At 38.8% G+C, this 1153433-nt stretch overlaps 6 protein-coding genes, 3 long non-coding RNA genes, 1 other non-coding gene and 2 pseudogenes across 20 annotated transcripts; 8 read left to right on the top strand and 4 right to left on the bottom strand.

The window, feature by feature from the left end:
- Positions 1–49915: 49915 nt before the first annotated feature.
- Positions 49916–51789, bottom strand: LOC113937270. The gene is made up of 3 exons (XR_003524571.1): positions 51711–51789; positions 51147–51217; positions 49916–50230 (listed from the first exon to the last, which is right to left on the bottom strand). It is a non-coding gene; the product is annotated as an uncharacterized LOC113937270 (long non-coding RNA).
- A 32661-nt stretch (positions 51790–84450) lies between these two features.
- On the top strand, positions 84451–85257 carry LOC113937265 (annotated as a pseudogene).
- Positions 85258–164620: 79363 nt separating this feature from the next.
- LOC113914838 lies at positions 164621–165545 on the top strand. The gene is made up of 3 exons (XR_003517543.1): positions 164621–164812; positions 165022–165147; positions 165246–165545. It is a non-coding gene; the product is annotated as an uncharacterized LOC113914838 (long non-coding RNA).
- A 64245-nt stretch (positions 165546–229790) lies between these two features.
- On the top strand, positions 229791–235767 carry LOC113909045. Its single transcript, XR_003515677.2, has 3 exons — positions 229791–229859; positions 230035–230450; positions 235021–235767. It is a non-coding gene; the product is annotated as an uncharacterized LOC113909045 (long non-coding RNA).
- Positions 235768–351557: 115790 nt separating this feature from the next.
- Positions 351558–351836, top strand: LOC113912944 (small nuclear ribonucleoprotein E-like). The gene has a single exon (XM_035727328.1). It carries the CDS (start codon positions 351558–351560, stop codon positions 351834–351836), a length of 279 nt encoding a protein of 92 aa, XP_035583221.1.
- Positions 351837–365645: 13809 nt separating this feature from the next.
- Positions 365646–405426, bottom strand: YTHDF3 (YTH N6-methyladenosine RNA binding protein 3). Of its 7 annotated transcripts, XM_035727122.1 has the most exons (7): positions 405094–405426; positions 404582–404606; positions 402356–402408; positions 401125–401270; positions 398714–398799; positions 387477–389075; positions 365646–368747 (listed from the first exon to the last, which is right to left on the bottom strand). In XM_035727122.1, exons 4-7 carry the CDS (start codon positions 401180–401182, stop codon positions 368724–368726), a joined length of 1767 nt encoding a protein of 588 aa, XP_035583015.1. In that variant the 5' UTR covers positions 401183–401270; positions 402356–402408; positions 404582–404606; positions 405094–405426; the 3' UTR covers positions 365646–368723. The 7 variants fall into 7 exon arrangements, with proteins under 7 accessions (XP_035583015.1, XP_027460002.1, XP_027460003.1 ...); XM_027604201.2 differs by lacking the exon at positions 402356–402408 and having other exon boundaries at positions 405094–405425; XM_027604202.2 differs by lacking the exons at positions 402356–402408; positions 405094–405426 and adding an exon at positions 404786–404999.
- Positions 405427–443440: 38014 nt separating this feature from the next.
- On the top strand, positions 443441–444527 carry LOC113914783 (ADP-ribosylation factor-like protein 8B). Its single transcript, XM_035727416.1, has one exon. It carries the CDS (start codon positions 443574–443576, stop codon positions 444132–444134), a length of 561 nt encoding a protein of 186 aa, XP_035583309.1. The 5' UTR covers positions 443441–443573; the 3' UTR covers positions 444135–444527.
- Positions 444528–445921: 1394 nt separating this feature from the next.
- TTPA (alpha tocopherol transfer protein) lies at positions 445922–464464 on the top strand. Of its 3 annotated transcripts, none has more exons than XM_027580299.1 (5): positions 446118–446435; positions 452949–453102; positions 458220–458413; positions 460014–460124; positions 460425–460581. In XM_027580299.1, the coding sequence occupies exons 1-5, from the start codon at positions 446232–446234 to the stop codon at positions 460506–460508; spliced, it is 747 nt and encodes a 248-aa protein (XP_027436100.1). In that variant the 5' UTR covers positions 446118–446231; the 3' UTR covers positions 460509–460581. The 3 variants fall into 3 exon arrangements, with proteins under 3 accessions (XP_027436106.1, XP_027436100.1, XP_027436090.1); XM_027580289.2 differs by lacking the exon at positions 460425–460581 and adding an exon at positions 462343–464464 and having other exon boundaries at positions 446122–446435; XM_027580305.2 differs by lacking the exons at positions 458220–458413; positions 460014–460124; positions 460425–460581 and adding an exon at positions 456976–458208 and having other exon boundaries at positions 445922–446435.
- A 15701-nt stretch (positions 464465–480165) lies between these two features.
- On the top strand, positions 480166–501116 carry GGH (gamma-glutamyl hydrolase). The gene is made up of 9 exons (XM_027570620.2): positions 480166–480425; positions 483525–483639; positions 487775–487825; positions 490800–490884; positions 493422–493563; positions 495592–495698; positions 495780–495870; positions 498816–498953; positions 500696–501116. Exons 1-9 carry the CDS (start codon positions 480317–480319, stop codon positions 500815–500817), a joined length of 960 nt encoding a protein of 319 aa, XP_027426421.1. The 5' UTR covers positions 480166–480316; the 3' UTR covers positions 500818–501116.
- Positions 501117–533224: 32108 nt separating this feature from the next.
- Positions 533225–1141662, bottom strand: NKAIN3 (sodium/potassium transporting ATPase interacting 3). 3 transcript variants are annotated; one of them, XM_027572733.2, is made up of 8 exons: positions 1141116–1141662; positions 813593–813730; positions 805861–805941; positions 679128–679325; positions 572364–572424; positions 547045–547114; positions 541991–542145; positions 533225–538286 (listed from the first exon to the last, which is right to left on the bottom strand). In XM_027572733.2, the coding sequence occupies exons 1-8, from the start codon at positions 1141167–1141169 to the stop codon at positions 538273–538275; spliced, it is 771 nt and encodes a 256-aa protein (XP_027428534.1). In that variant the 5' UTR covers positions 1141170–1141662; the 3' UTR covers positions 533225–538272. The 3 variants fall into 3 exon arrangements, with proteins under 3 accessions (XP_027428534.1, XP_027428540.1, XP_035583234.1); XM_027572739.2 differs by lacking the exon at positions 541991–542145; XM_035727341.1 differs by lacking the exons at positions 533225–538286; positions 541991–542145 and adding an exon at positions 545059–545134.
- LOC118356939 lies at positions 834485–942414 on the top strand (annotated as a pseudogene).
- On the bottom strand, positions 1027916–1028019 carry LOC113917240. The gene has a single exon (XR_003518176.1). It is a non-coding gene; the product is annotated as a U6 spliceosomal RNA (small nuclear RNA).
- Positions 1141663–1153433: the final 11771 nt, after the last annotated feature.

Below are 1153433 nucleotides of genomic sequence, written 5' to 3'. Positions count from 1 at the left end.
TAAATTAAGTCTTTACATACCCAGATTAGAAACCAAGAAAGAGTGAACATAAATGACCTAAATGTACAATTTGAGAATTTATTTTGTTTAATAAATAAACTTGAAAAAGAATTGTAAATTCTTGCAAGTTTGATCAAGAAAAAAATAGAGACTATAAACAACATTAAAAAGATTAAAAGGGGACATGAGACACAGGAAATTTTTTAAATTATAAATGAAGACTATAAATATATTCCAAACTTTGAAATGTAGAAAAAAATTAGTGGATTTTCAAAAAAATATATGTATTATAAAATTGACATAGGAAGAGATAGCCAGAATAGTCCAATGACATTAGATAAATTTTAAAAGCTAGTATAACATCTTACTTTTAAAAAAGCAACTGGCCCATGTATTTTTACATAATGACCAGGTATAATTTAGCCAAATACAAGGTTGTTTTATGAACTGTTGAGTTAGCGTTGCCTTATATCAGCACATGAAGACTAAATGTTACATAATTAGTAATTCTCTGAGCCATTTGATAGCTTGAAATCAGCTATAAGGAAAGAATGTACAACATGGAAATTGGCAAATGCTACAAATCAAGGCATTTTTTTCCCTACAGTGGGTCAGTTAACTAACACACCAGTTTTGTGTTAAAAAAAAAAAAAAACTGTCAAAGGCATTCACTTCAAAGAATAAAGAAAAATATTATCTCAATAGATGTCAATAATGATGATCAATATTCATCCTTCCCAAAGGTCTTTTGTAAATGTAAATTAGAAAAGCTTCCTCAACTTTCTAAAGGATTTCTTTCAAAAAATTTCTGAAAAAAACATGTTCAATACATCTTACTAAAAATAGGAATGACAGTGTGTTTATTTATTATCACCCTCAAATATTTATTGACAGTCCTAGACAATGCGTTCAGAAAAGTAAAGAAGGAAGATAAAGAAAAGAACATGTATAATCTTCAGACAGCTAGAAAATTAACTGATAACACATTAATACAAGTGATGGAGTTCAGCAAGGCAGCAAGTATAAAATCATCATAGATTTTAGTTAGAAAATGCAGTTGAAAAAAGTTTCAATAAAATTTTAATAATGAAATACCACAAATAAACTTAATAAAATTATTGAAGATCTAAATAAAGAAATTATAATATTTTCTGACTCTAAACAAATATATGCCAAACTTTGAAATGTAGAAAAAAATTAATGGATTTTCAAAAAATATATGTATTATAAAATTATAAAATAGAAAGATTTTTTAATGATTCTACATGGTAGCTACAATGTTCATATGTTAAAGAAACTGTGCAAGAATAACCACGAAACTTTGACAAAGAAGAATGTAAAGGAACTTGTCCTAACATAATTAATATAAACTAGTAATTACAACAGTTCGGTATTGGCATAGCCCAAAAAAATTAATACGTAGAACAGACTAAAAACCACTTTATATGATATGTAATTTAGTTTGTAATAAAGAACGTAAAATGAGCTGAGATATGATTGTCTATTCAATAAATATATGTGTAAAAATTTGCTATATTACAATGCTATAATATGCTTTATTTGCAGTAAAGTTAAGCTAGACTCATATCAACCAATGCACACATAAATTAATTCCAGATACATTTAAGTAAAAAGCAAAGTGATAAAAAAATCAAGAATCAGTTTCTAATCTTAAGGTAAGGAAAGCAGGGATCTACCAAAGGCTATTAGGAAAGGAGCATATGTTCCCAATCTTAAATGTATGGGAGTGTTAAAAAGACACTAACTAATCTCTTGCAAATTCTAACACAATGAATAAATAGAGGGCATTTATACAAAGCATTGCCCTCAAGCACCGTTTACTTTCTCTGTATTACTAAGGAAAGGCAAAGCTAAAAATGGAAAAGGCTGTTCAATTCTCCTCATTTTCCTACTAAGCATCTCTATGAGGCCAGATTTCTTCAGGTACTTCAACACAAACATATTACAATAGATTAAATGCAGAAGCAGATATGCAAATCTAGTTGTCTTTTATTAAGCCAAACATTAAAGAGATTTGCAAAAATGCAGGGAAAAAGAAAAGGAGCTATTCTTTTCAGTAACTTTATCTGAAAAAAGTTTATTATATATATTTATACACACACACGTAATGGCTGTTTTTATTATTTTTAATGTAGCAATAAACGTATTTAAAATATTTCTCTTTTGATTTTTAATAGACTAAATATCAATAGATACAAACCCACATAAACAAAATCATGATAAGAATACGAAGGGACCATGTGACCAGAAAGTTTGGGAACTACTAGTCTAAACACTCAAATTAAAAGGAAGGAATAATCAGATAAAAGCAGGACCTACCTCTATGTTGTCTGTAAGAAACCCCCTTAAATACAAAGACCTAGATTAGTTAACAGTAGAATTATAGAAAAAAACATACGTGAAAACATAATATGAAAGAAAGCTAAAGTTGCTTTGGTAATATCAGATAACCTAGATTTCAGAACAAGGAATATTATCACAAACAGAGACAGACATTTTATAATTGATAAAGGGTTGTTTCAGCAAGAAGACACACAATATCAAATCTGTTTGTACCTACCAATAGTGTCAAATATAAGAAGCAAAACTGGTAGAACTGAAAGGCAAAATAGAAAAATCCAAATTATAATTGAATATTTAAACACTATTTTCTCAATAATTAATAAAATGTATAGAAATCAGTAAGAATGGGAAACTTGAAAGACATTATCAACCAATTTTTTCCTAAATGTCATTTAGAGAGCATTCTACCCACGAACAGAATACCTATTCTTTTCAAACACACATGAAACACTAAGAGCATATTCTGGTCCATAGAACAAGACACAATAAATTTAAGAGAATTAAAATTATACAAAGAATTTCTGTAAACATAAAAAGAATTTCTGTAAAATCATACAAAGAATTAACTTAGAAATAAGTAATAGTGAGATATCTGGAAAACTTCCAAATATTTGGAAATTAAACAACATGGTCTAAGTAACACATAAATTAAAGAACAAATCATACATACAAGAAACTAGAAAATATTTTGAATTGGTTGAAGACAAAAACATCACATACAAAATTCTTGTGGATGTAGCTAAAGCCTTGTTTAGTGATTACTTTATAGAATTAAACTTTTATATTAGAAAAGAAAGAAAGATCTCAAATCGATGACCTAAGATTCTACCTTAAGGAGTTAGGAAAATGGAATAAATTAAACCCAAAGTGACTAGAAGAAACTAATAAACACACGGCAGAAATTAATGCAGTAAAAATCAAAATAAAATGGAAAATCAAAAGTTGCTTCACTGAAAAGATCAAAAAAATTGATAAAACTCAATAGTTAAAAAAACAAACAAACAACAACAGAACAGTCAGATTTAAAAATGAGCAGATCTGGATAAACATTTTTCCAAAAAATACATACAAATGTCCAGGTACATGAAAAGATGTTCAATGTCATTAATCATCAGGGAAATGCAAATCAACCACAATGAGGTATCACCTTATACCTCTCAGAATGGCTATTATCAAAAAGACAAAAAATAACAAGTGTTGGCAAGGTAGCAGGAAAAAAAGAACCCTGTACAGTGATGGTGGGAATGTAAATTGGTGCTGTCACTATGGAAAACAGTATGGAGTTTCCTTGAAAAATTAAAAATAGAATAACTATATGATCCAGCACTTGTGAGTCTTCATCAATTCCACCTGTGAGCCTTATTTAAAAAAAGAAAAAGAAAAGAAAATCCTAAATCAAAAAGATATAGGCACCCCACGTTTATTTCAACACTATTTACAATAGCCATGATATGGAAACAGACCTAAGTGTCCATTGATGGATAAACGGAATATTATTCAGTCATAAAAAGGATGAAATCTTGCCATTTGCAACAACACAGGTGGACCTTGAGGGCATTATACTAAGTGAAATAACTCAGTCAGAGAAAGACAAATACCATATGATCTTTCTTATATATGGAATTTAAAAAAAGCTAATAGATATAGTAAACAGATTGGTGGTTGCCAGCAGTAGGGGTGGGGGGTGGGAGAAAGGGATAAATAAATAAATAAATAAATAAATAAATAAATAAATAAATTTAATTAATTAATTTATTTATTTATTAGAGATGGGGGAGAGTGGAAAGGACAGAGGGAGAGGGAGAGAGAGAATTCCAAGCAGGCTCCATATCCAGTGTGGAGCCTGATGCAGGGCTCTGTCCCATGACCCTGAGATCATGACCAAGCTGAAATCAAGAATCAGATGCTTAACCAACTGAGCCACCCAAGTGTCCCCCTCTTTTTTTTTTTTTTTGGTTTATATAAATGGAATAAAATAAATTTGAAAAGAGAACCCAGGAAGCAGGAGAAGGAAGGTCTTCTCACATTTAATCCAAGTCACACTCCTCCTTGTCCAACACCTCACAGACCCTTAATTTGGGTGATATCACTGCTTCCTTGGAGCCCAAGAGTCTTTGCTCAAGAGCTAGTGTTCAGGGTCAGCCATGCCCAATGCACAGTGTAGCCATTTCCTTTCAAGATGCCAGTGGAAGAGTCTTGAAACCTCATGACCCCACAAGGCCTCTTCTGCCTGGTGCAGGCTACATCTCTCCCTGCTCTCCCTTGTTTTCCTTCCTCTCTTCAATAACACCTCAGAAATACCTGATATCATCTCTTCAATGAACTAAGCCATTGACAGAAGACAGGAAAGACAAAGAAAGAAGGAAAGGAAGGAAGGAAGAGAGATGGGAGTGAAGAAGGAGGAAAGATGTGATGAAATTATGCTGTGACAAGAGTAAAATCCTGACTGTTCATCCACTGCTCTTTCTTTTAAGGTGATTTCTGACTGAGCAGAAAATGCAGGTTACTGGTTTATGAGACAGTTGTCTTTAGTATCATGGTCTCTGGTAGCTGGATCCCTGGATCTGCCTATTCCCCATGGCCTTTGGACATCATTATAAAAATCTCTAGGTTTCCAGGTATCTGTATATAGAACATGTCCTGTATTTAATGCTGTTTGTCCTGAATACTGTATTGACTTTGTCAAGATACCCTAAATGTCTGTATTCAACTTTCTTTTTTTTCACTAAATTATAAAAATACAAAAAATAAAACTCTATTGAAAATGCAAATTGGTAATTTCAGGAATGAAGGAGAAGATATCACTACAGGATCAGTCTTACATGAAAGAGATAATAAGGAAATACTATGAATAACTATGGCAATAGATTTGGTCATTTAGGTGAAATGGACAAACATTTTCAAAGATATAAATTACAGAAGGTAACTCAAAAAATAACAAATCATCTGAATAATCTTTTATCTTTTAAGAAAATTGAATCTGCAGCTAAAAGGAATCCTTTTCCACAGTAAAGTCTCCACACTCAGAAGACTTTACTACTGAAGTCTACCAAATATTAAAGGAAGAAATAATACTAATTCTACACTGACACCTCCAAATTATAGAAAAGAAAGACACATCCCAACTCATCTTATGAGGTCAATATTTCCATGATCAAAAACCAAAGCCATTAAAAAAAAAAAAAACTACAGGCCCATATCTTCCTATTATACATGCAAAAACCCTTAACAAAAATTATAAAAATTACATCTAGCAATATAGATATATGAAGCATAAAATATTATGTCCTATCTGGGTTTATCCAAGGAATGCAAAGTTGGGCTTACATCCCAAACTCAATGTAACATATTATATGAATACACTAAAACAAGACAAACCATATAATCATCTCAATATGTGCTTAGAAAACATTTGACAAAATTCAGCAACAATTCATGGTAAAAACTCACAGCAAAGCATGAATAGAAAAGAAATTCCTCAAACTGACAAAGGGTATTTATAAAAAACCTATTGCCAACAACAAATTTAATGGTGAAAACCTGAAAGCTTTCCTAAGTGAGAGCAAGGAAAAAAATGTTTATTCTTACCATCTCTATTAATCATTATCCTGGAGGTCCTAAACAGTGCAATAAAGAAAAATAAATAAATAAAAAGCATAGAGATGGATAGGAAGCAGTACAACTGTCTTTGGGTGCAGGTGACATGGCCATCTAAGCAGGAAATCATAAAGAATCTACAAAAAACAAGTAGACAAATAAGTGGATAAGGAGTAACAATAATAAGGAATGTATTAGAGTTCTCCAGAGAAACATAACCAATAGAATATAGAGAGAGATTTATAGAAGGTGGATAGATAAAGGTTAATATACAAAAATCACTTCTATTTCTATCTCCTAGCACACAAAAAACCTAAAAAATTGAAGTATAAATAAGAATATCATTTAAGGAGGAGCAAGATGGTGGAGGAGTAGGAGCCCTAAATTTTGCCTGGTCGCAGGAATTCAGCTGGATAGGGATCAAACTATTCTGAACACCTACGAACTCAACAGGAGATCGAAGAAAAGAATAGCAACAACTCTCTGAACAGAAAAGCGACCACTTTCTGGAAGGTAGGACATGCGGAGAAGTGAATCCGAGGCGATATTCGGGAGGATAGACGGCGGGGGAGGGGGCCTCTGTCAGCAGCTACAGGCAAGTGATAGAGCCGCGGAGCACAAAATCGGAACTTTTAGAAGTCGGCTCTGCTGAGGGACGTCGCTCCGGTGGCTAAGTGGGGGGTGGAAACAGTGTGGTCTCAGGACCCTCCGGGTCACAGGAAGACCGGGGTTCCTGAGTGCAGCAGAGCTCCCAGGTATTGGAGCGGGGAAGCCGGCTGCAGAGGGACAAGCCGAGGCGTGGTCTCTCATCTCTGGGTTGCCATAAACTGTGATCCGTGGCACAGTTGGGCCACTGCTCCTCCAGCAGGGACCCAACAAGCGGCAATCCAGGGAGACTCCCCTTCCTCTCCAGGGAGGGGTGGCGCAGGAGCGCACCTCAGGAAACTGCTGAGTTTGGAGACTTCACACTGAGTCGGGTGCCAGAGATAGAAACACTCCGTCACAGGCCGGGTGAGCACGGAGTGCGGCCAGAGACCGGGGAGACGGGAGTGACTGACTGCTTTTCTCTGGGGGCTCACTGAGAAGTAGGGCCCCGAGTTCTCGGCTGGTCCGGGACAGAGATTGAGAGGCCACCATTTTCACTCTCGTCCTCCAAAGCTGTACCGAAAGCTTGCAGGGAACAAATCTCCTGAGAGCAAACCTGAGCAGATTACTTAGCAGGGACCCCAGCAAGGGCGGGACAATTCTGCCCCCTGCAAAGACATTTGGGAACCATGGCAACAGGCCCCTCCCCCAGAAGAACAGCCAGCCAAGACCAAGTTTACCGATCCATGAGAACAGCAGAACTCCAGCACTAGGGGAATACAGCACATAGAATGCATGGCTTTTTCCCCATGATTCTTTAATCTTTCAGTTAAACTTTTTTTTAACTTTTTTTTTAATTTTTCTTTTTCCCCTTTTCAACCAACATCTTATCAATCCCTTTTTAAAAAAAACTTTTTTATTTTTCATTTTTAGAGTCGTATTCTATCACATTACAGTAGTTAACCTTATCTTTGAGATATATATATATATATATATATATATATTATTCTCTCTTTAAAATTTTGGGAAACAGTTTCTTCTAACAGACCAAAATACACCCTAAATCTCTAGTGTATGTCTTTCTTCTAGTCTTCTGCCTGATCACAATCTCTCCCTCTTTTTTTAAATCCTCTTCTTTCGTTTTTCAACCAACTTCTTATCTTATCAATTCCTTTTATAAAATCTTTTATAATTTTCCTCTTTACAGTCATATTCCATCCCTTCATCGTATTTACCCTAATTTTTGTACATATATAAGTTTTTATTTCTTTAAAATTTTGGGAGGCACTTTCTTCTAACAGACCAAAATACAACCAAAATCTAGTGTGTGGCATTGATCTATGCACCAGCCTGATGATATTTGATCACATTCTGTTCTTTGGTTTGTTTGTTTGTTTTTATCTTTTTCTTTTTTCTTTCTTTTTTTCTCTTTTCTTTCTTTCCCTTTATTCCCCCCCAGTTTCAGGTCTCTTCTGATTTCTTTAGTGTATATTTTTCTGGGGTCATTGTTACCCTGTTAGCATTTTGTTCTCTCGTTCATCTATTCTCCTCTGGACAAAATGACAAAATGGAAAAAATCACTTCAAAAAAAAAAAAAGAACAAGAGGCAGTACCGACTCCCAGGGACCTAATCAATACGGACATTAGTAAAATGTTGGAACTAGAGTTCAGAATGATGATTTTAAAGATACTAGATGGGCTTGAAGAAAGCATGGAAGATATAAGACAAACCCTTTCTGGAGAAGTAAAAGAACTAAAATTTAACCAAGTAGAAATCAAAAAGGCTATCAATGAGGTGCAATCAAAAATGGAGGCTCTAACTGCTTGGATAAATGAGGCAAAAGAGAAAATCACTGATATAGAAGACCAAATGATGGAAAATAAAGAAGCTGAGAAAAAGAGAGATAAACAACTACTGGATCACAAGTGCAGGATTTGAGAGATAAATGATACCATAAGATGAAACAATATTAGAATAATTAGGATCCCAGAAGAAGAAAGAGAGAGAGGGTCAGAAGGTATATTGGAGCAAAGTATAGCAGAGAAATTTCCTAATTTGGGGAAGGAAACAGGCATCAAAATACAGGAGGCACAGAGAACTGCTCTCAAAAGCAATAAAAACAGGTCAACACCCCAACATCTAATAGTCAAACTTACGAGTCTCAGAGACAAAGAGAAAATCCTGAAAGCAGCTGCGGACAAGAGATCTGCAACCTACAATGGTAGAAACATTAGATTGGCAACAGACCTAACCACAGAGACCTGGCAGGCCAGAAAAGACTGGCATGATATAATCAGAGCACTAAATGAGAAAAATATGCAGCCAAGACTACTATATCCAGCTAGGCTGTCATTGAAAATAGAAGGAGAGATCAAAAGCTTCCAAGACAAACAAAAACTAAAGGAATTTGCAAACACGAAACCAGCCCTACAAGAAATATTGAAAGGGGTCCTCTAAGCAAAGAGATGGCTTAAAAGTAACATAGACCAGAAAGGAACACAGACAATATACAGTAATAGTCACCTTACAGGCAATACAATGTCACTAAATTCATATCTTTTAATAGTTATCCTGGATGTAAATGGGCTAAATGCCCCAATCAAAAGACACAGGGTATCAGATTGGATAAAAAACAAGACCCATTGATATGCTGTCTGCAAGAGATTCATTTTAGACTCAAAGACACTCCCAGATTGAAAGTGAGGGGGTGGAAAACCATTTACCATGCTAGTGGACACCAAAAGAAAGCTGGGGTGGCAATCCTTATATCAGACAAATTAGGTTTTAAACCAAAGACTATAATAAGGGATGAGGAAGGACACTATATCCTTCTTAAAGGGTCTATCCAACAAGATCAAACAGTTGTAAATATCTATGCCCCAAACATGGGAGCAGCCAATTATATAAGGCAATTAATAACAAAAGCGAAGAAACACATTGACAGCAATACAATAATAGTGGGGGACTTTAACACCCCCCCTCACTGAAATGGACAGGTCATCTAAGCAAAAGATCAACAAGGAAATAAAGACTTTAAATGACACACTGCACCAAATGGACTTCACAGACATATTCAGAACATTCCATCCCAAAGCAATGGAATACACATTCTTCTCTAGTGCCCATGGAACATTCTCCAGAATTGATCACAACCTAGGTCACAAATCAGGTCTCAACTGGTACCAAAAGATTGGGATCATTCCCTGCATATTTTCAGACCACAATGCTTTGAAACTAGAATTCAATCACAAGAGGAAAGTCCGAAAGAACTCAAATACTTGGAGGCTAAAGAGCATCCTACTAAAGAATGAATGGGTCAACCAGGAAATTAAAGAAAAATTTAAAAAATTCATGGAAACCAATGAAAATGAAAACACAACTGTTCAAAATCTTTGGGATACAGCAAAGGCAGTCCTGAGAGGAAAGTATATAGCCATACAAGCCTTTCTCAAGAAACAAGAAAGGTCTCAAATACACAACCTAACCCTACACCTGAAGGAGCTGGAGAAAGAACAACAGATAAAGCCTAAACCCAGCAGGAGAAGAGAAATAATAAAGATCAGAGAAGAAATCAATGAAGTAGAAACCAAAAGAACAGTAGAACAGATCAACGAAACTAGGAGCTGGTTCTTTGAAAGAATTAACAAGATTGATAAACCCCTGGCCAGACTTATCAAAAAGAAAAATGACCCAAATCAACAAAATCATGAATGAAAGAGGAGAGATCACAACCAACAGCAAAGAAATACAAACAATTATAAGAACATATTATGAGGAATTCTATGCCAGCAAATTAGATAACCTGGAAGAAATGGGTGATTTCCTAGATATGTATCAACTACCAAAATTGAACCAGGAAGAAATAGAAAACCTGAACAGACCTATAACCACTAAGGAAATTGAAGCAGTCATCAAAAAATCTCCCAACAAACAAAAGCCCAGGCTTCCCAGGGGAATTCTATCAGACCTTTAAAGAAGAATTAATACCTATTCTCCTGAAACTGTCCCAAAAAATAGAAATGGAAAAATAACTTCCAAACTCATTTTATGAGGCCAGCATTACCTTGATCCCAAAACCAGACAAAGACCCCATCAAAAAGGGGAATTACAGACCAATACCCTTGATGAACATGGATGCAAAAATTGTCACCAAAGTACTAGCCGATAGGGTCCAACAGTACATTAAAAGGATTATTCACCATAACCAAGTGGGATTTATCCCTGGACTGCAAGGTTGGTTCAACATCCGCACATCAATCAACGTGATACAATACATTAACAAAAGAAAGAACAAGAATCATAGGATCCTCTCAATAGATGCAGAAAAAGCACTTGACAACATACAGCATCCTTTCTTCATCAAAACTCTTCAGAGTATAGGGATAGAGGGTACATACCTCAATATCGTAAAAGCCATCTATGAAAAACCTACAGCGAATATCATTCTCAATGGGGAAAAGCTGAGAGGTTTTCCCCTAAGGTCAGGAATGCAGCAGGGATGTCCACTATCACCACTGCTATTCAACATAGTATTAGAAGTCCTAGCCACAGCAATCAGACAACAAAAGGAAATAAAAGGCATCCAATTCAGCAAGGAGGAAGTCAAACTCTCACTCTTTGCAGATGATATGATACTGTATGTGGAAAACCCAAAAGACTCCACCCCAAAGCTGCTAGAACTCATACGGGAATTGAGTAAAGTGGCAGGATATAAAATCAATGCACAGAAATCAGTGGCATTCCTATACACCAACAACAAGACAGAAGAGAGAGAAATCAAGGAGTCGATCCCATTTACAATTGCACCCAAAAACCATAAGATAACTAGGAATAAATTTACCCAAAGAGGCAAAGGATTTGTACTCAGGAAACTATAAAATACTCATGAAAGAAATTGAAGAAGACACAAAGAAATGGAAAAACGTTCCATGTTCATGGATTGGAAGAACAAACATCGTGAAGATGTCAATGCTACCTAGAGCAATCTACACATTCAATGCAATCCCCATCAAAATACCATCCACTTTTTTCAAGGAAATGGAACAAATAATCCTAAAATTTGTATGGAACCAGAAGAGATCCTGAATAGCCAGAAGAATGTTGAAAAAGAAAAGCAAAGCTGGCGGCATCACAATTCCGGACTTCCAGCTCTATTACAAAGCTGTCATCATCAAGACAGTATGGTACTGGCACAAAAACAGACACATAGATCAATGGAACAGAATAGAGAGCCCAGAAATGGACCCTCAACTCTATGGTCAACTCATCTTTGACAAAGCAGGAAAGAATGTCCAATGGCAAAAAGACAGTCTCTTCAACAAATGGTGCTGGCAAAATTGGACAGCCACATGCAGAAGAATGAAACTGGACCATTTCCTTACACCACACATAAAAATATCCTCCAAATGGTTGAAAGACCTAAATGTGAGACAGGAGTCCATCAAAATCCTAAAGGAGAACACAGGCAGCAACCTCTTCAACCTCAGCTGCAGCAACTTCTTCCTAGAAACATCGCCAAAGGCAAGGGAAGCAAGGGCAAACATGAACTATTGGGATTTCATCAAGATAAAAAGCTTTTGCCCAGCAAAAGAAACAGTCCACAAAACAAAAAGACAACCGACAGAATGGGAGAAAATAGTTGGAAATGACATATCAGATAAAGGGCTAGTATCCAAAATCTATAAAGAACTTATCAAACTCAACACCCAAAGAACAAATAATCCAATCAAGAAATGGGCAGAAGACATGAACAGACATTTTTCCAAAGAAGACATCCAAATGGCCAACAGACACATGAAAAAGTGCTCAACATCGCTCGGCATCAGGGAAATCCAAATCAAAACCTCAATGAGATACCACCGCACACCAGTCAGAATGGCTAAAATTAACAAGTCAGTAAACAACAGATGTTGGCGAGGATGTGGAGAAAGGGGAACCCTCCTACACTGTTGGTGGGAATGCAAGCTGGTGCAACCCCTCTGGAAAACAGTATGGATGTTCCTCAAACAGTTGAAAATAGAGCTACCGTACGATTCAGCAATTACACTACTGTACGATTCAGCAATTGCACTACTGGGTATTTACCACAAAGGTACAAATGTAGGGATCCGAAGGGGTACGTGCACCCCAATGTTTATAGCAGCAATGTCCATAATAGCCAAACTGTGGAAAGAGCCAAGATGTCCATCGACAGATGAATGGATAAAGAAGATGTGGTATATATACACAATGGAATTTTATGCAGCCATAAAAAGGAATGAGATCTTGCCATTTGCAATGACGTGGATAGAACTGGAGGGTGTTATGCTGAGTGAAATAAGTCAATCAGAGAAAGACATGTATCACATGACCTCACTGATATGAGGAATTCTTAATCTCAGGAAACAAACTGAGTGTTGCTGGAGTGGTGGGGGGTGGGAGGGATGGGGTGGCTGGGTGATAGACATTGGAGAGGGTATGTGCTATGGTGAGTGCTGTGAATTGTGCAAGACTGTTGAATCACAGATCTGTACTTCTGAAACAAATAATGCAACATATGTTAAGAAAAAAGAAAAAGAAGGAGATAGCAGGAGGGGAAGAATGAAGGGCAGTAAGTCAGAGAGGGAGACGAACCATGAGAGATGATGGACTCTGAAAAACAAACTGAGGGTTCTAGAGGGGAGGGGGGTGGGGGGATGGGTTAGCCTGGTGATGGGTATTAAAGAGGGCACATTCTTCGTGGAGCACTGGGTGTTATGCACAAACAATGAATCATGGAACACCACATCAAAAACTAATGATGTAATGTATGGTGATTAACGTAACAATAAAAAGTTTTTAAAAAAAAGAAACAATCTGAAGATTGCGGGAGTGGTCCAGAGTGGGAGGAATGGGGTGGCTGGGTGATAGACATTGGGGAGGGTATGTGCAATGGTGAGCGCTGCAAACTGTGTAAGACTGTTGAATCACAGACCTGTACCTCTGAAACAAATAATACATTATATGTTAAAAAAAAAAAAAAAAGAAGAAGAAGAAGAAGATATTAGGAAGGGAAAAATGAAGGGGGGAAAATCGGAGGGGGAGAAGAACCATGAGATACTATGGACTCTGAGAAACCAACTGAGGGTTCTAGAGAGGAGGGGGGTGGGGCGTTGGGTTAGCCTGGTGATGGGTATTAAAGAGGGCATGTATTGAATGGAGCACTGGGTGTTATACGCAAACAATGCATCATGCAACACTACATCAAAAACTAGTCATGTAATGTATGGTGATTAACATAGCATAAAAAATAGTTAAAAAAAAGGAATATCATTTAAAGACATCGATAAGAATATCATTTAAAGGGGTGCCTGGGTGGCTCAGATGGTTAAGAGTCTGCCTTCAGCTCAGGTCATGATCCCAGGATCCTGGGATCGAGCCCCACATTGGGCTCCTGGCTCAGCAAGGAGCTTGCTTCTCCCTCTCCCTCTGCCTCTCCCCCCTGCTCATACTCTCTCTCTCTGTATCTCTGTGTCTCAAATGAATAAATAAAATTTCAAAAAATAATAAAATTAAATAATAAAATTAAATTTAAAAAAGAATTTCATTTAAAGACATCAAATACTTAGGGAAAATTTAACAGAGGATACGCAAAACTTGTACTGAAAACCACAAATTATTGCTGAGAAAAATAAAAGAATGGCTGAATAAATGGGCAAAAGTGGCAAACTCATGGATCAGATTCTATATTGTCAAAATATTCAAACTTATATTGTTATTTGACAAAATCTGAATCAAAATCCCAGCAGACTTTTGGAGTAGAAATTTATAAAGTGATTCTAAAATTTGTTAAATCATGAAGGTTTAGACTACTAAAGAAGCACTTTTGAAGAACAAAGTTGGACGACTTATACTACCTGACTCTAGAATTTACAATGAAGTTAGTATAATAAAGATAAGGAATTGTTGGCAAAAGGATAAGCATGGACTAGAATAGAGAGTCTAGACTTGGACCCACACATAACCAAAAGACTTTTTACAATGTGCCAAAGTAATCCAGTGAGGATAAAATAATTATTTAAATAGTATTGGAACAATTTCATATACACTCAGGAAAAAGTTAACCTTGACTCTTATTTAACATAAAATCCAGAAGTTAACTCAAATAGATTATAAATCAAAATGCAAAAAACATGGAGAAAATCTTCGTAACTTTGGGACAAAACACAAAAACACAAACACTTAAAATTGATTAATTTACCCAAATTATAAATGTTTGCTCTTAAAGTAAATATTAAAAAAAACAAAAGTCAAGCCATAGTATATCTGATAAAGAACTTCCAACCAGAATACAAAAAATATATGAGAATATGTAAGGAATATTTACAGACACAGATCAATTGTTAAAGATGAGCAAAATAGTTGAGCAGATCCTTCACTAAATACAGTATATGAATAGCAAATAAGGACATGAGAAAGATATTTAACATTCTTAGTAATTAGAGAAGCACAAATTCAAGCCATAATGAGATACCACTGCACACACTATAATAGCTAAAATTTAAGATTAACAATACCAAATGTTGGAAAGGATGAGGAATATATCAGAATTCTCCAGAGAAACATAACCAATAGGTTACATATAGATATTTAGAAAGAGAGATTATTCATCATTGGCTCTCTAAATTATGGAGGATAAATTCCACAATCTGCTTTGTGCAAGCTGGAGGCCCAGCAAACCATAGTGTAGTTCTGGTCCTAGTTTGAAGGCCTAAGAACCAAGAGCACTGATATGTGAGGGCAGGAGAAAGTGGATGTCCCAGCTCAAGAAGAGAGTAAATTTGCCCTTCCCCTTCCTTTTTCTGTTCAGGCCCTCAATGGATGATACCCACCAGCCTTGGTGAGGGTGATTTTCTTTACTCACTCTACTGAATCAAATGTTCATCTCTTCCAGAAACATTCTCATAGACATACCCCAAATAATAGTTTACCAGCTATCTGGGCATCCCTTAGGCAGGTCAAGTTGACACATAAAATTAAATATCACATGGAACAGCCAAAAATCTCATATGTTGCTTGTGGAAATGAAAAATGCTATGGCTTTTTTAGAAATATGTTTGGCATGTATGGTGATTAACATAACATAAGAAAAGAAAAGAAAAAAGAAAAAAAAGAAATATGTTTGGCAATTTTTTACAGTTAAACCTACATTTAGCATTTAACTTAGAAACTCCACTACTAGAAATGTAAAGAAGAAAAATGAAAACATATGTCCACAAAAGGGCTTGCCAGATGTCCATTACCTAGTGAATACATTTACAATAGTGGTATATCCATACAATGGATTAGTCCCCAACTATATATATATATATATATATATATATATATATAATAAACAAAAAAGGAATTAGTGTTACATGTAACAATACAGATATTGGAAGCATTATTCTAAATGGAAAATTCATACACAAAAGTCTACCTATTTTATGACACCACCTATATGACATTCTGTAACAGTCACACTTGTCTCCCAAGCACCTTTCCAATCTTCACTAGGAAATGCACCAGTTTTCCTCTTAACCTTGCAAATTCTACTCTTTATTATTTATTATACAGGCCTCCACCAAAGTGTATCAATCATTCGTTCCATGCAACTTTTCCGAAGCTTCAGTTATAGGGATTACTTTGTTTTAGAGGGTTGTCTTCCTCTGTTCTCCCTAGTAAATGGGCATTCTTCAAGGACAAAGTCCCTATCGACTTTGTATACCCAATATTTGACAATGACTGATACATAATAAGACCTCAATACATGTTGAACAATACTTTCAGTTTTCTGTGTCCCAGATCACCTTTTAAGTAGCATTTCTATAAAAAATAATTTGACTACAGTTAACTTATTTCTATTTTAATTTATTGGTATTGTCTAATTATATAAAGTAATGAAAAGAACCAGAGAATATCTTAGCTTAAGGATGTACGCTAGAGTTTTATTATAACCAAATGTTATATTTCATATAAAAATGTGGTTTTTAGTAGATTTTTTCTTTTGGTCATTTGATAGCAGAAATGAACAGGCTTGTCTTCCTCTCCTTCCTTCTTTCCTTCTTTTTTTTTTTTTCTTTGTCAATGTCTCCAGCTAAGGAAATGAAATGGAGTCACATTTAAATAGAGATGGGAGAGATATAGAAATCCATTTAGTGGACGCTGAGAAGAGTCTACTGTATGATGAGGCTGTTGATAATTATATTTTCACAGACACATGGCCACTGATATTTAAGCAAAATACACTGAGAGGAAATGCATATAGAAACATGGCATTTCATTCCCATTTTCAAGTAAATTCCAAATTCCAAAAGTCTCCAGAATAGACCAACATGAATTCTCATTCATTTGTTAGGTTTGATTGCTCCTGAGAAAACAGTTAAGGGTTTTTTTATTTTATTTTTTAAGATATAAACATGTGTCTACCTATACAGACATAATTAAGAGAAGTGTGCACAGTTAAAATGACTTTTATAGCTTAATAAAAGATACCTTTATTTAAGGAACTTACGGTAGAAATACAATAAAATATAGAGCTAATGACAACATTTAAAATAACCAAGAGCAACAACAACAGCAAAAAAGGGGAAAAAAAAGACAAAGAAGATCAAATAAATATGCAAGCAATACACACACACACACACACACACACACACACACACACGCAAACACACTTTCAGGGGACATTTCTTTAAAGGGGAATTTTAATACTAAATAGCCCACATTTAACAAAATATCATTTTCATGGTGAGAATAAGGAAGGAGATCCTAAAATATGGCCTCTCCATAAGGTTTGTTTTGCTAAAACTAGTCTCCATGCAATCCATTTGCAGAGAGTCTTCGATGGCAGTCTCATGGGAAGAATGGCAAGACCACTAAGAGGAAAAGAAGATGGACAATCCACCAATTCCAGCTCATCAGTTCAGCATTGCTATCCTTTTTCCCGGATTCTCCTTGTTTTCAAAGACCTACTTCAGATCCCTCCTTTCTTCTTGCCCTACACGCATCTAAAATACCATTGAATCTTTCTTCTATGCTCTATAATGGGCTAGTTTTATCCATTTTGTACAACTCAGCTCAAAATCCCGGAATGCAGTGTGGGACAACCTTGAAGGGAAGGAAAGTCAGACAGAAAGCCTGTGATACTTAACTCAAGAGCAAGAGTTAGGCTTTATATTCCTCTAGGAAGTGGAAAGAACACATCCCCTACTTTATTCACCAAGCTTCCTCAGGGAAGAATCCTATGGAACACCAAAAATCAACACATTGGTGTTCTATAAGAAGGCTGAGGAGGGCAAAATAAACGTTAAACATAAATGATAGGAGAAACTCCAAAGGAGGTAGAAATGCTGGCAGGGATAATCACAGATATCCCTGCATGTCTTAGAACATTCTCTTCCTCCACCTTAACTTCCTACCAAAACATATTTGTAGATGTGAAGAAATTTCAAAGTGGCCCAAAAGGGCCCTTGAGATGTTTGTGTTCTTGAAACATTTGAATTCCCAAGGCTTATGGAAGGAGTTTCTACTCTTGAAGTCTCTAAGTCTCCTGAGACCATTGTGTTAAGGGGATGGGGAGGCTTTTCCAAGGCACTGAGTTCCAGTGAATATAATCTGTACCCGAAAAGGAAAAGCTGGGGCTAACTACTCAGGATATACTCCATAAAAGATACAGAAGATGTTTGAATTCCTTTTTTATGCTCTTCCTCCTTATCAGGAGGCAAAATTTCAAGGCAAAAGTCATGTCTATAAATTAAGAAGATGATTTGGGGAGGAACATTTACCACATTCTTCTAAATTTTAAATGAGATAAGACAGAGTTTGGCACATAAAGAATGCTAAAGAAATGGTTTTTGGTTTTCTATTAATGTCTACTCTCCATCATCCTGACTTCTCCTTTTTGTACATGCTGCCTTAAACCACCCCTGCCCCGCCCCAAATTCCTGTTGCCTTCACAAACCAAGGTCAGAAAGACCCAACACTGGGTCTTTAGATATAGTGGCTTCCACATTGCCCTTAATATTGTGGATGTGGGCTGTAGATCAGCTGCAGTTACATCTTAATAGAAATGGAGATTCAGAGCACAGATTTAATAGCAAGTCAAGGAATGTCTATAAGAGCAGCTCGTTAATTACATGTACCAAACACTATAATAGCATAGCATCTATCCATCCGGGAAACATTTCTTTATTTGCTATTTGAAAGCAATGATTTCCATAGTTGAGTTGTGTACAATTATTCCTTCAGTGACTTGAATGTCTGCTTAAAGTAGTTCAAGAGCTCAAAAGATTCTCTCTGATGTGACTATAAGGTAGGCATAGTACTTAGGATATTACAAAATTGCCTCCAGAATTCAGGTTAGCAAACATTTAACAAGTGCCCTACACAGTATCAGGTACCTGGGGGCTAGGAAACTAAAGACAAATAAGACAGGGTTGAGTCCTCCCTCAAGGAGCTCAGTGAGACAGACAAATAGGCAGATGACTTCAGTACCATGGGAAATTAAATGTTATGATAGAGAAAGGGTACCTGCTCCATCCATCCTGGGGGCAAGAGGCTGGAGAGTTGATTGCATGTAGGAGGTAAAGTATAAGGAGAGACTTAGACAGTGAGGAACATGAGCCAAGCAGAGCAGTTTGGAGTGGAGTGCCTGGGATGAGAGCAGGGCAGAGAGTGGAAATCAGCAAGGTCAGGGAGTGAGTGTCAGGGCATAGAGAACCTTGCTTAGAACTCACACTAGGATAGGCAGGGAACTGCTGAGAACCTCATTGAGAGGAATGTCACAGTTAAACCTGTCTTTTAGATAAATGACCGGTAATCCATCTAAACAGATTTGGTTCTACAGTTAGGAGGTAATTGCAGTGGCCCAGACAAAAGATAATGAAGGCCAAATCTAGGATAGCAGCTGTACGCTTGGAGGAGAGAAGTTGGGTTAAAAACATACAAGAAGAAGTAAGATCTACAATACCGGGTTATACATTATACACGGAAGGTAAGGTAGAGAATGAGTCAGGTTCTTCACTTGAGTGAATAATGATACCAACAAACATGACGGGAGTAGAAGATAATTCTCTTAACCAATAGCAGCCACATAGTGCTGATGGGCCCTTCAACATATTGTTGAGGAGCATGAGCTTTTGAGCCAGAGGCTGGGTTCAAATTCTATCTCCATTTTTCAGAATTTAGACTAACTTGGGAAAGTGCCTGAATCTTTCTAGTTTTCTCATCTGTAGAAAGAAGATGATAATGATAGTATCAACTTATAAGACTATTATGAGGATTATATAAGTGATTATATTTAATATGCTTAGAATAGTTTCTGGATTACAGCAAGAGACAACTATATACATATAGGTGTGTATATATATGTATGTGCATATATATATATATATGTATACACACACATAGGTGTGTGTATATATATGATGATGAGTGATACAGAACCCAAACAGCAGAAACACCGACACTCAAGAAATAGAGTGTAAGTGGAGCATGAGGTAGATCAAGAAGGAGAAAAGAAAGAGACATAGTGTGGCATCAGAAAGCCCAAACGAGCAGCGAGCAAGTGTTAGATGCAGTTGAGAGATCAAGCAAAATGAAGACAGTAAAGGATTTTTAAGGTAGCAGGTAGGTGTATAGTGAAATATAGCTTCTCATACCCTTCTTCAGATGAGGCTCTACTGTGTTTGGAAGCAAAAGTGAGGACTACTTCTCTCTCAGATGTGGTCAGTTCCACTCTGCCAAATCAATAAAAGGCATAAGAGCAAACACAACTAAACTGGATCCCTACATCACTCCTCAGATCGAAATAAATCCCAGGTGTGTCAAAGATAGATATGTAAAATATGAGGCCAAAATATACAAGAAACAAATTCGTGAACATTTTGTATCTAGGGGTAAAAAAAAGTACTATATTTAGGCATGATAAAATATTCAGAACTATAGAGAAAATAATTTACAACTTCTCTATAGAACAAAAACTATTACAAAACTAAAAAAAAAAAAAACCGCTATGATATAAGTATTTGTTAAGATTTATTGGTGTCCACAGTTTCTCAGGTTTTAGAGGGGAGGGAGTTGGGGGGATGGGTTAGCCGGTGATGGGTATTAAGGAAGGCACGTATTGCATGGAGAACTGTGTGTTGTATGCAAACAATAAATCATGGAACACTACATCAAAAACTAATGATGTACTGTATGGTGACTAACATAATATAATTAAATTAAATTTTAAAAAATATTTATTAGAGCAATTTGGGGCATCTGGGTGGCTCAGTCAGTTGAGCAGCTGCCTTCTGCTCAGGTCATGATCCCAGGGTCCTGGGATTGAGCCCTCATAGGGCTCCTTGCTTAACAGGGAGTCTGCTTCTCCCTCTCCCTCTGCTGCTTCTCTCTCTCTCTGTCAAACAAATAAATAAATAAATAAAATCTTTAAAAATTTTAAAAAAAGATTTATTGGAGCAATCATAAGGCCAAGATCCCTAATATGTGAAAAATTTAACAAATTTATCAGAGAAGTCCCAATATCCTAGGAGAAAAATGGACAACGGACATAAGTGATCACCTCACAAGAAATGAGAAACAAATAAATAATGTCTTTGAAAATATTCTCAATATACATGTCAATTAAATCCATGAAAAAATTCTATTTATCACCAGCCAGGTAGGCAAAGTTTAACAAGAACTGAGTATCTTCTAATGTCAAGGTTATTAGAAAAATAATCACTAACATTCACTAGTATTATAGATTATTAAAACATTCTGGGGGCTAATTAGCAATAACTATTAAATTTTAAGTGCAAATATCAATCAATCCCTCCTACAAAATACCTGGCCAGTACTCTTCAGAACTGTCAGGGTGATGGGAAACAAGTGAGGACTGAAAATAGTCACAGCCCTGAAGAAACAGGAAACATGATGACTGAATGAGATTATTCTGGATTGGATTCTGGAACAACCCAACGAAATGCATTAGTGAAAACATCCCACTGAAATCTGGAGCCCAGTGAATAGTAATATGCCAATATTGGTTTCTTAGTTTTCATACCTAAACACAGTTTATGATATTATCATGATAGTATAAGATGTTAATTTTATAGGAAACTGGGTGAGGAATGTATTATCTTTGCAACTTGTTTATAAATCTAAAATAATTTCAAAATAAAGGGTTTGTTAAAAAAAAATCATTTAACCTGCTGGTTAACTCCATTTTTGAGAAATGTATCCCATAGAAATAGCTTAACAAGTATGGGGAAAAATGTATATAAGGATATTCATCACATAATTGTAATTGGAAAAAACCCAAACACTGTACAAAAGGAGGTTTAATAATTAAGCGAGGTTATAACTATAAGATGGAATGTTATGCATCCATTAGAAAGGATGTTTACTAGACTTACAAATGCTGGCCAGAAAGTTGTCTATAGTATATCCTTTAAAAAAAAAAAAAGGCCAAGTTGCTATACACAGATATAGATAGAGAGAAAGAAATGATATACATAGGAGAAATTTGGTGAAATATATCATTGGTTTTTGAGAGATAAGAAAATGGAGGACTTTACTTTCCATGTTTTTCGATTTCTATTTTTAAAAACTTTTTCCTTCAAATATTATTACTTTAGTTATTGGGATTGTACAGTAGATATGTTTCTTTTCAAATATTGTATTGTAATGAAAAGAATCATGGACAATGAACAATCAGAAAATAAAGAAAAGTTCCAGTCTTGCCGTTGGCTAGCTCTGTGACACTGTGCATGTGGCTCAACTTACTTGGCCTCTATCTTCTCCCAGATAAACAGCAGGAAGTGGGATTTAATCACCTTCTAACATCTTTCTCAGACCTAAAATTCTATTAGTCGTTGGTCTTGAAGACTGAGATCTGTAGAAATTTGTGTATTTGGTCTCACAGCATCTCTGTTAGGAGGTAATATACAAATCATCTTTAAGCTGATGGAGGAGGACCTATGGGGTAAAACGTGGGATATATTAACTCATTTACTCAAGGAAGCTTATGAAAGCAGCGTGGGACTCTTGTGTCCAACTCACAGTGAACACAGCTGGTTTGTTGGAAATACATTAGGCTACTTGGTACATTCATCATTTAGAAACTGGTTTTGACCAAATTACTGGACAACATCAGACTGAGAGACTATATGTGCTCTCAGAGGTTAATGGACGTTTCAAAGCACCATGATTTCAAACTTTCTTTAAACTCTTTTATGCACTTTAATGAGTTGCTCCCAGTCAACCCTGGGCGCACTCATTACTAAGAGAATTCAAACAGTCTTTCCATTCCTTACAATTATATATTTTTCTAAAATCTATTCAGTTATTGTAGGCAGTGTTGGTTTATCAATTACCTCTCCAAGCTGTCCATTATCTATTTTGAGAGTATAATTTGTTTCCCGCATAGAGTATGTGTTAACAGCATGATGCGTTTTACATTTGTAATTAATTTTGAACTGACAAAGAAGGTAGGAAAAATTCTCCCATAAATAAAAGTAATGAATGCAAGTATTTAAACAAAAGGTCCTAGTAATTTCCAGCAAATTAAAAAAAAAAGAAAAAAACACAATTTGCTCTATCTTTTAAACTAAAAATACCAAGATATCTTTTGTTCCTCCTTCATGATACTCTAGAGATTTTGAAATTCTAATACTAAAAAGGATAATAAATAACAGGTAGGCACACTACATTGAAACTGGGAATGAGAAATAGTTTATTTCTCAATAGCATTAATAACATCAGTTTTACTGTACATGACTAATTGGCTAGTCCACACAAAGTTTTATCAAAAAATCGGTGTTGTAGACATAAATTCCTACCCATGATGGAACTACGTATTTTGCTACTCATAGCACTTTTAAAATGATAGAGAGCTTGAAATTAAATTACACTAAATGCCTTTATATTTATTCGGCATTAAACCTTATTTTCCTTACTGTCGTTCTGCCAGCGTGATATCATCGGAGTTGAAGAGGGATGCTAATGCTATTTATATTACACTGCACTGTCCTCTAATTGACCTTGTTTGTGCAATGGAATGGCTGCTTTTCTCAAGCTGCCAGCCCTTTATTGCAGCATTTTGACCATGCGCTAGTGGCTCTTTGTGCTGCTGCTGAGTTCAAGAATCAATACTGCATTCCCCACAGCCAATAAAGGCAGCTGACAGCATGAATTAACTGAGTGTGGCCAGTTGCATGGAGGGCCATTGTCTTTAAGGAAAATCTGGATGTGATTACCAGCCTCCATCTCCGAGTGAAGGTTTTAATGCAAAGTGCGAGGTTGCTGTAATTTAATTTTGGCCTGCTGCTCTGACACACTCCCCTTCGCCACTGCTTCATGGAATCTAAGCGATTAATGGCCGCAAACCAAAACACATACGGAGACAAAGGCAAATACTCTCAGTCATACGATAGCGGTTTCACCTGACTTGGCCATTCTTTTCTGATAGTACTTGTATAACGTTCTGTTTCTCCGAGCCGGGCCTTCTGCCATAGTAATAAGTCAAGTCCAAGTTAAAAATCCAACTTGTTATGATCGCTGTACCTAAGTGAAGTTTTCATATGTGGCATAAGGAATTTGCTGCCTTTGATTCAACTGTCAAAACTATGGAAAAATTGGTCTGTGCTCCTCAACTTCCACCCATTGCAAGATTTCCATACCCCCTGTTGTGCTGAACCTATTTTCCCTTACAACGAAATCAAATGGATTCGATTCCATCTTTATCTTCTCCATAGAATTTATTGTCAACTACTTCCTCTTTCATAAAACATCCTCATCTCTGGGGTTCTGTTCCCTTTGATCCTGCCTTCGTAGTGGGGCTGTTCCTCTCATTGTATCCCAGGCCACCTTCTCTTCTCACTTTCATGTGGGCCTTCCATGAAAGTGCTCATCCTTCTTCATGCCCACAAATACATTTAATTTCCAAGTACTAATTCCCAGATTATTATCTGCACCCCACCCTTCCTCATAAATTTGGTTGTCCCATCTCTACTTTGAAGTCCACATATCTCAACCTGAATGTGTCATCTCCTGTTGGGTTTTCCCAACGTGACCATCTGTCACGTATGCAAGAACATGGACTTTATCTTTGAATCCTTCCTTTCCTTAGCCCCCTACCACCAATCAGTTAGCAAGTTCTCCTACTCAAGTCCTTAATTTCTCAACCTAGCCACCCCCCTAATCTGACATTTCCCTTACCCCTCCTCCAGTCAGGCTCTCCAAGGTTTTCCTAACCACTCTCCCTGACCCTAGGCTGGTGCCCCTCCTCCTCCCCCTCCCACCCCCTGCTGAAATCTCTACTCTGCAACTAATCTTATCTTCCCCCAAATCAAATCTGTTCACATTACTTCTCCACTTCAAACATTTCAAAGACTTCCCACTAAGACTTTATCTCTTCAGCTTCAAGTTTTACAGTGTTTTGTCTTTTGCTTCTCCGCAGTGGCATCTCTTGTGGCTCGGCAGCTACTAAGTCAGTGATTTAAATACAAGGACATGGACCATGGCAGAGACTTAGCTTGAAACCAGAACAAAGGAAAACACCTATTAGACACTTGACTGCAATCATTATGCTCCATGGCTGTAGGTATTGCCTAAGCTTCTACAAGTGTGTTAGACAAAGGGAAAATCCACAGAATAACAAAGTGGGATTTATGTAAGCCTTTAAAAGCGGAAATGACATGTCATTTCTTGCTTTATCAAAAGACCTATATTTCTGAGAGAATTTGGGTATTGAAAACATCAGTTCTGTTTATAACTGGCAATGCTCTTGGTTGAAATTAATTCAAGCAGAGTTATTCAAGGGACAGTGTATTATATACAAACCATTTAACTTGAGCTTTAAAATGATTTTTCATGTCTGAGAATTATCAAGAAGATACCAGTTTGGATCAACACTTTCCATAAACTGGAATAAAACCTGTGGTTTCAAAGGCTTTTATTTTCAATGCAAACATTCGTGAGACTCTTAAAGGCACAGTATCTGATCTAGTCCTATTCAAAACTTTTGTTGTTATCATTAATTTTTTCAGGAGAGTTTTATTCTACCTGCAATGTCCCCAAATCTCCTAACCATTAAAAAAACAACACATTGAAGTATATAATTCTTACATCCCCCCTCTTCCAGAAAGGCCGAAATGAAGAAGCTGAATAGGCAGCCATGAAGCAAGAAATAGACATGTTGAGGAGAGCCTGGGTGGCTCAGTCGATGAAGTGTCCAACTTTATTTTTGCTGGGGTCATGATCTCAGGGTTGTGGGATCGAGCCCCACATAGGGCTCCATACACCATTCCAGCGTGGAGTCTGCTTGAGATTCTCTCTCCCTCTGCCCCTCTAAATAAATAAGTAAGTAAGTAAATAAATAAATAAATAAATAAGAAATAGGTGTATTGAACTTCAGATCAGCACATTATGCTCTGCCTGGGATAGCTGAAGGAAAGATGTTTGTTGTTTCCCTACCCTTCCTCCTGTCAGCTTTCATCTTTCATATTATGCACTTCCCTGACCAGGGAATCGTTAAGAGTTTGTGGGTTGGCAGCTTAACATCATTTGATCCTGTGTGAGAGAACAAGGGGCAGATAAAAGGAAAGCATGAAGAACTCTCTGCCCTACTCCATGTCTCTCAAGGTTATAGCGTGGAAGGAGATGCAGAGTAGCTCCACAGAGACAAAGCCACTGCTCTTTGTAATATATGATGAGCTCTTGGGCATTGGGAGGGATGTTTCGTGTTACATAGATACACTCACTCTGCCATTAGGAGAAGAGGAAACTTGGTTCAAGGAGCCCAAGGAGGAATGGGCAAGTATACATCTCTTGCTCACCCTCTCTTATTACGTCAGGAGCTGCCTGGCATGGAAGCATGAATACTAGCTTTCTTGAAAAGAAAGTGGACACGAAGAAGGAGAGAATGTCTCACCCCCTCTATACTTGGGAAGGTACACTTGTATAGCTGCTCCCATGACTTCAAAGTGACTAATTAAACCCATTAAATATCTGTGCTCTTGATGTATTTTACCTTAAATGATTTTTCTGAGTAGCAAGATGATTTTTACCAAGTTTCCTTAATCAAAGGCATCATTCTCCAGATTAGATCTGTCTAAAAATGTATTTCATCGGATTTAGCATACTTTACACCTTCCTGAAATAACCCTACATTTTTAATGACGCTTGTGGTTGCCTGGCCTCTCGACCTGAGAGAAGAATGATAGCAGCCCAGTTCTTCAATGGCATGCAAGTCTGGATGGGGAGTGGGGGAGTGGAGAGCTATCCATCAAAGCCCTTGCTATCGGCATGTCCACACAAATGGCTGTATGTATGTGAGACCCTGAAAATATATCGGCTTTTCTCTCTCTTTGGTAATGTGCAAAAGCCACGTTTACCTGTTATTCTCTTTTCTATTCCTCATCCTCAGCCACAAGTTATGTTTCCATGAATAAGAAAATGTGGCTGCTTTTTGTTTTTCCATCCAAGTCTCTGGGTGAATTATCTGGCTAAAGCAAAAGGCCAGGGGGCCTTCTGGATGCTCTTGATGATATACGGGAAGGCTATATGGCATCAGCTGGGAAAACCGCAGTCAACATTGGAATAATCAAAAGTGACCTACATGCAATGTGGGACAGTCAAGAGGGGACACCAGGAAGCAGGTGGTCTATATGACAGAGGATCGATAACTCCCGTAGCAGGGATAAAATAGATTCCAAATGGAAAATAAACTCGTGGAGAATAGGCAAAGGAAGACCAGAGAAGGGGCGGGAAAAGAAGCCAAACCTGCAGGAAACAACACAACAAAGAGAATGTGAGGGTGAGTGCGGGGCCCACAGCTGATGTGATGATGAAAACTGAATGAGAAAAGGGAGAAGACAGTCAGTACGCATTTGCTTCCACAGCAAAGAAAAGGCATAATGCGAGCCCTCAGAAGCTCGAGCTACTCAAATTAGCCAGGATCTTCTCCATTCTAATTTAACATGCTTACGAAAAAGGTTATCATTTGTAAGAAATGTTGACAGCCTCAAAAACTTGGTTTTGTTTAGTGAGGCCTAGTTTTTAGTAAGGAAACAAGGACAACCCACATTTCATTTCTTTGAAAATATATTCCAATGAAAAGGGAGACGGATAGAGGTAAACCTAATTTGCATTATTTAGTTCAAAAGAAATGTTGCTTTGATGCCACTGTGTATATTTGCGGTGCTTCCTCGCTCTCTTGGGAGCTGGTATGTATTAACATTCCATTCCTCTTTTTCATTATTGCTATCACATATATTAAAACATGCACGCGCACACATACACATGCAGTATTAGCTGATAAAGCCGTAACGGCAACCTCCAATATGAGAACTTTCTCCAGAATTCAATCCCAAACATCAATAAAACTAAATACTCTGACAAATGTTAATGAAATTTCATTACATTAAAAAAAAAAAAAACAACAACAACAGCATTGGAATTTCATGACTCTGGGTCCCACCGTGGGTCATGTGAATCTGCGCTTTTAGGGAGTCACACTATTCTGTAGTCGGGCCTGAAGAATATTTCAAATCTCATTCAAATGGTGGAACATTGCATTATCTACGGCATCATCTTGATTTCTTCCTTTTATTTTTTATAACCGAAACTCACGATGCATTATTGCTCCTATGCCAGGGGAGGAGTGGGGCATCTCATTTCCTGCCTGCTTGCTGACGCACAGGGAGGATTTTTGCTTCCAACCCTGAAAGCCTATGTGGAAATCAGAAGTCAAGGACTGTGATCTTCCTAAAGAAACAGCTTTACAAAAATCTCAAGCTCTTCCTGCAATGCAGCAGATGTGCTGGTTGATGCCAAGCTCCAGCTAGCTCTCAAAAATGCTGACACAAAGCCTGAGGCTCTGCAAGGAACCAAAGTGATGTTTACACAATGCTGTGAGGGTCCATGAGACGCCCTCCTTGGAGTGCCCTTCAAGTATGCCTTTTTGTTCCTGCGCCCTGCCTGGGGCTTCCACTGGTCTTGCTCTCCCTGTGTCTCTGCGTACTTGGCCTGGGTTGGAAGCTCCATGAGGGCAGATCCATGTGTGCCTCTCACCTCCGGCACAGAGCCTGGGCACCCAGCAGGTGCTCCAACAGTTATGTGCTGGATGCAAATATACAGAAAGTATAACTTGGAAGAAACCTCCTGAGTTTCGATCTTCTTAGCTGAGTCACTTCCTGGATCTGGCAGGTAGCTCTACATTCCTAAAGGAAGATATGTCATTGAGGTCATTGAGGACAGCCGACTCCCCTTCTGCCTGGAAGGGAAGAAAAGCCCAATGTGCCCACAGGCGGATGGCATGCCTCTTCCTTTCCCCTTCCTATGAAGTGGTCTCTCAACACAGCCCTCAGTGAGAGGCTGCCCAGTGCTGGTCTTTGTTTCTGGGCTGGAATTCCTTTGCTCCTAAGGATGAATCTCAGCCATGGTCTGAGCCACTTCCCTGTGTCTCACCCAATAAGTGAGTAAGCTGCTGCTTCCCAAGTCCAAATCAGCGTTGCGCTTTTTCCTCTGGACCCTAGTATTTTCATTTGGGGTGAGTTATACGAAGTAGAGATACCTGGATTATGATAACTCCCCCTCAGCTCCAGCTCCAACTCCAAGCTAAACTCCATGCCTGATTTAAGGAAGAAAACAAACAAACAAACAAGCAAAAGGCATGGAGAGACTGGAGAGATGGTGAGTCCCTCCAGCGACTGCCTTCTTCCCAAGTGCCCAGCCCTGCTAGCCACACCACCCCCCTGCATTGTGACAGTGCGTGATTCATGGCTGTCTGCGTTCAAGCGAGCAGGGCTTTTGCGGCAGTCTGCACATCTGCTGGATCCTGAGAAGATCCCACGTTTTATCAAGTCTTTCCCTTAGGAAGATCACAAACCACTTTATGCACAATCATCTCTTCATCCAACCCTGTCACTTGGGAAGTGAAGACTACAGGGAGCCGTAGATAAAGAGGCTGTAATAACTCTAACTAAAATTTGGCTGGGATGTTGAGGGTTACTCTGTCCTCCAACAGAATGTGCCATATGTTCTTCTGTAAGCACAAGTGACTGAATCTTTGAATTTATTCTTTATCTGAAAGATAGTTAAAATGAGTTGTCAAACACTCTAGTTTGGGACCATATTCAAGACTTTTTTTTTTTTTCCCCAAATGGCTCTTTGGGTAATTAGGACATTCATATATATACTATATACATATAGTATATATATATATATATTTTTTTTTTTAAAAAAAGGTCTTTAGTCTATTTGCCTATTTAAGAATTTTCAAATTTGACTGTCAGAGCCAATCCAGGGAGATATTTAATATAGAAATGGTTTCCATATTATTAAACCATGCATTGATTCTCCAGCACATTTAGATAAAGATAAAGATCTTAGTCTGGGCTGAGTGGACAATGATCGCAGCCCTCCCCACTACACACCGACACACGTGCATATATGCGGATGTGCGCACACATATGCACACACACACACACACACACACTTTTATCTTTCTGAGAACTGCTACCACCTCGCCTCTTCCTTTAGGCCACAGGATCTGTAAAAGTGAGAATTAAAGTTCTTTGTGGTTTAATAAGGAGTTAAATGAAAAGAATCAGAGTTTTCCTTTTGCTTGAACCCCAACCTCTATTTGTTCATCCTATACGAGTTTTAAATGACCCCACTTCCCTAAGACTTAATTATGTTATCTCATTCTCCGTGAACCCCCTGTGAGGACCTCACTGTGGGGACTCGAAGACTTTGTGGGAAGTGTCAAACGTGTTTTATAAGGAAAACTATATTTTACTCTTTTGAGGCTAGCAAAGATAGAAAGGAGTGCTTCTCTGTGTCGTTTTAATGTATGAACCTAGGGATAATTCACTTAGCCAAATAAAGGAGCTTTTCTGACTTGATTTCTGTGCATGTTTGATGTTCACTTGAACCTACCCACCTGCTGCTGTGTACGAATGGGTACTGGAAAAACTTTTTCTGTCCCTTAATTTGTCCAATTCCAACCTGAAAAAAAATATTCTAAGGAAATTTTTGGATGATATCTATTTATCTCTCCTTTTTAAATAGAGACCAACAAAAGACTTAGCACATACAAGGGACTCGCAAAATAAAAATGTGGCTTTATAATAAGTTATTCACAGTCTGAGTAACAAAATTCATCCCAGGTGAAAGCTGTTCTTTGGAGAAGTGGGTGATTTCACTGATGCCCTGAACTCAAATTGTATGAAAACATTCCGGCTCTTTGTCTAGCCACCTGGGCTGCCTTTTGGATTAAGCAAAATTCACTTTTTCTTTACTCCTAAAATACCATTTATTTTCTTCATTTAGATATTTAAAGGGAAAAAAGAAACAGATAAAAATAAAAATTACTGAAGAGGGAACATAACAAATCATCCCCTCAACAGAGGTGGTTGGGGAGTGCAACCTTTCACAACCTTTTCATTCTCTGAGTGAAAAACAAAAACAAAAACAAATTGGAGACATTTCCCCTTGAAAGCTGCACAATGATTTGTCTTCTGAGAATTATCAAAGTGATTTTGTGTTCTCAGAAGTATCAAACCATACTTGGTAGGAAAAACCGTAACTACTAACCTATGGTAGGAAAAACCATAACTACTAACCTATTAATAATGTTATCTTAAAAAGTGAAGTAGAGACAACTAAGGAGAGAGTTTTTCTAAAAATGTAAGCGTAGGAAAAGTAGGAGACTCAAAATGACCTGTCAATCTTAGAGCACGATTTTTGAAATAATAACTTAGTAACTTCGATCTCTAGAGTTCTACTTTTTTAATGCTAAATGTATCTATTTTCACTTAATCTTCCTTTTTCATAAGGTTTAAAAGATAAATTTTCTGATATAAAATTGCTGAATTAGACAAATGCCATTTGTTTGATTAATGTCTCTCATAAGCAAGAACTGCATGACCTCTGCATGTTTCTGTCAGGTGTCATTTTGGGCTACATTTAAATTTGAGCAGGACCAAGAAAGGATTGATTTCACTGTGATGATGTGCCTTTCTTGTTTGCAGATAATTAGCATGAAAAATATTTCATATATATAAAATGCCATGATGAAAGAAGAGAAAAGGAACACAGTCAACTCAGAGCATATTTTATTTCAAAGATAGAAAAGAATAAATTTGAAATAAGTTCCCTAAGACTTATAAGTAGTTTTCATTCACTGCGGCATCTACTGACTTGCATTTAGTTATCATATTTTTATTACTATGTGACCCATATTAAACCAATTTAGGTTTGGGGATGGATGAGCTGATCAGTTAGATTAGCACAAATATTATTTCCCTAATGTAATGTTTTTAATCGCTTTTTCATTTAAATGGCTGTAGTTGATATTTTAAGTATAATCTCTCCTTTACCAGTTAGGAATGTACTTAGCTGCAAGTAACAAAGTACTGAAATGGACAAAATAGTGTTGAGTTTTTCCCACAAACAAAACAACAACAACATCAACAAAAAGTCGAAAGACAAGCTGTTTCTGATGTGTGTTCAACAGCTCCATGATGGCCGGCCAGACATTTCTGTCCTTTTACAGTTCAGATTGCTGCACATCTGCACTCAAAACAAGAATAGAGTGAAAAGTGATGCCAACTCTGTCTGTTCTTTTTTATAAGAAAAGGAAAACCTTCCCAGGAATAATCTGAACAGACTTCTTCTTAGATTCCATTGGCAGAACTGACTCTCATGGCTGCCCCTTACGCCGTGGACGCTGGGAAAGCAAGGAAGATGATGGTTGTGATTGGTTTTGATCAGTTACAATTTACCTCAGATTCAGGGAGGCAAAATACGTCACCATTCTGAAAAAAATGTGGAGGAAAGGAAGAAAGGAGAACGGATGTTAAGCAGGCGATAACACTGTCCGTCCTATATCCATAAATATTTATCCATGGTTCTCTTGCTTATTGCCAAAATATGCCACCTGTTATGTGAGCTTCAGTCTTCAAACTCAAAGTGCTTGTCACATTGCAACAGTCAATCACATCATCTTGGTATGGAAAGAAGCATACTTATTACTGATTTCCAGTGTCCTTAATCTCTCTCATTAGAACTGATCCTACATGACAGTAGAACTTAACTGAAGTACAAATAAAATTTTTTATTTCCCTACCATCATTGAAAGAGGGTCTCACGTGGGCCCATCCATGTTTTCACAGTCATTTTCTCCACATTTGCTCTCTCGGGCAGTAAGGATCAGGTTGTTTGGTTCATTGTATGGCGCCCAGACCCTCACCAATGGTTATTGACAGAGCTTAATGGAAAGTTCACAAACACCGGCATAAGACAGACCTGGGCTTGCATCCAAGTTTTTTCTCTTACTTTCCACCCGACTTTAAGTAAGTTACCTACTCTCTTTGGACCTCATTTTCCTCATCCGTACACAAACATAACCATTCCTAGGTCATCAGCAGCCACAGGATGGGATGGGTAGACAAATGTAGAGGACACATCCTGATGTGCTTCTCTCTCTCTCCCTTAAAAGTGAAGCCTAACATGAGAGCCAACCCAGTGCTAAGGAAAAAAAAAAACCCTTAAGGTTTCAGTATGGATTTTTAATCTTGTCCTTAAGTGCACACAGAAAAATCTTTCAGTCAGTCCTGGTTAGTGGAAAACAGACTACAATTCATAGGGGTTGGAGTATGGAGGCTGATGAAGACAGATATCCAGGTTTCCAGGAATGATGGAGAACTGAGCTGTTCTAGGACAGTGAGTAGGTTCTAGAGTTGCAGTTGTCTGTCAAGTCTTGCTTAAAATCTCTTTCCTGACATCTTCAACCCTCATTAAATAAGTTGTTCTTCCCCTGTCGAACCTCGTTCTTTCTCTCAGTTTATTTTATATTCAATCTAACTCATCAGTTTTATGATTATTTCATGTATGTTATCTGCCCTCTCACCTGTAAAAATAGGATAATAATAATAATACCTTTTTCAGTGGAATTATGTAGGGATTAAATGAGATACTGTAGGTGAAAGGGCCTAGCACAATGTCTGACTCATGTCCTTGAGATATAGTCATTGCGTGTTCATCTGTGTGTGTCTGTGCATACTTTCTAACTACTTACTCATCAGAACTTTTCAAAGTAATTTTCATCATTCTTGGAATAGTTTTGGGGTTTCCATAAATTTCCAACTTTCTCCGTTTTATTCATTGTAGTCTTTCGGAAATCTTCCCGAGGGATAGAAGGTACAAACAGATGCTCTGCCTACACTGAATAAACATTTCCAAGCCATTACATTTATATGAAAAGTCCTTTCTCATCTAATTTGTAAAATTTTGTCTACAGCAAAGATTGCTAAAGTTCCATCGATGGGGAATGGACTTGACGTGACTCTGTCAGGAAATACTCCCTAAAAACGGCAAAAGCCACTTCTCTAAAGGAAAGTTTTGATGAAGAGGCTCGCCGGGCCCAAACCGACTCTCCTATTAAAAGACTAACACCCTGCATGCACCAGTAATTCCTTCCCAAACATTCATTTTATGATGGGTAGACACAGCCTTAGTGGAAGTTAAAACTGTATTTGAGGGATTGTTTGTGAAAATTGGAGGCACATTACGCATGAATCTCATTTACGTAGAACTAGAGAGAGCAGCCATGCTACTTACAAAGCATTAGAACAAAATCCTTGTCATAAATAAAATAAAAAGTCAGACGTAGTGTTTTATAGCTAAATTGCATATGCTGATTTTGGTACCTTTCCTTTCCTGGCCCCCAAACTATTTAAGTAATAAAGTTCTAATTGCTATACGTACCAATTAAGAGTCCTTGGCAAACTGTTTGCAAGTGAATAATAAATGATTCAAACCTATAAATAAAATGAAAATATGCTAAAATAGTAATGATAGACTGTACATACAAATGAGCACACTGGGGGCTTCCCTGCAGGAGAAAAGAAAAGCCTCCCTCTTGTCAGCATTGCCATTTTTTTTATGTAGCAAGGGAAAAGGCAACGTTAGCAAACAAAAATTGCCTTTCACTTTGCCAACAAGATAAATAGAATGAAATTTCAATGAAAATGACGGGAAAATGTACATGATTGATGCTAAATTTGCAAAAATTCCAAAGATATGGGTACAGTTTGTCATCAAAAATGATGTAGAAATCTTTTTGTTTTGTCAGAAAAATTATGCAAAGAAAAAATTGCCAATTTTCCTCCTCCAGCTCTTGTCCTTGCCTCTTCTAGAATCTGTTTGCTTTTTGAAGAAAAGAGACAGGAATATTTTTACTTTAAAATCTTTTATTTTGCTAATCACTAAGAATGTGTGGCAGACATGTTTCCGTGGGAGCTTTCATGAAGATAATGGGCCTGCATCTGTCCCTCAGAGCATTGGAGGAGGACCAAAGGAGGAGCCGTACATGAAAGCCCTTTGCAAATTTCAAAATGCCCCCAAAATGTTCATTTTCCTTATTAGCTAAATGCCGACTTAGATACATTTAAATACTGTTTGTGGAAAAGAAAATGAGATTCTAAACTCTAAATCAAAGGGAAATTAGATAGCCTTAAAAATGGGGATGGGAGATAAGGAAAAAACAAAACACGCTTTTACTAACATTTAGAGATCAGGCCTATACTCAAACCTCATCTTTTATAACAACAACTCACTCCCCCCACCCCCCACAGATCAGTAGAGCAGAGACTCGTATATCTGAGTCTTCTCTGAAAGTCCAGCCCTTATTAACGGAGGAGGTTCATAAACACATATTCAATGAATGAATGAATGAATGGTCACTAATGAACTAGGTACAGAGTTCTTTTTTTTTTTTTACTTGCAATAGTTTATTTAATCTTTATGTTGAACATATGAAATAGGCTTATCCTCAAATTTTTTATAAGAAAACTGAAACTTGGAAAGGTACTTGCCATGCTATGGGTACTGTTGTAAGCATTTCACATAATTATATTGTTTAAACTTTGTTGCAATCCTATGGGGTGAGCTCTATTATCCCCATTTAAAAATAAGAAAACTGATACAGAAAGAAGTAAAATTCCTTGCCTAACCAAGGGGTCCCACTAAGCAGGATTCAGATCCTAGAAATCTGACCCCAGAGACATACTTTTGTTTTTTAAAGATTTATTTATTTATTTTAGAGAGAGAGAGAGAGAGAGAAAGCATGCAGGAAGGGCAGAGGGAGACGGAGAGAGAATCTCAAACAGACTCCTGGCTGAGTGCTGAGCCCCACACAGGGCTCGATCTCATGACACTGAGATCATGATCTGAACCGGAACCAAGAGTTCACCACTTAACTGACTCTGCCATCCAGGTGCCAAACCACCACCCCACAACCCCAGAGATACACTTTCAACGTGAATATTATTCTGCCTTGCCTGCTGAGGGCATGCAGTAAGAATGTGGTACGGACCAGATTTTGTATCCAGCTCTGCTTGACTCCAAAACTCCAAAATGATCTCTTTCCATTCCATATACAGAAGAATATTTTCAAAGTTGCCAAAACAGAAGGTTGGAGCAAAAAAGAGTTGGAGGATTGGGAAGATCTTGGTAGGAAAAAACTGAAATTGATTTTGGCAGTTTTGCTGAAGGTGCTCAGGAGCCAAAGAGGAAGAAAGCACTGACATGAATGCAGCTCACCAGACCCAGGAGAGAGTCTGAATTCCATCACTTGTTAAGTGGGTGACATTGAACATCTTCATTCAGTTGACCTAAGACTCAGTTCCTCAAATGAGAAAACCAAACAAAATAGTAAAACAGATGCCATGCAACTCAGTTTTTTGCCAGTGTAACTAGACATATGAACTTAGAAAGTGTCGCTGTCAGAGTGGCAGTATGGTTTCACTCTTTTATAGGAACTATTGGCCAAATTTGGACAGAAATAAATCATGTCTTGTTTGGTGGGAAGGAGCATGTGATGTTCAATTTTGTTTCATTTGAAGGCTCTTCTGAAAATCAGCTATACTTTACAGTTAGACCATAGGGTCAGCCTCTTATTTTTTTTTAAATAAATACAGACTGCTCTAGAGTAAAGATCATTAAAAATTCAATCTTTTGGTTTCTAAATCAGATACAAGGAATTACTTAAAGAAATAAGGGATTATAACAATGAGAGCGATTTCAGAAACATGTTTAGTCCAATCTTGTGTCTTTTCTCTAAATGTATTTGAGCTGGTTCAACCATGAATCCTTTCAATCAACTAGAGTCTACTGAATACTCACCGTATAACAATAACACTTACTGAACAATGCTATGTGTTATGTACAGTGCTAAACTTAATTTGGATTAACTCATTAAATCTACATAATAACCCTCAGGAAGGGTCCTTTTATTACTACCATTTCACAGATAAAGAGACTGGAACATAAAGAGGTTAAGGGACTATCCAAGAACACAGAAGTTATAAGTAGTCAAGCCAAGCTTAGAACCAGGTGTGTATAACTCCAGAGCCCACGAGACTAATTCCAAGCCATAGAGAAACTGTATCTGGGGCTATGTTAATTTGTAAAAATTCATTATTTAGATATAATATTAACTTTACAGAAAACTTGAAAGAATAGGAATAGTACAAAGAACACCATTATACCATGTATATGATTCATCTATTAAAATTTTACTCAATTTCTTTGTCATTTGCACAAGGAAGAAGAAAGAAAGAAAGAAAGAAAGAAAGAAAGAAAGAAAGAAAGAAAGAAAGAAAGAAAGAAAGAAAGAAAGATGGATAAATAGATGATAGAAGACATATAGATAGATCAGTAGATCCATTGATCTATAGATTGAGCAAGATAGTTACAATAGGTAGGGAGATGCGTAAGTAGGTAGATGGATAGATGGGTGGGTGGATGGATGGATATAAATTTATAGATACAGATATATATCCCTTTTTTCCTGACTCTAGAGAATGAGCAGCATATGTTAGGGCCCATTATCCCCATATACTTCAGTGTCTAATTCTTAAGAAGAGGATATGTTCTCACATAAACTACAGTACAGTTATGAACCTCAGTAAAATTAACACTGATGGATACTATTTTCTAATCTACCGTCTAATCTAAGTCCAATTTTGTCAAGTGACCCAATAATGTCCTTCAAGAGCATTTTCCCCCTCCTGTGCAAGGTTCAGTCTAGAGTCAAGTAATGCATTTTATTATTATGTCTCTTTAGCCTACTTTAATCTAAAACATTTCCACAACCTTTCGTTGTCTTTTATGACAATGACAAGTTTGAAGGAAACAGTCTTTTTTTTTTACATTGAGATATTCTTCATTTTGGGTTTATGTGATGTTTCCTTATGATTAAATTCAGCTGATGCATTCCAGTTTGGAATAACACATAAGTGATGTTGTGTCCTCAAGTTATCACATCTGGAGGCACATCATGTCCATCTGTCCTTCCCTGATGTTAATTTGGATCACCCAGTCAAGGTTTGTCTGATTTCACCATTATATATTGCTACTATGCAGTTGCTTATTATATAGAAATTAAATTGTATATAAATATATATAAATAATACTCAGTATGTAGCGATAATATAGTTAGTATTATGTTGGTACTGCTTTTCCCCCTTCCAACTACAAGCAATCTGTGCAGAGACGCTTAATATCATACAAATATCTTGCTTCATCAAAATTTCCCTCTGGATCAATGACTCTTGTCTGATCCAATCTTTAGCAAGATGGGTGCAAAACAGTGATTTTCTAACTCCAGCACTTCCTCCATTTTTATGAGTAGGCACTTGAGGGTCTACTGTAAGTAAGAACCCTGCCTTTTCCTCCATTTGTTTATTTATTTTTTTGACGTGAGCTTACAATTTTTTTTTCATTTTTCAGTGGCTTATTACTGTACTAATTGTTTTTGTGCTCAGATTGTCTTAGATGTGGTTAGTAGGGGTCACTTAAGAGTTGTTCCCATGTCCTTGTAATATGTCCCACCAGTTTATTTATTTGGAGCAGGGGGTGGGCACTTTCTTATTTTCTAGATAATAAGATAGTCCCAATTCATCCTGTAGCTACTGTGCCCCAGCCCTGAAATCAGCCATTTCTTCAAGGAATCTTAATTGCTTTTCATAGGGAATAGTACAAGGCACAAAACACTAGTATGATAGGCTTTTTTGTTTAATCTTTTATCATTCCTTCAGGTAGAATTTCTAAAAAATTTTTAAAACTCTCAGGCATCTTCCACTAGTTAGACCATGAACTCTCTCACGTATGTGGGACTTTCATCAAGTCTTGAAGGAGTCCTAAGTAGATAATGGAGGAAAAAAAAAAAAAAAGGAATGAAGAGCGTTCTCAGTTCCATTCCTAAAATTTTCGAGTGGGAAATCCTCAACCCTGAAGATCAAGAAATTATTTTTTAGAACTCTTAAGCCAAATGTATTGTGAAGAAATTTCAAAATTTTTCAGTGGAAACTAGTTTTACAAGATCGTCTTTGAAAAAGGCACTGCGGTCAAGTTTAGGCAATGACGCTTACCAATGTCCCCGCCCCCACGTAAATTAGCAATACGTATTAGTAAGTTAAAGACTCTGTTAAGTCCTGCATTAGAGACAACTGGTTAATGTTAACCCAGTATTGCCACATTCACTCGCCCCCCCCCCCCCGTAACACCTGTTATCATCATTCAAGCATTGTCTGAGAATTTTAATTTGCATAGTTGAAGTGGCTATTGAGTTGCCTTTAAGGTCTGTCCTCTCCTCCATAGCTTAGCCCTCTCTAGAGCTCTCAGGAATTGCTTTGCAACCAGTTATTTGCGTCTCCAACTGTTCCATTTGACAAAAAGGTCCTAGAGGACAGAAATTTGTTGTTCTCAATATTTGCCATTTCTGCTACAGTACCTGGTACTTAACAGGCATTCGAAAAGTGTTAAATTGAAGCACTGACTTGCCTGAGAGATATCAAATTTACTTGAAATTTTATCTTAGTTCGGAAGCTGCTCTTCCCTCACCTTTATCCCCATTCAGTGAACTATTTTGAATTAATTTTACCTGGGACCCATAACACTTACTCTCCTTGATCCTAGAATAGATGCCCCGTTGAAAAACAAAGCCAAGCAGAAGCAATGCGTGTTGAGAGTTCTTGAGTTGCTTGGAGCAGTGAGGTTTTTAAGGGGGTGTGGCCGCCGCCGGCTTCTCACCCGTGACTGAGTTGAGCCTAAGCGCAAAACAATGTGTCGGTCCCTTCAGAGTCTTCTCGTCCTCTTCCCGGGGCTGGAAGTTTCGTGGTAAGTTACCCCCTTCTCTCCTGGAGCTAGTATTCTAGTGGGTGAAGACAAATGAAAACAAAGTGAGCAAATAAGCAAACAAGAAAACTCCCAGAGCCTTAAGCACTTTGAAGACAATAAAACAACGTAATAAGATAGAGGGTAAGCGAGTGGGGTTAAAACTTCGAAGAAGTCAACCCTATGAAAACCCGGGAGCTGAGAATCTTAGGAAGAGGGGCTGCCTCAACAAGTGCAAAGGCCTTGAGGCGGGAAGGGGCTGTGCAGGGCTGAGCACCGGAAGTGACCCCGTGACAACGAGGCATGGGCATCACGCGACGTACCCCGGCTGTGGCTGGAGACTCTTCTTAGCAGCATCCTGCGAAGGACGAGTGCAGGAAGGAGGAGGGAGGAAATGATAAAGAAAGGTCTGAGAGCTGTGAAAAACAGCAATAAATAAAGGAAGCCCGGTTTTAAAGTTAAGGGATGGATGATAATGTACCGAATCTGAGTGAGCAGCACGATGGGAAAACAGTACTGCTCCTTAACGGCTTATACCTCAAATCTCCTCGCTTCCTCTCCCTTGGCTTTTCCCTTTGTCTTCCGCTGTCAATGCCTTATCTTCTGTGTGTCTCCCCCAAGGCCCCCTCCTGGCTGATCAGGGCTCTCTCTTCTATTTTTGCTCTCCCTCTGCTCCCTTCACCTTTGCTTATCCCTCTTGTGGGTCCTAGCTCCCCCCTCAGCTCACGTTTCTCATTCATACTAATTTATTTGACAGACCTTCACCAAATCACTTCTATAGTCAGTCACTCTCCTTAGTACCTGAAGGAGAGACCAAGATGAATTAGCTCTAGTGCTCCCTGCCCTCAAGGAACTTGTGGGCTTCTGGGGGAGGCAGATGAACACATTGTTCCAAGGTAGTGTGTGCTATATAAAGGAATAGACCCGTAGATGGCCCTTCACTGCCATAGTCCTCCTCTGCCTCAAGCAGTCATAATATAGCAAGAGTCTCCTGACATTCCTGCTTTGAGCTCTCTGCCCTAAAATCTATGTCACATGCTGCCTTAAAATTAATCTCCCTGAAACACTGCTCTTGTGAATTTTGTAGTAAGACAGAAATGGGTTCAAAATATGTCCCCCCAAATAGAAACTTAAGTGCCTTGTGGGATCCTGGATAAGATCCTGGGACAGAAAAAGAAGAAACTGATGAAAGTCAAAAAGGTCCCCTTACCCATGTTAATTTTTGGTGGATAGTTGTTGTATGGTAAAGTAATGCCAGGAGAAGCAAGAGAGAGGTCTATGGGAACTCTATGATTTTGCAACCCTCCTGTAAGCCTAATGCTTACTAAAAATATTAGTTAAATATTTAGTTAACATTAGCTAGCTAATACTAGTGAATATTAGGGGTTTTTTTTTAAAGAAAGAATGCACATCATTGAAAATGTTCAGGGACAGGAAAAAAAAAATAGAGTATATCTAGTGACTTTGTCTTAATAGCCACTAGATGATGACCACAAAAGTCAGGGCGTGCTGCCTCTGACCAAGAGAGGGGAAACACGATCAGAGAGGAGCCAGGTCCTCTGCCTGGTTGTGCCCACATATGTGTTTGTTTCATAATAATTCTTTTTTTTAAAGATTTTATTTATTTATTTGAGAGAGAGAGAATGAGAGATAGAGAGCACGAGAGGGAAGAGGGTCAGAGGGAGAAGCAGACTCCCTGCTGAGCAGGGAGGCTGATGCGGGACTCGATCCCGGGACTCCAGGATCATGACCTGAGCCGAAGGCAGTCACTTAACCAACTGAGCCACCCAGGCGCCCCCCTGTTTCATGATAATTCTTAAATTGTGCATATACATTCTAATATCATTCCGAATGAGTATTGGGCCTGAGAGTGCTAAGTAAATACACAAATTACGTATCATTCAGAAATAAATATATGCTCCAACACTGGCAAGCTGGGCAAATTACTTTGTCACTCAATTGGTTGTCATAAGGATTCAATGAAATAATGTATAAAACACTTAACATGAGCTTGGCCAATAATAATAAATGCTAGCTTGCATCTCATATAGAGTTATATATTTTATTATATTGCACAATAGTAACAAAACTAACTATAAACAAAGAAGAAATGATCGTCTCAAACCAGAAGTAAACCACTTTATTATCATCATTATTACTGTTATTGTTATTATGGTGTTAAAGTAATAATAGCTAAGAATTATTGAACTAATACTATGCTTCAGAAGCTTCAGAACTAGAGCTAGTTCTAAGGGGTCCCAGGAATCTGGATGTTTAATTTTGTAAGTGATTCTCCACATTTTTAAGTGATCAGTGGATCGCACTTGGAGAAAACAGAGCTCTGGCAGTGAATTGTGTAAGACTGTTGAATCACAGACCTGTACCTCTGAAACAAATAATACATTATATGTTAAAAAAAAAAAAGAAGAAGAAGAAGATAGTAGGAAGGGAAAAATGAAGGGGGGGAAGTTGGAAGGGGAGACAAACCATGAGAGACTATGGACTCTGAGAAACAAACAGGGTTCTAGAGGGGAGGGGGCAGGGGGATGGGTTAGCCTGGTGATGGGTATTAAAGAGGGCATGTACTGCATGGAGCACTGGGTGTTATATGCAAACAATGAATCATGGAACACTCCATCAAAAACTAATGGTATAATGTATGGTGATTAACATAACATAATAAAATAAATTTAAAAAAAGAAAAGAAAACCGAGCTCTGGCAGCACTATCCCATAGAGATAGCAAGGGTTTTAACATGTAGGTTTTATTATTATTCAAGTATGGCAAGGCCAACAAATCAGAAAATTACTGCCATTGAATCACAGGTCCCAAGAAGATGGAGCATGCCATTCCATGGGCGGGGGCCACATGGGGAAGTACCAAGGGCAGTCAGGTGGCCGAGAGAAGGGGGTAAAATGTGCGCAAGAGCCTTTATTGTGGTTTGCACAGGGAGGAGTAGGAGAAGCAGGGTAGGCAGCCTTAAAATTGGCTAATTTGAACAATTTCCGTGGGCTCTGGGGCATAGGGTCTATCCCTAGTTGTCTGGTACCTGGTCCTGGGATGATTAGGGCAGGTGAATAGTGGCTTGGAGTATGTAATTTTAAATTTCCTAGTAGCCATTTTTAAAGAGAAAAAAAAAGTGTCTTAAATACTACCATTTCAACATGTAAGTGATACAAAAACTATTAGTGATATTTTATGGGGTTTTTTTTTAAAGATTTTATTTATTTGACACAGAGAGGGAACACAAGCAGGGGGAGCGGGAGAGGGAGAAGCAGGCTTCCCGCGGAGCAGGGAGCCCGATGCAGGGCTCGATCCCAGGACCCTGGGACAATGACCTGAGGCAAAGGCAGACGCTTAACGACCGAGCCACTCAGGCACCCCTGATATTTTATGTTTTTAACATTAAATCTTAAAATCCAGTATGTATGCTCTACTTAAAGCATGTGATTTTGACTAGACGCATTTCAAGTGCTCAATAGCCACACGTGGTTAGTGGATACTCTGTTGGAGAGTGCAGCACTAGAGAGCCATAGAAGAATTCACTGAGGTTGATGGAGACTTAAGAGAATCTCTGAGTATCTGTTTGGTGGTGGCAGCCACGTGATTCATTAAAGTGATCTCTATCTTCTGACCCCTGACCCCACCTCAGCATATTATCAACACTGCTCTTGTCTTTTGCTAACCCAGTCCCCTGCCCTCCCCCTCATTACCACATCCCCCATCACTGCTGTCACCTCCTCGTTCCCTGTCTCTCCCTGTTAGTCATCTGTCCTGGGTAAGACAAAGGACAGATGCTTTTTTCAGGTTGCTCTCATCTTGGTGGAGAGAAGGATGTCAGAAGAACTTCCAAGCAGGCTTAAGGTGCGAAAAAGTAAAAATAAAGGAAAGGTAACCATGGGCCTTGTATTAGCTGCTATAAACACAACAACGCTTACCCAACCATAAAACTTCTTACTTGGTGATTTGGATAGAAAGAAAATGGGGTGGGAGAAGTTGTTTTGTTATTTAAATCTATACGTCAGTTAAATGATCACAATAGAAAAAAACTGAAAGAGAGCAATCTATTATTTTAAAGGGTAAACATTTTTAAAAACCAAACAGGTAGCTTGCTGGTCTAAAAAAAACCCCATAACTTTATCATCATGTCTGCTTTTTATTTTGATGAGATACTTTTCCCCATGATCATTTGAAAGTTTAATCAGCTCTCTTGGGAAAATCTAATACAATTCAACCAGTTTTAATGCCCAAATCAGCAAGGTCCACACAGCATTTCCCAACCTAGACACCATATGACAAACTAACTTCTCCTAGACAATATTCCCTTGGTTCCAAGCTCACTCATCCTTGATCTCTATTTTTAAGGTGTAAATCTGGCACCTAGGAAAGTGAGAAGTATGTAGCTTTGTCCTGAGCCAGGAATCCTGTGAATATGTCTCAGGCAAGATAATCCACAGAGCTCAGCACACGCCCTGCGACCTGAGAGATGCTCCTGTCTTCGCCGTTTCCTATAAATAGTGGTTGACTACTGAACTTCACAGAAAATGTCAGCTCCAGCGACATTTTCCAGGACTAAGAATTTAGGTCTACCTGAATTTCTTCTTGAAGTTTCATAAAAGATTACTTAAAATAAGGCTACGCATGATAATGGACACTACAACTTCAGCTAGCGTGTGGCAACAGAAAAAAAAATCTTGTTAACATTGTTATTTTCAATCAAGTTACTCCTCATGAACACTTCTGGCAAAGTTCCCTGAAAGGATAGAATGAAATTGTATTTTAAATGGTCCTGAAAAATACACGTTGCTGCTTCTTATAAAGTATTAGCTGAAGTGCTCACTGGTGACAGGACAATGGGACACACAAAAAATATGACTTAGTTCTCATTCTCCATTGCTCAAGTGATCTAGAAGGAAAGGATGTTTCAAAAGATTTCTCAAAAATGCTCCACATCCATGATCTCAAATAAAATTGCTAATTTGTCTTCAAAACACCAGTTTGCACTGATGGAGTATCTCTGTCTGATAAAAGGCCACAACCCAGTGCAAGGTAATCATTAGGAAGACATTATTATTATTTTGCTAATTAGTCAAAAATCATTGGCTTTCCCGTGGCTTCTTCCTGCTGAGCAATCATTTGATCTTGCTTATGTTGACAAACACACACGTCACCAATTCTGCCTCATTTATCCTTTGACAGGGACGGTGTTTGCTTCTCCGTGTGTAAAGAGAGGAAAACTAAGCAAAGGCAAACAGGCAACAGGAAGCACGGGATAACTCAGACTCATGTTCTTACAAATAAATAAACAAACAAACAGTGCAACACTTTGTTTTCTAACAAACTGGCTTTTGCGTGCTCTAGCAAGTGACAACATGGATTTTATATCCCTTAAGAACAAACCAAATCAGGAAGTGAGGAAAATTGGTGTACTTAATATTGAGAGAAGAAGCAATTGATAACCTAGCAAAAGACTGAAAAATCTTATTAAATAGTCAAAGATGTGGAATGATCTTTTCTTCTATTTGAATTAATAATATTGAGGATACGTTCGGCTAGAAAAAGATAAAAAGGACTTTCTTGCCTCTATTTGGTTAAAATATAAGAAAAATGCTACATTCTGTGTTAAGACAGACTTTCAAATTCAGTGTGACGATCATTTGAAATTCCAATCAGGCTGCTTAGATTCTGTTGCTAAAAAAAAAAAAAAAAAAAAAAAGGCAGTATCTAAAATAAAGTATCTAATAACTACTTGAGGAAAAATATATTTGCTTCTACAGTAGAATGCATCAGATCTGATGATTCTTAGCAAAATTTCGTGGTTTGGTCAGCCCTGGCAGGTTAATAGGATGAAATGCTTGGTTGACTGATTGATTATTTATGCAGAAATCATCATTATGATAAGAAAAAAGAAGTCGACTCAAAGGTTCCAAGTAAGAGGGCATCTGTATGTGGCTAAGAGGGGAGGTGAAGACAAGAGCGGGAGAGAGGGGGTAACTCTGTATATTCCGGTTAGAATAAACTGGGGAGGTCAGCTGAATTTTTCAAGTGAAGCTACAATAGGAGCCTGGTGTTCCCAAACAGCTTCTCAGGTCTATGTTGTCCGTAATCTCAGAGGGATTAAAAATGAAGTAACATTGCCACCCACCCAGATACTGTGACTTAGCTTTAGGCAGACCCCAAAGTTCTTAAAAATGCCAGTGCAGTGGCTTCTACATGAACACTGAAAAAAAAAACCTAAATTAAGTAGCTGCTGAGATGTGAGAAACACAAGTCAAGGAAAATTCCCTCTGTGTCTTCATGTTTGTTTTTAAGGTATAGGTTCAGTGATATGGATGTGATACATCCATTAAATTCTCTGGTATTTTTTATTAGCCATGAAAACTCCACTTATGTAAATTCCTTTTAATTTTTCCTAAATTTTGCTCAGGATTTTCATTTGTGAATGTAATTCATATTAGGAAAACAGTACCAAATTACATTTTTGAAACACTTTTCCTCCTATTCAAAATCAATATATTATAGCTCACTGTGTATTTGTTAAGAAGCATTCAAAATCCAATAGCTTAGCCTCTTTTTTGACTAGCATCCCAACATATTAGGTTTTTCATCAAATAGGAAAAACATTATAAAAGAAAAATAATAATAGCCCACAGATAAATGGTTTGGCAACTTTCAAGAGGTTAAATACGCTGCTGCCTTTTTATACAGGAATTGTAAAAGGTGAGACCATTTTCTAATTCTTATGATGTTGACATCCGTGGAATCAAGGTGGCCTGGATGTCATGTTTTAAGTCAGAGAACGGTTATTGGCTAAAAAGAAAAAAAAAGTTAAATTACGGTGCTATATGAACTTTATCTCAAGTGTTTTTCTAAGCCATTTCATAAACAAAAGCAAAGTAATGTAAGATTAAGCAAAAACAAAAAAATTCTTCCTTTGTTCACACAATTATATGTCCAGAAGATAATAAGTATACGTTGTTTAGGTATCATTTAAGTGCTATCTCAAATGCTTTTCATTTTTGTGAAGTAAACCAAGGTTGGCTCACTACACAGTTTGTATATGTATTTATTTCCACCCCAAAATTTTGCAAGAAAAAAGAAGTAACAGGGCCCTTATCTCTCTGACTCTGTAGGAAATATCTTTTTTTTTTACCCATGATTTTAGAGATAAAATTAACTCCTCAAAAATAAAATGCTTTCTTCAGAATGTTTAACAACTTTACAAAGAGAAAAATCAGTATTTTATTCATTATTTGCAAATAAAATATTACAATAAAATGCTTGTCCTCATTTTAAATGGATGCACTATATTAACAAACAGAATATTCAAGGCTTAACTCAAATGATTAAAAACTGTAGCTGTCTCATTAATATAGGATTTTAAGGTAATGGCATACGGCTCATTGGTTCTTTGTGTGAATAATGTGATCAAATGAAGGGGGGGAGGGGAGGAAGGCTAAAAGAGTATGGAATCATAAGAGCTTATTTCCATTGCCCATGAGGAAAATATATAGAATCGTATCCCCACCCCCATTTTCCCCCCAAAATGATTTTGAAATGTTGAAATACACCTTTTGGGGCTAGTGTTTGTCAACACTGATGGCTAAAACGTACCTGGAGGAAAAAAACAATGTGCTTCTTGATTTGGATTGTTACCAACTGACTGTCTAAATTTCTCTTCTACTTGAATTACAAGGGTTATATTTTGATTTTGATTGTAACTCTTGTATGAGTCTCCAGGTATGATGAGACAGGGAGCGCACGCGTGCACGTGCGCACACACACACACACCTCTGACCTACTACCTTTAGTCTGTTACTTATTATCAACATATCACACGTTTGCCCATTTGAACAGCATCTTTGTTCCAGATCTGTGAAATTATTTCACGAACTATAGTAAGTCCCTTAACAATTGTTATTTTATTAGGATATAGTCCACTTTCCAGATCCAAAAGTAAAATCACAGCGAAAAATGATTATTCCAAGCAAGAACTAAAAGTAATTTAAAAAATCTAACTCCTTACTCAAATTATTTTTTCTCAAGTGTTTAGACCATTTCTTATCTCTCTCAAGAGTGCTGAAAATCTACACACATGCAATAAAACCTTTAAACCATGTTACCTAAACACTGCATCTACTATGTGAAAAAAACAGAAATCTCACACCACATTCATTTATAGTAATAATTTCATGCTTTGTCAGCATGTCATCTATTATCAAAATTGTGGACAAATATCCAGATTAATTTGTTCGACAATAGGGCACCACTGCATTACAATGGAAGGCTTTTCTTTTCTTTCTTTGTATTCCAAATCCTGTAAGATAGGGCAAAAATAAACAAAAGAAATACACATGATATGTATACACAGTGTGCAATCTATGTATTTAAAGAGACAGAGTTTTTATCACATAAAGGTAGCCAGTGTTTTCCCGGAAAAACTGACTCAAAGAAAACCCAAATCAATGTTCAGTAGACAATGGAACAATTAAAAGGAGTCATTTCTGAACGAGTCTCTTGCACTGCAGCTTAGGATGTATCTTTAGGGTTAAGCGGGCAGCAGTGGAGCCTCCTATAATCTCTGCATTCTGGAAGGCAGTTTGCTCCAGGGCCTCCACTGGCTCTTCCCTGTGCTTGGTCTCTGCCACTGCTTTGCCCTGCCTCCCTGTGTCCAACGTCAAAATCACACACAGGCAATAGGAAGAAAGCCCTCTGCTTCCGCAGTCATTGTGAGTGATGGCGATGCACTAGCACGATGGCGAAAGTGCCCGAGCCACAGGGCTGCCTCCAATCACTGGCAATTTTCGGAGGCTCCCTGAATTCCTCCTTCTGTCCATCCCAGGCCCTGGGAGGGAGCTGCACTGGGAAACAGAGGCATCCTCGGGAAACCGTTGCATCTTAAGATTTCTATACCGTGCATTTGGAGCCTCTTTTTTCACGAGGATTAGAAAAATACCACCTCACATCTATTCCCAGTGAATGTCACAAATCTGTTCTCAGACTAAAGAATATCCTTTTCAAGAGAAGATGCTAAAAATCCCAAAGCTGACAGCTAATATTTTTGTTCCATTTTAATTAAATGCCTAAAACCCTAAAGGCATCCACAGTATTCATTCCAAGAGTTATTTATCTAGATAAACTGTGTATTAGTGTAGGTGAGAGATTATCATTTTATCACATTTTATAAATTACACGTGGCTACATGCCTGCATATCTCAGTCTCTGCTTCCAGCAGATACTGTATTTCTTAAAACATCACAAACAGCATTTGATTTTTTTATGCTACAGTTTTCAGAAATATGCATTATCACATTTTATTTACAATATAGGTTAGGTACATATTCTGCTGTGGAGATGCTTTGCCAGATAATTGTGCTCCAGATAATTGTGCTCCAGCTAACCTACGTAAACAGTCTTCAAATGGCAAAAAGATGGACTTATGCTTAAAGTTCTCGATAAGGAACTAAATATACTTTCGCAGCCTCCACACATTCCTGAAGGCAGATCCTGCTGTGGCCGCCTCTCTAAGCAATGCAGCGGGTGTTTGCATATCTGCATAAGATGCTGCAGCGTGGCCAAGTGCTTGAATCCTTTCCAGAACGAGGGCGCATTCGTGATTGGTCCAATTGATCACTGCAGTCACTTGATATTACATAAAAGGTTGGTGTTGAAGCATATGGATTGGATAATAATCAAAGTTGTTCTGACATGGTCTATTTAATAATTCAAAAAGGAAAATTTGAAAATGATTCTGCACAAAGCTGCAGCGCCCGGTTGACACTTTATTTATATCAAATGCTCGTTGTGTAGTTTGTGAGCTGTGCAGATTGCCTGTTCGATGTAGTTCTTTTTCTAAAGCATCAATATTCCAAATCACCGTCAGCAAACAGTCGTGCACATCACCTGTCACTATGGAAGGGCTGAAGTGTTCAGTTTCTCCGTACACTGAGGTAGCACAAACCAACCCGTGGAAAAAAATCACCATTTGTGAATGTACCCAAAATGTAACATAGGGCAGGGTTAAAGATTGGGTGAACTTGATTAGACAACCTGGAGAGAAAATACTTATTGGTAACATTCACGAGTGGTCAGAGAGTTTCTATTTCATATATTCTTTATATCGACTCGCTTGAGAAATGCAGGGGGAATGCAGCTGGATTAGTGATACTAACCTCCTCTCAGATGAACATGGACTGGAGCTGTTTCAGTAGGGTGGAAAAAAAGAGCCAGATGTTCATGGTTCCATGGGCTAAGCTTAAACCCTTAAAAAGGCTCTGAGCACGATGGGGTATAGGCAGGCAGATTTTCACACTCCAGAGGTGGGGCCTCCTCCACATCTTTTAAGACCCCCATTGGCCAGTGCCCTTGCTGGTCACCCTTTTGGCCCCAAGGGCACATCTTCTCTCTCACCATTTGTGAACCTCATCTCCCACACCTGTGACCTGGGAAGAGCACTGCGATGTATCACGGGCTTTCCTTCGGACTACTCTAATCGAAGAGCTGCCTCAGATGGCCCTGTGGAATTTTTAAAAATCTGCTTTGTAAATACCAAGTGGTAACAATTTAAGTCATGAAAAGCAAAGCGAATCGTTACTGAAGTTCAGGAAATATATTCCTGTCTTACATTATACTTATACTTTTGGTCTCAAAAGCTACTCACAGTGTATAGCTCCTTCACATATATACAAGTTCATGATACATAACAGCAACCCTGGCAAAGGTTTTGACACCATAAACAAGTACGGGTCACATGTTGCGATAATCGCATGCTATTTTAAATGCTAGACTGACCCCTAATGTTTCTTCTCATTAAAAAATTATCAGAAAGATTTTAATCTTGAAGAAAAGCTGCAATCTTTAGTACATCTTCTAATCTTTTGTAAGAATCGATGCATGAAATGCTGACATATATCCAGCCTCAGAATGAACTAATTTGATAGCCATGGCCCATACTTCTTAGCAGCAAATCAAAATGCGCTCATAAGACACCTGGCTGTCAAAGGTAATGTTTTTCTATGTATAAAAAGGTTTAAGAACATTTTCTCTTTTCTGTAAAGGAATCTAAGAAAGACAGATGACAATCAACATGCAAGAGACTTCTAAAGTGAAAATAAAACAAATTAGCTGAAATAAGAGGACAGCAAAGTGTGATCACGCACACTCAGAAAGGTCCACCTTTCTTGGCCTATGTGTCCTTGATTTCAATCCCCAAACTACTTATAACTCATCACCATTGCTATCTGCTACAGTTAATATTTAAGATGAGATAAGACAAGGTGGGATGCCATTTAACATTCCCCTAAGTTATCGTCATTGGAAATGAGTATGTCTATCTGTAGCTTCAGATCATCCTAGCGAACTTCCAGGGAGAAGAGGGGAAATCTGTGCTCTTTAATAAAAACCTCCACTTTTTCTTGCAAGTATTTCTTACCATGATGAAGCAGTTACATTGTGCTCACATGCAAAGTTGCACTCACAGACTTCAATTTTCTGAAGAATGCTCTGGGTGAATTTAACAAACAAGAGAGTTAGGGACACACGGCATTAAGATAAATTAAGAAGGCCTCAGGCCGAAAATCGTAGGTTCAACTTTTCATTTCTAATCAAAACTTTTAACTCCTGCTAAAGAGAATGTAATCAAGGGGCAACATGGAAGGTCACAGGTGAGGAGAAGACCAGGACATCCATGTGCACGTGATCTTTATCCTGGGATCTGAGTCCAAAAATCTAGATGCTGACCAAGGGAGTTGATAGCATTCTTTCTTGGTCTACCCTTATCCATGCCATTCCTTGGTCACTAATTCTACCTCTGATCTGGTCTGTTCATCTCCCATATAAATGAAACAAAGAGGCAAAAAGAACAACAACAAAAAAAACCCTGCATTACTTTATTTCATATTTGTAACCTAATCTCATCTTGAAAAGTATTTTATAAGCTTCATTAACCCCATTTTATTGATGATGAACCTAAAGCCTAGAAAGTTTAAAAACCTACCTGGTGTCCGGTCCCTGATAAAGTGGTGAAGCTGGGTTTTTAACTTTGAGCTTAAAGTCCAAGTTCAGTGACTTGTCCCTTAACTGAACTACAAATAATCAATGATAACAAATGAGCCATACACATGTCATCAACTTGGATAATCAGCATCCTCTACTTATATAAAGGGCAGTCCTCCACTCCATTATCTGTTACCTAATAATTGATTTAGATAATGATTAATAAGTACACACATATTGTCGATTGTGATTCATAGAACTGAGCCCCCGTCATAAAACATTAATCACAGAAATATGACAGAAGGGACAGAGGATTAGTCAAAGGCTTTCTAAACCACCCTCCCCCCAAGACAAAAGTCAACAACATGATTATTTAATGACACCATAGTATTTCTCTGTAGGAGCTTATCTCCGGGGCAGACTATTGTCACTTTCCCCCATAATGCTGCTGCTGTTTTTAGCCTGGCTTCCAAAGGTGGAAATTTAGAGAGTCCCCTGCCAATAAAGAGCCATCCCGTCACTTGCTTCTTCTGGGCCAATGAGAAGTGTATGGGACAGCCCATCTGAAACTGTTTCCCATTCTCTAGCAGCCACAGGTATAGTCTCTAGAAGTAAACTGCAATGTATTCAAGATATACATTCCTGGAAATTTAGATAAAATGGGTTGGTTTTGCTTTAAAAAAAAATTGAACACTTTTATATGTATTGGGATCAATGACGATTTAAAGAAAAACCACTGGTGAATGCTTTTACAACTTCAAATACTGTATTACAAAATTAACGGAAAGAGCACAGAGTTTATAGGGAGAAGACATGGATTCAAGTTCCACCTTTGCTACTCACTACCCATGACCCTTAATGAGTCCCTGTCTGAATGTCGGTGGTCTCATCCTTTCTTTTCCACGGGATTGCTTTACAGGTTTATTGAAACAATTTAAACTATGAATTTGCCATGCAATCTAAATTATTATCAATATTTCCTAATTTAATGTTTCTGTAAACTCAGATATTTTGGGTAATTATTTTCTCACAGAGAGATGTCTTTCAAAATGAAATCAAGTGTCCCCAAGATCCGAAAAAAAACCAAGAGGTCTCACTTGATTGTACCTCTCTGCTCCCATCTAAACTAAAACTCCTGTTGTACTCTTTTATACTCTCTGTAATTTATCTTCACAGCACTTACTGAAGACTCTTTTTTTAAAGAAAGAAAATTATGGACTATTGGCTTGAACCTCCAAATTCCTAGCATGTGGGGATACAGAATATCCCCATACTTGCTGCAAATCCCAGAACATTTAATAAGCCCCAGGCTTTCTGTCCCCCTGGGCCACCTTGATTTAACCTCTCACTGATCTGGACACAAAGGGAAGCTCCTTTAGAGTTTATCCCCAGATAACCCACTGTATCAAGTTTTTCTCGAGTTTAAAGGATCTCAGAGCACCTCACAGCTTTCTTTCCCCTTTTTGGGTCCATCTCCACTAAGTGTTTTCTTCCTCCCCCTATAGAGGACAACTGGTCAATCCCTCCCTTGGTGACCAGTGAATGGTTCCATCTATACCTAGTGCCTTCAGCATCCTTACTCCTCCCCGCCAAGATCCTTTCAGTATTTTCCCAAATAATTCGATCCCGTTCATCGAATAATTTCTAATGTCAGCTATTAACGTAAACTCTTCCCTTCTTTTTATACTCAGCATTATTTGTATTATTTGTCAACTGCTTCTCCATTTGAACTATCAGCTCCACGAGGCACCGTATCTGTTTTTCTCACCACTGAATTTCTAGCACCTATATGTAAGTTTTCAGTAAATATTTGATGATCGAAATTAATAAAGAAGAATAAATAGGAACTAAAGGAGAGATAGGAAAGCAGAACACAGTGCAAGTAATTATAGATTTACATCCATTTTGAACGAAGTTTTCTTTAAGTATCTATGCTTCAGAAGTAGTTTCTGTCCCATTTTCCACCCTACTTGGAGGAGGGGGACGGAGAGGAGGAGAAAGGGGAGAGGGAGGGAGAGGAGAAACAAAATAATGTAACAGGCAATATTTAAATTGCATTGGATTTTTTTTTTGCATTGGATTTTTTAATGAAATATCTATGATTTTCCTCAGTAAATTATTAAATGGCATTTTATTTCATGTATTTAGGTAGACAGTCAATGAATAGGCTTTATTACGGGTGTACATTAGTAAGAAAACCCTGAAAGAAAAATAATTTTTTAAAGCGCTGGAATTGCTGAAAAAATATTCAGACGCCTTCAGCATTTTGTGTTAAATTTTAACAAATAGGAATGTTATTTATTGATCTGCATGTAGAAATCAATAAAATCCCTTTGATCCTTGTTGTGATTTAAAGAATTTCTCAATTTCTGGTTGGAATTAAATCAACATCTGGAGTGGGTGATGTATGCCCTTTTTCTGTATATGATTTTAAAAAACCTACCAAATGGCACAATAGACTTTAATAGTATGGGGACACGCATCTGCCATTTGGGCTACTTTCATTCTGATGAAATGGTTTGGGGTCAGCACACAGTTGCAGCTCCTAAATGCAAATCACTGCGTGATCCTAGCACATGGAATTACATCAGCGCTTTTCATGAGAGGACAGAATCAATACAGAGGTCAAAAGTGCACAATTGGGAGGAGAGCCGCAATCAGGCACTGGGATTCCCCAAGATTACAATTCCCCTGACGAGATAGAGCAGTTGCAAGAGCGTCCTTAATGTAGGGAGGCTACCCACCGACCATGCAAAGGACTCACTCCTGAGGGTTTATCTCTGCCCCCATTCATCTCTGCACGGACTTGATTGGATTATGTTGCAACGCTGGCCAACAGAATGCTGACCAAAAAAAAAAAAAAAAAAAAAGACCAAACTTTCAGAAAATCAATACCAAATAATTGCCCAGGCCATGCTGGAAGATAAACTTATCCTGCATGTTATATACCTTCAGTTCTAGAGCGTGGTAAGCCACAGAGCTGAGGGAGCTAAACTGTTCTTATTGTGCATAATATACCTTTATACATCAGCAGGCAGCACAAGTCATTTCCTTCCCCGCTGCTCAATACCCAGTGATTCCATCTCTTCTATATTCATTTTTTGTACCAGACTGATGACCTTAAATGCTATGCTGCTGTCAGTTCTTGGATAACCCTTACCTGGCAGTCAAAGGGAATGCTTAGGAATGAATCTCTTGTCCCCACAGTAAATGTCTTCCAGTAGTGGACTAGTTTGATAAGTTTAAGAAATAGACCACAATACCAACCATACTGTATTTTCCATAAATTCTGTCCTACAGAATACACTTTTCAATTTATTTTTAGACTGAATGGATAAAGGATGAGGTGAAACAGATACAGAGGGCCTTTGTTACTGCAAAGTTTCAGTGAAATGATTTTGTCTCAAACAATATTAAAAGTCAAGATATCGAACCAATTATAAATATAGCATATATATTTGTTTATGCTTCAGTGGCCAGAGCCACTCTGTTACTTAGATTACAGCAAGAACTATACGATCCCTCTCATTCCTAAACTGAATTTTCCTTTCCCCCAATAAAAAGGAAAAAGAAAAGATTTATCTTTTGGGTCATGGCTATGAGTCTTCCATATTTTTGGTTCCAAAATGCGATTTCAAGCTTAGACAACAAAACAATGACCTGGGAAAAAGCAGCTCAGTTGCCAAATGTATGAACTGGTAACTCCCTACTCCAGACACTGTCTTTTTTATTATTGTGTTAAGAAAAATAGCCGAAAATATTTCAATAAAAATAACAGACATGCCTATTCAAAACTCCTCGGATGCTAAATTCCTGCCAACCTTGTGCATCTCAAAGATATCATATTCCCATTTATAGAAAAATCTACCACATAATATAATTTGGAGATGCAGGCATAGAACAGGAAGAAAAGCCTGGAATAAAAAGAAACTATGTCAAGGTATTTTAGCATGAAATTGGCTTGAACGGGGGGGAGGGGGGAGTTTATAATCAGTGACACTGGATTGCATAGTCACCTCCTTAGAAATATATTAATTTTACATGATTGTTCCTTTGCACTTTGTGACAGAAAGAAAGACCCTGTTAACATTAGTCCAGCTTCATCTTTAATCACATTAATTCAGTAACATGTTATAATTGGAAGATGAAAGACTAGTGCTTTATTTACATAAATATAAACGATAAATGAACAATTTCCGAATTGAAGCAAATCAATACACACTGCATTGTCATGTTGACCTCACTAGCATTGAGGTCAATAAATGTGTGAATGCTCAGAATAATATCCCATCAAAACCAGAGGCAAATCTCCAAGTCTCCAGGGATGTTTCCATCACTCCTTTATCCTCCAGTCTGAGGCTAGCTGATGAATATGTGACAATGTTAGATAGATGGAATGCAATATTTGAAGTGGAGAGAGAAAAAAAAAAAAAACAGGCTTGGTGATCCACTGGCTGATACCTAGCATATACTGTTGGCTGCAGCTGGGAAAAGGTAGTTAGCATGCTCTTACTCACCAAATGAGTGAACCACAGATGGGAGCTCTCACACTGACGTTTCGGCTGAGCGTCTTGACTTGAGAACCAACAATGCAATTTATTGACAATTGGAAACCTGGCACAAAGATGCCATATCTACAGCAACTCGCTAGAATTGACTCTTTTGCCACCACATTGTGCCTTTCTGCCAGGATATTACAACCCTGTGAAGAGTACATGTTTCTTGTCCTTATTAACAACTCACAACACAATCAAGTGCTTAACATTATCTCGAACTGCTTTAAGAAATTAGACCAGCCTAAGGTTACAAAGAGGAAAAAAAATTACAACAATCCTAGCAGGTTGTTAGAAAAGAAAGGCAAGATTACTCTTATATAGCTAAATCAAAATTACCCTTGTATAACTCATAAATTGCTATTGAAGCCATGCTATCCACAATCACCAAATATCAGAATAAAATAAAATCAGCAAATACTTATTGACTATCTATAAATTCAGACTATTCAGTAAAACAGAGTTTCAGGATCATTTACTCTTTGAAGGCAATTCATCGTCTGATGGCAGATTAACAAAATTAGAAGACTGAGAAGGATAAATAGATTCATGAGAACACCCCACCCCCACTGCCACCACCAACCGATAATACATAAGAAAAGAACTGGCTATTTTATCCCTGAGGCAACTTGAAAAGGAGTTTACTTTTGAAAGCTAAAAAATTATCCAAGTAGAGGGGGAAAAAAAAAAGCCTCTATTTCTGACAACGTGGAACTTAAGAATTAAAGGTTCATTTTTTTTTAAAAAATGGGATGTGGAAGAGTGTTCAAGAACAAATGTTTTCAATGAAAAAAAATTTTAATATACATTTTTGAAAACACCAGATATTTGAAACATGAAGGAATTATTGTTAATTTTAGGTGCAATAATGGAATCATGGTTGTTTTAATTTTTTTTAGAGTACACATTAAAACTACAGGAAAAAATAATGTCTAGAATTTGCTTTAAAATAATCCAGACAGAGAGAAGTGAAGGGTTCTGTTTATGAAACAAGATTAATCATGAATTTATAACTGTTAAAGGTGGTTGACGGACCCATGGAAGAGATTTATTACAATCTTCTCTATACTTTGAATAGGTTTGAAATTTTGTATAATATTTACATGTATACATATAAGTATAGGTACACATGTTTTAAATATGTATAAATTATAAATGTATATGTATGTGTATACATTTATAAATGTAGAGCTATGTATATATAGTGTATATAAAAGTTTATATTTAGATATTACATTCATATTAGTAAGATCTTGAAGAAGCTTATCTCCGCCTAACACTGAATACTGGTTCTCCAGCTTTTTTTGATGGAAGTCTTAATGTCTGTCATTCGTGCTGAAATGTTCATGAGTAATTCATTCTATATTCACTAAAGTTTAGGCTCTCTGCTAGGTTTTGAAGGTACAACAATCATGGACAAGTTTTCTGCCTTCACGGAGCTTACGTTCTAGAGAGTCAGGCATTTATCAAACGCACAAATGAATAAGCAAGAAAAGTACAGATTGCGATCAGCGCTCTGAGGGAAATAAACAGAAATGAGAGGGGGAGGCATTGGGCAAAAACACTTGAAGGAGAGCGGTTAGAGAGTTTCTCTTTGTGAATGTGACTTTGCAGCCAAGTCTTGAAAGACAAGGGGTCAACCATGGAGATGTTGGAAAACATTCAAGGCAGAAGATTAGCTCAAGTAATGATCCTAAAATGGGAATAAACCGGATATGTTTAAAGAACCAAAGAGGGTCAATTTGATTGGAACATAGGACTGACCACACCTGGTCTTGGATTGCATGTGGAGCATTTGGGAAATAGAGGCTCTGTCTTTATTTCACATATTTCACATGTATTTATTTCACATATGTATCTTTATATGATTTATATCCCATATATATCTATATATATATATAAACCTTATATATCCCTTATCTATAATATATATAAATATTATATATTGTATTTATATCTCTTATATATATAAAACCTCCTAATAGAAATAACGTATATCTTTTCCATCTCAAATACAAAAATATATAATTTTAAATTTATATATTTGTATATATATAACCTAATAGAAACATGTATATCTTTTTCATCTTAAATACAAAATATTTCTAATTTTAAATTTAAAATACATTTTTATTATTACAAAGGCATTACAATTTCACAGAGAAAAAATTAGAAAATAAGCAAAAAAGGAGAAAATTAAAAGACCCATAATTTCCACATCCAGAGTGAGCCACAATTACCATAGTATTCTTTCAATCCTTTCCTTCCATATTTTTGGATGAAATAATGCAAAAAATAATATACATACAAACTTTAATCTGATTTATTTCACTTAACAACGTAGTGTGAGTAGTTTTCCATCCCACTACACATTCCATTGTGTGGATGACTTGTTTAACCCATTCTCCAACACATGGCATATAGGTTATTTCTATTTTTTTCACTATTACCAGTAACACTGAGATGAACACTTACAGAAAACTCTGTGTAAATCTTTAATGATTTCCTTGTATTGCAATTCTACAAGTGGAATGGCCTAACCAAAAATCATGCACACTGTTCAAGGCAAAATACTTACTTTTGCTGGAAGAAATAGGCGTCAAAAGAAAGGTGATTGTCTTCACGGTCCTCCAAACGCCTTCTGTTCTGTTCCAATTCTAGATCTTCAAACTTCCACTGTCTGTTGGCTTAAATCTTCACATGGAAATGATTCCTGCAGGATGGCGTTTACGTACAAACTCATAAAGACAGATCTTGATAGGTCTTATAATAAGGTGTATCGAATCTATCCTTCACACAAAGAGATACAGTGGGGTAGGGGGAGGAGGTGTTTGTTTTCTTCTCTTTTACTTAGGGACTATATTTAACCTATATGATAAATCTTAAATTAACTTAGATTCCGACAATTAGAATTGGAAATAAATTTAGATTTTCCTCCTTCTTAGCGTTCTCCTTTATTCAGTGGAATTTGTCACTGTTCCAGTTAAAAAATGGTGCTCAGAAACGATGACTTTATTTCCCATGACCTGAATATTGTATTTCGATTAATGCTGCCTACAATTGGAATCTTTGTCTTCATTCAGCCCTCAAAAAATGAAAAATGATTTTTTTTTTTTTTTTTTTTACTGGTTGGCCTTCAGTTTTCTTCTAACAATTTCATCTTCTTACAATTTCTACCTCTGGGTCGACAGTACACTAAATCTTACTGCCTTTTGACTATTTTGAAACATTTTGGATCTCTCTCTACAGTTAATCTTTTGTACCTGTCTCCCTCTTTTTCTCTTTCTTTGCTTCTTTTCCTTTCTGCAGCTACTCTCTCTCTCTCTCTCTCTCTCTTTTTTTTTTACTTATGTTAGATAGATAGACTGAGGGCCACGCTCTTCTGGAAAGGCAGCATTGACATAATATTGGGCAGGAGGAGAGAGAGTCATCCATTTCCAAGGTTTGTTCAGGACTCTTTAGGACTTGCCCAGAGAAACTTGACCTTGTTCATTATGGGTGAAGTAGCCCTAGGATCTCCTTAAAAGTAGGGTACACAGGGTTTGAACAACCCTTGGAAATGGATGGCTCACTCTCTTCCACCCCAATTTCATATTGCCCACCCGTGCTTTTCCAGAAGAGTGTAGCCCTGAATACATGAGAAAAAAAAAAAAAAAAAAGAGAGAGAGAGAGAGGAACAAAGAATTAACTTTAGAAAGATTCCAACATGTTTCAAAATAGTTAAATGCTGGTAAATTTGGGACTTCTAAAACAAAATATAACATTTTGTTAGGACCAAATTATCCTAATGTTTGTCATTTGAAACAAAGTTAATTGAACTCCTCAAGCATGGATGAAGGATTTAATTATGTATTTTACACGTTCCCACTCTCAACAGACTGAGTTCCTCAAGTCAGGGGGTGTATTTTATTGATTCTTCTTTCCCCAGCACTCTGAAAAATGCCTGGCACAAAGGGTTTACCAGAAATATTTGTTGAATGGATGATGAATAAGTAAATGGATGAGTACATTCTGTTGCACAAATCATTTGTAGTATTTATAGGGTATGAAGATTGATTTTCAAATTTGCTATTTCAGATTCAATTAATATATGTAAAAACTGTGCAACTCCATTGTCACAGTGAGCACATGACTCATTGGCACAAAGACACCCCCTCCCACAATATACCTTTATTTTAAACAGCTTAAATGCACAAACCTATGCTTACTTTTTTGCGACTCTCTAAAGTTCTCTATAAAATTATTAACCATTGTTACACAAAATTAACATGTTCACAATTGTCGCCTTATTACTTCAACAATTCACTCGGAAATCCAAAAGCATTTCCTCAGTATCATTTGCTATAAACCATTTGACCTTTTAAGTATGAAATAGTTCTGATTTCTTATTTTCAAGTTGAAGATTTTTTGAATAAATTAGGTAGAAGCATTCTCTCTTACTTTTGTTTTCTCAAAACTTTAGGTCATATTCAAAATGGAAATGTAAATGATCCAATTTGCTTTTGCAATTATTTGTATATCCTTTTAAGGACAACCTAAAGATTCCATTTTTTCTTAGGTAAAATTTCCCATTTTGTTCATCGGAATGCCCTCTACACTTTGAAAAAGTTTTATTTTGGTAGGCCCTTCTGCCCACTCTGATTTTTCTTTCCTATCCAGAATCTTAGTCTCTTATAAATTTACAACAAACTATTAATCCCTCTACCCTCTACCCTTCTCAGCTTATGAGAAGTGATCCCCAAACACATCTGCTTAGAGGGTGATACTGTCTTCTTTGTTTCCCAACTGTGAAAATTTACCTAGGCTGGCTCTTCCAAAATCAGTGCATTTCTCCATACTCACCCTCTTTTGAAAATTATAAAATCATCTCAATTTTAGTTCACACTGTCAAAGTTTCACAGTCCAAAGATGAAGGATACAAAAGGGAATATGGTATCACTCTTTTGTAGTTACAGGTATTATGATTATTTATTAATGTTTATTACTTTATTATTGCTTATAAATATGGCTACAATTTGAAGTTTGGCCTTCTATCTTTTCCCTATTTAGCACAAGATGACAGGTCTATAGTTCATTTATACCACCCTCACCAGGAATGTTCACAATTCTAAATACTGCTGTATGAGCTTAGTGAAATCCTACTCAACCTCTACTGTCCAGCTCACCATGAAGGTTCCTTTGACTTCTAAGGAAATATCGCTTCCTGATTCCTTGTGCTGTTCAGGTGCACATCTTTACATCACTGCTTCTTTCTCACGACAACCGCATCCTGGATGAGCATCCTCTTCTGCCTGCTCCCAGTCCATGTGGTTCTGCTCAACTCCTCACGTTTCTTTAGTTTGTGACCCTGGCCCAGGTGATCAGTGTATTCTCTCCCCATAGCTTCAGACATTGTTTCACAAAGGGGCACAAGATCGAAACCAGGCCAATGTGAATTATTTCAGGACATTTTACTAGAGTTGGTGGGAAAGATGTGCATTTTCCAATGGGATTGCTAAATTGAGGATGATAATACCTTGGAGCTGCCCAGAACTGTGCTATGCAGAGTCCCAGCTGGATAAAGAAGCCAAGACAGAGGAAAGACAAGAGAAAGAGACAGAGAGAAATAGACAGTGAGTGAGACAGGAGGAGAGACAGAGACTAGAAGCTGACTTGCTCAGCAGCCCTCATACTGTTATGCTTACCTATTTCATTGTTAACGCTATTTGTTAGCAGGTCCATATTACACACAGCACTGTGAGCTCCTCAAGAGTATCACTGATGCTCATCAGGGCTTTGAATCTGGTTTTCCTTTCACACTCTCCTTAAGTAGGGTTTTTTATGTAAATCACAAAACCCACACAAAATGAGTTGACTCTTTTTTCACCTAAAGTTGGCGTGATGGTTAATTTTATACGTCAACTCGACTGGATTATGGGGTGCTCAGACATTTGGCTAACCATTATTTCTGGGTGTTATCTGTGAGGATGTTTCTGAATGAAATTAGCATTTGAGTCAGTGGATGTGGTGAAGCAGTTTTCCCTTCCCAGTGTGGGTGGGCATGATCTAACCCATTGGGGGATGGAATGGAACAACAAGGCAAAGAAAATTCATCCCTTCCGGCCTGATTGCTTGAGTTGGGACATCAGTCTTCTCCTGAGAACACTCTTAGTTCTCTGGTCCTGGGACTCAGTTTGAGTTACACGACCGGCTTTCTTGGGTGTCCCACTTAGAGATGGCTGATCATGGGACTTCTCTGAGTCCATAATGATGTGAGCCAATTCCTTATAATAAATCTCTTCCCGTATATATATCTTATTGGTTCTGTTTCTCTGGAGAACCCTGACTAATACAGGTTTTAGATAACTAATACCATTCTAGATGCAGAGGAATAAAATTAATTCATTACATACAATGAATGCCTGAGGGCATTCAGGCTTAATTACCTCACAGACCTTTCCCCCTTGAAAAGGTCTTAATTTTTTGCTATGGTTTCTAATGACTCCTATGTTTTCAGACAAAAAAATGTTCGTTTTTCCCTGTGTTATCCAGATCTTGTTTCTATACTGGAGACCCCCAGTAAATATATTCAGTTGGCTTTCAAACCCTATATGTGCAGTGTGAAGTCATCAGACTTTTCTCCAGAAGGGCTCCTCTCCCTGGATTTTCTCTTCAGTCGATGTCATCAGAAAATGGGCAGTCATTATTGACTATTACTTCATCCCACAAACCTCAAGAATACTTTTTCCTATAGATTCTAACTCTCCAGATGTTGTTGTTTTTTTTTTTTAATCTGTACTCCCAATTCAATCTCTATTGTCATTGCCTGAATTGGGCTCCTTATTTCATATTCAGGTTATTTCAAAAGTCTCCTAAAGTCTTTTTTTGCTTCCAGACTTTATCCCTTGAAACCCGTCCTTCATAGCCCAACAAGACCACCTTTCTAAATATTACTCTTTGTGTACGTTTCTTGTCTCGCCTTACTCTCTCAGAGCCAGAGTTAGGATTCAAACCAGGTTCACCTGTTTTGAAGCTTATCTCCCTTTATCTGTCATACTGTACTTCCTGAGTTCATCAGAACAAGAGGTTCTTTGCTTGTTTGTTTGTTGTTTCAGCTCTTGTGCCCTTGCTTTAAAAAACAAATCACTAAATAAATAAATAAATGAATGAATGAATAAATAAATAAAAAATAAATCACAGGCAAATCACAAATTAGAAAACACAGATTGGAGTTATTCTGGCTAAAGCAGGGAAGAAAACACCTAGGACCCATGCCTATCAGTGTCTTCATGACATCCTCACATTGCCAGAAAGCTTTTTGCAAATCACTGACCCATTTTATAGATGAGCAAACTAAGTCCTGCTCTCTTCCCACTCTATCAGTCTGCCTCCCTGAAAGATAACACATAAACTATTATTTTGAAGAACTCCTATCATATGTTCATAAACAAGGGGAACTAATTTTTTTTACTGAAACTGCTGAAAGCCCTTTAATAATGTACACCATTCTTCGGTAATGCCATATAGTCATCCTTTTGATTCATCTGTTTGGGAAGTTTGGTTGGCACTTACCAAATTTTCCCATGTCCTAGATTTCATTATCACTTGATCTACCTAGAGCTTGCTGCTATATTACACCCCTCTTATTTGCGATGAGCTTATTTGGTCTCTGTCTATATTATTTCTTATGGATAAGTACCTCTGAAAAAGCAGAATTTGTTGATGGCCTTTGCCTCTAAATCTCCTTTGAATAATTGTCATTTTTGGTTGTTGTTGAGGTAGAACTGATATATAACATTATACCAATTTCAGGTGTACAACATAATGATACAATACTTGAATATATTGCAAAATAATCACCACAATAAATCTATAATTGTGATTATTCTTAGAACTTTTCAGACCTTTAAGTGAACTCAGCTAATTCTGCCTGATAGTTTGCATTGCATCACATATGTCTTTAAGACTCAAAGTCTGAATCAAATATAGTTGCTGATAAGACTTGAAGTGAACTATGTTTGTGTAGAGAGATAGGTATATTTCCCACCTTGTTCCCTCTGCTCCCCAAATCCATTTTATATGCAGAGCTCTTCTTCTTCTTTTTTATTTTTTTAAAGATTTTATGTATTTATTTGTCAGAGAGAGAGAGAGTGCACGCGCACAAGCGGGGGAGCAGGGGACAGAGGGAGAAGCAGACTCCCCGCTGAGCAAGGAGCCCAATTTGGGCCTTGATCCCAGGACGTTGGGATTATGACCTGAGCTGAAGGCAGAGGCTTAACAGACTGAGCCACCCAAGTATCCCATATGCAGAGCTCTTCTATGTTTAAAATGATCCCTGTGCAGAAAAGATGTAGAAGAGAAATGCCAGATAGTCATGGTTTGTTTGGAAGACTGAGGAATGGAAGACTAGCTGCGAGAAACACAGGACCCAAGGGTAGAAGGAGATGAGAACAGTAGGCCAGGAAGGCCAGGAGCAGACTGCCTGGGAGGCAGGGAAGGTGTCCAGGAACCTTTGATCCAAAGGCAGAGAGCAAATGAGGAAGACTACAGAATGTGGGGCCAGATTAGGCTAAAGATGGGATTAGGACCTTGGCAATGAGGACGTGATTGTGAGCTGTCTCTGCTGTGTAGTACTCCATGGGTCAGCTGTGCTAGTTTTGCACAGTATGAATGACTAAGCATTTATATCCTCATCTCCCTTACTCCTTCTGGGCCATCCCGTGGAAGCCGTGGGCTGAGTCCCTCACACTTGGCTACTACCACGGTCACAACATTCTTAGGTAAAATGATTACATTTCTAGATATTACCCTAAAGCAGCCTCTCCTTAAAATGATGCTTTGTTCCAATCCTGGGTTCTAAAGACATTTTGCAGAGCTCTTTTCCGGACCAAGAAAGAACAATTTGGCAAATATTTTTGTTCCCATCGAAGAAGTGTTATATATGACATTACTATTTTTTCCTTCTACAGATCACCCGTGGTGAACAATATCCATCTTCTCTTTACACTGTGAAGTGGAGGATGATTATAACACATTTTCCTCCATTATCAATATTAGCCATAATGCCCCTGAAGTTAAACATGTAGGAGGTGCTGAGACAAACAGTTCAAAAAACCAGATAGAAAAAATAAATTAATTAAAATAAATTAAAAATGCAAAAAAAAAACCCCACACACAAAAAACCAATTCAAACACTTTTTTAGTTCTGTGCCTTCAGTGGCAGTAACTACCCAGCCACAATCCCAGAGAAATAACTTGTCGTCTCACTTATTCTAAATCTCATGGGCGAAGGGTAGATACAGAATAGGGGGGATTCATGATAACCTTTGATAACATACTGTCCTATATTTCCAATACAAAGCTCTCACACCCAGAATTAAACTAGAAACCCACTGAAGGAAAGACAAGTCTTCACAGTGTTTGCACAGCACAAGAAATCAATACATACTTTTCATATCAAAATGTAAATTAATTCGCCTTTTTTTTAAAGACCTACCAAAATCAAATGAGAGAGAAACCCAAGCTATAATTTAATCCAAGAAGAAGTATTCAACTTTTTTAAACCAACAAAAAGAGCATTTCAGGAAGAGGCTTGTTACTAATTATATTTTGCTGACATATGCCAATTATATTCAGCAATATTGTTCTCCCAGCCTGTTGGGTCACGTAACAGCCTGAGAGAACAATGATGCTGAATTAACAATTGCAGTGAAGGCTTTCAAGAATCTCTTACTCAATTAGATGCTGACAAATTTACCTGTAAGTCATAAAAATTTTATGAAATTTAGTTTCATAAAGTGCAGGTACTTCACACAGTTAACACAATAGCTCTGAGATATGGAGTCCATTTTTATATATTTATAATGTTCCCTTCTTACATTTAAGTGACTGAGCAATTATGTATTTTTTAGCCATTTTATCACATAATGTATATATTAAGTTGTCTCTGCAAGTCGTTTGAAACTAATAGAGAAAATGCAATTCGATGATTCAATGGCCTTCCAGTGATGTCCAGCTCTTTTATGGTTACGAACAAGTCATTTAACCTTTAGAGGTCCAGTGCTGATCGATCCTGAAGCAAAGATTAATCACAAATACCAAAATTAAGCCAAAAGATAGATGTTTTTAAACATTCACAACTCATAGAAATAAGAATGGTCTTATTGAGGTACTAGAAATAAACACCACCATATGCATTATAGTCTCACTAAGAACACAGTTTGCCTAAATGTATGACAGAATTGCTTTTCATTGAAGTGTTATTTTAGAAAAACAGGAGAATGTTTCCAAAGCCATCATACAGACAGAAAAGTAGAGGCACAGAACTAGGATTGCATGATGGGAATATCACCCAGAAGATCTCACACAGACTGAAATGGGCTCCAAGAGTTTCTTTGGACTCTACGTTGACCTCCACCACCGCCCCCTTCAGTGAGGAGTTCAAAGATTACTCAAACTTTGAGAACACATAGTGACAAAAATCTTAAAGAATATAATATCGGGTTGTTATTAGCTGTTCCAACCTGTTCCTTTGATTGATTGAATAATCTAAGTATATATGTGTATACACACACACACACACACACACACACACACACACACATTACACACACACACACACACATATAAATGACAAACTCCTTGAGAACAAGAATTGCATTTATCTTCCTTTAAGTTACAGACAGCAAAAGTATATCATCTCTAATTGGAACATGCTTTACTAATTCCATGTGAAAATGATGTTGGCAAACTTATAGGTACTCAGCCTATGGGCTGACTTAACATGAAAACTGTGTTGAGCAAGACAGATTCTGACCTTCCTTACATTTTATCTTGTAATTATCTATCTTTTGATGTTATCAAAATTAGCCACCTTTCCAATAATTTTCACATAGTATAAGACATTATGTTCCCAACAAGAATTATTAGAATAATATTATATATCTAAAGTAGTCAGAGTAGCATGGGCTTCCTTTCTAAAACACTCTTGGGTTGTACCAGAAGGAACTGAATAATTTAACAGGAAGTTTGGGTAAATCCAAGATAGCGATATTATTTCCCTTTAAAATAAGCATATCTCTATATCCCCCAGTCTTAAAAGCCCTTGTAAGTTTTCCTTGATACTTTCAGTTTTAAAAAAATATATATCTATATATATGTGAGTCAAGATCAACAGATTTTCTTTCTATAACCATTTCTCAAAACACAGATTCCAGCTCCTGGTTCAGAAGTCAATTAGAATATTTATGTGGGTTGTGGGTACCCTACACTTAGTCTCATTTACATGATCTCTTTGCACTCTGTGAGGTGGGAATGGTTTATGGAGCCTTTACTTGATTTTGCATATTGACCTTGACCACTGAGGTTTTAGAAAAATGCTTCTTGCTCGTGCAAGTCAGCCATTGTTCCAGCAGTTCTTCTTTTCAGCCTGCGAAGGCTTCAGGTCATGAGATACGGCCCCTTCCTTGACCCAATATCTTTGTTTGGCTTTTTCTCTTGAAGTGATCTTGTGCTGACGTCCATATTTGCACTATCATGCATTCTTTTTTTTATTTTTTTGCTTTTTCTTCTCTCATTCCCTCCCTCTTCCCCTAACTTGCACATACACGCGCATGCATACGCACACAGAGGAAAATCTATATGTGTCAGACATTCAGCAAGGGAAAGACAAAGGCACTGAGTTAATTACCCATCATTTACTGCTGCTGAGAAGAGCAGATGGCAGCAGACGATATGTAAATGGCAAGGGGCAGTGAATTATTCGATTTTTTTAGATTAATCGTCGATGACAAAGGAAGTGATTACAGGCTGTGACATTTATACAAATGTATAAAGTACATCACACTAAAAAATAGAGCTTAATATTATTATGAGGATGTCAGGCATAGGAACACTTTTGTCACAATACAAAGCAACAAATTTTACAATAACCCAAGACTATGTTCTCCTTTTACCTTAAAACTTTAGGGAGTCCCAGACTCTGAAAAAAAAAAGGAACTCAAGTCCGAGTACTATGAAACATTCACCACCGCTCCCCCAGCCTAACCAAACTAAATAAGCACAAAATATAAGGAATGCCTTACACAGTAGAATAATATTTATTGGAACATGAAACAAAACCGTATTGTTTGCTCACAACAGATCTGGTGCCATATCAGTGAGTAGACTGTAAAACAGAAAAGGTGCTAATAAAATACAAGCTAGAAATAGAAATTAAAATTAAAAGTGATGTTTGGCTGTGAGGCCCATTTACGTGGTGTGGAGGAAGAACAAATGAAAAGAGAAAAGGAAAAAAAAAAAGGATTGTGTCCTATTATATCAAAATACTACCTTATCAGACACACACAGAGAAAATCTCCCAATAATTTTCAGGGTCAAAATGAAGAAATTTCTGGCCAAGTTTCTCTTCTAAATAATATACACCTATGTATAAACATGAGCCCAAGAGCGCGCGCGCACACACACACACACACACACACACACACACACACACACACACACACACACACACTCCACTGCCTCTTTGCAAGAGGGAAGCATGCATAGTAGCCTATACTTTCTGTTGCTTCAATAATTAATTGGTACGTGAACAAATCAGAGGCTCTCCTCTGCGGATCAGAGAAACTGCCCCATCATCGAAATGTTTTCAATCACCCCGTTATTAAATCTGTATGGTGTTAATATTATTGAACACAGAGGAAGCCATCGAGCCACACATTTGTTCCCTGAAAGCATTCTAGTCACTGTGGTTCTGAGGTTGCCCCTTTGGATGAGAGCTTAGCTCCAAACCTCGAGACAGAGAAAGAGGGAGAGTTTAGGGCACATTTATTTATACTCTTCAGAAATACTTTCAAAACATGCAAGGCAAAACATCACCAAAATTAGTGCTGAGTGCTTCACCATTATGTTTTTGTTGACAATAGGGTCACTGGTGCCTGTGAGAGTGTGTGTGTGTGTGTGTGTGCGTGTGTGTGTGTGTGTGTGTGTCAGAGAGAGAGAGAGAGAGAGAGAGAGAGAGAGAGAATGAGGGAGAGGGAGAGAGAATCATCCGAGTCCGATGGGTACGGTGTGGTGGGAGCCGGGTTGGGGGAGGGGCATTATTAGTCAGCAGCCGCATTAGATAGACCATTTAAGTCTGCCAATCCATTCTGAACGAACGTGGGTTCAGGAATAAAGTGCGGGCAGAACCAATCTGCCCTGAAGAAAAGGAAAGCATAAAATATTGCACAAAGAAAGGAGAATTTCCAGGGTGGCTTTAATAGCAACCCAAGCTGCCAGGTGCTCAAAGCAAACCATTAGTTGTGCATTCAGGTTTTAGAAAATATTATTGTTTTTTGTTATTTTTTTTCATGTAGCCATACAAAACGGTACTCACAGATGCAAATAATGCGGATTTATGCCTTGCTATAAACACGATGGGGTACACGACTTGACTACTTCCTTATGAAATTTTACCTGTATATACATGTTACTGACATTATACAAAGTATGCTTAAATGTAGGTGATTGTTACCTTTGGTTGAAATTGAGCCTGACACGTAGCCACCTTACCCTTACTGAGCATTTCATTTGTATTTTGAGATGATCATCTTTTAAATAAAAAGATTGAAATAGTAGTGAAGGTTAACCACCACCTGGAAAAGTTATGTAAATATCTGGACCCCGTGACAAAAAAAGGACGATTATTTTAGCAAATAATTCTAGATGTGCTCACTCCATACTCACTCTGTCCTCTACACTTTCAGGGCACAGTGCCTATGACGTTAAGTTCATTCTTGACAAGTAAAAATAAGCCAAACCAGATAATCCTCCCCACATGTGAAGAGGGAAATATTCTGCAAGAATTTATATGTAAGAAAGAATTCTGGAAATACAGGTAAGTTCTGAGAATATTAAAATAGCAGCCCTATGAAGCCAAAGTTGTTTGCTACTGAATCTTTGTTAGGAAATCTCTTGAAAGTCGTCATTCATGCTCCAGACAATCTCATTTTTAAACAAAACAAAGCAAGAATTAGAAAACATACTTATCCACAGTGAAAACTATTTCAAAAATAATCTTTACTTTTAAAAATACCTGAAATAACAGCAAGTAATTGAGTTTCAGTCTTCTTTGTATTTTATTAGAAGTCCTCTCTTCCCCAATTCATAGGGGGAAAAAAAGACAAATGGAAATATAATTGCTAATCAAACTCTTCTATATGAACAGTTAGGTTGCAGTTGTGTTTATTCTGTTTTAACGAAATGTTTTGTAAATAAAAAAACATTGAAAATGCTTTTATAGACAATCAAACCAAATTTTATTTGCTTGATAACAGACCATAGTAAGGACATATGTTGTGAACATACAATTCAAAATAAACAAGGTTTTTTTTAAATTAATGTTATCAGATCAAAGTATTACACATAGCAAAATCTTAGCAGGACAAAGCCATTATAGTAAAAATAACTAAATGCCTTTTGAAGAAAATATATTATAAGTTCAGAATATATTAATAGGGTATTACATAAGAACATATATAAAATAAATTCATTATACATAGTTTATATACTAATGGTTTAACCAGAATATTAAATTATAATGTGCATGTGCATTCAAGTTCTAGAAGGAAACATTTTGGTAGTGAATATAGGCATTTATTAAGATTCTAGTATTTCTAAATGACATTTAAAGAATATTTTAAAACAGCAAGTTGGGAATTTGAGGTAAACATATTTTAGGAAATGTATCCAAAGTTCAAAATTATTTACTTAAATTGAATGTTAGTTTGCCATCAAAGCATCCCTACACCAAATGAAATAAACATTTTCAACGAGACATAATAAAAGGAGTTAAAATTTTTAAAGGCTGTCTGCTCATAGAACATAATGAGCCTATGCATTTCAAAGAACACTGAAGGAGATCAGACAAAAATAAAATACTTCCTAAAATCAGAAGACAAAGATCTACAGTCCAAAAGTAATTTGCTTTAGTTTATTCTTTGTTTTACTTTAATGCATATCTTGTAAGCTTCTCCGACCTGAAAATAGAATAAAAAGCTAGGCCTAACGTGAAAAAGTAGACTGCACAGTATGCCTAAGTAAAGAAATATATTTCACGAGAGCTTTATTTTTATGCCTTTGTACTTCACCTTTCTAAACAGTATCACTTGTTTTTATAAAACATTTTAGTAACATTTTGCATTTTGCGTGCATACAAACACATTTTGTGTATTAAATATTTACAATGCATTTTACGTACATAATACATCTCCTTACACCAACACTAAATTATTTGACAACAGCAAAGATAAAATGTCTCCAAAGAGAGAATGAATGCAGTAACTCTTTTTTTCTTTTAAAATGTAACCAAATGAGGTAATATTAATAGTATTTCAAAGCATGGAATATCTCTAATTTCCCTACTTTCTTGTTTAGAGATGGTAAAATGTATTTTGCCTTTTGAAAAGAACATCAATTCAAAGAATTATGAAATTCTGCCTTGTAAGAGTAGACCTTACATTTAATCTTTGGATGATTCTTCCAGTTCAACTCAACTGACTCCATTTTTATCAGTTCTATTTTTAAGGATAATACAGAATTTACTATAGCAACCTAAACCCAAGTAGTTTTCTCACTTTCTTTCTTGCTCCAAATCAAACCCATAGAGCCCTCTATTGGAAGGATTTCAGACTGCACGGTGTTGCTTTTCCTCGGAGCACAGGAAATGTTTGGAATGCTAACCTTTTTTATTTTATGCTAACAATTTTTATCTTAGAAGGCATAGGACATGAGTTTATGTGCCGCTTCCCATCACAACAAAAGCCATTTTGTGCCAAAATAGTAAAATACGTAAACACAAGATACCTTTACTCCAGAAACTCCAATCTGTGCTGCCTTAGTTCGGGGAATGATGTTAAACTACCGGATTCTACACTAGCACTACAGTGATACACTCTGTAAAACACTTGGATGCTGTTTTCACAAAAGGGAATTAATACAGGCATCCTTTGGTTTAGCCTGTAGGAATGATCTAGAGACAAAAGATATACCCATCTGACAAGTAATCATTTAAAAAGGTTCTAGGAGCTTTTAAAGTATTGAAATATTTATGCATTCATTTGCAACAACAATATTTTCCTATATTTATTTTTTTAAAGATTTTATTTATTTATTTGACAGAGACACAGCGAGAGAGAGAACATAAGCAGGGGGGAGTGGGAGAGGGAGAAGCAGGCTTCCCAGGGAGCAGGGAGCCCAATGAGGGACTTGATCCCAGGACCCTGGGATCATGACCTGAGCCGAAAGCAGCTACTTAACCAACTGAGCCACCCAGGAGCCCCAATATTTTCCTATATTTAAAAAGGATGCAATCCAAAGAGAAGATTCCTGAACTTTTAGGGATTATTTTTCTTTTTTTAAATAGAAGGCTTTTTGTTTAGCACATTTTTAATTATCAGATTGAGGAAGGGTGTTGGCATACCAGGGCCGCCACCTGTCCTGGACAGCTCTGGGCTCCTCTGTGTGGCATACCTCCCTCTGGGTCTCCTGTAGGTTTCTTCAACTTATCCAGACTCCCATTTGGTTTCAACAGTGGCCAGTCCCTTATCACTTCCCACCATCCTTCTGGCTGCTACTCCGAGCTTCATCCTCATCTCCTCGGAGAACTATCCTTGCTAATCCAACATAGCCCGGTTTCCTCTATCGGGAGCATGACACATTTAGCTTCATCTCTTATAAAAATCAGTGTTGCTCTACATGCTAATGGAATGACTTTCATGGATAACGTGGCTGACTTCTTGGCTGGGTCAAGTAGCATCTTCGTTGGCATCGAGTGACTAATTTTTTAATGTATTGTCTTCATGAAATCCCCCCCCACCTCAGTGCATGTGGCAGATGGCCAGAGTTGGAGAACCCTAACAGGTTACCCAACAATTTATAGAATTCTCAATCCTATGAAAATGCGTATGAGAATCATATTTTTGGCAAATTTTGGTGGGTCATCCATCTTAAGGAAGGAAAGAAAAAAAGCATGTGCACAGCAGCAGGTCTTCTCCCAAAGACCCTCAGCTTATATAATAAGGATTTAAAAAAAAAAAAAAAAGGCAAGCTACTTCATCTCCAAAAAAGGTTTTTTGCTAACCCCAGGCAAAGGGCACTAGGTCTATTTTTTTAAAGACTCGATTATCCCAAATTATTTAAGAAGATAACGGAAAGTAGGCTTTAGAACCCTTCTCTACATGAAAGGAAATGTTGATCTTCTTACCCCTAAACCAAACAGCAGCTTTTTTCTAATACTTATCTGAGCATACCTAGTCTGCAATAAAACTAACTTGAAAGTTTATATAATACATATCTGTTTATATAATACACATATATATATTTTTTGAGGGCGTGAAAGAAGAAACACAAGCCAGGGGAACAAAACGTAGGTAGTCATGAAAGTTAAGCAACGGCCTGTAAGTCAAAATTTGGGAAGAATTTGGGAATGAGATTAAAAAAAAAAAAAATCAAGACTACTGCTCTGCTTATCCTTCTTGCTTTAACTTTCATGGGAATCCACATGGAGCAACTCTTGTGTACATTTGCTACAGGCACTTATGTACATTATCTCATTCTGTAGAGGGAAAGAGGATTCAATGTTGGTAAATACGGGTAAAACCAATCCAAGGGTTTGAGACAATTAAATTGGGGTGAAGAAGGTCAAAAGAGTTGAACAGCATTTCAAAAATAATTCCAAAACTAATCTATAGAATTAAAAATGGGATTTGGAGGGAAGGCCAGTTTTCTGAAACTCTAATTCATTTGCATGGTTCTCAAGAATTTTCTTTAGTAACTGCAAGATAAGGATTCCAACTAGACAGAGGATGGTACTCACAATTCTAACTCCTTCATTTTAAGGAGCTAAATCTTCAACCAAAATGAACTCAAAGGATTAGTTTACATCCATCAGATTATTCTGGCCACTTGGTCTCAAATTCCTGAGCTCCGAGCACAGCAACTGGGAAAGGTGTTTCCCTGGTGAGCAGATTCATCCCTGCTGTCTCCTGGGTGATGAGAGGCACATGTCCACAGCCAGCATTCAGCACAGGCAAGCCCCTGCAGCAATGAGAGCTGCATCAGCATCTTCACACACTTGGCTATCACCATGATCTAGAGCTCATATTCTGAACTGATGGACCTAGATTAATCCTGTAGAATGAGTCTCTACATGGTCTGCATGCATTTTTTTACTGATTAGGTTTCCTTGGTTGACTTTTAGCCTAAGAATCAAATAGAGACGCATTTCTGTCATTTGCATCTTTGCACCTGAATGTCCTCTTTTCAAGAAACAACACTGCCTTTGGAAGATAAAGTAAGCAGTTAAAGAATAATGTCTCTTTGGGGACACACATTAAGTGTTTCTATGTGAGAAAGCATCACATGCTAAAAACAATTTGCCTAATGCCACCCCAAACCTCTGATACTGAGGAGCAAAGACTGCTTATTGATTACTAAAGTAAGAGTCACCAGGACTCTTGCAGGCATATGCACCTAGTGTCCTCATTAAAATGTTTTGAGCATAAAATCTCAACTGGCCATAGGATCAGAGAATCTGATATTAATATCTACCTGTCTTTGCACCAGAGGACAAAGGTGAGCATTTGGATGATTATATAATTAATAGGATTCTGCAAATACATATTTTAACTTCTTATTTAATCAATGGAAAAAGAAAGATTTTCATACACATACATATTTTCAGAAACTTCTAAACTCAATTTCAGGATTGGAAGAGTTCCCTGGGTCCCTTCTCTTCCAGTGAAAATACTTAGTAAAATAGCTTGAGCAAATAATCAAACCATCAACAAGATGTATAATACTATTATTTTCAAAAGGCTGAATTTCAGCAAATTAGATCAAATTTGATAAATTTGATAAAAAGCAAAAATCCATTTTGAAAATTGTCTTAAAAATCATAACCTTAGACATTCCTTTATCCAAAAACAAAAACAAAACAAAACAAAAAAACCTAAAGATTTGTTTTCTTCTACTGAGAGAGTAAAAAAGCATTCAACATGGAAACTTAATTTTACATGGCAGCCAGATAAATCTCTAAAAATGAATAAAAATTATGTGCTAGTGTTTTCTAAGTTGGTCTATAGAAATATCCAAGGAGAGCATTACAATTTAAACTTCTTCCTTGTCTTTGTAGACTCTAAATCAAAACAAAGCAGTAGTGTTCCAGGAAACATGCTCATCACTAACAGTCACAGATGGAATTCTAGAAAGAGCTGGGGATGATCCCCCTCCACCAGTAATACATGAGGGGCTCCATCATGTATCATCAGCCAGCTCTCTACGGGCTGTATTAGTAGTCCTTGGAGCCTGGATTGATGTTAATTAGAAACATCTCCATGTGAAGCGCTAAACTTTCATCCAGCATCCTCACATTCCATAATTTTCTAAATTTCAGAAAAAAAAAAAAAAACAAATACACCTTTGGCCGTTAAGCTATTAGGAGAATTATATATATGTACAAGAGAGCAAGGGTTTAAAGTGGGGAAGAATACACCCCCTGGGCCAATCTTCCTGCCTCTAAGCTTGCTCGCTCTCTCTCTCTCTAAGCCTTTCTGGCATTTCATTAACTTTATCTCTGTTAAAATGTTTTATGAATCCATTCACTCTTCTCTTTAAAACCTTCAGTGATGTGAGGTCAAGGGCAGGATCCTTGGCTTGGTGTTTAACATCGGATTGCCAGATAAAATCTGGGATGCCTAGATAAATTTGAATTTCAGATAAACCACAAACATTTTTTTTTTATAAGTGTGCAGAATTTGGGACATAGTTAGACTAAAAAAAAATATTTGTTGTCTATCTGAAATTCACATTTAACTGGGCATCCTAAATTTGTATTTGCTAAATCTGGCACAGACCCCGGTCCCAACACTTCTTGTCAGCTAATTTTCCCACCCTTGCGGAACTAACTCTACGCTCCAGCCAAAATAGGAACTCTCTGTTCCCCACACACCTGCACTTCCCCGACTCCACACATTTGTTCAGTCCTGTTTCTGCCCATCATGCCCTCCTCCATTCTATTAAACTTCTACTCATCTTGAAGACCCAGTTCAGGTTGCATCATTCCCACAAACTCTGACTTGATTGTGAATTCTTACAACACACCATCTTTCACATTCATTCATCAATCATCTCTACCTTGTGGTTTTTTTCCCATTGTAACATCTCAAACTCCATTTACACCCTGGATCAGGTCTTAACTTTTCTCACATTTAGGCTCAAACCCCCAAATAGTTTAGAAGCCCCGTGAAGCAAGGTGGCTGTTGATCTTGTACATTTGCGTACTGACTCCGGAACATGACCTTGAGCAGAGTATACTTTCAGGAAGGGAAACAGGTGAATACTAATGCTAGGAGGGGCTTATTATGGACTAGAAGTGGCACACATCATTGTAATTCATCCTTAACAACAGACTGGTATCATCTTCTCTTTAAAGAAACCAAGGCTATCAGAAGGGTTAAGCATCTTGTATCAAGTAACGATAAGATGCAGAATTTGAACCCGGGTCTGACTCCTGAGTCAACGCCACACCATTGCTTCCACCAGTGCTGTTGTCATTTGCTGCTGGGGCTACAGCTGCCAGCACAAAGTTTGCAGGGCTGGTTTGGAAGGCTCAGGAAATGAAAAATCTAGGCAGGGAAGCTGAGGTCAAGGAGGCAACTAAGGAACTTTGTAGGAAGAGCAGATTGCAGCTGGGGTGGACTCTGCCATCCTGAGAAAAGCCAGAACAGCTGGGGCAGCAGAAGAGAAAAGCACACTGCATGGGGTGAAGAAAATTAAGTGGAACAGAAGCAGAGCTGACTACACATTTGCTGGTAACTGAATGTTTGCAAGCAAACAGCGGTCCGGAGCCAGCCCAGGCAGAGAGGCTAGTCCCATGCTCTCCCTGTAGGCTGAAACACTTGGGGTCTTGCTGCAGAGCATGGTTGCTCGAAGAAAAGAGGAAAGGAGAGAAGCAGCAGGCAAAAGCCCAAAGCTGAATTCCCAGCAGAAACTAGGCATTTATGTGCAGTAATTGCCTGTAGGTCAGTAGATTCTTAAAAAGCATGAAAGCTCCCTAAAGGTCAGTGAACATTTTTAAAAATTTCAGTGCACATTTGTGCACCATTGCATGCTTTGCTATTTTTCAGCTCCAAGCTCAGCAAGGGAGAAATGTGGTGATTCTAGGGTCTGGGAGCCTCACCCTGCCCTCTGGAAAATACCATCTACTAGATATACCATCACCCTTATCTCGGAAGGCTTATCTAGTGATAAATTTCATTTCTGCCTCCCTGCTGTTCAGAGGCCTCTGCAGTCAGCATGAGTGAGATAAGAACAGTGGAGCTGGATTCTCTCCCTCGTGCCTCTGTGAATTTCTGACACCGAGGTCTAGCATTTTATCATATTTTGTGTAGTTAAATGTGAATCATTTGGAAGAAGAACATTCCAGAGAACATTCACCTGCCCATTTAATAGCCTCAGTAGCTAAAACTAAAAGCAAACTGTGGTTGTCAGGATAAGCAACGATTCCCCCACAATGCCAAAGACATTATTATAAACTCAGGATCAATAGACATTACAAAGCAGTGTTGCTTTTATTTTCAGCTTTAACCTTTGAGAAAATCAAGGCTTCAGAATATCGAATCGGATCAGCACATCAGCGACTGCAGACACAGATACAATTAGGGCATTCAATTAGGGTGCAGCCAAACAATTATAAATCTTCTTTGTAAGGTGCCTTAGTTTCCTATCCTGTGTGGATTGTTCATGCAAATAAAGCATCTCGTTGTACAGACCTAATTTTTCTTAACATATATCAAAGTGCATTTCCGGTTCACAGTTATGGGATACTCCAAGTTACATACGGAAACACTAAAGTCAGATAGTTTATAAACCCTAGATGTTGATTAACCTATCAGTGGGCTAGCCAAGATGAGTGGCCAAAATGGAATTAAATGCAAGGGGTATAATTAACGTCAAAAGATGTAAAATCTGTGAAACCTCAACCCACGGAACAATGCTCTGCGACTGACAAAAGCTTCATGAGCTAGAGACCCCTGTTCAGCCATAACGTTGTAATATCCCTACTGAGGACCACTGGATTTCTGAAGCACCTAAGATCTGGAGTACCTTCCTTCTAAGGTTGTGTTTCTGCCCACTTGTCACCATTCGTGATGGCCCAAAGGTTCAGACTTGGGGGATGGACACAGAGTGTTTTGGAAGTAGGACAAACTGAATAGCAGTTACAGGAAGCCAAGCTCCTCCGATAAAGCTCCAGTTTGTTATCTGTTTTAGAAGCAAGACAAATCCTTCAGACACTTCAAGGGCATACAGGTATACTGAAATCCAAAATCTTGCTAATAAATGGCAGCAACCAGCCAATCAGACTGGCTGGCGAGCAGCCACCAGAAGTGAAGTGATTCTCTTTGAGCTAAACTGTGAATCAGGTGCTTTCTTGCTTTCTTGTCCTCTCTCTCTCTCTCTCTCTCTCTCCTTTTCTTTCTCTGCCCCCTCCCTCCCTCTCTCTTCACTGCTAGCCCACAAACACACACACACATACACACATTCTTGGTTGTACACACTGCTAAGGTCAGATCTATGATAGAATCTAAGATCCAGAGAAATTCATTCTTTTGCCTCTCCTAGGTCAAGGGATGCCCGTGGATTATAAATATCATTAAAAAAAATGTGTCTGCAGGACTAGGGGGGCAAGAAGGCCTAGAGAAGCCCCTACTTACTTAATATGCTATCTTCATAGACGTGAAGAGGGTAAAAGTAGGGCCTTTAAGTAAAGATGAAAGGCAGCAGCATTGTTCATCCTAAAGAAGAGCAGGTTAAGAGGTGATCTGATTACTAGTCCCAAGTACACAAAGGGCATTCTTATGAAAGTGATGGTGATAGATTGCTCTCCATATTGGCAGAAGACCTGACAGGACGAAATGGGCCTAAAGATAGAGTCCAGGTAAATGTAAAGAAAAAAAAAGTGTTCAACTTCAGGTTGATCAAATGCAGAAATGGCCGGTGGGGGAGGCTGGGGGTGGGGGGGTGGGGTAAAGAATTCGTTCCTGGAGCTCTTCAGAAAAAAATAAGCCGTTATCTTCCCAGTATCTAAAATTATGCCTACCTGAGAGAACCCTCCCAATGACTCCTGATTACTAATTCTAGGTGAATGGTTAGAAGACGAGAATGGGCTGTGGAAATTAAATACTATGAGAAATTATATCAGAATGCCTGCAGCATTTAGCATATGTTTGGTGCTCATTTCACCACACCAAAACCAACCCTGTGAGTGAGCTCCATGTTGTCACTCACCTGCCTTATCCATTGCATTGGACGCAGCTTTTCACCCCCTCCTTGAAGTCTGTCCCTCGCTTGGCTGCTGAAACAGCACCATCTTGGTCCTCCTTCTTATGGATTCCTCCTTTTCATCCCAGCCTCTGAGGCGGATAGACACAGACTGAGTCCTTGGACCCCCTCTCCTCTCTGACTATACTCACCCCATAGCTGCTCTCATGCAGCCCTGTGTCTTAAATACCACTTAGATTTTGAAGACTGCCAAATTTATATCTCCAGCTGGACTTCTCCTTAACTCCAAACTCATATAATCCAACTGCCTACTCTCTACCTCCCCTTGGACCTGTAATAGAGATCTAATAAAATCAAGCTCCCAATTTCCCTCCTTATCACCGAAATTTGCCCTCTTGCTTCTTGGCCATCCTTTTTGTCTGTTTGTTTTTTGTTTGGTTGGTTTTTTTTTTTTTCTTTTGCAAGTTTTTATTTAAATTCTAGTTAGTGAACATACAGCGCAATATTGGTTTCAGGAGTAGAATTCAGTGATTCGTCACTTACATACAACAACCAGTGCTCATCACAAGTGCCCGCCTTAATGCCCATCACCGATCAAGCCCATCCCCCACCTACCTCCCTCCATCAACCCTTAGTTTGTTCTCTATCGTTAAAAGTCTCTTATGATTTCCTTCCCTCTCCTTTTTTTTCTTCCTTCCCATATGTTCATCTTTTCTTAAATTCCACATATGAGTGAAATCATGTGGTGTTTGACTTCCTCTGCCTGACTTATTTTGCTTAGCATAATACACTCTAGCTCCATCCATGTCATTGCAAATGCCAAGATTTCATTCTTTTTGATGGGTGGGTAATATTCCACATCTTCTTTATCCATTCCTCAGTGGATGGACATTTGGGCTCTCTCCATAGTTCGGCTATGGTTGACAATGCTGCTATAAATATCAAGGTGCACGTACCCCTTCAAATCAGTATTTTTGTAGCCTTTCTGCCATCTCTTTAAATGGCAACTCCATTCCTCCAGTTGCTTAGGCCCAGGATCATGGAGTCTTTCTTATGCCTTCTCTCTTCTCCAACCACATCCAACCCATAGCAAATTCTGCCAGTTATATTCTCAAAAGATGTGCATATTTAACCCTTTCCACTGCTACCACCCTGCTTCCTACAGCCATCATCTCTTCCCCCAGGCATTGCCACATTGTCCCAATTCACATCTCTGCTTCCACCTTTGCCAGCACAGCTGATCCTCTAATAATGTGTTAGTGCATGTGACTCTTCTGGTCCAATTTTGCATTGGCTTCCAATTCATTCAGATGAATGCCAAAGTCCTTAATGTATTTGCTGTGGCCCCAAAGGACATAGGTGATTGGGCCTCTCTGACCTCACTCATCTCTAGCCTTGCCAGCCTCCTTACTAGTCCTCAATCATGCCCAACATGCTTTCACCTCAGAGATCTTGCCCCTGCCTGGATATTTCTTTTCTCAGATATACACATGCTGCACTTTTCCCCTTCAGATCTGTGCTCAAAGGACACTGTGATAGTAAGACCCTCCCCGACTAACCATTATGAAATGGTAATCCCCCCAGACCTGTGTCAGCATTTCCTCCCCCCTTGCTCTCCTCAGTTATTTATTCTGTCTGGAATGACCATATCAGTTACCAGCCAAAGAGATATTTATGCAGCTAAAAGGAGGGATATATTTTTATTTTTTTTTAAATTGAAGTATAATTGACATATAACATTCTATCAGTTTGGGGTATAGGACATAATGATTCAGTATATTATATATGGCAAAATGATTACCACAATAAATCCAGTTACCACCCATCACCTTAGAGTTACAGGACATTTTTTTCTTTGGAGGAGAACTTTCAAGATCTACTCTCTCAGCAACTTTCCAATAGGCAATACAGTACTATTGACTACAGTCACCATGCTGTACATAACATCCTCATGACTTATTTATTTTATAAATGGAAGTTTGTACCTCTTGATTATTTTTACCCACTTTACACATACCCCTATCCCCCTTCCCTCTGGCGACCACCAATCTGTACTCAGCATCTATGAGTTTTGTTTTATTTGAAAGGAGGCACTATTAATGACTACTACAGGTGACACCCAAACCAGGAATTTTCCAGGCAAACCAGGATATATGGTCTGTAGTATCTCTCATCACCCAACATAGCGTTTATTCATTCATTGGTTTGTTGTTTGACTCTCTGCAGTGGAACATACCCTCCAAGAACTCAGAAACTTTTTGCTCATGATTATATCCAAAGTAGGTGCTGAATAATGTATTGATTGAATAGATGGCTATGTGAATAAATATTTCCTGTACTAAATCGAGCCTATCAAAACCTGTAGGTATATCAATAATAACAACAAATTCTAGCTAAAATTATGGAATGCTTACTAAGTATGCGCCAGCCACCATAATGACTACCATCTATGCATTCCCATTGAAAACTCACAGCCATTCTCTGAGCCCCACATTACAGACCGAAGGAGAACACTCAGAGAAGTTAAGGGTCTGCACCTGTTTATGCAGCAAAGAAGTGCTAGTGTGCACTTGACACTCAACTCTTTCCTTCTCTGAAATGACCTGGTGACCAGTCTCTCTGCCTATAGTCTGTCCATCCTTCCCTCTGTCCTCAGAGGTGTCTAACGAACACACACACCCTTTCCATGTCTTTCCATTGCATTCCAAATGAAGCCCAACCTCTTCCACCTGGCACTCAAAGCCCCACCACCCCGAGGTAGATCGAGCCCCACCCACCTTTTGCACCTCATCTGAGGCTACCCCACCCCCGGCTCCTCCCACCCTGCCTGAGAACCCCCAAGTCTCCGTGGCAGCAGCAACTCTTGTCTTTCTCACTGTTCCCTGGACAGGGCTGGTTTTTCAGCCTCATTCCTCTGCTAAAGCTCCTCCCCATCTTTCCTGTATCTGTTAAAGTCCGACCCCATTCCATCCTATTCGTCCCATAGTATTTCCCAAATCCCCCTGGTAAACGTCAAGTTCTCTCTCTCCCGGATCTGAGAATGCTTAGTTAAACTCATTCATTGTTTATCCCAGTATGCCTTCTTGAAGCTATTTCTGTGCAGTTATTGGAGATTCACGAAGACAGGAGCCGTGCTTAATTCCTCATTGTATCCGAGCAGGGCCTAGCAGAGTGCTTGGCTCAGAGGAGGAGCTCAAATGGTATTGATTTTGCTGGATGTGCTGTGCGTGGATTGTTTAAGAAGCAGTTGGAGATGCAGAGCTGAAGCTCAAGATAGAAATTGCAAAACATTCACGTGTAAATGAAAAATACATGTGTAAGTGAAAATGAAAATTTTAAGAAAACAAGTGACGAGTGAGAAGCCTAAAGAAATGCCACATTTAAGGTAGAAGTGTACGAAGCGTGAGTAATTTTTAAGAGTGATTTGCTATTCATAATCTTATATAATACGTAAATATATACGATATTACAGAGAATCAAAAGAATAAATTGCATAATGATAGAAATCTCTTCCTTTTTCCTCGCATACCTGGGACTGATTTCTTGGCCTTGATCACTTGGTCTCCCTGCGGAGTTAGATTTCAGAGCAGACCCCATGCGGCATCAGAATTCATATGTAAGAACCATGTATGCTATTCTATGTAGCTCCACACCAGTGACTTTAGGGGAGAAACTACATACTTGCTGAAGGGAGTGCATTGCTTTAAGCTACTGTTCAGATTTGCTTGACCCACAGACCTATCTTTGGACAGAGGAGAAAGGCTGGATCTAAAGCAAATTAAAAATGAAAATTTGAATACATTTGAAATGCAGCCCCACACCAAATAAATTGAGTTCTGTGGCATATTAGCAGTCATTGACACAACATGTCGCACTATATACAGGACTGGGATAAGTCATAAAAAAATCTCACAAGTGAATACATCTCATTTGCCACCTATTTGCAGATCAAACACAAGAATAATTTTCAGATTTTGGAAAACAGACCACACAGATCTCCATTATGCCAGGACACTAAAGCAAAATTTCCAAGGATGATAAACCACTTTTTGCCTGACTTGCACCAATCCCGAAGCTCTACATTACTTCACAGGCAGTTATATCACTGAGTTAGGCTGTCCTCTGCAAGGTTACTGTGAAAGTATTGTCCCACTGATCAAGCAACGGTTTAGAGTAAGAAAGACCAGGTTGCTAAAAGGTATGTTCAGGTACAAGCGGCCTTCTTGCCATTATCATCACAAGCACAGCCGGTGCTTTTCTGGTGTCTCGATGAAGACCCCGTAGCCTGCCTTTTGTTCTATGCACTGCTTTCATTAGGGAGTGTACGGCAGCATTTCCCAGGTGTGTTGCCTGTACAAAGGGCATTCATTCTACCGCTGCCCAGGCATTAAAGATAAAGGACCCAAATTACAGCCGGAGCTGTGTTCATGGATAAATGAGGCAGGAAAAAGATGATTTTACTGTGCTTCTTGGGTAATCCTACCATTAATTCCTGAGATGCTCGTATAGAAGTTTTAGCCAAGAGAGAAATAGATGGTCGTGTTTCTATGCCTTGAGAGACAATGAGCAGCCCCAGGAATGTTCTGCCTCCTTCCGTATGTAAGAGAGCCTTTTAAAATGCTAATTTCCCAAGCCAATGCAGCAGTGATGCTATTTAGAAATAAATTAAGCATCCAACTCTTGGTTTTGGCTCAAGTTGTGATCTCAGGGTCAAGGGATCGAACCCTGTGTCGGGCTCCACACTCAGCATGGAGTCTGCTTAAGACTCTCTCTCCCGGTTGCTTCCGAACATCCTGCTCACCGGCACACCAGGGGTTGGAAAAACCACGCTAGGCGAAGAACTTGCATCAAGATCAGGACTGAAATACGTTAATGTGGGTGATTTAGCTCGAGAAGTCTGATCAACGGATATCATGGAGTCTGGCAAGATGGCTTCTCCCAAGAGCATGCCGAAAGATGCACAGATGATGGCACAAATCCTGAAGGATATGGGGATTACAGAATATGAACCAAGAGTTATAAATCAGATGTTGGAGTTTGCCTTCCGATATGTGACCACAATTCTAGATGATGCAAAAGCTTATTCAAGCCATGCTAAGGAAGCCACTGTTGATGCAGATGATGTGCAATTGGCCATCCAGTGTCGTGCTGATCGGTCTTTTACCTCTCCTCCCCCAAGAGATTTTTTATTAGATATTGCAAGGCAAAGAAATCAAACTCCTTTGCCATTAATCAAGCCATATTCAGGCCCCAGGCTGCCACCTGATAGATACTGCTTGACAGCTCCAAACTATAGACTTAAATCTTTACCAAAAAAAGGCATCTGCTTCTGCGGGAAGAATAACAGTTCGGTGGTTAAGTGTTGGTTCAGTTACTAGCAGACCAAGTACTCCCACACTTGGCACACCAACCCCACAAACCATGTCTGTGTCAACTAAAGTAGGGACTCCAATGTCCCTCACAGGGCAAAGGTTTACAGTACAGATGCCCACTTCACAGTCCCCAACTGTAAAAGCATCAATTCCTGCAACATCCGCAGTTCAGAATGTTCTGATTAATCCATCATTAATTGGGTCTAAAAACATTCTTATTACCACTAACATGGTGTCATCACAAAATACTGCCAATGAATCATCAAACGCATTGGAAAGAAAACGAGAAGATGATGATGACGATGATGACTATGACAATTTGTAATCTAGCCTTGATGCTTGTCACATGTATACTTGGTCTTGAAACCATTGTACTGAGATTAAAAATGCATGCTGGGTATTTTCAAGTTGTGTTGTAGAAAACTTAACTGGCATTTAATGAGTAAATATGGTTATCCTTTCCAAAAAAAAAAAAAAAAAAGACTCTCTCTCCCTCTGTGTCTCCCCATGCTCTGTCTCTCGATTTCTCTCAAATAAATAAATAAATAAATCTTTAAAAAAAAATAAAATGCAGGTAGTCTGCTCTAGAACCTACCTCCTTAGCAATTATACTCTGGAGATGCTATGTCTCCCTAATAAAGTTTCAGTTAAGACCCAGTATGTTAATCTATGATAATAGCTATTGTTTCTTCCATTAGTAACCCATTTTAGCCCCCCTCCTTCTTATTAGGTTACTTGAACTCTCACCTGGATCTGTAGTGAGGCAGCCTGATATTTTAAAACCTATTTCACTTTTGAAAAGGTGAAAGGACACAAAATTTGCCAACAGTTTTCCAAATTACAAGACAATGGGTGGGAAAGGTGAAAGAAGAGGAGAACAAACAGACGTTAATCTTTTTTGAGTGACTCTACAAATTTAAGTAAGATGTTCAAGGCTGTATTTGTTCTGGAGGGCTAACAAAGTACCATAGGCTGGGTGGCTTCAACAGCAGAAATGTGCTGTCTCAAAGGTCTGGAGGCTAGGAGTCTGAAATCCACGTGTCAGCAGGGTTGGTTCCTTCTGAGCGCTGAAAAGAGGAGGATCTGTTCCTGGCCTCTCTCCTTGGCTTGGAGATGGCCATCTGCCCCTGTGTGTCTTCACATCACCTTCCCTTTTTGTGTGGCTTCATACCCAAATTTTCCCTTCTTTTTTTCTTTTTTTTTTTTTTTTAAAGATCTATTTATTTATTTGAGAGCGCGAGAATGAGAGAGAGAGAGTGCATGAGAGGGGGGCGGTCAGAGGGAGAAGCAGACTCCCTGCTGAGCAGGGAGCCCGATGCGGGACTCAATCCCAGGACCCCAGGATTATGACCTGAGCCGAAGGCAGTCGCTTAACCAACTGAGCCACCCAGGCGCCCCCAAATTTTCCCTTTTACAAGGACACTAGTCATACTGAATTAGGGCCCACCCCAATGGCCTCATTTTAACTGTATTACCTCTCTGAAACTAGACATCTTTCATTTCTGTCTCTGCAGCATCCCTTTTCTCCTGCTGGAAATGGCACCATGGTACCTTCCACTGGAGAACTGACCTTCCTCCATCACATGGCATTGTCGGCTGCAAATCTTGCACCTTCTTCCACACCCAGACACAGGGAGGACTCATGAACTCTCAACAAACACCTCTTTCTCTTGGGTCTGAGGGTTGGAGAGATTTGATCCCTGATTTCCCAGAGTTAACAGCCGCCCACCACCCACAAAGAGAAGCCTGAAATTCGATACTTCGAGCACTGTGTATAAAAGCCAAGTGAGGAGACTGAAAGATAGAAAAGCAGAATAGACCAACATATATAGACAGACTGAGGTCAGAAGCTCCTTCAGGCTCTGGTTTATTTACCCTGAGACTAGATCCACTCCAGCCTGGGCATAGATTGGTTATACGCTTCTATTAATGATCCCTTTCTTTTTTTTATTCTCAAGAGAGTTTAAAGAATATGTCATTCATTTGCTTCCAATAGTGGTTGGAAGTGAATAAATCCTGAGTCTCCTTTTTATATATGCAATTGAAGCCCAGAATTTATAATGTATGAGGTACCATGATATGAAGAAACATTTCAGAAGTAGAATTCATACAGTCCTATTTCAGAAACTAGTTTAAGTGTTTGGAAAGGCCATAAACTCTGTTTTCCGCTTGTACCATAATCATTTTGACTTATAATTCAACACAGTTATCCCTAGAGCAAACCATCAAGATGGTTAATTCATTTTAAGATGAAACAGTGAAAATTAATAAAAGTAAATATGTGGCCTACTATCAAACTGCTGTTACTAATGGACACGTTTTTCATCTCATCATTATAAATCATCTTTTAGACCACAGATCTGAACCATTCTATATAACATTTTAAATTAAACTGTATTGCATTCTCTGGAATAAAAAAAATTTCAGAACATGTTGCCAAATACAATAAAACAACTGTTCATTACATAAATATCTTTATTACCTAGTCATATTTTTCTACATTAATCTTGAGCTTATTTACCAGACTCACGCTTTAAAAATTAGTTGTATAATCTGTATCTTAGCAAGTAAAATTAAAAATATCTTCTAGAGGAATAGCATCATCCTCGATAATGAAAAGAAAACCAATGGCTAAAAACACCACCTCTCAAAAAATTGAAAAGATTTCAGGTAAGAAATTTTATAGCTTCGATACAAAAAACACTTCAAATTATATGAAATGTAGTGTATCTTCTTTCAGGAGTATTCCTCCTGCTAATGTCATATAAAAAAAAGGTAACAAATAATATCTGCCTGCTACGTGCAAAATGTTGCAAAAATATTTCACCTCCTTTGAAGCAGCACATATTCTAATGGATGAGAGAAGAGTAAGACATAAAGGACAAGAATCGCTTTAACTTGAGTTTTTATATTCCTACCACTGTGTATACTGCTGGTATTCAAAAAATATTTATCCAGTGGCCTACATTCACATAACGGATCATCCTTAACAGAAACCTATTTTAAAGTGCTATAGGATAAACAACTCATATACACATCAGTGAAGAGACAGGTAGAGACATAGTCAAAAGTTGTAGACACAGGTAAGGATATTGACATTCGTAGAAACACATAGATGCAGATATTGGCATAATAGACATAGATAGAGACATACTCGTAGATAAGTAAATACAGAAAGACATAGAGATATGGATACAAACATATAATGTACTAGGTATTTCTAGTTTTCTGCCCAGAGAAGACACCTGTTACTTCTGTCCAGCATTCCCTTCCTCCCCCTGGAAATAGCACCACATTACCTTCCACTGGGGAACCGATCATCCCCCACTTCAAGTTCTGGTTGGCTGCAAATCTCAGCACTTCCTCCCACACGCCAACGCAGTGTAGACTCATCAACTCTCTCCAGCACCTCTTTCCCTTGGGTCTGTGAGTTGTAAAGACGTGATCCCAGATTTCCTGAAGTTAATATCCCTCCCAACCCCACAAAGAGAAACCTCAAGGCTGAGATTTTGAGCACAACCCACAAAAGCCATATGGAGAGACTGAGAGATGGACAAACAGGCAGACCGAGAGACAGAAATACTTGAGTATTTCTTAAGTGTGACTTGAGTTTCATGGCATTCATTTGTTACACCTCCCACATTGTAGCAAAATATAGGAAAGGCAAGGGAGAGGTGATGTTTGCAATTGCCAACAAGGAACCTGGGTCTTATATGAAAGGAAAGATGTTTTTCCCCAAAATTTGGATTTGAGAGTCTGCTATGAAGCATGAAGGGTGTTAAATATTGAAATGGGAGACCGTGGAATTTTTTAACAAGAAGTCTTTAAAAATACACTCTCTTTTGTCTCGATGACTTCTGTCTCAGTTTTCTCACGATTTATCTTTCTCAATCAGACTTTAGATAAAATAAAGCACAAGACGTGAAAACAGAACTTAAAACTGTAATGATGGGATAGGAGGCTAGATATAGAGATCGCATCCACGATTTTTCCTTCAGTGGGCTTGCTCTGGGGTTCCATATCCACACCTACCCCTCATGAATGTTGTTTCTCCTCTGAGACATTAAGACACATGCACAACTAATTTAAAAACTGGATAAATGATCATGTGGATATCAACCTTGTAAAACACAGGAGGCAGAACTGCTTTTTTAAACAAAGACTCTTTCGCATTTGATGTTGGCTAGATCTAAACAGAGAACAAGAAAAGCACCTACATAATTCACACAAATTCTCTGGAATAACCCAAATATTCAAGTAATTCAGGAGAGAACTCTCATCTGTTGGGGGGTGGGAACCCAGAGGCTCTCTGAGCCTCTGCAAATAGCTCTCTTACAGAGACTGTGAGCCTTCATTTTAAGATTTAAAGGGAATTCAGTAACGACGCTTGTGCCTGTGCTTTTTCTACCAAATGGTGCAACATTAAAAAAAAAATTGTCTTTCAGAGTTAAATTAGTTTACATAAGCTCATTCTTACCCCTAACTCTCTTAACACTAGGTAAATTGATCAAGAGGGCAATCAGAACACAATTTAATTCTGCTAATCATTGCTGTGGTTTGCTATGGCCTTAAAGAGCTGGACATATTAAGGAAAGCCAGAGATATATATCTTCAAACTGCTTAATTGTGAGGTATAATTATCATATATATGCCATGATTAATTTTCTAAAAACATGTCTCTGGATGCTACATGGTTTGGAAAGGGAGCCATTTACTTATGGTCCTCTACAGCCATGTCTTTTGATTTATTCCGAATAGTCTAAAGAAGGGATCTTATAACCGGACAAAGCTGAGTGCCAGGGATAACCACTCCTTCAACTCCCAACTCTTCTTTCCAATCACAACACAAAAATTACCAGCAAGTATAGATTTACTCTGAGGGAAACACCAAGAGTATCGGCATGTGTAAAACACTCATTTCTACCGGAAACCAGTAACACTATTTTCATATGATAAATTGCATTGTCAAAAATTGAGACATTCTCTGTAACCAAGATTATTTGAGCTAGAATTTTAAGAACCTTATCTATATCCGAGAAACACACACAAATTCAGGAGGGAATATTTTGTTACCCTTCAAAATACAGATGTTATGTAAATATCATTTTAATGCCACTGTATATTTTGTAGTCCGGTATGACACACAGTGGTCCTAGTCCCACTAATATTTTAGACATACTTTTGCTTATTTATCTCACTATATTCTTTAAGATAAAAATGTATGGAAAGAGAAAACAAAATGAAATAATATGTTAGATTTAAAGAGGTAGTAGAAAATAGTCCCATCAAAGAGAGAACTGAAGCCCCTTACGAAATTGTCATAAAGTGGGCGCCTGGGTGGCTCAGATGGTTAAGCGTCTGCCTTCGGCTCAGGTCGTGATCCCAGGGTCCTGGGATCGAGTCCTACATCGGGCTCCCTGCTCCTTGGGAGCCTGCTTCTCCCTCTGCTTCTCTCTCTCTCTCTCCCTCTCTCTCTCCTTCTGTCTCTCATGAATAAATAAATAAAATCTTTAAAAAAAAGAGAAATTGTCATAAAGTTGTTCCACCATGTTAAGAAGCTTTCTTTCTAAACAATTTTTAAATCATCTTCTGAAAGTCATGCCATCAGAATCATTCTCAAGTCTCCACTGAATTTTAATAAGATGTTTAAGTGTTTAAGAACACTTGGATGTTTTTAGGTAATTATCAGGATTTGAGGGAAGGTTTATCTTTGCTTTTGGGTCAAACGGAGACATATTTAAGCTCAAAATATGAATATCACATGTCGATGGCTAGAAATCTGGGAGTAATTTCTCCCTTGAAACAACCTCACTATCCCTGCCAGAGACATCAGAAGTGGCCCGCTCAGTCTGCCAGTTACAATATACCTGAGGAGAGCAACTGACAACACTGAAATGACTTCTGAAATGACACACAGGATCCACAGACCTCACACAAATCCCAGGGTACAAGTCCCAGCCACCCACGAATCCATCTCCAAAACTTCTGCATGGACAAAGCATTTCACAACACAACTCGGAACAACTAAGAAAGTTTCATGAAATCCAGTCTAGCTCTTTATATAGTTTAAGATGAGGTTTAACTAATGACCGAAGATACAGCATCATAGGGCTTAAGCAAGACAAAAGCGTATTACTGTCTGAGGCAAATAAAGTCCAGCGGAGGGTGGTTCAAGGTTGGTAGGTGGATGCCCCTTCTATCTTATTGCTCTGTTCTTTATCTTCAGCGCGTGACTTCACCTCATTGTCTGAAAGGGCTGTTCAGTATCCAGTCCCCTTTCTACATTCTAACCTGGGAGAAACAAGAAATTTTTAAAAAATATGATACTTCTGCTTCTGTCTTATTGACCAACATGTAGTCATTTGGCCACACCAGATGGACTCCTTCAACACACACACTCAAGGACTCCTTAGAAGTGTACTCTTTGTAGAAGGTAGCCAACAAAAACTCAGGGGATCCCTTTTGCTAAATAGAAAGGCAAGAACTAATATCGAGAGATGGTTAGCAGTCTCTGCCTCCTTCTTCTCTTAAAACGCTTTCGAATTAAAAAGAAATTAAAGGCTATTATTACAAAATCAGAAAACCAGAGCCAACTTAGAAAATAGAAGGATGGAGAAAGATCCTAAGTACAACCATTTCAAGTTTCTCACTTGGCCATCACACTACACTGTAAAACTACCTTTAACTAAACAAACAAAATCTATAAAATTCTATTATGACTTATACTTTAAAAAACAAAGAATTCTTTATGAAAAAAAAAACACTCCACTGGGGCTATGTGAATAAGATAGATTTCTAAAAACTATATGCCTATAAAATTATATATTACATACCAGTAGAAAACACCACAAGCACAACTAATTCTATAACTGAGAACAAGAAATTTCTACAGACTCTTTATTGAATTACTGCTTAATGTTAGAAATTACATTTCTGTGAGAATAAGTACATTTGAATTTTATCTGTTTGGAGATCAATTTAAGATCGGAAGCAGACAGCAGCATTGTGTTTAAATAGTGACTGAAAATTGCAATTTTTCCAGTCTTACAGTTTGGCTTTCGTTTAAAAAAAAAAAAAAGACTTCTTCAGAAGTGAATCACTTGAGCAGAAATCTTCAAGGCCTATGATGTAGTGAAACAGAACACAGTGTTGATGGTTTCACGAAAATTAATTTTGTCAATCCAGGTATGTTCTCAAATTCAGAGTTTAGAAGCCAGAAATCAAAATACACATAAACCAAAGCAAATAAATATTAAGATGTTAGTACGGCTGAAATGTTAATAGCATGTACAGTTAGGATCTTTCAAGCTAAAACTTTCAGCGAGTATTCCCTAATTTGATTTACTTCTGGTACATGTGCCAGTAAAATACGGGCCTCCCCATTCTCCCTTCTAAATCCCCCATCCTCAATCCGACTAACAAATGCTCTTATAAGTACAAATAAAAGAACCCATAGAGGGAGTTATTCTGGAAATTTTGATCAAGAAGAGAAAATGTGCGATGCCTGGGTGGCTCAGTCGGTTAAGCGTCTGCCTTCAGCTCAGGTCATGATCCTAGGGTCCTGGGTTCGAACGCTACATCAGATTCCTTGCTCAGCGGGGAGTCTGCTTCTCTCTCTCCCTCTGCCTGAAGCTCCCCCTGTTGGTGCGTGCTCTCTCTCTCTCTCTCTCTCTCTCTCTCTCTCTCTCCCTCGATCTGTCAAATAAATAAATCTTTAAAAACAAAGAAGAGAAAGTGTGTGAGAGAGAGATCACTTTTAATTCCTACACTTTCCTTTTCCTACACAGGAAAAAGCAAAATCCCTGGCAGCACCAGAAATACCTAACCTCAAACCAGATCCAGGTCAGAGCAGGTCAAAGTCCCGCAAAAAAACCCTCAAAAGAAGAGCTAACAAGCAAGAATCAGAAACCACAGTAACCACTCTATGAGCCCTTCTAAATGAAAGAAGGAAAAATGTGTAGGGACTCTGCTGTTGCTATCAGTCCTTCAAGCGCAAGGATAACTGTGTTGCGGTGACTTTAATAACTGGCTGTCTAGCTAAGGCGATGCATTTTGTTTCTACATCCCTATTCATCAATGAACATGTCTGGGTGACTGCCGCTAACGTTGATTCACTCACTCATTTATTCCTCCAATAAATATCTACCATTTGAACATTTACAATTCAAGTGCCCAGAGAAACAACATGAATGAAACACACCATCCTCGCCTCCATGGAAATTATAGTGTGTGTGTGTGTGTGCGCGCGCGCGCGCGCGCGCGCGCACGCGCACCACAGTCTTAGGAAACTGATATGAATACTACAAATACTACGTAAGAGGACAATGTGGAAGCTCCACAGCCCTGCAAAGGAGTTCTACTCCAGTCGTGGTGGTGGTAGTGAGACAGGGCAGGGGGATAGGAAATACTTCTCAAAGCGAGTGACGTTTAAGCTGGTATGGAGAAGGTGAATAGGAATAGTTAAACAGGAGCGCCTATGGTGGCTCAGTCGTTAAGCGTCTGCCTTCGGCTAAGTTCATGATCCCAGGGTTCTGAGATCGAGCCCCGCATCGGGCTTCCTGCTCCGTGGGACGCCTGCTTCTCCTTCTCCCTCTCCCCCTACTTGTGTTCCTTCTCTGGCTGTGTCTCGCTCTGTCAAATAAATAAAAATCTTTAAAAAAAAAAAAAAAAGGAATAGTTAAGAAGAGTGTTTCAGCTTGAGTGAGGAGGAGGAGTTGGAAATAAATTTTTGGTCTAATATTCCAGCGGGTCCATAGGGTTATTTTCCTCAGCTACTGGTAATAGAACACCGGAGGCATTATTTTCATTCATTCGACAAATATTTTCCTGGACCCTCATTTGTACTGGGCACTGTTCTGGGCAGGGGCTGTGTGTAGAAGGGAGAGCAGAGGATGAGATCCGAGAGATGGTGGATTCTGTCTCTGAAACGTTTTTGTTGGTTTTGAAAGTCTTAAATTAAAAACATTAAACATTTATTTAAGGATGAAAGCATTCCATTACTATTCATTAGAGTCACTGCCTTGTATTGGCACCACATTCCCCAAGAGGCAGTCAACTATGGTGGTTATGAATCTGGACCTAGGAGCCAGATTGCCTCAGTTTAAATCTTCGCTCTGTCATCAGTTATGTGAGCAAGACCAGGATAATTAACCTCTCTGGAATTCAGTTTCCCCATCTGTAAAATGAGGGTAATAATAATCAGTCCTACCTCATGCCGTGGTTTGAGGATTAAATGAGTTAATACATGTAAAGCACTTAGAACAGTGTCTGCTCCACTGTGAGCAGTCAGTAAGGGTTGCATATTATTAGAGGGGAAAAAAAATTCCAGTATAATCATCCCGGAGTTCAATTCACTCTGTGTTACTCTGAATAAATAGCATTCTGTCAGTCTTGGTGCTTTTATATAACCTTAGACAAGTCACTTAAACATCATTAGCCTGAGTTTCCTCCTCTGCAAAGTGGGGGCAATAATACCAGCCTCAGAAGATTGTCTTGAGGGTTAAATGAGATAGCAGATTGAAGGGCTCACTGGCTGCAAATTGCTGTGCAATTGTTGCTTGTTGTTATTATCTTGCCCTTTTTAACCCTCGTCCCCAAATTTGTAAGTGTTTCTCTCCTTAGGAGGGAGACAAAAATGAACACACGAATGACTTTGACATAATGCTTCCTGCTCTCCAGATCTTATAGAGTGAATGAAAACGAATGCCTCCAAATTGAGACTGGAAACCAACTTGACATCAATTTGTAAATTCAAAAGCTGGTACGATGTCAGGGAGGAAGAACACTTGAAGCAATCCCTTCTTAGTTTCTGCTTTTGGCAGATGCTGCATTCCAGTCTTCCATGAATTTGACTTCTACGTTGCTCTTTCTTCGAACAGTATGTGGACGACAGACAGATCAATGGCCAGGCAGCCCCTGACCTGTGAGTGTGAGTCCCACCTCCTTCCCCAATCTGAGCGCCTTCTGTATATTGGTATCTTACGAGGAAAGCCGCCCCTGCCTTTCCTTCGACACCTCATTCGAGAGAGAGCTGCTTGGAGGAGAGGCCAGCATTGGCCTGGCAGGCCAGGAATTGACTCGGGTTCACTTCCCTGCCCCATATATTTGTTGAACACTGACTGTGTGACTGGCAACACATTAGCCTCTGTGGTGTTTGCAAAAAAATGAAGTGGGAAGAACTCCAAGCCCCAAGGGACTCTCAGGTTCTAGTGGGAAAGATGGACAAAAACACACATGACACAAGTCAGAATGTGGAATAGATGCTAAAAATAAAAGGATCAACGACGCAGAATAAAGGCCCAGAGAGAGTAATAATTTAATCTGACCGGATCGGTGAAGATGGGGCATTAAAACTTGTTTCTGGCTTCCCAGAAGAAATGGCGTCTCAGTGGGGACTTGAAGAATGAGTAGGTTTCTCAAGCTGAGAAGGAGATCAGGGACAACACCAGGTTGAGCAGCAACGTAAGTGGTGGCATAGACACACTCCAGAGCACCCTGTGTCCTTCAAAGGGGGCACAGAACAGAGAGCCTGGGACAGAGGGTCTGCGAAGAGGGCGACAAGGTGAGGAAATGTTAGACCCCAAAGAGAGAAGAAGCACGTACACTGTTTTCTGGGCCAAGCTGGGGGCTGCCGAATGGATCACACCCCCCTACACACAGGTCTGCATTTTAAAAGCTAAGTCCCAGGGCACCTGGAGGACTCAGTTGGTTACGCATCTGGCTTCGGCGCAGGTCATGATCCCAGGGTCCTGGGATGGAGCCCCACATCGAGCTCTCTGCTCAGCGGGGAGCCTGCTTCTCCCTCTACCCCTCCCCCTTGCTCGTGATCTCTCTCTCTCACACACACTCTCTCTTTCAAATAAATAAATAAAAATTAAGTCGCTCTACTCTGGACAAGAAGCTTCAGAGATTCTTTCCTTTTTAGAGAAGAGTCATCAACAGCAAACGGGACACTTAAGCATGCGGGCTTGTCCGTCACCTGCAGGCAGGGTGTGCCCAAATGCTACACTCTTCAGTACACAGTAGGGACACTGCAGGCCTGGGGAGCTGGGGCAGATACCAGATCATCCTGTTCACTCCTCCAGGACCATGCCACTTCCTAGAAAATTCCTGGCATGCAGACACCTGATCATTTGACTCAATGCTAATATTGCCTGATTTCTCTGGTATGTATGTAGATGTGTGTACCTTCACATTCATATTTATAAGGAGGCCTGTGGTTGCATTAGAGGGTTTCATTCCTTTCATTTCAGATTAACTATTTGTCTAAAATGGAAACAATTAATTTCAAATGCCTCAGTCCCCGAGGAGGAAGGCCAGCTTCCTCCACTCAGCCCCAAGGGAGTAGCTGACTCCACTATTGCATTTTATAGTTTATATGGTGCTTTCCCGGCCTGTTCCCACCCCCCAAGAAGTTCTAGAATTTGCCTGTGATTTCCTGCCATCTATTCCCCAGGATTCCTTCCCAGAGGAACACACAGAGAGTGAGGCAAGATGATAGGCAAGAAACAGATTGCTGAACTGGCTCATTCCACAGCTGTCCTATTTTTTTTAAGTAGTTTAGACCAGGGAAAAGGAAGGCAGTTACAAACTAAACCGCCACACAGCTTTTTATAATCCTCTGTCACACTCTCTTCAAAAGCAGGCGAAAATTAAGGTCCCCGTGATTTCAGTTGAGCCCGAGTTAGATAGGCAGATGTTGCATGATCAATGTGTTTTAAGGATTTTGCTTTGAATTTAGAGCCTCAGGTTGAGAGCTGCGTCTCCCAATAATCGATGTTGTTTTCAGGTTTATCCTATTCATTTTTGAAATGTGGGGAGTAGAAATTGCTTTAATGCCTGTTTTACAGACCAGAAAATTGTGGTCCTAGAGGATGGAGCCAGTCAGTAGAAGAACAGTGACAATTGGTATTCCTTCCACCTTCCTTATTTCATCCAAGAAATTGGCATGGATCCAGAGAAATAAAGACATTGGCCTGGTCATAATCCGCTTTGAGATCAATAAATATTTATCGAGCAGCTATTACTAGGAATTCAGGAAGACACGAACCAGTGTTTTTAAAAGCCCCTCTATTTCACAAACGTTTATTCTAGATTAAGAAACAAAACATAAATTTATGAAAATTTAAATGTTAAATAACATGTGACCCAAAAATGCCCATAGGCCCTCCGTTCAGGCTTTCCCAGTCACTCACGTGGAACATTTTAGAAGTCTCCAGAGTGGTCCCTCTGCTACCAGTATGCTTCTAATGCACAATGCCTCCACACTGATACAGAAGGGTGGTCCCATAAAACAAACTGGACCATGCTGCTCCCATCCTTTAAAATACCTGCCCTTCCCCTACTTCCTGAAGTATGGAGGCCAGACTGCTGAGCTTTGTGATAGGGCTCTTCACTCTGATTTCAATTTACTCCATAACTTCATTTTTGTATTCGTTTCCTACTGCTGCTATAAGAAATTACCATACACAGTGACTTAACACAGATTCGTGATCTCGGCATTCTTTCTAGAGGTCAGAAGTCTGAAATGGGTCTCACTGGGATAAAATCAAGGTGTCAGCAGGGTTGCATTCCTTTCTGGAGGCTCTAGGGGAGAAAATATTTTCTTGCGGTTTCCAGCTTCTAGAAGCTGCCTGCGTTCCTTTGTTCATGGCCCCCTTCCATGGTCAAAGCCAGCAACAATGGCACGTCTTTCTCACATCACATCACCCTGACACTGACCCTTCCACCTCCTTCTTCCACACGCAAAGACCCTTGAAATTCCATTTGATTCACACAGAAAGTCCAGGATGAAAATTTCACCTAATTTTATCAGGCAAGTCCTCTTTGAACTGTAATTCATTCTTACCACTCTTCATTCAGTCAACAAATATTTATCGTGCTCCTGCCATATGGCAATAAATCTATTGTATGTTGAATAGACGGTGATGTACAATACAGACATGATTTCTTTTTTCATGGAGTCAGGTGGAAGATATAGAAATTAAGCCAGGAATCACACATGTAAACATAAATTATAAGTTGTGATGATGCTCTAAGGAACAAGAAGAAGAGTACGCGATAAGAGAAGCTGAGGGGGAACAGTTTTGAGTGGAGGGTTCAGGGGACCCCCTGACCTGAGACAGGAAGGATGGTGAGACAGGCAAAGGGAAAGCAGCAAGTATGGCAGCCAGCAACAGGGGACCTGGCCAGAGAGGGGCTAAGACGCAAGAAACACAGCAAGACACGTACGCTGGAGCCAGACCACACTGAGGAGTCTGCGCTTTGTTCCGGTACAATGAAACATCGGTCTAGTGATTTCAGTCAGGACAAATGGGGTCCATTGGGCATTTTTTAAAACTCACCCTTGAATGCTGTGTGAGCAGTGAACTGGAGGGGAGCAGGAATACTGGACAAGAAATATTCATGGGAAGGAGCTGGAGACAAGATTGGAGAAAGGGGAAGAGATGGGGGGTGGCCTTTTAGGGCAAGCTTACTAGACTAACGTAGATTTCTGGACCATGTTAAGGACTCATTTGAAGTGGTATCGATATATTTGAAGGAAAACCTGTCTTCCCAGTTTATAATTTTCACCAGTGACAATCAACTGCTCAGATGTAGCCACAGGGGAGACAGATGGTTGGATTTATCCCGGTTTGGGATTTTGCCAAGAAATATTGTGGATGGAAAATATGGTGGATGAAAACAGGGGCAAGGCAGTTGAGGGCTTTTGTAAGGAAGTGATTACAATGATTTACCACTGATTCCTCAGAAGGCAAGTGGAGCTGGGAGAAAATGAGAGGAAAATAGATGGTAGAAATCCATGGAATGATGCTGTCAGGGTTAGACTTCAACAAGTGAATTGGGTGGAGGTTGATGAGGGGGGTGGGGAATGGGCCACTTTGTTTTGTGATTTTCAATGTACTGTGATTCCTGATATGTCAACATCCAGAACGCAAGTATGGGAGAAGATGGCTGAGATGGAAAGCAGGAAAGAGTCGCTAAAGATAAAGGAAGAAGAAATGGAGAGGTCATCTCTGTGGCTGTCCGTGGGATCCAGAACTCGTGACACACAAGGAGCTGGTTACCAGGAGATTATTGGCAGACTGCACAATGAGGAGAGACAGGTGGTTTTGCCAGATGGTATAAGGTTCAGAGGAGTAAGATGGAGTTGGATTTTTCATAAGGTGGAGCATAAATAATAACCAGAATTGGCAATGAAGACTGAGAAGGACACTGGTCCAAACCTCTGCAGTGAGTTATCATCATTTGAGAAAATAAGCAATGAACACTTCCTAAGAAGACGATGTCCTTATGGACCAGCCGGGTGCCAAAGAAGGATTCAGGAGGTGGAGGCAGCTTTTAGAGGAGAATTTGGGAATATAGGGAAGGTTGCTGAGTGTGGACAAGAGCTCCCAAGGACAGCTGGTAAGATTTGGGGAGAAAAGCAGAGAGGAGGGGATCAGATGAGAGAAGTCTAGGGTGGACAGAGGATACCCTAGAATAACAAGGTTTATCTGTTTATATTACCTCCTTCCCCACGAGATAATGAGTGCTTACAGACCAAAGATTTTGTCTTTCTGTATTTTAGAATAATACTTGCAATGTTGGGTGTTCAGTAAATGCTTGTTGAGAGAGTAAGGAACAATCGCTAAATAACAACTATAGAGTATATCTTCGATGATATTCAGAGCACATCATCCTATAGCTTAGAAAAGCTAGAGAGGTCATCCATGCACACTGAATGATTTCAAGCAAGGTTGCAACTAAGTGAAACACTGCGAGAAAAACTTTTGAGGGAGGAGTATCTAGAATCTAAGAGAACAGAAGTATTCTCTGGTCATCTAGATCTAATTTCAGAAGCATAGTTATTCAACAGTTTTGCTAAAATTTCCACATATTTGATGAGAGGGGGAAAAAAAGACACTCAGCAAATGTCAAATCTAAAATCAAGTGAAATCATCTCTTCCTCCAAAGAGACTGGGTTGGAAAGGCCTGGGGATTTATTTCCTTTTCCATCCTGGAAGAGCTGGGTACAATTCCCTCTCCTTTATGTCAGCATCACTTCTCAGATGGTCACAAGGTTTAGGTGGAGGTGGGTGTTCCATACCACTGATGGAATACAATGCAGCCAATGCCTCCCTGTCCTAGGCTGGAGGTTTCTCTGTCCCATGAGACCTAACATAACATTTTGCTCATGATGATTGCTTCACAGTGACTTGCTGGCATCGGGGATGGGTCATGCAAAAGATGAAAAGGAAAATGTCACTTGTTGGTTAGTACCAAGAAGTTGGTGCCAACCAGATAATTTGGCAAAGTGATACACGTCGTGGAGATTACAGAAGGGATTGATACCAACACCACAACCAGCAGCCAGCCATCCCGGTGCCCACAGACCTGTGCGGAGCCTAAAAGGGAAGAGGCCCTGTGCTGCTTCTCCCCTCACGGAGTTTGTGTTTCATTGTGGAACAGAACAAATGGCAAGACAAGCTCTTACATAGCTCTGCTAGAGTGGAAAAAAAAAAGACAAAATCCAGAATCAAAAGACCTGGGTACTAGTCTTACTACCGTATAAGCTCTTTGAACTTGGCTTTGACCAATGCAGACTTGACTATTTCATCTTGAAAATGAAGAGATTTCATGGAATACTTTATAAGTTCTCGTATGGCTCTAAAATTCTGTTATTTTGAATGTATATTAAGGAAATTCCTTATTTTTCAGGAATATTTAGAGAAGCAGGGGTTACCAGAGCTACATGGAGGTCTTCAAGTGATCATTTTCAAGAGTAGGAACTGATGAGAAGGAGCATCAGAGAATTTCATGTGGGAGGTAAGGCATGAGCAAAGGCTTGAAGCCAAAAAAAATTCATGTATAGAAAAAAGTAGATAGATTGGTGTCTGAAGAGGTATATGCGGCCCCCAAAATTATGGGCACAGAATAGTAAAGGAAAAAGAGTGACTTGCCTAGCAATTAATTCCACTGATGTGATGTAGAGGTTAAGTTGATTTCTGAAGCAATTGGGAGCCACTGGTCATTTCTGAGAAAGGGAGGGACATCGTGCAAAAAAACCCACTGAGGATGAGAAATATGGCCCACGGGCTAAGCCCTGGGGCCGGACAGAGAATCTTTCATGTGTCCGGCCTCATGTATGTCTCTCACCTCCTGCAGCCAGGCCGCCTTCCTGGACAAGTAAGCAGAAGAAGGAACAGTGACTTTGCAGAAGGTCACAGGCTAGAATCCTAGTTTCCTGCCACCTGGACTGTAGCTCTTTCCCAGTAAACCCTGCCCCCTGCCACTTTCCTCACTGAGGCTTTTTCCCCCTTTGTTTCCATGTCTCCGAGAATAGAATGTGTCTAAATTTCATGGGTGCTGCATCCTAAGTGATCCAAATAAAGGGTTTGAAAACGGGTGCATATCACAGCTGAAAAGTGTTGTGTGTCGCCGGAAATAATAAAGGAGAGAGGCAAGAAAGGTCCTATCTTCCCTCTTCCCCCCGGAGCCTAACAGAAAACTAACAGGGATTTGGGGGAGGAGAGAGGGTGAAATCTGCAGTCGTCTTGCTGTGCTCAATTAGTATTCTAGCCACACACCGTCCCATCAGGGGAAAATGCTTCCCGCACACACACGTGTTCAGGATATCAGTGTGATGGATCTGAGCGAGGGCCCCTCCAAACACAGTGACCATCTGCTAGGCAAAACATAGGGGTCTGACAAGCAGAAGCCATTCAGACCCGTTGTTGGGCCACATTATTACATATTTGACAAGGGTAATGAGGGGCTGTCATTAACCTTACATGACAGTTGCTACAATGACACACTAAAGCAAGGACAAAGAGCCGAACTCAGTAAAAAGGCACCTACTTCTCATTTAACCCTGGAATTATGTGACGCCATTATTCCTGACGGAGGCTGGCAGGCCTGGGGTTAATTTCCATTTCTGTGTCTGCTTGTTCTCTTTTTAAAATGTACCCCTCGTATGGCTAAGGCAACTGTTGGGAAGGCACTGCATTATTTATCACAACACACTGAGTTAGATGCAAGAACAGAAAGGGTCTCGTGGAGAAATGAACAAACAGACAGATTTCATGAACCCCAGCGATGGCCTGAGATAAACCTTCTGAACTCTGGGATATTTAAGGTAACTCCTACCTAAGTATGACACTGCTTGGATTTTTTTTTTTTTTTTTTGCTAGACATTTATCAGATTTAAAGGAAAAAGATGGTTTGGGAATATGAATACATAGTTACTATACCTTTTTAAGGCCATGGACAAGTCTAGGGGCAGAGGCTAAGTTAAGATCATAATTTTGACAGTTAACCACTTAATCTGGGGATCTAATTTCACAGAACTTATAGTTGGGAGTCTTCTAAGGAGCACCCCGAGCTTTTGGTTTATTTTACGGAAGGGGCAACTAAAATCATGAGATGTTCAGGTACTCCTACTCGCCCCCAAGCCCCGAGGCTGAAGAGAGGATAACTGCATAGTCCCCTCCTGCTGTCTTACTTTCCAGAGCCGTGCTTTCCCCAGCTTCTTCTTTGAGGATTCAACTTTTATGATTAAAAGGAAAATTTGTTTGTTTCATTTAATTATTTAAAGCTGGTACTTCTCTGAGAGCATGCTTTCATAAGTGTAAGTCTGCAGTGCTACTGTTCAAGATAGCTCTGCTTCATCATTTTGAAAGCTGGTTCTGCATCCTTTGGCCACCCAAAATGTGTCTCCTTGGTACATCCTGTCTGCCTGACATCACAGGGCCACCAAAGTGATGACAGCCAATCGGGATGCTTTGTTAAGTTAAGAAACTATAATCAAGATCGCCCAAGCCATGAAGAAGAAAACTTTTAGTAGAAAACAGAAAGATCTAGTTTGAGTAAAAGGACTTATAGACCACATCTATTTGCACTTAGGTACCACCTGCCTGAATGACACCAGCCTGTAACTCTCTCAGAGTCTGTGACTCCCCAGAGAGTCCAGATATCTAATTATTTTGGTCTAAGTTTCAATTTCTCCCTTCTGTCATATGCACAAAGTAGAAAGATCAAAAATCTACTTTATATGCAAGGTGCCTGAGTTTTATCTGGCTCAAACCTGAAGCAAGGCAATCATTGGGGCCTATGGCTGTGACCAAGGGGGCTGGGGCCTTGCTCTGTCACTACATAGCATATGGGATACCCGGAAAAGTGTTGAATCTCTCTTGCCCTAATTTCCTCAGCTCTGGAGTGAGGAGATTAGATCTGATACTATCAAAGGTCACCAGTTCCATTTTGACCAAAAACTTCCAAGTCCACAGCAAAGAAAAGGTGTTTGCAGATATTCCAGAAAGTACTATCAACTCCTTCTGAATATAATGAATTCAACACATAAATGAGTTTAGGTGATTTGGGACCTAGGAACAAAAGTAAATGGAAAGAATAAAAGATGCCCAACACCTTTGAGATTCATGTGCATCTGACATAAGAGCATAAAATCTCCTGAAAATTCAGGGGCACCTGGGTGGCTCAGTCAGTAAAGCATCTGCCTTCTGCTCAGGTCATGATCTCAGGTCCTGGGATCGACCCCCATCGGGTGCCCTGCTCAGTGGGGAATCTGCTTCTCCCTCTCTCTCTGCCCCTCCCCCATGCTCATGCTCACTCTCTCTCTCTCTCTCAAATAAATAAATAAAATCTTTATAAAAAAAAAAGCTCTTGAAAATTCATAAACAGTCCAAGTTAGTCAAATGCATGGGCAATGGGAGTGAATGGTTGTGTAAGTGTCACATCCTGGCTTAGATAGGACTGGAGTGGGAGTGAGAAGAAGAAATTGATGCAGTGATAATGTAAAGGATATTACTACATAGAGCCATCTCACAATCTTCATTATCTGCCACATAGGACTCAATAAATGAGTGAGTTGAATGTATAAAAATCTTAGCATAAAAAATACAAGGCCATATAAAACACAAACTTTCTGGTTTTGATAGAGTATCATCTCTTCCTCAAAAATTACCATTTAAAAGCAGGAAGATATTTGAAAAAAAGGCAAGAGAAAGGAAAAATCCCAAATGAGCCAGTCTTTACATCAACAAAATAAAATATTTAGACTTGACCTGAAAAGTCTGCTGCTATGTTAATGCCTTCTGAAGGTAAGTTGGTGATGGTGTCTTGGTAGGAACGTTGGCTCAGTTAATTAACATGGTTACTGGCTTATCACAATACCCATATGTGGAATCCTAACATACAACCACAGTTTAAAAATCAACAGGAAAAAATTTGAAAACACTGTGAATCTTAAAATCAGAACACTTCGAACATGTACTATAGTAAAAAAAAAAGTATTAATTTTTACTACGAAGAACCCTTGTTTTTACTCTTGAGTCACAATTCCACAGAGTCAAAATAAACAGGCGGCAACTTTAAAATGAACAGAGATAAAATCCCGCATCGGGAACCAAACCAGCTAAGCATAACTTTTTTGTCCTTTATAAAGGCATTTAAGTGTCCACAATTTAATGTTTTCCAGAATGAAACTGCCAGTTTCAAAGTGTTACTTGACAGCTCATAAAACAGAGTAATGACAGTTTCCCAAGTAGCAGATTTATAAAGAAAAATTATAATACCCTAGGACAACATTATAATAAAGTTTAGCTAGCAAACTTAAAATGTATCTACATATATACTACACAATTATACTCACCTATTCCAATTATATGTGTATTACCTATGGTATAGAAACAATTCACACATCAAATATCTTTTCACTGTATTTCACATGTTAAATGGGATAAATGTGATTCTCATACTTCAAGAATGTCAGATAAAAACAAATCCAGACTTAGGGAAGGGGAGACTATTCTATCACAAGAGGGAGGAGGTTGGGAAATTATTGCAATAGAAAGAGCGTTCCAACTTTAGGATCCATAAGCTTCTCAAAGCTAAGGCAGAAAGGGTTTTTCTTATATAAGGAGGAGTGAACAAGGCTAGAAAGAACTGCATGTGGGGAAGTGGGATAAGCAGGTGGCATGATTGGAGAGCTGAGCAGGAAATATCTTTGTGGTCAGTCAGTCTGGGGGAAGGGTCATCAAGGAGGCACTGCTCCTCATTTCCAATGCTTGTTTAAGCTCAGGGGTGTATCACGGTCAGGGACCTGTGGAGAGGGGAGAAGCCTAGCTAGAGTTTGTTCAAGTCAAGTTGACAGGTATTTTGTCCAAACCGATGAGTGGGAACAAACTGTTAGCTAATCAATTATGAGGCAAAGAATGGAAATTTGGAAGATCTATGTCTAGCCTCATCATTGGTAAACAAGGGTATCATCCCTTAGCTTATCTAAGTCATATGCGAAAGGAGGGAATTCTTTGAAGTAACCCAGGAACACAAAAGAATAGAGGTGTTTCTTTTTTTCTTTTTTTTAAATTTTTCATTGTGGTAAAATACACGTAATATAAAACTTACCATCTTAACCAGTTTTATGTGTACAGTTCAGTAGTGTTATTTGCATTGTTGTGGAACCAATCTTCAGAACATTTTCATCTGGCAAAATTAAAACTTTATATCCATTAAACAACTTTCCATTACCCCATTTCTCCAAGCCCCTAGCAGTCATCATTCTACTTTCTATTTCTATGAATTTGACTACTCTAGGTATTTTAATAAGTGGAATAAGTATAGCATTTATTTGTTTGTAATTGGCTTATTTCACTTAGCATAATATCCTCAAGATTTATGCGTATTGTAGCATGTGTCAGAAATTCCTTACTATGTAAGACCAAATAATTTCCCATTTTATGTATATACCACTTTTGGGTCAAAGGGCTCTTGGGTTGCAACCACCTTTCAAATGTTGTGAATAACACTGCTATGAACCCGGGTCTACAAATGTCTCTTTGAGACCCTGCCTTCATTTGCTTTGGCTCTATACCCAGAAGTGAAATTCCTGGATCTTATGGTAACTCTATTTTTAATTTTTTGAGGAATTGCCATATGTTTTCCACAATGGCTGCACCATTTTACATTCCCACCAACAGTGTGCACAAGGGTTCTGTTAGAGAGAACCAGAGCCTGATAGTAGTTAAAGTGGTAAAAACAGATTGTATTTAGGAACTATTGCAATAGGGAAAAGAGACCTCAGTATAGAACTGGGCTCAATTCCAAATATATTGTGGACAAATGGGCATTGATAGCCAAGAGACAAGGTCATGGTCAGTGAACGGAAGATTCCTAACAGGAAACATTAGGGCAAGAGAGATTCTGACTAAACTGAGTTGACAAGATTCTTGCTGAGATCAGGACAGGGTGATTAGATGTCCGGAGGGGTCATTGGGGATGAGAAACTTGATCTTATATTGAGGGTGATCAGATATCAAGGGTGGGGGATTCTAAACTGATTGAAGAGGATTCTTGCTAAAACTGAGCAATGCAAAGACAAACATAGACGTTCAAAAGTCAAGGCTCAGTTGAGTAGAGGATTCAGAAAAGCCAGTTAAAGCTTATTAGTCAAGGAAAGAGTCTTCGTTTACAATTTCTCCACATCCTCACCAACACTTATTATTTTCTGTTTTTCGGTAGTATCCATCCTAATGGGTGTGACATGGTATCTCACTGTGGTTTGTATTTCCATTTTACTAATGTTTAATGATTTTGAGCATCTTTTCATGTGCTTATTGGTTATCTGAATATCTTCTTTGGAGAAATATCTACTCAAGTCTTTAGTCCATTTCTTAATGGGGTTGTGTTTTTATTGTTGTTGAGTTGTAGTTCTTTATATATTCTATATATTAACCCCATATCACATATATGATTTGCAAATAATTTCTCCCATTCCATAGGCTTCCCTTTCAATACGTGGATTGTGTCCTCTTATACCTGAAGGTTTTAATTTTGACAGTCCGATTTATCAACTTTTACTTTTGTTGCCTGTCATAAGGGATAGGGGATTTCTTAATTATCATTGCTTTCTAGGAGCATGTGATGGAGGTAAAATTCAACATTCTCAAAAATAATGCTCAATTTTAACTGTTATCATTTACCATGGGAAAAGATGTAGCAGAGAATCTGCAACCTCTTACTATAACCTTAATGTTCAAAGAGCAAGGTACCATGGTCCATTGCGGTCCAACATGAAGAATCGAGGAGATCATGAAGGAGGGTTCCACTCATATCCAGTTCAAGCACCTATTGCAAACCAAGAAGAGGACAGAATCCCTGAGTCTTCTCCCTGTTGCTCCTCCTGAGGGGAAGTAGCCTTTCTTTCTTAACTCTGTAGTGTCCATAGGTCAACTTCAGTTTATCCTTCTTCTCAGGAAAACTCTCTTCTCCAGAGAGTCTTTGTCCTGCCTTCCTCACCCTCCGCCCACCCCAAGAACCCACCCATCTCCTCTTCTCTTTCCCAGGTTTTTAAGCATTCTGTTCCACATGCCCCTGTCTTTCCCACACCCGTGGGACTCTAGTGTACTTTCTACTCTTTTGGCAAAGTTCAGGGAAGAATGAAGAAAAGCCCCTCTAACCCATTTGTCCTGAGGTCAAGGAAGACAATCAGACTTTTATACTCTAAAGATTGATTCCCTTTCCCTCCACTTTCTATTATCTGCTAAAAGTCTCTTTTCTTCATACAACACTTCTTTTTAATATTCAAATTCTATCTGTGTTCTATCTGTGTTCAACCCTAGAAGAAAGAACACTCTGTCCAGGAATAAGATGAGAGAACATGAGAATGAGAGAGCCAGAAAGAAACCACGAACAAGAACTTCACCATAAATCCACTGAAAAGAAAGGAAATACAGAGTCAAGAACCACGCAAGAGGTCAGGAGAGAGACAAGATCTAGGTAGGAGGCCAGGAGGTCACAAAAATTGGAAAACAAAGGAAGGTAGTTGACGTGGGACATTGTCCTATGGGTGGGAGCAAAGTGAAAAAACCAAAGGAGAGCTTCCCAAATCTCAACTAGTTAGATTCGTGTTTGAAGGAGACCCAGAGAAGCTCAGGGAGCTATATACCCATAAAGTCATCTCTAGAGTCCCATCATCAAACAGATGCCCAAATATTTTCCCTTTTTATTTTCCTACAATATCTCTCAAAATATTTAATTTTTCCTCTAGAAAATTGAGTAATACAAAAACATGACTTTTTAAAAGGTTAAGAAGTACTAAAGATACTACAAAAAGTTAATCAGTTTTCCATCTCCAGTCCAATTTCTCCTTCTGTAGATTCAATCACTAGTAATAGAGTCTTGTGATTCCTTTCAGAAAAATCTGAATGCATATATCAGTATTTATATAAAGGATGTATTTGATGTATTATCTTACATCTTATTTTGCTCATTTAATAATATTTCTTGGAGAAATTTTCTTCATCGTCATATTTAAAGCTACCTCATTCTTTGAATAGCTTCTAAGTATTCTTTATCTTATTTGTTCAACCAGTCACCTATGGGATTTTCTTGTCAAAAATAGATACATCTAAAATTTGGATAGTACCAAATCTCTCTCAAAAAACCTTATATCAGGGGCACCTGGGTGTTTCTGTCGGTTAAGTGTCTGACTTCGGCTCAGGTCATGATCTCAGGGTCCTGGGATCCAGCCATGTGGCTCCTGGATCAGTGGGGAGCCTGCTTCTCCCTCCCCCTTTGCCCCTCCCCCTGCTTGTACTCTCTCTCACATGCGCTCTTCCTCTCTCTTTCAAATAAATAAAGAAAATCTTAAAAAAAAAAAAACCTTACATCAGTTTGGGTTCCACTAACACTGTGTGAGAGTGATTATTGCCCCACCCTTTGTCTACACAGTACAGCGCCAACAATTTTGATCTTACCATCAAAAAGCAAAAATGCAGGGATGACTGGGTGGCTCAGTAGGTTAAGTGTCTGCCTTCAGCTCAGGTCATGATCCCAGGGTTCTGGGATGGAGCTCCCTGCTCAGTGGGGAGCCTGCTTCTCCCTCTCCCTCTGCTGCTCCCCCTGCTTGTGCTCTCTCTCTCTCTCAAATAAATAAATAAAATCTTTAAAAAAAAAAAGCAAAAATGCTTTGCATAAAAAGCATCGCCTAGATTTTGTTTTATTATCAGTGGGGTATTTCCTGCACATTTTAAAATTAGGTTTTGTATTATTGATTTGCAAGAATTATTACATATTAAGAAAGTTAAGCTTCAGAATCTTATATGCATTAAAAATATATTTTCTATTCTGACTTTGTTTACAGTATTTGTTCAACAAATTTGTTTTTAATTTTATATAATTTGTATTTTATTTGTGAGACTAATGCTTTTTAAATTTTTTCTCTTCTTTAGAAAGAGAAAGATTTCCATTCCATTATTAAAATATTCCTCCATTTTCTTCTAGTATTTTTACAGAATTGCTTTAGGGGATGCAGGGAGGAAACCCGGTTTAATTTTAACATTCGAATTGACAAATCTGGAATTCATTTTAAGAAAAAGAATGAAGTAAACATACAGACTTTTCCCCCCACAATGACAACTGATTGAAATTCCAGTTGTATCAGACTAACTTACTTTGTATATTTTTACCTATTCTGGACTTCAATATTGTTCCATGGGTCTGACTATTCAGTACACCAGTACAAAAAATATTACATTAATACATTCTTATATTTGGCAGATTTAGTGTAGCCCGATAAATTTTGATTTTCCATTTTAAAATCTTATAATTTTTTGTTTCTTTAATGGAGTTTAGAACTAGCTTTACTAACTCCAAAAATAATCCAAAATTAATAAGTTTTAATAATGTGATTCTACTAAATTTAAAAATTAATTTAGGGAAAGTTTACATCTTTTTTTTAACATTTTATTTATTTATTTGACAGAGAGAGAGCAGGAGAGCGCAAGCAGAGGAGAGAAACAGAGGGAGAGGCTGGGCCTCCGCTGAGCAGGGAGCCCAATGCGGGGCTCCATCCTAGGACCCCAGAATCACGACCTGAGCAGAAGGCTTAACCAACGGAGCCAACCAGGCGCCCAAATTTACATCTTTATAATACTGAATCTTCTTATTCAAAAAACAATTACAGCTTTTTGTTTATTCAAGTTTTCATTTATATGCCTAAATAGAGTTTTTTAAAATTTATTTAAAATTTATATAGGTCCTGCATATTTCTTATTAAGCTCATGACTAGGTATTTATCTTTGTGTGTGATATCATAAGTGCAATATTTTCTTTAGATTGTCTCACTTGGTGGCTTGGTCCCAGAAAGCTATTGGTTTTTATGTTAAAGGCGTAGCTAGTCACATTAGTAATTTCCCTCATTTTTTCTAGTTGAATTTTAGATTATTAACCTAGGCTGTCAAGAAACAAAGTAACATCATCTGTAGATAATTACAATTTCTCCTCCTTATTTATAATTTTTGTGCCTCCGATTCTTTCACCTCTTCAAATTGTGTTGGTTGGTACTTCATGAAAAATTTTATTTTATTTTTTTAAGATTTTATTTATTTGACAGAGAGAGACAGTGAGAGAGGGAACATGAGCAGAAAGTGGGAGAGGGAGAAGCAGGCCTCCTGCCAAGCAGAAAGCCCGATGCGGGGCTCAATCCCAAGACCCTGGGATCATGACCCGAGCCGAAAGCAGATGCCTAACAACTGAGCCACCCAGGCGCCCCAAAAAATTTTAAATAAAAGCAGTAATAGTGGGCACTGACCTATTAATGTGTTGCTGGATTCTTTTTGTTATTTTATATTAGACTTTTATATCAATATTTATAAGTGAGATTGGTGTATTTTCTTCTCCTTCTGTATTTCTGCCAGTTTTCTTTATGGTGTCTTAGTAAACAGTCTTATATTTTAATGTAATTAGTCTACCAGTTCTTTTCTTTTGAGGTTAGTACTATTTGTGTCTGCTTCTGAAATATTTCTTTGCCCCCAAACATAAAAATAGTCTGCAAAGTTTTTTTCCTAAAATTTTAGTTTCACCTTTCAGATTACATTTTTACTCTACATAGGTTTGATTTTAGCATATAGTATGAGGCAGCTACCCAAGTCCTTTGTTTTCTAAATAGACTACTGATCATCTCACACCTTTATTAAATGGTCTATCTTTTCCTTATTTCTGCTTTTGTCACATGTCCAAGATCCATGTATGTGCCTTTCTAACTCTTCCAATACAGTGTTGAGTAGAATCAGTGAGAGTAGGCATCTTTGCTTCATTCCTGATTTTAAAGGGAATGCGTTTAGTAAGGTACCATCAAAAATGATGTCTGTCAACAGAAATTTTAAAAATAGAATATTTGAATAAGTATTTCACCAAGAAGATACATGAATGACAAATAATCACGTGATAAGATTATCAACATCACAGGTCATCAAGGAAATACAAATAAATACAAAATAAGATACCTCTGTGCATACACTAGAATGGCAAATGTCTGTCATTCAAATTTGTTATATGATTGTATGGAATACTTAGCTTCTGTTATTATTTGTATTATTCTTGGACTTATTCCGAAAACAAGAGGTATCCAATAGAGGTTTCAGTTGAGATGTAACATGACCATAATTGTTTTGTTTTGTTTTGTTTTTAAGATAACCCTGACAGCAATGTGAAGAGTTCTGGAGTGAGTTTATCTTAGGGTTACAGAGGTTCCAGAGAAGGAAGCTATTAGAAACACTGCAAAGAGGAGAAAGAAAAGCTTGAACCATGGAATTAAGAAGCAGGGGGGAGATTAAAAAGTCATTACTGAGAGAAAAATTAATAGTGTCTGGTCTATAATTAGATATAGGGCATCAGTATTCTAGAATCAACCTATTGGTAGCTTGTCTTAAAATATCAGATATTGAAATATGTATTTCAAAATGGCAAAATTATATAAATCACATCACTCTTATATTGGGAAAAAATATTAGTGAGCTTTAACTCTAATCAATTTAGAAAATCCTTAAAAGATAAACTTGAAGGTGTTTTGTTTTGTTTTATCAAATGTTCAGATAAACATAATTAAATCTATCAACATTTTTTTTCCATTTGTGGTACGGACACAATACACTTACAATCAAAACTGACATGTTGGCTCAGAATAAAATACATGAAGAAAAAGAAATTACAAGAAGCAATTTTTCAGTTCAAATAGATATGTCAGCTGTGTGCAGATACCCTAAAAATGGAATAGAAATTTCATACATTTTTGAGCAGGAGGACTAGGTTTGTTTAATGTGTTTAGCATATCTTGGCAAGTTGAAAAAATATATATAAAATGTCTCTCCTTAAATTTAGTCTAAAAGACTAAGCATGTGTTTTCATGATGGGTAGCAAGGATTCATTTTTTTTTCCTTTATCTTGGTCTTCATCTCTGGTTCAAAATGTTTGTTTCTGCTATTGAGGAGGATCTTCTAAACTGAAACAAATCCCCCAGATCATTGGTTTTTGCTTTTTCTTCATGTCTTCTTTGGTTCTGTATAGACAAATATCACAGTGAAGAAAAAAGTTAGGGCTAATACAGCTTAGTACATCTTATAAATGTTTACTTATACAGCCCAACTTGAAATACCTTTGACCTGAATTATACTCAAAGGGAAAAGCATATTGAATTACAACTAGGATTGCTCATCAAACTGAACCTTAGATAAGCTTGCTTGAATGGTAGCTGTCCCAACACCATTACACAGAGATCATCAGCAAATTTGTCCCCAGTTTGTGTTTTTATTACTAGATAGCACCTGAGTCCTTTGGACCACTGCGCTTCTTCCACCACAATTAGGTAAGAATCATGGAACACACAACATCCTAGGTCAGCTTCTGGAAACCAGACAGACTTCCAGCTTCCTGGAGGGCTCAAACTGAGAACCAAATCCCCATAAAAATACTTTCTAAGTTGGGGGTCTGGGTGGCTCCATCGGTTAAGCATCTGCCTTCCACTCAGGTCATGATCCCAGGGTCCTGGGATGCAGCCCCGTATGGAGGCCCCCATGGAGCCCCGCTTGGGGGTCCCTACTCAGCAGAGAACCTGCTTCTCCCTCTCCCTCTGTCCCTCCCCCCATTCTCTCTCTCTCTCTCTCCCCCTGTAGCTCAAATAAATAAACAAACAAACAAAAAATCTTAAAAATACTTTCTAAGTGAGGATGCTTCTACCAGGACCTAAAGTCAGCTATTTCGGTGAGTGGTGCATCACACATAAACACTTTTGGCTATCCTGTTTACCCACTTCTTACTCTTTGATGCATAATTAATGCTGAAGTCAGAGTTGTCACATTCTCATACTTCCTGTTTTGCAGTTACTGGCTTTCCAAGTAGCAATTTAAAACTATCCCAGCTCAAAGTGGGAGCACCTAATTTGGAGGCAAGGGGAGATTTCTGTATCTAAAGAAAATAGGCCTAGAGGGCTAAGAGCTGAATTTGCAGTACCAAGACCCAAAATTCAGCTGATTTTGACCTTGGGTCTGATAGTTATCTTTCCTGAGTCGAAGTTTCTCCTCTTTTAAATGAGAATTATCTTACCCTCCCCCTTCCAACACACAGAGGATTTTGTGAAAAACAAACAAATTAAAAATTATAAAAGCATTTTGAATATTGTGAAGCATTTATAAAAACAAGAAATGGTATAAGGAGCACTTCTCCAAAGCAGTGGTGCCTCCTGTCCTTTCAGACTTCAGATGAGCAGCTAGACTGGCTTTTGGCATTTGATTCAAATGGATCTCCTCACTTTAGAAGGAGAACCGTCAAGGGTGGTTCAGTCTTACTTCCTGAGGGCTTTTTGTTTTCTTACTTCATCCCGCAAAATCATGTGACAGGATAGAATAATTTCACAAATAACCAGCCCGTACATGTACCGTATGTGTACTTCTTTAAATATGGGGTAAATTCACACCCACACAATTCTAGGTGATTGTATTAGAATGAGAAAAGTCCTTGTCGAGAAAATTTGGTCTAGATCGTTTCCATGGAGTGTTCTACTTAGAAATCCACAAAAGCTTTTTGTGTGTGTGCTTGTGTCAAATGTTCTCAGGAATGGTTGCTGTTGGCCACCGTCTCTAGCTGAACATTAATTCCTTCTGCAAAACTTTCAGGTAAAATATTATGTTGCCCCATATGTAACTCCTGATGTAGAGCCCACACCATGTGAATGGAGTTCTCCATCCAAGGGTCATGAGATCCAAAGAAAGTACTGTCCGGTATTGATTTTATTTTCTAAGGAATTAACTTTGTCCATCTGAAAATTGCCACTATATGAATGCTCGCTTTGGAATTTGGCCCGGATAACAGTTTTTGCAATTCATCATCCTCTTCTTGCGAAACCTGACACGTACCCTGTTATTGAATGAAATAGATCAGAACTTGGGCCTTAGCTCAGATCCAAATGCCAGAACTTCCAGTAACTTCTCATATTCTACATATTATTACCAGGACTCTGCTTCTGGAAGTCTTACCATCAGGACAGGAGAATATCTATCAAATCAGCACATGCCACTTTAACTGTAATAACTGGAGAAAGTAAAATCTCCAGGGATCATAGTCCGGTGCCAAACCAGCAAAACCTATGAAGAGTATAATATCAAGGTGCCCAGGAAATCAAGGTGGAGAAATTGCTTGAAGATTTGAGTCCCCGTCTTAGTTATGTATCTTACTTACTGTGTGACCTTTGAAAACCCCCTGAAACCTCAATCTCCAGATTTGTAAAATGGAGGTAACATTTGCTGACTGCTCCACAGACTGAGGAATGTATCTGACAGCCCTTCCTAAACAGTAAAGCCCGATCTCTCCACAAGGGCAGTCTTATCACTAACGGAAGATCATGGTAAGAGGTGTTTTTTTGTGCCTGTTGGCATCTATTCGCGATTGTTGCAGTGTTGTTGCTTTGTGAAAAGCACATTAGGACATGGTTTTTGCCTGCAAATTTCAAGATGTGATAATTTATCCCCATTCTCATTCTTCACACTCTGTAGGAACATTGCTCAATGTTTCTTCACATGCTTTGCAAGACAGACTCTGAGCTGTAAATGTGGAAAAGGGTATAAGCTGGGGAGGTGAAGCCTCTCCTGACTAGCTTCTTCTGCTGTAGTGGGGTTCATGTCAGGCATATCAAACAACTGAACGCACAACCACAAGTTCCACATTTTGTCCACTGTTATGTCTCCAGCATCTAGAACACTGCCTGGTACAGAGAAGGCCATAAAACTTTGCCAAATCAATTAATTAATACTCCTTTCACTGGTGCCATTGATACAACCACTTCTAAAGGTCAACTATTTCTTGCAAGCACCATTATACAACATGGTAACAATCACAAATAGATGCAACAGGCACAAAAACACCTCTTACCATGATCTTCCATTAATCATAGGGCTGTCCTTGTGGAGAGATAGGCCTTTCCTGTTTCCAAAAGGCTCTCGGATGCATTCCTCATTCTGTGGAGCCAGCAGAAGATGTTATCTCCATTTTACAAATCTAGAGACTGAGGTTTTGGTGAGTTGATTTCAGAGGTCACCCAGGAGGTAAGTTGTATAACTAAGACTTCTCAAGGGTGTTGAATATGTAACATCTCAAGGCTGCTGAAATTCAGGGTCTCCAAAGCAAGAGCACTGAGCACCAATTGGTTTGATAAATGTTACATATGATAAGTACACATCTTTCTATAATTGTATGTATTTTATGTATAGTCAAATTATCACTTGGTACTCAGTGGTACTTGGAAATAAAAATGCTTCTATTAACTGAAATATTCATGGCATAGAATGTTGCAGTATCTGGAAGGTCTTTCTAACAATTACCAGACAGAAAGAACTGTTAATTTCAAGCTTTATTGAGATCCTCCTGATTTGAATTTTAGTTTATTTCTTCCATCTCTTTAAGGAAATTATGCTATAAATATAATGAGATCTTTTGTGCTTGAAAATCTTACACTGCCTGAATATTGTCGTCTTGAATATTGCCTTTTATTGTGCAGCAGAATAAATAAGAATTTAGGTTGATTTTGTTTTGATCCCAGAATGTACACTACACTTGCTTTTGAGAATAAATCCCTTTTACTAGCTTGTTTCATGGTATTTTGTTCTGGTTTTAATACTAAAACTGTATGGTACAGAAAAAAAGAAAAACAAAAAAACCTTTCCTCATGAGAGAGACTTCACTGAAATGATTTTAAGTACACATTTTACTCATTGCATTTTTTATAGCCCCACAACAATTTTTGTTTTCTCTGTACTCCATCTCCTCAGATTACAAACTATAGGGTAAAAAGATAGACCTTGAATCTCCCATCCTGTGTCACCACCTAACTGTTTAGAAGCTTCAGGTCTCCCTTACCAAATTAGCATTATTAGAGTGTATTCACTACACTGAAACAATCTGGACTCTTTAGGAACATTCAGAAAAGACAATATGATTTATCAATAGAGTAAAAATTCGGAATCTTAGCTGAGGCGTTGCTGCATTTGAAGTAAAGGAGAGCAGTGCACGCCACCCCAAAATATGCTGCTTTGGCATATTGATTATTTTGAATTAAAGTAACATAACCTGGTACGAGAAGGATACCCTGACTCTCCTTTGTCCCCCAGAAATCAGGAAATACATCTTCCACGTGAGGGTACCTTCCTGTACCAGAAAGGTAGAAGGCATCCTTGTCACCAGAGATGGGAATTTAAGGCTCTAGATCACTTATACTGCTAACACGTGAAGTCTCTAATGAGTGTGAGCGACCATAGGGACACAACAAATGTCAGACACAGTCATTGCCTCATGTCAACCATCGACTAGAAGGAAAAAAAGTACACACCCAAATATTTTTTGATCTGGATCTTGAAGAGAGAAAAGGTAGAAAGGGAATTCGAAAGGAAGGATACAAAATGAGCCAAAGTATTAAGGCAGGAAAGATGGGCCATGTTTGTAAACAGTGTGGCCATCAGAATTTATACCATCTCCAGTGACAGAGAAATCTTGCTTCTATCTGCAAATACCCAGCCATGCCCAGGCCTGGTGCTTAGCTACCCAGTGACAAGAAAATCTTGTGTAAAAAGATCCCAGAGCACTTGCTCAAAGCTGAGTCATAGTGATCTAAATGCTCAGAACTACTTTATGTCATCTATAATATTGGCTTTTTAATAAAATAAAGCTAGAATTACCCAGCTGGGATGTGGGAAATGTCTTCCACCTGCCCCGTGAAGCCTCTCCTTGGGACACGTGGGGAGCTTTCTTTGCCGGGAAAAAAGAGGAATAGCTCTGCACTGGGCTCCCAGCTTGGCCATGATTCTAGGATTCCCCAGTCTTCTTGTACCCTCTTCTATATAAAATACCCCATTTTGCAGCGATATTTTGGAATTATATTAATGGCCTTGAGACAAACAGTGAGTTGTCCAAATCAACCATGTTTCTTCCCATCCACCTTTTATCTAAGCGAAATTAACAACTGTCTCCTTTTCCTTTCTCTAACAGTTTGGTTAATGCTTAACAACCAAGTTTATTAATTTGTTCATGAGTCTCTTGCCCTCTGATAAATAGTGAGTGCCTCCAGACCAGGAGCCATGGCTCTTCATGTCTTTATCCCCAGAGAATAGCACATAGCCCATGCACAACTCGTTATGAAGTGTAACTAGTGTGTGGAACACATATTGGAAGTTGGGGGTGGGAGGTGAGAGGTTGTCCTCCACCGGGAATCAGATCCTGCAAGATCCAACAGGCTGTGCTAAAGCATTTGTGGACCCAGGGAAAGTGATCTCAACTGTCTTTACACACACCACCTTATTTCATGTTTCAGTAACACTTTCAGGAAGGTATCGTTATTATTCCTTTGTTATAAATGAAGAAGCTAAGCTTCATCAAAATTAACTTGACCAAGTTCTCACATTAAGTAAATAGAGAGCCAGGGATGGAACGCAACTGTTTGAGACACCAAGTCCATGCCCTTAACTATTACTTTATACATCCACTCCAAGAATTTTAATGCACACTGTGATGATGGTAAGCAGGTGAGTTAACTATCTTCACACACATCAACATGGACGTCATTTTAGATCACACCAAGAATGAGAATTAAGGGCTCCAGTTATAAATCAGTAAGTTTTAGTTGTGCACTTGTTTCCAATTTGATCCTGAAAGCAAGATCATTAGACTCTAAATGCCTCTTTGTACAAATTGGTCCCAGGGCATCAGAGGAAGCTCAATTTGTTCCTGCCTCCTTGTACATTTCCCACTGAAAACAGTACTTGTGACAGAGCCCATCAGTTGCATTATTTGTCTGTGAGGAGCCATAGCATCTTGCCTGACAGGACAAAGATATAAAAGTACAAGCTTCCAAAGCCTTTCCCCTTACCTATCTTCTAAAGAAGATCCTGTCTGTGCAGCTGTGCTGCTAAGTGTAATAGGTTGGGAGAAGGAAAAAAAAAAAAAGAGAGGAATTTGATTCACTAAAGAAGAAAGGGCCTGTTGTAGAAGGAGAGGAAAGCAGAAGGAGGGGAGGTGTAGGAAGTAACCAAGAGTTTTGAGGGAGAGATGGAGAAGAGAGATTTGGGAGTGAACAATTACCATAGTGAGTGAGTTTTTAGTAGTAGAGACATCTAAAGAGAATATTGGAAAAACTTTGGTATTGTGTTGAGAAGTATAATCCATCGTAAAGCCCATCAAGGAGAAATTTACCATGTTCTTCAATATTTTGAGGGTCAAATATGTGTCCTTCATATATGTCACCACAGCAATATGGGGACTTAAGACAGATGTAAGAATCCATGGTCTCCTTGGACCTCACTTATATCTGGCAGGAACTTAGGAATCTCTCATATTTTACATTTAAGGAAGCAAGTATGGATAGGTGAAAAAAAAAAAAACTAGTCCAAGTTGTGCATGTGGTCTGTTGTATTAGTTAGATAGAAATGTATGGATAGGGCGCCTGGGTGGCTCAGTTGGTTAAGCGACTACCTTTGGCTCAGGTCATGATCCTGGAGTCCCGGGATCGGGTCCCGCATCGGGCTCCCTGCTCGGCGGGGAGTCTGCCTCTCCCTCTGACCCTCTTCCTTCTCGTGCTCTCTATCTCTCATTCTCTCTCTCTCTCAAATAAATAAATAAAATCTTTAAAAAAAAGAAATGTATGGATAAACAACCTCATTTCAAAAGGAAAGTAAGAAAATTCATAAAATAATTTAGAAGTCACAGTATAAAAGATAAACCCATTTCCATTTCAGCATGGTAGATTAAGTATACTCCACTATCCCTCTCTCCCCAGACAAATCCTTAAAAGTGGTAGAAGAGATTTTAAAGCAAAAGTTAATTATGGTTAACAAAATTTAAATATACATTTATTTATCTATCTAAATTATAAGTAAACTATATGTGTGTTTGAAGCAAGAAGAGGAACTCATAATGAGTAAGAAATTGAGAGGAATTCTGAAAAGCAGGAAGATATAAAGCTGCAAAAAGACAGAGCCATATAGGAAAGCTGCCATCCAGGATATGCCACGAAACAAAACAAAACAAAAACATCTACTGGAAAGAGCTAGGAGCAGCCCTAAGAGTATTCTGCACTCGGGAGAGATAAAAGCTCAAAGCAGAAAGGGTTACCAGATGGGGGATTGGTTGGATTACTCTAGAGAAAACAGTCATGTGAGTCAACTTCAGGACACACATCACAACAAGAATGGCTGCCTCCAAGAAGGAACTGTGAGTGTTGTAGCTTGTGTTCAAGAGTCAGGGCAAAGTCTGGGTGCCATGGCCACATAAGGGAGAAACAGGGGAACACATGACTGGAAGATCATCACAAGCCTAGAGTCACAACCCACGGCTCTCTCCAGGTTTTGGGACGAGTACAAGAATTCCAGCCCATCTTTCCAAGCCAGCTGTACAACAAAGCCAGTAGGTAGCCCGTAGGAATGCCAAGCACAATACGGTACCCAATAAGGATGGTAGCAGCATGAGAGATGAAAAGAAGGAAATAAGTAAAGAGCAAATAAGAGACAGAAATAGTAGATAAAGTCAGAAGTAAGGGTAACACATAAAAAGAATGATATTCAATCTGCATTTGCTAGATATGGTTCATGAATATAGCTTTGCAAAAGCTAGTACAAAATGTACTGATTTGCTAAGGCTACCATAACAAAGTACCACAGACTGGGTGGCTTAAACAACAAACATGTATTTGTTCATATTTCTGGTGGCTAAAAGTCTCAATCAAGGCGTCGGCGGGATTGGTTTCTTCTGAGCTCTTTTTTTGGCTTGGAAATGGCTGTCTTCTCCCTCTGTCTTCATGTGGTATATCCTCTGTGCTCTTCTGTCCTAATTTCCTCTTCTTATAAGGATACTAGTCATAATGGATTAAGGCCCATGCTAATCATCTCATTTTAACCTAATAATCCCTTTAAAGACCTATCTCCAAATATAGTTACATCCTGAGGTACTAGGAGTTAAGACTTCAACATATGGTTCCGGGTGGGGGGGGGCGCGGGGGAGACAGAGCTGAGCCCATAACACAAAGGCAGAAGTATGATTATATGGTTCTCTACGTCCACAAGACAAAAATAAATCAGATGCTGAGGAAAAACAAGATTATTCCTGCTACCAATGACTGAAAAAAAAAATACCTCATTCAGATTCTCAAAAAGAGGTTACGGAGTACCAGGGTGAGAAATTTCTTTAGCAATATTCTTACAGTAAATACAGTGCATTTCATAACACTGTTTCTTGTTACATTCTTCAATGTAGGTCAATGGCATAATGCTAAAATGCAGTTTATAAAAGTATATCTACAAGCATGCAAATTCACATGATGCTCTGGCTTAATCCCAGAATAGATTTTAGAGTATCTAGCAGAATGAATAAATGGCTTTCTTTATGGAAAATCTCCATAAATGCATTTCTCATCCAACCTTTCAGAAGTCCTAAGAGAAAGGAGTTTTAAAGTTTTACTTCCAAAAAGAACCAGTGGTCTATGTTGCTATTTCAGTATAGACCCAAATACAGCCAGGTCACCAGAACTGTGGTGACTCGCCCTTCTAAGACGGTTTTGCTTAGTGGCTCTGATCTGCTATTTCCTAGAACTGTAACATGGAGCAGATATCCACACTGCCCCATCTGTGTTCTATGCTATGAAATGGGAACAATAGCCAAAGAAGGTTAAGTGAGTTATTGTATGTAAACCACTTAGAACAGTATCTGCCCCATAGTAGCACTCTATTTGGTGTAAGTTTCCCTCATTAAGAAAACTAAAGATCTTTCAACAGGGGACAGCTACCTGAAACAAACAGGCTTGATACAACTTTTGTGCCTTTCTGTATGCAATTAATGCCAAAGCAAAGACTAGAATTCAGTTTTCCGCCACTACGTTGTACTGTGGTCGTTCTCAAAGGTGAGCATTGTCAGTAGCATCACGTGGGAGGCTTGTTAAACTCACATTGTAGGGTCCCTTCCCAGAGTTTCTGGTACAGTAGCTCTGGGTTGGACTCAAGTTTGTACATTTCTAAAAGTTCACACTCTCTACTCATGTCATGGTTCTGAATCCAGCCCCACTCGATAGCTGCTGGACCCTGCAGAAATTATGCTCTTTCTTTTAGCTTCATTTCCTTGTCTGTAAGATAGGATAAAGACAGTCTGTACCTAACAGCATGCCTGGGAGGATTATAGAGCACAGAACCCAGCATGACCACTTCTAGATCATTTCAGACAGCTTCAGGGCACCAAGCTGCTGACCTCAGTGTTTGTGTGTAACAGAATATTTTTAATAGGATGTTCTGTCTCTCTCAGTTTTGATTCAAGTCTAGCAAACTGAGCACAGAGTGATAGATGCCAAGGACCCCCCTCATTACAAAAAGGGGTGCTGGGTTAACTACTCAGAGCTCCTGAAAGAGATAACCAAGCACTCTTTCTAGGGTGACTCTGCACATCAACTCCCTTAAGGGTGTTAATAGCCTCGAGTTGAAAGACCAAAATGTACCTGTGGCTGTGGGGATATTTCTGAGGAGTCCACAAAGCAATCTATGTGAGAAGGTAGGCATACCCATACTTCTCCCATTTAAGTATTCACCAAGCTACGAGAATGTCAACTCCAGATCACAGCAATACAAGTCAAGGAAGGCCTTTTGGGGCCCCATCTCCACTGTCTCCGACCCTGGAAGAACCAGTGTCAGTCTCAAGAGGGGCTGGTTGCCATGGAGAAAAGGAGTGCCTGACAGAGAAATCAAGAAGACGCCAGCCCAACCTGCATGTCCTCACTGCAGCTTCTTCCCATTTACAACACCTCGAACTGGAGGGGGAAACAGCTTTAATTTCCAGGCAAGTTCTGAGTTGTCATTATTACAATAGACGAGGTAATTTTGCTACTAAAATAAGACTTCTTTTATAATTAGAAGTACCAGAGGACTTACTATTATTTTAAAGAATCCAGAAATACTAATGGACCTTCACTGACTTTCACCCAGGGGCAGAAAAGGCATGTTGGACTGGGCAATGGGAATGAAAAACAAGTTGCTTTGGAGTTGCACCCCTAATGTTTCAGGCTCTTAATGCACCCCTTATGTGCATACACCTATACATCCCAAGTCACCAAAGCATATTTCTTAGTTCTGAGATTTTGCTCCCTCTCAACCAGATGAGGGAATATCTTTATTTAATGCCACTTCCAAAGAAAAGAGACACGATCATTTGGAGCAGCTCTCAGAAGCCCAAATATAGTGTCTTTAAAAATACATATTCTTCAGTGGCTATTTGAAATATTATGCAGACATAAGGAAATAAGCAAAATATGTTCTGTTTATAGTCAATACATATAAAAAGCTCTATTTTTTTTGAAGCTCTGAGAAACAGCATAGTCCAGATCAGTCAACCACTGTTTTCAAGAGAAATGTTTTGCTGTCATTGGCTTCTTTCCCAGCCCAAATCATTATTTGTTTCTATTCGCAATCCTAGGAGATGCACATCTGCCAGAAAACATCTGAACTTTTCAATATACAGAGCAAGATTTATATTCTCCTTATGCTTTACAATCACTTTTCCTGCCCATGTGTGACACAATGTAGGTAGTATCATGAAGGATTATGCTATGAGGAGCTAAGATATAGGCAGTGAGGATGTTCTTGGGAACGGATTGCTACATTTTTTCCTGCTTAAGAGCATTCTGCATTTTTTCATTTGTTTCTCAGACAATTTTGATTAAAAATCAAATGCTATTTGTTATTTTTAACAAAAAACATCCATTGTAGCTCTAATTCGCCTCCAAACTAAGACACATTTGTACGAAACATAGCATATGTTTGTCTAATTTCATAATTAAAATAACTGCTTTTCCCATGAAAAGTAGTTCACTTGGACTTCCAAAAGTAGTCCAATTAAATTTAAAAAAATGAAACAAAACAATTATTCCTAAACTCAATGTGTGATTTGGGCAAATAGATTTAATAAATACTTTATCACCTTGTGGAGCCCATCCCAACTTTACATCAGGAGTTATCTGGTCATGAAAAAAATTCAAGGAATTTCTACTGCCTCAACATAAGTAAGAACTATTTTTTTTAAAGATTTTATTTATTTATTTGAGACAGAGAGAATGAGAGAGAGAGAGAGAGAGAGAGCACATGAAAGGGGGGAGGGTCAGAGGGAGAAGCAGATTCCCCACTGAGCAGGGAGCCTGATGCAGGGCTCCATCCCGGGACTCCAGGATCATAACCTGAGCCGAAAGCAGTCGCTTAACCAACTGAGCCACCCAGGCGCCCCAAGAACTATTTTTTAAAGACTCTCTCCACCCTCATCCTTTCTTTTTTAACTTGGGCCTAATACAATGCTCTCCGTCTACTGAAGAGAGACGGAGAAGCTTGATAAATATCACAGCCTCTTACTTTACAAACACCTAGAATCGGGGTTATAAGGTAGAGATAAAAGTAAAAGAATTAAAACTAGAGTTCCAGGCACTGATAATGAATTTCAACTACATAAATTTACTTCCGTAATTATTGACTAGCATGAAAAGATACCTAAATATTCCATAACTGTATCTAGATGTGATTGTAAAATTGCATGAGAAAGTAATATGGTATGTCCGGCCAGGTTCTAATTCTGACCCTACTATCATCCACTTGTAACACTTAGGATAGTTGGCTTATCTCTGCTGAGCTTTCGAGTTAATAACAATAGTTTACCCACTGAGCAAAACCGTTGAGAGCATCCAGACAGTTAAAGGGTGGGGGGTTTAAAAACAAAACAAAATCTGCTCTTGGAAACAGACTTAGACTGAGTTCCAAACCAGGCTGCGACACTTCCAGGTCAAGACCTTGGGCAAGTCTTTTGACTTCCCTGTGTTTTTAACTCCTCATCTAAAAAACGGAACTGGTGGTAATTTAAAGTTTAGAGGGTTCTTAAAGTGATTAAATGTCACAATATATGTTCAAGGTATAATGCATGATAGGGGCTCAATAAATGACAGTTGAATTTATTACTCATCTATGTGAAAATATTTGGACAGTAGGAAGGGATTTTATATGCAAGCCATTATTATTACCACACAGTATATTCATGTAATCAGACAAAGAGGGACTCCACTCAGGGTGGCCGCCCTCCTGTGTGTCCTTCCATTCATCTTTTCCCATAAACTCTTCCTAGAAGGTCCATTTCTTACAACTTGTAAAAATCTGTGATTCCTCTTAGCGTTGACCACTAAAACAATAAGGCCTGCCAGGAGCTTAACACCTCCTCTTACAAACAAAGATGACTATTAATTTAATACAGTGTGTCATTATAAGCAAACATTTCCTCTCTCTCTAGCTGCTTTCCTCACATGTTTCCAATTCAGGGAAACCTCATTTTCAAGCCACAGTGTTGCTCATACTGAACTTTGTCTCCATCTATATTGTGGCTGACATAGTTTCACAATCAAGTGCTTAGTTATAAATGAATCACATAGGCTTCTAGCCTCTAAACCAATCCTAAGTAAGAGGATGAATGATAATAACCCCCAAACATGTAAGAATTTAGATGCTGCAGAGGATGTTCAGCGGGGACTGGAAAACACGACTCAAGCCAGTGCCCTTCTCTGCACCGCCTGTTACAGTAGAGAGCATTTGCAGGTTTCCCTGTGCCGGTAAAACGTTGGAAGAAGGCAGCTTTTGTAATAGGATCATTGGCTAAAATGAAATGAGTCAATCTGATCAATAGAAATTGCACATGCAGCAAAGAGCTCTTAATGGATCTTAATCTCCATTAGGCTGAGTTGGAGGAAGTTGCAGGGGAAGCTGCATCACATTTCAGCCATTGATAGTAGGCTCCTGGTCCATGAGCAGCTTTCAGGGAATGGGAGTATTCATCCCGGGGTGCCCTGGGACAGCCATCAATGGGGTGGTAAACTCTTGCATCATCGGTGTCCAGGAAATGCTCTGGGGGACACTCTGGAGAATAGTCTCCAAGGCTTATGAAAATTTTAGCAGGAATTCATGGTGGGTCAACCAGAAGAACATTAGCTCATGAAGCTTTTCTGTCATGTGTAATTAAATGTGGTTTAGAATCCCTTAGACATGATTTATAAAACCAAAAGGAACAGTTCCAAGTTTGTTACCAGAGGCCCATAAAGTCTGTGCTGTGGGGAGAACAACAAGGATCAAGTTTTTCGGGAGGAGGCATACTTTGCACATGACACATAGAAATATAAAAAACCTAATGTTTGGATGCCCAGCATGTGAAACTAACTGCCTCTCAATTTAATATATAATAGGGAAAGCTCCATGTGGAAATTCGAAAGAAAAGGAAAATTGCACACAATTTAGAAGACTACCCATTGTACATGCACTTGGAAATTACAGCACAATATCTCCTAATTAATGCTGATTGAGTACTTTGATTTCAAAAATTGAAAAGCATAATACATGGACACCGCATTACACATTCACACATTCTCCTCCCAAAGTCCTTGATGTCAGAGACCAAAATAGAAAAGCCAATAGCAGATCGCTTCATGCTTTTTTTTTCTTACTCCAAGTAAAATTTTATGATTATAAATTCAAAAGTCCAGAATTAATAAAAATGAAACTGCCTTGTGCTATGGCACAAATAATTTATCCCAAATGTTTGGGCTACTTAATCAGAAAAGTGAGGGTTGTTTTCTATACCATATCAATAATTTCAAATGTAGATGCTTTCTTCCTCTGTGATTCTGTGACATGTCACTATTTATTCTATTATTATAGCACTTCATCACTGCAGACCACGCTCATTTTCACGTCTGACTCTCAACTTGATTGTGCCTAGATGAATTATGAATCCCTTGAAAAGCAGAATGTATCTTTTTATCACGTTATGCTCTCTGCCTAAAACAATGCTAATATAAAAGGAACGCACAGTACATTTTTATTGAATAAATGCAAAAACAATAAGATATTTTATATACTATAATCTTTCTGTGAGGCATTCCAAAAATACTACCTATTTTATAAAGGTCTGAGAGAACTTTGGAAATGTGTCAAAAGATCATCTTGACAAAATAGGGAAAAAAGCCATATTTGTATATTTATCTGGGTACTTCCACAATAGAGAATATAATGACATCTATGAACTTGTCAGGTATGATCTTTCATTGTCTTCAGTTACGAATTTTAGAAACTGTGTCACAAAGTTTTAATGTCTTGGATTTTCCCATTGGTAAATATGCTGAGAATTATTTAAAAAAAAAACAAAACAAAACACATAGTAGCCAAATACGTTTATTCTCTTTTTGACTGAACACAGACAGGAAAGAAAGTGCATTATGTAAATCAATTGTTGACATCATAAAGATGATCTAATAATTTACATTCTTAATTATCATTATTATCTGTTAATTGCTTCTACCCATGGCTCTTTTGAAACAGACAATCTTAAATGAAGTGCCTAGTACACACAGTAGGGACTCAATATATATTGTTGAAATAATAATGAATGAATTTTGTTCCAAGAAAATAATGGAAGGAAACATTCAGCTTCCTTATGGCACTATACCATAGTCTCTGGCTCCCAACACCTGAGACAACTCTGTTTCCAAAATATCACTCTGACCTCCTTGGACTATTGGAATGCCTTTACTGGTCTCCAGCAACTTGCAAACATGTTTGATCATCTGGGAGTTGAGGGCAGACAGGAGAGAATGTGCTTTTGATAATGAAATTATTGATGGTATAATACATTTTTAATAATTTTCATTTTAAATTATCTTATTATTTATTACAAAAATATGAAGGCTGAGTCAAGTGAGAATTTTCCACTCTTTAATTAATCTACTCTACTTGATTTGATAGTACTTAACTCATCCTGTCTTTTGGGAGAAGTTTCTTCTCTATATATAATCTCCATCATAGAGAGGCTTAAATCAGCTTTATTATACCATTACTTGGAAGAGGGGAAGAGAGTTTGCCAATGTGTGTCTTGGTTTAATAACTATTGATTGTCTAAAACCTAGCAAATGTAGATTTTATTTGGTATAGCCAAAAGATCCTTTAACCAACAAATTCTTTCAGTTAAAAAAAAAAAAAAAAGTCCTAGAGTGCAATAATTACAATAGACCCCAGTGGGAGGTTTTGGGCTCAGCTGTAAGGAGCAATTAAGTGCAGGTTCTGAGACACTGCGTGACTTTTGTGAAAGGAGTATGGAAATGCCTGTCTCTGTCGATGACTGGACAAGTCACTTCACTCAGCCATCATGGTCTCTGCATTTTGTAGGTTCCAGGAATTGGCCCAGCTGGGAGCCTGGAACTCCATCTACTCTAAAATATCTGATCAATCACTTAACTATTAGAAAAGATGACCCCAGGAGAAGGTCTCATATCAAGGAATCTCTTAAGAATTTATCTCAAGTAAGCCCAATTTTTAAAAAATTATGTACTCTAATTAGCTCCGGGGGCATAATCCCCTTAGGAAGAGTATGAAATCGAGTTTGCCTTGTTTTCCAAAAGAAAAATGCTTTCTCTGTTCCAAACAATAGGCTTATTGGGCTACTAAACACTCTTTTCAAATAACATGACAGATTGATTCTAAACAAACTTTAGGACCACATTTTTTTTTCCCAAAAGGAATGACTTTATGAGGAGTTAGAGAATTTTAGCCATAATTTTCTCACCGTGATCAATTTTATAGAGTGCTTTATCTCCATGAAATATCAGATGAAAGCAATTTAAGACCATTTATGAAATTCACCATCTATGACTGCAGCAATATTATCTAGTGGTTATGAACAGAGATTCAGAAGTCAGAGTGCCCTGGTTTGAATCCAGGATTCTTCGGTTACTAGCTGTGTTAATATCTCTGTTCTTCAGTTTCCCATCTGTAAAATGAGGATAATAATAAAATACAGAGCTCCCAGGTTTAGGGTACATTAGATCAAATAAATTCATATGTGCAAATCCCTTAACATGGTACCTGGAACATTATAACTACTATTCAGAATTAATTGTTATTGTTATTGTGAACAATAATGCCAATGGATACAAAATCTAAGATAGTCATGATATTAGATTCTACTGTATCTTGATATTAAAGCTAAAATCAGAATCAACAAAAATATTTTCACAGTACATGTAAATGTCCATGTAAATGATGTTAACCAAGGTTATGTCCTAATTCCTTCCTTGTCTTCTTGATTTACATCAAACAACTTGCTCTAGCTAACAGATACACCCAATATATGGCCTCCCCCTCCCCTGTCACACACATACGCTACAGGAGAATATACTTCTTTTTTAAAAAATTCTGGTGATATGTTTTTATTATCATGTAAAATCAATTCACTTCCTAGTTACTTTCAGGAAATGCAAATCACTATCAAACATCAAGCAAACTCACTGAATTGAAAGGCATTTCCCAACGTTAATTACATTTCAATTAACTCCACCAATTTTAAGTAATGCATCAATTCTTTCAACTATAAGGGAATGCCTTTTACAATTAATTTCATTCTGTCTAGTTTATCAGGATGTAGTTCCTTCTTAGACAAGACCGTCTGTTGGTAACAAATGCCTTTAAAATTGTTTCATGCTAAAACGAGTTCCTTCATGTATATTGTTCAGAACCCAGGACCTCTGCCAACTGATGGTGCAAGTGCTTGAGAAGATTTAAAAGCTCCTCTTTGAGAAAACCACTTATCTATATTTCAGGCAGCGTTGGAGTCCCTGCCCGTGTCCAAGTGGGTAGGCCTTTTGCCTAGGAGAAAGTAAGAACCGGGTTTTTAACCAAATGAGAATATCCATTTTGCTACCAACACATTTGGTGCATAAAAGATATGGCCCTAGGTTAACCATAGAAACACAGAACACCTGCTTTATATTTAAAGAAATTGATCATGATCTAACTGTAAGCTAGAAACTCACAATGGCTTACCCAAGACATCTGATATTAAAGAAAATGTTCAAATGGGCAGGCCAATTCTCCACTCGGGGTTCCCTAAACTCGATCCCTATATGAACGCAGGTTATCAGAAAAGAAAATTACCCAGCCCTTCGTGATGAATTCAATATTCTTCTAAGTTACAATTTTATGTCACTACTTAAGCTTTTATAGGTCAAAACAAGAAGCACTCTTTTGAAAAAGTGTTGATGGCTTTTGCAAAACCATAATTGAAAAAAAGTTTTCTGCACGTTATCAAAGTGCTTCAGAAAAGTACAACATAATAAAACCATCCCTTTAATTTAGCTCAGGAAAATGTTTCTTTCTACAAATCAATGTATGTGTTTTTCTTTGATCAGACAATCAATGAGAGTTATGTGCCTCAAGTGTTTCTCTGTGTGCCCTGTTAGGAAACAATGACATAATTCATGGAAAGTGCCACTACTGGGCATCGTAAGCACTCCATTACAGTCAACTTCTATTATTAGCTGTTATTAATAATTCTAATCATATTTGAAATGCCAAGTGACATCTTCTTTGTTGCTGTAGATGGTCTCTGTTCTAATCTTATACTTAATGGTCCTGTTCTATATTATTTCCTTGTATAAGCTACCTTAAAATAGAAAAAATGTAAGTTCAAATTGAAAATTTTAAAACAAGTAGGACTTCACGGCACTTATGTTTGCAATAATGGCAAAGGGGTTAGTTTAAATTTACAAATTAGGGCCGATGATAGAAGTATAAATAAGACTGTGATCAAGAAGTATGTTATTTTTTCTACCACAAAGAGAAGATTTGCCCAAATTCAGCATGTACCTATAATTTTTGATTTATAGTTAGGCATGGTAAAGCCTCAGTAGGTCAAATTAGGACTTGTGGAGAAAGCCTAATGGAATGAATGAAGTTTAAACCACAGAATATATAAATAATGTAGTTCTTTTATTTTAGGAAACATGAAAGCAGAAGCCAAGTAGGTCCAAGCGGGAGGTGATGGCAGGCTGAACCAAGGTCGTGACAGTGGGAGGGAGGGCCGAGTGCACAAGAGAGTTCCAACAAACAGGGCTGGGTGCACGGAGTCCAGAGGATGTGTCCTTTCTTTGAACTCTAGGAGACTGCGGAGAGATGCACAAGCCCCGGCTGCTTGCAAAAGAGATGGAGGCATTTCCATGTTTCTAGGCTGGGCAAGCTGAAATACAACCTTTTAAAGACATTATAGGGTCTCTTTTATTATTTTGCTTCCATGCCAGTCACTGTCAATAGTCTTGAAATCATGGGCCATGGAAGCAGGAAGGAACCCCATGGACCATCCAGCCAGAACTTTCATTCTGCAGCTGAAGAAACTGCCCTGGAGAAAGGTCACTCAGGGCCACACAGCTGGTCAGTTAAACAGCCCGATCTTAATATCAGGGCTTCTGCTTCTCAGTTCCGCTCTCTACACTCTGCTATCCTCCCGTGATAGGATATTTTTCTGGTATTATTGTGGTTTGTGTTTTAAAAGATTTTGTTTATTTACTTGAGAGAGAGTGTGTGTGTGTGAATGTGGGGAGGGGTGGAGAGAGAGGGAGAGAGGGCATCTCAAGCAGACTCCACACTGAGCGTGGAGCCCCACATGGGGCTCAATCTCACAACCCTGAGATCATGACCTGAGCCAAAATCAAGAGTCGAAACCTCAACCGACTGAGGCTCCCAGGTGCCTCTGGTGTTATTGTGGTTTTAAAATGGAAAACCTCATATCCCAAGAAACCCCTCAATCCCAAGCAAACCAGGTTGTTCTGTCACCCTAATGGACATACGAATTATTATTTATATTCCCTTAATCTTCAAGAGTAGTTTTCATGGCTCATCATGGCAAAAGTTCACCATCCACTGGTGAGCCAAAACCACTCCAGAATAAAGAGTAGCCTTAACATTGAGGAGTGGTGACTTTATGTCAACAGAGTAGAAGGGATGAGTAAGCACCTCTTCCTTTTCCAATCTCACTTGTGACAAGAATACTGCCATCAGTTCCAAGTCATGGGACCAGGACTCCATCTCCACCCCCTTCCCCAATCATATGAGGCCTAATAGATCACTGGTAAAATCTGCAGAGGGTCTTTTTTTCCCCAACACCAATTATAATCTAGGAAAATATTCCAAAAGTTAAAGACAGAGTGGGGTTTGAGACCAGCCAATCTTGCTCCCCACCATCACTCCAGGAAAACATGGATTGACCTCAAGGGCATCAAGCAGACAGACACACAGACTAGAGAAATTAAACTATCTGCTTCCCTCCAAAGTCACCAGTAGCAAACAGCTACTGTTTGTACATTTTTGTACATTTTGGTTGAAGCAAATGGAAAGCCACTGCAAAGTCACTTGGGGCTTTCATTGGGGAGAAACGACACAGGCAACATGTACAAGAGAGGCTGGTGTCATCCAGCAGCAAGAGGCGTTCAAGCAAAAGACTGTGATTTCTACCCAGAAGGTCTTTCAGTGTTACTTTTCTTCAATTGGGCCCTGCCCTTCCTCATGAGTCATGCTGGCAGGCACTGTCCCCGGGTAGCCCAGCCTCTTCTTCCTCAAAGTCACTGCATCTATTAGAGATGCAGCCCCAGCAGCCACATCCCAGGCAACTCCAAGGACCCGAGCATCCACTTCCAAACTTCATGCAGAAGGTATCGGGGATTTTAATTCCAGATTACGCTGCCCTGACTTTGTGAAAAAGAAATGTCTACTGAGAAGATAGACAGTAAGAGAAATAGCATGTTGTCCTTGCCCCTGGACTCACCATCTAGTATGAATACCTTCCTCCTTTGGGGAGATGGATAGGTTGTTTTTCCTTTGCCCCTGTATCCTCTTTGATTTTGTTTCAAGGGAGTCTGTGAAAAAAAAAAGTATGTTTTTTTGAATCAATCCCATTCACACTAAAGAAACCACAATATCTTACTTTTTACTTCATTTAAAAAATAAAACTCTTTTACCTCCTCTACAGAAAGCTAAAGGGTATGGAATCGAGCCTTTTCTATAAAAGTTGCTTTTCTTAGGAAAGTTTGCCCTTCCTGGCCAGGTGTTGGTCAAGGTGCCGCACATGTTCTGTAGATGCCTTTAAATTTCCTTTTCCAAAAGTCAGTGGGAGCCTGCAAAACACCAAAGGTGTGGATGAGTATGGCTCAAAGTAACAAATTATAGCTAATGTACTTTCTGTGGATTAGAAAGATGAAATTATAATTTCAATTGGAAGCAGGCTCTGGCTCCACACCTCCAGATCATAGTAAATCTCCCATTTGAACACTCGCACCTCTGAGGCTTCCTGATTGAATCAGAGCCCAGAGGCTGCCTGCTTTCGCTGGCTTTTGCAGACTGACTTTTCCACTGGGCACATACTGTGATACACAATATATTCTCACCCCTATTGGTTTGGTTTTGTGTAGTTGTTGGGTTTTTTTGTTCCCCTCTGTTTTGTTTTAGGAAGTCTCACTGGAAACAATGCTTGACTTAAAAATTTGAATTTGAATCCAGCATACTAGTAATTGCCTTGAACTTGAGCAACCTCCTGAGCCTTTCTGCATGTTAGTTTCTTATCTAGAAAAATGGCAATAATGATACAATTATACAGGTTTCTGGAAGAATTATCACAGCACAGGTGAAAGTGCCTGTACACAGAACCTCAGATATTTATGCAGTGCTACAGAGGAACCGTCACTTGAATAGCAAATATTCTGTGTGCCTTTCACCATAATAGTAGAGCAGGGCTCAAAAACAAGACTTTGACTTCAAATAGGTCACAATCTCATAATAACTACCATGTATCAAGCACCTATTACGTGCTACATGCTGTGCTAGGTATTTTAATATGCATTGTCTAACTTCTCATAACAATACTATGAGGCAAATATTATCTTAGCCATTTTGCAGATGAGAAAATGAAACCTGGAAAAGTTAAATCAATTCCCCAAAGTCACAAGATTAATACATGGCAATGCTGGGACTAGAATGTAGGCCTGTCTGTCTTCTAACAGTCCTCCAGTGCAAGCTGAGAGCGCATCAGACACATGCACAAATACACACAGAGTTAATCATATTCCAGAATGCTCCCCACTCTCATTCAGGACTCAGAGGGTTAAAGAGAAGATGACAAAATAGCATAAACAGCTGGTTCCAAGGTGCTAGTTGCTCTTCTGTGATACCATTTTGTTTGTGCTTCTGCAGCTGTACCAGAAAGTTTTTGTTCTCTGAAGAAAATACTGAACTGAAAAGATAATTGGTATTCAAGACACACATGTTTTCTACCAGCAAATAAGAAGAAAGCACAACAGTATTCTTGAAGGATGTTGATTTTTTTGTGTTTTGCAATTCTGCATTTTCAAAAATGACATCTGTTTTGTGAGTGACTAAAAACTCTGGAGGAAGAATTTGTAAAAGGAAATAAAATTGTGTTTCTGAGCATTTTCCTCCTTACTGCCTTCAAATGATGTTTAGTTGGCCCATTTTCCCCAAAACATTGTCAAGGCAGAAGTGTTCTATTTCCTGCCCACATTTCTGACAGGTTTGAAATGATGTTCCAGTGGCAAATATTTTAAAAGTTTCTTTTAGCACTTTTCCCCCATGTATCAAATCATTCTTTCTTTTGAGCACTCAGAAAAAAATTGTGCCTTCTAGGAGCATAAATGAATATAATGCATCCCATTTATATCATGCATTTCTAGAAGGAACTCAAAAGTATTTTACTGTCTTCACTTTTCCAGGCTGTTTATTTTTTGCTGGTGCATCAACAAATACAAAAGTTTAAGAGAGCCATTTCTTATTCATTCCCATCTCTCTGATTTATCACTTCCTATTCCATAAATTTCCAGCCTCTACTTCACACAAATAAAAAGATGCAGTAACTCATGTAGTTTGTCAGCTAAATCCGTCTTAGAGAAGAATGAATATTAACTAAGGTCATCTGAGGACGTCCCCCCTCTAAATGGCACCGTGTCAGGTTAAACCCCCATTCTTCCAAATCTGTACATGGCCACTCTGCAAGAATCACCTTCCTCTTCTGAAAACATATGACAGCTTCCAAGTTATAACTGGCAGAATCAACGCCCCTCAAGGTGGGCAAAAACTCCTGGACCACAGGTGCAAGTCTTTCTCCTTCCGCCTTTGCCCAGAATTTATGGAGCCACACATCACAGAGAAATGAAATCTAAATGAATCTTTGGGAACTCTCACGAGGCAGAAATTTCCCAAGTTGTCCTGATGATTGAGCTCACATTTATCTGGCCCCATAATTCACCAACCGTAAGCCCTGTTGGCACAATGCTGCTTTCTCAAAGCTTATATATGTCATTTTTGTTGTGATATCTTAGTCATACACACTTCAACTTTCTCTGGATTTTGGGCATTGACTAGCCAAGCCCACCTGCCTCAGTGTTTGCTTCCTGGCACAATCCGTCTGGCCCTTTGCTATATATGGATTTCATGTTTCCTCTTTGGAAGTACTTAAGCAGAAAGTCCCAGACTGCTTCATATATAGGATGACTCTCTTGTTACAAGCCTGGAGAGACCAAAGCTACAGATGAGTATGCCAAGGGAAAAATCATATACCTTATCCTTGGCGTCAGAGTTTTCATCAGCAGAAGCCAAACAGAATGCTACTCACAAGTAGAGAAATTTATATACAAATAATAGAAGTAGCATATGCGTCAGGAAACTCAGGTGCAACAAGAGTTCCACCATGTCTGATGATTTGTGAGTGGGACCTCCATTAGGCACACTTCTCTACCTTTTGAATAGCTTCCGGTGTCACCAGTGAGATCCTTCACATTACAAGATGGACTCGGCCAGCTGCCCATCACAAAGACATGTCTCCTCCAGAGTTGCTCTGCTGGAGAAGCTCCTGACACTGGAAACTCTGGTACAACGTGAAAGACAGTCCTCACATGTCCGGCGTGGGACGGGGAGGTAGGTCCCAGATTCATTTTTAAGTCACAGTGAAGCATAGGAAAAGTTGAAATGAGCAACGTGGCCTCATTCGTTGTGCACATATGTCACATCATGCATAGCTTCCTTCTTTAGACAAGATGCTCTCGGGCAGTGTAGACAAATTCATGATTTTGACTATTTTCATTTGCTTTTTGTGGTTCCCACAGTTTACATCCTGTTTTTTCCATTTTGTATAAAAAATTTCTTTTCTTAGATGTTGTCAGGGGTTTCATTTATTTTCCTCCAAGAATTATCTATCTATTCTTCTATACTTCTAGATTGCCACTCTTTTCAATTCACTTTTTCTTCCACCCTCAATTCTTATTGTGAACTTGGCGTCCTCCATATACATGTCTACTTGAACAACTGACCGTGAATGACATGGCCTCTCCTCATCTTTCTAAACTTCACTGAACCCTCAAGGCCCATTCCAAATCCCAAATTCTTCACCTAGCTGTCTGAGGTACTAACCAATGCCGATCTCTCCCACAGCATCACACCTCGACCACAACACATGAGTTTCATCTAGATGTGCTATATTACCCCAACTAGAAACCTATGACCTTCCACTGGCAGTAAGCACAGACTTAGGCACAAAACAAGCATTCAAAAAACACTGAGACACAAATGGCTACAGAAAAATTAGAAATGTAGATACACTCAAGAAACTTACATGTATTTGTATATTTATCCAACAATGTTTATGAAACCCCTAAACTCCTATGGTAGGCAGAGAGGAAACAGAGACACATATGTCATAATCACTGTTCTCTAAAGATTGAGTGGGAAGAATACAAATACAAACAAAGAAGTGTCTTAATGTGCCATGATATTCTGTGTAGAAATAATTAAAGGGAGGGCTCCTGGGTGGCTCAGTCGATTAAGCATCTGCCTTCGGCTCCCGTCATGATCCCAGGGTCCCGGGATCAAGTCCCGCATCGGGCTCCCTGCTCAGTGGGAGCCTGCTTCTCCCTCTGCCTGCGGCTTGCCCTGCTTGTGCTCTCTCTCCCACACACACACAAATAAATAAAATCTTTAAATAAATAAATAAATAAATAAAGGGAATAGTAGGAGCACAATGGAGAAAGTGGTCAATTCTGTCCGGACTCGGGATTGAAGGGATGATTTAGCTGGATTTTGAAAAAATGACTGAGACAGCAAAGGACAAATCAAGAGTGTTCAGGATAAAGGGAGCAGGTTGAACAAAGTCAGGATAAAATATTAACAATCCACGAGGATGTTAATTCAGTAAGTACGAAATAGAGTCTAGGAAATAGCCTCCTTAACAAGTATCCCCTGGGAAATTCTGATGAAGGTGAACCCAGAACCATGCATGGACCCAGAGAAATAACAGTCCACATTCTAGTTCTTGACAAACTTGCTAAGAAACATTTGATGGTGGGTAAAACACCTTACTTGGCTTGATGAGAGAGAAGATCCGCTCGGGTGTGGACAGGTCTTTCCTCCAAACCCCTGCTTCAGTGAACCATCCAAGATATGAACCTGGACCTGGATATTACCTCTCACTTTATAATCCTTCAGTGACATCCCCCTGACCAAGAATGCTTTAGTGGAGCATCCCTGGCCTCACCTCTAGTCTCACTGAACTGGCCCTCTTCCCGGGCCCCTAGTCTCACTGCTCAAACTCTACCTTACAATTATATCAAACGTCATGCCTTCTGCTGCTGCTTATCGTTGCTATGAAGTTATTAAAATTTAAGACACATATAGAAAGTTTCTACTGAGGATATCCAATTAAATAAGGTTATTGTTCTTATAGAAACATAGGATCGACTTAAGTGTTAAGAGTGAAATACCAGAGCACATTCCTTTCGTCTGTAGAATGTTAAATTGTCTCACAAATAAAACCAAAGGAGTTCAAAATTCTGAGAGAATGTTAAAAGATATCCCATGAAATAAGGAGAACATAGAAGCAAAAAGTATCCTAATCTCCCACTCCTAATGAGTGTATGTACACACACATATATACATGTGTGCGTGCGCACACACACACACACACACACACACAGATGTCTCATACCACTGGAGGGCATCCTGGAATCTGTGCATCACCAAAATATTCAGTGATAAAGACATTTTCTTCCTGGCACATTAGAGAGAGAAACTGAGACCAGACAGCTAGTAAGATAAGACACACTCTCCCTTCAGGAGCACATGCTGCTTTGGCAAACACAAATATCACTCACTCACACACACATGTACTCAAGCCTGTGCATAATTCTCTTGACAACTCCAACTTATAACATTAGCATATGAATACCGAGGCTTACAGTGATATTCGCCCACAAAATGGAATTTATAATATAAATGCAATAAAAAGTATCTGAAAGATTACTCTTCTCTCTGAATTGAGTCCGTCAGAGCTTGTATGTAAAATATATGTAATATCTGTGTAGAACCCAGTGTAAATATATTCTTCCTGCATGCTCCCATGGAGAAAAGCTGAGATGGTTAGGACAATACTAGATTCATACCTCCTTCCTAAATAATGCATACAATAAATGGCTCCAACTCCCCAGCTTTGTGCATGTGTGTCTCCCCATTTCCAATATTTCACATGTATTAGGCCAAATGTGAGGTTTTTTTTCGAGGTCTCTCTGTCTTCCTTTTATTTTTGTTAGATGTCCTTTTCCCCGCTGCCAAGAATCATTCACAACTCCAGTAGGAAGATTTTACAATTGTATCCATAATCTACTCAAACCAGAACCAGAAATTATTAGTACATGTGATATGTCTTTCCCAGTAGATTATAAGCTCCTTAAAAGGAATGACACTGACTTGTTTATTTTTAAAGTCATGTCATCTTTAAAGGCATGTGCCTGCAAAAGCAATGATTTATCATTTCATGTGCTTCTGCGCATTGGCTGGTGGTTCCTGCCATGCCTTTACCTGGGCTCACTCAAGCGGCCCCATTCATCTAGAAAGACTGGCTGAGCTGGAAGTTTCTAGCCTCACTCACAGGTCTGGTAGTAGGTGCCGCCTGTCAGCTGGGCTTCCTTAGTCCTTTTCCGCGTGGCCTCCTTCCTCCAGCTGGCTAGACTTGCTCCCTTACACGCTGCCTCAAGGGAACACGGCTAGGCCTCTTACAGCCTTCCCACAGAGGACACACAGCATCACTTCCACCAAGCTGGATTGGTCAAAGCAAGTCAGAAGGCAGCCCAGGTACAGATGCAGGGAAATAGACACCACCTTGTGGTAGGAGCAGTGGCAAAGTCACCGGCCAAAGGGGCAGGCATCCAGGGAAAAGGGAGACTTGGTAGCCATCCTTATTTCCCACACCAACGGAGGCTTAAGACACAAACGGTAGTCAAAATTTTTTTTGTTTAAATCATTCCTTTATGTATTCATTCACCCATTTAACAAATATAAAGTGCCTACAATGTAAAGGGTACTTGGTTAGGCTCTGGAAATAGAGTTGGCAACAAGGGAGCACCAGTTCTTGGTCTTATGGAATTTATGAAGAGTCAATGAATGAGTGAGTGATAGAAAAGTGATAAGCAGCTAGGTGGCCCTTGCAGAGATAATGGCCTCAAATTCTAGGCTCCCTTCATAGTTAAAAGTTTATAAATTTTAAAATGCCTGAATACCTTATTGGAAGGGGGGTCCTCAATCCAGGATACTATCAAGGGACTAAAGTCAGAGTTGGATTCCAAAGGGCTGGGATCGGAGCAACACATTTCTGTTGAAGGCAGAATAGGTTACAAGAGCCAGAGGGACCTGCTCGATTTTCAATGTGAAAGACTCCAAGATCACCAATCAGTTAAGGTCTGGCAGGAAAAAGAAAGGAAGCTCAGAGGGAATTTGGGGAGAATTAACAAAGAAACTATATATAGTCATAGGGGAAAAGCTAAAAGAAACATCAGGACATACTTAGCTATCCAAAGACAAGCAATGAAAGGAAGATATTACCTAGCTCTGAAGCAATAGAAAGCGGAAATATTTTGATTTTGGGGTGTTTTTGTTATTGTTGTTGTTGGTTTGTTGTTTGTTTTTTTGTTTTTCGGATAGATATATTTCAATTTACCACTTCAAGAATATCTTGCAGATATTTGCACTAGCAGAATCTTAAGAAATTCCACATCTTGCATATTAGTGTCAACTGCCAGAATTTTTTTATTTGTATCTCTTAGGAGATTTAATTTTTATTTCTTCCGTGTTATGTTTATATAAGTACATTTGTTTCTCCCAGTAGATGGTGAGCATCCTGAAATCAAAACACATTTTTGAAAAATTAATCTCTGTATCTTCACAAAGCTTAGCTTGGTAGGTACTAACACTAAATATATATATTTACTTAAAGAAACATGGTTAGAAAATGGTTGACCTTATCTTCACGTTAAAAAAAAAATTACCTTTTGAGGAAATGCTTTTACCAGATGAGAGCTGGAGGTGTGGAAGAGAACACTCTCGGCAAGACTTAGAGCCATGGAAGAATCCACTGCCAGAAGAGCAATTCCAAAACACAGGTATAGCAGGGTAATCTAACCTTTTCTCTCCTGCCTGCCCTTCATTGGTCAGATCCAACCAGAAGCCCAAGAGTATGGAGTCCTCCACCCCACTACATCTAATAAATCATGGGTTGGCCATGATACCACCAGACAAAACAGAGTACAGTAGAAGAAGGAGTTGAAACTTGAGAATTATGGAAGTGATACATTTACTATTGAAGTTGTGAGCTTAAGATGGCTGCAACCCATCTGATTATGGACCTCCTGTAGGTAATTGAAAATATGAACTTGGAATTCAAGGGGACACAATGCAGCTAAAGATCAAGATTTGGAAATAATTAGCTTAAAATAGTTGCTAAAGCCATATGAATGTGTAACATGGCCCAGACAAAATATGTAGAGAGACAAAAGAATAAGTTAAAATTCCAGCTGTGATGTACTAGGGACATACAAATAGAGGGAGGACAGCAATAGAGAAAAGACAATGAGATAAGTTAGAAGAGAATCAGAGAAGAGTGAAATCTGAAAATTCAAGGGATAAGAGTGTTTCAAGAAGTTAACCACCGATGTCAAATGTGATCGATTAACCAGAAAAGAAATTACTGAATTTGGTAATTAGAAAGTCATTGGTGATCTGCATACATACAAAATGATGATGTCCTCCAAAAGGCTCCTGCAGCTGGTATTATTGGACTAAATAAAGTTTAGATTTATGTTCATTATATCTGTAGATGACCCCTTGTTGAACAGAATTACTAATAACTTAAATGATACCTCAGAGGATGAAAGTAAACAGTACGTCTTAAAATGGCCAGGTTAGGGGCACCTGAGTGGTTCAGTCAGATAAGGGTCTGACTTCAGCTCAGGTCATTATCTCAAGGTCCTGGAATCAAGCCTCATGTGGGGTTCTGCACTAAGCAGGGAGTCTTCTGGTCCCTCCCCTTGCTCCTCCCCCTGCTCGTGCTTTCTCTGTCTCTCTCAAATAAATAAATAAAATCTTTTAAAAAATAAAATGGCCAGCTTAGAAATGCATGCATATATATATATATATATATATATATATATATATATATATATAACAGGTGCAAGGCATATACATAGGTACCAAATATAAGTATATATATCTATGGGAAATAAACATAAGCAAGGAAGAAAACTATTTGGATAATGCATCATTTCATATCAATAATACTGTTATGATGATAGATATTTCTATCTTATTCTATGCTATACAGAATGATTTACTCGGATGCCAACATATGACCCCTTAAAAATAATTCTTCTACTATTTATTAATCAAAGCAGTATGCATATAAGGAAAAATAAAGTGGCTTAGCGTCAGTGAACTGCTATTATGGTCTGTGCAGATTTCGGCATCATGTAGAGTACATAGGACATTTCAGATAATGTCCCTCCCTCCAGCTGTATATAATCTATTTTTTCCAGATTTTCCAAAAATTTCAAGTTTAATTCTCTGCCTTCTTTGAATATCCCTCAAAATAACTTGATCTTTACAAACTTTGAGAGCCTGGAATTTTTTTTTCCCCTAATTTTGAAGACTCTGATGGAAAGGATAAAGAGAATGGAGAAATGGGAAAGAAAAGAGTAGATGCCACAGAAATGTACTGGAGGTGTCAGATGGAGCCCTTTGCCCCTTGGAGACAGAGGCTTACTTGGCCAGAACCCCAGCTTACTCCTTGGCTGCTTGAAGTGTGATGACTGTCCCATAATTCTTGCCCATCTCCTGCCATACTCCTTGGCTGCTGAAAGTCTGAAGATTGTCCCATAACTCCAAGCTCATTTCCAGTGATCATACCAGCATCATTCTCCTAGTCTGTCTTGTTCCCTTTCCTAGATTCCTCTGGGCATGCAGCTTAGGCCTTACACCAGTTTCCACTGATATCTACTCCTTTCCAAGCCCTTCATCAGTTTTGGAAGAACTCATTCAAGCTGCAGATGGTTGTCAGGAAGGTCACTTCACCACCTCCTGCCACCTTCCCCCTACATGTTCTTCCTCCCTACCTTCTCATTCGGAAGCATTTGCTGTACCCCAGCCCTCACCCTCTATGTTCTTCCAGGCAGAATTAGCTCTCCCTTTCTTATGAACTCTTAACACTAAAAGAGGCTTGGTGCTCAGCTTCTCTCAGACTTTCTTACACAGACTCACTGATGCTCTTAGCAGAACCCAGGCCTGAGCACTAACAGGACCTATTATCTGTCAGAAGCGGAAAAGATAGAGATAACATGTCCATCACATGCAGCTTTTCTCCATTACAGGGCATCACAGTTGTGTGGTTACACAGCTCACTCCAGATCAAACTCTGTCCCCTGAAATGGAACAAACTCCCAGAGTGAAAATCTAGCAAAAAAGAAGTTAGCCTTTATAAAATGCTTTAGACATATTCTCCACAAGCATTTTATATAAACATTCTAGTGCAATATCTCCAAGAAGGTGTACCTAAACTGGTCGAAATGTTGGAAATCTGGGAAGGGAAAGTAAAAAGCCATGTGCTTCTTAAATTTATTTCCCAAACCCTCAAGTATGTTAATGAGGCAAGAAGTGAAAAACAGCAGGTCAGGTTCCCACTTCTCCTATTGAAATGTTATCACAATTTAACATCCTAGAAAAAGGGGCACGCCTGTGATATGCTAATGACTTCAAACTGGGAAACCTGCGAGTTTCTCAACTTGGGAAGAAGCTCATTAAGCCTTTAGTTTAAGAAAAAAGTTCATTTTGGTCTCTTGAAAACTAGACCTTTCCTTATCCTTGCGCATGTCCTGTTCTTCTATGCTCCAGGAATTCTCCTTACAGTTTGCTATTTTCTCCTGTAAGCCAAGCTTGGTTTTGCTTCCCTGCTGGGCTTTTTTTTTTTTTTTTTAACATTTGTCTTTTCAAAGAGAGAGAATTGACCTCCAAGTTCACCTTCAATTCCTTATACTCTAACACTCTACCTATTAGGATTTTGGGAGAACTACGATATAAGATATGATTTTGTAAAGGCTTCTATAAGGGTAGAAACTGCTGCTTCAGCCACATTTCTAAACATTCCATTATTAGGGGAAAGAGTGAAATTATAGCAGCTAATAAGTACCTATTTGCACAAGGGCCTGTACTGTTTTTTGAAGCTCTAATCTCTTAGTTTTCTGGAAATAAAAAGTTCTCTCTTCTAGTCTTTCATTGTGTTCTTAGTTGGATCCATTTCTTCCTCCCAAACATTGGTGTTCCTAAGATTGCACCCATGGATAAGTGGGCTTCTCACTCTACACTTTATTCCTTATAATCTTATCTAAAAGTGGGTGTATGTATGAGACAGAGAGAGAGAGAGAGAGAAAGTCTAAAGCTCTAGGGAAGTGAAGGGATTGAGAAATAAATTTAAAAGCATCGATTTAAAAAACTGAAGTTACATAAAGTACATTTCTTCCAACAACAGGAAAAGAATTATATTAGAAATCAGTAACAAAATATAATTTAAAAGTGCTCAAAATTTTGAAAAAAATTAAAACCATGAGTCAAAGAAAAAATAGATAAATTCCTTGAAAATACAACTTACTAAGATTTTCAGCAAAAAGGGGATGGGGAAATCTGAATAGTACTGCTCTTATTTAAAAAATCAAATCTATAGTTTGAAACCTTTCTACAGAGAAAACTTCAAGCCTAGATGGATGAACTGGTACATTCTTCAACATCTAAGGTAGAAAAACACCAATCATACACTGATCCAGAAAATAAAAAACGAAGAAACACAATCCACTACATTTTACAAGGCCAGCATAAATTTAATACCATATTCTTCCAAAGTATATTTTTAAAAAGGAATATCACAGGCCAATCTCTCTTCTGAACACAAATTTAAACTACAGCTATATATATTAAAAAAAAGATAATATATCATGGCAAAGTGGTGTTTATACCAAGAATGCAAGGTTATTTTAACACCATAAAATCAATCAATTAGTAAAAAAAACCATCTTGACAGAATAAAGAAGAAAAATTACAGTCATCTCAATTAAAAACATTTGGCAAAATTAAATTTCTCAATAACTATATTAAATTTAAAAATTGAATTAAATCAAAAGAAGTCTTAGAAACTAGTGATAATGTAATAATATAATAGAAACTAGTGATAATATAATAATAGAATAGAATAGAATAGAAAATCAGTGATAATATAATAATATAATATGGAAAGTATATTTCCAAGAACCCAAATATGGGGTCATCATAATAATGATGAAATATTGAAAGCATTGTCTATGCAATCATGAATGAGACAATGATACCTTCTATCACTTTAGTTCAATCATTTGCTGGACGAATTAACTAATGTAATAGGAGTATATATATATATACAGACATTGACATAAATTGACTATATATATAGCATATATATATCAATAATGATTTTATTTTTATAAAAATAATGATTTTAAAAGGAATAATAAAACATTAATTGTTTAAAGACAAATTATTATATATGTGGAATATCCAAAAGAATATACCGATAAACAGTAAGAATTAATAAGTAAATTTAACAAGGTCACTGGATAGAAGTTCATTAAACAAAATATAATTGTATTTCTAAATATAAATAAGAGAAAATTAAATTTTAAAAGTGATATCGCTTATATAAGCACCAAAAACATCAAATACTTAGCAATAATTTTAATGAAAGGTGTGTAAAACACCCTCCCGGGAAATTAAATTTTACTGAGATAAATTAAAGAAGACCTAATTAATGGCAGAACATACATAGATTAAAGGTTCACTTTGGTAGAAATACCATATTCCTCAAATTGATACATAGATCTCATGCAATCCATCAAAATCACAAAGGAATTTTTGTGTGGAATTGACAAGGTGATTGCAAATCTACATGAAAATCCAAATGGCTAACAATAGCAGAAATAATCTTGAATAAGAACAAAGTTGGAAGACTTACCATATATTAAGACTCATTATAGAGCTTTAGTAACTAAAATATTTGTGGTAATGACACAAAGGTAGACAAATAGACCAATAGAAAAAATAGAAAACATAGAATCATATTCACATATATATGGTCACTTGATTAATAGTAAGGCCAATAAGTAAGTCTAAATAAATTTAAAAGGATTGAAATCATACAAAATATGTCTCTGACCACAATGGAATGAAATTAAAAATCAAAAAAGTAGAAAATTCAGGAAATTAACAATTATATGAAAATTAATCAGCACACTCCTTTTTTTTAAAAGATTTATTTATTTATTTGAGAGAGAGACAGAGACAGAGAGAGCGAGCAGAGGGAAAGAGAGAGATAAACAGACTCCTTACTGAGCAGGGAGCCCGACGTGGAGCTTGATCCCAGGACCGTGAGATCATGACCTGAGCTGAAATCAAGAGTTGGATGCTTAACTGACTGTGCCACCCAGGTGCCCCTAAACAGCACACTCTTAAATAATCAATGGATCAAAGAAGAAACGACAGGGAAAATTAGAAAATACTTTGAAATGAATGAAAACAATAAAACAACCTGCCAAAACTTATGGGATGCAGGTGAAGTAGTGGTTAGAGGGAAATTTATAGCTATAAATGCCTGTATTTTATTAAAAAAAAAAAAAAAAAGATCTCAGAGCACCTAGGTGGCTCAGCCAGTTAAGCCTCCAAGGGGAAGCTAACATTAATCAAGTGCCTTCATGTTCCCAAAGTTCTTTAAATATCCTTTTATTCAATCCACACAATAGCATCATCCAAATGACCTAAGAAACTTGGAGAAGTTTGTCCTTGGCTCTTTTTCTCAATATTTTATTTACTGTCTTGGTTAAATAAGTTCTCCATTTAACACTGATTAAAGTTCTTTGTGTAAAAAATTTATAGGATACAGATATGCATGCACACACACACACACACGATGGTTTGCATATATAGAAAATCTAAGTTTATTCAAGTAATACCTAGTTAAAAATAAATAAAATTTTTAAAATTTTTACATGGCAAAAAAACTGGAAGGGATATATAATAGAATAAATAAAAGACATTCATAATTATTCCAAAATTCTGCAATGCCCAAACAAAAACCTTCAAGATGAAATTTGACATTTATAAGTATAAAATCCAGTATTTTGGTTGAAGAAACCAGTTAGATGTTCAAGATCAGGGGGAAAGGCTTGAAATTAGACCTCACTGAAAGCAAAGAAACCTTACTTAACTCCAAGCATATTAGGTGGTAATGGTCATTAAACAAACAATACCCATATCTGCCATAAAATGAATGATACAATCTTACACAGCATTTATAAAGAATTACAGCAAGATCTGGAGAAGTAAAAATTTTTACTGTTACATGCCAGTTGTTGATTTCTGGGAGCCACACTTCAAGAAAGACAATGCCAAACTCTGGAGTGTACACAGGTTAGATCTAAAAATCATTTTCTTTTTTAATTTTACAAATACCAAGTATCTACCCAGTGCTCAACATTTTTCTAGGAAGATTCAAGTTTAACCCATAGTTCCTGCCTTCAAAGAACATCACAAACAATTATCTGACATATTCCTCAATCACACTGCCCTCCTCCGGGCTCTGCCCATTCAACCCCTAAGCAGATGGGCTCTGTTCGTACCCATTCTAGGGTACACAGAACTCAAAGTATCCAGATGACAAGCAAGTTAGCCTACTTGGTAAGCCTGCTGTAACTCCTTGCTCTTCTGTTGAGAAATTAGGGTCCTTCTAGGTGCAGTGACTAAGGCCCTAAGATTATTGCCTGCTATGCAATTTCTCTAAGGCTATCTGGCCTTCCATACTTTTGTCTTTTAGATTGATACTTGCCTCTAAGTTTGAATTTCTCTACTGAAGCCTTTTTTTTTTTTAAGATTTTATTTATTTATTTGTCAGAGAGAGCACAAGCAGGGGGAGCTGCATGCAGAGGGAGAAGCAGGCTCCCTGCTGAGCAAGGAGCCAGATGCAGGACTCAATCCCAGGATCCTGAGATCATGACCTGAGCCGAAGACAAACCTTAACTAACTGAGCCACCCAGATGTCCCATGGAGCCTTCTTGAGTAGTGTTAAAAATCGCCTTGATAATGACCATTGACTTGGCTTGCTGGTTAGGATCAGCTGAAGAGATTCAGTGTCTCTGTGATTCATCTAACCCTTGGGGTACGTTCTAGACCTCTTTGACACCAGCAGCCTCTAGATCATTGATTACCTGAAACTATGCTCCTGGGTATGTCCCTGGAAACCCAATGGGATGCATCATCTCCAGGTCCCAATGCCCTCCACATCAACCTTTTCTGCTTAAGACTTGCATTTCTCTGACAGTGAAGACAGACAATAATACAAATAATACAGGACAGTCAGAAAGAAAGAAAATGAGGCACGTTTTAATTATGGTTTTAAGGTGTTAAAACAAATCACTGTACAATTCTAAAGTAGCTCTTACCTGATTAGGGATTCAGAAAATAGTTTATAAAGGAAGTGACATTTGATCTTGGTTTTGAGTGATGAATAATTTTTATTACCAGGATTGCTGAAAGTAAGGGTGGATCCAGATTTTGTGTGGCCTGAAACCTGTAGAAATGACAGAAGAGGGGACTCATAAAATGCAAAGTGACAACACAAAATTAAGTATTCACCATTCATTAAATAATAATGATTATTCATTAAGCAAACATTTAATGAGAATGAAAAAAGAAATGTCAATGAACTTTTAAAAGCTGATAAGTACCAAAAACATCACAACAACCAGAAAATAACATAATATTTATATTAACTTACTACCTGACATTTTTTGGCTACATACTCTTTAAATCACTTCTTCATATGATGCTAATTTTGCAATGTATTTCTAGAAAGAATAGAAAGATATTTCAATCTTTTATTGATTTGGTTGACCAAAATTTGTTTTTTATTACTTATAGTATAAAAGGGTTCCTTTGATTTCATAACTCATTACACTTAATGTCACATAAATTTTTAGGAGTATTGTCAAATTTGGGGAAATAGCTGCCAAGTTCTTTTCTTATAAGAGACCTATTTACTGTAGTACTGCTATAAGCTTACATCCTAAAAGCATAAGAAGTCTGATAAATGCTATTTTGTGTAGGTCCACCAAAATATATATATATATATATATGGTGATAATTTTATATGTTATGTTACCACGTATAGATCTGCCAAGAGAGCTTCTGTCTTAACTATGTCAATAAGGACAACTTTGTTCTTATTTACTACGTTTGTACATTTACTACAATTGTACATAGATGATTAAAAGAACGTCTCACAGACTAACTTCTAAAGGATACACTAGGATCTATAGGATATAGTTACACTGATGTGCAACCTCTGATCCTGCCATTGTGGTTTTTTTTTTTTTTTATCTTTTGTTAATCAGCATACATTACATCATTAGTTTGTGATGTAGTGTTCCATGCCATTGTGTTTTGATGCTGGTAAGTAGGCCTAGCAGAAAGGAGAAGGATTTCTGCAACCCATTCCTACACTTGGGTCAGCTTGAAATACCTACACATAAATGTGTCCAGTTGTAATAACTATACATCAAATGACTGCAAATTACATCTTTAACTATACATCAAATGACTGCAAATTACATCTTTATCCCACTGTACCGGTTTAAACTAAATGTATTCCCGATTCAGCTCCTCCTTAGCTCATTCCAGAAACGTCCAGAAATTTTTGAAGTCTAGATAGAGCTTGAATCTGTGGCTTACATTACATTACAGTTGGGTAGCACGAGTCTGTTTCATCCCACTGAGATACCACCTAAGCCCTCAAAGCCACTGCAATTGTACCAAGAGCTGAGGCATCCCAGCCATTGTATATTTAAGTAGCTTTTACTTGAAATTCTTTTTTTGCCTTTTTAAAAGTTTATATAAATTCAATTAGCCAACTTATAGTACATCATTAGTTTCAGATTCTTTTTTTTAATTTAACACATTTACCTGTTTTATTGGTATCACTTGGCTTTTTAAATATTTTTATTGAAGTATAACTGACATAAAACATGGGGAAGAAAGCAAGGTAAGTCAGAGTGGTAAGAGATAGTATGTTGCTTTGTAAAATTTACCCAAAAAATCATATGATCCTCCAAATGTATGGCCAAGGCCCTCCCAGACCCTTGAGTGGACCAATCAAGAGAAGGCCTTGAAGCTAAAGCTTCATCACTTCACAGTAAATACACCTCGGTCTTCAATGCATTTGTTTTTTGGTTGTTTTTATTGTTTTTTTTTTAATTGTATTTATTTATATGAGAGAGCATGAGTAGGGGGGAATGGGAGGGGCAGAGGGAGAGCGAGAAGCAGGTTCCCCACTGAGCAGGGACCCCAATGTGGGACTCCATCCCAAGACCCTGAGATCATGACCTGAGCCAAAGGCAGACACTTAACTGACTAAGCCACCCAGGTGTCCCAATATCTTACTGTTTTGATTTGCATTTCCCTTATGATTAGTGATGCTGAGCATTTTTTCATATTCCTGTTGACCATCTATATAGTTTTGTTTTGTTTTGTTTTGTTTTTTAGAAAAATGTCTATTTAGATCCTTTGGGATTTTTTAATTGGATTTTTTTGTTATTAAGTTGCATGAGTTCTTTATGTATATTGGGTATTAACTCCTTATTAGATATATGGTTTGCAAATATTTTCTCCCATTCAGTAGGTTGCCTTTTCATTTTGTTGATGGTTTCCTAAAAACTAAAGCTGTGCAGAAGTGTTTTAGTTGGTTGTTGTCCCATTTGTTTATTGTTGCTTTTATTGTCTTCACTTTTGGTATCCAAAAGATCATCTCCAAGACCTATGTCAAAGAGCTTATTGCCTATGTTTTCTTCTAAGAGTTTTATGGTTTCAGGTCTTACTTCAAGTCTTTAATCCATTTTGAGTTAATTTTAGTGTACAGTGTACTTTAGTGTACTTTCATGATGATGGCAGCTGAGATTAAAAAGTGAATGGGTCCTGGAGCAACAGCTGGTGGTGCAGAGAAGTCCAATGTGAAAATTCAGAGCACTCCGGTCAAGCAGTCAGGTGGAGGTTGCTGCTAAAATTTGCCTCTGTCCTTCTCTCACAGCAATGAATTTGCAATCTGAACCCAAGTGAAAAAACAAAATTGCCTGAATTGTACTGTATGTAGCTGCACTACAACAGATTCTTACCGTCTCCACAAAGGTCAGAGATTGTAGATGGTCAATACTGACTTTTTTTTATTCCCTTGACTCAAGACAGCTAACTTCATTTTCAGAACTGTTTTAAACCTTTGTGTGCTGGTTTATAAAATAATGTGTGTAATCCTTGTTGCTTTTTCTGATACCAGACTGTTTCCCGTGGTTGGTTAGAATATATTTTGTTTTGATGTTCATATTGGCATGTTTAGATGTCAGGTTTAGTCTTCTGAAGATGAAGTTCAGCCATTTTGTATCAAACAGCACAACCAGTGTCTGTCACTTTCCGTGCATAAAGTTTAGTGAGATGTTATATGTAAGATCTGATTTGCTAGTTCTTCCTTGTAGAGTTATAAATGGAAAGATTACACTATCTGATTAATAGTTTCTTCATACTCTGCACATAGTTTGTGGCTGCAGAATATTGTAATTTGTTGCACACTATGTAACAAAACAACTGAAGATATGTTTAATAAATATTGTACTTATTGGAAGTAAAAAAATAATAATAATAAGATACCGGTCTGGTTTCATTATTTTGCCTGTGGCTGTCCACCTTCTCCAACATCATTTATTAAATAGATTGTCTTTCCCCTTTGTACATTCTTGGCTTCTTTGTCATAAACCAACCAGCTATATATGCATGGGTTTATCTCTAGGCTCTCTATTCTATCTCATTGACCTAAGTGTCTGTTTTTATGTTAATACCACATTGTTTTGATTACTATAGCTTTCTGACATAATTTGAAATTAGGGAGCATGATACCTCCAGCTTTGTCCTTCTTTCTCAAGATGGCTTTGGCTATTCAGGGTCTTTTGTGGTTCCATACAAATTTTAGGATTGTTTGTACAATTCCTGTGAAAAATGCCAATGGAATTTTGGTAGGGTTTGCACTGAACCTCTAGATTGCTTTGGGTAGTAAGGACATTTTAATAACATTAATTCTTCCAGTCCGTGAGCACAGAATACCTTTTCATTTATTTGTGTCTTCTTCAGTGTCTTTCATCAATGTCTTATAGTTTACTGAGTACAGATCTTTCACCTCCTTGGTTAAATTTATTCCTAGGCATTTTATTCTTTTCAAAGTAATTGTAAATGGGGTTATTTTCTTAATTTCTCCTTCTGATAGTTCATTATTAGGGTATGTATAGAAATGCAACAGATTTCTGTATATTGAATTTGTATCCTGCACCTTTACTGAATTTGTTTATTAGTTCTAAGAGTTTTTTGGTGGAGTCTTTGGAGTTTTCAATATATACTGTCATGTCATCAGCAAATGATGACAATTTTACTTCTTTCTTTCCAATTGGATGCTTTTTATTTCTTTTTCTAGTCTACTTGCTCTGGCTAGAACTTCCAGTACTATGTTGAATAAAAGTGGTAAAGTGGGCATCGTTGTCTTAGAGGAAAAGATTTCAGTTTTTCATCATTGAGTGTGTGAGCTGTGGCCTTGCCATTTACGGCCTTTATTATGGTGCCACATATTCCCTCTATACCCACTTTGTTGAGACTTTTTATCATAAATGGATGTTGAATTTTGTCACATGATTTTTCTGCATCCACTGAGATGATCATATGATTATTATTCTTCATTTTGTTAATGTAATGTATCACATTGATTCATTTTCAGATGTTGAGCCACCTTTGCACCCCTGGAATAAATTTCACTGGATCATGGTATATGATCCTTTGAATGTATTGTTGAATTTGGTTTGCTAGTATTTTCTTAAGGATTTTTGCATCTGTGTTCATCAAGGATAATGGCCTGTAAATTTCTTTTCTTGTGGTGCCCTTGTCTGGTTTGGGCATCAAGGTGATACTGGCTTCATAAAATGAGTTTGGAAGTATTCCCACCTCTCTATTTTTTGGAAGAGTTTGAGAAGGATTGATATTAATTCTTATGTGAATGTTTAGTAGAATTCAGTAGTGAAGCTGACTAGTCCTGGATTTTTGTTTGTAGGTAGTATTTTACTTACTGATTCAATCTCCTTACCCATCAGCAGTTTGTTCAGATTTTCTATTTCTTCATGATTCAGTCTTAGAAGGTTGTATGTTTCTAGCAATTCATCTATTTCTTCTGGGTTGTGCAATTTGTTGGGTGTGCAATTCTAGTAGTCTCTTATGATCCTTTGTATTTCTGTCATACCAATTGCAATGTCTCCTCTTTCATTTCTGACATTACTTATTTGAGCCCTCTCCTTTTCTCTTGATGAGTTGAGCCTAGCTAAAGGTTTATCAATTTTGTTTATCTTTTCAAAGAACCAACTCTTGTTTTTATTGATCTTTTTTATTGTCTTTTTAGTCCCTATTTTATTTATTTCTGCTCCAATCTTTGTTATTTCCTTCATTCTGCTTTGTTTGTTCTTCTTTTCTAGTCCCTTGAAGTGTAAAGTTAAGTCATTTGAAATTTTTGTTTCTTGAGGTAACGATTTATCGCTATAAACTTCCTTCATAGAACTGCTTTTTCTGTATCCCACAAATTCTGGAATGTTGTATTTCCATTTTTGTCTCAAGAAATTTTTTTGCTTTCACTTTTAATTTCTTCATTGACTCATTGGTTGTTCAGTAGCATGTTGTTTAGTCTCTACATAATTTGTGCATTTTCCAGTTTTCTTTTGCAACTGATTTCTAGTTTCATACCATTGTGCTGGGAAAAGTGCTTGGTATAATTTCAATTATCTTAAATTTGTTAAGACTTGTTTTGTGGCCTAACATATGATCTACCCTGGGGAATGTCCCATGTACACTTGAGAAGAATGTGTATTCTGTTGCATTTGGATAGAATGTTCTGTATATATCTGTTAAGATAGTGCCTGCTCTTTGAGGTCTCAGGACAGGTTTCCAGTCAGCCCTTACATGTGTGTTTAATTGGAAGCCTGCCCCTCAGGCTGCAGCTATGATCATAAGCTAATAGGCTTTTTTTCCAGAAAGATTGTTCTCCTAAGTCTATTGTTTCTTGCTCCCTGGCCAGGGCAAAGGAGGGGGATGGGGCTTGCTGTCTAAGAACTATTTTTTCATTGGTTACTGCCCTGAGGGACCCATGAGCATAAGCCTCTCTGGCCACCAGAACCAGATGATATAAAAGTGTCCCCTGACAGCAGCCACAAAAATCAGGGTACCAGAGAAAAGCATAAGCTCCTTTTTCTAAGATACTGTTGAGCTGGAGTGAGGCAGAGAGGAATACGAAGATTGCATTACCAGCTTCCATTTCTGGAGAGCCCCTCTACAGGCCCCTATAAATGTGCCAAACCAGAAGCCTGCCCCTCAAAAAAACTGGGAGTGTGTTCCTCTTCTGTCTGTGCAGTGGGCTGGGAGTGGCAGCCTGCCAAAAACTGTCTCCCCAACTGTTACAGTCCCATGGGACCCAGGAACATAAACCCGCCTGGCCTCCAGAGCCAGGTGATCGAGGGGCACTCTTTAGGTAGCGGCCTCAAAAATCGGGTCACCAGATACACAAACTCAGTCACCAAGTGTGTGTAAAGGAGTCCCTCTGGGAGATAATGGCAGTCAGGAACAATGAGAGGGACAGAGCACGAAGATGTCACCCACTGGCTGAAGGGAAGCAGAGGGGGATTGCAAAGATGGTGGTTGCCACAAAAAGGGAATAAAAAGAAAAGAAAGAAAAGAAAAGAGGAGAGAGGAAGAGAAAAAGCAAAGAGGGGAATAAAGAGAAAAAAAAAAGGTGGTGCCTACTAGCTTCATCAAGACAGAGGGAGAACAAGAAGATAGTGCTCACCACCCTCCATCCAGGGACAGTATCCCAGCAGGCCCCCGCCCTTAGACCAATGCTCTAAAATTAGGAAATGAGTCTCTTCCACTGGAAGTTTGGGCACTTTTCAAAAGCCTGCTTCTGTGCTGGGCCCTGGGGCGGGTGAGTCAGCACATAGGCCCTTTAGGGGACCTTCTTCAGTTTGCCGCAGCCCTGTGGGTCTCCACACTTGGCTTTTTCATAAGAAAATAAAATGAGCTCCTATAGTGTTCAAAGAATAGTCCAATAAAGATATTTTACTGCCCCTTTATTCAGTAGGAATGGATGGGTCATAGCAGTATGTCTGACACTGGCAGGTTTATACAATAATTTTTTTTCTTATCAGCTACTTAATGAAATTTCTATCATAGCATCTTTTAAATGTTAATACTCTTACAGCTGTCTTCAAAGACCTATTTTGAACTAAATATGTTATCAATCAAAATACTCATTAAAATTCAATGCAAGCTTATGTGGAGAGAGAGATTAAATCATTGAGGCATCTGGGCCTCTTATTCCACTAATGTGACCTCATTATATCGTAATTTGTTATTACAGAGATTTAATATTCTGATGCCATAGAATTACTAAGGGTCTTCACATTTCCCTGGTTTTCATCTACCCTAATTGCAAACTTTTTGATCATTTACTGGTTGGGTTCTTGGATATTCCCAAGATTTGTATTTCTGACTGACTACAATGTGTAACCTAAGCAAGCAGTGCCCTCTGACACTGGAGATAGATGATGGATCCAATCCCTAAGGGAACTTGGAGACAGTGTTCTCTCCGATGAGATGAAGAAATATTTTGAATCAGTGTTCCCACCAGCCACCATTAATACATGTGGGTCCTGATTTGACTCCTTTGCATGCTGTACCTTATCATTGAATGGCATCGCCTTCCCTAGATGTGTGATGGAGTCAGAGCGTAGAGGGTACTGCTTAGAACATTAATCAGTTTCTCTGTCTACCTCAGAGAGAGTCCTGAGGACCAAAGAAGATAATGTGCAAAGCCCTAGTAAGTGCCTTGCCAAAGTAAGTACCAAACAAATTCTCTCCACAACCCACCACTTTAATCTAACCATTCAACCAAACATGTTACTTGGCTTTCTCCTGCCATTTAAGTAGAACCCAAGAAAAGCCAAAGGAAGAGATAGGACATTCTCAGTGTCAGGAATCAGGAATATAGCATTTAAAATTTTAGTCCATTTTCATATGAAGACAATTACCAAAATATCATAATTTAGAAGTAAACTCAGAATTAAGTCTGAAAATCTTGTCATCTCTAACTCATATACTTGTATCCAACACTGTTCTCAATTACAACAAAATGGTCATTCTTCCCATCTCTGATATTTTTTCTCCCTGTTAATCTATTTCTTAAAAAAACAAACAAACAAAACAAGCCAACCTTTGTGGACCTAGTTGACATGGGTGGGAATAAATTCTGACCAGATCCCAGAACCCAGAGATGCAGGATTAGTCCCATTTAGATTGTGATAGCCAGGAATGCCTGGGTGGCTCAAGCTTGTTAAGCATCTGCCTTCGGCTCAGGTCATGACCCCAGGGTCCTGGGTTTGAGGCCTGCATTGGGAAAGGCTACTTCTCCCTCTGTCTGCCACTCCCCCTGCTTGTGCACTCTCTCTCTCTTTCTGTTAGATAGATAGATAGATAGATAGATAGATAGATAGATAGATAGATAATAAAATCTTTGAAAAAATAGATTGTGATAGCCAATAATTAAGTAGCTTAATTCCTAGTGATCACAGAGGAAGAATCTGTAAGAAAGACATGAGTTGCCCATCAGATCAACAGCCTCCTAGACTCAAGTTATTAAAACACATCTCTTATGACAGATGTGAGCTGTCAGGAAATAGGTATTTTCATTCAATAAGTCCCCAATTAGATCTTCTGTCTCTTCTACTATTATCCTCCCCTTGAACCCTATGCCAGCTACACTGGCCTCCTTTTCCTGCTTCCACAGCCACCCACCACAGTAGGACCTTTGCACATTCTGGTCCCAGATGCTACAATGCTCTTCCTCCAGATTCCCATATGGCTCACTCCCTCACATTCTTCAAGGCTTTGCTCAATGATCACCTTTTCAGTGTGGCTTTTCTCATGACCTAAATGCAAACGGAAACTCTTTCTCTGCCCCAGCTCCCCCATCTACTCCTCTGCTTGATTTTCCTGGATGGCGTCTACCACCACCTGACACATTCCGTATTTCACATGTTTGCCCATTACTGCCAGTCTCCCTGGCTCACTTGTGAGGTCCACAGGTAAGGACTTTGGATGGCTTCTTTGTTGACCCATCTCAGGCACCTACAAGAGTATTTGGTACAAAGGATAATGAGTGAGTAAATGAAGAGAGCATATAGTAATGGATTTTTGTCATTTTGTTGGAGGGCTTTGAATAAGAGTTAGTCACGCAAAGAACATTATTTTAAAATCCATGTGGTGCATAATTTTGGTGACTTGATTTATATGTATACGTCTATTTGTAAATATAAATACACTGCAGTCTAAATTGTTGGGGTTGTTGCTGTGTGCATTCTTTAGTCACTGGAAAAACAAATGGCTGTGAATTCACATAACCTTCAGCACGACTCTGAGTAACAGATGACAGACTACTTTCCCATTGTTTTATGTGAAATAATGAAAGAGAAATATGTAGGAGAAAAAGCCATTTTAAAGTGAAAAGAAATGCCCACATTGGCTTGGCACAACCACCACTCACAGCAGCAGGACCCCAGGAAAACAGAAACTTTAGATTGCTGTGTGATGACCAGCTCCAAGTGCCTCCCAAGCAACAATGTCTGGCTCTTGTTCTCCAAAACTTCAGTTTGGGGAGATGCTACAGCCAACGGGAAGCCGGCTTCAACATTACGTAAAGAAAATTAAATCCCATAAAAGCAAAAGCATGACATTTCTTTTCCACACCCTCTGGTTTGTCCTCTATTATTATTATTTGAGAGTAAGCCTTAGTGCAAAATGAAAAAAAAAAAAGTAGACAATTCTTTGCAGATAACTTGCAGTTCAATAACCTGATAATTATTCATTTCAGCTTAAAGCATGCTTGTAAATATCATTTCAAATGAAGCACTGACTTGATTTTTAATCAATGAAAACTGACATTTGTTGAAAAGCCTTTCTGAATAATTACCTTGCATTCTTATTACTAAAGCGGATTTAATGGAAAATCAAAACAAACAATATTAATTACATCATATCCTCATTATATATTAATAGGTTCAGAAACCAAACATTGAGTGTCTTATAGAGCTGGGTGTAATATTTATATGAAGCTTTCTGATGGAAACCAGCTTAATTCTAATACACCCATTTTAGTGCTCTGGCCTTCTGTTCTCTGGAACCATGAGTTTGGTCTCAGCTAGGAGCACACATATCTGGAATCCATGGTTTGGGCTCATGCCTAAGAACCCAGAATGTCACTGGGCGTTGACTTTCTCATGCCAAGGGACATGAGTTGACTGATTGACCAGACACCATCTACCATCTACTTTTAACTCAGAGTTATTATTAAAATACTTCTCTGGGTGATAGATTTGGAACATCAAGTGTATCTGTACACTGAGATCTGCTAGCATCTGTATGCCCAGCAAGCAAGTGGGCAGGTACAAGCAGGAGCATGGAAATGAGAAGAGTATCACAGGAGAAGGGATTTCCTTAGATCTTCCGCTCCTGGACTGGCTCCTGGACCATCAGGGCTTTTGCACTCATGTTCAGCCCTAATGCTGGCTCCTTAGTTGTAATTAGAACCAAGAAGGTGGTTTCCTAGCTGTGGAAACTTCTTAAGTTGTACAACGCTTCTGAGCATCAGGTTTCTCATTTGTAAATTAAAAATAAAAATGATATTTGGTTGCTTAAAGATTAAATTAAAAAGTTGTTATGAAGATTAAATGAATAATCCATATAAAGTACGAAGCAGAGTTTCTAATGCATACTAGATTCTCAATAATACTAGTTACTACAATCATTATTAAAGGCCCCTTCCAGTGCTGACATTCTATGACTATTCGAGTGCAATATGGAAGCCCCACCATGAATGTTTGATCAGACTTCTTACATATATATATATATATATATATATATATATATACACATATGAAACTTTATACTCTGACACACTTCTAACCCCTGAACTTGCTGCAAAACACTAACATAAGCAGGATGGGCAAGTACAGAGAATTAATTCAACTTTGGACATAGATGTCCTCCCTACTGGAATATAGACCACACACAAAGCAGTGAAATTTCACCAAAGCAGGCAGTGTCCAGACAATACCATCATCCTTGGAGACGATATTTGCAAAATCAAAATAATTTGTTCAGCAAAACTTGACTGTGCCAGGACCTGTTTTAAGTATAAAGACTCAGCAGTGAACAAAAAGACAAGTGCATCTTGGGGAGTATATGTTCAAGTTGGGAGGGGCAAAAGAGTGGAGTAGAAGGGAAAGGGGAGGTGATGCAGCACCCTACAACCTTCCTACAGGCTCCTGAGAGCCTTCCCTGACTTCTCCATGACACCACTGTGCATATTAGTCAGGATTAAACTGCCATTGATTTCATTTCCTCATATAAATCCTCAATCTCTCCCTCTTTTCAATCCCACTGACCCTTCCCTGTCTGGTCTTTATTTTCTCTTGCTTTGGTTACAACTGTATTCCATATATTCGAAAAGCTACAGGAACAGAGGGGAGGATGAAATTTAAAAAAAGACCCAAATCAAATTTCTGAAGACGAAAATGACAATGACTGAGATGAAGAATATAATTGATGGGATTAACAGCAGATTTGAAAATGCTGGGAAAAGTGAATTTGAAGACATAGCGATAGAAACAACTCAAAGTGAAACAGAGAAAAAAGACTGACAAAAATATGAACAGAGCACCAGTGAGCTGTGGAACACCTTCAAATGGCCTAATATATGTGTAATTGGAGCTTTCAAGGCACAGGAACGAGAACAGAGGACAGAAAAAAAATATCTTTGAGGAGATAATGTTTAAAATTGTTCTACACTTGATGAAAATTATATACCCACTTTTGCGAGAAACTTAATGGAACCCAAGTGTAAGAAGCATGAAGACTACTAATGATAAGGAAAGTAAAGCTCAGAGCATTCACCTAATTTTCGCTTTGTTATATAACAAGCTCTGGGTCTGTTCACAATGGTTGGACTTTATACATATCTTAAAGAAGTCACAGATATGGATAGGTAAGGACTAGATCAGAGGTGAAAGCAAGAAGAAAAATATTACCTAGGCAAGAAGGCAGAGATGCTGCCAAAGAATCTTTACTATAATACATTAACATTTCATGCACGAAGTCAAGGTCAACAAAACCATGCCTCTGCAGGCAATGAGCTCTACCAACCACACTGAGCAGGAAGCCAGTACTGAGAGCCACAGTTTATATTCCCACTTCCCTATTCTGTTGCCTGATTTCTTCAGTCTGCCTTCTTCCTCTCAGGCCTTAATATTCTGTTTCATGGGAATATTACCTGTTTCAGTGTGGACTTTTATGTTTGTTTGTTTATCTGTATCACAGGATTTTCTCCTATTCAAATAAAAAAAAGTGCTTGAGAAGTGGGATATGTATCATTTCCAAAGCTGGTAAAACAAAGAGGTTTATCAATTATCTTTCCTTTTGCTCTTTTTGTGCTTATGAAGTAGAAATTGCAGGTACTCCTTCAGCACTTCGCTTGATGAGTAGTCTTATTCATTTATTTTTCTTAAAGAGCCTTTTAATTTCCTAGCTAGATTTTGACTATTTTGTGATTTCATGTATTTTTTTTTTCTAGATACTAATAAATAAATGGAACTACTGGTAAAAATCTGAAATTAAATTTCTAATTGAGCTAAGCACATTTTTAGTCTTCCTTCTTGTCTTCCCTCCGCACTACACAACTTCTACATACGATTTTTACCGGAGTTGAAATACTTAAAATATGCTTTAGATTGTATTCAACTAACAATCATTCCACCCTGTTGTGCACACACACCAATCTAGGCTACTGGGGGGTGTAAAGATGAATGACATTGGCACTTCCCACAGGAGGTCTATAACGTAGGGACAGTGAGACAAGATTAAACTAAACAAAATCCAAGCCAAACAATGACAAGTGCTTTCATTATCCATGGGTATTCTTCTGAATAGTTCGTTCAGATATAAAACACACACACACACACACACACACATACACACACACACTGCAAGTTACAAAATCCTTGCTCTAAAGCAATTCAACATTAGTTGGAGCAGAATTCAGGCCTGGCCCCATGAAATCATGCACATATGTACGTTTTCAAACAGTGTTTCTGAAGTTTTAGCCTTACCTAGCACTACTGCTTATCACTTCTGTGACCCTACACCAAAAGCACAGTACACCAAAACACAAACAATGAACCTTCCATTACCACTGCATTAAACCTATGAACCTTAGAAAACGGGTCTAAGTCAGCAGGCCAAGAAAAATGAACAACTCATCCCCAAGAAAGTTCTAATTCTGAAAATAAACCCGATTTTAAGCACTACAGGTAACACGTGTGTGTTTCTATTTCTAAAATAATCCAGAAGAATGGTGGTCTTTCAAAAGACTCTAATACCTGCTCCTAACAATGTGCACATAATTTGCAGGGTTAAGACAAATGCACCCAGGAAGCAGACCGTCCAAGGAAAAGTAGGACGTCTTGCCTTAAAACCCCCTTTGACCCCCTCACGTTCCTGAAAATTGCACAGACCAAATAAACAGCCATCATGTGCACGAACCGAGTATAGAAAAGGAGGAAAGTGCCAAGCAGACTAGTGAATTTATTTCACGACCATTCATTCTTCCCATTCTTCTAGACAGTCCACGGGCAGATTGATAAGGCAGCAATCAGAACCCGGGGCTAAGATGGCTGAACAATCTGGGTGGCGCAGCCGCCATTCCATTTGTCAGACTGAGCCAGAAAAGGACAGGCCCTGAAGGAGCAGGGCAGAAGAGGGTGCGCGAGAGATGCTCTCTGGCCTTGGAAGAGGAGACATGCTATCAAGAGGCAAATGGATGTCTGGGAGCAAAAAGAGGAGAGAGGCAGCCTGAGCCAGAGAAAAAACCAGGAACAATGGGGTAACTCGGAGGTGTCTGGGGAAATGTGTTATTTCCTGAAGCAAAGGGAACGCAAGGTGCCGGAGAATAGCTTTATTTGAGCTCCTCGATTGTTTTATGGGTGATTTCCCTAGAAAGATTTTTCCTTTCCTCTGAACAGTTCAGCATACACACTCCCCCAGGATTTTCTCCTTTCTAGCCTAACCAGAGTGTTCGGATCCTAACATTCCTGCAGTTAAAAGCTCTCTACTTTCCGCTCCAGCATCTAGGTGGGCTCTCTTGCCTTTGTTACAAACGCTCTGCCAGCAAGAGAAAGGATTCTTTCTAGAAATAGCAAAATAGCAAAGGGATGGAAAGGGAGGGAGGGAGGGAGGAAGGGAGGGTGGAGTAGGCAGAGAGAGAGAGAGAGAGAGAGAGGAGACAGAGAGAAGGAGAGGGTGGAAGGAAAGTAAAACCAGGGCAAGAAACCCCAGCCTATTGTCACTGGGTCTTCTCGCCCAGCCTTCCTGGGAGTTGCCGCTCAGGTGACAGCCTGCTGCTGGGACCACTGGCTACTGCTCTTTCTTGCCCTTCAGACTCCCTTCACCATTGTGATGCAGTAATGAAGTGGAGCTGCCCTGTCAGACCTCATCAGCAGTCCTGTGAAGGCAGAATGAAATCACTTCTATTGACCCCCTGGCATATTTATAGGCTCTCTCTTTCTGCTGAGGCTGGTGGTTATCACCTCCCCATCCCACGATGTGTTTATTCAGCAGCGCGCTAAATCACGCCTGGGTGCAAGTGAAGCATTCATCAGGAACCACAAACCCCTCTTTCAGGCTGCCAAACCTATCCAATTACAGAAGCTGGAAGGGCCTGCAAAAGCCCCTTCGGCCAGGCAAGTTCTCTTGTTTGTACCCTCAAAAAATAATACCTTCTGAGCTCTGCACGCTTCCTCTGTCCAATCTGCACGTTGACTTTGAACTAGCAGAGCACTCATTTATCCATTGGAGTACTTTGAACTAGCAGAGCACTCATTTATCTGTCATTGGCTGCGTCTCCAAGTTCTCCCTTTTCTTCTTAAACAATGAGAAAAAGGCGCTGCATTATTTTCTGGAGAGGTCGGGGAGAGAATGTGGGTACGCCTGCTACTTCCCTCTGTGTCTTGGCTACCTCTTTAGATGTGCGAGTTATGCAGTCCTGTTCTCCCTAAGGGCAGCTAGCACGCTGGTCCCATGCTGCCCTCTATCTTTCTGTTTCTTGCTAGACAAGTATTTTGGAAGAAACTATTAAAATAACAAGGGAAATTATATCATTTTGGTTTAAAGTCATGAGAACTAGATTTAGACATGCCTTTAAAATGTGGGCAGTTGAAGATGGTAAATGTACGTGTCTCTTAACACAAATTAATTTAATTAGAGCTTTGGGTTTTTATTTTTTTAACCATACTTGCACATTTTCTATTTCTCTTAATGTATCTTCTTTTTCAGGTTAGAAAGAGAAGCAAAAATTAATATTATTAGACCAAGTATTTTATTCTGTAGCCGGCAATGTTTTCTGAAGCTAATTACAATGGAACATTTATGATTTAGGATTTTTTTACTTCTGGGAGGCAGAGTTGGAGAAGAGCAACAAAACCTACCTGGGACTTAGAAAACCTGGATTCTTGTCCCAGTTTCACTTCTAACTAGAATTGTAACTTTGTTAAGTCATTAATCACTCTGGGCTTTCACTCCCTTATCTATGGTTCTATCTAGAGCTAACATTTCCATACTTGCAAGCATGGCATTGAAGGAAGGGAACGAAGCTAAATGACCACTTGATTAATAACCAAGCCATTTGTGAAACCTGGGGCAAAGGTTGATTGCTTCCCTTATCCCCAGAGGCTAAGGCATAATAGCGGTTGAGGGTGCAGCAGTAACATACAAAGCATAATAAGAAAGACACCTAAACCAAGCATCAACCTTACAGGGTATGTTGGTACATACTTAACAACTAGGTCTTGGGGAAAAAAAAAAAAAAAAAACCCTGATCTGTAGCCTTTGCGAATTTCTGTGGTGTAAATAACTCCCACCATGGTCAATTTCAAGCTGCCAATTTGATTTCACTGATAGAGGAGTCAGGAAGAAGTGCTAAAAATTGGCTCTTCCAGAGCCCTCCCAATGGTTCTCCAGCACAGCACAGGTTCCACCCCAGAAAACCACTGTGTGCTCAGCTCATCTATCTCCACCGACCACCTACTCCCATGGCTCTCCAGAGATCCGCTGGGCTTTGAGGAGAGAATGGTGGGATTCTACCGAGAGCCCGAGACACACAAACTAAAAGTGGTAAAATCCTAAAGAAAACCTTGCATTAACAGAGAGGTTTTGAATGCTTCTCAAAGATGTCACAGAAGGGACCTGGGTGGTTCAGTCGGTTACGCATCTGACCCTTGACGTGGAGCCTGCTTGAGATACTCTCTCTCCCCCTGCCCCTCCCTCTGCTTTCTCTCAAAAAAAAAAAAAAAAAAAGTCACAGAAATATCCCTAATGACAGAAAAGGAAAAGGAAGGGAAGGAGATCTTGTGCTTCTAGTCTTTCTGGATATATAGTCCAAAGGTACCTTAGAAGAAAATTTCTTTAAAGTTCCATGTGAATTTTGCATTCTGTTTTGGAGCTATCTAGAACCATTTTAATATGAAAATAATATAAAAATAAGGAAATAATATGAACATTTTAAAACCAAAAAAAAATTTTTTTACATAACCCCTAACATACCAAAATGGAAGTCAATAAAAGACTCTAAAATGAAATCACAACCTGAAGAATTTTGAGTGGTTTTCTCCATGAAGAAAAGAAGAGAAGGAGAGAAAGAGGGAAGAAAGAGAAAAAGAGAAAAAAGAAGGGAGAAAGGGAGGGAGGAAAGCATGCAAGACAAGCTATACCAAAGCACTATGACATGGAAGAAGAGTTGTTTTGAAAAGAGATACCACAGTTGTGACATACTTCTCATGAATCAGCTCGTCACCACTCCTGACAAGAAGGCTCCAAATTTCTGTGCTCTTTAGCTCACTAGAAAAACAAACACTTTCTTATTTAGATGAATGCCTATTTAAGCAAAATGGGAATCAACAGAGGCCATTATGTTATAAAGACCCCCAAGACAGGTGTGTCAAAGAGGAATCTTGCCATAGAGAGAGACCACAATGATAGTGGTAATCAAGGACAGACACACGGAATTATGAGGAGGTACAGCCTTGGTCTTCACATCCTCAGAGGCAAAAAGTGAGAAGTAATCTAGAAGCTTCACTACCTCGGTGAGAAAGGGAATATTTTGAAGAATTTGTACTAATGGGTCAAAAAATTCCCAAATTGGTATCAGACCATTCAATTTCATCTCATAAATATTCATGGTGCACCTGTGAGCACAAAATTCCAAGGGGAGCAGAAATTGGTTCAGGAAAAGGGGCAGGGCATAGGAAGAGTGTTCAAAGATAAATAAAGATGTGATAAGCATCCTAAAGAAGCTAAGAATATAGCAGAGGTTGATAAACTGCCATCTAAAGTATGAGGAAGGATGACAGGTATTATAAGAGGTAAAAACACAGTGTTTGAGTAATAACTCCCAGTGGGGAATAAGAAAATGCACCATAACCTGCTCCTATGCCTATTTATAAATTCAGTTTTTTCCCCAATAAGTGGTATATTGTGCTTATGCAGAAATAAGGGAGTCATTTGTATTTCAAGTAGATATACCCAGATTTACTATGTGTTTCCTTTTCTCAAGTATCATTTAACCACGGAAAAAGAACTTTTTGCGTATTGCCAGCTAAAACAAAAGAAGTTTACAAATAGCCTGCCCTTCTAAAGACCTTGCAGACCAATTCTTGGTGATGAGCTCATACAGTTGTGTGCTCTGAAAACTCTTTCACGTATCTCCCAGGGCTGAAGTGGAGGCTTTGCTTTTGGGTTCGAGCCATGAGTCTAGAAATATTTACAAAGAGTTATTATTATTTCTTTTTTACTAAGGGACATAATTCTGATCGTAACTTTAAAAATTATTAATGTCCTATTAAAATTATCTGTGACTTTAAAATGTATTTTTGCCATTTCAGTGTTTACTATTCAAGGATTGAGGAGCATATGGAGATTGTTAAAGAGAACACCAGCTGGTCCACACGCTGGTTGACCTGGGAATTTTGCACCCACAGTATATAACTATCTATGGCACTCAAAGCCCAACACCTCATAGAATTCTAATAAATCTGCTCAGTCACATGTACAGCAAGACATCTAGATATTTTGAAATTTCAGGTAACTGAATTTTAATTTTCTTCATTTATAACATTTGGGGGGGGGGCTGCCACTAAGGGCCAAATTCCAACCATCCATAGCAGATGAATTAGTAAATTCATTAACTATGTATCAAAACATGTGTTTTGAACCAGCCTAGAAAGGTATCATAATGAAGAACATAGACTCCAGGGCCAGACTTTTTGGATTTCTGGTTTCCCCTTTCTCAGGCTAGAAAGTCATGGACAACTTACTAACCTTCTCTGAACGTTCCTACATGGTGAGGTTGTGATGATTAACAAGGAAACATCTGCAATACACAGAAACCATCCTTCAGCTCTACATAAGCATGAACTGTTAGTATTGCCATATCTTCCTACTTCCCCGATTGTATACTTCCCTAAACACGGACCCAGCTATAGTTAGGGTATTAATGGAAGATTTATGTTTGCAGGCCTTGCAAAATTCCAAAAGAACAAAATTCAGCCAATATTTTAGAGAATGACATCTGAGATGACACTTAAAGATTTCCATGTTGACCCTTGGACCCCAAGAAAAGGTGACAGAAGGGGGTCATGGATGAACTTTAGGGAATCAGTGACCCCCTCAAAAAGCATTTATGCAAAAATGATTATGTCTTAATGGGCATTTTTTGGCAGACATTGCCATGGCTTTCATCAGATTGAAGAAGAGATGCAGAAGTCGACTAAAATCCCTGCATTTCAACCAAAATACCACTGACCCTAGAATTCAAATAAAACCTAATTCAAGTATTGTCTAATTTCTCTTCTTTGCTCAGACCTAACCCCTCATCTTTATGTGCTTGCCAACATTTCATGTTAGGTGGCAATTATTATATTTATACCACCTGTTTTCTTAACTTTCCATTAAAGCATAGATATGCAAACTATTATCAAGCCCCGTTGTAAAATTCAGCTTACTTATACCATTTTGAACTTAACAGTTACTTTCATTTAGAATTCTTATTACTCCTCTTTCTCCATCAAATTTTTTTTAGAGAAGCATCCCATAAACACATAGAGGGATAGTAGAATAAATGGGCTTTGGCATCAAACATGTGCCTGGATTCCAGTTTTCCCTCAAAGGGAAGATGGGAAACTTGCCCAAGAATGGCTCTGAGGAAGGTTACAGAAGACATAGCATGCAAAGTACATGGCCTTCAGACAGAGTAGAAATGCAAAGATGGTTTTCTTCCCCTCCCCTTCCTCTCTCGGCCCTCTATCCTTTAAGAAGAAGGATTGCAGCTTTGAAAATGGCATGCACTTACTCCACAGACATTGTCAAAATTAGCATAATCACCTCTGGTTTTATTCATTATATTCAGAATCATATTTTCCATGGAAGAAGAACTGGTAAAAAATAAATAAATAAATAGCTTTAATGTTTAAGTGCAGCAATTTGTTCTAAAATGAATTCATGTTAATAAAAAATTTAAAGTGTACATGGTGTAGTAAGTTAGAAATTATTAGTGTAATATTATTGAAAATGACCACATTCTCAGCCAATTATTTTGTGTGCCCTTGGTGAAAAGTTTTCACATTTATTTTCAAATTCTCTCTACATAAATTTCATGTCTTTCCCATCAGTGCCATTTTTTTTTAGAAATAGACCTTTATCACACAAACATTTTCAAAAATATTTCTAATACTCCAGTGTTGGAAAAGATACATGGAAAAAAATGCCAGTGATTCAAAGACTTATTTCTTTTTTGAAACCCAACTGTTGTCTCCTTAGGAACAAACTTTTAAAGTTGCCTCAAAACTCAACTCTAAAAAGAAAAACAATTTAAAGATTTTTAAAACATTAACAGAATTTACTGTAGTAAGACAAAGCATACAAACCACGTCCTAAGTATCACAATGAGAACAATTTTTGGTTAGCCAAGAAGTAGGGTTCAGATTTCTGGTCCTTGAATTACACAGACATTAGATTTACTGCCATTAAGAAATAGCTTTCCTTTCTGATGGCTGAGTAATATTCCATTGTATATATGGACCACATCTTCTTTATCCATTCGGCTGTTGAAGAGCATCTCAGCTCTTTCCACAGTTTGGCTGTTGTGGACACTGCTGCTATGAACATTGGGGAGCATATGGCCCTTCTTTTCACTACATCTGTGTCTTTGGGGTAAATACCCAGGAGTGTAATTGCTGGGTCATAGGGTAGCTCTATTTTTAACTTTTTGAGGAACCTCCACACCGTTTTCCAAAGTGGCTGTACCAACTTGCATTCCCACCAACAGTGTATTGCATGGAGCACTAGGTATTATACACAAACAATGAATCATGGAACACTACATCAAAAACTAATGATGTACTGTATGGTGACTAACATAACATTATAAAATAAAAAAAGAAATTAAAAAAAAGAAATAGCTTTCGTGTGTCATTTACATGTAGGGATGAGCAGTAATAGAATTTTTATGGCCACCTAAGACAAGACCTGCACGTGCATGATTTTCTCATCTCACAATAAATAAGATCCTGAGTTAAGGCACCTGGGGAGCAAAGGAAACGATAATGATGAGTCTTATGGGAGTCCTCAAGAGACTAATAACTCCAGGTGGTCTTAAAAATCATGGAGAATATCCCATCAGGAGCTCTTGGGAGGAAGCCAGGGATATGCAGCTGGTACAGCGTTCAAGTCCTCTTCACAAACTGCTTCAGTATGGGCCCTTGTCACTCCTCAGGGCCGCCCTTCAGCGAGCAATAATTACATCACATTCTATAGATTATCCCCCTCAAGTGATTTCTCAAATGTTCTCACTAAGTGATATCTTGAAAGCCACAGCTACCAGCTAGGAAGAGCCAATGCGAGGGGTGACTGGTATCAGCAGAGGGCGCTGTGGGCCCCTCACCCAGCTCTCCAGTCTGTCCTTCCCTCCCCTTTCCCTGGCCTTCAGGGGGAAAAAATAGTCTGTGGTTGTCCTTAAAAACTCAGGTGCAGGAATAATGCTAAGCAGGAGTTCTCCTTTCCACGTCTTTGAATTCTGGTTCTGCTCTGTAACAATTATATGGCTTTTAGTTGTTATTCCTTAGGTCTCAGTTTTACCCTCTGTGAAACAGGAAGAGGAAGACCTACTGCCTAAGGTTGTTCACCTGACTAAAGGCACTAATGTATATAAGGTGCCCGGGGCCGAAGGCCTGCTTATGGTATGCACCCAAGGAATGGTGTAAATGTGAATATTTAAAATTGATTAAGTAGCTTCTCCAGGCTGGGCATTTTGTTAACTTTCTCAGCCAGGCCACCGGGAGTGTGGGGGACCTTGTAGCTGATGGCAGTGTCCAACATTCAGATGTCAGAATTCAAAAACTAAATATGCCAGCCCAGGCTTTCACTTATTCTTGAACATATAATTAGTGAGAACTTTCTGTCTGATGGGCTGGATGTTAGGTGATGGGGATACAAAAATTAAAAAAGAAATCCTTGCTCTCATAGTTCATAATCTAATGGGGGGAGGGGAATCCATATATTCATTGCCAAGAGGGATCATATGAATAGGAGAGGAAATTATTAAATAGGAATCTTATAAAAATTATCTCACAGGTGACTATGTTTTTCTTTTCTAAATGGCTTTCCTCTCCTGTTTATTACTGCATTATTTAACACACCAGTCTGTAAGCGGCGGCATCCTCTCAGCTCCATAAATGGCAAAAGCCTTAGAGCAAAGTAAAAAAAAATGCCAGATCCATGCAGTTTTGACCAGTCCCAGCTACTGTGACACATCTATTTCCAGCATTTCAGGAGACTGATAAGGTTCCTCAGTTTTTATGGTAGACGAAGGATATGGGACCTGTAATGGGGAACAAGAAGGAAAAGCCCCCCACGATATAGACACTGTGACTGTGGGATGGGAGACACGCTGCTGCGGCCCCACGGTACTGACTCAGACACCAGAGGAAACTAGGAACTAGAAAGGGAAGAATTTGGAGAGGCTTGGTTGTGTCAGGACAGGAGAGGATTGGGAAAGAGACCCCTGCCGCCACATCCCAGTTTGAAGTCAGTCACCGCATGACTGGAGCACTGTCTATGGGCCCTGGCTGAGAGCTCACCTACGGCTTCCCCAGCTCTGCACCAACCAGATGAAGGACTTAACCCAGAAGTTCTACTGCAACCTCAACCCTTTGCTTCTCTGAATGGGTTTGTAATGAGATACAGATCTAATGAGTAGCCATCTTTTAAAATCAAAAAGCACTTCAGCCTCATTAAACGCTTACAATTGTGTGTTATAAATGCTTACTCGGCACACAACATTGGGATATATCCTCGGGACAAGGCAATGACCTGCTGGGAATGACACTATTTAAACTGTTTCTTAGGCCCAAGTACTGTTTGCAAAATGTTTTAGAGACTTCCTTATAAATATAAGCTGGAAAGCCAAGATAAGCCCTTGTTTAGAGCATCCAAAATCTTAGCAAATATTTTAGCCTGTGAGTTATGAATTAGCAAGATTTCATTATTTTTCTGCAAGAAAATGAGAGGCATCAGGTCCTGCAGAAAACCGAAACAAGTCCTCAGAGCTGAGGCATTAAAAAGCGTCTCGGTATTTATAGGGCTATGTATGGGGAAAGGTGAAGGCCTTGAGGAAGCACACCATTTGAAAAACAAAGTATAGAGAACATCAGCAATTTTCTCTGAAAAGTCGGATACTTGTTCCACCTTTTGTCCCCCACTGAAGGAGCAATTTTCTCTATCACGTACGAGGTAGCAGTGTCCTATTCGCCCTTCTAAATAGAGGAGAAAGGTGCTGAAATATGAGGTTTATCTTCAGCATCCTTCCCCTGCCCCATTTAGCACCCTTCTGCCATCTCTTGGAAACCCCTGAATCTCTAGGACCATGTTGGTGTTCCATGACATGATCTTTTTTCTCACCTTCCTCATGCTCACATTTTCTTCCGTCCCGTTCTGCTGAAGGAGCTTATGATACAGAGGAAGAGGAGAAGCTCTGGACTTAAAATCAGAGGTCCTGAGTTAGAGTGGTTTAACCAAAGATGGGGTCCAAGCATCAATATTTTTGAATGCTTTCCATGCATGTTGAGGTGCAGCTCGGCTTGAGAATTAGCACGATGTTAACTGATGTTGATAATACTCAGCTAAGACTTCTGCTAGAAAACAAGTACATAAACTCTTACTTTCCCTCAATATGAGTCAACTATGCTACCCAGCCTGAGGAATAAGTGTCCAAGGATGAATATTAGTGCTTCATGTCAGGTCATTGGGAAGCTACCTACATGTTAGTGAGTCTTGTGAACATTCTCAGATCTGCTACTCCATCTACCCAGCAACTGGTCCTAATTCAGAAAACACTTGTACTACTCCTATCACCCATAGAAACTCAAAGAACCATTTGAGAGGTAGCTAATGACTATATAAATTTGCTGGTATTGTGTCTTATCAATAGGAACCAATCCAGGCAAATATATTACTGAGCCTCTTCTGGAGAACAGCTGCTTTCTCCAAATAAAGTGTAGGCTTCCAGCCAATCATTTGGATCATGTTCATTAAGAAAAACAAAATTCTCTCACCTTCACCTGCAGACTGAGACTTCTTGTTATGATTTACAAATATGATTTCACATATGGCCTGGGACTTTCTTTTGGTGCCTCACCAAAATATACTAAATAATATATTAATACTGATATCTGAGTGTGGCTTCTGGAAAACTATATTATTGAAAAGTTCTTTGTGTAAAAATGTATCATTCAGTAAATAGAATTTGGATAACTGAGAAACTCTGAGGGAAAAAAAGTAAGTTGAGTCCATACCCCCCATATTAAAACAGGGTGAAGTCAAATGGATCACAAACTAAAAAGTAAAGTAAATAAAGATAACCACAAATGAACAAGAAATAAACTATGTGAGAATTCTTTTACCATCTTAGAATTGAAACAGCTATAATCTAGGAAGAGATTGATTCAGCAATATAAAATATTTTAACATTATAAAAGCTGTTGAGATAGATGATAGGTAGTAGATGATAGATGATCGATAGATGATAGATAGATGATAGATAGATAGACGATAGACAATAGATAGATAGATAGATGATAGATAGATAGATGATAGATACATAGGTAGATGATGATGATAGATAGATAGATAGATGATAGATAGATAGATAGATAGATGATAGATAATAGATAGATAGATGATAGATACATAGATAGATGATGATATAGATAGATGGATAGATGATAGATAGATAAATAGATAGATAGAGACAGATCAACCATAAGAAAAGTCAAAGGATAACAAATTGGGGGGAAAAGTTAATTTATATGACATTTAAAAATCTGATCTTCCTAATGTAAAGTATTCCAACAAATTAGTAAGAAAAAGACCAAAAACCCAAAAGAAAAATAAGCAAAAGATTAGAATAGTTTATAGGACAAGAATAGTAAATGGCTCATAAATGAAACATATGAACATATTTTTATTTTTCATAACAAAAACATAAATTAAAAATACACTGAAATGTCTTTTCACAGTTCAGAATGGAAAAAATTCCAAAGTTTGATAACACACTCTTATTGAACAAGGTGTCGAGAACTACCTTGTTCACTCATGTAGAGTGTAAATTACATATCTGTGGAGGACAAATAAGCAATGCTATCAAAATTGCAAGTGGTCATGTCATTTGACCTAACCACTCTCTTCTCTATAGACAGAACTTCATGCATATGAAAAGGCATATGTACAGTTATTTATGTGACAATTTTTCTTATAGTAAAATATTAAAAAAATAACCCAAATGTCTATCAAAAGGGGTCTGTTTTATTAAATTATGGCTTATCTACTCAGTGGAGTGCTTGGTGGCCATACAATAAGGCCGCGGAAGTTGCTTTCAGTACTGACATTTATTGATGTCTAAGGAAACAAATGAAAGTACAGCACAGTCTGTATATTATTGTACTGTTTGATTTTTTTTTTTTTTTTGAGCTAAGGGCAGGATCACTGATTTTTCTTGCTATCTGATCTCTCAGTTTCATATAATGACTGTCAAAAATGTTTATCCAATATTCCCTACCTAAATTGAAACCCCTGTAATGAATCCACATGCAAGCACCAATAAACATGGTGCCTGATTCCAGGCAAGACTAGAGTGAGTTTCCATTATTTCTCAGGTGTTCTCTAGATAAAACTGAGTCTCTGCCAATGTTGTCCAACCAAATTCTGTGTTATTATCATTATCTTCCCCATACCGTAAGTAAAGATAGCTCCTAAAATTGGAAAAGGAGAAAATAGGTGAGCCTGAGGTAGGGAAAAGCTCATACATAAGAAAAAAGTTTGAATGATAAAGCAAATTGAGAGAGGGTATCTCAGCAAAAGACAGATTCTGATTGACTAGATTTAGGTTTGGGTATGAGATTGGGCATTTCTAACAAGCTCTTAGGTGATGCTGATGCTGCTAGTTCATGGATCATATTTTGAATAAATGTTATCACTGCACATTGCACACAAATATACTAGTTAATGTGTTCGTTAAGTGTTAGACATTTTGGTTCTTGATATTTTATAGTGCAGATATCTTTGGTGAATTACTATATAACAACTGGAGAAATAAGTTGGGAGTTTCTGATTGCCTGGAACATACTCTTTTTTTCCTTTTAAAAATAATGGATTATAAGCTCCAACTATCCAAAAACTTGTAATCCAGCAGGTTTTCAGAAATTCCTATGTGTACTCATGCATGTGTGGGTATTAGTTTCTATGTGCATAAAAGAATTCTGGATGAATTTTAACATTGAGTAGATGGGGAGCATAATGTTCATCAGTTCAATAGTGCTCAGACTTCATTATATTTCCTTTTGTGCCCTTTGAATTTGAATCAGATAAATACATTATTTATTATTAAATAATTTTTTTAATTCCCCTCCTAAAACTGATGACCTCTTGAAGTTGAATGGAAAGAAAGGAGAATTTATGCAGGTCTAAATACACAGAAAGCTTTTCCAGGAAAGACATGGTGCTAAACTCATCCTGACAAGCTTGGATTAGTTTAAATATACACACAGAAGCAAATAAATGTGCAATGGTTGTATCATCAGTGAATGAGAGTTTTCCATTTTTCTGATAGCTTTTTTTAAAAAAAATACTTATTAAAATTATACATAAACATGATTTTAAAATCACTTCATGGAGTAGGACATAATAAAAAAAAAATAGTACCCAATTCACTATCTATACATCTAGGAGGGGTCCACAGGGAAAATCATTTTTTGTATTTTCCCCATGATTATGTTCATGTTGACAAGTAGTGTGTTTATACTATTTATTAATTCAGGAATTTTATGCATTAACCATCCACTCTCTGCTATAATGGATAAAGATTTAGCTCACCATCACCCCCAATCTTCACCTACCATCCACTTAAAATAGTTTTATCACTTTTTTTAGGCTTTTCATAACTGTAAATAATGTTTCTTCTTTATTTCTTATCCTATCAACTAATAGGTGTCTCTTGACTCAGCACTCTGTATTATGAGAACATTCCTGCCCTTTTCCTTCCTTTTAGTTCTCTCTCCACTTTTTCCCTTTCAAACACTGTCATCTGCCAAGGTGATAACATTTACATTCCGTTTTTAATCACAAACACATAAGCCATATTTTATCCTAAAAGGCTTATCCTACATGTTGAAAATCTAAGGCAGTGACTATGTAATTACGACCACAAAACTATTTTTCATCCTACCCAAATAGTATAATATGATTCTTTTTTCTTATACAGCTTTTTACTTTTCCTAGAGGTCCTAACTGGTTTCTTATTTTCTTTCCATTATTTAACTTTTTCATAATTCTAAGAACTCAAGATTTTTTCCTAACATATTCATTTTTCCTCTGTAATATCAAGCCATATTTTTCCAGTGTCTCTTTCTTCCCAGAGCATTCCATTTTCTGCTGCCATTTGTATGGCAGTCCAGGCTTGCTAACACAATTATCTTCCTAATCTTCCCTTCTTTGCTGTCCTGGGTTGCATCCCTGCGCAGTCATTTGACATGAAGGGAAGCTCTTGGCCAACACATCCCTGCAGCAACCATAAAGAGACACTCTTCAGCTCAACAAGGGAAACTTGAGGTTTCCCTCAAGGAAAGGGAAGGGGACTAATAGCAAAAGTCAAAATACCGTATTCTACACTCCTCTTTTGCATGCCTCCAGAGTAGCAATCTGCCTTTTCAAGAAGTTCCCTAAGCTGATGAATCAAATAAGGCAATTTGGAAGTTGACTTTAATTTAGTTTTTTAATTCATGCCAGTTATGATTCATTCTGTTTCATACTGAAATATTGTACTTTATTTTTCTTTCAAGAACTATTTGACAGACACTAAATAGAACCTTTTTTTTATAACAAAGAATGCTTAATTGTCAAAGGAGTTAAAATATCGTACATAGACTAATGACTAAGATTTTACTATATTTTACTGAGATGCTCTGATTCTGTTTCCTTAATAATGACCTATTCTTTTAGAGTCTACTTCTTGTGAGCCTGTAAGACAGGGTAGGGAAGGAGGTCTGTGATTACTCACCAACCTGATTAACTTTTTTCTCTTTTTGACAAAGTATTGTGTCATGGTTATGTACAGCTCCGATTCCACTTAAATATCTGTGTGACAAATATTCTGCAGAGGAAAAAGAATAGGACTTGAGTAATGTGACTAATTCAGCATACATAATTTGTTAATGCAGTTAGTGCTGATTCAGAACTATGAAATTCTTAGTGGAATGCATAAAGGAAGGAGAGTCTAAATTTTACTTTTCTTATGAAGGTTCAATTTAGACCAAATTCTAACCTTTGATACAGAGATCAATATCTTGAAGACATTTAATGTGCAAATGGCTTATTTTATTCATCTCCATTTTTAAAATCTGACCTAGGAAGTTTAATTTGTTTATCGAGCTCACTGTCCTGTCTTGTACTTTTGCCCAATGAATATTTAACAAATGCTTAGTATTTATAGTTTCCTCCTACTAACCTGGCCCAGTGCTAGATTCTTGAAGGAATCAGAATAATTAAAATACCAATACCTCACTCCAAGTATCTGGTAATATAGATAAAGACATAAGAAATGTAAATATGAAACAAAAAGTATTCAAAACAGTTAATCAAGGGCTACATTGTGCAGCACAAAGAATTGAGTGATATTTAGAGACATCTGAAGAAAAGAGAAACGAAGATTGGAGCATCCATGGAAGTCTTAGTGAACAGAGATAGGATTATACAGTTACCTATGGGTTATTTTGATGCAAACATTTCAAGCCAATTTGTTGACTACGAAACAGAAAATTTTCTGCTGCATCTGGAACATTATTTAACTTCTTGGGTATGTTTTCTTTCTCTCTGTGTGATGGGAGTAAGATAAAAAGATTAATGCTTGCTTTTGAAAGTTGACTCTAAATGTCAACATTTGCGTGTGTTTGACTTTGAATAGAGCTTACCATTCTAACTAAAATTCATGCAAGTAAAATTCTTTATTCTTTGCAAGTAACTTGAACTCCGAAGGCATTATCATTTTGGAAGATGTGTTAATACTATCTTATGACTAACCTTACTGCAATGGAGAAAACATCACTCAACTCAATCTGGGCAAGTTTATTTTAAACACTAATCCTGTGGCCAAGAATTTATGATACAGGAATATTTCACTTAAGAGGTATTTCCTTAAAACCTGAAAACCGTAAAGCAGAAGTATTAAGTTAAGCCATAGGAAACTGCCAGTTGTCTAGGTCAAAATAACAGTAATTGTATATGATTCATTGTAGAGCATGAGACTCCTTTCCATCTGGTTCTTCTGGTAGACACTACCTATAGCCACTATCTATAGACTTGCTCCCCCACCCCCAAATTCAACTTCTAAAGGAAAGACTAAGTTTATTTCCAAAATCCTAATATTTAAAGTAGGAGGTAGACAAATCATCTCCAGGGCAGCCAAAACAGATAACTGACCTTTTCTAAATTCCAAGAAGTTTCTTTGAAGATTCCTTGGTGGATCTCTTACCTCAGCTAAGAATAAGTAACATAACAATATGTGTATTTGGTGTTCAGTAAATTGAATGATGCTTTATTCTAGAACCCTTTTGGACATTCATATAAGAAATAAGGAAAAGAGGACAGAGAGACATGCTTGTCAGCCTTGACCCAAAGCTCTTAAGACAAAGAGGAATAATATACTGAGGTCTGTTCAAGCTTTGGCCTCTCCACAGATCATTACAACCAAGATGCCAATTAACACTAAATGTGACAGTGGCTTTTGTGACGTGGACAGCTGGCCACTCAAAGATACACAGGACCACCTGCTCATATAACATAGGCCACCAAACAGGCACCAGATGGTGACAACATTTGAATGTTATTACTATAGTCACTTTCACCTCGGATCTATTTGAGCTGGACATTAGGAGGCAGGGCTGTAAAATTCACATCTGATTTTCAGAACAATATGGTTCTCTATAAATCTCACATGTATGACTTACTAGAGGCCAAAGACTCATTCCTGGGTGTTGGTGGCTCAGCAAAAGTTCTGCATCGTGAGGCAACTAGAAGCAATTGGCTGAACCAAGACATACTACACCTGCTGAGATGTCCTTATGGAAAGCTTGGAGAGGAAAAATGTAGAAAAATCAGCTACAGGAAAAGACTCGAGTGTGGTGATGGAGCTGGGGGTTGGGAAAAAAGTAAAAAATGGTTGTCAGAAGAGGCAAGTGCCAAAGCAGCAACAGGAGCCAAGACATGCACATTTTTGGCTACATATCCCAAGCCCTTGAAAATTGCTTCTGGCTATACAGATTTTTAAGAAAAACCCTTCTAAAAACTTTTAGACAGGCTTATTGGCCACAAAAAAAGGTACAAATACAAATTTATCAATAAATGTGCACCAGGAGGTTGAGAGAACATTCAAGAGTTTAAATCACTTCCTAAAACTGAGGGAAATGTTCTGTTAAATTGGCTGATGCCCCAAGCATGGCAGAAGAGTTATAAAGTAGCTTCATTAACAATTCTGAAAACATAGTTTGTACTTTGGACAAAGAGCCATCCATGGTTGTGTTTCATGGGGCGGGGGGCGGCAGGGAATGGACCTGTGATAACACCTCCAAATCCTTAGTAAAGAAAATACATTGTCTAAGGAACGAGGGATCATATGTAAATTGCCTAGCAAATTACACAATAATCAAAAGACCATACAGATTTCACTAATGTTATTTATTCTGCATTATAGACTGAGGTAGTCTACTTATCTATGAAAAAAAATCCAATTTCCATTTCCCTAACAACTTCGATGAACCTTGTTGAAACAGCAGTCAGATGTCCAATATGATTTCCTGAATTTCAAAATGCAACTAACTTAGCAGGTGGTCCTAACTCTAAATCAAACTGTTAGGGCTTTTGGCGGGGCTCCTAGCTTAGGAAAATGGGGTCAGTATGAAAAAGATCCTGAAAAAAAAAAGCTAGAAAAAGCAAAAGGTTAGAGCAAAGAAAAATATTAGTGAAATTTGACAAATGTATTTCTCAGTATTATGTCAAACATGTTTACTGAGCTGCACAATTAATAAAAAATATTCTGTACTAGAGTCCCTAATTATTATTCCACACAGGACAGAACACCTCTTCATTATCCCTTTTTGAATTGATTGTGTACATCAAACAGTCGAGATATAAATAAAATATGCCTGCATGCATAATAACCTCACATTAAAGCTGGAGGCAATTAACCTATGATTTCTCATTAATTAAATTAAAATAACCTTCTAAAAAATGTCTAAAATCAAAACAGATTTCTTTTAGTGTAGATATGCCTCACAATGATGAAGAGAGTTTGTTTACTAAATTTATCACACCAATAAAAAAAAAATGCTCTTTCTGTTTTTATCCCAGGCTGGTCTTTGGTTTTCTCCTGAGGTTCCAGTCTTCATTTAGCTAAATCTGATTACAATGTCAGGGTTTTTTTGTTTTTGTTTTTGTTTTTCTGTCTTTAAAAATACCTGTTCTCATCAAGACTTCTTTTCCATTAAATTGTCCAAGCACCTCCTTTCTCCCTGAGCTGGATCACTATCATATAGTGGAAAGCTGGAAATTATTTGGTGAATTTGCTGAATTTAGACAGCTGAAGCACATAAATGGGATAGCAGGGGGCGTAATGGGCCTGAATATGGGGCTGCCCTCAGCATGGATGGAAAATCCTCATAACCTCCTGTTCGGACTCTTCCCAATTTTTCTTCTCCTTCCCTAACTCCCCATTACACCAAGTTGTTGGTTATTTCAGATTCCCATAGTCTCCCCTCTACATAGTATTTTCATTCTAAAATAGACATAAAAGGACGCATATCACCAAAGAACATGTCCTTAATAATAGAAATTTTTGTTTTGTTTTTCTCTAAAGTCCTTTGCAGATCCTCTAAAATCTCACTATATGAAGAGACCACGTAGCCACAGATTACCCCCACCTAAAGCCTGCCCACCTTAGTACACGATCAGGTGCTAAAAATTTTCTTAAACATCATGCATTGATTGATCGATCTCTTCTCCAATGGGAAAATCATAGATATTCACCCTTTTTCTCATATCCTGAAAATCTGTCTGACACACTGCTTTCACCATGGTAAGTCCTCAATAAATGAGGTTGTGTTGAATTGAGCGTTAAGCCTGGATTCATTTCTTTACCCCAAATCGCTCCCTATCTCAACCACCACAGGCTATTAGTGACAGCACTTGTCTTCTAGACCCCTGGATAAGAACTTTGGGACATCTTTTACTCTTTTGGCACCTTTTCTTAATTTTTGTATTGATTTCCTCATGAGGTGCTATCATTTCTTCCTTCAAAAGATTGGATTACTTCCTTTTCCTTGATTCTGACCACCACAGCCTAATATAGATACTTATTATTTTGCCCTTATAAACCCACGCTTTCCCTAATTCTACTCACTTTCTCTAAATTATCTCTCTGCGGGGCACCTGGGTGGCTCAGTCATTAAGCGTCTCCCTTCGGCTCAGGTAATGATCTCAGGGTCCTGGGATCGAGCCCCGCATCAGGCTCCCTGCTCAGTGGGAAGCTTGCTTCTCTCTCTCCCACTCCCCCTGCTTGTGTTCCTTCTCTCACTTTGTCTATCTCTGTCAAATAAATAAATAAAATCTTAAAAAAAAAGAAAAAAATAAATTATCCCTCTACAATGTGCATACCTATAGTCCTTAACAACAAATCTTACCTCAGCCTAGTTTTGCCTTGACCAACTCCTCACATACCTATGTCAGTTGCACATTGCACATTGTCTATTGCCTATCCAACAAATATCATCACCTTTCCCATGTGTTACCTGCTAGTAGAGCCCTGGATTTTGGTCCCTCCTCTGCTCTAGGATTGGTTTATACCAGCCAATGGCCTAGGGGAAGGCGTTTGTCCCTATTCTGACCAATGAGGTCTAAGAGAAAGTCAGGGCAAAGGAATGGCAGGGTGGGATGGTGGGAGATTTCCATTCCTGAATAAAATTGCAAAGCTTCATAAGGACAAAACATTATACCTCTGTCCCTTCTTTACTGCTTGGAATATTTATACCAGATTGTGATGCTTAGAGCTATGCCAACAGGTAATAATATTAGATCAAAAGAAGAGAAAAACATCAGGTTTTTGATGGCATCACTGAGCTGAACCAACACTTTAAGACTTTTTGTTAAAGAATAAGAAAGTTAGTATATTTAATTGAATTGAAAAAGAGCAAAAGACATTATTTTGCTTAGACAAGATGAATCTTCAAATGCACTATGTAAAGCATTATTACTCAATGCCCCAAATTGGGAACCCACTGGCACAGAAGACCAAGAATACCCCGAATACCATGTAACTTCATGATAAACTCTTGTAGGAGATTGATAACATATTACACAGGATTTAATGTCACGGTACACACAATCTCGATCCAACAAAGGCTTCTGAGAAATTCGCTAAGCACGTATTTAAACAATTGAATCTGTCATGTGCATTCGGAGAAGTCCCTGAAGAAGAATTTGCCTGACAGGATACAATGGCACTGGAGAAGCTATTATAGTCAATTCTATGAATCAGGTACCCTGATTCCCCAAGGCAATTTTTACAAGAGCAGGTCAATGGCTTATGTTTAAAGCTTTGTTTTAAAATGATAAGAGGGATTTGAGAAAGAGTTTCCTTTTAGTTACAATACCTTTTAATACTACATTAATATAAGATAGGTGCTATTTATACAAAGGTACCTTTTGACAAAAGAGGATTTTATGACAAACAAATCTTAAAATGATATATTAATCCAATTTTTACTGCAGACCGTCATAAATAGAATACAGTATACTATGCATAAAGAAGTGATAAAGCATAAAAAGATATAAAATATTAAAGCAGTATGACTGAATTTTACAAATCATATATATGATTTTTAGCCACTTCAAAGGAGTCACCTTGTAAAGCTATGCCCTTATTGTAATAATGCTCAAAATGTACTCTGCCTATATGTCCTTGATGATGACAAATCTTTAACCTCTGAAAATGGAATTGTGCTTTGGAAACAAGACAAAGTCATTAAGTTGAATGAAATTAAACTCAATTTGCCAAAAGCCTTGTGTTCCTCAAAGACCAATGGAACTCAAGTCTCTCTCATGTCCTGGGTCATGCAAACCAGGCCTCACCAATGTCATACAGGTAGACGGATGCAGATCCCCTCCCACGGCTCTTGCACATCAAAGACCTCATTCCCCCAAAACATCTTCCCAGCAATCCAAGGACGCAATTCCCCCAAAGGCTAAATTGAAGATCATTCCTACTATGTCATTTAATTCATGGTTCCAAATCCCCCTCAAATTCATGAGAAAAACTCATTCTTCTTCCCTTTATTTCTCAAAGGCTCATCTAATCCTGATTCTTTCTAGTACATTAGAGCATCATTACCACGTCAATGCTTTTACCTCATGATCTGTAGGGTTCATGCCTGCACTTTACCGGTGACCTTAGGGATTCAGGTCCAGCATCTTTTTTTTCCTTTTTTTACGTTTTATTTATTTTTTTAAATTTTTTATTGTTATGTTAATCAACATACATTACATCATTAGTTTTTCATGTAGAGTTCCATGATTCATTGTTTGTGCATAACACCCAGTGCTCCATGCAGAATGTGCCCTCTTTAATACCCATCACCAGGCTAACCCATCCCCCCACCCCCGCCCCTCTAGAACCTTCAGTTTGTTTTTCAGAGTCCATCTTCTCTCATGGTTCGTCTCCCCCTCCAACTTACTTCCCTTCATTCTTCCCCTCCTACTATCTTCTTCTTTTTTTTTCTTAACATATATTGCATTATTTGTTTCAGAAGTACAGATCTGTGATTCAACAGTCTTGCACAATTCACAGCGCTCACCGTAGCACATAGCTTCCCCAATGTCCATCACCCAGCCACCCCATCCCTCCCACCCCCGACCACTCCAGCAACCCTCAGTTTGTTCCTGAGATTAAGAATTCCTCATATCAGTGAGGTCATATGATACATGTCTTTCTCTGACTGACTTATTTCACTCAGCATAACACCCTCCAGTTCCATCCACGTCGTTGCAAAAGGCAAGATCTCATTCCTTTTTATGGCTGCATAATATTCCATTGTGTATATATACCACCTCTTCTTTATCCATTCATCTGTCAATGGACATCTTGGCTCTTTCTACACTTTGGCTATTGTGGACATTGCTGCTATAAACATTGGGGTGCATGTACCCCTTTGGATCCCTACATTTGTATCTTTGGGGTAAATACCCAGTAGTGCAATTGCTGGATAGTATGGTAGCTCTATTTTCAACTTTTTGAGGAAGCTCCATACTGTTTTCCAGAGTGGTGGCACCAGCTTGCATTCCCACCAACAGTGTAGGAGGGTTCCCCTTTCTCTGCATCCCCGCCAACATCTGTCGTTTCCTGACTTGTTAATTTTAGCCATTCTGACTGGTGTGAGGTGGTATCTCATTGAGGTTTTGATTTGGATTTCCCTGATTCCGAGCGATGTTGAGCACTTTTTCATGTGTCTGTTGGCCATTTGGATGTCTTCTTTGGAAAAATGTCTGTTCATGTCTTTACCCATTTCTTGATTGGATTATTTGTTCTTTGGGTGTTGAGTTTGATAAGCTCTTTATAGATTTTGGATACTAGCCCTTTATCTGATATGTCATTTCCAAATATTTTCTCTCAATCTGTCTGTTGTCTTTTGGTTTTGTGGATTGTTTCTTTTGCTGTGCAAAAGCTTTTTATCTTGATGAAATCCCAATAGTTCATTTTTGCCTTTGCTTCCCTTGCCTTTGACGATCTTTCTAGGAAGAAGTTGCTGCGGCTAAGGTCGAAGAGGTTGCTGCCCCTGTTCTCCTTTAGGATTTTGATGGACTCCTGTCTCACGTTTAGGTCTTTCAACCATTTGGAGTCTATTTTTCTGTGTGGTGTAAGGAAATGGTCCAGCTTCATTTTTCTGCATGTGGCTGTCCAATTTTCCCAACACCATTTGTTGAAGAGACTGTCTTTTTGCCATTGGACATTCTTTCCTGCTTTGTCAAAGATGAGTTGACCATAGAGTTGAGGGTCCATTTCTGGGCTCTCTATTCTGTTCCATTGATCTATGTGTCTGTTCTTGTGCCAGTACCATACTGTCTTGATGATGACAGCTTTGTAATAGAGCTGGAAGTCCGGAATTGTGATGCCGCCACCTTTGCTTTTCTTTTTCAAGATTCTTCTGCTTATTCAGGGTCTCTTCTGGTTCCATACAAACTTTAGGATTATTTGTTCCATTTCTTTGAAAAAACTGGATGGTATTTTGATGGGGATTGCACTGAATGTTTAGATTGCTCTAGGTAGCATTGACATCTTCACAATGTTCTTCCAATCCATGAGCATGGAATGTTTTTCCATTTCTTTGTGTGTTCCTCAATTTCTTTCATGAGTATTTTATAGTTTTCTGAGTACAGATCCTTTGCCTCTTTGGTTAAATTTATTCCTAGGTATCTTATGGTTTTGGGTGCAATTGTAAATGGGATCGACTCCTTCATTTCTCTCTCTTCTGTCTTGTTGTTGGTGTATAGGAATGCCACTGATTTCTGGGCATTGATTTTATATCCTGCCACTTTACTGAATTCCTATATGAGTTCTAGCAGTTTTGGGGTGGAGTCTTTTGGGTTTTCCACCTGCAAAGAGTGAGAGTTTGACTTCCTCTTTGCCGATCTGGATGCCTTTGACTTCTTTTTGTTGTCTGATTGCTGTGGCTAGGACTTCTAATACTATGTTGAATAGCAGTGGTGATAGTGGACATCCCTGCCGCGTTCCTGAACTTAGGGGAAAAGCTCTCAGCTTTTCCCCATTGAGAATGATATTGGCTGTAGGTTTTTCATAGATGGCTTTTATGATATTGAGGTATGTACCCTCTATCCCTGTACTTTGAGGAGTTTTGATCAAGAAAGGATGCTGTACTTTGTCAAATGCTTTTTCTGCATCTATTGAGAGGATCATATGATTCTTGTTCTTTCTTTTGTTAATGTATTGTATCACGTTGATTGATTTGCGGATATTGAACCAGCCTTGCAGCCCAGGGATAAATCCCACTTGGTCATGGTGAATAATCCTTTTAATGTACTGTTGGACCCTATTGGCTAGCATTTTGGTGACAATTTTTGCATCCATGTTCATCAAGGATATTGGTCTGTAATTCTCCTTTTTGATGGGGTCTTTGTCTGGTTTTGGGATCAAGGTAATGCTGGCCTCATAAAATGAGTTTGGAAGTTTTCCTTCCATTTCTATTTTTTGGAACAGTTTCAGGAGAATACTTATTAATTCTTCTTTAAATGTCTGATAGAATTCCCCTGGGAAGCCATCTGGCCTGGGCTTTTGTTTGTTGGGAGATTTTTGATGACTGCTTCAATTTCCTTAGTGGTTATAGGTCTGTTCAGGTTTTCTATTTCTTCCTGGTTCAATTTTGGTAGTTGATACATCTCTAGGAATGCACCCATTTCTTCCAGGTTATCTAATTTGCTGGCATAGAGTTGCTCATAATATGTTCTTAGAATTGTTTGTATTTCTTTGCTGTTGGTTGTGATCTCTCCTCTTTCATTCATGATTTTGTTGATTTGGGTCATTTCTCTTTTCTTTTTGATCAGTCTGGCCAGGGGTTTATCAATCTTGTTAATTCTTTCAAAGAACCAGCTCCTAGGTTCGTTGATCTGTTCTACTGTTCTTTTGGTTTCTATTTCATTGATTTCTTCTCTGATCTTTATTATTTCTCTTCTCTTGCTGGGTTTAGGCTTTATTTGCTGTTCTTTCTCCAGCTCCTTTAGGTGTAGGGTCAGGTTGTGTATTTGAGACCTTTCTTGTTTCTTGAGAAAGGCTTGTATTGCTATATACTTTCCTCTCAGGACTGCATTTGCTGTATCCCAAAGATTTTGAACAGTTGTGTTTTCATTTTCATTGGTTTCCATGAATTTTTTTAATTCTTTAATTTCCTGGTTGACCCATTCATTCCTTAGTAGGATGCTCTTTAGCCTCCATGTATTTGAGTTCTTTCCAACTTTCCTCTTGTGATTGAGTTCTAGTTTCAAAGCATTGTGGTCTGAAAATATACAGGGAATAATCCCAATCTTTTGGTACCTGTTGAGGCCTGACGTGTGACCTAGGATGTGATCAATTCTGGAGAATGTTCCATGGGCGCTAGAGAAGTACGTGTATTCCGTTGCTTTGGGATGGAATGTTCTGAATATGTCTGTGAAGTCCATTTGGTCCAGTGTGTCATTTTTTTTTAAAGATTTTATTTATTTATTCATGAGAGACAGAGAGAGAGAGAGAGAGAGAGAGAGAGGCAGAGGGAGAAGCAGGCTCCCAAGGAGCAGGGAGCCCGATGCGGGACTCGATCCTAGTACCCTGGGATCATGACCTGAGCCGAAGGCAGACGCTCAACCATCTGAGCCACCCAGGCGCCCGGTCCAGTGTGTCATTTAAAGTCTTTATTTCCTTGTTGATCTTTTGCTTAGATGATCTGTCCATTTCAGTCCGGGGGTGTTAAAGTCCCCCACTATTATTGTATTGCTGTCAATGTGTTTCTTTGCTTTTGTTATTAATTGCCTTATATAATTGGATGCTCCCATGTTCGGGGCATAGATATTTACAATTGTTAGATCTTCTTGTTGGATAGACCCTTTAAGTAGGTTGTAGTGTCCTTCCTCATCTCTTATTACAGTCTTTGGTTTAAAATCTAATTTGTCTGATATAAGGATTGCCACCCCAGCTTTCTTTTGGTGTCCATTAGCATGGTAAATGGTTTTCCACCCCCTCACTTTCAATCTGGGGTGTCTTTGGGTCTAAAATGAGTCTCTTGCAGACAGCATATTGATGGGTCTTGTTTTTTAATCCAATCTGATAGCCTGTGTCTTTTGATTGGGGCATTTAGCCCATTTACATTCAGGGTAACTATTGAAAGGTATGAATTTAGTGCCATTGTATTGCCTGTAAGATGACTGTTACTGTATGTTGTCTGTGTTCCTTTCTGATATATGCTGCTTTTAGGCTCTCTCTTTGCCTAGAGGACCCCTTTCAGTATTCCTTGGAGGGCTGGTTTTGTGGTTGCAAATTCCTTTAGTTTTTGTTTGTCCTGGAAGCTTTTTATCTCTCCTTCTATTTTCAATGACAGTCTAGCTGGATATAGGATTCTTGGCTGCATATTTTTCTCGTTTAGTGCTCTGAAGATATCCTGCCAGTCCTTTCTGGCGTGCCAGGTCTCTGTGGATAGGTCTGTTGCCAATCTAATGTTTCTACCATTGTAGGTTACAGATCTCTTCTCCTGAGCTGCTTTCAGGATTTTCTCTTTGTCTCTGAGACTCGTAAGTTTTACTATTAGATGTCGGGGTGTTGACCTATTTTTATTGATTTTGAGAGGGGTTTTCTGTGCCTCCTGGATTTTGATGCCTGTTTCCTTCCCCACATTAGGGAAGTTCTCTGCTATTATTTGCTCCAATATACCTTCCGCCCCTCTCTCTCTTTCTTCTTCTTCTGGGATCGCAATTATTCTAATGATGTTTCATCTTAACATATCGCTTATCTCTCGAATTCTGCCCTCGTGATCCTGTAGTTGTTTATCTCTCTTTTTCTCAGCCTCTTTATTGTCCATCATTTGGTCTTCTATATCACTGATTCTTCTGCCTCATTTATCCTAGCAGTTAGTGCCCCCATTTTTGATTGCACCTCATTAATAGCTTTTTTGATTTTGGCTTGGTTAGATTTTAGTTCTTTTATTTCTCCAGAAAGCGTTTCTCTAATGACGTCCACATTTTTTTCAAGCCCAGCTAGTATCTTTAAAGTCATGATTCTGAACTCTAGGTCTGACATCGTACTAATGTCAGTATTGAGTAGGTCCCTGGCAGACGGTACTACCTCTTGTTCTTTTTGCTGAGGTGATTTTTTTCATCTTGTCATTTTGTCCAGAGGAGAATAGAGGAATGAGAGAACAGAATGCTAACAGGTTAACAACGTCCCCAGCAAATATACTCTATACAAATCAGAAAAGACCTGAAACCAGGGGACAAGAAAGGGAAAGGGAGGGGGAAAAAAAGTAAAAAGAAAAAGGTAAAAACAAACAAAAACAAAACAAAATAAAAAAACAGAATATGATCAAATATGATCAGGCTAGTGCATAGATCAGTGCCACACACTAGATCTTGGGCGTATTTTGATCTGTTAGAAGAAAGTGCCTGCTAAAATTTTAAAGGAAGAAAGACATATATGTACAAAATAAGGGTTGATACAATGAAGGGATGGAAGATGACTGTAAAGATGAACATTATAAAAGATTTTATAAAAGGAATTGATAAGATAAGAAGTTGTTTGAAAAAAGAAAGAAGATTTTAAAAAAAAGAAAAAAGAAAAGAAAAAAAAGGGAGAGAATGTGATGAGGCAGGAGACTAGAACAAAGTCATACACTAGTGATTTAGGGTATATTTTGATCTGTTAGAAGAAACCGTATCTCAAAATTTTAAAGAGAGAACAACTTATATATATATGCCAAAAATAAGGGTAACTACTATGAAGGGATAAAATATGACTCTAAAAATGAAAAATAAAAAATGTTTTTTTTTAAAAAAGGGATTGATAAGATGTTGGTTGAAAAAGGGAAAAAGAAAAATTCAAAAAAAGAAACAGTTAAAAAAATTAACTTTGAAAAACTAATGAATCATGGTAAAAAAGCCATGAATTCTATGTGCAGTATTCCCCTAGCGCTGGAGTTCTCCCGTTCTCCTTGATCGGTAAACTTGGTCTTGGCTTGCTGGCTGTTCGTGCTGATCTTCTGGGGGAGGGGCCTGTTGCCGTGGTTCCCAAATGTCTTTGCCGGAGGCGGAATTGCCCCGCCCTTGTCGTCCGGGCTAAGCAAGCTGCTGGGGTTTGCTCTCAGGAGGTTTTGTTCCCTGCAAGCTCTCGGTACAGCTTTGGAGGACCAGGGTGAAAATGGTGGCCTCCCAATCTCGGCCCGGAGGAGCCGAGAACTCGGGGCCCCGCTCCTCAGTGCGCCCCCAGAGAAAAGCAGTCACTCCCGTCTCCCCGGTGTCCGGCCGCACTCCATGCTCACCTGGCCTGTGACCGAGTGTTTCTATCTCTCGCACCCGACCCCGTGTGGAGTCTCCAAACCCAGCAGATCCCTGCGGTACGCTCCCGTGCCGCTCCTCCCAGGAGAGGAAGGGGAGTCTCCCCAGGTCTGCCACTTGTTGGGTCCCTGCTGGAGGAGCAGTGGCCCGACTGGGCCGCGGATCACAGTTTATGGCAACCCCGAGCTGAGAGCCTGCTCCTCAGCTCCGTCTCTGCAGCCGGCTTCCCCGCTCCAATACCTGGGAGCTCTGCTGCACTCAGGCACCCCCGGTCTTTCTGTGACCCTGAGGGGCCTGAGACCACACTGTCCCACGAGGGTTCCACCCTCCGCTTAGCCACTGGAGTGACGTCCCTCAGCGAAGCCGACTTCTAAAAGTTCTGATTTTGTGCTCCGCGGCTCTATCACTTCCCAGAAGCGGCAGAGGCCCCCCTCCCCCGCAGTCTATCCTCCCGAATATCGCCTCGGATTCACTTCTCCGCACGTCCTACCTTCCAGTAAGTGGTCGCTTCTCTGTTCAGAGAGTTGTTGCTACTCTCTTCGATCTCTTGAGTTCGTAGGTGTTCAGAATGGTTTGATCCCTATTCAGCTGAATTCCTGAGACCAGACGAAATCCACGTCTCCTACTCCTCCGCCATCTTGCTCCGCCCCCTATCTCAGGTCCAGTATCTTTAATTCACTATTTTCATATAGTCTTTTCTTTCGTGTACCATTTCACCAATATTGTGCCAGCCCTTGGACTAATTCACCCTCCTTCATCTCAAAGCTCCATAGACCCTCAGAGCTTAATCACACCATTAACAACTGAACATCGACTGAACATCAACTGAAGCTTCTTTTTTTTTTTTAATTTTATTTACTTATTTGACAGAGAAAGACAGAGCAAGGGAGAGGGAACACAAGCAGGGGGAATGGGGGAGGGAGAAGCAGGCTTCCTGCTGAGCAGGGAGCCCCATGGGGGGCTCGATCCCAGGACCCTGGGATCATGACCTGAGCTGAAGGCAGATGCTTAACGACTGAGCCACCCAGATGCCCCTCAACTGAAGCTTCTACTGATACTACTTAACAGTCTAAGAGCTTGAAAATAAGGAAATTATGATCATTCTTTGATGCAAAACTGAAAGGTGAGCTCTCTCTTCTTAAACATGTACTATCTTGAATAGACCAGATAAAATTTTGGATTGTTCCCTCTCTAAGGTCTCATTTCTACTACTCATTATCCAAAACTTGGGAATCAAATAGATTTAGACTAGCTAGGAGACCTCACTGTCTTGAGTTCTTGCTATCCAAGACCCAGGAACCAAATATATCAGGAGGCAAGAGAGATTTATTGGACCAGGATCGTAGAGCTTCACAGAAAGAACAAAATGTGTTACAAGGCGTGCAAGACTGGAGTAAAGCCTGATTTGCCATATTAACACACTTTAGAATCTTTATATGAAAGGAGGGTTTGTCAGCTATGAAAGCCTACATTAGAGTGATACACAGAGCAAACAGCATGTGCAATATGCTCCTCCTAGGGGACAGGAAGCTTTAGTCAAAGTTGTAAGTACTTCAGTTCTACAACAAAAATTGTGCCTAAATGGAAAGAAACATGTTTATATACAGCACATCCTTCCACGTTGTCAGATTCTAGGCATTCACTTTCTTTGGGCTGTTTCACAACTCTTTCTATATTGATAAGCTTTCTGATTCTGTCTTGTCTAGTAGCGTTTCCATTGATTTCCTCACCCTCCCACCCTTGCCCCACTATGGAGAAAGCCATTTCATCTCCAGTTGCAATTCAATTTCTTTATTCCAAATACATTTGTACCTTCTTACTTTCCTTTTAAACCAGTTTTAACACTGGCTGGGTTGTTTCATTGAATAAGTATAAATTCTTTAATATATATTCATTTGATATCTGTATGAGAGTCATCATTTTATCCTTAAAAAAAATCTTTAACACTAGTTAACAAAGGCATCCCTCATTTATAGATAGATGCAAAATGTTAGATATCAGTTGACTCAGTGTTTCAAATTCTACAGCTTAGTCTATCTCCCATTGTTAAAGGAATATGTCAAGCTATCTTAACCTCATACAAATGAATATTTATTTTACCTAATTTCTGTTGTTACAACATGATGGTTACCAATTGCCCATTTGATTTTTTTCCAGCTTTATTGAGATATTGACATATAACATTAAGTTTAAGGGGTACAACACTTTGAGCTGATACATTTATATATTACAAAATAATTACTACTGTAGTGTTAGCTAATATCTCCATACCTTTCCATAATTTCCATTTATTTCTAGTAGTGATAATATTTAAGGTCTACTCTCTTAGCAACTTCCAAGTATGAAACAGAGTTTTATTAGTGATAATCACCATGCTGTCCATTAGATTCTCCAGGACTTATCCATCTTATATCTGGAAGTCTATACCCTTTAACCAACATTTCACCATTTCCCCCACTCACTAGCCCCTCAAAGTCCATCCATGTCATTACAAATGGCAGGATTTCCTTTTTTCTCATTGCTGAATATTATTCCATTTTACATATGTAACAAGTCTTCTTTATATAGTCATCTGTTGAAGAATACTTAGGTTGTTTCCATATCTTGGCTATTATGAAAAATGCTGCAATGAACATAGGGGTGCAGATATCTTTTGGAGATCCTGTTTTCATTTCCTTTAAATACATACACAGAAGTAGGATTGCTGGGTCACACGGTAGTTCTATGTTCTATTTTTAATTTTTTGAGGAATCTCCATTGTGGCTGCACCAATTTGTATTCCCACCAACATTCCCACCAAGGGTTTCCTTTCCTCCACATCCTCACCAACAGTTGTCATCTCTTGTCTTCTTGATTTTAGCCATTCTAACAAGTAAGAGGTAATATCTCATTGTGGTTTTGATTTGCATTGATGACTGATGTCAAGCAACCTTTCATGTACCTGTTGGTGATTTGTATGTCTTCTTTGGGAAAATATCTAATCAATTCCTCTACCTATTTTATTAAGCAGGTTGTTTTATTGTTGTTGTTGTTGTTGTTGTTATTGACTTGGGAGTTATTTATATATTTTGGATATTAATCCCTTATTGGATATATGATTTGCAAATGTTTTCTCCCATTCTGTGGGTTGCTTTTTCTTTCATTGATTGTTTCTTTCCCTGTGCAAAAGATGTATTCCCACTAATTTAGTTTGATGTAGTCTTAATAATTAATTTTGCTTTTATTGTTTGTGCTTTTGGTGTCATATCAAAAAAAGTTGTTGTGAAGATCAATATCAAGAAGCTTTCTCCCTATGTCGTTTTCATAGTTCCAGGTCCTATGATTAAGACTTTAATTCATTTTGAGTTAATTTTTGTGAGTGATATGAGTCTAATTTTATTCAATATGTTTATTCAGTTTTCCCAACACCATTTATTGAGGAGACTAGCATTTCCCCATTGAGTATTCTTGTCAAATATGAGGTGACCATATATGTAAAGGATTATTTCTGGGCTCCAGAATCTATTCCATTGGTCTATGTGTCTATTTTTGCAATAGCACTATGCTGCTTTGATTACTAAAGTTGTTTTCTTTCAGTCTCAACCTCTTGATAGGGATGCTATCAGGTAGGAATGCCTGGTGCACTCACCTGGGCCCATACTACTCGTGGAAAACCCCCACAGATATCACCCTGACCAGAACTGGTGTTGTGGCTGGTCCAGCCCTTGTGGTTCTAATTATAATTGCAAGATGTACCTCAGCAACAACCTGCAGGGAACTTTGAAAAAATTAGGTTTATTTCTCACAAGTCCTAGAGTGTACAGGGCACACTCAGGGCCACCCAGCGAAGTTAAGAGGAGAGAGAGACAAAGAGACAGAGAGAGAGCATAGACCTGGGGTTCTATCTTTATTGGAGTCAAGGGTAAGGTCTTTCAGGGGTTCACTCTTGATTAGTGAATTTAAAACATCAGAGCAGTAATTAAAATTCAGAAAGGGAAAAGCAAGCAGTCAGTTTTCTAGGCCTCCCAGGACTTTCTAAAAAGGGAAAATCATGGATGGGGCAGCCCGGCTCTTTATCTAGTTGTAATAGCCGGCAGTGTGTTTATTCAAGATGGATCTTTGAAATGGATGTCTTAGCAATCAAAAGCTTAATGTCAGTCACTTAAATTATAATCGAAAAAGCTCATTGTCAGGCACTTAGCACTAGGACAGTTTAGCATATAGTTTGAAATCAGGAAGTGTAATGCCTTCATCTTTGTTCTTTCTCAGAATTGCTTTGGTTATCTGAGGTCCTTTTTGGTTCCATACCAATTTTAGGACAATTTTTAATATTTCTGTGGAAAATGTCTTTGGAATTTTGATAAGCATTTCAGTACATCTCTAGATGGCTTTGTGTAGTGTGGACATTATAATAATATTAATTCTATTGATCCATTGACATGGGATATCTTTCCATTTGTTGGTGTCATGTTCAATTTCTTTCATCAAAGTCTTATAGTTTTCAGTATATAGAGATTTCTCCTCCTGGATAAATTTATTTCTGATAATTTATTGTTTTTGATGTTATTGTGAAGGGAAGTGTATTCTTTATTTGTTTTTCAGATTTTTCCTTATTAGTGTATAGAAATGCAACAGATTTTTGAATATTGATTTTGTATCCTCCAATTTTACTGAATTCATTTATTAGTTCTAAGTGTTTTGGTGGAGTCTTTAGGGTTTTCCATATATGATATCATGTCATCTGCAAATAGTGACAATTTTACCTTCTTCTTTTTCCATTTGGATGCCTTTATTTCTTTTTCTTGCCTAATTGTTCTGCCTAGGACTACTAAATACTATGCTGAATAAAAGTGGGCATCCTTGTCTTATTCCTCACCTTAGAGGAAAAACTTTTTGCTTTTCACAACTGAATATTATGTTAGCTGTGGGCTTGTCATGTATGGCCTTTATTATAATGTAGCATGTTCCTTCTACACTCAATTTGTTCAGTGTTTTTTATTGTGAAATGATGTTGTATTTTGTCAAGTGCTTTTATTTTGCATCTATTGAGATGACTTATGATTTTTATCTTTAGTGCTATTAATATGGTATATCACATTTATTCATTTGCATATGTGAAACATACTTGCGTCCTAGGGATGAATCTCACTAGATTATGGTACATGAACCTTTTAATGTGCTTTTAAATTTAGTTTGCTAATATTTTATTGAGAATTTTTGCATCTATATTCATCAGGGATATGGGCCTGTAATTTTTTTTTCTTGTAGTGTCCTTATCTGACTTTGGTATAAAAGTAATGCTGGCCTTATAAAATTATTTTGGGAGTATTTGCTCTTCTTCAACTTTTTGAAAGAGTTTAGAAAGATTGGCATTAATTCTTCTTTAAATATTTGTAGAATTCACCAGTGAATTCATCAGAAACCAGCTGATCCTGGGCTTTCCTTTTTGGGAGGTTTTTGATTGCGAATTACTCATTATTAGTCTGTTCATATTTTCTACTTCTTCATGGTTCAGTCTTGGTAAATTGCATGTTTCTAGAAATTTATTCATTTCTTCTAAGTTATACAATTTGTTAGTGTATAATTTTGTTTATAATAGTCTTGTGATCCTTTGTATTTCTGTGCTATCAGTTATAATGTCTCTTTCATTTCTAGTTTTATTTATTTGAGTCTTCTCTTTTTTCTTAATCTTGCTATAGGTTTGTCAATTTTGTTTATCATTTTAAAAATCTCTTAGTTTCATGGATTGTGTTTATTTTGTTTTGTTTTTGTTTGTTTTTTTTTTGGTCTCTATTTCATTTTTTTTTCTGCTCTGATCTTTATTTCCATCTTTCTGCTAACTTTGGGTTTAATTTGTCCTACTTTTTCTAATTTCTTAAGGTGTACGTAGGTTATTTATTGAAATCTTTCTTTTTTTCTTAATATAGGCATTTATCACTACAAACTTCCCTCTTAAAACTGCTTTTGCAGCATCCCATAGGTTTTGCTATGTTGAGTTTCCATTTTCATTTGTTTCCAGATATTTTCTTATTTCCTTTTTGATTCCTTCTTTGGCCCATTGGTTGTTCAAAAATGTGTTGCTTAATTTTCATATATTTGTCAGTTTTTTCAGCTTTTATCCTGTAATTAATTTCTAGTTTCATACCATCATGGTCAGAAAAGATATTTGGTATTATCTCAGTCTTTTTAAATTTTCTATAACTTGTGTTATGGCCTGACATATGATCTCTCCTGGAGAATGTTTTGCCTGTGCATGAGAAAAATGTGTATTTTGCTGCTTTTAGTTGGAATGCTTTATATATGTCTGTTAGGTCCATTTGGTCTAAAGTATGGTTCAAGTTCAATGTTTCCTTGTTGATTTTTCTGTCTGGATGATCTGTCAATTATTGGAAGTGGGTTATTAACATCCCCTTCTATTATTGTATTGTGGTGTATTTCTCTCCCTTCTGACCTGTATTTGCTTACTATATTTAAGTGCTCTGACACTAGGTTCATATATATTAACAACTATTCTATCTTCTTGATGAATTAATCCTTTTATCATTATATAATGACCTCAATGTCTCTTGTTACCACTTTTGGCCCAAGGTCCATTTGATCTGGTATAAATATAGCTACCCCTATTCTATTTTTAACTCCACTGGCATGGAATATCTTCTTCCATTTCCTCACTTTGAGCCTATGTCTGTTCTCAGAGCTAAAGTGAGACTCCTCAAGGCAACATACAGTTGGATCTTTTTTACTTCATCTAGCCACTTTGTCTTTTGATTGGCGAATTCAATCCATTTACATTTGGAGTAAATATTAATAGGTAAAGACTTAACTAATGCCATTCTATTATTTTCTGCCCATTTTGTGGTTCCTTGTTTCTTTCTTCTTATCCTGCTGCCTTTCCTTTGTGAACTAATGATTTTCCACAGTGGTATTCTTTGATTCCCTGCTCTTTCTCTTTTGTGAATCCAGTGTAGGTTTTTGCTCTGTGGTTACTATAAGGCTTACATAAAGCATCTTAGAGATATAACAGTCTGTTTTACACTGATAACAAGTTAACTGTGATAACATACAAAAACTCTACCCTTCTACCTTCCCCCTTAATTTTATGGTTTTGATGTCACAAACTTCTTTTCATATCGTGTTTATCAACAAGTTATTGTGGCTATAGTTATTTTTTGTGATAGTTATTTTTAATACTCTTGTCCTTTCATCTTTATACTGAGTTAAGTGGTTAATATTCACCACAATACAGAATTAGAGATATCTGAATTTGCTTATATACTTACCTTTACCAGTATGTTTTATATGTTCATATGCTTTCATGTTACTAATTAATATCCTTTCATTTCAGCTTGAAAATGTCAGCATTTCTTGTAAGGCAATTTTAGCAATAATGAATTTCTTCAGCTCTTGTTTGCCTAGGGAAGTCTTTATCTCCCCTTCATTTCTGAAGAACAGATTTGCTGAGTAAATTATTGTTGATTGGCAATTTTTTTTCTTTCATCACTTTAAATATATCATTCCATTCTCTCCTGTCCTATAAGATTTCTGCTAAGAAATCCACTGATAGCCTTATGGGGAGTTACTTGTGAGGTACAAGTTTTTTGTGGGTTTTTGGGGTTTTTTTTGGTTTTTGGTTTTTGGGGGCTTTTTGTTTGTTTTTTTGCTGCTTTTAAGATTCTCCCTTTGTCTTTTTGTCAGTTTATTATAATGTGTCTTAAAGAGAACTGTTTCAAGGTGATTTTGTCTGGTGATCTCAGAGCTTTTTTTAACATGGATACCCAAATCACTCACCAGATTGGAGAGTTTTCAGCCATTATTTCTTTACTTTTTCTTTTCCTTTTTTATAGTTGACATATAATATTAAATTAGTTTCTAGTGCACAGCATTATTTCTTTAAATAGCTTTCTGTCTTTTTCAACATTCCTCTGGCTCTTCAGGGTCTTTTCTGGTTCCATACAAATTTTAGGATTATTTGTTCCATTTCTTTGAAAAAAGTGGATGGTATTTTGACAGGGATTGCAGTAAATGTGTAGATTGCTCTAGGTAGCATTGACATCTTCACAATATTTGTTCTTCCAGTCCATGAGCATGGAACATTTTTCCATTTCTTTGTGTCTTCCTCAATATCTTTCATGAGTATTTTATAGTTTTCTGAGTACAGATTCTTTCCCTCTTTGTTTAGATTTATTCCTAGGTATCTTATGGTTTTGGGTGCAATTGTAAATGGGATCGACTCTTTAATTTCTCTTTCTTCTGTCTTGTTGTTGGTGTATAGGAATGCCACTGATTTCCATACATTGATTTTATATCCTGCCACTTTACTGAATTCTCACTGATATGAGGAATTCTTAATCTCAGGAAACAAACTGAGGGTTGCTGGAGTGGTGGGGGTGGGAGGGATGGGGTGGCTGGGTGATAGACATTGGGGAGGGTATGTGCTATGGTGAGCACTGTGAATTGTGTAAGACTGTTGAATCACAGACCTGTACCTCTGAAACAAATAATACATTATATGTTAAAAAAACAAAAAGAAGAAAAAGAAGAAGATAGTAGGAAGGGAAAAATGAAGGGGGGTAATTGGAGTGGGAGACCATGAGGAGCTATGGACTCTAAGAAAAAAACTGAGGGTTCTAGAGGGCAGGGCGTGGGGGTGGGTTAGCCTGGTGATGGGTATTAAAGAGGGCACGTACTGAATGGAGCACTGGGTGTTATACACAAAGAATGAATCATGGAATACTACATCAAAAACTGATGATGTAATGTATGGTGATTAACATAATATAAATAAATAAATAAATAAATAAATAAATAAATAAATAAATATAAATTAGACCCCTCCAAAAAAATAGCTTTCTGTCTCCCTTCTCCTTCTCTTCTCTTCTGGAACTCTAACTATTCACAAATTGGTCCCTTTGATGGTATCCCATAGATCACATGGACTTTCTAACCTCGTTTTCATGTTTTTTTCTTTCTACTCTTCCGACTGACCACAGGATGGAGAGGAGGTGGAGGGAGTGGGTGAGGCATGCAGAGCATTAGGGTGCCCTTGGGCCCTTTTGGAGGATCTGCAGGTGAGGGATTCTCAGTGGCACATGGATAGGTTTCTCTAATGGGATCCATGATGCAGTTAGGATCTGTGTTCCTTTAGTGTCCTCTGAGAGTTCTATTCGTCACTCTCCTTGCCTCTTCTTGCCTGCCAATCACATAGCTCATGATTCAGTACTCTGGATGGACTGCCCCTTTGGCAGCCTCCATACTGCTGGGAAGCTGGGTGTTCACCCACTCTTTCTTTTTCCCATAGGAGATAATCATGAGCCAAAGAAGATTTTTCTTGGCCTTTAGCTGTGTCATCTTGGGAGAGGGATGACATAGATAAAGTCAAACTGTTCCTCTTCCCCACTCCAATGCCATCAAATATGTAATTTTTTTTCTCCTATAGAGTACTGGAACCTCTCTGGAAACCAGGATTTATACAAAGCCTCTCTCATTTGTGAGTGATTGTCTAAGAGTGTTCACCAGGAGCTCCCAGACCATGGCCAATAGGGGCTGGAGCAGTTCACAGGCCACTGCACATTCCACAGCTAAGACTGAGGTCTGTTTGTCTATTATCCAATGTATGACTCATCTCAAATCCCTGGGTATATGGTGCTGGATCCCATAACTCCCTCAAAGGTATTTTCGTCCATAGATGGATGGTGAATTTTTATTACTGTGGGGGGAGAAGACAAAAACATGGCATATCTTAGGTTGCCATGATGCTAAAGTCACTCCTGACCACTAGATTTTAATTGGCTTTCTGTATGGATCCTCCTTTAGGAAGAGAAGGTACTGACCAGGGGCCCCCAGGTGGCTCAGTTGGTATCTGCTTTTGGCCCAGGTCATGATCCCAGGGTCCTGGGATCGAGCCCCGCATCGGGCTCCCTGCTCAGTGGGGAGTCTGCTTCTCCCTCTCCCTGCTGCTCCTCCTGCTTGTGTGTGCTCGCTCTTTCTCTGTGTGTCAAATAAATAAATAAAATCTTTAAAAAAAAAAAAAAGAAGGTACTGACCATACAAATATGAGTGTTTTAGTTCAGTGGCAGTTATATATCTTGTTACAAATATCAAATAATTCTTAAGTCAAATTTAAATAGTGAGCACATGAAATAGTTGTGAACAAAAAAGAAATAAGGGCAAGTAGTATAGTATAAAAGGAAAATCAGGGCATGGGCTTTAAAATCAGACCTGAGATTAAATTCTACCTGTTCCAATATATAAACTGTGTGACATTGGACAAATTATTTGATCCCTCAGAGTCCTAGCTTCCTTATCAGCAAACATGGATATTAACACGGGATTATTGGGAAAGCAAGCAATGATATATTTCTAATTTAGATGTCAGTTAATGCTATGTTTCCTTTTCATGCTATGACCTCTAGAAATGCCAGTCTCCAGCTTGCTCTGAGTCTTCTTGGTGCTGAATTCCATGGTCATCTCTTGTTTCTACTAAACATTTTATCTTTTATATCCTGTCTCTTGTACCATTTTCTTTTCTCTAACGGTGCCACCCCATAGGAAGCACAACCCTTTCCTCTGATTTCTCCAAAGCACCACCACTCACACAAGGCATTTGTGCCTAGGAGACATGAGAACAGAATAATGACAGACTTAAAAATAAATATTAAAAATGTTGTGAGCTATTTTCTGTTCCCAACCAACTTTCCTATTAAAATTGCTTCTTCTTACTCCCAACATTTTCCTCATGCCTCCTTCTCTAACTCCCAACCACCAAAGTTTCTGCTATATATCTTTTGAAAATCATGTAATTACCTTTTCTTCTCACTCCCAAGGACATTCTTGTTATGCTCAGGGAGGCTGGTTCTGAGAACTTGGTGGTCAGCGGTTAAAGTATTGTTGTTTTCTCTTAGCTACATTCCTAAAATTCCTGAAAGAGCAGACATTCAATTAGTGGTAGTTATTATTATTATGTGTATAGATTCCCAAGGTAATGACCTTGAAATACCATTCTCATTTGAATATATAAATTCTTTTATGTTTCTTAAAAAGCCAGTCCTGGTACTTTATGGTTGCCTTTACCAATTACCATTCCAGAGACCATAGAGAATAATTTAATTCTTTTGTTTTTGAGAGTACTGAAAAATAACTCACTAACATTACATTTTTACTTATGTCCTAGCAAATGACATTTTTCCCTTGTTTTGCTTCAACAATCACTTATTTTCCTGTATTAGATGTATTCTACTTTGGATTTCAGAGAACCATTCCTGGGCATTCTCAATCTGTATGCCTCCTCTTGAATTGCTGATACTATCCCAATGGCCAGGGTATATTATATGATCTAGGTCTAGGAAATAGTACATTCCACTCCCTAGCCACAGATATTGGTCAGGGAATAGACAGGTTACTAATATCAAGTGAACCAGACCAAATGAGACTTAATTCTAGATGCTTTCGTGAAATCCAAATGTGACTTACTCCCCTAGCTTCAGGAAAAGTTGTTGGGTAACAGCTCCTAGACATCAGCCCTCCCTGGGAAACTGTTTCAGTGGAAGAGACACACCTGCCTTAGGGCTTCCCAGGATAGCCTGCATTTGATAACTCATTGATGTCAGTGGTATAAATACCCTGCCACTTTGCTTCAATGTGGGACACCCCAAAGGTCATCTCAGACCCTCCCTTTTGTTCTCTTTTTGGGTGATTAGTACCAACATAAAACTGAAAGCCATCCTTTAGGTCCCTAACCCTCAACATCCAATGAGTGCTTCCTATGCACCAAACCCTATATCAAGTGCTTTATACCACACCACTGATCTCTAAGACAATGACTGTTTTTAGCTCCATTTTACAAATAAGAAAAATCCAGTTTAGAGATATGAAATACATTTTCAAGGTCACACAGTGAGTAAATGAAGGAAACAAATTGAGATTGTCTTCTCTCTGCTCTAGGGCCCACACCCTGAGCCAATTCTTTATAGTGCTTTTGCATCAAACATCAACACATTCCTTTTTTTGTTGTTGTTTTTTAACACAATCCTGTTTTTAACTTTGCAACTTTACTCAGTCACTTTTGGAAAGGAATATTAATTATCTGGAGGCAATTTTTAAGTAAATGTTCTTGTTTGCCACAGGAATGGAGATTTATTCAAGTTACTTCATGCATAGTTAACATGATACATATGCTAACTAATAATGGAGACAGGGTCTCTTAGAATCTAGAAATAGACATACAGCCAAGCCTCTTGGAAAGACAAAATGGATATTTAAGAACCAAGAAACTCTAATCCCCAATTTATGTTGTTGCTTTTCAGCTAGAGCTTGTTGATGTTCACTCTAGCTCTCATCAGTAGACATGGCTCAGTTCTTTCTCTATCATTTCTTTTTCCAGGCATACCTTTCCATTTATACTTCTTCTACTAAACTCTTGTATGCCTTCCCCATATCTCTAAGTCAAATTCCTGAAGGATAAAAATGATATATTGAGTAGAGCCTTTGAGTCAAACCTTCTCAAATGTTGTCGGCTGCCTATGATTATTGCCCGTGAGTAAGTTCCAGTCCAAGAGGGTAAGGAAGAGTGGACACTGTAGATACAGGAAATGGCCACCTATGCCGAAAGACATCCTGGCAAAGGTGCCCTCAGCCAGCAACCACAGTAAAGAATTTTTCCACTGAAGGAGACAGAACAGACTGGCCTCTCCAGGTTTGACCTGCCCAGTATGTTGTGGAAACCTAATGGGGATTGAGTGCATATTTAATTCTTTGACTAGAGTAAGACTTCTCACCCATTAGAGGAAATGACCTAGTTCTTTTTTTGTAATTCCCTACTTGTTGGGTTTAGGATTTCAAATGTGTTTCTTATGTAAGTTTATAGAATATGACCATTGAAAGGGACCGTGAAAGTCATCTACTCCAGGATTTTCTTCTATGAGAAATATGACATTATGAAATAGCCTGTATTGTTTACAGATTTACTAAATGTGATCAGTGTTAGAGGAATAATATGATCAGATCATTGTTTTAAGAAGATAATGAGGTTAATGAGATATTGAAGGAAAAGAGACTGAAAGAGAGCAGTTAACATGCTTTGCAATAGTTTGGATGAAAGCTATTAGAGTCTTACTAAGAAAGAGGCAATGGGAATGGAGAGAAGCACAAACCAGAGGTTTTTGTAGCAGGTAAAAATGAGGGTGTTAATGAAAATGAGATAATGAGGTGGAGCGGAATGAGTGGTAAGAGTGACAGATGCTGTGACATGAAGATAAGTGGTGATTTTAGGGACTATGGTACCTATAGTTAAGACAAGAAGTACAGGTGGAGCAGAGGATTTTTCTGTAGGGAAAAGATGGCATCTGACACATGATTTTGAACATGTTGCATTTGAGTTTTCTTCAAGTGATCCAAGTGGAACTTTCCAGAAAGAAGTATAAATCTGGGGTTGGAGCTTAGAATAGAGATTGGAACTGGTCATATAAATTTGGCAGCATATTCTATTCTAAACTTTCCACTTTGAATATTACTTCCAATAAAGAAAACATGCCAAAACTAATGTGCATTTATTTCTTTCTCTGATCTCCTAAATACAGGTTATCTCTTTTTTTAATTCCTCAAAACATACCAAATTGCTGAGAAAGAAAAAAAAAAATCCCAAAAGATTACATACTGAATGATTTCATTTGTATAATATTTTTGAGAAAACACGAAAGTACAAACTTTTAGAAATGGAGAACAGATTAATTGTTACCAGGGGTTGGGCAGGGGGTACTGGAGGGCAGTGGGTGTGGCTATAAAGTTCCATGGTGATGGTGCATCTTGACTGTGGTGATAGTTCCGTCAACATACAATTGTGATAAAATTATATATAACTAAACACATACACACATTAGTACAAGCAAAATTGGGGAAGTTAGAATTAAGATTGATGAATTAACAAATGTTAATATCCTGATTGTGATATTGTACTATAGTTTTCAAGATGTTACCGTTGGGGGAAACTTGGTAAAGCTTATATGGGAATCTCTGTATCATTTCTTTTTTTTTCATTTAATTTTATTATGTTATGTTAGTCACCATACAATACATCATTAGTTTTTGATGTAGTGACCCACGCTTCATTGTTTTCATATAACACCAGTGCTCCATGCAGTACGTGCCCTCCTTGTATCATTTCTTGTCACTGCATGTGAACCTACAATTATCTCAAAATAAAAAGTTTATTTTTAAAAAATAGTAAGTCTAGATAACTTTGAAAAAAAAATTTCTCCTTATCTTTCCTCCATTTGCTTCCTTTATTCAGGAAAGGTTTGTGGCAACTCCTGGAAATAATTGAGTTTAAGGAGAAAGGAATGCCCCCCAAGACTAAGAATAATTTGACCTCATTGAGAAGGAGTGGGATGAGAAAATTTGGAGAAAAAAAGAAAAGAAAGAGAGCAAAGGAGAGATTGAAGAGTCCTTAGACAACACCAGATAATTGGGACAAGAATAAGGGATGTTTCAGCAAAGGTCCTTGTCAGAAAGAGAGATGATGCTTGAGGAACCAAAAGTTACATGGCACCTAAGCCATGGTCCACACACACTAGTCAACCCTCTCTAAGGTGTTCACAGCCTATCTCTAGCATATGCTAGCTGTCATAACCACCAGGGGCCCTCATAGGGCACCCCTTGGTAAGCAGTTAGCACCTTGTTCAGTAAATGTACAGTAATGCTTATCCATAACCTGATATTTTTTGGCCTTGTCCAAATTACCTCCCACAATGTTCCAACATATTTGTAAAGCCAAGAAAGGAAAGTAGAACCTGGACATCTAGTGAACAGTGATAACTGAAGGAGATGCTCTTCTATCTATATTTAGGGGATGTTTGTTAAACAGGGTCAACTTGAGACTACCATCCTCCACCCCCAGAAAGACTCAACCCAGCTACAGTACCTTTCTGTTTCTTTAGCATTCATCTTAAGCCTATGGAAAGTCTGGATTTTAGTTTTCTATCATCTTTTATGTCTTTTGTTATATAAGTCTCCTTTCAACATTAGTGAATTTCTTATAAAATTGGACCTCAACAAAGAGATTTTTATGCAGCCACACTAGATTCTTTATATTCCTCTACCTTTTTATAGTGCATTGGGACTATGTGTATTTTGTTTCCTAAATTTCCATTTTCGGGGACTTCTACCTATCTTAAGCCACATTCCTCTATATAAACACCTGCTAATGAACTACACTTTCCTCTGATTTTGTTTTAATTTGATTTCCTCCACATTAATCCATATGTAAGATTATCCTAGGAATTACCTTATTTTTTTTCTTATTATGAAATCTGATATGTCTTCTATTACTTCTGCATCACCAGTGAGTTCTTCCTTCCTGGTAAGCATTAGCTCCAAAGTTCTACATGTTACAACTTCTGTCTTCTTGGAGAACAAAGTCTCATCAAGGCAATTGAAGAGTTTATCAAAGCCCTGCTTTCAGCAGAATAAGGCTTTCAGCAGATGTCTGGGTAGTTCAAGTTTCTTATCACAACCAGATCATATTCCTGCACCTGTTTTATAATTTGTATGGGAGTGCGTCATTCCCTTCCTCTAACTGCCCAGCCATCCACAGTAGTGATATCACATCTGTTTCCTTCCACTTTACCCTTAACCAGATGTTCTCAGCTGTGTTTCCAAAATCAGGTTTATTAACTTTCTTCTGTAAAAAACTTCTTGAGAGACAATGATATTCTCCAACCATTTCTATTAGGTACATTTCTCTTGTGGTTTCTCAATTTCATTGCTGCTTATGGTATTGATGATTCTTATGGGCACATGTGTATCAATTTGTGGTGACATCAGTAGTTATTTTACTACTCTCTGCAACAGTATGTAAGTACTTGTAACTGTTGTCAATCATGACCTTCTTATTTACTTTTCCCTCTGACAGTTAACAAATCCTTCTTCCTCTAAGGAGAAAGCTGTACCACAACAGTAATTCTTGATGATATCAAAATTTTACAGAGTTCTTTGGGGACATTTATTTTCTTTCCCCTCAATTTTTACTTTTTAGAGGCCTTTTCTAACAGGTTGCTGACACTCCTGTTTAAATATGTTCTTTTCAGGCAATTGCCCAATGAGTCAGAAGGAAAAGAGTTTATAAAATGCTAAGAAAAATCATTCTCATCTAAATCATTGTTCAACTTGTTTGACAGAGAGCATACACATTTAAATGGGGGAGAAAAAAATCTAGTTCTTCTCATGGCTCCACGTAATTCTAAGAGGACAAATTGCATTATATAGATGAAGCAGGAATTCTTAAATAAAAATGTTTTCACTGTTTTTAGCTACCCCTCCTTTTTTTCTTACCATTTTGATACATATTTTATGAGTGACAACATCATTGCACAAGCTCCTCACAGATGTTAATGATCCAGAATGATAAGTTTTTATTATTATCTCCTCTCATAACTTCTTCATATCTTTCCAAAAGTTAACTCAAAATGTTCTAGTTCAATGATTGTTTATATAACACAAAATGATTTGTAGAGTTCTGTTGGGGTTATTTGTATGCTTGTTTTAAACAATGTGCAAAAGGAAAAGAAAAAAAATTTCTGTTAATAATCACGATAACCCATGACAGGTGTTTCCTTTAATTCTGTTATGGAGCAGTAGGGGTGGTTGTTCTAAAAGGAGAACATTAGTGATATTCAGAAAAAAGGGATCATTTGTTTCCAAAGAGAAGAATCCCCTTGATGGCCAGTTTCTCCCCAAGAAAGTCATAGTGACAAGTAGATAACAAGGAAGTCAGTAGTCCAAGTAATTAGGTGGCTAGTATATAACACTTTAGTGGCCCAAGTCACCTGTTCTCACATGTGGCCAAAGCACAAGCAGAGAGCAATAGAAAATAGCAAAGTACAAAGAACAGAAATAATATGAACATAACCTAACTTGCAAGGAATGAATTTCAGGAAAAGCATCAAAAGCAACCGTGCAGTGAAAGGTAAGAAATGTACAGAAGACAGAAAGGTTGCAAGAGAAGAAAAAGAAAAAAGAAATATAAGGGTGCAAAAATACCAAGGAGGGGCAACAAAGCCATCGTAATTTAAGATTGAAAACTAATACTTTTTCGATCTTAATGGTCCCTTAATAGTCCAGGATAGTAAGAAATAGACCAAATCAAGACAAGCAATTCCAGTGAGGGAAGGGCAAGTACCCAGTGTTCCAAACCACAGAGTCCAAAGAGGTATAGTACACATCAGCTTGGTTCCGAAGAGCTCCAGTGGCTGTAGAAATTCATTCTCTGAGGCAAAACAAAGCAATAGAAAGGTCCAAGCAGAAGCAATGCCATGGTTCCAAGAATTCAGTTCACTCACTGCATGACTCTAAGCAGCAAGTGAAAGTTGAAGGGACAGGGTCTATCCCTATCTAGAGAGAGCTAGTCAAGAGATTCGTGTTCTCAAAGCAGGAAAACAGCTTCAAAAGAGAAATGGAGTGTAAGACAGAAATCAAGAAATGGGCAACTAGATGTCTGCATTAGACAAACATCTAGATAAAGAATACATTCCTAGAGCTCTTCTTCCAGGTTTACTAGCAACAAGATAACCAAAATGATTGCTTGCAAACTCTACCTATAGGTACAAAGGTTGCTTCAGCCTTCAGCTCAGTATAAACTGAACATGTAAAATGAAAGTGAGAGAAAATAAGGTAGGATGAATCAACTGAGTGTGTGAAACCCTTGTAACAAGAGTATGAAGATAATAATAATAATAAAAAAGACAGAAAAAGAACAAACTGGGTAAAAGAAAAACAATGAGTTAAGACTATAAGACCAAGCCAGTGATTAAATTCTATAACTAGTGAAGATTTATCACAAGGTTTTTCTTTCATAAGTTTTTTCTGGTTACTTCAACTCATCTTTCATATGATTTAATTAATGAAAATGGGCAAAATTTGGAATAATTACCCAAAGGTAATTAATCTATTTATGAGCAGTCACTATTTGTTTAAAGTTCCAGCTAAGAAGCCAAATAAGATATTGTTTATATCAGAAAATGGGTTAATAAAAGTACTTCTTTTAGAAATGGTGGACTGAGTAACAGGGACCACTCCTCCCTACAACAAAATACAAAAAACTTCCAAGAGCTAACTAACACAATATTGCACAATTATGAGTTGGTGATCCAGAATGCTGAGGTGAGAAAGTGCTTAAGGCTACTTTTGCTCATTAAAAAGAGAAGACTAAGTGACTACGATGAACTTTTGGTGGACTTCCAGGACTAGAGGGGAAAATTTAAGGTTTTATCCTCCAGGATGGAAAACTTGGTACATAACCCAACCCATTTTGAGCCAAGTCCCTTAAAGACTGTGTCTAAATAAATGTTAACCAGATTAAAACCAGCATTGGAAAAGTCTTCAGAATGTCTTTTTTTCACCTGGATATCTCAGGATATTTTATTCCATAAGTTTGGGTTAAGGTCATCTTGAAAGACCATCATACCCAGACACTTGGCAGGCAAATAAACTCACCTGTTAACAAAGATAACATCATCTTAGCTCTCAAATTATTTCTAAAAGTACTTTTTCAAACACAATGTCCAGCACAAAAAAACCAACTAGAAAAACAGTACAAGTACAAAGATACAGGACAAACTACAAAATATCAACAGAAAAAAATAGAAAACAAAAAGGTCAATAAGAAATTGAGATATTGGAAATAACAGGCACATTCTGCAAAACAAGTAGGTTTTCTGTATAAAAAATGTAAGAGACAAGCTTGAAAATTTTGGCAGGAAAAGGGAAACCATAAAAAGTGACAGAATATTTTCATCAGTAGATAAATTTAACAGCAGACTGACATAGTGGGAAAAGAGAATTAGTACATTTAAAGATATATCAGGAAAAATCTACAATTTAATATTGAGACAAAAGGATAAAAACAATAAAAGAGACAGTAAGAGACATTGAATATACTGAAAGTTGTCTAATAAATGTTTAATTGGAGTTTCCAATGATTAGTTTTATGTGTCAACCTCAACTTGCCTAGGCTATCCAGTTACTCAATCAAACACTCATGTAGGTATTGCTATGAACATATTTTGTAAATATGGTAGACATCTCAGTCGACTGTAAGTAAAAAAGATTATTGTCAATAATGTGGGTGGACCTCAACCAATCAGTTGAGAGGCCTTAAATCAAAACTAACTTTTCCCTGCAGGAGAAATTCTGTCTCAAGAGTGCATTATCAATTCTTATCTGAGAGTTCCCAGCCTGGCACCCTGCCCTACAGACTTCAGACTTGACAGCAACCACAACTGCATGTCAATTCCTTGAAATAAATCTTTCTGTCTCTCTCTCTCTCTCTCTTTCTGTGTGTGTGTGTGTGTATGTGTGTGTGTATGCATACCTACACATATATATGGATATCAGCATTGGAAAGTTATGTTAATTTTGACTATGTAAAACAATAATACTGTTTTGACTGTGTAAAAATTTTGACTATGTAAAACAATAATAATGACATATAATGTTAGTGGAATTTAAAGTATATTTTGAAGGAGAATGAAATATACAAAAAATATGACAAAGCTTATGTAAATTACAAATGGAGTGTAAGTGCTCTAAGATCCTTGCATTATCTAGAAGAGTAAAAGTTTTGACTAACATTAGACTTTGATAAGTCAAGAAGACTTGTAATTTCTAGGAGTAAGTACTAAAAGAATAAAAAACAAGTATATAGACTTCCAAATTTGTAAGGTAAAGGTGAGAAATTGAATTACGTTTTAAAAAATGTTCAAGTGAAAGAAGAAGAATAAAATGAGAGAAAAGGCAGGACCAGAAAAAATGCATAGACAGATGATAGATTTAAACCCAACTATATAAGTAAGTGCATTAAATGTAACTGGATTAAAAAGCTTTTTTAAAAGACAACTCCTGTTACCTTGGATTAAGGAAAAATAAAATGTATAGTTTAAAAGAGACTTCTAAAGCTTAAGGATACAGAAATGCTTAAAGTAAAGGATATAACAAGATATACCATGCAAACATGAACCAAAAGAAAGCTTGTGTAGCATATAAGTACCGCACAAAATAAAACTTAAGGAAAAAGGCACTGGTAATGATAAAGAAGTTCCTTTGTAAAGATAAAATGGTCAATTCACCAGAAAGATATAACAATTCTAAATCATACACATCTAATAACATAACCCTAAAATAAAACTAAAGGCAGCAGAAATGGTTAAGTAAGTTGGTTAAATCACCATCATATTAGTGAATCTTAATATAACTCACTCAGTATTTGAAAGAAGAGGCAGACAAAAATCAATAAGAAAATAGCAAATTTGAAAAACGTGATTATCAAACCTGAATTAGTGGATAATATAGAACCACCAAACTCAATAACTGCAGAATGCACTTCTTTTTCAAAAATACATGAAACAGCTTTAGAGAAGAATACACTAGACCAGAAAGTCCATCTCAACAAATTTAAAAGAATCGAAATCTCGGAGTATATTCTCTGAGCACAGTGTAATTATGTTAGAAATTAATAAGCAGAAGATACTCCAAAAATCTTCCCATATGGTTTAATATAAGAAATATACTTCTAATTAACCAATGGGTCACAAAAGAAATCACAAAGATAATTAGAAAAACTTTGAATTCATGGATAACACAACTAGTATATATATATCCAAACTCATGGAACTCAGAAAAGACAGAATGCAGAAGGAAAACACATATGCTTAAATGCTGATATTAGAAAAGTCTGAAATTTAGTGAGTTAAGCTTTCAGATCTATAGATAGAAAAAGAAGAGTAAATTAAACTTAAAAAGAGTAAAAAGAAGAAAATAATAAAGGCATGACCATAAATTATTATAACAGAAAACAAATAAATAGAGGGACCAAAGAAAAGCCCAATTCATCAGCACCCTGGGAGACCGATCATGGTGAAAAAGGGAAAGCACAAAGACTATCAGGAAAGAAGAGGATGATGCTAGACACTAAAAATGATAATAGGAGAAAAACACAGTCTTACACCAAAATTTTTCAAAATTTAGGTGAAATTGACCAATTATTAGAAAAACACAACTTAAGAAACTGACATAAAAATAAGTAGAATTTAAAATATTCCTATGAAGGAAATTTCAGGCTTAGGTGGCTTCACCAACAAGTTATTCTAAATATTTAGGAAATAACTCTAATCTTACAAGAAATCTTGTAGAGATCAGAAAAAGAGGTTACACTTTTAAAGTAACTTTAGGATGTCAAGATAACCTTGGTCCCAAAAACTGGACAAGAAAAAAAAAAATTGCAGGCCAATCTCCCTTGTGAACAGAGATTCAAATATTCTAAATAAAATATTAGCAAATTGAATCTAGCTACCCAAGGAAATAATACAACAGGACAAACTTTGATTTGTCCAAGGAATTCCAAGTTAACATTAGAAAATCAATGTAATTCAGTGCATTTACTAAATATTATGATGATCTGCCGAGATGCAGAAAAAGTATCCGATAAAATTCAGCATCTTGTCGAGATAAATATTAGCAAGTGACAAAAAAATATCAAGCATTATATTTAACGGTGAAATATTAAGCAGTTCTTTCTGAGACTGGAGAAGGACAAAGGTACTATTGTTATCTCTATTCAACACTTTGCTAGAGATTTTAGCCAGTGCCAGAAGGCAAAGACAGAATAAAAGGTAAATGGATTAGAAAGAAACCAAACTTCCATTTTTCACGGATGATGTGTGGACAGAAAAATCCAAAAGATGCCACTGATTATTAGGACGAATAAAGATGTAGCAACTTCCCCTGATTCGAAATCAATGTACGAAAATCAACTGTGCTGGCAATGTTCTTTACCTGGGGAGTTGCTACATGTTCATTTGCTTCGTAATAATTTGTCAAGCTGCACATTCGTGCGTTGTGCACCTTTTTTTTAACCCTTACCCATTACCAGGACCTTGAAGATGTGATACTCTTCCTAAAAGGATCTATCAACTTAGTAGAGAGGCAACATGTATGTAGCCCTTGGATCCTGAAAAGCAGCAATACCTATATATGAAAATAGTTAAAACCTTTAATGGACACTCTTGATGTTCATGATTTGGATTCATTCCATCCTTATTTTAATGTTTGAGTTTCTCATTAAAGCAACAATTTCCTTTATATCATTTACAGTAGACCCCGTAAAAGTATGACAGAAGCTATTTATCCACCAAAGCATGCTACATCCCTTTAGATATTTTTCCTTAAAATAGACTTTGACTCGACAATTCTATGTACTTAGCTTTCAACCAAAATGATCTGTATATTTTACTTGGCACCTATGCACTGATCTATACATTAGCCTTTACCCAAAGGAAAGGGTCACTCAGAAGGAAAGAACCATTTGATAAACCTATATAGCAAAAGATTGTCAGTAGAACTGAGACATTCTCTTAAAGACAAAGTATAAAATTTCTTTTCATTCACTTATCAGTAGATAAAAATAAGTTGGATATTTATAGCACAAACAAGCACTATTTGATTTACTTATTGCTAGTTGCATTGAATATTGTTAAAATCCATTGGAAGCCCAAAGAGCCATTAGCAGAGGGTGGCAGTCACAGTAGCCCCGTCATTGGGCCTAAAAGCACAATAAAAAAGCAGTATCAGACCTCATGTAGGGATACAGTTTAGAGCTCTGACAAAACTCCCATGCTCCTAGGGTACCTGCTTTCTTTTACAAAAACGTCATGTGCTTTAAATGCCTGAACCACTTTTCATCTAAAAAAAAAATACCATCCACTACTGCACAGTTATTATAATAGCCTATATTATATGTTCATTAGACATTAAAAATACAAACACTGACATTCTTTGCCTTACCTGTTATGGCACAAAAACGCATAAACGAGTCTGTCAAGTAACAAAAGGATTTTGTTAAACATCCCCAAACTAATCGGTTATTATTCTGCTTGTCAAGGAAAAAAAAATCAGAAAACACAAATTCATATCATTTTCTATTAACCAACTAAAAATAGAGGATAAAATGTAATACCACTAGAAAAATGAATAAGTACTTGAAAACCATCACATTCTATAAAGGTCTAGCTTTTGGAAACTGTAACCCTGTCATTAAATTATTTCCCCAAATCCATTCACACAGTCATGTGCTGAGTCTAAGAGGAGGAGGAAAGATCATTTTTTTCCCCAAATTTGGTATCCAGCTTTCTAAAAAAAGACAAAGGCACATTTTATCATCCTGGAAGAAGTGACTTCAGTGAAGCAGATAAAGTGTCTAATAAGGCCTAATTATCTCATGTTGTGATTCTTTTTAAATCACTTTTAACCTCAGGAAGAATTTTAATTATCTTGTATAATAAAGTCTTTCCTTATTTCACCCCCTCTAGGAGAAAAGGCATATTAAACCTTATTTTTGTCAAAAGATAAGAGCAGTATTAAGTTTAAATTGATGTCATTATGAAATATTCGGTATCAGGATTACAAATTTCAACTTCAGTAATTATTCGATTGGTCACAAAAAGAGTATCCTTTCACCACCAACTCCTAGAACGAGGCCATCATTGCTCTCAGCATGCATGCGATACACCAGGGACAGTGGGGAGAGAGAAAAATGTATTCTTTCTATTCCAGTAGAGTCTTGTGATTCCAAGGTTAAATTATTGAAGCAGTTTGGGAGGTACTTTTTAATATGATTTTCAAAAAGTTTTCTCCTCATTATCAACTCTTTAATAAACACTTCAAAGTTTCTGTGAGCTTCCCTATTGGGAAAAATATTAATTCATGAGTCTTCTTCCCAAACATAGGCTCAGTTCTCTCGTTGGGATTCAAGAACTCAAGAAGGAAATATTATGCAAGTGTCTGCATACAGAAAGACAAAGTTTCCTTTCGTCTTTTTTCTATTTCTCCTACAAATGCACTCCCTTCATGCTTGGCACATAACCTCTATCCTGCAATATGATTCTGGCGCGAGGCACGGGCTCTCCAACTGGGGGGAGGGGAAGGGAGACGCCTGGGTGAGGCGCTTCCCAAACAGGGTGTTAATCTCTTTCTCTCCTCTTCATTCCCAATCTATATAAAGTAGTTATATATATATATATAACAGTAGTTAGTGTTGACTACATACTAGGCATTGTGATAAGCACTTTCCAACACGTTTATCTCATTTTTCTTCACAACAACTCTACCCCATCTACTAATGAAGTCATTGATCCTTAGAAATGTTCAGCGGCTTTCCTGAGGTTACGTAACTAGTAACTGGTGGAATTTGAATGCACCTCTGTTCCAATACAGAATCCATTCATTTAACCACCACAACAATTGTAACACAACCCTTTATTTTGACGGAGAGTAAGTAGTTGCAATGTGGATATTCATGACGCCCTGGAAAAGCACGGAATTTTTCATATACTTACATGTTTATGTAGTCATCTTCGACCCCTGCCACAGAAATCCATTTGGGTGAAACCTTAAAGCAGACCATCCTCGTGTTAAAACGCATGCTGGAGAATTACATAGATGCAGAATTCAATTATGTGGTATTTTACTCAAAGGAACTCAAGTTCTCTTTGGCTTACTACAATAGAAGTCTATGTTTTATTCTGGTCAAATCCCATTGGCAGTATACATGGAGTGGGAGAGAAGAAGGTCGTTTGTGCATTTAGGGGCCCAAATAATCAGGGGTTCTGACATCTCACAAAGTCACCTTAGGTGCTAACCTCTAGCCTGGGGCCTTGGAAAGAAAGAGTAGAGGGTTTTCTGAACCAGGCATTATTCTGTCAGGCACTATTCTCAGTTTCTTAAACATATTAACCCCTTTAATAAAACCACTTATGATTAGTCATTTATTATGATGTTGTAAATAATGTTGCTTTAAACTGTGTTATTCAGTTTTGTACTGGGAAGTTTAAACCACTGCCTCCTAATCTTCCTTGAACTATTAATTTGATTAGTTCAGTCAACACAAAAGTAAACTTCAGACAAGTTGACCTATCTAATCTGTTAAAACACAGACTGCAGGGCCCCACTCCCAGAGTTTATGATTCAATAGATCTGGGATGATGTCCAAGAATTTTCAGTTTCCCTAGGTGACACTGAGCTATTGACATAGATAAACCAAAAGGGCTTAGCTTGCAAAGGTGTGGTAAAACCCCACCTAAAGAAAATGGACCCTCGGAATCTCTGGGGAATGCAAGAGAATAGCTTATAAGAATGCGTACAACTCTAGGGTGCCTGGGTGGTTCAGTCACCAAAAGCATCTGGCTTTGGCTCAGGTCATGATCCCAGGGTCCTGGGATCAAACCCCACGTCAGGCTCCCTGCTCAAGCCTGGTGGGGAGTCATCTTCTCCCTCTCCTTTGGCCCCTCCCCACCATGCTCTCTCTCTCTCTCTCTCTCTCCATCTCTCAAATAAATAAATAAAATCTTTTTAAAAAATGAATGGCAGGGCACCTGGGTGGCTCAGTCAGTTAAGTCTCTGCCTTTGGCTCAGGTCATGATCCCAGGGTCCTGGGATCAAGCCCCGTATTGGGCTCCCTGCCGAGCGGAGAATCTGCTTCTTCCTCTCCCTCTGCCGCTCCCCTGCTTGTGTTCTCTTTCTCTCTCTCTCTCTCTCTCTCGCTGTCAAATAAATAAATAAATCTTTAAAAAAAATGAATGGGTACAACTCTGATTTTGATTAGAATTGTAGAAAACAATGTCCCTGGGGGCACCTGAGTGGCTTAGTCAGTTAAGCTTCCAACTCTTGATTTCGGCTCAGGTCATGATCTCAGGGTCATGATATCAAGCCCCATGTCGGGCTCCACACTAGGTGTGGAACCTGCTTAAAGAGTCTCTCTCTCTCTCCCTCTGCCCCTCTCCACTCTCTCTCTAAAAAAATAAATAAACAAATAAAACAAACAACAAAAACAAACAGAAAAAAACACTGTCCCTGGATATTAATTATAATAAAATTTCCAAAAGTCATGTAAGCAGATAAGTCTTTAGCTAAAATTATGTAGTTTTGAGTTTGCACATCTCCATGGAGGAAGGAGATGCTGTGTCCTGCTGTGTCTCTTATGCTTGGTGGGACTTCCCTAATCCTTTCTAAAAAGAAAACTTCAGAGATTTTAGGGCAACCCGACTTAGAGCCACCTTGATAGAAAGAAATGAGAAGGCATTCAGGAACAGATCTCACAGGCAATCCATCTCTCTGGCCAGGAGGAAGGGATGCCAAGATCATCATGAGAGATGAGCTCTCTGAAAACAAGCCCTAATAAGGCACTGCCTGGCCGACCCTCATAACCTGTGCAGGGTAGATACACGCAGAATAAGGACACCATTCCTCAACTCTGGACTGCTTCCGACTTTGCAATTTGAGAAGAAGGCAGAACATGACATTGTGATCGATACCCCATTCCTCTTCCTCCATGGGTAATATTGCTTAGAATCCCATCAGTGCCAGAGTCAATTTCAAGGGCCTCTACAGAACATGATTGTATCTGGGGCCTTTCAAGTTCCGACTGTGAGACTGCTTTGTAGGACATTTTTCTAAAATAAATTGTTACATGTTTTGGTTTCTGCTTCTGATTCTCACTGCCTTTGCTAGATTGGTTATTTTAAAAGTCCTGTTTTAACCACAAATGAGCAACGAAGTTCTGTCTTCCATGCAGGGAACGAGATCGTTATCATTATACCAAAAGCTGACCTTTTCCTATTCTTCTAAGATTATGTTGGATTGGGAAGGGCGAGCAGTTACTCCCTCCTTTCCGTTCCTTCCGTCTGAGAAGGACCCGGAACAGACAGCCAGCCAGAGTGTCACCAGAAGCCACAGGATCTTCTCACTAAGCTCAAATATGTAACAAAACTCTTTAAGAAAAAGAAGTTGCTCCCTGAGAGTCTCTCTGAGGGAGTGTCCTTCCATCACCAAGCATTTCTTTTTTTTTTTTTTTAAGATTTTTATTATTTTTATTTGAGGGAGACAGAGAGAGAGAGTGATAGAGAGCACGAGAGATTGGGGTGAGAGGCAGAGGGAAAAGCAGACTCCCTGCTGAACAGGGAGCCCGATGCGGGACTCAATCCTGGGACTCCAGGACCATGACCTAAGCCCAACTGACTGAGCCACCCAGACACCCTCACTAAGCATTTTTATATGAAAAGGGGACAGCAAGTATGAGCCCTGAGGTGGCAAGGAGGAAATAGTCCATGCTAGCAATTCTCCCAGTATCATTTCACTTACTCATTCAGCAAGCGGTTATCAAAGGCCACTGTATATATCCATGTATATACCAGTACACCAGCACAGTGCTGGACTCTGGAAGTGCGTGAGGGAAAAGAGACAGATAGTCCCTGCATCTACATTATAGTTCAACAGGAAAAGCAGATATTAAACAACTACATGCGTTAATAACTAACTGTGGTTGCAATAAGGCTTGTGGGGCACTGTTACAGTCTGAGGAGCTGAGCTGGTCCTGGGAACGGGAAATGCTTCCCCGAGGAACTGACTCCTACACCAAGTCCTAAAAGAGGAGTAGCATTCTCTCATAGGGGGGATACAAGCAGGGCAAAGACCCAAAGGCCCAAATGCGGGAGCAGATTGGGGTATTTGAGGAACTAGCGGAACAAGACATCCAACAGGAAATGGGGTTCCTGGGAGTTCAGGTGGGGTGATTGTGTGCCCACGATTGAATGTGAAGCCTCTCCAAGCATCAAGGACGTTGTCCAGAATAATCAAAGTGCTGTCCTCCGATCCACTTTTATAATCCAAAGCGTCTCGTGGAGTGCTTGGCAGAAGAAGATGTTCAATGAATGTCGGTTGAATAATGAATAAATTAATCAGAAATGTAAGCATGTGTGTAAAATCCATCTTTCACATATTGGAATCTGTGCTCTGGTCCATTTGCTGCAATATTGCAAAATCATATAAGTGTTTGGGTTTCTTGAATTTGAAAAGGCAGCCTAAAATAATTATTGAATTCTGAGCCACTATTCTCTCCAGTTAATTCCCAATGTAGCATATGCACTCGTATCCAGCATTTCTGGTTCTCTGTCCAAATGAAATAAGAATATTTTCAAAAGACATATTGGAGCACTTATACCATATCAGACATCAGAAAATTCTAAAATTTTAATTTGTAAGAGCCAGAAGTGATAATAGAGCATCAGAAGCAGCTAAAAACAATATGGACATGGAATGAAAGACCTCCTCCCGACAAAATTTTCCACTCTTTACAAACATTCTTTTTTTGTATCTATCCCCATCTCTGAATGCATTCAGCCAGAAACTTTAAAATTTAAAAGCAAGATGGACTTTTTAGGCAGTTGATGATGTTTTCTCATTCACTTTATTCACGTTTATATTCATCCGTTTATATTTACTGAGCTGTTACCACCTATCAGCCACCATGCTAAACACAAGAAGAGCAAAAGTGGATGTAACATATTCTTTTACTGTCAACAGTGCTAGAAGGAGTCTATAGACAAAAGGTATTGAAATGTCTCAGGTAGAAAATTGGGTCTGGGGCAGTAGAGACACCCAAGAAGGAATGGTCAGTTCTACCTGTGGGGGGTGGGGGGAGACCAAGAAGCTGCTACATGGAGGTGTAGACAGGAAAGGCTCATAGGGGAGCTGACGTTTTCCTAAGTGTTGAAAATGTTCACTATACAACCAAGGGACATAGAAAGGTAGCATTCCGGGCAGAAAGAGCAACCAGAGCAAATGCAGGAGGAGCTAGAATAGCTTGCAATGCTCCAAGAGCTCCCTGAGGCTTGGTACAGAAGAGCACAGGGTTTGTTCCTGTCTAATCAGAAGCACCTTGTATTGAGGAGAGGGCAGCTCTGAAAGATTCTTAAGCAGGGGAATGACAGAGCCAAGAATTTTATTTCCAGAAAGTCTCTCTGGTGGCAGTGTAAAGAGTAGGTTGGGTGGAAGTTAAGACTAAAGACGATTATCTAGGCAGGAAATATTATAGAGCTAGAACTGATAGAATTAAGATGGCTTCATGAAAATGTTGGTCTAAAATAAAAGGGTAGTTAGTGTAACTTTCATCCCATTAACACATTAGTAACTTTGTATAGGATTATTCAAGGCTATAGTTGGCTGGACTTAGAGGTCATCTAACCTGGTGCCCTAATTTGCTAAAGAATCTAAGACCCAGAGAAGTAAAGGTCCCAGAGGTAAGCAGGGCAGAGTAGGCTCAGGTATCCTCAGTTTGGGCCCCTCTCCTGAAGGCACCTGTCCCTTCACCTCTCCTTACTTTATTAATCAAACAGTGACCAGCTGCCAAATAGCACTACTAGGATTCTATTCTAAGGAACTATGCAAGAAATTGTTTATAATACAAACCATCATTTCATTTTATATTTTGTCACTCACTTGTTTATATTACACTGTGCTTGCCTAAAATTATTTTTTAAACTTTGGAAGTTTCTGTAAGACCCAATGAACAAGGGCCATACAAAAGGCAGTGATCATTAACATTTATAAAGCTCATTCACATTCATTTTTTATGTCTTGGGTGGTGGTGATCTAAGGTAGTATTTTGCTATACAAAAATGATAAGCCTGGGGTGCGTGGGGTGGCTCAGTCAGTTAAGCAACCAACTCTTAATTTAGGCTCAGCTTATTATCTCAGGGTCATGAGATCGAGCCCCACAATGGCCTCCGTGCTCAGCATGGAGTCTGCTTGAGTTTCTCTCTCCCTCTCCCTTTGCCCTCCCCCACTCTCTAAAATAGGTAAATAAAATTTTTTTATAAAATGATAGGCCTGTGTTTGAAATCCAGTTCTGCCACTTGCTAGCTGTGTTATCTTTGGGAAGTCACTTAATCCCTCTGTGCTTCAATAAAATGGGCATAATAATAGAACCTCTCTGGTAGGGCTGTGGAAATCTTAAATGAGTTAAGGTACTAGAACAGTGTTTGACGTATGGCAAATACTATATAAGTAGTAGCATTTATCGGCATGGATAAAAAGGTTCACTAGCCATGGGGTGGTTCAAAATGGGACCCTAACAAAGACCAGGCCTAGCTTTGTATCCCACCAGAGGTTTATCTCTGGCTGTTTTCAACCTTCCGTGAGTCTATTAGGATGTTTCATACAATCAAGTTAAATTTGGATGAGGTGATCCTCCCAGTCTCTTTGTTTGTGATTATTTTCTTCTGACTTCCTGACTCTTCAAGTGTTATCTTTTCTCATTAAGGAAATAGTGTTGTATCATTTTGCAAGAATTGTACTAAACTTACCTGAAAATATCACAAACTCTGCTGAATACTCATTAATGGTGCAGTTGAATCTCTTCAAATAATGAGAAATCCATTCTCATATTCCCTGAATCTGCAGCCAAATACTAATTTTTATTGTTCTAATAAGAGATACCCCTTTGTTCAATAATAAACAGGTACTGAGACATATTAGGTGGTGGAGATGCAATTAGGAATACGGAGACATTTCCTGGACTCAGGGGAGTCACCATTTTATAGAGGATTTGTTCATTGCACTCCCATCCATAGAGTACCTACGGAGACCCAGGCCCTCTTCTTGGGAATGGTGGGTAGTGCTGAATGGGATGAACATAGCCCCTGCCTTCATGGAGCCTCAGGTCTAACGAGGGATATAGAGAACAGATAGGGAGACAAAAAGGCACATAATTACGGACTGAGAAAAGGTTCCATGGGCGAAGAACAACCTCCCCGCTCCTCCAAGGGAGCAGGTCTGTGTAAATAATGTGAGAAGAGAAGCACCTGTAATGAAAAAGTAATGACTAGGGGGAACACCAGCCCAGGAGCCTGCCATAAAGGAACAGAGGAAAAGACAGTCAGAGTAGGAGGAACAGTATAAGAATTCCTCATATCAGCAAGAAGAAGATAGCAGGAAGGGAAAAATGAAGGGTGGGAATCGGAGGGGGAGACCAGCCATGAGAGGCGGTGGACTCTGAGAAACAAACTGAGGGTTCTAGAGGGGAGGGGGGTGGGGGGATGGGTTAGCCTGGTGATGGGTATTAAAGAGGGCACGTACTGCATGGAGCACTGGGTGTTATATGCAAACAATGAATCATGGAACATTACATCAAAAACTAATGATATAATGTATGGTGATTAACATAACATAATAAAAAAAAAAGAAGGAACAGTATAAGTGAAGTGAAGCCCCCATGATAGGAATAATTTAACTCTATTCAAGCAGCGGAAGCAGCCCAGTGCGGCTGGGGTGAAGGCAGTATGGCACCAGATGAGACTACAGATGCAAGCAGGGACCCAACCGGCAGAACACTGTAAGCCATGGCCGAGAGTATGTATGTTAGTCTTAAGGCAGCAGGAAGTCATGAAAAGATTTTAAAAGATGATGTGCAATTTATATTTTTTAAGGTTCCACTGGATGCTGCTTTAAGACTGGATTGGAGGGTTGAACAGTAATATAGATAGAACCAGGGAAAAAGCTGAGATCATCAGGCAGCGCATCCCACTGCCCACTCTAGAGCTAATGCTGGGAAGGTAGAGTGCAGGTGAAAAGAAGCAGAGGAATTCCGATTCATTTGCAAGTAGAATGTGTGATCTCACTGATGAATTAGAACTACAGGATGAGGAATAGGGCAGAATCAAGGATGATGATGCCCATGTCTGTGGCTCAGGCAAATAAGTAGACAAGGATGAGAAGGACTGGGGAGGAGCTGGTTTCATGAGGGAAAAAAAAATCTGTTCACTTTTTTTATTTGGTCTTACACAGACAGACCCTTTTGTAAATAAGTACCTTGAGGTAGTTAAGTCCTAATAGAGTTTCATATCAATAATCCAGAAGATTGCTTTATGTACTCTGACTCATACCGAATTAAATGCAAGGGAGGGTTGCTATCATCCCTGGATCACTTTCTTCTCTGGAGAGTGGGCATCCATTACTAAATGTGTCTGGTAAAGTAAACCTAAGAGTTGATAATATCTCAAAGGCGCTTTGCCTCCCCTCCCACCAGCCTGAACTTGGCCTGGTACTAGTGTAAGCTGCCTAATAATGCAGTTGAATCCTTAACAGGTCTGATATTACAGCATGCAATGTACAGCTATCTTAGAATACCATGTTACACTGAAATTTTGGTGTGTCTTCATAGCTATGTGGCCACCCCAAACAATTAGCCTGACTGTGGGTAAGTGAAATGAGGAGCCTGGAAGAAGGGTCAAGGCCCCCAAAATGATTAGCCCAACCCAATCATGACATTCAAATTCCCTTTGCCAATGATCAGATCAGGGATGGGCATGTGATTCTATCCTAGTCAATTCCAGTGAAGGAAAACTGGGGGCTTTTGCAAAAGTGTTTTTCTTGGTCCTAAGAAGGAGACACAAGGAGAGACAAATCCAATAGAAAGACACGAGCTAAACACAACCAAGTTTCTCATTGTTAAGCCAGTTTAAGTAAGGGCTTTCTCTTGCTGATGCTAAGTGTATCTTCACTAATATATAGAAGCCCCATGACTTGGGGAAATGGTCAAATCATTGTATGTTCTACTTGAGGGTGTGCTACTGCATTTTTTTAATGCTACAGATACCTATTTTTGAGAAACGTGTATATTCTCTCAAGAGGTTATAAACCAAGGTGACTAGATTAAGTTTAATGACAGAAGAAAGAGCTGTCAAAGAATTAAAATACTTTTCAATAATGTTTTCTACAGAATTATAGAATCACTTTCAAAAGAGAAGCAAGTGAAAGAAATTCAAAAAATGTGAAAATATAAAAGTAAGAACATATTGAAGACCACATTTGAGTAAATAACCCCTGAGAAACAAAACAAAAAAAAAATAAATAAATAAAAGAACCGACAATAAAGGAGGTTTTCTGTCTCTCTCTTCTGTCTCTTGATTTATTATCTACCAAGTCAGATGAAAAGTAGAAATGGTACTATTGAAGTAAAGAGGGGAAAATTATTTGGAGGACACCTCTGATGTTGTAAACAGCAGGGAATTGTCTGAGCATCAAAAATGTCTTTGGATGGCAGGTTATAAAGAGAAAGGACTTACTGGCCTTTGTGGTCCCCAAATCCTGAAACAGGCAAGCCACTAGAGCAGGGAGAGATTAGTATGGATCACAAGATAAACAGAGGGTAGGTATTAAAAAAACTGAGTACTGAGGGCCCCGAGGACACAGAGACCTAGACCAGAAACAATGGGAGAAGGGAGAAGGCTGCCCAGCCCCCTTCCATGGCACCATGTCAGAGCGCAGGCCAGGCTCCATTCCTCCAAGGCTACCTGTCTGGGAGGAAATTTCAGCTCACGCTGTGTAAGTCTGCACATTTTAGATTTGGGCCACTATAGAGCTAGTCTATTGCCCCAGTTATTTTTAAAAATGTCACCTTAGGTATAAAGATTATGGTTGTTAGAATATTTTTGAAATATTTAACCTCTCAAAAACATAAAGTCTCAAAATTTCATCTTCTAGAAAGTGAATGAAACGGGCTCCTGTTTTTTTCCTCTTGAGATTAAAAGAAAATTCAACTCATTCCCCTATTTCATGCTATTTACAGTAACTACAATTTATTCTAAGTTTCCCACTAAACTTAGTCAAATGTACCCACATAAGTGCTCGTGTGTGTATAAATATACATGAAGATGTGATTTATTGTGAGCAAAAACATGAAAAGAACAGATTCACCTAGCAAATAAATTAAAGGATGTCTAATCACTTTACAAAATTAACCATTATGGGAGCTCTTTAAATACTGAGTTTCTATGATGAGTTTTCATAAAATTATTAATTCATAAACATTGATTTACATAATATGTCACTGCTTCCTCAGCTGTACCCACTTCACAGCACCAGTCCTTTTATGATGCGGGATATATAATAAAACCTCAATTACCTATGTAACTGATCATCGTCCTTTAAAAATAGCTGAACACATTTGATTTTTCCCCCACAAGTGAAACAGTAACTGTGAATATGACCAAATAACCTAGACTTTGAGAAATGATCCAATGTCAGATTCTCTTGATTTTTTTTCTTTGGTGTCGTAACAAAACTACAGCCTGTTCTCTCCTGGAAATAGTGATGACAATCAATATGCCAAGGGGTGGTTCTCAGAGTGGAAATGAGATGAAACTTGGCTGGGGGTTTCTCCTCTCTCTAGAAAGACATTGTGTTTCCTGTGATGGGCATCACCTGCGCCTAACTTCCATCTGGGAAGGGATGAGTGGGGATGGGAGTTTCTACTGTTTTCCAGAGTTAGAGGTACAATGTCCGCAGTGCAAAGAAGTGGGCACCCATGGGGAGGCCACTATTGGATGGCAGTTATCAGGTCCTGTAGCAACACAGGAACAGAGTAAGAGCAAGGACACTGACCCCTTGGACCAAAGATGGGAAGCCAGCAGGACATCTGGTACCACCACAGGAAAGCTAACTGTGCGCCACAGAGCACAGACCTCCTGGGTCATCAGCAGCAGAGGGTGTGAAGGCCAGAGCAGAAGCAAGTGCAGATTCATTAGAGAGTTCTTGTGAGGACAACTGTGAGGACATCTGTAAGGACGCCTGGAAGGATACCTCTACGGACACCTGGGAGGCCTCCTCTGAGCTGAACCTACAGAAATCCTGGGAAACACTTGGAAGGAGACCTATTTACATTGAGGGAGTTAATGGAACATCTTATGGCAATTACTTGGATTTGGGGCCTTTACAGTGAGCTATTCCCCCTTTCTGAAATGTTCTTCCAGAGAAACACATAGCTTATCTCAACTGCTTTGAATCTCTGTCAAATATCACCTTATCAAGAAGTATATCTCTGACCACCTTTCTTAAAATAGTAATACACACACACACACACACACACACACACACACACACAGTACCCATCCTGTGCCATTACTTTTTTTCTAATGCACTATTATAACCTGACCTATCTAACATATATTTATTTGTTACTTGACTATTTCCACTGGAAGCTCTGCAAGGCAGATATCTGTGTTTATTTTATCTACTGTTTTATTCCCAGAATGTAGATAAGTGCCTGGCACAGAGTAGGCACTCAATTGTTATTTATTAAATAAGCAAAAAAATCCACCCCATGCTGTGGTGTAATGGTCTCTCAGTTCTTTGCCCCAGTCTAGCTACACCAATTGTCATATCTTAAGCCTTGTCATCACCCAGAATCAATTGCCCCACCTCCACATCTCTCTCTTCTACTGGCTTATTCAACATTTCCCACCACAAACATTCCATAGACTTGGTAAGATGTCTTTACTTTCTTCAAACCATCAACTCCATCCTTCAATCCCAGATCTTCAATTCTGTCAGCTCAGCTTCCAGAGAATATTAGTCAATAACATTTCTTGATGCTCTATATTTCAGTTTTCCCGTCCTGCTGGTCTCCCAAACCTGGGTGGCCCAGCCTCACTTCTTTGTGACTTCACCCTAGAGTTCAGCATTGCTGATGAGAGTCACACGACAGAACCAATTAGCTAATTAGATTAATTCTATTGCCAACTTCACATGGGTCCTCCAAATTCTCATTTTGTTCTTTTACTTTTTTTAAAATTTTTTAATTGTTATGTTAATCACCATATATTACATCATTTGTTTTGGTGTAGTGTTCCATGATTCATTGTTTGTTCATAACACCCAGTGCTCCATGCAGAATGTGCCCTCTTTAATACCCATCACCAGGCTAACCCATCCCCCAACTCTCCTCCCCTCTAGAAACCTCAGTTTGTTTTTCAGAGTCCATCATCTCTCCTGGTTCGTCTCCCCCTCTGACTTACTCCCCTTCATTCTTCCTCTCCTGCAATCTTCTTCTTTTTCTTTTTTCTTAACATATGTTGCGTTATTTGTTTCAGAAGTACAGATCTGTGATTCAACAGTCTTACACAATTCACAGCGCTCACCGTAGCACATACCCTCCCCAATGTCTATCACCCAGCCACCCCATCCCTCCCACCCCCGACCACTCCAGCAACCCTCAGTTTGTTCCTGAGATTAAGAATTCCTCATATCAGTGAGGTCATATGATACATGTCTTTCTCTGATTGACTTATTTCACTAAGCATAACACCCTCCAGTTCCATCCACGTCGTTGCAAATGGCAAGATCTCATTCCTTTTGATGGCTGCATAATATTCCATTGTGTATATATACCACCTCTTCTTTATCCATTCATCTGTCGATGGACATCTTGGCTCTTTCCACAGTTTGGCTATTGTGGACATGGCTGCTATAAACATTAGGGTGCACGTACCCCTTCGGGTCCCTACATTTGTATCTTTGGGGTAAATACCCAGTAGTGCAATTGCTGGATCGAATGGTAGCTCTAATTTCAACTGTTTGAGGAACCTCCATACTGTTTTCCAGAGGGGTTGCACCAGCTTGCATTCTCACCAACAGTGTAGGAGGGTTCCCCTTTCTCCTCATCCCCGCCAACATCTGTCGTTCTCTGACTTGTTAATTTTAGCCATTCTGACGGGTGTGAGGTGGTATCTCATTGAGGTTTTGATTTGGATTTCCCTGATGTTCTTTTACTTTTACCACATTATATGTCCTCCTATTTTCCAGAGAAAATAGAAGCCATCATATGGGAAACCCATCATCTTTTCAACAGCAAACACACAGGCTTACTCATATCTCATACATTCTATCAACTTCCTTATCAACTTGGATCCCATTTCACTTACTTTCTGAGGAACTTACACTATCAACTATCCTTTGTATATTCATCTTCTTCCTGTGATCTTATATTAGTTTTCTAGGGTTGCTGTACAAAGTACCACAGTCGGGGTGACTTCAACGACAGAAATTTGTTGTCTCACGGTCTGGAAGCTAAAAGTCTGAAATCAAGGTGTCAGCAAGAGTTGGGTTCGTCTAAGGACTATAGATTATGTTCCGTGTCTCTCTCCTAGCTTCTGGTGGTTTACTGGCAATCTTCGGCACTCCTTGGTGCACTCCTGAATCATCACGCCAATTTCTGTCTTCATCTTCATATGGCATTCTCCTGTGTGTGTCTCTATATCCAAATTCCATTTTTAATAAGTACACCAGTCATTTGCATTAGGACCCACCCTACTGCAGTATGACCTCAACTTAACTAATTACATTTACAATGAACCTATTTCCAAATAAGGTCAAATTCTGAGATACTAGGGGTTAGAACTTAAATATATGAATTTTGCAGGGCCCAATTCGACCCATAACAGATCTGCATCTTTCCCATTGGCTTTCAGATATGCTTAAATCTCTCCCCTTAAAAACACTTAACAGGGCTCACATTTCATTCTATAATCTGCCCCATCTCTGTTCTTCTCTTAACAGTCACTTTAAAAAAAAAAATGTTTTCTTTACCTGATGTCTCTATTTCTTTATTTCCCACTCTCCCCTTGATCCACTCCAAATAAATCTCCAACAGCTCCCACAAAGGTCAACAGTGGCCTCCTGTAGATAACACAATGGTTATTTTTAGTCCTCAGATTATTGCCCCCACCAGAAGTATTTGACAACACCAAACATGCCCACCTTCTTGAAATAGTCTCCTCCACTGGGGACTTAGCACTAGCATTGTTTTGTTTTTATCTTTCTACTCACTTTTCCCCTTTCTTTGAAAACTAATCATCTTCTATGCAGCCTACAAGCAAGCTTATAATCCTTGATCATGGATCCTCTGCATTTTGTACTCTGTACTCTCTTCCTAGGTGATTCCATATATACCTCTGGCTTCAGTGACCTCCCAGACACAAGTAACTGTGAATCCCACTGCCTACTTGCTTCTTCTTGAATGTCCTAAACTTTTGTTGACTTCACATTTCTAAAATTGAACATAAAATCCTCACTCCATCACCACCATTAATAGAACAGTCTTCCTCTTGTGTTTGCAACAGCAATGAATTGAAGCATCAATCAGGCTTGACTAAAGGACCGTATACCAAAGCTATTATTTCTTCCTTTAACTTCGTGTTACCCTCCAATTAAATCAGGTTTAAAATACTTAAGCATCTAGGATTATGATTTTTTTAAGATGAAACCTTTACATGCAAAAGTTCATTAACTCTCATAACAATTCCATAAGGTCATTTTATCTATTCACATTTTGTAGATGAGGAAACCAGGCTTGGAGAAGTTAATAATTCCCTCAGGATCACCTAGATACCAAATAATGAAGCCTTGTGTTGACCTAAATCGGACCTGAGAATCTGAACCCTTAGCCACACTACTAAACTATGATCACAATCATAGTCATTAGGAGAAAGCGAAAAGCAGCATTTAACCCTGGTTTTAAGGAATTAGAGAAAATATGGATAGAGAAAGAAGTGAGAGTCAGGCTGTCTGAGCAAAGGAAAGATTAAAGTGATCCTGACATATGAGAGGGACAGCAGAATCCATTCCATGGACCAGAGCCCCTGTTGAGGACCATTCTATAAAGCTTAACATACAAGTGAGGGTCATAAAATGGAATTTCTTGCATGCCAGGCTGAGAAGTTAAAACCTGAACCACCAAACAATAGGAAATCAAGAGCAAAAGCACAGTGATTTTGAAAAGTGTGGGATAATACAGTCTGTTTTTGTTTCCACTGTCCTTTCTGACAGCACCCAAATCTCTCATAGCCTCTTTGGGTTCAGAGGGAGAGTGAGAACATAAACTCCTCCTTTCTGAGTTATAACTGATAACTCATAGATAGGCACGGTCCTGTAATCGCAGCAACAAACATGCATTAAAGGTGGTTAGGTTTTCAATACTAAATTTCTAGATCCTTCATAGGAATATACAAATTATTTAGAAAATGTACTTTCATTGATCCTTTTATCTCTTCTTTTGTATAGTAATGCATCTTTTTCTCCATCAAAGATTTATGACAGAAATTAATCTGAAGAATGGAAGATAGGGATGGGCACCACTCTTCTGGGAGATGGTGATGCATTTCTTATGGTGACTGCTCACACTCAGCTTCCAAAATGCCTTATTCTTACAGCAGGGTTGATGTATCAGGAGATGAACTTGTTGACCCACCAGAGGACTGAAATCATTCATAGATAGGTATACCTAAATGGGACCAGCCATTTTGCTAGGGACTGGAGATCGATGGAGAAAAGTGGTTCCTATCTTCATAGAGCTTACTGTCTTTGGGGGAAGACAGACAGTAATCATATAAACGGAAACATACCAATTGGTATTGACGAAGACTCATGTTACATAATTCATTTCAATGTGACAGATTAAAATTTGTTTTGCATTTTATGTGCCATAGTCCCTGATGTGCAATCTTGGAATTCCTATAGTACAGGATCCATTTGCATAAGTCCTCAAGCAAGTTACTTAATTTCACTAAGGTTCAGTTTCCTCATATATAAAATGGGAGCAATAATAACAATGGGGAGTTTCATGAGGATAAGTGAGATATTATGAGAGATTGCTTAGCATTGTGCCTAATATGGACTAAATACTGGAATATGTCAGCTATTGTTACTCCCAGAGCAGTGCTTCTTAAGAATCTGCCATCTTTCATTCTACACGATACAGAATCTGATTAGTCAAATAGTTCTTTACTGCAACACAATGTTTTGTGCTACCAATAAATGTTGACTAAAAATCTCTTATGGGCAAATCATTATATAACATTTTGGAAGTAGGGAACGAAGATGGTAGCTTATTATCTAATAAGGGAAACAGATATGGATACAGATCAATATAGACACAAATGTATATACCATGTGGGAGTTGGACATGCTAAGTGAAAGCTGGAGATGGAAAAAGCCAGACTGGAGATGATTCAAATTGGAACACTGGAGTGATCCTCATACCAACAGTAGCAAGCCTTGCCTGGATCTGGAGGCGGGACAGAAGCCCAGATGGAGGCAAAAAGAGAAGAGTGATCAAAAGAGAAGTATTTCAATTTCACCCCAGTCCCCTGCTGGGGAAAGCCTCTTAACCAATGTCACTGGGCACGGTGTGGGGAGGGGGGGGTCACACATTTCAGGGAATGTTTCTATTAAAAGCACTACGACCATAATCATCCTAAGTATTTGATGCCAACATCCATATAGGACACAGGTCGGAGTAACGAAACAGTCCTAGCCTGAAGTAGTTAAGATTTCTTTACATCTCAGAAGTATTGCTTAAAAGCTTTCAGCCTGAAAACTTATATCCTCCATACCTGCATTTAAATGTTTATAACAACATACACAATTGTCAAAACCTGGAAGCCACCAAGATGTCCTTCAATAGGTGAATACAGACAGATGAAGATGAACATCCAGATGAGTGGATGAAGACATGGAAGAACTTTAAATGTATATTACTAACAGGAAGACGCCAGAATCTGAGAAGGCTACATACTGTGTGTGACTGCAAGTGGATGACTTTCCGAGAAAGGCAAAACTATGAAGACAGTCAAAAGACCAGTGGTTGCCGGGGGTTTGGTTGGGAGGCAGAGATGAACAGATTGGAGCATAGGCGACTTTTAAGGCAGTGAAACTGTTCTGTATGATACGGTAATGGTGGATACGTGTCTTTACATATTTGTTGAAACTCATAGAACTTATAATGCCAGGAGTGAAACTTGACATCAGCTGTGGACTTTGGATGACAATGATGTGTCCCTCATGGTTCATGGATTGTAACAAATGGTAACTCTGGTGCGAGGTGTTATCAGTGGGGGAGGCAGTGCATGTATGGAGATGGGGCATATGGGGGCATATCAGCTTTGCTGTAAAACCAAAACTCAAAAAAATAAATAGTCTATTAATTAAAAAAAAAGGGCAGTGGGGGCGCCTGGGGGGCTCAGTCGGTTAGGCGTCCAACTTTGTTTCGGCTCAGGTCATGATCTCAGGGTCGTGGGATCGAGCTCCCCATTGGGTTCCATGTTCAGCGAGGAGTCTGCTTCTCCCTCTCCCTTCCTCTCTGCTCCTCCCCCTATTCTCATGCATGCACTTTCTCTCATAGATAAATAAATAAAATCTTTTAAAAAATTTAAAAATCCCAGTGGAGGGACACTGTGTAGTTGGGTGACAGGTATGGAAGGCAAGCTTCTCTTTCCTTGTTCATCTTTTTCAGCTTTTCCAATTTTGCACCTTGACAATATATTACCTATTCAGTGAATAATTTCTTTACATAAAGAGGCAAAAATAAATATCCACACCAATGAAATTTATTTGAAGTCTACAAGTAATTAAATAGTACTTAGTCATACATCATATATGGAAATGTGCAGAAAGCATGATTGGTGATGCTGAGGCAGCTTTGAAACATTAAATCCATTTTATCACTTAGGGAAGTGACACCAGCATATGAAGTACTTTGCTCCAAGTCACACAGCAGTCTGCCAGGAATACTTTTATCTGACCGGGAAGATGCTTCCTCTTTCTCTTACTATTTTGCTACTGCTTCGTATTGCAAGGCACAGAGCACGGCAGTTCACAGGACGTTCTAATGTATCACTAAGACAATCAAGTTAGCACAACAGATTGTCCAAAATTAATAAACCCTAAACCAGTTATATGGTTTGGATACCTTTACCACCTAGAAATTATAATCAACCTTCATATCTGACCTCTGGCCTCTGCATCCTGGTAAAGCCGTGTCATTCAGCCAAGGGAGGGGTTTAAAGGTAGCATCATGAATCTTCAGGAATTCCCAGTAAATACCACAGCAGGAGGGCACACTCCCAGGAACTGGGGGGAGGGGGGTTCTTAGTTCAAGTTTCCATATAAGGAAATGGGCACTAAAAGCAAAGATGAGAGATGAGAGATGATGACGTGGCTGATATTTATTGAGAATAATGTGTGAGTCATCGTTCAAAGTGCTGTTCAGATATTAACTCACTTAACCCTATAGCCACCCAGGGAAGTAGGTGCAGCTCTGGTTCTCACTTCATAGATGAGAAAATGAATGTATTCGGAGGGTAAGCATCTTGTTGAGGTCACTTAGAGATGGAGTCAATCTATAAATTCTGGTAAACTGTGTCTACTTGGTATAGGATCTGTTTGCTCGTACCTTCCCCATGGATTAGGATTTGAAAACGGAGGCCATAGCTATCAGCAGGACTATGGAGTTTGTTCCAGCACAGGCGTTTGAGGTATTCTGGGGGGAAGAGGGGAAGCAACCTAAAGGTTTCATTCTATTCAGAAGAGTCGTCATCTGGGGCAAAGAGTCAGCAGGGGAGGTCTGCGTGTGGCGTAGTCTCAGGACCCTGGTAGCAAGATGGAATCTCAGGCCCTTAACTGAGACCCGTGTGCTGTAGATGCCCAGGTCCAACCTCAAGAGTAATTCTGATGACTTAGGAATCTCAAGGTGTGGTCCCCAACCAATATCAGCATGACCTGAGAATTTGTTAGAAATGCAAATCCTCAGGCCCCATCTCAGACCTCCCGGATCTCATAGTGAAGCCTAAAAGTCTGTGTTTGCACAGGTATTCGGGGTGATTATGATGTATGCCAAAGTTTGCGAACCTCCACCCTGTGGGATCCCCATATCTGATCCCTGTCCTCTGTACCCAGAGCACCTTATCTGACAGTAATTTTCTGCGTAGCCTTGGAAGCAACCTGAGCTCTCCTAATTCCGTGGGACACCCACCTGTGACAGTAGCACGTAAATGGGGACGGGGGCGGGGCGGGGCGGGGGCCTGGGACTCGGATTTCTATTCTTTTTATTTTAAAGAAGAGAGAAGATTCTCTCTCTTCTTCTGGAAATGCCAAAGGCAAACTAAATCATCAAGTTGCTTGCTTGTTTGTTTGTTTGTTTGTTTGTTTGTTTGTTTTGACAGAAATGAATCACTGCGGGGAGATCTTTCAAGCTTGGAGTGATTTATTCCACTCAAACCCCAAGTCATCCCAGGAGCCTTGGCCAATCCTGGTACAGCGAAAGTTCCAACTAAATCAAATGGACTACAATGCCTGCCTGAGGCGATTTTTCTAACCCTCTTCCAGACTGGGGGGAAACCCTGAACAGAATATCTCACACCACCTTCAGAACCTTCCCCTTTTCCCTTTTCTGTGCAGACAGCACGTTAAAAAGATCTGTAAGTGACTGTTCTAGGGATCTGTTCCACCTGCTCGGAATACGGGAAACTACAGACGCTGCGGCTGCCTCATCAAGGAAATGGCTTCTGGAATCCCAGTTCCAAAGACGATTGTGTTCTTCACACGCCCTCTTGTGGCGACTCTGACCTAATGCAATCAGGTAAGGCCTCGGGCTGTGCTCGGGTACAAGGCAAACTTCAGAGAATTCGAAAGCTAGGAATTCAGGATTCGGGAAGCTTGTCTTACCCTAAATTATGCTTGTTTGGGGCCTTGTTGAAATCTATAGAGCTACTCGTCCTGAGAGGATTGTGATGACATGTCCCAATTAAAGCCGTTTTGCAAAGCATAGCAAATAAATACTGGCTTTTTTATTTAAAGAATGTCTAACAGTTCAGGAGGCTGCAAGCCCAGAGAGGGTGGCTGTGGATGGAGCTTGTAGCTGGGTTTACATGGGCAAAGCAAAGTACAAGAGAGAGTTTCTCTCATTTGCAGGATTATTCAGCAGTGAAACCAAAAACAAGCTACACAAGAAAGAGGTATGTAGGTACTTGACATACAAGTTCAGTGTGCGTCCTGCACAACCCCCAGACCAGATCCCTTCCTTAACCCTAAAAAGGGTTCCGAAAGCCAGCACCCTCCGCCTGGTTCTGCTGCCTTGAGCAGGGAGGAGGTGATGACTTTCCTCAACTCTCCCAGGGAAACATGGCACTGCCCTCCCCTTAACCCTCCTTCACCTGAGAGACATCTTTCTGCCCCATTAACGTCTAAGAATGTAAAGCCTTTCCTGTTGATGCATGTAAGTTTAGCAGTATTATATTCCTGCTGTTCCTCTTCTGGATTTAAGAAAGAAATCTGCCTAAGGTTATAAGCTCCTCACAGAAAAACAAGGTCTGATGCGCTGTGCAGTGTCTAGCTAATCACCTCCACAAATAGATATTAATGAAAGTTTGATCGTGGGAAGATTACATTAATTATTCAGTTTTTCTAATTGTCTAGAAATAAAAATGGGTTGTCAGAAGCTAGACAAAGATTTCCAGAACAGAGAAACATGGGGATGAGTGTGGGGATTAGGAAGCATGGCAGATTTAAGACAGGACTTCTGGACCTTGGTTTTTGACTCTTCGGTTTGATAATCCTTTGCTGTGGGCCTGTGAAATGTGCACTGTGGAATGCACAGCAGCGTTCCCGGACCCCCCTAGCTGCCCAACAGCACCTCCCTCAATTGTGACTACATAAAATGTCTCCAGGCATTGCCAAATGTCCCCGGATGGCAAAACCACCCCTGGTTAAGAATCCTTGATTTATGAGGATGATGTCCGTAGAAAAATTGTTACACATGGTGATGGGTGAACTGAGATGGAGCAGAGGATGTCTGACTGCAGGGGAGAGCTTCACAGAGATGCCAGGAGACAGAATGGGCTTTGTAGTCAGTGAGACTGAGTCTCGGACGAAATGATGTGAATTTAGGCCTCTTTTTTTCCCCCTAAGCCTCAGTTTTTACATCTGTAAAACTTACATAGATTAATAACAATGATGATATAACAACAGTAATAATCATAAAAAAGGTTATTGAGAGGTGAAACGAAATAAAGGATCGGATATATTGTCTAGTGTATAACAATGTCAGCAGATAGTATTCAGGCCTCTTCTCCAGAAGTTTCTAGAAATAAAAGATAGCTTTTGGGGGCTAGTCTAAAAGAGCCCTGGGAGACAGGTGTGGGTGGGGTGTAAAGAGCCCCTGTACTGGGCATCCTTTGTGAATAATGTCACCCTGGCTTCCTTCTGAAGAATTATTCCTGCAACACAGGCTGTGCGGGTACAGAGCAAAGTGCAGTGCAGATGTGTTAGCTCTCCAGATAAATAATCACTCCAGGGCAGCAAAGCATATAAAATCATTCCAGAAACAGAAATATTCATAGTCTTTAAATGTCCACTTTGGTCTCTATTTTTCAATCAGAAAAGTGCAAAATCATCCTTTTACCACACGGAGTAAAATCCTTATACTTTTGTATTAGGGAAACATTCTTAGAGAACTGGAAGCAGAAGGAACATTTGCAATGTTATTGGTGTCTGATAAATGCCCCTTCTTGAAATAATGAAAGCTAAGTTTCCAGATGACTACTATAATGTTTCATGGAAAACTTAATGACTCGGTGAAAGCATCTTCATTGCCCTTACTGGTCCCTACAGCTTGAATTACATCATTTGCTTTTATCTTATAGAAATTGCCGAAAAATCAAAAGATGTTCACAGTGATTTATAGTTCCCACACATTAACAGCCGTGGCATCAGTAATTTCTTCGTGAACTTCATCCCATTGAAGATGAATTCTCCTTTTCCCAGAATCCCTATACCTTAATCTGGACACATTTTTTTATTTTCTCCTTTCTCTCCAACATCCAGGACTCCTCGTTGGAAAACTGGGAGAGGCTTCAAATTCCCCATATTTTAAACCTTGCCCCTGCCATTACCACTGTCACAAATTATTATAGGTTGAACCATATGAAAATAACAATGTTTGACATATTTTACCTACAAAAATGATGAGTTCAGATGGGTCCAGACTAGAACTCTATCCCTATTCTCTCTTTTAGAATTCTGCACGTCCGATGTCACTTTCCCTGTGGAATTTTCCACAACGACCCCCTACCCTGAAATGATCTCCCCTTTTCTAAAGATCCCTACTCTGCAGTAGTACAGGTGTTGCTCGCTCCTGACATCACTTTCGGAGGTTTTTCCTTACCAGAGAGCATAAATCACAGAAATCAGCCAGGAGCGCTGTATCTGACTCCTGACTCCTCTAAGTGCTTGCTGGGTGACCTTGGGGGAAAGTGACATGGCTTTCCTAAGTCTCAATTTCCACACATACAAAAGAGTTGTCCTAAGTATTGACAAAATGGATTCGATATTTGAATAACATCTATTAGGTAAGGGCTCAGTAAACGGTCATTTATAAAAATGATTGGGGGTTTTTATCAATGAATTCCTGAAGCCGGACCTTATTTATTGCAGTCTGCCCATAGTTCTTACCATACCATGGGTATCGTTACCCAATAACAGTAACAACAAAAACATAATAACTTATTTTTATACGGCATTCGTTCTATGTGGTGCTAGGCTAAGTATTTTCCTTGCATTATCTCCTGTAATCCTCCCCATCGTCCTGGGAGGTAGATACTGTTGTTCTACCATTTTAGAGACGAGGAATGTGAGGCAAAGAGAGGTTCAATAAATGGAACATGCACACACACGGGGGAGCCAGAGTTGGAGCCAAGGTCATCTGGTGTCAGAGTTCATAATTTGCTGGATGGCATCCATGGGGAGGTATCATATCAAATACATAACAAATGTATTTGAACACTTTACGGTCCTTAGCTAAAAGTATTCATAGCTATATCATGTTAAAAGGCTAAACTGGGCATCTTTTAGAGGGGGTGCCACTGAAGTCTCAAACATAACTGAACTTTGAGAATCATCACAACAAACGTCACATGCATACCCCTGTGTGCCCAGCCCACACTTTGTGAGGTGTCATGGGAGCTCAACGAGAATACAACATGACCTTTGACTGCAAGGAACTTACAGTCCTGTGAAGATAGTAACATTCTCGTGTGCAATCAGATGATAGTGCAAATCAACACATTCACCCAGTCAACAAATACAGATTAGGAACCAACTGCTTGCCAAGCCTGTGCTGGGAGCTGGGACAGGGATAAACAGATTTGGGTCTGGCCTTGCCCCCATGAGCCATACTACCCGGGAGAATACATGACCGATTTGGGGGGAAAGGTAAAAAATAATATCACAGTTTAGAGAATTCATTGAGGACGAAGGTAACTGGAAAAGGCCTCTGAATTGCGAACAGGATTTGAGTTTGGTCTTCAACAAAGTCTGGTAAAATGCCACTTCGCGACTTAATTCCCAAACACAGCAATCAATACAAATGCATAGCATCATCTCATCAATTTCACACTGGTGTAGAAGACAGCCAATGAAACATGATTACACTTCCAAAATCTGCATTCCTCTTCACATCAAACTTAATAGCATTTTAAGCTTAGTATTCTTATTTCATTTACTGAAAGAACCAAGGCAAAAATAACCTCAAATTTGAAAACATTCCCTGCAAAGATTCCTATAGCACTGTGTTAAAAAGCCAAAGTCCTGCACCATGGTTAAAATGAAGGTGTTTTCCTTTCAATTCAAAACCTCAATTTTCAGACCTTAATATCTTAGGCTTTTCAATCACAGGAAGTTGGTTTACAGAGAGTAGTTACGGGGAAGCAGGAGACTGCTGATAGCATACTTCTGCAGTACAAACCACTGCCTGTCATCTTTAAAATGGTTAAGTAAGCAATCCAAAGAAAAAGATGTTGAGGGTTAAATTGCTAACTCAAACGAGACGAAAGACCTGGGCAGGTCAAACTGTATTTTCTTTCCATTTCCTTTAATACTAGCAGGGAGTGTAGGAAGCCCCGCTATTTCCTTCCCCATATGATGGTTCAGAGGAGCTTTCTCTAGTGTAATTCACATGGTATCAGGGATTATCTTTTTATCTGCAAACTAAACAAGATGAAATTATGTCAGCACAAGTCTCTGCAGACAAGATATGTCAAAAAGATAAATTACATAATTTATATTTGCATGCCTTTGCATTTTTAATATTGTTATATTCTTTGCATTTCTAATTATATTTGCATTTTAAGCATTGAATTCATTTTTAATTTCAGGGGTAAAATGACACAAGATAATTAGGAATGGATGGACATGGGACACTTTCAGATCCTTTTCTCTGCCACAGCAACAATCAAAGACTTGTTTCCTTCCCGTGATACCCCCCAGGGACCACAAAGACCAGTATAATAAAACTTAAGGCCTAGCTGATTATTAATATGGTACCTCTTGCTATTGTCCAAATTATCCTTTCCCTGCCGTGTTGGCAGATTATACACCTCGGCCCTTGCGACGCCTCCTGGTAGGGGGTAGAGCCCGCATCTCTGCCCCACCGTTAAGTCTGCGTGTGTCAGTGGACCAGGAACTTTTCAATATGCCGCCACCGCCTCTGTGCCCTTGCTCTCTGCGACAAGAGCGCCATGTCCCAGACAGGGGCTGCTCCTTCAGCCCAGATCCAGGAATGAGGGGACATGGGGAGAGGAATTACAGATGGCCTACAACACGGAGCAGAGCGGCAGCCAACTCACAGCCTTTATGTAATGAGAGAGAAATGGATGCTTATTTTGGAGACCACTAAAATTCTGAAATCATTACACGGAAAACCTGACTGATACAACGAGCAGTGGTGATTATTCTGTCATACTGTCATAGTATTTGTATACAGCGAAAGAAACAATAAGCAACATGAAAACGCAGCCTACATACAGAATGCAGTGGAAATGTACAAAACGCCACCTACGGAACATGCAGCCCACGGAGAAAATGTCTCAAACCATCTGTTAAGGGGTTAATATCCAAAATATATGAGGAACTCATACAATCCAAGAACAGAACAAACAAACAAACAATCCAATTGTGAAATGGGCAGAAGACTCAAATAGACCTTCTTTTAAAAGAAGACAGCCAAATGGTACATGAAAAGATGCGCAACATCACTAATCATCAGGGAAATGCACATCAAAACCACAGTGAGCTATGACCTCACACATGTTAAAATGGCTGTCATCAAGAAGACAAGAGATTGTAAGTGTTGGTGAGGGTGTGGAAGAAAGGGAACCCTTGTGCACTGTTGTTGGGAATATAAATTGGTGCAGCCACTGCGGAAAATAGTATGGAGGTTGCTCAAAAAAATCAAAAATAGAACTACTACATGATCCAGCAATCCTATTTCTGGGTATATTTCCAAAGGAAACGAAAGCAGGATATTAGATGTAGCTGGACTCCCCCGTGCATTGCAGCATTATTCACAATAGTCAAGACGTGGAAACAACCTGAGTATCCACTAATGGATGAATGAATAAAGAAAATGTGATACACACACACACACACACACACACACACACACACACACACACACACAAAATATAATATTATTCAGCCATAAAGAAGAAGGAAACCCTGCCTCTTGTGACAATATTGACGGACCTTGAGAACATTATGCTAGGTGAAGTAAGTCAGAGAAAGACAAGTACTGTAGGATCTTACTTCCATGTGGAATCTAAAAATGCCAAACTCAGAAATAGAGAATAGAATGGTGGTTGCCAGGGGCAGGGGGAATGGGGAGATGTTGGTCAAAGGGTATAAACTTCTAGGGATGGAGGTGTTAACTAACGTGATTGTGGTACTCATTTTGTAATATATGTGTATCAAATCGTCACATTGTTCATATGAAACGCATATGCTGTAAGCCAATAATACCTCCATAAATCTGGGGGCAGGGAGAATGTGCTACGGAGTTATCTTCTTCCTCTAAGAGCACCCACAGAAATCAGTAATGTCTCCTCGGTGTGCACCCACTCCATACACACTTACTCTGAGGCACTAGCCCCATCTTTCATGTCTGTCTGTCAGCCTGTCATGTGGGCTCACGTTCCAAGTTGAAGGACCAGGACTAAGCTGAGTCAGTACACAAATTGTACAGGGCAGCACTGGAAAAAGTGATTTAAAAATACCCATGACTTAAGTGGCCCCATGCCCACCTCTCAAGGCCGTCTCAATGTCATGACTCAAATTTTAAAATAACACGTATTTCACATATCCTGCCTAATTGTTAGGAAAGACTGCACTTTAAAATCTTAAAACTCCTGGGGCGCCTGGGTGGCTCAGTCGGTTAAGCGTCTGCCTTCAGCTCAGGTCATGATCCCGGGGTCCTGGGATGCAGCCCTGCATCGGGCTCCCTGCTCAGTGGGGAGCCTGCTTCTCCCTCTCTCTCTGCCCCTCACCCCTGCTTATGCTTTCTCTCTCTCTCTCTCTCTCAAATAAATAAATAAAATAAAATCTTAAGCTCCTTTCCTCTAGCTTTAATCTACTTTATTTGGCCCCATGATCGTGTTCCCTTCTATCAACTTTCCCCTTCACAAGGCCATTTTTAGTCCTGCCTCTCTCCATACGGATGCTCTCAAGTCTTCTCAGGCAGTTCCTTCCCCTCTATAATGTCTATTTCAAGATTTGTGAGAGATTGACAACTCCTAGAAATACCACTCACCCATCTGCTTCCTTTCCCGTCTTTCATAGTGGGGCCTAAATTTTGCTCTCTGAAACACAGCTTCCTAAAGGCTGCATGACTATGACAAACCTGACATGCTTATAGCTAACTGACTGACTCTCATCTAGGTTTTGTGCGCCTGCCAATTTTAAGAAAAGTGCTGAAGTTGCTATGTGTGTGCATTTGTGTGTCTGTGCCTACACGAAAATGTGAACTACACTCCTCTCTTGGACGCTGAGGTAAGGGTAATTCTCTCTCCCTCCTTCCCCTCTTTTTCCTCTTCCTCCTCTCTTTCTCCTTCTTTTACTCCTCCTTCATCTTGCTCTTCTTATTCTTCTCCTCCACCTTTCCCTTCGTCTCCCTCTTCCACTGATTCAAACCTCGCCTCTAGTTACCATTCTACCCACACTTCCCCTGTTGCTTTTATCTTCTCTAACTTGTGGGAGGGGTTCCCTCTTTGTTCCCGTTCCAAGTGCTAGGAAGCCTGTCGCTGTCAACACTTAAAAGTTTTTTTATTTTCATTTGGAGTTTTCTTGTTTTTTTCCCCCAACTTTATGGAGGCATACCTGACAAATAAAATTGTATATGTTTAAGATATAGAACACGATGTTTTGGTATGTGTAAACCTTGGGAAGTGATTGCCATAATCAAGCTAATTAACACATCCACTACCTCACATAGTTATGTCTTTTGGTGTAAGTGGTGAGAACACTTAAGATCAACTCTCTTAAACAATGTCAAGTTTATAATACAGTATTATTAATGACAGTCACCATTTAATGATACATTAAGTCTCCAGAATTTATTCATCCCACATAGCTGAACCTTTGTACCCTTTGGTCAATATCTCCTCATTGCCCCCTCCCCTTAGCCCCTGGTAACCACCATTCTTAAAATTTTGAGATTCCACATATAAATAAGTTCATAAAATATTTGTCTTTTTGCATCTGGCTTATTTCACTTAGCACAGTGTCCTTCAGGTTCATCCACGTTGTTACAAATGGCAAGACTTGCTTCTTTCACGTGGTTGAATAATGTTACATTGTATATATTTACACACTACATTTTTTCCCCATTCATTCATCAACAAACACTTAGGCTGTTCCCGTATCTTGGCTATTGTAAATAATGCTGCAGTGAACATCTCTTTGAGACAGTGATTTCATTTCCTTTGTATATATGCCCCGAAGTGGGATTGCTGGATCATACGGTAGGTCTAGTTTTAATTTTTTGAGGAACCTCCATAGCGTTTTCCATAGTGGTTGCACCAATTTAAATTCCTACAAACACTGCAAGAGGGTTCCCTTCTCTCCACATCCTCGCCAATACTTGTTACCTCTTGTCTTTTTTTATGATAGTCAATAAATACTCTGCAGAATAAAACTTTGGGTAACTGATAAAAGGTATTTAAAAAAGAAAGTTGGGGTGTATCCATATGCCAGGGCAACACCACATGTGACCAAACAAAAGAGTATTCTGGTTGCAAACCACAATTAACCTGGTCCGCTCGGAAGGGGCAGACAAAATAGGTACTCTTTATTATGATTATATCCTGAAGAAAAAAAAAATTTTTATCAGAATGTTAGTATCTGTATTAAAGTGTCTCTTTTTTCTGATTATACAGGATCTTCAAAAAAAAAAATCCAACATAGAGAAAGGGGAAGTCTTCTTATTTATAAGCCCAACCTCCACCTATAACCAATGGTAGCAACTTGGTAAAAAGCCTGCAGACTGACTTTCTAAACTTATCTAAATAGGTCTTTTTAACAAATAGTATTCAGTAACTTAGCAAAAAGTTGATGATTTCTGTGTTTGTTTATGAAGCAAGCTTACTTCTTATGAAGAAACAATGATATTTTGAACCACCAACAGCTCTTTTTCTTGATGTAGACAAATACTTTTTCACTGTGGTCTAAAAGATAAAGGAAATTCATGCTCTAGAGTCTGATCACCCCAGAGGGAAGTGATAAAAATCAAAGCCTTACAGGCCAATTGTGTAACAAATGGAATGGTCTGATGACATACATTTGATAAAATAATAAAACCAAATTTTCAAAATCCACAATATTAAGAACCAAGGAAATTAATCTTCGGAGGGAAAAGGGAGGATTCTGAGCAGTTGGAACTCTACTTGGAGAAACCTGATGTTAAAAACTGAAGATTTCTGGAGTGCCTGGCTGGCTCAGTTGGTAGAGCATATGACTTCTGATCTCAGGGTTATAAGTTCAAGACCCACTTTGGGTGTAGAGATTACTTAAAAAAAATATATAACCTTAAAAAAAAAAATCTGGACTTCCTTCCCATCAAAACTACACCTAAGGAGGAGGGCAAGAAATAACAATGATTTTGAAGCTTTTGCAGAAGCAGAAATCCTACTCGTAAGCAGTTTTGAACAGAAGTTAAATCTTAATACAAGAAGTGAATATAGCAATGAGAAAGTGAAGTAAGATGACCATTTTCAGAATGGAAATATAAGACACTCCTCTCTTCTCCTATTTATAAGAACCTCATGTTTTCACAAACCTTACCATTCCATGGAGAGGGTTTGGTTTACTGGTTGTTCTGTACTTTAAATGCTTTTTTACTACATTGAAACTATTTTTCATCCTAAAGAAAAAGTAGCTGTCTTTTTAGGCCTGTTTTAGTCATTTTTAAAACATTAAATGTCAAATGATTGCTAAGATTTTTCTATAATTTTCCCAAACTTATGGTCTCCCAGAATTCCTTGGATATGTAATATGATCGTTAAGAAAACAGGTTATGGAATCAGAATGACTCCATTAAATCCCAGCCCTGCTAATTAATATAAACAATTAACTCATGCTCCTTGTGCCTAGCATGTTTTTTAACCTATTAAATTGATATAAAATAGTACATATTCCATAAAAGAGGATTTTTTTAAAGATTTTATTTATTTATTTTAGAGAGAGAATGAGAGATAGAGAGCACGAGAGGGAAGAGGGTCAGAGGGAGAAGCAGACTCCCTGCTGAGCAGGGAGCCCAATGTGGGACTCGATCCCGGGACTCCAGGATCATGACCTGAGCGGAAGGCAGTCCCTTAACCAACTGAGCCACCCAGGAGCCCCCATAAAAGAGGATTAAATGAGATACTGTCTATGCAATGTTAGAATAATGCCTGACACGATAAGCTAAAAATTCTTGAATTCCATGGGAATGTTTATTGGGTAAAAATTAACGTATTTCAGCTACGGGCAGAGTGTGCAAACACAGCATTGGAGATGCAATCAATTCTGTGGATTGAATGTTAAGAAAACACCTGCATTGTCAAACAAAATGTTACATGGCATTGTGTTCTTTTCCTACTTCCCCAAGCAAGGTTAGAGCTCCCTCCTCAGGATTCCCTCAGCATTACAAACATGCTTTTATACAGAACTTTTTAACTATAGAGTCCTCCGAGGCGAGGACTGTCTCAGTTATTAGCTCTGTAACCTCAGAGCCTGGTGCACTAACCTCTGAGGTTTAATAACCTCTCAATAAAGGTTCTTTGAGTGACTGGATTTCAATTACTTAAAGAAGAAGGTTAAGACTCACTTATAACAGAAATTTGTCAGAACAATCCCTGGCCAAACTTTGACTCATCTCAGGAGGAAGAGGGATGGTTCTGAGGAATGCTAAAATGGGTGTATTTAAAGTAAGGAAGGTTCATAAGCTATGGCCTCAGATTTTTACTCGACAGTAGTTTACTAAGTCCCTACTGTGTTGGAAGGCACAAGACACAAAAATATTTCCCTGTCCTAGGAGAGCTTATATTTGAGTAGAGAGGATAATATTTTTACATAGGAGTGCCTGGATGGTTCAGTCGGTTAAGTGGCAGACTCTTGATTTCGGCTCAGGTCATGATCTCCAGGTCATGAGATCGAGTCCCGTGACCAGCTCTGCGCTGGGCGTGGAGCCTGCTTAAGATTCTCTTTCTCCCTCTGCCCCTCCCTCTGGCTCATGGTAACTCTCTCTCTCAAAAAAAAAAAAAAACATAAATCACTAAAAGTAGCATATGATAAATTCAGTATAATGAAGTTTCTTTTGAAAAGGATGGATTTCCAACTAGTATGGAAATGTTGTACATCTGAAGGAAAGAGGTATTTAGGCTGGTTGTTGAAGGTAGGTAGGCATTCAGTGCTGAAGGTCAATGGGTAAGAAAGAAGATGGGAAATAACATGGCAGAAGAAGCAGGAAGGGGAGAACTGCGGGTCGATGAGAATGTGAGATAAGTTTAGAAAAATTCTAACTTCTCAACTGTGCTTGTAATGTTTGTTGAATGAATGAGGGAGGAAAGGCAGGTTCAGGGTATACTGTCGAGGAAATTGAATGCCAGCTTTGACTGTGTCCAGTGATTTAAGAAGATACATATGGTGTAGTGTGGAATGGTTTGGAAGGTAGGAAGGCATCTAATGTGAAAGCTCAAGTTGAGAAAATTAGTGCCAAAGCAAGGAATTAAAAGGAAGAAAGAGAGATGAGAATCATCTGTGAGGTCAAATTACTAAATCTTGGCAATTGACTGGATATGAGAAATCAGTGGAGAGGAGGCAAAGACGAATTTTCGTCATTAGACAGTCAACCTTTGGCCAGAAGATGAAGTATTCCCTCCCTGTGACTCACACATTACCAGAAGCTTTTGATTTCCTGGAATTTTTTATGAGATTTCTAAGTGTCTCAAGAATAAAACCACAATTTTTACCATTTTGTTCATGTTGTAGTATCTCTATGACAGTTTTTGAAGCAGAGACTTTCTTTTCCAACTCCTGATGTGAAATGTGACCATTTCTGACTAATTGGTCTGCAAGTCTGTTACCTCAGGACAATCTGTTGCCTAGATGGCAATGAATGAACAGTTGGTTGAATAGTTTTTCGATACATAGAAAACTCTGGATATATTCATACTAGTAAAAAAAACTAGTTGTACCAGTTCATCATACTGATTACAGGTTTTCCAGTGTTTAGTCCATGTGCATACTACTCATTGTGCCCCCTGGAAGTGGATTCTGATACATAGCCACTGAGAGATTTCTTAGCTAATTCACATAGCCTAAAGCCATGTCTCTGGGTTAGACTTCTCTCCTTAGCTATTCTCTTCTAGATCCAGATACCTATTTAAAAAAATCTCCACCTAGGGCGCCTGGGTGGCTCAGATGGTTAAGCGTCTGCCTTCGGCTCAGGTCATGATCCCAGGGTCCTGGGATCGAGTCCCACATCGGGCTCCCTGCTTGGCAGGGAGCTTCTCCCTCTGCTTCTCTCTCTCTCTCTCTCTCTCTCTCTCTCTCTCTCTCTCCCCCCTGTCTCTCATGAATAAATAAATAAAATCTTTAAAAAAAAAATCTCCACCTAGATGTCCCACAGCCATCTCAAATTCAGCATGTCCAGAAGCTAAATGATTATCCTTTACCCCAAACCTATTTATTTTCTTGTATCCTTTGGCACTTAAAGACTCAGAGCCATGCTTCACCTCTCTCCCCCTCCTTTTCTATATTCAGTCCATCAGGAAGCCAATAAACCCTACACCTGGACCCACCTCTTTAATCTTATCTTACTGTCTGTGCTCCTCAACTACGACTGAAGTCCAGAACCGAAGTCCTATCGTAGGACTTCTGCAGTAGCTACAAAAAAGTTTCTCACCCTCCACTCTGCCTCCTTGAATCCATTTACTATATTACGAACAGAGTTATTTCTCTAAAATGGACATTTGAAAGTGTAAGATTTTGCTTGAAACTTCTCAATGGCTTCTAATTTCCAAACAAATAAAGCAGTAAAGTCCAAACTCTTAAATCTCGTCTTCCGTGCAGCACTTACCACATTGCTTTGTGACTGGTGGCTCCTTTGTCTGAATCTTCTAACATATTAAAAGCTACTAAATGTTTGTGGGATGAGAAAGTGAAACAGTACTTGGTATAGTTTTATATTATTTAATTCTCGCAAGAACCCTGTCAGATAAATTTTGTTCTTCCTATTCCCTGGAGGAAGAAAGTAAGACTCAAAGAGGATATTTACACTGTTGAAGTAGCACGGAGAGTAACTGACAGAGTCTGGCTTGAAGAGTAAGTCTATGCAACCCCAAAACACTACAGCTCACCACATATTGCCCTTTATTTGTATTTGTTATCTTCTGATTTTTGTAGCTGCCCTAAGTAAACCTAAAATACACCTTTCATTACCATTTGTATGTGTGCATATATGCGCGTATCATTAGATTATGAACTCCTGAAATTCAAAAGCCATTTACTTCCACATCCCCAGGACCTAGCATAATACATTTTATACATGTCTTTAGTTGGTTCTTAATGAATGATTTATGAAAGTTAATCAAATAATGCAATGGTGAAGATGATTTTGTTATTTTAGGAAATAATAAACCTTAAACCAATTATAAAACATAAAGTAATTTTTAAAGTACCATGTAAGTACCATTATAGATGAGATAAACAGTATATAAAGAAAAAATATTTGCTGTATGCATTTACTATTTGTAGCTCATGAATTTTAACTACTGAAGGAGACAATATGTCTCTAAAAGCTTGGTATAAGTAATAGGCCAATGTTCTCAGGGCAAAATTTTCCAGTTATATTATTAATAGGATTTCACTTTGCTTTGGTTTCAGATCGTCCTTGGCCAATGTCATTATTCAGTCTTTCATTCTGAATTCTCTGTACAGAAAAATTTCTTTGGGATCATAACAGCTACCAATAATGGAAACTTCCAGGTCAAGTGAAATAGTAAGTTCTAAGGGAAAATATCTCTTAAGAGGCCTCCAGCTTTTGATCAGGTGACCTTAATTCTATATTGATCAAATATATCTGATTGTAATGAGTTCTAGAAGCCATATTTTCATGATAAAATCTTTAAGAATAAAGAAAAACAGAAATAAAGAAAAACGGATGGCAAAGGTATCTTCAAGGGAACTGACTTATCCAAGAAAAGATTAGAGAAGTTGGATGTATATAGTCTGGTGATAAGAGTTAGGAGAAATATTTGCAAATATGTGGTGTTTGTTGAATGTGCAGATTTACCAACCTCTTCCTCTAGAAATGTGCCCTATTCCTCTCCTTTTTCCACATAGGTGAAACAGCCATGTTCCTATGTGACACAACCCTCAAAACACAGTAGATATGTGGCTCAGTCAGTTAAGCGTCCAACTCTTTTTTTTTTTTTTTTTTTAAAGAAGTGGGTAAAGAAGTAGAGGGACAGGGAGAGAGAATCTTAAGCAGGCTCCATGCCCCGTGCAGAGACTGATGCCGGGCTCGACCTCACAGCCTTGAGATCATGTCCTGAGCCAAAATCAAGAGCCAGGTGCTTAACCGACTGAACCACTCAGGCTCCCCAAGCATCTGACTCTTGATCTCAGCTGGGGTCTTGATCTCAGGATCGTGAATTCATTCCCTGTGGTTGGGCTCCATGCTGCGTGTGGAGCCTACTTAAAAAAAAATGGTAGATTTGTTCAGGGGTAGAACTTGATCCAACCACAGAAATCACTGTCCTATCCAGGAATTATGGGAGAAAGAGAGAGAGAGAGCAAGCATGAGAGGGGCACAGGTTAAAGCATAGACGAGAGACATGGAGAGAATCTTGGTGCTTTTGAGTCTCTGATTCCAGATCATTTCTGAAGCCTAACTCATTTGTGCATTTCTGTTCTTAGTTCCCATAGGAAAACTCTGTGTCCTTCTTATATTCCCCCTTTTTGCTTCGGCTAGTTAAAGTTGGGTTTTGGCTATATACAAATAAAAAAGTCCACATTAATACAGTTGTGACATGGAAAAGAAATTGGACATTCTTCCTGTTTCCATAGAGAGATAAAACAAGGACCAATGTGTTGAAGTTATGAAAAGGCAGATATCAGTGAAAATACATGGAAAAACTTTATAATAGTTAGAAGAATCTCTAAGTGTGTTGCTGAATGAGCTTTCTGTCCCTGGAAGCATTAAAGAAGAGGCTGGATCTTGATCTGATACAGATATAGTAGAAAAGATTTCTGATTCCCAGGAAATTGGATGAGATAACCTGTTAAACTCTTCCCAACTGTGATATTCCATGAGGTCTTATGAAAATAAATCATCAGTCATCTTGAAGTCCCCTGGTACCTACCTCAAATATGTAACTATGTTCTGTCACGTGCTACTATCCCAATGTCCCGGCCCCTATCTCCAGTAGTTGAGCTCTATTCTTTTTTTTTTTTAAAGATTTTATTTATTTATTTGAGAGAGAGAGAATGAGAGACAGAGAGCACGAGAGGGAAGAGGGTCAGAGGGAGAAGCAGACTCCCCGCCGAGCAGGGAGCCCAATGTGGGACTCCATCCCAGGACTCCAGGATCATGACCTGAGCCGAAGGCAGTCGCTTAATCAACTGAGCCACCCAGGCGCCCCTGAGCTCTATTCTGTAACCATTCTAAAAGCTTGGTGCTTGGCTGAAGGGATGTAGCAATGATAAATGTCAAGGTGGTTAAGGGACCTAGAAAGGAATTGCTAACATGATACTGGGAGACTAGTCTTACAGAGGATGGTACAGGAATTAGCCAAGAAAGGAGCTGTACATGAATGAAAAGGATGGAGGAATCACAACCTGGAGATGGCTGCAAGGATCTGTCAGTAAACCTAATATTCCCAGCATGTAGGTACTGTCTGGCTCATAAAAGAAGCTCAGTAAAGTCACTGAGTAAATAGATGGATGGATAGATGGATAGATGGATGGATGGACGGATGGATGGATGGATGGATCAATGGATGGATGGATGAATGGATGGATAGTTGGATGGATGACTGGATGGATAGGTAGATGGATGAATGGATGGATAGATGGGTAGATGATTGGATAGATGATTGGATGGATGGGTGGATGAGTAAGTGAATGACCAGATAAAGCAGTCAAGAAATTTAGGCAAGAAAATATGTGAGGAACATGAGTATAGAAATTAGAGTTAACTTACAGAGCTCAGCATAATCAGCTGAAAAACCACCTCATCTTTTTTCAAGATTGATTTATTTATTTGAGAGAGCAAGAGTGAGGGGGAGGGGCAGACGGAGAGGGAAAGAGAATCTCAAGCCAACTCCACATGAGCGCAGAGCCCAACTTGGGGCTCAATCCCACAACCCGGAGATCAAGGGTCAGAGGCCTAACTGACTGCACCACCCGGGTGCCCCGAGAAACCACCTCTTTAAAGCTGAATTGTGTGCATTGGGTCTAATTTGCAATTTCAAGGTTCCATTCACTTGGTTTCAGAAGTAATTGCTAAGTTTAACCGCTAGCAGAGAGCCTTTACTGGCTTTCCAGATTCCAGATATATAAACCAAAGTATTCCCATCACAGCCACGATCACAGATTCTTCCTCCTCACAGCTCAGACTCACTCCCTCAAAGCATCAGACTCAAATTAACCAGTGTTACTTCTCTGTCCTTCAATCTAAAGCAAATTTTAAGTGAGGGAGTAATCTTTGAACAAAACAAGAGGTTTGAAAACAATTTTGATGGTTGGAAATAAATTAAGGTGCTTAAAGTGCCCATTAAAGTCAGTGAAGAGCTTGAGTCATGCTGGCAACAATATAGAAATCAGGCACTTTGGAATCTGAAAACTCTTGAGTTACATAAGTGACCTGAGAGTACTGGGAAGAGCAGCCTCCGAGTGCCTTGTTCAAATCCCTAACCGGAGCTCAGGTGCTCTGAAGATTGGACGATAACAAGCTGCTCCTTTTCCCAACACCCCTTTTACCCTTCACATGTTCAAGCTCTGTTTAAGGGATTAGATTTTTTTCTCTCTTTCTGCATTCAAACCCTTGTCTTTCACCTGCCCCATTTCTTACCCGGAAGAGTAGGTGCTCTGAATTCCATTTTAACCATGTGCACCACGCAATGAAGGCCAAGGACAATAGGGTAGAATAATTCCTCCAACCATGGACAGCAGCATGCTAATCCTAGAGGCCAAGCCTACCACATACTAATTATGCTTCCTACTTATTTCTTCCTTAATTTTTTTCCTGATAGTCCATTCATGTGATTTTTAAGTATTATGCCAAGTCTTAGGCTAATCAGGAAAAATATTAACTCCATTATTATTGTGAAGGGTGGTTGTTGGGGTGGAAGGGTGGTATTTTGTTTTGTTGGATCTAGTTCACAAAAGGAATTATATTCAAAAGTCATAAAAAAAGGGAACCCACATCTCTCACTTTTGCTCTTGGTGCTAGGAAAAGATTAACTCACACACTCCGTTAGAGCATCAGCTACGTAATACCTGTTTGTACCACCAACATGAACCGTCTTGACTCGGGGAAGGACGAATTTTTTTTTTTATTATTTTAAAAGCTCCTTATGTGGCTATGTAAGTGTCTCTGTCTCAGTCCTAGATTAGCCCGACTCTGATTATTTCCATGTAATACTACATCATTTTTTTTTCCATCCACTTTACCAGGTGGTAATTTATTTATTAATACATAACCAATTCTGTGTCAAAATTAGAGAACTTTTTCAAATATGGATTTCCAGATTATTACCACATGCTCTGACATGTACATGAGATCCTGTATCATAAGGTGAAACTCACTAATACTGAACACAGTAACTCAAAAATCTCAGTGGCTTCACATAGTTAAATTTATTTCTAACTCAAGTCCAGTTGGTGACCGAGGTAGAGAGAAAGAAGGATGTTCGTCTCCACACAGTCATCCAGGACCTCCACTTCTTGCTCCACTATCCCTTGATACTTTGGGCTCTCCTGCTGCATCTTGGCTTTGTCCACCAGATGGAGGAAGAGAGAGAACATGGAGGTTGCACAGGAGGCTTTTATGGACCAGACCTGGAAGGGGTGTTCTCACTTCTGCCCACAAGCCATTTCCTATAGCCCCGTAAATGGCCTCAGCTCATACAAGGAAGGCTGGGACATGTCATAGCTGTGTGCCCAGGAGGAAAGGAAAATGGGATTGGAAAAAAGCAGCCAGTCTTTGGCACATCTAGTCGCTGAAGAATAATGGCCATCCAATTCTTATTCAACATTTATTGATCACATACTCTGTACCAGTCACTGCACCAAGTACTTTACATTCATTACTTCATTAATTCTCTCAAAATACCTAAGAACTAAGTCTCATTATTATTATTATCTTAGAAATGAAGATTCTGAGGCTTAGGAGTTAAGTATTTAATCAAAGTCCCACCATTATCCAAGATGGGATTGGAGTCCAGACAGTGTTTCCGGAGTAGTATTCTGCATCCACAGTCAAGACAGCTGGGTCTTCAGCCACCTGCCCTCCAGCCCTCCTCTACAGAGATCCACATTTCAGCCCCATGACAACAGCGTCAGTCACCTCCTGGGCCACCTTTTCCCCATCTGCTCTTGCTCTTGCTGACCAATTTAGCTGAACTGACTAGACCCTGTTTCACAACAAAAGACAATCACAGGTTTTTAGTGTGAACGGCCCCTCTCTAAACGTGCTCAGAAGCTCAGGTGGTCCTGCTCGGCTTCACAGAGCAGGTATGATACATAGATAGATAGAGAGCCTGTGATTTAAATTGAGGGAAAAAGTGGTTCAGAGCAATTAGGAAACCGCAGACATCATCCTCCATAGATGCATCCTATTTCCTCCCTCCTGGATGCCCTTCTGCAGAGAATAAATACATACATCTTCTGCACATCTGGTGGTCAGAGATCAAAGTGCTCTCTATTTTCTATATTCTTTCTCCCTCTCTCCTCTTCCCTCTCCCCACCTGCCCAATACACACACACACACACACACACACACACACACACACACACACACACACACACTCACACACAAAACCACAAACAAAAACAAATAAACACTCCCTCTGGGGCTGGAGAAAAGATCTGCAGTATGTTTTCATCCTCCAAATTTCCAAGGCCCAAACCACATACATATGGATTACGTAGGTGCAAACATGAAAAGTAATAGAGAAGGTGATCGAATGATATTAATGCTAACTGCAATGACCTACGTCCTCTGGAATGGTTCTTAAAATATTGCAAATAGTGTGGAACCAAGGCTGAACAACAGAAATTAGAGAGGAAAGGGAAAAGGTGGTTGCAGCTTTGAACTAATTCTCTGGCTTCACATCCTCCTCCAAATAAAGACAGTGGAGCCTGAGGCCATACGATTTCAAACCAGTTAAGTGAGCCTGGAGCGTCCTCCCAGGAGCACTGAAATTCACAGCAGGCTCAAGAGAGATCTTTAATGAATGCAGTTTTTGGACTCAAATGCAAAAGGTGAACTCACATAGGCTTCTTTAAACCTTAAGCTGTTAAACAGGCAAGAACAAAAGCTCACCAAAAGCCTCTTTCAAACTGTTCTCAGCGGCAAAACATTTTTTTCCCCCAGACAAACCTGCTTTTGGAGTAATAGCCAAGGCTTCTCTGTGTAAACTCGAGACATGGTTTTTAGAAGCTGCATGTTGTTGTGGAAAAACACTAGTCTCCTACAGTAGGTTTTCTTGTGTGGTTCTCTGTACACCATTAAAGACAAAATGCACAGGGCTCCTAAAGCAGACTTTTAGATGGATGTATTGCAGGAGGAAACCATCATAACTGATTTAAGGAAACAACACCCTAATAAGGAATTAGATAACATGATGCACTGAAGGGAGGAGAGAGAAAGAGAAGATAAACCTTCAGCAGACTAGTTCTTTAGTAGAGATACACACCCCGGGAGGCTAAACCACGGCCACGGAAAAACCGAACGGATTTTTTTTCCACAAGGATGGTCAAAATGTAAAATAAGCCACCTCTAACGGGCTTCTGATGTGTATGCTCTGCTCTCCCCGCGCCAAAAGCCGTTAATCCTAAGACCCTCCCCCCTCCCCCACCCCCACCCCGGGCCCGCAGGTGCAGTGGTTAAGGACCCTGGCGGGAATCCACAGGTCTGAGTCAGAATCTCAGCTCAGCCACTCACCAGCCAAGTGACCTTGGGCAAGTCACTTTACCTCGGCGTCCCCATCTGCAAAATGGGGATAAAGACAGTACCTAAATCACAAGTCAGCTGTAGCAAAAGAGATGTTTGTGTGTCTTGTGTGTGCCCCCACTTCTTAGCCAATGGAATTCAGCAGCAAAAACTTAAAGGCAAATGGCGTGAAACAGCACGGGCCAGACTAGAACATACTTGCTGTGTTGAAGTCAGCCCAGGGTGCCAGGGAGCAGGGACTTCTAGACACCACTGAGAACCGCAGTTTGGTGAGGATTAAGAGGTAACTGCAGCCGTTGACAGTTTGGATCTTGTTTATATGCGATTCCAGTGTCTAGAATGTGGTAGAAATACTCAGTGCATGGAGAATGCATGTGTGAATGTATGCATGCAGGAACATCATTATCTTACAAATGTTCCACTAAATCTTGCTCAGCTTGCAATAAGCCTTTCTCTGACCAGTCTGCTAACGGCCGAGACGCGGTATGTCCATCTGCTGTGGTCATGCAGGGCCTATGGGAATGGTCACAATGTATCTGGCATCTTGGAGCTGTTCCATACATTCTCCAGAATAGCAAAAAGCGTCTATTTGAAGAAAAATGTATTGTCTAATAAATACCCAATACATTTTTTACATGAATAAATGAAGATAACAAACCTGATTTAATTAGTATCTGTGCATCTAACCTTCTCTCCCCAGCCTCCTTTGCCCCCCAGCTAGCTGAGGACGCTTTTCTCATTATATCCTGCAGCTAAAGGATCTGCTGAGTTGAGCTGAAAACAGGCGGCCTTTGCCGCGGCCCCCTCCTCTGCCAGCCACAGGCCAACAGAAATTCTCTGCAAAAAACCAGAGGGCTGCAATGCAGTATTTTCTTCTGGAACTTTGAAGCCACATTAACGATTTCAGACATACAATGAAAGCGTATTTGTTGTCAGTGTTCAAACGCAATTTAAATGGTCCTTGTTAAAGGAGGCAGATGAATTATTGCCAGTTCAGTAGCACTTTTTTGAGCTGGCCGGTCATAATGGTGTTTTGCTGAACTAAATTATTTTAGGTCCCCTTGAAAATTATGTCTCTCTTCCCCAGAAAGAGTCTGCTGTTGATAACTGTAACCCTTTAGTACCGTTGCAGGGACGAAAGCTGGAGAAGCTGTCCACTAAAAACAACCAGCCCCGAACCTTCCAGACCCAGAAAAAGAAAACTAATAAAGGACCAGCAGGGAAGTCGTAGCAAAACAATGGCAAATTGCAAGCTACCTCTCCCTGCTAAAGGTCATTTTTCTTACTGCTACTGATGCTAATCGCAGGGATTGGGATTTCTCACCGGAGACTTGTATTATTCTGCGCAACATTACTCCTGAGTCCTATCTCGCTTCTGCACATTGTGGAGTCCAGGGAATGCATTCCTGTCTCACACTCCAGCACATTCTTCTTCCTCTTTCTTGCCTGTGCTCTCAGAGGCTGGCCACTCAATTCTCTGGTCTCAATATAACAAAAATCCGTCAACACCCACTAACAAAATACACCCCATCCCAATTCCAAAGTCCAATTTAATCTTAGAAATCAGAAGAGAGTTCTGGCTTGGGAGAAGACCTGCAGGATCAGAGCTCAGTGTCCCCAGTGGAGCATGAGAGTGCAAGGGAGGGAAAAGCCAGCTGTCCTTACCCACTCTTTCCATTTAGGAAATGGTTCTGGTTTGCTATGGAAAATGGAGTTTGGTTCTGCACCTTGGAAGGTTGATATTCAGAACCAGTGTAAGATTCCATTAACCCACCTAGCCCTCAGTAAGATAGAGAGCCAGCTATAGGAACTTGGCTTTATAAATATGGAAATGAAACACTAACAGGTTAAGAAACATGGCCAGATTAATGCCAGAAACAACATTGAGCGCACGCATGCGTGCATGCGTGTGTGTGTGTGTGTGTGTGTGTGTGTGTGTGTGTGTGTGTGTGAGACAGAGAGACAGAAAGACGGACAGAGAGATTTAGATCTACTGTTCTGTTACTTTTCCTTTTACCCTAGATGATTTATTTTCTCTTTCCTTCTTTTCCTTGCCTTTTTATTTAAACATGTATTTTTGGCTCCATCCCTTTGAATTTTACAGATTTACATACACATACATATAACAACTTTGGCTAAGACCTTTGACTCGAATCAACATCTGCCCATTTCCAGGAATTCATGCAATCTTATCAGAGTGAGGATGAGTTAAAATGTCTCCCAGAGATGGTTGGCCTTTGTTTTCTTCCTTTCCAGCTAACTTTGTTTCCCCTCTCCTGTCATCTCATAACTGGTAAAACCCAGGATGGCTCGTCATCAAATCATTAAGCCCAGTCTATGAAATTGCCACTTGGTTAGCTAACATTATCCTGCACTCAGGGGTGAAAATGTTGAATCTTTAATTAACCTGTGCCTTTTCTGCAAGCAGCTAGACTCTTTCATTCCTGCATGTTAGATTCTAACTCCTCTTCCCATAACTAATATCTAAAGAGAGGATTTTCACAAAAACCAAAGATCTTCCTAACTAAGCTCTCTGCTCTCTTTTCGTGAAATTGCTTCTGCCGTGGGAGACTTTGCATGTCCTTCCCATTTACTGTACCTGAATTAATTCACTGATGCCCTGCGAGAGCAGCCATATAAGGGTGGGAGACAGAAGGAATATAGCCCTTCACCCGGGGCACCCTTGAAATGCAGTGAGGCCTCCAACTAACTAGACTGTAATAATATTGGCAAGTTTATAGGGTTCTTTTATGAGCAAGGTAATGACAATCTGAAATGGTCATCTTGCCTTCTTCCCTGTCCCTCAATTCTTTAAAACTATTATTATGAGGCAAAAGACATGCAATATCCTATTCTGGGGGGCCTGTAGATCATTTGTAGGGAGATCATAACAGAGTTCTGAGCGAAGCAGCCCTGGCCGTCCCCATACAGTGGTGGCGGAGCCCGTGGGGGGATCATGAAGCACATTCTCCCCACCTGCCACATGGATGACGGGACCCATGCCCGCTGCGCCATGCGTTAAGGCTCCTTTGCCTGGTGACCCCCACTCTTCCGTTGCCTTGGCTAAGCTCTGACACTGCTTTGTAGCACATGTACTCCTGACTGCACATGAGAATTACTCAACAGAGCCAGATCTCTGGCCCCAGGAGGTTCTCACTGAATACAGGGTTTTTGTCTGCCTCGCAAAGCATATGAACTACACAAATGACATATTCTGATTTCCCGTCAGGATCCAGGTTGAAGTTTCCTATCCCGCCGTCAGCGGTACTCTCCCTGTTAAAGGTTGTGTTCTGGCATGTGGGTAGCTGGTTCGATGCTGTGACTACGTCATGTTTGTGCCCATAACCTTAAACGGGTTTCTCTCTCCCCACGCCCTTCCAGCCATTTTGGCCAAAGAGGAGAGGGCAGGGCAAGTGCACATCAAGAAGATGGGCTGTATGGGAAGTTCTTTCCAAAGAAGAAAGGGTTGGGGAATCCCGGCCTTTCTTGCCCACATGAATATCTTCAATGAGAGAAGAGGGTAAAGTTGAGAAATCAAATACGAGCATTCACACTTTCCCCTTCTTGAGACGGAACACCAAACGGAGACAAAATAGAAGCATCCAGATTGTTAGCAAAAGCCACAGAACGCTGCGGGAGGCGATAGTACCCCGACCTGCATAGCTGCGTGTCGTGGGCAGGGCTGGGGCCCAGAAGACTCTGCAGCCCGGCCAGCCTAGTGCAGAAGCCATGTGGCAGCCCAGAGGCAGGACGGTGCCATGAGCTGCTGGCAGCGCTCCGCGCTCCTCACAGCCTGTCCTGTTCCTGCAAAAGCCCACGTCTCCGTTTGTCTTGACTAAGGGTGGGTACTGCGGAGTTACTGAAACTGCTGGGGAAACAGCAGAGGACTGAGAATAAGATAAAACAGCTTCAACATGTGGCAATTTCAAAACCAGGAAAAGCAATTAGGATCATAGTCCCTAGTAGTGAATGCCAGACCAGAGAGAAGGCCCGCCGGGCAGTCAGCAAGGTTTCTTAGGAAAGCTAAAGGATCAGGCCCTCCTCACCTCCCCCTGCGGCTGCAAGATCCTACGCATCCTATAAACTCGGACGCCACCTTAGCAGGAACAGGGAGAGGAAGTGAAATATAAAAGTTCAGCATCTACTCAAAGATAGGAGCCATCCAAAAGAGACTACTTTAAACCAAAGGGACAGAGTTGTCCTTAATCAGAGAGCTTAACTCCCCCACTGTCTAGACAGATTAATGTTTGGAGGGAAGGGTAAGGATTGGAAGCTAAATTGTGAATACAATTATTTAATAAACAAACAAAACCTAAAAAATTCTATTGTTGTATATAAGAAAATCTTGCTGCTGGGGAGCCTAGGTGGCTCAGTCCGTTAAGCATCTGAGTTCGCTCAGCCAAGAATCGAGTCCTTGGTTGAGCCCCCACACAGGGCTCAGTGCTCAGTGGGTAGTCTGCTTGTCTCTCTGCCCCTCCCCCAGCTTGCACTCGCGCATGCGCACATTCTCTCTCTCTCTCAAGTAAAGAGTCTTTAAAAAAAACAGAAAGAAAAAGAAAATCTTGCTCCTGAGTATAGGGAGACACATACAAAAATATTCATAATAGAATTATTTGTTATTGAAAACAAAAACAAAAAATTTAGAAGGACCCAAATACCTTTCAACAGAAGAATCAGTAAATAAATTGGGACAACATCACACAATGAGATACCATAAAAGAAACTTGTGTGTGTGAGTATGGATAAATATTAGGTCACAAACATAATATCAAGCAGGTAATGAATGTTGCAAAAGGATACATATACATAATACATTCTTTATATAAAGCTTAAAAACATGCAAAGTTATTGGCTTAACCTAATAATAATTGCAAACATTTACTATGGAGCTTCCTTTCACCAGGTACTGTTCTAAGTATTTTACATATACTAAATGAGTTACTCTTATCCCCACTTTACAGTTGGGAAAACTAAGGTGTATATATAAAAAAGTTAAATAACTTTTACACTGCTTAGCTAGTATACAGGGGCCCCGAGTTCATATTTAGGCATTTCTATTCCAGAGTGTATGCAGTTAACCACGATACTTGACTGTCTCTCATATTCTATAAATATGAAGTAAAAATATAAAGAAATACATGGAATGATAAAGTCAAAATTCAGAATAAGTGTTTACCTATGAGGACAGAGAGAACAATGCAAGAGGGCCAAGTACACTGGCCAGGGAAAAGGGAAGCTTTAATTTTTTAGGATCAGTGATATTCATTATCTTACCACTTAGACCTTTATTTCAGTATATCTGGTCTATTTTGCTATAAATTGTTAGTTAGCTATATTTTCTTTGCATACCTAAGTATAATGTGAGTCAACATGTTATTATACTGATGTAAACTACAGACTCTGGGTGATAATAATGTATCAATATAGTTCATCAGTTATAACACCTGTACCACTCCGGTGGGGTTATTGATAATGGAGGAGGCCGTGCATATGTGAGGCAGGGCATATAAGGGAAATCTCTACCTTCCACTCGATTTTCCTGTAAACCTGAAAATGTTCTAAAAAATTAAGTCTATTTTAAAAAATTGTGTTACATATAGCAACATCATCTGGGATACTATTGGCTTATGAATTGGGGTGCAAATGAGGTGACAATGTTGGCAGCTATTGAGCATCAGTTAAGATGAGTCTAGACAACTATGAGAATGGTACTCAGGGATTTAAATGAAACTGTCCTTCATTCACCTTCAGTGACTATAGAGAGGAGAGGACAGAGTCAGAGACAGGCCTGAGTGATCTCATCAACACTCTCCAGAGGGCCAGGGCGGGGGGGTGGGGGGTGGGGGGGGTGCTGGTGGTAGGGAGTAGGGTGGGGGTGGGGAGACCCTGGGGGACTAGTGCATAAAGGGTGGCCTGGAAGAGAATCAGCTCTAGGAACTGTCTGAGAGTATGGGCACTGTATTATCCAGGGACTAATAAGCCTCCTGACCTTTTGTGGATAAGGAAAAGGAAAATTAGTGATTTTTCAGCCTTGGAAACCCTGCCAGGAGTTTTTCCATCCCAATGTATAGATGAATCTCAATCCTGCCCCAGCCTTCACTTTGATTCAAAAAGGTTTTTGTTTTGTTTTTCTTTAATGTTCTAAGAAATTATAGTAGCCACCCTTCCCATGGCAAAGTATTTCCACTAAGGTATGCATTGCTCCCCACAGCCTGCTCCCTCACCTCTGGAAGTAAGCCAAAGCTCTTGACTTCAAGGTTTGCACAGTGTCTGCTTACAAGCTGAAGAATGCAGACAAAATGAATTTGAAAAAAGGAATGAAAGAAGCAGATCATTGTACTGGCATTGTAAATTTTTTTAATATTATATTTCGTACTTTATAATAAATGGTTTGGGGGTCCCATCCAAACACATAAAACTTTTTTTTCTCTTGGCAAATGGGCATAACTCCCAGTTTCTGCCTTCTCTGAATCCACAGACACGTAGGAGAGCTAAGGTTCCCATTCTTTCTCATGTTTCTGGATTTGCTATGCTCCTAACTGCCTTCTTTGGATCAGGACAGAAGAGAAAGACACAAAAAAGAAGAAAAAGAGAGAGAATACAGGAAAGGAAAAGTATTATAGAATAATAACATCAGTAAAAGAGGATAGATTGGTTACATGGTCTCCATACTGGGCACTGACAAGGAAACCAGGGCTTTGTGTCCTACAAGTGTAATTGTATTTACAATTTTCCCAGATAATTAAGAATTGCTCTCAAAACTAATTTACTAACAGTATCAAAAAAGTTTTTAATAAGTTTTTTATTTTAACTCCAGTATAGTTGACATACAGTGTTCTATTCGTTTCAGGTGTACAATATAGTGATTCAACACTTCCATGCATCACCCAGTGCTCATCGCAACAAGTGCGCTCCTTCATCCCCATCACCTATGTCCCCCATCCCCCCACCCACCTCCCCTCTGGTGACCACCAGTGTGTTCTCTAGGGTTAAGAGTCTGTTTCTTGGTTTCTCTCTCACTCTCTTTTCCTTTGCTCGTTTGTTTTGTTTCTTAAATTCCACATGTGAGGGAAATCATATGGCGTTTGTCTTACTCTAACTGACTTGAATAAGATTCTTTAAGATGAGAAGAGGTGTAGAAATGAAGAAATAAAAAAGATCTGAACTCAGAAAGAGCTAGGTCCCTAAAGAGTGGAAGACAGGGTCTCCCAAGAAGGACACTACCCTGTGTACACAACACACTTCAGGGCCTTATAATAACTAAGAAGAATCATTGTATGTGTACCTAAAAAGCCTACACAATAAGCTTGGGAGCCTTGGCAAAGATCTTCATGACTCAGCAAGAGGGAAGTGGGCGCATAAGCCTTCAGACCATGACAGGCAGGGCATTGTCAGAGACAAAGGTAAGTAGCAACAAGGAAAAGGAGAACTGAAATTAGGCTTCTTCCCAATTGTTCTCGACCAGTGGTTCTCAATCAAGGGTGATGAGCCCTCAGTGGGGTATTTGTTGATGCCTGGAGGCATTTCAGTTGTCCCAGTTGAAGCAGGGAATGGGAAGTTGGGAAATAGTTCTACTTTTCTCAGAGAAGCACCCAGATCTGGCATCTAGCGGGTAGAGGCTGAGGATGCTACTAAACACCCTACAGTCCCTCCTACCAAGAAAGCATCTGCTCCAAAATATCAATAGTGTCAAGATTGAGAAACTGTGCTCTAGACTAAGCACATTCTGCGACTCCTATATCATTCTGAGAGAATAGGAAAAAGTGGGCCCCGAATGACCAAGATTGAATTTCATGACAGCTCTGATGAGCAAACATCAAGCCAGATTTGTGCTTTTTTTATATAATGGTGTGATATATTTTTGAAGCAAATGTATTATATTGCATAATGGGAATCTCTCCCCGCCATTGCTAAGAATCTTTCTAAGCATAATGTTCCCCAACATGTATTATAGCTTCTACAGTTGGAGCAAAATGATTTTGAGAAAATGATCGTGGTTATTTTGCAGCTTTGGAGAATACTCGGCACTGCCTGCAGAATGGAGAGGCCAGCCCCTATCTGTATCCAGCCACTTGGGTGTGTTCTTTGGTAGGCCAACCACATGCAGACACCATGACCAGGCAGCAAGGATTTAAATCTCTAGAAAAGTAAAAAAGATTTTTGCTTTGCCCAGGTACAGCAGGGCTGTATTTCAGACATCAACCAACTTTTAAGGAAGCAGAAGTGTTCTTTTGTGCTCTGATATAAAAAAGATAGACATGTTTTGGCAGACATTTCTTGGTACCTAAAGGGGTTCTATACCAAATTCCAAATGCAGGGAGGTTTCCCCAGATACCACCAAGCAATTCTTCAGGATACCAGCTAGGTGTCCTACCATGCAATTCAATTCTGACACTATCTGTCTGGAGATAGCATCAGATTCCACAGGTAAAGGGCTCAGTCCCTCAAGACTACCTTCCACTTTGGACACCAATCACAAGGCCAGGTTATTACCTGTGCTTCTTGATGTGGGAAACAAAGGCAGAAGAAAAAGTATTAAATCTCCTTATACCTACAGCCCATTGACAAGTCCCCGAAACAGGCACAGTGGCATTCCTTTAGGGACTCGACTGCCTCAATGCTGATACTTTGCTAAGGGCAAAAGTAGCCCGACCTCTACAGCCCTGTAAGTCCACTTTAACTTATAAAAACTCCTTTGGAAATTTCCTTTATCTCTGTCCCCCAGGATACATGTTGGCAATCATCCCCCAAGCATATGGCCCACCGATATACATCTGCAGGGTCTCATGGCTAAGGTTTTATTAGACAGTAATAAATGACCTTTTCCCAACAATAGCTAGTCCCTTCAGGTCCTGGAAACCTTGCTCCCAAATTCCTTCCTAACCCCCTCCCAACTTGAAAGTATATAATGGGCCACTCCTCATGACCCCAGTGCACCTCTTTCTCCCCATGGGCCCTATCCCCGTGCTTTAATAAAATCACCTTTTTGCACCAAAGATGTCTCAAGAATTCTTTCTCGGCCATCAGCTTTGGACCTTAACATCTTTCTTACATCATTTCTGACCCACTGACTGTAAATTGGAGGTTCCAATGACCCCTCCAACTCAGGATGCCAATTGCAAGTCCAGGTAGTTACTTGCATTTCTGACTGGCTATAAGTCAGAGGCTTTCATGATCCCGTCCTTGGGTTTGACTAATTTGCTAGAGTAGCACACAGAACTCAGGAAACCTGTTTGCTCACTAGATTACCAGTTTGTTATAAAAGGATATAATCCAGGAATAGCCAGATAGAAGAAATGCATAGAGCAAGATATGGGGAAAGGGCACAGAGTTCCTATATCCACTCTGAATATGCCACTCTCTCCAAATTTCCATGTGTTCACCAAGCTCTCCAAACCTTGTCCTTTTGGGGTTTTATGGTGACTTCATTACATAGGCACGATTGGTTAAATCATTGGCCATTGGTGATTGAACTCAATATCCAGCCCCCTCTTTCCCTCCATGGATTTGGTGGGGGTGAGACTGAAGTTCAAACCCTCTAGTCATATGCTTGGCTCTGGCAACAACCAACCACCATCCTTAGGTACAATCCAAAAGTGACCTCATTAACACAGCCAAAGACACCTTTCTGCTCTTATCACCTAGGAAATGCCAAGGAGTTTAAGAGCTCTGTGCCAGAAATGGAAACAATGACCAAATATAAATTTCTTATAAATCACAGTATCATAGTATCCATGAAAATAATCCAGCACGAGTAATGTGACATCTAAAATATAGTTTGGGGGTCTTGAAAAAATCAGAGGGCTCTGGAGGAGAGGTTCTCCTGATCCAATGAGAGAAACTTTCCTAACACCCATTGCTATGGTTACCACAGATAGTTATGGCTCCTGGGTGGAAAGAAAGGGGGAAAAAGTCTAAATACCCATTTGCTAATGGACAACAGATCAAGGTGGAATTGATCATGGTCATAAGAGCCACTGCTTCATGGTAACAATCTACTGCAGATAGCCAGAAGGACATCACAGTGCGGCTCTCAAACTGAAGCTAAGGTCCAATGTGAGAAACTCCAGCTGAGGAGAAGAATATCATTCTGAGGATTGAAAATATTACCATTAGATGGGGCCTGAGCCAAATTCTATTTGAAAATTAAAAAACATAGGAATGTGGCTTTTTTTTATGCCTTCTATGCCATGGAGCAAATTTATTCCACGCATATGGAAATACAGACATACAAAACACGCAAAATACATACAGAAAACAACATAACACAAATTCTCTGACCTGGAGGAATAAAGGACTTCTCAGGTACGAAGAATAAAATAATTACTCAACTGAATTAAAGACTATCTGGTTTTACAAGACAATCCTTTCATTTCTCTGTGATTTAATTTCTTCACTTCCCTTTGGGAAAAATAATACTTTCTATTAAAAGAAAGACGTATGATGAGAAAAGTTTGTTTCTATGGTGCTTTTACACAGAAAGCATTACATAAAAAAAATTTCCTTTCACATAAGTTCTCTAAAATGCCTACAACACCATTTCTCCAGGAAACTTACTGGACAGAGAAAATAAACTGTAATTTAAACACCAAATAATGTCTGCTAAAAGACCCATCCACTTCTTAAAAACAAGTACCCATTTATACCATTTATTTTATCTGAATGATTTAAACTCTAAATTATTTGGGACCATTAGTCAAGTTTTAATTCCTCCTCTCTAGTCTAACATGTCAAGTATCTGACATAAAAAAGAACAATAGTTCAGGTAAAAATAGGAAAAGTGTATCTAATTATTAAAGGTAATAGTATAATAATTTTTTAAAAGGATGCAAGTTAATTGAGTCTTACATTTTATTCTCTCCTCAAATTTTAGTTCATCTTTATTCTCTTATGCTTTTATAACTATAGATTGTGAATTAATCTATTTAAATGGGATAGTATTTCACAGAAAATGGACATCCTCATGAATCCCAGAACTCCTTACCAAGATGAAAGACCATGTTAATAAAGCAGTATTAAATTGCTCTGCAACAATAATTGCTCTGCTTCCTTCCACCATGGTGAATGGTAATAAAGGAAGATTTCCCCATACAAGTGCCCACCACCATTTCAAAAAAATGAGACCATTGGCTTGATTTAAAATTTGGCTGTAGGGTCTACCAGTTCTAATTAAGATGACTAAGTCTTGATTTAGAAAAGAAAGAAAAAGAGGTTAAAAAAATACAGCATGTCCTAATCAAGTAAGAAGATAATTCAAAGGTCTTTATTTTGCCCACAGAAAAGACTGCCAGTTGAGATATATAAAAGAAAATTTAATCAAGTTGATATAATCTAATACATAGGAACTGACTTGAGCTACATAATATGAAAAGGAAGTTTTCTGTGATTCAGGAATTCAACACATAATGAATACTAGGTCAACAGAATCAATATCAGTAATTCCCTTCTTAAATGGATATTTTTTAAATTGTCTTTAATTCTGTAGCTATTTATAGCAATCAGATAAAAAAATAAATGGTAAATTAACAGCATGACAATGACTACTTTTTTAGAAACCAAAGACTTATAAAGCATAGTCACAGAGGAGATAGACATATAGAAAGCCAAGGATACTTGGCAGTACATAGATAAACACCTTAGATACATTTAAGTATAAATTTAGTGAAGTATGCTCTATACTTGTCCACTGAACATTACAAAACATTGCTGAGAAGATTAAGAAAGCCCTAAAAAAATGAAGAGAAAGACCCCGTTTATGAATAACAAGACAATATTATTAAAATGTCAAATCTATCCAAATTGATCAACCCAGTACCAGTCAAAATCCCAGCAGACTTTTTTGTAGAAATTGGCTAGCTGATTCTAAAAATGTATATGGAAATGCAAAGGATCAAGAATTGCCAAGTGATTTTGTTTGTTTGTTTGTTTTTGTTTTAAGAATAGCCAAGTGATTTTGAGGAGGAAAAGCAACATCAAGGGCTTGCACATTACTTCAAGATTGCTATAGAACTACAATAATCACAACAGTTGTAATATCGGCATAAAGGACAATCATCAAAAATCAATGAAACAGAATAGAGAGTCCATAATAGTCCCAGATATTGGTAGTGAATTTATTTTAACAAAGTTACCAAACTAATTGTATGGAGAAATGACCTTTTTTTTTTTTTTTCAACAAAATGTGCTGGAACAATTTGCAAATTTTTGAAAAATCTTGGGTCTTCACCTAATATCATATATATAACTTAACTTGAAATGGAAAACTAAAACTTCTTAAAGGAGAAAAACCTCGCTGACCTTGGCTTAGCCAAAATTTCTTTACTATCAGAAAGTGTCAACTACAAAACAAATTTACAATTCATCATAATTAAAAACTTCTGCTCTTCAAAATTCACAGTTCGGAAAGTGAAAGCATAGGCCACAGCCTGGGAGAAAATATTTCCAAATTCACATCCTATAAAGCATATGTCTCTGGAATTATATAAAGAACCCTTAAAATTCAATAATAAGAGGACAGACAACTTAATTTTTTAAATGAGCAAAGACTTAGACAAATACTTCACAAAAATTGGTATACAAATGACAAGCATATAAAAAGATGTTGATTATAATTAGTCATTAAAGCACATATTAGGATACCACTAACACACTCACCAGAATATCTACAATTTAAAAGACTGATATAATCAAGTACTGGTGAGGATGTGGAGCAACTGGAACTCTCATTCATGGCTGATGGGAATGCAAAATGGTACACAGTTTTCAATAAACTTAAATATACACTTACCACTTAGCCCCAAATCCCACTTACAGGTAGTTAGCAAAGAGAAATGGAAAAATAAAATGTCTACCTAAATGTTCATTATAGCTTTATGCAGAATAACCAAAAAAATGGAAATAACCAAAATGTCCATCAGTTACAGAATGGAAAACATCAGTATATCATACAATGGAACACTACTCAAGAATAAAAAGTAAAGAATACTGTTAAATTCAAGAACACGAATGACTCTCAAAAGCATATGCTAAGTGAAAAGCCAAACACAAAATAGTACCTACCTTATGATTCCATTTATATGAAATTTCAGAAAACACAAAACTATACAGAAAGAAAAAAAACTCAGCTTTACCAGGGCTTTAGTAGAGGAAAAGAATTTACCACAAATAGCCATTAGAAAATTTTAGGGTGATGGAATGTTCTGTATCATGATTCTGGTGGTTGCCGTATGACCATATCCATTTGTCAAATCTCCTAGAATTATTCACCTAACCATGAAGAATTTTATTGTATGTCATTTACACCCCAGTGAAAAAACACTTTAAAACCTAGGAGTAATAAAATTGTATAAATCCAAAATATGGAAAAAATATGGCAAAATATGAATAAATGTTAATAAAATTGTTAAATGTGGGTGATAGCTATACGACGGATTCATTATGCCCTCTCTATTTCTCTGTGTCTTGCAAATTTTCTTTGTGAGAATATTTTTAAGGAAGATGCTAGCATAATGGGGAAAGGTACCTAGGTGAACACCAAAAGTAAAAAAAAAAAAAAAAAAATTGTCCAAGATTGTCTTACCATCACTTATAACCACCACCACATATAGTGGCTCTGGAATAAGTTTATGACCCCAGCTAAGACTGAACTTCATATTTCTTGAAGCTAGAAGCTACTTCCACTGCCTTTAAAAACAAAGTCTCAGGAACAAAGAGAAAACCAGGGAGTAAGACCAGTGGTGCTATTTTAACAGAATGAGTAATTTCTTACTGGCTTAGACTCCTTTATTCTTTTTCGCTCTCTCTCTTTTTTTTTTCCATGAGTAATTTCTTACTGGCTTAGACTCCTTTATTCTCTTTCTCTCTCTTTTTTTTTTTCCAAGTGCAAAATTTGTTAAAGAAAAAATTTTTTGGTGTTTTATTTGGCTTTGGTATGTTTCTTTTTAGCATGACTATTCACAGATTTTCTTTTTTTATTTCCTTTGTAGTTGATCTGTTGGTCATCCTATTTTAAGAAAATGAAGAGGTAAAAAAGACCATGTTTCACTTCTGTCACTCTCTAAAACAGTTTTAAGAAACCAGGTAAAGCATAGAAAATACTAAGCAGAAAATATTGTCATTTAGCAATTATTAGGAGTCTTTGTTTAAAAAGAAAAAATATTCCCTGAAACTATGTTATATTAAATACTCACTAAAATTAATGAGAATGCTTTTATTCTTACCTGTGAGAATCTGGGTTTTGTTTTGTTTTTTTTAAAGCATGGTTTAGATAGAAAAATTTTTAGTCTTGCAAGTGTTCTATAAGTGTTAAGAAGTCTGGAGGGACCATATGAGAGAAAGTGAGAATGTGTAGTGCTGTGTGAAAAAAAAAATAAAATTGTTAAGAGTATGATGGGTAGGAAGAAGAAAAGATATCACAGTTTTTCTGCTTCTGCCTTTCTACCACAGGATTTCACTAATGTTCTCAAGTGAAACACTCCTCTGAAAGTTTAAACAAGATCAATATTTTCCTTCATGTCAAATACATAAAAACATATTTTCAAAGGCATAATGTTTTAGTTATCTATTTGTCATGGTGGAAATGATCAATAGTTGATGTTGGGGGGGGAATCATTTTGTCCATGTTTTCAAGTAAACAGCTTTCCTTTATAATAAAAAAGAAGCCGTGTTACATTTAAAAATTATCATTGTTTTTGTCCTCTTTCCCTGATCTAATTAATAAAAGGAAGGAAGGGAAGTTCTTCTAATTTATTAACTATGGACAGAATTAACTATTGCACTTTCAACAGAAGACAAAAAATAAATGCTGTTATCTGAAAATCAAGGAGGACTAAGAGTAGCTAAAACTGAAAGTCTCTCACTTTAGTCTGTGAATTCCCATTCAATGTCATTGGATCCTGTTAGCAAATGCTTTTACTATAGTGTCTCCAACACAGTGGAAGCCCTCGGGAATTTTCTTTAGAAGTCCTACACTTGTACCCCTGAGACTGTCAATATTTAACAAAAGAAATTCAAGGGCCAATCAGATGACCTTTTCCCTTAACAGTAACTAACACTGCTATTGTTTACTTCCCTCCTTTTACCAAACACTGCATCACCGAGAGAGATACGGAAATTCCAACATCAGGGATTTCATATTTGTGTATACGTGCTGCCTTTTTATTTTCTCTTTTTTTAAAGAGTTCATTTATTTATTTGACAGAGAGAGAGAGAGAGCACAAGCAGGGAGAGCGGCAGGCAGAGGGAGAGGGAGAAGCAGGCTCCCTGCTGAGTGGAGAGCCCGATGTTGAGCTCTATCCCAGGACCCAGGTGCCCCCGTGCTGTCCTTTTATTAGATAAATATTTACCACATGCTAGTACTATCCAGGAAATTACGGAAAAATTACATGCAAGATACAAATTTTTAAAGTGTGCGATGGGGCACCTGAGTGGTTCAGTTGGTTAAGCGTCTGACTCTTGATTTCAACTCAGGTCATGATCTCAGGGTCCTGAAATCGAGCCCCTCCCCCCAACATTGGGCTCTGCGCTATGGGTGAAAGCTGCTTAAGATTCTCTCTCTCTCTCTCTACCCCCTTCCCTCTGCCCCTCCCCCCAGCTGGTGTTCTCTTTCAGAAAAAACAAAAAGGGTGCTATCTACATATAACTTACAAGATAACAAGATAACTTACAAGATAAGACAGTTCCATCACGGCCATGGTAGAAAAAAATAAATACTTAGAGCACTATGCAGATGGCATTGGACTACGTACTGTGTAACTTACAGCTATGTGTAAGACATGTTTTCTACCCTTTACTAAAGTACTATTTTGCTAAAGAGAAAAATCTACAGACATAAATCTTCAGGCAGCAGTGTAAGAGGAACCATGGGGCAAATCTATGACTAGATGCCAAAAGGATGGTACTGATAAAGTGCAATGTTCCCTTGGAAACAGTGATCACTGTAATCTGTGGAAAATTCTGTGAAGTACTCAGCATAAGTCATCACTGATTGAATGTCTATGCTTTTTGAGGAGTTTTTCATACTGGGAAGGACACAGAATTCAAATTAGTCCCACTTTGGTGTGAAATCAGACTTTGCCATCCAGAATCTCAGCACTCATGAAATGAAAATAATAACACTTTTTCATTCATTTGTTGAGGAAATTTACCAAATAGGTTACTCCACGGACTCAGAGGTCAGCTCCTGGGGGCCGGACCAACAACCTGCTCTGAAGACCTTGGGGATGCACCAGGTTTGAGCAACTCAGGCCTGCTGAGTTAACCCTAACCCTTTCTTATATGGCTGAATAATGGCCTCCAAATATATCCAAGACCTAATCCCTGAAACCTGTAGATGTTATATAACAAAAGGGACTTTGCAAATATGACTAAGTTATCTTGAGATGGAGGGAGTATCCTAGATTATCTGGGTGGGTCTTAAACGTAACCATGAGGGTTTTGTAAGGTGGAAGCAGAAGCATATTTAACTACAGAGAGACACAGGACAATATGAAAACCAAAGCAAGATGCTAAGGTGCTGGCTCTGGAGTTAGAAGAAAGGTCCACACAACACGTAATACAAAGAATTCAACTAGAAAAGCAAGGAAAAGGAGTCTCCAGAGGGAGCCTGGACCAGCCAACACCATGATTTCAGTCCAATGAAACTGATGGCAAACTTCTGAGTTCCAGAATTATAAGCCACCAAGTCTGTGGCACTTTGTTACAGCAGCTGTAAGAAGCTGATACGCTGGGGGATAAAACTTTGTAATGAGATCACTTTGGCATTTTAATTACTGAATCTTCTTGGAAGTCATTTTTTCATTTCATTCAGCTCTAAAAGAGTGAAATACAGCAAGATGTCAGTATATACATGAACATGCATACACACATTTAAAATGCAAATGATCATAAGTACAAAACATTTCAAGAATTTGAAAGCCTTAAGAAATAGCAGGCAAGCTATCCAAAACCAGATGGCTAACTAATGGATTCAGCAGTTGTCCTATAAGGATATTAAATTCAAATATCAAAAGCTGTAATATCCTGAGTACTGTGACTTGACTATAAAAAATAATTGCTAACATGGAAATAAAATAAAAAAAAACTGGCATCACATGAAGGGTAAGATAATCAAATGACATTGGAAATATTAATGAACTTTACTGTGTTCCTGGTATGAATTTCCATATTCTATAATAAACCTTAAATCTACTCAAAATATCTTGTTTCCTGTTTTTAAAGATGGTAATATGATCATATTCTGCCACAGGTGATTTCCCAGCTTTAATTAACACACATGTTTACTCCTCTGTGAATGTAGACTAGGTACTTTCCAGTTCTAATTCACACACACACACACACACACACACACACACATTTTAACCATTAGATCAGTTGTTTTATTTTCCCTCTAAGTACACTGGTAAATCTTTAGAGTTTTTTTCTCACCAATCAGATTTACCTATATATAATCACCTTAATTTTTACAATTAATTATTTTCTTTGTTAGTCATAGGCTAAGCCAATGGAACAGTAAAGTAACCAGAATGATTTTCCTGAGCTCTATTTTTATGGTCAAGATAAAAGTGTCAAATAATAATTTTTTTAATTAAGTTAAAATTTTTTAAAGAATTGGGAAGGATGTCTATCGAATCTCACCCATTTTTAATGTTTATGGTACTATACTCTTTAAATTGATTTTCAAAATATACTATGCACATTACACAATTAGTGACTTCTAAATCATCAAATATTAAGTTATGTTAGAATAACTTTAGAATCTATCATATTGTATCAAATTGTTTGAAAATTGCTAAGCCATATGTGGACTATATGTCAACAATGAATAAAGCAGAATATTCATTTTTCCAGAACAATCCAATATGTAGCCATTTGTGGTAGCTGTTCAATAAATGTTAGTTAAATTTACATACTTTAGTAACATACACTCTGTCAGGAATCTTACAGCCATTTCTGTCAGAGTAAGTCTCAGTCTTCATTACCCCCACTTCATTGAAACTTTGCGTAGTAAATTAGTAAACAAAGGCAAGAAGAGATTAGGTAGGTTGGCCAATTCTCCCAGCAAGTTATTAGCAGGTCTACACATGGTTACAAAGTTTAATAAAAAGACTTACATGTATTCCCAGTTTATCATGAAATACATGAGAACATATTTCCCATTGAACACTCTTAAGATACACAATATTTGGGTTTTCTTTTTCCTTAAGTAAAAGATTGCAGAATTTTTAAAAACCTGGACAAATTCATATTTGTACAAGTCATGCATCAACCACTACAAAAAATATGAGTCCAATTTAAATTGAAGTGTTAATATTTGATCCAGTTAACTGGAGACCAAAGAAGATATCCAATCTAAGTAACTTGGTTTCTGTAAAAGTTCTTATAATTAATTACCACAACTGTTAGCCAAAATACCAGATTTCCTCAATCATCTGAGTCACTGTAGCTTTGGGGACCTGGCCAGAGGTTGTGGCATTCTGCAATGCTTTCCATCCTGACAACTGGCTCTGGGTATCAAGGGAAATACCAAGGGAATTTCAGAGCTTAGCTGGTGGCTCTAACTCAGACACATTGAGCCATTTCTGCTATGATTTCCAAGGAAACCACTAGGAACATAACTTAGTAAACCAAGAAGCAGTTATAAAGCTTCTCAGCTAAGTGCACAGCAAGCTCAATGTTTGACGGCCAAAATAAGGTTCATGCAGTTACTTGAAAACATATAACCTATATAGTGACAAAGAGGCAGGTAAAGATTTTATAAAATGAAATTAGTGTGAAAGTGGCCCAAAGCCTCCCTTTCCCTATTGACCGCCTATGTGCTTGTTACTGTCCATCCCAGAGCAGGGGCTTTACAACAGCTAACCAAGTAATGGCTATAGTTTCTGCGTGACCATATTTTGCCTTTGCAAATATGGTTTTTTTTCCCTTTGTTTCCTTTATTTCAAGGAAACCAAGTAGTTGTACAAATTCTTACTTCGGTTCTGAGTGCTATTATTTGCAAAATTATTTAATATTTTAAAAAATAACTTTCCATTTACAATAATATTTCACCCTTTAAGCCAACAAAGGTGGAATTCCCAGTTTGTCATAATGAAACCTTTAAATCAGTTCTTAGTCCCTAAGTATATTTGATCTGACAGATGCAAAGTGGACCAGGAAAATTCACACCTACATTGTGGTCACTGGAGGTGACTGCTTTATTCTAAAAGTATTTACTGAGGACCTACTATGTGCCATGCACTGTGCCACGTGCTAAGGATATAGTAGGAGTGAGACAGGCATTGTCTGAATATTCAGGGAGCTTCTAGCCTATGGTATTCGAAACTTTGGGTGACCCAAACCTGCTGATTATTGGACAAAAGTTCAAGGAAGTAACCAGACAGACAGAAAAACTTGTCTCTGCTTATTGGAGCTGAAAATTATCCAAGGTACTTATCCTTCGAGCTAGCCCATGAAACATGTATTACATGGGGTAAATAATGCTAGCTGTTGTAATAAATAAATAAACCCTGAAATCTCAGTTCCTGGTTTATCTCACAGTGGGGAGAGGTGAGGGTGCTCTGATTCATAATGTTCCACGGGATCTAGGCTACTTCCATCCTGTGGCTCCACACTTCTCTCTGTCCTTGGAGTTATAATCTATTCAATGAGTAAAGAGAGTGGGAGGATTTGACAGGCGAGACCTGGAATTTGGGCATGTGACTTCTGGTGCATTTTATTGGCTAGAACTCAATCTCATAATCATAACTAACTGCACTGAATTCTAGGAAATATAGTCCAGCTGTATGCCCAAGAAGAAGAAAAGAACATTCTCTACCTGTCTTTGCCCACACCAATCCAAAGTTCTCTCCATTCTACCAGCACACAGGGGAGAAGAGCAAAGAACTTAAGAGAGTTTTTAACAACTAAGCCTAGCAGTGAAACACATGATCCACTTACATTCCATTGGCCAGAACTCAGTTTGGGGGCTACATTTAACTGTAAGGGAGCCTGAAAGTTTTAATGTAGGTGTGTGCCCAGGAGTAGAATACAGGCATTAGGGATTACTGGTCTGCTCTAACACAAAATTCCTTTCAATCATTACCAAGACAAAGAAGAAAAGTGTGCCCTTATTCATTCACATTCTTTTGACTGCCCCTGCGTGATTCTTCTTCCCAGAAAGTCCTTGGCATTCATATTTTAATTCCTCTAGTTTAAATTAGAGGACTCAAAAGGAAAAATCTTGACTAGATCAAGGTCAGATAGCTAAGCAAAAACAAACTTGTAAGTGAATTTCAGGTTTCCTAATCCATGGTCTATTTAGTTCACTTTCATTCAGCATGTGCTGTGCATGTAGCACTATGTTAAATATTTGGGGAATAAAAAATGAAGGCCTAATACTTCCCCTCAATAAAATAAGCTTTTATTTATTCTTAAGCAACAAAATATTTTGCACAAAAGAAAACCATATATGTAATTATTATTTAGTGAAATAAACATGCAATTGCACATGATGTGATGCTAGGATCAGAACCTACACTCCAAGAAGGTTTGTAGACAAGAAAGAATTGAGCAGAGCGTAACACCGCAGAAGAATTGCACTGAGTTTAAACTTGAAAACTGTAGGATGTAGAAGAATAGAGAAAGAGAGAAGAGCTTTTAGAGGTGGTATTTGAGGTGGAAGGAAAGTATGAGCAAAATTCTGTTATGAATACGGTAAGGAGACCAGTGTGACTGAGGTGGGAATAGTGGAAGTGACCCCATTAAGATGATTCTGAGATCATCGCAGAGAACTGCAGTGGGGACTTGACCCGGCCATAGCCTGTCTGTCCAAGTGCTTAAGGAATATTGCTCTGGTGACAGTGTGTAGAGCAGAAGGTGCAGGGAGTGACAGCTGCAATCTCAGTGGACCTTTACAGAAACTGAGGAATAGGAAGATAAGAGACTGGACTAGTGTCTTGTTTTGTTTGAGATTTCTTTTTATTTATTATCTGGGAGAAAGAATAACTGGAGGGGGAAGGGCAGTGTGGAGGGGGCAGAGGGAGAGGGAGAAGCAGACTTTCCACTGAGCAGGGAGCCTGACATAGGGCTCACAGGACACTGGGATCATGACCTGAGCCAAATGAAGGCAGACGCTTAACCGACTGAGCCACCCGGGAGACCCTGGACTAAAGTAGTGTTAGAGAAACTTATGAAAAAAGAGTTAAGTGTGGAGAAAACATCCCTTGACCACAGAATCTCACATTTATGAAACGACATAAAAAAAGACTTTAGAGGCACCTGGATGGACCAGCTGGTTAAGCATCTGACTCTTGATTTCAGCTCGGGTCATGATCCCTGTGGGGCTCTAGACATGGAGCCTACTTGGGATTCTCTCTCTCCCTCTCCCTCTGCGCCTCCCTGCCACTCACATTCTCTCTAAAAGAAAAAAAAATTAATAATAGTAATAAAATAAATTAAAAATTAAATAAAAAGACTTTAAGATGTTACAGAAAAAATGCCCAAACCAATAATTTAGGCTGACATGCCCTACATGGTGGCCCACTTCTAGCGAATCCATGCATTCATGTCCTGTTTAAGTTTTTGTTGTGAGGGGGAAATTATATAACCACCTAAATAAGATCCTGCATTCTCCCCTCAAAACAATAATTTTTTTTTTTTTGCAAAAAGAGTAAGTAAAGCTACAAGCCCACTAAGAAATGCAAGATTATGCACATTATCTCTTAGAGGCAGGCAGTGTTGTTTGTTATACACTAAGGAGATATCTTCTCAAAAGAAGCAGATGTCCTTAGACGACAATAGAAATGTAAACAGAACCTTACAGAATTTTCTCCTCATTTGGCCTATTTATTTATTTATATACTGCTTTTGCTAGAAAATAAATTAGACAGGCTTATAGAGATAAAATAAAACAAGATAAAGTAAAAATAAGTGATGGAATCAGGGCAAAAGAATAATAAAAGTAGGCAAAATAAGAGCCACGAGTAGTGTTGGTACATTAAAAAAAAAGAAAGAAAGAAAAAGTGTGATAAAACTCTATCCACTAGCTGGAAGTGAATCCAAAATTTGGTTCTGAACTTTCTGCCCAAAGCAGAATTGCTTATATGGCACAGTGTTCATAAAACAAAGCAGTTACTCAGAAGAGAAAAAGCCGTTCGTAGGTCTGAGATTCCCACCCCACCCCCAAATTTCTCTTGAGGACTCTGAAAAAAAAAAAAAGAGGTAACAATTACTAGCATATTGTGTTGGTCAGAACCCTCTCCACTGCAAATGATAGAAATCCCAACTCAAATTGACTAAAGCAGAAAAAGGAATTTGGGGACTAGTACAACTAAAAATCCAATGATTTCAGGCATTGCCAGATGAGGGGAACTCAAATAATGCTGTGAAGACTCTTTCTGTATCTCGGTCCCATCAGCAATGTCCAAGAGCTTCTTCCCTTTTCTCTACATGCATGCCAACATTTACTACCTCTTCTCTTCTTGACCATGGTCATTCTCACGGGTGTGCAGTGATATCTCATTGAGGTTTTAATTTGCATTTCCCTGATGACTAGTGATGCTGAGCATCTCTTCATGTACCAGTTGGCCTTTCATATATCTTCTTTGGAGAAATATTTCTTCAGGTCTTTTGCCCATTTTTAAATTGCTTTCTTTGGAAATTTTTTGCTATTAAGTTATATGAGTTCTTTGTATATTTTGGAAATTAACCAATATTTGCTAAGGACCAGCGATGTGGTTTGCAAATATTTTTTTTTCCATTCCATAGGTTGTCCTTTCCCTTTATTTTTTTTCTGTGCAGAAGCTTTTTAGTTTGGTGTAGTCCCACTTGCTTATTTTCTATTTTGCTGCTTGTGCCTCAGGTGTCATATCCAAAATATCATTACCAGAATCCATATCAAGGATTTTTATTCCTCTGCTTTCTTCTAGGAGTTTCATGGTTTCTGTTTTGAGTTAATTTTTATGAGTGGTATAAGATATGGGTCCAGTTTCATTCTTTTACATGTGAATATCCAATTATCCAAGCACCATTTATGAAAATGACTATTTTCTCCATTGAGTATTCTTGGCTCCCTTGTCAATTATTAGGTGACCATACATGCTTGGGTTTATTTCTGGGCTCTCATTTCTGTTCCATTGGTCTATTTGTCTGTTTTTATGCTGGTACCATACTGTTTTGATGACCATAACTTTCCTTGGTTAGTCTAAGGGTTTTTCATTTGTGTATCTTTTTAAAGAATCAACTCTTAGTTTAATTTATCTTGTCTCTTGTTTTTAATTTCTCTTTTTCATTTATTTCTGCTCTAATCCCTACTATTTTCTTCTCCTAACTTTGGATTCAGTTTGTTCTTCTTCTAGTTCCTACAGCATAGAGTTAGGTTGTTTATTTGGGGGTCTTTCTTGCTTCTTAATGTAGGTGTTTATTGCTATGAGCTTCTTTCCCTTTTGGAACTGCTTTTGTTGCATTCCACAAGTTCTGGTATTTGTGTTTCCATTTTTGTTTGTCTCAAGAAACTTTATTTCTGTTTCAATTCTTCTTTGACCCACTGATGGTTCATGAGAGTGTTTAATTGCCATGTGTCTATGAATTTTTTAGTTTTCCTCTTGTTATTGATTTCTAGTTTCATGTCATTGTGCTCAGAAAAGATACTTGGTATAATTTCAATCTCCTTGAATTTGTTAGACTTGTTTCATGGCCTAACATATGGTCTATCCTAGAAAATGTTCCATATGCACTTGAGAAGAATATGTATTCTGCTATTGTTGGATAGAATGTTCTATATATGTCTGTTAGGTCCATTTGGTCTGTAGTGTTGTTCAAACCTGCTGTTTCCTCATTGATTCACTGTTTGGATGATCTATCCATAGTTGGGAGGGGTTATTAAAGTCCTCAACTATTATTGTATTACTGTTTATTTCTTTTAGCTCTTTGTTTTTCTTTATATAATTAGGTGCTCCAAAGTTGAGTGCACAAATATTTATAATTATTATATCTCCTTAATGTATTGACCCCTTTATTGTTATGTAATAACTTCTTTTGTCTCTTTTTCTCGTTTTTAGTTTAAATTCTATTTTGTCTGATATAAGTAGCTACCTCCACTTTTTGTTTTGGTTATCATTTGCTTGAAATGTCGTGTTTTTTTTTTGTTTTTTATCCCTTCCCTCTCAGTCTATGTGTGTCTATAAGGCTAAAGTGAATATCTTGTAGACAGCATATCATTGGCTCTTGTGTTTTTTCTGTCTATTCAGCCATTTTGTGTCTTTTAATTAGAGAATTTAATCCATTTACATTTAAAGTAGTTATTGATAGATAGGGACTTACTATTGCCATTTTTAATTGCTTTCTTATTGTTTTGTAGATCTGTTGTTCCTCATTTCTTTTTTTTAATTTTATTTTATTATGTTATGTTAGTCACTATACATTACATCATTAGTTTTTGATGTAGTGTTCCATGATTCATTGTTTGTGTATAACACCCAGGGCTCCATTCAATATGTGCCCTCCTTAATACCTATCACTGGGCTGCCCATCCCCTCACCCCCCTCCCCTCTAAAACCCTCAGTTTGTTTCTCAGAGTCCATAGTCTCTCATGGTTCATCTCCCCCTCCGATTACTCCCCCCCTTGAATTTTTCCCTTCCTACTATCTTCTTTTTTTTTTTTAACATATAATGTATTATTTGTTTCAGAGGTACAGGTCTGTGATTCATCAGTCTTACACAATTCACAGCGCTCACCATAGCACATACCCTCCCCAATGTCTATCACCCAGCCACCACATCCCTCCCACCCCCTGACCACTCCAGCAACCCTCAGTTTGCTTCCTGAGATTAAGAATTCCTCATATCAGTGAGATCATATGATACTTGTCTTTCTCTGACTGACTTATTTTGCTTAGCACAATACCCTCTAGTTCTATTCCTGTCATTGCAAATGGCAAGATTTTGGGTTTTTTGATGGCTGCATAATATTCCATTGTATATATATATACCACATCTTCTTTATCCATTCATCTGTTGATGGACATCTTGGCCCATTGCTGCTATAAACACTGGGGTGCACGTACCCCTTTGGATCCCTACACTTGTATCTTTGGGGTAAATACCCAGTAGGGCAATTGCTGGATCATATGGTAGCTCTATTTTCAACTTTTAGGGAACCTCCATACTGTTTTCCAGAGTGGTGGCACCAGCTTGCATTCCCACCAACGGTGTAGGAGGGTTCCCCTTTCTCCGCATCCTCTCCAGCATCTGTCATTTCCTGACTTGTTCATTTTGGCCATTCTGACTGGTGTGAGGTTGTTGCTCCTCATTTCTTATCCTGCTGGCTTTTTTGTGTTTTGATGTCTTTGGTATCAGTATGCTTTGACTTCTTTATCATGTCTTTTGTGTAATTACTACAGGATTTCCCCTTGTGGTTGCCATGAGCCCTACATAAAATATCTTAAACTTATAATACCCTACTAAAACTGACAACAATTTAATGTCAACGGAATTTATAAAGTTTACACTTTTACTTCTCCTCCCCCTCCGAATTTAGGTTTACTGCTGTTACAATTTACATGTTTTTATATTGTGGGCTAAACGACAGTGGGACAACTGGGACAAGCAACAGCCTCCGGCTTCATGGAGATTACACTCTAACATTCATTAAAGCTAGGTCATGACGGAGTGTCCCGGTATATTTTAATGGGAGGATTAGCTTATGGCCTTCTAGAACACAGGGAGAGGGTAACAGATAAATGTGAGTTAGGGAAAGTAGAAGTCTTCCAGGGATAACCTGAGATCAATTTTGATCCCCACATTGAAATCCAGGAACATTCCCACTCAAGAAAATTGATGGACAGAACTTCAGAACCACATCCTCCCAGCATTACATCTATTTACCAGTTGGCATCTTTGCTTTCTATTCCCACAACCCCTCAGAAACAATAATGGTTAACCAACTAAACGAGACCCTCTGGGAACATCTGAGGAAGAATCCCTAATGGTGATATTGCTGAATCTTCTAGAGTTGAGCATGGTTTTATTCAGTCGTTTAAAAAAGAAAAAGGAAAGGGAAAAAAAAAGCCCTAAACATCCTCTTAATTTACACTATTATCCTCTGTATCATCTGTGACCTACAGCATCACACTTCAAATCTTGTCAGTGCCTTGAAGCCAGACATGGACCAACAATTCTCCAATGGCTCACACCACAGGGAAAAACCCCTGGCACAACCCCTCAAGGCAGGCTATGTATGGTGAAATCTTAAACGGAGACCAGATGATTTTTGAGCACTGACTCAGCCCCTTACACAGCTCCCAGCTGCCAACAGTAGAGAGCATTCTCCCATGGATACTGTGTATCTCAAGATGGGAACTCCACCTCTATCAGATGATTCCCCCCCCTCCATTGTCTTTCCTTTCTAATGCTTTCTCCATCCCTTTCCATTTCCCCAAACAGGGAAATCCTTTCAAGTCCCAGAGGCTGAAAGCTTTATTTCTATTCATTATGTCTAGCTCAGAGATACCTAATTTCAACCATGGTAGAAACGATCTGTAATTCTGAGCGGTACATATAGTAGCCTTCATAGCCTCAAGTGACTATTGAGCACTTGAAATGTGCAAATGAGGAACTGGCTTTTTCATTTTATTTAACTTTAATTAATTTAAATTTAAATAGTTACATGGCCATCGGCTAGGTAGGGGCTACCATATTGGACAGGACAAATATAGCTCTTGCCACTCAAAAACTAAGAACCAATTTCCTTCTATTATTCCCCCTGATTCTTCCTAATTTCCTTTTGAAATAGTCTGCTGAATAACTGGAGAGGTGAGGACATTAAGTAACATCTCAAAAATATAAATTTATCACATGTATCCCATTGTATTCTTGCAAATGAAAGTTACTCTAATCCAAGGCATAGGTGTTATTTGCCCCAGTGGTCTAAGGTTAACTTGATAAGCCTCCATACAGGGGTAACATTCCAGCCTCTCACAAGTGGCTCTTCCTGGTTCTTGCAGGAGGGCCTCTCATGATAGAAATGAAGGACTTATCAGAGTCAAAAAGGGCAGAGAGAAGTTAACATCACACCTATGACTGCACCCCTCTTTTCTTGTGTTTGTGCAAGGAAGTGTTTGAACCCCATATGATTTGATGGGGTCTGGGTGGCCTGGTCTCACTGTTATTGCCTGAGCTCTTGAATGGCTTGGAAGTTGACAATTGTGTGCCCTCAAGACTGGTGCTGAAGGAACAGTAACAAAAGTCTGAACCTGAAGAGGCCCATATGGAAGGAACCGAAGATGACTCAACAGTGACTTTCACGGACCACCCACCAGGACCAGGTAGTTTAAAAGGTGTCTCGGTGGATACAAATGTGGACAGATGACAGCTGAGGACCAGATGTCTCCCCTCCTTCTAGTTCCTTGGAATCATTTAAGTTTCCAAAAAATATGATGGAACCACAAAGAAAAGAAGAAGTTTGAATAGGTAGAAATTAGGTTTAACAAGATTAACACACAACATTAAAACCTAGTTTTAGTTATAGGAAAATACACTTATACTTATTCCTCACCTAAGTTTGTAAACAGATATATTATGATGATGATCATATTTTTATTGTGATATGTAAATGTCTGTGGGAATATATATATATATATATATATATATATATATTCCCCCAAAAGTACCCAGTGAGAGTGGACTAAAAAGTCTACGGTACGGTATTCACAGTAACCCAATTCCTCTTCAGAAACATCTAATAGGTTACATTAGTACATTTAGTCCTAGCTGTAGCCATGAGTTTCTAAGGTTATCCAATGAAAAGAGGTAAAATTAAACTCATCCTGAAAGCCATCAATGCACAAATACTTACAATTTTACTTGACTTGATGGAAGGGGGAGCAAATCCTTTTTTCAATCAAGTTTAAATAAGCTTTGATCTATTTAAATAGAAATCCAGTCTATGCTTACTATTGATATCGGATTATGTTCATGGCGCTGCCTTAGTTTAAGCATCCAGCAAGTGGCCTCTAACATATTGTTTCCTCCCTGTCTACCTGCTCTTACTATTGTGACAAAGCACATCGGAGGAAAAGTCAAAACATTAATGAGGTTTGTCTTCAAGTCCTCACAATAGTATATGTACCAGTGCCCTGGTGCAGCTAACCTAGGCCTGGCACCCACTCCTCACCTCCCACCCCAGCATAACTGGAGGAGTCTATCATGAACTAACATGTTAGCCTGTTGCTCTGCCCAGGGGAAGTGCATGCAGAATCCCTTGTACCCAAGGCCTTAGTCAGGAGGAATGGCTCAGAGGGTGGAAATATCAAATACATCCAAAGGATGCAAGAAGTTGTAGAAGCTCAGTATAGACAAAGACCTGGACAAGAAGTCAAAACACATCACTTCCAACCTAACATAACCACCCACTAGCTGGGAAAATTTAAGCTAGCCACTTAATCTTCCCAGTCCTCTGTTTCCTCATTTGTGAGGTGCTAGATGAACCCTAAGATCCTTTCCAGTGAAAATGCTGGATGATTCTGATTTCATCTGTTTAAATGTGTGCATGTATGTAAATAAATTAAAATAATTTACTTCCATAATATCCTGGGCCATTTTTAAGATTTGTCCTATCCAATATCTTATAAAGCCACAGGAATAAAGAGTTTGGTGCTAGTGTAAAAACAGGCAAACAAAATAGAATAGAAAGCACAGAAGTAATCTGAAGGATATAAGCTAAAAGCTAAATATTGTTTAATCACTCAACATGTGCCAGACAATGTGCTTTGTGTATTATCATTATTCAATTTATCACTTAATTCCTGCAACATGATAACTGATATAAGAGGGTGATTTATTGAGAAAGTAATGGGTGTCTTGTTATTTGTTTTCTCTACTTGCGTGATATTCTTTGGAACAAAATCAAAAGGATGTTTTCCCTTTTCTACACCAGGAGAATAAGCTGGACCCGTATTCCTAAATTCTAGCTAGAGGTTATAAACCAGTGACCCACAGTCCAAATTTGGCTTTCAAATGTAAAACCCATTTTGTGTTTTTTAAAAAATAAAAGTCAATTGTCAGTACTTTAAAATAGGGAGATCTCACATCTGAAAAAAAAAATCCAAATTTTTGTCTTCTCTTGAAAAATCACAAGATTGGGCAACACTGGGCATTTTTGTCCAAACAAGATTAACAACACATCAGGAGCAACTGCCCCTCTAGGCTGAGTGGTATGCTTTGCCGTTCATCAGGCCACTCCACCTTCAGGTCCACGTCTGTGTTACCACCCAGCTGGGCCCTGTGGGCATTTTCATTTGCACTTTCAGATCTCCCAACCTCCAGGTGTAAGTTACTGGCTTTTGTGGTTTAGGCTTTGAAAGAAATCAACATGGATCTCCTCAGATGGGGAGGGTATGGAAACTTTTGTGCACCAAGGGTAAAATAGGGAGGTATGGGAATCCACCCTGGGCAATCATTAGATGTAGAACACCAGAGAATAGAAGATTACAGCTTCCATGGGGCTACAAGATCCAGACAGCTCTGGGAGAGCATATCCAAATACCAAACCTCCTGAGGGGAACAGGGATAATAAGCCTCAGGGCCTTACAAGCCTAGGCAAAATCTCCAGGTGGGTGCCATCCTCAGAAACTCCTTGCTTCTAAAGGAATCAGACTGGCCTGAGAAAATAGGATGACAAGCTGTAAGGATCCATATGAAGACAAAGTAAATGATCAACACCCAAGAGCAGCCTCATTGACTATGAGGGAAAATGGCACATTCTCCTCCAAAAGACTCCTTTACAAAGCATGTATGAGCAACTAGGAATTCTTTACCCTCCCGAGACCTGGAGAGTGTCCACAAAGAGCAACTAATATGGAAATTCCCACTACACTGAATGAGGAGAGCTGGTGTGGGGGTGGGGGCAGGGGAGGAGTTTATATTTTCAACAAGCTTCCCTGGAGATTGTGCAAGACAGACTTGTTTGGGATCCCCTGGACTAGCTGTTTACTCACCAAGGTCACTTACAGCTCAAAAAATTCCATGATCCAGAGTGCTTTTGCATAAAAAGTTGCCCATCAGTGGGGAAAGGATAAAGGATGTGAAAACTAGTGCACAGCACATTGGTTGATAGGGGAATTAATAAACAAGAAACTCGCCGCCAAGGTATAGGTCCAAAGTAGGAATTCTAACTTGCCAATATATTAGTTTCATCATGAAAAATTAAATCTTTAATTCACAAAATGGTATATACCTAGTAAGCTAGGCAATGGCATTAGATGTAGGGGGAATTGGCCATTTTGCCTCCACCCCACCCCCCAGCCTGTGTTTTCCCATCCTGGTGGTATCCTTATTTTTTTTTTTTTTTAAGATTTAGTTATTTATTTGACAGAGAACAGGAGAGAGAGTGATTGAAATCACAAGCAGGCAGAGCAGCAGAGGGAGAGGGAGAAGCAGGCTCCCCGCTGAGCAGGGAGCCCAATGCAGGACTCAGTTCCAAGACCCTGAGATCATGACCTGAGCCAAAGATAGACACTTAACCAACTGAGCCGCCCAGGCGCCCCAGTAGCCTGCGTACTTTTTAGGGCCTCACCTTTCCTCCAAATGGTCATAGCCACAGAACACAGATTAATCTGCTTCAATGAGAGTTTTTTACAAAAAGATAGAAGTTTATTTCTATTTTCTACCATTTAAGTCATTTCTTATGTAACAGAAGTTATATAACATAGAAGTTATTTTTGTGTTATATAACATATAAGCTATTTCTCACTTATACATTCAAAATGGCGACCCAGGCCTGAGTGGCAGCTCCATAGTGTTGAGCACACAGGCTCCTTCCAGTTGTTTTTTTTTGTTGTTGTTGTTGTTGTTTTTGTTTTGTTTTGTTTTGCTTTGCTTTGCCATCTCTAGGGTATGACCTTTTTCCACAGAAGGTCTGCTTCTGGTTCATTCATGTGGTTGTTAGCAAGCCTCACTCCCTCCTCATGTGGGGCTTTTCACGCAGCTGTTTACAACATGGCAGCTGGTTTCCCCTGGTGAGAGATCTAAGAGAGAGCAAGAGAAAGCACCCAAGATGGAAATCACAATCTTGTACAACCTAATCTTAGAAGTGGCATCCCGTTATTTCTGCCATATCCTACTTGTTAGAAGTGAGTCACTGAGTCAAGCCTGTACTCTGGAGGAAAGGCTGACCAGAGCATGAACACCAGCATGCAGAGATCACTGAGGCCATGTTAGAGTCTGCCTGCCACCCCATAACCATCATTCCCTACACATAAATGAATCACTATCAGAAAAGGACAAGGGGTAAAGCTTACTAAAAAGCATGATTTCCTTTCCTTTTCTTTTTTTTTTTTCATGAAATGGCCTAAAAATATTTAAGTGACTATTTTGCTTTCAAAATGTCAGGCAGCAATTGTCACGCAGAACCCACCATTGCCAATTTTTGTTTTACTGTACTATAATTTTCACTGCACTGCTACAATGGCTATTTCCTATGACATTCCCAAGGATATTTTAAACGATGATAAAAGAGACAGTTATATCAATTTTTTGAATTTTATTATTATTATTATCAACAATAATAACAACCAGATGATCAAAAAGAGGTAATGTGTCCTTTTCTCCACTTATCTTCTTTTAGTCCTCTATTATGATTTCCTTAGCTGCCATTCTAGCTTTCAAAAAGCGAGTTCAATTACTGAAGTACTACCTGTTAAATTAGAAATGATGGGTTTGCCAAAGAAAGCAGCTATTATTTTGAAATAAAAAGCATAGGCAAAGATGCTGCTAACCCTCAATGAATTTTCAGAAGTCTCAAACCGTTTCAAAGCCATTGTGAACAACAGAACTAAGTTGATGCTTTTGAAATCTAACAAATTGTTAAAGGCACGAAAGTGACAACACCTGTAAATAGCTAGGTTTTCTCAATTATCTAATAAAAGAGCTCATGTGCAAACAAAGTAATGTTTATGCATCTATATGCCAATTGTTCAAGTGTTGGAGTTGCTGTTACTTTCTATAGCTTTCATCTGAACAAGAAAGTTGATGTCCCCTGCCTAACGAGGTCTGTACACACTCCCTGAAAGTCTACCTCTTGGGGTGTCCAAGAGGTCATTCAGGTCAAGAAAAAATTTTTTAATTCGATTTCAATATATAAAAGGAAAGAAAGGGGGACATGTATTGGCAAGGCACCCAGATTTCCTCCTAACAAACACATTATCTCATTTAATCCAAACCTAAATGTCACTTTCTCAAAGAAAACTCCCTGGATCACCCTCTCTGAAGGATCTCTAACATCGCATTGTTCTCTGCCACATACTCTTTTCATTGCCTTCATAGCACTTATTTGAATTTTGATATGAATTTCCTTATTTCTTTGGATGTGTACAACACTAAATTGTAAGCTCCATGTTGCTAGAATCTCCATTCACCCTGTGAGGCCTGCAGCATAGGAACTAAGCACCAGCTCCTGGAACCAGGCAGCCTGGATTCCACTCCTGGATATGTCAATCCCCAGCTATGGGACCTGTGCATGTTTCTAAACCTCCTTGGGCCTTACTCTTGCCATCTGCAAGATGGGAATAAAAGTACAGCCCTCCACCCTTTGCTGTGAGGATTAAGTGAGCTAACATATATTAGCACTTTGAAGACTGCATGCCAAACAGCTAAAGCTGTTTCAATACTAGCTGTCAATAAATGCCTAGCTTGGAGTTCAATAAATGCAGGTTTAAGGACTAAATTCAACTCTCACAATGGTTCTACATGGTTTCTAAGTCTACATATGAGTAGCTCGAACCTCAGAAGCCAGCCAAGATCACACACTAGTTAGTAGTCCCAGAACATGTCTGTGTAACTCCAGGCAATCTAGATTTCCCAGCCCAAAGTGTCTAGTTTTCTGTTACTCTTCATGTGTGCTTTATTTTCATTGTGCCCAGCTTTTAGTGAAGATTTCCAGCCTCAGATTAACTGTACTACCAGGTATTAAAGGAAAAAAAAATCACTTAGGCTTGAGCCTTAGTGAAAACCAGGAGAGTGGTGCCCCCTGCTGGAGGCCTGCAATGGGCTCCCAAGGTGAGGGGATCCTGGAGGCAAAGTTTGGGGTTACAGAATCCAGGCACTTTTCCTCGTTTTAAGGCTCTTCTCCCTTCATGGCTAGCTTGGAGGAGCAGGACCTTATTCATTAAGGATTCAGCAGTTGCCTTGCGATATTTTTGCCAGTTTTCAGGCGAATGCTGCTGGCAGGCACTATTATCCTCACTTTACAGAAGAGATATTGTAGAGAGGCTGAATAATCCCCTCTTTTCCCCACCACATCACACAGGTGGAAGAGGACTGCCATGCAAACTGATGACCCATTTGATTCCAAGTTATTTAAACCTCCAAGTTTAGGAAAAGAGAAGTAATAATAACTACCTCATTGGTTGTCATGTAATTTAAACAAAGTGTGTACATGGGAAGTGCCTAGCACACCCCTGGGAGCATAACATGCTATTTGAGGGGGAAGGGTGGTTGTTGGCAACTCGACAGCATAGGCACTGATTTTTTTTTAATTTAATTTTATTATGTTATGTTAACCACCATACATTACATCATTAGTTTTTGATGTAGTGTTCCATGATTCATTGTTTGTGCATAACACACAGTGCTCGACGCAGAATGTGCCCTTTAATACCCATCACCAGGCTAACCCATCCCCCCACCCCCTCCCCTCTAGAACCCTCAGTTTGTTTCTCAGAGTCCATAGTCCCTCATGGTTCGTGTCCCCCTCCGATTTCCCCCCTTCATTTTTCCCCTCCTACTATCTTTGGGTATTTACCCCAAAGATACAAATGTAGGGACCCGAAGGGGTACGTGCACCCCAACGTTTATAGCAGCGATGTCCACAATAGCCAAACGGTGGAAAGAGCCAAGATGTCCATCAACAGATGAATGGATAAAGAAGATATGGTATACACACACACACACACACACACACACACACACACACACACACACAATGGAATATTAGGCAGCCATCAAAAAAATGAAATCTTACCATTTGCAACGACGTGGATGGAACTGGAGGGTGTTATGCTGAGCGAAATAAGTCAATCAGAGAAAGACATGGATCCTATGACCTCACTGATATGCGGAATTCTTAATCTCAGGAAACAAACTGACGGTTGCTGGAGTGGTGGGGTGGGGTGAGAGGGAGGGGGTGGCTGGGTGACAGACACTGGGGAGGGTATGTGCTATGTGAGCGCTGTATGCACTGATTCTTAAAGGGTAAAGTGAGTTGCCCAGACCGGCAAGAAGAAGGTACGCAAGGCGTCAGTGAAGGGTCCTGTGAAGGCTTGGAACAGGAGGTTTGTTTGAGCGACACAGCTGAGAGAGAGAAGGTAGCAAAGATTAGAATTACCCTGAGAAAAAGTTTTAAGTGGAAGAGAGACATAGGTAGATTTACATTGAAAGATATTGTTCTGGAACACTGGGTTCCAAGGGTTGCTTCAGAGGAGACAATTACAAAGACCAGGCCACAGGGGCACCTGGGTGGTTCAATTGGTTAAGTGTCAGCTCAGGTCTTGATCCTAAGGTCATGAGTTCAAGTCCTGTATTGGGCTTCATGTTGTGGAGCCTACATTAAAAAAAAAAAAAAAAGACCAGAACACCCGAATTGTTGCTGGACTCACAAACAGAGAGAAGGGACACAATATAAAATTTGAGGGAGGAGACTCGACAGGATTTGACTATGCTTTGAGGGAACTAAAGGGGCAGAAGTCTAGGATCCTGTGGGTCTAGCAGGGGTGACCAAGCAGACGGACCAGCCGTTAATAGAGATACGACAGGGGAGCGCCCGGCCGGCTCAGTCAAGCGTCTGCCTTCAGCTCAGGTCATGAGCCCAGGGTCCTCTATGCGGCCCTCATGGGGCTCTCTACTCAGTGGGGAGTCTGCCTCTCCCTCTCCCTCTGTCTACTGCTCTGCCTCCTTGGGCTCTCTCTCTCTCTCTCTGTGTGTGTGTCAAATAAATAAAATCTTAAAAAAACAGAGATATGACATGTCCAAGGAGAACCAGGTTTCTGAGGTGGGGCAGAAAACGAAGAATTTTATCGGTGATGTAAAGCCCTTCAAGGGCAGACTTATCAGGCAGCTAAATCCTGTAGGACAAAAGAGCAAAACCTGGACCAACATGTCTCTTCTTTCGTTTGTACTGAAATACCTGACTGTGTGCTCTTCCAAAGCAGGATGACTGTACCCCGGTCCCTGGGCACAGTGCCTGGCCCCCAGGATCTTGTACAGGAACTAGGTTCTCAAATATGGGCTGTTTCTTCATTTGAGCACCAGATGAACAAGGTGGCTTGTGTTTAGGGCCATGATGTGAGAACAGGGTGCATGTTTCAACACTGGAGTAAAATTCAATGTGAAGAAGTACCCACACCATCGAGCAATACCAGGACATGAGGTGCCATCTCACTCCCACTCAGGACATACCTGCATTGAGTCAAAAGCAGGCTGACCTGTCTAGTCAATTCAAGTTGTTATTTCTCTCCTCTATTTCTTGCCTTTTTAATTTGTCAGGTGAATGTAATTGGAGTCACACAAGGTAAACATATGATGTGGGTCCTCTATAGAGATTCAATTGGTCTTTAATGGACAAGCTAGTCAATGGGTAATTAAATCCTCTAAGTTTTAGGTGCTTTCCCAAATTTGCCCCAGTTGGAAGGTAATGCTGTGAATAAGCTGAGAAAATGGAGTCCTACATGCCAGTGGGCCTCAGAGTTTCTTGTTTGCCTGCTCCTTTGAGGAATTTTGGAAAACGACGTGCCCGCTTGCTTATTTTTAAGTTGCTATCAAGAGTTTTTCATAATAACTTAAATAGTTGCAAAATAGTATTTCCAGCATGACGTAAATAATGATTGTTTTAAATAAAGCTATAAGATCGCTCTTTTAAATATATCCAATGGAATATAATACTATATGACTTTGATACTAATCCTCACCCATTTCTAAAGTATACACTAGCAGGCTCTCCTTTAATGGTGAAAATTTTTATATTATTTTGTATTATTTATATTATTTTCTCCTTATTTCTGCTTATTTCCACTCCACAGCCTTTGTAGAATTTTATCCTAATGTAATATATTTTATTTTTAATGATATTTTTATTCTTTGATCAAAAGTATAGTGAAAATTATGTAAACTGAAATTAAACTTACTTATTTTCTGCAACTATATAGTTCTAAATGTTAAAGATATTTTTCGTTAAGAATTATCAAATAAAATATTACTTTTGATTACAACCGATCAAAACATAAAATGCATTGATTATATTGATTTAAATATTATTTTTTAAAGATTTTATTTATCTATTTGAGAGAGAGAGAGAAACAGCATGGGAGGGGAGAGGGTCAGAGGGAGAAGCAGGCTCCCCGCTGAGCCGGAAGCCGGATACAAGACTCAATTCCCAGGACTCCGGGATCATGACCTGAGCCGAAGGCAGTTGCTTAACCAACTGAGCTTCCCAGGCGCCCTGATTTAAATATTATTAAACCTAGTAAGTTCCTATCCATTTCCCATTGCCGCCATAACAAATTACTACAACTTTAGCAGCTTAAAACACGCATTTGTTATCTCACTGCTCTGTGAGTCCGAAATTCTGGTACAGGGTGGCTCAGCTGGTTCGGCTGCTCAAAGTCTCACAAGGTGGAAATTAAGGAGTCAGCTGGGCTGCATGCCCTTCTGGAAGCTCTGAGGGAGAATCCCTTTCCAGGCTCATTCAGGTTGTTGGTGAATTTCAGGTCTACACAGCTGTAGAGTTGAGGTCTTATTTCCTTGCTGGCTGTCAGTTAGAAACCACCCCCAGCTCCTAGAGGCTTCTCTCTGGGTAGCTACCTGCCTCAGAACCAGCACCTGTGCAATATATCCTTCTCAATCCCTGCATCTCTCTGCTTCCCCTTCTTCTGCCAGATCTTTCTGATACTTCTACCTTCCTCTTCTGCTTTTAAGGGTTCAAGTGACTATATTGGGACCACCAGATAATCCAGGATAATCTCTTCTGTTTTAAGATCAATGACTAATAAATTTAATTCTACAAAGTCCCTTCATGGAGTACCTATGTTGGTGCTTGCTTAACTAACCAGGGGTCAGGACTCTTGGGGGCACATGTTAAGGATACTACCTACCACAGTAACTTCCCATTAGAAAAACGTCTATAGTGGGATGCACGAGCCTGTTTTACTTTTTCATTTAGTCCATGTGTTTGTGGATGAATATCACTCACCAGTAGGATGAGATATAGTCAACAAAAATTGTATTTCTATTTTTCATTTTCAAATATGCAAGTGCTAAGAAACTTTGGCCATATAAATAAGTAAATGGGAATGGAAGGAATTATGTCAAAGCAATGTAACTGAATTCTTTAAACTCCTAAATCATTCTCCAAAAATATCATCAAATGATACATAATTTGAAGTCTTTTTTTTTTTTTAATGATCCATCAACCAAAAAGCCAGTGAGGATCTCCTTCAATTCTGTAGAAAAAAGAGAATTGAAAACCATCTATTTTACGATAGGATTCTTTACTCAATCATCCTTAATCTCAGTTTCTGGGACTTACACCAAAAAGTATTTACAAGACTTATCGAATGGCTTTACCATGCCTATTGCTCTTTCACTTCTAAATATAATGGAAATAATTTTTGGCACAAATTACTGTGGGGAGAAAGAAACGTTTTATTCCCCAGCTGTGTCTTACTATGTAAACAATACTTTTAAATGCAAGTTCCCAAGTTCCAGAGTTGGAATGGTCTCTCCAAATAACCAAAAATCCACCTGGACAGAGCAAAGGTTTCTTTTATTATAAAGATTTCTTTTATTATACATTAAGTACCACAAAAAGATTCAGAAGTGATTTAATCATTAAAAAAAAATCTAAGTTAACCTATAATAAGAAGTATTTTCTCTCAGATTGGCAACAATACCAATAATAAATAGATTTCTTCAACACTTCTCAAAACTCAAGAAGAATATCTAGCCCAACGGACTAACAAGTTCTTTCAAAAGCAATGTAAGCCCAAGAGAAAACAACTGGCAGAACCAAGACAGACTGTTAGGAATTGGATGGGATCTATGGACTATAACCCACCTCTTCACTGCATCCTAAAACCAAAGCCAGAATTCTTCCCTTAGCCCACTTCCCAACTTACCTGTCATTTTCTCAAAACTATCCCTGGGTCAGTTACCAATTTATTACCTGCCTCATCTGCAAAATCACCCTTCATTGCCTGCTTAGCAAGAATTCATAGGGATCCTTTGAGTAGTTTTTCTCTGCTAGCTGGCATGTAAGCTCTGCCAGTAGATGGCACTGGAGGGAACAGGAAGAAGGGGTTTTCTTTCCTGGTTTAGATGTGGTTTCTCAGACGGTGACTTCTCCCACGCCCAGCTCCTGCGGTGCCTCCAGTGCCTACCTACAGTTGGCAAAGCTCAATTCCCTACAGCACTCGCAGCATTTCCTCTGGCCAGTTCCTGCAGTACCCGGCAACGAGCAGATCCCCTTGGCACTCCTTGTCCAGGAGGTTTCTGTAGCAGAGTGCCTACAATAAGGTACCTCCCTATCAAAAAAATGTCCTTGGTATCATAGAGAACAGATTTCTAGAGAGTTCCAGAGGATGGGTTTCCAGCAACTTCTACCAGAGCAACACCACAGTGACTCCTCTGCCACTCACCGAACCACAGCCATGCCTTCTCCAATAAGGACTAACTGTCCACCTGGGGGTCAGGGCAAAGCCTCTTCCTTGGGTACCCCACCTCAGCCCTACGAGTAATGGCTGCTCCTTACACCTGCTATTCCTGTAGTCTTTGAAGTTCTCTTTACTTCTCACTAGCCAATCCTTTGTAACTCCAATTCCCTGTTATAATTAATATACATAATTAATTCTTTACATTCAACTTTCCCTGTTCAAATTCCTGTGTAGTTTCCCTCTCCTGATTGGGCCCTGATAGAACCCTAAATTCAGACACCTCCAGAACTTCCCTCAGCTCCGCTAAGATAGGGATGTCTCTTTAAGGCTCACAGAGAAAAAAAGTTTTTAAAATATGTTATACTTTCTCTTTTTAACAGATCACATTGTCTGAGACAAATTAATATTATTTTTAGCAAATTCCCTTATCATACAGGATGAATAATCTCAATCCATTTAACCTTTCCTCACAAGCTCTCATTCAATTCAATCAGCACATTTCATTGGTCTTTTGGGATCTCCTAGATGTGAAGAAGGATTCTGTAATCTCAGACAGACTTCCAGACATGCTGTTGTACACCTCTGTTATAATAGTTACATGTTCACAAATTAGAAAAAGCGAGAAACATGCTGATGCAAAGGTAAAATTATTTTAATGAGTAGAAAAGGCACGCTTTCTTTCATCTTTCTTTATTAAAAATGGAAGTGTGGAAAGCAGAGGGGAAAAGAAGAGAGACTACAAAATGTTAAGCAACGTAATCAAAAATAGAAAATAAGCTGGTAATGCTTAAGCAATAAAATGACAACAGGGGAGTGAAAATAAGGGACTTACATCGAAATTCAGACTTTAAGAAAGACTTCTAGCTGCCCTTGGAACTATCTGAAGGACCTTTTTCAAACATAGAACCCGTCATTTGCATTAATCCTGCTTTTGCTATTGTCTTCTGAAACAAGCCCAGAGAATATTTCAATACTTCAAGGTCATATTCTATGGCAAGGGCAATAGAATTCTGCAGCCAATATAAGTCGATTCAGCAGCTGTAATAACAGGAAGCCATCTGCAGCCCTACATTTAGTATGCAAATGAGAGAAAGCAAAGGTCTAGCATGAGATGCAAGATCTTAAATTGGGTACTTCTCTCTAGCTTTCTATCTGTTTTCCTCTGGTAAGATCTGATTCACTCACACCTTTACCATTGAGTGTCTGGGGATACCAGACAAGAACTTGAATGATAGGAACAACCTTCTTTAGCACTGAACTCTTTCTTATTCCTTTAGTCTACTAACTCCCTTTTGGATTTACTGGCCTCTTGAAAGACCAGTACCAGCCAGTCATTTACTTTCTCAATTCCCCCCTTCAGGTCACTAGCACTGTGACTGTCTCAGTGTTTTTGATGGGCCCCCAGCCCCACGTCTGTTGCTATACCAGCAGCTCACAGCAAATGACCTCATCTGGTCTTGTGGAAACTTGAGGCCATATAGCACCAAGCTCTTTAATTTTCTTTCTTTTCTCTTCAACATTTATTCTGACTTGTTCCCCTCATTCTCTGAATCTCCTCCTTCAAATCTAACCAATGACATCTATCAGAGAACATTTTCCTAACACCCTTTAAATCAGTGTTGTGCATCCATCTCCAAGCTCTCCCCTGACGCAAGCCCTAATCAGCTCTCATTGGAACAAAGGCAATATATAGATTGGTATCATCATGTATTGATCGGTGTTCTTAGTTGCAAGTATCAGAATCTCCACGCACTGAGCAACTCACAGAATTTCCAGAAGGGTCAGTGATCCCAGTTGAGCTATGTACCCAGGAATAATGCCCAACGTACAACCGGGGCTCTTCTAGTAAAAGCACCAATGCCACCATCACCTGGGACCTGGGAGGATTGAGGCTGAGGGCCAGGGACTCTGCAGTTGCTGCTTCCAAAGAGCCAGATATGTCTGTTTCCTTACTTGTCACAATATTAGTTTCCCCACACTTAGCCAACAAGTCAACAATGCTCAGATACAAATGCAGGTGTCTCCCAAGTGCATCTGAATAGTGAAACCAAGTTCACAGGCCTGTACTCTAGCTTCAGGGGAGCCTAGGAAGGTGGACTAGAATTGAAGTTTTGAAAGGTAAAATTTACAGTGTGGGAAATTACTAAAACACAAGTGGGCACTCGACAATGTGGGCTGCCCCAGAGGCAAATGACCACCTAACATTTCTTTTTAATCCATATTTTAATGTGAAATATAATTATTTTATTCCTTTAAAAACATGACTTCATGGGTTCCCTATCACCTAAAGATTAAGTATAAGCTGCAAACAGAGCATATAATCCCCTTGTATGCCTTCATCTTCCTCCCCTCTATTCATTCCCGCTATTATTCTATATTCCTAGGAAACTAAAACCCTAAAAGACTTTTTGGAAGAACACGCAACACTTGTGGTTCCTGACTTTCTGTCCTTCCATTGTTTTTCCCTCTCTCTGGAGTGTTCCTTCCCTTTTCTGACTTCGAATCCCTGCTCAAAGCACATGCCAAACTGTGGGCTATGCACTAGGAAAATAAAAATTATTAATGGAATTCCCATCTCAAGGGACTTAGCATGTGCTACAGACTGAACGTCTGCGTCTCCCTCAAAATTCCTATGTTAGACCCTAATCCCCCGTGTGATGGTATTTGGAAGCAGGGCCTTTTAAAGGTGATCAGATCATGAATGTGGAGCTCTCATGAATGGGATTAGTGCCCTTACAAAAGAGCCTCCAGAGAGCTCCCTTGCCCCTCTGCCATGTGAGGACACAGGAAAAGCTGGTTCTCTATGATATTTCCCTCCTACCCATTTCCCACGTAAGAACTACCTTATGATCTTTACGGCTTTTGTTGTTCAAAAACCTAAGCTCCAAGGACTGAGCTCACAAACAAGCAATCCCTGGGGTGTATGGAGCCTACAAAAACAATTTGTTTGGTTCAAGCAATCTTTTTATAAATTTAGAATTAGTTGCCAACATAAACAAATTCGGCAATTTCACATAAGACTTTAAATTTCCAGCTTCTCTTGAAAGTCTGGAACTTGTGCCGACTTCAGGCCCATATATTTTGTGGCATCAATGAGCTGGAACTGGATAGTGCCTACCCCTTTAAGTGGGCCCCACCCCCACCACTCTTCATTATCTCTTACGTACACCTGCTTTGCTCTTATATTACCAAATTTATCCGGTAAGATTTGGGTTTTCAACACAGGCCATAGAAATTTTGAGAGGATTTTTGGAGGAGGTAAATGGGAAAAAGAAGATTCTAGAGTATAAATGCATAGGAACAAGACTAGAACTTCCCACCCAATCCACACCCCATCCTAGAAAGAAGTATCACCTGACTCAAGGTAGAAGAGCAGAACGATCAGCACATCTGAGAGCAACAAGAATACACCTTTATGGTCATACTGCTAAAGAGATGCCGAGAAGCCCCCCAAAGAGAAATGACTGGTTTTGAGTCTGTACTCAGGAAGCACTGAGAACCTGACCATAACCTCTCTGTCCCAGGTAGGACATAGAAGTACCAGAGAGCTGCTAGAGATGCCAGGGCTATATGGAAAGGGACAGACACTGGTGCTTGTCAACAACCTGTGGTAATTAGGTTATATCCCAAAATGGTGATTCAACTTTAGACAAGAAAAAGAACTCCAAGAAGGACTGAGATTAGGTTTCCTGGTAGTGTTATAAAAAAAAGAGCATATAGACAGAAATTGGCTTGAGGTGTGGAAAAAATTTAAGTGACCACACTTGCACAGTTGAGTTTGTGGACAGTTATAGAAACATCACTGAGGATCTAAAGATAGCTAAGTATTCACCTGGAGGCCAGAAAGGTAAATGGCTATGGGAACAGAAAGTGGAAGCATAAGCTTTATGTATTCAGACAGGACAATCAGTTCATTTGGGTTGTGGTCGGGGGGTCAAGGGTGCAGGTGAGGGATAAACATTAGGTAAGAACACCCTTATCCCATGTAACAAGAGGTAAAGAAGGAGGGGGAGAAACACAGGTTAGGATCATGAGATTTTCATCTGACAACTTCCATTCCTTTTTCTCTAAAGTAAGAGATAATGCTATTTGCTGAGAGAAAGGTGGAGGCAGAAAGAGCCTATACATTTGGGAAGAGTAGAAAATGGCCAGCCATTATGAACAATAAGGAGACGGCTGGAGGAATGCATAGGGTTGGCTTGCTGGCTGTGTTGAGAAAGCAGCGGGGGTTGGTAACCAATTGGTGGTTGCAATCAAAGTGAGCTACATTGTTTGCAGAGCCCAGGGCAAAAAGAAAACAAGGGTCCCCTTGTTCAAAAGGCTTAGAAAAGGACTACTAAAGACAACTTATTTCCTTTCTTCCAGAGTCCCTCTCTTGGCCAAAGTGTTTTCAATAATCACTGGGCAAGGGGATACTCTCTGGAGGAGTACAGAACCTCATAGGGCCCAGGGACCCCACCCCATGACTTTACGTGTGTGCATGTGTGACCCGCTGGATACCTCTCACCAGCCTCCAGACCAACACCCCTTCCCACAGGCCCATTCTGACCTATGGCAGACGGATGACCTCCAAGAGATTCAACCTCTACTCAGGAAGCTCCTGATACCTGGATGGAGGGTGGGGGAGAGGCTCACACCCACCTAGTCACTTGCCAAATATGCGGGGGCACTGCCAGCCTGGGGCAAGGAGAGCCATGACACGGTCACACAAGACAAAGTCAGGATGGAACATTTACCAAACCTCTGGGGACAGAGGGCTGGAAGGGAGGCCAGGCAGAGCCGGGGATGCCTGAGGTGGGGAGTGTGCAGCCCAGAGGCCCTCCAAGAGGCAGGAAGGCTAAGAAGAGAATGCACCTAAACCCACATTCCAAATCCCAGACACAACAAGGTGCAGAAGGGTGGGTTTAGCATGTTTCCATTATTTCCTTTCTTAACACAGACAGTGGGAGTGGAGGGAAAGGGGACATATATGCTTGCCAACCCACAGAATATTTCTGGAAGACCAAGATCTTCCTAATATAGCTGTCTCTTGTGGGTGGGACCAGGAGACCAAATACATAAAGTGAGAGGAAAGATTAGTTTTTATTTATCCTTGCCTTGTATTGTTAAAACTTCTTGAAAAATAAAACTAGGGGCACCTGGATGGCTCAGTCCGTTAAGCATCCAACTCTTGATTTCAGCTCACGTCATGATCTCAGGGTCCCAAGATTGAGCCCCCTGTCGGGCTCTACAATGAGCATGGAGGCTGCTTAAGAGTCTCTCTCTCCCTCTCCCTGTGCCCCTCCCCACCCCACCCCACCCCACTTCAGCCCCTGCTCACTCTCGTATGCACACACTCTCTCTGTCTCATAAATAAATAAATAAATAAATAAATAAATAAATAAATAAATAAATAAACAAACAAATAAATAATAACACTAGTCACTAAAAAGTGTGGGTGAACGGGAGGTGAGAAAAGAGCCCATGTCCCTGTAGATTTGCTATGATGGGAAGAGGGTCCTTACAGTGAGCACCAGAGGGCAAAACATGGAGAGTCCATCAGGATGGATGCCCACATTTCTAACCAATGATGAAGGGCCATAATGGGAGGGATGCTAAACAGCCAGATGAAAGCAAGTTGGAATGGCAGCGCAGTAAATGGGGACCACCAAGCAGGTGGCCTCAGGAGTACAGTGAGGAAGTAAGCTTTGCAAAAAGACCTAAATCTTCTGAAACTGGAGGAAGTCACCCACATAAGTGTAGGTTGATGTGGGACAAAACAAGGCCTAATTGTGTCACGTGTTCTATGAAAGAGGTGACCAGGGGCATCTTCTGAGAGAGGGGTGGGAGAAGGAGAGTTAGCTATGTACCAACATTTTGAAAAGATTTGAAAGAAACACATCCAAAACTTAACGTGGGTGGACTTGAAGGATATTTTAATTGCTTCTTTGTACTACTTTTTCTAAATTCTCTAAAACTATTTTTTCTGTGGGTGAAGAAGTCTATCAGAAATGTGAAAGTGATGACATAGGTCTCACTCAGACCCTCATTTCACATCCAACCTGTCAGTTCATCCTAATACCCACACCCAAACAGCTTCCCGTACCAATAAACAGGTACCTTACCTCGGGCTCATCTTATCATGTGCAGAGCAAACACCTTGCTTCAAAAAACTAAGGTGGAAAATAAGCCTATAAATTCTCTTCTAGAAACTCAGATGGCGACTAATCTGATCTTGCTAATCTGTGCTTCAAGTATCTACTTGTGAATTTCCTATCCTACTCAATAGTGATCACTTCAAGTTTGCTCCACAGCATTTTAACCATAAAATCACCTTTTATCCTCAGACAATTTTGATAAACGTAATCCACTACTAGCTTCAACAGTGAAGAAAATCCCTTTAACGAAGCAACCTTCTGGAACATTCCCAAAGGAAGATTGTAGCTGACAATATACTAATAATAAAGGACTCGTAGAGGAGGAAATTTCTGATCTGAAATTCTCGGAGATTCTGCCCAATTTTCAAATCTCTTAGAAATGTTAGAAAGGAATTGAAAAGTGAAAGATTTCTCCAGGGTCATGTCATCTCATGCTGTCCTGTGGAGTCTTAAAGCAGTTATGGAAGGATTTGGATTGTAGCATCTCTTTTTGAAATTGGCAGTGAAAAATTAGTAGTTAGGCAACTTAAACAAAAAATAGCTTTAAAACTTATAGGCCTTTCCAGAATTGATTGAATTTAAAGAAAAATGTGAATCTTTTTATTACCTCTGAACTCAAGGAAACTGAACTGAGTGAATGCCTATATTGAACCAAGAATAGCAGTCTATTTAAACTATATGAAATAGTGCTGATTTTCATGGCTCTTAACTAAAAATTCATTTCCTTCACTCTTAAGCCTAAATCACACTCAATTCTATTACTCTATAGATGATTGTGACTTGAAGACTTTTATAATCTAACTTTTACTGATGACCTATATGCTCGAAAAAGCTGAGCTGCCTTTCCCTCAGAGAAATGGCAGTGGGGTTAATCCAGCTTATTTGAACAAGGCCTGCCAACTCCCAACCCCCATCCAACTTGGCTTAATACAAACCATTGGTATAAGTATTATCCTTAGAATCTTTGAACTGGGTGAGGCTTTAGAGATCATCTAGTACAATGTTCATCTGCTTTGTGAACTTCACACACTTGAAAATGAATAATTCTTTTTCCAAATGTACAAGGTACAAAAAACAACCTCAGAGAATCAGAAGTATGTGATTGGATATGTATAAATAGCAGGCATCTTCTGCGTCTAGCATGTAGATGGAAAAAAATCGCTTGTATTTTTGTCAAATTTTAAAGGTTATGTTCACAGTTGATTATTGAATTTTAAATACTGCATTGTGATCCAAGTCAAATAAATCACTATGTATTACACAAGTACTGTTTGCCCCAAATTGTACTGAGCAGTAGCACATAGTCCAGCATATAAATATACAAACTAATATGAGTTCACTCTGGTTTTTCTCCCAAAAAGCAATTTAAAAAAGAATATCACTCTGCCTTCTTAGAGGAAAAATGCTTGATTTCAAGTAATGTTTGTATTATAGTAATTTTCCTCTTTTCAATCTTTTAGATGACAAATATTGGAGAATCTCTAAAAACTCAAAATAGGATGTCAATAGATCATATTCCAAAACAGTCAACAGTTTGGGCACAGTTTATCACTCTCCTCCTTAAAACACCGTCTTCAAGGGCACCTGGTTGGCTCAGTCAGTTAAGCGACTGGCTCTTGGTTTCAGCTCAGGTGATGATCTCATGGGTCATGAGATCGAGCTCTGTCTGGGGCTCTGCACTCAGCGGGGAGTCTGCTTGAATATTCTCTCCCTCTGTGCCTCCCAACACTCGCGCACGTGCTCTCTCTCTCAAATAAATAAATAAATCTTTTTTTTTAAAGATTTTATTTATTTATTTGAGAGAGAGAGAGAGAGAGAAAGAGCATGAGAGGGGGGAGGGTCAGAGGGAGAAGCAGACTCCCTGCCGAGCAGGGAGCCCGATGCGGGACTCGATCCTGGGACTCCAGGATCATGACCTGAGCCGAAGGCAGTCGCTTAACCAACTGAGCCACCCAGGCGCCCAATAAATAAATAAATCTTTTTTAAAACACACACACACCAAAAAAAAACAAAAGCAAATAAAAAAATAATGTCTTCACTTTCCCTCCAGATACCACACTCACTTAGTTCTTCCTGCTACCCACTATGTGCCCCTTCACACAGCCTTTTACTAGTCCTTCAACTTCTCAACTTCTTTTTTTTTTTTAAGATTTTATTTATTTACTTGAGAGAGAGAGTGAGAGACAGAGAGGAGAGAGAGAGAGACAGACAGAATGCCCATGAGCCAGGGGAGGGAAGAGAAGCAGACTCCCTGCTGAGCAGGTAGCCTGACGTGGGACTTGATCCCAAAACTCTGGAATCATGACCTGAGCCAAGGGCAGACGCTTAACCAGCTGAGCCACCCAGGCGCCCATCTTCTCAACTTCTTAACACTGAAGTTCCTTAGGATTCTCCTGTGTTGCTTCTCATCTCCATTTGTTCCCCCAAGGATCCCAATCCAAGATCATGGCTTTGAATGACATCTATCCAGATTCGTATCTGTAGCCCACAACCCTGCCCTGAACTTCAGACTCAGATATCTAACTACCAACTTGATATCTCCCATTGAGTGTCTGATAGACATCTCAAATCTAACACACACAGAACAGAGGCTCAAAACCTCCTCTTCTGGAATCCTCCCTATCTCTGTTATTGGCAATTCCATTCATCCAGATACAAGGAAAAGACCTTGGAATTGTCTCCAGCTCCTCTCTCTAATACTCCACATCCATTCTATCAGCAAATTCTGTTTTCCTTCTCAGTAAATACAGAATTCAACCGTATCTCACCACATCCATCACTCCCGTCCTGGTCCAAGCCACCATCCCCTCTGCCTGGGACTATTGCAGTGTCTTCCAAACTAGTCTCTCTGCTTCTATGTATTCTCAACACTGCAAGCCAAATTCTCCTTTTAATCTTATCTAGTCTTGCTAATCTGTGTCTCAAGTATCTACCTGTGAAGTCCCTATCTTACTCCAATACTGAATACATCAAACTTACTTACGTCAGATAATATTTCACCTTTGCTTAAAACCTCCCAGTGATTTCTCAACTCACTCAGAGTAAGTAAGCTACACCTTACCCTGGTCCATAAGGCTTCACACAGTCTGCCTGTCCATGTATATGCACATACCCGCAAACACTAATACACACACGCTCACAAACATAACCCCATTACTTCTCCGATCGTATCCTCTACTGCTCTCCTTTTTTATTCTGCTCTCATCTCTACTGGCCTCTTGACTGAGTCTCAAGCATTCAAGACACACTCCTGTTACAGGAGTCTTTTCACTGACTGTTCCTTCCACTCGTCCCCCAAATTGACAAGATGCATTCCCTCACTTTCTTTGCTCAAAATTTTCTTCCTTTTTTTCTCCTTATCACTTATCAGTTTCAAATATATTTTACAGATTGTGTATTGAATTTATTTATCTTCTTTCTTGCCCACTAGAATACAAGCTTCATGAGGGCAGAGATTATCTGTTTTGTTCACTAGGATATCTGTAGTTCCAAAGACAGTACCTAGCAGTGCTCAATAAATGATTGTCGAAGTGAATTCAAATATATGCTTTAAACAGCTGACATGATATTACACAACTTTTCGTGCAATTTTGTTTCCTTAAAATTAGATACTTTTAAAATTAAAATCCTTGATTTTTGTCACACGTATTCTAAAGACTCTCCTTTCAGGTACACACTAGAAAAAAAGATAAATAAAGATAAGGACTAGAGATATAAATGGTGAATATATTCACCAAAATATATATATATATATATATATATATTCAAAATCAGTCAATGAATTGATTTTTTTTTCTGACCTTGGACAGAATTTCACATCCATCACAAGTCTTTTTCAGCTTTAAAAAGTTTATTTCCCACTGAACAAAAGATATGGAAATATAGGGTCACTCATTAAAACTATAATTTCATAAAAGACAGTCATAAAGATTGATATGGTTAATACCGATTTCGTTTACTTACAAACTGTGTTCCAGAAGTCTGTCTGCCAATCAGTCTAATGGGATTATTGTCATTTTATTGAGCATATATTGAATATTTGATCTTAAAAACTCATAAATTATGCTGTGCTATTATCTAAAAATCAATTATAAAATATTTGCTTATTACATTTACTGCCTGGTATAATGGAACCAAAGGCAACAGATTTTACTGTCTGTCTCTCACATACACACATGCATGTATACACGGGCACACACACAAATAGACTGAGAACTTTTGCCACAAAAGGAAAACCTTTAACTCTATTTTTGAAGAGAGTAGAGATCAGAAAATAAATTACCCATTCAAATTCAGAAGGATTAATTAGAAGTAGGATGAGACCTCTAACTGATTTTAGTCTACTGCTCAATCCATGACTAGAAAAAACATTTTTCGTTCAAGAAGAATACAAAGAATGGATGGTGTCAGCTATTCCAAAGAGAACTCAACATTGCTATGACTATTTGTCATTTACCCAGAGCTCACAAACACAGTAGTTGTAAAATTATAAAACAATTAAAATCCAGGAGACTGCAGTAAGAGAATTTTTGGAGAATTCAGAAGTGGGAATGCAAAGAATTGATGTTTTCTTCAGGGTTGAAGAGAATTTTTCAGGTAATGTTCAGTCTAGAAGTTGGTCTGTTGTACCCCTACAAAAAGAAGAAATTTACATAGACTAGCCTTCTCCAGCACAGGATGTAAGGAGTAATGATCCTCAGGGAAAACACTGGTGTCACTATTACAAGTGGGCGTCACTGAGAAGTAACACTGAAGGAAACCAAATCTTATTTCTTATATCATAGATGAGCTAACCCAAAGGATCAAGTGGCCAAGTCACTCACAGGAGTCAAGGATCTTTCTTACCCAGTATCAAGCTTTACTGATAATTTCAAGAATACAATAGCCAAGGTACACAGACACAGCAAGATGAGTTCTGATATCCGAAGTACACTCTCTAGGTTCTTACTTTTTGCACTAGATGTACCCTCTGGCAACAAGCAATGAATGTGCTCTCCAAGTAAAATATGATTTTCCCTCCTAGCAGAGAGTGCTCCAGGTTATATCTCTGAATAACACACAAAAGTCATATCTGTGACATTTTCTGACAGGGCATGCCCCAAATCCATAGATATGTTTGTTTGACATAAGCATTCTAAATCAGAGACATCTTGCTAAAATATTCCATGAAAAAAAGACTCCCCTCCTATAAAACACCATTAATGAGGTTAGTTATTAGCATTCTTACCAGGATATTATACCCCCTCACCTGTCTTCTCTCTTTCGTGGGCTTTGACAAAGATTCTCTCCTTGACTGACTCAAGTCAGCTTCTTCTGAGAGCATTTTACAACCAGGTCTTGACTTTTGGACTTCTGTATTTGTCTTTGAATCGTCCATTTTTAGCAAGAATCCTGCTAAGTCAGTGTAACCGGAAACACACCCTCCCCTCTCCACCCTCCATATGTGGCCAGCTTTCATCAAGAATCCTGTGCGGTCGGTTTATCAGAATCCCGCTCTTCACTCCTCCTGTTTCCTCTTAGCAATTTTCTATCCACTGACCCCCACCTCCACCTTGGCTATAAATTCCCACTTTTCCTTGTACTTAGAGTTGAGCCTGCTCTCTCTCTCCTCTTCTGTAAAGCCCCATTGTAGGAGTCCTGTCAAATAAAGTCTTCCTTACTGCCTTTAACAGATATCATGAATAATTTTTTTTTTCCTTAACAGCATGCTCTCCCATCTTCCCATAAAGGAAGAGAACCACATTACAGGCCATCTTCTTTCCTTCGTGCTGATCTACACAGTAGCAGATTAGAAATAGCAGTAACTACTACTATGGAAACACAGTTAATAATCCCCCAGTACTTAGAGTTTTAACCTTAAACAATTCTAGACAAAGTGTCTGGCAACTCTTTGCAATTAGTACAAAAGTTTTGATATAGAGGAGGAATTTTCCAGAGCCAAATACTGCAAATTTGAAATGCCATCGTAGATCAGTAAACAACTTCCCAAAAGACAACCAAACACGTGATTTTGATAGGACCAACACAGAGCTAATGCCCTTAGTACTATGTACTATTTGCAATTTGTTGTCTAGAAAACTATGCTTAAATATTTATTAAATTGTGTCTATTATGTGGGTTCTATTTTTCTCAAGAAGTTTTCTCACTGCTGTTAATATGGTTCAAATTTAATGACTCCCTTCTGGAATTGTTAAGTTGAACCAGATGATTCACGAAAACATTTGCAGTGTCAAGATTATGGTACCCAAAGTTGGTTTTAAAAAATTATGCTGTGTTGCTGCTGGAGTGCAATGCACATTATATGCTCTCATTATTTTTTATAAAGTTCTCCCAGGTACCATAAGGAACAAATTAAACACATAAGGACTTTGCCCTCAAGGAAATTGCAGTTTAAAAGGGTCAACAACCTGAGAAATCAGCAGAATGACTGTTCTTACCCTGACCCTGTTGAACTGACAGATGTCATTGAAACAAATGATTACAGTACAGAAGGACATGCTGTCCGTGAATAATGGAGACCTAAATCCTGGCTCTGCCATCAACTATCTGTTGGACCCTAGCACAACACTTCCTTCTTCTGGAGCTCAGCTTTATCATTCATGAAATAAATGAAATTTGGGTTAGATGCTGCAGAGGCTCCTTCAAAGTCTAAATTCATGTAGGAAATACATACAATAAATAGATGAAGAGAATTCACATTCATGATGTCCGTCCTATGGAACATGTTATTAAGTCCCGAGAACTGAGTGCAACACAGTGTGTATTTCATTTGGAATATTCACGTGAAACACTGCATGATTTGAAATGATTTGAAGTCTTGGCCCTAGTGACTCTATAAAAATAACACAATTGTGGCCCATATTTTGGCCCCCAGTTATTTGAATCCCATGAGTATTGGCCTTAGCTTTGTACTCAAAAGTCTATTTAGGTAAAATGTCCTAATAAGCTTTCTGCCTTTAGTTAAGTCACATACAAAAACAGCCTGTTTGTAGGAAAAGGGAACATCATTTCAAATCCTTAAAGGGGAAATTCAAAAAGATCAGAGAATACATGCACGTTTTTCTGGTCCAAGTACTCCCAGAAGAAGCTGACCTATCTCTGTGAACATTTAAAGGTTCACTGTTAGTGTATCCCATGTGGAATGACAACTTGAAGATCAGGGATCTACATGCTCTCATCACAGGAGGCTCCTTCCCAACCCTGACCAAAGTGAAAGAGGTTATTATGCTAAATGACTAAGCCTGGCACAGAAAGATAATGCTGTGTGGTCTCACTTGTACGTGGAATCTAAAACAGTCAAACTCGTAGAACCAGAGAGGAACATGGTGGCTACCAGAGACTGGTACTGGGAAATGGGGAAATGGGGAGAGGAAGAGATGTTGGGCAAAGGGTACAAATTTTCCAGTTCCGAGATGAAAAAGTTCTGGAGAGGTAACATGGCGACTACGGTTAATAATACTGAATTTTAGGGGCACCTGAGTGGCTCAGTCGTTAAGCGTCTGCCTTCGGCTCAGGTCATTATCCCAGGGTGCTGGGATCGAGCCCCACATCGGGCTCCCTGCTCCACAGGAAGCCTGCTTCTCCCTCTCCCACTCCCCCTGCTTGTGTTCCCTCTCTCACTGTGTCTCTCTCTGTCAAGTAAATAAATAAAATCTTTAAAAAAATAATAATAATAATACTGACTTTTATACCTGGAAATTTGCTAAGAGAGGAGATTTTGACTGTTCTCACGCCCCCCCCACACACACACAGAGACACAAAAAGGTCACTGTGAGGTGATGGATGGGTTAAGTAATTTGATGGTGGTAATCATTTCATAATGTACATGCACCTCAAACTGGTACCTTATACACCTCAAAAATATACCATTTTTATTTGACAGTTCCACCTAAAGCTAGGTGGGGAAAAGAAATTATCCCTGAGGAGTTTAGAAGCTAAACCTTGAAACTGGCAAAGCCTAAGCTGAAGTTATATAATTTTTTTCTGAGTCTTCCATAACTCTAAAAATAAAGGGGGGGATCCAGTTTGAGTCTTTTTTTTTTTTTTAAACATCTCATAATGGCAGAAACATTTGAATTTCTTAACTGGTGCACAAGAGAGAAGAAGAAACGAGATGGGTAGAGATTTAAATTCAATTCTTTTCTTCTATTGTGTGAGACAACAGCATCAACAACTGGCAATTGAGAGAAGAGATACATCATTATACTTATTTATAGCATTAACTACTTTACATTCAGCCACACAAGTGAAACTGTAAAAAAAAATTATAAAGGGAGTATGTGGTTCTTTCATTAGCTTGTCTGTAATACTGGATTGGTCCATAAATTAATGTGTATAAGAGAACGGAAAAAAAAAAAGAATTCAAAGCTCTGCCATTGTAATTACAGCTCTTTAAATATCAAAAGGCACAAAGAAAGATTCCTTTTGAAAAGCCTACTGACTCTCTTGGCAAGACACTATTAATTACTTGCATAAATCTGCAGTTTGTACACCCAGAGCTATGGGTGACATTATTACATTATCCAAGCTTTTAACAGTCCCCATTGGTCTCAGCGTGTGGGTTTCTGTAAATTCTTGTTTACCAAGCGATCCCTCTGTAAACTTCAGCTTCCTGCTCAGAGGGAATGAGCAGAGCTCTGGGACAACAGGTAGCTTGGAGTCCCCCCATCACTGTCTATAATTCACACAATTCAATTAGAGAAACTGTACCGTGTGAATTATTAAATTAGGTTGGAGAGTGCCATGAGCAGTAATAATATTACAATCTTATTTAAAAACAAGACATTTAGCTTCCATAAACAAACTGCTTATAAAAAAACCACATGGTCGGGGCGCCTGGGTGGCTCAGTCGTTAAGCGTCTGCCTTCGGCTCAGGTCATGATCTCAGGGTCCTGGGATCAAGTCCCACATCGGGCTCCCTGCTCAGCGGGAAGCCTGCTTCTCCCTCTCCCACTCCCCCCGCTTGTGTTCCTGCTCTCACTGTCTCTCTCTGTCAAATAAATAAATAAAATCTTTAAAAAAAAAAAAACCACATGGGCAAATGAAAAATACAGAGTGGGCCTGGGATCTAAATTAATAGTTAAAGCCCTAGAGAAAGGACATCTAGAGAAGCAGTTCTATCTTAGAAAATATTTGCCTCCAAATTTCTAGCTTTTTTATATAAACTTAATCAACATTTCTCTTTTGAGCATCCATTGCATGGAAGTTTAACAGAATTAAAATCTGGCCCATGGCTCTATATTTTTGCAATAAATACAGACTCTGGGGAACAAAGTGCTTTTGGGGGAGAGAGGGGGAGTGTGTTACTTGATAAAATGAAAATCTAAACTCAAAGCAGCAAACATGTCCTCTGCTGTGCCCAAGTGCCAATTCTCAGCTTTAACCATGAGTAAAAACGTTTGCCAATTATTTTTTAGAAAGGAAGATGGATTTATGACCACTTATGAATGGGTCCACATCATCTATTTGGGGAGAGAGGAGCAAGAAAAGGAGACAGCGTGTTAAATCTAAACTGCCTGAAGGACCTCACACCAAGGAGAATGTAGCAGGTGCTCTTCCTCACGGTCTAGTCAAGGCAAAGCCAAAGTGGCAAGAGATTAGGCTTCCCTCAGGTCAGACCCTTATAATGACTGTGCGTATCAAAAGACACAAGGGTTGAATTTAGAGGTCACTCCACTCTCAAAACCATTATACCCTAACATGACACCACTTAATTACAAGTTGTTGTGTTCCTCTTAATTACCAACAAGCCAATTAATTGTAAGACTTGGCCAACAGCCAATTTTATTGATACCATGAAGCTTGATCATGGAACAGAATGGAAGGGCAGCTTTACATTTTTTCCATTCCTTATGCTTCTAATCACATGGATGAGCACAGGAGTATTTTATAGTTTGGAGGTACAGGGAGAAGTCAAGAGTACTCAAGGATGTGTGTCAGTAGATAAATTCATGTGGGTTGACTGACCCAATAATTGAGACTATAAAGTAAAAATGGGTGTCATTCTAAGCATATGTCTATATGTTTGTTAAGAACTTGCTTGGAGTATCCCAATGTGTCCTGGATAAAGCCTACAAAAATTGCAATGTTTTATAGATGTCGTATTACAACTCTTTTTATTTTACAGACAAGGAAACAGAAAGATAGAGAAGGTATGTGATTTTTTTTCAAATTTTCACAAAAAATCAGTGGTAGAGTTAGGACCAAACTTGGATTTATCTCCTACACAAGGATTCTTTTGGTATTATGTTGAGAGTAGAAAGTGTGGATTGGTGAATATTTATTTTCCTTAAATCTAGCAACCGTCTTTTGCTGTGGTAGCTGTGACCTAGCTAAATAAATGTAAAAAGAAAAGAAGAAATACAAAGCCAAACATAATAACAAACATCATATGGAAGTTAAGGAATACCCATCTGGAAGGAAGATTGAGTCACACATTGGATCATGTCACTTTCTTACTCAGAACATTTCAATGCCCGCTTTTCATTGATTTTCTACTGAGATTAAGACTTCACTGTGACCTTGGAGGATCTGTCCCCTACTCTCTCTCCAACCTTCTCACATTGCCCTTCTCCCCAGCCACTGTATTTCTAGGTCATCAGACTCCCTTGTGTCAGTGGCGGTCTATTATCATCTTTCTCCCTAGATCATAAGCCTCATGCCGGGCCTTATTGTTCATCATTTTATTCATGACAGCCAGCACAGAGCCTAGCATACAGTTGATGTTCAATAAATATATGTTGAATAAATGAATGAAGTTACACATGTAAGAATCTTTGGAAATTTTCCAGGACATAAAGCACTATTAAAATATTAGGTGTTTTTTTTTTTTTTTTTTAATTCTTAGTGCATTTGGAAACTGATTCTTACACACAATTTCCAAAGGACAGATTTGTGGCCTATAGCTGCACATGTTACATTGTACAATGACATCTGGATGAGCCAGATTAATTAAATCATCAATCACCCAACTCCTTGTACTAACCAACCTGAGCATCTTACCTTCACCTCTTATTAAAGAAAAAGAGGGCTCCTTCATGTCCAGTAAGCAAAAAGAAAAAGGCACGACCATTCACTTCCTTTATTCTCTCATCCCTGGTTGCAGGGCAGGACGCTCTCAGATCACACACAGTCATCCTCTAGGGACAGATGTGTATGATGGCAAATATGATGCTATTAGTCCCTCTCTGGCCATAACTTGCTTTATTGAGCTGAATTTCTGTCAAGGGTCCTCTCCAGGAAACATAGAAGAGGCCTCAAGACATTATCCAAACAGAAAGCCTGAGCCAACCAAGTCTTCAATCCTGTTGGAGCTTCAGTCTTTGTACAGAAGTCCCACTTGCTCCTCACCTTTAGAGCAGCAGAAGCTCCCTATTGGATCATCTCCCCAAAGCCCAGGAGCTGGGCTTCTCTCTCTTGTGTACGTGTGTTTATGAGAGTATGGTATGTGGAGAAAAACATCAACTACTTTTTCTTGCTGGAGATGCCATATGAATTAAAACATTTTAATGGTCCCATACATCATGCTGCCTAGTGTAACATCATTTCTGGTCCATTTTTTCAAAAGAAAACACAATCAGTATCTTAAACTTAGCATTTCATTTATTCAGGTCCAAAGGATGGAGATATATATATATATCTGGGTGTGTGTATATTGGTAGATACAGTTACAGATGTAGATATGCACAGCAAAATGTCTAGGTACATAGTAGGTAGATTATTATATTACATATAATACATTATATATATCAGATTTTATATATCTAACTTATACATATATGTCAGATAAAGTCTCTATATTCTATCTGGGGGAGATAGACAATAAATAAGTAGGTTTGTGTCAAAAGTGGTAAGTGCTAAGGAGAACAGAAAAGCAAAAAATGGGGTTGGCGAAAGGAGATGATGGGCTAAGGCATGGGAGAGCCAGACTGTGTGGGGTGGTCATCAGGGAAGGCCTGTACAATAGGGTAATATTGAGTAAAGACTCTATGGGGAAACCAATCTATGCAAATATCTGTGGAAATGACCATATATATATATGGTCATATATATATATATATGGAACAAAAATTGTAATTGCAGTTAGATGGGGAGCATGCTTTATTAACTATATTTCTTATTTTCTGTATTCTTGATGCTCTGGCATCTGGGCCCTTGCCATTTCTGGAGAGACTGACCCTCCCAGGATTAGTTTAATTCCTAGAGATAGCAAACAACTCACCCTGAGAGCACATCTATTACATATGCAAATGAACCAATTCAAACTCCTTGCTCCCAGCCACTTTCTTTATTGGGCTTTTCCACTCTGGGCCAATATTTTCCCATACTAATTATCCCAGGAGCAGGTATCAGACAACTAGAGACAGCCCCTATTCCCCAGATACCACTGAAATTATACAAACTCGCCAATCCGAAACCGGCTTAATCTGTTTTGTTTTGCCTCTTCCTGCAAAAGCCACAATAAAGGCACTTGCCCTTGCTTTTCCCTCACCCCTGCCTCCTGGCTGGCCCCGGTGTTCCCTTGTGTGGCCCCACAGGGCATGCCAAGCCTTCTGCTTCTAGAGAACTGTGAATTAAAATTTCTTCCTCCATGACAGTCATTTCTATGGGTGCATGACTTATTATCTCCCTGATTAAAACAAACCCAGGGTACATTTTAAAACACACGCCTGATGTATTCAAGGAGCAGTAAGAAGGCCAGTGTGGCTGGAGCCAGCTCGGTGGCAGGGATGGGGTGAGGCAGGGAAGATAAGATGAGAGAAGGAAACAAAGAGCCACCTCCTCTACAGCCTTAGAGACCATGACAGGAATATTAGCTCTTCTGCTGAGTGAAATAAAGAGCCATTGAGAGATTCAGAACAAAATGACATGATTTGACTTATATTGCGACAGGATCAATCTGGCTTCTATGTTCATGACAGACTGAAGGGTAGCAACGGCAGAAGCAGGGAAATAATTTATTTACAACAATCTGGATGAGAGAGGTTGGTGGCCTGGACCAGGATGGTAGTAGGAGACATAGCAAAAAGCTATTGAGTTCTGGGTATGTCTTTTTTTTTTTAAGATTTTATTTAATTAATTTGAGAGAGAGAGAGAGAGAAAACAGGAACGGGGGAGGGGCAGAAGCAGGCTCCAAGTGGGGAGCCCAGCACAGGGCTCCATCCCAGGACCCCAAGATCATGACCTGAGCCGAAGGCAACCTAAAATCATGACCTGAACCAAAGGCAGATGCTTGACCGACTGAGCCACCCAGACGCACCCTACATAGAAGTCCTTTAAAAGTAGAGTCAGTAAGGATTTGCTGATGGTTTGGTGTGGGGTGTGAGAGAGAAAGAGAGAGAGAAAGAAGTCATAGATGACTGTAAGGTTTTTTGACATGTGAAACTATAAAAATGTAGTTAGCATTGCCTGCGATGGGAAGAACTGCAGGAGGAGCATATTTAGGCCTTGGGAAGGCGGCTGCAAATCAGAAATTCGGTTTTGGATGCATTAGATTTGAGATGGCTATTACACATCATTAATTTTATGATTAACTACAGCAAGCAGGAATAGGTAGAAATATATCCTATTTAAAGGATGATGAAGTAATCTTCCATGTTGGAGAGGCTTGTGTGGCAATATCTGTGGGTGACCCCTAGCCAATAGCCAGCTAGAAACTGAGATCTTGATCACTGTGGTCTGAAGGAACTGAAACCTGCCACCAACCCCACGAGCTTGGGTACCCATCCTGATTCTTCAGTCAAGCCTTCAGATGAGACCCTGGGGTCCACTGACACCTTTATTGCAACCTTGTGAGAAATCCTAAGTTAGAGGACCCAGGCATGCTGTGCCCAGATTCCTGAGCCACAGAAACTGTCAGATCATAAATGTGTATTGTTTTAAGCTGCTAATTTGGGGGTAATTTGTTATGCAGCTATAGGTAGCTAATGCAAGATCATTAGCATGAATGTAGATAGAAGAGAGAACTGGGGTTGGCCCTGGGCATACACCACTGTGTGGAAGTCAGCAAGTAAAGAGGAAGGTGCAAGGAGACCAATAGTCTGTGAAGGGGAACTAGGAGACTATATGACAAAGGGTTCAACAAGGAGAAGGAAATAATAAATGGTCAAGGGCTATCAGTAAGTCAGAGAAGATGAGGTCTGAGAATTTGTCGTTGGAGCTAGCAATGTTGAGATTATTACTACAGTAAACACTACATAAACAGTAGGGCAAAAAACAATTGTAAACCTTAATTTCTTGAATAAAGATAGCCAAAATTTCATAAATGAGGTTTCCTTGAAGCAAGATATAGTTATTTCTATTCCTGCCTACCACCGTTGATCATAAAATTTTAATCCTGGAAAAGATTTCAGGGATTTTCAACTCAAATACCTCCTTCATAGATGAGCACAATGAGCCAAGTGAATCATTCAAGGTCACAGAGTCAGCTGGTCAGGAATTAAAATAAGACTAAAGAGGTCTTCACTTACTGCTCTTTCTGCTACAACACAAGACCTCTGTGACTTCCTACTTCAAGGTGATGATTAAAAATCCTAACTGCTGTATAGCAATATGAAGTATAACTAACCGCTCTTACTTGAAGTCTAATTTATTTGTGCTTTCTTATATTTAAAATTTTGTAAAAGTGTTATTAGAAAAAAGTCTGTGGGACATTTTTTTAAATTTGTTTTACTGATGTATAGTTGACATACATTATCATACTAGTTTCAGGTGTACATGGGATATTTTTTAAACCACTGAGAGAATCAACATGTAAAAGATACAAAAATATTGATATGGGAGATCCCAAAATTTAATTTAAAAGCTCAATAAAGCCAATAAGATGGTTTCAATGAAAACAAGTGTCGATGCTTGCACCATTTTAAAGAACACTCTACAAGGGTCATCTTTAATATATGAAATCATTTGCTTCACAACATTTTTCAGACATAGTTAATATCTTGCTCATTTAATCATTACTGTTGCTTTCATGATGCTAAAATGGAGGCTCCCTGAGAGTGGGGATTTACAAGTCCTGCTCACCTCTGTATCTCAGTGCATGTAATAGTTCCTGGAAACTAGCAGAAAGGAAAATATACCTGTAGGATGAATGAATGTTTACACTGCACGTCGAACAAGCTGAGTGGAGGTATGTACAGCAGAGGGAAAAGTATGGACACAGACCGGGAAGTCTAAGAGTCCCTGACATTTTTGAAGATGGTGAGGGGCGTGGGTCCCTGGACAGAGGTGATTAAGAGACAGTGGAGGAAACACAGCCTGTGGGGTGGAGGGAAGCAAATGCACGTGGTCCTCGAATGGCAGGTGAACAGCCCTGGTCTCCATTCTAAGTCCTCAGGAAGCCACTGGAGATTTATGAGAGGAAGAGTAATAAACATAGTAAGACATGGATTTTAGAAAGGACTTGGAATGAAAACAAGACAAAATGTTGAGACAGGAAGCAGGGAAATTTATTAGCATGCTTTGAATTGATTTTTAAAAAAATAGGTCTTGAGCCATAGCAATGATCAAGACATTTGCTCCCAAGGAAGTGATAGTCCAGTGCGGAGGTGGACGTGTAAACAGGTGGCCCTAGCACCGCATAATAAATGCAATAAGTGGAGAAAACCCGGAATGTGGTGGATGTAAAGAAAAAAAAAGAGGCTCTGAGCTCAGTTTTAGGTGCAAGTGACATCTGCCCTGAGACATGGCAGAGGTATGGAAGCATCAGCACTGCAGGCGGTGGTTCCCTGGAACAACAGTGCCGCCGTCTGAGAAGGGTGAAAGGATGTACTGTGGGAACAGAAGGCAAGAAGGGTTGGAGCGCCTGGGTGGCTCAGTCAGTTAGGCATCCGACTCTTGGTTTGGGCTCAGGTCATGATCTCAGGGTCATGATCTCAGCGTCCTGATCTCAGGTGAGATCCAGCCCCTCATGCATCAACAACCCCCACACTGTGGAGTCTGCTTGTCTCTCTCCCTCTGCTCCTACCCCCACTCACACTCTCTTTCTCTCTCTAATATAATAAATAAATCTTAAAAAAAAAAAAGAAAACAAGAAAGCAAGAAGGCATCAAGGGCCATTCAAACTAGAGTATCAGAGGGGGAACCTGGCTGGCTCAGTCAGTGGAGCGTGGGACTCTTGGTCTTGGGATTGTGAGTTTGAGCCCCACACTGGGTGTAGAGATTATTTAAATAAATAAATAAATCTTAAGAAATAAAACCACAGCATCATAAAGATTCTGTGAGTGTGAACATGGTGGGAGACATCCAGAACCCCATTACTCTCTGTAAGGCACCTTCCCAGGCTCTACTTCCATCCCCACAGCCGCTCCCACACCCATCCCCAGAGGTAATTTATTACTCTACTTGTCATAACCACAGATTAGTTTTTTTTTTTTAAGATTTTATTTATTTATTTGACAGAGAGAGAGCAGGAGAGTACAGGCAGGGGGAGCAGCAGAGGGAGAAGGAGAAGCAGGCTTGCCACTAAGCAGGGAGCCCAATGCAGGGTTTGATCCCAGGACCCTGGGATCATGACCTTAACCAACTGAGCCACCCAGGTGCCCTAGCCATACCATAGATTACTTTTGCCTATTTTTAAATGTCATATAAGCAGAACCATACAGTAGGGCCTTTATCTTTGTCCGGGTGGTAGTTACACAAGTGAGCATATACATAAAATCACGTTTATGTTTAATATTTTTGTGTCATGCTATATGCATATTCTACCTCAATTTTTAAAGCAGTAGAGGGGGAGGAAAGGAAAAATAAAAAATGGCTTGTAGGCTGGGTTCCTCAGGTTTCCACCAGACACTGGTTTCATAGAATGTCAACAGGGGTTAGGTTTAAAAGGGGGCTCCTTGTTCAAATAAGCTTGGAAAAATGCTGGGCTAAATTGAGTCAAAGCCATTTTGTTGTGCAAGTCTTCTTTGAGTTTTTGCTACATTAGTAAGTAGTGAATCTTCAAAGGGATGATACATATCCAGAATTTCTCACACATTTTTTTGTGGAGTATCTCTCAGAACTCAGATTTTAAGCAACTCACTTTGGAAAAGTTCTCTAATCTGTACACTGTGAGAAATGGATTATGTGAAATTCGAGCTGGTCTGGGAGGGAAATAACTCTCTCGGGCATATTGCATTTGAGGTGCTGGTGGGTGAATCCATCAGGCGCCAAGAGTCCAGGAGGTAGCTGAAATACAGGAAAGGCATTCCGAGAGCCATCAGGCCTGGGGATGTATTTTGAACTCTGACATATGATTTATGTTTGAAAATCTGTGGGTAAACATGGATTACATCCTCTAGACGACATGTCAGTTGACATATTCCCAGGACCAGGTGGGTAGCTGGACAGAGGGAAAGGGACCAGGAAAGTGACAAAGAGGACTTATGGAAGAATAGGGCTTGGCTTTGCATAAAGTTAATGCAAGAGGACGATGCCCCTCCTCCTAGAAACAATACATGTTCAATGCCTTCAAGCTCAGTTCTCTTCCATCTTAAGCCTTTTGTGCAAAGCTCATCCCAAGAGCCAGAACTCAGAGCTCCTTCAATGTCTTTGGAGTTCTTGTCACAGGGGTCAGATTTTTACAAGGTTCTTTACTTCATGAGAAGAGAAGCTTAGTATCCACAAGCTTATACTTTCTTGAGGTGTTATTGAAACAAACACACGGTTCTTGACTAAAAACACTTCTACCAGTCTAACAACTGGTTAAGTAATAAAAAAAAAAAAAAAAAAGAACGGATAATATGAGTGCGGTTTATTCACATTCTATTCTCAAAAAAGACAAAGAAATATCATTTAAATTAAATATTTCGTATACCTTGTCTACTTAATTAACTAGTTATACCAATTGTTTTATATGTTGTATTCATTATTAGCAGATACATCAAGATTTGCACATAGAATCCAGCGAAGATGGATTTAGATAGGAAGGTAAAAGTTAAGAAAAAGGAAAAAAGAAAACTAGTTCAGGAAGAGGCAGCAATGAGGTGAGAAAACTTTGCTAATATTTTATGAAAAATTTAGAAAAGCAAGATTTTTGTAAGACCAAAGAGACAACCAATAAAGATCTTGTTTCTTCCATCTGACTAATCTGGGAGCTAGAGAAAATGTCGTTCATTTTAACCATCTTGAAAAAAAATGATCTTATAATATGGCCATCTGTTGGCATACGACAGATACAGCATTCCAACGATGCAGATAATGAAGCAAAAATACCGAAAATTAAAGGGACAGATGTGAAAAACTCACACACTCATTTGGCTTACCATTTCACATCTGTTCTCTCAGACCTTCCCAGTAACACAAATCTAACTCCTAAATTCAATATCTTGAAATGTTATGCTCTACAGCAGCAACATGCCAATTACTGACTGAAGATCAATTCATTCCAACACATCATGTGTTTTCTCATCAATATTGGGAAACTTCTAGCCAAAACTCAGTTGCTGCTACCAAGGGAGAATCCAGGTAGGTATACCCAGATGTACATTATACTACATTTATTTATCTGCACTTTAAACAATTTGCTTCACTGGCATCCATATGTTCTACATACCATTCTAAGATTATTCATGTTTTTGCTTGGCAGAAAGATAAAAATAATAAGACTATTAACCAATTCCTGCATAATGAATGTATAAATATGTTCATTTAAACATTGAATCTCTTCTATAGACTTTTAAAATTTTAGACCATATATTGCCTACTCAAAAAATTTAGTTAAAAATGCAAAACAACAAAAACAAAAAGAACCGTAATCTCACCTTCTACAAGAGCTCAGTGAAAAAGAAGGAAAAAAAAAATGTAATGAAATAAATATATAATTGTTTTACAACACTTGCCACACTTTTGCTGGAGCAAACCCTTTCTATGTACCTTCACTATCGGGGCAATGTTGTGAAGAGACATGTTCCCCAGGACAGAGCCCACAGACCACTGGGAGCCCTCATCTGTATTCTCCCCCCACACCCCAGCTTTTTGGAGACATAATTGACATATAACATTGTGTAAATTTAAGATCAAGGCGTCCAACATGATGATGTGATATATGTATATATTATGAGATGATGACCACCATAAGATTAGTTAACACATCCATGAACTCACAGTTGCCATTTTGTGTGTGTGGTGAGAATACTTAAGACCTACTCTCTTAGCAACTTTCAAGTAGGCAATACAGTATTGCTAACTAGGCTGTACATTAAATCCCCAGAATATTTACCTTAGAACTGGAGGTTTGTTCCCTTTGATCAACATCTCCCATTTCCCTCTTTCCCCCAGCCCCTGGCAACCTCCATTCTATTCTCTGTTTCTATGAGTTTTGTGTGTTGGTTGTTGCTATTGTTTTCGATTCCACCTATAAGTGAGATCACACACTATTTGTCCTTCTCTATCTCTCTGTCTGACTTATTTTACTTAGCATAATGCCCTCAAGATCCATTCATGTAGTCACAAATGGCAGCATTTCCTTCTTCTTTTATATACCACATTTTCTTTATCCATTCATTTCTCAGCTGACACTTAGGTTGTCCTCCGTACCTTGGCTATTGTCAATAATGTTGCAATGAACATGGGGGTGCAGATAGTGTTTTCATTCCCTTAGGATACACACCCAGAAGTGGGATCGCTGGAACATATAGTAGTTCTATTTTTAATTTTTTGAGGATCCTCCATACTGTTTTCCATACAGCTGAACCTGTTTACATTCCCACCAACAGAGCGCAAAGATTCCCTTTCCTGCACATCCTTGCTTAGCTGTATTCTTGATAGCATGAGGATTCTTAACAAAATATCTAAATTTGGTATCTCCATTAAACTAAGAGTCTTTCAAAAAGTAATAAAAGCGTATTTTGAATCATACTGGATAACAACCTTGTAACCTAATCGGGCCAAGAAACACTGTTTTTCTTTTAAAAAGTTCTGTCCATTACCACAATTTGAGAACCCCGGTAAAGTGCCTATCTTAGCATGTTTTTATGAATGTAGGTACCAAGTTGCTCTACATCAAAAGCTAATGCAAAATCAACAGAAGTGAACTTAATATGGAAATCCTGCTTTTCAGCCAAATGAAGACCAAAGACATCAAAAGCTACAAGACAAAAGGCTTCACAGCGGTTCAGTTGGTAGGGAGAAAGTGGCAGAATTGAACTATCACAGGGCAGGTGGTAGACGAGTTACACTGATTTCAAAAGCTCTTATACCTTTAGTAATCAGCACCATATTCAGCCTTTAAAGAGCAAAGAGCAAACATGCCATATGCTATCAAACATATACTTAATTTTCAGCCTATGGAAACTTAGTCACATTTAATAAAAATAACTTACATCCATAATAGGGATCCCAGAATCCCCTCTCTCCACTCCTGCCCATTAAAAGGGCTAAACAGTCCTTAAGCTTGAGAAAAACTTGTGTCGATGTTACGGCCACAACTTTGGGATGTACCAGCCTGGGGTCCCCTGGACTCTGGCTCTTACTAACTGTCTGACGTAAAGTAAGTTATGCAACTCCTCTCAACCTGTCTTCTCACTTGTGCCATGCCACCAACCACAAGCCTCAGAGTTGGTCAGGAGGATGGCATGCTACTGCATTTGTCTGTGTCACGTGTGTTGAAAACAGACAAGCACAGAGCTATCCTAGTCCAAGATCTCAGTATGCACTAGTAATTTTGTATTATTATTTCTTCCTCACGATAAAGCTTCAAGGCAGAAGTTTGGGATTTTTTAAAGATTTTATTTATTTATTTGAGAGAGAGAAATAGGGAGAGAACGCATGAGCGGGGGGGGGCAGGGAGAGGTAGAGGGAGAGGGAGAAGCAGACTCCCCACTGAGCAGGGGGGACCTGATCCCAGGACCCTGGGATCATGACCCGAGCTGAAGGCAGACGCCCAACTGACTGAGCCACCCAGGAGCCCCAAGGCAGAAGTCATTGAGCCCATTTTCCAGGTGCTGAAACTGAGACTCAGAAATTTCTAGTAACCATGACACAACAAAGAGCTGAGGGCTACAATTCAAGGTCAGGTCTGACGGTTTCTGAAGCCTGTACTCTTCCCACTATATCGGAATGCTCTTCAGGAAGTGGCCCAAGAATCCTCATTCTCTGCAGCCATCAGTCAGCCCCACCTGCTAGACTTCTCCTTCGTTACTAGAATCTGGGCCAGCACTTCGGACTGTAGTGTCCCAAGGCGACCAGGACAAGCAAAGTACCCATGATAATCTAAGCAAGTGTGGCCTCACTCGACAAGGCAGAAACGGCCGGGTTCTAATGAGATCAAAGCTCTTCTGCTCCATCTCCTCCTCAGCCTCCTTGAGCTGCAGGAAGTCATGATCAGAAATCTGTCAATGACTTATCTCCCTTCAATTGGATGGCCTGTGGAGATAAACAGGCATGAACATTCAATATGTTTTCTTCTTCCTGCCAGAGAATCTCCCTAGTTATCTGTTATGATTAGAGGATTTGTTATTTCCATTACCAGAGTAAAGATAAATAGTTGTGGGTTGTTTTTGTTTCTGGAGACACCTCTTCTATACCTTGAGGTACCCTCAAAAGTCAACTGGGGAAGCTAATGGGTGCAGAATTGGATATATAATGAATGTGGTGGCTTACATTTCAGATGTTACACTGTCTTCTCTACACAACAGGGAAATAAAATTCTCTAGACTATCAAATGTGACAAGTCTGCAGTAACAGTCAATCCTTTTTATTTCTCGTCATTAAATGTGCTCTGCATCAGTATAATATGTAATAATTGTCCATGAAATGGAAGCCTCCAGACTGACTTACTTTCAGTGAAGGGGAAATAATAGAGATTTGCAATGTGGAGTTATTAGTGGTGATGATGAGGAGGAAAGGCAGTATTTTTGAAATGTCCTGTTTCAAAAAACTAAAGGCAAGCTATAAAAAAGGCTTGACCATAATCAGTGAGCAAGGACTCTACAGCCCTTTCTTCTTAAATAAACTCTTACAACCTTAATGGACCTTTGTCCAATTTTTGTAGGATTCCTATTAGTGTCATGAGACACAGTATGGACTGGGAGACCTAGGTAGACCACAAACACTCCTCTTTGTTCCCACTGACACATGGAAACACTGAGGCATATCCGGGTGACAAGGCCTATGCAATGAACCCATCCTACTCTCCCATAATGTCAGAATCAGCTTTCTAGAAATTATGTTACAGCTCTATGACACACACTCAGCATTTATGTTAGCCTATGTCTCAGGGACACGTGAAGGCGCTGGGAATGGCATACAAAGGATACAAGTCCCAAGGAGCTCGCAGCAGGTTGCACTGGCCTCTGCAATATGGTATAGTAACAGTGGGAGCTTCTGTGGGAGCCCATAAGAGGAAAGTGCCATCTAAACTGAGACATGAAGGTTGAATGGGAGATGCTCAGGTGAAGAGAAAATCAACAGGAAGAGTGTTTTGGGCAAAGAGAACATGGTGCACTAAAGCACAAAGGTGAGTGAGACAGCATGGTGCTGAGTTTGACAAAGGGTAGGTGATTCAGGATGCCTGGAAGGAGGAGCCGGTGGGAAAGGGAGAAGTGAGGCCTGAGAGCTAAGGAAATGGCAAAGGCAAAAAAGAAGGCCTCAGAAGCCTTATCAAGGAATTTGGTGTTTGGTCGAAGGGTGATTACCATCACTATCAAAAGGTTTTAAGAATGGAAGTCACATAAGTAGACTAGCAATTTAGAAACATCATTCTGCAAGTAAGAAAGAGAAGAGAAAAGAGAAGAGAAGAGAAGAGAAGAGAAGAGAAGAGAAGAGAAGAGAAGAGAAGATGAAGGTGGCATTGAAGATCTACTGCAGTTAGGAGACAAGTGCAAAATCTGTGTGGAAAACAAGAGTGGTCTGACTTAAAACCCTTAGCACACTGACTGGTTCATAAGAAATGCTCAATACATGGTGTACATCACTAATAACACTAACAATAATGCGATGGCAGGAAAGAATGGTTTGAGATGCATTTAAGATGCAGAAATATATACCACCTCTTGTCAGCTATCAGAGATGAGAAAGCAGGAGAAATCAAGGAGGGCATGGGTTTTCTGCCTTGGCAACTACGAACGTAGTTCATAGTGGTAGTCACTAGGATGGGGACATGGAAAACGGAACTGGCTTGAGGGTCGTAGAAGAGGTTGAATTTATTTGGGTTTCAGTTTAAGATGGGCAGTGAACATTTCTCAGTGATTTTCCCTGTTCTCTGTTTCCTTTTCCTTTTTTATTTAAACACATTAACCATTTAAAACCAAACCAGTCAATGGCTATCAGTATATTTACAACATTGTGCAACCGTCATCACTTTCTAATTCCAGATCATTTTCATTATCCCAAAAGGAAACCCCGTGTCCATCCAACAGTCACTCCCCATTCTCCCTTCCCCTCAGCCCTGGCAGCACTAATCTGCTTTCTGAGGCTGTGGATTTTGCCTATTCTGGATAGTTCATGTAAATGAAATCACATGCAATATGTGACCTTTATGTCTGGCATACACAAATGTTCTGAGTGGCATTACTTATAATCACCAAAAAGTGGCAACAACCCAAATATCCACCATCCAATAAATGAGTAAACAATTGGATGTATATCCATACTGTGGAATATTACTCAACCATGAAAAGTAATGAAATACTAGCACATGCTCCAACATGGATGAAACTTGAAAACACACACTAAGTTAAAAGAAGCCAAGTCAAGAAAACATGTATGGTTCTATTTATGTGAAATCTCCAAACAGGCAAATGTGTAGAGACAGCAAGAGGATTTGTGGTTGTCAGGGCCTGGGGCGAGGAGGAGATGGGGAGTGACTGTGTGATGGGTATGAGTTTCTGTTTGGAAAAGTTTTAGAACTTGATAGTGATAGCACAACATTGTAAATGCACTTAATACCACTGAATTGTACACTTTAAAATGGCAAATTTATTAAATAAATAAATAAATAAATAAAAAGGCAAATTTATGCTATATGTATTTTTCCTTTTTATTTAAAAAATGTGGTAAAATACATATAGCATAAATTTGCCTTTATTTATTTATTTATTTATTTATTTATTTATTTATTTATTTAATACTGATACATCCTCTGATCTCTTTGAAGAGCAGTATTCCCATCTTGGAAGGGTTGAGGTTCAGACAAACTCTGGAGTCTAACCACCTGGATTTGAATCCTTGCATCTCTTCCTGGTTGATGTGTGACTTTGCACAATTACTTCACCTTCCTCAGTCTTCATCTATAAGGTGGGGATGATAATGGCACGTGTATAAGGAGCTATTGCAAAGATTATGTGAAATAATACATGGAAAATGTTGAGCACAGTGCCTGCCACATCAAATATATTCAATAATGTGAGTTAGTCTAAAAATTATTATTATCATTAGACCACAGTGATCAGGCTTTAGGATGGGCTCAAGTAGAATGGGCCAGCAGGGTGCTTCCCAGGTGGTTCTGAAATGGAACTGAAGAAAAGCACTCTTTCCCTCTCCTGTTATGATGCTCTGAGTTAGGAGCCCATCTAGTGAAAGGCCAGGTAATACTTGGTGGAACAAACCAAGAGAAGCCAGGATAAGTGAGAGGGACTGGGGTAAGGTCAAGTTCACAAGAGCCCCTGATTCCAGATTCCCGTGATTCAGTCACATAATCCAATAGATTTCCCTTTTGGACCTAAGCAAGTTCAAATGTCATTTCTGTTCAATATGAATTTGCAACCAAAGAGCACTAAGCAGTGTGACTATTGATGAGTGCGTCCAGTAGAACATTGAAGTAGGGATATTCACAGGCAACGGGATGGATACAAGGTTCAAAAACCCAATCTTGGATAGAAATATGGGTTTAGAAGTCATTAGCCTATAAAAAGTAACTAAATTCACCAGAGTAAATAAGATCATGTGGAGAGAAGATACAGAATGAAAAGCCAGGGGAGTGTCATATCACAGAAGCCAAAAGAAAAAAAATACTTTTAAAGGAACTGGTCGGTAGTTAAATACTGAAGAGAAATCAAGTAAGAATAAGACTGAAAACCGTCCTTTGGATTTGCCAAGCTAAGACTCCCAGTCCCTTGAGTAGAAGCAGTTGCAGAGACATATAATCAATGTTGACACCACTGGAAGTAGAGAAGACAGACGGAGAAGTCACCGAGGAGGATGGTGACATCAGCATGGTTTTATAGTTATTCTGTTTCTAACAGTGGTTAGGCAACTTTGGGCAAGTTGTTCAACCATACCGGGCTTCAGTCTCCTTATCTAGAAACACGCAAAAGATAGTCTATAACTATAAGCCACAGGCACACCACACCTTCTACAGAGGTCTTGATAGTACTAAAATGGACTGCTGAGGGTGGTAAACCCACCCAAGAACCTCGCAGGAATTCCTCTGAGATTCCCTAAAATCCTTTTTGCCTAAGTCCAACTATGCTTCCTTATTTAAAAAACAAAACAAACAAACAAACAAAACTGGTGACAAGGACTTTGGGATCTGTAATGAGTTCTGGGAACATAAGTGATCCTGCATTGCAATTGCCCTAAAGCCCTGACAGGAAGGAGGGGGTAGATTCCTGCTATAGTGGAGACAGTGGTGTGTGCTGCCCAGATGTTCTCTTTAGAACTGAAATACTCACATCCCATTGCTGAGAGCTTGCGTGGCAGGAAACGCTCAGCTCCATCCCAACCCCAAATTGCCCTTAGTCAATGAGAATCGTGTGGCCAAGTCACACCCTCCCAAGGCAGTCTGCACACAATGATCGGTTGATGGTTATAATGGCCAAAGAACCATCCCTGTGCCAGAGAGCCCCAAATATGGGAGCCTGGGCTGACACTGCACCACGCTTCATGGCCCATGGTCAGGCCTGCTGCCCTCACTCCGCCACAGAGAGCTTTCTCCCCAGGAGACCCCTACCCCAAATCTCTACCCAGAGCCTACTTTGCAGGAAACCCCACTAAGCTAGCAAATATTTGAAACGTTTATGGCAGATGAGAAGGAAATGGAGGCTGACAAGCCTTGGGAGTGAGTTAGCTCCTACTCTGTCCCCCAATATTTAGGAACCCCAAGAAGAACCTCCAAGTGGTATTTTTCAAGTGCACCCTGGACCACTCTCTGGAGACTTAAAACCTAAAAATCCAGCAGCCCTTTGGAGAACCTAATACAAAGTTATGGTCAAAAGGTACCAACTTGCAGTGATAAAACAAATAAGGCCTGGGAATGTAATGTACAACATGGTTACTATAAATTAACAATTCTGGATTTTATATTTGAAAGTTGTGAAAAGAATAAATCTTGAAAGTTGTTATCACAAGAAGAAACACTGTAACTATATGTGGGGATGGAAGTTAAGTAGGCTTAGTGTGGTGATCATTTCACAATATACACATATATCAAATCATTATGGTGTATATCTGAAACTACTATAATGTTATATGTCAATTTTATCTCCAAAAACCAATCTATAAAATGAAGTGGAGTCTGCCCCTACCTGGCCCTAGTTGGGGCCACAAATCTGTAGAGTCAAGAGTGGCACTAATGGCTACAGCAGTCACTTAAGAGCCACCAAGAACAAGAGAGCCCCCCAAGGGTCTGCCTGGGAAAGTGGGGAGGGCAGGTGAGAGCCAACGCATGAGGGGCGGGGCTGACATCTGGGTCCTGCCCACAGGTGCCCAGACACATCCATTGCAAAGAGAGAGCCTCAATAGATAGCAATAACTTACACGAAATGACAGTGAGTTGCACAAAGCGAGGCAACTTGCTTCTACTCAAAAATTCTGTAAAAAAAAAAAAAAAAAAGAGGGGCGCCTGGGTAGATCGGTCTGTTAAGCATCTGCCTTTGGCTCAGGTCATGATCCCAGGGTCCTGGGAGCCACACATCAGGCTCCCTACTCAGCGGGGAGTCTGCTTCTCCCTGTCCCCTGCTTGTGCTCTCTCGCTCTCTCGTTCTTTCTATGAAATAAATAAATAAATAAAATCTTAAAAAATAAAAGATTCTTTAAAAAATAAATCAGCTCATTATTCTAAACAGTTGGAAAATAATTTACTTTTCTTACTTCAGCTTCTGGGGAAAAAATACAAGACTTTGGAAAGTTTCTTTCCCCTTCTCTTATTCTTCTGCCTCATGACCTCCCAAACTCAACCGGCTTCCTTACCTCTCCTGCTCCTTCAGCCTATCTACTTTTCTTCTTGCCAGTGGCCTGCTAACCTTTCCAATATACCTCCCCATGCCCTGGTGAGTTCACCCAGTCTGTGGGTGTGTATATGTGACTTAGGGGAGAGACACTTTGCCTGTTTCCCCCAATGCAGGGGACACAAGATCCCTTTTACTGCCCACGACACCTTCCTCAGAGAACCATGACAGCACCTCTGCTTCCGTTCCTGGCATCCTAAATGTGTTACTTTTACAGACTGCCCTGCATTTCAAAATCACATTCTCCCTACTTTTGGGGTGGTAAAATATCATCCTTTATGAAACAATGGTGACATTAATGGTACATCTTTGGGGTTTTGTTTTTTAAAGATTTTATTTATTTATTTGTCAGAGAGAAAGGCAGGCAGAGGGAGAAGCGGGCTCCCTACTGAGCAGGAAGCCCAAAGCGGAACTTGATCATGACCTGAGCCAAAGGCAGACACTTAACCAACTGAGCCACCCAGGTATCCTGATGGTAGGTTTTTTTTAAAAAACATACTTGGCCAAATAAGATGTTTGCAACCTTATTTCAGCCCTCAAAATTGTCTTTAAGTTTTACAAAGAAGTCTGAGAATCATTCTATTAAGACAATATGCACACCCGAATCTAATATAATGCTATATGTTAATCATACTTCAATTAAGAAATTTGTTAAAAAACAATATGCAGAGAAAGAACACGAAAAAGGAAGGAGGCGTTCGCGACCATCAGTCTGGAGAAGGCTGATTGCTATCACTCTTGGAAGAATGTGAGGAGAGGTTAAAAAGAACAGCAAGGAGCAAGGGGGATTAGAAACGTCCCAGGCAATATGTGAGGGCTGTTTGCATACATTTGCACACATGATCCTAAGTAGCTGTTATCACCTGGATGTCACCAGTGATGAAACAGGTTCAGAGAGCCTGAGGAAGTTGCTCAAGACTACTCAGAAGGGAGGTGGCCCAACTGGAAGTGGTGTGGGGCCCTCCACAGCCATGGGAACAAGGCAGATGTCCTGATTAGCAGCTGGGTTTTAGGGAAGTAGAGTTGATGGTTAGGTCCTAGAACACAGCATATAGGAAACCCAGACAAAGAGCGAGGGGAAAGCCGGCCCTATCTGTCCTGTAAGAACAGGGACATTCTTCTGAGATCGAAAGCAGTTGAAGAGCCTCAGATATGGAGCCAGTGAGAGGATTATTATCCTTAACTCACTAAATCACTGACCCCTGCTGTCCCCACGCATCCATACGGAGTGTCGTATGAAAATTTAGTTCCCCGTACACCCAGTTCTTCTGCTGTGTTCTCAACCTCAGAACTATGCCTCAAGTTATCGATAGCTTTTTCTTTTTTTTTCTTTCTTTCTTTCTTTCTTTCTTTCTTTCTTTTTTTCTTTCTTTCTTTCTTTCTTTCTTTCTTTCTTTCTTTCTTTCTTTCTTTCTTTCTTTCTTTCTTTCTTTCTTTCTTTCTTCTTTCTTTCTCTCTTTCTTTCTTTCTTTCTTTCTTCTTTTTAACTGAGCTAACTCTACCCCTGCATCCTGACATTATAATTAACACTAGCCTGGGGAGAGGAATTGTTCTGCATTAAAAATAAGTATTGTAGACAGATAGTTTTAGATCTTCTTGCATGGCTGCGGAAGAATCAGTACACTGAGCGTGAAGTCAAGAGAAGTCAAAGAACAAAGGAAAAGGAACGTTAATGAATTCTCAGATGTGTTGGAAACCTGTTAAGTCCTGGGTTTGACACTAGATGTGGAGTTAAGTGATTTTTAATTTTTTTTAATTGTAATTTCAAATTGAATACAATCCAGGAATGCTGTCTGTCATTTTACAAAACCTCACTAATGGTTACACACGAGGGACATATTAACTCCTACCAAAAGGATTCCCTCAGGAATCCATCTTCTAAGAGTTTGGAACAAAGGTGATCTTCCACGCAATTTCGCATCTGTTTTCCTGCCTGGTTCCCAAACTGAGCTATTTGTCAGGAGGGCCACACGGCATGCTGCAGGAGGGCCATAGGTTTTGGGAGGTAGAAAGGAAGTTTATCTAGCCTAATACCCTTGTTTAAAAGGCAAGGAAATAGGGATGTGGCAAATCTAGGGTGAAATACGAGGCCTGTGGATCTCAGTCCAGGACCCATTCTGTCTCATCCCTGGACAGTTCTCTGATTCGAGGGCCCCCTTGAAACAATTATCTCAATCCATCATCTTGTAGGTTGTCCTGTCAGGTTTAGTAATAATAAAATGCTGTCCTTCATAAATCAGCAACTTCTTAATTGAACGCAACGGCATTTTCCCCAAATAATCATCTAGGAGAGTAAGAAAGAGTTAGGAAAGTATTCCCTGAACTAATATTGTGGTGTCTTTCTGAATTTATATGTAAATCAGTCTACCAGCTATTAATCACAAAATGAGATCGAATATAGGAAAATGCTTGGTCAGTTATTCAGAACTCCTTTAATGTGATCTACTGTTATTATCATTATTATCACTACTTCTACCATTACCATATTTGAACTTGGTGTTGAGGTATATAACGAAATAAACACTAATTCAGACTAACGGAGAGAGAACAGGCTAACTGATACACTGTTAGTAAAATGTAGTGTTATTACCATGAAGTTCATAGTCTCCCTTAAGCTTCTGCTAACAGAATGCAACCCAATACAGCTTTTGTCTGCTCTACTTCAAGATAAAAAACATCTGTAGTTGACACTACACATCTACATTCTATAATTAATGTACTAGATTCCTTAGAAAAGAATTTATCCTGTTAATTATTGTAAACATGTCTATATATTAAAACTTCATTAATCCAGGCTTCCAAAAATTCAGAGTTTAAGCTCATTTTCCTTATGCCAAAATGAAATACACATTTCTTCCCAGGTAATGTAAAGGTATATTTCAATAAGGCATAAGCTGAATTAATAAAATTTAAGTATATAGTCTCCGGACGGATTTTATTTGACAGGCTTTCAAAACCCTACATTGCTGCCATCTGGTGGCCAAATCTGGTTCTCTAGTATAATTTTAAAATTAAATCTATACAGATATATAACAATTTGAACTCTACCAATATGTGTATTTTGTTGCAACCTTAAATGTATTGCCATAAAGTAGGGAATTTATAAATGTACATTTATATTGATAACATGCCCAAAGAAATTCTTCACTTGAACATGTTCTATAGTAGATTATTAATAATTGTATAGAGCAAGGTCCCCGCCTATGAATACAACCCCAAAACAATGAGGAATAGTCTTTGCTAAGGCCACTTCGTGCTATTTTGTTAATATAATATGGAGTTTAAAAATTCATGTGTTTTTCAGTTCTATTGCCATAGATCCGGGCCATGCAAGGTATTACTTATTAGTTAAGTGAATTTTGGTAAATAACCCGGCTGCTCTATATTCTCTGTGCCTTATTTCCCTATCTGAAAAATGGAGATAATTATACTTACCTCTCAGATTTGATGTGAGGATTAACTGTGGAGGTATATAAAGTATCCGACACAGAGTAAGCATATGTTTAATGGTAGAAATTACTATCATTTCTGTCCTAGTAACATATATTAAACTAAAAGCGAATGCACAGTTCTTATTTGGAATATAAGCCTGAATTTTCAGTCAGCTTCTCTCTAAAGTACAAATCAATCACCCACTTTTCACCCTTCCCATGGAAATATTTAGGAAGAGTTTCTTTGCAACTACTCCTCATTCTAGGAGTTTTGCCTCTTGCAAGGCAAAATATTTCTTGGTGTTCTCAAAACAGCCAAGAATATAAGGAATTCACACTCAACCATGGGGGAAATGGAAAATGTTCACTGAATTAATCTACACCTTGAAATGACTTCCTTATAGGGCAAAGTTCTCAGCCCAAGGAAATTCCTCCCAGGGACCCAGTAAGAGGGAAATCCTTATTCTGACCACTCCCCACCTGTCTGGGCATTCCAGAACAGAAGGGGGTGTGATCCGGACAGCCAGTTGCTACCCCCTGCTATGCCTTAAAAGAGGTAATTTGCTACCCAGGTGCTAACACTGACTCACCAAGAGTTGTTTCATACACTCTGGTTTCCCAAAGGATTTGACTCAGATGTTTAGCCTTAAGTTGTTATGTCTGTATTAATATGTTTTGTGGCAGAAAAACACAAGGAGAGGTTTTGTCTTATTGATGTGGCGTGCTCCACTCATGGCAGCCTGGCCGGATTTAACCCTCCAAACCTGCAAGTCAGAAACATTCATTAAGTGTCAGATGTGTGCTTGCGTGGATCACTGTACGAGGTGATAAAGATTAGTCAAAAATGGACAAATATGGACTTAAGCTCCATTTTCAAGAAACATAATGACTAGCTGGGAGATTCCCAACAGTAACAAGAGAAATACTAAGTAATTGCGTTAATACAATGCAGAGCGCGTACGTGGTTCTTTGCAACGTGGAGAAGGGAGAAATCAGAGCACCCGAGCATGATTCTAATCTTTCAGTTCCTCTCAGTCCTAGTAAACATGAGTATCAGGCACTCAGTGCACCTGTCTGCCATGTAACTAGCTCGTCACTAGTCTACCTTGGGCCCTCCCCAAAAAGTTTAATAGCTAAATTACTTATAGAATCTTTTATTGGTCACCAATTACTATGTACATGGAGCCTCTGAAACAATCCTGCATCTTGTTCTTGTTCTAGGGGCATATAAACAGAAATTGGTTTATAAATTTCAGTTAACAAGCTTGAAAACAAACTAGAGAGGGATTAATGTTCAATTCAAGTTTGTCATAATCAACCCCTAGATGCAAGAGTCTAGACAGGCAATAATAAAGATTAACAATCTTATCAGGATATGAGGCAGCAAATTATTGGAAAAGATATCTTTGATTTATTACAGTCATCAAAGGAATTATTCCAGAGCTATGGAAAATGATGTGAATCACATTCCAGAAGAGACAGAGTCAATTGTTAATCACTAAAATGACTTGTATCTTGGTATCTCAAAAAGTATTTGAAAACACAACAAAGAAATTAATTTTGTCTATCTCAGAAAGGAGGATATGTAGCCAAGTTATCAGTACGGTTTGTAAGAGCCTGAACTACATCAGACCACATCATGTCTTTTGACATAATTGAATGAGTACACAGGAGTAGCAGAGGAATGATAATCTATTTACACCTTAACAAAGCACTCAACACTGTTTTGTGATTAAATCCATGAAAAGTCTGTAGATATGTGGATAAGGGAGCTGAAGGTGACATAGTAGCTAATTAATTGGTTTCTAGAAGGGCTTAGATAAGTAACAGTACTGTCGCCTATTACCTCTTTTCTTAAGTTCCAAATGGCAACACACATTTCTGATGCATTCCATCTTCATAAATTAAAAGATCTGTCTCCGAGCACTTAAACGCTGAAAGGGTGTACTGCAGAAAAGAGCGGATGTCGTAGGGAAATAGAGGGATTGGGGTGGGGAAGAGGGACGGTGGAAGCCTCTGAGGGTGGTACAGAGAATTCAGAAGATTCGGACCATCTTGGTTGATCATCACTTTGCCACAACCTGCAGGACATCATTAAGTCATACAAACACCTGAAGTCTGTTCCTTCAGATTATCGCACCCTCACCCTCCATGATTAGGACCATATTTTCCCCTTCGGTTACGTAAGCATGAGAATGTAAGTTCCATTAGGGCAGAGGTTTTGCGTGTTTTGTCAATTGCTATATCCTGAGTGCTTGAAAGAGTACTCGATAAAAATAGTTGTTGAATGAATGGTAAATATGATCAATATACTCACTGAAATAATCCATCTGCTGCATACAAGGTAAATACTCCTAAATCAATAGCTTCTCTCTGCGGCAATAATAGCATTTATAAATGCAAATGGAAAAAATATTCCATTCACAGAAGTGACAAAAACTATAAAGCAGTAACAATACAAGCAGAGCACATATATGAAGAACAGTGCAAACATTGCCAAAAGACATAAAACAAACTAGTAACAAATGCAAAGATGCACCATCTTTGGATGGGAACACAAAAATAAAAATGTCAATTCTCCCAAAAGGAATAACGTAAATCAATGTCACTCTAATTAACATCCCAAAAGAATCTTTTATTCCAGTAGGATTATCTTTAATTTCATGTGGAAGAATAAATATTCAGAACAGCCAAGAACATTATTGTAAAATCTAAGAACAATGGGAGATATACTATAAGGCCACTAGAATAAAAATCAGTATGGTATTGACAAGAAAATAGATTAAAAGTGATAAATCAATGAAATAAAATAGACAACCCAGAAATAGATCCTAATGTATATGAGACAAAGGGTGCATTAATTTCATGAGTAATGAACTGACTACTTTAAGAAGCATAATGGCATGGACGGTGCCCCCTAAGAAGAAAACAAAGTTAGGTGGGCCTCTATTTACACTATACACAAAACAAACTCCAGCATAGACAAGAGTTAACTGGATAAATAAGTAAAAGGAAATAATGTTAGAAGAAACTGTAAGCGACTACATATATAATCTAGGTGTAGAAGTGAGAAAACCCAAAACCTGAAAGAACAAGGAAGGAAAGAAGGAAGAGAGGGAGGGAAGGAGGGAGGAAGGAAGGAAGGAAGGAAGGAAGGAAGGAAGGAAGGATGGGAGGAAGGGAGGAAGGAAGGAAAGAAGGAAGGAAGGAAGGAAGGGAGGAAAGAAGGAAGGAAGGAAGGGAGGAAGGGAGGAAGGAAGGAAAGAAGGAAGGAAGGAAGGAAGGAAAGAAGGAAGGAAGGAAGGGAGGGAAGGAGGGAGGGAGGGAGGAAAGAAGGAAGGACTTGTATACTTTTGCATATAGGAGTGTGTCTATATTTATAGTTTGTTTATAACTATAGAACATTGAGTAAAACACATTTGTAAGGGGTAGGTTCTTCCTGATTTGGAGAGGAGGAAAGGAGAGGGGCAAGAGGAGGCAAACAAAAAAAAAAGAAAAAAAATTATAGCCCTAAAAAAATTATGATATCCCATTTAAGCATTTATGTAAAATTATATATATACACACATGTATATGCATGCATGCATACATACACATAAAGAAAAATTTTAAATTTGGAAAATTAAGAAGAGAGAAAAGAAAGGAGGAAGACAGAAGAATGGAGAGATGGAGGAGGAGAGAGGGACAGGGAGGGACAGAGACAGAAGAAATTGGCATTAGCAATCACGGTACATCAACTACCAACTTGGTTTGCTAGTGACCTTGACAGTTTTCAGCAATATCAGAGATGTAAACCTCAGTCCAAAATGTGAGGTATTCTAAATTTTTGTAATTTTTCTTTTTTCTTAGTCTTCCCACATCTGCCCCTTTTGAAGACAGGAACCAACCTATTGCCAATGTCCAATGTCATCTACATGGCTCAGAATTTTGCCTGGCTGCATGCAAACCTTTTAAGCTGATATGTCTGTTCTACAGACTTTTTCCCTAAGCATTTTGTGGCATGTATGAAGTCTCAGATAATCTATTAGGTGAGAGGCTTCTCCTAAAAGCAAAACTGTCCCATTCCAAGAAACGCTTGCTTTTGCAAAATAAGGGATTCCATGTCTTCCAAGTTATAAAACACTAGAGACTCCATTTTCAAAGCAGAAGAAACAATTTCTGAAACACCTTAATAAATCTCAGTAATTGTTAGAACACCATGAAGTCAAGCAGAAAACAAAGAAGGATATCAATTTCTCAAAAGATCAAGGTCAATAGAATTGCAAGCATTCAGCAATTTATAATAAGATCAAACTTGTCACCAAATATCTTGGGCAAGTAATTACAACGGACATACTTTGAGGCTATGGGTTAGCATAAGGTGTCACCAAGGAATTAAGAGTGATGACGATATTATAGGTTTAGAGAACAATGGATGGGGATTAAAAAATACCAGGGAAAGAGACATATACAGACATCAAGTCTGTAGAGCAAAATTAATATAAAACTTGAATTGAGGTTAGTATCATTCAAATAATCTATATCCATTTAAATGTTATATTCAACCCTCACCGAGTCATTCATTCGACCTGCCTCCCTCATCTTTTCTCTGCTTTAGCGAGAATAGAGGACTGACCCCAAGATACCTCAATTAATAATAATCCCTCCTTCTTTTGGTTGAGCCCCCATTCTAGAGGAAGCATCCTGTACATCATATCTCATTTAAGCATAATTGCAATTTTATGAAATAGGTGTTCGCCTATTTCAGATGAGAAGACAGAGGCTTGGACAGGTGCAATGACTATGACCAAGGTCAAACAGCCAGTAAGTGTCAGAGCAGGGATCCGCAGCCGTGGCTAACTTCACAACCTGAGCTTTTTCTACTCCACTGCCGTGGGTCTCTCGTTCAGTCCATCGTGCCCTGGAGGCAGCCTAACACGGAGAACTCACCATATCCACAGCCATCGAGCTTGGAGACACTGATGGTATTACAGGCAAATATCCTTTTATTGCACTTTGCAGGTACTACGTGTTTTACAAACTGAAGTTTTGTACTATTGAGCAAATGTGTGGAGCAAATCTATTGGCACCATTTTTGTTGAGCAAATCTATTGTCAGCATTTTTTTCAACAGTGTTTGTTCACTTCATGTCTCTATGTCACATTCTGGTCATTCTCATAATATTGCAAATTCTTCTTATTATTATATTTGTTATGGTGCTCTGTGATCAGTGATTATGACTCACTGAAAGCTCAGAAGATGGTTAATATCTTTTAACAATAAAGTAGTTTTTATTTCAGGTCTATACATTGTTTTTTTTAGAAATATTGCTATTACATACTTAATAGACTACAGTATAGTATAAGCGTAACTTTTATATGCATTGGGAAACCAAAAAAAAAACCCTGCATTTGACTTATTGCAATATTAACTTGGATTATGATGGTCTGGAACCCAGTGCACAATGTTCCCAAGATATGTCTACGTTCATACTAGGCCATAGTTGTTGTTAACATCTGTGGGACAAATCAGAAGACACAGCTACACATCCCATCAGCTCCTCTTCCTAGACACTCATCTAGTGTGAAGACACACAGCCCATCTGCCCCAATCAGTGCACACCCCACCCCCAGCCAGCTACCATCAATATCCCAGACTCCCGGGACTCATAAGCAAGTGACCTCAGGAAATTAGTCATGACCCAACCCCATTTCCCTTTCTTTGGAAACATATACATCTTCTCCACCTAAGCTCAGGAAATGTCATGGGAAAAAGAATATTAAAGGCTAATGGGTGATTAAAATAAGGCTTCAGACTCTTATCCCTGAGAACATTGTCGGTTAAAAGAGGCAGAGACTCTATGAGTTACAGGTCTCTAGACCGGCACTTTAACTTTACAACTAAGGAAACTGGGCTCCAGGAGGTGGCACGGGGTCCTTTGTGATGCACTTTTGCCCACTCTTCCAATCTCATCTCGTGCCCTTCTGCCATCATCCATGCCCCAGGACAACACACAGCTCCACGCCGGGCAGCTGGGTGCGATGGGCAATTTGCTTAACATGCCTGTATCTCCGTTTCTTCACTTTCAAAATAGCGACAGTTCAACTTTTGGTCTTTCAACATATTTTTATTGAGATTCAACAATACCAGGGACTTTCTAGGCAAACTCATAGGGTTTGTATGACAAATAATTCATTAGAATTGCCTGGTGAGGTTTAAATTCCACGTAAAACTCTTAGCCTAGTGAGTGCTAAGTAGTAAATTCTCCGTAAATTTATTAGCTATTAATAGTATTATTATTTCCTTATCTCATGTCTACACCTTTGTACGCACTGCCCTATCTGCTTGAAATGCCCTTCCCCAGCTTATTCGACTGTCAGGACTCAAAATATCATCTCTTCCCTTTCTTTTCTAGGAACAGATACTGGTTTCTTTCTCCTGTAGGCTTTCTTTGTACATATAACCATTATAGAAGTATCCACATAGTATTATAATACTTTGTTCCATAAATATCTTTCCCCCCTTTCCTTGTGGACCCTGAGTTCCTTGATGGCAAATGGGGATGATGTCTTAGTCACAGTATAAGTTCCTACAGTTAGCACAACAGACAGGACAGAATAGATTCTCCAGACCAGAGTACTGAAGAAGTGGGTAGCCTGCCTGAGTTTTTACAGTCAATGAGTTATAGGACCATAGATCTCAGGTTCCCTGATTCCCTGCCTCTGGTGCTTTTCTCTCTATCATGCAGTGGGAAGGAGGTCACAGTGTGCTAGTTAAGACTCTACAGAGCAGCATGTGCTTCTCAAGAGACCTAGATCAGTCTGGGTCCAGTCAGGAGACAAAGTCTACAAAGTGATTTAAAACAGGGGAAGTTTAATATAAAGTAATACCACCCTGGGACTTAAGGGTAATTTTAATATATAAGAAAGCTCTATATGGTGCCCTAGAGCTAAGGGAGAATACCCAAGGAAAGACAAACATAAGAGGCCGTTCTCCCTCCCAGCCAGGGTTCAGATCTCAGTGGAAAAGGCATAGTTGCAGCCCACTAGATGGCCAGAGAAGTTTGCTGATCCCCAGTCACAGGGCAGGCAGAGAGCAACTCTCTGTGACGCAGGCAAGCTCTGGCTAATGGGCAAGTACACGGGTGTGCAGAGGAAGTGGGGGACCCAGTGTGGGCAAGGGGTCTGGGGCACCCACTGTCTGCACTGGGAGAGCTGCAGGAGAAAACCAGAGGCAGGCAGAAGGGATTGGGGTGCCAGGATGGACAGGGACCTGGAGTGTACAATGTAATCATCAGTCCACACCAGCGCTGCAAGATCACCAAAGGACTCTGCCCTGAGGTCCTCATACTCACACTGCTGAGAGACAGTGCAGCCCCAGAACCAGCACAAAAAGCCCTTTCCTCCTGCAGTAACTTCCCAGGTGCCCCCTATGAGAAAGCTTCATATCATGCTCACTGTAGAGAAGAAATATTTGAAGTTAGCCTGTCCATTATGGCAGAGGAGGTATTGAAAGATGAATCTGGAACTGACAGGCAATAAATGGATAACTGGCACAAAGCCCAAATGGAAGTTTCAGGGTGCATAACTGTGTATGCTAATTTCTGTTAAAGTCCCTGACACTGCCAGTCAAGAGTGAACAATAGGGTTGATCTGAATAATAATGAGACAATACAGGTAAAGGTATAGCACAAAATATGCTTCCAATTAATATTTTTACTCAGTCCCCTTAATGTTTGTTTTAAAAGTTTACTATATTAGCCATCTATTGCTATGTAACAAACTATGCCAAAACTTAGAGGCTTAAAACAAGGTGTACTTAGGGGCACCTGGGTGGTGCCATCGGTTAAGTCTCGGACTCTTGATTTCAGTTCAGGTCATGATCTTCGGGTCGAGAGGTCAAGCCGCATATCAGGCTCCACGTTCATTGTGGAGTCTGCTTAAGACTCTCTCCCTCTGCCCTTCTCCGCCACACTCTCACTCTCTCTCTCTAAAATATATAAATAAATCTTAAAACAACAACAACGTGTACTTACTTTCTCATAGTTTCTGTGCATCAGGAATAATCTAACTAGGCTCAGTCTGACTAGGAACTCTGTGTCAGAGTCTCTCACAAGGCTTCAGTCAAGGTATTGTCTAAGGCTGCAGTCTCACCTGAAGGCTCAACTAGGGAAGGATTTGCTTCCAAGTTCACTGAGATGGTTATTGGCAGGACTTGGTTCATCAAGAACTGTTGGGCTGAGAGTCTCAGCTCCAGAGTGGTGATTAGCTTGAGTCTGCTCAGGTCCTTCCTCCCTCTTGTTTCATCAGAGTGAGCACATGAGAGGAGCCAAAGAGAGTGCAAACAAGACAGAAGCCAGTCTTTTATAACCTAGTTTTGGAAGTGATATTACTTGCCATATTCTACTCATTAGAAGCAAATCACCAAGTCCAGCTCACTCCAAAGGGGAGGCTTGCCCACAAGGACAGGAATGCCAGGAGGTGGGATTGTTTCAAGCCCTGCCAGCAGTTACCTGCCACATTGCCTTTGCTTTTCATTTCTCACTATTTTCCTTTAAGAATATAAAATTAATATATGAAATTGCAATTGTTTTCAAATCCCTATTAGAAATCCAAATATCTTGGGGTGCCTAGCTGGCTCAATCAATGGAAGATGGAACTTTTGATCTTGTGGTTGTGAGTTTGAGGTCCACATTGGGTATAGAGATTACTTAAAAATAAAATCTTAAAAAAAAAAAAAGAAATCTGAGTATCTTATTCTGGTTGGGTAACATACTTAAGAGAGCTTTGATCATGCGAGAAGTGAACACAAAAGGAATTGCCAAAAGAAAAAAAAAAGCTTTACAATTGATCCATTGACTGCCAATCACGAATTTCCCTCAAGTTAGACAAGTGCAACCATTTGTAACAGATCATAAAATGTTTCGAGAGGAAATCTAATCCCTAAATTAATAATATATATTGCCCAGTCCTGTACACTTATAAATTCTTTCTCAAAAGTTTAATTAGCCACTCTGAATTTATAGCTACCCAAAATAACTGACTACAAAGCATTGTTATCATGTTGAAAGAGCACTTATTAAGGATTCGATTATGCCCACCACTGTGTATATACACATGTAAGGGTCTTACATTCTAGCATTTACATTCTAAAAGATTTAACTCTGATATGGTAAACACAAATATGGCAGCAGTAACAGAATCTATGGTACACTTTCTTATCTACTCACAGCATCTTTCCAGGAACCATAGGTATTCAGAAAATATGTATTAAACAAGTGTCAATTCATCTCATATTTGTGAAATACCTATTACATTCCAGAAACTACACTAGGCACTGAGAATACAGTGGTAAATAAGGCAAAAAACAACTTGCCCTGATAGGACTTACTCTGTACTGAGAGAACTAGACAATAAACACAGAAACAATTAAATAATGGAATTATAGATGTGATATGTGTTAGAAAGGAAATCAACACAATTAGGTAATAACTTAGAGGTTAGCTTGAATTGGGTAGTTAAGAAAGGCCTTTTTGAGCAGGGGCTACTTGACTTGAGATCTAAAGAAAAAGAATGAACTCGACTTCCAAAGAGCTAGAGAAAGTATTCCAGGACGAGGGAAAGGTAAATACAAGGACACTCTGTGGAAAAGGCTTCAAATGACTTAGAAACAGAAAAACAGACACTGTGCCTGGTGCTGATGTGTGATGGTGGAGGAGAGAATATGAGATAAGCTTCCAGAGGACAGAGGCCTCATCAAGTGGGGCCATATAGGCCAGGGAAGGGATTTTAGCTTTAAACATTGAAGTGAAATAAACTGATCTATCTATCTATCTATCTATCTAACTATCTATCTTTAAAAATTTTATTTATTTACTTATTTATTTATTTATTTAGAGAGAGAAAGAAAGAGCAGGGGAGTGGCAGAGGGAGCGGTAGAGAGAGAATCCCCAGAAGATGCTAAGCACAAAGCCTGACCCTGAGCTCGATTCCACGACCCTGAGATCACAACCCAGAGATCACAACATGATCCAAAATCAAGGGTTGGACTCTTAACGGACTGAGCCACCCAGGTGCCCCTGATTTATATTGTTTAAATCCCCCTAGTTCCCATGTGGCAAATGGGTGGGGTCTGAGCTGGCAGGACCCGTGCGTCAGCCGTCACAGGTGCACAGGTGCCAGATGATGGTGGCTCAGACACAACACGGGGCAGTGGAGTTGGAAAGTGAGTGATTTGAAAAAAATATGTTTGAGGGATTCAATGGGAATGGTGAGAAAAAAGGAGGACTCGGGCTGGTCCCTAGATTTGGAGGTTGAGCATTTACTGAGACTGAGCAGAACACGGCTATGGGCTGGGGGTGGGGGGTGAGGCGCATGGCTTGCAAAGATGGGGAGCTCTACTGTAAACATGTTCAATTTGCGATGCCTATTACTCATCCAAGTAGAGATGTTAGCAGTGAGATTTTCAAGGTTATAGCTCAAGGGACCAAACTAGGCTGGAAATATCAATTCTAATATAATCAGCAAAAAGGTGGTATTTCCAACCATGAAAGCAAATGAGATACCTGGGGACAGACTGTAGATGGAGGAGAAGAGTGGCCAGGAGCAAGCCCTGGGGTACTGAGTCATTTAGAGACTGGGTAGTGGAAGATGAGGAGGAAGAGGGATCAACAAAGGAAATTAAGCAGGAGGAAAACCAGGAGCTCAGTGTCAGGGGAATCCAGGAGAGGAAAGCATTTTAAGTAGCAGGTGATGGAATCAAATGTAGCTGACGTCAATCCTGAGACCTACCCTTCACATTCATCAGGATGGAGGTTGACGAGGACCCTGGCACAGGAAGTTTTGGTGGAGTGGTAGAGACTGAAGTAAGATCTGAATAGATTGAGGAGTAAATGAAGGCTAAGAAAGTGGAGGCCACTGGTCTGAGAAGTACTGGAAGTAAAAGAAAGTCTTAAATTGGTGGCATTGCCTTTAATCTCTCTGAATAATTCAAAACATCCAAGAGAGCATTTGCAAATACTAAATGGTGACCACATTAGTCAGGATCTCCAGAGAAACAGAACCAATAGGCTATGTAGAGATGTGTAGAATGAGACACATCATGAGGGACTGGCCAAACGATTATGGAGGCTAAGTCCCAAGACATGTGGTCTGCAACCTGGAGGCCCAACAGAGCTGATGGTGGAGTCCCAGTCCAAACCTGAAAGCCTGAGAACCAGAGGGGCCAAGGGTGTACGTCCTGGCCTAAGCCTGAAGATCTGAGACCCAGGAGCACTGGTGCCTGAGGGCAGGAGAAGATGGATGTCCCAACTCAGAGCAGAGCACGTTCACCTTTCCTTTGCCTTTTTTGTTCTACTCAGGTCCTCAGCAGATGGTGGATGTCCACCCACCATGGTGAGGATGATCTTCTTTTTCTCAGTCCACAGATTCGAAATACCCACACAGATGCATCCACAGATCGTGTTGTACTAGCTCTCCAGACATCCCTTAGTCCAGTCAACACATAAGATTAACCATCACAGAATCCATTATATATTGTGAATAATAATATTTATTTGTTCCGCATACATTTATTAAGCACCTCATTATATGCAAATCACTGATGATTTAAAAGTAAATGATGAACAAAAGTAGTTTCTGCCATCTAACCATTACCAGGTTCTTTAGACAGGTAGAACGAGACCTTTCCAACACAATATGTTGAGCTGGAAGAGAAGTGGTTAGATGAACTCAGATGAAGGACAACAGCTCTGCCTGGGAAGGCAAAGGAGGTGTTATTACTGAAGCGATACTAACAGTAAACAATTACAGAGCGCTTACTACATGCCAGGCCCTCCTCTAAACACATTGCAGATATTGACTCATTTATTCCTGACAACTCTGTCAAGTAGGCATCCCTATTATCCCCATTTTACAGATAATGAAACTGAGGCTCATAGGTTTAAGTTAACTTCCCAAGATCATATGCCCAGTAGGAGGTGGAGGCAGGATTCTCAAAGTGTGGTCCCCAGACCAGCAGCATCAGCATCATCTGAGAACGTGTCAGAAATGCCAATTTTTTTCAGGTTTCAGCCTACACCATTTGAATCATAAATTGTGGGAAAAAGCCCTGCAATATTTATTTTAACAAACCCTACAGGTGAATCTAAGGCACACTAAAGCTGGAGAACCACTGCACTCTATTATACTTCATAAAAAAAGATAAACAAGTTGGCAGATAGACAAAAGCAGTCAGGTGTTCAGGAGGAGAGAGCAGCAGGTGAGAGGAAGAGAAGAACAGAAGAACATGACATGGGGCGGACCAGCAGATAGTTCCATGAACTGAACATCCTCTTGCTTCCCTTCACATCTTCTGAGCCCACCTCTTACTCCAGCCACTGCTGCAGCAGCCAATTCTGTGCAGATTTTGCCCCTCTTGGCTTGGGTCTAATTTGTTAGTGCCTTTTCTCCCGTGCCTCCCACTTCCTGCATTGGGGTTTCCCTGTTCCCTAGTTGTGGAACATCCATGGGAACCATCTCAACATACATACATGTTTTGCCTGGACATGTGGGCACATTAACCACCATGGACCACCTTTTGCCAGGGGAGGAGGAAGGGCGGAAGTGGATGAATAGATGCTCCGTCTCTCGATCTGTAGGCAAGCATATATCATAAGGTTCCTCCCAAAGTCCCAGGAGGATCAAGCACCATTTGCCCCCAGTGGGAGTCAGATCAGTAGGAAGACCCCTGTATTTGTTTTCTTTCTGTTCCATTCTTCCAGCCCCTCACTCCTACTCTCTGGGAACATGTTCCCAAACAAGCTGCCTGCACATAAGCCTTTGTTAGCTAGATAAATGAGGCCCAGGTGAGGACAGTTGCAAACAGAACGGGGTGTGAGAAAGACCAGGGTGTCCACCTAGTTCCAAGAGTTGGAACAAGTCCAGTATGGGCACAACATGAAGCGTAAAGGAAAGAGTGGGTTGAACTGAACCTGGAGAGGAATTCCAGATCTCCCTTGGCCTTGTGAACCATTTCAGACATTTGGATTTAGCCTCAGAGCAGCGGAAGCCTTTGAGGGTTTGAAGCAGAGAGTGGCATGATCTGATTTGCATTTTTTAAAAACAGACTCTGGCTGCAAAGATTGGAGATAACCAAGGATGGAGACAGGGAGATCTGGCAGAGGGCAGGAGAAATATTGCCGGTCTGGAGGAAGGCAGTGACCACTGATATGGAGAGAAGTGGACAGAATCTAGAGATATTTAGGATGAAAACAGGAATTGGTGTTTGATTAAATATTGGGGAGGGGGCGAGTCTCCCAAGAATATGAATCAGGAGATAGGAATTGGGGCTTACGGGGACTGGGGTGATGTGAGAAGGAAAGAGAATTGATCACTAGAACATGCAGTGGGATTTTTTCCATTTTAGTCAAATACTTCTCTTGTACCCATGAGACTAATGTTGGAAATATCGTGAGAACCCACAAGTGTGTATTTTCCCAAAATCACAAGAGCGGGGGAATGCTAGTGACCCATGTCTGCCTGTAGCAAATCATTTCACTTGGTTCCCTGAGGAAAAAAGAGAACCACATCTTAGCTCCTGCCTTGCCATGTATGCTGGGGTTTTTCACAAAGCACTTTCTTATCCACAGTCCTGCTCTGGCCCTCCTGTGGCCAAGCCTCTTCCCACCCAGCAAGGAGCCCTACTGGGTCACTCTACACCTCCAGAATAAGGCAGTGCAGGCCTCTTCGCCTTCCTGTGAGGGGTGGCTATTTGTGGGAAGAGGGTTGTGGACAGTTTGAGTTGCACACTGAGAGGTTCACATACATACAGAAAAGCCCTCTTGGTGCAGGATAGAGTTGGGGTCCTGGGGAGCAAAAGGGGCAATTGTGAGCTGTCTCAGCTCTCTGTTCCCGTCATGCTCTGATCAGAAACGGAGAAGTCCAAGAATTCTAAGTCAGCCTTAATTTTCTAGGTCGTTATGAGTGTACAGTTATCATGGCAGGAGGATAAAAGTGTTTTCTCTTGATTTATAACTTTCAAAAATTGGGGCAAATGGCCCGTAGGGGACTCTATTTGTTCTCTCGCCTCAGGCCCCACAAAGGTTGGGTTGACCCCATCTCCACACAGGCCTCCCAGCTATCCATCCCAGTGGGGGTTACTTGGGTCCTCCTAACTCCCTTAGCACGTTGGCATTGCTGCTTCTGTGGCAGCAACCTAAAGATGTCAAGTTCTCATCTCGCCAGATCCGGAAAATGCCCTCTGAGAAAATGGCCTCTTTCTTTGCGAACTGTACTCCCCAGAAAGTGGTCTTACCACCTTTGGTGGCTGGCACAGCACAGCCATTGATCTTTAGTTTGAGGACTAGAGTTGTTTCCCAACTATCACTGAAGGAAGACTGGAAAATCTAATTCTTTCTCTCCTTGGGAGAGAGGAGGCTCTGCTCTTTGGATTAATAGCAAATTAAGGTAGCTCTTCCTCCTGCCCCTCGTGCAACATCAGCTTCCATTTCCCCTTCCACAACTGAGCCTGGTGTCCATCAGAGGATTCCCTCTCAACTAGGAAATGCAAAGTCCTTCTTGTTTTTAATTGTCATTCTTATTCTCATTTCCTCTCCTTCTCTCTCTCTCCCTCCCCCTCCCATTCTCTCTCTTCCTTTTTCTCTCCCTCTCGCTCCCGCATTCTTTCCCTCTCTCTCTCTCTCTCTCTCTCTCTCTCTCTCTCTCTGACTTGCACAACTCAAGAGTACCAGTCTCTCATTTCCCATACTCTCCATCTCTTCTTCCCCCTCTACTTCCCCTCATTGATTTTCCAAACCCGCTGTGACAGCTGATTTGCCTGATAAGGATTTTGACCACAGGTAACTTACCTCACCCTTTTTTTTTTAATCTATCCCTTAAACTTCTCTACTTTATAAATTTGCAAACAAGACTAAACTCAGTACAGACTTAGAAGATATGAAAGAGGGTCTTTAGGGTTATTTGTTTGGAAGATTACACACATGCACAATAATATGAACTTACTCAGTGGCTTCAATTCCATTTACTTATCATTGCCCCCAAACTGTTGCTCTTGTTACCAGCTTAAACCTTCCCTGGTTTTTCTATTTGAAATAAATTCAACTTTCTTTTCAGAGCTGGGGGCATAAAGCAGATTATCAAAAACGTATGTAACATTTCTCAACTGCAAAAAGATGTACCAACGTAAGATAGCAGATCATTTCAATTCAGAGACTGAGGAGGGCTGTCACATGGGAAAATCAGATTCTCACTGTGTCTTTTTCGAGAAACTTGCTAACGACATCTCTAACGAGAGAGATCACAATTGTTTCTTTATCCTTCTTTGAGAAATCATTCCCAACTCCCTAGCCAGGGGTGGGGGAGAACTGCTTCAGAAGCTAATTTGGTATCTAAGTTATCCAAATTAGCTTTTTTCTTTGAATATGGGAACGTAAGCCTACTCCAGTAACATGTATTGATGTCACATTTTCTGTCCTTCAGTTTTAGTTACATTTAAGCAAAAGTAAACATTCATTTCTTTCCCAGCTGCTGTAATATGATAAAGAAATTTTTTTCTTTGGACTCAGGGGAATACTAAAACTTACTGAGGTTGACAATTTCTGTTTTAGTCACATCACTGTCCATTAACATAGGTCTTGGCTTCATTGTTAAAATTCAAGACTGCTAAAGAAATATGACTGTCCTAAAATTATATTATGTGACATATGTGTGTGTGTGTGTGTGTGTGTAAATAAAGAGAGAGGTCATTACATAGTGTTAAATGAAAAGTCCCTGATACCCAAATATATAAGTTAAAATCTTCTTTCTACATAATATTCCATAGTTAATAGAGGTGCAGGATACCAAAGAAGCATGTCATCAGAATTGGTAGGTTTTATTCATGTGTTGCGCACAAGGACTTATCCGAAAATGATTCCTCTGCCAAGCAGGCACATAAGGGACAATTTATGAGAGACATGTTCCCTTTTTACATTTTATGGATTGTGGAAAAAGCCCCCAGGACCTGCAGAGCCTCAACTTAGTAGCTTGACCCCATGGGATTTCACCTGCCTTATTTCAAACAGAAGATGCTCCCAGTTGTCTTTTCTTCCCTTTCACTTTTTTATGCTTCTAGAAACTGAGGATATTTTATTACTTTTGTGTTCCCATCATACAAATTGAAAACACTTATTCCATTGTACTATCTAATTTTTTTACATTTTCATCTTCTGTCAGCAGTCTAAGATGGTACAAATGTTTTCACATAATGAGGAACAATGGGAAATACATTTTTTCAATTTTATTGAGATATAATTGACATGTAATACTGTATTTGTTTAAGGTGTATAACATAATGATTTGATATCTGTATATATGATGATACGATGACCCCAATAAGTTTTGGGACAGTCAGCACCTCACATAGTTACACATTTTTTTGTGATAGGAACTCTTAATATCTACTCCCTTAGAAACTTTCAAATATACAATATTGTTAACTAGAGTCATCATGCTGTACATTACATCCCCAGAACTTATATATCATATAACTGGAAGTTTGATCATGTTCACCCATTTCCTCTAACCCCCACCCCCTATAACTACCAGTTCATTCTTTATTTCTAGGAGTTCGGTTTTTTTAGACTCCACATATAAGTGAGTTCATACAGCATTTGTCTTTTTCTATCTGACCTATCTCACTTAGCATAATACCCTCAAGGTTCATCCATGTTGTCACAAATGGCAGGATTTTCTTTTGTTATGGCTGAATAATATCCCTGTGTGTGTGTGTGTGTGTGTGTGTGTGTGTGTGTGTGTGTGTGTGTGTGTAAAGATTTTCTTGATTCATCCATCAGTGGACATTTAGGTTGTTTCCATGTCTTGGCTTTTGTAAACAATGCTGCAGTGAACATAGGCGTGTAGATGTCTCTTCAAGATAGTGATTTCTATTCCTTCAGACGTATACACAGAGTGGAACTGCTGGCTCATATGGTAATTCTATTTTTAATTTTTTTGAGGAACGTCCATACTTTTCTCCATAGTGGCTGGACCAATTTACATTCCTGCCAACAGTGTGTGCACAAGAGTTCCCTTTCTCCCCATCCTCACCAACAGTTGTTATCAGATGTCTTTAATGACAGCCATTCCGAGAGGTGTAAGGTGATATCTCATTGTGGTTTTGATTTTCATTTCCCTGGTGATGACTGATGTCATGCAACTTTTCATATACCTGTTGGTAATTTGTATGTCTTCTTTGGAAAAATGTCTAGTCAGTTCCTCTGCCCATATTCAATAACAATGGGAATTCTTAAACACTGCTTGTAGGAGTATAAAGTATTAAAACAACCTCCAAAAAAATTGACAAAACCTAGTGAGGCTGAAAACGTTCATACCATAAAACTCAGTAATTCCATTCCCATATATGTGGCCTAGAGAAAACTCTTGTGTGTTTACATGGAGACATGCACAAGAATTTTCAAAGCAATCTTATCTCTAATAGAAAAATAATATAAAGAACCTACATATTCATTAAGAAGAGAATGGATTTTTTAACGCTATGTATTCATATGTTGGGATATTATGTAAAAGTAGAAATCAGTGGATAACAACTACATGTATCAACATGGATGAACTTCACCAACATAAATTTGAACCCCCTCACAAAAGCAAGCTATAGAAGAAAAATGTAGTTTAATGTTATTTACATAAAGTTTATCAATATACAAAACGATACTAATAATGAGAATGAGAACCAGTAATTTCAGGAAAGTGATATCCTATTGGAAACAGGAGAATGTGATCAAAGAAGGATACAAAGGGGGAGTCAGATATACTGATAACGTTTTCTTTTTAAGCCAGGCTGTAAGCACATGTAAGTGAGTGTTTGTTATATTCTTTTTCTAAAAGTAATGCCACTATTTATTGAGTGGCTACTCTGTGCAAAATACATGACATCTATTAGGTCATATATTCAAAACCATGTAAGATAGGCATGCTTCTTTAAAGGGGAAGGAAATGCCCAGAGAGATGATTAATTTACGCTTGATTACACACCATGTAACAGCAAAGGTGGGGTTTAAACACAAGTCCATCTCAAATCACATGTTATGCATTTTCCACTACACATCCATTGTTTTGACTGATTTTTCTTTGTGGAAAAAACTGTCTTTCAATCTAAGATTTTATGGCTGACTCTACCCATCTCCCAATGAGGGATACACACATACCCAGCCATATTCTCAGGCAGAGTAATAGATTCAGAGACGGACAGATGACACAAGGCAGGTCAATGAAACACAATCCTGGGGCCATTATGAAATTCTTGAGAGAGACATATATTCATTGGGTTTGCTTAAGTAATAGGAGATAGTTAAGTTAGGTATTATAAGTTGCTTGGTGGCTAGGATGGAGTTGCCAGGCTTGTAGGGAAATGTAAACTCAGACCACTGGTGTCCTCTTGGTCATCACTTTTGGAAAACCCTCTTAAAAATTAAAATAAGACAAAGAAAAAGAAGACAGGAGAAAAAGGGAGAGATTTCTAACAATACCATCTGAAACCTGGAATCTTCACTAAATGAGCCATTTCTTGTGGTTTGGTTCAGCTTCACTTGGTTTTCTGTCACTAGCAGCCAAAAGTGTCCTAATATATCAGTTTTAGTATATGTTTTCATAAAAGTATGGTCATTTCCTTATACATCAGTAAGTTATTATTCATTTATTTGATGTATTTTGATTGTGTCTTTTTCTCTAAACAATAAGTTCCACGAGAACAAGAATCATGATTTATTTTGCTCACCGTGGTAGTCTCAATATTTCCCAAAACCACCAATAAACATTTATTGCATATTCATTGAATAAATAAATAAAGTTAGAAAGCAAACATAGAGCTCCCATTCAAGAAGCTCAAGAGCAAAGACAAGCCACATGACCTGCCTACAATAATCTACCTAACCTTCATTCACAAATAGAAACAAACAACCAAGGATCACCAGAGATTTGGGGAAAACATTTCATAGAAGTATTGGGTGAGGAAATCTATCAAAATGTAGAACTTGAGAGGGCGCCTGGGTGGCTCAGTTGGTTAAGCGACTGCCTTCGGCTCAGGTCATGATCCTGGAGTCCCGGGATCGGGTCCCGCATCGGGCTCCCTGCTCGGCAGGGAGTCTGCTTCTCCCTCTGACCCTCTCCCCTCTCGTGCTGTCTCTCTATCTCATTCTCTCTCTCAAATAAATAAATAAAATCTTTAAAAAAAAAAAAAAAAAAAAATGTAGAACTTGAGAATAAAAGTTTGATAAAAGAACAAAAGCGAAAGACATGGCTTATTTCAGAGATCTCAAATCATCTAATGTAAATTCTAATAACAGAAAATATGTAAAATAGGTGTAGAAGATAATCAAATAATTACAAGGAGAAAATACTGGGATATATAGACATGCTGACTTCCTCACTCATACAGTGGGAGTCAAGAGAAAATGCCTAAAGTTGGTGTCTCAAGTATTCTTTAAATGTACACAGGTAATCAATGAGAATTATAACTGATACTGACAAAACAAAATCATAAAAATTAGAGTTATAAAGGTGGGACAATCTGAGTTAATTCCTTGTTTTTCAGAGTAGGAGACAATGAGTACTATATAAATTACTAAATCAGTTTCTAGAGATAAACGTAGGGCTAGAGAGGTAAGCACTGAAAAAGCTAAAAACAAAAATAATTAAAAGTGGTTAATTCAGGGGTGCCTGGGTAGCTTAGTCAGTTAAGCATCTGCCTTCGGCTCAGATCGTGATCCCACAGTCCTGGGATCCAGCCTCTGTGTGGGCTTCCTGCTCAGTGGAGAGTCTGCTTTTTCCTCTGCCCCCCCTCATTTGTGCACATGCGTGAGCGCACTCTCTCTCTGATAAATAAAAATCTTTAAAAAAAGAAACCCCCCAAAAATAAAAAAAATAAATAAAAGTGGCCAATTCAGAGAGTAGAACTGGAGAGACAGAGAATATAGGAAACTTTTATTTTTCATTGCTACCCTTCTGAAAAGCTTGAGATAATTTTTTCCAATGCGTAGGAATTACTGGTAAAACTGTATTACTTGTATTTTTTTCCTAAAAAAGGGGAAAAAATGACCAAAACATAAAAATAAAAAATACATGACCACAGTAGATCTTTCAAAAGATAATATAACATTGTTTTAAGTCAGGTTTACTGTGGTATAATTTGTATAAAATAAAATTCACCTTTCTGTATAAAATTTGTTGATTTTGACAAATATATAGTCATGTAGTTACCACCACAATCAAGAAATAGAATATTTTGATCCATCTCAACAGGGGCCCTTCCCCAGCCCCAGCTCTTAGGAATCAATCGTCTTATTTCTGTCCCTAAAGTTTGTCCCTAAAGAAATGAAATCTTCAGTATGCAGCCTTTTGGATTTTGTTTTTTTCCATTTAGCATAATACTTTCAAGATTTATCCATGAAATTGCATACATTATAGGTTGTTCTTTTTTAGCTGAACATCTCATTACATAGATGTGTAACAATTTGTCTATCTTAGTTGAGGGGCAGGTGGGTTGATTTTTGACAATTGTTAAGAAAGCTGCTATAAATACTGCGTACAGGTCTTTTGGTGGATATATATGGATATACGTTTTCATTTCACTCAGGTGGATGTATATATGAGATTGCAGAGACAGAGGCTAAATTTGTGATTAACCTGATAATAAACTGCCAAACTGTTTTCTAAACTGATTTTGCCATTTTGCATTCCCCCCAATAATGTAGGAGAGCTCCAGTGGTTTTACATCCTCGTCAATGCTTGGTATTGTCAATTTTTTTTTAAATTAAGCCATGCTACTAAGTATAGAGAAGTATCTTATTATGATTTTAACTTTCATTTCCCATTACTAATGATGTTAAGCATCTTTTCATGTGCTTACGTTTGGTACAGTGTCAGTTCTCCTCCCCCTGCCCCCCTGCCCTCTCCCTCCCCCCCTCCTTCTCCCCCTCCCGCCCACATGCCCCTGCCCACTCTCCCTCCCTCTCTCTCAAATAAATTTTGAAAAAAGAAAAGTTTTATAACTTTCAACAAACAGCTCTTTCACATATTTTATCAGATAGATTTTTCCTTAAGCATTTTATGATTTTGGATGCTATGACTGGAATATAAAAATACAATTGATTTTCTATTTATATTGAAATTTTATCCTGTAAACTTGTTAATACTCTTACTAGTGCTGGTAATTTTTTCTATAAGTTCTTTAGAATTTTCTGCATAGATACTCATGTCATCTGCAAATAAATAGAATTTTGCTTTTTCTTTTTCAGTCTAGATTTCTATATCTTGTTTTTGAATAATTGCATCAGTTAAGAGGCAAGCACAATCTTGAAAACAAGGGATGAGAGCCGGTAGTCTCACCTTGCTCCCAATTTTAGTGGGAAAGCATTAAGTCTTTTACCATTATCTAATCTATATTCAATAGAGGTTTATCCTAGATGTCTTTGCAGGAAGTTGACAAAGTTCTTAGTTTGATAAGAGTTTTTATTAATCAGTGGGTGCTGGATTTTGTCCAGTGCTCTTTATGTATGTTTTGAGAGTATTATTTGATTTTCCTCTATATGGCAATTTATATTAATTACTGAATGTTATAAAATCTTACATTTCTTAGATACACCTCACTAGTTCACAACCTATAATATTTATTTATTTATTTTTATGTACGTATTTATTGATTGATTGATTGATGATGGCCTCAAAAATAAATTGGGAAATATTCCCTCCTCCTCAATTTGCTGAAAGGAGCTTGAGTAAGACTGATGTGTTGTGTGTGTGTTTTACTGTAAATGTTGACAGAATTAACCAGTAAAATCATAAGGCCTAGTTTCTCTGTGTGTGAATGCTTTAAATTATGAATCTAATTTATTTTATAAATATAGGTCCCTTCATACTTCCTATTTCTTCTTAATTCATTTTTCATAATTTTTGTCTTTCAAATAGCTATCCATTCCATCCACATTGTCAACTTTATGAACATAAAGATGCTAATAATATTTCTTTCTTATCTATGGAATCTCTGTAAGATCTGTTGTGATTCCTCCTCCTTTTTTCTGGCTTTGGTTGTTTGAGCATTGTCTCTTTATTTCTCGATTAGCCTACCCAGATGTTTATTAATTTTATATATTTTATGAACAACCAGCTCTTGGGTTTTTTGATTTTCTCAACTGTTGTTATCTATTCCTTTAACTTTTACTCTTCCTGTTATTATTTCCTTCCTTCTTTTTACTCTACATTTAATTCTGTTTCTTTTCCTCGTTTCTTAAGGTGGAAGTTCAGACAATTGACTTTAAAGTTATCTTTTTTTAATATAAACATTTAAAACTATAAGTTTTCCTCTAAAGCACTCTTCTAGCTGCATTCCATAATTTTTAATAGATTTTATTTTTCATAGCATCAGTTCAAAGTGCCTTCTAGCTTTCTTTTTGATGTTATCTTTGACCCATGGGTCATTAGAAGAATAATATTTTCTTTCTAAATATTTGGAGATTTTTCCAGACGTTGTTTGTTCTCTATATGATTTCAAGCCCTTCAAATTTGTTGAGATATTTTTATGGTCCAGTATGTGAGCTATCTTGGTGAATGTTCCATGTGCACTTGAAAAAAAAAATGTGTATTATAGGTTCTTGAATGTAGGGTTTTATAAATATAAATTAGATCAAGTTGGTTGACAATGTTGTTCAAATCTTTATATTCTTACTGGTTTTTTTTTTTTTATCTCCTTGTTCTCTCAGTTACTGAGAGAAGACTATTGAAACTCCAACAATATCCATGGATTTGTCTGCTTATTTTTCTAGTTCTGTCAGTTATTGTTTTGTGTACTTTTAGGTCTCCTTCATGAACCAACATTTTTATCATTTAAAAGTGTCTTTCTTGGGGTGCCTACATGGCTCAGTTGGTAAACATCCAACTTTTGATCTCAGCTTAGGTCTTGATCTCAGGGTCGCAAGTTTAAGGTCTGCATTGGGCTCCACAGTGAGCGGGGAGCCTACATTAAAAAAAAAAAAAAAAGTCTCCCTTATCTCTGGTACTATTCCTTTCCTGAGTCTACTTTGTCTGATTTTAATATAGGAACTCCAGCCTTCTTGCAATTAGCTTTTTCATGCTATATTTTCCATCCTTTTCTTTCAACCTCCGTCTTTAAATGTAGTGTTAAACTAGCCCTAGGATAAAGCTTACTCTTGATGTGCCCTAAGAAAGCTTAATCATAAGCCTCCAAAAATCAAGCTAACCTCTAGGTAACATCTCTAACCTATTAAAACAAAATTCAACTATTTTTTTAAAGAAGACAACAAAATCCAGGAACTCAACCACTCAAGATTACAGTGACAATCAAAATCATACCAGATATGCCAAGTATCAGGAAAATGTCATCTAAAACCAGAATACAAGTCAGTCAGTAAAAAACAACCCCCCAAGATGGTGGTGATAATGGAATTAGCATGTAAGGACATATTCAGTTACTGATGTTGCCTGCCCAGGCTGTGCAGGCCTGATCAGCCACATCATTTCCGTGAGTCTTCTCTCAGTATGGACTCTTCCCGAGAATGTTCATAGGAGATACATAAATGTCCTATCTGGCTTCAGCAATGGCTTTCCAGAGCCCACAGCCTCATGGAGATATGTCTTTAATATTCCCAGTCAGTCATCACTCAGGTGCCCAACCAGATAGTTACGTTGTTAGTCATGGCTCAAGAGTCAATAAAATAAAACACACCTGGCCCTCAGGAGTACTGTCTATAGCAATGGAGTGTGCTTTCCATTTAGGCCATTGTGCTGACCTGACCTTATCGCAGCCAGTCTTCCAAAATTGTCTTTGGTCTAGCCAGCTGCTGCCACCCAGTAGACACCATCAGCTTCACATTTGGCTCAGCCCTCAGAAACCCAGCTGCTCCTTGCCAGAGACTCCAATCAGCATTGTTGTCAGTAGTGGGTACCCCTACTTCAAGGATATCCTGGGGTTCATGGACCCCAAGGGTAGGGCTACTGGAACAGCCTGTTGCCCTGCCTCTATTTCTGCTTACTGCTCAAATCTCCGGCTAAATTTTGCATATTTTCATGTTGTCTTATCTATTGGGCTCAACAAAATGCCTAAATGAGGCAACATTGTCTCCAACCCAAAAAATCAAATAAGGAACTGGGCTCCCATTTTGGTAGTGGGGGCCAGAGGGTAGGTAACTCTTTCTTTACTATCTCAGGAGTCACACTTTGAGCCTCATAACACATGGCTCCCAAGAATCTGGCTGTTTTCTATATTTTATCAGAATTAACTCCTGTCTTCTCTGTCCTGTGAGTTAGTATGTGCTCTAAAGTCACCGACACCTGTTTTTTATGTGGTCTATGGTGTGCAAACTCTAACAAACCCCGCCTCCTGGCATTTACAGCCTTGTATGGTCCTGCTTTTGAGTAACTTTCTTCTAAATCAGTAGAATACCTCAGGATTGAGGGGATGTCACTTTGTAATTAAATTACATAATCTTATGCGACATCCATCCTTCTAGCAGACTCTCTCCCTTGCTGGCTTCAAGAAGCAAGCTGCTCCTTGGAGAGGCTCACATGGCAAGAGCTAAGGTAGCCTCCAGCAAACAACCAGCAAGGAACTGAGGCCCTCAGTCCAGCAGTCCTTGAGGAACTAAATTCAGCCAATGATTATGTGAACTTGGAAACAGATACTTTCCCAGCAGATGCTCTAGAGGAGAGCCTAGTTTTGGTCAACACCTTGATTGTGACAGATCCTGAGGCAGAGGACCCAGTTAAGCATGCCAGATTACTGATAAAAAGAAACTAAATACTACACGTCTGTTATTTTATTTTTTTAAAGATTTCATTTATTTATTTGAGAGAGTACAAGTGGGGGGCAGAGGCAGAGGGAGAGGGAGAAGCAGACTACCCACTGAGCAGGGAGCCCGATATGGGGCTTGATCCCAGGACCCTGGGATCATGACCTGAGCCAAAGGCAGATGCTTAATCAATCGAGTCACCCAGGTGCCCCAAATGTCTGTTAGTTTAAACTACTGAATTTGTAGTAATTTGTTACCCAGAAATAGGTAATTAATAGAAGGCTTGTCTGCATGATGTCATCAATGCAGTGAAATCTCTCAATGGAGAGAGATTTACTTCATGTCCCAGCCCACCCATTGGTGACAAAGAACATGAGAATTCACATACTCCTGTTGCAGTACCATAAATGTGTATTGAGGCCCCAGCCAGGTAAAGGCCACTGATCTTGACCTCCCTATGCAAAAAAAGATTTTTAAAAGGCATTAGCAATGCTCAAGGTGAAATTCCAGGTGCCACCAGTTTTTTTATATACAATATCTGGAACAGCCAGAGCTATAATAACTGAATTCAGCGGCAATAATCCACCCTAAGTATCCAGCTTCCATTGGTCTTTTCAATGGCCACACTGTATTATTGTAAAGAATTGTGTCCTTAGTACCCCTGCTGCTTTTAAGTCCTTAATCATGGCCTTGAATTCCTTTACTTCTATATTATAATTCTATATTGCTTTCACTGTATAACATGGATGGAACTAGAAGCCAGTCAGTGCCTTCTTCCCACTACCATCTCCGGACAAACAACGCCTCTCAATTGGGAAGACCCTCTTGTAATTTATAAGCATTTACAGTACAAGCATGTAAAACATCAATACAAAGTATGCATTCAGCAATGAAAACAACAACAGCAGTGTTTAACAGTGGTTTCAACAGCCCGATACAGATGACTACAGTTCTCTTCCACATTTGACTCCTTTTTCAAATCTGATCAGTTGACTATGTGGCTCTCACTGCTCCAAAGAACCTAATAAAAGGTTAGCTTCCAGCATGGCATACACTGGCCAGGGCCAAAAAGTGCAGAAAGTGATGGTACAGCTCCTCAACCTCATCTTCAGATACTTGCAAAATAAATCTCAGGTTCAGGTGTGGCTTTATGAGCAAGTGAACATGAGGATAGAGGGCTGTATCATTGGTTTTGATGAGTACATGAACCTTGTATCAGATGATGCAGAAGAGATGCATTCTAAAACAAAGTCAAGAAAACAACTGGGTCGGATCATGCTAAAAGGAGATAATATTACCCTGCTCCAAACTGTCTCCAACTAGAAATGATCAATGAAGTGAGAAGTTCTTGAGAAGTCATGTAGTTTGGATTTTTTTAGATGTCCTTTGTTGGAAGTGTAGTTCTAAAACATTTGTTCATATTGCTTTGATTACCTTTATGTTATTACCAGATGACAATAAATGCTGTGGGATTGTTTTCATTTAAAAAAAAAAAAAAGAACTGGACAAAATAATCATGTGAACAGTGATAGCCAAAAATGCCATAGAATTTTGTACCCCTAACCCTTCCAATCTATGCCATTGTACCCTCAATGTAGTGTAAGATCTTTAGTTCTTTCTAGGGTCAGAGAGTTTCTTCTAGGTCCAGTTGCCTTTTGGTCCCACCCTTAATCTGTCTTTCCCTTATAGGCTGTAAATCTGGACATAAGAATGTAAGGTAAGAAAGCTCCCTGACTTACTACCTCTAGTAGCTGGGGGCTGATCACCATAGAGGAATCTGGTTCTAAAGAGTCACTTTCTGTTTCACCTTGGTGGACAACTGCCTCTTGGATCCCACCTCCCCCAGTTGATATATAAGCTAAATTTCTCCAGCGCTCACTTCATCCGTCTCTTCTTTGGGAAACCCCTGTTAATCTATATCCAAATGGCCTTATTACTGGGTTCCTTTGAAGGGGTATCATTTTTATTCCCATTCTTGATTTTGTTTCAGACTGCAGAGACATTGCTTATTTGGGGGGATGAGAATGTATCTATACTGGCCAATCATCACAGCCTCCTGCACAGGGACTCCAGGTACCAACAACAAAATTCATAAAGTTCCCCACACTGAAGGTCAGATTTTAAGAAGTCATCAATCATTCTCGGGGTATGGGACTCATTATTGGGCTTGCCATTTTTTCCATCGTACTAACCAGTTTGAAGAAGCTACCCCTTTATGCTTTAATAGCTTATTGCATGGTATTTCCTGGAACTTTGGCACGCTTGAAAAAGTCTCCATGAGTTGGCCATGTTGTAACCATTGAAACAGAAATCCAAAGACTTTCTATGGAGCGTGATTCTGCCCCAAGTGAATAGCTTGCATAATGGCTCGAGGCATTGGGTTACATGTGAGACAGCTGAGTTGTTGCCAGTCACCCTCTAACAAAAGAACCTTTGCTGTTTTCTCATCAACCAGAAACACCTGCCAAGTCTCTAAGAGTCCCTGCTGGAAAAATGTTTCCTTTAGATTCTGCTTAAAAATTCAGTAATTTCTTCTCCAGTTCATCTCTATCGATTGATACTTTTTCCTATATAGCTAAAAGAAAACCACTGATACTTTTTACTCTGCCTGGCGATCCCCTAAGCCAAACTGTGTTAAAAGTATGACTCTGCTATATGGCCAATGAGGGCTCCCCAAAATGTAAGACCAGAAGCTTCTAGACCTTCTTAAGGCTTACACCCATTTAGGTAAGTGTCACTTAACACTGCCTTTTGTTGGTTAAGTATTCACGGGGCAGGGAAGATCCTTGGGGGATATAAAGTCTACCTCCCAATCAGGGGCATGATAAAGGAACTGTGGCCATTTGTGAGGACGTTCATGACATTTTTAGGCTTGTTGGAGACATATTTTAAGAAGTATTTCCTCCCAGTGTTATGCTGAGTGAAATCAGTCAATCAGAGAAAGACATGTATCATATGACCTCACTGATATGAGGAATTCTTAATCTCAGGAAACAAACTGAGGGTTGCTGGAGTGGTGGGGGATGGGAGGGATGGGGTGGCTGGGTGATAGACATTGGGGAGGGTATGTGCTACGGTGAGCGCTGTGAATTGTACAAGACTGATGAATCACAGATCTGTACCTCTGAAACAAATAATGCAATATATGTTAAGAAAAAAGAAGAAGAAGAAGATAGCAGGAGGGGAAGAATGAAGGGGAGTAAGTCGGAGGGGGAGACGAACCATGAGAGACGATGGACTCTGAAAAACAAACTGAAGGTTCTAGAGGGGAGGGGGGCGGGGGGATGGGTTAGCCTGGTGATGGGTATTAAAGAGGGCACGTTCTGCGTGGAGCACTGGGTGTTATGCACAAACAATGAATCATGGAACACTACATCGAAAACTAATGATGTAATGTATGGTGATTAACATAACAATAAAAAATTATTAAAAAAAAGAAGTATTTCCTCCCAGATATATATATAACTTGGCATACTGACTTGGTAAAGGTTCTAGCTGTGGTGATCTGGACGAATCACCTGACCTCTGCTCAGCTCTGGACTCTTGCTAGACCAATGTATTTCATTAAGAACAGATTTTGCTACAGCTATTTTATGCAGACACATTTTCACTGACTCATTTCCTGGGATAACAATCTTAGCTATCAAGAAGAATAGACCTTTAATTTGTTCTTGGTGGTAGGGGGAGGTTTAAAACAGAGATTAAAAACAGAAGATAAAACGACACATCCCTCGCTGCTGATAAAAACAACAACAACAACAACAACAACAAAGTGTCAAAACGGAAAGCTAAAACCAAGAACACTTCCAGCTTTTGTTGCTGGAAGGAGACGGGCAGCACTGAATTTTTATAGAGTCTATTTCTGACATGTATTTTGCTCACCTGGATGTATCACCTTATCACATTAATGCAGCACCAACTTACAGAAGCATCTTCTAAACAAGTGAACTCTGCCAGTAGCATTTATATCTTTACGTAACAATCAAGTTGATCAGTGGTTCTTGCCATATCTAAATGCTTCTCAAGAAGCAGAAGAAAATGTTTGATTATACCTCATTAAACAAAATGACATAAAATTAGGTGCCTGGGAATATTATCAGACTTGGGCAAAAATCATGGATTGATTAATTCATTCAAAATTTTGTGTTGACAAGACTCTGCTATGGGACAAATACTGCTTATGATTGCAGAATAAAACATAATAAAAAGCAGTATGGGACAAATGCCTTTAAAAAGGGGGAGCTCATAAGAGGGGGCAACACTGTTAAAATTAGAAAACCACCACCTCTGATGCAGGCTGGTGATGCCCGCAGGAGCAGATAAAAACGCACCCCATCAGTAATATAGAAACTACCTATGCCGTTGGTTTGACAATGCCAAATCTTCATTGTGAATTTTCTATAACTGTGTTTTGTCCTAAAATGGTGCACTGGTGTCACCATTAGACTCACCTTCTAGGGAAGTCATTAGAGGACCATTAGAAACATGTCAGCCTTTGGTATTAAGTCACAATCAAGACTGTTCATCTGAACTGCTAGCTGAGAGTACAGCTTGAAGTGAATGAGACATAATTCAGGTGTAATTTGATACAAAAGTCTAGAGAATGATGTCATGCCACAGAAGAAAAACCTGGTGTAGAAAGCGTTACTGTATTTATTCAACAAAGTGTCAAGACTATAAGAATAGGGAAAACAATCTCTACCCTCAAAAAAAAAAAAAATACCCATTACCTCCTGTTGAGCACCTCCATCTGCCTGTCATGCTATGAGCCCTTGCAGAAGTTCACATTGCCCCGATAACAATCTTGCAATAATGGGGTCAATGTTCCCAATCTTCTGGTGAAGAAACTCAAGCTAAAGGAGGCTAAAGATATCTTGCCCAATATCACATCATTTTGCCCCAGGTATGCCTGACATCAGAGCCTCTACTGGTTCTACTACATGAAGCAGTCTCAAGTAGAGAAGACTACTAGTCAGGGGCCACAAAGGAACACCATCTAAATCAGACCATCAGACCAAGGAGTTATGAAAGGTTTCAGGGAAACACAGATGCTGGGATTCAATCTTGGAAGATTGTAGATTTATTCATTTAAATTTCAATTCGTTTGTTAATTATAAGTATAAGCTCTTGGTAGATAGTTCAAACTAAAGGAAGATATAAGACAAAGAGCAAGATCTCTCCTCTTCTCGCCCCATACCCAGCAAGTCTGGAGTTCAGAATTAGCCATTGTTATGAATGCCTTGTATATATTTCTGGAAACTTTATCTATAAAATCCTTTAAAAATTTGCTTTACATTTAAATTATGTGTTAAAATTCTATGCAAATCTTCTATTTCAATTATGTGTTTGATTTTAAAACTCATGGTACAGATCATTCAAATCATATGTGACATGAGTTTTTTAATTTAAAATACACCAACATCTCTCTGCATAAACATTCATGGCTGTAGAGTGTTTCGCTGTAAAGAATTTCACAGTTTATTTTTTAGACGAACAGACTTGTTCCCATTTCTTAGTTATTTGCTATCACAAATAATACTACAGGGAACATCCCCACATACCCACATATTTTGTGCACTTATGCACAGAGGAAAAAATTCCTAGAAGAAGAATTCAAAGTAGTGTTGAAAACATGAAGACTATGGGCTTGGAGTGGGGGGGTACTCTGAGGCTGAGGATCCACTTAGGAAGCACCAGGAAAGTAGGTAGTGTCAGGAAGACAAAAGCATCAAGAGCAGAAGTAGATCATAAACACGGATGTGACCTAAAGAAGATTGTGGAGAAAGCCTGGAACAAATTTTTGCACGTCCGTCTCCTCACCAGCACCCACCACATGTGACACACACGCATGCACGCACACAGCATCCCTAGTCCAGGCGTAAACATCCCCCATTCTAATGAGGGTTTTTCATAAAATGCTGTGAATTTTAACCCTTCCATGTTTCATATGCCACCACATATAACTGATACCGGGCAGAGCGATAGGGATCATACAAGCAATCCCTGGAAAACTTTTGAAACCCAACAGAGGTCCCAGGCAGCCAGACAAAAACACAGTGTGGGACAATGACCTGTAGAGCAGCTGACCTTAATGACCCAGATGTACACGAGGGAGCAGACTCATTTCTAAAATTACCACTGTAAAATCATCATTATTTTTCTTAGACCTTAGACCTTCTTTATAGGAACCTTGGGGATGGTAAGGGAATTGAAGGGGGGAGCGGATAGAAAAAAAGCTTCATTTTTTTGCAATCCCCCAAACTGCATATGCATCTTCCAATACGACAAAAGTTTTCCTGCATATTGATACTGAGATGAGAACGCTTAAGTCAAAATATTATAGTTTAAAGAAAAACAAAAAAACCTCAACCAGGGCAATGGAAAAATGTAATCAAACCTCAATGGCTCCCTCTGCTGTCATTTTGGGTAATTTAAAAAATGTTTTGGTTTTATCTTTGTTTTATTTTGTAATTATTCACTTTGGAACCACATTAAACTGGGTAGCATTAAGAGTCAGTTGATAAAATCCTTACCGCTTTGTCTACAGTTGAAAGCATCCCTCCTGTACCATGAACAATGGCCATTTTATGACCAAACCTCTTCTAAATGGTAGAGGTGTTAGTGTCATTGAAAGAAATGTTGACAGTTCTGAAGTGAAAAGTGATATATATGCTTCAAAACACGGAAACATTAGTCTCTAAAAATGAGACTAATTTTTAAAAATGAAATGTTTGACGTTTCACTTATGTGGGCAATTTTTGGTCACGTTGAAGCCGAAAAGCCCATGGCTTTGAAGAGGATCTACAGTTGGATGCAAAGAAGGAAAGAAACACTAGCCAAATCAGGAACAGAACAGGATCTTCCACGTGCGGACAGCCAGAACTGCAGGAGGGACAAGAAGGAGGGTGGAAGAAGAGGGTGGAAGAAGAGCCGGCCACAGCGCGGGCTTCCAGATGCCACGCACGGTGCGTCTTCATTTCAGTCTCCAACAAATCCGTGCATGAATATTTCTCCTTTTCCGAGTCAGAAAATGGACAGCTGCATTTAATTGTTTGGTTGGCCAACAATTGAGTCAAAGGTTTGGGCTCAGATTTAGAAGTGTTTTGCTTTGAAGTAGAAAGGAGAAGTTCTGGGCTTCAAGTCCAGTTCTCTCACTTCCTGGGATCTTAGACAAGTCCAAGCCTCCCAGCCTGTTCCCTCATCTGGAAACTGTGACTGAATCACCCCCTAGGTCCCTTCCAGCAGTCTGAGTGGTCTCAAGATAAATCACTGGATTCCCACACCTTATCCGACCCAGAGAAAATCCAATTTAAGTTAGAATTGAAGGCAATTTTGGAAACAAAAGAAGGAAAGAAGGAAGAAGGAAGGAAGGAGGGAAGGAAGGAAGGAAGGGAGGAAGGAAGGAAGGAAGGAAGGGAGGAAGGAAGGAAGGGAGGGAGGGAGGAAGGAAGGAAGGAAGGAAGGAAGGAAGGAAGGGAGGGAGGGAGGGAGGGAGGGAGGGGAGGGAGGGAGGGAGGGAGGGAGGGAGGAGGCAGTTCTCCAAAGCAGTTAAAGAGAATACTGAAGGTAAATGGGGATGTTTCAGCCGCCTACTTCCTCCTTGATGAGGAAAATGAATGTCACATAGCTTTTTTTTTCAAGCACGAATTAGCAGCACCAATTTTCTCCTACTCTGTGCCTCCCCAGTTCAGAGGCTGACTTCTGGTTCCCAAGCAATGAGGCCCACCACTGCAGCAGTGATGGTGATGGTGGCCTTCCTCAGTCTAAGAACAGGCTTGGAGGAGTGAATGACTCATTCAGCAGCTCCTGAGCACTTTCTGTGCTGGTCAGCATTTATGGCAATAAAGAAGACAAAGTCCCTTGACCTCGTGAATGTCACACTTTACAGAACAAAGACCATACAGAGAAAACTTTTAGATAAGTTCTAGGAAGAAAATAGGAGGCAAGAGACTAGGGTAACAGAGTAACTACTTCAGATACGGTGATGAGGGACTTACTCTCTGAAGTCCTTGTAGCAGAGGAGAGAGCAAATATCCAATACAGGCAGAGGACAGAAAAACTTGGAGGTAAAAATGAATCTTGGGTTTGTGGGGGGACAAGAAAACCATTGTGGCTGGAGCGGAAGTGACAAGGCAGAAAGAAGGCAGGGACCCCAGCGGGGATCCAGGCTGCCTAACAAACGGGAATGAAAACACAGCTGAGCAAAGTGGAGACAGCAATCACTGATTACTCGGCAATTTCTCTGGCTCTGGTTACCACGGCCTTTGCACGACGCGTGGTCAGTTAAGTCAGTGCCACGGGAAGAAGTGCAGAGGCCAAGGGCAGTGAGGGAATGCTGACTGAGTGGGAGGGCGGGGGTTAGGGAGACAAGGAAGACCCAGGATAAAAACAAACACTTCCCTTCAGACACAAGTATCCTTGTAAAAGCTCCTTAGGCATACGTATCCATACTAATTTCACGGCACAAATCAAAACTAATTTCTGGTTAAACCATTCCTATTCTTATTTTTATAAGCAATAAAGTATCAGATAAGGTGAGCAAATATGAAGTTAAAAAAGTTCAGCTATGACAAAAGCTAACGAATCAATAGATCCCTTGTAACGAATCTGCTGAAATATGATTTTGACTTCATGTTCATAGATCAAAAAGGAAAAAGACTGGTGTGCACCTGCAGGAAGGTAAGGGGACCTGGGAGTGTGTATGGTGGGGAGTTGCCAAGACAGACCTCAAGAAGTCGTTCGACAGATCTTGTTAAGGATACCCATTCACACAGCAGAGTATGTACACCCCCAGTCCATCAACAAAGTGTGCCCCAGAGGGGTCTGCGGTGTCAAATGTATATTCATAATCATACTAAGACTTTTCCTCTCCTCTCTCAGGAGGGCACAAGTCCAGTTTTCCAGAGGATTACATGGGAAGTGATACTGCAAAGACTGAACACAAGAAAGATGAAAAGCCAGTTACTTTACAATGTTTCAGTTTTAACTTCAGTATGGTGACTATCAACAGATAGAACCCGCATGAACAAAAGCTCTTCGGGTTCCTCAATAATTTGTGTGTAACGGGGTCCTGAGACTAAAATGTTTTGAGTACTGCTGCCCAACCTGTTAATAGATTTGACATTATTATTACATGTTATGAATATTGTATGTTACAAATAGGACATTTATATTGGTGGTAGTTTTATTATTAATAAATTAGAAGAGTCCACTAAGTACTGGGAGGTAGATCCAGGTATCAAACCACTCAAAAACCACTCGAAGGTAGTGAAGAATCTGTGTCTACTGTCAGCCTGTGCAAAACTCCTGAATGGTGTAAAAAAAAGATACACAATACACAATAATGAAACATCTGAGGTTTTCCTCGAAACTAGTTTAAGACCTCACTATGAACGGAAGAGTTTCCTCACCCAACTATAAACATGAACTAAAGAAGACAGGTACCTACATGTTTACTCACATGGTAAACATGTGAGTACAAACTTGGTATTGATGGGTCTTTTTAAAATTTGAACCTTTGGGAGAAAGTTGTTCAAAGGGTCTTCTGTAAAATCTTTTTAATCCGGTTGAAAATAAATACTAATGTGAATAAGTAGTTTATTTCTTCAATTATATGCTATAGGAAAGCATTCCATTGGTTTTTCGTTTGTTTTTAAAGGTGTGACCTTTCAAATATTGCCTGGACAGCAGTAAAAATTAACAAGCAAAATCAAAATGAAAAAAAAAACAAGCCTATTTGGAAAGCCTAAGCTACATAATTCCAAAATAACTATTTAATGGCTTACTTCCTCTTCCTTTTTTTTCCCCCCTTATTAAAAGGGAGTAATGGGGGAAAAACCATCAGTTTATATGAGCTCTTAGAAATGAAACATGTGTCTTTCTTTCCAAAAGAGAAGTGGTTTACTCAAAGCAATTTCCAAGACTTGAACAAGGTTTCTGCGGCTGTAAATGTAGATACCAGTAATTATTCTGGGTGTATGTCTTCTCTCCAGCATTTCATACAGAAAACATTTCTTACACTTTAGATATTTGAAATAAATATGTGAGTGCTAGCACATTACATTTACTAAGTGGTATGAATACTTTTCTCTTTATTAAACTTATTTGCAGAGATATAACAGATTATCATTACACACATGCACAACAGCCACATGCAGAAAATGGTTAACCTGTTTAATGCAGAGGGGAAAAAAGTTTTTGGACTTTAAAAGAATAATTTAGGTTAAAATCTTAAAAATGAACAGTGTTAAATAATGAAATTGATGTTAGTTAAGGAATGGATTCATAAGAAGTGATACAAACAAACTTCAAGCATTTTAATTTAAAAAAGACGTATACTTTAATTCACCAATTATTTGCTATACGTCCAAGACTTTTTCTTTGATTAGGAATCTGGTGATGCAAGTTCGCTGATGTCTTTCTTCTATGAACCATGCCTCACCTTTAATCGCCTAAGATTTCCCACGGGAGTGAGAACTGAAAATACACTCGCACACTATGTGCAAACTTGCACATTTTTCTGACTTTGCTGACAAGTATTTACAGTTTTCTGATCTATATACCTAATTAGACAACTCACCTCTATCAAGTATTTCCAAAGCCGTCAATTTAGTTTTCATAGAAACGACTCATTGTCACATTTTATCAGTTTACATATTTAAATCTCATAATAAAAGAAACAAATACAACTGGAATCAACGAGTTTAGAAAGAAGCACAGATGACTCTTGGGCAGCATACACACATGGACAAAATACAGAATAGCTACGAGATGCGCGAACCAAGTGCGCTCCAAGCAGCACCGGGTGCTTCCCAGAGGAATGCAAGTCAGTTCATACAGCAAGCCCAAGCAGAAACAATCCACTTAGTATCTTAGTTGGAGATCATAGCTTCAATATTAGCATGCAACGATATTATGTTGAAGTTGTATTTGTAAACATTTTACCTTAAGATCTCTTTCTTTCAAATACGTACAAGAGGGTTAAAAGTGCATGTCAAATACCTCTTGCTTCTCAATTGCACAGTATCACTGATGAAACACAGAAGTAACACAACCACATTAGTGTTTTCATTCTGAATTGTTAACTATTCATGATGAAGCTCTTACTATTTACTAATGATAGAGTTAATTTGTATATTGGCACCCACAAAATGAAGGCTGCCCCAGAGGCCAGGCCATCGGGAAACTGAACCCAAGTCAGTCTGCACTTATACCTGAAACACCTGTCAAGGAAACCGAACACACACCAATCACAGTCCTCCAACTCAGCCTTAGCTAGCTCACCATACCCTGCTAACCAGTCATGACCTGTTTCCCTGTTGCCTCTTATTGCATTCTGTAAAACTGGCACCGGCCCAAAATCCTTCAGGAAGCATGTTCCACTGCTTCGAAGGCACAGTACTGCCCAATCCGTGGATTATTTTCCCTTGAATAAAGGGCAACAAACTCATTACTAAATTGTTTTAGCCTTGTCATCGATACTAATACACTTAAATGGTATCAATATCAAGGAGTGTTTGTAACAAAGCAAAAAAATTCTTCTCAGGACCTAATTTTCATCTTTGGCTTCAATTTTCTTCTATTGTTTATAGGTTTTCTTATGCTAGTCCCCCATATTTGCTTTCCTTTTGGTCTAATTTGCCTTTGGTTCTGCCATCTGCTCTGCTCTAGCCAGATAAACTAATTTTATGTTGTTACATTTTACTTATTTAGAAAAAGCATGGCTGACAGTCAGCTAAAACTCTGGAAACCAAAAGTTGGCAAAACAAAGATAAATGATAATTTAAGCTTTATTCAGGAAGTGACTGTTCTCAGGATCTCAATAATAAAACATGAATTTAAAGTAATCAGTTTTCTACAATCTCTAAACTGCATGTAAGTAGTGAAGATTACCCTGAGAAATCTTCAATGGCAATCAATAAATTCTAAATTCTCCTAAATCTCTAAATTCTAAATAAAAGAGAATAGAACAGTCAACATTTGAAGGTTTGCCACAGGTCCAGGGATTGTGCTAAGCACTTTCTGAATGTTACCTCATTTAATCCTCCTGGGAAAGGGTCTATTTTCATTCTTTTATTTTTAATTTTTTAATTGATGAAATCTAGGCTTGGATCTAGTTTAGTGGACCCAGGATTCAAGGACAGGTCTGTAGGCCTCCAAAGTCCACGCTCTTTGCCAGAATATTATGCAGCAGCCTCAGAAGTTATTTCAAAAGAATTCCATCAAAAGACATATGCCAAGCTGTTTAAATCACCCTCTCTTTTTAATGGAAAGAACCACTGTAACCTGTTTAGCTCCTAACTCAGGGCTTTCAACCCAGCCAAATCTGAATTTGTTCAGATTTGACCATCTGTTCTTACTTATACACATAAAATCAAGATATTTTGCCATCATCTAAATCTCCTTTATTAAGATTTATTTAATACATCTTCAATCCCTTTGTTAAAAATCATCATTCCATACACAAATTTAGAACTCAGGGAGTAGGTTTGAGTCTCCATTAGAATTCCTCCAATATACAACTGTTTTGTTGAAAAAAGGAGAAAGTGGAAAAAGAGTTCTAAAATGATACAAGCAAAAAGGAAAACGTATTGACACAGCCTGCTGGGATGAGGCCAAGTAGTAATAAAATATACTCTTATATTGCTCTTCAAAATTACAAGGATAAGGGGGAACACAACTGCCCACTGAAGTGTAGACTGTGATTCTTTAGAAGCACAGTACGGCAAGGAGGGAAAGAATGACTTTACAACGGAGAAACCTAACACTACCTCGGCCAGGTGACTAAGGTCAACATCAACAGGATATGTTGGGCTATGCATCTTCGATATGTGATGGAAATGGCAATTTCCCTATGGGTTATTCCCCTTCCCAAAACTCATAACCTCAGTCTAATCCTAAGAAAATCACAAGATAAAATTAGAGAGGCAGTCTACAAAATATCTGACCAGTATTGTCAAGATCATCAAAAACAAGTCTGAGAAACCACCACAGCCAAGAGGGAACCTATGAAGACATGGAACTAAAAGTAATGTGCTATCCTCGATGGCATCCTGGACTAGAAAATGGACATTAGGTAAAACTTTAAAATCTCAAAAAAGTATGATAATGTGTCATCAAAATTGGTTTATTAATTGTAAAAAAACGTACCATACTAATGTAATAAGATGTTAAAAGGGAAAGCTGGGCACAAGGTAGACAGGAGCTCTGCACTGTCTTCCCAACCTTTCTGTAAAACTATTCTAAAAAAATAGTGTACTTAAAAAAAATGCGTAAGGATAATGTAAAATGGTAGTATAATGGGAAAAAAAAAAAAACCAACCTTGGATTTCTTTGGAACACATTCTCTTGTCTCTTTTTATCAATACTATGGAAAACGTGGGGATTTTGTACCACTGAACTTCAAAATTCACTGAAGGGAAGCATATTCCCATCAAATACAATGAATAAAGTCTAATTTGGGGTATTCATTACTTATATTCTGAAAATAAAGGATGACTATTAAAAATTATATTGGTTTCCGAACTTATTTTCAAAAGACCTAATATTCACCATTGCTAGAATAAGTCATAGCGTACAAAGCTATTTAAATCATATATTATAGGGGCACCTGGGTGGCTCAGTCGGTTAAGCATCTGCCTTTGGCTCAGGTCATGATCTCAGGGTCCTGAGATCAAGCCCCACATCAGGTTCCCTGCTCAGCGGGGAGTCTGCTTCTCCCTCTGCCTTTCCTTGTGCTGTCTCAAATAAATAAATTCTTAAAAAATCATAAATTATGAAACTTGAGAACAGCAAAGAACCTTGGATGCATTCTACACCAATCTCTTGGTAAGTGCACTAAAACAAAGGAAATTTGCTCAGTGTCAACCTACCATTTAGAAGTAACTCGAAGTCTGGTCTTTCAAGTTTCAATTCTAAGATCTTCCCCTATATGGTAATTCCATTCTGATTACAGACATGTCAGATAGAGCCAATAATGTTTTTAAATGACATTCAAATATATACATCCTTAGGTGTGTTCTATGCAAGGGTGTTCTTTTGACGGGCAAGTGGGGTGGCAGAAGGGATGAGGAACCCATCAGTGTTACAAATTTCACACTTGTATCTTCCTTGCATTCTAAGTTTTACAAAAATAGTGTTTCATTTACATTTAGTCCCAATGCTGTACAGGTAACTCAAATTAGAGAGTAGACAAATTCCGAACTTAGTGCAGTATTTATAAATAAACTATTTAAACTGCTACTACCATGTGTAGGTGATATATAGTTCTACTTGTCACGAGTACACCAAGAGGAATGAGAAAAGAATACACCTCAAGATTACGCAATTTGAAATACTGTAATTAGAAAGCCTTGGGTTGGTATGTTAACTTCTGACTGCAAGAATATTTTAGTTCCTAAACTAGACTTACTAAACCTAGTATCACTAAGCAAGATAAAGCCAGGCAGGTAAGAATTAGGGTCCCAACAACAAATGCGTAGCCTCAAATATAAATATGCTGATGAGATGCAAACCCTCCCTTTAGGAAATGACCAGTAAAAAGGTGGTTTCTGATGAGGCCAGTGTGGGACACCTGGGGTGATTCTGTTAAACTGTGCCCCGATCACATACCAACAATGCTGTATGCATCTGGAAAGTTTTGACAGCACAAAACTAAACTCTGGTTTGCTTCATCAGAACAAGTGCCTTAGAGCCCAGCCAATAATCAATGCACCAGCCAGATTCATCACGATCTACGTAAGCTCTATCTATCCCAAAGGATAACATACAGACTGTTAGAAAAGCATTCCTTGGTACCAAAAATGGGGGATTAGGGTTATTAGACAGCTGGTACCACCACTTCCTCCTGTTACATGAAAACAAATAGGCCTCTTTCTCGTTTGCTCTAAGTTTAGTATTAAGAGCATGTAATTCAATAAGCTCACTGGAGCGGATAAAGATTAGGATAAACTGTTATGCTCCCTCTCTTTAATTCGCCCACTTAATTTAAATGGCCAACTAAAACAAGCGATACAATCTATTTGTACTTGAGAGAAACGTCAATCAGGAAATCCGTAATAGGACAGACAAAAATGTTGTGTTTTCTGGCAGGCAATACATATTTTTGAAGATAAAATGAAAAAAACACAGATATGAGTGAACAATTTTTATTGAAACCCTCAAAGATTAAAGAGGACCAAATGGTGAGTTTGGGTACCATAACAGAAAATCTCACCTAACTGTACCATCATTCACAGGAATGAACAAACCCAAACACGACAAAATTCAAATTCTCATGTAATTGCTACAAGTGAATGTAAATGAGCTAATCATTTTATCATAACCTTTCTTTAATCATACGAAAAAGGGAATTTACATGGCATAACAAAAGATATGCAAAACTTAATGAAAACACAATTCTCTTAAATTTTTCAAACTTATTTTTATAGGATGCAGAATGCACTTGAAATGATTAAATGACTTAAGCTGATTCTTTTTTTATTGCAAACTGTTTTAACATCAGCTTAACCCCCATGCATGGTATTCAAAAAGAACACAGCTTTTGAATTAGAAAGATCACTCGAGTTAAAATGAGGAATTAAGTATTGAAATTAGGAAAAGGCTGGGGTTTCTTCTGAAAGGAATCTTCAAGTACCAATACGTATAGAGAAAGAATACTAATTTTGGTTACATTTTCCCCCTTACTGTTAAATATACAAACTATAATACCTTTCAAAATAAAATACCCACATAAGATAACTTTAAAAAGAAACATTCAAACCAGATCTTGGAAAAATATTAAGAAGTTTACTGGGCCAATGTCTTAATTTGTGATTATTCCAACATTTGATGATGTGTCTCCTGCTGTAGAGCCCAGGTTCTCTCCCTTTTGGTCCCTACAGTTAAGAAATATTTAGTTAGTTGTGCTATTGAGACAATCTGTAATAATTTCACTTAGAGAAACTTTTTGCCATACACTGACAGACCAAAGAGGAAGAGAAGGTAGGTGCTCTGAAGAAAACTTAAATGAGAAAAAAATTACCAATTTTGAAAAGATAAAAGTTTTTTTGTTTTTGTTTTGTTTTTCCCAAAGGAATGCTGCACCCATTTCACTTAATATTAGAAATCCAGGTTAAAGGCACTGGGATGTACTCCTCACCATGAGCAGACTACTCAACTACATCTGACATCAGAGTCGGCTATTGCAATCAGCCTGCTTGCTGAGTGAGTGACACTTCTTACATAGAAACCTAATGTAAATTAAACAAGTTTGAATCCACTTATAATTTAACTAGTTTTATAAAAATATTCAGAGTTGCTAATAAAGCACCAAGAAAAAGAGAACCTCAGAGAGGACTCAGACCCGTCCTACAAGGTCACCCCTTTATAGTTTTGTCTAATAGGACCTCCAGAGTGACAACAGTCAGCTTTGACATGTCCTACCTATATAGTCTTAGGGATGTAGAACATTGCTATGGTGACTATACCCAAATGCCAATTTTCACTATAAATAGTTAAGAGACATGTTACAAGATTTCATGGCTTACTCTTAAAAAGGTAAAATAGGTGCAATTTTCCTTTAAGAAAGTCTTTATAGTGTAATATACCATTAACATTTTGATGTTCCCTTCAGTAAACACTGATATAACTACACTGGGACTACCAAAGAACTGTGAAGTAGCTACAATTACCTACAAATACTGTATTTTTTTCCACTTGAATACAGTATTTGTACATTTAAGAAAACATTGTACAAAAAAATTATATAAATGAAAGCCTCAAAGAAGTATCTGTCACTAAATTTTTTGAATCGAAGTGACCAAAGACCATAGTAAATGAAAACATTTCTAAACATGATGTAAACATAAATGGAGTAATGCAAAACATCAAGGTATTCAAATCTACTATATTGCTATTTTCACCCTTAATGTATCTTTCTACATAGTTTTCTCCTTTTGGAACAGTAATATAAGGGGCAGTACATTATCTTCATAACCTTATGCCATCAAATCAATTAATACAGATGCTTGACACATTTAATTATACAAAATCAATTTGTTTCAAGTTACAAAATTAATGTTGATATGTAATTAATGAAAAAAAATAAGATGTTAAAAAGATAACTATAAGAATACCCAGATATATGCTGTATTCCCATTTATATAGATCTGATCAATAAAACATCAACACATTCACTTAGATACTGATTTAATCCATGGATCAAGGCCATATTTTCAAAGTATTTTAAGGATGCCAGGACACTGCAAAAGCTGGAGAAAAGAGTTGAGGAACAGTATATGCTTGCTAAACAAGAACTATGTTTATTTAGCTAGTGAATACCTAGAGTAATAAATTTTTACTTCATGATAGCAATCAGGCTCGCAAACACCCAGAAAAGGAATTAAGGGTTTTAAATGTAGTTATAAAGGTCATAAAAAGTCTGATTAGACTGAGGTACATTTACTCAAAATTTTGAGATTCATTAAGTGGTAGCAAACAAAATAATTCCTCAGACAAATGCACATTTTTCAGTATACATATTATTGGGGGAAGGAGGGAAGAAGAATGTGCATTAACTGGTGAAATCCACCAAGCTGCATATCAATATTCTGTTACACCAAACAGTTTGAAGACAAGGGAAATGTTCTAATATAATTTCAGATTATGTTTCATTTGGCTAAAATAGAGCTTAAGGTTGCTTTGCCATATTAAAAGTTTACTACAATAATTTTTCACATAAACATTTAGACTTGAACTCCAGGACTAAATATGGCATGATTATTTTGCTTTTAATCTGTCAAATAGCTAAAAACTGACAATTTAAAAACTACAACAAAGAAAAAGTTGAAGCAGTGTGACTCTTACATCATTGAACCACTTCTAATGGTTAACTGTTAGTATTTAACAAATTCAAAGAGTTAATGAATCCTTGCATTCATTCAGTCTTCTGTGCCTTAGCTAGGATGCATAATTACAAAAGACAGCAGATACTGGTAAAAGCTTCAGGACAGAAAGTGCTTGACAAAGTTACAGTTCTCAAGTGTGTTTGGTGAGAGTATAAGGGCAGATGCGCTGATGAAAACCATTACAAGAAGAGTCAATTCTGTGTTAGAGTTCAAAGATGTCACCTTAAGCAGAAAAAAAGCTTTAATAACGTCTTCTTTGACTTATTAGGCATTTCCAGAGTCTACATCATTAGTGTTGTAATTCTAACAGGACATCTTCATATGGTTATTGTTTGTTTCTATTTCTCTCCTGAAAGAAAAACACAAAGAATTTTAATAATATACTATCATTATTTAAGAATTTAAATTATTTGTACTATAATGCAAACCATCTTCACAAAAACTTCTTCAAATACTAATTGGAGTAATTAAAAAAGATTTACTACTACCCGTACACACCAGAGAGGGATGACTACCACAAAACATTTTCAAATAAAGCAATCCAAACACAAAGACTTATCTCAGGAGAGTATGGCCCCCTCTAGAGCCCTACTTTCCCACGAGATTTTATTTAAGGTGAGAATATGAAATGTCTCTTTGGCCTTTCAGTGAGTTTTTAATGGTGAGGTATCAAATAGACTAAAAGGCCTCTGAAGCAATTTGAAAACTATTGGCTAGGTAGAGTTAGAAGGAAAGGAGGAGTTGCATTAAATTGCATTCAAGTTGCATTACATTAAGATTCTATTGTTAATTAAAAAATACTATGAATCACAAACTTCCTCTAGATCACACTCTCACATTCATCATATTGTAACTTTTTCTAACAAGAAACATGATTACTTATTAATTCCTTTAAGAAAGTGGAAATCCCTTGAACAAAAAGTTAAACTGAGTGTTTTCACGAAGTTTATTAACCAAATATTTATCTATAGTACTTCTGTCTGTGAAAAAGGGATGACCAGCATTGTGCATGTCTATCAAGTGAATGCATCATATAGTTTGCTTGCACCATCTTGTTTCATTTTTTTTAAAGATTTTATTTATTTATTTGAGAGAGAGAGAGAGAGTACAAATGGGGGGGAAGGGCAGAGGGAGAGGGAGAAGCAGACCCCCACCCCCCCCACTGAGCAGGGAGCCTGATGAGAAGCTGGATCCCAGGACCCCGGGATCATGACCCAAGCCGAAGGCAGATGCTTAACCAACTGAGCCACCCAAGTGCCCCTAGTAAGTTTGAACTTCTAACAAGTTCACAGGTGATCCAGACACTGCTGGTCCAGAGAACACACTTTGAAAACCACCTGTGTTTAAACAAATTATAAGACTCACTCTCTCTTTTCGTTTTCACTACTCCCACTTTATTTTTCCATGAGTAATACATGTTCTATAATAAATATGAATAACTTTGCAAATGGTCAAATTAGTTTCCCATCCTATGACAGCACCAGAAAACTGTATTTTACATTCTGAAGAAAACTTTTAAGTTCTTTGTTACTAAATTCCTTTCTTTTTTATTTTAATTTACTCCTAGAACTTAAAGAACAGTATTTTATACAGAAAGCTAATAAAATAAATGCCCTACTACATGATAGCTACAAATAATTTTATACACACATCAGTGGGAGACTCTGAAATTAAATAAAACAAAATGAAAGCAGACACAAAGCTAGCTAATTAATCACATTTCAAAAGGATAAACAAAAACAAAAATCCAACAACATAAAGAAAAAAAAGAAAAAAGAGAACTGGTAACGGGAAGCTGTAGTCTAATTTTATAAAGGCCCTAAGCTCTTAAAAAAACATCCTAAACATAAAATTCAGTTGTTCTAAACTGAAGGAAACAAATAGATTTGTATGAAAAATTCTGAAGCCTGCTTTAATTAGCCAGATATAAAAAAACCAGAGAAATTCATCAACTCCACGAAGAGCCCCAGAAGTACAGACCAAAAAAAAAAAAAAAAAGAAAAAAAAGGCACTATTTAAGGATATGTTAGACAAAGAGAAGTTTAACTCAAGGGAGATGATCAGCTATATCAGTGAGGATCATGTATTATTTAAATAGAAGTTAGAGATGCTATTTCAGTTTGAACAGTAATCAACTATACACTTTTAACTGGATCAAATTTAAAATATATAAATTACACATGTATTATAATAAATCTATGTATGTAATGTGTAACTTCTAATTCAGTGGACAGAAAAAAAGGAAAATAAAAAAGAAATCAATCCAATAGAACAGATGGGTAGGGGGTGGGGGGGCTTGAATGATCTAGATTTAATTAGGAAGTATAAAATAAGACAGCAGAAATACACATTTATATCAAGCATCAAAAAAATGTATGTTCATCAATGAAAACATAACAATTCAGATGCTTCAAAAGTCCAGTTGTACATGATTACAAGAAAACAACCTAAAACATAAGGACACAAAGTTAAAAGTAATGAAAAGACAACACAAACCAAATAAAGACTGACACAACTATATTAATACCAGACAAAACTGATTTGAAGGCAAAAACCATTGTTGGGAGATAAAATGGTCACTACATACTAAATAACAGACATTTTTAAAATAAGCTGTGACAATATTAAACTAAAAAAACTTTACATATATTAGAAGTTGTCAGAATTATAAAGAAAATTTGACAGGCTTCTCATTATAGCCGAAGAATTTTACACATTTCTCTAAGTAACTGGTAAATCAGAAATATTAGTAAAAATACAAACTGAATATACATGATACAGAAAACCGAGGCAATTATAGGGTACACCCTGAACCACCACAAAAGGTGACTATATGTCAGACTAGAAAGCAAATCTCAATAAATACCAAAGAGTCCATGTCATGCAACGTCACATCTTCTGACATCAGTTTTAGAAGCAAAACAGATAAACAACAAAACACTGTACCCACATTTGGAAATTCTAAAAACACACTTCTAAAAGTCTCCCAAAAGATCATAATGGAAATTCAAAAATTTTTACATCAGTACAGTGAAAATGCTTAGTCTAAGCCCCACCGAACACTTAGAAATTTACATGTGCAAAACTGGAAGAAAAAAAAAAAGCTGAAAAATAATGAACTCATCATCCAACTCAATATGTTAGGAAATGAGTAATAAGTCCCCAAAAGTAGAAGGAATGAAATAAGATAGCAGAAGAAAATAATGAAACAGAAAACAAGAATAAAGAGAACCAAAGAGAATAAATAAAAATTGGTGTTGGGGGGAAGAGCTAGTGTCTGGGGAGAAAAAAACCTAACAATAGCAGAAATATCTCTGGGAAGACTGATTTAAAAAGAAGATGCATTTAATATCATGAAGACTGATACAACTAAAAAGTAAAAATACTATTCATGCCAATATGCAAAAATAAACTAAAAACCTTAAAACTCCCTAAAAATGTAATTTGCCTACATACAATTTACCAAACCAAACTCAAGAATAAACAGAAAACCCGACGAGACCTGTAATAACTAAAGAACATAAATCAACAATTAAAAATCTACCCCACACAAAAACCTACCAGGCTCATGTTTTTGTCTGTTACGTAGGTATGTATGTATGTATGCATGCATGAATGCATGTATGTAATCTCTACACCTAACATGGGGCTCAAACTCAAGACCCTGAGATTAAGAGCCAGCCAAGAGCCCTCAGACTCACATGGTTTTGGATGTACATTTAATTAATTGTCCTAGAATTGATCATTCTAAACTTAACACCAACTATTCAAGAGACTAGAAAAAGGGAGACTATTTCCTGAGTATTCTGAAGTTATCAATACTTTGATACTAACAGTGTCAAGAGAAGAATGAAAAAGTAACAGTCTAGTCTCACTTGTCACAAAAGGATCTCTTACAGGCTATTCTGCTGGTAACAGAGTGTAGAGGAGCAAAGGTGAGAACGGGAAGGCCAGTAAGGCTAGCACAGTATTAATCCAGTTCAATAATAATAGCCCTTAGATGGGGATCAAAGATGCAGAGCTAGTGAAGAGCTTGGATTCGGGAGACATTTTGAAAGCAGAATCAACAAGACTGACTTACTGATGTATCAACTGATTAGATGCGGAGTGAGAAAGAAAAGTATCAAGAATGAGTTCCGTAACTGGAAGGGTAGTGACCTGTACATAGAGAAGGCTGGGGGCAGCCAAAGAAACAGGAGAGTTATATTAGATTTCAGATGCTTATTAGACAGCCATGAGAAGACAGACAGTTTGGTGAGTCTGGAGACAGGAGGAAAGCTCCAGGGTGGGCATACGAATTTGGAAATCCTCAGCATAGTAAATGTCTACCCACAAAACTCAGGTCTTCCTGAATATGGTCAATACCTTGGCTTTGAGACAACAGAACCCACATTTACATTAACAAGATCTAAACCTGAGCCTGACATTGTTAGTATTAAGTATTTAAATATAATGAGAGATCTAGGGCATGCTATCAACTACAGACCACCAGAAATATGAGACTAAACAGTATGGAGCTATCAGTGATAACTTCTTGTGCTGTTCTAAAATGAGATACATATTACAGAGCTGACATCATAAACTACTGTTGTTGGGAAGTAACACAGGGAGAAAGAAAACCTGAATTATACAAAAGGAGCCATGGTCCAGTACACCTAAAGGACTACGTTTTTAGTGATAGTTCAGAAGGCACTTTAAACACACACTCTTTAAGGACACAAACTTTCCAAAGTGACTCACAGAATTCTTACTTTTAATAATCACCGACAATTCAAAAAACAACTGGCAGAGAGATCCCTCCCTCTCTCATTTTCCATTAATAGAGCTAGGCCTTGACCAGGCAGATTTGGGGATTTGAGGGCTTTTGAATCTCTGGTATAGGGATTCTTCCCCACCTTGAGCTGAACAGATATTGGAGACCAAGGCCCAGATCCAGAACTTGGCCTGTGGAGATGAGCTCCAGGAAGAAGTTTACTTGCCAACCCATGTCTTTTTGACTGAGCATAATGGATGAGCTAAGACTTCCCTATCTAGTAAACAGCTGGAAAACGAAATTTTCTTCAGTGTCCTCAGAAGGGCCAACAGCTTGCCCTTAACGTTACAAGTAAATAACTTATTCCCTTTTAATCACTGGTAGGTTCATCACTATTAGTGATATCTCAGTAACCAGACCTGAGACTACATAAGCCACAAGGGAAAAAGCAACTGTGTATCTGAGAAGACACACCATCCAAAAAGAAAATGAGAATAAGCACCAGGAACATAATAAGTACAATACAAGAGAACTGCAGAAAGAGCCAGTGACTACCTGGGGGGGGGGGGGGCGGGGAGGAAAGAAAGAGAAAGAGAGAAAGCAGGCAGGCAGTCACTTGAGACCCAAATGCAACAAACACCTTTTGTCTAGCTTAAAAATCTGACTTACAAATTGAAAATTTCAGTAGATGAATTAAAAGGGGAAAACGGTCACTGCCTCATTTAAGGAGTAGAATATTAAGTCCCAGAATTACCTCAAATTACAAAGCAAGAAAAAGAGAGCTGGATATCACAAAGGAAAAAAGTAAGAGAACTGTAGGATAGATCTAAAACAAAATTAATATTCTAGAAGTAGGAAAAAGAACAAATACAAGAGCTAAATAAATAACAACTAAATAACAACAAAAAGAATTTCACAAATTCTTTAATTTTCTTTCCTGCATGAGGTGGGGGCTTGCTTTTCGTCCTCTAAAGTGTGGGGCTGGACATTCTGACTTGCTTCTAAGAACAGAGTATGCAAAGAGAAAAAAGGGATATTTACATTAGAGAAGCCTAGCAGACACAACCTTAACCAAGTAATCAAAATTAATATCACTGAGTAGTAAGTTACATATAGTAAGATGAGAAGGACACACCACTTATGCAGTATTCTTCCCATAAACTCAGTCTAATCATGAGAAAGCATTAGGCAAACCAACACTGAAAGACACCTCATAAAACACCTGACCAGCAGTCTTCAAAAATGGTAAAGCCGTGAGAGACAAGGCAAGACAGAGAACTGTCAGAGCTTAGAGAAGACTTAGGAGACATAAAAACTAAATGCAAAACTGGTTCTCCAAATCTCGAACAGAAAAAGACATTAGTGGGAAAAGTGGGGAAATCTGGAAAAAAGTCTGTAGTTAACAATACTGTACCAATGTTAATTTCTTAGTTGGATAAACACACTAGCATTATGCAACATATCAATATTAGGAGAAACTAGATATACAGAAACATCCTGTATTATCTTTGCATCATTTCTGTAAATCTGAAAATTATTCAATATAGTTTTAAAAAAGCATGATAAAAAGTTAGAAAAATACAACTCCCAAATATATTAAGTATCACAGTGCTATAGAAATATGAAATACATAGACGTTGTACAGGGTATTAATTTAATGGCTGCCCAGCTTCTCTTTTTATTGTTTATGGAGGTAAGTGTTAAATTCTGAAATTTAAAGTTAAAACCAGTAAATTATCAGACTTCATTTTTAAATTAAAAAAAGGGGGGATAGGCATGTTTCAAAAAAGACAAAATTATATACGAAGAATGACTATAGTTAAAATATATACTACAGTCAATTCTTCAGGAAAATTAATTACTTACCAAGAATACAATCTACTCAGATTGGCTTACACGACTGAAAATTTCACACTAGAGAATAGAACAAGGGCAGTAACAGATGGATAAAACCCCCAGCTGTTCAAAAGCCTGTACATTTGTCCAGATCCATTAAAGTGCTTTAATACTGAGATAAGCTTCTGACCTGCGCTGTCCCAAAAACATGATCAATCATTTTGCATTAAGAAAGCAAAAGACAAAGAATATAAAGGAAACAAACCAATTCTGTACTGTAAAATAAATTCAAAATTTTAAAAATCATCAAGGGAAAGGACGATGATTATGCTTTGGAAGCTCTGTTTTGGGAAGCCAACTTTTCAATAAACTTGCATGTCTATGTAACTGAGACGAACATTCTCGATCCTCTGCATGACCACACTATAATAAAAAAAACTGCTTTAAAAGATTCCACTGCCCAAGTTTGCATTTACAGAATAAAGAAGTATTTCAGGTTTGAATAAGTATATGCAGTCTGATAATTCAAAAACAATTCATCTGTACCAACCAAAGATCAAGTAATCTCAAAGTGTACTATAAAATGGAAGAGTTAAGAATAAATTCAAATAGTGAAAAATGGTGAACAGCCATAATATGTGTCAGTTTAGGTCCAAATGAGAGCAACAACGTGATTCTAAGAAGTCTTAGAATTAGGACTAATTCTTGTTTGAGCTGTGATTTAGTTTCAACAAAATAACATCACTCATCACACTAAATTAACTTTTGTGTTGATATGTAGCCTTATTTTGGTTTTAGAGTTTTCACTTAATTTCACATTTAAGTCACACTATAAAATCACATACAAAAATGAAGCATAAAGACCAAAAAGAAAGAAAATGGTCTCTATTTACACACAATGTGACTGTTAGGCAGAAAATCCTAAGGATGTTCTATTAGAACTACTAGAACTAATAGGTGAATTTACAAAAGTCACAGGACACAAAATTCTATAAACCAGCAATGAACAACTGAAAAACATGAAATGACAATTACATTTACAATAGCATTAAAGAATATAAAATACTAAAAAAATTAAAAATTAAAAAGTACATATATAAAATACTTAGAATAAATTCATCAAGAGACATGCGCAGGTCCCCAACACTGAAAAATATAAAAATTCACTGAGAGAAATTAAGTGTCTGTCAAGCAGATTGAGTTCTACAAAGAAATGGCTATTTATCTTTAGTGGCTCACTGGTAAACTTCAATATTTACTTGTCGACTGAATAAGAGATCACAGTTAAGAAAAGAACATACAGGATCAAAATATATGGTGATATGGGTTGACCAGAACACAAGATGTGTGCTAGTTTTCTATAAAAAGGATGGTCTGGGGACCCAGGAACAGAGGTTCTGAAAGCCAAACAAAGGAATCCATATGCAGTTCTGTTTGGGATCAGATTTTAGTCTGTTTACAATAAAATGAAAATAATAAAATTATTACATTCCAGACTTTCAGTCGCAAGTGGAATTTTTCACTAGCAGCCTTTTCATATCTTAGTTCTTTTATTATATATCCTATAATCTTTTTTATTCCCTTATGTTATTTCAAATACAAAAAAAATATCAGTATTGATTGTGTAATGTCCAAGAATTGAAATACCTTTCAATAAATTCAGTTTTCTGCCAAGGAACAGTGAAGTCAGTTTCACTCAGTACTTAGAGTGCTATATAAATTTCTAAATTAAGAAACTGCACATCAAAATTTTAAAATTATAAGTAAATAGGAAAGATAATTCAACAACTTAAGTTACTTCCTGAAACTGAAAAAAGATATTTCATATTAACCTAAATACGTTCCTGCTGTTAATCATGTATTTGCTGCTCAAGAAAAATAAATAATTGGAATACCATTAAATTTGGTATCATAATAGGTATGAAAGAAATATCTCCAAAAGATCTGTAATTAATCCAGTAAATTACAGATAGTTCATTTACTAAATTCCTAAAATTCTTTATCAGCACTGGAACAAAATATAGCCACTATTAACTCTCCTATGGGGCAACAATATTAATCTGAGAAAAAAACAGAAACAAATCGGTATTATAAAATATTAAATCAAAGCACCCCTTTTCCCACCTCTGGCCTACAAGGAATATTTACCAAGTTCAAAACAGAGTCTACTACAATTAAAACTGTATCATCTTTTTTTTTTTAACTGTATCATCTTGAATATACAAAATGTCAATGTTTTATCAGAGAATTTGTCACTTAAATATGCAATATAAAAGTTTATGGTATCCGGGTACCTGGCTGGCTCAGTCAGTATAGCATGCAACTCTTAGGGTCATGAATTCAAGCCCTATGTTGGGTGTGTGGAGCCTACTTAAAAAAGAAAAAGAAAAAGAAAAAGGAAAAAAAAAGCTTATGGTATCCAGGTGCCAAAATCTACTTTCCAAAGAAGTATTCTCTAAATTTTACAGTAAAGATCAAAGGAAAAGCAAGATTTTATGTACTGAATTTGTTTCTGTTAATCATAATCAACTCATTCAATAAAAAGGAAGTCCATCCATAAAAAAAAATTTACCAAAACGTAGTTGAGCACAGACTTTGATTCATTCTTGAGCCTAAGCACTATAATTTGATTAATGGGAAAGCACTAAACTAAATGTTCTACTTGAGAAAAAGAAATATAGAACTGTCAGGGAAATGCTTACTGTTGTCACAGGTACAGTTACTGTTGAAGTGATTTTTTTTTAAAGAATTATTTTATTAATTTGACAGAGAGACACAGTGAGAGAGGGAACACAAGTAGGGGGAGTATGAGAGGGAGAAGCAGGCTTCCCGCTAAACAGGGAGCCCGATGCAGAAGTCGATCCCAGGACCCCGGGATCATGACCTGAGCCGAAGGCAGATGTTTAATGACTGAGCCACCCAGGTGCCCCTGTTGAAGTGACTTCTTGTATATTAACAAAATCTTGGTTACTCTGAGACAGACCTATCATCTCAGAATTAAAATTATTCCCATTATGAAAAATACTGTATGAGGTACAAAAACTTACTCTTTCAAAATACCTAACAATATAAAATAGTATACATGACTAAAATTCATAGAAGATTCTAGAAATTAGAACCATTTATTAAGGATTTTATTATAATTATGCCTGGCTTAATTCTATATAAACTGCAGGTTTTCATCTCTTTCTGTGCAACTAGGTAAATGCAATATTTTGGAAATCCATCTCAAAGTTACAGGCAACTGAAAATCCTAGTTTCTATATAGAGATCAAAGAGCTATTAAACAAAAAGTTTCACTTGAGATTATGTTTCCTGGTCAATAAGGATTTATAAAAATGAGAGAAACTGGGCGCCTGGGTGGCTCAGTTGGTTGAGCGACTGTCTTTGGCTCGGGTCATGATCCTGGACTCCCGGGATCGAGTCCCACATCGGGCTCCCTGAGCGCCGGGGAGTCTGCTTCTCCCTCTGACCCTCTTCCCTCTCGTGCTATCTCTCATTCTAATAAATAAATAAAATCTAAAAAAAAAAAAAAAGAAACTAGTAGGATCTAAATGACTTACAATCAAGTGCAACAAAAGTAAAATTTCAATAAAAGGATTATCTAGTCAAAAGTAAATTCTGTCGTGCAGATTACTTAAATTTATCTGTATAAATATACTCAGAACATTATTGGTTCTTTGTTTTCTTTCATTTTCCAATTAAACTAGCTTTATCATTAGAAGTAATACAAACAAATAGCAAGTTAAAAGTAAAAAGTAAGCTCCCCTATCCACCTCTAGCCCTTTCTATTTTAAGTTCCTCCTATGGGTTGCCACTGTAACTTTAAGTAGCATACTAATACATCAATTTCTTGTTTTCTCAGGGCGCCTGGGTGGCTCAGTTGGTTAAGCGACTGCCTTCGGCTCAGGTCATGATCCTCGAGTCCCAGGATCGAGTCCCGCATCGGGCTCCCTGCTCAGCAGGGAGTCTGCTTCTCCCTCTGACCCAACCCCCTCTCATGCTCTCTCTCTCTCAAATAAATAAATAAAATCTTAGAAGTGAGAAAAAAAATTTTCTTGTTTTCTCAATGGAGACACTATCAATTCCCATTGTAAAGAAGTAATTTATCACAGTGGATGGATATGTTATATTCACCTTCTCTTCTCCCTCCTTACACTAGAAGCCACAATATTTTTAGTTTTAGTGGTCTTTATGACTCTAAATAATATGGAAGGCACAAGTGCTTGATATATCATCTTTAAACAATTCATTGTTACCTTCAGAAAGATGAGAAAAATACTGCATTTATTTACCCTTCCTCAAATCTTTCCTTCCCATTCCATCTCATAACATTTTGTTCTAACTATAATTAAATCTTTTATATGTTAGTGTCCATTTCTACAGATGGAAAAACCAAGAGGGAGCATTCATTATGTAACCTGAATGATCAAGTACATAGTTCCTAAATTTAAAAAGTACAGCAATTTAAACCAATAAATAAAAATTCAATGACATTCAAACTTTCCAAAGGGAAAGAGATTCTTCAAAGCATTTACTCATTTAACAAATATTTAATCACCTACTTATTTATCAATCATTAGGTGCTAGGGATTCAGCAGAGAACAAAGCAAGCCCTGCTCTCACAGAGCTTATGTTCCAATGAGAACATGATTAGCTAGAAATGTTATTTTCTTTTCAGCTTCCTTCACTTCTCCAAGGTCAGTGGTTCCCCACTGAGGGCTCATTTTCATTTGTCAGGCTTCAAAGACCACAGTGCCAATTTAACAGACTGAGTGGAGATGCTTATAGTCCTGAGATAAACTACATACAATGAAGACCTATCTGATGCACAGTCCCTGTTGAGAGATACTTATTCTAGTGTAACCAGTTACCAGGTGTTATCTTTCTTGAATTCCTTTTTCTGCTGAAAAACCTCTTCAGGTTACTTTCTCATGAAGGATAATGTGGCTACTCCTGTACACCTGAAATCTTTATTTTGCATTTCCCCTTCAATGATAAAATGTGACACTCATCTTTAAGAACATAATTCTATATACCCCATTCCCCTCCACTCTGAAATAAGATTTTCCCTATGAGTATCCAGAGTTGTAGATGGAAAAATTCTGATGATAATCTGATTCTCCTTTGTCTGTAGTAGGTAATTTGTCTTTTGCTCAGGAAGCTTAAGATTTTCTCTTTATTCTGTCTTTAGTTCTTTTCAATTTGAAATAATCCTGCTACTTACTCAGCTTGAGCCCACTCCTTCTGAAAACATACATCTTTTGTCTTTGGGCATTTTTCTCCAATCATTCTTCCCTTTGTTTTGGGAAATTTCTTTGATTTGAAATTTCAGATTAACTGGATTTAAAACATTAACATTTTATTATCCGCTACGCACCGATTGTTTTTGACATTCATGTCTGTCATTTCCAAGAAAATTTTCTAGTTATTTTTTCTTTTTACATATGAATCCTCCCTAACAAATTTTGTTATATTTTAAATTATCTTCTGCTCCCTAAATTCTTTGAGTTTGTCTTCACTGTTCTGCCATTAAGCTTGATTTTAATCAAATATATCAAAAGTATGTGTTCAAATCTAAGAATGAAGAACTAGGCAAATACTCTGATAACTAGCATGGATTCCTCTTCCAGTTTTAAGTTTCACCAATATCCCTTACTCTAAAAGACAGAGCATGACGTTCCAAGTATTATATAACCTGACAGGATGTCTAGCAGACTCTTCCATGGGGTGCTCTGATGGCAAGGTAACCTGGGGACTTACTCCACTGTCAAAATAACCAGAAGAAAAAACAAAAAGAAAGTCAACTAAAGACCCAAGTGATGAAAAGATGGAATTAGCTTCTTAAAGTCCTTGTCTTCTATCACAAGTAGGCCCAAGAACTTAATGGAAAAACATGAACACACTAGGAAGAGAAATGAAATTACTGTAACCACAGACCCAAAAGTAAAATTTAAAACTAAAAACCCTAGGAAAAACCACAGGAAAAAATCTTCCCAAACCAAGAAAAGGCAAAGATTTGGGGTCAGATTAGTTTAAGCCTTCTAAAATTGTTTTTACTATTTAAAACTCTTTTGGCTATTCTAGGACCTCTACCTGATCTTAGCCTAGATCTTATACTAGAAAAAAGGCATAAAGGACACCGCAGATCAACTGATAAGAGCATCATACTTATGTAAGAGAATATCCTTATTCTTAGGAAATATACACTATACTTTTTGGGGGTAAAGAACCATGATATATGGAACTTACTCTCAAATTGTTAAAAAAAAAAATAAAACAAACAGGGAAGAATGTTAATAGGTAAATCTGGATAAAAGGCATATGAGTGTCTCACATATTATTCTTATTCTTCCAAATAAATTAAAAATTATTTCCAAACAAAAAAAAATGAAGGAAAAAAAGATTCGCGAATATTGTTGCATGCTCAATCATTCCACTATATTACTAAGGCACCAATGTATTTTGGCTATTTTCCTACTGATGAACATTTAGGTTGCTACCAGTCTTTTTACTTCATTCTATTTACTTCATTCTCGTGTGTCTTCTGGAGTATTTGGGAAGTTTCTCTTGGGTATATATCCAGGAAAACTGCTGAATTATAAAGTATATGAAATGTTCAGTTTTATAAGACAATGCAAAACTACTTCCCCACATAGCTATTATCAATTTAATGCTCCTATCTGCAACTGCAGAAGAGATTTTGTTGATCTAGTTTCTCCAATACCTTATACCACCAAATTTCTTAATTTTGCCAAATGAATGGATATATTTTCTCATTATAGTCCTGACTCATATTTTCCCTAATTATAAGACTTTTTATATATTTATTAGCCATATTTATTTCCTCTATCATGAAATGACTATCCATCTTTTGCCCATTTTTCAATTGGGTTCATCTTTTTCTTAAACCGATTCACAGGAGTTCTTTACATATTCTTGATACTAATTTTTGGTAGGTTACATCCAACATTCTTGCAGTGCCTAACATGTCTTTCTACTTTCTTTAAAGCATCTTTGGATGAACAGATTTTTATTTAAGTAGACTCCACGCCCAACGTGGGGTTTGAACTCACAACCCAAGAGTCACATGCTCTACTGACTGAGCCAAGTAGGCGCCCCTTAATGAACAGGTTTTAATCCGGTCAAATTTTATCAATCTTTTCTAATTAGTGCTATTGTGTGTCTTAAGAAATCCTATTTTACCCAAAGACCGAAGAGTATGCACCTGGGAAAATGTGACCTCCATATATCAGAAGGTTTGAAGAATTTCAGCAAAATACCAGAGGGGTCATGTTAAAAGAGAACACTAAACAATGACTTGCAAATCCTTTTATTTCAAAAAGAAAAAAGGCATAACAAGTAAAAAAAAGTTCTACCAAAACACCACTAATTTATCCTTCTTGATGGAACCAAGGAGGACCTACAACAGACAGGGAACAAACACATCCTTCATCACTGGGATGCCAAGAGTATTTAAAAGCAGTTATGCTGGAAAGCTAAGTTAAAGTGCAAGCATGAGCTTATCTAAGAGAAAATCTACAAATAAAAGTCTACACATTCTTCCTGGACAAGGGATAACAGCACCAGGAAGAAAACTGGGCAAGGATATATGATACCGCAAATGCTAAACAGTTAACAAACAGGGAAAACTGTTTTCTGACATGGTGGTTTCAAACTCAAAGCAAAGTTAAAGTACGCCTACTAGCATATCCATTGTACTGGTTCTTCCTTCTTACTCTCACAGGCTGATGAATCACTCTTTGACTGGTAAAGTCGACAATCAACATGATTCTCTCAACTCCACATGTGCAGTGTGGGAAGAGAACGTGTAACTAACATGAAGCACTGAAAGGAAGAAAGAAAAAAACACCACAAACCTGTTTTGCAGCAAATACCTGACCTGGATGATTCTCTTCCAGGTTCAATGGTGACAGAAAAAAAGTCAAAATGAGTCTTAAAATATCGTTTCACAAAAAAGGATACTAATAAAACTATAATGAATCAAACTAAAAAGCTTCTGCACAGTGAAGGAAACCATCAACAAAACTAAAAGGCAGCCCCTACTGAATGGGAGAAGATATTTACAATACAAATGACATATCCACTAAGGGGTTAAAGACCTGAATGGATTTTTCCAAAGAAGACAGATGGTCAACAGACACAAGAAAAGATGCTCAACATCACTAACATTAGGGAAATGCAAACACGAGATCTCACCTCACACCTGTCAGAATGGCTAGTATCAAAACAACAAGAGATAACAAGTATTGGTGAGGATGTGGAGAAACGGGAACCCTTGCGCAGTGTTTGTGGGAATGTAAATTGGTGCAGCCACTGTGGCAAACAGTATGAAGGTGCCTCAAAAAATTAAAAATAGAAATACCATACAATCCAGTAATCTCACTTCTGGGTATTTATCCAAAGAAAACAACACTGTTTTAAAAATATGTATACACCCCTACATTTATTGCTGCAATATTTATAAACAGCCAAAATATGCAAGCAACCGAAGTGTCCATCAATAGATGAATGACTAAAAAAGATGTGGTGTGTATTGTATATGTACACACACAGATACAACAAAAAGAATGAAATCTTGCCAAATGTGACATGGATGAACCTAGAAGGTATTATACTAAGTGAAATCAAAGACTAAGTACCATATGATTTCACTCACTTATATGTGGAACCTAAAAAACAAAACAGAAACGGGCTCATAAATACAGAGAACAGTACAGGAGTGAGGGAGTGGGGGGGAGGGGTGGGTAAGGATGGGTAAACCAGGTGAAGAGGATTAAGAGGTACAAACTTCCAGGTATAAAATGTCAGAGATCAAATGTACAGAACAGGAAATAGCCAATACTGTTAATTACTGTACTAACTTTGTATGGGGACAGTAACTATACTCATTGTGGGTGAACATTTTGTAATGTATTGTAAGTGTCGAATCACTAAGTTGTACACCTGAAACTAACACTGTAGGTCAACTATACTTCAAAAAAAAAAAAAAAAAAAAACTATATTGAGTCCAAATCATGGCTGCCAGAGGTTAGACACTGGGGAAGAATGCAAATACAAAGGTATAGTACAAGACAATTTTCTGGGGATGATGAAACTACTCTGAATCCTAATTGTGGTGGTTATCTACAAATGTGTTAAAATTCATTAACTGCCCACTCCAAAAAAGTGAATTACACTGCATGATTAAAAAAAAAAAAAACTTTTAAAAAGGATATGTACACGAATTTATAGGTGCTTCATTTACATTCTCCAAAAACTGGAAACAACCCAGAAGTCCTTCAAAGGTTGGATGGATAAACTGTAGTAAATCCACACAATGGAGTGATGCTCAGTAATTAAAAGGAACAAAGAACTGATATATAAAACAACATTGATACATTGCAAAGATACCATGCCGAGTGAAAGAAGCCAGTCTTAAAAGATTACACATTGTGTAATTCTGTTTATATAACATTATGGAAAATGCCTTATAGAGTCAAAGAACAGATTAATCAAAGGGGGAAGGAAGCATTTGACTACAAAGAGGCAACAAAAGGGAATGCACAATTTTACTGTATGTAAATTTCAAAAAAAAAAAGAAACAAATTAAAAAGCATATGAAAGAGGAAGTTTCAAAAATGGTAATTATAGGAAGCAGAAATAAGCTTTAAACAATCAGCTTTGTGCTCAATAAACAAGATGGATTCTGAATCAAATAAAAAAACCATCAACGGATGTAAGTGGTAGCTAGATGTAATAATGCAAGCAAACTAATATTGTCACTGAAGAATTCAAAACTTGACAAATGACAAAATCAACACAAAGGAAACCAAATTAATGACATGGAAATTCAGTCTCCAAATGTAGAGAAAAATGATAAAGAATCAATAGCACCCAAGGACAAAGATGCACTATATTTTTCGACATAACCAGAAAAAGGAAAATATGTATTAAAAATTTGGCCTATAGACAGATTAAGGAAAATTATAATAGAGGTCCATACTAAACACATTCCACACAAATGTTCATACTCCAAGAATAATCTTTTGTGTACACAAACAGAAATAGCTATTTCCAAAGAAAGAAAATTTAGGCTGGCCTCAGACTTCTCCATGATATAAAACTATAAATAATGTAACTATAAGTCTAAGTCTGAATAAAAAGCCTGTGACCTAAGAACTTTATATCCAGGTAAATTATTGTTCACATATCATGGTCAAAGAAAGACATTTTCTGAATCTAGAAGGACTTAATACATTTATTATAAATATTTATATTCCATATAAACAATAAATATATATACCAAATTACTCCTCCTAAAAAAAAGTTACATAAGATTAAAAAAAAGGATTCAAAATAAACATGTCAAAGGTGGGTTAGACATCATCAAAAGACTGGCAGTAAACCATGAAACAATTTAAATGCACAATTTTAAAGTTTAAAAATTATTAACTTTAAATCACTATGGTATGTGATTGTAAAACAATATGTAACTGTCATAATTCCTGAGACAATTATATAATAAAAAAATAATAAAACTAGGACTAAAATTTTCAGACTGGGTAGGGAAGAAATGTGGAAGACATACAAGGGTGACCTCTCCTTAGTAGTGGGAGGGAAGAAAAAAGTTGAGAAAATAATTCCTTGCCATGCATCTTTTTTCCCTGAGCAATCTCATCCCACTTTCGCAGAATCAACTATTTAAAAACAGAAAGCTCCCAAATCTGACTCCCACCTCTAACTGCTTAATCAGAGATTTCACTGTCTGTATTTCTCAAAAGCATCTTACAATCAGCACATCCTAAAAGGAAAACCTGTACCCCACTTTTCATACCCCAAATCCATTCTCCTGATCCACTATTTGTAATGGCAGTTATAATATGACCATTTACTCAACTGCTGAGCTCAAAAATTCAGGAGCTACTTTCAATCCCTTTCTCCCACATTTGACTGGAATCGCTAGCACCAGAATCAACTAAGTGCGCTCATTAAAAATGTACACCACCAGGTCCCTTATCAAATTACAGGTGACCCTTGAACAACATTGGGTGTGAACTGTGTGGGTCCGCTTATGTACAGATTTTTTCTGTCAAATACAAATACTGTCAAATACAGTACTCTCTCTTCCTGATGATTTTAATACCGTTTTTTCTCTAGCTTACTTTAAGACTACAGTATACAATTCATGTAACATACAAAATATGTGTTATCAGCAAGGCTTCCTATAAACAGTAGGCTATTAGTAGTTAAGTTCTGGGTGAGCCAAAAGCTATATACAAATTCCAAACTAGGAGTTTGGCACACATAACCTGTACATTGTTCAAGGGCCATCTGTATATCAGATTTTCCTGCAGTGGGTCTCAAGAACCTGCGTTTCCAAGAAGCACCTCAATAATTTTAGTGCCCTAAGGTTTACAAACGACTGCTCTAGAATCATTATTTCAATTATTATTCACCAGTGAGGAACGTTCACCAAAATAATTCCCTTGTCTGCACAGACCAAGAAGCCACAGGACATGCAAGTTCACACACAGAAACAAATTGTTGACATTTTACAGAGTTAAGTTCCCACTTTACCTTAATTTCTACATAAGAGCTTTCGATAGTAACCAACATAATTTATTAGAAAAGCTTCTACCTTTACCCCTGCTGCATTTGAAAAGAAATTTAAATGTGCTACCTATGGAAAAGTCTGCTAGTTGTCTACTCCCTCCATTCTTTCTTTTCCTCTTAAAAATAGGACCCAGTTTTCTTTTGTGGTTTGAAACAGGAAACATTCCCCAACCTGTCTTGCTCTGTGTGCCCTGTGATCAAATTCTGGCCTATATCATGCAAGCAAAAACAGTGCATAACTTCAGGAAAGTCTCCCCTAAGAGTCCCACAGAGGGTCAATAACGGAGTAAGAAATCAAATTTACAGTCAAAATCTAAAAGTCCCTGCCTTCCCAACTCTAAGCTGCGTTCCTAAAGTCAAATCCTTACTATACTTTGTACAAGTGCTTTAAGTGTACAAATTACAAAAACGATTCAGGAAAGAGTTTCAGGGAAAAAGTCTATGTTACGTCTCATAAATATGAAATAGTCAAACATTTACCAAAGCTGTTTCAAACTCCTAATATATTTTTGCACAAAATTAATAAAACAGAATTAGTACTAGAGTCCCTCACCAGTTCCTAAGTCTGCTTAGTTATAAATGCAGAACTTATGGAACTTTGATGAACACAACTCAATGACCTTTATCCCCTGAGTATGAAGAACAGGCAAATTCAGAGTCAGGATGACCCTTGGGAAGAGAAAATGATGCCCATGTGCCATGAGAGACCCTGAAGGGAGTTTGCAGGGTTCTGTTTCTTAAGCTAAGTAGTTGGTTTCCTTCAGAGTAAAGCTCCTAAACTCAGAATGTAATATTTAAAGGCGTTAAAGAACACCCATCCATACACACCACCCCAATAAAAAGACCCTACACAAAAAATTACTGTACTCTTACCCTACGCATGGCTTCCTCCTCTTCTTGACGCTTTTCATAATGTGCAAAGTCATCAAAGATTGAGGTGGTATGCTTGAAAGTAGCAATTATTTTAAGCACTTGCTTAGCTTTTTCTAGGGGTACCTCTTGAGTGTCCCTTGAATTGGTAACTGGTTTGTTGTCATTATTTTCTAAGCGAATATGCCGTAATTGGTTATTGGGAACATCTTTGACAAAGATCCATTTAACTTCAAATTTGCCCTTCCACTTATCCTGAGACCAGACACCAGCATATGCATTATAGTCCACAACAGACTTCATTTCAGCCACTCCACAAAAATGTCCACTGCCATTCACACTGAAGAGTAAATAGAGTGGGCCTTTCCCATTCAGGGAACGGTAAGCTGCATCCAAACGCTTATTACCATGCTCAGTACTACACCAGATAGAGTACTTAATTGAACGGTGTATGTCATCCTCAGAATAGCTTTTAATTATAAACACACGTCCATTCTTCAGGTTCCAGTCAAAGTCTTTGGGATTATAATTGTTTATGGCCTTTAGCTTTTCCAGCACTGGATGCACTTCTACGCTAGAAGGTGAAGCACTGACAGGAACAACACCTAAACCAAAGTTTTCACCGCCCACTCCATTGTTCTGGTTGAATCCAGCTCCCCTATTCCGAGGAGCTACCCAGCGATTCTGCAGCTGCTGCTGTTGTGGCTGCACTTGGTGAGGCTGGGCCTGTGGCTGAGGTCCTTGTTGCTGCTGTGGTTGTGGTGGCTGAGGCTGCTGTTGAGGCAGTTGGCTTTGCACCAATGGTGGTGGTTGAATTAATGGCTGAGGCTGCTGGATTATAGTTTGAGGAGGCAAAACTGGTTGGGTTGGTGGAGCCTTTACCACTGACCCCTTTTCATCCCAAGTTCCAATATTCATGTTGTGTTTTATAGGAGGTGGTGGCACAGCAGAACCCCCAATTCCCACATTGCCCTTGGGTTTAAGTTTCGGTTGAGGTTTGGCAGGCTTTCTGGCAATGGCAGCCCAGGAGGTTGGTTTAGGCGCTGCACTGCTAACTGGGGGCACACTATTGGTTGCAATGCTAGTCATACCACTGCTGCTCAAGGCTGTACCTACAGTTTTTGTCACTGCAGCTGTCAGGTCACCACCAATTTTCAGTCCGGTCATGCCTTGCTCAATACTACTAATGCCAGGCACCTTACTCAAAGTATCATTGCCAAATCCAGCCTGTCCATCTGTAATAGCTCTCCCAAGAGAACTAGGTGGATAGCCATAACTGCTACTATAAGCAGAACTTTGTGTTGATTGTCCCTGAGATCCACTTGTCCCCCATGTAGAGAAATCAGCATTACCAGGAAAAAAGTTAAATCCATGTTGACCAAGAAATGGAGGGGTATTTCCTAATGCCCCAGGTTGACTAAACACACCATCTGGTATATAATGATGTTCTCCATTACTCATTTGTCCATAGGTTGTCAGATACGGCATAGGTTGGTCTCCAGCCGTGGACCATGCTGCTTCCCCAAGAGAATATGGAAATCCAATGGATGGAGCATAGTAACTAGGCATGTATGGATCTGACATTGGTGGATAGCTGTTACTCTGGAAGACAAAAGATCAGAATCAGGAGCGAAATATCCTCTGAAGAGCAGGGAAAAAAAAAGACTCTGAAAGATTAAAATCAAATAGTTTTAAATAAATGAAAAACTGACGTGCCCATTCCAGATAAAATAAAAATCTCAAATCCAATTTCATCAAGACAAAGATTTGCTGGTATTTTTATTTTAAAATATTTGTTATAAAATTGCAGGATTTTTGGGGGGGGAGGAGATGGGTAGGATGGGGATAATTTTTAAGAGTCAGATCCTCTGGCACAATTTAAAAATACCATCATTTCTACAAAAATCTGAATTATAAACTCCGCACACACGAATTGATCATTTACAGCCAACTCTATTTTAAGCAGCTGATGTATCCAAAAATTTATATGCAAAGATTAAACAATCCTGGAAGCTATGCCAAATAATAGAGGAACTATAGTATACCTATCTATACGATGGAATCCAATTCGGCAATTAAATTTTGTACTTTTATTAAAATGCTCAAACTGAGAAAGAAAATGATTCAAGATTATACTTATGCCACGATCTAAATGTTTGTTTTGTTTTGTCTTGCTCGTTTTGAAAAAGAATCAAAACAAAATCCTTACTTACTATGGTTTCTTAATGATGGGATAACAGGTGCCTCTTTTCTTTGAACTCTAATTTCCAAATTTTACCCAATAAAATCACCTTCCTGGTCAGAATTTTAATTTAGAAACAGTGAGTTTCTGTATTTTTTTTCCAGAATTACTGCAATTAAATCTCGTTTGTTTTGAATACTAACTAATCATTTAGTAATTTGCCAAAAATGAAGGCACTAAATTCTATTTAAAGGAAAAAAAAAAAAAAACTTTGTTACTAGCCAATGTAAAAAATAAGATATTTTAAGGATTTATTTTGAAATGGGTTTCTTAGGCCAAAAACACGTCTGAGAATAGATTTTTACTCTGGTTTAGCTGTGATTTTTCAAGTGTTGGACAGACCTTTAGAATGTACAGAATTAAGCAAAATTTAAAAATTAAATCCAGTCAGGCCAACTAGTACTCATCCTTATAAGGGTGAATACCATTCTGAGGGCTGATAATTCACTTAATATATAGAGGCATTCTTATCCTAAGTCCCCTGGAGCAAAGTATTTAATTTTTTTTTTTCTGTTACTCTCTCAGAACTATGCTGCCACTACTTTCCCAGCCAAGAAGGTGTATCAATATAAACATGTAACAGTAACTTCAGAGATACTACCTGGAATTCAACTGAAATTTCTTTTAAAGGCCCATCAATGAACACTGAGATATTGTCACTATTAAGTTACTTTGACACACTTCATAAATGTTGAAACTGTCCACTGTCTATGAGAAAGTTAATTTAAGATTTTGTCCTTTGAAATGATTCTGATATAACTGATATAAAAATAACATGAGAATCAAATAAAGGTTGCATTTAAATTAATAACTGTGACATAGATTTACTATTTCCAGCAAAGCTTGGACTTAAAAACAAGAACAACTCTGTCACTTAGTACTACTTAAAAAATGACTTTTTAAATATACTCTCAATACATTTTACTATATTCAAAATGGGAAATAAATGGGTTACTGTTTACCAATCTAATTGAACATATTCTTTAACGGCATTACATAATTATTAACTACATTTAAAAATATATTCCAAGAATGCTCACAATATTAGTATAAAGGAAATAACGAACATTTTCAGAACCACAACAGTACTGGCATCACCACACAGACCAACACTGGAAATACTGACTGTCATATTTAATAAAAGAGAAGCCCAAGGAAAGCTCACAATCACCAACAATGTTATTCAAAGAAAAAAATCTTTCAGAAATTAGTAATGATTAAACTTTATTAGCCATGAAGAGCGTGCACGCATGCGCACACACACGTGTAACCCGACCACTAAATTATTTGCTAAAAATAAAAGTACTCAAAGGGCTTCACACTGACAAGGAGGTCCCTGTGATATAAAACTCTTCAAAAGCTTAATAAAAATGAATAGGTCAGCCAATATAACATATATAATAGATTAACATTTTTTTCTTTAAGATATTCACTTGAGAGAGTACGCAAGAGAGAGCACGCAGGGCGGAGGGACAGAGGGAGAGGGAGAAGGAGACTCCCCATTGAGCAGGGAGCCTGATGCGGGGCTCGATCCCAGGACCCCAGGATCATGACCTGAGCCAAAGGCAGACACTTAAGTGACTGAGCCACCCAGGTGCCCATGATTAACATAGTTTTAAAATTATCTTTTTTTGAAGTTGCTAAAAAGATCCTTCTATTACTGTATTATTTATTTCAACCACTTACTGAATGCCTACATTGTGAAAATGCTGATACATTCATTCTAAAAGAAAACCTACAGTTAAAGAGACACAAAACACAGGGAAGTGAATAAATTCCACATGGGGGAAGAGCAAGAGAGCTGTGCTGAACAGGGAGGTAATCAGTTTCAAAGTTCTAATTTAGAATGCTGGCACTGAAATCTGGACTCAGCACGTCCTTACCTGGATGTGAGAGTGGAAAATGAGACCAGGTAGAAAGTTTGTTCGTTTGTTTATTTATTTGAGAGAGTGAGAGAGACAGAGAGAGCACAAGCAGGGGGAGAGGCGGGAGAGGGAGGGGGAGAGGGAGAAGCAGACTCCCCGCTGCGCAGGGAGCCCCATGCGTGACTTGATCCCAGGACCCTGGGATCAGGACCTGAGCTGAAGGCAGACGCTTAACCGACTGAGCCACCCAGGTGCCCCGAGGTAGAAAGTTTTTAAAGTTCGTTCCTCATAACCAAGTTTTTGCAAAATTACACTCCTAACTTACGTTGAATTTATTTACTTATTTGACAGAGAAAGACACAGCAAGAGAGGGAACACAAGCAAGGAGGTTAGGAGAGGGGGAAGCAGGCTTCCCGCTGAGCAAGGAGCCCAATGCGGGGCTCGATCCCATGACCCTGGGATCATGACCTGAGCTGAAGGCAGACACTTAACAACTGAGCCACCCAGGCGCCCCATGTTGAATATTCTTATTTCACCATCACAAATGCTGAATTTTGCAGTTACCTATCAAGTTCGTAACTTATCTATATCACCTACATCATAATAATTCAGAGGTTAGCAAACTAAAGGTCAAAGAGTAAATATTTCAAGCTTTGCAAGCCAAATAATCTCTAGTTGCTGTCAGTCATCTTTCTTTTTTTTTTTTTTTAAACAACCCTTTAAAAAGCTACTAGCTTAGGGTTTTTTCCAAAGAAAACAGGGCATAGACTGGATATGACCCCTAGGCTAGTTTGTCCACCCTGTTTTAACTGATTATCTAATCTGTACTAATTCCTAAAAAAAGGAAGCCAATATTCTCTGGGGAATGGGAAAACAAATTCTGCCAACTCTGTTACCCATGGGGCTGGACCAGGCCCAAACTCTTTAGGGTATGGGGGCTTTTATCAGGTAACTTTTCAATTATTTTTTTAAATCATAATTTTTACTAATTCACCTGTAAATTATTGATTTTATCAAAATAATAAGTTTAAATTACTTTAAAGTGTATTCCATTAGTCACACCTGCTATCAAACAGACAGCTCTGGCTAATAAGCAGAGATACAGTGCTGTCCCTATCTGACTATAGAGCTGTCCAGTGTTACTGCTACCACCTATACTTGAGTATATTGGATAAGTGGCGTTCTGCACTTTATCAAACAACACTACCCATTTATTTTTCCAGTTTTTTCAGTAGTTTCAGCTGAATAAGATGTGTTTTTTCCTTAGCTCCATCAAAGTATTTAACCAGCTTCTAAAGGCAAGGCTTCATTTTGGGTTCTAGTAAGAACAAAGCTATAGGAAACTTTCAGAGTTTCAAAGTAAGATATGGTCAACACATTTTGAATTAGTAGAGCTTCAACTGTAACTGGAAATGTTTAAAAATATGTTCTGCTAAATTTAAGACTATTTTTAATTGCTAGCTATGTGGAATATCAACCAGAGGAATCTACCTTAGTAGTGAAGAGGAACAAAAGTTCCACTTACTGATGATGCAAAATAACAACTAAAAACTTACTTTCACCTTTTACTTCAAACCTGGTTATAGTGAGACATAATCAGTATAACAGTTTATGTTCAAATAATCACTTTAATAGTATACTCATAATTTGGAAACTGGTTAGTTATAGTGAAATTTTACTATATTCTTTAAAGACATGCAAACTTTAAACCAAACGATGTGAAATGTTTGAAGTTTCCCTCACAAAGTACTATTTGGAAGAGGAAAAATTACATCAATATATAAATATATAAAGTGATTTAAAAAAATCAATGAATATAATGAAACATACTTGTAACAACAGATCCACAGACCCTTTACCCACAGAAATAACTTAGAAACACAATCTGGGGAGGCCATTTAACATAAGGTTGAAGTGAAGCCATGAGATGTCTAAACTTTAATCCCAGCCCAGGTACTTATCAGCTATGTGAAAGTAGCCAAGTTACTTAAACTGTGAACTGTTTTCTCATCTACTAAAAGGAAATAAAGATACAGTGCCTAAGACACATGAAGTATTCAATCAACAATAGTTATATTTGTTAATACAACTTGCCCCTTTTAAAATGTAAATTAATCCCCAAACACAAGATATAATTTCAGACCTACGCCAGATCTTAAAAGAATATAAACTCATGGTGTAATGTAGTAGTCAAGGATATGGACTCAATTCTTTAATCTTTTACTTTCTATGTCAGTGATCTCATTAGATCATGTAATTTCTCTAACCCTGACTTCGTTGGTAAAATGAGGATAATAGCTGCTGGTCTTATCAGTTGTAAAGATTTTCTAAAATCTACCGCGCTAACTACAAAGTGCTGTATGAAAATATAGGAGTAAGGCCTTTTACCTTTAGTTTTTAAAAAAATATTTTTTAAGATTTTATTTATTTATTTGTCAGAGAGAGAGAGCACGTGCGCGCACGCACAAGCAGGGGGAGCATCAGGCGGAGGGAGAAGCAGGCTCCTCTCTGAGCAGGGAGCCCAATGCGGGACTCGATCCCAGGACCCTGGGATCATGACCTGAGCCAAAGGCAGACGCTTAACTGACTGAGCCACCCAGACATCCCAATTTTTTTTTATTTTGAAATCTAAAATACAGAAAAAATTAAAAGATCTTCCTTATAATTTTAATATAATTTATAATTATTTCTTAGTCTTATGATACACATCAATTGTTTTTCTATTATCTCAAAGAAAACTTGAACAAGAAGTTCATGACTACTGCTGACTTGAGACATTTTAATACAACTCAATCATAGCTAGTCTTTCACACAAAAACTTAAGATCCGTTTTTACTTTCTTTCCAAGAAAGAAGCTATAAATATCCCAGAAGTTCAATTAGAAAGGAAAAGGCGTAATTCACCAATAAAAGCACTTCTGTACAGAGAAAAACAAAAACTGTTTTCTATTAAGAACCTGAGGTACTTCAAACTCCAGAACAGTTTAGAATACTTTTCTTTTTTTTTAAAGATTTTATTTATTTGACAGAGAGAGAGATAGCAAGAGCAAGAACACAAGCAAGGGGAGTGGGAGAGGGAGAAGCAGGCCTCCCACAGAGCAGGGAGCCCGATGCAGGGCTCGATCCCAGGACCCTGGGATCACGACCTGAGCCAAAGGCAGACGCCCAACAACTGAGCCACCCAGGCACCCCAGTTTAGAATACTTTTAATGCTTATATGTATTTTCTTCTAAAACTTTAAAAATATTATTATACTTTTCAAAAAGAATACCCTACACATATCTAATCACAAGGATGTCACCAAAAAATGTATTATATGTGGTACCCAGTTAACCTAAATATTTCAACTGTAATTCTTTGTTCCCTAATTCTAGCAGATAAAGCAATCAATTAATTAAATACTTAATAAATGCCTACTATGTGCCAGATACAGTGCCAGTCACTGGAGACAAAAAGATGAAGAACACGGACTCTGACCTGGAACACTTCCCAGGTCTAGTGGGGAAGACACATATACCCTGCAATTTGATAGGTACTGTAATGGAAGTACAAGCAAAGCAAAACAACCACTCTAGTACAAAGAGCAGGGAAGCAAGTAACTGGGAGAATCAGAAGAGACTTCATCAAGGGATAAATATAGGAGTCTGTATGTGTGTACAGATCATACAAAGAGCGAGATCATGAAAGAAAATATTCAGAAAATATTTATATTCTTAGAAAATAGTGACTCCTATATCCTCAAGCAAACTGGAGAAAGCTGACCAAAGACAAGACAGGGAGGGAAATGGAGCAATTTTAAGGGCACTCATAGAACAGATGTATCCACTGTTGTGAAGCTGTGGTAACTCTGTAACATGACAGTGGCACAGACTTGGACTTTAGGAAGATTGCTGAGTGGCAATATAGAATTACTAGTTAGAAAATCACTCCAACAGGCAGAGATAATGGAAACCTTAACTAAGGGCAGTGATGGCGAGGATGATAAATAATAAAATTCAAAATATTCTTTACTTTCTTAGTTCTCTATTCCACTTCTCTGACAAACATGGCTAGGAATTTATCTCCCCATATAGACAAGCAGACAAACTCAAACATAATTTTTCCAAGTTATTCTTCAAATTTATATGTACAAATTACACGGCATCTTTAACAGTACCATTTAAACCTAAATCTTCCAATCAACTTAATTACCCGATTATTCTGAGGAACTTTAGAGAACTAATTTTAAGACCTGAAGGATGAACAGTTACTTTTCAAATAACTATAAAAATTATCCCTTAAGAAACTGAGCACTAGAAACTAGAATATGCTACCACGGAAGGCCAACAACCTGTTTTTAAAGTATCCCTGGATTTGATCTGAATTAGATCTAAGTATACAAAACAATTTAAGTCACTAGCCAAAAAATTAAACACTTTTCCAGACGAAAGATTCATTTTTCTTATTCACAATATTAAAATCAGATGAAGGAGTTTAATTTAAAGACATACTACACATTTAATTGAAAAATTTTTTAATTGAACATTGAACTATAAATGCTCACATAATTTTAATATGTTACTAATGGGGCTCCTGGGTGGCTCAGTCGTTAAGTGTCTGCCTTCAGCTCAGGTCATGGTCCCAGGGTCCTGGGATTGAGCCCCACACCGGGTTCTCTGCTAGGCAGGAAGCCTGCTTCTCCCTCTCCCACTCCCCCTGCTTGTGTTCCCTCTCTCTCACTGTCTGTCAAATAAATAAAATCTTTAAAAAAATAAAAATAAAAAAATAATATGTAACTAATTACTTGAGATATTTCACCAATATTTCTAGTTTTCACTAACCTGCTTTAAAAGGTCAATTTTTAAAAATTTTCTCTTTTAGCTAGGTGTTATGAGTAACTTAAATTCTTATACAAATCATCTCTAAGATTTCAGATAATTTTCAATTTTTCTCTCCAATAAGCCCAGTTTTCAACATTCTATAGTGTGAGTACTCCCTCAAAGGTAAATATGTGCTCTGGTTACAGATAATTATTTTTAGTATTACAGAAAGCTAATTGCTAAAAACCTATTCATTAGTACTGACAAGGGGAGGGAGGATAGTACAGCCTCAGTGGCATCAAATTTTAAAACTTCTCTTTAAATAGCACATGAATATATATTCAGATATCATAAAAAACCTATTTAATTAATAGAAAGCATAAGACTATTTAAACATCACATTAAAACAAATCTTTTTTAGATTATTTTTGTCCCAAAATAAGGAAACTTTTATAAATACAATTTAAAAATTGGGTTCACTAAACAAATCTCTTCGATTGTTAAAAAATAACGGTTTTCTGACACTTCTAAAGTTTTTTTTTTTTTTACGAGTGCAATCTTATGCAGAATTCCAACATATAAAACAGATAAAAAGCAGAGCACAGCTCTGGCTGCTGCAGGGGATGGGATCAAGAGTACTCTCCCCTGGTTTTCCCTAGGCAGACCTGAAGCCTCTCTGTGGAATGCCAAAAAGCAATATTCTAAGCCCCTGTGACAAATAAATTATATAATCTGTTACCACGTAAAAGAGGATCCTTATTGGTTACAATTCTCAAACATTTACATTCCATTAAAATTCCTTAAAAACAGAGATTGTTTGAAAACAAGAGGATCTTTGTAACTCTATCCTCGTCTTAGAAAATCATTTTACATTGTAACACATAAAGTATGAAATCAAGTAGCAAAAAAATTCAATTATTTAATATTTAAAACAATTTCCCAAACTTATCTGATCATGAAGACCTTTTTGAGAAAATATCTACTATACTTCATAACATCAGAATTTCTAAAAAAACTGGAAACACTGCCATAAGAGATGTTAACTGAGATTACTGTATGGGCCCAAATAATAGGATACTGAACATTTCTTTTAAAACTTGCACTGCAATTCAAAACAATGATCTTCCTAATTTCCAGTTATACATTTCTTTCACAACCTTTAAGTGCAAAGTAAATTTGTTACCAAGATCATAAAGTTAGATTATATAAGTATGAAATAATTTTTTCATTCTCTTATGAGCAGCCAAACATTCATAGATTTTATCAACCGTTTTTATTCTTTCTCATTTATTTATTCCCTCCCAATACAAGCTAGGAATGTAGATCAACAGATAGAAGGGGGTGGTTAACGAGAAATGACCAAGGGGTAGATCAAGTTGAACATAACCATGGCTCTCCACACTCCTAAAAACAATCCTACATACCACAAATTGGGAACTACTTCTTTTCAAACTTTCCCTACAATTCTAAAGGCCTACAATGATATTTGTTTCCTGGTTCTTTTACAATTTCAAAAAAATCTAAGAGATTTCCTGGTACATTTTTCATATACCTTTTTTTAAGCAAAACAACAAGAGCAATTTTAATATTCTTTCCCAAAAACTGGTTAATAATGAAAGTTTATTTTTTTAATTTACATTAAAAAATGAATGCAGATATATGCGGATGTATATAGAGACCAAAGAGACCAAAGAATACTCTTTCGTTTTTCAATGCTTAAGTCTAAATTATACCTGTATACAAACTCACACAATTATCCGTGAAAACTCTAAACACAAAAGAACCCCAAAAGTCACCAGTTTATTTGATTTTATGAAATTCTCCAAGCCTACAACACAGAAGGAAAGTGTGTTTATAAATCTTCTATTCCCTACGTTAACTGGTTGTATTAAAACTTTAATTCTCAACGAAATTCAAACTTGAATACCTTACAAAAGAGAAAACACTACATTTAACCAGAATTTCAGGCATAACGACTCCTTTCCCACAAACGTGTAGCTAATTAAACCTTGTAATTTGCTTTGGCTATGAAGATATGGCAGCAACATTAAAAGGTTAAATTCTTTCAAAATTCAAAAAAAAAAAAGTCTACTATACCATATACAAATAATGTCCATCTTCAAATCTTTATATTTCACAATCATCTAGTTTCAGCCACCTAGAATTTCCAAAGAATTCTCCTGTACCACAAACCTGCTACTGTTACTCACTATTATGCAGGCACACTAGATTGATACATGTTATGGTTAGCCTCATTCAATTAAAATATCTATTTGAAAAACCCATTAATACTAATGTAAGTTTAATTTCCTAAATATGGGACTGTCAGACTTACCTGATTTGTCTGGCTACTTAAGTATGGCTCAAAATCATCATCATTTACAGCATCTTTTTGATGAATCGAACCGTTTTGTACTGAAACTAAAAAATATGTTTATATTAGATGTATGGTAATTATCTTTATGAAACTGACAGAATAACCTAACATTTTCAATATTTTTTGACCAACTCAGAAAAAGTTGTCCTGAGTCGTTCTTTTTTTAAAAATTTAACTTAATATAGGTACAAATATTTATGTGCAACCAAAAACTTAACAAATCTTGTATATACCCAAGATTACATAAACTATATATACACTTCCCATTACCAAAAACATAATGTAAATATCTCAATTTCAACATTGTTGCAAGCAGTTAAATTGTTGGAAGGGTTCCCTGATACTATATTTGAATCTAAAATAAACACTTCAAATAGTGTTGTAGATAATCGATTGCTGAATGTTCTCTACCTTTGTTAAGTCTCTACATAATTTAGCACAAGAAAGATAAATAAAAAAATGAAATAACTTTCCTTGGTAACTTAAGTTAGAGTAAATGTCTTAAATGTTTCCAGTTAAAGAAAGTGGCTAAAATTCATTGAAGCAGTTATCACAAGGAATAAATTATAAAAAATCTAAATAAAAAGGCCCTTAATTCTAAACCAAAAAATTACAAAAACTTTCACTTGAAAGTACAAAGACACTAAAGATAACCATGATTATTCTTCAAACCCATAAGAAAACCAGAGAATAATTTATAATGCTGTATTTGTTCAGAGATCATTTCCAAAAATGCTTTATAAAGTTATTATTCTCTGAATGCTGTCTCAGAGTGCTTTTGAGCACAGACTAGAAATCAAGTCCTGGGTTTGAATCCCAAGTCTTACACTGAGAAGTGGGGTGATCTCTAGTTAGTGGCTTAGTCTCTCTTAACTCTACTTCTCTGTTCAAGGAGGTAATTAACAGTACCTACCTCATATCATCTGAGGATTCAAAGACAGTATTCAATAATCTTGGCTACTATTATACATAGAATATTACAAGATCCAAAAAAAGATTAAAAATTACTTTAGGACCACATAAACAGAAGTTTTACAAGGCTAACACTTGACATGATGACACTGTCTAAATATACTATTCTACTTTTGAAACACGTGAGATGAAAAAAGCTGAAAGTTTATGTTTGTTGACTAATCCCTCAGAAACAAAAACAAAAACAAAACCCTTTCTGAATCTGAAAATTCACTGCTTAAAAATACAGTGTCACAAAGTTATTATAAATTAAGGCTGGGAGCAATGAATTTAAGTTGTGTGTTCCTCTAGAGCATCATTACATTTTTATTTTCCCTAATTTTCCAAGAGTTTAGATCACCAAAAATGTATTACAAGCTGACAGTGGCATGGGAGCAAAGACAGGTGAAATCCCTTCATTCTTTGCCACTAATGATCACTCAGAGAAATGATACTACTCTGTGAAGCCTTCAAGGTAGACCTCTTATGATACTACATTGCCCTCAAATCACAAGAGCAACATGAAGGTCACCTTGATCTTGGCTCCACTGAGGTGGTTTAACTGTATTTGGTAAGGATTCCAAGAACCAGAGTTGAGCTACATGTGCTCCCTGGAATTTAAATATATAACAGCTACTAGAAACAAAAATAAAGAGAAGGGTACCTTAGGTTATTTCTGGTGGGCTAATCATTTCAGCCCAAGAGATTCTAACATACCTCTTGTCCTTCACCACTGGCTTTACCACCCCTTTATCAAAGGTGCTTATGCATGGTCTATTACCGCTAAAAAAAAAAAAAAAAAAAAAAATCCTCACTACACTATTGGACTATGACACTAGTATATGTTACTCTCTGAAACAGCTACCCATTTCAAAATCACAACTATCTATTTCTTGTATTCATGATTCTCAGAAATTTAGTCCATGCTGCTAATAATAGTAAAAAGTACCCACTTAAAATCTGTCTAAATCTATATTATGGTGCTATTCTTACTCATTTCCTCTGTTCTATTCTTTATCTTCTAATTCTAAGATGCTGAGACTAAGAACAAAATATTCTCATGCACTAAGTAAATATACAGTCTACGGTCTGTGCATAAATGATGCATAAATATGTCTAAAAAGTTCTAAAAGAGTATTCAAGGAGTATGTCAATCTAAGGAAAAATATTTAAAGTATTTCATGAATACTAACAAGCAATTTGCATTAAATTAGAATCTGAATAAGAAGCTAGCCCTTGAATTTCAGAAGCATACCTTTCCTTAAGAAATTCAACTGTCTTTAAAGACTTTAGTTTTTGAACATTACTTAATGACAGTCTAATGTCTTGGAGACTGAAAGCCATTAAATAGCAAAGATATCCAAGCCAGTCCCATAGTCTGTACAAGTTCTTCAGGGAAAAAAGAACAGATGACTTACATGATTCTTCGCCTGTTTCCTCTGCTCTATGAAGCAGAGTCAAATCAAGATAGAACATGGGCCTTAGGAGCCAGGTGATTCTTTGCTCTGGTCCTGACTACATCAAGTTAGGAAAGTCAACAGATCTGTGCATCATGTTTTCCCACCTACAAAAACAGCGACAATACCATATACCCTCTATCTCCTTATAGGAATGTTTTGAGGATTAATAATAAAATGAAGCCTAAAACGACAATAAAGTGCTTTGCAATCATTTCCAGAGGGAGTGTGGGCACAGGATACAAAGGAACACTGCCAAAACACTGCATTTTCCACTACTTTTCTGAAGCACTAAATAAGATACAGCCAAATTCAACCTAATTCTTTTAAACTGCAGTTTTACCAAACAATTCTGTCTCTCTGTTGGGAAGGGATGGGGGGGGGGGGAGAGGAAGGAAAACATAAATTCCTTTCCATATATTTGTCTATTTATACACTTAAGGCACAGGAGGAAGCTGATGGCAAGGCTGCTAGGAGTACAGGATCTGACACTTTTATCTGTGGCGCCTGCAGGGAGAGGAGAGGTACCCTTTTATTCTGGCAAGCAAAAATTCTGGTTATTAATAAATAAAAGTGATATAAAATCCGTTTCAAATTATGAACCAATAAAAATAAATAAATCATGGACCAATAGTTAAATTATCCTTAAATTTCTACTATCCTTCAGTACTACCCTAGCCAAGGATAATAAAGAGTTCTAATATTTAACGTAAGGAAAATCTAGTAACTAAAAAGAACTCAAACTTAACCAAAAAAAGTAAACCTAGAATTATTACTTATACTACGAAAGCATTTTTGCCTTACAAAGAGATTGCTATAGAATTCCTTTAAAATTTTAGCTGTTAGTGCACTTAAATCCTTAAGGATATACAGGAAAAAAGAGACACTAAGACAGGTGTTAGGCTCACAGTGTCAAATGAAGATAATTCAGAAAGGACATACAGCATCTCTGAAATTAAGTCATCTGAAAAGGATTATGCTTTCAGAACTTTGACAACTCCTCAGCGACATGTATTTTTCATGTTTGAGAAGTTGAATTCAAGTTTAATACTCATATTCTTAGAATATTCACGCTGTAGTTCAAGAAAAATAACTGCTTTCTGCTTCACAAAAGTAAACAGAACTGTAAAACAATTCTACTAGCTTGAAAACCAAGTCAGCTAAGGCACTGTAGTTTTTCTCAAACACACACATAGCTACTTGTATCAGTTCACTGCAGGTGCTGCCTTCGCCTTGTAATTCTCCCTGCAGGGGCATAAAAATACAAGTGATGTATATGTGTATTTGTGCACTTGCAGCATCTACCATTTTAAAGCATCTTAAATGATTACCAATACTCTTAGGCCAGTAGAGTTTTTCCCTCCTGCCATGTCTTAGGCAACAATCTCCCTGCACCTTAAAAATAGATGAGGTGAGGAAGGTGAAAATAAATCCAGCAAATAAAATGGCAACTAGAGCAGTGGACTACTGTAATTGTAATTCAGCATAACATACAATAGGATTTACAGCTAGAATTATCACTTTTATTTTGTAGATAGAGAGGAAATTCTGACCAAAAGGTACAATGTGTTCAAGCTCACTTGGCAAGTGAGTAGCCACAGGAAGTATTAGGACACAGGTCTCCTAGGAATCCCAGTCCATCATTCTATCCATGGATAAAACTATGAATGGAACAATAAGGGTGAAAGAAAAGAAAATTTCTTGGAATAAAGAGCTATCCAAATAAATACTCTGTGTGTGTCTAGATACATCTAAAAAAGGCTATGCTGATGGATCAAAAAATTTTAACCCAAAAAATACTTATTTATAAATGTCAATATGCAATTATTGTCATAGATAACTTATATCTATACCAGAGCTATCACTAGGACATACCTAAGGGAAATGACTAAATCGCAATCAAACTTAACAGTAATTCAGTAATGGCTTACAATGCTGCAGATGCTTTATTTTGTTTTGTCAAACAAGTAAGTACTTCATTGAACTTGCATACTTACCTTAAAGCAGGTAACACAAAACACTTAGCATTTCAAATAGCCTTGCAAAGTGCCACCTCCCCACAGATCTAGGATAAAATAATTTATGCTAGGCAATAATGACCACAGATTTCACATATCTCCAAGTCTATATACTTCCTCATGAGCAGACTAGCAAAAAAAAAAAATTAACGGATCACGCTTTTGAAATTTACAATATTTTAAAACATTTAAAATAAACAGTATCAAACACTGAGGTTTATGCTTACAATGGAAAACAATCCTAAAATTGAACTTTTAACTCTAAAAATTAAAACTTCTAAATGTGCATATACTCCCCCAAAATACATCTTTAATCAAGACAAAACAATAAATTTATGCTACCCGATACAGTGCCATTTATCTGGTATGTACAAATTCTCAAACTGTACTACAACTCAAAATTAACTGACCTGAGTACTCAGAACCTATTCTTTTAAAATCTGCGAAGGCAAATAAAAACCCTAAGAATATAAAGAGCACCAATAAAGACCTTGAACTTACATCTAAAAAGCTTATTTTCTAGGTAATACTTTACTAACTGAAATAAAAAACAGGAAGTATAATTCTATTTAGTCTAATTTCAAGCCCTATTACAAAATGTTATGAATATATAATTCATTGTAATGTTAACTGGCACTATCCCAAGAAAGCAGTTATTGTTCTATACTTACTAATGTCACATGATTAATGTCATAATGTTTCAGTTGACTATTGTTCCATATTAACAGACACAAAAAACACATTTTTTTAAAATGCTTTACTTTCAATGGTTTTTTGTTGTTTTCTTTAACTGAAGAGTAAATCATAGAGCCAGAGCAGAAACCTCACAAATTATTTCCTTCCCAGGCCTTTCTAAAATACCAGATTGAGTCACACCTTGCAATCAGGGCTACACAGCTAGATGACATGCCTGTTCAGTTTTGATCTCTCTCATGTTGTAACTGACTTCACTAGAACCAGTGGTTAACAGTACAATTTTCACTAATGTGACATGGAATACAACTTGAGTTGCATTTTTTAACATAACCCAGCAATGCCGAACAAAATGTCCACTTATCTGCACGCATTTGGAGAAATTTTTGTGGTAGAAGTTACATAATACAGATAAATTGCAAAATTAAAGAAATGTCACCACATTCATAATACCTCCTTAACTGAAATACAACTAAGAAAACTGTTTTTTTGGTACAATTTGGTTTCTAAAAAGATAGCTTCAAAGCAAGGAACTACCGAAGTTTTGGGTAGCATTTGGCTGGTTTGGCCGTGATGAGTATTTCTCTAAACATACATTTCAAAAACAAACAAAAAACTGGAGCAAAAACAAACAAAAAGGCCCTGGCAAAGTTTAAAAGTGACATCAGACGAACATTAGGAGGCAAGATAAAAATACTCAAACTCACCTTTATTTCCTTGCCCTTTAGGTCTCTGCGCAGCAAGACGAAAGAGGTGGTAATGAGAAGAAAAAAGAGAGAGAGAGAGAAAGTGTGTTAATCAAAGACATTATCAAAGACAAGGTATTTTCAACAATCCGCGTAGGAGGAAAACCCACCACATCCTCCATAGCCTCCAATTTCCCAACCACCCCCAGTCTTTAAACCTCCTACCCGCCACTCGAAATCCGTCTCCCAGAGGTCGCCTGGTCTCAGCCCCAGGTTTGCCGCCCTCAGATTGCCCTAAGGCCCCTAGGAGCCGTCGTTCCCCCACCCACCGCGGCTCCGCAGCCGCCCGCCTCGGCCGCAGGCTCCGGGGCAGGGCGCACGCCCCGGCCCGGGCGGCAGGACCGCAGCAACTTGCGCCCGAGGCACCGTTATGGGGCCGGCAGCGGCGGCGACGGGGAGGAGCCGAAGCCCCACGCGAGGGTGGAGCTCTAGGGCTCGGGCCTTCGCCGAGCCGGAGGCCTCTGCTCCCTCACCTGATCCACGCTAGTGGCTGACATTCTTCACCGCAACCCGAGAGCTGCTGCCGCTGCCGCCGCCGCCGCCGCCGCCGCTTGGGCCTCTCCCCGTGCACTCACAGCAGTTGGCTGCCGCCCTCCGCCGAGTGACCGATCCAGCCGCCGCCGCTGCCGCCGCTCGTTCAGAAACCAGAAAGAGGGCCTCGCGCTCGGGGGTCCTTGGAAGGGGCCCTTCTTTTCGGCGTGCAGGCTCCTCTTCCCCCTCTCGCTCTTCGCTCCTCGGGTCCACAATGGCGGACAGACTCCCTAGTCTCACTTCCGCTCCGAGCCTCCCTGACCTTCCGCTCTCCACTCTGACGTCCCTGCTCACCTCGCTCTTCCTCCCCCACCCGCGCGCCCGCCAGCTACCGACCTTGGCTCCGCCTGCACATCGCCACGTCACCGGAGACGGGGAAATCGCTGGTAGGCCCCTGGACGCATGCGCCGGGGAGGGAGTGCGCCTGTGCGGCGGCGAGCGCCACCTTCCAGGGACGCTTCGGTGGCTGCCTTCTGGGCGACTCCCGGGATGCAGGGCGCGCGGCGGGCGGAGGCAGCAGGAAGCGGGCCCGAGCGGGATGCCCTCGCACTCTGGGCAGGAAGTAGGCCTGGGAGGGAGGTGGCGGCTCCCTGGGAGTAGAGCGGGGCCGAAGGCGCAGTGCCGGCGGCGCGCTCCTGGTGGCGGAGCGGACCTTGGTGGGTTGCAGCGTCGCAGTCGCACCGGGTGAGCGAGCAACGGTGGCCGGGCCTCCCCCAGAGCCTCCTGAGGCCATCCAAGGCCACGTGGGCGGGTGGTTTAGTCAACCGCCCTCGGGACAGAGATGCTGGGCTTTCTGCACAAGCCAGCACGTGCAGCGAAAGTGACTGGGTTAGAGCTCTGGACACTGAAGCAGAGAGGAGGTGCGCCCGCCAAGTGTTCCTTCTCACCAAAGCCCAGGCACATGCTCGGAATAACTCATAATTAACCCATAACCTCTGGAGTCAAATTTATCACCCAATTCCTGCACTTGCGTTCCTCTCCCGTCAAGTTATAATCTCCGGAAAGATACACACAGTTACAGGAGGTTTTTCAGTCCTAAAAGTTAGTTTCAAAAGAAACTGGTTAAGTTACTTTTTGCAAACTGGCAAAACCAAAGCAGCCGATTTGCAACATTTTGAAAGTTTTGTTGAAATAACATCTTTGCAGTAAAGGCAAAGATTCCTTGCCTAACAGGTGTGACGTGGACTCTAAAAAAAAAAAATAATTTCCATGACTAAATCCTTTCTTTACTTCAAAGCCATCAGATAAGTAATAATTGAGAAAGTATAAAATTGTTGAATTATAGGATTCATTTTGTGTTTCACGATGCAACAGTATTTTAGAAGCACTGAGAAATAGAACTGAAACGTATCTTGAGAGTCCACTGCTTCATACAAATCACCAAGACGCATTTTTCAGGTCTGGTCAGCTTCCCATGCTCTCTCATTTTGCCACAGGGCCCAGGGACTCAGCCGGATTTTTGGCTCAGGCTGAACACTCTTGCCACTTCCCAAGACTTCTCCCACCCTTCCAGTTCTTGTTCTCAGTCTCTCCAGTCTACCCATCCTCCACTCCTTATAGTGTGAAAGAGTTTGCTGCCACATTTTATGAGTGGGGAAAGAGTATACAAGAGGAAGCTTGTGAAAACTTGCAGGCCTTGTCCTTAATTATCTTTGTTAAAAACCATGGCTTTGGAATCCAATCTATCTGAGTTTGAATTCTGGCTGGGCTAGAATTAGTTGCATAACATTGGGAAAGTTACTGAATTTTTCTAAGTCTCAGTTTCCTGGTAACGAAAGTAAGGTCAGATATGTACAATTCCTGGCAAAAAAAAAGCTTTCGACAAGCATGGCTAGTTTTGTGTTTCTTTGCTAAATAATTACCAGAATGGTGGTAATACCTTACGCTCATTGAGTGTTCATTGTGTGTCAGACACTGTAATAATTACTCAAATCCTCACACCATCCTGGTGTGTTAGTTCTGTTACAAAAACTGGCCCACAATAAAGTTAAGGAACAGGCCCAAAATAACACAGCTAGTTACAGAGAGCCAGGATTTAAACACAGGCCTCCTGGCTGTGTTTGGCTCCAGAGCTTGTATTCTACCCACCATAAAGTACTGCCTAATGACATGATGTTTGATGAGCTTCTGTTTTCTTTCATTCCTGCCCCTCAATAGTCTCCTTCCTTGCTTCTTGCCATTTCTAGCATTGAGGTCTGAACTTGCAGAATGGAGTGGTAACTACCATGAAATATATAAGCCCATTTAATTTAATATTAAATTAAATTTTGAAGTACATTAAAGAGACTACCTAAAATCATTTCCAATGCCTCCAGGAGTATGCAAATGAAATTTTGGAAAATGCTGCTCTGGAGTTTTGATTCTAGACAAAATTTCACTTTTTTCTACAAGGCCACCGGTATATCAGGCTCTTGGTAAACAAAACACTGTTCAAAGCTTGGAAAGGAGAGGGTAGGTTGGGTTTCAGCCCCCATTTACCCGTCAGCCATCTTGGTGCCTTATCCGGTGGACCTCTACTCTATAACTCTAACTAAGCAATGGCCCCATACTTCTGCATGACTTTTTGTATCAGTTAAAATGAGTTTTGGCTGCAGGTGACGTCAAGTTCCAAATAACAGGAACTTAAGCTAGAGGTCTGTTTTTCTCTCATAAAAGAAGTCTGGAGGTTGTCAGTCCGGGGCTTGGGCTATTGTCACAGTGTTAGGTATCCAGACCTCTAGCCTGTTGTTCCACCGTCCTTGTGATAACACTTCCACCTGTGATCCAAGATGGCTGCTCAACGTCATAATCACATTCCTACCAGAGAAAGCAAGGTGAAGAAAGGCATGCCTCTTTCCTTCATGGACATTTTGAGAAATTGTGTTTCCTACTTCAACATACCTCCTGGTTTTTCTTACGGAAATACCTGGTTGAAGGAAACCTGGAAGCCATTCTGGGTGGCTATGTGCCAGAAAGTTTACTACTAAGGAAGACAGGGATGGTAGATCATGAGAGATAGCTAATTAGTACTAAACTGTGTATGTGTAATTACACAGATTCACTTCCTTACTAGAGTATTGATTATGGGGTTACAAATAAATTTTAACTGAGTAGGCATTTGCAAATACAGAATCCAGGAATAATAGGAATCAACTGTATTTAAAGTGACAAGAATAGTGATTGACACAATGTCAGTAAGAGTTCTTTTCTTGTGTAGGTACATACTATGATACTGAATTATTAAAATTTTATATGAATACTGCGATTCTCTGAGTAAAATATATTAGAAAGCAATGTGTAGATTAAACAAATTTTATGTCATTTTCAGTTGATTAAAAGTAGTGGTTAAGTCATAGAATGTGAGACATAGCCTTCTAGCCCATGGGAAAATCAGATTTAGCTTAAATGTCTTAAAGTTACAATATTTTTCTCAAAAGACAAACAATCCAATTAAAAGAAGGCCAGAGGACCTGAATAGACATTTTTCCAAAGGAGATAAACAGGTATCCAACAGACACATGAAAAGATGCTCAAATGCAAATCAAAACCATGATGAGCTATCACCTTACTCCTGTCAGAATGGCTAAAATCGAAAAGAGAAGAAATAACAGTTGGCAAGGATGTGGAGAAAAAGGAGCCCTCATACACTGTTGGTAAGAATATAAATTGGTGCAGCCACTGTGGAAAACAGTATGGAGGTTCCACAAAAATTAAAAATAGAAATACTGTCTGATCCACTACTGGGCATTTACCCCACCCAAAAATGAAAACACTAACTCAAAAAGATATACACACCCTTATATTTATTTTAGCATTATTTACAATAGCCAAGATACGGAACTGACCTAAGTGTCCATTGATAGATGAACGGATAAAGAAGATGTAATACATGTACACACGTGCACACACAGGAATATTACATAACTGTAAAAAAGGACAAGATCATGCTATTTGCAACAACATGGAAGGATCTAAAGGGTATTATGCTAATAATAAGTTAGACTGAGAAAGACTAATATGATTTCACTCAGGTGGAATCTGAAAAAAACGAATAAACGAAAAGCAGAATCAGACCTATAAACAGAGGAAGGGGTGGAGGTATGGGAAAAATGGGTGAAGGGGAGTGGGAGATACAGGCTTCAAGTTATGAAATGAATAAGTCACAGAAATAAAAGGCACTGCATAAAGAATATAGTCAATGATATTGTAATAGTGTTGTATGGTGACAAGTGGTAGCTACACTTGTGGTGAGCACAGCCTAATGTGTAAATCTGTCCTGTCACTATGTTGTGCACCCAAAACTAATGCAACATTGCATGTTAACTATACTCAAAAATTAAAAAAAAATAAAAATACAACATTTTTGTCAATACTAAATCCACCGTAAGGTCAAAGACTGAGTACATGCTATTAAATGGGTTTTGTACTTACCTGAATTTCACATATATATCAAATAAAAGATTTTAAAAGGAAAAATATTCATTTTTAATGTGAAAATGTTGAAAAATTCCAGTTTTATTTTGTTTTACAAGTGGGTTTTTTTGGAAATCAGAAACTTCAAATAGAAAATTTTGATATTTCTGACAAATCTAGCATAAGCAGTAAAATTAGATTTGGATTGTAAAAAAGTACAAAAAGACAATACTTGTTTGTAAGTGTCATTCAAAAATCAGAAAAATCACGGGATTTTTAAAACATTGAATGAATATGTAAATTAAATTTCATCTAATAATAGAGTGTACAAAGCTCCTGAAACTGACCAAAACACCTCTTCGTTAGTAAAAATAATACTATTTCTTATTAATTGACAAATACGGAATGCTTTCTGTGATTATAGCACATCATGAATCATTTTGGGAAATGCAAAAAAGACATGATCCTTATACTCAAAAGAACCTGTCTAGTTACGAAGATAAAATATGCCACATTAATGCCTCAGTTGGACAGTGATTTACAGTTTGTGATTCGCATTCTTATATGAACATCACCTCAGTCCTCTGAGGTAGGATAGGTAGTATACAGTTCATTTGCCAAAGAAGAAACTTAGACTTAGATCATAATAATAGTAGGTGATAAAATGCTAGAGCTGGAATTAGAACATCGTTTTTCAGATGATTAGGCCAGTTTTCTGAACAAGCTTTAGGCAACTTTTTTGGAAAGTCCTCTGCCTTTTCCAAAAAATTAATGTGTTCAGTGCCATGGAAGTTTTAGGAGATCGGTAGATATTAGGAAGTGGGCCTTGAGGAGTGGATAACAATTACATGGGCAGTAAAAGAGGAAAAATCTCGACAGTGGGAGCACGGTGAACAGGAGCATGGATAACTCAGCAGTGGTATAATGGAAGGGAGGGGGGCAAGAATCCTGGAATTGGTGACTTGTAAAGAAATACTGATTCTCTCAAAGTGACCTTGATAGTCATAGCAGTTTTACCCCCTCCCCTCCTCCAATCCCAGTAGCACAATGGGCCTAGACAAGAGAATTCTCTCCCAGGCCAATGAGAAAAGAGTCACCACTGATTTCAGCCCAGCAGGGTACATGTGGAAATAAAGTAGCTACTCCCCCACCAGCTCCAAACTGAAGCGCTCACCTCTCCATTATGGGTACGGTGGCTCACTGGTCTCAGGCTGCAGGTGTGACAGTTGTAGAGAAGAAAAGCCTCCCGTACCTCAGGCTTAAGATACAGAGGGCCAGTGCAGTGGCTGCATCTATTTCTGCCACTACAAAAGTGACATGGGTCACTGGCAGTGGTCCACACATGTGAATACAGAATTACAAACAGTTGCTAGCTGCGGAAGGGATGTTTTTTGAATTATTCATCAACACTGGTGGAACTAATAGATGTGGGGGTCACAGTTCCCATGATTTCATATGAAAGTGCTCAATATTGTGATCCCCATTGTTCTTCCAGGCAGGGGCAGCTTGCAGAATCATCTATTTCTAAAAGGCTTCTGTGCCTAGAATGTCCTGTCTGAGTTCCTTCAGGCCGCTGTAACAAAATACCACAGACTGAGTAGGTTAGAGGGAACAGAAATTTATTCGTCACAGTTCTGGAGTCTGGGAAGTCAAGACCAAGTCTCCAGTTTGGTCACGTTCTAGTGAGGGCCCTCTTTCTGGTACATAGCTGGCACTTTTTTTTTTTTTTTTTAGATTTTATTTTTATTTATTTGACAGAGAGAGAGCACAAACAGGGGGAATGGCAGAGGGAGAGGGAGAAGCAGGCTCCCTGCTGGGCAGGGAGCCCGATGTGGGACTCGATCCCACGACCCTGGGATCATGACCTGAGCCAAAGGCAGACGCTTAACCGACTGAGCCACCCAGGTGCCCAAGCCAGCACAGTCTTGCTGAGCCCCCACTAGCACAAAGGGTGTGGGATCTCTGGGAGTGGGGGGTTATCTTTTATAAGCACACTAATCTCTTTCACGAAAGCTCTGACCTCATGAGTTAATTACTTCCAAAGGCCTCACACTTCCTAATACCATCACATTAGGCATTAGGATTTAGACATGAATTCTGGGGGACATGAACATTCAGACGATAGCATGCCCTTCCTCACCTGTTAACATTTTCCCATTAAGATCTAACTGTTACTTATCCTGTAACACCTTTGATATTACCAGTCAAAATCAATTGCCCTCTCCTCCAAAACCCCTGAGTACCTTTTAAACAATCAACTCTCCTATCAGTAGACTCATAAATACAATAAACTGAATGTCTATTATGTGGCAGATGTGTACCAGGTCATTTACATATATTATTTAATTTAGCTTCACTCTAGTATATTTCCTTTTCACGTGAGAGACAACTGGCATTTGAAGATATTAAGTAACTTGCTTAAAGTCATTTGGATGGTCATACATTGATTTGTAATGTGCCAATAAACCCTCTTAAGTTGGTTTGTAATAGTGTAACAAGAGCCCAAGTGACGAGATCTCTGAAATGGAGACTGTCTAGGAAGGCTTCACAAGGTCAAGGAGGTCACATAGAAGTGATTAAGAGGGCAGACTCTGGAGTAGGACCTCTGAGTGTGTATCCTGGCATTAGCATTTACAAGCTTTGTAGCCTTGGGCTAATTTCCCTCCATCTCTGTGCTTTGGTGTTGCACCTTCCTCTTAGGGTTCTTGAAAAGATTAAATGAGAGATGATTATGTGCAGTGTTTGCCACTGTCCTCCAAAGATAGTAAACATTCAGTAAGATTAGCAATTATCATTATTACCATCTTCTTTATTACCGCCGTTAAATATAAAAATGTACCAAGCAAGATGTGTGATAAGAGCTCCAGTATTTTACTAACAAAATCTTGGTTCATATCCCAAGAATGCCTCTTCAGAAGGCATGTCTTAAACAAGTATGTAACACTCTCAATGCCAATTTCTTAATTTCTAAAATGGAGAAAAATATGTTAGGGTTGTTTTGAGCGTTAAGAAATCATGTCCAAAAATATTTTGTGAAACTGTTAAGTGTTTTTGCAACAATGGTTTTTATTATGAACTGATCAGTAAATATTTTGAGTATTTTATACACTGCTTGAGCACTTAAGTTTAAAAAAATTGTGAAATCCAAAAATGTATGGCTAATGATGAAAAATTTAAGATATTCACATATTCACATTTATGTTTTTCTTCTCACTTTATGAGATGTTAATGACCAGGTGGTTAATTCTCTGTATGTAAAATGGTAACTGTGTTCTTTAAACTGTGACAGTTCAGTCTTTTTTTTTTTTTTAAGTAAACTCTAGGCACAACACAGGGCTTGAACTCACAACCCTGAGATCAAGAGTCAAACACTCTACTGACTGAGCCAACCGGGTGCCTCTGTGACAATTCAATCTTAAAGTACTTAGAACATACTTATTACGGATTGAATTGTGTTCCCCAGAAGGATATGTTGAAGTCTTAACCCCCAGTACCTTAGCCAAATAGAGCCATTGCAGGTGTAATTAGTTAAGATGAGGTAGGAGTAGGGGAGACCTTTAATCCAATATGATTGGCATCCTTACAAGACAAACACAGATACACACAAGGGAAGAACAGAGTGTGATGACAGAAACAGAGATTGAAGCTGCAAACCAAGGAATGGCAAGGATCTCCAGCAAGCCACCACAAGTTAGGAAGAGGCAAAGCAAGACCATGAAACTTCTGACACCTTGCTTTTGACCTCTAACCTCCAGAACTACAAGGCAATAAATTTCTGTTGTTTTAAATAACCCCGCCCCCAGATTGTGGTACTTTATTACAGTAGCCCTACCAAACCAGGACAATACTTTATGAATCCCTTTTAAGAATATCAGATGAACTTAATTTAAAAAAAAATCAGAATTATCTTGGGGAATTTAAAAAATCATAAAAAACTGAAAAAAATAATAAAATACTATCTTGGACCAAAGCGATTCATGAATCCAGAATTCTGTGAGAGGCAATGAAGAATAAAAACACATGGATTTTTCCAGTCATATGTATTTGGCTTCAAATTCTTGCCAAGCTACTGAATAGCTGTGTGAACTTAAGTTATTTAACACTTGCTCAATTTCCTCATTTTAAGAATGGGATCATCATGCCTATGTCACAGGGTTGTTGAGAAGACTTTGTCCAGCATCTGGGCCAAGCAGGCGCTTAGCCAATGTTCTTTCCGAGAAGATGCCAGGGGGTTTTCTATACAGCACCATGGTGATTGCACTTTAACTCATTCTGAAATTAAGAAATGCAAATAATCCTAAATTCCCCTTTAGTAATCCATGAGAAATATTTCACTGGAGTCAACATTTTACTTATGAATCTGAAGCAGAATGCTAATCTTGCAATATTTATCAAGTGTTCACCCAAACCCTCTCCCTTTCGTCAACACTTCCTGTCATCTTGGTCCTTTCTCCATATTTAAGCAGCAGCTAGGCTTTTCTGTTTGTTCTCAGGGAAGGAATGTGGCTGTGGGAAGTTGGGGGGATTCTCTTCCCATCTTTGAGTTTTTTTAAAAGCAGAGGGGCGCCTGGGTGGCTCAGTTGGTTAAGCCTCTGCCTTTGACTCAGGTCATGATCTCAGGGTCCAGGAATCGAGGCCCTGAGTCTGGCTCCCTGCTCAGCGGGGAGTCTGCTTCTCTCTCTCTCTCTCTGCCACTCCCCCTACTGGTGCTCTTTCTCTCTGTCAAATAAATAAATAGAATCTTTAAAAACACACACACAACAAATGAAAGCAGAGACCTAGAGATAACAAGAAGATCCTAATGAATAGACAAAAGAGTGGAGAGATTACATCAGCAAGAACACGGCTTCCTCTCTCTCTTCCACAATCTCTCTGTATACCCTGGCAAACGAGAATCCCCAAGGTTGAAAGGAATTTCAGGAGTTGGAGAGGATGCATGTTGCTGGGGCCCTAGAGAAAAGTGCTGTCCCTGTTGAGAGATAGATGTAACACCAAGCGGGTGGTTGTGAGAGGTCCCAGCTCCCTGGAGCTCTGTTCCTTACCTCTGGGCCAGGCTCCAGGGAGGCAGCAGGGCTCAGAGGAAGCCTTAAGTGCCCATTGCAGTACCGAGGTAGCAGAATGAGTCCCATGCGCCCAAGGATGGTGAAAGGTAGAGGAGAAAAACCCTTACTCAAAAGAGTCATAAAATAGGAAAGAGAAGTCTCCAGAGAAAACTTCTTGGACTAATTCAAAGAGGCCAGATGGGAATTGATATCTTAAGTGACTGAGGGGACAGATGATACTAGAAATAAATGAGCTTTCATCTCAATATCCTGGCTTTATGCAAATATTAGAGAAACAGAGGGAAAGATACTGAATAGACCAAGACTAACTTTGTGCTGGCCGGGTAAAAGGATGCTTTGAAATAGAAATTAAGGGGCGCCTGGGTGGCTCAGTCGATTAAGCATCTGCCTTCAGCTCATGTCATGATCCCGGGGTCCTGGGATGGAGCCCCGATTCAGGCTCCCTGCTCAGCGAGGAGTCTGCTTCTCCCTCTGCCCCTCCTCCCCATTCATGTGCATCTCCCCCCCGCAAACAAATAAATAAAATCTTTGAAAAAAAAGAAAAAAAGAAATAGAAATCAAGTTGAATTGTAAAAATTAAGTTTCGTTTCTCACACATAAGACTTTGTAAATGAAGATTCTGGCTAATATACCTGATTTGTAGATTTGGCCTATATAGCTCAATTTCATTCAATTAATATTTATTGAGTGCAAATCATGCCCAGCAGTGAAATCCAGTACAGCTAGAGAGTAGTGGGCATAGGGAAGAATAGTCTTGGGCTTGAAGGAAGTTTTGTTTTTAGTACATGATTTCTTTGCTAGGTAAGTTGGCTGGAAGATAAAGTAATATAGCCTATTTAGGTCTAAAGCAAGAGGGAAAGTTTAGCCATTTTTTAAAATAGCATTCTATCACAATGTGCCAAGTGAACTTGCAATGACTGATAGTTTTGGAGTAAAAATGTTTCACTCCTACACCCTGTGCCTATTTCTAGACATTATCTGTAGCTTTATATTGTGTCTAGATGGGAGCTTTCTGAAGGTTTTAGAGACTCTGCTCATAATTATGTCACTATCTTTCACAACATTTTATGGTTTTTACAAGTATAAATGAATTCAGAACTCTAAACCACTTCCACTGGAATTCATTACATTTCAAATGTTTCTTTTGATCAGAATATGATAATATGTGTTTACTTCTGGGTCGAGCAGTCGCCAACAACACGTTTATTGTGTCATATCTGTGGGGGCTAGAAATTTAGAACTTCAAATGCATTCTTGCCTTAAACAAATATTACCAACAGTGACTTACAGCAGGATATGCATCCTGTAATATCGCTGAATTAATGTTTTCTATGTTTGACTTTTGATTTGGCTTCTCTGTTGTCATTGCTTCACACAGCATCCATCCTTTTCTTTCTGTTTCTGTTATTTCTATTCATTTTCCCTCTGCTTTGCACAAAGCGTCAGTTTACCAAGCTCTTCTGAATCTCGTCAATCCCACCAATCCCCAGTGATGAGTTCAGGCTCTTATCATTTCCCACTTTGACTAATGCCTCCGAACTGCCCACGTGCTCTCTCCCATCAACCATCCTCCACCCTGCTGCCAAAGTTTCAGATCTTGTTGTCATTCCTCCTTCCTTCAAGCCCTTCATGGTTTCCCTTCCCCTAGAGCAGTTGTCTCCACGTTTTACCAAACCCAGAAAAACAATTTCGAGCATTTATCTGCAATACAACCAAATTTATTTATATATTTATTTGTGTTTGTTTATTCATTCATTCATTCATTGTAAGCTCTACGCCCAGGGTGAGGCTTGAATTCATGACCGTGAGATCAAGAGTCCCATGTTCTACCCACTGAGCCAGCCAGGCGCCCCCCAGCCAAGTTTATTTTTAATAATTTGTGTATTTGTATTATTGCACTAACATTAGGTCTAATATAAATTACATGACAAGAAAAATTTTTTAAGACATAAACGAAACTAAACTACACATAAATAAAAAATGGGAAGTTCTCCACACTGTAGAGTACTATACTGAGCATACCCATTTTATAGATTTCTATCTTATGGGATTCCCTGTAACTCCCACCAATTCACACACACACGTGCTATTACCTGCCAACCTCAATATACATGTAAAATTCTCTCAACGTGCCACATTCAGTCTTGACTCTGTATCTTTGCATAGGTGGTAGCTTCTGCCCAGAAATCCTCGAACGCTCTCTTTCTCCTCCAGCCCTTTCTTTGAGAAACTCCTACTCATCTTGACGGCTCTCTTATGTAAGTATCTTCCTGGATACCTTCCTTGATCCTATTAGGTGCAGTCAGATACCTTTCTCTGTGTACCTTAGTAACCTGGTCATCCCTTATGCTGCCCATGTTCCTTCCTGGTTCTTTAAGCTTCTTGAGGGTAAGGCTCAGGGATTTCACCTTGATGTCATCATTCCCTAGCACACTGCTCTGCACATAGTGTAACATTACTCTTCAGCTGGAGATAATTTGGCCAAAGGTGGTTTGGCGGAAAGCAAGCTGGACAACCTGTCATTTTGGTCATGGGGGTGGTCTTGTAACATTTTCTGCATCTTTAAGAATTGTTGCCTAAAAAAAAAAAAAAAAAAAGAATTGTTGCCTATTTTGCCTTTTCTCTCACCCCCAGGGGCAGGATTGTACTTTTGTTTGTTTGTTTAAGATTTTATTTATTTGAGAGAGAGAGAGCGAGAAAGAGAGCACAAGCAGGGGGAGTGTCATAGGGAAAAGCAGACTCCCTGCTGAGCAGGGAAGCCTGACCTGCGGCTCCATCCCAAGACCCTGGGATCATGACTTGAGCGGAAGGCAGATGTTTAACGGACTGAGCCACCCAGGCACCTCAGGATTGTACTTTTTAATACTAACTTTTTCATCTAATTTTAACTGCTCTGCACTATTCATCATTTCAAAAATTTCATATAACCTAGATATCCAATAATTGGTAAATTGCAAAAAGGTACCTATGATATTAGATTACAGAAAAATAACATTTATGTTTTACATAGAAGAAACATGGAGGATATAATCTAAGGTAGTAATAAACATTTTATTTCAAAAATAGGCTTGTGTTATTCAAACACTTCCTGCTCATTACAGAAAATCAGAAACCACAAACAAGGAAATAAATAAAAGAGCAGTAAAATTTCATCATCCTAGAAACAACTGCTTTGTGGGAGAGAATGGGAGCAGAGGAGAAATGTATATGAATTGATTAGTGACTGATTAGGAAAAGGGCAGCCTTGAGACTTTGGGAGGGAGACATAGAAGATCAAGTGACTTTGATGGGAATCTAGGAAGGATAGCTTAAAATAAATGAAGAAATTTTTTGAAATAGCTAAACTGATCTTCCCCTACCTCAGATTAAAGCATAATTCATTCATTTGATTTGCTAGCCCCAAATCTCAATAAATTAAGCATACATTCCCAAGCCTTTATTTCCAGTTTTATTTTCTTCTGATACTCTATTTGCTGTCAAATTATGCTCCTCGGGCTTCCCCAAAATTTGTCTCTAGCATTCTCTTGACCTTACGTCTATGCACAAGTTATTTATTATAATGAATGCCACCAATCCTTGTCTGATGAAATATGTTCACCTTTCAAAGTTCATCTAGAATGTTTTCTTCGTCATGAAGCCTTCACTTCCCACCCATCCCCTACCTGTGTCCTACAAGGAATCTCTTCTCTGTGACTTTCCATAGCACTTTGCATTTTGTTGATAGCCTCTATGTTCCGATAGTGTGGAAAGGGGACAGAGCAGTGAATTTGCAAGACCTGACAGTATTTTGTGAACTTAAAAGCATTGTACAAATGTACGATGTTACAGTTGGTTTCATCCTCAGAACTACATTATAAGCTCCTTTAGGGCAGAGACTATATTTTATTCAACTTTTTGTCCCCATTGCCTAGCATGATGCCTAGCACGTGGTTATTTAATAAATATTTGTTAAGTAGCATATAACAGTTATTTTTTATCTTTCCCTTGCGCTCATTCTTTAAGATTGGCCATGTGTCATAAGGAAATGCTTCTTGTCTTTATTAACCCCTTGTCCACAAATTTTACAAAAGCCTCTGTGCTGATCATGAAGGCTAAGACATGCATCTTCCCTGCTGAGTTTGTGAGGTGTAGGTATATAAAGTTGTTGATTTCCAGGTATTACCCTTTTGATGGGAAGATAATGAGGAATTTTCTTGGGTCTTTAGACTTAAACCAGTGTACAGATTTGTGTTTGGCACAGGTGAGGGACTCATGATCTAAGGCCTTCTATAAGGCCCTTAGGGAACAGGCAGAGCTGCCCAAACTAGAGGCCCAGACACTGGTTCTCGGAGGGGCACTTTCCAGATACCTGCACCTGCTTCTGATACCTGCACTTGCTTCGGAGCATCTGAGGCATGTCCTCTCATACCTTGCTTTGCAGTGCCATCAAAAGCATTTCCCTTGCCCTTAGCTGTCACAGAAGGCAGGGAATTTCTTCCATGCCAGCATTTCAGATCATCTTGTCCCCTGTGACCTTTATGGACAGGTGGAATCCAACATAAAATGAAAATGCTTGGCTCTCTCCTTCTACTGGCAGTTTCTAGACCATATTGGACTAGCAGTCAAACAACATAAATTTTCATTTTGAAAACCTGAGTTCTCAGGAAGGAGAGGTTGAGACAAATCACCATTCGACACAGAACTATATTGTTAGATTTACTCATCAGAAAATTTCTTTCCTAGATGTGCATTCATTCATGCATAGGTACTTAAAGAAACATGTTTGCTTCTGCAGAGACCATTTCTTTAGATCAGCACACATTTGCCATGGTCTTATTTTGTGCCAGATACCCTACCAGCTCTGGAGAATAAAGAGTTGAATGAATTGAAGCCCTTATCTTATAGAACTTTAGATACACTTTCTAATATGCTCAGGAGTTCACAGTGAATTGGAGAAAGGATTGCAATTCACCATGACATGGAGGATCATGCATACAAAATACAACAGTAGCTCAGAGGAAAGCAACATCAAGAAAAGCTTCACAAATGTGTGCGAGTCTTGGAGGAGAAACAGAGGTTCACCAGGCAGGTGGTGGGGATGAGGGCATTCCAGGCCCAAGGAACAGTCTGTACAATTGCCCAGAGGTGTAAAGGTGCATGGCAGGTTCAGAGCACCATGGTACATAATGTGTGAGAGCCTCAGGGGGTGTGCAAGGGGAAGAGGTGGAAGATCGGGTAATATATTAGACCTTCTGTGTAAAGAGAAATACTAACTAAGTATCTGCTGAGACGCCATTTCCCTGGCAGATTAGCAATCATCCCCAAATTCTACTCACTCTTTTGATGAGGTTGTAAGGAAACAGGTGCGTTTTCCACTGCTGGTGGGAATGTAAGTTCGTACAGCCCCCAAGGAAGGCAATTTTGAAATATCTATCGAAATTACAAAATTTCAAATGCACGTGGCTTTTTACCCAATAACCTCCTTCTGATAATTTTCTGATAATATTCATGTATATATGTACGCACACACACACACGCACACACTTGCAGAACAACATTTATAGTATTTATAGTATAGGTAATTCATTGCGGCACCATGTGTAATACTTTTGCGATTCATCCATGTTATTGCACAGATTGACTTTTCATTCCTTGCTGAGTTGTATTTCATTATATAGATATGTCTATCCATTTACCAATTAAGGAACACTTATTTTTTTCCCAAATTTTGCTCATTGCAAATAGACATTTGCCCACTAAACTTTGCGGCATTTTCATTTCTCTTGAATAAATAGGTAGAAACGGAATTGCTGGGTGGTATGGTAAGCATATGTTTATAAGAAACCACTGAACAGTTTTTCTAAAACGGCAGTATCATTCGGCATTGCCACCAACAACGTATGAGAGTTCCACTTGCTCTATGTCAGCACCTGTCACTGTCAGCCCATTTCATCTTAGACATTCTAAGAGCTGTGGAGGGGTCTCTCATTGTTTAATTGGCTTTTCCTTAGCAATGAATGATGTTGAGCATCTTTTATGTGCTTGTTTGTCATCTACATTTCTTCCTTAGTGATGTGTCCAAATCTTTTGCCTCTTTTTATTAGATCGTTTGTTTCCTTATTGTTGACTCGTAAAGGTTCTTTATATATTTGGGATGTAAGTCTTTTATCAGACATGTGTTTGGGAAGCATTTTCTCCTAGTCTGTGACTTTTCTTTTTCTTTTCATCTAGTATCTTTCAGAGACCAGAAGTTTTTATTTTTTACCAAGTCTAATTTATCATTTTGTTTTTTATGGTTCATGCTTCTTGTGTCCTAAGAAATCTTTATCTAAACCAAGGTTATAAAGGTTATAAAGCTATTCTTCTGTTTTTCTTATAAAATTTTACAGTTTTAGCTCTAATATCTGGGTCTATTATCCTTTTGGAGTTAATTATTTGTACATGGTGTGTATCCACTAATCTTTTTTTTAAACACTTTTTTTAAAAGATTTTATTTATTTATTTGACACAGAGAGACAGACAGCAGGAGAGGAAACACAAGCAAGAGGAGTGGGAGAGGGAGAAGCAGGCTTCCCACTGAGGAGGGAGCCTGATGCGGGGCCCGATCCCAGGACCCCGGGACCATGACCTGAGCTGAAGGCAGACGCTTAACGACTGAGCCACCCAGGCGCCCAGTATCCACTAATCAATAAAAAGTTAAAAAAAAAAAAGTTCCAGCTATGCTGACCTTTATTTTGATGTGACTTTTAGTATTACTCCACCTAGTGGTTACTTAAAAACACTCACACATTTAATCTGTCCATTCATATGATATTTTGAAGTTTATTTATTTTTAATTTTTATTTAAATAATCTCTACACCCAATATGGGGTTCGAACTCAGGATCGTGAAATCAAGAGCACACGCTTTTCTGACTGAGCCAGCCAGGCACCCCCATATAACATTTTAAATATAAATAAAAAAGCAGTTTGCTGTTTTTTGTTTTTTGTTTTAAAATAAACAAAAGTATTTTGAAAACAAATGTTTGGAAATAATCATTTAATTTTATTTTGAAATAGATATAAATATATCACCTGTAAAAAGTCTCTTATCTCTGTATACTTGGAAAACTTGAGAACAGATTTTCTAACTTCTTTTAAATACTCCCACTTTAAAATGAGGCATGCCCATGAGATTCAGACACTTTTTTTTTCCCTAGGCAAAGAATTTTATTAACCTTGTTTCAAACTTTATTCCCAGGCTTCTTCAGCTTAATTAGCTGCAAAGAATGAATTGTGTGTAAGCAAAAACTGAAAAGAGCGGCAGTGTCCAAGGGGCTTGGGCTTAAAAATATTAGAGATCTAGATTTTATCAGATCCATGAACAAAATTTTAAAAAGCAGTCATAATATAAAATAGCAGCTCCCAGTAACTTCTTCAAGTTTTATGTTCTTCAGAAGTTGACTCAATTCAGTTTGCTTCATTCTTGGAAGCTTCATCAAAATTCTCCACAAGATCGGGAACTTCATCATCATCCTCCTCTCCGGTAGCAAGTGGTGCTTTTCCAACCACAGATTGTTTGGGCAGAGCTTCAGCCAGTCTTCTTAAACTAGTCAGACTGTCTGCACCAAGTTGGTTTAAGATCCTGGGTAGCATTTCTGTCAGCTGCTTTGTCTCAGCATGGCCTGGAATGGTGAAAGTGTTCGCTGCCAGTGATGCCTGACCTTTGGGGTTGTTAAAATGGATCACTGTTCCTTGGTTTGTGAACATATTCCCTTCTTCAATACCACAGATATTGTTTACCCCCAACTTCTTTAAGGAGAACTGAAGTTTTTTTATCATCTGCTGTAGCCGTTCTATGAACCACCTTCTTCTTTCGGCGAGCAGTTCCTTTCCCACCGATGCGCACTTGTGCTTGCAGTTTGGCGAGTTTCTCCTGGTTCATGATAGTTTCTTTCATCTTGTTGGAGCGGAAATGGGACCGCGCGGGGGAATGGGGTTGGCGCTCAGGGGGTCTCGGGCGGACCAGCTGAGATTAGGTGCACACACGTGGGGACGCAAGATGGCAGCTCAGACACTTTTTCTAAAATTTGAAAGTACAGTACCTTCCAATTACTTATCAAGAACAGTTAATTGACATTAGGAAAGGTAGATTTTTTTTTACGAATAATTTTCAATAAAAACTTCTGAATAAGTGGATCAAATTGAAAAATGAATATTGGATCTACATATCTTTGTGATATATTCTTTTAAAAATAACCAAGTATCAAAATAAGCTGAACTTACAACTTGACTTTTGGGTTGCTATATCAAAAATCCATAATCCAAGGGGCACCTGGGTGGCTCAGCCAGTTAAGCGCCTGCTTTCAGCTCAGGTCATGATCCCAGGGTTCTGGAATTGAACCCCTCATGGGGCTCCCTGCTCAATGAGGAGTCTGCTTCTCCCTCTCTCTCTGCCCCTCCCCTCTCTCGTGCTCTCTCTCTCTCTCTCTCACTCTCTCTCTCTCAAATGAATAAATAAAATCTTTAAACATGTGATAATCCAAGATTTAAAAAACTGATATGCATTCACCAAAAACATTATTAATAGTAATAGCAAAAAGGATTTTTGTACCATTAACAAAACAAAATTGTTTTTAAAGTATTTACTTCCTATTTACGTCACACCATAAAATGCTTGTGTGTGTTTTACAATATACATAATTTATATGTATATAAATATAAAATAATTAGTTGTGTCTTTGAATAAATTACTCAGTCTCTCTGGGTTCCTATATTCTCACCTGTAAGATGAATGGTTTTGATTATATAATCTGTTCAACTTGCTTTAAAATTCTTTGATTTTGTAATTCTATGCTTCGAGATCCTCTTTTTGACCTGTATGTCCACATTTTTTAAATGATACCATCATCAGCTTTCTTTCACATGCTTAAAAATATGTAAGACCTACATTTTCTTTGGAATTCAGGCAGCTCATTTCTCCCTGCCTGAGGTCAATCCCCAAGTTATACAAGTATCCTTTGAGATTTAAAGAAGAAAAATTGTTTTTCTTTGGGGAATAGTGGAGGCAGGGAGATCAGTTCCATAGCATTGCTATGATTGAAGCATGAGAAAGAGATTTACTTAAGGAGGTGTAAAACAAAAACAAAAACAGATGTGAGGAATGACAAAGGAATTTGCTTTGAGGAAAAAATGACAGACCTGGAGATAGGTTGCAGATATAAAGGACTTTGCAGGAGGAAAAGTTAAAGATAATTTAGAAGATTCTAGCCTGGGAGATTAGAAGAAAGGTGATATTATGGACACGTTTACGAACATATTAAAATGATGCCAATATGTGATAGGAGAACACTGGGCTCTGTTGCAAAAGTTAAATTTGAGGTGATCTTGGCACATGCAATTATCTTTACTTTTTTTATTAGAAAATAAGTCACAGATTAAGGAAAAATGGGTTAATATCCCTAACGGATAAAGATCATCTACAAATCAATAGGGAAAAATACATTTCCAATAAAAAATGGGCAAAGACAATTGCCAGGAACTCATCAAAGAAGACACTCAAATGACGAATAAATGTGAAAAATGTTCAATCCTACAGTTTAGGAAATGTGAAATTAAAATAATAATAGCCTGTAATATGGGTGATCAGGATAGGCTTTCGCCATAATTATGTGGCTTCTTCAGAGAAACTGTTCTTTTCTCTTACAGAAATGGACTTGAATGTGGTTAGAATATATTTGGAAGCCATGCCTTCTGAGCCCTGGCTTATGGAAATGAGAACCTGAGAGGCAGAGGGGAGGCAGCAAGCCTGGCTGGAGCCCAGCAGGTTGATGTGACAGAACAGGTGGTCCATGAATGTGCTGAGAAGAGCTGACAATCGGAGCAATTCCTGATGACTACATCAAGTGAAAATGATAATCTTTGGCAAATTGAAATGATATGTCTCATTTCTGAAGATGAAGAAAAAGTGATATGTATCTTCTTAAACCATCTAACCAAGTTCATTAACATAGTCATCCCAACATAGCTACAGAAGTTGAGAAAGCACCAGATAAACATTGGTGAAAAGCACCAACGGCAGGGGGCGCCCGGGTGGCTCAGTCAGTTAAGCCTCTGCCTGCGGCTCAGGTCATGATCCCAGTGTCCTGGGATCGAGCCCCACATCCAGTTCCCTGCTCAGCAGATGGCCGGCTTCTCCTTCTCCCTCTGCTGCTCCCCATGCTTGTGCTCTCTGGTGCGCGCGCGCTCTCTCTCTCTCTGTCAAACAAATAAAAAAAGAAAAGCATCAAAGGTGCAGAATCTTTCAGGTGTATCAGTACGGAGTATAAAATTGGTGCATCAGTATGGAGTATAAAATTTATCATGTACACTCCAATCTAAGAAATAGAATTATGTTTGAAAATCCAGAGGCTGCTCTAGGGATTCAGAAGAGAATGGTAATTAAGCGGCGCCTGGCTGGCTCACTCAGAAGAGCATGCTACTCTTGATCTCCGGGGTCAAGACGGGGGTAGAGCTTCTTTAAACAAAAAAGAGAGAGAACGATGTTAAATAAAAAACATCAAGAAAACCAGCAGAGGGCGCCTGGGTGGCTCAGTCCGTTAAGCATATGCCTTGGACTCAGGTCATGATCCCGGGGCCCTGGGATCTAGTCCCAAATTGGGCTCCCTGCTCAAAGGGGAGTCTGCTTCTCCCTCTCCCTCTGTTGTGCGCGCGCTCTCTGTCAAATAAATAAATAAATAAAATCTTTAAAAGAAAAACCAGCAGAATTTCTCCAACTCCATCTGGAATCTATAGATAAATTAAGGGACAAATCAATAATGACGAAACTTCATTTTACCAGCTTCACAACTGTTTGTGGTGTATTTTATGACGTATTGATCTTTCTAACAGTAGTACAGTTGATTTTTAGTCTCTTTCTGTATGCACTATACTTTAAAAAAAAAAAGATTGTATTTATTTATTTGACAGACAGAGAGCACAGGCAGGGGAGCAGCAGAGGGAGAGGGAGAAGCAGGCTTCCCCCTGAGCAGGGAGCCCAATGCGGGGCTCGATCCCAGGACTCCGGGATCATGACCTGAGCCAAAGGCAGGCGCTTAACTTACTGAACAACCCAGGCGCCCCTGTATGCACTACACTGATGACTATTTGTATGTCTTTAGTGACTACCTGCTATTCTAACTGAATAAAACTTGCAATCCTTGAAGTGCCTCCTCATTTTACAGGCTGAAATTTCTTTTTCTTTCTTTCTTTTTTTTTTTTTTTAGAGAGAAAGAGCAGGGGGAATGGAGGAGGGACAGAGGGAGAGGGAGAGAGAATCTTAAGCAGGCTCCATGTCTGGCGCAGAGTCCAATGGGGCTTAATCTCACGACCCTGAGATCACGACCTGAGATGTTATCAAGAGTCGGAGGCTTAACCGACTGAGCCGCCCAGGTGCCCCTACAGGCTGAAATTTCTGAAGCCATGTTACCATGCATGCTATGTTCAGTGGAATTTCGGGGTCTAAAGCTCTCATTTATATATGCTTTGGAAAGAAATTTTTAAAAAAATTCTAAGGAGAATCTGAACCTGCCTTTGTGGAGTGAGGCTGTAGAGAACAGTCTGTGAGACGTCATTATTTCTACTTGAAAATTCTTCTTTTTTTTTTTTTTACTTTTTTGTTGTTTTTATTATGCACTACATTAATACACTGCATAACCTTCTAGAAGAGGTAGATGAGTATGACTGAGTTATTTCCCAATCAGGAAAATGTTTCCTTAATCGATATTCTCCAAACCCTTTGACACATAGTAACAATTAACTCCAGAGACCCGCCTATCTCTTTGTATCAAACTCCACTGATATGGATAATAGGCAACCCTTTTTTCCTTGCCCCGGTCACTGAACCTGTGGATGTGTGCCGTGGCTATGCCGGGGATGACCAAGCACACGGCCATGACGCCAGTTTGATGTCCAGGGAGTTTATCCCAAGGAAATAATCTGACTTGCATGCAAAGATGCAAAAGATGCATAAAGATAATGATTAGAGCAGTTTATAACAAGGGATTAGTGGGAACTATATAAATATTCACTGTATATACATTAGTTAAAATTTAAAAACACATGTAACAATATGAACAGTTTAACCTCATTTTTTAAAATGCCCTAAATATGTTCATAGGATGAAGATACCCAAAATTTGATGTGACAAGTAGGATATTAGATATAGATATGGCAATTGCCTACATAGAGGTGAAATTTGAAGTGACATCATTCTTGCAATTCCATAAAATTATATATATTTAACACATTTTTGTTTAATTTTTGACAGTCTAATAAAATGTATATAAACACTAAACCTTTTATTGAGTTGATATAATACAATTTAATTTTTAAATAAATTCTACTAATTTGTAAAAATTCTAATTGTAATAAAGGAGTTTTTAAAGATTTATTTATTTATTTTAGAGAGAGAAAGAGTGCAAGCGGGGGGGGGAGCACAGGGGAAGGGGCAGGAGGAGAGGGAGAGAGAATCTCAGCAGACTCCCCACTGAGGGTGGAGCAGGACAGGGGACTCAATCCCATGACTCTGAGATTATGACCTGAGCCGAAATCAAGAGTCAGATGCTAAACCAACTGAGCCACCCAGGCACACTGGTAATAAATGAGTTTTAAGACTTAGTTGTGATAGGTTAATTCTAATAATCATAAAATGAATTTCCATCATTACTAAATGATTTTGTGTCTATTTAGTTTGAGTCAACATAGGTATGGTTATATTTATTGATAATCTTTCTATGTACTAGTTATTTTATTTGTACTATGTGTCACTTATTCCTATAAGCACTATAGAAGTCAACTTTATTTCCATTTATTTTATTGAGAAGAAACAGATTTTCAATAAATTGAGCAGCTGAGTAACTACTTCATAGAAATTCATTCAGATTCAAACTGGAGGCAGACTTTCTCAATATTTTGCTCTTGCTAATTAGCCAAAGTGTATGTTCAATTCATATCTATTTTTCATTGATTCATCCATAAAACATTGTTATAGATAGTTGATAGCTTAATATAAACCAAAGAAGTGTTAAATGAAAACAGTAGTACAACTCAAACTCCACTTTGAAATATAAATATATGCACATGGAGATAGGAAAAATGTTTGAAATGATATACATCCTTGAATGGTGAAATTGTGAATGACTTTTATTCTAATGTACTCTTTCTTATTTTGTAAAATACATAAAATGAGTATTTCTCAATTTGTAACTACAAAAATGGGAATTTTTTTTTACAAATATGAAGTTGCTTCTTATTTTTAAATAGAGCATATCAGTCTCCTTGATCACTTTAAGGGAGTGCATTTTATATTGAGCTTTTATTTATTTTTTTGTTTATTTATTTATTTATTTATTATTTATTTTTATTTTTTTTTAAAGATTTTATTTATTTATTTGAGAGAGCGAGAATGAGAGAGAGACAGAGAGAGAGAGCACATGAGAGGGGGGAGGGTCAGAGGGAGAAGCAGACTCCCTGCTGAGCAGGCAGCCCGATGCGAGACTCGATCCTGGGACTCCAGGATCATGACCTGAGCCGAAGGCAGTCGCTTAACCAACTGAGCCACCCAGGCGCCCAATTTATTTATTTATTTAAAGAAGGAGAGAGAGTGGGGGAGTGGGGGGAAGGGCAGAGGGAGAGAAAAAATCTTAAGCAGGCTCCATGCCCAGCACGGGGTTTCACGTGGAGCTCCCCACAGGGCTTGATCTCACAACCCTGAGATCATGACCTGAGCCAAAAGGTTAACAGACTGAGATACCCAGGGGCTCCCACTTTTAAATGAACCCTCATTCACTTTACATTTTGCCTTTCCAAGACTGACAGAAAAAGCAAATTGATTTCTTCCAAAGTTCCACTAGGTGATGCTACAGTGGAATGAATTGCTTTTTTTTTTTTTAATCCACTGGTTCTCAAACTTTCGATGCTGTTTTGTAGTTCAAGGTATGATTCCCTTTCCCCCCAATCAATCTCTTCATCTATTAAATATATATTAATATATATTATAAAGAGACCATTGTTTATATTATCATTTGGCATAAATCAATGAATTTTTAATTATATTTTCATTGATTTATGCCAAATGATAATATAAACAATGGCCTCTTACACACATTAAACAGACATACATCCAACTCTTGATAATTGAGGACCTTGGAGATAACTGGAGGTATCTGGACCATGTTTTGTGAAGCATAATTTACAATACAATGCTTTAAGAAATTTGGATCAGTAATTTTCCAATTACCAGCAGTTTCCCACTTTCAGATATTCAGCTACAGTAATCCAAAATTATAGCACGCTGATGATTACAAGCATGTAATTATGTATGACATTTAGAGTAGTCTGTGCAAAAATCCTAGTTGTTCTGGCACAGAGACGCTTTATCAATGAGGCTCAGGAAATTTCCCCCTTTGCTGTACCTTTGTCCCCCAGTGATCTCTCTGGCTCATGGTATCAGACATCACACAATTATCTCATGCTGATATATACTCTTCATCTTTGTTCCTGGTAATACTATCAATAATGCAAGTGAACTTTAATGCCATTACTTGTAGTATTGTGCCATCAGATAGATTTGGCAACTAAAAAGAATGTCAGATTTTATTACTTGTGAATAAATGTATGTAGTGTCTATAAAAGGCTGATGGGCTGGTAGCCTGAATAATGACTTCCAACCATCCACATCCTAATCCCTGGAAACTGTGAATGTTATCTTATATGACAAAAGGGACTTTGCAGATGTGGTTAAATTAAGGCTCTTAAGATGGGGAGACTCTTCTGGATTATCAGGGTGGGCTTGATTTAATTACAGCAGTTCTCATAGGAGAGACACAGGCGGAGTCAAGGTCAGAGAGGCTATATGACAATGGAAGCAGAGACTGGAGTGATATGCTTTGAAGAGGAAGGAAGGGACCACAGCCAAAGAACACAGGTTAGAAGCTGAAAAACACAAGAGACTAAAGGCTCTCTTAAGAGCTTCCAGAATAAAGCAGCCCTGCGAACACCTCCACTTTAGCCCAGTAAAATTGATTTTAGACTTCTGGCCTCCAGAAATGTATGAGAATAAATTTGTGTTGTTTTAAGTTAGTGGCAACTGGTCACAATGGCAATAGGAAACTGATATATTTACATATCTGACTCTTCTTTGGCTACCTACCCCTATTAATATAGCATTGCTGTATCAAAATCCTAACTGCCTATTTTACTGTAACACAAAAATTGTAATATATTGGAAAAATATGTGCTGCTTCTGGTGCATTTATTAACTAGTTCAATATTTCTGGAAGAAGGTTTAGCAACATGTATCAAGATATTTTAAAATGTTCATATTCTTTGGGGCACCTGGGTGGCTAAGTTGGTTGAGGGCCTGGCTCTTGATTTGGCTCAGGTCATGATCTCTGGGTCATGACCTCAGGGTTGTGAGATTGAGCCCCGAGTGAGGCTCCACACTCAGTGTGGAGTCCGCTTGAGATTCTTTCTCTTTCCCTCCGTCCCTCCCCCAGCCTGTGCTATCTCTCTCTCAAATTAATTAATTAATTAATTAATAATTAAAGAATAATTAAAGAAATAGCCATAAATACATAGAAAGACCTAGGTACAGAATGAGCATTACAAGGATATAATAAAGATTAAAGGAGATATTAATAAAATAGAAAAATAAAAGAGAAAACAAGCAAAATAAACTCTCCACTTTCAATAATGAATAGAACAGTGTGGCAGAAGATCAACAAGAAAATTAAAACTTGAACATATTATAACTCAACTAGACCAAATAGATATCTATAAAACAATCCACCCAACAACAGCAGAATACATATTCTTCTCAAGACCCCATGGAAGATTCTCCTAAATAGACCATATGTTAGTCCATAAAAAATTAAGAGTATTGAATCAATAATATCAATATTATCAACATATCAATAAATTAAGAAGATTGAAATCAAAGTATCTTCTCTGACCACAATGGAAGTAGAAATCAGTAACAGAAGGAAAACCAGAAAATCCACAAATCTGTAGAAATTAAACCACACACATAATCCTAAATAACCAATGTGTCAAAGAGAAAAGTCATAAAGGGAATTAGAAAACACTTTGGAATTAATGAAACTAAAACACAACATATCAAAATTCATGGAATGCTTTGAAAGCAGTGTTCAGAGGGAAATTTATAGCTGTAAATGTTTGCATTTAAAAAAGATCTCAAATCAATAACCTAACTTTCCACCATAAGGAACTGTTGTTTTAAGGAAGTGTTGTTCTAAAACAAAAAAGCAGCAAACTAAACTCAAAGGTGGCAGAGGAGGAAAAAAATTATAAAGATTTGAGTGAAGAGGGCCTCTGGGTGTCTCAGTCGGTTAAGCATCTGCCCTCAGCCCAGGTCATGATCTCAGAGTACTGGGATCAAGCCCCGAGTCATGCTCCCTGCTCAGCAGGGAGTCTGCTTCTCCCTCTGCCTTTGCCTTTGCCCCTGCCACTGCTCTTCATTCTCCCTTTCCCTCAAATAAATACAATCTTAAAAAAAAAAGATTAGAATGAAGGTAAATAAAATAGGAAATAGAAAAACAATAGAGAGCATCCATGAAAATGAAAGTTGGTTCTTTGGGGGCACCTGGTTGGCTCCGTCAGAAGAGCATGTGCCTGTTGATCTTAGAGTCACAAGTTCGAGCCCCACATTGGGCATAGAAATTACTAAAAAAATAAATAAACTTAAAAAAAAAGTTCATTCCTGGGGCGCCTGGGTGGCTCAGTCGTTAAGCGTCTGCCTTCGGCTCAGGTCATGGTCCCAGGAGCCCCGCATCGGGCTCCCTGCTCCATGCGAAGCCTGCTTCTCCCTCTCCCACTCCCCCTGCTTGTGTTCCCTCTCTCCCTGTGTCTCTCTCTGCCAAAATAAATAAATAAAATCTTTAAAAAAAGTTCATTCCTTGAAAAGATCAACAAAATCAACAAAAGTTTAGCTAGACTAAGAAAAAAAGAGAGAAGACTCACATTACTAAAAGCAGGAATGAAAGGGAATAATACTACAGACATTACAGAAATAAAAAGGATTGTAAGTGAAGACTGAGAACAATTGTATGCTACCAAATTAGATAATCTAGATGAAATTGACAAATTCCTAGAAAGACACAAACTATCAAAACTGAGGCAAAAAAAAATAGAAAAATATGAATACACCTAGAGTAAATAAAAAAGGCTGAATTAGTAGTCAAAAAATGTCTCATGGAGTGCTTGCCTGGCTCAGTCAGTAGATAGAGCAAGTGACTCTTGATCTTGAGGTCATGAGTTCAAGCCCCACCTGAGAGATTACTCAAAAAAAAAAACAAAACCAAAAAACATTTTTTTTTAACTGTCTCACAAAGAAAAGCTCAGAATCCCATCCAAAACAAAGAGAACACACATTCTTCTCAAGTGAGCATGGCACATTCTCCGGGATAGATCATATGTTAGGCCACAAAATAAGTCTTAATAAATTTAAGAGGATTGAAATCATGTCAAACATCTTTTCTGGCTACAATGGTATGAAACTAGAAATCAATTACAAGAAGAAAATTGGAAAATTCACAAGTATGTGGAGATTAAACAACATGCTACTGAACAACTCCCGGGTCAAAGAAGAAATCAAAAGAGAAATCAAAAAATAGCTTGAGACAAATGAAAAGGGACATACAACATACCAAAACTAACAAAATTCAGCAAAAGTAGCTCTAAGAGAGTTCATAGCTATAAATGCCTGCCTAAAGAAACAAGAAAAATCTCAAACTATGTAACTTTATCCCTCAAGGAACTAGAAAAGAGAAACAAACTAAGCCCAAACTTAGCAGTTTTTTCTTTCTTTTTTCTTGTTTTAGATTCCACAGATAAGTGATACTATGTAGAATTTGTCTTTCTCTGTGTGATTTATCTCATTTGGCATAATGCCCCCTAGGTCTATCCATGTTGTTGGAAATGGCAGGATTTCTTTCTTTTTTATGGTTGAATAATATTCCATTGTGTATATATAAAATTTATACACATAAAATTTTTATGTAACATAAGCTTAAGCAAATTCTATTTTGAAGAACTATTTGAACTTGGTTCATTTGCATAGTTGAGCTCCAGAACTAACTCAAAGGGCAAGGCTAGGTAAACACATGCCAAATTTGGTCTTTGGATATTTACAACACTGGATAGTGTACTAAAGGCCACCACTGAATAAACGGACTGCAGATGCCTGATTACTTCATTCCTTCCAAAATCCTTACATAGTCATTTGTTCCTAATACGACAATCTTATTCCCAAATAAGACAATCTGTATAAATGATTTTCATATGACAAAAAATTATGTGTTAACATTTATCTATGAAACAAGACAAACTGGCATTATTCATATTCTTAATCTGATGTTAGGTAATAACTACAGAATAGGAAATGGCTTCCTTCATATAAAAGTCCTTTCTCAATCATCACTCTGCTGCTGTCATTCTGTTTGTTGGGGATGAGAGACCCCTTAGGGAAGGAGTGTTAGTTATTTATACCATGAGCTATATAGATGTAGCTACTTACGTTCATTTTACTTTTCCACCATACAGAAGCTCTTCCATGCAAAGACTTTTACATTTTCTAATGGATTTAATGTTAGCCGTATCAATGCTGTCATTTAAGGTATTAGAGAAGAGAGCAAAATCTAGGTTAGTTAACAAGGAATCTAGTCCAGTTCTTTCCTTTTTTTTTTTTTTAAGATTTTATTTATTTATTTGAGAGAAAGAGAGTGAGAGAGAGCATGAGAGGGGAGAGGGTCAGAGGGAGAAGCAGACTCCCCACTGAGTGGGGAACCTGATGTGGGACTTGATCCTGGGACTCCAGGATCATGACCTGAGCTGAAGGCGGTTGCTTAACCAACTGAGCCACCCAGGCACCCCAGTTCTTTCCTTTTTTAAGATAGGAAGGGAGACTGAATGAGTCTCTGTCACTTAAGTTTTGAAATAAGCTGTTTGGGTTTAGTGCATCTAAACTAAGATTTCACACGATCTTCTTGCACAGTGCCTAGCACACAGATGTCACTTTACAAGTATTTGTATGAGAAATTACTGCTGCTGGAAGATGTCAAAATGACTTCTCTCCAACCAACTGTCAATGTGTATTGACATAATATATGAAGTGCTTAAAATGATCTCTGGCACATGGTTAGCACATATGTATGTAATAGAAAATCCCGTTCCTATGTTCAACATTCAATGAGCACAAAACTACATGGCAGTCATCTGTTCTGCATTCCAAGGATGCTGAGTTGAGGCAAACATGATTTCTCAAGGAGGCAATGAGTTGAAGTTAGGATCTCAGTGTTAGTCACCCTTTTACAATCTGCATTATTTATCATATTATAATCTGCACCTGAAATTGGTGATTCTACTAAAAGAGAGCGCTGAGGGTTAAGGTTATAAGTCAGTGTCCCTAAGAGATTTCATGATTCCTTCAACACATTGTAGTTTGCAAGTATTTTCTTTTTTTTTAAAGTTTTATTTATTTAAGTAATCTCCATACCCAACATGGGGCTCAAACTCACAACCCCAAGATCAAAAGTCGCATGCTCCTCTGACTGAGCCAGCCAGGTGCCCCTGAACCATAGGAACTTTATAGCAAAAATTAACAATTTCCTCAATACGAAGTCTTTCAAATTTACCTCTGATCCATGTACGTACACCAGTGATTAAACTGTTGTAAAGAGATGTGAATGTACAATTTTGTGTTCTAATATTTTTCTTAAGATTCTTTTTTTTCCTTTTTTTATTATTAACATATAATGTATTATTTGTTCCAGGGGTGCAGGTCTGTGACTCATCAGTCTTACACAACACACAGCGCTCACCACAACACATACCTTCCCCGGTGTCCATCACCCAGCCACTCCACCCCACCCACTCCCCTCTGCTCCAGCAACCCTCAGTTTGTTTCTTGAGATTAAGAGTCTCTTATTCTTTGTCTCCCTCTCTGGTTTCGTCTTGTTTCATTTTTTCCTCTCTTCTTCTGTCATCCTTTGCCTTGTTTCTTAAATTCCACATATCAATGAGATCATATGATAATTGTCTTTCTCTGATTGACTTATTTCGCTGCAGCCATCAGAAAGAAAGAAAGAAAGAAAGAAAGAAAGAAAGAAAGAAAGAAAGAAAGAAAGGAAGAAAGAAAGAAAAAGAAAGAAAGAAAGAAAGAAAGAAAGAAAAAGAAAAAAAGAAAGAAAGAAAGAAAAAGAAAGAAAGAAAGAAAGAAAGAAAGAAAGAAAGAAAGAAAGAAAGAAAGAAAGAAAGAAAAAAAAAAGAAAGAAAGAAAAGAAATCTTGCCATTTGCAACAATGTGGATGGAACTAGAGGGTATTATGCAAGTATTTTCTTGTGGGTCTCTTTGATGAAATGAGTTTAGGGTAACTTCAACAGCCAAAGAATGCCAATTATATATCTAAAACCTTACAGAACAGGTCTCTGTGCCTAAATGAGTGGAATTCAGGCCACCAGATATTATGTTAATAAATGTAGACATAGGCTATTGCTATAATCACGTCCTTAACTGGAGTGTATTTTAACAGGACAGAATTAAAACTATCCACTGAGGATATGAATTCCTGCATTTAGGCTAAGTGGAACTTAGAAAAGCTAAATTTAGGTTTTTTTTAAAAGGTGAGATTATTGAGCAAATCTCTTTTGAATAGTTCAGCCAACTCCATGATATCTCCTTGATCAGTATAACAGCTCCTCAAGATGCAGGGCCGATATCATGCCAATTTTATAGTTATAAAATCTGTAGGTGACGGAGATAAAATAGACTATCTTCAGTTAGTGATTCTCAAACTTGCTTTATCCTAAGAATCCCCCAGACGTCTGTTACAATCCAGATTTCTAGACTTCTTCTCTGGAGGTTCTGATTAATAGGTCAGGATGGAGCTTGGAAATCTCTGTCTTTAACAAAACCCCAGGTAAATTGTTCTTTTTTTTCTTTAATAATTTTTTATTGCCAGGTAAATTGTTCTAATGTTTGGCCCAGCTTGGGAAATACAATCTTAATTATTATTTGTCAAAGAAAGAAGCAAAGAAACTCTTATCTGGGTTATAAATCATCAGGGCTTGCAAAACTTAGTCCACACCTAAAACTCAGCAACAGAATGTAGAACTTCCAAAGCCACCCCCAACCACTAATATCTTAAAAGATTTATTTAGTTGGTTCAAACTGTCAGGACTTGATGTTGTACCTCCTAAATAAAAGACTGCAACAGGCATGGACACTGGTAAGCAGGGGTAAAGTCATGCTTTAACTCAAGAATAGGAAGTGAACAGAATCAAGGTACAGGTAAAGCTGATATTTTATCAAAGCTAAGATGTCATTGATTGTAAATGGCACCATTATTTTAGGTATCAGAAAGAAAAACATTATGATACAATGCTTTCTTATCACCCAAATACTTTATTTTATATTTATAGAAGGAGCTTTTTTAGACTTAGATATTTTTATCGTATACAACTCCTTAACTCCTATGAATACATAAAATGGGAGATATTGTATTTCACTGAGTCTAAAACACATTTTTTTTCACATTTTTACATTGCTGAAATCCGGAGGTATATTCTAATCTGTGGTACCATAACAATGCATCATAATTTAATGCATCTTTACTTTTATAATATGTACATATAAAATATTGTCTTACAATGTATGGCACCTTAGATTCAGTGAAAGGTGATAATAGCAATATATTTTGACTCACGCATTCCTAAACTCTTCCCATCCAGCGACTCTTTAATTCAGAGTCATCCAGTCCACGGTTTTCCAACACAACAATTAATTATCCCTTGTAGCGTCAAAATGCAGCATTTGTTAAAAGAATCCATGAAAGAACTAAGTCCTCATTGGTTCTGGACTCTAAGCCAGGTTTACAATTAAGTAGAACTACTTTATTTTGGCATTGGAAATGTTGATAATTACATCTGATTCACCGATGCCCCCATCTCTTGCCCATGACCTTTTGGTCTCTACTCTCAATCTTTTGGTTGACAGGGGATAAAAGATTACTCCAATTTTTTTTTTTTTTACAATTTTTTTTAAGTAGGCTCCACACCCTTCATGGGACTTCACCTCATGACCCTGAGATCTAGAGTTGAGTGCTCTACCAACTGAGCCAGCCAAGACCCCCAAGATTACACCAATTGCAGCCTCTGTGGAAAACAGTTTGGCAGTTTCTCAAAAGGCTAAACAGAGACCTATATATGACTCAGAAAGTCCACATCTAGCTATATATCCAGAGGACCTAAAAGCAGGGACTCAGATATTTGTACACCTGTGCTCATAGCAACAGTAGCCAAAAAACAGAAGCGACCCAAGTGCTCATGGACAGAAGAATGGATAAAGAAAATGTAATATATATGTATATATAAACAGTGGAATACTCATATGAATATGAATATTCATCTATAAAAAGTAATGCAATTTTAATATATGCTACAATATGAATGGATCTTGAAAACATTATTTTGGAAAGCCTGGGTGGCTCAGTTGGTTAAGCGTGTGCCTTTGGCTCAGATCATGATCCTAGGGTCCTGGGATTGAGCCCCATGTTGGGCTCTTTGCTCAGCGGGGAGCCTGCTTCTCCCTCTCCCTCTGCTCCCCCACTCGTGCTCTCTTTCTTGTGCACGTGTGCTCTCTCTCTACCTCAAATACATAAATAAAATATTAAAAAAAGAAAAATTATGTTAAGTAAAATTAATCAGAGACAGAGAGACAAATATTATGTGACTCCACTTATATGAAGTACTAGAATAGTTGAGTTGATAGACACAGAAGTAGAAGAGAGGTTGCCAGGGGTGGGAAGGAGGTTAATGGGTACAGAGTTTTGGTTGAGGATAATAAAAAAAGGCTTAGGTATAGATAGTGGTGAATAACTTGTGAATGTATTTAATACCCCTTTGTAAACTTAATGAATGATTAAACTGATAAATATTTCCTTATAAATATTTTACCACAAAAAGTTTGCACCACTCTTTTCATCTCTGGATTTGCTTCCAGGTCACTCACACTCCATCTGCCAGTCTTCATCCTGGCCCTTTTGATGTAGGCAAGCAACATCTACTGTACCCCAACTGTGGCCAGACCAATAGCAATTGTAGGAGGCCATTTAGATACATCCCAGTTTCAGAGATGTAAAATGTGGGGAAATGCATACCTCAGCAACGAACCAAGGTTCAGGGATTTGGGATAGAATTAGGTGTCACTGTTTAAAGTCAGAAAGGACAGTAGTAAGAATAGATACTGAATAGATCACTCATGTGATCCTGAGATCATTCATCTGGGACATAGAAAGCAAAGTAGCAGACACAAAATTAGCTGATTTAGATTAGTAGTCAGCTAAATTAGAGCTCAATGCCAGAGCCACAAAACAAAGAATGTGTGTAAGCGTTTGGGCACGTTAGGGTGAGGGTTAGGGTTAGGGTTTGGACTAGGGTCAGAGTTCTCTTAGGGTTAGGGGTAGAGTTAGTAAAATATATACTACAAATATATGTGAAATAAACAGATATTAAATACATAATAAAATAATAAATTTATTTATTATTAGAATATAAATTAATAAATTAAACAAATAATAAACAGAAAATAAACAGAAGGATGCTTATTTCTTTTTTTTTAAGATTTTATTTATTTATTTGAGAGAGAGAGAATGAGAGATAGAGAGCACGAGAGGGAAGAGGGTCAGAGAGAGAAGCAGACTCCCTGCTGAGCAAGGAGCCAGACGTGGGACTCGATCCTGGGACTCCAGGATCATGACCTGAGCCGAAGGCAGTCGCTTAACCAACTGACCCACCCAGGCGCCAAAGGATGCTTATTTCTTATCCTAAATTTTTATTTACTTATACTATACTTTCACGTACAATATCTCATTTGATTTGAGTCCATGTGGTAAAAATGATTCCCATTACGGCTTGTAGCTCAGCACTTCCTTAGCAGCACATATCTGATGAGAAGCAGAATCAGATTCCAACTCTTAGGCACCTCCAATGCCCAGGGCTTCTCAGCTTTACCACAGGAAATACTGTATCATCTGCTATCGTTGAATATGAGAACCATTGTGTGATTTAGTTCTCTGAGCCCAGATGAACAAAAGATATGCATTTGAGTAAGTAGAGATATTCTAGAATTCATCCTTGGCTGTTGGATTTTCAATTTAATTAAGTCAATTACCAATGCCCCATTAGGAGTGGTCTAAATGATCAGTGTTCCTAATATGCCAACCGCTCAGGTAGGCAGATATGTAATGTCAAGAAATGGATTTAGTCATCTTGCTCAGCACTGAAGAGCTGAGTGGCATCAGGTTTCATAGCAATAACCTCTTGAGGACCAGTTTTCTCCTTTCTAAAGAGGGATAATATTACCCACATTGTGGCACTGTTGTAAAATTAGAAATAATGTGTGTAAAATATCTAGCACAGTGTCTGGGGAAATGGTAGGTATTAATAACAATATTTACTCAATGGTTTTATCTTTACTCATAATGAGATTGCATTGACCCAGTCAATTCTATATTAAAATAATCTGCTTCCCACAATTTAAATTCATATGAAAAATAATTGCCCATTTGGTACAACATAGCATGGTGGTTAAGTCTTAATTATAAATAATCTTAACTGGACTAATTACCAGCTGTGTGATGTTAGGCAAGTTACTTAACTTCTCTGTTACTCAGTTTCCTCAAAATAACATGGAAATAATAGAATCTACGCTGTAGAATTGAGGTGAAAATAAGTGAGTTAACATTTGTTTTTCATTTTAATTCCAGTATAATTAACATACAATGTTATATTAGTTTCAGGTGTATAATATAGTGATTCAGTAATTCTAAACATTACTTTTACATGGAGCTGTCCAGTTTTCTGAACACCATTTGTTGAAGAGACAGTCTTTTTCCCATTGTATACTCTTTCCCAAATGAGTTAACTTTTGTAAAGAGCTTAGAATATTGCTGGCACAGAGTAGGGGTATGTAAGTCTTTGTTTAAATAAACAAACTTTTCTATAGGCTTTAAAACATGTCATTTTCAAATAAATGATTGACAGCAATAAGTGAGATAATATTCCTAACAAGGGGAACAGTTTTTACTTTACTAATCCACATGATTCTTAATGCACAGCTAAAGAATGGCATGCACGGTTCGGAAATGAAGAAATAAGTACCAGTTTACAGATCTAAATAAGCACCCATTTCACAGATATGGGGATGCTTGATTGAGGGAGAAGCTAGGTCCTTTATGACGTTTCCTATTCTGCAGAAGGTGTATACAATGAATCTTTCCCCCAAGTCCAGCCCAGAGGTACCTAGTCTTCACCCAAGTCCATTTAACAGTGCATCTGATGAGATAGAAGACTGATCCTATGGTCATTTCCTTACTTCACAGAATATAGAATGCAGTTAAAAATATTTAGTATCTAGCAGAATCCCCATATCATTTACAACCCATGGAGTAAGTGCTATTATACTAGGAAAAGCAAATAGAGGCCCTTGAAACTGACCATCTTGCTCCCCCCCACCCCACCCCACTGTCTTTGTTCTACTATCCTCAAGAGGGTCAAACAAAAGCAGTCCCACATCTCTAGGTACCTGCAGAGGTTGGGGCTATTTAACTTACTCCTTCAGTTAGCAAAAGCCAAATGAGTATTAGAAGATGACTGTGGGTTATCGCAAACTCAATTTTCTGGATGTGGTATCTTAACTGGAACAAATAAACATTGTGCTATTGACATTAAAAACAGGCTCTCCAATTTTTATCAGTGAAGATAATCAGACCCAGTTTGCCTTTACTCAGCAAGAGATTGAGATCTTCCGCTGTTGTGCAAACTCCCCTCCTTTCTTATATAATGTAGCCCAGAGATCTTGAATCTTAATGTGCAAGACTGGTTAGGCAGACAGGGTTCTGGCCAGAAACAGATGGCATATTCATATTGGACAATTTAGGAAAGCTTAATAAAGAGACTGTTTACAACAACGAGGGGATGGGAAACACAAAGTCATTACCACCCTTAGATTCTGTACCGGGTTGAATGGTGTCTGCCGCAAATTCCTGTCCTTCTGGAATCTCAGAATATGAACTTATTTGGAAATAGAGTCTTTGTAGATACAATCAAGTTAAGATGAGATCATACTTGCTTAGGGTAGAATCTAACCCAGTAGGACTGACGTCCTTCTGAGAAGAAAGCATTGAGATGCAAACACAGAGAGGTCAGGGAGATGGCCACCTAATTCTTGAGGCAGACATGGGAGTGATGCAGCTACAAAGCAGGAATACCAGAGACTGTCGCAAGGACCTCATACTAGAAAAAAGCATGAAACAGATTCTCCCCCAGAGACTCTCAAAAAGCAACCGATCCTGCCTATACTTGGATTCTGGATTTCTACCTCCCGAACTGTGAGAATAAATTTCTCTTATTTCATCCAGCGGGTTGTGGTACTTTGTTACAGCAGCCCTAGCAAACCAGTACAGACCTGAATGGACAAGGAGTGGGTAGTTATGGAAACTCAGAGGGAGTAGCTATAGGGGGAGGAAAGGGCAGCCCATCGATAAAGGGATGCAGCCAATTTGCTGCAACCCCATGGAAAGGGAGCTGGGGGAATAAGACTTTGAACTCAAACTCTCCACATCTCTGGTCAATGCCTCCAGCCAAGCAGAAATGGGAGCCAGAGGGCAAGGAGCATATTGGGGAAATCAATCAGTCAGCCTCATGCCACACAAATGGGAGAGAAGAGTGGAGGCTGCACATCCAAGGTGGAAATGGAAAATATTCTGCACCGGGTATTAGATGCTAATTGTGGAACTCTGGCTAAATTTTTCGGTGTGAAAAATGGTATTGTAGTAATGTAGGAAGAAAGAAAGAAAACATGCACATTAAAGTATTCACCAGCAAAATATGATCTATAAAAGTATTCTTTAAAATATTTCAGTTTAGGGGTGTGTGGGTGGCTCTGTCGGTTAAATGTTGGCCTTTGGCTCTGGTCATGTCCTGGGATCGAGCCCCATGTTCAGCAGGGAGTCTGCTTCTTCCTCTCCCTCTGCCCCTCCCCCATTCATGCTCTTTCTCAAATAAATAAATAAAATTAAAAAATAAAAAAATTCAGCTTATTAAAAAAGTGGGAGACAGAGACAAAACAAGATTGGCAAAATGGCACCAATTGCTGAAACAGGCTGTACATTAATACTCACTGTTATTGTCTCAGTCTGTGAAATTTTCCATGATAAATATTACATTGAAAATTTTAAAATAAGGTTTCCCAAGCAATGTAGGAAAAATCTGTGCTTCAGTGGAAAACTATGCACTGTGTGGACTCTAGATGACACCCTCTGGATTATTGGATTCTGATTTTATCCGAGCTATGTCACAACTTTATAAATTGTACATAACTGATAGCAGTGACAAGTAACTCTTGTCTAAGAACATGTAAATTCTGTCCTACCTGGTAGAGTTTCAAATGGCCTCCCTCCCTCACTGTGAAAGCAGTTAGTCTTGCCCCTGTTTGCACATTCATTTCAACATTTTTTATTCCGTATGAATGTATGCTGTTTTGATGTCTCCTTTGAACCTGTTACAACATCTCCTTGGTTCCCTGCTCACAAGTTAAATAAAAGTTCTAACACATGTTCACTTTTATGTCTGCTGGAGTAATTTTACCTCTTTTTGAAAGTTATCTCTTAGCAGTGTAGTATTCATGTCTTTCTTGTGAAGCTGAAAGTAAAATAAACAAATTGGTATATTTATGAATGATTGTGTGTTAATGAATAATTAATTGTAAAATAATTTCAGAGTAAATTGTAAGCTAGTTGTACAAATGTTAACAAACTTTTCCTCCATAATTTTGTTTCTCATACCATTAATTCCAAAAACCCCCTTGGAATCTTTGTACCAGAGGCCTAGATGGATTCTCAGTAAACATGAGAGCTCACTGAAGTGAAATATGAGCAGAGCAAGTTTGAAAACACTTCAGAACAAAAACAGTCACATCTCCTGAAAATCTGTTTAAGAAATCCAAAATTTTAATACAGACCCAAGATACATTGTTGAAAGACACAAGCCTGGTTTGCATTATTTAACCACAAATAATCAAGTTTTAGGGCAGGATCTTACCTTCTATGTCTACACGACTTCTCCAATTTCTTTTCTTTCTCTTTTTTGCCATCTTTTCTTCAACGGAACTAACTGCAGACACTGGAATTTCTCCACATTTTGTTACAGATACCCACTGCTACCAATTGTCACCTCTTGAATATTTTCCTAAATATTTCTCCTGGTCATCTAGGCTCCATGTTGGTTCCATTTCCACCGAGTTTAATGGCAATCAATCGGTCACTGTTCTTTTTGTGTTTGTCTTATAAACGTTTCACAAATGCAGAAATAACACATTTGAATACCATGCCCACAAATGGCACACCTCCAAAAAAGGATACTACAGCTAGGTCCACGATCTCTTGCTGAACTTTCTGCCCACTCTCAAAAAAGCAGATGCTGATTTCTAAGAATAAGTAGAAAAACGTGTCGAAAAATTTTTGGAGAAGAACATGCTGTATATACGCTCTTAATTCACTTTTAAACATTTTAGACTACTAGAGAAGACTGGCTTCCCTTGTATTTCTATTACCCAGAGCTCCGAGTAAAGCTTTGCACGATCCACCCCTTCCTCACCTCTTCCGGGTGTTCCTTCAAACATCCCATTGAGGTGCTATCCCCCTTCATCGCTTTGTTTCCCCATAGCAATGATCACCATCTCTCACGCCATATTTTATCACTTTTTTAAAATCTTGTTTATTGCCTCTCTCCCTCCACAAGAATGAAAAGTCCCTGAAGGCCGCCCGCCGGTGTCCGCCAGTGGCGCCGCGGCCCCGAGGAGCCGTTGAGGGGTCCGGGCTGCGGGCCGCTCGTGTGGGAGCCGTCACTGCTGCTGTCCTCCCGCCCGCCGGTCCGTTCTCCCTCCCGGCCGCCATCATGCTGGCGCTCATCTCCCGCCTGCTGGACTGGTTTCGCTCGCTCTTCTGGAAGGAGGAGATGGAGCTGACGCTGGTGGGGCTGCAGTACTCGGGCAAGACCACCTTCGTCAATGTCATCGCGTCAGGTCAATTCAGTGAAGATATGGTACCCACGGTGGGCTTCAACATGAGGAAAGTAACTAAAGGTAACGTTACAAGAAAGATTTGGGACATAGGAGGACAACCCCGGTTCCGGAGCATGTGGGAGCGGTACTGCAGAGGAGTCAATGCCATTGTTTACATGATAGATGCTGCCGATCGTGAAAAGATAGAAGCCTCTCGAAATGAACTACATAATCTTCTAGATAAACCACAGTTACAAGGAATTCCAGTGCTCGTACTTGGAAACAAGAGAGATCTTCCTAATGCCTTGGATGAGAAACAGCTAATTGAAAAAATGAACCTGTCTGCTATTCAGGAAAGAGAAATTTGCTGCCATTCAATTTCTTGCAAAGAAAAGGATAATATAGATATCACATTCCAGTGGTTTATTCAACATTCAAAATCTAGAAGAAGCTGAAGCATCTCCTGAGGTCTTCCAGTCCTTCCTGGCTATAATCCTAGAATTATTGTCCGTTCCTCTGAAGTACTTCCCAGAATACGCTCCTTCCTCAACCCAAGAAATTGCCTTTTTCAGAGTTTATTTCTCTTGTGCACTGCTGAAGACGTGTATCCCTAATCCTTCATAAAGAATCAGCTAGAGTTGTCATGATAAAGTCAGCACACACACAAAAAGCTTCTTATACATACTTGTCTTAAACAGTGTGTAGAGCTTTTTTTTTTTAAACACACACTTGACCACCTTAAATCAAGAAAATTGCATATTTCTCTTCTAGTCTTTCTGGGCCAGATTTTTATATTGGTTTTCAGTAAATGTCTAGATATTTCCTTATAGAGTCCATTAGCTTAATACTGATACTGACTTGATACAGCATGAAGTTTCTTGTGCCACACACAGTATTTAGAAAACCCTTAGCCTGACTCATGTGGGATATAAACATAATGTTTACATATCTCACAAATGCATGTGAAATGTGTAATTACACCATAGGAATTTAAAAAGTGGTCTGCAAAGAGTGAGCAGAGGCACCAGATCAGTGTTGTTATTGGTTCTTTATACTGGTGAGATCGTATATGAATTCTAAAATACTGCTTTCTGAGAATTCTTCATCACCAGATAGCAGCTGGGGATATGGGAGGAACTAAGGCATGCTGTTGTGTATCTGTCCAGATCATTACTTCTCCATTTTTTCTTTTTCTTTTTTTTTTTGGAGAGGGTGGGGCTCAACACACTTTTTTAAAGGGTTGGGAATTGAAGATTTTCTCAAAGGCTTTCATGAATTTAGAGCATTCCAGCCAATATAATAAAATGTGTTAAGAATGTCAAAAAAAGGTCCCTGAAGACAGGTGTTTCTGTTTTGTTCACAGGTGTACCCTCTGCACCTTGAACAACGTCTGGAAACAGTAGCAATTCAGTAACTATTCTTTTAATGAAGGAAATGCCAGTCCTTCTCACCACTCTCTCTTAAAGGCAAAGATTTGGCTTTATTTTTTTGTGCAATTCTAGCATTTACCTGGCACATGGTATATATTCAGTAAGAATTAGTCTCATGGATTCCCCTGGGGGACTCAGGTCAATTCTAGGATAGCTGCAATGGATACAGATCAAGAAAAGCCCAATTTAGCACCTGTTCTGGTTTCCACATCGTTTCCCTGATTCATCATTACCTGGGATGACTTAGATGAGGTCATCCATCTTTAGACTGTCCATTGAAAGACTAGACATGGTGGTGCAGGGTAATGGAGGAAGTATATGGTGTTTATGACTTTTTTTGGGCACTTGCTAGACATTCATTTGTATGTGTCACTAACAGGATAAAATGTCAAGAACCGAGAAGACTGCCTGGATTTGGTGCAAGGGGCTGAGAGTATTGAGTTTTTAATGTGGCATTATTTTAGAAACCACTGTGATAATACAGTTTGGGGTGGGAAGTCAGCTTGGAGCTTTAATAAGAGTAAGGAGGAAGCCTTAGTAATGAGTCCGCCACAGTGCCATTAAATGGTTGTCCTAAGGCTCCTTCCAGGTCCAAGATGAAAAAGGAGAAAAGGAAGGAAGGAAGGAAGGAAGGGAGGGAGGGAGGAAGGGGAGGAAGGGAGGGACGTGAGAAGGAAGGAAAATCAAGGAGAGAAGGAGGGAGGAAGGGAGAGAGGAAAGGCGTCAGGGAAGGGAGAAAAAGACGGAAAAATTTGTTCTAGCAGTGTGTGTGTGTGTGTGTGTGTGTGTGTGTGAAAAACGCCCCAACTAATCGTTACCAGGGTAGGCAAACTTTCTGATTTCTTCCCTTCGGCGATGAACACCACGACTTCCCTCACTGAAGAAAGAGGCTCGGGTTACCACCCCGGGGTTCCAGGAGGAGTTGCACCGTGGACACACCACGTGGTTCCAAGCGCTGGCCCACCCACTCGCGGGGACAAGAGGCCCGTCGCGGCCCGGCCGGGCGGGAGGGTGGGTGTGCGCTGGGCAGCCGCCACCGGAGGAGGGGCCGGAGGGTGGCGCGGAGCCCGCGCTTTTCCCCGCCGCCCCTATGAAGGCGGCGGGGAAAAGCGCGGGTCGGGCATGGCAGAGATGCGGCCGGGGCCGGCGGCTGGGCTGCAGCTCAGCGCGCTGCCCGACCACTCCCCGCTGCTGCAGCCCAGCCTGGCCGAGCTGCGGCGCCGGGCCCGGGCGTCGGGCGCTCCGCCGACGCCTCTGCCACTCACCGACTCCTTCCTGCTGCGGTTCCTGCGCGCCCGGGACTTCGACCTCGACCTGGCCTGGCGGGTAAGCACGCTTCCCTGCTGCGTTCCCCCGCGCGGGCAGGGCCGGGGACCAGCGGCATGGCCAGACCTCTGTGAAATCCCTAGTTGCCTGCTGAGCGTTGGTGGCTACGCGCCCTTCTAACGCACCGGGCGGCGGGCGCGGTGGCTGCAGGTGTTCTGAGAACTCCCGCGCGGGTCCTTCCAGTTTCTCTGAGTCACGGAAACAGGAAACCTAGAAAAAGCTGGAGCGCTCTGGGGTGATGGCGCCTTTGACCCCAAACACTGGAACTGTGCTCTAGATGAGATAGGGATGTCTTTCCTGTCCCTGGCCGAAGCCAGCGATATAAAACAGTAACAGTTTTGAAGTAGGAAACCTAGATTTATCACATTTTAGCAGATCACTCCACCTGTGGTGGGGAAAATGAAGTTGCCAGTAAAATTGAAGGTCTGAAGCCAAATTCTAGCAAAATAGCGCCATTATTAATAATAATACTTAAGTGTCAGGACAGTAAAGCGGTCCAGTATATTTTGAGTGGAAAGGTGTGGGATGAGGTGGTTCTTTTGTGTTTCCAGGTATGTTACAGATGGTTGAAGAAAGGGTGATAGGAAGACAGGAACCAAAAAAGAGGGATGTAACCTTGAGTTCTGTCACTTTGGGCTCAGCATCCTCTTCTATTAAATAATGGTGAGAAAGCCTACCTCACTGATTTCGAGGATTGAACATTAACCAATTTAGCAGAACAACACGTACCCAGCACAGAGCTTGACAATATAGTAAGCACTCAGCAATTGAATCTGATCTAGCCCTTCTGCCAAGTGGCTTACTCGGTGTCATATTGGGAGGTGGGAGACAGGGGAAGTATACTAGTGCAGAATCATAACATGACCCAGTATGAGTTTTGTTGTTGTTGTTAACTGATTTTTAATTGAAAAAGTAAAGAGCATGGGTGATTTTTTGTTTATGAACAGTAAAGAGTGCAAAGTAAGTTTCTAAAAGTAACTTTATAAAGGAAAAAAGTTCCCCACCCCAAACCTTCATTTTGCTGGTCCTCTACCCAGAATCAGTTACTGTTACCTGTTTATCTTTCTAGACATAGTCTGTGCTCACACAAGCATATGTATGTGTTTTACATTTGGCCTTGTTTGTTTGGTTTTTGTTTTGTTTTGTTTTTTGTTTTTACCTAATTTACCATAGAGATCAGCCTAGTTCAGTATGTGTGCATAAATCTTATTCTTTTGGGGGGCTGTGTACTATTCCATTGTATGGATTTATTATATCCCAGTTATTAGATAGGGGAGTTATCCTCAGCCAATGGCAATGCCAACACATGCTGTTCTTTCCTTCATTCAATGATTATTTTTTGAACTCTTACAATTTGCCTGGCTGTACACAAAATGCAGTAAACAAGACAAATGGGGTTTCTTCTATCACCAACTGGATATTGTAGTATCTCTTTATACACAGGTCTTTGTGCAAAAATAGGAATATATCCTTATAAGTTCAACCTGTAAAGTTCCTGGATGAAGTGAAGTATGCATTTTCAGGGTTGATGAATGTAAGTGTCCTTCAAAGCGTTTGCACTAATTTTATCACTTTTATATTACAAAATGGCGCCTTTTTCTCCATATTATCACCTACACTGTTCTATCAAACATTATGATCTGTGTCAACCTGCTTGGTGAGAAATTGGTTCTCATTATAATATGCATTTGTTTAATTATAAGTGAGGTTAATCATCTTTCATATATTTAAATTTTTTAGATTATTTTCCAGTTAGCTGTTTTTAGTTTGTTAATTTTCTTCCATTTTGTTCACATAAAATATACATATACATTTTTTATTCATAAAATATCTTTATGTATTAAAGAAAATAAGCCTTTGCCCTAGTCTGTTGTCTTTTGACATTGCTTGTACTATTTTTCTTTTCTGTGCAGAGTTTAAACATTTTTATGTAATCACATGTATCGATTAGATTGTTCTTTGATTGTTTCTGGGTTTTATAAGCTCTTCTCCTCTCCAAAATTTTCTCTGGTAATTTATGATGTCTCCTTTTAATGTTGGAGTTGCTAACCTACTAGGATTTATTTTGATGTTAGGAATGAAATAAGAATCTGACTTTATTTTTGTTTTGTCAGATGGCTACTCAGGTATCCCAACATCATGGGTAATAAACTAATATTTACTCAGCAACTACTAAATATAAAGACAATCTTAGGTCCTATGAGGAGTGCAGTTTAAATGAAACATTAAACATATAAATGTGTAGAGATCACTAATAATAAAAAAGTGTGTGATTTACTGATTTCATTTTAGCTGCTTTTCAAAAGTAATGTTAAACACAAGAAGGAATAAAAGTTACCCCCAGCAGCTGTTATATATATTGTTTTCTGTATTCTTTATTTTCCTGAATTGTTTTCATTTCACCATGTCCTTGAGGAATTGGTTAGCAAGACTGTCTAAATCCACTGGATAGGGATCAAGTTTCTGTCTGTGAACTCTTTGCCTTACTTTTCTGCCAACTGGAAAGGAAAGGGAAAGGCTTAGAGTGTGAAACTATTTTTTTTTTCAATTTCCTCCATAAAGGCAGTTAATTTAACTCAAACTCCCTTATTTATAATATAAAAGCCCTATAGTTTTAGTATATGAAGAAAGCTTGATAAGCCCCTCAGTTACAATGAAATTTCTCATTATTCTAGTTTTTGTATTTGAAGATACAATGAATTAATGAGGTTTTTATGATTCTAAAAGTTTATAGAGTACCAAGTATTTGGGTAAATAGTGTTTGTGTGGATCATCTCATTATTTTCTCATTTTAGAAGAAACTGAGATGCAGTTTCTAGTCCAAAATCAGGTATTAAGTGGTAGAGGAGGGATTTGAACTTGGGTTGAACTCTGCAGAGCCTATGCTCACAAGTATACTGCACTTGCCCCTTCTGTTCAAAACAATGAACATAAAACGGCCAACTGTTAACCTCTGTCTGTCCTACATATTCTTGTGAGTTCCTGTCTTTTATAAGTGACTAGTTCAGTTCCCTATGTTTTTGTTCTATGTGGTAAGTTTTTTTTTCCTTTAAGTATGTTTACGGTTTCCCCAAAGTCTTTGAAGCTTTCAAAAATCCATTGACTCTTCCTGTAGCTTCTTTTGTAGAATTTGTCATATCACATGTCAGTTTCAGTGACTCTGCTCCTGATAGTTACTGCCCTTAAACAAATGTGTAACTTCTCTGAGCTTTGGTATTCTTATCCTTAACGTGGGAAAATAGTAGTTACCTCTCAGGATGGTTGTGAGAAGGAATTGAAATGATGCCATTAAACCCTGTAAACGCACCTACACTACAGCTCTTATTTTGTTTGAAAGCACATGAAAAATATAAGACGAAACTGACTCTATTACAAAGCATAGTTAAAATAAACCCTAACTTTTTACATTTATTTATTCCTAACTGGGGCAAAAACAGGTGCCTTCCAGTAATGAATGTTCACCTGCTGCCAGTTTTGTTGTTGTTGTGGACTTCTGATGATTTGTTTGAGAATTGCTCAGTAGCGGTTGTGTTATTTACATAACTTATTTATGTCAGCCGAGTATTGAATTTATTTGTCAGAGGAAAAGTAATGCTCAAAGATCCAGGTTTAGATATTTCAATTTGCAAAAGTTAAATGTCAAAGGCAGGAGAGTGATTTGCGCACCTTTACGAAAAAGTCAGCTTTTCAAGTATGTGAATTCGGCTGGTTTATTCATGCATTAATTTATTCTTTCATTCAACACTTGTACCTATCTCCTGGGTGCCCAGCATTCTGCAGAGATGAATAAGCTGAGGACCCTGCCTGTTACCTAAAAGATCCCTTTTAATGAAGCTACAACTTCTATGATTCCATGGGAAATTAAAATCGTTATTTTTATATAGGAGCAAATATGCTCCTTCTAGTGTTTTGCTTGAATCAGAATTCAAAGGACTATTTTTGTATCTGAGGGAGCTATCAAAGTAATGAGCACTGTAACATTCTTTTAACACTTATTCTGATGCCCTCTAAGACAGGAGGAGGAAGAGAAACTCAAAGAGTAGAATGAATATATCAGAATCTACAATGTACCTTCTGTTCTTTCTGCTTTTGGAAATTGCTATTTAGGTCACCAATTATTTCTTTGTTGGCTAATTTAGGGACTTTTTTCTTTTCTACCTTGCAGTTTTATTCAGCCCGTGGCAACATTCTCTTTTTTAGAAGAGTTCAGAAAAGTTTATTAAATGAAGAAATGAGACGGAGAAAGACAGAGATAGAGAAAGTTAGAAAGACAACATCAGGGAGAGAAGAGAGCGAGAGGAGAGGGGGGCAGGAGACACACATAACTTTTTCCTCCCTTCTGTGCACCATGGTGTCGAGGCTCCTCCAGTCCAGCCAGCTTTTCTCTTTCTCCAGCCTTTGCCAGCCATTAACGTTGCCCCAGGTTCGGAATTTCACCCTCTACTTGGCTTTTAAATTTCTATTTGTTCTTTCTCCTCCAGGTCATTACTACTTTGTGATCACACCTGTCATGTGTATTCCAATGACTCTCAAATATGAAATTCGTCCCTTCCTTTCATCTAAACTTCCATTCCTCACCTCTTTAAACTCAAAACAGACTTATTGTTGGGGTGCCCGGGTGGTGCAGATGGTTAAGCCTCTGACACTTGGTTTCAGCTCAGGTCTTGATCTCATGGTCGTGAGATCGAGCCTTCCCTCAGGCTCCGCGCTCAGCATGGAGTTTGCTTGAGATTCTCCTTCCTTCTCCCTCTGCCCCTCCCTCTTGTGCTCTCTCTCTCTCAAAATAAATCTTTAAAACAAAACAAAAAAAACCCAAACATATTGTCATTTTACAAAAATTGAGAATGCTAAACATCGTGAAGAGGAAAATTAAACTATAATAAACTTTAAATGCATTGATGTTAGTATTCTCCACAACATACTGGCAATATCCGTATTTCTTGTAAATGCAGAGTAAACATTATTGGCAGTTCTTTTAAAATGAAAAGAAAACGGGGGCGCCTGGGTGGCTCAGATGGTTAAGCGTCTGCCTTCGGCTCAGGTCGTGATCCCAGGGTCCTGGGATCGAGTCCCATGTCGGGCTCCCTGCTCCTTGGGAGCCTGCTTCTCCCTCTGCCTCTCTCTCTCTCTCTGTCTTTCATGAATAAATAAATAAAATCTTTAAAAAAAATAAAATAAAATGAAAAGAAAACGGGATTCCTTCAGACCATACTTTACCAAGACCTACTATCTGGGCTTACTGTTCCGCTCGGAATACATACCACTATTAACAAAGTTGATTTTTGTTGTTTTTCTATTAGTAGAAAGTATAGCAATGGTATAGAGATGTTCCTTTATATCTTTGATTTAGCTCTTTTTTTTAGTAAAGAAAATGAAACCAAAAAATTCTAGTTATCTTTAACATAAACTTGCACTAAGATACTCAGATGAGCAATAAATCCAAATAACTTTCCTATTACAACAATAGCAGGGGTAACTACCACTCATTATGTCCATGTATGCTTTACGCTTAATCCTGCAAGCAGATATGGAGGAAACAAGACACAAAGGAGTTAAATAACTACCCAAGATCACACAGGTGATATATGGTAGAGTCAAGGTTTTTCTGACGAAGCAGCCTGGGAATTTAACTTTTCACTATGTAGCATGGCATGTATGATCCAGTTGTCACCAGCGGGTCAGCCCCAATAAGCCTCAATAAAATGCCCCACAGGCATTTTATTCTGTTCATGGCTATAACTCAAGTGCCTATCCAGTGTGTAGAACATTGTAGATGCTCCAAAAATATTTGTAGACCTAATTCATTTGATTTCTATTTTTCCTTATTTCAGAATGGACTAACAGTGGATATTTCAGTTATCTATTGCTGAGTAACAAGTCACCCCCAAATTTAGTGGCTTAAACCACAACTACTTATTTGTGATTCTCTCAGTTGGGGAGGGCTGAGTGGGGATGACTCATCTGTGATCCACATTGCATCAGGTGGGAACTTGGCTGAGACCAGACCAAGATGGGCTCTGGTTGTCTAGTGCCTCTTTCCACATATACTTACTATTTAGTAATCTTATTCTGATGTGGTTTCTGGGTCCCCAAAAGCCAATGCAGAAAGTCCCAGCCTTCCTAAACTAGCACAGTGTCACTTCTGCCAAAGTAAAATGTATGGCTGGCCCAGATTCTGGGGGGAGGAATCAACTGGATTCCACCTGTAACGGGACAAATGGCATGTGTCTGCCAGGAGGGGAGGTATTATTGGTAGCTATCTTTGGAGACTACCAACCATAGGAGACAAATGAAAATTACTCAACTTGAATTTGTGATGAAGTCTTATCACCTGCGATGCTTGAAGAAGGGAACTTAAATTTTTACAATGAAAAAAAAAAAAAAACCACTCCAGATTCAAATCCTGACATAATGGATGGTAAGAGCTGTACATAATGCCAAGGCTTTGCTTCCATTTTTACGAGGTGCTTACCATGTATGACATCTGTAGTCAACTTTTATTTTATTTTTCAGTTACTGAAAAATTATTATAAGTGGAGAGCAGAATGTCCAGAAATAAGTGCAGATTTGTGCCCTAGACGTATTCTGGGACTTCTGAAGGCTGGTTACCTCGGAGTCCTGAGAGCCAGAGATCCCACTGGCAGCAAAGTTCTTATTTACAGAATCGGTAAGTCATATACAGCACTGCTTTTCTTTTTCTTGGCTGCCATATTGAAAGCTTTATGAGTCCATATTTAAGAATTTCACTTTTCAGGTTTTAACTTAGGTTTAATTTAGATTGTAATGTCCCTCAAATATAATAAAACTGGCAACTGTGAGAAAATTAGAAACCAACGAAAAGCTTGCTTCCATTCTTCCACAGAGTCAGCGGTATAAAATAAGAGAGAAAGAAAGCAGAGTAGAGAAATATGGGGGGAAAGGTGAAAAAGATCAAGGTGTAAAGAGTTTAGAAAATGCTTAGGTAGGAAATCCAAATAAGAATTCTGAACGGTATTAACACAAGCTCCATGAGAGCATGGATTTTGTCTGTATCCTAACACTGAAACCAGGACCTCGTATATGGTAGGGATGTATTAAATATTTCTGGAATGAATGAATGGCTAGTTGGATAACACCCAAGGCTGAGGAGCCAGGGGCTTATTCTCTGGGATGGGGGAAGGTCCAGTGGGAAAGCGGCATCCCTGAGTTGCGTTGAAGACACTGTATTCCACATACCCCTCTTGTCATAGCTTCCCCTTTTCACCATTAGGCCTTCCTAGTATTTCCTTTAGTGTGACTGCCCCTCCCTTAGACCTGTGTGTGATTAAAAATGGCATGTAATGAAGAAGGACTCACACTGCTCCCAGCATCCTCTTGTGGCCTCTTTATAGATTTGCTTTTTCTACCTGATTATAGATAAGATACCTGCTTGTAACTCAGCTGTTTATGATCTTGTAAAGAAGGCGCTGCATGTAATTCTTTAGGGTATCAGAAGACCGAGGAGAATGATTCCAGGTGTTTGCTCCTGCTTATGTGTCAGATACAATTGGGACAGTCATGAAGCCACTGTCCATAAAACAGACGTCACAATGTCTGCCCTGTCCTTTTGTTGCTCCACCAGTGTTATAGGATGATGAATCTAGTTCCCCAAGTTCTTTAGAGGTAGAGTTGCGAGAATGATGATATTATCTATGTTTTATGTAGCAAGTAAACATAGAGTGTATGAAAATATGGGATGTCCAGTCTGAATTTGAATTTCAGATAAACAGGATATAATTTTTTAGTATCAGTATGCTCCATACATACTAAAAAATTATTTGTTTTTTATCTGAAATTCAGCTTTAACAGGGTGTCTTATATTTTATCTGGCAATGCTACTCAAAGGTCCCAGGAGCATAAAACTGAAACCTTCAGGGGGCTCTTTCTGCAAGTATCCTGGCTCTGTACTGCCTGGCTGGAGTTTTTTCAAATTTGTTCATAAATTACCTGGGGCAAGTTAAGAAGTAAAAATGACATCTTGATAGTGAAAAAACAAATGTGCTACTTTGATCATAAATACCTTAATACTGGGGGCATCTGGCTAGCCCAGTCAGTGGAACGTGCGACTCTTGATCTCGGGGTTGTGAGTTTGAGCCCCACGTTGGGTATAGAGATAATTTAAAAATAAAAGCTTTATGAATAAATAAATATATACATACATACATACATACCTTAACACTGCATCAGTTGTCTTCTATTGCTTAGCGAGAGGGTTTCTTATGGTACATTAACATTTAAGTACACTGTTTTTAAAATCAAGAAAACATGTGGGTTGGGGCGGTCCCTGGGTGGCTCAGTCGGTTAAGCATTTGCCTTCAGCTCAGGTCATGATCCCAGGGTCCTGGGATCGAGCCCCATATCCAGTTAATTGCTCGGCGGGGAGCCTGCTTCTCCCTCTCCCTCTGCCTGCCGCTCCCCCTGCTTGTGCGCTCTCTCTCTGTCAAATAAATAAAATCTTAAAAAGAAAAACAGAAAACATGTAAGTTAGTGATGGTCAGAACAGAAGGGCATGCAGCAAATTTCTTGTGTGTTATGTAGAGTAAGATCTTTTTCTAGGGTGCAAAGGGAAAACTCAGAAGAGGTTCAGGAGTAAAAGGAAAGGATAGGATAAAGATTTATAAATTTCCTAAATGTAATTGAATTAATGGGAGAAACTAAAAAAGGAAATCTGTGGTAGAGGTTTTGGGTAGAACATTAGCATAACCACCTTTCCCTAGGTACCATCTCTGCAGTGAAAATGCACAGAACCTTTTTTCTCCAGTCCATCAGGGCAACACAAGGTGAAACTCAGTTTTTGCCACTATTAGACTACCAGCCAGATATAATTTTATGCCTTTTGAAACTATTATACTGTTGCAGCAAAAATAAAATTTAACAGTGAGTATTACGTTTGACTGTGGCTTAGTTCTTAGGGTTAAAGTTCTACAGCACATTGCCCAGGTTGAAACTGCAGCTCTGCTATGTTCTAGCTACATGGGCAGCTATGTACCTGCAACCCCATTTTGTCCTCTGTCAAACAGGCATAGTAAAAACCTATCTCACGGGGTTCCTATGAGCATTAAATCCTGTCATACACATGAAATATAATTAGAACATTACCTGACATATAATGAGCACTCAATAAATATTAAAGAGATGCTGGAAAAGGAATGAAGAAGTTAAGGCATATTTTCCTTTTGCCTTAAAGGAGCTTAGAGTCTAGACCAGCGCTATCCAATAGAATTTTCTATGATGATGAAATTGTTCTACAGTAGCCACTAGTCACATGTGGCTATTGAGCACTTGAAATGTGGCTTTTGCTACTAAGAAATTGAATTTTTAATTTTATTTAATGTTAATCAGTTTAAATTTAAATAGCCACACATGGCTAATGGCTACCCCATTAGACAGCACAGGTCTAGACAACTATGTTGGTGAGCTCGGGAATTTAGGCCAGTAACTATTTTCTTGACTGCAGACTTTCAATCATTCTGCTTGTATTTTTCACCATTGTAGCTTTCTGCCAATGTCTGAAGTAGTATAGTATATTTGAGCTGGGTTATCCATGAATTGATTACTCAAATTCTTAGCAGGCAGCTGAGGCTCTTAAAAAGCAAAGGGCAATCCCATTATGCCTTTCTGGGAATACTTCTGATTGTCTCTTTTCTATCTTCGATTTTTTCCTTGCTAGTAGACACTCCCTATCAACCTTTAACTCTATTAAGGGTCAGCCATCCAAAACAAAACAAAAACTCCTTCTCAATCCCACAAGATCCTCCAGCCTCCACCCCAGCCATCTCCCTACTCCTCATTCTCAGCCAAACATCTCAAATTAGTGATGTTCGCCATCCATATTTTCACACAGTTTTTCACAATTCCTCTCAATCCACCCTGGCCTGGTTTCACTTCCACCTCTGTGCTGAAATGACCTTAACAAATCATCAGTGACCTTCTTTTCACCAAATCTAATGGACATGTTTAGTTCTGTTTTACTTGATCTCTCAACACAGCAAACCACTTGCTCTTTCTTGAGATATCCTCTTCTCTTGGCTTTTCTAATGCCACATTCTCCTGATATTTTCCTGACTTAAACTGGCTGCCCCTTCTGAGTCTCCTTTGCTGGCACCACCTGTTCTACCACCTTTTCAATTCTGAAATTCTTTAGTGCATTGGCCTTAGCTTCCTCTTCTTATGCTACTTTCTGTATAGACCTAAAATAATCCCTGTTGCAGGCTGTCATGCAAGTACAAACAACTCTCAGATTTCTGTCTTCACCCCACCATCTCCTGTCCCCAGGGATCTGTATGAGCAGCTCCCTATTCCAACTTTCTCCAATCGGATGTCTCTCATTCACCATATTTATGTGTCCAAAACTACTTGTGATTTTTTCCTCCCAAAACATTTCTCTTCCCCTGTTTCCTATCTCAATAAATGGTACCACCATTCTACCCAGTTGTCCAAGCCAGAAACTTTGGTATTTTGAAACTTTACCATTACTTAATCATGAATCTTTTTTTTCCCCCTTTCTCATTTGTCTCCTTAGGCACTCCTTGGAACCTTCAGTATGAAGACTTGCATTTTTTTTCAGCTTTGGAACATTTTTGTCTACTGTTATTCCTCTTTCCCCTCTTCCCTATTCTCTGCATTATTTCCTTCCAGAACTCTAATTAGTTGGATGTCAGAACTCTGGATCTAGCTACATGTCTCTAGCTGCATGAGTCTTTTGATGCATACATATCAACTGTTGGCTCTTTTCAGAGAATTCCTCAGCTTGGTATTCCAAACCATTATGCACTCATTGGCTGTGTCTTTTCTGCTATTTGTCCCATCAACTGAGATTTGCTTGAATTATCATCTTTTTATTTCCAGATCTCAACTCATTCTTTTAAATAATAACCTGTTCTTATAATAATAGCCTACATTACCCTTTTATTCCCTCACTGAAACTATTTTGCTTCTTTTTAATGTCTCTTGCTTTATTAACTGTTTCTTTAGGTTTTAATGCCTTTGTCTATTGAGTGTGGTTCCCCTCTTCTTTGTGTGTATTTTTAAAAATGTTATAATACTTAGTGAATGTGTTATCTTCTTTTAAGATCACCTGTTTGCCTGTCCATTACTGTCATTTCTGCTTGCCCTGGCCTGCCCAGGGATGGTGGGGGAGGGGAGAGGACAGGAATGTCAGTAATGCTTTGTTGTTTCCCCTGGGTGTAGGCAGCTACCGGAGTGCTTCCCTGGCTCTTTTCCAAAGCCTACACTTAAACTGTTCTGGCCTGTGCAGACATGACAGCTATGTGCTGTTGCCACCAAGTGGTGTCTGATACATCAGCCTGCCAGTCTGCTCTTCATCCATTTCTCTTAGCACCCTCCTTGGTTACTATAGGGACCTTAGTTACTCTTTATAATCCTTTATCACCCCAAAGCCTTTGCTTTTCCCATTTCCAACACCTCCGAGCTGGGAGCATACCTGGGGACATCTTCCTCTTTAGCCACAACCCCCTCCTGAATGTTTTGGGCTATAGTTTCATCTGGCAATCAAATCCAGCCTGCATTCATTCTCTTCTCCCCCATGCCCTTAAAAATCTGTTCTTCCCTAAGGATTTGAGGATGGAGGAAATAGCAGGAACGTGTTTTTGGACTACCAAATTGATCCATTATTCAGTCCATGCTCTTTGTACATGTTTTTATTTCTACTGATGTCTTAAGTCTCAAAAGAATTAGTTTCCCTTTGTAAATCTTCCTGAATCTTTACACTATGCTGAGATATGCTATTTTTAAAATTTTTTTTAGCACAATGGGACCCAAAAGTTTTCACAGCTTATGATGTTTTTCGCGTAAGTCTAATCACATCCGAGCTTATTGTACAGGAGGTAGAAACACAACGGAATGGTATCAAGGCTATCTTTGATCTAGAAGGCTGGCAGTTTTCTCATGCTTTTCAAATCACCCCATCTGTAGCCAAGAAGATTGCTGCTGTTCTTACAGTAAGTGTATATTTTAACTCTTTGGGATACTAATTCCAAATAATAGATTTCAATTTAGTTATATGTTCAACAAAGCAAGAGGATAGTACATTTATTAGAAAATAAATAATTTTAAAATGACACATAGAATTCAATAATGCTAAGAGGAAATAAAGTGCTATTAATTCATAAAAGAAAGAATGTTGCAAGAAACTGAAAGCAGGTTCAAAATTAGTAACTACAGAATTTATACATTTAAATAATAACATGGTAACTTTCTGTTTCTGTTATTAAAATTTTCTTCCTAAATTAAAAAAATTGACTCAAAACAATATTTATAGCAATGGTACAATAAAATGTTACATTCTTGGTAGGTATAAATTGATACAATTCTTTCAGAAATTAAAAGGTTTTTAAGATGGCCATCATCTTTGATCCAGTAATTCTACTTTCGGGGACCTAGCCAACGAATAATCTGAAATACAGTAAAGACTTCATATATAATAACAATAGTAGCTTATTATGTGCCAAGTACTTTGCTAAATGTCTCAAGTGCATTACCCTTTAATGACCAAACAAGCCTATAGCTATTATTTTTCCCATTTTACAGATTAATTAGCTATGTCAGAGGGGTGACGTAGCAATGCCCAAGTACACACATTTTGTCAGCAGTGAAGCAAGAATTCCAGTTCAGGTCATCTGACTGTAGGAGTTGTGTTTATAACCACCATTGCCTCCGATAAATAAAGATAGTTACTATAGAATCAATTTTTATAGATGAAAATTACAAACAGTTTATTTTTCTAGAAATAGGAAAATTATGGTATGTCCATTTGATAGATTATCGCAATATTGAAACTCATGATATGTGTAAAAATTGTATTATGTCAATGAAACAAAACAGGGTGCAAATTATTTAGACAGCATATTGGCAATTATGTTTAAAATAAAATTATTCATAGAAAGAACCTGGAAGGAAAAGCTCCAAATTGATAACACATCTGTAAAAGCTATGCATAGGTAAAAAAAAAAAAAAAAGAATTTTGCATGAAAGAAATTTGGCAGGAGAAGTCTGTATGTTAACATATTTTGTATAGGAAGACTATTGATGAGGGGTTTTTTGTTTTAATTCTTAATGTTTTAAGCTTTCTAAATAAACCTATATTACTTTGATGTGAAAGACCTATACCTGTGCCAAGTTTAAAAGTGTGTGTTTACTATTCCTTCAGCTTCTTATGAGATTTTAATTTTTTTCTCAAAATAAAAATTGGGGGAACATGGTTAAATATAAACATCCAAATGACTCACTGGTTCATTGAAAGAACATTTATATGTGATTGGAAAGGATATTTTCTGTGTCTTACTTACAAAAGATGCAGGTCTTTCTTAAAATACTTTGCCTAAGCTATAAGGTGAAAGCTTTTTCAGGATCTTTCCTTAATCTAGTGACTGTGAACTGCAGAGCAGGATATTGTGTTGATGGAATAAATAATTCTGAAAATAAAATCCCACTTTAGGTACTGCACTAAGTAAAGCAAGTGTTCAGAGAAGGGACTGGTCAATAGGAATATATATTGATTTATGCTTTGTTATTAATAATTTTTTTCTTTATTTTCAAAAGGATTCCTTTCCATTAAAAGTTCGTGGTATCCATTTGATAAATCAGCCAATAATTTTCCATGCTGTCTTTTCCCTGATTAAACCATTCCTGACTGAAAAAATTAAGGAACGGGTAAGTAAAACATATTCAAGTCACTATTCTTCCGTACCAAATGTTCCAAACCTTTTTATTTAAGGATTGAATTATAACCTCCCCTCCCCACAATTAACCCAATGTTTTAAGTATTTGTCTAACAAAGCATTTTTATAAATTAAAATTCCTTTTTAATTTGGAAAATCAAGTTAGGCTGTGGGGCGAACAGCCTCTCATTCATTGAAGTGGGAGTGCAAAATGGTATATTCCCTGTAGAGGGCAGTGTGGTAATAGTTATCAAAATCACAGCCTTTGCACTTCTGGGATTTTATCCCACAGATACACCAGCACATAGACAAAATTACAGATACAAAAGGATTCATTGCAGCAAAAGACTGGAAACTGCCAAGTGTTCATCATTAGGGAACTGGTTAAATAAACAGCTGTATCAACACAATGGAATACAATAAGACTTTCATGATGTAAAGTGAAATAAAAAAATGAATAATTTTTATAGTATGCTACCTTTTGTATAAAAAGGGGAGAAATCAGAATCTCTAGTTGCATTTACATTAAAAGGCTACAAGAAAGCAACCTAACTATATGTAGTAGAGTAGAGGTGTGGACGGGGTGGATGAGGTTTGAGTAGGGACCAAGGCATCTCATTGTATATCTTTTATCTTGTTTTGATTTCTAGCCATATGAATGTATTATCTGTGCAAATAAAAAATAAATGTATTTAAATTAGACATGCATAACTGAAAACCCCAATACCCAAGGTATGTGACTTAATGTCATGTTAGTTAAAGCAAAGAGATTTGATGAGTTTCTTTGTTTTTGTTTTTACCTATCTTGTGGAGCCTCATCTCAGGTGAATATCTAATATCTCTTGGGATTTTTCAAGTATTAAAAATAAAATTTGAATTCCCAAGAATGGCAACCACCCTTCTACATTAGTCTATAAAGGATAATTTGTAGAGGTTATCCAGTAGGAATTTCTATCTGTCTTCAAGAAGAACTACACCTATGAAGATGGCCACTTTTCATTCTAGCATTTTTAGAAAAGTCAATTTTGGGGGGCTCACTTTTGTCTCTCTTCAGTGTAGCTTGATAATATCTGACACGTTTTGTTTAACTCTGAAAGATCTAAAACTAAGTATTTCTATTTTGGGTTATATTCTGGACAAATAAAAACAAAAACAATGAACCGAACCTAATGAATAGGAGAATATGAGCAAACAAGAAAGAAAAATTTAAAAATTGAGAAGGTAGGTGGAGCATTTCAGTGAAAGGTAATTGACATGAAACAGACTTGCCAAAGTAAGGGAGATGGGGACCCAATCAAGCCATTCTCCTCTCAACATTTTGGCAATACCTTGTGAGTGTTTTTATTTGCCCCCTTCTGAGGAAATGGTAGAATTTTTTTCAATTAGCTGATGATATTTTAAACATTTCAGAAGAAATCAAGAATTGGGACTCTGAGGTTCCCAACTCCAGGAAACTTGTTTCATTCATTTTTCAATTCTCCTATCCTAGCATACAGTAGCTGTTTTTAAATGATCATTGAATGTATAGATGAACATTTTACCCTAGGAGATGGAAAAAGGGCACTTATTTATTTTTAGCAAGATGTGCTTTTAATTGAAGGCTCTAAGTCTTTATTTTAACTTCATGGCATTATATGATCACTTTTTATACTTTAAAATATTTGAAAATTTAAGGTTCTCAACCATCATAATTGTCTCAATTCTGTTCTAGCCAAGAGTATCCATCAACTGTACCACATAAATTACTCCCCATATACATAGCGGTGTGTGCAGATATATGCTTCTAATTCATATGAACTAATACCAGGAAGTATATTTTTATCATCTCTAGAACAGTCTCAGGATGTTAGATATTTTGCTAAGAATCACCTGTACATTAGGGAATAGACTGTATAAAATAATTTTATTTAGAGTTTTAAAAATCTATTTTTGAAAGAGGACAGAATATCTTTCTATAAATCTTATATAGTTATACAAATACAAATACATATAAAAAACAATAAGGTGGTTAGACTGATAAGCAGCACAATAGAAATTTAAGTATAATTCTTACAAAAGCAGAGAAATAAAGGGCATAGTATCTATACATGCTCTCCTATCTTGAAAGTCATTAGAATGCCTTGTTCTGTGGTATTGATTTTACATTAAAAATATATCTAATCTACTGAGAGACTGAGGGCATATCTTCTAAAACATTTTGGCTATTTCAGATTCACATGCATGGGAACAATTACAAACAAAGCTTACTTCAGCATTTCCCAGACATTCTTCCTCTGGAATATGGTGGTACAGAATTCTCCATGGAGGGCATTTGTCAGGAGTGGACAAATTTTATAATGAAGTCTGAAAATTACCTCAGCAGCATTTCACAGATCAGTCAATGAGAAGAAGTTACTTAATGTCAATGACTTCCTAATTGTAAATACATGAGTGAGATCCTACCTGGTTATATGAATGAAAGAAAAAAAAATCCTTTAAGCTAATTAACATTTTTCTGATTGATCTTTTAAAATGTAAAACTCTTCTGACATGAGCAACATGGATATTTGGGAAACTTCTTGACTTTTTAAATGCATTTTCTGTATCTTTCAAGTAGTTAAAGGATTCCTGATTTTTATACTTGAAAGCATCTCCTAAAGTAGCTGTTTCTGAAAAGTTTCATTTGCAACAAGTTATCTGACTACATTGGTTTAGTAATAAATGTATACATGGTCCACTGAAAAGAAGAATTAGCACAAATCAACTGATGATGAAAATCTATTAACACCCATTTTGGGTGGATGTCAGATTAGATTATAATTCAGATTAAAATCTGAATACAGTTTTACAGAGTTATTCTGTGGACCAGCAAGATAGTTCATCTCAGAGAAGTTCTATTTCAGCATATTTACACAATAGAAACTTGACTGAGGAGGCTGTACACCATAAACTATTATATGTAGCATCTAGACCTCTTTATGAAATTACTCATGTTGATACAATTTATAATCAAAAATAATTTAGGAAATATTTCAGGCATAGCTGATGGTTTCTTAATATTATTTCTGCATTTTCAAATAAATCTAGAATGTAATTTTGATTTCAGTTTCTGGTTATTCTTATCATGACTACATAGAGAATTAGAAATGGAATAATATTTAATTGTCATACATGGACTCTATTTTTAATTGAACAATAACACAACTACACAAAGGAAAGGAAATGTTTACATTTTAAAAATCACTGTCAGTTACACCTGGAACTTTTCAGATTATGTATGAAATAATTCTACTTTTACTATATATCAGAATATTCTAGCCAAATTCTATAATTCGCATTTACTTTAAAAAACCAGTAGTTAAATTGTGCTGTTTGTATTATAGTTTATGTCAAAGAATATTTCATTTATTGATACAACGTCAGTATAGCTTTCAATTTATGACAATTTTATAGTGTTTCATGATTTTTTAAATTTTATTTTAAGCTTGAAAATAAAAAACCACAGGGTGAAAAATTTGTTAAACATTTGTTCAGCTTAGTTGGGTTTCAACATTAATCATACAATAGTATCTTTGTGAAAGAATATATGAAGGGTGTTTTTCTTCATAAGAAAATTATTCTAATCAGGTGAGCTGATACTTGTGATTCTCTGTACATATGTCTATGAAAAAATTGAGAGCACTTGTGAATGTTCTTTAGAGAACATACTTAATTGTGACTTGGCATTGGGAAGCTAACTTTACATTATAATTTTTATTAAAAAATTAGATCATGTCTTTTTCTAAAAAAAATTATAAAGTCTTCCTTACAAAATCATTTAATTCACAAAATTGTATAATCAGAAATAACAGAATAAACTCATTGAAAAAGAATAAACAATAACAACAACAAAGAGCTCTGGTTTACCCACTTTTATTCCTCTGTAAAGGAGGTTTATAACAGAGTTCTACTTCATTTACATTTGGGTACTTAAACCACTTTCTTATGACACTGTGAAGCACACGAATAAAGGGTAATATTTAAAGATGTCTTTTAAATGTGATTTACTGTTGATGTCATTAGCAGTAAATAGAATTAAAATATGTCAATCAACAGAAGTACATTTCATGATGGGACTTTGACTTTTTTTAAAATATCACTGAGGAACATTAAAAGAACAATGTGAAATGAGAAGGCAATTTTATAAGGTGGTAAGATAAATAACTATCAAATTATCTCTATTACTTTACTGTAATTGCACCAGAAGTGCTTTTTATTTATAAGGTTAACGCTAACATGTGCTCAGTATGTTAGTGAACTGCACAATAATTTATTTGTTTTAATATTGTTCAAAAGAAAATAAAGATCTTTCACATAAACAATAGCTGTTTCTTTTTCATTTTTAAATACAATACAAATATTAGGCAATTGTTCTCAAAAATTGCTTTTCTTTACAGGTAAGTTTAAGAAAAACTAACCACATCTGGTTGTCCATTACACAAATGCTAGTTTTTCCGCTGTAAGTTTTCATTACAGGCTGCTTTTCCAGGCCACTGAGTTCAACACTATCTTCCTCTAGTGTCTTTTGCTGTGCTTAAAAGGACCACAAACTAATATCATGAAATTAAGCCATGCAGATTTAATAAGCTAAAACTTCTAAACGAAAAAAAGAGTGTGCTACTTAATCAGATCATTTAATTTTGAAACAATCTGCTGTTAGGCTAGATTGTGATTTTATATTTATATTATATATTTTTAATATATTTTTATATAGTATAAATATTATATATTTTTATATAACATATACTTGTATACTTAAATATATATAATATTTATACTATATTTATATATACTATACTATATACTATAATATATATATTATATACTATTATATTAGTATATAATAAATATATACTATATTTATATATACTATAATATATATACTATATTTATTTATAATATTTATTTCTTACAGAAATAACACTGAAGAACTAGAGCATGTACTGTCTTTGCCACTCATCTAAATTAAGCCTGTAGCTCACAAAATAGGTGAAACCTACAAAACAACCAAAAACTCAGTAAACTAGTAGGATGGTGTTGTCTAAAACACTCTTTACTGGCCTTAAATGTTGAACTTTGCCACACTCAGATGCTGTGGAGGAACTGTGATTTACACAGGTGGAACTAGAAATGGGGGTAATGAAATTAGGATTGGCAGCAGTACATCTCCTCTGATTTTCTTGCTAGCAAGGACATGTGTCGTCCTCCTCCTGCCCCCACAGCTAGTACTTGCTTGATTGCTCTCTTTTCTACCCAAGTCAATCATATTAATCCATAAAATGTCTACTTTTTTTTTTAAGATTTTATTTGTTTATTTGTCAGAGAGAGAGAGAGAGAGCGCACAAGCAAGGGGAGCAGCAGGCAGAGGGTGAAGCTGGCTCCCCGCTGACCAAGAAGCCTGATATGGACTCAATCCCAGGACCCTGGGATCATGACCTGAGCCGAAGGTAGATGCTTAACCGACTGAGCCACCCAGGCGCCCCAAATGTCTACTTTTGATAACACCATACACTGAATTAAATACTACGGTGAATAGAAAAATTAACTAGATGCTACCTAGAAGAGAGAAAATATGTACCTAAAATAGCCGGGTAAAGTGCAGTATAGTGTAAGGGTCATTAGAATGGTTCCAATAGAATGCTTTGGAAGGAAAGATAATTTCCACGTGGGGTAACTGAAGATGTGTTCTTAGACGAGGTACAATTTGAAGCAGAGCCTTTAAGGTGAATTGACTGCCCTGGAGAAAAATGAGAACTGAGGAGAAGAAGGATATTCCAAAAAAGAAATAGCATGAGCAAAGACAGAGATGAGAATGAATAGGCCATGTCTGAGAAATAGTGAAGAGCCCTGTTATTTTTGGAGGGAGGGAATGGGTACAGGAGAGTAAGACTTCCCCTAGAAAGATGCACATGAAACACACGTGGGAGGCTTTGAACACCTGCTGAAGTGCACTCAAATGTATGGATTACTTATTTTGTGCCAGACAAAACTTTAGATTCACATACGTTGTGTCATTCAATCTCTGCTGAAAAAAAGGTAAGTTGGCATTGTGCCCATTTTTACAGAAGAGAACTGAACTTTGAACATGTCTGTTCCTGGCTCAGAGTCACAGAGCTAGTGAATGCCAGCATCACACTGAACTTGGCTGGCCTGGCTATAAAGTCCACACCCTCCACAACACCACCATGCTCCTTTCAGACCCAGTTCCACAGGCCACCAGATTCTACCAATCCTACTTGGAAATGTCTGACCCCAACCCATTTCAAAGATTAATCATCTCTCATCAGACCTGCTATAATAACCTCCACATTAGACTACCAGTGTCTCATTATTCTTGCCCTTACATACCCTTTCCACGGCTGCCAGAGTTCCCTTTCTGCAAGATTTTATCACCTGAACTTTGAGAGAGCAGCACTGCATGTGTGGTAAACTGCTAATTGGCATCCAAGGCCCTTTACAACCAGGCACAACCTGTTCTTCCATCCTAACATTGCAGGACTCTGAACCCCACCTATAGTCTAGGCACTCAACCTTTTCACCACTTTGAAAACCATCACCCCCTCCACATAAGACATCTCAGAATCAGTAGCAAGGGAGGGGCTGCGGGGAGGGAGGAAGGGAAAATGTGTGTATTGCGTCCTCTGAACCTTTGCTCTTACTGTTTTCTCAGCTCCACGCCCTTTCCTGCTTTCTCTGTGTGCTCATCTGCAGAGTGCTGCTCACTTGTCACATCTGGGAAAACTCTAAACCTCCAGAGAATTCTTTGCTCCTACTTGTGGATCCTCTGTGTGGAGGTCTCAAACAATCCTTATGACACTGAATTTATAGCTGTTTACCTGCCTGTCTCCCTGCTGAAAAGTGCTCTTAAATGCAGACAGTCTTTTTCACCTTTGTATAATCAGTATCTAACCAGCGTCTAGCACAGGGTCAATACTCACAGGATGCAGACTTTACTGAGGCCTAGTTCTCATTGCAAGCCTGGGTGACAGCCACCAGGGGAATAGTCACAAGTGGGATGAAGGTCTGCCTTGTGCTAAATGGAATATTGTCTACTGGGAAGTTGAGCTGTCCTCAGCAGCCTCCTTACAAACCCTAAGACTTAACCTCCTCTCTCTACTTTTTTTCTCTCTCATCCTGTTAGCTGTGTTACAGTGATAAGGTCCTACCCTGTTGGGCTTTATTTCTGTCTCAGATTTCAATCCATTTCTCTGTTTTAAGTATTTTAAGTAATTGGCTTTAATTTTTTAGTTGATTTTAAACTTCACTTCTTTTAATTCTACACCTACACACATACATAGTACTAGGCTGGCCCCTATGGAGCTGCTGCAGAGACTCATTAAGCACAGTTGAATAAATAAACCCCTGTGGCAATTTGGCTCTCATCAGGAGCTCCCTCTCCAGTCCACAAGAACTCTTCTGACAGGTTACCCACAGCAGAGTTTTACTGTGCACTATACTCCTCTTTCTTAGAGTACCGTACCCTTGGGGTGATATGAAGATCTGGGATGAGGAATGGTCAGGCACAGCCCCACGCTGTACTCCATCTTCTTTCCCCCACTGCCCAGTCTCATCCACTCATGACTCAGGCGAACCTCTTTTGAGGAACTTCAGTCCATCCTCTGAGGGTATCTGAGTCTCATTACCCAAATTCAGTATGCAGATGACCTCTGCTTAATGATGGTTGTCAATGCCCAGTATTTACTGCAAGCTCTTGCCCAAAAGGGACATAACATCTCTAAACATAAAACAATTAACAGCCCTCAAGTGCTAGCACATGATATCCTCCCTGAAGTAAAGACTTTATTCCTAAAAAAAAAATTAACACCATTATCAATTTCCCTCTCCCAAACACCAAAAGACAACTCCAAGGATTTCTACAATTAGTTGGCTATCACCAGAATTGACTCCCTAACTTTTCTGCCATTGCCTTTCCCTTATACGTCATGACTAAAGAGATGTCCCTGACCTCCTTAATTGGGTTCCATGCCTGCAACTCCAAACCTCAAATCCTCTCCATCTTCTTCTCCCACTGTTAGAGTCCCTAATTACTCATACCCTTTCCCCTTTTTATACATGAAAGGGGTAGACACACTTTGGGGAGGGGGTCCTCAACCAAAACACACTGTGTTCCTTACCACCAAAACTGCTCCAAAACAAAGAGTACAACCTTTGATTCACATTTCACAACTAAAAAATAAATAAATAAAAGCCTTACTTCAAATAGAAATCCACCTCAACAGGAAACCTTAAATTGAAGGTCTTTGGAGAGGCCTGAAGGAGCAGATGATGATGTAGGTGACAGAATATGTCACACCCAAAATATGCCACTTGGACATAAGGATTATTTTGAGCTTAAGGCAACTGAGAAGCAGATACAAGAGAAGTTCTCCACCTTCCCCCTATTTACCTAAAAACAGGACATAAATCTTCCCTTCTTCCACCAAGAAAGACAAAAGTTAATCACTGGAGACAACTATAGATCCTTACCAGTCCTGAGGAATCTACATAGTAAACTTTATTAGCCCTTATCTTCCACTAATTTTCCATATATTTTATTTGCCTTCCCACAATTTACCACCCCCAGAAACTTGAAGTCCTCTTCCTTTGCTAAGATGCTATATAAGCCCAAGTTCTAACCAATCCTTTGAGTTACTCTTCATTGAGGTTTCTCTCACACAATGTACACTGCATGAATTTTCTCTTGTTAATCTATCTTTTGTCAGGGAACCTGGAAGAGAAGAAGGAAAAAAAATAAATTTTCCTCCCCTCTAATGACATGAAGTAGACTGCTTTCTCAAGAACAACTGTATGATACCATAAAGTGGTCAGCTTCCAACCAACACACCAGAACAAGATCATCCACAGGTGTTAAATTCAATCCCCTCCATATTTTTCCTTTGTATTCTTCTTGTTATCCTCCTTCTATTTTTCTATTACTGACTAGTATCAAAACTTCCTTGAACTATGTCTTTCTTTTTTGCCCTTCCTACTGAATAAGATTCCTTATTTTACCTATATTCAGGACACCCAAACCTTTGGATGGCTTTTGCTAAACTGAGATTACTCAACCTTAACATCTTTCTTAAAATTGTTGCCTTTGTTCACCCTTTCCTTCATTCTTCCTCAAATTCTTCTTCCCATCCTTAAAACTATGGCTTAGCTGTTTTCCCCACACAATGCTAGGGCATTCTTCCTATATTTAAATCAGTTAAACAAATAACCAAATCCAATCTGGACCACTTTTAGAAAAGTCATGTTTATTTCTCTGGCAATTTCACAGACAAGAATTTTCTAGGTTCCAGTTTCTGTCTACATAGTTGACCTTGAACAACATGGGCTTGAACTGCATGGGTCCACTTCTATGCAGATTTTTTATAGTATAATACTATAAATGTATTTTCTCTACCATATGATAATAACATTTCCTTTTCTCTAGCTTCATTTGTGATAAGTACACAGTCTATAATACATATAACACACAAAATATGTATTAATCAACTGTTTATGTTATTGGGAAAGCTTCTCGTCAACAGTGGGCTATTAATAACTAAGTTTTTGGGGAGTCAGAATTACGTGGGGATTTTCAACTATATGGAGGGTTGATGCCCCATACCCCTGTGTTGCTCAAGGGTCAACTATATATCTGTTACTCTGCCAACTCTAATGACAGTACTTGTAACTATTCATCATTTTCCCAAAGAAAATGCAACCTTATATCAAACAATTCCAGCATGGGTGCTGCCATCTGGAGGCACTAAAGATTTATGTATGGAACAGTCCTAATCAGGATAGTCTCCTTATAACCATACCCTTTTCTCAGCTTCTATATGGTAGAAAAGATGACACTATGACAAAAAAAAATTGCCCATTTTCTTTGGTTATTCCAAAAGACACCTATTTCATCTTTGGGAGCAGACCTATTGATATCTCCTAGCATTGGGCAGACTCATATTACCTAGCCAGTCTTGTGAGTCCTTACCAGATATGTAACCCAACTACTTCCATAAAGTATTTAAATTCCTCTTTGTCCTGATCTTCAATGACTATCATTGATCTGGACAATATACCAGTAACTGTGATTCCTTAAAATGTGAAGGCTGACATCAAAATGTTATCATATTCTTCCTTTCTCTGCTGGACCTGACGATACCTTTGAAAGGGAAGCCAAGAGCTTGGTAGGAGATCTTGAGCACTTGGATGCTGCATCTGACCACATCTGAGCCACCTTTTTGCCTGGAGCATCTCCACTATGGGCTACTCAAGAATTGAGTCTAAACTCTCACATCTTGGGTGCCTGTGTGGCTCCGTTGGTTAAACATCTGCCTCTGGCTCAGGTCATGATCCCAGGGTCCTGGGATTGAGCCCCGCATTGGGCTCCCTGCTCAGCGGGGAGTCTGCTTCTCCCTCTCCCTCTGCCCATCCCCTGTTCATTCACTCTCTCTCTCTTTCTCAAATAAATAAATAAAATCTTAAAAAGAAAAACTCTCATATCTTGCATGCCCTACTACGGGAGATAACCATCACTGCAAACACTGTGATAAAGAACATTGAACTTCTTGGCCAAGAATTTCAAAAGACTCAACACACAGTGCTCCACAACTGACTGACACTCAGTCTGATCTTGGCACCCAGAGGGGAGACATGTTTGGAAGTGACTGCTGCATATGTATTCCCCCAAATTTCTCTGACCACTACATCATAAATAAGAACATTCAAGTTGCTAGGGGCACATGGGTGGCTCAGTCATTAAGCATCTGCCTTCGGCTCAGGTCATGATCCCAGGGTCCTGGGATCGAGCCCCGCATCGGGCTCCCTGCTTGGCGGGAAGCCTGCTTCTCCCTCTCCCACTCCCCTGCTTGTGTTCCCTCTTTTGCTGTGTTTCTCTCTGTCAAATAAATAAATAAAATCTTTAAAAGAAAAAATCCAAGTTGCTAATGGAGAAATATACCCCATTGCCACCACAGTCCTGACCCCACTGTCAAAGGACTTTACCACACTAATTTTCTGGAATCCACTAGACTGGTCTCAAGTCTTGTCTTTATTCCTTAACAAAATCTGTAATATTTTTTCTGCTTATTCTTGTATGTATCCCCCCAATTAAATGCTTTTCTCCAGAACCCTTCTCAGTTCTAGACCACTGTCAGAGCACAACAGGTGGTTTGGCTGTTTCTCCAAGAACAGTGCCAACAAGAAATACTGACTTTGTGGACTATTTTACCGAACTTTGACCAAAATCCCACACAAATTACTGTAATCCCTAAGATTGTTTTGAGACAAACTATATTTGACAAAGCCAACAAACACAGACCTTTCTCTTTTGCCCAAACCTGCTGACAAAGCCAGACACAGACCCTCCAGTTTCCCACTCTTTGTCTCATTATTGATTAGCTAAGATTAGAACTATTTGTCATGATTAATTAGCTAAGATCAGACCTCTTGGTCCTCCTGAAACTTGTTAACTACAGAGGAAAATAATTCCTGTTCAGGTATCTGAGATTTCTTCTTGTAAAACAACCCCTGCTGTAAGCCTCCAAAATGCCATGTGTTCACTCCTTTCCACAAAAATCTAAGGCAAAGCCACCACAGAGACACTCTAATCTTCAGATCTGAGGTACACTCCAAATTGCAATAGTCAGAATGAAATAAACCTCTTTTCTTGTCCAGTTTTTGTCTCTGATGGAAGCCACCCAAATATTCTCTGATAGTTAGGAAGTGGTCTGTTTGGAATTAATGGTGGATTTCTGGGGAAGGTTGTGAGCTACCATTTTACCTCAGCTTTACTAAGCCCTTTGGTACATGAATGCTTTATATAGATACAGAAATGTAACTGGGCCTCCTTTAGCTGACTCAGCCCTCATCCAGTTGCTGTGTTGAGATAAATTTCACATCTGGCACAGACACACAATACAGATAATAAAACATTAATAAATAATGTAGACTTCAGTAAAGATTCCACATAGAAATGGTAAAAAGGGCAAAATTACAGATCACACAGCAAAACCACAATGTACCTTTGAACAGTCTTTCTCTTTTGTTTGTTGCCTTTCTCCTCTCTCCCCTCCCCTCCCCTCTCCTCCTTCCTCCTTATCTCCTCTTTTTCTCCCTCATCCCTCATTATGTCCCATTTTTGGGCTCCTTTGGGGTTTCTCTAAATCCATAACCATCCCTCTCCCTTAGCAAAACAAAAGTTCTCTTCCAGAATCCACCTATCTTAGAAAGTACAGAAATAGGGTGGGATGGATTGGTGACAACTCTTTACCTTATTTTTGAAGTTTTAATTGTAGTCTTACACTTTTTTGCTTTTTTTGCTTTTTAAAAAAGACTTTGTTTTTACGTAATCTCTACAGCAAATATGGGGCTCAAAGTCACACCCCAAAATCTAGAGTCACATGTTCTACCAACTGAGCCAGCCATGCACCCCTCATCTCATGCTTTAAAAAAAAATATGTGGGGCACCTGTGTGGCTCAGTTGGTTGAGCGACTGCCTTCGGATCAGGTCATGATCCTGGAATTCAGGATTGAGTCCCGCATTGGGCTCCCTGCTCAGTGGGGACTCTGCTTCTCCCTCTGGCCCTCCCCCCTCTCATGCTCTCTCTCTTATCCTCTATCAAATAAATAAAATCTTTTTAAAAAAATGTGTATGGGGGGGTTTAGCTCATTTTAAACCTTTGAAAAATTTTTGTATTAAACATAAATTTTCAAGTTAACATTAATTCAGTTTTTCCTTTTTCGACCACTTTTAAACCGTTTGTTCTCATACATGTATTCCCACTGGGTTCTGGGCAAGCTACGTTAATTTCCTGCCATCTAGACGATGTCATAATGAGTTGAAGGACTTGCAAAGAAATGCCTCTTCTTTACCTTAGTTAACAAACACTTGGTTTCAAACATTCCTATACACATCCATAACAGAGATAGAGTAGAGACTCTGTAGCCAAATCCTGGCCACTCTGACGCTCTCATCTTACTAAGCTCTAGGATGGTTTATTTCTCCTTCCCAGTAGGATCATAAAAGAAAACTCTTGAGGTTTGCTTCTATGAGCTTCCCTCTACCCTCCTGTAAACCAAGACCTAGCTAGAACAGGATTTAGCTAAAGAAGGCTATAGTTGTTCCTCTGGTTGGTGGTTCCAAGTCTTTGGGTCCTGTTTTCAGTAAGTAGAGCCCTACCTAGGAAGACACTAGAGAAAAGCCCTTCCTTTTGTGATTAATAAGCCATTGCCTGCCCCCAGAGATGTATATCCTGTTCTACTGAACTTCCTGGTTTCACTAAAAGTAGGTATATGCCTAAGGAGTGACTTGATTCAACTTCTGGATGTATATCACACTGATAATACTCCTAACTTTAACCAGGTATCGCCTCCTCCTCTTTCTTCTCCTCCTCTTCTTCCTCTGGTGGCCTGTTGAGTTCCTTAGTGGGGCCTCACTAAGGGGATTGCTCTCCCCTTTGAAAAGATGAGCCGTCTGAGATCTCCTCAAACACTCTTTGGACTAAAGAGTGAGACCAGTGCAGTTGTAATGAGACTGCTTTTTGCTACTTCCCAGTCCTATCCAAGGATGAATGCTGGAGTATTTCTTTCTATACCACTACTACACTTTGGGATGTCAAGGTGTATGAAGACCAGAGCAGAGGAGGGGAAGTGTTAAAACAGGGTAGTTTAGAAGAGGCTAGGCAAATTCTAGGGAGCAGCCAGACACCCTTCTGTTGATAGATAAGTCATGAGTGATCTGCGGGAAGTTGATGACTGGAGACCTATATGTTATAGCATTTAGATGAGCAGCACCTAGGACTCTGCTTTACTGACAGTCAGTGGTATTTCTAACAAGTGGCCCACAAATATGTGTAGTCAAATATTCTTGCTGGTGATTTTCTCTAGAGGCAATAAAGAATGTAAAAGTGGCCAGTGGCAAGAACCTGCTCTTGCTATTAAGTAAAAACTGGCTTGAGAAACTCAGACATGAATTATATTTTGTAAATAATTGATGTAAAATTAGGGTAGAATATCCAGTTACCTAATACGTCTATACTTAGAAGTGAGCGAAGGTTTGTCTCTTTCGAAGGTGGAAAAAAATATATCCTAGGCCCAGTTAGATGGGATAATGCTATTATAAATATTTAAGAAAAACATGTTACTAATAATAAATGTTATTGTTTCAAATGGTCCTTAAGGAAAAAGGTCATTTTGGAGATTTTACTTACCACATCTAAATACAAATACAGTGGGGGGGAAAATATAAATACATACATACCAGTACAGTGGGAAGGACAAGTATCAGTTTTGCTTGTGTTTTGTTTATTTGTATGTTAGCTCTAGTGGTCTGTTTTATACTTTGACATTCCAGTGGTGATTTCTGTTTTGCTATCTCCCTGATTTTGAAGAAAAATTCAATGTGTTTTATTCTAGGTGTCCACTTTTGATTTTTGCTTTGCATTATACTGTATTAAAGTTACTAAGGCTTTTGTTTAGCTGTTTTTGCTTGATAACTTACAGTGCTTACAGTCTTAGGAACACGCATACTAATAAAACAGGATCCTCTGATGATGTTATGTCTTGCAGTTAAAATTGTTATACAAAACAAGGAGGGGCACCTGGGTGGCTCAGTTGGTTAGGTGTCTGCCTTCGGCTCAGGTCATGATCCTGGGGTCCTTGGATCGAGCCCCGCATCGGGCTCCCTGCTCCGCGGGAAGCCTGCTTCTCCCTCTCCCACTCCCCCTGCTTGTGCGCTCTTTTTTGTCAAATAAATAAATAGAATCCTTAAAACAAAATAAAACAAGGAGACATTATTCTTTAGGCAAAATAAAGAGAATTTAAAATTTTTTTTTATAGATTCTAATTCTCTAATTCTCTGCTCATCCATTTTGCCCGTATTTTTCTCCATTTTATTTAAAATTAATCATATTTTATTTAAAATAAAAGCCTTGTCTTCTAATTGCAATATCAGGATCATCTATGGGTCTTTGATTTTACTTTTCTTTTTATATTACTATTATTTATTTCTGCTTCTTCACATTTTAAAAAATATCTTATTGTATGTTGGACATTGCATTTAACTGTAGAGGCTCCAGATAGTATCTTCCATTAGCAATGATTCTTCCTTTCTTTTTGTCAGATAGAGTGAAAGGCTAGTCAATCCAATCAGGTCTTATACTGGGTTGCTAATTTAGTAAGATTCAGTCCATCTCTGGTTCATCCCCATTCTTCATGATTGTTCCTTTTGGGCTTATTAATTAATTTTTGAGAGAAGGAGAGTGAGCGCATGAGAGCGGAGGGAGGGGTAGAGGGAAAGGGAGAGAGAGAATCCTAAGCAGGCTCCACATTCAGCATGGAGCCCAATGCGGGGCTCTATCTCAGGACCTTGAGATCAGGATCTGAGGCAAAAATCAAAAGTCAATCCTCAACCGACTGAGCCACCCAGGTGCCCTGGTCCTCTTGGGCTTTTGATTGATACCCTGCATACTCTTCTTTTCTCAGCTGAAAATTCTACCTTTGGCAGATTTTAAACTTAGTACCCATCTTTCGCAGGTTAAAAATGTGGTAAATGCCCTGAAGCATCTATTGTGGGTTTGCTGAAGGCTCCCTCCCTCTAATGGAACTTTGTTTCCAAAGCTCTGCAAGGCAAGTGAATGTTTCACTTTGCCTTTCCTATTCAGCCTTCCTCAGTTTCTGGTACCATCCCAGAATTCAGTCCACGTCCCAAGGGAAAAATCTAACCATGTACTTTATATTTTCCATTTTTTTTTTTTTTTTTTTTTTTTGCCAGCCTATATAACTATAAAAAACTCCACCGCTTTCTCTTTTCCAGCTAGGATCCATTGCCTTATATCTACCTGCATAGGTATAATTAATTATACAACTTTTATCATGCCCCTTGTTCTTACTCTTAACTTTTTCTATCCGGTTGGGAAGTTTTAAATGGCACGTTTTGACTCCCACAAATACCTACACAAGGTGATTTTATTTTAGTTTTCCCTTCCTCTCTCTCCTTTCCTCTCATTTTTTAACTTGCATTCTTCCTGTTGGGCAGAATAGATGTTTATATTCTACTCTTTGACCCATGTCTCTACTCTTATTTTAGTATTAGTACTATAATGAAATCTATTAAATGCTCACCATCAGTTATTTTGATATATTTTCCAAGTCATCTTTTCTTTAGATCAAATTCATCTTCTAGATTGTTTTCCAGGAAAGGTGTGTGAGAACAGTTATGTGTTTCTATAGCCCTCATACTTCAGCTGCATACAGAAATCTGACTAAGAATTTATGTGAAGTTTTCTTAAAATCATGCTCCATTATTGCCTTGACTTTTATGTTGCTCTGCTCTTGAAAAGTGTGAGGTCATCCTAATATTCTTACCCACGTAAGTAAACTGGTTATTTTGCTTAGTGGCCTTCATAATTTCTCCTTTTTCCTTAATGTCCAATAGTTTTACTAGGACAAGTCTCAGAGTTGGTCATTTCAGGTTGATTTTACCATTTTTCTCTTACTTACAGAAAGTCTCTTGGATTATAGTGATAAATACTGCTTTTGTCCCATTGCTTTGTTTTCTTCTTCTTCCAGGACTCCAATAATACATATGTTGAATCTTCTCTACCTTCCATTTTAAGCACTTTTTCTCAGACCTGTTTTACTTTTTCATTCCGTTGGTTGTTTCCTCCTTTTCTTCACTGACGTTTAAAATTCTACTTGAATCTTTTCTTCCTTAGACAGACAGTGGTAATTTATTCTTCACTTGTGAGATGGTTTTGTCTTTTCCTTCAAATTTTTCCTGATTAGATCAACTCTTGAGGCATTCCTTCCTGTTTTTGTCCACTTCTGTTCTCAGGTTGTGAACTAGACTTGCTACATACACATATACACATTTATCTAATGCTTGTTTGAGAATATTTTAGTTTGGAGCTTGGTCTTACAGCTTTGTTGTTTTGAGGGAAAATTTTCATTAGGTGAAATGTTACAACTTACCTTTTTTGTTTCATCTCAGAATAGTTTTGCATTGTGTTGGTCTGATTTTTTTTTTTTAATAAGCCTTTTGTGGACAATTTCCTACTTGAAAAGTATTTTATTGTGTCAGTATAGTGAAGTGTAATTCCTTTAAGAGATAATGTTTTTGTGGTGGCAGTTTTATGTATGTAGGGGTGAGGTAGGGTGGCTGGCATGACTTATTTCTTCTGTCTCTGTGGAATCCTTAATTTTTCCCCTTCTTTCTTTCCCTCCATTGCCATGTCTTTAAGGGACACTACCCCCTTGTCAGTGTAGCTGATTCTTCCTCAAAAGTAATGCTTTCTGAAGCTTCCACTTCTGGTCTCTTATTTTCAAGTTCCTTCTTGACAGCCAGTGCTATAACTTACCAAGACCCAGGCTATGTTCAGTATGTTGGCACTTAATGTTTGACATTTTCTTTCAAGGTTTGATTTTGCCAATGCTTTGTTTAATCATCCACTCCCTTTTTTCTTTTTCAAAGATTCTCTGAAGCCCTGCCTCTCCCACTCTCAGCATCTAGGTGTCTTGCAGCAGTGGATGATGCTTTTTAAAATTTGGTACTAATCAATTTTCTGATAACTGGATGTTTGTGGTATCCTCTGTCTCCTGATATTGCTAAGGGCTTGAATCACACGTAATTATATTTGCACTGCTTGTACATAATGTTTTTTGAAAATGTGTGGAAAGTTTTTGGTTCAAGTGGTTGACATTATCCTGTAGACCCTGTTATCTATTAACACAGATTTATCTTTGTTCATAAGCAGCTCCAATTCATTCATTTTCATGCTTTCTAATGGTCTACTAATTCTTCAATTTATTACCCATTCTCTTATAGGTCATTTACATTGCATTTAATATTTCACTATTATCAAAAAAATGTTAACAAAGAACATACTTATGTCTATTTCTTTATTCACACATCCAAGCATTTCTCTAGGGTATATATGGAGTATGTCTGAAAAGTACTGGTTTATAGAATATGTGCATTTTTTAAAAGATTTTATTTATTTATTTGAGAGAGAGAGCAGGAGCGGGGCGGCGGGGGAGGGGGGAGGATGTGGCAGAGGGAGAGGGAGAAGCAGGCCCTCAGTTGAGCAGGGAGCCAGACACAGGGCTCGGGGCTCAATTCCAGGACCCCAAGATCATGACCTGAGTTGAAGGCAGCCGCTTAACCGACTGAGCCACCCAGGTGCCCCCAGAATATGTGCATCTTCACCTTTACCAGATATTCTCTAACTGCTTTCAATAATGGTTGTAATAATTTACAATTCTACTAGCAGTGTTAAAGAATTCTCATTTTCTACACACTTTATTATTTTGAAGGTTTACATTTTTGTCAGTCTGATGGATGTGACATATTATCTTAATTTACATTTCCCTGATGGCTATTGAAGGTTTGGTTTGTCTTTTCATATTCTTTCCCTAGTTTTCTTTTCGGATGTTGTCCTTTATTAAGTCCTTTGTATATTTTAGAAATAAACTTTCAAAATTCTATATTTTGTAAACATATTTTCCAAGTTTGTGCCTTATCTTTAACTTTCTTAAACATTATATAGCTATTTCAAAGCTACAGCACTGTCAAATCTATTATTTTTCTCCATTAACATCTGTATCTTTTTATACAATGTTTTATAAAATCCTTCTGACCCCCAATGTCATGAACATGTACTACTATATCTTCTTATTGGAGTATATTTTGTTTTTCACATTTACATCTTTATTTAAATGGAGTTTATTTTTGTGTAAAATGCCAGGTAATGATTTTTCGTCTGCAGATAGATACCTGTTCCAATGCCACAAATTCATATTTACCAAGGCTCTTCCTCTGTTCAATTATGCTCAGAACCAGCTGAGTACTTAAGGCCTTTCCTAGTATCTTTAGTCACATTCTTTGGGCTTATCTCTCACCACGCCCTTCCACAGTAGCATTATTTTCTTGTCAAACCAGATTACTTATTGCAGTCACTCTTCTTGAATACCAAAACTCCATTCTTGCGCTCTCCATAAGTCATGTTCTCTTCCTGTCTTTTCTCCTTCCTACATTATAAACTTCTTCTAAAAAAGACATTGTCCAATTCACCTTTGCATCCCCAATAATTAGCACTGATTGAACAGACTTCTGATATTTGTCAAAGAATTTTATTCTTAATTTAATTTGGCCCTTGTAGGTGGGCACTTCCACCTAGTACAAGACCTATCTATATCGCTAGGTTTTCACACAGAAGGAAAAAGGTTTCTGTCTTTTACCTACCCTCCCACCAAAATATGCTTCGTGATTCTAAAGCTTTTCTAAGTTTTTTAAACAGAACCCCCAAAATAGTTCTAACACCCAGGAACCAAAGTTATCATTTCTGCCCCTGTGTGTAGGACAGGCAAGTCTGTGGTGGAGGCTAACAGTAAAGGGGGCGTGCCCCCTCTGCAGAGGATGCCAGGAGTTGGCCCCTCCTTGACCCACTTCGGAGGTGAGGCCGCGTACCCGGCGACGTGTTCCCATCCATCGTCCTTCCCTCTTCCCTTCGTTTCCTCCAGCTGCCTCGACCCTGAAAACAAAGAGCAGGATGTCGAAATTACCTCTGAAGTCACTGTCCATCCTTCGACGGAACGCTGGAGGGCCCAACTTGGCTGTCAGCCTTCTTAATGACACGGTCCGCCCTGTCAGGTGGGAGCTACAGTCGGCGCAAAGTTCTCAGGCGACTTCTCGAATCTCTCACGGGCCCCGCGTGCTGCCTGGTTACAAGATTCGCGCAGGCCGGGACCCAGGGGTTCCCCTTCGAGAGCCTGGGCTCCGTTACGGGTGACTGAAGGTCACCTCCGTGGAACAGTGGAAAGGGAAGATTCCGCCCACCCCAGGCCCACTCAGAAGTTTCCGGTGTTCTCCGCACGGGCCGCCGGGCAGAAGCAGCGGTCGCGGGGTCGCGGGTGGCAGAGTGAGGCCCGAGTGATGAGGTGAGAGGGGCGACAGCGTCCCCAGAACCGTCAGCGTCCCCAGAGCCGGCCGCTCCCGCCCTGCGACCGCCCGCGCGCGCCAGAACTGCATTTCCCACAGGCCCCCGCGGTGGAGCGCCGCCCTCGCCTGCCACCCCCGCGCGGCCGGGAGACCGCCCACGCCGCTGCGGCTGCCGCCGCTGCAGCCAGCCTGGGTCCCCTGCCAGCTGTGCCTTTGAAAGGCGACGGGAGGCGGCGAGCACGATGGCGAGAATGGAGCGCGTGCTGTGTGTGCTGGGCCTGGTCCTGTGCGGGGCGGCGAGCCCCGGGCTGTGCGCTCCTCGCGCCTCCACTTCCAAGAAGCCCATCATCGGTAAGAAGGCTGGGTGGGAGCCGCGGGCCTGCGGCCGGGTGTCGGTCCTGGGCGCTTCCCGCTGCTGGGCTCCAGCTGATGCGTCCCGCCTTGGAAGTACCCGAGTCCAGGGTTACGATGTGTGCCTTCATTTGTAGCACGAGTAAGAGCCGAGCCAAGACACCATTTCGATCGTGCCGAAATAGAGCTAATGCCTGGTGGTTTCCTCAAATTCATTTGGCTCTTGAAGTTGAAAGGGAGGAGGGTGCGCGGGGAAGAATCCTGCGGATTGTTTTTTTCTTTGTACATAGCTAAGAATTTCTGCTAACTCACCAAACTCTGTACATACGTTATGTTTATTAAAATTTCGGGGAGTGAGGGCATATTTTAAGATACAATGCATTATCCATATAAAAATCGAATTGACCAGATAATCAAGAAATTATGGTATACTTTGGATGCTGCACCGGAGGGCAGCAGTGGCTAATATAATCCTAGTGTCAGTTCTACTGATGTTAAAGCGAGGCATGTAATTTTTCGTTTCCAGCAAATTTATGTTTTAATCACAGTTTGCATTGCCAGAACAGACACTCGAGACAGGGAAGGGGAAGGCTACCCAGGAGAAATCAGTCAGCCTAGAATTAAAATTTGCCAGAAGCAATTTATGTCAGATGAATAAGATTGGCTTTATTTTAGCGGTAGTATTATCCCATTCAAACTCTTTTACCTTCTGGGAAGGGGAACATCATATTCTGTAACTAAATAGTAAGTAAATGAGTATTTTTTTTCATATATATTGCTAGTGCCTGGTTTTCAAATGGGTTTTGTATCAATATTTGGAACTTGGAATGCCTTATTTCATAGCTATTTAAAATGGTGGTTAGATTCTCCAAGGAGAATTAACTCAAAATAAAATTCTAGGTAGTGTGTTGGGAATTGTGAGTGTAGAGAGGAGGGAAAAGGGGTTGGGGGGATTCTTTTCCCTTTCCTGGAAACAGTGGTAGTCCAGGGTCAATTACAGAAAAAGGAGTGTGCTTTCAGTCACATCACTTAAGACAAAAATAGTTAACTAAGCACCTACTATGTTCAAGGCATTGAATTAGGATGTGCAAAGGATTCAAAGACAAGGAAACCACAAAAGTTGTGAGGTGGCCTTAAAGTATGGGTGGAATTTTGGTCACATTTTGAGGGACTTACAGCTTGAGCTTTTCCCGCCCACAGATGGAAAAAGTGAGTAGGTGGGTAAAGGGGCAGGGTGGGGGAGAAGTTGGTGGAACTTACCTATTCTAATATACTTTTTCTCCTTTCTGGTACTTATATTCACATGTCCCAAACCCTTTTTTGTGGCACCTCACCTTGCCTGCCTTGTACCATTCCATTCCCTGTTTCCTGTGACACTCCCTCATTCTTTCCCTACCACATTTCATTTTCCTCGGTGAAGACTTACTTACTTAACAAATTTTGGCACTTGGCATGTGTTAACTGAGTGCCTGACAATGCCAATTTTTGTGACAAGCTGGAAATAGAGAAGTATAGACAGCTTTTCCTGTCAGGTGGCCTACAGAGACAATGAAGTGTTCCAAATGGTGAAGCAGCGAATGATACTGGCACAGGTGTATTCTCCAGACAGACATGTTTTGATGTATATTGGGTGCCAGTACTGTGCTGGGGCTGAGGTTTCAGTGATAAGAGGCAGACTGAGAGGTAGGTGGGGCAGAGCACACAGGGTCTTGTAGAGTTTACAAAAGTTTAGGAACCCATTGAGGTACTTAAACAAGGAGATGTCCCCTGTTGATTTGTTATCTCTGATCTCATTTCCTATCGTTTTCTCCCATTGCTCACACAAGCTCTAGTCATATGGACTCCTTGAGATGTGATAGGCACACACCTGACTTAGGGCCTTTGCACTTGCTGTTCCTCCACCCTGGATCCCTCTTCTTCCAGGTACTTGCGTATGGTTTACTTCCTCATCTCTCTGAAGTCCCGGCTCTCAAATGTCATGTTCTACCTTCTCAGGGAGGAGGACTTGCCTGGTCATCATATTTAAGAGACTTTCTTCCCCTGGATAGATGGGACCAACTCCTCCCCCTCTCCAAAACACACCTTCTTACTCTGCTTTACTTTTTTTCTTTAGCATTTACCACCAACCATCAGACTTTATATTTTAACTTTTTATCTTGTTAATTATTTGTCCTCTCTTCTCTCCCTCCCACATACTAGGATTAAAGCCCATAAAGGAGGGATTTTTGTTTTGTTCGCTCATGTGTCTCCAGCGTCTAGTTCAGTGCCTTGTATATATTATGATTCAGGAACATACTGAATGAAGAAGTGAATGAATGAATGCATGGTGATATGATCAGATTTCTTTCCATGTGGGGAACTGGTTGGAGTTGTTGAGGATTGTTTAAGAAAGGATATAGAGAGACCTTTTAAGACGCTATTGTTATAGTCTGAAGGGGAGGAGGAAGGATGTTGGTTGCTTAGATTATGTTGCTGATGTCGGAGAGAGAGATAGAAGATATTTCCGCTCTTTTGCTTTATTAGTGTATGGGAGAGGAGAGACCTCCTTCTAGCTTAAGGATGTGAGATTGATTCTAGGTTGTGTGAAGGAGGCTGGTGCTATTATAAACCTGCTTTGGGGCTTATTTGGTCTCCTTGATGAGGTGAGAGAGAGGAGGCTACTTAAAACTCAGAGCAACCTCCGCTGTCTTTTCCCAAAGTCTGTGGAATTACTTACAGAAGAAGCTTTGTATTTAATTCTGTGAGTTAAACAAGTAAAGTACTGGTATTTTTTTTTAAAGATTTTATTTATTTGTCAGAGAGAGAGCACAAGCAGGGGGCGCTGCAGGCAGAAGGAGAAGCAGGCTCACCACTGAGAAAGGAGCCCAATGCAGGACTCGAACCCAGGACCCTGGGATCATGACCTGAGCTGAATGCAGACGCTTAACCGACTGAGCCACCCAGGCGCCCCAAAGTAGTGGTATTTTTACTGTGATGTGTTTCAGTTTCTGAGTAAGAAAAAAAGGAAATTGCTTGAAATTAAAACTATTTTTCTTTCTTTCTTTTTTGTTCTTTTCTTTTCTTTTCCTTCCTTCCTTCCTTCCTTTCTTTGTAATTTAGGAGTATTAATGCAAAAGTGCCGTAATAAGGACATGAGAAGCCTGGGAAAATACTATATTGCTGCATCCTATGTAAAATATCTGGAGTCTGCAGGTGCAAGAGTTGTACCAGTAAGGTATGATCCAATATTTTTTACACTGTATAAATAAAAACTCCTGTTTTTTCTCAAATAATTTTTTTATCTCAAAAATTTGCTCTGATTGCATCATTTAAATGTGGTAACATTGCTCCTGATTTTTTTGCCAAATCTAATGCTTATAGTCATTAAATTGTTTAAAGGATGAAACTGTCTATATTTACAATGCTATTAGAGGTCTGTCAAACATATTAGGTAAAGAATGAAATGATAGTTTCCTATACCCCAGAAAAGGTGGTATGCATCAGACATTTGGAAAATAATGGAGTAAAAGAATCGATAAATTAACCAGCTTTATTCCATAATATTAGGATAAGGGAACACTTATGGAATGAAAGAGATTTTTAGATGACTTTTAAAATACCTTCACATTCTACTTTAAAAATTTGTAAATGACTAACACAGCAGTGTTGCTTCAATATAAATTACAAGAATTGCAGTCTTAAAGGAGCTACTTTTTGTGATATAATGGCCTATTAAGACTAAAATGACGTCATATTTTGATTGGGAAAGAATTGAATTTTTTAACAAACAAAACCTTATAAGTATTTATAATATTTTTTCACCCCAAATTAGCATATTTTAGAATCTCCCAGCTCTCCTATCTATTCCATTGTAAGTGATTTCACACACAGAACACAATTGTGTGCTTTATGTAATTAATTCCACCTTAAAAAGCTATAACGAAGAAAGGTACTGTTCAAATAAAACAGTGATAATCAAAATGCAAACATTACAACTGAGAGAATTATACCACAAAATGGTTTTATGTTTAGCTTCGTAAGGATCACCTTCTTGCTTAATCTTTTACATTTAGTTATCTCTACCCCATTCGCTTTTGACGTTCATCGTTCATTTTTTTCGTAGCAAATCTAATTTTTCGAATGAAACCTTATTTGGAACTCAGATAACGCCAGAGTTTTAGAGCTGAGGAGGCTTTCAAGTCTTCAGAACAGCGTTTCAAAGTTTTGATCACGGGAGCTTTTTCTGCAAGTGTTGTTTTAGGACATTAGTGCTGATAATCTGGATGGGACGTGGGAGAGACACAGGCAGGTAGACCAGTTCAAGAGACTTGAGGTAGGCTAGGTGTGAAGTGAAGAGAGCTTGGCTTACTTGTAGGATCGATGGGTAAATGTTCTCTAAAAGTATCAGCAAGATTTGATGACTAATAAAATGAAAGGACATAGGGAGGAATAGTCAAGAATGACAAGTTTTGAAACTGGGCAAGTTTTGAAACTCGGGAAGTTTTGAAACTGGGGAAGTTTTGAAACTGAGAAAGTTTTGAAACCTAATGACTAGCAGCAGAATGCTGTTATTTATGACGGAGTCACTGAAAATGTGACTGTCAGCATGGAGGTTAATTTCTAGCTTGGGTTCCCAAAGTTCATTTTAAGGTATATTGCTTGTCATTAGAATCATATAATCCTACAAAAACAATGTAATACATGGCAGCTAAATTCCCAGAGTAACCTCTAAAGGATGACCTAAAACAGAATGAGAGTAAAGTGACCACACTGATAATGTTGAATTCATTTCTGAATTTTGGATGCTGGGAGCCAACTTCCATGGTTTGGAAGGGAAAAGGAGGCGGATGGGAGACCTAGGCAAAATTCTGGAATAGGTAAAGAAGTTTGTTTTTGTTCTCCTGCCTTCTCCTGCCTGGCGCCCTGAGATTATCAGAAATCCCCACTGTGGGCTAGTGGAACCCATGGGGCATCCTCCTCCTGAGAGGGGGCATGTGACACGGGCTGTTTTTGGTTTAAAAATGTGTTTTGCTCACACAGCGTTTTAAAACAGTTTTAAACACTTACAAATAAGAAGACTTCATAAAAGTCTGAATTTCTGGCGGTTTTTTGTTGTTGTTGTTGTTGTTCAAGACAATCATCTGGGGCTGACTTTAAATGAAGCAAGTGCCCACCATTGGCAACAATGCCTGTTACTCCTTTTCATGCTGCTGAAACTGTGTCATCTGCCATCATCACCAGCCCTAAGCTGTTTTCTTTTAGTTAAAGAGAGAGTAAACTATTTCATACCCTATTGAGAAGGTCTTTGGTTCTAGAAAGTCTGACAACATGCAGATAATATCTGTATTCAGAGAATATGATCTGGCCTGTCTTCCCTGTCTGGTCTCTGGGGCATTGGAGTTCATGACACTTTATCCCCCCAACCCCAACAATTAAGCCCCTTAAGAATGATTAGCAGGGTCTAAAAGTTCAGCCATGGACAACATGGGAGCCGTTTATTTAGACTTAATGAAATGACTGAAACCAGCCTGCATGGCTAGCTGGTAGAGAAGTCCCTGGAATGTAGCTGAGTGGTCTAAATCCATTCTGGTGATGATTGTCCTGGTTTAAATATCCATGGGGAAGATTCTGGGTCTGACTGGTTCCCTTTTTATTGACCCAGTCTGGGGAGATGAGACTGGTAGAATACTGGGAATGTGGACTCACATTTGAATCTCCTTGTCACTTCCCAAGTCAGGGCCACTTGTGCATTTATCCTCCATCTAAGATAATGGTAAGCACCACTGCAATATCACCCACTGCTTTATAGCTCTCTGCTGGGAGGAGAAGTATTATGAATTTCTTCTTTTTTTTAAATTTTATTTATTTATTTTTTAAAAGATTGTATTTCTTTATCAGAGAGAGAGTGAGTGAGAAAGAGCACAAGCTGGGGGGAACGGCAGGCAGAGGGAGAAGCAGACTTCCTGCTGAGCAGGGAGCCCGATGCGGGGCTCCATCCCAGGACCCGGGGATCGTGACCTGAGACGAAGGCAGATGCTTAACCAACTGAGCCACCCAGGCGCCCCTCTTTTTTTTTTTTTTTTAAGATTTATTTATTTGAGAGAGAGAGAGAGCGAGCAAGCATGGGGAGGAGGAGAGGAAGAGGGAGAGAATCTCCAGCAGATTCTCTGCTGAGTGTGAAGTCCAATAGGAGGGCTTAATCTCACAACCTTGAGATCATGACCTGAGCTGGAATCAAGAGTCAGGTGCTTAACTGACTGAGCCACCCAGGCACCCCGTATGAACTTCTAAATAGACCCGGACTTGCAGAGGTCATTTGGACCTAGAGAAGAACCTAGCACAACAAAGCACAGCCAAGTTCTGGGCATCGTAAGTGTATTTAATTATAGGAGAGGTGTTCCGACTCCCCCTAAAACATTTCCTGGGGCAGAAATGGACTGTGGTTGACATTTGATCATAAAACTATTTCTTCAATGGCTGATTGAGAGGGCATCATGCCTTGTTATTTTCTTATAAAACCAGAAGACTGCTTAATGTAGGAAAGTTCTTGCAGGAATTTCATAACCATGATGCTGTCTTCTCTCGTTCTTGCATTTTCTTCAACTTTTGGAAGAGCAAACCCATTTTACTGTGACTTAACTAAATTTTCACAGATTAGTCCCATTACTTTTTTCTGGAAAAGGGGATAAAATCATCAGTAGCATGGTGATGTTAGGAGCCCTTAAGTGGTGTTCGATGAAAGGCGCTTCGGATTACCTGGGCAACTTAGCTTCAGAATAATTGCCTGGTATACAGTGATGTGCATGTAGCCTATCCCTAGATCTGAACTCTTCTGACTTTTGAATACACAGTGGTCTCCCGATCTTTGCAGTTAGGCAGTGGCAGGGGTGGGATGAAGCGGAGACTTGGCATTTATATGTATTCTTTTTATCTGCCCAAACTCCCTGTAGTTAAGGGAGGCATATTAATAAATCTCTTTATTTCATCTTATATGAAGTTACTGAATATCTTTACCTGTTTTTGATAGTTCTCAGCTAGCAGAGAAATTACTGGTGCCCAAATCTCATGGTCTTTATTGTTTACCATATTAACACATACTTCACAATATTAAATTATATGAGAACACAGGAAAACATGTTTACTTGTCTGATTAGCAAAACAAGGATATAATTACAGTATGTGATTTTCATGTAGTTTGAAAAAACACCTCTAGGAAGGGAGAGAGATATTGTCTGGTATTTAAGAATTACTTTTCATTTGTTTTTTTTTTTGTTTTTTTTTTTAAATTAATGTGGGGACTTCATTTACAGCCTTACTTTTTTTCCTTAGGTTTTGGAAATAGATGTGTTGTAACTTCTTATTGTTTTCAGGCCTGATCTTACAGATGAAGAGTATGAAAAGCTTTTCCAATCTATTAATGGGTAAGTTGGCAGCATTGATTTGATATGGGGAATGAGGTGGATATAGTCTGCTTTCGCAAAAACATACTTATAAACATACATGTTTCTGTGTAACTATCTTATAGTGGTATAATGTTAGTTTTCTGAGTTCTTTTATAGGAATTGTTTTGTTGAGAGATGAAAAAGTCCTGGAGAGGGAAGACAGCTTAAGAAATAAATGTTGCATAGTAGATACATTTAGGTTTTTTTTTTTTTAACATGTGACATAATCTTTGTTCTTTTAATGATTATCTTAAATGTTCTGAAGCCACTTTGAATGACATGGCATACTACTTGCTTAGGGGATTTAGAAGTCCTAAGTCTTAACAATTGGTTATCTTTCAGAAGATAATTTGCATAGAACTTGGAAAAAAATTTTCTGTCCTCTGGCTTCACCACAAAAGATGATTGGCTAGGTCAACAGAATAAAACTTTTAATCACATGAAAAATGTTCGACATTACTCATAATTAAAGGTTAGGTAATTATAGCAATTATAAACTTTTTTAACTATCAAGTTGGCAAAGATCAGAAAATTTGTTACTATATGGTGAGGGTGTGAGGTAACAAGCATTCTCATACTTTATGGGTGTGTGTTACCCAGTTTTTTGCAGGGTAGTTTTGCAATATCTGTTGAAATTGAAATGAAATAAAAATGCATGTACCTTCTGACCCAGGTAATCTGTCAGAAGGAATTTTATTTTATAAATATATTCCCCCTGTATGTGAAAACTTAGGCCCAAACTTACACATTGTAGAATTGTCTGAAATACCCCCAGTTTAGAAGCCGCCCAGTAGTCTATCAGTTGGGAATTGGGTAAAAAAAATAGACTACATGCATATAATAGAGTATTATGCACAGATTTAAAATATGAGGATATTATTAGATGCTGGTTTGGATTGCTGTTGTTATGTGAACAATGTGATATTGTTATGTAAAAAAAAGCAAGGCACATAATGGTATTTATAGTATACTCCCATTTGCTTTTTTTTGGTTGTTTTTTTTTTAAGGTAGGGGTGAGGAGATTAGCACAGTATAATCTATCAGGTGAACACACAGATTTTAAAGATGGTGTTTTTTAAGGATTTTTTATTTATTTATTATAATACTTGCCAGCAGGGAAAGGACAGAGTGGGAGGGAGAGGGAGAAACAGACTCCATGCTGAGCACGGAGCCCTACATGGGGCTCAATCCCACAACCTTGAGATCATGACCTGAGCCAAAATCAAGAGTCCAATGCTCAACCGACTGAGCCACCCAGGCGCCCCTAAAGGTAGCTGTTTTTGATTGGGAGTTGGGTGGAGGGAGTCTATTTTATGATAAAGCTTTTATAAAAAGAGTTTCTTTTTTTCCCCTTATAAAACTGTTTATTACTACTTAAAAAAAAGAAAAAGCTATGAGTAAAACATTTTATAGTGCCCATTATGTGCAGTGTACTTTGGCATAGAAAAGATAAGTAAGTCCAGGTCAGAATATATGGTAGAACCTCAAAAATACACAAAAAAATATATACCAGAAAATGAGCTAACTCTCATGCAACTTCAGAATCACCTTTATTGAGCCCCTATTACACAGTAGACCCCATACTGCTTTGTGGAGGAACACAGAGATAAAAAGGCAAAGTCTTGTTTTAAAGTACTTTCCCAATCTGGGAGAGACAGTCAGATTTTACTTTATGAAAGGATTCTGGCATTAAACACACCAGATTTGATCAGAGGCAGCTTTTTAGACACTGAGTGAATGAAAGGGGAGACCTGCTAATGAGTCTTCATTAAGCCACTTTTAATTGTAGGGTTTTCTGTGTGGTTCTACCTTATAGTTTGTAAGTTTTCTACAAGACTAGGAAAAATTCCTCATCCTTGTCTCTCCAAGCTAATACCAAGAAGCAGAATATATTTGTTGAATGAACAAATAGTCTTAAAAGTGAACTTTTGTGGACCCTGGGTGGCTCAGTCGGTTAAGCATCCAACTCTTGGTTTTGGCTCAGTTCATGATCTCAGGGTCGTGAGATTGAGCCCTGCATCAGGCTCTGCTGAGCGTGGAGCCTGCCTGCGATTCTCTATCTCCCTCTCCCACTGCTCCCCCCCTCCCACCCCCACATCACATGTGTGCTCTCTTGCTCTCTCTCTCTCTTAAAAAGAAGTGAGCTTTCATATATCTCGAATTCATATTTAAGTATTTTCAGAATTTTAACACATTTAATCCAGCTTTTGTAATCTTTTTTGAATATCTTTGGTTATTTCAAGACTTGTTATAAATTTTAAAATTAAAGCTAATTTAAAAGTTGATATAAAAACATAGTAAATATTTTTCTGTATCTCTCCTTTATGGGTAGAGTAAAATAAAATCAAACATGATTTCCCCTCTTTTTTCCCCAGACTTTTTCCAGAATTGTAATTTTGTTCTTTCAAAATTTTTTAATAGTGTGCATATTTTGGAAGAAATTTCAGGGTGATAATAAAAAATTAAATTCTCATGGATATTTAATTCTAGCCTACATATATTTTTATGAGCAATTTGTTCTTTATGATTAAAAATAATTCTCTGTGAGCCACAATTGACTCATGATTATGGGCCTCCAGTTGATTTTTGGCATCACTGATTGATTTAAACCTAGCTGTACCTGGAATTTTATCTTGACTTGATATCTAACTTTGTGTACTCTCCTTCCTTCCCCCACTTATTTATCCTTAATTTATTCATACTCTATCTCAAAAATAAACTTGTTTATTGAAGAAGTTTTAGAAGAATATGTGCTTCTAGAAGTATTGTTAACTGTGGTAGTTTACGAATGTGTAGGAGTGTAAATATTTTATATATTTTTGCCACAGTTTTCTAACTTTCTTTAATGATCTTGTTGTTTGCATGATAAGGAAAAAGTTGTTTTAAAATAAAAAGAGTGTTTATTTTCTGTGGGCCACGGGGTTGAAAGGCACCCTATTTGATGTTGTTTCAGGATCCTTTTCCCTGGAGGAAGCGCTGATCTCAAGGAGTCAGGTTATGCTCTGACAGCCAAAAAATTTTACGATTTGGCCAAACAGGTAGGTGTCAGTTACGGCCTGTTATTCCAGGTGGGTTTTTGTAATTTTCCATGAGGATAATTCTTTCCTAAGCATATGGTAATACTTCCCACACAATTACCCTAGCCTCATCCCACTTTAACTTTTGAGCTTCCTGCTCTTTAGCAGCGTGTGGCGGCGCTCACTTGTTCCCTGTGGACTTCCAAGGGAACCAGAGCCCCGCAGCCTGGCCCTCTCCCTTAGTGTTTATTGATACGAACCAGGTCCTCATGCTGGCTTGGTAAGCTGTTTTTTTTTATGTACCAGGCATTGTTCATATGTTATTAATTCTCATCTCCTCTTGAAAGCTGCTCTTTGTCCTGACTTTTGGGCAAAGGTCAAGGTCAAATAGGATGGAAAGGTCAAATAGGATGGACTTTGACCTTTCTTCACAGTTACCCTAGACTCCACATTAAGTTACCAGGCAGAGCCTCTTGAGTCCTTTGTAATGTCTCACACTGAGCCTGACTTTGCACCCCACCTCAGATCCTTACTTATTTCACTCCTGAACTATAATCTTGCTGGCCCTTGTATCTCCCCCTGCCCTTAAATATTTCCCTAAAGAACTGCTTTTAGCATATGAGATACTTGTTTAAAAACTTTTAATGGGTAGGCTTTTAAATCATCTGTAGCCTTTCATAGTCTTTGGATCAAGACACAGACTGTGTATCCACAGCCCCATTTTCTAGCTTTTCCTTCTGCATATAATTGAAGCCAGTGTGGTATTTCTAGCATATATTCTGTGTCCTCCTACTTTTAAATTGGCTTAGTCTGTTTCTTTCCATTCCATCCCTAATTCATAACTTGGCCCATCTTTTCAGGCTAAGGTGCTATTCTCCTTCTGTAGGGGTTTCTTTCCCAACTTCAACAGGAATGGCATCCCGCTCCCTCTTAACTTTTAGAATATTTTGTTGTAGAAGAGTTCAAACATTTATTTAGCTCCTACTCGGTAAGATGACAGGGTCCATGACCTTCAGGAGCTTCTATTTCAGAAGACAGAATATCTTGAGGTTAGTTATTCATGTCTCAGCAGATTTCATGGTTCTAACACCCTTTGAGGTGTTCCTCATTTCATGTAATATGGTACCATGTACTGAGTACATGCTCAATGGATTTTTTTTTCTTGAAAAAGTGAACAGGTGGAAATTTTATAATGTGAGTGATTTAAAATGCATTTGGGAAATATATATGAACATTATAAAGTAGTCCTTTTTCCTTTTGCATACAGGGACTCAGGTAACCAGCTTGCTCAATTAAAAAAAAAAAAAAGAAGGAACCACCCAACCCCTGAGACACAAAAGTCTACTTTTTGAGATGTAATTAGCTACTTAAAGATTTCAAAACAAAGGAAAAAAGCTCAGCATCCTTGAACTTATTTAGCTACAACCACTGGGGACCACAAAGCTCTCACTGAAGAAGCCTTGAGAAGTGAAGTCTGTTAGATCTTTCCAGTCCTACTCTGTCCTTTGCTCTGCGAGGCTTTGTGGAGGATCCACAGAAAGTAAAAGATGTGGTCCCAGCAAGTGAGAAATTAAATTTGGTACATACGGAAACTGAGCAATTAAACTCTCCTTTGTGTTTATTATAAGTAAATGCAGTATGGCCCTCCAACTTAATGTATGCAGTTCTAACTTCTAAAAATAAAATTTCCCAGACCGGCATAGAAAGTGTTAAAAATCCTCCCTTAGGATAGAAAGTATAGGAATTAATGTAATTCTGTATTTTTCTCAGTAAGGAACAGAAAGAAAAAGAAAGTCCTAATAATTTCCTCATTTAAAATGAGTGGCATGTTATATTTTACAATCTATACAGGGAAATCACTGCTTTTAGGAAAGTTGCAAAACTCAGTTTTGTAACTACCAGTACATAGGGATTTAATCTTTACTTAACCAGAAAATTCATTCACTAGAAGACTTTTTCCCCATTCATGGTAGTTGTTGTGACTTTGAAGAAGCTCAGTACATTTGTACTTTTTCCATTGACAGCTTTTACTCTATACAAATTTATTTTACTTTTGCTTAGCCTTTTCCTTACTGACTGTTCCTTTTCTTCCAGATCAAGGGTTTCCCCTGATTTAAATTTAGTTAGCTGAAGGTGCTATAATGCAGCTATTACTATAAATTCCGAGATAATGAAGGACAGACTTCAGAGTGTGTTCAAAGCAGGCAATCATCCAAAGCAACAAGATCTGTAGAAGATGTATCAATAGACATCTATCTAGCATTATCTTTGATATTGGCAGTACCTAATTGTTACTGGTATCGCTTGGTAGTTGCCTGGCAGATGTCCGTCTCTTTCCCAGCACAGATGAGATTGAATAATTTGATTGACTAAAACTGAATGATTATGTGGGAGCTTGATCTGAGGAAAGATTAAGTGATAGCCTCCTTACGGATCCTGGAAAATTCTTTAGAAATGCGTGCATGACTCAGATGCCTGTCTTGTAATGACAAATCAAATGTATAATTTTTGTTTTGAAAAGTTTGAATGAGCTTAGTTTTCTCTTTCACTCTGCAAAGAGTTTTGATGATGGAGACTATTTTCCTGTGTGGGGCACTTGCCTTGGATTCGAAGAGCTTTCATATCTGATTAGTGGTGGAAAGTCCTTATTAACTCTTACTCATACTGATGGAATTGCAATGCTGCTGAACTTCACTAAAGGTGAGAATTCCCTTTTGGACCTTTTTAAAAATATTACCTGGGCAGGATGAGTATGGCAAATATCCATGTCAGAAGCGCTCATAATGTTTACTAATTTTCAGATTATTCACACAAGCTGACGATGTGAATGATGTACTGAGCTGTGAAGATGGCTTAGGAGCTTTGAGTTTTGATAATTCATTACCTATAGTAATACAGGACCATGCATGATTAACACCTCTAAAATCGAACCTGGGTTTGAGTCATCCCTGTTGCCTTGGGGAATGGTTTAACCTCCCTTGACTTTAATTTCCTGATTTTAAAGGGTTTTCCTCTTAAGGTTGTTTGTGAGGATTAAATAAGATACTGCTTTCCAGCTACCGTGCCAAGTGCTTGAAATACAACTCTCATAAATGGTAGCTATGAATTATGATAGTACATCACTTTTCCCTTGGCTGTGTACTCTGTTTTAACCCTAGCTGTGGTGTACGCAATTCGATTCTGGTACTAACCACTTGGAGTTAGCGCAGATTCCATAGTTATAAGTTATCTCCCCAATTAGTCTGCCCTTATTTCAGGTAACAGCTACAAGTCACATCCCCAGGCCACCCACACTTCTGACCAACTGTCCACAATCTTGAGGATGCCCATGACCCTTCCTGAGGTTCAGTAATTCACCAGGATGACTCACAGAACTCAGGAGAGTGCTGTGTTTGCACTAACAGTTTTATTGTAAAGGCTACACATAGGTTAAGGTCCCAGAGGGAATGCAGAGCTTCCGTGTCTTCTCCCTGTTGAGTCAGAACATATCACCCTACTGGCATGTCAATACGTTCACCAACTGGAAAACTCCCATGAGCTTTGTTGTCTAGAATTTTTTATTGGGGTTTCATTGCAAAAGCAAGGTTGATTAAATCATTGGCTGTGTGCCTGAACTCAATCTCCAGTCCCCTTTTCATCCCTGGAAATCAGGCTGGCTCAAAGTCCTAATGTACTCTAATCATGTGGTTGATGTTTCTGATGATCAGCCATATCCTGAAGCTACCTAGGGGCCTACTGTGAGTCACCTCATTAGCATTACGAAGACATTCCCATTTCTTAGGAATTTCTGAGTTTTAGAAGCTCTGTATCAGGAACTCAGGGCAAAGACCAGGACGAGTCTTTGTTATGGCACTCTGTGTAAATAGGTAATGATTCTTGTAGGTTACCTGATCTCTGAATCCTGAGTTGAGTGCTGTCAGCTATTCCTGTTCTCATAAGGATTTCGGATGGAAAGCAGTAGTTGTTATACGTAGAACTTATAGAATGTTCTATATTTTTCAAAGCTCTCTCTTGCATTGTCTTACTTAATCATTGCAAGAACTGTGTGGGAAGTACATGTATTAGGTTCAACTATTTTGGATGTATGTGGTGAAAAACCAAGCTTATATGAAAAAGGAATAGAATCCATTGAAGTAAGGTACTTGAGTGGATTTTTATTATCTGAGGTGCAGGGATTCTCGTGGAAGCCATTAGCATGCTGAATGAGAGGCTTCATTTAGGGAGAGCTGGTGTCAAAGTAAATTGCTCTTTTTGATCTATTTACTGAGTAGAGATTTCTTGGCCTGTTTAATGTTCTTTCCTACATTGTTGGTATTTTTAAATATTTTAAATTCCAGATACCTTTGAAAATATGTTGAATGTTCTGGATCATTTCCTGAGAAAACAAAAATATATTCATGTAAATGTACCTGTTTTCAAGAGAACTCAAGTTAAGATTTTCTGCTTACTCTGTGGCTAGCCTGATAATTATCATATCAGAAAGATTTTAGTGATTCATGTTAAAATTCTAGAAGAAAAGTACTTAAATATGGAACATAGTTGAATTTGTGTGTTAAATTCATTTTGTGTTTGATTAGAATACATATGTGGAAATGATATGTTTTGCTTATCATTTAGTCATCTTGATTGTGTCTTAATAATGGCCCTTTTTGGCCATAGATCAGTGACTTCAGTGAATTTTATTTTTTCTGTGTTTAAATGATTTCTCTTGTGCCTAAATTATTTCAGATGCATCGCAGAGCAGAATGTTCCAGAATTTTCCTGTTGACTTGTTGAAGTCTTTGTCAACGGAACCTCTGACTGCAAATTTCCACAAGTGGAGCCTCTCCATGATGGTATTGCATTAATTAACAATGAAATTAATGCATTTAGATTAACTACAGAAGTAATTAATTTGTTTTATTTTTACACTCTAGAATTTTACGATGAATGAAAAGTTAAAGAAGTTTTTCAATGTATTAACTACAAATACAGATGGCAAGATTGAGTTTATTTCAACCATGGAAGGTATATATCATGGCACACGTACACTTTATTTCACTTATGTTTATATATATTAATTTTGATTTTATACTTCTCTTATGAATAAAATCCTGTTACTCTTGGGTGTGAAGATAGAAGCTAGGGCATTTTTGTGGGTAGGAGATGTGCTTTTGTCCATGTTCCAAATCAGCTGTGATTTACCTGGGTCATCTGGTGGATGGAATGATGGAGAAGGAAAGTAAAGAATAAGGGGAGAGTAGAGGAAGAAGTAAATGGAAAAAATGACTTCTCTCTCTAGCAGTGTACCATGACAGATCGTCCTCCAAACAACAACAAAAAACATGACTCATGTTCAGTAAAACATTTTCCTAAACATAAGTTTATCCCACTATCCAAAAGTAGAGCCTTCCTGTGAAACTCCTAAGCCACAGTGGCACAAAGCAAAGAGTATCCTTCCACTTTCCAAAAGTTCTCGTTAAGCCACTTTGGTTTTATGAAAGACCTGCATGAGTCCCTGTTTCCGCTCACTGAAAGAAAGCTGAAGAGGATTTTCGCTTTTATGAAGAAAAGCCTACTGTACTAATGTAAGTCTTTCATAACAGTGAAGTGGCATAAGGTGGACATTTGGAAAGCAGAGGGATACCTGTACATTGATGAAGTGACAGGATACTCAGGCCAAAACCTCTGGGAGTTAGGTGGTGTCCTTTTTGTTGTAGGTGAACAACATAGGGATTTGACAATTCTCTATATTATGCAGTGCTCGCCACAATAAGTGTACTTAACCTATCACCATACAAAGTTCTTACAATTTTATTGACTGTATTCCCTGTGCTGTACTTTTCATCCCTGTGAGTTACTTATTTTATAACTGGAAGTTGTAACTTTTAATCCCTTTCACTTATTTTGCCCATCCCCCACCCCCTTTCCCTCTGGCAACCACCAGTTTGTTCTCTGTATTTATGAGTCTGTTTCTGCTTTTTGTTTGTATTGTTTTTGAGATTCTACATATAAGTGACATCACATGGTATTTGTCTCTGGCTTATTTCACTTAGCATAATACCCTCTTGCTCCATCCATGCTGCCTCAAATGGCAAGATTTCATTCTTTTTTATGGCTGTGTAATATTCCATTATGTGTTTATGCCACATCTTCTTTATCCATCCATGTATCGCTGGACACTTAGGTTGCTTCCATATCTTGGCTATTGTAAATGATGCAATAAGCTTAGGGGTGCATCTCTCTTTTTAAATTAGTGTTCCCGTTTTCTTTGTGTAAACACCCAGCAGTGGAAGTACTGGATTCTAAGGTATTATATTATTAAGTGGAGTATTTAAACCAGCACTATTATTGAATCAGGAGAACTTGAGAGGAAGCTAAGGAACCCCCTACAATGAAGGTACCCCATGCAGCAGGACCCTCAACAAAGCCTGCCCGCAGAACTGTGAGAGTTGCCATCTTGAACCTTGACCCTAAGGGAGTGGGGGTGGTGGTAAATAAGCCTTGAGCATTCATAATGACATGCTGGTCAGTTGTGGCCTGCATTAAACTAACTGGTCAAAAATTTTGTTTAAAGTCATCTCAGACTGAGAGTGTCCCAACGTTTATGGCAGAAGCAAACATCAGTAATTCTCTCTGGAGAAAACTACATTTATCCCAGACTTTAAGGGATTTCTTAATCCCTTAAGAACCCTCACATTTTGAGGCTTTAAGGAAAATGAGCAATTCCTGGCCGAAAAATCACTACTGTGCAAGGAAGCAAAGTACTACGAATGAGAACTTACAGAAACAATAGACAGTCTTTTAGTCAGTGAGAGGCCGCGGTGCTGGAGCGGAGTAAACTGGAATAAGGTGGATGTTGTTTATGTTATTCAAAGATTGGCTTGCTCTTGGGGGAGGTCAAAGGTAGAGGGGTTTATAAACAATATCTGGGGAATTCTGGGAAAGGTTGGTCAGCCCAGTCGGAAGTGAGCCGATTATCTTCTTTTTAACTCTTGTTTCCCTCCTCTTTGTTTTGCTTCCAAGGAGAGCATTGACATTCACCAAAGCATCCTAAGTTAGAAACTTAGATGTTGTCCTTGACTTCTTGCCCTCCTTCTCCACATCTAAAAACTGTGTGCCACTTTCTGCTCCTCAGATCCTTGCAAATGTCACATCCCCTCCCTCCAGCTTAGCCCTGTTCTACTTCTACATTAACTACCTTCCGCCTGGACTCCTCAGTAGCCTCCTAACTGTCCACAGAGCCACTTTCCGGGTAGCCTCTGATGCCCCTTCTGAAACACCAGTCAGGAGGTTAGGAGCCATTCCACAAACAGAGGGACATAGTTTAGGCCGAGACAAACTGGTTTACATAAGAGGACACCAAAAATGTGTGGCATAGTTCATTCTCCTATGCATACCTCATTATGGGAGGGGATGAAGATGCAGGATGAGGTCGGGGGGAACAGACCCATCATGGAAGAAACTTGTGTCACTAATCACACGGGCTCCTGACTGTGAACTGTGGTATATTTAGAGGCTCAACTATTTTACTCTCCTCTGATTACCTGCTAAAGCAAATCATGTTACGGACTGTAAAAAGTTGAAAGTCAGTGAAATGGATTGTGAAGATTCACACTGTGGGCTGAAATTCTTTATTTTGTCTCTGGGAGAATGAGCACAATTTGACTCTGACATTGTGAATTATAAAATAATGTTTTACGTAGGGTATAAAACATAACTCCATTGTAAGTAACATCTTAGACTGCTCTTTCTTTTTTTTTTTTTTAAGATTTTATTAGAGAGAGGGAGCATGCGTGCAATGGGGAGAGGAGCAGAGGGAGAGGGAAAAGCAGACCTGACACGGGGCTCGATTCCATGACCCCAAAGTCACTACCTGAGCCAAAATCAAGAGTCGGACGCTCAACCGACTGAGCCACCCAAGTGCCCCTCAGACCATTCTTAATACTTACTCGTTTGTGTTCTTCATGCAGGGTATAAGTATCCAGTATATGGTGTCCAGTGGCATCCAGAGAAAGCACCTTATGAGTGGGGGAATTTAGAAGGCATTTCCCATGCACCCAGTGCTGTGAAGGCTGCATTTTATTTAGCCCAGTTCTTTGTTGCTGAAGGTAATATTGTGGGTATATAATTTTATTGTCTAGTGTAGTTTTGGAGGAAATTGCCCTCATCTGAAATTTGTTTACTCATTTGTTCTATAGATGTTCTGTAAATTTAACTTTAACAAAAAAATCACGCGAAAGCCCTAAAATTGAGATACTAGGCATTCAAGTAAAACCAGGACAGTTATTTCAGTTATTGGACACTCTAAACAGTATTGGACACTCTAAAGTGCGCTGAATTCTTGAACAACAGTGTAAAGATTGAGTTCTTTTTTTTCTTTCTTTCTTGAATACTTTTTAAAAAAATTTGCTTCATTACACTTCTTTTTAGGAATAATGCTTTAATTTTAACATTCTCTGAGAATTAGATGTTATCTTTCTAAGAAAATGATATAAATTGAATATATACTCATCAGACTATGATTTTAAGGCTGCCTGTCTGCAGGGTTAGCACATTGGAGACAGTTAATAAGCTTTTCCTGCTCTTTCATATAAATGCAGAGACATTTTCATGCTGTTACGTTTGTGGGTAAAACTGAGAATTTGGTTGTAGATGCTTAGTTTTTTTTTTTTTTTTTTTTAAGATTTATTTATTCATGTGTGAGAGAAAGAGGAGGGGAGGAGCAGAGGCAGAGGGAGGGAGAGAGAGAGAGAATCCTCAAGCAGACTCCCCACTGAGCATGGAGCCCAACGTGGGGCTTGATCCCAGGACCCCGAGGCCATGATCCGAGCCAAAATCAAGAGTCGGCTGCTCAACCGACTGAGCCACCCAGCGCCCCTAGATGCTTAAGTTTTAGTTGAGTGATACAGGTATGAGACAGAGCTGCAAACCCACTGCAAGGGGCAGGGCATCACTCTGGCTAGGCGTGAACTTCACATGTTGTGTTTGCCCCTCTCTCCCAGCTTGTCTGAAATTTGTTTCAACCCTCCTGCTCACACTCCTTAGGAAAGTACTTCCTCCTGAGTTCACTCTGGTTATGTTCAGTTGAATGGGTCATTTCATGACAAAAACCCCAGACTGAAAACAAGATTCTCCCATGTGCCGTATTAATCCCAAGGAACCTTTCCATGTCGTGTATATGGGAATAAATGAGAACAGCAATAGGTTGAGTTTGTTGCGGTATTAGCACATGGCAGAGCTATTTCTTTTATCTTTATTTCCCAATATCCTGCTTTCTAAAAAATGCCACAAAGCCTGTATTTATTTCGACTCGAGGATAAAGTCTGAACCTTCCCTGCTTCCCACTCCCACTTCAGCCAACTTCTTTGTGCCTCTTTGTGTGTCACATTTCTGCCTTACCTCTCACTTTTCCATTGGCCTCAGCTTTGCCAGTCTCTCCGTTCTCTCTACTCTGGGAGCATCTCGGTGAAGACAGACTGTGAAAACCACGCAATGTCCAATTCTGCGTGGTTACTAGACGAGGCTTCTTGAGTGCTAGGTCCTTGCCCTGGTTGTATTTCCATCCCCGGGCCCTGTGGCAAGTCTTGCACACAGTAGGCCCTTAGTGTTAAGATCAGCGGTTGAGTGAGCCCCCCCCCACCGGATCTGGTGCAGGGCAGATGTAGACGCTTTTTTGGTAGGCGATAAATCAAGTGCTATTTTATTTGGGGAAATCTTACAAGGCATCTCTTCTTTTCTGGTGGTATTTTCCCCGCTTAATACTGCTGACAATAGGAAGAAATGTTATAAAGTAGCCCTTTGGAAATTTTATCCTAACTTTTTAAAAATGAACACTGTCTTTTTCTTGCAGCTCAGAAAAACAGTCATCATTTTGAATCTGATGTTGAAGAGAATGAAGCACTGATTTATCAGTTCCATCCAGTTTATACTGGAAATATTTCTTCATTTCAGCAAAGTTATATATTTGATTGAGAGCCTGCAATGTGTTAACAGAAATTTTGAATCATTCCATGATTAAACTGTTGCAATAACTTGCTACTCATGGTAATAATGGAGAGCCATGGAGATTCCTTTTCTATGGTGTTACTAGCTCTGATTCTTCATTCAGTGTATTTGATTATTTATATCACATTTGATAATTAATCAGAGACAAGTAAATAATTGCAGTGTATTTCATGGAAAAGCTTTTACCTGAAGAATGGATTGAAAATACAAATATTTTTTTCTCATTGATTGTGGAAATAAATACCTCCCACTAGCCATCAACCCCATCCTTGCTGAAGACCCTTTTTAAATCCTACCTCTAGTTCACTGTGAGTCCTTTGAATCTTGGGAGTATTGGTGTGTGTGTGTGTGTGTGTGTGTGTGTGTGTGTGTGTGTGCGCGTGTGTGTATGTGTGAATGAGAGTGTGTGTATACACACATATTTCCTTTTCTGCCTTTTCAGCTCCACAGTTAAACTGCACACCTGCTGCATGCAGAGCCTGGGTCTTGAACTTTCTATCTCACAATGTCTAACACAGTAAGCCCTCAGTAAGTTCTTGTGACCATTGGGGAGTAAACTTTCTTTCCTTGGAAAATAATTTGAAAGCTGCCATACATTTATTTGCATACATTTTAATACATTTCTCAGTCTGTGCTTCCCTCACCATCCCATGTACTCTTCACCAACTCTGAAATTTAGGAATTCTTTGAGGAAACGAAGCAGAAGAGAGGATGCTTTGAGCTATTGTTAACAGTGTTTATGCCTCTGTTCTCCTGAGTCCCTCAGAGCTGCTGCTGGAGAAGTAGAAACACGGGAAACAGAGTGATTGGGCAAGGTGTTGCAGGAGATGAGGAATGATTTTATGTACAGAAAGATGAGAACAATAACCTGAAGATACTGAAGTAAACCATAAGCTTTGAGCAATATGTCCAAACAGAACATAGAAATTAAAAGGTATTAACACGTTTAGTCAGCTCATAGGACTTTAAGAGAAGTGTGGCAGATTTAGTTTCTATCCATGAGCAAAAAGATTCTGTGAAGTCTTGTCCAATGTGCCATTACTAGCTAAGTTCGTGTCTCTCACCTCTAGAAAAAGGTAGCGATGTGATAACACTGCCAGGGCTCTTCCCAACCCATTTGTATTGAAATATAAATCTCCTTGTCTGGGAAGTTTCCTAATAACACTTAATCCTGACTTTATCATGACTCTCACGAAGCCATAGCATCCATTCTTCTGCCGTGAAGGCCAGCTTCTAATTGCTCCCAAAGGTTCTCACTGTGCTTCACTGATGATGACCACAAATAGGAGAAAGTGTAAGCCATCATTTTTTACTTAAGTTTTCCATTTTTCCAACCATGTATTTTTTTGAAGTCTTTATGCTAGGCTCACTTTATTCCAAGAATGGAATCACTTTGCAGTGATAGAGTTGACAATACTTTTCCTACGGCACCACCTGCCAGAAGCCTCAGCCAAGAGGCCCGAGGGCAAGTGAGAAGAGCAGTCCCATCCAGGCGACAAATGTCCCTTTCTTGTCTAGCTTGACTTCAGGCTGACCCAGGGCAGCTTGCTCTTGCTACATCAATTGAGGCCAGAGAGGACAGATTAGAGGTGGCTGTTGATGTCACTGAGCAATGGGGAAGCCTTAGGAGGAGATGGCAGCTGCCCCTGGAGGGCTGCCTGGCCATCACGTGCAGCCCTGGAAAGAGTGGAGTGACCACCTTGGGTGCCAGTGGCTAGTGGCATGAAGGCTAAAAGATGGGTGTTGCCACCCCACCACTTTTGCATTCTATAAACCGGAGGTGATGCTGTAGTTGGAAGTTGGATGCATAAGGGCTAATACACAGGCCCACACATGCAGCCCAAGGGTCAGCAGTGGATCTCCTGGAACCCACATCCCTGAACTTGTCCTGTGCCCATCATGAGAGTCACTTAAAAGCAGTATGTCAACGCCATCCTGGCCACCCAATTTCATGCAATCCTGTGAAAAAAATACTGTGCTTGCGAGGTGACCCTCCTGGAACTGGAGTCTGGCCACAGGACCTGGGACAATCGCATAGGCATGATTCCAAAAGTTGCTCAGGGCATCTTGTTGACCCATGAATGGAGTAGTGTCAGGACCTTGAAGGGGAAAAATGGGAGGAAGGGCCCTAACCCCATGGCTCTGCCATGCCTGGCTCATCACCACTGTGGAGGCACTTAAGAAAAGTTGGGGTATATGCTTCCTGTGACCAGGACCCACACAAGACCAGGTCCAGGTGTGGGGGACCTAGCCCAGACAGCACTTCACCCTGACCAGTCAATCCCAGGCACTAGAAAGGGGCTTGGACAGCTTTGAGGAAGGTACTTCAAAGTGGGAGTCCTGCCAGGCAAGGTCTGGAGTAGGGGGCTCCACTTGCCTGTGTCTAAGGGTGACACTGCTTAGCTCCCAAGGGGTCTAGTGACAAACTGCTGCACAAAGAAACACACACTAAAGAAGCGTTAGGATCTGAAGTACAGATGCTATACTCCACACCATGCTCATAGAAGGCCCCTCTCATGGTCCCAGGACCCTCTCATTGAGCCAGATCGTGGCTCTAGTCATCTAGCCCTGTTGTGAGAGCTGGTGCGTCAGCTGGACCTTCTTTGTTGCTGCTTCTGGTTTAGAGCAGTGCTTTTCAAGTCTATGGGCACGGGGATCACCGGGAAATCTTGTTAAAATGCAGATTCTGATTCAGCAGGTCTGGGGTTGGGGCTGAGGATCTGCACCTCTGACCAGCTCCCAGGTGATGCTGATGCCACTGGTCCGAGGGCCACACTGAGTATCAAGACTTCTGGGGGTGCCTGGGTGGCTCAGTCGTTAAGCATCTGCCTTCAGCTCAGGTCATGATCCCAGGGTCCTGGGATCGAGCCCTGCATCGGGCTCCCTGCTCCGTGGGAAGCCTGCTTCTCCCTCTCCCACTCCCCCTGCTTGTGTTCCTTCTCTTGCTGTGTCTCTCTCTGTCAAATAAATAAATCTTAAAAAAAAAAAGAAAGACTTTTGTGTTGGCAGGAGAGGGGCAGAGGCTGAAAGAAAGTGTGAGCAAGGGAACACGCGGATGCGGAGAAGAAAAGAGGAAGAAAGGATAAAAGGAGGAAGGAGTGGGTACATGTGGCTTGCTTTCTGTGCCTAAGAGACAGCTAATGAGGATCCTTCTCCAGCCTACAGCGGACGTCAGCGTCTAAGGGTTTTGGAGGAACAACTACCAAAGTCATTACCTCCAGCATTTTCCATCCTCTTACGCGTGTGAGACATCTCAACTGGAATGTGAATGTTGGACTCAAAAGAACAGGCCAGCACTCATTTCTATTCAGGTAGGTATTTTTGAGCGCTCAGAAGTTTCTGTAACTTGTGGCCTGACACAAGACGTTCTCTGAAGGGATGTTGGCTGTCTTTGTTTCCACACTGCAGAGAACGCAAATCCTTGTACCTTGTCAGGCTGAGTTTCTGAGGTTAGGATGGTCCTGTAGCTTCTCAGAGCATAGTGATAACTCCCACTAAAGTATTTGAGCCCAGTATGTGGCACATGGTGCCCCTCTCTCATTTCCCCTGCCTTCTCTGCAGGAATGAAGAGCCCTCAGACCAGGCTGAGTCTCTGTCCTACCTGTCAGGCTAGCAAGAAAAGATAGCAATTTCCTCCTATGGGAAGAGTTAAGAGAAAAGAGTCTTTGCTCCTTAGAAACAGAAGCTTTGTTATTATGTATCTTGTAATTTTATCCCACTTAACAAATTTTCTTCTAAAATGAATAAAGCTTTTATTCCGTGTAGCATTTTCATTCTAATAGTTTAAAAATGAAGAGGTATTTTGCCGTAATGAAGCAGAAACACTAGATGTCAGAAGAGAACCAGCTAAGCTAAGGTTTAACTACTAGTGTTTACATTCAGCCGTTTAGAATAGATTTTAGGAAGTTGCCAGAAACCTAAAGAACGTTTCATAGCACAGTTTTTATATTTATTTAAATACTAATGGCTTATTGAATCATCATGTTGTATATGTCAATTACATCTCAGCTAAAAATACTAATGGTTGTGTAAACATAGATTTATGCTTAATACTAATAGTTTCTTTTCTGATCTATAAGAAGGCCCTGAAATACATGATAAAAAGGAAACAATTTTGCGTGTCTTTTAAGGGCCAGGTAGTTTACATAAATTTGTGGTCTGTATACAAAATTCCCAAGCCCTATTCCCCTTCTACCTTAACTGAGCAACTTCTAGACCAGAGGAGTTTTTTGTTTTTTGTTGTTTTCGTTTTTTTCCCCCTGGTGGGTAAAGAACCAGAGCTTTGTATAATAGAGATGGTTCTCGGGAGACCTACACCGAAGGATTCCTTGAACATTTACTATAAGCAAGGTCCATGTAGGAGAAGCACTTTAAACAAACATTGATGTTGGATTTTTTCCCTATAGATGAAAGTTTCTCAACATAATGTACTCTAAATCTTGTCTTAATTTCCCTTTTGGATTTAAGGAAAAGTCCGTGATCATTAGTTTTTCTATTGAACTTTTCCTTTTTGCATAAATTTAGCATATTTTTAGCCTTCCAATTCTCTGACATTTATTATAATTTCTCATAAACCTAACTCAGAGGCAGTCTGTTTCATCACATAGATTGTCTTTAGAAACTTACAATACCACTTTAACATCTTTTGCTGTAGTTCAGCATTCAAGTTAATTCATTCTGGAAACTTTTCAGGGAGAAGCTCAAAAGTTTGAGAGAATAAGAGATTCTCAGAATGGGAGAGTACTTTGATTATCATGGTGGGCAACGGGCAGACACCGTATTTCCATTAATGAGACTTAAACAGTATTTGTTTTAGGTCAGCGACATTATCCCTGGACTACGTTGAACTGTCGGCAAATTAAAAGTCACAATTTCTTCTTCTCTGGCTTATCTGTCATGTCTTCCAGCCAGTTTCCCAGCGGGATGAGAGTGGCGAGAGTACCGGCGTCAGAGGCCAACGGCCCAGTCCCATCTGTCATTCCTGTAATCTGGGGCAAATCATACACTCCCTTAGTCATGAAAATTTCTGCTCATATTCTGAGCACTTCATATCCCGTAAAATCGTCCTTCAGGTTTTTCAGCCCAGAGTGGATGCTTTCCTTTTTCTTTGATAACCAAAAAAAACTCAATTTCATCCATTTTTTATAAAGTTAAATAAGACAATAAAAGTTTTCAACTTGCGCAGTTAGAATGGCAATTTTACCTTGCCAGTAGTTAACACTGTCCTTTCTCTTTCAATTTTATAAAATAAATTGAAGTGAAAATGAATATTCTCTAGTTGGAAGGATCTAAATGACTTGGTTCCTCTTTACTAGTCTTGATCCAGAGACAAAGGAGCTAATAAATAATATATGCAAATCTTTTCGTATAATTAACAGTAATGATCGGCCCCAATGTTGAGATAAAAGCCACATAAAACAAAGTCTGAACTAAGAATAGAGTTTAGAACAGTAATAATGTAACAATGATAATAGAAAAAAGTTGAATTACAAATCCTGTTATTTCCCCTTAGTGTATTTGTCATGTATTTGCAAATACAATTTGTGTCCTGCTTTTGTTAACTGGATCAAAAACATGTTTCTGTATTGCTATGTATGTGGCCATCCTAGTTGGCTGGGTCATTGCCCTTTGGGAGGACTGGATGACCCAGCAGGGACCTGGCCTTGGCGGCTAGGATTGGCTAGCGTGAGTGGGTCAAGGGTTCAGACAGGGCAGGAATCCTGTTTAACGTGGTCCGAAGTGGGGCAGGGAGGCAGAGGCAAGCCAGTGTACACAAGGGGAATCAGAGAGCACCAAGCAAAAAGGCTAAGAGCAATGCAAACTGGAAAATGGAACGTGGAGTCAGGGACTGTAGTGAAGAGAGCCTGAAGTGTGAGCTGGCTCCTCCAGCTAGGAGAGTCCTGGAGAAGTGTCCCAACTTCAGGGGGAGATTATCATTTACTGGACAGTGTTGCGGTTGGGGCATGCCTCAATGGCAAGATCGGGTGCCAAAACTTATTTTACCGACTATGAGATACCCCATCTGTGAAAGCTGACAGTATTTGCCCAAGTTGAGCGTGGAAGATATTTACTGTGAAGCCAGCACTGGCTGATACTGTAACCACTTTGTTCCCAATGCCCAGGTTGCAGACTACCCTAGTGGCCTCCTGTGTAGGAATTACTCTGGGACACCAGCCACTCTGCATTTCCTACTTCGTCTCTTCTGCCTTCGCTCTGGTCTCTCCCCCAGAGAGAGGGTTTGATATTCGGGGTGTTTTTCTTTCCTTGCCCAGTGCCCTTATGTTTGTGGGTCGTTGTGGTGGGCTGCCTGGTTTTGTGGTTCACTGAGTCATGTATAAGCTCAGGCTCCAGCCCAAGCCTTGGCCTCAGCTGTGTGCGTGTCATCTGCCCGTGGTCAACGAACCCAAGCAGAATGTCCCCATGCACAGTGAAGACTGCCCTTGCCAGCATCCACTGGGTCAGTTAAATTCAGGGGGAAGTGGTAAGAGGCCTCATTTTGGTCCTGTGTATAGGCTATGATCTCCATTGAAGCTTTATTTATTTTTTTCTTTTTAGATTTATTTATTTACTTGGGAGAGAGAGAGAGAGAGAGAGCGAGAGAGAGCACATGCACAAGCCAGGGGAGTGGCAGAGGGACAGGGAGAGAATCTCAAACAGACTCCCTGCTGAGCTGAGCACGGAGCCCAACGGGGATCGGGATCTGGGCAGAAATCAAGAGTCAGATGCCTAACCGACTGAGCCATCCAGGCGCCCCCAAAGAAGCTTTAAGCAGCAATGCCACGATGACTGTAATTTAGTCCTTCCCTGTGTGCCTAGAGAAGGAATGTCGAAGGACTAGGCTTCCTAGTCCAAGGTGCACTGCAGTGGCCTGATGATGTAGCGGCTTCCTAGGGCTGGACACCCCTGCTTCCCTGAGGCTGCCCAAGTACACCTTCAGATGCACCCCCAGCTGACAGCGGCCCTGTTTGCACACATCTGTGGTCTCCATGATGCTCACCCAGTTCTCTGGGGCAGGAAAGGGGTGCAGGTCTGGGTGGAAGTCACTACCTCCGGGTTGCAGGAGTGCTAACCTCAGGGATGCCAGGGAGTGCCTCAGTTAACATTTATTGTATAATGACTCCCCCTTCCCCATTGTAGTGACTTAAAATAACCATTATATTTAACTTATGATTCCATGTGTGGCTGGCAGTCCTTTGGTCTGGCCAGGTAATGGGTTAATACCTATGTGCCCTGTCCAAGACACAGATCCTTCCAGAGCCAGCCCACGAGGCCCTGGGTGTACTAGGAGGGCATTCATCCTAGTACATTTGTGAACTTGTCTTTGTCCAAGTGTCGGGCCAATTAGACACTTTTCAAAACATTGAAATATAACTATTAAAATTCTATAAAGCTATATATATTAAATTCTATATAGCTATAAAGCTATAAAATAGCTTCAAGGCTGGCAATCGGCCCACCAGCTACAGTTTTAAAATGTAGATTTCATTTTTTGTTCCGGTATGGTGAGGTCAACAGATCAGAAGACAATTGCCATTGAAAAGATAGTTTTATTACTTGGAGTTTCTAAGAGGAAGGGGGATGTCATGCCATGCAGGGTCACACAGGGAAGGACCCACGTTGGTCACAGGCAGAGAGAGCAAGGGAACTAGGGGCAAGGAACTTTATTGCAGCTTTTGTGGGAAGGAGCAAAGTGCGAGGCAGGGTAAGAAGGCTGAGCCAGTTTAGCACTGGCTAGTTTGCATAATTTCAGCAGACTCAGGGTGTAGGGGTTAACACTAGTTATGTAATGGTTGGCCCTGGGATATTTAGGGTGGGGAGCAGTGTCCTGAGTATAAGAGACTGATAAAGCAAGGTGGGTGGTGAGGAGGGGCTGTTACCTCTAGGAATTAGCTAGCCCTGATAGGGGCAGTCCTCCCCCAGTCAGGAAAGCCCCAGTGTCAAAGCATCAATACAGAAGTTAGAAAATGTGGTTACGATACCACCTGTGCCTTCTGTGCCTCTGCCAGGCGATTCCGTGCCTCACTCAATCTCCAAATGCCCCTAAGAAGTTCTTACTTAGATTTCTTTTCCTTTCCCTTCCCTTACGGTTGTGAGACTCAGGTGGCATCTTCATAGAAATGGTAGCTGTTAACCTCCGGAGTGCACAATCCCCCACTCCTTGCCCCTTGCTTATCAGCGAAAGCGAAAGCATCCATGGACCACCAAGTCACCCAACATCTGATCTCAGCCCGCAGATGCTCAACTAACTGAGCCCCAGGCACCCCAGGCATGCCCCTTTCACAAGGACTATGGTTTTTATGCTGACAACTTCCTCACTTCCTCTGATAAAACAGAAATTCTGGCTGCTGGTCAGTGCCTGGCACAGCCAAGGTCACCCAGAGGGATCTCCTGGATGCCTCTGACACATCAGGGAATGGACATTGGCCCTACTTTTTTTTTTTTTGGCCTTTTTTTCCCCTTCTTTTTTAATTATGTTATGTTAATCACCATACATTACATCATTAGTTTTTGATGTAGTGTTCCATGATTCATTGTTTGTGCATAACACCCAGTGCTCCATTCAATACGTGCCCTCTTTAATACCCATCACCAGGCTAACCCATCCTCCCCACAGCCTCCCCTCTAGAACCCTCAGTTTGTTTTTCAGAGTCCATCATCTCTCATGGTTCGTCTCCCCCTCCAATTTACTCCCCTTCCTTCTTCCCCTCCTGCTATCTTCTTTTTTTTCTTAACATATGTTGCATTATTTGTTTCAGAGGTACAGATCTGTGATTCAACAGTCTTGCACAATTCACAGCGCTCACCATAGCACATACCCTCCCCAATGTCTATCACCCAGCCACCCCATCCTTCCCACCCCCCACCACTCCAGCAACCCTCAGTTTGTTTCCTGAGATTAAGAATTCCTCATATCAGTGAGATCATATGATACATGTCTTTCTCTGATTGACTTATTTCACTCAGCATAATACCCTCCAGTTCCATCCACGTTGTTGCAAATGGCAAGATTTTGGGGTTTTTTTGATGGCTGCATAATATTCCATTGTATGTATATACCACATCTTCTTTATCCATTCATCTGTCAATGGACATCTGGGCTCTTTCCATAGTTTGGCTATTGTGGACATTGCTGCTATAAACATCAGGGTGCACGTAACCCTTCGGATCCCTACATTTATATCTTTGGGGCAAATACCCAGTAGAGCAATTGTGGCCCTGACTTTTTAAATCCACATCTTCCCAAGGCATCTGACATACAGTGTTACCAGTGTTAAGTCACACCCCTCACTGGTTACTGAAATGGCTTCTGGAAGTCAATCAGCCTGGTCTGAGCTCCTGGTCTACTCTCAAGCCTTTGTGATCATGCCAGCCTCTGTCCCTTTTTCTTAGTGGCTCCCAGAAGTGGAGGGTGTGCCAAGACTGTCAGTGTGCCAAAGGGGAGGACGGCAGGTAGCAGCTAGATGCAGGTTGATTAGCAACCGGCCCCTCAGACAGAGGCGGGACCATATGTCGCTAAGTCTTTTCCAGGGAGAACCTGGGAGATGGGGATTTTTCCTTGCTCCCTCTGTGCTGAGCCCCAGTGTATAGCCATGGGGCACTAGATGTGTGGACAAACTCCTTCTAGAGAGATACTGTCAACCCAGTTTTACTGTTGGAGTGAGCAAGAGGGAGGTGGGGGACATGCCTACTGGCTCTTTTGGGTCTGGGACAGACTGCATTCAGCACCTAGATGGCTGTTAATTAGAAGTAGGAGACTCAGGCAGCACTTTGTATAAAGTATTCAGTTAAATTCCTTCCAGGTTAAGACTGGACAATTGGCATTTTCGCCGGCTCCCTCTGCATTGAGAGCCCTGTGGATTAGCTGAGGTGAGGGAGTGCATGCACATCTGCTGGTTAACAACTGCTTCTTTGTTTGCTGTAGTCTTGTCGGACTTGCCAGTGTAAGCCCCACTGGTTTTCGGAGCTAGGTGATTTGGGGCCCCATCCTTGGGAGCCAGCCTTAGGAGGTGGGGTACTGGATGTGTTATCTAACCTCTGGCTCCTCAGGGAGATGCTGGGAGAGGGGTTATTCCCTCCCAACTGCACAGCACTCTGTCAGGGGTAGGGTCTGTGGCAAGAGTGTGGCCCGAGCTTTCCTACTCACTTTGATGAAGATATTTTCTCAGTTTCCTGATGTATAGAAGTCCCTCCGAGAGTCTCTGGATTTCTCTCAGAGAGAACTGCTCTGTGTAGAGTTGTAATATTCAATGTGTCCATGGGAGGAGGGAAATTCAAGAGACTCTTACATTACCATCTTGGTCCAGACCTAGATTTTTTTTTTTCTGTAGATGTTCATCAACCTTTTTCTTTAAGCCTAGAAAGTTCTTCCATCTTCTTATTTCTATTTTCTATTTTTTTTTCTGATTTTCTGTGGTATGATCTTTTGACTCTGTAACCCAACTGAAGTTCCTTTTGGTGTATGGTATGAATTTACCAGCTAATTTTTTGTTCCATATTTACAAATGGTTTTTCTAGAATCATTATCAAATAAGCATTTCTTCCCCCTTGTTTACAGTGCTGTCTATAAAATATACTACATTTTTATAAACACTGTTATCCATTTTGTATTATTTTGTTTCCTTAATTCCCACTAATGCCAGTCATACTAGTTTAATTATAAGGTCTTTGTAATATATTTCAACGTAAGGCCAATTCTCTCTTACTGGCTTTTAAAGAATTTGTTTTTACACCTTTATTTTTAAAGTTTTAATTTAAATTCCAGTTAACATACAGTATAATGTTAGTTTCAGGTGTGCATGATATCTTTTCCTATTTATATGTTAAGATTAAATTGAGGATTGTTTTGTTGGGTCCTCAAAACCCTCCCACACCCAACATGGATTTTACTTGGAATACAGTAAGCCTGTAAATTAATTTGAGAAAAACTGGCATCTTCATGTTTAGCTTTTTCCATATAGCAATATACAGTGTATCTTTTATATCTCTTAATTCAGTTAAGTAGTTTCATATACATTTCTCATTAGGATTTTTCTTAGTTATTTTGTTGTCTATTACTATTTCTCAATGGGATTTATTCATTTACTTTCTTAAATGGAAAGTTTTAAACATACATGCCTTGAACTCATCAGAATAGGATGTCTTTTAAATTTTTTACCAGGTTTTCTTTTTTCTTGGTGGGGTTGTGGGGCCTGGAGTACTAACATTCCACTGGTTTTTGTGGGTGAATTTGCACCTGCTCTTATTAATTCTGATAACTATTTAATTGATTCCCAACAGCTTATTATATTTTATTCATTTTATATATTTATACATAAATATACATAATTATATTTTATACATAATATACTATATTAGCATTATTAATTCCCCTTTTTTTCTTTTTGTACATATATACATTTTCCATGTTCTATGTGATGATTCTTTCCCAGAAATAAAGAATTGAATGTACATGTTAAATTAAGGAGGACTGAATCATTTAGATTTTGAAATGTTGCAATTACAATAGCATGGGTAGGGTTTACAGACTTCTCCTTTATGTGAATAAAAGCATTCCAAGAAGTGGCAGAGTAATCACAGTATATAATTTTCTGAAAGGTATTATCCCAAACTAGCCATTTACAGGTAGAATCAGATGTGTGTGGATTGATGCTGCTCTGGTACTACAATTAAGCTTTTACCTTTTCTTTGCTTTCAAACAGAAAGTTCTGACAAAGGCCGTGGTGCCTTCAGGGCCTCTTGGAAACCACACAATGGTGCCCTTGTGTTGAACTGTATGTTAAAGAAAGGACCATCGCTGCACTAATGAACCTGTGTCAAGATACTACCAGTTCAGTTCCCATCACTTCTAATTAGGGCTTCCAGAATTCTCTGAACCTTGCCAGGTCTCTGGCTGGGACCATTTTAATGTTTCCACTCCAAAGTCTGGCTACTAATTTTGATTTTTTTTTTTCCTCTGTAGGATTTCCTGAATCATTATGACATAAAAGTCATTGACTTTGCCTTTCATAATAGAAGCTTTCTTTTTAAAACACTTTTATTTTGAAATTATTTCAGTCTTACAGAAAAGTTGGTTATTATACAGGAATTCCCATACATCCTTCACCGAGATGACCCAATTGCTAACATTTTCCACGTTTGCATTATCATTCTTTTTCTGCTTTGTACATGTGTGTGCACACATGAATGTATACATGCGCACCCACACGTGCACACATTCTTTTTTTGAACTACATGAGATTAAATTGCATGTGCTGTCTTTTACCCCTAAATTCTTCAGTGTATATTTCCTAGTAACAAGGATGTTCTCTTACATAGTACTGTATAATTAATAACATCAACAGAACGTATTAAAATGTTTCCATTTGTCTTGCCCAGAATCCAATCCAGAATTGCATACTACGGTATTTAGTTGTCATGTCTTCTTAGGGTCCTTTAACCTATTCCTCAGTCTCTGTCTTTCATGACCTTGAATTTGTGAAGACTATGGGTGAGTTATTTTGTGGAAGCCTTCTCCTAATCCTAAATCTTCAACAATTTCCAAAGGTATGAACTTTAACTTGCAATTGAGCCTCTGTTATTTTCATTTTCCTATCTAACCTGAAGACATTTACCCCCTATTTGTGACTAAAGAGCTCAAAGTTACCAGGGCAAAAACATGGGGAGGGAATTGACATTTGCTGAGTACCTGCAAAGTCCCTGTACTGGGCAGTTGATAAACATCTCATTTCATTAACACATCCATCCTGTAGCATAAATTATTATTATTGCTATTATGCACATTTTGCAAATGAGGAAGCAGATGCTCAGAGATTGTAACCTGCCCAAAGCCACACAGTTGGAGCTAGGACGTTTTGCAGCCCAAATCCTCAATTTCATCATACTCCTTCTGAGAGGGCACTTAATCTACCTTGACCTTCATCGATATTTGGTTTCTATATAGACCTTGACTTCTGCAGGGTCTTCTAGGCTTCCATGTAGGTTATTAATGTATTACCTTTTTCCTCCACTGGACAGTGAGCCAGCTCCTGAGGAGGAGAAACCATAGTTATTTACTTTGTAGTCCTGTGCCTAACTCAAAGCCTAGAATGTCAACAGTTCATGAATGAAGACATTTGAGGGTATAAAGCATTAAGAGGAATAAGAAATGCATCTTTCCATATTCAGGACTGTGACCACTGCCTGAGCCCTGGAGCTGGATTGTCCTTCTCTCCTTAGGGAAACACTGGCTGCCCTTGGCACCAGGAAGACATGCCCTTTTGATTCCCTCTGGACCTCACTCGCTGTGGCTTCTTAATCTTAGTCACCTCTCTGACTGTTAAGCATTGGATTGGCCAGAGTCCAATCCTTGGAACTCTTCTCTCCTCTCTCCACATTACCTTACTTGGTACTCTCTAGTCTCAGGGCTCTAAACCCAGCATGACTACTTTAAAATTTGTATCCTGGCCTGGATCTTTCCTGAACTTCAGACTCATTGTCTACCTGCTTATTCTACATCTGTACATGGCTGCCTCATAAGTATCTCAAACTCAACACATAAAATCGAAGTCCCGGTTTTCTTTCCACCTCAGTAAATGGAAACTCCATCTTTCTTGTTGCTCAGACTGAACACTGTAGATTCATCCTTGATTTTCTTTTTCTCGTAAGCCCACACACAACCCGGCAGAAAATTCTATCAGATCTCAGGTGCTGGGATCATGATACAGTGGTAGTTTCTTAAGCACCTTTGTGTTTTTACTGAAAATCAAATAGACTGCCAGTCCTGAATTGTGTCCACTCAAAATTCATTCACTGAAGCCCTAGCCCCCAGTGTAGTGGCATTTGGAAGATGGAGCATTGGGAAGTAATTAGGTTTAGATGAGGTCATGAGGGTAAGGCCTTCGTGATGGAATTGATACCTTTATAGAAGAGATATCAGAAAGCTTGCTCTCTTTCTCTCTGCCCTGTGAGCACATAGCGAGAAGCAGTGTCTTCGAGTCAGGAAGAGAGATCTCACTAGCATCTGACCATGCTGACACCCTAATCTCAGACTTCCGTCCTCCAGAACCGTGAGAAAATAGGTTTTTGTTCTGCTGTTTAAACAACCCAGTCTCTGGTATTTTGTTATGGCAGATCAAGCCAACTAATCACAGACCAATCTGCATAGTGAATGAAAAAAGAAATACCTATGGAAACCACCTTTGAGAAAAACTAGATGACAGAAAATCCTCATAAATCTTCCCTCAGAGGACAGACATGTTCAAATAGCATTTAGACATATTCAGACATATTCAGAATTCAGAATTCAGACCTATTGTCTAAAGCCTTACCAGCAATAGGCAGTTGTATAGCTGAGATTCTTAAAAATGTCTAGCGAATAATCTTTTCTATAAATTCATAGTATGACACCGAAGGAAAATAACTAAAAATAGAAAATGCATTGAACAGAATAGGAACCTGGGGCAAGAAGTAAAGAAAGTTAAGAGAGGGGAGGTATTGGGGGGGGGGGGAGGGGAACTCAGGGGAAGTGGATTCCAGAAGGTGCTGTCAATGCTGAGGCAAACATAGGGCTGGAGGCAGAAAACCTTCCTGAACCAATCCTCCATCCTTTTATTTTTAATTTAAAAATTCCACCACTTTGTTGGAGAAATTGGGCCAATTGTCCTACAGATTGTCCCCCTTTCTGATTTTGTCTTTTTGCCACCTACATTTCCTGTAAACCAGATGTTAGCTGTACACGTTTGATTGGAAGCAAAATCAATTTTTTGACAGAAATACTGTATATTAGCACTTGAAGAGTACTACATCCTGTGTTACTCCAGGAAGGATACAATGTCCCATAATGGTTTTCCGGCTTTGCATGGTAGAAGATTGATCAGTAGGTCCAGAGGTGACAACTTGATCCTCCCACTGTGAAGTCCTCTATCAACTAACTCATCTGACCAGTGACCACGGAGTCCAGCCACTTGTCACCAGTGTGGCCAACACTGTTGGGGTCCAATCCACCCCCCATCTCTCACCTGGAGTATTGCAACACTTTCCTCACCTGCCCCTGCTTCTTGCTCCCCAGTAGTCTCTTCTCCATGAAGGAGCTGGACTGATTCTTTAGAAATCTGGGTCCCCTCATGTTACTCTTCTGTTCAGAACTCTCCAGCTTCTTCCTAACTCACTCAGAGTAAGAGTCAATCGTTTGCACTGGGTCTCAGGGATCTCGGCCCCACCTCATATCCACCAGCCCTGCCCTTCCTTGCTCCCTGCCAGCCACCAGCCCCACTGGCCTCCTCCCTGTGTCTGGAACCTGCTAAGCATGCTCTCCCACCTGGCCTTTGCACCTACAGCTCCTTTGGCTGAAATACCCTTCCCCAGAGAGCTGCCAGCTCCCGGCTCCCGCCCTGCCTTCTACCCAGTCTTTCCTTCAATGTCCTCAGGCAGGCCTTCCCTGATCACTCTACATAAATTGTAACTCTTGTCTTGGTGCTGCCCCTACCCTTTGTCTGCTTTGTCTCTACAGCATATAAAACTACCGGATGTAATTTTATTTGCTTGCTCATGGAAGTGTTTTCTGCCTCCACAGCTAGAACATAATTCACCTGAAGGCAGCGATGGTATTTTGTCCTCCACCACTGCCTAGGTGTGGTTGGCACCCCTTCAATGGCTGATGAGGAGCTGTGCCCTGGGGACTGAAAAACCCCTAACCCAGCTGATCCTGAGTGGGCAGCCGAGGAGGACTGTACCTGAGGGGCGAATCACAGTATTTTTTTAAACAGTATTTTTATGGAAATTTTGACTAAACTTTTGCTTTCTGCCCTCACTTTACAACGTCAGCCCCTGAGTAGGATTTGACTCCACTATGGAAGGTGGTGTCCATGTGGCCTCCTTCATAAAATAAATAACCAAAACCCAGCAACCCGAAGGTCTTTAAAGCCTCTGACCACAATTAGTAAGCACGTGCTGGTGTCTCTGGCCTCAAGCATCAAATATACCGAAGAGATGTGCTGGGCTCATAGCCCCGATTTCATTAATCCACTCCCCGCCGCCCCCCGCCCCGGCCCAACACCAAGCTTTCTTGCTTCCAACTCAAAATGCTTGTCCGCGCTGCACCACACAGAGAAAAAACTGTAAAGCTGACTCTACAAAGCTCTGCAGAGTCATACAGGTCTTCAGTTGACGTTTTCATTTTATTTTTTTATGAGGCTGCAGAGGAGGGTGGCGAGTGCCTTGCCACAAATTCACTAAGATTTCTGGCCGCCCTCTGTCGACATCGCTCATTCTGAAAGGAGTGGAGTCACCCTCATCTCTTTGCCCTCCTGCCTCGCCAGGCCCTCACCGACCTTGCCTTCTCCCGCCTTCTCTTGGCCTTGGCCCCACTCTCCTTTTTTTCCACGTGTCTCGTGACATTTCTAATGTAGATCAGGATAGTTTTTGTTTTTGTTTTTCCCAGCCACCGGCCTCCTTGTACACCCTGCACGACGAGTGGTGGGAAGTGTGAGCGAGGGTCTTCCCTACCTGCTCAGGCACGGGCTGGGCAGCCCCATCCGTACTGACATTGCACCACCTTGTGAGCTCCCACCCCTGTGACGTCTGGCTTCTTAGCTGCGTCGTTCCCCTGGCCCCTGCCCTGCGGCCTGCCCCACTTGAATGAATTCCAGAGGAGTGTAGAGGACAAACATCTGAAATCCCTACTTCCCACGATAAGCATGCCACAGGATATGCCTCTGCCATGCCCACCTAATTGTGGTGTATTTGTTTAATATTAAAATGCACTCGGATCTACATAGACCATCTGCTTTTCCTCCAGATCCACTGAGCCCTGATGCATTAAGCATCTGTAATGCTATTTCTCTTTATGTCATTACAGATGGGAATGTGCTCATCTAAATACCAATTGGAAAGCTTGAGTCATTTTTCAAACTTTTCAGCCATGCCGTTTGCTGTATTATTATTCTGGATCAGTCTACTTTAGGTACCTTTTTACAGTATCGTCAAAGTCCTACTCCAATATTTAGATCCCAAATGACAGACTTAATGGCCTTCGTTAACACCCCAATGATGTAGGCTTAATTTTATGGTTCACCTGTTTTTGCTGTTTACTTTCTTGAGCTTCAGCCCAGCTGAAGAAACTGTGTGAAAACAGAATCTCATTGTCCACGAAAGAAAATGCCACCTTCTTTAGTAGAAAGAAAACCTGGATTCACCTACGCTGGCACCTGAAAGGGACTCTGCTCGTGGGGATGGGAGAAATGTCGACCACACAGCTCCTCTGCTTCTCCCAGCTGATGCCTTTGTCCACTGGCTCCAAGGACATGCTTCTGCCCTTGGCTGTTCTAGCCCAGATGAGGAGCTGTGACACTTCTGGTGTACGATCAAAACATATTGTTTCTTTACTTTTTTTTTTTTTTTAAGATTTTATTTATTTTTGCAAGCGCGAGAGAGCACATGTGCATGAGTGGGCAGTGGGGAGGGAGGGGCAGAGGGAGAAGCAGACTCCCCACTGAGCAGGGAGCCCGATGTGGGGCTCGTTCCCAGGACCCTGAGATCATGACCTGAGCCGAAGGCAGACGCTTAACTGACTGAGCCACCAAGGCTCCCCTTTACTTATTTTCCAACTTGAATTTTCCTGAACAGATTATAAAGGAGAGTCTAAAAAGTCTTTTCCTTGGTCTATGTCCCCAGGGACACACCAGCCCATCTCAGTTAACCTGAGATGATCAGGGTAGCTGATTTCTTCATAACCTCTCAGAGAGGTTATTCTATACTTAGAAAAATACTGACATGATGCCCCCTTTTCCCTTTCCAGACATTGTAGCACACTGCGCACACTTTTACAAGGGGCCCTTTCCCTTGCTCTGCGTTGTGAATCCTCCAGCACAGAATTCCCCATTCTTTTCTGATGGCTCCATAATGACTCATTGTATGGTTATGCCATAATTTATTTAGCCACTTCCCTACTGATAGCCATTTGGGTTGTTTCTGATCTTTTTTTACTCCTGAAATCCTTCCATAAAAAACAATGAATAACTTTTTTGCACATATGTGAAATCTGTAGGACAACTTTTTAGGAACTGTTGGGTCAAGGAGCAGGTGCATCTTTGACGTTAATATATAATGTCAAATTTACACTAATAGTATTCCAATTTATACCCCCCCCACATACATACACACAAGTAATGTATGCAGTTGACAAGAGTTTAAAAAAGGCTTGGGAATAATGTAAAGGCGATAAACCTAGTGGCCTGAAATTAGATAGTACAGTTTATGAGATATGGCTAAGACGAATATCTTTAGTTTGTGATCCATTGGAGGAATGCTTTGCTTTCTAGCTCTCAACCTGCTGGGCAGAGCAGAAATACTCAGTGAGGTGGGGGGGGGGGGTGTCTCCTCCTCCGTCACCGGCCTCACATCCTCCCACCTCACTGAACCAGAAAGGAACACAGAAACTTTAAGTATTGCAACTTGGGTAATAGAACACATAGTATTTTTCCCATCTCTACTGAGCAAGGTCACTGAAAAGACGTGACTGCCAATTGACTCATGAGCTGCACCCAGGCACTCGGAGACTCCCTCACCCCCTTCCCTGTCCATGGAATGTGGGTTCAACTTGCCTTTCCCATTCCCAGAGGCTGCTCCAAGGACATTCCCAGAGGCTGCTCCAAGGACATGGCCTTGAGATGGTGATGTGGTGTTGAGAACACCTTCATGGTGTACATGACAGCCCACTTAGGGTCTCCTTAGAAACTTTAGATTTGGCAGGCAGGTGCAGGGGTCCATTCGTCTTGTTGGCACCTCAGACAAGCCTCGTACGTAAGTTCCCTTTGCTTATTAAACTTGCCACCTACCGTCCTGGAGTGGTCTGCCTCCTTCTTCAGTCTCTCCCTGCCCTCTGGTATGGGTGCTGGTTTCAAATTGCACCTGGGAAGCTCCTGAGGGGGTTGGAAACCAGCAAGCTCCATCCCCCCAGTACCAACATCTGGCTCAGCCAGAACTCAACTAGAACTGAGCCAGAAACCGAGCATGAGGAGTGGGCAGGTAGCAGAAAGACTGAGGAGACCAAAGGGTCAAGAGTGTAGGAAAGGGAGAAAGCGCAAGGAAGAGAGAGTTCTCCCAGGAGTGGGAGGCTATCTGGTACCCCTGGAGAATGTTATGGGTGGCAGTACTTGCTCTCCTTGACTCAATGGTTTCTGTAGGATGTGTGGAAAGATTCCGATTAGGACAGGTGATATCATTCTATGGGAGCTTAAAGTTCGAGGACAATTTGTTTCATTCTCAATCTTCTAATGTCCATAAATATTGCTAAAGTTCTAACACAAATTTCCATTACAGTGAAAAAAATACTAAACAAAACTCTTGGTAATAAAAGATTGTTGTGACAGAGTTTGCTAGATGCTCACCATATTCTATTCCTTTTTCTTTCTTGGCCAGAGCTAGATTCTGTTTTTCTGCTTTCCTTGCTACTTAGTGGGGTCCTATGACTATGCTCTGGCCTGAGGAACAGGGGCAGAAATGATATGCACCATTTCCAGGTGTGGCACCTAACACCCTTCCACTCTAGCCCCATGAAAGCACTTCTACATTATTTTCTTTCTAAAGAAAATATTAATTTATTCATTTCAGAGAGAGAGAAAGAGAAAGGGAATGCAGGGAGGAGGGGCAGAGGGAGAGGGTGAGGAAATCTCAAGCAGACTCCTCACTCAGTACAGAGCCCAACGTGGGACTCGATCTCATAAACCTTAGCTCATGACCCTGAGATCAGGACCCAGCCCAAACCAAGAGCTGGACATTTAACCAACTGCACCATCCAAGCGCCCCCTTTTCCCCTCTTTTTGTGCAGCTGGAAAGAAAGACTCCAAAGCCTTAGGCCACTTCTGGCTTTAGGAAAGCCAGAACACAGGGTGAGCTTGGGGCCCCGAATTCTGCTTGATGAGAGCAAGTCAGAACACCCTCATTAACTAGATATTAGTTCCCTCTTTGGATTGGTCTCTGCTGGCGGGTTGCTGTCCCATCCAGGTACCTCCAGGGCCTCATATGCTTCTGAGTAAGAAGGCACAGAAGTAGGTGTAGGATCTGACTTCATTATATAGCTTTCCCCAATTTTAAATAAAAATCTTGCCCTTAATTAGCAGAAGAGTTCAGATAATTCTTTGTAAACCTCTTGAAATAAAGAAAACAAAATAGAAATTTACTCTGCATGCTGGAATGTACTTCTGGGTGGATTAAACTCTAGGCCAGTTGACCTTCAGCGCTTTGACCCCGAGGGTTACAGCCGAAGTGAGTCCTGGCTATAAGAACAACTTGTTGGCCTTTGGCATGGACAGGAGAGGAGGAGAAAAGGGAGGGTTGCCCGGGGCAGAATGGGTGGGGAAGACCAGCATTCGCAGGGCACTTGCTAATACGTCTGCACCTGTGTTATCTGCCTTAAATGTATTTTCTCACTTTACAACCAAATGGGATACGTGTCAGCCTCCTTTTCTAGTCAAGGAAGCTCAGACTCAGAGAAACTTCACCGACTTGATGACACGGAATTAATGAGTGGTGGAAGTGGAGAATAAAAGAACATGTGTGTGTGGGGGGGGTCCCAAGTATCAGAAATGCAGAAAGGTTAGAGGTGGGAGGAAGCAAAATCAGAGAAGGAGCCCCTCCCCTCCAGCGACCCACCCCGTTCGCTCTGTAACAATGCCTGCAAGTCAAGGAAATTGCTTTAGTCATTTTTATTCTCCAGGACCTTTTGGCCCTTAAGGAATTTGTTCAATCAAAGAGCTTTGAAAAGACTGGATCCACTGAAGATACCCAGTCTCTCTTACTTCTCATCACCAAAATGACAACGACAGAATCAGACACCATTAATTCTGATGTTTCAGTCCACACAGGTCTTCATTAGAGCCCTTAAACATCACCATTTAAGAAGACATCAGCTTTGGGGAAAAATACTTTTTGAAAGCAAACTTAATGAAGTCATTTCTACATGAGCTGGAAGCAGAAATGTCTTTTATGATTGAATTTTATTTCCAACATATTGACTAATGTTGGGATTATTATGTGTCACAGTGAGCTGAACGGGCACATACTTCGCCCTGAGTTGGCATAGGTGTATTCTCAAAGGATTAAATGGCAAAGACAGGGAGGGGTGAAATTAAATTAAGTTTCTGCTTAAGTAAGAGGAATAGTGTAATAGCCATGTTCTTTGCCAAAAATTTTAGTTTCCAAAGATGCATGCTGTTCCTAGTATTTGCCGGTATTTGTTACCCAGAGAGGTACCATTGGAGGTAATTTGATTTAACCACTGTCAATCTGGGCCTAAGGCCCCCTAGTGGTTTCCCATTGAATAAAATCTCAACATTCATTGACTTACAAGGCTCTCAATCTGGTTATTACTTCTTACCTACCACTTCCCAACCGTTTCTTTTTTTTTTTTTTAAGATTTTATTTATTTATTTGACAGAGAGAGACACAGCGAGAGAGGGAACACAAGCAGCGGGGAGTGGGAGAGGGAGAAGCAGGCTTCCCGCCGAGCAGGGAGCCGGATGCGGGGCTCGATCCCAGCACCCTGGGATCATGACCTGAGCCGAAGGCAGACACTTAACGACTGAGCCACCCAGGCGCCCCTCAACCGTTTCTCATACCTCCCACCCACACTCGCTGTACTCCAACCATGGAGGTTTCTTCACTGTGTCTATCTCTTTCCCATCTCATGACCTTTGCACTTGCATTCAAATGAGAGGTGCTACCTGGTCACTCTATCGAATGGAGGACCTCATTCCACATCCATTTACTTCCCTTCACATCGTTCTGTTTATGTTTTTGTGGCATGTAAGCACAATCTGAATTTATTTTTAATTTGTTTATTGGTTTACTCCAATCATATCATATACATATATACATATCATGGGTATACATATGTGATTATTGCATTTATCTTTGCTCACTAAGATGAGGTGCGCTGCATAACAGCTGCTAGAGGCCATGTTCCTGGGGGTTTTCTTCAGCCTTTAGGAAATTTTATAATTGCAAATGACTAAGGGTTAACATTTCTTTACCTTCTCTGCTAAGAAGTATAACTTACCAGACAAAACGCTGGTAATTGTTAACTGAAGTCCCATATAATTGAAGAACTGATCTGACCGGTTCTCCAAACTGTAAAGTTTCAAGACCCAAAGAATCAAAATGTGAAAGCTTTGAATGGAGGAGTTGCATCTGTTTAGCTCAAGGTGAACCCCAGTGTCCAGCAGTGTCTGGCACATGATAGACATTTAATAACTAGTTGTTGAAAAACTGAATAAATGAAACCACAGGTAAGATCATTCTTCTTGGTGAACTTGGAGGATCTTAGAGGATGAGAGAAGTGCCAGAATGCTGAACATGGGCAATCAATGTGAGAATTCTCAAAAAGTGGGAGAAGGTAGATTTCAAAGTCATAAAGTGATGAATTTAAATAAGACATGACTTATAATATCTGACAAAAACGGACTGTGGTGTTTAAGAACTAATTCTCAAAGAACACCTCAGGTCAGATATACAATTTGTTTTTCATAAAATTAATATATTAGACTACACTAGAGAGATTAAGGAAATGATGACTCTGGATTTCAGAATGGTACTCTACCTAAAGTAGTGCATCATCCCAGATTCTAAGGAGGCACCTGAGGCCTGGCTGACGAGAATAATGTCATAATTGGGCTATAATCACATTCTAACTCATCTTACTAAACAATTTGTAGTTTCCAAATAAAAAGATGTTTAAATATATGTAGGTCACATGAATCTGAGAAGAATAAACAATAGTTTGGTTAAAAAAATCAGAATTCAAAATCATATCATTATACTGAGATGATTGGCTGAATCTAACAAAATTAACTTTAAAAGAATTCACTGTAAGTACCTAAAATTGAGTCTAATAAACCCATTGCACAGATGCTGGGTAGGGAGTTTTCACTTAACAGTAGTAGCATAAGTGGGGAAACCCCAACCTTACGGCTCTAGGTGATGGAAGAATTAATGGAAATGAGCAGGGCAATATGACTGCCAAAAAAACTAATGTGATTCATATGTATAAAGCACTTAGAAAACTCACAATGTGGTAGGTGTAGTTAGGGTTTGACGTATAATTATGGAAGCGGGACCAAAGTTCTTAGCATGTAGAGAGACAAGTCCTGCTCGATAGATTCAGAATCTTCCACCTAGTAAGGACTCCATAATTAATATGTTGATTGGGTTTTTAATGGGACAACATTTGGACTTAAGTCTTGAAGACTGAGTAAAATGTATCTAGCATTCAAGACGATATGAGCATTCTACATGCAGAAAAAAGGGCTCCCAAATAATAAGGCATGGAAAAGCAGGTGGAATGTTTGGACAAAAGCATGAAAGAGACTTACATACAGGGTGTGAAAAAGAGAGTGGTAGTAAAGAAGAGAGGCTGACAATGTAGGTTGGGTCAGATAATGGAAGATCTTATATACCAAGCTAAGGATTTTGGATCTGATTCTTTATCCTGTTTCAAGATTTTAAGCAGGGTGATAAAACAAAACTCAGAGTTGTCGTTTCAGAAATCTATTGAAGGCAGAGTTTTTAGGGAAAAGTGGAGGGTCTAAACCCCAGTAGAAGCCTATTTAATTAAGAAATGATGAGGGCCAGGACTAAGGCAGTGGCTTTGGGATTGGAGAGGAGGGGCTAAGAGATGGTGTTATGGTTATTCTGACACAGGTAAAAAAATGGAAGAAAAAATAAAATTTGATATACACTTAGAGTAGGGAAAGAATATATGCTAGTCTCTTGTTTAAATTCATAGCCACGATTAGATTATGGAACCTATTAGGAATATCTAACGGCCCATTTGAAGGAAAAGGCAGTAAGATTCACAATTTCTGTTTTTCTTTGTTTTGCTCGTAAGTACATGGGTGCTCTGAGACTATATTTCAATCTTTTTGATACATTTATAAATTTTTATGTTGTCGTGCTTGCATCACTAAGGGTAGAATCTGGACTATACCACTGAAACCAGCATTTCCCCCCCCCCCCACCCCGCCATTGCCATTTTAAAAAATAAACTCTGTTTTAGAATTACAAAAAAAAAAAATTAATTGCAATAGTAGAGTTGCTACATAACCCCATCATCCCTCTCCCATTTTTTCTGGGATGAACCCACTGTGGGGTGCTAGTCAGTTGGTTCAAGACAAATTCTTTCACTGTTGTGATCTGGGGACAGAATTCCAGTGTGCACTTGTCAGGCCAGATGTTAAGTATTCTGCTAACTAATAGAAATAGCAGTATGGGGCGCCTGGGTGGCTCAGTCATTAAGCGTCTACCTTTGGCTCAGGTCATGATCCCAGGGTCCTGGGATCAAGCCCTGCATCGGGCTCCCTGCTCGGCAGAAAGCCTGCTTCTCCCTCCCGCACTCCCCCTGCTTGTGTTCCCTCTCTCACTTTGTCTCTCTCTGTCAAATAAATAAATAAAATCTTTTTTTTTTTTAAGAAATAGCAGAATTCTCTTAATCTCCGTGGCGATGACTCTGACGTTAAGGAGATTCTGCTCCCTGGTTGGCGTGTGGTGGAGGGTATTTCAGGCAAACTGTCCGGGAGGCAGTGCAGAAATCAATAGTGCGCAGGTGTCTATGGGAACGAGGAGCTAGAAGGCAGGAGTTTAAGAAGAGAGGGGCGCACAGAGCCTGCCCTGTGAAAGTGAATTCAGAATGACTGGAGGCTCACCGGTGTCTGAGATGCACTTTTCAGCTTTTTCTTTTCTGGGATGTAACCCTTTTATTGATCATCAAACCTTCATAAAATATATTCAGTTTAATGAAATGTAAAGGTTTGTTTCAGTTTTCCTTGGGACATAAAAAGAGAGCCCAAGTTCCTGTGTGGGAAGAGGTTGCCAGGAGTGAGCTGCAGGATAAGAGGCAGTTGTGAGAAAGTTCGAGTCACTGACAGAGGAGCCCAGAGCAGCTGTCTGCGGTGAGCCTACACCTTGGTGGATTTGCAGAGCATCCGAACCCTCACAGGGATGCTTGGAAATTCCTAAGGAAAAGACTGGGTTTCCTATAGTCACATGGCCTGCACCAACTTTTCCTTGAAATCAGAATGAAGGGACATTCAAGATGCATTCCTTTCCCAATTTTACAGGAATAAATACACACTGTAATGGGGAAAAAGTTATTAAAAACAGTAGTCATCTTTTACTTCAATGTACATTTTTATTCATACTTGAAAAGAATAGTCTATTTTACTGCTAACTTATTGGAAATGTTCCCAGAATCAAAGGGTCTATAGAGACTTAAAAAATGTATGTAGTTTCTATTAAATAACACTTTCTGGTCACTTTAGAATGTGAGTATAATATACAGGTATTATATGCACAAAAATGTAAAAAGGAATTGTGAAAACAAGGCTTGTTACCAGTTTACATAAGAAAAAAAGACATTCATTCTTTACAGGCTACCAACATCATCTAGGATGGTTCCTAACAGGATTTGACTTGTTTAGTTAATTCACCCGGTAGCTCAAAAATCTGTAGAAAAGAAGTTAATTTACAGTGAAGTCACTACACAGTGTTTGGGGCAGTAGAAATTCATATTGGTACAAAATATCATTCAAGATTTTTACATTAAGTTGCAGTGTCAAGACTGTGACACATCCTGGTTGGCAAGCGATCTAAGAATTGTTCGAGACTGAAATTTTTTTTTCAAAATGACTTCTGCTGGTAAAAATGTTAAAGGTTAAAAATATGTAGAAATAGGAGGTGCAATGTCTTTGTCTTCCTGTTTCCTTAACCAGCAGATCCTTGCCTTTGAAATATAAGGAAATGCTTTAGGTACTTCCAATATTTTCCACGAGATGGTAGAGTTGGTATTCCAGATATGAGAGCAAGCTTTCTTACCATTGGTCACAGCAACCAAGAGACTCAGAGTCATTCTCACCAATTAAATACTGCTATCGTGCTTTCAATAGTTAGTAGTAGTAAAATAATAACATCCAGTTTGTTAGAAACACTATTAAAGAAACAATCATGGGTGGTGTAATCGCTGTAATTATGCCATAGTTGCATGGGGACTGCATTTAGCATTGCTTTTGCTCCTTTAGCGAGTTCTTGTACCTGTCTGGTCTGGTTTTTATTTAAGCACTGACCCATTGAAAAAGGCCCCAGGGCACCACTCTCAGATCACCCCATATATAACAAGAAAATGTCTGTTGATATCACTCAGGTAGTGGCCGTGATTGCTTTCGATTGCTAGGAGCTGTCGACTTGCTACCTTTCATACAAACTCAGAGGTCCCTCACACTAGCTTTGGTTTGTCGGAAATGAGTGACCGCGGTTCTGGCATTGGCTCTTCATGATGTCCTGAGCAATCAGGGGCTCATCTTGCCAACGTGCTCTTTCATAAAATCACTACAAAAAAAAATGTGGCATATGCCTAACCCAAATGAATGGGGCCGTCTGTGGCCTCCTGAGACCTCAAGATCATAGAGTGAACAGGTGTCCTTTCCAGAATCTGAACCCAAGGAAGGCAATTTACTGACCGCCTGAAAGCGATTGGTATTTCTTCTGTAAACTTCTCAAGACAAAGTTGTGTATCTGATTTGTTTTGGTCACTCCCAGCTTCTTGTGCAAAGTAGATGCTAGCTGAGTGTTGACTCACAGGGAGAGAGAGGAAGGTTGCAAACGGGCTCTCCTTCCTCCCGCGATTGCTGGGGACTCTTGATTCTGAAGAAGGAAAGCCCCAGCATCTCCTGGCTGAGGCCCGGCTGTGCAGCGCTCTAAGAAGCATTGCTTTAGGAGTGTGAGGTTAGGGCGCCTGGGTGGCTCAGGGTCCTGGGATTGAGTCCTGCATGGGGCTCCCTGCTCGGCGGGGAGTCTATGTCTCCCTCTGCCCCTCCCTCTGCTCATGTGAGCGCTCTCTCTGTCTCTCACAAAAACAAATAAACAACAACAAAAAAATCTAAAAAGGAGTGTGAGGTTGATACGCCTCTCAACAACCGGATTGTAAGTTTCTTGCTGGACAACTCTCTGTTATGATTTTCTAGTGCCCACACACCTCAGGCCTAGAAGGCGTTCAGCAGGGGTGACTTGAAAGAAAGAACCAACAGCCTTAGGTTACCATCAGTGGATACTTGGCACATGATGTAGCCTGAAGGGGGTATCATCTAACCCTGTCTCATCCATGTGGCTGCTATACCAAATGCTAGTATGGCAACCACCTGCAGAGAAACTTCAAGACCAATAATATCCTCTGAGTATAGTCAGTTTTACACACCAAAGAGCAAATCAGAATTATCCATGAGTGAAGAAGAAACTACACATCCCAGTTTGATATGTGCTGCCACTATCAAGAGGGAGATTTCCTATTTTGGAATGCTGATAGGCCAAGAATGCACCAGGAATCATGTTTGTTTTGGTGAATGTGGGCAGGAGAAAGGAAAAAATTGTGCCACGTTCATGCTCTCCTCAAAGGCTTCCTTTTTCTGTGAAATATCCCAGGCCTTTGATATCTTTGCCACTGAAAAAAATCAAGGCATTCTACCAGAAGAGATAATTTGGCAACGGTGAAGTGGAGAAAAATTGATCAAAGGGGAAAACTCCTGAGAACTAATACCAAGGCCCACCGTCTTGAAAATTTATTCATTTGTTTCCAGAGATGTCTCCTCACTGGCACGTGGCTCCTACGTAGGACATTCAGGGAATGTCTTTGGTATTACAGATACTTTAGCCTTTTAGGTACCCAAGCATCTTCCTTTTAACCATTTGAGTTGTGAGTTTCCCAGAGTGAAATTGACATACCTAATTCTTAGAAAAGACCGACTTGACCACAAGGCCAATATGTAACGTGAGGACAGGAAGGGCACAGCAGTGCCACATTTAAAGGGCTCCCACTCAAACTGTAGACACTGAAGATCCACATGATTATCTGAAAAATTTTTCGGGAGATGACAGTAAAATGTCATACTTGAATAAAAGTGAATAATATAATGAACAAACAATGAATCATGGAATACTGCACCAAAAACTAATGATGTAATATATGGTGATTAACATAACAATAAAAAATTTAAAAAAAGTGAATAATATAATTTGAGGACAGATGAAAGGAAAGTATCTTGAGTAAGGGGTTCTTGTTCCAAATCCCCAATAAATATTTTTATTGATAGAATAAAAATATCACGTGGATCATCATGTGAATAAAAAGCTGCTCCCTAAAGCAATGCAATGTTGCCCACAGGCTCTGCTAAGTATATTCATTCTCACCTTAGATGTCCCCAGACAACTGTGCTATATAGATTTTTATATGAGTGTTCTGTGTCTGTTCTTTCAGAGAGAGGATATTACATGACTATCAATATTTCTGCTTATTTTATACATAGCTCCCTTCCTAATTTTTGGCTTGTGATCGGTTATGTGATTGAAAACTACCTTAAATGGTAAAATGACCTTAATGGTAATTAGAATTGTGTATAAATTAAGAGTAACTAGGATTTAAACAAAGGGTTGAAGAGCTTTTCTATGGAGAAAAGGTAGGGGTTTCAGACTGTGGATTTTATAAAATTTCCCGGGGTTGTCAGAGAGTTTTTCATTTGTTTCTTGGTTCTCTGTTCTGTTGTGGCTAGATGAGGTTGCCAAGTAGCAGAGTTCTTGTCACATAATGGGAGTCTCAGAAAAATTTGAAAGGTAAGCACAAGTGAGAAGACAGTTTTTTTTTCTTCTGTCTTTTACCTACAATGGCAGAAATTCCTTAGTGTGTTCAGATGGGAAGGTCTCAGTGGGAGTTCTCACCTATATGTTTCTGCCACAGGATAGGAAATAACTTTGTTATTCTGCGGCAGGCATTTTGCTTTAGGAACTGAATTGGAAATTAATACTTTACACTTTGGATTTTCTCCCTGAGGATTTAAAAGTATTTTGAAGTGTTAACACCCAAATTCCCTTTGAGTCAGACAGGATGAAATTGAAATATCTATGTCTTTAAAGGAAAATGTGACATAGTCTTCCTACAGTTATCACTGGTATTAATAATACTCTGTGCTCCTAGCATTTATTACGTGGCATCTTAGATGTACAGGGAAACTTTAATGAAGACTCTCCATTTTTTTAAGGGGTAGTAATTATCATGTGGCCCCATATTTATCCCTATGGAAATGTGAAGCTCAGGCAGAATAAAATCAAGGAGGTTTGATGGCCCTGGGCCATGAAACAAATGAGGAAAGAATAAAATGAGATCTGGACTTGGCCTTTTCGACCCTCCCTTCCCGCCCCCGAACTTCCTTCTTGACAAAGATTAATGGGATCAATGTGATTCAAGCTCTGAGACTTTAGAGCAAAGACTTTGCAAGCCTAGGAGCACAAAAAAACTTCACAAAGGGCCAAGAGAGTTCGATTTCTGGGTGAACTTTAGATATTTGCGTTCTATAATCAATAGCCTTCCTCTGTGATCTTAAAAAAATCCAAAGATCAATCGATTTTTTAAAAATATCCACCACCCTAAACAAGTGGTTTAAAAATAATAAATAGGATGGAATTAATGAGCTTTGCCTGGCCTGTAAAAACAGAGTAAGTATGCCACATGAATTGTCCCAAATGTCATTCTCTAAAGTTATTGAACTTGGTGCTCCATACATTATATTTTGTCCAAAAATGTCTTGCAGAGAAAACTCTTTTTCTTACTTAGAGTGATGGCAAAAGTGAAGAGCCATAGAAGAACCTAAATAAATATTTATAGGTTTTGGTTGAGTAAATGGGTTAAATGTGACAGTTTATAATAATAAAAACACAGACAGCTCAAAGAGAAGGCTGCACAGCACAAGGCAAGTTCTGATGAAGAATGGGAAAGCTGATTAACATTCACACTTATAATACTCTATTTGTATTATTATTATCGGAATGCAATAGGAATCAACACAATGATTAGGTTGTTGGTTTCATATTACATAGGTGACCCAAGTCAACTATTTTGTAATATTGCATTCAGTGACAAATACAATAATAGATTTAAGAAGCCAGAAGGGGAAGAGAGCAATTCCCTTTTAAGAAAGAAGCTTAACAGAAGTGAAACTATGCAAAGCAGTTAAAAAGCAACATCAACCAATTATTTGCAAAATCACTTCCTCATGAACAAAAGTCTTTGGAAGACACTGATGCCAGTAGTTTTGCTGGTTGACAAAAAATCATGAGAAGCCTTGATAAGGTCAGATGGAATTATGTTTAAACCATAAGTAAAGAAAGAAGAAGGCAGGCAGGACTGAGCTATTCTGTCTTTGGGGAAGCAATGAGCAGGGATCTGAGGTCTGGGATTTTTTTGTTTGTCCTGAGAAGACAAAATGGTAAGATTAAAGCCCATGGGCAGGGGACTTTCTGATGCTCGGGTCCAAGCAGAGGGAAGGTGATGTGGGAGGAGTCAACAGCAGGTGTCTTCTTCAGCTGTCCCAAGCCTCGAAGACAGGGTGAAAAAAATCAGCCTAGCTCGTCAGGTGACAGTGGGTGACCACCAATGATAGAGTAAAGAAGGCTGGACTGAGATCTTGCAGAACAGACCCAATGGGACATGGGGCAAGTTATTGCAGCTATCAGCCTGTCTCCTCGTCTGTAAACTGAATCACTGAGGTCCTTTCTACTCTACAACTTGATCCTGTACCAGGCATCTTGTTTCTTGCTCTAGGCATCTTATTTCTTTTAACTTTCATTCCTTAAAATAATCTTATGCTGTTCATTGTTAAGGGAATTGGGTCATACGACACACTTTAGCAAAGTGATTATTTAGAAAAGGGTATACTCAAGTGTTGAAGTTTGTGTGTAGATGCGTGTGTACAACACAAGTAAGTCAACTAATCTCTCAGTTGCTGGTGACAGCTGCCAAATTTGCAGGCATTGGGTATTAGGAGAATATAACACTTTTCAGTGACTGAAATCACTTCATAGGACATCGCTGAATAAGTAGTATCTGCAGGATTTCTCTGTCTCTGTTTTTCTGTCTCTTTCTGCCTCCACCCCCACCCCAGCTTAGGAGGGATGTATGATAAAATGTAGTTACATAGTTTTTATAATTTCCCTCAATTGTATTTTTTCTTAGAGAAAAAGACTATCAAGTAGTTTAAAATACTCATTCCACTCTAGGCAATATGTTCTTGAAAAACGGATGAAGGGAAACACAGGTCCAACTTTTACAGAGAGAAAATAACAAAAAAGGAAGGATTATATATTTTTCACCTATATATCCTGCCCCATCTTCCTAAGCATCAATGTCCATACACAGTTGTTGAACTGAATAAAAAGAAAATAATGACACTACTAATCAATTCAGAAGAAAAGATGTTGCTAAAATAAAATAGTTGAAGAGTTATGACCATAGAAGAAAAAAATTATTTTCGCAGCACAATAGAGAGGACCAAGTAAAACATTGGATTGGCTCTTGATTTTTAAATTTAATTTCCGGAAACAGAAAGCTAAAATACACTCTGCAGAATTATGGAAAGCATTGAAGGATCTTGAGTTATAGATTTATTTTTTCTTTCTAGGAAGAAAGTCAGAAAGATGAGGTAGAAATTCTCATTTCACAGAGTCAGTGATTACTTTCTCACAGTATTGAAATATGCATGTATTTTTTTTTCAGTTATTAAAGTAAATGAAAACATTATTCCAAAAAATCATGAGAACTAGCTTGAATTGTGTGGCGGAGACTGCTAAGCATTCTCCAATATATATTTCCCTTCTTACTAAGAAAGAAGCCCTTAATTTTCAGATGGGCACAAGGCTACCAAGAATAAAGAGTACAATTCCTAGCTTTCCTTGCAGCTAAATTTAGGGGGGACTAAATTTTGGTTAATGGGATGTAAGCAGAAGTAGTATGTGCAACTTCTGAGGCATGCCTTTAAATGAAAGAAGCACCTTTCTCTGTCCCTTTTTCCTCCTTTTTGGCTCGGATACAAATGCAATGGCTGGCACTTTAGCAGCCATTTTGAGTCATGTTAGAACTTGAGAATGGCAGGACACAAAAAGAGCCAACGAGAATGAACCTGGGTCCTTGTCTCTAGGGAATCCAAGTCCAGCTCTTTGTTGACTATTTCCAGAATTTTGAAATATGAAAAGGTATAGACCTTTATCTTGTTTAAGCCACTTTTTTCTCCCTTCCTTCCTTCCTTCCTTCTTCTCTCCCTCCCTCCATCCCTCCTTTCTTTCTTTCTTTCCTTCTTTCTTTTTCTTTTTCTTTCTTCTTTCCTTTCTTTCTTTTTCTTCTTTCTTTCTTTTTTCTTTTCTTTTCTTTCTTTCTTTTCTTTTCTTTTCTTTTCTTTCTTTCTTTCTTTCTTTCTTTCTTTCTTTCTTTCTTCCTTCCTTCCTTCCTTCCTTCCTTCCTTCCTTCCTTCCTTCCTTCCTTCCTTCCTTCCTTCCTTCCTTCCTTCCTTCCTTCCTTTCTTTCTTTCTTTCTTTCTTTCTTTCTTTCTTTCTTTCTTTCTTTCTTTCTTTCTTTCTTTCTTTCTTTCTTTCTTTCTTCTTTCTTTCTTTCTCTCTCTTTCTCACCTGTAGGTAAATATAATCTGAACTATTATAGACTGACAAGGTCTTCTGCCAAAGCAAGTTCTATGAGAATAACTAGATAGATCATTAGTTTCTTCAAACTGGTTTGTTTTTTTTTTTTAAACCTAACTCTGGAGAGGAAAGAAAAAGCATGCCCTCGATGGAAAATAGTTCACTGTTTTAGTCACTCAAAGAAACAAACACAACTCTGAGTGAAAGACTGACATGTCCCAATCCAAATTAGGTAGACTTTCAATTTTGGATTCTTCCTTCTTTCCTTTCTCCCTCCCTTTCTTTCTCTTTCTTTCCCCCTTTACTCCCTCCCTCTTCTCTTTCCTACCTCATTTCTTTTTCTTCTTAATTTAGCTCTCAAGTTTAAATCAGAGCCTATTTTAGATTCTTTGAATATTTCATATTTTTGAAATGTTTAGCATTTAACATGATTCTTGCCTTTTAATATGCTTGCAGGTCCAAGGAAGATGATTCATTTTTTTCATCTGACACCAAATTTTTCTAGAAATATTATAGTTAAGAAAGTTTATCCACCTTCTAGAAATGGCTTTTTCCCCCTTTTCCCTCAGTAAAGAAATTGTTTCTTTAGGATAAAAAGAGAGAAGCTACCCACAAATTTTGAAATTCTTGAGAATTTTGTTTTTTGGAGAATTCTTTCTTAATGAATATATCTTCTAATAATTAAAATATGCCTGCTCCCTTTCTGCATTGCACACTATGCAGTTATATGAGCAATGATTTCTTTTTTCAGTTCTACTTTTGGACATAATGTCCTTAGGTTGTGGGCCTGTTTATCACGAATATTTGAACAGGATTCACAGACACTTTCACAAACCTATCCAGCAAAGGTTACAGATGACTCTTAAATGGGAAGGAAACAAGAAAAATGGACATTCAAGGTTTCTAATTTTAAAAAGATCAATTGTTTTTATTTTTTCCTCCTTAATTCAGTTATATTCTGAAAGCAGCTACTACCTTGAGCTAAAATGTCAAGTTAGAACATTTGAATTCTAATCAACTGCAGAAATTCTCCTAGTTACATACTCAAGTAACTCAGAAATAATAAGCCAGAATATTCACTCCATAGTGAGTCCACTATGGGACAGTATAAATTTTGGGATAGTATAAATTTTTAAATTAGGTCTAAAATGAAGATGTTTGTTTTTGGGGATAGTATTTTTGAGATAGTATAAATTTTTAAATTATGTCTAAAATGAAGATGCTTATTTTTGGCAAGATTCCTTTCTAATTTACAAGGATTGAAAAAAACAATTTTGTTTTTTATTTGCTTCTCAATTTAGCAGCGTCATGATGGTTTTCCTCAGCTTTGCAACACACATTTTAGTTGGTTCTAGTGAACACAAATTTCTCTCAATCATGAGTGTCCCATTCATTAAGTGAGACAAATGGCAGCCTTGCTATATTTTGTTAGATCCCAGCCTCTCGAAGGTGGCTACCTTCCTCAGTTAGGTCTATAGGAAATAGCAGGGCTTATTTTTCTGAAGGAAAAAAAGAAAGAAGTCAATATTTTGCTAGGGCAAGATGTCAAGTTATCTTCAAAACAAGTAAGTCAAAAGCCTCTCAGTTTTTGAGTGGTATGAACATGTTTTTGCTTCAGGGATACATACCCTCATGTTATATAGCAGATGAAAGTCTTAAGATACCTGGAGATGTATTAGCTTAGAGCTCTTCCTAAGAGATGTTTGAGATTTCTCTGATGTAGACTGTTCTATACTCAAAGATATATTCTGTCTCCTGGGAATTCTGTAACAGCCTCCCACGCCATGTAACTCCCTTGCTCAACTTTTGCAGTCATGAAATATGACTGGAAGAGGAAAGAAAGAAAGAAGGTAGACTGGAAATCATCCCAGCTGTCTGTGACTCCACACAAAGTCAGCAGAAGACACTTAAGAAAGGATAAGTCGTTGTCCACACAAGATAGAAGATGGGGAAGGGTTCATCGAGGTTTTATAAGACACAATGCCAAAGTGGTTCAAAGAGGGAAAAAAACGTTGGTTTTTAACTCTCCCCTTCTGCATTCCAGTCAGCGCCAGGGGCTCTTGGGCAGTGGGCGTCCTATTTTCAGTTTTACCAGGACCACTTCTGAGGAGGACTCTTGAACCTGGGGCTGCACCCTGTCTCAGGATGCCGAGATTCTGGCAAATGAGTGCAGGCTCAGAGAATATTCATTTTTCCCTTACTCCGCTCAGACACACATTGCATATGGAGAAGCCAAAATTTGGCCCAAATGGAGACATAGCAAACACGTTTGTTGAAAGCCCCACTGCATAATGTGCAGTGCTGGATGGATTTCCTAAAACAGGAGGCAAGAATTCTAAGAACTGGAGGCACTCACTCCCAAGGAGCAGCGACCGTGACAGCTCTGAATAGAAAGACCCAGATCAAGAATGACTGCTGAGCGTTACTGCAAAGCTCAGCACTTCTTTTCATCCCTTTGTTGTAGGGAAGCAGAACCTCTATGGAGCAGCCAGGAGAGGAGAGGTAGGGAGAAGCAAAGTGGGGAGGAGAGGAGATCGATCTAACCTGTCTCTGATGAGAGGTAAATTCTCTGGAACTTTAGCATTGTCATTACAGATTGCTGGGATACCATATTAAGTGGTTACCTATATTGAAAATCCATAGAAAAATCACTAGTGTAAGGATTTCCTCCTCAAATCTGTCACCTGCCGTGACACAAGGTGTAGGACTCTCCAGGGCATCTTACCAGTATGTACACACATGAAGCTAGAACAGCAATAAAAGTATGGTGCTTTTTTGTGAAATGTTAACTGTGTTTTGTTTGTCGGGGGGGGAGGGATGGGCAATGAAATGACAGTTTAAAATACTCATGTGTTAATTTTATTCTCCTGTCTTACTGACATTCTATGTCTCCAATAATCTCTTAGCTTTATCCATAATAATCATATGTATTAATCTTGAAATACAAAAGTTATTTTTTAATTAGGAAATGCAATTTTTCATCTTCAGGATTTCTAACTGTTTAAACATGGCAATATTTTCAAGCTACTTTTTAGAAAACTTCGAAGAGTTTGGTGTTTTCATAGCACGTGGCTATATAGCAAGAGCTCCAGACAGGGTCCAACTTTTTCTGGCTATTACAATAATAACTGCCTCTTTCAAATGTGGAGTGCTTCACAGTTTACAGGATACTTTTTACACTCTATCTGATTCTCACCTCACCCTTAAGAGGTAGGGATTATAGTTCTACCATGCAGATGAGGAAACTTCCAAGGCCAAGATGTCCAGCACTGTCCAAGGCCACAGTGGTGGGCCTGGAACCCAAATGCTACCTTTTGCCCTCCAATTCCCCTTCCTTTGGCCATAGCTCTTGCCCTTCTGTATACACGCAGGACTCTGGACAAGGCCACCAAATCCCCTAGGCTTCAGATCACTCCACTGTGCAATGGCAGCTTGGATTTGATCATCTCCAAGGTCCCTGTGAACTCCTCTTCACTTTGAATTTGGGTTTATTCAGTAGAATGAAAAATGATGGGACTCAGTGTGCCTTGCCTGACTGAAGGGGCACAATCCAAAGGCTAGTGACTAAAATGGGCCTCTAAAATGCCACAGTGGTTGTCATGAACTGGGAGGAACCAGGGTAGATTTTTTTGTATTAGTTCTGATTCTTAACAGAGTCTCATAAAATATATGGACTCCAACAAGACAGATAAAAAAGAACCTCTCTTCACATACAAAAATTTGCATGTGATTTTAGATGGTTTATAGATTGACTTCTTAGAGATGTATGGGCTAAGTTAACAACTTTTAGATTGAATAGTACACATGTACACAATTTTGTGGCTTATGGGTGGCCTCATGTTGGTTGTTATACAAAGTGAGCAAAACTTACTTTGATATGGGAGATAGTAACTGAAAGATACAAAAGGAAAAAACTGTGATGTGCCTTCAAAACAGTCCTTTTTTTCTATAGAAAATTATGTTTCCCATATTGCTTTTTTAGTTATTGGGATGGGGTAGGAGAAAGAAAAATTGATGTAGAACAAATATAAATATCTTTTGAAGAAGCCTTTATAGAGAATTCCATACCATTTTTAAAGCTCCTTTTGAATATCTTGAGAGCAACATTCCTGATTGCAGATTTATGGTTGTGATTTCTGTCTCCCAAGCCTACAAGCTCTATGTTTTGGTCTGACACCAATGTCAGAACTGGGATAAAGAATAGAAAATATGAACATCAGAGATACCCATATACCCTCCAAAGGAGGAAAGGTATTCTACTAATCATGTTACCCTTCCATACCCCCATGTAATTTCCAGAACACAGGAAGAACAAGATAACATGCATGAATCTGAAAATTTTAGACTGACATAATGTTATTCTGCATTCTGGAAAGTTGAGAACAAAGAAGGACATCATGTTTTGTCTTGTGGTGTTGAAAAAATGACCCATGGTCAGTCTGAAAGCCAGATCCACTGTTCGTACCCATTTATCAGCTCTCACAGCATCTAACTTCATGTTGTGTAGCCCCCGTAATGTCTGTTAATGCAAACTCCATTGGGCATAAGATAACTGCAGTCATCAGCAACATTGACTGAACACCTCGATACAAAAACCAGTATTTCTTTTAGAATAGACTGTAGAAGGTTTTCATGAAATTTTTTCTTTTTGCATGCCCCACACCAAATATTGTTAAAAAGATGAAAAAACAGTTTTTTAAATAACTTACAAGTATTCATATAAGAAGAAGATGACTTAAAAAATACCCACCCATTCACCTACAACTCATCTAGCGCACAATGCTAATATTACAGACTGTGACAAAAGAACTCAGTGACTCGTGGGGAAGTAGGGAGGCGTAGTCCATCCTCTGGGAGGAGGTGAGACGTGTCAATGCGGAGAGGTGCTCTCAGTGGTGCTTGGCTTCCTAAGTCAAGTTCAGCAGCCATGTTTCAGAGTCAGCGTCATTACTTATTTCGACCTAAAACGGAAAATATGAATTGCTTTAAAGAACTTCAAAACTGAAAACTGAATTTCCTTTCTATTCACCCAGGCTTTTCAAAATGCAAAATAGTTTCTGGGTATTCCTCATGCGGTCTGTGTATATGACCAAAGCAATACGAAAGCCGGAAACCCCGATCTTCAGATTAGGGTGTGCAATCAGGTATAAAAACTGTAATATAGTATTGCCTTCCTGGGAGAGAAGTGCCAACCCCATAGCAATGGAGGACTGATGTTAAGGTCGGGTCTTCGGTTGTCTTGGGGTAAAGAAGATAGGGTAGTAGTATGTCTCCAAACTGCTAGGTACATCCCTAGCCTGCAGCATCCTGTTGGTTGACAGCTCAAGAATTAACCTCATCTGGCTTTCATACCGCTGATCTACATCCCTGCATACATCCCATCCTGTGATGGCTAATTTTATGTGTCAACTTGGGTAGGCCATGGCACCCAGCTATTTGGTCAAACACCAACCTAAGTGTGGCTGTGAGGGTATTTTTTTAAGATGAGATACACAATTAAATCAATAGACTTTAAGTAAAGCAGATTATCCTCCCTGTTGTGGGGAGGTCTTATTCAGTCCCTGAAAAGGCCTTTAAGAAGAAGGAATTCTGCCTCTGGACTGCCTTTGGACTCAAGACTGTAACATCTACTGTTCCCTGGCTCTCTGGTCTGCAAACTCTGCCTGCACTTGCTGGATTTGCTTGGCCCCATTATCCCATGAGCCAATTTCTTCAAATCTCTCTCTCTGCACACACATGCACGCACGAGTACACCCACGTACCCTATTGGTTCTGTTTCTCTGGAATACACTCTTCCATCTCTAGTTACTCTTGTCTCCTGATTCTGAGTCTATACTAGGCAGTGAGCCTTTGGAAAGTGGTAGTTTGGGCTTACGCATCTTCCCACAGTATCAGCCCCAATACACCGTCTGCCACACAGTTGGCACTTAATAAATATTTGTTGAATACTTTTGCTCTCATGAAAAAAGTCTTAGCTGATCCAAATCTCATTCATCCTCAGGGTTCAGTTGACATTTCTTCTCCCTTGCGAAGATTTGTACTCCCATGTCAGCTATACTGCTTTCTTACCCCACTGATAACAACTCTTCCACTGTCTGCTATACCCCCTGTGGAGCTAATGGCATTCAACTTCACAATTAATTTGGCTCCGATTGTTTCACTCAGGTGTGTAAGTTTCCTCCCTACAACTAAGTTATAAGGATCCTGCCAGTAGAGGCTGTGTTTCCCATTTATTTTATAGCCCTATCTAGCAATTCTCTTCCATTAACTCAGTTCAATGACTCTTTCTATGGCCCGATTTGGGGCTCCATCCCAGGACCTTGAGACCATGACCTGAGTCGAAGGCAGACGCTTAACAACTGAGCCACTCAGGCACCCCTACCCCATTGCAATTTAACAGGGATTGAAACTGAAAGATAAAGAGATGAGAATATAATGGTGGCATTTTTATCGTTTTATACAGTGTCTCAGGAGGGAGATTCAAGGTCTTAAAGTTTATTCATCCACCCAACGGATGAATCTCTGCTAGAATGAGGATAAGGCAGTAGGGAAAGGTACTTTTGTTTGTTAGTGCTAGTACTGATGGGAGTTTGGGGAAACTTCTAGGTATACCCACCACGTTTATCTTCTGTGGTGAGATTGAACTAATTCTGTTATTCTTATATTGTCTACACTTTCAGTCCAAGATCAAGCTTGACCTTGTGGCAAGATACTTCATATGTGGTGTTGTGCTTTTCATTGTGTCTCATCTGGAGACGCATAATGTCTATTTGTCCCTCTTTTAATGGTGCTATGATTGACCAATGAGTCTAGGTAGAACAGTTTGAGTTTTGCGAACCTTAAGATCATATCTTTATTTGTTTCTTCAGATGTTCATAGATATGTTAGTAGTTACCTGAAGGTATCTACTCTTAAGGCAGAGTAAAATCAAGTAATAGCATAGTGATGTTATTTCAAAGTGTGTCTTCTGAAAGGCCTGTCATTGTATCTTTTTCTATTGCTTTTCTAAGTCTCCCTGTTATTATTTCTGCGTGTGTGTGTGTGTGTGTGTGTGTGTGTGTAAGATATCTGTGTATTCTATTCTCTTTCCCATGTCTTGTTTCTTCCCAGAACCTGTCATAATGTGGGATTATAAGTATTTCTTGATGTGAATATAAAATAAACAAAATATGTTTTTAACATAAAATTTGGTTTCTGTTCATTGCATATAATTTTAAAGTCAGAGGATATTCTCTTTTGGAAACAGGCAAAATGAAGTTATTTCTCTCATGTTGATTAGTTTGGGGGAGGAGGGTGCTCCATGTCTCCCTTTCACTGGGTAAATCTATTTTCTTGCTGTTAATATCTATGACTAGTACTAAGAAGATTCCTGAGAGTTCTCAGAAAGACAGGAATTGACAGTTTCCCTGGAGGGTACCATTCAGATGCGAGTTTTCTCTTTTTGGAAAAGGCAGTGTGAGAACCAGGTTCCATAGGTTCTGGGGGCAGTGAGTGAGGTCACGTGTTAAATGAGAAGGTCTCAGTGATCCTAGTGAGGCACAGGGCAGATGACTGACCATTGGTCATGGTCATGGCAGACCCTCTTTGTGTGTTGCTGCCCACCTTATTGGTGGCATCATTTCTTCTCAGCAAGAATAGTGGTGCATGAACTGACTAGCCCAGTGACGGGTCTGAACCATATAAACACAGCCATTTCACTGCTCCATGGTCAGATGGCCACACATTAGGGTATGTTCTTACATAGTTCCTAAAAGGAATTAGTCATTTCCCATGATGGATCACAAAGTTATTAATATCAGTGACAGAAGGTAAGTGCTCAGAAGAGAGGAAGAGCAAGAAGCCCAAAGCACTGCCCCTTTGTGCTAAGTAAGGCAGGCATGCAGGGAAGCCCGGCTCTCCTCTGTAAGGCTGAGTGCATTACAAGTTGTTGCAATCTGCATTCTTGAGGCTGTGCCTGGGAAAGTTAATGCCTGTTGTAAGAACCCACCATTTCCAGGGACTGGTGGAAGCCCTTAGGCAACAGAACTCCACACTCAGTGATGGGAAGGGTGAACAGCCCTCAGTTTGAGCAGATTACGGACACTTTGCACTGTGTGCCACAGGGGACAGACAGCATGGATAGAGAAATATAAAAGTGTGAAAGACAATCAAGGACAAGTGAAAACAGGAGAAAGACAGAGAGTTATCATTTTATTAGTCTTTAAGTGCTTGGTCAAGAAAGAGAGGAGTGATGGAGTAAATGCATGTTGTAGACTCCAGGTTCCTCCAGCTTCAGTTTACTAATACATTGCTGGTGGTTACTGGCTTGTTTGTTTGTTTGTTTTAGAAAGAGAGAGCTTGCTCGCATGCAGGGAGGGGTTGGGCGGTGGGGGAAGAGCAGAGGGAGAGAGAGAGAATCTTAAGAAGGCTCCATGGGGCTCCACTTGGGGCTAGATTTCAGGACCCTGAGATCATGACCTGAGATGAAATCAAGAGTTGGAGGCTTAATCCCAACTGAGCCACCCATGTTTCCTTGGTGGTTACTAGTTTTTAAATCAAGGTTTGAAAGCACATCATTCTGACCTGCCCACCTCCCACACACCCACCCCCACACACAGCTCTGTTTTGTTCTGGCTGGTTCTTAATCTAGGTGCTGTAAATGCAAAATGGTCTGGCACAAACTTACAGGGATATGGATCCAAAGCAGCTTTTCTCAGGGAAGAGCAGGTGGGTGCGACCACCTCCGCTCTGTCCAGCAGGCAGTCATCAGAGGCCAATTTCCTCTGGGCTTGGACATGAGAGGCAGTGAAGGTACAGGTGGGCGCTGACTGTAGAGCCTGCCTGAAATGGGAATTAGCCTCGTCTGTCTTCTCGTACTGCGTTGCAAGAGCCGACACTCAATCAGCAGCGGCCGCCTAGCAGGTGACAATTTTTCTGAAGAAAAATTAGCCTCCAGCCAAGGCAATCAGACAAGTCAAGATACCAGAGAAGAGTCAAGTTCTCATTTGGAAATCTTAGAAAAAAATTGGCTGAACGTGGGGGATGAAGCTTTTTCAAGTCTTTCTAAACGGCAGTCGTGGGGCATCTTCCTCACGGGAATTTCTAAGGTCATCAAATCTCTCTAGCTCTATTGTAGAACACAGTTCTGAAATTCCACTGCAGTCTTTTTTTGACAAAGTACCTTGGTCTAATTATTTCTATCTGAAGAATTACTGCCACATAGAGCGTAATTTTCCCACTGCCCGGGTGCTAACCATTTTGATTTTGACAAACTTTAATTTAGTTGCTCACTAGGATGTTCCCTGAAATTCTGTGTCTCTTTCATAGCTGCATAGGTTTTTTTGCCAAATGATTTTTCTTCCTGAGAAGCAAATCTGCTTTTATTAGCCCTCTCCCCTTGGTGTTACTGCAGCCTCCATGACCAGCCGCTCGGTAGGTGTCCTGTTCAAAGCCACCACTGACCAAAGCCACCACTGACCACGTGTGGCTCTCTGCTCCAATGACAAGAGCCACACTTGCTCTTTCTCCTCATGAAAGGTGGTATCAGCGTTTGGTGGGAGTGATGAAAGAGGTCCTGGGAGACCCAGGCTATACTTATTTGAGAGTTATAGCTCCCTTACTGATGGCTGTGCCAAGATGATGGACCCCAACACAGGCTACCCCTGACTTGTGTGTCACATATCCCAAAGCCAGACCCAGACAATAACCACTGAAAGCATCTCTACAGCATCTTTAAATTTTTATTTTTTTTTAGATTTTACTTATTTATTTGGGCATGAGAGAGCATGAGTGGTGGTGGGGGAGGGGCAGAAGGAGAGGAACAAGCAGACTTCCCACTGAGCAGGAAGCCCGACTCAGGGCTTGATCCCAGAACCCCAGGATCATGACCTGAATGGAAAGCAGACACTTAACCGACTGAGCCACTCAGGCACCCCTTTATTTATTTATTTTTAATGGTATTTCACCAGTGCAAAGCTGACAGACCCTGCCCCGCACCCTCACAGTGTGTGTGGGGGTGGTGTGGGGGATACCCAAGGCCTCCCACTTATTCTACACCTCTCATGTCTCTTCCCCATGCCAGACTAGAGTCAAACTCGACAGGATCTTTTTTCCTCACTGATTCTGCCAAGCCTGGTCCCTTGGCTGTGGTTTCGCTGTATAGTAGGTAGGGATAGTGGGAATCTTGTTCACCTCTATAGCTTTTTTTTTTTTTAATTCAAGTATAATTAACATCCAGTGTTATATTAGTTTCAGGTGTACAAGATAGTGATTCAACGATTCCATACATTTCTCGGTGCTCATCATAAGTGTACTCCCTTCATCTGTTTCACACATCCTTCCACCCACCTCCCCGCTGGTAACCATCAGTCTGTTCTCTGCATTTGTATCTCTTTCTCTTTTTTTTTAAATCTCTTTTTTCTTTGTTCATGTGTTTGTTCCTTAAATTCCACATACAAATGAGATCATACGGTATTTGTCTTTCTCTGTCTGACTTATTTCACTTAGCATGATGCCCTCTAGGTCCATCCATGTTGTTGCAAATAGCAGGATCTCATTCTTTTTTTGTGGCTGGCATCTCCACAGCTTTAGGTCTGAAGAGTCACATTGTTTAGATGGTGGAACCATGGCTGCTGAGGATCTGGGGGCAACTCCACCAAGAGCTACCAAGATTCCTGCTCTACTTAAACATCTGCTTCCTCATAGGCTTGCTCAGGTTATGTGACAACTATGGCAAACACTAGATTGGATAGTCATGCATTTCAACTTCACCCTCTGTAGAATGGCCAAGCAAATTCACCTCCATGCAGGGGACACCCATTCTCTTCTGCTTTCGATTAACTCCTTATCATCTTTCCTAAGTCAGCTTAGGCATCATCCCTTAGTCTATCCCCTGCCCCTACAAGTGAGAAGTAACCATTCTCCCCTCTGCAAAAAATTGCCTTGGGGACACTGTTTTGCATCTACTTATTTCTGTGTAGGTCTCCTCACCTAGATCATTGGCTGCTGGCGGTCAAAGCTCAAGTATTGCTCATCTTTCTCTCTCTGGCACCCAGCATAGGGTCTAGGACACACATTATAAGTAACAGAGAAAGAGGTGTAACTAAAACTAAACTAATCTCCTTAATCAGGCCTTCTTGATAGCTTGGTATCATTAATTTAAAAAGAGACAAAACATGGAAGACCAACTCCATATGTAAAATGCTTTTTCCTATCACATCACCCCCAACACACACATTCACACACAACTTGACTGTGGGCACATGAAAGGTATGGTTTATGATTAGGAGCAATGACACAATCAAACACGAGAATGAGGGCTTCCTGTACAAATCGGCAGTGTGTCCTTGTCAGTGGAATGGCTGCTTGTAACTACCCCTTGAGATTCAAAAGCTACCCTTCCACATACGTGTATCAGGATTCTACTGATTCCCTTAATAAAGTGGCTTCCTCATAAAACCTGGTTCTGTACTCCATGGAGCCTAAAGGGACTTAATGAAAGTTAAAAACCAGCATTCCTTTCCCTGTCTGACAAGTTATACAGAAGATTGGGTTTTTTTTGCCAATCTGTTGCTGGGTGGTGATATGGCATCACTGAGCTGGGCACAACAGAATCCAATCTAACGGCTTTATTAAAAGAAATCAAGCAGGCTGACTTATGCCAAGTGAATAAACTGTAATATTTGCATACCAGTGGGGAGCACACATACTGACCTCTTCAATTGTTTCATGCACAATGATTTTAATTCAGGTGTAGTTCGATCTTTCAGATTCCTGCTCCCTTCATGGTTGAAAGGCTTTCCATATTCATCGGACAGGTAATATGCATAATCTGTCAAAGCAGGAACTTGTTCTATTGCTTTCTGTGGCCTGTAGTTTATGCTACATTCAGCTACAAAGGTGTGAACAGGGGAGTTGAGAAAACTCTTTGAGGAAGCAGTAGAGTTGATCAAAGCCTTTCAGGTAATCTCACAGGTACGTTTCATGTACTCTTGATTCACAGGGATGGGAGAGACATTAGGGAACACAGATGGCAGTCACTTGCCTCTGGGCCATGCCAGAGAACGCTGTGAGGTACATGGATACACATGCCATTCGAAAAAGGAGATTCCATTATCAACATTAATCAATTGCAATTTTAATAACCTTCCTTAATAGAAAGATCTTTCTTACATCTGACCAACATTTTTCATATTGCAATTTCCTCTGCTGAGTTATTTTTTTCACGGTGGAGATGAAAGAAATCATTCATCACCTTCTTTATTACATAATGAATGTGTGTTAGACTCTCCTAGACGCTACTAGGCATTGTTTCCATTCTTTTCTCACTTCCAATGCACTCATCATCTTTATTATTGTCACAATCTCTGCCAAGTTCCCCAGATCCACAAATATCAACTTTTGGAGCACATCATTTACGAGCACTCAGTAGCATGAGTAATGAGGTGGTGACTGCTTAGTCCCAGAGTGTTATATAAGGTGAATGATTTTCTAAATTGGATTTGCTTTAAGAAATCAACATTTATTTAAACATCTGTCATGTGACAGGCACAGCGCTGATTTGTATAGCTTGTGAGCTATGTTTCCTTTAGATCATTCTGCCAGAATAAAATTAATCCAACCTGGAGCGGTTGGAGGAGCCCAGTGCAGGTTTCTTAAGGCTGGGGGTGAGGGGGCTGCAGATGCGGGCAGGAACCACTATGGCGAAGAGGCAGCAGATGAAGGCTTTCATGTGTGTTTCTTAAACCAGTGGCTGTTCTACATAATGTCCTTTATCATCACGGAATTGTAGAACATTGGGCTGAAAGAATAGGAAGGTCATCTGAACACGTCCACACCATCAGGCATGGTGATAGCTTATCAATCAGAATAGATCCCAGCTCCACCCCTTACTACTGATGGGATTTTGGGAAATTTGTCTAATCTCTATGGACCTCTGTTTCCTTTTTTATGAAGTGGGACTATTAATTAGTACATTATGGTATTTCCATGAGGGTTAAGAGAGACAATCCATGTCAAGTGCATAGCACATGATAGCTATTATTTTCTACAGTTGTTTATTTGTTACTTAGAGTTTTCTAGGAATGGAGTCTCTGCATCTATTTTCTTGCTTTCTAGTATTTTATCAATCAGGTGACCACGATTCCTTCCTTATACTCAACTGAAATCTGTTCAGGTTAAGGTGTTTTTGTGTTGTAGTTGTTGACTTGCTTGCATGTCCTCTAGGAACAGTTAGTCAAATATTTGAGAACTAGGCACAGTCAAAGGTTATCCCATTGAAATGCACCCTCCCTCCTCTGCCTGTGAAACCGTATTACAGGTGGGAGAACCAAGTCTCAGGGGCATTAAGGAAGGGCCCTGAGACCACACACATAGAGCCTGGGTTTTAACCTATTCTTTCTCCCCTTTTCCCTCTGTAATATAGCTCCCAAGTCACATATCTAGTTTCTCTTCTACAGACTACATTATCCTTTTTTTTTTTCCAATTTGGCAATCAACTTCTGATAAGAAAAATTCAATAAAAATTCCATTTTAGAAACATAAACCATGTTACCTATTTCAAATTATTTTTGGAATGAATGTTAATGATGATGTTGGGTTACATGTAAAAGGTGTGGTTTAAATATGAGTGGAAAATTAAACCAATGATTAGTAGTAGCAGGTCCAAATTATCTCAGGTTTGGTTAGTTTTGACCAAGTTAGAAGGATTAATATTTTCCATCTCATCACACCTTTACTTACAGGTTAACAGGCTTTAACTCAACATGATCCTGGTAGTAGGAGTGTGCATCAAGTCCGCCTATGAAATCAACTGAAAATATAACATAGCCCGATGTGAATAAATGTGTAAATAAAAACACACATAATACTAGATGTTTAAAATAGAACACATAAAAAGAATATCAACAAAAAAAAAATCTGTCTACCACAAATGGAAAAATGTGTACTTATATAAAAGTTTGCTAAAAATATTATCAATGATCAAAAAACAGGGAGCTTTTAAGAAACAAATAAAGAAGTTGGGATCTTACAGACTACAAAATCAAAGCTGTTATTGACTTTAGTGAAAAATGAAGTAACATTAAATAACGTTAGATTTTAAATAATGTGTTTGTCCTTAGGCATATGGATATGCCCTTTCCCCCTATATATCAGAAGGTATACCTTCTCGTCTTGTTGCCAGAATCCAATTTTTTTCCTTAAGAATATTTATTGCATCATTAGAAAGACCTTTGAGAAGTCACATTATCTATGTCCATGCCTTTTGTCTTCAAGCCATCCTTGATAAATAGGCATCTGTTTTTTTGCAAAGAAGTTTTCATCTCTTCTCTGGTCGCATGGTACTGGTCTCACAATCTGTATAGAATCACTATGCTGGTGACATTCATTCTAATTTCTTTCTGTTTCGATCACAGCTTCCGTCTTTCTTTTCCAATCATAATGTTCAAAGCTAATCTTAGTTCACGTCTCTTGTTCTTTTTTTTCGAAATCCATTAAAAGTATTAATTACTTTACCTCAAACCTTGGTTATATTATAGCACTATAACATTAACAGGTACATAGGTATAGCGGGACACTAAACTCTCGGTGAGGGAGTGTATGTTTAGATACCTAATACTCGAATATTATATCATATCCTCAGCTCAAGACAGGCATGTCAGTGACCTGTGGTTTAGAGAGGGATGACTTAGCATAGAAGTTCTATTGAAGACTTGACCTATTCTAGATCTAGCCACTCTGCCAATCCCTGACCTGCTGTGTCCTTTTACCTCGATTGAAGAAGCTGAGGTAAGGCTGGGTCAATCAAAGCTTCACCAGATCACTGTGTAGACATGAGCTTTGGAGTCCCGTGGGGTACACAACAACCAGGTGGCCATTTCCAAGCAATCCCCTTGGAGATTAGAGGAACCTGAAGCCCATCCTTTTCCTACCAGGTCACATAAGTTACCCGGACACTATGTTAGGGAAAGAAACAGTGAAAGAGGAGTCAATCTGAGACACTGAAAAGATTTTCCCGGAGAGAATAAACAGTGCCTAGGGACCATTTAAATGGTCAGATTGGGCAAAATTTTTATCAGATTAGATACCTAATCAAACATCTACTCCTTCATCTTGTTGACCAACAGGTGGGAAATTAGAAGGAAAATAACACTGATTAAAAGTTGAATGAGTATGTGATTACAAGGCACTTTTCAAAGTTAAAGTGGGTGTTAAAAATAAACAAAATTATAAATATATACATTTGTGAATAAAATAATTCAACTGAAAAATCATATTAAAAATAAAATTTTTTATAAAAATAAAGATAGCCTGTATCTGTATGCTTTACAATTTTTTCAAAGATTTATTTATTTATTTTTGAGAGAGAGAGTTAGCAGGACAGGGGGAGCGGGGCAGAAGAAGAAGGAAAGAATCTCAAGCAGACTCCCTGCTGAGCACAGAGCCCAATGCAGGGCTTGATCCCAGGACCCTGAGATCATGACCTGAGTAGAAACCAAGAGTCGGATGCTTAACTGACTGAGCCACCCAGGCGCCCCTGATATCTGTATGCTTTAAATCAAAACAAAAAGAAAACTTTTTTATAGGGATCACTTGAACATTAAAATGTAACATTAACAGAATCATTATTTTTGGTATAAATTCATGGACCACTGTGAATCTGCTCCTTAGCCATGTCTGTCTCTATCACCAGAATATATATATATATTTTTTTCAACATGGTTTTATTATTTTCATAGATTTATTTATAATCTTATTCAAAAATTTGTTTATGGTTAGTAAAATTGAAATTGTTGATACCTTAATCAATTCTGTAAATCATAATATTTTTAACTGTGGAAATATACTCTATATAAGGCACTGGTAATCTCTAAGCAAGTTTGCTAAAAGTGGATATGTGTAATGTTATTTAGCCCAAATACTTTCCCAGTTACTGTTATTTTACCTTCATTTAGTGTATCTTTGCCAAAATTTTTATAAGGTAACAAAATATACATTGTATCTATTTATGATTTTTTAAAATCAAATATAAATGCTGTAACATTTTTAGGCCTTCTCACAAATCAGCTTCTTTTCATTTTGGTGCAGAATATAAATTCATCCAATTAAAAACAGGAGCTCTGTCTAAAGAGTCTTTTCTCAAGTCGAGATATTTCAAGAGGAAATTATAAAATTGAAAAATTAAATCTTGCATAACATTTGAGTTCTCATTATTTAATTTGCCTGGTTCTCTTCCTTTGGTGAGCATAAATTTCAATGTTCTCCTTTTCATAAGCTCTCAATTATTGCCATTTACTAAAAGCTTCAAAGGATGATTTTGGGGGTGCTTCATTTGTTGAATGATTCAATTTAAAATTTTCAACTGACCTTGAATGCAATGCAACTAAAATGTAGAAGACTCATTTATAAAAACGCTCACAAATATTGTAGGAAAATTAGATTGATTTACAAAGTATTTCTTTAAAGGCTGAAATGTTCTTAACTGTGATGGATGAAGAGAAGCAAAGACAGAAAATGTATTCTGCCATCCTGAACTTCTTTCTGTTTTCAACATCAAGCTCATTACCAAAATGTTTTCAGGTAAATGCAAATCAAAACCACAATGAGATACTATGTTATACCCACTAAGATAGCTAGAATAAACATATCAGATAATAACAAATGTTGGTGAGGATGTAGAGAAATTAGCACCCTCATACACGACTGGAGGGAATGTAAAATGGTGCAGCCACTTTGGAAAACAGTTAGTCAGTTCCTAAAATGGTTCAAAAGAGTTACCATATGACCCGGTAGTTCCACTCCTAGGAACAGATCCAAGAGAAATGAAGACATATGTCCTCACAAAATTTGTACATAGATGTTTATAACAGCATTATTCATAAAATCCGAACTGTGAAAAAAATATTCTAGTTTATTTATCCTACTCTGTGTATGTAAATATTTATAATATATGTAATATATGTTATAATATACTATATATGTTATATGTATTATATATACATTTATATATACATATACATTTTGACAACGAGAGTTTCTATTTTTGTTGGTAAAACACTGCAGCTTCGTTGGGAACTCATTACACTTCTGGGTGCCCTCTACTAACCCCACCTAGCTCCTGTGGGCTGGTGCACCTCCACTTGGCACTGAAAGGAGCTAGCTATCTCTGCTACTCCTGTCCAAGCACCTACCTTTTTAATCACTGATCGATCTACACACTGTCCTTGAAAGAAAGGTCCTAGTTGCACTGTATCCTTAAAGATGTGGGGAGAAGACTGGGGGGGGTGGTTTTCTTACACAACACATTTAACCATGTGTTAAAAGGAGAATTCTACTCATTGCACTTGCTTCTCACACATCTTGAGGAGACTATGGCAGAAGCGTGGTGTACTATAAGTTTACCCAAACTAGAACAATTATTAATGATAATATTTCATTTGAAAACCAAAAAATCTAGGACAAAGCCTAAACTAGACAGGATGCCAAGACAACCTGTGTAAACAGAGACCTTTTCAACCCAACGAAGACACATGGTCATCCCAGTGGATGGCACAATAAATGAGCTACACTTTCTCTGCATATCAGAATTCTAGTGTGAGGTAAAATTTTCAAATCTCTAATATTAAATATTATATATTAGTAAAACTTAAATTATCAAGCTTCCAGAACTAGACAAGACCTCCAAAAGACGTAACTATTAAGGAGGAATCATTGAAAAGTAGGTAATTAAAAAAAAACAAGTATGTACTTAAGAAACTGAAAACATCAAGAATCCTTTATGGATGGAATGCAATGTGGCTTTCTGACAACAGAAACCTACAAGTCCATGAGATAATGATGTTCCTATATAAAAATTAGTTTTTTTATATATATGCCAATATTTGCCATTTGCCAGAGTGGAAAAATAGTTCAAGTAAGGAGTAAATTGGAGCATAAATGGAGGGTGCGTGTACAGATTCTGAAAGCTCTCTTTTTTTTCTAATGATGCCAAGTGCTTTTAAAACATGAAGAATTTTTTTTTAAAGATGACTTAATAAAAAAACTTGAAAACAACTCAGTAGGAAAGACCTTCGGCTTTTAAGTTTTCCATAAGGGAGTCATATTATATGATTAAGAAAGTAAAGCAACTGTGCATTCTAAAATTCATTTTCATGAGAAAGATGTAAGAAGATGCTGAATTAAGGAATTTTTCCAGTAGAAAAAAACTGAATTTCAACAAACAGGAGAAGGAACAATAAAGGCGTAGACAGGTTTTCAGAGGTATTGGAACAAGAGGATTATAAAGGAAACGTCCACGAAATCCGTAATTGTAGATGTTACAGCGAGTACGCCATCCGGGGATCTTTGGCAGAAGGGTGACGGACCACGGAAGGGGTTGGAACAGACAGAAGGAAGCACAGGAAGGCAAGAGGGGGGGTGTGGGGGGGAACAGTTTGCTGGGTGACCTGAAGGACAATGAAGTTGAATTCTGTATACTCTGTATACTCTGTATTAAAGTCTTTTTTTTTTTTTTTTTTTAAGATTTTATTTGACAGAGAGAGACGCAGCGAGAGAGGGAACACAAGCAAGGGGAGTGGGAGAGGGAGAAGCAGGCTTCCCGTGGAGCAGGGAGCCCGATGCAGGGCTCGATCCCAGGACCCTGGAATCATGACCTGAGCTGAAGGCAGATGCTTAATGACTGAACCACCCTTTAATACAGGCGCCCCTGTATTAAAGTCTTGAAATGGAGAACAAAAATCAGCACAACGAAGAGTTGGCATCAGCTGTCTGGAAAAGCCAGTTAGGCAGAGCCTTGCTCTCTTCACCCATTCTCGGAAACTGAGGTGTTACTATAAAAGATCCCACAGGGAAAGCTTGCAGCCAGGAAACCCCGCTGTTTGCAGTCCTTTCAAATGTATTTCCTGTGCCAACCTCCAACAGCACAACTAAGGGACTTCTTGGAAGAAATCATGTTACTTGTAACCAAATATCTTTGCGGTTACTTTAGCCATTCCATATGCCTGATGGGGATTTTCCCTGACCTGAACGAATTACAAATCTACTCTAGATTTAAAGCAACATCTCACTGTACAGATCGGCGTTGTTTTCCACTTGTAAAAGATACACAACCAATTGCAACTTTTCGATTTGACTACAGGAAACTTTTTGTCATAAATGAAGTTTCCAACTGGTAACTCAGTGCTACTGACTTGGTTTCTCACTCAGACATTGCAAACCCGATTGACTTTATACACGTAAAGCAGCAAGCACATTTGTATAAATACAGACCTAAAGCAATGCCATTTCCAGTGAGAGCGCAAGCTATCATCTTTGCCCCAGGTTTAACTATATTCACCAAATAATTACCTGAATATAGGTGTTTTGTTTCTGATCCAGCTAAGCACGAACTACTTGTCACTGAATTAAGAAACACTGAGGCCCTGGAACAGTGCCTTTAGCTTCAGAGCAATGAAAAGACCCAGGAAGATGAGAACCAATTACTGTATTTATTCTCAACTTGCTTCCTGGTCTACCATTGTTCCTGCTATTTAGGTATGAGACTGTTCTAATAAACATTGATTGCACAAGTTGCTGGGAATAATGTCTTAAGGATTAGTGATATGAATTCATAAGAGAAAAGCCAGGGTAGAGGCTTGACACCAACGGAGTTCACGCAGATAGGGTCTTGCAGCACCCCGCAGATAATGAGGGCTTTGAGGAAAGACCAGTGATTTCAGAGGTAGCTGACAACTAAACTCTGCCTATGCTGCTAGGGAACGAGCTACTTTGCAGCATCACTGATCTGCTGTCATTTCCTGTCTGCAGAACCTGAGCTTTCAGAGGGCATGCTGTGCTGTGCCAAATTGCAGCTCATGGTCGGGCTGTGCACCGCGCCATGATGGGTGTGTGCTGGGCACAGTGAGTGGACACTGCCCTGAAACACTGTGGATGTCCAGAGGGGTGGCCGGGGCTCTGCTCCTGCTTGCCCCAAATGGCTTTATGAACCTGAATAGCCCTTCAAGCAGACACATGACACCCAAATGCGAGCTTGATGGCTATTCCTTGTTCTCTTCATGGTGCAGGAAGTTTAAAGTGTCTCTCACCTTTCAGAAAGTGCATGTAACTCAAAAAGGGAAGCACCTGGGCCCATTGAGATGCTCAAGGATAAGTCAGCTCCAGGCCGGGAGAGCAGAGTCCTCAGTCCTAGAGGTTGTGCTGTCTAGATCAGAGTGTTTCAACATTTTTAACTCTTCCTGCCTGGTAACAGCCATGCGAAATGGGCTCTTCTCATTTCTGTCTTGTCCCCCTCAGTCTCAGGTACTGACACGGAGAACCGATATCACTGTCATTGTCATTGCCGGCAGTTTGGTCTGGAAAACACTGGGAGCTGTCACTGGGAGATTCTGGAGAGTCTGGAAGCAACCCCAGGTCTGTCCAGGACATCCAGCCTCCCCTTGTCCTCCGGAGGGGGAGGGGAAGCATTAAAAGACCAGGAGCGTTCAGCTGGGAAATGCAAACCCAGATGTACAGACTTTGCAAATGGTGTGCAGTTTCAGGTGCTCATTCTAAGAGCCTTAATCCCAAAATGTATGTGTCCTGAGAAAGTACCCGAGGCTGTTCTGGTTCTTGGTTCCCTCATCCTCCTCCACAATTGTCTTCTTTCCACTTTACAATGAAAGGTATTTGTCTCAGCCATCTGGAATCTGGAGGGTATGTATCATCCTCCAGGTCACTAAACAAAAGAGCTGTTTTAATTTCACATGATGATAAAATTATAGCTACAAATGACAAGATAGATGGCTCCATTTTTTTTGCTTTCAAAATAAATTTTGCAATACATTTTAGTACTTTAAAAATATGCTTTGATACTAGATCCCTGTTTACTTTTTCACATATATCTTCGGCCATTCTACCTATAATTTCACTCCTTCCCACTTGTCTTTCCTTCTCCCCTGCTTTATTTTCTCTTTTGTGCTTATCACTATTTGCCAGGCTATATTATATATTTTACTTTAAAAAGTCTTATTTGTTGTCTGACTCCCTTACCACAATTTAAGCTTTATGGGATAAGAATTTTTGTCTGATCTTGTCTGAGTTTGTTCATCACTATATCCTCAATATCTAAAACAGTGCCTGGTAAAAGGTAGGTCCTCAAAACTATCTGCGGAAGCAAAGAATTAAAATAATTGAATGACTTTTGCTGTAACCAGAGTCCTTCCATTCTCATATTTTTTCTGTGTACAAGGTTTCTATAAATACAACCAACACTAGCACCACATATTGAAAGTATGTGAGGTAAACTATGTCATCCTAGCAATAACTAATATTCACCCATGAATACATGGACCAGTTGAAAACAAAAAAAAACACTCCATTTCATTAAGAGGCATCTTCCACTAAATGTTTCATTTTTCGTTTAAGTTTTTCTTTGGATAGGTTATAATTGCAATTATTGGCTATCAACATGACTGAGCAAATGGAAACGTATTACACATATTGATGAATACTTTTATGTTTGCTCAATCATGTTGGTAGGCAATAACTGTAAGTATGACCCCATCCAAAAACAAACTTTAACACTTAAAATCTGGTCACAGGAAAAAAATTAAATTTTTATTTATAGGAATAAATCTAAAAAATCTGCAAAAATTCCTTTACACTGAATACAACAAAACATATTGAAAGAAATTAAAGGTGTCTTAAAGAAATGGAAGAATAGAAAACATTCACGGACTGTGAAATTCAATGCTATAAAGATATAATTTGATCTGTGGCTCAGTTAATCGGTGGATTCAAAGCAATACCAGTAAAACTTTCAGCAGTTTAACCAAAATGCTGATCCTAAAATGTATACGAAGAAGCAAAGACTCAACTCAAGATTAGTTAAGATAATCTGAAATAAGAACAAACCATGAAATTTCCTAATTTAAGACTTAAGACTGATAACGGGGCTATACAAATTAAGAACTCTTATTCATCAAAAAATAACATTTATTGAAAATAAAATTTCAATCTATAAACAATTTTTCACATGTATGATAGGATAAGAAAAAATTTTAAGGATAAACATATTACATTAAGACATAATTCTATGGGTCAGGTGGAATGGAGGTACAAGTTCCAAAAGGACCTGGAACAATTTAAAATTTGAACTTAATTAAAGCTTATTGAGGTACTTTTAATTTAATTCAATTTTTTTAATTTTTAAAATTATTTTTAGAGAGGGAGGGGAGAGGGAGAAGGAGAGAGAGAATCTTAAGCAGGCTCCACGCCCAGTGTGGAGCCCAATGTGGGGCTCGATCTCACCACCCTGAGATCATGACCTGGGCAAAAATTCAGAGTCAGATGCTTAACTGACTGTGCCACCCAGGTGCCCCAGGTACTTTTTAAATGGATGCTTATGATTTTAAATTGCTATGTCATTTAGATTCCATAGGATTACACTCAAAAGAGTAATATCTCAGTTTTATCATTAAATATTGTGATTTGTAACGTGTCAATTTATCTAAGATGGAATTTCCTGAATTCCCCTCTCTCTATGTTACTGAGTTAGGGTTGGCTACAAGAGACCTTCGTGTGAGATAATGGAAGACATAAGGGAAGCAGCAGTTGTGCTCAGGAAGTTGATCTAGGGTTCCAGGCTCCACTATGGGTTATACAAGAAGCGCTGACAGCCAAGAGTGAGACCTGGTTGACAGTTGAGGCCACAGTGGGATCACTGCTCAGTTCAGTGGATGCTCAGCCCTGCCCCTCACAGTTGACGCCACCACATCAACCTTCACCTCATGAATCAGGGCTGGGAGGACAGCCCTCCCTGAGCTCCTCGCCGAGGTGGCTGAGAAATTACTGAAATGGCTGAGTCTTCTTGGATGTGACTACCATGGGGAAGAAATGTGAAGTCTGGTTTTGTGAAAATAAGGAAAGTCACATTTTTGTCACTTCGTTTGTGGGGGGAGAGCATAGGGAAGAAGTTTGTTTTAACAGTTTTGTACTATTTGAATTGGATCTTCAGATTCTGTTATGCTAATGATAAGTTTTGCATATTTAGTGTTCTGTGCTAAATAAAACAAGACAATTGATTTGGAGCAAGATCATTCGATGTTATTACATTATATATGACTCCCTGTCTCCACTTAAATTTTAATAGGCTAGCCCATTATTTTTCTCCACAGTGTGCAAGAAATTTCTGTTCTCACTCAGTATTTAAACATGAATGCTCTGGTTTTAATCTAGTGAGTGACCAATATCTCTTTCTTTACCTATTTATGAAGAATTTGATTGTTATCTTTGTTGGAAAGAAAAGCATAATTGCATGTTGGAAAGCATATGGACTTTGGTACTTGAAATATCTAGGTCAGGTATTAGTTCCACATCTTACAGGTCATGTGAGTTGGGGGAAACCTCAGTGTACTCGTCTATAAAATAAGAACAGTGACCGCCTCACGGTGTGGTTGTCCTAGATGAGACAGTGGCCATGGAGGATTGCACTCAGAAAGCATACAGCAAATGACAGGCTGTTACTGATCTTATTTGCACATTTATCTTATTCTGATGACACATTCCCATCAAGTATTGATTTCTGAAATTCCAGAAGTTTCGGTTAGCTTAGGATAACCATGATTCGTGAGAATTCCAACATTCTCTTCCCCCGTTCTCCCGAAGAGTGTCTGTCCTTGAGGAACTTACCACTGAATTTGTGTCTAGTTTGATTTTCTCCTATTTGGAAAGAGCGGCTAGTTTGGAGAAGGGCAACGCGGTTAGCCTGCCACACTTTGTAGCCTGACGTTTCATCTTCTCTGAACTTTTTTTTTTTTTTTTTAAATTCTGGAAAGGTATGCTTCCCTGTATAAAAACCTGGTGCAAGGAAGGAAATAAAGCTCAGTGGAAATAGAGTTTGTGGAGTTGAGTGTCATTTGGGAGCATTGCTCTCCCTCTCGCCAAGGCTGGTGCTAAGTAGTCCCGGAGGGTGGATCTAGAGCACAGGCCCTGCCCAGTGCACACGTGACCATCTCCATCACCATTTGTTTAGCTTTGACTGGCACTGCTTTTATTCTCTACTCTCTACCCCACCCCCTGCAGTAGCACAAACCCTGAGGGGAGATCTCTATTTTTCTCGGTATTTCATGTCACTCCGTGGGATTCTTTGTAGATAATATATCCCCTTGGTGCAAAGTGCTCAAAGCGACTTCTTCGTAATGTGTTCGGCTTTACTCCTTTGGATGCAGTGATATGCTTATTCTAGTCATTCTGTAAGGATCCCATGGCCCGTCTTTAGTATTTTGTTTTTGATTCTTCTGCAGGGGAACTTAGCTGCAGTGTCCCTACAGGGTACTCTGATAATAATCATCTATTACTGCGGTTTCTCGCCTCGCTCTTAGCTGCAAGAGTTGTGCCATCTTTGTAAAGATGCCTGTGGTGCATCTGCTTCCGCTAGCCTACCCCTTCAACACACGCACACACGTTTTAGTTTTGTTTTTCTCCTATTTTGAAAGACAGTAGATAACTTTTTTCCTTTCTTCCTTTGCGCTCTGTTTTGCTAGAGTAGAGCTGTTCTTCTTCTTCTTTTTTTAAGATTTAATTTATTTATTTGACAGAGAGAGGGAACACAAGCAGGGGAATGGGAAAAGCAGGCTTTCTGCAGAGCTGGGAATCCCATGTGGGGCTTGATCCCAGGACGCTGGGACCATGACCTGAGCAGAAGGCAGACGCTTAACCCACTGAGCCACCCAGGCGTCCTGAGTAGATCCACTCTTAACCCTTTAGTTAATCTTAGTGGTATGGAATGACTGCTCACTGTTCTTAACTACTGTTTGGCTTTACTGAAGGCCTTTTCAAAGTTTTGTAATTTTTCAATCACTGTTCAGAGTCACTGATGGCTGAAGGCCTCCATGTCATTACTGCTGGGCTCATCTGGAGGACCGTTTTACTCTAGAGAAAGAAAGATAAAAAAGAAAATCCTGAAAACATCTCCCTTTTCATTTGTATTTGGCTGCCTTTCTAGATTCTGTTGCTCTCCTGGGTCTAGATCTCAGGAATCAGATGTTCCCATAATCAGTGCTGACAGGTGCTTCCTACTTTAAGATAATTTTTAAATAATGGAATAATGCATTTCTAAAATCTCTCTGGGGCCAATAAAGTAGCCTCGAATGGCTGAGAGGAAAACTAATGCTCAAAAAGGTAACGGCTAAAAGCAGTTCTCAGAATTTGCCTAAACAGTTATCATTTTTTCCCTACCTAATTAATTTTTTCTTAGTTATCCAGTTTTTTTCCCCGATAAATTTTTATCATTTTCGTTTAAATCTAGCCAATCAAGTCAAAAATATCTGTTAACTTTGAAGACTCTCTGTAATTCCTTTTTATCGTTTGTTCCTACAATTCTGGACATTTCCCCTTGAATATTATTATTTTTGATGGCCTCTATTATTACTTTTGTTTCTCCTTGTCCAGGACAATCTCTATCCAAAAAAATGCCATTTTTTGGAGATCTTTTTTATAAATCCTTTCCTCTTTCAAAAAAATTGAATCTGATCATATTCTTCCCAAGATTAAACCCATTTATTGACTCCACATCATCTAGCAGAGCATCCCAACTGGTGTGACCTGAGTAGGTACAGATGTGACGAGATATCAATTCCCTCATTTCCTCATGTGCATGCGTGTGTGTGTGTGTGTGTGTGTGTGTGTGTGTGTGTGTGTGTAGCTTGGGGTAGCTAGCATTCTGGGCCAGTCATTTCTTGCTGGGAGAAAAGCAATTTATTTACCACAGGGTGCCCTATAAATGTTAGCTTTCTCTATGAGTGCTGAAATATGAAATAGGTTCTGAATCACTGGTGTAAGACAGAATTCAAGGTCCCTTAAAGCTGACCCCGCCATTCACTTGGTGAACTGAACATACCCAATTAATCACCACTTCTTGTGTAATTCAGGTTTTCCTTAGGCCTTCTTGAATATTCTGTGGTTTTCCCAAGCTTTTTTGACATATTTTCCCCAATATTTAAGATGTATTTTCTTTGTTTCCTTCCTGGTGATGTAATATTCTTCATTTAAGACCACGTTCACATGCTCTGAGTAGCCATGTTTGGTGCTCTGAGACACAATTAGCTCTGCTTATTTTTTCTGTGCATGTGATTTACTTTAAAGAGATCATTATCTGCACTTGACTGTTCTGTAATTATTTACACGTTTGGCTCACTTATTAGAACATAAAATCTCTTAGGAAAGGGACCAAGCCTTACTCATCTATGTATCCCTGTGGCCTAACACACGGAAATCTTTCAATAACTGTTTCTTGAATGGATGAATCAATAAAGAATTAGCTATTTAACCTTCATTAAGCTTTAAAATTAAACAATAATGTGCTGAGTCTGGACTATAAATACTTTTGGATCTTGACAGGTCAGTGACCTTGGAACAAGAGGAGATATGAGAGAATGGAAGAATCCAATTAAAGTTATTTAAATGTCTACAAGAACTGGTAACCCACCTAGAATATAGAATGAACACAGAATTCCATCAGGTGATATGTTTGGAAGAAGTACGTGGATGTCTGTTGAGTCACACGGAAAGACATTAAAAAATTTTAAAGAATTAGCGTGTATAAAACCAACCAAAAAGAGACTCTTAATAGGAGCAAAGTCTTCTGTATCCTGAAATCTAATGTCATCTGAGTCCTGGTGTTGTGGGCTGCTAAACTAATCACATTTGAAAGGTATGGAATGAGATCTCTTCTTGTTCTACCAACTATTAGAAAAAAGCCCCATAAATCCATTAGTGGAATTTAGGTCCTGCTTGCCAGCTGAAAATCCCTCAGCAGTTAGCAAACTTAAATTGTTTGAGATGCTTATTTATTGGAGAAATGCATTGCTAACACTAGGAATTGACTATAGAGATAGCAAAGGAAGTCAATTCCACAGTTTTAAAACTCTTTTATGAAGTACAGATTAGGATTTTGTAATCATGGGGATCATCTGTGTTTACTTGGTATGTACAATCTTTGTGATTCTTAACATAATCAGACAGATTCTATTAGGTCTGGCAGATTCACCCTGTAAAACCAATTCAAATTTTGAATTGGATAATTAATTTTACACTTGTGATTTTAGGTTGAAAGACATGGGGAAACCTTATTATATTTGTGTAATAGTTAAGAAAATTTGAGATTCAGTAGATGTATAGGCTTATTTTATTAGATTTATTAGATTTGTTGGAACAGTTCAAAAACTAGTGAGTGTTTTGTTTATCAGGGTGAATATTTGAAGGGCTTCAAAGGAATGGTAATTATAATGAATTCATGAATGTAGGTTAAATGTTTAAAGGGCTTTAGTTTAAACTGTAAATGGAGCAGATTATTTAAAGGAATTTAGACTACTGAATTTAAGTAGATCAAATAGTAATTGAAAGTCCAATGGAAGATTATTTAACCTTACACATGAATGAAATTCTGATACATGCTACAATAAACCTTGAAAACATGATGGTAAATGAAATAAGTCAGACACAAAAAGACAAATACTGTAAGATTCCATCCAAATGAGGTACCTAGAATAGGTAAATACACAGAGACAGAAAGTAAATAGGTAAACACAGAGAGACAGAATAGAGGTTACCAGAGGCTGCAGGGAGAGGGAGATGTGAGGAGTCATTATTTATGGGGACAGAGCTCCTCTTTTTTTTTTAAAGATTTTATTTATTTATTTGAGAGAGAGACTGAGATAGAGAGAGCATGAGAGGGGGAAGGTCAGAGGGAGAAGCAGACTCCCCGCTGAGCAGGGAGCCTGATGCGGGACTCAATCCCGGGACTCCAGGATCATGACCTGAGCTGAAGGCAGTCACTTAACCAACTGAGCCACCCAGGCGCCCCTAGAGCTCCTCTTGATATGATGAAAAAGTTCTGGACATGGATATTGGGGATGGTTGCACAACATTGTGAATGTATTATATTGCCACTTAATTGTACACGTAAATATGTTCAAATGGTTAATTTTATATTATGTATATTCTACCACTATAGAAAGAAATAGAAATAATTCCCCCAAAAGTATTATTAAATGTACTAGATTTATAAATGGAATAGTGAAAGTTCTATGTAGCATTTAGAGGTTAGGAAAAACCAGGTTTTAAAAATGCCACTTTAAATATTTTATTTATTTATTTGTCAGAGAGAGAGAGAGAGAGAGAGAGAGAGAGAACAAGCAGGGGGATCGGCAGGCAGAGGGAGAGGGAGAAGCAGGCCCCCTATTGAGCAAGGAGCCCGATGCGGGACTCGATCCCAGGACCCTGGGATCATGACCTGAGCCAAAGGCAGACACTTAACTGACTGAACCACCCAGGTGTCCCACAAGTGTTGTCACTTTAATAAATTGCACAGTGATTTTAAACCCTGAATCGATATAGAGAGAATCTCCTGTACAGAAAACTTCCCTCATGGACATCAGAAAATGCAGTGACGAAGTCCTAAAGAAACTTTGGCCTTCACCTGTTTTCTTGCATCTTTGTTGTCTCAGAAGGAAAGTACAGTCAGTATGACACATTGGCTTTAACTTTAGGACTAGCAACTAAAAGTCTTTGTTTTCCTTAAGTAAGAAAAAAAAAACAGATTTAATTTACTTTTCCAAATAAACATGTAGGTGAATAAATAGAAAATGGGGCAAATATAGAACAAAGGAAAAGAAAACAAAACTGAAGTCCAAGCTGTGTGTTGTTTTTTCTCCCACTGTAAAAAAATGGTGTGCTCTTCATCATTTTCCCCATAGCCTTCCCACTCAACACAGGGTTTAAAACTAAGTCCCTTATACAAGCTACCTTTTAATTCACTAGTCTTTTCAGAGTCAGCCGACCAGGGGAGTCCAGATTGCCTTTTGACCTTTGAGAGCGTCCAGTATGAAACCAGTCCTGAAGTCAAAGCCTTTGCTTTGGTTGGAAGCGTCTTCCCGGAAGTGACTCTCTCAGCGCTTGCTACCCCTTCTGCCAGGAATGTACAGCTTCCTTTTTATCCTTTAGGTCTCAGCTTCAGGGCTGTCTCCTCCACGAGACCCTTGTGGGCACAATGGAGGCACTGGCATTTTGTGGAATACCTGCAATGTTCCGCTCCCCCTTTGGTGGTGGAATTCCTGCCCGTTTCTACTTCAGGGTCTCCACCCCCGGGAACCCTTTTCCTGACCGTACCGTCTGGGCTGCTCCTCAGCGCCTCGTGCCTCAAAGGCACTCATCACCCTCTTCTCAATTTGGGTGGTCAACTCTCCTCCTCCAAGAAATGACTCAGTGACCCCAGTCCCTTCAACAATGTAGCTGCACCATTTTAAACACGTGGTTTCCAAAGCGTCTATGTTTGTATCTTACAGGTAGAAAAAGGAAGAGCATGAAGAACCATATTGTTTAGGGGCCAGGTCTAGAAGTGGGCATATCCCTTTTGTTCACCTTCCACGATCTCGAATTCAATGTCAAGGGACACCTGACTGCAGGAAGGTGGAGGATGCAGTCCAGTTATGTGCCAAGAGAAGAGCAAACAAACGGGCCTAGTGAGTAGCTGGCTAGTCTCTGGCACAAGCTTATACCTAGCTGTAACAAAAAAGGGCTGGGAAATGTTACAAGCTTTGCAGTTGATTGAACTGTATGTGGCAAAGAAAGGGGTTCTCTGGATACACTTTTTACTCTTCTTAAAATTAAAGAGAGAGAGCAAGAGCAAGAGCACATGAGAGAGAGACAGAGAGGGAGAGAGATAGATTGAGAGAGAGAGAGAGAGAGAACACGCTCTTGTTTCCTTCTATGAGAAAAAAATGTGGACAGAACTAAAAGGCTGGTTAGGTATAATTTAGAATTAATTTACTTTGCACCTCATACAACTCAGAAGAAGAAACACATTCTCTTACTGCTCTCCTACTTTATTTTCATGCTGGCATCCAAGTTATAGGAACACTCCCAAATACCTCACTTAGTTTCCAGTCCCAAATGTTGCTCCCAGGAGGAACACTAAATTTTTTCTTACTCACTAAAGTACTTAGTAAAAACACATGAAGATAAGTATTCCTTATGCACCCTTTATTGTTGGTTACTTTTATGGCATTTCTTTAAAGGAATTATAAAATCAGATTTCCTTTAAATATTTGGTCCAAGAATGTAGCTCTTGAGAATATTATGTGCCATTTTGTTATCTAAAAGGGATAAACATCTGTTTTATTGGTTGGTCTTTAAAATGCCTCTGTTTTATTGTCTGCTCTTACTTAAAATGCTTTGGTGTAACTGTGGGAGTATAAGCTATTTACTAGGGATGGCAGATTAACATTTAAGGACTAAATGATAAGTCATCTCTCCAAAACTAGCCAGGGTAAGTACTAACTCAAACTTTGTTACCTGTGTCTGCATCAGAAATCTGCTTAATTTGCATAAGGACATTAGAAGTCACTTTTAATTGGTAAAATAAGTGCTGTTCAAGAGATGGAACTGTCTGGCAAAACTCAAGAGATGGGAGAGCCAGAAGAGAAAATTTTCAAGGAGGGAGTAGTCAACAGTGACCAAAGCCATCAATTATAATGAATCTTGATGAGATCTAAGTGAATTTGACAATTAAGAGATCATTGCCAGCCTCTGAGTGAGCGTTTTTGGTAATAATGTAGGACAGCAGGCCTGACAGTGAATAGGAGGTGAGAAAGGGAACACTGTAAGTCTGGACTACTTTGTAGAAAAGTCTGAACATGGAGGAAAGAAGCACGAGAGATGGGAAAGCTAGCTGTCCAGGTGTGGGGGTAAGGTCGGGGTAATTTCTGTTTTTTTTTTTTTTTTAATTTTGTGACTTTATTCATAAGCTAAGGAAAAAGATCCAGCAAGAAGAAGAAACTGGGCAGGGAGAGGGGAGAAAAAGAGAGAGTTATAGATGAGGGGGCTGGGGAGAATGAGAGAGTAAGAGAGAGAGAGAGAAGGAATAATTAATGGAAAGAGTGCCTGACTATGTGGGAGGGAATGAAGCCCTCTTTTTCTATCAGGAAGAAAATAATCATGGGTAAATATAGACAGTCCTGATGGGAGAGAGACTCCAGGAATTTCTAGGGACTCCTGCCTATTTGGCTTTCGTTTTCTTTGTGACAGAGTCTTAGGGGCAGAGTCTTCGTGCTGAGAGTGTTGGGCAGAGGAGGACAAAGGTGCTGGGAATCACATCACCTCTCCGGACTTCATTTCCTCATCCCTGAAAGTGAGGGTAGGGAGCTTGAAGACTGCATTTTTAAGGGACCTGGAGAAGGTGCCGACTTGGAATGGGTGAGAAGCGTGCTCACAGGTGACATTGTGAAGATGCATCGGGGCCAGTGGATGCGGCCCTGTAGTTCTCTAAGCGTAGGGACAGCTTAGGAACAGATGGAGAGAAAGGAGGGATCAAGGTACTCACTGAGAAGCATTGGGGTAAGGATACTGAATTTAGAATTAAAATGGAGACAGGAAGCCCCATCAGAACGCTGTCAGTTGCTCTTTCCCCTGGGCTCCTAAATTTTCCTACTAATAATCCAGAACAAAACCATTGCACAGGATCCACATACAATTCTTACAGCCCATTTTTTTTTTTTTCTCACTGTGCACTTAGGGTGCCAGGAGGGTGTGGATTTTTTTTACTTCTGACTCTGCTCCTCCATAATCATATCTGGCTCCCAAATCCCTCATCTTCCATTCTCTATCATCTGGATGGCAGATCCCGCATTCTTCCTTCTCGACTTAAGGGCATGCCACGCACAGTAGGCTGCTGGGTAACAGTGAGAACCTGGAAGCTCCAACCTCAGCTCCAGCCTGAAACAGGCCTGTAGAGAGATGTGACTGTGCCTTCCAGAGCTCGACAGGCATTTGTGTAGAGGGCTTGCTTTAAGGGGTGAAGCTTATGCTTCACCCTCCATCGACGATTAATCTGATGCAGAGAGATCAGGATGGTTTCAACAGCTGCTGGTATTTACCATTTGTAAATGAATGTAAAAAATGTGATGCATTTGATTGCACCTTGAGATAATCACCCAGGACGGACATCTTCCACAGAGCTGCAGTACTAGAGCCCAGAGTGCCTTTGGGATCCCTTCAGAGGTGATTCGAGTTGTTGATGTGAACGGAGCTAGATATTGGCAGAGTTAGGACCGCCTTCATTTAATTTCTAACATCCCGTTTCAAATGGAAACATGGCACATTAAAACCTGCTCTGGGGTAGTAGGTGTTCTTTGCTTCCTGGTATCAACTTCCTGACAAGTAGTGAATGAAAATTTCTAGGGAATATAAGTGCACAAACCATTTATACTTTATTGTGAATTAATGAGATTTTTTTCTCTCGTGCGGGGAATGGGTAATTTAAATGCTTGTAAGGTCTGAGGAAAGAGATATGAAAGATAACGTAAAAATGTCGGGGTGTGTATAACAAATGTATGCATGACAAATACACATTGGTTTCCTATGATGTTCCAGATATTGAACCAGGTCTTGGGATCTTAGGGTAAGTAAGCCATGATCCCCAGCTATAAGTGGGGAATGCAGTTAATTAAACCATAACTTGAGCACAGATTCAGAGATGTGCTTAGGGTCCACTGAGGTATGGGGAAGAAGGTGTCCCTGGGAAGAATGTTAAAAAACATGTGTGTGTGTGTTGGTGACTGCACCACCTGGGTGGTGCAGTCAGCTGAGCATCTGACTCTTGGTTTCGGCTCAGGTCGTGATCTCTGCTCAGGTTGTGAGATTGAGCCCCACGTTGGGCTCTGAGCTGAGTGCGCAGTCTGCTTGAGTTTCTTTCTCCCTCTGCCCCGCCCCCCCTACTCTCTCTCTCTCAAATAAATCTTTAAAAACAAACAAACAAACAAACATGTGGGGGCTGTTGGTTACTTGAAGGGAGGTGACAATGTCTCATTTGGTGATTGATTGCATGTGGGAAGTGAGGGAAGCATGAAGGAGTCCGCCCAAGTTTCTAGCCTGTGTCAGGAGTGGTCATTCACATACATGGAGACAGATTAGAGAAGGAAACCCTTTCTCCCTCATCTCTGCCGATGGAAATCCCAAATATTCTCTGAGTCCATTTATTCATACTTACTCATTCAACACTCACTCATTATCTAATGTATAAAGTGTCCATTATGTCAGGAAATGGGCTAGGTCCTGGGGATATCATGATCGAAGAATTCCAGTTATGTTTTTAATGTTTCCAAGGAAGAGGTACAGTGTGCAATGCAAGCATCTAACAATATATCACAGGTGCCCTCATCTAGCCTGGAGAGAGTGAGAGAAAAATGGCCAAATTTTGGAAGAGATAGTTAAGCTAAGATCTGCAGGATGTATGTAGGTTAGTGAGTCAACAGAGGGAGGAGACCTCTCTGAGAGTTTGGTGGATTTAGGAAAACAGATGTGGCTGGAGATGAGGAGATTAGAAAAGATGGCTTTGGATAGTCCCCAGTTAGGCTGAATTATAAGAGTCCTGATTTAGTGAAATAGGCAACAGTCTAGGCTCTACTTCATGGTGAGTTTAGTGCTGACTTTGGAGCTGTTTCTAGTAAAAGGGCTTCTCTATCTTGCCCCTGTGGAGAGTTCCTTCTTGATTTACTGGTTTGGGTATTTGGGCGTTTATGATATTCTTCTTGAGAGGATACTGTCTTTTTTTTTTTTTTTAGCTTTATTGAGGTATAATCGATTAATAAAATTGTGATATATTTAAAGTTTAATACATGGTGATTTGATATATGCATACATTGGGAAAGGATTCTCACTGTTGAGTTAATTAATGAATCCATTAAGGAGACTGTCTTAATAACCCGCCCGAGGACTGGAATTCTGTCTCTGATCCATAGCACTGTAGCTAGGATCCTCTTCTGTGCTGCCTGACCTGTCCATGTGCAGCGCTGGCTGAGGTCACCACCCTGTTGGTTCAAACTTTTTGATAGTGAGTCTGTTCCCTTGGCCAGATTTTGTAGTTGAATTCATTCTGTGAGTGCATCTACGTTCCAAGTCCCTCTTCCCTCTGTGATATCTTGCCCAGGAATTGACAAACTCAAGCTCTTGCTCTGATGTGGCTTAGTGGAGGCTTAATCCATTTCCCTGTATTTTGACCTTCAAAATTACTAAAAACCATCCAGTTTTGTTAAAGAGATGCAGGATTGCCATTTACCAAACATAAATATTTGTAAATGCAGCAGGTATCTCACTCAATTCTAAATGTAAGGCAGTATCATTTCATCAAATTTGAGAATCTTGGGGTTCTGCAATCCATTTGAGAATCTAGCAATATAAATTCAGCAATCGTTTCTTTATGGGATACTTGTGCAAGGCACTTTCTAGGCTTTAGGATTAAATCAGGGAACAAAATAAAGATCCTGGCCTCACAGATCATCTATTCTAATAAGAATATTAGCTAGTACTTCCGTAGCTACTTGATAAAGTCTTCCCATCAAATTAGGGGAGATGCTTCAGGCTCTAAATCTAAACTGTGGTGAGGTTAGTTAGATGCAACCCACCATATAGTGACCCAAAGAAATTTATCTTGAGAATCAGTAGATTCTTAATGGCTTCTTGGACAGATGCTCTGACTCCTTTGAAATGTTAGCTATGACTAAAGCATCATACCTGCATTTCTGTTTCTGACTCAGCAAATTCTCCTGTCCCTCTATTTCAAATGTCTGTGTGTTGCAAGGCTCACAAGCCAATGGACAGTTTTCTATTCTGAGGATCATCCATCCTCTCCTGCTTCCTCTCCTTCCCCTGGTGCCTGACCTTTGGGTCACTCTCCTCTAGGTTTCTGAACACATTACAGAGCCAGGAAGGGATGCTGGGAAGTTAACATCCAAACTACCCAATTGCCCTCCCATCAGCTTCTTTAGTAAATTCTTAGGAGGAGATAGGGGTTGTGAAAATAAATAAAGGAAACCTCAGTTAAAATGGAACCAAGCTCCGTGCTCAGCAGGCAGTCTGCTTGAGACTCTCTCTCTCTCTCTCTCTCTCTGCCTCTGCCCCTCCCCCACTTTCTAAACTAAACAAATAAACAAATCTTAAAAAAAAAGAGGGGTGCCCGGGTGGTAGAGCTGGTTAAGCCTCTGACTCTTGGTTTTGGCTCAGGTCCTGATCTCAGGGTCGTGAGATGAAGCCCGAGGGCTCCGTGCTCAGCGGGGACTCTCCTTGAGACTCTCTCTCTCCCTCTGACACCACCCCACCCACCCCCTCTCAAAAATCAATAAATCTTTAAAATGGAACAGGAAAGCACTGAAGGGGAGCTCTCATACATGTACCAGGTTGTGTAATCAGCAGGAAGAAGGAAGATAAGAATTATCTTGACAAGGAAAGACATTTTTCACGTAGGAATTTCATCTTCCACTTTTAAGAAAAAGAAGGAAGATCCCTCCTTGCTCCAGCAATGCACTAACCACACTTAATGGCTAATGAGAAACGCCGCAACTTTGTATGCTTTCTTGTCCTCCAGTGAACTTTTGTTTAAAACAACATTCCCTAATTTCCTCCTGCAACCTATTGCCAGCTGACTTTCCCTTTGTCTCTTTGGATTTGCCTGTGGTTCCCCATCATTTACTTGAACCAAATTGAAATTCCTCTGCTATTCCCGAAGAAACAAATTTTGCTGATAACTATTTTATTTTTAAGGTAGACAGGGTTATTTATTTCCAATTCACATCATTGCTATGGTAATATCACCTTATACTATTAAAAGGAATTTATGGGCAGGCAGGCAAATACCTGCACACCAGCCTGCAGGAAGCCTCGAGGACGGTGGAGTATGGAAAGTTTTTCCAAGAGTCATGCTTCCTTCCAATGAGAAGTTCCCCAAAAGTATACTAGCAAGGGTCAAATGGTTGCATAAAGAGTCATTTCGAGCTTTTCAATGTAATTTATTGACTCTGCATCCAGGGAAGGTTCATTTCTTTTTCAAAAACTAACTCTAAGGGTTGTCAATACACTTTTCTCCGACTATTCAATGTGTGCAACCAAGACTGGCCTTTGTGAGACCAAACAGATGTCCCAGGTGTAATTTGCAAACTAATATCAGAAGCCGTCATGTTAGCAACAGATCCTTGCAGGAAGCCTGGTAATATTTATACAAGTTAATACTATTTTTCAGCATCTTTTGCCTTGCCTACATACTTCCCTGAATTAAAAACATTCTTTTTCGTAAGTGTGACAAGGTAGTAAGAAGCCTACAAGTTCATTTTCAGCAGCAGATAATTCACAAACAAGATGTCGACAGGTTTTTACGATTACAGATTCCAAATATTCTGGTCTCACAAAAGTGTTCGTAGAGATTGATAGCTATTTAAAAAAGAAATAAAAATGAAACGAGATATATAAATAGGCTTCTTCATTGGAATGAGTGATGGGAAGTTCTGACCCCATCAAACAGCATTCTTCCCTGTTTGAGCTTTTTATTTCATTGTCTTTGACCTGCAATCAGAGGCTTTATAAGAAATATAGTTAGCAGAAGAGGCCAAGAGCTAACTAAGAAGATGGTGGCTGGAAATAAATGTTTCCTCAAGCATTTTTTACCCTTCAGAGATGTCCATCAGCTGAAATGTTAGTCCCAAAGAACCACTTAGGCAGTGCAGAGGAGACAGCCGGTAGCTGTTATTAATTTTTAAGGCTGGCAGACAGCTTTCAGTCCAAGAACAAGGCTTAACTTTGCATTCTGAATAATGCAGAGATTTTCATTAGTTAGAATAGGAATTGAAATAATAAACGATACATTATCTGCCAAAATACTGTGACATTAAATTATATATTTGCAGTTACCTTTCAGAATCAGCTTTCCAGAAGTATACTTAGACAAACGGAAAAGCTACCAGTAATGCTTTCTTACTGGGGGTTTACATTTTGGAAAAACCCATCAAAAGATACCTCTTTTTCGACTGCGGGTGGGTAATGTCATATCCAAAGGGCAGTTCATTTTTGCACCTGAAAGCTCAGTGTTGGCACAGATCGTACTAGTCTATGAGATCACCGCAATTGGTTTCCAGACATTTCTCTTTGCTCACATCTGCCTTCTGAAGACTCTGGGACAATTTAATTATAACTGCACTTTTGATTTCTACTTCTCTCAATAAAAAATGTAAAATTACACGCACTTGAGAACTATCAGACTAAAAGGTTTATGATTGCTTTTCCCTGTCGTCTTTCTTCCAGTAGATCATTGTGTCAAGTCAGTCTAGGGCATATTTATTTTGTTTTGGGCCCCCACCCAAAACTTTTTCTGGCTCTTAGTTTTGTTTGAATTGATGGTAACACAACTACTATATCCAGATGTCTCTTGGTAACTTAATGTATGGCCCTCATGACAAACACTGGAATTAAACCATTAATAGCATAGGCTTCTAGCAGCTGCTTGAATGCCAGTTTGATGAGCCTTCAAATAGCTGATTCGGAGATTTCTATAGAGAAACTTAAGCTAATTAAAGACACCAAAGTCGGTGGAACTACAATATCTGCCAGTAGCAATATAATCCATATCCACCAACATTATTACTTTAAAGAAGGCTGATAAAGGTCAAAATCATTTACCCAATGAAGATGAGCATTTTCTTTTGCATTTCCAAGTTTTGCTTAAAATTACAAGCCTCAAGGAAAAGTCCTTTATTTATTCTAATAGAGAAAACACTATTGATTAATCTGCCTTTTCTCACACAGTAAGGGAGGATGGAGCATGAGCATCATCTGAGAGCCTCCAAGTTTAGTGAGGAGGACAAGAAACAGGCACATTTGGTACCTCCTCAAACTTACTTTATAAGGGATTCAGCTGGGATTTATCAGGCAGTGTATTTTTTTGTTGTTGTTGGAGGTATTCATTCTAATAATTTCCTTTAGGTCTCATGTTTTTGGAGGTGCAGCCTATCTCAGCTGTGAGTTGGAAGCATGCTGCTGATTTTCTGTGCATTAACTTTGTCAGATTGGGGAGCTACTAATGGAATGCCTGAAAATATACGTTCTGACGTTAACCTCATACTGGGAAATGCTGTCATTACCACGGCACTTTTGAAATGTCAGAAACTTTCTGGTTCATCTAGTATTTTTAAAAAAAAATACCCCTAAGCCAGCGTAAAAGATAGAATGCAGTATGTTCACACATTTTCACTACCTAAGAGTTTAATCTCAGGTTCCCGTATTTCTTCCAGCTGGTTCAATAAATTGTCATTGTCTCATTGTCAACTGGACTCCAGCTCATGTACTGTGACTGCATCTATTTGGTGGGAAGCATTCATCAGACCCCTTTGGAGTTGTGTTCTAGAAAGAAGTTATCATGGCTAGCTGGACACTCACCCTCATTTTTTTAAAGGGTCAACTTTATAACCCAGACAGTAATTGGCAATGATATACCTGCATCTTTGAGATGGCTGGGTGTGATTTGTTTATCTAATAATGATTTATTTTTTTAAAAATAAATTAAAATTTTCTTTGGTATCACATGAGCTCATAACAGTTGCACCAAGATGTGCCTTATACATCAGCAGGCACTCAATAAATGCCAGGCTTTGGCATATGTTGCTAAATCTCTGCCCACATAACTTCAGGTCCTATCTGTCTTTTATTTCTTTGGTAGTATTCGGCTCCAACACGACTACTTAGCTTTTTAGCATCTCATTAGTTATTTTCAGCATTTCTTTTTAAAAATTTTTTTTTACATCTCACCCGGAAGGTTGTCATTTTTAGTTTTGTGGAGCATTTTACGTAATTTACATTCATATGATTCTTGCTATGATGTACTGTATTGACGTCATTGTTGTTAGTCAGATTTCGAAATTCTGCAGTAGCATACGTGGGATTGATCATGGCTAAAACAATCCCTGATATTCTATTCAACATTATGCTTAGATCTCTGAAGAAAAGTTGCTAAGACATGGTATGACAGCACTCTGCAGACCTCCACATCTCTGGGCATCCACACACACAGCCGGGACTGAGAGTTTCCATCCTTAGTGCCATCTTCTTTGGATGCAGTTCTGTTTGCAAACGTTTGATTGTAACTTTACCATGTTGCATTCAGTCATTTTAAATTCCAACTATGAAAGCTTTCACAGCCCTGTAATGATTAGCTTTGGAAGCTATATCTCATCTAAAATAAACCCACAGGTAGCTATAACAGTACTTACAGGTGTCTTCTTCTTCCATGAAAATACTGATCACATAACAGGCATACACAAAACCAACCAACTGCAAAGGAGAAAAAAAGTACTTTAAGAATTGATGTCAAATGTCCAGAATTGAAAAGCCTATATAATCCAATAAATAAAGATAAAGAATACATAGTAATGAAGCCTATGAATCTTAATAGGAAAAAAAATCTTTTTTTTTTAAATAATAGCTGTGATTTTAAAGTAAACCTTTCTATTACTACTTAGTGCAATAGCTTTCTAAAAGAGTACACAGGAATGGGAAACATTTTCTAGATATTTGACTTAGATTTTGACTTGGGATTTACAGTTCTCATGCTTTAAAGTCACCTCCGATTATTCAGAGGTGACTCAGATTATATCAGAGAAAATATTCAGATATTTTTAAGTTTGGACTATTTAGAGAGAAATTTATAGCAACACTCATTATTACTACAACTATTTTAAGATTTAATAGCCATAAAATGCATCAAAATATGTTAATTGTAAACTAAATACCAATCATCTACTTAATTATTTGAAATGTTCTGAGAATATAAATTCTATTTAAATACGAAATTGTTTTGTTAATTATATCCTAAGAAAACACATTAACTTTGAGGTCATTAATCATATCATGACATTGAAGAGATCATTTATACTTTGGATACTAGTGGTTGAATAAATGCAGGTGCCAGAGTGTAGTCTTTCCAGCGTTTCATATTGTTTTCTGTACTTATCATACTGAGAAGGCAATTCTTATTTTACGGAGCCGGAGACACCGCAATTCCGGGAGGACGAAATTGTCAACGCATCTCATCTAGTCTAAAATTACTCTGAGGGGGCGCCTGGGTGGCTCAGTCGTTAAGCATATGCCTTCGGCTCAGGTCATGATCTCAGGGTCCTGGCATCGAGCCCCGCATCGGGCTCCCTGCTCTGCGGGAGGCATGCTTCTCCCTCTCCCACTCCCCCTGCTTGTGTTCCCTTTCTCTCTGTGTCACTCTCTGTCACATAAATAAATAAAATCTTTAAAAAAATTACTCTGAGTACTTTGATAAAAATAGATAGCTAAATAGTGATTATACAGTCTATGTTCTTACTTTCCTCTCTGTTGTTAAAGTCTCTCCCCTCCTCACCTTTATAAAATAACATTTGGAAAGGAAACTTTTTCGATAGTCCCAGTGTCAAAGACTGAAGTTCCCAGTGCAGAGAACAATCTACATAGGGTTTGTGACTAGCCCGCAGATTAAGAACCTGAATTTGGAATTCACTTCCAGACTGTTTAAACTGGGCGGGTTCAGGTGCTAGCTCTTCTTCACTTGCTGAGACCGATTTCCTCTCACTCTTTCAGGAAAATGCGGAGGGACTGGTGAGCTCAGAGGGCTAGAAACCATAGATGTTCAAACCAAGGAAGAGATGACCAAAGAGTATCTGTTGCTGCTTGATGGTCCCTGCACCAAGACCATTGGAATGTTGTTTTTCCAGTTTGCTCATCACCTCGTAGGAATTGTGGTTAAGTTTGCTCATTTCCTTGTAGAAGATGTCCCTCAACTTGGAGATGTTTTGGAAGATGGTCACAGCCAATAAGACTATTATAAAGAATAAGCAGTTCCTTTAGCGGTTCCTGGTTCAGATCTTTAAACACAGTCTGGGCTTTGATGAACTCTTCCTCAGCCTTGGCCATACTGCCCCCATCTTTCTTCTCGGCATACGGCATCACCTCCAGGTGGTGCTGGGCACTGTCACTGTTTGTGAGTTTCCAACCCATTTAGTGATTCTTTCCTTCATATCGCTGAATGGGGCTACATAGTTTTCCATGGTCCTCAAAACCTGGTCAGCTCATTTCTCTTTGTAGTCTTCCTGAAGGAAGTCATTATGCCCTACAGTGGTCATGGGATTCTCTTGACGGTCCCACTCACTGCTGTAGATCTCCTGTAGGTTTTCTGACATTTGCTTTGAGCTTTCATGCATCACTTTCACTGCACTAAAGGTGTTCTTCGTGTACTTATATAACTTGTGGCCTTCTGCTAGATTACTGGTTTATTATAAAAGGATATATATAATTCAGGAATAGCCAGGTGGAAGCAACGCATAGGGCAAGTTGTGGGGAAAAAGTGCAGAGCTTCCATGGCCTCTCGAGTGCACCACTTTTCCCAAATCCCTAAGTGTTCGCCAACCTGGAAGGTTCCACAGATGTTCTTTTATAGAGATAAAAGAGAGCAAGCTCACCTGAATAATTTTTTCAGAAATATATTTTTTTTTACTTAAGTTTTATCATCTTATATTTCTTCCTTGTAGTTTTAGGGCTATGGATTATGCTAGAAATATTGGGTTAACTGTGTTTTCTGGAGAGATTTACTATCTATGTACTGAAGAGAACTGGCCAATATATTTACTTCTTTTCCCAATGAGTCTTTTGACTGATGGAAAGTAAGATCGGGGTCTTAATTATAGTTACAGCTCACTATCTTTCCTCATTCAGTGAAATTTTTGTTACTGATGAAATGGGAGATACCCAGTTTTAAAAGAACAGATGAATGTATAGCAACAGAAAATTTGTCAAATTCAATTATTCACTAATGGAGCTTAATAATACCTTGATAGATGACAAGAAAGGAATTTTGGCTAGGTAATTGAAATATATGGTACCATTAGCTGGAAACAGTAAGATAAAGGCATGCCATACTAGAAACATTAGCTCTTTCTCTAGGCCCTCAAACAGAAATTGCCAGCCTTAATCTCAATATTATAACAAATGAATTAACATATATCCTTTTACTTTTGCTTTATTGATGGGCACACTAATAAAATATTTATTCTAAAAATTACTTTTGCTATCGTGATTAACCAAACTGCTGCTTAATTAATAATGTTATTCTCATGGGAACCTGTCTAGACATCATGTTAATCACCAATTTGTTGATGGCTGAGTGTTGTGTAGTTCTTGGTTTCCCAGAATATGAGTTGAAATAGTCCCTGTGGCTTTCTGCTTATCTCCAAGAGATGGAATAACATGCAAAGTAAATAATACCAGGATAGTCCCAAATGTGTCTGCTTTTAATAAAGTTTTGAAGGAGTCAGTAATTTTAAAGACACTTCTCTTCCATTAAATCCATCCATATCTATATAGAACATTTAAATGATTTTTTCCTATGTACTGTAAATTCTGACCACATAAATTCCATCTTTTTTGATATGGCAAATGAATGCAAATGGCCTAAGACTAGATGCCAACACCACTTCTTGTGTAAGAGATTGAGTAGTTTTTCCAAGTAGGATTTGTCTAGGCGATTGACTGGTTTTGGCCTGCAGGCCCTGTATAAGGATTGGCAGGATTCGGTTTCACACACGTAGAAATTAGGACGATAGCCACTGACTGTGTGTCCTGCTAGTTGTGGATCTTAGTAAGAATGAATCAGAGATATGAGTCATCTCTAAAAGCATGAACGTCTTAAGGGATCACTTTCAGGTGCCACAGATGGATGAAAAAGATCATCTAAGGAACTCAGAAGAGCTTGTGCAGACCCTGGCTTAGGGTGAAAGAATCAGTGGCCTTGAGAGAAGCTAAAAGGATCCTTGATCAAAAATAACTCCCCAACTACCTTCCTAAATTTCCCAGCATTCACATCAAGATTTAAACATTAAAGTTTAAGAGATTCCTTAAGGAATGCCGGAAGTTTCTCTGCATAGTGCCAGGCTCTAAAATGTTCTTTGTTAGTCGATGTTTCCTCAAATCCAAAATGATTCTATAAAGGTCTTGGCCAAAGCCATCAATAGGAGGCAGGGAGAACCTGACACACTTCATTCTGTGTAGAGCGTTATCCTTATGAAAGTCATTAAGTCAAGTGTTTGCAAGTAGAGACCTTCTATATATAATTTATTTGGGTTAAGGTGTTAAGTTGCTTATCAAAGAAAGCATAGCTACCTAATATCAAGAATTGTGCAGGGTTTGGGATTTTATTCTATAAGCTAACAAGTTAGCCTCTTACTGTTTCATGGATGCTGGGTCAGAGACAAAGTGCTCAGCAGCCAGCATGAGCTTCATATCTCTGCTGCATTCCCCTTGGGCCATGATGGACCCCTGCATATGTAATGGGTTCCATTACAGGTGAGGAGCATTGAGCTACTTTTACAGCAAGGGGAAGCAAGCCTACTCTTTGTTGGGGTGGGATGGGGGAGCAGTTACCTCATTCCTAAAGGTTGTTTGCTGAAAACACAATCCTGAGAAATTGATCAGGTAAATAAAGAGTGATTATTAACTTGGGGGTTATCAGCATATCTATAGATGGTATTTAGAGCTTTATGACTGGATTAGGACACTAAGGAAACGAGTGAAGTTAGAGAAGGGGGTTAAAGGATGAAGTCCTGGGACATTTTGACATTTAGAGTTTGGGGAGAAGTCAAGAAGCCATAAAGAAGCCAAGCCTTTTCAGTGACTTAAGAATTCAGTCAGTACAGTGACATAAGAAAGTAAGGCTGGGGCACCTGGGTGACTCAGTTAAGTGTCTGACTCTTGATTTCGGCTCAGGTCAGGAGATTGAGCCCTGCATCGGGCTCTACACTGGGCGTGGAGCCTGCTTAAGATTCTCTCTCTTTCCCTCTCCCTCTCCCCGCCTTACCCCCCAAAGAAACCAAGGGCAATCAACCGTGCCAAAGGTCTCTGGTAGGTCAAGGACAATGAACACTGAGCCTTGACCACTGGATTGGGTAGTGTGGAGCGCATGAGTGACCTTGATGGGAGTTGTTCTGGTGGAAGATGGGGCAAAACTGTGACCAGTGGGTTCAAGAGAAAATAGGATATCAACAATTCTTTCAAGGAGTTTTGGGAAAGGAGAATAGAGAAGGAACAGTAGCTGGAAAAAGATGTGAGGTCAATGCAGTTTTTTTGTTTGTTTTAGTTTTAGTTCAGTTTTTTTTTGTTTTAAGGTGGACATTAATACAGCACATTTGTATTCCAAGGGGAATAAGCTTTTCCTTAAATCACGATTCACAATTTGGGGTCATGGAGAACAGAGATTATCTGCCTGTCCAAGCACACATCACTTTTATCTGCTTCCAAGCTCTCTATAATCCTGCCTCAACTTGGCTTCCAAGGCTTATCTCCCACTATTCTCTGCCATGAGCTGTGCTCCAACTCCCTGGGCACATCCCGTTCTTTGCTTTCTCACATCCCTCTAACCTGATCTCACATCTCTGCTCGCACAGACCCTCTCATCTTTTAAGCCTTGTTGCAAATGTCACTTTCTTTGATCTCCCCAGTGGATACACCTCGAGTTTGAACCGTCTCAGTACTTTGTTCTTATATCTCTAATGGCAGTTCCCAGTACTGCTTTGTGTCAGAGGTATGTATCCATCTGTTCTCTTCCCAGTAGGTCCCTGAAGGCAGGGCGTCTCAGAGAGAGCTGGTGCCAAGTCCACATCCTCAGAGTCCTGCCCTGGTTCTTTCAGGGAGAATATTTACTCCTTCCACTCCTTTGGCACAGCCTTGGGTTCTTTGATGAAGGCCCATTTTTATCGATTTGCATGTCTGTCTGGACAGCCAGGCTCATTCAAGGTGAGAACTTTTTCTCAACTTGCTTTGCGTTTCTGAAACTTAGTATTTTGCCTTGTACAAAGAAGGTACTTAGTAAATGTTTTTGAACAAGTCAATGATGAAGAGCATGTATGTCAAAGCAAAGTGTGGGAGGGAAACCAGTATGGCTGGAATGAAGTAGATGAATTGCAGAATTCCAGCACATTAGCAATCCCGGAATTCCCACACGGGTCCCCCTGTCACTAAGCCAAAGTAAAACCAGCTCTGCTTGTGTGCATCAGCACCTGTTATCTTGATTTGATAGGTTCCATAGATTTTTCTGCTTTGCTGTGATAATATCTGGGTCATGTAATAAACACAAGAACAAGCCAGTGATTGTACCATCTTGGGCAGATGGATGGAACATAAATGTGTAGAAAGAAAAGGGATATTAAACTCTTTTCGCTGATGAGTTAACTCTTGGTTGGATTTACATGACACCAAAGAGTTCGAGTATATTGAAAGTAGCTAATGTGTTCCTGAATACATGCTGCTTCCTTCACTGGGGAAAGGAGAAATAATATGACCAAGTAAGAATTTTTCAGCCACTTGAATGAAGTGATACAGTGGTTTCATGAAGGATGGTAATGCTTCAACTCTCACAGCAAGCCTGACTTCAGCATGCCCTGGTGTCATGTCAGAGTGACAGACAACAGAATGTCCAGACACATAACACATGGGTGGTTACTGGTCTGAGAATCTTCTGACTCTCTCTTCTAGAAAGGGTGGAGGTTCAACTTCGCGCCATGGCTCACCCTCAATTTTGGACTGGACAGCAGGCATATCCTTCCTTCCTCGGGAGTGATCAAAAAACCCCGAGACTGAAGAACAGACAGCTGGTGGACAGTCTCATCTCACAGTGCTGTACGGACACATTTCTTTCTCTATGACTCCCAGAAGGGCTTTTTTGTGCAATGGTCACCCACGCCCATCTGTTTTCTCTTGCGTGCCCAGCAGAACAGAAGTCTAGGATCTTGGGATCCTCAGGGGACAAGTCATAGGAGGGACCGGCTTTTTATTTATGTGGATCACTCTGGGAAGACTGTGAATCCTAGTGAGTCCTAACCTATTTGTTTTTGGTCACGCTGCTCCTACTTTTCCTTCAGGAATCCAGAATTAGAGTTATGTCTGTTTATGGAAGTGTCCTATGCCAATTGAAGCCTGAAATTACTTGAAGACATTTGGTTCAATCTCCTAAGAGTCCCACTGGCACGCTGGGCTCCAAATGAATCAATGAATATGGAAATAAGTTGTTTTCTCCACGATGGCCATAAAAATGCACAGCAGCAAGAGCATTGCATTTTTTTCGGGCTTTGGGGATTTATTGCCCTTACGTGTATGAGAAGCACTTGTGTAGACAGTCAAAATGGAAAACAAATGGGTTGCTGGCTTCTACCAAGGAAGATAAGCCTTTTAATGAGATGCTTTTGTGATGCAGACACTCTGCACAAGCCAGCTCAGCAATATCGTAGAGGACACAAATGTTACTCTGATTCGCAAAAAGCCTTGTTGTCAGATAGTGCATTTCTGGTGGCGAGTTGTTGGAATAAAAGCGTTGTTTAAAGAAACAAACAAACAAACAAACAAACAACTGTCCCTATTCAAGGAGATCATTTTATCTAGGACTTTCCCAAGTGTCCACTGCCAAATTCATTCTTCAATGGTATCATGTGAATAGTTGGGTACGGTTATAGTACCTGAGTGTTACGAGGTAATTTGAAAAAAAATGTTTCTATTAGGGAAAATTTCATCTGGCTTTTAGTGGTTTTACAATCCTAAATGTACACTAACTCAGAATTTTTAAATATGTAAAGGTTCTCCAAAATGGAGTTTGGTGATAAAGAGTTGTTGTTGTGACAGGGTCAGAACGTGATGGGTGAAGTCTTGGGTGAGCATACCTGTTTTCGTGGCTATGAGGACTTATAAAGAAGCCAGGGTATACGGAGCTCTGCCTCCTCCACACCTGACTTTTTTTAAATGGAGTCAGGCTCAGGACATTGGAGTAAAAGTTGGGCTTGGGCAGGAGCCCTCCCCTCCTCCTGTGCCCACTCAGACTGGCCTCAGACTTGTTTGTTTGACCTTCTGTCCCCTTTTCTCATCTTGAGCTGCTGACTTCACTCTCTGACAACTCAAACCTCTTGTTCTTAGGACTGGTTTTGAATCTTCTGTCTGGCTTACTAGAGCATATTGAGTCTTTTTGTAGCCCTTTCATGTTGGGGTATCCTGAATGTCTCAGGAGAGACATTTCTATAAATGCACCCTCAGATCCAGCTTGCCACTGGACCACATAGCCCAACAGTGGGATGTCTGCCTCCAAATAGACATGCGTTGAGAATTGAGAACCCCTGCCCCCCGCTCCAGAGCACTCATTGGAAGGCAGTGGATGGTAGAGCAACGGTGCTCAGTCAGGCACTGCCCAATAGGCATACAGGTCTGTATGCCTAGCCACTGCCTGCCTGCTTCTCATTGAGGGTTTGGCCCAGTCAGCAATGAAGCTATTGAGGGGACATTTACAGATGGCAATGTCTGGATGCCTGTCTATTGTGGACACTGCTCCTGCTATCCAGTAGCACTTACGTAACCTCAACAGACTGCTTAACCCACTGTTGCAAATGGAGTTATATGTGGGTATACAGAGTTTATAGATCTTAGGACAGTCATTTTTCTGCTCATATGTGACTGTGGAATTTGAGGGGAGAAATTCTGCAATATGGAAACTTGCTTCTCTGTAATTGAACAGGGTTTTTGTTTGAGGGACATAGCTGACAGCCCCACCTAGTGAAATGTTGCAGATCTACTTGGCTGAATTAATTCTACCTCCTTGAACATTATCAGAATGAGACGGAGGATGCTGTGGCCCAGATCTGAGACGGTTCCAGGGAGTTCTGTTTGAGAAACTGGCCACAGCACCAAGGAATATCAGTCTTTGTAACTAACGGACATTTGAGTAAAGGCAGATGCATAGCCTAGGACCTGCCCATGCTTTATCACTGCTACAGTGACAGCTCACTGACCCTCCACTTGGGGTCAAGGGTGGGAGAGTATCCCATGTCATGGACCCTGTGACCTCCACTGATCATCCCTGTTAAATGAATGCTGAGGACTACTTTGCCTGTGTGGTGTTCCTGCACACTCCTTGGTTCTGAGCTTCTATATCTCTTCTCTCCTGACTGCTGGAACAACTTCGTCTTGGTCCTGGGACTAATGATGGTCTTAGCAGCAGGGATTCAAGGAGTTCCATCTAACACTTGGGGAATCAATGAGGCCACTCTTGCTGGTAGCCCCGCTCTGATGCATCCAGGTCTTAGGATGGGTTGCAGCCTTGTTCCCGGGAGCCAATGGTTACTTTACAGTGGATGGTTATGGTGTCAAGAGTCTAGCTTCTGGTTGGAGAGATCTCAGTTCAAATTTTGGCTTAGGCATTGCTACCTGAGTGACCTTGGGCACGGTATTTAACCTCTCTGAGCCTCAGTTTTCTCGTGTGTAAAATGGGGCTAATGACCATATTACTTCATTGGTTATCACATATGGAGATTACTAAGATGATGGATATCCACTGCTTCATACAGGGCTTAGCTGGACACTCTTCTGGCACTCTATGTTCATTAATTCATTAAATCCTTACATGTCTAGGAGCTAAGTTCTTCATTAACTCCATTCTATAGATGAGAAGATTGAGGCATAGAGGTAAATTAACTTGTCCCCAAATCACTTAGGTAGGAAGTGACACTCTGGCTCTTTAGCCGATGATGTTAATCCCTCTCCTTACCACTGTTCTGTATGTAGTTCTTCTACAGCTCAAAGCTGCATTTATTTAGCAAAACAGTTACAAACTCTTTTGTAAGCATGATTCCCAAGAAGAAAGTATCATTTTTCATAGTAATTCTTACAAAGAATTAAGCGCTCTCCACCTATCTACTTAACATATTACTCTCCACCCACTGTGTACTTTCTAAATGATGGTTTCAACTTTCAAAAGTATATTCCAAAACTCAATAGAAAAGAGGAATTTTTCACTAATGACACCCATTTTCTTATTGCTCAAACTGAGAGTTCCTTTTCTAATATGGCTTTGGAATGATCCTAGAACTATGTGGCAGTGATATTTTCTTTCAAATACTAGTGCCTGTATGGGTCCAGGCAAATTCATTATTACTGTATTTTAGTTGATTACTAAATGCTTTGTTGAAATTCAGATGCATCATGTATTTGAGGCCAGGCACAGCCTAGAAATCATGACCAAAAAGGAAGGAAGGTTAATTCATTCTGACTTATTCTTAGAGAGTCTATATTGGCCTCCAAGAGTTCTATCATCTTTATTGTTTTTAATAATCTATTCCATTTTGTAGTGGTGGAGGAATGGTATTAAGTTTTCTCCTCCATAATTTGTGGCATTCATATTTTGCTAAAATGGGACAGTTGCCTGAGTCAAAGAAGAAAAACATAAAGCAACACCTAGTAACAATCTTGGTTCTCTACCACTGATGAAAACCAGTTGTGTGATTTCTGGACGATGGGAATAGCTCTGGGTTATACAAGCCACACCCAAGGTGTTACAACCTAAATATCTCAAATAGAGCCACGAACTGCCAGTGTGGGGCACTGCAAACTGGTTGTGGGTTCTCATGGGAGCAGCTGTGTTTCCCTAGTGCCAGAGCGGGCTCTCAGCAACCTTCAGTGTTCCAAGTTGGTCCTTTCAGCGTAGACATCTCAGGCATAATAGACAACCTTTAATAAAGAATGTTCCCACCTAGCCAAATTCCAGAAGGGGACTCCAGAAGGAATTTGGGGGTTATAGTGTTACTCAGAAAAGATATTTGGGCTGGGTAAGGAGGGTCAGACTGAAAGAAAGTAGTTTAAAAAAACTATTTTTTCAACTCTTTTTTGTTTTAAAATATTTTACTTTAGGACCCAGTGAAGTTTCTAGATGCTTTAATGATCTGATTTACACTTTAATTAAAACATCTCTGTAGGGCGCCTGGGTGGCTCAGTCATTAAGCCTCTGCCTTCGGCTCAGGTCATGATCCCAGGGTCCTGGGATCGAGTCCCACATCGGGCTCCCTCCTTGGCGGGAAGCCTGCTCTCCCTCTCCCACTCCCCCTGCTTGTGTTCCTGCTCTAACTGTCTCTCTCTGTCAAATAAATAAATAAAATCTTTTTTAAAAAATCTCTGTAGACCTACTATACTTACAACAATCTTAAAAAATAGATTATACTATCTATGTAGTTGTGAGTGAAACAAAAGGGAACTTCTGCTTCCTTTTCAGGTGTTTAAGGATGAGAATAGTTGACATTATGTCTGACTATTGATTTCCTGTTTTAGTTCTGCTTTATCAGTAATCAGACTGAAACTGTTCTGCTGTATGGACAACCCAGGAGGAAGGCATTGGTTCAGTGGTAGTTAGAGCTGCCCTCCGTACTCTGCCCTGAAAGGTAGCAACTGTGTGGGAAGAAGCTCTGGTGCCGTGTAAACTCAATGGGAAAGAATGGTGTTCAATGAGCTTTAAAAATATGGCGTCTTAAGATGGCATTCAAGGTCCCCCCCAGGCTATCTCCTTCAGGATTATTACAGAACGTATATACGTTCCCTACCAAGTTTGATGGCTTTTTAACTTTTCTACATAGTGGGAGGTAAGCTGAGATAATGATCTGATTCATTACAGAGAATTCTAGAGAATATCTGGATGGGCATATATTATACCATCGTTTTTATAGTAATAATCTGATCCTTCAAGACAGATTGTATCTCCTTACATATCCTGTTTACATCTCATTAGAAGACGAGACCTATGGAATAATTTGCAGCCACATTTTGAGTATTTACTGGGGGCTAGGTACTTAGTGCTACATTCTTGGCAGCTTAATTTTCACAACATATTTGTGAGGTGAGTATTATTACCTGTCCTTTGTGCATGAGGAACCCAAGGGTCTGCATAACTTGCTTCTGATTACATAGCTAGTTAGTAGCAGAATCAGGAAGCAACCACAAATCTTTAGTCTACAAAGGCCTGTGCTTTGGGCACAGTTCAAACTGAGCCAGATCTGCACTCACTGGGCAAGATCTGAGAAGAGGAAGATGCTGGTTATATTAGAGGTTCCCCACTGACTGAGGCAAGTCATTCATACTGTGCTTCTACAGCCATAGGCCCCACTTCCTTCTTGTTCAGTAACAGACCGCACTAAGCCCCAACCCAGTATCACTTTTGCTTCTCACTTTTTTGCCCCTGCTCTCGGGTCACAAAGTAAAGTAGAACTATAATGCTCAGGCCCCACAAATAAATTACATTGAACTGTGTCAGCTGTAACTTTGGCTTTCATCTCCATTCTTGAGTTTACTCTTGGCCTCAGCCTTAGCTTTGGCTTCATTTACTTGGCAAATTCTGTCTTCATCTCTAGCTCACGATTTTCAGGGATTCTTCTGGATGGCATCAAATTCTGATAGTCACTACACTCCTTTAAACCCATCTTGGCAAATAGGTTTATCTTATTCATTCACAGGTTCCCATCTCTTCAGATGAAGAGAGTACATTAATAGATTGTTCCAAAAGCTTTTCCTACAATAAAAATCTTTGATTTTATGAAAGTCCCACATTTAACTCAACATATTCCTTAATATTGCCTATTTGTTGAATGTAAGACCGTTAGAGTAAACCAATTAATATATCCACAGACATAACTCATTGTATTTTCTTTCTACATTTTTCCATCATGACGTCTTGATGTGTCTGAGGATAAGGAATCTTTCCTCTTTATGATAACCCCTCCCCTTCACTAATGTTGTTTTCTTATCTTGATTTTCAAAGATCTTTCTTTTGCTCTTTGGAGTTGGTCTGCGATATCTTCTTTTCACAGACTCTCCCTTGTGCCTTCAAAAACATTTAGTTCCCCCTTATCTTACAAAAATGTCACTTGATTCCATTATGTCTTACAACTTCTTCCTTCCACCCACAAATTTCTGAAATGAATGTTTTTATCAGCTGCCTCCTTTCCTTTCCTTTGCTTTGCATTCCTTCCTTAATTCACTGCAATTTGGCTTCTGGCCCTACTTTTCTGCTGAGATTGCTCTTTTAAAGGTTAACAGCTTACATTTTGTCAAATCTAATGGCCTTTTTATCCATTCAAATTCACATAGTATTGGCACTATGCTCCAACTTGACTGTTAAGTGTTAGGTCCTGCCAGGCTCCCACATCTCCATCCCTGCTGGCCCCACTTAATCCACCACTGTTTTTCAACCTCTGTGGCATCCACAAGCAATTCTTACTGTGGCAGTAGAGGACCAAAGGACTCTAGGTCAATGGTGGGACTCAGCGACAAGTCACTCTTTGACACTAGCAGCATGGTCCTTGTTGGTGTTATGCTGATATCTCCTTGGGTAAAAGAGAACAAACAGGGACAGTCCAGGCTTGGCACAAACTTAGGATGAGAAAAATCTGCCTGGGATCGGGGGAGGAAGGACCAAAACAAACTTCAGGAGAGGACCAAAGTCATCTCTGATCCTGACTATTGTCACTAGCCAAGGTTGTCCTGACTCAAGAAAGCAAAGAAGGCCAGGATCCAGGCTTCAGGGTGGTGATACCATCTCAGAGTTCTTGGCTTAAAGGATTAAAAACCAATGAGACCCATTTAAGAAGAGTTAAGGAAACTGGAAGCAAGAACAGCTCCATGAGAAAAGGGGGTCTAGAAACTAGGGAGAGAGGCAACTGGAATTGAAAGCCATCTTCCTTCCAGTTTAGGAGAGAAGGGGTAGGGATTGGAGGAAGGAACGAGAACTGGTGACTGATGGCATAATTAGGAATAGATTAGTATACAGTGGACACTCACATTGGCCGTCATTTAAACAAGGTTCTTATCAGATATCCATCTTAGGACATGGAATTGCTTCCAGACCCTAACAACTAGTTGGGAGAGGGCTCCTAACATACTGCCAAGCTTGGCTGTCTCTAAGCTGGGATTTTAGAAAGGTGGAAGATACGCACTGCTTCTCAAACTCAAATGCACATACATATTTTCTGGGATCTTGTTAAACTGCAAATTCTGAATCTAGTAGATTTAAGGTGGAGCCTCAGATTCTGCATCCTGGTGGTTTGCAGACTGCTCTTGAGCAGCAAGAAATGAAAGAAGCAACTGTTATTATGAGCAGCTGGGGTCAGGAAGAACCTGTCTGTCAGAGGAATCAGCTCCAGGTTCGGTCCTTTGGCTTTGGTCCTACTAAAATCTAGTAAATGCAATGGATAGAATCAAAAGCAATGTGGATATTTATAATACGCCACCATTTGTTTAAAAAATGTGGGAAGAAGAGAATACATATGCCTATCGGCTTATATGTTGTAGTAGATTGCTAGTTGCCTATTCCATGTTTATTCTTTCTTTATTCTTTACCAACAGAACCCCAATGTTTGGGAGTGGCAAAGTGCCCAGCTTAAAATCTATGCCCTCAGAGGGCTAGTCAATTAGATGTGCTATGGGACTTTTAAATCTCTTTAAAAGGAGCTGACTGCTGGGAAGCATGCCCCTTTGTTCTTCTTTCTTTTTGGCTGGAATGTTGATGTGATTGATTTCACTCTAGCCACCATATTGTGATCATGAACTGCCTTTTTGGATGAAAACTGTGTCCCAAGAATAATGAGGAAGAAAGATAAAGAGCCTGAGTCTCTGATGACCTTGGAGCCACCATTATAGGCCTGCTGCGCCTGCCTCCAGATTCCTTTTGGATGAGAGAAAAACAAATTTCTACTTCTAAATAACTGTTATTTGGGCTTTTTAAAAATATGTAGCTAAATTCAATTACTAACTGGTACTGTGTGCACATAGTGTTTCTCAGAAGGTTATCTGAGGACTGATACCAGCTGTTGTGAAACTGATAATATGCTGGGTGAGGGGCTGGGAGGGAAATATAAATTTTATAGCATCCCCTTCTGTCCCTTTTTTGGAGTTTTCATTCCAAGAACATAGCCATAACAGTCACAAGTAACAATACGCAAACAATAAATAACAACAACAAAACACAAACAAAAAAGCAAACAAGTGAAACATGAGTAATATGAGAAGCTTGAGCTCTTGTGAGTGTTCAAGAAAAACACACTTTGAATTTCCAATGCCTGTTTTCACATCCTTTGAGTGAAATTTTCTTTTCATTAAAGATGAAAGTGGACCCAGCTGTATTATATGAATTTAATCAGATATTTGTACATGAATGGAAATTAGCATGCAAAGTTGACATTCAACTCAACTCAGATTTTTTTTTTTTTTTTTTTTTTTTTTTTTGCTTTCTGCAGAATTTTACATCAGGGTCACTAGGCAAATCATTAAAGCTCCAGCATTTTTACTGCTGAAATGAGATCTCCAAGATTTCAAATTCATATTTATGATCGATAATAAGCGAATCAATGGCTGAGGAAGAAATGTGTTTTAAGAAGTTTGTATCTTTGCTGGGTCTATATATAATTGGGTTGATCTATTTAATTGGTAGTGTCATTTTATGGCAAATATCGCAGGAGACACAAATCTTTCTTTGTGATCAGAATCCATTTAATCAAGATCATTCAAGAATCTTCTGCTCACACAAACATCTCCATTTGCTTTCCAAGACTTTGTTTTACTATGTAGTTAATCTTCTTTCTCTTTTAGCTAGGAAAAATTTTTCTTCTTTCACCCAAACATTCCATAATTTCTCATCATTCCTACCCTTTGATCATGGATCTTTCCAGTGTCTGGATGGCCCCCTCCCTATTTACCTTTCCCTCCCGGTTGTATGTATCTTCGTGTGTATGCATGAATGCATACACCCACATTAAGGGGGTAATTCAGACCATGCCACTAAATGCCACAGGCTTCTCCAATCGACACTAAGTCACTAGAATAAACATCACAAACTGGTGTCCTTTGTCAACACCCAGCCCACAGACATACTCCCATTTGGTTCATATATCATTTCCTTAAAATTTTAAGATGGTTGCTAAAAATAAAACATGATTTTGGAAGATCACCTTAGAAGATGTCACCAAAAATGTCAAATATCTACTTTCCCTTAAAAAGCTGGGAAAAAAAAAAAAAACCCTGAATGTGAAGTCCTGCATATCAATAGTCTGCTCGAACTGAACAGCTGCTGCTCTTTAAAACAGAGAAGTCTCAAAGTTTCTGGGGTCTTCATACTCTATTGCCTGGCCTCTGGGCCATCTGAGCCTTTCCTCTTATTGTGTGGGCACGGGGATACATAACGGAGGTGAGGTGAGGAAATTGACATGAACACAAAATTCTATGCAAACATTTGCGAGTATTTGCACTTGTCTGGAGAAAAAGTCCATTTCCTCAAGCAGGTTGAGGAACTCTGAACTGCTTGTATGCAGAGTCCTGCACTGATTGTTTACAATTGTGTGAAATGATCACACAATTTATTGTCCTTAAGCCAGCAATTTACACTAATGTACACTTTAAAAAAAAAAGATTTATTTATTTATTTGAGAGACAGTAAGAGAGAGTGTGTGAGTGAGGGGAGGAGCAGAGGGAGAGGGAGAGAATCTCAAGCAGACTCCCCGCTAAGCCTGGAGCCCGACGCAGCACTCGATCCCAGGACCCTGAGAGCATGACTTGAGCCAAAATCAAGAGTCAGAAGTTTAACCGACTGAGCCACCCAGGAACCCCACTAATGTACACTTTTAAGATGGAATGGAGTCTACTGAGTATTAGGGTTCTCCCCAACTTTATTTTGTAGGTCAGGAAACTGGCCCAAAGAGCTAGTTGTCACCACCTGACACATCTCATTACCACTTTTTTAGTATTTTTTGCCTGTATGTCTGATTTTTCTAAATTAATGACAGGCTCCTGGAGGAAAGAGTATCATCTTATTTATTTCTGGAAGTAAACAGAAGAATACACACACACACACACACACACACACAAATAGTATTTTACCAAATCAAACCATGGCAGTTTTGACATAAGAGCACCTCTTCTTCTTAATCTTCATATTTGAGATTTTCTTTTCTTTACGTTTTATTTCTCTTGAAATAGAGTGACAAACCTAGCTTTGTTTCTTTCTTTCCTTTGGCAGTATTTGTATCTATATTTTCAAGTATATGATTTGAGCATTTCACTAAGGGGTTAATAACCACAATCTGGAAAGTGTAAAGATAAATCTTATTCACACTTCATTAGATCAGGGAACATCATCTCACATCAGTTAGTGTGACGATGGTTTTTAAAATGTCTGCCTCCTTACCCCCATGGTACTAATGTGAAGTGAAGTTAATCTAAGACTAGCATGAGAGCAGATTTAGAAGGAGATTTTTGCAGATGTCCTGTGAAATGCTAACCTTTCTACGTTAGGCTCTGACTAGAAAATAGTGTTATTTTGAATACTGTGCTGCATGCTTTCCTTTGTTTTTGTTTTGTTTTGTTTTTAAATTCTGAAAGATTTCGCTTTACACGATACCTAGAGATGTCTCTGCTCAGAAAAGTAATTATATTTAATCCTTGCTAAAAAGGACAAAAGCAACCCACGGAATCTATTGTACCCTCTACCTCACCCGTATTCATCAGTGCCACTCTTGTTCTTTTTGCTTTTACTAGCAGTTTTGATCCTGTGAGTAGAAGGAATTTAAGCCTTATTCCACTTGCTGAGGGATTCCCAAATGATTTTCTGCAGGGGTTTCTCGGCCATCCCTGCTCTGCTCATTTCATCCGACTCAGAATATGTATTGTGTGAAGGGAGAAGGGGGAATGGAGAGAGCGGGAAGAGGAAGAAGAAGGAGAAGGAGGAATGCGAAGCAAGAGTGGGGTGCAGACAAAGAGGGAGGGGAGGGGGAAGGGAGGAAGTCCCAGTCCTCATTCTTACAAAGAATTTAGTTACATTTTGGAAATAGTGAAGTCTCCATGTAAATCGCTAAATTACGGGAAGCATGTTGCCTCTGCTCAAAAGGCTAAATAAGAATAGTATTTCAATAATTAATAGCAGAGTCCAGCTGGCTCTATTTGCCTCCGAATCCCCCCCTTTCCCCGGCTCTCTGGCCCCCAGAGGAGTCCTGTGTCACCCGTCTTCCAGCTTGCTCCCTTTCACACATTCTCAGATGCCTCATTGACCTGACAGAGTAAAATCACAGCCATCTTGTCGTCTTCCAAGGATAAAATATTAAAGGGATGACTCCATCGAACCATCTTAAAGGGACAAGAGTTGTGAAATGGCACATTAGCCAGTGGGTGGGGAAGGGCTTTCTCTAGGGATGAGAGAGGTGGCGTGGCAGAGTGGCAGGCATCACACCCAGAGAAGGTGGCACCCACTTCCCTTCTGGGTGAGCAGGCCAGCCCTGCTGGGAGGGGCCCTGAGATCCGGTCTCACTTGCTGCTGAGGGGCTGCAGGTGAGCGTGCAAGCTTTCACGTGCTGAGGGCGCAGACACCCGGGGGGTGCCCCGGTGACAGCAGCAGAGGGAAACTCGACTCACGAGTTTGGAATGATGATTCTTTATGTTTGAATACATGTCATACTCGGTTGTTTCTGCTACCCTACAGCCTAAAGGACACGGGGGAAATTAAGCTCTTTAATTGGGGGCAGACAAATTACCTTCCAGTAAATTAGAAAACAGCTCATGGAACATAAATCAGTTAAAAGGAAAAACTGGCCTGAATAGCTCAAGGGTTCACCTGCATCCTGCGTGTAGGAGGTGGGCTTGAAGGAGGAAATTACCTACATGACATATCCTTTCATCATTGTTCAAAAGACCTAACAAAAGGAAAACAGAAACAAAGACAGAACTATCAGTGCTCATTTGCCAAAGATCTATTTGGTGGTCGGTATCCTTATTTGCTCTCAGAGCATAAAAATGTTTCAATAATCCCCTTGGAAGGGCAGTGCTTTTCAAAGCTGAGTAAACGTTGGCCTGCTATCTTTTCAAGGGGCCTATTAAAACATTTTAATGCTGCTTCAGATCATCTGATTCAAGAAGGGTACTGTGGATTCCAACAGCCAGAGCTGTCAGCGAAGCTGAAGACCTATTTGACTGAAGAGCATGAATAAAATAAATTGTGCTTTCAGCCATTGCAATACACCATGCTTTAATTGGGAAGGTTTGATTAATTTGCTAGAGTGGTTCACAGAACTCAGAGAAACCTTTTACGTACTCGATTATTGATTTATTATAAAAGGTATAACTCAGGAACAGCCAGATGGAAGAGATGCTAGGACAAGGTAGGTGGGGAGGGGCTGTGGAGCTTCCAGGCCCTCTCGGAGTGAGGGCCACAGCTCCATGGGTTCAAAAACCTAGAAGTTTTGTGAATTTTGTCCTTTTGGGGTTTTGTGGAGGCTTTACTACATAGGCATGATTGGCAAAATCGTTGATCATTGACATTGCTTCAACCTCCAGCCCCTTCCCCCACCCCAGAGGCCAGGGAGATGGGACTGAAAGTTCCCACCCTCTAATCACATGGTTGGTTGTCCTGGCAACCAGCCCCTACCATTAGTGTGGTCCTAAAGTCGCCTTATTAATACAATAAAACACACTTATTTCTCTTCTCGCCTAGGAAATTCCAAAGGTTTTTAGAAGCTCCGTGCCAGAAACAGGATAAAGACTAAATATACTTAATCTATTTTTCTTATTATAAATCACAGTATCACACTCTCTAAATGATCTATTTACTGTACTTATTTTTCTTGCTTTTCAAGAACCAGAACAAATTCGCCTTCTCCTTGGGTATTTTTAATCGTTAAAAAAGATATTTATACAGAGAACAAAGTGATGGTTGCCAGAGGGGCGGTGGGTGACAAGATGGGTGAAATAGATAAATGAGGTTAAGAGGTACCAACTTCCAGTAATAAAATAAATAAGTCACAGAGATGAAAAGTACAGCATAGGGAATGTAGTCAATAATATTGTAATAATGTCGTATAGTGACATGGCGACTAACTTATTGTGGTGAGCACTGAGTAATATATAGAATTATTGAATCAATATGCTGTACATGTGAAACTAACATAACATTGTCAATTATAGTTTAATAAAAATGATATTTATACAAAAGTGAGTATCAGAACCCCACAATGGTTAGATTTTACCAGTAGGAAGTGATGGCTCTCTCCTAGATAGAACCACAGGACTTACTATTGGCATCTCTAGTTGTCACCATCATATAGTGCATTATTGGTGGTGTTTTGAAGGCTTTTCTGGTATTCAACAGAATTTAAAATTTTTATCATGCAGTCACTTTATCTTACTGTTCTTTGAACCTAGTCCATTGCTGGCACACAGTGTTTATCTAATAAACTCATGCTAAAATATTGAATATAGTTTTTGGAACCTCTCAAATAAGGGCAATAAAAGTAAAAAGGGCTCATTCAAAACGTGCTTGTTGGGGAAGGAATAGACAAACACATCAGTGGAGCAGAATAGAGAGCCCAGAAATGGACCCACATAAGTAGGGTTAACTGACCTTGGATAATACAATGGAATAAAGATAGCGTTTTTAACAAATGGTGCTGGAACAACTGGACATGCACATGCAAAAACATTGAAAAACCATTCCCCAAAATTAACTCAAAATAGATCAGAGACCTAAGTGTACAACATAAAGCTATAAAATTCCCAGAAGATAACAGAGGAGAAAATCTAGGTGACCTTGGATATGGTGATGTCTTTTTAGATACAACACCAAAGGCGCAGTCCATTAGAGAAATAATTGATAAGAGGGGATTCATTAAAATTAAAAACTTCTGCTCTGCAAGACACTGTAAAGAGAATGAGTAAACAAGCCACTGACTTGTGAAGAAAATATTTCTTCAGATATCCTCAGACTAGTGAAGAAAATATTTGCAAAAGACATGTCTGATAAAAGACTGTTATCCAAAGTATACCAAAAACTTCTTAAAACTTAGCAGCAAGAAAATGAACAACTGGGCCAAAGACCTGAAGAGACATCTCACAAGAGAAGATATTCAGATGGCAAATAAGCATTTGCAAAGAAGGTCAACAGCATATGTCATAAGGGAATTTCAAGTTATGGTAACAATGAGATAGTACTACACACCTACTAGAATGGCCAAAGTCCAGAACACTGACAACACCAAATCCTGGCAAGGATATGGAACAACAGGAATTCTCATTCACTGACAAGGAGAATACAGAATGAGACACTTGGGAAACAGTTTGGCAACCTTTTACAAACCTAAAATTACTCTCACTATTTGATTCAGCAGTCATACTCATTGGTATTTACTCAAAGGAGCCGATACATATGTCCACATAAAAACCTGTCCATGGATGTTTACAGCAGCTTTATCAATAATTGTCAAAACCCGGAAGGAACCAAGATATCCTTCAGTAAGTAAAAGGATAAATAAACTGGGGTAAATCCAGACAATGGAATATTATCCAGTGCTAAAAGTACATAAGTTATGAAAGCTACAAAAGGATATGAAGGAAGCTTAAATGCGTATTATTGGATGAAAGAAACCAATCTAAAAGGCTATGTACCATTAATTCCAACAATATGACATTCTGGAAAATGCAAAACATTTTGAAACATAAAAGGATGAGTAGTTGCTGGGGATTAGTGGGGGAGGGAAGGACGAATAGATGGAACACAGAGGGGTTTTGTGAACAGTGAAACTATTCTGCATGATACTCTAATGATGCATACATGTCATTTATACATTTGTTAGAATTCACAGAATGTACACCACGGAGAGTGAACTTAAATGTACACTATGATCTTTGTATGATCATGATGTGCAGATGTAAGCTCACCGACTGATACAAATGTACCACTTTGGTGTGAGTTTTCTTTTTTTAATTAATAAATTAATTTTTAGAGCATTTTTAGGTTCACAGCAACATTGAGATGACAGGATAGGGAGTTCTCATATACCGCCAGTGGGGGATTTTGATAGTCAGGGAGGTTCTGCATATGAGGGGTCGGGGAGTATATGGGAAATAGCTGTACCTTCCATTCAATTTTACTGTGAACTTAAGCTCTAAAAAATTAAGGTCTATTAAAACAACAACAACAGCAACCTCATAGAAAAAGAGATCAGATTTGTGGTTACCAGAGGCCACAGGGGTGGGGGGGTGGATATTGGAGGAAGGCGGTCAAAAGGTACAAAATTTCCTTTATAAGGTAAGTACCTACTGGGGATGTGCGGCATGGTGACTGGAGTTAACACTGTATTGTATATTTGAAAGTTGCTAAGACAGTAGATCCTGAAAGTTCTCATCACAAGGAAAGAAACAATTGTTTTTATTTCTATGAGATGACGTATTGTGGCAATCATTTCACAATATTTATAAACCAAGTTATTATATCATAGATGTTAACACTATACAGTGCTGTATGTCAATTATAACTCAATAAAACCGAAAGAAAAAAATAAAGTCTAATTTTAAAAAGGTCAATATGTTACATAAATTAAACATACAGATTAAACCAAATATAGCAATGATTTTCAATGTGAAGCTTCTATTGAATTTGAAATTAACAGTCTAGCCCCAGCACCTGTACCCTTAAGCCATGCCCTGTTCCTTCCCGTATTCAGTAGACTTAGGGCTCTGTCAGGTGACAAGTAAGACAAGGCAGCTGGGAACAGGGGTCTCCAATCAGAAGGCCCTATGGGGAGGATCCCTGTACCAGCTACCTCCTGCTTTGTCTTCATCATAAAACAGAGGAATCTCTGGAATCGGGAGTGGGTACATAAAACCATAAGTAAATCTTTGAAAATTCCTGAGTTGAAGGAAATTAGATCAGTGTATTTAAATCTCAGTGTGCTTACTGAAGGACTCTCCTCATCTTTAACTGTGTTCTCTTACCTCCTTTCACCCCAAAACTCTGTTATAAAATAACTAGTACCTTCACTCCATGCTAAATTCTGGGCTCAGATCTGGCAGGAGGATGGGACTCTGGATTTTAAGTGAATACTCTTTTTGTTGTGGAGTTGATTGTGGGGCTTTTGAGAAAGGATCTCCACCTACTGATGTCATATACAATCTGGTTGGAGGCACTGCAAGATCTCAAGGAACCATGTGAATTTGGTCCCTTTGTTTCACATAGAGAGGATTAGCACAGTGGCAAAATGTCCAGACCACTGGGGGTCCTATCCCAACTTTAGCACTTACCAGATGTGTGATCTTTGGCCAGTGTCTCCCTCTCTCTGTATCTGGATCCTCCTCTACAAAATGAGAGTAATAATATCTAGCCCATGAATGGAATTTCTGTTTGGATTAAATGGATTTTTTGTTAGCAAAGTGATTAGTGTTGGGCAGGAGGGAAGCATTACATATGTGTGCTAAGGTAGGGACCGTGGGTCCAGGCCTGTGCGAAGTCTCTAGAGTTGAAGGAACTTTTGTGACCTCTACTTGTGGATAAAGGTCTCTGGGGGATGGATTCGACCTGAAGCCAAAGTGCACCCCTACAAAAGGCCGCTGATCTCCACAGGAAACTGCTCTCTCTCTTAGGTGAGACCACAGCCTAAGCAAGCAGGGTGGGACTGTTCACAGGGGCATGCCAAGTACCGAACTCCCTTATCTGAGTCCTCTGTAGATGGCTCCTTTCCTTGATGCCTCCTGTTCAAGGACAACCACAATGGCAGAGAGAAAGTTCTCTTACAGAGAAGTATTAACTGAGGATCTGGGAACTTGAGTTGCTTTAGTGGTTAATGCATCTGCCCGCGACCACCGGCAAGACTCTTGTGCCAGAGCGGCCAAATTACACATTGGGGTTTTGCTTTTTCTGAGAGGATATATTAACTGATAAGAAAAGGGTTATTTGATTAATCAAGGAGTTAACTCAGTTGGAATTTTGTAGGATGAATTCTTTCGGAGGAGGAAATGTAAAACTAACAAAGCAACGTATTCTTCTCTTCAAACGTCTGATCTGTTTATTGCCTTACTAAAAAAATCCTCCCGAAGTTCTAGAACACGGGAAAAATCAGGAAAAAAATGGGAAGCTTGATATAAAGCAAGCTGTTGCACATATCTGATCTTTGGCTGAAATGCAGAGTGTTCTGTTAGATTTCTTTGTATCTCTCCATATGTTGATACTGCCATTTAACAGAAAAAGAAGCATCCTTCCAATTATTCATTGAGAAAATGAAGAATATTGTGTTGTGCATATAAAAGTATCAGATTTTGGTAGGACCAAATAACTTATCATTTTAGTATTAGAAATTTTAACTAGAGTGAGGATTCTGGTTCTAGGTTCAAATCCAATGTGTGCCACTTCAGGCCTGACCACAGGCAATGGTAGAGTCCTACTTGGCAGGTCTCGCGGGAAAGCCATCCTCCCACACTAGACTTTGTGCACGCGGGTGCATGCCTGTCTCTGAAGGGAGTTGCAATCAAGGACTCAGGCTTGAGATCACACACACACACACACACACACACACACACACACACACACACCCAGAGGCCACGGTCTCTTGCATATCTGTGCTCCCACCCTAGGTGCCTTCTCCTTTGGAGGCCTTATGATTAGGCAGCTCCCAGTGGAGGCTTTTCTCAACTGCTTTTGTTGAGACCACGTTATGAGGGGGAGGGGGCTTGAAGATATTTTTCTCTCCTCTGATTCAATATACAGTACTTTTCACTCCTACTCCCTCCTGTTTCCCCCCACCCCGGACCCCAGGTCTATAAAATGGCAAGGTCTTTACTTTGGGGTTCACTTGGCAGTGAGATAATTCCTCCCATCCCATCTACACCAAATACAACTGACCTTCACACTGGTCCCATTCCGTGGGGAAAAATGGAACCCTGGGGGAGTTCCCGCTTTTTGGCCTCTAGCTTAGACTATCATAGTAAGTGAATGAAGGCTTGACTGTTGCTAGCTAAGTGACCACTTAACAGGGTCTCAGCCCAGTTCAACTCTCTTGACTGGAAGTACGTGTGGCCTCGTGGTTTTCACTCCTTCCCCTCTGAGAAATACTCCTTCTGTCCACCATGCCATTTAGCAGGGATATCCCTTTCTTACTCATTTAAAAAACAAATGCATGCAGTGGTACCACAATGTCCGAACATAGGGGTCAGTTCTCCTTCATGCTTGGGCGGGAAGGGGACCTGGACATGAGTGTCAACATGGATGTTCCTGTGTTTGCATTTGCAGCCTTGCTGCCCATGCAGAAGAGGAGACCCATGTGCTGTGCACGAACCTCCTATACCATAGATGACACTGGGGTCTCCTGGCCTCTCAGACGTGGAGGATGCCCGGCTCCAAGCTGAGGCGACCCCTGAGTCCTCCCACGACCTCAGCCAATGCCTTTTGTTCCATCTCATTACCAGAATTCTCTGTTGTGAGTTTGCAGGCACCGATTTTGCTCTATGTCCAGCTCCTAAGTGGATCTGGTTTTATGTTTCTAAGCTTGGATATTATTAATTTCCCTTCTCAATCAATTTGCCTCCTGGAGAAAGCACAGCTGAGGTACTCTAGGTGGGGTCCAGATTCTTGATTCCTCATGACTTTCCACCAGAAAACTGGTGAAAATGGTAATTTTACGAAGGACATGAAGGGTTCCGGGGAGGAATCCCAACCTGAGCCTTCGACCATCTCCCGCTGCTTCCATGCCCCACCCCCTTCCAAAGCACCCCCCAACCCCGCTCTTGTCCTCCCTGGGGCTTGCCCCTGGAAAGGACAGCCCAGACCCTGCCTCCAACTGCTGATGTGGAGCAACCCACCCCAGAGCCAGGCTTTCCTTCCACCGTGGAGTCTGGGGAATAACATTTTCTTCAACTCTTATGCTTATTTGCTGAGCTCTATCTGGCCACTGCTTGAAAGACAAAAAAAAAAAAAGTAAATATTAAGCCATTAGGATAAAGCGAGTCTTCCGTTCCCTTTAACATCTAGAATCATTCCATAGCAGAGCTATACCAGAAAAATGCTCTCCGAGGAAATATGTTAAATACAAAAGCCGGTCTTTGATTCCAGTTTTCCCAATATGAATTTTTGTTGGGCTAAAGAAGACCAATTGAAAAAGAAACCTCTCCCCGCAATCACTTTTCCAAAGCTAAACAGGAATAGTAGATGGCTTTGTTTAGTGATTTCCATTCTTTCTTTCTTTTTTTTTAAATTTTTTTTGTTTCATTTCTGAGTATGGATCAGCAGATGAAATTCTTTATTTTTTTTTTAAGATTTTATTTATTTATTTATTTGAGAGAGAGAGAGAGAAACAGCATGAGAGGGGAGAGGGTCAGAGGGAGAAGCAGGCTCCCTGCTGAGCCAGGAGCCCGCTGTGGGACTTGATCCCAGGACTCCGGGATCATGACCCGAGCCGAAGGCAGTGGCCTAACCAGCTGAGCCACCCAGGCGCCCCTTCATTCTTCCTAATCTCAAATGAATGTCTGTTCCTTTTAAAAATCTTATTTAAATTCTGATCATTTTTTAAACTTGTTTCTTAAAATAAGTCTCTATTCTTCCTTTTATCCTTTTTAAATTTGACAAACTCTGCTTGATTTCAGTTTCCTGGATGTATTGATCACTTACAATTTAGTTTATTCCTCCGGTTAGATATCATTCATTTTTCTCCTAAATTAATTTGCCCATTGGAAAAACACCACCAACACACAGTAACTTTCTTTTCTTTTCTTAAAAATATCTTCTCTTTAGAACAGGAGTCTCTTTTCCAAACATTCTTAGCCAAGGCCACTTCAAAGGACATGCGGACCACTTTCCCAGCCTATCATTTCCATGATGGGGCTTATATTTCCCTTGTCCTCCATCCCCATCAACCGAGCCTGTGGTCAGAAAGCTTCAGAAGCAAGGAGAAAAGAGTTAACCTTTTAGATCTTTTTACTTTGTGCTTCAATCTTTGTACTGTTCTCCACAACCTCCACTGTGAGCAGTGGTGGGAACGGTCTGAATACTGATTCAGGAGATGTCTTCATCCAGCCATAGTTCCATCCCTTGACGTCTATTGGCAGGTTCTGGAAATGCTACGTGTGATGCCATCATAAGGCAAGGCACCCGATGACAGCCCTCCTACTCGACACTCACTCAAGTATTTAGAAGCTGAGCCTATTGGGCTTTATAAATGTTGGCTTTCCCTTACTATGTTTTTTCAGAATATGAGAGTTGAGTAGTGGTGTTCAGAAGTAAATATTCACATACATAATAACAGTGCCATTATCACAAAAGGGCCCCACAGCTCTTTTTATAAATGTATTTATAATGTATAAATACATTAGTTTATGTCTGAAACCAAACCAGGTCTGGGGTTAATCCAAGCAAAAATTCTCTTTTGTCTAAACATCTTGCTGCTTCAGGTCTAAGTTATTTCTGCCTGAATTATTGAGATAAATGTCTCTTTGGTCCATTTCCCTTTGCTAGTATAGCCCTAGCTTGTAACGGAAGCAAGTGCCAGGTCATGAGGAAAAAAATGAAATGAACCAAGAATGAATGAAAAGGAAACATGAAAAGAAAAAAAATGCTCTAACACTGGGTTGATAAAATGACTTGGCGTTCATTAAAGCTAAAAGTTCTTACGCTGCACTGTACAGGGTTATTTAAAAGTGGTGTAAAGCTCAAGTATTTGTAATTTGGCTTTTTATTCTAGCGAGAGCATCTGTTTCCTTTTCTACCAGCCACACTTTCCTATTTTTTCCTTTAAAGATGTTTATCAAACTCCAGTTTTTCAAACTGGTCTTTTAATGCATTCTAGTCAGATCCAGTATATTCTTTGCAGAATGATATGAGAATAGTGTACAAGGTTTCCTGTCAGTTTAATGATTCAGTTGCTGATTTGCTGATATGTCTTAGAGCCATTTCCTACTTACACAGTGGATGTACTACGTTTCTTTGTGCATGTGTTTGTGAATGTATGTACATATTTTCAGCGTAAATATACTTATACATATACAACCAGGCAATCTATTGCATTCTGAGAAATGGCTCACAGAAAAGCTTTTCATTCTACATTCTTAGACTGCTAGTGAAGGATAGTTATTAAAATTAAAATTACATATCTAAATTAAACAACAGGCTATTGGATTTGTCGTCACTAACTAATATTTCTTACTATGAGGCAGAGTACTTTAGTATGAAATTTATTGCGGAAATTCATTCCTGGTCTGTAAGGATTTCCTTCCTAGGTTGACTGTGTGGTCCCAGGCTATCCAGAAGAGAGCAATCAGGCATGTGGGGTCTATCTGGGCTGAGGCTGCAGGTTCCCCTGTGAGCAAGGCTTTGGGCTATGATGGGCTCCAGTGAGCCCGTTCTCAACTTCTCTCCTATCTCCTGCTTTCTTGCTGGACTTTCTGGTGTGTGTGTCTTATTTTGGTTAAGGAGTTGGTGTGTTTATCAGTAAATAATGAATACAACAACTATCATGTATTGATTATACACTTCGTGCCAGGCACTATGCCGAGGTCTTTATACATTATCTCACTCAGTTCTTAAAAGCATCTTATAAAGAGACGTTACTGCCATACTCACTTTGTAAATAAGAAACTGAACCCGGGGGGACTAATAAAATTGGTTGATGGGACATGGTGTAGAGGTGGCATATCGGAATTTGAACTCAGAGATGTATAACTAAAAACCATGGTTTTAAACATGAGACTATTCTGCCTCCTTCTCCAATTAAAAAAAAAAAAGCCCTGTAATTACTCTCCCTTTGCTTTATGCCTTCCTTCATTTCGCATTGAGATGAGTCCACCTTCCTATTCCTTCATTCATTTAAAGTGATTTTAGAATATGGAGATAAGGCTGCTGATTCAAACCTGTCCATGGATTCATCCTAAAATGATTCACAATATCAAACATTGATTAAATGCCTAATTACTAATCAAAATAGCAATATAGTTTGTTAGGGATGTGTAGGATGGAGGACTGAAGTGTCTAGATTCTCCAGTGTCTTCACACACATATACATGGTTATACTGGCATGCACACATGTGGATACACATAGAAGCACGTACAGACACAAAACACATGCACACACATACATACACGCAAGCATAGACACTTAAATCTAGGACTTAACTATGCCTGCATTGTGGGACGAAAAAGTAAACCACTTTTAAGCTCTTTTTAGTTTATGAAAAGAGTAAGTCCTACTGCTCTTCTTCCTAATCTGAGACCCCAACATTCTGCTTGTATTATCTACCTTCTCTGTGGAATATTCTTATTCTTTTCAGTGTCTGTGTTATTTCTTATGTCTTTATTCTTTCCATTTCTTCAAGTCATTGACTTGTATCCTATCTCTCCTAAAAACCATGTCACTCAATATATTTTCCAATTCCAAAATGATTTTCAATGACCTTTAAAAACTCTTGGGTGTATTGTATTTACAATAAAGAATTTTTCATAATTTTTGGCACCCTTTTGCATGAAGAAAGGGAAACTCAGATATTATAATAAATGCTAAATATTTCTTTTCTTTTTTCTCTGAAAACACCTTAAATTATTTCTTAATTGCACCCTATATGTCAGGTTTTAAATATTTGATCATCTTTTCAATAAGTCGGCTTTCTTTAATCTCTTTAATTTTCAGTTTTAAAATATTTTAATTTTTACTTTGTCTTACCTACAAAAGATTGTTTTTTCTTATGTGACTTTGTTATGATCTCATTCATTGGTTTCATAGTGTGTGTGTATGTATATATATTTAAATTATTTACCATCTTCTTTTTAAAACTAGACTGCTTTACACTCTGGTACTTTCTTTTTCTTTTAAGATTTTATTTATTATTTATTTATTTATTTATTTATTTAGAGAAAGTACGCATGAGTGAGTAGGGGGAGGGGCAAAGGGAGAGAGAGAATCTCAAGCAGACTCCACACTGAGCACAGAACCCATTGCGGGGCCTAATCCCAGAACACTGAGATTATGATCTGAGCCAAAATCAAGAGCTGGACCCTCAACTGATGAAGCCACCCAGGGGCCTCTACACTCTGTTACTTTCATGAAAAGTTTTTTCTTCCCTTTGAGTATGTTTTACCTCATGTACTGGATTTGTCATATAAACAAGAAGCCAAATCAGTTTTTTAAATTGCCTTAAAATACAGAAGGGCAGCTGTCTAGTTTTATTATTATTGTTTTTATAATTGGATTCCTGATAGTAAATTCATTTTTTGGCTATCAGTGTTGATAACCAAACTGAACAGCTGATCAAACAGATTGTAGTAAATACAATATGGTCTGTAGAAATTTAGTTAGGACAAGCACAACTTTATAACGCAAGGAAACAATGAGGGTCCTAAATACATTGTGTGGGCATCAAGAGAATTCATTTGCTTCACATGTGACATCAGAGAATAAGTGAAGGAAGCTTCCATGTCAGCATCTTCATTTCACATTGAGATGAATATACCTCCTAATTCTTTCATTCATTTAAAGTTATTTTAGAATATGGAGATAAGGCTGCTGATTCAAACCTGTCCATGGATTCATCCTAAAATTATTCACAGTATCAAACATTGATTAATTGCCAAACTGCTAATCAAAATAGCAATATAGTTTATTAGTAACAAACATGCTAATATCCTAGTATAATCACAAATTACGAAATAGCATTAAAGTTATACTATTTGGAAAGAATGAATGTGGCATTTCTTTTGCAAGGCAGTCACTAAATAGACTCCCTTAAATAATACAATGAGTTCTCACAATATTTTGAAAATGATGCAAACTGAAAACATGTATGAGAATGTTCTCATATTGGTCTAATAGACACCCATGAACTCTTTGTGGAGTAAGGGAAATATCCCTTACTGTTGGCTCCTTAGGCAGATGCAGTTTGAGACAGAGTTAGAAGGACAAAGGATTCTGTGGCACCTGGGTAGTTCAGTGGGTTGGGGGCCCAACCCTTGATTTCAGCTCAGGTTATGATCTCAGAGTCCTGGGGTAAAGGCCTGCCTCAGGCTCTGCATTCAGCAGGGAGTCTGCTTGAAGACTTTCTCTCTCCCTCTCCCCTGCCCCTCCTCCAACTTGCACTCTCTCTCTAAAATAAATACATAAATCTTACCAAAAAAAAAAAAAAAAAAAAAGAAGCGCAAAGGATTTGAGTTCATAGGGAGGTGAGGGGAAGTGCAGTTCCATCAGATTGATTATGAAAATGGAGCTCTGACAGCCAACGGGAAATAGAAGAGTGGGGAGTGCATATCATGGTTCCTGACAAGGCAAGAAGGAAGGGGACCATCTACACTGTCAGGGGTCATGGCAGAGTACAAAGTTCCAGCAAAGAAGAAGCTGAGACATTACCTTTGGTCCAAGGAAGGAGGGGGGGTGGTCAAGTTGCAAGAAGGCTGAAGCCCAAGGTAAGCATTCCAGATAGCTTTCAGGGAGAAAGAAGCTCAGAACAAGATCTGAAGCAAGTTTCTCCTCTTTGCAAGCAGCCCAAAGATTAACCCAACCAAACCTACCATCAAAGTTGCTCTTGTTTCCCAATATCAGGAATATTCTATCATCCTCTCAGGAGACCTCTGTGTCTATATGTGTGGCCAGGTTGTGTCTGACCAGATTTGGGCCTCCCACAGTGGGGGTGGGGTGTCATACTGGATAGCAGAACAATCTCTGCTATTCCTCAGGAACCCCAAATAACCTGCTTTCTCTGGGCTGTTTATGTGGATTAAAATATCGAGTGGGAAGCTCTATATATATGCAATTCAGGGCCATACAAGAAGAAATGGGAAAACTGAGATGAATCATGATGTTACTGGGAGCTGAATTTTGTATTCTTGGGACAATTTTTGGAACCCTCCCCTCCCCCCCGCCCAACAAACGTTTGGTGAAGTTGGCTTCCTACCAGCTTTGTAGCCAGGTAGTCCAATGTAAGCATGCAATGGATAGCTGGATCTGGTTTCCTATCTCAAGGACTTTCCTGGAGTTTACTGTTAGTCGGATTGCATCATCCAGACATGTCTGCTCCCTTGCCTTAGAATGGCCTAGGGGCAGAGGGCAGTTGGTGCTGAAAAGTAATGAAGATAAAATTGGTGATTAATACATCAAGGGATATTCTGAGGCAGAAGATGGGTGTATTTGAAGAAGCTGGCCTGATTTCCTCTGAACGGATGGTAAAAATTGAAGGTGTGGCCCTAAGCATAGTGCATTCTGCAATCTATAATGCTTGCCTTGAAAATGTGGATTAGTCCCAATGTGATTGATAACATTAGGGAAAAATTTGACCATGATGCAGATCTTGCTTTTGTCTGTGCATGACTTTGTGAGAAATAACAGGTGAATGCAGACCACTGCACCCCATGGAACTGAGTTGTGTAGGAATACACAAAAGGCACACATGAACACGCCTCAAAATCTACCAGCTACCTTGGTTTCTCACATGCATTATGAATCAAGCTCATCCCCTTGTAGAGTTACAATTTCCCACCGAATTTCAGACAATTTTTCTTTCACCTCTTCACAAGAACTCAGAAGCTGCAGCCCTTCTCCTTCACCTCAGCAGGTACACTGCACATCCTTTTCAAGGGAAAATAGCATACTTACTAGAGTATGTCTGCATTTCCTAACCATTTCATATGTGCAAAACTGTGCTACCCCTTTTTAATAGCTTCCTATTTTTATGACGCTGATCAAGTTTTTTGAATTGTTCCCTGACCCTATTTTCTCCATAAGCCTTGTGGTTTTTCTTGCATGACTTTTAAGGGACACATATGTCTGTTTAGAGCAGAACTGATGGGACACTGGGTTTATCACTAATACGATTGAGATGGATTACGAAGGTTTGGAAAAGATATTTGTGATTGCATCCTGGGATTCTGGTAGAAGATTCCTTCCAGGCCATCATTCTTCTTGATGGCATAAATATAGATTTCTCAGTAGCCACAGAATGAGGGTATCTTCCTTACTTGATAGAAACCAATGTGCCTGACGAGCAATGCAGGCACAAGATGGAGGGTAATGATTTGGGGTGTGGGGCCCTCACTGAGGGGCTAGCAGATGCTCCTATCTACTTTTTGCTGCTCCAAGGTGAGCGAGAGATGGTCGGGCCAGGGCTGCAAGATGGGCAAATTCTGCACGTATAGCAGAAAATTGGATAGCTGGGGGCCTTTGGAAATTAAAATGCAAAGGGTTTAGAATTGGCTTTCTGGCTCTGTGATTCGGGAAGGTCCTGGATCTGGCAGTGAGAGGAAAGAAGAGGGCCAGTAAATAAATCTGTTCTTGGCTGACTTGTGCATGTCACTGAGGTTCCGTTGGTTTGTGCTAATGGCTAATGGGAGGTTTGGCTCCCATAAGAAAGTGCCACGAACGTTTTGTGAATTGGTAGTGAGGGCTTGATGGAAAATACCTCCCTCTCCAAAGTGATGCAGGGAGACTCCACAGAAATGATATTCGGACAGGAGACAGTTCCCATTACAATCTTCCCTGCGGACTTCATAGCCTTCCCGTGCTCCCTCCCAGCAGTTATTCTCTATAACAAAAATAAGTCACATGTCTGGGTTAAGACTGACTTAATGTTAAATTGACATATGCAAAACTTAACTCTTTTATCTTTTATCTTTGATTTTTTCTAGCTTTATTGAAATATAATCAACATGTAATATTGTGTAAGTTTAAGGTGTACAATGTGATGATTGCATAGCTTAACTCTTGCTAGACCTCCGACAGATACTGAAATATCTGGTTGTTGCATACCCATTGTGTTGGAACAGTGATTTCTCAAACTGTGTTTTGGGCAGCTCAGGGTGTTTTGAAGGCATGTCAAGAGAGAAGAGGGAGGAATGGAAGGGAGAGGAAGGGGTCAGGCATAAAGGTCCCTCTCCCCATTCAACGTAAGCAGATTCACCCTTCCTGTTTTATAATTGAGATTTGTTATTGGTTGAATTGTGTTCCCCCAAAAGATGTGACAGTCCTAACCCTTAATGCCTGTAAATGTGATCTTATTTGGAAATAGGGTCTTTGCAGATGATTAAAGTTAATCCTTAGAATGATCCCTAATCCAATATGACTGGTGCTTTTTTTTTTCCCCAAAGAGAGAGAGCACAGAAGGAGAGTGAGAGGGAGAAACAGCCCCCCCCCCCCCCCCCGAGCAGGGAGCCTGACCCGGGGCTCGATCCCAGGACCCTGAGATGATGACCTGAGCTGAAGGCAGATGATGCTCAACCAACTGAGCCACCTAGGCGCCCCTGACTGGTGCTTTCATAAAAAGGGGAAATTTGGGTACAAGAGAGATGCACAAAGGGAGGATGCCATCTGAAGATGAAGGTAGATATGGGTACTTCTACAGCCAAGGTATGCCAAAGACAGTCAGCTAATACGAGGGGCCAGGAAAGAGGCACATAATAGATTCTCCCTCACAGCCTCCAGCAGGAAACAACCCTGCTGATATCTTGATTTTGAACTTTTAGCCTCCAGAACTGAGAGATAATAAATTTCGGTTGTATAAGCTACCCACCTTATGGTACTATGTTACAGCAGCCTTGGGAAACTAATACAGGATTCTTGGTGAAATTTCATTTGTAAAAAAAAAAAAAAAAAGCACAAAGAATTCTCAAGTTAAACTTATTTGAAAATTACCGAGTTAGACAGAGATGGGCCAAGTGGAGAACTGTGGACACTTCCAATACAGAGTCATACCATTTAAAGGACAGGAGATCTGAGTGACAAGATTCTACCAAAGAAAGGCAAATGCATACTTCCTGACATGGGTATCTAATTGGTATTTTCATAGTGGGGCTTGTGTTATATAGTTTGGAAAAGTCATGAGAAGAAAAATAAAAATGTCCCAAACAGGTTACGCAATAGCCTAATGTAATCATGATCAGAAGAGGCTGAACGGCCTTCATGTATAGTCACAATGGTCATAATAAGTTCAAAATAGGTTCTTTTGTCTTTTTTTCGTGACTCTGACTAATTACATGTCTCAGGAATCCCTGTTTGGTATAAACTGTGGTTCACCTGTGCTAATACAGCAAGCCAGGAGTCAGTGGGAAGGTATTGATTTTGGATAATGATTTTATTTAACTCCTGGTACTCATTGCACAGATGTGCATCCTTGCTTCTCTTCTTGACAAAGAGGAGAGACAGTTGATGGGCAGATGGGGCCCCACTGTAGCTTTCTTTCATTAAATTCTCCATGATCATTGACTGATCATGAATACATGTTCCTGGCAGAAGATCAATAGCTCAGGCAGAGGGTTAGAAAGCAGACAGGGTTTTGGTTTAAAGAGTCTAAATATTTCAGATTTCTAGGATTTGTGTGTTAGGAGTGGTGCATTTTGTGGTATTTTATACTCTAGTATGTATGCTCACTGCTGGAAGCGATAATGAAAGCAGCAGAAACTAACCTTGGCCTTGGCTTTCAATGATTTCAAGTGATTCTGGACAAGCCCCTGCCCCCTGGAATTATGAGGTCATGAAAAACCAGGTAGTATCCAGGAATGAATATCTTTGATGACATTCAAAATTATTAGTGGCCCCAGAACCTCTTGCAGCACTGACCAGAGGACTGAGATTGTCTTTGGATGTTGGGTTTGTGGTGTCGTCACTCGGCCAAAGGAATTACTCAATGATTACAGAGTGTTCTGTGTCTGTGAATATGGACATCTATTGAATAATGATCTATGTCCATATTGAAGTAAAGCAGCACTTTGAGGCTACCCAGGGAATGAGGTTTCCTACTCTGTCGTGTATGCCCCAATTACCCTCTCCACTGCCCACAGCAGACATCATCACTAGCTAGGGTGCACATCTATGCTGAGCCCAGAAGAGGTCTTAGAATTCTACACACAGCTATCTAGGCATTCACTACCATGAGATGAGTTGCCATGCAAGATGAAACCTACTTGCCTTGCCTATATTAGGTCTTGAGTAGGCATTTGGTATAATGCTTATTGTCTGTCCTAAAATGAGGCCAGACTGGTGGCCCAGTTCCAGGACAGCTCCAACATCCCCATAGAGGAAAAATTAACTGGGTGGAAATATCTAGATTCATGTCTTGAGTGTATGGATTGAGGGTGTCTACCTGTTGGCTGTGAGCCATATGCAAGAACGCAAGTCAGCTTGGACAGCCAACCACTCCTAGTTACCACCTGCAACCTAAAATCCAGCATTTGGCCTCAGACTGCTCTGTATCAGACAGAAATTCACCTGACAGTACTGAGCTGTCGACTAGTAGACTCTTGACCTGAAATCCACAGGCTAGTAAATGTGGGCAAGCACCACTGACTGTCCCCAGTGCTTGCTCAAACACCCTTAGAGTCTGACCTGGAACTTGGTTAGCAGGAAGAAGCAGGAGTGAACCCACCACAGTGAGTTAGGGACTCCCTCTGTTAGCTCTTTTAGCCCTGTGGGCTGGGCCAGGTTCTCACAAGGGATGTAGGGCAAGTTCTTGATCACCTGTGAGGATAAGTCATCTGCAATGATAAAGTAGAAACAAGGGAAGAAAGGCAAAATGGCACTTATGGAGTCTGGCACTTTGCAGGCACCATCTTATTAATCTTCTCAATAGCCTCATGAGGTAGGTAGTTTTATTTCATTTTCCAGATAAGGAAAGTGAAGCTTGGAGGGGCTGTGTACCCTACTGAGGTCACAAGTAGGAAACAGCAGAAGTGAGATCACCTTCAGATCTGCCCAGAGCTCCTCTTCGTTCCTTGTGGCACCTGCTGCAACCACACCACTGGCCTATGCCAGGAAAGAAGCCACATCTCTCATATCACATTATTGTGCTCCTTGCAAAATTTAAAGAGCTTCTTATTATTGTTTCAGGTGCCTACTCCACAGCCAGCATTTAAACAGATTGATGAAACACTACTGTCCACCTAACCAAACTTGCAGTCTGCCGTTTGTAATACTCCTGACATTTCTGAGGTCATCTCTCTTTCTCCCCTCAACACACAGACGGGTCTGGCTCCACGATTCAAAATGAAAAAGCAAAATGGCAACAAATGTCAAGTGTAACAGTGATTCTTTCAGACAAAGCACCAAGAGAGCAAAGCTATTAAAAATTTCATTCTCTCTGCCCTTCCATTTACTGGGCTGCATCCTCTATGTTACTAAAGTCAGCACCCTTGGAAGTAATATCTTAGCACCACTGCCTGGGACACGGCACTGTTTCTGCAAATGTGAATCTAAGTGGAGTAAGACCCACAAATAGCTTGTTTAGGATTGGTAATTGGTAAGAAAGATCTAGTAAATCCTGCATTATTACTTATAAAGAAAGGGGGCAGGCACTAATGTATGGTGACTAACATAACATAATAAAAAATAAATTAATTTAAAAAATAAAGGGGCAGGAATAGAAAAAAAAAGGAGCTCATTATCTTTAAAGGAATTTAAACTTATATGTATATTTATTAGATTTCCTTTACATATAAAGAGTCCTCCCAGTAAGTATTATTGTACTGAAAGGAAGGATATAGAAAGCGTTAACTGGAGTAAGAAAGTCTTGCTATTGAAAAGGAAGTAACTTCCTTTTAACTTGGAAAAAATACAGCAAGAAAATTATGCTTTCTTATATAAATGTGACATGTCATCATTGGCATCCTCATTTCATAAACGATGCATACGAAAGCCTAATTAAATCATGCCAATGATTAATTATTTAATCTATGCACAAAACACAGAAAAAGACTGATACAATTTTTTAAATTTTGAATTTAAATATGTGAGTCAAATCAACTCTTCATCTTTAAAAATGGAAAAGCTGAACCACTTGTCACATTTCTTATGCTCTGGATAAATCTTACCCTGGTTGCCTAGTCATTGATTTCTAAGAAAATTCATTTGTCAAAGCTCTTTTAGTTCATGCCTCCTTGTTACACATTCATCATTTCCTGGACTGAAAGCACACAGGCTTTCTCTCCTTGCCCTTTACACATCACTTTAGTGTTTTTGATCTTTCTTCTCCTTTGATAGCTGTGTGATCATGTACGGATGTTTAAAAACTCAAGTACTGAGTGAGATTTTTCCGTCTTCTGGGTTACAATCAGGTCTTGGAAATCTGACATCCTGAATTCACTCTATATCTGCTAAAATGATTGGAGACTGGTTCGTTGTGTGTTGATAAGAATCATAAAGCAGATGTATTTTAATTAAATAAAATAACAGAGTACAGAAAATAGAGTGAATGTTATAGTTAGAAAACTAAATCAAATATGGAAGCATATTGGGGTATGTAGTGAATAGAACCTGTCTTTTCCCTGGATGGACCCTTTTTTTTTTTTTAATACTGTCCAATCCTTGCTTAAATAATGCCTGTTTCCTCTTACTCCCAGGGCAGCCTGCTAGAATACTGTGCCTGATTAGCACACACATCTCAGTGTCTATGTAGCCTATTATGCGAATGTCTGCTTAAAACTTTCCTTTCTCTGATTTTATTTTGCATCTTCTGGGGTAACGGTGATAAGCAAAGGTAATAAACACAAATGCTGCATCATTTACTTAGGAAGTATTCAACCGTGACCCGATGCTCTTTCATCATTCACTCCGTCCCTATCCAGTACCTCCTGTACAGGACTCAGACTCAGGGCCCAGAGAATGTTGCCTGCAAAAGCCCTGAATCTCTTTTGTGGAATGTCTTGTTTGGGGAAGGTGTGCTGGGAGCTAGGGCAGGGGGGAAGAGATACAGGGCAAGGAGTCCGCTCTGTTGGGTATAGGATTGCTTTTATTACTTAAGCAGCAGGTCTGTAACAAATCTATATTGTGAAGAAGATTTATAAAACATGTAACCGGTGCGGGAAAGAGAATTGAAAATATGTCAGCACTTCATGAAGGCATCCTAATGCTGGACATCTATCTGCCTTCCTACTAAATAAAAACAAAACAAAACAAAACAAAACAAAAAAAACCCCAAACCGAGCACATGATAAAACACCCCCTTTACATTTCGAATCATATCCAAATATGTTCAGGTCTCGGCAGCTATTCCTCAATGATTTATGATTGTGTACACTGTACTTGGTGGGTAAAACAGGCCTTATTTCAACTAAATTTCCTTTCAGATGTGGGACATGAAGGTTAAGTGGCACTGGAGGGCTTAAAGCACCATAAGAGTGGCATAGATAGTGTTTTCTTGCTGGGTAATGACAGTGAATTCACGGGCTTTTGGGGCCACTGTGATTCCTCAATTGCCCCGGCCCAATACTTCTGTCTCCTGACACACAGGCAGGCAGTGACCCATGTCCACGGAAAGGCCAAGTGGGGACAGTCACCAATGAGAAATATGCTCCTTTCACCGGTAATTCTTTATCATTCTTATCTTTTGCCCCAATCTCCCTTTTCCTCCCCAGACTTCAGGAAGATCACAATCAATTCTAATGATGAACTGATGAAACGAATGCAGAACAAGAGAACCACGTGTTTCCATTCAGGCCTGGCTACCTACACCTGATAATATTGAAGTCGGAGGGAATTAAATAAAATAGGATCTAGCAAGGGCAATGAAGTGAGGATCTTCTTATGAAACAAAAACGTCCTCCACCCTGTTCTTGGATTAAAAATAAGCATTTTCTTTTAGCCTGATGTCACATTTTGTTTTAAGTGCTGACCTAAAGCTTAAGTAATTCTCCCGATTGCACGCAGTTAATCTGAAGTTTTCTGAAAGGAATCTGGAATCCCTACTGTCCCCAGGCATAAATCATCCTTGTACATGAGAACAGACAGTTCCTACGGAGTTAGTTTATTCTAGGGATGCATTCCCTTTCTACGTAAGTTTACATTCAATAACCCTGGAGAGCAACCCCATTACGCCTTCTATAAATAATGGAATCCTTTCTTTTAAAAGCTCAAGGCAGAGATGCAAATAAGTTGAACTGCAAAGAAATCTTCCAGGCCCAAAATGCCCTGGCCTATCAGCCAGGCCAATGATCTGCATGTTTGGGGCACTTAAAGATCATATTTCAGCTCCTGCCTGGCAGTTACTGTTACTACGCTATGACTTTGGCATACAAATGGCTTTTTATTGTGAAGTTGCAAAGTGCCTCGGATCGCTTCTTAGTTATAGGTTTTAGGACCTTCCCCATAAAGTTTTGGACCCCTGACGACCAATGAGATCGTCCTGGAGCTCTCTCACTTCTCCAGTGGCCTCTTGTTGCCTTGGAGAGGAGAGGTCAGGCATTAGTGTAACGGGTGCAGAGGGGAGAGGGAGAGGGTGAGCACTGAGTGCCCCCTCCTACAGGGAAGCTCATTGCAGAAGGAGACACAGGTCAGAAACGAATCCTGAAAAAACACTCTATTCATGTCCTTTCACTGCCGTAGGAAAGTATCAGAAATGCAGGCACCTAAAGCCACACAAATGTGTTATCTTACAGTTCTGGAAGTCAAAAGTCCCCGCGTTCCTTTCTGGGGATGCAACAGGAGAATCCCTTTCCTTGATTTTTCCAGCTTCTAGATACAGCCATGTTCCTTGCCTCAGGCCCCCTTCCATCTTCAAGGCTAGCAAGGGCAGGCTGAATTCTTCTGTCTCCTGTCTCCGACTCACTTTTAGGCTCTCCTCTTCCATTTTTAAATACCTCCGTGATTATATTGGGCTCATTTGCAGAATCTAGGACAATGTCCTCATCTCAAGGTCCTTAATCTTATTCACATCTGCGAAGTCCCTCGTGGCACATAAGGGGTAACATTCTAACACGTTCTGGGGATTAGGCTGTGCACGTCTTTGGGGGGCTATTAGGCTACCGACCTTGAATGCCTGGCTGCAAGTAGACGTGTGAACTTCCTAGTTACCTCTTCGGTTTGAAAGTCGCTGGGGGACATGTGAGAGAGTAACACAAGGAAGAATATGTACAACGGTCCCTGAGGTCCTATAATGATGAGATGCTGTTCATACCTGCTCAGGTGATTGCTTTCCCTAAGTCATATATTCAACACAAGCTTTCCTTTCTTTGTCATCGTTGTATTTTTTCTTTTATGTGGGTTGAGTTGCCAACTTTTTAACATAGGAACTGGGGACTGAAAAGGTGTGTACTACTGCTTAAAATGGTTGGAGAAGTCACCCTGGTAGTATTTGCCTGGCTTGGAATTACAAAATTTATTTGCAGAACTTCTTTCATCCTGGAAGGTCAATCAACATTGGGACAGCACAGCTACTCTCAATCTGACTCTCGGGCGCCTGGGTGGCTCAGATGGTTAAGCGTCTGCCTTCGGCTCAGGTCATGATCCCAGGGTCCTGGGATCGAGTCCCGCATCGGGCTCCCTGCTCCTTGGGAGCCTGCTTCTCCCTCTGCTTCTCTCTCTCTCTCTCATGAATAAATAAATAAAATCTTTAAAAAAAATTATTAAAAAAAAAATCTGACTCTCTTAGGCAATCTGGCCCTCTGGAGGTTTCCTCATAGAAACATTTCTTAACACTAAAAAATGGAGAAAGCAGGGTAAAAGGACAGGAACCAGAAGAAAAAAAGTCTTACTTTCCCTTTCACTGAGTTTTTTGACCCTCCAGATTTAAATAAAGCACACCCTAGAGAAAAGGTAAAACCCATGTTTTACAATGAAAAATTAATTTGTTAGAAAGCCTGGTGGATCTGTCTATGGTGGAACTGAGCAAATTATGTTAAACAATGGTATATGTATTATTGACTCTAGGTATATAACCAGGTCACTAAATAAGTCAACATCCCTTTGAGATTTTTCTTTTTCATGTGAAATTAGCAATTGAAGGATAATGTGAGTTGGGGAAGATGTATGGCAGCAACATTTTTCCCCTTAGTGATTAACATTAAGCGTTGGCTTATATTTACAAAAGCCATTCATTCATTCATTCATTCATTCATCCATTCATTCAAAAATACTTATTCAATGCCTGCTAAGAGATGGTGGGAGGGATGTATGTGGAAGTGAATATATAAGCATGAAAATAAAATCCAGCCCTAGTCTCTGTATAGTTTATAATCTAAAGAGAAAATACTGTAACTTGTGTGGGATTCCTGGATGCAGTGAGGACATTTTATAAATGTTTCTGATTTTCTACAATTTGAAACCCACTTCTGATTTCATTTATCTGATCCTTACCAAGTCATCCAAAGGAGGTCTCTAAAAAAGATTTATTTCCTTTTATTTATAATTTTAAAAGCCTAAAACATTACCACCTCAGATATGAATACTTTTTGTTTTTTCAACTCATTTGCAAGAGACTTTTTAAGAAACTCAAATCCATATGATAGAGCCACAAGATCATATATAACGCTCTGTGATGGTGTCAAGGCCATTTTCTAAATATAGGCAAAAAAACCTAAAATCTTTACATAAGATAGTCTGTCAGGCTTAGCATATTTTAGGTTGGTTTAAAAAAAAAAGGAAATTGAGAAATTGAAAGTGTGCATGAATAAGGGAGCTAAAGTTAATGAAAGACAAATAATTCTTGTTATTAAGCCTTTGGAAGAAAGAAAGAAGTAGAGACAAAAACAGTAGGACATAGAGACTGCTTCTCTCTCGTATTTCTGCCTGATAGGGATGGGAGCAGATATGTTTCAGAAGGGGCATGAGACTATATCAGAAACAGGTACATTCTGTGGTGTTGAGGTGTGGAGCCAAATCCTTACAACCTTTGCACTCAGGAGCAAGGAGAAGCCCCTGATGCACACTGAAATGTCTCCCTTAGTTATCCAAAGCTAAGAATGTTAATAAAAAGTCACTTATTTTCTTTCCATTAGAAGAGCCCAAGTTATCCTGGTGACCCCGGGAATACAAATATCATTGTCTAGTTCAAGCTGAAGGACTTCAACACATATTTATATTTTACTGGAATGACTGGAAATTCGTGTCTCAAATGTTAAGGAGTTTGTTTCCTTGGATATATTTACTGTGTAATTTTTTTATTATTTTGTGTAAATTGAAACAAATGAGTGATGGTTTTTCTAGCTCTTACACCTAAGAATTGTGTCCTATAAATGCAAAATCTTCCATATGTTTAGTCAATAGCTCCCCTCAACAATCACCGTCCCCTTCTGCTAGTTTTAAAAAAGGGACTGTTTCTGTTTAAAAAACTTAGGGAAACCATACTTGAGAGCAGAACAACATTTACACATCTGAGACGATGGCAATGAGGAAATCATTTGAATTCTCCCCGCTGTATGATTTTACTTGTTTGCAGCTTCCATTTCTTAAGTTTCCTCCAAATCCACAAATCTCTTTCTAAATGCCCCAGCTGTCTCCACTGGTGTTCAGAGAAGCACTCTGAACAGCGCCTTCCTCACACATTTTGATACCATCACACACTCCTAAGTCCCGGGATTTAACTGCTTCCTCCCTCCGTATTTTATTTTCCTAACAAGTTTTCAAGAGTCAAGAGGGTTTACCTTTACCCTTACTGCTCTTGTTAGCTCTTAGGATGTACTCTGCACATAGTAGACATTTAATAAACACAAACTGCACAGCCAAAGAAATTTAAAGATTGAGTTCAAGGATTCCCTTTGGATGGGGCGGGGTGGGGCGGGGACATACTGGGTTATGTTCACAGTAAATTGCTTTTGTAATTCAAATTGTTTTTGGCACAAGAGACAAAGTTAATTAGCTCAGAGTCTTTTGTTTCTCATTAACTCCAAAGCATGTTGAATTTAGAAAAATAATGTGAGGGGCGCCTGGGTGGCTCAGTCAGTTGTGTCTGTCTTCAGCTCAGGTCATGATTGTGGAGCCCTGCAATCGAGCCCGCATCGGGTTCCCTGCTCTGTGGGGAGTCTGCTTCTCCTTCTCCCTTTGCTCTACCCCCCACCCCCACCCCGGTCATGCTCTCTCTGTTGCTCACTCTAAATGAAATCTTTAAAAAATAATATGAATATTATTTGATAGTACATCATATTTTGTCAAATGTAGCTACTTTTGTCAAATGTAGCTACTCTGAAAGTTATTCTAAAGCAGTAGAAAGATGGAAAAGACAAACTCCTGAGCTTCAGAGTTCAAATAGAAAGACCATTCTCTGGTCACCAAAAATGCCACTATGTTTGAGTACCATTATGTGATGCTATACACATTGTTTTCACATTCAGAATAAAAATATTTCCACTGAATAATTAGAAAATCACTTCAAGATAACTAAAATCTTACTCTGGTTTTCAGACATGGGGAGGGAAGTCTTTCAATTGCCTGATACTGCTTGTGGGAGTCTCTCCTATGTATCTGTATTACCAAATACACACAGCTCAGTTCAGCAGTTGTGATCATTATTAAGTCATTAGTCACTGATTTTAAAAAACCATGAAGTAATGTCTTAACCTGAAATGGAGATGGTGTCACCCTCCCTATGTCATGAAGATGCACAGAATCAGTCAACTTCACACATCTTAAATAAATTGCAAGTTTGTGAAGACAAAAAGAAGATAACGTTCATTAAAAATAAATGCCAGTTCATTATACACAATGTCATTTACAAGGTCCTAACACTGGGGAAGCTGGCTACTCCTTGCTAATACTTTCTGAGAAAACAAATAATGGAACCTCACAGGACTGTCAAACAGAGGCAGGACTATGAGTCCAGTGTTTTCTGTGAGTGAATTTAAGAGAAATTGCATTTACTCCCCTTAGTGATAAATGTACCTATCACACTTCAACTTTCCAGGCAAGCCTGTTTTTTGTTTATTAAAAGGTTTAGATTTCACTCTCTGCTTGACTCTTCAGATATTTGTGTCTCTACCTCCCTGAATTGACTAAATGCTGCTTAAGTTCCCATGCTGGCTCCTGAGTCTTGTTTTTTACTTATCTCTGGACACTGACTCATGCCAGAGTCATCTTCTCACCACAGACCTTATAACAGAGGTGTAGAAGCCATTGGAGCCAAAGCATATGAGGCCGACCCAGAGAGGGGCCTCTGCCCAAGCTCCACTGGTGAGCTGGATCTGCCCTTTTCCCAGCCCCTGCTCCATCCTGGTGACTTTTTTTTTTTTTTCTAATCTCATTGCTGTCAGAAAATTCCTTGCAATTTTTTAAAAAAAGATTTATTTATTTATTTGGGAGAGAGAGAGGGAGGGCATGAGCAGGGGAGAGAAGCAAAGGGAGAGGGAGAAGCAGGCTCCCAATTGAGCAGGGAGGCCCATGTGGGGTTCGATCCCAGGACCCCGAGATCATCACCCCTTCACCTGAGTTGAAGGCAGACACTTAACTGACTGAGCCACCCAGGCACCCCAATTCCTTGCAATTTTAGATAGAGCAGCTGCTGCTTTGTCTTGTGGTTTTACCAAAGGAGAATCTTTTTTATTTTTATTTTTTTAATTTTTGAAGTTATTTTTAAAAATTTTATTTATTTATTTACTTGAGGGAGAGAGAGAGAGAGTGAGTGGGAGAGAGAGAATCTGAAGCAGACTCTGCACTGAGTGCAGAGCCTGATGTGGGCTCCATCCCACGACTGTGAGATTGTGATCTAAGCCCAAACCAAGAGTTGAAGGCTCAACTGAGCCACCCAGGCCCCCTGAATCTTTTTTTAAAGAAATTATTTTTCTAGGGCCCCTGGGTGGCTCAGTCGGTTAAACAACTGCCTTCGGCTCAGGTCATGATCCTGGAGTCCTGGGATCGAGTCCCACATTGGGGTCCCGGCTCAGCGGGAGGCCTGCTTCTCCCTCCGACCCTCTCCCCTCTCCTGCTGTTTCTCACTCTCTCTCTTTCAAATAAATAAATAAATAAAATCTTTAAAAAATTCTTTTTCTAGTTTTATTAAGAAATAATTGATATATTTCACCATATAAGTTGACGGTGGACAGCATGATGGTGTGATTTACATATATTGTGCAATGATCACCAAAATATGTTCAGTTGACATCCATAATAAAATAAAAAGAAAACAAATTTCTCCTGTGGTAACTCTTAGGTTTTACTCTCTTAACAACTTTCATATACATATTACACAGCAGTGTTAACTCTGGTCTTCATGTTGTACATTACATCCCTACTACTTCTTTATCTTATCACTAGAAGTTGGTACCTTTTGATCACCTTCCTCCAATTCCTCCTCCCGCCATCTAAATGGGAATCTTGAAGATAGTCAGAGAAGGCCAGCCTAACATTGTGCAATTCAAAGTCTTAGAACTTGTGGATAAAAGATAAGATTATATTTAATACATTTGCCGAATTTTCTTATAGTTTACTGTTAGAAGGCATTATGTATTATCATAGAAATCTAAAACAAAAAGTTATTTTACATTAAAACATTTATTCCAGACATGGGGATTGAATGGGGATTTTATACCTTATTTCCTAGCATAATGTTTTTAGTAATACAGCTACTTTTATACTTGCATGTACAGCTAATTTTACAGTTGTATCAAGCTATGAAAGCGAGCATACATTCAAAAAAATCAGGAAAAAAAGTGGTAACAGAGACCCTAAGAAGCAAAGGAATTAATTTAACTTTAGAAGGATTTAAAGTAAATTACTTTAATCAAGTCCTTGTTAACTGCGGGGATCTATATGTAGTGTGTTCACATTTGTTATTTGATTATTTAATCCCTTGGTTAATGCTATTTACTGTTTAAAACAACCCTTGAGTTTTAGTATTAAAACTCAGATTTAATTCTAGGACATTCGCTTTACTTTCTTGAGTATAGAGGGAAAATTTTTGGATTTGATTATTTCCTAGTGGGAGAAATCAGTAATAATTAAATATAAATCTTAGACACTACTTGATAAGTAATCACCAGAAGGTCAAAGAACATTTGACTACGTTGTTCTAGATGACTTATAGCCAGGGCAAAAAAAAACAACAACAAAAGCAAAAAGAAAAAGAAAAAAAACAACAAGAAAATACTGGTTTGTGAAGGTATATCTAGGAATCTTCTATGTTCTGTTGTGAATCTTAGATCCTTTCCATTTCTGTCTTTTGGAGCCTACTTTGAACACCTTGAAGTTCAAATATTTATCCTAGCTCTTCTTTTGATAGCCTTTGTTTTTAGTGATTATAACACAATGATGATTTCTTCAACTTATTCATTTTCTACTTCATCTCAAAGTCAACTGGAAGCAGATGTGGCAATTAAAAAAAAAATCTCTTTCATTTTGTGATGGGAGGTAGAAAGCATATCTTCCAGGAATCTACTTTAGGCACAAATAGCTTCAATGAACAAAAAATCCATAGCTAAAAAAATAGGTGATTATGGTCTTTTAAATGGTTTTTCATATATATATTTATTTATGAAAGCACTAAATTAAGCTATAGAAGAAAGATTTAAAAAATTAGCCTTGTTACCTTGCCTCCATATTAAGTCATTCTTATTTAATTTGTCAAAAATCATAAAAATCACAGGATTTACACATCCTATTAATATAATGCAGCTGCTAATAAAAGTCATTGTTCCTACCCCTTCTTTGCAATACACCTGGTCTTACTCTTTCTTATTTTCATACCCGCATAGAATCTATGCTCTGCTGAGCTCTATTTTGTCTGATAGAATGAGCTTACTTCAAGGACCTCTCTACCTGGTTTGCTCATAGTAATTTTTCTTTCTTTATTGAATTTCTTTATCTTTTCTGGTGATGACATGTGACATCACCTCCCTGGTTCAGCTATTTCCAATTAATCTTTTCAGGGTGTCTAAAACGCTGGGGGTCAAACATTAGGATGCACAAGAATCACACAGGCAGCTTGTTAAAAATGTGGGTTTCTGAATTCTCACTTCAAGAAATTCTTATTCAGTAGGTTTGGTGAGAGATGGAGGGGGGTGCTTTTTTCACAAAACTTCAGACAGTTTTGATGCAGGTTGTCGAGGCTGACACACTAATACTCTGCAATGAGGTAATGACTCCTGACTCTGAGGACTACTTTTTCTGAGGAAATCTTTCAGTTATCTATTAGTATGTAACAGACCACCCAACACTTAGTAGCTTAAAACAACCATAGTAATTAATTTTGCTCATGAATCTGCAAGTTAGGCAGAGTTCGGTGGTAATGCCTTAATTTGTCCACATGATGTCAGCTGACATGGTTTGCTTGGAGCTGGATATCCACTTCCAACATGGCTCACTTGTACAGTTGGCAAGTTGTTGCTGGTTGTTGGCTGGGAGATCAGCCAGAAGGCTGTTAGTTAAGAGCCTTGGTTTCTTTCTACTTGGGATTGTCCATGATGCTGCTTGCGCTTCCTCACAGCATGGTGACTGGGTTCTGAGATTGAGTGTTCCAAGAGGAAGTGAATAGAAGCTTTCAATCTCTTCCACCCTGGCCCCAGAAGCACACAGAATAATTGCCTCTGTATTGCATCTGTCAAAGCAGTGAGAGAGCTCTCTCAGATTCAAAGAGAGGGGACATAGACCCCACCTCTCAATGGGATAAATATGAAAGGATTTTTGACTGTTTTAAACGTGTTATAGTAACCTCAGATTATAGTAAGTTCAGATTGTGATCACTAAAAGGGACTTTAGAGGTAATTCAGTTTACTGGCTTTCAAGTTAAAGATGGAAGATAAGGCATTGGAGTACAAAGAGAAAATATTAGAACTTTATTATGTTTTTCTCATTACTTATTTTGGTATTAATCATATAAGAAAATGGACATTTTTTTTTGCTTTTGGTGTATAGTTTTATGAATCTTAATACCTATATAGATTTAAACAGCCACCTCTGTAACCAGGATATAGAACAGTTTTATCACCTCAAAAACTGTTATGCTATCTCTTTATAATCACTTACTTACTCTACCTATAACTGCTGGCAAACACTGATTAATTTTCCATGGCAACAGTTTTGTCCTTTCAAGAATGTCAAATAAATGAAATAACAGAGTATGTTACCTTTTGAGACTGGCTTCTCACAATGTTTTTGAGATTCATTTATGTTGTTGCATTTATCACTACTTTGTTCTTTTTTATTACTGAGTAGCATTGCATTGTATGTGTATACAGTTGGCTTAACCTAGTCACCTGCTGAAGGACATTTGGATTGGTTCCAGCTTTTAGCTCTCATAAATAAAGCTGCTGTGAACATTCACGTATAAAACCTCATTAGGTTTAAACTGGTACTTTAAAAATAGATACTTGTAAAATGTGTTTTCAATTGTGCATAATACATTGATACAGTAATGCATGTTTATAATTTATACATAAGTTGTGTATGATTTCTCATTGATTCAGTGATAAGTGTATGTGATCAAAAAGTTTGGAAACTGTTGCTGATGATTGAAGCTGTGTGATAAATACATAGGCTTTATTATACTGTGCCTTCTACTTTTTTTATCTGTTCTAAAATTTGCATAATATAAATTTTCAAAAGGTTTGTAGACCTCTAACTGACCCCCTCCCCCACTAATGTAACAGGTGTAGAGCTGAGTCTTGAGGGTATTACTGGACACAGGACCAAATGACAGAGACATACCCAGCTCTTCTGCCTCTTTCCAATGTGTCATGAAGTTGATTTAGGTGAAATGGCAAATTACATAAAGATTTTAAGTGACCTATGCATATTCTCATATTACAGCATTTGGTAACCACATATTTGGAAGAATTAATGGATACTTAAAAAAAAAACACACATTATGAGAACAAATCAAGGTCAGCAATGCTGTTCTTGTTTGATCTTTGTTCTTTTATTTTCCCCAGGGGAACACTAGACATGTCTATTGCAGAGAAAGCAAATTACCATGCTGTGAGAACTGAAAGTCCTCACTCTCTGCTGGTGTGTAAAGAGATCCCATTTCTTCTTAGACATTTGTTACTAATGTCAGCACACAGTAGAAAACCAATGTATAAAAACTTTAGTATGGTTACAATTTTGCAACACTGATGCAAAGAAACTTAATTTGTCAGAAACCAGCATGGGTGAAGCTGCTACCTCTTAATTGTCATTGGCCCTTGGGTTGGGGTTGGGAAATTTTAATTTACTATTATTGTTATTTTTTTTAATTAAAAAAATTTTTTTAGTGTTCCATGATTCATTGTTTGCATATAACACCCAGTGCTCCATGCAGAACGTGCCCTTTTTAATACCCATCACCAGGCTAACCCATCCTCCCACCCCCCTCCCCTCTAGGACCCTCATGCATTTATCAATTATTTCCCTTTGTAAAAAGAAAATTAAATTGCCCAGACTGGCTTAGCTTGGCTAAAACCTGACAGACGATAGAGTTCTTTCCATCCCATACTCCTTGGCCTTGATGGCCCATCAGAGGTAAAGGGGAATAGCCACCCAGACTGACACGAGGGATATAAAGTTGTATTCAAGCAAGCCTAGAAACCCAGATTTAAAACAAGTAACTACAGTTTGTTACAATTCAGCATGTCTCAGCTATTTAAGTCCTCACTTGCTTTGTTCTCCTAGCCATAGTATAAGGAGAGCATTGCATTTCCAATAAATAATGTATAATTAATTAGCATTTCTCAAAGCATAGTACCCTTCACATATAATTGTCTTCCCTCTACCAAAACAGCAGGTACTAATGAGATCAGGTTTTTGTCTTGTAGCAATCAGTTCCTGTTATTCGGCAATTATGGAGTGCTTAGGGAATGGAACTAATTTCTCTGGGTTCATCAACTTAAAATCAACCTTGTTACAATGGAAAGGATAGAATTCTTCTAGATGGGAAATCTTATTTAACAAAGTTAGAGAAAAAAGGATACTTGCTCTAAGGGAATTTTAATATGTACCATCTTAGAGAACTTACTAATTCTGAATTAAAGAGGCTGTTCAAGATGATGGCATAGGAAGATCCTGAACTCGCTTCCTCCCGTAACACAAAAATCCACAGCTACATATGAAATAGTTCCCTCTGAAAAGGACCTGAAAAATATCTGAACAGCTCTTCACAATAAAGGAGAAAAGAGCTACACCAAGGTGGAAGAGGCAGAGACGGAGTCTTACCAAACCCCCAACTCCCAGCACAGTGACCTACAATTGGGCAGAATTTCGCAAATCCAGAGTTTCTCCCTGAGAAGTGAGGGGTTTGTGCCCCACAATCAGGCACCTCAACCCTTGGGAACTGAACCATAGTGATGAGCCCCCAAAATATCTGGCTTTGAAAACCAATGGGACTTAGGCCTCGGAGAACCACAGGGCTAGGGAATGGAAATGCTACTCCTAAAGTGCTCCCCCCCAGACTCACTTGCCTGGGACCCAGCATGAAAGCAACAATATGAAAAGCACCTAGACCATATGTGAAGACTCATTTGCTAATCTTAAAGCATCTACAAGAGGGCAGGAGCCTATTAGGACTCTCTTCATGGACAGGGGTCAAGAGAATTCAGAATTATTAAGTTCTCTAAGGTGGGCCCTATGAAAATTCCCTTAGGGCAAGTGTCCTTTTTCTCTACCTTTGTTAAATAAGATTTCCCATCTAGAAGAATTCTCTCCTTCCCATTGTAACAAGGTTGACTTTCAATGGATGAACCCAGAGAAATTGAGTCCAGAAGCGACATATGAAGAGCTCCCCGGGTAATCCTCACAGGTAGCCAGGTGGGAAAATCATAATGCTGTAAAGGGTGAGGTGACAGAGTGTGGTCACTTCTTGGGTGAATGGATATAGAAGTTTTGGTATGTATACCATGGAATAGTACTCGGCCCAAAAAAAGAACAAAATCTTGCCATTTGTGACAACATGGATGGACCTTGAGGGTAAGTGAAGTAAGTCAGACAGAGAAAGACAAATACTGTATGATTTCACTTATATGTGAAATCCAAAGACAAAACAAACAAAGCAAAATGAAACTCATAAACACAGGGAACAGATTAGTGGTTGCTAGAAAGGAGGGGGGGTTGGGAGGTAGGCAAATGGGCGAAGGGGAGGTCGAGAGGTACAATCTTCAAGTTATAAAGTAATTCATGAGGGTGTAATGTACAGCATGGTGACTATTGTCAATGATATTCTATTACAAATTTAAAAAGATGCTAAGAAAGCATATCTTAAAAGTTCCCATCACAAGAGAGTTTTTTTGTAACTCTGTATGGTAACGGATGGTATCTAGATTTACAATGGTGATCATTTTGCAGCGTATACAAATGTTGAATCATATTATACTCCTGAGATTATTATAATGTATATCAGTCATACCTTAACCAAAAAAAAATTTTAAGAATTCAGTCAAATGAGTGGACTAATGGCTTACAGAACTTAAAAATAATGCTTCTGAATTAAAGAGAACAGAGAAGACAGTAAAGCCTTCTGATCATATTTTTGAGTATGATTCTCTCTGCTCTTGTAATAAATACTTAATGTTATTAAGCAAATTTAAATGAATCTAAGTTTCTTCACTTTATTTTTTAGACTACATTTTTAAGTTCACACACCCACATGCACCCACTTGTTAGAGATAAATAAATTCTTATTGCAAATATCTATTTTATGTATGCCCTTAAGGCCGCAAATAGCTCTCAAGTTCTTTTCAATGACCTATTGTTCTCTCAAGTTAGGAAATGAGACTCAAGTACCACAGATCCTTGAAGAGCAGTATCCATTTAGGCAATTCCAGCATGACCATGAACACACAGGGTGTTAGAATTGGTGGCACAGTGAGGACCGGTGAGGGAGAGGCCTGAACCAGGAGCATGCATTTTGATACTGAGTGAAGCATTTTTTTACAAGTCACCTTCAAGGATGTTCTCGATATGGCAGGTAAGGTATACAGTTCTCATTGTTTTTCGAGGCATGGCTGCAGCTGTGTCCTTCATCTCTCACTCCACACCTCTCTGTGACTGATGGCTCTACGGCCACTTCACCCTCTGGGGTAGTACCAAGAAGCAACCACGCTCTGCCACCTCACCCTTTACAGCACTATGACTTCCCAGCGTGGCTACTTGTGAGCTTTACCTGGGGAGCTCATCATATGGAGGTTTCTGGACCTTGTTTCATACTCAGTCAATGAAGATCTCCAGGGAGTGGGACTCAGGCATCTTTCATAACATCCCCGGGTAAATCTGATTGTCAGCCTGTGGAGGGACCATTGTTTCACTCAGTTTGTTCAACTGGTTCAAAGAGAGGTGTGTATCAAGGGAACACATGTGTTCCCTTGTGTGTGCGTGCACACAGACACACATACATTGTCATGACTAATTAAATCACTGGTTCATTTAATCTCGTGGGTTTTATCTCATGATAGTACCTGGGCACTTTTGGAGGCAGACTGTAGAGATGACAGAGATAACAAAAATATTCCCAGTTTCTCCATAATAGCTCAATTGGATATACGCATTGTATTATGGATTTCCCCCAACCCCTGTTGAATCTGTAATAAGAGACGCTTATGATCTTTACCTAAACATATGTCTAAACCTAAACATATATCTAGTAACACTGAACAATGCACGGTAGTTATAAGTAAAGTTACTTGATGGGTTGATAAAGTTTATTATTTTGGGGGAAAAATCTAATTCCTAATGTGTTCTTCAATGTTTCCTTAAATTTGCTAACACTGAGACTCATGAATTGTTTCATTCACTGGAGGACAGAGTGTAAGGCTGGGGATGTGTATCTCTGGATTTGGTTCTAAGCTTAAATCTTTGTTTTCCCAGCTGGAAGACCTTAGAAAGTCATGGCCTCCTTTCTTGATTTCCGCCCCCCCCCCCCCCACTATTTGGGATCATCTCTAAAGTCTCTTTGGGCTCTATGATCTGTGATGATAAACCATTTATTAAGCAATTGCTGGTGTGGTTTTAGCCACTATCCTCCCGGTGCTTACCATTTAGGCAGGGTGACATGACACCTTTATGAAATGATAAGTGACACATAGCATGAGAAGTAACTGGGATTTTGTAGAGCAGCATTCTTCAAGGGCATATGGTGGGTTGATGAGAAAAGGCTTCTGGTAGGTAGTTAGAACTGGGTCAGGGCCAGAAAGAAGAGGATTTAAGTAGGCAAAAAGGAGTGGAGAGGGCATTCCCGGTCAAATGGGAAGCATGGAAGCTGGAATATACATGCACTGAACTCAAGCTTTCCATCTCCCATTCAGACAGACTGAATCTCCCCATGAAGTAAAACTTCTGCTTTCCCAAAGCTCATTGCAATGACCATTGTTATAGTCTACTTATGGACTATTTATAGCTTTTTATAACTATGTTTTTTCCTGTGTTTTTCCCCCTTAGACTACAGGATCATTTTCCATTCACCTTTATATTGCCAAGACTCAGCAGACATCTTGAGTTGACTGAGTTGATTGAGTTGATTGAGTACCTGATATAGATCTGTTACATTAATGGATAGGGGAAACAATAAGAATACTGGGAGGTAAGGCTGGGGTGGTGAATGTCCTGGCACATCACTCAGGTTCCCCATGAGGGTCCACGTACTCATCCCCCAACTGTTGGGAGTGTTGATGCTCGTCCACTCAATCACTTTCTGGAAGTTCCTCTCAGCTGAAGGTCAGGTCCTATGTCCGTCTCACCCTAGGTCAGGTTCCCTCCCCACAAAGGGTCCATATCCAATGGCTGGTCAATGCAGGACCACAAAACCCAAGTCTCTTTCCCTCAAAGTGAACAATTTTGAAGGGCTGTCACAGCGCAGGAGCTCCCTGTGCATTTACTTGATGTCTTTGTTGAGTCTGCACTGCAGTTCAATTCTCCCATCTGTTCAGCCCCGCTTCCCTCACCTCCTCCTGGTGTTCCTCCTAAGGGCACACTCCATTAAATTTCTGGTATGCAAATTTCCACCTCAAAGTCTGTTTCTCACAGAATTCAATCTAAACAGCTGGTGTGGGAGTTTAATTTTGGATACTATAGAAGATAAGGTTGGAACAACCCTGCTTTGAGCCCAAATGACAGCTTTATGAGAATTAGGAGTTGCCCTTACTCATCTGTCAGAGAATTGTTGTCCTAAATATACAAAACTACAGTGATTGTAAAGGTAGAAGGCAACCCCACAGTTAATCAGTTCTTTACAATTGAGCGACACAATGGAAATTGGCAGCCTTGAAATGGAAAGATAAGTTTGCACCAGATTATGAAGGTCTTTCCTAATTGATCTGTGGATTTTATCTTCTCAATGCTGCCCTCTCATTTTGCTGACATTCCAGGGCCTTACTAGCTTTTAAACCAAATTTAAGTAATAATTCTTTTCATAGATGCTATGTGTGAATTTGCTATCAGCCTCCAACTCCATAACATCCTTGAAATAGATCCCGGTGGGTTTCTCTGTTCAGTATAATATGCAATTGACCTGTATTTAGGGTTACAGTGTCAAGGGGGAAATGATCTATGGTTTTTCGTGTACTCGTGTATTTGTTCACTGGGAAACATCTTCAACAGAAGGGAAAGTCTCCTAAATATGGTCCCTGAGGCTTCTCAGGCTAAACATGACATAGTAAGTTGAATACTTGGCCTAAAGATGGCAAGTATAATATAATCCCAGCACCACACCCACCCTCCCCACATGTCCATGCAGAAAATGAGAGCTGAGAACAATTTCCTAAATTTGGTTCCAATGTAAGTCTTTCTTAAATTCACCTGCATCCATTAATTTAGGCATACAGGTATTCTACAATACTTTCCTTATAGTGTTAAGCTGCACAGAGCTAGCATGTATGTTATGGACAAATCAAATTGTTAAAGTCAGATGCTTTAAAGATTCATTAGCATAGAATTTACCTCATATTAAGGCTTTCATTGAAAGCATTTCATTGAAACGCTCTTGTCATACTAAAAAATCTTCCAACTGCTTTCTATTTTTGTATTTTTATCAATAGAATTTTCCTTTTAATGCCTTTTACTCAGAATCCTTCAAATATTCCATCCCATTCCACTGAAAGGAAATAAATTACACCCTACCATCAAGAAGATAAAATCAGTAATAGAACAACCACTATAGATCAGCTGGTACCTTTTTCTTTTGACAATATGCTTCATTTTGATAACAGAAGGATTTGGCCACCTTGCTCAACACAATTTAAACTTCACACAGGGTCGTACACTAGTAATGAGAAACTGGATTTTCACAGTTGCATCCTGGAGGGAATTTTTTTCCAGCCCTAATCTGAAGCTTTGGTCATCAGCCTCTGTATACTGGCTTTTCGAAAGCCAGGTATAGATGCACTGCATCAAAAGGTACAGCCTTTGTGGGGTTCCTTTTCTAATGTGCAGTAAATAAATTTATTATTACCCTAACTTTCCCTTTTGAAGGACATGAATGCAAAGACCTGGCATAGTGAATTACTCAGGATTCCACCCACTGTGTCCTCCAAATGAGATGAACGTGGAACCTCAAGAAGGATATTTTTAGTAAACGTATATATTACTTATAATCTCAACTAATATCTAAATTTATGTGCTGAAGATGTGGATTAGAACATATAGGTATGTGTCCTTCACTTTAGTATATGATTTAGAAATTCATGACCAATTCAAAAATAATGACATATTTCAAAATGTGATAGGAAGCAGTCTTATCGCCTCAAATTCTGTTTCTTTTTTTCATGTTAAAAATGCTTCTTATTTTTTAATTTATATTATGTTCCATTAGCCAGCATATAGTGCATCATTAGTTTTTGATGTAGTGTTCAACGATTCATTAGTTGTGCATAACACCCAGGGCTTATCACCATACGTGCCCTCCTTAATACCCATCACCCTGTTACCCCACCCCTCCACCCCCCTCCCTTCTGTAACCCTCAGTTCGGTTCCTGGAGTCCAGAGGGGAAGGGAAGGAAAACTAAATGGGAAGAAATCAGAGAGGAAGACAAACCATGAGACAGACTCTGGACTCCAATTCTGTTTCTTGCTCAAAAAGTCCTCTTTATTCTTACAATGATGGAAAACACCAGCCAGTCATCAACTGCTCTTCCTCCTTCTAAGATTGCAATCCTTTTGGACAGAATTTTTTTCTAGTGATGAGAAAGACGTTAAGTGAGTAGTAAAGCTGAACTGGGGTAGGGGGACGAGACTTCAATCTAGTGAAAGAGGAAATAAAAAAAAAATAAAAGAGAAAATGAAATCCATTACTGCCCTGTCTCTCTCATGTGAAGTGTAAAAATTTGCCACAGATTATCACCTGTTTGGCAGTTAGATATTTGAGAGTTGTCTCTGGAGGTAAAAAATAAAAGGAAACATTTACTATCAATAAAGAGAGGAAAGACATTCTACTGGGCAATAATTGGTAAAATTCTTAGCTCAACTGTCATTTTATAGAAGCCAAAAGCTCAAACTCTGTAGCTCATTATTACAAAAGATAATTCAGGCACTGAATTTTGCAGGTGTCTCAGGATAAAATGCAATCAGCATTAATTAAAACACTCCTGCTTATAATTATGCCTCTGCTAGGTTCAGGAGAACAAAAACTACCATAAAACAAATACTACAAAAATAAGTAAAAATAAAGGCTCTGTAGACTTAGATTGCTTCAAATCGTTTAGCTAAATATGCACGTTCGTGTTTATGTTTGTTTACTCAGCATTTCTTCTTCATGGATTGTTACAGCTCCCTAACATGGTATTGTTCCATAATCAAGCCTTTCCTCAAATCTCACCGATCCCATGAAGCTTTTCTGAAATTGCTAACATTTTCCTACTGTTCTCTTCACCTCTGCGCATGGCTTTTTAACCTGCAGCTCCCTCATTCCCACATTTTCCTTGTGGGTTCACCAGGGTTCTGCCTTTGATCTTGTCTTGTTCTACCTGTTTTCCCTGGGCATACCTTTTACCGCAACAAAGGCGAACTAACATCTAGTCCTAAATTGTCATCTTCAGCTTTGCCTGGATGTCCTGTAGACCTTCCAAGTGAATATGTCTAACACTGTATTTATGTCTTCCCTCCCCAAACCTGCTCTAAGTTTTGTATTCCAACCTCGCTCCGCTAGTGATGTCATTACTGAGCCGTTCTTCCTCCTCTCTCTTCTTCCACTGAGCTTCCAAAACTTAATTAAATCTGTCTCAGACAAAGCATTTTCTTCCATTCTTAATGCCATGGTGTAGTTGTGGCTCTCATCATCTCTTGTGTGGACCATTTCAGAAGCTTCCCCTTTTTGATGTTTCTGTTGCCAGATCATTCCCCCATTATTGCACACTCTGCATTACCATCTGAGATACTTACAAAACAAATACAACTCTGGTATTCCCCTATTTCAAACCTGCATTCGTTCTCTTTTGCTTATACGATTATACAAATTTGTATAATTTGTAGGTTAGGAAAAATTTTGTTAGTTAGCAAATGTCCAATAGCAAATGTTTTCCTTGCCTGGAATGACTTTCCCTTTCTTTCTTCTTTCTTCCTTCATCTAGTAGGTTTTTTTTTTTTTTGAGGGGGGTGGCAAGAAGGGGGACAGGGAGAGGGAGAGAGAGAATTTAAAGCAGTCTCCACGCCCACTGTGGAGCCCAACGTAGGGCTTGATCCCACGACCCTGAGATCATGACCTGAGCCGAAATCAAGAGTTAGACACTTAGACAACTGAACTACACAGGTGGCCCATCATCTAGCAGCTTTTAAAATTAGAATTTGTTTATTGAGACAATTTGAAGTTAATTTTTAAAATTATTTTTCATTTTTTTGCAAATCTTTGGGTAGAAAGTTTTAAAATCCTATCAGCTTATTCTCAGAGTCAAAAGTATGGGCTTATAATTTCAGAGCTGATAAAAATAATCATTCATAAGTCCAGTAGCAACAAAGACAAAGAGATCTTTCCCCTAGTATTTTTCTCTGGAAAAAAAAAATGTCATCTTGATCCAATCCTCAGAGGAAGCACAAATAGCTCCAATAAATTCTTATTCTCCCTGATGCCATGGCTGATACCTATTTGGAATACAAAAGACCATGACTGAGAAAAAATACTACTGTGACTGAAAAATTAATAAATGCTGTCTATGATTCAGAATAAATTAAAATGAAGATTAGGTGTTAAATGTTCTGAAGCTGTTATATAAAATGTTGATGATTAAGGAATATATTTTACTTTTTATTATGGAAATTCCCAAACATAGAATTAGCATAAGGAGAATAGTATAAATGAATTTCCATTCATGATCAACCAACTTCAACAGTTGGCAACTTTGTCAATTTTGTGTCATTTATCATCCACAATTATACTTTCTGGAGTATTTTAGTAAATTGCAGTCATTATTACCTTTTATTTGGGAATGCTTCAGTTTGTAACTCTGAAATAAAGGATTATTATAAACTTAATAACAAATCATTATATTACCTAACAAAATGAGTAATAATTCCTTAACCACCCTTATTATTAACATTATACTTTTATCCATATCAATTTATTATTAAACATTATTAACAGTTACTATCTCATCTAATTTCTTTTCATATTTCTTTGTTTTCATATTTCATATTATATTTGGTTGGTATGTCTCTTCTTTTTTTTTTTAAGTAGGCTCCATGCCCAATTTGGCGTCCAATGTGAAGCTTGAACTCACAATCCTGAGATCAAGACCTGAGCTGACATCAAGAGTCCTCAGCTGCTTAACTGACTGAGTCACCCAGGTGCCCCCCGTTGGTATATTTCTTCAGCATCTTTTAATCTATAACAATTCCTTTTTTGTTTATATCACCTATTTGTTGAAGTGTTAGGCCATTTATCCCATAAAATTTGTCATATTCTAAAAAATCTCTAGTTATTCTTTATGATTGAACTCATATGTTCACTCTGGGATGCTGTCACTGACTCCCAAAGACAGATTTTCCAACCTCTGAGCTCCTGCAGCACTAAATACATGGAATCATCACACTGTTGTACAGGTGTTTACGCGTCTTTCTTTCCCAATAGATTAGAAGGCCCTTGAAACACAGGAGCTTTATTCATCTTTGTATTTCCAGGGCTTAAAGTCAAACATGACGCAAAAATGGTGCTTCATAACTTTTTGCTAAGTGAATGAGGAAATGAATAAATAAGACAGAAGACAGGTCGTACTTGGAGAAAGAAGTTGGCATAGGAATATGATCATTAGAAAAGGAGATAAAAGTAAAATTTAGTTAATTCTGTCCATTTTTTGTAGGGCATATCATTTATTTCTATGCCAGAGTGCCTAATTCTTGCATGAAAATGATAAAAAAAAAAACTACCATTTGTAAGACTTTATAATCCTGGGAGGTTTTTTTACTTCTTATTTTGAAATAATTATATTCATATAGCAAATGCAGAAATAGTACATTGAGTCTGAGGAAATCTACATCTAGTTCCCCCACTGTGACATCATATGTAGCTGCTGTAAATATCAAAACAAGAAACACTGTTGGGGTGCCTGGGTGGCTCAGTCATTAAGCATCTGCCTTTGGCTCAGGTCATGATCCCAGGATCCTGGGATAGAGCCCCGCATCGGACTCCCTGCTCGGCGGGAGGTGTGCTTCTCCCTCTCTCACTCCCCCTGCTTGTGTTCCCTCTCTCGCTGTGTCTCTGTCAAATAAACAAATAAAATCTTAAAAAAAGAGAGAAAAGAAAAAAAACACTGTTATTATTATAGACCATATTTCATTTTCTCCAGTTTTTACATGAACTTATCATGTTGGTATATGCGTGTGTGTGTTAATCTATGTAATTTGGTAGAACCCAAGTTTTGATGAAAGATTTACCTCCAAGTTTAAAATTATTTGAATCATAAAGTCACACAGAAAAGATAGTATTAGTTCTAGTTCAGATTTTGGTGCAATTGGTGCAGTTCAACTTCTGGTACACCTGCTCTGTTTCAAATATTTAACAATAAGATATAAAAAAGAGAGAATTAAAAAAAGATAGTTATGGGTTCCAAAGATGAGTTAAGTATATGTAAAATCAGCAATAGGAAAGAAACAACAATGATGAATGAAGATGAAGCCTCAGGGCTGCTAGTCTCTGGTGTGGGAGCAAGCAATGGCTGTGAGGATTTTGCTCTCCAGAGATAAATGTGGATATGGACTTTCCACAAACTACCAAGGACAGGCTCACTGAAGTTTCCCCCTTTTACATGTGAAACTGAGGTGTGGCTGAGGGCTTGCTGCCTGAAGATGTAGCTTCACAGGAAGCTCCCAGATGCTCTGGGGAGATGAGAGAAAAAAACACTCATCTTCATAATAAGAACTAACCAAGATGCTTGTGGCTTTGTGTCTTGATCTGTGATATACTCAGCCTCAGAAAGGGAGAGTGCTAAAATTTACTCTAAGACCTGATCTTCAACTGAAAGCCTAGGGTCAGTGATGCGGATAGGGACAAAGAGTTGCTGACCAAAGGCTGGACCTGGAGAGGGTGAATCAAGGAGAAGAAAGAGAGAAAAACAAAAGCTTCCCACTCAAAATGAATTCACCAATGAAAATTCTAGAATATATGGATATCTTTAAGAAAGATGGACAACAAAACAACAATAGGAACATGAATTTATTTCAGATTCTTAAAAAACTATGAGCCTAACAAAAGCTTTCAACCATGTACATTTAAGACACTCAAAAGTTAATTAAAAAACAACCATTGAGGGGCACCTGGGTGGCTCAGTCAATTAAGCATCACACTCTTGATTTCAGCTCAGGTCAGGATCTCAGGGTTGTGAGATCGAGCCCTGTGTCTCACTTCATACTGGGCATGGAGCCTGCTTAAGATTCTTTCTCTCCCTCTCTCTCTGTCCTTCCCCTCCTGCACCAAGTGTCCATACGCAAGCGCTCGCTCACTTGGTCATTTGCTATCTCTCTCTCTCAAGAAAAGAGCCAACCAAAACTTGTGTGTATAATGGAAACAGGTAAAACAAAAACTCTAGGGAATAACAAGATGGAGGATAGTCATTGTGTGGTTAAGGTTGTGGCATGGTCTTATTCAAGGAGGAGAATGGACATAATGAATAGAATTAGACTGTTAAAAATATACATTCGATATATATGTTAAAAATTGAGGGCAACAAAAAGCATGGAAATTGGAAAGAAAAAATAAGTGTTCCCTTTTGCATATTACCTAATTGTATGTACTAATAATGAACATGTGGAAATCAAAATTTGGAAACATAATACATTTACTCCAAAGAATATTAAATACCTAGATATAAACTTAACAAAACATGCACAAGATCTGTATGCTGCAAATTATAAAATGCTGAGGAAAGAAATCAAAGCAGCTCCAAATAAGTGACGAGACAAATTATGTTCATACAGACATGCCATTGGAAAACTCAACAAAGAAAGATATAATTTCTGCCCAAATTGATCTATAGATTTAATGCTATTCCTACAAAGATCCTACCAATGATTCTGCAGACATAGACAAACCTATTCTAAAAATTATACAGAGGGCGCCTGGGTGGCTCAGTTGGTAAATGCACAGGCCCCAGAATAAGTAAAATAATCCTGAAAAAGAATAAGGAAGGGAATCACTCTACCTTATATTAAGTTCTTCTATGTAGCCATAATAATCAAGACAGTGTGGTATCGATGGAGACACTGATACAGAGGCTAGTGGAACAGGGTAGAAAATCCAGAAAAAGAGCCACACTAATATGCTCAAATGATTTTTCACAAAAATGCTAAAGCAATTTCATAGAAGGAGAAAGCCTTTGTTCGGATGGTGCTGGAGCTACTGGACATAGGCAAAAAATCAATCTACCTTATCCAAAAATTAACTCAACATGGATTATGGACTCTAATGTAAAATACACAACTATAAGGTTTTTAGAATAAAAGCACAGGAAAAAGACTTTTGGAGCCTATGGCTTGGCAAAAACTTCTTAGACTTGACAATAAATGTATGATCCATGAAAGGAAAGATTCATAAATTGGACCTCATGAACATTAAAAGCTCTGCTCTGTGAAAGACCCTTTTAAGAGGATGAAACAATAATATTCCGGAGTGGGAGAAAATATTTGCAAGCCACATATTCAACAAAGAAGCAGTATCTAGAATATATAAAGAACTGTCAAACTTCAACAGTAAAAAAGCAAACAATCTGATTAAAAAGGAGCAAAAGACACAAACAGACTTTTTACTCAAGAAGATATATGGATGGCAAATATGCACATGCAAAATTATTCAACATCATTAGTTATTATAAAAGAAATGCAAAATAAAATTGCAATGAGATCTCATTACATATCTATAGAATGGCTAGGTTAAAAATAGTGACAACTCAGAGGAGGAGCAAGATGGCAGAGGAGTAGGAGACCTAAATTTTGTCTGGTCCCAGGAATTCAACTAGATAGTTACCAAACCATTCTGAACACATATGAACTCAACAGGAGATCGAAGAAAAGAATAGCAGCAACTCTCTGAACAGAAAAGCGACCACATTCTGGAGGTTCTCTTCTGATTTGTTTAGTGTATATTTTTCTGGGATCGTTGTTACCCTGTTAGCATTTTGTTCTCTCATTCATCTATTCTCCTCTGGACAAAATGACAAGATGGAAAAAATCACCTCAAAAAAAAAGAACAAGAGGCGGTACCGACTGCCAGGGACATAATCGATACGGACATTAGTAAGATGTCAGAACTAGAGTTCAGAATGACGATTATAAAGATACCAGCTGGGCTTGAAAAAAGCATGGAATATACTAGAGAAACCCTTTCTGGAGAAATAAAAGAACTAAAATCTAACCAAGTCAAAATAAAAAAGGCTATTAATGAGGTGCAATAAAAAATGGAGACTCTAGCTGCTAGGATAAATGAGGCAGAAGAGAGAATTAGTGATATAGAAGATGAAATGATGGAAAATAAAGAAGCTGAGAAAAAGAGAGATAAACAACTACTGGATCATGAGGGCAGAATTCGAGAGATAAGTGATATCATAAGAAGAAACCATATTAGAATAATTGGGATCTCAGAAGAAGAAGAAAGAGAGAGAGGGGCAGAAGGCATATTGGAGCAAATTATAGCAGAGAACTTCTCTAATTTGGAGAAGCAAACAAGCATCAAAATCCAGGAGGCACAGAGAACCCCCTTCAAAATCAATAAAAATAGGTCAACACCCCAACATCTAATAGTAAAACTTACAAGTCTCAGAGACAAAGAGAAAATCCTGAAAGCAGCTCGGGACAAGCGGTCTATAACCTACAATGGTAGAAATATTAGATTGGCAACAGACCTATCGACAGAGACCTGGCAGGCCAGAAAGGACTGGCATGATATATTCGGAGCACTAAATGAGAAAAATATGCAGCCAAGAATACTATATCCAGCTAGGTTGCCATTGAAAATAGAAGGAGAGATAAAAAGCTTCCAGGACAAACAAAAACTAAAGGAATTTGCAAACACGAAACCAGCCTGACAAGAAATATTGAAAGGGGTCCTCCAAGCAAAGAGAGAGCCTAAAAGTAACATAGACCAGAAAGGAACACAGACAATATACAGTAACAGTCACCTTACAGGCAATACAATGGCACTAAATTCATATCTTTCACTAGTTACCCTGAATGTAAATAGGCTAAATGCCCCAATCAAAAGACACAGGCTGTCAGATTGGATAAAAATCAAGACCCATCGATATGCTGTCTGCAAGAGACTCATTTTTAAACCTAAAGGCACCTCCAGATTGAAAGTGAGGGGGTAGAAAACCATTTACCATGCCAATGGACACCAAAAGAAAGCTGGGGTGGCAATCCTTATATCAGACAATTAGATTTTAAACCAAAGACTATAATAAGAGATGAGGCAGGACACTATATCCTACTTAAAGGGTCTATCCAACAAGAAGATCTAACAATTGTAAATATTTATGCCCCTAACATGGGAGCAGCCAATTATATAGGGCAATGAATAACAAAAGGAAAGAAACACATCAACAACAATACAATAATAGTGGGGGACTTTAACACCGCCCCCACGGAAATGGACAGATCATCTAAGCAAAAGATCAACAGGGAAACAAAGACTTTAAATGACACACTGGCCCAAATGGACTTCACAGATATATTCAGAACATTCCATCCCAAAGCAACAGACTACACATTCTTCTCTAGAGCCCATGGAACATTCTCCAGAATAGATCACATCCTAGGTCACAAATCAGATCTCAACTGGTACCAAAAGATTGGGATCATTCCCGGCATATTTTCAGACCACAGTGCTTTGCAACTAGAACTCAATCACAAGAGGAAAGTCGGAAAGAACTCAAATACATGGAGGCTAAAGAGCATCCTAATAAAGAATGAATGGGTCAACTGGGAAATTAAGAATTAAAAAAATTCATGGAAACAAATGAAAATGAAAACACAACTGTTCAAAATCCTTGGGATGCAGCAAAGGCAGTCCTGAGAGGAAAGTATATAGCAATACCAGCCCTTTCTCAAGAAACAAGCAAGGTCTCAAATACACAACCTCACCCTACACCTAAAGGAGCTGGAAAAAGAACAGAAAATAAAGCCTCAACCCAGCAGGAGAAGAGAAGTAATAAAGGTCAGAGCAGAAATCAATGAAATAGAAACCAAAAGAACAGTAGAACAGATCAACAAAACTAGGAGCTGGTTCTTTGAAAGAATTCACAAGATTGATAAACCCCTGGCCAGACTTATCAAAAAGAAAAGAGAAATGACCCAAATAAATAAAATCATGAATGAAAGAGGAGAGATCACAACCAACACCAAAGAAATACAAACAATTATAAGAACGTATTATGAGCAACTACATGCCAGCAAATCAGATAATCTGGAAGAAATGGATGCATTCCTAGGGATGTATCAACTACCAAAACTGAACCAGGAAGAAATAGAAAACCTGAACAGACCTATAACCACTAAGGAAATTGAAGCAGTCATCAAAAATCTCCCAACAAACAAGAGCCCAGGGCCAGATGGCTTCCCAGGGGAATTCTACCAAACATTTAAAGAAGAATTAATACCCATTCTTCTGAAACTGTTCCAAAAAATAGAAATGGAAGGAAAACTTTCAAACTCATTTTATGAGGCCAGCATTTCCTTGATCCCAAAAGCAGACAAAGTCTCCATCAAAAGGAGAATTACAGACCAATATCCCTGATGAACATGGATGCAAAAATTCTCACCATAATACTAGCCAGTAGGATCCAACAGTACATTAAAAGGATTATTCACCACGACCAAGTGGGATTTATTCTTGGGCTGCAAGTTTGGTTCAACATCCACAAATCAATCAGTGTGATACAATACATTAATAAAAGAAAGAACAAGAATCATATGATCCTCTCAATAGATGCAGAAAAAGCATTTGACAAAGTACAGCATTCTTTCTTGATCAAAACTCTTCAGAGTATAGGGATAGAGGGTACATACCTCAATAACATAAAAGCTATCTATGAAAAACCCACAGCGAATACCATTCTCAATGGGGAAAAACTGAGAGCCTTCCCCCTAAGGTCAGGAACATGGCAGGGATGTCCACCATCACCACTGTTATTCAACATAGTACTAGAAGTCCTAGCCACAGCAATCAGACAACAAAAAGAAATCAAAGGCATCCGATTCAGCAAAGAAGAAGTCAAACTCTCACTCTTTGCAGATGATATGATACTTCATGTGGAAAACCCAAAAGACTCCATCCCAAAATAGCTAGAACTCATGCAGGAATTCAGTAAAGTGGCAGGATATAAATTCAATGCACAGAAATCAGTGGCATTCCTATACACCAAGAACAAGACAGAAGAAAGAGAAATGAAGGAGTCGATCCCATTTACAATTGCACCCAAAACCATAAGATACCTAGGAATAAATCTAACCAAAGAGGCAAAGAATCTGTACTCAGAAAACTATAAAACACTCGTGAAAGAAATTGAGGAAGACACAAAGAAATGGAAAAACGTTCCATGCTCATGGATTGGAAGAACAAATATTGTGAAGATGTCAATGTGACCTAGAGCAATCCACACATTTAATGCAATCTCTATCAAAATACCATCAACTTTTTTCAAATAAATGAAACAAATAATCCTAAAATTTGTATGGAACCAGAAAAGACCCCGAATAGCCAGAGGAATGTTGAAAAAGAAAAGCAAAGCTGACAGCATCACAATTCCAGACTTCAAGCTCTATTACAAAGCTCTCATCATCAAGACAGTATGGTACTGGCACAAAAACAGACACATAGATCAATGGAACAGAATAGAGAGCCCCGAAATGGACCCTCAACTCTATGGTCAACTAATCTTTGACAAAGCAGGAAAGACTGTCCAATCTCTTCAACAAATGGTGTTGGGAAAATTGGACAGCCACATGCAGAACAATGAAATTGGACCATTGCCTTACACCACACACAAAAATAGACTCAAAATAGTTGAAAGACCTCAGTGTGAGACAGGAGTCCATCAAAATCCTAGAGGAGAACACAGGCAGCAACCCCTTCCACCTCAGCCGCAGCAACTTCTTCCTAGAAACATCGCCAAAGGCAAGGGAAGCAAGGGCAAAAATGAACTATTGGGACTTCATCAAGATAAAAAGCTTTTGCCCAGCAAAAGAAACAGTCAACAAAACCAAAAGACAACCGACAGAATGGGAGAAGATATTTGCAAATGACATATCAGATAAAGGGCTAGTATCCAAAATCTGTAAAGAACTTATCAAACTCAACACCCAAAGAACCAATGATCCAATCAAGAAATGGGCAGAAGACATGAACAGACATTTTTCCAAAGAAGACATCCAAATGGCCAACAGGCACATGAAAAAGTGCTCAACCTTGCTCAGCATCAGGGAAATCCAAATCAAAACCTCAATGAGATACTACCTCACACCAGTCAGAATGGCTAAAATTAACAAGTCAGGAAATGACAGATGTTGGTGGGGATGCGGAGGAAGGGGAACCCTCCTACACTGTTGGTGGGAATGCAAGCTGGTGCAACCCGTCTGGAAAACAGTATGGAGGTTCCTCAAAAAGTTGAAAATAGAGCTACCACATGACCCAACGATTGCACTACTGGGTATTAACCCCAAAGATACAAATGTAGTGATCCGAAGGGGTACGTGCACCCCAATGTTTATAGCAGCAATGTCCACAATAGCCAAACTATGGAAAGAGCCAAGATGTCCATCAACAGATGAATGGATAAAGAAGATGTGGTTTATATATACAATGGAATATTATGCAGCCATCAAAAGAATGAAATCTTGCCATTTTCAACGACATGGATAGAACTACAGGGTATTATACTAAGCCAAATAAGTCAAGCAGAGAAAGACATGTATCATATGATCTCACTGATAAGAGGAATTCTTAATCTTAGGAAACAAACTGAGGGTTGCTGGAGTGGTGGGGGATGGGAGAGATGGGGTGGCTGGGTGATAGACATTGGGGAGTGTATGTGCTATGGTGAGCGCTGTGAATTGTGTAAGACTGTTGAATCACAGACCTGTACCTCTGAAACAAATAATACATTATATGTTAAAAAAAAAAAACAACAAAAAACAGAAGCTAGTAGGAAGGGAAAAATGAAGGGAGGGAAATCGGAGGGGGAGATGAACCATGAGAGACTATGGACTCTGAGAAACAAACTGAGGGTTCTAGAGGGGAGGGGGTGGGGGGATGGGTTAGCCTGGTGATGGGTATTAAAGAGGGCACGTACTAAATGGAGCCCTGGGTGTTATACGCAAAAAATGAATCATGGAACACTCCATCAAAAACTAATGATGTAATGTATGGTGATTAACATAACAGAATAAAAAACATGTATGGAACTACCATACAACCTAGTAATTATACTCTTGACCATTTATCCCAGAGAAATGAAAACTTGTGTTTATACAAAAACCTGTATACAAATGTTCATAACTGCTTTATTTGTAATAGCCCAAAACTGCAAACAATTCAGATGTCTTTCCACAGGCAAGTTGTTAAACAAACTGTGGTATACCCTTCTCAAAGAATACTATCAGTACAGCAGTAGAAAAGAATAATTGTTATATGCAACCACTTGGATGTATCTAGAGGGAATTATGCCGTGTGAAAAAGAGCCAATCCCAAACCTTTACATACTGGATCAGTCCATTGACATAACATTTTTGGAATCACAATGGAGAATAGATTAGTGATTACCAGGGATCAGGGATGAGGTGGAGGAGACCAGTGGGGGAAGAGGAAAGGGGTGTGGGTTGTAATAGAAAGAATACTTGTGCTGGAATTGTTCTATATCTTGACTTTAACAATGTCAATACCCTGGTTGTAATAATTGTATTACAGTTTTGCAAGATGTAGCTACCGTTGGGGGAAACTAGGTAAAGGTATACAGGCTCGATCTTTATAATCTCTTTTTTTTTTTAATAGAAGAATCTTTTTTTTTTTTTTAAAGATTTCATTTATTTATCTGACAGAGAGAGAGCACAAGCAGGGAGAGCAGCAGAGGGAGAGGGAGCAGCAGGCTCTCTGTTGAGCAGGGAACCCGATGCGCGGCTCGATCCCAGGACCCTGGGATCATGACCTGAGCCAAAGGCTAACCAGCTGAGCCACCCAGGGGCCACTCTCTTTATAATTTCTTAATTATACATAAATCTATACTTAATCTATAAATCTATACTTAAAATAAAAAGTCTTATTTAAAAAAGGTAAAAAAAAAAAAAACCCTAAGAGTAATCTTTAATGGAAGAAAATATTTGTGCAGTTTCCAAGAGAGCAGCAAATACATACCTGCATACATACCTACATATGTGCACACATACATAAGACCAAGAGTATTTGAAAATATCAATTGTGCAGAAGTCCGGAAAGGAGAAAAAAGAAAGCAAAAATAGTATCAACCTACCTACTTATATACATACATACCTCTATGCATATACACATACTATGGTGAATAAAAACATAAAATAGAAAGATCAAAGTTTGTCCAATAAATAAGAAATGTATTGAGCTCACATATTAAAAGACAGACATAGCCTTCAGGTTTTACATTTTATAAATGAGAAAACTGAAGCCCATGGAGCCTAAATGACTTGTGGGTGTTCTCAGAGCAAATTGGATACAAGGGCCAGAGTGAAACCCAGTCCCTCTAATTCCCATGCTTGCATGCTATAAATAAAAAACAAATTTTACCCCAGAAATGACCTACTCCACCAGATATATCCCGTTAGACTTGTTGCCATGCCTTGCGATATCCTCAAATCATAAAAGAAGTGGAATGTGCCTGAAAACTGAATTACATTTTTCTCCAGAGTGAAGACTCTTCTGTATTTCAAAGGTCATTTACTTTTCAATTTTGCCATTTTTCAATTTCTCAACATGTGGCTCAGGGAACCTACCCTGAATCTAAAACTCGTGAGCATGATTACTCAAGCAAGCAGCTGAGTTCCTACCTTTTAGCTCTCTTAAAACAGATTTGCTTCCCCAGCCGTTAGGGCCAGGTTGGGGGGTTTTGATCCTTGAGCTTAGGGGGCTGACTTTCACCTTGGGCCCCATGAGGAAGACAAAATCATAAATTATGTGATCATTAAATGAGAGTGACCAAGGACTCTGTATCTTAATTCATATTCTGTTTCCTTTCCCCTTCATAAAAATAAGTGCAGGGATACAAAGTAATATTATTAATTCTAGAGGCAACTATACTACTTTTGAATGAGAAGATGTTTGCATTCATCAATGCCATTTCTTAGCTGTGTAAATCAAGAGTAAATTATTTGGCCACATAGATTTTGGTTTCTTCATCTATAAAATGTATAGTTATTAAAATTTCCTGATTATGAGCCTCAGTGAGATGAGGAAGACTCTAGCCTTCAAAGGGGATTTAAATTTGAATTAAAAAGAATTTGAATTATTTTGAGAAGACTTAAATGTTGCAGGAGTGGAACTATTTAATTACTCTAAAATTGTTTTCCCATGAAAATCTCAAGTCAAGTATTTTCTTCACACATCCATGTTTCTGGGAATGCTTCCCCAACTAGTGTGATTAATAACATCAGACAGTTACAGTAGAGGCCAGAAGACAAAGTGCTGAGGGTAATAGCTGTTGACCCAGAATAAGCGTCCAGCCAAACCACTAAATAGAAGGAAACTGTGATAAAGACATTCAGACCAACAAAGACAGACTTTACTGTTCACGACACTTCCGGGACAGGGTGAATGAAGCCAGCAACGGGAGTGGTATGTGAGGGGCAACAGTGACCAAAGAAATGGATAAGTATGTGGAAACATCAAAATAAACAGTTGCTATAAAAATATAAGATACTAAGTTGTGGTCCTTATAAATAAGGCGGACCTAAAATATGAGACCAAATGAGAGAGGGATGATGAGAATCAAAATGTACAGGACTTTATGTCCTTAGTGTGTTCAAAAAGAAGATGAAAATATAAGTTGTTTAGACTTGATATATCAAGTAGGTGTGTAATACTTTAAGGGTAACCACAGAAAGACCCAAAATCGATATACAACTTTAACTAGCAGAAGAGAAATGAAGAGAACAAAGGATATTGATGAATATCATGGAAAACAGGAAAGAAGATAAGAAGCAAGGAAAAAGCGTGGTAAACAGAAGAAACAAAATGAGAAATTAAAAAAATATCTATAATCTATATGTTAAGTAATTTCGTATCCAATTGTTAGATAAGAACATGAGGGGTAGGATATTCAGCAACTTTAGGGTAACGGCTACCTCTGAGGAAGGATGGAGAAAGCTGATGCTTTAGTGATTTCAGTAAAGTGTTATCTAGACTTCCTGTGGTGATGACTTTGTAATGTACACAAATACTGAATCACTACGTTGTGTACCTTAAACTAATACAATATTGTATGTCCATTATTCTCCAATAAAAAATGTGAAACAAAAATGGCAAAATGTTAATACTTGTTCAATTTGGTTACAAGAGTGCCTGTTATAATATTTTCTATTAATCTGAAATATAGGGCAATAAAAAATTCACAAATTATATCTGTTCACAAGGGCATATGTGTACAGGTTAACCAAAAGAAAAATCTACCCTTTGTTATAAAAAAAAGTTTAATAAACAAAATACTAGTTTATAAAACAGTGAAAGCATAATATATGATTTGGGGAAAGTTCTAGTGATGGTTTTGGATAGGGTAATCAGTGTACCATTCGCTTGTCAACTATCCTCCATTCTGCACAATTCCCTCCATCCTTCAGAGGCCAGGCATTAGCTCCTCAGTGCAACTTCTACTTGGTCTGATGCAGACAACTGGAAATAAGCAAGATAGGTGGCTGGTGATTTTTGAAAGGTAGGGACAGCTTTCCTGAAATTCTCCATAGTGAACTGATGGCAGAGAAAATCCCCAGAAGGCCTTGCAATGCATGTCTTTTGCATGATTTCCAGGTAAGTATACTGGGAATCCTTTTAGGAATAGACCTGAGATTTTATAACAAAAGCTGATACTAAAATAAAATCCATCACAGTAGGTAAGTGGTGGAGCTTGGTGTTTGCTGAGTGAAGTTTGGTCTTATCCCATAGTCCTAGAGATTTCAACCATAAACAGAGCCTAGCACAGGTCCCCACACAAACTCCATCACACATGCAGATTTTACAATTACACATTACAGATGTGTAATTGCCAAAATCAATTACTGGCATATACCAAATAATAATAATCGAGTTATGTGTACAGTGGAGCCAATTTAACTTTAAGTGGGAAGTATGCCCCAGACAGATGGACGTTCTTTTGGATCCACTATTTCCCAGGTTTTGCAGTCTTCCTTCTTGCCACATCATCTTCCTTAGATCCCCACATGTAGTTCTGTTCCTTTCCTGGTCCCCACATCAATTTAAACTTGAGGAAAGGAACATTTAAGCAGCCCTACTTCCAACCTTGAAGCAATTCTGCTAACCAAGCTCTTGTGTGTGACTGGATCTCCAGCCTCCTCTGGCAGCTGCCTTGGTCTTCCTGAGTCCCCATCTGGTCACCTGCCTCGTACCCTAGGCCAGGGGTCCTGTCACCTCTTCCAATGCACTGGAGTCCAGTTCTTGCGTCCCAATTAGCAGCTGGGCTACTCCGTCTGGTAGATACATTTTCTTAATGTCTCCTTTCAACAGTTTTGGGACTCTTCCTGCTTCTAAATTCTCAATTGCTAAGTGTATTAGCTTTCTGGGGATGCTAAAACAGTGGACCACATGGAACAGCTTAAACAACAGACATTCATGGTCTCATAGTTCTAGAGGCTATGAGTCTGAGATCCAGGCATCTGTAGGGCCGTACTCCCTTTGAAGTCACTAGGGAAGGTTCTGTTCCAGGCCTTTCTCCTACCTTCTGGTGGCTCCTTGCCTTGAGGCAACTTAACTCCATTTTTGACATGATGTTTCCCTGTGTACAGCTCTGTCTCCAGGTTTCCCGTTTTCATAATAGCACTAGTGATATGGGATTAGGAGGCCATGCCATTCTAGTTTGATCTCATCTTAACCAATTACATCTGCACGACCCTATTTCCAAATAAGGCCATATTATGAGGTACTGCTGGTTAAGACTTCAATGCATGAAGTTTTGGAGGACACAATTCAACCCATAACACTATGGTTTCTAGAACTTATTGAGACACTGTTACTCATCTTGAAATCTGTTCATTCATTCCTTTGTTTACTTTTTCATTTAACTGATATTTGTTGAAAGCTCAACATATATCAGACAGACATTCTGTCAGGAATTAGAATAAACAAGGAATGAGAGCAAAGTAACTCACTGTCAGGAGACACAGGTGTACAATGGAAGAGATCCTTCACTACAAGTCTAAAAAGGATGACCCATTTTTCCAAGACTGTTTTGTTTTTTTTTTTAAACTGGTCATGATCTGCCAGATTTTGATAGAACCATTGGTCTAGTTAACATGTCCCAAATTTCTTCGAAGTGCCTGTTACTAATTTACCTATGACCAAGATGTCTATTACATTGATTTTCACTATTTGTTATTTATAAACTGCATGTTCCTGAACTTTGGGTAGACCAGAAGATTCGTGTATTTAAGTTTCAGAGTCTGGAAAATCCTGTTACTGTGCTATTACTTAGCTATGAAGGTGGTTTCTGATAAACAAATGTGAGAAAAGAGCATTTAGCTTCCTGAAAAGGGATCCTTCTCTGAAACAAAACGTTCTGCCTTTTCCAAAGAATCAAATTAAGATTGAGTCCAGTGAAAATACACAAGAAACAACAGGCAGAAGATATTTTCAACCACGTCCTGCTACATCACAGCGGCACTTTCAGTCTAAACAAATTGCCCTGGAGAGCACTCCATTCTCTCCTTAAACAACCCCAAGTGACTTTAGAAACTCTTCCTTTGCTGGGAGGACCAGAAAGTGCTAATGGCTTGCTTCCAGAATGACAACCTCTCCAGCACAGTGGCTTTCAGTTCTTGTTGGGTTCAGTGCGTGTATGTGTGTGTGTGTGTGTGTGTGTGTGTATGTGTGAAATAAAAACCAGTTTTCTCTCATCATGAAAATTATGCTAAATTCAATGACACAGTGCTCCATAACTTGGTTATACTTGTTCTCTGCCCAGTACAAGATAGGCTGGGCCTGGGGTCCCTGGCTCGGCTGATCCCTTGAGATTTAAATAGTAAGAGAAAGTACTCTGTCAGTCCAGATCTCTGGACACATTTAGACATCATTGGCCTACGTGTATGGAATTCAGGCTAGCTACCTGCACTTAGGTAAGTGCTGAGCATCATGTGTGTATTTGCACAGCATAATCGTCTAGTCAAACCGAGCAGCTTTGTCCACTTTGCAGAGATGAAAGGCAGTATCTGTCATCTACCATGACTTTGAAAATAACCAGTCACATCTAACTTGCTGAGCCTCAAACTAAAGGTGGAGAATTAAAGACGGTCATGCTATTGCCCAAACCAATACCCATTTGGAAATGATCTTTGGTCTGGGTATTGGGTGCATTTATAAGGAATCACAAGTGTCAGGGTTAGGTCATTTGTAAACATACACACACATGCACACACACAGGCATATATTATATATGTTTACATAATTATAAATTTATACATATATAAATTTAAAAATGCAATTAATAAAATATATTTCAACCAAAAGCAGCATTTGCTGATGTAGTTAGAGTGAATTCATACAATGTCAATTTTCTGTGCCTAAGGATATTTTAGGTGACTAATATTAACATGGGGTGGAGTGACAACTATACGCTGAACCTACCTCTCTGAACATTTACAATGTTCCAAGCTACTATGTACATTATCTAATTAAATTTTTGAAAATGAAGCATTAGTAAGTTTTTAGTTTCCTTTTAATTGTACTTTAGAGTTGAAAAAAACCTAAAACTTAGAGAAGTTAAGGACTTTTAGCTGAAGGTTCTATAGCTAATAAATTCTGGCACAGAGATCCAAACTTAAGTCCACCTAATTCTAAAATGGGTAGGTGTCTTTTCCACTACCTAACACTGCTTTAAAATCTCTGTTTAGGGGCGCTTGGGTGGCTCAGTCAGTTGACCATCTGCTTCGGCTGGGGTCATGGTCCTGGGTTCCTGGGATCGAGCCCCAAGTCAAGCTCCACGTTGGGCTCCCTGCTCATCGGGAGCCTGCTTCTCCCTCTCCTTCTGCTTGTGCTCTCTCTCTCTCAAAAAATAAATAAAATCTTAAAAAAAATAAAATCTCTGTTTATAAGACTTTTCAGCACAAGGTCCACAAATACCCAAGAGGTGTGTGGATGGAGTTCAGGGGCCATGAACTGGGAGGGAAAACATTACATCTTCCTTTTCACCAAACTGGAACTGAATTTTAGCATTTATTTCAATTCTTAATGTCAGCAACAAACTTTATTTTTATTTTTTTAAAAGATTATTTTTTTTATTTGAGAGAGAGAGAGTGAGAGAGAGAGAGAGGATGTGTGGGGGGGGGAAGGTCAGAGGGAGAAGCAGGCTCCCCACCGAGCAGGGAGCTTGATGCAGGAGTCGATCCTGGGACTGCAAGATTATGACCTGAGCTGAAGGCAGTCGCCCAACCAACTGAGCCACCCAGGCACCCAGCAACAAACTTTAGAAGTCTTGTTTTTGTTTGGTTATATTCATATGAGGTAGGGAAAGAATAGGAATGAGATTTGAATATCAGACAGGGAACAGCAAGGGGGTGACCTCCTTGGTCATAAGAATGCAGGTTATACATATATGTATACATAAGTGGGGCTCACCCAGTTCTGAGAATCAGAATTAACTTTAGAGTCTATTAAATGTATAAATTCCTGGGAGCATCTGGGTGGCTCAGTTAGTTAAGGTTCTGACCCTTGATTTCAGCTCAGGTCAGGATCTCAGGGCTGTGGGATTGAGCCCTATGTGGGGCTCCACACTGGGCATGGAGCCTGCTTAAGATTCTCTCTCTCCCTTTCCCTCTGACTCTCCACCCCCTACTTCTGGGCATGCTCTCTCTCTTAAGAAAAAAAGTAAAGAAAATAAATAAATAATGTTTCTAAATATACAAATTCCTGGACCTTGCTCTCTAAGTAATTTGAGATCTTTGGTCTTGAGGTAAGTTCTGGTCATCTGCACTGTGATATACCCACAGAAAGTACACAATCATGCCTTGGTGGATGGATGGATGGGGTGCATAATTAAATAATGCACAAGAAGGAAAAACAGTGAAAGAAGCAGCAGGACCAAGAGACAGTGAGACTACTGGCCCAAGCTACACGTCCTCAAGGTCACACTGGCTTTCTCCATCTCTCCCCTTGCAGTTCCTGTGTTGGGGGCCTGTCCTGTGTTCCACCCCGCTGGACTCCTTTTTAATGCTGGGAGACAAGTTATATACAGTGCCTTAGAGATGTAGGCAACTATCAGGAAGTCTCCCATCACTGGTCACCCTCCTCCAAAAAAAAAAAAAAAAAAATGTAGGACATGAAGGGGAAAGAAGCCAAGGCTAATATAAAAAGAAAAGCCCCTCCAGTTCCCCTGCTCACCACCTTTCAATTTCCTTTCCCAACACCTCACCTCAACACACAGCTTAACAGATGTAAAAATAGTATTTTAAGTAGATTTGGTGGGGGACAAGGGCTATGGATTTTTCCGAGAGCAGCTTCAGTGTTGAGGACTATGTTTTAAGTACTGTTCCTGAGCTCCGTTTTTGCCTGATGGCATTTTATTTATTAAGAGCATATATTAGTGACAGTTGAACAGATTTTTCTTGTACTTATATACCACATAGGAAGTGAAACAAGAATTTTCTATGACATTTGTCTCATGCTTTATTTGATATTTATTGGAGCCAGACTAGAATCTACACGTGTTAAAAATAATCACCTCATTATGAGGCCATTTATTGCTAGTCAAGCCACTTTACTTCCTGTGGAAAAATAACGTGCTACATGTGTGAAGGCTACTAATGGTGGCAAAAAAAGACATAAGGGATGATGAGAAAGGAGTAAAGTGGTTGCCAGCCCTGCAGCACACTTGTTTTCCTAGTAGCTACTGGCATTGTCAGAAAAACTTTTTATTCTAAAAACCAGAAAGCAGATATTCAAGTATGTCTAATATGGGGAGGTAAGAAAAGGGATGGCCGTCAGCGATCACTTATACACTCAAAAGGATTTAGTTAATATGACAGGGCATCATGCTCTTGCTTCTTAATTAGTGAATTTTTCCCCCTCCCTTGAGCCCAAGCTCCAGCAATGACAGGAATTATTTTAACCCCCAAATCTCAAGAATAATGAGGATTATGGATAGTCTGGGTAAGTATACTGAGGATGCATTCTTAGATATTCTTGAAGCTGAAAGCAAAATGTGAGAGAGTAGGTGCTCTTGGACCTCAGGAACTGAGTCAGGGGTTCTCACCCTGACCTCACTTGGGGACGTGATCAGTACTGCTCTGGCTCGTGAGGCCTGCCTGCCACATCCTCCTCTGGGGAAGTATCCCCACCCACACTTCCTTCCACTGAGCAGCCATGTACTTCCTATGGTCACAGATAATTGACCTGGATTCACAAAGTGACAGCTGGCTAATAAGGCCTGTGACCTACAGCCTAGCACCAGAAGATGAGCTAGGCCAGTTAGATTCATCCTCTCAGAATTTCAAAATATGCATGCATAATCAGTTGATGGCGAAAGCTGAAACCAAAGGGTTATGATTTGAAGGAGGGCTGGGGTGCCCTGTCCATAGGAAGTTGAAGGCATGAAGGAGCAGAAACTACAAGTACACCAAGGAAATCAATCCATAGAGAAAGAAAAGGGGAATAGATCAACAGAAAGAACAGCGGTGCTATGATGAGGGCAGAGTGGAGGTTATTTCTGTTTCTCTTCCATGATGCTCCGCTGAGTCTATGTCTTGTTCTTGGACTCCTGGGAGAGCTGTTCTTGCTTCCCCTCAGTCAACCATCCTTTACCGAAAAATATAAGTGGGCCTCCTTTACTCATGAGCAAACGTGTCAGGTTAGATGAACTGACTTCAAAATGCCAAGCTCAAGTCTCCACGGTTGAACTTTAGAAGTTTGAATCTCCGAAATTCCAATATTTGACTCTTTTGATCTATAAAATGTCAATTTCATGTGGTTCAACTTGACATGGTATCTTGGGCAGACCACCCTGGACCTGTGTGGAGAAGGGGGCCCAGCACTTTTATTCCTTCACCTTCCACTTGTTTCCCTATTGGGTCTTAGGCTTAGCTAAGACATTACACTTCTCTGACCATGCTTTTCCTGCCTGCATAAAACTGTTTATGCTATTCCCTAGCTTTTCTTCCTGTAAATCCCTATTCATCTTTTTATCTTTTAAGTTCCAGTATAATTAACATCCAGTGTTATACTAGTTTCAGGTGTCCAGTATAGTGACTCACCAACTCTATGCATTACTCAGAGCTCATCAAGATAAGTGTACTCTTAATCCTCATCGCCGATTTCATCCATCCCCGACCCACCTCCCTTCCGGTGGCAACCACCAGTTTGTTCTCTTTATTTAAGAGTCTGGTGTTTTTGTTTGTCTCTTTTTTCTTTGTTTGTTTTGTTCCTTAAGTTCCACATATGAAATAAATCATAGGGTATTTTTCTTTCTCTAACTTATTTCACTTAGCATTATACCCTCTAGCTTCACTCATGTTGTTGCAAATGGCAAGATTGCATTCTTTTTTATGGCTGAGTAATATTCCATTGTGTGTGTGTCTATACACTACATCTTCTTTATCTGTTCATCTTTTAATGGACAGTTCGGTTGCTTTCCTATCTTGGCTATTATAAGTAATGCTGCAATTAACATAGGGGTGCAGACATCTATTCATCATTTAGACATTTTAAATGCTAGCTCATCTATGAAAATATCCTTGATTTCACCAGATTCAATAGATCCCTTCTTCATTCCACTCTTCCTTCATACCTGGTACTTTAGCTTTACATTAGCAAGTACCACACTATACTCCTCTTACCTGCTGAAAGTCTGTCTAAAAGACTACCTCAAAGGCCATGAGGTCCTTTAGAGCAAGGACCAACTTTTTTTCTTTCCATCTCTGACACAATCCAATACTTGGTAAATGTGTGACTTTAATTTTTTAATCTAAGATAACGAATTTTGGAAGATGATTCCAAACAACTCAAAAATCCAAAAACCAAAAGGCACTCATCACGTCTAACTTCACATGTATCATACTCTACCACTTACATGTAGAATGAAATAAGCTTGGAAAAAAAGAACTAAATGCCAATATTTTAGGCACCAGATACACTTACATCCAATATTCCCACTCAAATAAACATGCTACTTCAATTATAAGCAAGAAAATAAATAGTCTGGCTTTTGGAATAACAACTCACTTTCCTTGGAAGTGTATCCTTCTTCCATCAGGAGTTTGAAAATAATTTAAATTAATCTGTTAATTTATTCTGAAATCCACTGAAAATATTGGTTTGGAATGAACTCTGTGGGTAAAGTAGAGACATGAACATTTTTTTAATTAAATAGAGAAGTTAATAATCATAATTACATTTGGAAACATATGGAGAATAGCCCGAAAAGGGAGAAATTATATGCAGGAAGACCAGTTAAGGAATCATTCAGAGTCAAAGTTGGCCATGGCTGTCGAGATGGAGAAGGGAAAGGAGGGAGAGATATTTATGAGTATTCATAGTAAAGCCACCAAATTTTCATATACATAGATCAATATACTCAATGATATTTACCTTCAAAGTCTTTTGGCAAGATAATGCTGTTAATTTTTCTGGAATCTGCATTCCGAATATGGACAACGTTTTTTTTCATGACTATCATTGTATGAGTGAAAGGCAAAACACTTACTTAGAATGTGCTAATTCTCACACATGAGGAATGGCCATTTACACTGTTGGGAGTACTCCATTAAGGGAAGGTGTCATAATTTTCACTGCAATTGCTAGGGAACTGGGGATATATGGAGAATACGAAAAATTATTCCTTCGGATAAAGCTTTCTCTATATCCTAGAAAGTTAGACATTCATGTTTTGCTCATAAACAACATAACCGGAATAAATCAGGGTATATGTAGAGTTCATTCTAAGGGACCCAGTACACGTAGTATGTCAGTCCACACACTAAAGAATTTTTTTCCTAGCCCTTGAGGTATAGAGCCAAAGTAAATTCAACAATATTTAAGTAACATGGAGGATTACGATTCTCAAAACAACCTAAGTTGTTGGTTAGTATGTTTGAAAAACCCTCATAATGACACAATTCTAAATTTTAGTTTAAATTGTGGACTGATTCTCAATTCAGTACCAGGTGATTTGCAAAATTACCTACCTACTTGCTCAGGACAGAAAATTTGCTATCACGATTCCTTCCTTTCTTTTTTCTTCCCTACATCCAAACAAACATTAAGATCTACTCATCCTATATGCTATGTGGTGTTTCCATCCCCAATGCCATGTGGAAGAATGTAAAAATAGCTACCATACTTTGCAGCTCCTCTCATTAAGAGGTGGAGTCCAATTCCCCATCCCTTGAATCTAAATGGGTTTTGTGACTCACTTTGACCAATAGAATGCTGCAGAAGTGAGGTTTGAGGAACTCCAAGGCTGGGGCTCAAGAGACCTTTCAGCTTTTGCTAGCACGGGCTTGGAACCATGGGATTCCAAGAAAAGAAGTCCCATTTAATCCTCACAATAACATAATTATGTGACTATAATTACATAGAAGTTACTACTATTATCCCCACTGTAAAGATGAGGAACCAGGAGCATGCAGAGGCTAAGTAATTTGGCTGAGATTGTAGAGCTAATTATTGCATAAGATTCAAACCCAGGCCCTCTGATTCCAGAACCTTGACTTAGGCACCACACACTTAGGCAGAGATAATTGCTTTAGTTAACCAGGGACAGGTAGAATCTCCTTGCTATTGATGACAAGAGGAGTATGCACCTATCATCTTGGGTAACATTATCAGACGTGCAATTACTTGCTCAAAAGTATTTTTTTCTTAATAGCTTGTAAGCATAATGAGAGCAGGACCATGTCTGTCTTGTTCTCTGTGTATGTCCAGAAAGGTATCAGACACATAGCAGATGTTTAAGAGGGAAAAATATTATTTCCCTTCTAGTATTTCTTCATTAAAAATCTGAATCTTCAAATTCATAAGTAGCCCTTGAGTTTCCCCTTCGACTGTCAATAGAAATGTGCATGTACCACACACACACACACACACACACACACACACACGGGAGACAATGAACCCTTTACTCACTGCCTACTGGTAGTCATTATTTTTTTTTAAGATTTTATTTATTTATTTATTTGAGAGAGAGAGCATGAGCAGGGAGGACCAGAGGGAGAAGCAGACTCCCTGCTGAGCATGGAGCCCAATGCAGGGCTTGAGGTGGGGCTCGAGGTGGGGCTCAAACCCAGGACCCTGAGATCATGATCTGAACCAAAGTCAGATGCTTAAGTTTAACCGACTGAGCCACCCAGGCACCCGTTCTGGTGCTCATTATTACACCAACACAAGCAAGAGAAACAAGTGGTGTACTGATGTGCAGTTTTGAGGAGGTATCACAACTTTTTCAAAAAAGAAGATGGTAATATTTATTCATTGTTTTCTTCTTTGTTCTGGCAGCAAAGTTCATAATTAAGTATCATGCTTAGTTATTATAGATTTATAACTTTTTTTTAAATAAGAAGATGGTAGTATTTATTCATTGAGGTTTCCTTTTTGTTCTAGTTACAAAGAAAGTTCACAATTAAGCATCCCACTTAACTTATTGTAGATTTTCTCAGCCAGCAGATTTTGATCTCTTTCTCTACTTTCTTCTCTTATTTTTGATTATTTTCTTTGTTATATCAATAGCTGTTTTGGTCTTTTTATTTGGGGGCTTTTATTATGCTCTGCCTAAATCAGGGAGTAGACAGGATATGAAAAGATCCACAAAACGATAAGTGATATGTTTTTATTTTTGGTTATTTGACACATACAGCATACAGAATTGGAAATGGAATAGATTTATTACTTAAGTGATGCCATACCTTCTGAAGAAAGAATCAGTTTATTTCTTCCAAGCCACAGTGGAAGAATAACATGACGTAACACACACAGATACAGAATCATCTCAAGGAAAGCTGTGTTTTCTCCCACCCTGTTCTTTCTTCTTTTGTTCTTCGGTTTAGTCTATTCAGAAAGAATTGATCCTTATTCCCAACCATTCAAGGTTAAATCTGTTAATCCATGAGTTCCGTATTGTCCTGCTTCAGGTCAGAGTAGAGAGCAGCTGTGGGTTTGATCACTCCCCCACTGAGGCATATGCTCACAATTCCCCTCCAGGAGCATGCCTCCAACAACCGCATCCACAGTGTTCCCATGTGCCAAGCTCAGTCTAACCTCTAACATACTAAGGAGTAACCAAATCATCAGGGTTTCATACTTCACTGGCACTGTGCAGGTTACAGACCTTTTGCAAAGGGTAAAAGCTTATGCTGCTTTCTTTAGTTCAGCAATAAATATTTATAGGATTACCAGCCCATTGTCAATGGGATAGCCAAATGCATTCTAATGCAAAACTGCTGGCTGCTTATCTAGCTGTTTGACAGAATGCAATTACACAACCAATTCCCTTTTTTGTGCCCTTCTGTTACTGCTCCCTGGATCACCAATGATAGACCCTCTGTAGGTGTTTTTTGTAACTTTTCCAAGCATTCTCTGCTAACAAGTTTAGATATGTCAGCTATCCCCGTAAATACTAGGATAAACACTATTCTGCTAATGTCCTGATGTAAAAATGATTTTTTTTACTAACAGAAAAATCTCACTTAAAATCATTTACAGCTAATTATGTCTTTGTTTCCAGTACGAGGCCGTGCCTTCGATAATCTATGTACAATGATGTTATATGTAATGCTTACCATTGATGACACTTTTAGGAATTCCATACATCTAGTGAATCTTGGGCTAATTTATTTTTATGAGCATGCTGTGCTGTGACATCATTACCAGCTAAAATTTATTGAATGCATATTATGTGCCAAACACTGTGCTTAGCTCCTCACATGTATAATCTCCAAGTCTTGCAATAGCCCAATAAAAAAAGACACCATTACTATCTTTACTTTATAGAGGGAGGAGTAAAACTTCTATGTTTACCCAGAATATGGTAGTACTAGAATTTCAATCCAAGTAGGTATCTCTCTACCACAGATGAAAAACTGATGTGATGAGATTGAATTGATTCTCATAGGATCCAGAAGCCAAGACTATGTATCTTTAAATAAGTAATTCAAGAATGCATATTCTTCTATATGAGTACGTGAGTAGTAAAGCAGGACTCAGCCACCCTCTGTGATTGTATTTGACACCACCTGTCCTGGGAAGCAGATGGCAATCTCCTGGGAGTATCGTGATGAGCCAGGGTTTTACTGCAAAATTCTAATCACATCCTAGCTGCCGCTCCCCCAAGATACAAAACTGGAGGGTACTTAAAATAATTATTCTGGGTGGGATAAAAACAATTCAGTACTATACTGTTAAATGTGATTGTTCTTCATTTATTCATCCCAAAAACATTTATTTATAATACCAGGAAGTTTTAATTATGATTTTCATGTCTAGTGTAAGCAGCTCTGCAAAAGTACTTGGCTTTATATCATCGATCTCTATTCCCTGTGTATACATTTGGAGACTAAAGTTTCTCTAATGAGTTTGGGAACATTTGAATTCAGCCATGTTGTATTTATGGGGGCAGGCAGTTTGGAGGTGGGGTTGAGAGAGACCGCCTGCCTGCAGGAAGAATACATTGTCTCCTCTCTGCCACTTATGTCAGTACTGACCCCTGGTTGTCTAGCCATGCGAGTGCCTAACTTGGCAGGGATTAGACAGCCCATTTGGTTGCCTATCTAAAAAAGCCATGCTCTTCAGTTGGATTTCTGAGGAATAAAGCTCATATCCTGATTTCCATTTGTCTGTTTCTTAAACCTTTTTCCTGCTTATTTTTATTTTTATTTTTGTTTTTTGTTTTTTCCCGCTTGATTATAAATTCAAAAAGAGAGGAGTGATGTATTGTCTCTTAAAAGTTTTCTAAAAAGATGATAATATCTCTATTCACTCCATTATTTTTTTAAGAAAGATTTTATTTATTTATTTGAGAGAAATGAAAGAGAGAGAGAGAGAGCACAAGTGAGTGGAAGGGCAGAGGGAAAGGGAGAAGCAGACTCCCCACTGAGCAAGAAGCCCAACGCGGGGGCTCTCGATCCAAGGACCCTGAGATCATAACCTGAGCCAAAGGCAGACGCTTAACCGACTGAGCCACCCAGGTGCCCCTATTCACTGCATTATTAATTATAGCAGAAAAAAAAGCAAGAAAAGACTGGAATTTTAGATGTTAACTAAGTTTGCATTTCTGGGATACGCCCCCCCCCCCCCCCCCGGTTAGAGTGTATGATACTTTTGTAAAAAAGAAAAAAAAAATGGCTTTATTGAGATAGAATTCACATAGCATACAATTCACCCATTTAAAGTGTACAATTCAGTGAATTTTATTATATTCACAAAGCTGTGCAACTGTTATCATGATCTAATTTTAGAACATTCACATCATTCCAAAAAGAAACTCATACCCATTAGTAAGTCACCTCCCATTCCTCCCTCCCTCTCCCTCTGCCAGTCTCAGGTGAACACTAATCAACTTTATGTCTCTATAGATTTGCCTATTATGGACATTTCTTGTAAATGGAATCATAATATGGTGGTCTTTTGTGACTGGCTTCTTTCACTTAGCATAATGTTTTTGAGGTTAATCCATGTTGTAGCATGTATTAGTACTCCAAATCTTGTATGGATATTATGGTTGCTTCTATTTTTTTGATTAATATAAATAAGACTGCCATGAACATTTGTGTACAAGTTTTTGTGTGGATGAATGTTTTCATTTTTCTTAGGTATATACCTAGGAGGGGAAATTGTTGGTTTATATGGAAACTCTATATTTAATTTTATGAGGAACTATTTGACCATTTTCCAAAGCAGCTGCACATTTTGCACCCCTACCAGCAGTGTATAAGGGTTCCAATTTCTCTACATCTTCACCAATGTTTATTGCCTATCTTTTTTTATTATAACCATATCAGTAGGTGCAAAGTGATTACCTTATTGTGGTTTTTATTTAAAAATAATACTTTTTATATTTTGCTAGATTCAGCATGCCAGTCTCTGATGAAAAATTTATGTGTCTATGTAAGATATTGGTTTGTAGTTTTCTGGTGATGTTTTTGTGTGGTTTTGGTGTCTTTAGTGTAGACTAATAGAAGGAGTTGAGAAGTGTTCTTTCCTGTTCTATTTTCTGAAAAAGTTTGTGAAAGATTACTATTATATGTTTTTAAAATATTTGACAGAATTTACCAATGAAGTTATCTGGATTTCAACCTTTCTTTTTTGGGAAATTTTTTCTTTTTTTCTTTTTCCTTTCCTTTCCTTTTTTTTTTTTTTTTTTTTAAGAGGGAAGGAGAGAGGGGTGGAAGGGCAGAGGGAGAGGGGGAGAGAGAGAATCTTAAGCAGGCTCCATGTCCATTGTGGAACCTGATGCGGGGCCCAGTCTCACAACTCTGAGATCATGACCTGAGCTGAAATCAAGAGTTGGATGCTTAACTGACTGAGCCACCTAGATGCCCCTGGGCAATTTTTAATTACTAATTCATTTTCTTTATTTCCTCGTGGTTGGTCTATTCAGGTTTTATAAACTCTTCTTGAGTCAGTTTTGGTAATTTATCTATTTGTGTAAGTTATCTAAATTGTTTCCATAAAGTTGTTCATGGCATGCTCTTATAATCCTTTCACTTTCTATAGGGACAATAGGGAAGTCCTTTCTTTCATTTCTCATTTTGGTCATTGATGCCTTCTTTCATTTTTTTCCTGGTCAATCTAGCTAAAGATTCATCAGTTTTATAGATCTTTTGAAAGTGCCAAACTTTTTTTATTTTGATTTGCTCTATCTATTTTTATTTTATTATTAATGCTTTGATCTTTGTTATTGCCTTATTTTTGTTTGCTTTAGGGTAGTTTGTTCTTCCTTTTCTAGCCTAAGTTGATCACTAAGATTATTTATTTGAAAATACTCATCATTTCTGAAGTGCTCAGTTACAGGTATAAATTTCCCTCTAATAACTGTTGGCTGTGTTCCATGAATTTTATTATGTTGCTTTTGTTTCCATTCAGTTCAATTTTCTTATGGTTAGAGAACATACTTTGAATAACTTCAATTCTTTTAAATTTACTGAGGCTTGTTTTATGGCCTAGCATATGGTCTCCCTTGAAGAATGTTCCATGTGCTCTTAAAAAGAATGTGTATTTGTTGTTGGGCCAAGTGTTCTATAAATGTCAGTTAGGTCAAATTGGTTGCCAGTGTTGTGCAGGTCTTCCAGATCCTTGCTGATTATCCACTTATTTAATAATTATTTCTGAGTAAGGTATTGAAATATCCAACTATATTTGTAAATTTCTTAGGTATCCTTTCAATTCTTCTGGTTTTTACATATGTCTGTTGTTAGGTGTGTACATACTGTCTTGACGTATGATTCTTCTATCATTCTAAATCTGCTCATCTGTAATTATATCTCTTTTCACAAAGCCTATTTTTTCTGATATTAACTATAGTTCTATTACTATTCTTATTTGGATGGAATATCTTTTTCTATCTTATTACTTTTAACTAATTTGTGTTTTTTAATCTAAAGTGTGTCCTCTGTAGACAGCATACAGTTGGATGTTGTTCTTTAAAAAAAAAAAAAATCTATTTTGACAATCTCTGCCTTTTTTTCTGACAGTCACATTTTTATAATTATCTACATGCTTGGATTTACATCTGCAATTTTTCCATTGCTTTTCCATATGTTTCATTTTTGTGGTTGTTTTTGTTTCTTTTTTCCTCCTTAGGACCTTCTTTTGTATTAAAGAAATATTTTATTTATTGTTCTTATTGTATCATCTAAATTTCTCTATTGAATCTTTACTACGTTTTAAAAGTAATTTTGTTTTTCATAAAGTATTACAATATGCATCTTTATCATAATCTAATTAATCTTCAGGATAATATTGGCTTAATTCTGGTAAACTATGGAAACTTTGCTCCAATATAGTTTTATTTCCTTTTCTTGTTTTCTGCTATTGTTATATATTACATGTATGTATATTAGAAACCTAACAATACAGTGCTATTATTGTTTTACAGAAACTTTTATCTTTTAAATATATTGTGGGAAGAAAAGAGAAGAAATATATTCTGGCCATTTTTTATACTTATCCACATATTTACCATTTCTGGTGCTCTTCATTTCTTCCTTTTAATTCAGTTTACACTCTGGTGTTTTTTTCTTTCAGCCTGAAAATTTTTCTTTAGTATTTCTTGTAAGACGAGTCTATTAGCAACAAATTTTGTCAGTCTTTGTTTATTTAGGAGTGTATTTTATTTTCACTTTTCATTTTCATTTCATTGAAAATAGAATTTTTGGCTGACCCTTTTTTACTTTTAGTACTTTAAATGCATCATTTCATTGTCTTCTGGCCTTCACTGCTTCTGATGAGGAGTCAGCTGTTGATTTTTATCATGATTTCTCTGTATGTAGTGAGTTATTTTTCTTTTACTGCTTTCAAGACTTTGTCTTTGATTTTTCAATAGTTTGGCTATGATGCGTCTAGGTATAGATCTCCTTACGTTTATTATTTGTCCTAATTCGGAATTCATTCAGCTTTTTGGATTTGTAGATTTATTTTTTCACTAAATTTGAAAAGCTGTGTGTTATTATTTCTTCAAAAAAATTTTTGCCACTATTTCTGTCACATCCTTCTAGGATCCCAATTACATTTATGTTGTTCTGTTGTCTCCAAATCTTGGAGGTCCACTCTTTTCTTCAATTTTCCCTCTCTGTTCATCAGATTGGACAATTTCTATTTTCCTTTTTTCAAGTTTAATGATTCTTTCTTCTACTTGCAAATTTGTGATCAAACCCATTTAGTGCATTTTTCATTACAGCTACTGTAACTTTCAATTATTGAATATCCCTTTGTTTATTTTCATAATTTCTATTTCCTTATTGAGACTTCCTATTGTTGATTCATTGCCATCATATTTTAATTCAGTAATTTAAACATGATTTCCTTTAATTTTGAACATTTTTATAATAAGTGCTTTGAAATATTTATCTGCTAATTATAATATCTGAGCCCACTTACAGACAATATCTATTGACTATTTTTTCCCCATGAAGTATCAGTCACACTTTCCTGTTTCTTTGCATATCTCATTTTTTTGTTGTTGTTGAAAACTGGACGTTTTAGATAATACATTATAGCAACTCTGGATTCTGCTTTTTATCCCCTGTAGGTTGTTAGTTTATTTTGTCTTATTTTAAAATAACTTGTCTGGGTTTAATCTTGTTCGTATATGACTTGGTATGTAACTGCTAAGTTTTTCTCTTCTTAGTTTAAAAAAAAAAATCCTATTACATTTTTTTATCCTGGGATCCTAGAAGTCACTACTATGTCTGCAATAGCCTAGTAGTTTATCGATGATTGATGAGAGGTTTGCTTCAACACTTAATACTAGTAAATCTACCCTCTGCTGATACATCTATATGTGGGTTATGGAGTACACTCAAAATTTAGGCAATTTTCAAATCTTCCCTTGGCTTTTATTTATTTCCATACTCTTTAGGTCTTTCTTTCATATGTGTGCAATCATCCAGTCAGCCAATCATGCTTGGAGAGTTTTGTGCCTGCTTGATTCCATCCTGCACATGTATGGCCTCCCAGTTTTATATAACAAAATAATCAAGGTGGTGACATCTCATCACTTTTGCCAAATAATGTAATGTATCTTGGGATGGACATCTCATCATCTTGCCATATTCCTTTGGTTAGAAATAAGTCCCACACACAAGGAGAGACAATCATGCAAGGGCATAAATACTAAAAGGAAAAAGTTATTGAGGGTCACCTTAGGATCTATCTATCACATAGAAAAAAGTCATTGGGGCCCTCAGAGAATTACCTATTCTGTGGTGGGAGGCTGGAAAGGAGGATTAAGAGGATTTTCAGAGGATGTCTGAATCTCTAAACTGTTTAGAAGAACCACCTTAACTCTTTCAATACACTGGGCTATTGAGATTTTAGAAAATTTGGATTTGATGGCATATAGAGAAGGCTCATTGCCTTGGGGGAAAAGAGAAACTATAGAATGTTAAAGGTGATTGTCTTTTAAGTGGAAGGAAGCAGTACAGTGACTTATTGAAGGAAAAATGAGATAAGATCAAAGCTCTGGCTTTTTGAGAGTCTCTCTCTAAAACCTTCTTAGGCTGAAACTGTTTTGATCAACTCTTTTAGAAAAATTAGCTTGTCAGTTCGTTGGTGAATATGCTTTTTTCATATTGAATTAACTGAATTGAATGAACTGAATTAACTGAATGTTTTGGACATTATGTAGGCAGAATTTTTATCTGGATGTTGATATGAACTGAAGCAGGACAAATACAGATGTTGAAAAGGCACTGAAATGCTTTAGCACCACTTTTGAATTAGATATTTTGAATTAGATTCATTACCCCACAATTTGTTACTTCTTAAGTTACTTGTCTGGATAATCAGGGCATATTATTGTGTCCACAAAACCTGTATGCTTTAATTAGTGCCTGGCATGAACTTGTCTCATTTAACTTCTCCTTTAGGAAACTTATTTGCAATAAAAAGTTTTCCCTAGACAAGAAAAAATTCCATCTGATCGCTAGACTAAAATGTAGATTTTAGGGGTCAGTGATGAAATCTACATTAAAATAATATGAAATGAAAAAAGAGTCAGTTTGGGGCAGACACATGTGTTTTTGTTTTCAGATTGTCAGTATCCTGAAATGTAAGGAATTCCAATTAAAAAGACTTAGCTTATCATGGATGCTCACAACTTTGCAATGAATATGTTAGAAGCACAGACGATAATACTGTTTTAAACTATGACTCTATCTTGTAAGATGTGAATTCTATTTGATCATAAATGCGAGCATCAAGAACTTGAAACTTGACATCTTCATGACATAAGTAGCAATTTGCAGCATTTTACTTATTTTATTTTTGAATTTAAAAGGGACATTAAATTTCTTGGTACTTCTTTAAGAATACTAATGACAAAGAAGCTATTTCACCTACTATTACAACAGTCTGCCTTCACGAACCCTGGGTTGGAACAAGTGATATTGGAATAGACTCTGTTGTTTGCCAAAAATGGACTCGGAACTGCTGTTCTCTTTTGACAACTGTCCTCTTCTTAGCCTGAAGTCCATGTCCATTTCCCAAGACTGAACTCAGGGCAGGAGAAAATATCCCTGCTGGATGACCTTAACTTCTTCACTCCAGGTCACACCGTATGGGGGTGGAGAGAGCTTTCTAGGTCCCAAACAGAAATCTATCCCTTGCCTGTAGTCTCACAAGAAGGGCACAGAGCCAGGTTTTGCATTAAATATAAAAAGATCATAGCTAATAAATCTGCAACAGTTGCTACTGCAAATATAGGATCCTGTCAGCAAAGCACCAGTCAAAATGTCTGTGATGTCCTGTGAGATAAGATGGTGAAAGATACACTGGATAGTAATCTTCCAGTAACATACCAGAAGAGCTGGATGTAAATGAGGAGTAGATACTCTGTCATACTCAGGAGGCAGAACTAGTGCCAATAGATGGAAGTTTCAAGGTGATGGATCTTGGATCTATAGGCAATCATTTTTAACACTTAGAACAGCCCAGTAATGGATGGGGAATCCTAGAGGGGTAATGAGCTGCATGTTCAAGAAAAGGCTGCATCACCATTTGTCAGGGAAGCCACAGACCAGCACTGTCCAATAGAAATATAATGTGAGATGCACATATGATTTTAAATTATCTAGTGGCCACATCAAAAAAAAAATAAGAAGCAAGTTAAATTAATTTTAATTATATATTCTGTTTAACCCAATATACCCAGAATACTTTTATTTCAATGCATAATCAATAAGAAAAATTATCAATGGGATATTTTACATTTTTTATGTACAAAGTTTTCAAAATCCAGGTGTATATTAATTACACTTAGAACGCATTTCATTTTGGACCAGCCATATTTCATCTGCCTCGTGACAATTGCCTACCACACTGCATAGCATAGCTGTAGGCCGTGAGGAAGACTGGCCTATATGGCTTCAAAGATCCCTTTCAAGGAAAAATTTTGAAGTTTTAAGCAAAGAGGCAGTAAACACTCAGAAGTTAAGATACTGTTCAAGCATTCAAAAATGTTATGGAAAAGTGGAATAGGCAGGGGAAACTCTTCAGAAAATAACTTAAGCAAAAAAGAGAATTTATTGACTCATGTAATTGAAAAGTCCATGGGTAGGGCTGGTTAGGGTTAGAACTCAATTCAGAACTACTAATCTGCCTGTGGTCCTCTGTGTCTGTATGTCTTTCCTTTTTTACAGATCTGTTTTCCTCTCAGATAGGCCCTGTGCACACAATGGCTACTTGCATCTGCAAATCCCAGCCCTCCCAATTCAGCAGCCTCGGAAGGAAAAAATTTATATTTCCTAAAAGTTGAGAATTGTACAGCTGAATCTCAGAAATAAGCTTACATGACTATCTGTGAACCAGTCACTGGGTCCAGGGAAAGGAATATGCTGATTGAAAATTCTTGGGATTCATGTTTTACCCTGGAGCTGGAGGGCAGTGGAGTCAGCCTTGCCCTCACTAGAGCCCACCTTCACCATGCAGAGGGAAAGAGTGGATGTGCGGCTGTCTAACTACAAGGCAACTGAGGTACTGTCATCAAAAGTTAGGGATCTGGAAGCTGGCAGACAAAGACAATAGATGTCTGCTCTTCCTTATTATAGCGTGTGCTGTTATCCTCTACTCCCTGCTTCCTTGGCCTACCTGTGAGCTACCGTGAAACTTCAGTGGGCAGTTCTCCTGCACACTGACTTCCATGATTCTTGGCTTGAGAGGTTTCTTTGGCCCCAAGACAGCCTGCTCACACCCTGGGCTGGGCATCCCAGAATGCGAGGAATCTAACATTCCTAGGGGAGCACTCAATTTGGGAGGATGGGGGCACACACAAAGAACTGAGGAGGAGGATCCCCTGGACCTTGAGCTCTGAGCTCATAGTAATAACTTGTTCAACAACCCACTCATTTTTGTTTTTTAAGATTTTATTTATTTATTTGACAGAGAGAGACATAGCGAGAGAGGGAACACAAGCAGGGGGAGTAGGAGAGGGAGAAGCAGGCTTCCCCGTGGAGCAGGGAGCCCGATGTGGGGCTTGATCCCAGGACCCTGGGATCACGACCTGAGCCGAAGGCAGACGCTTAACGACTGAGCCACCCAGGCGTCCCAACAACCCACTTTTCACTAGCTTTTTGCATTTCCTTTCTCCCTGTGCTTCCTTGGGGTCACCTCCTAAATCAACTATCTGCACTGAAGGCCTTGTCTCAGCAAATGGTTCGGGAAAACTAGATCATCTCCCACACCTGAATTTCAAAGAGGATTTGAAATGTCTGTTATATCTAATTGGAAAACATTCCTGGAAGCAATCTCTATTAGAAGATCAAAAACCAGAGGCTTTCAACCATGTATCTTTTGGACCCAGAGTACCTGGTTTCATATCTCAGTTCTACCATGTGTTATCTGGGTGAACTTGAACAAGGTGTATAGCATTTTCTTCTCTTACTTTCCTTATTTGAAAAATGGGGATAATAATAGAATTGCTAAGAAGATTAAATGACTTAATATTGATAAAGTGTGTAGGACAAAGCCTATACATAATAGTTATCACATAATTATTTGTTCACTTTTTTCCTCGATGTTATTCTTTCTAATCACCAACAATCATCAGTGTAAAACTGTGTCAACATGTCTTATACCCGTTATACTGAGATAGAGAACCTACCTACTTTAGTGCTAGGCCAAAAGTAAACCATCAATTAATATTTGTTGCTGATAATTACTATGGCAATAAAACAAAAATGAAGATTCAAGTCCCTTGCAAAGTAGTACTGAACAGTTTAGAAATAAATATTTTGGCCTGACTCAGTTGTCTTAATCCATTCAAGCTGCTATAATAAAATACCACAAATGGGGTAGCCGATAACAAAACTTTGCTTTCTTACAGTTCTAGAGGCTAGAAAGTCCAAGATCAAGGTGCCAGAGTGGTTGGGTGAGGGCCCTCTTGCTGGTTCATTGCCAATACCTCACTATGTCTTCACACAGTGAAACAGGCTAAGGATCTTTCTGGAGCCTCTTTTATAACACACTAATCCCATTTATGAGGGCTCCATTCACATAGTTTAAGCACCTCCCAAAGGCCCCACCTCCTGACGCCATCATCTTTGCAGATTAGAATTTTAACATAAATTTTAGGGAAGGCGGGACACAAACATTCAGACCATAGCATTAGTGAAATTTTAATTGCATTTCCAAGTGTATTCTAAAATTAAGACATATTATTAGTTGAATGTAAGAACTAATCTTATAGAAATAAATCCTGTGCTGAAATGAAATATAAAATACTGACTTTAATATAAGAGATGAAAAATGGAAATTAAATATATATAGTTATTATTGACAATTTAACTTCTTATCATATATAATTCATTGAATTTTTATTAACTTCTTTCTTACAATATAGCTCCTATACAAATATAATTGACTCAATGGTCAGAAAAGAAAATCAAAATTGAATATACCATGACTACTCCAGGAAAGAGTCATATAAGAACACACTTCTGGATTAGAAGCAGGGGAATTTTGCTCAAGCACGGTCTTTCCATCAATCTGAAAGTTATAGAGGCTGAAGGCAGTATTGACAGATTGAGAAGGCGTTCTAGGCTAAGAAACTGAAATCTCTTTATAAATTGACTCTCCACTGATTTTCCTCTTTGCTTTTCATGTAGTCCCAGAACCCAGCATGGTTTCATATTCACATGTAGGTATAGAAAAGTCTTCCAAAGCCCCGCCTGAAAGAATTACCTGGTAGTTTTGGTTTTGTCCTGATGATTTACTTCATTAACAAGAATAATTAGATATTAATAATAATTGGAATAGAATTTGTTTCCTCTGTCCAATACATGTAAGATACAAAAATATCACAATTTGAAGATTTGGACTTACACAAAATTGTGAAATAAATGAACAAGATTTGCAAGTTGATACTTTAGAACCTTAATATCTTTCCAAAGCGTACACGAAAAGATGTATTAAGATCTATATTACCTCTTGTTTTATGTATTAAAGAAGTATCCTCAATAAGCATAGTAGTTTTGGGATACATAAGAACAAAGTTTGATGTCCCTTCCCCAGTTACTGACCACAAGACCTTGGACAAGATATTTATTCTATGTCACAGTTTCTTCATATATAACTAGAGATAATAAAGCCCACCTTTCATTATTCTTGAGAAGATTATGCAAGATAATACTTCAAAAGAAGATGCCAAGGCACGTAATGTACACCCAGTCGTGATACCGGCAATTTTTTTATTATTAACATTGGCTTTAAAATCCTTTATAGCCAAGCATTATAACACAGTTTTCTATTTATTTGGATTAGTTTAGCTTGTTATTGAAAGCTTTGTGTATCCTAAAAATTTTAAGTGTTCATGTTTCATTGTCAACAGGGTTTCCTGATTATCTTTGCTACTAAGTAATAATTATGCATTGCAAATATTTGCTCAAATTTTGTATAAATCAATTTTAAATGAAAGAGCTATTTACATTGATCAATTTAAATGAAGAGCACCACCTTCCCCATAGCTTTTTTTTGCTATCAGTTTTACTTTTAGTCAAATGTGAATGGCCAGTACTGCACTATTGCTTAAAACCATTATGAAATGATAACTTTGAACCATTAGAATGGCAGGATTTTTCGATCTGAGAAGGCATACCTTCTACTTCTAGATGGTGCTACTTTTAGGCTGACTGTGTTTAAGTTTCAAGATATATCTGGAAATATTCCTTTAATTATGAAAACTATTTTAAAAAATAATCTGTGTTTGAGTGCTATTGTTTTATATGTTGCGCAGAGCTAAAAGCTACCAGTGGAGCAAGAGTCCCAGACTTGGCTCAGGAACTAGCAGCAGTATCTACTCTATTGTTCAAATTCAAACACGAAGCTCCATCCTTATTTCTTCCTTTTCCTCACATGCCATTTGCACTCATCCTGCAAGAGCTCCTGTCGAGGCATTCGTACTTCCATGGCCACAACTCAAGTTCAAGTCATCCTCCCTCGGGTGGTCTATTGGAATAGCCGACAAATTGGCTTATTTTCTTCCATTCTTATTCTCCAATCCATTCTTCAAACAGCTCCAGAGTTGCTTTCCTAAACATAGATCATATCACTCTCCCGGTTGAAACACAATAGTATCTTGCAAGTGACTTATAATCCAACTCGAATTCTGTACCATGTCTTCTCTAACTCCTACCCACTTCTCTCATTTCATCTCTCCCTACTCACTCACTTGCTCTTTAGGCTCTGGCCATGTGTACCTTCCTGTTTCCTCTGGAATATTCCTAGCCCCACTCTAATTGACTTCATTTGTAGCTCAGCTCAAATACAGCTTCCTAAGAGACATCTTGTTTGGCTACTCTGAAAAGTATTGATTAAACCAACTTGATCATTTATAATCATTAAGTCCTTTTTGGGTAGATATTTAGAGGAAGTCAAGGGCCTGAGTTTTTCTCTCCAACAACATTGCTACCAGAAAGCAAGCAAGTCTCAATATAAACTTTGCCATACACATGACAATATTTATTAGCAAATAACCCAAAACCAGTCACAAAACCTGTCCTGCATGTTCAATGAAGTCCCAGCTCTCTAACCCTTTGGGCATCTGAAAGATGATACTTTGCTTACCTGCCAATCTTCCCTAGTAGACTGAATGATACCACAGGGAAGACCATGTCAAATTCCACTTCGTTCGGTTTATCTCTAATCCTTTCCTCCCCAAAGCTCCTAGCACAGTGCTTTGTATAGAAGAGGGGGGCTTAATGAGTATGTTTTTCTGAATGAATGATATACTGCTTGTTTTCATTTAGAAAGAACATGAAAAATGACAAAAGATATTCTTTATGGAATTTGTACAAAATTTGGTCTCCTAAAAGGAGAGTGTAAAGGTTTTTGAATTAATTCTTTTATTATGAATGCTATTTTTTCTTTTTACCTAATATTTAATCCTACCTAGGACTAAAGATGAAATGTCTGCCAAGAGCTGAATGACATTAAACTACCCTAAGTAAAGCATCAATAAAATTAGCTTTCTTTCTTCTAATATCTCCTTAAGCCCAAGTCACGATGTTTGCTTTAATTATTAAACATATCTCAGATTTTCTATATAATGGTTTTTGTGCTAGATATGATTTCTAATTAAGCTTTGCATTTCTCTGATGAAATTGTATTTAAGTCTACCAAATGTCATAACTCACTTTTGCATTTAATAATCAATGTTTAGCAGATAATTTGAAACCAGTAAGGCAGTAATAATTTATGAAAACCTGGGCGCCTGGGTGGCTCAGTTGGTTAAGCAACTGCCTTCGGCTCGGGTCATGATCCTGGAGTCCTGGGATCGAGTCCCGCATCGGGCTCCCTGCTCGGCGGGGAGTCCGCTTCTCCCTCTGACCCTCTTCCCTCTCGTGCTCTCTCTCATTCTCCCTCTCTCTCTCAAATAAATAAATAAAATCTTTAAAAAAAAAAAAGAAAAAGAAAACCTGCAAACATGTCTTGGATAATCATGACTATTAGGCCTTGTGAGACTTAATTCTGTTTGGAAATGGTATGGAATTTGTAGTTTGAGACGTAAGTGTCTGTGATAACTGATTAACATACAGAATAAAATCCAATCATACACATGCTATTAAGGAGAATGCTAAGAATATGAACTTTAAATGTGTACATGTTTTAGGTTGTTAAATCCGCAGATGCTATGTACAAGTGACAGATGCTAGTATTGGATCTATGTAAGACCAAACATCATCAGAGCTGAGAATTGCTATCTGTAATCTGGATGTTTCCAAAACATGGATATATATATGTAGACAAAATATATGGTAGATTGCACCAAATTCCATCAGTGAGCAGGTGAGGGGTTTATACATTTAAGTTGTATTTCTGAAAATTTTGCTAAATATTGTGCATGTGTTAGACAAAAATATTAAAAGTAAATATATGATAGAGTATTATTCAACCATAAAAAGGAATACAGTTCTTCTACATGCTACATGAGAGAACGTTGAAAACATTCGGAATGAAAGAAGCCAGACACAAAAAACCACATATTACATGATTTCATTTATATGGAATGATCAGAATAGGCAAATGCATAAAGACAGAAAGTAGAGTAGTTGTTGCTTAGGATTGGGTGGGGGGAGAAAGGATAGGTGGTAATAGCTAAAGGGTCAAGGTTTCTTTTGAAGGTGATGAATATGTTCTGAAATTGGCTATGGTGTTGGTTGCCATATCTCTGAATATACTGAAAATGACTGAACTGTATGCTTTAAATGGGTGGATTCTATGACATGTAAATTATATTTCAGTAAAGCCTTTAAAAAAATGTAAGCACATTTCACAGGATGCCTGGGTGGCTCAGTTGGTTAAGCATATGGCTTTGGCTCAGGTCATGATCCAGGGTCCTTGGATTGAGTCCCGCCATTGGGCTCCTTGCTCAATGGGGAGCCTGCTTCTCCCCCTGCTTGTGCTCTCTCTCTGACAAGTAAATAAATAAAATCTTTAAAGAAACTAAAAAAATGTAAAAATGTATGCACATTTCAAAGACAGAGAGAGTACATGACATGTACAAAGACATGAATAACAAGACAGGCATTACATAAAATTATAGTTCACCAGACAAGCACTTTCAAATTCAAGCAATTTTACTGACCAGGCATACTCCTGGTTCCTGAACACAAAAGTCTCTGACAAAACCTTTTTAGTATTGTCAACATGGCAATTCTTCCCCCACAACCATAAACACTTCCCAATATTTCGATGGTCCAATAAATGATTCCTTTATGGAACACCGAATGAACTGTTGACTCAGTTTTTCTGAGGATGGAACCGAATATAGAACCCAAAGATGCTGTACAGGGAGTAACTAATATAAATACTAACACTTCAGGTGCCTGGGTGGCTCAGATGTTTAAGCGTCTGCCTTCAGCTCAGGTCATGATCCCAGGGTCTTGGGATCGAGTCCTGCATCGGGCTCCCTGCTCCCTGGGAGCCTGCTTCTCCCTCTGCCTCTCTCTCTCTCTCTCTCTCTCTCATGAATAAATAAATAAAATCTTAAAATAAATAAATAAATAAATACTAACACTTCTAGGCAGCACTTAGAAATTGCTCACATTTTGTCACAGACAGAAACCATCTATTTCATATAAAAATGGATTTGCCGGGAAAGAGTGATTCTGGGAAGAGTTCAGGGCAGGAGAGATTGACTATGATTTCTTTCCTCTTAGTAGCACCTGGAGAGCCCCAGGAAGCAAGCAACAAAGAAAGGAGTCTGATATACTTAGCATTTTACAAGTGTTGAAATCTTCCCCCCTTTTTTTTAAACAACAAAAAGGTGGTTGGGGCACCTGGGTGGCTCAGTTCTTTAAGCGTCTGCCTTCGGCTAAGGTCATGATCCCAGGGTCCTGGGATCAAGCCCCGCATCGGGGTCCCTGCTCGGCGGGAAGCCTTCTTCTTCCTTTCCCACTCCCCCTGCTTGTGTTCCCTCTCTCGCTGTGTCTCTCTCTGTCAAATAAATAAATAAAACCTTAAAAAAAAAAAAAAGGTGGTTAAGAGACGTTTTTCAGGGCACACGTCTCTAAAATAAATAAATAAAATCTTAAAAAAGACATTTTCAAGGGTGAAGGAAACATTTTGAACTACTCACTTCATAAATCTTATAACTATTGGATAATTATTAATTGGTCTCTTTTACTTTAAAATACTGGAGCTGTCTGTAAACCCATCAACACAAGAGGAGATTTGTGGCCTTACAGCTCTGAGAGAGAGTTTACCACTGACCTCCGCAAAGGGCTGTAAGGAAATTGGAGGCTCTCTTTCCAATGTCATAAGGAAGCATGACAAAGTAGTTAAGACCATGGACTCTGGATTCCATCTGCCTGGGTTTGAGGTCAGCTTTGCTTATTACAAGTTGTGTGACCTTGGGAAAATTACTTAATTTCTCTGTACGTCTGGGCTTTCACACTTGGAAAAATGAATAAAATAATACTTTCTTCTTGGGTCCTTTTAAAGATTAAATGAGTTCATATTTGCAAAGCACTCAGAGGAGCTCCAAACATATTGGGAGCTTGTTAAATAAATGTAAATGTTAACACAGAAATTAAACAACAAAAAAAAAACCTTCTTTCACTCTATTTACATTTTTGGAGGCATATAATTGATAGCAATTGGAATTTATTTCAAAGCTTATCTTTTGACTTGCATTCTTACACTGTGGGAGCATATGTTACTGAATTAGCAATAGTATTATCTGCTCCTGTCACTGGGCCATTTACTCTAAGCAGATGGAACAGATATCCATACAGCCTTTTGAGGATTAAGATTCTGCAGGATACCTTGTGGTCTCATGTTACTTTTCATCCTATTTAGTTTTAATTTATCTTTAAGCCAAATGCGTCTGATGTTAAGGGCAGAAAACAGTGATGAACGTTTATGTGACTGGATAGATGGAAATGCAAACAGAATAGGAATGATGGAAAAGCCATTCTCAGAGTGTTCTGGGCCCCAGCTCCGACCATGGGGACAGCCTCCAAAGACGTTAAAGAATGAGACTCGTCACCTATCAGATATGAAGGAGAATATGTTGACAGTGAGGATTCAAGACAATATATGTGGGGCGCCTGGGTGTCTCAGTTGGTTAAGCAGCTGCCTTCAGCCCAGGTCAAGATCCCAGGGTCCTGGGATCCAGCCCTGCATCCAGCTCCCTGCTCAGCGGGAAGCCTGCTTCTTCCTCTCCCTCTGTCTGCCATTCCCCCTGCTTGCTCTCTCTCTGTCAAATAAATAAATAAAATCTTAAAAAAAAAAAAAAAGACAATATGTGTGTAAAATTATCTCCAAGGAGAGATAGGTAAGGTGAATTTTAAAAATCTCTTCCAGGTTTAGAGATTAGAATTTGTCTACTAGTTTTAAAAAATAAGCTCCTTGGGGAGGGGAGTGGGGGATGGGTTAGCCTGGTGATGGGTATTAAAGAGGGCACATTCTGCATAGAGCACTGGGTGTTATGCACAAACAATGAATCATGGAACACTACATCAAAAACTAATGATGTAATGTATGGTGAGTAATATAACAATAAAAAATTTTTTAAAAATGGAAAAAAAAAAAGCTCCTTAAAAAATCTATCCCTATCTCTATATATCTATGTAGCTATCTATCTATTGTTTAATAGTTAACATGAGTATATGAATCTATTTTCCAGCAAATCACTAATGCCAAAAATTGAAAAAGAGCCTTAAGTTGCATATTCATTATTACTGACCTCAGAACTGAGCAGTCCACTAAAACAGAATAACTTATAATCACTTTAGATTTAAGAGTGCCTCCAAATGATCACATAAATATTATGAGATTTAGGAACGTTTAATGATCTAAGAAAAACAACCATAACACTTCTTTCAGTCTTCTATATAAATCACGTGACGATTAAATAGTATGTTAAAAACGTGACAAAATATCTAAAAACATTTTGGGAGAAAACACATGATTCCACAGCTGTTTTTGCATCTTACCTCTTTTCCTTGACTGCTTATTTAAATCAGAAATTCTTTTCCATGTTTTAATATAAAATTTTATATAAAATTATTATAGTTATTGCTATCTAATGATCATGTTGATGTACTGTAAATTGTTATACTGTCTTGAACAGGATATATTTAGACATACCTAGGTTTGCTATCATAAGTAACAGTGAAAAGAACATCATGCAGGCAGCTCTTTGTTTCTGTTGAATTATTTTCTTAGGAAAAATTCCACTGAGTGAGCTTAGGGGGCCAAAAGGTACAGACATTTTAATGGGCCTTGCAATAAAGAATGTCTTTACCAATAAGTTAGCAGAAATTTACTTCAATGTTACATGTTATTGTTTTTAAAGTTGTTAAACTAGTGTAAATTTAATTTGCACATATCAAGATACTATTGAAAATGATCATATTTTACACCTTTGTTTAGAATTTGGATTTCTCTTATGTGATTACATTTGTTCATATTCTTCATTGATTTATGATTAAATTTTCGTTGTTTTTATTATTCATTTAAATGACTTCATCATATGTTACTGATAATGATCTTTTGCTTATCTTATGTGTACAAATAAGACTTTTAGTTACTTGTTTCATTTTAGTTTTGGAAGATTTCATGTTCAGATGTTTGGTAATTAAATGAGTAAAATGTAACACTGTAGAATGAGATTAACTAGTTAGAGAGATTCTATCAATCAGAAACATTTTATCTATATTCTCTAGTGGAAAAAGGAAATGCTGTATTTTAGGTGGTAGTATTTGATTTCATATATATGTTTCTCCTTTAAATCTGTGGTGTTAAATTTCCAGAATGGAAATCTGATTTGAAAATATGTACAGGATAGTGCTTCAAATTTAACTGAACATAATTTTACATTTCACCAGAAACTGTTTTGATGTTCCCCTTAATGGGAGTAAGGTAACTAAGCTAGTGAGGGCCCTCTCAATAACACGTAGATATGGAGGAACAAAATCACAGGCAGAGTTATGGTCTTGGAGCGGACTGACTTTCCTTTTCCCTGCACCTGGGTACTCATCCCAATCCAAACAAGTAACATCTGCATCAGAAATAACTTGGAAACATGTTGTTTGGATAGGTTTTCTTTACCAAATGGTATGAAACAAAATTAGGACATAACCTCAGTAAATTATATTCAATGTTTAAAAATTATGCACTTTGTGTTTTATAAAACTAAAATCCAGAAAATTTATACAGTTTACTCAACATTCTGAATGAGGAGCCACTCTGATTTAGGTATAGCCATAGGCATTAGGGATATGGGGGTAAATAAGGAGTCAAAGCCACAGTGTTCAGGAACTTGCTACGGGCCTTTCACTTGCTACTTCAATCATTGTTTCATGATGATAATTCTGGAATTTTTCATGAAAGTATGAAACTTAAGTCAGTCAGCCAAATGCTCTCAAGAGGCATGGGTAGGAAAGAACTCTAGGAAACCAGAATGAGGAAAATAAATACATACTAAATAAACGTTCAGTCCTCAGAATAAAAATTCATGATTGAGTGTCCTATGAAGATCATAGAAATGACATTGTTCATGCAGGAAATGGATGTCAGGTGTGGGATTGAGCACCTAAGAGTTCAATAGACACAGCCCACCAGGATGGAGACCTTGGTCTTTGAAGAAGGACCAACTCGGATAGGAGAGGGACAGGCACGGAGCAATTGTACTTAGGAACATCAGTAATAGCAATACAAAGCTAACACTTATTGAGTGCCTCTGTGTCATGCTCTGTGCAGAACATTCTGTGTACGTTCCCGTCATTTCCCGGATGAAGTTCACTCTGGCTCCTGTTTTTTGTCGGTGCATTCGTTCTTGCCATTTTTGGTCAGTGGATTCTTCCTTTTGTGTTTACCCACTTCAGACTTTGGAATCTCTTGTTTGTTGGCCATTTATTCCCTCACCAAATATTCACGTGCCATCACTCAGCTAGTCACTGCGACTTACAGAAATGAACAAGTAAGTAAAGGGCACAACTCTAGCCTTCAAGGGGCTTTCATACTGGTAGGGAGACAGACCAGAGACTCAGTGATTATGAAACTGCTCTCACGGCTGGCTGCCTAGTACAGCTTGGGGGTGAGCGAGCGGGGCAGGTCTAGGAAATGTTCTCAGTGACACGTGCACACAGTTATTTAGTGTTAAGACTGTGCATGATAGTTATATAACATATAACTATGATACATAATTGATATTATAGTATACTACGTATTATATAATATGTTAGCTATATTATATCCATGTTCTAGACATCCAACATCATTATATATGAATGAGGTTAATAGTTCAAATGTCCATCAAGAGGGGGGCATTAAATAAACAATGAACCACTGATGTGCTGATAATGGAAAAAGCTCCAAAATATATAGTAAGTAGAAAAAAGGAAGGACTCAGAAGAGTGCATGTCATATGCTGTCTTTTATGGGGGACAAAGAAGATAAATATTTTCTTGAATTTCATATAGACTCTTCAGACTCATGTGCATAGCATTAAAAACAAACAAAACAAAGTGGTTGCCCATTGGGGTGCAGAAATGGGGAACCCAGGCAAAGGGGTGCACAAGGGTAAGAGGGAGTATTTTCACTGTAAGTATTTTTATGTTTTTGGACAAAGTGAATGCATTATCTATTTAAAAATTAGCTTAACATGTCCTGAAACCTTTGCGGGAAAGGTACCTACTAGTGGACTGAGGGTTGGGCGAGAGGGAGGAGGGTGAGGTGGAGAGCCATTCCAAGCAGCGTTGCAGGTTTGCAACACTGCCGTGCTGGTAAAACCTGTCATGTTCTGTGAAGATGGCAAGTGGGCTCCTTCTGGGGAGTGTTGGGAGATGAGGGTGGGAATCAGACAGGGGGCAGGTCCTGAGGTCCTCATGTGACAAGACACAAAATCAGATATCATCCTGAAGGTAATGGGACTCTTTGGCTGTTGATCAGAAGGAAAGTGAGTGATCAGACTGGCACTTTGTAATCATTCCCGGGGGAGCAAGTACACGTGTGATGGTGGATGAAGCAGAACCAGGGCCAGAAAGACCATCAACTCTCTAGGAAGTTACTGAGCACCCTTCCGGTAGAAATGATGAACATATGAACGAGGGCAAGGACAGTGCTCACAGAGAGGAGGGACTTACATCATCCCACAGCTTGATCCTGGCTACCGCCCTTGCCTTGTCATCTCCTCCACAGATTTGATTTTGTTCACTTCCTCATACTGTCCACAGTCTTTCTTTGGATTCTACTCTGGAGTTTAAGTTGGTGTTCTGACAATTTGCAGGAGCCCTGCTACAGGCTTCAGTGAGATCAGGGCCACAGGAAGCCCCTCTCTGCCTTGCACTCTCCCTCTCCCGCTCACCCTGGGTGCCGGTGAGGGAAGCCCAAGACAGGAAGCTGCTGTGCAGAGACAATAGCACTGACCCAAGGCGGAAGCTGGAGTGCAGGTGCTGGGCCAGGTGAGCCGGAAACATGGTCCCACAGGGGATCCCAGGCCATTGCCTTCTTGCTGAATTCTGCTATTTTTGTTGTTGTTGTTGTTGGTTTTTTTCTGTCAAGCTTGTACCTAGTCCCTGTAGATATTTATGACTGGGATTTCATGCTTTCCAGTTCCAAGCTCTACTCTCAGGTGGGACAATACAGGCAGGATTCATCAGCAGAGCACAGCTGTATCCATGGGTAAATCATTCAAATACTTCTCTCTCACTTTGCCAGAGAGCTGCTGCCTTCGAACCCCAGGACCTCCTTCCATAATCCTGCCCACCTCCCTCGGCTTCTTCCTGTGTTCTTCTAGATCTCTCTGTGCCTCTAGCGATGACAGGGGTCCCCCCTCTCCCCCTCTCCAGTGCAGCAGGCCTCCAGGGCATTGCCCCATTTCAAAGCCCTTTATCCCTTTGCCAAGTTGTTGCCCATATAACACAGGCTGTTAAATATTGCAACCATCACCCCCTTTTTCAGGAATAAGACAGACATCTCAGCACATGCTAGGCAACGACTATATCAAGTGCTCCCATGTCATCACATTAAAAACTGCAATTCTAATAATTATAAACACATTTATATGAAATAAGTGGAAAATATAGAAAGCCCATATAACCACACAATAATAAATAATTTCACACCTGTGAAACAATTTCAGGGTATATTCTATTTTAATATAAAAAGATAAAATATTGGAAATCTTGTCTTACAGGTGTATTACCCAAGAAAAGTCAAAGATGAGCAACTAATCCTTTTATGGCTGGAAGGCTGAATAGTATATATAGTCAGGACTATAGATGCAGGTGGACAGTTTTGAATGTTCACTAAACAAATATGTCAAGGAATTAATTTATAACTGACAAGTACTTTTAGGTGGCAACATATATTTTATTTAGTATTTCTCCTTAGTGTATGTTTTTATGTGCCAATTCAGCCCCTGAATAATCAAATAAATACTGTAACCTTGCCATTCATTTGATATGGAGAAATGACCTTTTGATTCCTTCTGCTGCATTATAAAAAATTTGAACATTATGCTATCATTCCACAAAATGGTTTAGCAATTTACTATGAATAATTTTTTAAAAGGAGGGAGACCTGTCCAGATATGAAAGATTTTAGAAAAATGCTTTAAAAATTAAAAAAAAGAATAAGAACCTTTAGAATCTAGTATACAATAATAGAGTACAAATGTACCTTAAAATAGACTGAAAAATTTTAAGAGCATATTTACCTCCATATATTTTTAAAACAATGATTTAAACATATATATTTGCCACAGTTTCATATGTAACCACTAGGAGATTAAAGAATAACCAGAAAATAGGAAAAGACTGATAAGCATCTATTGACAATTGGCAATATATAGAAACCAAGAATAATCAGATTCCCTGTTACATCCCAGAAAGAAAATTCCTAAGTACTGAAGCCCAACCTTTTCCTATTTTTTACCCTGTGCAGAGTTTGCCTTTCATTGAACTAGAACCCTAAACAAACTTTGATTTTTTATTCTAATCTTTTGTCTTTCTAGAAAATTATATTTTTAAATGTGCTCTAAAACACTTTTTTAGAACTTGCACATGCAGGTTAAAGAACAATAATTCATACATTATACAGGTGAGGTAAGACCGCTACCTTGGTGGGCCCAAGTGAGCCACGGCTCCTGGTATTGTCACTTTTTTATGGCCACACCTCTACATTCAGCTCAGGCTTGGTCATATGACTTGCTATAGTCAGCATTACTCAAGTAGACGCCAGATAAATGTTGGGCTTCTCTTGGAACCTAGCTGCCTTGCTATAAGAAAGCCTGTCAAGTTTCTGCAAAAAGACAAGATGGAGGAGGAGGCTGGAGGAGACTGTGGTCCAACAGCCAGCACCAGACATATGAGTGAGGCCTTCTTGGATATTCTAGCTCCAGCAGAGCTCCTCGATGAAAGGTTCATATGAGTGAACCTGCATGGTATCATGTGGAACAAAAGAACTACTCAGCTGAACCCTGCCCAAACTCCTGACCCACAGAACTCTAAGGAATACATTTATTTCCTCAAAGTAATTCCATTTTTGAGTGGTCTGTTGTGCAGCAGTAGAAAACAGATATAGTAAGTGATAGTAAGAATTTTTCAACCTTCTTTCTGGAAATAATTCCAAGGTGCATTCTTCATTGACATACACCTCTTATATTTCTGTTGTTTATTTATTCACTATTGAGCCTATGTCTTTTTTTCTGACTCTATCTCTAACCAGTTGGACAGAAGGACTGAGATGGATGGTTTGTTCATATAAAAACTGTGATTGAAAATGGCTTTATTATATATTGACTCAACATGCCACGTCCTTGCTGGATCTCAAAGGAACACCATTCTTGATAATGGTATATATCTTAAGTTAATGCCACTCCACAATGTAATCAAATTTTAGGTGGGACAATCTGGTAGAAAAAATTAACAGATTCCCAGCAGATAAACCTTGTGTGGTCCATTCAAGCCATTCCTTCTCTCTGCTCCTTTATATGGAATTGTATCTTGACACCAAATTTTAGGCACTACAATGTGGAAAACTCTTTGGAGGGATTTGTTTTCTCAAGGATTTATTATTTGAAATATGAGGCTTATTAGATTGAGCAAGCCATTGAGTGTGTTTGCATCCTTCTTTCTCTGGAACTAATGCACATTAGTTAAAGAATGCTTTCAAAGTAGAAGTGGTAGCAGAAGTGTAAGTAGAGAATGTACAAGACTACTTTTGGGGGACAGTGATGCTATTTCATCCAATGGTGTGTATTGTTAGAACTATAGCAACTAACTAGTTCTAAAATGAAGTGTCTGGATACAAAGAGGAAAAGATGTAGCCTCATTTAGTATAGCTGCTGTTAGCATACTTGCTGCTATTTCCATTGTTTAAAGAATGTTCTCCATGTGCTTACTTAAGGCTTTATCTACCAGATGGGTGCAGACAGAGGTTTACTTACAAAATGGCAATAAAGGAGAGTCTAGATCAGACAACAATACAAATGTGCTACTTACAGAGAGGAGTATCTGGACAGCACTGTGGATGACCTCTAGATACTGGAAGTCAACAATGCAGCCTGTGACAGAGACATAAGTGTAGTCGTCCATCATGCCATGGGCTGACGGAGGCAGCACTCTTCGGACACAACCAGGCCCATGTTCCCGCCACCATGACCGGTGTACAGAAATGTTGAACGTCATCAGATCTGTATCCTAGGTGGGCAGGAGACAAGAGAGCAAAAGGAGAAATCTTATCATATCACAACTTTGATTTCCAACCTTAGGAAGAAATCAGGATAACTGGGTGATGGGCATGAAGGAGGGCACGTGAATACTGGGTGTTATATGCACCTGATGAATTATTGAACACTACATCTGAAACTAATGATGTACTAGATGTCAGTATATATATGTATATATACGGTTTGTTACACGTATCATTCAGTTACCTTCACAGTTACAGCACTTTATTGATAATAAAACATTTAGTACTATGTACTAATGAGGTACTATATGTCAGAATTTAAATAAAAAAAGAAAAAAGTAAAAAAAAGAATTCAGAACGAACAAAATTGTTGAAATGATTTAAATCTTAAGTGAAAAATAACAGAACTACAAATGGCTGTGTATACCATATGTCCAAACTATTGGATTATAATTGTTTAATATAGAGATACAATCCTTTGAAAAGTAACATTTTAAGGTTAGCGCACATCAAAAATCCAGAGACAAGACCCAATACATATGTTCGTTTTAAAAATTATTTTGTTCAGTTTGAAACTTTTTGTCTGCATTTTCTTGTTCATCATCATCAGCGTCACCATCATGGGCTAACATTTAATGAGTGCTTTTTTGCATGTTAGGCATTGCTCTAAGCATTTATTATATTTATATGTCCTTTAATATTCATGTAGGTACTATTACTAACCCAATTTACAGTAGCCTGAATAATAGTCCTCCCAAAAAACATTCATGGAACCTGTGAATTTTACCTTCTTTGGATTATCTGAGTGGGCCCTGGATGCAATCACATGTGTCCTTATGAGAGGGACTCCAAGGGATAACAGACACAAGGAAGAAGAAGAGAAGGCAATGCGACCATGCAGGCAGAGAGTGGAGTGATGTGGCCATAAGCTCAGGAAAGGTGGAAGAGACAAGGAAGGATTCTCGTCTAGAGCTCCAGAGGGAGCATGGCCCTGTCAACACCTTGGTTTCAGACCAGTGAAACTGATTTCAGACTTCTGGCTTCCAGAACTGTGCGATGAAGGTCCCGTTGTTTACGACCTCAGGTTTGTAGTATCTTGTTACAGATCCCCCATATGGAAACTAACACAGGTAAGGAAAGTGAGTCACAGAGAGGTAAAATAGATTGCCCAATTCAATGAATAAATTAAATAAATTGTTAATTTAATAAGAGACCCAAAACTTGATCCTATGCAGTCTGTACTTCCAGCTATGGAGTTGTACCATCCTTTTACCTACTCTGTTCTCCCTCCCAAACCCTTACAATCCCTCCTACCCTAAAGGGAGCTGGATCCTTCTTCCTCAATTGTTTCCGGAAAATACCACTGACAGCCCCAGTGAAAGAACAAAGAAGCCAATCTTTGACATTTACATATCAAAATAAGCTTTCTGAGCTCTTAGCAGAGACAACAGCCCAGCTGCTTAATCCTCAAAAGATGCCTTTTAGTATTTTGGGGGAATGTCAGCCTTGAACAACTAAGATCATACTGTTTTTGCCATAACAATAGATTGAAAAGAATAGATAAAGAGCCAGGCTCTTGACTCCCAAATAACCTAAAAATTGCAGCTGCTTGGTGGAGCCAGAAGGAGGAAGTATGATGATGGAGAGGACCAGGACCCTGCACCTGCAGGGAAGCCACAGGAACAGGAGGGGGTCAGCTTTTGTTGATTTCCCAGCCATCACCATGAGCAAGCTCCAGAGCCCCTAGTTCAAGGGGACATGATGGTCTTTGCTCAGAAGCCCAGGGACTGCCCAATAATTGCACAACACAAATGATACTCATCCCTACCTCAGTGGGATGAAGACAGTCCCCACCTCAATGGCATAGGGCAATTGTAAGGGCCAGAAATTGATTCTGGAACTCTGAAAACACAGGGGCAGCTGGTGTGAAATGGGAAGCCCTTGAACTTACATGTGTTGGGGGCTTAAAACAACCAGTATGAGACCTCACTGAGCAAGGACTCCCTGTTATTCTCTGCTGTATTTGAACATGAATCACGAGGCAAGAAATATGTCCAATTCATGTGAGTAGGCAAAGTTACTCTGCAGTTTTAGGTTTTCCTCAACTCAAGGAACTCAAATTGAGACAGAGCAGGGACTGAACTCAGGTACACTCAACCCTGACCGCAAAATCCGGCATTCCTTCATAGCGTAAACTCTATACCTCTTGAGGACCATATCTTGCAGGAATGAGGAAGCAGGATGCTCACTGAAGGAGGGACTCCACTGTAAAGACTAGTGAAGACCGAACCACACCAGTCTGTGCCAAGGTGGACCCCAGCATTGACCTTTCACTTACTTTCCCCTCCCTCTTATAATGCTAAAAATCAAGCCCAGGGCTGGAGATTTAACATGCTAATTAGACACATGACACGTGAAGAAGCATGACCTGCAAGTGCTCAGGTGCCAAGAAATTCCCATCTCTACATGCTTGAATGTCAGTCCTTTCCTGTCTCAGTTCCTTTAAAAAGTTTGCGGGCACTTGTTCTGAAAGCCAGTCTGAAGGACCCTTTCCTTTCTGCTGTCTCCCTTGTGCTGGGGCATAAGACCCAATAAAAAGCCTTGCCCAGGGATGCCTGGGTGGTTCAGTCATTAAGCGTCTGCCTTCAGCTCAGGTCATGATCCCAGGGTCCTGGGATCGAACCCCGCATCAGCTCCCTGCTAAGCGGGAAGCCTGCTTCTCCCTCTCCCACTCCCCCTGCTTGTGTTCCTTCTCTTGCTGTGTCTCTCTCTGTCAAATAAATAAATAAAATCTTAAAAAAAAAAAAAAAGCCTTGCCTGGAACTCCTGCGTGGTCTCTAGTCAACCTCTTTTGCTTGGAGAGCCCAAGGACCCTGGTTGGTAACAAAACTACTACTACTGTAAGTATGCCTCCGATTATATCGCTATTAAAACATTTTACATCCTTTTTTTCCTTTTTGGGTTGTTGATTTGTTACACGTATCATTCAGTTACCTTCACAGTTACAGCACTTTATTGATAATAAAATATTTTACATCTTTTCTCTCTCTCTCTCTCTCTTTTTCGGTTCTTGGTTTGTTACATGTATCATTTGCAGTGCCCTCCGAAGGGAGAATATTACAGAAAAATAATTGCTTTAGCTAGTGAATTCAGTTTAACACAAGGCAATTTACCTGCAGGCAAACTGCACGCTGACTGCTCCCTTTCCTGACCATCAGATTTAATCTCTTACAGTTAGTCCTAATCACAACCGAAAAACTATTATTTCCCGTTTTAATAGAATTCATTAGGTTCAGGATGAACTGGCATGATCTCAAAACTCATAGCAATTTCTACTCTTTAAGCATTCTTACCCAGTGGCCTTTTCTATTGCTGGACTCTTAAATTCCTTGGACTAAAATTTATATTACACAAATAAAACAAAAGTAAATTTATGAACTCATGATACATATTTGTTACACTCATAAAATCCTTCTGTGTAGTTCTCACTTAATTTGTTGGCACTATAAATATTTATAAACTGTACTCTTTTTTTGCAATGGCTGTATTAAAATTTGAAAGAGAATGTCGGTAGTACCAAATTATACTTAAAGTTCAAACTTCTAACTTAGATTTGGTATAAAATTGTATTGCAAGTTTGTGTCTGATTTCAATCCCCTTCAGTAGCTAGACTTCAAACATTTCAAAAAAAGCCCTTCACACACAATAACTCAATTTCCTAGATGAGGCACATCGGAGGAAATGCAGCACAGAAAACTATAACAACATTCTTTATAAAGAAAAATAAATAAATAAATAAATACAGAAGATACTTAGTTTGTTGAAGCTTTTTATTACCACATCAAAGCCTGTAGTTTTGAAATACATGGGTTAATGCTAAACCGTAGATCAACAGAGGGATCTTTAAAATAACTTCAATAACTCAAATGTCATTTCTCTTTCACTTCTTGGAGTTAGAATATTACATGATGATTTAAGCACACCATGGTTAAGAAAATTGGCAACTGGTATCTTTGTCATTTTCTTTAGAATTTAAAAGATATAATCAATGATATTTGTATTTATGCAAGTGTAAGTGATTACCAAAGTACCAAAGAAGAAGCAAGGATGGAGAAGAAAAACATGAAACCAAAGCAGGAGGGCTTGGGAGGCATGAGGACAGCCTGGAGAGAGAGAGAGCATGTCCAGGCCAACCGAAGAGAGAATCAGGGAAAGTGGTGAGACTTTCTAGACTAGACTAGACTCAAAGCCTGGTAAAAAAAATAAAGGACCATTGAATTCGATGACTGGTTGGGCAGGGAGAGCTTTTAATAAAATGCAATACCAGGAGAGTTTTGGGAGTGAAAAATCCCTCCAAGGAATGGAGGGGACTGAGAAGAGAGAATTTGATGTATTTTTTTTATGAAGTGTGCGAGTCAAGGTAGTGAGAGCACAGGTGTTGGCTTCAAGGGTGAGCAAGGAAAACATGAGTCAGTGCATGGAGAACCTCATGTTAGCTCTCTCTGCTCACATTCACAGTTATGACTTAGAAGAAAATTATTGCAGAATACCTGCTTTCCCCTAATATCTACTTAAGCAAATATTAAATGTTTAAAAGTTCTTTCATCTGTCTAGTGTGAATTCCAAACTTGTTCCCATTTTCTTCAAATACTTGAATTAAACAAAAAAGGAATTTCCAGAGTTCTTTGAAATGTTGTTCATTAACTGTGTAGGCGGACATGCCTGCCTACATCCCATTCACAGTTAAGTGTACCCACCGTACTGGAATCAGCTCAGTAGTCACTTCTTTTATAGTATACTGCTATATAATTTCTAGCTAGTCTCTGTCTTATTCTTCTATGTACTTTTAATCATCTGCTTTTTTTTTTTTTGGTATGTGTCTAATTCAACTTTAGCTAATGCTCTCTACTTCTAGAAATGGATTCTCAACTGCTAATAATTTTTTTTTCTGTTTCCTTAGTTGTGGCTCAAAGAGTCATTGAATCCACTTTTATATGGTTATCTATTTTCTTTGTCTTTTTACTCCTTCTTATCATAAGCCAGCCCATCTGGAAGTTTAACAAAGTAGATTTTGCTCAATTTTAAAGAGTTAGCATTGGGTTTATATTTATATAACAGAATTCATGTGGGTTGAAACTTCTTTTGAAATACCTGTTCATCTCAGAATATGAATTAGTAAAGTTAAAACAACTTTCTCATATTCTAATTTTTTTTTCACCAAAGCACTAAACATTTCAGAGGGTACTGGGGATCCAGAGAATAAACACAGTGCTTGGTAGTGAGGTGTAAGTGTTTAGAGCACATCATACAAAGATTTGGAACCAGTTCAAAAATATCAACAATTATATGTTAGTTTCCTTCGAGAAAGGTTCAGAGATTTTCAAGCTTCCATTAGGAAACGTTTGTCATTTGCTGCTGATTTCTTAGAGAATCCTTGTACAATCCATGAACAAGTCATAATCACTTAGGTGTATGCCACTGGTTCTGAATATAAAGAGCAGTCTGCACCTATAAATACAGAGAACAAAGTGATGGTTCTCAGACAGTGGGGCGGTGGGTGGGCAAAATGGGTGAAGGGGGGTGGAAGGTACAGGCTTCCAGTTATGAAATGAATTAAGTCACAGGAATAAAAGACACAACATAAGGAACACAGTCAATGATATTGTAATAGTGTTGTATGGTGACAACTGGTAGCTACACTTGCGGTGAGCACAGGGTAATGTATAAATTTGTCCTGTCACTATGTTGTGCACCTGAAACTAATGTAGCATTGTGTATCAACTATACTCAAATTAAAAAAACTAAAAGAAAAGAGCAGTCAGGGGATGGGGGGGTGGAGCAAGATGGCGGAGGAGTAGGAGACCTGGATTTTGTCTGGTCCCAGGAATTCAGCTGGATAGGGATCAAACCATTCTGAACACCTACGAACTCAACAAGAGATCGAAGGAAAGAATAGCAGCAACTCTCTGAACAGAAAAGCAACCACTTTCTGGAAGGTAGGACATGTGGAGAAGTGAATCCGAGGTGATATTCGGGAGGATAGATGGTGGGGGAGGGGACCTCCGTCAGCAGCTACCAGCAAGTGATAGAGCAGCGGAGCACAAAATCAGATCATTTGGAAGTCTTCTCTGCTAAGGGACATCGTTCCAGTGGCTAAGCGGGGGTGAATCCTCACGGGACAGTGTGGTCTCAGGACCCTCGGGGTCACAGGAAGACCGGGGGTGCCTGAGTGTGGCAGAGCTCCCAGGTATTGGTGCGGGGAAGCCGGCTGCAAAGACGGAGCCGAGGAGTGGGCTCTCAGCTCGGGGTTGCCATAAACTGTGATCTGCGGCACAGTCGGGCCACTGCTCCTCCAGCGGGGACCCAATGAGTGGCAGATCTGGGGAGATTCCCCTTCTTCCCCAGGGAGAAGCAGTGCGGGAGCACACCACAGGGATCTGCTGGGTTTGGAGACTCCACACGGGGTCGGGTGTCAGAGATAGAAATGCTAGGTCACAGGCCAGGTGAGTACAGAGTGCGGCCGGAGACCGGGGAGATGGGAGTGACTGACTGCTTTTCTCTGGGGGCGCACTGAGGAGTGGGGCCGAGTTCTCGGCTCCTCCGGGGCAGAGATTGGGAGGCTACCATTTTCACTCTCCTCCTCCAAAGCTGTACAGAAAGCTTGCAGGGAACAAAAGCTCCTGAAAGCAAATCCGAGCAGATTACTTAGCCCAGACTGGCAAGGGTGGGGCAATTCCACCTCAGGCAAAGACATTTGGGAACCACAGCAACAGGCCCCTCCCCCAGAAGATCAGCAAGAACAGCCAGCCAAGACCAAGGTTACCGATCAATGAGAATGGCAGAACTCCAGAGCTAGGGGAATACTGCATATAGAATTCATGGCTCTTTTCCCATGATCCTTTACTCTTTCAAAGTTAATTTTTTTAATTGTCTTTTTTTTTAATTTTTCTTTTTCCCTTTTTCAACCAACATCTTATCAATCCCTTTTTAAAAAATATTTTTTATTTTTTATTTTTAGAGTCATATTCTATCACTTCATACTAGTTACCCTTATTTTTGGTATATATATATATATATATATATATACATATATATATATATATATAGGTTGTTCTCTCTTTAAAATTTTGAGATACAGTTTCTTCTAACAGATCAAAATATACCCTAAATCTCTAGTGTATAGCTTTGTTCTAGTCTCCTGAAGGATCACATTCTCTCCGTTTTTTTTTTTAATCCTCTGCTTTCTTTTTTCAACCAACTTTTTATCTTATCAATTCCTTTTATAAAATCTTTTATAATTTTCGTCTTTACATTCACATTCTATCCCTTCATTGTATTAACCCTTATTTTTGTACATATATAAGATCTTTTTTCTTTAAAATTTTAGGAGTCACTTTCTTCTAACAGACCAAAATATGCCCAAAATCTAGTGTGTGGCACTGATCTATGCACCAGCCTGATCATTTTTGCTCATATTCTGTTTTATGTTTTGTTTTGTTTGCTTTTATCTTTTTGTTTTTCTTTATTTTTCTTTGCCCCAGTTTCAGGTCTTTTCTGATTTGTTTGGTGTATATTTTCTGGGGACGTTGTTACCTTGTAAGCATTTTGTTCTCTCATTCATCTATTTTCCTCTGGAAAAAATGACAAGATGGAAAAGATCACCTCAAAAAAAAGAACAAGAGGCAGTACCGACTGCCAGGGACCTAATCAATATGGACATTAGTAAGATGTCAGAACTAGAGTTCAGAATGATGATTTTAAGGATACTAGCTGGACTTGAAAAAAGCATGGAAGTTATTAGAGAAACCCTTTCTGGAGAAATAAAAGAACTAAGATCTAACCAAGTCGAAATCAAAAAGGCTATTAATGAGGTCCAATAAAAAATGGAGACTCTAACTGCTAGGATAAATGAGGCAGAAGAGAGAATTAGTGATATAGAAGACCAAATGATGGAAAATAAGGAAGCTGAGAAAAAGAGAGATAAACAACTACTGGATCATGAGGGCAGAATTCGAGAGATAAGCGATACCATAAGACAAAACAACATTAGAATAATTGGGGTCCCAGAAGAAGAAGAAACAGAGAGAGAGGCAGAAGGTATATTGGAACAAATTATAGCAGAGAACTTCCCTAATGTGGGGAAGGAAACAGGCATCAAAATCCAGGAGGCACAGAGAATCCCTCTCAAAAATCAATAAAAATAGGTCAACACCCCAACATCTAATAAAACATATGCGTCTCAGAGACAAAGAGAAAATCCTGAAAGCAGCTCGGGACAAGAGGTCTGTAACCTACAATGGTAGAAACATTAGATTGGCAACAGACCTATCCACAGAGACCTGGCAGGCCAGAAAAGACTGCCATGATATATTCAGAGCACTAAATGAGAAAAATATGAAGCCAAGAATACTATATCCAGCTAGGCTGTCATTGAAAATAGAAGGGGAGATAAAAAGCTTCCAGGACAAACAAAAACTAAAGGAATTTGCAAACACGAAACCAGCCCTACAAGAAATATTGAAATGGGTCCTCTAAGCAAAACAGAGCCTAAAAACAACATAGACCAGAAAGGAACACAGACAATATACAGTAACAGTCACCTTACAGGCAATACAATGGCACTAAATTCATATCTTTCAGTAGTTATCCTGAATGTAATGAGCTAAATGCCCCAGTCAAAAGACACAGGGTATCAAATTGGTTAAAAATCAAGACCGATTGATATGCTGTCTGCAAGAGACTCATTTTAGACCCAAAGACACCCCCAGATTGAAAGTGAAGGGGTGGAAAAAAATTTACCATGTTAATGGACACCAAAAGAAAGCTGGGTGGCAATCCTTATATCAGACAAATTAGGTATTAAACCAAAGACTGTAATAAGAGATGAGGAAGGACACTACATCCCACTTAAAGGGTCTATCCAACGAGAAGATCTAACAATTGTAAATATCTATGGCCCTAACATGGAAGCAGTCAATTATATAAGGCAATTAATAGCAAAAGGAAAGAAACACATTGACAACAATACAATAATAGTGGGGGACTTTAACACCCCCTGACTGAAATGGACAGATCATCTAAGCAAAAGATCAACAGGGAAACAAAGACTTTAAATGACACACTGGACCAAATGGACTTCACAGATATATTCAGAACATTCCATCCCAAAGCAACAGACTACACATTCTTCTCTAGTGCCCGTGGAACATTCTCCAGAATAGATCACATCCTGGGTCACAAATCAGGGCTCAAACGGTACCAAAAGATTGGGATCATTCCTTGCATATTTTCGGACCACAATGCTTTGAAATTAGAACTCAATCACAAGAAGAAAGTTGGAAAGAACTCAAATACATGGAGGCTAAAGAGCATCCTACTAAAGAATGAATGGGTCAAGTAGGAAATCAAAGAAGAATTTTAAAAATTCATGGAAACAAATGAAAATGAAAACACAACTGTTCAAAATCTTTGGGATACCGCAAAAGCAATCCTAAGAGGAAACTATATAGCAATACAAGCTTTTCTCAAGAAACAAGAAAGGTCTTAAATACACAACCTAACTCTACACCTAAAGGAGATGGAGAAAGAACAGCAAATAAAGCATAAACCGAACAGGAGGGGAGAAATAATAAAGGTCAGAGCAGAAATCAATAAAATAGAAACCAAAAGAACAGTAGAACAGATCAACGAAACTAGTAGCTGGTTGTTGAAAGAATTAACAAGATTTATAATACCCTGGCCAGACTTATCAAAAAGAAAAGAGAAGCGACCCAAAAAAACAAAATCATGAATGAAAGAGGTGAGATCACAACCAACACCAAAGAAATACAAACAATTCTAAGAACATATTATGAGCAACTATATGCCAGCAAATTAGGTAATCTGGAAGAAATGGATGCATTCCTAGAGATGTATCAACTACCAAAACTGAACCAGGAAGAAATAGAAAACCTGAACAGACCTATAACCACTAAGGAAATTGAAACAGTCATCAAAAATCTCCCAACAAACAAGAGCCCAGGGCCAGATGGCTTCCCAGGGGAATTCTACCAAACATTTAAAGAAGAATTAATACCTATTCTTCTGAAACTGTTCCAAAAAATAGAAATGGAAGGAAAACTTCCAAACTCGTTTTATGAGGCCACCATTACCTTGATCCCCAAACCAGACAAAGACCCTATCAAAAAGGAGAATAACAGACCAATATCCCTGATGAACATGGATGCAAAAATTCTCACCAAAATACTAGCCGATAGGATCCAACAGTACATTAAAAGGATTATTCACCATGACCAAGTGGGATTTATCCCTGGGCTGTAAGGTTGGTTCAACATCCACAAATCAATCAATGTGATACAATACATTAATAAAAGAAAGAACAAAAACCATATGATCTTCTCAATAGTTGCAGAAAAAGCATTTGACAAAGTACAACATCCTTTTTCGATCAAAACTCTTCAGAGTACAGGGATAGAGGGTACATACTTCAATATCATAAAAGCCATCTATGAAATACCCACAGCGAATACCATTCTCAATGGGGAAAAACTGAGAGCCTTCCCCCTAAGGTCAAGAACACGGCAGGGATGTCCACTATCACCACTGCTATTCAACATAGTATTAGAAGTCCTAGCCACAGCAATCAGACAACAAAAAGAAATCAAAGGCATCCAAATTGGCAAAGAGGAAAAGTCAAACTCTCACTCTTTGCAGATGATATGATACTGTATGTGGAAAACCCAAAAGACTCCACCCCAAAATAGCTAGAACTCATGCAGGAATTCAGTAAAGTGGCAGGCTATAAAATCAATGCACAGAAATCAGTGGCATTCCTATACACCAACAACAAGACAGAAGAAAGAGAAATGAAGGAGTCGATCCCATTTACAATTACATCCAAAACCATAAGATACCTAGGAATAAATCTAACCAAGGAAGCAAGGAATCTGTACTCAGAAAACTATAAAACACTCGTGAAAGAAATTGAGGAAGACACAAAGAAATGGAAAAATGTTCCATGCTCATGGATTGGAAGAACAAATATTGTGAAGATGTCAATGCTACCTAGAGCAATCTACACATTCAATGCAATCCCCATCAAAATACCATCCTCTTTTTTCAAAGAAATGGAACAAATAATCCTAAAATTTGTATGGAACCAGAAGAGATCCCGAAGAGCCAGAGGAATGTTGAAAACAAAAAGCAAAGCTGGCGGCATCACAATTCTGGACTTCCAGCTCTATTACAAAGCTGTCATCATCAAGACAGTATGGTATTGGCACAAAAACAGACACATAGATCAATGGAAGAGAATGGGGAGAGCCCAGAAATGGACCCTCAACTCTATGGTCAACTAATCTCCGACAATGTAGGAAGGAATGTCCAATGGAAAAAAGACAGTCTCTTCAAGAAATGGTGTTGGGAAAATTGGACAGCCACATGCAGAAGAATGAAACTGGACCATTTCCTTACACCACACACAAAAATAGACTCAAAATGGTTGAAAGACCTCAATGTGAGACAGGAGTCCATCAAAATCCTAGAGGAGAACACAGGCAGCAACCCTTTCCACCTCAGCCGCAGCAACTTCTTCCTAGAAACATCGCCAAAGGCAAGGGAAGCAAGGGCAAAAATGAACTATTGGGACTTCATCAAGATAAAAAGCTTTTGCCCAGCAAAAGAAACAGTCAACAAAACCAAAAGACAACCGACAGAATGGGAGAAGATATTTGCAAATGACATATCAGATAAAGGGCTAGTATCCAAAATCTATAAAGAACTTATGAAACTCAACACCCAAAGAACAAATGATCCAATCAAGAAATGGGCAGAAGACATGAACAGACATTTTTCCAAAGAAGACATCCAAATGGCCAACAGGCACATGAAAAAGTGTTCAACATCGCTCGGCATCAGGGAAATCCAAATCAAAACCTCAATGAGATATCACCTCACACCAGTCAGAATGGCTAAAATTAACAAGTCAGGAAATGACAGATGTTGACAGGGATGTGGAGAAAGGGGTACCCTCCTACATTGTTGGTGGGAATTCAAGCTGGTGCAACCAGTCTGGAAAACAGTATGGAGGTTCTTCAAAAAGTTGAAAATAGAGCTACCATACGATCCAGCAATTGCACTACTGGGTATTTACCCCAAAGATACAAATGTAGGGATCCGAAGGGGTATGTGCACCCCAATGTGTATAGCAGCAATGTCCACAATAGCCAAACTGTGGAAAAAGCCAAGATGTCCATCGACAGATGAATGGATAAAGAAGATGTGGTATATACATACAATGGAATATTATACAGACGTCAAAAGGAATGAAATTTTGCCATTTGCAACAATGTGGATAGAACCAGACAGTGTTATGCTGAGCAAAATAAGTCAATCAGAGAAAGACATGTATCATACCGACCTCACTGATATGAGGAAATCTTAATCTCAGGAAACAAACTGAGGGTTGCTGGAGTGGTGGGGGTGGGAGGGATGGGGTGGCTGGGTGATAGACATTGGGGAGGGTATGTGCTACGGTGAGCGCTGTGAATTGTGCAAGATTGTTGAATCACAGATCTGTACCTCTGAAAAAAATAATACATTATATGTTTAAAAAAGAAGAAGAAGAAGATAGCAGGAGGGGAAGAATGAAGGGGGGGAAAGCGGAGGGAGGGATGAACCATGAGAGACGATGGACTCTGAAAAACAAACTGAGGGTTCTAGAGGGGAGGAGGGTAGGGGGATGGGTTAGCCTGGTGATGGGTGTTAAGGAGGGCACGTTCTGCGTGGAGCACTGGGTGTTATGCACAAACAATGAATCATGGAACACTACATCAAAAACTAATGATGTAATGTATGGTGATTAACATAACATAATAAAAAATACTGTATGACCTCAGTTATGTAAATTTAAAAAGTTGCATAGTAATACTATGTATTTATAAGGAATGCACATATATATAGTAGTAACACTTGAAATAAATATACAAATATAACAAATAACAAATAAATGCAGAATATAGTGTGAAAAAAGGGATCAGGGAACAGTAAACAAGAAGGGTTTAACTGTGTTGGAAAAGTTTTGTCTTTATTTCATTGGTGATAACATCAGTATTTGTTGACTATTTCATTACTCTTTATTAGGTATTACATACTGCTTGAGGATAAAATTTTAAAAATATCCTTCCATTTCTCTCCATTCCAGTTGCCACTATCATAGACTGGCCAACCATTGTTTCTCTGGGCCAACTGCAATGACCTCTAAATACAACTCCTGGCATCTCTCATTTTCCTCTAATTTATTTTCTTTATTACAGCCAGAATAATATTTTTTAAACCCAATCATGTTGACGTCATAGTTGCTTAAAACACCTCAAGGGGTTCCCACTGCCCAAAGATAAAAGGTTAACTCCTTGGGACATTTTGAGAGGTCTTTACCTTCCCCTCCTCTAATCACTTCCACAGACTCCTTGTCCTTCCCTTCACAATCGGGCTCTCACCATCCTGACCTGCTTCCCAATCCCCAGTTGAACCGTTCTGTCTCAACTGTTGGTCTTCACGCACCCTGTTTGCTTTTCATGGAATATCGTCTTTCACTCTCACCTTCCATCTGCTTTCCTGTCCCTGCACTCAGCCCTTCTCCAACCTGGGTACCTGGACAGCTCCCATGTATTTTTAGGTTTCAGCAGAGATCTCATGTCTTCTGGAAAGTCATCCCTGGCCCCTGGAGAGTCTGGGCAATTTAACTCTTCTATGTGCTCCCAAGTGCCCAGTTCTGCCACCTACTTTTATGTCTTTCTTTGGGGAGCGAAGACTCATTCTTTTTTTATAATCAATTTTCTGACTCACATACAAGGTTATAAACCAACTGTAATCAGCACTGTTTTCCCATGCCAACCTTACACTAATAGCTCAATATATATATTTTTAATCGAAAGAATGAACAAACCTAGTTACTAAGTTTTTGAGTCACAATTTTAGTTGAGAATTGAGAAAACTTAAAAAACAAAACAAAACAAAACAGAAAGCAACTGCACATCCATCAAAGTGCCTCTTATGTTGCTAGTGGAGTGTAAATTTGTGCGGCCACTTTGGATAGTTTCATATTCCCACTGAAGCTAGATATGTTATGTCTTATGACCTAGTGTTCCCACTCCTGAGTCTGTAGCCAGGAGAGATGAGTGCATACACCCACCAAAGACCTGTACAAGAATCTTAGCATCTTTTCATAGCCAAAGTCTGCAGGCACCCCAAATGTCCATCAACAGTAAAGAGATAAATAAATGTGGTATGTTCATATGCGGGAAGCTGCACAACAACAAAAAAGAATGACACACACAAGGACATAGTCAAATCTCACAGACATGATATTGAGTGAAGGACATCAGGCTCAATAGAGCATATACCATATGATTCCATTTCTCTGAGGTCCTAAGAAAGACAGGTCTGAGCCGTGGTGATGGAGATTGGAATAGGGAAGCATGGATAGGAAGGCAGGGGAGGGGGGGTTGTCTCTAAAGCTGGAAATTACATGGTGTTGGAAAAACCACACAATTTTTTCTAAAGCTTCACAACCTTTTTTTCTATACAAGAAAGTTGGAGTTGCAGGGTTTTTCAAATTTATACTCCCCTGTTTCATTCATTTTGGAATTGACATGAGTCTTATCAAATGCGTTTCTTTCTTTTTTAAAGATTTATTTGTTTATTTGAGAGGGAGAGAGAGAGTGCTAGAGTGCGTGTGCGCAAGTCGGGGGAGAGGCAGAGGAAAGAATCTCAAGCAGACTCCCTGCTGAGCATGGAGCGCAATACAGGGCTTGATCTCAAGACCCTATGATCGTGACCTGAGCCGAAATCAAGAGTCGGATGCCCAGGCACCTCTCAAATGCATTTCTTAAGAAAGGTAAGTGTGCTGAGGATCAGCAATCTTTCCCATGTGCAATTAAAATAATTGAGACACTGTGCAAAAGGTAGGAGGAAAAGAACCTGGCGCGGGCACCTGGGTGGCTCAGTCAGTTAAATGTCTGCCTTCAGCTCAAGTCGTGATCTTGGGCTCCTGGAATCAAGCCCCACGTCGGGCTCCCTGCTCAGCAGGGAGTCTGCTTTTCCCTCTCTCTCTGCCCCTCCCCCTGCTTGTACACTCTCTCCCTCTCTCTGTCTCTCTCAAATGAATAAATAAAATCTTTAAAAAAAAAAAAAAGAACCATGGCCAAAGATTTAACTTACTTCCTTAAATTAGTTTGTGTGTGCCATTTGATGCTATTAGAAGGAATCAGACAAAAACTTGCAGTTTCCTAATAATGACTGAAGAAAACATTAGTCCCATTAGAAGAAATTATGTAAATGAAACCACTTTTTACTACAGGGCCACCTTGAATGGGAGTGGGGGAAATACAGTGAGAAGTTATCAAGGAATCTGCAATTTGCAAAAGAACTTTCGTTTTCCTTTTAAATGTCAAGCTCCCCTAAACTTAGTTGTATTTAATTTTTAATTGTCTGTTTATTAGCTGTATATTTTTGTATATTGGTTTGTCTACTTTCGATGTGCATCAGGTCCATTGGGAAGAACAAGGGATGTCCCTGTAAAAACAGCCCTCCAAAAGCTTCAAAGGACTTAAGCACTGAAAACATTTCAAATATTAATTATAATATACATTTACAGATATTGACATTTGTGGTATGTAATTGCTGCACCTGACTACACTAAAATTTGCTAACAGATGATTTTTTAAAAATAAGTATACCTTGCATTTGTAATCTATGAATTTTAAACACCTGTAGTTTACTTAGTTAATTACTAAGCTCATTCAACACATCTGGCTTCTCTGTCTTTGTGTTAATCAATAATTATTTGATTACAATGTTATGCCTTTTATGCTAATCAGGATTTTGAGACCATAAAAATGTGCTACCTTTGTGCTTCATGCTGTCACTAATGTGTTATATTTATAGTGTGGTGTATTCATAATTCATGCATGCATACACATGTATGCACCCATTTTACTTCATTTGCACAATAGAAAATTTTCTTTTCAATCTGTTTTTTCTTTCTTTCTCTTTCTTTCTTTTTCTTTCTCTTTTCTTGCAAAGTTTACCACCTGAAAAGAATACCCTTACTTATTTTTCAATTGTGGTAGGAAAAATTCCTCATCTGAGGAAAAAAGAATAGGTATTTGTTTTAATGCGATAGAATTCTTTTTGATAAATAGAAGGAAAAGTCTTGTAGTCCTTCTAGTTGTTCCCTTTTTGAAAGGTATCTGGATAAATAGAACAATATTGGTATTTCTGACCCATGAATGTGGCGGCTGGTGTGGTTTAAAACCCTCTACAAAAGAAGACTATTTTTCTTAATTGCTTCCGTGGCTGAAATAATTGTGAAGGCTGGAAAGAGGTCTGATTCTAATTGCAAACTTGGATGTGGTAAAAACCTCTGTGGCAGGTTCTTATCTATCACCATCAATCTCAAGTTGCACAGTAACCGTGTTGGATGCTTGCAAGAGGCAGCCTCTTGGGAGAAGGAAGTTTCGGAGACAGTGACTTAAATACAGCTCTGGGTGGATATTCACTGTAGCAGAGGGATGTTTGTTAACCCATTCTTATTGCTTGACTTCTCATTTAGAGTTCCATACAAATACTGGTGTGTATATGTGTGTGGGAGTGTTATGTACTGTACTGTGGGGAGGGGCTGAACTGAGACTAAAAGCCCACCTCTGCCCATTTGTAGCTATTTTTGTTTGAAAACGTTGTTTCCCTTCATGTCTCCCTAGATCCTCTGATATGACTACATGTCATCACACCAAGTTTGGACATGCCTCATGCCAACAACAATTCTATGCCCTTCATCTAAACAGGATTAGGTTATTACCAGCTAGATATTCCACAAGTGTATAAAGTCCAGTGGCCACCTAAATAATGGACATTATTGAGTTTTATTACTATTTAGTTCTTTTGGGAATAATGCTATTTAAGATCATTTCCTTTTTTTTTTTTTTTTTTTTTTTACCCCATGGCTGAGTCATGGACGTCTCTGTGCTAAGTTCTAAGGAGTTCAGGGTGCTTCTAAAACATTAATTAATTCATATTAGAAAGTGAATTCTTACTAGCAATGATTAAGCCCAATAATTTTAATTACCCTAAATGAAGTAAAAATCACTTTTAGCTCTCCTTCGTTAAAGGTGAATTTGAAGTTTTCCGCAGAATATTTCATTCTTTTCAATTTGCTAATCATGGGGAGAAGTACACATTTTTGTTTTTCTTTACAGACAGCAGCTACTTTTATATCAAAACATCCAACTTGTCTGAAAATATACTTAGCTACATTTTCTCTACCTACTTAGATGGCTACACACACTATTGTCCCAAGTTGGAAAACTCCTCTCCTTCACAATTCTGCCTGCACCCACCAAACAATCCTCCTACCATCAGTTGGGGTTATTTCCACCGGGGGAGGGGGGATCTTGCCAGGTAGAATCTTCAGGAATGCTGGGTCGTTGCTGTGGCTTGACCTTTTGCAATGACTGAAGGAGTAAGAGTATGAGGCCACAAGTGTCTGTCTGTGCTTGCCCTATTTCCCTTCTGTCTAAACACAAAGAGCTGTCAAACAGTGTAGGTTTTCTCCCACAAACACAGTAATTTCACTATACTTAGGGATCAGTATAAATTTAAAAATCTTATTAGGTCACAAGATTTTCTCTGAGAATGAATGCATAAATTTTCCCTTGCTCAGCTCTTTAACAGAAAGACTTTACAATCATTGTTCCCTACCCATCATATGGCAAAAAAAAAAATCATACTTTCTTAATTAACACTTTCTAATCTAAAACGTCTCGTCTATATTAATTGTATTATATTGCACAACAAAGTTATTTAGAACTATTTTAATTCATAGACATTTATGCAGCCATTATGTGGCTCACACAGTCTGCTATATTTTTCCTGTAAGAACGATGCCTCGAGTATCTTGTCGACCAATGGTAAGGCCTGATGGCATCTTCTTTGTTATTTGAGGATCAGGATTGTGCATCAGGAACTCTGTGCACATGGAAAGGCCAAGGTTTGGAGAAGTGGAGGCTGGTTCAATCAGTAATCTGAATATGCCCACACCATCACTGAGGCTGGTTCAATCAGTAATCTGAATATGCCCACACCATCACTGAAACCAATCATCCACCAAGGGTCCAACTCTTTTCCTCAGAGTCTGGGATTTAGATGTATGGTTTTTGAGGAAGTCTAGCTCTTTAAGAGTTAGTTTGGAGGCTTTCCAGAAACAGATCAAACAGAGCTTTCTACTGTCACAACTGTCATTCCTTTAAAAGTCTGTTTCCTCAGTGAAGGGCACTGTTTCTAAGGGCCGTGTTTGGTGGAGAAAGAAGCTGTAGTATTGAAAGCAGCATTTGCACCACGGACCTCGTCAGTGAGTCTGGAAAGGCAGTTTGCCTGCATTCTAATCTGCCTCACCGGTAAGAAAAAGAAAACAAAATCTCCATTTGGGTAGCAGGCTATTGGCTGACTTTTTTTTTTTTTTTTAAACCTTTAATCAGAGAACTGAAATAGAAAGGACACTTGCGTTCTCTCTCTATCCTTCAGGTGTTTAATTTTCACTGATGTGTTTAACATTGTCTAATTTCAGGCCATGTGCCGGGTAGCCTGTAAAACTTTAGGCAAGTTACGTAAAATTTCAATTTCAACTTAAAAGCCCAGGTAGTTCCCTTATATCTAAAATTGAGGCACTCTTCAGCAAAGAATTATGTTAGCTGGTACATTTGCCTCTGTTTGGGGAACGTTACACATTAAAATTTGCACCTTCTAGATGTGACTCTGATAAGGTATCTATTACCCCCGGCAGACCAGCCCATGAAGAAGGGCATTGGAATTAGTGAGCATGTGCAAAATAAATGCTGAAAGGACAGAAACCGTCATCCCAACAACCCTCTCTCCATGATGTCACGTTATGTCAGAGACCAGTAGGAGCTATTATGTGGCCCTCGGTAAAGAGCCACAAAGAAGGGAAGGGCAGATGCATAATACATACCAGAGGCATTTTAGGTAAGGATGGGCCAGTATCACATAACTCAGAGGAAGTGCGGTTAAATAAAAGGTTGCTGAAAAGAGAGCAGCCACCTTTTCTTTCCTTTTTTTTTTTTTTAAAGATTTATTTATTTATTTGAGAGAGAGGGTTGGGAGGGGCAGAGGGAGAGAGAGAATCCTGAAGAAGACCCCTGAGCATGGAGCCTGATGTGGGGCTCAATCTCACGACCCTGAGATCATGATCTGAGCTGAAATCAAGAGCCGGATGCTTAATCAACTGAGCCACCCAGGCGTCCCAGCAGCTACCTTTCCTAGTGGCATGGTAACATGGGGAAGAACAACTTCTTTCCTCTTCTCCACTTTATGCAGAATCTAAACAGTAGCTTCTCTTCCAGCCATTCACCAGAGGGGACTGATTTGCAGTAGGAAGCCAGGTAAGTTGATGGAGTGGGCCATTTTGGCTCTGGGGAATAGTGTGTGGAGAACGGACTAGAATGAAAAGAGGAGAGGCAAGAAATGGCTGCCATTGTCGGAGAAAGATCAACTGGTTGGGCCCAGGAGAAAAGAGAATTTTATGGGGATCTTCAATAAACTTGGAATCAACAGGTCAGAGCCATGCATTAGATAAAATTAACAAAAGACAGAATTTAAATTACAAGATAATAAATAATCCCATTGAGAATTTGTGTAGCTATTTAATGATTCGTAGTATTTTTGGTTATTTGTTTTACTCAAAACCATGAATACTACACTCAAATTCAGATAGCTTCTGTAATCTGTTTCCATATCACACACGGGTTAAACATAGCATTGTAGAAATTCTGAGGACCAACCATCCTATGCCTAATATTTACCTGAAAAGCAATCGTAATGTTGTGGTCTTTCTGGTCTTCTGAGATGGGAATGGCAGCCCCAGGGCCTTCCCAATGACATTTCTCTACTGTTTTTGTCCAGCTTTGGACATTGCCAGTCCATAGCCAAGAGTACACTTATTCTTTTCCGCTAAAGGGAGTCCGGCTTTGTAATGAGAGTACCCCATGAACTCAGCATCCTAGCTGCACCAAGAAGCAGATCCCTAGTCAATGGAAAAACTGCCACAATTGCCATAGCTATGTGTCTCCATCTTGCTCTTCGGTCCTTTCACACTGTAATATGTTTATCTTTTTTTGGTTGTTTTGCCTGCTGATTTTATGTTTCTCAAGAGCTGGCATGGATTTATTTTTATACACACAGTACCTAACACAGGGCTAAACATACATTGGGTATATAATAAATGTTCATTGATGAATTATTGGTTCTTAAATAAAATAAATAAGATGCACACCTTAAAATCAAGTGGCCAATTTCCTATGCATTAAAGAGTTAAACATAAAATATAAACTATAAAAGCCTTAGAGAAAACAAACACAAATATTTATCTTAGGGTGAGGAAGGACTATACAAACAAAAATAGCGAAGAAAGAAAATGATGAAGAGTAGATATGAAAAATTTGCCTTCAATGACTAATGAGAAGAATCGGTCCTGGAATTGAGAGCTGACCACTCCCGCCTGTGTTTTGCTAAGCTTCTTTGAAAAAGGGTTTTGCCACAATAGAGTCTTTTCAACCGCATTGTTAAAAGGAACAATATTCCTGTAAACAACACTATGTTTACACAGGTAAATTGGTTTAATGCATTAAGGAAAAATGCTCCATGAATTAAACAAGATGCATTAAAATGTCTTTTAAAAAACTTAGCAACAAATAATTGGTTTGAGTGTATTTTTTCAGTTTAGTCCATTAACCTGGGGTCGCTTACGTGTGGCCCCAGGATTAAAGTACTAGAGAATTACTTAGTTATAAAATGTGTACAGTTTTACAGCTCCACAAGTTTATAACAAGAAATGATCCATTTACCACTGCCTTTTTTGCTCAGATTGTCTTATAAGTGGTATGTCATACTAACCAAGAAAACCCATAATTATATGTTAAGGATCCTAAGCAATCATTGAGAAAAAGTCATGCTTTGAAAAAGTTACAAACTTCATTGTTATACCTTTAATTTTTTTGCCATCTGATTCAAAATCACAAAGATTTTGGAGGGTAGATTATTGTTTGTCTAGTAAAATCAAAAGTTCTGAAATTTTATTTACAAAGCCTATTTTCAGTATTCATAAAAAAACACATATTTGTAAGAAAGTAACAAAATGAAATAATAAGACTTTTAATCTGCGTATATAAATATTGGACACTTTAAAAATTAACTTGACTAATTTAGAATTCAAAATTAGCACTTGATCAAATTAGCTGGATAATGGTTGTCATTATTTGGTATCATAAAGATACAACTTTAATTACAATAAAGCATATAACATATAATAAAACACACAACTTTTTTTTAAAGACTTGTATTATGATGTCAATCAGATAGGCAGAAATCACTAATTGATGAAGCAAAGAGTAAAGTGAAGGCATGCCAAAAAATCACTTTTCAAATTTGAGAAGTTAGTGTGTTATAGTGAATAGTCTAATGCTTCCAGGAAAATTACTCAGTGAAGTAGGTTGAAAATATAATAAAATACTTTAGCTAGAAAATGAATATTCTTTCTATAGATAAGTATGACTACTTGACAATGGTCATAATGCTATGACCTACTGAATTGTGGTCTCTTCACATTTCATATTCTGGGTGTGGAATTATTTTTAGCCAAAGTCAAACCTCCATTTGTAGTAAAATTCAGTACTACCTCCTGAAATGTACTTTTGCTATTAGCAACTTTTTAAAGTAGAGTGAAGCTCTGATAATTTAAATGTGGATATAGCCTTCTTACTAATTTTGGGTATCAGATACCCCATCAGCAGCAGGTTAATTTCTAGGTAAGTTTGGTCAGGCTTCTAGAGATGATTCCTAATAGTTCCTATTCTCTAGTTTTTTTTTTCTCCCAGGGAATTCCAGTCTCCAGGCCAAAGGGAGCAGCTCCCCATGTGTCTATTAGTGTTCTGATGCTAGCTCTTTAGAATGATATTAATCTCTATGCCACAGATTCATGTATTTTTTAACCCTCTTCAAGAATGAAAAGGATATAATGGCCCATTAGGAAACATTAAATCCTGATCATTTTGTTAATGTTCTCACTAATATGTGTTCTATAAAGTTGCTCACTTTTATAACTAAGATTCTAGTGTCATGGGTTAATGAGCCACATAGCTTCTAATGTTGTACATTAATCCATTATCAGAAAAGGACTAATCTATTGCCCTAGCAGATGGATCAGAAGTCCTGTAGGGGTAAATTAACCCCCATCCTTTACCGCTGCATCTTACAGATTTACAGAGCATCTTCACGTCCTATTGCATTTGCTTCTTAAAACCATTCTCTGAAGTCAGGAGGCTAGTGTATTATTATTCTCATTTGCTTGAAGAGCCTGGCAGGGAAGGGCAGGCTCCTGTGTATCTTTGACCAGAAGAGGACTGTGGGAGGGATCTCTTACTGGGAAGGTCATTGGCTGGCTGACTGCAGCTTCCGGAGGGTCTCAGGAAGGGAGGAAGAGGACGTCCAAGGTCAGTCAACCCTCGGTGACCTAGTCCTGATTGTTGAATTAGGAATCAGTGTTTCAACCAAACAGCAGTTACACGACAGAGGAGGGAGGCACCCTCAGGTGCTGACCTGCTACTTGCTTATTCCCTTGCGCCTTATGTCAAGTTGTTTGGTGCACCAAGGCTAACAGCTTCCATATGGTATTCACAGGAGATGAGAGAGGTTGCTGAGACCCCTTCCCTCCTACCTGTTACTGCAGGGCCCCGTGCCTCAGGGGAGTTGACTCTACCCTCCACAGTGCAGTGTCCTGGCTGTTGGGCTAAGGGTGAACCCGTTATCCTGTCAGGTGACTCTTTCAGGAAAGGGCTTGAAATCCCCCTCCCGGGGGCGATGTGGGAGAAAATCAGTTACAAGGACTAAGAATTTTCTGCATATCCAAGAGAGCACCATCATTTCTTTTTCTGGACATTGTCATAAAGCATAACAGGAAAAACCAGCAACGACAGTAACAGCTAACATATAGGTAGCACTTAACAATGTGCCAGCCAAAGTTCTCAGCACTTTACGTATTGTAACCGACTTAATCCTTGCAACAACCCCGGGAGTAGGTGCTGTCACACAGCGGACCTTGTAGACGAGCAAACAGACGCCGGGTTAGGAAGCCTGGACTGCTTCCCGTCCTCAACTAACACTGCAACCTTGTCATTCTCAGATACATTTGAATATACTTGGGTTTATTTTCAGATCGTTTAAATAACTTGCTTTAATTGATAGCCATTAAGGGGCAGACCTGATTTTGGAAGGTGGCCTGACATGGCAAAACAGAGACATGGTAATAACCTGGGTCCTAGATGACATTACTGCGTCAACCAGCCTTGAAGCTTGGTCTACTTGTGGGCTTTGGCGTGCAAGATGCTGGATGCCCTTCGTGTCTACAGCACTTGAGTCCAAGTTTCTGTTACTTCCGGCATAAACTTTCCCAAATGATCCAAGAGTCCTACCTTAGCACCAATTACAGATGCAGCTACTTGTGTCTGAGTTTTGACTTTGGGATTTTGGGTCGGATATATTTTTCCTCTGAGGGAAAGCATCCTTTCCCTTTTTTGTTTGTAAAAAGGGAATGATAGGAGCCCCTGGGTGGCTCAGTCGATTAAGTGTCTGACTTTGGCTCAGGCCATGATCCTAGGATCCTGTGATCCAGTTCGGTATAGGGCTCCCTGCTCAGCGGGGAGTCTGCTTCTCCCTCTGGCCCTCACCACACTCTGGTGCTCTCTCTCAAATAAATACATAAAATCTAAAAAAAAAAAAAAAAAGGAATGATAACAAGACTACTTCATCTGTGTAGTGAGGATCACACGATATAATAAAGCACTTTAAACAGTACCCCAAGTGGAGTTTGTATTCACTAACATGTAGTGAATATTAGTGATTTTAAATAGTATTATTACTTTATTACATTTTATTATTAAGCCTTGACATTTTTCTAATCCGTAAAACATGAATAACAATAAATTATAAGGCTGTTATGAGATACAATGAAAAGCTCGTATAAGGTGTTTAGCAGAGTATCTGACATATGCAAGATGCCCAACAGATTTTTGGTATTTTTCTCTCCAATTAATTTTTTATTTTAATCAAAATAGTGTACATATGATGTAAAAGATAAAACAATGCTAACATCTTATAATGGAGAAAAGTTGTCCTTTGTATTTTATGTGTTAAATCTATCAAAACATGTTATTTTTCCTAACAAAATCGTGTACATTAAAAAATAATACTGTCATCTTTTGTGTAAAGATGTACTCCTTCAATAAACCAGTCTGAATATACAAACTTCATACTCTTTATTTTATAAATGAAAACCAATTACAGCCTGTACAAGCTGTTACATAAGAAATTCCATGCTATTATATAAGCAATTGGTCTCTTTCTAAAATGAAAAATGGAGACGTGTCTGGAAAATTATATTGCTTGCTGATCCATAAAGTTGTATAGATCAAATATCCAAGTACAAAAATTAAATATCTAATACTATACCCCTAAGGAAATATTATACTATCTGGATAAACTGAAACCTTGATCTATCAAAATCTAGTGGTTTAATTCTGATTGCAAGACATATTAGTAATAGAAACCTGATTCTAAAAAGATTCCAAATACATTACAATTAACTTTCTAGCCCTCTCAGAAACTGATGAAGCTTTATACAGAGGCAATAAACTAAAACTCCATTTGCATTATTAAATGTAGTAATAGAATGAGGGATTCTATATATCAAAGTCATACTTAGTGACACATACAAATCATAAAACTGTTCACTTCAATCTGTTCTTGGTTTGGGAGTTAACAAATCTTAACCCATAAAATTCATTTGGGGGACATTCCTAGTAATTGAATGATATCCAATTTAAAATAGACATGTAACAAAATGCAAATATTAATCTCAGTGATTATTAGTGACATTGTGCTTTCTCAATAAATATTTGTTGAACAGATAAGAACACAGGAGTAAATAAAGTGCCCATTCACAATGTTTTTAACTTTTTCCAACACAGGTTTTTTTTTAAAAAACTTATGAGCTATTTATATATTGCATTATTATAGGGGAACAGAGATATTTAGTTTTATTAATTTGCCAAATATATCAATCTCTAGTATGTGAAAGTGCTGTAGTATTATGTTTTGGATAATGTCTGAAGTATACAAATGCCAGTTTAGTGTCTACTATGTGCAAGACATTGGTATATGCTATGAGAAAGTCAACAATAAAAATGATATTATCTTGGTCTCTTTTTAAGATAGAGGACTAAAAACACACTTACAAAAACAATAGTAAAGGGGTGCCTGGATGGCTCAGTTGGTTAAGGGGCTAACTTCAGTTCAGGTCATGATCTTAGGGTCCTGGGATGGAACCCCGAGTTGGGCTCCGCATCAGCAGGGAGTCTGCTTGAGGATTCTCTCTCTCTCCCTCTCCCCACCACCTCAAATAAATAAAATAAGATCTTGAAAAAAACAATAGTAAAGAGATACATTTTAAAGACACAATCCACAAGGATGGGGAAAAGATGAGATGAGGCAAGGGCACAAAGTTTTGAAAGGTGGAAGTCAATGGATGAGCAGGAACCGATAGCAGTAGGAAAGATAGAGACAGACTCAAGTTAGACTCGCAGAACCATAAAAAGCATCCATTATTTCAAGAAAGGAGGCAAAGGGGGTGGTTCTGAAGTCAGGCAGCCTGGGACCAATCTGTTTGAGAATTAGTTAGACCTCTGACGTCTTCTGCTCCTCGCTGTTATGTGCCCCTCCCTCCCCCAAAGTCTGGAAATGTATTCCCTGGAAAGGGAACACAGAGGCTCATGAGCAAACAAATGCTATACACAGTTGAGGGCATATGCCCCATGCCATGCCATGACATCCCAACAACATGGGATTAAGGACCAGAGGCATACCAAATGAATGCAAAGACCCCTGGCCCCTGCCCCTTATTGGCTCTCAAGATTCTGGCTCCCAGATCCCTCCCCTCTAGATACAAATTGGAAGGTTCTTCCCTGAAGAATTTATCTATTCCAAAGCAGAAAAGACAAAGACACTGATACCTGGAATTCCCCAACAAATGGTCCACACAGGTCAATTTACAGTGTTGCTCAGAATTAAGAAGCCCCATGATGGGCTCAGTGTGGCCAGTTAGGCATTAAAGCCCTCCTTCAATCATGCACAGAAAGCCATGGATGAGAAAAACCCGAGGAAAGACTTTCAAAGATAAAGACTCAAACTAACAAACAGGCAGGGAGTAACCAATCCCAAAAAGTAAAACAACTTTGAGGAAACATATTATGTGGGAGAAAAAATACTTAAAAAACAAAACAAAACAAAACAACAAACGATTAGGAACATGTACAAACGAAAATTAGGATGCTGTTAATGCAGAACATTCAATTTTAAAAAAAGAGTATTTGACACAAGAAACATAATAGCACCATGAAAATTCAATGGAAGGACTGGAAGACAACCTTTTAAGAAATCTCCCTGAAAGTAGAGTGAAAGGACAAAGAGATGGAAAATAGAGAAAATCAAGAAAGTCGGCAGACTATCCCAGAAGATAGCCAATGCCTGAGTTATACAAACTCCCAGGAGAAATTCAGGATGCAGAACATGGAGGGGAGAAAATTATCAACAAATGATTTGAGAATATTTCCATAAAATATAGGTCATACGTTTCCAGAAAGAGAGGGTCTGCTAAGTGTTCTGCATGAGATGTCTTGTTTGTGAAGAGCTTCTCCTTTCCCAGAACTCAACCATTACTAGGTCTGGCGATGCCCTAAAGGGCTTTCAGAATCCCACAAGCCAGACCATGATTTAACTATCTCAGTGCCTTGAAATACGAAGACTAAATGCTGGAACTCTGAATGATAATTTAATTAAACAATAATAAAGCACTGTAAGAAAAATCCCTGGACAGTATCATATGTTTAATAAGCATGTTAAAAATAAATGGAGGGAGGAATTTTTCCATAATGACATATTTACATATTACAACTTTTTGAACATTCATTATCCATGTAAAACTGTGATGTATCTTCTGGGCTATTAACTTCTATAAAAAAGGTATTTCATGGCTCTGAATTGTGCCAGTTGTTTTCAATGAAAAATGGATGATTCTTACAGTCTTTCATTCCATTTGACCAAATCATTGTTCTGAGCAACAAATGAGCCATACAATATGTTCTTTAGAACTTTCAGACCCATTCACTTTGAATTCAAAATAAAACTTTTCCTAAACAAAGCATTAAAACAAGAGTAGCAAGGATAATCACTGTTTAACTTCTTAGATTCCTTCCATTCATCATCTATTCACTCAACAATTACTTAATTCATCCCTACTTTTGCGAGTTATGCTCTAACTGCTAACACTATACAGAAATCAATGAGAACCCTTGGTCAAGATGGTGGTTTGAACAAATACATATACTTTAGTTCCCTCTTCAGACCTCATTAAAATATCAGGAAGAATTTTAAGAAAAGTGGATACCCGTACAAGGATGAAGTTAAGCTGTACCTTCCAGGTGGCCTAGAAGACTCTTCTCTGGGATATCTGATCAGCTGGAGAGTCAAATGAAATCTATCATGCTAATATGAAGGAGACAGCCAAGAAGACTCACTCGCAGCGTGTGTTGAAAGTTTTGAAGAAATCCCTCTCCCAACTTTTAAAAATAAGGATCATTAGACATTTGAATAAAGCCCCTGAGATGGGGGACAGAAACCATAGCAAACAAGAGAAAAAAGCAAGTAGTTGGAAGAAACAAACACCCTAATGGCTAAGACAGCTCTCTTGCTCCAGAAAAGACTATCATTTATCTCCACAGAAAGCAGAGAGGAAATATTGAAACTACAAAGTAAAACTGAAGATTTTGTAGAAAAGGAAAAATAATTGAGAGGGGAAACGATCTTTTGGTACTTTTTGTAAACAAAAAGCTCATTTAGAAATGCTCGAAAATAAAATCAAAGAAGTTCTTCAGAAACTGGAAAGTTTAAAAAGTTCAGGAAATTAAAAGTATCTGTGCTTTACCACATGTCTCTTCTCTGAAGACCATTTTTATAGTCATAATAAATAAACATTGAATAATAAAAACAATAAAGTAAGATAAAACAAGATGCAACAAAATTCACTTTGTGAATTTATAAGAGTAGATGTGAAAACCTATAGTTAGTGATTATCTTGCTGAAACGGTCCAAATTAGAGAATGATATTGTTAAAAGGAAAGTGAGAATTTGCTTCAGAGCAAACCTTGTGCACAAGATGACCAAAAATGGTGGATATTAGGAAATTAAGCAACTGTAAGACTTAGTTAACTGCGGTTTTAGGTAATATATTTTTAATAAATTAAAGTAATGAATGTATGTACTGCTTGCAAGGTAGAAGCAATTAAATTTAGTAGCTCTGTCATGGAACAATACCCCTGTCCCCCAAGCTCCCAAAATAATGAGCTCCTTTGGAATATATTATCTTAATGGTACTCATTCTCATGATGTTACAGAATGAAAGGAATGAAATATTGGTGCAAATGGAGGCAATCAATGATGACAATTTGATTCAGTGCAGCATAATTCCCTGTGGTTTCATTTTTAATTCTTCTGTTATTATGTGGCTTCTCTGAAGTTTACATTGCTATGTTGTAGTGTCTTAATAGCTGTTAATTTGACTCAGAAATAAAAAATGAAACAATCAGCCCAAATCTCCCAGAACAAAATTCCAGACACAAAACTTTAATTATTGTTAAGTGGGTTCAACAAAGACAGAACTATTTACAAGACAAATAGAAAATCAAACCAACTAGAATTTTCAAAAATGGATCTGTGAATAATGACAGAACAGGGGTGACAATTTACAAGAGTCATTAAAATAAAGTGCTGGTCCCTGACCTCTAAACTGCAAAATGTAAACCATCTAGAAAACTGCAAAAACCATGTTTAGCTCAGTCATCGGTGTTCATCTTTGGTATTACAAATATAATAATTATTAGGTTGATTAGGAAATGAATTTTCTATAGGGATTTTGTCTTTCTATACACACTGTCTGCCCAAGAATCCAACTTTCAAGGTCATAATCACCAAACATCTGCTTCTAAAATGTCTACAATTTCCAATTTAAAATATTTTCCCAATGCATTTGACACCCACCTTTTTTTAAACATTGTAATTGTATGCTCTTCTGTCTTAAACTGAACGATTTCTGAGTGGAATGATGCCGATAATATTGGTTTAGAAATTGTATTTTTACGGCAAATAAAATAGACAGCTAATACATTCAAATTCGAAAATGAGGATACACATCCATGGCAAAACTGAAAATTGCATACTTTTATTTGATATTCTACATTCGCTCAAGTTCCACCCTTCTTTGGTTACAGGCCTTCAAGTGCAAAGGCTTGCGTGGATTATTCAGAGGAACAAGGTATGGCCACTGACCTACTAAAGATGTTGATAATCTAGACAAAAAGACAAGCATGTAAGGAATTAGATCCTCAAAGAAGAACAGAAAAATTCCCGCAAGTCACGTAAGCATACGTGGTGGCTGTGAGCCCACTGGGTGCAGTAGTGGAATTTGAAGAAAAAGATGCACCTGTGGATGGATGCAGCTCTGTGCAGGATGCACGTGGGGCCAAGTGGAGACCACTGCATTCAGCTCTGTCAGCTAGTGCTTTGGAACTGCAATAGAAACATCAGTTCCAAATGGATATATATGGGGTGGCTTCCAGGAAGAGGTGGCATTTGGATTTGGAAAGATGTGCAGCATCTCAATTAGCAGAGAAGCCTAGGACGTACAGTTTCTCACTCTGGCCCATCTCCAAATGATGGAAACAAGGTACCAGAGACTCATTTTGAAGAAAGTTAATTTGAATAGCTGAGATGATTATACCCTTCACATGCGTTTTCCACTTAGGACCCTGCTGCATATGCCTCCGCAAGCGTAGCGTCCCTCATTTACTCAATGCTGAAAATAGGATTGGACTTTTATTTCAACATAGACTGAGGATTAAGAGTGATAGTAAATCACCGATCTGATCTGGGGGGAGTCTCACTTGATGTGGATTTAACTGGCCGCCAAATTTTTCAGCTGTCGGTCCATTTGAGGGACCCCCTGTGTTTCCACAACCCGTAAAACATGTAATGACTAAATTTGAGATTTTTCTAATTGAGAGTTAGAAAGCATGACAAAAGGATATGTGGCCGCAGTAAACTGTTGGATACAGGCTGTGCGTTTTTGGCAAATAGTTAGTTATGTGTAGTAAAGAAGTGAACATCAGACACTGCACCAAACTGAGACGCCATTGGTCTGATGCCATGTTTTGAAATGCCCAGATGGCCAAATTCTAACATCTATTGCATTAGAGCAGGATTATGAATCAAAATGAGAGAAAAGATTCTGGGGCCAAAAAGTGGTTATAGTACAGTGATAAAAAGCTTACAACCTAAGCAACACACAGGGATTAATAAAAGGTAAATCTGGCTGGATTTAATGCTGACCTTCAACAAAATAATTTACTTTTTAGCAACCACAGATGGGTTTATAGGAGAAAAGACTAGCTATGTATAATTTTATAGCTCAGATAAAGGATCAAAATGCAAACATAATATTTAGAAATAATTTGTTTCTGGCCAAGAGCACCGTGGAGCAGTTAGGGTCCGTAAAGTAAACAGATGGAGAACAATTGTGTAAAAATATAATATTTTTCAGTTTGGGAAATACGCTCTGATAATGATTTATTTTATTTTGCCTGTAACGGAGAAAGTCTAGCATCTTCAAACTATGCCTGTTGCAGACTCGATCAACACCACAGAAAACAACAAAACAGTTAACTGTTGTTAAAAAAAAGGTGCTAAGATAACATTCTTTCTTTAAAAAAACTGGGTAAACACAACATGTACTTCAGATCATGTATTGTAGCTTTTCCTTTCTTTTCCTTTCCTTTTCTTTTCTTTTGTTTTTCTTTTTCTTTCTTTCTTTCTTTCTTTCTTTCTTTCTTTCTTTCTTTCTTTCTTTCTTTCTTTCTTTCTTTCTTTCTTTCTCTCTCTCTCTCTCTCTTTCTTTCTTTCTTTCTTTTCTTTTCTTTCTTTCTTTCTCAGAAGGAGAGAGAGAGAATCCCAAGCAGGCTCCACACCCAGCATGGAGTCCAAAGCGGGGTTCAATCCCACGATGCTGAGATCATGACCCAAGCCAAAATCAAGAGTCAGACGCTAACCAACTGAGCCACCCAGGTGCCCCTGGATTGGAACTTTTCTCATATAGACCTGTTATTTTTGCATCTCCATTTTCTTTGCCAAAGGTGATGATTAATAGGTGATTCAAGGTTTAAATAATACATGTCTACCAAATTAACCATTCTGATTGAATTAGGGGACAAACGGCAAAAGATATTATATTTCTGGGAGTCCACACAGTATTTCATAGTTCATAAAACACTTCCACATTTGAGTGAAATTATCCTGAGGCAGTTCTGGAAAATACCGTTTCTCCCATTTTTAGCTAAGGAAGTTGCAAAGCAGAGTTGTAACAACCTGCCCCAAAGCACCGCAGACCTGCGATCAGCTTGGTCTCGGGATTCCTTGTCTAGTGCTCCTTCTTTTACTCTGTGCAGTTTCTCTGAATTATCAAGCAAATTCAAACCAAAAAAACTGCCCCAGAGATTTCTTCTCCCCTTTCTCCCAATAAGCACTCCCTCCAGTTGACTGTGTTAGCCAGCAGAGAAGCAGCCTAAACTACTTAGCATTCTGAATTTGGAAGTCACCACCAAGCAATTAAATAACCAAGTTAAAAAATACATCGCTCTAAAAATATCAAGATTCTAAGTCATAATTCATAGGCTACCTATTTTTCCATTCTGCATCGTGGATAGCTTCGAGTAGCATAAAATACTGTGAATTTACCTTTTCAAGTTATTCTACCACAAAAACCACAGTTCCTCACTAGGTAATCACAATTTCAGGAATGTTAATAAACAGCCAAACAAATGTAAAGATCTTCCTTTAATAATACCAAATTATGGGACAAGATGAATAAGCAATGAAAGAAGGAGGTTAAGGTTTTTGAAGATTTTTTTTTTTAAGATTTTATTTATTTATTTGACAGGGAGAGAGAGAGAGAGAGATAGCAAGAGATGGAACACCAGCAGGGGGAGTGGAAAAGGGAGAAGCAGGCTCCTCGCTGAGCAAGAAATCCAATGCGGGACTCAATCCCAGGACCCTGGGATCATGACCTGAGCCCCAAGGCTTAACCGACTGAGCCACCCAGGTGCCCCAAGGCTTTTGAAGATCTTAGGTTCAAAAAAGAGACCCCCCCCCCGCAACAAAGGTAGGCAAGTAAGTGGAAGAAAAGCAGATATTTAAAAGCATTTGATATGCAGGGTTTCCCAATTACAGCAGCGATCATTTAATCAGAGTTTCTATAGTATCAAAAGCAGTTTATTTCATTAACATTAATTCCATTTTGAAGGGCACTGCCAATTGAAGATGTTTTTAATTGATCATCATTCATGGTTTAATATAGATTCTCAATGTAATTGATTTAGGATGAAAAGTATAATTATAGAGAAATCTGGCAAAGTGCTTTATAATAATGCAGCATATCATATTAATTTTCCTGAACTTGTTTGACCTTTTTTGAACAGCTTTTGTGGGGCTATATCAAATTAATTTTCTAATTTTCAAAAAGCAGGAAGTTAAATTATGCAAATTACTGATGTGTATCTTGAAAAAGATTTTAGGATACATTATTAAGAAGTGATGTGTAAATATCATGAGGCAGGCCACAGGAATCCAGCGTGTGTGTAATGAAAATAACATATCAGGATTTCTTTCTTTGATAGAGGTAGTAGAGGGCACATGCAAAGAAATAGTTGTTTAGGACTTGTTCTTAAGCTGGCAAAATCTTAAGCACCCATATTCTATTTCTTAAGGTAGAGAGAAATTTGAACAACAGTTAAGTGGTTTAGAAACTATTTAGACCATAGTACCCCACTGGTGCTTATTAATAAATTGATGTCAATCAAAGGGAGGTTTCCAGGGGTCTGCTGCAGGGTTCCACCTTTCCCTCTGTTCTCTTCAGCATTTTTCCAATTACTTACATTTCTTAAGTAAAGAAATAGAGGGCATACTATCCCCAACTAGTAGTTGAAGTTAACTTTATGGTTAGTAAATATACTGAGTTAAAATTGTCTTGACATGATATAGCCATAGGCTGAAATCTACCAAACTGGGATTTAATTGGAAAAATACGAGTTTCTACACTCGGCTGTACACAGTGGGAAATATGTAGCCTAAGAGTCTTAGGGATTAAACTTAATAGGAACTCCATAGGAGTCATTAACATAGCCTCAAAAAAAGCAAACATGATCTGAGGCTGAATTAATAGCAGTGGAAACATCTAAGAGCAAGAGGAGGGTTGTGTTCTGCCCTGTGTGCTGGGAGCACTTAACTCTGGGTGTCTCTCTTCAAGGGGAAATGGAAGAAGGGACTCAGATGATGGACAAACTTGAACTTAAGTCAGTTGTGGAACAGTTCAATAATTACCCTGCTTCAAAATAAACTAAGCACTTGAGTGGAGCATGAAAACTCTCTTCAAATATTTGAAGGTCTGTTATTTAGAAGCAAAGTTTAAGAAAAATACTTAAACTTTTTTCCCTTTAATGGACATGATCACACTAAAACAATACCTATTCTATTGACTCCATTTGTGAGAAATGGAAACCTTTTTTTTCACAGTTTTAATTCATCCTTTCTACTTTCTTTCCATTTCCCAGTTTATATTGATTTAATGTGTAATTTTAGATCTAACTAATTATTTTATTACATTATTTTGGGTGTTTGAGATAAATCAGTGAACAAAATAAAAAAGACCCCTGCCCCTAAGGACCATATATTCTAGCGTGGTGTAGATGCTAAAGCTTGGGAGGAAGAGAAAGACAAACAACAAAAAATAAAATATGTAAGAAAATTACTAAGTAAGTTGGAAAGTGATGAACAGACAAAAGATGGAGGTCACTGGGGGTGGAGGAAGTTTGCAATTTCAAATAAGGAGTCATGAGGGTATCTCACTGAGAAAGTGACACCGGGGAAGGAATTCAAGGGGAGGCAGAGAGCCATGAGAACAACTCATGGAAGAGAACACCAGGCAGAAGAAACAGCAGGGGCAGAAACCCTGAGGCAGGCATCTTTCCAGCAGGACCACAAGGAGGTGAGTGTGGCTGGAGGAGAGTGGGCAAGAAGTAGGCCAGAGGATGGGATAGAGAGGCATTGGGGAGGTTGAGGGTGGGGGGTGTTTCTATAGATCATGCAGGACCTGTAGGCTTCTGTAAGGACTTGGCTCTTATTCTAAGTAGAACAAGGAGCCATGCAGAGTACTGAGCAGTGCGCTGCCATGATGCGACCTATGTTTTAAAAAGATCCCTCTGGCTACTGTTTTGAAAATAGACGGTAGAGGGGCCAGCATGAAGAAATTCAGGCCAAGTCTCTTCCATTTATTTCTTAGTAGAGTAAAAAGGGAAGCAATTTAGAAATGCCGTTTTGCATTTATTATATACTTTTTTTGAGTTTTACTAGGAAAAAATGTAATAGAGCATATCACAGAAAAATCATTGAATTATATGCCTGGAAGAAACCTTGAGAAATAATCTATTCCACCTTGCCTCAATCAGATAGTATTCCTATAAATGACTGCAGACATATATGACTCTGCTTTATGTTAAAACACTTCTAGTAAAAGAAATTTCACAGCTCCATATAATCCACACTCCAAAGCTTCACAGATGTCTCTTTCAAAAATTTCTTCCCCGTGTCAAATTAGAATTCTTTGTTTTATAAATTACAATTCCCTTCCTTCCTTCCTTCCTTTTATTCTTTCTTTCTTCCTAAATGTAACTTAGAACAAAGAGTACTAAATGTCAAATCAAAAATCCAGATTTCTAATCACATAGGATTCTAATCACACTGGCATAGAGAATAATATAACCTTTGTCAGATCATTTTATCTCTATGTATAAATTAACAGATGTAGACCTTCCTTTAGTTCCTAGGAAGAAATGAGCTCTATAAATCCAAGATATAATTAGAATCATTGTTGGTATTATTCTCTTCTCATCAGAAATGGAGAATTAATCCAGTCCCTTACTAGGATTTTAACTCAGCAAGATGGTGTATGTTGCCTATAGATATGAAATCTTCAGGGAGCATTAAGTCATTAATTCCGAGTTGGGGCGGGGGGGTGGGGCGCGGACACTGAATTCACCAAAAGCTTTTAATCCAGATTTAGATCCATTCTTACTCTATTACAATGAGTGACCTTTAAGGAAAAAATTCTGACAGTAATTTAAAAGAAGTTTAACAGAACATTTCAAAATAGCTAACATAGATTCCCTTGAAAAACATACTTTAGGTGTTAAAGCACAGGATTAGATATTTGACTGTGTGAAAATTCACTAAAAGACTATTAAAAATTAAAAATCATGTTGTACAACTGAAACTACTGTAATATTGTACGTCAACTATACTCAAAGTAATCAAAAATAACTGTCAAAATAAAAAAAATAAAAAATAAAATCAGATAAAAATTAAAAATCAATAGCTCAGGGTTTCAATTTAAACCCTTTATATGTGTGTGTGTTTGTGTATATTTTATACAAATATATACATCAAAAATGTATATCTGTATATTTACATACATAATATTTAGTATTCCTTTCATTTGGAACCATTCTTTTAAAGGGCTAGGAAACAAAACACTTGATTTTTAAAAATTTGAGTATCACATGGACTCCAATGTCAGAGAAGAGCAATGGCAGAAACTGCAGCATTGACCATGATTACTCTGTGTTTTTTGGACAGGGTCATGCAGTCAGCAATTCTGAGCCCCCACTGTCCTCTGAGTTCTGCTTTCAAATCTAAGGCGAGAACAAAGAAACCACATGACAGCAAGAGCCAACATTGTGCACAGCATGGAATCCAGGCTGACCATATCTGGAATGGAGTTCTTCAGCTTCCCTCCTTCTTTCCCAAGGCTTCTTATTAAAATCATTCCTTCTTAGCTCCAGGCTCAATTTTTGATTTATTGTCAATTATTCTTTCTGCCCTTTCAAGCCTCACTGATCACTGTAGATTCCATTTTCAGAGATGCCCAATATTCTTTGCTCTAAGTCCACTGGCAATTTCCTGTTTCACCTCATTATTGTTACCATCAGCCTGGATTAATCTCAATACCCTCCTAACTGGTCCCTTGCACATGGCTCCCTCTCTAACTCATTCTCCATGCTGTTCCCATCTGTACTTACTTTTCTCAAGCTTTCCTCTTATTATTTGTTCATCAAGTATCACTGAACAATTGCCAGATGCCATTTACTGTATTAAGTGCTGGTGATGTGAAGGTAAATAAGACCTGGTCTTTTCACTTGTGGAAATTGCAATTAAGTTTGGCAGAGAGACATATAATTAAATAATTTGAATTCAGTATGGTTAATGAACATTATGAGCATGTACAAATTGCTGTGGAAATAAGAAGAGATCAAGGCTGCCTAAGGGGAGAGGGATTAGGAAGGTCCTCAGACAGGAGAAGGTGATATGAAATCTATGTATTGAGGGATAGGTGGGCGTACATGAGGCAGACACGAGGGAAAAGCTAATTAGAGGCAGAGAGAACAATATTTGCAGGGACAGGGATGATATGAAATATAGCAAGTTTGAAAATCTCTGTCTTTCAGTCCTGTGAGAGCATAGTATGTGTGTTAAGAAAGGCAGGATAATTGACAGCAGAGTTTGGATGGAAACCTTTCTGGGGTGGGTTTTATGTGGTAGGTATGCGATTTAGACTTTATTTCATAGTTTACAGATAATGGAAGTAAGGAGGTAATATTTGGTTTTAGGAAGATGGCTCTGGAAAGTATTCTACTCATTTACTGGGAGGATCAGGAACTGGCAGCAAGGAGATCAGTTAGTTTTTTGCAGGAGTCCAGGGAAAAGATGATTAGGGTTCAGGTCAAGGAAGCAATGGTAGGGGGTTGAAAAGAAAAGGCCCCAGTCTAGAGTCTGTAAAAGGGAGGGTTTTTACTGGAGCTATTCTGTCTCTTAATTTGGTCAAGATTCCGAATCCAATCTCTTCCAGTGAATGCAACTTTTTCTCTTTTTGTTTCCTAGAGCTGGTCAGTTATTGCCCAGGTCATTGTGCTTTTCCCTATAAATGACATTTGCTCTTTTCCTAGAATATATTGATCTCCTGTTTCCCGTAGACACATGATTTTTAAATTGGGTTCTTCAGGGCCCTAAGATGAGTTAGAGTTGCTTTAGGGGTCTTGCATGAGGTGCTTAGAAGGACTGGGTAGGAGACCAAGGACCACAGTTCTCATACCTCTACCCCTCACTTCAACAAGACCAGATCAGCTTTTATTTATTTTACGTGTGGGTTTCCCCATAAGATTTTGTTTGAAGAAAGCTGTTTAAACAACTTTAGCTCAAAGTAGTGATTTTAGTATTCACTTAGTAATGACACAAGACTTGGAGGAATAGCCCAATCCATTTTGTGCCACAATATAGAGAAAGCTTGGCCTGAGCTTTTGCGGAAACTATGGAGAAGTGCTATATACTCTAAGACTGTAAGTCACACGAAGATGACATTTCTGGGGCCAAGTGTATATGAAGGTCAAAAGTCACATTGGAAAGCTTGTTCTTTCCAATATTTCTAGATAACACACTTGCTTCTTGTAATGGGGCAAATTCTTAACACTGTAGAGAGCCAATTATGGAATGCTTCAAGGAGATAAGATGTTTAACTTAAATATCACTTGGTCAAGATACATGATGACATCAATGAAATAATCTTCCCACTAAAACGAGGTGAGCTGAATTATCTATGTCCTTTTTTAGCTAACTTGGAGAACCCAAGGAACCACAGCCACCACTAATAAGAGGAGTCTTTTAGTACTAACCAACATAGTAGGAAATGTAACTGACAGGACCTAAAACTAAATGTGAGAGGAGAGAGAGAGAGAGAGAGGAGGTTCAGGTCTTTCCTGAGCTTCTGGCTCATGCATCTGAATGGATAATAGTGGTCCTTAATAAAAGAGTACACAAGATAATGAGAAGCATTAAAAGGGAAGACAGTACGATTCACTTTGAAACAAGTTGAGTTGGAAATGCATGAGGAGTATCCAGGATGTAGTTAGATAAATGAGTCCAGAGCTCAGGAGACAGTCTGGGAGGGGTATAGATCTGTGAACCATCAATATGGCATTAGTAAAAATTAACGAAGGGATGAACTTGTTGAGGGTCAATTTTTGAATGAGAAGACAAGGCTGAGGATGGAGTGTTAGGTGGCCCCAAATTAGGGGACGACAGGGAAAGAGAGCTAATAAATAAAATGGAGGCATGAACATTAGGTGAATCAGTAAACCAAAAAAAGAGTAGCTCTCATTAAACTCACAGGAGGAGAGAGATTTAAGAATAGGGGAATGGTGATCAGTTTTAAACTACAAACAAGCAATCCTCTGCCATAATTCTTTGTGCCTTCAACTGATCATGGAACAAAGCTCTACTTCTTGGTGTGGAATGGAAATCCCTCCCAAACCTCATTTCTAGTCTTTCCCACAAACCCCCAGGGTTCTCCTGTGCTTGCAAGCACAGGATCTTTGTTCTAATGGCAGTTCTCTTTGCACTTTCTGTAATATGCTTTGCGCTCTTCTCCTATTGTTCCTTATACTTGAAGCATTCTTATTTGTTACCTGTGCCACTTGGGCTCCTGCTTTTCCTTGAAGTTTGTGGTGGCTTGATTGCAAAAATGGCCCCTGTCTCTATGCCCCTTGTAACATGACTTTGCAGATCCTCCTATCAAGAGGTGGTGTTGGGGTGCCTGGGTGGCTCAGCCGGTCAAGGGCCCAACTCTTGGTTTCCGCTCAGGTTAAGATACAGGGTTGTGTGCGTGCCTGGGTGGCTCAGTCGTTAAGCATCTGCCTTCGGCTCAGGTCATGATCCCAGGGTCCTGGGATCGAGCCCCACGTCGGGCTCCCCACTCAGTGGGGAGTCTGCTTCTCCCTCTCCCTCTGCCTGCCACTCTGCCTACTTGTGCTCTCTCTGTCAAATAAATAAAATCTTAAAAAAAAAAAGATCTAGGGTCGTGAGATTGAGCCCCACGTCCGGGTCCACACTCAGCACAGAGTCTACCTGAGATTCTCTCTCTCCCTCTTCCCCTGTCCCCACCCCCTCTCTCAAAAATAAATAAATACATCTTTAAAAAAAAAAAAGAGTTGAAGTTTATTTCTCCAGCTCTTGAATCTGGGCTGGCTTCTAGACTTGCTCTGGCCAATAGAATGAGCAATGTAAAGCATATCGGTTCTGAACCTAGGTTTTAAGTGGCCTTGAGAACTTTCATTCTCTCTCTCTCGGAACCCTACTATGGCTTAAGAAGAAGCTGGGGATGGTCTTCCAGACAATGTCAGATCATGTGGAGAAAAGTCAAATCTATGACAGGCCAGCCACCAGCAGTGCAGTGCTGGAACATAGAAAAGGACTCAGCTAAGATGAGTGGAGCTGCCTGCCTGACTCAGAGCTGATCACAGATGCATGGGCATTTCTTTTTTTCTTTTCTTTTTTTTTTTTAATCTTATTTATTTATTTGAGAGAGAGAAAGAGAGTGCACGCACAAGTGCGGGGAGGAGCAGAGGGAGAGGGACAAGCAGACTCTGCTGAGTACGGAGCCTGATGCAGGGCTCGATCCCATGACCCTGAGATCATGACCTGAGCTGAAATCAAGAGTCAGACACTTAACCGACTGGGCCATCCAGGTGCCCAGGTGCATGCATATTTCTAACTGTGCCACTTGAAGACCTATTGAGAGACCTTAAAACTCATGAGAAATAACAAATTTTTATTACTGTAAGCCACCGTATTTTAATATGGCTTGTTATGCAGCAATAGCTAACTGACAGAGTGGTCTCTAGGAACACGCCTGAAGAAGCTTGCCAGTAAAACAATATAAAAAAAAAAGCAGAGCAGCCTCTTTCCTTTCACAGACGCAGGCGACCTGGGATGAGGCAACAGAGAAAGACAGAACCCAGAACATACAAGGCCAGATGGTCCCTATTAAGAATTTCAGAATTTAACTCTATCAAAAATACAAAAAATAAATGTTGTCCTTCTCCCCTGGATTAAAAACTGAAAAACCACCACCAATAACAAAATCTTAAAATTATGTCTAAAGTTAAAAAGTTTAGAGATCTTGGGACGATTGGAAATCTATGTGAAAATATGCTAGAGCCCTCTGTTTCCTTTAACGTGGGCCAGCAGGCTGTGAGAGCCCCCGCCTCGATCCCTCCTCCTTCCCCTGCCCCCTGCTTGCTGCCTAAGCCATACATCTGCAACAGCACTTAGAATCAGAGACAATGGAATGAGCACATCTCACCCCCTGTCTCAGGTTATATTCCAGAGTGGAGGCACTTAAGATCCTCTAAGGTTCATTTGAGTCAGCCCCTCTCCCGTAACACCTGCTTTGGTGCTGAAAGCACTTCCACGGAGGAGATAATGGGTAATGCATGATAAGGAAGAACAGGTTGCTACTTAGCTTCAAGCATTTATAAAAACATTGAACTACGTACTTGAAACTGTGGATCTCTAAGATCTGTGAATGTGTTTAAAGGCCTCCAAAAGTTGGACAACTTGATCCTGTATTCTAGGTGGCAAGGATTGTGAGCCTGATACCCTCGTGCATTATGGCAGGGGAACAAGTCGTTACCTTCATGATTTAGTCCACGCCTTCTAGTTAGGATCCCAAGGATCAGGGAACACAGTGGGAATTGGGAAAGCAGTTAACAACCATAGTGTCATGCCCTCCACCCTCCCTCATAGACCCTGTGCACTGAAGCTCATGACTTTGCACTTTCCCACAGTGTAGCTTATTCAGACAAACCCAAGCTGCTGCCTCATCAGTGGAACATTTTGATTGTGTGAAACGTGTGCAGCTGTCAGAGAAAACCTTACAGGCTCTGCCAACGGAGACACTGGCTGCCAGTATCTCTGTCACAATGCTTGGGTTCCTACCTGCCCAGCTTCTGGACAACTGTCTACTTGTTGGCCCTGCCAGCCAGGCACACTGAGACGGAGACAGAAATTTCCATGGAGTGCTGATGCTGAATACCTTGTGGTTTTCAGTGATTAATGTGGAAAACTTCCCAGACTGTACATCTGCCTTGGCATAATATCTTGTACTTCAAAGAATGAGGCTTTCAAGGGAGACAGTGAGAACAACCACATCTATTCACAGGGGGAGGGAGACATACCTTCCTTCTTTCAGGGACAAGTGCCTGCCTTGTTACGCTCTGCCCCCGTTGTTGTAGCCGCTGGTGAATGTGTGTAGAGTCAGGAAGTGCCCACTTGGCACACAAGCCCCGCGGGGGTGAACCCTGTGATTGGCGCATCCAAAGGAAGCTACTTGGGGCAGGTGGGGTGCGCTAAGAAGGACGCTCAAGGCCAGAGATCCTTTGGCGCTCTTATCCTTCTCATCAACTTGTACTATCTGGTTTATCTTTTTTGTTTTTGTTTGTTTGTTTGTTTGTTTGTTTTGCACATGCTAGTCAAGTAGCCAGATGCCAATGAGCCTCTTTTGGTAACACCTGAGGAGACAGAGGTTCAATGTTTCATAATTTTCCTCAGAGAGCACACAAGCCCAAACTGGTACTTTGTAAATCTCTTCACTGGGATAGTCATCCTACTCCATGATGAAATCTCATATTTATATTCAAATTTACATAATTTCAGGGCCCAAGAGACAAAGATACAGAAGAGGAAATTCTGATGTGGGCATAGGAATTCTGGGCACCCAGGTGGGATTAGTAAGAATATCTGAACACTCTTTAAAATGTGTTCTGGCGAAAACGTACAGTGAGTTCCAATAAGGTCCATTTTATAAAGAAAGAGAATCTTTTAAGAATAACACATAATCCACTGAGGTTTTAAAAGCAGGTTTATCAGGATGACAGTGATTGTGGAATGTACATTAATGGGACAGGAGTTCTAGATTAATTGTTTGGGAACTTCTGATGGGGTCAAATCCATGCTTACCTGAAAGGTAAAATGTACAGGCAAAGTGCAAGCATAAGTTCTTAAAACCAGAAGGAAATGAACAACGTGAGATGAAGTCAAATTGATGACTTCAATGCCAGAATGCGCAAGAGGAGGCAGGGAAGGGGCGTGGTCTGTGGGTGCTGCTGTGTTCTATGAAAGCATGTATCCAGGTAGACAAAAAATAAATAAATAAATAAAAGCATGAGATTAGAGACATGTGTTTCAGGCATCTACTTAGAAGGGATGATACACAAGCACGTTTAGTCACGTTACAACAGCAGTGGGTCTAGTGATGAGGAGAAACTTAGAAACTCCACCTAGATATCTTATAACTTTAAAATAAGTTCCCCAAAGGACATGGAGCATAGTTTATCTTAAAACTTGTCTCTCTCCTCAGGGCGCCTGGGTGGCTCAGTCGTTGGGTGTCTGCCTTCGGCTCGGGTCATGGTCCTGGGGTCCTGAGATCGAGCCCCCCTCCGTGCTCTGCGGGAAGCCTGCTTCTTCCTCTCCCACTCCCCCTGCTTGTGTTCCCTCTCTTGCTGTGTCTCTCTCTGTCAAATAAATAAATACAATCTTTAAAAAAAAAAACTTGTCTCTCTCCTCAACATTATAGAAGCAAATATAATAGCAAATAAAAATTGGAATTAGAATATGCAAGCTATAAAAGGAATGCAGATGTTTGCCATTGCTATTTTACGTCAGAGACTGAAAAACTTTATTATTAGCCCCCAGGTTAATTTAAGAAAGGACCTTTCAATGTTCCATATTTTGATAGAAAATATAAGCCATCTTGCCCATTGCCACCATGCAATCTGAAGAATGGGTGAAAACATTGGAATGCTTATTCTTGATATAAAAAGACTTTGTAGGGGGAGATGATACATTTTTCTTATTTGTGTGTGTGCGTGTGTGCGTGCATGAACGTGTATACACACAGGTGTGTAACAGAAGGTGAACTTGTTTTTTATGTTTCCTTTGTATGTGCTCTCTTAGTACCCTGCTGTTTTCTTTCATAGCACTTCTTTTTTTTTAAGATTTTATTTATTTATTTGAGAGAGCACAAGCAGGGGGAGTGGCAGAGGGAGAGGGAGAAGCAGACTTCCCACTGAGCAGGGAGCCAACTCAGGGCTCGATACCAAGACCCTGGGATCATGACCTGAGCTGAAGGCAGACACTCAATGGACTGAGCCACCCAGGTGCCCCTCTTTCATAGCACTTCTAACATTTGTAATTTGTAATTTGTAATTACTTTGGATACACTATACCTCCTTTAGACAAAGTATATATTTGTTTTATTCTCTTCTCTATTATCGGGGTTTATTCTAGGGCTTGCAACAAGGAAAATGCTAAATCAGTATTTTATGAGTGAATTAATGAGTGATTCTGGACCATTACTGGACAGGAATAATATTTAGCGAACACCTTCAATGACAAAACAAACACTATACCAGGTATTTATACATATTTATATCATTTAATCTTCCCTAGGATTCTAAAAGATGGGTATCATCAACTCTATTTTGCAGATGAAGAAATGGAAGCCTACAGAGACTATCTGAACTATCTCTATCTGGTTAGGTCTAAGACCAATGTTCCTTGGACCATGATGGACATCCTCTGTGGCCCATAATGGAAACAGATGCCAACTCAGTATAAGGATGGACTCACTAAGAAGTCTGACAATTCTGGAATGCACTCTCTTATGAGGAGCTGAATTATCCATCAGTGGAATTATGGAGTCTGTTTGACCATCTGTCAGGAGCATATAATAGAGAAGATGCAAAAGGAGATAGAATTAGAAACCTGTAGTGTTCCTCTCAATGCTAAAACTTTAATTTACTGTGTGGCCATATGCTGAAGTGGCAGAATAATATGGTTCTTCCCCTCTCTTGGTATTTCCCCCTTTTGCTCTTTCTTTTAAAGCAGATGGTTGCTATTGTGCTTGTTGCCCCAAGAGGAGCATATACAGAACAACAGTCAGAAAGGTCCGCTGATGTCTTTTGGCTTTTCTGTTACAGAAGTCTATGCCTTCAGGGGAAGCTGAAGGGTCAGGGGCACAGACAAAATTTTTAAGAGAAAGATCAATACAGAAAGTAGGGCTTCCCCACCAGTTTGAAAAAGATAATCTGGACTGATGAATGAGAATCGGATGAACGAAGGACAGAGGAGTTAATGGCAAGCAAGGTGCTTTGTGGAAAGAGATGCTCTTTAGCATCCTTCCTGGGTAGAGCCCTGTGGTTATAGAATTATTCCAGAAAGGGTTGGAGGGGCTTGAGAATACAAAGGACCATGCCTATTTTCAGGTAAAACCCTGTGGACCCGGCAAAATGCTGTCTGGAGGGAGTATCTAAGCATACAGAGCCGGAGAGAGTACCAGGTGACACCAGGATTAAAGAGATACATCCCCACCCAGAGCCTTGACTTTCAGGAGCCTCTCCAAGCTCAAACACAAATCTGGGGAAGGTAAGGAGCAAGGGCAGTGGAATAGGGGCCTTGAGGATTTGTTCTGAAGACTAATCAAATCAAAGATTGAAGATGTCTCTTTAATCCCTTACTTGTCATTCCTTTGTTTTTCTGCTGCTTTTATATCGTTCAAAACACACACACTCCTCCAATGAGAATAGTTTAATGTGTGTGTTCTGAATAATCCAAATGTGATCTTGGGATGGAATTCACACTTCAACGGGGTTGACTTGTGTATTTTGAGAAACTGTCTTTATCCATTTTGCATTAATTTTCCTAGTCTTAAAAAAGAAAGATAGAAAGAAAAAAACTTCCCTAAGTTTGGAGCCTTATATAACATTGAACGCTTCTGTTTCCCCCAGAGGAAATGGTTTGGTAAAGTGGGAGAAGTGGTCGATACCATCTTTCTCTTCCTTTCTCTAATAACATGTTTTTTCTCTATGTTGTACAGAGTTTGTCACGTCAGTCAGGCTCCTTTGTGAAACAGACACCAGAAGTTCTGAGAGATTTAATGAGGGGAAATGCCTGTGAAGGATAAGGGGTAGAGAGAAATCAGCAGGGGAATTTCAGTCCACAATGCCAGGGTGACACCTTGGAAGGGAGACAGGAAAGGAGGACAGCTGGAGGGGGAGGTCTTTGGACTGCATGCCGTGCGGCTCTGACAGAGGCTGGCCAGCAGCACCCTGGTGGAGTGAATTACCGACAGAGAGCAGAGTCTTATTTTTATACCCCAACATATCATTTCTCAATAAGCCAGTTCCTCACGATGGTTATCTACCCTTTATGGAGTTAATAATATCTATTCTCCCGCTGCGTGAGAATTTGACCTTTGGCAAGTCTCTACTTCTGTTCTGCTGGTAACTTGGTAAAGACGATACGTGCCAACTACATTATGAAACCACATTTAGTGTGGTAAAAAGTAACCCATGACTGACAAATTACATCTGGACTGGGATTATCTATTATAAATGCTGGTGAAAAGCCATAATTTTTGGCTTTCCCAAGTAAGCGCCATGTCCCTAATGGAGACTCTAGAAGCTGTAAGTATGGGGGTGCTACAAAAGACGTGGGCTCTCCTGATGTATGAGGCTTTCAAGCTAGGGTGGCCCCTGGACCCGTCTGATGTTTCAAGAAGACTCAAGGAAGCGGTTATCTGACATTGCCCTGCTGGCAAGCTGTGGTGCCTACCTGCATCCACAGGGTGCCGAATGTGGTCTATGATGGTCTGGAGTCTCAATGTTTAGTTGAGCCTAAGAAGACTCTCCGTGGATGTCGCTTACGTATAAAAGTACTTGAAAAAAAAATTGCAACCACAACAAAAATGACTGGGAGAATATCTGTAAGTACCACTATCTATGTCTTTAGAGTATCCTTGAGGACTCAAACGGCTGCTAATTGGTCCACCACCGTTCCCAATGGGGCAGAAGTTCTCCCTTCTTCTCCCCAACCTCTTCTCGACACATCAGCATTTTCTATGTGGATTCCTAATCTTTATTTTCTTTTTTTCCCTCCATGTTAATTGCCATTTTTAATAAAAATTGCTAATATTCTTTGGCAGCTGACTACATTCCAGATACTCTTCTTAAGCACTTTACCAACATTATTTCATTTCACTTAATCCTCACAACAAAATTGTGGTGGTTTGATAATCCCCATATGAAGACTAAGACAGGTTTAAGTAACTTCTCAAGATCATGCAATTATTAAGCCATATAGCTTAATTTATAATTTAAGCATGTCATCTGGGAGAAGATTTGAAGTCATATTCCAATGATACAGAGGAATCTTTAACTTTCCCTTCAGTAGCTTATATGAGTAAACTTATTTATAGAACAAATAGGTGAAGATACAAGTTCTCATTTTATTTCTTTGAGAGTCCATCCCACCAACTTCAAGTCCCCTTATCACTTCTAGTGCAAAAGAAAAAAATGTCCATATGATGTGTTTTTCTTACTGTATTCCAAAATAGTTTTGACAAGCTACAATTGGAAAGGTAAAAGAAATTAAAATAGAAAGTCTATGGTTGTGACAATAAAAGATAAATTAACTGAGTATCAACCCTATGCCTAAAATACTCTAGAGGAGACTGTAAACTCTGAAGGAAGATCAACTACATGACATTGAGACCTTTTCCTTAGGAAGGGAGGGGAATGTGGAAGTTTTATGTGCTGGAATCGCTCACTCAAATAATCTCAAAGTTCTTTCTAAAACAAAGTTGATTTAATTGAGGTATCATTTAGTAATCCTGCAATTACATATGCAATTTTGAAAGGAGCAGCATTTTATCACTTTTAATATGGGCATTCAGAGCAAGTATGGCTCATTGGGAAAGGGTCCGCTTTGAGTATCTTAACTGGTTGTTCTTACCAAGTATGATGATTCACGTATGGTAATGCCATGTTTCAAGATCAAGGGGCTAAATAGTCACAAATAAGCTTTTCTCTTTTGCTAAAATCATTTTAATTCTAACTTCATATTTGATAATTTTGTATTCAGTTGCTACTGTTTCAAAACAGTTTGAGAGATCACTACAATATATAGATGCTAACTTATTAAAAATATTTACTTGTATTTCTAACTTTCCTTTAAAGTCCCAGTTACTATAATCTGAGACAAAATTGGTTATAATTGAACAAAATCAGTAAGGAAAAACTATATAATTAAATGGATAATTATTTACCTAGAATAACTGAATATAAATATATGGTGAGGCATTTTTATAAAGAGACAGTAACACATATAAAAAACTCAGCCATCAAAAGATTTAGCTCAAACCACACATTATATGTTACTTTACTGAATTTCAGGGTTTAAGAGATTGAAATATCCTACCACAAAACATAAGAGTTCTACAGAATATGCCCAATGAAATGATGAAGTCACTTTTGTCCCACCTCTGGTATTGGTATGCTGAATTCCCCCAGCTTTTTTTTTTTTTTTTTTTTTTTGCCTAAGTAGGAAAGGGAAGAAAAGTAAAAAAAAAGGGCAATAGCCAAAATCCTTCCTAAGCCATTCATGCCTCTTGACAATTACAGGGTGTCTTTTGATAACTGTATCAGTTTGCTATGCCTGCCATAACATATGACCACAATTTGAGTGCCTTAAAACAATACAAATTTATCATCATACAGTTCTGTAGTCCAAAAGACCAGAAGGGCTGAACTGCAAACTGCTGAGAGACTCACAAGGCTGAAAATCAAGGTATCAGCAGGGTTGTACTCCTTACTGGAGGCTCTGAAAAAAAAAATCCACTTCCAAACTCATTCAGGTTGGTGGCAGAATTCAGTTCCACACAGTTGTAGGACTGGGGTCCAGATTCCCTTGTTGACTGTTGGAGCCCAATGCAGGGCTCCATCCCAGGACCCTGGAATCACAACCTGAGCCGAAGGCAGACACTTAACCAACTGAGCCACCCAGGTGCCCCAGTTCCCTGTTTTTAAAGGTTCATGTCATTAACTAGGGCCCACCAACATAATCTGCTTATTTCAGGGTCCCCAACCTTCATCACATCAGCAAAGTCTCTTTTGCCAGTAAGGGAGCATATTCACAGGTTCCAGGGATTAGGCCATGTCCACCTTTGGGACTATTCTGCTTCCTATGCTGGTAAGAGTTGGTCATATCTTTGTCCTATTAGGTCTTACCTCTACCAGATGCATCCTCTAACCTGCACCTGCAGACTCTGGGTGTGTCCTCTAGTTTTTGCCTATTTCTGTATGGGAAGCCGACAATGACTTTTTACAGAAATAGCCTGTTTCTGAGATCCCTATTCTTAGTGAATTCTCAAGTTGACCCTTCTGTCAGCTTTATGCTGTCCCTTCAATTCTGACAGATGATCTTTTCCCTGCTACTTGCCTGGATGTTGGAATATTCGATTTTCTCTGTCTTCTGTCTTCTCCTGGTTGATCAATATGGTTTCTAAACTTGTCAATGCCAACCTGGATCTCCATGTCTTTTTGGAGGATCTCGAGTCTTTCCATGGTTTCTCTGGTTCTGGCCCTTCAGTACCATGAGGCATTGTGGTTCTTATTTTTAATATTTATTAAAAGCTATCACTAGGTCTGGAATGTTACTAAAATGTCCTCTCTGTGTTCCAGCATTTATTCACTAGAAATATGACATGTTTATTAGCTATGGCTTAAGCTAGTACCTATGTGTTATATGATAAATCAAAATTACCTTTCAAAAACACAAAATTATTTTTCAGAAACCTATATGACTAGGTTAATAGAAAAAAAAAGTTTATACAGCCCGAATCAACTATTTACTAGACATTTTTGATAAGCTATTGAATTATGATATAATTACATGGATGCTATTGCTAACGCCTGAAATGAATGGGCTGTAAAATATTCATCTTGGGAATTTGAGTCATTTTAATAAATGAACTGTATTAATATTGTAGTAAACTAATAAGCTACTTGGTAATTGGTTATTAGGCAACGAGAAGCTAACTGTGGGTATTGAGTGGAATTGAGTAGTTACTATCGAAACTCTTACTGGGCTATTTCAAATATTATGTGACTGCATAAGCTCAAATTACAAATATTTATTTTCTGTCTATTGCATGCAATGCACTGCAATACAAATGAGACAGACATGGATTCTTCCACCAAGACACTCACAGCCCATTAGAGGACGTTAGCAGGTACCTCAATACCTGGAATTCAAGGTAAAAAGTAATGAATGTCCTACCAAAGGCACAGATGAAGCATTACAGAAACTGAGAACATAAGCAATAGCACGGAGGCCTATAGGGGAAGGGAGGGAAAACTGAAGGGGGAGAAATCAGAGAGGGAGACGAACCATGAGAGACTATGGACCCCGGGAAAAAAAACTGAGGGTTTCAGAGGGGAGGGAGGTGGTGGGGTAGCTGGGTGATGGGTATTAAGGAGGGCATGTGTTGTGATGAGCACTGGGTGTTATACGTAACTAATGAATCACTGAACACTATATCAAAAACTAATGATGTTCTATACAGCGGTTAACTAAACATAAAAAAAAAAAAACTGAGAAGAGAGGAAAAAATGACTCTGCTATCAGGAAACATATCTAGTACCTACTCTAGGATAGACATTTAATAAATATTGAATGAATCGAGCCTCTCATTTGATTTGAATCTTGATATATTTAGACTCAGAAAGAGGTGAAACCAGCAGCCTATCAAATGAGGAAATGAAAACCAAGGCACAGAAAGAGTGGAAATTCTCATGTTACTGCTTTTACCTCTGTCATTTAGATCTCAGTCATTAGGTCATTCTCATCCATATTCTTCTCATCCTGGTTTCTATTACCCAGTTTCACCCGCCTTCTCATCCTCCCTGACCAGCACACATGGACACGTAAAATCTTATCTATTCCACAGCAGAAAATAAATTGTTGGCCCTTCTCTTCTTTCCATTCCCATCATCATCATCCCAGAGAAGTACCCATCCCTTACACCTGGTCTATTGCAGTAACCTCCCAAATGGTGTACATGTCTTTAGTGTTTGGTCCCTCCCAAACTCCTCACTGCCATTTAAATTCCTCATGGTACAGCTCTGAACATGTCATTCGCTGCATCAAAACGTGCTCCTTTATTATTCTCAATAATAAGACATTCCTCTAAGGTAGAGAGATTTCCTGAATATAGTCTGATCCTTACTTTGGCTGTCAAAGTCCCTGTGATCTGATTAAATCCATGGTCCTCTTGTCTTTTACCCCAGTTGTCTACACAATCCTTCTCTTCCAGCCTAGTTAGACTACTTGTTATTCATTGCTTTCCTGTTCTGCTCACATGCCTATTGCTTCCTATACATGGAACCTCACACATCCTTAAAAATTCACCCTTTTAGCTACTATAAAGCTCCTTACCTTATTCTCTCTGGAAGTAACTTTTGTCCACTTGTTTGGATACATCCTAACTTCTTCTGTAATTTTCTTATATCCCAGTTCATACTGTCTCACAGTAGAGTTAAAACTAGCCTCCCAACTCCTTGGGGGAAGAATATGTAATTTTTTTCATTTTATATCCTCACAATGGTTCCTTAGCAAATGATCAGTAATGGTCTAATGAATGGATTGTTGTCACGTGATCCCTTTGTTTTATTTCTCTGCAGAACATTTACTTGCTATTTGATATTTTCTAGTGGGATGGTTGATTAGATGAATTTCCAAACATCAGAAAGTAGGTTTTATTTGAGAGACTTTAAATCTTTTTCATCACTAAAACCTTATTGCCTAGGATAATGACCAGCATGTCTTAGGCATTCACCCAATAAGTGTTGAATAAATAAATGAATGAATAAAACTAAAAATTTAAGAAATAGTGTTGGCGTCTTCATACACAAAACAACTTTATTTAGTGCCTCATAATCACTTTGATATATCAGAAAGACACTTTCACAGTATTTGTGGGCCTATTATACTTATATTTCCAGGAATCTTGTCACACTTACCATTCACATGTAGGAAGTATAGAATTCTTTACAGTTATATGGAACGTGGACATTTTAAAGGTTTCTCAGTGATGCTGAAATTTGGGAGATAGGAGAGCTCAGTAATTATCTGCTAATGTTTCCTACTGCCTGAAAAATTCTAACAGGTTAATTTCTAACATGTTCCTTTATTATTCTCAACAATAAAACATTCCTCTGTGGTAGAGAGATTACTTAGAGCCCCCCTACATGCTATAGAGTACACTTAGAATCCTTACTGAAATGATAAAGTCTAAAAAATGGTAAAAGTTACTTTCCATTAGTAGATGTAAGTGATGGAGTTCTTAGACTCTAATCTCAGACAGACTTGGGCTTGAGCGCTGGTTCAGACAATACTAACCGTGTGAGCTTGAACAATTTATTCCAACTCTTGTCTGTACAATAGGGTAACAATGATACCAATTTTAGAGGGCTGTGGTGGGGATTAAGTGAGATGCTACATAGAGGTACTATTGGAAATGTGCATTTCTTATATGCCCTGAAGTGTGCTAAGTGCTCAGTGCGAATTGCCCCCACTCAATCCTCACATTAGCCCTTTAGAGTCAGTACTACTATTATCCTTATTTTTCAGATCGATAAACTGAGGCACAAAGAGTAGTAAATAGTAAAGAGTAACATAGTAAGTCTTTCATAAATATATACCTAACATGTTTGTTTGCATAGATTGATATATATTATAAGCATTTTTAAATCAAACTCTTTTAATCAAATGATCTATTTTTGTATATATCATTTGATTAAAATATATGTGGCTCGTAATAACGAATGCTTAATGAGCATCACATTGTACCCAATGCCTTGTTAATACTTTATGTGGCCATCTAATTTAATCCTCACAGTCTGCCAATGTGATGCAATATTCCTCCCCATTTTGCAGGTAAAGAAACTGAGGTTTAAAAAGGTTAAGCCATATGTCTGAGGTCACAAAGCTAGAAATCGGTAGAGTCAATATTTAAACCCAGGCTGTCTGATTCCAGAGTTGGTGTGAGAATCCTGCCATGATGACATGGCCTCCAGCCTAGCTCCTCACATTTCTAGAAGTTTCATATAAAAACATGAAAGGAATAGAGTCAATGGAGAGCAGGGTCTTGAGAGTAGTACTGTTGGTACATTAGTTTCCTATGGCTGGTATAACAAATCACCACGGATCAGGTGGCTTGAAACAATTGGAACTTATTCTTTCACAGTTTTAGGAGCAGATGTCTGAAATCAAGGTGTTGGCAAGTTTGTGCTCACTCCAGAGGCCTGGATCACAATCCATTCTTTGCCAATTGTGGTTTCTGGTGGCTCTTGATGTTCCATGGCTTGTGGCTGCTTCACTACAGCCTGTCGGACAAATGTCTCCAAATTTCTTTCTGCTCTGTCTTCACATTGCCTTCTCCACTGTGCGTGTCTAATCTCCCTCTGTCCATCTCTCTTAAAGACACATGTGGTGGCATTTAAGGCCTGGATAATCCAGGATAATACCCCATCTCCAGACCCTTAACTTAATCACACTGGCAAAGACTTTTTTTTTTTACTAAATAATTTGTTTATTGTACTGCATTTATAAAGAAAACAGTGAACCCAGTTGAAAGAATAAAAATGCATTTGGGGTTGTAACTGACAGCGATAGAAATCCTTTAGTGAGATCGTGGCAATTTGACAGTATTATGATTAAGTTCAATAAAGGTACATGGGGTACTTGGAAGATCAAATTCCATAGCTGCCTCTTTCTACAGCTTCTAATTCATCTGGCTCCTTAAATGATAGGGGGAAAAGCCCTTATTTGGTGGGAAAACCTTTCCAGAAAGAAGTTATAGATTCTCTTATTAAAATTTCTTCTCACATCAGTTGTTAAAATGGGGCCTTCTATTTGTGTTTTGGTTATTTCACTTTAATATCATTCAGGACTACCCAATCAAGGATCTGATGAATGGCTGGCCAACAGGGTTCTATGTTTATGAGTTAAATGGATTGCATAATTGCACCACTTTTTCCTTTGCTGGTGTTGGTGGAAAAATGGCAGAATCTGGACTCCAATCTCCCATACAGAGAATCGGCTGTAAGTCCATACAGAGACCTGAAAGTCTCATCAGCAGCTTGGCTAGTAGAGCTTTAAGTTGCACTTTCTTGGCTTTCTGTAAATCAGTCTCCGCAGAATGCTGTAATCCTCAAGGCCCACTGGGTCCATGCTGAACAAGTGGCTATGACCTCAAACCTGCCCCTCTTTTCAATATGCCTGGAGGAATATGTAATGTCTAGGGCAAGTCTAGGAGAGGCCCATTCTAAAATAAGATTCACAAAGCCTTTTCTCAAAAAAAAAAAAAAAAGCCTCAAGTAAATCTCAATTATCTCAAAATTGCAGTTAAAAACTTAACATTATACAAAGAAACAGCAGCAGAGAATGGCTAATGTTAAAACAACAACAAACCCCCCCCCCAAAACCACCCCACCCCAAGTGTCATCCCCCCACCCTTCCCCTTGGCTCTTCTATGCTGGGATTTCATTTAAGACATGAAGCCTCGGAGACAATGAGAATGGCAAAGCCACAGAGGAAAACTGCTTCAAAGTTAAATTTTGGACAAGGTAAAGAATCTCTGTGGCTTCAAGATCAGCACAACCTTGGGGGCTCTAGCTTACATCACTAACCTTTCTTTTATAATTTATCCCAGGAAATGAGAACATCCAGAATCCTGGAGCAGCTGGACTTATATAAGGTAAACTTATAAGAATCAATGGGCCCTAAAGACACAGGAGGGGAGGGGTGCCTGGGTGGCTCAGTTGAGCATCTGGCTCTTGATTTCAGCTCAGGTCATGATCTCAGGGTCCTGGGATTGAGCCCCACGTTAAGCCCTGAGTCGGACTCTGGATCTCAGCAGGTAGTCTGCTTGTGGATTTTCTCTTCCTCCTTTCCCTCTGCGCTCCTCCCACTCACATCTGCTCTCTCTCTCTCTAAAATAAATAAATCTTACAGGGGACTGTAGTGCATGTGACAGTTCAGCCCCTAATGACTAGTGCACTCTTGTTGTCTCCCCTGGGCTAGATGACTCTCAGTTCAGGCCTTTCCCAGGAATTACTTTCTCTGGAAAGAAGTAGCATAGCCCAGGGTTATGTCCCCTTTTCTTATCCAGTGCTCCGTGCGGGAGTACGAAGGAGAAGCCTTCTTGCCTGGATGGACTACTGGGAGGGTTTATCCCAGCTTCAGAGCTCACCTTGGAATGGTGCGAGGCCTCTACCGGAAGTGTATCCCTCTCAGTGTCTCTCTGCTAACCCTGTTTCCCTCCCTTTCTTACAGGTCTCAAGAGCACATCTCAGTAGTCCTGCAGCAGGTAATGTACATCTCAGGGTCTGTTTCCTGCAGAATCCTACTTACTGGATACTTGAAAAATACAAAAACAAACAAACCAACAAACCACCAAGCAAAAATACAAAAGTCCCAGGATTTGTCCAGCTGTGCACCCTATTTAAAGGCTATTTTACTGTGAACTACCCCAAAATTGGGTTACAGATATATAAGCCATGTCCAACTCAGCTGTAAAGTTAGAATATTTCTAGTTTTTAAAACCTTTGGTAGGGACACCTGGGTGCCTCAGTCGTTAAGCGTCTGCCTTCAGCTCAGGTCATGATCCCAGGGTCCTGGAATCGAGCCCCGCATTGGACTCCCTGCTCCGCGGGAAGTCTGCTTCTCCCTCCCCCACTCCCCCTGCTTGTGTTCCCTCTCTCGCTGTGTCTCTCTCTGCCAAATAAATAAATAAAATCTTTAAAAAAAAACACCTTTTGGTAATTTAACTGGATCCACAAGAGTGTGTACTTTTTTTTTAAGATTTTATTTATTTATTTATTTTTAATTTTATTTTATTATGTTATGTTAATCACCATACATTACATCATTAGTTTTTTTTTAAGATTTTATTTATTTATTTATTTGAGAGAGAGAGTGAGAGACAGAGAGCACGAGAGGGAAGAGGGTCAGAGGGAGAAGCAGACTCCCCACTGAGCAGGGAGCCCGATGTGGGACTCGATCCCGGGACTCCAGGATCATGACCTGAGCCGAAGGCAGTTGCTTAACCAACTGAGCCACCCAGGCGCCCACATCATTAGTTTTTGATGTAGTGTTCCATGATTCATTGTTTGCGTATAACACCCAGTGCTCCATTCAGTACGTGCCCTCCTTAATACCCATCACCAGGCTCACCCATTCCCCCACGCCCCTCCCCTCTAAAACCCTCAGTTTGTTTCTCAGAGTCCACAGTCTCTCATGGTTCGTCTCCCCCTCTGATGTCCCCCCTTCATTTTTCCCTCCTCCTATCTTCTTTTTTTTTCTTTGACATATAATGTACTATTTGTTTCAGAGGTACAGGTCTGTGATTCAACAGTCTTACACAAAGAGTGTGTGCTTTTAAGTACTTGTTCTGTTCTCATCTACCAAACATGTTCATTTGTAGATATGGCTACAAATTCCCATCCTTCTACTTACCAACTATACATCCTTGCACAAGTGACTTAGTTGCTCTGAGCTTCTGTAAAGTGGGGACCAATGTTACCTTGCTACTTCAAAACACTGTTGTGAACCCTAAGTTATATAGCTTCCCTCCACAACCCCAGCGCTCTGCCTGCCATGGAAGAGGCAATTTATGAATGTAACTTCCTCTTCAGTTCCCATGAGGGTATTTGAAAACCTCTCATGCTTGTTGTCTTCTCTAGAGAATAATTGCAATAGAATAGCAGGAAATGTATCTTTTGTGGATACATTATATACTTTACATAAATAAAGCTAATATACAGAGTAATAGGAAAAACAATGCCAAATGAATCCTCTCTTTCCTAATTTAAAAACAAACTCAAACTCAAAAATCACAGAGTCCATATGCTATTACTAGAAGGCATGGTTGGCCCACTGTGGTCTATATATGATGTCAGGGGGATCTGATGAGGCTGAGATGACATATCCCTCTGCTTCCATGGAACTCCCCACCAGGCTTTCCTTCCTTCCTCCCTTCTTGCCTTCCTTCCTTCCTTCCTTCTTTCCTGGCATGCCTTTCCCTGGTGGTCCTAAGGTACACCCAGCAGCTTTTGATGAGTGAGGGAGGGGACAATAGCCAATGGCCCCAGTTCACTTCCTTTCTAGCCCATGTAGAAATTTTAGAATCCCTGAACTTCGGGTCCACATAGACCTTCCACAGGTGCCTAGCACACCACTGGAGAGGGTGGTTTAGACCTGGCTGCTCTTCCAGGAAGGAAAGTCTACCCCACTCTTGATCTTTCTTATTGCCTGCATAAACCGGGCAGTTATGAATTATGGATGGATTTCTCAGGGCTTAGTCAAAAGAAAAATGCATACACTCTGAAAAGAAAGGTTGTAAGAAAAAAATATTAAATCTGATTTGTAATAACAAATTCAATTATTTTGTAAATAGGTATCAAGGTGATTTGGAAATATAGGTATATTGATCATGAAAAAGAGAGCCAAATTTAGTGGTATTTGGCAGTGCCCAGGGCATCTGAAAATTTAATAGAATTGACACAAGAAAAAGATCTTGGTATAGATAGAAAAAGAATCACTTCCCATTTTTACAGTGCCACACAGGTTACAAAGCTTTTTTTGCATATATTAATGTTCATGATAATTGTTTAAGATAGGTAAGCTATGTATTCTTAACCTCATTGCTCAGATGACAAATTGAAACTCAGAAACATTAACGTGAAAGAAAAGATTAACTTCCTCACTCCCAGACAAAAGCTGAGCAAAGACCACACTACTCCTTGGCACTTCCAGGAAGCTTGTATAGAAGCTGTGTGCGCAAGCCTGCATGTTCTAAAGTAAGATTTGGGGAGGAGGGTACAGAGCAGAGAACTGGACGCTAGCCCTCCTTCCCCCACACCCCCATTTTTGTAATTGGCCACACTCTCATGAAAGGTACAGCAAGAACCTTTGTTCTACTCTCTGAAGTAACAACGCTAAAGGATGCTAACAATCCCACTGCCTCCTCCCCTCACATAGTCTTTCATTGGGTTATCTTCCACAGCTGAACTCATTTCCCATTTACAGCTGCCTTCTGGGCACCTCTACCTGGATGTCTGGCTGGTGCTTAAAGATGATCATGTCCAAATGGAATTAGTTAATATCCCCATCAAAATCTACCCTTCTACATGTTAAACAAATTCATGGCACAAGACTAATTGCAGTTAAAATAGTTAATTCTCTGCTTCTTTGTCATGTTACCTTTGTGTTTCCTTTTTTAAAATTTATTTGGAGTGACAGAGAGAGAGCAGGTACGAGTGGGGAGGGGCAGAGGGAGAGGGAGAAGGAATCTGAAACAGACTCCACACGGAGTGCAGAGCCCAAAGTGGGGCTCGATCCCATGACCATGAGATCATGACCTGAGCCGAGACCAAGAGTCAGAGCCAATAGACTGAGCCACCCAGGCACCCTTACCTTTTGTGTTTCTGACGGCAGTGACACCACTGTATTTCCCCCAACCCAAGCACAATACTAGGAGACTTTCATATAATGAATCTAAATTGAGGCAGTGCTAGGCACAAGGAGTTTCCCTAATAGAGGGAGACTGACACATGGACAAAAATTAAGAACAAGTTAGATGTCGGGGCACCTGGGTGGCTCAGTTGTTGGGCGTCTGCGTTCAGCTTGGGTCGTGATCCCAGGGTCCTGGGATGGAGCCCCGCATCCGGCTCCCTGCTCAGCAGAAAGCCTGCTTCTCCCTCTCCCGCTCCCCCTGCTTGTGTTCCTGCTCTCGCTATCTCCCTCTCCCTCTGTCAAATAGATAAATAAAATCTTTAAAAAAAAAAAAAGAACAAGGTAGATGTCTATAAGAAAGGAGTGAAACTATAAACAAGGTAGCCATTATGTCTGCTTCTGATGAAATAAGCAATGGCTTTCCAAAGGAGGGACCCCTCAGAGGGTTCTTGCCTCTGTGTTCACTAGGTGGGGGAGGGGATTACAGGTGATTTCTAGGTTTTAAGCAAGTGAATGACACACTGAGATAATCTGCCCCCCTGTAGCTGTGGAGATTACTTGAAGAGGGCAAGACCCTAGGTAAACATTCTGAGATTTACTGTGGCTCTTCCAATTTTGTGGTCCCTCCTTTTTTATACTTGGCAAGTCATTAAGATTGAGCCACTGGCTTTCTTGAACCAAATCTCTATTTATTTTCTGTTTTCATTGTGTCCTGGTTCAGCACTTGATTATTTTTTACTTGATATATTTCAATATACTTAGCAGGTGAGTCCCTATACTTTCTCTTTACTCAAGTCGAATCTATTCTAGACATTGACATTAATCTTCTTAAACTTGAAAACTTGAACATATCGTTTCTCTCCTCAGAAACCTTCAATGGATCCCTATTGCTTACTGAATTTTGTGAACTTCTCAGTCTGACAGTGGAAATCTTCACCTCAGCTCAATGGTACTGTTCTCTATTCCTCCAATATACTCTTTTTACATTTTTGCTTTGCTCATACTGTTTTTTTTTCCCTAGTAGAAGGCATTTCCCTAATCTCTGTTTACAAAAATTTCTCTCATATATCTTCCAAGTTTGGCTCATATGATACCTCTTCTTTGAAGCCTCTCTTGACTGCCCAACTTCCTTGCAGATTTCATAGTATCCTTTCAACAAAAGTATATAACTTTCTAACATCTTCACTGTAACTATCATCTAACATCTAACATGTTTATTAATGCTGGTGCATAATTTGCTTCATTGCAAATAAAGATGATGTCCTGGTCATCAAGGTACATTACTATATCTTCTTCTCTATAGGGATATGCCCACTTGAGGCATAGAATAAATAAAATAAATTAACAACTTATAAATAATTTATAAATAATTTGCAATAAAACTTGAAATAATGAATTAAGAATTTTCATTGTTTCTAGGTATAAGAATTTTGCTTTTTAACAGTTCTAACAATAAAGTTAAAAATTAACTGGGGAACACATAAGACTCATCTTAATATTCTCCCCTACTAGTTACACGTGGAAAGACCACAGATATTAGAATCAGGCAAATATGAAGTTGAATTCCACCTCATTATTTACTAGTTGTTTGACCTTGAGAACGTTGCTAGATCTCTGAAATTTAGTGTCTTTTTCTATAAAATTAGACTTGTGGCACCTGGATCACATGGGTATACAATGTATAAATAGTATAACATTGGGCATGTGTGATAACCAGTGCATAGTAGATACTCAAGTAGTCTCTCCATCTATATCTATTAAATTAATAAATTCTATCAAAGACTAGTAAAGAGTCATTTACTTGGTATATAGGAGCAAAAATCAGATTTTTACTAAAAGGATATGCCTTATAGAATTAAACTTTAAAACTGATACATAATGATCCAAGATACACGAATATATTTTAAAGAAACAGAGTGATTCCTGGATTAAAAAAAGACTTAATTAAAGCTCATGTTTATCTAAAGAAATAATGACTCATTCAGAGAAGGTATTGATAGACAAAAAGCATAGAAAAGGGGAAGACCATGAGACAAACCTGGTTAGTGTCTGTCTAAGCCCTAGTACATGGTCAGGGATTTGCCTACTCCGACCTAGTCCAGGAGATGTAGGCATCTGAACAGTAGGTGCAGACATAGCTACATGCCACTAAATACCTGAATTATAAAACTAACCATGCCTCTTCTGTCTCTATCAGACATCCTCCTGATAATAATTTAGCTTTTCCTACAGCTTACTTTAGACAAGTACCTGGTCACTTTGAAAAAATGATTTTTTTCATCTTATTGGATTAGTTGGCTTTTCGAGTTTGGAATCTCCTGAGTTTTTTCAGGAGATGTGGATCAATGTTTCTTAGTCCAATATCTCTAAGACACTCACAAGGTCAACATTCTAAGACATTCAAGTCCATGCCACATTGTGGAGACCACCCTATTATGAAGCACCTTTGTGTCACTTCATGTCTCAGAGCCTTGGTACACAGTGATAAGTGGTGTGGATGAGCCTTGCACCACGTATCTACATGTAGTTCCTGTTCCCAATTTATAATGGAAATATAAGGGAGGATGCCTGGACACTTGTTGATTGCCTACACTATGTCTTTTTCCTCCCTTCCCCTTTACAATAGCTTATTCATGTGGTTTGGAGAAGCTGAGCCCACCATTGCTCTGGGATGGAGCGCGTGACCCAGATAGGTCAATCAGAACATTCTATGACTCTGGCTACGGTGATTGGTTTGCAGTGGACATGTGAGCTAATCCAGTTTAGTCAGACTGAATCTCAGGTCTTCTTGGAATTGTGAGACAAAGGTATGTGACCTTTTTTTTCATCTGGAAGGTATGCAGGGTATGGTTGTCAGGTCAGGGACAATGACAGTCATTCTTTTTCTATAAGGAGGGAAGCTGTCCAGAAGAAAACACCATAGAAGGAGGGAAAAACTAAGAAAAATTGGAAGAAGAGGAGTCAGAACTCCAGCAATAATATCATAATCCCCCAAATCAAACTGTGCCTAAAGCCTGACCCATGTTTGACATCTCAGTTACATAAGCCAACGAAGTCTTTCTTCTTCTTTAGGTCAGTTGAGTTGAGTCGTATGTTCCTTGTAAAACAAAGGGCCCTGACATAGAAAAGTACACTAGTACATCATCATAAATAATTTTTATTTTCTCAACTTTAAAAATAATAATCCTGAAAAGAATACATAAAACTCTAAAGCAAATAGCTTCCTGGGAAGCTGGGACTATTTTACAGAACAATTCATACTTTTATTGTATTAACTACCTTCCTGATTATCATGAGGAAAAGATGGTTATGGTGCTTACTTACTTGTATTCTCAAGTCAATAAAATCTGGCCACTAAATTTTTAGTTTTAAGCAGCTAAATATTAAGTTGTTGTCAACTTAAGTAAAGGATACAACAGAGTGTTCTTGGGCATGAGTAGATTTTTTAAAAGTCTTTTTGTCAAGCAGATTCTCAAAAAGCTCAGCTCGTCAAGAGATGTAGGATGTGTTCACATCTGTTCTCATCCTGGGTGACCCTTCTCCCACATAAACTGAAAAGTTTCAAGTGTATGAGAATGAAGGCAGCATACTAAAACATTCTAAAAGAGATGAGGATGTAGAAGAAAACAGCATGAATTGATTGAAAGTCACTAGATACAGCTCCCTTTGTACATGACAACATCTATCACGCCTCTCTTTCTTCACATGAATAATTGTTAATGCTCAATATTCGAGGACTGCGACAAATACATACCCTACTAGAGGTTTGTTTGTCTGCTTTTTAAAAATGTAATATTCAGAATCATGGCATCAATGTCATTAAGCTTCCTGGTTATAAGCAAGAGAAAACAATTCTATCTTCTTGAGTAAAACAGATTTATTTGGAAGAATATTAGTATGTATGCATAAGCGGATATGGGGCTTCACAGAAATGGTGGAAGAACAGAGACTAGTCTTAGAAACAAGTGGAAATTAAGGAAGCTGTGGAGGGACAAAACCAAGATATAGGAACCATAGTTCTCCTATTTTAGCCTGTCCAGGCCCCCACCACTGGAATGAAAAAATCTGCAATCATTCCTTCTGTCAAGGTTTCACTTGTTTGTTTTAAAGTTCCAGAAGAGAATTCCTTTAGTCACATGCTTGCCCAGGAAAGAGAGGATCTGGTTTCTTTAGCTTGTCAAGTGGGTAGTGAATTGCCTTCCTAACAGGACCATATATAATGGCAGAAGGTCCATTTCCAAAAAAATCAAAGACTAAGTCATTATCAAACAAAGCAGCACATATTTTCATAATAGTATCTATAGAGTCAGGAATCCTGAGGCAAATTCTTGCCTCCTCAGATAGACATAGAATGCCAAAGGAGTTAACAGCTAACAGTGTCTTACTTGTAACTGTAATGCACTAATGCAATATCTAAATACTCAAATGAGTTTCTGACAGTCCCATCCATCACAATACAACTCTCACCATGTCACCAAAGCACTGTCATTCTAATGAGCCAAAGGGAAGGAAAGGTGAATAGATCGTTAAGCCACTTATGTTGTTGATCAATAACTTTGCAATGTATGCCTTTTGCTCTCCATTTTCTTTTGTTGTGTAGTCATGATTGTACATACTAACATGATTATATACTATGTGTGACTTCATCTGATGAAATGCTTTTCCCTCAAATGGAAGAAAAAAGGAATTTAGAAAATGCATCATTTCAGTCCTCTTGGAAGCAGATTCTGAGACAAAGTTGAGTGGAAGAGGTTTGTTAAGGCTAATGTCTAAATATAACAGAGGGAGGCAGCAGAACTGAGCAGGGAAAGCCTTCAGACTGAAGTGTGGATCTCATAAAATTTGAGCCAATTGAACAAGGGAGATCTAAAGCAAGAATTACCCACTGGAGTTCTGCATTGGGCAGAAATGACCAAAGCTAGTATCCCAATCAATCTCAGTCATTACAAGGGGCTGCCTGGATGAGTGAGACCCTCACTATAAAGATGAAGCAAACCTTACAGAACACTGTCAGCTTAGAGTACTCAATGCACATAAACAGCAAGTGCTTCCTTTTTTTTTTTTAAGATTTTATTTATTTATTTCAGAAAAAGAGTGAGAGAGCGCATGAGCAGGGTGGGAGGGGCAGTAGGAGAGGGAGAAGCAGACTCCCCACTGAGCAGGGAGCCCGACGTGGAACTCCATCACCGGACCCTGGGATCATGACCTGAGCCGAAAGCAAATGCTTAACCGACTGAGCTACCCAGGTGCCCTACTAGCAAGTGCTTTCTTCAAGGGAATTCGGAATGGTAGGCCTTCCTACTGGTCACAGAACAGGAAATGGTTCCTCTAGAATTAGATACTGGTTTAGTCCCAGAATGAGCATCACATACTGACTTTGTCATTTTTATGACTGCTATAGAGAAGTACAATCCTAACTTTGTAGGCAGAAGAAGTGAAAATGTAAGCCATTAATTATAACAACCATTCTATTAAAGGAAAGCATTTATGATTTACTGTAAACCAATTAAAAATTACAAAAACATTGTCTTAGTCTAGGCTGCTATAATGTTATAGAATATTATAGACTGGGGGCCTTAAACAACAAACATTTATTTCTCAGGATTCTAGAGGCTGGGAAATACAAGATTAAGATGCCAGGAGATCCTATGTGTGGTGAGGACACTCTCCCTTGTTTGTAGTTGGCCATCTTCCTGTTGTATCCTCCCATGGGCAAGGGCAGAGAGGGATCATCTCTCTCCAGTCTCTTCTTATAAGGGCACTATCCTATCGTGAGGGCTCCACTCATCATGACTTAATCACCTCCCAAAGGCCCCATCTCCAAATACCATCACACTGGAGATTTAGACTTCAACATATGAATTGTGGGGACAACACATTCAGCCCATGGGAAAACTATTTTGAAAATCAAGAAATTACAGATAAACAGAAAAATTTAAATCTGTAAATTAACAATCTCTCCTTTCCTCACCCTTCCTTCCACTGGTCTATTTTTAAGTAAATTGCTTACAAGTATATCAATAGGCAGCATTGTCTGGTATGGACTTAGTCGTTTCTGTTCCAGACGTGTTATTAAAAGTTAGTCGACCAACGTGCGGAATCTTGGATAAACATATTGTTACCTAATATATCATCTAGAAAGACACCATGCATAGTGCAATGGAAATAACACTGGGAGGAAGTGAGAAGACTTGAGCTCTGGTCTTGAATTCTCCTCTGACAGTAAATATCTAGGCTCTCTGTTTCAAAGATATCATTTACTGCCTATTGATGATTTCATTGTGGATTTTATCTTATCAGTATTATAGTAGACAACACCAAAAGCTTTCAAAAGTCTTTAGAGATATCCTTCCATTCCCTCAACAAGTATTTACTGAGTGCAGAACCCAGGCAAGGCACAGTCCCAGGAAACTGAGATACAAAGCGAAGTCCATGTTCTCTCGGAATTTGTGCTCCAGTCGGGGAGACAAACACTGAGAAAATGTAACTACAATTTGTGATAGACGTAAGTGCTGTGAAGAAAGACGAGGCAGGCCACTAGAAAGAGAATGCCAGTATGATTGTGTATGTGTGTGTCAGGACGGAGGCTTAGATTGCAGTTGTCTAGGTCATCCTCTACAGAGAAGACATTGGGGCAGCAATCTAGATTACCTGTAAAAGAAAGCCAGACAGAGCAGCAAGGGTAAAACTCTAGGGCAGGAACGAGTTGAGCTTCTTGAAGGAACCCTATAAAGGTATGTGTGGATGGATTATTGTGAAAGAGGCTGTTTGCGGAAATGAGGTGGGTAAGGAAGGGCAGATCGTGCAGGAAGTAAAGTCCAGGAAAAGAGTTTGAGGTTCATTAGAAGCCTGAAGGGGAGTCCCTGATGTTTTTAGGCAGGATGACCTGATAGGAGGTATCTTTTAGGAAGATGACTCTGGCTGGTGTGGGGAAAGGACCGGCAGGGTGGCAGGAAGGGGAGCCAGAAGCCAGGCATTAATTAGTCTAGGTGAGCAATGATGGTGATTTAGATAGTAAAGGTGGTCATTGGTCTGCTTCACAATACATTTTGAAGGTAGCATTGTCAGGAATGGCTGATGGATTGGATGTAGGGTGTGAGGGTAAGAGAGGGATCAAGAATGACTTCTAATCTGAGCCACTGCCTAAATAGGAGCTCAAATTTGCTATCAGGCATTTGGCAAAAATCAGGAGTGACTGCCTTCTGTGGGCTCAGCCTAATTTTTGGTTCCGTTAACATGAGCAGTGAGTGGGGATTTTTAGGTCGTGGAAAAGGGTATGCTGTCCTTCATTTTTCACTCATTACTTTATTCTCCACTCACTATCAACACAGGAGTTGACTCATATGAATTAAAACTTTTGTATATCTTGATTGGTTCTCTTTTGGGGAGGTGGGAGGGGGTGGAATTTAGACCACAATTGGGCATCTGCATCAGAGGAGGGACTTTCTAATCCTCCCTGAAACCCTGCTTAGGATAGAAATGATGGGCAGTGATGATACCCAATCAAATCCAACACCTTATCGTGTGGCTTTAATGAGCAAATTCTTTCCTGCTTTTTGGTATAATAAGAAAGCAAAAGCTGGCTCAATTTTTAGATAAGGGTTTTCTCATAGGAATTTGGCAGCGTTATTATGTTCTATTTGACATAATGTAAAGACACACAGAAATAGAAGGACTTCCTTCAGAACCATAACCTAGACAGGGAGACAATGAGGTTTTTTTCCTGGCCTGAAGCTTGAAGAACTTAGAAGATCTTCTTCAAGGTAAGAAACAAGTAATTATAGATACGAAAGTCAGAATGAGAAATTATTTATATGAGAAAAGAACCACAAAAATATAACTATTTAAAGCTGATAGAATTATAGATATCACATAACATACACAAATGACATAACATTTTTAATAAATTATTGCCTGACACCACTCTGTGATAATTTTTCTACTTTTGGTTGCATATACTTTGACTGCATTAACACAAAACAAAATTATATCATTTTTAAAGAGAGGGTAAAGATAATTCTGTTTCACTTTGGCATGATTGATGGAACTTTTAAAAAAAAATTTATAGTTGGGACACCGTAAAAAATATGTCTTCTCACACAGATGTGTTCACTGGAGAAGTACCTCCTACAAAGACAGAATTCTGATTAATTCTATTTCTTATCATTTTTATTTAAAAAAAATCCTATGTGTTAATGATTGAAACCAGTCTGAAAGACCAGCTTCGGACTATATACTTTAGACAAGATTCTTCTCCTCTACTCAGGACATTTGGTGCTATGGCATAGCCCTGGGGGTCCTGCCCCTTTGTATTAGGCTTCTGGGGAAGAAGGCACAGTGGGCTGTCAGTTTTCTTGGAAGCCATTCCCACACTGGGAAGGCTACACTAAGAATTATCTATGAAACTCATAAATATACTCCACTAGACCAAAACTGAATATCATCTCCACTTAATTTCTCTGTAACCAAATGACCAAAATACCCGTGACCACTCCAATGACTGCTTCTCCCTTGCCTCTGCTCCTCCCTCCGCCCCCCTTGTGCTCTGTCTCTCTCTCAAACAAATAAATAAAATCTTAAAAAAAAAAGAATCTCTTGAGCACATCGAAAAGGAGCAAGGGGGAAATAAAGGATCTGTTCTTATGGCATGTTTGATTTAAATGTTTTATTCTAGTGCCTCTTAAACTCACATGTGCATGTGAATTCTGAGGATCTTGTTAGAATGCAGCCCTTGACTGAACCATCCTGGGTCAGTGTCTGAGATTCTGCATCTCTAGCAAGTTCCTAGGTGTTCATAGTGCTGGTTTTAGGATCACATTTGAGTCACAAGATCTTAGCAGTAGTTTAAGTGGTGATTTCAGGACTGCAAGATCAAAACGGAGGCTTGGGGTTTAGAGGGAGATTTTGGGTGTCATCAGCAGGAGATCACTCAAGTAATAAAGGTAGTCAGAGACAAGAAAAAAGCCTGGGACCGAATTTTTGGGCACAGTAATGTTTAGATCAGCCTTTCTCAACTGGAGTTCCTTATTTCAACCACAGAACACAGAAAGTGATTTCAGTCCTGTTTTCTCCATCCTAAGGGTGGCACCTAACTAACCCATTCTAGATGTATAAGGGAGAGGTAAGGTCAGTGGATGCTGTTGGCCATCAGACATCAGGGATGTCTCTGGGCACTCTGGCTGAGAAAGGTTGAATTAAAGTAAAGGAAAAGAAGAAATGATTCATCATAGTAGACTGAGATTGGCAAGGAAGTTTGAGTAATATCAGGAGCTTAGGGCTTCATCACATTTAGTAAGAAACCTGTATGGAAAATGAGGGAGTGATCCACTCTATGGAGAGCTATTAAAAGGTCAAATAAAATGAGGATAGATTATTGATTATCATTCTCTCCTCCCACAAGACAAGTTGTGTTGACTTTGGCAAGAACAGTTTCACAGAGAGGGAGATAGGTTTGATTTGAGTGTGTTCAGGAGAGAACAGAATGGAAGGAACGTTAAAAGGTGAATACAAGCACTGTTCTTTGTAGAGTGGAGAAAGGGGCTGTAGCTGGACTTCAAACTGGAAGGAGTTGGGTAGATTTTTTTGTTTTGTTTTGTTAAGAGATGGGAGCTATTATAGCCGTTTTTGGTATGCAAATCAAAATGATCTAGTAGAGAGGAAAAAATGACAATTCTGAAGTGAGAAGTGGCAATCTTAGTAGTAGTAAAAGCTTCTACTAGGATAAAGGAGGTAGGATCTACCAGGAGAAGGAGGAATTGACCTTACAGAAGAGCATGGAACATGTAACAGGAGGGGAGGCAGAATGTATGGGCTCAAGTTTAGGGCCCAGATATATGAAGAGACGTAGGGAAAATATCAGCAGAGGACAGATACCTTCTCCAAGACCTAAATGTGCCACTCTGCAATACTTGTTAGGGCCATGCATGAAGCTCCATACCACTATGAAGATTGTACTGTTCCAATTCACTCATTTGGCAAATACTCATGGAGGACTAACTATGTGGGTGTCAAACACTGTTGTTTCCTATGGTTGCCTGGATTTTTCTGCAGAGCCTTTTTTTCCCCTTTCCTCTATTAATGTCTCACTGCACTCACTGAGTCTATTTTGTGAGTTTATTGGAAAAGAGTAGGTAGATAATTTTACATAGAAAACATAAGATGCTTATGATGCAGGAGCCCAGGTTCTGGTATCATTGTAGTAAACCCTTCCCTGCATATGTGGATAAGCCTAGAATAGTCAGGAGTGTATGACACTTTGTAATTGGGATATCTAGAAGTAGTTGTACATGTCATAATCTACCCCTGCCCCAGAACCTTTTAACTCCTGGACACTCTGGTTAGGAAAGTCTTGGATGGGGCACCTGGGGGTGGCTCAGTCGGTTGAGCATCTGCCTTTGGCTCAGGTCATGATCCCAGGATCTTGGGATTGAGCCCCACATCTAGCTCCCTACTCAGCGGGGAGCCTGCTTCTTCCTCTCCTTCTGCCCCTCCCCCTGCTTTCTCTCTCTCATAAATAAATAGAATGTTTAAAAAAAAAAAAAGGAGAGTCATGGACACCCTTGACTCTTCCTTCAGCTGCTTACTGAATTATCTCCTCCCATCCCATACCGTCAGCTGAAGTTTACCAATGTCTTTCATACTGGACCCCTCATTTTCATTTCTACACCGACCTCTCCATCTAACCCCCTCTGAATTTACTGCCCGAACTTCTGTGATAACCAGCTAATTGGTCTCTCTGCTGCTTCAAACAACTCCTTACTCTGTCTCCTAAATCACAGGCCAGACCCACCATTCCCCTTCTCAGAAACTGCCATTTAAAAGAAAGCCTGAATGGATTGGGACATTTGGAACTTCCGAATCTGCCATTTCAACTTCATTCCTTCTCCCATCCATCAAATCACCCTCTGCTTGAACCACACAGGGCTACTTGTCCTTCATGCCCTTTCTCATGCCCTGTTTACATCTTTTATTCTGGTTTTTGAGTCTGAAATAGAACACTTACCTTGGCCTTCAAATTATTGCAAAGACTCATCACAAATTCTACATTCATGGCAAAGCCTTCTGAAATATTTCAAGTCACAATGCATTGCTGTTTGTTCTACATCTCCACGTAAGCTGGCTTGTACAGCCACTGCAGTACTTACTCATGTCCTGTGTGGGAGATACATGCTTTTTTATGTTTATTTCCCATACTCGATCAATTCCTTGCAGACAAGGACAGTATTTACACATCACTGAACTGTCTCCCAACCACATTCACACATCTCTCAAAATGCTATCTATGTACATAGTAGGTGTTCAAAGAATTGAGCATGAATGTATCAACCAACTAATCTATTAAGTATTTCATAAAAAGTGAAATAAAAAAGCAAACTTTGGGCCATTTTTTAGATTGTCAGTGCTACAACGGCAGAACCTTTTATTAACATTTTTATTTCCAGCACAAAGAACAAAACTCAATGAAAATTTGTTGTATGAATAATTCAAAAGTTTCTAAGGATCACTGTGTAGCAGGCCCTTCTGTTAGTTAAGGGTAAAGGATGACTCCAGTGAGAGAAGTAATAAAACAAGAATAACTTCTAAACAAAAGGGGAAAAACAATAGAACTGTAGAGTCAGTCACAGCTGGATCAGCAATGATCAGTATGTTCAAGAGAAACACGCTTTCAAAAAAAGCTGTGGACATCATCCCTGGCCAGGAGGGGGTTACAGGCATGATGAGAATGTTGATAACAAATCTGAGTTGAGATGCTTTTGTTCATAGTTTCAGACTGTCTGGAGAGACTGCTGGGCAAGGCTATGATTTGTAGTAACCACAGGAAGTAAGTGTTGTAGCTCAGTGCACCTGGGCAGGAAGGGGGCTGGGTTAGTGCTCCTCAGCCGGCCCGAATTCTTGTGTAGAACAGAAGAGACCAGAAATTACTGTTTCCTGGGGGGAAGGGATGGCCATGAGATCTGGGAGCCATAGAGGGATTCATTTTGGCACGGGCTAAGTGACCCTGAATCCGAGTGCTGAGGGACGGGCCTCTCAGGATGCACAAATGACCTTGGCTAGAGAGGCCTGCTCAGAAGCAGGGTGCTGGGTTCCCCAGGATCATGGCCTGACTGAGTGAACACAGTGCGAGATATGCCAACCAAGGCTTGAGGAAACACAGGCAGACTCTACAGTTAAGACTGGATCCACCTCGTCTCAGCAGATATCAGCCAGAGGACAGCCAGAACCAAAGAGCTGGTGCAGGGGGACCAGCCCAAGACCTGATTGGGGCCAGGACCCCTTTCCCCATCCCAACATCAGGAGGACAGGAAGCCTCACTCCTGGGAAGCCAGCCACCATGTGGGGAAGGTGCAGGGGAGAGTGGGGAGGAGCAGGTCTGTGAGGAGTGAACCACATCCATGGACTGTTTACCCAACAGACATGATCTAGACCGAAACTAACTGGAGACTGCTCATCTACACCTCCTCCACCTTCTTGGCCCAGCCCCGGGGAAGCAGAGGTTGGTAAGCAGGCATAGGTCAGCCAAAGAAAATAAAAAGGTGCTATTTTGTTTGTTTTTATGAATCCAGTATTTTAAATTGTGACCTGTTTTGAAGCTTGAAGGCCCAGGGGCCGTGAGAACGGCAGCTTCATCCAGAAACCAAGGGGTGGTCTGGGGCTCAGACAGAAAAGGGCATTGCAGTCCTTAGCATTCCTGGTGGCCCAAGGAGAGTAGAGCCTGACTGCGAAGGGCTGGGGAGACCAAAAACAGCCAAAGGTCCAGACCGTAGCATGAGCTTACTCCCTTACCCAAGGAGAACAGCTAACGGGCCTAGAAGAGGGTATCTCTGTTTTGAATCTACTTTCAACTCATTGAATAATGTAAGTGTGTTTGTGTTAGGATTCTACATTTTGGAGCACCAACTCTCCTAAACTGCCTGGGCTGAGTAACTGGAGATGCGCTAAGAGGGTGTTGGAAATACTTCATTCATGGCAACCCAGGTTATTTTCAAGTCTTCAGTGAGGATGTTCCCTTGGCAGACAGGGGTGGGGAGAGGCTGCATAATCAGGGAGAGGACGGTGTCCTGATGCCCAGAGGGGTGCAGTGGACAACCCTCCACCCAAGCTGACTGAGCAGGCACCTGATCTCACTCTGTCAGTCATCCTTCTTCCTCCTTTAGCAAGCGACATGGACACAGAGGATGTGGAGGAGGACTTCAGGAGACGGGTCTGCACAGTGTTGGAATGACTATTTACCATGGTCCTCGGTATGCCCATACCCAGAATTGGGTTAAGACACTGACCCTTTAGTCTCTAACTATCTGTGACAGATTTTTTTTTTCTTTGTGAATCAAAGACAACTGATCACATTTTGCCTTTTGTCCTGGGCTATCTGATCTACCTTTAATCATTTCACTAGCAGCTTTGGTATCATATTTGCCTGATATATTAAAACTGCCATAATGTCATCCAGTGGAGTCTTCCAGTTCATTATCTCTACGAATGTCAGATCAATCATAATTGGGGTCTTCAGTTTTCTTAGAAAGGAAAAAAAAAAAGCAAGGTCTAATTTTTAAATGTATAATTCACATGTGGCTACTTCCTCACTATCCATGTACTTAATTATAGATTATAAAACTAATTATGTGTTCTGTGGTGTTTTCTTCTGAATCAGATGCCAATACCTACATTAATCTTTACTACATCTTTGTGAGGTGTGGCCATAAGATCAATGATCTTCCTTTAATAGAAAGAAGAGAAAGGAAGTGGTTTGCCCAAGGTCACTTGCCAAGTCGGTGCTGGGACCTGGCATAAAGCTCAGGTCCCATGATTCCTGCTCTTGTGTTCCATCCAGGAAACCTTGTTGCCCGCAAACCATGACACTAACTCAGGCCTGGTTGCAGTTCAGCTAAGACTCCCCCCGGGGTGTCTGGCTAGCCAGAGAGGGTGCAGCCCACTGCATGGCCAAATCTTTTCGGACCCTTACACCAGAAAACAGCACAGACTAGATGGGTTTTGGAATGACAAAGAGGCAGTCTGCCATCTCCATCCAGTGTGACAGACCATGCTGGGGCACCTCAGTCTCATAAACCCTTCAACGTCACAGTGACAGCAAAAACAGAGGTGCAATGTTCCAGACAGACACATTCATCTATTAAAAAATCGAGAGTTTAATACATGCAGGGCCCTAAGGTATGTCTCATGTCTCATCCCGTTTAATCTTTACAAAGCTTCAGGAGGTACATATAATTATCCTGACACACAGCTGGTAAGTGCCGGAGCCAAGATCTGAACTCAAGTCTCACTGGCGTCCTCCACTGTTAGAGCAGACGCAGCAGGAAGGTGGGTCCTTATGGAGCAGGTCGGTGCTGCTCATGGGGACAGAGAGACAGACCAGAGTAGGTCTCTCAGAAGCCGGCTCACTAGGGACCAGGAGATGGAGTGTAACGTGTGTCCCTGTGTTACCTCTTGGCTGTGGTGCTAACCGTGACCTTGGCATAGTCAAGCCTAGTGTCAAAGCAATTCCATGGAGATACACACGTGATTTCTGTCTGGATGGACACTTGAAGGGTGGAAAATGAAGAATTCCATGTGGAGGAGGGGCTTCCAAGTGGGTTGGGCCCCTCACCTTTTAATCACTTTTTTCTTCTAATCACTGCTCCATTTTAAGAGCCTTGAATAACCCCTGCATTCCAGATATACACTCCAGTATAAATATGCAGAACATTCTGACACTTAAAAATATGTCCCTAGCAAAGTAGGACAGGTTAGAATTACAGTGTAGCCTGTAGGCATAAGGGAGAGAAATGAGTAGGTAATACTTCACTTCCTGAAGTTGCAAGGAATAGTTTACCAGCCAATTGCTGCACAGGGAGGATAAAATTACCATCCAGATCAACAAATGCATAGACTAGAAAACAAATAAATTATTTCAATACTCTTTCAAAAACCCATGTTTTATCCATGATAAATCACCAAGCGGAAGGGAAGTTATGAATACTGTACTTATTTTAAAGACTCAATATCTTCATGGTGTGATATATTCATTTATTCAAAAGTACACCATCAAATTATCTGAATGGGTAAGCCTCATTTACATATAATATGCCAAGCAGTGTTGAATTAGAACTCTGAACATCCACTGCCTCAGTTCCCCAATGATAAATCAACTAATTTCTTCCCAGGTAAGGCAAACAAATAAACAAAACAACAGTTCCCAAAGTTTACTGAAGAAGCTTGCACTACCTCCTCATGACCAAATTCAATTTTCCCAAAGGATTGTGCGTTATGTTTATGACCCTCATCTCATGATTGTCACGGGGCTGGGGGTCTGAGAAGCATCTTTTCACAAACACAGGAGATTGAGAGATTGTCACAAGTTGACCCCCAAGTCAATGCCATTGAACAGGATCTTTACAGTGTGATTTCATGCTTTTGTAAGAAGACACTCTTGAAAGGTACCCAGAACACATTCAAATTTAATTCCAAAGCCAAAGAGAAGTGCTTGGGATTATTCATGCCTTGGCTGCCGTTTGTTAATGCAAATAATTAAAAAAGGACTGTAAACAGAGAGGCACATGGGCTGCTGAGATAAACCAAGAGATCTGCATTAGCTTCAGTCATTCTGATCTCTTTTGTCCTTTCGGTTATTTGGATGTTTACAGAGCTTCCTGTTCTACTGAATGCCTGCTGAGGGAGAGGGTAAGATTGCTTTATCCCCATTCCTAAAATGAAGAATCCCAAATTCTGAGATGCAGACTTGGCCAAGGTCACCCTAGAATGGGCAGAAAACAGAATCGATTTCAGTGCTCCTGTATCTTCATACAGACCTCTCTTCTTACTGTAGCATCACCATGGAATATTGTATAGAAGGCACACACAGTTGGCACCATTCATTCATTCAGCAAGTACATACCGACAGCTCATTGTATGGGGAGGGACTATTTTAGGCACTGCAGATAGAATAATGAACAACATAAAGATCTTGCAACATGGAAACCATGAGGGTTTAGTCTTTTTCTTCTTTCAGCTTTCTAATAGGAGTGATGAACAACTAGGGGATGGGCTTTGAACACAAAAGATGAGAAAGACAGGCTTACTTGCTTATGCCGGAGAGTCCTGGTTTCCTGTTACTGAGATTTGGCTGTGGGCTCACAGCGGGATATGCTTTGCTTCTTATATAATGCATATGTAAAATGGACCCAAATGAATATAATTAAATGTAGGATAGTGACCAACTAGTCTGTTAAAGTGAATGTCATTCAGTACATGTAATACTATATTATTTCAGTTTTCTAAAATGGATTCTGACATCTTAAGAGGTTTCATTGTACACCTATGAAATATTTACAAAGCTGTTCTGAGCAGCTGATAAATAACAGTAACTTCAGACACACTTAGATGGCTGTTTCAAAAGATAGCATTCCATATATAAGCAGCACTTTTAAACAGTATGAAAGCTGAAATGTCATAGATACAATTTCTAACTTGAACAAAATAGCCAAAACAATGAAAGGGATAGCTTCATATACTGAAAATGGACTTTTCTAATGCTTGAGTATGGAAAACACAAATACACTCTTATTTAAAAAGGATTCATTTACACACATGGATTTTTTTTTGCAAAATCTTCAGTTATTGGTTAACAGTTGGTAATATGTTCATTTACTAGTCACTTCCCTCGTCTTTCCTTATCTGTGGGTTTTTTTATCTGCTCTGAAGAGTCTTAGCTGGAGGCAACCTCAGAAATACAGACACTGTTACAGCCTTCTTAAAATAAGGAAAACATTGGTAGGGGCCATAGTTACAAAAGCGCTGATAGGAATAATGAGAACTATATTTAGCTGGGGGGTTAAGGGGAGTGGCTGGAATTAGACATTTTAGAGTAACCACGAAAAATGAAAACCAGTTATCCCAATTCACAAATTCAAAGCCTAAAATAACTTATGCCTTGAGGAGGCACGATTTTTAAATACAAATACAGATTACAAAGTGTTTTGTATTCTAATTTATGAGCTCTAATTTATGAGGCTGGTTGCCCTAAGCCACACAAGAACACCCAATATAGGATTCTATAATTCTATTCACCTCACTTCGTTTCATGAGTTTGCTAAATGTTTCCTGATGTATAAAATAATAACTGCTGAAAATCTGCAAGCCACAAAAATATTCTCAAGCTTAAAAATGTATGCCAATTTGAAAGGCTGCGATCTAAACGAGTTGCTGAATAGGATTTTCTAAATTGGAAAATGGGGAGCGTAATGGGGAATCAATGGTAACCGTGGCTCAGAATGGTAGCAAACTCAGCTCCAGACAGGGGCTGCTGCTTTTCCTGACAGCAAAGCCACTGCTCAGGGAAGGCAGCCTGTCACCTCTTGTCTCAGCCGCCGCCTGCTCTCTGAGGGCTGCCTCCTGGAGCCGTCCCTCTGGGTTCTCTGGGAGATGAGGCCATGAGAGTTGCCCAGAGCAGATGATTTTTGTTTCATTTCATTTACAGGTTCGAAGGAAATGGGGCTTCTTTTACTTCCGACACAATTTTTCCAAGAGAGCAATTGTTTCAGTGTTCCTAACTTCCCGTGCCCAATATTTGCTCATGATCCGCCACAAGTTCATGTCTCTCCGTTCTTCTCACTTTATACACTCTTCACGGGGGCTCTCCTTCATACCTATCCCGTTGTTTAGGATGCCAAGATATACATGCCTATCTTTGTTCTAAACCCCTATATCCTGCTGCCTACTAGACATCTCTGTCTGGATGCTTCACGTCCGAGACGGACATCTTCCTCTTCCTCTACGAGCTGCTCTTTCTCCCGTACGTCTTTTTTTTTTTTTTTTTTTTTTGTATTCTGGCCGACAGATTACCATCAACAGACTAGTCTAAGCTAGAAATCCGAGTGCCATTCTCTCACACCTTGTCTTCACCAAGTTCTATATTGATTCTGCCTGCTTTTTTAAAAAACTATGGATATATTCTGTCCTTTCCTCTTTGTCCATCCTTATTGTAACTCTTTTTTTTAAAAGATTTTATTTATTTATTTGACAGAGAGAGAGAGTGCACATGCAGGGGAAGTAGGGGAGGGAGACTGATGCGTGGCTCCATCCCAGGACCCTGGGATCATGACCTGAACTGAAGGTAGATGCTTAACTGCCTGAGCCACCCAGGCGCGCCTATTGTAACTCTTAAATATCTTGCTTGTACCACTGCAACCTCCTAAATGGTCTCCTTCTGGGGTTTCTTCCCTCTAATCTATTCTGTACCCTGAAGCCAAAGATTTATTTCTAAAATTTCTAAAAGCTTTATTTCTAAAATTCAAATTCCCCCTCCTGCCTAAAATACTTCAAGGACAACCTATGACGTAGAGTAGTGATGATCAATATTTTTGACAGGAAAAAAGTTCCTTCTTCTATTTTTAAAGCAAATTCAAGAGGTAGAAGTGGACTTATTCCGGTTGAAGCGGAGGAGGTGAGTCCCCGGATGCTTTATGGCTCCGTCTCACCCCCTCCCCTCTCATCATAGCTTTCCGTCCCTCTTTTTACCTCCTCATACTGATCCTTACCATCTCTCCCTACCACCAGCACCTGCATCTCCAAGTTTATTTGCAGCACATCTGAACTTTGAAGAAAAGAGTGACTGTGGATATAGGATAGAATATAGCTGTCCGTGGCCATGTGCTTTCATCTCTTAGCCCGCATCTTTCATGCGGGCTAAGCCTGAGAGCAGCAGTCATCCTGAGATCTCTCTTCCTAACTCAGGGCATCCCCATTACCTCTCTCTAGTTTGAAAGATCCTATTTCTTATTTCTTACGAGTTCCTCTTTCGCATTTTTGTTTTTGGTTGTCCTGTGTTTTCTTGTGGGGTGGGACACAGCCTCCAGTATTTTATGAGGAAAAATGAGTGTGTGTGTGATCAATTTTTGCAGATAATTGTTTGTCTGAAAATGTCTTTATTATACTCTTGCTTGATTGGTAGTTTGGCTTGGTCTGTATTTTAAATAGGAAAGAATTTTCCCTCTAATCTATCGTTCCAAGGAGCTTTTTTCGCCCCTGTCCTCTAGCTTTCACTGTGTCTACAAAAATATAAAGTCATCCAATTTTTGATCTTTTGTATTTGGTGAGTGCTTTTTTTTCTCTCTCTCTCTAGAAGCTTATGGCATCTCCTAATTGTACCCAACTGCTCTGAAATTTCAGTGATGTGCCTTCCTGTGGATTCATTTTGGCCCTGCAGATTTTCAGTCTGATGACTAACGTGCTACTGCCCTAGCACTTTTCTTGAATTGTTTCATTAATTTCCCTCCTCCCCTTTTCTCAAGCCCCCATTATTTGGATGTTGGAGTTGGACTTCAACCATCCTTCTAACTGTATCTTTTCTATGTCCCTTTTCTTTGCCCTCCATTATTCTTTCTAGGAAAGAAATTTTGTCCGTTCTTATTGGGTTCCTTATTTCTGCTATGAAGTTTTTAATTTCCAAGAACTCCGGTTTGCTTTCTGCAATGTTTTAAGCATTCTGGTTTGTTTTTTTCTTTTCCTGGTCTTGCAAAATCTTTTCTTATTTCTCTTAGAATGTTAACAATCGGGTTTTCCTCCCTTTCATTTACTTTTTTGCTTTTGCTTTTGAGGGGGGCACAGTCTATGGCTTTCTAAGTTTGTTTTATTTCTGCTTTGTTTTGGTCACTCTCCTTCATTTTAAAGACTTTCTTTAGGTATCTGTAATCACTTGGATGTCTGATCGTGATTAAGAGTGAGAGATCAAAACCATGATTAAAACCATTGAGGTCATAGGGAGGCCTTGTCAATTTGGAGCTTCTCTGACGGGTGATTTGGTTTGTATGTGTTCCCAACCTGGACATTGTAACAATCCCCATAAAAGAACACTGAACTGTGTATCTTGATCATACAGGCAACAGATCAAATTTTGTCCTACTCCATTGGAAGAGTAGGGGTGGTGGAGTCCTCTGTAGCACTAGCCAACCATACACACTTCCAGATTTAATTCAGCTTCTTCTTTGGTAAAACCTGCTTTAAGCCATCCTGCCCTTAAGTCCCAAACAAAATTAATTGCATCCTCCTTGGTGCTTTCAAGATACCTTGCATATTTCTTTATTTTTAGAACCTATCAGGTTACCATAATTTGCTAGGTATCCCCTTAACTTTTACTTACTTGAAGTAAATAGCTAGGTCTTTTTCAACTTTTAATCTCCCAAACCTGGATTAGTACTTACTATGAAGTGAACTGTCTCCCTTCCCCAAATTCATCTGCTAAAGCCCTAACCCTCAATGTGAGGGTATTTTGAGATGGGGCCTTTGGGAGACAATTAGGTTTAGAGGAGGTCATGAGAGTGAGGTCTCATGATGGGATTAGTGTTCTTACAAGAGTAGACACCTGATAGCTTGCTGTCTCTCTGTCACGTGAGGACACAGCACGGAGGCTGTCCATAAGCCAGAAAGAGGGCTCTCTTCAGAACCCAACCATGCTGGCACCCTGATCTCAGACTTCCAGTCTCCAGAACTGTGAGAAAATAAATTTCTGTTCTTTAACATACCCAGTATATGGGATTTAGTTATGGCAGCCTGAGCGAACTAATACAGCACCTAACACATAAAAGAATCCCATAACAATCCTGAATAAGCCAAAATGTGACTATTGCCCTGGACACAAATTCATAATGGCAACAGGGAATGTAGTTTAATGTGCCAGAAAGAATATCACATTTCCCGGTTTTCTGGGTTCTGTTCCTTTTAGCATCTCTTTATAAATGCACAGGAGTTCAGAGCATGGTTTCAGCATCAGATCCAAGTTTTAACCTGACTCTGACACTGACTAGTGTAGGACCATGAGCATAATCATTAGTTATCTATGGCTGCTTCCTTCTCTGTGAAAGGGAAAAAAATAAGCTTGTCTACCTAAAAGAGTTGTTTCGATAATTAAACATAGAGTGCTTAGAAGAGCTCTGGCAGGAATTATTTTCTCAAAAAAATGGTAGTTGTGATACTCAACCACCGATGCCATTAGGCTACGTGGATTCTAACCAGTGAAATCAGTGAATTGGTCTATCTCAGATTTACTCCAAATAATCTGCCTCTTTAAAACCTCCTCAGAAACATTTTTGCTAAGTGTCTCTGTGAAAAGGAGAGTAGATATTTCTCATGCTTTGTCTTTGTTCTAACGTTTTGAGAATGAGAAGCTTTTCTTGCCCTTCTAGAAAATGGTATGTCTTTTCTGAAAACAAATGATTGGTTCCACCTGTCTGGCAGTGCCTCCAGTAACTGCAGGATGGCTCACTAGTATAAGGACAACCTTTAGGTACTAGATTAACGGGTCTAAATTCTAAATTCTCTTAGCTGGTCTAAATTCTAAGTTCTCTTAAAAGATAGTTTGGATCATTTCTTTCATATTGAAGGCCAAAAGTTCTAGATGGAGATAATTTCATAGAAAGTATTGAATGACATTATTGAGCTTCCATGAAAATTGTCAAGTAAGATTTCTCCTAAAGCTTCCACAAGGGAGACAATCATTTGCTCATGAGTCTTAATGAGGTGAATATTAGAGAGTTATGCAAATTGCTCCAATATGAGACTTGAAAATTGCTTTTCCTTTTTGATTCCTTGGGTATCTCTTTTTAGCAATTCAACCATAAAGAGGTGATTTTTAAAAAGGTCTGACACCTTTTTTTAATCATGTAAATATGAATACAAAATGTGTAAAAATTAAATTATAAATTATAGGTTGAAGACAAAAAGATGATCAGGTTGTTCTAAAAAAAAAAATTCCCCTTTCCCAATAGGGAATAATCTTGCAATGCATTCTCTTTCCCTTTCAAGAAAGACGTTTTGCTTTTTGCAGGTACTGGTGGGAAATCAGAATTATATTCAAATGAAGGTTCATTTAAAAATACACTTCTTTTAGGCATTCCCTGAATCTTTAAAACCGTTTGAAAGGTTTAAGAGCCTGTGAAAGATTAAAACAAAGCATTCTTATTAGGACCAGATGGTTTCACTGGTAAATTCTACAAACATTCCAAAAAGAATTAATACCAATCCTTCTGAAACTCTTCAAAAAATTGAAGAGAAAGGAATGCTTCCAAACTCATTTTACAAAGCCAGCATTACCCAATACCAAAACCAGACAGAGACATCGCAAGAAAAGAAAATTACAGGTCAATATCCCTGTTAAATATGGATGCAAAAATCCTTCAAAAATCTTAGCAAACCAAATTCAACGACACATTAAAAGGATCATACGCTGGGATCAAGTGGTATTTAGCCCAGGGGTGCAAGGATGGTTCAACATCTGAAAATCAATTAATGTGATACATCACATTAACAAAATGAAAGGTCAAAACCATACAGTCATCTCAATAGAAGCAGAAAGCATTTGATAAAATTTAACATCCATTTATGACAAAGTTGAATTGTAACTCAATGTGATAAAGGCCATATATGATGAGCTCACAGCTATTACCATACTCAATGATGAAAAGATAGAATCTTTTCCTTTAAGGTCAGGAACGGGACAAGGATACCTATTTTCACTACTTTTCTTTAACATAGTATTGGAAGTCCTAGCCAGAGCATTAAAGCAAGAAAAGGAATAAGTCATTCAAATTGAAAAGGAAGAAAAGAAACTGTCACTACTTTGAGGGCAACATGATTTTATATATAGAAAACCCTAAAGACTCCACCAAAAAACTGTTAGGCATAATAAATGAATTCAGTAAAGTTGCAGGATAGAAAATCAATACAAAAACCTACTGGGTTTCTACATACAACAAGCTATCAGAAAGAGAAATTAAGAAAACAATCCCATTTACAATTGCATCAAAAAGTATAAAATACTCAGGAATACATTTAACAGAGGAGGTAAAAAACCTGTACACTGAAAACTATAAGATACTGATGAAAGAGGGCGCCTGGGTGGCTCAGCTGGTTACGCGACTGCCTTCGACTCAGGTCATGATCCTGGAATCCCGGGATCGAGTCCCACAACGGGCTCCCTGCTGATCAGGGAGTCTGCTTCTCCCTCTGAACCTCTTCCCTCTCATGCTCTCTATCTCTCATTCTCTCTCTCTCAAATAAATAAATAAAATCTTTTAAAAAAAAGATACTGATGAAAGAAATTGAAGAAGACAGAAATAAATGAAGATATTCCATGCTTATGGATTGAAATAATTAATATTGTTAAAATGTGTATACTACTCAAAGCAATCTACAGATTCAATGTGATCTTTACCAAAATTCCAATGGCATTTTTCACAGAAATATAACAAACTATCCTAAAACTTGTATGGAACCACAAAAGACCCCAAATAGCCAAAGCAATCTTGAGAAAGAAGAAGAAAGCTGGAGGCATCATGCTCCCTGATTTCAAATTATGACAGAAAGCTACAGTAATCAAAACAATATGGTATTGGCATAAAAACAGACCCTCAGATCAATGGAACAGAACAGACAGCCCAGAAATAAACCCATGCATATATGGGCAATTAATCTATGATAAAAGAGGTAAGAATTTATAGTGGGGAAAGACCAGGCTCATTAATAAATGGTATTGGTAAAAGTAGACAGCCACATGCAAAAGAATGTATCTAGGTCACTATTTTTATACCACATACAAAAATTAACTCAAAATATATTAAAGCTTTGAATATAAGACATGAAACCATAAAACTCCTAGAAGAAAACATAAGTTGTTAACTCCTTGACGTCATTAATATTTTTTTTTTTTTTTTTAGATTTGACTCCTACAGCAAAGGCAATAAAGGCAAAAATCAACAAGTGGAATTACATCAAACACACAGCAAAGGAAACCACCACCACCAATAAAAAAAAAAAAAAAAACCAGCAACCTACTCAATGGGAGAAAATATTTTTTTTTAAAGATGTTTTATTTATTCATTTGTCAGAGAGAGAGAAAGCACAAGCAGAGGGAGAAGCAGGCTCCCTGCTGAGCAAGGAGCCCGATGTGGGACTCCATCCCAGGACCCCGGGATCATGACCTGAGCTGAAGGCAGACGCTTAAACGACTGACCCACCCAGGCGTCCTGGGAGAAAATATTTGTAAATAATATATCCAATAAGGGGTGAATATCCAAAATATATAAAGAATTCATACAATTCAAGAGCAAAACAAACAAAACCAAATAACAAAATGAAACCCCAAAAAACAACAAAAAACCCCAAACCAATTAAAAAATGAGCAGAGGACCTAAATAAACATTTTTCCAAAGGAGACATACAGATGGCCAACAGATACATGAAAAGATGCTCAACATCACTGATGGTTATCAAGGAAATGCAAATCAAAACCCCAGTGAGATATCACTTCACACCTATTAGAATGGGTATCATCAAAATGACAAGAAATGACAAGGGTTGGTGAGAATGTGGAAAAAAGGGAAACTTTGTGTATTGTTGGTGGGAACACGAATTGGCGTAGCTCTATGGAAAACAGTATGGAGATTCTCAAAAAAATTAAAAACAGAATGACTATATGATCCAACAATTCCACTTTAAGGTACTTATCTGAAGAAAATGAAAACAGTAATTCAAATAGATATATGAACCTCCATGTTCACTGCAGCATTATTTACAATGGCCAAGATATGGAAACAACCGAAGTGCCCACTGATGTAAATGGATAAAGCAGATGTATAATGGAATAATTATGCAACTGTAAAAAAAAAGTGGAATCTTGCCTCTTGTGGTGCCATGGATGGACCTTGAGAGCATGATGCTAAATGAAATAAGTCAGACAGAGAAAGATAAATACCGTATGATTTCAATTGTATGTGGAATCTTAAAAAAAAAAACAAAACGAGAAACAACCCCCCCAAAACCAAAATCAAATCAAACAAAAAAGCTAAGCTCATAAATACAGAGAACAGATTAGTGGTTGCCAGAGGAAAGGCGTGATGGGCTGGATGAAATGAGTGAAGGTGATCAGAAAGTACAAACTTCCAGTTATCAAATAAATAAGCCATGAGCATGTCATGTACAGCATGGTGACTACAGTTAATAATACTGTATTGCATATTGGAAGGTTGCTGAGAGTAAAAGTTCTTATTCTAAGAAAAAATTGTAACTATGTATGGTGATGGTTGGTAACTAGACTTATATTGTAGTGGATCATTTTGCAGTGTATACAAATATCAAATCATTATGCTGTATGCCTGAAACTAATATAATGTTATATGCCAATTAAACCTCAATTAAAAAAAGAGAACCTGTATCAAAGATGTTAAAAAGGAACAAAAAAAGCATTACTCTTGAAAATCTTGTTGCAATTGAAAGGCAATGAAGATTCTTCGTATAAAGAAAATATTGCTTCAGCCAGTATGAAATCACCATGTATTATGTTTCTATAACATCTTCAATGGTGCTTATACAAATCTTAAATTTTCTATATGTCTAAAAATATGTTAAAAACATGTTGCAATGGGACTGACACTGGCTTCCATGAAATAATGAGAAGAATAAGCAAAGCAATGGCGGGCATCTGAGCGTAGCCTGTGGTCAATGTGCATACACCATACTCTGGTCCAATTATTGGTAACAATTGGAAGTGCAGAATTCAATACAACATGCAGTACGTTGATATGAAATTAGTCATGGAAAATATCTCTTCATTTAATTTGCCTTACCCGTGAGATGAGACCCACTGAAACATATCCCAACCCCAAAGAAATGATAATCAAGTCACAAAGAATAAGAGATAAAAAGACAGAAACATATTCAACTAATAGTAATAAAGGCAGACTTTGTGCTCTGAAAAAAAAAAGCAAACAAACATATAAATGAAATTCCCCAATAGATATTTAGGAATGTGGCCTTACACTGCATGATTTAACTGATGCTGGAATATTTATTTGGGGATTATTCACCTGGTAGTAGGATATATGATGATAGCCGGAGCAAACCATGTCTGGAGGCCCAAAGATCAGTTATAGGGGTATTATTCTATTCTAAGCCAGAGGTAATGAGTGTCTAAATTTTGTAATATATTTTGAACAGGAAAAAAGAGTGGATGGGAGAAATGCTGTGAACGAAAATTAAGGCTGCAGAGACAGATCTGTTATGAGTCCATAGAAATACAAGAGTTGTGATGTAGTGAAGAACTACACAGAATTTATATAAATATTTCTACTTCCGCAGTCACCAGAATGACCAGATGTTGGAATCAAAATGTAATTTTACTGGGCCATCAGAAGGACAGAAGGACACTGTTTTCTGTCAAATTCTAGATTGAGTGATTCCTGTGGGCTGCTCCTTGCTCAGGTAGATCGGACATCAGACCTGTGTTTAATAAAAACCCACTACATACTTGGCACAGTGTTAAGTACTTGGGGAAAATAGAAAATTAAAATCAAATCTGTGTATTATCATGGAGACTTTATAATTGTTTAAAACAGTTGGGGCTCTATCTGGGCTCTGGCAACACTGAAGAGCCCCCGACCCTGGGTGATATAGCACACTTCTTTCCTAGATGAAGTCCAGAACAACATGGCGCCAGGATGCCAAGATTGCTTGCAGATGTCATTTCTGCTTTCTGCCATGGGTTCTAAAAACATTGAATTTGACATTCTCCATCCTTTCACAAGTAAGTGACACTGTGTTTTTTGTTTTTTATTTTTTTAAGATTTTATTTATTTATTTTAGAGAGAAAGTGAGTGAGCACAGGTGGGGGGGCAGAGGGAGAGGGAGAGAGAATCTCAAGCAGACTCTGTGCTGAGTGCAGAGCCCAAGGTGGGGCTCGATCTCATGACCCTGAGATCATGACCTGAGCCGAAATCAAGAGTCGGACACTTCACTGACTGCCACCCAGTCGCCCCTGAAACTGTGTTTTAAACATAAAGTGGATGAATGAAGAAGCAGTAAGAATGTCCCTGAATTCTTCCAGGGCTGCTACACTGAAACCATGCTCACTGAAGGTATCAACAACCTTTGTCATTAAATCTAATGAATAGTTTTCTGTTTCTGTAGTAATCGGGTATATTTTGGTTACAAATGGCAGAAAAGCAACTCAGACTGAATTAAGGGGAACAAAAAGGATTTTCTTTCTCATAACATTTAAAAGTCCAGGCTTCCAGCTCTTTTCCAGTAATTCAAGTGAAATTTCTAGCATGGAAGGATTGGCCTATTTTCCTCACAGGCCATCCTTGTGCTCAGGGAGGTCATTTACATCTGAGAACCATTGGGTGGCGTTCACTCAACCCACACCAAGTAACTCAGGAGTAGAGAAGGCATGGTTCCCACAGGAACACTGAAGTACATTAGCAGAAGCATGGGGAATCCATGCATTTCCACTTCAGCATTTATTTTATTTGACTTGACAGAAACTTTTGACGCTGATGACTCATTCCTGAAATATGGCATTTTCTTGCCATCTTTGGCATTTGTTTTTCTGTCACTTCTCCTATTACTCCTTCTCAGGTTTCTCCGTAGGACGGATACACCTGACCCAGTTTATGTGCTATCCCAAATTGTTTCAGGCCATCAGTTGCTTGCTCTGACTCCTCGCTGAAGAAAATCCATTGAGACTCACATCATTCTGTCATTTACAAAATTCCAGCTACTAATGACATGGCTTCTCTTGGCACCACTTCATGTCTCAGTGTTGCCCGGAGGTACTGACTCAGTTGTGGCCAAACCTCCATCATGTCCATTACTAAGGGCACAGAAGCTCCAGCACTGAGGCTTGACTGGACCGAACCTATGGACGCTCTAACTTCCGCAGGGGCTGCCTAGAAGGGCTGAGGGAGATAACATCCTAAAAGGCACATTTTTATCAATGAGAGGCAAGAAATGGAAGGAACTGGAAGATAAATCGCATGTTGTTTTGCAGCCTCACAGGCTGGTAGTAAGGGGACTAGTCCATAGGGTCTCTCTGGGGATGTCTCCCCTGACTAAGCGTCAGGCTGTTTTCATGTGAAGCTAAGTAGGTCATGTACCACCACCTGTTTGCTTTCTTGCCTTTCCTACCTCGCTACTATTTTTCTCTTATTCTTACTGCTCCGCTATGGCACACTCACCCAATGAATGGTAGCATGTGGCTTTATTTTGGGCTTTGGTTCCCAGGGAAAAAAACCTGGGCTAAGACACAGGGCCGTCTTTCTTTGATCAATACACATTTATGGTGCTCCTTAGGTTACTTCCTAGGTCACTTCTCATAGCGCACATTTTTCTGGGGAGACATCACCCACTCCCATGACTTTAATCGCCAACTGCAATCTGACTCCCAGACCTCCATCTATATCCTGGGCTTCTCTTCTGAGCTCCAGGTCTGTGGACCCAGCTCTTTCTGGACATCTGTCCTTGGGAGGCTCACAGGAATCCCAACTCAACATGCCCCAAACTTAAGTACATGCCAAACCCAACCTACTCTTCCCTTGAGGCTTCCTCTTTTAGTGAATGGTACCACCACGCACCTAGTTGTCTAAATCAGACAGCTGGTATCCTTGATCTCGAAATCTTCTTTATGTTTCACTATTCACATCCGGTCTCTCACCAGGCTTTGACCATTCTATCTTCTTCTTTTTTTCCTAATACTTTGTTTTTGTAGGCTCCAGGCCCAGTGTGGAGCCCAAGGTGAGGTCCAAACTCACCGCCCGGAGATCAAGACCTGAGCTGAGATCAAGAGGTGGACCATTTCACCAACCAAGCCACCCAGGCACCCTGACAATTCTATCTTCTAAATAATTTCAGCCACATCAACTTCACTCCATCTTCCCTCCACGACTTCTCTAAGTCATCTTCCTACTTGCCCACACTCCTCCAGTCCATTTTCTATAAAGCAGTCCCTTTATTTATTTTTATGTTTTCCAGCTTTAATGAGATATAATTAGCATGTAACATTGTGTGAGTTTAAGGTGTACAATCTGTTGATCTGATATACTTACATATTGCAAACTGGTTACCAGGAGTTGGGGGTTGGGGTGGGGGAATGGGGAGATGTTATCAAAGAGTAGAGACATCCAGTTCTGAGTCAGAGCAGTCTTTGAGATCCTTTAAAACATTGATCTCAAAGGCTTTCTCTTATTTCAGGTAAAACTTCCTTAATGAGGTTTCCTGCAACCTTTATGCCTGATGCTCTAGCTTTTCCTGCAGGTCCACTTCTTGCCTCTCAGCAATCTAGGGGACATAGGCTTTAGCCCTATTGAATTTTGATTTTCTCAAGGCTCCAGGTTCTATCTCACCTCTGAGTCTTCACTGAAAGACTGCTTCAAACTGCCTTCCCTCTCCTCTTCATCTAGCTAACCTCTCCCCATCCTTCAGATCTCAGCCTACATAGCACTTCTTCCAGGAAGCCCTTCTCTGTCTCCACCCTTTGCCCCAGTCCAGGTCAACGCTCACTGCCAAAGCTCCCGCTGCACCTGCTCCTTCGCTTTCACGGTACTTAGAGTGCTGAATCAGACATGCCATTTAATTCGGCTTGCTATACAGCATCAGGTCTGCTGTCTACTCCGCTCATAATTGCTCGCCTCAGAAGCTGGCCCAGTGACTGGTTTAAAAATACTCCGAATGTCTAAACACCTTTACAAGTAGTTTTGCCACCTAGATTTTTGTTTCGTGTCAAGTCCCAGAACATCCAGAGTTTTCTCCTCAGAGTTTTAGGCCACTGTTGCATGCAGTCCTGCCTTTGCAGATTCTTTGAACAGCTTTCCTTGCAAAATCACAAGTGATGGGATTAGAATGACTTCTAGCACATACACTCTAAGGTAAAGTTTATCACTGATTAGTTCTAAGAAAAAAACACCACAGAGATGTGAATGAAATCGTTATGTGTTTCAAAGTTTGTCTCCTTTCTGGCTTGCAGAGTTAAAAAACAAAACAAAACACAAAAACCAGTCGTTAAGAACTGATTTCCTGGCAGGTGAGTATATTAAGCAACACGCCAACATCGCTTGCCAGGGAGCAGGGGCTCCAAGTCACCTTTTTCTTCATTTCTGTCTCTTTGACCTCAGCCTCTTTTGTGCTTCTTCTTTGCTGTTTTTCCCCAGTGGCCATGTGGGAGTTTTTCTTTGGTGATTGTCTTAACATATTGTACCCTTAGAAATATGTTTTTGATTATCATAATTTTTGCTTGTGTGTATTTTTATTTTCTTCTCTGCTACTTTATGTGATCATGTGCACTATTTCCATTATATATTTTTGCTCTCTTTACGGTTTATCATCTGTTGAATAGAAGTTGCTGATGGCAATTTTTAGGGTTATAAAATGTAATATGGGCTCATATCATAAATGGGACTTTTAAAATGGAAACGATTTCCAAAGAAATCAACTTTATGTAAAGCTATGCCTGTTGAAAATGGATAAATACAATGGCTTATTATAAACATTAGGAACATATAAATTAACCTCCACATTTCGGTTTTATGTTCAGAACAAGCTATTACCGGCTCAATAAGGACATTTACGTCTAAGCATACTATCTTCTGCACTAGTTCTTTTTTAGTGTCTTAAATGACTTGTTGTGAGTTGGGTGAATGAATAAAGGGCTCCACAAGCACAGATTCAAAATCTAACCCTGTGCACCGCTTTGTGGGTGTTGTATATAAAAGTGTATACAACAATCGCACATTATTACTAGGAGTGGATTAGGTCTCTAAAAAAATCACCTTCTAAGCCTTATTTTATTTAAACCATGAATTGAGTGCAGTACAGGGGTTGTGAGGATAAAGCTGTCTGGTAGATAGGTGACTAACAAGATTTAGTCAGACAATCCACTTTTTTTTTTTTTCCTTAACAGGCTGAGAGACATACCTTTGATTCTCTGGCCATTTCAACTGCTGTTTGTCTGTATCGTCTCAGATCCTCCATCCCAGATGTTTTTGGTATGTATTTCAGAGTGATAAGTTTCAAGATTTAATTATAAGACGGAAAACAGCTATTAAGGATAGAACTATTTTTGGAAAGTCGAACGTTAATTTCATGTAAATGAGTCCTCAGATTAACTAGGAAATACTTCTGAAAGTTGTTCTGGGGGCTGAACAATTGAGAACTCGAGCCTCGGGTGATTTGCATCAAAAAACGGCCCTAATGACCGCAGCCCTGATTGAGAATGTCAACCCCAGAAAACTGTCAATTGTCTAAAGCAAAGCTAGCACTCAGCAGTAATGATGCCCTTTGCATCTAATACCCCAGAGAAATTCTACTTTAGAAACGCCAGCCTTTGGGCTGTCAGAAAACCATCTCTTCGTATAAATTTAGCTAATTCTTTTATCTTCACTTCAGTGTAATCTTTCATTTAAAAGTGGGGGTGGATTTTAAAAGTACCCCGTGTCTGTGGTTGTGCAGACAATCGCTTTACTTCATGATTATTTTAAGGATATTTATCCTCATTCACATTTAAATAAAATCTCAGAAAAACTAAGTATCTCCCTACTGTTACCCCTTTCCCACAGCAGCATGACTTCATTATATTTATCACAAGAGGATGAATAAACACTGTCACTCATTCATATATTTGAAAATATATAAACTAAAACTAAAAAAAAATTAGAGCAAAAATTTGAGATAAGTAGAAAATTTGGGGTTAAATCTGTCAAAAGTTGGAACATGCAATATCTTCAAAAAATCGCAGATTCAGCTTCACCCCAGAATTGTCCCTCTTTTCGTGCTCCGAACAAACTCTGTGACCTGAAATCACTGAGGACTCTCTCGCCTTTAGCGGTCACCCAACCTTTATTCTCACACCCCTTGGCTTCTCTTACCTACTGCTCCTAATTAGCATTGAAATCAGCCATCAAGAGTCAGCTGTGATTCGGCTTAAGGGGATGATAAACTAATCAACCAAAGTTAAAGACCTTTCCTACAAGTTACATTTGCTAATCATTCCCTTTTGGGTGTTCCTTTAACCTACCTAAGGAGAAAATGCAACAAAATTCACATTTTTAATAAATCATTTGGCCATGATCGTATTCCTGTATACAAAACTCCGGGGCTGACTGTGGACGACTGTATGAACGATTAGTTATGCAAACAAATTAATCAGGAATCAGTTATTATTCATCTGTTTTGTGCTTGGCACTGTGGAACAACAAAGAAGGAAGACCTTCCAAATGCACATTAATTTCTGAGGAACCATTTAAAAAGCCAAAAGTGTTCAGAAAGAAAATGCCAAAATCAATACTTATAATCGATATGCAACCATTACTTAGCTTTCAGTCATAACCAAAAATAACTGATGTAGAGTTGCCCTTTCCATAGACTTCATGATAGGAACATCTGATTCACTGCATTTAAAAAGCTTCCTAAAAGTCCCAAGTCCGAATTTCTAGGAAATTTGGGATATAGGTATATAAAGATATAAGGATAAACAGACATAGTCACTAGAGATTTATTCTTCTGGTGTTCTAAAAATGTCATTTTGATTTTTCTGTTTCCTAGAAAAGGAAAAATGTAATGTGGCTATACTAAAAAAAGGTAGTTATGCTCCTTAAGCAAAATATTGTGCCTCATGTGCATTAAGATACCTTAATAGAGAGAAGCATAGAAACGTTTGACATTTGTATCATTGAGGGTCCCAAAAGGAAAGAGTTGGCACAGGGTATTTTGAGAAGGTCTCTATTTGTGAAGGGAATAATTGCAAAGACAGTGATGAGGTCTAGAAGAACTACAAAAGGTGGTGTATGGACCTGGCACGAGCAGGGCCCCTGCAGGTGTTGCCCCCTGACCCCAGAAGAGACCAGGGGAGCCAGATGTTAGCCAGGGGGAAAGGGCCATGTGGAATACCTGCGTGAAGTGAAGGGACGCCCCAAGCCTGAGATGGCCTCAAAGTGAGGAGCCCAGGAGATGAAAATCCCTGACTTGACTCTCCTCCCTCCCATTGTCTACAGGACCTCATGTGCCAAAACCAATCAGAACCCACACCGAGTCCATATAAATGTAGTCTCAGCATTTACACGAAGGAGAAGCATAAAAAGTGGAACTGGGAAGTCAAATGGAAGCTATCTGGCATTACACTGGAGGAACTTTGTATCTCCACAACTTATCCATTAACGAAATAAGAGATCTAACAATTTATGTATAAAGACAGGAAGAGTTCTTTCTCAACAGATGGAAAGGCATGCTTAGCAATATTTGGATGCTGATGAAAAAATTCCATGGGTGGATATTGAGTAACAAGGCAAATAACCCGACAGCACATACAATGGGCTTTCAGAAGCAGTGTTTATTTGGGGGAAAGTTGTGCAGATACCTTTTTGTCCACTGCATATAGAGATTCTGCAGTGCCATCAGATTTGGGGCGGAGACCCTAGGCTTGGGTTTGGGTTTGGTTATGAAAAAGCACAATCGGGAAGTGTTTTGTGCCAGTCTCAGCCTATCCATAGTAATGTTGTTGACTAGAAATGCCTGGGGGCACTCACCTGCACCCCATGAGCTTCCCACAAATATCTCCCCTTTCCAAACCAGTATTACTACTGGACAGACCCTTGTGGTTCTTATTGTGGTTGCAAGATGCTCTGCAGCAACAACCATCGGACACTTTGAAAAAAAATAAAGGTTTACTACTTACAAGACCTGGAAATTACACAGCATGCATGTCTGGGGTCTCTGGTAGACAGCAAGCATGCGTGCCTGGGTGGGGGCTTCCCCTTTTATGGGGGCCCAGACTGGGGAGATAGGGTTTCATGGGCCACTCTTTATTGGTGAATTTAAAACACAGGAGAGAGAATTGAGAGTACAGGAGGAGAAATGACTCATTGTCCAAAGGGTCTGGAAATCACAGAGATCTCCAAAACAGTGGTACCCCAGTGAAAGAGGTGGCCTGGCTCTTTACCTAGTTTGTAGCTGGCAACGAGTGTGTCTTGGAAGTGGATGCCTCTTTGAAAGGGATGCCTCAGCAACCAAAGCTTAAGGCAGGCACTTGCATTACAAAAAAGGAAAAGAAAACCCAACTCTTTGGGCTTTACACTACAGAAGTCAACGGCTACTTTCCTAGCCTGATCAAGCAGGACTCTTGCAGCTCACGTGATAAGGGGGTCATTGGCCCAATTCCCCAAGTCACCATCCCACCAGGATTGATTGCCTTGGATACTCTAGCCAGTCTTCTTGGTGCTTTGCGGGAGTGTAAATCCTCTGGGAGACCAGTCTACAGGAAATCAGTCTTGGACAAGTTAACACTTAACCTCTGTAGGTAATGTTTTTGTGTGTTAACTTCCTAGCTGATCATCTATTATTTTTATTCCTACCATATCAAAGCTTTAAAGCTTTGTAGAATCATATTGGATATACCGGGATTTAAAAATCTTAATGTGCATTTAAATCACAGTATTGACTTTAATTGGATGAACTTGGTTATTTCATTTTCCTGGTGTTAAGTTACTTTAATAAAGAAGAGGGGCTGAATAAGATGATCTCAAAGAATCCTTTTATGACTAGCATTCTTCTGTCATTTCCATTTATCTCTGGAACACAGAGGAATACTCTTAAAACCTCTGAAAGTGACCATTCTGTGCTTACTAATGTATACATTTCAGATACTGCCAGGATATATTTTTTTATTTTATTCTACCTTGTTATTATAGACCATCAGCCTCTTTTTGTATTCACTAACAGATCTTTATGTTTACAGTATGTCAGCCTAGGCATTAATTGAGGAAAACGGGTGATGGAGATTTTCTAAGTCAGCTTCAGGTAGGGATAGTATAAAAAAGGAGGGAGGGATGTGCTTACAGGAAGCTCATCACTATTTGATTTACATTTAACATGACTTTCAATAAAGTAAACTGCCTACTTTCTCTGCAGGAAAAGGGACTAAGGGGAAAGCCACTAAAGGAAAGAGATTAACAATTTTTTTAGATAATTATTAGGTGTGAATTCAGCAAGATATATTTGCTTCACCAGAAAAACAGAGAAGGCGTGTAAATTCACTATTTACTTTGTTTACATCGTGCATTATATTGTTTAGCATTGTAGCAATAGACCAAGAAAAGAGGAAATCAAATCATGAAGATGAGATTGTCCTTTGAGAACCTGGAAGTCTGAGTTCACCACCCACATTGATCCAACTTGAAATAAAATTGCAAGGCTTTTGAATAACACTGTTGCAGTTTTCCTGAAAACCAGATGTCCTGCACACCACCTATCAAAAATCTACAAAGAATGAATGTGCTACAAAGTATTAATGCATTACTGAGAGCATTTTTGTTATTGTGAGTAGGGATTTCCTGTTTAATTTCTTAAATGCAATCTACGGGGAAGTGTCAGCCTGTATAAAACAGAGCTCAGCTTTGCTGACAATTATCACAAAACCTTTCTGCTACTTAGGTCTGTATTTACCCCCCAGAAATATAGTAGTAGAGCGTACTTTTATTTATGAGTAAAATCAAAGGAATTATTGAAGTTTTTATTTTTTGCAAAGTTTTCCATCAGCACTACATAACGTTATTTGGAAGCATTTCATATCATATAGAAGAGTACTTGGCAAACTTTGGTGGCTTAGAAATCATCTGAGCACCTTGTTAAAGTGCAGATTCTGTTTCAATAGGTCTTCAATAGGTGGGCGCAAGATCTGCATTTCTAATAGGCTCTCTGGTAATGCTGACTGCAGGCACAAGGACCACTCATTGAAAAGCAAAGATCTAAGAAAAAAATAAAATAAAATGAATGAAGTATTTCTTTTCTATTTCTAGGGCACAGTCTGTGACTTTTGCTACCATAATGCTGAGCGTCAGAAATTACTGAGATTCAAGAATTTGAGCACCAAAATGTGATTGAGAAAGACTGGCCCTAGTTTCCAGCTGCAAAGAAAGAAACTAGAAACAGACGTCTCACGCTGGGGCTCATTCTGGCTCCAGAACCGACAGAAGAACAGAGGGCATATTTAAAGGGCTGTGAAACTTAGATTCACTCTGGGGTGCTCACAGGAGTGTCACTGGAATCCCTTAGTGATATGTGGGCTAAGCCAGACATTTTCAGTACAGTTTGTCAAAGAGAGTTTTTCCTTTATCACTTTCTCTTCATCTATACGCTGTAAGTGGGATTCCTTCTTTCAAACCCTGGAAGCGAGCTCCATTTCTTCTATGCCCATCCACATGGTTTTTTTTGTTTTTTTGTTTTTTGTTTTTTTTTTTGCCAAATCTGGTAGCAGATTTTCTGTCCTTATCTCATTGGAATTCCTGGTAGCATCTGACATGGTTGATCACCTCTCTTTTTCTAGAAGCATCTTCTTCTCTTGGCCTCCATATCAACATTTTCTTGGTTTCCCCTATGTCTCACTGGAAGCTTCTTCCTGATGCAAACTTCAAATTTTGGAGATTCCCCTGGGCTCAAGCCTTGTTTCCTTTTCTCTATCTGCACTAAGTCTCACTCAGTTCTATGATTTTAAGTCAACCAAAAGGGCATAATGTCAGGCTTTGAGATGTTTTTCTATAATTCTGAGATGTGACAAGAGAGCTGAAATAGGACACTGTAGAGAACAAATTGGCAGACTTCTCCAGGGCCATCTTCCAGGGAAGCCCCTAGGCAAGGCCGTCTCAGCAGGTTTCATAGCCTCTAGCATTAAGAGTTAACTGGTAAGAGCAAAGAATGAGGCCGAAGTTCCCTTTGGGAGCAGCTCAGAATTTGTGGACCATGCAATCTCCTTCATGCACTTTTGGAACTCCATGAACTATCCATCCCGGCAGTTACTGAATGCTGGTAGTTGTTCAGGGAAGCTGCATCAAGGTTCAGGGAAAGAAAAGATGGCATATGGCTGTGAGGTCAGGGTTGAATCAATAGCATTAGGAATGGATGGGCTTTTTTGTCCTGAGCACTAAACTGGGGCAAGACTGTCAAATTAAGTCTTGAGAAAAAGAAACAAGATCAGCAATGTTAACAGGTGTTGCCATTTCTGGCATTTGGGTGTATTTGGGTGGGGGAACCCATATACACTCTATAGTTCCGCACTCATGTAATAAATAGTCTGCTCATTAAATCTACTCCAAGGGGCATATAGACCTTCAGGTGATAAAGCCATCTTGGCAACTTGGAGGATGGTCAATATGGCTACAGAAGATTTTAAGAAGTGGATATAAGTTGATGACATACATCCCATTTTATTTCTAGCTTTAACTCTCTGTGTCTCTCATTTCCCATTACTGCTTCCTACCACCAGCCCCTGATTTGTAGTGTATCACTTTCGTATTTAGAAAACCTGGTCTATGGCCAAGGATTAGTAGGAAGAATGGGGAAAAGCCGGTTTTGTTTTGTTTTTATTTTCTTTAATAATCATGGTGAGAAAAATACTGGAGATGGGTTTTTATTCAAAATCAATCTTCCTTCTACCATTATGGTTTTACAAAAATTTTATTAGGAGGCTATGGCCTGATTAGGATGGGTCAGTAATTTTTTTTGGTAAGGTTTTTGACTAGGAATCAAACACTCTAAAAACATTCATATTTTGACAAAGCCCTATTGCCAAGATTTTAACATATTTCCATAAAGTAGAACATGTTATTAGTATACCCCTGGATTGAGGATACTAATTGAAGCCCTCCAAATTAGTGAATCTACTAGCTATTCTTTTTGGACTGAATAAAGAACTGCCATCATTATTTTTCTATGCCTTTCCAGGATGGTGTTTATAACGTTATGATAGACAGAAGGGGTCAACATAAAATGGATGGCATATTTCATGGAAAACGGACCCTTACATTTTCTTGTGTGCCCTTGTTCCTCATCTTCCCTTGTTGGCCCTCACTCTCTTATGCAAGACAGAGGACCCTGTCCTCAGATCCCTGACACTGGAGGGGTTCAGCCAACCGCCAGGAGCCCTCTTTCTGCTGTACTATTTGCACCATCATTATGCATCTTGATTCTCTAGAATGAATTAACGATAAATGCCCAGGAATTATAGTATTTCCCCCTTGCAGGACAAAGTTGGCCTAGAAGTTCATTTAGGGTCTTCTAATACTGGCTCTAAATGAGAATTCCTTGTGATGAAACACTAAATGCAGATAAGAACATTCCCTGAAGAAGCTCGCTAATTGCTTGGTTTCATTATTTTGTTTCTGCCCAGGAAACTCCAAGCTGAGACAGCATCTCGTTTCTCAGCAGTAATGTGATTACTGTCTTCCTCCTGAAGTTTTCCTGTGGGGCAGGAAAAGAGCAGAAATCACCTGGTCCAGCAGGATTTGCCAAGATGGGAAGCTCATCTGCATGCATGCACACAGGTGCTGTGTTTCTTCCACAGATTGCTTGGTCCGTATAACAAAGGAATATTGCTATGAGTTCTGAGCAGCCTCGGGGGTGCTCTTCAAAGACTCCATGCAATGAGAAGGAAGAAAAGGTCTTTTGGTTAAATACTGAACTTCATTAATTAGAGGAAAACATTTGTTTCATGCCTGGTTATGTCTGGTAATAACTTTTGTTACTTAAAATATTTTTCTACTGTAGTCATAAGCTTGAAACCATATTTTCCCCAAACATATTAAATACATATTTCTTAGAGAAAACTGATAGCTGTTGATATGCATACAAAATTTAAAGATCTATATTTTTAGGTAAAATGAGGAACTTCATTCAGTATAAAGAAGCAAAAAATTCAATTTTTAAACAAGTATAAGCAGGAGAGAATAGAGTTTATCATGATGAAATGAGAATTGCTAACTATTGTGTATTTTCAACTATCAATTTATCATCACTAATTACTATCATTACAGAGTATGAACATAAGATTAATGGGGATTTCTGAGTTCTCTAATGAGGTCCTTTGTAGCAAAATTTATACCAGTGACATGATTTCCTTTTGTTTAGGGATCAGTATAATTAGTTCAGTTCTCTAATTATGAGGAAAGTCCTAAATAGAGATAAAAGTTTCATCAGTGAAAGTATGCCCACTGCATTTTACAAACTAATGATTAGTCTCAAAGTAGAGAACTTCAAGTTCAGATTGAGACCTTTTTGTTGTTGTTGTTGTTGGGACTTGCCATGGGCATGAATTTTCAAGTTCCATGTTGTTTGGAAATTTGTATTTAAAAATACTTTTTTAGAAGTTTTTTCGGGGGGTTGGGCACAGGGAGAGGGAGAGAGAGAATCGTTAAGCAGGCTCCATGCCCAGCAAGAAGCCTGACAAAGGGCTCGATCCCACAACCCTGAGGTCATGACCTGAGCCAAAATCAAGAGTCAGATGATTAACCAACTGAACCACCTAGGTGCCCTGGAGATTTGTATTTTAAAATGTGCTATTTACTATGATACATTTTACTTTACGAGAGCATAAGGGTATAAAGAGAGACTTACTTTAGTGTCCATTTCAAACAATTGTTAATAAAGTGTCCTAGGAAAATTCTAACAGGAGCTACTGCTATATTTGACGTGTGTGTGTGTGTGTGTGTGTGTGTGTGTGCGCGCGCGCGCGCGTGTGTGTGTATGTGTCTTCACAGGCTAAACCATCTCTATAATTTCTGGAAGCTCTTTCTTTAAAGGCACTTGTAGAGACTTTTTACCATGAGTCTATGCTGACACATCCTTGCTCCTTCACAGCTCTGTCGCTTCCCTCCCAACTGTCACTGGCATATCCCCACCAGGGACTACCTCTTCCCATCTCTTCATTTCTCAGAGGTTCAGCCCCTACTTTCTTTGGACATTATTTGTAGAGAAGAAGAGCATTTCTCTATGTGATTGTGTTTCTAATTCCTTCATTTCAGTTAAGTTGAACATACATTCCTAAATCCACCCTCAGCACCCCTCCCTTTTTTTGTAGAGAGGTGAGATAGTCTCATATCTGTAAGTAAATTCTTAGTGCTCCTGCCCCTTACGGCCTGCATTAGTTGCACTCCTGAATATGTTGAAGGAGAGAAGTGGAAAAGTAACCATGAATGACCAGCACCCCCTGTAATGAGACTCACACCCTCTGTGTATCCTCTCATATTCAGACTGGCTAAGCACAGGTCTGATTGGGTTCGACCAGGTGGCGTTCCTGCTGGGCACCCCTGCCATTCTGGGCCAGACACATCTGACTTCAGTCACACGCCTCTCTCTACTGTGGGCCACTGACACCGTTCCTTAGGGCTAGTGTACAGATTAGAGAAAATATATGCAAAAACCTGACATTTGGTTAGTGACCATTATTATTATTATTATTATTATTATTATTATTATTATTATCATCATCATCTTGTTGCCCAGTGGGTCTTTCCCACTGCAAGAAACATGGGATGTGAGACACGAGGCAGGCTGCAGATGCACACGTGAACCCCTCATCTGTGCTCACAGGACTATGGACACAGTAGGTGTTGCAAGGACTTGGAAATTCAGGCCCCCAGGGTGGGAGGAGATGGAGTGGTTAATAGGCACACAGATGAAACAGTCATATGGAAAACCAGGGGAAGAGAAGTACTTTTATTTTCATGCTTTCAAAATATTCTGAAATTATAATGTCCTTAAGAGCCTGTGAGGTTTGAACTACTTTTTCCCATTTTATAAGATGCAGAAACTGAGGCAGAAACTCAGGAGAGGTTAAGGAACTTGCTCAGTCACACAGCTATTCGGAGGCTGAATGACAATTTGGAGTCGGGAGTAGAAAGCTTGCGTGCCTTTGCTCTTATCCTACCCTTCGAAGCATCCACACATCCCAACAAGAACCACAGAGTTGCCCTGCTCTGCTCCTGCAGCCAAGGATCATTCTGTCTCCGTTCCTAGGGCACACGCTACAGAATAATGCGTGGATGGAGCATCGCCCCGTGGTAGGAAAAATCTGGCATATTTTTATTAATTTTCCTTGAAATTTGGGTGTGAATTTATTCTCTCATTCTGTGAAATGCACAATCCTTCATGACCATTAAAACCTAACTCCTAATTAAACATATTTATAAATAAACTGTCTAAAAGACTTACTCATTTTCTACTTCAACACCACAGAAAATTTCAGTTTCCTGCCCAGAACGGAGAGGAGAAAACAATGTAAAGTTTATGTTAACATTTGTGAAAGTTTCTTTGGTATTTTCATTTTATACCCTGGTCCAGCATTTTTCAGTTATGTTCCCTGAAGGGTTAATGGATGCCTCAAAGTTTAAAAAAATAACACATTAGCAAATTATATTAGAAATATAGAAATGTTATGGGGTGCCTGGGTGGCTCAGTTGGTTAAGTGCTTTCGGCTCAGGTCATGACATTGGGGTCCTGGGATCGAGCGCCACGTTGGGCTCCCTGCTCAGTGGGGAGTCTGCTTCTCCCTCTCTCTTCTTCTGTGCACTCTCTCCCTCTCTCTCAAATAAATAAATAATAAATTTATGTACATGTAAGTAAAGGATTGTCAGGGGTGCCTGGGTGGCCCAGTTGGTTAAGTGTCCAATTCTTGGTTTTGGCTCAGGTTCTGCTCTCAGAGTTTTGAGATCGAGCCCCACATCAGGCTCTGCGCTCAGTGCAGAGTTGGTATGAGATTCTCTCTCCTCTCTCTGCCCCTCCCGCTTGTGCTCGCTCATTCTCTCTCTCTCAAAATAAATAAAAAAAAATCTTAAAAAAAAAAGAAAGAAAAGTAATGTCATAGCTGAGAAAAGAAGGTAGCCACCGAGAGACCGTCCCATGAAGGCAAGCACGAGGGTCCCCCTGGGGGTGACACATCAGCAACATTTCAGCATCTACAAGTGGCCTTGGGCTTATCTTTTCAGTGTTCACTCGGCCACTGACATTGTGTTTTGTCAACACAATGTAACAACATCCGATAATTTCTGATGCTGAATCTGTGCCAGACATTGAGATAAGTGCCACGACTAAGATGTCAATAAGACATTGTACCTACCTTTATGCGGCTTAAAACCCAGGCAGACAGACTCCAAAACTAACTGTGCATGCCTGCTTAATGCACAGATGTGAAGATAGCAGAAAGGAGAGGGGCCCTGGGAGTTCACAAAGGACAAATCTTCAGCAAAAAGGATGATGGGGGAGCTGGTGCTGGACCCAGATTGTGAATATAAGGGGTTAGCTAGGCATCAGAGGGAGGAAGAGCGTTCCAGATAGGTGAGAGTAAGAGAAGTCTCTGGAAGCTAAAATTGGTTTGGAACAGATGGAGTGAAAAATACCTGCGACGGAAGGTCAAGAGAAGAAAGTGGAAAATATGGCCAAGATCAGTTTGTGAGGGATTTGGAGTATCTTGTTTATTGTTCTGGCTTTCTTCTAAAAGCTCTGAAAAGCCACTGAAAAGTTACAAATACAGGAGTGACATAATTGGATTTTTATTTTTGGAAAATTATTCTAGCATCAGGATATGGTAGGCATGGAAGAGAGGGGAAGGTATCAAGCAATTTTCCATATTTCTGAGTGAAGCTTTGGGTGAAGGGTGGTGTCCCCCACTAAGGTACAGAATATCAGAGAAGGAGCAGGATGTGGGGAGGGGAACGCAAGGTTCCCCTGACATGGGAGGCACTGTGGAGCAGCCACGGAGGAGGAAATGTGCAGGCACAGCAAGAAATAATCTGTGCAGAGGTCAGGAAAGATGGTCATGGGTTCTCAAGAAAGTCGGAAAGAGTGTGGTCAATAGTTTCTAATGTTACAAAAAATTCTAGTAGAGAGGGACTGACAGGTGCCAGCTTGAACTGGCAGACAGAGGTCACTGGCGACCCCTGAGAGAGTAGCTCCTTTGGAATGGTAAGGACCCCTCCTTCTGTGGAGTGATCGGGGGTTTGGAAGTGGAGACTAACAATAGATTTGTCCTTCTAGAAACTTGGCTGTCAAAAGAGAGATACAGGGTAGGCCCTAGAGGCAAGTTGCTTTGCTCTTATTATTGGAGAGGAGGTTTGAGGCTTGTTATGTGATAAAAAGAAACACCCAGCAGTGTGTGGTGGGGTGGGGGGAGTGGGAAAGAAGGAAAACACAGGAAAGAAAGAGGCAATCTCTAGAGGCAAAAGAAGGTGTTGGGCTGCGATGCATCTCTTCCTCTGAATCAGAGAGAAGGCAAGCTGAGGCAAGTCGCAATGGCTCGCCTGTATTTCCACTCTGAAATAACAAGCAGTGTCATGTGTAAGGCTGAGGGACCAGGAGGGTCAGGTCAGTGACTGGGACCAAGTAAGGGAGATGGAGCCGTCGGGGGGAGCATGTACGGTGTTCTAGATACACCTTGTCACAGTTTTGGTGACTTGCTGAATATACTTGGAAGATCGAGAAATCCTTTTTTTGGGGGGGGTCAGATCTTCCATCAGCCTTTAAGAACCAAATGTTCATTATTACATGATTATGAAGTACTACTTTTAATGAAGAGTTTCAGCTCTCTAACACTAATTAGGTTAAATCCCATTATAACTGTCTGCTGTATGGTTTACAACTCATTTCACTGCAGAACATCATTTATATTCAACTGGAAGAAAGGCTCCATCCGATAGTATGTTTTTACAGTCAGACTCTACCTCTTGCTTAAACAATTACCTAATGTAATTACATTAGAATTACCAGTATGTACTTTTTTTTAATAAAGATTTTATTTACTTATTTGTCAGAGAGAGACAGAGAGAGCACGAGCAGGGGGAGCGGCAGGCAGAGGGATAAGCAGGCTCCCTGCCAAGCAAGGAGCCCCATGCTCCCAGGGTCCTGAGCCCAGGGCAAACGCTTAATCAATGGAACCACCCAGGCATCCCTAGTATGTCCCTTCTTAAGATTCCAAAATGAGGGGCATCTGGCTCCCTGCTCAGTAGGGAGTCTGCTTCTCCCTCTGCCCCTCGCCCTGCTCAGGCTCTTTCTCTCTCTCAAATAAATAAATAATCTTTAAAAAAAAAGACTCCAAAATGAATCAAACTCTTGGATATAGATACGTACATAAATTTCATAAACTCAAACTCATATGTCTAATGAATAGAAGTGAATTTGAAACACTTTGATTAGTTTTTTCCAGTCGAAAGTAGCATCTGTTGCTCCCAAATTTCTGGATCCATCACAGTCTAACACTTAGAATTTTTTTTACTGAGTGGTGATGAATTTATATTGAACTATTTACTCTGTCAATTCCTTCTTAATCAATGAGAATCATCTATTAGTCTATTGAATCTAAGTATGTTGTTGCATAATAATAATGCCTAACATTTTTTGAGTACCTACTATGTGCCAGCATTGTTTTAAGGGACTTTACTATTATCTCATTGAATATTCCTGGCAATTTTATGAAGTAGGTATTATTATTAATTTAAGATCATGAGGACGAGGATATTTTTCCATTGTGTTTGCTGCCTACAACAGTCTATGGTGAAGAGTAGGCCTGTAAAACATATTTATGCAATAAATAAAACTCCATTGACAGATGAGGAAACTGAGCCACAGAGATACTAAATAACTGGTCTTACTCCCGAAGGTTTTAGAGTGCAAATTAAATGGGCAACTATGGGGCGCCTGGGTGGCTCAGTCGTTAAGCGTCTGCATTAGGCTCAGCTCATGATCCCGGGGTCCTGGGATCGAGCCCCGCATGGGGCTCCCTGCTCGGCGGGAAGCCTGCTTCTCCCTCTCCCACTCTCCCTGCTTGTGTTCCCTCTCTCGCTGTCTCTCTTTCTGTCAAATAAATAAATAAAATCTAAAAAAATAAAAAAGTAAAGATAAATTCATGAGCAACTATAAGAAAGGTACTTCCAATAGAGTAGTGGTGAGGATGAAATACGTTCCTATTTGTGAGTTAATAGAATAGGGCCTGGAGCATACTAAACACTGTCCGGGGAATTTGCTAGCATCACTAGAAGTATCTATTTGCTTTTGTGTCTTTCTCTCATGATGAGGAAAGGCCTTATTTATTTCTCTACCCTGGGGTCAGGTATTACATACATTAGGTATTTCACAAATACGTGAAAACACGTTTTCAAATAGATATTTCTGAGAGCTTAATGAGTTGTTTTAATAAAAGCAAAATGAATTTAAGTCATCTATTCAATATTCATTCAACAAATATATATGAAGAACTACCATATGCCAGGTGTTCTGCTGGGTGTTAGGAATAAAATGTTGGGGGCGCCTGGCTGGCTCAGTCGGTTAAGCGTCTGCGTTCGGCTCAGGTCATGATCCCGAGGGCCTGGGATTGAGCCCTGCATCGGGCTCCCTGTCTAGTGGGAAGTCATCTCCTCCCTCTCCCTCCGCCCGACCCCCCTGCTCGTGCTCTCTTGCGCGCGCGCTCTCTCTCTCAAATGAATGAATAAAATCTTAAAACAAACAAACAAAAAAAGGAATAAAGTGTTGAAGAAAAACAGAAAAGACAGTCCCTGCCCTCACAGAAGTTGCAATCTTGGGACGGGGAGAAACATCAATATATGTTTTCTTTTTTATAGTCTTGAATAGGGAATGATCCAAACTATGACTTATGCATGTGAAATCTATAAAAACGTCGTGATAAACTGGAACGTAAACTAAAGTGGTAACAGTGGTTAAAGGCATGATCTATGCAAAAACATTAAAAACAGAGCAAATGTATAGAATGGCGATAAATAATACTGAGAGGAAAGGGTAACCATTTAGTAATATCTGGAACAGAATAACAGAACTGGCTAGGAGAATTAAAGTGATTGAGCGTTGCATAATAAGAAACAATATTATACAATCTAAAAATGAAACATTTAGATTGGAAATGAAAAAAACCTGGTAATAATAAAATTGGCTAGATAATGGGATAATTTGTCAAGAAACATCCTACTTTCAAATACAGGTGATGACAAAATGTGTAGAATTTGCTATGCAAACCACGTATAAACCCAGCAGGGAGAACATTAGTACATCAATAATGTACTTTGTTGTGCAGCAACATATACAAGCACTTAATTCTGTATTGAGATAATGACACTTCAGCATCTCACTGACATAAGCTTGGATAGAGGCCCAGTCTCGTCTCTAGGCCCCCTGACTCATGAGATGTTTCCCAAAGCTGATGCGTGAGATAGCTTGATAGTCTTGATCATGCCCTTTGACCTTTGTGGACTTCAGCGACCCCAGCTGTGAAGCAGGGTAATGATTTAACTCACGGTGAAGAAAACGATACCTAGCATTTATAGAGATCCCGCAGTGTTTGAGGGCATGGTGCTCTTACAGATGCGAGCTTCTATGACAATAATGGACCCCGTCGTTGTGGGATCCAGAAGCTCGTCTGTGTGCATCGTTAGTCAGGGGCAGAACCGGGAATGACCTTTCTGACTCCAGCAACCACCTTCTGTCCCGTGAGCCCAGTTACCGCCTCCAAGATGGGTCTTTCTTTCAAAACCTCTATGAAACCAGCAACCTAAAGACAACAAAAGATGCACCCTCTCCAGTGCTCTATTTTACCTCAGAAATATTTCATATTTCACGTGCAAAGGGTTTTTTTAAATTTCAAAAGGGTTGTGAAAAAGGAAGTTCCTAGAATTGCTGCAATCACCACCATGTCTTGCTCTTGATGAGCATGTGATACAAGCGGATCCTACCATCTTTTTCCCTGGACCCCTTCCCATCCAGCTCCTGAGTATTCTATGCTCTAAGAAATACTTCTTGCCCCATCATCCTATCCACAGCAAAGATGTGCTCCCACCATCTAGCCTCCCTGGTCCCAGCCACGACCAAGAAGAAAGCAGCCTCACTGCCTCTTGAAGGAATTCACAGTAGCCTACAAATGACTGCTAGAGCAACCCAACCCTTCCTAGGACATATACAATGGAGGAATAATAGCTAACATTACACAGAGCACTATTGCTCACAAAGCTACTGAAAGCATATTTAATTCTGTGAGGGGTTGTTATCCATATTTTTCAAATAGGGAACCAAGTTTGAGAGAGAATGATTAACACAAGAGTCATTCTGCTATTGAGTGGCAGAGCCATAGTTCAAATGCAGAACTTCTCACTCATGATTGCATATTCTGTCTGTCATCTCTCACAGCTGTTCACGGGCATTGGCTTTTTTTTTTTTTTTTTTTTGAGAAAGAGGAGGAAGAGGATTAACTTTTCCCTGGCCTCTTTCCTAGTTCTGGCCACCAGCACATCCTTCCTTTGAGCCATGGCATGTTCAAGTCATGCAGTTAGTGATTTGGCAAACGCATTCAAAAATTTGCTAAATATTCTCTTGTATTTTATTGACCTGTTGAATAGAGTACATTGCCAAATTTGGCAACAGAGAGGAAAGAGCAGATGGTTTACTATCTGAAATTAGTATGTAAGCCCTATAGAAAGGTGCTTTCAACAAAAGTGCATTATTTTTTCATTGTTTCATTTAATGTTTGGTGGGTACTGTTTTTGGCACTTTGCATACATTGTTTCATTTAATATGTATGGCCACCCTAGGATGAAGAGCGCTATTACTATGGGCATGTTATAGATGGGAAGACTGAGGCACACATAGCTAGGTAACCTGCCTGAGAGCTAGCAGATGAAGCTGGGATGCAAAAACCAAGAGTGTGTTCCCAGAGTCCCTGCCTTAGACCTGATGCCCCACTGCCTCCCATGGATCTTCCTCTTTCCCCCAGCAGAACGCCGCAGAGCTTGGTGTTGATGAGGGCACTGGCAGCTATGTCCAGAGAGCCTGAAGACAGCCATGATCTCGTATTTCTGATGCTTTCCCAGCATCTGTGCCCAAGAGGTGACTTGCTGTGTTTGCTCAGTAAGAATAATCTCTGGAATCTTCACTGATCCAAATTCAACCTCCTCACTGTTGGGAATTATTGAACCCAGCATAAAACACAAGTTCATGTCAGGAACAAATAGATCCATCTCTGCATTCCCATCAGAATGAGGCTTTTCTCCAAGGAAATCAATGGAAATTGAGTGGTTCTGAAGAGCCTGAGATGTGCTAATAGTAGAATCACTGTGTGCCCCCTCCTATTTATTGTGGAAGGGAAGAGGCTTCAGGTGGTGCCTACATCCCAGTAAGCACGGTGGGGCTGGGAGCTAATAGACACAGAAATATCTCAAGGGCTTCATGAGCTGGAAAGTTAGCCTTCTGAAAAATTAAGCAACACAAAAGTATAGGACTCATGAAATGTGGTCCTTCTGCAAATTATTTAAACTCTCAGCACCTCTAAATCTTTATCATAGGGTTGCTGTTTGGGTTATGTTGTGTTAACCTACGTAAAATGTTTTTAATGGTGTTAGACATTCATGTAGTGAGTGTTCAGTAAATGTGACTTCTCTTTGCTGCTGACTCCCTGAGGAGATAATAGAGAGAGTGGGACAACATGGATTTTACCTCAAAAGAGACCCATAAAAGGAGAATGAGGGAGGATATGACAATTTCCAGTTCCTTCTCGCTCTTCAACTCCTTTGTCGCATGCTACCTCTTCTTCGGAGCCCTTCTCAATTCTTCAGGCAAACTGGTCCTCCTCCTGCAGGTCACAGGCCTTCTTTATTTCTCTGTCAGATTAATTCTCACATTCATCACACTCTGATGAGGCAAGAATTACTACTGTCCCCATTTTCAGGTGAGGGACCTGAGGTCTGATGTTCAGCAATCTGCTTCTGTCACAGAGTTGCTAAGCAGTGGAGACAAGACTCAAATGGAGCCAAAATACAATCATTGCATTTACATTGGATTTGTAATATAATCATTGGATTTACATTGGATTTAATTGGCTTTTGAATCAGAAAAGTCTGAGGGGGAGTCCAGGTTTCAGCATTTATTATCCACACGACCTTGGGCAAACTCCGGTTTCTTGACCTGTTCAATGTGAATAATGGTGTTTACCTCTTGGGACAAGTGGGGATTAAGTGAGATGGCACTTTTGGAGAACCAGAAGGGACTTAATTAATTGAAGGCTTTACTAGAATTATTTATCACTACCAGACCTTGATCCCAGCTTTATATCCCCAACATAGTGTCCAGCATGTCACAGGTATGCATGGATGGATGGATGGATGGATGGATGGATGGATGATGAGACATGAAGGATTAAGTTGGACTGAGAAAATTATGCTTTGAAATACCACATCAAAGCAATACTATAGATTAGTTATTTTAATATAAATAATGTTATTTAATGCAAATATATTCCTTACTGGACATTTTGTGCATAAAGTAATGAAAGTAGGAGAAGTCATACAAATATAAAAGTTAGACATATCTAATTTTTATACGTGGCTATATCGATTAACATTTCTAGATACTCAAGCAATGTGCAAATGCATGATTTTTTTTTCTAATCATAATATTCCATTTGCACTCACATTACATTGCCTAGAAACACCTATTCATTATGTTGCTGAAAAATCTCACCATCAACCATTGATACTCCATAACATTTTTATTATGACTATTGTTTCTCAAATAAGTACCCTGTCATCTGGCATAGGCTGATCGTTCATATAAATTTAAAGTGCTGAGAATTTTTTTCTGGTATCACTCATCTCAGAGGAGAACAAGAACATCCTAAATCATCTGCCAGGCCTATGACAAAAGGGGCACTTTATGACCTGGTTCCTGTCCAAAAGTTTCCCTCCATTGCTAGTGGTTTTGAGAAACATTCCATTGCTATTACCCAAACAGAAACATGGCGATTTTTCTTTCCCTAAAGCTAATGGCCTTGGGTAATAGATTTTCTCTTCCATTCTATCTCTGTGTCTCCAGAGAGGCATGGTTTTTGGGTATTCCCCGTCTCCACTGGAGCCTTCAGGCCCCTTGAAGAGCTTGTAGCCGTAACATATTTCCTCGACGTCATCATTCTGATTTATGTGTTCTATTTAAAAAAGAAAAATTGACTCTGAGACATTTCCATTGGCCCCCAAACATGTTAATCATTCCAATTATGAGGTCAATAAAGGGAGACAGGTAAAAAAAAAAGTGTATTTATAAATTCCCATGAACCCGGATCCATGAATTTTCTCCATTTCTCTTATCCAGGATGTGCTTTGTCTGATATCCTCTGTCCTCTCTTGAGTCGTTTGATTCTGCCTCATAGCTTATTAATCTAAATGGCATTTTTAGAGATTATTATCTGCCTCCTAATCTAGACATCTACATTATATGTATCTGGATTATAAACAAATACATGTATACTGTTTTATTCAAGGCTATTAGATATTTAATTAAGGAGGAAAATGCCATAGTGGTTATAAACACAAATTTCATTTCTAGGGAAGAGTTTCCTGATTGTAGGTTGTTTGATAATAGTTGAATGCACTAACCAACATTAGCACTAGGTTGATACCCTTTGCAACAAGAAAGAGAATAAAAAGTGTAAAGAAAGAAGAGGATGATGAGAGAGTTTAGTGGATCAAAGATTTTAAAATAGCTCAGCAACAGGAATGAGGGGTGAAGGAGGGAAGGGATGAATGTCATTCTGGACTAGACCTTCGGAGAATGGGAAAAAGCAGACTGCCAGGAAGGGAGAGGTCAGTTTGAGTTCCCTTGTCTCAAGCTGGTTCCAATGGACTATAGTTTATCCTCAGTTAATATCTATGCCTCTTTTCTCCTACCCTCACTTCACCCATGAAGTTCTTGGTTTAACAGTAAAAAAAAAGAAAGAAAGAAAGAAAGAAAGAAAGAAAGAAAGAAAGAAAGAAAGAAAGAAAGAAAGAAAGAAAGAAAGGAAGGAAGGAAGAAAGGAAGAAAGAAAGGAAGAAAGAAAAAGGAAAAGAAAAAGAAAAAAATTTCTCCTACTGTGAACACATTAATTCAATCCTACATAAGGAATAAAATTACAGCTAAATTAATCAACTCAAAATGGATCACAGACTTAAATATAAAACTTAAAACTGATTTAAAAAGTAAGAAAAATTTCAGAATCTAGGGCTAGGCAAAGAGTTCTTAGACTTGACTCCAAAAGTATTATTTATAAAAAGAAAAACTGATAAATTGGATCTCATCAAAATTAAAAATGTTTGCTCTGCTACAGAGTCTGCTCAGGGGGAAGAAAAGACAAGCTACAGATGGGGAGAAAATGCCTGCAAACCACATCTGACAAAGGACTCGTATCAAGAATACATAAAGAAGTATCAAAAATTACCATTAAAAAAAATCAATAAATCTAATTAGAAAATGGGCAAAAGATGTGAAGAGATATTTCACCAATGGCAAATAATCACATGAAAAGATATTCAACATCATCAGCCATTAAGGAAATACAAATTAAAATCACAATGACTAAAGTAAGTCACAGTGACAACACCAAATGCTGGCAAGAATTCGGAGAAACTAGATCATTCATACATTGGTGGTGTTACAGTCTCTGTAGAAAGCAGTTTGGCAGTTTTCCACAAAACTGAGCATACAACTACCAAATGATCCAGCAATTATATACTTGGGCATTTTATCTCAGAGAAATGAAAACTTATATTTACACAAAATCTGTATCCAAATGTTCACAGCAGCTTCATTCATAACAGCCAAGAGTTGGAAAAAACCCAGATGTTCTTCGATGGGTGGCTGGTTAAGCAAACTGTGGTATATCCATATCATGGAATAAATACTCAGCAATAAAAAGGAATGAATTATTGGTACATGAATAACTCTGATGAATCTCTAGAGAGTTATGCTGAATGAAAAGAGCTAATCCCTAAAGGTTATGGATGGTATGATTCCATTTATATAACATTCTGGAAATGACAAAATTATAGAAATAGAGAACAGATTAGTGGTTTCCAGTGGTTAAGGACTAGAGGCAAGTATAGGTCTATAGAAAGGTAACACAAGGGATCCTGCGGTGATGGAAATATTCTACATCTTGAGTATATCCATATAGATTCTCTGGTTGTGATATTGTACTATATAGTTTTGCATGATGCTACCATTGTGGCAATTGGGCTAAGGGTGTCCTGACTCTCTGCATTGTTTCTTACAACCCCATGTGAATCCACAACAGTCTCAAAATAAAAAGTTTAATTAAAACTTGGTTTTCAAAGGATACTCATTATGTAGTGAAGGGCTCTTAGTATAACCTGTGAAAAAGCAAAATATGAAACAATATTTTAAGTAATGACAAATTTAGAGAGTTATATGTTTACCTATATGCTGACCCATGTATATGCTATATATATACATGCATACACACACACAAAATCTATATATATTGCTGAGCTCAACAAATGGGAATATTAAAATACTATGAGTGATGGGGGAAGAATAGAAGATAGGTTTTTTTCTTCAAGATTCTTTTCAGTTTTTAAAAAATGTTTATATGTTACCTTTATAATCAGCAACAACACAACAGAACAGTTTCGGCCACGGTCACCCATCCAACACATACTTCACAACTTCAGACCTTTACTAGTAGGGGTGCCAGAAGAAATGGCCAACTATTGAAAATCCGGATCTGATATTAAATAAATTATCCTTTCCCACTCTCTAAACTGATGACTTTTATAATTAATGGGCTAATTTAACTGCAAAGCTTCAAGTCAGTAATATTAATTAAAAAGAAGACATGTAAATGACCTTCTGAAAAGGACTTATCTCTTAATTTGCCCACAAATGAGCACTTGCCATTACTTCTTAATCAATACCAGGAAGCTGGCTGGAATTAATGCGTGGCTTCTTCGTTTCAGCCACTTTTAAGAGCACTCAGAATCACCACATGCAGACTGTTCAAGGCCAACCCTACATTTCCCTTTAATTTACCTGACCTTTCAGGCAGTGAGTGAATTTAAGGCCTTTATAGGCTGGGCCTGAATAACTGGCAACTTTCATTACTTTAATCATGGACCAAAAGCTTTGGGAAATGTCAGCCTTTTCTATGCCATTGTTTAATATGTTAATAAGATCATTAACATCTCCTTTTGCTGAGAAAAGGACTTGATAAATAAAGAAAATGGTAGGAGGTTGTAGGTGGAAGGGGATGAATAAAACTTTTTTTTTTATTTCTAGGAGAAAAGAGGAGTTCTTTCCTCACTTTTTTCTCGCATAAATAGTGGCTAGCAGTTTCTAAAATTGACACTTATAAGCAAATGTAGTTGCCTCTTTTAGGGAGATCTGGGTCTCGAGTCAGCATATAAGGTGAAAATCAAGTTTAATGTATTGCAAATTATTCCTGGCATCCCTTAAATTGTCCAGAAAGGACCTTTCTAATCCATACTTACGTATAACACAGCCCTGTAATTCTTTTTGGAGCTAGCCTTCAATTAATTCACTCTTCTTTCTCAAGAATGTTGTTGACTGTGTTCTTTTGCACATCTTAACGAGCATTTTGCTAGCTTGCCAATAGTTAGGGAGACCCTTAAAACCACTGGCATATTCTCTCTGTAGGTCCTATAATACCCATTGGCTCTTTCGGGCTTGAATGCTTCCATTCCCTTGATAATCTAAGTGACCCAGTATGGGAATTGCCAAGTTGAATTCAGCTAAGGTAAATAAATACTTGCATCACATGACTACACTACAATGAAGAGGTAAGGGTGAGTCTGAAAATCTGTCCACCACAGCATCATCTTCACATGAAATCACTGGTTACGTTTTATGGCTTAAATTAGTATAAGATTTCTCCACTTTGGAACCTGAGGTCTAACAAACAACATTAGCACTATATCAGAATGCTTATTAACTCAACAGCAATACTGTAGAAAAGGGTGTAAGGATATTTATTTCTTACCTTTTTTTTTTTTTATGAAGGGAAAGGCAATGCAAATTAAATAAATAAATGGGAAAAAGAAAAAAGAAAAGCCACCACAATGCCACTTGTCTCCAGTGTTCAGGCTGCTTTGAGAAGACAGACCACTCGTTAGTGGTGGGGGAGGAAAAGGAAGTATGAGAACAGTAATATGTTTGTTCTGCCTTTTTTTTTCCCCTTTCCCTTCATGTTGTGTTTCTCTTACCTAACAGAGGATAACTGTCAATAATGGATATGATCTTAGGCTCAGAGACAGCCTCCTAGCATCAAGAAGTACATTTTCCAGATTTCAGTCGTCTGCCCAGGAGTAAATTATTTACTGCCTGTAATCCTTCCACTTTCTTATCTATGTCGGGGGAAAGGCCACTTTCTTTGGGAGATTGATGTCAAGGTGAAAAGAGCCACCTCTATGAACTTGCCTGGTATGCAGTGGACCTTCTCACCCTAGCCTCCTTGTTTCTTCTGACCGGCTTCAAGGCCTTTGCACTGAGACATGGCATCTTCGCTTGGAAGGTGAGCTCTGTGTTATAGGCGTCCTCAGTTACACTCTGATGGACTCACTGTCGCTATCTTACCAGTGAGAAACTACATCACATGGAGCAGAGACAGAATTTAAAGATCTCTCATATACCACCTCTGACTCATTAGCAAATTCTGTGAGCTCTGCTTTCCCATCGCACTTCAAATCTGATCACTCTCCTCTTGACCACTTAAGTTACCAGCACCCTAGCTCAAGCCACTCTCCTGTCTGACCTGGACCACCACAATCATGTCTCTGTGGGTCCTCTTGCTTCCATTCTTGTCCCCCGCACAGCAGTCGCACTGATTTTTGACTCTGTGATTCTACGGTGCTCAACCTTCCACAGGGTTCCCGTTACATTTGGACCAAATCCAAGTCCTTTTCACGGCGGATGAGATTCCCACAGGATCTTGCCCTGGCCCAGCTCTCCAGACATATGGCCTGACCTCCTCACCTTGTTCATGGCACGCTGGTGACACACACAGCATCCTGCTGAGCGTGCTTCTACCTTGGGGACCTGGCATTCCCCACTATGTTTCTGTGGTTTCTCCCACAATCCATTCCTGTGAAGTTACTCTCTATGCTCTTATCCTGCCCTCCGCCCACCCGCCCTTGATAGCACTTAGCACAACAAGCTATTATATTGTGTATTTGTTTGCTTATGTATCTTGGCTCTTAAACTAGAACATTAACTCAGTGAGAGCAAGTTCTTCTCATCTTCTAGATATATCCTCAGCAACTACAATAATATCTGGCACAGAGCAGATGCTCAGTGAATTTGTTGAACAGAAGTGTCAGGTTCCAAAGCTGAGAAAAGAAAATGTTTAAGGAAGTTGGACCTTATTTTAAAGAAAATCCCTAAAACAATATCTCTAAAAAATATGTAGAAAATGAACAGTTTCCAGTGAGCTCTCTGCCTTTGGCACATTTATCCCAGCATTATTTCTTGCTTTCCATACGTGACAGTGTTTTGATGACTGTTGTGTTTTGTAAAGCCCCTTGAGCTACTTGAAAGCAAATACAATATAAATGCAAGCTAATAATAAACCACTTCTCTGTTTGGTACTCATAATAAAGTACATAAGGCTTTTGATGATTTACTGAAAAATAAAGTGGAGAGTTTCGAAAGGTAAAGAAATAGGTCAAGTCAAAATCATTATAGTCCGATCCAAGCAGCAAGGGGCCTTAGCATGTAAACCCATCACAAGTTAGGACTCAGAAATTCACTCCTTGGGGCGCCTGGGTGGCTCAGTCATTAGGTGTCTGCCTTCGGCTCAGGTCGTGATCCCAGGGTCCTGGGATCGAGCCCCGCATTGGGCTCCCCTGCTCCACGGGAAGCCGGCTTCTCCCTCCCCCACTCCCCCTGCTTGTGTTCCCTCTCTCGCTGTGTCTCTCTCTGTCAAATAAATAAATAAATAAATAAATAAATAAATAAATAAATAAAATCTTAAAAAAAAAAAAGAAATTCGCTTCTTGATGATTTGAACAAAGGTGAAAGCCTCCTACCTTCAAGGCATTCTGTTAGACTGCCACCTTTATTCTACTCTAACTTAATCTTTTAGTCAAACAGACAAAATTCTGATTTTGTTGTCTACAACACAGCTACCTCTAAATAAGTCAATATTTTCTCCCTTCTGGAGCATGTATTTTCTTGTATTGAAAATACTATAGACAAAGAAGGAATAATAAAACCATATGATTTAATTGGTTAGACCTATCCAAAGTCAAGATTATAGAAGTCATTTAAAACTTTCTTTCCATAATATTTATGAATACATTTTTTACTTTTATGAAAAGTTTATGGAAATTAGATTCCAAGTTTACGTGGCTTAATTATAGATGCTCGTAATACATAAAGGAGAATATTTTGGAAAAGTTGAATGTGACTATCTTTTGCTGTTCCAAATCTAAGCTTCTAAAACTATCATGGAAAGGAACACGTGTTTGCCTAAAGTGCTTTCCTACTGTTTTGATAGCAAAACAATAAATTTGCTGAGCCACTTTAGAGCTGTCAGTCTTTAATATAATGTTTTAAAAGTAATTCATTCATGTGGACTTTCATTTTATTGATTTTTTTTAATATTAAAAAAACTTCTGGGAAAAGTCAGAGTTATAGTCTAATATGAAATTCTATTAAACAGTTCAATGTTTGGCTGTTATGGTAATGTTCTGGCATTTTGTATTTTGCCTCTCCTATTTGACATAGAAAAGAGAAATAAACTTATCACATGGTCATCTTTTTCACTCCTTTTGGGAAAAAGATAAGGTGGGAAAAAGTTGATTAAAGCAACACACAGGAGCTGCCATCAGGTTGTAAAGGAGTTTATAGACCCAGCAAGATGGGCAAATAGAGAACATAGAAAGAGGAAAAAAGGTATTTGTCTCAGTTTTCAGATTGATTTTATTGCTAATAATGACACACATAGGAAGTCTTGACTTGTTTCTCATATGGAAAGTTAAACTCTTAAAAAAAAAAAAAAAAAGAAGTTACTGTTGACATATGTGATTCCAGAATAGGAATTCGAATTACAACTCTGATTTGCAAGGTTTAAGCTTGCTAGGAACCCTTGGAGAATTTAACAAATTAATGTAAACACTCAGAATAAATTTCAAAATATATCAAAAGTCCATTTTTTGGCATAGCTCCAAAAATGACCAGTCATGGGTTATACTTTTTCACGTTTAAACTATGAGACACCATTTCATGGATATTCTTCCTATAGAAGTCATCCTTCAGGATACTTGAGAGTTTCAGATTCCTCTGGAAGTGAAGACTACCTTCATTTCACTTTTTTACAAGTTTAAATATCAAGAAATTATTGTTACTGACTTAATTCCCAAAGGGAAGAGAAGGGGAAAGAAATTACAGTAATAAAAAGGAGATTTTCCTTTAATAGGCTTCTTATGAAGAACTGTAAAGCAAACTCCTGGTACAGGATGAGGGTGATTTTACCTTGCAGATGGCACAGGACTGAAGAAATATGTGGACAACGATTTCTTCTCCAAGAAATAAAGGCCCATCAACTTGCTTACTCCTGGATGAGTCAGAGCATTAGAGCACTGAGCACTGAGCAAAGGTGCTTAACGGTTCCGAGAGAAGGTGTGTCACCCTCTCTGACAGGGCTCATTTGCATATACCCGGTTAATCCCAGCAGGAGGTGTGCATTCAGGGGTCTCCCAGAGCAGAAACCTAGAGGTTCTTAGATAAAAGCAGTTCCTTACTAAACTTTATAACCTCATTCTAAACTCCAGTTGTCAGTTAACAGCTTTCAGGATGACATCTTAAATCAAGAAAATGTCACACGTGTACAGTAACTGGCCTAATCTTTTCTGTAAATTGCTGCCTGTGGTTTTCAAAAACATAGTAAATTGCTGGCAATTGACAATGTGTCTCCCCTGCATGGCTAACTTCACTTCTGCACAGTTAACAAATCAGGCTTAAATTATTCATCAGATCACCCAATGTCTAGGCTCTTCTGACTGTCATTGATTTGGGACCAGTAGCCTGCCTGCCTTTTATACTGAAGAGAAATTCATGCTCCCGACATATAAGATTAATTGCATGCAGGAAATAATAATACTCTTTGTCTCAGTATCTCAGTCAATGGTGAGCACAACTCACTGCACAACCAGCATTTCTGTTTCCTATGCTGTCCTGAAGCAGGACAGACTATTTTCTCACACTAATACTTAAAACAGCCTCAATACTTAATACTTAATACCCTTAACAGCCTTAATACTTAATACCCTTATGCTTCTAATATACTGAGGAGGTGTTTTCTCTATTAATTCTATCATTACAGGGCAGGAAAAAAAAAATGATGAGTTGTATGTACAAACTAAAACATCAGAGGGACCATTTAGGAATGAGGCCATCAAACCATTGTTTATTGTTCTGGAAACAGGGTCAAATCAACTCCCCAGGGACGCCTGGGTGGCTCAGTCGTTAAGCGTCTGCCTTAAGCTCAGGTCATGATCCCAGCATTCTGGGATCGAGCCCCTCATCGGGCTCCCTGCTCAGTGAGGAGCCTGCTTCTCCCTCTCCCTCTGCTGCTCCCCCTCCTTGTCCTCTCTCTATCTCTGACAAATAAATAAATAAAAATCTTTAAAAAAAAAAATCAACTCCCCAGACAGCTCAACCGAATTGAATTTTTGTTGCTAAAATAAATGTGGGGATAGAGCACTTGGTTTGAAAGGGCGTCTTAACACCATTTTTCTTTCATCAGCAGACATGGGATTTTTTCAGGAAGCATATTTACCCTTCCTTGAAATACTTTTTAGGACTGGCTCTAAGCTAAGTAGTGCAGTGCAACAGCCTTGTATTTGAGGAAAATGTTTGTGTACTTATGCACAGGGAAATTAACTTCAGATCATCTCGAAAGGATTCCCAACAGCCTGGCATTTTCTCCTCACTGTTCCTGCCTGGACAGATATTTCCCGGACACTGGCAGTAAAGGTCTGTAACTTGATAGCTCCCTTGTTTAGAGTATGTCCCTACAAGACCACGTCCCAAAGGTAGTGACCTTGGCTCTGATGCATGTAATTCCATGGAATTGTCTCACCAACGTGTGCTGGCCAGAAAAGAGTCTGAGAAAAGGGCGTGGGATGGAGGTGGGTGGATAGACGCAAATTCATTTCAGATTTTAAAACTCAAAGCATGTTTCTTACCGATGGTATGTCAGTAACAGCATCTGTGTTTGTGAAGGTCAGCTTAGTAGTACTTGTAATGTTCTTCTTCACTGAATGTGTCCAATCCTCATCCCGTCTTCCTTAGGAAACCTCCTCCGATCCTGGTGAAGACTATATTCCCTGCTCTGTGATTCCCTGCTCTTTTTCCTTCATTATCATAACACTGTTATTGTTATTTTAGTGTTATTACTCATTTAATGTCTGTCTTTCCTATGATACAGAACATTTTATGAGGGCAAGAACTGAATATAGCCCTAGTGCGTAGCACGGTGCTTCGAATTAAGTAAATACTAAGTAAAATTATCTGTAGAATTATATGTGATTAGTTAGACATTATTTTCGGCTGTATATATCAAGCCCCCAAACACATCTTCTACTATCAGAGAATTCTGGTCATAGGCAGCTCAGGGTAGTATGAAAACTTCACAGAGTTATTAGGTTCCCAAGGCTCCTTTTTACTTTTTATTCTATTTTTCTCATTCATGACTAACATCCTCAGGGTCACCTCACAGTCCAAGATGGCTATCACCACTGTGGTCGCAGAATAATGGCCCCCAAATATGTCCATGTCCTAATCCTCACTACATATGAATATGGGAGCTTCCATGACAAAAGGGCTTTGCAGATGCGATTGAAGTGAAGAACCTCGATGTGCTGAGATTAACCTGTGTTATCCAGGTGGGCCCAATCTAATCATGTGAGTGCTTAAAAGTCGAGAAGTTTTCCTGGCAGCCAAAAATCGGAGAGGTGCCAGAATGAGAAGGATTCAAACTGCCATTTCTAGCTTTGACGATGGAGGATGGGACATTGGCAGCCTCTAAAGGCTGGAAAAGAGGAGGAAAAGATTCTCCCCTAGATCTTCCAGAAAGAAATACAACCCTGCTGACACCTTGATTTGATTTTATTTTTCTTAATTTTAGTGAGATATAATTGACATATAACACCGTATACATTTAAAGTGTACAACATGATGATTTGACAGATAAATATATTGCAAAATAATTGCCACAATAAATTTAGTTAATATTCATCCCTTCACATAGCTACAAAAATTTTTTTCTTGAGACGAGAATGTTTAAGAGCCATTCTCTTAGCAACTTCAACTATGCAATATACAGTACTGTCAATTATAGTCATCATATTGTGCATAGCATCCCAGAACTTATTTACTTTATAACTTGTAACTTGTAACTATTGACCACCTTCACCCATTTCCCCAGCTCCCCAAGCCCCACTTCTGGCAACCACCAATCTGATCTCTGTATCTGTGAACTTGGTTTCCTTAGACCCCCCACATACAAGTGAGATCATATGGTATTTGTCTTTCTCTGCCTGACTTACTTCCCTCAGCATCATTCATGTCCTTAAGGTCCATCCATGTTGTCACAAATGGCAAGATTTCCTTTTTTTTTTATGACTGAATAATATTCCTGTGTGTGTGTGTGTATACATATCAAATACATACAGACATTGATCACGTTTTCTTGATCCATTCATCTGTCAATGGACACATAGATATGTAGGTTGTTTCCATGTCTTGACTAATATAAATAATGCTGCAATGAACATGGGGGGTGCAGATATGTCTGTGGGACAATGATTTCATTTCATTCAGATATATTCCCAGAAGTGGAGTTGCCAGATCCTATGGTAGATCTATTTCGAATTTTTTGAGGAACTCCCATACTGTTTTGCATAGTATGTTTGACATCTTGATTTTAGCCCATTGAGACTTGTAGGATTTCTGACCCACAGAAGTGTAAGATTGTATAAGTGTAAGATTTGTATGCTTTAAGTCACTAAGTTTGGGCCTGTTTTGACACTAAATTAGTTCCTTAGCGGCCTTTCCAGAAGTCCTTCATAATTCTTCTGCTTCTATCTCGGTGGCCAGCACTTAGATGACCACACAGACTCTTACAGGAGCAAAGAGATACATGTTTTTTAGCACTTCTGTCTCACACGAAACAGGATTTTCCCTGACTCTTATTCAGGGGAAGGGGGGAATAGATAATAGAAGGGAACCAGAAACCTCAGCCACTATTTGTTTAACAAAAGCGTAATTAGATGAATATAGTTGAAAACCTAGAAAACTAGGAAAGTGACATAATCTTCATAGAAGTTGATTTCCTATTTGGAAATTAATTTAACAAATAGATATCTTTCCCTTAAATTTTCAGTTCTCTAAATTTCATTCAATTTTTGTCTCTTCCATCTAATTTTAGTCTTAGAGATGTGTGCTTTTAAAATTCCTATACTTTTAGCAAATTAAGAACTACTGATACTCAGATCCATGAATACAAGACCTTGAGTCAAACCAGCTTCCATAAGAATAAAGTAGAATTACTTGTTTAATAGCCTTATTTTTTTCTTCAGCTTCATCTTTTATTTGAATGTGAAATAGTCTGCCTGGTTTTTATAGTAAACTGAAAGAGTCCCCCAAAGAGCCAACCTTTCAGGGAGTCCAGATGAAGCTAGATGCTTCCATGTGCCTCTTGTAACACACAAGCACACCAACGATTCCCATCAACACAACTGGACGTTGTATTGCTATTGTACTGTTATTCCTGAGTCAGGAAACAGGCAGCAGGCAATTAATGCCGAGAACTTCCAGATGATGGAAAAGATACAGCCTCGTCCCTGATTACCAGACACCTGGAGGCTTGTTTCCGTTTCCCCTTTCATCCTATCTTCCCGTGCCTCTGTTCTGCGGTCTGAGCAGACAGCCAGTTCCGCCTCATCTTCCCGGCAATCTTCGCTCCGGGCTCGGTTTCTCGGTTGTCCTCAGATAGGACATGGAGGGCTGAAACTGCTCCTGCCTCCTGACGCTCTTCCCTGGGCAGGCGTGTGCTCAGCCAGGATCCCAGTCAGCTCTGCTGGTGGGCAGACGTGACTTGCAAGGACCTTCATACTAAAGGGCATGTCATTACCAGGATTTCTGAATTGTCCTTCTGTTAGCGCTCCCTGCATCAAGAGAAAGCAAAACATACCTCCCTTCTTATCTCTCATCTTTGACACTAATCTCCTGGCCACTTTTTTCACATATTCTCCTATATATCTGGTTTGATTTCCTTATCATTCTGTTTATCCTGCATTCTCAAGCTTATCCTTTCTGAGCCAGGGATCCCGAACTCGTGTGCCATGGCAGCTGGTGGGACAACACTGAGCTTCCAGTGGCTGCCATGACAAATCGATGCACAGATACTTTTAGGGCCATTTGTGTTCAAGACCCCAATCAGTCAGAGGCTTCAGGCCCATACTTCCTCATACCACCACAGCACAAGAGAAACTTTCTCTGTGCAAAGAGAACCTTTGAGATATTATCAGTCTTATCTGTGATGGCCCCTCTACAGGTTACATAGGAGAATTTGGTACAAAGCATGTAACTGATTTGTGATTGCCTTCATCTGAGAGTAGTGTTGAATAATTATTATCATAGGCTCCTCTGTTGTACAGGGCCCTGGAGCTTAACGTTCATTAGTTATAATTTGACTGTGTGGGGCTCTTTTATTGTATAAAACTACACCATGGTATAAGCTGCTATTCTTGTTTTTAAAAGTAAGTAAATGCAACTAATCAGTCTCTCTTTTGAAACTTGTGAACACTGGAAATGTCACCTGAAATTCTTCATCACCAGGATTGTACTCCTAATTGACATTTCATAACAAAGAGATTGTGTCTTCAAAACAAACTAATTAACATCACAGCAAGAAATCCCAAAATCTTAATGGCATTTACTCATGTTCTATTCATTCTACACATTGTTCTAAAACGGTCTTATGTTCAACTAACTGCATCAAAAATTCTGCAGTAGCTACTTTAAATTGTCTTTAAAAACATAGCAGAGCATTTGAATATAAGCTATAAAAGTGTGGTTTCTTGGCAGCACCAAAGTTTTCTTGAAGATAATGCTTACATGGAAATTCAGCAGGCATGGTCAACTCAGAATGGCTTAACTTATGTAACCCATGACTTAACAAATTACATCTATTAGAATCATTATAGATTTGTTAAAAAATAAATATCATCTAGGGGCACCTGGGTGGCTCAGGTCATGATTCTGGGGTCCTGGGTTAGAGCCTGCTTCAGGCTCGCTGCTCAGTGTGGAGTCTGCTTCTCCCTCTGCACCACCCGCACCACCCCCCCGCCAAGCTCATGCTCTCTCTCTCTCTTTCTCTTTCAAATGAATAAATAAAATCATTTAAAAATGAATATCATTTCATCGAATTTAGGGAGACTTAGGCATATTTGAAGACTGTCACATCGGCAGAGGGCACTAGTAGAAGCTGAAAAGACTAAGGCCAGCATGAGGTCAGAATCTGCAACCTCCACCATCAGCTATAGGATGGCAATGTAAGCAGTTGACTACTTCCTGTCTGCTCTCCCAGAGGAGTAGAGTCACAAGAAGGGAGGAGAGAGGGGTATGCGAAGGCCTTAAGCACGGTCAGCTCTGGTGAGGGCACAACAGATCTGAATCAGACATGAGACTAATCTTTAATGACCAAATCTGTTACAGAATCTATACACAATGTAATAAGGAATGGAAATAGGTTGAACTTCTACAGAGGGGCATAAGATTATCACACAAATTTCTGATTAAAAACTCCTAACACCACCCACCCTGCAGCACTTATTTAGCAGTATGCTATACTTTCTGTATGTCACTGGACTATAACATAGGGGCAAATTACATCTTTAGAGCAAAGGTTTTCAAGACATTTGCATTTGATGAAATTTATGAAAAATAAAGTACTAAGTTTAAACTGGGTTATAATTTTCTTTATATGGAAAAGAAGCTACAGGGGAAAACAATGATTTTCCCATATAAAGAAGGACCCTGAAGATGCTATTTTAAGAAGTTGTGTTCACTTAGATCCATGCCAAAAGAAAAAGTATAGTTTAAGTCTTTTGGAATAAGAAATGCATAACTATATTTATGCTGCTTTGCTATTAAAAAAAAACATAATTGTATTATTTTGGAGAAAAAGGGTTTAGACATAAAAGATGAATGAAACACAACGAACCAAACATAGAAATAAACATTTGCAAGTCTTTGGGTCTTATATCAATTTAATGCCTGGAGGCAGATTGTGATGGTTCTTCCTTTATTAATCCTTAACAACTGGGTAGATATCCGCTTCCACTTCCATCTTCCCCTATACCAGTCAATATCATAGACAAAAACATTCTTTCTGGATAGCAGGATAAGTACATAACAATGTATTAATTCTGATCCTGAAATATTTTGCTATTCTAGTGAGCTGAAAGAGTTTATGCATTTTCCCAAAGTGTCTCATTGATATAGATATGACATTTACTTCATGATAAAGTAAATAGGATACCATTCTTATAGTTCTAAATGTAGGCATAGTTTTGCTGGATTTCTGGGATGCTCCTGTATCATTTGCTGCTACATGATTCTCAAATAAAGATATTTTGTGCCCTAGCTTCACCCCTCTGTAAACATCGTATTTCAAGATTCCTTTTGAAAAATGTCCAGGTAGGAAGAGATCATGAAAAGGAAAAGATAAACATAGGTTTAATATTCATTGCTAGATTCAGTAAGTTGCATTTATTTCAATAAAAAAGAAATACACTATACATCATTGATTTAGTTTGAAACGGTCATCCGAAAAAGAATTCTTTGGGACAAAAATATTTAGACTGTTTATAAGAAATAATGGGTGGATTGTAAACAGCCGAAGGAAACTGAAGTTCTGTGTCCTAAGCAATTGCTCCTGTACATAACTCTGAAGTGACTCTAAAAGTTTTCTACTTGAAAGTGCCTGTCCAAAGCCACAGTTAGTGGAAGAATCCAACCTTGAAGGAAAATGAATCTTGAGTAAGAAAGATAATTTTTTCAGTAAGTACAAAAGAACAATTCAGGCTAGGTAATAAGAATGAGCCTTGAAAAGAAGAATTATCTCATTGATCTTGCCTGACTGCTCAGGTGAAATACTCAACTGAAGAATCTCACAAGAGAAAAAGACCCTATGTATGAAAAGGTGAGAATTTAAGTAAAAACAAAAACCAGAGAGAGTGCTATTATTGTCATTGGGGGAAATGGCTTAAATTTCCTTAAGAATCAAAATATCTAGGGGCACCTGGGTGGCTCAGTTGGTTAAGCGACTCCCTTCGGCTCAGGTCATGATCCTGGAGTCCCGGGATCGAGTCCCGCATCGGGCTCCCTGCTCGGCGAGGGGCCTGCTTCTCCCTCTGACCCTCCCCGCTCCCATGTATTCTCTCTCTCTCTCTCTCATTCTCACTCTCTCAAAATAAATAAATAAATCTTTAAAAAAAAAAGAATCAAAATATCTATAAATTAGGTCACAATGGAAAAAGTCCAGTTGTTAAAACATGATATAGAGGGAAAAAAATGAAGGTAGGTTTCCTTTTGTGTGAAGGCAATGTAAATCACCTATACAGAGTAGAAATCAGTGAGGGTTAGTCTCTCTCTCCCCCACCCCTTGTTTATAAGTTTTTGAAAGCTCCCTGATCAAAGCAGACGATTAATAAAATCTTCATAGAACTTGTTTATATTTATTTTTCTGTCTAAATTATGCTCATGCACAGTCATGCACATTCTATATTCTATGCAAATGGGCCACACTCAAAATTCTCTAAGATCACAATGTGTAAGCTCCACACACCTTTCGAGAAAAGGTGATTAGAAGAAATATTAGCTGAAAGTTTGCACACTAGAGTAAGCAGGAGCATGGCATAAGATATTAGCTTAAATTCCTTTGGAATTAAAAAGAAAGTACAACTTAAGTTCTCAACATAACTTATTTTACACTCTCTTTAAATGTGGTAAATGAGTTGAATTTTCATATTTACATTCTGAATGTATTCCTAGGGAGGAAAAAAATGATTTCAAGTCTTGCAACCTGCAAAGAAGCAGCAATAACTTACTAATTGTGCCCTGGGTGATCTTAAACTGTGGCAGAAAAGCAGCCTCAGAGACTTCCAAAGATGCATAAAGTTCTCCTAGGGGGAACAGTAGGGACACCAGGAGAATCCAGCTGCAGAAGTATTTCAAAAAAAGCCACTTACATGTTGAAGGAAAGGATTTAATTAATAGTGTTACAGCTGTGAAGTTAATATGCAGTTCTGAGGTCCTATTACAAGGGACTGTTACATATTTTTTAAACAAATCCCTCAGTCTTATATTTTTTCCCCTTACAGCTCTTGCATAGTAATAAATATATGTCCCGAAGACTTCAGGATGAGAATCATGATGTCTGTTAATTTCTTCAATAATAATAAAGATGATGATGTTGATGGCAATTATGAGAACCACTATTTACTGAAACCTCACTCTACCAAGATCCTTTCTAAGTCCTTTATATGCATTATCTTATTTAATTCTTTCAACAATCCAGTAAAATTAGTGCTGCAGTTTTCCTCAAAAGGAAGCTGAGGCTCCAGGAGATTATGTAAATGCAGACCCGTAATCACCCCTGACCCCACCATACATGTACGCCTTCCTTAAAAACAATACAGCCATTCCCTTTAAGTTCTGGAAGATCTGAGGAGAATCAGGACCCTCAAGACCAGTGACAAACACATGATGCAGAGCTGATTGGCAGATGAGGTAAAAAGGAAAGGAATATCTGGGTGTTGGGATCAAGAATCCCCATAAGAGGCCAAATGTAGAATTGTTCATGCCCACAATAATGTGCACTAATAGTTAATAAGAATGATTATGTGGTTACTGTCACTGGAACAACACCGAATAGAGATATTGTGGAAATTAATCTGAATCCAGTTTGGGGGGAAAGATCTGTTATTTTAGAATGGATATTTTAGGCAAACATCCAGGCCAAAGGAGACTTCTATTAATTTATCCAAGTGGGTAATGCCAAGGAATGCCTTCACGAACTAGCAAGAAATAGAAAGCTCTAGGAAGTATATACCAGCATATATTGACAAGGAATTTCTTATAAAAACTAGAGTCCACCCTCGAAGTGTCGCAGAGGTGCTTGGGTTTGTCAAGCGTCCTTAACTCGGCTCGAGTTTTCAGAATAGATTTCCTACAGATTGCAACTGAGGCTACACTGTGGCTAACCAGGGAAATGTTACCAGCCTTTGAGGCAGTTAATAGAAGGAGAACAACAGAAAATCTTTAAGATGCTCACTTTGGCGTCATCTATCCTTTTAACGACCTAGAATACTTGGTTGATTGCCTAATGGCATTTGAATGCGTAATAAAATGAGTGACTTGGACTAGTATAGCCATCATTTTTAACCTTGCACCCAAAGAAATGAGAAAGAAAAAACCCTTAACAGGCATATTGATATTAGAAAAGCAGTTACAAAAAGCAGTGCACAAAAGTTACCTTGAGCGGCAGAGGGAAAACAGACTGATAAGGAAAAAAAGATTACTATTATTATCTTCTTATCACTTCATAACATTGTTTTGAAGCTTACCTGAGTTACCATAAATGATGTGTTTAAAACAATGCTTCATACCCAACAAGTGTTGATTACTACTACCATTTGTTGGCAAACTGGTCCCATTTTTATATTTCACAGAGACTTAGCATGGTTACGTGATTTGCCTAAGGGCCCATAGTTAATAAGTGCTAAAGACAAGATTTGAGTGAAAGACTTGGGATTTGAAATTCAGTTTTCTTTTAGCATATCATAATACCAATTCCATAGGACAAATTTCTTCTGGTCTCATTTTTTTCCCAAAAAATTGGTTTATATGGAAGAAAATAGAAGAGAATTACTACCCAGTACAGTGATGATTTAAAATGACCATTCAAGGGCGCCTGGGTGGCTCTGTTGGTTAAGCGACTGCCTTCGGCTCAGGTCATGATCCTGGAGTCCCTGGATCGAGTCCCGCATCGGGCTCCCTGCTCAGCAGGGAGTCTGCTTCTCCCTCTGACCCTCCCCCCTCTCATGTGCTCTCTCTCTCTCATTCTCTCTCTCAAATAAAATAAATAAAATCTTTAAAACAAATGACCATTCAAATTACAAGATACAAAATGCCATGGTTTGAAAAATGTTATGCTTATTATTCACAATTATTATATTCATAAAATTTGCATTTTAAAATTACTTTATAATCTGCGTGTTACAGAAGATAACTAGGCACTGATTTAAGCACTCTTTTCTGTCTTAGAAATTAGAGGTTAAATGTGATTAATGGCACAAATATTAAGGGTAGGTGCTTGTGCATTTGTATAAAAGTCAGAATTAAAAATGTCATTTTTGGCTCCTGAACACATTTGCCAATGTGAGAAAATGAATACAAGTTCTAATTATAAGGTTATTATAGTGTAGAATAAAGAGTAACCACCTCCGGAGGTTCCGGAGAAAATCCTTCAGGGATTTTTGCTGCTTAGCTGAATCAAAAATTCTTTGTTACCCTATGCATTTCAATGGAGCCTAACAATTCTGAGTCTGTGCTAGTCAGTGCAAATTTTCTAAGATCTAAACCCGCAAATGCTAGTAGAAGGCCATTATGTTACTTAGAAGTTTTCAGACGATCATACAATAGAATAAGTTAGCACACATAGAGTGAATAATGAGAAATCTGAAAAAAGAAAAAACAAAATACAACAACAACACTACAGCTTTCTTAGTACTTACACTGTTACATTTCTTCTCTATGATTTCTACAAGTAAAAATTGTGCTGGCTTATGAGAAAAATGTATGAGAAACACAGCTAGAAACTTTACCCAAGATGCTCTTACACTGGGATGGCAGTCAAAAGCTGGTTCTGCAGGAGTCACAGTGAAAATTGTGTGCTTTGCTGACACTAGTTGTAGACAGACAGAAATGAGGCTGGTAACATGTTGCACCAAGACAACTCTCTTCTGTCTGAGCAGAATTTCAAGATGCATTTCGTTAGTGAATATATCCTCCACTTACACATATAAGGCTTTCATCCTTTGTCAAACTTTTATTTTTTCAGAGTTAATACTGAAGCAAAGACAGCAACTTGCTATTCATATTTATTACATTAATATTTCCGTCAATCCCCATTCCCACTTTAAATTACGAGAACGCTCAAAACCATTTTTCACTTAACATTTGGGGCTGTTGTCACTGTGACATTAGGCCTTTTTAAACTGGACATGAGGATACACTGGCAGCTGAGTTTCAGTACAGCTTAATAAACCAAACCGTAAAGCCATAGTTAAACCATAAAGCTCCCAAGATCATTCTTTCCTGTTCAGTATCCAAACTTATTTTTGATTAGTATTACATTTATAATGTTATTTAGATTACCCCCCTCTCTATATATATACATACACACACACTCTCTCTTTATATATATATATATATATAATACACACACACTCTCTCTATATATACACACACATACAGTCATAATAATTATTTATTAGTGTACTCTTTTTAAAGCGTACTTATTTAAAAGCATTATAAACTTACCTTAGAGAGTCCACCTACTTCCAAATAAAAGCAGATAATGAACACATTCCAGGTGACCCAGAGGGCAGTCCATACTGTGTACTAGAGAGAAAGGGATCAAGGGGGAGAAAGAGAAGAAAAAATGTAGAGATGAAAGGCATGTATACTAAATAAATCAATAATAAAAATGTCAATAAGTCTAAGTCTTTTGGGAAGAAGTAGGGTGCGCTCAGAAAAGAGTGCTCCTTATGAGGTCCCCTAAGATCTAGAAATTAAAAATCCAATAGTTTCTTCGGCTTTCAGTAGATGCCAATAAAGCTAGATTTATTTTTAAAGTGTTTTGCTGGCTTGCAGATAAAGTTAAATCCAAGTGCTGACTTGATTTCTGTTTTCTGAGTATTAGTTTTTCCAGGGAATACAATTATGCAAATTTTCTGTGGGTTATCTATCTTTTAGTTAATGTTATAAGCTGTCAAATTTTTAGGAATGTTAGTCAAAACTCAGCACTTCCATATCCCTGAGTGAAGATCCTGTTTGAAAATGGATGTTTGTAGTAAAATTAACAAGCTTTCCTATTGAACTATTTCAGTATGAGTGGAGTGTGTATGCCTTCAATGCAATCATATAAAATATATTTTTAAAAAGCACAACAATTAAGAAATGGGATTAAGAATGAGCAAATAAACGACAGATTTCCACAATGGGAAAATACCTTCCAATCACGTCCAACAGACTCTAAACATGCTCGCCTTACTGATTAATTGGTTTTATTAATGTAATATGTATTAGGAAATGCCTTCCTTGAGAGTATTGGTCAGTCTGAATTAAGGTAGCCTTAGATCAAAACTCATCGGTGGAGAGGGTCTTAGGGCACAATTCACCTAGTCACTGATGAAGAAACTGAGATATAGAACTGACATATGTAATAGCTTGGATGACTGAGGATGGAATTTACTCTGGGAATGTAACACAATGGTTTTCTCATTCATTTTACTTTACCACAAAAATCTATAAATTCTTAATTTCTTAAATAGACATACTAATTAAATCACTGCTTTTATCAGTGATTTTAATCATCACATGCTATTGTCAAATTAAAATAATTATTGAAATCATTTCATTAGCTGTCTCAAATAATAAAATTAGGAATTTTAAACACTGTAAAATAGCCATGTTCCTGTTGGAAACCTTATCAGGAGCTTTTAACTATTCATAAAATTTAATTTACATTTTGTGTCTTTCTCTCAGTTATGATTTTTAAAAGGCTTTCAAAATAATCTCATGTAGGTGCCAAGTTCTATAACTGGTTACACTGATGTCACATTATACATCTTGTTTTCTTTCTGGAGAGGGGGTTTTGCTTTTGCTTTGTTATTAAGAATAATGCAATTATAATTATGAGTTAAGGCTCCAAAATCACTGGAAATTTAGAGAAGCTGGCAAATACGTTCAAACATTAACACAAATTAAAATATACAGTGAGGTTTTGGTATTTGTAGATATTGTTGATGCTGCCAATATTTTCTGTTAGTAAAGCCTTCTGGTATGAATGGAGTTAGTTTTAAAAATGTGCCAACTGCCTTGAAATACACTTTTTTAAACCACAAAATATTCCCATGAACAAAGAAAATAGCTAACTTTTATCTTCAATGTATACTTTTTGCAAACTGATCAAGCCACAACCACCACAACAAATTTTAAAGCTGTTGCTAATTGGTGTCTGACATTTTTCATTCTAAATTAATCTAATTATGAGTCTATTAGAATGAGAGAATAGTGCAGACCACTAATTCATGAGAAAAAAAGCCAATGACAAAGGTTAAGGAAAGGGCGTAAAAGAAAGTAAGACTAACATAAGGAAATAAACAAAAGTCATTGTAAAACTGTTTGATTCTTAATTATTAGGACAGCAAACTTAAATACTTAAGTACTCTTTTAGAAAAGACAATCAACTCATAGTTACAACAAATGCATAATAAAACAACTCTATTTAAAAATCACAGCACAGACTCAATGATTGAAGTGATTCATGCCACTTGTAAACTTTCAAAGATAAAATTATCAGGCTGAGTAGGTTCCTAAATTCCTAACAATAACATGAGTTATTACTCTGCTGCTTTCTCTCTTCCTGGTACTGTGTTAAGCACTTTCTATGTTCCTGGTACTGTGCTAAGTACTTGATATGTATCAAGTTATTCAGCCTTCACACTAAACCGAGCAAGAGAGTAATCATTTGACCACCTACTTAGTGTCATAGCTGGGAGAGGAACTCTAACAGTCTGACTCCAGAGGTGATGCTTAAGTATTACATGATAGGCTTCATTTTAAAAGATCTTAGGCAAAGGACCATGGAATAATTTAAAAGTTAATACTTCACCAAATTTTGCAACTTATCAAATGACCAATTCACCGAATTACCAGTTTTCCAAAAACTAGTCTCATTTATATAATTCCACAACTGGCAATGTATTTGAATAACAATTTCTTTTGTACTTGGCAACTAATGTATTATGCATGATATGAATGTTACGGTTTTTTAAAAACAATACTGTAAACTTCTTTCTTCTGATACATTGGTTTGTTGAGAACAAAGATTATTTGTATGACTGAATTTTGGACTGTTACGAGATGAAAACTATATACCTCACCCTGCAATGGGGACACAAGGCTGTACATAGAGATATAGGGAAAGAAATCTCTAGATATACAAACACATCCATTGGCATTTACCTACGCAGGAAGTGTTAGGACAACATATGTATTCTTTTTCTTAAAATTTACGTTTTATTTGAGAGAGAGCGTGCATGTGCGCATGCACAAGTGGGGGAAGGGGCAGAGGGAGAGAATCTTCAAGTAGACACCCTGCTGAGGGCAGAGCCAGACATGTGGCTCTACCCCATGACCCATGAGATCATGACCTGAGCTGAAACCAAGAGTCGGACATTCAACATACTGAGCCACCCAGGTGCCCCAATATATGTATTCTTTTTGACATGGGTTATTTTATTTATAATTCAACCGAAACAAGAATTAAAAAAGAGATGACTCCATTTTTAAGACATACCTTTTGGTTATCATGGAGCATGCCTATATGCTCATATATCCAAATACATATACTTGCAGTATGGAAGACAACTTCCCAATATATGCAAAAATTACTCTTTGTAATTATCTAGCTACCTTTTTATTTGTTGTACTTTGCTTATGTTCAGTACACATATTTTAAATCCCAATTTACATAGATAAAGCCTATAAGATGAAAAAAAAAGTCCGTGTGTTCTAAGTAGCTTCCTGAATATTTCATGGTTTTACAAAGATATTTCAGTGTTTTTTAATTGAAATGAATTCTGGAAGTCTTGCAGTCTATTTCTTTCTCATTGAGCAATTAGTCTATAACATGAATTATTTTTACTTCCTGACCTTGTTTTCCAATTACCAGAAAGGCCATTTATTCATTTATTCACATGTGCATCAATCAGATATAGTATTATGTACAATATGTTAGACTTATAATTTTAAAAAAGTAGATTTCCTGGTCACTCTTTGTTCCAACAGTTTCTGGAGTTTAGTATTCATTTCCAGAAGAACTTTAAGAGAGTAATGTGGCATCCCCTTCATTTTAATGGCTAAAAAAGCAGAGTGAAAGCAAAAAAAGATATATTGAACAGTTCAATCATTTACCAAGCACTTGCTCTGTGTTAGATTATGTTAAGCAAGTCACATATATTATATAATATAATTCTTAAAGACAATCTGAGTCAGGTTTTTACATATGAAGTTAACTATGGGACAAATTAATGTCCCAAGTCTTCATACCCAATAATTGGTGGAGAGGATTTAATATAGGACCAATTAAATGGAAAATGGACACTCTTAACTGTCATGCTGAGTAAAAGCTCAGGAAGGAGGTTTATAGTGACATAGCAGGGAAATTTTCCTGTTAACAATTCAAATTACACAAGTTCTTATTTGTTTGCACATGAGCTTCGCCATAAAAGTCCCAATAACTAAACTGTGGACCTAGCAAATTAACTTGGCTTTCTTTTTTATTTTTAAAAGCAGTTTTGAGTTAATTTCCAAAGTTGGTATTTATTCAAAAAATTTAAACTAGCTAATGCTTTTGCATTTAAATTAACTTAAAACTGCCTAATTAAATTACTGCCCATGAAATAATAAAGATTTAAACAATTCTAGGGCAGAATCTCATTTTGGAATTTCTATGTAAGATTTAAAATATTTGATATAGGAATAAACAGGAGGAAACAGCAGATTCTAGAACAGTACTTTATGCTTTCTGCTTCATTTTGTCTATAGTCAAAGAAACACAAAAAGGTGCATTCAAACCTACAACTGACCTTGGTATCCACTGTCCAGTCCATCCTATAAAATAATTTCATCCAGTATCCTTTAATTCATTTATTCTTTGCTCATTCGAGTGTAAGTATCTTTAAAGCCCCATGCATACCGGGAGAGACCTAGAATACAACGATGGGTAGGGGCAATGAGCCTGCCAGCAGGACACGGGTGAATGGAACGAGACAGGCTAGAAGCAAGGGCTGTCGCTGTGCAGAGCGCTAGGGTGGAAGGTGTCACCAAGATCCATGGGAGCAGAAAGGAGGAGGATGCTCAGGCAAAGCTCTTAAGACATGACCATTCAGTGGAAGCATTATTAAGAGTTTTCCAAGAGGGCAAGGAGAATAGGGCATTCCAGGCAGAAAGTACAGTGTGTGCAAACAGAGGAGGCAAGAAACAGCATGTGGTCATTAGAAAACACAATAGTTGAGCATGGCTGGTACGAGATAGGGGAGCGCGGTGGGCAGAAGAGGTAAGCAAAGGACCAATTTTATGAGCTTTGATTTTCCATGCCAGGAAGCCAGAAGTTTGCCGATAGACACTGTAGAGCTTGTTCTGCGTGGTCCTTTACCATAACCATTTTCATAAGGGTTTATGAATTTAATTCTTTAAATTCAGCTGTGATAAACCCTGTTTGTTGTCAGAAATGGCAGTAACTTACACTCTGTGTTTCAGTGCTCCAAAATGTCTGTTACTTTGAAATGGATTAAATTTAACCGGCATTATGGGTGATTGTTTCAGCCAACAAAGGAGGCTAATACTAAGAATACTGCAGGTGAGTTGGAGAAAAAATCTCCTGCAATCAAAATCTCTTTCCCTGCTCAGTGAAAAGTCAGTATGAATTTCTGATCCAGGACTCCTTTCATTGCCACTGAAAAGTTGGTGCCTCCTGAGGCACACCTTGACTAACCTGACATACGCCATATTTGTTTTCTGACTTTTTCATACTAGAATTAATCCCAGGCCACCAGTGGTAGATCCAAACCAAAGGATTCATGGAAACAACTCAGGGATGAACTGCCCGTGGTGTGAAGAAGGTAACATGGCCTAGCCATCCTTCCAATAACAACGTGATCTTCCCATCAAAGGCAGTCTTTGTGAACAGATTTCGCATGCTTGTGGATTAAGGACTCTTCAACCATTTCTCCCCGGTGGACAATTTATACCCATGTTAGGTATAATTTATATCATGTTAGAACAAGAGGTAATCTGGAATCCCACACAGGTAACAATATTCTGTGATCAGCTGAGGTGGCAGGGCAGGATTATTTTCAATATCAAAATTTATACCAGCAATGCCACCATATAATCTGGAATCTGGTGGTGAAACAAAGGATAATAATGATAAATCAACTTCAAGAACCTAACAATAACACATCCAGTTCTGCCACTTAACCATCTGGGTTCCTGGGGTAGGTCACTTAACCTCTCCTTGTCTGTAAAATTAGGGATGCTAACACATACCCATAGGTATTTGTGAAAATTAAACCCAACAGCATCTTTAGTATGGAGGCCTTTCCCATCAATTCATTGCTTTCTTTCTCTTCCCGTCCTGGGATATGGTCTTAAATAAGATGGCAAACCAACAAACAAAAAAGGTAGAAATTTGATTGCCACCCGCATTAAAAGAGAAAATCCACATGAGCAAAAACATGGATTGTTTTTCTAATAGATTTTTCTTGAAGATTCTTAAAGATCTAAATCCTCCTTCTCCTATGCACAAAAGGGAAAAGGGGGAGAGGGAAGCAAAGAAAAGACACCAGAGAAAGAAATGACACCAGTTCTATCATGAATGGACTCTGAACAGACAAGGAACTACATGCGGAAAACACTCCTTTCATCACCTTTCATCACTTCCACAGACCCCTGGTCTGTATTTGATCACCAACATGCCCACACTTAAAACAAGGTAGAAACCTAATGGTAGAAATCTAATAAATAGGATTTGAATGAATAAGTTAATGAAGAAAAGGAGGAAGAAAGTTAAGAAAGTAGGGGCACCTGGCTGGCTCAGTCAGAAGAGTGTGTGACTTGATCTCAGGGTCGTGAGTTTGAGCCCCACATAGGGTGTAGAGATTACTTAAATAAATAAAATTAAAAAAAAAAAGAAGGGAGGGTAGGAAGGGAGCAGAAAAGGGGAGAAGGAAAGAAGGGAAGGAGAGAGGACAGACTGATTGTGAGATCCATGCTTGGTCAGGTGGTCAGCCAAGGATAGTCTTAGATTTTATCCGGCTAAGAGCTAGCCAAGAGTTTTAAGCCAGTGATTTAGGAAAATGCAAAGGACACACTGAAAGGTAGGAAGGCTGAAAGCAGGCAGGAAGTCCATATCCTGGGAAGAAAAAGCAGAAGCTTCAACCAAGGCAGTAGCTGTGAGAGTGTGTAAAGCTAGTATGTAGAGGGCATGATTAACAGGACTAGGTAATGTCACTAATGTGTACCAATAGCTTCATTCCAGAAAGGCGACTGGTTTCACAGCCACCTGGCATTTGGGGCTTCCGCAGAACACCAACATCATAAAATAAAAAGTCTGCAGTGAGTCAAAGTGCTGTGTTTACAGCAACAAACTAGAAAACAGAATCCAATATAATAGTCTGATATTATGCATATTGAAGTGTTTTATGCTACAAGTCCTACTCCATGAGACATCCTTCTAGCAGATTATACAGTGCCTTAGCAGAGGCTGGCTTTCAGAGAATAAAAGTAAAGCAGAAATTGTTTAGTCCCTGCAGCTGGCTGAGTGATATCAAACTTCCCTAATGCCCCGGGCAGCCATTTTGAGTTCAGAGTCGGCTGTGGGCCAATTATGTTCACCTCTGTGATATGGGGAAAGATACAATAAAAAACCAATTTGAGATTCAAAATAGAGAATTAATGCATTCACAGGAAAATGTGTAGCTTTATTTGTTCCATAGTTGTGCCTGGATTAAATCAAATTTGAAAGAGGGCATATGTTTAAGTCTATGGTTTTCTTCTAGTGAGCCAATGTCCCTGCATTGCAAGAAAATACTCACTAATCCTACTGAACACTGTATATTTATTTAGGCTCAATGAGTATTTTAGGTATGTTATTCCTAGTTACAATCACTCATATGTGGACATCCAGACCACAGCCAGATCTCCTACTCTATCCAAACCCTGTTTTAGATTTCCTTGTGAAACTTGAATTCATTTACACAGTGTGTTGGACTATGTGTCTCACACTTACACTCATGTTGCTTTGATCTCACTGTAAACATTCACTGAGTCATTTTTCCCACAGATTAGTATCTCCAAACAGAATTCAATACCTAAAGGTTCGAACAGCAATACCACATCATATCCAAGGGAACAACTTAATGATATTTCATTAATCTTCTTTTAGTAATTTTGTAGCGAGAGACAGGATAAAAATAAAACTTACCACCACAATATATCGAGGTCTGTACTGAATGGTTCCAAACAAACCCAATATGACGACTATTATATGTAGAAAATTTCCAAGAATTGGTGCCCACTGGAAGCCAAGGAAGTCAAAGATTTGCCTCTCCAATGCTGAGAGCTAAAATAAAGCAAAGAGAGTCCATTAGCATCTAATCCTAGCATCATCACACCATTTTAATATTTATTTCATGCCTAGAGAAGTCTCCAGATTCAATTTCAATCACACTTATGGACATCATCATCACTAAAGTTGTGACACCCATTTCATGTACTGTTTTATGCAACTTCTCTCTGAAAATATGCTAAGACAACTTTGAGGTTATAAAGTATAATGAGATTTTAAACCCATCTGGAGAGCTTGACATATACTCCTTAAATCATTTTCTCAGTAGAAAATCCTGGCAGATATTTTAGAGTATCATATTCTATGATATGAGTTCATCATTTTTTTAAAAAGATTTTATTTATTTATTTGAGAGAGAGTGAGCACAAGGGGGAGGGGGGCAGAGGGAGAAGCAGACTCCCCGCTGACGGGGTAGCCTGACATGGGGCTTGATCCTAGGACTCTGAGATCAGGACCTGAGCCAAAGACAGCCACTGAACTGACTGAGACATCCAGACACCCTGAATTCTTAATTTTTTTAAAGATTTTATTTATTGAGGCACCTGGGTGGTTTAGTAGTTAAGCGTTTGCCTTTGGCTCAGGTTATGGTCCCAGGGTCCTGGGATCGAGCCGAGCATCGGGGCTCTGTGCTCTGCGGGAAGCCTGCCTCTCCCTCTCCCACTCCCCCTGCATGCATTCCCTCTCTCGCTGTGTCTCCGTCAAAAAAATAAATAAAATCTTTTAAAAAAATTAAAAAAAACAAAGATTTTATTTATTTATTTGAGAGAGAGCGTACAGAAGAAGGGGGATGGGGCGGTGAGGGAGGGACAAGCAGACTTCTCACTGAGCGGGGAGCCTGATGTGACTGGATCCCAGGACCCTGGGATCATGATCTGAGCCTGAAGGCAGTTGCTGAACTGACTGAGCCACCCAGGCGCCCCCTGAGTTCATCATTTTTTTAAGTAAAATGATTGGTTTAGTATAACACACTAGAAAAAATTAACTACAGGCTTGAATGCTAGAACTGGTATATGATTTTGGAAAAAAAAAACAAAAACAAAAACCCAAATCTCCTACTCACCCCTGCCTTCTTGTAAGAAACATAAATTACCAAATATGTTTGGTTTCTCTGCTTTCACTAGTCCATCATTGATGATAATGACTAACCACTTTTTCAAAATGAAGCTTACTGATTTATTTAGCTCAGGGCTCAATGATCCCATGTAAAACTAAGTCAAGTAATTCCTTTGGATCATATTTTATTGAGATCATATACCTACATGAAAATTCATCCAGATTAGGCAAAATCCATTTTGAATAGAGAATTAAAAATTATGGGATCATTACAATTGTAGACTTGCCACAGTTTATTATATTTGCATTATATACAATTATATTTTAATCAATTATACAGTGTACTAAAATATACACTTAAATAATTGTGTATGATTGATGAAACAGATAAATTTCATATAGTCCAGTGAATGCCAATAATGTCATTATCATATTTAAATGATATTTATTGTATTCTATACCTAAACATTTTATAGTTCCACCTGCTGTTTTGGACACTAATTTTACACACTTCAGGCATTTTTCTAGATTTGCTTTGATAAAACAGTAATTCTAATAAAATGATCCAACGATTAGCTATGTTGACGGCACTAGAAACTGCAGATTTTAAATGAAAATGGTACCCTAGGTATTTTTCTAGTTATGTGGCAGGTGTATGCCTGAATAGCTTTAATTTCCTTGGACATAAAGAAATGTCCTCCATCCAGAAAGCTGAATTTACCTTGGTTAAAATTCACCTTCAGCAAGCTGTGGAGGAGAAGAGAAACGATCAAACGCCTAAAGAGAACCACACCAGAACCACATTCATTTCATGGGCATTTCCTGATCATCAAATGATCTGTCACCATCCCCTGCTCACACAAATGAGAGGATGCACAGACATGGCTAAAATGCAAAATAATCAGAGTAAGGTAAGAAGCAGCACCATATTTTCAGTTTTCAATCCCGTTTGTCTGTTCATGACTCTAATTAGTTCCCTGGAACGTTCCCCTAAAAATGCAGCATTTTATTTATTGGCCCATCAGCGATGTAAATATGCAGTTTTTTTTTTTTATGTCCAAACAGGATGGATGTGCTCAGATAAAAAAGAAAGCTTGAAGAGCAGCTGCAGGCAATTTATTCTGAAAAGCAACCCTATTTTAAAGCTGTCGCGCATCACAAAAACCTTTAAAGTGAACTTTTCAAACAGAGGAAAATCCATTTTCTTTTCTGTCAGAAGATGCATGGATAGCATTCTCTTTTATGATATTAAAGAAAACACACATAATGAAAGAGAAGCAGAATTAACACCACTTATTAGAAAATCTGCTTGCTTTCTTGGAGACACTGTATCTATTAAATTTATTCTCTGATAACTTACTTAAAAATGATTCATGATGACTTAAGATAAGAGCACAAATGAAAGGCCAGAAAAAAATCTAAACAGGGAGGGGATCATATCGAGGATTAAAAGAGAGGCAGCTTTAATAACTCTTCAAACCATGAAAAGTAAGTTTCAGTAGTTGACCCAGAACAACAAGGGGTTTGAACTGCACAGGTTCTTATATAAGGATTTTTTTCGGTAAATACAGGATGGCACTGTAAATGTATGTTCTCTTATGATTTTCTTTTTTTTTTTAAGATTTTTTATTTATTTATTTGAGAGAGAGAATGAGAGAGAGAGAGAGCACACGAGAGGGGGGAGGGTCCGAGGGAGAAGCAGACTCCCCACCGAGCAGGGAGCCCGATGCGGGACTCCATCCCAGGACTCCAGGATCATGACCTGAGCCGAAGGCAGTCGCTGAACCAACTGAGCCACCCAGGCGCCCTCTTATGATTTTCTTAATAACATTTTCTTTTCTCTAGCTTACATTATTGTAAGAATACAATATATAATACATAAAACATACAAAATATGTGTTAATTGACAGTTTCTGTTATTATAAGCCTTCCAGTCAACGGTAGGCAATTGGTAGTTAAATTTTGGGAGAGTCAAGAGTTATATTTGAATTTTCAACTGTGGGTGGGGAAGGGTTGGTGTTCCTAACCTTCCTGTTGTTCAAGGGTCAACTATGTTGTATTTTAAAAAGTCAACTAACAACAAAAGCCCTTCCAAAATAAACAGAACACCATTGCATTTTTTACTGTATTGTTTGATCTAATTTCTAAGTTAAGCTATTTTGTCATTTAGTTTATAGGCAGATATCTTCTCTCTAAATGTCATAATCTCTAGAGACACCACTTACTCCTTAGAGCTTGACATTAATAATAATGACCCAGAGCCACTAAATGAAGTTAAATGAGATCCAGGTTGCTTTGTTAACTCATAGAGGATGGATTTATTTTAGAAAAATCTCTGTCAAAATGGTTCTCATCAGTGGAGCAGGCCTGGGAGTACAGACTGGGTGCATCTCTTCCCAAATTCATGGTCAGTGACTTCAAGTCGGAAACTTGACATCAACCATTACGGGAATATGTACAACATGGACATTGGGAAATGCTAAAAATCGGAGTTTTGTTTGTTATGAGAATCTATTGTTAAATGTTACCTGTGCACCACTGAATACAGCACCTAGAAAACAGTGGTTCTGATTCAGAATGGTAATGAAAGGAAGTGATCAAATGTGCACTGTAGCATGAACACAAAGCACCCAGACCTGATGAGCACAGAAGAATGGAGGGCTCAAAGATGGTACCAGCAGAGATGCCATAACTAAGAAGAGAATGACCGAGACATCTGAAGAATTTGAGGTATAAATGTAGAGAATTCAAGAAAACATAGGCAATAAGACTCCAGAGAAAGCAAAAAACCAACTGGTCACCTGTGTAAAACAGGAAGCAGTGGTCTAAAGAACAATGAAATAATTTCTAAGTGAACCGTAAAGTAGGTAAGACTCTGGAAGCTGTAAGAATATGAGGAAAAAGGATATGTTTCTTTTCCTAATAAGATAAAAAATAAATTCAATCAGAATCTTAATAATAATGGAAGGAAAGATGAGAGATAGAAAGAAGGAAGGAAGGAGGGAAGGGAGGAAGAAAGGGAGGGAGGGAGGAAAGAGGACCAAATCAGTGATGCAAGGAAAGCATGGTTCAAAGATACCAAGCAAATTAGAATGGGGAGTTATTTTGAATGTAAATATGAAGAAGCCATTCAAACATTTTCCTTGAGTGGCAGAGGGATGGGAACCATTGGAACTATTGGAGAGAAATGTAACCCTAGCTCATACTTGGGGCTGCATGAAAAATAGTCCATACTCATTATAATGTAAATGTTGCTTACTGGATTATAGCTTTCAGGATAAAATTGTAGAAAGTTTGAAGGTCTTCATTATGCTTATGGAACAAAATGTAAGTGCGATTTGATCATATAAAGCATATTTAACAAGAGTTGGGAAATGGTTTATGTTTAATGTTCTGTATGTATGGCAATGGGAATGGAGTGTGCTTTAAACTTCTTTCTGCAGGGTCAGGCACTTCCTTTTACCAGGCTCCAAGGTGGGAATATTCCCTATAAATCTATGAATCATTAACTGCAACCCACTTTAACCACACATACCAATAATTCAAGAAATATTTGCTTCCTTATTTTATGTCCACACAAATAGGAGCACCTTTAAAACACAGTAACTTTTTTATTGATCCATATATTATGTTTAATGATTCACATGGTATTTTGCTTAACTGCTTGTAATTATTACTAATTGTGAAAATTAATTTATACTTAAAGAGCTATAAAAACTCCAGGTGACCAAACATTTCCCTAGGCTGGGTCTACACAATAAGCTTCTGCTCAAACAAAAGCTGGGTTAGAATATTCATTCTTAAGGAGTGAGTACCTTGGAGATTCAACTTCCCAGTAAGAAAAGTGAGCTGGCTTTTGCTCTCATTCCCCTTGGACTTTTCCCCTACTCACCGGAGGCAGACACAATAAAAAAGATCAAAACAAGGTTTTTCATGTTGGCAGAATCATAAGAAAGCATTTAATCAAAGCATAGTTCTATAAAAGACTGAGAAATTGAAGCATATTGTATGACTGATATTCTCATCTGTATAACCTCTAGCCTAGGGATTCCTGCAGTCAGTATTTTATAACCATGAAGGATCAAATCTTTCCTTAAGTGGGAATTTAAAAGCTCTAACATTCCTGTTAGCTAAATTGATATACCTCAGGCCCTTTCAATTAAGTTTTGAGTTACTAGAGTAGGTTTCTTTGTGTCTAGGAAGTCCATGTAGCCCTCCTCTCCACCACCATCATCCTTGCTTCCCCTGCTCTAAAATCTCATGGCTACTCAACTCCCAGAGGATTTTTCATGCTTGGAGGTGATAATACCCAACTTGTATGCTCACAGACCTGTCCTAGGCCAAATTATGGTCTTATATTTCAAGCTATACTTTGTGAATATTTCTTCATGGCTCTAAAAAAAGGATCAATAGCATTTATATAATGATTCTGTTTCATAGAGCCATGCCACAAAGAGTTCTAACAACCTGGAGATTTACCACTATGCTAAAGTAGGCGCTATTCCAGAGAAGTTTCTGTGTGTTTGTAGATAGGTAACCAAGCCTTAGGAGGTATGTGTTTCTCTTCTAGTGTATCCAAGAATTCTAGATATGGCCTGTTCGTGATTTGGTTCATCCAATAAAGACAGGAATAATGTTAAGGGCTTCACAATTTCTGCCTGGTTTTGCATTATCTTTGGTAGGGGTAGATGGCAAAGGTTATTCCGTTGAATCTAGAAACCAATCATTTAGTGAAATGAAGAAAGCCAAATCAAGTTTAATATATCATCTCCTTTTTCTGTTGCTTGATTTTTAGTACCTTCTCCAGTGGCTGAATGGCTATTAGTGTTTATGTAGCTAGATGTGGTGGAACCGTGAATGCTAGGGGGAGTATTTTTCCTTAATGCCAGGTATGACTAAGTTGTTCGTCGAAACATTACTAGGAGTTCTCACAAATCTTCTCGCACCTATAGGAAGGTTTCTTTCCAGAAAATCTCATTGAAGTAGTATTAAAATTCAAAACTTATGATGTAGGTATTAGGATTCTGATGTAAGTCCACAGAAGTAGCTCTAAAGCTCTACCAACAAGGAATAATGGAAAGGAAAGGACAAATATTTCCAGTACATATACTAGGATACATACATCTCAGTAATATCCTATTTGAAATGTATTTGAAATGAAAATATTATGAATAAGCCCTTATTTTTGGCCTAGAAAATAATCACTTTCATGTCAATAATGAGGAAAATTACTTGGGCTATGTGCTACTTAATGATCAATAGCAAAACTCAGCACTTAAGTAGCAGTTTTTATTTTCAAGTCGCTCTATTAACCAAATTCAAGATACTCTGACTTCTTCAAGAAGAATTAATTGAAAGAGAATTTGTAGTAGTTGGTCTTTCTAGAGTCCAAAGTATGCTTTGAACGGCAGGCATTACAAAAACCACATGATACCAGATCATATATGAAATGATTAATGAATGTAATGCAGAAAGACTGGAGAGACAAGCATAAAATAGTTTCAAAAATACTTTTAATCCAATCACTAGAATGTCATCGGTGATTTCTTTTTAGATTTAGTTTTTTGAACCTAAAACCAATTATCTTTTCTTTTGTGTAAATTCATTTGCTCAGCATGTACCACTTCACAGTTGCTAGGATGTAGGCTCTGAGGGTATAAGGATGAATGGCAGAATTCTTGGACTGGAGAAGTTAGTTCATACTTTAGTGGGGAAGAAAGACATAGACCAAATAATTATAATAAAATATATATACTGTGGTACAGCAGTGTTCAAAGAGCTAGAGGAACACAGAGAAAAGTGATTTAACCTCTGCCTGGCATGACCAGCATGTTTAAGACACCTTTACAAAAAAGGTGCCTATTGAGCATGGTTCCCAAAGAATGGTCAAAATTTTTCATGCAAAGAAGAGTGGGGGCAATTAGATTAACAATGAAATACAATTAAAGAGCAATTACTTAAACAATCAATTAAATAATTAAACAATTTGTTAAATTAATTAAAGAACAATTAAAGCAAAAGGCACAGCAGAACATTTCAGAGTGCCATAAAATGCCAATTTTAGTTCCACTAAATTTAAGTCCACTGTCAGGAATTTATCTTAATTGGACAAGTCGAGGCAACATTGCATAGTGTTAGGTACATAGACCCTTGAAACAGCCTGGCTGGTTTCAAATCCCGACTGTCTCTTATTAACATGTGATCCTGGGCAATATACTTAAATTCTCTGTGTCGTGGCTCCTCATCTGTAAAATGATAGAATCTATTTCATCATGTTGTTTTGTAGACTGAATGAGTTGATATATATAAGACACTTAAATCTGTGCCTGATGCCCATATATATGCACACATATCATACACAAACATATGTCTGTGTGACATATATGTATATGTGTGTATACGTGTGCATATATACACTATATCTATGTATCTCCATCTATCTATCTATCTATATATATACATGTTTGCTCATATAAGGATGTTCACAAAAGTGATGTTCATAATGAAGGGGGATAGAAAACTAAGTGTCCAATATTATGACATATTAAAAGTATATGTTGGTAAGATGAACCGCTACATATCCATATAAAATAATGTAGATCGATATGTATTGATTTAAAAAAAACTGATCATAATATATTACGTAGGACAAAATCATGTGTACATATAATAACATTCTACTTGATAACAAGAAACGTATCTAGTCATTCAATCAACATATTTTGAGACCTTACTAAGTTTATGAAATGTTTGTGTAGCTATCCATGTAAATCTGTGTGTAGAAACATACAACATTAAATCCACTTGTCTAAATTGTAACCGAATACTGGAATCTTAGTCATTTAAATGTTATTGCTATTCAAGTTTTTCTAAAAATTTTACTCAATGAACATGGATTACTTAAGAAAAAGATTTGTGCTTTCTCCCATCATGTCTCTCTCTCTCCCACTCTCTCTCTCTCCCCCTCTCATTCTGTGTGCGTGCATGTGCTTTCTACCTTAATCCACACTATTTTACATGGACAGCATACATACTGAAACAAAACGTCAAGAAGCACGTTTAATCTCATGTGTGCCATAGTCTGGTCTATTTTATTTTATCTCATTAGCAGTGCAAGTCTGGACCAACTAAATTGATTTCCAACCTACCAGTTGGTCAAGAATTGTTGTTTGCTAAGCACTGGTATAGCACACATGCTGTGGAAGATACTTCATCAGGGGAAGATGAAGAGCAAAGTGCCTGGCTAAAGAGTTTGTGATTTACCTTGTTAAGAAGCCATTAAAGGTTTTATCTCTATTTATGCTCTAAAAGAGTTTCATAAACTATGAGTCTATGAAACTCTAAAAGAGTTTCATAAACAGCACTATGCTTTAGAAAACCCCTCCATCAGAGGTTTGGAAGTGTTTTTATCCTGTTTTGTACTGGGAATAGAGCGGTAATGGGGGTAAAGTAAGACTTGGATTGAAGGTAGGGCACACGGCGGAAGGTATTGCAATTTTCACATGAGAGACGATGGAGCCCTGAACTAAGAAGTAAGACAAGGGAAATCAGAACAGAGACAGTGTAGAAATATTCAAGAATGAAACTTAATGGCCACTTATATGTGAGAGGTGAAGGAGAGCCCAGGTCAACTTGGTTTACATCTTTGCTCTGACCAAAGAAAACTTGGGGGGTGAATACTGTTACAGTCATTAAAAGTGAGGTGAAAGATTACAGTTTTGAAGCTGATGTGTTTGAACTCCTTACAAATCTTACGCAGCATCAAATTACATATTCCAACTGTGGGCTTTCCCTATCCTTTTTTTTTTCTTCAAAGATGGATTACAACCTAGTGTGGATGGTCCACTGGTAGACTGTGACCTTGATAATAACTCAAAGCAAGGAACTGTGAACTTTGCCACTGAACTCAATACAGGTACGGAAACCTCCTCCTTTCTGTCAATATGTGCATAAAAAGTTAACTTAGGTTAAGCCAAATATAATTTGAATAACTGAAATAATAGTAAGAACTGGGTAAAAAACATGCTCTAAGGGAACCTAAAGCCTACTAAAAATAACTTCTCGGTTACCTACTGTGAGGGATTATTTTAAACGCTAGTCTTCTTATATCAACCCAGTTAGCTTAGCTAAATATACAAAATTTCAAGCTCCGGGGTTTAATGATAAGAAACGAGCTTCTTATAATTAAGTAAACTTTTAAAATGCATTGGCAGCAAACATTTTAAAAGTATTCTTACATTTACCAATAGGTTCTTTTTTTTTTAAAGAAGATTTTTATTTATTTATTTGAGGGAGAGTGAGGGCAAGAGAGATCACAGAGGGAGAGGGAGAAGCAGACTCACCACTGAGCAAGGAGGTGGATGTGGACCTGGTCAGATCATGACCTGAGCCGAAGGCAGACACTTAACCGGCCACCCAGGCGCCCCTTTACCGATAGGTTCTTATCCAGAGAGTGGTTTTCATACTTGTTTTCTAGTGCTGTGGACACTGATACAGATGCAGGACAAACCCATGCCATGAAGGAACTAGGGGGAGGATACTCTCGTTGAATAATACTCTGAGTAAGAATTCCGCAAAAATTAGGCATAAGGGAATAATCTGTTAGTATTTGTTCAAGGATGTCCCTTGACCTCTAAACAGTGTGATTTCATCATTTGATTCAGCTTCTAAGTATCCTTCCCCTGCCAGAAATTATCCCACAGCCTAACTCCTCCAATTTTGCCAAGCAGAAGCCGACCTTAAAAAATGCAGTCCCAGTCCATGAATAGCTCAAGCCAGGAATAAGGCAACTATTTTAGCAAAAGCCCAAAGTGTCAATTTGTTACAGAACAGTGATTGAAGATTGAATTTCAGTCCTCCAGTGGAGCCATTATGGATCCAAGAACACTAAAGTTGAACCCCCTAGGCTGGTGACCTATACAATCCCACAAACAGCTGGTGAGAACATGCCTGCCATGGCATTTAAGACTCCCATGGAGGTTTTACTTAAATGGCAACCCAGCATGAGAAGACAGAAGAGAGGGTTATGGGCCAAAAGTTTCTTCAAGGGCCTTTTCACATTTTTATTTGTAGTAAAGACCACCTGCAAGAATGCCTTCTTTCAAGAATTCCTTTAAAGTATCATTTCAGCAAGAAGTAGATTTTTCATTTAGGAATGAAATTAAATGTTTCTTCTTTAGAAAATGATACAGAAAAAAAAAAACAAAAACAAAACTTGAACATGTCAAAGCATCCATGCTATAGAGAAGCTCTTCTCATTTGAAAAGTAGAGTGTACAGTTAACATTTAAGCAAGAAACAGTTGATGGTGTTAAAGTAGGTTAACACCATGAACTGTTTCTTTTTCTTTTTTTTTTTTTTAGGATTTTATTTATTTATTTGATACAGAGAGACACAGCGAGAAAGGGAACACAAGCAGGGGGAGTGGGAGAGGGAGAAGCAGGTTTCCCGCCGAGCAGGGAGCCGATACGGGGCTTGAACCCAGGACTCTGGGATCATGACCTGAGCTGAAGGCAGACACTAAACGACTGAGCCACCCAGGTGCCCCTGTTTCTTTTTCTTACTATGGTTCTTTTTGCCTTTCTCTCGCTGTATGAATGCACTATGTAGCAGCTGCTTGAATATTCTGTTGCTGTCCATATTCTGGGAAGGGTGCTTGTAGGTGCTGCAAATGGCTGACAGTGGAACATATGCTTGGTGGTAGAACTAGTGAAAACCTCAGACAATGTTTGAGGTGTTTCTGATGTAAACTTGCATTGCATTTTCTTCTTCAGAGCTATCACTGCCCAATAGCTATGAGCTAATTTGGTGAGGTGGTCTTCATTAACTTGATATGGGTGACTTTCATCTTCAAAGTTTCAGGGGACAAACTGATTTAACCACTTTTTAACCATGCTCATACTTTTTGGACATTAAGATGTTTCTCAAAGGATCAGTGAAGATTGATCAGCCTCTTAGGGCCCAGTGTTTTAGATTGTAAGTGTACAAACAGACTAAATAAAACAGAACTTATCCTATGATCTGTCTTCTGGGCCCCCTCTTAGTGACAGGGGTTGAGTAAGTGTTAATTTTATGAGTTCTGGTGCAGGTATGCCGATCATACAGAGATACACTTTCAACATCTTGAGCTTTTATCACAGTCCCACTCATTCCCTTGCTTCTACTGAGGATCCATAATTGTAAAGTTCTGTGTAGGGATAATACTTTTCCCCACAATTTATGTACAATTACTATAATTACTGTTCCATACTGAGCCTTAACATGCTGATATTACAGAACATATTTGTGATACTTTGACCTATGTCTCAAAGAGCTTTATATATATTTTTAAAGATTTTATTTATTTATTTAACAGAGAGAGACACAACGAGAGAGGGAACACAAGCAGGAGGAATGGTAGAGGGAGAAGCTGGCCTCCTGCTGAGCGGGGAGCCCAATGTGGGGCTCCATCCCAGGACCTTGGGATCATGACCCGAGCCAAAGACAGACACTTAACGACTGAGCCACCCAGGTGCCCCTCAAAGAGTTTATATATTAAAACAAACGAAGGACTATTGTTTTTACAAATCTATTTCCCTTTCTGATAAAGTTAGGGGAAGAAGAGGGAGCTAATATTTGCTAATCACCTACTGTGTGGTAGGTATTACATTTTTTATCATATACAAAAAATACCCTACAAAGAGGGTATTTTTGCTTTCATTTTACACAGATTTAAAGGGCAACTAATATACTCGAGAATCAACATGAGAACCTAGCTCAGTCAGGCTCCAGAGTCCAGATTCTTTACACCATAGTATGGCCTTGCCCTGAAGGTGTACATTAATTCCTATATGGCTTAAATTTTTATCAAAAATATATATATACAGTTTATAAAGTTTACAGACATCTTCTCATTCGTGCCTGCTTCATGAATTTGTTTTCTGATCTGTGGTAGCAAGATTGTAAGAATAAATTCAATAATTTCTAGGAAGTAATTCAACAAAACAGGTAAGATTTTCTCCTGCAGAAAGATGGAGGAGGCATACTTTTCTGTATTATTCTGCTAAGTACATCTACAAACCTGAGACATTACATGTTAAATAAACATAAGACTCTGAAAGGTGGAGAGAAGAGCAACCTGAGGAATAATGAGATAGATGGTGATTTCCCTGGGTTTTCTTTTTGCTCCTATGCTCCAGACTTGGAATTATAAAGCTGGTAACTCAGAAATGCCAGTGGGTGCAGACAAAGAAGTCCTTCAAAACTTGTTCTCTCTAGTCTAAGGACCAGGAAAAGGGCATTGCTAGCTCAGTAAGAGAGAAAGTTGTCCAGGTTTTAAAGTCACTTGTCATACCAAGAACCGGGAAGAACCATGAAAAAGATAATAGATGCCAACATGAAGAACAGAGAGATGTTAAAATTATCTGACAAAGATTTTAAAGCAGCCATGATAAAAATGATTCAATAAGTAATTATAAGCAGGGGCGCCTGGGTGGCTCAGTCATTAAGCGTCTGCCTTCGGCTCGGGTCATGATCCTGGGGCCCTGGGATCGAGCCCCGCATTGGGCTCCCTGCTCAGCGGAGAGCCTGCTTCTTTCTCCCTCTCTCACTCCCCCTGCTTGTGTTCCCTCTCTCACTGTGTCTCTCTCTGTTAAATAAATAAATAAAATCTTAAAAAAAATAATTATAAGCATACTTGAAACAAATGAAAAATTAGAAAGCCTTAGCAAAAAATAGAAATTCCCAGCAAAGAAAATAGGAGATATAAAGAAGAACAAAATGGAAATTTCAGGACTCAAAATATAATAACTAAAACCAAAAAGCTCAGTGGATCGGCTCAACAACAGAAAGGAGGGGACAGAGGAAAGAAGCAATAGAATGGAAGGTAGAACAATAAAAATTACTCAGTTTGAAAACCATAGAGAAAACAAATTGAAAAAAAAAAATGACCAGAGACTCAAGGGCCTGTGAAACTATAACAAAATATTCAACATTTCTGTTACTGGACTCCCAGATGGAGAGAACAAAGAGGGTGAGACCGAAAAAACATTTGGTGAAGTAATGGCTGAAAACTTCCCAAATCTAGCAAGAGAAATAAACCTAGAGATTGAACAGGTTAAGTGAACCTCAACCAGAATAAATCCAAAGAAATAACATGACAAGATGCATCATAATTAAACTTCTGAAAAGTAAAGACAGGTAAATTATCTTGACAGCAGCACTTAAATTATAGGGCAAAATAATTTTAACAACTCACTTAACATGAGAAACTATGGAAGCCAGAACAAAGTAGCACAATACTTTTCAAATACTGAAAGAAAAAGAATTGCTAACTGAAAAATCTCGTACCCAGCAACAATATCCTTCAGGAATTTGTGGAAATCAAGATATTCTCAGATAAAGAATAATCAAGAAAATTTGTCATCTGCAAACTTACCCTAAAAAATTGGCTAAAGAAGCTCTCTAAACAGAAAGAAAATGATCAAAGAAGGAATCTTGAAACACCAGGAAAGAAGAAAGAACACAACAAGCAGAGATCCAGTAAATACAGAAGGCTTCCCTTCTCCTCTTGAACTTTCTAAAGTATATTTAATGATTGAAGCAAAATTTATAACATGGTTGTGGTTCCAAGTATATGTAGAAGAAATATTTAAAATAACAATATTACTAAAGGGGTAGGGTAAAGGGAAAAAAATGAGATCAGGTTTTTATATTTTACCTGAACTGGTAAAATGATGACACCAATACACTGAGGTAAATTATGTCACCCCAAGAGAATCCACTAAAAAAGCTCTACATAGGGATATACTAAATGACACTATAGATAAATCAAAATTGAATTCTGAAAAATGTTCAAGTAACCCACAGGAAGTCAGGAAAAGGAAACAGAGAAATGAAAAAAAGTGAGAAACAAAATACAAAATAAAATGTTAGAATTTCAATCCTTAATATATCAAGAATCACATTAAATGTAAATATATCAGTTAAAAGATAGAAATTGACAAAGTGGACCATCTGTATGTTATCAATAAAAAGCTCACTTCAAATAAATGACATAAGTATATAACTGGACTTACTTTTTTCAATTCAACCTGAGAATCTTTGTCTTTTAAGTCAAGCATTTTGTCCAATTATATTTAGTGTGATTAATGATATGTTTGTATTGCTTTTATTATCCTGGTTTTGTGTTTATTTTTCTTGCCATTTCTAGGCTTCTTTTTTCTAATTTTCTTCTTTTGGAATGGTCATCTTTTTCCCTTTCTATTTTCTCCTCTTATTATTTCAAGTATATGGATTTTACTTCTTTATTTAAACAATTACACTAGACTTCTTAGCATATTCATACATAAGTTATCAATGTCTACAGTTAATCATTATCTTTCTCTTCTTCCCAAACAATACAATGACCTTAGAACCCTATCATTCCCCAAATAACAATTTTTTTATGTATAGTTTTCTATATTGACATTATTATTATTGTTTGTTTTATTCAATGTTTGTATCTAATTTTTCCACTATATATCATCTTCTTCATCATTTATTCTTGTCTCTAAGACTTTTTCTCTGGGAAAACTTTTTTTTTTTCTGAAAAATATATTTTCAAATTTGTTAAAGGAGGGTATCTTGGTGGCGAACTCTTTCCATTCTTCTTCACTTGAAAGTATGTTTATTTCATTCAAATACTTAAAAACAATGTCAATTAAGTATATTTTGCTTCCTGCATATTAAAAAAATGTGCTGGATCATAGTTGTGCTAGTAAAAAGTGAGCTAATTATTTTTCCTCTGAACACGATGTCTCCTTCCTGCTCCACCAACAGATTTCAAAATCTATGTTCTTGAAGTTTGATGAATGATTATAATGTATCTTTGTTTGGATGTCTTTTAATTTATCTTTCTTGGTAATTTTTGGTTTTCCAGTATCTGATGATTGGTGTTTTTCAGCAGTTCTGAAAACTCCTCGGTGAAAATCTCTTCAAATACTTACACTTGACCTATTCTGTTTCTCTTTTTTTCCTACCAGAACTCCATACAGGCACATAGAACTCATTACATCTTCCTCTTTTTTCATCTACATGTCTTAACTTTTGTTTTTTCCTACTGCATTCTGTATAATATCCTCAAAAATATTTTCCCATTCATCATTCCCCCCCCATTCTTTTGAATTTTCTAAACTCATCCATGGAGTTTTAAAAAATTAATATTATTTATTTTTATTTCTGTTAATCGTATTGGTTCTTTTTTCAATTATGCTCAGTCATTTTGCTCTTTCCTTACATTAAACCTCTCTTTTACTTCTTTATATTAATTTATACTTATTTCATGTTCTATCTCTGATATCTTTATGGGTTTAATTCAGCTTGTTTAATTCAGTTTGCTTTTTCTATTGCTTGACAGGTCTGGTGCCTTTGTTCTCTGTATATTCTGAATTGTTGATTTTGAGTCTAGTTCCTTGGAACTTTACCTGTGGGAAATTTTGTTATTTGTTTTGAAAGCAGATAACCTCCAAAAGGATTTTTATTTGCTTTTGGATTTTCATTTGTATTTGCCAGGTGATTTGAGACACTAATAGCCTGCTACTACTTGAATTTAAATTCTTTGCTTATAGATTTTCTGGATCACCCAAGTGGTGTGAATTTAGCTTACCAATCCATGTGAGGACTAATCTATTTTATGAACATTCAGGAGAAATTTTTATTTTTCTCCATGTAGTACCAGGATTGGAGGAAGACAATTTTACTTGCCTTTGGGCGGGTGGGTTGGGAGGCTTGGGTCTAGTTCTCACCTTCACTTTGAGGCTACAGCTGTTTGGGGTTCCAGCTCTATGAAAAGGTTTTTCTGGGAAAAGCTCAGGTTTAGAAAAACTTAATTTCTTATTAGTTCATTGATGCAGCTAAAACATTTTTTAAATCTGACATTTACAGTTCTACCCTATTGCCAGAAATAGGTCTTCAAAGATGTTTCTGATCTCAAGTATTATATTGCCTCTATTACATGTTCCTCTTATAGAATTACAAAGAAAAATATCTTATTTCAAGGAAACAAAATTCCACTGATACGTTTTATTAGGACATTACTGACATAGGTCATCTATATGTTTTGAGACAAAGTGGAAAACTGCACTCATCTAGTTCTCCAGTAAGTGATGTTACTGTTTCATACTACACATTAGAACAAATAAAAGTAGAAGTCTTCTTTTATAATAGTGATTAAAATCTGATTTTTCATTTTAAGTTATGTGTTTTTAGAAGATCATGGATCAGACTGTGGTGAGTAGAAAAAATACTGCATGTTCATTCTCATTATGTAAACATTTGAGGGCAAAACTATAGTGTGAGATATAAGGTTTTAGTAATCCAGGGCCTGGGTCAGCTCATGTTTTTATGAGGTAGCACACATATAAGGAATATAGCAGTGTTTTGCACCTGGTGGCTGTATGATAAACAGTTGTCAAATAATATTCTCCTCAGAGAAAGAAAGGATACTATTTTTTTTTTGCAGTGAAAATATTCAGTGGGCAATCTTGCTTTAAATCATGATAGATGTAGTAAGAAAAAAGGGTATTTACACGAGTTGAATGAAATAAGGGCAATGGTTTGACAGGTAAAGCGGGGGAGTTTATTCTTTTGACTTGGGACATAAGGGAAATAAGGAGATGAATAACGCGATGATTTTAATGGTATATTTTTGCATTGACGTGCTAAAATGGTAACGTAAGTCTTCAAGATATACATATGACATTCTTCCCCGAATTGTCGAGTTCTATATAACCTTTACATGGAAGGAGATTTGGGGATCTTATTTCTTTGTCTCCACCACAACCACCACCATCTGTTTTCCTCTTATAGCCATCTCTCCATGGCAACACGTATTGATTTACCAGCGTGATTGCAATTATATGGCCAACTTTATGTAACCCTGTCCTGGCAACCACGAACCCCGCAATTTTCTCTTTCTACTTTTGCATTCAGAGTCACCTTCTGGTGGCTGTGTTGCTGCATTTTAGGGCACACCACACAGAGGGGAGAGGTGGTGTTTTTTAGTCAAAGGTGACTTTTATCCCAGCAGCCATCTCAGGGCCAGAACTTCTCCAGCAGTTCTTTTGTGGAAGTTAAGGCCTGACTGGCAACTGTAAGTGTACATACTTGTCAACAGCATTAACTGAGATTTTAACATACCAAGCCAGACAAAAGAGAAGCAGGGCGGCTGCCATCAAGTTCAGAAATAGCATGTTTCTTTTTCCTTTGTTCTGCATACTGCCATTCAGGATACAGCTTAAGGAGAACTGGATGCTTCTTTAGTCACTGAATATTAACATCCAAAATAACGGGAACTGTGAATGGACCACTTATCAAGACTGGACTCTTGTTCATCTTTATGGTTCAACTAAGAAGAGCACGCAGGTGTTGCATTATGACAGATCGCCAATGCAAAGAAATCATTAAACTCTCCAGAGTCAGCATACTATTTTTATTTTAAGTTAATAAAAAATAAGTCTTCTTTAAATAAATGAGAAAAGGAAGGCCTCCTTAGAAAGTAAAACATAGGACATATTAGAACTGATTACTATATGTGAATGTAGCTCAAACAGTGTTCAACAAAGTCTTTACTCTTTATTTCCTCAACATTTATCTAGCTGTTGCACCACGATATTTAGAACGTGTTGAATTCAGTAGTTCCATGTTGAGTAAATGAATTATGTCCTGGCTCAAGGCATTAAAAACTCAGTGGAAAGACCCACATCCTCAACCTCTTTAGTATTTTGCACGTGGTAAGGCTTGATTAAACACATTGGCAAAGAAATGTGATCAAAAGTTCATTTTTCCACTCAAATGGAGTAAAGGTAGAGCGAATGTTTCCAAGAGAGAGGTGACTCAAGCCAAAGATGCAGGATCAAATAAAATGTACATGGCCAGCAGGATCTCTGACGTGAGGTTTATCTACCAATAATATTTCAAGAGTAAGCATGTTTGACACATTTCCCATCTGACTTCTGCATGCAAAAGTCTTCTTGCAGAAAGTCCTGGCGCAGTGACTGGTTAGTTTTTACAGTGATATACCCCTGTTGTCTCTGAATGCAACTCAAATTACAAACTCATTTCCAAAGGTCTCAAAACACCTGTTCAAACATAATAGCTTTTTGTCCTCTCTGACCTTTGTAGGCTGAGTTAAAAGTCCTTTTCCATCACCACACACTCAAACAATACAGTCCTAATTTCTCTCGGTTTTGAAGAGTCTTCCTTATTTTCCTCTTTTACAATATTTGCTAAGGCACAGATAAGCCTTATTTCCACAGCTCCTTTGTTTTCCCTCTTCAGCATGATTCAGTTGCACTGATATTTCAAATGAAGTTAGTTTGTGGTTAAGCAACAAGAACAACAAATTCCAAAAACCCTCTGGTCGTAAAACTTTTTGTTTAAATTACAGAAGTCCTAACAAAAAAGATACTGAACTCAAGTGGAGTTGCGGAGCCTAGAGACTCAAATTTGCCCTTGCCCATTCGTCCCATTACCCCCTATCCACTAGGGAGGAGCCGCATTTGAAAAATACTAAAGTAGATGATGAAATTTTATTCATACGTTCCAGAGTAGCCAGTAGTTTTCTCTTCTTCAAATCATTATTCACTCTAAGACTTTGCATCAACAATACAATATAAAAAAGTTTTCTTCTCTACTCTCTGTGCAGGACCAAGTGTGGGGCAAAGTCCATCCAAAGCTCACAGTTAAGTTGAGGAAATGGGCAAATTAATCAGTCATACAAATGCCGTGGAACAGTGGGGGGGAGGAAAAAGAGAGCAGCAAGATGACATCGGGACCTCAACAGATCTCCAAAGGGCTTCTAGGACTCCAAGGTCAGGATTTATAAACACAATAAGGAATTTACATTGTTCTGCTTGCACCGACCAAAGACACGTTTGATTTGGTCTTGTACATTCTCTCCCCTCCCCACTTCCGATACAAAGGCAATCGTGTTCTAAGAACAGGTACAATCTTTTACAATGTATAGCACACCTAATTTTCTCGGAACACCAAAGTCTTCTTATCTGTATAAAATGCAATGCTCATTTGGCCTCAGAGAAGTTTAATAAATATGGCTTTTCCTTGAGCATCTTACTTTTTTTTTCCTTAAAAGGTTTTATTTATTTATTTGACAGAGAGAGAGTGCACAAGCAGGGGGAGTGGCAGGCAGAGGGAGAGGGAGAAGCAGACTCCCCGCCGAGCAGGGAGCCCGATGCGGGGCTCGATCCCAGGACGCCAGGATCATGACCTGAGCCGAAGGCAGACGCTTAACTTACTGAGCCACCCAGGCGCCCCTTGAGCATCTTACTCTATTGAAATCATTTCCGCTCTCTATCTTTGCGTAAATATTGTTTGAACATTTTTAACTGTGTTTCATTGTAGAGAATGTTTCACATTCTAACTTCAATTCAGCCATTGTCAATGCTGTTCTAGGAACCAATCTAGGCAATACCAGAGATTTTAAAAAAAACCATTATTTTCCTCAAAGGGTTGAAAACTCAGTAGGGATGAAAAGTCAAGTTCCCAAATGACAAAGCAGGATGAGGTAAATGACGAAAGAGAGGTGTAAACCAAATGCTGTCCTCGTTCAAAGGGGAAGACGGAATGACAGATTCTTGAGTGTTGTCCATATTTTTCAAAAGGAAAGGAGGAGATGGTATGAAAATAAAAAGGTTAACAAGTTTTTTTTTTTAATTTTATTTATTTATTTGACAGAGAGAGACACAGCGAGAGAGGGAACACAAGCAGGGGTGAGTGGGAGAGGGAGAAGCAGGTTCCCCATTGAGCAGGGAGCCCGATGTGGGGCTCGATCCCAGGACCCCGGGACCATGACCTGAGCTGAAGGCAGACGCTTAATTACTGAGCCACCCAGGCGCCCCAAAAGGTAAACAAGTTTTACTGAGGGTTGCTGGAGTGGAGGGGGGTGGGAGGGATGGGGTGGCTGGGTGACAGACATTGGGGAGGGTATGTGCTATGGTGAACGCTGTGAATTGTGGAAGACTGATGAATCACAGACCTGTACCCCTGAAACAAATAATACATTGTATGTTAATAAAAAAAAAGGTAAACAAGTTTTAAAGGCCATGGTTTGGCGGCAAATGGTGAAGCAAAGGAGAAAAAGAAATATTTACCAACAAAAGTGACACGATTGAAGATTCTAGAAAAGGGGTAGTCAATGTGGACAGGCAAACTATGAGTTTTTAATCATTTGCTGGTCTTCAACACTTTCTTTCCTCACTAGGAAGAGCATTTGTTCATTCTTCAATTCACATATTCGTTCTTTCAATGAAAATATATGGACGGGTCTGCTAGGCTCTAGAGGTACAAAGGTGAGCAAAAGGAGAGTTGTTTGTGCCTCTCAAAACACGAGGATGCCATAACATACGTGTCCAGGTGTTGAGTGTATGTGTGCATTCGTATGTGTAAATATAAACCCAAATATCTGAATAAAAGTTAATTTGAAGACATTTATCTAGAAGTGCAGATCATTTAAGGGAAGAAAAAGAGGGATGAAGAAAGGGAGAGAAACTGGTAGAGGGAGAAGGCTGGGAGAGAGACAAGAAGTGTGTCCACCTGCAGAAGAGAAAGGAATCCATAGGCTACACTAAGAAAAAGAATTTGTCCTCTGCCGTTAGTAAAACTATTTCAGTAAGGACTCATGCTGTCAATTTCTAGGCAGAAATTTTACTTCTCGGTAAAAATGCAAAAAGTTAACGTGACCTTCTCAGCTGCTAGCTGGTTTGACTTGATCACATCACTTTCAAAATTTAACAGTTGTCAGCAGAAAGATGAAGGAACATACCTGTTACTGAGGCTGGATTTTACGTAAGATGAAAACAAAGGCATGATTTTATCTTTTTAAAAAAGATTATTTATTTATTTGTCAGAGAGAGAGAGAGAGCACAAGCAGGTGGAGGGGCAGAGGCAGAGGGAGAAGCATGCTCCCCGCTGAGCAGGGAGCCCAACTCAGGACTCGATCCCAGGACCCTGGGATCATGACCTGAGCCGAAGGCAGATGCTTAACCGACTGAGCCACCCAGGCAACCTAAAGGCATGATTTTACATTAGAAAAAATAACATATGTAGTACAGAGACCTAAAGAAGTGCAGTGGGGAAAACACTATCCAATTGATTTAAGCATGCAAGAGTTTGGCTACACTCCATTTGATAAGGTGAATTCCCGACAGCCTATCTCGTTTTGTGGAGTGTCCGGATGAGGAAAGAATAAAATGAACAAACAAGGGCTCTTCCTTAAGGGCCCTGTGAGTTTCATCGAATTTTAGGGAATACTATAGAGTTTACAAGCAAAATGAAAGCATTAACATAATCTATAAAAATTTATTCACTCTTACAGTTAAATGTTTTCATTTCTCTAAAGGGAGTCTTATGTAGAGTGGGATTTTACAATTAAGTACGTGAAGGGAAGCAAGAATGATGTCTAATGATAGTAAAATATAACTCATTGTGGTTTATTATATATAATTTACTGAAAACTGTAATATGAAAAAGTAATATTTTTAAGAGGAAATTAACTTATCCATAATTAGCCTACTGTTTCCATTTTCCTACATTCCTTTTTGTTATTTATTCATTATTTATACATTAAAAATTGTAAACACACAAAAGATGCATTGTTGCGTCCAGTTTTTTTTTCTCACTTAACATAATAGAGAAATTTCATGTTGTTAGGGTTGTTGCAATTATTATTTCCTGAGGTACATTTTATTCCCCTGGATTGACATGCCAACATCTACTTTATGTATTTATTCCAAGAAGGATTTTTTTTCACTACCATTCATTGAGCACTTGCAGGTGCCTGGTCCCGTGTGTGGCAGGAGGACAAAGGGATGAAGGGGTGCACAGCTAGTCCTTGGCCTTGGAGCAATGTGAGAACCCCACACAGAAGAGGAGCCATAGTGGTACCAAGGCAGTAACCCCGGGCTTCCCTGAGTCCTGACAGGTGAGTCAGATTTAAAGCTGTAAAACACTATTTCTTCAACATTACCATTCTTTTCCTTTTAAAATTTTTTATTTATTTGAGAGAGAGATAGAGTGAGCGAGACAGAGAGAGAGAGAGAGAGAGAACAAGGAGGAAGAAGGGGATGCGCAGGGAGCGGGATACAGGGCTCGATCTCAGGACCCCGGGATCATGACCTGAGCCAAAGGCAGACGCTCAACCGACGGAGCTACCCAGGTGCCCCAGCATCACCATTCTTAACATTCCTAACTACGGTATTTATAGCTCAGCAAATTGTGAAATGTTTCAAGCAGTAAAATATTGACTATATTTAGTTCATTTATTAAAACTCAAAGCTAACTCTAGCTAGTTTTCTTGGTGACATCATAAGGAATGAAGGGGTTATCAGAAAAAAAATATGTTAATCACATTTTTGTCATTGTAACAATTGAATTTCTGTTTACTTATGTCCCGAGAAGGGCACAGAAGTGGAAGTTCCCTCCAGACGAACAACCGAAGGGATCACAAACGGACAGAGGTTGTGTTTATATCTTCAGCTACAATGAAAAGATTCAAAACATAAGGTTTCCTATACTCAAAGTGGGGGGTGTGGACCAGCAGCATCAGCAACCCCTGGGAGCTGTGAGTACTGTAGAATCCTGGGCTTCACCAAGCCCAGCAGAATCTGAACCCCTGAACCCGCATTTGTACATGATCCCCAGGGGCCTTGTGTGCACATTCAAAATTGAGAAGCAGTGCCAACTTTGCGTCGATTGCAGGCCATGGTGCCTGCCAATCCGTGTGACAATGGAAACAACAACCTAGGATTCTCCTCGAAGCCTGAAGCTCAGTAATAGCCCATCTTTCACACTGTATTTGCTTGCTATCCATTGGAAGAGCAATTTCGTGTCCTGTGGACCATCACTGAACTTGTGGCCAGGGGCCATTTCAAGTAATGGCCATTTTACCAGCATTTTAAGACAGATTCAAATAATGGAAATGTAATTACTAACATCATGGAATAGAGAAAACTATTTCTCTTCACCATCAGCCTATTAGCCTCTGAGTTTTCCCTTTTGATGAGAAATGAAGAAGCAGGGAAAAGCCCCTGATAGTCAACTGAAGCTGCCAAAAGTCAGGACCTTATTGTGGCTAATTATTAGTGATATTCTTCACTACACAATGATCTTTTAGTTACCTTCACTTTTGACAAACTCATACAGGAGAAAATTGAATCTGGGGGGCTGGAGAGAAGGAGATATGGTATATGGGATGGTGTTAACTGGTCAGGAGCTGCAAGAGGGAGATGCACCAGGGGAGATCGCCTCTACGGGCTGGGATGAAATCTCCATGCTTCAAATGTACGAAAATTTAGGGGGCTCACCAGTCATGAAAAGCATTGTCTCTGATGGAGGCTCAGATGCACCGGGTCTTCAAAAACCCACTTCCTCCCTGGCAGCACACATCATACAATAGAATATTCATTGTTCAAACAAAACCATATGCTACATTGTCACAAATCCCATCATTCAATATTTAAAGCTGCAGTGGGTCCCCTGACACCTTCTCTCAGAATCCTGGGGATGGCATGCGAAGTATAATGACAGGACTTGAACATCTACTATTTCTTTTACTACTCTTTCCAATATTTTTTAAGGCTTATGTTTCAATAGAAGTGAAATTATATAAAATATTTCACACAGAAGCAATCCAGAGACTTCTGATTTAAAATTGTGTCTGGTTCATACTTATGACATGACCTTTCCAAATTCACACAATGATAATGATGAAGACACTAAGACAGTGAAAATTCAGAAAAGCGCAACACAAGCAAACGGCTAATTGCAGGATCTGGAAGAAATCATCACTGATGTAACAAAAGGTGCGATAAGTACCCACTTGTGCTTTGTCATTTGGAAACCAAGCAAAACTGCAATTCTGTATCTAGGTACCTAGATGCCCCCTCTGCCCATCATTTCAGTATCTCATTATGTGCTGTTGTGACCAGGAATGCAAGATTCAGAGCAACTCCGCTCTTTCAGGCAGCCAACGTACCACATCAGCTTTGCTTCCATAAGGAAGTTTTCCTACCTCCTTTCCAACTGTCATGTCCAGAAAATGACCGGGATTGTAGTATGAGTGGTCTGATGAAGGTCTCTTGAATCTTTTGCTCTGATTCTGAGATGGATATGGGCACACACGTAATGCATTAATCTGCTATAGACAGAAGGAGAACACTGTAGACAGAAGGACAAGCCGTTGAAGCAGTGCATGCTGGGGAACGCAGCTTTCCTACATGGATTGCCAGACAACTGGCAGCCAACAGCCCGTCTGCCTGCAAAAAATTCAGTCTGAAGGGATGCCTCAATTCCAAGAAACATGTATTCAAATAAAAATTAGTATTTTGTACTGCTCAAATTGTCAAAACATTTAAAGATTGAGAATATTCAGTATTGGTGGTGGTGTGAATAGTTATGCATATTTATATATTTTTGGAGTAACTCATACTGCCTTTTTGGAAAGCAAGTGGGCCTTCCAATAATATTAAATATTTATATGTCCTTTGGTAGAATAATCCTACTTTTAGAACTCTATCTGACTAAAAGACTATTTTGTACACATATGAAAAGTGGTTTGTGTGCAGATTACATACAACAGTGTTGTATATAATAGTAAGAAACTATTGGGGTGCCTGGGTGACTCAGTCACTTAAGCTTCCAACTCTTTTTTTTTTAAAGTATAGTTTCTATTTTTTTTAATTTTTTATTGTTATGTTAATCACCATACATTACATCGTTAGTTTTTGATGTAGTGTTCCATGATTCATTGCTTGTGCATAACACCCAGTGCTCCAAAGCATCCAACTCTTGATTTCAGCTCAGGTCATGACCTCAGGAGTCCTGGGATGGAGCCCCAAGGCAGCCTTTACACCAGAGTCAGCTTCAGGATTCTCTCTCTTCCTCTGCCCTTCCCCCTCTTGTTTGCGCTCACTCCTTCTCTTTTTCTCTCTCTCTAAAATAAATAAATAAATAAATCTTTAAAAAATATAGATAATAGAGTGTTATGGAACAAATAATTAGAATTCCTTTTTAGCCCTATTTTTCTCTAAAATTCTTCAAGTTTAATCTTCTTTAAAGTTTGTTGTGTATTTTCCCAGATCTTTCTATGCATTAAGGTATTTACAACATTTATATAAAGCACATTTCCTAAGATCCAAAGATACCAACCTAAATAGGTATATATATCAGCCTTTAATATTTCTTAATTAAAGGGGCGCCTGGGTGGCTCAGCCATTAAGCGTCTGCCTTCGGCTCAGGTCATGATCCCAGAGTCCTGGGATCAAGTCCCGCATCGGGCTCCCTGCTCCGTGGGAAGCCTGCTTCTCCCTCTCCCACTCCCCCTGCTTGTGTTCCCTCTCTTGCTGTGTCTCTCTCTGTCAAATAAATAAATAAAATCTTAAAAAAAATTTCTTAAATAAATAAAATTACAACACACATACTATTCCACAGCTTGCTTTTTTTTAAATTTGGTCATTTACAATAAGCACATCTTCTATTTTGGTGAATATAAATTTATCTTTTTAATGACCTCATGGGCATGATATACAATAATTTATGTAAAAAAAACCCCAATTGACAAATACTTAATGTTGTTTATAGTTTCTTTTTTTTTGAGGGGGGAGGGGCAGAGAGAGAAGGAGAATCTAAGCAGGCTCCATACCCAGTGTGGATGAAGAGTTGGCCGCTTAACAGACTGAGCCACTCAGTTGTCCCTCTGTCATTTATATTTTTAAATGAGCATTTTTTACTTTTGTGATTACATTTATTTTTTTAATGAGGCCTTGGAGAACTATATAAGTATAAAGTTTTAATGTGGTTTTATCTGACTAGTCAGATTCTGGATTTAAATTTCTTATGTGTTTCTGTATTTTCTAAATATTTTACAGTGAACACATACTATTACTTAAATCACAAAGATTATTATCTTTTATTTATTTTTATTTATTTTTTAAAGATTTTATTTATTTATTTGTCCGAAAGAGTGCACAAGCAGGGGGAGGGGCAGGCAGAGGGAGAAGCAGGCTCCCCACTCAGCAAGGAGCCCGCGGGACTCTATCCCAGGCCCTGGGATCATGACCTGAGCCAGAGGTAGATGCTTACCTGACTGAGCCACCCAGGAGTCCCAGATTATTATCTTTTAAATTTAGTATGTCAATGTTGTTTCTATCACCGTAGTAAAGAAGAAAAAATAACTTGAAAAAAAAGCACAAAAATATTAACAGTAATTTCCTTTGGTTAGTGACATTCCAGATATTTTTTTAAATTTCACTGCACTTTAAAAATTGTCTAAATGCAAGACCTTTGCACCAATAGAAAAATAAAAACAAAAAGATAAATGAGAACCTTCCAAATCCTGGGGGATACAGGCCAAAACAGTTACATACTGCGAAACACCTAAAATAGAAGGTATGTCAAAACGGGAAAGGAATTAAATTCAGGAAACCAGTTTGAGGTTTCCAGTTTCCTAGGTACCAAAGACATTCCATATTGGCAAAGATTTAGCCAAACTATCCAACTGATAGGCTTAAATAAAGCAGATAAGGATTAGCATTTTCTCTGGGTGCTAAAAGTATGGTGCTCATGAACTACCACATTCTAGACCAATGTGATAGACATTTGGGGGCATTTGTAGGCACCCATACTCACATCCCTTCTGTGATTCCACTAATTCCAATTGGGTTCTACAATGTGGTTGACAGTCTCCTATGGGGCCCTCACAGGGGCCACATCAAAGCTACTGAGACACATAGTCAGCGCCATCACTGAACCAATATTTATATAGAAACGGAAGGCATGAGCCTGTAGAGTGAAGTTTTTATGAAGTTCTTTACATGTGCCTTCTGGAAGGAGCATAGAAGGAAAATGAGTGATCTCTAAATTCTCTCCAGACTCTAAATGGGGCATCTAAGAGTAGGGTGACCCAAAGGAAGGCTTGGAGCCTGGAATGCTGGGAAAAACCACCAGGTGACAAACTGGTCCAGAAAAATGAGATGAGTGGAACTGGGTGTGTCACCAGCAGTCTCAAGCAACAGGGTGGTTTGCCTACAGAAGGAAGGAAGTTGATAACCATAGCCACGCATAAACAGCTTATTCTCTAATGGGTGTCTTTGCTGAAAAGATCACCCCTTCAAGTAGAAGTCAACTTCCAGGCAGACTGTGAATGTTGAGAAAAATAATTTGCATGGTTAACAACACACGGAATAGTATATAAAATAGCTGAGGTGTATAACATGTAGTGAAAATAAACAGAAAAGCCAAGGAGAGAGAAGGGCACATAAGGAATATTGAACTGTGCATTGAGGGTTCCTTCTTAAGTGTGGTAGTGGGTATAGGGGTATGCACAACATAACACATAACACACAACATGACATATCTTTAACACAAAAGACATCAAAAAATTTTTAAAAAACAACTGAGAAAAGACTATGCAGAGGGGAGAAATTTCTACAACAACAATTTGGAATAACCCCAAACCTATCATTTATATTCTTAGACATACAGAAGATCACATTTATAAAGCAAGAATAGGATGCTATAAGGAAGAAACACTCTTAACATAAAAAAGAAATTTTGGAAATTTAAAAATATAGCAGTAATAGAAAACTTGTTAAGGAAGATAAATTTGAAAAATATCTGAGAAAATAGAATTAAATATAGGAAAATAGAAGAAAAAGAATGAGAGGTACAATATCTAAAAAATAAGAGTTCCCAAAGAAACAACAGAGAAAACAAAGTAATTTAATAAAATTTCTCAGGGCTCAAAAATAAAAATTTCTAGATAAACAATCTTCCTCCCCAACCAAGGGCCCTGCAAAATGGATGGAAATTACCCTAACAAGCTATATCATGGTGACATTTCACAACATTGGCTACAGAAAAAGGTTTTATTCTTCATTTTCTTTTTTTTCCTTTTTTTGGGGGGGGTGTGTGGATTATAAACACATGCAAAGGATTTAGAATCACAATGGCATTGGCCTTCAGCTTCATTCCTGTTGTTGCAGATGGCAAGAATTCCTTCTTTTTAAAGGCTGGATAGTACTACATCATACATATATCACTTTCTCTTTCTTCATTCATCCATTGACAGACATTTAGGTAGTTTCCATTTACCTTGGATATTGTGAATAATGTTGTTATATACATGGGAGTACCTCAAAATTAAATTATTTTAATAATTTAAATAATTTAAAATAAAATTTAAATAAGTTAAATAAAATTTAAAATAAAAATGCCCCCAAATGTCTATCACATTGGTCTAGAATGTGGTAGTTCATGAGCACCATACGTTTAGCACCCAGAGAAAATGCTAATCCTTATCTGCTTTATTTAAGCCTATCAGTTGGATAGTTTGGCTAAATCTTTGCCAATATGGAACGTCTCTGGTACATAGGAAACTGGAAACCTCAAACTGGTTTCCTGAATTTTGCTTTGAGATTCTGACTTTCATTTTCGATGGATATATACATAGAAGTGGGATTGTTCGATCATAAGGTAGTTCTGTATTTAATTTTTTTGAAGAAACTCTATACTGTTTTTCCATAGTGGCTGTACCAATTTCTGTACTGTACACTTGAAATTTGCTAAGACGGTAGATCTTAAGTGTTCTTACCACACACACACACACACACACACACACACGCACACACACACATACACACAAGGTAACTATGTGAGGTGATGAATGTGTTGATTAGCTTAATTGTGATTATTTCACAATGTATACAATATATTAAAACATCAAGTTGTATGCCTTAAATATATACAATTTTTATGTCAATTATACTTCGATAAAGTTAAAGAAAAAAAACAGCATTGCACTTCTTGATTAAACACAGGAAGCTGGAGAACAATGGACTAATGCCTTCAAAATTTGTAGGGAAAATAATTTGGAACCCAGAATTCTATACCTATTGAAAATCTTCCTTAGGCAGGAGTTCTTTGGCTTTTTAATTTTTTAAGCAGGCTCCACACCCAACATGGGGCTTGAACTCATGACCTGGAGATAAAGAGTTGCATGTTCTACTGACTGAGCCAGCCAGGTGCCCCCCCATTCAAACCCTTAATTGAATGTTAGCATGGAATAAAATATCTTTATAAAGTCTTTAAAAATTTACTTCTTTCACTGTGTTTCTCAGGAATCTACTGGAAAGAGTACTGTAACATAATAAAGAGTAAATAAAAACGTAACACATATTTAGACAATAGGAGATTCTATACAGAAAACAGACCAAAAAAAAAAAAAATCACAAACATCCAAAATGATGGTTGAGGGGGTTCTTCAGATGACAGCTGAAGAGCAAGCCCAGAAAAGACCCAAGCTGGAGGGTTATGAGGGAGATGTCTTTGAGAAGATAAAACTGATAGAATAACCAATGTGCTCGAACATACTGACACACTTACATTATGGAGGAGAGTTGGGAGTTAATAAGAGAGAGATATATGAAAAATTTGTAACCAAAAAATAAGATTATAAGAATGAAAATCTAACTGTAGAAACTACATGGCTCAGTTATGAATAGTGCTTATATAATCATGTTAATACTGAATACTGATCTATCCAAAAATTATGATTTATTTATACTGGCTAAGTGGTAGGAGAAAATTATGGGGATGGGAAGGGTTGAGAGTTGTGGGGAATAAAGGAAAAGTGCAAAATCCCCTTCTTTCATCATGAACATTTAATCGCTAATTGCATAAAGCTAAAAAGTCAGGAAGAAGCAGCTTATACACATTATTGAGTGATTTGGAGGTAAAGACCAAAGAAATAACTAGAAAAGTTTTAAACCGTTTCCTTTTGAGAGCAGGAATTAGGAAGGGGGGGCAGGCAAGAGGTGGATACTTTTCATAACAGTTGAAGTAGTTGATTGTTAAATTATAGAATATAAATTCGATAAAGATTTAAAATAATACAATACCATAATATCGGGAAAGAACGTTATGTTCTTGACTGAAAGCTGACACATTTAGTGACACAAAATGAAGCAATGCACAGACCATTTGTTGTGAATATGATATTGGCAGAAATATACAACACACACTAGCATGTTTACCTTAGAGAGAAGTGGAAAAAATGTACCCAAGTTGTTCGATGTCTTTGTATGACTGATCGAAAGAAGCTCTTTGAATCTTTTTAAGGTCTGGACACAGTACATCTCTAATTTTGGTGATTTGTAGGAAGAGTCTACGGCAATTGGCCAATTTCCTACTGCCCTAAAGCTGAAATAAGTTCCTACACTTGTCTTCTGCTAGTTTTACAACTGACTTTTCAGATGTTCCAGGCAAAGCCTTTCGCTTCCCTTCAGTGTTTTGGAACTCTACTACTCCACTGAGTTATCATTCCAGGAATTAATTCTTCATGGTGCCACATCTGAATAGTGATGTTGCTTGTTTTATGCTCAACTTCAAAAGGAATACATGATTGATTCAGATAGTTCCAGAAGCAATGTAAGAATAACACACACATTTCAGGGCACAGACCCAGGAATCATGGGTAGAGATTATCAAGCTTGAAACTAGGAGGAGTTGGGGCCCTACTAATAGCATTTATTCATTTGCCAAACATCCACTGAATGCCTCTCGTGAGCCCCTCACTGTTCTGTGTACCTGGAGGATAGAAGAGAGTGAGAGTAGGTAAACAAACAAACATTTAATATGTACAAAATGAAAGAGGGTAAGGGGTAAGGAGCTAAGGGAGATGCTAGTGTTCATTGCATCACCTGCTTGAATGAACTTGCATCCATTTAATTTCTCAAAATTACTATAGATAGAGAGAGCCACTAGGGTTCAAGGTAATAGGAAAAACTAGAAAAAGTACTATGTAACGTAGAGGAACATATTGATGGCACAAGAATACAAAAGTCTATGGTACATTCAACTTAGACTGCTAAGGCTGAAATCAGATTTAGCGTTATGGGATACTGAAATGTGTCACAAGTAGAAAAATCTTTGTAATTCCAAAAAGAATCAGTTTTGTGGCTGAAATTAACTATTGTAAATTTTATGGTGGTCGACACTCAAACCATTTTCTTTTGGAACTGTGTTCTATGATGCATTTTGTGATGAAAAAAAAAGAGGACAACTCTAAAGCTACTTCATAATAAGCACTACCTTTCCAAATGACATGTTTAGAGAATAAGCCAGACCTATAATTTTCCACAGTTCCTCAGGGCCCTGTTTTCTTTCCCTTTCTCCCTGTGCTCAGATGCTTTCTGTCAGGGGAAGCAGCTCCTGGTAGAGACGCAGGACTTGGGGAGACTGGGCTGTAATCACAGTTGCCATCACTATGGAGGCACAGCACAAAGATGACACAGCTCTGTCCTTGAACTTAGCTTCTCCGAGGTTGTGTCAAAAAGTAAAAATTGTCCTGCCCAAGTTTCTGCAAATGCAGTGTTGAGCAGGAGTACCTTTCAAAAGCAACCTGATCAAATTGGCCCAGAAGGCAGAAATCAACTTTTCAAGTCACCAGCTCTACTTTGTACATGACTTTGCACGTTTTCAAACAAGGTTTATTTTCTGAAATTCCTAAAAATAAGTCACAACTGGTCTCTATAAAACTACACATTAATGCTCAAAGGAACTACTAATTGAGAACTGATGGATGAAAAACACGAAGACAGAAGAGGGTATTGCTAGACACAACAAGATGCAATTAGGGGTAATGAAGTCAAATGAAGAAAAGGAGAATCTTCCTGGGAGGTGAGGCTGGAGAAGAATTTCTTTCTAATTAAAGCCATTTTATCACTTGTGGCACCTTAAGTGATGCTGGGCGACTTACAGCAGCGGCAGCACCAAGGCGGAGATGTTTTAGAATCCCAAGAACTGTGACTGGCTTCTCTTCCATCCCCATAAACAAGAGTAGAAGAATATATATAAAATATAAAGGCATCTTCTTAAAAACTTTGCCCGTACACCCTGGGTGACATGGCTGTATTTACTTGACAAACACGGCTTCAGAACAAATTCCTTATTTCTTCCAACCAGCCTGTCGTCCCAGAGTTCCACCTATAAATAGATTCTGGAGAAGGCTCTGCTTGGTTAAAACAACGAATTCCATAATGAGTTCTTTCTAAGTCTGATTGTCAGGACATGTTAACATTTGTCCTCATTTTAAATGTGCCCTACCCAGAGCTTATCCCAAAGTAAAGGCACAAGGTGACTCTTGCTCTTTTCTGTCTCTTTTCTGCAGTATTCCGCAGTACTTCTCCCAGAAACCACCCTTAGAGTATATGTTGCCATGTTTGCATGTCCTTGCTCCCTAAAGAGACGGGCCTCAGTTACGATGATTACTGCTGTCTTCAGAATCTTTGCTCTCTCCCGACAGTGAGGCAGAGCTCAGCAATACTGAGCTAACAAATCACAGTTCTCCCTCCACGAGTGTCAGGAACGTTGTGGGAATGTAGGTTGAGGAGGGCTTGTACTGTATATAAAATGCCTTTAAGTTTGGGAAAAATGAATGAAGGTTTACTGCCAGTGTTCCAATATAATTTAAGAGAATCGAAGCACGCAGCCTCTCTAAATTCTGTTTCAGTTGTTGAAAGAATTTAATTCAGACAACAAGAAAGAAATAGCTACTGTTTCAAGAAGGTTTTACAGGTTCTTCCAGAGACAGATTCAAGGCCATAGAACCTGTTCCTGTCATGTATCTTCAGGCCTTCTTAAATGTGTCCACGGATCCACCATGTGGAAAATCCGGGAAACGTGCACTGCTGTTTTACTGGTCCCTTTATCCAATTTCTATAGAGAATATACTAAAAGCAAATGCAATTCAACAAGTCCAATGGATTAAGTTCTATCTCCCGTGGAGAGAAAGGACATACATAAGTATCATTGTTAAATTAATGCCTGACATGCACATAATAGGTGTTTAATAACTGTTCTATATGCTTACGCCTTAAGCATATTTTTTTCCAGATGTAATAGAGAAAGCAAGTGGGTCATGCCACCCTTCTCTTCTTCAGCTAGAAGCCTGGCATCATGGTAGTTTGTAGCCTTGCTTTCTGAAGGCATTAGCAGGATAAATTTATTTTTAAATGAATTTCACTCTTAAAAATGTTATAATCATTCTTCATCCATGTTCCAAAAGGCTCCACTTATAATAATGTTCAAATGTTCAAAAAATACTTAGGGCCATTTCTTTGAAATTTAAAAAAAATTTAATGCATCTCCAAGGGAAATTAAAGATTTTATATATACATAATATGTATGTGTGTGTCTATTTATATGTATGTGTGTGTCTATTTATATATGTATACACATATGACATAGATCATATATGTGTGTGTGTCTATTTATATATGTACACACATTTTATATGACATAGATCATATGACATGTATTTGTATATGACTGACACAGGGCATGTACCATGGCATATGCTGCTAGTTAGATGAACAGTATAAGTTGAACAATATATGGATTCAACTCAGCGCTCATCTGTTAGCTCTATCAATTTTGGATGCAAAAAGGAATCACTTAGTGTTGAACCGAATGGTGGTAATGAGTCCATAAAGACAGTCCAATTCCAAGTTTTATAAATAATGCTACTCTCATAAACAAAGCATGCACACAAATCGGTTTGAATTCCAATATCCATCTGCAGTGGGTAGAGTGTTATTTGTCTAGCTCTGTTTCACAAGAAGCTGCTTAGGAACACTTCCTTTGGGACCAACCACGGAAAATCAGAAAATACACAAAGAAGAAAAACAGTAAATGGAACGTGATCCCATTTTTGCCTTGCAGAAAGAAGTTTTTGTTTTTGTTTTTGTTTTTGTTTTTTTCTGGCAGGAAGTGGCAGTCATGTGGAAAGGTAGAGGTATTTGTTAGACCAGTGGTTCTCAAAGTGTGGTCCAGAAGCAGCAGCATCAACAAATATAAATTCTTCTAAATTGTTAGAAATGGAAATGCCTGGGCCCAACCCCGATCTACAGAAGAGAATCCTGGGGTGGGGCCCTGCACTCTGTTTTTGCAAGCCCTCCAGGTAATTCCAACACATGCTACAGTATAAAAACCACTGTTAGGTTATCAATGATAAGAAACAGCCAATGACTTTTAAAGTTCACATATGAGACTTATCCCATGTTGTTTTTGTGGGGGGAAAGATATATGTATATAATTATGATCAAAGTTACATAATTTCCCACTACAAAGAAGTGTGGGTGGGTGGGATTTCATAACTCAGCAATATCCTCACTGCAAAAGAGCAATTATACTACAGAGTCAGCCCAGAGGGGGAGCTGTTCTATCTATTAGCATCCCTTTTGGCTATTACGTATTTCCTTCAGACCAGTTTAGATGTTCTATGTCACCTCACCTGGTTCTCACAAATCTTCAAAGGAAGCAGCTCAACTCTTCCCAAAAACGTGGCTGCTCTCCAGCTCAGAGCTAGCCTTCCTGTGCACACTGATTAGGACACATGCATTGGAACCAGCCTGCTGAGGCAAAGAGCTTTCATTTCATGACCAAAATGCTTAATAAAGAACGGCAGATCTAAGGCAAGAAAATCATCAGAGAGTACAGAGAGCCTCAGAAAACTCAGTAGCTAGGCAAAAGCTCAGCTCATCCTTCCCGTTTTCATGAAGTTGCCATGGTGATGATGATGATGCACCTGAAGGCTGGGGCAATCACTACCTGGGTCTCTCGGGGCCCTCTGTGGACCCCACATTCTCCAGTGGGCTTCAGTTTTCAATTTCAGTCTTCTGCCTTTCTTTCATGTCTGACAGTTTGCAAGTTTGGATGATACTACAGAATAACTATTATTGCAACTTTGTTTTCCATAAATGCATGGTGGAGAACTTCTATTTACTCAGAGCCTGGAGAGAAAAACTTTAAAAATCCAGGCACAATTACCATTCCTGTGAATATATGAACTACCAATTTATACATATTGACTTTTCCTCTCTATATAACTAATGATCAAGCTCTCAAGGAAGAGGGAGAACAATTTTAAAAGTTTAAGAAGCTTCTAAAAAACCATCTACAAAGGAAAGAAGAAGCAGAAGTAAGGGGGAGACCTTTACTGGGGTTTCAAAGTGAACTGTCTCCCAAATGTAATTCATGTTCCTTCCGCAAAGAAGGAACTGTTTCTCCCAGTCCAAGCATCCTGAAATGCTGATTTCTGAGGTAGGATTGAATGATGACCACATAAGGGCCCTGCAGCCACGGGACTAGGTGATTCCAAGCCACATTTAGAATAGAATTCTTTTTGGTGTCACCAGGTAGACTCCGAATCTAATTGCTCCACATTTTTCCATTGCAGTTGGGTTATACTGCAAGATAATCTCTTGGAAGGTATCAAATGTTAATAGCTTTTGTCACTACTAGCTAAAATTCCATCCTTTTACATTTTTTCCCTTGAGACAATAACACTTTAACAGAGTACTTCCTTAAGTCATATTTTCAGTGAGGCTTCTCCTAATCAAACTATAAATTACAACTACCTTCCTATTTCTCTGTTTTCTTGTTTTCTTTTCCTCTAGGGCACATGTCATCATTCCAAAGTTATATATTTTTGTGTGTTTATTTAATTTTTTTTCTGTTTGTCCCCACTAGAATGTCAGGGATTTTTGCTTGGCCAACTGTGTATCCACAGTGTCTAGAGAAGTGAGCGACACAAGGAAAACAATGAAGGATCTGTTGAATGAATGAATACATGAATATTCCAGGACCTAACATCTTCTAGATCCAAAATGTTGAGGCACCAATGCTGGAATGTAAGCATCAAAGCCAACACTGTTACGGGATGTGGAGCAGAATTTTTCACACATACCCTCAAACTCACTACCTCAATCAATTTATAAACTCTATGTAGAATGAGGAGAAGTCTCCAGAAGGTTCTAGGGAGAGCTACCACTAATGTAGTGTTAGGCTACATTAATAAACTTTCTCATGGAGTGGAATTGAAAGGCAGAGCCAAATCACAAAGTGACTGAAATCATACTGACTTCTAATCAGACTTACCTACAAAAATACTTCCAATATGGTATTCTTCCAGAGACTGCTGAAATGCTGACACACACAAACATAGGACAAAGCTATGTATCATTACAAAACAAATGCAAAATGCTGAACCTGTCTTCCAGGGACACTAATTCTTAAAGAGATTAGCTTCCCAGCTCTATGAAACATGGATAATTATAGCATCATGTTTATTATGCTGTCGCTAGCAATGCACACGTCCATTATAATGCAGTTTTCCTCTCCCCGTTGGGGATACAGTACAAATATAGATGTTATATATTTTGGATTGGCTCATGAAGGCATGAAGCCTCAGTATGGGGGAGTGAGTAGGGTATGCGTGGTGGAACCAGATCACAGCCTTGGCATGGGTAAGTCTTTGTCTCTCTGCCAAGGGCTCGATGGTGTCTCCTGGCACCATGAGGCAACCTTAACCTTCAGTTAACAGTCACAATCAATGTGATGACATGGTACGTTCTAGACGATCATCTCATTTCTCACGGATGTCACTGACAAACAATAGTTTAATAGAGGCCCCGGCCAAGCTGAGCTGTGCTCAAGAAAGAAAGCGTCAGACTGGGAGCTTTAACCCAAGAACAGATGCCAAAGTTAGTCAAAAGAACGGATCCATTGGGGCTCACAAGGAGATTCTAAATAACAACGTGCTTTCCCAGACACACAGAGGTGAGGTGTATTGAGTCCCTAGTTCGTTACTCTCATCTGAGGGAACTGGGGAGTCATGATAACACTTGGCAGGCAGCTGGACACATGGGGATGATCCAGACTTCCTCTTCCCCAGCAGGGAGCATGCTTTTGTATGGCTGAGAGCTACATTCTCACCAGGAAGGTAGACAGTAGTGCTGCTAGTCTGCGTACAGAGTCGGGTTATTTCCCTTCAATCTGCGTGCTCACCTCCAGTCAAACCGGGTACCACCTGAACAAGGTGTGGGGAGAAAAAAACCCACCGGCTGGTTTTTTACTTCAGATCATCTCTATGTCAATGCATCTTCAACGATTTTGTGGGTTGATTTATTCCTTCATTCTTCTACCCAGAAAAAATATATATATATAGATATATATATCTATATATATATCAGCCACCTACTCTGCACCAGACAGTGGGCTGGGGATACAAAAGAAAAGAGATCATGATCCCTGTTCTTAAAGTACGCAGTCTTGGGAAAACCTACACAGTGAGTGTAGTGCCGTTGTGATTAAAAAACAAAAAGTCCCAGTGGGCTGGGAGTACGTGGAGGGAGCAACTAATCCTATCTAAGCATAGAAGGAAATAACTTAGGAAGGACAGGCAGAATTCCTACGTTGCTTTAAAGATATCAGTAAGTTAGTACCAGCCCATGAGACATGTTAGGTAGATGTAGCAGAGTGTGGTGTGCTGAACACAGGTAGAAGGGGACAGAGAGAACCAAAGGCACCTATTGTTCATGATCATTTAACCTTTATGACTTACTGAAAAGATGTAAGGTACCCTCAGGATGCTGGTCAGCTGTGGATGTGGCCCGGGGATTTTGCTACCGTGTCCCAGAGAGATACACACGTGTATGGGCTCCAGAACTTTTGGTCTCTGGCCCCTGACTCTGATCCTCACAACTACATCATCAGTGAGGAAGGTTGATGTGGCAGAGAGACAGAACTTAGGGATAGAGTGCAGACTGGGACTCCCTAAGTGCAGCATCTAATTTAACACACACGTCTAGGAGCCTGTTGGAACATTCTCTGGGGACAGAGAATGGTCATGTCATTTTTGTGCTCTCCCTTTGTTGTGGTCCAGAGCACCAGTATCTCCCAGAGGGAAGCTTTTACCCATCTGGTGCCCTGATTTGGGGGGTTGCCACCCAAGGGATACGGATACCTCTTGACTGCCTGACTCTGGAGGCCAGAAAAGCCTGTGTACACCAGGCGTGTACTCCTAGGGCTGTAGTAATTGGTGTCACCTAGAAAGGAGATCAGACCCCTGTATGGTTCCCTGATAGTTGCAGCTGTAGCCGGAGGATGCCTCTACATTGTCTGATTGTAGGCAACAGAGAAAGAGTTCTTAGAATAGCCACTACACCCAGGGCAAGTAAAGACCCGGGAGCTCTGGGCTTTCTATGAAGGAGGACTTTTAGTTAAGTATCATGGCTGCAGGACTCTAATTAAACACATACCTAGGAGTTGAATGTAATCCTTTCCAGAGAACTTGGAGGGTGGGCTCTGCCCTCATACTCTCCCTCTGCCACATTCCAGAACACCAGCGTCTCCTGGAAGGCAGAGTTACACATGGCTGGTACCCTAGTCTTTATGTCTGGCACTCCAGTTTTTGCAGCTCTACCCAGGGGACACCCCTTGATCACCTAACTCTGGTGGCAGGGTCCCACGGGACTGTGGCCATTGGAGAGATGGTTCTTGGTAGGCTGCCACCAGCAGGGCACTGTGCAGACAGCAGACTGAGGCACACCCCTCAGTCTTTCTGTGAAGGGTCCTCTTTGCCTGTCCTGGCGCTTTCAGGTTTGGGACACATGTAGTGAACTATGGAAGTGCTCTCGAGCAGTGTAGATTGTGAACACCATCTTGGTGTTCTTCTTCTACTTGCTCCAGCTCACCAGTATCTCCCAGGAAAGAGCTTATACACTATCTGGAGCCCCAAGTTTTGTGACTGCCACCCAGGGAACACCATCAGATGACCTGGCCAGCAGGGCTTACACTTGTGATGTCCCAGAACTGTATATATTTGTATGCTTTTAAAAGCTGCTGCCTAAGGGTCTGGTTTCCAAACAGCCTGAATCTAGGTGCTGACTGAGATCCTTCCTTTAGGGACACTGACGAGTCTTGGCACACCCTCAACTTCTGGGAGCTATAAAAATACAACAGGCTGCTTGGGTAAGCACAAAAGTTTGAAAGACAACAAAGAGCTAGGGCAAGGTTGAATGACAAGGCTAGTCTCCTACATAAGACCACTCTTAAAAGACTGGGAGAGACGGCGTTCCATCTACTATATAGAACCAACACAGAGGAAATAGGAGTATGAACAAAATGAGGAAACAGATGAATATGTTCAAATGAAAGAACAAGATAAAACCTCAGGAAAAAAACCTTAATGTAATGGAGGTAAGTAATTTATCTGATAAAGAGTTCAAAGTAATGGTTATAAAGATGCTGATCAAACTGGAGAGAAGAATGGATGCACACAGTGAGAACTTCAATAAAGAAATGGGAAATACAAGAAAGTATGAAACAGAAGTCACAGAGCTGAAGAATACAATAACTAAACTGAAAAACAAACTAGTACGGTTCAACAGCAGACTGGATGAAGCAGAAGAAAGGATTGAAGACAAGGCAGTGGAACTCATGCAATCAGAGGAGCAAAAAAAAAAAAAAAAAAAGTGAAGATGATGTAAGGGACTTGTGATATACTCAAAGTGCTGAAAGACAAAACTCCCAACCAAAAATACTCTACTCAGCAAAGTTATCATTTGGAATTGAAGAGTTTTCTGAACAAGCAGAAGCAAAAGGAGTTCATCACCACTAAGCTGCCCATACGTGAAATGTTACAGGGACTTCTTTAAGCTGGAAAGAAAGATGATTTGTAACAAGAAAACATGAAATAATAAATCTCACTGGAAAGGTAAATATATAATAAAGGTATGGATTAATCCCTTATAAAGCTAGTATGAAAGTTCAAAAACAAATGTAGTAAAAATAACTGTGATTATAATAATTAAAGGATACACAAGTAAAATGAGATTCAAAAAAATTTGACAAAATTCAATATCCATTTATGATAAAAACTCTCAACAGAGTGGGGACAGAAGGAATGTACCTCAGCATAATAAAAGCCATATGACATGCCCAGTGCTAACATCATACCCAATGGTGAAAAGCTTTAAAGCCTTTCCTCTCAGATCGGGAACAAGGCAAGGATAATGCTCTTGCCCACTTCTATTCAACATAGTATTGGAAGCCCTAGCCAGAGTGACTAGGCAAGAAAAGAAATGCAAGGCATCCAAATTGGAAAAGAAGAAGTAGAACTGTTACTAACTGCAGATGACATGATACTATAAACAGAAAACTCTAAGACTCCATCAAAAAACTGTTAGAACTAATAGATAAATTCAGTATAGTTATAGGATACATAGCAATACACAAAAATCTGTCGTGTTTCTATACGCTAACAATAAACTATTAGAAAAAAAATAATAATCACACTTATAATTACATCAAAAATAAAATACCTAGAAATAAATTTTTTTAAATGTTTTATTTATTTATTCATGAGAGTCAGAGAGAGAGAGAGAGAGAGAGGCAGAGGGAGAAGCAGGCTCCCCGCAGAGCAGGGAGCCCGATGCGGGACTCGATCCCAGGACTCCGGGATCATGACCTGAGCCGAAGGCAGACGCTTAACCATCTGAGCCACCCAGGCGCCCCCTAGAAATAAATTTAACCAAGGAGATGAAAGACCTCTATATTGAAAACTAAAGACTGAAAACTACAATTAATGAAAGAAATTGAAGAAGACACAAATGAATGGAAAGATATTCCATGTTCATGGGTTGGAAGAATCAACATTGTTAAAATGTCCTTACTATCCAAAGCAATCTACAGATTCAAGCAATTCCTATCAAAATTCCAATGGCTTTTTCTCAAAGAAATAGAACAAATAATTCTAAAATTTGTATGGAATGACAAAAAACAAAAACAAACACAAACAAACAAACAAAAACCCTCTAAATAGCCAAAGTAACCTAGAGAAAGAAAAACAAAGCTGGAGGCATCACCCTCCCTGATTTCAAACTATATTACAAAGATACAGTAATCAAAACAGTGTGGTAGTGGCATTGATCAGTGGAACAGAATAGAGAGCCCAGAAATAAACCCATACACATCTGATCAATTAATTACAATACAGGTGCCAAGAATATACAATGGAGAAAGGACAGTCTCTTCAATAAATGGTGTTGGGAAAACTGGACAGTTACATGCAAAATAATGAAACTTGACCACTATCTTACATCATACACAAAAATTAACTCAAAATGGATTAAAGACTTGAATGTAGACTTGAAATCATAAAACTCTTAGAAGAAAACTCTTAGAAGCAGTAGCTCCTTGAAATAGATCTTGGTGATGATTGTTTAAAAATCTGCCACCAAAAGCAAAAGCAATAAAAAGAAAAAAGAATAAATGGACTACATCATACTAAAAAGCTTCTACATAGTGAAGAAAATCATCAACAAAATGAAAAGGCAACTTACTGAATAGTCGAAAATATTTACAAATAATATATCCGCTAAGGTCTAATATTGAAAATATATAAATAACTCAACAGCAAAAAACAAAACAAAACAATCTGATTAAAAAATGGGCAGAATATCTGAACAGGCATTTTTCCAAAGAAAGCATTCAGATGGCAAACAACTTCATGGAAAGATGCTCAACATCATTAATCATCAGGGAAATGCAAATCAAAACCATGGCATATCACCTCACACCTGTTAGAATGCCTATTATCAAAAAGACTAGAAATAACCAGTGTTGGCAAGGATGTGGAGAAAAGAGGACCCTTGTCCACCGTTGCTGGTAGTGCAGCCACTATGGAAAACAGCATGGCGTTTCCTCAAAAAATTACAAATAAAACTACCATATGATCCAAACAATTCCACTTTTGGGTATTTAACCAAAGGAAACAAAATCACCGTCCCAAAGAGATATCTGTACTCCCTTCTTCATTGTGACACTATTTATGATAGCCAAGCTATGGAAACAACCTAAGTATTTATCAATGGATGAATGAATAAGGAAATCATGGAATATACATATGATGGAATAATATTCAGCCATAAACAATAATGAAATCTTTCTATTTGTGATAACATGGATGGATCTCAAGGGCATTATGCTAAGTGAAAGAAACCAGACAGAGAAAGACAAATGCCATATCATCTCTCTTACTATGTGGAATCCAAAATAAATCTCATAAATATGGAGAACAGATGGTGGTTACCAAAGGTAGGGAATGGGAGAATGGAAGAAATGGATGAAAGGGGTAAAAATTTTTTAAAAAATTAAAATAAAAGAAGAGAATAAAATAAGGACTGGTTAAACTCTATTGAGAATTCAAATAGCAGTATAAATATACTATTTAGAGTTACCTAGTACATTTTTTAAAACAAAATCAGCTTAAAAAGTTGAAGGTAGTTGCCTTTGTGGAGCAGAGAGGGGTTATATTATTTAGTAATGCTTTAGGTTACAAGTCTTTATTTATATGCCAGGCCTTGTGGAAGACACTACAGAACCAGTCCCTATCATCATGGCTATTAGATTTTACGAGTGCTTCACTGTGATAGAAAAAATAAAAGTTCAAAAGCCTCTAAGAATAAAATAGAGAGGGCAGTTTCCTAATCAATACAACATTTTAAAAAGTAAATATAATAATATGCAAAAATTACAAAGCTGTCTACATACGGTTTAAAGGTAATGTCTTAAAACTAAGTTCATCTAGAAAGGTTCACTGGGGTGGAGATACACTAAACAAAACAAAATAAGATAATTTTCCTTTTCCCTTTGTTTTCATTCTTCTGACTATTTTGTATCTGATTTTGCAAGGCACTTGGAATTCTAACAACATACTAAAAAAAGCAGCAGCATCTCTGGGGTCTAGCATTCTGAGGAACATGCTTATCAAGACGTGGGAGATATATTTCCCAAATTAAGAAAAAAAATTATCCAATTATAAAATGATTTAAATTTAATAGAAAATCCCCAATATTTAAGCGATGTGAATATAAGGGTCTAATCTCTCAATACACATTTTCTGTTTATATGACATAAGACTCATTCATTTTTATTTTGTGCATGGTGACTTTTTTCAATTTTAAAAGTTTTAAGTTCTAATCTTCAAGGATAAAAGATAGACCTGAAATGTGAGGTATAACTACCTGCAGAAAAAGGAAGTGTAATACGGAGATTTTCTCCTTTTACATCATTCTCAGTAACAGTTATCTCCCTAACAAAATGTGCTAACTCCAGTTGTAAAAGTTACTTTTTTTTTAATCTCCAATTGCTATGTAAATATATTCAAATTTCAGGTTAATCAGGAGTGTCTACCATTGTTTCTTGCTTTTGAAAATATTAAAAGCCCACAGTATGTTGATCTCAACTCCAACATCTTATTAAAAAATCTCAAGGATCTGAATGCAAGAGCAGAAATATCAGCATTAGAAAATGAAGATTACTTATTAGATTTGATAAACTTTCAAAATACATCCTACTCTATTCGTACTGTGTAGATATTCCATTTGATAAAGGGCAATATTTCAAGTAGAGCACTTTAAATACTTGATGCATTTTTATTTTTTTAAGATTTTATTTATTTATTTGAGAGAAAGAGAGAAAGCACAAGCAGGGGGAGCAGCAGAGAGAGAGGGAGAAGTAGGTTCCCCGCCAAGCAGAGAGCTCCATGCAGGGCTTGATCCCAGGACCCTGGTATCATGACCTGAGCTGAAGGCAGATGCTTAACTGACTGAGCCACCCAGGCTCCCCTTGATACATTTTTCTATTTGATACACTAAGCTTTTTCTTGCCCCCCGTTTCCTTGGTACTGGGGAGTGGCAAAGGAGTTAAAAGATGAATGTATTTCTTCTAGTGATTCACACATACAGCCCGATGGACCAAGATGTACAAAATTTTTCATGAAGTTTTGTGTTTGATCTCGCAATAATTGAAAGTGCTAGGGATTTATGAAAATAGCAAACTTCATATGTTGAAATAATGAGAGAGGGATAAAGATACAGTCACACATAATGCCATATGGTGTTGTATTTTGTTTTTTAAAGTAAGACCATAAGACAAGAATGCAAAGAAAAAAACCCTCAAAAAAACAAGAAAATGAAGAAACAGTAAACCTCATGGTGATGTTCAACAGAGTGGATCTGACCATTCCATTTGCTTAGCTTTAACCAAAGGACCAGTCCTTTGATTGAGGAGTCATTTGGCTGAAGCTGAGATGGGAGATTCTGGTCTTCACCTCAGCCCAGGTGGGGAAGTTGATTGGATGGGATTGTCATGTATCCACTCATGAGCTCCTCTATCTCTGGTTTAGGGATTCTATAAAGGGATTCCAGTCTGGGGATCAGAAAGACTGAGGTTTACCTCTTAGAGACCCTGGTGTGAACATACATGGAAATGCCAGGTGCCGCAATATGGGTGGAGGGGCAATGAGATTAATGCCTGATACAGAGGCAAGATCCCCAACACTGGTTCATCTGGGGGAGTACATGTCAAGAAGCATGTGGCTGGGGGATGAAGGATGGTGTCTTCAGGGATTTTCATTGCTGTTGTTGTTGAACTACACATGATTATGGGCCAAGCCTTAACCAAGTAGGTAGAAAGAATTGTGGAGCTTTTATCAAGGGACAGTGCTCTGCCCATTACTAACAATAAAGCCCTGGGAAGGGGTGAAGACTCTGGGCTTTTACTTCTCATTTCTAACATGAAGTCCATTTTAGACTTAATGTTCCATGGTTCTCTATTTACATAAGATCATGGCATTTTTGTTTTCCTCATCAAGTAGAGTCTGGAGATCAATAATGCTAAATAACACTAAATACTCCTTTGAGAATATCTTAGAAACTGATCTGGTTTCTGGGATGCTTGTGTCAAGTATAACAAAGAAATCAAACAATCCATTACTTAAAATGTTGCCCTGTATGTGAGCAAATATATAATAATCAGAGGGGATCCAGTTCAACCTCTACTCCAAGGCAGAATTCTACTTCAAAATGCTCCTGATTAAGCAATAGCCAGCTTCTTGGTATGATGGAAAATTTGTTGGAAGGGCCCATTCCACTTCTGGAATGCCTTAAGTTAGAAAGTACTTACATATCTGAGCTGAACTCTGGTTCTCTGTAGAATCCAAAGATTTTTTTCCCCCCTCATTCTGTCCTCTGTAGTCATCCTTATATTTGTATTTGTCTTGCACCCTGAATATTATTACTATTTATGCCCCTCTCCCCGCTCCTGTGCTGATTCACTCAAATTCTCATTCTCTCAGCCCTTCTCTCATTCCATAGGTCCCAGGGCTTTTATCCTGCAGGTTGCCCCCTCTGATCCACTCTTAGGACCAATGCCTCTCATACGATGTGCCAGACACAATCTTCAGATGGGGTATGGCCCCATAAACCTGGGTATGACCCACAAATTGAGCACAAAAGGAGGGTGTTTTAAAAGCCATACTGTAACTTGTGGTCTGTTAAAACTGCCAGTTATTTAATGTGAATTGCTGTTTGCTTCCCATCCAAAAGTTTAATATGAGACACATTCATTTGACTAATTACACATGACTGTCATGCATTCACCCTGTGTCAGAGCAGAGTTACATTCCCTGCATATCTTTGAATTCATAGATAAGAAAATATAATTGTGGTTCTATCAATAATTAACTCAGATTTTTGAAATTTAGATAAGACCAATAGCAATAATCTTATAAACATCTAAAAAAGTTTTAACATAGACTTGCTTTAGAAGCTTTATATAGTTGATGCAACCTTCATGAGACCATCTGATAAAATCTTAATATGAATATTTGGAGAAAGTTATTAATATCTAAATGAGCTCATCTCATTTTCTCTATTTTTATTTTACCTATGAATTATTTCAAATACATACAATGTACTCATCACTATATTCATACCTGAATTCTTTCTCTTTTTTTGAAGCAGAAAGCATTGCAGCTAATATCCCATTCACAACCCCTTCCCTGTTTGTCCTTTCTAGAGGTAAACACTACATGAAGTTGGTGTCCATCATTCATTCCTATGCAAGTTTTTATATTTTTACTATATATTCATGTATATACGTAAACCATATATAATATTTTTTTGTTTTAAACAGTTATATGTGTGGTATCATGCTGTATGTATCTTTTTGCAACTTTCTTTCCTTTTTCAGTATTATGTTTCCAGTTTTACTCATGTTGATATATGTATTTCTAGATCATTCGTTTTGACATATCTATGGTAAATCTCTAAATAATTAGCCAGTTTAATTAGCAAACCTCTCATGGAAAGGTCAACTGATTGCATACAATTTCTCCCCGTTACAGCCAATATACTCTTTGGTATATGTATGAGAATTTTCATAGGGTCTGTCCTTCAAAGTTGGAATTGTGGTCAGACCATGTACATGTATTCAACTCTTTAGGTATTTCCAAATTGCTCTTCAAATGGTTATAGTCATGTTCAAAAAGAAAAGATATTGTTCTATATGAAGATAAGACAAAATCATCCTTTTGTTGAACAAAAAATAAAATGTTTGTGAAGGGGTTCTGGACAAATATCCTGGAGATAAGCCATTTTGGCATGAGGATTATTTGAGGTTCATGGCAAGCTCTACACTTCCCCTTAATTGCCTAAATTTACATTGGAAAGGGGGGCTTGTACTGGGAGGGAAGGGAGCTATTAACAAAGATTTCTTTTTATCTAAGAAACTTATCTTCAGAATAGGGCAGCCATTGTCTTCTAACCATTCCCTCTCACTATCCTGCTAAATGCCTTCCCCCCATTTGTACCCCCAGACTCCTATCCCTCTCCTTAGCTCAGGATGTCATTAAGCCTCATTTTGCCTGACCTTATTGAGACTCTCTTATGCTTATATGGATTCCCCTTATGTAAGTAATTAGACTTTGACTTTCTTCTGTTAATTTATCTCCTGTCAACTTAATTTTTTAAACCAGCCAGAAGAATTCTGAGGGGTAAGAGGAAAATTTTTCCTCCTCAACCCCTACAAGACTAGTTGAAGGAGACAACAATAAAAAATAATTTTAAGAGTAAGTTCAAACCCTATGACACTGCTATAGTTTTTGGAATGTAGGTGAGGTTTGGCGGGGTGAGGTCCAGAGCCGATGACCAAGAAAGAATTCTTGAGATATCTTTGGGACAGGACCCATGGGCAGAAAGAGCTGCTGCACCTGGGTTGTGAGGGGTGCCTGATTAAATACTTGGGAGTTGGGGGAGGTAAGAAAAAGGGAGGTTTTCAAAATAACTTTCATATGCTAAAGAGGACCTACCTAGAAGATACTGGAGGCCTTGCCATTGTCAAGTTAAGGTTGTTTTTCTCTCTAGTAAGGAATTAACATTAAGACAGTTGGGAGCTTCCTGGAGGAACGTTATACTCCACGTGCCTCACGTATTTGTCAATGGGCTGCAGATTATAAGGGCATTTATTTTTATCTACATTTCCTTCTGGAAGTTAGGTTATTAATAAGGATGCTTCTTCTTGTAAACCACTAAGACATTTGTAAACTGAGGGAGACTCATGCCTTGCAGGACTATAATCTCTATAAGTTAACCATTTGTTTTTCCTTCCCTTATCTTTAGGGCAGCCAAGAGTGCCTGAGGAATGTCACATACATCCCACTGGGCAGTGGGGTGGGGAGGGTGGTAGGGTGTCAGCTTGTGCTTTGTCCTCAGCTTGCCTTCTTCTCCCTCATCAGCACTATTTGGTCAAGTGTATGCACCAAGGAACATCACAAGAAAAGGTTTTATGAAATTCTCCAGTATAATTACTACAGGGAGAAATGCTCTTCTAACTATTGCCCATTGTATTATATAATGGCTCCTTTGTAGGTGCAATGGGAAAGATGTCTTTTGGGTGCCTGGGTGACTCAGTCAGTTAAGCGTCTGCCTTCGGCTCAGGTCATGATCCCAGGGTCCTGGGATCGAGCCCCTCATCGGGCTCTCTGCTCCGTGGAGAGTCTGTTTGTCCTCTGCCTCTGCCATTCCCCCTATTTGTGTTCTCTCTGTCTCTCTCTCAAATAAATAAATAAAATCTTTTTTAAAAAAAAGGAAGATGTCTTTGTGGGGACCTTAAAAAAACTACTTCTTGACATCTGGTTTTATTTGATCCTCTACACCCTGTAAATTTTATAAGTGTTCTTATTTTCCTCTTTGCTTTGACCACTGGAAGCTTTGGCCACACAACCAAGTGTGTGACCACCATTGGCAAAAGTGTGAAACAGAGCGACAGAATAAACTTGCGCTTGGCACAGCTTTCTTTTCCTACTCATACCCTCTCTCCAACCAAATCTTCCAATGTATTTATTTCATGTAGTGATAATATTAGTGTTTTTATAGGCTGCCTCAAATCTCTTTTGGAGTGAAGTGAGGTGTATAAGAATAAATTAGTAAATAAGACAAAGAAAAAGTGAGTGAGAAAAATAAATCTCTGTCATCAGTTTTGACTACAATCTCAATCTGAAGCTCCAGCCTTGCTTTTTAAACTGCCTTCTGGACATTTCCAGTTAAATGATCTACAGCTGACTCAAACTCTAAAATAAAACCCACCCTCTTCCTCACAGAATAGCCTCCTCTTTCTGATACCCCATCAAAGATGTTCTACTGATTACTTTTCATAATAAAAGTAATTACGCATATTATTATTAATGGTAGGATAGCAGAGAAGGAGGATTCCACCTCCATAATTTGTTAGTCCCTCCACAACCTCATTTATAAAATATTATTACTTAATATAGAAATTTGGAGTTTTCTTGGTCTCAGTTCAAGCGTGAATAATAGATTGGTTAGCATGTGTTCTAAGTGTTAGGTGTGATATGTACCCTGTGCTCAACACCAGGAATACAAAGTGAGGTGGACACAATCCCTGTCCTCAAAGAAGGAAATCTCAGCATCAGCTCTGACTCTTCTACCCTGACTCTTCTTCACCTGACATATTTAGTCACCAAACGTAACTGATTCTTCTTTTGTCTTATTTTGTGGGATCTCTGTTCTATTTGTGTACAACCCCTATTGCTTGTGCTTCTTTCATCTCATTCTTAGACCACTGTGTTCTCTTCTTCATTAATTTATCCAATCCTAGGCCCCCAATCCTGCCATCTTTCTTGCTGTCTACTGCTGTCAGATTAATATTCTCCAAATATCTCTTGGCCATCTCTTTCCTGCTTCAGGTAGCTCTACTTTCCCATCTTATCCTTAGGTCTGTCTGGCAACTTTCCGCAAACACCAGTTCAACTTCTATCTCTCCTGTTTCTACAGTAATTCTCCTGTGCCCCATTGCTCCCATTCCAAGAGAGGACACCTCTCCTGCTTCAGCGAGAATGGAGAAGTTTCAGGTTCCTGTTATTCCCCCCAACCCCCACACTACACCATGTGCAACACATCCACTTCTTTCATTTACCTAGCCTTCATTTCCTTCCTCTCAACTCCGAGGAAATTGTGCTTATTTATTCCTGTTGACTCTTAAGTCAATATAGATAATATGTGTTTTGGCAAAGTCTATGTTTGCAGTCCTGACAAATAGAAGAAACAACAGTGCTAGATTCCTATTTGAGAAAGAAATGGAGAAGATTGGTAATTATGGTGTGGTTACACCCACGGAAGGAACATGTTTACCACGGAAAACCATCTTCCATGCGTAGTTTATGGAGAAAACATTAAGAACTGACCTAACTTAAATACAGAGATTTACTTAATGAGTCTTGAAACCACTCACTTGGGTCAAGTCTAATAGTAAAATTATGTAATTAAATTTTTAATGGAGAAAATATGGGCTGGAAAAATAAATTAAATATACTTTTCAATTATTTATATGGTGAAAGACAGCAGGAACTCTTCCAATGAAAGTTTTGATACAAACCCCTCTAATCAGCACCAAATCCTATTCCATTCCAAAGAAGAGCAAGAATCTGGTGTGGAAAAAAGAAGAGAAAAAGGTAATTACTTATTCAGTGGAATGATCTGTCAGGTTTACCAGGAACAAGGGGTCCTTCTGATGTGATCCTTTCCTCTAGTTATGCAATTGCCTCCTCCTCCTCCCACTACTCAGTATTGGATTTTTCTTTTGAAATGGCAATTTTCAAAAGGTTACAATTCACTCTTAAGTATGCATCCCTTAGTAAGCATTTGAAAAAATGTAATCAGCTCTCCTTAGGGGGTTCTATGGCAGAATTCTTGGTACACAGCTCCCTATTAAAGCTAATCTGAGTGTAGTTGGTGGCTCACAGCAGGGATTATAAAGCTGTTGGTAATTGAAGAAATTTACATGGAATCATTTACCTTTTAAGTACCCCCCACCACAATAGCCTATGTAAAGGATGAGGCGACAGAGCAATAGATGGTTCTGTGTGGGCTCTTTGTTATGGACCCTTCAGCAAAATCAATCCTTAAGTGCAATTAATACATCTTCAATACAACCGTGTATATCACCAAACTAATGCAGCTTTTAAGCCAGAGTACTTCAAGAATTCTTTGAAGGCCTGCATCCATTTTATAAGATCTCAAGATATACTCAGTAGTGAGAGCAAACAAGTCACCAACATGGGATGGACAGAGTGCTCTCTTAAGAATAAAGAGTGAGGGGCACCTGGGTGGCACAGTCGGTTAAGCATCTGAAACTTGATTTCGACTCAGGTCATGATCTCATGGGTCATGGGATCAAGTCCCATGTTGGACTCCAGGCTAAATGGGGAGTCTGCTTGGGATTCTTTCCCTCTTCCTCTACCTCCCCCTCTGTCTCTCACCCTCCCCTCTCAAATATATAAGTAAATCTTTAAAAATAAAAAAAGACTAAAGGGTGAAAATAGTACAACTGTTCAGTTTAAAACCTTTGCAAAGAAAGCACAACAAATTTGAAAATTCTGGATAGCTACCTTAGAAGGATGCGGTATGCCTGGAGATTTCAAATAATTGAAAAATGCCATGAGGGTTAATTGATGTCAGTAGTGCAAGGCTGAGGAAACCACTCACTGTGGACTGAAGGTGAATAATTTGTTCCATCCAGGGCCATTTTCTGAATGACCTATGCTGATTCCCATCAGCAGGTAGGATTAGTTATCACTGCCAATGTGTCCCTTCAGGGCCTGCTCATTTTTCAATTCACTGCCATTTGGTTGAGTTATTCCCTAAATGAATCAATCACTAATTCATAATTAGATCTAATGACAACATAAATCTCTGCAGTGGAAAACTTTGGAGATGGCAACGTGAATCTTTAGACAATTCAGAGATACAGCATGTTTGTTACTCTTTAAAACCAGTGAAGTCTTGACTGAAAATCTTGGTCAAGATATATTAGCTAGAATTTTTTTGTTGTCGGGTTTAGTGTGATGAACTTAATACTTCTTTTGTTCATTTTTCTTTGTTTTTCATATACATACACAGCAACTATTCTAGAGTATTAGATTTGTCAATGCCACTGACATAAAAGGTCTTGTCATTAGCTCAATGTTACAAGGAATATGACATGAAAGTAATTATTGTTACTTTAAGGCCAGATCATCATCCTCAAGGACCAAAAAGTCACACAGGAGAAATCCCTTGTGGCTCTGCTAAAACTCTATAAAACAATGGGCTATAAAACAATAAGGCTGCATAAACCAACTGGATTTTCTGATTCATCCTTCTCTCTGTGAGGCTTGGGAAAGTCTTGGCTCCAGTGTAGTGTTGTTGGTATCATAGCCAGAACTCATTGCTTTCCCTTATCCTTGCTCCACTACATGCCCCTAAGTACAGCTGAACATACATTTAAGTGTGAAACATACTTGCTATTGATGCATTACCTCCCTACCCTCTTCTAACATTCAGAGCCCTGGTAAAACCCAGGTCATGATAAAACCCAGAGATCCTTCACTGTGATAGCTCATGGGAATGCTGTGCATGCCGACAGTATGGACCTTCCCCTTTTACTTTTCCTGCCCCAGGGAAATACCTCCAGTTCTAAACGTTTTGATTTCTGGTATGCAGCAGCAAATAGCCAGTGGGCTATTTAATTACTCTCTCACACAAGTTTGCCTAGCTGTTCTCTTCTCACCAAACTGCCTTAACATTTTGCATCTGCTTAGGTAAATCAAATATTGAGGAACGTGTTCAATACTGGGAAACTTGGTCACTGTGTTATGGTCCGAGGGCCAGCATTCCCCAGACCTCTCTCATCAAACACAGTAGTTAAATGAGTACATGTTTCATGTATGAATATGTGGGATCTAACCTCAGAGCAAATCCTAGACTGCTGCCCTTTTGGACTCCTTACTTTTTATTTACTCTCAGCTCCAGAAGAGGACTAGAGTCGCCATGCAACTTGAATGGCCTTGCCACCACTGCTTCCTAACAACTCTCTTATCTAGAGAACTCATGCCTAATCTCAGCCAAAACATTGAGAACTTTCAGTTTCATATTCAAAATGTTTTAAAAGCAATTATAACATTTAAGAATTCAGACTTCCCTGCAGTAAGGAGTAAAACAAGTTAGGGAAAACCTTAACTAAATCTTATCCAGGAATAAAGATTTTGATGACATCAGCCAGAGATGTTTTCCAGTTTCTAGAATCATTCTTTCTTGAACTGGCAAGTCCTAAGTACTCTGGATTAATGAATCTTCTGAGATAAACTAGAACTGATGTCGTGGAGAAATGGATGCTTCAGTCTAGGTCCAGATCCAAGATGCTCTTTTTGCCCATGATTCAGCTACACTGCCAACAATTAAAGCTATCCAAGATCATTTCCAAGCAGGATCAATGGGCCAACTCTGCATTTAATTCAACATGGATGTGTCCTTGGCCTCAGCAGTCTTCTGCAGACCATTTAAATGAGATGTGTGTGTTTGCCCCTCAGAGACACACATAGGATTTACTGTCAATGGACCATGAGCACACTTTTGGCCATGGAAAGGACTCCTCCACCACTCCAGAACTTTCCTAATTTCATAGCTGAGCACTTGCTCCATTATTAACACATTCCCAAGCAAGAAAAAGAAAAGTTAGAAAACTCTGTGGAGCCAGTCATGTAATCACACAGATTAATTGTTCTTCCAATAGCAACACTTTAAAAACAGCTGGCATGTGGCCCCACTACCCCCGGGTTATCCCAGAATCAGAGAATCAGAGCAGGAAGAGAGACCTGAGAGAACACCGACGCAATCCCTTGGTCCTTCTGGAAGCCTGCAACGAAATCATCCCAGACAGAGGTACATTTGCCAGAATTTTAATGAGCTCTGGGGACAGCGCTCTCATGACTTCCTACTCAGAGTAGGAAAGAAATCTTTTCTCACAGCCAAACAATCTCTCCCTTTAGAGCTGAAGTCTATTCATTATGTCTGGCTGTGGTGTTCCATGGAGAAGGGCGTCTCTAACAATCCCTGTTATCACACATTCTCCACAGGAAAGGAAGCCGCTTCCTACCTGGTGGATCATACTCTCACAAAACTTTTAAAATATTAATTTTTTTTTAGTGACTTTCATTTGTTTCTCAGAGTTCTCTCTATTTCTCCTTAGCTCTTAACTCTAGAGGTAAATATTATTTTCCAGCAAAGTCTAACCAGATCTGAATAAAATAGAGTCTCTATGCTGTCCACTGTGGTAGCCACCAGTCATATGTGCGCTTGAAATATGGCTAGTATGACTGAGAAACTGAATTTTAAATGTTATTTGATTGTATGAAATTTAAGTTTAGCTCTAAAGACTGGTATTTGCTACAGTGTTTGGAAGATGTTAAGTATGTTTGGGACATCTTGGGTTTGGGCATCTACTTTTTCAAGTGTAAATTTTATGACATGAATCATGTTCAAGTATTGCTGATGAAAATTTAGCACCTACTTTGAGACGTCTTTTAGTGTATAATGCAAAGAGGATTTTGAAGACTTAATACAAAAAGAAAACTTTAAGTATCTCATTAATATTTTCATATTGATTACACGTTGAAATTATAATATTTTGTATATACTGGGTGCTACAGTTTCTGTACTTTCCCCAGAAAAATTCTTATGTTGAAACCCTAATCCCCCATGTGATGGTATTTGGAAGTAGGACCTTTAAGAGGTAATTAGATCACGAGGGTGGAGCCCTCACCAGGATCCAGTCATGCTGATACCGTGACCTTGGACTTCCCAGCCTCCAAAAAACATGAGTGATGTTCATTGTTGAAGCCACCCAATCTATGGTATTTTGTTATGGCAGCATGAACTAAGACACTGGGTTAAATAAAATATGTTATTAAAGCTAATTTTACCTTTTTAAAAAAAACTATTCTTCATATAACTACTCACAACCCTGAAAAGAATCCCTTAATGGGCGTTCTATCCCTTATTATATCACCCCTCATAAGCATCATAAATCTGACACCGGACTAAAAGGTTGAGAGAGGAAAGGAAGGAAGCTGGAACAGCAAGATTTTAAATGTTGTGTACCACAAGGTCATGATTAGAAGCAGTCCCAGGAAAAGAATTTAAGGTCTTCTATATGGTCTCAGCACTCCAGCTAGTTACAAAATTAAGTGTCTAATGTATACAAGCATGTCAACTTTAAGGGCTTTTTTTTCTTTTGTTTTGTATTGTTTGTTTGTTTCAGATCTTGCATATGATTATGCATATGACTGGTGGGAAGTTGGAGTCTGCAAAAAAAGGGAAAATGCTGCAAAAGGAATTTTACAAGTCCTCAGGATGTCTGGCTGGTCTGGGAAGGCCTCAGAGAGGCCCATCTGCACAGGGTTATGCTAGGCTACGTATGATGTGATGTGTGTGCACAAGTCTGTGGCTTGAGACTTGTATTCCAAGGCCAAATTCAAAGAGATAAGAGGTCTTGACAATTTGAAAATTTAGGAAGCTATTTTGATTGCACCTGGGTATAAAAATATTAGCAGCTTTATAACTTGGAAATGATTTATTAAAATGTTACCTCATAGATTAGAGCTAAGACAGGGCCCATTGCCAGACCCAACTCTGTCCAGGAGGAGAGATGATCATGCAGAGATGCCCACAGAAAGTTGATTTTTTTTGGGGGGGTGGGGGGTCGGTGTTCACTTCTATCACCTTAAATTAAAATCTGGTTTTAATTTCCCTTTGGAATCCCCTTCAGGTGTCTTTTAATCATACTAAAAGAACATTCTATGTGTGTACCCCCCTGTAATCATAAGCATTAATATTTTTATATGTTCTCATGGATTCTGATCTTCTAAGAAAGTAACATGTAATGACCGGCAGCTTTTCTTTGATGTGAGGTGTATTCGTGACAGTACCATTAAGGGTCAGGAAAGTGAATCTGGCCTGTTCTGACAGAGGAGCACCCAGGAGGATGAACACAGAAGACATGAGATGCTTGTTTCCAGATCTTTTAATGAATCATCGTGAGAATTTTAGCAAGTTAACTTTCCTCTCCAAATTTTCTTCGACATTTTGAAATACCAGCCTCTTGTTATTTCATTTCTTTTAAATATGCAAACACCGACGGGAATGTAACCACACTGCTATCCAAAGCTCCCTGAGGTCATGGATTGTGTCTACAACTTCTGGGTGTCCTAAGTCCTGCTGTGTACATGACCTGGTACACAAGTCTACATGAAATATTGCGGGATGTATTTTTTAGTCCTTATGCGTACGAAAAGTATATCTACCTTGCACATTGCTGAACCTATTAAATATTAGAATTTGAATGCTAAAATGACTCTGAGAGATTGCCTAGTAAATCCTTTCATGGGAGAACTCACAAAGCTGGGACCCAAGCACTAAGGTCACCTCTGAATCCGAAGCTAGTTAGCAGAAAACTGCAGCTAGAATCCAGATCATGGAAAGATTTGCTTCTTTATGCTGTCTTAGCAATAGCTGAGATTATTTAGGTGGATATTTATGAACAACTCAAATTCACAGACAAAATATTTCAGAGTCCACTTTTTGGTCTCTCCTTTTAACTTTAACAGTTGGTTAAGCATCTGCTTTTGGCTCGGGTTGTGATCCCAGGGCCCTGGGATCAAGAGTCCCGCATCAGGTTCTCTGCTCAGTGGGAAGCCTGCTTCTCCTTCTTTCTCTATCTGCCACTCTGCCTATTTGTGCTCTCTCTCTCTGTCAAATAAATCAAATCTTAAAAAAAAAAAGAGTCATGGTATAAGAAAGTAATGCTTACTGTGTTTTTAGAAAAACAATTTTTAATCTTTTGATGCCTAATGTTCTTGATGCCAAAAGTTAAAACCAAATGTTTATAACATGATGAAATCATATATCCTTAATATCCAGCATCACTTAGCATTTACTGTGTGCCAGGAACGGTGCCAAGGTCCTCACATGCTTATCTCATTTGATCTTCCAACATCCCAAGGAGGTAGGCCCTAGTACTATTAGTACTTTGCAATGAAGGAACTGAAATGCAGGGTGGTTACCTAATAGCCCAAAGTCAAACATTAATCTATTTCAATGATGGAATCAATTGGGCATTTGCAGGTGCTGAAATACACTTGACCCTTCAATATCTGCTCTTACAGTCAACTCATTTGGCTGATAATGACCAGTCAGGTGAGCTCATGCTGTGATTCCCATGCCATTTGAAGTGGGAGATATAGGCATAGATGGATATGAATATGGATATAGTTATATATACATACACACACAGAGATGTAGATATATTCTCCTGGATAGTTTTCATTTCTAATGAAATTCTGAAAAGCAAACATTAAAGACAGACCTGGGGCATCTGGGTGGCTCAGTTGGTTAAGCATCTGCTTTCAGTGCAGGTCAAGATCTCAGGGTCCTGGGATCCAACCCCACGGTGGGCTCTCTGTTCAGCAGGGAATTTGCTTCTGCACACCACCCTCCCCCCGGCTCATGTTCTCTCTCTCAAATAAATAAAGTCTTTAATAAAAAAAAAAAGCATTAAAGACAGACCCTTTGTTTTAATGTATTGTTGGATTTGGCTTGCTAATATTTTGTTGAGGATTTTTGCATCTATGTTTACCAGAGATATTGGCCTGTAGTTTTCTTTTTTGTAGTGTCTTTCTCCGATTTTGTTTTCAAGGTAATTCTGGCTTGTAGAATGAACTTGGAAGCTTTCCTTCATCTTTATTCACCACAATCAAGTAGGATTTATTCCAGGGATACAAGGGTGGTTCGGTATTCACAAATCAATCAATGTGATACATCACATTAACAAGAGAAAGGATAAAAACAATATGGTCATCTCAATAGATGCAGAAAAAGCATTTGGCAAAGCACAACACTAATTCAGGATAAAAAATCATCAACAAAGTAGGTTTCAAGGGAACATACTGCAACATAATTGGAACCATATATGAAAAACTCACAGCCAACATCATACGTAATGGTGAAAAACAGAGCCTTTTCTCTAAGATCAGGAACAAGACAGGGATGTCCGTTCTCACCACTTTTTTTCAACATAGTACCAGAAGTCCTAGCCACAGCAGACAAGCAAAAGAACTAAAGACATCCAAATTGGTAAGGAAGAAGTAAAACTTAGTATTTGCAGATGACATGATAAATACATAGAAAACCCTAAAGACTCCACCAAAAACTACTAGAACTAATAAATGAATTCAGTAATGTCACAGGATACAAAATTAATATACAGAAATCTTTCTGTACACTAATAATGAAGTAGTGGAAAAAGAAATTAAGAAAACAGTCTTACTTACAATTGCATCAAAAAGAATAAAATACTGAGGAACAAACTTAACCAAGAAGGTGAAAGACCTGTATTCCAAAAACTATAAAACACTGATGAAAGAAACTGAAGACAACACAAATGGAAAGATATTCCATGCTCACGGATTGGAAGAACCAGTATTGTTAAAATGTTCATACTACCCAAAGCAATTACAGATTTAATGCAATCCTTATCAAAATACCAACAACGTTTTTTAGAGAACTAGAACAAAGAATCCTAAAACTTGTATGGAACCACAAAAGATCCCAAATAGCCAAAGCAATCTTGGAAAAGAAAAGCAAAGCTAGAGGTATCACACTCCCAGATTTCAAGGGATACTGTAAAGCTGTAGTTAGCAAAACAGTATGGTACTGGCACAAAAACAGATATATAGATCAATGGAACAGAATAGAGAACCCAGAAATAAAACCCAAATCTGTATGGTCAATTAATCTACAACAAAGGAGGCAAGAATATACAATGGGGAAAAGACAGTCTCTTCAACAAATGGGTGCTGGGAAAACTGGACAGCTACATGCAAAAGAATGAAACTGGACTACTTTCTGACAACCATACACAAAGATAAACTCAAAAAGGATTAAAGACTTAAATTTGAGACCTGAAACCATAAAAATCCTAGAAGAAAAGATAGGCAGTGATTTCTTAGACATCAGCCATAGAAACATTTTTCTACATATGTCTCCTTAGGCAAGGAAAACAAAAGCAAAACTAAACTATTGGGACCACAACAAAATAAAAGTCTTTGCACAGCAAAGGAAACCATTCACAAAATGACAAGACAAACTACTAAATGAGAGAAGATATTTGCAAATGATATATCTGATAAGGGATTAATATCTAAAATATATAAAGAACTTCTACAGCTCAACACCAAAATAATAATAATAATAATAATCTGATTAAAAATGGGCAGAGGAACTGAATAGATGTTTTTCCAAAGAAGATATACGAATTACCAATAGACACACAAAAAGATGCTCAACATCACTCATCATCAGGGAAATGCAAATCAAAATGACAATGAGATATCACCTCACACATGTCAGAATGGCTGGAAACAAAAAGAAAAGATATAACAAATGTTGGCAAGGATGCAGAGAAAAAGGAACCCTCGTGCACTGTCGGTGGGAATGCAAACTGGTGCTGCCACTGTGGAAAACAGTATGGAGGTGCCTCAAAAAATTAAAAATAGAATTACTATATGATTCGGTAATTTTACTGCTGGGTGACTATCTAAAGAAAATGAAGACACTAATTTGAAAAGATATATGCACCTCTTTGTTTATTCAGCATTGTTTACAATAGCTAAGATACGGAAGCAGCCAAAGTGTCCATCCATAGATGAATGGATAAAGAAGATGTAGTATGTACATATAATATGGAATATTACTCAGCCATAAGAAATGAAATCTTGCCATTTGCAATAACATGGGTGGATCTAGAGGGTATAATGCTAAATGAAATTAGACAGAGAAAGACAAATACCATACGATTTTACTCATATGTGGAGGTTAAGAAGCAAAAACAAATAAACAAAGGAAAAAATACAAACAGACCAACAGATTCTTGGGATGCCTGAGTGGCTGTTGGTTAAGTGGTTGCCTTCGGCTCAGGTTATGATCCCAGGGTCTTGGGATCGAGTCCTGCATCTGGCTCTTTACTACGCAAGGAGCCTGCTTCTCCCTCTGTCTGCCACTCCCCCTGCTTGTGCTTGCTCTCTGTCTCTCTCTCTCCCTTTCTCTCTGACAAATAAATAAATAAATAAATCTTTAAAAAAAGGAAAAAGAAAAATGGATTCTTAAATACAAAGAAGAAAATGCCAGAGGGAAGTGGGGGGGGATGGGTGAAATAGACAAAGGGGATTAAGAGTGCACTTATCTTGATGAGCACTGAGAAATGTATAGAATTGTTGAATCATTATATTGTACACCTGAAACTAAGATAGCTCCGTATGGTAATTATACTTCAAAAAATAATAGATCCATTGTAAACAAACTATTGACCACGGTATCTCAGGAGAACTTAAAATCCATGATCCTAAGAGAACACAATGTATGCATCGTAAGATGCCAGTGCTGGAAGGAAACATGAAGGGCATCTGCTTATGGATGAGAATATTTACTTGCTTTTACTTTCTTGGTCATGCACACTGTGTGGTAGAAACTACTAGTGTTCACCCACATCTCATTCTTCATGAGAGATTAAACTTCCTTGCTTCTTTGTAGTTAGGTGCCAGTTCTGGACAATGGTCAATGAGTAGAAATTAAATGTGTCACTTCTATCCAAAGCCTCTAATTACTGATGAAAGGCCATATAATATTCTTTTTCTCTTCAGTGTCAATGAAATGCTGTGAGTTTCCAGATTATGTAGCTCCAGGATGGTGAAGACTTCATTCGCCTGGATCACCACAAAACTGTGTGGAGGGCGACTGTCTTGGAGAATTACCTAAACCTGTAGCAGACTTCAGGAGTTAGGGATATTTATTACTACAGCGACAAATTTAGACTATTCTTAATACCCGCTGCAGTTTTGAGAGTATGCTTAGTAGAAAAACCACTGTCCTTGTGACAAAGCATTAATTTATTTTATGCTTAAGCAAGAGCAGTTTTACTGCCACAATCTAAAAGTCATAAACAACCTGTGTAATCAGAGGAAAGAAATGACTACAACAAATCACTCATTTGTTCAATCAGTATTTATGTACCGATTTTGTTTTAAAAAACACTGTTATATATTAATTTTGGCATTAAAATAGAACTTAATGATGGATTAAATGGGATGGTAAAGAAGAGGAGAGAATAGGTTGAAGATCAGCAAATAGTAAATAGGTCATGATCCCAGGGTCCTGGGATCGAGCCCCAGATCGATATGGCCAGATATCTGGAAGGAGCTGAAAGTGATCCCAACTATTAAAATGTAGAAGACCGAAGGGGGAGGCATTTTGAGTGTGAGGTAAAGATCAAATTCTTAGTTGGGTACACGAGAAGTTCAAAAAGAGATTTCCAGAATGGAAGTGTCAATGTGGCAGCTGGGAACATCTACAGGGCTGATTCTCAAAAGAAATATTGGAACTAATGATACAGATTTATAATAACAGTAAAATTAGTAAGTATCTAGGAATTAATGGAACCAAGAACCTATAAGATTTGTATAGAGTATATTTTTAACACTCTCTTAGAGAATGTCAACCATATTTACATAAAAAGGAGAAATATACTTTGTTAATGGATGGATGCTTTCATACTTTAAAGATCTTCATCTTTTTCCAGTTTATCTGTAAATTTGAGCATTGCCAAATTAAATTTGCAGAGAAAGTTTTTTGAAGATATTGGACAATTAACTTCAAAGTAATGTGAATCCTAGGTTACTCTGGCAAAGAAGAGCAAAAACAAGGATCTTCCTTTATCATATATAAGGACATATTTCAAAGTTGTAATAATAAACAGAGTGCGGTGCTGGTGTAAGATAACTATATGTCCATATACGTAAAAAATATTGCATAACTATATTAACTTGATATATGATCATGCTGGCACCATTAATCAATGAGGAAATGATAGATTGTTTAGTGTAAGGTATTGGGAGAAAACTTGCTTACCAATTAAAGAAAAAAACGCCCCTGAATCCTAACTTTACACCACACAGGGGCAGGGGGCAGGTCAAGATGGATAAGAAAGGTAATCATGATTAGAAATGGATTGTGAGAGGTGGGACTATAAGGTTAATAGAAGAATAAATAGAAGAAAATTTTGAGAATCTTAAATATACAAACTATATGTCCCCCCAAAATTGAAGGACTTGAGTACATCTAAACTTTGCCTTTTTTTTTTTTTTTTTAAGATTTTATTTATTTATTTGACAGAGAGAGACATAGCAAGAGAGGGAACACAAGCAGGGGGAGTGGGAGAGGGAGGAGAAGGCTTCCTGCTGAGCAGGGAGCCTGATGCGGGGCTCAGTCCCAGGACCCTGGGATCACGACCTGAGCTGAAGGCAGACACTTAATGACTGAGCCATCAAGGCACCCCTAAACTTTGACTTTTTTTAAAAAAATATTTTATTTATGTATTTGAGAGAGAGAGAGAGAGAGAGAAAACCAGTGGGGGGAGAAGGGGTTAAAGGGAGAGGGAGAAGCAGTCTCCCTGCTGAGCAAGAAACCTGACATGGGGCTCAATCCCAGAACCCTGAGATCAAAACCTGAGCCAAAGGCAGACACTTAACCAACTGAGCCACCCAGGCACCCCTAAATTTTGACTTTTTGTTCAGCAGGAGGTCCCCTCAGCAAAGTTGACAGATCAAAGACTGGAAAAGAATTACAATGTCTAGGGCGCCTGGGTGGCTCAGTTGGTTAAGCGACTGCCTTCGGCTCAGGTCATGATCCTGGAGTCCCAGGATTGAGTCCCGCATCGGGCTCCCTGCTCGGCAGGGAGTCTGCTTCTCCCTCTGACCCTCACCCCCATGTGCTCTCTCTCTCTCTCTCATTCTCTCTCTCAAATAAAATAAATAAAATCTTTAAAAAAAAAAAAAAAGAATTACAATGTCTAAAATAAGCAAGGGGTGATAATTTCAAAATGTAAGAAAACTACAAATCAAGAAGAAGATAGGAAACCCAACAGAAAAGCAAGCAAAAAGTATAAGCAGGCAATTCATACTGAAATCCAAATGGCTAACACATATATGAAGAACTGTTCAACCTCACTAGTAATTTAATAAACGCAAATTAAAACAAGATAGGTCTTCACTTCCATCAGAGGGACAAAAATGAGAAAACCCAAATAATACCAAGTGCTGATGAAGATGTGTGGAAACAAAAACCCATGCAGAGTTATGGTGAAAGTATAAATTAATAAAACCTTTCTGGAAAACAATCTGGCAGGACTTAGTGAAATTGATTCTTTGTGTAACTTAGAACTGCCCCGATGGATATGAACGACACACACACACATTGCCTTCATGACAAAAGAGAATATGCATAAAAATACTATAGTGTTGTTCATGGCACGGAAGAGGTAGGGATGGTTTAGGAGAGGGGAAGTAAAATGTGGAGGGTTCATTCTATGGAACTCAGAAATATGTTAGAGGTACATATGACAACTTATATAGATTTTTAAAATAGTGATGAATATAAAACAAATGTTAAAATCAAAATGACCCTTTGGCACAATTTTGTTTTCTTTAGATTTAGCATAATTTTGCTTTCTTGAAAATATGCACAGACAAAACAATATTGCAGTGATATGTCCTTATTTGATGGTACAATTCAAGGATATTGCATTTAAAAAGAAACTGAGCTGCTGTTATCAGTAAATCTATAATTTGGCTTATAATTTAAGTCTATACTTAACCTAGTAGAGAAGACCTGACTCTATATAACTTCACTACACAAACACAATTTCTGATGACATGTAGAGAAACTTATGTGTAATGTTAACTACATTCCAATAGGGAAATTTGCTCTGGAAAAGCAATATTTAAAAGTTTAGAATACAGAAATACAAATGGACATATCCTGGCAGTAACTGTTCTCATGCCTTACTTCTAGAAAATCTGAGTAAAGAGTGTTGCTAAGGGGCGCCTAGGTGGCTCAGATGGTTGGGCATCTGCCTTCGGCTCAGGTCATGATCCCAGGGTCCTGGGATCAAGCCCCACATCTGGCTCCTGGCTCGGCGGGGGCCAGACCATGAGATCTCTCCCTCTGCCTCTCCCCCTGCTCGTGCTCTCTCTCTCTCTGTATCTCTGTCTTGAATGAATAAATAATATCTTAAAAAAAAAAAGAGTCTGTTGTTAAGTGTGAGCTGAAGTGACCGAATGCAACTTTGCAGTTGTGTTGCCTGAATCCTGCCCTATATTTCATTGCGTAAATGGCCTTTGTATATTCTTTTCCTAGCAAGGTGTGAGACATCTATTTATTATAACGCATCGTCACTATTTACATACATGAGGCTAAACAGGGTGTCTGTCTGCTAGGAATGCAAATTCTTTGACAAGAGGTTTATTATTTATTTATTTATTAAAGATTTATTTATTTATTTTAGAGAGAGAAAGCATGAGTGGGTGGGGCAGAGGGAGAGAGAGAATTCCAATCAGACTCCATTCTAAGCCACTAAGCCTTGATCTCATGACCATGAGATCACAACCTGAGCGGAAACCAAGGGTTGGACGCTCAACCGACTGCACCACCCAGGCACCCTGACAAGAGATTGATTTTTCCCCAATAATTGTGTACCAAAGGAAATGCACATGATGCTTACTGAGCTGTCCAATTCAGTTTCTTTTGACATTATATATATATATATTTTTTTTTTCTTCAGAAATGGCTCTTATGATGCCAGTAGGAAAGCAAATACTGTGATAAACTCATTTACTTAGTGAGTTTCCCATACACCCTGCTGCCATATTTTTTTTGTGGTTACTTTTATTTGCTTCTAAATACTTCTTAGGAAGATGGTCACTTGCTGGTAATGTACTATCTGTTCAGGGGAAATGAAAACATGATAAATAAAAGTTTTCCTGATCAGAAAGGAAAGCCAAGGTGAGGCTGAAACTGAGGATTTACCTGAGCTTACACCTGTGGTTACATACACAGACTCTCCATGCGAAAGGCATGGTTTTATTTGTAGCAGCAGCTCAGATACCAACAGTCCAACATGCAGTTTGCTCATTACAAATGAAGATTTCTCAGGATCAGTAACTGTGGTGTGGATACTGCTCTTTAGGACTTGGGTTTGTGGGCATCCTGTGAAGTGCCTGTCTCCGCAGTGCAGCTTCTAGATGAAAGGATGAGCAAGCATAAAAGTGGAATTTGAGATCAAGGGAGGTGTTTCAGAGGACTAAAACCCAAAATAAGTATCAACCTCAAACAGAGCTGACTATAAAGTTGAAAAAGAAGTAAGAGGGATCTAAAACACCAAATCCTTTAAAACCAGGGAAATCGTGGTCACATATTGGAGGGGTCTTATTTCCTTGGTCTCATCACAGGAGGCAAAAATGAGAACGTATTTCTAGGCCTTCAGTAATTATTGAAAAGAGAAGACTAGGGTAAAAGAAATGGGTTAGGAGGATGAGAGAAGTACTAGGGGACAGTATCAGGGATGAGCTGACCAGGGCAATAAACTCCTTACAAACCCACAATCTCCCACTGATAATCATAAATTCATTAGCTTGATATTCCCAATCATTCATTTACTAAATCAATCATCCATTGATAATTTTAGTAATTTTCATGGAAAAGAACTCTCCACGGTCCTGGGGATGTCATGTTAAATAAAGATTATCTCAGTTCTCTAGAATTTCATGGTATAAAATAGAAAGTCAATGCACGCATTCATTTTTGCTAAGAGAAACTATATTTATTGAACATCTACTACATGCTAGGCACCATGCAAGACACTGGGAGTATAAGCATGAGTAAAATAGATCCAACTGATACTTTCACAGAGATTACTATTTAGATTGAGAAAGAGATATTATTTAAATAATCCTAAAAACAATTCCATGGTTATGAATAAAGATAAACACAGCGAATGAGGGAGACACGGCTCCCTGAAGATGTGGACCAGAACGCTAAGAAAGGTTTCCTCAGAGAAGTACTTCTTGAGCCACGATCTGATAGAGGAGTAGGAGTTAGTCTGGTGAAGGTGGGGAAGATAATATTCCAAGCGAAGGAAAGCAGATTTGTAAAGATTCTGTGAAGGAAGGAGATGGCATGGCATTTTTGAGTAAATGACAGAAGCCCAGTGGGATTTTGGTAGAGAGGAAGAAAGAGATAAATGTAAGTTAAAGTGGAAGAGAGAGCCTCTTTGTCAGGCTTTGTGTGAAATGCATGGATCTTTGTCTCCTGAAAATAACAAGAACCTTTTGGAAGGTTTTAAGCAGAGAATAGTCATCATACTATTTTTGTTTGGAAAAGATCTTTTTTGCTGCAGCCTAAAGCACAGTTTGGAGAACAGCCAAAAGGATGCAGGGAGATTAATAAAAAGATTTCTCCAGTGATGTGGGTGGAAGCTCATAGTGGCCTGGAGTGGGCAGGTTATGATGGCCTTGGAGAGACTTAGAGAGTCAAGGGTGACTAAGTCAATGACTCAATATGGTGAGATAAATACCTCATAAAGTGGATTGAAGGAAGAGGGACCCAGAGGGGAGTCACAGAAATCAAACTGCAGGAAAGCCTCCAGAAATAAATACCTCTTAATTGAAGTCTTGAATAAGGAATTATTTGTTGAATGAAACCAAGGAAAGGATGTGGTATTCTACCACCTGTGTGAAGTATGGGGGGAGATGTAGAGCTGGACCAAGGAGGAAAGCACAGTCAAGAGTTTGTGCTAGAAGCTTGCGGATGTAAGCGTAGACCTGATAAGTTGATGTGGGTTCTTTTAGAAGGGGTGAGTCAATGACAGAAACTGGCCAGAAATTTTAGGGCACCACCATTTATGTGGGAATCAGAGTGGGCACCAGGAAACTGCACTGAGAAGGAGTAGCTGGTTTTGTAGGAGGAGAACACAGGTGAAGGGCTGACACAGAGAAGGAAGGTGCGTCAAGAGTCAAACTCCAAGAAGAGGTCAAATAAAAAGACAAAAAACTGGATTTCAGCAACATGGGGTTTATCCATAATATGGCCCCCAAATACTACCCATAGGAATCACTCACTATGCTCCAAAAGTTCAACTTTTAAGCCCTTTTCTTCTCTCCTCCGCTTCCTCATTCTTTGTTACTTTTTCTTCTTATTCTTCTTCATGTCCTTCTCCCCCTTTCTTCATCTTCCTCCTCTTCTTCCTCCTTCTTGCTAACAAACCTTGTTTTTTTAAGGGACTCAGTCACAACTGGTCTAACACAGTCATAGCAAATCCATTGCCTTTCCCATGATTAGCCTGGAGATGGACTTGAGACTCAGTCCCAACAGGGCAAACTGCCAAAGAGCCGATGTGCTCAGGATGATGGAGTGGGACAGGAGAAGGCTGGGTCCCTGATGACACAGCAGATCCCAGGACCGACTACCGGCAGGCTCCTTGGAGAATAAACCCTGAAGGTCCTCCCAGGTTCAACTAGTTTAACCCTGTTTGTTATTGTTCCATCTGAAAACACTGTTAACAGATATATTACCTAACTATTCACTTGTCCCTATACAAACTCCACTGTGTGTTCACTTTTCCCTTTATTCATTCTGATTCCTCTGCCAGGAGTTCCTTTACCAAACATTCATATGTCCCAAGTCAACCCAACTTTCAAGTATCACTTTCCTTATGTGCTTTTCTCCCTTCTTCCCAGTCCTAAGGCATTATTCCCACTTCTCATCCCTCAACCGTCTATTTCCCTTTCTCTAAATCTCTGACTATTTAAAACGTAAGTATCTATATACATGTCCTATATCCCTTGCTGGATCTTAATTTGCTCAAGGGCAAGATCCGTGTTCAAATTATTTTAATTTCCCAGTGCTTAATACAATGTTTTGTTCATAGTAGGCCCTTAATAAATTGAGCTACTTAATAAAATGTCTAAAAGTTTTGATATACATGAAGCTAGTAATAGAGATGTATGGAAAATGTAATATTTAGGAGAGTTATGATAAGGAAAAAAGCTCCTGGTAGAATAATCAAAGTCAGAGGAAAGAGTTAATAGCAATTTCAGACACAGTTTCATGGCAAATGGCATATTACTGGAACTGTGGGCCCATATCTCAGGGCAATTTAGTGATCATAGTACACTTCTGGCACTTGGATGCTTATGGTGCTTGGAGATAAGAATGCAACCACTGCTGATTTCATTAATAGCCCATAGATCAGGCATCCCACACCCACGGCTGTTTTTGTTAAGCCAGGGACATGCAACATTGGCACTAAAGGAAGGTTTAGCCTATGGAGCACAGACATAAGTGAAAGTGACCGATTAAGGATGTGAAGAACAAGGGCCACAAATCTCACTGGGTGGGACCCTTCACCTGGACAGCTGGCACGGTGGGTGGTCAACCTGATTCTGAGACAGTAAAGCAGGGTCTGTAGTACAAACTATGAAGTGAGGTGAGGGATACAAAGAAATGTGTCTATAAATGCCGTTCTCAGCCTTTGACAAAGCTTTCCTTGACAAAAACCCACTGGACTCCCTTCTACTGCCTCTGATCAGTGTCTTAGCGTCACAGATACAGTTCACACCGATCTTGCACACGTTTCCGCAGAGTCCTTTAGCCGTCCTTCCCTCATGCTGGGTGTTTTGCTCTCCTAACAAGGCTGCAAGCTACACCCCCATAGAGGAAGCCACCTCCTCACTAAAGATAGTACCTAACTGTGCATACAGGAGTGTGGAGAGGAGAAGTGCAGGGGTTCCAAAAAGATCCCTTCTTAAAAGTCTATTGAATTGCCAAGGGGCAAGAAGGGGCACTGGGGTACTGGTAATGGCAGTCTTTTCTCTTTTTCTAGGTGTTTTTTATATCGGTGTATTACTTTGTGGAAAGTCATCCTCTTATACACTTTCTTTTTTGTTGTTGTTGTTGTTGTTGAATTCTTTTTTTTTTAATTTTTTTAACTTTTTTATTGTTATGTTAATCACCATATATTACATAATTTGTTTTGGTGTAGTGTTCCATGATTCATTGTTTGTTCATAACACCCAGTGCTCCATGCAGAATGTGCCCTCTTATTATACACTTTCAATCAGTGTATATTTCTGTATGTACATTATACTTCCACAAAATTTCAACTTAAAAAAAACACTTATTTAAAAAGCCATGCTCAGCTGTGAATTGTGCAAGACTGTTGAATCACAGATCTGTACTTCTGAAACAAATAACACAACATATTTTAAGAAAAAGAAGAAGATAACAGGAGAGGAAGAAAAGGGGAGTATGTCAGAGGGGGAGACGAACCATGAGAGATGATGGACTCTGAAAAACAAACTGAGGGTTCTAGAGGGGAGGGGGATAGGGGGATGGGTTAGCCTGGTGATGGGTATTGAGGAGGGCACGTTCTGCATGGAGCACTGGGTGTTATGAACAAACAATGAATCATGGAAGAGTACACCAAAACAAATTATGTAATATATGGTGATTAACATAACAATAAAAAATTAAAAAAAAAAGAAAGGAAGAGATGGTCATATTAATGATGTCTCCTCTATCCATCCTGGGACACTAAAAAAAAAAAAAGAGAGAGAGAGGAAGAAACAGATGACAGCTTTGTGGCTCCAACCAGTGGTGTATAATTTTTAAATGTGGAAGAAGATGATAGTATTCAGCGAAAGCCTTGTAAGGAACTAGGAGTGGGCATCAACCTGAGATATGTCATGGACAACTGTAGTACGAGACACTGATCTGACAGGCATGTCAATCATTTCTACCTGATTCAAATTGGGTTGACTGGGAAGAATACCATCAAGCAGCTGTGGACGAGGGAGAAAAACTGAAACATTATTTTCTTATTCAAATAATAAGTATGTATTGAATCTCTACTGTGTGCAGAACTAGATGGATGCTGAGGTACTAATTATACTGGTTTTAGATAAATCCCGGTGAGGAACTCATAATGCACAAGGAGCATTGTATGCTTTGTTCACATTCCAGACTCAAATCGGAAATCTTCATCCATCCGGTTGTATCCACAGTATCCAAGAGAGTTTCAATTTTGTAAAGTGAAACTGACAAACACATAATAGAAATGTTTTTTTAACCACTCATACACTTTGAAAAACAATGGGACGTTATTCATACGTGGCAAAATTATCTTTATTCAGAAGAGCACGTAAGCAGTGTGTTCACAACCAAAACCATTTTACATTAGCAATAAAAACCAGTCATTTCTGCAAGAGCTTCCCAGCATTGGTAGGTATTTAAATTGCTTCATTTTGCTTCTATCAAAGAAGTGTAGTATATGCTTTTAACCCATTATCCATCCTATATCAGGTGTAGAGTAAGGAAGTGCAAAGCATTAGAAAGAGGTGGGTGAGGAGGGGAGGGACCTCCAATCCTCCCTGTAAGGAAGCAGATTTAGACATGGTCACCCCAGACATTCTCTTCTGATTTCTAACCTTGCAAAACAGGAGAAAAATGACCTGGTCACACACGCACACACATCCCTACATAATTAGCCACGGATACTAAGGAAATATAACTTTTGTTCTTGTTTTAGGGAAAGGGTCCAGACTTACACCATGTGCTTTGCTCCCCTGAGCAGATAGTTGGGAAGTCACGATCTCCAGTGTAAATTAGAATGTGCCAGTAAAATGGTGTGGCCCCAAGAATAACGGTTCCCAAAATGTCCTCACACTAATCCTCAAATTATTGGATATATTATCTTGTATGACAAAAGGGACTCTGCAGATGTGATTAAACTAAGGAGGTTGAAGCGAGAAGATTATCCTAGATTATCTTAGTTGTGCCCAATCTAGGCACATGGGTCCTTAAAAGCAGAGGGTCTTTTCTGGCTGTAGTCAGAGGGAGATGTGACTTTGCATTAATGCCCAGAGAGTTGCAATATCACTGGCTTTACAGATGGGGAGCACAAGCCAAGGAATGTGGGTGACCTCTTAAGTTGGAAAGGGCAACAAAACAGATTCTGTTCCATAAAGGAACCCAGTCCTGCCACCCCAACTATTAGCCCAGTACGAACTCTATGGGACTTCTAACCTACAGAACTATAAGAAAATAAATGTGGTTGTTTTAAGCCACTGTTTTGTGGTAATTTGTGATAGTAGCAATAGGAAACTAGTATCAGGGACTGGCAGATACAGGTTTCTTAGTGCCAATATCTCAAACGAATGCACAAAACCATTTTGACTGTGATGTCACTGATACTATTGGATATGGGTTTGGCTATATTTGGTAAAAAGACTGACAAAATCAGACAACAGTGCTCGATTTCAACAACCATTTAACAGGTCTCTACAATACAGTGGGGGATAGTAATTGCTTTTCAATATTATGCCTTAATTAACAGACATATAAAGCTATGCTCCTATTTTTATGATGAAAGCGTTGTTGAGGTCCTTATCTCTTGTCCCACTCAGTAAGGCCTATGTAATGTCCCAAATGGGAAATTTCTCTCAAAATTTAGAACCAGGAGAAATTTTGCTCTTCATGATGAACTGCCGTATATATTTCCCTGTGACTATTTCAAGTATATGACTTATTCCTGTAAATTTTGGGGAGTAGGAGCCAGAGCTTGCTCTCAGTTGTCTTCCAATACCTAGTGCTATGCATAAGTGATTCACCCCAAATTTATTTGTGAAGTGAATGAATTAATGACTAAACCTTGGCTAATAAGTGGTTCAGAGCTAGGTTTTGTGCACTGTTATAGTAATTGCCTCTATTGCTGTACTGACATTATTATTGGCACAATTGCTTTTCTTGGTTCTTCTTTTACCATTGTTATTTCTTTTTTCTAGCTTTATTGCATTTGTCTTGTTTGTTCTCAAAGGACTTAGCTGGTGGGGAAAAAGAACACTTGCACACTAATTACAATAGAATGAAAAAGCACTAAATAGATATTCAAGTATTACGGGAACCAAAAGGAAGAAGTGGCTAAAAGTAACTGGCATTTTTTTTTTTTTTTTTTTTTTTTTTGAGGAAGAAGGGCATTCCAAAGTGAAGTCCTGCCATTAACCTAGATAATTCTTTGTGGGATACTGAATCATCCAGTATTACTGGATCATAAACTAGTGGGAGAAGAATCTGGAAAAGACAGTAGGAGTAACACTGTAAAGGACAATGGCAGGTAAGCTAAGGCAACAGGAGCTACTGAAGGATTTTGAGAAGACTAACCTGTTCATTGCTATGTTTCAGGAAAAAAAAAACAACACAAAACAAAACAAAACCCTGATGGCAAGATGATGGATGCTTTGGAGAAATGAGAAACCGAAAGCAGAGAAATCGATTTGAATGTTCATACAATAATCCAGGTAACAAATAATAAGAACCAAGACATAGGTAGTTGGGGATGGAGTCAAGGGAACCTAAAGAAGTGGGAACAGCATGACATGAGCAGTGATTGAATGCGAGGACTGGAATAGAGGGAAAGAGAAAATGGCCATGAGATGAGTACACAGGTCATGCTCTCTATGCTGTTCTTCACAGTCCAATTTCCTGTTTTGGGCATGTTGAATTTGGAAAGCCAGAAGAACACCCATGCCCAGCAAGCTGATGCAAATGTGCATGTAGTGGCTAGAAGAATAATCGATGGACATAAATTTCAAGTCATCTGAGGGTTGATGATGGCTGAGAAGTATCTGAGGTAATTTGGGGAGGACACAGGAAGGCAGAGAAGACCAAGAATTTTACATTTAATAGGCACGTGGAGAAAGAGAAGTCAGAAGAGGAAACTGAGAAGAAGTAGAATGAGAAGGGAGACAGGAAAGAGAAAGGTACAGTGTTGGGGGGGCGATGTCAAGAAGGAAAGGGTGGTCGGCTGGAACAAACTAGAAAAATCACAGGAGGCTGAGAAACGGGAAGGGGCTGCGGAATTTTGCAAAAGGAAATTCACTGGAGACTCTGAAAGGGCAGCATGATGTCAATCATCAGGTTTTGACTGACCCCAGAAGCACGACTGTAGGCGGACTGAGTGGTAAGGATTAGTGAAGAAATGGAGCCTGTTGTTTATGGTATTTATCAATGACAGGAAGACCAGAGATGGGACAGAGAATGAAGAAATGAGGAGAAGAAAAGAAAGTATTTTTTTCTGTATATTTAAATGTCTGTAGGAAGGCTTATCGGGTAGAACAATGCAGTGGAGATGGAAGAATATAAATAAATGAGAAAGAGCGATTCTCCTCACTGCCTTGGTAGATCATCTGGAGACTGTGTGAGGGAGACATTAGTGCTGGGCCATATCCTGTTGATGGCCATCTGCCATGACCACATGGGCTGCTGCAGGATGGACTGCAGACAGAGCTCTGGGCAGCTCTATGGCACATCGAGAAAACTGGGACCACTTTAAACCCTCTTTAACTTAAGCATAATATCCATTGAGGTCATATTGGTATTTAGAATGCATCCACTAAGGAAAACTGCTGCATTCCAGACATGACTCATTACTTATCATAGTTATATTGTTAGTAAATACCAAGGATAGTCACTCAAGTTTATGATTTTTTTTTTCTGCATACATATAGTAGCAGTGATCTGAATACTCACACACAGTACATGGAAGTCCAGTGCCTTATGTCTGCTACAGAAATCGAGTTCAGCTTTTAAGTGGGCAACCACAAGACAAATAGAGTACCACACGAAGAATCTCTGCGAAGGTCTAGGCCCATGCTGTACAGAGTACACGAGAGTAATAATGCACATTTTGCATAATGACTAGACATAAAGGGTGGGGAGAGTAGAATAGAGCTCTACTCCACATGGGGAGCTCCAAGAGCAACAAAAGCTTTGGACCCAACAACAAACGTGAGAAATGAAGAGACAGAAAGGACATGAGTCACTCGGAGGGAATTGAGAAAGCAAATGAAATATAGCAAAATACGCATGTCAGCCCTGTGGAGAAAGCCCAAAAAGAACAAAATCAATGTGGTATCCTAGGTTACTCTGTCCCTAGAAGAGGGATTTTAAAAAGAGAAAGAAGAGGCAGATTGAGGAGGATTTGGTAGCGTTATGGGGGTGGGACCTCCGAAGGCACTCACCCTAATCTTTCCTACAGCTGATATTTTTCATACTGAATGCATAAAACAATACCAGGGGATTTAGACAGAATACAATTGTTCTTTGCTTTTGTGTAGCGATCACATTCAGCATAGCAAACTCCAGTTCATCCCACATGACCGCCTGTGAGCCATTGCTCCCGGCCCCCAGGATGAACAAGGACCTGCCCACATTCCCTTCCCGCTGCCTTTCGGTCTTCTGCCTTCTCCAGTTCTCGCTGATGACCTCTGTCTCCCTCCCAGCAATATCCTCCTCCTTCCCTGTCAAAACCCATCTCCCTCCACAGTGACATTAAATACAGCCGATTCTTCAAGGTCCAACTCCAGTGTCATTTCCTTGACCAAATCCTCCTCAGTTGCCGCTCCCCTCGGTTTTAGTCCTTTCTACTGGTACGCGATGCCACAGAGGTAACAACTAATTGTTTTCTGATCGTTTCTTATCTTTTAGGATAAAGCCTGACATTTTTCTCCTGGGATTTAAACCCTTGTAGCATTTGACCCTGGTCAAGAAAGACATGATAAATGTCATTATCTAAAGCTTTCAACTGCTGACATAAATCTCCAAGAGAGCTGACAAGATTCAAAGAGCAAAAGATCAGAGATAGAATATTTGGGTTCAAATCCAGACTCTGACACCAACTCACTGTATACTCTAAAACAGGACATTAACTTCACTGGGCCTCAGATCGCTCATATGCAAAATACCAGGGTTGAGGATTATAGAGTTCTCTGTCACTCTGCAATACCAAGGCCCCACGACCTTGCTCAGCCAGAGACAGACAGTCCACATGCTCAGACCTATCCAAACACACCTACATCTAGTGTTCACTGAAGTTGGTGTCAACCTGAAAATGTTAGGTCTGCTCTTCCTCTTGAAATAAATCATCAATTCTCCCCTCCTGTCATCAGTTCTTAGAAGATGCCTCAACCATGACAAGACATAATAAAAGGGAAGATTAATTGGTGAACTGAAAAATCCTTGCAGTGACAAGGACACAAAAAGAAAAGAAAGGGTGGGGGGTTGGGGGGACCTAGCTGCAGCATTTTTTTTTTTTTTTTGCAATCCTTGTTTATTTTACGTTTCAGGGTTTTATTTGTAGGATGACCGCTTACATCCTTAAAAGTATACTGCCTAAATTATTAATAAAGGGAAATAGTCCAAATCTTGTTATTAACGAACCTTGATTAAAGTACCTTTTTACAGTGACTTTCATTCACTTGGGAGATACAATGCTGAATCCTTTGCTGCTTGATTTCCCCTCCACAATGGTACATGAAACATTTGTTCCCTAAATTACCATAAGTAAAATTTAAGTTTTTCTGGAGACCTTAATCAAATGAAACACCTCTTGGATAAATTTGAGAGACCATGAGGATTGCAAGGTTGGATTTGGGAATCATTCAATGGCATTCCGTCCTAGACAGGTGGCAAAAAGATCAGAAAATAGTTTCTATCTTCGAAAGTGTGAGACTCGATGACTTTTACAGAGGTCTTGCCATGGGACAGAGAATATCTTTACATACTTAGAGCAGTCCTCTGTGTGGGCGCTGCTATTACCTGTACCTTAGTTACGTTTAGGACAATCACAAAGCACAGTCTGACAAGTACTACAGAGCTATGTATCAAAAAGGAATCCTTTCGTGGCTTTAGAAAATCTGAACTGATAAAAGTGGGAGAACATAGAATAAAAAGGATTATAGCTGGGAATCAACTTCCTCCAGAGGTGACATTTGAGTCACTCTTGAAACTGTTAGTAGGTACAAATAAATGGTACTAAGGGGAAAGGACGCTGCAGAAAAAAAGAGTATATGGCGAGGCAAGTCTTATCATAATGATTATCACACCTGTCCTTTGTTCAGTGTCAGTCATTGCCATTGCATTGTAAGATCCATCAACTCTGAGACTCTTGGCTTGCTTATAGCTACAGTCCCAAGTTCTAGGATATAGCAATATGAGTTGAATGAAGGAAAATACATGTCCTGCTTAGTAGACTTAATTGAATTCTCTATTCATCATGTGTCTAGGTGTGTGAGTGTAACTTTATAGATCCCCCCCGAAACAGTAGAGTGAACTTTACCACTCTGTTATGTTACTCTTTACCACTCTGAATGTTTGTATCCACTCAAAACTCATATGTTAACATCTTAACCCCCAATGTGATGATATCTAGTGGTGGGGTGTTTGGGAGATAATTAGATTTAGATTAGATAATGAGGGTGGGACCCTCATGGGTGAGATTAGTGACATTATAAGAAGTGAGATAGTTCTCTCTCCAAGCACAGGCCTGGAGAAAAGGCCATGTGAACATACAGTAGGAAGGCAGCTATCTACAAGCCAGAAAGAGGGCTCTGACCAGGAACCAAATCTGCTTATGTCTTGATCTTGGACTTCCCAGCCTCCAGAACTAAGAAATGAATGTCTGTTATTGAAGCCACCCAGTCTATGGTATTTTGTTATGGCCGTCCAAACTGACCATGACACACTCATTGACTTTGGACTTGGCCATGTGATTTGCTATGGCCAACAAGATTATCTTCTGTGATCCAAGCAGAGACTTGAAAATCACTTACCCTGTCCCTTGTGCTTCTGCCAACACCGAAAGGAACATGCCGCAGACAGCATACGATGGTAGGGCGCTGAGAGCGGAGGAGGCAGTTGGGTTAATGTAACAAAGTTGAAGCAGTGTGACACTCCATGTGTTAGACAGTAGTTGTAGAGAGGAACGAGGTGAGGGGAAAGCAGTTGAGGAATAGTCTTCAGCATCAAATTTAAGATTTTACATTTCATTAGGGACTCTGAGGAGAAAAGCAATTCCATTATAGAATGTTTACAATGGCACTGGGTGAGATAAAGCAGAAACCAGATAACTATGAAAATAAAGCTTTCCTCAGACGAATTCTGTCTGCACCGCTCAATGATAAGGGCTGCAATCTGTTATCTTTATGTCACTTTTTTTTGACAAAGCAACCATGGATCTTGTTTTACAGTGCGTTATAGAACAGGCCTGGCTAAATATCATCCTCAGTCCAACCCAAAGGTTTGATTGGGTTACGAACCTTCCTTACTTATGATGGTAGACTACACTCATAATCCACGTACGCCTGTTACACACACATACTGGCAACATTCTAAAAGCCCCGAAAAAGAAATTAAGCAACAAAAGAGGATTTGAATTCATGAATGCCAAGTAACTTAGTCACTTTCTCCTTAACTACTCAGCCACTTCAATGGTAGGCACCAGGAGGCTTACTGATGTTAATCCTAAGATTTTTGTATTTTATAGCTAATAAGCCCAAGCTGACAACACCAGAAACTCAGCCTGCAGAAATTAGTAAACTAACTTCTCTAAGACTGGGAACCCACAGAGCCATCAGTGTCCAAGGGAATTGGAATCAAAACCCCAATAGCATAGCACAGGACTCCTGGACTTCAAGATCAAGTTCAAATTTGGCTGCCAGTGTATATTATCAGGGATATCGTGGGCCTCTGCTAGATACTTAGAATTGGCCTCCTGACCGTCCCAATTGGAATTGGCTTCTTTAAAACAGAATGAAAGTCTCTGGTATGTCTCCATTGAAAATAAGTCTGGAACCAAGCAGAGATTTATAGGAGGGAAGTGAACTGTAGGATTAGCAGAGGATTTTCTACTCCCATAGCAAGAGTTTATTCTAAATTAAACTGCCTGTAAGGCAGCAGACACCTTTACAACTACAGCCAGGAGCTTGATAAGAAAATTCAAGGCATATCTCAAAGTCATTGCCCACATATCTTGCATTTCAGAGAACATTGCTTCAATTATCATTATTTGTTTTTATTGCTGAAACAGAATACATAGCCTATCTTCCACTACTATTTAGTTTCAAGTCTATAACTGAGACAAACAGTCTATGTTTAGTCGTTCATTTTTCTATAATTTGTCATTCTTTTTCCTTCAAATTCTGTATTTTTATAACCAGAAAGTACTGAGTTATATATTTTGGTAGGTTTTTTTTTTTTTCCTTTTTGAAATAGCAGGCAGAAAGCATTTCAAATACTTTAAATTTGGTCAAAGTAAGAAATAAAGAATTTATTTTAGCCTTAAATTTCTTTTCCAGATTATCAACTCTTTAGTTAGCAGCTGTATCATTAGGGAAATGTCTTCTTTTCTTTTTAAGACCTTGAACTCCAATGCCTTCTTAATTGTGAAACTCATTAAATGTTCAGAAATGGCATTATTCTCTAAAGCTCATACCCATTAAGCACAGCACACCCATTGTAGTTATTAAGATACTAGGGAACCACTGCATTGGAAAGGAGGCAAGAAAATAGAAGGCCACAGACCATAATTAAAACATTCCCACCAAGAAACTAATTGCATAAGCAATACAGAGCAAAGGAAACTTCTGCTCCCAAAAAGAGGAGTTAAAGTCAGTCCAATCTACTCTAATCACATCACACAACCCATTTTAGCTCTGTTTCTTTGAAAGAGGGTCTGTAGCAGCCTTTCAGAACTCTCCCCATACCCCCCCAATATCACTGAAATCTACCCTTCATATTATTTGTGTTGTGAGGTCTGCTGAATAAATAAATGCATGTGTGAATCAAAATGAATGAATGGACGAGTACAAGCTTCGAACAAGCATTACTAGCATGACTTCCTACTAAACTTCTTTCAGCAGTTTTATGTGTCAAGCAGGATCGGGTGGCAAGATGGTGGTCTGTGGAATTCCTTTCTCTATAGTGCTGCTCCTTTGACAGGGGTTCTGTCCATCCCTGATCAGCCAGCAAGGACAACCTGTACAAGCCTTGATACCCAGTGCTTTCAACACCATTCAGATAGGACTGAGGTAAAGACCAGAAACTCACTGGAATTAGTGAAACATGTGACTTTTCCCCGTATGGTAAATCTCTAATGAGAATACCGGCTATGTCAGCTGTTTATGCCCAGTGGAAGGCAATAAAAGAAGGTATCATTAGTAGTCTAGTTTAAAATGGCTTATTTCTTCTTGTATGTATTTAGAGTTTTCTGCCTTTCCTTTTATGTTTACACATTATAAGCAGTAAGCACATCATTAAAAGCTGGGAAGTTAATAAGGTAGGATGATTTTAATAAAAGCATATGCCACAGATTATCCTTACAGATAAAAGGTGTTCACACTCAGTGTCTGGTTACTAGACTCAAAACTCCCTGCTTAGACCAATTTAATGAAACAAACTTTGACTCTATTGTACTCTGAACTCTGGGCTGGTGTCAGCATAGCTGGGGCTCCTTGGCAAAGAGCTTTCTAGTGGGAAGGAGCAGGCTTAGAAGTCAGCCCTTGGCTAACTTATCAGCTGTGTGACCTTGGGCAAGTTATCTCGCCCTTATGAATCTCAGTTCTCTTATCCATAAGGTAGGATTCTTCACTCATTGAACTACTGAGATGTTAAATTAGGTAATGTGGATAAATGGCTTAGCACAGTACAAGTCAGTAAATGATAAAGACATCTATACTTTGGGTGCTTCAGTTAACTCTCTGTAGTTCAGTTTTCTTCCTTGGTTTTCTTTTTTCATCTATTAAAAAAAACTAAGACACTTATTATCCCATAAAAGCATATTTTAAATATATTTTTGCACATCCCTTGCTTAATTATTCTCAAGAACAGAGAGCAGGTCTACTTTTGTGTCCCCCTTAACACGGGCACCATTGATCAAATGAATCTGCTGGAAAAAAAATGAGCACAAAAAATAGGAGCCTGGGTAATTCTCAGACATAGTGCTGATTTTAACATTTCATTATATTCTGCACACATTTATTTATTTCTAATTTTCAGCCATAGATTTGTTTTCCTTTTGCTGGGATTGTGAATTTTTTAACTATATAATCATGCTCTTATTCTATTTACTTCAATCTCTGATTTAAACCTATTCTTACTTTTTTTTAAAGATTTTATTTATTTATCTGAGAGCGCGTGTGTGCATGAGTGTGGAGGAGGGGCAGAGGAAGAGGGAGAAGGAGACTCCCTGCTGAGCAGGGAGCTCAATGAGGGGCTGGATCCTAGGACCCCAGGACCATGACCTGAGCCAAAGGCAGGCAGAGGCTTAACTAACCAAGCCACCCAGGCACCCCAAAACCTATTCTTACTTTTTGATCCCAAAATATTTAATAAGAATTTACATAACTTACCTGTAATTGGGCATGAAACAGTTAGAGCAAAACTGCAGTGCAGCCAGCAAACAATTTTAACTACAGCTGCTGTAGCAAAATATGATAATGCGTAGTGAGAGATAAGAGGTAACCATAAAATAAAGAGTTTCTGATAATGGAGGGACAGATTTCCAAGGAGCCCTTAGACCAGACGTTGCTCTTGCCCTCCAAAATTGCTACTAATTAAATTACTGATAGCCTTTTCTGTTATTCACATGCAGCTGCAAAAAGCATAATTGCAAAATTGGTAGTAATTTGTACTTCCAGCATTTTCGCAGATTTGTGAAGTAACAAGTCAGAACATTTGAACTAGCTACAACAACAGAACAACGGTTGGAAGGTACGTGTTCGGAGGAAAATTTGAGCGATTGCAAATAGAGTCGGGTAACATCATGAAATTAGTATGTTAGCTCAGATCCAAAAAAGAAAACAATCCAATATGGTGGGTCATGGGCCATACATATAGAGAGAGATAAGATAGAGATACAGAGAGATATATAGATATCTCTCTATCTATAAATAGATACATATAAAGATAGGAAGAAAACCAGGGTCGTGTGCCATACATACAGATGTATACCCAGTGCTTTCAACACCATTCAGAAAGGACTGAGGTAAAGTATAATATATTATATTATATATATATATATAATAAAGTATAATATATATATTATATTAAGATAAGAAGAGAACCAGGAGCAAAGAAGACTCCCTCCACTCCTGAGATACTGGTTCTTAGATTTGAGGTAGGCCTTGGGCATCTATTATTTACAAAGTTTCACAGGTAATCCAGGTAGAACATCAAGACCAAATGGTATCAAATCCCATCGTTATACTCACTAGACAAATACTATACTCTTCGCCTCTATAGAGAAGCAACTGCATCACATTTTTTGTTGAACACCATCATGGACCATAAGATCTACTAAAATACCTGGCATGGCCCTCTCTTCATTCTTTCCTTCTTAGCTGAACATTTGGGAAAGTTTTCTACAATTCTCTATGGCTCCCTTCACTTACCCTTCTTGATTCAAACTACTGCAACTCATTGGCTATATTCATAGCTCCAATTAAACTGTTCTCACTAGGGTCATTAGTGAGCTCCTAAATGAAAAAAATCTAATGAGTGCTTTTAGTCCCAACTTTCTTGGCTTCTTCCCTCAGAAGTAACTGACATTATTGACTACACCCTTTTTAAAACAGTCATATTCTTTTATCTCTTCTTTTGGCCTCCTCCATGGGCTTCTCTTTCTCTTCCTGCAGCTTAACATTTGGTATTCTCCAGTGTTCTATTCTCAGTCCCCCTCTCTTCCCGCTCTAGATGCTTTTCCCAACTAATCAAGAATATAGTGATAATGCTCAGATAATTCTCATTAGCCTTGTTATTTCCTACAGTCACTCAAATAGGACTCAACGTCCACGATGAAATTACTTCCATCGCCCTTGCCCTCCCACACATGACACCTGCTCTTTCTCCTCTATTTATATGATTTGCAATGCTTTTAAAATTTTATAGAGGCTGCAGTAAACTGCTAGTATCTGTCCGTGTCATTAAATTCCTAGAGGCCATTATTTGTGTTTGCCTCTATCAAGAAAAAGGAGAAAAGTCTAGAGTAAGTCTTTCAAAAGATAATTCAGCTGTAGTAGTTAGTTTGGGAGGGCAAAGGAAGCCTCTATACTCAGTTACTTCTGAAACACTTAATGTATAAATAGGTAGGAATATTAAAGTGATCTAGGCATAATAACAAAGCAGACCACATGGACAGAAGCTAGAAAACCAGCTAACTGTTGACCTGTGGGATCAGTCTGTGGTGTGCCTGCAATTTCAATTGTCTGGTATGATGTAGAGGAAACGATACATTGTCAATGGACATGGTAAGGGGTCCCTCTCTTGGAGAAAGTATGGTGAGATTACTAATAAATCTTTCTACGCAATTGGAGAAGCATGATCTGATCACTTTCTTTGGACATTTACTATTTCTTCTTCCTTGTGGCCCAGTAAGTAGGGGATATGTAAGTGCTCTTAAATGATAAACAATTACCCACTAAAGACGCTTGCTGGTTCTTAGTAAGAAGTTCAGAGAATGCGGAAGAGTATAGCGTGTTGAGAATCCACAGTTCCAAAGGAACGCTATTAGTTACTATTTATTGTTTATTTTATGCTGGGCCTACACATGTATTATCTCTTGATTCTTACATCCTTTGAGAGAAAGGTATTATTATTCCACATTTACATTAAAAAGTAATATAAGTGAACCTTAGAGAGGTTAAAAATAACTTCTCCAAGGTCAGGCAACTAGATATGATTCACCAAGACATGATTCCAGTGCAGGTCTGTTTGACTCCAAAGTCCTTGCTCTTTCCACTATGACTTGATACACTAATTCTCCCACATGATATCAGCATTATGATTTGATTAATGGTCTGGGCCTTTCTTTTGCACCCATGGGTCAGCTTTACACTTTATTTATTTAAAGATTTTATTTATCTATTTGAGAGAGAGAGCACGTGCACACGTTGGGGGAGGGGCAGAGGGAGAGTGAGAGGGAGAGGCAGATTCCCCTCTGAGCAGGGAGCCTGACGCAGGGCTCCATCCCAGGACCCTGGGATCATGACCTGAGCCGCAGGTAACCACTTAACTGACTGAGCCACCCAGGCGCCCTTAACTTGATACTTTATGAAGCATAGGTAAACATTCATGGATTTCTGTTTTAAGTGAGTTAATACATTCCCACGTTCCTAAACTTGGCTTCTACAGTTGTGAGGCCTGGATGAGCAAATCTGCAATCCATCATAGGCCATTCCAAAGGGCAGGTTAGAACCCCCAGGCAAGGACACAAGTGGAATTTCTTCTCTCAGGGAAGCCTTACTCTGTTTTTAAGGCCTTTCAACTGACTGAATCAGGCCACCCAGATTATCTAGAATAACCTCTACCTAAAGTCAACGGATTATGGACTTTAAACACATCCATAAAATTCCATCACAGTAAGACCAAGAGTAGTGTTTGAATAATTAGGGACTGTACCTAGCCAAACTGACATGTCAAACAGACGACCATAGCTACTATTACTACTTTGATTATATTACTTTACATGTTTCCAAATTATTTAACATCTAATTCTCAAAACAGCTCTGAGAAAATTGGATTAGGGCTTATTGTGCCCAATTTATCAAAACAGAAAGCCAAGGTTCAGATGACAAATTTATCTAGGATCACAAATCAAAAAACAAGGGGGCTGGACCTGAAGCCAAATCTCTAGTAGCATGGGCTACTCTTGGCAGTATACCCTGATATAGGTCATGCTCTAACTATTCGTGGAAGGCACCAGGCAACATTAAGGAAGGGGGGATGTTGGAATTTCATTTTGCAAGGTAGGAAATTCTGTCTCAGATAACACAAGTTATTTTAAATTCAGTGTGTCAGGTACTTGGTTTATCGACTGCCTTATTGATATTTCTTATGAGCAAAGAATATAAATAAAACAAAATGCAAACTCACAGCGATTTTGAATACGCTAAATGTTTCGTCTTCATTTTTCAAACTTGCTCTTTCTTAGAACCTACCTACAGTACAGTTTGGCTTTAAAAGTACTCCATTATTCAGATATTAAAAGCAAGGCGTAAGGGAGCCTACAAAGATCTTCAGAAACCTTCAAGTTTTCATAGATTCTCAGACACCTCCCTATAGAACACGTTATAGATCATTGATAAGGTTAACATGTTTCTAGAATTTAAAGGTTTACACAATTTTAAATATTTCAGTATATAGTTTTTAATTTAATGCTATTAATGTATAATTCGAGACCTAAACAAATGTGTGTTTAACTTTTAACACTTCAAAGATTTTATTTCTTTATTTGAGAGAGGGAGAAAGAGAGAAAGTGCGTGAGCTTGAGGGCGGGAGGGGCAGAGGAAGAAGCAGGCTCCCCGCTGAGCAGGGAGCGCGATGTGGGGCTAGATCCCAGGACCCTCAGATCATGACCTGAGCCAAAGGCAGATGCTCAACCAACTGAGCCATCCAGGCACCCCATAACTTATAAAATTTCAAATAAATAAATTGATGAGTAAGTCATCTATTTAATAGTAATAATAACGACTAGCATTTACTGAACTCATAGCACGTCTGCCATTTTGCCAGGAGACTTCAGCATGAAATGTCATTTAATCTACTCGGCAAACTTAGGCGGCAGCTGCAGTTACGGAGGATGTCAAGGATACCCAGCTGCTAAGTGGCAGAGCCACAGTTTGAATCACAGTCTAACTAACCCCAGGCCCTCTGTTCCTAGCCCCACTAGCTAACTACCTCTCAGATTAGTGCAGCCCTACACATAGATATTCCTCAACATCTCAAGTGTTATAAAGACTTTGTACTGCTCACAGTAGGTGATTTTTCTTTATCTTCTATTAGCAACAGCCCTGCCAGGTATCTTCAGCTGCTTCTACTGATCCCATTATCCCAGGATAATAAGGAGCCTACACATTCATGTTTACCTTAAGCCTTGCATGAAATAAAAGGAGAACAGGACTCCCAGCACTACCTCACTCATTCACTCATTCATAATAAGTATTTACCAAGATGATGTGCTACCCATTCAGGTGGGTGATAGTATAGACAAAAAAGAAAAAATTTCTGCTTTCAAAGAACTTGTCTATTGGGATGGGGCAATGGAACAATTATATAAAGCGAGAAGTGTTATGATAAAAAGGCATACGGGTGCTATGAAGTCCCAGGGAAGTTGACACTTAGCTCATCCCTGAAAGATAGGTCAGAATTAGGAAGATGAAAGAAGGAAAGGCTTTAAAACACATAGAACAGTATGTATAGTGGCACCAAGATAAGGTAGAGTCTGAAATGCTCCAAGAACACTGAGATGTTCTCTGTGGGTAAGCAAGCAAAAGCAGGTAATGAGGTAGTGTCTTTGGGCTCTGAAGAGGCTGGGCTAAAACTTGGTTGGGTTATTGCTAAATTTATTGCAGCACTGGATTCCATTCAGCCAAAGTCATCTAACCTTATAAATTTCAGTTTAAAAATGCAATTCTTGAGCTTACAAAAATACAAATTAGATTTTAAAATAAAACAATGCCAACAATGAAATGGACCAATAAATCTCCCCAGTGGTCCAGTTTCCTTCCTAGAAATCTAACAAGTTACAAAGTGAAGTTCTCACATTTATTGATCACATCAGGACTCCTCGAGGATGGACAGATATTTGTTATTTTTCTGGTATATTCCCCCAAACTCTATTCCCACATGTAATTTGTAGCAGGCAATGGAACTGGCCTAAACGCAGCTGTTATAAAGAATGACAATGGGCACAGTTCAAGAGAATGCGATAGGTTTATAGGATGTGTGGTCATAATGGAATTGCATTACACTATTATCAATAGCTTAAGAATAATCCTCTTCCACCAAGTCATTATTTGTTGAATTGTCACATGTATTTGTGATCATATTTGACAATGCAGATATTCAAAACTCTTGAATATAAAATTTCAAATGAGAGTATCACTGAAACAATAAGGCAGTAAAGTCACCAACTGAGCCAACATGGAAATTGAATTGTCTCTCTATAACATAACATTACTATTTGAATTAAAACATGGTATGTGTCTTCACCTCCAAAAAATACCATTTCTTTGAGATTCCTATTTAAAAAAAGAGGAATGAATTTTCATTTTACACAGCAGGCCCCTCAATTTGTCCATGTCCGAAGCCCACTTACCTCTTTGCCTCCATGCATAATATTTCCTCAAGGTTTTTCCAAACTCTGTCATCCATGAGCAAATGCATTGCTATCCTTTTCCCACTGAGCAAACTCGATAATTCTGAGTTTTTTATGATGACAAAGGAAGTACAGATTCTTTCAGTTGCTTAGCACTACCTGTGCTGTTTTGGAAACCAAACCAGAGCACGAGCTCTGCCTTTGCAAGGTCATCAATGCACCATGGCCAATGACTGCCTGAGCTGTGTGGCAAGTGCAGGGTGGCTAATTAATTCATTTTATGATATTTTCAATGTTTAGGCCTTTACCTTGATTATGTGAACTCTCTGATCTGCCATGGCCTGGAACTCAGGAATTCTGGTTGAGAGTCTTAATGGAAAGAAAGAGACAGCACGGTGGGAAGGGTGTTAGTGCTTGTGGATTCAGGCTGGGTCGGCATGAGATGACTGATTCCATTAGCCTGCTTGCCCCCATTCCGTTGCACCATCAGATATCCAAACAGTAGCAAGGGAGCTCCTCAAACTGTCATTTCGCCTATTTTAAATGACCCTCCTCCCCATTCCTTTCATTCTTCCCCTTTGCAGCCTTTCCTCAGAAAAAGGATGTGGGATGAAGTTGTTGCCATTCACCATTTATACAGCCTTAAGAAAATCACAAGCAATAATAAGAATAACAGGAAAGGGGCACCTGGGTGGCTCAGTCAGTTAAGTGTCTGCCTTAGGCTCAGGTCATGATCCCAGGGTCCTGGGATCGAGCCCCACATCGGGCTCCCTGCTCGGTGGGAGGCCTGTTTCTCTCTCTCCCACTCTTCCTGCTTGTGTTTCCTCTCTCACTGTGTCTCTCGCTGTCAAATAAATACATAAAATCTTAAAAAAAAAAAAAAAGTAACAGGAGAACTGCCCTGGGAAGATTAATAATGTCTTTCTCACTTTTTCACTCCATGGTGTGTGTCAAAAGTTTTTTCTATGTGTGTTTTTGAAACTGTAATAAAGGATATTACTTTCTCACATTGCCTTAGGTCAAAGATACCACATCAAAAATCAAATGCAAGTGAGCAAGACATCCTACTCAGCTCGTGGTTAGCTGTCCCAGAGATGAAACTTGCTTTCAAGCTTAATTTGAGCAATATTTCAAATTACCACGAGGAGATGTTCCAAACATCTAAAAAATTAGTTCCTGGAGCACCAAATATTCAGATGAAAGAATCTACACAAAGAATATGGTGGAAATGTAAGCTGGTGCAGCCACTCTGGAAAACAGTATGGAGGTTCCTTAAAAAGTTGAAAATAGAGCTACCCTATGACCCAGCAATTGCACTACTGGGTATTTACCCCAAAGATACAAATGTAGTGATCTGAAGGGGCAATGTTTATAGCAGCAATGTCCACAATAGCCAAACTATGGAAAGAGCCAAGATGTCCATCAACAGGTGAATGGATAGAGAAGATGTGATGTGTATACACACACACACACACACACACACACACACACACACACACACACAATGGAATATTATGCAGCCATCAAAAAAACCAAAATCTTGCCATTTGCAATGATGTGAATGGAACTAGAGGGTATTATGCTGATCGAAATAAGTCAATCAGAGAAAGACATGTATCATATGATCTCACTGATATGAGGAATTCTTAATCTCAGGAAACAAACTGAGGGTTGCTGGAGTGGTGGGGGGTGGGAGGGATGGGGTGGCTGGGTGATAGACATTGGGGAGGGTATGTGCTATGGTGAGCGCTGTGAATTGTGTAAGGCTGTTGAATCACAGACCTGTACCTCTGAAACAAATAATACATTATATGTTAAAAAAAAAAAAAAGAAGATAGTAGGAAGGGGGGCAAATCAGAGGGAGAGATGAACCATGAGAGACTATGGACCCTGAGAAACAAACTGAGGGTTCTAGAGGGGAGGGAGTGGGGGGATGGGTTAGCCCGGTGATGGGTATTAAAGAGGGCACGTTCTGCATGGAGCACCGGGTGTAATACGCAAACAATGAGTCATGGAACACTATATCAAAAACTAATGATGTAATGTATGGTGATTAACATAACATAATCAAATAAAATTTAAAAAAAGAATATTTAAAAGAAGAAGAAGGAGGAAGCAGGGCAGGGGGAGGGGAAGAGGAGGAGGGGAAGAAGACAAAGAAAGAAACCCTATGACCCTAAGTGAAGCAGACAGTGAACTAACTCCTTATATGACTTTCCATCTTTGAGATAAATAAATACCAACTTATTGGAACCCTCTTTTTCTTGACTTCAATGTCTACCTCTCCCTCTTGAAACTCTCTTATCTCACATCATCATTCCATCCATTTCATCTGATTCTCCTTTTATTCTTTCTCAGTCTCCTTGCTGGTTCATTTAATTTGCCTCTCCAATGTTAGTGCCCCTTCCTCCCACCCCCCACCCCACCCCAGGACTCTGTCTTCGGCAGTTTCGCTTTTGCTTTGCATGTCTTGTGTGATTTAATCCTCCCTCATAGCTTTATTTCCCAAATTTTCTTTCATCTCCAGGCCTGATCTTACTTTTAAGCTAACACTCTCATTTGCAACTATTTTCTAATTAACATGGACTTATTGTCATCACTCAGCCCTGCCCCATACCCATAGTTCCTAAATCAGCGAATGCATTATCAATCCCTTGCTCCCTTGGGCTAAAACACTTCCCTTCAGGCTTCCGATCTGATCAGTTATTAAATCTCACAAGCGGACCCCCAGAATCATTCTCAAACCCATTTTCTCTTCTCTTTTACCAGGGTCATAGTCCTATTTGGATTTTATTCTCTTCTCCCTGAATAAATGTGGTCGCTTCTTAATGGATCTCCCCAGCTCTCCACTCTGATTGCTGCACCTTATCCTCAAAACTGCTGCTCTGCATGACACAGGGTTATGTTCCCATCAGCCCACTGTCCTCTTGGCCCTACACACTTAGAGAATAAGGCCCAGACTCCTTAGGCACGGAACAAAAAGGTCCTCAAAAAAACTGATCCCAATACATACAACTTAGACAATGAACATAGCACACAATGAACACCTACTGAATGACTACATGAATGAATGATTTGTTTAAACAGGATATAGCCTATTTGTGCTATAAAAATGTTATTTTCTTCTCAATGTAGTGGAAACAAATAAAAATCATCTAACACATCTGACCTGAAATTATACATACAGACCCCATGTAGCTTTCCAAACCCCTTAGGAATGGCTATGAAGAAAATACACCTGAGTTGATGCATGGATTCTCGCGACCACTATTACCAATGCTCTAAGATTTTTGTCCCCATTCCGCTGCTGTGAGGACAGAACAAGCCAAGTATGAGTTGCCCCAGCAGTGCATAAGCTATGAAAAAGGACTTGACGCTGGGACAATCATGGTCATGTCTCCTTCTGGCTCAGGGGCACTGCCCGGCCAGGACTATTCAGTTCCTGTTGTGTCAACAAAAATAAGTAATTAATATATAAGGTTATGAGTTCAGTGATGGGTTTGTGCACAGGATTTGTTTGTTATGGCTGGATGAAGGGCTGTTGTCACTAAGGCCACAGCCCAGTGAATACCTGTCCACCCCTGAATGGAGTCCCTGCCAGCATCATTGCTGATGCAGCCCAAGCAAGGGCTGTGCCTGCCTGGCGATGACTTGCAGGTCTCATACTGGGCTCCTCTGTGCTGTACTCACAGCTGCATGAGGAAGTGAGGCTGAAGACTAAAGTTTCCCCACTCTGGGTCCCTTATCTACATCTGAGAGGACAGGCAACTTACAAAGTGAGAAGGAAGGAAAGAGATTCTTATTTATCCTGAAGGATAAACTAGAAGTCATTTTTCCATTCTCCCCACCCCACCCCTGTTTCTCTCTCTCTCTGCCATAAAAAGCACTTAGTTTTTGGTTAAGCAAATTGTCCTGCATTGCCAAGCCTGTGGGTAGAAATTTGAGATTTGAAATTAGATCCAGCTCAGAGTAAAGGCTATGCCACCTCCCCACTAAAAGTCATAACAAAGAGCTAGCTCTGATGGAGATCTGCATAGAGCAAAGACCCCACACAGCAAAATGCAGGATTAGTTCAACTAGTGGGGAATGAGGAATGGGTCAGGAAGACTTTCATTGAGAAGAACTTCAAGCTGAATAATTGTGAAAAATGAGTAGACGTTCTTTAAGTGGATGAGTGGGGTGGGGGGGCGTGGGAGCTAGAGTAGGAAGAAGGCTGGGCATGAGGTATCCTGGGAAGAGGGAGACTCATGGAGACATGGAAAAGCTGAGAGTCTGACAAGAGCATATTGTGGGAGATGAGATGTGATAAGAGATCAGTCCAGCAAGGAAAACAAGAGTCCATCAGAGAGTGCCAGAAAGAAAGGTAGACTTTACCCCAGCGCACGGGAAGCCAGCAAATGGACTTGACTGTCTTCCCGAGATATGTCAATAACTTTTTGTATCATCCCTTCACTTCATGTGTCTATTAACAGGTTTGTTTGCTAGTAACTGCAACACGTGTCTGCAAGGTGAAGAATAGATTTGGGGAGGGGTTGACTTGAAACAGAGGGACCAGTTAGTACACTGCCATGAGAATGCATTCTCCTTACTTAGGTAGTAGATATAGGGATGGAGAAGAGGGGCCACTTTTAAGTGTTGGGAAGTTAGAATCTAGGTGCTATGGACTGAATTTCTGTGTCCCCTCCAAATTCATTTGTTGAAACCCTAAATCCCCAGTGTGGTGGTATTTAGAGGTGGGGCCTTTAGGAGGTAATTAAGATTAGACCAGATCATGAGAGTGGGGCTCTCCTGATGGTACTAACACCTCTATAAAAAGAGGAAGAGACTTGAGGTCTCTCCACATGCACATAGCAAGGAAAAACCATAATGAGAAGACAGCAGCGTGCAAATCGGAAGAGGGTCCTCGCCAGACATAGAACCTGCCAGAACCTTGAACTTGGACTTCCCAGCCTCCAGAACTGTGAGAAATACATGCCTGTGATTTAAGCCACTCAGTCTCTGGTATTTTGGTATAGCAGCCTGGGTTGTCTAAGACACTAAGATAAAAAAGTGGGAAAGGGAATGCAAAAGAAGAAGACAGAAAACTGCAAGGGAGGAAGAAGAATTTTGTGTAGGAATGGAGATTACCATTCTGAAAGTGACAACGGGGAGATAGGAGAATCCTGAAGGCCTCCGGGGTCCATAACACCCTTGAGTGAAAAGAAACAACATAAGTATTCTCAGGGGAGAAAAGTCAGCCACACTGTGGATCACCTAGGATTTTATGGGCTAGTGAGCTGGTGTGAGAACCCTACCATCTTTCACAGCATAGACTCATTCAGTAATACATTCTGAGGTTTGGATCAATGAGATGTTCAGTTGAGTGGAATCTAACCCATTCTCAAGTGAGGAATGCTCTGCATAATATAGGATTTTATCGCATTCAGTATTTAATTGTATCAAAGCACAGGATGATTTCTTTGGTTAGTGGACCTATTGTTTTGTATTCTGACAAAGCATAAGGAAAAAATACAGTAAGTTTTCAGCTTTAGATATTTCTGCAGATTTCTAGATGACCTATAAATTTTCACTTGTTTTTATTTCATCAGTTATTAATAAACTGACATTTACCAAATGCTACCATGGAACTGCTCTGTGCTAGTTGATGGGGATTTAAAGATGACCAAGACTTAGTCATGGCTCTCAAGCAGCTCACGGTTCTAGTCGAGCTAAAAGAAATAAATAGTTAATATATAATGGGTTAAGTCCAATGACAGAGTCACTCACAGGATTTTTTGTCTATATGGGATGGATACATCACCCAATCTAGAGTCTTCTTAGAGAAAGTGTCACCTGGGAGGTGTCTTAATGGATGAGTAAGAGTTGGCTAAACAGTAGGAGGAATAAAAAGGAGAGGGCATGAATGTCAGAACGGTGTGCTGTATGCAAGGAATTAAGGCAATTAAGTGTTGCTGGAACTGCAAGTATGAGAGGAAGAATGGCAGTAAAGGATAATTTGAACAATTATTAACATCATTGTGAATATCTAAATCAAGAGGCAATTTAGCATTACCTGTCACAAAATCAATCAAAAATATGAAATGACAAAGATTCCATGATTGTAAATATGAAAAGCATGAGAGATACTGGGTTTTTAAATGTCTCTGGCCAGCCATTCAGAATTTACAGTCACTGTCAGTCCAGGAAGGGGGGGCTGTTGAAGTTTTCTGGGATGAGTGACTTCTCTGTCAGCGTCCTTTCTCCTGCCTCTTGGCAGATCCCTGGGGAATGATTCTATTCTGATCACTTCTCAATTTTGTCTCCAGAAATTCTGCACTCTATAGACACTGAGAAAAAACACCCCTGCTCTGATTTCTCCCCTCACCGTCTCAGAGCCTACTGCTCATCACTCCTCAGTGGGCTCCATAAGTCCATGACTTTGGGGTCTAGCTTCAAAGAAAACTTCTTCAAAAGTTATTCAAGAAATTTTTTTTTTGTTTTTTTTCTGAGTACAGTTCAGAACTGTCCTTTATTTAAATAGAAACACAGGGTTTTTCTCAACAAGCCCCGAGGCATTCCTCTTCTAGGAACATTTTGAAAGTGTCTTGAGCTGACTTTTTCTCTCTTTGGGGGACTTTGGGAAATCCCAATTCTCTGTCCTCTATTGTTTATATCTAAACAGGAATGATAATTTAATTACTTCTTCTCCGACTGTATCCTGAAAACACTGTAACATGGCAAACTATCAGTGATTGTATTTCCATTTAAGTTCCTGTGAAGAGAGAGGTTATATAAAAACCAAATGTTGCTTTAAAAAAAATCTTTCGTTCAAAATAAATAAAATTAAATTCTAGAATATTCTGGGAAGTAGCCAGGATTGTTCTCATTGTTTCTCTTCATTCCCATTCCTTTACCTTGCTCCCTTGCTTCCTTGTTGTTTAGAATACCACTGCCAGTAAGGGAGACACAAATATGCTGACTGAATTTGCACCGAAGGAAGTTTGTTAAAGTAACATTTCTAAGGTTGATTTACTTCTGAAAGTGAATTCTGGGCCTTTAAGTTTATCTCTTATCTCTTCTTCTAAGAGCAATAACCGTCTGGATCAGAGAAATAATACACATATTTTGTCTCCTCCCTCACCTTTGAATATGATTCTTGTTGACAGCATCCACTATTTCCAGAACCATCTTAGTCTCTATGGGCACACCCCTCTCCTCAGGAACCAAAACTGATCTCTTATTCTCAAGATTAAGGACAATTTGGGGTGAGTCTAGACCTGACAAAATGCTGCCGGCAGTCCAATGGTGACACGGGCAGTCTTATCCAAGACAATATGAACACTGTGGAGAGAGTGGGGGATTTGGAGCTAGGATGTGGGTTCATATTCTACCACTTAGAAGCTATGTGAGTCTGGGCAACATGATTTCTCTCTGCATCACTTGCTTCAGCTGAAGAATTTGGAGAATAGCATCTATCTCACAGGGTTGTTCTGAGGATTAAATGAGGCAATATATGTAGAACTTGGGATGGAACAGATGCTTAATAAACTGTAGTTCTAAAAATAGTGATAATAATAACAGAATTAATCCATCAAGATTTAAGTCACTTCCCGCTAAAACACTAATATCCTGGAATTATGAGACTCCTTATATTCAGTGAACAATCAGCTTAAGTAACATGACCCCAGAGGCTAGCCCCTGCGGATCACACTGGACATACAGTAAGGAAACAGACCCAGCAGATTAACAGATGAAGTGGTGGAGACCCTGTATGAGGCCAGATTTGCCTGATCCCGGGGTCTGTGTAATAAATCTCCACACTGTGTGCTCGACATATCAGGGTGCTGAGCTCCGTGAGAAGCTCCTCAGTGCCTATCATGGTGCCCAGAACACTGCTACATCCAACCTGCTGTCTTGCAGGTCATATGAATATTAATTGACCAATGTTATTCTTAATCCTGGCTGCACTTCAGAATTATTTGAGGAGCTTTACAAAAATAATAATAAGCAGGCCCCATCTTCACCCCTCCACCCTTAATATTCTGGCTTATCTGGTATGATACATGGTCTGGGAAATAAGTATTTTTTAAAACCTTTCCAGTTGATTTCAAAGAACTACCAGGTTGAGAAGCACTGTGGAAAAGCATTACTTTACTTATTACTACTTTATATTATGCTATATTATTATTATTTTACATTATATTATATACTATATTATTACTTTATATTACTTTATTATTCATAATAAAGATCATTAATAATAGTGATGAGAAGACTAATATTGATATGTATTGAATGTTTACTCATGATACTTACTATGCTAAGTGCATGGTTATACATCTTGGTGGTAGATTCACAATAGGAAGCTGGGTCTGAATGACTGTATTTTAACTGGTACCATATATGTGTCTTATATTAATCTTATATTTGATGGGCCATCTATATAGTATAGCTGAATATTAGCATAGTGTATGACTTTATTTTCTTCCAAGGTAATGTACAATCTATGTTAGCAGTAGCAACTGGAGCCTGTCTTGACTTTTTATAAAGGCATCAAAAGGTGGTAATTAAAAGCATGCATAGACTCTGGGCCTGGATAGCATTGGTTCAAATACTGGCCCTACCACTAGCCAGCTGAGCACATGGTTACATTTGCTTAACCTCTCTGTTTCTCAGTTTTCTCATCAGTGAAATGGGAATAATAATAATAATAATAATGGGACCTTACAGAGTTCATTGTAGAGGATCAAATTACTATACATATATAATGCTTATAATAGAGTCTGGCATATGGTAAAAGTTATATACGTTTTTTGGTTTTGTTTTTATCATTGTATACCTAACTAAGGCAATGACCAGTGGTGAGAATTTCAGGAGTTTCAGGTAGCCTATCTAAGGAAACACTTTGGAATGTTTAACTCTTTGCCATATTTCTAGGATCATGCTACATTTGTGGCAATTCAGCTCTGAATCTTTAGCACACACAGTGAAATACACGTGTTAGTGATTCTCAGTGGGAGTGGCACCACCTTCTAAAGAGAATTTCGGAATGTGTGGGACCATCTTTTTTATTTTTTAAGGTTTATTTATTTATTTGAGAGTGAGAGAGAGCATGGCGGGGAGAGGCAGAGGGAGAAGGAGAGAGAAACTCAAGCAGAGTCTACGCTGAGCACAGAGCCCACAGGCAGGGCCTGATCTCACCAACCGGAGACCATGACCTGAGCCAAAACCAAGAGTTGAATGCTCAACTGACTGCACCACCCAGGTGCCCCACGTGGGGAAGCATTTTTATTTGTCACAAAGGAAGGTGGAGCCCTACTCATACATAGTGGGTGAAAACAAAGGTTGTTCATGTTCCCCCCAAGGAAGAACTACTCCACCTCAAAATGCAGTAACATCCCCTTGATGAACATTTAGGAGGCAATGTATAGTCCAGAGTGATGTGCATATGCAAGACTTTAATCAGAAAGTCAAAGAGATTCCTTTAACTTTGAAAAGGAAATGAAAAGTAGAATATTTGGAGAGTAACAGTGGCAGCCCATGGAAATCCATTTTGCTAGGCAGGTGGGGGTGCTCCAGGGCAAGAGTATAATAAAGACTAAAACACAACAATGGTTAGTCTGGAAATTAAGGGGCCCAGGCTGTAGGTAGGATACATTCTTTAAAAAGCTATGCTATAATTACTGTGTCAGAATGTGTAAGCTTATGAACAAAGAGTAGACAGGAAAAAGTAAAAATAAGTGTTACTCTAACAAGCAAGTGTTAGAGTAATAGGACTATGTATGATTTTTCTTTCTTTTAAGAGTAAAAACATTGTGGAACATCCATAAAATGAAAAATTGATAAGCATATAATAACTTTTTAACCACAGTGGTGAGGCTGAAACTAGTGTTAAAAATAGACACTCTTAGACAGGTGAGGAACCCAAGAATGAAGACAACATTCTTTCTTTTTTTAAAAAAAATGGTTTTTGAAGTTTTAGGTAAAAATTTTGTATTTTTGACTTGTCTTTTTAATTAATTGAATGCACTTTCCTTTATCTTTGCATATATGAGAGCTTTTAGAGTTTATGATTCTTTAGATAATTAGGTGACCCCTCTTGATTTCATAATTTACATAGTAATGACAGTTAATTTAGGGTTGGTGGATACATCTGTGAGTACATTACTTTTCAATTTCAAATTTGACTTTTCCTTAGAGAAGGCATTATTTGATTAAGAGATGGTCCATCCTGACTGTGAATCTTGTGCAATTTAAACATTTTTCTAGTTATAGCCTGCTTTCATTTCTAAACTATTATTTACAGGCTATAAACTGACTGTTTATCATGAGAAAATATCTCCCTCCCTCAGGGCCAATATAAAACACTCTGCATAGATTTTATCCTTTTTACCTTGATATTATACAGAGCTAAAGATAATATAAAAGTACACATAAAACCCCAACATTTCTATAATTTTGATGTCTTTCGTTTGCATTGTTTCCTTCAGTGGTTATATTTTCCTGTATGTGATACTCTGCAAAATGTTATCAGGTTTTGACACGTTTGTACCTTTAAATTGCATTACTTTTGGAATGAAACCTAGAACTCTCTTTTCAAATATCTCAGGATTTTTCTATCTTTTACTTGAAGTGGCATTTTCTTCCCGTGGAAGTAACTTACTATTCTAATGTTTACCACATTTTCACCTACTGTCCCTCTTGTGCTTGACTTTTAATGTGGGCATTTTTTGCTTTCCCCAAAGCACACAGTATTTGGATTCATTTTACAAACTATCTTTTTTTTTTGCTAATCTTTTTCCTATAGAACAATTTTTGTTTCAGGTCTCAGAAGCATCTTAGGTATAAGATAGAATGATCACAAAAACCTGGTTATTTCCAAACCTTTTCCTGACTTTATTACCCACAAAGTACAATAAAACAGAACATTCCTCCACTTACCTTTTCTTCTTATCAGTTTTCAGGTTATGTCAGTCCAATAAAGAGTATGATATTGAGGGGTTTTTTTAAGAGCTTTCCATTTTAGAGGTCTCTATTATAAAAATAATCATTTCTATATTTAGAAATAATCATTTCTATACTTTGAGCTCATAGAAGTTAGTTTCCTAGGTACAAAGTAGGTTCTGAAAACTACTTAATATATTTTTTCTAATATTTCTTCAATCTCCTATATTTTTTGGGTGGGCCTGTTCTCAGAATGTCCTAGTTCTCAGAATGTCATTCCTCTTTTTCTCTACTTCTGGCCTGCATTTGCATGAGTTCTTGTCTTCATTATATTTCAATGAGGGTCACAACAATTGTTTTTGTTTTACTGCTGAATCCCTCTTTTCCATTTTCTTTCTCTGTGGGACTTTCTGCCTCCTAAGATATACATCTCCTAAAAGCCCCCTTCTCCCAATAAAGCATGTACCTTTGTCTCATAGAAAAACTATTTGTCTCAACCAAGGAAGCTCATATATGCAAGTATAAAAGAGAAAGCCATAAGAAACCATCCTGTTGGGGGCATTGTTTCCTGGGCTCTGTGGCCAGGATGAGAGAGCAGCAGTGCCCTTTGAGAGCCATGAAATCAATGAAAATCACAGCCTGCACAACTCTTTCCCCCAGGTGCCTCTGCAGTGGCCTGCACAGAGATAGCCCACAGTTCTCCATTCATCGCAGCACCAGGGGAACATTGCTCACTGCCCCTGGAAACAGAATGTGCTGTTGTTGCTGTCCTTGGCAAAGAACTCCAAAAGATGCCTCCGTTTGTGTGTGTGTGTTTGTCTAAGCCCATCCTTGCCCTCATTCCAGTCCTGGCAAGGAGCCTGTACTCTCATGGGGCTCAGTTCCTTGTATATTTCCCCACATGATTGATACTCTGTACAGTTTTAACCAGCTGTTTCCTCCTGGCATGAACATTTCCTGCACTGACTCTCCCCTCTGCCTGGGGGATTTTTGAGTTTCCTGATTGCTCTTGTAGTTTTTCTTTTTTCTTAATTTTTTTTAATGTTTTATTTATTCATGAGAGTCAGAGAGAGAGAGAGAGAGGCAGAGGCAGAGAGAGAAGCAGGCTCCCCGCCTAGCAGGGAGCCCGATGCGGGACTCGATCCCAGGACCCCAAGACCACGACCCGAGCCAGAGGCAGACGCCCAACCATCTGAGCCACCCAGGCGCCCCTTGTAGTTTTTCTTTGTTTTCCCCAATCAAGGCTGCCTCTGTGTTTGCAGTCAAACCGCATTTCTTTCCATCCTAAAGTCACAGCATACTCCCTCTCCTCCTGTTTCCCCTTGTCTTGATGTAGCAATTAATTTTAAAATTCCTGTGACCACTTTAGAATGTCAGAGAAAATCAGGAACTTATTTATGAAACAAGAGACAGGGACAAACAGATAGAAGTCAATAAATAACCCCAAAAAGGTGTATGTGGAGGAGGGTACAAAGGCTTTTGAATTACCATAGAAACAAACAGATACTAACTGTACAACATCACAGGCTTCTAACAATCCTTTAAATAGCAAACAAAACATGGTTGTAGTCTATGCTTCCACAATAGTAGTTTTAAAAATCTGTACTCTCCACTTTTCTAAATTCTATCTGAATAAGATGAACACTTTATTACCATGCCATTTGGCTCTCTGTCTCAGATATGTATTCCCCGGTGACAACAATCCTATAAAATAAGTGCCACGGTTATAAAATTCTAAGCCTCTTACTTGACCACGGAAGAGAGCACTGAAATGCTTCAAACTGGTCCCAGTATAATCCTAAAGTGAACTATTAGTCATAAACTATAATGATGGTAATAATTAACATCTAGTGGGTATTTACCACATGCCAGGTATTTTTCCAAGTAATCGACTTCTTTTGTTTCATTTTATTCTCATCACAACCTCATGAAAAACGTGTTAATGAAAAACATGTTGTTTCGGAGAGGGGACATGTGGTTCATGAGTTTGAGAAACTTGCTCAAGTTCACAAATATAGTAAGCCACGTTTGACCAAGTCACACCCCACAGCCCTTGTTCTTAACCACCTACACTTTATATTAACTAGTTAAAATGTTTGTTCATATCCTTTAGCGAAAATGTTACATTTTAATCAATGTGAGTTTTCAAGGCCATAGACTGCACCACCCTGGGGAGCCCATCGCAAACAATGCAGTGTAAGGTGTGCCTTGGGAGCTGAGCTGTGTCAGAACCTCAGATGTACTGTTCATTTCAATGAGACTATGCTCACTATTGAAGAACAAGATCTTTGTGAACTTCTTAGATTTCACAAAGAGGCAAAATGAAATGGATTTGGTGAGAAAAGAGCAGGATTACTGTTAACGGTTGTCAAACTCGGGTGTTGTCTAAAATCACCTGTGGGCGTTGTTACACACACAGACATTCGAGGCTACCAGCAGGCATTTGGTTTCAGTGAACTCAGAGGATCCCACGACTCCAAATTTAAACAAACAGAGAAAATAGAAGAAAAGGGCTGATGCAGACAAGCTTACTCTGGGCATGATGAAATATTTTTAAATTAGGTTATGGTAATGGTTGCAAAACTCTATAAATATACCAAAAATATTAAATTGTATTCTTTAAATGGGTGAGCTATAGGGCATATAAGTTGGATCTCAATAACAGTGTTGAAAAAGTCATGAGCAAAAATGACCACAGACACACAGGGCTCACAAAGAACAGGGTTGGAATGGATCGTTTCTCTGAGCTGGAAGTGTCATGGTTTTTTCACTCACTCTGAATAATTAAAGTACTTTATGACAAAGAGAACTCCAGAGGGACACATGATCTCCCTTCTCTTTTTGGTCCTTCCTATTCTTTGTTCCTTCTTTCCATTTTGTATTTTTTTTTTCCTGAAGAGGAGTGATATAAACAAGTATGTTTTCATATCTTCTCTACTGGCTTTTTAGCTATTCCTCTTTTTATTATTTTTATAGCAGTTGCTCTAGGAATTTTAATAGGCACTCTTAATTTACCATGATCAACCCTGAATTAATATTATTCACATACAATGTATATCCAATGTAATTAGACATTTTAACTGAATTTTTAAAAATTTAAGATAGAAAACAATCTTTTATATTCACCCCTTTTAAAAAAATCCTTATCAAGTTTCTTTGTTATTGTAGATCTGAATTTCCATCTGGCACCATCTCCCTTCAGACTGAAAAACTCTCTTTAGCATTTCTGATAGTGTGAATCTGTCAGCAACCATTTCTCTCATCTTTTGTTTACCTGACAATATTTTTATTTAGCCAGAATTTTTAAAATATATTTTTACCGTGTGCAGAACACTAGGTTGAGAGTATTTAGTTTTGCATTTTCGCACTTCAAAGGTTTTGTTCTATTTTCTTTTTGTCTCCATTATTTCTTATACTGTCATATTTATTATTATTCCTCTGTAGGTATTGGTCTTGTTTTCTGGCTGTAAGGTCATTTTCCATTTTCCACCCCAGCTTCCAGCTTCTGCTTACTCAGTGCAATTCCAAAGAGGGAATTACTAGACAAAGAGCATTAGCTTTGTGTTTGGGGCGGCGTGAGATTCAAATACAGATTTGCCCCGCATGTGCTGGTTTCTGCTAGTCGGAGTGAAGACAGTCCTTCCTTAGCTGGTGGTCTCCTCCAAGCTCTCTGATCATAGCTTAGAAATTGGCCTCACCTCCAGCCACTTCTCCCTCTAGTGTTTTCTTTAACATTTATTTGTAACCCACAACTCCTCAAGATATTTAGGAAAAACGAGGGTTGTTTTTGTTTGTACATTGCCTGGGAATTTCGGATTTTTACCACATGAATGGAAGACCTTGCACATCCTTCTGTATCCAAACTGGAAGTAGAACTCCTCTCTGCTTCTTAGGGGCTAAAGACCCGCCTGAAGACATACAACAGAACTAGCTGGAAATGTCACTGATAAGTGAATGATAAAGACGATTAATCTCCCAAGAGTTCAGAGTAGGAATTAGGGTTGCCAGATACAATATAGCACATCCAGTCAAACTTCAATTTCAGATATGCAAGGAATACATTTTTAGTTAAAGTACATTCCAAATATTACATGGGATACAGTTATTTTGAAAAATACTCCTCATTTATCTGAAATTCATATTTAACTGGACATCCTGTATTTTTCCTAAATTTGTCCCTAAGAGGGAGGGGCCACTAGTAGGGAAAGAAGTCTCTAGAAGCAAGTAAAAATTCAGTCAGGCTCTTAAGGCGGGACTGAGATGTTCAAAAATTACCACATAACGTGTATGCAGGTAAGTCATAGGAGAAATGACCAGAGAAATATGTCAAGTTCAAAACCCCCGAGGATTCTGAATGCCAATCTAAGAAGAATGGACTCTATTTTGCTGGCAAAGATGAATAAGAAAGACTCTCTGTAAGTCTCTCATTTTTTACCTCTTTAAAGGTAACAGTAACAATAAGAATCAATTTTATGGTTTAGGTCTTCCATAGCAAAGCCCTTTTCAGATTTTATAGGGCTTTTTGCTTCAATAAGATCCCATTTTCCTTTTTATGTTTTTCCTTAGGTTTTACACTCTGCCTTTGTTCGGGTATAAGAAATGATGATCGCTCTACCTCCAGGAATGTGAAACAAATAAGACTTTCTATTTTTGCGAAAAGAAATGAAAATCTAGATGGTGTAGAAATTGACAAATGCCTAACAATAGACTTTTAACCATGTTTATTTGAAGCGACTTGCTGTACTTCAGTGCACAATTACAAATCATCTTGCAAGCTCTTCAGAATCTCAGACCTGCCAAGAGCTAATTAACTGCTCTGACAGTGGGAAGATGCAGCAACATAAGGCACAGTTTCTGAATGACTGTAAGGTATTTAATTTGAATAAAAGGAGAATTAAAAAGCAGCAGAGAGCAGGAGTGGTAGCAGACAGAGAATGCCTGTATTAAAGATTCTTACTGGATTTCAAAATCATCCACTTGAAACTTATATCGGGATGCATGTTTTAAAGCGTCAGACTGCCTTACAGAGCACAGGGACAGAAGCAGTGACTGTGAGTCTGGGTTGGTGCAGCTCTCCCAGAAGAGACGGACACGTCCTCCTGGAGTACCTTTCCTCTCCTCTGACCAGCGGTCAGAACATGAACAAGGATGCTCAGTGCTGAGCATCATGGTCAGAACAGCCAAGCTACCCCTAACATGGAACTGAATCAACGGACTGCCGCGTCCCAACCGATGTGAGGAACGCACACGTAATCTAATAAGTACTCTTGTTACTAATTTGCAACTGTTTTCAGTCACTGTACAGTCTAGCACTTCACCCCAACCCTACTCTCTGGTCTGAGAAAGGGGCAGCAGGGACGGGATTTTTTTCTTAGATCCCTCCTACACGGGCACTTCAGATGAGATCAGCGGAAGTCTTCTGGCTGCTTTTCTTTATCTCCTTCCTATTTTACCCTCAATTACACTCACCTTATTGGCAGAGAGGAAAAGATATTTTTTAATGTGCCAAGAAATTTCACGTGTTATTTCATTTGACTCTGATAAGAATATCATCCAGGGTAGGGTTAACTCCTACCTTCGAGGTAAAGAAACTGAGTCTCAGAAAGCTTTCATATCTTGTCTATGATTCAAAGTCAGGTGGGCTGACTCCAACCACACTGGCTTCCCACCTTACCACACAGTCTCAACCACACAGATGTGCCTGTCTTGTGGACTCAACTCCAGTTTTCTTTATAACTAATCCCTGACTCGGTTCTGATTTCATGTAGAATTAAAGGGCTCTGTAACTTCCTTCCCACTCAGAGGCTGAGTCCTGCCTATAACTGAGTCCACCTCATCCCAGGAAGGAGGCTGAATGGTCCTTATCGGGTCACGTGTGATTCAGCTCCCTGAACACTCAAGATTTCTGGGCGCTTCCCCTTGTTCCAGCCCTCACCCTAAGTGAGTTAAGGTACAAAGCGCTATTAGGTTGATAGCCATGTGAATCCTTCTGCGATGTGGGGCTTTGATCATCTTTCATATCTGGTTTTCCAACTCATATGTACCTCCTCCCACAGGACACAGCTGAGTATAGGCATACAGGATTTTTTACCAATAGTTCTAATGCTTTTATGGTACGCCCCCCATTTTCCCTTTTCTAAATAATAGCCTGCAATGTTTCATAGAACTTACAAAACATTGCAAGCATATTTAAAAGTATAAGAAAAATACAATATCTACATAATTATCTCAGCAAGATTGAACAGATGTTAACATATTGCAATTTCTTCCAGATCATTTTTTTAAAGAAATATGTTACAGATCTTGCTAAAATGTTACTTGTATCCCTTACCCCTTCCTCCCTAGAAGCCTTCTCCCCTGAAGTTGGTATGGATCATTTCCACACGTTTCTGAACTTCTGTAATATGAATAAATTCACCCATAAGCAGTATGTTTGTGAGTTCTAAAGATTTATATAATTGGAATCCAGCTGCACATATCTTTTTGCAATTTGTTTTTCTCCCACTTTTTATGGGTGTCTATCCTACAGAAATTAGATGAGCTCACTCAAGGAGCTATGTCTAAGAATTTTCACTGAATCATTGGATGCTAGTAAAACAAAAAATGAAAACAACGTAATTGTTCCTCTCTTGTGCAATGTTTACAGAAATGTGATTTGTGTAATGGAATCCAAAAAATGTTATCCAGCAGTTAAAATAGATCAACAAGATCTACACATATTTATAGAACTTAAGTCCTTTTTAAAAAAATGCATTTAGGCCAAGGAAAGCAATGAATATGAAGTGAGTTTTTACAATAGCAGGTTTCCATTTGCTTCTTTTTACTATTGATCCTTCGATAATATAAAATATTGAATGATTGAGTACATAAAGATTCTTAGTGTTAACACTGGTGCAAAAAAACACAACAAATGTTTCAGTATTTTCTTCATCTAAACCTCTGGTCTGTCTTCAGTTCATGTGCTGAACCCTGCAATGCAGGTAGCGGAAAGATGCAGAATTTTGGCACTAAATTAAGTCATCATGTTAGCAAACTCCCATTCAGTCCCTGTCATTGACTCCACTGAAAACTCAGGATAAAGGCAGATACGTCTATGTTTCATTCTTAAAAAAAATTGTTCCCATCCCTCTATTTGTGTATGGCAATCAGATCAGTGATGCTTTTCAGAGACTTGGTCTTTCCTGCTATCTGATTTTATCAAGTTAGTTCTGAAAAGACTTTAGATAACTAATTTGTATGCAGGCCAGAATTTCCAAATTGGCAGCTCTAACTACCACAGCATTCAAACCACCGTATATAGATGACAGTAAATTACTTTCAGTATTACCTCCAGACTATTAAAGCTATAGTGGTATGAGAATAATGCATGTGTGCATATTGCTACCGTCAGTAGGTACCCAATCAATAAAACAATATTGCTCAGTATTTCAGCAGAGCAGAGGTAGCTTGAAATATGTTAATATATTTAGTAAAACCTCTGTTAGTGGAGATGAGGCTGCTGAGAACTGAGAGAGTTGCAAAGCATGCTGGGAGCTGGGCCGCTCAGAGCTGGAATTCTGCTAAAGGAACTTTGCTGTGGTTGAGCCAGGAAGGAAAGTCATGTGTGAGCCAGACAGTAAGTACTGAGCCATCCACCTGAGTTGGTGAGGCCAAGCAGCAATTCTCTGACCTCCCAGAATAGGTCAGGGCGTCCTTTTGTAGGTTTTTGGTTTGTTTGTTTGTTTTTGTTTTTTACGGCAATCTTCCTTAGCGAGCTTACCACAACACTGAGGAAGCAATTCTTTGTAAAATTATGGATTAACGGTTCTTTCCTCTGCCAGATGCTTAGATGGATGGAAGGGACTGTGCTTGATTTGTTTGTTATATGTCCCCAGTACCAAGCAAAACTCCGTGAACACATTTATTTCATAACAGAGTCCTAAAAATAGCTAAAAGGGATGTGAGGGGAAGGCTCCCACTGGAGAGGTCTTATTGGGCACCAGTCCCGAGAAGGCAGGTCTTCCCTATGTACCCACCCTACCTGTGACCAATCCAGCAGGAGCAGTAGATTAGTAATTCCAGAGGAACAAAAAGCAGGAGCTCAGAGTTCAGTTTCTGAATCCAAGCCATTTGATTCCTATTCACCTCCATGATTCATCTGCTTTGTGACTTTAAGCAAGTTACTAACTTCCCTAAGCCTCTGATTTCCCATTTGTAAAATAAATACATTGTTTTTAAGGATGAGATAATCCAGGCATTGCTTCTATAGTACTTGCTGATAACATGATTTCTATTATGACCATGATTATTGAAGATTAGAATCTATCCCTGCGAAATAAGGTTGATAAAAAAAATAAGAGGGCATGATACAGGCTCTAGCCATTGGTACTGGTTTGGGATGGGATTCCAGGCTCAGGGATGTGAAGTCTAAGGTGGAATCACTAGCATATTTTAGAAAACAAAGAGGTTGGAGAAGGGATGAAGCTCTAGGCCTTCAGGGCTTGAGGAAAAGTAACAGAACACTGGGTTGGATGAGAATAAGTTTGATTATTAGGAGGAAGGTAGAAACCCAACAGATCCTGCACTAGATGTTGGGATTAGGGCTGCCTTACATAGAATTAGTTGATCCAATCTTGAGAAGCTGGCAAAGACAGAGGAAACAAGTCAAGAGTTGACAATTCATTCTTGGTGGTGGAAATTGCTATAGGAAGGCTTCTCCAGAGGCATAGATAGGACATTCAGAGGAACTATGAACTTTTAAGGACATAAGAAAAGGGGAGTAGTGGCCATATATTTATTATAAATTTCTGGAAACTGAAGCAGAACAAAATAGAAATCAGTGTGGATAAATAGTGGATTTAGATTATTTTTTACTTTTGGCAAATGGTTTTCCACATAGTGAAAAACTGTGCAAACACAGTGAAGAAACTTAAAAAGAAACACTGAAAACTCTCACCCTGTCCAGGAATTGCCAATACACGGCACAGCTGCACCATTTCTGAATTCTGTGTCCCTGGCCAACCTCAAGGAGTAAACTGCATTCTTGCCCAGTGAGCCCATATATGGCCTCAAGACGCATCTTAATACAGTGCAGCAGCTTCTTCGAACCGATTTCATTTGGCACAAAGAGAGGACCTACTTGCTTTCCCCTGATCTAGAGTAATCCTTTAGTATTTACATGAGAAAACTGAGGCCTAATGAGGCCAAACCACCTTTCTCTTAAAATCTCTGAGCCAGCTCTCATACCCCTCTTGGTTAATGTGTTCCCCTACTCTTTTCATGATCCTCATTTCTATTCAATTAACATTGTTACACAAAATACATTTAGACAAAATATCAAATACTAAATATATTCATTTTTCAAATGATCTTTCTTGAAGTCACATGACTATTGTTCATAGACGTTAAGACTCGGGGCATACACTAAGTACTTGTGGTGAATCCACTGGCCATGTTAAAAAAAAAAAATGGGAAAAATGTTGAGTAAGCTCAAAAATAAGAAAATTTTTTCAGTGGATGAGACATAATATTTGAGCATCACAGTGACTCTCCCTGATGTAAAGAAAGTCACAGAGAGACAAAGAAGATGACCACAACCTACTTTAGCAGTTTTTTAAGAGAGATCTGGACCATCCAGATCAGCTTCCCTCAGTCTTGTAAATCCTCAACATAAAAATAATACTTAATGAAATGGCTCATGCTTTACTGCTTTATGTGCTTCCATATTAACTTCAGGTAAATTTATGACAGAGACAATTGTACTTTTGTGTCAGGTATTTACAAGCACTTATTATATACACTGAACAAAAAGAAGCACTGATTTACAAGGTGTTTCAAGATTATTAAACTGGTAACAGGAGTTTAGAGTGTGTGTATCTTTGTTCTCATAAGGTTGCTGATCATGCCTGTGATTTCTTTGTTATAAAATCCTCAGGAATATTTTCTTTTCTTTTCTAGGGACATATATGATCTCTTTGTTTTGATACAGTTTCTAAGAAATCCTGAAAGTAATGTGAATAAAGCAATGCCTAGAATTTCTGTCTTATGGGGCCTAGGGAGGTGAGGAAGCAAGAGCCAGCTTTCCAGACAGAAGTAGCAAGAGCAAGTGCAAAGGCCCTGAGGCAGGAATGTGTTGGGCACCTTTTAGGAATCAAAATGCATTCCCTGTGGCTACTGCATGGTAGAACTGGAGAGCAAGAAGACAACAGAAGGGAGAGGTCAGAGCTAGGTCCCATAGGGTCTTAAAGGCTATGGTTAAAATTTGGATTTGTATTTAAGCCCCACGGGGAGTCATTGAGGGAGTAAAGCAAACAAATGCAGGATTTTACTAACCTTTTAAAATGATGGTGTCTTTTTTTCTTTGAGTTAGTGTTATTTAAGCAAGCAACTTAACTAGATTCGGGACAGGGACTGTTTCTGTTTCTCTGACACCACCACACTGTCCAGTTCATAACAAGCTCAGCATAAATGTTTACTAAATAAATAAGATCAGATGGCTTATTGAATGGACACATGAATACAGGAATAACTGTCAATGTCGATAGAGTTCAAAACACACACTGGAACAATTCTGGCCACATCTAAGTCGAAATGAACAGGAAAAAGACTGTATTTTATTTTATTTTATTTTAGGAAAAAGACTTTAAGATAGTATGCATTTATGATTTATTGTTGGAGATGTAATTAGTTCCTGATTTTTTTCTCCTTCTTAAAAAGTTTGTTTATTCTGTAGTTGTTGTTGTGTTAGCATTCTTGTTTTATTTAAGTATTTTCTTGCTGATTAGCATGCATTTATGTAGCCAGGATAATTAGGTTGAATTACATCAATTTGGAGAGGTTAAATTCTAGTAATTACACATTTGCAACTTACAATTAGAGTATAAATCTGATGATGGTATATTACTTGCAATGCATATGATAATGGCAATTTAAGAAAGATGTTGTAAACTTAGAATTCTGGATACTATTGACTTAAGCAATCCATTTAGTCTATAAAAATGTTTGAGTTGAATATTCTAAAAAAAGAAAGCTGTGAATTGATACTTTCCATTTTATAGTCAAAAACACTGTATTGTATTATTCTTTAAAATGTTTTCCAAATAGGCAGAAAGCCATTTAGGAACCTGCATTAGAAAACAGAAATTCCTCCTACATGCTAAATCCAGTATGTTGAAATATCCATTCCATGTTCACATATGAATTATAGTGCCAGGTGTTTTTGCAAACAAATTGTAAGTTGCACTATTAAATAGCTTAATGATAGATCATTCACAGTATATCCTTATTTTAAGGTATAAATAACTATATTATATATTTAGGCATGTGAAATATCATTGATATCAAGAAAGATTCCACCTCTGATGCTTTTCAGTGTCAGCAAGGAATAACTGGAAAGTTTAGTTGATAATAACAATTTTGCTTTCAAAAATAGTTGTACGTGAAGATCCTCCTGACTCATCATTGGGGTATTTTTCTTATATCAGAAGATTTAAAATAACACCTTTAGGATATATCTGTGAACATCTTCACATGGAATATTCTAACTAGAATTTAAGACATGCTCTTCAGCATTACACTTCTAACAAGCTTTAGAATGTTGCTGAAAAAATGCAAGATAAAATAAAGGCCCACATATTAACTGATTTTTTTAAATGTTCTTTTATAAATCAAATAATATTAATTGTGCTCTTTTTAACTTGCTTCTATGTGAATCCAAACACACACACATACATGTATATTTACACCTAGAGGGATGATACATTAATAATTATTTGATAAAATATGCTATTATCAAGAGTAATTCTGCTGACTTCATGATCTAAAAGAAATTGATCGATGCCCCAGTTTTCTGAGTTTTAATTTGAGAATACCTTCTAAACTCTGCACCTTTCACTTACTTATTTTTTAACAAACTTAATTTTGGAATAACTGAAGGTGTACAGGAGGGTTGCAAAGATAGGATAGAGAGTTCCTGTAAATCCCTCACTCAGTTTCCCATTGTTAGTGTCTTGCTTTTTGTCCTGGAATATGGAGATATATGTCTACAAATACACACAGGCACGGGAAAGATTATATATAAAAGGAAAGCAGTGAGTGACAAAGATTCAGCTTTCAGGGCAAGGAAAATGAGCAAATTGCCAAGAGTTAATATAGTTTTCCATAGTTTTTAAATACCACAAAATTCAGTTCAAGGGCTGAGTTTTAATACCAAATCTGTATTCAGCAGACCCTTGGTGCATTTTAGGATATGTCTGCTAACTTCTATGACAGAAGATATACAATAATCTAATGTAAAACATACTAGGGATTTTTGTATTTCTGCTAAGTAGCTATGCATTGCAAGATGAATTACATTGTTTTTAAACATTTACCAAGGTAACATCAATGCTAGTTGCTAATAAGCCTTGTACTGTGCCTAAAATAGATTAAAAAATTGCTGGATTCTATTAAACTCAGTTTTAATAGACCAAACTTACTTTCATTGCACATTTTGTTGTTTCTTCCTACACAGAAACATTTATTAGCTCTGAGTAGAAATAACAAACTGAATAGCAATGCCAGCCCTCTGTTTAAGGAGCTCAAAATGTAAAAGGAGACAGAAAGGAAGAGCAAACAAGATTTCATAAGAGACCAAATATGAGAAATGCTGTACCAGTTGAGCCTACAAAATTCAGTGGGAACTTTGAGAACATCTGTAGCTGGAAGAAGCAGCCTTTAAACAGTGGGGATGACTAGAATGTTTTGAGTACCCTGTGATATGAGAAAGGTCATTCTGTGAAAAGAAAATGTTATGAACCAAGGTTTGCAAAGCGGGCATATGGAGTACATATGCTCTGGGAAGAAGCTAGTTGTCAAATGGATGGTCAATGTTTTAGAAGACCTCCCATCTAGGGGCGCCTGGGTGGCTCAGTTGGTTAAGCGACTGCCTTCGGCTCAGGTCATGATCCTGGAGTCCCGGGATCGAGTCCCACATCAGGCTCCCTGCTCGGCGGGGAGTCTGCTTCTCCCTCTGACCCTCTTCCCTCTCGTGTTCTCTCTCTCTCATTCTCTCTCTCTCAAATAAATAAATAAAATCTTTAAAAAAAATAGAAGACCTTCCATCTGACAAATGCATATTGTTCAACAAAGGCAAAGACTTGGAAAACCATCTGTCTCAGCTGCTTTTCCAAATCAAGATGACCAGCAGGACATGCTCTCGTCCTGTCTTTCATAGTGCTAGCTGATTCAGGATCTGGAGCTAAATTATCAACAGCCATTATTCACACCATCAAAGAGTTGGGTCAATAACTTCCAAGCCCAACCACACATCACTCTCCAGTCTCCTTTCTGTGGGCAGGTGTTTTGACATGTTTGTATTTTTAAAATGCTTCATTCCTTTTTTATAAACAATAATCCATTTAACATGTACACTTACACACACACCCTCTCTATAATTTTTCTTACTCCGTAGGTTTAGCAGGTAAGTCTTTGTAGAGATAGCATTAGGAGGAAATAATCCAGTCAAATGGCTGAATTTAAGACGTGGCTCTTTCAGAAGCAGCGGCCTCAACTAAGCAGCTGAATAACACGGAGAGATTAATCTTGACAGAGTCAGGCTTGCAAATACTCAGACAGGAAGATGATGATATGCTTTGAGTTGTCTATTGTAGTGCTGTTATTTTTGTTTCATGTAGAACTAGAGCATTTGAAGACCAGATAAAACTAGACTAATACACTAACCATTCCCCTCTGGGACCTACCTGTAGACACAATCCAAACAAAAGAGACAAGAAATCTGTAGGTGATCAATAGTGAGCCTATTACAGTGTAGTGGCTTAGCTAATTTGGATACATGCCTATTTTATCCACTTGAAAAAGACTTGAATAAATCCTCCTTGAAAAAAAAAATTGAGTATAAGCAGGTGCTAATGGCCATGGTAAGAAAAAGTAATTTATGATATATGACAGACTCAAATGGTTTCTAATTATATCCACATATGCCTAATTTAATACAGTAAGAACTATTGGTGTAAATTTGAATCAATGGTAAACTGTGCTTAAATCATGACTTACTGAATTTTTTTTATCAGTCATTATCAACCTAGAAAAAAGAACTCACAGCTAGAAAAATGGGAAAATAGATTTTCAAATGAAATTAAGAAATGTCTTGAAAAGAAGAAAAATAAGAGTTACAAACCACAAGTGGAAATCATTGTGTGCTCAATCACATTAATGCCATACAATCATATATCTCAATAAAGCTGAAGTCAAACAAAAAAGAATCACATGAACCACCCTATCCCCCCAAAAAGTCCACACGATCATAGATGGAGAGGATTATTTAGAAGTCAGCATGTCTACCTGACACCAGGTTGAAAGAGTCTGTTCTATCACCCATCACTGCAAGTGGATTATCTCATCTTGGAAAATACTAGTGGCAAAGAACTTGATACTTTGCAAGATAGCTTCTCTCTGTCCATGTGTGAATGTTCTATTTTAATTTTAAGTCCTCCTGAACCAAAACATTTATTAGTAGCACCAGAACTCCATGTTATCCCCTAAGTAATACAAAATTAAAAAAATATCTGTTCTGTTTAAGGACCTTCCAAATATTTGAAGATGACTTTCTTATCTCTAACATAGTCTTATCTCCATAAACGATCCCAATCTTCAACAAAGTAGGAAAGAATATCCAATGGAAAAAAGACAGTTTCTTCAACAAATGGTGTTGGGAAAACTGGACAGCCACATGTAGAAAAATGAAACTGGACCATTTTCTTACACCATACACAAAAATAAACTCAAAATTGATGAAAGACCCAAATGTGAGACAGGAATCCATCAAAATCCAAGAGGATAACACAGGCAGCAACCTCTTCGACCTTGGCCACAGCAACTTCTTGCTAGACACGTGACCAAAGGCAAGGGAAACAAAAGCAAAAATGAACTATTGGGATTTCATCAAGATAAAAAGCTTTTGCACAGCAAAGGAAACAGTTGACAAAACCAAAAGACAACTGACAGAGTGGGAGAAGATATTTGCAAATGTCTTATCAGATAAAGGGCTAGTATTCAAGATCTATAAAGAACTTACCAAACTCAACAGCCAAAAAACAAAAAATCCATCAAGAAATGGGCAGAAGACACAAAAAGACCTTTCTCCAAAGAAGACATACAAATGGTCAATGATTTGGAAATCCAAATCAAAACCTCAATGAGATACCACCTCACACTGGTCAGAATGGCTAAAATTAACAAGTCAGGAAACAAATGTTGGGGAGGATGCAGAGAAAGGGGAACCTCCTACACTGCTGGTGGGAATGCAAGCTGGTGCAGCTACTCTGGAAAACAGTATGGAGGTTCCTCAAAAAGGTAAAAAAGAACTACCTTATGACCCAACAATTGCACTACTAGGTATTTACCCAAAGGATACAAACACAGTGATCTGAGGGGGCACCTGCACCCCAATGTTTATAGTAGCAATGTTCACAATAGCCAAACTATAGAAAAAGCCTAGATGTCTGTCGACAGATAAATGGATAAAGAAGATGTGGGGTGTGTGTGTGTGTGTGTATGTGTGTGTGTGTGTGTGTGTGTATGTGTGTGTGTGTGTGACGGAATATTACTCAGCCATCAGAAAATGAAATCTTACCATTTGCAATGACATGGATGGAACTAGGGGGTATTATACTAAGCAAAATAAGTTAATCTGAGAAAGACAAATATCATATGATTTCACTCATATGTGAAATTTAAGAAACAAGGCAGAGGATCATAGGGGAAGGAAGGGAAAAATAAAATAAGAGGAAATCAGAGAGGGACAAACCATAAGAGTCTTAACTATGGGAAACAAGCAGGGTTGCTGGAGGGGAGGTAGGTGGGGGGATGGTATAGCTGGGTGATGGGTATTAAGGAGGGCACATGCTGTGGTGAGCGCTGGGTGTTATATGCAACTGATGAATCACTGAACCCTACCTCTGAAACTAATAACACACTATGTGTTAATTAAATGAATTTAAATAAACAAAACAAAACAAAAAAACAATCCCAATTCAAACATTTCCCATGTGCATGGTTTCCTCAACTTTCCTGATTTTGGTTGCCACCTTTATTCATTTAATATATATTAATTGAGTACATACCACATGCCAGGTATTAAGGATATGCTAATGGACAGAACAACATAGTACCTGCACTTGTGGAGCTTAAAGTCTACTAAGAAAGGCAAATGTTTTAAACCGGTTAATTAAAAATGTGATGTGTGTTACAAAGCAGAAGGTCATGGACACTATTCAATCCTTTAAAAGTAGCGCCTTGCGGGGCGCCTGGGTGGCTCAATCAGATAAGCATCTGTCTTCGGTTCAGGTCATGATTCTGGAGTCCTGGGATCCAGCCCTGCAGTCGGTTCCCTGCTCAGTGGGAAGTCTGCTTCTCCCACTCCCTCTTTCTCTGCCCCTCCCCCATCCCATGCTCTCTCTCTCTCTCTCTCTCTCAAATAAATAAATAAAATCTTAAAAAAAGGGAGTGCCTTGATTTTTATGTAAAACTCCAAGAATTGTTTCAGTGAAGGCAATGTACATTAGGATGATTTATTATCTTGATCCAACTTATGATTCTTTTAATTTGGCCAAGATTGAAATAACTCAGAAATCACACAGCAGAATGGAAAACAGTCATACTAAAGCTGAGGTAAATCAAAATTTATGCATACAGTTCACAGTAACTGCTGCTTTCTAGAATTATACCATCCTTCTCCAGGTAAAAGTATAAACTATCCTGAGGAAAACTTCCAGAGGAATCCACCTAGTTCAATTAGTTAAGTGCCCTGTTCAGATGACCAATGTGCATATCAGGAACAGGGTCCTCATATAGGTAGAAAGAAGTTTGATCCCTTCCATTTCTTAAAATTCTCCATATGTTAAAAACAATGAAGAACAGTGAAAAGGAAATCCTCAAGTTAAACTATTTCCTGCTAACAAGCTAGCAATTTTAAATCAATATAAAGACTACTGAATGTGTAATCATATTCCCTGTGGACATCGCCCATAATTTCTTCCAACTTCATCCTTCTGGGACATGGATGTCCCCTTTTGTGTTTTTGTGCTGTATTTTCCTGAGTATGGTGAATGAGTTGCATTACTGTAATGAGTGGATCATGTTGTGGTCTTCAGAGTTCTTAACTGCTAATCAAGGTATCCTAGAAAATAAATAGGTAAGCAAAAAGTAGTTTGCTGATTAATAGGTAGTGTTCTACTAAACTAAGTGTGTAATCTTCAGGCTGCTTTAGTTCTTCTGGTCTCAGATATTTTGCCTAGCAATTGAGATGTCAATTCTGAAGCTTTGTAGGTTGCTTCTAGCTTTAATGTCCAATGAATCTGAATACTGCTTAATTAAGCTTAGATTAATTTCCTATCACCATCTCCATAATGTATAGAAAAGAAACCCTTTGATAATTAGGAGACTAACCAAAAGATTAAAAAATAACAGATTTTTAAAAGTCTCAAACTTGACTACAAATGATGTTATCTATTTCCACTCTTTGGAACAATCAGTTCTTATGATTCTATAAAATGTTTTTATGGCAGATTTTAGCATAGATCTTCCAATCAAATATCTACGAAACAGCATGAATCTAGAAACAGATTACTCACCTGGTGTTTACTACCCCTTTGCATATTCTGGATGAGTTGTCCAGCTAGCTAAGTTAACTGCTATTTGGAATAGCTTTATTAGTTGGATAGCTTAATGGAATAGCTTAATAGTTCTATTACTCTTAGAACTAAGAGTAATAATCAGTGCAGAAAAATGGATGACAGGGATGACAAGGATGTTGGGATTTTATCATGCATCACTTTGACATTTGTTTGAAACCAATTTTTGTTTTGCGAACTCAATAACTTCTACTTAACTTCCTGCCTACCCTTAAGTGTTTTTTGTTTGTTTGTTTGTTTTTACTGTAAAGAATCAAATACTTTTTTTCTTTTAAATTATATCACAAGTTAGGAAAAAAGAGCATTCTTTACATTCAAAGGTTTTGCTAATCATGGCAATTATTTTGGCATCTGAAGCTTAAAATGAAGCCCTTTGAAGAGAGAACTTTGTTTTTACCTTTCTTTGTAAATTATCAGATACAAGTGGTGACCTAGGGTCAAAGGCCAGTTGAAATATCTAATACCTACCACTTTGGAGAAAAAGGGAATTGCTAATGTTATTCTGGGTCTTGAAATGTATATGAGAGTGAGTGAGTGAGTGTGTGTGTGTGTGTGTGTGTGTGTGTGTGTGTGTGTGTGTGTGTAAATAATGTGCTCAGGATGAGATTGGTGAGGAAAATACAGAGAACTCAATGTCTTTTTCAAATACTGTTTAGAAATATTTGTTTCCTTCAGAGAGTAGCAATGTACGTTACTTAGAAAATACACGGCAAATTTCAGTTTGCTTGTCTTCTAAAAAATCTCATAAGAAAACATGTACTTCGGAGAACTGGAGCCTATTCCTACATAAATTGTCTATCTATCTACCTAATCTATAAATCTATAATCATATATTATGCATGATTTGGATAACTATCTAAATCGTTACAGATTGATTTGGGGAATCCTCTGAGGCTCATCACATTGCTCTCTGTGATATTCATGTTGGAATGGCCACTGGATTTTTTCAGCATCTGGGACTGTTTTCAAAGGAGAGGTGAGGATGAGCACATCCAATGGTGAGCACTTGATTTTTAGTTAATTGTATTTTATGATACGTATATGCTGCTTTAAAAGTACTGTAACCAGAGCCATGAATGACAGCTGCCTCTTCTTCAAACAAATGTAATCCGAACTAATTTAAAGAACTTAAATTAATAAATTAATTAATCATCTCCTCCTTACTCTTATACATGGTTGTAGTGACATGCTTTCAAAGTATTATCACACCAAAATAATATGACCTTCTTCCAAATAACTTTAATTATTTAAGAATTGGATCAAAATTTCTTCTGCGGGGATTCAAGGTTCTAGTTTCTGATCCTGAGCTATGTTGTAGATATATGAAAAGAGAACATGGCAGAGATGAGTAGCCAAGACTCTGGAGCCACACTGCCTGGGTTCCATCTCCTGGCTCTGCAGTTCACTTGCTGTGTGACCTAGACAGGCTAACTCAACCTTTCTGAGCCTCAGTTCTTCACTGGTAAAGTGAGGATAATAACAGCATCCCCTCGTTGGGTTGTTTTAAAGGTGGGATTAGTCATTATTTAAAGTGTGTACTGAGGGTTTCAGAGGGGAGGGGGTTAGGGGAATGAGGTAACAGGATGATGGGTATTAAGGAGGGCACGTGTTGTGATGAGCACTGGGTGTTATATGCAACCAGTGAGTCATTGAACACTACATCAGAAACTAATGATGTACTATATGTTGGCTATTTGAACATAAAAAAAAGTGTGTAATGCAATGCCTGTGCATAGCAAGCCCCTAACACACACACACACACATGTGTGTGTGTGTGTGTGTGTTATAATTATTATCATTGTATTGATTAAGTGGCATTTGCTTTGGGGGAGCAGTCCTAAGGCAACTATTAGCCTGTTGTAGAATATTTAAGATGTTTGAGAAGTAACTGGGGCAGGATGCCAGCACTTGTTCCCGTAAATTCTTCTGGGTCTGAGAAAGCCATACTTTTTGTCTGTGTCCTTCTTGCCTACCTTACCTATCCTCTGACACCAAGCATCATCCTTGGTTCACATTACTGAACACTTCTAAAACAATGTAGATGTTAACACCATATTAAAAATAAGTAGCCATTTATTTGCTTTAAATGTTGGAGATTAGGATTCAGGTTAATTCAAACATCATTCCCTTCAAACATCATTCAGATGATGTTAACACATCTAGATGGTTTTTTTTTTCTTGTGTTCTTACCAGTCCTTAAATAAGGTTCTAGCTAACAGTGAAGGCATGCTAGAACTTTCATTAGCTCACTCAACCATTAGAGCAGCAAAAAGATCTCTGTTCAAACTAAAAATTGTAATGCTATCTCTAATAACACTAAAACCTGGTTATCTGATTGATGAAGACAGTGACTTTGCAGAATGACTGGAATTCTTAAAGTACAAATTGACACATGAGAGTAAGTTTTTATCCTCAGTTTTTGATCTGTAAGGTTACAACATTCTGCATGAATTAACAAAAGACGGCAAGGTGATGGCAAGAAATGATTGAAATAAAGATTGAGAATAGCAAATCAGTCATCAAATGCACATTATAATTACCACCCCCCCTCCAAGGTACAGGCAACAATAAATGGGCATTAAAACTCACTAGTAACCTCAGTACAAAGAACTATTGAAATTAAAAATATATCATTTTGCTTTTCTCTGAGGCTCTGGTTTGAGATATTGTGGATACACATTTATCTTCTCGCTAAGACTCACTTATATCCACTACTGACAGATCACAAACCCAGTAGGGAAGGACCACATGTGGTAGCTTTCCTTGTGGTCTATGTCATGTACTGTTTTAATGTGGCTTATTAAATTTCAATAAAGACAAGTTTTTTTCTGACAATTCAATAAGGCATAAACTCATCAAGAAGTAAAGGGAGTAAATGGGGGACGCTTGGGAACTGTTCTTTTTCTAAACTATAAACATACCTCTCAGTATTTCCATACTTAAAACTCACTCATTCTGAAGACAGAATTCTACCTCTCTCGATCATGTACACATGACCCAAAGGCTGGAAAAGAAAGGGGGGGAAAAAACCCAGAACTTAATGGCATTTCAAAGTTTATTGTTAGCTTTATGATAGAACTCAATGAAATCGGAGAAAACACCAACTGTAGCTATATTTGACATAAATGGACAAATCTTACCTAAAAGCCCCAGCATACAGCCATGTATGTGAAATAGATCACTTTGACAGTCCTGAGTGCTTCATGGGTTCTAAATATTTTATGCCTTCCTCATTTGTTAATGCGTCCAGTCAAATACAGATATAGAGAGAAATACAGTGGGTTGATGTTCTAGAAGGCTGACACATTTAATAGACTATAGATAGAGGAAGCCTGGTTTCTCAACTTAGGCTTGTTTCATTCACTTAGAATCACAAAAAAAGTATTTGTAAACACAATACTGTGCAATCCTGGAAAAGTATGCAGACTAGTGGATCCCGGAACTTTTTAAGTCCTCCTTCCAAAGGCCAGTTGTTTTTTCACTTAAATGAAGCTGTCCAACCCCAGATAAGAAAAGCATTCGAGATTTCTGGTGTGCTTTAAATATTCAGAGTTCCTTCCAAAGATCACACTGTAGACATTTTCTCATGGTAAACATTTGAGTTAGCAAATAGAAACCCTATAAAAGAAAAAAGATCACATAGTTTGAAAATCCTAAGATAACCTTTGCTTCTTCAACAGACATTGATAAGACACTGTATGCTCCAACCAGGAACTGTGTTCTCCTTGGCAACAGAACCAAAGAGAGAAAGCAAGCTGGAAAGATGCTTTAAATGGAGTTTGAAGATTTTCCGTGCATTTAAAAAAATCCATACTGTATCATATACCTTATGACATTAAAAATCGATCTAGACTCTAGTTCAATGGCTCTTCTTCACAAAGAACTCCGGGATTCGTACAACAATCGCCTCCTACATGTTCTGTCATTGACTTGCAGAGCCGCCTCTTCTAGCTCTGCTGTCCTTTCTCTTCCGTTTTTCTGTTTGTTTTAAAAAATACCCTGGGGGCGCCTGGGTGGCTCAGTTGGTTGAGCAGCTGCCTTCGGCTCAGGTCATGATCCTGGGGTCCTGGGATCGAGTCCCGCATCGGGCTCCCTGCTCAGCAGGGAGTCTGCTTCTCCCTCTGACCTTCCCCCCTCTCATGTACTCTCTCTCTCTCATTCTCTCTCTCAAATGAATAAATAAAATCTTTAAAAAAATAAAAAAATAAAAATACCCTTAAAAATATCCATATTAAAAGAATAAAGTGAACTATACCATGACATGTATTGTACAATTTTAGTTGTGTAAAAGGATAGACATGGGCAAATAGACGACTTTCAATTGTGAGTGGCTTTTTCTTTAATTTTCTGCATTTTCTTTTTTTTTAAGATTTCTTAAAACATTTTTAAGTAATCTCTACACCCAACGTGGGGCTCAAACTCACAACCCCGAGGTCAAGAGCCACATGCTCTACCTATTGAGCCAGCCAGGCACCCCTCTGCCTTCTTTTTTCATTTTCTAAAACTTCTAAAATGTATTGGTATTGTTTTTATAATTCTAAAAGTAAACATTAGTATAGGCTTTTAATTCATCATCCACATATCTGAAATCTGAAAATGAAGTTTTTCATGATTTTAGCACTCCTTCATTTGGCAGCACAACCCGACCTGACCTAGCAAGAAAACTATTTACAGCCTTTATCCAACTTGCGAGAATTCTGGCATATTACTCTGCGGAAACACTAACGTGTTAATTATGGAGTTCTGTCTCAGGGTTTTACAAAATTTATAGTCTATGTGTCACAGTTCTAAAACCTGAAAAGTTCTGAATTCTGAAACACATCTCACCCTAAGCATTTCAGATGAGGAACTGTGGACTTTTAATAAAGTAAAAAAAAATTAATAAGATCTTTCACAAAGCCTAAATACTATATATTGAGATGGTCATGATCCATCGCCATTGAGAGCTCAGATATGACCTACTAGACATTTTGTTCCATGATGAAATAGGTCATGGTAAGGAAGATACCAACAATCATTCATTTTTTAGAGTGCTGCTGTAAGTTCTATTTACAAGAAGATCCACTAGCTCCTTACCTTTGAAAGTCCTCATAATTTTGAAAATGCTATAATTGGACATTTTCTTATCTGATGCTTTCTTATATGAGATTCACCTAGGGAGGCTGGACAAACAGTACTATTCCTAAGTGCTCATGTTCAGAGAGGGAAAGTCATCGATCCTGCTAATAATCAGCAAAACTCAAGTTAGACAAGCTCTTCTGATTCCTGTGATCATGTGTTTTGTTTTGTTCCTTTCCCAGCATACCATGCTGCCTCAAAATCTTGGACAGAAACTTTTTTTTTTAAGTTTGGGCTTCTTAAAGAACTTTTCCCATCCTTCTAAGTAGACACTATGAGGTAGAGCAAACACTATGAGTGCCAAGGTCAAACCAACAACGATCAAGTTCTGCCTCCCCCACTTAAGAGACCCTGACCTTGAGTAAGTTATTGAACCTCTCTGAACCAGCTTCTCATCTGCAAAATGGAAATCATTATAGGTAAACTTTACAAAATTCTAGTATATAGGCTGTCAGTGAATACATGATCCCCACTAGCTTTGATTTTCCAAAATAGTATCTGGTAACTCAGGCAAAGAAAGTTAAATGATATTTTATTTTAGATGACAATCTGGTTTTGTTTGTTTGTTTTTATACATCAAATTTTAGGGCCAGTTCATCTTTGATAATTTTATATTTATTAAATTGACTTCAAAGACCATCACCAGTTTTGAGAAAAATAATCTCATTTTAGTATATGCACGAAGGGCTGGATCATTGCACAACTCAGTCACTTACTTACAAGTTGAGTTTTAAAAACTGTTCTATTCTCTTCAACTGTCTTTCTCAATAGTCAAATTGTCATCCTATCTGTGTTACATAAATGGCTTTTGGTAGCCTTAAGTTTGATTTAGAAATTGATTGAGAAATTTTAGAAATTGAGAAAATGTACATATTACATTATATATAACACATTATATATATAAATAAGTAAGCAATATGAAAAAAAATATATATGGAGAAAGAGACAGAGAGAGACAGAGACAGAGAGACAGAGACATACAGAGTGAGTTCACTCCATAATTTCCAAAAATGCTTTGAGTGTATGAACAAGTGAGGAAAGCATTTACATACGTATTTGTCCTTTATCAATAAAGCCTCATGAATCCATAGGACAACTTATTTAAAAAGGGATAATTTGGGCTAAGTAAGCAGGAACTCCTAGAGATAAAGACTCAGGGGGAGCCGATCGCTGCCAAGAAACAGTGCCAAAAACAAGCGTGCAGCCCTTTGGGTGCTAGAGCACGAGAAGAGGTGTGAAAAGCAGCTGGCGGAGATCAAGGGCACACTACAACCATTGAATTTCGGGGAGAGACCCTGGAGAGCGTCAGGAGTGACACTGGGGTGCTCAAGAACATGGACTATTCCGCTAAGGCCAACGAAGGCTGCCTATGACAACACAGACATTGATAAAGTTGAAGAGTTAATGCAGGGCATTGCTGACCAGCAGGAACCTGCAGAGGAGATTTCACAGCTATTTCAAAACCTGGAGGATTTAGAGAAGAATTGGATGAAGATGACTTCCTGGCAGAATTGGCACTAGGACGGAAGGAACTAGACAAGAATGTGCTGCAAATTAGTGGACCCGAAACAGTGCCTCTACCAAATGATCCCTCTATAACCTTACCATCAAAGCCCACCTGCCTGCACCACGCCCTGCCTGCCCGGCACATACACAGCCAGCACGGGACCAGTTCAATGGAGCCAGCCCTGTTCTACCATTCCTTTGTGCCATCCTCATCCACATCCTCTTTCTTGGTGGGCTCTTGACTCTCCCTCCAAAGCAGCAGGGCCACATCACTGCTCCCTCTCTGCAGAGAATGGTCTGCACCCAGCCAGACTCGGTGGGGAGGGGGGAGGAGAAGGATGGGAGGTGCTTGCTGTTCATAATGCGGAATTTCTGTAAAATAAACTGTATTTGCAAATCCAACGTTGAGCTTCTGGACTACGCTAACTCCACTGCTGAACCTCAAAGGAAAATGTCTACCGTTTGTAGGTGAAATGATCTGAAAATGTAGATGTCCTGAAAATGTCCTTTTAAGTCAGTTGACTTGCCGCACATCTCTTTGCTAAGACTTGTATGGGACTGGCAGAAAAGTCAGTTTTTGAAAGCCGTATGCTCTTCCTTGTCCTTAGCTGTAATAAAGCGTCTGATTTTGCTTTCCTTGAGAGCTGTATTTCTGTCCATCACCTGTGTACTGGCCCCTGTGTTTACCACTCTGCACACCCCTCGCTCCTCCTCCCCTGGTCTTTTGGAGTTTGTGACACTGATTTGCGAAGATTGATGTTCTCTTGAGAGCAAGTGAGACTGCAGAGTTCAATTCCAGCTATACAGTTTTCTAACATAACTCTAAGGTCCTTGTTGCTATTTGTGATAACAGATAACTCATTGGAAACATGTGCATTCACTTATATTCAGATGAAATTATGGTTTGCACCATTAAATATTTCAGTTAATTTTCATAAAAAAGGACTAATTTGGAGATTAGGTCAAACAATAACTTGAAGTATTTATAAAATAAAAACTTCTAAGAAAGTTAATAATATTATGTATGTCCCAATATAAAATAACCATGATACGCAAATATTTACTTGAGTAATACTTGGAAAGCTGCTTAAACTGGTTTTCTAAAAATAATGTTATTTAGAGATCATCTTGAAATATGAGTGACTTAGCAGAACTTGACTATAGGGTGTCCTTTGTTTTTGTGAAAAAAATTTTATTAAAAAAACTCACCCTAGATGTAAATGTGGCATGTCACAGAGAAAAGATAGTTATATTGTTTTATATATAATAACTATCATATATAATAAGCAATTTATTAATTACAAGTTTATCCACTTATTAATAGATTAAAAAAAGCAATTCACAACTTTCTCCTATCTTTATCCAATAATGGTTTCTATACGAAATAAAATTTATAAAACTTCATGTCTTAATTAGATTCTGAAATTAAAAATTTTGAGAAATCTAGGTTTTACCCTTATGTTAACTTATCAAGATTATTTCCTTTCATTAGGAAAAATAACACCTAATACTTTCCATCCCTCCAACAAACAGTATTAACCCACAGTAATTCTACCAAAGAATTAAAGATGGCTGGATTTGATTATCTTATTTCCATTTGACTTGGAAGACTCATCATATAGATATAATCAGGATTCCCTCCCTATACCCTGGACATTTAAAGGGGGGAAACCAAATTGGCTACAAGGATCAATGGATCACTGGAATGTCTGAATTTCTGCTTCTGATGAATGGAGGAAGAAATCATGAGAGACAGACATTATTCATTGCTTTTAGAAATAATTATTAGACTTTTATTATGTGCATCAGTTGGCTGTATCCATGTCAGAGAATGAGAAAAAACAAAAGCACAAAATTATTTTATATTGTGTCCAGTTATTCCTTTCTCATGGAGAGTATTTGGGTTGACTATTGACAAAAGTGCTAGCAGTGGAAAACAACAGACACCTAGACATATCTGTTTGATGTCAACTCTATTAATAATCACCACTTCCTCAAATAACAAAGAATTTATAAGTGGTTAACTCAAAGGAAATAGATGAATTAGACTTTATTTCACTAAATAGAATCTTAATGGTTTAACATCACTAACCATACTTCCTAATAGACCTCACTTTCCAATGAGATTAAGCAAAATAATTCCATTTCATATTACCAGCCACTGGTAATAGAAACTAAAGATTCTATTCAACTACCTCTCAAAAGATGAGAGGACTACATGGCCTGGTTTGCTTGAGGCAGTCCTGATTAATGCCTATTTTCTCTGGGTAATATTAATCATACTATTTTCGGTTGTCATCCTGGTTTGAATGATAAATTATATAGTCATCTTAACTATAATTGATACTCACAAAATACTTCAAAAATCTTACCAGGAATGGCACCTTAGTAACACAAAGCATTATTTTCATGTCTTGTCAATTTGCACTAACGCCAAAAGATATATTTTTTAGATATCCAAATCATATGCATAAAAAGAAAGCCTTTCACACTGAGGTTTATAGTAGCATTACTAACAATAGCCAAAAGGTAGAAACAACCCAAGTCAACAGATGAATGGATAAACAAAAGGCTGTATATATATATATATATATATATATATGTATATTCACACAATAGAATATTATTTGGCCTTAAAAAAGAAGAAAATTCCAACACATGCGACAACATGGATGGACCTTAAAGACATTAGGCTAAGTGAATAAACCAGATTACCTAGAATAATCAAATTCACAAGTATTGATTGTAGAGTAGAGGTTACTAGGAGCTGGGGGAGTGGATAGAGAGTTACTGTTTACAGGGTTCAGAGCTTCAATTCGGGATGACAAAAAACTTCTGGAAGTTGATAGTGGTTGAACAATAATGTGAGTGTATTTAATGCCACCAAAGTGTACATTTAAAAATGCCTAAAATGGTAAATTTTATATTAGGTACATTTTACCACAATTAAAAAGAAGGTATGTATTAAATGTGGGTGAAGGGGATTAGAGGTACAAACTTCCAGTTATAAAATAAATAAGTACATCATGGGGAATGCAGTCAGTAATATAGTGATAATTTTGTATGGTGACAGATGGTAACTAGATTTATCATGGGGATCATTTTGTAATGTCTAAAAATATCGAATCACTATCATGTACACCTGAAACCAACAGAATATTGTATGTCAATTATACTTCAATTTAAAAAAAGAAAAAAGAAAGAAAATAATACAAGTCTTATTAATTAATTTTGACATATGTTTTAATAATTTATTGTTTTTATGGAAAACCAGTAAAAGTTAGCCATGTGTCAAGATCTTGATGCCACACAAGGAATTTTGACAATACTAGCTGCATCTCACGTGCCATAATCATATGCCTAAGATCTCTTCTTTATGCTATTATTAAGAAAGACTCTACGACCATTTTAGATAAACTTTTGTCAGCTGACTCAGCGACTATCAAAAGCATTTTGTTAGTTTCACTTAAACTTCTTTGACTTAAGGTCAAATCTGAAAATCAGCAGCCATAACGAACACATATGAGCATTTTAACTCAGACCAGAACAGAAAACCTTTTCAGGATATTTAGTTGCTACTGCCTGTAAGTTACCAATTGCTATTGTAACACCTCATCAACTTCTTGCCACTCTGAATTGCTGTCACAAAATTTCCTGTACTCATCTCTTTAAAGGTACATTGTAATCTATGGTTTTCAGTTTCTTGCTTATCAAGCACAACTATCTATAGGCCAGAAATACTCTGGAGTCTATAATTTTCCTCTATTGTAGTCTCTTACCATTAGACTCAGAAGAAATAGCTAACTTGCCAGACCCCACGCTTCAGTATGAATGGTTGTTTCAGTTCCCATTTTGAGGGTAGATTTTTACTGGGGTAAGGGGAAACCATGTGGAAGACTAGAGAAAGGACTGCAGAGGCCAAAGACTGGGAAGGCCAGTATAAAATGGGACTGCCACTATCCCTAGCCTTTATTCTTAATTTGCCTCCTCTGTTTCATTCCCTGATTCCTTGGTACCTCCCCAACTTCTACGGCCTCTTCTCAGCTCTGTGTAATTGTATAATAGAACAAGTAAAGCAACAATAGGAGAATGCACTCAAGAACCAGACGTTCCAAGTTCAAATCTCAGCCCTAGCATTTACTTTGTGGCCTTGGACAACTTCTTTAACCTCTCTGGGGCTCAATTTTGTTTGTTTGTTTGTTTGTATATAACAAAGGTGGATATAATAACATCATTTACTTCTGAGGATATATGTAAAATGCTTAAAGTAATGCTTGGCATAGTGCTAGAAATCAAATATTATTAACTCTATTTCCTTTATCACTTGATAATTCCATACCCAGTATTCATGAAAAATAACAACTCAAGCTCCAAATATTCCAAATGACTCAATCATTAGGTATAAGCCCTGAGTAACCCTCTTTCTTATTCCTTTTATTATATATTTATGGTTATTGAGAGAATATATCTACTTTATCCCTCTGAATATATTATAGTGGTTAATAATACAGTATAAGGGTGTTAGTAGAGTCAGAATGCGAGTGTTCTTTTTTTTTTAGGATTTTATTTATTTATCTGACAGAGAGAGACACAGCAAGAGAGGGAACACAAGCAGGGGGAGTGGGAGAGGGAGAAGCAGGCCTCCCGCGGAGCAGGGAGCCCGATGTGGGACTAGATCCCAGGACCCTGGGACCGTGACCTGAGCCGAAGGCAGACGCTTAACGACTGAGCCACCCAGGTGCCCCTGAATGCGAGTATTCTAATCCTTGTTCCATTACTCATTTAGTTGCATGAATGTGAACAAGCTACTCAATCTTTTGATGCAGAGTTTCCTAATGGGTAGAATAGGAATACTTTTAATATTTATTTTGTAGTTTTGTTGTGTGTATTAAAAACATTATCCCAATACCTATCAAATAGTGCCTGATGAAAAAAATATCTCTGTAAACTGCAAACATGAATAAGTAAGAAAACCTTCATAAGAGGAAACAGAAATGGTAGAGGAGAGACAAAATAATTTTTAATAAGCATAAGAAGTATCCTCAAAGATATAAGGGAGGATAATAAAAACAAGAGGTAAAAATAAATAGTTTAAAGGAGGAACTAACTGAAGATAACAGGTGTGAAAATATAATAGTCAAAATAAAGACCTAACTTGATAAGCTGGATGGCAAAGGAACACAGCTGAAAATGGTTAGGTGATGGAATTACAGTAGAAAGCATCAGGAGGTCAAAGAGATGGAAAGAAAAGAAGGGCTATGGAGGAGAAAATACATATGTCTACACTGTAAAAAATAGTCGGAAAATAAGAAAAAAATAATGGAGGGGAGACAATATATTTAAACATATTAATTAATAATCAGCAATTTTCCAAAATTAAAGAAAGATATAAAACCTCAAAATGGCTCACAGAAGACAGATTAGATAAGAAAATAATCCAGACAAGTCATATTATAGTAAATTTGAAGAATACCACAGACAAAGAGAAAATTCTAAAAGCTTCCAGGGAGAACACTCCAACAAAAAGAAAAAATAACTCAAATTGAAATTGTACTACAAAATAGCAATAATGTAGACAAGAAATATACAAATTATATTTAAAGCATTGAAGAAAGCATCAGCCTAAAATTTACAGGGTTAAAATTAGTCATTCTCAAGTATACTACGTCTGAGAATTTCTTCCACAGCAAAATACTCTTTAAAGCATTCTTAAAGAAGGTAAACCAACAAGAAGAGAAAAAAATTCATAAAGGTACTAAAAAATATGGAAAATAAGGATGAATGAATAAATAAAGTTTACCATGGTCTAAATAAAGATTTGCTCCACCTACCAAGGAAGAAAATTATATCCATAAATATCCAAAAACAATTTATTTAAACTATATCGTCCAACACAGGAGCCATTGGCCACATTTGGATATTTAAATTAAATTAAATTAAAAATTCAGTTCCTCCCCCAGTCATAGTAGCCATACTTTGAGTGTTCAACAGACATGTGGCTAGTGGCTACTGTATGGGATAGCACAGTTATAGAATGTTTCCATCATCACAGAAAGTTCTGTTGTACAGTGCTGTTGTAGATGATATGCAACATGGTGATAAAGGGTGATAGTTGGGAAAAGAGGGTCAATAGAGGAAAGGCAGTGTCTCGGGATACATATCTCTTCCAGAGGGAAGATGTACATAATGATATATGCAAGATACTGGTACGGTAAAAGAACCATAAATACATTACATTAGGTCTAATTAACAAAAAGGTAAAAAGCAAATATATAATTTCTACAACTAAGAAATTCTACCACTTCAAAGAAAGGAAAATTATTTTGTATGTAATAGAAAAATCTGATATAATAGAAATAAATTATAACATGACTAAAATTAAAATAAATATAAATGGATAAAACTGTTTAATAGTGACTCTCTGGGGGCCCCTGGGTGGCTCAGTCAGTTGGGCGTCTGCCTTTTCCTCAGGTCATGATCCCAGCGTCCTGGGATCGAGCCTGCATTGGGCTCCCTGCTCAGCGGGAAGCCTGCTTCTCCTTCTCCCTCTCCGCCCCCCCTGCTTGTTCTCTCTCTCTGTGTCAAATAAATAAATAAAATCTTTAAAAAAATAGTGACTCTTTGATAGGATGCTTAAAAAAATTGATTTAACAATATTACCTGTAAGAGTTACACATTAGTGACAAAAAGATGCAAAAAGACTTAAAAATAAAGGGAGGAGAGATGGAAAATGATAAAGTAAGAAAATAGTATGAACTAATTGACAATTGTAGCGGTAATTAAAATAACTAACAAAATGGAATTTAAGACAAAAAGTAAATCAAAAGCAACAATGAAGGACAATATATATATCCAGAAAAAATCACAGGTGAAAAGGTCCTAATATCATAAATATGTATGTATTTGTCTATATTGACATAAAACTGCATCAATTATCACATCTATAGAAAAATAAATTAATGAACAACTGTGATTGAGATTCTGAGGACAACTCTTTCAGAAACTGATAGATAAATATAAAAGAATAAGAAAACGTCTACAACTCTTGAATAAGATGACTCATAAGCTTAAATTAACAGACACATACATAATTTTATACCAACCAGAATAAACATTTTAAGTATGAATGGAACACACACAAAAGTCAATGGTGAAATTACTCTCAAAGGAAACCTCAGTAAACTTCAAGGAATTGATATCATACATATTATATTCACTAGTCATAGGAATTAGAAATCAATAAAAAAGAAACTAAAAACTGTATATCCATAACTAAGACTTATGACTAAGTAAACAAGCTAAAATGGTAATAGTATGGGAAATTAGAAATAGTTTAAAGCTAAATGACAAAAAAACTACACAACGACAAATGTGAGACACATTTGCCCCTAACAAGGGGCACAGAAAAATTGCAGTTTTAAGTGGATTTATCGGAAAACAAAAGGAAATGAAAACACATGAAATAAGAAACAAGAAGAGGAAAAGACAATAAAGCCAAAGAAATAAAAAGAAAATAAAATTAAAGTCAGCAATTAGTAACCAAGAAACACAAACAATTCAGAGATGAACAAACAAAACTGATTTTTTGAAAATACTAAGTTAGACAAATTTGTTACTACTTTTTTTCAAATGTAGATAGGAGGTGAAAAGATCTAAGTAAACAAATGAATTAAAGAAATACTTCCAGATATAAAAGCTTAAAATAATATGACCTTCCTCCATATGCCAATAACTATAAAAATCTTTTTTTAAAAAGATATATTTCTAGGAAAATACCAAATGCCAAAACTGGTAACACTGGTGTCTAATGAATATGAAAATGACTATTGAAAAATTGAAATATGAATTAAACATTATCTTTCCACCAAAAAAGATCCAAGGCTCAGACAATTTTACAAAGAATTCTACTGAACTTTCAAGGGACAAATAATACAAACTGGATAATGAAGAAAAAAAGAATTTGTATGGACATTTCTCAAGTGTGAAAAAAAATCCAAATTAAATAAATTAGCTCCTCTACATCAATTTAACAAAAATAACACATTATGTATGAGTAGGATTTAATTTAGGGATACAAGCATGTTTTACTGTCAGAATATCCATCAATTCATCAAACTAATGAATTAATCGGAAAAAATACAGGATTTTCTTAGATAAAAAGCATTTGATGAAATTCAGTATCAAAATAAAATTCTGAGAAAAGTAAAATTAAAGGGAAATTCCTTAACTTGAAAAAGGCAGTGTACCAAAAACCAACACAAACATAATGGACTACCTTTGGTACATTATTTCCCCAGTTTTATTGACATAACATTGATAGAAAGTACTATATAAGTTTACAGTGTACAGCATAATGACTTGACTTATATATCAGGAAACAATTACCACGCGTTTAGTTACCATCCATCATCTTATATACAAAAAAAAAAAAAAGAAAGAAAGAAAAAAGAAAGAAAGAAGAAAATTGTTTTCTTATGATGGAAACTCTTAAGATTCACTCCCCTAACAATTTTCATAAATATACAGCAGTGGTGTATATTTTTTAAAAGAGGAAATGAGGCAAAGATGTTCCTTATCAGTTTTATTTTATTTTATTTTATTTTACTTTATGTTATTTTTTTCTACATAGTACTGAAGGTCCAAAAAAGTGAAATAAGATAAAATAAAAAGGTTATAAGGACTGGAAAAAAAAGAGATAAAATAGTCATTATTGACCAATATATGTTCTTTTACAAGGAAAATCCAATAGAATTAACAGATAAATTCTTAAAAATAATGAGACAGTTCTGGAAAGTTGTTGGATATGAGATCAACTTTAAAAAATTCTTCTACACCAGGAATAACCATATAGAAAATAAAATAGAAAGCAAGATATTATTCAAACTAGCAAAAGGACAAAATATCTAGGAATTACTGCAATTGTAGTATAATGAATGCATAACACATTATAGAGAAAATTTTTTATTTTAAAACTTTACTTATTAACCCTACTGACAGATATAAAAGATCCAAATAAATGGAGACTTATACTCTGTTCACTAATAGACAACACTGTAAACATATTAACTCTTTTTTTAAAAAAAATATTTTATTTATTTGAGAGACAGAGTGAGCATGAGCAGGGGAGGAGTAGAGGGAGAGGGAGAAGCAGACTCCCCGCTGAGCAGGGAGCCCGATGTGGGGCTCATGCTGGGACTCCAGGACCATGACCGGAGCTAAAGGCAGAGGCTTAACGGACTGAGCCACCCAGGTGCCCCGTAAATATATTAACTCTCATTAAACACATATATAATGAGGACTTGGGGGAAATGACTTATCTAATGAGAACAAAAGGTAAAAACAAAATAGAAACAGAACAGAAAACAGATAAACCAAACTTAGTGTGTTGACTAATTATCACCAGATCCAGATGAAGCCTTCAGAATGGACGAGCACAAGAGGACATAGTTCAGCATTAAGGATGATTTAGAGAGCAAAATGTGCGAAAGTCATGGAAGTTCTGAAATAAGTCAGGATATTCAAGACTGAAGTTTTGTGCAAACAGTTATTGCCTCACACTTAACATACTCTTGCAATAGCCACAAAACTGCCTGTGGCACCCCACGGCCAGATTAATCTTTCTGGAACACTGCATGTCAAGGGAGTAAAAAAATGTCTGAGGGTGAAGATATGTCATTGCCATCTTTATTGCACAGTCCTTAGCTCTCTCTTGATGAAAAAAAGAAAGGAGAGACAGTGTAGCCATGAGAAATTTACTGAAGAGCCAGGGAGCAAGCATGAACGTGTACACAGGCGGCAAGGTAACCAGCCAGTGGAAAAATGAAACTAGTCAGTATGAAGATGAAGGAGACCTAAGGGCAATGAAAGGAGATGGGAAAGGACTGAATGACAAGCAGAGTTTGACTGTGGCTTAGGACAACAGGAGGGACCCTTATTTTCTAAGACTGTGCAAAAGTGACACACTTGTCAATATATTGGCTAAACGGATTCCTACCCGCATCCACTGAAAAATGATGCCTTGTCAGCTGCACATTTGCTCTGAATCTTGACCAGCTTTTCATCCCCAGTGGAGGTTGAACAAGGATCTTTTGACTGACATTAATTTCTGAACAAGACCAAAGAAGTCATAAAATTCACACCTGAAGGACACGTTTAGTTTGGGTTGGATTCTGTCCTTGGTATTTCTCTTCTGGGTCCTTTCAGTGTTCAGGATGGAAGGTAACTAAGAAGACTGACAAATCAATATTACAGATAAAGATGTTTTCCTAATTCAAGAACTGCCCTGACCTTGGAATGGCCGAAAGGAGTAAACAAAACGCATATTTTAGAAAAGGCAGAGCATCCAATCCCGACTACAAAGAGAAAGGCAGAATTCGCTGAAAAAGTGGGTCCGGAACATCTTTCTATTAAAATCATCATCCAAATGTAAGCAAAAAAGCCTTTCCCCCCTATTAATAATACCTGCTTCCCAACAGAGTAAGCAAAATAACAAAAACAACAATAGACCTGGATTGGAACAATAGTTCATCCAAAGCAGCAAAGTAAAATGCTTCCCCAACACAAGCACATGCTCGTAACTTAGCAGCAAACAAACAAACAAAAACGCTTCTCTGTAGACTGCACCTCCTGTTTGGTGGCAATGGTTGTTCAATGCAAATGAACAGAGGAAACTGTGAAAAGAGAACATCTTTGATAACATCTGCCTGCAAATGTTCTGAACACTCAGCATTTGAATCCATGTGGCTAAGTACAAATGTTAATGAGTCTGCATCAGATTGCATGGAGTAGGAAGACTGCCAAGTCTGACACCCAGAGTAACTCGAGGGGGAGCAATCTGTGTGCTGGATACGTTTGTTTTTTTTTTGTTTTTTTTTTTTTTTTTTATTCAGGATGAGTGCTGAAGTGCGGAGACACTTGAAGGAAATCTATTCGTTAGCCAAAATGATGCTGGTATTTTTAATTTGCTTTCTTGCTTCCAGGCTCAAATACCTGCTCAGTTTGATCTTTTTAAGAAGTGAAAGCATGGCCTAGCCAGGATCAAAATTATACCAATGGAGAAGCTGGAGCTGCATTGTTAATTGTCCTACCAGCCTCCTAACATGGGATGCCTCCCTTTCAAATTGTGATTTGCAAGCTGTGCTTCATAGAGCCTTCTTGGAAGTTGTGGGAAGCGTCCACATGTCATAACCCATAGGACGCGGGTGCTAACCCGGGTGCAACCCGGCCCCACCCCTGCTGCGCAAGTATGGACTATAGCCAGAATCATCATTTACTTTTCACATCAGATACATCACTCTCCCCTGCTTAAAATCTTGCAAGAGCTACCTAGCGACCCTTGAATAAAGCCCAACATCCTTAATTAACTTGGCCTGGAAGGTCCTGCATGACTGGCTTGCCTCCCTCTTTACCCTACTTTGTGCCACACCCCTGATTGCTTCTATGCTTCGGCTACACTGGCCTTTTTCCCTCCCCAACACCAGCATCGCTCTGACACCCGGGGATCAGCAACTCTGGGGATACTGGCACTGCTAAGCACAGAGAGTGGCATTTTCATGGTGGCTGCTCCTGACACTGGCCTCAAGGGAATCTTTGAAAAGGGGAACTTGAGGAGAGAGACAATATGGTAGGGGGTCCAAGGTGATTCTGGGTCACAGACTGGTCTGCGAGCTAAGAGACTCACCGGTGCACCCATAAGCCACAAAAGGGGGGAAGGGGGGCGCACAGCAACTGCAACTGGGTGTAAATGTAAATGTCACTCTATTTGGGAACACAGCTTGCATCTCATTTGAGTGCACTGATTCCCCACACAAAGGACAGCTAAAGAAAGAAGGAAGAAAAATTAATTGTATTATTTTCCTCCAGATGAGGATGGGACCGTGACCTGTGGAAAGAAATACAAGGGAAACGTGAAACTTGTCAAAAGAAGCACATAAAAAGGGGCTCGAAGGAAGGGTGGGAGGCAGGAGGCAGTGATGACTATACTCTGTCTACCACACCCCTGCTCATGGGATCCACAAGACCTTTTCAAATGAGGGTGCATTATAAAATTATAAAAATAATTAGTATGTTCATTACAGAAAATTTGGAAAATTGGAAACGTGGGAAGATAAAAAAGTATCACCCAAGATCCGTGCACAGAAGAATAAGTCATGTTAAACCTCTGCTGTATTTTCTTCCAGGCTTTTTTGACATATGTAGTTTTTACAATTATGTTTAGGTATTTACATAGTTGACAATTTACCCCTTTCGTAGCACTTGCCCAAGCCATCATAAATTCTCCTTAATCTCAAATTGAAATGCCTATATTAATTCCATCAGGAAGATGGACCATGATATTTTTATCTAAGCTTCCTACTTGGATATTAAAGACCTTTCCAGTTTTGCATGTATATAAATATTCACTGTGGCAATTACTTTTGCCATGAGACATTTCTAAGTTCACAGTTTCTTTTTTTTTTAATTTTATTTATTTGTTTGACAGAGAGAGACACAGCGAGAGAGGGAACACAAGCAGAGGGAGTGGGAGAGGGAGAAGCAGGCTTCCTGCAGAGCAGGAAGCCTGATGCGAGGCTCGATCCCAGGACCCTGGGATCATGACCTGAGCGGAAGGCAGACGCTTAACGACTGAGCCACCCAGGTGCCCCGAGTTCACAGTTTCTAAGCATGACTGAGGACTTCTTCCCAAATGTTGTCTTTACTGCTCTCAGTGGCTTCCATAACTTAAGAGTTTCATAGACTCTTCCTTGCACAGGAGGAAAGGAGTTCTTACCCTGTAGCGTCTATAAGTCATTTTAAGTCATTGCTAGAAGTGACAGAAAAACACTGCCTAGTCATCAGTCAACACTTCAGGATGCCCACATTCACACGTAAAGTGGAGACTGTGTATAAATAAAATATCTCAATATTCTGCTATCTGTGTATATTTTTTAAGCCTGTGAGAGCTTATTTTGCAAAGTAAATTTAATTTTTCTTCCTTTAACTAAGAGGGTTAGAGTTCTGTTTCTACTCAGGAGACGTTTTATGATGATTCTTTAAGGAAAATTGTACTTATTTTCTTGTTCCAGTGGTTATTCTGAGTGATACTATAGGTCACTAATGGCCTCATGGTTTTTCATATGCTTTCAGCCCCTCTATGCTGAAAGAAAGCTATTCTACTCCTGCCCATACTAATAATCTTGCAAATTTCACACCCCATAATAGCAATCTGTAATCATACATCTCTCCTTTCTAACTCATTTACCTCTATTTTAACCTCATGAAATGAAAATTAAAATGATTAGGAAAACAGTATATTGAAGAATCTAAAACAATCTTTCATTTACTTTGGCACATGTTATTTAGATTGAAATGTAATTACTAATTCATTTTAATACGCACCCCCCCCTTTTGGTGTATCTCACACATCAAAATTACATTGTTGTTTTATTTTTCACTTTGCAGGGATCTTAATTCCTTAATTCTGTCTGTGCAAAGCCTGCTACATTTGAGAAGCATGATTAAATGCAAACTGCCAAGGCAAATGGCATCTGTTCAGTAGCTTGTGCCGTCACCATTCAGTCTACAAGGTAGATTTCTGATTCTGTATTATTTCTATGGAAAGCTTTTTGACATTTGTATCATTGTTATTTTAGGAAATTGATCAACATGTGATAACTTCTAATTAAGCGGACAAAACTAGGATATCTGAAAAAGAAGAGTGTCTCCAATTTCTACGTGTTAATATAATTGCATGATTGTGCATTTAACAGCTAATAACAAAAACGATGAGGATTGGAATCTATCAATAGTTAAGCAGAATTTCTACATTCATTAAGCTGGTGCTCACAGCTGTTTTATAACCACTTAATCTGACAAGAAAGAATGTAATGGCTTTATTCTGCCTCATTCAAAATATCCATATTAAATACTACTTAAATAAATAAAAGATGTCTGCACAGTTTAGACTCTTCTCAGGAAATACCTTTACTGTACAATTCTTAGCTCTGAATTCAACTCCACTCAGGAACGGGAGAAACTTCACCTGACTGCCTTAATTAGAATACAGCTAGTAAGACCCGAGGTAAAATATGAATGAAAAGAGACTTTAACAGAACTCTTTTTGACACTTTACAATCTTCATTTATGAGGGAGGATGGGGAGATACTGACCCTTTCATAAACCCTCTGGTGGACGGTGAGATACATAATATCCGAAGGGCAATTTAACAATCTGTTACATTATAGTTTTTACATGTTCATATACATTGACCCAACAATTCCCCTTTGGGAATTTATTTTGACAGAAAACAAAACAAAAAAAAAAATCGAAGGCCAATGAAAAGATTTACATCTAAGAATATTTATTTCAGTGTATCTTTATGAGATTAAAACATTGGGAATAAAAGAGGATTATATATGTTAAAGAATTACAGTATGTTCATATAAAGGCATACTGTGTACAATACTCAATGACTAGGGAAAGTACTGTCATTACACTTTTTAAAAAACATTTTATTTATTTATTTATTTATTTATTGAGAGAGAAAGTGAGTGCGAGTGGGGAGGGGTAGAGGGAAAGGTAGAAAGTGAATCTCAAGCAGGCTCCCACTCAGCGCAGAGCCAGGCTGGGGACTTGATCTCCTGACCCTGACAGGAAGATCATGACCCGACAGGAAATCAAGAGTTGGACACTTAACTGAGCCTGAGCCACCCAGGCACCCCCTGTCATTACATTTTGAATGGAAAAGGATTACAAAACAGTTTTGGTAGTATGATATGAAGTTTTAAAACCTTATACTTGCTTAGATGTACATCTTAGAAAAAAATTCCTAAAATGATGAACATCAAAATATCATTATTTATCATGAGAGGCGGTTTTTATATTTTAAATATTTTTTAACACTTTCTACATTTCTAATGGACATATATTATTTTGTAATCTTTAATAACAATACCTATTAATTTCTAATAAGTTTAAGGAGGTGAAAAGAGGTGAGCTTTATCTTTGGGCCACTTATATATACTTAAATACAGGGACACAACTAATTAAAAATTAGCATAATTATTCTTAGCAACAACTCCTTTTCAGTGGGAGTTTGTAAGGATTACAACTATTTCTTTTACTTTATACATCTACTGAAGTTGGCTATTTTTATTTTATATGTGATCCGTTTGCCCAGCAATCCAATCCCCATGCCCCTCACATTGTAACTCTGTCAGCAGGTGGATTTGGTGAGGGTACACATAGCGGAAGCTGTGTTGGGAGAGATTTCGTTGTGTCTATAACCTTCAGTTGTCAGAATCCGATGTTGCTGTGAATCACGAACTGATTATTAGGCCCCCAGGAGGAATTGCCTTTAACCCCCTAAAATCCTAACCCTGAGGTCCAATAAAGTCTTCACACTTCCCCTAGCCAAAGGTAGGGCACAAAAAACCCGAGCAAACCCTACGGTAGAATTTCAGAGCCTGAACTGTCTTATCTCAGCAGCTAGAGGTGTTAGTGATGACTGGAAATTTGTCAATTTATCAAAAATCCCCACTTTATTTTCATCTTCTTTTCCTCTCCCCCCTTCCTCCTCCCTGTCCCCATACTTCATCTTTCCATCCCTTGCTCAGAGCTCAGTGTCTTCCAGCCCTCTCCTGGCTAATGTCTGCTATTGGGAAAGGGAGCATATCATGATATGAAAGAATGACTGACGTATCTCAAAGCTCCTTCAGTGTCAACAGAGGTTCTGTGAAAACTCAGGGAAGAGAGAGGTGTTCAAGGCCAGCTTGTTTATTTTCTAACCACAGGATTTCTAAGCTCCTTAATACACATGGGTATAGTTGATTTTCAAGAGAGGTCTGCAGACTGAATGCTTTCCAAGTTTAATCATCATGAAGCCCTTTTCATCACAAAACATATCCAGAACTCATGCTTTTCAAAAGACATTTAAAAAAATCTTTGCCCAAATCCAGTGGTATTTCCTTTTAGGTAGAGTTTGAAGTCTTTATAGGAAGAAATGGCTTGATTATGATGTAATTTCTTTCATTACCTGTATCAGGCATAGGAGCAGAGAGTTGGGGGAAAAGACGTGGCCCTTCCTTAGCCTCAAATTAGACATCACTGGGTCTTTATCTTAACATAGCCCTGGTTCTGATAAAGCAGAACACCCCTACTACCCAGCAGGACCTATGCAGGGCTGAAAAGCATGTAGCCATATTCCTAGCTACCTCCTGTGTCACTGCACACAGGAATTGTTCCCCGATTGCTCCCAATAGGAGTAAAGCCCCCATCTTTTGAACTCTCATCCCACATTTTGCCCATCACTCTCTTCCTTGTTTCATTGTGCTTGCTCTCTCTCTCTCTCTCTCTCTCTCTCTCTCTGTCTCCCTCCCGCCGCCCCCCACCCAAGGGTAGAGCTCTTCTTCTATAATGTCAATACAAATCTCAATCGGAGCACTTATCCCAGGCTGTGATTGTGGATTTTATGTTTATTTCCTTCACTAGCTCTTGTCCTATCCGCCTTGGTGTGCTCAACAGGAAGCCCACACAGACTATAAGCTCCATGAGGATGGAGAGTGCACCTGTCTTGCTTGTACCTGTACCACCGGGACTCAGCAAAGACTCTCCCACTTGGTGGGTGCTCCATAAAAATATGCTGGACAAATGGACTATAGGCTGGAAATCAAATGCAAAAAAGGCTGACAAGATCTGAAAGGTCAGATTCCGTGCCTTTGCTTGACTTTCATATTCATTAAAGACTTAGTTTCAAAAACCACAGAAGGGAGAAGCTGTAGATATTTCAGCCAAGGAAATTTCCGACTCCTTTTAGACCACTTAATTCAATTAATTAAACTGAATGTCAATGAAATCTAAATAACCCCCAAATTTGGGACTTGGTTAAAGAAAAAATCCCCATCATCTTATAAAGAAAAGTATAATAGATATCTACATTCCCATTTCTGAGAGCTTTTAAGAATGGATTCATTGGACATAGGGCTTAAGAAATCACTATAAAATGCAGATAAAGTTACCAAATCTGTGAAGACAGTATTTGTTATAATTTTGCAAATTATAATTCTTAAGAGATGAATATGCAAGACTGTATTTTTATTTTACTAATATCTGTAAATACTGTCATTTGCATTTTAAGCCTTTATTTTTTAAGGCAGCAAAATTGAGAGGAAGGTACAGAGATCTCTCCTCTACCCCTTGTCCCCACACATGCATAGCCTCCCCCGTTAGCAATATACCCTACCAGACTGGTAAACCCATTGTTTTTCTCCTCTGTCTTTTTTAAAAAAATATTTCATTTATTTATTTGAGAGAGAGTGAGAGAGAGAGAATGAGCAGTGGGGAGGGACAGTGGGGGAGAGAGAGAGAGAGAGAGAGAGAGAGAAGCAGACTCCCTGCTGAGCAGGAAGCCTGCTATGGGGCTTGATCGGAGGACCTGGAGATCATGACCTGGGCCAAAGGCAGCCGCTTAACTGACTGAGCCACCCAGGCCCCCTGTTTTTTGTTTTTTGTTTTTTTTTCTCTTTCTTAACCAAATTCTATGAGTTGATCATTCTGGTTCCTTACCTCCTACCAAGAGACTGTCAATAACCTGAATGGTAAACTGAATATTTTAGAAGAAACTGATGCTTCTGCTCAGAGATGGCCCACAAATTTGTGATTTGAAATTTAGCAGGAAATGTCCTATAATGACACTACATTTTCAGTTGTATTGAACTGAAACCATTAAAATTTTATTTGAATAAAGTAATGTCAGGGGCACCTGGCTGGCCTAGTTGGTAGAGCATGCAACTCTTGATCTTAGGGTTGTGAGTTCAAGCCCCACATTGGGACGGCAGCTTACTTTAGGAAGGAAGGAAGGGAGGAAGGGAGGAAAGGAGGAAGGGAGGGAGGGAGGGACAGGGGGAATTAAAAAAAGAAAGAAATGCCAAGATAGTTAAATTACTTTTAAAGGGCCACGACATTTATTAAACTTTCACAAATATAAAATGCTTTGTCAAAGTAATTAATGAAGGATGACCCCATTTGGCATTGAGAGGGCAACAAACCACTCTGAGTGGTTAGTGAGCTGTCATCTGCTTGGAATAAGACAGATTCATTTCGCTGGTTCTGAATGGACCAAGTCGCGGGAAGAGACACCAGTGCTCAGGTGTAATGGACAATGCTGAGTGCTGATCAAATATTAAGAATTGTTTGGGGATCAAGAGGAACGGGGTAGTGTAAAATTCATGGCCATCTTCTAAATGACAAGTCAGATTCCAAGGGACAAAACAACCTCTAGTTCTTCGACTCACTACTGCATGCTCAGGTTGAGAGATAAGCAAATGTTTGGAGCAAATATTAAATCTATATTCAAAATTCAGTTCACATGGTACAGGCTAAAGGGCTTAAAACGGGATGCATTCTCTGTTAGATAATGTGTTATGCTTCAGATAGGTGATTTCCCTTGACAGGGCCCTTAAGAAAGATCAGAGACAGCATTGAAAAATATAATATGCAATATTATGACAGACGTCAAATATCGTGCTAATTCTGTCACAGATTAATTTTATTCATGAGCCCTTAAGTCACATCAATATCACAGAGGGTTTTTCTGGGTCACAAATCTAGACCATTCTACAGTCTTCTCTTCTAACGTAGAAGTAGTTCGTTAAAATGATTGTCTATTTGTAAGGAAATAATTTCCCCATCTCTTGAAGTTCCTCCAAGTGATAAAAGAGCACTTAGGCTAAGTTTTTCCTTGACTGGAAAGGCAATACTCAGCTAGGAAATTAAATAAAACCACTTCTGCATGGATTTTTCATCTCTGATGATTTCAGGCTTGTGAAGAGCCATCATAATGAGCCCATTTTCCCTTAGTATTTTTACAACATCAGAGATCTTCTTTGTGCATGTCTGTGGATTATTTTGAGTGTTTTGGCTATCTTTTAAGAACGAGCAAATTGAGGAGGCTATAAAGTGAAATGATCAAATTAGAAGCTCTTGGAGGTTAAACCCCTGTAGTCAACTGTTTGGTTCTCGATTCCTATTACTTATTTTATTTCTTTTGCTAAAAAAGATTTTCTCTCACATACTTAAATATCTAAAAGGTTATGACATGGGATAACTATATGTCAGTTACAGTTTAATTGGGTGGATATAGTTCTTAGAGCAAGTTAATTAACTTTTTATACGCCTTTCTTTTGGTTGTTCTTAGAGCATCTCAAGCAAATAATTAAGCATTCTCCACGGCACTTTTACAGTCCTTGTTATCATCAATTCCTAACAAGACTTAGCAGAAAATAAATCACCTTTTTTTTTAAGGTTACCTGAAAACATTTAAAAAATCCTTTGTTATTTTAGAATACAAGAAAATCAATTACTACAGCAATAACGCTTTTCAGATACAAGCCTTGGGTGAGAACAAATACAAAGATACTATTTGTTTCATTTTGTGATAGTTTAATCTAATTGTTAAAAGATACCTGAAATTATTATTGTTTCCCACATTCACCTCTCTGAATTCACAATTACAAATACAATATTGGCTTATTGTGGGTCACTTATCTTAGTCAATTTAACATAAATCAGCTCAACCAGAGCTCTGGGCAAATAAAAGAATAAAGCTGACAAAGAAAATGCTATTAATATGTTTATTTTGAATGCAAGCTATAGTTAACTCAAAAAGTGGACATACAAGTGAAAAACCCATCAGGTGCATGTTAGTTCTTTATGATCTTTGTTAAATACATTTAGAGAATTAGTTTTCAAAGAATACAGCCTGATTAATGGGTAGAATTAAAGTAACCCAACCAGGAACCCCAGGAATCTCTGATTCAGACTGTCTTTGGATGAGACATAAGAAAACTCACCTAATGAAAGGAAAAATGATTTCCCAGTAACATTAATATAAAATTCAAAGTCAGACATATTTGTAAAACGTTAAGAATGCACTATCTCCCTATTTTTTTAATATAAATTTTATCCTAAATCATATTGCTATGCCATTCCTCAGGAAGCCAGATTCTTTCCACTGGTACTCATTTTGTACCATATGTCTGTGGCGCTTGCTTCCCTCTTCAGGGTCTACAGAGACCCTACCAATTATTCAGTCGCCACGTGGACTTCCATTCCTTCCGTGATTCTTTCCTGGCTGCTCCTTTCCTAATAGAAGTCCCCCACTATGCAGAGGCCTCCATCGCCATACATTCTTGCTGGTTGTACCACAGAGGAAGGAACTAACTCATAACTCTATTGTATGTGTTTCACCGCTAGGGGTTGATTTTCATAATACATTTACAGCCCTATCATATTTCTAATTTAAGACAGTTTCTTTAATCTACCCTCTTATTTCAGAAAAATACCTACTCTTAAATGCAAAGTTTCTATTTTGGCTTCTTTTAAGGACATACTAAGAATAGATGCACGGCCCTTGGGTGGATCATTTGGTGAAGCTTCTGATTCTGGGTTTTGGCTCGGGTCACGAGCTCAGGGTCTTGAGATCAAGCCCCATGTCAGGCTCTGTGCTCTGCGCAGAGTCTGCTTGTTCCTCTCCCTCCCCCTCTGCCCCTTCCCCTGCTCTCTTTCTCTTTCTCAAATAAATATTTTTTAAAATCTTAAAAAAAAAATAAATGCAGCCTCCAGTGCAGCTGTAGCATACAGACTGGGGTGTACTGGACATGATAGTCATGCGCACATGGAACATCAATGTCTTCCACTCCCCAGCAGTGTATTCATAAACAAAGATGGCATTGGGCCCATTGATAGACGTCAATGGGTACACTGACGTACCCATTGAAAATGTATCAAAGATACATTTTCAATGTACCTATCAATGGGCCCAATGTTAGCAATAAATGGTTTCTTCTGAGAAAAGACACAGAAAACATAATTCTAGGAGTCAGAACCAAAGGCATCAAGCTCTGCACACAGAGACACTCTCTGTGCATAGAAAAAAATACTGATAAGTCATCTCTGTTATTAATGACATTCTTAGCTAATGATTTTTTTGTACCTGGTAATTATCAGTATCACAATACACATTACCTCAATGCTTCTTCAAAAAATTCTTTAAAGTATTATCTATACCTTAGGTGAGGACACTGAAGCTGTCCCAGCCAGCAACTACTAGAGCAGGGATCTGAGACCACATTATCGCCTCAGAGGCTTTTTCCCACCAGTCACGGTGTCTTTCAGCTACTCTTCCACTAGATGATAGCAGAACCTTGTAGAAATCTGGAGAGATCTAGGATATTTCCAGTTTTTGAGCATTTTGGAACATTTTGTTTCAATGCCAAAAAAAAAAAAAACCCAACCCACTAGATTTCCAAAAAATATAGTATGTTTGAACTTACATTCATTATTTTAATAATTTTGACATAAAAATAAGCTCACTTGCAGATAATATCAAAAGTGTATATTTACAGCTTCCCGGGATTAATAAATAGCCAGGCTAAATGGCCATCTTGACCTCCCTTTGTTGACTGATAGCAACACTACCAGTAGCTCCCATCAAGCACAAGGGTGCAAATCATCTCTACACACACTACCTTATGAAAGGTCTCAAGCTTGAGAGCATCTTTATCACCTACAGGTGCTTTCTGAGGTTCCCATATGATTTTTATTACCCATGCTCCCACATTATCTACATGGTGGTCAAGCTAACTGACATGGGCAGATTACATTTTTTTTCTTACCAAAGTCACCATCTTCTGAAATAACATCTTAACAAGCATACATTTAATAAGGAACAGAGCAAAACAACAAACAAACAAACTGGAAAACTGAAGTCAGAAACGTCTTCAGTATTTCTTTTATGGAACGTCTCTATGAAATATTCACTCGAGGCTGTTTTACTAAAGCTCTTAATTAATTAACCATAAACAAAGAATCAAGAAGATAGAGCAAGTTTGGGAAAAGTACCAGAGTACACAAACTCTCTTAAGAGGACCTAGCGAATGAGAAGTGTTGTATTGCAAAGGAAATGTGTTTTTAAAAGGTAATATTGCCATATGCAAAAGGTCACCTTACAGTTAAAGGTGTCTGTCACCATGGCAATGACTATTGCCACTACTGATTTTTCACACCCCTTCACTTTAAGATTACATTGACCATCCAAGAAGTGGATTCTTACTCTAAATTCATATTCTGAAATAATTAGCTTTTTAAAAAATTACAGCTCAGCTCACTGATTGGTGGAGTTCTTGAAAATTCCCTTCAAGAAATTAACAAGGACTTCTTAACAAATATCCATGATCAAATCAAATTTTTCATAAATGCCTTTTATCCTCATGAAAATGGAAACTGGGGTAATGAAGTCACTGCAGATTCACTGTTCCATCATTATCCTCTCAACATGGACCAGACTTTCATTTTAGACCTCAGAGACTTGAGCTGATATTGACCCGACATTCTCAACCTAGTGATTAAATGGTCTTGATGACCTCTCATAATAATGTAAGTAAATTTGGGGAGAATGTGAAAGACTTGTGACTGTTAGAATCAATCAATCAATCAATCAGTCAAAGCAGATGAGATGTTAATTGCTATTTTCTATTCTGACAAATATCCTAATTTTTCACAAAAGTAAAACCTCTGCGTACCTAAAGTCTATGTCACCATATAGTATAACAGTAGATTTTCAAATAATGTGGTGTAGGTAAAACAGATCTATATTGTCGATATGTATTGTTGAGGTTGCAACACTAGAACACAACAACCTACTCAAGGAAGCATGTCTTTGACACTCAAGGTCACACTGAATGCCAAGACTTGTAATTTTGAAGAAAGCCAGAATACCTTTTAAGACCAATTGGTGCATTCATTCATCATTCCTTTTCAAATGACTTTTCAAGCCAAATTACATTCTCAGAATATTTAAAGGTTTGTTTTCATGATTCAACTTATCAGGAAAAACAACAAAAAGTGGAAAACATAGACTGTATCTTATCCACTGACTCCAAACCAAATCAATAGCAGACTTACAGCATCAGTCTTTTTAAACTGCATATAGCATGACCATTATTTCTTTTTTAAGATTTTATTTATTTATTTGAGAGAGAGAGAGAGAGAGAATGAGACAGAGAGAGAGAGAGCATGAGGTGGGGGGGAGGCTCAGAGGGAGAAGCAGACTCCAGGATCATGACCTGAGCAGAAGGCAGTGATTCAACCAACTGAGCCACCCAGGTGCCCCAGCATGACCATTATTTAACCACAAAGTCTACGTAACCAAATTCATTCACTCATATTTTCAAAAGAGACTGTCTAGCGCAGTGCTGTCCAAAGGACATATTGTGTAAGTTGCATGTAAAATTCAAATTTTCCCTTGAGATACACTAAAATTTTTTTTAAAATACATGGAATTAATTTTAATCATATACTTTACTTAATCCAGTATATCCAAAATATTAATTCAACACCAAAAATAAACACAAATTTTAAAAGAAATATTTTGTTATCTTTTTGTTCTCAGTCTTTGAAATCTCATCTGAATTTGAAACTCAGATCTCATCTTAATTCAGACCAGCCACATTTAAACTGTTCAATAGCCACATGGGACTCATACTTACCATATTTAACAGTGCAGTCTAGAGTAATTCTTCCCTTCCTGGGAGAACGAGTTAAAGAATATATAGGGAACCCTCTGCTTTAGCCCTCAAAATTCACATGGAGGAAGCAGAAGGTGTGGCTTCTATTCAAAAGCAGAGAAGATAAGAGACAACAGCTAGAGAACTACTCCCACAAAGCCAGTGTTCACCTAGATAGAGTGATAGGGAATGCTTCATGCCCCTGCATGTCCTGACAAGATGAGAAGGTGTCAGTATTTACTGAAAAAGGAAACTTTAGTATAAATATGGAAATTTCAGTATAAAAATCATACGTTAGAAAAAGTCATGGGGAGGGGCGCCTGGGTGGCTCAGTCGGTTAAGCGACTGCCTTCGGCTCAGGTCATGATCCCAGGGTCCTGGGATCGAGCCCCGCATCGGGCTCCCTGCTCAACGGGGCGTCTGCTTCTCCCTCTCCCTCTGCCTGCCCCTCTGCCTACCTGTGCTCTCTGTCTCTCTGTCAAATAAATAAATAAAAAATATCTTTAAAAAAATAAAGAAAAGAAAAAGTCATGGGGAGCTAAATTTGCCTGCAGTAAAAAGTATGTGATTTGGATGGAAATAGAACTACCTCTTGAGAAAAGCAATGCTAATTTCAAACTGATACAGTATTGGGGGAATTGAGAAAAAGTATTAAAAAAAATCACTGCCGAAAAATAATCTTAATATTATTTCTAAATTGGATAGACCTGGTTAAGTAACGGAGAGTATAAAGTGCCAAAGACAGGGGCGCCTGGGTGGCTCAGTCGGTTAAGCGGCTGCCTTCAGCTCAGGTCGTGATCCCAGGGTCCTGGGATCGAGTCCCGCATCGGGCTCTCTGCTCGGTGGAGAGCCTGCTTCTTCCTCTCCCTCTGTCTGCCGCTCTGCCTACTTGTGCTCTCTCTCTAGCTCTGTTAAATTAAAAAAAAAAAAAAAAAATCTTAAAGTGCCAAAGACAGCTCTGTGACGGTAAAGCTGTGAAGAATAAGAATACCAATGATAGGGAGGAATACAGGTTCATGTTAATGTAAGAAAGATGGGTAGCTTTGAATTTAGACACACTATATATATATATATATGTATATATATATATATACACACACACACATACATGTATTACATCTATATCTACATTTAAATATGAATGCTATGTTATATAAATATATAAATGATCTTAGAGTTCTAAAAGGACACATATGCTGGTGGAAATGAAGAACTTGAGACAGCACAGATGGGGAATAAAGCTTACGTTAACCAGAAAATTCCATGAGTAAAGTACCATGCTTACTTTTCCCCAAGGTAACTAGCTGACCACTAAAACATTCAGGCAGTCCTTCCACACTTTCTCTTCGGAAGAAGAAGTCCAGTCAGTAATAAATTTTCTAGTTTCTGCATTTAGTTGAGGCCATGTGACTTTTTCTGGCTAATGGATGTGAATATACATGATTGGTGTCACTTCCAGGCCGCCGTGGTTAAATAGCTTACACGCTCTCATATTCTCATCTCAGCACACTTGGAGATGGTAGAGCCGCAGGTTAGAAGGAGCAGGGTGTCTTGCAACATTCTTTGGGCGACAGCGCCCCCATGGAGCCACCCAATCAGTAATACCTGCAACGGGCTTTGCACAAGTGACAAATTTTTATTTGATGAAGTCATTGAGATTTAGTAATTGGTTTCCTTTTTTTTTAATATTTTTTATTTAAATTCAGTTAATTAACACATAATATATTACTGGTTTCAGAGGTACAAGCCTGTGATTCATCAGTCTTATATAATACACAGTGCTCATTACATCATGTGCCCTTCTTAATGTCCATCACCCGGTTACCCCATCCCTCCTCACCCCACCTCCCCCCAACCTCCAGCAACCCTCAGTTTGTTTCCTATGAGTAAGAGTCTCTTATGGTTTGCCTCCCTCTCTGGTTTTCTTGTTTTATTTTTTCCTCTCTTCCCCTATGAGCCTCTGTTTTGTTTCTTAAATTCCACACATCAGTGAGATCATACGATAATTGTCTTTCTCTGACTTATTTCACTTAGTATGATACCCGCTAGTTCCATCCACATCATTGCAAATGGCAAGATTTCATTTTTTGATGGCTGCATAATATTCCAGTGTGTGTGTGTGTGTGTGTGTGTGTGTGTGTGTGTGTGTGTGTGTGTGTATTATACATATATATGTGCCACATCTGCTTTATCCATCAACAGATGAATGGATAGTGATTGGTCTCTTATGACAAGTTTGTCTACTCTGAAGAAAAAAATGATCTTAATTTTTTAACTGTTCTATTTCCATTGTCTAACACAATACATAAAAAACATAACAAGTAAGAAATCAATAGTTCCTTTGTAGCCTTATGTGTAGCTGTGGTAGAGATGTCTATGTCAGAGATAGAAAATAAAGTTAACACCACTAACACTAAAAAGTTAACACTACTAACTCCAGTCGACTGTCCAGTGCTGCCTCAAGCCCCATGTTGAAAAATGTCTGAGATAACATTCAGTTTCAATGAGAAAGAGTATGTGATTGATTAGTAATGCCTTACGTGAATGCAAGATGGGAGTGATGGGGCATGTGCATGTGTTTGCCATTTGTGATTTTCTAAGTCACCCCAGTAGGATCCTCAAAACCAAGTTAAAAACTTAAGCCTTCAGCAAAGTGTCAAGCAAACCTGGAAAGCTGAAATTTTGTTCTTAAATTCTTCTCACAGTCACTAGGGACCTCATTTGCTTGACCTGGCATTCAGAATGCTTTTCGCATTCCAATTTTGCCCCAGTATGCAGTGGTCCTTACAAAGGGAAAGACTCATAATCTTAAAAATCAATTAAAGTATTGCTCATTCAAACCACATTGTTTTGCGAGGAAAGACACCACAGATGAGAAATAATTCTTATAATAACAGAACATTTAAAAAATCTTGCTCCTGGGCGCCTGGGTGGCTCAGATGGTTAAGCGTCTGCCTTCGGCTCAGGTCATGATCCCAGTGTCCTGGGATTGAGTCCCGCATCGGGCTCCCTGCTCCTTGGGAGCCTGCTTCTCCCTCTGTCTCTCTCTCTCTCTCTCTCTCTCTGTCTCTCATGAATAAATAAATAAAAAATCTTTAAAAAAAAAAATCTTGCTCCTTTAGATTTTTAATGATGCATTTCATTCAACAATCAATGTAAACAAAATATGTAATTTACTGCATGACATTTCACCCCCAAACAAAATAACACAACGTATCTTAGTTTTCTCTAGTTCTTTGTTATGTTTGTTATCTGAGTGTTATCTGTAAGACTGGAATAAAGAGCTCATCATACTTCTGGCCTACCTAAATAGCAATACCTCTAAAACCTCGGCTGTAACAACAGACCTAAATTCAGGCCCTGTTTGCACTACTCCGTGTAGTAGTGACGAGTTAGAGTTCTACAGGTTTGTTTGTCTCCCAGCTTCCCCATATCCCAACTAGAAGACTTCATAGCCACACTTTATTCAATTAGTCTGTATCTCAGTTTTTCCATATATAAAAGTGGCACAATAGGAGCTCTGTCCGGGAGTTCTTATAAGGATTACATTATATAAATATAAAGCATGCTGTAAGCATTCAAAACACATTTGCTCCCAAATGGTGAGGAACTGCAGCCTGGTTTGCTGTGGAGAGCAGATTCTCATTGCTAGGCAGGTGCAGAGAGAGAGAGATGGACTCCCGCTGAGAGCCAGATTCTCCTGCAGCCTTTTCAGTGGATAGAGAAAAATAAACTCCACCCCAGGTAAATGCTGTGTGGTGTTCTTCAAAGAGGCTACTTCCCCAAAGAGCAAAGCCATGGGGGTTAGAGTCTCTTCCTGCACCACCCAGGACATACACAGTTAGACTCCCAATTCAGGAATGCTAAGTCACTGAGGGCATGGGGAAACAGGTATTCTCAGGAACTATCAAGAGGAGTAAACTTTGGATAAACTCTCTAAAAGACATTTTGCTCCCTAACTACCCAGCTGAAGTGGAGCTGAAGGGATTGTGGGGAGTTGATCTCACAGCACTGTTGTTTCTCTCTCCCACTTGCAACACCTGCCTGGCGGAGGGCTGCAGTCAGAGTTTAGTACCAAAAGGCACGAGAAATTTGACACTCTCTGCTTAGGACCAGGCCCTTGGAGGAGTGGGGCTGAGGACCGGAGAAAAAGATCCATCTCCTGGTGGGAACTGTCCTTCTAGGCACCTGGCTGTTCTGGTTTGCAACCCCTAACCCTGGGTGCTGGGCTTTTTCAGCCACAGGGGCTAAGATGGATGCCTGACCGTGTTGAAAGGACTGTTGGCTGTGTTTAAGACCCGACACAGTCGTCTGATGACGTGATAAAGAAGGCCTGCCTTTTGATGTTCATGTTATTCCTAAGTAGCATGGCTGTCTAATCTCTGAACTCGGTGGAATAAAAAGCAGACATTAACAAAATCCTATCTTAGTAAAATTTTAAGGATCATTCTGTAATAAAATCCACTGAAATATTTTTAAAAAACTAATTTATGGTTATGTATTTAAAGACATCCGGAAAGTGACCTAATTCCTATTTTAGCCTGTTTTTATAAACTGTGCAGACAATATTTTTCCTCTTAAAATTTGGTTTACTGTTAATGTAAACAGTGGGGTAATCTTCATTGATGTAAATCTTCAAACTTACTAATCCAAAAGATACCCAGCTGAATGGTGATTTGGGTAGTTTCTGACAGTTTCATGAAGCCTAAACTTGTAAAACTCCACACACTTATTTTTTAAAGGCTAAATAAACTCCAAATTTTATACCACTTCTCTATCTCCTTTATTATTGATATGCTTAAGGCCAATAGCTTCAAAAGGAAATGAGCAATTTTTACAAAAAAAAAATATTTTTCAAACCTAGGCTTTATTACTCTAATACTTAAACATTAAAATGTGTAACATGGAAATACCTATTATATTTTTTAAATGAATGTCTGGCTTTAGAACACAAATCACCTATGCAAATGGAACTACCCTGAGAAGTTGGGTGTAATCGTATCTGCTGAGGCATGAGTTCAGGTGGACATCGCAGTAGCCCATCACTTGATGGAAGGCATACATATCTGGGACTGGACCTCCGCAGGTCCAGAGAGCATGAGTAAATATGAATAAGGTAACCCGAACTTCATGTTACCGACTTTAAGTACCAAGATCTCTCCCTCCACTCACACTTCTGGTCTCATGTAAGATTCCCTACCACCAAATGATGGAGGAGGAAAGAATTCTGGCCTGGCTCATATTTGATATACTGGTGCCAGCTCAAAGCTGACTGTTGATACATTACAGCTCCACTCAAGTTTTGCCCTAAAAATGTACTAAGGAAGGGAAACGCTTTCAGGTGACATGTTTGTGGATTACAGAACTAGCCATCTACTTCATATGCAACTAGAAGTGTCTTTAATTATAGATATGCATGTACTCCTTGGGAAGGTAGCAAATGTCCTGGCTGGTTGGTCATGAGCCCCAAAGGAGCAAGACTAGAAAACCAGGGATGGATATCTGAGGAGGTAATCTGCAGTTGGATCCATGGGCATGAGTACAACTCACTTCAAATTTTGCATCACATATCGATGCCCTTTGGAAAGTGTCTACCAATGTGGAAGCTCTAAACAAGCAGGAGGATTCATCCTATAAATGCCACCCAGAATTTCTTCTTGATTATCTCAGGATTATACCAGGTATAATGGTACCATGGGCAGAATGGCCCTGATGACAGAGATAAAGGGCATGAATAAATGTAATAGCACAGACTCTCTCTCTCGAAGACTGATCTAGACTACCAGTGCCGAATGCCCAAACTTAATAGCAGCAAACTCTTACCCTGAGTCCTCTCTCTGACATCATTACTTGGGAATACCATCTGGCCTTTATCAGCAAGTCAGTTACATCAGACGTCTTCCACCCTTGAGAATGAAGACTTGTCCTTCCCCAAAGTAATAACTCTTCCATATTTCCTCCCTGGCCGTAGAGCCTCTGGAAGCATGACTTTCCAAATAGGTACCTGAACTGTCGATGTGGTACTGCACATAGCATTGCCTCACGTAAAGGCACCTATCTTAAGAAAAAAGGAAGTGTACCAATCATGACACATACATTGAATTCATGTACATAGTCACCCAGAAGCAGTCAGCTTATAAACATGACTACTGAGATGGCCTGATGAAGTCTCAAAGTACAAGCTTATAACCAATACCTTGTGGGGTCGAAGTGCTGACCTCCAGGACATGGGCCATTCACTGAACTGATTGCTGATACATACTCCCGTGTCCCCATGAGCTCGACTACTTGGGTCCTGAAGCCATGGGATAGAGTAGAATTGGCCCTTTTTTTACTATCACTCCCCGCGACCCACTTGTAGAATATATGCTTCCCATCCCTGCAGCTTTAGGCTATGCAGGGTTAGAGATCCTAAATCCCAGTAGGGAAATGCTTCTGCTAAGGAACATATTAAGGTACCACTGAACTTGGAGTCACAACCTCCCTGGTTCACATGGTGCTCCTCATCCCAGCGGATCCACAAGCAAATAAAGGAGCTGCTGTACTGGTAAAGGTTAAGATTCATGATTACCATGAAAAGTCAGGGTTGTGGCTACACAGTGGGGTGAGGGAGGAGTAAGTCTGATACCCAAGGGATCCCACAGGACATCTCTTGGTACTTCTATGACCAGTGTTGAGAGTAAATTAGAAAATGTGGTGACCATTACCCCAAAATACCGAAGGAAAAGTAGGAGCGAAAGAAAGGAGACTTAGACAGCTCTGAAATAAAGATTTAGGTCACCCTACCAGGCAAGTCACCTGGACCAGCCAAAGAGTTGTGCAAAAATGAGGGAAATCTAGAATGTGTGGTGGAGAAAGGAGGCAATAAATACCAATCACAACTTCAAGCTTTCTGAGCTACAGAAACAGAGACTCTGGCTGATTTCACTAGCCCACTTGCATTAAGGTTTTCAGAGAGTGCAGCTGGCTACCATCTTAAAGCACATCCTGTGACCTGACCGAACTGATTCTTTCTCTCTCTGGGAAGAAGCGAGGGCCATTTGCTTTTGCTCATTTTATTACGGCAGCCACATCCAGTGGAGGGCACTGAAGTAGCTGAAGAATGCCAGGGGTAGCTCATGTCAGACTCCTCCTCTTAGTCACATGTTCACATCTTCTCTACCTCATCTGCTCCCCGTTTCAACTTGTACGACCTCTGACCAGCTTCATGCAGGCCTAACCATGCAGTGCCTCCTCTTCTGCCCATGTAGGTGCCTCTCACCTCTCATGCTCACACATGCATACCCTGGGAGTGCAAAGGAGATAACACCCATGGAATAAAATCTAAAGCAACAGAAATGGAAGATAACTGACATTCTTCCCACTTCCTCCCCACTGCCGGATGGCCCCCAAATTCTGTCAGTACACCTTGAGGAACAAAGTTCCTGGATCAGTCAGTTTCACTTGTTGGCAGCCAGCTTGATAACTCATGTCACAGACAGAGCTAGAACTGGGCAAGGTGGGTGAAGCACTTGCTTTGGATGAAAAATTTAAGAGGACCTCAAAATCTCAGTACTGAACATAGAGAACATTTTTAAGTAAATTTTTTAAAAACTCAAAATTAATTAAAAACTCGGCGATGAGCAAAATATAAGAATTTTAAATAAAGACAGATCCCCTACTCCTTTCCCTCCTTCCCTCCTTCGTTCTCCCTCTTCTTCATTCATTCTTTCTGGATCGTATTCCCTCATACAATACCAGCCACCAGCCCTCTTTGTCAGGCTCTGCTTTATGGAAAGACAAAGTTGACAATTCTTATAAAAGGAATATGTCCAAAGGGAGGCCTACTGGAGGACCATCTAGAGATAATGAGTAAACTACCCTTTGAGGAGAAAAGAAAGGGAAAGACAAGGCAGTGGAAGCAGATGGTGACACATGAGAAAGCACTGAAGGACCCCCTCACACTCATAAAACTAGAGAGAAGCAATCCTTGACTTTTTTGAAGGAGAGAGAAGACAGCAGTGGCTTAATATTACTAGTGGATTCCTGGTGGGCGAGAACTGCAGTTTTCTGGAGGGTGAGGAGCAAGCGGGAGGCCTTGTGGGTCCCAGAATTCTCCTAGAAAAGCTAAAGCCCTGTCCTAAGGTCAAGGCCTGAGATGTGGTAGCAATGGGATGGAGGGAAGGAGTCTCATCTCCTCTTGGGTATGAATCCTTAATGACATTATTATACTGAACCATTTGTAGCAGCAAAAGGAAGAAGGGAGTTTCCATAATTTATAGACTATAATCAAAATGTCCTTGAGGAATATACATAAACACCCACAAATGCCTCACAGCAAAACTGAGGCTTGAAATCATCTGCGATATAGCCTATAATAAAAATTGAAAGGTTTTGGAAGAGTAGACTCTAGGTAGAGTTGAATCTTAGGCAAATATCTCACCTGTCTAATTCCCAGTTTACTCATCTGTGAATTAGGAATTATTTAGAAATTCCTTTTTATGTATCGTTAATTAGCTTTTTATGTATCGTTAATCACTACATTACAAAATAAAAATTGCCTGGCAACTTCATGACTCTGTACAAAGTTGATCATGATGATGTTGGTGATAATGATGAGGAAACATCATGTATTTAGTGTTACTATGACCCAGACTTTTCTGATATCTGTCTCTGTCACACACACACACACACACACACACACACACACACACACACGTGCACGAGCGCGCGCGCACACGCGGACAACCTATCATCTCAAGTTTCACGAGCTAAAGAGGCAGAAACAGATAATATTTCTAAATAATTCCTAATTCACAGATGAGTAAACTGGGAATTAGACAGGTGAGATATTTGCCTAAGATTCAACCCCAAATCTGTGAGGTTCCAAACACTTGGTCCTAATGACACTACATATAGACACTATACTCTGCATCGTTGACCTGCAAGTCTTCTGGGTAAATGTCCTTCTTAGTGTCCAAATTTCCACTCTGATAGTATTTAACACGAGTCCTTAATGCTAAAGTAATACCTGCACATAACTTGTTTCCTAACATTCCCTAATATTTCATGTTATCTTTAACTGAAAGCAGGTAACATTTCATACATTGTAGCTAAATACTGACTGCTGGCTAAGGTCCTCAGCCAAAAGGAACAATAGAGGCTTTCATGAAATACAGTTCTTTTTAGGCATGTTCACATCCTCTGAAGGCTTTGTAAGACCAGTGGAAGAGGTATTGATTGTGCTTAATTGAATCCAGTTTGCTGAAAATCGCTAGAAGAGTAGAATCATTGTTCATGTTTCCTTGACTGCTCTTATCAAATCTTCAGAGTTCCTGCCATGAGCAGTGGAATCGTTGCTAATAACTGTACCACACACTTTGTTAAGAAATGATTACACCTTGGAATAAAGTATCATAAGAACAGTATCACTGAATAATTTTTCTCCGCATTTTCTCCCACCCTCCCCATTCCTCAGTTTAAATGGCAAATGATGGAAATATTTCAGAGCTTATTTAAGTCTCAGTATAACCAGGAAAGATAGTCCTAGGCATTTTTACGTTTATTTGGTATTTTAAATCTTTGTATGAATAATTTTTAGAAGTAATAACAAAATGATCATTCAAATCAACTTTATTATAACATATACTAATTTAAACATAAGAAATTTTTTCCATACCATTTTTCCTAGTTTTGAAGTATATATATATACATATATATAACTGATATATATATATATCACTGCAACATAGGCACCTAGTAAACTCTAATTCCAAATGTTAAATACATCATTAATCCATAATACAGCTTACCAGAACTTCTCATTTTTCTTGCCTTTGTATTGTCAAAATGTAATTCTCTTGAAAACTGTCAAGGTTTATTAATTTTGGTTGTGATCCATCCAATGGATTTTTTTTATGTCTACATAATCTAGTTCCTTTTCACCACCTTTGTATACATATCAGATCTACCAAATCATAACTTTGAGGATATATTCCCCTCCATACCCAGAAATCTGTGAAATTTTAGAGGGATTCCCATTCAAATTAGGAACAAAATTTGGAAGATAGATATTTGGAAGATAGATATTAGTCATGTTTTTTGGAAGTTCTGGCCAATGTTTGAAGGCATATAACAAACAACAGATGAAGTTTTATTAAGGGAAAAGACAGAATGTGTAATCAAAACGATTGAGAAACTATTTCAATCAATATGATGATTCAGTAAAGTGTCATGTAAAAGATGGATGTCTAATACCCGGTAGCATTTCTTGCTAGAGTTATATTAGAAAAATATTTGATTCCCCATCGTAATAAAAAATGTAAAATATTAAAAATTACTGTAAAAGAAATCTGCTTGATGTACATTTAAAAAACTACAAGATTTCAATAAGACACTAAAGAATATTTGAATAGAATATAGACTCATGCTTATAAATAAAAGGGTAGAATATTACAAAATCAACCAACCCCTCCCCACTTTGCTTAACATTTTAATACAATCCCAAACAAAAGCAAATTAGCTGTTTAAAATTTGAGCACACAGATCTAAGAGAACAAATAAGTAAGAAAAGCTAAGAAAATGTTTGAAGTGTCAATTACCAAATAAATATTTATTATTCCATTAAGATAGAAAAACCAGAGTGTGAGACTCAAGTAAAAACTAAAGAAAAAGAGTCATAGGCAAAATATTTGATAGTGACTCATATCCTGGCTGAAAATCAGTCCAGGAGAGGACAACAAAATAGAACCGACAATCCTTAAAGAGATGCTAGACTGCAGAAGAACATAACACATTTTATAATATCATCAATATAATGTCAAATAAATTATTTTTAAAATTAGTAAGGAAAACCACTAATTATTCATAAAAAACAAGCCTCAAGTTGAATAGTTCTCTTCTTAGAATTTTCAAAAACCAAAACCAAAACGTCAACAAACAAAAACCTCTGCAGATAGGGCGCCTGGGTGGCTCAGATGGTTAAGCGTCTGCCTTCGGCTCAGGTCATGATCCCGGGGTCCTGGGATCGAGTCCCGCATCGGGCTCCCTGCTCCTTGGGGGCCTGTTTCTCTCTCTCTCTCTCTCTCTCTCTGTCTCTCATGAATAAATAAATAAAATCTTTAAAAAAAAAAAAACCTCTGCAGATAAAAAGAGAATTACAAGTGAAAGTTAACTTTTGAAATTCTAGAGTAAAATACCGATGAATATAATCCTGAGGCGTGGGAAAACTTCCTAACTACAAGAGCAATAAAATTGTCATTGTGGGTTTTGACCATATAACCCGTAAGACTCCGATAAATCAAAAACATTATAAAAATACTTGAAGAAATGAAAGTGATAAATAATAATAATTTAACAAAAATCTTACCAAAAAACGAATCCAATGGAAAAATTAGCAGAGGGCACTAATGTGTAATTCACAAAAGTGTGTAAATGTACAAAAAGATGTCAACCTCCAGTGCAATCAAACACATTGTAAATTTAAGATGCCTTGTATGGCACAGTAAGACCATCCTTCAAAAGTGTTCTTCTCTTTTTTCTCAATTAGTCCTTGTTTCCAGCTGGGTCTAGAACAGGCCAAAGTACACAGTGTATTTTCCAATTTCTCTAGCAGGTTTGGCCAGGTGGCTCAGTGCTGATAAATAGGCTATGTACAGAAGTTTTATAAGCAAACTCTGCACTGTATCCTTGAAGGGAAGGAGAAAGTTCTCGCTCCTCTTTCTTTTTTTCACTTTCCTCCATCATGCTTTTTGGAACACGGTGGGTGTGGTGATGTACTGTCTTAGACCAAATGGATGGCAGCAAAGTGCTGTGGTGGGGAAACATAATTACAACAGCAAGTCTTTGGAAAACATTGTGATGAAGAACCCAACTACCAGATATGGGCCCCCTCTGCCTACCCCTAGACCTTTGAGTAGGACTAAAAACCAACTTCTACCTTCTTTACACCGCATTTTTTTTTTGAAGTCTCTGCTAAACGCAATTGAACCTTAACTTATGCTCAGTGTTTTTGCATCTTTTGTAGTGTCACTGTTTTTAAAAGTGATTACATTTATATTAGTGATAGTAAGTGAGATGTATATACTCATATTTTGCTGGCAGGAGTAGTCAAAGTTTAATTGTGTGAGTTCTGCACTTTACAACTCCAGAAGTTGCTATTAACATAAATGCACAAATATCCTTATTGGCCCCAGACACACATATACACTTGTACAGTCTTTAAAAAGGTTTTTTGAAAGTGTTTACCAAGAGTCTTAGGAGACTGTGGTTCCACTGGGGAAATCTATTGTGATGAATAATGTAATGAATACCCAGAGCTATGTTCAAAGTTTCATTATCTTAAAAAAATGGGAAATAATCAAAATATCTAAAAATGATAATAAACTATGGTACATATGATATATATATGGCAGCATAAATAGTATGATAAATATGGTACCTAAATTATGAACCATAAAACATGGTACATAAACTATGATACATCAAAATTTATGGTAGATAAATATATGATAGACTATAATATAGCCACTACACATTATATTTTTGAAAACTGTTGTCAGATAATAAATTCAATGCAGTGTTAAGTTAATAAAAAAAACCAACCCTATCTCTATGATCCCATGTTTTTTGGAAGTAAGAAAAAGGCACACATAAATATATAAAATTTATATTTATATATAAAACATATATATACACACATAGAAAAAGGGATGACTATATGAAAATATTAATTAATTATCTCTGAGTGGTGATATTACCTGTGCCTTTTATTTCTTCTATATTAATATCTCCTATTATTTCCTTTTTTCTACAACCATGTACTATTTTGAAAATCAGTAAAAAGCAATATTTAAAAACCTTTCCAACGGAATCCTACATAGAACTATTGTAAATGTTTCATCTTCATATATCTAGTTTATTACAAACATTTGAACTTAGTCAATGGTATGGTCTGAATATTTATGTCTCCCAAAATTCATATGTTGAAATCCAACCCCCAAAATGATAGTGTTAGAAGGTGGGGCTTATGGGAGGTGCTTAAGTATTGAAGGGTGGAGTCCTCATGATTGGGATTAGTGCTCTTATAAAAGAGACCCCACAGAGCTCCCTAGCCCTTTCCAGTATCTGAAGACACAAAGAAAAGGTGCCGTCTATGAAATAGGAAATGGGCTCTCACCAGACACCAAATCTTTCAGCACCTTGATCTTGGACTTCCAATCTCCAGAACTGTAAGAAATAAATTTCTGTTTTTTATAAGCTACTTAGTTTGTGATATTTTTGTTATAATAGCCTGAATGTACTAAGATAGTGATGACAACATCAGCAATGTGGTTAACTAAATTATGATAAAGGAAACTGTGTCTTACTGACAACTAAAAATATTTGCACCACCACTTGAGACTTACTCTAAATGAATATTTTTCATTGACCTTTTCCCAGAAAAATACACATGGAACAATAAAGTGGTCTATTTTGTTTGCATGATTACATGCAAATTTAGGAAAAATACAATACCCCTTTTCAGATGTAGAGTTAAAGAACACATAGCAGGAAGAATAAAATTCTTAAATATTTATTGTGCTCAAAGATCTTTGTCTAAATCAGTGGAAATTCATTAAAAATGTTTTTAAATCTTAAAAAATGTGTACAAATATGATATTTTTAAATATAATACTTCAACATTATAATTACAAGTTCTAACACAGGGCCAGTGTTTGAGCAAAGTTTAGAGCCCAGAAACTAGGGAACAACAGTCTTAGAATATAAATTACTATTATTTTAAAGTGAGAGTGACCAAAGCATCCTATTTTCCCTTTTGTTTTAAGGAAGTATTTAGCTTTTATCATGAACAACTTACAATTTTATTTTCCTGTGTTTGGAAAAAATCTCAGGCATCATATAAATTTTATGTGTTTCTAAAATTTATGTAGGGTCCCTCTTACGGGTTTGCATATGGTTTATACATTACTAATTCTAGTATGGTATAGCCTTCTACATTTTAAGATGTTGAAAATATATTCAATGAAAATATTTACATGCCTTAAATATTTAACAGTTGACCCTATCAGGTCAATAAGCAGTTACTGAATACCTTGTATGTATTCGGCCAAATTTTAGGCATTGAGGATAGAGACTAAGTGTAAGGCATGACTTCCCTAAGAAAGACTCTGGAACAATATTGCATTAAACTTTAGTGGTGACTAATATAAATCATCCTTGGTTATACTGCAGTGAGCAATATTGATCAAAGAACTTATTAGAGAAAGGAGACTCATAAATTTCAAACAATTGGATACTGGTTCAAAATAATTTACAGTCAAGTGATAACTTTGTATGGTATAAATTATAATATTTTGTTAGTTAAGATAAGGGAGAAATTACTGAGCTTATAAAGAGACAAAGACTCATCAAGAACATGTGAATTTAGACTTAAAACATGAGCAAGATTAAGGCAGAGAGAAAAGGCAAGAGGTTATAGCTGGGGAAAAAAAACAGGAGAAATGGCACAGAAATGGGGTGGCCAGAATACATGGAAGGTAAAGTTGGGTGTTCCATAATTTAGAAGAACAGATGAAAGAGTAAAAGAGTTGTAATAAGAGTGAAAATATATTATTTTATTAGCATGTTTTTGACAAATATATATACATGTCTGTCTAAATATATATGTATACACACACACATATGTAATCTGATCTATATGACTACTTCAACCAGTAGGGACTATTCAAATGAAGGCCGGAAGCAGCCAGGAGCTAATTATAATTAACCTGAGGGTGGGAAAAATCAGTAGACAATCAGGCCAGAGAAAGGAAACTGAGGCCACAATGACACATATACCACACACACTAAACAAAAAGAGCCAAAACTAAGGTTAGAGAGTAACTTTAGGAAAGAGAAAGGAAAAAGGCTGTAAAATTCTTATACTTCTGTGACCAAATAAAACTTACTAATTGTGGCAGGCAGACTCTCAAATGGCTCCCCAAATCCCAGCCTCCTACAGTCACACCTTTGTGTAACCCGCTACCCTTGACTACAGTCTAGCCTAGTGACTTGCTCCTAATCAACAGGTTAGGGCAAAAGGGATGGGAAATCACTTTGGTGATTCCCATACATAAGATTTTGACTTCTCTCTTCTTAGCGGACTCTTTTCCTTGCTTGCCTTGATGAAGCAAGTGCCATGTTTGGGAGGCTCACGTGACGAGAATCTGAGGATGGCCTCAAGGCAACAGCCAACTAGGAACCAAGTCCCTGCTCCCAACAGCCTCTGAGGAATTGATACTCTGCCAACAACCTCACGAGCATGGAAGCAGATCCTCTGTAAGCCTTCAGATGGGACCTTAGCCCAGGGTGGCATCTTGGGAAAGATTCCTGACCCACGTTCTGAGATAATAAGTGTGTGTGGTTTTAAGCCACTGAGTTGTGGAGTGATACAGGTTATGGAAACAGTAAATAATGACTAAATGTATGTCTTTTTTTCCTTGCCAGTCCCTCTTCTTGTCCACTAAAGACAAACATGGCTTTAGTTTCTTCTCCTTTTCCAACGTCTGAGAAAAGTCCCAACCACTGTTGGAATTATTCTTTTGAAGTTGTGTTCAGAAGCAAGAAGAAAGAGTGAGGGAATAAAGAACAAGAAAAAAATGGAGAACTGAATAAGGGAAGAGGGTATTTTAGGGAAGTAAGGGGTTAAGAAGAGAGATGTGAGGTATCAGGTAAGAGGAACTCAGATGAGAAAAAAAAAAAAGGAAAACATAAAAGAAATACTGGTTATTTGTCATTCTCTTTTCGCGGCGGGCTGTGTAATTTTCACCATGGGCACTTCTCTGAAACTGGACCGCATGGCTTGTGATACCAACAGGGTCAAAGAATCCATCCTCTACTTTTCACTGCGGTATTTGCTGCAAGCAAAGTGAAGGCTCGTCCATGTCGCTGTTTGGCTCCTTCATGACCCTAATCTTCGAGGGGTTCCACAGAGCTTCTGTCTTCCCAAAGGCATGTATGTGAGTCACTCTGAAGCTGCTCTTTCAACCCACTCCATTCAAGGACTCCTTTCAACCCACTCCATCCTCCATTCTTTAACATATTTCCATGTTAAGGAGGGGAGGGAATGACGCTATGCAGGAAAGTTCCCAATGAAATAGGAGACAGGACTTGGTATAAAAGAATGGTAATGCAACTAGCTCTTATGGTACCAACATTTTATAAGAAGTACAGATATTAATCTTCAAGTAGAAAAAAAATAGTGTTATCCCTACAGGTCACCAGAGTTCTGTCCAAGGTAGATAATAATAAAATAATAAACACTATTGAGTGCTAATTATATGCCAGGTTTCTAAGTGATTTACATATATGAACTCCTGTGTTTCCCACAGTAATATATGGAGAAAGTTTCTACTATTACCTCCATTTTATAGATCAGGAAAGAGGCAAAGAGATGTTCTAAGCATCAATTTACAAAACTAATAACAGACAGGTTAAAACTTAGGCAGGAAATTTGAGTCTTGGTCCTTAATAAACACTAATAAACACTGTTTGGCCAATGATAATTGTGGAGACAGTCCCACAGGCAGAGCCTTACACTAGTAAGTTTTAGGAGAAACTTATGTAATGTGTATTTGGAAGTTTCAGGTATTAACATTTCCCTTATAATTACTGTGCACATAATTCCTACAATTGAAACATCTTTTCAGGCTTCTAAAAACCAAGCTTTTCCTTATGCATGATTCTTTAATTTAAACAACAAAATTCAATCAAAGTGTTTGTAAAGTCCCTTTTTCTATCACTTTCACGTTCAATCTATTTGAAAGTCTTGACAACTCTATCTCCCCAGAGATCCTGAATCCAGTCATTTCTCATTGCAAACCCTAGTGAAAGCCACACCATCTGTCTTGCCTGGACTGCTATAATAGTCCTCTTCCCAGCTTCTCTGTTTCTGCTTTCATATCCCTATTTTTCATTCTCTAAGTAACAACAAGAGTGATTTTATTAAAGCAAAAATCAGATCATGCTCAAAATTCTCCCAGGGTCTCCAAAAGCAATTCACATGAAATCAACATACTGCCATGATCTGTAACATCCCACTTGAACTATCTCCTGCCCATTCTCTGACCTCATGACCTGTCATTCCACAGTTTTGTCACTCTGCTCCAGTGACTCTGGCTGGCTTTTACCCTTGACTATGCTTAACTCATGTATCTCAGGGCCTTTGCACATGCTATCACTGCTTACTAGAATGCCCTATCTTCAGAGCAACACATAGCTATCTCCTTTACATTATTTAAGTAGCAGCTCGAATTAAAGCCTGTGAGTATCTTAGCCCCTTCTTGATTTATTTCTTGATAGCATTTACCACTCTCAGAAATTATCTTGTCTTGACTGTTCCTTACTACATCCCGGAGGAAGGGACTTTAATTTATTATTGTATTCCCCATGCCTACAGCAATGAGTAGCTTTTCGGAGATGTTCAATATATAACCATTGAATGGGTAAGTAAATGAATGAATGAATAAGTAATTCAGGCCAGTAATAGTGTTAGCAGATGGGAATTCAGAAGTAAGTATAATTACACAATATCTGGCCTCAAATCTCAGGATCTACTTTTTTTCTCCCTAAAGAAGTAAAGTGTAAAGTGAAATGTGAGGAGCAGGGAGGAGTCAGCTAGGTGGAGAGTGTAGGAAAAAGTTTTCCAGGAACATGGACTATAAAACACCAAGGCCCAGAGTTAAGAGGAAACTGAGTCTGTTGGAACACTGTAAGAGGAGCAGAAATATGGCCATCTTGGGGACAGAGAAACCAGATTTGAGGCTAGAGGGTAGATTCCCCCAGGGCTCCATAAGTCTCATGAAGAGTGTGGACTTTCTCATGAGGAAATGGAGAGCTCTAGATGTGTTTTAATTTGAGAAGTGATAATATCATATTAGAGACAAAAACTTGGAACCTGAATTCAGCCATTTGCACCTAACCTACATTTTTAACTACATTTTAACAGAAATAAAAAATGTAACCTCATGGAGTGATGCTGTGGGTTAAGGGTAGGGAGGCTTAGTGCTGAATGGGAAACGTGCAGAATTGTATGGTCAAACTCACAGTATGTCACTCCCTGAATGAATGATATAGTCATGCAATGCTAGTTGGAGAGGTAAGTGGGGAGTCAAATGTAAATCTTTCCTTACATATATTTTTTTTCTTTAAAGTCTTTTCACAAAGCCCAGAAGCACATTTTTTTTTTTTTTTGCTGGTTGGACGATTTCAGTTATAAATTAGTCCCAATTTTTATATTTTGCCTTTATAGAAAGGGCTCAGTATTATTTTTCCTCTTTTGTTCTGGGGGAATGTAATTCAGACATGCTAACCCATATTTCAGGAAAGAACATTGGCATGATTCTGTCAGACCATTCATTCCTTCAGAATTTTCAGGAGTTACACTTTATTCTTGGGAATTTTTACTCTTAGATATTTTTACTTTGTCTTCTCTTTGCATTAAACACATATTTCTCTGAAATGAATATTTTAGAATATAAATATATAACGTTTGTCCATTCTTCACTTTTTTTCCCCCTGCTTTTTTTTTTTTCTTTGTTAACCTGTTTAATGTATACGCACATGGGGAGGTGTAGGCTGAGGACAAATGGAGACCTCAAGCCACATATTCCTCAATTCTTCACTCCGCCCTGCCAGGGGGCTGGGGGGCTGGAAGGAAGTCTGCTTGGTGGAGGAAGTAGAGATAGGAGGCTGAAGGTACCTGGGCCCCAGCCTTGGCGTAGCAGGCACTCTCTGTAGCACAGCCCCGAGTGGCAAATTTTCCCCTGCTTCTTTTAAAAGTACTTAAGGAAGTCCTGCTACGTACAAGGTGCTGTGGGCATAGGCATATCAATTACGGAGATCATGGTTATTTCAAAATAAAATCAAAACTAAGATTTGAGAATCTGTAAAATAGATCCAGATAACTCACATTTTTTGGAAAGTGTTTATAATCATGTTGCTCATCTTTACAAGTATATTTACTAAATAATATGATTCTTTTCTTCACATTCAGTTTTGTGAGCCCAATTGACTGAACTACAATGTGTCCCCATGTTAGGGAGTAGAAGTCACCTGTAAGCTCTTCCAGCTGTAGCTGGCAGCTGGGGCTGGCCCTTGATTGTGCCATCAGCCCTTTGCACAGTGCCTGGCACATAGGTAGGCACTGAATATTTACTGAACAGAACAGAGTGGGATAAAATTGATGTTTAGCTGTTAGACTTTACTCTCTGTAATTTACTTATTTACTTATTTTTTAAAGACTTTATTTATTTATTTCACATAGAGAGACAGAGAGAGCACAAGTAGGCAGAGTGGCAGGCAGAGTGAGTGGGAGAAGCAGGATCCCCACTGAGCACAGAGCCCGATGTGGGGCTCAATGTGGGGTTTGATCCCAGGACCCCGGGATTATGACCTGAGCCGAAAGCAGATGCTTAACCGACTGAGCCAGCCAGGCGCCCCTGTAATTTATTTATTTAAATGTCTGTGAGATTTAATATTGAAACTGACACCATATTAATGATGCTCACATATAATTTAGCAATGTGCACTACTTGCAAAATGAACTTGCATACCCTTTTCCATTTGCGGTGCATCCTATTCAGTGTGTTTGCTCTCACCTATACTGTGATTCCCCAGTGACCGGCTTTTGAAAAACAAGACTGCTCGCGTTTGTCTGTGAATAATTTATTCACATTTTGTTCCACCCACCAATTTTACTGACATTGAAATGTGGCATAATCTCAGGCATATTGTTATTAATATTAAAGCCCTGTAAAACTAGGGCAGAAGTCTGTTTTGCATTAATAAAAGTCCTTATCAATGCAAAATATTTTCACATTACCAAAATTAGCAATGCAAAAATGCAAATATGGTTCTCCAAGGATTGAAGAAGTTAAGTTCACTGGAATGCAGGTATTTCTGGGACTCCTTATAAAACTTTAGTTGAATATACTGACCTAGCACATTTGTAAACTTTGAAGTGATCAATCTATTTCTGGTTTAGCAACTGTGAAGATTAATTAAATCACATTTGAAAATACGGAAAATATCTATAATTTTTTTCTTCGTTTACTTCCCTAATAATTGAAAAAGAAACAGCCAACCTAAAGCTATATTTATAAAGATAATATCATGGGGTTATTAAAGAGAGAGTAACCAAAATAATTTTTAATATTAATATTTACAATTGCATTTCCCCAAAAGCTTTAGATTCTGGTACAACATTCAGGGTGTGTGTGTACAATAATTTATTTTACTATAAAAGGCACATAAACAGGAATGCAGTTGGTGCTTACATTAATCAATCTACACTTTTGAAAAATCCTTATTTTAGATTTGTGCAAGTAACTCTAGCTTCGATTCCCTTTCTGATTTGAAAGCAAACTATTGCTCAATTAGAAACATTCCTGTGGGATTTTTTTCTCATGTACTTGCCCTTAATCAAGGAGAAACTGACTAAAAAGATAAGTATTTATAATCAAGAAAATATAAAGCCAGATTTGTCACAGTTGTTAGAGTTTTTGTTGGCTCATGATCTGATCTTGTCTGACTATTTAACTTGTTTGAGTCTGCATTCAGTTTAGGCCACATGGCTAATGCCACTCTCCTTGTCTTTGTTGTCTACTTCCCTGTCATTTCCCTCATTTACTGAAGACTCTACTACTAGTCCTTAGACTTTGTCTCCACCCAAGCCCTGCCACCATCTAGGTGATTTCAGGGACTGTGGAATGACCCACTTGATGAAGTGAACCATGATCTCCTTTTCCATCCCTGGGCCCTCCTGCTTCAATGGCCGCCAGAGCACCCAGAGCTCGGTGACTGTGCCACCAGGAACGCAGGCTCTTCTTATCCATGCTTTCTCCACATCTCCACGGGTAATACTTTCAGTCACTCTCCACAGAAGAGCTAATCTGTAGAAAAGATAGCATCCACCACAGAGGACCTCTCTCAACTGCCCAGCCTTAATTATGAGCACCCTTTCCCCCTCACTTCTGAATGAACAGAAGGAATCTTGCTCCTCTCATTTGAGACTAACCTCAGGTGAGGTAGTCTCATCTGAGACTAACCTTTGGGGTCCCATCCCCTCCTATGTGTCCAGGAATCTTATCCTATATATTATTCCCCTCTCTCCTACACCATCCACTGGCTCTGCTATATTAGAACCTTTTTCTCAGCTTCTGACAATGCTAAAAAAGCTCTCATATCTATAAGACAGTTCTTATTCCTCTGTATTTGAAACACCTTAAATGATACGCTTATGCTTACTTTCTCCAGTTCTTCACGTCCTTTGCATTCGGCAAGTCACTGAAATTGGATTTAGACCATCAACAGATACTGATTGAGAGCTGTCTATGGACAGAGCACTGTACTAGGTGCTGGAATACAGCAATTCACGAGACACACACCTTCCCAGTCAAGCAGAATCTTACAGGAAGCCCCTTTCAGAGATCACATACATCATTTATATCTTCTTAAAGACTTACCATATTTTCCATTCCCCCTTTTTATACAATCATCACTTGTCTAAATAAATTTCAAAAATGAATATATGCTTCATAAGTTCATCTTCTGAAAAAAGGAGTTTAAATATCTCCAGGCAATAGGAAGAGTAGCTTTATCCCATATAAAATAGGGCTATGATTTCTAATATTAAACTGCACAACCAACCCTGATCTTCAAGAAGATGCATTAGAAATCACTGAGAAATCAAAATAAACATAATAGTAAATAAAACAACATAGTAATAGTTCGTTCTGCTAATCGTGACCATACTTCAGTTTATTTCTCCAAGGCACCATGACCAAATTACTACTTAGGTCCAATTTAAGAATTTGAAATAATCTTCCTTTTGAATTTTGTGACATATCTGTTTTAATTGTCCACCATTCCTGTCTGGAAATCTTTACATGACTATCATATACCTACAGGTCTGTCATTTCCGTGGTATCAGAGATTCGACAGTTCACATGAAATCTGCCTGTGCATCGAAAGGGCAGGAACTGTGAAGAACCCTAAAATCTCTAGCTTCAACGGCTCCTCGCTTATGCGGTGGTCTAGATTTGCCCTTATGTTTACTTAATTTCCATGGATATGCGGGAAGTGATATATAAGGATGGAATGTCATTTCAATTTGCATCCATCTGCACAAATCAAGGGCAGTATAATCCTCACCATCCAACTCGGCAACCATTATTCTGCGTCCCCAAACTTTCTAGGTTATGTGTTTCCCACATGCAAGATCCTTCTGCTTCCATTACTGTCTTCCTATTTGCCTTTCTTCCTGCCTCTGCACAGTTGCAATGAGACCGCCGACCTGAAGGATGCTGGCAGACACCCCATAACCGGCTAGAGATCAACGATATGACTGTAAACCAGGATCTGTAGATAACTGTAGGTAACTGAGAGTTACCTTTATATAAAATTTATCATCTATTTGCCAAGGACTGAGGGTGCAGGTAGTGTGATCTAGTGTATAGAGAACTAATTGGGAGTCGAGAGACCCTGATTCCATTCTGAGTTCCATTAGAGCTGTGCTCAGTGACTCAGAGCAATTTTCCACATCACTCTATATCAATTGTCCTCCCTGTAAATTGGATATACTACTTATCACCTACAACCCTCCACAGAATTTGAAGATCTAAATGAGTTATTGCTCATAGAGTAGTTTGTGCTCCTGAGGAAAAAGAACTACATACTTCATGATAGAAATGTTTGTTTAATTTAAACAAAATAACTCTGATACTATCATATCCTCGCTCTGCAAAACAACAAAGTATGAATTTTAGAAGCTCTGGGTTGTTTTTTTTAAAGAACATAGGTACTTAAAGGCACAGATGGGATGATAAAATTTATTTTCTACTCTAATTACATGTCAAGATGGTAGTAAGGATCAGTATCTTCAGAGCAACAAGGCCAGTGGCATCCTTGTGAAATTCTAAAATCTTGAAGATGGTAAAGGATGCCACTCATAATAGAAATGCTATTCATGAGCTGGGAGTTTTAAGATGATTCTTCTAGAACGTGCCAAAGAATATCTCAAATAGCTTCAAACAGGAAACAACCCAAATGTCCATCAAGTGGTGAGCAGAGAAACAAACTGCTATATCTATACAATGGAATAACACTCTTAAATAAAAAATACTAATTCATTTATTGACTGAGTAAATGAAAGAATTTACTGGGTGAACTGGTGATGTTACACTGGCCCAGAATCATTTTCATCGCTCTCAGCAGGCAGAGGACTAACTGAAGAACTCTTAAACCAGAAGAGAATACTGGCCTGCAGGATGACACTAGAGGATTCTTACCCACCATCACCCACGGCCTCATCTCAACAGGTAGATAAGAAAATACAAAATCCAACAGAGCCTCATCACAGCACTATGTGCACCACATATGGAATTCACTAACTCCAAAATGCATACTAGATGTGCCACAAGAGTAAGGAACTCTTTCCATTTTTTTGTTTGTTGCATTTCTATTCTTAGCACAGTGCTAAATAACAACAACAACAATAATAATAGCGAATGACTGATGGTACATCTTTGGACTCCATGTCTTTATCCCAGATCCAGCCCAGATTCCTAGCAGTTTTTTTTTTTTTTCCATTTTGTTGAGATTTCATGACAAAGCATCTGACACATTCCTGTATTTCTCATGTATTCTCCTTAATTCCGTGTGCTATATACCATTTAGCCTTTAAAAATAGATGTTGAAATGCTCAATGCAATAAATCCAGGAGTTAAATTTTCAGCAAGACACTTGGGAAAAAAACAATATAAATTCGTTTAATACCTCTCATTAGCAGATTCCATTAATTTTACTTCGAGAACATATTCCTCAACTATTCTGCAGTAGTCTTCAAGTCCTCATTTCACTCCTGACAATGACAAAAACACCTCTTCAGCGGCCTTTCTGACTCCTATATTGACCCTTTACATGGATTCTTTACAAACAGGCCAGAGTAGTCCTTTAAAATGAGTATCAGATTATGTCACTCCTCTAGTCAATGACTCTCAAGGACTGGGGTCATTTAGAATCAAATGCAACCTTGACTTATGCAGTTGAGTCCCTGCCAACCTCATTTCTCTTTGCACAAAACTCTTCAGCCACTGGCATTCTTTCTCTTTTTCCAACTCAGTACACCCATTGTAGCCTCAGCACCTCTGCATTATCTGTCCCCTCTGGAGTATCTAATGAATACTGCATTAAATGCACAAACGAAGAATTGTAACCAAGAAAAGCAAATCTGGCAAATTCTGGAGTCAGACCCAAGTTTGAATCTGTATTCTACCTCTGACTGAAATGAAATCTCTCTTGAAGTCTATGACCTTCAGTTTCCTCATATGTAAAATTGGGATCATAAAATCTACCTCATAAGGACAACACATTCCAGACACTTCATAAAGGACTTAATACAAAGTAGGTTGTCAATAAATTGTTGTTAATACCATAAATCAAAATAAAATTTATGCCCTTAGGACAATAAAACAAAAAGTGAGATCTCTATTTTTAAATAATAGTTTATATCCAGGACACATAAATCATGTTGAAGTTTTAACTTGAAGAGTCTGCTCCAGTGCAGTTCAACAGAAATACAATGTGAGCCACATAGTAATTTTAAATTTCCTCGTAGGACATTAAAAAAGTAAAAAGAAATAGGTAAAATTAATTTTAATAATATATTTTACTTAACTCAATATATTATCATTTCAACATGTAATCGATATAGAAATTGTTAATGCGATTGTTTCCATTCTTTTTTCATATTAAGTCTCTGAAATCTGATATGTGTTTTATCTCAATTTGGATAGTAAATTTTCACTCTTTAGAGAATATAGCTCTATTAAAAACAGTAAAGTTATGATTGATGGAAAAATATTTTATCTGATTGTTTTTAAATTGAAATTTAAGATAATTAAGATCCACTAAAATTAAAAATTCAGTCCCTCAGTCTCACTAGTCAAATTTCAACTATTCAATAGCCACACAAGGCTAGTGGCTGCTATTTTGGGCAGTACAGACTTACTCCATAGAGTAAGACTTTACTCCATAGAGTCTTATCTTTTTCAGTAGAAGTGTATTTTCTCTCCTTATCACACCACACATTGTTAGGTCTCTACTATATACACGGTTAGTTCCAATCATTCTCTCCCATTGGACAGAAAGGAGACAGCAGCAGATAAATTAGCTTAATCTGTGGTGATCTTTCAGATTATGTGTTTAAGTGTCCGTGTTAGCTGCTCAATTCAAAATGTTCGTACTCTAAATATGGAGAGGAATGAAATTAGGGGTCCCTGTGATTTTATTCAGATACAGTACCTCCTGCCTCAGGCTTCTTCAGACTATTCCCTCCAAATGAAGCTCCCAGTGAGCACCACCATGAAGGTGGGGCTGAGCAAATCTGAGTGGGCCTTCTGGGAACCAGAGATCTACCCCTGGAATAACAGAATAATCCTCTCCAAAGGGGACATCTTGATACATTTCAACTTCTCTTATAATCTGAAGTTTCAAATGTGAATCTCAGAGTGACAAGTGAAATTTTAGCAATGTTTCAATAATGTATCTTTTTTAAAAGTAAGCATTTTACTAAGAACAGGAAAACAAAAGATGTGCCACATCTTAAAGAAATGAAACAAAAATATGTATGTGTAGGGGTATGTAAAATATTAACTGATAAGTTATTTACATTTGTTTATAAAAAATGTCCCATCCCATTCCCATGGCCTGACCACTATTCAAGTGAGACCCAGGAGCTGAGACATAGTTCCTCAGAGAAAGAGAGAATGCAAATGCAACCATATATTAATTCTTGTCCTAAGCCTCAAGGCCCATAGCAAATAAATGTTCAGGCTTTTCTGAATCTCCAAAATATTAAGAACATGAAGGACTTAAGAGCAGGTGAGAGAATTCATGCTGACCGAAGAACCTCCTTCCCTGCTCAGAGGTAAAATTCGGCCAGCAGTGGCGTGGATAGTCTGTATTAATTTTTTCTATCCTCACATGAGGAAGTGGATGCTGTTTCCCTTCCTCTGAATCTGAGCTAGTTTTATGTTTGCTTTGACCAAGATGGCTACAAGTTGCGTGTAGATAGCCTGGCAGCTTCAGCTTTTACTCATTTGGACGCTGAGTGGCCGTTGAAAGCAGTTGAGCTACTGGCTAGGGAATCTGTTTAAGAGAGGTCCAGCTGGGCCTCTCAGCTGTTCCAGCCATCCTAACTGAGGCACCAGATGTGTGGGTAAATCTACCTTGGCTCCACCAGCCTGACTTGAGGCTCCAGATGACCACAGTCACTTCAATGACCTCAGTAAGACCAGCAGAAAACAGGCTTAGCTTGCTTATTCATGGACGAATAAATGGGTTGTTTTAAGCCACTAATTTGCAGTGGTTTGTTACACAGCAGTGGGTAACTGATACAAGCAGGCAGTGAGCATAGGCAGACAAGAGGTTTAGTTAATGACAGAGGTTTCTGAGAAGGGATCTCGTATCTTACCAGTCCTCTAGGAGAAGTCCAAGTGTGGGATGGGAAGGAGAATTAAAGAAGTCCTGTGTAGATTCTCCTTTTGGAGAAGAGGTGTCTGATTGGCGATGAGACCTCTGTTTGGTTTCTGGGTGAAGACTAAAACAGTAAGCGTCCTAGGAAAGACTCCAGAAACGGAGTAGTAAAGCATCATTCTAATAGAAACGTGAGCTGTCTCCAGCAGTGGATGACCCAGTGAAGACAGGGTCAGTTAGCAAAGACTAGCAGCTCCAAGATACCATGCTGAATGTCAACAGAGGATGGTGGATGACCACAGACCAGATGTCCTTCTGCCCGAAGGCCATGAGCCACAGTCCCAAGCCTCCATGCTGGAATTTAGATGCCATTAGATGGAGGAATGGGGGTGGGTTGAGAACACAGAACTGGTTGAATTTAAACTTTGAATTAATCAAAAAATGCTGAATTTGCCAGTTTTATCCAATTAGATCAAATTGTCCACATCAGAGGGAATAGGGACCTGGATTCTGAAGTTTAACATTTGCAGAAAGTACTGTTGCATTCCTGGCCACTTGAATCTGTGACTTTAACATATATATTGTCTTTATCACTAGTTTATGAATTCTTTATCACTGCTCCTAGATTACAGATTAGTCTATAATTTTTATAAAATCTGAAACATAGGATCTTTTCATCCATAGTAAATAAGGAGTAAATTTTGGCAGTAGAATATTACCAATAGGGCACCTGGGTGGCTCAGTGGGTTAAGCGTCTGCCTTCGGCTCAGGTCATGATCCCAGGATCTTGGAATCGAGCCCCACACCAGGCTCCCTGCTCAACAGGCAGCCTGCTTCTCCCTCTCCCTCTGCTTGTGCTCTCTCCGTCTGTCTCTCTCTGTCAGATAAATAAATAAAATCTTTAAAAAAAAAGAATATTACCAATGTATTTTATTGGTAATTTTCAGCCTTCTGGAGTAATATTCCTTAACTTCTATATACTTTAGTGGTTTTACACTATATTATAAAAATATACGAAATTAAAGACTATTCTGTTGTTAGGATGTGTTACTGTGTGCATGTGTATGTGTTTGCATGTTTATGCTTTCCCACAAACACTAAGGTCTTATTTTGATGTTGCCTGTCTAGTTTGTGATGGTGGCATATATGCATTATTTAGATAAGTGTTAATGTTTCTGTGACCTTCTGTAACTGGTAAGTTTTATAAATTTTTTACAAGCCTCTATGATACTAGTAAAGTTTGATTCCTTGAATTCCTAATCATTATTTTAAAAATGGAAAGATAATTACCAAAAATAGTAACATCTAATTTACAAAGATGCTTTTCTTATCCAAAAAGTATTCATAGGACCAAATGATGCCATAAAGAAAGAATTTCCAATGAAGCAAAGAATTTCCTCAAACACCAATGATGGAATATCAAATGATATTATAAATAAAAACACATTGGTTCCTTCAAGAAAATCGTGTGTGTATTACCCTGGTGTCACTTCCTAGCTAATGATGCTTAATTTACATTTTCTATGAACTATGAACATAGATTCTACTGAAACAGAATATAGGATCCTGCACTGCAATTACCTTTCTTAACCTTTTACTTAACCTTTTATGCCAATAAACCAACACTTCTGCACATTGTCAATGTGAAGATTTGTGCTGCTATTTAGTTCAGGAGACTGTGCAGAATATGAAATCGAGTTTTCTTATCTCCAGGTCATACATTTTATTTTTAGTATTTCTGAAAAGAGTAGTTAGAATTTTTTATTTAAATCTAATCTGCTGCTTTTAAAGATGACACCACCTATGAAATATGATGATGGAAATGGAAAGACAATTACCAAAAATAGTCACTTCTCTGTTCAGCTTACCAAATAGATGCAATACTTTGACAGCAAATCAACGTGGTTGTTCCTGGTTTTTGCTTTTTTTTTCCCTGCTGCTATATCTATTCTGTTCCTGGATGACTTATTAATTTTAATGGCTTGCTGGACTCCCATTTAATGGTTCAATGAATATAATACATTTGTGCTTTTCTTTGCATAATGAAGTGGCCAAGAAAGCAAGATAACTTTTGAAGTTTATGTAGCTAGAGTTTCCCCAAACAACTCAAATGTTTCAACTTCCCATTATAATTAATAGTAAAACTTATCTAAATTCTATTCCTTAAACTTGCAAACTAGCTCTAAAAGTGAGCTTCACTCCACTACAAAAATATCCATCTAATTATACATATTTTTAAAAAGTTATACTTAGCAAAATGCTCTTTACAAATTTGCAATAAACTTATTTCTCCATGTTACATGTTTATTGAGTTCTGAATTGCTCTGGAATCATGTAATTGTCAACAAGCTTATCTACTACACAGAGTGGAAATATTCGGTAATAACAATTTTCAGAAGTGTGGACCTGTCCTGAAAATTTTCTCACAAGCTTATTTTATTAGAATGTTGAAATACTTGGCAGCTCTGGTATTTTATCAATCTTAATTTTTTTTCTACTAACTACATTTGTAGGGCTTTAAGTAGAACTTTATCAAGTTGTCTAGTGGATGTTTTGTTGTGGTTGTTGTTACTAGGAAAGGGTCAGAGATTAATGTGCCAAACAAAAATGACCTCAATTGGGACAGAATGAGCCATATAACAATTTCACTCTATAAAACATGAGAAAATGTTTGTGATGTTTTTGATACTATATATTCTTCCCTAATGAATCTAAGAAACACACACACTCATCTTCATATCGCATTAAATAATACATTTTAAAAATCTAACCCCGTATTTCCTATTTCCTATTGTAATCTGCAAGGTATATTTCAAAGATTGGCACTTGCTCTAATTTTTCCTGTTGCTGTATTTTCACTAAAATCTATTTTGAAGTCACACTTATATGCATTTCACTTCTTACCCACAGGATTTCCTAACGTTCTTGTTTTATTCCATTTCAACTGTGTCCAAATTACTTTTCTGCATATTAAAGGCTGTTGGTCCTTGTCTTCCTTCTCCCATCTCTTACCTAACACCAGGGATAATCTTAACACATACTCTTTTTATGTAATGTTTTCTTTTTATGTAATGTTATCCCTTATTTTACACCCTGAATTTGGCCTTTATTTCCATCAACCAAATTACTGCCATTTCATTTAAGACCATTCTAAAGAGCTGTGTTAAATAAAGTCACCCCTTTGACCAGTAAGATTGTGACAGAGATGTGGACTCCGCAGAGCCGCCCAGGGAAGTTCCCAGGGTGCCAAGCGAAAAAGGTAGACACATCCGCACAGGCAACTGTTGCTGCCAGTACTGACTGGAAGTTGACCCCCACAGAGGCTGGAAAGGGAAATCAGGCTCTCTTTAGACTGAACTGAATTTCACTATCCTCAAACAAACAACAAGAGTAACAGAAAATTAGGCAAAATAACATTATCTAGGGGCACCTGGGTGGCTCAGTTGGTTGAGCGTCTGCCTTTGGTTCAGCTCATGATCCCAGGGTCCTGGGATCGAGCCCCGCGTCAGGCTCCCTACTCAGCGGGGAGTCTGCTTCTCCCTCTGCCTCTGTTTTCTGCTCCCCCAGCGGGGGCTCTCTCTCTCTCTCTCTCTCTCGCTAGCTCTCTCTGTGTCAAATAAGTAAATAAAATCTTTAAAAAAATTACATTATCTAAGATAAATCATTACTATTACTGCACAATAAATGATACTAAAATGGTACAGAAACTTAATTGCATTACCCTCAACTATGAAACTGCATTAGGAAGCCACCTAATAAAGAGTTACTCTGCTTAGCATCAGCTCTCCTGGATACCCACCTGTACCTATTTCTACATCCAGATATCCTATACAAATATACCCAGAGTTTCCATTTCCTGCAAATTTGGGTAATATAAGATATTGGGAAGAGGAACGAGATAATTATTCAGTGACATCAAACCCTTTCTGTACCCTAAAGAGAGGGCAGCCAAGAGAATTCCCAAGCACACATGCCTGAGACCTGCCCTGGAATGGCTGAAGAGGAATATTATTGCCGGGCCTCCTAATTTCCACCTTGGCCTTAATATGGAAGTGCTGGGGGAGGCCATTTCTACCTTTACTTCTCTCCCTTTCTCTTGTCCACAGGAAAAGGAATCCATGTGGGTTGAGAGCCTGTAATCTCTGGGCCATGTTTCTCTATCCGGTGGAATCAAGGTGTTAAAGTGCAGGATTCTTGTATGTGGTGATATTCTGGATCTCATTCTTCTGTGGATGAAATATGTGCCAGTGGGGGGCAGAGGGGCTGTTTCCAGTTTCCATAGAACAATTCTCCCTGCCCTCTGTTACCCCCATCCCTCTCTCTCTCCTGAAATACTTTCAGGCAGGGTGTCAGTCCTTCCCAGTTTCTCTACCTGTGGGTAAGCAGATGAGGCCAAGACGAGCTGATACCTGGAGGGCCTGCTCTAGTTTTCTGTGCAGTTTCACCAGAGAGGTCTGTATTTTGGGGGTTATGAGTCTGGCCCATTAAGAAAGCTGATAACCCAGTTTCCTGCTTGACCACAGTGTTTGGTCAGCTACACATTTTGTTACAACAGCAAGGACTACTGTCTGGAAAGGGACAGCACACCTTATGCCCAACAGCACCCAGCCTAGAGACCTACCAGCAGTCAGAGCTGGCTTAAAAGAGCTACCCTATGGTCCAGCAATTGCACTACTGGGTATTTACCCCAAAGATACAGATGTAGTGAAAAGAAGGGCCATACGCACCCCAATGTTCATAGCGGCAATGTCCGCAATAGCCAAACTGTGGAAAGAGTTGAGATGCCCTTCAACAGATGAATGGATAAAGAAGATGTGGTCCATATATACAATGGAATATTACTCAGCCATCAGAAAAGATGAATACCCAACTTTTACATCAACATGGATGAGACTGGAGGAGATTACGCTAAGTGAAATAAGTCAAGCAGAGAAAGTCAATTATCATATGGTTTCACTTATCTGTGAAACATAAGGAATAGCGTGGAGGACATTAGGAGAAGGAAAGGAAAAATGAAGGGGGTAAAATCAGAGGGGAAAGGAACCATGAGAGACTATGGACTCTGGGAATCAAACTGAGGGTTCCAGAGGGGACGGGGGTGGGGGGATGGGTTAGCCTGGTTGAGTATTAAGGAGGGCACGTATTGCATGGAGCACTGGGTATTATACGCAAATAATGAATCATGGAACACTACATCAAGAACTAATGATGTACTGTATGATGACTAACATAACATAGTAAAAAAAATTATTAAAAAAATAATAAACCCCAATTTGGAGACAAGGTAATTGGGAAAGTTGGACAATCTCACTAAGCTCTGGTGTCTTTTTTTTTTAATTAAGATAATGCAACCTTGATGATTATGTAAAGTGCCTGAGGTAGAACTTGGTGTGCAATCTAGTGGCCAAGCTTTGATAAAAGTAGCTAATTGGGTATGAACTGCATTTAGTCCACTTAACGCTTGAAGATTTTCTCCAACTACCTAAGTTTGTTTGTGGCCATATATTATTTTGTTGGGCCTGAATAAGCAATGACCAATTAAGACAAAACAAATGTTTTTCTTGGATTTTTTTTCCCAAAATTATGAAATAAATTTATGCCCCACATATAATGATCAACTATTAAATTGAAAGTGGCTATATTTATAAATTAACAAAGACAAGGCAATCTAACAGGCTTTATATGTAAGAGATAATCAATATAAATTATTAACCTGAAAAAGAAGACTTTTTTGGGGGTCCTAAAATAGACATTTATAAAAACTGAGGCATTTCATCCTTCACAAGAACATTTGTAATATAAATGTTGATTCACAGGAATCTAGTATCATATATTGTTATGGTGCCAAATTAGTAAATTAAAGTCTATATAACTATTGACAAACAAACATTTGGAGAAAGCATTAAATATTTTTAAAAGTCAGTATTCTATGGCATTAGGTAATAATTTACTCTGATATCCCACAGTATCATTAACTAACAAGGTATATGAGTTAAATTTGCCCAGGCTAAAAACACCATGGCCTGTGGGATGACTTTTGGAAAATATTTGCTTTATTTATATAAAAGAGAAATCTTTTCGTGTGCAACAAGATGCTATTAGTAGAGTTACTATTTCTCTTTTCTCAAGATAAGACAGAAAAGCACGTTGAACAGTATGTTTAATATTATAATTACTATCAGTCTCACTATAGACACATAGGATATTAGAGGTGAGAATTACTGCAGATCTAATCTAGTTCAATGCCTTCATTATATAAATAAAGATGGTAGTTAAGTGACTTTCCCAAAGTGCTATCACAGTACCAAGATATGTGCCAAATGGGAGGAGTATGATCACAACAGCCAGGCTTTTGCACTTTCCTCCTCCTAAGCGGAGTAAGATCCTCCTTAAGAGGAACAAAGATGAGAATGAGCAAATACGATCCATTTATTCATGTGTGTCCTCCATAAAATAAAGGGCTCTTTCTGAATGTAAGCACCAAATTGTTGAAGGTAAGAATGAATCGTTTCACACAGTAGCTTTAATAAAGACTGCAGAACCACTCTGGAAAACAGTATGGAGGTTCCTCAAACAGTTGAAAATAGAGCTACCATACGATCCAGCAATTGCATTACTGGGTATTTACCACAAAGATACAAATGTAGGGATCCAAAGGGGTACGTGCACCCCAATGTTTATAGCAGCAATGTCCACAATAGCCAAACTGTGGAAAGAGCCAAGATGTCCATCGACAGATGAATGGATAAAGAAAATGTGGTATGTATATATACACAATGGAATATTACGCAGCCATCAAAAGGAATGAGATCTTGCCATTTGCAACGACGTGGATGGAACTGGAGGGTGTTATGCTGAGTGAAATAAGTCAATGAGAGAAAGACATGTATCACATGACCTCACTGATATGAGGAATTCTTAATCTCAGGAAACAAACTGAGGTTTGCTGGAGTGGTGGGGGTGTGGGAGGGATGGGGTGGCTGGGTGATAGACATTGGGGAGAGTATGTGCTATGGTGAGCGCTGTGAATTGTGTAAGACTGTTGAATCACAGACCTGTACCTCTGAAACAAATAATGCAATATATGTTAAGAAAAAAGAAAAAGAAGAAGATAACAGGAGGGGAAGAATGAAGGGGAGTAAGTCGGAGGGGGAGACGAACCATTAGAGACGATGGACTCTGAAAAACACACTGAGGGTTCTAGAGGGGAGGGGGTGGGGGGATGGGTTAGCCTGGTGATGGGTATTAAAGAGGGCACATTCTGCGTGGAGCACTGGGTGTTATGCACAAACAATGAATAATGGAACACATCAAAAACTAATGATGTAATGTATGGTGATTAACATAACAATAAAAAATTATTTTTAAAAATCTAAAAAAAAAAAAGACTGCAGAACTAAGCTGACAGTGATGTACTCAATCAGAGGTCGTAAATGGCAGCCTGCATGGTGAATCCACCATAAGCATACTTTTATTTGATCAGCTCCATGTTCGGGATATTTACCTCAGTAAAAAATTGAATAAATGTAGTATACCAACTTTATTGAAAAATCACATGGGCCCTTATACTATGCCACCCAGGGGACTATGTGGCAACATTCATCTAGAAGTAAATAAATAGTGGTCAATGATTGCCTGTTTGATGGGACAAGAGCTCCACCGTTTACTACAGAATCTACCATTTCTGTTGTTTTCCACTTAGTTCAGTTATGCTACCAGCCTGGCCTGGCCTGGCCTAGGTGGGGACTTGTGACCAGCTGTAAAGATGATCATATCAATTAATAGAAAACGTTACTATAAGCAGTATGACCTTTCGTGTGTATCCCAAATCTTGAGATGTGAATCTGTTCTCATATACATGGGATGCGTGGTTTACTACCTCTGTTTCTCTCATGTATTGATTTGGAGTTTCCAAGTGGACTATTTCACTTGATCCTCACAATAATATGTGAAGTGAATGACATGAGTTTTAAAAGTCACATTTTACATATGAAAGAACTGAGACTCACCAAGTTTAAGTAACTCTCATGAGGCAACTCAGTAAATGGCAGAGCTGGTGTTTAAACTCTGGTCTTCTAAGACCATCCCACAGGCTTTCAGCTACATTGTGTGGCCTTACCATATCAGCCATTGCAATTATACTGTGTATCTTAATATACAAAATAAGCTTTGCTTTTAACTTGCTCCCCAATAGCCACATTAAGTCAGAAAGCAAGAGTTATCATATTATAAATTCATTCATTTATTTTTATTATTCATATTTACTTCTTTTAAAAATTAGACATAAATCAAATAACTAATGTAACATAACACCCTGAGGTGCTGAAACAATCAGAAACTAGCATTCCTTGTTGGGAAAGATCATGTCCTTTACATCCTAGTGGTTTTTGCCTAACAATAACCTTGCCAGATAACCCAGGGATAATCACACCTACTGATTATCAGTGGTGGGGCTTTATTAGGAGCTTTCCATTTAAAAAAAAAAAAAAATTAACTTGAATTTTTCAAACAATCCTATGAAGTGGGTATTATTCTAACTACTTTCAAGATGAGTCAACTGAAATTTGCAGTGAGTAATAAGCAAGTTACCTGATTTCAGGCAACTTGAAATGTGACTGTCACATATTCCTTCAAAAAGTGGTCTCTTTCTCCACACCGCAACCGTGGGGCTTGGCCAAGTGACTTTTCTTTGGTCCACAGAAGAGTAGCAAATTAGATGTCAGCAGAAGATGGGAAAATGCTTATGCAGGCAAGAGAAAGGAAGGGCCAGTGCACGGGCCTTATTCCAGCCACAGATTTGGAACACGGAGGCCTCCATGTGAATGAACCCAAGCTAATGTAGAAAGAGATCATGTTGATGAGAACTGAGGCTCAGTAGCCGATAGGCTGGTGACCACTAGTCCTAGGATGAGGCCATCCCGAACTACTGAATGGATAAATAAACTATGGTAGATGTACAAATCCATTTTATCCATGTTGAGACACACAGCAAACTGTGTGAATCTCAAATGCATTATGCTAAGTGAAAGAAGCCAGACCAAAAAGGCTGTATATTGGAGATTCCATTTATATATCATTCTGGATAAGGTAAAGGTATAAAGACAGAGAACCTATCATTAGTTTCCAGAGGTTAGGAGGAGAGGGTTTGACTACAAAGGAATAGCACAGGGAATCTGGAGGGATAATGGAACTATTCTGTATATTGATTGTGGTTGTAGTTGTATGACACTATGCATTTGTCACAATTCACAGAATTATAACAAAAACAAGTGGATTTTATGCATGCAAACTAAAACAAAAATTTAACAATTCTCTTTCTCCATGTTAACTGTGAAATTGTACAGAATTGATGGGAGTTGAACTTAAGAAGGACCTGGGTATTTGGATTCTGGCTCTGTTCTTTACTATCTGAGTGACTTAAGTACATACCATAATGTCTCTGAGCCTCAGCTTATATAATATGTAAAACGGAAATAATAATACCCATCTTATGCTTCGATATCCTCATCTGTGAAATGAGGCAAGTAATATGCTCCAGAATTATGGTTGAGATTTAAATGAGATAATGTCTGTAGAAAGCTTGGTACAAAGTGCTCAATAAAAGAAAAGGATGATGGTATAGATGCTCATGATAATGATGATGATGATGATGAAAATGACAATCTACATTGGCGGGGGACACTATTTGGAGAAAATTTATGCCTCTACTCTAGGAAACTGATAAGGTTCTCAAAGCTCTGATTCCTAATTTATGTTGTGTCATATATGCCTCCTAAAAGATCCTTGCATCCCATGGATACTGAGACTTTCAACAAACGGAGGCTTCCAAGATGAATGATTTCAGCATCTATATATTAGGTACCTCCTTTATACAAAACACTGTTAAACAGATGTTCTATGTAGTAATTGCAATTATACTATCTAAACGATCTCTTACAACAAACTACAAAGATATGTTATAGATCTTTCATTTATCCTCGATTTAGGAGGTCCCACTGTAACTCTGCTTGTTACCTCTGACTCGGTCATCCTTTGGAATCTGTAGGCTCTAAGCCCTAAAGCCTCGTGGTATTCTGGAGTCGCTGTATCTGTGACTTTTTTTAGTGAAAGCTATTTATATTATTTTGGTTTCCTTGTCTATATCAAATCCTTAGAATCAAAAAAATCACCGAAAATCACTTAATCTTTGGATGATTCATGCTCAAAATACTAAACAAGGTGCTAGCTCACATCTGAATGGAGTGCAGTCCCAAGAGATAGATAGCAATCCTTCACTGTTGGGGGCAAAGAGTGGTCACAGGCTCCCTTGTCCTCCCTAACAAACAACTTCTTAGCTTAGGATGGATGGAGTTAAACCAGAAGGAAGAAGAGAGAAAGGTCAACCTGCATATGCAGATGGGTAAAAATTCTATGTTCACGTGTAGATGAGAACTCATGAATATGTATATATTGATATTAATATTAAACCAGCTATCATACACTGGAAAGAGCACTAAGCTAGGAGTCAGAAGAACTGGGCACTAGTCCTGGCTGCAGACCAAAGTCTCCCTATCCCATCTATCAGAGTCTTAGACTAGAGTGAATCCGTTTTATCCATCGTTTTACATAACTGGCCATTTTACCTCCTTTGGGGCGAGTCAAGGGAAATGACATACCTTCACATTGCTAAACATAACCTCATTTCCATGGTTTATATAATTTATGAAATTTCCCCCCCTTAATTTAAAGAAAGCACCATCCTAATGAAAGAGCACTTTTTAACCCAAAGGATTAAACGTTTGACTCCCGTGGGTAGTAAAGGAAATAGTTAAAGGGCAGCCTCCTATCAAGTGGTTTCATGTATGCTTGAAGCTTTAGGCAAAGAGTAAAATTTTAACTTGAATTTGATTGGCAACATAAAAAATTCTTGGTGAATGGGGAGGAAAACTGATTCTTGGTATTCTTAAAGGTCCTCATATAAAGAAGTAGGTAAAAAATTTTGACTACAGGAAAAATTATCAACGCCAAGGGGAAGAAAACACAAACTAATTAAAGTTCCAAACATTCAGAAGTAATAAAGGGTCTTGGATAAGTATGGAAATAGTACTTCACCTTTACGATTCTAGAAAAAATAATATGGAATAAAGCATAGTTAATTTATGTTTTAATTGCAAAACCAAGTAATTGATATTTTTAAAAACAGGGATACGCAAAAGTAGATCACAATGGGATTTTTTCAATAGGCCCCACAAGAAATAAATTATAAAGTCCCCATCTGTGCCTCACAGGAAAAAAAAAATCCATTACCATTTGCTCTTTATTGGCATTATAGTTCTTCAAAATGGCTTACAACCGAGCTTATATTTCACACACGAACGTTTGATTGAGCTCACCTATTGTGATCTGCTTTAAGTGCCCACATTTTTAGTAGCAGCTGTAGATTGTGAAATCCTAGGCTTTTATAATATTTTAAAATAATTGAGGGAGCTTTTCCTTTGTTTTGCTCTCACTTTATCTCACTTGAATGTTAAACAGAAATTACTCAAGTTTGGAAACTCAGGGGTTGAAAATGGGAGCTTGCTTATGTCACAGATTTTAGACTGCCTTTCCTACCTGTTTCTTGTGACAAGGCTTCCCTGAGACCAGCACGGGGCTGCTCAGCCCTGCTCACTGTCCCCTCCCTCAAAGCCTTGACACAGGCACATGCTCAGCAATGGGGGCGTTAGGGCCTTGGGTGCTGATGACACGTGCTGGCAACAATCCACCTGCTGGATTGTCTTGATAAGCCAGAAGATGTTGATATACCTGGAATGCTTTGGCCCATAACTCCCATTGTTATCTCAGAGGAGAAAAAGATGAAAAGCTCATTATATGAAAGTGGTAGCCAGGAGGAATAGAAACAACTAGACTTACTGCAAAAGAGAAAGTCGAGAGACAAGTGTAGTCCTGGTTATCCTCCTGAGGCATGAGAGCGAGTGCATTTACCCTTTGAAAGTGCAAAGTATGTACTCATTTAAAAATCTTCTCATGACATCCTCGCTCATATTAAAGGCTATGTTGTCTATTTCTCATTCTTCAGGCAGAAGCTATGTAAGCCATTTCAAACAAAAACATTTTATCATGTTTTTAAATCATATGGATATACTAGTTACCAAACTCCTTTACCAACCCATTTTACTACTTAATACCTTAGCTGCCAGGAAAATTTTTCCTAAATACAGTTAATTCCCTCAGATGGTAAGATAGAATGGAGGGAGGTCTATGCAGATTCAAATCCCGGCTCTACACTGATGAGCCTGCCTGAGGCTCATTATCCTCATATACACAATGAAAATGCCAGCTTGAGGAGATACCTATGTTAAGAGTTCCTAGGGGAGAATCTGTGCCAAAAGAAATTCAGGTAGTCTCTACCCATGTTACAGAGTCTACCTCTTGGTATTTTCTAATCTATAAAGGCAGTAATAAAGAGTAGCACATTAACACCCTTCATGACTTGAAAATAAGCGCCATTTTCAGCCTTCTCTTTTCTGATCTCGTAAATGTACAGAGTCCATTAAAAATTAGAACTACAATGTGTTTAACAATCAAACAAAATTTTTAAAAGAAATTGCGGTTTTACCGAAAATTGTTCTGAGAAACGAAGCATCTAAAAGAAAAATAAGTCTGTAATAATTGTTAAATGCCTAAATAAGGGAACTTGGGAGGTTTATTTTGAAGGAAGAATAAAGAGAAAAATGTGTTTACATGTGTGAAATTATGTATTCGCATATGGGGATATGAGAGAGAGAGAGACAAAGAAAAGGATTTTTTAAAAAGAAGGAGCATACATGTTCTTGGCAATTAACATTTTTTAATAGTAGAAATGAAAATTCAGTCCTAATTAAATGCTAATTAGGTAGTAAAATGTGTTTTTATTCTATTGTTAATTTTCCATTACATTAACCTCCTCATCAAAACTTATGCTTATATATTAAAGTTTTCTAATGACAGAACTTCATGAAAAAAGTTTAGAATGCTTCATCTGCATAAAATGTAGGTCTTCCTACTGGGTTATTTCACGCTCTATAGAGAAAAAATATATATACATAAAGTAATTAAGCATAAAAGTAGCTATTGTGACTCAAGCAAGTATCTTCCACAGACCCCATTCGAGATAAGACAGTAAAATTAGATATAAACTCACCAACATCTAGAGAAAAAATGTTTTATATTATTTATTTAAATTATCCAGAGCCACTTTTGAAATGTATTTTTACAGAAAGAATGGGGTCTGAACATATTTCAGCCTTTGAAACACCTTAGTAGGATCCCGTTTCTCCTTTCAGATAGAATGCCTGACTTCCCTGTCAGCTTCTGAAGAACAGAGAATCTTTTTTTTTTCTTTTAAAGATTTTATTTACTTATTTGACAGAGAGAGAAAACAGCGAGAGAGGGAACACAAGCAGGGGGAGTGGGAGAGGGAGAGGGAGAAGCAGGCTTCCCGCGGAGCAGGGAACCCGATGCGGGGCTCGATCCCAGGACCCCGGGATCATGACCTGAACCCAAAGCAGATGCTTAACCACTGAGCCACCCAGGCGCCCCAAGAACAGAGATTCTTAGTCACCTTCTAATTCCCAACATCTCACGGGAGTTCTTAGCACAGGGTTGGCATGCAGTAAATGTGTTGAGAACCAAACAGGTCCCACGAGTTTATTCACTGTTTTCCAGTACAACTTGGGCATTTTCCCCTTGACACTTATGCTCCCATGATTTTTTCAACCAGAAAAGGCCTTCATCCTTTTTCTTTTTCCTCTGCCCATTTCAATTCAGTCTGTTGTTAAGGATGAACACAAGTGTCACCCCCCTCCTATAAGGTGGCTGTCCAAACCACTCCTGACTATGAACTGGTTGCACTCATCCCTCCTTCAGGAAGTAACTGTCACAACCAGGTCTGGATTCATAGGGCCACACGACAGTGTAGGGGATGTCAGGACCCTTCCAACAATTCCGTAGGCAGGACTCTGAGTCCAGAAGCAAGACTTAGAGGCAGTTATCGCAGGTTTACATGTGAAAACATGAGTCTGCATCTAGATCGTCCACAGGGAAAATGTCACAGGAGTGTCACAGATGGGCCGAGATGCAGGGTGTCTCAGACAATGGCAGGCCCCTGAAGAGAGGAATGTATCACTCGGGAGTCTCTATTTAGAAAACTGATTTTCAAAGGGAGGGGATTTCAGTTCCCCCGGGGATGCTAGTGGACTAGAGATGGAAACAAGGTGTGACAAGCCAGGGGCAGAGCAGGTGGAGATGCAATTTGGGCTTAGACCCTTCGGGGGTCACCATGAAGAGGATACATTCAGGGCGAAGGTAATAAAAGAAGCTAAAGAGGGGCACCTGGGTGGCTCAGTTGGTTAAGCGTCTGCCTTCAGCTTGGGTCATGATCCCAGGGTCCTGGGATTGAGCCCCGCATTGGGCTCCCTGCTCAATGGAGAGCCTGTTTCTCCCTCTCCCTCTACTGCTCCCCCTGCTTCTGTGCTCTCTCTCTCTGTCAAATAAATAAATAAAATCTTAAAAAAAAAAAAGAGGCTAAAGCGTTTAGGACATCAGGAAAAGCCTTTTCTCTGCAGAGATGAACATTTTCTAAATTCCATGTTAGAGGTTAGTTGTTAGTTGTCAATGCCTCATAGTATGTCACGTGCAGAGCGTCCATGAATGTGGAACACTTAGATCCCCGAGTAAAAGTGAGAAAAGTTGCGGGCTCTTGTAGTGACTTTCTCTTTGATAGGAAGTCCTCATGGCCCGACACACTGTGCCTTCAGAGCTCTCAACAGTGGCAGTTCTACATTTTGTATTTTATCTGAGTGATTTTCATTAGTGGCAGAGATCATGTCTCTTCTCTCCTTTGCTGTGTTCCCAGCACCTAACGTAGTGCCCAATATCAAGTAAGAACTTCATGCATGGACTTTAGCAAACATGATGTCACAGAAAGAATGGGCCAAAGCTGCTACAGACAAAAATGACACAAAAAGCAGCAACCACAAAAATGGACTGAAGTTTTGTCCAAAAAAATCCTGAGAAATTATTGTTGTCAAATAGATTTTTTTTTTCCCAATTGGAATTTTAAGAGTGCATGTGAGTTACCCACTTGAACACTAAGACCCTTTCTGTACCTGCTTGGCCTTTATCCCAAGTAGCCTCTCCAGGCAGTAGGATGTGTTCTGAATACACCTTGCTTATGAAATCCCAGTCTCTCTAATCAGTAAATTGGGGAGGTAGGATTGACACTTGACAGTCCTAAATATAGCAAGATTGTGCTCTTATGAATCAATAACCGGCTGAAGCTCATTGCTGGAATAAATGACTTGTGGGCTCACATCGACTGAGGAGCCTGGACAACGGGCTCCGACTCTCCAATCTGAGCTCTCGCCATGGCACGCCACCTGGAACCACTGTCATGGGGTGGGGTTCATATTCGCTCACTTCCAGGGTATGCCAGCTATGGGTTTCAAACGTGTTTTCAAAGGACGTGCTTGTCAACGTTAACACATAGCCTTTGCACACTACTTCACAGAGTTCATAGACCTGACATAACTGATCTTCACATTGCATGAGGAACAAAGGCCTGATCATATTGCTCCCATTTTATAGGTGACAAATTCAAATGTCTGAGCTGAAATATACTGGCTGAAGATCAAGCAGCCGGTGGGTGAAAAAGCCTGCCTGGTTAATTAAAAAGGTACAAGATTGACTTTAATTTTCAACGTTGAGAATCATCAATTTGTTGCAAATAGTGCATCTCAATTAAAGGAGCAGGGATTATTTAATTTGGGGTAGGGGAGAACAGAGCATTCACACATAGGAAATACTGAAAATAGAATACTCAAAGGATTAACAAACCCACAAATGAAGGAAACAAACATTGTGTAGGGGCGCCTGGGTGGCTCAGTCGGTTAAGCATCTGCCTTTGGGGCACCTGGGTGGCTCAGTCGTTAAGTGTCTGCCATCGGCTCAGGTCATGATCCCAGGGTCCTGGGATCGAGTCCTGCATCGGGCTCCCTGCTGAGCAGGGAGGCTGCTTCTCCCTCTGCCTGCCACTCTTCCTACTTATACATTCTCTCTCTCTCTCCCTCTCTCTCTCTCCCTCTCGCTCTGACAAATAAATAAATAAATAAAATCTTTAAAAAAAAAAAAAGCATCTGCCTTTGGCTCAGGTCATGATCCCAGGGTCCTGGAATCCTGGAATCCTTGCTCAGCAGGGAGCCTGCTTCTTCCTCTGCTCCTCCCCCCTGCTTGTGCTTTCTCTCTCTCTCTCTCTCTGACAAATAAATAAATAAAATCTCAAAAAAAACACAAAAAACAAAAAACCAACAACATTGTGTAAATGTTGTCGCAAGACTGGGTAGCTCTCTTTATGCACACATGGGTTTTAGCTGTGATTGGTTTTTCCTGAAGTTCATGTTCAAATGGTCTGTTTCACCAAATAAATGGAACAGGGAGATGCTGTAGCATTGTCATCCATGCCATTACACACTGTCTTCATATGTAATATGCTGTAACATTGCCGACTAGAGTTAGGTTAAAACTTCTAATTTTAACAACGCATTTGCTTGAGGTTCCACAGACTGGGGCTTTGCCAGATGCCTTTCAACCCTCCAAACCCACTCCCCAGCTCCAGCTCTAGGTTTGGGTCATTTGACAGGACTTCCTTTGCTAGCAGAAACTGTGAAGCTCTGAAGTCAAACCATTGCATCGATGTGCAGTTTGCCACTAAGAAGCCCTCATTTCATGGTTCAAACTCATACCTGAAAACTAGCAGCAACCCGCCTAGGGGGAAAACACTCATTTTGCTAAAGCTGCCAAACAATCCTTCTTGGTCTGGACTCTTGAATTCTCAGGCACCTGAGGGACTGCATTGCTCCTGGGGATACCAAGGCATAATTTTAACAATTTAGGCTTACCAGAGTTAGACTGTGATTGTCGATACTAATGAATTAAGACTCAGACTCTGTAGAAATCTGTGGTCTAGTCATGAAATATTCTATGGAATTTTTAGTGAATAGCACTAGCCAAAATGGTTTTCTTCCAAAGAAGCCACTGATACCATTCTCATTGTGAGTAGGTATTGTATTATAAGCTGGGTGGCTTTCTGAGGTCAAGAAGTATAATTTCTACAGAGGGCATTGGGAGTCAAGTCTACAACTTATTGAAGTGACAATGAACACCGTTGTGATAAGAAAGTGCCTTTGTCGATGGACTGCTGCAATTAATGACAACTCATTTCCTCAGTGCAATAAAGTGTAACCTACATCTTCATTTAAGTAAGTTCTTGATTTGCTTTGCTTGCCTTGCAACTTTACATCAAATGATCCATTATTCCCACTGTATAGGTTCTTCCTGGGAACTAAACTGAAAGTCTGAAGTAACTTATCCAAAAGTCTTGGTTTAGAAGGGTTCCAAACTTTCAAACTGGCAGAATGCAATAAGGCATGGAAGCGAAATAGATTAGTATAATCTTTGTCTTCTGAATGAAAATAAAGGGTCCAAAAACATTGCTAAGTAGGTGAGATTTCTGATAGTTACTCTAGTAACTCTTATGAAATCATATTGACTTTTTAAAATAAAGATAGGAGAATTTCAAAATAGAAATCTTAAAAGTAAATCTGGCCAGAAGAATTTTCTAATCCATATTTTATCTACTTCATGATAGAACATTCAACATAAGACTTTTTTATTTTTCAAAATTCATCTACAATTCTACAGCCTTTTAGAGTAACCTCTATTTATCTGGACCAAAAAGGGATAATATTTGAAATAAAGCACACCACCTCACACGATTGGCATGTAATTATCACAAATAGCTCCATACTGACTTTTTTTCTAGTGATATTTTAGAAAAACCCAGAGTTATTTTCTTAAACTAATTATCTAGAAGCAGAATTTTTGAGTCAAAGGAAATGTACGAATTCTACAATTTTTAAAAAATATTTTCCTAAATTACTTTCCAGAATTTGCTTGCCCTAACAGCAAGTATGTTTATTTTCCTAAAAAAAATCAATAATAGAAAGTATAATTTTTTAAAATTCCTTCAACAAGTGGGAAAGAGAATTGCTAAAAGGTATACTTTAAGATCAAAAGGTGAAGGACAATGAAAGGCAGAGATAGAAGAGGTCATAGTTATCATTTTATCCTTCTGCATCAGAATTTTGGCTATTTTGACTTTTAATTGTGAAGAAAGTGGAGGGAAGTCATCAAAGTAAAGATAAAAATGCAATGAAACACTCTACCCCATTTTAGTTAGTCTTCAGCATTACTCAATGGTCTCATTGGAAAGTCCAACAGGACTTTCAGGTCACACATCACAAACAAAAACAATTAAGTACTTACTCAGAAACTCATAAATCAGTTGAAATTTACACGAAAGACACATTTTCAAGCAATAGATGAGTAGCCTGCTTATTGAAAGATTTGTGAGAAAAAAATATTATGTGCACAAATATGGTGGGGGGGAGGACAAAATATAATATATATTTTATTAAATTTTTGCTTACTTTCAGCGTGTTTAGAAGCAGAACTGTGTTTTCAAATGCTTAGGATAGCAGCCATGATTTCTTAGGTCTAATAGGTACCAACAGTCCACTAGAAGTAAAGAAACAGCACCATCATATAGTATAGGACCATGACTTTTTTGTATTTTAACCACATTGGTAAAAATTGTTTGGATCATCCAGAAAGCCTTATTTCTTATTTATACTCAAATCAAGCTACAACTAAACCACCATGGAAAGGCAAGAGGATTTGGAGGCATATCACAGCACAGCTGGGAATGCAGCATTCATGCTTTCTGAGATTTAGAGCCTTTCTTTTCATGTATTCCACCTTCCACCAGAATTTCCCAACTGGGTCATGTCAAAACTAAATTCTATCGGTGCCCGGTCAATTGTCCTTCTCAGAAGCCTCATGCCAGTAAAGTCTACTTTAGTTTCTAATACTAGATCATCTCTTTCTTACAATCACTGATTAGATTCTGTAGATCTGTCCTTCCAGGGTTTATAGACAGACTAAAAGTAAAAGGAAATTTAAGGCTTAGAACATACTCAGTGTTATTAGGAATGACTTTTGGAAATGATTACACACACACACACACACACACACACACACACACACACACATACACATGCTCTTAACTCAATATTTATTTTTATACCTAGACTACAAATACAAACTGATATATTCATTTTTATTGGCCATTTTGTTAATTTGAATACCCTTTGAAGCCACATATTTCCCATTTTTAAATGTAAGGTATAATTACCATAATAGTAAAATGTAACCATTTTGGTGGACAGTTCTGCAAATAGTGTTAAATGCAGAAAATGATCTAATTTCTGCCATAATCTAGATATAGAACATTTCCATTACCCCCACAAAATTCCTTTTGCTCCTTTGTAATAAAATCTCTCTAGTCCCTGGCAATGACTTTTCCTGTAGCTTTGCTTCTTCCAGAATATTTTATAAATAGAATGATATAATATGTAGTCCAGTTTTTTTACTTAGCATAGTGTATTTGAGATTTGCCCATTTTGTGCATATCTGTAGTTCATTCCTTTATATATAAAGCTGAACAGTATTTCATTTTATGGACATACCACCATTTATTTATCCATTCCAAAACTGAAGGGTATTTTATAATTTTATAGGTCTCCTTTTCTTTTCATTAAGAAGATTTAAGGTTATATGATCAAGTTTTCCATTTTTAGGTTTTTGAATCCCTCTTAAACTATGCTCCCTTTTAGAGGCTCTGGCCTTGAGATTATACTTATCTCTGAATTTTTTTAAATCTTCTGATATAGCTCAGATTTCATTCTCTTACTGTGAACCTGAAGGTAGCATCACTTCTTTCAAAGCTTACCCCACTTCCACATTTAAAGCCTATTTTTCTTCAAATAAATGCATACTCATAACAGAGTGTGTTTGAGTTTCCAATAACAGAACCTGTTTGAACCTATTACTGCATCCTTAAAAAATCAGGCATTGGTAAATGGGAAGATGTTTGATTTTACCTTTATATCTAGGCAAACACCTGCAATTTATTTCTTTCACAGAAAGGAGATAGGACAAGAATTCCCGCAGTCTTCCCTTACTATTGAAAATTTTCCATTGTGCCATAATGAAAGTAAATGCTAGCTATTGTTTTAAAAATAAATGTCTTCATGCAAATTGGGTTTAATAAAATATTAACTATAGCTCCTACTTGACAGAGTGTTACCCAAGGTGATCCATCTCTGCCTTTATGTATGTTCTGCTTTTTTTGTAAATACTTCATAGTTGTGATTTTATTAGATTGTAATTGGTTGCCATCTTTGCAAAACAACCTGGAAACATTAAAAATAAAGAATCAAAAACAATATTTCAGGATGAAGCCAGAATATAAACAAGCATATAAAACTCAAATTATATCAAAACTATAAGAAAGTATACCCCTGATTAAATAACATCTATTGCTCTAACTACTTAATTTTAACACAAAATGTGTGATGTGAATATCCACAAGCACAAAAAATGTATAAAGGTATTCATTCAGCTGACAGCTTTCTCCTTCAAGCAGAAAATCATGTATTTGTTTGCAACATAAACAGGAAATCTATTAGTACAAAGTTCAGAGAAAATAATGAACTAACCCTCTTTATAAAAGAACATCACTAAGAGAAATCAAGATGCATCTATTTATAGCATTTTGTGTCTTTTTAGAGAAACAGTAGTAAAAATTAACATCTTCTGTATATGACTAAATATTATTTAAAGTATATATCTGCGTATAACCTAAAATACACTTTTTTTTTGCCTTTTTAAGCAAACACTCATACACATAGAGGCAAAGACTCACATGCATATCTACAGCATTCTTAAGTTCCTTGTTATAATTTCCAGCTAATCAATATTGTTTTTCTCAATCCCAGAAAATCTAATCAGAATAAAAGGCATTTTATGTTGATTGAATAAACCAGGACTAAGTTATATTCTGACACATGTTTCTATCATTAAATACTAGAAAATAGGGAAAAAAAGCAAAACAGAAAAGCAATGACATTTTGATAAGCCCTTGTCAAAGAAGGGAAAGACAGCCTAGTCTACAAGAAATGAAGGAGAGGTAAATCACCGAAAATAATTTACCATAGTTATCAGGAGGAAATTTTAGAAACTTCTTTACCATTCTCACTAGTGCACAGAAAGCAAAATAGGCTGAAGTTAAAAACAACAGCATGCAATAAAATGGAGACATACGAAATAAGAAATGAATTCAAGTGTATTAAAATTACTACAAAATGCAAAACCAGAATTAAAATCCACATTGGAGGGCAGAAATTTACATTTCAGAAAATACACTAAAAAAACTGGACACATGGAAAGTTTTCCCAGAATTCGGAAGAAAAAGTACACATATTAAAACAAGAAAACCACCAGAAGTATGGAGAGCAGAAAACAGTTCTCTAACCTGCGGATTGTAGTTTTCCCTGAGGAAGAAGCAATAACTGAAATAGAATGTCCATCGAAGATCTTGTAATCAGAATATATAAAGGACTTTTATAATAAAAAGACAAATCCAATAAAAAAAAGTCATACTAAAAGAAAATGGAACCAAGTCTTTGATTCAAGAAATTTCCTTAAAGTTCTTACTCTGCATATAATCACAAATTTCATTCCAGCCAAAAAAAAAACAGAAAGTGACATATATGTAGTGACATACATGTATCTTGAAAGGACAAAGAAAATGCTCAAGCTCACACTACTGAGATAAGAAGAAGAAGAAGAAGAAGGAGAAAGACAAAGGGAAGAGGAGGGATGGGAGAACAGGAGAGAGACAGACAAGGAAAGAGAGAGAGAAATAAGGAAACAGGCTATCCTCAAAATCACAACAACATGAAATATGCTGCCTTGGTTTGGCTTTCCTGGGACATTAAAATTCAAAAGGACGGAAGCATAATATTGACAGAACTTTGTGAATAGATGGCTTAGTGAGATGTCAACCCCCCTGTTACTGGTGTATGAAAGCAACAGAAGGGTTAAAACCAAGTTATGCTAAGGCTCAGGACATAACACATTTATGTATTCATGTTTATAAATGTTCTTTAAGATTTACTACAGTCTTCTAGTTCCATCCATGTCGTTGCAAATGGCAAGATTTCATTTTTTGATGGCTGCATAATATTCCTGTGGGTATATGTGTGTGTGTGTGTGTGTGTGTGTGTGTGTGTGTGTGTGTGTGTGTGTACACCACATCTCTACTAGAGGGTATTATGCTAAGCAAAATAAGTCAATCAGAGAAAGACAATTATCATATGACCTCACTCATATGTGGAATTTGAGAAACAAGGCAGAGAATCATAGGGGAAGAGAGGAAAAAATGAAACAAGACAAAACCAGAGAGGGGGACAAACCGAAAGAGACTCTTAATCTCAGGAAACAAACTGAGGGTTGCTGGAGTGGTGGGGGGTGGGAGAGATGGGGTGGCTGGGTGATGGACATTGGGGAGGGTATGTGCTATGGTGAGCGCTGTGAATTGTGCAAGACTGTTGAATCACAGACCTGTACCTCTGAAACAAATAATACATTATATGTTAAAAAAAAAAAAAAAGAAGAAAGTGGATTAGTGGTTGCAAGGTGCTGGGGAAGGAGGAACAGAGAGTGACTGCTAACGGGTATAGGGTTTCTTTTGGGGTGATAAAAACGTTTTGAAACTATATAGAGATGATGATAGCTCAGCTTCGTGAATATACTAAAAACCACTGAGTTATATATACCAAATCATATCTTTGATATGTGAATTACATCTTAACAAAGCTGTTGAAAAAAAAAAAAACTAAAACTAAATAAAATAGAAAAGTTGTACTGTCTTAAATACAAAGTTTAAAACAAAACAAACAAAAAAGACTTACTACAGTCTTGAACAGAAACACATTTACAACTCAGGGCTCAGATAAGACGACTGGCGAACCCATCTTCACCGGGTTTAAATCTCAAAGGAAAAAATTCCATAGTGTTTTGTGCAGGGGACCATTGGACTTTGCAACGTTCCTGCAGCTTTTCTTCTGGATCTGTTGCACTTCCAGTCACAGGAAATGAGTTTCTTAAACTGCATTCATGCCCATAGTTCAAACAGAATGTTTTGCAATTTTAATGATTATTTCATACAATAGATGGTGTTCATTATTCCATTCTTGGTAATATTCCTTAAGTAACAATACTGAACATGGAGCTAGAATTACTAATCAAAATATTCTTTTCTTCCTTTCATAAAAGCCAAGTTGTTACAGTAATCAACATTGTCACAGTACTTGAGGAACATTTTTTTGGCATATCTGAAACCTACTGAATGGCATATGTCATTTTTTATGGTGCAGACTAATAATTCATCCAGAAACAAATATTTTCTAACTTATCTTCCATCTAGAACATGAATTAATTCTGTTTAAAATCAATATATGATGTATAGTTGTAACTATAACAATATTCAAAAAGAAATGAGATAGTGAGGAGATATATTAAAATAGAAAATGTAAGTAGTAGTTATCCATAAATAATGGAACTATAGGCAATCTTTTTCTTCCTGAATTTTCTTTTTCCAATTTTTTAATGAGTTCACTTTCACTGAATATTTTTGAAAAACATATAAAGCAAATTTTCAAATGCTCAAGCTCACACTACTGAGATAAATGCCAATCAGGTCAATGAGATATCACTTCATACTCAAAAGATAAGCAAAAACTTATGGTCAGAAAGCATTGAGATAGCAGAGCAATATGCACTCTGGTATCCTGCAGGGAGGAATGCAGATTGCAACACTGGGACTTGATAAAGCTGAAGATTTGTGCTTAGGCTATGCTTTATCCATTTCACTCCTATAAGCTTTGAGAAACTCTTGTAGCATGTGGATAGGCGATACATACACAGATGTATATGTATACACATATACAGGCTCATTGTGCGTATATGCACACACACATATATATACAGACAGATTCAATATATATATATGTATATGTATATAAATATAAATGTGTATATATATGTTCATTGTGCCAGAGTTTATAATAATAAAACTGGAAACAACATAAATGTCCACTCTTCTGTATAATACACTGTAAAGAAATTAAAATAAGTGAACTAGAGCTGCATGTATCAATATGGATAAATCTCAAAAACATTAGGTTCAGCAGAAAAAGCAATAATAGTGTGATACTGCTCATATTTAAATTTTATGTACTAATATTTAAATAAAGCTTAAATATGCAAAACAATACCATACTGTTTATAGGCCCATAAATATAAAGTATAAAAAGATTATGGGGAAAAATAAACACTAAATGTTGCAATGCGGAGGACAGGAGAGAACGGGACTGGCAAGAGATACGCAGGTGTTCGGGTTTTTTTTTTCTCTATATTTTTCTGCATGCTTGAAATATATCAAAATAATAATGCCCTATAAAAGACCAAATCTTTTTAATTTAAACAACTTTCTCAATTATAAAAAGAAGCAAAGTGGTTTGAAAACCAAGGTATCTAGATTCCAATTTTTAGATGCTGTCTCTTTCGATTCTTCATCTTCTGATATCTTTAAAGAGTTATATAAATCAGTCCCTGCTGGGGTTGATCTTTTAACAAGCCACCTTTAAGCTCTACTGATTCATCTTGAAGAACAGCTTGGATAACGCCTCTGCAAATAAAGATGTTTAACACATGTATATTTTAATTGATCGAAGCAAGAAAAGCTTAAGTGAACTATGGAATTGAAATACCCCATAGGTAACAAAATTTATCAGAATGGGAAGAATAGAAGGGAAAAATAACCTGTAATGATTTTGAAATTTCATGGAGGAGAGAAACGACTGTATGAAAATGTTGAAGTCTATCAACTAATCTCCTACCCTGAAAAATAAATAAAATCTAAACTCCGGATTCAATTCAATGTCTAAAATTACAAGGAGCTAGATGTAGGCCAACAGTTTTAGTAAAAAAGAGCACTGTGCTAAATTCTTCATGATCACATTCTATAGTTTCATGAACTTTCCAAGTTAGAGAAGTTGAATGATTTGGGGGGAAAAAACTTTAAAAAGTTTTACAATCACCTTTAAGGCATTGCTTCTAAGCCTCAATTTGCTAATTGACTTTTGGTATGTTAATAAGTTTGAATCTATTAATATACACATTAAGAAATGGCTAATTTGTTTTAGTGTTTTCATTTAATGGAACTACAACAGAGCACATAGAGAAAACTATTCATTCACTCATTAACATGCCTAATAAACATTCACTTTTCCTTATACTCCAGTGGGTTTTAAGGAAAAGGCTACGTGGAAAATTTTAAAGTCACATAAACCTCTAGACAGAGAAGGAAAATCAAATGAGAAATATCCTCTGGGTAACCATTCCCCATTATTATGTTACACTGCATCATTCTACATAGGTTTTTTTTTTTTACTATTTCTAATCTGTATTGAAAAATAAAGACATTAAGAACGGATTAAACTCCTTTCTCATTTCAGACTAGCAATTCATTTCTTCTACTGGAAAAAGAAACTCTTTCAAAAAGAACTAGTTATTGAGATAGTAGATTCACCAACAGAATTTATGATAAATGTTGGCTTGCTCAGGGGTTAGCTTGTGGGACAGACACAAAATTATTTTCCTCTAACCCCTGGCATTTTGATGTGATCATTCCAGGTAGAAATGATATCTCTTTCCTCTGATAATTTAAGACACTTGAAACATACAGCTTCGTATTGTAATTTTTCGAATAATTTTTTTTATCTACGCCAATAATAATCATTAACATTTGAGTATCGTTTTAGAAGATACTGTCACATGGCTGATGCCACGTTCATTCAATGGGGCTGTACTACGGCTTCACCCGACTCCTCAAGAAGAACAACTACAAGGACAACATCGAAATCCAGGAAGACTGAAAGTGCCCGGCTCCAGAGAGTTAGGTAGGCACCCACTGTTCCCAGTGGAAGGGCTCAGGCAAGATGAAATCTGAACTGTGGATGACAAAGCTAGAAGATATTCCAGAAAAGGATCTCCAATGATAAGACCCTGGCCATCATCATGCTGATTCATTGCCAAGAGAATCAAAAGTCCTGGAAGATGCCCTAAGTGTGCACAGAGGGAAGCACAAGAGAAGAATGGGAACAGTACCACTAAGCACGAGCTACAGGGCACTTCTGTCTGTAGAACAGAGCTCAGTTATTACTGTTTCTTTCAGAGATTTACTACCCTCGCTACATATTTTCATTCACACGCTTTCTTTCCTGTCCTCCCACACTATTCCTTCACCTCACTCGACCTTATGATGTCCTCAGGTTTTTTTTTTTTATACTGTATGATTTCTGTTCTGCAGTTTCTCCTGCTTTATGGGTTGCTGTACCCAATGGGAAACTATCCCTGCCTGTGACACACAGGGCCAGCAGCTGCGGTTTCCTCACCAAGTGTTATCTGGGCTCATTCTTCCTGGTGCTATAGTGCGTTCTCCCTTGCTTCTGGAATTGACATAGAAGACTGGAAATTAGCTGGCATGAGCTGATAGATCCAGGTCCAATTCTTTAAAAGCCAGAAACCATCGTGATCATTTGAGTTCTGATGAACGGCCTGAGCTCGTCCCTCTGATTCCTGCCCCTCGCTTCTATTCTGTTTTCCAAATTCATTTCCTATGACTTGAGAGTAATTCTTTTTTTAAAAGATTTTATTTATTTATTTGAGAGAGAGAGAGAATGAGTAGGAGGGGCAGAGGGAGAGGGTGAGGGAGAAGTAGACTCCACCACTGAACAGGGAGCCTGACTCGGGGCTCCATCCTAGGACCCTGGGATCATGACATGAGCCAAAGGCAGACGCTTAACCGACGGAGCCACCCAGGCGCCCCTATTTGAGAGTAATTCTAATAGCACACCTACTTGCTTAGCTGTTGGTGCTCATTCATTCATTCACTCACTCACTCACTCAATATTTATTGAAATTCGTTGCTATATCAGATGCTACCCTAGGTGCTAGAGAGAATCTCAACCATCAAGAATTCCAGGTGATCCTTGAATAACACAGGTTTGAGCCACATGGGTCCACTTACACGTTGATTTTTTACTGTACAATACTGTAAATGTATTTCTCTTATGATTTTCTTAATAACATTTTCTTTTCTCTAGCTTACTTTATTGTAAGAATACAGTATATAATACATATAACACAAAATATGTGTTAGTCAACTGGTTCTGGTTTTGGTAAGGCTTCCTGTAAACAGTAGTCTCTTAGTAGTTAAGTTTTGGGGGAATCAAGAGTTACATGTGGATTTTAGACTGCGGTGTGGGGAGGGGTTGGTACCCCTAACCCTTGTGCTGCTCAAGGGTCAACTGTATAGAGTCTAGTTGGGGGAAACAGACCAGAAGAATAAGTTACAGTGCCCTATGAAGGTGACAAGAGCAGGTAGTACAGTTCATCTTGGAGGGCCTAGAAATGCCTCTTAGAGGAAGAGACATGGAAGCTGAGACCTAAAGAAAGAATGGGATTTCACAAGGGGAAAGGGGAGGAAGTGAGCACTATGGGAAGAAGAAACCACACATACAAAGTCTAGATGTAGAAACAGGCACAAGATTGTTCATTCTTGTAACTGCTGTGAATGGCAGAGGAAATTTTATTTTTAAACACTTAACTCTTCACTGCTCACTTCACTTTACATCAATTAAAAATAAATAAGTACATACTTATATTAAGCATATGAATCATTAAGCACATACTTGTATTAAGAATATGAGTCATTAAGTACAACATTTAACAAAATCATGGACCTGCAAGGATTTTCACTAATTCACTTGTCTCAACTCCCTAAAAAAACTGAGTTATTAACAGTTATTCTTTGTTTAAAGCTACAGCAAGAAAGAAAATGGGCCACTGGAGGTTAGATAAATAACTTTTTAACTTCAGTCATTCATTTAGTCATTGCACAAATATTTAAGGAGTTCCTACTATTGCCAAGCACTTCTTTCACGATGCTTGCTATGCTAGTGGAGGGAAGAAAAGACCAATAGTAAAAAAGTAAACAGCCAAATAAATCATGTAGTAATTCAGATATGAACACGAAAGGCAGAGAAGAGCAAATGGTCCACAAACTTAAGACCAAGTCACATAAAAAGAAATTCATTTAGGGCACCTGGGTAGCTCAGTTGGTTAAGCAACTGTCTTCGGATCAGGTCATGATCCTGGAATCCCTGGATTGAGTCCCGCATCAGGCTCCCTGCTCGGCAGGGAGTCTCCTTCTCCCTCTGACCATCCCCCCTCTCATGTGCTCTCTCTCTCTCTCTCTCATTCTCTCTGTCTCAAATAAGTAAACAAAATCTTTAAAAAAAAAAGAAATTCATTTACTAAAAATGCCATTGAAATCAAACTAAATACTAAAAATCCTTTCTAATAAATGGCATTAGTTATAATTTCCTTTACAACTTACTAAATAACCACAAGTTACAGATTTCACTTTCTAGAATTGCATTTAGTTTATTAGGGATAACAAACAATTACATTACACTACTGAGAAGAGAATTCTTATGAGGGTTATGTGCTCTGGCTACAGAGACCAGCTCCAGACCTTGTTCTGCAATTTTCCATAATCCAGACAGACACCTCTGCCTCTCCCTGGAAGCCCTCCCCCGGGGTCACTGCAGGATGTGAAATCTGGAAAGAGCTCCAGGACAAGCGCAGTGAGGCTGCATTATGCTCAGGTGAGTCTTCTGATGTGGCAGGCAGAGTAGCGACATGGGTCAGAGAGATGTCACAGCTGATGCTCCTGATTAAAGAGCTTGACACCAGGACTGTTCCTCCTTTGCCGTTTATATTGCAATAGCTCTGGACTCAAGCTCGGTCTTCTCAAACAAGCTCCATTTACCGTTCACACAGGAGACAGAATGGAGGCATACTTGGGCTCCCCATGGCTTCCCGCAAGACAAAAGGGCATCTTTAGAGAAAAGAATGAAGTATGTGTGCGCCTACCAAAAATCACGTGTTACCCATATCAGGAGTATTAGTGAGAGTTTATAAGCAGATACTGGCTGCCACTCTTCTGGTTTCTGAGAGAAGCCTTGTTCTGGCTCTTATCTCATCTTTATTATTCCCCTCAGTTCTGCAGTTGTGGAACAGCCAGTTGGTACATGACGGCAACTGGTCCTCTCAGCTGGTGAAGCATGGGGAATTTGGTCTCTGTCCTCCTCCCTTGGGCCAAAGAGAGGCAGAAATCCTGGATCAGTGTCTCTGCTCTGCAGACTCTAATCTCCCCTCTGATGCAGTGGTCCATGGTCTAGCTTGGAGATCATGAAATGTTAGTACATCCACTTAACTTACCAACAGATAAAATCTATAAGCTCCACCTTATCAGTTAAAAACAAAAAGTGATATTTTTATCTCCATCTGCTTGTGCTTATGTCTCATTTCCAAACTAGACCAACAGAAAGGATGATATTTATTGATCACTTCAGATTCCAACACTTAGTTCTTTAAGAAAATTAATTTTTAAATGTAAGACTATTACCTAACGTACATGGGAATTAGTAAAAAGCTTTAAAAGCATGGCTAAGAAAAGTGGAATCTTTCTTTTTTTTTAAGATTTTCTTATTTATTTGTTTGAGAGAGAGCAAGAGAGCGAGAGTATGAGCGGGAGGGGGAGGGGCAGAGAGGGAGAAACAGAATCCTCGCTGAGCCACGTGCCCGACACAGGGCTCAATCCCAGGACCCCAGGATCATGACCTGAGCCGAAGGCAGATGCTTAACCAACGGAGCCACCCAGGTGCCCCGAAAGTGGAATCTTTCTTAGTGCAAGATGTATTTGCACTATAGTTTTTGCTTGTTTTTGTTTGTTTTCTTACCTATATAAATCAGTGAAATCTGTAAGCCTGATGTAAATAAGAAAATAACATGTAAGTTATTGTTTTATGTTTATTAATAATATGAGACTAAAAATGGAATGAACTATTTACTCAACCAATAGACCTTATAACTTAAAGCATGACTCTTCAGCAACCCAAGTGCTGAAGACATCTTTTCCTTAATTCCCGCGAAGGACAGTTTGTATGTGCAGATTTGAGGTGCATCTGTGTGGAGAGGTGCTGGCTTCATCTTTCACAAATTACATATTCTATGACTCATATCTGAGAGGAAATGTTTAATTTTTTGAACTAATGCATAAAAATGCAAATATGAGCTCATTTATATCTACACTTAACATATAATGGAATAAAACTTCTTCTTTTGGCTTACGTAGCATTTTGTACCTTATCAACCACCATTAAAATGCATTAAATGGCTCTAATAATGATGCGCAATTGACCTGCCCAGTACTTCAGCATTCCTAATCATGTCTAATTTCTGTCGGAAAATGAAGAACAGCATAATTATCAAACTACTAACTTCAGGTCCTTTGAGTATTAAAAAAAAAAAGTCCAAGACCATTAATTAGCTTCAACTCTCAATCTTAAAAATTTATGTACTTCTTGGTGAAACCATCAGTTACACAATCCCAGCCTTTTCTCCCTATGTGTACCTGAGATATTAACAACACTTAGGCTTGAGAAGTTGATACTCTGTATGCTTGTTTTTTGTCCATTATTTTTTTTAAGATTTTATTTATGTATTTGACATAGAGAGAGAGAGAGGCACAAGTAGGCAGAGTGGCAGGGAGAGGGAGAGGGAGAAGCAGGCTCCCGGCTAAGCAGGGAGCCCGATGCGGGGCTCAATCCCAGGACCCAGGGATCACGACCTGAGCCAAAGGCAGACACTTAACCGACTGAACCACCCAGGTGCCCCTGTCCATTATTTCCATAGTGTGAATCAGTAAGGTATTCCAATAGGTTTGCTCTTAAATATCAACCCAAATAAGAAACCTAGTGTTCAATGAGTCCTTTGAAATATATGTGCTATCTACAAAAAACGAATAGCCTGATGACATCTATTTCAAAGAAAAAGACTAGGTGATATATTATCATCTAAGAACAATTATAAAGATACGGTAGAACTAAAATAATACAACTTGTTTGACTTTAAGAAAGTAGAATATACCTCAATTTCCAAGGAAATCAAACCCTCTTTTTCTTGTAAACTCTGCTGACAGTGACTAGAGTTTGAGGGTCAAGGGAAACAACACAGGTGAGTTGAGAAGGGAGGTTGGAGAGAGCAGTGCAGGCCCTGGACCAGTTTAGTAGGAGTGTGGGCTTTATTTATAGGCGTGCATTGTCCTATGCGCCTTCCTTAGAGCAATAACAGATGTTTTGCCAAACAAAAGAATCTGATTATTCAATAATTTGGGTATATAATACTATTTGGGAAAAGAAAAAAAAATCTCTTTATTCCAGGACTTTGAAGAGCCTTTAATATGTAAATGAGCATTTGTCAACAATAAGTTTTGAATATACTCTACAGAATTTCTAATTTTCTTTTTCACTATAAAATTTTTTTTAAGATTTTATTTATTTATTTGAGAGAGAGAGAGAGAGAGAGAGAGAGCACAAGCAGGGAGGAACGGCAGGCAGAGGGAGAAGCAAGGGCTTCGATCCCAGGACCCTGGGATCATGACCTGAGCCGAAGGCAGACGCTTAACCGACTGAGCCACCCAGGTGCCCCTAAAATGTTTTTTTTAAGAGAACTTTTCTTTATAGAATTTGGTATCAAAAAATGCACTTTAGGTATGTTTAGGCAAATGGGAGACATTTAGAGATTTTAATCTTAAGACTGACATGGTTTGATTTGCATTTAAGACAGGTGACTCTGATCGCTGGGAGAAAAAGAATGCCAGGTGATCATGAAGCCTGTCAAGACAAGATGAACAAGGTCAGAACAAGGCCAGTAGTAGTTATGCAAAGAGAAGTAGAAAGACTAGCATATATCCAAGAGAAAAATTTTAGCAGGAGTTGGCGATTAGTTTGATAAGGGAGTAGATCCAAAGTGACTCCCAAATTTGAAGTTAAGTGACTAGGTGAACATGGATGGCAACAATCAAGACAAGAATGACACAGAACAACATCATAAGCCAATACACAAACACATGGAAATTATGGTTTGTAAAGTTCTTTCACATTATTTGACCCAACACTCCTAACAATGCTAAGACATAAGCAGTATACAGTTTTTCTTATTTTAATGGTAAGAAAAATAGGATCAGAATTGTAAATTACTCAACTAAAATAAACTAATACCACATGTATAATAAGGTAAGGATTTCCCCCCCATCCCTCAAATCAACTCTCAGTAAAGTGGAATTTTTCCTACATTCAAGTTCTTAGAAAATCTCTCATGGCTCAGGGCACGTCATAACAAACCGTCTTTTGAAGAAACTACATTAGTCTGAAATGCTCTCAACCATTCTATTTGAGTTGTTTCTGGAGCTCAGGTGAATGAATTGATAGAAGTGGGGAGATGCAAGAAATATAACCTGGACGTAGGATTAATGCTCAGGGTTATGTCCTCATACCTGCCAATGTTGGAAATGACTGCACTCAAAAGTTTCAAAATATTGGTTTGAAAAGGGGTAGATTACTTTCTTACATTTTAGAGATCATGACATACCTACAACATAGATGGAAAAAAAATCTTACCTAATATATTTATGATTTGAGATAAATCTTATAGTGACATCATAAAAAAACAAAAACTATTGAATTTTAAAGGACTTACATGAATGTGGAAATGACAGTACTAAAAACTTACATTAGGTAATCCCAAACGGCTCTAAATGTTGAAGATGCATGCAAAGAATGTAAATGATGTTGTTTCAGGATATGTGAGAAAAAGCCTTTAACTAATATACCATATAATTGCATATGTGATTTGAAGTATATACAAGTAATTAAAATTTTAATTCAAGTATTATAAATAAGCCATAGACTTTCACCTACATCTCCAAGAGTTACACATTTAGACTGGACAAAAATATTAGTTCTTCTTACTCAGAAAGTGGGAGAATCATCTTTTATGATGAGCTGCCTTCTGTTCAGGCTTACTTGACATTTGGGTGCTGTCCCATCCTTTACTACCACCACTGTTTCCATTGACTCAAGATATACCTGATCAAATCCTATCAAAACTGAAATTGGGAAGCTAATATTGACCTTAAAGGGCAAGACGTAGTAAAGCAATGTGGAATCAGGAATTGACATATCCAGTATGGACTCTCTAAATCTTGTCATGAAGATTTCGAAGTTTGCTTCTGAAATTGGGAACAGCAAGGCTTCCAGAAAATAAAAAGCTATATGTTCTAAAAATGCTGTTGTGACTTGGGTGTTTATGGGGAAATAGTAGGGTGGTGTGAAAGGAGGCTTGAAGACAGCTGTGTGGCCTTCTGCAAGGGGCTCACCTCTGTCGGGAGACAAATCTTCATGGATCTCTCACATTTGTGCATATCTTGGCAGTGAGGCATCGACTGCCCTTTATTCTGGGCTGTGTTTTCAAAGATGTTTGGATAGCAAATAGTCTTGGAAGATAAAGACAGTGTTTCCTTCCAGAGAAAGGGCAGGCATATTTACTCCCCAGGATAACAAAGATAAATCTTCTTGCAGAGGGAAGGGAAGACATGCTTTCTACCCTCTTGAAAAGATTCAGAGCCCTTAAGCTCAGGGCTCTTAATACAACCCACTACATGTGAATGTGTCAGATGGCCTTTTCTATGCTCCCCTGTGGGTCCTGGGGCTGAGGGATTGGGAACACAGATAAAGACAGATTGGCTACTGTCATTCCTGTGTGTCATAAACTGCCTTTCACCTCTGACCCAGGAGTCTTGGGTCTTCCACTGGCATCCATGGAACTGTGACAAACTAATTTGCTAAATTGCAAATACTCTGAAATCTCAGATCCTTTGCATTTCATGAAATTCCCTACATTCCCTCCATTACTTGTCTCAAAAGAAACCAGCCTGGGCTAGATGATCTTTAGTTCTTTTTGCAGCTCGATGAATACATATAATTGATATTAGGAATACAAATATTCTTGGCAAAAATGGTTCTGAGGTTTTGTGTTTTTATTGTTTAATAATTCTTAGAAGTGCTTTCCAAAAGAATTCCATGTGTCTAATGCTTTCAGTTATACATGTTTTCTCTTTCCTAAAAAACAAAAACAATGACCTGAATGCTTTGCATTTACTTTTCAAAACAAAATCTGGTCTATTCAGTTAAAACCTCAGCTCTTAAACATCTCTGACTGAGCTGTAATCAATCTCCTCTCAAATCCCTCATACACACTCACTTCCTTAAGAAGCCATTGAATTATAGCTTTAACATTATAGTCTATTAACAACATACCTTTGAAATCTTAAATCAATTGGTCTATTTTATATTTAAATTTTGTCTTTGTGGCTATTTCAATTCCAATGATATTAACCATGAAAAATTGTCACTCTTCACTTTTGGTAAGAAAAAGTATTCACTCATGCTTGATAAAATGTCCCTATAAAAGTAGGAAATTTATTCAGTCATTAAAACGTATTTATTGAATTCCTACTATGTGCCAGGAACTATAAAAGATATTATGATATAAAAATTAATAAAACAAAATTACTGCCTTCATAAAGTGTCCAATAAAATAGAGGAGTCTGTTATCTAGTGATATATCTTATAGCCTTAATTTCCTTAGAAAACACAATATACCATTCATAATTTAAATTTTTTTTGAATAATCACTGAATGAATGAATACATGAATATTGAATGAATAAATACAAGTATGTTAACTGAGGGGAATCCAGGCTATGCATCAAATATATGCTTTGGTGGCCAGGGTATTTCTGAAACCATTTCAGATCACAGTTTTAATGAAAAGTCATTTCTTGCAAGAAACTGGAATTTAAATTCTAATTGCATTAAAATCCCTGGGCTAATACTTCTTAGTAAGAATGCACATAGAAACTATTAAACTAACCCTGTCCCAGGGTTGACTACTCTTTTTTCCTTGTGTAAAGGAGGCCAAGGTTCACCTAAGGATCTATACCAAGGCACAACTAACCCCTGTCACATGTCTTATTTACACTGATGCCACAGGCCTACCTGGTCCTGGGCTGCAACCTGAGGCTTTGTAGGTTTTGATCTTAAAGTCACAAACTATACTACATTCAGGGATCGGGCTGATGATCTGATTTAATTGTTGATCAGTTAATAAGAAAGCAGATAGACTGTTGTTCTTCCGACTGGTACAGATTCCCAAGCCATCCATCTATCTGCCCGGACCAAGAATGAGAAATCTGGGTCCCTGAAGCTAGAATAATTATGATGCAGTGAGCCCACGTAAGGGGTTAATTCTTGAGATTCTTATCATTAACTCATTCACTCCACAATCATTAATGTGGTGCCTGTACTATGGGAGCCACTGGCTAGGAAGGAAAGTGGGGTTCATACCCCAAGGTGTCTTGGTGGTCCTGCAGCGTCTACAGAGCAGAGGGGAGAACGTGTGCCCACCAGAAACTGGAATGGTAACATGCAATGTCCTCGTGGTGGTTGGGAGTCCAGATAATGTTCAGACTATGTGAGATAAAGTCATGTCAAGTGAGAAAAGCAACTGCTTTCTATCTGATTCTTCAAGATCTAGATTGAATGTCAGTTATCTTCAATGCCGGGAGGGGTAAAGCCATTTAAGAAGATGATGTTCAGCTTAATTCTTTTCCCTTAAAGAATCCTCCAGAGCATCTGCCTGGCTCGTCCATTTTTTAGCCTCCTTGTCTGCACATCTTTGTTATTTAATTTGCTTACTCCATAACTTCTGGGGAGACAGAAAACACTGCCTCTTCCCTACAAAGCATAAGTGAATAAAATGATATATGTATTATGAGAGAAATGTGTGTAGGATGCAGAAGGGAACTGCCATTTCTATCAGGAATTGTTGGAAAGGCTTTAGAGATTTTGATCAGAGCACTGAGAGGAGTGGGTGCTCACTGCACAGGAAAGGAGATATGAAACACAGGCCAAAGCTCAGCAGCAAGGAGGCTCACCGTAGAAGCATCTCAGCATCCAGCCCCACCCTTACCTGACTTCCCTAAACATCCCTGCTCTAATAAGAAGCCTGACTTGTTCCAGTAGCATAATTCTCTCTTCTAATATGTCCTCTCTCCAGTTCTTAGCTGACTCTTTGGTCTCAATCCATCTCCCTGGTCTTTGAGCAATCCACCAGCTTCATTCCTATTTTTCAACCATAACTTACTGATCCAGCCCAGGAGGAAAATCTCTGTCTCCATCTTGGAACATGACTTCTGCAACGCTGTTTCCTCCATGGTTGTCCAGGATACCCACACAGTATCTCAAAATAAAAATATCATCACTTTTTGTTAAAGCTACTTCCTCCTAGAATCATAAATTCTGAAGAGTTGTAGGGAACTTTTCAGTACATTAGCCCAACAGAAACTAACATTTAATGGGCATTTGGTAAACCACATAATGGATTGTTCTGGGCAATTTCATATTTATCATATTACTTGGTTGATCTAACATCTATCTCTTCAATTTAGGAACTATATATTTTATAAATCAGATGCCTGAGGAGCAAGAAATTATAACTTGTTCAAAGCCATACAGCTAGTAAGTAACTGGGCCAGGACTGTACCTCCGGTCTCTGTAGCTGTAAGATATTTCTCAAAAAAAAAAAACACAAAACTTTATCTCTGTATCTAAATCTGTCTCTATCTCTATATATCCTGCCTCTGCTTGATCACTGTCAGTGATGAAGAGCTCATTATTCTCTAAGGCAACATATTTTGATATTTTTATGATGATTAAAATATACATGACATATTCCATATTCATTGCTAAAAAGAAATGAGTTATCAAACCATGAAAAGACATGAAGGAACCTTAAGTGCATATTACTAAGTGAAAGAATGCAATCTGATAAGGCTACATGCTGTATGATTCCAACGCTATGACTATCTGCAAAAGGCAAAACTATGGAGACAACAAAAAGATCAGTGGTTCCTGTGGTAGGGAGGAAGAGATGAATAGGCAGAGCACAGTGGACTTTTAGGGTATAAATACTCTATATGACATTATAATAATGAATGTATGTCATTGTACATTTGTCCAAACCCATAGAATGTACTACATCAAGAGTGAACCCTAAGGTAAACTACTGACCTTGGGTGATGATGATGTGTCAATGTAGATTTATCCTTAGTAAAAAAAAAAATGCACCATGATAATATGATAACGTGTGGGGGGTAGGGGGTATATGGAAAATCTTTATACTCCCCCCTCAATTTTGTTGTAAATCTAAAAACTGCTCCAAACACTAAAAAATAAATAAAATATTTTAAAAAATCAAATACATAAAATGTACCACTTGAACCATTTTTAAGCATACAGTTCGATGGCATTAAGTATTTCACACTGCTGTGCAAATATCATCACTGTCTATCTCCAGAACTTTTTCATCTTCCCAAACTGAAACTCTGGACCCATTAAATAATAATTTCACATTCCCTTCTCTCCTCCCAGCCTGTGGTTACCCCCATTCTACTTTTATATCTATGAATGTGACTACTCTAAGTACCTCATGTCAGTCAAGTCATATAGTATTTGTCCTTTTTCGTCTGGGTTGTTTCATCTAACACAACGTTTTCAAGGTTCATCCTTATTATAGCATGTGTCAGGACTTCATTTTTTAAAGGACTATTTCACAGTATTCCACTGTACGGATATGCCACAATTTTGTTCATCTGTTCATCTGTCAGTGGACATTTGGGTTTTTCCCCTCTTTGGGCTATTGTGAAGAATGCTGCTATGAACATACGAACCTTAAGATCTCACTTTTCATTTTTTTTGGTATACTCCCAGAAGTGCAACTGCTCTATGCCAATTCCAAGTTTATGTTTTTTTTGAGGAACTGTCATATTGTTTTCCAAAGCAGCTGTCCCATTTTACATGCCCACAAGAGTTCCAAACTCCAAAAAGAGTTCCAACATGTTTTGGACCACATTGAATGAAATGTAAATATTAATTTGTCAAAAGAAGTGCAGGCCTTGCCAGAACACAACTTCGACTCTCAAAGCTGTAAGGAGGTTGACAGTAAGTATGTCTTTAGATGCTGGGAGAAATGGGAGGTAGGCGTGGGACAGGGATTCACCTGGAGAGGGTCCTGATACACCTAGGTTCACTCTTTGATACTGAGACAGGTTGAACAGTTAGTCATCTTCTAGATGGAAATGGCCTTAGAGACCACATTCTTTTCAGGCTCCCATGAATTGCAGGGACTTCAATAGCCTGGTAACTAAGCCTGACCTGCTTCCTCTTCCTAGATAGACCTCAACTAGTTTTTGTGTGTGTGTTTGATCCTGGTGGGACCCAGGGCTATGCCAATCACATATTTAGCTGTACTGTTCATGCAGACACCAAATTTCAACCTCTGCTTCCTAATCACACCTTTCTTAAAATTTTCCCTTTTCCTCAACTGTACCTAGATTTTATATTTAGAACCACCTTTATCCACTAAATGTATCCAGATATCTACCAGTTGAACGAATTGCAGTCTGTCTTCTCTACCACCCATGTGCAATTCTAATCTTTATCTGTCTGGTTAGGTTTTTGCCCAAACCTAGGCTTTAACTTTGCTGAATCCATCTCCCACTCTAATTTCAGCTATCTCAACTCCTTGCCTCTCTAAAGGAGAGAAGCTTGCTCCAACACTCCATACTGGAATAAAGTATTTTTTTAAAAGTCCCATTGCAGGACGCCTGGGTGGCTTATTTGGTTAAGTGTTGACTCTTGGTTTTGGCTCAGGTCATGATCTCGGGGTCCTGGGATTGAGCCCCATGTCAGGCTCTATGCTCAGTGAGAAGTCTGCTTGGGGATTCTCTCTCTCTCTCCCTCTGCCCCTCCCCCGGCTCTCTCTCTCTCTCTCTCTCCCTCTCGAGTAAATAAATGAATCTTTTTAAAAATCCCATTGCTAGGGGCGCCTGGGTGGCTCAGTCATTAAGCATCTGCCTTCAGCTCTGGTCATGATCCAAGGGTCCTGGGATCGAGCCCCGCATCAGGCTCCCTGCTCCGCAGGAAGTCTGCTTCTCCCTCTCCCACTCCCCCTGCTTGTGTTCCCTCTCTCATTGTGTCTCTCTCTGTCAAATAAATAAATAAAATCTTAAGAAAAAAAATCCCATTGCTATACTTCCGCATGAAGACACATGGTCCTACAGGTTATCTGGGGAGACTAACTACCTTGTGTACTACCACCTTGTGCACACAGCTTGAGTTGCACAATTAAGTATGACAGAAGAAATACAATGATGTATTTTGAGAAATAAAAATGAGATATAATGAGAAAGAGTTTAAGGCTCAGGAAATACTTAGACTCCCTCTTTGTCCATATGGAGTTACTTATCAAATGATTACTACTAGAATTAGATACTCTAGGTCAGGTGTGTTTGAATAATAACCTGTTCAAGGATTATGCAGCCAGTTAAGTAGAAGAGAACATCACTTCAGCTAAACTAAAACTGAAAATCTGAAAACAGAGATTTTATCTGAAACCTGGTATAAAAAAGACACTTCTTGTCCCTGTTGAATGGGACAGATAGGCTTTGGCTCATATTCTTTAGTCAGTTCTACTTCTTGGGTGAGCAATGAGTAGATCAAATTATTTTTCTTGTACTGGAATACAATCATCATGCTTAATCCTTTCCAGACTAATATCCTCCAACTGTTTCAACAGTTTCTCATATGACATGGTTTTCAGTCTCCTCAGGTGAGGAAAATGGCATTTATTAGGGTCTGTCTTAAAGCTCACAGCTCAAAAGCAAGGTGGATGCTCCAGATGAGGACACTGCTCAGTGAAGAGTTTTGTTAATCTCAGCATTGCATGGCTGTAGAGCAAGCTAAGATTGTGTTGGCTATTTTTAGGAGCCAGAGACACAAGTGGCTCCCATAAAAACTGCAAGCAACGATGAGAAACCGAAACCACTGACCATTTGTACATTAATGTTGTTAAATATATATTGCCCCCTCCAGTGCCAGATAGATGGATAGACAGATGATAGAAATCATCTCATCTGTTTCTATCAGGCAAGCCAACAGAAACATTCTCAATTTTGGTAATGTCACTAAATTTATCTATAATGCCTAAAAGACCATGTTATCTACAAACCTGATAAGCAGGCTTTCTGGGATTAGTAACCCTAGAAAAAGAGAGAACATCATTTAAGTCAGATGACTTGTTTTTAGTGAACCCATGAAGTGCCCTAGTGATCACTACATTCTTTTCAAAATACTCACCTTATGCTCCCTGTTTATTAGCCTTCACTGGAGATTAATAGTATAATAATCTATAGTTGCTTGAGTTTATCTTCTCCCCAATTTTAGAAATAAGGATCAAGATTGCTTATCTCTGACAACCTAGTATGTTCCTAGGCAAAATGACTGTGAAATATATGTATGTATGTGTGTATATATATATATATATATTTATATTTATATTTATATACTGACAGTGAATCTAAGATCATATCTTCAAACTCTTTTTAAGACCTAACAATTCTTCTATTTGAGATTTGACTTATTTAAACAACTAAGTACTTTCTCACTGTCTGATCTTTTATGTGAATGATGAAGTCTCTTCCTTCCTAAAGTTCATTCTCTTATTTAGACAAAATGGAAGCAATGAAGAATAAGTAGTTCTTGCTTTCTCATTGTAATTTTGTAACTTATGCTTATCTATCCTGGAAATGAGCCTATCACATCTTTCTTGTTATCCTTGCTCCAATTATCTTTGCAAAAATATTTCTTAAAATTTTTAACATTTTTCAAAACAACATCCCATTTAAGGTCTTAGACTTTCTGGCATTATTTTTAAATGTTTATTCTTTTTTCAGAATCCTTACTTAGTTATGCACCTTTTCTGTCCTCTTTCTATGTGCATCTCCTTTCAAAGGTTGATTTATTATGTATCTACTTATATTCCCACAGAAATGTTTACTTTTTCATCTGCATTAGGATCATTTGTAATTGTATAGTCAGGATTTGCTTTTGAAAGTCTTTTATCCATTCTTAGATAATCTCTCTTTTCAGAATCTTTGAACATGGAAATGAATCTTTCTTCTAAACTTTTCTGATATCTTCTTTAGAAAAGGCAAGATTCATATCTGGAGATACCCAACATTTTCTTTTCTCTCCACTATGACTTCTAAGTTAACAGAATCATGGGCTCCTGAGGTTCCTACAGATCTAAAGCACCAATATATTTTCCTCTTTGGATAAAATTAATTCAACAGAAGCTCCTATATTCCTTCATAGAAATGTCATTTTAAGGTAGATAGGACAGAGACAATCCAAGTACTCTGCTTTTAGTGAACTGAACTTACAGTAGATGTCTTCACATTAAAGCCTCAATTACTATCCTATCCTCCAGAAGCAATTTACAGTTTGTAATGGAAAACATCACTTGTAAGTCTATCTATCCAAAGCAGGTGTTTGAACTGGATCTTTGAGAATGTATGCCATTGTCACCTTTCTAAATGTCCCCAGATCCCCTATTGTATACTACCATTCATTACTAGAATTTTTAGTTTGACCATAATATATGAAAGATAAACTGGGATGTTCTAGCATTCATTTGCTTGTAGAATAAAACTGCTGAGAAGTTACTGTGCCCATTTCAAATCACAATCTGAATCATGTGATAGTCACTGAATTATTGTACCCTGTGGTTTCTCTGAATTATGGAGAGCCCAGCTCAAGTCATACGGTCTGCAGTGGCCTTGATTCCTGAATGAACTGCTAATGTAGCATAACATGACGTAGATCCATCTTTCTGGTGGCATGTGGAGCCCAGCCCCATAACATCAAAGCAGAAACCTCTGGCAGACCCAGCAATAGCCAAATCTTACCAATTCCTTACCTTCTGAAGCAAAATTGGAGAACTAATCATCCCCTTCACACAAGACTCATTCATTTATTCTGCATGTGGATGATTTTTTAAAGCCTTTGAAATGTACATGTGATTATTTCCAAGATCATTTTAATGCAAGAAAATAAAACTCATTAACAGATACATAAGTTTTAAAAATTATTGAAATTTCATATTTTATAGCCTACACAGTACATGACACAATTCCAAATTTCTTAGTTTTAACAGTGGCTCACTGCCTATTTAGCATGCTGGAAAACTGACTCCAGTCAACACAGACAGTCAACTGAGTTGCAGGATAAAAATATAGCAATTAGAAACTATAAAGTACCTATTAGATCATGCAGTTCACCCTTTCCCATTGCCAATTCATAAAGAAAAGCAAAATATAGAGTAGAGAAAATACAATGCACCATTCTCTACTAAAAGCCTATGTATAAATATTAAACTCTCTAGTTGAAAAAAAAAATTCAAAGCAGACGGCAATCTAATGTTCTCATTTTAAAATGCCATTTAATAATGGTTCTTCCCCCTAGTGTACAGAACTTTGAAATACCACAAACATGAATATTGTTGTGATGACAGTAATTCAAAATATAGATATCTAGAAACATGGTGCATATTTACGTGCTTATGTATAATACATACACATGATGAACATTAGTACAAAATGTGCTTATATACAGTATATTTGCCATTTACCCCAACTGTTCTAAATGGGAGTCACAGAGACTGGACTATTTGATATTTACTGTTCCTCACCTCAAACTCACCTCAAAAAGTGCTTTATTTATTTGGTTTTCAGAACAGTCCATCAAGATCCAGCTCAAGGATTATGATGCCCCAGAAGCCATTACAACACCCTCTACCCACCAGCTTGGCTGTCAAATGTATTTCTGAATCTCAACAATCAATCCATACTTCCATGTCAAAATGAAAGGTCTTTTCAAGTTTCTTTTTTTCTTATCCTAAACTTGTTGATATATTCCCTAATATTAGTAGCATTAACTTCAAAAATAATAAGCAACACTTGAGTAGTCATTATACATTGACCATAATGACTACCATCTCATCTATGAAAAGTCAAAACGTGGTCTCTATACTGCAGCAATTTTGCATTCATTTCAAAAGGCTAGTTCCTATAAGCAGCACACTAAGTATGCTTTTTAAACTTTTGCTAAACAAGGGAATGTTCAATGTGCCAAAAGAATAATAATAGAAGTTTCATGAAAAGATTTTAAAAAGGATCCATGGAAAATCACCAATCCACAAAGGTTATACAGTAAGAGAGGGAAAAAGTAACAATAAAACTATGAAACAGCCAGAAAGCAATTAAGAAAATGGCATTAGTAAATCCTTACATATCTATAATAACTTTAAATGTAAATGGAATGAATTACCCAATCAAAAGTCACAGAGTGGCTGGAGAGATTTGAAAAACAAGCAAACAACAACAACAACAAAAATAAGACCCAACTATATGTTGCCTAAAAGAGACTGACTTCAGCTTTAAGGACACATCTAGGCCCAGACTGACAGAATGGAAAAAGATACTCCATGCAAGTGGAAACCCAAAGAAATTAGGGGTAGCTGTACCTGTACCAGACAAAATAAACTAAACCAACAATGGTAACACAAAAAAGAAGGTCATTATATAATGCTAAAGGGGTCATCAGGAAGATATAATAATTGTACATATATACACAACCAATGTTGGAGCACCTAAATATGTTACACAAGTACTAATAGAAATAGGAGATGGGTGTTCCGGTGGCTCAGTTGGTTGACTGTCCCACTCTTGATTTCAGCTCAGGTTGTGATCTCGTGGCTCATGAGATTGAGCCCTGAGTCACGCTCTGCATTCAGCGGGAGTTTGCTTGAAGATTCTCTTCCTCTTCCCCTCCCCCAACTCGTGTGCACACATTTGCACTCTCTCTCTAAAATAAATAAATAAATCTTAAAAAAAGAAAAAGAAATGGGAGAAACAGACAACAACATGATAATAGTAAGGAATTTCAATAACACCTTTCAGCATTAGACATAATCACTCAGACAGAAAAGCAAAACAACAACATTGGACAAAGCTGGAGTAATTGTACTATCTGATTTCCTTTTTTAAAAAAATATGGAACGCTTCATGAATTTGCATGTCATCTTTGCGCATGGGTCATGCTAATTTCTGTATTGTTCCAATTTTAGTATATGTGCTGCCAAAGCAAGCACTACACTTCCAGATTGCAAACTGTCTACAAAGCTATAGTAATCAAAACCAGTGTGGTACTGGCATAAAATCAGGCAGAGACCAATGGAACAGAATCAAGAGCTCAGAAATAAATTCTCACATATACAGTCAACTAATATTTAACAGGGAAACCAAGAATACTTAATGCGGGAAGGCTAGTCTCTTCAATAAATGGTGGTGGGAAAACTGGATAATTATATGCAAAGGAATGAAATTAGACCCTGATCTTACAACAATTACAAAAATTAACACAAAATAGATTAAAGACTTAAACATGACACTTGAAACCATATAACTCCTAGAAGTAAACACAAGGAGGGAAAAAGCCCCTTGACATTGATCTTGGCAGTATTTTTTTGGATATGACACCAAAAGCACAAGCAACTAAATCCAGTATCAACAAGTGGGACTACAACAAACTAAAAAAGCTTTTTCACAGCAAAAGAAACAATTAACAAAATGAAAAAACAAACTACAGAATGAAAGAAAATTTTTGAAAATGATATACTTGCAATCCACATATCTAATAGAAAGTAAATATCCAAAATATATACAGAACTCACACAACTCAGTAACAAAAAAAGCAATCCAATTAAAAATGGGCCTTCTTTTCCAAAGAAGACATCCAAATGACAGTAAGTACATGAAAAGATGTTCAACATTACTAATCACCAGGGAAATACAAACCAAAACCACAATGAGATAGCACTTCGCATCTGTTAGAATGGCTGTGATCAAGAATATAAAAGATAGGGGCGCCTGGGTGGCTTAGTAGGTTGAGTCTGCCTTTGGCTCTGGTCATGATCCCAGGAGTCTGGGGTCAGGCTCCCTGCTCAGCAAGGAGTCTGCTTCTCCCTCTCCCTCTGTCTGCTGCTCCCCTTTCTTGTGCTCTCTCTCTCTCTCTCACTCATTCTCTCTCTCTCTCAAATAAATAAATAAAGTCTTAAAAAAAGAACATAAAAGGTAAGTATTGGTGAGGATGTGGAGAAATGGCATTGTTGGTGGGAATGCAAATTGGTGCAGTTACTATAAAAAAAACAGTATGGCGGTGCTCAAAAATATTAAATATAAATATATATATAATATTAAATATAAAAATAAAACCACCATATTATCCAACAATCCAGCTTCTGGGTATATATATCCAAAGGAAATGAAAATAGGATGATGAAAAGATATCTGCCCTCCCATGTTTATTGCTGAATTATTCATATAGCCAAGCTAGGTGTCCATCAACAGATGAATAAAGATCTCACACACACACACACATGAATATTATTCAATTACGAGAAAAAAGAAAATCCTGTCATTTGCAACAACATGGATGGACCTTAAGGGCATTATGCTAAGTCAGATAAATCAGACAAAGAAACCAATACTCTACAATATCATCCATATGTGGGATCAAAAAAAAAAAAAAAAAAATCCCTGAAATCTCAAAAACAGAGTGGAGTAGTGGTTACCAGGGGCTGGAGGGTGGGGAATGGGGGAACTGGGGAGATGTTGGTCAAAGTGTACAAACTTGCAGGAAGATGAGTAAGTTCTGGGGATCTAATGCACAGCAATGTGATTATAGTTAACTATACTGTATTATAGACTTGAATGTTCCTAAAAGACTAGATCTTAAAAAGAAATGGAAATTATGTGACCTGATGGAGGTGTTAGGTAATGCTATGGTGGTAATGATATTGCAATATATAAGTATATCAAAACAACACATTGTACAAAAATCATATGTCAATTATATCAGAAGAAAGAAACAAACTAACTAATGGTAGGTAGGAAGCCAAGGGTCTAGAAACTAGCCTAGAGTGACAGTGGGGGTAGGTTACTGGGATGATGAGGCTCAAGGATGCCGTGTTGATATAGGTACACAGCAGTCTGGGTCAAGGATACTGACTTAGAAGGCTCTTCTTTCCTTCTTTTTCCAAGACCGGAAGGGAATGAGTATTGGTTCAGTCTGGGATTAGAACAGGGATCCTTGATGTGGCATCCACTAAGGGATCTTGGCTAAAATTCTGGGATTCTGTCAACTTAAATGAGAAAATAATATATTTTTATTTTCACAAATATCTAATTGAAATTTATCATTATCTTCAATTACTGAATGTAGGCAACAGACTATAGTAGTATTAGCACTACCTGTGACTTTGTTGCCAATAAAAATTAATTTTATTTCACATTATACTTATTGCAGATATTTCAAACATTGGTCATGCTCCTCACCACTCTGGAATTATGGAAGTTATTAGGCCCTCTGATAAAGGGGGCCAAATGTTGTTTAATGTAGTAATAAAGAAAAACATATTCCTGCCACATTTTTTTCTTTTTTAAAATTTTTTTATTGTTATGTTAATCACCATACATTATATCATTAGTTTTTGATGTAGTGTTCCGATTCATTGTTTGCGCATAACACCCAGTGCTCCATGCAGAACGTGCCCTCTTTAATACCCATCACCAGGCTAACCCATCCCCCCACCATCCTCCCCTCTAGAACCCTCAGTTTGTTTTTCAGAGTCCATCATCTCTTATGGTTCCTCTCTCCCTCTGACTTGCTCCCTTTCATTCTTCCCCTCCTGCTATCTTCTTCTTTTTCTTTTTTCTTAACATATGTTGCATTATTTGTTTCAGAAGTACAGATCTGTGATTCAACAGTCTTGCACAATTCACAGCACTCACCATAGCACATACCCTCCCCAATGTCTACCACCAGCCACCCCATCCCTCCCACACCCCCACCACTCCAGCAACACTCAGTTTGTTTCCTGAGATTAAGAATTCCTCATATCAGTGAGGTCATATGATACATGTCTTTCTCTGATTGACTTATTTCACTCAGCATAACACCATCCAGTTCCATCCAAGTCATAGTAAACGGCAAGATCTCATTCCTTTTGATGGCTGCATAATATTCCATTGTGTATATATACCACTTCTTCTTTATCCATTCATCTGTCGATGGACATCTTGGCTCTTTCCACAATTTGGCTATTGTGGACATTGCTGCTATAAACATTGGGGTGCACATACCCCTTTGGATCCCTACATTTGTATCTTGTGGTAAATACCCAGTAGTGCAATTGCTGGATCATATGGTAGCTCTATTTTCAACTGTTTGAGGAACCTCCATACTGATTTCCAGAGTGGTTGCACCAGCTTGCATTCCCACCAACAGTGTAGGAGGGTTCCCCTTTCTCCGCATCCCCGCCAACATCTCTCGTTTCCTGACTTGTTAATTTTAGCCATTCTGATTGGTGTGAGGTGCTATCTCATTGACATTTTGATTTGGAATTCCCTGATGCCGAGTGATGTTGAGCACTTTTTCATCTGTCTGTTGGACGTTTGGATGTCTTCTTTGGAAAAATGTCTGTTCATGTCTTCTGCCCATTTCTTGATTGGATTATTTGTTCTTTGGATGGTGAGTTGGATAAGTTCTTTATTGATTTTGGATATTAGCCCTTTATCTGATATGTCATTTGCAAATATCTTCTCCCATTCTGTCGGTTGTCTTTTGGTTTTGTGGACTGTTTCTTTTGCTGTGCAAAAGCTTTTTATCTTGATGAAGTCCCAATAGTTCATTTTTGTCCTTGCTTCCCTTGCCTTTGGCGATGTTTCTAGGAAGAAGTTGCTGCGGCTGAGGTCGAAGAGGTTGCTACCTGTGTTCTCCTTTAGGATTTTGATGGACTCCTGTCTCACGTTTAGGTCTTTCAACCATTTGGAGTCTATTTTTGTGTGTGGTGTAAGGAAATGGTCCAGTTTCATTCTTTTGCATGTGGCTGTCCAATTTTCCCAACACCATTTGTTGAAGAGACTGTCTTTTTCCCATTGGATGTTCTTTCCTGCTTTGTCAAAAATGAGTTGACCATAGAGTTGAGGGTCCATTTCTGGGCTCTCGATTCTGTTCCATTGATCTATGTGTCCGTTTTTGTGCCAGTACCATACTGTCTTGATGAGGACAGCTTTGTAATAGAGCTGGAAGTCTGGAATTGTGAGGCCGCCAGCTTTGCTTTTCTTTTTCAATATTCCTCTGGCTATTCGGGGTCTCTTCTGATTCCATAGAAATTTTAGGATCATTTGTTCCATTTCTTTGAAAAAAGTGGATGGTATTTTGATGGGGATTGCATTGAATGTGTAGATTGCTCTAGGTAGCATTGACATCTTCACAATGTTTGTTCTTCCAGTCCATGAGCATGGAACGTTTTTCCATTTCTTTGTGTCTTCTTCAATTTCTTTCATGAGTATTTTATAGTTTTCTGAGTACAGATCCTTTGACTCTTTGGTTAAATTTATTCCTAGGTATCTTATGGTTTTGGGTGCAATTGTAAATGGGATGGACGCCTTGATTTGTCTCTCTTCTGTCTTGTTGGTGTATAGGAATGCCACTGATTTCTGTGCATTGATTTTATAGCCTGCTACTTTACTGAATTCCTGTATGAGTTCTAGCAGTTTTGGGGTGGAGTCTTTTGGGTTTTCCACATACAGTATCATATCATCTGCAAAGAGTGAGAGTTTGACTTCCTCTTTGCCGATCTGGATGCCTTTGATTTCTTTTTGTTGTTTGATTGCTATGGCTAGGACTTCTAATACTATGTTGAATAGCAGTGGTGAGAGTGGACATCCCTGCCGCGTTCCTGACCTTAGGGGAAAAGCTCTTAGCTTTTCCCCATTGAGAATGATATTCGCTGTAGGTTTTTCATAGATGGCTTTTACGATATTGAGGTATGTACCCTCTATCCCTATACTCTGAAGAGTTTTGATCAAGAAAGGATGCTGTACTTTGTCAAATGCTTTTTCTGCATCTATTGAGAGGATCATATGATTCTTGTTCTCTCTTTTGTTAATGTATTGTATCACGTTGATTGATTTGTGGATGTTGAACCAACCTTGAAGCCCAGGGATAAACCCCACTTGGTCATGGTGAATAATCCTTTTAATGTACTGTTGGATCCTATTGGCTAGTATTTTGGTGAGAATTTTTGCATCCATGTTCATCTAGGATATTGGTCTGCAATTCTCCTTTTTGATGGGGTGTTTGTCTGGTTTTGGGATCAAGGTAATGCTGGCCTCATAAAATGAGTTTGGAAGTTTTCCTTCCATTTCTATTTTTTGGAACAGTTTCAGGAGAATAGGTATTAATTCTTCTTGAAATGTCTGATAGAATTCCCCTGGGAAGCCATCTGGCCCTGGACTTTTGTTTGTTGGGAGATTTTTGATGACTGCTTCAATTTCCTTAGTGGTTATAGGTCTGTTCCGGTTTTCTATTTCTTCCTGGTTCAATTTTGGTAGTTGATACATCTCTAGGAATGCACCCATTTCTTCCAGGTTATCTAATTTCCTGGCATAGAGTTGCTCATGATATGTTCTTAGAATTGTTTGTATTTCTTTGGTGTTGGTTGTGATCTCTCCTCTTTCATTCATGACTTTGTTGATTTGGGTCATTTCTCTTTTCTTTTTGATAAGTCTGGCCAGGGGTTTATCAATCTTGTTAATTCTTTCAAAGAACCAGCTCCTAGTTTCGTTGATCTGTTCTACTGTTCTTTTGGTTTCTAGTTATTGATTTCTGCTCTGATCTTTATTATTTCTCTTCTCCTGCTGGATTTAGGCTTTATTTGCTGTTCTTTCTCCAACTCCTTTAGGTGTAGGGTTAGGTTGTGTATTTGAGACCTTTCTTGTTTCTTGAGAAAGGCTTATATTGCCATATACTTTCCTCTCAGGACTGCCTTTGCTGTATCCCAAAGATTTTGAACAGTTGTGTTTTCATTTTCATTGGTTTCCATGAATTTTTTAAATTCTTCTTTAATTTCCTGGTTGACCCATTCATTCTTTAGTAGGATGCTCTTTAGCCTCCATGTATTTGAGTTCTTTCCAACTTTCCTCTTGTGATTGAGTTCTAGTTTCAAAGCATTGTGGTCTGAAAATATGCAGGGAATAATGCCAATCTTTTGGTATGGTTGAGACCTGATTTGTGACCTAGGATGTGATCAATTCTGGAGAATGTTCCATGGGCACTAGAGAAGAATGTGTATTCCGTTGCTTTGGGATGGAATGTTCTGAATATGTCTGTGAAGTCCATCTGGTCCAGTGTGTCATTTAAAGCCTTTATTCCCTTGTTGATCTTTTACTTAGATGATCTGTCCTTTTCAGTGAGGGGGTGTTAAAGTCCCCTACTATTATTGTATTTTTGTCAATGTATTTCTCTGATTTTTTTATTAATTGGCCTATGTAATTGGCTCCTCCCATGTTAGGGGCATAGATATTTACAATTGTTAGATCTTCTTGTTGTATAGACTCTTTAAGTATGATACGGTGTCCTTCCTCATCTCTTATTATAGTCTTTGGTTTAAAATGTAATTTGTCTGATAAAGGATTGCCACCCCAGCTTTCTTTTGATGTCCATTAGCATGGTAAATAGTTTTCCACCCTCTCACTTTCAATCTAGAGGTGTCTTTGTGTCTAATAAAATAAGTCTCTTGCAGATGGCATATAGATGGGTCTTTTTTTTTTTTTTAATCCAATCTGATAGCCTGTGTCTTTTGATTGGGGCATTTAGCCCATTTACATTCAGGGTGCCTTTTGAAAGATACGAATTTAGTGCCATTTTATTGCCTGTTAGGTGACTGTTACTGTATATTTTCTATGTTCCTTTATGGTCTATGTTACTTTTAGGCTCTCTCTTTGTTATGAGGACCCCTTTCAATATTTCTTGTAGGGCTAGTTTTGTGTTTGCAAATTCCTTTAGTTTTTGTTTTTCCTGGAAGCTTTTTATTTTCACTGTCAGCCTAGCTGGATATAGTATTCTTGGCTGCATATTTTTCTTGTTTAGTGCTCTGACTATATCATCCCAGTCCTTTCTGGCCTGCCAGGTCTCTGGGGATAGGTCTGTTGCCAATCTAATGTTTCTACCATTGTAGGTTACATATCTCTTCTCCCGAGCTGCTTTCAGGATTTTCTCTTTGTCTCTGAGACCCGTAAGTTTTACTATTAGATGTCGGGGTGTTGACCTATTTTTATTGATTTTGAGAGGGGTTCTCTGTGCCTCCTGGATTTTGATGCCTGTTTCCTTTCTCACATTAGGGAAGTTCTCTGCTATTATTTGCTCCAATATACCTTCTGCCCCCTCTCTCTTTCTTCTTCTTCTGGGATCCCAATTATTCTAATGTTGTTTCATCTTATCGTATCGCTTATCTCTCGAATTCTGCCCTCATGATCCTGTAGTTGTTTCTCTCTTTTTCTCAGCCTCTTTATTTTCCATCATTTGGTCTTCTATATCGCTGATTCTCTCTTCTGCCTCATTTATCCTAGCACTTAGTGCCCCCATTTTTGATTGCACCTCATTAATAGCCTTTTGATTTCAACTTGGTTAGATTTTAGTTCTTTTATTTCTCCAGAAAGGGTTTCTCTAATAACTTCCATGCTTTTTTCAAGCCCAGCTGGTATTTTTAAAGTCATGATTCTGAACTCTATGTCCGACATCATACTAATGTCCGTATTGAGTAGGTCCCTGGCTGACGGTATTACCTCTTGTTCTTTTTGCTGAGGTGATTTTTTTCGTCTTGTCATTTTGTCCAGAGGAGAATAGATGAATGAGAACAAAATGCTAACAGTTTAACAACATCCCCAGCAAATATACTCTATACAAATCAGAAAAGACCTGAAACCAGGAGAAAAGAAAGGGAAAGAGAGAAAAAAGAAAGAGAAAAAAAAAAGAAAAAGATAAAAGCAAAAACAGAACAATACCAAAAAAAAAACAGAATGTGATCAAATATGATCAGGCTAGTGCATAGATCAGTGTGCCACACACTAGATACTGGGTGTATTTTGGTCTGTTAGAAAAAAGTGCCTCATAAAATTTTAAAGGAAGAAAGACATATATGTACAAAATAAGGGTTGATATAATGAAGGGATGGAAGATGCCTGTAAAGATAAAAATTATAAAAGATTTTATAAAAGGAATTGATAAGAAGTTGATTGAAAAAAGAAAGAAGAAGATTTAAAAAATAAAAGAAAAAAAAGGGAGAGAATGTGATCAGGCAGGAGACTAGAACAAAGCCATACACTAGTGATTTAGGGTCTATTTTGATCTGTTAGAAGAAACTGTATTGCAAAATTTTAAAGAGAGAACAACTTATATATATATATGCCAAAAATAAGGGTAACTACTATGAAGGGGTAAAATATGACTCTAAAAATGAAAAATAAAAAATGTTTTTTTAAAAAAGGGATTGATAAGATGTTGGTTGAAAAAGGGAAAAAGAGAAATTAAAAAAAAAGTTAAAAAAATTAACTTTGAAAAACTAATGAATCATAGTAAAAAAAGCCATGAATTCTATGTGCAGTATTTCCCTAGCGCTGGAGTTCTCCCGTTCTCCTTGATTGGTAAACTTGGTCTTGGCTTGCTGGCTGTTCGTGCTGATCTTCTGGGGGAGGGGCCTGTTGCCGTGGTTCCCAAATGTCTTTGCCGGAGGCGGAATTGCCCCGCCCTTGTCGGTCCGGGCTAAGCAAGCTGCTGGGATTTGCTCTCAGGAGCTTTTGTTCCCTGCAAGCTCTCGGTACAGCTTTGGAGGACCAGGGCGAAAATGGTGGCCTCCCAATCTCCACCTGGAGGAGCTGAGAACTCGGGGCCCCACTCCTCAGTGTGCCCCCAGAGAAAAGCAGTCACTCCCGTCTCCCCGGTGTCCGGCCGCACTCCATGCTCACCCGGCCTGTGACCGAGCGTTTCTATCTCTGGCACCCGACCCCGTGTGGAGTCTCCAAACCCAGCAGATCCCTGCGATGCGCTCCCACGCTGCTCCTCCCCAGGGAGGAAGGGGAGTCTCCCCAGCTCTGCCGCTTGTTGGGTCCCTGCTGGAGGAGCAGTGGCCCGACTGGGCCGCGGATCACAGTTTATGGCAACCCCGAGCTGAGAGCCCGCGCCTCAGCTCCATCTCTGCAGCCGGCTTCCCCGCTCCGATACCTGGGAGCTCTGCCGCACTCAGGCACCCCCGGTTTTTCTGTGACCCCGAGGGTCCTGAGACCACACTGTCCTGCGAGGGTTCCACCCCTCGCTTAGCCACTGAAGCGACGTCCCTCAGCGAAGCCGACTTCTAAAAGTTCCAATTTTGTGCTCCGCAGCTCTATCACTTGCCAGAAGCGGCCGACGGAGGCCCCCTCCCCCGCCGTCTATCCTCCCGAATATCGCCTTGGATTCACTTCTCCGCACGTCCTACCTTCCAGAAAGTGGTCACTTTTCTGTTCAGAGAGTTGTTGCTACTCTCTTCTTTGATCTCCTGTTGAGTTCGTAGGTGTTCAGAATGGTTTGATCCCTATTCAGCTGAATTCCTGAGACCAGACGAAATCCAGGTCTCCTACTCCTCTGTCATCTTGCTCCACCCATTTCCTGCCACATTTTAAAAACACTTTGAAAATTATTATTTCAATATCTTTGATTTCCTTTGTCATCCATTGTGTTCTATTTTATACATGTAAAAATACTATTCTGAGGGGCGCCTGGGTGGCTCAGATGGTTAAGCGTCTGCCTTCGGCTCAGGTCATGATCTCAGGGTCCTGGGATTGAGCCCCGCATCAGGCTCCTTGCTCAGTGGGGAGTCTGTTTCTCCCTCTCCCTCTGCCATTCCCTCCACTTGTGCTCCCTGGCTCTATCTCTCTGTCAAATAAATAAAAATAAAATCTTTAAAAAAATAAAATAAATAAAATAAAATAAAATAAAATAAAATAAAATAGAAATACTATTCTGAGAAGCAATTCACTGGCTTCAAAAGATTGCCAAAATAGTCCTTGGACAAAAAAGGTAACAAACTCTGGATTACATGGTGTGGGAGGGACAGACAGATGAATAAGAGTGACTCTTCCCCTCTGAGTCTAGGGGAAGAGGTTTTGGTCAAGGAGAAAAGTGAGAGAATGCTCTTGGAGGTGCTATGACCCAAGAGTTGGACTTAAGACCAACCACTACTGTTGCAGTCAATTCCTGAGTGGTCCTCAGGCCTGCCTAGAAAATGGACTTGAGTCCCAGAAGAAAAAGTAAGGAGGTTTTATGATGGTAGTTATATATATATATATATATAAAACATATATATATATATATGAATCATGTTTTATTAGGAAAATAACTTTTCACCTGAGTAAATAGGAAAATTTATATGAAAATAATAACTATTCAAATAATGCTGACTTTATGTCAGGCAGTGTTCAATGCAATTTACAAATATTACCTTCATTAGTCCTTACAACAATCCTATACAGTAGGCACTATTATTATCCCCCTTTTGCAGATAAAAACAGGAGGTAAAGTGAAGTTAAGTCTGTTGCCCAGAGTAGTCCAGGTGTTATGTCACAAAACCAGGATTTGAATGCAATGCAATCAGTTGGGACTATGGACTATGTACCCTGACGCAGGCTGCAAAGTGATTTTCTAAAGGATTAACAATAACAACAAATGTTATTTGTTTGTCCTCTGCAATAATAAAGATAATAAAGGAAATATATGATATATACCAACTCGAAATAACATTCTCTGCTCGTATTTTCCACTCTGAGTTCTTCTCATCAAATGTCCTTTCTCTAAGTATGTTCTCAGTTTCTCCTCCCAATGGCTATGATTGGAATATTGGCAGTTATATGAAAGTATGCCTTGCTCCATTTTTCTAACATCTACCATGACTCCCATTGGATTCTAAGAAAGCAAATCTTAACCTCTCAAGGGAAGCTCTCGCTCTGACTGATGGCTTCACCCAACTTTTGACATTATTAATATATTCTTTTCAGAGAACATTACAAAGAGTGCAGACGGCTGTGCCATACAGGCTGAGGCTGCGGTGGAGGTGATGACCCTTCGTCCATTCAGCGCCCCAGTGAGAAAGCAGCCCTGTAACGTGGTATCACCAGATGAGAAACATCAAGAGCTCTGAGTGTTCCTTTGTACCAAAGTCTCAGGCTTCTCCATTGGGCAGGGGGGTGGGCAGAGGGAGGGGCAACCTGATGCCCCACAGTTTGTGACTGGGTGATATTCAAATGGATTCAGAAAGCAAGAACCCGGACACTTGTGACGGAGGAAAAGCTTCATGTAAAAGGTGTCTACTGCACTGGTCTTTGTGGATTCAGTCTGTATGCAAAAGGAAACACAAATCTGTCCCAGATTTTATTTGATTGTAAATATACAGGCATTCATACAAGACTGAACAGTTCTGAGTGCCAATAAAATAATATACTTCCACATTTCTAAACAAATAAAATGAAACAATTTTTTTTTTCTTTTACTTGAGAGTTAAGAGGTGTGATGAAGTTTTTGAAATTTGGGCCAAAGCTATAAAGAGAGATAGACAGACATCTCTTTTGCTTCATATCCTTCTTTTACACAAATACTGGAAACTGCTATTTTTTATTTTTCTTTATTGGGAAAAAATAGAGATATGAATGTTTCCCAATAATGATATAATGGATTGAAATTTGGATTGAGAGTTGGAGGACCTGAATTATAGTCTTGACTTTGTCCCTAAGCAATTTTTTCTGAATAATTTATAGTTCAATAGCTTTCAAAAGGCATTTGTGGAGTGACTTGCAATAAAAATATGCATACAAAAAAAAAGAGAATTGAACAGGAAATCAGAAACAATAGAATGAAAAGGGAGAAAATTTCTACAATCTGGTTCATCTAACTCTGAGGTTCCTGGACACAAAGTGAAAAAGGGCAACATGATGAACCTCACAGGTATCATTATTGACAAAAGAAGTAATTGCTGCTTTGGCTTTGCTTCCTGATTCTAATTTTAGAAAGAACTTTTTCTGTTGGATCATTATATAAAGGCATCAATTTAGACTCTTTGGAAAATGCAAAAACTCTAGAGAAAGATTAAAGGTATTTTATTGAATTGTACTCAAGTGAAAGTAATTTCTTTGGAGAGTTAATCCACATAGTTTAAGTCAATTGCTTTTGATGCTCTACCTTGACTGAAGGAGTCACCAAGTAGCTCTGTGACCTCTTCTGCCTCTTAGTAAAATAGGGATTTTGATTAGATGAACTCTAAGGTTCCTTCTAACTCACAAGTTCAGTAATTTCTAGGATTAATTTCATTTAGACTTTCTATTACTGTTAACATGCTATTCAAGCCCAGATTCCCAAAACGTAAGGATTTCCATCCCCTTCTTCTTGTCATAAAAGTAACATTATAAATACATTCGGAACCAAATTATGTGCTTTAAAGCAAGAGACAGGGGATACTAGAGTTACCTGAAAAACAACCCCTGTTGAAATTATAAGTGAATACAAATATTTCGAAGTTCCCACTGTCACTTTTTTACCTCTTCTTTAAAGGTCTCAGATTGAGTAACGGCTAACAAGTGAGTTGTCTGTATGTTCTGTGAATTCTAAAATAAGCAACTCAGAAATCTTGCTGTAGCCAATAATTCAAAGAGTAATCTAATGGCACCAAAGTACATTCAGCAATTCCAAGATAAATATGTCATTATTTTAATGGGTAGCGAAAGGGAGCAGACTATGCCACCCCCAAAATACACCTCTTTGACACATTGATTATTTTGAGCTGATTATTTTTTAAAAACAGGAAAAGCACTTAAAATGGAATACAAGTTATCCTTTTGTAAGAGGCATTTATGTTTATAAGGGAAATCTTCATTTGTCTGCTCTGTACCAGGAAGAGAAGAATGACTCTAAATCTCTTGAAACTCTTACCAATGGAAAAGGTATGGACTTAAATCTGCATAACAACCTTATCCTCATTCACAGTGTTTTTTCTGATATGACTGACTCCCCACCCTCCACATCTTGTTTCCTTTTTAGGTGTTGAAGTTACTGGGCCATTTTGGAAAGTTACTCAGTTTTCCTAGGTACCTCCCCTGTCACAGGAGGTACACTGGTTTTAAACTTCTGTTTGCTTTTCTCCTGTTAGTCTGTCTTTTATTACAGGGGTGTTTCAGCCAAGAACCAAGAAGGGTAGAGTAAAAAGTATTTTTCCTCCCCTACAGTTTAAGAGGAGTAAGGTTATGGTTCTCTCTGGTTCAATCTCCACAAAGCAGTCAAACTGAGCTTCTTAAAACATAAATTGGAACTCGCCCTCTCCTGCAGAAGCACCTGACTCTTGGGCTAAAGGAAAAAAAAAAAAAATTCCATAGTCCTTACTGTGGCCTATGAGGCCCTGCTGATGGGTTCCTGGCCACCTCCCTCACACTCCCATCTCCTACAACTCCGTAGCCTGACTCACTAGGCTTCACTCACTCTGGGGTTTCAGTTCCCACACACAACAGCCACATCCTGACCCTGGAACCCCTACCTACTCCCTGGAATGCTCTTCCCAATGATATAATCACAGGCAGCTCTTTCTCATGCTTTTGTCCCTTCTTAATTGTCACCTGCTCAGAGAGGCCCTCCCTGACCACTCCTTGTCAAGAGCTGATTCCAACATTCTCAATTTCTGCTCATGTTTGTTCCTTTCATAGAATCCATACCAAATCACAGTTACTTTGTCTGTTCACTTGTTTTCTTCTATCTGTCCTTGCAGAATGGACGTTTCATGATGGCAGATTTGTGAGGTCCTCTTCACTGTTGCATTTCAAGCACTGAGTAAACTCTCATTTAGAGCATAAGGGGAGAATGGCTACATTGTATAATTGTCCTAAGTAATCCTATTATCAAATTCTTTTCATGGTCATTTTCCCCTTATTTTTTCCTAGTTCAAATCCTTAACGTGAATATACAGTTTCTACACAAACTAGAAAAATTACAAACTTTTCTTATCATAAAACGTGATGACTTCTACAAGGACATAATGTTATTTTCACAACTTACCAAAGTTAACAAGGTTTTACAGCTCCTTCAAACTACTGTCTTATCAGAGCAGCTCAGAATTAGCAGACACATCATTGGCAGAAAATCAAATAACATATATCAAAAGATACTCAGCATATGCTTTGTCAGAGAAGCCACTGGGCAAAGAATTGGTGTGAAAAGTTCTTTCATATTCCCCTATTAAATCAATTCCCAGATCTTCTTGTAAGAATAAATTTTAACAATAAGTTATTGTGCAACTGTGACCCACAAGACTCTTTGTCCTCTGCCTTTTTTAGACAGTTATTTTTCAAACTACAGTTTATGAAATCAAACTGCAGTTGAGGGGGCACCTGGGTGGCTCAGTTAGTTAAGAGTCTGACTTTGGCTCAGGGTGTGATCTCTGGATCCTGGAATTGAGCCCCGTATTGGGCTCCTCACTCGGCGGGGAGTCTGCTTGTCCCTCTCCCTCTGAACCCCAACCCCAGGCATGCTCTCTCTCTCTGTCAAGTAAATAAATAAAATCTTTAAAAAAATTTTTTTAAAAATCTGCAGTTGTGAAATCAATTCAGGGGATGATGGCGAGAAGTTCTAAAATTAAATACAATAGAAAAGTAGAAAATGGAAAATATCAAAGTGCACTGCACAGAATTGGAATAACTGTCATTTGAAGAAGCTTTTGTATTTGAGTGTATATGAGAGTGTGTGTGTGTGTGTTGTACACCTTTATTCTGGGTCACAATGTAAATCACAGTTTCCTGTTAAAAACAAGTTGAAAACCCACTATACTGGTCAGTAAGAGAGATAAAACAAGAGTTAGTGACTACTTGTAAAACACATGCATATATCCAGATTTATTATACTCCTATGAGAGAACTAATGGGGTTTGGGACATTCTACCCTAAAATATGGCATCTTAGCATATTAAGCTGAAGGAGTTTGCAAAACCAGCAGAAGCAGGTCAGTGTGACCTTCCCCCAACCTTTGTCCCCTGAATTAGATCCTGAAACTCTTATATTAGAGATGCCCTCCTTCTCTTTCAGGAAAGGAACATCCTTACCCTAAAAAAGAAGCCTTGCTGAATTTCCCCCAGTTTACTACAGTAACCTCATTTCTACATGACTGCTCACCTTCATTAAACATAGAATAAAACACTCAGGTCTAACTGTTTCTTTAGGTCTTCATTTCCTTATGAAGGTTCCCATGTCACATACAACCTATATTAAATAAATCTGTATGTATTTTTCCTCTTATCTTCCTCTGGCAGTTTAATTTTCAGACCCAGACAGGGATTCTGAGAGAGTCGAGGAAAACTTTTTCCTTACTCACAGATTTTGTTCCTATGCTTGATACATTTAATTCTGCTTTGCATTTTAGATTATTGTTTTCATATCTGCATCCAGTTATAACATAACCCTTTCGAGGGTAGGAAGATGTCTCATATATTATTGAGTCACCCATTAAGGTCACCCATTATGTTGGATTAAATATGGTCACAAGTTATCTGACACTACTTCCATGAAGAGAGTCCATTAAGGGTCATGTCTTTTCCTTTTCAACCTGGGGGGGGGTAGTCTGTGATTGCACTGACCAATGAAAACGGCAGAAATGAAGATACAGTGCACATTTCTAAGCTTAAACCTCACAAGGCTGGCAGCTTCCACTTCCTGTCTCTTGGAGTACTCACTCTTGGAGCCTGAGCTTCCATGTGAGCATTTAGACTAACACCCTAGAGAAACCATGGAGAGAGGCCCTGTGTCTACCAAGAGAGGGAAAGAAGGCTATCCTTCTAGCCGACATCCTCATGAAAGTTAACAGGCACATGTATGAAGCCTTCTTGGGTCTTATAGATTAAGCACTGGCAAAGTGTGGCCCATAGGGCAGCTGCTTAATTTTATAAATAAAACTTTATTAGAACATGGCCACAACAGTCATTTATTTACATATCGTCTGAGGCAACTTGCACGTTACAACCACAGGGCTGACTAGCTGTCATAGACAGTATGTCCCACGGTTTTCTACCTGGCCCTTCACATAAAGTCTGCTGATCTGGGTTCTAGGCCCTTCCAAAGGACTACAAATGATACCAGCTAGAGCAGAATAACCTCTCAGCCAAGCTCTGCCTGTAGTTCTAATCCACAAAAATCACAGAGTCTAATAAAAATTGTTTTAAGCCACTTGTTTTAGGGTAGATTTTTATGCAACAGTAGAAAACTGGAACAGAATTCATTACCTGGTAGTGTTGTGTTGTATAAACCCTGTGACATGTATCAATGGTTTTGAAATCAGGCAGCAAACAGAAGCTGGAAGGGCCTCAAGGTGACTGTTAGTGGAAAAAAGGACTTTAAAGAAATTGTTAGTAAAAGCTGCAAGGGCCTTGAAAAGACTGTTGGTGATGCCTTAAGGGTCAGTGAAAATATGTCATTGGAAGCTGGAGAATATGGGATGCTTTCTCTGTATTGGCTGAAAATTTGGCATGAGTGTTGCATGTGATAATGAAGAAAATGGAAAAGGGACCTAATGAATTTGTGGACCCGACAGAGAAGACTAATGGGCAGAATGGAGGAAGCGCCAACTGGCTTCTAACTGCCAAACGTGAAATACGAGAAGAGCGATGAGCTAACGGAGGAATGACTGAGTTTGTGAGCAGATTGCGAGGAAATATAAAGGAGTCAGGACAGGCTGGGTGTGAAAAAGGAAACCGTCTCTCATCCCAGTCTCCGCCAGCAATGGACATGAAAAGTGAGAAATGGCCTCAAGACAAAGGCTAAACCCAGACTACTACCTGGCTGTGGGGTAAATAATCTAGAAGGCTTCTAAGAACTTTAAGAGTTGTACATCTTACCTTACACCCTCTCTGCCAGAAAAGAGGGCCTTTGTGAATCGTAACATATGCTTGGTAAACCCTTTCAACTGGACAAAATGGCTTCTTTGTATAATTTACTACATTTCAAAGACTATATTAAAAACAATGTGTGTGTGGCTTTTGATTGGTGGATTGGATTATCTGATACACAGGAGCCCTATAAACTTTTTACGGAAAAGGAGGGTTGACGCAAAGGGCAGAGCCAAGAGCCACCGCAATCACTTCCTAGACCCTAATCAAGGAACCAGTGACCTGCATCTGGCTGGATTTCTAAATCAGTGTAGAACAGTAACTGCTATGTACCTCCCACGTTCTCTTTCCTGAAGAGGAGAACCTAGGGTTATCCTATCCCTACCTGACCATTATATATTGGAAGGAGGGCAGACCAATTCTCCCAATAGTTGGCATGTCTTCAGGCTGAGAGGAACTCAAGAGACCTTCATCCACACATGGCTTTGACTGAATCGTCAGCTTTTTAAATTCAAGGCAATGTTGAAGTGAGGTGAAATTTTTTAAAGTGGAAGGAATATAAGTAATCTGTGGCCAGAAGGTATACAACAGTCCTTCCATAGAGAGTCCTCCTTCTCCCCCTTAAACTTGGGGTTGCTCTGAGACTATACTGCCCAAAAGAATAGGGTAGAAGCTTTACTGACCCAATTTTGGGCCCAGTCCTTAAAAGACTAAAAGTTTCTAGTTCCTGTCTCTTGGGTTACTTACTTTTAGAGCCTTAAACTGCCACATAAAACCTTCTCAGAGAGTATGTGGAAAGGTCCTGAATCCACAGCCTCCTAGCTGTGAATAAAAGCCATCTCGGACTGGCAGAGCCACTAGCTGGATACCACATGGAGAATTGCCCAGCCAAGTCCTGCCCAAGTTTTGACCCACAAAAGCTTGAGATATAATAAAATGGCTGTAGTTTTAAGGCACTAAAGTTTTGGGGTAATTTGTTATACAGCAATAGATAATAAACACACATTTCACACTGGTACTAAAAATAGACACATTTTCAGTATACCTAACCTCCTAAATCATTGGGTTGGGAAAGGGATGATCTCTGTTATGGATTGAATTAAGGTCTCCCAAAAAGGTATCTTGAAGTCCAAACTCCCAGAACTTGTGAATGTGACCTTATTTAGAAACAAGGTCTTTCCAGATGCAATCAGATTTTAGGTAAGTCCCACTAGATTAGGGTGTACCATAGTCTAATGATTGGCCTCCTTATAAGAAGACAGAGGCAGTGACTAGAATGCATCTGTAAGCCAATGGAAGCAAAGAATGAATCTTCCCCTAGAGCCTTCAGAGTGAATAAGCCCTGACAACATCTTGATTTGGGACGTCTAGCCTCCAGAACTGTGAGAGAATAAATTTCTGTTATTTTAAGACACTTGGTTGGTGTTAACTTTGTTATTGCATCACTGAGTGAGTAACAAACACAGTCTCCTACAGGAAGTAGCCTAAGAGTAGAACTTATATGTCTATTTCAACCACTGCTGAAAACATACAACACATCTTTTGGAATATTACCAATACTGGGTAATAATCTTCACATGGCCCTGCACTTCTAAATTCCAAATATTTAGGATGATTCTCCATATTGTGCCAATTCTCTTTTTTTATGCAGATTCTTAAAGTCACGGGACTGGAGTGTTCCAGGCCTCTAGTCTTCCTGGCCCTTCAAATCCACTTAATGGCTTATAGACTTTACACCTAAAGAAAGGCCAGAACCATAAAAAAGGATTAAAAAATCCAATGAGGCAACGCCATTATTTGCCAGCAGTTTGGTGATGGATAACTGTAATTATTCACTAAAATGGGATTTAGAAGTTTTCTATGGCTCTTAGTTACTCTTTCTTAATACTTTCAGATAATGATACTTGGGCCCAAAGTCATAGGTAAAGCATTTAATGATATACATTTGTGTCTCTATATCAATGTCTCAGAATACTTATCACTGTAAAAACAGAAGGGAAGTTTTCACTGCTTATTTTTAGTGTATGATAACATGTATACATGTTAAGAAAAATGATACATCAAGTTGATGCTTAGTAAATCCTCTTCCAAAATGGTTACTTACATCTGACTTCAGGAAAAGATAAGATAAATGTGACTATCACAAGATTTCAGTAAGGGCATCGTAGTATTTCTTATTTGACATTAAACCTCACTTAAGTAGCTTCTGGTACACCTCTGCGGAATGCAGAATTATTGGCCTTTTTATTATTAAAAATGCATGTCATATTTCCAGATTGCATTCATTTGGCCAATGGGACATGCACTATAATAAGCTAGTACCAGATTCACCTGAGCTATAAAAATAAATAATAACTACACGATAATCTTTTGATGTACAGCCAAGAATCATTTAATTTCTGGAGTCATAAAAAGGTGAAATGAACCACAGGTTCAAAAATGCCAATGAGTACTTTGAAGGAAATATCCTTCAGAGACAAGTAGCTCTAGCTTTTCGATGCAATAAAAAAAAATTATTTCTTATGGGAAAAGTTGATGGTAAAATGATGTATTTCCATGCCAGTGTAATGGGAAAATATTTTTCAGTATTACTTTATGCATTTTCATACACCATCTTGTAAATTGTGCTAGAAAAAATTTTTACAAAGAAACTAATAAATAAAAACAAAAACAGAAACAGGATGTCATGCCAGGTAGAAGGAGTGGTGGGAGACCTAGGTTCACATGGCAGCTCATTCATAGGTTAGTAGGGCTGCTTGCCACGTAACCTTCTCAGACTTCAGGCTCCTTATATGTAGAATGAAATGATATTATTACCAATATCACTGAATCGTTATGATGAAAATTTTTTTAAAGTGTATGGAAATTTTCCTTGTAAACTTCAAAGCATTATGCAGATGTTATGTTATTCATTAGTCTAATTAGGAAAGTAACTCCAAGTTACAAATGTTCATGTACATTCTCTCTAGCTTGAGGCTTTGAATTTTAGGTTTCAATCTGGTTTATGCTTAATCCTCGTGATGCTGAGCTTTTGTTTGTACTCACAGTATAAACTCAGAATATACCAAACCAAGTTACTTATGAACAATGGATATTTAGAATAGGAAAAATATGCTCTCCTGGAATTCTAAAGCATACTCTGTTAAAACATTCTTACTGACCTTTAACAAAGTCTGTTAAAAGCAGAAACAAGGGGTTAAGAATGTAATGGACTGAAAGACATTTTCTTATTTTTGAAGCGTTTATGATTTCACATGTTCCCTTTTCAAAGTCTTTTTAACAGCCCTTATAGAAGGTTCCATTGAAGTTTCAGCTGGAATGCAGACAGGTTGAAGGGTGTAGATGTAAAAAGGGTTGCTATTAGAACCAAAATGGAAATAACTCCTTAATTGTTCCCTTCAAATTCATATCATGATCAGTCAGAGCATGTTTCTGCCCAGGTCATCTAGCTGGGGAGATCCCCCTGACTTCAAAGAACGCTTGGGGAAGACAACAGCTGAATCATACCTCGAATAAAGTCACACATGAAAAAAAAAAAAGGATTTTTTTTTTAATCATTCTAAAAGTACTCCTATAAAGCACCGCTTAATTGGTCTTTCACAAACAAAACAAAGATACACAATAACCTATCAGTCCAGGAACTAAATAAATTAGTTGCTGAACCTTGAGTTGAGAGATGTTTGCCCCTATGGCTCATTAATTCACTTTCCGGTTCATTCAGGATAAAAATCAAACGTGTTCCTACAGCTGATAAGAAAGACTTACTCAAGCTTTCCCAACTCTTAAAGAAGAACAAAGACTCCTTATGCTTTAGGACTGGCTTCTTTGGATTCTATCCTTCAGAAAAACAAGTGGAGGCTTTACTTGATGGAGGCTAGTGCAGGGGGACGAGGGAGGTTGGTTTTGAGGCATATTAATAGAACAAGCACGCAATGTTCCTTCTAGGCGCTCAGCCATTTCATAAACATTTGTTGTCTATTTTATGCCAGAAGCTTTGCTGACAGTACCAGGCACATGAGGGATGGCTCCTGCCTTCAAGGAGTGCACCAACCAGTAGGGCAGACTGCCGTGAACCACGAATTATTATAATTATTATAAAGTGGGATGAGAGCCAGCCTAGATGGGAACCAGAGATGTCAGCTTAGGAATCCAAGAGGAGGTAACATGTGAGCTGAGTCTTCATCGACATGTAGCAGTTAGCTGGGGAAAGAAGAGAAGGGGATCCAGTCGGCGGGGAGCGCAGGTTGGAAGGGGCATACAGGACCCCAGTAGTTTATAGGGCTGTGCATAGGGCTTTGGAAGGGGGAGAAAGAGCGAGACAAGAGGAGGCTAGAGAGGTGAACAACCAGAGCCTGGACTGTGACTTCAGTGTTACAGGGAAGCAGTGAAACACGTCTGAGCAGGTAGGAGAGTGCTCACATTAGCATGCGTGCATGTGTGTGTGTGTGATTGTACACAAAGGCATGTGTGTGTTTTAGCAGCCCTAGCAAGAGCACAGAGAATTAAAGAAGGTATTGCTGGGGACAAAACCGTGAGGAAGTTATCACAATAACTGAGGGAAAGGGTATAAAGGTTTACTTAACACTACTTAGTAGGGAGGGCGCCTGGGTGGCTCAGTCGTTAAGCGTCTGCCTTCGGCTCAGGTCATGATCCCAGGGTCCTGGGATCGAGCCCCACATCGGGCTCCCTGCTCAGCGGGAAGCCTGCTTCCCCCTTTCCCTCTCCCACTCCCCCTGCTTGTGTTCCTGCTCTTGCTGTCTCTGTCAAATCAATAAATAAAATCTTAAAAAAAAAAACAAACACTACTTAGTAGGGAGAGGAGGAGAAAGGAGTGTTTCAGGCATTAGAAACAAATCCAATCCGGTTGCTAACTGGATACAGTTGCAAGGAAAAGGGAGCTGTTTCCCAGGATTTCCGGGTTTCTGTCTGGGCAACGGAGTCTTCAGTGGTGTGTGTCACTGAGAGTGCCGTTCTAGAGGGCGAGCAGGTGTGTGAGTTAGGTTTCCTGGCTTCTTAGTATAGAAAGGGAAAGACAAATATGCCTAATTATATATGTCAGCATCAAAGTCTGCCAGTTGTAACCTATTAATATGCCTCAAAACCAACCTCTCTTGTCCCCCTGCACTAGCCTCCATCAAGTAAAGCCCCCCACCACGACTTCCTGTTTCTGTGCCCGCACCTTCTTGTCTCTGGACTCACCCTGCCTTGTACTCTCAGCCATGGCCAAGTTCCTGCCTAAAGAACTTCAGTGGCTGCCCTAGAACTTTAGGACAGAAGTCAAACTCCTTCCTGTAACTTCCATTCTTCTCGATGGTTACGTCGTCACCTCTCCATCCTCATTTTTCAACACCCCCCCAGTGCCCCCCGAGAACTCCATCCCTGGGGACTACTCTGCTTGCTTCTCTCTGCCCTTGGCATCCTCTCCCCTTCTGTCGGAAACCCTGTGCCTTTTCTCCAAGCTTCCCTCTGGTTTCTTTTTTGTCTTCATCCTTCCAGCCTCAGATTAGGCATCATTTCTTCCGCTGTTCCTGGCCTCCAAGACTGAGAGGTGCTGCTTCTGTGTGCCCTCATTGTACCTACCTTTAGTTTAGCGGGAAATCAGCACATCCCTAGTTTTGCTGCGGTAGAAGCTTCCTGAAGGCAGGGACACTGTCTTGTTCATCTATGTGCCTCTGTATTAGTTTACTTATTTCTGTGTAAAAAACTATCCCCTATGTATCAGGGTAAAAGCACAAACATTTATTTATCTCACAGTCTCTGCAAGCCAGGAATTCTAGAGCAGTTTTTCCAGGCGGTGCTGGGACATGGCCCCTCGTGAGGCTGCAGCCAATGTGCAATTTGACTGGGTTTGAGGATTTACCTGGCAGGTCACTCACATGACTGCTGGTGGAGACTAAGGTCTCTCACCACATGGGCCACTCCACAGAGCTGCGGACGACATGGTTTCCCGGACAGAGTGATCCAAGAGATAAAAAAGCCCAAGACCGAAGCTACAGTTTTTACTATCTAATCTCGGAAGTGCCATGTCATGATTTCTACGATACTCTATTAGTCACACAGGCCAATTCTGGTGCAGTGTGGAAGGAGACCTACTCAAGGGCATAAGTAGCAGGAGGCAGGAACCACTGGGGAGCTCACAGTCTCCAGTGCATAGCAGTGCAATTAGCCCTAGAAGTCCTAATGGATATCTGAGATTAATTAACAAATCAGCAAATGAATAAAAAGTAAACACATTTATGCAAAGTTTTGGGTTAATTACTCTGGAGAATTTAAAGATGTAAAAAGGGATTTATTATCTTTTGGATATATATTTTTCTGCTAAAAAAAAGTATACCATAATCTCTGGATTGCTAAGGTCTTCTTTTGCATAAACTATCTGGAGCAACGAGGACTGGTTTTATGGTGATTTATTCCCAGAAGGCTGAGCAGACAGGAAAGCCCTGTGAGATAATATCTACATCATCTCTTTACATCTTGAAAAGAAAAAATATATATATTGCTACCCATAGATTCTCATGCCTTACTTGTAACGGGACTTGTCTCATTATGGGTATTTTGATACATTTAAGCTGATTAAAAACCAAAGGAAAACAATGTCTGAAATAGCAGGTCCATTAAGCAAGAAAATGAGAACCATAAACAATGCAAAGGATATTAAACTATTTCACCTTTCATTGGACTTGTGAATTCTATAGAAGGTAATGCTGAGCTTAGCAAGATGTAATTCAAAAGCTGAATTATTATAATAATAGGTTTGTCTACTGACACTATTTTCTATCTATTCTGCATTAAATGTCATTTAACCATTCTAATAAATTTTTAGCCCAGAGGAACAATTGATGAGCACTTCTCTATCTGCCTGTAAATGAAATAAGCTGGATGGCCAGTAATAGATGGATCAATATACAATCAACATTATAATATCATGGTGATGTACTACGAACTGAGCCAATAAGGAAAAAAAATCATTATTAAGGTAATTGTTTTAAAATAACAATCACTCAAAAAAGAAAATTATGCAAGGAAAACTGTAAAAAATTGCTGAAACAAAAGAAGACATAAATAAATGGAAACATAGCCCATGCCCATGAATTGGAAGACTTAATATTGTTAAAATGTCACTATTTCCCAAAGTGACCTACATATTCAACATAATCTTAATCAAAATCCCAATGATTTTTTTTTGCAGAAATAGAAAAATCCATACTAAAATTCATTTGGATTCTGAAGAGACCCTGAATAGCCAAAACAATCTTAAAAAAGAACAAAGTTGGAAGATTCATACTTCCTGATTTTAAACCTTACTACAAACCTACAGTAATCAAAATAGCGTGGTACTGGCATAAAGACAGATATATAGACCAACAGAATAAAACAGAGTCCAGAAATAAACTCTCATATTTATGGTCAAATGATTTTCAATAAAGTGCCAAGGGCATATAATGGGGAAAAAGACAGCATTTTTTTTATTTTTTTATTGTTATGTTAATCACCATATATTACATCATTTGTTTTGGTGTAGTGTTCCATGATTCATTGTTTGTTCATAACACCCAGTGCTCCATGCAGAATGTGCCCTCTTTAATACCCATCACCAGGCTAACCCATCCCCCTACGCTCCTCCCCTCTAGAAACCTCAGTTTGTTTTTCAGAGTCCATCATCTCTCCTGGTTCGTCTGAAAGACAGCATTTTTAACAATGGTGCCGGGTGAACTGGATATCCACATACAAAAGAATGGTGTTGAACCCTCACATAACACCATATACAAAAATTAACTCAAATAGATCAAAGACTGGGGCTCCTGGCTGGCTCAGTCAGTAGAGCATGTGACTCTTGATCTTGGGGTTGTAAGTTAGAGCCCCGTGATGGGTACAGAGATTACTTAAAAAAAATCTTTAAAAACAAGTGTATCAAAGACCTAAATGTAAGAGCTAAAAATACAAAACTCTTAGAAGAAAACATGGGGCAAAAAGGCTTTATGATATTAGATTTAGCAATGATTTCTTAGATATGACAAAAAGGCACAGGCAACTGAAAAAAAATAGACAAATCAGCTTCATGAAAACTTAAAACCTCTGTGCATCAAAGAACAGCATCAACAGAGTGAAAAGGCAACCCACAGAATGGGAGATAATATTTGCAAACCAAATATCCGATAATGGATTGATACCCAGAATATATAGAGAACTCCTAAAACTCAACAATGAAAAAAGAAACAACACAATACAAAAATGAGCAAAGAATTTGAATAGACATTTCTCCAAAGAAGGTATACAAAGGCCAATGAGCACTTGGAAAGATGCTCAACATCACTCATCATCAGGGAAATGCAAATCAAAACCACAATATCACCTCACCTCTATTAGGATGGCTGCTATAAAAGAAAGAAAAGAAAAAGAGAGAAAGAGAGAAAAGAAGGGAAGGGAGGGGAAGAAAAGAAAAGAGAAAACAAGTATTGGCCAAAATGTCCAGAAACTGGAACCATTGTGGGCTGTTGGTAGGAATGTAAAATGGTGTGGCTGCTTGGAAAACAAGCTCACAATTCCTCAAAAAATTAAAAATAAATTTGCCATATGACCCAGCAATTCCACTTTTCGGTATATACCCCAAACAACTGAAAGCCAGTCTCAAAAGAAGTATTTGTACACCTGTTCATTGCAGCATTATTCACAACAGGTAAAACATAGAAGCAACCCAAGTGTCAATTGACAGATGAATGAATAATTGAATGAACTGAATGAATACATTCCTTAAAAAAGAAAGGAAGTTGTAGCATATGCTACTACATGGGTAAATCTTGAAGATACTATTCTAAATGAAATAAGCCAGGCACAAAAAGACAAATACTGTATCATTCCACTTATAAGAGATACATAGAGTAGTCAAAATCATAGGGACAAAAAGTGAAATGGTGGTTGCCAAGGGAATGGAGGGGTGGAGAGTTATTGTTTAATAAGGAGAGTTTCAGTTTTGCAAGATGGAATGAGTTCTGAAGATGGATGGTGGTTATGGTTGCACAACAATATAAATATATTTAACACTACCAAACTACACATTGAAAAAATGATTAAGATGGTAAATTTTATGTTATGTGTATTTTGCCACATTAAAAAGAATTGAAAAAAATATCCAGAAAGAAAGAAGAAAAGGCAACAGGTGGGATCTTTGTGGTGATGGAAATCTCTGTATCTTGGCTCTGTCAATGTCAATAACCTGATTGTGATGTTGTACTATAGTTTTGCAGGATGTTACCACTGGAAGAAACTGGGTAAGCTATGGATGGGACTCTATGTATTATTCCTTACAATTGTATGTGAATCTACAATGATCTCAAAATAAAAATTTTAGTTAACATACAAAGAGAATCCTTAAAGTTAGTAGTTAATGTTATTGGGTGTTGATATACACATATCTGATTTAATTTTCATTCTTTCATTCAACAAGTATTTATTCAGCACCTATAATGTGCTGATTCTTATGGACCTTATGTTATTATTTAAACCAATTATAGTTATCATAACGTGAAAACTAAAATTCCCATGGCTTCCCTACAAGTAAGGGCACAGATAACACAGTGATGCTATATTTAATAAATGATATTTTGTGTTCAGAAAATAGGTTGTGTAATAGAGGATAAATTATTAAAAGGCTGCATTATATAGGAGTAATGTGTCAGCAATCTTTACCAAGATTAAAAGTACAGACATTTAGTTTTTTTGAACTAATTCCATCTGACTTCATTTATATGGGAAAGTTAAAATATCCACTATATCTGTATACTTTAATAACTAGGGGGTTAGGGGAGAGAAAAACACTGCAAGATGACATTTCTTTTTATATACTATCTTTTTTTCTAGACCAGTAAAGGACATAAAGGTCCAAGATGCCCAAGCTTGCAGCCAAGAGAGAGAATAACCAATTTGCTACTTTGGACTATCAGCAAAAGGGAAAGCTACATTTCATTTTCACGGGTGGGATGCTGTGACTTATCAAACTGTTAATCTTCAAAGATCCCATTCCTTTACTAGGGAGCAGTCAAAATGGTTTAAATGTGCCTTGTTGTTCTGTTGACTGGCTGGGAATTTAGTGCTTTCTTTCTGCTTTTTCTGGCATTTTTTTTTTGGCTTAACAGAAGGCCATTTAAAAGAGACTGGCACTTAAAGTTTTAGTTCTCTTGTGTAATGAATGTTTCCCGAAAAAAAAATGCATTTGAATGCAACACTGTGTGTCAACTTATACTCAAAAAAAAAATTAATGCATTATATAACAATTGATAAAATAGCCCATCTCCAACATGCATGTTATTAATTCAATACATTGTTTGTTATCAAATCAATCTCGGTTTTTAATTACTGGTAGAAAGGTCAGTTGAAATTTGGGAGAGAGGGAGAGTATGCAATCAGGTTTTTAATGTAATTTTATTACACACAAGTATATTTTTTAGATTATAAAAGATTAGAATATAAAAGTTTTCATTTAGAGACCCAGCTGAATCTGTTTAATAAAGGTTTATAGCCTTTATTTTTTGGAGCAGTTTTGGTTTTACAGAAATACGAGCAGAAATTACAGAGTTCTCATATATACCTTCACCTTCCCCCACTCAGTTTTCCCTATTACTAAAATCTTGCATTAGCGTGGTATGCTTATTACAATGGATGAATCTGTGTTGTTGCTTTATTGTTAACTAAAGTCCATGGTTTACATTAGGATCACTTTTGATGTACAATCCATGACTTTTGACACATGTGTAATGACATTATAATATCATACAGACTTGTTTCATTGCCCTAAAAATCCCATGCTCCACCTATCCATCCCACCCTCCCAACCCCCAAAGTCTAGCAACCACTGATGTTTTTTCACTATATCCATAGGTTGTCTTATCCAAAATGTCATATAGTTGGAATCACACAGTCTGTAGCCTTTACAGATTGGCTTTTTTCACTCAACGTGTATTTAAGGCTCCCCCATGTCTTTTAGTGGTTTTAATATTTCATTTGTTTTATTGTTAAATATTATTCCATCGTATAGATGTGACACAACTTATCAGTTTGCCTAAGGAAGGATACCTTGATTACTTCCAAGTTTTGGAAATTAAGAATAAGGCTGCTATAAACATTTGTGTATGTATAGCGTTTTGTGTACACCTAAGTTTTTTTTCTTTCTTTTTTTTTATTTTGTTCAGTTAGCGAACATATAGTACGTCATTAGTTTTTGATGTAGTGTTCAACGATTCATTAGTTATGAATAACACCCAGTGCTCATCACAACACGTGCCCTCCTTAATACCCATCACTTGGCTACCCCATAAGTTTTTAATTCATTTGGCTAAATACCAAGGACCGTAATTGCTGAGTCATATGATAAGAATATGTTTAGTTTTTTAAGAAACCACCCAACTGTCTTCTAAAGTGACTGTGCCATTTTGCATTCCCATCACTAATGAATGGAGTTCGTGTTCCATCCCCTTGTCAGCATTTCATGTTATCACTCTTTTGGATTTAACCATTCTAACAGACATGTAGTTTTCCTTTCCTTTTTTTCTTTAATTGAAGTATAATTGACATACAGTGTATATTAATTTTAGGCATACAACATACTGATTCGACAACTTTATTCGTTACTCAGTGATCATCATGATAAGTACAATCACCCCCTGTTACCATACAACATCATTACAATAGTATTGACTATATTCCCTATGCTGTACTTTTCATCTCCGTGACTTACTCATTTTAAAATTGGAAGTTTGTACCTCTTGATCTCCTTTATCTATTTTGCCCATCCCTTCACTAGTCTCCCCTTTACCAACTACCAGTCTGTTCTCTGTATTCAAGAGTGTTTGTTCATTTTGTTTTTTATATTCCACATGTAAGTGAAATCATATGGTATTTGTCTTTCTCTGTCTGACTTGTTTAACCTCGTATACATATATCCATACATGTTGTCATAAATGACAAGATCTCCTTTGTTTTTATGGTTGACTAATATCCCACTGTATGAATATACCACCTTCCCTTTATTCATTTCATCTATTGACGGACACTTGGGTTGCTTCCATATCTTGACTATTATAAATAATGCTGTAATAAACATAGGGGAGCATGTATCCTTTTGAATTAGTGTTTTTATTTTCTTTCAGTAAATACCCAGCAGTGAAATTACTGAAACATAGGTATTTCTATTTTTAATTTTCTGAGGAACCTCCATACTGTTTTCCACGGTGGCTGCACCAATTACATTTCAACCAATGTGTACATGGGTTCCCTTTTCTTCACATCCTCACCAACATTTGTAATTTCTTGTCTTTTTAATACAAGCTGTTCTGACCAGTGTGAGGTGATATCTCGTTGTGGTTTTGATTTGCATTTCCCTCATGATTAATGATGTTGAATATCTTTTCATGTGTCTGTTGGCCATCTGTATGTCTTCTTTGGAAACATGTCTTTTCAAGTCCTCTTCCCATTTTTTCATTGGATTCTTTGGGTTTTTTGGTGTTGAGTTGTACACATTCCTTATATATTTTGGATATTACCCTCTATCAAACATACCATTTGCAAATATTTTCTCCCATCCACTAGGTTGTTTTTGTTTTGTTTTGTTTTGTTGGCAGTTTCCTTTTCTGTGCAAAAGCTTTTTATTTTGATACAGTCCCAATGCTTTTGTTTTTCCTTGCCGGAGGAGACATACCCATATGTTGCTAAGAGCAATGCCCAAGAGATTACTGCTTATGTTTCATTTAGGAGTTTTATGGCTTCATTTTTTTTAAAAGATTTTATTTATTTATTTGAGAGAGGGAGAGCAAGAGAAAGAGAGAGCACGGCGGTGGGGAGGAGCAGAGGGAGAGGGAGAAACAGACTCCCCACTGAGCAGGGAGCCTGACACAGGGCTCGATCCCAGGACCCTGAGATCGTGCCCTGAGCCGAAGGCAGACGCTTACCTGACTGAGCCACCCAGGTGCCCCAGTCTTATGGTTTCCGGTCTCACATTCAGGTCTTTAATCCATTTTGAGTTTATTTTTGTGTATGGTGTAAGAAAGTGGTCCAGTTTCATTCTTTTCCATGTAGCTGTCCAGTTTTCCCAGAACCATTTATGAAAGAAACTATCTTTTCCTCCATTGTATATTCTTGCTTCCTTTGTCATAGATTAATTAACCATCTAGATGTGGGTTTATTTCTGGTCTGTCTGTCCTATTCCATTGACCTATGCATTTGCTTTTGTGCCAGTACCATATACTGTTTTGATTACTATAACTTTGTAGTATCTCTTGAAATCTGGGATTGTGATACCTCCAGCTTTGTTCTTCTTTCTCAAGATTGCTTTGTCTATTCAGGGTCTTTTATGATTCCATACAAATTTTAGGATTATTTGTTCTAGTTCTGTGAAAAATGCTACTGGTATTTTGATAGGGATTGCATTAAATGTGTAGATCGCTTTGGGTAGTATGGACATTTTAACAATATTAATTCTTCCAATCCATGAGCATAGAAGATCTTTCCATTTGTTTGTGTTGTTTTCAGTTTCTTTCATCAGTGTCATACAGTTTTCAGAGTATAGGTCTTTCACCCCTTCGTAGTTTTAATGTGAAATTTCTTGATGACATATGATGTTAATCATCTTTTTATATGCTTATTGGCTATCTTATCTTTGGTGAAGTGTCTGTTCAGATCTTTTGCCCTTTTTTTAATTGGATCATTTGTTTTCTTATTGTTGAGTTTTAAGAGTTCTTTGTATGTTTTAGATAACAATCCTTCTTTATATATATATATATATAATAAATATTTTCTCCCCATCTATGACATGATCCATTTTTTTAAGATTTATTTGAGAGAGAGAGAGATAGAGAGGATAGCATGGGGGGAGGGGTGAAGGAAGAGGGAGAGAGAGACTCTCAAGCAGACTCCCCTCTCAAGCAGACTCCCCAACACAGGGCCCAGTCGCAGGACCCTGAGATCATGAACTGAGTGGAAATCAAGAGTCAGACGCTCAAATGACTAAGCCGCCCAGCCACCCTGATCCAATTTTATTAGCTTAACTAATTTTCTCAGTCACCTTTATAAGACCTTCAAAACTTATAATAGGTCCATCATATAGTATTTATTCAGCAAGTGTTTGCAGATGCCCATTTAAAGTGCTTTCCCCCTATAATATGGTTTTGAAAAAAAAAAAACTTGTTTTGAAATAGTCAAATATTCCATAGTAATCATTGAGAATAAATACTAATATATTTCCATCCATTCTCCAAAAACAAAATCTGAGTGGGCTTGTAACAGAGGGAAGCTTGATGAAAATGCATCAATCTGCTCTTGAGACTGCCACTCATTTCACAGTGTTACTGGCACTTCAGTTGAGAAAACTCATCTTTTTCTAATTGGTCATCACTGCCAGTGCAAAAAGATTTACACTATTACATTGCTGCACTAGACCAAGATGGCCACACCTTTGACCTCTGCCCTTCCCCAAGTCAATATGCCTCTTTCAGATATATTTATATTTTACCTTCAGATACAATTTATATTTTAGATATTGGAAGCAGGGATACCCTCTCATTCTACTTGCCCAAGATAAACAACCTTTAAAAAATAGTTCCCTTGCTAAATCAACCTCAATGAAGTACTATGGACAATTGGGTAACTCCAACAGCATTGAAGATCATCCACCCTTAGCATTTGCAAAAAATCCTAAAGGATCCTTAAGGCCACTCTGGAAATTAAGGTCAAGACATTTAATAGGTGGGTCCTGGGCTGAAAGGGCTCTGGATATGTGTAACAGAAATCTATAAAATAATAATATGAGTGATATTATGTTCACATTACAATTTGTATTTGTAGCAGAACTCTGGAAATGGACTACGCAAGAGCTTTCTACGAATTCCATTTTCAACAATATTTCCCTTTCTAGTTTCTTTTTTAAACAACTGTAATAGGCAGCTAAGCAATGGTTGTTACTTCAATAACAGGTGCCAAAACAGATTTGCTATCCTTGTCAGAAAAAGGAAATGTGTCTTATACGATGACTGTGTCTTAAAAAATCTATTAAGTCTTCTTCTATGATCTATTGACACCAAACACCAGGCCATTCTATCCCCAGTAAAGTCCTCCAAGCTGAGCACAGCTCGTGAGGGCAACCAAGCTGGGCAAATCATCTCACCTGCAAATATCACGAGTGAGGGCTCTCAAAATTTAATCTCCTGTAACAAAGAATTTTCCTTCACAAGAGAATTTTGGGTTTAGTGTTCATGATTACAGAGCCTTGTCACAAAAGCATTTGCTAGTATGAAATACCATGTAAATTGCATATTAAAAATATCACTGTAAAGGACACACTGTTTTGGTTATTGGCAAATATATTATGTGGCAAGACAGGCATCATAGGGGTACCTCAAATGGACGGAATGCTCAACTAAAAACCGCCTATCAAAGAAAATTCCAAATACTAATGTAACACAGTTGAGGAATGGGGGTGGGGGCTAATCATTAGATTCTACTTCTGCTGAGGAGGAAGATGTATGTCCTACAAGCTAGCAACACAACTGAAGCCAGATCATGATTACAGAAAGGAGAATCCCTTTCACAAGAAAAGATCGGCTTCCTATCAATAGAGTTAATGCTGCCTAACAGGCAACCAGTAATCTAAAGTCAAGGGCAGGAGTCTGGTTTCTTCACATATCTTGGGGCTGTCATTATAGCAAAACGGAGGCCTTTTCACTTGCTCGCTGCAATGGGAACTGTAAGACCTGACTGAAGGCTTGGATAATGGCACACCCAAGTGACATTGACCACCATTATATCCAGACTGTGACTCTGAAACATGTCAGCAGAATGACAGTTTATACACAGCAGGAGAATTTTTGGGGGTGCTATGAAATATTGAAAGAGCTAAAATGTGCCTAGTAATTTAGGAAATTATTTTTTTATCCAGTTATGCTTTCTACACTTTATTCAAAATTGTATTAAATGCAGAATATTTTAAATCTTCCCTTAATTTAAAAACTTATTCTAAGTGCCTGCATGGAAACTTGAGAGAGATAATTTCTCAGATGGATTCACCCACTAAAGGATGTTTATACTTGGTCTAACAGAGAGACAAGTAACATAAACAATTCTGAAAACAGTGCATGCACACATTTTATTGCAGTTCTCTTTAACTGAAAACATTGCTGTGTCCCTCTCTTGTGCCACAGATAGGGTTTATCTTATTGACAGCAATATCTCCAGTGCTTTATACACAGTAGCCCCCCGAAATATTTTGTGAATGAATAAATAAATAAGTGCCAAAGCACAGAAATTCAGAACCATAAGCAGCTTGATAGTTGGTCTGAATGTAGGCTTTCATGCACTGTGAGCAGGTGTGCTAATGTCTATCTCCTTTTACAAAAGGTGCTAGAATTCTTATCCATACAGTTCTGAAAGGACAGCCTTTCTTGCTTTTCAGAACCTGCGAGTGAAATACGTGGAGATTCCCCAAAATAGAAAACCCTCTTTATGCATTCAGCCCTTTGTGTCTATTATTCCCATCAGTAATATCTACTCTTTCCCCTTGAGCTCCTTATAATTAATACTAGCTGTTTTTAAAATTGCTGACATTTATGCCTTGAGCACTTGCTCTTCCAAAGAAATAGTCTGACTTACATCATGGGGAAGTTTATATGCCAGTTGTGTGTCAACTGGCATATAATAAATAAAATGCTATCATTTTTCCCAGTTTTCAAAATAAAGGGAACGAAAATCGGAATGCTAAATAAAATTCTGCAAAAAAAATTTCTTTTTCAAAGACACAACTGCCATTGTTTAAATGACTTAGAGCAATGAGAAAACTTCATTCAATCTGTAGAACTGATTTCCTGAAGGAAAAGTCTCAATTATCTATTTAATCAATAATAGGGAGGACTTGAGAGAGTTTATACAAATTTGTGTTTTGCAACAATTTCAAGGCTCTAAGCCACACATCCATAATTAGCTTGTAAAAGACACAGAGAAAAAGTGTTTGTTTCTTTGCTGGAAACAGTAGTTGGTAACAGGATGGGAAGGGGGGTAGCAACAGCTAATTTAAACTTGATATGTTCCCATGTCAGCTCATTGCTCACCTGGCATTTATTTTCATACAGCCCTCCTTATTCTATCAACTATTCTCTCCTGAAAATTGAGACAGAAACCCATATGACAAGCCATTAGGAAGAAGACTTGAATACTCAGCTTCAAAACTTCAGATTTCTTCCAGTAGTTTCTTGCGGATGGCAGCCTTTGTGATTATAAACCCAGAACATCTCCCACAACCCAGCAGGCCTTTTAAAGTGCACATGCAAAGGTAATACTGGGGAAGGAGCGGGAAGGATCCTTGTACATTTACCTCCTCTTTCTTTCCCAGAGTTGACCCTATCTAGATTGGTGATAAAGAAGACTCAAATGGGAGAGAGGTCATTCAATCCATGGACACCCAGAATCTATAGCGATCATCAACATTTTTTTCAAAATTTTATTTATTTATTTGGGAGGGAGGGGCAGAAGAAGAGGGAGAGAAAATCTCAAGCAGACTCCGTGCTGAGTGTGGAGCCCAACACAGGGCTTGATCTCATGATGCTGGTATCATGACCTGAGCCGGTATCAAGAGTTGGACGTTCAACCAACTGAGACACCCCGGTGCCCCCAACATTATTTGTTTATATAACCTCAATGTTTTTTCCTCCAAACTCTCACCTATTTCTATGGATATGACATCTAAAAAGATTAAGAAGTTGCAAAAGATGTAATTGTTATTGTACTGTAATTAAATGCTTTAAAGTACTTTAAAATAACACTTTAAAACAAAATTGCTGGGGCACCTGGGTGGCTCGGTCGGTTAAGTGTCTGCCTTCAGCTCAGGTCATGATCCCAGGGTCCTGGGATCGAGCCCCACATCAGGCTCCCTGCTCAGCAGGGAGGCTGCTTCTCCCTCTGCCTGCAGCTCCCCCTGCCCTGCTTGTGTTCTTTCTCTCTCCATCAAATAAATAAATAAAATCTTTTAAAAAAATAATAAAATAAAATTGCTGAGACTCTTAACTATAGGAAACAAACTGAGGGTTGCTGGAAGGGAGGTGGGTGGGGGGTGGGGTAACTGGGTGATGGGCATTAAGGAGGGCACTTGATGTAATCAGGACTGGGTGTTATATGCAACTGATGAATCACTGACTTCTACCTCTGAAACTAATAATGCTTTATATGCTAATTAATTGAATTTAAATGAAATGAAATTAAAAGTGAAATAAAATAAATTGCTATATTACTCTTCTAAATATATCCATGGAATCTAAATATTATAGTGAAGCCAACATCATCTATTTCAAAAGACATGAACAACCTTATCTTTAAGAATCAGAAATTTTATATAGCTTCTTTCTCTATTTGAACTCGTAGTGACATTTCACATGACCCTAAAAATTTGATTTGCATGCATATTTTTTTCTGAAAACATTTGTTCAATCTATTTTACTTCTCTGCAAAAATCTGCCTATAATTAAGATTTTCATTTTCTGTCACTATATATTATCCTTTCTCTCAATACTAACATCACTATTTTGAATGTTCCTTTCTTTGGTCCTCCAATGATTTTTACCCCTTGGAACCACACACTACCATAAAATTAGGGATGAGTAGGAGTGCCTGGGTGGCTCAGTGGGTTAAGCATCTGCCTTCAGTTCAGGTCATGATCCCAGCGTCCACACTGGGTGGGATCCAGCCCCGCATCGGGCTCTCTGCTCAGTGAGGAGTCTGCTTCTCCCTCTCACTCTCCCTCTGTGTGCTCTCTCTCTCTCTCTCTCAAATAAATAAAATCTTTAAAAAAATAACAAAATAAAAAAATAGGGATGGGAAAGAGTTAAGCCTTTATTTTGCAGAATGGGAGAATGAGATTTGAGAATGGGAATGTGGGAAAAGGAGCCCATTTCAGCCACAGGCACATTTCAGGTAGAACAATTTTATGAAAGACTATATGGAAGGTGAGAATTTGGAAATTGCTCCTCCTAAAAGTCTCCATGAGAAGGTACGCCTCAAGTAGTCTTCATGCGCCCTGGGTGGCATGCACATCCCCACGTGAAAACCACTAAGATAAATGCTCACTGGCACCAAGGCTCTCAAATGGACTTAAGGCAGTCTGGAAAAATGCCTTAGATAAAGAGTGACCCAGACAAGTACAACTTGTTAGGTGCAGCCCCCACATTTATTCTTCCTTGCCCCATCAGCCTATAAGTCATCAAGATAGCCTCAGAGTTGTGGGCTCTTCTCCTATTTCTTGGCTTCCCATGGGAATGCAGTCTCAGGCACTGAAATGATCAGGGAGTTGGGAGTCCGATAGCCATGAGTTGGAAGCATAGATCTGCCACCTATTATCAGAATGAACTTCAAACTACTCACATCTTCAGGCTCCAAATAAGTTATCAAAGCCTGCATCTAAGCCATGATTCTTCAGGGGCTGAGATTTCAGGTATAACTCAGTTGTGAGATGAATCTGAGGGACAAAGGAGCCTCCCTTTTGATCAGAAATTGTGCTGTGTTGTTTTTTTCTGACTGTGGGTGTTGGGTGGTCTTGATTATGACTCTAGATTGGCTGTTGAAATCCTCCGGGCCTGGAGAGAAACAGTCCCACATTCAGAGTGATCCTGGAGTCACCAGCATTGCCCCACCCACTCCCAGCCTCACGGCAAGGTCTGTAGCAGGGGGGTCACTCCCTGGTTGATGCTGGGTCTCATGCATGCAGCTTAGTTGAATTTCAGACGACAGCAGACTCTGGGTCTTATGCAGATCTTATTACATAACCCCTAAGGGAAGGCCAACAGAACCAGCTCCTCTGCTTATTCAGTGGTTTATCAGATACTCCAAGTAAAGGCAATACCCACTTTTACTTTATTTAACCCTTGAGTATCTTATAGACTAACCAGCTTACAAGCTAATAATTTTTTTTTTTTAAAGGAGGAAGACCCGGAGCACCTGGGTGGCTCAGTCAGTTAAGCGTCTGATTCGATTTCTGCTCAGGTCATGATCTCAGGATCCTGAGACTGAGCCTGGAGTCGGGCTCAGAAGGGATTCTGCTTGGGATTCTTTCTCTCCCTCTCCCTCTGCCCCTCCCCACCCACTCCTCTCTAAAATAAATAAATAAATCTTTAAAAAAATAAATAAAAAGAGGAAGTCCCATGTACTCTAGCATCTACTGTAGTGTAGTATTATTTATATAATGGGAATATTTTCTAAATACTTTCTAAACATACTAAAACCTCATATAAAATTGTTCTTTTCCACAATTTAAGAATTCATATCTACAATTTGCTTTGTAATATTTTAAACTTAGGGGTCTTCCCTGTCCTTTAGCTCTTTTCCTCATCAAATAGTTTTAAAAGATCAAGTTTCAATACTTAAAAAAGTAGCCAAATGTTTGCTTTCACCAACTTCATCTACTCTCTTCTTTCAGTCTTTAAGTACATTTTTTTAAAGATTTTATTTATTTATTTGACAGAGAGAGAGAGAGAGAGAGACAACCGAGAGAGGGAACACAAGCCGGGGGAGCTGGAGAGGGAGAAGCAGGCTTCTCACTGAGCAGGGAGCCCGATGCGGGGTTCGATCCCAGGACCCTGGGATCATTACCTGAACTGAAGGCAGATGCTTAATGACTGAGCCACCCAGGCGCCCCAAGTACATTTTTTTTTAGTTTAACTCTATCTTAAAGTTTCCCTTGCCTTTTAGCCTATAATTATCTCTCACACTAAGGTATTTTACAAGACTCAGTATAAAGAAGGTAATCTGAAAAAAAGTATAACCTACTTTATTTTATGAATACAACAAACAAGTTATAATACTAGATCACCAGCCTGACATTGTATCAATAATAATTTTCTGTTTTATAAAAATTACCTTTAGAATTTTTTCTTCATGGAGTCCCTGCGTGGCTTAGTTGATTAAGCATTTGACTCTTGGTTTCAGCTCAGGTCAAGATCTCAGGGTCCTGAGATTGAGCCCTGCGCTGGGCTCCACACTAAGCACAGAGTCTGCTTGAAATTCTCTCTCCCTCTGCTCCTCCCCTCCCTCTAAAATAAATAAGTAAATCTTTTTTAAAAAAGAATTTTTTCTTTATGTATCAGGGTTTATGAAATTAATTTATAATTGAGGTATAACTGAGGTATAAATTAATTTATAATTGAGGTATAATGCAAACAGAAAAATTTCAGGAATATTCCATTTTGTCTAATTTAAGGTACATAGCTTAAACTTTGCTTGGTATTTTTGGAGATCTTCTGATATGTCAAAAATTTCATATAAACAACCAAGACAGCTTTAAAAAAAACTGAGTCCTTCTTGCCTCCCACTAAATCATGATACAAGAACATATCTCTGTTTTCAACAGCACAAAAAATCTCAATGATCAATACTTATCTACATTCAACCAAAAGTCATACAAATACATAACTAGAAAGGTCTGAAGTCTCATGTTTGGTTCTCTGGAGGTAACAAACTCAAGGCTTTGGGAGGTTACAGGTAGTAATTTAGAAGATGTGCAGCTCCTTGCTTTGCAAGCCCTCCTAAATGCGACTTGTCTGCACATTTTCAAAATAGGAAATATTCATACAGAGTAGGTTTCTATCACTGAACATAAGATGCTTCTTATAAGCACATATGACTTAGCAATTCAAATGAATTTTTTTCAGTAATTTATAACATTTTTTAATGTTACACTTACAACTTCTTGAATCATGATTAAACAAATTTGTTCAGTTTGGACATACAAGGTAGGTGCAAATACTATAGTTTTTTAAATTCAAAATCCAAAGGAAAATAAATAACACTTTAAAAAACAAAGCAACTTTTGGTATATAACTTTGAGCATAGTTTCATAATGGATGGATATTTTGAGTTACAGAATTATGCAATCTTTTTTCTTTGGATAAAACAGGATGTTTTCTAACCAGTCTGAATCTCACTAATTTTCAAGATAACTTGAGGCTAATAATAATGCCTTTTCAAATTTCGATATATACTTACACAGATGCTTCACTTTTCCAAGAGTGAAGCACAAGAATATGTATTTTATTATGATGGTAAACAAAGTACCTCCTCCCATATGCCAGACAGGTAGACTTTCAGCTGTGAAATACAAGATTTCTCAGCAGATCTGAAAGTTCTGTTTCCAAATCTCTTTATGCACTTGCTTATTTCCCCACTTCTGCTCATTAGCAGAAGCTCATTAGCTTCCTTTCTACAGAATTTGGCTTATCACCTGGACTCAAGTTCTCTGCATTACATGACTCTGGCTTCTCATTTTTTGCCCATAGTCAATTGATAGCCAAGTTCTATTGATTTCATTTCCATCACGTCCTGTGAGGATGACCTTTCATATAGAATACAATTATTCTAGTTGACCACTCTCATACCTCCTCCAAAGATGTGGCAATATACCCATAAATGTCCTCCTATATCCAGACTTGCTTTGGGCAGAAGAATCTTCCTCAACTACAGCTCTTCATCATTGCCTTCTCTGACAAACCTTCAAAGTCTTCACATCACCATACGAATTAATTTTCAATTCCATACCTTGAATTAAGACTCTCACGAGTCCCTGACTCAGCTGTCTCAACATCCCGCTTGCACACAAACACCAAGTTCTCAAGCTACCATATCATCCTCAGACAGGAAATGTGAGGAAAGCTGGCTGGCTGAGGAGTCTGTCAGGTAAACAAGCCTTAGAGGTATAGCTGGCTAGACCATTCCAGGCTATACCCAGAAAAAAAAAAAAAAAAGTGAAAAATTAAAAATGTATAATTTTCTTTAAATAATTTTCAGAATAACTGGCTTCTCCCATAACTATTTCAGGAAACTGCTTTTGACTCTGGCTTCAACCTAGCAATCCAGCCAAACCTGCCCCATCTGTTCACCCTAGACCACAGCTCCTAACTCAGTGCTATGCTCTCCTGACCAACTACACTGAGGGAAGGTCGTCTCTAAGCCTTAGCACCTCAGTCAGTTCTGGCCAGCTCTATCTGTCCTACCCTATCTCGTCCACACCCTTACCTTAATCACACCACCCTGATTTCATTTCATTCCATTTAAATTCAGTTAATAGAGTCTTGCTGCACAACCTAACACCAGTCACCTTATCCCAGAACACCTCAGCTAGAAGTGCTATTTCTTTTTGCTTACAACAACATTTTGTACAATTCACATAAGATTTGTCACATTCTGCCTAGAGTTGTTTTTCTTATATTTCCTAGATGTTTAATATCACAACAACCTAAAGCCAAGCCTTCTGCTTTTTGCATCTTCCACAAAACCCAAAATATTGCTTGCACACAAAAGAAGTGTAATCCATACTTGTGGAGTTAAATTGAATTCATCCCACAAATGAAAAAGATGTTTAACCTTTTACTGCATATTTGATTATGTGTCTCTTTCTTCCCACAAGATTATACAGTTTTTTTATTTCTAGAATATAAAACTTGGTGTTTGGCATACCGTGGTGCTCAAAAAATGCATGTGAAAGAAAGTAAAGAAGAAAAATAAATAAGGAAGGAAAGAAAGAGAGAGAAAGAAAAAGGGGGGAGGAAAAAGAAAAGATAGAAAAAATGGAGAGAAAAAGGAGAACATATTCATACATAGAATTTTGACTTGTTAGTCTCCACTGATTTCAGAAAAATAAAACCATTTGTGCAGCATTTTTAATAGAAAAGAGTGAGTTAGACCAAAGGAAAAAAGGGGCTGTTTGTTTCTTTTAAAGTGATCAGGTAAGAAGGCATTAAAAATGGAATCACCTGCGGGGTGGTAAGTTTGTCACCAGAAGCCAGCTGCTTAGCTACGCAAGGTCTCTGGAGTGGCAGCAGAATGACAAGGGCAGGCCCCTTGGCTCCAGAGGCTCAGAAATGTGAGCACACTACAGCGGTGAATCATTTCTCAGGAGGGTATTCAAATTACCAAGCTCACAAAAACCAAAGTGGTAGATTAGAATGCAACTTGACTCTATTTTAAAGTACAGGGAGGAATAAAACTGTAGCAGAACTGATGAGATCATGACCCACATACAATCTCCCTGTTCATATTTCTTGGTGAGTACTGGGATCAGAACCGGCAAGTTCTATGATTTGAAAGGGTAATAGCCTCGGGGCTAGGACAGTTCGAGGTGTCTATCTGCTCAGTGGTTGGTCATTCATCCTGAACATGAAATTCTATCACCTTGCTCTTTGGCCAAACTTATCACTTCACTAAAACTATGAGTTATTGAATGATCAGTGTCAAAATTTGACACTCTGACTCCCTTTTCTATGTTCTATAGCCAATCCATACCTGCCTCTGCCCCTCCCCCCAGCCCCCACCGCCTTCTCATGATTGACACATCCTTTCTTTAGCTAATGAATATATTCAGGCAGATGTTTCTCTGGCTGGGAACAACTCTCATTAAGGTTTTCACAGCTTAGCTCTTACTTCTTGTTTCTGCTTAGTTTACCTTTCTGAGCTGTTTTATTGTTCTTAATTCTAAATTCATGGGAGATAGCTAATCATTACCCACTTGCCAGCTACAGTACAAGGCAAACAAGTCCTTCCAAGAACCCCTTCAAGAACTTTCAATGTGGTCAAAAAGTACAAACTTCCAGTTATACTGTAAATAAGCCATCACCATATAATGCAGAAAATGATGACTATAGTTAATAATACTGTCTTGTCTACTGGAAAGTCGCTAAAAGAGTAGATCTTGCAAGTTCTCATCACGAGGGAAAAAGTGTGTCACTATGTGTGGCGATGGATGGTAACTAGACTTACTGTGGCGATCATTTCACAGCACATACAAATATCAAATTATGTCAGACACCTGAAAATAACATCATCTGTCGAGTCTATCCCAATAAAAATAACTCCTTGGCAAAAAATTATAAAATTCAATTCTCTCTATACTAAAATTCAGTAATACAAAGAGTAAGAAAAACTTATCAAGCACTTAAAACAGTAAGAAATATAACAAACACAAAGAAAAAGTACAAGCAGAGCCAAATTAATGACAGGTATACACTGAATCTTTCAACACTGAAACAGTTTAAAACTTATAAATGGAAAGGAAGCCCAATCACAGTATTTGATTACAGACCAAAATTCCAAGATCGATATGAATAGATCAAGAAAGCTGAACAGATTGAAATGCTAGGCTAGGAAGAGTCACCATCCCCTAGTTCTTACATTACTCTCAGTTGTGGCCAAACTGATCACCAGAACTCAGGGCAATGGCTGGGTCATTAGACAGCAGAGTACCAGGGCGCCTGGGTGGCTCAGTTGGTTAAGCGACTGCCTTCGGCTCAGGTCATGATCCTGGAGTCCCGGGATGGAGTCCTGCATCAGGCTCCCGGCTCAGCAGGGAGTCTGCTTCTCCCTCTGACCCTCCCCCCTCTCGTGCTCTCTCGCTCATTCTCTCTCTCAAATAAATTAAATAAAATATTAAAAAAAAGACAGCAGAGTACGTGACACATGACAATGAATCAAGTTCCTCAAACCTAATAATATATCCAAGGACCCCAAGTTCTTAGAACCCAGAAGGGGTTCTAAGTACGGAACAGCCTTTCATTCTTTTTCATCCATTACTACACATTAATGCCCAAGGACAAAGGAGGGCCTGGGGATACCATCATGCTTAGACCCTTGGGGAGATTTACAAGACACTGGACAGGCATTTTAAAGGAACACACAGAGGAAAAGGAATGGTGTCCACTGTCTCTAGAAAGGAAACAAAAGTTATTTATCTTAAAAAAAAAAAAGTGGCCTCACAGGACGTTAACTAACAAAATTTAAATTTAAAAAAAGCAAATAAAATTAAAATAAAAATAAATTAAAAGATAAATAAAGAATAGTGGCCTCTAGGAGTACATTTGTCAATGAGAAACAACAAAGTCAGTGGGCACTTAGTGAAATTTACTGGTACATGTCTATCCTAATTAATACCCAACCATATTCTGCATTAAGGTGAGTTTTTAAGGCTGTTGCAGTTTTTGCAATATCCTCTCGTCAACGTTACCATCTGTATAAATTGTGAAATTTCTTAGCTCAAATTCTATTTTCTCCTAAAACCCAATTTCTGCTGAATGATCTATAAACATCAAAGCTTTCAAGTCATATTTAATAGAATTATCTGCTCTCAAAACAGTTACCAATAATTAAAACAGCAATAAAATGGATATGCAACTCTGAGGGTTAAAAGGTAAGAAAATACTTCTTTATGATTTGTATAATCAAGGGTAAGACATGTTACAGTAAATATAATGCTAAGAATAGTCACTGTTCATGGAGAACCTATTCCGTGCCAGCAATGTGCCGTTTCCCTATCTTTTGCCCTTTCCACCACACCTGAGACTTTCCAAAGCAAGGTTTGGTCCACCCAAAAATCAATTTTCCTGTGACTTTGGAGTAGCTTCTGTCGACCTCTGAACTTTACCCTGAATATCCAAATGTCAAGGACGTGATCACAGATCACAGCAGGATGCTGTCACTCTAGTCAAGTTGAACAGAGGAAGATACTCTATGGCATCCAATGGTGCTTAAACTCCTGACACATGAAACAATTAAATCACAGAATATTAGTCCTGGAGTGTTTAAGTAATTAACCCAGGACACAGCAACAGAGTGAGACTAATCTCTCATACCTGTTGGCTCTCAATTTTTTTATTCTTTCTTCATTCCATTTGCATCCTTACATTTCATCAAATACGTGTTAAGTGTTTATGTGTACTGAAATTGTAACAACTTTTGCAATCTACACTGGTTATTTTTATTCTATGCACCTAGAATCCTCTAGCATTAAAATTAAGACATTAGGCTTTGAGTTTTGGGTGCTGTATTTCTTTTATTAATCAGACAATATTTTCAACACTTATTTTGGAAGATTCTGCAATCCTAGCAACTTGGAATTTGAAGTTATCTTATTTTTCACATTGAAATTTTTGAAAAATAAGTTGATTCCTACCGCAGATGTATTATCTCCAATTTGAGAAAAAGTAACAGAGGGCCTGTCAATACTAGCCTTTGGTAAGTCAACTATATTTTCTCATAGCTTCCAAATTATGCATGTAAATCCCTTCACCACCTTAAGCTATAACTTCCAAAAGGGTCCTCATTTTAAGACAATCTTTTCTGCAAAATTAGCATTATTTGGTCTGGATAAAGCTCACTTGGGCACCCTGAAGAACAGTTAGGTGTGAGCAAACACCTTTTTGGGGGAAAATTTTATCAAAAATGCATGAGGTAGGAAATGAGTGGGCTAAAAATTAAATCCTCAGTCATTGGCTGTATTTCAAGAGCCCTGCAATGACTTCAGCAAATGAGGGAACAGGGAGCTTAGCTCACACAATGGAGCGCCCCCAGGGTTATTAGGGTCATGCAGGCGTCGTTCAACGGTTTCACATATTTCATTTTAATTGTTATAGAATTAGTGACCAAAGAGCACAGTTCTTTTTAAAAGAAACAGTAAATCGACCACTGAAGAACATATTTTCCCAATCGTCCCTGCTCTATTTGAATTCTAGGCCTTGTTTTTAAAAGTCTCAAGGAGTCCAGAATCACGATCAGGGAACAAAACTGTGACACTGTACACTCACCCCATCCATTAGAGTTCATGTATGCAGCTCAAGTGATTTGCTACGTGAACTTGTCAAGATGCCACTGTGTTCTTAAGAGGCACGAGTGGGAGGAGTTAGCAGCCCAAACCTTTGTAGATCACTGTTGTTAAGAGAAAGCCCAGGACATGAATCTTTTGGCAAAGATGCCCTAAATAATAGTTTATTATCATCACTTTAAGTCCTACCATCGTTGTTTTTCCCTTATGCATTTGTTTGCGAAGAAGAATATGCTTTGGTTACTAAGAAGGAAATAAGGACCTGCAGCATGTTCTTTGGTGACCTCCTGTTAGTTTTTCTCACCTCTGGGACAAAAGAGAGGATAAGAGTTACATCATGATGCAGCAAATATTCATGGAGTACCTTCTATGTGCCTGGCACTATGACAAAAGCCAGAAATCACTATCAAACCTCCAACGGACATATTCACATGTCTTTTGGTCAACTAACCTGGGCTAGTCTGTAACTATAACAAAGCATAAGGTTAGTTAAAATGATATTTTAAAATTAATGTTTACAGTTTCCTTGTTATTGCTACAACTTCTTTTTAAAAAAGCTAAAGAGAAACAGCTTTTGTGTAATAAACTTTATTTTTCTGTATAGCACCAAGAAATAATGCCTGCTCTTTGAAATCCTGACCTGTAAATTTCCCTTTGATAAAAAGGACTGCAAAAGAAGTTGGGAACCCAGCTGAGGTAAGAAGAAAGGGTGCCTTTTATTCATGTGGTTTAGGGAAGTACAAGAGCCTAATGAGCAAGAATAGAGAAGTGCTTTCTTTCTAATGAATAGGTAACCCACATGAATGCCCTTGGTTTACCCATTTGGCGAACCTGAAATAGAAAACACTGCCAAGTCATGCCTCAATGAATAGCTTCATTTGAGAATTCTGAACATGTCAAGGGGGCAGTGCTAGATGGGCATGTTTTTATTCATCTTGGAAGCCTTGAAGGGTAATTAGGGAAGTGGGAACACTCGGATTGAGTAAGGAGTGGCATTCAGACTATTTTTGGGACAGGCTGTGGTGGCAGCTGCTGAAAACCAAGAATTTTCTAAAGGGTACAGGCGACAGGATAACACTCAGTAGGGCTTTTGTAGATGAAATCCAAAGTTTAAGGCCCTATTGACATCCCTGGTTTAATTTCAACTTCGGTTTTGCACCAGGTAACCGTCATATTTACTTCCATTATATGCCATTCCTTTATATGCCGTTGTTCTTTTAAAAGACTGACTCAAATTGGAAGGACTGATTTTGGAGTTTTGTTTTTGTCATATCAAGCCAACAGCAATCACAGTGTGTGTGTGTGTGTGTGTGTGTGTGTGTGTGTGTGTGTGTGTGTGTGTAGTGATGAGACAGAGAAAGAGAGAGGGAGGGGACAGACAGAAAGGCAGAGTCAGAAACAGAAAACTCTGAGGATGTTCCCATTTACCTCCCCAAGATGAATAGCTTTAGTCCATGTCATGTGTAGCTTGAGGCATGGGAAGATCCTTTTTTAAGATTTTATTTATTTCTTTATTTGAGATAGAGAGAGAGTGAGAGAGAGAGCACGAGCCGGGGGACAGAGGGAGAGGGAGAAGGAGGCTCCCCACTGAGCCGGGAGCCTGATGTGGGACTCGATCCCAGGACTCTGGGATCATGACCTGAACTGAAGGCAGACGCTTAACCGACTCAGCCACCCAGGCGCCCCAAGCTGACTAAATCCTGATTCTGCTCTTTCCCCAGAACTTAATGAGAGGCTGTAAGTTGCAAGAAGCCTTAGATCTCCTGGGAGAGGTAATCAGAGCTGTCTGGTGATGGGGGTGTGTATGCTTCATGAGGGCAACATCTATGCCACTTGCAGCTTGGTGCTGGTTGGTGGCATGTGCACAGATACTAGAACAGGACAGTGATAGGGAGTGCCACAGTGACAGAGAGTACAACGAAGTGCCCTTCACAGCATGCCAGGAGAGTCCTTTCCGGCCAAAGGTTGGCCTCTCTGCTCATCCCACCAGTGTGGGAAGCTGGAATCGCAGCCCTGTACAGAGAAGCTCTAAGAGTTACACCCCCTGCAGGCCACGCTGTATCACCTTGGTACTTAAGCCAGTTGTGTTTTGTCGAAGAAGTCTAGGCAAATACTTCAGCATGTTGGGGCTATAATTAGAGGTCCCGGGGTGCCTGGGTGGCTCAGTCGGTTAAGCATCTGCCTTCGGCTCAGGTCATGATCCCAGGGTCCTGGGATCGAGCCCCACATCGGGCTCCCTGCTCCGCGGGGACCCTGCTTCTCCCTCTGCCACTCGCCCTGCTTGTGTTCCCTCTCTCGCTGTATCTCTCTCTGTCAAATAAATAAATAAAATCTTTAAATATATATATATATATATATATATATATATATATATATATATATATATAATTAGAGGTCCCTGGAGCAGTGATACTCTAAGGAACCTCCAAATGCCGGCCATCCCAAGAAAGATCCCTGCTCACTGCTTGTGCTGTACTGCATACCCCGTATATGTCTCTCTTGTAGTCCTTATCTCCCTGAATGGAACAAATTGTTTATTAGCTTCTCTTTGGTATCACCCCACCAAGATAGGGACTGTGTGATATTCCTCTTTGTATAACCTCAATACATCATGCACAAAACATTTTGTGGAATGAATGAATGACTGAAGATTAAATCAGATTTCCCTCCTCTTGAACACTTCAGTCTCCAAAGAGTAAATGAAACCTTAGAGAACCAGAGGAAAAGATCAGTGCAGAGTTTGAAAGGAGATGTGTAGTGATAAGGGTGTGGAGTCAGAGACACATGAGCTCAAATCTTCCACCACCACTAGCGATGTGATCTGGTACTATGTACATAACTGCTCTGTGTCTCATTTTGCTAATCTATAAAATACCTATCTTACAGAATTAGCTGAGGTCTTAGATAATATTAACAAAACACCTTGTACAATATTTGGCCCATAGAAGGCACATAATGTGTAAAGGCTATTATTTACAAGATGCTCGAGGACGAGGGAGGGGAAATATATCAGGGGAGACCTGTTTTGTGCCTGAGTCTCCATGGTCCAGTGGCGTAAGGTTATTCCTTTGGGACCATTACTGACCTAAACCAAATGGCCAGGCTCTAGAGCCAAAGGACAGTAACCCACTAAATCACTTTTATATGGGGAAGATTAAAGCCAAGTGCTGTGTAGAAAAACTGCAGTGGGCCTCACTAAAAGAATTAAAGGGCAATGTCTACGAATATTTGCAGTCTTTTCGGCCTGTGCTCTGTCAAATGTGTTTTGCAAATACTAAGGTCATCCCAAATTTCATAAAACTCGGGATTAAAGAGCCAAGTCTTTATATATACATACATATATATATATATATATATATATATATATATATATATATATATATTTGGTATGATTCAAAATCACCATCACATAGGCATTGATTTGACTATTCAATGAGTTATTACTCCTACACTATTGCTGGGTCATAGGACTAGTGTGAGCAATACAAGAAAGAATAAGCCACATCCATCTTCAGTGAGCCCCCAATACTAGAAAAAAAAACAGGTTTACAATTTATAACCCTGTAGTCTTATAAAATGTGGTGGATTGATGGTGCCCATGCTGTCTTTCCTTCAGGTCTCAGCAGAAACATCACGTCCTCTGGGAAGCCTTCCTCATTCCCTACAACCTGCCAAACCAGTCTGGGTCCTCCTTATTCCCACAAAGCCTTGACGTTTCTCCTTTGCAACCTGAACCAGATTCTGCTTCTCCAGGCTCAATCTTTGCCACTTGACTGGAGATTCCATGAGGCTAAGTTCCATGCGCCTGGAATACAACAGCTGCTCAATAAATGTTGAGTAAATATGGGATGACAGTCAGGAGAGGCAAATCAATGGATGCAGAGGAGCGTCAAGTAGGACCGAGACGTCAGCACTGTAAAATGTTCCAGGGAGTTCAAATCAGACCAGAAGGAAAAAGAAAACTGGAAGTATCTATGGCCTTTGCTGGTAAGGAAGCATTTGTTACAGCCAGCTTTCGAAGAATGACAGGTAAAACAAGACTGCATTTATTCGAGAAGTAAATAAAAGTGGAGGAAGAAGAGAGGGCAAGTGGAGACAGATTTTAAGAACACATATATTAACAACTAGAAGGAATCAGGTAAAGGAGGCAGCAGACAAAGGAAGAGGCTGAAAACTCACAAGAAATCATTAAGAAGTAAAACGGCAAGCCACACATGGAAAGAAATATTTGTAACACAGGTAAATGCTAATAGAATTATATCCAGAATCCATAAAAAACCCTAATATCAATTAATTCAATTTTTTTTCTTTTTTTAAATTGGCAAAGGGCTTGAACAGGCACCAAACAAGAGGGAATCCAAATGGTTAACAGGTATATGAAAAAGGTGCTTAAACATGCTGACATTAGGGGAAGGCGCTTTAAAAAAATGAGACACCACTAGGACTCTACCAGAAAGGAGGGGGAAAGAACTATGAATACAGATGTATCTAGAGGTCTGAAAATGAGCATTTAAGGTAGCTCAGGCCTGTCTTTTACTCAGTATGAGAAAGCATGTTGGTGACATAAGTACTTAAGTGATCCATTAAGATCTGGAATAATCATTCTGAGGAATGTGAATACATGATCTTTGGAACAAGAATATAATTCCCATAAAAGTCCTATGGGTCTAGCTAAATTGTAGACTCTAAACGTGTATCCGAAAATCAGTGTCATTTCCTTCACATCATTCAAAAACCCGAGTGCTGGTGGACGACGAGACTGACACGGACCTAATAATCTGTAGGGTACCTACGGCAGATTGATAAAGGGCATGGAAATGACAAACGGAAGAACAGCTGAACTGGAGATTCACAGTCAAGGTAGAAGAAGTAAAGATCCCAAGATGAGCAAGAAAACTGGAAGGGAAGAATTGACAAGGGATGTGACATGGATATCTCAGTGAGGTTGGGAAGCAGGCGTGGCGGGAGCTGGGATCCAGGGAAAAGTATAAGACTGCAGAGGTCGGGCAGTTCCCGGTGACACTCAAGATGTGGTTGAGGGCCAGGACAGCCATCAAAAGTGGAGTTACTCCCTGGAAAAGGGTGTCTTTGGCTTCCTCCATTAAACAAGAATTTGGGAACCTCCCAGGGATTCCAGAGAGAAGTGTGGTGAGGACTGGGGCAGCCAGCCCCATGGCGGTGACACTTGTTCCCCTAAAGGATTTCTCAATGACTCCAGCTGCCACAGGCCTTGACAGCTTCTCCCCTTCACAATTCGGGGCCAAGTGAGGATGCTTAATTTAATTATATCTGGCTCTGCTGGGACCCGTTCTAAAATATTAAGACTTTATTAAAGACTCAGTGAGACAAAGGGAAATTGATAGAGTAACATGAAAACCAGATATTCTTTTTTTCTTTCATTGTTTTGTTTTGTGTTGTTTTTGAATATAATTTATGCATGCAGCTTGGGGTTCCCTACTTGAAGATCTTCCTGTCTAGTTCCCTGCTCCAAGCAAGTCAGTTAGGCTCACTACACCTTTGATCCCTCCCCTTAAAATATGACGACTGAATTGAGCCTTTCATATCTACTTCACAGGACTTGCAAGAATCAGCTTCATGAGTTCAAAGGCATAGAAGTTTTTATTGTCACGTATGTGCTATGTTACTACTAATTGATATTACATCTCACTAAAATAGTTTCACAAAGTATAATCTTTACTTTAAATTGTGATCTTGACTTTTACTTCCTGGAAGACATGGTAGTTTAAGCTCTAATTTTACCTGGCACATATCAAGTGATAAAAACTCATTTTTCCCGAAATTTACACACCATTCCCAAACTGCAAGCCTCAGGCCATCCATCCTCCCCAACTCCCAGTGGGAAAGTGACAGGAGCGCTCAAACTGAAATGCTCCTACTGGAGAAATAAGTCCTCCAGAAATGTGGCTGTACCTATGGTCACCATCATCGTTGTCATCACTGTTAGTCGGAGCCTAGAGTTATAGCTAATGCATTTAAAAGACAAACCATAAATCCTGACCATAGTCAGATAGAAAAAGTGCTCAGACTAACTCCCTCGGACCTGAAATGGGACCAGGGCAACAGAACCCCAGTGGGCAGCACTTTAAGAAGCTATAATTCTTTATGATTCCCCAAGAGCACCAATGAGTATTTTAAATGGCTGAGTCAACAAAAATGAAGAGTAGTAGCCTAATTTCATATTCCCTAGGACTCAAAAGCCTAACTAATGGAACATCAGAGCTTTATATCCCTCTCGGTATCTAGTTCATCTCTTTAAACTAGTATTTCAGTGTGAGCTTGTGATTTCAAGTTTTCCCTTTCAACCTGCATGGTTTTGGATAATCTGTCACTGGACATAGAAGTAATCGAGGCCAAGAATCATGAATCACCTCTCTTCTCCCTATTTGACTGGCATGTTTCATCTCAAAATATGCTAAAGGAGTGTACTTTTGACACACACCACTTCTTTGCTAAGAAATGGCTATTAACAAAGAAGGAAACACAATTCCTTGAAGGTTAGCAATTGGAAAGGTCTATTTGCAGTAACATATATATACTTATATATATAAGTGTGCCCACTCTGGTACATTGAACATTATCAGAAAATAAGGGCAACTATATCATCAACATATATAGATTCCCCATATGTATTGCTTGAAGCAGTACAAGATCCAGATAGTTGTTTATGTAAAGAAAAATTTCCCTGTTCCTGAAGCCATGATATATATTTTTAGTGCTGTCTTAACTTTCCCTGAAAGGGAAAACCAATCACAACATGTAAGACCAGACCAGGTCCACTGAACACATGTGCATGTCATATCTAAAGTAGATAATTTAACTACTTGTCCACTCACTACACAAATCCTTTTCAGGCTCTCACACTCCATCACTCTAGGATGACCACACTGCCACAGTCCTGCCCAGGGTGTGCCCAGAGCGGCAGTCAGTAAATACTTGTGACATGAATGAAAATATGTGCAGTTTCTTTATTCTTTATTTTGCTTCTGGAGCCTTCTAGTCCTGTCCTCCTTCCATTTAATCAGAACTTGGTTTTTGTAAAATCTTATCCCCTAGCTTCCTACTCTGAATTCATTTTTCCTCTCTATCTCCCAAACTCCCTCCTGGACTTAACCTCTCCCTGATTTGACACTCTGGAATGTAGACCTAGGCTCCCTTATGTAGTTTCCAGATTACTTTGTAGTACCATAAAGTTCAACCCAACTCCTTGGCCCTACAGAAAACACCCATCGCCTATCTGCCAAGCACCCAGAGGGATCCCATAACATGAAAGAGACGTGAAGAGGAAAGAGGTACAGAATAGGTGGAGCCAGATCTCATTTCTACAATTCTATTCTGTTCAGATAAGCTATATGATACTGAGGATATAGGACACTGGACATTAAAGCAAAAAGCAGATTGTGGGGATGGTTCTCACATAGGAGATTAAATGAGTCTACACGGGAAGCTGGCTCTGAGAGGAGCATGCTAGATGTGTAAAAAGAAAGACAAGTAAGGACACCAACAATTACCGGATTTTCCACCAATGGCACTCTACAAGAAACATTGGTTCAAATGAAAAACAAAATGATTATCCTTTTAGTGCTAAAAATATACTTAACAACTTACATCATCCACTCCTAAAGATATCACGTGTATTTTCTTGTGTAATAAAAATATCTATCTCAAATTGATATTTAACATGATAACCAAATGGAAAATACTATATTGATGTGTACAGCATAACTTTTGAGATTAAAAATAATTATAAAAATTGTATGATTTTTTCCTTTGCTTTTTATTTTTCAAGTATATGAACTTGCTCAGATTCTTATTAGTAAACTTTCTAAGCTTATTCTTAATTTAGAAACTATAAAATGATGACAATGAAAGCTTTTCTAATAGAGGAAAAATAAAACACCCTGTAGTCTTTATGCAACATTTTTATGCAGATTTCATAATGTGTGTGTATTCCCTTCCTGTGTTTTAAGACATCTTTTTACCTCATAATAAAATTGCACCAAATTTGTGTCTTGCATTCTCATTTATCGCTGTGCATCAAGCATTTTTGTTTGTGGCTACCTAGGTTTTTTACCATTATTTTAAAATGCTGCCTATTTTTCTCTGAAGAAGATATTCTATAGTTTATCTGAGTATCCCTTTTATTGTTGGGTACTTGTCTAATTTCATTTTTTAAGAAATGTCAAAATGAACAGCTTTTGGCATTCATTTATTAAGTTTTAATAATTCTCATTATTTTTTTGAACTCAGTATAAAAATATCTTCATTATATTGTTGCAAATATTAATCTTTTGCTTGACTTTTTAATTTTCACCACACAATTTTTACTCTTTGTGTAATCATAGATCCTTTCTTTTGTGATTTCCCAATCTGGAAAAAATAGAGAATTCTCTTCCTGTAGAAACTGACAGCTTAAGGTAAGGTTTTATGTACATCTCTCCCTAAATTTCTAATCAGCTCCACAATACCACTTATTAAGTAATCCTCCTCCATCTTCATTTTTTTGTAATGCTTCTTTCAGTACTTACTAAATTCCAAAATATAAAGAAATATTGCTAGGAAAGCTGTCCTGTTTTAGAGCTCTCTTTTTGTGCCCAAACCAGAAAAGTCCGTGTTTAAATTAATTTGTTTTTTAATATATCTATACTAGCCTAAATAACATTTCACTTTTTTTTTTTCATTTATATATTACTACTGTTTACTTCAAGCGAACCTCAGGATAATTTCTTTGTGGGGCGCCTGGGTGGCTCAATCGCTCAGGTTGTGATCCCAGAATCCTGGGATCAAGCCCCACATTGGGCTCCTTGCTCAGCGGGGAGCCTTCTCCCTCTTCCTCTTCCTCTGCCACTCCCCCTGCTTGTGCTTTCTCTCTCTCTCTCTGTCTCTGTGTCAAATAAATAAATAAAAAAAAGAATAATTTCTTTGAATTTACAGAATTTACTCCTTGAGACTGATTTAATTTCCTTAAACGTATGAAGTAGATTACAGAGAATTCGTACTTTTTATATAATTAATATTTGCAAAAATAGAGCAATGACCAGCCTCCTTGTGTACTAAAATCTTTATTCTTTATAAGGTTTGGTAGTCTTCTCTCTGTAGAACTTCACCATTTTGGTGACGTTTACTACTATCATAATATACACTTTATTTTCTTATAGTACATCCTCTTATTCACTATAATTTATATTTCATAATGATTTCTTTATTAAAGGAGCTTCAAAATCTCGCCGAGGAGAAAAGAAAGCACACATTTAAGGATCATATTAATGATTCAATGGATCAAAAATGCTCAGAGCACTTTCTGACCCCATCTCACACTCTCTGCCCCACCAGAAATGTTCCTTGCTAGCTGTCTTCTCTAAACATTTTAAAATTATTTATATGAAAAAGTATTTTGCCATTTTCCCCATCTGATGTCAAGCACAAAAATTAGGATAAATTCTAGAAATTATAATAAAAAGACTTACTTTAACTAAATAGGATTTTTAAACTTTTATTTATCCCAATTGTAATATTTTTATTTCACGACTTCATTTATTTTTATTACTAGAACTATATATTTTGAACCTGGTAATAATAGGTTAAAGTTGACCATGATTTCTATTTTTTTTTATAATTAGAAATAAAACTTTTTACTGAAGTCTGTCTTTGCTTTTCCATTTGAGTGGATAATCTCATTACGATCCATACCTAACTTTATTTAATTATCGTTCCCCAGATAGAGATAAGTGATATATCAGTAGGATTATAATTTCATTTGTTGCTTCTCCTTTAATTTAATTTTGTTTATACATCTGTTCCAAAAGGGTTCTTCTCGTCTATTTTGAATTAAAATAATATAATTATGTTCCAGGTTATTAAAACTTTTTCATTTTTATTGCATAGCCACTTCTCAGGAGGGCTTCCCCCCACCCCTGCCAACCCACATATACAGACACCATAGCCACCACCACCACACATACAAACTAGGGTCCAAATGGATGATACAAATGTTGCTTCCAGTCAACAGCAGCAACCTGTTACAGCTACTACAGGACGTGAACATCATTTAGCCACACAGATCCTACCAGTGAAAGGGAAGTGACTCTTTTTCTGATTATGGTTTTCAACACAGATAGCACCATCATTCCTCAAATCTCTATTTTACAATTTCCTGATCCACACTCATGTTCAAAGTAGCACATTTTTTAGTTTAGAATAAACCCCAAATTGATAACAAAGTAGTGTTTCATTTTAAATGAAGAAAAACGTGGCAAAAGCAATGAAATAAAGCCTCTCCACATCCACATATTGTTCAATTAGTGTCATATTTCTAAGAGGAACTAAAAAACCCTTCTTTTAATATACCATCTATGAACATTTTCATAAAGGTCTGTTACATAAAGGCATAAAGGACACAATACAACCTAGCATATTTCATAGATTTTGTTTTGAATTACCATTAACTCCTAAATTCACAAAATGTGTCTCTAAAGTGGTCTTGAATATAGGTCATATCTATACATGAAAAACTATAGTGATAAAATAAAAATTGATTTAAGCTAAACCTTTCTGTGAAGGCAGAAAAAGCCCTTCTGCACCTGTTACCTCAAGTTCTCGATCTGAGGAGCCTTGACTCCAGCAAGGTGACCGGACACTCAGTCTCCCTGGAAGACAGACCTGTGTAAACAGGGGACGAGGACTTCGAAGTCTGTGGTCAGGCGTTGTCCTTGTGGCCGGGCCACGGAACCACTGCGTGGGGCTCCATTTCCTATAAAAACAGGCCCATGACAGGGCTTCATCTGGGCACCAGCCACCCTGACGCCCTGCCCCACAGAACGCAAAGGTAATGCAAGTGACTATGGACAAGATGGGAGGTTCTTCTCTTCACCAAGTGTGTTCAGTGCTAATTCCATAAACCAAACCAAACCGAACCAAATCAAAACAGAAGAAAAAAAAAAACAAATGCATAAAGGTGAAAAATGATAGAATTGTAAAATACTTTCCACAAATCCCAAAACATTTTACGAACAAGAGAGAGAAAGGACCAAATCAAACACTTACTCGACTTTGGTAGCAATTTAATGTTAGTACACAAAACCCTGACGGCTTAGCTGTATGAGATGGGCATGGGTTCCTCAACTTGGAGAAGCTATGTCTTCAGAACACAGGGAAAACATTCTCTTCTCGTCCCTAAACTTCTCCTCATTCATTCATCTATATGTCAAGTATTTACTGAGTACCCACTCTGTCGCCAGGACTCTGTGAGTGATAGGGATCTCGTGGTGAGAGAGCAGACAGTCCCCTACGCATATGGATTGCTCATGGTCTTGGAGGTCCATGCAGTCCACCGAATAAATATGTAGCTAAAGTTAGGAAAATGCCATGGAGGACAAAAATAAGGTTAGAAAGTAAGAGAAGGCTTCTCTAGAAAAAGTGACATTACAATGACCCCTAAAAACAAAGAGTAGGGGAACTGACTGTTTGGAGGAGTAGCACATAGGAAGGCCCTGGGTAGAAAGAGCATGGGACTTTTCAGGACAGGAAAAAAAAGCCAATGTGGCTGCAGCCAAGCAGACAGAGGGAGGTCAGGCTATAGGGGAAGGCAGGGAGCAGACAATCTCGGTTATAGACTGGGGCTTAGCATCTTAACTGGGGTAGGAAGTTGCTGGCAGAATCCGACCTGAGCTATTCTTGGAAAGGGCACCCTGGCTGCCAAATGGAGAATAAGAGGAGATAGAGCAGTCTATTTAGCAGATGCTAGCAGTGGTCTAGCAAGGGGTGGTGGCTTATCACAGGCTAATGATTATGGCAATGGAGTAGAGCAAATACATTCAAGAGCCACTGGGAGATGGAACCTAAAAGATTTGCTGATGGATCAGGTATGAGAGATGAGGGGAAGTGTGAGGCTCTCGGATTTCTGTCATGAGCAACAGCGTGGGAACAGGTGCCAGAGATGGAAGAATTGGCTGAAGACATTGACATGGGTGACAGGGAGGGGATCAAGGGCTACGCTTTGGAATTCTTACATTCGAGAGGCCAGTGAGGAAGTGGACAGCTAACGGGCTGCAGGGATCAGGAAGGAAGGGTTGGACCAGGGAAGTGAATTTTGGAGGTAGAGGGCACGTGAAGAGAGGACAGCAGGTGACAAGATATGAAGTAAGAGAGAAGGCTGCCTCCGGGACTGATCCTTGCCATGTGATCACACGCAGACATCGTATGCAGCGATCCTGCAAGGACAGAAAGTGAAAAATAGCACTACGGAAGTTAATTAAACAGGGAGCTCAAGGAAAATGGTCGAGTGTGGCAAAATGAAGAATGAAAGGTGAATATTAGACTTTGCAATAAGAAAGCCATACGCAGGAGCCACTTCAGTAGAATATCAGGAGTGGAAACCTATTATGTGGATTGAAGAATAAACTGGAAGAGAGTGAAGGTAAATGTCAAAATATGTAGAGATAGATTTTTAGAAGAATACCCTGGAAATATTCTTATAATGTAGAGCATAGGACATTGTGGTTTTTTGAATGGGAGATTAAGGCATATTTATACATCAAGAAGAATTTAAAAAGTAGAAAGGGAGAGAACTGGAGAGAAAACACACCCACCTGAGAAACCAGAAGCTATGGGATCAAGAGTAGAGATGCCACCCTTGGAAAGGTGGGCTCAGAGGTAAAAAGGGGGAAAATATAGCAATAGATGGTGGGGAGATGGGGAATTTGGTGGCTTCCATTTTCTCACTTGGTAAATGTATGGAAGGTGTGAAGGTGGAGGGTGGGGCAGAAGGATGAGACAGGAAACTCAAGAAGGTTTGCAAAAGGTGGACAATGCATGGAAGTCACCGCAGTTTGGGAATTCACAGAAAGATTGAATACTGTAGTGAAATGGGTGAGAGGAAATTTATACCAGCACCAGTATGCTCATTTTGCTACAGCCCCCTCTATTTCCTTTCTAAATTAATAGCATTTATCACCCACCCAGGCACTGGACATGAATGCTTGGGGTCATCCTGACCGTCCCTCTGCATGAACTTCTCATCAACCCTACGCATTCAAACTCCAAACTGCCCAGCCCCATGGCCGTTGAACTTGTTCAGGCCCTCAATATTGCCCACACCAACAAGGGCAGTAACGTTCAGCTTCCCATCCTCCAGGCTCTCTTCTCCCTTGACATCGTTCCCCAACCCCACTACTTTATTCACCACAGCCGCTGGAACTGTTCACTGCAACACTGGCTTATTTCTATACTTCTTTGTTACCCCTTTCTCCTGGAATTCCCTTTCTCCTTCTGGGCAAAGTTAATTTACTCCCTCATTTCCAGTCTTAGTGCTTCTATGTGTCCGGCTTCTCGTCAGACTGTGCGTTCTTCAAAAAAAAGATCAAATGTCCACTTCTGTGTCACCAATGTCCAGCAGACAGGACCAGCTACAAAATTTGCAGCACCCAGTGCAAAATGAAAATGCGGGCCCCTTGTTAAAAATTATTAAGAATCTCAAAATGGCAACTTCAGATCATTAAAGTAAGCGCGGCGCCTGGACAGCCATGCAAGTCACAGAGCCACGAAGCCATCCCTACAAGTCAAGGACCTGAAGCATAGCGTGTTCAAGGAATCACTGATGCGTAAATAGAGAACTTAATGAGAACTAAATGCATTTAGATATAATGCCTCATCGAGTAAGGCGGTATTATGGTACATAGAGCCCTATTTTGATCTGTGATACAACCTGGCCGTCTGATCTTGGATAACTTTTTTGATCTTGACTTTCCCAATCTCTAAAATGAGAAGATCGCATTAGACAGCTTTTCACCCATACTTTCAAAATTCTAGAATCCATAAATGTGCTCAAGTCTCAGCTCATTTGACAAGCTCTCCTGCTAGCAAAGAAAAAGAAGAAGGAGGAGGAGGAGGAAGAAGAGGAGAAAGAGAAGAAAAACAAGAAGAAAACGAAGATACGAGTGAATTTCAGAATACCCAGGTGATCTTCTTTATTTATAAACTCAGTATCTTTTAGGAGCTTTAAGGGTCCCATTCAAACAACAACAATGAGAATTTTAAATGAACTTAAGGCATGAACTTGTAATTAAACAAGAAGGTTCAAAAACTGAGGCTCAACCGGAACTAAACCCACACTTATGTGGTCAATTAATATATGACAAGGGAGGTAAGAATATCCAATAGAGGAAAGACAGGCTCTCCAATAAATGATGCTGGGAAAACTGGACAGCTGCATGCAAAAGAATGAAACTGGACCTCTATCTTCTACCATACACAAAAATAAACTCAAAATAGAATAAACTTAAATGTGAGACCTGAAATCATAAAACCCCTATAAGAAAATATACACAGTGATCACTTTGACATCAGCCTTTTCTAGATATGTCTCCTCAGGCAGGGGAAACAAAGGCAAAAATAAACTATTGGGACCACACCAAAATAAAAAGCTTTTTCACAGTGAAGGAAACCATCAACAAATCAAAAGGCAACGTACTCAATGGGAGAAGATATTTTAAATGACATATCTGATAAGGGGTTAAATCCAAAATATATAAAGGACTTACACAACTCAACACCAAAAAAATAAATAATGCGATTGAAAATGGGCAGAGGTCTACACAATATTTGTTCTTCCAATCCATTTCTTTGTGTCTTCCTCAATTTCCTTCATCAATATTTTATAGTTTTCTGAGTACAGATTCTTTGCCTCCTTGGTTAGATTTATTCCTAGGTATCTTATGGTTTTGGGTGCAATTGTAAATGGGATCGACTCCTTCATTTCTCTTCCTTCTGTCTTGTTGTTGGTGTATAGAAATGCAACTGATTGCTGTGCACTGATTTTATATCCTGCCACTTTACTGAATTCCTGTATGAGTTCTAGCAGTTTTGGGGTGGAGTCTTTTGGGTTTTCCACATAAAGTATCATGTCATCTGCAAAGAGTGAGAGTGTGACTTCTTCTTTGCCAATTTGGATGGCTTTTATTTCTTTTTGTTGTCCGATTGCTGTGGCTAGGACTTCTAGTACTATGTTGAATAGCAGTGGTGATAGTGGACATCCTTGCCATGTTCCTGACCTTAGGGGGAAAGCTCTCAGTTTTTCCCCATTGAGAATGATATTCGCTGTGGGTTTTGCATAGATGGCTTTTATGATATTGAAGTATGTACCCTCTATCCCTATACCCTGAAGAGTTTTAATTAAGAAAGGATGCTGTACTTTGGCAAGTGCTTTTTCTGCATCTATTGAGAGGTTCTTATTCTTTCTTTTATTAATGTATTGTATCACATTGATTGATTTGCAGATGTTGAGCCAACCTTGCAGCCCAGGAATAAATCCTGCTTGGTCATGGTGAATAATCCTTTTAATGTACTGTTGGATCCTATTAGCTAGTATTTTGGTGAGAATTTTTGCATCCATGTTCATCAGGGATATTGGTCTGTAATTCTCCTTTTTGATGGGGTCTTTGTCTGATTTGGGGATCAAGGTAATGCTGGCCTCATAAAATGAGTTTGGAAGTTTTCCTTCCATTTCTATTTTTTTTGGAACAGTTTCAGAAGAATAGGTATTAATTCTGCTTTAAATGTTTGGCAGAATTCCCCTGGGAAGCCATCTGGCCCTGGGCTCTTGTTTGTTGGGAGATTTTTGATTACTGCTTCAATTTCCTTAGTGGTTATGGGTCTGTCATTGTGAAGATGTCAATGCTACCTAGAGCAATCTACACATTTAATGCAATTCCTATCAAAATACCAAACACTTTTTTCAAAGAAATGGAACAAATAATCCTAAAATTTGTATGGAACCAGAAAAGACCCCAAATAGCCAGAGGAATGTTGAAAAAGAAAAGCAAAGCTGGTGGCATCACAATTCCAGGCTTCAAGCTCTATTACAAAGCTGTAATCATCAAGACAGTATGGTACTGAGACAAAAACAGACACATAGATCAGTGGAACAGAATAGAGAGCCCAGAAATGGACCCTCAACTCTATGGTCAACTAATCTTTGACAAAGCTGGAAAGAATGTCCAATGGCAAAAAGACAGTCTCTTCAACAAATGGTGTTGGGAAAACTGGACAGCCACATGCAGAAGAATGAAACTGGACCATTTCCTTACACCACACACAAAAATAGACTCAAAATGGATGAAAGACCTAAATGTGAGATAGGAGTCCATCAAAATCCTAGAGAAGAACACAGGCAGCAACCTCTTTAACCTCAGCTACAGCAACTTCTTCCTAGAAACATCACCAAAGGCAAAGGAAGCAAGGGCAAAAATGAACTATTGGGACTTCATCAAGATAAAAAGCTTTTGCACAGCAAAGGAAACAGTCAACAAAACCAAAAGGCAACTGACAAAATGGGAGAAGATGCAGATAAAGGGCTAGTATCTAAAATCTATAAAGAACTTATCAAACTGAACACCCAAAGAACAAATAATCCCATCAAGAAATGAGCAGAAGACATGAAAAGACATTTCTGCAAAGAAGACATCCAAATGGCCAACAGGCACATGAAAAAGTGCTCAACGTCGCTCGGCATCAGGGAAATCCAAATCAAAACCTCAATGAGATACCACCTCACACAAGTCAGAATGGCTAAAATTAACAAGTCAGGTATGTGCTACGGTGAGCGCTGTGAATTGTGTAAGACTGTTGAATCACAGATCTGTACTTCTGAAACAAATAACGCAACATATTTTAAGAAAAAAGAAAAAGAAGAAGATAGCAGGAGGGGAAGAATGAAGGGGAGTAAGTCAGAGGGGAGACGAACCAGGAGAGATGATGGACTCTGAAAAACAAACTGAGGGTTCTGGAGGGGAGGCTGGTGGGGGGATGGGTTAGCCTGGTGATGGGTATTGAGGAGGGCACATTCTGCATGGAGCACTGGGTGTTATGAACAAACAATGAATCATGGGAACAGTACACCAAAACAAATTATGTAATATGTGGTGATTAACATAACAATAAAAAAATTAAGAAAAAAAATTAACAAGTCAGGAAACGACAGATGTTGGCGAGGATGCAGAGAAAGGGAAACCCTCCTACACTGTTGGTGGGAATGCAAGCTGGTCTAGCCAGTCTGGAAAAGTATGGAGGTTCCTCAAAAAGTTGGAACTAGAGCTACCCTACAATTCAGCAATTGCACTACTGGGTATTTACCCCAAAGATACAAATGTAGGGATCCGAAGGGGTACATGCACCCCAATGTTTATAGTAGCAATGTCCACAAAAGTCAAACTATGGAAAGAGCCTAGATGTCCATCAACAGATGAATGGATAAAGAGGATGTGGCATATATATAGTATATATATACACAACGGAATATTATGCAGCCATCAGAAAAAAACGAAATCTTGCCATTTGCAATGATGTGGATGGAACTAGAAGGTATTATGCTAAGCAAAATAAGTCAATCAGAGAAAGACATGTATCATATGATCTCACTGATATGAGGAATTCTTAATCTCAGGAAACAAACTGAGGTTTGCTGGAGTGGTGGGGGTGGGAGGGATGGGGTGGCTGGGTGATAGACATTGGGGAGGGTATGTGCTATGGTGAGCGCTGTGAATTGTGTAAGACTGTTGAATCACAGACCTGTACCTCTGAAACAAATAATACATTATATGTTAAAAAAAGAAGATAGTAGGAAGGGAAAAATGAAGGGGGAAATCGGAGGGGGAGATGAACCATGAGAGACTATGGATTCTGAGAAACAAACTGAGGGTTCTAGAGGGGAGGGGGTTGGGGTGATGGGTTAGCCTGGTGATGGTATCAAAGAGGGCACGTATTGAATGGAGCACTGGGTGTTATACGCAAACAATGAATCATGGAACGCTACATCAAAAACTAATGATGTAATGTATGGTGATTAACATAACATAATAAAATAAAATTAAAAAAAAAGAAGAAGCCAGAAGATGTTGGAGCACTGCCTTCAAAACTATAAATAAAAACCATTTCAATAAAAAAAATGGGAAGAGGACATGAATAGAAATTTTCCAAAGAAGAATACAGATGGCCAATAGATACATGAAAACATACCCAACATTACTAATCATCAAGGAAATATAAATCAAAACGATGAAAAAATAATAATAAATTTTTAAAAAACAACAATGACATATCACTTTACACCTGTCAGAATGACTAGAGTCAAAAAAGACAAGAAATATCAAGGGTTGGTGAGGACATGGAGAAAAAGGAACCCTCTTGCCCTGTTGGTGGGAATGCAAATTTGTGTGGACACTGTGGAAAACACTATGGAGGTTCTTCAAAAAATTAAAAATAGAACTACCATATGATTTCGTAATTCCACTACTGAGTATTTGCCCTAAGAAAACAAAAATACTAATTCCTAAAGATATATGCACTCTTTTGTTTATTACTTACAGCATTACTTACAATAGCCAAGATACAGAAGCAGCCTAAGTGTCCATTGCTGGGTGAATGGATAAAGAAGATGTGGTATAAGATACAATGGAATATTATCCACCATAAAAAAAAAACGAGCTCTTGCCATTTGCAACAACACGGATGGACCTAGAGGTTATTATGCTAGAGGAAACAAGTTAGACAGAGAAAGACAAATATGGTATGATTTCACTTATAGGTGGAATAAAAAAAAGAGTAAACAAACATAAAGCAGAAACAAATCCGTAAGTACAGAGAACAAACTGACAGTTGCTAGAGAGGAAGAGGGTGAGGGGATGGGCAAAATGAGTGAAAGGGAAAAAGGGGTACAGACTGCTGGTTATGGAATGATTAAGTCATGAGGATGAAAGGTACAGCATAGGGAATATAGTCAATAGTATTGTAATAGCATCGTATTGTGACAGATGGGAGCTACACTTGTGAGCACAGCATAACATGTAGAGTTGTCAAATCACTGTTACATACCTGAAACAACATAGCATGGTATGTCAACCATACTTCATTTAAAAACATACAACCAAAACAATGAGGCTCAGGTAGACAAAAGCGAAGATAGAGGCATGACTTAAGTCGGGCAATATTCTGGTTTTCTGAATGCTTGCGGTGAGCTTCACAGGGTGGCAGGCTTTGCAAATGCAAAGACAATTCCATGTCCTGAACTCAAGAAATTTGCAATCTGGATTTCTGCACATCTGAACAGATATGGTTTTCCTCCCCAGGCTTTGTACTGAAAGATGAGTGTTTGGGCCCTCTTTATCCACTTAACAATAAGGAAAAGAACAATTCGATGCTGTGGTTAAAAGCATGGAAGCCAGTACAGTGCTTGGGTTAAGGGCTTAGACTCTGGAAATCAAACGGCCACTCCTTGTCTTGAACAAGCTACATATTAACCAGAAGCCTTAGTTGTTGAGGTGGTAAATATCTGTACCTTCCTCTAGGAGCTAGTTTAAAAACTGAGTGAGAGAAAGACTGCAAAGTACATTGCACCAAACACGTGTTAGTTTATATTTTTCCTGTAACCACTAGGCATGCATAAATTAATAATCATAGAGAAACTATTTGAAAACCTCACTCGACATACTCCTGAGATCTACTTCATATGTGATGTGTGATCTAGGCTGGTCAGCTAGATTATCTTGTGCTCAATAATTAAACCAATTTCTGTTCTCTTGGCCTAAACATACTAGCTGTCTGGGTTAATTTCATAATGTTCTATTTTACACAGAGCTAGATATAATTAAAAGAAAATTCACAAAAAGGTTTTCTTAAAATAGTCTCAGTGTATTTTGAGTGAAATATGACCCTCAAACTATCTTCTATTTTCCTAATAAATCTTTCTCATCAATATCAGTTTACTGCCACATAAAATAAAGAGGAGCCATTGATGAAATTTTTACTAAAGTAATAACTATATAAACAAATCTTAAAAACTTAAAACCCTTTCTTACCTTTCAATTTTGGTTTATTCCCACCCCCTCAAAAAAACAAAAACAAAACAAGCACTTTTAAAAGTAAAACTGCCCGGCTCTAGTAAAATAATACCCTCTCCTCTGCAGTATTTGATTCAGGAAATAAATATCTCTGTAACAGTACTGAGGGCTGACAGGCGACACCAGACATCTTTTAGCAGAAAGTGCTCTTAGGACATACATGGTTCTTAGAATTTATTTTTCATTTTGAGGGAAGTCTATAAAGATTAATATTTCTAAGTATTTAGGGAGCCAAAAAAAGGGGAAAAAATATAATTTGCTGTGTTATATTCTAAACACTTCCAAATTTTCAATGAAAGGGATAAGAAATTAGATATTTCTCACTGTTTGTAAGGGACACTCATTAATGCTGAAAAAATATTTTTTCCTAACAATCATATTTAAACTTATAATACACTCTGGTTGGGGTTACTCTCATGAAAATAAAAGATGGGCAGGTTGAAAATGCAAGTTGATGATTATTAGCTTGTTTTTTAAATTCAAAAATATCTTTACAAAGGTATTTTAATAAACTCCAAAGGATTTTGTAATTATTTTGTTCCACTGTTTTACAGTGATAAATAGTATTTAATTTTGTTACATCAAATACTGTTTGAGATAAGAAACAGATTAGTGAGTGGGCAGATTAACCATTTTATTGTAATGGAATCTGGTGGGGAAAAGTCTTTTGACTGAATAGGAGTAAGTCCATTATAGTCACTTTACTTCAAAAGGAATCTTGTACAAATTCAATCTAGAAAGACTTTTAAAAAGGTAGACGAAAGCGATTTTATTTTTCAATGTATGATGCTATTGTAACAACTCACAAATATTTGTATACATTCTAGTTCCCCTAATTGATGAACATCTGTGGACAGATGGCCTTTCCATAGCAATTGGACACCAAAGGTATTTATTTTCTCTCCTGTGGATGCAGATTTGCAAATTTACAAGTCTAACACAATTTCTCTAACACTCAACTGTGAAAATTCAAGTTTTCAATCACTTGAAAAAACTCTTCTCCTTTCTTGATATTTTTGAAGATGTTAATTGCAATAACTGTAGAATACCTCTAATTTTTTACTCCAGTAAATATTCTATATCCATCCCTGAATATGATGAACTCAAAGATTTCCAAACACAGCCACGTGGAATTTCTTTTAAATGCCTACTTGGGATAGCACTTTCAAAGTTCCCATCGCATTCAATCCCCTTACAAATTAGTGATGGTTCATGATGAAACGGGCTGTAGGTAGTTCACACTGATACATTTAATTTAGTTAGTCAAACACGTTTCCTGCAGTTGTGTTCACATGGCTGCCTCCTGTAAATTATTCAAACTCTTCCTATTTCTCCTTTTTCCACCTTTAACTGTATCCCAGCAGGAAATAACAGCAAGTTACTCAGCCTCCATTTCTTCAATTTCTCCATGAAGGAGTCCTCATATAAAAAGTATTCTTTTCTCCAAACATAAAAATATCTTTAGCCCCAAATGGAATTTTACAAATTACAGCAAACATTAAGACAAGGCAATTTTGCTCTAGTCAAAGCTGAGGTGCTTTCTGAAATGACTTGATGTAGTCTTGCAGATCAACCAAAAATATGTACTAGCTTAATTCGCCAATGTGCACGTTGATCTTGGCTAAAGCAGAACATTTACATTGGGTGTGAGGTTACTAAGAGCATAACTCCATGGAAGCATAGATTTGCATGTCTTTGTCTTGTTCACTGCTGTATCCTCAGTACATAGAGGTTTGATGGCCCAAAGAAACTACTCAATAAACACTGTGGAATACATAAGTAAATAAAATTGATCGAAAAAGTCTTGAAAAAAAGCCTTTAAAAAACTGTGAAAATTTTTATTTTATGTCTAGTAGACTTACCAACCAAAGAGGGTAGCTAGAAAGATAGAATTGTGGGCGCCTGGGTGGCTCAGTTGGTTAAGTAAGCAACTGCCTTCGGCTCAGGTCGTGATCCTGGAGTCCCGGGATCGAGTCCCACATCGGGCTCCCTGCTCAGCGGGGAGTCTGCTTCTCCCTCTGACCCTCTTCCCTCTCATGCTCTCTCTCATTCTCTCTCTCTCAAATAAATAAAATCTTTAAAAAAAAAAAAAGAAAGATAGAATTGTGCTCTAAAAATCTTACACAGAGAATTACGGGAACATGGAAATTAAAGTGCAACTCCCTCACCCTCTCCTCCAATATGGCAACTTTTCCAGAGCCTATGGTTTCTGGGTTTGTGGGCAGTGAGGGAGGCCTTGGGCTATTCTAACGTCTATGAAAATGGCTGGTAGAAAATTTCATCCCCATTCTCAGGCAGAGATCAGCATTAAGTAGCATGAATTTGGCCCACAGAGACCTATAGACCCCTAGGGGAAGAGTGGGATCAGCTCCCCACAAGAGGATCACATCGTCCTGACCTTCTGAAGAGCAATAAGTAGCTGAACCAGTCGGCTGAGTGCCCCCAACTCCTGAAGCAGTGGGAGATTTCAAGGAGACCGGGGACATGGGGAACAGGAAAGCTCCTTCCAGGAAGGAGAATGGCCAAAGTGTTGCAACATTTCCTTTCCTTCATTTACAGAAAACCAGTACTTGGAATATCTGAACAACAAGCAAAGAAAACGAGCAAAACCACACACACACACACACACACACACACACACACACACACACACACACACAACACCAGACCCATTAAGGGGGTCCAGTGGCAGAAACAGGAATATATACCCAGTGAAACAGAGTTCCTGGAAAAGATAGAAAAATTTCATAAAAAAAACTAAAAGCACTAAAAAGATTCAGGAGCACCACAAAGATGTTCTTCAGCTAACAACAATCATTTTCTAATTTGACATCTACCAGATGAATATAAGGAGAGTATGGTTGTTTGAGACCCAAATTAGACCCACAGATCAACTGAAAAAATATGTTGTTTAAAAAAATTACTAATACACATATACACATGCTATTTATATACATACATACAGAGAGAGAGAGAGACTAGAGAATAGATACAGAAGATTTAACCTAAAACACAAAGAGTTTCAGAAGGAGAAAAAGAAACAGTTGGGAGAGCCATAGTTATTAAACAAATAATGGAAATATAATTTCTTAATCTAAGAATGAAAACAAGAGAAAAGAGATCAGGCAAATTCTGGTGAAAATTTCTTAAACTTCAACAATAGGGAATATCTTACAATGTTCCAGGCAGAAAGAAGAAGCCACCTACAAAGGAGATAATATAAGAGTGTCATCTGACTATGTTTTCAACTATATAGTCTCAAGTCAGTGGGATACCCTTTACTATCTACTGAAATGAGAGAATGAAACTCAAAATCTTATACCATTTATGTGTCAGAGTAAAAGGAAGATATTGGAGAACAGCAAAATTCAGGTAGTACATCATCCACGTTCTTTACAGGAGAAAAATACCTAAATCAATTTAAGGGGATAACAAATGAAAGAGAATAGAGATGTAAAGATAGGGTAACAGAGGAAAGCAGGCCCTGATTTCTGGTAGCTCAGAGCCAGGTCTCGGCATTCTCCCATTGAACACAATCTCACAGCACATGAGCATCAGACAAAGCCCTTCTGTCCTTGATGGTCATGTCAAAAACAAGACCACTCTGTATTCATGTCCGAACTCAGACCAAAATATGAACATGGTCCAAACCAGAAAAGAGCAGACATCTTCTTTTCCCAGCTAATACCAGTGATGTCTGCTACTCTACCAATTATATCTGAAGCTTCACTCACACCTACCCTCCTTGAAGAGTTTTTAAGATGCCCAATATTAGAACTACACCTGTTCCTTGCAGTATCCAACCCACTTCCTTAAGCCATCCCCCAAATCCCTAAACAGAAACCCGAATTCTATAAATCCTTTCTACCATCCTCTAAGGCTCCCCATGGTTTCTTATGGTATCAGCTGCCTCATTGTCATAAACAATAAATTCAACTTGCTCAACTACAGGTGTATCCCTGGTGGTCTTCAGCGGAGTGACATTGACACTGAGGATAAAGAGAAGAGGAAACAGTAGTGAGCAAGGAACTCTCCCCTTTATAAAAATGGGAAAAGATAAACTGACTGGGAATTTGTAAAAAAGAAGCTTAATATAAATAACCTTGAAATTGAAGAGATATACTGCAAGGGAAAGTCTATTAGGGTAGAATTAAGAGTGGCAAACTATTTCAGTAAACCCTAAAACTGTTGAGGGTAGGAAGACTGGTGTACCTCAGGGTAGAGAAAACTGGAAAAGTAAAAGCAATGCAAATGATCTCATGAGGAGGGCAGGCAGAGGAAAGGATAACTTTATAACAAACATATTTTCATTTATTCAACAACTATGCATTAATTGCCTTACTGTACACAAATTACTTTTCCAAGTACCCCAGATACAACAATAAATGAAGCCATACAGTTTTTGCCCTCGTGGAGCTTTTATTATATTAGGGAAAGACAACAAATAAAATATACACATAATGTGTTTTCATATGGTAAAGATGTCTGAAGAAAAATAAAACTGGATAAGGAACCAGAATATGATGGGAGATGCTCTTGTAAATACTCTGTTGAAGCAACAATCCAGCAGAGACCTGAATAGAGTCAGGAAGTACCACACGTACCTTGGGTAGTTTAGCAAGGCAGAAGAAAAAGTGAGAGTAAATGTTCCTGAATTGACTATTCCTGTGTTTTATTTTTTTAATATTTTATTTATTTATTTGAGAGAGAGAGCACAAGAGGGGAGAGGGGCGGAGGGAAAGGGGCAGAGAGAGAGAGACTCCTCACTGAGCAGGGAGCCCCATGCAGGGCTCCATCCCAGGATCCTGGGATCATGACCTGAGCCGAAGGCAGACACTTAACTGACTGAGCCACCCAGGTGCCCCTCTTGCTGTGTTTTGTAACAGCAAGAAGCCTAGTGAGGCTGGAGCACGGTGACAATGGGGAAAGGTAACAAGACAAGAGAGAAGCCAGGGACCAGGTCATGCAGGATTTTGGATTTTGAACAAATAGAGCATTTTCTTACAGAACAAGAAATCATACACTCGGCAGCTACATTGGTCCAGTTGCCCAGAATCTATGCCAAGCTGTTTTCTAACCTTTCTCTTCCTCTACCCTTAGAACACTGACTCTTCGTTGTCTTCATTCTCCATTACCTCGCAGCAGATAGGGTTGCTGCAGCTCATGGAATCATGTCCTCACACTAGAGGCCAAGCAGGAATGAGGCAGAAATGTAAAAGCTTTCTCTCCCGAAGATCTGTGGGGTTTTCTTCTTTTTTTAATCAGAAAAGGATTCTTCTTAGGTCTTATTGATTAGACTATGCCACAGGCCTGGATTTAGAGTGAGCTCTGACAAAAGGAAATGGGATGTCAATTATACCATAGGGGTAACACTAACCATCCCTAGGAATGGGCTCTTAGAGGCCACCCCTTTTCCAGATCAAGGTATAAGCTGGAGTTCTATTAGCAAGATAAAAAGGGAGAAGGAGGAATGGCGATGGAGTACATGACCAAAAAGTCGCTACCAAAATCCACAATATCTAAAAGTTCAAGGAAGGAAATTCAGGAGTCACATCACATTTTTCAAACGCTAAGGAAGCATTTGAAAGAAATTCAAATTAGCATTTAATCCCAATGAAACTATTTGTAAAATCAGAAGATTTTACAAAAACCAAGAGAATATGTTACCCTCAACTTTAACTCAATATTATCTTTATCTCATTTGAAATCAGAGCTGAAAGCAATGGCCACTATTCCATTTCTCTAAAGATTTTATTTATTCACTTGATAGAGAGGGAGAGCACAAGCAAGAGGAGCAGAGGCAGAGGGAGAAGCAGGCTCCCCACTGAACAGGGAGCTCGATGCGGGGCTCGATCCCAGGACTCTGAGATCATGACCTGAGCCAAAGGCAGATGCCCAACTTACTGAGCCACTCAGGCGCCCCTCCATTTTTATTTCATAGTCTTAGAGGATCTAGTGAATGCAATAAATCATGAAAATTAAATAATCTATACAAATGTTTAGAAAAAAGAAAATATAAAACTGCCTCTTTTTCTGATAGGATCAGAAAATATAAGATATTCTACTATAAAGTAACTGGGTAGAATTAATACACAATTTGGGGAAGGTGCTCAGATACAAGATAACTGTACCAAAATTAATAGGTTTTCTCTATTCACAACCTGCACTTGGAAATGTAAATCAGAATATATTTTATCCTCAACTAGTAAAAAAAAAATAGAAAAACACCATAAAATGTTAAGGAATACATTTAGCAAGAAAGACAGTAATTCTATGAAAAAAAATGAAAATCTTCTTGATGAGAACCAGTGGAAAGATACAATTTTTTTTTTTTTGGATGGAAAGATTTACTATCACATGCACACACTCACACACACACCAAGCCTTCTAAAACATAAATTTAATCTAGTTTTTATTAAAATCCAGCAGCCAGGATTTTTTACTAGATAAAGTGATCTTAAATTTTATATGAAAGCATTCAATAATGTCTTTTTAAAAGCTGTGAAATAGAGGCATATGAATAATCCCCAAGGAAATGTGTTAATATTCTTAGTTTTATAGATCACAGTACTGGAGCTCAGAAGTTAACTATGCTGTCCAGGGTTACATTCCTAGTCAGTGAACCGGGACTCAAATTCAAGTCAGCCTAACTCCAAAGCACATATTATTGTCATAGAGTCACAATGAGTCTATAATTATTAGGATGGTTGCCTGACACACCTATCAGCCTCACTAATGCACTTTTGTTGGATATTAAACTATTTTATTAAACAATTTTGTTGGATATAAAAATAAGAGTCAGAGACTAATAATCTTACCCTTTTTTAAATTTACTCATTTAATTTACTAATTATTTACTACTAAATCAGTTTTATTATTTATTATGTAATTATATATAATAAATTATAATAAATAAAAGTTTACTTACTCATATGAGCCAGGCATCTACTATACTCCCCATGCCCTAGGCGAGGACATTTCCTCTATATACATGTCCTGATTTGGTCTGCAAGGGCCTACTGATGTGATAATTGAGTTGAACAAAAAGAAATTCAAGGAAAGAAACCATTCTATTGAAGTCTTTGCATCCTTTCCCTGCAAACCAAACCTGGTATTGCTAGACCTCCTAAAGTCTGAGAAGGAACAGAGACCACACGGATTTCCAGAAGGGAAAAGTAATCCAAGGGTCCATGCAAAAGTTCACTCACAGCAAACTGACACAAATATGGGAACATGACCCAAAAGGGGAAAAGGTACATGTTTGTGTTTGGGGACGGGTAGAAGCTTTGGGTTCTCTCAAGAATCTATACCATGCAATTCATAGGTTATTTTGACTCAATTTCTATAGGAAAATTTCAGAATAGAAAGACATATCTGTTAATGAACCCCTACTGAGCAAAGTGCTTAATGTTCATAATTTTTATTATGATACATTTTGTGCAATTCAATTAGAAACGTTGACTGAGGGGCACCTGGGTGGCTCAGTTGTGAGGCATCTGCCTTTGGCTCGGGTCATGATGCCGGGGCCCTGGGATCGAGCCCCAGATCAGGCTCCCTGCTCAGTGGGAAGCCTGCTTTGCCCTCTCCCACTCCCCCTGCTTGTGTTCCCTCTCTTGCTGTCTCTCTCTGTCAAATAAATAAAAAAAATCTTAAAAAGAAAGAAAGAAACATTCAAATGTTGAATGAGGAGATACTTTTTGTCAAAGCTCTTCAAGTAAATTCTAGCATCCATTATGAGCAAGGAACTGGACTATGTATAATAAAAGCTGATTAAAATATTGTTCCCAGGGAATTTACAATCTCATGTGTAGAACAAGAATATACACCTCAAGAAATAATGTGATGGTACCAAAGACACTATGGAAGAACAAATCATGTAGAAAGATTTATTTTACTAAGAAGATTCAAGGAGGAACTATATAAACTGGGACTGGAAGTCTTTTTTTTCAAATACATTTATTTTTTTTTAATTCCATTAGAGTTAACATACAGTGTTATATTAGTTTCAGGTATACAACATACTGATTCAACAATTCCGTACATTACACGGTGCTCACCATGACGAGCGCACTCCTTAATCCCCATCACCTATTTAACCCATCTCTCCAGCCATCTCCCCTCTAGTTACCATCTATTTGTTCTCTATAGTTAAGAGCCTATTTCTTGGCTCTCTTTTTTTGCCTTTGCTCATTTGTTTTGTTTCTTAAATTCCACATATGAGTGAAATCATATGGTGTTCATCTTTCTCTGACTGACTTATTTTATTAGCATTATATTCTAGCTCCATCCATGTCATTGCAAATGGCAAGATTTCATTCTTTTTGATGGCTAAATAATATTCCATCGGATTACCACATCTTTATCCATTCATCTATGGATGGACGCGTGAGCTGCTTCCATAATTTGGCTATTGTAAATAATGCTGCTATTAAGATAGGGGTGTGGGACTGGAAGTCTTTGCTAGGCTACTGACAGGTGAGGATGGGAAGAAGAGAAAGAAGGCATTAGGTGAGAAAACACATGGAGACTAGAAAGTACAGGTTATGCCAAGGCTGAGGCAGGCCAACATGGCTGGAGCACAAACAGCTGGGATGAGATGTGTGTGCTTCACAGGGGAGGTGGGCAGGGAGACAGCATGGGGAGGGTGGGTAAAAGGGAGACAGAGAAAGCAAGATGAGAATTGGATTGTGAAAGGAGTATGCCAGAATTTGTACTTCCTCTTTAGGCTATGGAGACCCACCAAAAAAATTTTAATAGGTTGTGAGGGAATAATCCAGGGATTTCTCTTCCCACTTGAAATACATTGAGACCGCCCTTTCTTTCTTTCCTGTAAGATGTTTCCTGAAAAGAGATCTGCAAGGAATTTAGAAATATTCCATAATAAATTTTCTATAAACAAATAATAGGAGAAAACATATGTCTAAGTATCTATATTCTAAGTGCAGACAAAGGCCACTGACTTGCTTTCCATTAGCTCCCCCATGAAAGCTCCCTTGCACCTCAATCTTGTACTGAAATGAACTGGCTTCTCCCCAGGTAAGAACACAAATCAGGCTCCTAACCTGCCCACCACTGAATGTCAACGGTGCCTCCTCATGTTGGAATTGTTTCTGTAAATCAGAAACCAAGACTAGCTGGGCTACTGGTACTTGCTAGGGAATTGCGAACTGATTGGCACTGGGAACTTGCCAAGAATACTAATATTTGGAAGTGAGAGTTTAACAGGAATCCATTCATTTAAATTATACAAGTCCTATTATATTAAAATGGAATATAAATAGAAGATTCCTAGACAGCATTATCTCTGATTCCACAGAGGATCCTGGCATTGAAATACGGTGTAGTATTGTGCCTTCTACCTTTGAGAGTATGGAAATAAGAACTATGCACTTTTAAAATATTTCTGCATCTTCTTTTATATAAATAGGGAAAAAAAAACACACACCGTCAAAGATACTGACCACTGTGTTTTACCTCTTCTTTATATTTGGCCTGCTAAGATAAATTTTATATTCTTTTACTTTCAAAGTAAGGCTTATACACTGTTCTGTCAGAAACTAAATCCTGAACAATTTATTACAAAGGGAATGCTGTGCTGAATTTAGGAAGCTCAGAGACAAATTAATGGCCCAATGATAAGATTCTGTTGCATTCAGACATCTGGTATGATCACTTCCTTCCTATAAACCATCTCTGCTCTATTTTAAAATTCAATTTGATTTAACAAACATTTACTGAGTATCTACAATATACCTAGGACTAGGCTAGACATTTGGGATGCAGGTATAAATAAGTATCTTATCTTGCACTTTAAAAAGATATGTAAGCTACCGCCAAGTCCAGTAAATGGAAGAAGGTACATCATAAATAAATATGCCGACATGCATAATACACATTCAATTTTCTAGGAGAAAAGTTGTGTCTAATTTAGCCTTTCTTTTTCTTTTTGTTTTCCAATATGCAAGTATAGAAAATTGAGTTGATAAATCATGTAAAGCTCTAAATAAAGAAAAACTGTGATTGCTTTCAGGCTTCCTGGCTCAGGTATTTCTGCAGGGATGTGTGTTACCCCGGTCTATCAACTCCAGACAAGGGACTGGACAGGGATGGAATCTAAAGGCCCTTGGGTGTCGAGCTTCATCCAAAATTCAGGAAATGACATCAAGAATGGGCAGTGGGGTCAATAACTGTTGTGTTGGCACAGAATGCTCTGAGAGCCACACTCAAAATCCTAATGCAGAGTCTAGCGAGGGACAGGACAGGACAGACCAAGCACAGGGCAGAGCCCATCCTGAGGCTCAGGAAACCTCTGCTGACTCTGCTCCATGCAACATAATCAGCTCCGGCCTCAGCTGGTTGTAGGTTCAGCCCCTTAAACTGTTATTCTCATCCCAGGGACGCCTTAAAAGAACATCAGAGCTCCTGATAATGAGACATACAAAAGCCAGAATTTCCAAAAAGGAGCTGACAGTATCTTTGCAGGCGAGGTACACAACATACATTTGTGTATTCTCTCGACTCTTCTCTGTCATAAAACATCTATCGTAGCAGAAGCAATATTTTGCCAAGATTTTATAGCTGGCAACTTCAGATCAATGGCTTAGAAGGCATACATTCTCAATTTTACAGTGACCTTTTCTTCTCCAGTGAATACCTGTATGAGGGCGGGGGGCGCTTTTGCATTGGTGAAGCCTGGGATATATCAGGGGAAAGATTAAAGAAGTGGTTTTATAATGAGTATTGAAGGATCCTAGAAGAGTGCCTTTTTATCTTCCAGAAATAGCCATATACCTGAAATTAAAGAGTCATTCTGGTGTATTCCTGGACCAGTGCTTTAAAATATTGCTTTGCCATTTTTCACTAAAAAGAATCTGAAAACTAAAAGGTCAGCGTTCCCCACCAGCTTGCTCTCATGTATGTCTACACCACTGAACTGGGATGTAACTGAGGCCATCTATACTACACTTATCTAGGAATCCTGAATCGCTTATATTTAGGTAATTACATGTGAGATTTTCCAGTTTCAGAGTTTATTTTTGCATCTCATTTTCACCATGTTTTACCCCTTTCTTCCTATTGAAATTCTCCCCACTGTGCTTCATTACTGCTGGATCCTGAATGAGCCATGCACTCTGAAACTAAGTACCACAAGAGTCTACCATTTTAACCAGAATAGCGAGGACAACAGCAAGCACTACAGGAAGCAGAAAAAAAGAGGAATGGCCACCACTGTGTCTTCCCTAAATCCCAGTCACAGGGGTGACAATGACCAAAAAACCGACAACATCCCAGAGTGCCACAGTTTTCCGAGCCAGCCAGCACCAGTGCCACGTGGCCCACCCCGTCCCCCAGCAGAGAGACGCCCTTCTCAAACCCGTTCAGGCTGCCTCTCCTATGAGGACCACACTCAGATGTAAAAGAGGCAGGTGGTGTTCTGGGCTGTGCGATCTCAAGGTCCAAGAGAGGAAAAGTTGAAGAAGGAGTTCATAGTTCCTAGCAAGGCAGGCAGGGAAGCATTTCAGCTTTTCCATGGACAAGAACAGGATTTTCCAACTTTCATTTTCACCTATCACCTTCATAATCCCTGCCACTTTTGTGTTGTCTGTTATATGATTTCCCTTTAAATCAATCCATTGTAAAAAATACGGAAATGTATCCTTAAAGGAACCAAGGAGTTTCATGGGCCTGTTATATTTATTTCTAAAGTATGTAAAACAGAAAATGTTTCAAATAAAGTGTTTGCCCACGGATCACCTAGAATGTAGACTATTAGGAGTCATGGCTTGAAATTAAGAACTTCCCAATCTATAACCACACTTGCCAGTTTTTTGTTTTTAAGATGTTATTTATTAGAGAGAGAGAGAGGGAAAGAGAGCGAGAGAGCACACGCAGGGGGAGCAGCAGAGGGAGAGGGAGAAGCAGACTCCCTGCTGAGCAGGGAGCCGGAGAGGGGGCTCGATCCCAGGACCCTGGGATCACGACCTGAGCAGACACTTAACCCACTGAGCCATGCAGCTCCCCCCTGGCCCACACATACTTGCAAGTTTTAAGCATAAATATTGTCAGTTCATTTGGAAACTCAGTAAGCAAAAGCATTGCAGATGATGGGTTTTAGGAAGCTACAGTGCAGCTTCTGTTTGGTGCGGTTTCAGTAGCTCTGGTCAGTACTCCATCGTGGGCTCTCCTTCCATTCCTGCAAGCTGCAGAGCCACTAAGGCAGCCAGGCATCTTCCTCACACAGGTCTGAGCCTCGTAAACAAAGCATCTGAAACTCTAGCAGGGTTAGGTGCCCTATAGCCAGAAATCCTCAGAATAGGATCCTCAGATCAAAAGGCAAGGAAAGTCAGGCCTTGAAAGGAAAATAGTCTAATTACCTGTTTTCAGGAGTCCATGGGAAATTTATTAACAATCAATTGGCCATTACAGAGAATGGACATAATGGTTAACAAGATGGAAGAAATGGTCTCTGCACTAACACGGCTTTTAATGAAAGGACAAAAAGCAGAACTGACTTAAAGTGTGCTGACAGTATAATGTCTGTAGCCATGAAAATGAGGCACTAGGAAAGCTAATTAGCAGGTAACTGTGCAACACACAAAAACAATTTTTCAATGGGAAACACCAAAAACATTCAGACCTTTAGTGTATTAAGAGGGAATCTACAACTGAATACTTAAACATCCTTTTCATTGGAGAAAAGAGTTACACACAGTGAAAGGCAAAGATCTTATTTATACAATTCAGTGAGTTTTGACAAATCTGTACACTGCTTTAGCCAACAACCCAGTGGAGATCCAGAAACTTCACCATTCCAGAAAGTTCTCTGTTGCCACTTTCCACTCAACCTCTCTTCCTCCTCCCCCAGGCACAAGGAGCTGCCATTCTGGTTTCTATCACAAAAAGTTCTTGAACTTCAACTAAACATACTGTAAAGTAAGAACGTCCATGTTTCCTTCTAGAAATTTCTGTCTGGCTTCTTTCTCTTAATACAATATCTGAAACTCACATTCTTGTGCGTATCCATAGTTTATTCTCTCTCTTTAGTGTGTAATACCACAATTTATTTATTCATTCTTCCGTTGAAAGGACATTTGGGTTGTCTCCAGTTTGGGAATATTATGAATAAAATAACTACAAAAACTGTGAACAGGTTTTTGTTTTGAGATATATTTTCATTTTTCTTCTGTAAATACCAAGGTGTGGAATTCTGGGGTGGGGAGTAAGGATATGTTTATATTTCCAAGAAACTGCCAGTTTTTCAAAGCATTTGTACCATTTTACATCCTGATGTGTGAGGGTTTCAGTTGCTCCACATCCTCACCACCGTTTGTCCATCTTTTAGCATTAGCTATCCTTTTTATTTAAAGATTTTATTTCTTTATTTGAGAGACAGAGCAAGAGAGAGCATAAGCAGCGGGAGGGGGAGAGGAAGAGGCAGAGGGAGAAGCAGACTCCCTACTGAGCAGGGAGGGCGATTAGGGGTTCCATGTGGGGCTCCATGCGGGGGTTGATCCCAGGACCCCAGGATCATGACCCGAGCTGAAGGCAGACACTTCACCGACTGAACCGCCCAGGGGCCCTAGCATTAGCTATTCTAGAGGATACAAAATAGGATTTTACTGTGATTTTAACTCCTATTTTCCTGATGAACAATAACTGAGAGTATTTTTCATATGCTTGTCATTTGCATATGTTCTTATGTATCTCTTCAAGCCTTTTGCCCATCTTTAAATTGGGCTTTGTCTTTTAATTATTGGTTTCATTCGTTCTTAAAATATTCTAAATACAAGTCCCTTGTCAGGAAGGAATAATGCAAATATTTTCTGCAGTGTCTTGTCTTTGTCTTGTCTTTTCATTTGCAAAATTTGTCTTTTGATGAGCATTTTTTCATTTGATGAACTACCATTTATCAATTTTCTTTTAAGGTTAATGCTTTTGTCTATTGTCTTTGCCTGTTCCAAGGTTGCAATGCTATTCTCCCATGTTTTCTTCTAGAAAATTACAAGTTCAGCTTTTATGTTTATGTCTATGATCCACTTTAAATTAATTTTCTTGAACGGAATGAAATAGGGGTCAAAAGTCATATTTTTCCCATATGTCTATCCGATGTTCCAACACCATCTGTGGGAAAGATCTTCTTTACTCCATTCCATTGCCTTGGTGCCTTTGTCAAAAATTAATAGACCAGCTACATGTGAATCTATTGTGTACTTTTTATGTTCTTTTAATCTGTGTGTCTATTTTTATGCCAAGCCACACTGTCTTGATTATTGTAAGTTTAGAGCAAATTTTAAAGTCAGGTAGGATGAGTCCTCTAACTTTGTTCTTCTTTATCATGATTGCTTTGTATACATGGGTCCTTTATATTCCATATATATTTTAGAATCAGCTTATCAATTTGTTTTAAATGTTAAGATTTTTTATTGGTATTGTGTTGAATCTATATTTTGCAGTTTTTGAGTATATTGTTTTATAAATAACAATCATGTTCATTGGCTTAAAGTGTGGTTTAACTCTTTTACATCCTTCTTGATTATCTTTTTGTCTGATTTTCCTACTGATTACTAAGAGTTGTTAAAATTGCTGATTGTGAATTTATCTAATTTTCCCTCTAGTGCTGGTGGTTTTGCTTAATATATCTTGAAACTATGTTAATAATTGAGTGCACATTAAGGGGGTGCCTGGGTGGCTCAGTCTGTTAAGCATCTGTCTTCAGCTCAGGTCATGATCCTAGGGTGCTGGGATAGAGCCCCATATGGAGCTCTCTACTCGGCGGGGAGTCTGCTTCTCCTTCCCTCTCTGCCCACCACTCTGAGTACTTGTGCTCTCTCTCTGTCAAATAAATAGATAAATAAAATCTGCACATTAAGATTGTTTTGAATCGACCCTATTATCATTATAAAAACTTTTCCCCTTTGTAACTGGCAATACTTTTTTCTTATTTCCATTGTGTCTAATATTCATAAAGCACACTAGATTTTTGATGTTTGTTGTTGGCATAGCACATCTACCTTTATCTTTGATGTTTTTTATTTTTAATTTTTTAATTTTTTCATTGTATTGTGATATAATTGACATACCACATTGTATAAGTTTAAGGTATACAGCATAATGATTTGATGTGATACATTGTGAAATGATCATCACAATAAGTTTAGTTGACATTCATCATCTCATATAGATAAACACACATACACATTTTTCTTATGATGAGAACTTTTAGGATTTACTCTCTTAGTAGCTTTCAAATATACCATAAAGCAGTATAATGTATCTATACATCCACTTAATTTTTTTTTATTTGAATATAATTGGCACACAATGTTACATTAGTCTCAGGTGTACAACATAGTGATTCAACATATGTACCTCTTATGTTATGCTCACCACAAGTGTAGCTACCATCTGTCACTATCCAACACTATTACAATCTCATTGACTATATTCTTTATGCTGTGCCTTTTACTCCTATGACTTATTCATTCCATAACTGAAAGCCTGTACCTCCCACTCTGTTTTACCTATTTCACCCACCCCCTCTCCCACTTCCCTCTGACAAACCTCAATTTGTTCTCTGTATTTACAGGTCTGATTCTGCTCTTTGATTGTTTGTTTATTCACTTGTTTTGTTTTCTAGATTCTACGTGTGAGTGAAATCATACAGTATTTGTCCTTTCTCGGTCGACTTATTTCACTTAGCATATACCCTCTGGATCCATCCATGTTGTCGCAAATAGCCCGATCTCATCTTTTTTAATGGCTGCATAATATTCTGTGTGTGTGTGTGTGTGTGTGTGTGTGTGTGTGTGTGTACATACATCTTTATCCATTCATCTATCTCCCATCTTTGATGTTTTTTTAAGTAAGCTCTACACCAACATGGGGCTCGAACTCACCACTCCACAATCAAGAGTTGCATGCTTTATGGACTGAGCCAGCCAGGCACTCCTCAACCTTTGATTTTTAATTGCATATATCAAGGTTTTCATTTTTTATCCAGTCTGACAATATATAGTTTTTTTAAAGATCTTTCTTTCTTTCTTCTTTCTTTTTCTTTCTTTCTTTCTTTCTTTTCTTTCTTTCTTTCTTTCTCTCTTTCTCTCTCTCTCTTTCTCTCTCTCTCTCTCTTTCTTTCTTTCTTTCTTTCTTTCTTTGACAGAGGGAGACACAGTGAGAGAGGGAACACAAGCAGGGGGAGTGCGAGAGGGAGAAGCAGGCTCCCACCGAGCAGGGAACCAGATGTGGGGCTCGATCCCAGGACCCCGGAATCGTGACCTGAGCCGAAGGCAGATGCTTAATGACTGAGCCACCCGGGTGCCCCTGACAATACATAGCTTTTAATTGGAATGTTTAATCAATTTATGTGATGCAATTATTGGTGTGTTGAAATTTTCTATAGCATCATAACATATTTGCTAATTTGTCAGTTATGATTTTTATATAACTGTTCCTCTTCTCTTTAGGCTTTCTTTAAGGTCATTTTATTTTATTTTCTCTGCTGGTTCAAAGCTAAATCTCTTTGAAACTATTTTATGTAGGAGTTATAAATGCATCCTTTATTTATCACAGTCTCCTGAAAAATTAATATTCTACTTCATGTAAAATATAAGAATCTTATTGCAATATAATTTCATTTATTCATACCATTTCTATATCACATATTTTACATCTCTGTGATATAATATTCATAATGCAATTCCATTATTTTTATTTTTGTCTTTTAAGGAAATATATTAAAAATATTTATCTAGATATTTATAATTTCTGATGCTATTCTTTGCTGTTTGTGGATCTGATTTTCTCTCTCTTATCATTTCTCTCGAGCTTCAAGAGTTTCCTTTAGCATTTCTTGCAGTGCAGTTCTGATGGCAACAGATTACTTTAGATTTTGTTTATCTGAAAACTGTCTTTATTTTATCATGACTTTTGAAGGACATTTTTAAATTGGTATGGTATACTAAGTTATTACATGACCTTTTCTTCTTCCAAAACTTTAAAGATGATATCCATTGTCTTTCTGGTCTTCACTGTTACTGATGAAATATTAGCTATAATTCATTTGGTACACATATATTCCCTATATATAATGTGTCTTTTTGTTTTCTTCTGGCATCTTTGAAGACTTTGTCTTAGGTAATCAACAGTTTGATTACAACATGTGGTTCTCTTTGTACTTATTTTTCTTGGGGTTTACTAATTTCTCGAATCTGTAAGTTGATTTTTCTTCATGACATTAGGAAACTTCCATCATTTCTTCTTCAAGTACTATTTCTTTTTCCATCCTCTTCTCTCTATCAATTTTACATTGCTCCACATGTCACTGAGGTTCTGTTCATTTTTTTTTTTTATAGTACTTCATCCTTTTCCTTAAGGTTTTACAACTTTTTATTGGTTTTTCTCTAAGTTCACTAGCTCTTTTCTCTTAATGAGCAATCTGCTGATAAGCCCATTACAGGAATTTTTCATTTCTGATACATTACTTTTAAGTTTCAGAATTTCTGCTTGGTTCTTTTTTTACTTTCAATTTCTCTGCTGAGTTCTTTTCATGCATCATTGACATGTCTTCCTTTAAATATTTCTGGACATATTTATAGTAGAGTTTTTTAAGTCCTTGTCTGTTCATTCCAATACTTTGATCAACCAGAAGTCTGTTTCTATTGTCTATGCTTCCTCTAAATTCTGGATCACTTTTTTTATTTATTGTGCTGGTTCTTTGAATATCTAATATATTTTTTTATTCTGGCCATCATGGAGTCAAGTCACGTGGAGTCTGAATTACATTGTCCTCCTTTAAAGGACATTGTTATTTGTTACACTAATGGCAGGATCTCTGTATCCTGCCAGGAATGGTTTTATGCTTTATATAGTAGGTCTATTTTGTTTTATTCCCTATTTGTTTTATTTTATTTTATTTTATTTAGAGTGTAATGACTCAACTCTTGAACATGGCTTTTGATAGTACCAATTGCCTGAAGGGTGGTCAGGGAGGCTTCCTCACTCTGCTCCACCAGAAATCCAGTGGCTCCCAGGACCGCAGGGTATCACCTCTATGTTCATCTCTTGGTTCTGCAGCCGCCTCTCTGTGCTGGGCTTTACCAAGCCCCACTCTGAACATGTGTGGCCCAGTCTACAGCCAGTGTCTTAAGACATAACCACACAAACTCCTTAGTTCCACTGTCTCTATATTCTGCTTCACAAATTTCAGTCCTGACCCACAATACCTGTCTCCTCCTATCAGCAAGACCACTGCTCTCTGGGCAGGCTCCTGTTTCACCTTCAGAAAGCACCCTACGGTGTCTCTCTTCTCTCAAGGTCACAGTCCTGCACTGAGTAGTGTCTAACACCTGAAAACCATGGCCTCATCTATTTTGCCCAGCATTATAGCTGTTTATGTCAAAAGAGTAATTCAATATCAGTCCACTTCATCTTCCAGAAGCAGAAGTCTACAGGTAATTAAAGCAGGATTTTAAAAATAAATAAAGTGAACTTTATTCAAGGACACATCCTAAGCCCATGTTAACTTATTTTAATCCTTTCCATAAAACAAAAAAGATTTAAATCCCCTTGTTTTGGATTTCTAATTGGGGAAACAGCTTTATATAAATAAATTTCATCTCAACTTTAAAGATGACCATATATTAGATGGCTTCAGAGAAGATGATAAATTTTAATACCACACAAGCTATGTCACATAAAGGATAATGACTCATCTTCCTTTCCAGTGAAAAAGGTCAGTCGTCACCCACAACCCACAGCCCACAGAGGGAGAGTGTGCAACACTACACTGCCCAGAAGGGTCAGAAGTCTGAGTGACTGATATAGCCATCATCAATAACACTCATCCACTTACCCTTCTATACATCGCCACAAACCTGCCCAGGTCTAAATTTAATTTTGGAGAAAACCAGATGCTCAAAACTACAAATCTCTTTCTATTCAATTACAAACTAGTAATTATACAGGTTCAGAAAATACGCTAAGAAAGAGATATCTTATGTATAGAATAGTCTATCCAATACTGTTTTGCAGGTTCATTAAAAACTTAGCTGAAATACACTTACTCTTTAATAACAAACTTATATTCGATAGTATTTATCCTAGATTTTCAAAAGTAGTTAGTTTTGGGGCATTTTTTTTGAAAAGTGCATTCTATATACTTTATTAAAATTGAAATTCAGTGATCAATAAAATTTAACTACTATTAACAATTAATTAAATTATGCAAATCAAAAGAAAAATATACAAGTCAAAGATCAAAAGAATAGTATCTTATGTGGTAAAAGTATGGAGTACTAGGAAAAATAAAATTCAGAAAAATAGTGAGAAAATATGCATTTATTCACCATTGAAAATAAACTGTAGAAATATTAGTTGAATTCTAAAAAGAATCAAGGGGCACCTGGTGGCTCAGTTGGTTAACTGTCTGACTTCAGCTCAGGTCATGATCTCAGGATCATGGGATTGAGCCCCACGTGTCGGGCTCTGAGCTCAGTGGGGAGCCTGCTTCCCTTCTCCCTCCCTGTCTCTCCCTATACCCACTCATGCTTGGGTGCTCTCCCTCTCTCTCTCTCTCAAATAAATAAAATCTTTAAAAAAATAAAATAAAAACAGTCAAAATAATTAGTTTATTATGATGATTGACTTAAACAACTCAAAACTATTCCTACTGAAGAAAACATTGAAAATGGCTATTCCCATTAATTTAAGCATGACTGCTAGTAATTATAAATTCCTAGCCTTTTAATTTTAACATTCCTTAGCACTCTATGGAATAGTGCCTGAAATAAATAGATGAACTACTAAATTGGGAAATATGCTAACCTAATACACACACCAAAAAAGGTAATTTTAAAAGACAAAGCTGAATATGTAGGTAAATGCAAAATTAATATGAAGCATATGCATACTGCATAGCACATCATCTCTAATTTTTATAAATGGTCATTAGGATAGAGCTTGAGGTCATCTGAAGTACAATAATTGCTTTATTTCTAGTTTTCTCTCATTAAGTCCAGTGATGTTGCTTTGCAATGTAGAGCTTTGTCACCACTCTGAAATACTTCTCCTCAATTACTAACTTAAGAAATAAAAATCAGAACTGACATAATAGATCTACACTAGTAACCTTCCATGCTCTTCAATCTGAATTTTTTTCTCTACATTTCCAACCTATTGGGTCCTATTTAAACCCAGGAAAAAGATACCCTGAGTTTCTACACAGCTAACTTACAGCCTTGAATAGTTATTTTTCTTCAGCATCTAAGAAGTCATGGAAAATTCCAACAAAATAAATGGTAAGCTTCAAATTTAGAAGAGTGAATATTATTCAATATATTTTCTTGATTTCAACATTAAAATAATTACAAAGTTCACATTATGGTAATGGTCACAGAAATCATTTTATGCTAATAGAATTGTATTAGAAAAATTATATATTACAAAAAATGTATACCGTGATTCACTAAATTATACTAAATAATACTTTAAATATGTTACAAAAGCTTCTTCTATTCCTTTAATATAAATAATATTTGACCATGTTTTATAGCACTTAGATTTACTCTATTCTTCATAAAAACTGTGGTCTTTAAACTGGAAATGACAAGATGATATGGTTTAAAGAAGAAATTGAAGTAACTATGTGACAACTGAAGTAGGAGGCTTACAACTTGGAGAAAATGGCAGAGAAAACTCAGAGAAAGTCTCAGGCCCAGCTGAATTTTACCAGTGCTGAATCCCAGAATTATATGATCACAGCAGACTTCAGGGAATCATAGATCCTAGACACCATCCAATCTCCCCTACAAAGGATGAGTGAAGGGTAGTGACAAAGAGTCTTTGAAAACTCTAGCCAGGTTCCTCTGAGCCTGCTTCTTGAATAGGCCCATCAACTGTGACCTAAAACGACTCAAACACTAACGTAGTTTCCTACAGCTCTAGGTCACATCCCTAGGATGACCCTAGTCCTCCTCAATGTGCCCACCTGAGAAAACGCAAGGTTGACCAAAGAGTTTACTGTCTGGTCCAGGCAACACCCAAAGATATGCGTCTCCCAGTCTCTGTGGGGGGAGTGGAGCTGGACTTCCATACTTGCCAGCTGGCAAACCCAGAAGAGATTCACAGGGACCAAACCCCAGTTCCTGCTTTTTGTAATTTTTCACTTCCCTGATTCTACAAAGGGTCTGCTTACCCCCCTCCCTATTCCCTCACTCTCCCTTTAAAATGCCCCATTGCAGGGCACCTGGGTGCCTCAGTCGGTTAAGCGTCTGCTTTCCGCTCAGCTCATGATCTTGGGGTCCTGGGATCGAGCCCCGCATTGGGCTCCCTGTGCTTGCTCCCTCTCTCAAGTAAATAAATAAAATCTTTAAAAAAAATAATAAATAGTAAAACGCCCATCGCCTCTGTGTAAATTGAACTGAGTTCCATTCACACTGGAACTCAATAACTTAGAACAATAGTTATTACCAATTAAAATCTGTTCTCACCGCTTTAACTAGCATCAGGCCTTGTTTATTTTTGACAGTATAAGTAACTACAGGCACACTGGTAATCTCAAGAGCCCTGATCTATCACAGCTTCCAAAAAATTCCTTTTTTCAAATGGGACACAATTTGGTCTCAGAGTGATAGATGAGTGCTCTGTGTGTGTGTGTGTGTGTGTGTGTGTGTGTGTATACAAGTTGTCTCAGGAAAAAAAGTTTAGGCTTTCTTAGTTTTTATATTTCATTCCTCATGTAGATAAAGAGCTCCTATGACTACCACTCTTCAGCCGCCTGTATCACATAGATCCCTGGCTTATTTATAATAAGAAATATTATAACAGAAAAAGAATACCCTGTTAAAAACATTCTTAGACATAAACTTCTTAGATAATCTGTGACTAAATCTCCTTGAAATGGTTACAGGATGTCTAGTGGAGGTCAGCGCTTGGCCCTAATGTCCTTGAGAAGGGCAGGATGGAGCTGGGACCGCTGTTAACTCCTTCCTTCCCACCTAGGGCACTACTGGATCCATAACTATGAGTTTAGGACCATAGTCAGATGTTTGTGTCGTCATGCTATACATTTGGGCAAATATCTTAAAAGGGGCAGGTACAAGGGCCAGCCTGAAAAGATCTGCATCTCTTCCTGGCAAATTGCAAGAATATATGAGTAAACAGATGATTTACTGTAAGTTGGTTTTATAGGACCAATATTAATTTTGTTGGCATTAATAGAGTGGCATGCAAGAACTTGTCATAGACACACAAATCTTGATTTCAGGGAGAAAATACAGTACAGACAATCCCCTTTTGATTCTTAGGAAGAAAAGCAGCAAGTGTACCACATAATATAACTGTGGTGTAGTTTCATGAATTAATTGATGGTTAAACTATGGTAATCAAACATAGTTATTACTCAGACCACTAGTCCTTTTAAACTAAAAAACTAGTTACATGGTACAGAGCCACTTTTAGGCTTTATTCTGTTTAAAGTGTCTTTGTTTTGGTTTGGAGAATAACTAGATGAAAGTATAAACGTATGTATTAGGTGACACAAAGTGAAAAGGAGTTTAATTTTTTACTGGATTACCGGAACTGGAATAATTAAAATTCAAGAGGTTCTCAGCTGGTTGGAACGACTGGCTGAAACCAATACAATAATACGGACATAATAAGAAAGTACTATGTTTGGATTTTAACCAAATAATTCTTTAAGTACAGAACAAGGGTTGGCAAATGTGCCCGTGAGCCAAATCTATCCCCCCGCACCTGTTTTTGTAAATAAAATTTATTTGAGACAAACCCACACCCATTCCTTTATGTACTGTCCATGGCTGCTTTTAAGCTACAATGGCTAGTTGAGTTGTTGGAACTGAGACTGAATGGCCTACCAAGACTGAAGGATTTTTTCTGAATGTTATCTGTCCGACAAGGTATTTGGAGACTTAATAAAGTGATGACTTTTGTGTCTTTTTGTGTCTCTAACCTTCCTGTCTGAGAACTCCGATGGAGACTCAGTGCTCTTCATGGGATGTCGTTTAATATTTGAGGCAAGAATTCCTCATTGTGCAGGGCTCCCTGTTCACTGAAGGGTATTCACCTCTCTGCCCTTTGATAACCCCTACGTGCCGGTAGCCCTCACACACCCCACCACTCCGAACACCGTGATAACCAAAATGTCCTCACACAAGTCCAAATGCCCTATCTAGGTAAGCAGAAGGGTGCACCACTGGCCTGGCTTAAGAACCAAGCTGCGATGATAATGTTGTTGGAATTCCAAAGAAACAATTTTGACTGATCTCAATCTAGGATCCACTTGCACTCCCAAAGTCTATCGATTCGTTCCCTCCTTCATTCACTTCTACAACAAATAGTGAGCCCCTCTTACACACAAGCCACTATGATCCTACTCTTTCATCTGAGGCTGGCTGGAGGGCAGACTTTTTCCCATTGTTTAACCACCAGTTACTGCCTCTATCATTAGCCACATCTTTTTTATGAATTGCTTGGCTGAACTATGCAAGCAGAGCTACACTTTCACCCAAGCAATCCTACCTCGAACCACAGTGCGGAGGGAAATTGCCTCTGGCTCACCACAGATCCTTGTGGACTTTCGCTAAGTGTTGTGGAGAATAAAGCTGAAGAACCACAGGATTTCAGCCCGCTGAAGAAACGTGACAGCAGAAATCAATTCTTTATTCTCAGAAGAAAGGGATTGTGGTAGATGACCTCTAAAGCATAATTAAAAAAAAAAAAAGGTAAAAGATTCTGAATCCTTTCCTGTGCTATCACACCAATGGAATCCTTAGTATCCTAAAAGAATTAAAATATAGCTCTTGATACTCTTCATTACATGGAAAATACACATTAAGAAAGTAGTATGTTATTGGCTTGGTTAAGGATAATTGAAATTCTTAGCTCATATTACCCTGCAAACCTTCTAAAACTACCAGTCCAGAACTGGGGTTTATTTATATACTTCGGCTCTTAGGCACACCCTGATACTTCATCACAGACAATAAAACCAAGCTATACTCAATTCTCTCCCTGAGTCAGTCCCATGTAGAGCTTTTTTTTCTAAAATTCCCAATTTCTGGGCCTGCCACAAATCTCAGGCATAAAGACAATAGTAAGAACAGACAAGTCATAGAGTTTATTGCAATAAAAAAAAAAAAAAACTCATTTGTGGCCCCATCTTGCTGTCATGAACTATTCTGTTGTAAGTTTAGGTCACAGTAAATCTTATTTATGCTACATTCCAATCCAGATAGAAATAGATCCACTCTGATTTATGATTTCAATCTTTGACTCTCTATTGTTTTTAAGTAAAATTAAAGCAGCCTTGTAAATACTTTGAAATTTTTTTTGGAGACAGAATACTCTAAATATGTTTCATGTCCAACAATAGGAATATATGAGGAATATGTAGGTTCTTATGACATCTAAAAATATCAGTTATGTTTTTAATACCAATTTTAATCTTTTCAGAAGAATAATAAATTATTTCACAAGACACCCCAAATTTCAACATAGCCACCCTCATTATTGCAATACCAATGCCAATATTGCAACATGTTTCCAAGGTAAACATTTGATATTTGAGTTACCAAACAATGGAAAGAGCATGAAGACCTCCAGACGAGCTAAAATAAAATTAATTCATTAAATTTTTTTCATTAGTCGTATGTCAACATAAATTATTACTTTTATTTTACTTAACCTAAAATACATGGAAATTTTTAGAAGATAGATGGACTTATTTTACCCCGTGTTGTTTTTTATAACTTCTCATGAAATGGTGAAGCTGATGAGAATATTTAATTATACATTATGAACATGTTAGAGTTTTCCATCCAAAGGCAGTGTCAGCAACATTAACGAGCATCATCAAATGCCACGCATGTCAAAGTTGTTGACCTGAACTAACTTACAATTGAGTATAATTGACAACAAATGGCTGTGATAGGAAAAACATACCTCAAGGTGGACACACATAGCTTGATAAATGCTAAAATCTTCAGTGGTAATAAAATCCACATATTTGGGCATTAAACACGAATGTTCCAAAGCTTATTTTCACAGCCCTATAAACTTTGCTATGCAGCATGCATTAACTAGAACAGAGTATCACCTGCAGAAAGGAATATGGTCCAAGATAATTACGATCATATGCGCAGATCTGCAGTAGAATGAAAAAAAAAAAATGGACTGCTCCAGAGATATATCATCTAACTTACCTCAAAAGCAATTTTCGAGGGAATTGGAATATGTGAAAAACTATAGGATTGAGAGAAAATCCCATAAACTGAGCAACTTTCAGCTTACCAAAGAGGCTTTGTTGTAAAGAAGTGTTTGAAAGTTCGTTGTCTGGCATCCTTTTGAGTACCAGATGGTTCCTGAAAGCCCATGAAAGCCCAAGTAAGCTACAGTGCTGCTGATATTTAGTATTGACATATTAGTAAAGTTTCAAGCTATCCTTATCCAGTTTTATTGAGTTTTATTGAGCAATGGTCTTCTAGATGGCAGAATTACAGAAAATATATCTATCTACATATTAGGTCCAACCCTGTGACAAGAGAGGGGGCCTTTGACCCTTGGGGCAGCAATTAACAGTGATAAGATGTTGTGGGGGGAGGGTGCTTTTCAGACAGCAGCAGAGCGACTTCTCTCTGAAGGTAAGAAAGTATAGACCCATGTGCCAGAGAGCACTCGGAAATGTTAAGATAGTTCACACTAGCTATTTAAAAGATGGCATCACTTGGGGGCTCAGTCGGTTAAGCGTCTACCTCTGGCTCAGGTCATGATCCCAGGGTCCTGGGATCGAGTGACGCGTTGGGCTCCCTGCTCAGCGGGGAGCCTGCTTCTCCCTCTCCCTCTGCCCCTGATTCTGTGCTCTCTCTTGTTCACTCTCTCAAATAACTAAATAAAATCTTATTTATAAATCTATAAATAAAATCTTATTTATAAATGAATGAATGAATGAATGAATGAGTGGATGAATAAAAGAGAGCATCACTCAAGTCAGTCTCCTGGGTCAGCCCTTCCCAGGTTTCTGATATCAGGTACGCTGCCTGGTCACCCAATGGCACCAAACAAAACTAGGCTTTGTAGCACAGAACCTGGGTGGAGACTTTCACGATGCAGGGCTGGATTCCCAGCTCTGCTTTACCTCCCAGGGATGTGACCCTTGGCAAGATGGTTAACCTCTCTCTGTTTCATTTTCCGTATCTATAAAACAGAGTAACACTGGCTATGTATAGGGCAGTTGTACAAAATACGAAGCATCACATAAAATACCTAGCATGATAGGCATTCAGTCAACTGGAGTTATCACTATACCTCCCCACTTACTAAAATAGTCTCACTGGTTGTGTCAATTTCTGATAATGTTAGGTCTTTAGAGAAATGTGCAGAACAGCCATTGCTCAGTCCTTGTTGCTGATAGAAACCCAGCTCAGTTCATGCAGGGAGGTGGCCTGCTTAGAGGATGGGTCATGCTGGACTGGGCCTTGAGAGTTCTACAGGGATTGACTGAGGGAGGGGCAGGTGACCCAAATCTAGTCAAGTAAACATGGGGAGAAATCTGGAAAAGATTCTCTTTCTAGATGAAAAGAGAGTTACAATAGAGGAAAGGCTCTTTGTCATCTCTCCCTTTCTCATCTGAGATGAGTATTTTCGTGGGAAAACATGAGACTTGGAACCACTGAAGGAATATCATAACCAGGGTAGAAGAAAGGGATTCCCAGAAACACCAATCTTGAGCCCTAACATTGCTGAACTGGGAAGCCAACCCCAACAACTATTTCCTTTTTGATTTCTTGTTATGTGAGATCTATTAAGAAACACTCATGTCTAAATGTGTGCTTCTCAAATACTCTGTAATACAGGAACTGTTTTTTTCAATCGGTTGAAGACAAAGACTGTTGTGAAATAAAAACAAATTCTTAGGATAATGGTCAGACCCTTGAACGTCACGATAAATTCAAATTGCTATGAATGTTTCTAAATACTTAATCACTTAGCTCCTTACAGATCAGAAATGAAGTTTGTGTGCTGATACCAGTCTACGGATCACACTTTGCATAGCACTGTTTTAAGTAACTTTTACCTATGTGTTTTGTTTTGTGTAACCAAAAGCATCCTGATGTTACAGGAAACAATAACTCATTTATCCAGAATTCAACAGACATCGATTGAGCAGCTCCTATGTGCAAATCAGGGTATAGGCACCGTGGGGAATAAAAGAACAAGTGGAACAGAAACCTTCCCTCCCTACAATAGGGGGAAATACATACAAACAATAAAAAATAAACTAAAAAGTGGTAACAATCTGGAACACTGGCACAGACTAATAATTTAGAGATAGCCACTTTCAAATATAAAATATACTCATGTTAAGGTAGCATACTATCTGCCAATAGATATGTGACAAATAGGGGAAAATATAAGAATCTGCCAATATTTGACCTAAAAACACTGAAATGCCATTGAAATTTCACCAGAGCTCACTGATTTAGTAATCTGTTAAAAAGTAAACACATGGGTTCCATGTAAGGAAAAATGTTGTGCAAGAAAATCAAATTGATTCATTTGCTCTATTGCTACAATTTTGAATAATCTACACAAGCCAAAATTTCAACTGTGGAACACAAAAAGAAAGTTCTATTTGTTATCTGTAACAACTCAGAAAACAGAGTTACTATACTTTTGAAAATAATACAACGTAGTAAAAATGTTTGCTTTAAATATAATTATTGTACAATGGTGGTGATGGATGCAGCCTACTTCATTTCTTAAATGGAATTCCTGTATTACAATTCTCAAGAGTTCCCTAAAAGTCACACTGTGTAGATTAACTCTTTCATGCTATGCTCCCCTTTGAACATGTCTGAAGTTTTGATAATATGTATTTAAAATAACCATTTTTATTTCATATGTGTGTATATTTCTAAATGAACTTGGCATCATTTAATGAGAAGGTATGCATGTGAAGAGAAAAATGTTAATTTTTTAAATCTTGAAACTTCCTATAAGAATTTTAATAAGGAAGTTTTTTTAATTTTAATAAATAAAAATAAATAATCTAGATTTTAATAAATCAACCACTTAACACTTTCTAAACCAGTGGTTTTAAGAGTCTTTTCAGGGGCGCCTGGGTGGTTCAGTTGGTTAAGCGACTGCCTTCAGCTCAGGTCATGATCCTGGAGTCCCGGGATCGAGTCCCACATCAGGCTCCCCGCTCAGCGGGGAGTCTGCTCCTCCCTCTGACTCCCCCCTCTCGTGCTCTCTCTATCTATCTCATTCTCTCTCTCAAATGAATAAATAAAATCTTTAAAAAAAAAGAGAGATTTTTCAGTAGTAGAACCACTTTCCCAAATTAATTCTTAGTTAGACTTCAGTATTTTATAAAACATAGAATCCTGGGCACCTGCGTGGCTTAGTCGTTAAGTGTCTGCCTCTGGCTCAGGTCATGATGGGATCAAGTCCCAAATCCCGGGCGTCCCGCTTCGGGGTCCCTGCTCAGCAGGATGTCTGCTTCTCCCTCTCCCACTCCCCCTGCTTGTGTTCCCTCTCTCGCTGTCTCTCTGTCAGTCAAATAAATAAATAAAATCCTTTAAAAAAAAACAACGTAGAATCTTAACTGCTCTGCTGAAAATGTTCATAGTCTTTCTGTCCTACAGAATAAGATCAAGGGTGGAGTCCAGGGCCCCTTGATTGGGATTCCCTTATCGCTCCCCTCCGAGGAGGAGCCGAGAGGCACTAAGACTCCCCTCAGGACATTTTTGTATATGTGTGAAGGAGCATATTGGTGAAACAGCATTTTTTTTTAATGTTCACACCTATTATTCCCTCTAGTGGAGGAGATACGGTAGATTGTTTTTGTACTAGAAAACTCTATTGCTTATTGATATTTCTCTTTCTTTTAGCTATTGCTAGTGTTTCATGTGGCTTGACCTTCTACTTTGTCCACAATAGCTGTGCATAAATTATTTCCTCAAGACCCTATCAGTGAGTTAATCTTATCTAAATTAGTTGACACTGAGCCACCATTCACCACACCTTGTTCCAGCATGACTTCCTTCCAAAGCCTCCCTGAGTGCCCTGCTCTTAACCTCAGTTGGATGCCTACTCACAGCCCCAAAGTTTAGTTCTGTATTATAGCACATTACACTGACATCATCTATTTACTTGTCTCCAGTCACAAGACGATAAACTCCTCAGGATAAGGATGATTTTTTATAAAGTTTTATTTATTTAAGTAATCTCTACACCCAACATGGGGCTCGAACATACAACCCCAAGATCAAGACTGGCATGCTCTTCTGAAGAGCCAGCCAGGCACCCCTGATTTTCAATTCTCTTCATAGACAGTCACACAGTAAGTATGGAAAATAGTAAATAAAAATTATCTCAAACATTTTCTTAGGTCATGTTAATAATAACCCCAATCTTACTACAAACATTAGCCAAAAACACTCAGACATATGCCAATTACTCATGTTATAATCCTCTGTGCTTCAGACATTTACTGTAACTAAACTATGTTTTATCATTATACAACCTACTCCATGAGGGGAAAGCTATGTGTGCCCTATTCAGCCAGTGTCTGGCACTATGCAGAGCACATGGGTAGCCCTCAGTAATTATACTTGAATAAAGTCATGAATAAATCAAAAGATGCTTGGGAGAATGAATGAATGTAATGGCTTCTGAAATTTGGTTCAGATCTATCTAATCACATTTGCTGTTGTGATTTCATAGATGAGGCTCTAAAAAGCCTCAAAAAGAATCTTGTTGGTAGAAATGAGTTAATTTTAAGTGCTACAAGTATATCAAATGGGAATAATAATGTCCAAAAGTAAATTGGCACTCAGGAATAACATGTAACATTATAAAATATATTATTAACCTTTCAAACTCCCTTTTTTCTACACAAAGTTAATAGAAGGTAGAAAACAAATGTAAGGTAGGAAAGGCGGAAGAAAGGACAAAGAGAAAGAAGAACAGATGAAGAAAGAAGAGAGGGAGGAGAGAGCGAAACAAAGAATGAGCTCCTTTTGAAGTAAAGGAGAACTCAATTAAAATCAGTTTTGTGGGGCATGGAATATCCTGAGAAATATGTCCCCAGGGTGCTGTTAATTTTCACTGTGGTCATACATGATAATGCAAGAATTACACTGCATATCTGAATCCACAGACTTTCTGATGCTTAAAATCTTAAGCCACACTGATTGGGAAGGCAGTATGCAATATTAAAAGTTTGGAATTGTTTCAAATTTCCTTGTGCCTCCAAATCTAAAGCCACCTCATTATAGTTTTGATGCCACATACTGCAAATGTGTACTGAAAAAAATGCACCAAAGAAGTTTCACAGTTTCAATGTACAGCTTCCCAGAGACTCTAATTTAGAGTGTAAAATTCAAGTGTTAATAAAAAAAGAAGGGAACTGACTCAATGACATCATTAAAATATAAAATATGCTTTATATCATATTTAAGTGAAATCACATAATTAAAGTTTACAATTTTAAAAATAAACAAATGTCAAAAATGTTTGCTTTTGCGAATGGACTGTACCTATTAAATGCCTATAAACATTTACTGAAAGATTCTTGTTTGTTTGTTTTTTAATTTTTTTTATTTATTTGACAGAGAGAGACAGTGAGAGAGGGAACACAAGCAGGGGGAGTGGGAGAGGGAGAAGCAGGCTTCCCTCTGAGCAGGGAGCCCGATGCGGGGCTCGATCCCAGGACCCTGGGATCATGACCTGAGCAGAAGGCAGACGCTTAACGATTGAGCCACCCAGGCGCCCCAAAGATTCTTGTTTTATATTTCTGCCTCAGTAATGGCTGTATGATGGTAATTTTTATGTGTCATCTTGACGGGGCTAAGTGATGCCCGAATAATTGGATAAAACGTTGTTTCTCTACAAGCTAATATCCCTGATGAATACAGACGCAAACGTTCTCAATAAAATACTAGCAAACAAATTTAGCAGCACATTAAAAGGATCATTCACCACGATCAAATAGGATTTATCCCTGAGATGCAAGGATGTTTCAAAAACTGCAAATCAATCAATGTGATATATCACATTAATAGAATGAAGGGAAGGAAACCAATGATCATTTCAATAGATGCAGAAAAAGCATTTGACAAAATTCAACATTCATTTATGATAAAAACTCTTTAAAAATTAGTCAAAGAAGGAATATATCTTAATATAATGAAGCCCATACATGACAAGCCCACAACTAACATCATACTCAATGGTAAAAAGTTGAAAGCTTTTCATTTCAGATCAGGAACAAGAAAAGGCTGCCCATTCTCACCACTCTTAGTCAACATAGTACTGGAAGTCCTAGCTAGAACAAAGAGGCAAGAAAAAGAAATAAGATATAAGAATTGAAAAGGGAGAAGTAAAATTATCTCTATTTGCAGTTGATATGATTTTACATAGAGAAAATCCCAAAGATTCAATGAAAAAACTATTAGATCTAATCAATGGATTCAGTAAAGTTGCAAGATACAAAATTAACATACAAAAATCAGTAGTATTTTATACACTAACAATAAACTGTCTGAAAAAGAAAGAAATCAATCCCATTTATAATAGCATCAAAAACAATAAAATACTTGAGAATAAATTTAACGAAGGAGGTTAAAAATCTGTATTCTGAAAAAAAATTGATGAAAGAAATTGAAAAAGACACAATGAAATGGAAAGGTATCCTGTGTTCATGGATTGAAAGAATTGATATTGTTACAATGTTACTACTACCAAAAGTCATCTATAGTTTCAATGCAATCCCTATGAAGATTCCAATAGCACTTTTTACAGAATTAGAAAAAAACACTCCTAAAATTTATATGGAACTACAAAAGACCCTGAATACCCAAAGAAATCCTAAGAAAGAAAAACAAAGACAGAGGCATCACTTTCTGTATATATATATATATATATATATATATATATATATATATATATATATATATACATATACAGTATATATATAAAAGCTACAGTCATCAAAACAGTATGATACTGGCATGAAAACAATCAGATCAATGGAACAGAATCAAGAGCATAGAAATAAACCCAAGCATATATGGTCAACTAAATTTGACAAGAGAGCCAGAATACTCAATGGAGAAAAGAGAGCCTCTTCAATAATTGGATATTCACATATAAAAAAATGAAACTAGACCCCATCTTATGCTACTCACAAAAATTAACTGGAAATGGATTAAAGACCTAAATATAAGACCTGACACCATGAAACTCCTAGAAGAAAACACAGAAATAAAGTTCCTTGATATGAGTCTTGGTAATGATTTTGGAAATAGAACACCTAAAGCACATGCAACAAAATAAAAAATAAATGGGAGTGATCAAACTAAAAAGCTTCTAAACACCAAAAAAAAAAAAAAAATTAGCAAAGTGAAAAGACAACCAATGGAATATGAAAAAAATATCTGCAAATCATATAGCTGATAAGGGATTAATATCCAAAATATATAAAGTTGTGTACATATAACCCGATGAGAAAAAAACCCAAATAATCCAACTAAAAATGGACAAAGGACTTGAATATATATTTTTCCAAAGACTATATAGGAAAGAGGCCAAAGTACACGAAAAGATGCTCAACATCACTAGTCATTAGGGAAATGCAAATTAAAATCACAATGAAATAGCATCTCACACCTGTTAGAATGGCTGTCATTAAAAACACAAGAGGTAACCAATGCTGGCATAGGTATGGAGAAACAGGAACCCCTGTGCACTGTTGGAGGGACTGTAAATTGGTACAGCCGCTACAGAAAACAGTATGGAGGATCCTCAAATGTTAAAAAAAGATTACCATGTCATCCAGCAATTCCACTTCTGGGAATATATCCAAAGGAAATGAAAACACTAACTGGAAAAGATATCTGCACCCCCATGTTCATAGCAGCATATTCACAATAACTAAGGCATGGAAACAACCTAAACGTTCACTGATGGATGAATGGATAAAGAAGTTGTGAGATATATATATATATATATATATATATATATATATATATATATATGAATTATTATTCCATAAAAAATGAGGAAATTCTACCTTTTGCAACAACGTGGATAGACCTTGAAGGCATTACGCTGAGTAAGATAAGTCAGACACAGAATATTGTATGATCTCACTTACGTGTGGAATCTTTAAAAAAAAAATGTCCTGGAAAAAGAAATCCCTTACTGAAGGGGGGACGGGGGAGGGGGGGTGGTGACCGGAGCAGAGATTGGAGGAAGTGAGCCAAAAGGTACAAATTTCCAGCTCTAAGTAAGTACTAGTGATGCAAGGTACAACATGATGACTTTAGCTAACCCCACTATATGATATCTAAGAAAGTTAAGAGAGTATATCCTAAGAGTTCTAATCACAAGGAATTTTTTCTTTTTTTTCTTTTTATTGTATCTATATGATGGGATGGATGTTAGCTGAACCTATTGTGATAACCATTTCACAATATATGTGACTCAAACCATCGTGTTGTATACCTTAAACTTACAGAGTGATGTGTATCAATTATTTGTCAACAAAACTGGGGGGGGGGGGAAATCCACATTATTTCTACCGGTGCCTTTCTTTGGGAAAAGATTAGCATTTGAATCAGTAGAGTAAATCACCCTCAGGAATGCTGGTGGGCATCAGCAAGTCTGTTGAGGGCCAAATAAAGCAAAAGGGCAGAAGGGAGAATTAGCTCTCTTGTGTTGGGATATCCATCTTCTCCTGCCTTTGGATATGAGCCCTTGTGGTTCTCACACTGAGGGAAGTAATATAAGCTGTGTCTATCTTTTGAGATATAAGTAGCCCCGATCTACTCTATTCTTCAAATCTTCGTAGAGATATTTTTCAAAACCTCCTTCCACAGCTTCACAACACATGTTGTTCAGACAAAAGCATTTATAGACTTTGATCATGCCTGCCATTTTGCAGAAGAGAGGAATTATAGAGTAGTCACTGATGTGGCTTTATACACACACACACATCTATAGCAAATGGAGTAGTAGAAAGAAACATGCATTTACTCTCAAAGTCCAGGTAGTAATTTCAAACAATGATTTGAGAAGTAGACAGTTAAGAATTGATCACTTACAACACCTAAATTAACATCAAACTCATTTTCTGTAATGGTACCTTTTATGCACCTGTTTTTATCTGCCATGCGCTGCCATAAGGTACAAGTTTCTGATGTCACTTTTCCCTTTTGTCAAGGAAGTGACCGTGCTGGAAAATGTCACATGGCTCCTCTCTCAGCCATATGTGTGGAAAAGGCCAGATCATAAAACACTGTTCCAGGTGGCCTCTGAAAGTCTCCATAAGAGTGTCACATCCACAAAAATACAACTGAGGAGAGAATTCATGGGGTGACACCAGCAGACGGCGGTCACAGGAGCAGTGGTACAGGCCCCGTTATGCTGTAATTTTATCATCACAATGGATAGCTGAACAGATCAAGCTGCAGCTGGGATTTGCAGAGTGAGGGTGGCCTGTAATAGCAGTTGGTATATAAACTTCCACATCTGCATCTTTCATGGTGGTCAGAGACTGACGCAGGAAGCACAGGCAAAGGATGTAACTAAATACGTGGTAAGTTATTGCATCTTATTACATCGGTAGGCCCAGGCCAATAATACAGTGTGGGATCAGTTGTCTGACTCAGGAACCACCAAGAAAGCTCAGGAACCAAGTGGGTAAGGAGCAACGCGAGGTGCCTTTGGCTGATACGTCACCTTGTTATATCGTTGTCTTTCATTCTTTCTGCTTCCAAGAAAAACAGATGTTGACGTATATGAGTTAAAGTCTTATTGGCAACCCAATGAAGAGCTGAAGATGACATATGTACTACTTGGACTCTGTCAACACTGGCTCAGTAACTAGGGCAGGTCAGAATATGCAGGGTAGGACAATGATTCCAGGGATGAAGAAAACAGCGGCGGGGGGCGGGCGGTGGTGGATATTTTCCTTTCAAAGTTTCTGAGACAGCATCTTCTTATACCAACAATCCACCATTAACCTAAATAATCTGAATTCCTTCATTTTTCCTTCTGAACGGTTTCCAAATTAGCAATTCCCTTTAAAATTGACTGTACATTTCTCGAAATACTTCACTATGAAAACATGAAACTATCACATTCTTTTCTTTAAATATTTCTGATAAATGCTGACAAGGGTGTATGGCTATGTATCATGTTTATATTTATGCATTCCAATATTCGATGCTCATTCATGTTTTGTCTGTAGTTTATTACTGTTAAGACCTTTATCTCCAGGACTTTCTTGCAAATTGTTCTCCTTGCATATGAGGGACTTTATACATGAATATGTAGTTTAGTCCCATCAGAAACGCCCAGAAATGTTCAATGATTTTATTCTTTAGGCTTACATAGATAAAGCTGATAAAATTTGCCATGACTTACTGCACTATCATTTAACTCACATTTAGTTCAATCTGGACAATCTGTTTCTAATGTCATCTGACTCTGCTGCTATCTTCGGGGTAAGTTATATCACATTAAACATTGTTCTTACAGAGCTAATCCTACTAATTGTGATTGCCCCATGAGGTCAACCTCCTGCGCTCCAGAGCACCTTGGAGAAAATCATGGCTACATAGCAGCTAACCATCCATTAGCATAATTCTGATGCCTGTGGCATAAGGGTTCTCCATTGCTTTTCCTTTTGCTTTGAGTCATGGGCAGCACATAGGCATTGCAGGTGTTGCTTGACCCAAATCTAAATTTCAGATTACCTCTTAATTAAATATAATACAAAATACAGAGTGACCAAAGAATTGTATTTGTTTTTGTAAAAGAGCTTTAACTACCATTCCCGAAGGGCATTTTAAACCTTTCCTTGGTAGAATGGCCATTAATCAACATTTCAAAATCAAATCGAATTTGAGAATGACTAAAAATATAATAAACATAAAGTTCAGATGTCTGAAAATATGTTTAAAAATAATTATCTCATCAGTTTTGATATGGTCCTCTAAAATACGAGAATCATATTATTTCCTCAATATAATGGGACAAAAATAAAGCATCTTGAATTAGACTCCATGCATATATTTTTCAGCTATCAAGTGGGTTTGTCATCAAAAAATATATGAAGAAAATCGGTATCCTGTACTTTGTATTGTCTTAAAAGAAAATCAAGCTACTACTTATATCTTAAACTCCCCAAAACCTCTGCCCTCCAATAAAAATATAATCAGTGGAGAAGGGAATTAAAAAGTAGGTACACGGATCCTTCAGGACTAGTCAAACAAACATATCAATAATAGATGCTCAACGCTCCTCTGCATGATATAGTCTGTGAAATGTTACAAAACGTTATGTCTCCTACTTGTGAAATGCTTCAACAGAACCATGTGTATGAAGGACAGATCCCTGAGGACGACTGCATCTGTATTTCCATTCACAGCTCTCTGTTTGGATGAAAAGACGGTTAGAGGATCTTCACAGGCTTCCTAATTGTTCAGAGGCTTCATCTAATGATTCTCTAATTGGCCCTGCATTTAAGACTCGCAGTCAATGCTGTGGCTGTAACATTCAGATCTTTGACTGTATACAGTCCAAGGCCAAGAAGAAGTTTCCCATCAGAGAGAAAGTCTTAAACTCTCACAGAGAGAAAGGATATTTGTGAGTAGATGTCCCGATGGTATTAGAAAGTTTTATCTGGACAGTGAAAGCATTTCAGAAGTGGTTTATCTGTTGAAGAAAATAGAGCATGCAAAAATTGTGAAATATCTGGTCTGCAGAACACTTGCATTTCATTTTTTTTTAGGATAAAATGGGGTGCCTCCTGAGGGACTCCAAATATAGCTATCAATCATGAGGAAGCTACCTTCTACTAACAGAAACAGAAGGAAAATAGAAGCTGGCTCAAAGAGTTACAGTGTCTCTTCTTATTACTTAAATCACCTGGATCACATTTTAAAAATTACATTTTATGTAAAGAAATTGCTTAAGTAATTAGTCTTTCCAGCAGGTTTGGCCTGAGCCCAGAAGAAAACAACTCTCTTAATCCAGTCATAAGGTAACACACCTAGAATATTGTTACCCGCATTTCTGCATTTCTGATAGTTTAAGCCACACCTTAACAATTTCATATACTCCTTAATTTCTCCGTGTTTCAGTTTGCTCATCTGGAAATGGGAATATATTAATTATCTGCCTATGGAGATGTTAAAAGAATGAAATAAGGCAACCGAGGTGCAATAGGATTTTGTTCCAATTTGTGACAATTCTTACTTTTTTAAAATTAGCTTTTAGTAAAAAAAATAAATAAAAAATAAATAATATCTTTTAGTGTGTTCTCAAATAAACCACCTTCCGACAGCCTCCTTCGAGAATGAGTGTTGAGGATTTCAGTGTGGGGAGAACAGAAAAAACTGAAGCCCATCCCAAGCCAGGAAGAACCAGATGTGATCAAGAAGGTATTCTGGGGCGCCTGGGGGCTCAGTCGTTAAGCATCTGCCTTCGGCTCAGGTCATGATCCTGGGATCCTCGGATCGAGCCCCACATCGGGCTCCCTGCTTGGCGGGGAGCCTGCTTCTCCCTCTCCCACTCCCCCTGCTTGTGTTCCCTCTCTCGCTGTGTCTCTCTCTGTCAAATAAATAAAATCTTTAAAAAAAATGAAGGTATTCTGATCTTTTTGCCATTGATTAGTTGGCATCCCTGTGGAAGGAGCTAATTAGAACCAATAACATAGACAGGTGGCCAAGCTGGGCATTAGAGTAAGTCCTCCATCACTCATGGGAGTCGATTAACACGCATTAGGCAGAAATGGCTTTCCCTCATAGTGAGGGATTCCAGAGAGTAGTCGGTCACCTAGAAATGAAATTTAGGAACCATTATCAATTCTGGATCATGTAGTCACAAATCAGTTATCAAATACAATGTACAGGGAAGTCTGAAAGCTATTATATAAAAGGAATTAATATTGGAACTTCTGAAAATAAAAACTCCTCCATTATGTTTAAACAATTTTACAGATGCACTCAAAGCAATAAATGAAACATTTAGGTTAGGAAATATACTTTCTGTTCATGCATTAATTAGTTACATCAAGGGCTTATAAATCAGCCCCTCCTTGTACAAGAAAATTGGCTTTCTTCCGAGGAAAGCCCCTGCCCGGTAGCATGCTGGTAAATGTTTAATATCTGCCTCTGAGGAGTGGTGGGAGGGCCTGAGTTGTGGTGTTTGTGTATTTTCTTGATGTAAATACTTCCACCATAATAGATTTTTAGCTACCAACATGATCTCACTAGATGCAGAGTTAGAAAGAGAAGCTCAATAACACACTGCTCTATAGAACGTCTACCATACAGACACAATGGATAGCACAGACAATGGTACGATGCAGTAAAATAATCAGGAAGGATAGAGTTTTTTATTTAATTTAATTAAAATGCATACAATTAATTTTTAATAAAGTCCAGGTTTAACAACCTGCTTGCAGAATTTCTAGAAATGCAACAGTGAACTCTCCCCAGCTGGTACAAGCCAACTCCAGTACCTCACTGCCTCCACCCACTATTCCTCATCCACATAAAAGGAACGTGTATAGAAGAGAAGCTAGAAATCAAAGCGGAAGAAATTCAACTTAAACATAGGGGCGCCTGGGTGGCTCAGTGAGTCAAGCATCTGCCTTCAGCTAGGGTCGTGATCTCAGGGTCCTGGGATCGAGTCCCACATCGGGCTCCCTGCTCAGCGGGGAGGAATCCTGCCGATTCCCCTGCTTGTGCTCTCTCACTGTCAAAAATAAATAAATAAATAAACAAATAAATAAATAAATAAATAAAATCTTTAAGGAAAAAAAACATAAGGATGACTTTGCTAACAGTACAAATTTCCATTCTCAGAGATACTTAAGAATCAACAGGAGAGTCTTCGGCGTTGAAGAGTCATACATAGTCCTGCCATGGTGCTAAAGACAGTTCTAGATAATTTATTGAGCACCCCACAAGTCTAAGTATACATTACCTTTCATAAACTATCACTTGCAAGAGCTCCCTCATCAAGAATTTATATTTTAAATACCAATTGATAAAGAGTTGCCATTAACGAGAATTTTCTATTTCCCGTTATCTTAATTATGATCAGTTACAGCCTAGTTATCAGTACAGGAAACATAACCTGAGTGTAGAGCATTCTTCTTTGAACCTTAATTAACCGATTTAACCAATCAACCTCTATCGCCTAGGGCTTCCCACATGCAAGCACTTCTTATACTACATATTAATCAATAGCAAAGTACAGCCATGTCTCTAATTACTGGAATCGAGAGAAACCATCAGAAATAGATTTACGACTTATCATCACATCCATCGACCTCATATCTCTTACGAGAATCTGATAACTAAAATCCTATTCCAATACCCCTAGTTAATAAAGAAACTGGGTATCCGTAGGAAAGCATTCATAATGCAAGTACCGGTGAAGGGGGTGGAGAGAAGAAACTCAACACTTAATTCTACTTTATAATTCTGAAATACAAGTAATCAGGAAAACCATTCTAAAGAACGGTCCTCTATGCAGAAAAGGAAAAACAAACAAACAAACAAAAACTAGAAAAAAAAAAGAACAAGATCATTAACACTGCCATGATCTTGCCCTGCTTCCCTTAACAAGGGACCATCTGATTCTGATCATCAGAGCCCTTGTCAGTACCTCCGACCGCTGTTGCCCACTGGCCTTCACCCTTAAATCTCTTTCTCAATAGACAGATGCTTTTCCTCCAAATCAAGGGACTGGGGATTCTCTAACCAGCAGCAAAAACAACAGGCATCTACTCATTCAAAAGTTTCACCTTTCCTGTGGCATCAAGTAAGATGCAATGCTTTCACAAGAATTGTTTATGCGCACCTTAAAATATCTGTTCTCTAGTTCTCTACCTAGACCGTAAGATAAAAATGTTCTATCAGAGGGATTTAGTGCCTGCGTCCTATTTTATTTTAGTATGTGTGCAAAATGTACCAAATTAAAAATGTAAATGCTTGTACTACCATTTAACTGGCATTTTGAATACTAATCATTGATAAAGTGTTATCTTTTAGTCTAATGTTATATTCTGTTGTAAATGCATGAAGATTCGCACACATTAATACCAATTAGTGTTAATGGGGATTAAAAGCATGAGTTTTTGATGCACCTAAGAAAGAAGGTCTACTGGAACGTTATCAGCTATCTGCCAAATAGTCTCCCTAAAGTTGACATTCAGAACACCTCCAAAATGATGTTTGAAAATCTCGCCTTTTAATGTTAAAATTACCTTCAAGTGTAACATAAGAAGTATTACAAGAAAATCAAAATAAGCAATTAAAAAATAATCATTTGTGTGTGTCTTTTTCATCTTCCCATTGCTATCTAAACTGCCAAAAGTCCTAACTTACCCATTAACCAGCTTTCCTTTCATAACAATTAATATATTTATTCTCCTATTCCATATCACCTCCACAATGATATTAGGCAGCTAACTCTAAAAATGCCAAACTAAAAGTCACCCAGTTCTGCAGCCCCATAGGTCAGGGCTCCTCTTGTAGCAAGCAAAACACAGCTCAACACAGCGCACAAAGCACACAACCTTAGATTAAGGCTCTGCTCTCTCAAATACACTCTGCTTCCTATCTTCCTGGACTCTTCAGTTGTGCTGGTCATCTGTTTGCTCCTATTTTTTTTTTCTTCCTAGCATTATTATTGTTTCATTTGGACACTGGGACCTTGGGAGAAAGGAAGGGACATTCTTCTACTTGTTTGTCATCTTGTTTTTAAAGCCCTCAAATTTTGTGTTTTCTGTTCTGGTTTTTGTTTTTATCTTTAATAAGTCATTGTTACTAAGTAACAATTGAATCCTGCTATTTTAAGCAAAACATACTTCACCTGATAAAAAATAAAGGCTTAAGAAATCAGTCAAAATACACATATATAGATCTGTTCTTTTTTCTGCTCATGCATGCAAACTGTTGCAAAGAAACTAGGCAAAGTTTATATTAATGTGCATTTTGTCTCTAATACCCAAATCTCAAGTAATATTAAGTCAAAATTTCTTATATTGAAAGTATTTGAAATTCTTCCTTATGTAATCAGGATAATTGTTCAATTTTTTCCTAGATACCCAAAATATACATTGTAAAATTTGTGACAGAATGGTGAAAAAGATGAACAAAGTGGTTTTTTGTTTGTTTGTTTGTTTTTTAAAGTAGAGAGCACTAATAAAGTTCTGGGGGAAAAAAGTAATTTATTTTTCAAAATCTTATGATAAGGATTATCCTCTTAGGGGAAAACAAAACAAACAAACAAATAAACCAGGCAAACAAAAACTGACATGGAAGTGACCAGAATGAAAATGATTTGATTAAAATTGGGGAAAATGCCAAAAAAAAAAATCAATAGTAATTGACATGTTGTGAAGAATAAAGTAAGACAAGTATATACAAATATTTCCATTTTGGTGCACTTTGCTCATTTCCATTTTCTCAGTTTTATAATTTTGAGTCCTCTTTCTGGTTCTCATCTATCCTTATGCTCCCTCTCTTGAGTGATCTCATCCAGGGCTTTAAATACCAATATCGCTCATCCTCAATTCTGAATATTCGGTTCAGTCTTACCCTCTGAGTTCCAAGCTCATAAACATTACAGCTACTTGGCCTTAGGTATCAGAAACCCAAAGTGTGTCAAACAGAACTTTTATGCCTCCAGACAAACACTCCTGCTCCACAACCCGCAGTTCTCGCACTTTTAGTAAAAAGCACCAATTATATTCTGTTATACAAGATGTGTAGATCAGCAAGTCCTGGGCTTCCTACCTCCTAAATCATGTCTCAAGTCCATTCTCTCCCCATCTGTTCTGTTCTGACATGCGCCTGACTCGCATTATCTCTTGCTCAGAATAACAGAAGAGCATCCTGTCTCCCATCTCCTCTGGTTTCCCTCTAATCTGTTCTCTACTCAGCAGTGAGAGTATTTTGAAACGTAAGTCAGATGATGGCATGACTCTGTTTAAAATGCTCCGATGGGGACACCTGGTTGGCTCATTTGGTTATGCGTCTGCCTTCGACTTGGGTCACGATCCCAGGGTCCTGGAATCGAGTCCCACGTCGGGCTCCTTGCTCAGTGGGGAGCCTGCTTCTCCCTCTCCCACTCCCCCTGCTTGTGCTCTCTCTCTCTCTCTGACAAATAAATAAAAAATCTTTGAAAAAAATAAAATAAAATGCTCCAATGGACCCACATTGCTCCTTAAACAAAGTCAGGGGTCAAAGCATGTGGCCAATGCCATGTCATAGTATGCACTCTCTCCTACTACACCCTAGCCACACCAGACTCTTGTACACCTAGGAACATAATTTTAAAACTGGAGATTCTGCCCATTTGGTTTCCTCTGCTGAGAATGGTTCCCCTCTCTTTGTATGACTAACTCCTGGTCATTCTTTCAGACTCAGCTTCCAAATTCTGATAAGTCATCCTGACCATCCCATCTAAGAAGTATACTTTTCATCTCCTTAATGACATTTAACCACATCTGTGATTAGTCAATCTTTGTTTACATATTTATTGACAGCCCTCAGATATAATTCACACTGGTGTGTCCCATGCTTAGGGACTCGATGAATATTTGTTGAATGTTGTTGATTATTTCAAGTCCAGGAAGCACAGAACAAAGTAAAGAGTACAGACACGAATCTGAACCCTGGTTCCAGCTGTTTGGTTCTGGACATGCTACTCGAACTCTCTTTGCCTTAATTTCTGAAACTCTAAAATGAGTGGTGGTGAGAACTATATGATTTCATACATATAAAGTACCTAGAACAATGTCTGGCACATTAAAAATATTTAATAAAGTTTAGTTATTCATTCATGCATTAATTTATTCTCCAAATATTTACTGAGTGCTTACCCTTTGTAGGGTAGAATGGAAGATCCTGTGAGTAAATCAAAGTCTTTGCCCTTTGTGCACTTAAAATCCGGTAAAAGAATTAGCACATACACAAAGAGATAAACACAAAGAAATATGTGAATTAGTGTCCTAAGAAAATAAAAAATTAAAAGATCAGTATTAGTTGGCTAGGGCTGTCATAATACAATAGCACTAACCGAGTGGCTTAAACCACAGAAATTATATGGTCTCACGGTTCTGGATAGCTGGAGGCTAGATTAATATCGAGGTTTTGAAAGGGTTATTTACTTCTGAGGGCCAGGAGAGAGCATCCACACTTCTTTTTTTTTTTTTAAAGATTTTATTTATTTATTTGAGAGAGAGAGAATGAGAGATAGAGAGCACAAGAGGGAAGAGGGTCAGAGGGAGAAGCAGACTCCCCGCCGAGCAGGGAGCCCGACGTGGGACTCGATCCCGGGACTCCAGGATCATGACCTGAGCCGAAGGCAGTCGTTCAACCAACTGAGCCACCCAGGCGCATCCACACTTCTATCCTAGCTCCTGGTGGTTGGCTGGCAAACTTTGGCTTGTAGAATCATCACTTTAACCTCTGCCCTCCTCATTATATGGCATTCTTCCCGTGTGCATATCTGTGTCCAAGTTTCCTCCTTATATAAGGACCCAGTCATACGGATTAGGGGCCCACCCTACTCCAATATGACCTCATCTAACTAATGACATCTGCAATGACCCTTTTTCCAAATAAGATCAGATTCTAAATTACCAGAGGTGAAGACTTCAAAATAAAAATGGGGGCGGGAGGAAGACACAATTCAACCTATAACAAGACGGTAAGAATAGAATATTTCCCAAGCAAATTCAATACTCTGAATGTATACTTAAATAACAAGATAACAAGAGAGCTATAAATGGATCTTGATTTGTGTAAAAAAAAAAAAAAAATTGTTAATGCAGAAAGAGTATCTTAAGGATTTCAGCAGCAACCACATTTTAACTCCAGTCCATTATTAGGCATTACTTTCTTTCCCTAAACTTTCCTCAGTTTCATAAGATGAACCAGAGTTTTTCAATATAGAAAAGGAATGGAAACTAAATGATTAAGAATTATATTTCACAGGAGAAAAGAAAGAGCTGATAAAATGAAAAACATGTTAAAGCAAAAGTATCAATATATCTACATAGTAAAATAAATGTATCTCTGCATCCACTGCCAAATATGGAGGCCAGATGAGTGCTACATTTCACAAAACTAAGTTTAAAACATGTTACCACAAGGACACCATCATCATTCAGACACGTCTCAACACATTTTACCTCAGCATTACTGGGTCTCAGGTGGTGACAAGATAGCTTGAATGTGGCATGGAGAGAAAGTTAACTTGGTTTTCACTGTGAGGGAAAAAAAAAAAAAAACAACCACAACACTAGTTTTCTTTAACTTGAGAGGATGTTCTCTAAAATAAAAGCATACAGCCTATGAATGTGATCAAAGCTGTGTGTTTTCTATAAATCTTCTAAAGGTTTCTGTTACTACAGATCTGTAAAGTGAAAGTTTTGAATTTTGTTCCACTGATTATTAGGCCTAAAAAGCATATGGCTGTCACCTTTCCATAAAGTGATGCAAGGAGCAGTAAATGTCCTCTGGTAATACAGCAGCCAGGGACAAAAATTCTGTTGAATGTGTCTTCAAGTCACCTCTTGTGATATCAAGAAGATGTCTTAAGCTCTGTGGGAACAATCTCTATCAACCTAATAAGTTCAACACTTCGGTGGGGCCACTATAAGAAGATGGCTCTGTGGCATGCAGAGTCAGTTTTAGACTTTAAAAAATGCAATTAAGACTTCTTCAAATATGGTGACTAAAAATAATTTACTAAAAGCCTACGATCAGGTGTTCCTTTTTATTTCTAGATTACACATACACGATCATAGAATACACATTATTTGAAAATGAGCAAAAGGAAAAGTATCCTTACAAAAAATGTATTTAAAAGTTGTTAGGTGACTTGAATCCGTTACACAGTGGTGAATGGCTTTTTCAGAAAGGATTGACTCGGCACACTTCTCCATGGGTGTGCATTCGGGCTTTTCAATTTCTCTCTAAATTCATTTAGCAGAATTAAGAACAGGAATGTAAAACCTGGCGCAAATGCACAAATCTGCTTAGGGACAGAAGCATGGAGAGCAAGTAATGATGGGAGATGACCAAGAAAAAGAAGAAAGTAGAAAGACCGAGATTTTGCAAAGCAAAGCTCACCCAAATACACCAGCCTGTAAATGAGTTCTCTCCAATTCTTATTCCCAACCTGGTGTTTCACTCTGGAGCGGGGCTTAGAGGAAATGTGAATGAGATAATAAAAACTTTCCCTTGCTCCTTTAACTTTTAGAAGGAGCTAATGTGCAATCTTTTAATGACCTGCACAGTTACTCCTAGTCATTAGCATGTAGATTCTTTTCAGCAAATGTGTTCTCCACATGCCATTCCTCTCTCAACACCCACTCTTATTTACTGCTTCATAACCTCCAACTTCCAACAGTTGGTGGGAGCAGGAAAAAAAAAAAAACATGAAAGAGAAAAAAATGACAGCTGGTTTCAGTGGAAAGAAGACTAGATCTTTTTACCCGGTGGCATGTTGGAGTAGGCTTATACTGGCTCAGAGAGTCAGTTACATTTTTATGATTTTGTGAGCCAGTTGTTAAATAGAGCCATTATTAACAATTAAGTAATATAAAGTTAAATTCAAGTAAATAATATTAAAACAGAGGTACTAAATATGTAAAACGCATCCCTTCCTATTTCACTGTGTTTTACTTTCACCATGCTTTTGAGGTTATTTATGCCTATTTTATCTGTGTGCTAGAAATACTATGTAATGGTGTACTTCAAACTGGTCAAGGTGGGAATATTTACACCAAAGAAATTGGCAAATGCTAAAAATCAGGGTGTAACTCTGTTCTGTTGATGATCAGAAAGCCATGGAGAATGTTTTCTAATAACACATATTAAACCTAAAATGTGTCATGTCATTATCCTGTCAATAGCACACAAAAAAGCTGAGGAAATTTTCCAGCATGTGAAAATGATTACCCAACTCAGAAAAGAATCTGCTGAAGGAGGAGGTCATTGAGAGGACATGACTGCCAGTTGACCCTCGAGCTGGACCAGGACTATCCAAGCCTCCTTACTCCTTCCCCTGTCCTGGAATATACATCTTGCCCACTGTGGGAGTCATTTCAAGGACACAGCCTTGAGAAAGCAGTGTGCTGTTCAGACCATCGAGATGATATACATGAGTGAACCCAGTGAAGGACTGTTTAAACTTTTAAGATTCTAGTAGGCAGGGGCAACGATCTACTCATCTTGCAGCAACTTCGTATGTAAGTTACCTTGCTTATGAAATCTGCCACCCACCAGTCTGGAGTGGCCTGCCTCTTTCTTCAGTCTCTCCTCCTTTCCGTGTTTGGGGGCCAGTTTTGAATTTCACCCCAGAGGTTTCTGAGGTTGTGAACCAACATCACATCACTGATGGAGTACAATTCCAATACTGACTTCCTTGTTTCACTTTTCTATTACTCTTCAAAGTAAATAAAAATATCATCTAGCATTCATGTCAGAACTACAGAATGAAGCATTTACCAAATTCAACAAAAAAAAAAATACCGCCAGCATTAAACTGGCTATATAAAATTTATGATAGAGAACATTATATATATATTCATATACATATAATTAGTCAAGTGAGTTCTACACATTCTTTAAACACATATATAATGTATTATACAATATCATAACGTAATAATGTATGTAATATAATACATACTTGTTTTGTTTGAGATCCAATTATCAAAGGTTTACCACCATCCCTGTCTCTACCATGAGAAAACTACTGATTCGGAAAAGTTGTTTAACTCTGAGTATCACCTTCCTTAACTGCCAACTAGTGATATGAGTGCCTTCCTCAGAATATAATTTTGGGAGTAAAATAAAACAGTTTATACTAAAACCCTGTATGGATTACAAATGTTAATTACTATCAGACAATCAGCAAATACATTTCAGCTCCTAATATGAGCTCTCTTAAGAATTCTCAAGTTTTGCAAAGATGAACAATGTTTAATCCTTCTCCTCAGGTTGCTTACTGTCTAGAGATGAGAGATACAAGTAAATAAAATAATTTAAGAAGATGAAATGTGATCCAACAGAGGAAAAAGCAAAGTGCTATGCAATTCAAGGAAAAGAAGTGAGTGATTTTACCTGGAGCACCAGGGAGGACTTCATAGAGAAGGTAGAATTATGAGATAAGTTTTGAAGAGTATTTGCATTTGTACCAGTTGAGATGGTGTATGTGGAAAGTGGAGGCATTCCAGGCTGATAGATGAAACACCAAACATATTATCAGCACATATATTATAATATCAACTAAGGAAATCATAATTGTCTTGATAAACCCACTGCATCAAAAACCCTTACGTGTTATTTCCATGTACAACAGAAAGAATTATGCCATTATACATTATACAATCCAGTGTGCCTAACGACAATCTTGCATATTCAAGAGTTGACTAAATATTTATTCAGTTTTTCCAATTTATAAGCCATGTTCATTTCTAATAACCAAAGTGTAAATTATCCTATAACCTTCTTTCCCTAGTGAAAGAAAACATTCATGTCCAGGTGATTTTTAAAATTATTTTTCAAGAAACTCCTCTATTGTATAATATGTCCTACTTAACAGGACAGAAGGGACTAGCCTATAGACATAAAGCAAACTTGCCACGGATTTCAACTCTATAAATACATAAATTATGCACATATTATGTAAACAATGAAGAACACGTCTAAAGTGAGGTTTTAATGGGAGAGTGGAACACTGAGGCAAGAGAAAAGTGAAACCTTTTCATACATTCATGGGAACAAGGACAATTATTCATCTCTCAGTTAATGAGTCTTGCAAGAGTTGACATTACTCAGTAAAGTTCACTGAAAAGCTTTTCCCCTTGCTAGTCAAAATATGCTAGTTAATGTTTGTGACTTTAAAAAACAACACTTCGAAGAAAGCTTGGCGGAGCATCTACAGAATTTAAGTGTAAAAAGAGAAGATGTCTATGAATCTCTCACACACAAAAGTCTGATGCCATGGGTTTGTAGCCTTGACCTCAAGTGACTATGGAACAGACCACAGGGCCAACCTAGGTCCCTATCGGACATACGTTATAAAATCATTCTTTCCACACTGAAATGAAAGCCTTTTTCACCTTCTCTCTGGATCTCTCGCCTCCCAGTATAGGCACTCCCTTCGGCAAGCCACCGTACCAACGGAGCCTTTCACTCGTTCTCCCCCCGATGACAACTGTCAGTCTGTCGCTGTCTGAACATGCAACATTTCAACAAAATCTAAGGGGAAAGTGGAAGCGCAGGGGCTGGAATACTCTGTTTAAAACCACACAGCCAGACCTCCTTCCTGGAGATCCAAGACTCCTCAACCAGCACCTTTCAAACTGCTGAAGGTAAGGATCACCCTAGTCTTAACTAAGAGTTAAAGCTGCTTCTGTCTCAGAACCTGAGCACTCGCAAGCACCTTCTAATTAAACAACGTTACTGGAAATCATCCCAGGAAGAAAGAGCCCACAAGCCCCGGGGAAACTTCAGCAGGAAAGCAGAGGGAGCTAAAGCCAGCGGTCCAACCGGGGGGCGGGGAAACCGCTCACCCTCCCGCGCCTCGGCAGCGGCCCCTGGACCTCCAGGGCGACGCCCGCTGGGTGCGCGGTGACCCCCAGAGCGTGGGGCCAAGAGGGAGACCGCGCCCTCCCGTCTTTCATTCATCGTGCGACCGGCTGAGCGCCCGGAGCGGGAGGGCAGTGCGAGTCGGGGCGGCGGAGAGGCGGGGGCCGGAGGGAGCGCCCGGCTCACACGCCCGCGCCGCGCCAGGAGGTGCGGGTCCGAGGGTCCGCGGAGAGGAGCCGGGGAGGCCAGTCCCGGGGCAGGCGCCGGTCCCGGGACCGGGGCGCGCGGGGCACTCACCAGCTGCAGCGCGCAGAGACAGATGAGCGAGCAGCGCCCGGTGCAGCAGCCCATGGTGCCGGCTGCGTCCGAGCGGCGCGCGCGGGGAGAGATCTGCGTCCTCCGGCGCCGCCGCTCCCGACTCCGGAGCAGCCCCCGCCCGGCGCTCGCCCGGCCCGGCCCAGGCTCGCCCGCCCCGCAGCCGCCGCTCGCGGCTCTTGGGGTCTGGGCTAGCGCACCGCCTTTGTTAGTTTCCCGGGCGGGCAGAGGTCAGTCCTGCGCGCTCGACCCGAGCGTCTGGCGGGGTCCCTGCCTCCCACTGTGCAGGTCTGCTTCTTGGGGAGGGGGAGCCGGCCGGGCAGGCGGGGCGGGGGGGCGGAAGGGAGGCTACAGATGGTGAGTGGGTGGAAGTCTGTTTAGGGGAGGGGAGTATGAGGAGGTGGGCGTCTGAAAAGTGGAGTGGGCTGTCTGGGTTGCGGCGTGTGTGTGTGTGTGTGTGTGTGTGTGTGTGTGTGTGTGTGTGTGTGTGTGTGTGTGTGTGTGTGTGTGTGTGTGTGTGTGTGTGTGTGTGTGTGTGTGTGTGTGTGTGTGTGTGTGTGTGTGTGTGTGTGTGTGTGTGTGTGTGTGTGTGTGTGTGTGTGTGTGTGCGCGCGTGTGTGTCTGGTGGGAGGCGATGAATGAAAGGGAGTGCCACTGAGGAGGCTCGGCCTGTCTTGTTAGGAGTCTTTGGAGAGAGAGGCCCAGGGAGGGAGGATGAGAATGAGGATGAATATGAACGAGCGTGAATTAGGGCGGCTGGTGGCGGTGGAGACCTTTGGCGGCCGGTGTAACTGGGGAGACCCGGGCTGGGCTTTCTCTCTGGGGCTTGTGCTGGGGATCGGGAGGGCGGTCGGAGGCGTGTGTAGAGGAGGGGACTGGGTTTTGCTGAGCTGCCCCAGAGGTGGAGACGGTGGGAGTTGAGAGGGCTTGGTGTCCGGGGAAGCGGGTCCCAGAGACGAGAAGCCAGGGGTGGGCGAGCGCCGCGCAGCGCCGGGCGGAGCTCCGAGACGGCGGGGCTGCGAGCTCGGGCGGCCGGAGAGGAGCGGGCGGGCGCGGCGCTGGCGCGTCTACTCCGCCCGACGCTGGGAGCGCAGCTCCGGGGTCCCGGGGCCGGGGTCGCTCCTGCCCGCCGCAGTCGGTAGCTCAGAGGGCGCCCCTGCTGGAGCCTGGGAGCCAAAGTTGGACCGAGTTAATGTGGCGAGAGGCGAGGAGGTGGCGGCGAAGAGCAGCGCCGGCTGGAGCGCGGGGGTGAACCGGGACGCCACAAGGAGCTCCGGTTTAGGTTTCCGAACTACTAAAGGCTCTTCGAAATTGTCGCCAGGCAGGAGAGAAGACCAGGCGAGAAAGAAGAGGATGCGTGGCTTTTTCGAGGAAGGGACAATATTTCCGGGATGAGGATGTGATTTCTTCTCCGAGAAAATGAAATTGTTTGAGAAGGGCTTGGAAATAAGACCTCGTCCCGGAGAGTTAAAATCCCGGACTAACTCTCCATGAATCCCAAGGAGACTCTCCGGCTCTGGCTCCCTTAATAGAATAGAGCGGAGGAGGTCTGTAGAGGGTCAGATTTCATCGGAGCCCAATGTCAAATTTCATGGGCACATTTCTTGTACCTGGTGGACTGCGCAAGTCGCTCGAGCACGCTGGAAGAGCAGAGAGCAAGCCTCCGGGCCATTTGTCACAGAAGAGGCTTTCTTCAGAACTTGGCACAGAAACCCCGTTTCTAACCCCGTTGCTGCCCTCCTGGGTCCTTTGTGGTAGGTTAGCAGGAAAAGGAGAGATCTTTGCATTTTTAAAACACTCAGTCTACACATGGAAACTATGCTCAGGTCATTCCTTCAGGCATTAAAGGGAGTTGTGGGGATTTTTTGTTTTGTTTTGCAATTAACTGCCTTTTTCTGAACTGTTCCTCCAAGACCCATGTTTGTAACTGAAAACAGTTATAGCTCCCAGAAAACAATCCTTGCATGGTAACTTTGAAATTTTAGTAGGGACACACAAATAACCTCAGGATTTGGGTCCATAAAGGGGCCAAAAACATTCATTGTTTAGGTTCCACTTCTGTCCGTTATCATAGAGAAGGGAAAAAATTGAGTCAGAGGCCTTTGTTGTTGTTACTGTTGACCCAAATTGAAGACATCAAACGATCAAGGATCAACATTTCTTTTATACACAATAAACGTAACCATCACGATTTATGACCAGGGAAAACAATAAGGAAAAATGGACCCTGACTAACAAATAATTTAGCATATCTTAGAGGACAGTGCAGAAAGTTCCAGGCATCAACCCCTCTGGAAGCTGTAGGAGGGCAGCTGAAGAAGCAGAGGACATGAACAAGTCTATCTACAACTTCGAGAAATTATCATAGTCTCTTCATCTCCAGCGATTGTGACGGATGATGATAATAAACAGAATGAGCTTCTTTCTCTCCACATTACATGTGTTTACCTCAATATACATTTTATTTCATCATTTTATTTATTTAGGAAGCATGAAATTTGCAGCTAGCATGCACTGGGTCCTTGCCAGGCACCAGGGACCAGCCTAAGTGCTTTATGTATATTCACTTGCTTAATCCTCACAGGAGCTAGGAGATCGTTGCACCACCTTGAGCACCCCCAGTAAAAAGAGGTGGAAATGGGAACAGGGAGTCTCCTGGCTACGGAACAGATGAAAAGAAATGCAAAGCCAGGTAATCTGACTCAAGAGCTCCTTGATTTATGCATTCACCGCTGCCTCTGAAACTTAGGACCCAAGTAACACCTGCAACTGGAGCCAACCGCTCTCTAGGAAGTAGGTATAATAATTTGCATTGACCCCACCTCCAGAGTCCGTGCCACCCATGCAGTGTCCTTTTGGGGACCAAGACAGTCTTCCAGCCCCTTTCCCTTTCCCACTGCCCCCTCTACTGATTGACCCAGGCTGGAGTTTCTTCCTTGAATCATTTAAGACCGTTGAAAATGCATTTGGCTTTCAAAGAGAGGAAGAGGGAAGAAGCAAAGCTAAGACAAGACAAGACAGTGCTAGTTGCAAGACAAGAAATTGTGTGAACCTACCTTTATTTGTCTCTGCAGTCTCTTACTCCGATTTTTCTTTCTCATTAAACTGCATCATGAACTAAAAATCTTCCTCCCTTCCTTTGTTTCCTTCCTTCTTCAATCCCACCCTCAAATATGACTTACTTGCTTCATTTCTACATTGCTTATTAATTGTGTCAAGGGCCATGCTGGTTGCCAGGTTTGCAAAGGTAAATGATATACTCCTTCCCTTCCCCTTATGGGCCTGGTGGTGGGAAGGGAGAGCGGATGAGTAAATGGAGTAGAGCCCACTCTGAGAAAAGTTAGCACTGAGTGCTATCACTGAGTTTTCCTTCTGTGAGGGTAAGGGAAGGTTTAAAAGAAGAATTACCTGTCTCTTGGGGAAAGGGGAAAAGAAGACAGTAGCAAATGACAGAATAATGGAAAGAGAGGATTGTGGGTAAGCTGATTGAGGAGGAAATGATAATCTAAGTAGAACAGCTGATCCAGTGTGGTTGGTTATTCCACTTCCTAGCTATAGAACCTCAGAGAAATCCCTTTGTTTCCCTCAGTCTAGCTTGCCTATGTAAAGTGGGCAGGATGGCATGACTTGCCCCACAGGACTAAGTCTTATGCTGTTCTTTATCTTCCAACCACATGTGTCTTGCTCCTTTGCCTCACCCAGGTCTCAGCCTCGTGCCACGTCCCTGAGAGGCCTCACTGACCACACTGTCTGAAATAACATTCTAGTCACTCCATTGCATTTTCATTCAAAACAATGATTGGTTTACTTTGTATTTTCCTGTCTCCTCCACTCAAAAATAATGTTAATTTATAATAATGGACATTTTTAGCATCACACTTCCCACATCATGTATCCATATATATTTATACACACATAAACGTAGCATATAGTAAGCACTAAACATATGCGTATATATATATGCATACAGGACATTCTAGTCTATGTCTTTTTCTTTCCTCCTTTTTATTTCTCAGTTTCTTAGTAAAATCTACCCCCCTTTCCTTCTAGTTTTTTTTTTTTTTTAATTTGCTTAAGTAATCTCTACACCCAATGTGGGGCTCACACTCATGACCTGAGATCAAGAGTTGCATGCTCTTCTAACCGAGCCCGTCCGTCAGGCAGGTGCCCCTAATAAAATTCCTTTTGAGAGACTCTACTCCCATCTCCCTTAAAGTCCAGAGAAAATCAAATTATCTATACTAAGAGTAAGAGGGCTTGGGTGGGAGGGAGCACATCTAGAGACCAGACCTAGAAGGGTAAATTTCTAAATTTCATTGGACTTTCAAACACAGTCAACCCTTGAACAACTCAAGAATTGGGTCCTGACCCCCACACAGTCAAAAATCCAAGTATAACTTGTTTAAAGATTTATTTATTTGAGAGAGAGAGAGAGAGAGAGCAAGTGAACGATTGGGGAGAGAGGCAGAGGGAGAGAATCTAAGCAGATTCCATGCTAAGCTCAGAGCCCTCAGGGCTCGATCCCAGGACTGTGAGATCATGATCTGAGCCCTAATCAAGAGTTGGATGTTTAAGAAACTGAGCCACCCAGGTGCCCCAACTTTTGACTCTTAATAGCCCATTGTTGATCAGAAGCCTTAGTGATAACATAAATAGTTGGTTAACACATATTTTGTATATGATATGTATTATATACTGTATTCTTACAATGAAGTAAGCTAGAGAAAAGAAAGTGTCACTAAGAAAAGCATAAGGAGGAGAAAATACATCGACAGTACTGTACTGCAAAGAATCCATGTGTAAGTAGATGCCCACAGTTGAAACTCGTGTTGTTCAAGGGTCAACTGTACAAGGATTGGAGACATGAGCATGAAGGAATTAAAGTGCCTCCTTAATTATTCCACTTTTTTTAAGGCTTACAGTTCCTCATTTTTTTCAACTGAGATAATGCACAGTCTGCTCAAGCATTTTTCTATCTTCACTGAGAAAAGTTGCTAAATGTGCCACAAAATATGTGCTTTTTTTTTTTAAGCACCTGCTTGATGTTGGGCCCCTTCTTTGGCATCTTCTTGGAGCAAGGAAATTATAATTGACTACACCTCTTCCTACAACTGGCTTAACTTCATGATTAGAATAGACACTGTACTAACTGACAGACCCTGTACTTACAGTATGGCTCCTCAGTTTGAGCAAAGATCAGGTTTACACTGGAGCAAAATTTGGAGACACACGTGTGCAGGGTTTGAAGCATGGTTGTGAAGGCTTCGGTACATTTGTGCTGCCGAATGCCTCTTGAGTTAGGAGTGATTCGTGCATAGCATAGCATAGCAGGGAATGTCCCAGAATGTTGAGGGCAAGGGTAGAGGTGGCAATTATCATTTCAATATTCCTTTTCTCCCTGAGGAGAGAGATACTCCTTGCCATTGTAAGCACTTTACATCACAGCACTTAAAAGCAATCCCCTGGGGGCTGTTTTGAGGTGAGAAAGAAATGGGAGATGGATATGTGGTATGGGAGTTTTGAAGACCACTGGAAAGCCTGGAGGAGGCAAGAATTATGAAAGAGAAAGAGTAAGGAAATTCCTTTGGTATATTTTGCTTCAAGAAATGTTGGTAATAACCAGTTTTAAAATGTGAAAGGGACAACCAAACACCATCTTTTTGATTTCTGGGTTAAAAAATAAGCCTCAATTAATATTTATCTATCATAACTTTTCAGCGGTCTAACAACACTGATCGTGTTGTTGCTAGTATCATAATTAGTATTGCAGTGATATGCATTTAGAGTTTTTCTAATGTCATGCACGGAGCAGCCCCGACTGACAACGACAAGTTCAAGCTTTTCTCACCATTTAATTTACTGCCAAGTATTGGCAACTATTGTTGATTTCTATGTAACAAACATTGCTGCATGCCTATTATGTCAGAGTCCTCAAACTGGAGACACTTCCTTCCTACCATTAACATTTGCTCTCCTGCCCTCTGTTTTTCTCAAGGTTCCAAAAGATCATATTTCTCTGCTCGGTGGCTTAGCTAGACCCCTAACAATTGGCAGTAACAAAGGAAGAGAAAAGGTAGCATAACTCAAAGTAAAATGAAAACATTAATACAGTCTTAGCAAATCCTGATGCCACCAACACATTTCTGTATGTACGTATATATGTAGGCATACATCTATCTATCTGCGTATATATATCTATTGGATTGCATTAAGTGTTCCAAAGAAAAGAGAAGACTTTTTTCTTTTTTTCTCCCATTTTTAGGAGGGCCAATAAAAGGCAGACTATGAAACGGATTATTCCCATGAGCCAACAAAGGACGTCAACAACAACAAAAAGACATTTTTCTCCATTGCAATACCACATATGGAGAGAATTTGTCTCTAAGATAATGAACCCTTACAGTTTCCTCACATCTGTCTGTTTTAAGGATCAGTCCCATATTGCTGTAGAATGCTTATGTACAATGGTAACATTAAGGAAAACATACGAGATCTCTCTGATTTACTTTGGCAACTTTTTTTGTAAGTCTAAGATTATTCCAAAATAAATCATTAAAAATAAGAAACAATCACATAAAATGTGTTACACACGTAGAGTAGGCATATGCAGTACTGAACAGGTTGCCCATCAGAAATGTAAAACCTAACATAAAGTACATTAGCTCATGCTAATGTGGGGCAAATTCCTTTTTAGTAATATATGAATGATGGGTTTTTAATTTGTCCATGGTAATTTAATATGCATCTAAAATCCCTCAAAATTATACCAGTGCACATAAATATACATTTGTGTTATTTTAAAAATCTGTGGTACGAGCTTACAATTCACATTGAACCATCTTTTGCTTTTTCCCATGTATTTTTTTTAAAGACTTTATTTATTTATTTGACAGGGAGACACCCAGGCGCCCCTTTCCCATGTATTTTTATTTAAGAAATCTAGACATTTTTAAACAGTAAAGATAGTACATGGGGCGCCTGGGTGGCTCAGTGGCTAAGCGTCTGCCTTCGGCTCAGGTCATGGTCCCAGGGTCCTGGGATCAAGCCCCGCATCAGGCTCCCTACTCAGCGGGAAGCCTGCTTCTCCCTCTCCCACTCCCCCTGCTTGTGTTCCCTCTCTTGCTGTCTCTCTCTCTGTCAAATAAATAAATAAAATCTTAAAAAAATAAATAAAGATAAATAAAGTTAGTACAATCACATAATTTCCCTTTATTTTTTGAATGGCAAAAAAAGAAAATATCATTGTTAGTGAGCAAAAATGAATAGTCATTAATAAGATCACTGTGATATTCCGAGGCAGTCTTAAAAATTAGGATTGGTGTTCAAGACCAATTAGCATAGATTCCCTTTGCATTCACTAGATCCTAAATGTACTTTCAGTAAGGCCATGATCTCACCCAAAAGAGATGCAAATCACCACAGAAGATAAAGAAGGGGGAAATATATATATATGTAAATCACCACAGGAGAGCACATTTTATTATACAGTATGCTTTTTCCTTAGGTTCCCCTAGTATGTTTTCCACAGTGTGTGTATACTGAGCAATGGTAAGGAACTGACAGATTTTGAGTACAGTTATAAATATAATACAGTTCAGTTTTTAATGTAAGTGATATATAAAAATAAACTGATTAAAATAAAAGGTTGAAGTCCAATTTGGGGTTATAAACAACCCTGAGGACTTGCAAACAGGTCCTCAGGTTTGTGGCCATCACTGGTGCTGGGGACAGAGTGGGAAATGCACAAAAGTAATTTTCCCAAGCAAGTACGTCCAGTGTAGAAAAAGCCTTGTTAAGATGGCATCCAACAGGGGTTGATACTAGACGCTCTGGCTGGCTCACTCCCATCCCTTGCCCCTGCCACTTCAGTGCATGTGGCTCCAACTTCCTTCTGGCAGTTCCAATACTTCACATAGGAGGCAGCCTGCTGTTCTGGAAACACTACCTCCCAAGAGCAACACTGGGACCCTGAATGATAGGAGTTGGTGTGTAAATACCTTAGCTGCCTGGGCCCTCGGAGAAGATGACTCCGAGGTGCATATTCGGTACCATTTCCAGAGTTTCCCAGCTTCCCGGCCCATGGGAATAATCCGATTCATTGTCCGCCTTTTATTGGCCCTTTCCCCTTGGTTTCACATCCAACCTCCCCTGCTGTGGTTTCCAGGAATTATCTCCCAAACAACCTGCTTGCACTTGCATTTGAATTCTTGTCCAAGGGTCTGCTTCCATGGAAGCCCAAACTAAGACAGTGACACTCTCTTAGTCTTCCATTCTTGGCACCAGCATCTTGAACAAATAATCAGTAGGATTCAATCCCATTTTTTTATACATGAAAACAATTTGAAGGATTCTTCAAATCCTGATTTTATAAAAATAAAAAAAAAGACTGGCAGATAATGATTTTACCCACAACATAGGATCAGAACTGCATATCATTCATGCTCATTAAACCAAGCATCACAATATACCACATATAGAGATTTTACACAGTGGGAGTGCTGACATGAATTTCTTATTTCCTCTCCACTAAGGATTAGGAACACTCTTAGCAAGAGGTGACTATAAAAACCCTCTGTTTTGGTTGTGTCTGCATTTCTCTTCCAGCATTGATGGGTTATGCCAAGCCTCCTTCTGATATTCTGTATCATGATGATCTCCAATGAGTCATCTTGCCCTCGTGCCAAATATTCTCAGTCTCTGTGTGAAGTTCAAATTCCATTTTCCATACAAAGTTGTTATCATTTGTATTCAGAAAAAGTTGCTTCTGAGAAGATTTTTCTCCTGCTTGCCTCTCACCAGTCCCTTCTATGTTCAGTGAGGGCTTTGGCAGAGTTCAGTTCTGTCTGTGAGTTCTACCTTGGAGGAGGACAGGAGCCTTTATGTCTCTACTCCTTTTGGCAGGAGGGACAACTCCCAGATGGTGTCTTACTTTGAAATGGAAGCAGAAACATACACCTGTGATACTTGCTATCATGTCAACTCAGAGGCTTTACTGCTTTACTATTTAATTCTAGTCTTGTGATGACATACTGATTAGTGAGCTGGGCTTTCTTCCTTACGTCATGGACAACGGACACTTCCAAGGTTGAAAGATAGAGAGAGAGGCTCATCTCAGCTGCATTTAAACTTGAACCTTTGCAGACACACGGCAACGCACATTAGAAATAAAAAGGCGGCCAGAAGAACCATGTTGTCATGGTCATTCTGCCATAAATGCATACAGTCAATGATTGTGCTTGACTGACAGTTTCTGCAGTGTGAACCGCCTCTTAAACTGGGCATGATCACATGTTAATGTTTTGCCCAGACTTATAATTCTAAGGTGCTATTATATCTTTTCATTCACTTGGTTCTCCAAAGTAACCAGAGGTACCTAGAATAAGGGACTAACACAGCTAGTCAGGGATGGCTCTCTCTTTTCCTCCATTATAGTCCTCACCTACCATCAGCAAAGCACATGTAGGCTCTATAAGATAAGACAAGACATCCTAGCTGCTATCATAAATCCTAGATCTTAGTGGCTTTATACAACGCAACTTTATCTCTCCCTCACACAGATGTTCCTTGTTGATGGGGAAGACTTTCCACGTGTCATCCAGTGACTGAGGTCCTTCCATCATGGGGCGCCACCCTCCTCCCATTCAGCTAATTGAGGGGGAAAGCCTGAGAAAATGGGGATTTGCATGTGGGAGGTTTGTAAGGGCCAGACCTGGAAAAGAATGCACCATTTCTGGGCTCATTCTTTGGTCAACACTCAGCCACAGTCAAGTGCAAGGGAGAGTGGGGAAGGTAATCTAACTCTGGGGCCCAGAGGAAAAGAAGCAGGACTTGGAGAACACACAGTATTCTTTGCCAAATATAATATGCTGCTTCTAAATTCCCCATTTTGTCCTGTAATCTCCTCCACCTAGAATACTCCCTTCCCTTCTTGCACTTTCCTTCTCTAGACAACATTCACCCATCACGGTAGCTGAGGTCAGATGTTGCCTCCTCTGAGAAGCCTTCCCTGATATACTCATTTCCATTCTCAATGTATATAAGGTGCTTATTTTCTTGTTCCCTTTCTACTCTTAATAATCCTCTGTTATTGACTTACATTTGCTCTATTAACATTTTCTATCTTTGAGTAGTGCATGTTAGTGATGATAAATATTTGCTGAGCTACTGAAGGAATGGAGCCCATCACTTCTCTTGCTATGACATATTCTCTAGTGGCACCAAACTGCCATCCTCTAATAGGTAGTAGGACTGACTTCATGAAAGTCACCTGTAGAATTGTTACATCTAGTCCGTCTGTCCTAACTGCCCTCCCCAGTACTCACTCACCCCCCAAGTGATCACTCCTCCCCCCTTTCCCCTTGGGGCAGAGTATACTTTCCAACCTCACTGCTTTGGGCTTCATCGCGTGACTTGCTTTGGCCAATGGAATGTGGGCAGAAGTGAGGATGGGTCAGTCCAAAACTGAGCTTGAAGGACCATCACACGTTTTCATTCACCTTCCTTCTGCCTTCTGCCATGAAAAGAGCAGCCCCAGACAGTTGCTGTTTCTTAGCCTGTGTTCTAAAATGAGAGACATGTGGAGCAAAGCTGAACCCAAGCCCAACCCAGCCCAGCTGAGCCACCACTAACTTGCACATACACTGTTGAGCAAGAAAAAAGTGTTTGTATGCTGCCTAGCTTTTCAGCAGTGTTTGTTACAGTGTTACTAAAGCAAAAGATAACTAATAAACTCTCCCACCCCAATTCTTTTATAATTAGTCAGGATGGGGCCTAGGTTTTTTTAAAAAACCTCTAAGGTGATTTGGATGCTCAGCCAGCCACATGTAGAAACTATTGTACACACTAGTCTCCTCCTTCACAGGAGAAAAACCCAATATTTAAGCTTATGGGACAGGTCATCCTTACAGACTTTACTGTCAAGCCATTTTCCCAATCCCATGCCAAGGAACACGACTTCAGATGGAATCCCAGAAGTTCTAGAGTGGCAGCTGACCATGAACCCTGAAGCAGTGGGGGTTTGGGGAGGCAGAAGGAACTGGAAGTGTGCACAGCTGTACCCTTCCAACCCCAGTGTGGGCAAGAGTGCTGTATAAGCCTGTGTAGGATGTAGGTTGGTGTGTTTTTCCTTCAGCCTGAATTCCCTGTTCCATCACAGTATTAAAATAGGCCAGATGATTACTAAATTTTATATGATCAGTTTATTCTCTCTAATCGTTAGGTAATATAAATTAGAGGCAAAATAATTATGTTCTGCATATAGTCTTGCAATAAGAGATATGGTTAACTGTGACTAACAGAATTACTATTCCATGTCTACAAGGCTTTTTTCCCTTGTAAGTCTGGCATGTAGGATGCTATTATTGGCCATTTTTTAAAAAGATGCTTAGATGATTTTTTTACGCTTCTTTTTTGCCCTCATAATTCACCACATTCCAGTTCTCTAGTTATACGTCCTCTGTCTGTAAATTGAGGATTTGCAATAGGCACAAAAGAACCTGACTCCATGATAGCTGTTCTTATGTGCTGTGATTTAATAAGCGACAGGAATTTGACTTTTGCTATTTCCTTGACAGAGTAGGGAAGATGTAGGGGGAAGAAACATATTTAACTCTGTAAATACTATGTCTTATTTCCTTATATCATGGTAGAAAAGGAAAAGGAGGCAGTCATAAGAACACTGAGAAATTTGTCACATCCATGAATCCCATTAGGTCGGGAGATTAAAATACTTTTTAAAAATAGTCGACAGTAACGATCATGTCAAATACAGAGCTACAATCCCCAAGGACAGGCCCATTATGCCCAAGTCCTCCAGAACTCCTCTGGAATGTCACAGGCAGCAGTCCTGGCTCATTCTTTGTGCTGCCTTGCTCCTTATAGTTCCTCATTTTATAAACATTCCTTGAATGAGTGGATGGGCACGTGGACAGTGGTGGGGAGGGGAGATTTCTGCTGAGCAAAAATGGGAATCAGCGAGGATGTGAATCCAAAAAGCTATGTATGTGGTTAAAGAAACATTTGCTGCCAGGAACTTTTGCCCTTTGTCCCTGGGTAAGGAAGGGGTCGTGCTCACACCCACTACCTGGGGCCACTTGAGATGCCCCAGCAGGTAAGTCATACATGCTTGTATCTTATGCTGGGAAAGAAGAGTTTTCATCGAAATTAAAGCAGTTTGTGTAAAATGATGAAGTTACTAAGTATTTGCAAGCAAACTGAGAGGAAGTTTTATCAAAATGCTTTGCAAAGGGATAGTGGAGAAAAAAAATCACAGTCTTCTTATCATAACCAACATAGGAACTT

The sequence above is a fragment of the Zalophus californianus genome, chromosome 4 (genome assembly GCF_009762305.2).
Source record: "Zalophus californianus isolate mZalCal1 chromosome 4, mZalCal1.pri.v2, whole genome shotgun sequence".
Lineage (NCBI taxonomy): Eukaryota > Metazoa > Chordata > Mammalia > Carnivora > Otariidae > Zalophus > Zalophus californianus.
The sequence above is the reverse complement of the archived record's forward strand: the minus strand, read 5'-3'. Positions and strand labels throughout refer to the sequence as shown.

Coding starts and splice junctions, on each gene's coding strand:
- LOC113912944 (XM_035727328.1), top strand. CDS start 351,558: ATGGCATACACTGGCCAGGGCCAAAAAGTGCAGAAAGTGATGGTACAG.
- YTHDF3 (XM_035727122.1), bottom strand. CDS start 401,182: ATGTTCTATCTTGATTTGACTCTGCTTCATAGAGCAGAGGAAACAGGC. Junction 398,800..401,124: donor GGAAACAGGCGAAGAATCAT/GTAAGTCATCTG, acceptor CATATTTTTTAG/TTTCAGTACAAAACGGTTCG. Junction 389,076..398,713: donor TAAGTAGCCAGACAAATCAG/GTAAGTCTGACA, acceptor TTTGTCTTCCAG/AGTAACAGCTATCCACCAAT.
- LOC113914783 (XM_035727416.1), top strand. CDS start 443,574: ATGCTGGCGCTCATCTCCCGCCTGCTGGACTGGTTTCGCTCGCTCTTC.
- TTPA (XM_027580289.2), top strand. CDS start 446,232: ATGGCAGAGATGCGGCCGGGGCCGGCGGCTGGGCTGCAGCTCAGCGCG. Junction 453,103..458,219: donor AGTTCTTATTTACAGAATCG/GTAAGTCATATA, acceptor AATTTTTTTTAG/CACAATGGGACCCAAAAGTT. Junction 460,125..462,342: donor CTGAAAAAATTAAGGAACGG/GTAAGTAAAACA, acceptor TGGCTATTTCAG/ATTCACATGCATGGGAACAA.
- GGH (XM_027570620.2), top strand. CDS start 480,317: ATGGCGAGAATGGAGCGCGTGCTGTGTGTGCTGGGCCTGGTCCTGTGC. Junction 493,564..495,591: donor GCTGCTGAACTTCACTAAAG/GTGAGAATTCCC, acceptor AAATTATTTCAG/ATGCATCGCAGAGCAGAATG. Junction 495,871..498,815: donor GTTTATTTCAACCATGGAAG/GTATATATCATG, acceptor TTCTTCATGCAG/GGTATAAGTATCCAGTATAT.
- NKAIN3 (XM_027572733.2), bottom strand. CDS start 1,141,169: ATGGGCTGCTGCACCGGGCGCTGCTCGCTCATCTGTCTCTGCGCGCTG. Junction 805,942..813,592: donor GACCTCGATATATTGTGGTG/GTAAGTTTTATT, acceptor CTTTCTCTCTAG/TACACAGTATGGACTGCCCT. Junction 679,326..805,860: donor AAGTAGGTGGACTCTCTAAG/GTAAGTTTATAA, acceptor CTGCCCACCTAG/GATACAGATCTGATGACGTT.